Here is a 1019392-nt window from a genome sequence, read left to right as displayed (position 1 = left end):
GCAGGAATAGTAATGAACCTCTGGTATATTGGTCGGAGTTGCATAAAGCAAAGTGCAGAACAGGTCCCCTAATGAGTGTTTTCAAAACGGTGTGCCTCCAGCTGTTGCAAAACTACAACTTCCAGCATTCCCGGACAGCCGAAGGCTGTCCGGGCATGCTGGAAGTTGTAGTTTTGCAACAGCTGGAGACACTAATTGGAAAACACAACACTAAAGTAGGTTTAAACCTTTACTTGACACCAGTAAATATTTGCTGCTTTACTCAATGCTGTAATACACAGAGATGTCGCGCGCCTTCTCTAGGCGTCCTGCCCTGTGATAGTACGAGGATGTCGCGGTGCCGCCCTCTCCTTCTACAGTTGGAAATGATCAGATGTCCTAATAGAAGTGTTTGGAATTTCTCAAGTCCACTAGGGTGTGTCTGTAACAGAAGGAACTTCTCCTTCCACATGCCTGCAGTCTCCGATGTGGTTGTGTCCCCCTCCTCATAGATAACCCAGTGAGAAGATCAGGAGTGTTTGTTCCTTTTTTGGAGACTTTTTAGATGACTTTTTATGTTTTGTTTGTATTTGCAGTGTTTACTACACAGAGCGGGATAATGTTTGTGAATGAAGGCGTTGCTTTCTTTGGCACTGCCCGGATTATGCCAGACTTGTTTGTGTGACCTTTGCACAGCCAGCTGGAAATAAATAATTTAGCGCAGTTAATTCTCCTCTCAGCCGCAGGGCACGTGAGCATTTGATTTCAGCGGGTGCCGACCAAGAGGAGAGCGATATTCATGGCAGAGATGAGGCCCACCAGGATGTGGACACTTCCTTCCTTGCTGCCGCCAGCTAATATGTACTACCCAGTCACTCGCCCCATCAGTGGGGATGCCAACTGAGCCCTATTGTTGTCTCTTTATAACGAACACTTCCATTAAGGCTCAGCAGCTACAAAGGCTTGCATAGGTTTTCCTATGTTTTTCCCCAAAGCTTATATTTACAGCAGTTTAGATTACTGCGGCAGTCTTGGTTGGTGTCTGTGTGTGTGATACACTGCTCAAAACAATAAAGGGAACCCTTAAACAACACAATGTAACTCCAAGTCAATGACACTTCTGTCAAATCACACTGTCCACTCAGGAAGCAACACTGATTGACAATCAATTTCACATGCTGTTGTGCAAATGGAACAGACAACAGGTGAAAATTATAGGCAATTAGCAAGACACCCCCATAAATGAGTGGTTCTGCAGGTGGGGACCACAGACCACTTCTCAGGTCCTATGCTTCCTGGCTGATGTTTTGAATGCTGGCGGTGCTTTCACTCTAGTGGTAGCATGAGACAGTTTACAACCCACACAAGTGGCTCAGGTAGTGCAGCTCATCCAGGATGTTACATGAATGTGAGCTGTGGCAAGAAGGTTTACTGTGTCTGTCAGCGTAGTGTCCAGAGCATGGAGGAGCTACCAGGAGGCAGGCCAGTACATCAGGAGACATGGAGGAGTTCAACAACCCCCAGCAGCAGGACCGCTTCCTCCACCTTTGTGCGGGGAGGAGCAGGTGGAGCACTGCCAGAGCCCTGCAAAATGACCTCCAGCAGGCTACAAATGTGCGTGTGTCCACTCAAATGGTCAGAAACAGAGGGTGGTATGAGGGCCCGACATCCACAGATGGGGGTTGGGCTTACAGCCCAAAACCGTGCAGAACACCAAGATTGGCAAATTCGCCACTGGCGCCCTGTGCTCTTCACAGATGAAAGCAGGTTTACACTGAGCTAGTGCTGGGCGGTATGCCGGTTCATACCGAATTTTTTTTTCTGCACGATATGAATTTTTCCCACACCGCGATACCGGTTGGGCCTCTCCCCCTTCCTCGAATGAATGAATTATCTGCCCAGCGCTGCGCTATCCCCCACATCGGGGAACTAATTATATGTCACCTTGTCCTCCTGTGAGTTGCGGGCCGCTGGCGCTGGAAATCTGTACTGTACTATATATTCCTGTGCCCGGGCTGCAAAAATAAACAAAATGAACTTGAACTCCCCTTCCTACTTTCCCCCGTTGCTACGGTAATGGCCTCACGCTGGGGATGGGAACATCACAGAGCAGTCAGCCTATCACCGGCCGCAGAATGTCCCGCCTCGGTCGGTGATAGGCTGAGCGCACTTTCATGTAAGGAGCCGGCCGGCTCTAATTGACAGATCGCCCATGTCACTTCTCACACCCATTGTGATCCTCCTGTATAATGTATAGATGCGGCCGGCCACTCTTCTATGGTCCCCCTGCACTGACGTGTGTGTGTGTGTGTGTATGTATATCTATCCATCTTTTCATATTTTCCGCAGAGAGCTGTGATTGACCATATGGTTCTAGCCAATCACAACTCTCTGTGGGAAATATGAATGTGTATATATACGTCAGTGCAGGGGACCATAGAAGAGCGGCCGCATCTATACATTATACAGGAGGATCACAGCGGGTGTCAGGGGTGAAACTCGCTGCAGTCTATCAATGCAGGTACTACAGCTCCCAGCATGGAGCAGAGTGTGCTCCATGTTGGGAGCAATAGTACCTGCAGTTAAGGACAGATCACACAGTGGGTGTCACTCCTGACACCCGCTACGATCATCCTTCATCCCTGAGATGCAGAGCTGCTTTCTCCTGCGCTCTACATCTCTGCACTATACTCCGGCCGGCCAGTGATATGAATAAAACATCACTCATTTATATTTCTCTCTGAGAGCGGAGATTGGCTGCCACCATCCAGCCGATCTCCACTCTGGGCTGAAAATATGAATCCGGCCCCGAGTGTAGTGCAGAGATGTGAGCGCTGTTGAGAGGTGCTCCGCATCTCTGCTATATTATGGACAATAAGGAGTGACACCCGAGGCTATCTGTCTATTAGTACAGGGACTTCTACACCAATCATGGAACAGTGCATTCCATGCTGGGAGTAGTAGTACTACCTAAAAAATAAAAAGTGAAACACACAAATTTTGAGAAGTGGGAAACTTAGCGTTAGTGTTGTTTTTTTTTTTTTTGAGCAGTGTGTGTATGTATGTATGTATGTATATAAAATTATAATATCACATCACAGCAGCATAGCTGGCAATAAATTCACTATATTTTTCTCTGCATATTGGAATGTCGCACTATTGTCTTGGGTGTTTGGATGGACTTTGGTTGGGTCTGGAGTGCTGGCACCAGGCATTAATGCTGCAAATATTTTTTTTTAGGTATATTTTGTAGGAGACCTTGCTAATCAGTAGTTTGGCAAGCGATGTCTGACTTGGGCTACCTGGAAGACTTCAGCATCTTGGACTTTGAGTCTGTTATGCAGGAGTCTAGAGGCGGCCACATTCATGAGATTTTTGTCTGTGTGTCCATAGGGACAGCCTGGGGAGACAGGTCGGAATGTGATCTGCTCAGTCTGAAATAATTGACATCAGGTGTGTGGAAGCCCCTTATTTCCTGTGGCCTGGGAATGGACCTTGGCCATTGCACTGATACGTGAAGACAGCTTGCAGTGAAAAAGGCGGGGGTCATCATCTTATGGCCTCATCTAGGGGAACACACTATGTTCCTGCCCCTGTTAACTGTATCAGTCGGCACCCCTTCAAAAACGTGATGCCGACATATACTGTTAACGGGATCAGTGGACCCTGTTCACTTCTATGGCCGAACTAGTCACTCATAGTAAATTATTTTGTGAAGTTATGTGCTATTTCAAAAGTGCAACAGCCCCTGTCATAAGTCTGCTAAAGGGTCAGAACACGCTACATTTTGGCCCCTGTTAATTGTATTCGTGGGCATCCCGCCGAAAACTGCATACACTGTTAACGGTTGCAGCGGACCCCATTCAATTCTATGGCCAAAAGAAGTCACCTTGTCACTCCTTTCTGAACGTGTGCGCCATTTCAAAAGCACAACAGCCGCTGTCATGAGTCCGTTTAAAATAGCCCATATGTCCCAAACGGAGTCACTTGGGGTGACTACATTCGGCAGCAGAAGTGAATGGGGTGCGCTGCCGTTGTCATGGATATGACAGATACGATTAATGGGGACAGGAATTTATGTTCATACCCTTACTGAGAGCCTTTTAGCTGATCTGTTTTACTAAATGCTTATTTTACACACCAAATACAAATTCCCAGAACTTTTCCTAGGTCCCATTCAAGTTCCAGGATATATTAGGATACTGGCAAAAAGGTATAACGCAGCTGTCCCGTTGACAGGCAAAGAGACTTTCGTTGATAACTTTTGACATGTCTGTGCGACAGTAACACTTTAAGACTGGTCGAGGTCTTGCTGCCCAGATCCACTCCGATCGTTGGTTGTAGCAGGCAACTCGTTTCACTCCCCAACTCAGCACACGGTGTCTATGGAGCCCATTTCCTTTTAATAAGTCAGATTGCGTGCTGAACCAGAGAATGAAGCTGCTGTGCTTCACTCGGCTATAACTAACAATTGAAGGGGGTCTGAGCACCGAAATGTCAAACATTTTTGATCGGCTGGAGTCTATGCTGAGATCACAACCAATCACTAGAACGATTCGAGAGAAGCTTCTAGCTGAGTGCTTCTTCCCACTTACTTTAGCAATAGGTGGGGTGTTTTGGTTTTTAATGACACTTGAATGAAACAAAAGTATTCCACACTTTGTACTGTCAGCAGCAAACCGCTAAGGCTGTTCACATTGCTGTTGTGCTTCAACCTGTTTCTTCTGCTTTTTTTATTTAATTTTTTTGTGTGTGCAAAGTGGGTCGGAGAACAGCTGACTCTGCCAGGTCCCAACTAATCCCACTGACTTAAATCGATCTATCCACTATTCTACATGAGTTCAGCAGAAAAAAAATTAGGATGTGCAGTATTTTCTTCTCTGCTGAACTCCTGTCCTTTCGACGGAGCTCCATTTACTGGAGCACGATGGCCATGTGAACAAGCCCTTAGTCAGTGGTTCCAAAACTTCATATTTTATTAAAGTGCTATTAAGAACTGTTTGTTAAACTTAAAATAGAAAGAAAATATGCTTTCAGAGATTGGTGATCCTCTTATATTTTCTTACATTTTGTAGAGTATGTTTTAAAAAAAAATAAAAAAATTTGCTCAAAATCAATGTCACAATTTACATGTTTTCCAGCAGTAGTTATCCTATTAAACTCCCCCACCTATCACCTGCTTTAAGCTGTTCTTTCCTGGCCCTTTGCTTCTGGAATAGATTTACTCTATTAGCCCTGTATCGGTGTCTAATTCCTCGCTTCATATTGGTGCCTTCCTGTGTATTGCAACATAATTATTGCTTGGCTGACTCAAGTATTTTGTAAATGAAAACTCACTCAACAGCACAGGATACAGGTATTACTGGATCTCCTGGGTAATACCCCTCAAGTGTGTCCCTTTTTGACCTGTCGGGATGAACATTGTTTGTCGAAAAGCTGCATACGTGTCCCAACAGGCTTGAAAAATTTGCTTCTTATAATTAATTGGATGTTTATATCCCATAGTCACTATACAGTCATTGCCGTAAATATTGGCACGCCTGAAATTTTTCTAGAAAATTAAGTATTTCTCACAGAAAAGGATTGCAGTAACACATGTTTTGCTATACACATGTTTATTCCCTTTGTGTGTATTGGAATGAAACTAAAAAAGGGAGGAAATAAAGCAAATTGGACATAATGTCACACCAAACCCTTTGGAAAAAAATAACTGAAATCAGTCGCTTCCTATAACATCAATAAGCTTCTTACACCTCTCAGCCAGAATGTTGGACCACTCTTCCTTTGCAAACTGCTTCAAGTCTCTCTTATTGGAAGGGCACCTTTTCCCAACAGCAATTTTAAGATCTCTCCACAGGTGTTCAATGGGATTTAGATCTGGACTCATTGCTGGCCACTTCAGAACTCTCCAGCACTCTGTTGCCATCCATTTCTGGGTTCTTTTTTACATATGTTTGGGGTCATTGTCCTGCTGGAAGACCCAAGATCTCGGACTCAAACCCAGCTTTCTGGCTGCTATAGTCTCCAGCCGTATCGGGTCTCCTGCCATAGCGTTTCATTTAAATGTTGATGGATAGTTCGCGCTGACACTGATGCTCCCTGAGCCTGCAAGACAGAATGAATATCTTTGGAACTTGTTTGGGGCTGCTTATCCACCATCTGGACTATCCTGCGTTGACACCTTTCATCAATTTCTCTCTTCCGTCTATGCCCAGGGAGATTAGCTGCAGTGCCATCGGTTGCAAACTTCTTGATAATGTTGCGCACTGTAGACAAAGGCAAATCTAGATCTCTGGAGATGGACTTGTAACCTTGAGATTGTTGATATTTTTCCACAATTTTGGTTCTCATGTCCTCAGACAGTTCTCTTTTCCTTTCTGTTGTCCGTGCTTAGTGTGGTACACTCAGACACAATGTAAAGACTAAGTGAACTTCTCTCCTTTTTATCTGCTTTCCGGTGTGATTTTTTTTTTTTTTTTTTTTATATTGCCCACACCTGTTACTTGCCCCAGGTGAGTTTAAAGGAGCATCACATGCTTGAAACAACCTTATTTTCCCACAATTTTGAAAGGGTGCCATTAACTTTGTCCAGCCCATTTTTGGAGTTTGGTGTGACATTATGTCCAATTTTCTTTTTTTCTTCCCTTTTTTGGATTAGTTCCAATGCACACAAAGAGAATAAACATGTGTATTGCAAAACATGTGTTACAGCAATCTTTTTCTGTGAGAAATACTTAAATTTTCTAGAAAAAATTCAGGGGTGCCAACATTTACGGCAATTTACCGCCCCTAGAAATCTTGTCCTCTATCCAAAGGATAGGGGATAAGATGTCTGATCACAGGGGGTCCTGCCGCTGGTGACCCCCGCGATTTGGGCTGCAGCACCCCAGACATCTGGTGCATGAAGCAAACTTTTCTCCGTGCCGGATGACTGGCGATGTGGGCTGTCACGTCCCCTCCCATAGACTTGCATTGAGGGGGCGTGGCCGTGATGTCACGAGCAGAGCGCGGCAGTGACATCACGAGCCTCCGTTGCTGCACCCGACGCTCTAGACAAACGCCGGGTGCAGCAGATAGATCGCGTGTCTCCCCAGTGGCGAGACCTCCGAGATCAGTCATCTTATCCCCTATCCTTTTGGATAGGGGATAAGATGTCCATGGATGGAGTTCCCCTTTAAAGTCCCAAACCATATGATGATTTCTATGGATGTACAGTACATGGTCAGCCTTTTACAACAGGCGGTTTCATTTGCTTTCTCTCTCTCTCTCCTTACACCTATAGTGAGCCTTGCTGTTTTATTACTTTAATATAACCTTTATGTATTCTTGTTTTTCTAGTGGACCAACTACATACATGGATGGCAGGATCGCTGGGTGATCTTAAAAAATAATACGTTGAGCTACTACAAATCTGAGGATGAGACTGAATATGGATGCCGGGGCTCCATTTGCCTTAGCAAAGCAGTCATTACGGTAAGCTTTACTCATCCAACTCTGTAAACAGACCACGTTGTTTTCAATGGAGTCCATTACGGTATTTTACCATATGATGTGGTGGAACCTCCAAAAAAACGCAGATATGAACACAGACTTGAATATACCGTATTTATCGGGGTATACCACGCACCGGCCTATAACACGCACCCTCATTTTACCAAGGATATTTGGGTAAAAAAAGTTTTTTACCCAAATATCCATGATAAAATGAGGGTGCGTGTGTGTGCGCGTGTATACCCCGATATACCCCCAGGAAAGGCAGGGGGAGAGAGGCCGTCGCTGCCCGCTTCTCTCCCCCTGCCTTTCCTGGGGTCTAGAGCGCTGCTGTCGGCCCTTTTCACCCCCTGGTTATCGGCGCCGCTGCCCGTTCTGTCCCCCTGACTATCGGTTGCTATGCGCGGCGCTCTGACGTCATGCGCCGCGCCGTTCAGCGCATAGCAACGACGCCGGGGACGCACGACGGAGGCCTGGAGCAGCGCGGACCCGACTCAGGTAATTATGCCACCGGGGATGGGGGGAGGCAACGGGGCAGCGGCGCCGGCAATGGGTGCCGCTGCCCCTTCTCTCCCCCTGGCTGTCGGCGCCGCTTCTCTCTCCCTGGCTATCGGGGGGGTGAAAAGGGCCGACAGCAGCGCTCTAGACCCCAGGAAAGGCAGGGGTAGAGAAGCGGGCAGCGACTGCCTCTCTCCCCCTGCCTTTTCTGGGGGTGTATCGGCGTATAACACGCACACAGACTTTAGGCTAAAAATTTTAGCCTAAAAAGTGCGTGTTATACGCCGATAAATACGGTATTTATTGTTTTTCTGTTCTGTACTTTTTGTCTCCTATTATTTTTGTGCTGTCTTTTTAATTTTCTTACTTAACTAATGTTAGGGGTATTCCTTTCTCCTATTTTTTTTGCCATTCCACCTGACATGTGAATGGGCTACAGTTCCTAAGCTTGGACGCTGCTGGTAGACGAGTGTTTCCCAACCAGTTTACCTCCAGCTGTTGCAAGCATGCTGGCTGCTGTAGTCTCGCAACAGCTAGAGGCACCCTGGTGATGAGAATAACCGTGAAAGAGCTGAAACTGTGAATCTGTGCTGCAGCCCCTTCGTTCTCAGGATCAGTGATGTTCCCAGAGATCATATCCCTGTTGATCATACAGTGAATAGCATATCCTCGCAATATTCCTGAAAGTAACTCGGACATCAGCATCTTCATCTACATTTAGGGGAAGAACCTCTTTAATATCTCCATATGTGAGGGTTTAGAACAGAAAGGTAAATTTTTCTAGCTGACTGCAGTATTTCCCTGTCTGGTGGGGGCTGTGACCATTGAACTTGGTGGAAGGTCTGGAACGTGATTGTAATGGTAGGTTTACATACAAAGGCTCCATGCAGTCTGTTATCTTTTATTATTGATCTGTCTGAGCTCTGTGATCATATCATAGATCAGTCTTTTGGTTTTACTGGTATATATTTTTTCTTGAGAAAACCTTTTAAAGGGGTACTCTGACGCTGACATCTTATCCCCTATCAAAGGGATAGGGGATAAGATGCCTGATCACAGGGGTCCCGCCGCTGGGGACCCACGTGATCTTCCACACCGCACCCGTTAGGATCAGCCCCCAGCCCCGGAGCATAGTGACGTCACTCTCTGCCCCCTCAATACAAGCCTATGGAGGGGCGTGACAGCTGTCACGCCCCCTCCCATAGGCTTGCATTGAGGGGGCAGGGCATGACGTCACACAGGGTGGGAGCCGTGACTTCACTATGCTCCGTCCCCGTGATCGCCAGCAATCGGACCCCTGCGATCAGGCATCTTATCCCCTATCCTTTGGATAGGGGATAAGATGTCTAAGCGCCGGATTACCCCTTTAACATACTAGGCCCTCTCCTTTTTTACCTACGTTGTCAAACATTCTGTATTGTAGCAACATTGACATTTAAATCTACTCCTTTATATATCTATACCAGTGGTCTTCAAACTGTGGACCTCCAGATGTTGCAAAACTACAACTCCCTGCATGCCCGGACAGCCATCGGCTGTCCGGGCATGCTGGTAGTTGTAGTTTTGCAACATCTGGAGGTCTGCAGGTTGAAGACCACTGATCTATACCATACGCTGCTCATTGCCTAGTGTTGATGCTGGGTTTACTGAAGCTCATCTCCCATTGAGTTATATAGGAGATGACCTGCAGTAATCTGGTGCCACTAGCATGCAATGAATAGTTCATGGCTTCTGGCCCATTTCACGGTGTACGGTGCCATAGCTCCACCCATTGGCGATTGATCGGATGTTGGACAGAAATTCAAGTCTGAATGACTTCAGTAGGATTGTGCTGCTGAATTTCTCCCAAAGAATGAACATATTTATTCATTGTTTTAGCGCATGTCCATTTTGCCAGTGAAATTTTGCTGCTGAAATTCAGCAGTGTGCACAGAACAGCAGAATCCTATTGAAAACAATTGGACTCTGCTGCAAGCGGAGTTCTGCACATGAATACTGACAAGGATTTATTTTATTTTTTATTTTTTTTAATCTGCTTTCAGAGTTGGCACGTCCATTCTTAAAGCAAAATGGAATCTTCATCTCAACCTTCCATTGACATGAATGAGGATTCCAAGTTGAATTTGAGGTAGAATCCATGTAAAAAATATTGCTGGAATTTGCTTTAAAGGGGTACTCCGCTGCTCAGCGTTTGGGACAAACTGTTCTGAACGCTGGAGCCGGCGCCGGGGGCTTGTGACATTATAGCCACGCCTCCCCACCCCCTCAATGCAAGTCTATGGGTGGGGGCGTGACAGCGTCGCGCCCCCTCCATAGACTTGCATTGAGGGGGCGGGGCGTGTCGTCATGAGGGGGCGGAACAGTTCGCCTTAGCACTCCAGTATAGTATATGAAAGAAAGGTAGATTTTATTCCATCATAGCGTTAGAAGATGTTTCCTTTGCCACATGCATCCATTGTAATGACTAGAACACTCACAGACGATGGCACCCAGCTTTCCTGACAAAAATTCTGATCACGCTGCACCGAATGGGTGATCACTGGATTTAATTTATTTCCCAGTCCCAGCTTGACATGTCCTAACACAATATGTGGCTTTGTTGCTGGTTATAGATGATGAATCTGTTTACATAGCGATCATGGGAAGTTGGCTCTAAGGATTAGTAAGAGACTTGAATAGCCGCCCTCCCTGGCAAATTCATCAATTCATTGTATTAAATGTAAGGAAATGTAAATCTTTGCCGCCCCGGTAGATGTTCATAAAGTGGTTTGTTAGCTCAGCAGCTGTAACATACTTTTTGTCTTGGCTTCTTTTTGTCTTCGCTCTGTTCTTTTTCAAACCTTTTCAGTAAAGTAAATAATTTCGTCCCCCAGTTTAGTTATCTGTCTCAACCATTCCCAAGGCCTGCCTTCTGAATTCACCATTGTATTCTCGGTTTTAGTTAGAAATGGCCACTATCTCTTTATCTTCAAACAAAAGTGGGTGGACAGCTCCTTGTCTGACAGCTGGCATATACAGTGATGGCTATGCGGCACCGCGTCCTGACCACGGGCACAGTTCTCTTCTATGCATTTTATCTACCCACTTGTGGCACTACTCCAAGAAAAAGGCCTTTCACTGCATATGGAAATGTGACCTTTTAAAACAACTTTTAGGTACTTGGAGCTACTTGCACAACTCTTGTGCCTTCATGTCATCACTTACAGCATGTGCTTTGGTGGTAATCACAGGATATTATGTGCATTAAAATCCCCAAGCACATCAGTGTACACAGTTGTTCAGTATATCCAATGAGCCTGCTTGGACACATACTAGTCCTGCTGTGTCCATGCGTCATCACCAATGTCATGGACACACTTCCTTGATTGACAGCTGTGAGCGCAGGGCTCACACCTGGAGGAAAAATCCTCCCACTGTCACCTTGTGTCCCGCTACTGTCAGTGAGGACAAGCTGGGAGTTGTAGTTTTGCTAATGCTAGGGGAGATGTGAGCAGACAGCATACTAAGGGAGGGGGTGGATACCTTAAATTTTAGACCACGCCCCCTCCCCTTTGAGAGGAATTCAGACTAGTGAGCTAAATTAAGTGTAATAAAAAAATAAAGGTGCTAGACACATAAAAATTAGATGTACATGGTCAGGATTAGGTACGGAGTGATATATTAAAAAATATTTTTTTAAACTTTAAGCATACCCATCAGAGCCAACAAAAAACTAAGTGCAGCAGTAGCTTTTGTACTTGTATTTCTTATGAATATAGAGCGTGTATGAACCAGCAGCACTATACTAGGGTATATCCATCAGCACTATAGAGTGAGTAGAGCAGCATGATTATACTCAGCTATCTTCATCATTACTATAGAGAGTGAATAAAGCGGTACTGTACTCGGGTATATTCATCATTACTATATAGAGTGAATAAAGCGGTACTGTACTCGGCTATCTTCATCATTACTATAGAGAGTGAATAAAGCGGTGGCAGTCTACTCGGCTATCTTCATCATTGCTATAGAGAGTGAATAAAGCGGTGGTACTGTACTCGGGTATATTCATCATTACTATAGAGAGTGAATAAAGCAGTGGTACTGTACTCGGGTATATTCATCATTACTATAGAGAGTGAATAAAGCGGTGGCAGTGTACTCGGGTATATTCATCATTACTATATAGAGTGAATAAAGTGGTGGCAGTGTACTCGGGTATATTCATCATTACTATATAGAGTGAATAAAGCGGTGGCAGTGTACTCGGCTATCTCCATCATTACTATAGAGAGTGAATAAAGCGGTGGCACTGTATATAGTAATGATGAAGATAGCCGAGTACACTGCCACCGCTTTATTCACTCTCTATAGTAATGATGAATATACCCGAGTACAGTACCACTGCTTTATTCACTCTCTATAGTAATGATGAATATATCCGAGTACAGTACCACCGCTTTATTCACTCTCTATAGTAATGATGAATATACCCGAGTACACTGCCACCGCTTTATTCACTCTATATAGTAATGATGAAGATAGCCGAGTAGAGTGAATAAAGCGGTGGCAGTGTACTCGGGTATATTCATCATTACTATATAGAGTGAATAAAGCGGTGGCACTGTACTCGGGTATATTCATCATTACTATATAGAGTGAATAAAGCGGTGGTACTGTACTCGGGTATATTCATCATTACTATATAGAGTGAATAAAGCGGTGGCACTCTACTCGGGTATATTCATCATTACTATATAGAGTGAATAAAGCGGTGGCACTCTACTCGGGTATATTCATCATTACTATATAGAGTGAATAAAGCGGTGGCACTGTACTCGGGTATATTCATCATTACTATAGAGAGTGAATAAAGCGGTGGTACTGTACTCGGGTATAGTCATCATTACTATATATAGTGAATGGAGTGGCAGTGTTGTGCTCAGCCATCTCAATCAGTACTATAAAGATCTCTGGGGGGGGAAGCTGATAAATGTGTAATCTTGGTATAAGCCCTTCCATGTCCTTGGACCTTCTTATTTCCTGGCTGGTAAATGAAGGATATTTTGGATTGTAGTATATTAGTATCAGATTGTGGTAGGGTGGTGCTCGGTAAAGGTTTTCTGGCACTCATGCGGAGACTAAGAATGCTGTGGATCGTGTCACATGAGGACCAGCTGACTTTAATCACCACTAGATTTTCTCTTTCATAAAGAAGATAAGAACCATAAGGAGTTTTCATTCACTTCACAAATTCCTTGCTTCTCTAGAATAGTTGAGTGTTTGTTTTGCAGTGTGCTGGTTATGTGGAGCAATGTCACAATGGAGCACTTGTTTTCATATGATCGGTCCTATGCATCTCGTATGGCTGGATTCAGTCTCTGCGCCAGCTGCCAGTTTGTGTACTATACTACTAGAAGTAAGCGCAGGCTGGGATAGTAACTACAATACATATAGGGTTACTTTTTGATAATTTGTTCTCCTCCACAGTTTGTCTTTACTATTGAAATGATGCCGATTGTTGCACAAATCTCGGCAACTGTCCCATTCATCTGATGTTTATCCGCACAAGTTTCTGCAAGACTTCATTCAGATGAATGGAACTGACTTTACTTGCAGTATTCACCCTAATACTATGTATTCCAGCAGGTCTAGGATGCCTTTACCTCCCAGAGTTGTAGATAAAGCCACAGATTAGAGAGAGCATCTTAGTGTAGTGTACAGTGGTATGCTTGGCAACCATGAATGGCATATTCCCCTCATAAATGTGGTGTGATCACTGTAGAATATTCGTTGTTTTTAAGAAGCTTTTAGTGGAGCAAAATGTACTCCTCCTTTTCAGGCTTTTTTCCCATTTCTCTCCTCTCTCTTAAACTCATTGTACAATCTGAAGAACAGCTGAAGAACATGGACTATTATCTCAGAAGGGTCAGGTTAGGCTCAGTTCCCATCTGTGTTAAAGGCTCTGTCAGTTGCCTCCAAGGCAGGTTCCTTCAAAAGTAGTCAAAATCCTACAGGATGCTGCTTTATTGTCCCATAAAATACTTGGCACTATGCTGGAAATACAATTGGAGAATCCTATGAACAAGGCAGTGGGGAAGTGGCTGGATAAAATCAGAGGCAGAAAACCTACAGAAGCTGTGTGTATTTGACTTTACCCCAGGGCTGAATTTACAGCTTATGCTGCTTTGTATTGCTCTATAATGACCTCCATGCTGCTGCTCTGAGGTAGTGTAGTGTAGAGATTTAGAAGAGTATGATCCCCTTTTCTGTGTGTGTGCCTTGTATAGGAGACATCATAGCAGCTAGTCTACATACACTATTTTAGGGATATGAGAATAACTAATGAAGATTACAGAGGGGAGAACTAGTAAAAATATCTTATACATGTGTTACTGCTCATTTTCAGACATTACCTTATCCTGAAAAGATACCTTAAATGAAAGGTGCACCATAAGGCTGGTTTAGCCACAGGCCAGACTTTGGAAACCTGGAAGGAGCTGCAGAGAATCATACACTTCCACTGCAGTTGAATTTTTGTGTAACATTTAAATGAATATCTGGCCATAATACATATATAGGGCTGTGACTAATATAAGGTGAAAGGCACTCTGACATCTGTGGGCCCTAATAGTGTTTGGGACGTGCTTGTCGTCATGGTTTAGTTTCACGTTGGTATATGAGACCTGATGTGCACACAGCATTGCATTACTCAGAGCCATGTGTACATCTCCGCTTGTGAAAGACATGGCTGTTGCTTTGCTTTTTTTTTTTTTTTTTTGGAAATATTCAGTTGCATAATTGTTGTCATGTGTTGGAGACACAGTCAGCGCCTATACTAAATCTACGTGAAGCTGTGGATTCAATTTAAGGGTTCAAAGAAGGACAACTTCTCTGCTTTTAGTTATTTTTGTCACAGTTTTGCTAAATTGCATTTTTTTCCCATAATGTTAAAAATATTGCTGCAAAGAGAAGGCCACAAAACTGGTGTGTATATCTACACTGATAAACCTCAGATGCTAGCTCGTACATTTGTGAGCTGTTTTGTTTTAAACATAATGGTGGAGATTTATCAAAACCTGTCTAGAGTAAAAGTTAGAGTAGCCCATAGCAACCAATCAGATTGCTTTTTTCATTTTACAGGGGGGCAGCCTTAACCAATCATAGCTCCTCTCACACTGAACTGCTCTGGGCTGTGTGTAGCAGAGTGAGGGAGGAAGTCCTCCCCGTATGGCTTCAGATGATGTCACGTCTGGTTAACATCCCTTCCTAGTCTGTGAATCTGACTGAGATTGAGCAGAAAATACAGAGCAATATCAAGGTAGAAAACTAAAAAATTATAAAAATAATGGCAGGGGGGGGGGTTATAATGATGGGGTAGTGAACTGGGAGGATTATAAAATCTTAAGGGGGAACTTTTTTTATTTTTTTAAAATCAACTGGTGCCATAAGTTTAAGAAATTTGTAAATTACTTCTATTAAAAAATCTTAAGCATTCCAGTACTTATCAGCTGCTGTAGAATCCACAGGAAGTTCTTTTCTTTTTGAATTTCCTTTGTCTGACCACAGTGCTCTCTGCTGACACCTCTGTCCATGTCAGGAACTGTCAAGAGCAGGATAGGTTTGCTATGGGGTTTTGCTTGTACTCTGGACAGTTCCTAAAATGGACAAAGGTGTCGGCAGAGAGCACTGTGGTCAGACAGAAAGGAAATTCAAAAAGAAAAGAACCTCCTATATAGTATACAACAGCTGATAAGTACTGGAAGGATTTAAGAGTTTTAAATAAAAGTAAATTACAAATCTGCAGCTTTCTGGCACCAGTTGATTTAAAAAAAAAAGTTTTCCAGTGGAGAACCCCTTTTTAACTTAGAAAATTTCAAACGTAATATCCCAGCAGCTATTCAGTACTGGCCGTTGTTTTACACTGCTCAAAAAAATTAAGGGAACACTAATTAATTAATTCAGATCTAGGATGTTATGTTCTAGATGAGCGAAGTTACAGTGATTCGATTCGTCACGAACTTCTCGGCTCGGCAGTTGCTGACTTTAGCCTGCATAAATTAGTTCATCCTTCAGGTGCTCTGGTGGGCTGGAAAAGGTGGATACAGTCCTAGGAGAGAGTCTCCAGCCCACCGGAGCACCTGAAAGCTGAACTAACTTATGCAGGCTAAAGTAAGAAACCGCCGAGCCGAGAAGTTTGTGACGATTTGAATTACTGTAACTTCGCTCTTCTCTAGAACTAATCATATGAAATACTTTCGTCTTTACATAGTTGAATGTGCTGACAACAAAATCACACAAAAATGTATTGGAAATCAATAGAGATGAGCGAACTTACAGTAAATTCGATTCGTCACGAACTTCTCGGCTCGGCAGTTGATGACTTTTCCTGCATAAATTAGTTCAGCTTTCAGGTGCTCCCGTGTGGCTGGAAAAGGTGGGTACAGTCCTAGGAGAATCCACCTTTTCCAGCCCACCGGAGCACCTGAAGGCTGAACTCATTTATGCAGGATAAGTGATCAACTGCCGAGCCGAGAAGTTTGTGATGAATCGAATTTACTGTAAGTTCGCTCATCTCTAGAAATCAAATTTATCAACCCATGGAGGTCTGGATATGGAGTCACACTCAAAATCAAAGTGGAAAACCACACTACAGGCAAGTCAAAATGAGGCTCAGTAGTGTGTGTGGCCTCCACGTGCCCGTATGACCTCCCTACAATGCCTGGGCATGCTCCTGATGAGATGGTCTCCTGAGGGATGTCCTCCCAGACCTGGACTAAAGCATCTGCCAACTCCTGGACAGTCTGTGGTGCAATGTGGTGTTGGTGGATGGAGCGAGACATGATGTCCCAGATGTACTCAATTGGATTCAGGTCTGGGGAACGGGTGAGCCAGTCCATAGCATCAATGCCTTCCTATGGCAGGAACTGCTGACACACTCCAGACACATGAGGTCTAGCATTAGGAGAAACCCAGGGCCATCTGCACCAGCATATGGTCTGAGGATCTCATCTCTGTACCTAATGGCAGTCAGGCTTCCTCTGGCAAGCACATGGAGGGCTGTGTGGTCCCTAAAGTAATGCACATCATTATTGACCCACCGCCAAACCGGTCATGCTGGAGGATGTTGCAGGCAGCAGAATGTTCTCCACGGCATCTCCAGACTCTGTCACATCTGCTCAGTGTGAACCTGCTTTCATATGTAAAGAGCACAGGGTGCCGGTAGCGAATTTGCCAATCTTGGTGTTCTCTGGTAAATGCCAAACGTCCTGCACGGTGTTGGGCTTTCAGCACAACCCCCACCTGTGGACATAGACAGGAATCTGGCAGTGCTCCTTCTACTCCTCCTTGCACAAAGGCGGAGGTAGCGGTCCTGCTGCTGGGTTGTTGCTCTCCTACTGTCTCCTCCACATCTCCTGATGTACTGGCCTGTCTCCTGGTAGCGCCTCCATGCTCTGGACACTACAGTGACACACAGCAAACCTTCTTGCCCCAGCTCGCACTGATGTGCCATCCTGGATGAGCTGCACTACCTGAGCCACTTGTGTGGGTTGTAGACTCCGTCTCATTCTACCACTAGAGTGTAAGCACCGCCAGCATTCAAAAGTGACCAAAACATCAGCCAGGAAGCATAGGAACTGAGAAGTGGTCTATGGTCACCACCTGCAGAACCACTCCTTTTTTGAGGGGGTCTTGCTAATTGCCTATAATTTCCACCTGTTCTCCGTTCCATTTGCACAACAGCATGTGAAATGGATTGTCAATCAGTGTTGCTTCCTGAGTGGACAGTGTGATTTCACAGAAGTGTGATTGACTTGGAGTTACATTGTGTTGTTTAAGTGTTCCCTTTATGTTTTTGAGCAGTGTATATGCAAAAAATGTGTTTAGACTTCAAAAAGAGATGTCCCATCAGGACAACCTCAGTCTACAGCAGTTTTTCCTAACCAGGGTGCCTCAAGTTGTTGCAAAACTACAACTCCCAGCATGCCCGGACAGCCAGCGGCTGTCCGGGCATGCTGGGAGCTGTAGTTTTTGCAACAACTGGAGGCACCCTGGTTAGGAAACACTGGTCTACAGGCTCTATCCGCTATGCGATTATAGGGGTTGTCTACCAATAACAGCTCCTTTTTCGGCAGGCAGTCCCGCTGATGGATGAACAGATGACTTGCACGTACAGTTGCTGTGTTTCCCAATAATCTATTAGCTGGGTTACTCGTCCAGTTCAAACACTTTGTGCTAAAGAGGAAATTTAGTAGTAAAATCCTGACTGTAGTGTTTTTAATAGAAAGTACAGGAAAGTCTGCCTTATGTAGATCAATTCCTCCTGTATCTCCAGCCGAGAGCCTCCTCATTTAGAACTTGCACATTTCATAAGCTGCTTACAGGTCCTTTAAGGGATCAGTGATGGGTGACTGACTGGGCCCGAGGACCCTCCATACCACATTAACAGCGCCCCACATAACTGTGGTAACAGGATTTTGTTTCTTTGCTGAGAAGTGGTAAAAATATCCCAGCAGCTGTATTTGGCAAACTAGCTCGTATCTAGACCTACTGCTATGGGAAATGGCCAACCTCATGCAAAAAAAGAAAAACACAAACCAAGACTACACTATGAAAAAAACCGAAACATTAAAACGTGATAACTAGTCAGAAACTTGTTTAATATTTAGCCGTGCCACGTAGACGCAGTGCATGGAAATTTCCAGGCTGCCATGTCAGCAGCATGTTCTTTTCCCCTTTAGGATGACAGATGTAAACTTTACCCATTGTTCTCCAGGATCTTCAGCTCTTAGCAAAAGCGGAGAGCAGGTACAAAGACCTGTCCTGTTTGAAATGACACTAAAATCCTATTATTTTGAATATGCACTGTGTAATTCTTCATTTCCCCAATGGTGGCGCAACAGGAAAACTGAAGACTCACTGCCAGGATTTTTACATACTACAGCTGGAGCCAGAGGTCCCAGGTGGAGGACACTACATGATCTGCATACTGTCAAAGGGCTGTTTGGTAATATTTAAAGAGCTTGTACCACAATTGTCACCTAACAATACATATGGAGATTCACTTAGTAGCTACTCTGTTCCCAAGAGAGTCCACTAGGAACTACCAGAGGAATGGAGATCTTTAAATGGTCACTCTCATTAAAATTATTTTTTGCTATTGCACTCCTTAAGGTAACGAAAAAATATTTCTAATATACTTTGGTTAAAAAAAATGAAGTTTTCTATGTTTTATTTGTGCTTTAAAAAAGCTCAAGAGCACATTTCCCCCCATCTCATACACAGACTTAGGACCGAAGCCCAAACACAGGAAATGCAGCCTGGAGTGCTGAGGGGGTGTGTCCCACCAACAGCATATGGCAGTAAAGTGGGAGAAGAGCTATGATTGGATGAGGTTGGACCCCCCCCCCCCCCCCCTCAGCACTCCAGGCTGCACTTCCTGTGTTTGGAACTCTGTCCTAAGTCTGTGTATGAGATGGGGGGGGGGAAATATGCTCTTGAGCTTTTTTAAGCACAAATAAAACATAGTAAACTTCATTTTTTTTTTTAAATAAAGTATATTAGAAATATTTTTTATATACCATTTTAAGTTCATTTTAATGAGTTACCCTTTAATAAAAGTGCCCAAATAGGTCAAAGGGATCCTTACTTTGTGTCTATGAATAAAAATACCCCCTCCTAGAAGTCCACAGCATCAATACTTCAGGAGAAATCTCTACTGAAATAGGGAGCGATCTGTCAATCAAGATAACCATGACTCCGATCCTGGCACAGATGCTCAGAAAGTATCGCATATCGTTGTGACTGGGAAGTCAGTGAGCATTTCCAATGACAGGAAGCATGAAACTAGTTTCTTTAGGGTCTATTAACACTACGTATGTTCTGAGCAGAATTCCACTCTGAAATTCTGCAGCCTCCGATTGTTTTCAATGGGATTCTGCTGCACCATTCACACTACAGAGTTTCCAGGGGCACATAAATTCCAGATCCCAGACTATGCTGAAAGAATGAACACGTTCATTTCAGTGAAATCAGCTCAGAAATGCATTGCCATCCACTGCAAATCAATTGGTCCTAGTGCCGGCTTGTTCTGCCAGTGCCTGCTACAGATGGAATCCGTAGTGTGAATGAGCCCTTAAAGGGGTTCTCCACCCCTAGACATCTTATCCCCTATCCAAAGGATAGGGGATAATATTTCAGATTGTGGGGGTCCCGCCGTTGGGGACCCCCGTTATCTCGGCTGCAGCACTCACCTGTTGCGGATTCCGGAAACGCTGGAGGCTTCGGCTCCCGACCACGGGGACGGGATATCATGACGTAATGACTCCGCCCCCGTGTGACATCACGCCCCGCCCCTCAATGCAAGCCGCCACGCCCCCTCCCATAGACTTGGATTGAGGGGGCGGGGCGAGACGTCACACAGGGTGGAGTCATGACGTCACGATTTACAGTCGCCGTGGTCGTGAGGCGTTAGGATGAGAGCCTCCAGCGCTGCTGGAAGCTGCAATAGATGGGTGCTGCAGCCGAGATCCCGGGGGTCCCCAGTAGCGGGACCCCCGCGATCTGACATCTTATCCCCTATCCTTTCAATAGGGGATAAGATGTCTAGGGGCGGAGTACCCCTTTAAAGTGTCAAATATTTGGAGAACGTACATGGATTAATATGTAGCTGCACCAGTTAAATCTGTACACTAGGTCAGCCTGGGCAAAAAAAACAAAAACATAAAATACAATACCAAAATGCATACACACACACACACACACACGCATTGTATATAACTGATGTAATTCCACAGAGGAAGCAAGGTCCAGCGCTGAGAGCTGCCTAATACACTAGTGCCGTGGTCTTCAACCTGCAGACCTCCAGATGTTGGCTGTCCGGGCATGCTGGGAGCTGTAGTTTTGCAACATCTGGAGGTCTGCAGGTTGAAGACCACTGCACTAGTGGAACGATTAGATCACATGACAATGTTCTACATCCAATTTCTTCTAATCTCTTTCTCTCAGCTCCGGCGCACGGCATAAATTAGGTCATAGATGACAACAGGGCATTCTCCACGGCTGGCTCACAGTCTTAGAACATAGAGCGGATATTTTAATACCCACTTTCAGATCCTTCTCCTAAAATACACATCTGAAAGAATTATTACTATGATACATTTTGTGATCTGACGGCAGCGTAAACACTTTATTCCAGAACTCTAATCTGAGACATTACGTTTTGGTCACTGGGTCAAAAGTACAATGTGAAGGCTGAAAACAAGGTACACTCTCTAAAAGGGACTCAACTTAAAAGGGTTATTAGATTTTCCTCCCAGTGTAAAAACCAACAAGCCTATACAGTGGTCCCTCAAGTTACAATATGAATTGGTTCTGGGACGACCATTGTATGTTGAGACCAGAACTCTATGGAAACCTGGTAATTGGTTCTGAAGCCCCAAAATGTCATCCAAAAATAGGAAAAAGTGAGGATTAAAGAAAAATAAATGGATAACTAATAGAGATATAGCAAGTCCTTCCATATAAAAGTAAGAAAGATCTGCTGGGAGGTGTAATCACTGTCTATGTAGAGGACAGGAGCTTCTTCGGGGTCCTGTACAGTACACCCAGTGGGGGAGATTTATCAAAACCTGTGCAGAGGAAAACTTGCCCAGTTGCCCAGATCAACCAATCAGCTTGCTGCTTTCATTTTTATGAAGGCCTGTGTAAAATGAAAGTAGCGATCTGATTGGTTGCTATGGGCAACTGGGCAAGTTTTCCTCTGCACAGGTTTTGATCACTCTCCCCCAGTGTCCCAAAAAAAGTAAAAGGGAGCTGTCCCCACCTGGAGCAGCTATCCCTGGCACAGGTAAAGTGTAGTACAGAACATGTAATACCTCCCTGTACTGTAGGGGGCGCTATCAGACATCAGTCAGTGCATGCACTTATGTAATGCAGGAGTTTTACCAATAAATTGCCCATTCTGATTGGTCAGTTCTTCCAGCCATTGACACGTTTCACAGATCTGGACTGTCCATAGCATTGTATGTTGTCTGGTTTCAAGTTACAATGGTCCAGAAAAGACCATTGTATGTTGAAATTATTGTAAGTTGAGGGATCACTGTATATCCTGACGTCTACCCCTAATTTGCATGTGAATGGGGACTTTAAAGAAACACAAAACAGTGTTATCAGACCTTTATCGCATATCCAGAAGTGTACAGATAGAATACCCTTTTAAAAGGTATGTCCATAGGTATAGGATTTCTTTGCAGCAAACTTGCTGTGGAATTGGGAAAGTCTGCTGTAAAAATTCACAATATGCATGAACATGAGGTGGATTTAGGATCTGTTCAGACGTACAGTATCCTGCGCTGATTTGATGCTGTATTCAGTCACTTAGTTAACATTGAAATCTGCAGTATAAAATCCTGTCCATCAAATCTGCGCAGAATACTGTATAGACAACAGAAAGATATTAAGAAATGTTATCAAGAATTGTCAATCTTACCCACCTTGCTGCTACTGTAATATGTTGCAGATTTTCCACTGAATCTGGATGGAAAAGTCTACAGCGCATCCACACCTTCATTTTCTAGCAAAGCCTTCTGTATAGGGCAGAGCGCTTCATCACATTATGCAGTGTTCATTTACTTTCAGAAAAGATATTATAAGGCTGCATTCACACCACGTTTTTGCAATGCAGTTCCCGTATCAGGTTTTTGATGAAAAATGGATTCCTCAACCTGACTAAACTGTATCAAAACGTGTGTACAAATTTCAACCCATATAGTTAAAAACCGTATACGGTTTGAAAAATGATGTCCGGTTGCATCCGTTTTTTTAAAGAAAAAAAAGGGTGTTTTTAACTTTTCACTCCATTTTGAATAAAGTTTCACTTGTTTGATTGAAATTCCAAGAAAAAAAAAACTGTGCAAAGTCAAAAAACGTATGGTGAAAACCGGAGGGAACCGTACGCACATACGGTACTGTATGGTTCCCATTGACTCCCATGTTAATAAAAAAAAAGTTTGTATACAGTTTAATACAGTGGTAGGCTACGGTTTTGGGTATGGGGGAAAAAAAAACTGACAAAACTGTACAGGATGCAAAACAGCCACAACCTGATGCATCTTTTGACATACGGTTTTCAATGGGGAGTCAATGCATACGGTTTCCAATACGGTTTCATACGGTTTTCACTTTAAAAACGTATACAGGAACCGTATTGCAAAAACATATCGCACCCTAACAGTTATTTGAACCCCTGAAAACATTTCAAGGAGGCCATCTCTGGTCTTGATGCTGTGAGGAAATGTCAAACCTGGGTATAGGGGGCCAGGGATCTTTTGTTAAAGAGTACCTCTCATGATCTTGTTAAAGGGGTACAGGGGTGCGGAAATTGTAAAAAAAATAAAAAGAAATAAAAACTACTTGTCCACGGGACTAAAATGGAGCAAAATCTACTTGTCCCTCATGACGATCCACTTGTCCGGGCTATTTTTCCCTTTTTACATTCTCGTTTTTCCTCCTCGCCCTATAATAGCCATAAATAACTAATTATGATACCTTTTAATTGTTCTGTAACATATATTCTCCGAAACAAAAAAAATATTGGTAAATTAAAATAGTAAAAGAAAATTTTGCAGATGATGATTTTCTTTTCTACGCCATTTACATTGTGGTTGAGCTTACATGTTATTTTGATACTTTAGGCCGCCTGATTACAGCAATACCAGATTTGTATAGTTTGTCATATTTTACTAATTCGAAAAAAGTTCAGAATTTAAAAAAAAAAAAATTTCACATAACAGGCTGCATTATGGCTCGTTCTTTGCGCCATAATCAGTTTTTCGTATTGGGACCATATTGGTATTGATCTGACTTTTTAGGGTCTATTCATACGTACAGTATTCTGCGCAGATTTGATGCACAGGATTTTCTTCTGTAGATTTCAATGTAAACTGAACGATTTGAAATCCTGCACATCAAATCTGAGCAGAATACTGTACGTGTGAATAGACCCGTAATCGCTTTTTTTCTGGGATGTTATAAAAATTACAATTCAGATTTTTTTTTTTATTTTTTTTTTACATGTACTTAATTTACTTTACGGGATACATAATGTTATATTTTAATAGCTTGTACAGTTACGCACGGAGCGATAACAAATGTTTATTTTTATTATGTTTACATGTTCAAAAGGGGGTGATTTGAACTTTTAATATTGAAGGGATTAATGTGTGTCTTTAAAACTTTGATTACAACATTTCTCCCCCCCCCCCCCCCCCCCCCACCACTTTATTAGTCCCTTAGGGGACTTTTAGGAGGAATCATTAGATTCCTCATGCAGATTAATAGAGTTCTATTGAACTCCATTGATCTGTGTGCTCTGTGCTCCATTGATAGAGCCTAGTCAAGCCAGGATCTATCGATGACAGCCACGGACACCAGGGAACCCAGGTAAGCCCTCCGGCTACCTCTATAGTGGATTGCTCCTACTCTGGACAGTTCCTGACATGGACAGAGGTGTCAGCAGAGAGCATTGTGGTCAGACAGAAAAGACATTCTAAAAGAAAATAACTTTCTCTGTAGTGTACAGCAGCTGATAAGTACTGGAAGGATTAAGATTTTTTAATAGAAGTAATTTACAAACCTGTATTACTTTCTGGCACCAGTTGATTTAAAATAAATTGCTTTCCACCGGAGTACCCCTTTAAAGCTAGGTTCACACTACATTTTGTATCTTTTTCACTGGTCTGTTTCAGAACCTTAAATTTTGACTACTTTATTGTATACTGCAAAAATTTGTACGTTGCAAACAGTGAGAACCAACTCCTTGCCTTAGGAGTTGGTGCTTTTATTATTTATGGTACTGTACAATGGAATTTTAAGATTTCATATTTTTTCCCCCCGGAACGTGTTCTTGTTCTTACATAGAAAATCATAATAAAGCTGAGGTTAGCACAAGTTCTGTTCTGTGCACAGAGCAGTGCAGCATATTTCCTCGTATTGATCTGTGATCCTGTTGAGCGGAACCATAGATAATTGAAGAGAACGTCACAGATTGCTTGCAGCCTAGAGCCAGAAAATTCTTAGTGCTTGGGAGGCGAGGTGCTACATACAGTGAGATGAGTTGTTCGCTATAAAGCGTCAATTATTCCCCTGCAGTGTATTTCTTTTGTGTAACCTCAGCTTGCAGCCACAGTGTTGCAGCCCAATAATGATGGTGATATATATATATTCATATACCATTAACATAGTGGGACACTGGTATAAATGTAAAGCTTGCCGCGTAGATTGTGTACATTGGAACGGTTTTCCTCTTGATCAAACAGAACTCTTCCGGCATTTCTAATGGGAATGTTTGTGTGAGCAGTTTGCATATTGTAGTGTTCCTCCATATGCGATGCTGCCACTACCGATGCCAAGCATCCAAAATCTTGACACCGTGCCCTGGTTGGGACTTCAAAGAATGGCTCCTTGCCAGATTTGTCAGCAGCAAAGCACTAGATTAATTTCCACTGTCGGCTGGAGCCTTGTACATCGCACTGACCTGAGCCTGCATGGATGTTAATACAGCCGGGCCCTACTAAAGAATAAAATCTCTGCAGATATGATTTCCACCACATTCTCATAGCAGTGGTCCTGCCCTCCTCATCCATGTACTAATCCGTTTTCTTGGTCGGCTTCCAAATCTTCCGTACTAACAAGTTTATCAGATTTCTTACACACGTTCATTTCTTTCAAAGTATATCCTCAGAATAGGCCAAGAATGAGGTCTGACCTCTCAGGACCCCCACCCATGCCGTCCTTTATACCACAAGGGTTGTCGCTACAGTCTGTTAAACTTAGCTGTAATGTGTAATTTTATTGCTCTACAATACCACATGTAAAATTGAGAAGGCTTTACTTGTGGTGAGTAAGATCTTGTAATAACATGTCTAAGCCAACTCCAGGGCCTGTTGTGGTATTGGAACTCTGTGCAGCTGTCTTCAGAGGAAGCCCAGTCTAGAGAAATGATGCGATATCGGCTGGTTTTAAAGGGGTACGCCACTGGCCAGCGATCAGAAGTAAGTGTTCAGAACGCTGTTTTCACTCTGCAGGGGTCGGCCACACCCCTCGTGAGATCACAGCCACACACCCTCAATGCAAGTCTATGGGAGGGGGTGTGAATCCCGTCACGCCCCCTCCCATATACTTGCATTAAGGGGCGTGGCTTACCCCCACAACGCACATCCAGGTTTCGGAACGAAATGTTCCAAAGGATGGCCAATAGAGTACCCCAAGGATTGACAAACAAAGCCTTTTTAAAGGCAGGGTCACGCGTGCCGTATTTTGCTGTGTATTTGCAGCTGCATATTTTCCTTCCGATTGCCGGCCAATGGAGTACCCCTTTTAAAGGGGTCATCCACCATAAGGTGATTTTAGTACGTACCTGGCAGACAGTAATGGACATGCTTAGGAAGGATCTGCGCTTGTCTTGGAGCTAAATGGCTATGTTGTGAGATTACCATAACACTTTGGCTAGCTTTTTCTGAACTGGTATTTCCTGTTTGACTTTTCTTTTTTTGACTACAAATCCCATAATTCCATTTTCCTCCCTCCCACACATCAGCCACACCACCCATTGAAAGATAAATGAGCTGCATCCATTCAAAAGACCTGTGGTTTTCAATCAGGGTGCCTACAGCTGTTGTATTAGTTGTAGATTGATCTCTCCCACCAAGCGATCGCTCCACCCATTGAAGCAGATAGGCATCCTGTCATCAGCTGACTAGTGAGTCAGGTCTCTGCCGCATTGCAACCTGGGAAAAATCTGAGACAACAGTCATTTTGTATGCTGTTAAAAATAAATATTGGGGTGAAAATCACATATGAATTGTGAGAAAACCAAGTACAGACACTATATTATGAACTACACTAACTTTACAGCCCCTGTAGCATAGTCAAATAAAAATACCCCTTTAAGGCTAGGTTCACATCACGCTTTTGCAAACATCCAATTTTTTTTTACCCATCTGTTAAGTTACTATTACAGGAATGCAATGTTATTTGCTTTTGCATAATACCCCAGTTGGGGCCATACAGATACTTCTTTAGGAGGCTATGTTCATCGTATGTGCCAGATGTGATAGAACAGTTAGTCATTTTTGGCAACCAGGTTAGAAACTTTACACAAGTTGGCAGAAATCTGCTCTCCTCCTAACCTAAAAGAGGCTGAAAATCTGTTAAGTCACTGATATGTGAATTCTGCTATATTTACCATTGGTCTTTTGCATTCTGTTTTTCAGCCCCATGAATTTGATGAATGCCGCTTCGATATCAGCGTTAATGACAGCGTGTGGTACCTGCGTGCCCAGGACCCAGACCACCGCCAGCGATGGATAGATTCCATTGAGCAGCACAAGGTAAAGGGCTACATTTACAAGTGAAAAGCTTCTGATATGCATATGTTTGCTTTTGGAAAGCACTGTTCAGTTATTTATATGGTCCTGTTAATGTAGCGTGGTACAGTAAGTGTTAAAGTAGGTATGAATGGTATAGTTTTTCTTAATTTTCAATACAGCCTAAAAAAAAAAAAACTGTCACGAGGTGGCGGGCGTGACGTCACGAGGGGGCAGCCTCGAACACGGAAGCCCGCACACAGCATTGGGAGTAATAAACTTCCGGACACCGTGATCGGAGCTCCGGAAGGCAGGGCAGTGGAGAACCCCTTTTAAACATGCTCTGTGGTTGGTCTATATGGGTAACAAAGACAGCATTTGTTCATATTCTTTCTATACCATCCATTTTTTGTTTCATATTATGACTGACCACCATCTTGATCCAATGTGACAAATAAATAAAGGGGACGTCTGCAGTGTAAAATAAAAAATTAGGCTAAAAGGAGAAAATGTTGTAGAATGAAAGCACATATGGTACTCACTCACCTGTTACTGTGTTGACAGGGCCGGAAAGGGCCTCAATGATCAGCTGAATTTTGTTTGTTTTTGTCTATATAAATATTTATAGTCAAATCTTTTTATTTATAAAAACTATAAAGCAGTTTCTGCAGTGTTTAAGGCTATCCTTAGTATTGTCTGGAGGACCGGTACACTCCCTTATGTTTACTTCATAGGGGGAACATGGTGACGGCTTCTCTCTATGGGGCCCATTGTGTAGTCTGTATAGAATGCCTCTGAAGCATGCATGGGGCTAAGAAAGGCTTGGCTTGTTGTCTATAGAACAGGGGATAAAACATGTTTTGTCGAGTATTGTACTTGATGTCGTATTAACACTCCAGAAGATAAGTCGGATTTTATGTGTAATGATAGCTGCTGTCAGGCATGAAAGGAGGTGGTCGCGTGTTCCTGTCCATGCTGCGCTGGTGGTGAATGGTCACGTAGAGGATACAAGATGTTTGACATGACAGTCCCTGGTTAGAAAAAAAAAAAATTTCCCTCTCCCCTTCTGGAACAACAGAAGATGCTTGTGGACTTAGCTTTCAGTCTGATTTCTATTCATGAGCATTGTGTAAACCGGTGTCTAAAAAGAGCAGTTTTGGCTTCTTTCCCAAGGCTCTGCAAACTGGATGAGCAGGAAAGTCTGGGGGGGGGGGTGATTAGATAGATGAGAAGTAACTAGTTTTATTAGGAAAGAAGGGCCTTCTACAGCACACAGCTGCATTGTAAATGGCCTTGTGGATCAGTGTCCCAGAAAGAGTTCTTGTTCTCTGCAGAGACGAGGACAGAGTCGGATGGAAAAATGAAGCGGTGCGGGTGACAAGGCTATGCAGGTTTGATACATGAGGATATTCCAGCCTTGGAGTCCTTTAAGGACACAATGTACTAAGACCACAGGCCTTGTAATTGACTTACTCTGTCGCATTTGATGGGCCATGACTTGTATACCTCCTGTATGAGTGGGATCCCATAGAAATCCATGGGTGCTGTATTATGGCTCCTTAAGGCAGTGTTTTCCAACCAGGGTGCCTCCAGCTGTTCCAAAATTACAACTCCCAGCATGCCCGGACAGCCAAAGGCTGTCTGGGCATGCTGGGAGTTGTAGTTTTGCAACAGCTGGAGACACCCTGGTTGGAAAACACTGCCTTAAGGCAATGTTCATACGCAGTTTGTTTGCCAATTTTTTTGAGGGGAAGGGCTATAAAACTGGAGGAAAACATGGCTGCTTTTTTATTACTATTCAATATTTAGAGGCCTACTCCTCTCTTTGTCAGGTCCTGCATAAAGTGTTCTTCTAGAAATGTCCTGTACTTACTCTCCCCGTAAATATTAATTTCACTATAGCTGGGGCTTTAAGTGATCTACACTTAGGTGAGTGCTTAGAGCCAAAAAGTTTAAATCCAGAAGGGGTAGTCTCAAAGATAACTCCACCACTCCTTTACTCCAAAACCATCTTTTAAAATAATTTTTGGTGGTTTTTCCAATTTTCGCTTTTACAATCAATTTTTTAAAATCATGAAATCTTGAAGTTTTCATTATGGCCACTGGGCCTAAAACTAAGCTGAAACTTCCTGTCTGTACAGATTATTCCCTAATAATGCCTTTATTTTTTTTATTTTTTATCGCAGACAGCAAAGTGAAAGGTGACACTAGTAGTAGATAACACTGGATCCACCACCATTCACTACAGATCAGCAATTTACCTCTGAAAGTCAGAGAATGCCTAGTAACGTTTCAGTTTGTGTGAATGGGACAGGTCCTGTTTATTGTTGCTTGTCATAAAGCATTTCTCTAAATGCTGTTAAAAAGGCCCCATAATGCACAAAAAGTGTAAAAAAAAAAAAAACTAAATTATATGTGTATGTGTATGTGTGTGTGTGTGTGTGTGTGTATATATATATATATATATATATATATATATATATATATATATATATATATATATTAAATATATAGTGTTATGGCCATAAATGTTGCCACCCCTGAAGTATTTCTCACAGAAAAGGATTGTGTGTATTGGAACTAAACAAAAAAGGAGGGAAAAAAAGCAAATTGGACATAATGTCACACCAAACTCCAAAAATGGGCTGGACAAAATTATTGGCACCCTTAACTTAATATTTAGTTGCACACCCTTTGGAAAAAATTACGGAAATCAGTCGCTTCCTACAACCATCAATAAGCTTCTTAGACCTCTCAGCCGGAATATTGGACCACTCTTCCTTTGCAAACTGCTCCATGTCTCTTATTGGAAGGGCGCCTTTTCCAAACAGCAATTTTAAGATCTCTCCACAGGTGTTCAATGGGATTTATATCTGGACTCATTGCTGCCACTTCAGAACTCTCCAGTTCTTTGATGCCACCCATTTCAATTTTTTTTTATTTAATTTTTTTTTTTAAACGTATGGTTGGGGGGCATTGTCCTGCTGGAAGAACCAAGATCTCGGACGCAAACCCAGCTTTCTGACACTGGGCTGTACAGTGCGACCCAAAATCCATTGGTAATCCTCAGATTTCATGATGCCTTGCACACATTCAAAGCACCCAGTGCCAGAGGCAGCAAAAAAAAAAAAAAAATTATTATAATTGAACCTCCACCATATTTCACTGTAGGCACTGTGGTGTTTTCTTTATAGGTCTCATTCCATTTTCGGTAAACAGTAGAATGATGTGCTTTACCAAAAAGCTCTATCTTGGTCTCATCTGTCCACAAGACTTTTTCCCTGAAGGATTTTGGCTTACTCAAGTTCATGGCAAAATGTAGTCTTGCTTTTTTATGTCTGTGTCAGCAGTGGGGTCCTCCTGGGTCTCCTGCCATAGAGTTTTGTTTCATTTAAATATCGACAGATAGTTTGCACTAGGGATGTCCCGATACCATTTTTTTTAAGACAGAGTACGAGTACCGATACTTTTAATTCAAGTGCGAGTACTTATATTTTAAAGGGAATCTGACACCAGGGTGACCCAGTCTCTGGCGCTGTTTACCGTAGGATATGTGGGGTCCTTGTTGTGTACAATGGAGGCGGCTGCTGTAGTATGAGCCAAGATTTCTCTCTTCTCCGATGGACAGAACAGGAAATTTGCATTGGCGGTGAGACCGATGACCACATGGTGAGCAGCGGCAGAAACCGGGTCACCTGCACTATCTACCCATAAATTCAAGTTAGTGCAGGTGACTCTGCTGTAAGATTGCCTTCAATAGTAGGTAGTATCCCCTTGCAGACATTAGTAGCTGCCCCCCCCCCCCCCCCCGGTAGACAGCAGCAGCAGGCCCCCCCCCCCCCCCCTCCTCGGGTCGGGTCGGGTGCTGGTGCTGCCGCTCTGCTGCCCCGTTCTCCTCCGGTCCGCATCGTGTCGTCCTATGGAGGAGCATGTGACATATATGTCACTCTGCTTCCTGCGTAGCGTTACGCTGGGCGCAGGGGAGGAAGTGGAGTGACGTGTGTGTCACATGCTCCTCCATGGAACACTATGATGTGGACGGGAGGATGGAAGAACGGGGCAGCAGAGCGGCACCAGGTATCGGGGACATTAAATGAGTCCCCGATACCATGCAAATGGCTAGTATCGGGACATCCCTAGTTTGCACTAACACTGATGCTCCCTGAGCCTGCAGGACAGCTTGAACATCTTTGGAACTTGTTTGGGGCTGCTTATCCACCATCAGGACTATCCTGCGTTGACACATTTCATCAATTTTTCTCTTCTGTCCACGCCCAGGGAGATTAGCTACAGTGCCATGGGTTGCAAACTTCTTGATAATGTGCACTGTGGACAAAGACAAATCTAGATCTGTGGAGATGGACCTTGGATTGTTGATATTTTTCCACAATTTTGGTTCTCAAGTCCTCAGACGGTTCTGTTCTCCTCTTTCTGTTGTCCATGCTTGGTCTTTGCATTGTGTGTCTGTGTGTGCCACACTAAGTGAACTTCTCTCCTTTTTATCTGCTTTCAGGTGTGATTTTTATATTGCCTACACCTGTTACTTGTCCCAGGCGAGTTTAAAGGAGCATCAGATGCTTGAGACAATCTTATTTTTCCCAAATTTTTGAAAGGGTGCCAATAATTTTGTCCAGCCCATTTTTAGAGTTTGATGTGACATTATGTCCAGTTTGCTTTTTTCCCCTCCCTTTTTTGGTTTAGTTCCAATACACTCAAAGGGAATAAACATGTGTCTAGCAAAACGTAAGTTACTGCAATCCTTTTCTGTGAGAAATACTTAATTATCTAGAAAAATTTCAGGGTTGCCAACATTTAAGGCCATGACTGTGTGTGTGTGTATGTATATATATATATATGTGTGTGTGTATATGTGTATATATATACCGATACAGTGTGTGTATGTGTGTGTGTATGTATGTATATATAATTTTAGAAGCAGCACATTCAATTGAAACACTTAAAGGGGTATGCCGGAGGAAATTTTTTTTTTTTTTATTAACTGGTGCCACAAAGTTAAACAGATTTGTAAATTACACACAAGAAAAAAGAAAGATAGCCGGCACAACAGCCTAATACACGGGTGCACACTGCCATGGCATCAGAGTATACAAAAAAAGAGGATTGCAGCAGCACACATTGGTCAAAAAAAATTGAGGCTCTTAGCGCACTTTTTGATCAAAACGTGTCCCCCATCCACCACGGGGAGGTGGCCTCATTTAGGATGGGAACCTAGCACAAATTCTGAGCCTAACACTCAACTATCCACTCACCTCTGCTGGGCATATAGCCTCTGACTGGGTGACATGCTGGATCCATTTAAAACTCCACCTGTGGAGGTGGAGTTTTAAATGGATCCAGCATGTCACCCAGTCAGAGGCTATATGCCCAGCAGAGGTGAGTGGATAGTTGAGTGTTAGGCTCAGAATTTGTGCTAGGTTCCCATCCTAAATGAGGCCACCTCCCCGTGGTGGATGGGGGACACGTTTTGATCAAAAAGATTTGTAAATTACTTCTATTTAAAAATCTTAATCCTTTCAGTACTTATCAGCTGCTGTATAATACAGAGGAAATTCTTTTCTTTTTGAATTTTTTTGTCTTGTCCACAGTGCTCTCTGCTGACACCTGATGCCCGTATCAGGAACTGTCCAGAGCAGGAGAAAATCCTCATAGCAAACCTATGCTGGTCTGGACAGTTCCTGACACGGACAGAGGTGTCAGCAGAGAGTACTGTGGACAAGACAAAAAAATTCAAAATGAAAGAATTTCCTCTGTATTATACAGCAGCTAAGTACTGAAAGGATTAAGATTTTTAAATAGAAGTAATTTAGAAATTTGTTGAAAGGCGTATTCCAGGATTTTTTATTTTTTTTATTTGACTATGCTACAGGGGCTGTAAAGTTAGTGTAGTTCATAATATAGTCTTTACCTGTGTGTGACTGTTTTCTCACAATTCTTAGTGATTTTCACTCCAATATTTATTTTTAACAGCATACAAAATGACTGTTGTCTTAGATTTTTCCCAGGTTGCAATGCGGCCCAGACCTGACTCACTAGTCAGCTGATGACAGGGAGCCTGTCTGCTTCAATGGGTGGAGCGCTCGCTTGGTTGGAAAGAGATCAATCTGCAACTAATGCAACAGCTGTAGGAACGCTGTTTGAAAACCACAGGATGCAGCACATTTATGTTTCAATGGGTGGGGTGGCTGATGTGTGGGAGGGAGGAAAATGGAATTGTGGGATTTGTAGTCAAAAAAAGAAAAGTCAAGCGGGAAATACCAGTTCACAAAAAGCTAGCCACAGTATTATGGTAATCTCATGACATAGCCATTTAGCCCCAAGACAAGCACAGATCCTTCCTAAGCATGTCCATTACTGCCTGCCAGGTACAAATTAAAATCACCTTGTGGTGGAGAACCCCTTTTTAACTTTCTGGCATCAGTTGTTTAAAAAAAAAAAAAGTTTTCCACCTGAGTACCCCTTTAAGCTGGTGCACGCAGGTATAGGATCGTGGCAAAGCAATCCAGGCTGATTTTGTTCAGATAAATGCAGTGGTTTATTCAATATTGCATCAAAGAAGTTAATGTTTCAGTAGCCTCACACTACCTTTATCAAGTAGTGTGAGGCTACTGAAACGTTGTAACCATGCTGCATTTATATGGAAAAAATATATATAAAAATATATAATATATTATAATATAAAAATTCCCTTTTAAGATCCCTTGCCTCCTTGACCTGTAGCAGTAAGTGTCTTTATCTTTGGTCTGTTTCTAAACAAACACATGAGAAGTATTGACCTGTGCCGTGCATTGTCATCTTGCACTATACACAGCAGATTCCTGTAATGGAACAAATGGTTTCTAACCTGTCAGCAATCGATAAACTGCAGGTTGAGATAACAGCGACAAATAGGACGTATAGTGTTACTCTTCATTACAATGTATACACTGTTGGGCTTCCTGCTACAAGGATGTGCAATTATGTTCTTGGGTTTCCTGCTGTGTCAATATATACTCTGCTGTATGTATGGAGGGCGAAGTACACGAGGCAGGATGGAGCTTGTCTTCCAGGACCTGACATAAAAAATCTGCACTTTCATGGAAGACATGCTTCCAACTCACAATCTTCATGGACAAAGTTCATGTGCCTTGACCTTTGTTCACACAATGCTGCTTGTATTAAAGAGGTTATCCAGGATTAGAAAAACAGCTGATTTTCTTAAAACAATAAACACAAACTAAAAAACATAACCCCTCTATGTATGGCATTACAGCTCAGTTCCATTGAAGTGAATGGAGCCAAGTTGTAATACCACACATAACCTGAGGACACAGGAGGTGCTGATTTTGGTCAAAATTTGCTTTATTTTTCTATTCCTTGATAACCCCTTAGTATAAGTTGTCCTGGTGCCATATAAATGAAACCTCATAGTAATACTAGTAAAATTATAAACAATTAATGATGAAATAAGGCATATATATTTATAAATATATAATATTATTATTATTTTTTTTTTTTTTTTACACTTGTGTAAACTAGAAAAATGACAAAGGTGTCCTAATCCTTACTAATGTGCATGACTAGCTATCTGAGATGCTTGGATCTGCTTGTGCATTTTGGAATTGTTCTCAGACAAACTGATGAGGAACCCAATGCATTTCAGATGGTACCAATGTTTTTCTTTAGTTCTGTTTTCCTAATATTGGAGGCTGTCGGACAGGACACAATCCTCATGTGCTGCCCCCTGTGGGAAAAAATGATTGCCCTCTGGTAATATTGGAACACCAGCAGCAAGAAAGAATGGTAGAGCCAGTTGTAAAAAACATAGGAGGAATTTATCAAGGTTGTATGTTGGTTTTCTGACATATAGAAGTCAGATTCTTTCACATAAACTTGCACCTTTTTGCACCCCAAAAACAAACAGCCGTAAAATGCACCAAATTTACTAGAAGCCTTGTGTCTCTTAATAAACAATAGCCAAGAGAAAAGAAAGAAAGCTGGCACTTGAGGCATGCATACAATGTGTGGATCTGGATATGACAGGTGGTGCTCACGTGGAATATGCAGTCCATGGATATAACAAAAACAGATGTAACGGAGCACTTGCCCAATGAACGGAACATCCAGACCCATGCGATCGTCCACTTCGGACCGGAGCGGGGAGGTGGAAGATGGAACCCGGGGAGTTAAGACGCTGGCCATGGACCGTATCACGCCACTTGGCGCTTCGTCAGGAGGCACTCGCGTCATCACGCGTACTCCGTGATTTCAACCCCGTCTGAAAGGAATGCAAGTGCTGGTCCGTAAGGTGCATTAGCACCACTTTACTAATTCAGTACCAAACAAAAATAATTGTGTGGGTTATAAAAGGAATGCAAAGCTTTTGTGAACAAGGACTAGCAAGAAAAGGATTATAATTGAGCTCCCCACTCATTATCATCATTGAGCTCCATTGGGCCACTAGCCTCTAACCTGAGGATCCATCTTGATTCTTGCGAAAGTAAGGTTTGATGTTTGTCCTTTCCATAATGTGCTTCATTAATTTGTTTTATTGCTGCGAATTTTAATTCTTTTTGACCATTGCTGTGATATTTTAACATATATGTTGGATGAACTTAGTGGATCCTTTCCCAGTTATTAGCGACCTCATATGTTCGTGAATACGATGAAATAAAGGGCGAATAGTTTTTCCCAATGTAATCACTGCATGTTCATTTCATGCAGTAAACGACCTACTTGGACCTGCATGTCATTGTTTGTTTAATGTTCACAATGTAACCTCCTAATTTCAGGACATTTGATTTAATATTCATTCCACAAAACGCACACGAGCCGCATGCAAAGCTGCCCACCCGGCTACATTCCTCCAGCCAGGTTCTCCTCCTGGTACATGCTTTTTTATCATTGCTCTTCAAGTAGTAGTGAATGGTTTTATTCCGCCTATGATTTATAATTGGTTTTTCGATGGTGATTTTTATAAATATCTGGATCATTTTGTAACATGTACCACTTTGAGAATATGGCTTGTTTTATTTTCTCATTTATTGGAGTATTTTTATATGTAAATACCGCACTTGTGGCTTGCACCTTCCTACTACTGTTACCATCAATCGTTCATCCAACATATGTAAAAATATTACCGCAATTGTCAAAAAGAATTAAAATTCTCAGCAATAGAAAAAAATTTTGAAGCACATTATGGAAAGGACAAACATCAAACTTTCCTTTTACACAAATTAAAATGGATCCTCAGGTTAGAGGCTACTGGTCCAATGGGGCTCAATGATGATAATGAGTGGGGAGCTCGATTATAATTCTTTTCTTGTTCTGACAAGCTTTGCATTGCCTTGTTTTTAACCCACACAATTATTTTTGTTTGGCACTGAATTAGTTAAGTGGTTCTAATGCACCTTACGCACTTGCATTCCTTTCAGACGGGGTTAAAATCCATGGAGTATAGTGATGACGCGAGTGTGGGCTGACGAAGCGCCAAGTGGCGTGATACGGTCCGTGGCCTGAACTCCCCGGGTCCATCTGCCGCCTCCCCGCTCCGGTTCGAAGTGGGTCTGGATGTTCCGTTCATCAGGTGAGTGCTCTGTCACATCTGTTTATGTCTCTTCAAAAAAAAAATAAAAAATCTGGCACATCTTGAGACAGCCATTTCTTAGGCTGGGTTCACATCACGTTTTGTCCCATACGGGACTGCATACGGCAGGGGCAGCTGAAAAATTGCGCTCCCGTATGCCTTCGTATGCGGTCCCATATGTAATTTATTTCAATGAGCTGACCGGAGTGAAACGTTGACTCCGGTCGGCTCATTTTTGCCCCGTATGCGGTTTTCCCACCGCACCTAATATCGTGGTAGACTATGATTTTAGGTCCGGTGGAAAACCGCATACGGGGCAAAAATGAGCCGACCGGAGTCAGCGTTTCACTCCGGTCAGCTCATTGAAATGAATTAAATACAGGACCGCATACGGGAGCGCAAGTTTTCAGCTCCCCCTGCCGTATGCGGTCCCGTATGGGACAAAACGTGATGTGAACCCAGCCTTACTTAGAAAGAATGTTTTAGCAGATAAGAACCATTCGGCCTATCTAGTCTGCCCAATATCCTGAATCCTATCAATAGTCCCTGGCCCCATCTTATATGGAGGATAACCGTATACCTATCCCATGCATTCTCAAACTTCTTCACTGTATTTGCAGCTACCACTTCTATAGGAAGGCTATTCCATGTATCTACTGCTTCTTAAAGTGCCCCTGTCATTATATGTACTTTTGACTTGTCCTAAGTGTTTATTGGTCAGACCCGACTGATCAGTAGAATGCAATCTTTTCTCCCTGCTCTGCATCTGTGAGCAGGTTGGTTCCATACATTTACATGGAGCCTATCCTGGTCACATGACACAGAACCAGAAGAGAACGCACTAAATCGCACACTTTTCCCATCTTGTCATACTGATCTGTCAGTATGAACACACAGACTCCTGATATGTCTCTGACGTATCAAGTTTTTTTTTCTTTTTCTGACAGGTCCACTTTAAGACCAGTATATGAGACGCAGGTCTTAATAAATTCCGCTCAGTGTCTCTTTAGATAATGTTTCTAAGGCAGTTTGTGGTAATGGTGTTTTATTGTTTTATACCCTTGTTTTTCCTGGGTTGTGAGGATTCAGCCTACAGATGTAGTCTAATCGATTTAACACTGTGCTAATCTCTCTAATCTGTATAATCTGCTACAGACACTAAATTTAATCCTGGCTAGCCACTTCTGCTGAGGTTGTCTATTTACAGGTTTTGCGGAGAGATTCAACAGTATGAACCCAATGGCCTACAGCAAAAAACTCATTAATGGCGCAAATATCATCTGCGGAATGTTCACAATAGAAACCAATAAAATCTTTGTTGTAAGGAGAATTTTTGTATATAAAGGTAGGGTCACACGTAGCACATCCACAGCGGGTTTACCTGCTGTTTCCACACTTTTTAGTCTGTTAAAGTCCTCATCACAGTTTGCACCAAAGAATGCAAAGATTCAACCTGTTTACATAACATTAGATTTACTTTTAGTTTGCTATTCCATTGCTACTCCTCTGTGAGCTTTTTCACTCCGTCCCTGCTAAAATGGACAACATTATAGCCTGTAAGTGACTAATGCCACTGTTAGGCTAGGTTCACACTACAGTCTTCAGCCGGAGAAGTTTTGGCTGGACATTCCGAGTGCAACCAGCGCCTACTGAATCCATCCCCATAGACTGCATTGTCTGCAGAGTGGATTCCGCCTGAAGAAGGAACAAGTTCATTGTTTAGATGGCTGAACGTCCACCACCGAATTTCCACAGTGTGCAGCGGAATTCCATTGCCAGCAATGGGCTTTTGCTACACCGTAGTGTGAACTTTAGACATAGCCTTAAGTTTGTCTACAGATCCCACTGTAAGGGCTTGTTTACACTGAGGAAATTCAGTGATGTTCCTGCTCCATGATAAATGGAGCAGAATTGGCACCTAATGTCTGTGGCAAGTTGCGGCGTCCCACTGACAAACTGGACTTCCAAATCCAATTCTTCGTTGGAAGTCTCACTGCGGAACTTCCAACGTGTAGACTAAGCAGTGGATTTTCCATTCATATCAATGGGAGGCTGCTGCAAGGTGGATATTTCTTGCAGATTCTCCATAGTGTGAACAGGACCTTAGACTTCCGTCCCAGCCTCTGTTTTATATATCTGGAGTTTCTCCCAGTATATAGGCTAAAACGAGAGATGTGAACAGGTCTTACGTAAACACTGGCTACTAGATGACCCCTCATACAATTACTTAGTACGGTTGGAAAAAAAAAAACACATGTTCATCAAGTTAACAAAGTAGGGGCGTAGATTGATGAAGAGAATAGGGGTGTTGGCAAATTGTAGGAAGAAGTGGTTTGTCCTGATTCCTGCTATGGGGTACATTTAACTTAATGGGGCTCCATATTTTTAAAAATAAATATTTTCACTTAGTCCACCATGACAGCCCACATGAGAGATGGTCCCATAGGACCCAATAGGAACAGGAAATAGAGGTTAAAATCCCCTCCCCCTGGCACCTTCCCAGTGTTTTCCTGTTCCTATTCGGTTCAGGACGGAGTGGGAGTCTCTTTTTGGGCTCCTTTTATTTTATTTGGATTTGGATACAAGATAGTTTTGCTCCCTACCGCCTTAAGTTTCTAGTCTTGAGCCAACCCTCCCCCCTTCTACAGGATAAAATGTTGGAAGGGGTGAAGAATTTGCTTCAGTTGGGAGTTATTACTCAGGTTCCCTTTTCAGAAAAACATCGGGGTCACTACTCCTCCCTCTTCCTAGTCCTGAAACCCAACTGTTTTTTCAGGACTAAAATAAATCCAAAATTCCTCAACAAATTCATAGTATACAAGAGATTCAAAATGGAATCAATAAAAACTGTGATTCCCATGATATCTCCCAATGCTGTCATGGTTACCCTGGATTTAAAAGACCCCTATTGACATGTACCAGTCCACCCAGACCATCAACAGTATCTACAGTTTGCTGTCAAGGTGGCAGATGATGTTTTCCATTATCAATTTGTGGCTCTTCCATTCGGCATCTCATCTGCCCCGAGACTGTTCACAAAAATAATGGTGGAGGTGGTAGCTCATCTCAGACTACAGAATTTATAATTCTAGTTCCTTACCTAGACTACCTTCTGTTAACAGAATCTTCAAAACAACTTCTTCTGTCCCATTTGAATCAGGTGATCGAGTGCCTTCAGAATCTGGGATGGATTGTCAACCTCGAAAAATCACTCTCATCCAAGCCACAGGAAAATTTTTCTAGGGATTCTGCTGCACTCGGTGAATAAATATACTTTTCTTCCTCTGGAGAAGATAATACTAATTCAGTCAAAAATTTAAGAAATTTCAGAAATCAATGTCAGTATTGGGCACAATGACATCCACAATTCCTGCAGTCAGGTGGGCTCAGTTCCATTCAAGACAGCTTCAACTTCAGACTCTCTCAGTATGGGACAGATCTCAACTTACGCTGGACAAGAAGTTCACGCTAACCCCTGGTGTAGGGAAGTCCTTTAAATTGGAGGCTAAATGCGACAAACCTAAAAAAAGGAGTCCCTTGGGTCTCAGATCCTGTTCTAGTAACTATGGATGCTAGTGCCTTAGGTTGGGGTGCTCATGTTCTAGGATCCTACTTCCAGAGTCGCTGGCCTCATCTAAAACAGTTCTCCTCGAATTACAAGGAACTGAGAGAAGTGCGGGAGACCCTTCAGGCGGCCAAGATTCTACAATCAGGATCTAAAAATCTATTCAGACAATTCTACCACAGTCTCTTTCCTAAGACATCAAGGTGGCACAAGACACAAGGCTCTTCAAGCTAATGCAGCTAGAATCCTTGCCTGGTTGGAAAGAAAGGTTTACTCCATAACTGCGTTCCACCTGAAAGGCTCCAAAAAAATCAGGTGGCAGACTTCTTGTCAAAAAACTCTGGATCCGGGGAGTGGTCTCTAAATCCTTCCACTTATCAACTTCTTGTGCTGAAATGGGATCAGCCATGCATAGACCTGTTTGCTTTCCGCCAGAATGCAAAGGTTGCTTGGTTTTTCTCACTAAATCAAAGGGATAGACCTCAAGCAGTGGATGAACTAGCACAAGACTGAAATTTTCCTTTGGCATATGCCTTCCCTCCATTCCCATTGATGGCAAGAACTCTTGCAAAGATTCGAGACAGCAACCTAAAGGGGATTTTTGTAGCCCCATACTGGCTGAAGAGAGGGTAGGTCTACCTCCTGCAGAGCTTAGCCATAGAACCTCCTTTTCCTCTACCTCCAGGGTCCGGTAATGCACCAAGGTCTAGAGAATCTTAATCTCACTGCCTGGATTTTGAGGAGTCATTCCTAAAGAATCAAGGTCTTTCAAGTAATTTCTACCCTGTTGAAAAGTAGGAAACCTTCTATAACCAAGATTTACTTTAAAATTTGGAGAACCTTTTTATCCTGGATTAAGGAGGTGAAACCAGATCCTTCTAAACCTAATTATCCACAGATCTTGGACTTTTTTTGCAAGAAGGATTCGAGAATGGTCTATCTTTAAGCACTTTGAAAGTTCAGATTGCAGCTCTGCGGGCATTCTTTGATCATCAAATAGCAGACCATTGGTGTATTAAAAGGTTCTTTTTAAAAGCAGTATCTAGATTAAAGGGGTACTTCGCTACCCTGCTTCGGACCTCCGCCCCCCAGCATCCGGAAGTTTATTGTTCCGAACGCTGCGTGCGGGCTTCCATTTTCAGGGCCGCCCCTCGTGACGTCACGCCCACTCAACGAAAGTTTATGGGAAGGGGGCATGACTGGCTGCTCTCGGCTCTTACTACTCAACCCTTTTGAACCTTTTACAACATTTCTCATTAAAATTCATCACTATCAAGATGGCCTTTCTCATTGCAAGAACATCTGCATGGAGAATTGGAGAAATTCATGCCTGTCAATTAATGAACCATACTTGTCTATTTCTTATGATACGGTTACTCTTAGATTAGACCCCTCTTTAATTAGATCCCTCTTCTCTCCGGAAAGTAGTGACAGATTTTCATAGATCTCATGAAATCATCCATCCTTGTGACAACCTAAAAAATCTTCAGGAAGAAAATTTTTATTTATTAGATGTTAGAAGATGTCGTCTTCACTATTTAGAGGCCACTAATTCTTGGAGAAAAGATTCAAATTTACACATACAGTTCCAAGGTCTTAACCAGGGTAAAAAAAATAATCTGAAAGTTCTATAGGCTGTTGAAGCATATAAAGGTAGAGGCGAGTAGGTCCCGGTTGGTCTAAAAGATGATTCTACTAGATCAGTGTCAACCTCTTGGGCAGAAAGATCTATAGACCAAATTTGTGAAGCTGCTATTTGGTCCAATCCTCATTCTTTTTTCAGGCACTATAAACATGATTTGTCGGATTCTCATGATTTGGCCTTTGGTAGAAAAGTTCTGAAGGCCATTGTTCCCTTCCCCCCCCCCCTCAAAATGATGTTTGTTTGGTATTTCTCATGTGGGCTGTCATGGTGGGCGAAGTGTAAAGATAGAATTATTTACTTACCAATAATTTGGTTTTCTTTAGTCCACCATGACAGCCTCATTATAACCCTCCCTTGTGTTGTTGTTTTTTCTTTTGGGGTTACTTTTCCTGGTGTACCTTAATAATTTGTAAAGCACTGTGGAGGGTGCCAGGGGGAGGGGCTTTTAACCTCTGTTTCCTGTTCCTATTAGGTCCTATGGGACCATCTCTCATGTGGGCTGTCATGGTGGACTCAAGAAAACCGAATTATCTGTAAATTATTTTATTTTTTTTGGGAGGTGGTGTATGTCTATTTGACAGTAGGACAATTGTATTTTAGCTGTAACGTAGGGCTGAGGGTTTGATAGGTCTGCACAAGGCCTCCCATTCAGCACGGTTGGTATAATACTGCCAAGCTGTTGGGCGGGTACACACTACAGTAAGAATGAATCAGCCACCATACAATGCCAGGGGGAGTCCTTGCTTTTTTTTTTTTCTCCATGAGTTAGCTGTAGGATTTCCCATTACAATGAGTTAATTGCATTCCTGTGTTGCTAGTCAGACATTTCCACAGTCTCTGTACATTCTTGGGTAATATTCTGCTTGTGACTAATATAAAGTATATGTCACTCGAGACCACCTTGTGACTCACAGCAAACATGTGAGTCGGAGGTTTTCCGGTGCCCATGTGCTTATGTCTTTGTATTGTAGTGTGACATGTTGTTTTCACCTTATCATAGGGCAGTGGGCTCCAAACAGTGGACCTCCAGCTTTTCCTAAACTATAACTCCCAGGATGCCCAGACAGCCAACGGCTGTCCGTGCATGCTGGGGGTTGGAAGTTTAGCATCAGCTGGAGGTCCACACTATCATAGAGCCTGTAGGTCTGCCTCATACTATACTTGGCTCTAGTACGGAAGGCAGTCATAGGACAGGTACCACCTCAACCAGAAGTGTGCCCTAATTTTATAAGGTCTCTTTTTAACCCATTCTGCTTTTAAATATGGCTTAAAACGGTCTACAGCATTCTGCCCAATGGATACAAGGAGCCGGTTCACATCTTATCTGGGTCAGACACAAACATTAAGAACCTCTGATTTTCTGAGCCGCTTGTTCGTGTGAGAAACCTAAGGCGTTAGTTTCTGACCTCCATATATTACCATGTGCGTCATTCTTCCATCTGACACTAGTTCTTAATCAGCTTTCCTCCTGCCGGTCTGATCCTCGCTGACTTCCTTCTCCAGGATAGATACTATAATACTCAAGTGCTAGTGAACAGTGAACTCCTTATTTCCCTCATGAGTCATTACAACACTTAGCACACAGTACACATGTGACCGTCTTGTTTACTACACACAAATCAGGATATCTTATTTTAATCCAGTGTTCCATAGTACAAAAATGTTGGCTTTTTAAAAGTTATCCAGCCAAAAAATAAATGTTCCCTATCCACAGGATAGGGGATAGGTGTCTGATTGTGGGGATCTGACAGCTGGGACCCCCTGCGATCTCCAGAAAGGGGTCCCAACACTTCCTGTACATGAAGTGGCAGACTGGACGTGGTACATGCACTGTCTATGGGATAGCCAGAGATGCCAAAGTGTCTGGTATCTCTGGCACTCCCATAAAGAATGCATTGAGAGCCGGAGTCCCATTCTACAGATTGCGGAGGTCCAAGCAGTCAGACAAGCATTAAAGTCTGAGCTTGTGGTACACACAAGTGTGCACCTCCTTGTGCAGGTCTGTGGTCCCAGCTGACATCACTGAATATAAATAGCTTAAAATCGATTTATTGGATCCCAGTACACCATGATGTGCTGGTAGATTTAAGGAAGATCATGAACTGTAGTGCAGAAGATTTCCTAAAGAGCATTGTAAATGGATGGGTGCAAGCCATGGAGAGATCGTGTCTACCAGCTGGTCTCCTGTAGTCACCCGGGATCTGATAGCAGACGTCTCTGTGGCAGTGCCATGCAGCTGTCTTAAGCACTTTCAGGGAACAGGCGGTCATACGTCAGGATGTTAATTTACAGGGATCGAGGTGTAAGGAAAAAGCAGTAACAGCCCTGCAGTTTCATACTACATCTTGTTCGGCAGAGTATGATGGCGCACGTGTCACTTTTTTTTTTTTTTTTTTTTTAAGCAAAGACCTTTTAATAGAAATCCTATAAATTTCATTGATCAACCAATAAATGGGTCATCTCACAGCAATAACCCCCATCCATATGGGCTCTTAGGAGATACCCTCATCATAAATGGGTCTACCACTCAGGACATCCAGTTATGTGCCAAAACTGGCGTGTCTACAGCTCCATATTAGGATTCCACCAAGGCTCTGTTCTTTTTCAATTATTCATATAGGACGCTTGCTACTATGTGCCTGTAAAGTAGTATGCATGGGTATCCAACTACAAACCCACCACCCCCGTGTCATTTATTATTGTCCCCTCACGTCTTACGTGTCAGGTATTAATGTCTCCTCATTACAGTTGCCTCATTTCCCCCCTGTGTTAGATATAACTGTCCACTTGCTCTCTACTGAGGCCGCTCCTTGGCTGCAACACCGGAGTGCTGACCACAGGCAGAATGGGCGATCATTGCATTGGGTGTCACCATGATGTTGGATTTTGGTCAAACCCTGGTTTATACTAATGTCATACAAGGGATCTTCAGCCTTTGATCTGAATACTATAATAACTACAAACTTTTATCCTACCTTTTTGTACTTGAAGACTTATTCTACCAGTCAGAAAAAGTGTTAACCTATTAGGCTGGCATTATTCACTGGGTAACCATGGCATCCGGTGGGGTTGGCAGTGTTGTCTGGAGTGACTGTGTCACGGTCTCTGGACTTGTTTGTTTTCTCATGGCAACATTTCATTACTGACCAAACGCTGATATCCGGCCAAACGCTGATAAACGGCATCCTGTGTATTTACCTTGGAAATGTTAGTCGCTGATCGCCTGGCAGCGGCGACAACAAGCGATTCAATTTATTTGTATTAAAAGCTTTTAAGGTTCTGCTTTCATTTTTCCAAGTGTGAACGGTGGGGACAAGTGTGAATGCTTGTACTATAGGTTAAGTGTGTTTATTCTGCCATCTGCTCATTATTATATTAATCTGCGGTTAACATTTGCATTGTCTGAAGTGTTACCTTTGGGCTTTGACCGATAGTAACCTTCACTGTATTTTCAGTTAGCTTTACCTCTATCGCCATCTAGTGTTGGACTGTGTAAATTGCAGCTTGTTTTATGTTTCTCCTCGAAGTCATACATTATTAAACTGCCATTCCAAACAGTTCCGCCTGCATCACAGCTGTCAAAATATAGACCCGAACTGCGTTCTCCAGGTTCTTGTGAGGTCGTTGATCCTTTCAATATTCAATGCAGTCACTATTTATTTTTTCAGGATTTTGTTTAGGATTTTGTTTACCATTTTCTGTAGTTCCCTAATGTATTTACAGACATTGAGGGGAATTAATAATTTAAAGGGGTACTCCGCTGCTAGACATCTTATCCCCTATCCAATGGATGGGGATAAGTTGTCTAATGGAGAGGGTCCCACCTCTGGTGCCCCCTGCGATCTCCTGCAACAGCTTGGGTTCCTGGCGCAGTGGTCTTGACACCACGGCCATGCCCTCGTGATGTCACACCAGGTCTATGTGAGGGGGCATGTTGGCCAACACCCCCCCCCCCCCCCTCCCATAGACATTAATGGTGGAGCGTGGCAGTGATGTCGCAATTACAGCCTCTGGCTCCGAGCGGTCTGAACAAAATGTTCAGAACACTGAAACACCGGAGTACCCCTTTAAAGATTCTACAAACACAAGTTTGCCTTGTGTGCATCATATTTATTAAATGTTGCACGCCACTTAATAAGTTTGTGGTCGTGGCTCGAAAGGCCGAGAGTGGCTTACCTGTGGAATAAGCATATATGACAGTACTTACCGGCCTGAGACTTGAATCCTTGATAGACCTATAAAGTAAATGATGAACAGAAGCGGCTGAGGTGTGCCCAAATACTGCGAGCGTGGGTATGCCTATAGAGGGCAAAGAGTCAAAAGTAGGATGCAACTCTATTTTATTGAAATCACAAAGCTAACACTTTAAATACGTTTGCCATCTCAGCTGATGGGTCAGGTACATATCGTTCAAAGCAGCTTGAATTCCAGCAGCCTAATTTTTTTATGACGTGTGCTGGCATATTATATTTTGAGGCTGCTGAGGCCGCTCCGATTCTGAAGGAGTGCCCTGTGTTGCCAGTAGGGTCATGACCCAGCGTTACAATTAGTGAGCGGACATGTTTCGAGAACTGTGAGGAAGACAGTCCGACCATCGATCGGGAGGAGAGAACGGTCTGCCGCGTGCCCCGACAGCATGTGGACAAGGTCTGTGAGAGTGGAGACAGGGCACCATTGATGAGCAGTGGGCATGTAGCGTATGGAGGCCCCCCACCTGGAGGTTTTGGAAGTGAGTAGGGTGATTAGTTTGGAGAGAGTTGGCTCAGGGTTAGCCCAGGTGACCTGGGACCATGACGTGTGAACTCCCCTGGTCTAAGGAACCCGTAAAAAGCTAAGTGAATGGCGGCTTTGATGACTGTGCTGATGTGATAGCCAAAAGGGTGCGTGTCTAGTAGAGAAGACAGCTCGGAAAAGATCCCCCGTGACCGGAGCGCGAGAAGGGGTAGTAGGGTGAGAGAGAACGGAGATACCTGCTGCTTTGATAGGCCGAGCGGAAAGTAGTGAAGTGTCAGGGTGCGCAAGTGATCTATAGTGTTGTAGCCCTGCTAAGTGCAATTTGATGGTGTTGTGAGATAGATGCAGTGTAGAGTGGCAAAAACTGACAAACGCTAGAGAAGAGAGCATGGAAATTGTGGCTGGAAGTCCTAGGTTGTGCATTAAAGAAGTGAAGGACGCATAGGCGGCGGCATAAGCTCGAGTAGTGCTGGGTGCTAGTGACCTTCTGATCAGGTCGTTAGCAATGGTGATGTAGCTGTCTAATCCATCTGAAGGCTCTGGAGTGGAGGAACTGGAACTCCGGCCTGGTCTGCATTTGGCTGGACCTGAAAAAATACATTCATTTTAGCCCTGGATAAGGCATCTGCTGCCAGATTCTTGCTACCCTCAATATGTTCAAACTTAAAATGAAAATTGTGCTGAAGTGACAGCAACACAAACCTCCTGAAGAAACGCATGATTTGGGGGGGATCTGGAACGACCTTTGTTGAGGATCTCTACTGTGGCGGCATTATCGCACAGGAACCGAACAGTGGTGTTTTGCCCACAATTGCCCCCAAACAGCTGTGGCAGCAACTACGGGGTATGTTTCAAATAAGGCTGATGTTTCCCTGAAGTTGGGGATAAGTAAGATGTCTGCAGGCCAAGGGCCCGCCAGCCAGTGGGTTCCGTGCATGGCCGCGAACCCGATTGCTGAGGCGTCAGATTATTGTGGGGGATTCTTCAGTTGCCGCGGGCACGAACAATGAGACCCCGTTCCAGTTTACCAAGAAGTGGTCCCACATGAGGAGGTCTGTCATGGCCTCGTTATTTAACTGTATGGTGTGCCTTTGACCAGAGACTGAGGGAAGTAGATCCAACAATCTGGAAATGAACGATCTGCCCTGAGGAATGATCCTCATGGCGAAAGCCATCATACCCAAGAGACTCTGTAGCTCGACCCTGGATACTGTCCGGCATCTGGACAGCTTGTGGATCAGTTCGCGGGTTCTGGACAGTTTCTCCTGAGGGAGTCTGGCTTCCATGTTCGTGGTGTCCAGGATGATGCCTAAGAAAGTAAGCTGCTTGGCGGGGCCCTCAGTCTTGTGTGGAGAGACTGGGACTCCGAGCTCAGAAAATAGTCTGTAGAGCACCGAGGTTGCTGGGGGTGCAGTCTGGATGTTCTAGTAACAAGAAATCATCCAGATAATGAATTGTATGCTGGCAATTGGAGATGTTCTGTAGTGCCCAGTGTAGTGCAGTGGCTAGTTGATCAAAGAGCCATGGACTGCTTTTTGCCCCGAACGTGAGTTTGATTGCGAAATAGTATTTGTTCTGCCATTTGACTCTGTGCCATTGCCAGATGTCTAGCTTTATGGTGAGTAGCTTGAAGGCGTCCGTGATGTCTGCCTTTGACAGCCATGTGTTTCTGCCCAGGTGTAGGATTGACTGGATCGCTAGATCGATTGAAACGTATTTCATGGAAAATTCTTCGGAAGGGATTAGGGCATTGATGCTGGGTATTGGAGAGGAGTAAGGAGCTGAAAGGTCGTAAATCAATCTTTTATTTTTTTTATTTGAAAACTTCCCTGTGGCAAGCCCCAATGGGCTGACTCTCCAACAGGAAAGGGGGGTACATCAAATGGCCCAATCATAAAGCCTTTGGTCAGTTCAGCGGTGATCAGACTGGACACGACCTCAGGCTCAGAAAGGGCAGACAACAAGTTGCCGCATTCATGCGTGCATTGGGGCGACGCGACAAGGCCGGTATGAAAACCGTCGAAGAAACCTGCCACAAGTCAACTGACCCAGTTGGGATCAGGGTGACCAGCGAGAATCCGGCCCAGGATCTGAGTCTGCCCCACGCCTAGTCACGCCTGAGGACCCTTCTGGGAGCAGATGGAGCTGGGGTGGGCCCTGAAACAATTGAAGCATACGTGTTGTAGTCTGCAGTTGCTGTACAGACAGGATGAAAGGTTAAAATTGTTACAGATCTGGGTTTTACCCAGATACCTCACCGGCCTGCCTAGTCTGTCTAGGGCGGCCGTCTTGGGCTGGCAGGTTGTAGGAGTTGTGACTTCGGCTGGTGCTGGGCTCGCTCTGGCCGTTGACCTGGGGGCACAAGCTGGAGGTGTGAGTAGTTACTCCGCATGTGCTGCAAGCAGGAGCTTTTAGACCAGCAAAGTGGTCACAGTACAGTTGTGTGTCAACGGCCCCCTAGTTGGTGGCGTAGTTGAACTGCACGTAAGCGGTGGCTGCTTTGGCAGAAAGTGATTTGTGATATTCGTAAAACGTGGATCCTCCATATTTGTACGCCATTTGCGTGACTTTATGCAGGTATAAGTCTAACTCCTCCCTGCGGCCAGGGCAGACGGAACAGATGACATCCCTGAAGAGCCCAAAGGCAATCACGAGCTCTGCCACGTTTAGTTTCCTGCTGAGCCTAGCATCCTTACTTTTGAAAGTGACTGCCAACTCTCCGCCGGTGACAGTCTTGGTGTCGTTAAGGTCAGTGGTTGCGATTAGTAATGAGGAGAGGTTAACGTCCTTGCCCTCAAGGATGTCCTTTTTAATGGCTGCTGGGATGAAGTGTGCAGGTGTAATGTTAGGTGAGAGTTGCGGCCTACCTGAAGGCGTAGCCTGAGAGGTAGAGGCTGTAGATGCGATCGTGGCTACTTCCATGCTCCTGGAACGTTCCAGAAGATCCAGTTTTGCCTGGAACCCGGATACTGAGGTGAGCACCTCCGTCGTCATGGTGTGGAGCTGCAACAGGGAGGCACTTGAGGCTTGAGCTTCCGATGCTCCTGGGCTCCCCCTGGGGGCCTGACCAGGGTTTAGCAGCTGGAACAGCTCGCCCTTCCTAGCTGAGGCAGGGAAAGGGATGCCTCTCCTACTAAGTTCTTCCATCAGCCTGGGGATGCTCCCGGTGCGGTAGGAGGGTAAGCTGCCTCTGTCAGAGGCCCTGGCGGGGGTCTCGGGGACGGAGAGGGCTTCCTCGATGTCCGAAGGTTGACATGTCTCTGGCAAAACCTGTCCGGGCCAAAGAAAAGGTGCCAGTAGAAACAAAAATTGGCTGGTGAGAATAAGTTATGACTCCTACGAGGCCCTGGCCACAGAGTTTACAACTAAGCTGCTGCGTATCCTGAGCAAGAAGCCTGACACACGCGACCTGGTTTCCAACTGAGGAAATTTCATGGGACAGTTAGACTGACTGAGTGAGTGAGTGCGTTTTTATACCTTGAGCTGAAAACCGACAAAGACGTTGCTGATGGGGTTTGGACCAATAACCAGTTAGACAAATCTGTAGGAGAAAATTGCAACGCCGGCCGTGCGAGCGTGGAGCAGGGCCGCCAGGAGAACAGGGGAACCCCGGGGCCCAACGCACCATACCCGCCCCCCCCCCCCGGCCAACACGTGTCAAACAGCGGGCTGGCGGGTGGAGGGGAGCTCCGGGCCCGGGGAGCAGGGCCCGCCCCGGGCTGGAATTGTCTGCGGGGAGACAGGACCGGTGGCAGCAGGGCACAGTAAGGCCGAAGCCTTCATTCACCTAACAGGAACTACGGGGGGGACGGGAACCGGACCACCACGACTCACACACCGGGGAACGTATGACCTAACACTGTAGCCTAGCAAAAGAACTACCGCCAATGATGCATACTACCCTATCTGTGGGATAGGGGAGGTTTTATACCCCACACCACTCCCACAAATGTAGCCAATTAGGCTAATTACTTGTCCCACGGACAAATTATGCTCCCAGCTTAGATGCTTTTGTAGGGCTGATGGGAGTTGGTGTGTAAAATACTCACGTGCAACAAATGTGCGACTTTTTCCAGAAAGTCACTAACCACTGCTAAAACTATTCTAAAGCTGTCCGCAACCTGGTTATGGTTCTAAAATGCTCTGAATGAAAAGTTGCACGGAAACTGGCTGCGACAGTTTGTGACAAATTTAGACTGAAAAAAAAGGGTAAACAGTTTGAGTTTTCTCATTACGTTATGTAATTCTTCTAAAATATTTCCTCCTGCAGTGTGCAGGACTTTAGTGTTCATCCAAACTATAGAATTTGGAAATAAACACAAGGCTATACACATTTATATGTGATTACTAGAGTCTGATGTAGTTCAAATTCCATAGCCATGTAAATGAATAATGGGTGTAGACTGGAGAATGTGCGGTGTGGTGGGGCTGCTCCCCTGACTGACCAGAAGGCTCCTCCATATCGGTTATTCTTGGGTGTGTTGTATGTGCTGACTGCCAAGAACAGCACAGATGCTGAAGCAGATTGATTCCAGTAGCATGCAGTGTGTCGCTGGCTGTGCCGGGGCATCTCCAGCCACAAATAGATGATTCTGCCGCTCCTTAAGCTTCTAGTCAGACGTCTAGAGCAGGAGAATTCAAATGGCCAGTCATCCAGAACGCCTGCTGGATCTCCCCTCATTCATTTGTATAGGTGTCTCTAAGACACTCATACAAATGAATAGCCGCAGCCTGGGGCAAGGGAGCACTCTGCTCCCCACCCGGAGCTTCTCCCGTGATGCAGGCGGCGCGATTAGCACTGCCTGCATCATCTGCTCTGGCCAGGCCTGACTAGAAGAGGCCAAAGCTCAGGTAAAAATTTGTGTTCCCCCTACTGTGACTCTCCAGTTGTTGAACTAAATCTCCCATCATGGCCTTCTGTCTGTGCATGATGGGAATTGTAGTTTGCAAAAGCTGGAGAGTCACAGTGGCAAAGTTCATTTGGGGGCACAGCATCATTAATTCTTTGGGGCACAGTGGCATCAATAATTCTTTGGGGCACAGTGTTTGTTGAAAATGTATTTGGGGGCATAGCGTGTGGTAGAATTAGTTTTCAGGGGCACAGTGTATGGCAGTATTATTATATTCAAAGGGTACAGTGTGTGGCAGTATTCAGGTCATACATCCTCAACACTTCAGTTGCTCGTTTCCTCCATGGCACTGGGGCCGCTAGGTTTGAACCAGGACTTAGCATTCAGCTCTGACCTTCTTACCAGATGTCAGACCTGAATAAGCACCCTCTCTAAAAAAAAAAAAAATAATAATAATAATAAAATAGTTGAGTACCCCTGGGTCTAGAGAATGCCTGCCCAGTTGGTGCTGTTTGCTCATATAAAGGCTATGGACACTTGCTTAGTTTTTCATTGTATCGTAGGTACTTTCATGAGAAAAAAATATTTACTCAACTAGTCTTGAGTAAATGTTGTAATACATGTCCTCTATGGTTACATATATTATAGTATAATACCAGCTGCTCTATTCCGTTCCGTCTCCATCCCAACAGCCGGCTCTGACAGCTCAGTCTGCAGCAACTCTCATGAACGATAATCTAAATGTAGCCATACACTTTCCATAGCTATGTCTCCCCATCCCCCCCCCCATACATGTGAATGTCCACGATGGCCAAGGGGTAAGAACGGGTAAGCCAGTGCCAGACACCTCTGGGGGCATCTTATCTCTCATAGAACAATAAATTAGGGGGGGTTCAGCCTACTACAGGGGCTGTAAAGTTATGTAGTTCATAATATAGTGTCTGTACCTGTGTGTGATTGTTTTCCCACAATTCTTCTGTGATTTTCACCCCAATATTTATTTTTATCAGCATACAAAATGACTTATCTCAGATTTTTCCCAGGTTGCAATGCGGCCGAGACCTGACTCACTAGTCAGCTGATGACAGGGAACCTGTCTGCTTCAATGGGTGGAGCGCTCGCTTGGTGGGATAGAGATCAATCTGCAACTAATGCAACAGCTGTAGGCACCCTGATTGAAAACCACAGTTCTTTTCAATGGATGCAGCTCATTTATGTTTCAATGGGTGGGGTGGCTGATGTGTGGGAGGGAGGAAAATTTAATTGTGGGATTTGTAGTAAAAAAAAGAAAAGTCAAACAGGAAATACCAGTTCACAAAAAGCTAGCCACAATGTTATGGTAATCTCACAACATAGCCATTTAGCCCCAAGACAAGCGCAGATCCTTCCTAAGTATGTCCATTACGGTCTGGCAGGTATTTACTAAAATCACCTTCTGGTGGATAACCCCTTTTAAATGGGTACTGTCAGATCCAAAAACTTTTCATATGTTGTTAGTGAGGAAAAATGACCTTTTTGTAATATGGTTGTTTACATTTTTTAATTATTAATAAAGAATGCAGCTCCTAAAAATTCCACCACTAAGGATCCCCATACCTACTGGGACACTTAACAGTCCTGCTGCAGCATCAAGCTTGTCCATGAGTCATAGACAAGAGATTACTCATGGACAAGGCTGCATAAGCAGACGCACCAGTCACCTCCCACTATTACAAGGGAGGGACACTCCCCTTCCCCGGAGAGGATTTCCAACAATTTGAGCTAATGAAAAGAGGGGGTTTTAGAATTAATATAGGTAATAGAGGCCTAAAAACTAGATGTATGTTGCCAGGATTAGGTACTGAGTAACTATTATATATATATATATATTAATAATGTGTGTGTGTATATATAATTTTTTTTTTTTTTTTTTGTGAGACCCGACAGATATGTTGTAAAGTGTACCTGTCATTTGAAAATCCTTATAAAAGCATGCATGGATTTGTGACATTAACCCTTCTCAATGCTTACCAGGTGGTTTTAGTGCTCTCGTTTCTTTTATTGAGCCCCCCATCCATGGTGCTAAGCTATTTCCGATTCACTCCTTTCAGGAAGCAGGACTAAAGCTGAGCTTTTTGCCAGTACAGGACTCCCTTTCCCTTACTTCACTGGCCAATCAAAGCACATACTTCACTCTGCTATGCCACGAGAAAATGTGCTGGATTGAACAGGCTGTCACTGTACTGTGCTGATTATACATTACAGTGCAAGATGGCATATAGAGAGGGGATGTTTTACTGTTGTACTAGGTTCGCTATGAACAGAAACAAAAGAAACAGCAGCAAAAGAATCACAGCAAGGAAAGGGTTACATCAGTATTTTCCAACCAGCACACTGGTTGGGAAGCAATGGGTTACATGAAGCACTGAGCTACTATTGTTGTTGTTCCTGACAAGCTAAAGGGAAGGGAGAGATTACACTGTAGCACTGTGGGCATACATCAGTAGGTACACTCTCGCTGGTCATTAGAAAAAATGGCTTATAGATTCTAAACGAATCAGTCAAGCCCTGTTTTAGAGGTACAGTCACACATAGTTGGAATGCAGCAGATATTCTATACTATTTTGTGACACACATCTACACCAAGGGTACATAGTGAGTTTCTTGCTGTGTGTTCATTCAAAGTAGAATTTCCGCAGCGGGAAAATCCACAGCAGGTCAAATCCGCACTGTAGATTCCGCACATATGAATGTACCCCAAATCATGCAAATTTGTTGCAGGTTTTCTGCTGCAGTAAATTTTTCAACTGGCTTTACGGCTCAAAAAAGGTGTGAATGTTAATTAGGGTACTTTCACACAAGCAAGTTAAGAGTGTGTTTCCAGCAAAAGGGTTTAAAGGGGTACGCCGGTGCTTAGACATCTTATCCCCTATCCAAAGGATAGGGGATAAGATGCCTGATCGCGGGAGTCCTACTGCTGGGGACCTCCAGGATCTTGCACGCAGCACGCCGTTTGTAATCAGTCCCCGGAGCATGTTCGCTCCAGGTCTGATTACCGGCGACCACACGGCTGGCGGCGTGTGACGTCACGCCTCCGCCCCCGTGTGACGTCACGCTCGGCCCCCCCCTCAATGCAAGCCTACGGGAGGGGGCGTGACAGCTATTGTCAATTACTTCTATTAAAAATCTTAATCCTTCCAGTAGTTATCAGCTGCTGAAGTTGAGTTGTTCTTTTCCCTCTGACAACAGTACTCTCTGCTGACAACTCTGCTTGTTTCAGGAACTGTCCGAAGCATTAGAGGTTTGCTATGGGGATTTTCTCCTTCTCGGGTCAGTTCCTCAGATAAGCAGAGATGTCACCAGAGAACACTGTTGTCAGACAGAAAAGAACAACTTAACTTCGGCAGCTGATAACTACTGAAAGGATTAATAGAAGTCATTTACAAATCTGTTTAATTTTCCGTAGCCAGTTAATAAAATAAAAAATAAATGTTTTCCTGGAATACCCCTTAAATCAGCTGCTGGTGTTTCACAGCCAAGTTTCTGCAGTGAAAAGGTCAGTGTAATGTGCTGCAGTTTTCCCCTGCAAAAAATCCACAGCAGAACCATCTGAAGCTGCTCAAACCTGCTGTGGGAAACTCTTGTAACCCACCTATGTGAACATACCCTTTGGGAGAAACAAGGTCTCCAGCTGCATGCCCATGACTCCCAGCACAGAACAATTGTTTCCCAGAAATCATGTTCCAATTTTATAGAAGCAGCTCTGTCCACGAAGAGATGTCACAAGGCAAATAAATATATGGATGACTTTGTCCAGTTACAGTCCAGCATGGCTGTCCTTCAGTGACAGTTCTGTCAATAGTTTTCTCTTTCATTAAGAGAAAACTTGCACTAAGGAGCCATATTCTCTCAATGATTGTTGACATGGCTCCATAAATAAACTATCAATCCATTAGTGGATCCCAGAGTAGAGTGGGTGGTTAAACAATGTGTAGATGACAGTGATAGAGGGGCCAACAGCTACTCAAGCAGTGCTACTTACTGTATATATAGCCCTTGTGCAAAGTGGTAAGGCAGGGTGATAAAATGACTTCCCACTATCGCTGTAAACCTTAGCTTCTAATGGGTTAAATGGCCAGAATCTGCATTATCTTAGATCTTAGCCGCACGTGGTAGCTGTAATAGACAGCATGCATATTCCTGGCTGATTCCCATTGAAAACGATAGGGGATATATTACCTTTTGTACTCCGACAAAAAAAAAAAGAAAACATGGCCACAATTTTTTTACATTTGTAATTTTTGTTACAATTCTGATCTAATGTAGCTTTATTGTGATTCTTTGAAGCTGAACATAACCCCAATAGGGTTATTCCCATCTTGTAATGCGGTGGAACATTACTAGCATATGGCCTTTGCCACTTATTTCATTCTTAGGATCTGTAGGGGTCCCATAGGTTGGACCCTCACCCTTGACATATCCTAGCAATGTGCCATAAGTGTAGGGTCACAGAGTTTATGCAGCGTATTTCACACTGCACAGCCCTGCAGTTTAAAGGCACATCTGCGATGGGGAAGCCCTCTGTGTCTCATTATAGGAAAATTATTTACCGCTTCCCAACAGATTTCTCGCAGCGTATAATACGCTGACCCTACCATTATTGTATAAAATTGGAATAGCTCTTTAAATGGGTACTGTCACTTTAAAAAAAACTTTTGACATATAGAAACAGGTCAAAAGTTTTGATCGCTCTGAGGTCCGATTGTTTTGGCCGCGACCTATAGGTAGAATTAGCTGGGATGAGAGCGGACTAAGTGACACAAACTTACAATGCCAGTCTATAGGATTGTCTCAGTCAGCAGGAGTTTCTCCTTGCTCGTTCTAACTGGTTATGGTCTGAACACTCAAACCCCAACCAATCAAAAATTTTGATAGGTTTCTAGGACATGTCAAAAGTTTATTCATTTTTTTTTTTTTTTTTTTTTTTTTTTAAGCGACAGGTACATTTTTTTTAAACTGCCAAGTGAATGGGGAACCCATGCTGTCTACATGGCGCTTGGGGTGTACTGTCTGTGACCTGCATTGTCCATGAAAGGATAGAATAGCCTATAACCTTACATTAGAAAGTGGCCTGTTGGGGTAAATACACTCTAGACTGCTTTCCAGCAGACTTACTGCAGTTTTTCCCAACCAGGGTGCCACCAGCTGGTGCAAAACTACAATTCCCAGCATGCTCCCAGGGAGGCGATGGGGAAAGGAAACCTCCTCAGATAGTCCATTTGGCCTTGCTGGTGGTGCTACGCTACTTCTTTGCCAAATGGCTTTCCAATGGAACACCGGATTTGCCCATGCTTATATCACAAATGAAGGTTTTCCTGGGGATAGACAGACTTGATGCGGAGCGGCACAAACTAACCGGCACCAGGAAGTTCTTCCAGAAATTGTGGTCATCTATAGTGATGCACTTTAATGTGCAGGAAACAGCTGACCATGTGCCCCCTCTGATACACAGAATGGTGTAGCATGAAAGCTGTCAGGGGTTTATTTGGTCCACCGGTTCTAGCCCTAACACTTTTACCTATATCACACTCTTATGTCTGTCCTGAGGACTTCATTGGGGATTGGTATATTGTCATTTATTGCACTCAGGTTTTGAAGCAATGTTGTTCCGTTATCTTAGGACCCCAGGCCTTTGGGCACTACTATATCCGGAAGTCGATTGTACCCTACCTTTCTTTCCCTTATGTACCCTAAGGAATTTTATTTTATTCATTTTTTTTTTCTTTTGCTGATGTTTACAGCTACTACAAGTTTCTTTTTGTATTTTGCTACGAAGATTCTATTAAAACATTTAATAAAAAAAATAAAATAAAAAGTTTGATCTGTATATGTATTGGGGAACGTATGTGGGTCAAAAGAGATTACGGTCTGCCAAATTGCTTCATGTGTTTCCCACTGCTTACAAAGTGCTAATGTACACTGCAGCGGAGTACAGAGCTTGGCATCAGTCACGTCCATAAATAAAATATTGATCTGGAATGAAGTGCTGTGCTATGATGCCGGAGTGGGTTTTCCCATGAGCCTTTTCAGTCATTAGCGTTATTGACCCTTTCAGCTCACTGAGCAGTCCCCTGCATGTTTCCCCAATGTCCTCCGCCTGCATGTACAGTAAGCCCGGACCTCCTTCCTCGGCAAGCATCAGAAGGAGTTGGGTGGGGCTTAAGTGCATTGTCTCATCTTCCTCGTCGCTCTGGAAACACTATTGGGGGGGGGAAAGAAGCAATAACATGGAACCTGCTCGGATGTCTAAAGTGCTGGAGAAGGTGACGCAGTGCAGCATGGTTTAGACCGGTAACCAGAATTGCAGGACTGTTCTGACTTTCTGCACACTGCCTTTGTCATAGACATTAGGCAGTGGCCAGGTAACTGCCGGTAACATTCAAGCACTGGCACCAACCAGTAGTTGTGCCTTCTTGTTACCTCTCATACCTATTCGGAGGAGCCGCTTGGCAGTGATGGGGTTAATGCATTGGCATTGCTCTGCATGGTGGTAGTTTCTATCGATCCTCTCATTTCTGAGTGCTTTTCTGATGGATAATCGTGAACGCTCAGTTTACTAACCAGGATTTAGATGTTGTGCTGATGTGATGTTTTGCTGCTTTTTACTTACTTACATTTATTTAATACAATTCTTTATTTATCATTTTATGATATTTGGTGATTTTGATGTTGAGTTGTAATTTCTTTTACTTTTGCTTTACTGAATGTAAATTTTTTTCCAATTTTTTTTTTTTTTTTCTTTCATTCATGGTGTCTTGTTAGTGTCTACTATCCTCGAAATGTCATTGCTTTTATTATGGACTGAAACAAATACCATAAATCGTGACAAATTGTAATTAATGCATTACAAAGCTGATATTATTCTAGATCATGCATGACCCGGGGTTAAAGCATGACCATGGAGAAATGTGCCATTTAGGAGGAATTTGTTTTAAATCTCGCTTTACTCATTTCTGCCAAGGAAATTACTTTCTACTAAGGGATAATATAGATATATGAGCAGATTCTTATTATTTTTGTAATGTATTGTTCTGGTACGTTAAGCTCTTCAATCTCTCAATTGCAAAGAGGTTGAAGAGAAACTGATGACAAACTTATCCTATAGTTTCTGATGGGGTCTCCAGTTGTAACATCTCACGTCTTGTTTGGCAAAAAATAGGCCAGATATAATGTATGTGTGTGAACATAATAGATCTCCATTAGCACTTGACTCTTATTGGTCACTGCTAGATAGTAATGACGGCTAACTCGGGGGGGGGTTTCCATTTATCAGTGTTATATTGCAAGATTGTGAAGATTGCAGACCCGAAAAATGTTTGCTTTCTGGTCTCATCCAAAGCTTATTGGGTGTAGTATTGGTTGAAATGGAGCGGTTACCTCTGCAGTACGTACTTCAGCTTCTTATAATAGAATTGACATCAGCCACATGTCCCATGAATATTATGTGCTGAGTAAGGCACCCGCAGATGATGGCTCCTTCCTCTCATCATTTTATTACTATTGACGTCTCCAGTTGCCATTATGTCTCTTCACAACGGTTACTAAGTCTGCCAGTTGCCTCCTATTGACATTGAAAAGCTCATATTGCTAAATTTTATGCTACTATGTTCTCTTTTTAACAGTGTACTTGGCATTCTTCAATTTTCCCTGTGTGTCTGAAAGGAAGTTTTTATTTTTTGCTTGCAAGAATAGTGCAGTTCAACAGAAATGATATACCCCATTATAAGTCTTTGTTGGCATCAAAAAACTACCTATTGTGTAAATCAGGTTTACCAAAAATTATTTTAAAATGTCCCCCATCCTAATTTTTCATTTTACTAGATAAATATATATATTTTATAATAATCCTCGAATCTTGCAGTTTCTGTTCAGGCCAGTAAGCCTAAAACTAAGTTGAGACTTCAATGGGCACTGTAAGATCAAAAAACTTTTGATATGTTGTTGTTGATGAAAATTAAAACATTTTGTAATATTGTTGTTAAATTTTTTTTTTTTTTATTTAATAAAGAAAAGGCCCCTGAAAATCCCACCACTAAGTGTCCCTATACCTGCTGGGACACTAAACAGTCCTGCACCATTAGGCTTGTCCATGAGTCATGGACAAGAGATGACTAATGAGGCTGTATGAGCAGATGCGCCAATCACCTCCCACCACCACAAATGAGAGACACACGCCTCCTTCCCCTTAGAGGATTTCTAACACTATGAGCTAATGGAAAGTGGGATTTTTATAATCAAATAGGTGATAGAGGCATAAATATTAGATTTAAATGGTCCGGATTAGGTACTGAGTAATTCCTTTTTTATTTATTTATTTTTTGTGGGATCTGACAGGTCTGCTTAAATGTTCATTACAGATTGTTTCCAAGTAATGCCTTTCTTCTCAGGAATACAGTGAAAGGTGAAAACTGTAGAGAAATAACACTGTATCCACCACCATTTACAGCAAGGCTCATCACCTCCCTGTAGAATGACATCTGAAAAGGTCACTGAGAATTCCCAGTAGTGTCTCCAAGTCATGCAAATGGGACACATTGTGTCTATTGTTGTCTATAGTCCATGGGTCTTGCTGTATATCATCTCTAAATGCTGTTAAAAAATGCTCAGGCAAGATAGCAGTCCCCATAGCCATGCAAAGCAGGGATAAAAATTCTGATCAAAAAATAAAAACAGATTATAAAAAAGAATGTTTTAGTATCTGGTTCAAATCAGTAACATATAGACCAAAACATGTCCTATGTATTTCAAGGTGACCTATAGACAAAAATTGTCATTCAATATTGTTTTGTCAGCGGATTTTTTTTTTTTATGTGTTGCCTATGCTACAGTTTTTGCATTTCACAGTAAATTGCTTTTCTCAGATGGTACAATTATTATTTATTTATTTTTTTTCCGCCATCAATTCAATCATTGACACTTACCAAGTTCTTGGGCTCACTTCTGAAAATTGAAAGCTTGACTTGCACTCAGTCTGTTAAAGGGGTACTCCACTGGCCAGCATTCAGAACATATTGTTCCGAATGCTGTGTACACACTGCATGGGGTTGATCCCTCCCCCTCGTGATGTCAGGACATGCCCCCTCAATGCAAGTCTATGGGAGGGGGTGTGACGGCCGTCACACCCCCTCCCATAGACTTGCATTGAGGGGGCATGGCCAGCCAGTGTTCAGAACTAAATGTTCCGAAAGCTGGCCAGTGGAGTACTCCTTTAATGGGAATGTTTGGGTATACAAATGCACTTGGCCAATCTTATCTTGGTTGTGATCATTTTGCCATTAACCGTAAAGATGTTTAGGAAGGTCTGGTTGGTGGGCATTTTAATGTGCTGTCTCCACTGTTGAGGTTGGAAGAAGTTCTAGAAATCGACCATTGTTCAGTGACATTGACTTGTAAAGAACCCTGCAGTAGGCTCCATACTCCTTCACCTCATTGTTGTGGCACGTGAACATACTGTCATGGGGATCTGTTCAGCAATTGAACCAAGATTTTGTTTTTCCTTTTCAGTCTGAATCTGGCTATGGATCGGAATCTAGCTTACGGAGGCATGGCTCCATGGTGTCCCTGGTTTCTGGAGCCAGCGGTTATTCTGCTACTTCCACATCATCATTTAAGGTACGTTGTTCCGATTTCTAAATTGTGGCCCAGATTTATCAAACTGTGAGAGAAAAAAAGTGACTTTCCCACAGCAACCAATCACAGCTCAGCTTTCACTTTACCTCAGCTTGTTAGCAGAGCTGTGATTGGTTGCTATGGGAAAATCATTCTATTTTTTTTCTCTCACACAGTTTGATAAATCTCCCCCTGTATGTCTAAATTTAAACTAAACAAAAAAAATCTGTCACATGTTCGCTAAACAGGGTTACAAATACATGCTGCTAGCATTATTATTATTATAAGGCTGGGTTCAAACACTGTAATTAAAACACAAAATTATCGTAAAATAGTCACTCAAGTCACATTGCTAAGGAGCACACGCACATTGGAGGATGCAGAGTGGCGTTTAGGGTCACATGCTCCTAGAATACTATGTATGGACAGAAGAGCTGTCAGCAGGGACATAGGTGTGGTTAGGATGGGAACTGCATCATTTTAGAGCAGTGTTTCCCAACCAGGGTGCCTCCAGCTGTTGCAAAACTACAACTCGCAGCATGCCCGGACAGCCAACGGCTGTCCGGGCATGCTGGGAGTTGTAGTTTTGCAACAGCTGGAGGCACCCTGGTTGGGAAACACGGTTATAGAGAACGAGCCCATAGTAAGGGCTTGTTTTGTGATTATTACTGTATTCTCCCCATACATTGTTAGAACGTGGCTAACCTGTTTAATCTAATAATGTTATATTAAAGCAACATTCAGTGCGCATATTGATTAAAAGAGCATCCCTAATTTAAAGGGGTATTCCTGGTAAAAACATCTTATCCCCGATCTAAAGATGTCTGAACACCCCCTCCAGTAATTTCTATGGGAGGGGGCGTAACGGCCGTAACGCCCCCTCCCATAGACATGAATGGAGGGGGCGTGACGTCACATCCCCGTCTCGGAAGCCCTGCTTTTTCCGAAGCTGCAGCTACGCATAGAATGCGGGCTGCTGCAGGGAAATCGCGGGGAGTCCCAGCAGCAGGCCCCCCGCGATCAGACATTTTATCCCCTATCATTTTGATAGGAGATAAGATGTTTTTGCCCGGAATACCCCTTTAATATTTAAATAACACATTAGGTTAAAAAAAATGTTATTGCGCGAACCAACCTAGTTGTTGCTAAGAACAGAATATTATTTTTATTTATCTAATATCATTATGAAAAGTGACAGACATTGTCCCCCCCATCCCCCCCCCCCCCCCCCCCACCTTATGCATTAATAGTATATTTACTCTTCTATTCTATAGAAAGGACACAGTCTCCGGGAAAAACTTGCTGAAATGGAGACTTTCCGTGACATCTTGTGTAGACAGGTTGACACACTGCAAAAGTATTTTGACGCTTGTGCAGACGCGGTGTGTAAAGATGAGCTCGAACGGGATAAAGGTACAGTGTTCATCATTAGTTCTTTGAATTTATTCCCTTTTTATATTGTCTGTGAGAGTCCTGGCCATACATTGACATGTGAAGGCCATTGTTTTATGTTGTGGCCTGTTCGTTCACGCAAATCCCACAGCTGAACACCATGTTGTTGGTTGGCCCCAGGTAAGCTGCTGCAGTCCGCTATTGCATGTAGTATATCCACAGTCGTGAAAATATGCACATTGGGGGAGATTTATCATTGTTTTGCTTTGCAAAGTCCTTTTTTGTGTGCTTTTATTTTGCACTGTTTTTTTTCTGTTGTGAGCCGAATTTATCAAAAAGTCGCAAGGACTTTAAGAAATACGGCACAAATATTTCAAACGGCTGTGAGCTGCCAAATTGGAAGTTTACTTTTGTTTTCCCTCAGACTGAGTTGCATGTGCTCCGGAGACCGGTGTGCTCCGTACAGAAGGGGCGGTCATAGCAGGTCGCCCTACTTGTAAGGCTAGGTTCACACTACGGGATTTTTGCCTGCAATTCTGCTTTGAAATTGAAGACAGAAATTCCACTTACTAAAATGTATAGTATAGTGAATGGGTTTCCGTTCACAAATTCACACTTTGGAATTTGTGAACGGAAAATCCGCTTTTAAATTTCTGCCTGACGAATCGCGTTGCTCATTCTTCAGGCGGAAATACTCACGGAACACATTGCAGTCTATTGGAGGCTGCAGTGTCCGCACTGTCTTAGCGCCGAATGATTCAGTTAGCGGTGGCCGCACTCGAATCTCCAGGTGGAAATTTTCTGCCCGGAGATTCCGCAGTGTGAATCTAGCCTAAGTGTTTGCTTCTGTCTGTCCTTTTCTGAATATTTACCCTCAGACAGAGTTGGCCCTGCCTAATCGCCAATCCTTCAATAACATAACAACCTGGCGTGCCCTAAGTTTGAATAAGAGAGTTGTTGCATCTGTCTGTTAAAGGGGTATGCCAGGAAAAAACTTTTATTTTGTATATCAACTGGCTCCAGAGAGTTAAACAGATTTGTAAATTACTTCTATTAAAAAAAGCCTTCCAATAATTATCAGCTGCTGAAGTTGAGTTATTCTTTTCTGTCTGACAAAATTTTCTCGCTGACACCTCTGCTTGTCTCGGGAAATGCTAAGGGGATTTTCTTCTACTCTGGACAGTTCCCGAGACAGGTGTCATCAGAGAGCACTTAGACAGAAAAGAACTCAACTTCAGCAGCTCATAAGTACTGAAAGGATTAAGATTTCTTAATAGAAGTAATTTAAAATCTGTTTAACTTTCTGGAGCCAGTTGAGATAGATATATAAAAATATTTTTTCCTGGATAACCCCTTTAAGGCACATGCACTAACCTTAAGACTAAACGCAGCTTACCTGTTACCAAGCTGTCTACCCTGCAGCGTTTTCAACACCTAGGCCAGTGTTTTTTAACCAGTGTGCCTCCAGCTGTTGCAAAACAACTCCCAGCATGCCCGGACAGCCAAAGCATGCTGGAAGTTGTAGTTTTGCAACAGCTGAAGGCACACAGATGGTTTCTTTCATTTTTGACAAGGCCTCTGAGCAATAAAATAAGTGATCTGATTGGTTGCTATGGGCATCTCAGCAACAGGTTTAAAACATTTCTCCCAAATTTAGTTCTTTGATTTTGCTTACTCTATTAGAACAGATGCCTCCTTACTAAATAACTGGTGCCCCCTGCTTGAAAGGTATTTCACTGGGGTCTGACATTTTCCTAGGCCTAGTTTGTCATGGTCTACATTTGCAGTGTTTTTAACACTGTTACGCAAAATATTTGCACCTTTTTAACAAAGGCGCAGTTAATAAATACTGTCCATTGCACAGCCCTGTAACCCACAGCCAGTTTAAAAAAAAAAATTATTTCAAAAAGGCGCAAAAACATTGCGCTATTTGCGCCTTTTTACAGCCCAAAAAAATGAACAGTTTGAAAATCTCCCCCATTGAGCATATACAGTGAAATAAAGGTGTACTAAAAAAGTTGCTCTGCTTTTTACCCTGGGCTTGTTATTAGCCCGATAGATTCCTTGGGTGGTGACATAAACATTTTTCTACCAATCAGAAAATAACAGTCCTGTACAAAGCTGCCTCCATCATAATGTAATGTACAATGCCACAGTAGTAAATCCATTTTATGTAATGCCTTAAAACCAACATGGTTGGTACTCTGCATAGGCTGTACACCCTAAAAACAGGGCAATTTTCAAATTCATTGAGCTCCATTGAACTTAAGCACAGCAAACCAAGGTATATATACAGATCTAGTGGGTTCAATTGTATAAGACCCTGTTCACACACACTATATTCCAGGCAGATTCCACTTGTAGCAGCCTCCCATTGAGTTCCAGAGCAGACCTTCTGATGAGGAATAGTATTCTGCCGGAAGTGTCACAACAAACTGCAGACATTTTAGCTTGGAAATTCCTTGTAGAATTTCTTTAGTGTGTGCGTACCCTCAGGCTATGTTCACGTGGCGGAATTTCTGCCAGAATAATTCGCTTGGAAAATTCTGCTGCAGCAGAGTCTCATTGTTTTCAATGGGAGTCTGCTGCACTGAGCAATTGGCAGAATTTCCGCGGCAGATGTTTCTGCCACGGAAACCCTGATTCCGGTGTCCGCAGAAGCACTGAACCCGTCCAAGGTTTCTGCTTGAAAAATACTTTATCATCTATCGGCTGATTTCCGAGTGTTCCTAGTGCGGCCGAATCAAGCAAATGTGCAGAATGTCAGCCTTTATTTTCCGGGCTGACATTTCATACATTTTCAGCCGCGTGAATGTAGCCTTAGACTTATTTTTTTTTGATAGTAGAAATGTTTGTGCACCTTTTATACTGTGTTAACACTGAATTGTTTTCCACACAGATTCCTTGTTGGAATTTGCAATCTTCTTCCCATTGTTTTTATTGGGAATCCATGCTATAGATTATGTGGCCTGGATCTGAAATCTGCAATATACAAGCTGTGACTGCGCAACATAAAACCTAATGGCTTGCCGTAGATCAGGGTGCCTCCAGCTGTTGCAAAACTACAACTCTCAGCATGCCCGGACAGCCTTTGGCTGTCCGGGCATGCTGGGAGTTGTAGTTTTGCAACAGCTGGAGGCTCCCTGGTTGGGAAACACTGCCTTAGATTCTTCTGCAGTTATAAATTTTGTCTTTTTAACCTTTTCTTCTCCTAGTAAGATAGATCTGGTACATTTCCTTTTTATTGTGGTGTGGGAGGGATGGGACTGTGTAACCTCCTGGTAGTGCTAGTCTCATAGAGCACAAGGGCTGACTGTAACTGTTAATAAGTGGAGCAGAATGACATGCCTGTGTGCTGGGGTTTTCTCTGCTATTGTCTTGCATACTGTGCACGCTGCTATTCTACAGCAGTTTGTCACCTGCTTTCCAGTACGTACCTGACCTGATGGCTTCCGTGTCTTACAATAATTTGTTTCTTCTGGTTTAGTTGTTGAAGACGACGAAGAAGACTTTATGCAGAACCATGCCGATGGGGAATACATTCACAGCAGTAATGGCAACAGAGAAAAATGTAAGTTATTGGCACAGCTATTTGTGGCTTCTGTGCTAAATGCTTGACTATCTGAGACCGCATACTGGAAGCAGGAAACTTAACCTAAGTAGTGGTCACTGGTAATCTAGTACTTAGTCTGTTAATGTGTCTTCCAATAACTAAAAGAACCCCCTTTCTTACGCGCGCTGACGTTCCTCGTTCTTCATTGTATTATATTATAAGCTGTTTCATATAGTCAATCATCGGAGCAATTTATTTTACGTAGAGGTTTTTGTTAAGGTTTTTTTTTGTTTTTTTAACCTATATTGTAAGCGGAAAATGCAGAAATATGCGGAAAATGTTGACGTAATTTTGCTTGTCTTTCAGTATTTCCACATGTGACACCCAAGGGCATAAACGGGATTGACTTTAAAGGCGAAGCCATCACTTTCAAGGCTACGACAGCCGGTATTTTGTCCACTCTTTCACATTGCATCGACCTTATGGTTAAGCGGGAGGACAGCTGGCAGAAGAGACTTGATAAGGTAAGTTGTATCTTGAATATGTGTAGTTTAATTTATACATAGAGAGATCAGTTTTTTAGTTTTTTCCAACCATGGTTCTTCCAGCTGTTGCATAACAACGACAAGGCATGCTGGGAGTTATAGTTTTGCAACAGCTGGAGGCACCCTGGTTGGGAACCGCTGATATACACAGTTGTGGTTAGCAAAATATGCACCCTCCTTAGCAATATCTTCAGAAATAAGCGGATACATGCCAACTTTGTCTTTTTAGAATGTTTTAAAAGCATATCAGATACATTAAACAAAAAGCTTGACCTGACAATCATTTCTAAAAAGGATAAACATAGTATAAAAGACTCTAAATGTATTTGGAACCATCTGCATGCTCCTACAAACATCTTAAGGGCTCATGTGATCTGTAAATCGCTTCATTTACCAAAAAAAATATTCCTTACAACAGAGAGTTCTAAAATCTTGGACACTAGGTTTCTTACTTATGCTGGAACATATTTATTTACCGTATATACTCGAGTATAAGCCGACCCGAGTATAAGCCGAGACCCCTAATTTCAACCCAAAATCCCAGGAAAAGTTATTGACTCGAGTATAAGCCTAGGGTGGGAAATACCTCATCCCCCCCCTGTCATCATCCAGACCCGTCATTAACATCCTCATCATCCCCTTGTCATCATCCCACACATCCCCCCCTTCATCATCCCCTTGTCATCATCCCACACATCCCCTTGTCATCATCCCACACATCCCCCCTTCATCATCCCCTTGTCATCATCCCACACATCCCCCCTTCATCATCCCCTTGTCATCATCCCACACATCCCCCCTTCATCATCCCCTTGTCATCATCCCACACATCCCCTTATCCCACACATCCCCCCTTCATCATCCCCTTGTCATCATCCCACACATCCCCTTATCGTCCCACACATCCCCCCTTCATCATCCCCTTGTAATCATCCCACACACCCCCCCTTCATCATCCCCCCCCCCCCTTCATCATCCCCACACCCCCCCCCCCCCCCCCCCCCTTCATCATCCTCTTCTCATCATTCGCCCTCAGTGGTCTTCAACCTGCGGACCTCCAGAGGTTTCAAAACTACAACTCCCAGCAAGCCCGGGCAGCCATCGGCTGTCCGGGCTTGCTGGGAGTTGTAGTTTTGAAACCTCCGGAGGTCCGCAGGTTGAAGACCACTGCGGCCTTCAACATGCGGACCTCCAGAGGTTTCAAAACTACAACTCCCAGCAAGCCCGGGCAGCCATCGGCTGTCCGGGCTTGCTGGGAGTTGTAGTTTTGAAACCTCCGGAGGTCCGCAGGTTGAAGACCACTGCGGCCTTCAACATCATCCAGCCCCCTCTCACCCCCTTTAGTTCTGAGTACTCACCTCCGCTCGGCGCTGGTCCGGTCCTGCAGGGCTGTCCGGAGAGGAGGTGGTCCGGTGAGGAGGTGGTCCGGGCTGCTATCTTCACCGGGGGCGCCTCTTCTCCGCGCTTCCGGCCCGGAATAGAGCCGTTGCCTTGACAACGACGTATCTGCGTCGTTGTCAAGGCAACGTGACTATTCTGAGGCCGGGCCCGAAGCGCTTAGAAGAGGCCTCCCCGGTGAAGATAGCAGCCCGGACCACCTCCTCACCGGACCACCTCCTTACCGGACAGCCCTGCAGGACCGGACCAGCGCCGAGCGGAGGTGAGTACTCAGAACTAAAGGGGGTGAGAGGGGGCTGGATGATGTTGAAGGCCGCAGTGGTCTTCAACCTGCGGACCTCCGGAGGTTTCAAAACTACAACTCCCAGCAAGCCCGGACAGCCGATGGCTGCCCTGGCTTGCTGGGAGTTGTAGTTTTGAAACCTCTGGAAGTCCGCAGGTTGAAGACCACTGCGGGTGGGGGAGTTCACTCGAGTATAAGCCGAGGGGGGTGTTTTCAGCACGAAAAATCGTGCTGAAAAACTCTGCTTATACTCGAGTATATACGGTACTTGCATACATACGAGTTTTATATACAATAAAAAAAATCACACTGTTACTTTAAGTAGTCCTTTTAAGACAGTCCTCTCAATATACTGTCACTTAATCTGTACTGCCACCTACAATCTCATTAGGGTGGACAGACATTACTGTACACTTGGAGATACAGGGGTGTGGAAAATTAATAAAAAAATATCTATTTTGGTAAAATTCTATAAAAAACTATTGAAAGAAAAAAAAAAATATATGTATATATATATATATATATATATATATATATATATATATATATATATATATATATATATATATATATATATATATATATATATACACTTGTACATGGGACTAAAATGGAGCAAAATCTACTTGTCCCTCATGACGATCCACTTGTCCAGGCCAATTTTCACTTTTACACTCTTGTTTTTTCCTCCTCGCCCTATAAAAGCCATAACTACCTACTATAATGATACCTTTTAATTTTTCCATAACATATGCTCCAAAACAAAAATATTGGTGAAGTGAAACTGAAATAGAAGATGGTTTTGCAGATTTGATGGTTTTCTTTTCTATAAATGGCATAGAAAAGAAAACCATCAAATCTGCAAAATTATCTTCTATTTCAGTTTCACTTCACCAATATTTTTATTTTGGAGCATATGTTATGGAAAAATTAAAAGGTATCATTATAGTAGGTAGTTATAACCTTGTGGTTGAGCGAACATGTTATTTTGATACTTTAGACCACCCTGATTACAGCAATACCAGATTTTTATAGTTTTCGTCATGTTTTACGAATTTATAAAAAAAAAATCTGAACTGCGTGTCCCGGGCGTCGGGCGATACAAATTCCACATCCCTGAGATAGTTATCAAGGAAACCATACAACACCTACAACTTTGCATGGGCCGATTAGGACTGACCCATGATGCTCTTTCAGGTGGACCTTGTAAGTGGAGGTACACTAAACTTCCCTTAAAAGGCCTATTTTCTTCTTTTTTCTTTTTTTTTTATTTGTCCTACATATTGGGCAGTTTAGTGGATGAGGACAAGGGCAGGATTCATGGACTCTTGCTTTTGTCAGCTTGTTTTTTTTGTGTTGTTTTCTTTTTGAGCATTGAATATAACCACCATGACTTAATATAAAACTAGGCTGTATATCTATATTCTTTTTTTAATATAGAACTCTAAATGTATTTTCTAGGAGGTTGAGAAGAGAAGACGAGTAGAAGAAGCTTACAAGAATGCAATGACTGAATTAAAGAAAAAAGCCCACTTTGGAGGACCGGACTACGAAGTATGTTCAGTGAACCCCTAGTGTTACAGTTTCCCACATTGCTTTTGATCTCCCCTTAATCCTTAATTTCTTTTTTCTTTTTTACCTTTTTGACAGGAGGTGTCGGGGTAGGGTCACACATTGCGTATACGCAGTGTATTTCACGCTTCCCAAAATCTGCTGCACAGCGGGAAATACTCTGCGTATACTCCTATGAGCAGACAGACAGGGCTTTCCTGCCGCAGCCCGCTCGTCACAATCGCGTCGGTACACTCTGCCCGCCTCAAAACCTCACTGCACACACAGGGCTGCCCCCGGTAACCCTTTGTGTCTGCTCATAGAATATACACAGAAGAATTATTTGATGCCACTGCAGCTTCTTTAGACTGAAAAGACTATTTCCCCAGTCTATAATCTGTCATCTATTAGATAATCTTTATTGAATACATTGACACAGAATATGGTCATAGACATGTGAGGCCCCTCCTATAGAGCATATTGAATATTGTGCCAGTCCCCTGTTTGGGGGAGGGCAGCGCTTGGTGATAGGTTTCCTCTAACAGGTATACATTATAAAAGTCCCGGATAAAAAAGTAGGCTGCTGAGAAGAGCATTGTTACTATCAGTTGAATACTTACAATGATCCCTTAGCTGTCTAGCTATTGGAAAGGTACAATGCCTGTGATGTAGGATAAGATTCTTTTCATATCATATCAGTGGAATTTCTAGAAAAGAGGGGGTACGTGTTCTTCAAAAACAATCTTTCTGTGACAGGAGGGACCTAACAGTTTGATTAATGAAGACGAATTCTTTGATGCAGTTGAAGCAGCTTTGGACCGACAGGACAAAATTGAGCAGGTATTTATTTATTATTTTTTTTATTCATTTTTAATAATACATTGAGCAGGTATTTGATGTGCTATGATGTGTTGACCCAAAATGGCTGTATGGTAAGGGAGGTTGATCAGTAAATGAGTCAAAAGTAGAGCTGGTTATACATGTTTGATGTGTGTCCACTAGACCCACTGATTTCTATGGGATCATCTCCCCATTTAATGTGTAGCTTTCAGGAGATAGAAGATTTGACCTTATTTTAAATTAACTGCCCAGTCCTTTCATTTCTCTGAGAGGTAAGCCATTACCAGAGTTGTCTGATAGTGGCTTTCTACACACCAAAACACATGCATTCTCAGACAACTGTATGTGGAGGGATCCTGAAACCTATCTGAAAAGTGTTCAGCCGTCATGTGTATGGCCAAACTAAAATTATATTTTTTTAGATGTTAAACAAGTGTTACTAGGATCCCTACATATATAAAGAGGATTATTACCCATAAATAAAGCTACAACATATTCGGGCGTCATTAGATCCTTTCACTTTTTTCACATTTTATGTTGCTGCTTTTTGCTAAATAAACAAATTAACGTTTTCCACCATTATTCTCCACTCATTACCCTATAGGGAAAACTGTAAGAAATCTTATTTATTTCCTCATTATTGAAAGAAAGAAAAAATATTGCACTGATTTAAGTATTCACACCCTTCAATCTGTACTTAGTTGAAGCCCCTTTTGGCAGTGATTACAGCCTCCAGTCGTCCTGGGTATAGTGCCACAAGGTTTGAAGATCCTTTCAGCTCTTCCAGTTTGGCACTGTTGGCTGAAGCCATTTTCAGGTCTCTCCAGAGATGTTTGATTGGGTTTATCAAGAGAAATGGGAGGCCCCAGAGCTCAACTTTAAGTATCATAGCAAAAGGTCTGAATACTTATTTCTATGCAAAATTTTCTGTTTTAATAAATTTGCAAAAATGTCATTCTTTTTTTCACATTCTCATACTGGTTCTGTTGTAATTATTTGCTTTGATGTCAACCTCAAAGTAAAATTTACTACAAATAATGGGGTAATTTCCAAAATGTTTACAATTAACACATGTTAATAATTATTTTTTTTTCTAGTCTCAGTCAGAAAAGACCAGATCGCATTTATCTTCATCTTTACCAACCAGTGACACATTCATTGGTTTGGAGCATCACAGATTTGTTCAGACGGTAAGTCTTGCTACAATTGTCTTGTTTGTAAAAGTATACGTATTAGGGAAGATTTGCTAAACATGTGGAATTATAATTGTGGGCTCATGACCATTGATAAATCCTTGCTTTTTAGACACTTCTAACTTGACTGAATTTTTTTTACCACAATTTTTGTGCAGTATTGTTGCACATTGTCTTCTAAGTGATGCTTGCTTGTCGGACAAAGTGCAAAAAAGTGTCTTAAGCACATAAATGTGCACAGAAAGGGTTTCAGTTTGATGGGGAAAATTGCAAACAAAATTCTGATCTATTCTCTAAAATCAGTTGGGTCCTTGTTTTATATATTGACTTCATATACAGTGGATTGTATGATTTTACCTATCATTATGTATCAAAATTAAATAAAATATCTGGCCCTTAGAAGGTCTTAAAATAAGGTAAATAAAACTTCACATGAACCACAGGACAAATTACACCAGGTCATTTAACAAAACCTAGGCCAAAATGCAGATGCAGTGGTCATGAGTTACTAAAATTGTCTTATTTGCACATAGCAACCAGAGTTCAGTTTTTATTTCTCATATTTTTATGGTAAAATGAATGGTGAGCTCTGGTTGCTATGTGTAAATAAAACAATCTTTGTTTCTAATGTGAAAAGAGCATCCTGTTTCTATTTAGTCTTACTGCCCTTAGCATGTTCCGAAATTGTACTTTTTAATCAGTACTAGTTAAGGTGAGACAGTAATTCATTATTGGTTCTATTCTTGTGGGCCAACCTGCAGTTTTTTCTTTATCTGTGATAGTCCTCTTGTTCAAACCACCTAGTCACTACTGAATGGCACAGATTCACCAGCAAGGTACTGCATGTTTGCACAAGTGGGACATATGGTCCATGTGTGTCTTTTAAAGCAGTTTGAGGTATTTTGATACTTTACAGAAGCCACTAACATGGAACTAATATTTGGCTTTGTAGAGCTTTGACCTCTAAGAATGCAGTGGTGCTGTACGGAGTAAAAAAAAAAATGAAGATGCTGCTGGACTCTTCCTAGTTTGATGGCCCCTTCAGTCTACAGATCAGGTCATCAACGAAATACACTGCTCAAAAAAATAAAGGGAACACTAGAATAACACATCCTAGATCTGAATGAATGAACTAATCATATGAAATACTTTCATCTTTACATAGTTGAATGTGCTGACAACAAAATCACGCAAAAATGATCAATGGAAATCAAATTTATCAACCCATGGAGGTCTGGATATGGAATCACACACAAAAAGTGGAAAACCACACTACAGGCTGGTCCAACTTTGATGTAATGTCCTTAAAACAAGTCTAAATGAGGCTCAGTAGTGTGTGCGGCCTCCACTTGCCCGTATGACTTCCCTACAACACCTGGGCATGCTCCTGATGAGGTGGCTCCTGGACAGTCTGTGGTGCAATGTGGCATTGGTGGATGGAGCGAGACATGATGTCCCAGATGTGCTCAATCAGATTCAGGTCTGGGGAACGGGGGGGCCAGTCCATAGCATCAATGCCTTCCTCTTGCAGGAACTGCTGGAACACTCCAGCCACATGAGGTCTAGCATTGTCTTGAATTAGGAGGAACCCAGGGCCAACCGCACCAACATATGGTCTCACAAGGGGTCTGAGGATCTCATTTTGGTACCTAATGGCAGTCAGTCTACCTCTGGCAAGCACATGGAGGGCTGTGCATCCACCCCACCCACAAAGGAAATGCCACTCCACACCATTTCTGACCCACCGCCAAACCGGTCATGCTGGACGATATTGCAGGCAGCAGAACGTTCTCCACGGTGTCTCCAGACTCTGTCACATCTGCTACATGTGTTCAGTGTGAACCTGCTTTCATCTGTGAAGAGCACAGGGCGCCAGTGGCGAATTTGCCAATCTTGGTGTTCTCTGGCAAATGCCACACGTCCTGCACAGTGTTGGGCTGTAAGCACAACCCCAAGTTGTGGACTCCGGGCCCTCCTACCACCCTCATGGAGTCTGTTTCTGATCGTTTGAGTGGACACATGCACATTTGTGGCCTGCTGGAGGTCATTTTGCAGGGCTCTGGCAAAGCTCCTCCTTGCACAAAGGCGGAGGTAGCGGACCTGCTGCTGGGTTGTTGCCCTCCTACGGCCTCCTCCACATCTCCTGATGTACTGGCCTGTCTCCTGGTAGTGCCTCCATGCTTTGGACACTACGCTGACAGACACAGCAAACCTTCTTTCTTCAGCTCGCATTGATGTGCCATCCTGGATGAGCTGCACTACCTGAGCCACTTATGTGGGTTCTAGACTCAGTCTCATGCTTCCACTAGAAAGAAAGCACTGCCAGCATTCAAAAGTGACTAAAACATCAGCCGGGAAGCATAGGAACTGAGAAGTGGTCTGTGGTCACCACCTGCAGAACCGCTCCTTTATTGGGGGTGTCTTGCTAATGGCCTATAATTTCCACCTGTTGTCTGACAATCGATTTCACATGCTGTTGTGATTGACTTGGAGTTACATTGTGGTGTTTAAGTGTTCCCTTAATTTTTTTTATTTTTTTTTGAGCAATGCAGTTAAAATCCACCTTGGACAAAAAAAATCAGCTTTGTGTGAACTACTTTTCACCTTCCAATTGAAAGCAAGAATATTTCATCCAGATTGTGAAAACTTAATATCCACAGTGCATAATGGAGTTTGTTTGTATTTACTGTTGTTGTTGCCAAACCGTAAAAGCTAGATTCTAGTCTTCTAGTGCACAACCCTATCTGAAGAACACATTTTGTTTCTGTTGTAGGTGGATGAGATGGTACAAAACCATATGACTTATTCACTACAGGATGTGGGTGGTGATGCCAACTGGCAACTTGTAGTAGAAGAGGGAGAAATGAAGGTAAGGGGATGATTTACAGTGCATGTCACTTCGGTGAATCAAGGCAAATGACAAATGCGAATACTGCCTCCATACTACTACCCGCTTTTATATGACAACTTTGATGTTTGTAGGTTTATAGAAGGGAAGTGGAAGAAAATGGCATTGTTCTTGACCCCCTGAAGGCCACGCATTCTGTGAAAGGAGTCACAGGGCATGAAGTATGCCATCACTTCTGGAATGTTGACGTACGCAACGACTGGGAGAGTAAGAACCTTTTAAAGTATGAAGTTATGGGATTCTTGATTTATTTATTTTTTGTATTTTGCTCACTTGGTGTATGTTTAACTCTCCCAACAGCAACTATTGAAAATTTCCATGTTGTTGAGAAACTATCTCCAAATTCAATCATTGTATACCAGACGCACAAGGTATGTCATTCTGTTTCATTTCTTTTCTGTGTAAGTTAAATTATCCACTGCATATAAAAAGCATCTCAACTTTAAAAATGCAACAGGAAAATAACAACATGATGGCACCGTTTCAGTACACTTCTTGGCATCTACAAGAAAACCTAGAGGGGACCTTTGGGTAGGCTATAAAAGCCTATAATGCACTAGTGGTTCATAACACAGTAATCAGTAATCTCAACACACACGTGATGGTTGTAAATGTTGGCACCCCTGAAATTTTTCTAGAAAAGGAAGTATTTCTCACATAAAAGTATTGCAGTAACACATGTTTATTTCCTTTGTGTGTATTGGAACTAAACCAAAAAATGAGGAAAAAAGCAAATTGGACATAATGTCACATCAAACTCCAAAATTATTGGCACCCTTTCAAAATTGTGGAAAAATAAGAGTTTCAAGCACGTGATGCTAAAATGATAAGGGGAATAATTCCCAGGGGAAGTACTCTAAAATATAGCTTTTAATTATGTCCCGATACCATTTTTTTTTTTTAAGACAGAGTACGGGTACTGATACTTTAATTCTAGTACTTGCCAATACCAAGTACGAGTACTTTTATTTTAAAGCGAATCTGACACCAGGGTGACCCAGTCTCTGGTGCTGTTTACCGTATGATATGTAGGTTCCTTGTTGTGTACAATGGAGGCGGCTGCTGTAGTATGAGCGAAGATTTCTCTCTTCTCCATTGGACAGAACAGGGAATTTACATTGGCGGTGAGACCTATGACCACATGGTGAGCAGCGATAGAAACTGGGTCACCTGCACTATCTACCCATGAATTCAAGTTATTGCAGGTGACTCTGCTGTAAGATTGCCTTTAATAGTAGGTAGTATTGCCTTGCAGACATTAGCAGCAGCCCCCTGGCAGTCATTACGGTAGTAGAAGCGCCCCATGTAGACAGCGGGCCCCCCCGTTTAGACAGCACCAGCGAGTCGTCCGTCCGTCCCCGTCCCCCCCGTTTAGACAGCAGCAGCACCAGCAGGCCCCCCCCCCTGCAGGCAGCTCACCTCCTCTGTCGGGTGCTGGTGCTGCCGCTCTGCTGCCCCGTCCTCCAGTCCGCATTGTTTCGCCCTATGGAGGAGCATGTGACATACACGTCACTCTGCTTCCTGCGTAGCGTTATGCCGGGTGCAGGGGAGGAGGCAGAGTGACGTGTGTGTCACATACTCCTCCATGGAACACTATGATGCGGACGGGAGAACGGGGCAGCAGAGCGGCACCAGGTATCGGGCATGGTATCGGGAACATTAAACGAGTCCCCGATACCATGAAAATGGCTAGTTTCGGCCTAGATACCAGTATCTGTATCGGGACATCCCTACTTTTAATGATACATGATAAAACAACATCATTATCAAAATGTGTGACCCATTAAAAAGTTATTTAAACAATATAGGTACCAAAAAAGTGGGTTGCACTTTTTTGGTACCTATATTGTTTAATAACTTTTTAATGGGTCACACATTTTGATAATGGTGTTGTTTTATCATGTATCATTTAAAAGCTATATTTTAGAGCACTTCCCCTGGGAATTATCCCCCTTATCATTTTGGTCTCTATTGCTGGAAAGAGGATCATTTAGTATACACCTACTGTGGGGTGGATACAATACCACAGACCATTTTTTGAAAGCATGTGATGCTCCTTTAAACTCACCTGGGGCAAGTAACAGATGTGGGCAATATAAAAATCATACCTAAAAGCAGATAAAAAGGAGAGAAGTTCACTTATTCTATGCATTTTTTTTTGTCTGTGCGTGCCACACTAAGCATGGACAACAGAAAGAGAAGAAGAGAACGGTCTGGGAACTTGAGAGACAAAACTGTGGAAAAATATCAACAATCTCAAGGTTACAAGTTCATCTCCAGAGATCTAGATTTGCCTTTGTCCACAGTGCACAATATTATCAAAAAGTTTGCAACCCATGGCACTGTAGCTAATCTCCCTGGGCATGAACGGAAGAGAAAAATTGATGATCCGGATGGTGGATAAGCAGCCCCAAACAAGTTCCAAAGATATTCAAGCTGTCCTGCAGGCTCAGGGAGCATTAGTGTCAGCGCGAACTATCCGTCGACATTTAAATGAAATGAAACGCTATGGTAGGAGACCCAGGAGGACCCCACTGCTGACAGAGACATAAAAAAGCAAGACTACATTTTGCCAAAATGAACTTAAATAAGCCAAAATCCTTTTGAGAAAACGTCTTGTGGACAGATGAGACCAAGATAGAGCTTTTTGGTAAAGCTCATCATTCTACTATTTACTGAGAACAGAATGAGACCTGCAAAGAAAAGAACACAGTACCTACAGTGAAATATGGTGGAGGTTCAATGATGATTTGGATTGTTTTGCTGCCTCTGCCACTGTGTGCCTTGAATGTGTGCAAGGCATCATGAAATCTGAGGATTACCAATGGATTTTAGGTCACACTGTACAGGCCAGTGTCAGAAAGCTGGGTTTGCATCCAAGATCTTGGGTCTTCCAGCAGGACAATGACCTCAAAACATACATCAAAAAGCACCCAGAAATGGATGGCAACAAAGTGCTGGAGAGTTCTGAAGTGCCAGAATGAGTCCAGATCTAAATCCCATTGAACACCTGTGGAGAGATCTTAAAATTGCTGTTGGGAAAAGGGGTCCTTCCAATAAGGGAGATCTTGAGCAGTTTGCAAAGGAAGAGTGGTCCAACATTCCGTCTGAGAGGTGTAATAAGCTTATTGATGGTTATAGGAAGCCAAAAATTTCAGATATTTTTTCCAAAAGGCATGCAACCAAATATTAAGTTAACACACACACAAAGGGAATAAACATGTGTATTGCAAAACATGTGTTACTGCAATCCTTTTCTGTGAGAAATACTTCTAGAGAGAGAGAGAGAAAAATATAGCGTATAGTATTTCTATTGTCTTTCTACATGGTTGGACTTTGGTTGGGTCTGGAGTGCTGCAAATAGTTTTTGGATTTTATATAAATTATATAGGATTCTTTATATAAAGATATAGGATTCTTACCACTTCCATACATGGCGCCGCCATGACACATGTATGGAAGTGGTAAGAATTCTCCCTTCTTGTACTGGCAATATGTAAATGGAATTATAATGTACAGTTGTACATATATGCGTAGTAAATTAGCAATCAACAGAGAGTAGATTTCAAGCACTTTATTAATAACGCACAATATCACTTAATACAGTATATGCACTATCGATAATATGAATGGTTTCACTGATAATTGTAAATATATTAATTGTATTTTAATTGATTTATATTGATGTTTGTCACCTGTTCGGGTATATATACTCCTTCCTGCACTGTGTATCACTAGCTTGAAAAAGGCTTTGTGAGCTGAAACGTTGCTGTTTTTTGCCATGAGTGAATAAACCACTGTGATTCTTTTTGCATTTTGGAGTGCTATCTACATGGACCCTAATCAGGTCAATGCAGTTCATCTTTGATAAGTAGTGCTGCATGTTTCTCATATATATATATATATTCTCATACATATACACACATACAGTGGGGATCAAAAGTTTGGGCACCAGAGGTAAACATTTGTATTAATGTGCATAAAGAAGCCAAGGAAAGATGAAGAAATCTCCAAAAGGCATCAAATTAGAGATGACTCATTCTTATATGTCAGCAAAAATTAGATTTTATTTCCATCATTTACACTTTCAAAATAACAGAAAACAAAAAATGGCGTCTGCAAAAGTTTGGGCACTATGCAGAATTTATAGCATGCACTGCCCCCTTTGCAAAGCTGAGACCTGCCAGTGTCATGGATTGTTCTCAGTAATCATCTGGGAAGATCAGGTGAGGTCAATCTCAAAGGTTTTAAATGCCCAGACTCATCTGACCTTGCCCCAACAATCAGCACCATGGGTTTTTCAAAGCAGTTGTCTAGAAATCTGAAACTGAAAATAGTTGAAGCTCACAAAGCTGGAGAAGGCTATAAGAAGATAGCAAAATGTTTTCAGATGTCAGTATCCTCTGTTCGGAATGTAATTAAGAAATTACAGTCATCAGGAACAGTGGAAGTTAAAGCAAGATTTGGAAGACCAAGAAAAATATCAGACAGAACCGCTCGCAGGATTGTGAGAAAAGCAATTCAAAACCCATGTTTGACTGCACAATCCCTCCAGAAAGATCTGGCAGACACTGGAGTTGTGGTACACTATTCCACTAAAAAGAGATACTTGTACAAATATGGTGTTCATGGAAAAGTCATCAGAACGTCCTCACCACAGAAATTAGCGTTTGAACTTTGCAAATGAACATATAGACAAGCCTGATGCATTTTGGAAGCAAGTTCTGTGGACCGATGAGGTTAAAATTGAACTTTTTGGCCGGAATGAGCAAAGGTACGTTTGGAGAAGAAGGGGAACAGAATTTAATGAAAAGAACCTCTGTCCAACTGTTAAGCATGGGGGTGGATCAATCATGCTTTGAGGTTGTATTGCAGCCAGTGGCACAGGGAACATCTCACGAGTAGAAGGAAAAATGGATTTAATAAAATTTCAGCAAATTTTGGATGCTAACTTGATGCCATGTGTGAAAAAGCTGAAGTTAAAGAGAGGATGGCTTCTACAAATGGATAATGATCCTAAACACACCTCAAAATCCACGGGGGATTACATCAAGAGGCGCAAATTGAAGGTTTTGCCATGGCCTTCACAATCTCCTGACCTCAACATAATTGGAAATCAATGGATAGACCTTAAAAGAGCAGTGCGTGACAGACAGCCCAGAAATATCAAAGAACTGGAAGACTTTTGCAAAAAAGAATGGGCAAAGATACCTCAAATAAAAATTGAAAGACTCTTGGCTGGCTACAAAAAGCGTTTACAAGCCAAAGGGGGCAGTACAAGATATTAATTCTGCAGGGTGCCCAAACTTTTGCAGACACCATTTTTTTCAGTTTTCTGTTATTTTGAAAGTGTAAATGATGGAAATAAAATCTAACTTTTGTTGACATATTATAAGAATGTCTTATCTGTAATTTGATGCCTTTTGGAGATTTTTCCATCTTTCCTTGGCTTCTTTATGCACATTAATACAAATTTTTACCTGGGGTGCCCAAACTTTTGATCCCCACTGTATATATGTGTGTGTATACAAGTTGATTTAAGAAAAGTTTCCCAGTGCAGTCAGTAATGATTTGTGAGCTATAGTATCTGTGAATTACTTGGTTTCTGCATTGTTTCTGCATTGCTGACAATAGACTATTTTGTGATTGCTTGCAGAGAGTGTGGCCAGCTTCTCAGCGTGACGTCTTGTATTTATCTGCACTCCGTATGGTACCAGCTGCTAGTGAGAATGAAACGGACACTTGGATTGTGTGCAACTTCTCAGTGGACCATGACGGTGCTCCTGTAAGTATATTAGTAAACCAGTTACAGAAAGTTTAGGCTTTGTTCACATTAATGTTGGTTTATTTTCATAAGAGCCATAAAAATATACTGCTTACTCATTTTGACTTAAGAGATCCATCAGATTTTGACAGTAATAGCACTGCAGGCTGTCATGTGAACAAAGCCTTAGATAACATGCAACTATGGTGGCCTCACAACAGCGAATATAAGGGGAAAGAGAGATTGGGCATGTTGAATTTTAACTGATCCTGATACTTTTTGTTCTTGGGGACATAATCCACCGCTTCTGATTGAGGCTTTTTTCACATTGAAAACACATGCATTTTCAGATGAGCAGAGAGTGCATATCTATAGATAGAGCAGTGCTTCCCAACCAGGGTGCCCCCAGCTGTTGCAAAACTACAACTCCGGGCATGCTGGGAGTTGGTTTTGCAACAGCTGGAGGTGCCCTGGTTGGGAAACCCTGCTATAGAGTACAGTGATCCCTCAACATACGATGGTAATCCGTTCCAAATGAACAATCGTTTGTTGAAACAATTGTATGTTGAGGGATCCGTGCAATGTAAAGAATGTGAAGTTGTATTCGCCAGTCCCTGCCGCTCCGGACCGTCACCTCTGCCCTGGATGTTGCACTCCATTGTGGTCGCCGCGTCCCTGTGCTGTCCCCACCCCTCCGGAACGTCTCTGCTGCCCGGGATCGTCGCTCTCACGTCGCCGTCATCACGTCACTATGCACGCTGCTCCTATTGCATGACGGGACAGCGTGCGCGGGGACGTGATGACGACGATGGAGGGGAACCCGAAGAGGATGCTCCGGAGCCCCGAGGACAGGTAGGAGACAGTCACCTGAGCACACGGAGCACCGTAAACTGCTATCCGGCGGCAGCTGAAGCAGCCAGTGCTGCCGGATAGCCGTTTATGTGATGGCCCCAACATACAAAAGCATCGTATGTTGATGCTCCCTTCAACATGCAATGGCCTCTGAGAGGCCATCGCATGTTGAAATTATCGTATGTCGGGGCCATCGTAGGTCGGGGGGGTCACTGTATTGTCAGCAAAGAGGGCTGTTGGCAGAATGCACATTTGGCCAATATCTATTCTGTGTATTAAAGGATAACTCTGGGATGTGAAAACGTATCCCCTATGCTAAGGATAGGGGATAAGTGTTAGATCGCGGGGTCTAACCGCTGTGGCGCCCTGGTTCTCAGCATGAATGGGGCGTGTCAACCACCGCACAAAGTGGCAGTCGCCACACCCCTCCATGCAGCTCTATAGGAGAGCCGGAGCTCTGCTTTTGGCAATCTCCGACTCCGCCATAGAACTGCATGGAGGGGGCGTGCCTGTCTTGTTACATGCAGGGAGCTAGGGCACCGTTCAGGAGATCGCAGGGGGCCACAGCAGTCAGACCCCCGCAATCTAACACTTATCCCTTATCCTTAGTATAGGGGATACGTTTTTACATCCCGGAGTTATCCTTAAATCAGCTTAATTTTGACTAAGTAATAGTCTTTCAGCAGAACTATAATCCCTTAAAGGGATATATTGTATCTAATTTTATATCCTCAATCCATACCCCACTGATCCTGAGAACGGGTACAACATTGTCACTGGATTTAATGGAGCACACTGCACCGCACCACGCTTTATTCTCTATGGGGCGCTCATAAACGCCAGAAGGTGCCTTAAGTGCCTGAATCATGACTGTATGAACATCTAGATGGTTCTTTTATAAAAGGATCTTTATTGTAATGTGAACAGCGCTACTTTTATTTGTATTGTTGGGTACACCATATTTTATATTTTGTATCATGTAATTTTTTTTTTTTTTTAAAGCTTAACAATCGGTGTGTACGTGCCAAAATCAACATTGCCATGATCTGTCAGACACTGGTTAGTCCACCAGAAGGCAACAAAGAAATCAGCAGAGACAACATTCAATGCAAAATTACATATGTAGCTAATGGTAAGATCCTGTTTTCTATGCTTGTTTGAAGACCTATTAACCGCCCATGACCAGGCACAAGATCTTCATTAAATTTATTTGGTTCTCTTTGACTTTGGTTTCCGGATTTGTAAATTTGTACTTGGTGGGGGAGATTTATCAAAACCTGTCTAGAGGAAAAGTTGCCCAGTTGCCCATAGCAACCAATCAGATCGCTTCTTTCATTTTTCAAAGGCCTTGATAAGAATGAAAGAAGAGCTCTGATTGGTTGCTATGGGCAACTGGGCAACTTTTCCTCTAGACAGGTTTTGATAAATCTCCCCCGGTATCTTTTGTTCACAAGGCAATAGGTAAAATATATGGGCTTTTTGTTTTGACTGGTCTACTTTTTCATTTTAGTGAACCCTGGAGGGTGGGCTCCCGCCTCTGTACTCCGAGCAGTGGCCAAACGGGAATACCCAAAGTTTCTTAAAAGGTTTACCACGTATGTACAAGAGAAGACCTCAGGCAAACATATACTTTTCTAAAAAATCAGGTAAGGTGATATGTTACAATCTTAACTCTAAACCACAGTTAAGCATTAGGTAACCGGGGCAAATTCAGGAGCTGAGCCTGCTCCATAGCATACAGCGGTCACTAATCGTCATCTAGCTTCAATTCTGGTCATTGCTGCTGCCTATTGTGACGGCATTTAGGCAGTTACCCAGTACACACCAATGGCAGAATGTAACAGAATTACTAAGAGTTTAATGTATACGCAAGATATTTTTTTACTGTGATTTTTCTTCTGAATAGATTTTACAGATGTGTTTTACTCCTACCATCTTTGTGAGAAGCTGACTGTTTATGCTGGGAACACTATAATAATTATGCCTTTTAGGTTGACGCTACACACATACTTTGATAAAGAAGCAATGAATCTTATCCTCATGCAACTTCCAGGAGATTCTTGTGAATATGCCATGATAAATATATAATTTAAATGGCAATGTTTTTAGAATAGTGGCCATACTGGGCATAAAAAAAAGTGTACACACCTATTGCAATCCCCCATTGCTGCAGTTCAGACTGTGCCCCCCACTGATCACAAATTCCTGGTCTCCTCACAAGACTAGGAAATGCCTATCCAGCCAGTCACTGCCTGCTGCACAGTCTCTTCTCAGTTACTGATCAGCTAAGTGGGCACTTGAATATGTTGATAGGAGACCAGAAAGTGTGAGCAGCCCTGCAGAGGCAATACACATTTGGAACTCCAGCTGTGGGGAATTGTGGCACGTGAGTACACTGTCCAACCTGGTTACATTATTAAATAAATTGCTGGACAACCCCTTCAGGAAGCGCATGGATTAAAGGGGTACTCCACTGGCCAGTGTTCCTTCTGCGTTCCGAACGTTGTGTGAGCACTGCGGGGGGGTCTGCCATGTCCCCTTGTGATGTCAGGCCAGGCCCCCTCAATGCACGTCTATGGGAGGGGGCTACATGTTCCGAACGCAGCAGGAACACTGGCCAGTGGAGTACCCCTTTAAAGCGGTACTCCGGTGGAAAACTTTTATTTATTTATTATTTTTTTAAATCAACTGGTGCCAGAAAGTTAAACAGATTTGTAAATTATTTCTATTAAAAAATCTTTATCCTTCCAGTACTTTTTAGCTGCTGTATACTACAGAGAAAGTGCTTTTCTTTTTGGATCTTTTTTATTTATTTTTTCTGCCCACGGTGCTCTCTGCTTACACCTATGTCCATATCAGGAACTGTCTAGAACAGGAGCAAATCCCCATAGCAAACCTATGTTGCTCTGAACAGTTCCTGATACAGACAGAGGTGTCAGCAGAGAGCACTGTGGACTGAAAAAAAAATCCAAAAACAAAAGAACTCTCTGTAATATACAGTCGGTAATATGTCCTGGAAGGATAAAGATTTTTTTTTAATAGAAGTCATTTAAAAATCTGTTTAACTTTCTGGCACCAGTTGACTAAAAAAATGTTTTCCAACGGAGTACCCCTTTTTAAAGGCATTTCTTGGCTGATATTGATTGCTCACACTATCTATAGTTGCCTAATAGTTTTTATTTCTTTTCATACTATTAGTCTTAATAGATTGTATCTTGTTCAACAGTGAAGAGGTAGTATGAACATTCCACGCTGGATCAAGCCTTGAATTTACACCTTCAAGAATGGAGTATGTGATCTGAAGCCTTTCCTTTTTTTTTTTTTTTTTTTTTTTTTTTTACATCTGGAGGAATTATCCTGAGGAGACTGAACATCAAACACTATTGGACTTCTGCAACTATGGATTCTGTATAAATCATAGTCACATACTAAAAATCAAGGTTATGTTTTCCTTTTGCTCTTTTGGATTTGCTTGCTTGCTTTGAAGGGTCACAGGTATTGAGTACTATGAAGATGGAGGCTTTACTTTTCTACAACCATAAACTGCTTCCCTACCATAGGCCTGTAACAATAATGAAGCCATAACTAATTTGTGTCTCCGGGCATGGCAAGGGTTAATGCACAGAAAGTTTTCTAGGTTGGTAGAAGCCAGTTGTCAGAAGGGATGGGTATCAGGGAGGGGTGGTCTGTTTTTTTTTTTTTTGCTTTCAAAACTTTTTTTATTTTTTTCCTGATCTTTTTTGTGCTAGCTTGTGGCTAGCTATTGTGATGGTTATAACTGAGGGCTGTTTTAAGCTTCGGCTTTGCCTTTCCTTCTATAACTCCAATGAAGACTTATGTCTGATGGAGTTTCAAAAAATGATTCTAAGATAGCTTTATTTTTTCCAGAAATCTATATATTTCTATTTTGTATTTTTAGTTGTGTTAATATCTTGGAGCAAAAAAAAAGTGTGTTCTGTAACCTGATCCGTAAATTTCAGTTACTCCTTAACAAGATGATGGGAATCTACTTAACATAAATTGGATCCTCGACAGGCTTCTTCACTTCTTGTTCGGAGTGTGCAGGTCACCAATTTTTGTGTTTTTTTTGTTTTTGTACTTTTGATTTTTAACTAGATGCTGTGTTTTGCTGTAGCTGGTGTGACTTGAACTGTCTTCAAACCTCTCAGTCCTACAGCTCTGAAAGTATCGATCATCTAAACACCATGGAGGCTGCCATATTGGTGGAGGAATAAGTTGGGGCATCTTGATTTTAGGGTTTCCAATGAACGACTTTGCTCAGACCACAATGTGCTTGCCTCCATCAGTGAATAGGTAATAGGTACATTTTAAATGCTGCACCCTATAGGCCGGCGGTTGCTTATCTCAACAACTAAGTCATTGCTGGCAAGCAGTCGAATGCCCAGAAATTTGTTTCATATTACAACATTGTTCTATGTAAACTGTTCCTGAATATTTCATATTGTGTGGCATATTTTATCCTACTTTTGTGAACATTTTCTTTAATAGATCCCCATAGGCTGATTCAGCTGCATCCAACACAGCGCTACCCCCTCACCCCTTTACAAGTGCAGTATTCATGACCCTAGTCTAGGTACACTGCACCATTGAAGGGGACAGCTGTGAATTGTGAACAAGATCTCATGTTAGGTTTGTTGAATGTGACAACCTTTTGTGGGATTTGGTTAGGGCAGTCTTTGCCAACCAAGGGCGCCTCCAGCTGTTGCAAAACTACAACTCCCAGCATGCCCGAACAGCCGAAGGCTGTCCGGGCATGCTGGGAGTTGTAATTTTGCAACAGCTGGAGGCGCCCTGGTTGGGAAAGACTGGGTTATTGGCTCAATACAGATACGATGGGGGGTGTTTCCAAAAGGTTATCAAGAAAGTTTTGTTTGTGTCACAAAGTGAGCTGCTTCCTGAGCCTTGCTGTTGACAGTCTTAAAAATCACATTGCCGCCAAGACCGTGGGTGCATCACATTTGCACATTCGAGATACTCATTTCATAAAGATTCAAAAGATATTTTCAAATTACACATAGTTTGAAATCCTTACAATCATTCGCTATAGCCCACAATCTATTTGAATCACTGTCGTCGTCCATCATACGTTTACCCTCCCGGTTATTGTGAGTGTGGATAGGAATCCCAGCTGACTTCTCCGTTCCATTGATTCATATCAGTCTTGTGCATCTGTTATAATAGATTTACAGCCTATATATTGGTGTCACTTACCGAATGATTAACATTTTTATAAGCTAGGTTACAATGAGTATATGGAAACAGATGTATATAATTGGAGTATTGTGTAAAGACTTTATAAACAACTACCCGCAGGCTTTTTGTGCCGTGGGGCTCAGTCCCCGGAAGCTCCTTGTGGGATGGTTTGTTACTTGCTTTTAATTGTATACAATGCACATAACAAAAATATATATATATATATACATATATCTATATTGCCTTACCACTAAAAAGCTCTGTTCATGAAATGATCCAAAAGGAGAAGTGCCTACGTGGTAAGGAGCAGATGACCGCAAACCAGAAGTCTAGATAAATTAGACAAATATTTTAAATGAGTCTTGTGATTTTGTATTAAACACTTTTTTTGCCACGTAACCTGGTATGGAAAATCCGTTCTAAATCTAAATAATGAATGTTGAATATGCTGGTAATATTTGGTTAATAACGTGGACATTGGCACTTTCAGTGATGGAGAAACCTGCAGTGCATTCAGCCATAATACATTGCAAACATGTCCAGCGTTTAAAGTGCTGAAATTAAAAGCTTTATTTTACAAAGGCTTATGGGACGTTTACAAAATAATATATAAATCTTAATATCATTAGTTGCATTTGCACTAAATGTGATGTACTTTTGCTATTCTGTAAATAAATGTATTACACTAAGTTACAAGCGTCTTGTTCTTTTATACATTCTGCATTTATGGGTTGTATGTATTTGAGTTGTAAGGTGGCTCGATCCAAAGACTTAACCCCTTCCCACTACAGGACGTATGCACGCGACATGTTCGCATACTGGGACGTATGCATACGTCCTAGTGATCTCCTGCACTGCTGCGGGCAGCTGATCAGGTCATACCGTGCTGCAGTACAAATGTATTGCAGCATAGTATAACCTGTAAAAGGTGAAAAATAAAATAATAATAAAAGGTGGTTCAAGAAGTATGAAGTATGTGTAAAAAAAATTTTTTATAAATTAAAAAAAAAAGCCCCTTTCCCAATATAAACCTGTATTGTCATGAAAAACACAAATCACATGTACTTTAAAACTATAATATAAATTTTCCCAAGGCCATAACAAAAAACGCAAAATTAGCCAATTTTGGTACAAATAGCGGAATAAAAAAAATCAAAAGGTAGAACGTATTGCAAAAATAATACCAATAAAAAGTACCGCTCATCCCGCAAAAAATAAGCCCTCACTCAAAGGCGTAGTACAAAAATTTTAAAAAGTTAACAGCTGTCGGAAAATGAATGGCTGAAAAAGCATTTTGCTCAGAAAAGGAAAAAGAATATGGAAAGCTATATAAAATGGGCATCACCATAATCATACTGACCCACAGAATAAAAATCACATCACTTTTACCGCACAGTGAACACCATAAAAAAATTATTCAAAAAAACTTTCCAGTTTTTCACAATATTTTGGAGTTTTTAACAAAAAATGCTGCATGTGTCAACAAAAATGCACCACTTATATAAAGTACAATATGTCACAAAAAACTCTCAGAATCGCTCCGCTCAGAAAAAGCGTTTTAAAGTTATCATTTAAAGAGACCCAGTCAAATAAAAAAATGGGTCTGTCCTTAAGGGGTTAAAAGGAAGTTTTATTATTCTAAAGCTAGCTATAAACATTAGATGTGTCCTCTGAATCCGCTGGACCGTCTGACCATCTGTGTGGCAGCTCCCAGAGGAATCTGACAGTGGCTTTTTTCCCTCTCTCCCTGTCCATGTGGACATGCGCAGCAGTCTGTGTACAAATCCGTGCAGGATTCTGCCGAAAGAATAAAAATGTTCATTCTTTTTACGGAGTCTGGAAATTAACTTTGCATTCTGCAGCAGAAACCTACTGAAGACTATGAGCTGTAGCAACACTGTTCTCCTGACCTTTCAGGTTATTGGGCTAGTCTCTGCGGTGGTGAAGACCTGACAGGGTTCCTTTTAAGACACATACACTTCTTGGGCTAATATACCAATGGATATGACAGACTACTAATGAATCCTACTACTATCATATCCTACAATGGTGCAACAAGGAGGTAGCATTTGTGGGTACAGCTTAATTCTGCTTTACTTTACCCATTATTGCCCGTTGTGCCCCGTCCCAAAAACGTCTGTTAAAGGCTGGGGGAAAAAAGAGCCTAACTGCCATTTAAGTACTGGGCACAACGGCAGTGTGAAACTAGCCTAATGCTGATATACTATACATTCAGCTGTCACATCAAATGAGCACAGTCATGGAAAAAGAATTTTGCTATTGCACTCCTTATGGTAAATAAAAAATAAAAAAAAATTCTAATGTACTTTGTTAAATAACAAATGTAGTTTTGTGTTTTTAAAAAGCTGCCACTAGGTATATTCCTACTTGTCCAGAGCACATTTCCCCCTATCTCTTGAACAGACTTTTGACTTCTGCCGGCCTGGCAGAAGTCCAAAAGCAGGAAATGCAGTCTGGAGGGGTGGGGGGGTGGGGGTTGCAGCCTAAGCCAATCATAGCTCATCTCACACTTAACTGCTCTGGGCTGTGTGTAGCAGAGTGAGGAAGTTCTCCCCTGTATCGCTTCAGATGAGGTCATGCCTGCTGGGGAATGCCCCTTCCCAGTCTGTGACTCTGACTGAGACTGAGCAGAAAATACAGAGCTATATCAAGGTAGAATACTAAACAATAATAAAAATAAAGGCAGGGGGTGGTTTTACGGTACTCTTTAAAAGCACTCCTATGCAGACTTGCAAACTATGTAAATATAGTTGTGTAAGTATATTAGGGATCGACCGATTATCGGTTTGGCCCATAATCACGATTTTGGACATTATCGGTATCGGCAATTAACTTGCCGATAATGCCCCGGCCAGAGACGACTGTCGCCGCCCCATTGCCTCCCCATCCTCAGGCCACATACTGCCGCTGCCTCATCGCCCCCCCCCCCCATCCTCTGCCCACATACTGCTGCCCCTCCTCTGCCCATATACCGCCGCCCCATCGCCTCCCCCCATCCCTGGTGTTATCATTACCTGTTCCCGGGGTCCGCAATCCTTCTGGTTCCTGCGCTGTTGCACAGCAACAGCGCCGGAGCCAGAAGGATCGCGGACTCCGGGAACAGGTAATTATAACACCGGGGATGGGGCCGTGGCGGTATGTGGGCAGAGGATGGAAGGGCGGCGGCGGTATGTGGGCAGAGGATGAGGGGAGGTGGTGGCGGTATGTGGGCAGAGGATGGGGGGGGGGGGGGGGGAGGCGATGGGGAAACTGTGGTGATTAGACTCAGGACCCCAGGACAGGCAGGCAGGGGGAAAAGCGGGTGGTGGCAGCAGTCTCTGGCCAGGAAAAGCCTCTGCAGTTTATTGATTTAAAGCACCCGTTTTAAATCATTGATCTGCAACGGCTTTTGCCCCGCCGGGGGGTTGAAATAGATGAGAACTTATACCAGAATATCGGTAGAAGTTATCGGCTATCGGCCTGAAAGGTGACAGATTATCGGTATCGGCCCTAAAAAATCGATATCGGTCGATCCCTAAAGTATATATGATTCTAATTATGATGGCCCACAGTACATCAGAAGAAAATGTCCTTGTCCGCTTATTTACTTCTCACCACTAGAGGGAAATATAACAAGACAGTCACTGTAGGTATAGTTTCTACTTTTTTCTGTTTGAATTTGTCACTATGCTTTAAATAAGATTGTCTTAGACAGCGATTGCCAGTGGGCCCATAACAAGATGGCGTCTTTTCCTTTCTCCTCCTTTTTTCCACCTCTATTTCCCAGCTGTCTTTTGGCTAACTGTCGCTACCTTCAATAATGGATCCATCTACACATCACCACATAAGCTTGTTTTCAGTTCCATTCTCATCTGCTGTACTGTGCCCCACCATGAAAGAAAATACGTGTGTGTGTGTATGTGTGTGTGTATATATATATATATATATATATATATATATATATATATATATATATATATATATATATATATATATATATATATATATATTATTGTTGTGTGTGTATGACATATATGCAGTCATAAGCTTCATCAGGTTATACACCAGTCTTTTGCTATCATAGTCTGGTTCCATTTCACATTTCTAGAAATGCTGTCAAGAGACTGGTAGGGTCTACTTGGATACCCCATATCCTACACCCCCCACTTTTCCGCTAAATGTTTTTTGTTCATATACCACATTACATCACTAGAGGGCACCAAAATACTTGAATGCTAAGTGTAAATGACTGGTTTCCCTTTGAATTGCTATAGTATAGGTCTCCAGCAAGCCTCCTATTGTGGAATATATTAATCATTTGAAGTATGTATATATATATATATATATATATATATATATATATATATATATATAGAAAGAAAAGGGGTCTAGTGTAGCGATGTTCTTATTGAAGGATGCAGTGTTAGCTTTACACCAGATATAACAGGTCCCACATCTTCCACAAAGTTCCATATTCCAATTAAGTCATTCATTTGGTGCCTAGTTGTTGTTTGCCTATATTTATTTATTTATTCCGGCCTCCTGGATGAGTCATCAATGTGCTCTTGTGAGATTTTGGTGGGCCAGACACTCCTGGGAAGGTTCACCACTGTCCCAAGTTCTTTCCAGAGCCCAGGGTTACCCGGCCCACCGCTTTTCTACACCACCTGTGGGCTGGCTAACATGGTGTTGTATACTGTTACTGTTGTTTGCCCATACTGTACCTCCTTGGGGGAAACAGAATGGGGAAGACATAACACACGAAGTGCAGTCAGTCTACAAGGACTTAGGGTCCATTCACACTATGGAAATGTTTGATGAATGACATCAAAAAGAAAAATCTCGGGCAGAAATGAACATGTTTTGTTTTTTTGTTGGAATATCAATCCATGTCGGAAGTTCCACTACGGTTCTGCTGTAAGCAGCTTTTGCTTGGAATTAATTCCAAGCTGAATATCCATAGTGTACATGGGCCCTTAGAGAGGAAAGGGGAAGCAGTGACAAAACTTGACAACCTTCCTGACCATAGAACAGGTAACAGAGGTAGGTCAGTGGAGGGCGGAGGTGTTCCCCTCACAAGTGGCACACTGCAGAGATCACTGCCTTGTCACCTAATGTAAATATTAGGAGTGATAGTTCACAGGTAAGTGCACCTCTTAGTAACATATACCATTTTGACTCTGTAGAGGCAATGTAACAAAGTGTACTTAAAGAGTGATCTATGTGCTATGCCTTCTGTAGCCAGTCCTGGGCACCTTTCTGTAGTAGTAAGATATACAGTATTGTTTTGGAGATTATGTATATTATTTCTTTCTGCTGGCTGTTAAGATGAGTACTGCTGATGGCAAGAGAACACTATTTTCAGTATAAGCAGCTTACTACTAATCCCTTGCTACATCTTTCTTTTCTTACATAATGCGTTGCCACTTACCTTTGTACTGTGCTGATGTATGTGGATGTTATGTTTAGTCCTATGCGCTCCAGGAGCTGGAGGGAGATAACATTATTATTAAAAGACAATTAACACATAAATCCCAATCATTAATATAATTACTTCATGTAAAGTCGTTAGGCAACTGTGATTTTCATAATTTAATTGGAAAACAAAATTGAATAAGTTGTAGCCTTTGAAGTTGATGAAACAAAATCCCAAATTCAGGACTAAGCCTCTTATGTTGCATAAATTTTGCTTTGAAGTTGATGAAACAAAACCAAACTACGAGACTGAGAGTCTCCAATGTTATATGTATAAATGAGAATCTATTAGGATTTATGCACATGGCCATATTACAGCACCCTAAGAAGTCTATGGGCTCTTCTGTAACTCTGTAGATCTCAAACTTTATATGGAAAGATTCAGAGAAATTTTTTCCTCTAGACAAGAATACTTGTGTAATATGGTGTATACGGTAAGTGCATACAGTGGACCTACACAGAAATAATACAAAACTGTAGGGACTTTATATGTTGCTCTGCAGACGTTGTGCAAACAGCTCTGCCATGTGCAATGAGGCCTTAAAACAAAGTTCTTGGAATGCCATCCCTTTTTGAAGGGGTATTCCGGAGCAGTCACATAAGACTACCCCACCGCAACCCTGTATCTGCAGTGAGGTTTGGAGACTGGTTCCAGCCGCCAAAGTGTCTGTGACACTCGGGCCTGCCTCCAAAACGTACTCCACACACAAAGCTGTGGCAGGGTAGCCGAGTGTGTCTGCTCCTAGCACAATTGCAGCATATTACCTGCAGTTTAATATATGCAGAGGATGCGCTACAAGTACCCTTAATATATGTATTGTGGTCTCAATAGAGCTTTATTCAATAGGATCACAATCTCCCTCTTCCTAATGGTTATACCTCTAGCTATACAGGTAAGACCTTCGACTTGCTTTCCCTACTGCCTGGGAATCCCTACCTTTAAATCCTTCTTTTCTTAAAGGGGTACTCTGGTGGAAAACTTTTATTTTTTTAAATCAACTGGTGCCAGAAAGTTAAACAGATTTGTAAATTACTTCTATTTAAAAATCTTAATCCTTCCAGTACTTATAAGCTGCTATATTCTCCACAGGAAGTTCTTCTCTTTTTGAATGACTTTTTCAGTCTGACCACAGTGCTCTCTGCTGACACCTCTGTCTCTTGAAAAAAAATTGTTTTCCATCGGAGTACCCCTTTAAAGGGGTATTCCGTGCAAAAACATCTTATCCCCTATCGAAAGGATAGGGGATAAGATGTCTGATCGCGGGGGGCCCGCCCCTGGGACCCCCCGCGATCTTCCTGCAGCAGCCCGCATTCTATGCGTAGCTGCGTCTGAAGTTTCGTAAATCACCGGGCTTTCGAGACTGGGATGTGACGTCACGCCATGCCCCCTGCATAGATTTCTATGGGAGGGGGCGTAATGGCCGCAACGCCCACTCCCATAGACATGAATGGAGGGGGCGTGGCGTGACATCACATCCCCGTCTCGGAAGCCCGGCGGTTTCCGAAACTTCAGACGCAGCTACGCATAGAATGCGGGCTGCTGCAGGAAGATCGCAGGGGGTCCCAGCAGCGGGCCCCCCGCGATCAGACATCTTATCCCCTATACTTTCGATAGGGGATAAGATGTTTTTGCCTGGAGTACCTCTTTTAAGTCTTTGCTAAAACAGAACTGTCCATAGACTACTGAGACAGAGAACTCCTCTCCAAGTGCATCATATTAAACTTAGAAATATTGAACATTAATTACCATTGTTTTGACAACTTATTTATTTTTATTTTTTTATTACAGACACCTCCAGGAGTCTGTCACTTAGCTGCTGCCTCCAGTATGGGATCCTGTGCTGGAGTATGGGGGGGGCGTGGCCTGGCAGCCGGAGTGGATGGTCGGCTAGCAGAGTAGCTCCGCTCCACACACCCATTCTAGCGGCTAAAACTAGCGATCACCGCAGCGAACCAGGCTCCTTGAGTGTCGGAACCACTGCCTGACATGCCGGCAAGGAGAAAAAGAACCACCGGGCGCATTTCGCTGGCTAAATTCCGCTTTACCCGGGCGGCCCGTACCTTGCAAGATGGCGCCGGCGGCTCTTCCCTCACAACCTCTCCTGCGTCTTCAACAGCAGATGCTCTGGAAAAGCGGCAACCGGACAGCACACCGCCGCGCAGATCCCTGTCTGACCCGGAGCTACATCATCTCACTCCGGTGGAGGAAAGAAACAGTAGCAGACAAAGGCTCTGTGCTGGAGTATGGAATGCAATTCCACAGTGCTGGATTCGGCATAAGACCCTGGACCTGAGGAGACATAGGAGTAAGCTTTGTCTCCTAGTGAACAGCTATGAGCAACCGGTGGGTAGCACAGACTACTGACAGGTAGTGCAGTGATTTACGTACAAAATGTGATTTGATTTTGAAAATTATAATGGACATTTCTGCATTATATTTTTTCTTTATAATTGGAGGTACGCTTAAGGTTAGTACCAATGCATACTGTGCTGTATTTACTGCTGCTCACTACTACAGAAGCAGGGAGTCTTGAGGTAACAGGAGAGCCTGGACACAGTGAAAAATTCTCACCAATATTTTCAAAGACAGAAGTCATGCATCACCCTTCAACACTGCAAGTATATAGTAGTATTTCAGTTTTTCCTGGAGTATTTAATAGAAGCCTTCTAGGGGCCTGAATAAAAATAAATATATAATTAATCCTCTCCATTACAATCAAAACCCTAATAAAAATAAATAAATATATATATATATATATATATCCCAATTTAGTTATAAAATGATGTGTAGCACAGATGACTAGCGGGTTGTACATACAGTCAGGGAGTTGGCAGGATGCTAACAAGTTTAAGGGTTTTTGGATTTTAATTCCCCTATAAAGTCATGGCTGTAAATAGAGATGAGCGAACTTACAGTAAATTCAATTCGTCACGAACTTCTCGGCTCGGCAGTTGATGACTTTTCCTGCATAAATGAGTTCAGCTTTCAGGTGCTCCTGTGGGCTGGAAAAGGTGGATACAGTCCTAGAAGACTCTTTCCTAGGACTGTATCCACCTTTTCCAGCCCACTGGTGCTTTTTGATGTATGTTTGGGGTCATTGTCCTGCTGGAAGACCCAAGATCTCGGCCGAAACATTCAAGGCACTCAGTGCCAGAGGCAGCAAAATAACCCCAAAACATCATTGAACCTCCACCATATTTCACAGTAGGTACTGTGTTCTTTTCTTTGTAGGCCTCATCAGGGCCGGATCATCATTGGCGCTCATGGAGCGCCTGCTCCGGGCCCTGTCCCTTTCGGGACATCCCTGTGTCCCTCATGGGCGTAGGAACCGGGGGGGGGGGGACAGATCCCCCCGCAGAAATTAATGTGGGGGGACCAATGGTAACAGTATCCCCCCCTGACGGACTTCATCTGGTTGCCTGTCTGCAGACGTGATCATATGGCCCTGACGCTGCAAGAACATCAGCCCCTCTGCCACTTTAAGAGAAGAGACTGTTGGGACTGGGAGCGTGCCGTGCCCAGGCACATCTAGTATGTCCCTGCCAGGCCCCCGGAGCGCAGGGGAGAAAGGAGCACTTCAGCTTTACAATGTGATCCTTTCTGACTTTTTAGGATAAGTGCGTTCTCCACAGAGTGTTCAGCAGGTAAGCCTCCAGTGCCTTTTCACAAACTCCTCCCTCCATATTGTAGAGCAGATGGCCGGAGAACAGTAAGGGCCGGTTGTAAAAATAAAAACACAACTATTAACACAGACCTTGCCCTGGCTGGCCCGGCTCATACTACATGCCCTAGTAGTATCTACTACTGTCTCTTATGTGCCGGGACATCTCTAGGTCGGTCCATCCCCCTGCCTGCCCTGGATACTGAGCAGCTTCAGCCAGAGTGAGGGAGATAGGCTAATCTCCTCCCTTGTCTGAGCTCTGAGCGGACACTGCCCGCCGCTGAGGAAGCTGTAAGTTATCCTCATGGAGAAGAACTCTGGCTGTGAGGCCAAATCATCAGGACCCAGTACTTGAATCACTTCTTTGGCTGCTCCTGTCTTTTTATCAGTAAGGTCTGTTTATTATAGCAAGTTTAACCCTTACACAGCATGATAGGAGTAGCCAGAGAGTTGAAACTTATAGGGCTATTTATATGTCATGCACTACTATGTCCCTTCTAAACCATTTTGTTCACTTCCCCAAGCCCCCTTTTCCACTCCAGACCACTCTGTCCATCCCTGAACCCTCTCTACTCCACCAGACCCCTCTGTCTATCTCTGACCTCTCTGTACTTCTCCAGACCCCTCTTTCCATTCCTGACCTCTCTGTACTTCTCCAGACCCCTTTGTCTAAGGCTGGGTCCACACTACGTTTTGTCCCATACGGGAGCGCATACGGCAGGAGGGAGATAAAACCTCGCGCTCCCGTATGTGACCGTATGCGCTCCCGTATGTCATTCACTTCAATGAGCCGACCGGAGTGAAACGTTCGGTCCGGTCGGCTCATTTTTGCGCCGTATGCGCTTTTACAACCGGACCTAAAACCGTGGTCAACCACGGTTTTAGGTCCGGTTGTAAAAGCGCATACGGCGCAAAAATGAGCCGACCGGACCGAACGTTTCACTCCGGTCGGCTCATTGAAGTGAATGACATACGGGAGCGCATACGGTCACATACGGGAGCGCGAGGTTTTAGCTCCCCCCTGCCGTATGCGCTCCCGTATGGGACAAAACGTAGTGTGGACCCAGCCTGACCCGGACCCCCTCTGTACCCCACCAGGTCTCCTTGTCCATCACTGACCTCTCTGTTCTCCTCCAGATCCCCTTGGCAATCTCTGACCACTCTGTACACCTCCTAATGTGGGGGAACTGTACTGCACCCCTAATGTTGGTGAACTGTACTGCACCCCTAATGTGCGGGGAACTGTACTGCACCCCTAATGTGCGGGGAACTGTACTGCACCCCTAATGTGCGGGGAACTGTACTGCACCCCTAATGTGCGGGGAACTGTACTGCACCCCTAATGTGCGTGGAACTGTACTGCACCCCTAATGTGCGGGGAACTGTACTGCACCCCTAGTGGGTGCTCCGTCTTCCAGACAGCCTTAATCTGGCCCTGGGCCTCATTCCATTTTCGGTAAACAGTAGAATGATGTGCTTTACCCAAAAATTCTATCTTGGTCTCATCTGCCCACAAGATGTTTTCTCAGAAGGATTTTGGCTTACTCAAGTTCATTTTGGCAAAATGTAGTCTTGCTTTTTTATGTCTGTGTCAGCAGTGAGGTCCTCCTGGGTCTCCTGCCATAGCAATTCATTTCATTTAAATGTCGACTAGAGTTCGAGCTGACACTGATCCTCTCTGAGCCTGCAGGACAGCTTGAATAACTTTGGAACTTGTTTGGGGCTGCTTATCCACCATCTGGACTATCCTGCTTTGACACCTTTCACCAATTTTTCTCTTCCTTCCACACCCAGGGAGATTAGCTCCAGTGCCATGTGTTGCAAACTTCTTGATAATGTTGTGCACTGTGGACAAAGGCAAATCTAGATCCCTGTAGATGGACTTGTAACCTTGAGATTGTTGATATTTTTCCACAATTTTGGCTCTCAAGTCCTCAGACAGTTCTCTTCTACTGTTTATGTTGGCCATGCTTAGTGTGGCACACACAATGCAAAGACTAAGGGGGAGATTTATCAAAACCTGTCCAGAGGAAAAGTTGCTGAGTTGCCCATAACAACCAATCAGATCACTTCTTTCATTTTTGAAAAGGCCTCTGAATGATGAAAGAAGTGATCTCATTGGGTGCTATGGGCAACTCGGCAACTTTTCCTCAGGACAGGTTTGATAAATCTCCCCCTAAGTGAACATTTTTCCTTTTTATCTGCTTTCAGGTGTGATTTTTATATTGCCCACACCTTTTACTCCCCCAGGTGAGTTTAAAAGAGCATCATATGCTTGAAACATTTACGGCCATGACTATATACCCTACCAATATCCCTTATTCCTAGCCCTATTTTAGGTTGTTATTCCCTACACTGGGGATGGAGCTATAAACGTTTTGTGACAGACCTTCAGGTCTACCTGATCTAGCCCTACAATACAAATGGATACAAAAAAGAAACCTACAATAAACTTTTTGTGCAAAAAAAAAAAAATCAAGTATTACAATATTGCATCAAGATAATTAGTCACGGCATCAAAACAACTGGCTTTCCCTACGCGTTTCCCTAGGCATGGTTCAGGGGACCTTTTTCACAATCTATAAACTTTATACATAAAAATGCAACTGTTCCTATAAAGATCAAGACAAATTATCTGAGCAGGACAGAATAAATCTTGCCAAACATATGTGTCGCAGATTATCTAAATGCGAGCCCCTGAAATGTATCGGTGATTGGCTTTTCCGAAGGTGGGGGCCAGAGTTCTCAGGTTATCTGGTGTCGGTTTAAATGCAACACATGGGTAAGGGAACAATAGATGAAGGCAATAACAGGTTATGTCTGCTAGTAAATGGTAAAAAAAAAAAAAAAGTATAGTACCTAAAATATTCTAGCTAAATCTTGTAAATGAAGTGCTAGTGCATCATGAATATGCTCCCATATATTGCAGCAGCTGCATGCATATAGAGATCGGTTTAATACCCCAGTTATCTACCAGTCCTCCAACATGTTTCGCCATACAGGCTTAGACTTGAAGAATCGTAAGAGGCTGGGGAGTCTAGTTGTGTAACGACATTATGTTCTAACCCTAAAACTCAAGGTTTGTGTGTTTGAGGATGTAATTGCTCTTAATCTTTTTTAATTAAAAAGAATCCAATTATCCAAATATGTCTGAATTTTGCTGTCAATGCAAGGTGTGTGTTCTGTAATTGTTCTGAACTATGTTATGATACCTTGATCTGTATAACTACAATATATTTTCATTCCAGTTCATCTTCTATTTGATAAGGTTTGGGTAAAAACAATGGTGTCCATCTCAATGAATCATGTTCTTAATTTTGTCCCCTTACATTTATCAGTGCTCGTATATAGGACAGCAGCATCATATCCAGTCATCAGGTTCATAACTAGTACAATCTGGTGTGATGGGGTCCAATTGGCAACTTCCTCATGACAGCCATTAGGAAGATGGACGCAATGGGGGACATAACCAAAAACTGATTTTTTTACATCTCTAGTCCAAGTTTGCACCATCTATTTGTCTAGTTTTTCACCAAACAGTGGCACATTTAATCCACAACCCATTTTCAAGACTCTACACTTGTGGTGTACTTCAGCACAACTGGTGAAACAATATAACAACACATTCCACAGCAAAACACACCAGATTCCTTGCATTTAATAGTGACTCCATTCAGTCTATTTTTAAGTATATACTGTTATTTTGCAGGACTCAAAAGCATGGCCATCTGCCTTTTTTGAATCTCAATAAAAAGTGTCTCTCTTGTGACTGTTTCTGATATCTTCAAATATTAAATGATCACAGTCCTCAGTGTATCACCTACAAGAGGTGTATGATGGAATTGATACCAGCCTAAATGGTGGTGAAAGTTGTATTTATTAATCACCTAAAATAATAACACATACAGGCATAGCATAGCACATAAAAAACGGTCCGCAGGGCCCTTGCGGTGATAAAAAATGGCCAATCTAAAAATCGGATAATAAAAAGGAACCCCAGTAAGCATCAATAGTATTGCATGAACTAGGATGAATGGGAAAAAATGGTATCCACCTGTAACAAAAATTGAGTCCACCTGTAACAGGAAATGGAAATGTCCACCTAGCAGTAGATGATGAAAATATCCGCCTATGTGAAAGGGGTAAGTCCACCTATGGAGAAAATTCCACCTGAATGGATAACAAGGTGGACAGTCCTGTATATATCACAAGATGCAGTGCCAATCAAACAAACAAGCAATCTCCACAGTAGCTGTTACATGTGGCAATGTCCGCAATTTCACTTGCCAGTGGTTGACATAATACAAGTCTGAAAAAGAACTGACCGGCACTAAGTGCCACTCACCGCTCTATGCCGGGGCTGCGGTCCTCCTCCGGAGCTCTAGCCAGCGGCAGATGGTAGTCACGAGCAGACGCGCGCCTGCCGGCGTCTGTGTTGTTGCTCACGGCTGCACACTAGCGAGCTTCCGGTCTCGGCGGTCAGCTGATTGCAGGTCAGCTGACCGGGACTTGCCGTTTCAGCAGATGGTCACGTTTCTGGATGGCAGTAGTTGTCTGATGTATTTTGGTTGCGGGGAGTGCTTTTATTGACCCTGGCGGTACAGGGGGTTGAGGGTGATTAACCCTTTGTTGTCCTTCTTGCAAATGCAAAATCTGGTGCGTTAACGCACTGTGTGAATTCAGTTCACACCGCCGTAGCTGCAGCAGTCCTTCACCAAACTCGTTTCGGGGTATGAATGATTAGGTCTGAACCCCTTCCTCAGTGGTGTAACAACCACTGAGGAAGGGGTTCAGACCTAATCATACCCCAAAACGTGTTTGGCGAAGGACTGCTGCAGCTACGCCGGTGTGAACTAAATTCACAAAGTGCGTTAACGCACCGGATTTTGCATTTGCAAGAAGGACAACAAAGGGTTAATCCCCCTCAACCACCTGTACCACCAGTGCCACCTGGGTCAACACAAGCACTCCAAGCAACCAAAATACATCAGACAACTACTGCCATCCACGAACATGACCATCTGCTGAAACGGCAAGTCCCGGTCAGCTGACCTGCAATAAGACAGACGCCGGCAGGCGCGCGGCTGCTCGTGACTACCATCTGCCGCTGGCTAGAGCTCCGGAGGAGGACCGCAGCCTCGGCGTGGAGTGGTGAGTGGCACTTAGTGCCGGTCAGTTCTTTTTCAGACTTGTATTATGTCAACCACTGGCAAGTGAAATTGCGGACATTGCAACATGTAACAGCTACTGTGTAGATTGCTTGTTTGTTTGGTTGGCACTGCATCTTGTGATATATACAGGACTGTCCACCTTGTTATCCATTCAGGTGGAATTTACTCCATAGGTGGACTTACCCCTTTCACATAGGCGGATATTTTCATCATCTACTGCTAGGTGGACATTTCCATTTCCTGTTACAGGTGGACTTGGTTTTTGTTACAGGTGGACTTTATTTTTGTTACAGGTGGACACCATTTTTTCCCATTCATCCTAGTTCATGCAATACTATTGATGCTTACTGGGGTTCCTTTTTATTATCCTATTTTTAGATTGGCCATTTTTTATCACCGCAAGGGCCCTGAGGACCGTTTTTTATGTGCAATTGTATGTGTTATTATTTTAGGTGATTAATAAATACAACTTTCACCACCATTTAGGCTGGTATCAATTCCATCATACACCTCTTGTAGGTGATACACTGAGGACTGTGATTATTTAATATTTGATCATTTCTTTTTTTTTTTTCCTCCTTACTGGGTGAGAGGGCCACAGTTAACCTCGTGTTATTTTGTTTGTGAGCTTCACATTATTCTTTCTAGTTTTTCTGATATCTTTCTGCTATGTTTCACTCTGTGAGAACAGGTAATGTGCTTCCGATAATAGTGAATTTGAACGATCCAGCCGAGCCGCACAATGTTAGAGCCTTGTGAAGGCTATGTATACAAATGTCAATCACCAAGATTAGTTTGTTTCCTGCAGCCCGTTACCCCTCTAAAAGATCCATTAGAGTTAGAGATAGCTGAAGGGACAGGAAAAGAAATACATACCAGCTTTAATGAAAGTAGGGACAGAAGGGATGGAAAATTTAGAGGGAAACTCAAATAGGCTGTAGATAGGGAAGAAAGCACACAAAATGCAGTTAGCAGGTGGAGAATCACATGGTCTGTGTACAAGTGTAGAGCTATTTGAGGGCATGTTTTTTTGCTGGAAAAATTGTAATTTGTAATGACACCTAAATAAAATATGCCTGAAGATGAAAATGAAAAATACTTGTGAGAGATTGCAGCGCACTTCACATGGCTATATCTAGTGTTTGGTGGGGACCTTAGCACTGAGACCCTGTCTGATTGATTAAAACTTTTCACATGTCATCTTCACACTTAAGATGGTCGTAAATATGAGAGAGAGAGATCAACCAAAGTGGCCAAACTGACCATTGACAGCAAATTAAGCACGAACAATCATTCTTGATGTGATTGTCTATTTTTGGCTGAAAAAAAACAAGAAACAACTAGTTTAGTTTAGCATGTTGCTGTTACTGTTAGGCTAGGTTCACACTACGGAATTTCCGCCTGCAATTCCTCTTTGAAATTGCAGGCGGAAATTCCACTTACTAAAATGTATAGTGTAGTGAATGGTTTTCCGTTAACAAATTCACACTTCGGAATTTGTGAAGCGGAATTTGTGAACGGAAAATACGCTTGGAAATTTCCGCCTGAAGAAAGGCGCTGCTCTTTGAAACAAAAATTTGAAACAACATTTCTCTCGAGTAAGTAAATATAACATATGTGGATGTAACGTGATCTGTGGGTGCACTAGAGGGCTCAGAAGGGAAGGAGCGACTTTGGGCTTTTGGAAAGCAAATTTTGCTGAAATGGTTTTTGCGGGGCATGTCTCATTTAGGAAGCCCCCATGGTGCCAGAAGAGCGAAAAACACACCACATGGCATACTATTTGGGGAAACTACACCCCTCAAGGAACATAACAATGGGTAAAGTGAGCCTTAACACCCCACAGGTGTTTGACGACTTTGCGTTGAAGTTGGACGTGAAAATGAATTTTTTTTTTTACTAAAATGCTGATGTTACCCCAAATTTTTCATTTTCACAGGGAGTGATAGGTGAAAATGGCCCTCAAAATTTGAAACCCCATGTCTCTCGAGTAAAGAAATATATCATATGTGGATGTAAAGTGATCTGCTGGTGCACTAGTGGACTCAGAAGCGAAGGAGCGACATTGGGCTTTTGGAAAGCAAATTTTGGTGAAATGGTTTTTGGGGGGCATGTCACATTTAGGAAGCCCCATGGTGCCAGAAGAGCAAATAACACCCCACGTGGCATGCTATTTGGGAAACAATACCCCTCAAGGAACGTAACAAGGGGTGCAGTGAGCATTTACACCCCACTGGCGTTCGACAGATCTTTTTAACAGTGGGCTGTGCAAATAAAAAATTACATTCTTCATTTTCACGGACCACTGTTTAAAAAATCTGTCAGTCACCCGTGGGGTGTAAATGCTCACTGTACCCCTTGTTATGTTCTGTGAGGGGTGTAGTTTCCAAAATGGGGTCACGTGGGTATTTATTTATTTTGCATTTATGTCAGAACCGCTGTAACCAGCAACCACCCCTGTGCAAATCACCAGTTTAGGCCTTAGATGTACATGGTGTGCTCTCACTCCTGAACCTTGTTGTGCGCCCGCAGAGCATTTTACGTCCACATATGGGGTATTTCCGTACTTGGGAGCAATTGTGTTACAAATTTTGGGGGTCTTTATTTCCTTTTACCTTTTATGAAAATGAAAAGAATGGGGCAACACCAGCATGTTAGAGTAAAAAAAAATTTTTTACACTAACATGCTGGTGTAGACCCCAACTTAACCTTTTCATAAGGGGTAAAAGGAGAAAAAGCCCCCCAAATTTGTAACACAATTTCTCCCGAGTACGGAGATACCCCATGTGTGGCCCTAAACTGTTGCCTTGAAATACGACAGGGCTCTGAAGTGAGAGAGTGCCATACACATTTGAGTCCTAAATTAGGGATTTTCATAGGGGTGTACCGGGATACAAGCGTTTCACTTGCCTCCTCCACCAAAAATACTGTACGACAGTTTTCCCCAAACAGGGTGGCTCCAACTGTTGCAAAACTCCCAACATGCCTGGACAGTCAATGGCCGTCAGGCAATACCGGGAGTTATATTGCAACATCTGGAGGCTCTGTTTTGGAAAAACTGATGTGCAAAACGTTTTTTTTTTTTTTTTATTGAGGGGGACAGTGGATATGTAGTGTGATTTACTCTGTATTTAGGGTTAGTGTAGTGTAGTGTTTTTAGAGTACATTCACACGGGCAGAGATTTACAGTGAGTTTCCCGCTGCAGCGGAAAATCAGCTGCAGCTGAAGCGGGAAACTTGCTGTAAACCCTCGCCCGTGTGAATGTACCCTGTACATTCACGAAGGGGTGGGGGTGCCAAAACTACAACTCCCAGCATGCACTGACAGACCGTGCATGCTGGTAGTTGTAGTTATGCAACAGCTGGAGGCACATAGGGTGGGATATGGAAACACTGAGTTATAGGTAACAGACTACCGCAGTGTTTCCGCACCACTGTCTGTTTCCGAACTCAGTGTTTCCCAACCCATGTGCCTCCAGCTGTTGCAAAACTACAACTCCCAGCATGCAGGGTCTGTCAGTGCATGCTGGGAGTTATAGTTTTGCTACAGCAGGAGGCACACAGGTTGGGAAACACTGAGATAGGAAACAGACAATGTTTCCCAACTGGTGCGCCTCCAGTTGTTGCAGTACTACAACTCCCAGCATGCCCAGACAGCCGAAGGGCATGTTGGGAATTGTAGTTATGCAACAACTGGAGGAGAACAGTTTGGAGACCACTGTGCAGTGGTCTCTAGACTGTTGCCCTACAGATGTTCTAAGACTTCAACTCCAAGCATGCCCAGGCATGCTGAAAGTTGTAGTTCGGCAACATCTGAAGGGCCAGATGTTGCCGAACTACAACTCCTAGCATGCCTGGACGGTCTCGGCATGCTGAGAATTGTAGTTTTGCAACATCTGGAAGGACAGTGGTCTCCAAACTGTGCCCCTCCAGATGTTGCAAAACTACAACTCCCAGCATGCCCAGACAGCCTTTGGCTGTCTGGGCATGCTGGGAGTTGTAGTTTTGAAACTCCTGGATACAGCAGTGAAGATCACTTTACGGCAATCTTCACAGCTGTATCTGGGAAACCGCCGCTGCTGCCTCCACTTGCCTGCGCCTCCTGTCAGTAGCCGGTCCCTGGTCGCCGCGTCAGCCCAGGTAACCGGCGCCGGCGGTCCACGCTTCCCCCGCTCTGCCCCGACATCCAGGGGCGGGCAGAGAGGGGGAAATGAACGTGCCGCCCACCCCTGCCCTGTGATTCGCCGATTGGCCCCATCGGCCAATCGCAGGGGATAGGAGGAGGTGGCTCCGATCATCCCTACTTTCCGGGCTATCGGGTCATCAGCGAATTCTGAATTGATCGGCGATTTGCATCGATCGCCGAAGTTGGGGGGGGGGGGGGAGATGCCTGCTGAAGTGAGCATTTACACCCTACTGGCGTGGGTAAATCTTTGTTAATGCTCACTGTACCACTTATTACATTACGTGAGGGGTGTAGTTTCCAAAATGGGCACATGGGGCGGGGGGGGGGGGGGATCTACTGTTCTTTGTAAACGCACATGGCCTTCAATTCCAGCCTAATTCTCTCTCCAAAAGTCCAATGGGGCTCCTTCTCTTCTGAGCATTGTACAAGGTGGGCCATTTATATGGATACACCTTAATACAATGGGAATGGTTGGGGATATTAACTTCCTGTTTGTGGCACATTAGTATATGTGAGGGGGGAAACTTTTCAAGATGGGTGGTGACCATGGCGGCCATTTTGAATCCAACTTTTGTTTTTTCAATAGGAAGAGGGTCATGTGACACATCAAACTTATTGGGAATTTCACAAGAAAAACAATGATGTGCTTGGTTTTAACGTAACTTTATTCTTTCATGAGTTATTTACAAGTTTCTGACCACTTATAAAATGTATTCAATGTGCTGCCCATTGTGTTGGATTGTCAATGCAACCCTCTTCTCCCACTCTTCACAACACCGCAGGAGAAATGCTAGCACAGGCTTCCAGTATCCGTAGTTTCAGGTGCTGCACATCTCGTATCTTCACAGCATAGACAATTGCCTTCAGATGACCCCAAAGATAAGTCTACGGGGGTCAGATCGGGAGACCTTGGAGCCATTCAACTGGCCCACGACGACCAATCCACTTTCCAGGAAACTGTTCATCTAGGAATGCTTGGACCTGACACCCATAATGTGGCGGTGCACCATCTTGCTGGAAAAACTCAGGGAACGTGCCAGCTTCAGTGCATAAAGAGGGAAACACATCCCCATGTAGCAATTTCGCATATCCAGTGGCCTTGAGGTTTCCATTGATGAAGAATGGCCCCACTATCTTTGTACCCCATATACCACACCATACCATCAATTTTTGTGTTCCAACAGTCTTGGAGGGATCTATCCAATGTGGGTTAGTGTCAGACCAATAGCGGTGGTTTTGTTTGTTAACTTCACCATTCACATAAAAGTTTGCCTCATCACTGAACAAAATCTTCTGCGTAAACTGAGGGTCCTGTTCCAATTTTTGTTTTGCCCATTCTGCTAATTCAGTGCACCGATCTGGGTCATCCTCGTTGAGATGCTGCAGTAGCTGGAGTTTGTAAGGGTGCCATTTGTGAGTAGCTAATATCCGCCGAAGGGATGTTTGACTAATGCCCATCTCCAGTGACATGCGGTGAGTGCTACACTGTGGGCTCTTGCTGAATGAAGCTAGGACAGCCACTGATGTTTCTTCATTAGTGACACATTTCATGCGTCCGCATTTTGACAAATTAAACACTGAGCCAGTTTCACGAAACTTAGCAAGCAGTTTGCTAACTGTAGCATGGGAGATGGGTGGTCTCTTAGGGTGTCTTGCATTGAAATTTACTGCAATGACCCGGTTACTGCGTTCACCAGACATCAACACAATTTCTATCCGCTCTTCACGTGTTAACCTCGACGACATGTCAATGGCTGTAAACAAAGACAAAGAGAAACTTGAAAGAATAAAGTTACGTTATCTCTGCCCCATGAATTGTGTACGGTAGTGTTTCCCAACCAGGGTGCCTCCAGCTGTTGCAAAACTACATCTCCCAGCATGCCCAGACAGCCTTCAGCTGTCTGGGCATTCTGGTAGTTGTAGTTTTGCAACAGCTGGAACACCCTGGTTGGGAAATACTGATGTACGGTTTTACAAAGTCTGAACAGAGGCGAATTGGCACAGTGTTCCGCTGAAAGCTGCTCCCCATTCATTTTAGCAGTCGGTAAGGCTCTCAGCACCCAAACCTTCACTACTCAAAACTTCTGACGTGGCACTATGAAGCTTATAAAGCTTTAGGTACCCTTTAAAAATGTTGAAAAAAAGTTGTCCTTACACAGTCACAACTCAAGCATTGCTTCCAATGAAACTACCTGCAATAGTATTTGTGGCTTAAAATGTGGTGTTCCCTTCTCCTGAACAGAGAACTCCCTATATTTTAATTGTATTACACTTTATTGGCACTGTAGAGCCTATAGATATGTCACAAAATATAACAATGCATCCATTACATAACCGGTTCCTGTATCAGACAGTATTAGACTGAATAGTGAGGGATAGTTGATATTGACACTCAGTATTGCACGGCCCTGACATGAGACTACACTGCAGCCCATTCTTGTGTACAGAACTAACCAGGGCCTCTGACTACATGAACGGATCCCTCATCAGACCAGAGCAGCCAATGGCGGCAGCTGACATCATATCTCCTCAGCATATGGCCTGATGCTCCCATTAACTCTCCGCATTCCAGGGACAGCTTTTTTTTTTTATTTGTGCACGTGATAAACTTACATAACTGGAGCCTTTGTATTTCTCAGATGTAAAGGACGTGTGTGTATTTAGACTACATGTAGTGAACACCTTTTCCTAAAAGCATAGAGATGTAAAATACTGCATAGGGGTACGTTGACACATACAGAATCCTGCGCAGATTTGATGCGCCGGATTTATAACTGCAGCAGAAAATCCTGTGCATCAAATCTGCGTACGTGTGAACGTACCCTAGGGTAGAAATGTTTTGCAAATGATGAGTATTTTCAAGATATTATAGAAGAATTTCCTAATTACAAAGAAAGGTGGCACTGTATAACAATTATCAACAAAAAACACTTTTTTCATAAAGATGTTCTGCAGCAGTCAGTATTTGCATTACATAATAAATTGCAGCTGTCATTGCTGTACATGTCTTCAGCAACTGAAATGAAGCACTGGCAATGATAGTAGAAACCTGAATATAAGGGTGTGTGCTTATAGCTGTGAATGAGTCAGAAATATGAACTGTATGGATATGATGGTAAGTAAATACGATAGGTAGGAAAAGATTAAAGGGGTATTCCAGGAAAAAACTTTTTTTTATATATCAATTGGCTCCAGAAAGTTAAACAGATTTGTAAATTACTTCTATTAAAATTTTTTAATCCTTTCAGTACTTATGAGCTTCTGAAGTTAAGGTTGTTCTTTTCTGTCTAAGTGCTCTCTGATGACACGTGTCTCGGGAACCGCCCAGTTTAGAAGAGGTTTGTTATGGGGATTTGCTTCTAAACTGGGCGGTTCCCGAGACACGTGTCATCAGAGAGCACTTAGACAGAAAAGAATAACCTTAACTTCAGAAGCTCATAAGTACTGAAAGGATTAAGATTTTTTAATAGAAGTAATTTAAAAATCTGTTTAACTTGCTGGAGCCAGTTGATATATATATAAAAAATTTTTTTACTTGGATAAGAGTATAAAGGTATGAAAAGTGTAGCGGTGCGATCCCCAACTGAATAAAGTATTTCTCTTGAGATGTTAAACAGTTAAATCACAATTTATTATTAGGTTTTTCAACATATACAATAAACATATATATCTGTAAAAAAAAGCAAGAGCGCTGGGCCCTAGCGCTATATGTCTCCCAATATATTGAATACAGTGCATAGAAATACAGGGTGGGCCATTTATATGGATACACCTTAATAAAATGGGAATGGTTGGTGATATTAACTTCCTGTTTGTGGCACATTAGTATATGTGAGGGGGAAACTTTTCAAGAGGGGTGGTGACCATGGTGGCCATTTTGAAGTTGGCCATTTTGATTCCAACTTTTGTTTTTTCAATAGGAAGAGGGTCATGTGATACATCAAACCTATTGGGAATTACACAAGAAAAACAATGATGTGCTTTGGTTTTAACATAACTTTATTCTTTCATGAGTTATTTACAAGTTTCTGACCACTTATAAAATGTGTTCAATGTGCTGCCCATTGTGTTGGATTGTCAATGCAACCCTCTTCTCCCACTCTTCACACACTGATAGCAACACCGCAGGAGAAATGCTAGCACAGGCTTCCAGTATCCGTATACACTGCTATATACTACTATATACACCACAGGAGAAATGCTAGCACAGGCTTCCAACATCCGTAGTTTCAGCTGCTGCAGAATGGGCAAAACAAAAATTGGAACAGGACCCTCAGTTTACGCAGAAGATTTTGTTCAGTGATGAGGCAAACTTTTATGTGAATGGTGAAGTTAACAAACAAAACCACCGCTATTGGTCTGACACTAACCCACATTGGATAGATCCCTCCAAGACTGTTGGAACACAAACATTGATGGTATGGTGTGGTATATGGGGTACAAAGATAGTGGGGCCATTCTTCATCAATGGAAACCTCAAGGCCACTGGATATGCGAAATTGCTACATGATGATGTGTTTCCCTCTTTATGCACTGAAGCTGGCACGTTCCCTGAGTTTTTCCAGCAAGATGGTGACCACCACATTATGGGTGTCAGGTCCGAGCATTCCTAGATGAACAGTTTCCTGGAAAGTGGATTGGTCGTCGTGGGCCATTTGAATGGCCCCCAAGGTCTCCCGATCTGGACCCTCTTAGACTTTTATCTTTGGGGTCATCTGAAGGCAATTGTCTATGCTGTGAAGATACGAGATGTGCAGCACCTGAAACTACGGATACTGGAAGCCTGTGCTAGCATTTCTCCTGCGGTGTATATAGCAGTGTATACGGATACTGGAAGCCTGTGCTAGCATTTCTCCTGCGGTGTATATAGTAGTATATAGCAGTGTATACGGATACTGGAAGCCTGTGCTAGCATTTCTCCTGTGGTGTATACAGTAGTATATAGCAGTGTATACGGATACTGGAAGCCTGTGCTAGCATTTCTCCTGTGGTGTATATAGTAGTATATAGCAGTGTATACGGATACTGGAAGCCTGTGCTAGCATTTCTCCTGTGGTGTATATAGTAGTATATAGCAGTGTATACGGATACTGGAAGCCTGTGCTAGCATTTCTCCTGCGGTGTTGCTATCAGTGTGTGAAGAGTGGGAGAAGAGGGTTGCATTGACAATCCAACAAAATGGGCAGCACATTGAACACATTTTATAAGTGGTCAGAAACTTGTAAATAACTCATGAAAGAATAAAGTTATGTTAAAACCAAGCACATTTTTCTTGTGAAATTCCCAATAAGTTTGATGTGTCACATGACCCTCTTCCTATTGAAAAGACAAAAGTTGGATTCAAAATGGCCAACTTCAAAATGTCCGCCATGGTCACCACCCATGTTGAAAAGGTTCCCCCCTCACATATACTAATGTACCACAAACAGGAAGTTAATATCTCCAACCATTGCCATTTTATTAAGGTGTATCCATATAAATGGCCCACCCTGTACATGTTGGTTTTATTAATTGGGCCTCAGCACCCAGACCCCCATTAATAAAAACATCTGACTAGTTGCTAAGACACGTCAGAATTTTTTTAATTTTTTTTTTTATAGCTTTAGGTACTTTGAAATTTATTGTAAAAAGCACGGTGGATAAAAAAAAAAAAATTTCCATAACATTTTTTCTATAACATTTTTCACAAGCATGCTATAGAGAAGCCAAATGTCATTTTGGAACCAGGCCGAATGGCCATCTTAAATTAGTTTTGCTGAAATGTACAAAGAACAGATGAAGAAAATTTGATTGTGGTCTTTTGAAAATATCCAAAAAAAGCAAATGGTGCAAAAAACAATTTTGCAAAAATTCCAGCTCCCAAATCGCAAAATCCAAAATGTATTAAATCATAATAAAATAATACCCAGAATGTGAAGAATAAAAACAAGCAGAAACGCCGACACGTTTGCCATGGTGCCATGACTAAGAACCGCACGGTTCGAAACGCGTCGGCGTTTCTGCTTGTTTTTATTCTTCACATTCTGTGTATCATTTTAATATGATTTAATAAATTTTGGATTTTACGATTTGAGAGCTGGAATTTTAGCAAAATTGTTTTTTGCACCATTTGCTTTTTTGGATACTGTTCACTCCAGGAATTGCGGCTTGGACCTGTATTTCGTGCTTCCTTCACCGTCTGAAAGTCCTTGCTATCCAGTGATGTTCATAGGCCGTGAGCTGGTTCATTTCTCTTATTGACTTTTGGAAATATATTTGAAATGTATACCACTAAAATGTCCTTGTTGACGGACCGATCTGCTCCATCAATCAAGCTGAGGGAACTACTTACAGGGAGGCCTGGGGGGGGGGGGACGGGGACGGGACTTTATAACTTCATATCCTAACCAAAATGTCCCCCGGGGATGGTGACTTTTACCATATATAATGCATTGCCAAGCATTATATATGGTAAAATCTGCTGCTCGGTTCCCTTTAAAGCTGTGTTCAGTCATTTAGTTAACATTAAAGGGGTATTCCAGGAAAAAACTTTTTTTTTTTATATCAACTGGCTCCAGAAAGTTAAAAAGATTTGTAAATTACTTGTATTAAAAAAATCTTAACCCTTCCAATATTTATCAGCTTCTGAAGTTGAATTGTTCTTTTCTGTCTGGCCACAGTGCTCTCTGCTGACATCTCTGCTTGTTTCGGGAGCTGCACAGAGTAGAAGAGGTTTGCTATGGGGATTTGCTTCTACTCTGGACAGTTCCCGAGACAGGTATTATCAGAGAGCACTTAGACAGAAAAGAACAACTCAACTTCAGCAGCTCATAAGTACTGAAAGGATTAAGATTTTTTTTTTAATAGAAGTAATTTACAAATCTGTATAACTTTCTGGAGCCCTGGAGCCAGTTGATATATATATATATATATATATAGAAAGTTTTTTCCTGGATAACCCCTTTAACTCTGTAGCATAAAATCTGCAGCTTTAAATCCTTTGCATCAAATATATGCAGGATACTTTGGGAGATTTATCAAAACATGTGCAGAGGAAAAGTTGACCAGTTGTCCATAGCAACCAATCAGATTGCTTCTTTCGTAAAAAAAAAAAAAAAAAAAAAGAAAACACAATCTGATTGGTTGCACAGGTTTTGATAAATCTCCCCCCAACTGTACATGTGAATAGACCCTAAGAATTTAAAACATATAAAGTAAACACAAACGCAGTATAAACCCAGCCTTAAAAATGATGTATTTTTTTAGGGGCTAGATTAAGCAATAACATCTACAGATATTTCTTATATAAAACGTCTTGTATTCAGAATGGAACATGGAACATGTTTTCATTCTTTATTCATTCTTTCATTTCAGAATACAAGTCAATACTTGCAATGAAATACAACCTGTTACTTGGGGCTATTGCACTATAAGCGGACTATTTTAAAGCGGTGTGCCTCAGCTCCAGTCCTCAAGTTCCACCTCACAACTCATGTATTGAGAACTTTCTTGTCCGACTTGGCCAGTTTTCAAAAATCTTCTATTAACAACAATAATAATAATATAACTCCTGACTAAAACATATTCTAGAATTGCCTTGTGTATTTATTGTAGCAATACAAATGACAAGGTGATTCCATCATTTTTTTTGTCTACTTTTATATCCACAAAACCATGCAGGGGGAGATTTATTCAAACCTGTGCAGAGGAAAAGTTTTACAGTTGCCCATAGCAACCAATCGCTCCTTTTATTTTGCAGAGGCCTTTATAAAAATGTAAAAAGCTAATCGGTTGCTATGGGCAAATGGTCGACTTTTCCTTTGTATAGGTTTTGATAAATCTCCCCAGAAGTATTCTATTAATTACAATAATTCCTTTTTCTTTGATTCGGAGACATATCATCAGGGGCGTTGCTAGGTCTCCAAAAGATCCGGTGCACGGGCCATGGGCATGACTGGGGCGGAGACTCAAAAAGGAGGGGCCAAGGGGGCGGGGCCACTCAGTGTTGCATGATTTTGTTCCAAGCATAGAGGTCAGGGGGAGGAGTTAGTCTTATTGGCTGTCAGCTGATGCTACTTCAAGCCATTACAGCCGCAGCACGGATGTATTAGGTGAGGCCGCTCTACATTCTAAGCTGAGGTGGGGCTCAGGTGGCAGCAACAGAAGGGGGTTCTAATTTTTCATACGTGACGGACACTCGTGGTGTAGAGCGTTGCGGAAATTATTTCAACTATAATAATCAAATACATCAAGATGTTTCAACCATGTGAAACTACAATGCCCAGTATGATATAAGCAGTGGTGAGGGAATGCTGGGAGTAGTAGTTTCACTAAACATAACTGCAGAATGTACAAGTGACTTGGGACACAATCAGGCAGAATACAGCATGATATTATAGACTCATCAGGGGCGTCTTCTCTGAGTCAATCACAGGAGTTATCTTCTCAGATCACAGGAGTTCACTTTTCTTCTCTATCCGGCCAATACCATCATATGATGACTTCTTCCAGCCATGACACGTCTCCACAGAACCTGCCAGACAAACATTTTAGGCTCCTTTCTCCAGCACAATGCTCACCTCTATACAAACACCTTGGGGGAGATTTATTAAAGGAGTAGTCCAGTCCTGAAAAACGTATCCCCTATCCTAAGGATAGGGGATAAGTTTCAGATCGCAGGGGGTCCGACCGCGGTGGCTGACACGCCCCCTCAATACAACTCTATGGCAGAGCCGGAGCGCTGCCTTCAGCAATCTCCGGCTCTGCCATAGTGCTGTATTGAGGGGTCGTGTCAGCCGCCGCTTTGTGCGGTGGTTAACACTCCCCCCTTACCGCGGGCTGCCACATACAGGAGATTGCGGGGGGCCACAGCAGTTTCAGGGATCTGAAACTTATCCCCTATTCTTATGATAGGGGATACGTTTTTCAGGACTGGACTACTCCTTTAAAACCTGTCCAGAGGAAAAGTTGCTGAGTTTCCCATAACAACCAATCAGATCACTTCTTTCAATTTTGGTAAGGCCTCTGAAAAATGAAAGAAGTGATTTGATTGATTGCTGTGGACAACTCACCAACTTTTCCATTAGGCAGGTTTTGATAAATCTCCCCCCTTATGTGTATATTATAACTATATACAGACCCATTGGCAATAGCTACTTCTCCCCAGAACACTATACACATTCTTAGACAATATTACAAGATTACCTTTATATGATAACTCTGTCACTACACGTGTTTTACTTATGTTTCAGGGGAACCCTCTGGCCTGTAGAGTACCATGTATACGATGGACAGGAAAAATGGTTAGATATTTGAACATTTGACATCACTGACTATTATGGACTGGAATATATATATATTTTTTTAGCTACAGTCCTAACTAGACATTACATTTGACTAGTTTAAGCCCAATACACTATGTACATGACATTAGAGGTAGTGAGTACGCTTCTCCTGATCTGGTCAGGATACCTCCTATATAAATAGCCATGGACACAAAGACATAAAACATATCAGACATATTTGTATGTACACGTTATATACACTTTATTACATTGTACCTTATATTTACGTCTGTGGCCAGCTCACGATCTGTGAAGCGCGCTCAGAAGCTGAGCACGCTTCGTATCTGCGGGATCTTGGTTGCTATCAGCAACCGGGATCTGCGGCTAATAACGGACATCGCCGATCGGGCTGATGTCTGGTATCTACCCTTTAGACGCTGCGATCAAAGTTGATCGCGGCGTCTAAAATGGGAGAATATGCTGTTCGGGACCGCCACAGTAAAATCAGATCACGGCGCAAAATATAGACCTTCATACCGCCCCGTACACGGAAAAATGAAAAAATGATAGGGGTTAAAAGAGGACATTTTTAAACATTCATTTTCCTGCATGAAGTTATGATTTTTTTTCTAGAAGTACTAAAAAATCAAACCTATATAAGTAGGGTATCTTTTTAATCATATGGACCTACAGAATAAAGGTAAGGTCTCATTTTTACTGAAAAATTTACTGCGTAGAAACGGAAGCCCCCAAAAGTAACAATATGGTGTTTTTTCTTCAATTTTGTCGCACAATTATTTTTTTTCTGTTTTGCCATAGATTTTTGGGTTAAATGACTGATGTCATTACAAAGTAGAATTGGTGGCGCAAAAGAAAAATCCATCATATGGATTTTTAGGTGCAAAATTTAAAGTGTTGTTATTGTTAACAGGTAAGGAGGAAAAAACGAAAGTGCCAAAACGGAAAAACGCTTGGTCCTTAAAGGGTTAAAAAATACTGTACAACAACATTTGTATTCACCAGTGCAAAAATATAAACAGAAATATATTGCTCTGATATATATATATATGTATATGTATATGTATATATATATATATATATATATATATATATATATATATACTATTAGTTTTTTCTAGTACCGCTCCACAGTTCTGGTATGTTTAGAGTCCTCAGTAAAGGATCACGGCTAAAAGCTGGGCACGTACACTTATGCAAATGGTTACAGGAGTTCTTGGTGAGGCACCAGGCACTTTTTCTTAAACATTGCTGAAACCTCAACAAGAATATTTCACACACAAAGTTAGTCTCATGACTTATTATCAAAGTGGGTACAAAGTCCTTGGACTTGAGAATCCATGGCTGCTTGACTGATTTTAGGCCTCCTCTGGACTCCTGACACATACCTAGGACTTGACCTTGCTGCAACTCAGCTAAGCAGGAAGAGAGTAAGAGAGAGCTATCTCCCCCCCAGGACTTATATGGGGAAACTAGGAGGGATCCCATAGGTTACCTTTCACATGGTCACTGATACCTCACTTGGTTACAATCACATGACAACAGGTTAATCACATGTCAACTTTTCTTAAAGGCATAACACATTTTATATACAATACACAGCATAACAGGCATATAAGCACAGGAACAAGGGGAACAGGTGCAGGGGGGCCCAGGGGACACTCTATGGAGGCTGATTTACAGGGCAGCTAGGGTACAGGGGTAAAACTCCTGTACTGGGCAACCACATATGTGTGAGTACTAATACTATGGATAATAGTACTCACATATAAATAGTTGTAGGGCAGTCTGTGCCCACATAGTTATAGGCCCCTCTGTACCCCGTAGTTATAGGCCCCCTCTGTGCCCCCATATGCAGTTGCAGGCCCCTCTGTGCCCCCATAAGTAGTTGTAGGCTCCCAGTGCCCCCATGAGAAGTTATAGGCCCCCTGTGCCCCCCCACAGACATACTGCCTCAAGCCATATACAGTATATCGCTGAAGGCAATATTTCTGTGCTCCGACCACTGCTCCTCCGGTCCGGGGCCTATAGGCTATATTAGTAAGTCCCTTGACTAGAGGAGCAGTGGTCGAGCATCGAAGGCAGCCTGCCTTCCATTCTTGTGCTCCGCAGTGCTCCTCAGCTCCTGCTGCCCGGGCTCACGCAGGCACGTCAGTGATGTACCTGCGTGTGATGCGTCCCCACAGCCGTCCAAAATTTTAAGTGGCAGAGCGCTGCAGAAGACCAGGACATCCCTGTTATAATAGCAGGGATTTCCTAGTTTTAGAATACAATGTGGGTAGCTGGGTCTGTAACCCCCTGACGGCGGCCCTGCTGACATGCTATGGGCAAAACTAGACACTTTTTCGGTCATATCCGATTTAAGTATTTTTTATGAAGTTGAACAAACCACCTAAAATATAACCAAGTGTGTCTCCAGCTGTTACAAAAGTAAAGCTCCCAGAATGCCCAGACAGCCTGTCAGTTTTTGTGGCAGCTTTTCCATTCAGTTTAAAGGGGTATTCCACCCCTAGACATCTTATCCTTTGGATATGGGATAAGATGTCTAATCACGGGGGTCCCGCCACTGGGGACCCCCGCAATATAGCATGCGGCACCCACCTGTTTCTTGTCCGGAAGCGCTGGAGGGTCTGGGTCGCGACCATGGGAACGGAAGTCCATGACATAATTACACTGGTGGAAAACAAATTTTATTTTTTAAATCAACTGGTGCCAAAATGTTGAACAGATTTGTAAATAAATTCTAGCAAACAATCTCAATCCTTCCAGTACTTATCAGCTGCTGTATACTACAGAGGAAGTTATTTTCTTTTTTGCATTTCTTTTCTGTCTGACTACAGTGCTCTCTGCTGACACCTCTGTCCTTGTCAGGAACTGTCAAGAGTAGGAGCAAATCCCCATAGCAAGCCTAACCTGCTCTGGATAGTTCCTGACATGGACAAAGGTGTCAGCAGAGAGCACTGTGGTCAGACAGAAAAGAACAACTCAACTTCCTCTGGAGCATACAGCAGCTGATTAGCACTGGAAGGATTAAGATTTTTTTATAGAAGTAATTTACATATCTGTATAACTTTCTGGCACCAGTTGATTTAAAAAAAAATATATAAAAATGTTTTTCACTGGAGTACCCCTTAAATTTTTTGCCAAGATGTACAACTTATAAAAAATTTTTGTATCTGACAGTGCCCATTTAAGGTCACACATGCAGTATTTTGCTGCGTATTTTCCTACCGTATTACATAAGGTTGAAAAAAGACCAGAGTCCATTAAGTTCAACCTATAACCCTAATTAGTCCCTACTGAGTTGATCCAGAGGAAGGCAAAAAAAACTCATATTCTAGGTAAAAATTCATTCCCGGCTCCAAATATGGACCCATTAAAGTAATGGAGCAGACAAGTCAGCTGCAGAAAATATGCATCAAAATACAGCCTATATAACCTATTTTAACCTCAAACACACATGCAACATGCAAAAAGAGTCCGACATACTTCCAACTTCCTTGAGATGTCAAGTATTCCTGATTGTTAGAGGCACCATTGTTACCACACACACACACTTTCCTCCCGACTGCTGCATAGGTCCTTTTTGTGCCTACCTTAAAAGGAAAATGATCATCCTGTTCTCCCACACTAAACCCAATACACTAGGTCAGTGGTCTTCAACCTGCGGACCTCCAGATGTTGCAAAACTACAATTCCCAGCATGCCTGGACAGCCACCACTGCACTAGGTTGTAGTGTGGGTGAGCAGGAGTCCGATGAGGGGGTCACTTACTACAATACATACATTCGTTCCGGAGATATGTCCCACTGAAGATCCGTTTCTATCATCTCTGAATTGCACACTGGAGGTGGACACACTATTTAAATATTCATTGTCTTTGACTCCATGTCCTAGTGACGTGTAGTCACTGGTCACATGAGCGCATGTGCAGACTATGCGTTCACGTGACCATTTACAATGAATATGCCTCCAGCGCGCAATTCAGAAAAGCTAGAAGCAGACCTTTGGTGGGACATATCTCCGGAACGAAGCTAGTATTGTAGTCAGTGACCCCTCATTGGACTTCTGTTTACTCACACTATAACCCAGTGTATTGGGTTTAGTGTGGGTCAACAGGATGACAGTTTTCCTTTAAACAGGTCTATACACATTAGACAAATTGGGGGAGATTCATCAAAACCTGTGCTGAGGAAAAGTTACCTGTTTCATTTTTGAAAAGGTCTGTAAAAAAATGAAAGAAGGGATCTGATTGGTTGCTATGGACAACTTTTCATCTGGACAGATTTTGATAAATCTCCCCCATTAAGAATAGATGGACAATTGTTTCACATTAAGCCCATATTGTCCATTACATCCACCCACCCATTTCTCTCTTTGTTTGGGGAAACATCATGATAACCTCATACACATTAGTTGGTTGGGCCTGCTGAAATCCGCGTGATTGGCTGTCATTTATTCAATGTGTATAGCCATCTTCAAGCTGGGTTTAAACACAGGGGGGAATTTATTATTGTCTGTGTTGCTCAGCACTGTGGTCCTGGCTTCATGTCCCCCCAAGGACAACATCTGCAATGAGTTATGTTCTCCCCGTGTTTGCGTGGGTTACTTGTGGGTACTTTGGTTTACTCCCACACTACAAAGCATACTAATAGGTGAATGTAGATTGTGAGCCTCAATGGGGACAGGGACCGATTTAAGAGTACGGTGCTGCAGAATCTGTGTGCACTATATTAATAAATATAATACAGTTCTTTGTTTGCCTGGGCGGATGTCATGTGTGCATCTCCCACAATGTTTTAAGGAGTGCAAGTTCTTCATAAAAAGAAAACTAGCTTAGATGTAGACAAGTGTGGTCCGGGCTGGTGTGAGATTGCAGAAAAATTTATATTGCAGAAAAATTGATAAATCACTGCCCTCTGCAAAAAAAGCTAACCATGCCACACTACATTAAAGTTTTGCTATTTTTCACCCATTGCGCAAATATTGGCAAATGTTTTACACCAAAAAAGAGAGAGTAAAACAAAGGATAAATTCCCCTCAGACTTTTCTTGTGCAACACGTTCAATAGTACTGCTTTGTGAGATTTCTGTGCAGATTTCATGTTTTGTCAAAACTGGTAAGATCTCGTTTATTACAGTCATCTTATTTTTTATTACTCCCTCAATAATATGTTAGTGCTAAAGCTTAGCTTTACATTATTTTGTGCCACTGATGTGTTTAATACTTTTGCGATCACTTCTTCCATGTTATCCGCAGATTGACACCACTTGGTAAAATAAGACAGGCAGCAGAGCAAACAACAAAACTTAGAAAAATAATTACATTTATTCCAGTATCTTAAAGATAGCTTATGATTTTATATACAAGAAAAAATGTGACCTTTTAGTTTATGTTCCAAAAAATACCAGATTGGGAAAAATAAACGGAAACAGATGCTTTATTCATAAAGATGTCACCTCTTCACCAGCATAAGAAGAAGATGACACAGGCACCAGCTACAGTAGTTAACACATTGTTTCCAGGTAATTTATACACCACAAAAGCAATAAATGCCTCAGATGAAAATGCAATGTACTGTATCATACAGACAAGTCATGAGGTACAAAAAGGGAAAATAAAATTAAAAAAAAAAAGTACAAAATCTACAACTTGCGCATCCTTAAAACAGCTGTATAAAACTGTACTGAATTCTACACTGGCCAAATCTGTAATCTGTTTGGTTTCGACTGCATCTGGTATGGCAGTAGATGGTCATAACTATTCTGACTGAGGTAGCGACAGACCACCAAGAAAAATATGGCCGCCAATACTAGAGAAGTCACATTCCCAACTCACATGTGTTCAATTCTAGATTATAGGGGTGTTTTTTCAGTAGCACTTGCAGTAACAAATTAATCAAAAATAGAAGAAAATTTAAAAATTTAAGGAATGGGACAGTAAAAACACTGACAACATCAGAACTTAAGAAAAAACACCTCCGCCAAAAGGTGCATTATGGCTGGGAGTACATCTAGATTCTGTGCTTGTTTAGATTTGAAAGCAAAAGTAAATTAAGTCTTAGAGACCCTCTGTACATTTATTAGTGTTTATCATGTCTCCCACCTACGTATCTTTAGCTGATGTGAAACTACAACTCTCAGCATGGTATTCTAGAAGTTGTAGTTCCACAACAGCTGGAGATACATAGGTTTAAGACCAATATTGTGTTTTATCAGTGGCTCTCTAGCTGTTGCTTTCCCTACAGCAATGCATGCTAAGATGTGAAGAGCAGTCACTGGTTATGCATGTCATGAGGGATAAGTTTCATGTCACTTGCTGGATCTCTTCAAGACTGGAATTAAAGCTAGACCAATAAGAAATATATTATTCTTTCTTAACTAAAACAGAGGTATATTACAAACATCAGTATGATTAAATAAAAATAAACATTCTTTAAACAGAACTGCAAAGTAACTTTAAAAGGTATTGAAAAGTTCATGGCGAGCAGCGTAAAAAAAAAACAACAAAATGAGATCCAAGCTCTCCGGCATTTTGGCTCTTGCCTCAGCAGCAAACACGTAGCCATCAGTGATTACTGGACCCTTTAAGACGTAGTTAACCGGACATGAGGCACATAGACTTCATTTAATACAGGTTGAGGCTGGCATAAGTCTTCTTCTCATGTTGCCTGCACATCTTGCTTTTCCAATGGTGAAGAGCACCTTTACTCTATAGGATGTTTCCGTTAAATATTCTGCTCGTTCCCTTAGATTTCCTGCTGTGGTCCTTCTTAGATCCAAGTGAAATCGCTGCAGATGGTAAAGGCTCATGCAGCTTTCTTTATGCATGTGCCTGGCATGTCTTGAAGATTAATTTTCGACCTTTTATATTATAAAAGAAAAAGAAAAGTGTATTAAACAATACATAGAATTTTTGAAGCTGGCTCAAAGAATGTATAAATATTATATGTGTAGTGACATACAAATGTTATAAGTTATATATAATACATTTTTTATATATATATATTAAAAGAGAAGGCCTGACTCATCAAAGCCCAGTCTAGACCCTTGGACCTAGAAAGCTGAATTTTTTCACAGGTGTCGTTTTTAAGATGTAGGTTGAAAATGGGGTTGAAAGTTTGTATGGAAGTCCATCATTTTTGAAGCTAGAAGCATGAAACTTTGCTTTTAGGCTAACAATTAGAGATAAAGAAACACTTGTTTTAACATTTTCTAAAATTCAACCCCTGAAGGGGTGAAACGGAGGTTCAAGGTTTTAATGAATTAACCCCTTGCCACAGAACGCCAGGTATGCCCGGCGCTGCGGCACGGGAGGGTAATGAAGCGAGCTCAGGAGCTGAGCTCGCATCATACTTGCACGGTCCTGGCAGCCAGGACCCGCGGCTAATGCCGGACATTGCCGTTCCGGCAGATGTCCGGCTTTAACTCTTTAGACACGGCGATCAAAGTTGAAAGAATTCGAGTTGTTTGGATGCACGTAGACTTTACCCAGAGTGGCCTCATTACTATAGGATCGTAAAAAGTAGATCTATGTTACCCCAAATTTAACGCGAGCGAAGCCGCGGGCAAAAGCTAGTACTAAATATATTCATTAAAAGCATTACTATCATTTAAAAAAAAAAAAACATTTGTCACACAGACTAAGGTTTTATAACGAAATATTGCATTATGCGACTAAAAGGTTCAGTATTTGGTGGAAGTGCCTCCTCGGACTATATTGTTGCGCAAATCCTGGAATACAATTGAAATACTGACAATTTTAACCAAAGAGCTATATGCCTTTCTATCTCTAGGGGCGCTGCAGGAAAATAAGGTTGCAGTTTCGTTTCGTTGTGGCTGGGCTCCATCTTTTACAGTAGCTGATGTTTCTATCCTCTCAGATCGGCCTGAATTGACATCTGATTCCTATTAATGACTTGCAGACGCAGGACGAGACGGCTCGTTCTAATTAGCAGGTACTTCCCGCATTAGGACGAGCCGGCTGGTCCTGGAGATAAACTGTCAGCATGTAAACATGCTGTGACAGGTGACATCAGCTGTCATAGACAGCTGATGGTCACCCACGCCGAATGCGGGACCCCCCCCGCGGCTGGCCCAGCCCCTGATCGGCATACGCTCTGCAGGCGCATCAAAGTCCTGCAGAGTGGGTGCTATAGGTGACAGTAAGGTGACATCAGCTGTCATAGAGAGCTGATGGTCACCAGCAATGACTGCGGGACCCCCCTGAAGCTGGTCCCACGCCCCCCCCCCCCCCCCCGGATGGACACCCGCTCTGCAGGCGCCAAAAAATTATTATTTCAGCAAAATTCACTCTCCAAAAGCCTGTTGTCGCTCCTTTCCTTCTGAGCCCTGTAGAGCAGGATACAATTTTTCCTAAAATGTCGGAATTTTTTACCATGAAATGATGACATTTTACCATGAAGTATCGATGACAATTTACCTCGAAAAATAAAGTAGAATGTCACAAAAAATACATCTCGGAATCAAATTTATTAGTAAAAGCATCCGAGAGTTATTAATGCATAAATTGACAGTGGTCAGATGTGCAAAAAAATCCTCTGGTCCTTAAGGTCAAAATGGGCTTCATCCGTAAGAGGTTAATGTTCTCCCCATCACTGCCTATGTTTGAGTATCGGCTGACAAGTTCATTGGTCTTTTTTCAAAATGGTGAAACCAACATTTAAATGATTTTTTTTTTTTATTTGTAAAATGACTCCACAGTATTACCTGTTGTGGACCATGTGACTCTTGACAAGATGGCCAGCTGCCAAGGCAGACATAAGGGAAAGCTCTCCAGCCATTACTGTGCCACAGACAATCTGTGCAAGCTGACAGGCATTTTTGCCAGGGTATTCAGAGCTGGCACCTTGGACTCCTAGCATCTGTAGATAAAAATGGAGACTTCATGAATAGAGTTAAAGCTTCCATCATTTGAACGCTCTAAAAATATAGACATAGATAAAGCTCCTCATTTTTGGTTCCTTGCATCTATATTTACTAGAGGATAGATAAAACCTATTTTTTCACAGATGTAACAAGTGGTATCAAGCTGCCTGAAACTAAAACTGTCTGGTTTTGCCCATAGCAACCATTCACAGCTCAGCTAGGAACCAGCCTGTAGTTGAACAAAATCACAGTAATATTTTAAATATACATACTTGTAGGCAAGCCTGTTGCGGGGCCAGGTTGGTGCCTCCTCCCACAGTACCGACCTCTATAGAAGGCATTGTGCAGCTGATGTACAAGTCCTCATTCATGGGGCCTGTAGCCTCCATCAGGGTGATGCAGTTTGAGCTGCCAACATTTTGAGCAGCATCCTGCAAAATAAAATTACAATAGGGTTATAATAGAGATATCACACACTGTAACATTGTTGTAAATGGTGTACATTTTTTCATCATCTGACCTGTCCACAGGCAATGTAAATTGCAGTCACAATATTGGCCGCATGTGCATTGTAACCTCCGATACTGCCAGCCATTGCAGAGCCAATCAAATTCTTGCTAATGTTCACGTCAACCAATGCTGCTGTCGATGTCTTCAATATCTGCAAATATGAATACAATTTGTATTAGACATTACATATTAAATATCTTTATTCTTATTAATGTTTCTAAAGTAGTGGACATTAGAAATAGGTTTGAGTTCATTTTTTACCTCTCGCACCACCTTTGCTGGTATAGTAGCTTCACAGACAACAGATTTTCCTCTTCCCTCTACCCAGTTGATAGCAGCCGGCTTTTTGTCCGTACAGTAGTTACCGCTAACCGCAAGGACTTGGAGCTCAGGAAATTCTTCTTGTAATCTGGAGAGAGCCTTCTCTGTGCCCTGCACCAATGAGATCAATGTGTTCAATATACTGAACATATAAGAACATATCACATAATGCCACGTTACTAAGTATATTTACCTTTGATATCATGTTCATTCCCATGGCATCTCCTGTTTTGGACTGGAAGCGAATATAAAGGTTTCGTCCAGCTACACTGGTCTGAAGTCTCCCAAGACGAGCAAACCTAACAGCAAACAAGATGACCAAGGAAGGAAGGAATATTTTAGCATGTATAAGCAGCATATAGTGCAATCATAGAAGCCTCTTACCCAACAGTGGAACTACCATGTACAGCCAGCTTCAGATATTTATTAACATGTTTTATCAAGATCTGGAGAAGTTCCATCACTGCATGCGATCAGAAACCAGGTCGTTTACCACATTGTACTGCAGTCATTTAAAACAAACTTTTGAAATATCAAAAGTTTGAGTGGTGTACAGACCCTCACCGAAGAATGAGTGAGAAGAAGTGCACTGGGTAGTGAATAGCATAATTGTAAGCTTCACCACACTGATTCTACTGAACAGTGGGGATCTCAACCCAGAGACCCCAAAAGATCAGAACTTTTAAAATATCCCAACATACCTGTTCACTGCATGCTCACATAAAGTGGCAGAAGAGTACACACACAGCAGCTCCATTAAAATTCTATGTGACAAATCAAGACGCCTTGCATCTTGGTCAATAAAGTTCATTTTATCCTCCTTATTGTGTCTACCTGGGTTCGTCAGCGCCACGCTGAACCGGCTGTATCCATTGAAGCCTCCACTCGTGTGTAGCTGATCACACCAGCCGGAGTGCAGCAGACGGCCGCCTATTGCATCTTGCCTAAACCATCGTTGTGTATGAGCTTACACAACCCCCAGGGTTAGCAGTTACTTGATTACTCTCTCACACCAGGTATAATTGGTTTTTTATCCTATGGAGCGCGTATTCTCTCATTCTCATGTACAGTGCTTGGCTGTTCTGGTCAGCCAAACAGATTGAATAAAGCATCATGGAACATGCTTGACCAACACTCCAGTCAAGCTCCTCCTCTGCAATGAGGAGCAACATTGTGCTGAGAAATCCCATTCTAGGGATTGGTGTGGGTCCCAGCAGTAGGGCTCCCAAAGATAAGATATCTATCACTTTAAATGTCTTGTGGTCTAGCTTATACTGCAGTGGTTACACTTACTGCCTGAGCATTACTAGGTTGTGTGAACATATGATCTGTATGTGAAGTAGCCATTTTGGTTCTTACAATGAGGTGTACACTATTATAAAAGGGAATAATGCAATGGGTAAAATCTGTTTAGTGCTTAGAAGACTGCTGGTAAAACACAGAATACACTTACCTGCTTGTGCTATCAAATGTATCTTTAATAACTTTAAAGCCTTCAGGACTGTCAAGCCAGTTCTTAACTTCAGCTGCTTCACAGGCAGAAGGTAATCTAACAACTGGTCCCCGAGTCATGCCATCAGCAAGGATACGGCTGCGTGCGCCTCCACCCAGCTATGAAGAAGGACAAGGTAAACTTACTATTTGTCACTTATTTTCTCTATGCTTTTATACAGCTTATTTCATAGTAGTCAGTGTAGAAATCTTAAAGAAACCAGAAAAACCAAACAATTCTGGTGCATAAAACTCACCATTATGGCTCTACAGCCTCTGTTGGTGCTAGCCACAAGGCAACCTTCTGTTGTAGCCATAGGAACCTGATATTCTTTATTATCCAGGATGAGGGGACCTGCTACACCAACAGGAATTGGCATATACCCTATTACATTTTCACAGCATGCACCCATTACCTGAAAAAGATGTAAAACAGTATGTAAATATGAAGCCCATTGAGAAGGGCGGACATGGATTTACAAATAAGACTACTGAAAGACCTATATAATATCCCAAGCAGAAAACTACACATTTCTCAATGCTTCCATAATGACTTACCAAGGAGTAGTTGTAGTTCTTGTAAGGCAAACTCACAAGGGCAGATGACTGAGGCAGCTTGGGAACAAGCATTTGTCTGCGAATAGAAACTCCTCTTTCTGGAGACTCCATCATAGACTCCAACTTATAGGCAGGGATGTATTTCGCATTCACCAACTTTATTACTTCTGCATCACTCAAGTATTGGGAGCCTTGCTACAAATTAAATAAAGAAAAATTAAGCATTCTGGTAAGTAATTCCCTTTAGGAAATGGCAAAAAACAAAACAAAGCTTATTAATTATTTTCCCCCCCAAAAGTAACATTTTACTTTGCAAATGTATTATACCCCTAATCTCTTCCAACTGGGTGTGCGCAGCTTGTCCTCAGCTAAACCCATGTGCACAGAGATGTTTCAGCTTCCACTTTCTCAATAGTAAGCATATATTAAGAGGGATTTTAGGAAGGGATTACCTGGAAGCTAAGAGCCTGTTTAAGTCAGACACATCTACTTTACCATCAATACATTACTTTACTTCATGAATACATAAAATGTATTCTGTCTACTGTAAAAAAGTGTAGTCATTACCTATATTAAATTATGTTCTAGACATGAAGCTGTTGAGACCCACAATTCTAATACAATGCAAGTCTTTTATTTCTCGACCTCTCTAGAAATGATATTTAGCTTTTCTCAGTAGGACATCTCCCATTATATCTATATGTAGTAAACATATGGAGAGAGCACTATATAGTGCTACACTTTGGCAATGGCAAAATAGTAATTCCACTAAATTTAGATCAGCAATGTTTTAGCTCATGTCGTTCACTTACTTCTGGGTTTTTGAGGATGCGAACACATTCATCGATGGGTCGGGGCACCTCTGGTATAGTGAACTTTGTTTCCTTCTCCTCTTCACTTGAATCAGGGGATGAGGATGAGGAGTCGCCCAGCATAAAGCTAACCTGGGATGTACTTTCAAGTGGCAATGGCTTTATGACCGCTTCTGAAAATATATAGACATAATTTGGTTACAAGGATTGAAGAGAATTAACAATTTACAAGCATTGCAGATCAGTTGAGTACTCTATATCCTAAATGTTTAAGCAGTGGTAGTACTAATACCTTTCTCTTCCTTTGTGGAGATCTCTTCTACTTTACAGTCTTTGGGGGCTTTTTCTGGCTCCATTCTGCAGCAGCCCTCCACATGCTTCTTCTGCACAGTAACTGGAGAGGTGATGGGGTTCTTTAAGGAGAGGGTAGACTCTGTCTCAGCCTGCTCAAAGAAAATGTACTTGACTGCCAGAAGAAGAGCAAGACCCAGTGTTATGACTTGTTCAATGTCCATGGTGATCATCCTGTGGAATATAGATACAACACTGTCAGATGCTTAGCCTAGGAAGCAAATTAGAGTTAACTTTGGTGAACAACATCAGAATATATATAGTGAAAGTATGAAGAAATAAAAGCGCACTCACCCCAGGTATTGCTTCATCTGTGTCTTTATTCTTGGATATCATTCGAAAGAAAAGCAGGACATAACAGGCATGTGTCAGAGGGGTATTCACGGGCAACGGACCGTGCTGCGCTACATCAGGCTCCTGCTTGTCTTTCACATGATATCCAGGAATAAAGAAACAGATAAAGCAATACCTGGGGTAAATGCACTTTTATTTCTTCATACTTACATGATTGAGGACGCTACGTATTCCAGTGAAGCCTGCAGCTCCAGATTTGCTCTATGCTGACATATTGATTGCCGTACATCCTTTGCTGAAGGACTGTAATCCGTGGCTATAGGATTGGTTAGTGGTGCCGCGTGCTACATTTCTTACACACACACACACACACACACACACACACACACATATACATATATATATATATATATATATATATATATATATATATATATATATATATATATATAGTGTTTAAACATTCATGTGGAAAATTATTAAAAAAATATAATGCACTCACCTAGATAGATAGAACTGCCAGAGAGGCATGCTGGGCTCAATCCTTTTCGGTATCGTATCGTCCAAGCCGATGCTAACCTTGTTATCTGAAATGGAAGTGCTATTCTGAGGGGAGGGTTCGCTTATCCACCGACTGTGAGCATGAACAAGGACCAGACCTAGGGACTGAAGAACAGAAAAAAAAATATTTTATATGAACCAAAACATTTTCAAGTGTATAAAAAAGGGTCATTATTTCAAGTAAGGAAAAAAATTATGGTCCATCACACAAATACAGGTGTAAAGTAATTGAAATTAAAGATTATTGCTTAAAAAAAAAATATTACTACAAAACACACTATAGGCTTGGTCTGCAAAAATGCAAAACTGAAAACTGCTAAATACGTTGCACTAAAGAGATGCAGCTGAAGAAGAGGGACACTCACCATGATCATCTTCACTCTCTGTGTGACAGGGTTTGGTTTGTTATCTTCTTCCTCTTCCATTACATTTGCAAACTGAGTAAGCTGCCAGATTGGACGTCCCTCCCGGCTTTCCCTGGAAAGCTGTTTTAGGGGGGGGGGGGAAACAAGGCGTGTCTTATGTCATGTAAATGTAAATGATATAACTCATGAATACAAGCTGCTATTAGTTATAAACACTCACCTCTAATACCAATGACACACAGGCTGGGAAGAAAGTCATGAAGGCAAAATAGTTTGCTAGGACAGACATACAGCCAAAACAGCACATAATCTCTAACTGGCGAACACCTGTGTAGAGAGAACAATTACACATGTACAATATATCATATATCAATTGACAGAATAATGTTTAAAAGTAACAAAGCTATATTGAAGCAATAAATCACTTTATGTAATGAAGACTTGTAATGCTGGGCTTGAGGACAGGAAGCTCAGATCTGCACTTACAGACAGGTTGGGAAGACAATACCATAAGAAGTGAACAAAGGACGCAAGCCATACTATATTTGGCTGTCTTTTCTGAAAGGATTACTCCACTAAGAATATTATGTTTGTTTCTAATGTTTACGTAGCTACTAACCTGACATAGTTCCCACTCCAATCACCAGACATTCAACAAGCGCATCCAAGGTGAATGTGGGCCCCAGAATAGCCATGCCACGAGCAATGTTGTCTCGAACTTCATCCTGGAAAAGGAAAGTTTTTTTTTCAACCATCAGGTAAATATTCAAGTAAGCTTTATGTATAGTGAACCCAAGAAATTGCCTTCAGACATTACTCAGGTGCTCACCTGTGAGTTGGAGCTAAGGGCAAACTTTGCTAATGCACTGGCTTTTGAGAGGTCAATAAGCAGCAGGAAAAATGGAAGAGCCTCACTACCGGGGAGAAAAAAGAAAAGTTACAATTAGATCTGCAAAAATTATTAAATGTGCTGAGTAACAAAGTCCCAGGTACTAGACTTACTTCAAGCCTGTCAATTCTTTATCCAGGAAATGGATGACCACCGTGCTGAAGACAAAGCTTGAAAAGATGGTAAAGAGGCCAGCAATACCTAAGACATGAGAAAAAGGAGATTTTTGAACTCACCGTAAAATCTCTTGTAGACTTCATTGTGGAACACCTATACTGATGGGTATATGCTCTTGCCACTAGGAAAAAAAGTAGGCTCCTCCCTGGCAGGATATACCCGCACACGGTAATTGAGGTAATCAGTTTTGTCACAAAGCAGTAGGAGAAGCCAACAAAGACAAGTCCAAAGGACCCCAGAAAAGAATCACGGAAAAAGAACCAGAAGAGATCATCGGGACAAAAAAAGGAAGTTATGGGTGCGTGCGGTGTCCCCCAATGAAGGCTACAAGAAAGAGATGGACTAGGACGCCAAGGGAAGGGACCGTCTTTTGCAGAGACTAAACCTACGGTCCATACAGAAAGACAAGAAAAAGGTCAACTAGGAAGCCAGCTGGGCCACAACCATCCCAGGAGGAGATAAGAAATCCACCCCAAGGAACACAGAACCAGACAGAGGGCTAGCCCAACTGGGAAACAAAAATGGAAAAGGGCACAACAAGAGAACCCCAGAGTTGACAGATTCAAGAGAACATGGCGGAAAAACACCAGGGAGAGCAGCGTATGCTTGAACAGAAGGAGAGCACAGGAGGTGGAGACCAGAAAACCACTGGAAAAAAGAAAGACGGAAACCGGCTCTAGAGAGGTTTGGTGCATAAGAGTGATGACCCTGAACATCTGGAAACCCGAAATCCCTGTCCCAGGGGCTCGCCACGAGCACCCAGAAGGCGAAATTAGCTCTACTGGTGTAATCTGAATGACCCGAATGCCCCCCATCCCGGGAGTACATGGACCACGAAGGAGGTGACGGAAAGCAATAACAGCCAAAAAAGGAACGGAAAGCCCTAAAAAAGGGGCATCCTGGAACACCGGACATGGGAACTGGAGGTTCCTGAGTCACTTGGAAGACTTACATGGAAGGATAAACTGGCAAGAAGGAGCAGAAGACCATTAAAAGGAGCAACCCAGAACACCAGAGTGGCCGACATGGGAATTTGGAGGTTCCTGTGTCTCCTGGAAGACGTACACCTGAAAGGGAAGGAAACCCAACGGCCGCGAAACACTCCGTTAGACAAGAAGAAGTGCGGTACAGAAAGACCGCCCCACAATGGAATCGCGGAGAAGTCTGGGCAGGATCGCTACCCATGCCCGAGACCTCAACCATCACTAAGGCCCAAAGAACCAGGAGGGCCAACTCAAAAAAAAAAGGCACGCCACGGCAGTCTGGGATAGTGTTCAAGCCAAAGAGACTAACCAGAGTTGGAACCCAGCAGTCCGAGAAGACCAGAGCACTCCAATCAACATCCCGTCAGGACGGGAACGGAGGAAAAATAAACAAAAGGTCGGAAACTGTGCAGACAATGGTCTGGCGTTGATGTAATGAGTGCCCCTCCAGGCGCTGGGGATAAGGGGACACAGTCAAGTAGGCAATAACTGTTCCCCTTTGACGCATGGGGAAGGCCAGTGAAGCCTAGAAGCCATGAATAGAATCCCTGTCACCCTGGGAGATCGGAGGAGGCTTAGGAGCCGTGGATTGTATCCCCTTCGACCTGCATAGGGTCCACAGGACATGCCAAGTCACTCCACCAGACACCCCGCACTAGCAGTGAAGTACCGGAACTTCAGCCGCAGATACATCAGCCCTTGGAGAAGTGACAAACGACAGAGAAAACCATGCAGACCACTGTCTGGCTTACTGGTATGGGTCCATGTAGACAACGGGGCACTCCAGGGGTCACTTTACACTAGTAGTGGGGTACCGAAATCCAGATGCGGACATGGCATTTGCGAGATGAGTGACAGATGAGACTCCTGTCTGGCCTAATGAGAGCAGGTGCAATCCATGGCCACGCAGGGACACTTCCATGGAGACCTTGAACTGGACGTGGGGATCCGGGACAGCAGCCGCGGATGTGGCAGCCTGTGGAGGAGGCAATAATGTGTGTACACGCCAAGAACACCTGTAGACATGGCAAACATGTCATGACAACCGGTGGTAGAGGAGAAACCTTACTGTAACCCCGGTATCTTCCAAGGGATCATGAAATCCCTGGCATGACCCACCACAACGAGTCACATATGTCTCTGACAGAGTGAGAACCCAGGCAGAAAGCAGGTATGCCAGAGCCATACCTCAACTCACTCAATGCAATGTGTCATATCAGTTCCCGTACAGGGTGATGGAAACAATAAATGGGCCCCCCCCCCTGCCATATTGGGTCAATGCATGAGGTGACGGAAGCAAGCTTCGAAATTGGCCCCAGTTCTCAAAAATCCATTTAAACGAGGCCAAAACTTTTTTTTTATATATCAACTGGCTCTGGAAAGTTAAACAGATTTGTAAATTACTTCTATAAAAAAAAAAAAATCTTAATCCTTCCATTGTTATTAGCTTCTGAAGTTGAGTTGTTGTTTTCTGTCCAACTGCTCTCTGATGACTCATGTCCCGGGAGCTGTGCAGTTCCTATGGGGATATTCTCCCATCATGCACGGCTCCCGGGACGTGACATCATCATTGAGCAGTTAGACAGAAAACTTCAGAAGCTAATAACTATTGGAAGGATTAAGATTTTTTAATAGAAGTAATTTACAAATCTGTTTAACTTTCCGGAGCCCGTTGATATATATAAAAAAAGGTTTTGTCTGGAATACCCCTTTAATATATGGTCCCCAGATAGGGGACGCATCAGATATTAAACCAATAAGAACAGATACTACACTTGATCTTAGCCAAAAGGCTGAGAAGCGATAGATAGTACAGGCTAAGACTGTAATTTTGTGTCCCCAGAGGACACAAGGGTGCATGGAAAATAAGGCACAATTTAATTATAGGCCACAGGAGGGTGCCAAACACCACTAAATGGTCTGAGAGACCAGCAACAGAGATTCACTTTTTTATTTTTATTTTATTTTAATACACACACTAAGTAAGGAAGCGTGGGGAAAAAGGTGCCTTGCGCTGAATCGGACTAGGAAGCCCACACCATGTCCCTCATGAGGGACAACTCATGCTGTAGCCTCGAACCAGCGAAGGTACGGAGCAGCTCGCTTGGAAGCGCCCGCTAAGGTGTGGCACAGCCCCGAGGCCAAAGGACAAGAGCGGGCCGGACCCAGACAAACGAAGCCCCACCGGGAACGGAGCACTGCCAACCCCCGCAATTAAGGAGGGGCGGAGCAAGATGCAGCTGGAGGCGCCCATCATCAGATCTGCAGGTAAGCACCTGCCGGCTACAGGAATGATCCGTGGGGGGTGCAAACCTGGAGAGGAGACACTGCCTAGCCTCCTGGTCCGCACGCTCTCAGGGGGAGAAGAGAGGTGGAGCCACGTGCCGCCATAGCCCCCTGAAAAATGAGTAGAGTAGGCGGCGGCTGTCCTCCCCAGGACATAGTATGTAGACACACAGCCCTCCCATGAAACCCTGAGCGAGGCCTGCAATAAAGGACAGAGTCCCTTTTTAAAGTTTTAAAGAGGGGAGGAGGGGGTGGGGGACACATCTTCTATACTCACCTCAGGCATCTTTAACCAGCTTATGGCCACGCTGCATCATGCCAGGCTAAGATAGCGGGGTGAGCAGGGGCAGTGGGGAACCCAGACCCATGGTACAACATCCAGGCGCTGGCCGTTGGCGAGAAGGGGTTAAAAGTACATACTCTATGTCTGTGCCCCTTCATTGCATATGTGGGAACAGGTAGCAGCATGCTGATGAACCTGAAAAAGGGAAACAAAAAGGAGAAAAAAACCAACTAAACAGCCCTTACCTGTGTCTTGCCTCCTGCTGACATTAGCTAAAACTGATTACCTCGCTTTCAGTGGGCGGGTATATCCTGCCAGGGAGGAGCCGACTATTTTTTCCTAGTGTCAGCGCCTCTTAGTGGCAAGAGCATATGCCATCAGTATAGGTGTCCCCCAATGAAGAGCGACCGAGAAATGTAAATTGCTGACACAGATCAAGTATATGACTCAATGACTAAGACTTCACTGAACACATAGCTACCTAAAATGTATTTAGATCCAAGCTGTCTGAGATTCTGGAACTGAAAGTAGATATATAGGATTGCAATGCACCGTGTAATGGTCAAAATGATTATGTCGCTGCTTAGAACATCCTATAAAACAGAATAAGAACATTGTAAGTAAAGAGGCCGCATCTACATATATTATTCATATGAAACAGTTAAAACATAATTATCAGGTTTGAAAAATGCGTAATGCGTTTTGTTCGCAATGGGTAGCATTATTTACTCTAGATTCATCAACTAATATAAATTATATATCTTCATAAAGTCTCTTTTAAATGGATAATCAATAAAGCTAATGGGATATTAAAGAATTGCATGTGTGTTGGAAGCAATATTACTCTTGTGCACATTTTATATGTAAATCTCCAAAACCGGAAGAATTGTGATCAATGAACTGCTGCTGTATTACAAATATCTGTGGAGTCACACTATGACACCTCTGTTTCATACACACAGTATGTATGAGCAAGAATTTAGGAACGGCCAAATTACTATATACTTTAGGATTAGACCACTCAAAGAGCCAAGTAATAACTTCCAAAGATCATAAAAGTTTATCCAAAAAAAAATAAAAAAAAAATTTGACAAAAAACAGCAGTGTTTTTAGGTGTTTTGGAGACCTGGTCCCTGCCCTAAAGTAAAGTAAACTAACAAGTGTGAAGGATATTTATATAGCAAAGTGTCATAACTTACTTCTTCAAACTTAGGGCACTCATAGTTCCAGCCGCAGATCTTATCGTTGCCTGTGAACATGTTCATGGACATCATGCATATGGTGATGGTCACTGTGCCCACAATAACCTCCCATGGGTGGGAAGCCACAAACTGGCCATGCATGCGGAACAATCGGGACAGCATTTTCACGATTATTAGTGACCTGCGAAAAGGAGAGAGGATTATTTCCTTCATTTGCACAGATCTAAAGTTGACTTAGTAACTGAATATTTCCTACACTCACATGATCTAATCTCAACACTTGGATGCACCTCCAGTCACGCCTGCTTAGAAATGTATGACACCTTACAAGCTATTATAACTACACCTAAACAAGTGGGAGATACCGATAGGGACCCATGCCCCTAATATATGCCACCCACAACTCCTGATCCCACCTGCCACATGTATATGCATCTGTACAGAGAATATAGTAACACCTCTCTGCACTTTAAATTCCCAAATACATAGCCATTTCCTACATTGCTCTATTTACATGTAGAAAATGAAATGCCATAGCTGCCATGCCTGCCACTGCAAACACAATCCAAGTGTTGTATGCTCTACTAATGGTGCCAGACAGCAGATGAGAGGCAGTCAAGGGTTAATACTGGTGAAAGTAAATGATAACAGCTTATATTAACAATGATAGGGGCAGAGCATAAAGATAGGATATACCATAACATTATTGAAGACAGGGATCTGACCTCACCAATATGGAGAATGAAGGGAAGAGGAGCCTCAGCACAGATCTAGTGTTGCTTTTTGTTGCAGTCCTGAGGATTGAAGGGGATCTCAGCAGTAGGACTTTCCCCAAACTTGGGTCAGTAAGTGATGACATATCTTATATGCCTCCTCCTTTAATGGTGGGAAACCCCCCTCTATTAGAGACTGACTGGCTGGCTTCATTCTTTGAGCAGACATGGAATCGGAATTTCCGTGCTGGAAATATCTGATATTGAATTCAACAGGACTCTGATGCAGCGATATCTCCGTGACGGATTTCAATGCGGAATTAGTCACAGAAATTCCGACATGTGAACATGGGCTAATTCCTCCACGGCACCTGTGTTTTATTGCTGTGTGCTGCTATGGAGGAATCACAGTGACATACACAGTCCTGGCTCCTCCATAGACAGCCATGTTATAGACAGATGAACAGTCTGACTGCATACAGGGGCGGGGGATGGAAGGGGGCCAGATAAGTTATTATCATTGCAATGGTTTCTATTAAAAAAAAACCTAGTCAAAAGGTGACCAACCCTTTTAAGGTCTTGTGCGCACAGGGGAAAATATGAAAAATTTCCCCACACAAATTTCAATGGGAATTGAAATGGGATCTTCTGGTGGGATTACTATGTGTGAATATGGTTGTGGAAATCCCACTGAAATCACTAGAAGTCTGATACCAAGTGGAATCCATGCTGAGATTGCTGTAAAATACGCTGCAAATTCAATGTAGTTTCTGTCTGACATTATTCCGTGTGCACATACAGTGACCGTCCCGGGACCCAATCGGAATCCCGTTCAAGAACACAGGGATTCCCAGTGAACACTTTAAAATGTACATTATTGTGAAATACGTGTACAATATAACAGTGCTTATGTTAAGATGTCTCAATGGTACAGTTCTCTCTCAATAACCCCCAAAGACTCCACACACACTGGATTGTAGCATTCACCTTCTCACAGCAATGTAGATCTGAACAGATAACATTTCAACAAAACGTTGTCCTAGCACCAGTCAGGTACATGATCCATCCCTCTACTAACATATCAGCAATGTGTTCCAACCAGTTTAGAATTCATACAGGACAGAGTTTATTCAGGACTCTTTCTGTCTCGGTTTCCATTCGTGACACAGTCTCTGTAAGTAGAATTACAATGTCCTTCACCAGCAAACCCTTTGCCTGAAGCCCTGTATGAATGGGGTTAAATACACTATAAACTGGGAAATCCCGGGTCTGGATAGATTTGCAGTCACGAGAGCAGCTGAGCTGGATTATAGATATACAGAAAGCGGACTTTCCCCGTTTCCTAGATTACAGACTGCAGAGCGGGCCCGCTGTCACAGGCACAGTCAGGGGGCGGCCTATCATCACATACTCCAGAAAAAAGGGGCCACCACTATAAGGTTTAAAAGGAAAACTGTCAGCTTGCTCCCCCCCCCCCCCCCCCCACACTAACCAGCGGTAGTACCGGCTGGTAGTGCGGGGGACGCTGATCAGTTTGATGCCTACCATGTCTGGATCAATCGTTTTTTTTTTTGTATATGCTAATTAGGTGCTAACTGGCACAGGTGGGGTTACTGGCACTCTGACGTCAGCGCCGCCCAGCTCATCAATATTCCTCCACTCCCTCTTCATTACAGAGCGGAGAGAAGAGTGAGAGGTGGAGGGAGTGAAGGAATATTGATGAGCTGGGCGGCGCTGACGTCAGAGTGCCAGTAACCCCACCTGTGCCAGTTAGCACCTAGTTAGCATATACAGAAAAACACTTTCAACCGAAAGGCGGGACGCATCTGGGCATGGTAGGCATCAAACTGATCAGCGTCCCCCGCACTACCAGCCAGTACTGCTGGCTAGGGGGGGGGAATGCAAGCTGACAGTTCTCCTTTAAAGGGGTAGTCCTGTGGAGAACTTTTTTTTTTATCAACTGTTGTCAGAAAGTTAAACTGATATGTCAATTACTTGTATTTAAAAATCTTAATCCTTCCAATACTTATCAGCTGCTATTTGCTCCACAGGAAGTTCTTTTCTGTCTGACCACAGTGCTCCCTGCTGACACCTCTGTCGGCTTACACCAAATCCCCATTCCTCTGTAGTATACAGCAGCTGGTAAGTACTGGAAGGATTAAGATTTTTAAATAGAAGTAATTTACAAGTCTGTATAACTTTCTGGCCCCTGTTTAAAGAATTTTTTTTTCCAGCTGAGTATTCCTTTAAATACACCCCTTTAAATACACTGGGAAATCCCGGGTCTTGCATTTATATTTGCAGTCACGAGAGCAGCTCAGATGGATTATAGATATAAAGGAGAAGTGGACTTTCCCCGTTTCCTAGATTACAGACTGCAGAGCGGGCCCAGGGCCATCTGTCACAGGCACAGCCAGGGGGCGGCCTACCATCACATACTCCAGAAAAAAGGGGCCACCACTATAAGGTTTAAGACATATTTTCAATTTGTGCATTCAAATCAACTACTGGTAAAAAATGATTATAAAAAATAGAGAGTCACATGCTCTCCCTGTAAACTGATATGAGCATTTCCCCTAGCAGGATGCCCGCCACATGATCGGCCAGGGCTTTCGAGCAGGACAGTAAGTGCAGGCCACAGAGATGATGTACCACCATGCTACCTTACTTATGGGACTAGAGGGATTGGCCAGATCTGAACATTTTGGTTTTATAAACTTGAAATATATACATATAGTAATATTTATCATAACCTGGAGGAAGAACACCAGAAAAAGTCCCCAGGCTTCACTGTTACCCAACCAGGGTGCCTCCAGCTGTTGCAAAACTACAACTCCCAGCATGCCCGGACAGCCAAAGGCTGTCCGGGCATGCTGGGAGTTGTAGTCTTGCAACAGCTGGAGGCACACTGGTTAGGAAACAGTGATCTAGCTGATAATGTTGACCACACAACCTCCAATGTAATAAATCCCACGTTGCGCCACTACCACCCTGTACCTCCATATAAGCTGATGGCAGAATCTGTTTTACCATGTATATATATTTCTGTCAGTTATCTATAATTTCCAAAAAATTGCCATATCAGCACACAATTTTGCGAATATTTTTTTTAAATATCGTGATATATATTTGTAATGACGAGTATTTGGTATTTTTTATGCAAAATTTTTAATGCTAATTTTTATGTGAATATCGGCCCTTCCAGACTGAACACTGATCCCTCCCTTCTTTTAGGTGAAAGATATAATTGCGCATGCGCACTATGCAAATTCATTACGGAAAAAAAACAAATGAACATAGCGAATATGCTCATTTTGCGAACATAGGATGAATATTTGTCCATATATTCGCGAAATATCGCAAACTCGAACATGGCCCCTGCCACTCATCACTATTGATCAGAAGAGATTTGCAAATTCATGACTTCTTGTTTCTCCACAATTAATATATAGTCTAATGTGGCCCCACAACCAATACTCAAGGGTGAATGCGGCTCACAAGGTACAAAAGGTTGGGACCCCCTGCTATACGATGTGATGTTAAAGGGGTACTCCGGTGAAAAACTTTTTTTTTTTTAAATCAACAGGTGCCAGAAAGTTAAACAGATTTGTAAATTACTTCTATTAAAAAATCTTAATCCTTCCTGTACTTATTAGCTGCTGAATACTACAGTGGAAATTATTTTCCGTTTGAAACACAGAGCTGTCTGCTGACATCATGAGCACAGTGCTCTCTGCTGACATCTCTGTCCATTTTAGGAACTGCCAGCGTAAAAGGAAATCCCCATAACAAACATATACTGTTCTGGACAGTTCCTAAAATGGACAGAGGTGTCAGCAGAGAGCACTGTGCTCATGATGTCAGCAGAGAGCTCTGTGTTTCAAAAAGAAAATAATTTCCGCTGTAATATTCAGCAGCTAATAAGTACAAGAACCCCGTAACAGCTGTCTACAGATGGGACACACTGGTTGGACTAGTATGAGGTTTTAATAAAATTCTGTAGAAAAGCTAATATGCATACTTGCTTTGCCCAAGTCTCTATACAGCATTGGGTCTCCTCAATAAACAGTAAACCTTGCTGAGCTAAGATACACAACAAATAAGTTATTTAAGATGCCAAGTAGAGATGAGTGAACTTACAGTAAATTTGATTCGTCACGAACTTCTCGGCTCGGCAGTTGATAACTTTTCCTGCATAAATTAGTTCAGCTTTCAGGTGCTCCGGTGGGCTGGAAAAGGTGGATACAGTCCTATGAGACTCTTTCCTAGGAATGTATCCACCTTTTCCAGCCCACCGGAGCACCTGAAGGCTGAACTAATTTACGCAGGATTATTCATCAACTACCGAGCCCAGAAGTTCGTGACGAATTGAATTTACTGTAAGTTCGCTCATCCCTAATGCCAAGTATACACAATACTATATATACCCTTACTCAATAATACTCATACCCAAGTCCTTTATACCTGGGCCATTTGGATGTATCTAGTAGCAAGTCTGATCTTACTGGACAAACAAGAACTTTGATAGTAAGTAAGGGTGCATTCACACCACGTTTTTGCAATAGAGTTCCCATATACATTTTCAATTTGAAAACCGTATGCATTGACTCTCCATTGACAAATGTATGCCAAACAATGCATCTGGTTGCATCGGTTGTGCGTCTTATACGGTTTTGTCCGTTTTTTTCCCCCGTACCCGAAACTGTAGCCTACCATGGTTTTTGGTCCGGGTGAAAAACCGTATTTATTTATTTTTTTAAAGAACTGTATGTGCCTACGGTTCCATATGGTTTTCATCATATGGTTTTTGACTTTGCAGTTGTTTTTTTCTTGGAATTTCAATTAAACAAGTGAAACTTTATTCATAATGGAGTGAAAAGTTAAAACACATATACGGTTTTTCTTAAACGGATGCAACCGGACATCATTTTTTAAACCTTATATGATTTTTTTAACAGTATACTGGTTAAAATTTGTATACACATTTTGATACAGTTTAGTACGGTTTTGAGGAATCGGTTTTTCATCGAAAACCTGATACGGGAACTGTATTGCAAAAACGTGGTGTGAATGCAGCCTAAAAACATTGCTGGTAGTTGTGGATTACTGGGTCCACCTCTTACTCATCCTCCGGGATATGCACCTAACAAGGTTACTTATTTATACTATTTTGCTAGGTAACATGTTCCTCATATCTACATGATATTTATTTAACCAGACAAACAATAAGACTGTCCACAGACATTAAAAGGGATATTCCAGGAAAATATATATTTTTTTTATATTATCAACTGACTCCAGAAAGTTAAACAGATTTGTAAATTACTTCTATTAAAAAAATCTTAATCCTTCCAATATTTATCAGCTGCTCAAGTTGAGTTTTCTGTCTGACAACTTTGCTCTCTGCTGACACCTCTGTCTCGGGAACTGCACAGAGTAGGAGAGGTTTGCAGTGGGGAGTTGTTTCTTCTCTGGACAGTTCCCGAGACAGGTGTCAGAGAGCACTTAGACAGAAAAGAACAACTCAACTTCAGCAGCTCATAAGTACTGAAAGGATTAAAAAAAATAGAAGTAATTTACAAATCTGTTTAACTTTCTGAAGCCAGTTTTTAATATACATATATATATATATATTTTTATTTTTTATTTTTTTTTTTTTATATATAGTTTTTTCCTGGATAACCCCTATAACAGAACCCAAGAAAATTAGGTGAAACATGCTGTCTAGACTACTCCGTGACTAGGATTTGTAGCCCTGATCTAACATAATACCAGGCAGAAAATCATATGCCCTGAAGTAGAAAGAAAAACTATTAGTTCTGAAGGACACCACAGATTCTAGAGAGTTCACAATTGACCGGGCTCATACAATGACTGTGCCATGTAACGTTAGTAATCTAGGAGCTCATGTCTCCAGAGTCATAGAACAAGAAACACATAATACCAGGAATAAAACCATATGCCACACAGTAAAAACAAGTTTTATTAGTCCCAACATCAGTAAAAAACAAACGACATCAAGGCCGAATCTAAAGAGAGTTTACAATATGAATGATATTGGATTGTTCATACGGCGACTATGTCATGTACTGTAGTGGCCTGCAATCTAGGGGATCATGTATCTTCATTTATGACAAACCAATATGGCGCAGTATGAGAAAGCACGATCAGAGCCATTTACACTACAAATATACAGACGTGATGTCATCCTCTGCGGCAGCCATCTGCTCTTCATGTCAGGAGGTGGGGGCGCCGCATACTTCTAAGGCAGTGGCTACCAATCAGGGTGCCTCCAGCTGTTGCAAAACTACAACTCCCAGCATGCCCGGACAGCCGAAGGCTGTCCGGGCATGCTGGGAGTCGTAGTTTTGCAACAGCTGGAGGCACCCTGGTTGGGAAACACTGTTCTATGGTCACTTAGCTTTGCTGTAACCCACATTGGCAGGGGGCATGCACAGCCCTGAATGGACACAATGTGAAAAAAAAGCACAAAATTATGTCATGGTGGCCTCTAAATGTCAGGGATCGCTTGCCATGGGTGGGCGCTGTCACGTTTAGTGGCCTAGACACGCCCCTTTTATGACACAAAGACATAATCTGAGGTGATTAACACTTCAGGTTCCGGATTTACGTATATAAACGCCATTTTATAGTCACCACCAATAAGAAACAAGGACAAAGGAGACTACATATACATTATAGGACACTGTTCACACCGATTTCTATTGTATGACTAACCAGAATACACAGTGTAAAACTGTTCAGCTGATGGGAGTTGTAGATTCGTCACAGGTTAGAGAACAACGTTGTATAATATTAGATTTATTAGCCATGCTTAGACTTGTGGTCCTCCAGCAAATTTACAGACACCGGAGGCAGTAAAACGATTATATTTCCTGGTAACTTACAGGTCAATTGTCCCCACCCGGGCACCGTACCCCTATTGAGACGATCAGTGTCGATGTCAGCGGTCACCCCCTCCTCTCCATGGTTCCCTCAGACCTTGTACTGACCAATCCGTGACCTCATCGCTTCCTGACAGGAAGAAGCTACGGCCTCGCAGGTAGGACCCATCTATCAGATATACACGGGGCTGTCTAACACAATGCCTGCTTAAAAAAAACAACCGAAACCAAAGTCGTCACCGCCGCCAAGCACTCACCTCTAGGCAGGTGGATGGGTTCTGACTGGCCCCGGCGGCGGCGGTGAAGGAAGCGGCACTGATGTGGGAGCAGCTCTCCCGTCCGCCGCCGCAAAGCGAGTGAACGAGCACGTCACCTGATCGAGGCCAAGTGACAGCCTCAGCATCGGGGGGCGGGGCCTGAGGGCGCAAGTCTGCCAGTGGCCTGATCCTTCAGCCAATAGGAGCCCCGAACAGGTGAGCGCGTCACGCTTGTTGCCGTGGTAACGAGCATCTATGTAAGACGAGGAGGTGAACGCGCGATCTCTCCTCACAATCCGCCGACCAATGGTAGAGCAGAGCCGGGAGTGATGGGGACGATGCAGTCGGGCGCTGCAAACTGGCCATGAACTGTGTGGAGAGAGCAGAGACCTTGCATCAGGGTGTTACATCAGACGATATATGCACTGTATAGAAGGGTAATCATATATAGATACACATAGAGAAAAACCAAGGGTGCATGCACACCACGTTTTTGCAATACAGTTCCCATATCAGATTTTTGATTAAAAAAAACGGATTCCTCCAAACCTGACTTGGTGCATGCACACCACGTTTTTTGCAATACAGTTCCCGTATACGTTTTCTATGTGAGAACCGTATTGAAAACCGTATGCCAGAAGATGCATCAGGTTGTGTCCGTTTTGAATCCTGTACGGTTTTGTCAGTTTTTTCCCCCTACCCAAAACCGTAGCCTACGGTTTTTGGTCCAGGTGAAAAACTGTATTAAACCGTATACGTTTTAGTTTTTTTTAACATGGAGTCAATGGGAACCATACAGAACCGTATGTGCGAACAGTTCCATCCGGTTTTCACCATACGTTTTTTTTTACTTTGCACAGTTTTTTTTTTTCTTGGAATTTCAATCAAGTGAAACTTTATTCATAATGGAGTGAAAAGTTAAAAACGTATACGTTTTTTTCTTAAAAAACAGATGCAACCGGACATAATTTTTTTAAACCGCAAACGTATTTTAACTGTTAACGGGTTAAAAATTTTACACACGTTTTGATGCAGTTTAGTCCGGTTTTGAAGAATCAGTTTTTCATCAAAAACCTGATCAGGGAACTGTATTGCAAAAACGAGTGTACAAATTTTTATCTGTATACGGTTTGAAAAATGATGTCCGGTTGTATCTATTTTTTAAGAAAAAACCATATACATTTTTAACTTTTCACTCCATTATGAATAAAGTTTCACTAGTTTGATTGAAATTCCAAGAAAAAAAAACTGCAAAGTCAAAAACCGTATGGTGCAAACCGGATGGAACCATACGCACATACGGTTCTGTACTGTTCCCATTGACTCCCATGTTAAAAAAAACGTATACGGTTTTTCACCCGGACCAAAAACTGTGGTAGGCCACGGTTTTCTGTCCGGAAAAAAAAAAAAAGTAAAAAGCTGTATGCTCTGAAAGAAACGGAGACAACCGTATACATTATGGTGCATACAGTTTTGAATGGGAAGTCTATGGCCACGGTTTTCTGTACGGTTGCATGCATTTATTTTTAATTTTTTATGAAACCGTATGCCGAAATCGTATAGCAAAATCGTAGTGTGAACCCACCCTTAGCAGTGTTTTGTAAACCGTGTTCCTCCAGCTGTTGCAAAACTACAGCTCCTAGCATGCCGGGACAGCCTTTGGCTGTCCCGGCATGCTAGGAGTTGTAGTTTTGCAGCAGCTGGAGGCACACTGTTTGGAATACACTGCCCTACAGCATGGGACATCTGCATTGAACTGATCATAGACATTCATGTGTATGACGGGGCTGCTGGGTAAGTGGTTGTCTATAGAAATCAGCAATCCCCCAAGGAACTCCTACCATATATTTATCCCAAAATATTCTTATTCATGTCAGGATGTGAGGCCCCTGATCAGTTCTATATTCAGTCATGTTATCTCCGTCTCAATGCCTGCGAGCACAGATGAATACAGCAAGGCTGGGTTCACATATATTCGGCATCTGGCCCTTTAAATCCAGTCGAAAGCTCAGTGCAACTGGCGGTCATTTAACCCCTTAAGGACTCAGCCCATTTTGGCCTTAAGGACTCAGACAATTAAATTTTTACGTTTTCATTTTTTCCTCCTCGCCTTCTAAAAATCATAACTCTTTTATATTTTCATCCACAGACTAGTATGAAGGCTTGTTTTTTGCACGACCAGTTGTCCTTTGTAATGACATCACTCATTATATCATAAAATGTATAGCGCAACCAAAAAACACTATTTTCGTGGGGAAATTAAAAAGAAAAACGCAATTTTGCTAATTTTGGAAGGTTTCGTTTTCACGCCGTACAATTTATGGTAAAAATGACGTGTGTTCTTTATTCTGAGGGTCAATACGATTAAAATGATACCCATTATTACATACTTTTATATTATTGTTGCGCTTAAAAAAAATCACAAACTTTTTAACCAAATTAGTACGTTTATAATCCCTTTATTTTGATGACCTCTAACTTTTTTATTTTTCCGTATAAGCGGCGGTATGGGGGCTCATTTTTTGCGCCATGATCTTTACTTTTTTTTGATACCACATTTGCATATAAAAAACTTAATACATTTTTTATAATTTTTTTTTAATAAAATGTATTAAAAAAGTAGGAATTTTGGACTTTTTTTTTTCCGTTCACCGTACGGGATCATTAACATTTTATTTTGATAGTTCGGACATTTAAGCACGCGGTGATACCAAATATGTCTATAAAAAAAATTTTTTACGCTTTTTGGGGGTAAAATAGGAAAAAACGGACGTTTTACTTTTTTATTGGGGGAGGGGATTTTTCACATTTTTTTTACTTTTACTTTTACATTTTTTTACATTTTTTTTTACACTTGAATAGTCCCCATAGGGGACTATTCATAGCAATACCATGATTGCTAATACTGATCTGTTCTATGTATAGGACATAGAACAGATCAGTGTTTTCGGTCATCTTCTGCTCTGGTTTGCTCGATCACAGACCAGAGCAGGAGACGCCGGGAGCCGCACGGAGGAAGGAGAGGGGACCTCCGTGCGGCGTTATGAATGATCGGATCAACGCAGCAGCGCTGCGGGCGATCCGATCATTCATTCAAATCGCGCACTGCCACAGATGCCGGGATCTGTATTGATCCCGGCACCTGAGGGGTTAATGGCGGACGCCCGCGAGATCACGGGCGTCGGCCATTGCCGGCGGGTCTCTGGCTGCGATCAGCAGCCGGGATCAGCTGCGCATGACACGGGCATCGCTCCGATGCCCGCGGTTATGCACAGGACGTAAATGTACGTCCTGGTGTGTTAAGTACCACCTCACCAGGACGTACATTTATGTCCTGCGTCCTTAAGGGGTTAAGGAGTACTCCGGAGAGAAAATGAAATCAAATCAACTGGTGTCAGAAAGTTAAACAGATTTGTAAATTTTTTCTATTTCAAAATCTTAATCCTTCCAGTATTTATCAGCTACTGTCTGCTCCAGAGGAAGTTTTGTAGTTCTTTCCTGTCTGACCACGGTGCTCTCTGCTGACACCTCTGTCTGCGTCAGGAAATGTTCAGAGAAGAGGTTTGCTATGGGTATTTGCTCCTGCTTTTGACAATTCCTGACATGGACAGAGGTGTCAGCAGAGAGCACTGTGGTCAGACTGGAAAGAACTACACAACTTCCTTTGGAGCATTCTTCAGGATAGGAGATAAGTGTCAGATCGTGGGGGTCTGACTGGTGGGGCCCTGGCTCTCTGCATAAATGCAGTATGCGCTGTGGAATCTGTAGGCGCTATATAAATAAATATGTCAACCACAGCACAAAGCTGTGGCTGATATGCCCCCTCCATGCATCTCTATGGGAGAGTCAGAAATACCCGAACACTGTATCCCCAGCTCTCCTATAGAGATGCATGGAGGGGGCATGTAGGCCAGCGCTTCGTGCTGTGGTTGGCACACCTCCATTCATGAGGAGAGCAAGGGGGGGGTCCAGCAGTCGGACCCCCGTGGTTAGACACATCACATATCCGCAAGAGTTTCTTTAAACTATATAATGTCTTTAATATTTTTTAAATAGAAATAATTTACAACTCTGAATGACTTTCTGGTCCCAGTTAATTTGAAAACATTTCCCACTTATTATAGTGTGGGTGACCCTATTTCTAAAGATCTTTACCTGACCAAAATCTGTCCTGCCATTCTGAAGATATGACTATAAATGCATTAATGCTAATTTGCAGAAATTAGCAATGAAGGCGTTACCATTGCTGTTTTAGCATTGACAAGCCATCATCTCTCTCCCACCCCTTCATCAATATTAACCTTTTCTGTTGTTGCTCTCTGTATGACAAGCTAGAACGTACGTGGGCAGCTACACAAGCAATGACGTGGCTCCAGACTCGTATCGTCATACAGAGGCATCAGCAGGAGGGAAAGGGACGGCTGGACGGGGGGGGGGGGGGGGCTCATCAATGGTAACGCCCCCATTGCTAGTTTCTAGAAATTAGCATAAATTAATTTACAGATAGATTGTGGTCAGGTGAAGATCATTAGAGGATTATCTGCACTATTACCCTTTATATTCAGGTGACAGTGGGTGATCCTCCTGTCAGTTTCCCTTTAAAGAAGTACTCCGGAGCGCTGGTACTTAAAAAAAAAAGTTTACCTCATCTGATAGCTCTTTAAAAGACCTTTCCAATGATACCTAATTTGTCAAATTTGGCCCAGCCAGTCTCTTGTAATTGCCACCTGTAGCATTAAGCAGCCATGTCATAAAGACTACATTTCCCATGACTCCCTGCGCCAGCTTCCCGTTAGCTGCTGCTCTCTCCCCCTCCTCTCCCCCCCCAGGAAATTATAATAAATTATAATAAAGTTCCTTCCCTCCTTCCATGTGCCCACTAGCGCAGTGTTTGCCAACTAGGGTGCCTCCAGCTGTTGCAAAACTACAACTCCCACCATGCCCGGACAGCCGAAGGCTGTCCGGGCATGCTGGGAGTTGTAGTTTCGCAACAGCTGGAGGCACCCTGGTTGGGAAACACTGCACTAGCGGTGTCACAAGAATGCCTCCCATCCCTACCCTCACCGCTTGAAGGGTTGCGCGCGGCTAACGTAGTACTGCGCAGGCGCAGCACTTCGCAAATAGCGTAGGGCTAACGTAGGCAGCGATAGGAGCCTAGCGTTAGCCCTACACTATTTGCGTAGTACTGCGCATGCGCAGAATAAATTAACTTTGGGGGAGTAGCCGACTCCGGGCTGGGAGGCCGGCACAGCCCGCAGTGACTCATGGGAGCGATGAGTCACCGGGCTAAGATGGCGACGGTGCAGAAGAAACAGCGGTCGAGCGTCATAGATTGAAGGAAAAGGAGCCAGCTTCCGTTAGAAGGAGAAATGCGGGAGAAGACCAGGAAAAGAGCGATATGGATAAGGTAAGTAATTTACAATGTTATATGACTTTGCTTTAGGGTTAGTTTACCATAAAAAAAAAACTAGCATCGGAGTACTCCTTTAACTGTGCAGGCCGGACAGGGGAATGCAACAGGATGCGTTCCCCCATCTGGCGCTCCTGTGAGGTGTGTCGACCATCCAGTATCCAAATTGAGACACCGGATAAATGTGAACGGAGTACAGATCTGTGGCACATGGAATGTGAATGGCTGGAAGAGCTGACCAATCAGAGCAGATATTACTGAAGTGCATGTACAGATTGGTGGACTAGTAGCATCTTTCTAATTTACAGTTCAGTACTACATGTCCTATACTGCCCTTTACCTGTACCAAAATGAGCTGATCCCTTGGACCAAAGGTAAAGGCGGCTCGATTTTGTTTTTCTGGTACATTTATGTGAACTGTATAAGACTGTGGAGAAGCTGGAGAAGGACCTGCCCTCTATATAAAGCATCTGCCCTCTGTATAAAGTGTTTTATTGATTTTAACAGTGTGCCTCCAGCTGTTGCAAAACTTCAACTCTCAGCATGCCCGGACAGCCATAGGCTGTCCGGACATGCTGGGAGTTGTAGTTGTGCAACCGCTGGAGGCACACTGGTTGGGAAACACTATTCTAACAGCAATTTCTCAAATGTATAGAAAAAAGAGGGAACACATTCCTCAAATCTGGCCTCTTATAAGATCATATATGGGAGCATATATGGTGGTTATATAGTGTTGGATATACAAAATTGTAGGATACAGTGTAGGTAAAAAACAATATTTATGGATACACAATGTATATGGCATCTGCCTACAGGGCCCTTGCAGCAGTGCCAATAGATAAATGATAAAATATACTAAAATCCAATAAAGTACATATTATAATTTAAACATATAAAATATGATATAAAACTTGTATATAACTTATATGGAAGTCTGTATTATGCAATCTTAAAGTTTTATGCATCCATAGTGATAAAACTGTGTGCAAATGGTGTGCACATGATGTATGTAGTCCAATGTATGAAGTCCGTGATTATGCAATCTGTATTGCTCAGAGAGGTTACTATGTAACTGTGAGAATGTACATAAAGATGATGGTTACAGGACCGTGCAGTTCACCCGTCCTGCCGTGGTCCCCCGGAGCTCTCACGACTTACCCACTGCGGCTTCCGAACCGGACGCCTGGTCGCTTCCTGGGGTGGCGAGTCGTCATCGCCGGTGAGCCAGGGGAGGGAGAGGTCTGCTGGCCGGCGTGGTAGTAGAAGGCTTCGTGTGCTGTGCGCACCAGGAAAGGTTGGAGTGTCTTGTATTCTGATTCGTGCGCTGTGCGCACCAGGATGCCATAGATCACTGTGGCTTGTATGGCTGACTGTAGATTGCTATATATACAGAAGATGGGATGGCTAGACGCGTTTCGAGATTGGATGGATCTCTTTTTCAATAGCAGTATACCAACTGTGCAAAAATCTTATATATACCCTGCTTGTAACTGATTGGACCATTTAATTTTTAGTAAAGCCCGTTCTGAATTAGAAATGGGATCATACAGGGATAATGGTAAACTCTGTAACGGTTTAAAGATAGGATTGGATATATGAGCATGCATATTGTATATTTGGACATTACACCTGTACATATATTAAGTTTATGGAGGTGTATATACATGATAACAATGGGAACAGTATTATATAGTATTTAGGAATAATAAGACCTGCATATTTGCAAAGTTGGTATACTGCTATTGAAAAAGAGATCCATCCGATCTCAAAACGCGTCTAGCCATCCCATCTTCTGTATATATATAGCAATCTACAGTCAGCCATACAAGCCACAGTGATCTATGGCATCCTGGTGCGCACAGCGCACGAATCAGGGTACAAGACACGCCGACCTTTCCTGGTGCGCACAGCACACGAAGCCTTCTACTACCACGCCGGCCAGCAGACCTCTCCCTCCCCTGGCTCACCGGCGCTGACGACTCGCCACTCTAGGAAGCGACCAGGCGTCCGGTTCAGAAGCCCCAGTGGGTAAGTCGTAAGAGCTCCGGGGGACCACGGCAGGACGGGTGAGCTGCAAGGTCCTGTAACCATCATCTTTATGTACATTCTCACAGTTACATAGTAACCTCTCTGAGCAATACAGATTGCATAATCACAGACTTAATACATTGGACTACATACAGCATGTGCACACCATTTGCACACAATTTTATCACAAAGGCTTCATAAAACTTTAAGATTGCATAATACAAACTTCCATATAAGTTATATACAAGTTTTATATCATATTATATATGTTTATATTATAATATGTACTTTATTGGATTTTAGTATATTTTATCATTTATCTATTGGCACTGCTACAAGGGCCTTGTAGGCAGATGCCATATACATTGTGTATCAATAAATATATAGTTTTTTACCTACACTGTATCCTACAATTCTGTATATCCAACTGTTAACACACTATATAACCACTATATATGCTCCCATATATGAGTTTATAAGAGGCCAGATTTGAGGAAAGTGTTCCCACTTTTTTCTATACATTTGAGAAATAGCTGTTAGAATAGTGTTTCCCAACCAGAATGCCTCCGGCGGTTGCACAATTACAACTCCCCCAAAAAATTGATTCAGTCAAATATCGCAATATTTCATTAGACGATACTGTATCGATTCAAAATATGTTCGAATCGATCTTTTATAATTCCTATCGCCCGACGTCCGGGACATGCAGTTCCGGGCGCCGGGCAGCCCTTAGTCCTGCTCGGCCCAGACCTGACAAGCGCGGTGGCGCTCAGCAGTCTGTACGGAGCGCGCTCCCGACTCCTGCCCGCTCCATTCTCTGCAGCTGATTTCAGTAGCCGGCTGATTTCAGTAGCCGGGGGCCGCCGCTAATAGTCAGCATGCGGCCGCAGCTGGCTATTAACCTTTTAGATTGCCGCTGTCAAAGTGGACAGCGGCGTCTAAAGGGACATGTGAATGCTCCCTGGTAGGCTAGTGGGGTGGATCGCCCCCCACAGTGTAATCGCGGGGGGGGGGGGGGGGGGGGGTTGGGGGGGAAAGATCCCCTATAGGGCTAGCCAGAGGGCTTACCTCGTTTCCCTGGTGTCCGTGGCTCTGTCATTGACCAATTCTACTTTGTAATGACGTCAGTCATTTTGCCCAAAAATCTACGGTGAAACGGAAAAAAAAAATCATTGTGAGACAAAATAAGAAAAAAACCTCAGTTTTGTAAATTTTGGGGGCTTCAGTTTCTACGTAGTACATTTTTCGGTAAAAATGACACCTTATCTTTATTCTGTAGGTTCATAAGATTAAAATGATCCCCTACTTATATAGGTTTGATTTTGTCGTACTTCTGGAAAAAATAACTTCTTGCAGGAAAATGAATACGTTTAAAATTGTCATCTTCTGACCCCTATAACTTTTTTATTTTTCTGCGTATGGGGCGGTATGAGGGCTCATTTTTTGCGCTGTGATCTGAAGTTTTTAACAGTACCATTTTTGCATTGATACGACTTATTGATCGCTTTTTATTCATTTTTTCATGATATAAAAAGTGACCAAAAATGCACTATTTTGGACTTTGGAATTTTTTTGCGCGTACACCATTGACCGTGTGGTTTAATTAACGATATATTTTTATAATTCGGACATTTCCGCACACGGCGATACCATATATGTTTATTTTTATTTACACTGGGGGTTTTTTATGGGAAAAGGGGGGTGATTCAAACTTTTAATTGGGGAGAGGTTAAATGATCTTTATTCACTTTTTTTTGCAGTGTTATAGCTCCCATAGGGACCTATAACACTGCACACACTGATCTTTTACATTGATCACTGGTTTCTCATAGGAAACCAGTGATCGATGATTCTGCCGCTTGACTGCTCATGCCTGTATATCAGGCACTGAGCAGTCATTTGGCGATCAGACAGCAAGGAGGCAGGTAGGGACCCTTCCCGCTGTCCTGTAAGCTGTTCGGGATGTCGTGATTTCGCCGCGGCTATCCCGGACAGCTCCCTGAGCTGACTGGCATACTTTCACTTTAGATGCTGCGTTCAACTTTGAACGCCGCGTCTAAAGGGTTAATAGAGGCGCGCTATTAGCCACGGGTCCCGGCCGTTGTTAGAGGGCGGCGTGGCCCCGCGTTATAGATCGGGAGCGGACACATGACGTTCCAGTACGTCATGTGTCCTTAAGGGGTTAAGCATTAATAACTCTGGGATGCTTTTACTTATAAATTTGGTTCTGAGATAGTTTTTCCGTGACATATTCTACTTTATGTTAGTGGTAAATTTACGTCGATACTTGCATTATTTCTTGGTGAAAAATAAAAAAATTTCAGGAAAAATTGGAAAATTTAGCATTTTTCTAACTTTGAAGCTCTCTGCTTGTAAGGAAAAGGGACATGTCAAATAAATTACATGTTGATTCACATAAACAATATGTTAACTTTATGTTGGCATCATAAAGTTGACATATTTTTACTTTTTGAAGACATCAGAGGGCTTCAAAGTATAGCAGCAATTTTCCAATTTTTCCCAAAAATTTCAAAATCAGAATTTGAGGGTCTTTGTGTTGGAAATCCCCTACAATGGACCACGTTATGAAAACTGCACCCCTCAAAGTATTCAAAATGACATTCAAAAAGTTTGTTTACCCTTTAGGTGTTTCACAGCAAAATCTAAATTTTTTAAACTACAATGTTATTGTAGCCCCATTTTTTTTTTCATTTTTACAAGGGTTAAAAGGTAAAAAGGTCCCCTAGAGGGCTCAGAAGGGAAGGAGCGACAATGACGTTTTGGAGAGCGAATTTAGCTGACATGGTTTCTGGAAGTCCCCATGATGCCAGAACAGTAAAAAAAAACATAAGAAACGTAACTAAGGGTACAGTGAGCCTTAATACCCCACAGGTGATTGACAAACTTTCCTTAAGGTGGGATGTGAAAATGAAAAATTTTACCCCAAACTTTTCATTTTCACAAGGAGTAATAGGAGAAAATGCCCCCCCCCCCAAATTTGTAACCCCATTTCTCTCGAGTAAGGAAATACCGCATATGTGGATGTAAAGTGCTCTGTGGGTGCACTAGAGGGCTCAGAAGGGATGGAGCGACATTGGGCTTTTGGAGAGCGAATTTTGCTGAAATGGTTTTTGTTGGGCATTTAGGAAGCCCCCATGATGCCAGAACAGTAAAAAAAAAACACATGGCATACTATTTTGAAAACTACACCCCTCAAGGTACGTAACAAGGGGTACAGTGAGCCTTAACACCCCACAGGTGATTGACGAAATTTCGTTAAATTGGGACGTAAAAATAAAAAAAATTCAATAAAATGCTGGTGTTACCCCAAATTTAACATTTTCACAAAGGGTAATAGGAGAAAAAGCCCCCAAAAACTTGTAACCCCATTTCTTCTGAGTAAGAACATACCCCATATGTGGATGTAAACTGCTCTGCGGGCGAACTACAATGCTCAGAAGATAAGGAGCGCCATTGGGCTTTTGAAGAGAGAATTTGGTTGGAATGGAAGTCGGGGGCCATGAGCCCCCCCCCCCCCCAAAAAGAAAAAATTTAACCCCGTTTTGGAAACTACACCCCTCAGAGAATTTAATAAGGGTGCAGTGAGTATTTACACCCCACTGGCATTTGACATAGCTTTGGAACAATAGGCTGTGCAAATGAAAAATAAAATTTTTCATTTTTACGGACAACTGTTTAAAGAATCTGTTAGACACCTGTTGGGTGGTAATGCTCACTGCACCCCTTATTACATTCCGTGAGGGGTGTAGTTTCCAAAATGGGGTTACATGTGGGGGGGTCCACTTTTCTGGCACCACGGGGGCTTTGTAAACACACATGGTCTTCAATTTCAGCCTAATTCTCTTTTAAAAAGCCCAATGGCGCTCCTTCTCTTCTGAGGATTATAGTTCACCCGCAGAGCACTTTACATCCACATATGGGGTATTTCCATACTCATACAGGCTTTTCCTATTACCCCTTGTGAAAATGAAAAATTTGGGGTACCACCAGCATTTCAGGAAAAAAAAAAATTTAATTTTCATGTCCAACTTTAACAAAAATTTGTCAAAGACCTGTGGAGTGTTAAGGCTCACTGTACCCCTTGTTACATTCCGTGAGGGGTGTAGTTTCCAAACTGGGGTCACATGTGGGTATTTTTTTTTCTGCATTCATGTCACATCAGCCACCCCTGTTTCAAATCACCAATTTAGACCTCAAATGCACATAAGGGGTAAAAGGAGAAAACTCCCCCCAAAATTTGTAACGCAATTTCTCCTGAGTACGGAAATACCCCATATGTGGCCCTAAACTGTTGCCTTGAAATACGACAGGGCTCTGTAGTGAGAGAGCGCCATGCGCATTTGAGGCCTAAATATGGAATTTGCAATAGGGGCGGACCCAGATACAAAGATGGGGATTGTCTCCACCAAAACCGACAGCAGAGTTTCCCACACTGGGTGCCTCCAGGTGTTGCAAGACTCCCAGCCTACCAGGACAGTCAATGGCTGTCTGGCAATACTGGGAGCTGTTGTTTTTCAATAGCTGGAGGCTCGGTTTAAGAAACACTGCCATATGAGATATTTTCATTTTTATTGGGACTGAAGGGGGGGACAGTGTAAGGGGGTGTATATGTATATTTACTTTTTATTATGTGTTAGTGTAGTGTTTTTAGGGTACATTCACATGTGCGGGGGTTCACAGTGAGTTTTCCGCTGGAAGTTTGAGCTGCAGCGGAAAATTTGCTGCAGCTCAAACTTGTAGAAGGAAACCCACTGTAAAACCCTGCCCATGTGAATGTACCCTGTACATTCACATGGGGGGGCACCCCAAACCTTCAGCTGTGGCAAAACTAGAACTCCCAGAATGCACTGATAGACCGTACATGCTGGGAGTTGTAGTTCTGCAATAGCTGTAGGCACACTGTTGGGGAACCACTGAGTTAGAAAACAGACTCTAGCTCAGTGATTCCAACCCGTGTGCCTCCAGCTGTTGCAAAACTACAACTCCCAGCATGTACGGTCTGTCAGTGCATTCTGGGAGTTGTAGTTTTGCAACAGCTGGAGGCACATGGGTTGGAATCACTGAGTTAGGAAACAGACTCTAGCTCAGTGTTTCCCAACCAGTGTGCCTACAGCTGTTGCAAAACTATAATTGCCAGCATGGCCAGACAGTCAGGGATGCTGGGCGTGTAGTTCTGCAATATCTGTCCCTTCAGATGTTGCAGAACTACAACTCCCAGCATGCCTGTACAGTCTGGGCATGCTTCGAGTTGTATTTATGCAACAACTGGGGAAGAACTAGTTTTCTTCTGATGACTCTTCCATAAAGACCATATTTGTTCAAGTATCTCTTTATAGTGGAATAGTGTACCACAACTCCAGTGTCTGCCAGATCTTTCTGGCGGGATTGTGCAGTCAAACGTGGGTTTTGAATAGTTTTTCCCACAATCCTGTGAGCTGTTCTGTCTGATATTTTTCTTGGTCTTCCAGATCTTGCTTTAACTTCCACTGTTCCTGATGACTGCCATTTCTTAATTACATTCCGAACAGAGGATATACATCTGAAAACATTTGCTATCTTCCTATAGCCTTCTCCAGTTTTGTGAGCGTCAACTATTTTCAGTTTCAGATTTCTAGAAAACTGCTTAGAAGAACCCATGGTGCTGATTGTTGGGGCAAGGTCAGATGAGTCTGGGCATTTAAAACCTTTGAGATTGACATCACCTGGTCTTCCCAGATGATGATTGAGAAAAATCCATGACACTGGCAGGTCTCAGCTTTGCAAAGGGGGCAGTGCATGCTATAAATTCTGCTGGGTGCCCAAACTTTTGTTTTCTGTTATTTTGAAAGTGTAAATGATGGAAATAAAATCTAACTTTTGTTGACATATTAGAAGAATGTCTAATCTGTAATTTGATGCCTTTTGGAGATTTTTCCATCTTTCCTTGGCTTCTTTATGCACATTAATACAAATTTTTACCTGTGGTGCCCAAACTTTTGATCCCCACTGTACCCTCAGAGATATATCCCATATGACTATATGTATGCACTTGTATTTGCTTCACTCAAGTGTTTTTGCCTACACCTCCTGTATTTCTTTAGTCCTGTGCACTGTGCTTATGCATTTTTAATTTTAACATGTATTTGTAATTCCAATAAAGCTTTTTATATTTTTGTACATCTTTTGTTTATTGCCGAATTTTCTTATTAGGTGTGATATTATTTGAAATTTCAGCAATACATAATTATTATTTTATGTTTGGTGACGTATATTCCCTTCAGATGTTGCAGAACTACAACCCCCAGCATGCTGTACAGTCTGGGCATGCTTGGAGTTGTATTTATGCAACAACTGGGGAAGAACAGTTTGGAGACCGCTAAGTAGTGGTCTCCAAACTGTAGCCTTCCAGATGTTGCAAAACTACAACTCCAAGCATGCCCAGACTGTCCTGGCATGCTGGGAGTTGTAGTTCTACAACATATGAAGGACCAGATATTGCAGAACTACATGCCCAGCTGGGAGTTGTAGTTTTGCAACATCTGTAGGGCGACAGTTTGGAGACCACCGTATAGTGGTCTCCAAACTGTGCCACTTCAGATGTTGCAATACTACAACTCCCAGCATGCCCAGACAGTAAGTGCATTCTAAACGTTGTAGTTTTGCAACATCTGAAGGACCACAGTTTAGAGACCACTACCCAGTGGTCTCCAAACTGTGGCCGTCCAAATGTTGCAAAACTACAAGTCCCAGCATGCCCAGACAGCCTTTGGATATCTGGGCATGCTGGGAGTTGTAGATTTGCAACTTTTAGAAGGCCACAGTTAAGATCACTTACTGGCGATCTTCACTGCAGCCTCCTCCACCGCACTTTCTGGCCGCATTCCTCCTTCTCCATGTCGCCACCGCTCCGATGCCGCCCGATAAGCCGGCCAGAAATGAACAATGACTCCCCGCCCCCAACTGCCATTGGTGGTCATACTGAACGACCAATAGTAGGGGATAGGAGGAGGTGGCAGCACAGCCACCTCGCTCCTATCCTTTAGGATGGTCGAAGCTGTCTCTGACAGCTCCGATCATTCTTATTTACCGGGCGATCGATCACCAGTGACCCGATTGGTCTGAATTGACCAGCGATTTGCGGCGATCGCCGACATAGGGGGGTCTCAGGACCCCCCTAGGCATTGCTGCGGGATGCCTGTGTGGTGTCCCAGTACTGTACGTGTACTGTACCTTGTGTAATAAGTCCCCAAACTCAGAGTTCCTCCGTACTGATACAATGCTCTTAGTGGGATAACCCCCTAGTCGCCTCTTCCTTCTTAAATTTTATGTATATATTTTATATATTGTATAGTGTAAATTTTGCTTCCAGGACCTTAGGTCACATGATTAATAATTATGTTGTTCTGCTGAGGTAACGGACCTTCCAGGTCATGTACTCATGTCACATGTTGTACCACTATGCTTTGTATTAGGACTGACAGGTCTGGGGGACCAATAAGCTTGAAGCCTATAAGGGCGCTGTTATCCAATCCTCGCTCTCTTGGGTTTCGGACTAGCAGAGAGAGAGAGAGAGAGAAGCTCTGTGTATACCTTCAAGACAAATCTAGGCCTGAAGCCTGCTAACTTCAGCCGAATACAAAACCGTGAGTTCAATCTAAATCAATCCTAATCCTACGTGACTGCCGGACCTAAACAATACCCCTAAATCCAGTGGAACAGCATAAAGTAAATCCTTCAAGCTTATTCCCTACAAGGTCCCAACCAAACCTGTGAGGAGCCTAAAGTCCGGTCCTCTGTAAAGACTGTTACTACATTTAACCTGCATAAAATCTGCAGTAAAGTTATCTTCAGTTTACTAAAACTCCGGTTGTGGACAATCCTTTATTCCTCCCTATCGTTCCTGGGACGGGTGGCGGTAGGATATATATACAGAGAGGAACCTGTACCCTGGCATCATGACAGTTAAGGGTTAATCCAACACCCTTTCATCTCTACACAGCTACACCCTACTTACCCTACACCCCCAAGCTACCACACCTGCTGATAGATATCAGCAGTCATCCCGGTCCGGTCCCTGCCCGGCATGCGGCAAGGACTGAAATTCCCACGGGCGTACAGGTATGCCCTCTGTCCTTAAGTACCAGGACGCGAGGGCGTACCTGTTGTCGTGTGGTAATAACTCAATTATGAATTATGGTCATAAAAATTATTAATTATGAAAAATGTAAAATTTTGAAAATTATAAAAAATCTCTAAATTATGACCTGGTGAATTGTAGACAAAGCTAATCAATACAATTCACATCTCAGTCCGACTATTTCCTCAGAAATCAACAAGTTCTTTTTATGATGGGATGACATTAACGATGTAGTTTTGCAGTATACAATAATACACAGGTATAAAGTATGCAGATTTATTGATTGTAAGATTATAAACATAAATGAGTAATAAACACAATAAACAAATAAGCAAATTAATATCAGTTAGATATTAATACAGTACAAGATTGTTAATTGATTACATATAGTAGAATAATACATGTGAGTATTTAGTAACTTGTTAAAATAAAACAAAAATTACTAGGTTAGAATATCATATAATAAAAAGGTTACATATCACTCTATTCAGAGGAACCTCATGATATTAAGATAGGCAATATCTAATCATAGACATCAATATGGAATGCTAAATACACTCCGCCCTCTTCTAACCAACTACAAATCACATGACTCCAAGAATGGGGAAATCCATCTAAGAATATATACATGGAAGAACTATGATATACCTCTACCCTATTCTGGACTATTTCTATACATGATCTTGGTAAGACATTAAGACAAATAGCAGAGTTTTATGATTTCGCTAGACTATATTTTAGGAGGAAAAACTTGAAACAAGTTTCCTGTGTGGGAAATATACTTATAACACTTAGCTTGGCGAGTAGGAATTCTATCAATATGTATAAGCAGTTATTTAATGCTTTGATAGATTAGGAGTCTTGATTCTTCTGCAGGTAGAATGAAGTTTCACAATATCCTAAAACTATAATCTCACTATCGAGATAATTAATAATTTTATTTAATTTTTTCACCAATCTAAATTATATAATTCCATCCACATTTTCCCAATTAGTCTTAATTAACCATTTTTGTGTCTCTTACCAAAACTTTGTAAGAACCTTACTTCTGCTCTGAGGAACACTGAATGGTCCATCTCATCGTCAGGGACAGCCATTGGGTCAGTACTAGAGATGAGCGAACTTACAGTAAATTCAATTCGTCACAAACTTCTCGGCTCGGCAGTTGATGACTTATCCTGCGTAAATTAGTTCAGCCTTCAGGTGCTCCGGTGGGCTGGAAAAGGTGGATACATTCCTAGGAAAGAGTCTCCTAGGACTTTTCCAGCCCATCGGAGCACCTGAAAGCTGAACTAATTTATGCAGGAAAAGTCATCAACTGCCGAGCCGAGAAGTTCGTGACTAATCAAATTTACTGTAAGTTCGCTCATCTCTAGTTGGTAACGTTTGATCAGTCCGGCTGGCAGGGATCTCACATGGCTTTCATGGCTTCCATCTTGTGGATCTCTTTCCTTTGTCTTGGTGTGTTCTCCAGTTAGAGCAGATAGAAACAAAGGTCTGGGTGTATTATAGCAACTGGGTGTAACGAAGTGCACCTGAGTCTCCACGATACTCAGTGTATAATCAATCCAACATAGAAAGCACTCGCACAACACTTATGCTCCAAGACTTTAACACTTTACTTCCAATGTTTCTTCATATAAGAATACTTTTCATACAGGAATCGTGTACTTGAACATAATGCAAAATCACCCAGTGCATACTCGCCGATACGTGATCACAGCTTTTCAACGGACCTCTTCGGCTCCAGCCGGAGCTCAATGCGAACATGTCCATAGTGCTGTGAAACCTGCTTCCTCTGAGACCAGCGTAGAAAGCTCACCAGCTGGTGAGCTTGATTGGCAACGTTTCAGGATCACTCCCTTTCTCAAGCCTGACGTTAACAACCCACCACCACATTATATAGACCTCGATCTCGCGAGAATTCATGTCTAAAAGTTAAAACATTATAAAATCAATCTAGTGGTAGATGATATATCCACATAAATAATCATCGGAACAGTATCTACAAAAATACACTAAAGTTTTTTTATTTTTACACTGTAAAAATTGTTTTTTATTTCTACACTGCTTATTCCATTTATTTCTTCTAACACCATCCATTTTAGATCGCAAACCTGGTGCTGATTCTGTGCAAAATGTCTGGCCAAACTCGTTTCCCAATGTTTAGAATTTTCTAATGTTCTAATGTTTAGAACATCTAAATAGTGTACTTCCTGTAAGCTATTTTCACATGTGAACTCCAGTTAGAGCAGTTCAGTTCACAGCAGTTCAGACAGTATCTCTAACATCTGGTTTACCAGACTTTTTAATTAGTTAGACACACCCTCCTAAATTCGAATTCCCCAATGAATGTAGGTTGGGCGTGTACATATGGTAATGACTATGACATCACTTTACTACCCAGAATGCATTGAGTATATCACCCATAGTGCCTTTCCTGTGGGTGTAGTGTCAACTACCCTTCCGCTAGGGGGTGCTATTGCATAAGCAATTAGCATCATTACCATTAAGGGTTAACTGTCAATAATTGGTCTTAACCCCTTAAGGACATAGGGCGTATCCATACGCCCCCGTTTCCAAGTCCTTAAGGACCGAGGGCGTATGGATACGCCCTGAGCATTTCCGGCCCCCACCGCTAGCCGGAGGGGAGCCGGAGCCGGATGCCTGCTGAAATCGTTCAGCAGGCATCCCGGCATATCGCCCAGGGGGGTCATTATGTCCCCCCATGTCGGCGATTGCCGCAGATCGCTGGACAATTCAGTCCAGCGATCTGCGGCGGATTCCGGGTCAATCGGGTCTCCAGTGACCCGATGACCCGGAATTACTGGCTGATCGGGGCCGTCAGAGACGGCCCCGAACAGCCATTGCCAGCAGGGGTGAGGTGGCACTGGTGCCACCTCACGATCGCCCTGATTCGTCTGCCGGATTACCGGCCGACCAATCAGGGCGCCTGCTGCGGGTGTCACTCCCGCAACCCGCTCCGCCCCTCTTTCGGAGGACGTGAGCGGGTGCGGGAAGACGACCCCCGGTGCTGGGGACCCCGATCCCCGGCGTCCCTGTTGGGATCGGGGCCCCAGGAGCAGCGGCGGCGGCGGCGGAGACGACGAGGGACTGACCTGTGCGGCTGGATCGTTGGAGGTGAGTGACAGCCTCCTGCTGTTGCTTAGCAACAGCTCCCAGCATGCAACAAGGGCATGCTGGGAGCTGTAGTTATGCAACAGCAGGAGGCAGACCACCACAACTCCCAGCATGCCCTTATGGGCATGCTGGGACTTGTAGTTTTGCAACAGCTGGAGGCATATTCTTTCTATGGAAAAGTGTACCTTCAGCTGTTGTGTAACTACAACTCCCAGCTTGCACAAACAGCTCAAGTGCATGCTGGGAGTTGTAGTGGTGCATCTGGTGGTTGCATAACTACAACTCCCAGCATGCCCGTTGGCTGTCGGTGACTGCTGAGAGTTGTAGTTTTGCAACAGCTGAAGGCACACTGAGTTAAGTAGTAAACCAGTGTGTCTCCAGCTGTTGCATAACTACAATCCCCAGCCAATGTAGTATGCCTCCGGCTGTTGCATAACTACAAGACCCAGCATGCCCTTCCGCTGTCCGTACATGCTGGGGGTTGTAGCTTTTGCAACAGCTGAAGGCACACTGGTTGCAAAACACTGAGTTTGTTACCAAACTCGGTGTTTCACAACCTGTGTGTCTCCAGCTGTTGCAAAACTACAACTCCCAGCATGCACTGATAGACCGTCCATGCTGGGAGTTGTAGTTTTGCAACAGCTGGATGTCCCCACCCCCCCCCCCCCCCAATGTGAACGTACAGGGTACACTCACATGGGCGGAGGATTACAGTAAGTATCTGGCTGCAAGTTTGAGCTGCAGCAAATTTTCTGCCGCTGCTCAAACTGCCAGCGAGAAACTACTGTGAACCCCCCGCCCGTGCGACTGTACCCTAAAAACACTACACTACACTAACACAAAATAAAATAAAAAGTAAAAAACACTACGTATACACATACCCCTACACAGCCCCCCTCCCCTCCCCAATAAAAATGAAAAACTTCTGGTACGCCACGGTTTCCGGAACGGAGCCTCCAGCTGTTACAAAACAACTACTCCCAGTATTGCCAGATAGCCATTGACTGTCCAGGCATGCTGGGAGTTTTACAACAGCTGGAGGCACCCTGTTTGGGAATCACTGGCGTAGAATACCCCTATGTCCACCCCTATGCAAATCCCTAATTTAGGCCTCAAATGCGCATGGCGCTCTCACTTTGGAGCCCTGTCGTATTTCAAGGCAACAGTTTAGGGACACATATGGGGTATCGCCGTACTCGGGAGAAATTGGGCTTCAAATTTTGGCGGATATTTTCTGCTATTACCCTTTTAAAAAATGTAAAATTTTTGGGAAAACAGGCATTTTAGGTAAAAAAATTTTTTTTTTTTACATATACAAAAGTCATGAAACACCTGTGGGGTATAAAGGTTCACTTAACCCCTTGTTACGTTCCCCGAGGGGTCTAGTTTCCAAAATGGTATGCCATGTGTGTATTTTTGCTGTCCTGGCACCATAGGGGCTTCCTAAATGCGGCATGCCCCCATAGCAAAATTTGCTTTCAAAAAGCCAAATATGACTCCTTCTCTTCTGAGACCTGTAGTGCGCCAGCAGAGCACTTTTCACCCCCATATGGGGTGTTTTCTGAATCGGGAGAAATTGGGCTTCAAATTTTGGGGGGTATTTTCCGCTATTACCCTTTTTAAAAATGTAAAATTTTTGAGAAACCAAGCATTTTAGGTAAAAAAATAATAATTTTTTTTACATATGCAAAAGTCGTGAAACACCTGTGGGGTATTAAGGTTCACTTTACCCCTTGTTACGTTCCCTGAGGGGTCTAGTTTCCAAAATGGTATGCCATGTGTGTATTTTTGCTGTCCTGGCACCATAGGGGCTTCCTAAATGCGGCATGCCCCCAGAGCAAAATTTGCTTTCAAAAAGCCAAATGTGACTCCTTCTCTTCTGAGACCTGTAGTGCGCCAGCAGAGCAATTTTCACCCCCATATGGGGTGTTTTCTGAATCGGGAGAAATTGGGCTTCAAATTTTGGGGGGTATTTTCTGCTATTACACTTTTTAAAAATGTAAAATTTTTGGGAAATCAAGCATTTTAGGTAAAAAAAAAAATATTTTTTTTACATATGCAAAAGTCGTGAAACACCTGTGGGGTATTAAGGTTCACTTTACCCCTTGTTACGTTCCCTGAGGGGTCTAGTTTCCAAAATGGTATGCCATGTGTGTTTTTTTGCTGTCCTGGCACCATAGGGGCTTCCTAAAGGTGACATGCCCCCCAAAAACCATTTGTCGCTCCTTCCCTTCTGAGCCCTCTACTGCGCCCGCCGAACAATTAACATAGACATATGAGGTATGTGCTTACTCGAGAGAAATTGGGTTTCAAATACAAGTAAAAATTTTCTCCTTTTTACCCCTTGCAAAAATTCAAAAATTGGGTCTACAAGAACATGCGAGTGTAAAAAATGAAGATTTTGAATTTTCTCCTTCACTTTGCTGCTATTCCTGTGAAACACCTAAAGGGTTAATACACTTACTGAATGTCATTTTGAATACTTTGGGGGGTGTAGTTTTTATAATGGGGTCTTTTATGGGGTATTTCTAATATGAAGACCCTTCAAATCCACTTCAAACCTGAACTGGTCCATGAAAAATAGCGAGTTTGAAAATTTTGTGAAAAATTTCAAAATTGCTGCTGAACTTTGAAGCCCTCTGGTGTCTTCCAAAAGTAAAAACTCATAAATTTGATGATGCAAACATAAAGTAGACATATTGTTTATGTGAACCAAAAAAATTATTTTGAATATCCATTTTCCTTACAAGCAGAGAGCTAGAAAGCTAGAAAGTTAGAAAAATGCAAAATTTTCATTTTTTTCATCAAATTTGGGGATTTTTCACCAAGAAAGGATGCAAGTTACCAAAAAATGTTACCACTAAGTTAAAGTAGAATATGTCACGAAAAAAAAATCTCGGAATCAGAATGATAACTAAAAGCATTCCAGAGTTATTAATGTTTAAAGTGACAGTGGTCAGAATTGCAAAAAACGCTCCGGTCCTTAAGGTGAAAAAGGGCTCGGTCCTTAAGGGGTTAACCCAAATTCCACACTTGAAATATGGAACCATAATTAACAATTCAGGGATTACATTTGACATCTATAAGTAATCAAACCCTGGATTCTCATTGACATAGAGTCCCCAATTAGACATCCTAAATTTATTAGAGAGATAAAGAGTCCCATGTAGGTCTCTTTCCCCACAGATGTGTGAATGTCTAGAGAATGTAACTAGACCCCTTATCAGTCTCTTGTCTAAACACCATAAATAAACTAAGTAGACATCTCTACTCCCCGACTGGCATTTAGAGATGCAGTAAAGATGAAACTTCAGAAATTGGCCTACTTATGTTATACACAAAATGGCCGACATCATGCTCTTATACTATAAAACATATTAAACATAGTGGTTCATTTTTGGGGTGTACAAAATGCATGACACTGTACGCCCTCTGTCCCCAACAGGTTAAAAAGTCAGAACAATACCAAAATGGTACTGATACAATAAACAGATTATGGGTCAAAAAATTTGCCCTCATACTGCCTCATGCGAAAAAAATTGCTATATATCATCTTTGAGAAAGTATTGGGATATATCGGAATATATCGTATCGTCATACGTGTATCGTGATACATATCGTATCACCAGATTCTTGCCAATTCACACCCCTAGAATAAATATATCGTTTTTTACCTATACTGTATCCTACAGTTTTGTATATCCAACTGTGAACACACTATATATAACCACTATATATGCTCCCATATATGAGCTTATAAAAGTCTAGATTTGAGGAAAGTGTTCCCCCTTTTTCTATACAATTGCTCCCCAGGTCGCACAGGATACGTGACTTTATATACTAGTACTCATCTGGCATTTTTACGTTTTCAACTTGCTCTTGTGGTTTGAGCTATCCTCTCTTTCCTATTTCTCAAATGTATAGACTTGCTTTATATGTAATTTTTTTTTATCATTTTGGAAGCTTCTGAACCAATTTCTAGTTTTTTTTTTTAATAGAATTTTGGCCTCATGATACAATAGATTCAACTTAAAACGGTCGTCCTGGAACCAATTATTATTGTAACTTGAGGGACCACTGTATTGTGAAATTTTGAGAGTTTTTTTTTTCCAAGCAAAGTCTGGAAATACATTAAAGCATTTCCTACCAGATATCATATAATATACCAAGATACAGCCCCCACACATATATTAACCCTTAAAGGAGTAGTGTAGAGAAAAGTATTCCCAGTCCGTTGTGCCCGCACTGGAAAAAAAAAAAAACTTTAACTCACCCACCTCTGTTCCCCCATAGCGCCGCTCCAGCTGTTTGGTCTTCTTCCTTCTTTTGTGTGCATGGATCGTCACACTGCGCTCAGCCTATCACCGGCCAAGGCGGGACATCGCTGCGGCTGGTTATAGGCTGAGCGCAGTGTGACGATCCGTGCACACGAAAGAAGATGGGACTGGAGGACCAAACAGCTGGAGCGGCGCTATAGGGGAATGGAGGAAGGTGAGTTAAAGGAGAACTCCGGATTAGGAAAATTATCGTCCATACTGCCGGCAGTAAAAAAATAAACAGGTACATACTGTACCTTCCATCGCTCCCCCGGTGCCTCTGCCGCGATGCTCTTCCTGGTTGTCGGTGGTCGGCGAGTCATGCTGCACAGCGAAGTCCCAACTCGGCCGGCCATAGGCTGAGCGGCAGTGTGACGTTTTCGGCCCCGGCAGCAGGTGCCGGTGTAGTGAAGAATTTTGTGTCTTGAAGCATTCTCACACTGCCGCTCAGCCTATCGCTGGCTGAGTCGGGACTTCGCTGCAGCCGGTGATTGGCTGAATGCAGTATGACTCGCCGACCCCGGCAACCAGGAAGAGGATTGCGGCAGAGGCCGGAGCTGGTTACCGGAGGCTCCGGGGGAGCGAATTAAGGTAAGTTCCTGTTTATTTTTTAACTGCCGGCAGTATGGACAATAATTTTCCTATTCCGGAGTTCTCCTTTAAAGTTTCTTTTCTTGTTTTTTTTTTCAGCCCGGGAACAACGAACTGGGAATACTTTTCTCTACACTACTCCTTTAAGGGATATTGGATGAAAATGTACGTCCTGGTGCACCAGGATGTACATTTAAGCCCTGAGCAGCATTCCGTCTGTGAAGTAAACGCAGGAGCTGCACTCGCTTCTTAGATAGTGGCGGCTCACTGACGTCACTAACCTCTGATTTATAGTGAACATGGCACTTTAGAGTCACAATGACTGCCCCCCTGCCTAATCAGCACTCCAGATATATGTCTACTCATGATGGTCACACCTTGGCACTTGCCCCCTATCTTCTCAGACGATTGAAAGTAAAATGTTGTGGAACCAAACAGGTATATTGCATAAAATACACAGTTCTAAATAGACTTAATAAGACTTTTATAATGATGCTAAGTGTGTAGAGCTTGTAAGGCTGGATTCACATATGTCCTGCGTGAACCCATCCTAAAACTCAGCATAACTGATGCTGCAACTGACAACAACGTGCAGTGGTTGTCGTCAGTTGTTTAGTATCTGGTGTCCATTATTGCTGCATGTCGCACAGGGAACGTGGCGTTTCCAACCATCCGGTGTCCAAACTGAAATGCCGGATCATTGTGAACTGTCCCATTCAATGAATGGGATTAGTCCTACCATCGGTTTTCCTCCGGTGCACGCCGAAGGGAAACCCTGCTGGACAACTGACATATCTGAAGAGGGCCTAACTAAATAAAGATGGTCGTAGGTAGTAAATGGATAAAAAAAATTAAATAGAGGGACTTTTTAGCTTGTGTATTTAAGAGAATGATATACCTCCAAGAATGTCCTGCCCTAGCAAGACAGTAAGGTTTGAACATTATTACACCTTTATGAAAGGGAAAGAGGATCATAGTGTTCCTACTCTTTAGGCTAGGGCTACATGGTTTTGACTGTGACAGAGGTGGCATGATCAAAGATCAAGGTATCACCTTCAGTGGATTGTGCTGTGCACAACTAGGCTAAGTAAAAGGGACCGTGTTGCAACCCTAAAATGCATTTAAGATGGGATGGGATTTTTTTGCGACTGTCAGGTCATGGTTGCTGCCACTTGTGGGTTCGCACATGGCCCCATTTACTTTGCTTAGCCGCAACACAGCATGATCCATGCAGGGCGACATGGTGATCTTTGATAACGCAACCCCCTGCCGTGGCCAGAAGCGATGTGTAGCACCAGCCCTATTTAACCCCTTAACGACGCAGGACGTATATTTACGTCCTGCGTCGGCTCCCGCGATATGAAGCGGGATCGCGCCGCGATCCCGCATCATATCGCGTCGGTCCCGGCGCTTATCAACGGCCGGGACCCGTGGCTAATACCACACATCGCCGATCGCGGCGATGTGCGGTATTAACCCTTTAGAAGTGGCGGTCAAAGCTGACCGCTGCTTCTAAAGTGAAAGTGACCCGGCTGCTCAGTCGGGCTGTTCGGGACCGCCGCGGTGAAATCGGGGCGTCCCGAACAGCTGACCGGACACCGGAAGGGCCCTTACCTGCCTCCTCGGTGTCCGATCGGCGAATGACTGCTCCGTGCCTGAGATCCAGGCAGGAGCAGTCAAGCGCCGATAACACTGATCACAGGCGTGTTAATACACGCCTGTGATCTGTGTAAAAGATCAGTGTGTGCAGTGTTATAGGTCCCTATGGGACCTATAACACTGCAAAAAAAATGTTTAAAAAAAGTGTTAATAAAGGTCATCTAACCCCTTCCCTAATAAAAGTTTGAATCACCCCCCTTTTCCCATAAAAAAATTAAAACAGTGTAAAAAAATAAATAAATAAACATATGTGGTATCGCCGCGTGCGTAAATGTACGAACTATAAAAATATATCATTAATTAAACCCCACGGTCAATGGTGTACGCGCAAAAAAATTCCAAAGTCCAAAAAAGCGTATTTTGGTCACTTTTTATACCATTAAAAAATGAATAAAAAGTGATCAAAAAGTCAGATCAAAACAAAAATCATACCGATAAAAACTTCAGATCACGGCGCAAAAAAATGAGTCCTCATACAGCCCTGTACGTGGAAAAATAAAAAAAGTTATAGGGGTCAGAATATGACATTTTGAAACATATAAATTTTCCTGCATGTAGTTATGATTTTTTCCAGAAGTGCGACAAAATCAAACCTATATAAGTAGGGTATCATTTTAACCGTATGGACCTACAGAATAATGATAACGTGTAATTTTTACCGAAATATGCACTGCGTAGAAACGGAAGCCCCCAAAAGTTAAAAAATTGCGTTTTTTTTCAATTTTGTCACACAATGATTTTTTTTTCCGTTTCGCCGTGCATTTTTGGGTAAAATGACTAATGTCACTGCAAAGTAGAATTGGTGACGCAAAAAATAAGCCATAATATGGATTTTTTGGTGGAAAATTGAAAGGGTTATGATTTTAAAAGGTAAGGAGGAAAAAACGAAAGTGCAAAAACGGAAAAACCCTGAGTCCTTAAAGGGTTAAAAGCACACAGTGTTAGTCAATTTGATACCAAATTTTATGCATTAGAATGTGTACATAACAATTTAAGAGGAGAGAATAATGTGAAAAAGATAAACCAGTGCAAAAGTTACTGGATTTACAAATTGGATTGACATGACGCGAGTCCTCGGTTTACCCCTACAGCAGCCGACAGACTGCACTTAGGAGTCTGCAGCCGGGGCCTCTCCTTGGACCCCTCACCTAGTAATGGCAGACTGAACATGTGAAGTAGACTAGTTACATAAATTTTGCAATTCCTATCAATTAACTGTGTAGTGGCTGGGCAGCAGGTGTTCCCTTTCCCTGGCCGGACCCATGGACCAGTCAGTCTGCCCTTGACTTACTTCCTCTTCTGTGCAGAGAGAGTGTTGTCATTGCCTGCGCCAGGGAAGAGGTCAGATTCCACTCCTGGTGTATGCCGCATCCTTTCTGTCGCCTACAACAGCTACAGTATACTGCGGTTTTAGGTCCGGTCAGGAAACCGTATACGGGTCAAAAATGAGACGACAGAAGTCACCGTTTGACTCTGGTCGGCTCATTAAAGTAAATGGATTTCAGCGCTGGTCCAGCTGGGGTACAGCAGCACCCGGTTTTCCCCTCCCCCAGCCAGATCCGGGACCCGTACAGTGAAAACGAGGTGTGAATGCAGCCTAACCCAAACACACATTGTCATTCAAATGATGTAAAAGAAAATGGGGAGAGGTGGTTGTGGAGTGAAAAAAAAAAAATGTGTGACTTTTTGGCAGACTGATGTGAAACTCATAGCAGAAATATGTGGCAGATTTATTTTACAGGACGTTGCCTCTTAATACCTGCTAAAGCTGGGTTCACATCACATTTTAGGCAATATGGGACCGCATACGGCTGGGGGGAGCTAATACCGAGCGCTCCCGTATGCCCTGTCGTATGTGGCATGTATGTAATGTATTTCAATGAGCCGCCCGGAGTGAAACGCTGACTCTGGTCGGCTCATTTTTGCCCCCGTATGCTGTTTTCCCACCAGACATGAAACCGTGGTCCGGTGGGAAAACCGCATACGGTGCAAAAATGAGCTGTCCAGAGACAGCATTTCACTCCGGTCAGCTCAATGAAATACATTACATACAGGCCACATACAGCAGGGATACAGGAGCGCCTGGTTTTAGCTCCCCCTAGCCGTATGCTGCACCGTATTGCCTAAAATGTTATGTGAACCCAGTCTAATACAAGTTTATATTTTGACAGGCTGTTGACTTGACACTGAGAGCACAGTTGTGCTGTGTGAACCTGGGCTTCATTAGGGAGTGTTTTGCCACACTATATGGAGGCATTATTTGGGCGCCATTACCTGACTTCATTATTTGTACACTGTATGGTGATGGTATGTCATTTTTTTCTTTCCTTAAGCAATTTTTTAAAGCTAGTGTGGAAAACGAGATTTTGTTTTTCTTTTTACACTTTGTTTTCATTCCCAAGTTTATCCCCACTAATGTATGTAAAAAAAAAATACAGTATAAAGTTAACACAAAGGATGGAATAGGGAATGCTATGGTTTATAAAGAAAATATTTTCTACTGCTCCACAATATATTGTGGACGCTGCGCAGTACATTTCATTGAAGTGACTGCTGTATATTTTATCCCATATAGTATACAGTACACTCATTGTATGCGGAGCAGGATATGGAGCGCTCTTCCCGCCAACACTGCACAGCCCTGATGTGTCCGGCGGTTCTTCAGGAGACCAGGACGACGCCACACAAGTGTTCTAAGCTCTTTGATTGGTGGAGATCTCAGGCGTCAGCCAATCAGAATGCTCAAACTAGAACGCGGGAATTCTGAGTGCCGAACGCTGAGGAGCGATACCCGCGGCTTCTCCTCACAGGTGCCCGGCTGTAGACTGATTCGTTCAGTTCGGCTATTTCTCCCATAGGTAATATAGGAAACATCTTTCCTTTCGTCGGAATCCCCTCAGAACTGTACCAGCTAGTGGCCAACAACACTTCTATGTCTCATTCAGCGCCATAACGAATAGTCACCACAGTGTGCCCTCTAGAACAGTGCCAGTCACAATGCATCCACATACAGTACCACCTGCAGTGCCAAAAGGTTCCAAAAAAAGGCCCAGTAAGATTCCCAAAAAATGGCACAAATGCTTAATACAGTCTTTCCCAACCAGTGTGCCTCCAGCTGTTGCAAAACTACAACTCCCAGCATGCCCGGACTGTCCGGGCATGCTGGTGGTTGTAGTTTTGCAACAGCTGGAGGCACACTGGTTGGGAAAGACTGGCTTAATAAATGTGTTCAAATAGTCAGAGATAGAAAATGTAGCAGCATCCCATAGTGCCTCCATAGCACAACCAGCCCCAGTGCCCTTAACCCCTTGAGGTCGTTTTCTGTTTTCGCTCACTTTTTATTTTTTTTCTATCCATAGAACCATATAAGGGCTTTTTTTGTGGGATCAATTGTACTTTGTAATGACATCTTTCATTTTACCATAAACGAAAAAAAAATATATATATACACAGTGACCCCCCCGACCTACAATGGTCCCGACATACGATTATTTCAACATGATTGAAGGCAGCATCAACATATGATGCTTTTGTATGTCGAGGCCATCGCATAAACGGCTATCCGGCAGCACAGACTGCTTCAGCTGCCGCCGGATAGCCGTTTGAGGTGCCCTGTGTGGTCCGGTGAGTCTCCCTCACCTGTCCCCGGTGCTCCGGACTGTCATCTATTGATCCCCTGCATCGCCGTCGTCATCACGTCGCCGCACACGCTGTCCCGTCATCCAATAGGAGCGGCATATGTAGCGACATGATGATGGCGATGAAGAGCGACGATCCCAGGCAGCAGAGCCGGTCCAGAGCGGCGGGGACACCCCGGGGACGCGGCGACAGCGATGGTGGGCGACATCCAGAGCAGCGGTGACGGTCCGGAGCGGCGGGGACAGGTGAGTATAATTTCCTATACTTTACATTGCATGGATCCCTCAACATACGATGGTTAAACTAACGATGGTTCATTTGGAACGAATTACCATCGCATGTTAAGGGACCACTGTATATATTATGTAGGGGGAACAAGAAATCCATTTTGCAACTTTCAGGGTTTTATTTTTATGCATTTCACTTCACTTAAAAAATGACATGTTTTCTTTATCCTCTGGGTCAATACGATTACAACAAAACGATACCCATATTTACATAGTTTTTGTATTATTTTACTATGTTAATAAAAAATCAAAACTTTTTTTTTCTTTTTACAAAATGAGTATGCTTAATTCCTTAAGGACATAGGGCGTACCTGTACGCCCCATGCCCGGTTTTGGTGTTTAAAACGGGGTCACACCGTGACCCCCCATCACACCGGGACGGTCTCGGCAGCTAATCATAGCCGGGACCCTGGGCTAACAGCGCGCGGCATCGATCGTTGTGCCGCGCGCTGTTAACCGTTCAGACGCGGCTATCAAAGTTGACCCCCGCATCTGAAAGTGAAAGTAAACGCTTCCCGGTAGATAAAATCGCGATGTTCTGATCAGCTGGGACGCAGGCAGAGGTCTCCTTACCTGTCTCTGCGGTGTCCGATCGTCGATTGATTGCTCCAAGCCTGAGCTACAGGCTTGAGCAATCGAGCCCCTATCTGACTGATCAGTGCAAAGCTATGGCTTTGCAGGGATCAGCATAGGAGATCAGAGGGTGCAGTGTTATAGCCTCCATATGGGAGCTATAACACTGCAAAAAAAAGTGAAAAAAGAAAGTGGAAGGTCATTTAACCCCTTCCATAATAAAAGTTTGAATCACCCCCTTTTCCCTTTAAAAAACAAACTGTGTAAATAAAAATAAACATATGTGGTATCGCCACGTGCAAAAATGTCCAAACTATAAAAATATATTGTTAATGAAATCACACGGTCAATGGCGTGCGCGCAAAAAAATTCATGAAAAATATCATGAAAAAATGAATAAAAAGCGACCAAAAAATCCGATCAATACAAAAATGGTAACGATAAAAAAAACTTCAGAACACGGCGCAAAAAATAAGCTCTCATACCGGCCTGTACGCAGAAAAATAAAAAAGTTATAGGGGTTAGGTTAGAAGATGAGAATTTTTAACATATAAATTTTCCTGCATGTAATTATGATTTTTTCCGAAGTACGACAATATCCAACCTATATAAGTAAGGTATCATTTTAACCGTATGGACCTACAAAATAAAGATAAGGTGTTATTTTTACTGAAAAATGCACTGCGTAGAAACGGAAGCCCCCAAAAGTTACAAAATGAAATTTTTTCTTCAATTTTGTCGCACAATTAATTTTTTTTCTGTTTTGCCGTGGATTTTTGGGTAAAATTACTAATGTCACTACAAAGTAGAATCATCATATGGAATTTTATGTGCAAAATTGAAAGCGTTATGATTTTTAGAAGGTGATCAGGAAAAAATGAAAATGCAAAAACGGAAAAACCCTGCGTCCTTAAGGGGTTAAAATCGCCCTGTTCTAACCCCTATAGAATTTTAATTTTTCTGTATATGAGGCTGTATAAGGGTCCTTTCTTTGCACCATGATATGTCATTTTTATTGGCCCCATTTTTGTTTAGATGGGACTTTTTGATCTCTTTTTATGCTTTTTTTTCCCCCCCTATAATATCTCATGTCATTAAAAAAAATGTGCAATTCTTTTTTTTTTTTTTTTCTTCTTTTATACCATTCATTGTATAGGAAAAATACTTATATTTTAATAGTTCAGACAGTTTAGCAGACTGTGATTCCAAATATGTCTGTTTAAAAAAATTGGGATAAGGGGGTGATTTGAATTTTTATTAAGGTGGGGGCTTTAAAAAAGATATTTTTAACCCCTTAAGGACCAAGCCCATTCTAACCTTAAATGGGTACTCTCATTTAAATTATTATTTTTTTTTATTAAATAGATTATGTAAAAGAAAAAAAAAATAGATTTTATTTTAAAAAAATCATGTTTTATGTGTTTTTTTTACGTTTGTAAACCTGGCCACTAGGTGTCACCCTATATGGCTCAGGATTACTTTTCCCCCCATGACGTTCAGCACGTTCGGACCAACACTGGCCGGGCAGCGTGGCCAAGCGTGGCCCAAAACGCAGGTTCACATGAATGAGGAGAGGGAGATGCAAGGCGGGCGGGGATATTCAAATTTCGCACACCGCACGCGCACAAGCACTGTGCTCGCTCTCTGCCTGTTTCCTATTCAGACAGAGAGCGAGTACAGCGATTGTGTGCGCACGGCACACAAAATTTAAATATCCCCATCCCCCTGCATCTCCCTCTCCACATTCATTGCAGCATGCGAGCTGCAGGAAAGAGAGAGGAGACGGGCGGAAGAGAGCCCCGGCCAGGCTTCAGATGACGTCGCGCTTGCCGGGGCCGCCCACTTCCTGCCCTCACCAGAGAGCTCAACTCTGAGCTCCTGCAGCCGTTCTTCAAAAGGTATTTTTATGGGGATTTGGGCAGAAATACAGACAGTGATAGATGTAGTTACTGTCAGGGACAGATGGGGATAGCTACTCTTTAAGGAACAAGCCAATTTTATTTTTACGTTTTCGTTTTTTTCCTCCTTGCCTTCTAAAATCCATAACTCTTTTATATTTCCATCTACAGACCCACATAAGGGCTTGTTTTTTGCGCGACCAATTGTACTTTGTAATGAAACCTCTCATTTTACCATAAAATGTACAGTGAACCCCCCCCCCCCCCCCCAATTTATTTTTAGGGATGAAATTTAAATGAAAACCACAATTTTGCACATTTTGGAGAGTTTTGTTTTCACACTGTACACTTTACGGTAAAAATGACATGTGTTCTTTATTCTGTGGGTCAATACGATTAAAATGATACCCATGGCTAGATACTTTTATATTTTTGTACCGCTTAAAAAAAAATCTAAAACATTTTGTACAAATTCAGTAATCTAAAATCGCCCTATTTTGACCACCTATAACTTTTTCATTTTTCCGTATATAGGGCGGTATGAGGGCTAATTTTTTGTGCTATCATCTGTACATCATCTGAAATGGTTTTTGGGGGGCATGTCACATTTAAGAAGCCCCTATGGTGCCAGAACAGCAAAAAAAATAAATAAATACATGGCATACCATTTTGGAAACTACACCCCTCAACGCACGTAACAAGGGGTCCAGTGAGCCTTAACACCCCACAGGTGTTTGACGACTTTTCGTTAAAGTTGGATGTGTACATTTTTTTTTTTTCACTAAAATGCTAGTTTTCCCTCAAATTATTTTTTTTTTTACAAGGGATAATAGGAAAAAATGCCCCCCCAAATTTGTAACCCCATTTCTTTTGAGTATGGAAATACCCCATGTTAGGACATAAAATGCTTTGCGAGCGAACTACAATGCTCAGAAAAGAAGGAGTCACATTTGGCTTTTTAAAAGCAAATTTTGCTGAAATGGTTTTTGGGGGGCATGACCCATTTCGGAAGCCACTATGGTTCCAGGACAGCAAAAAAAAAACCACATGGCATACTATTTTGGAAACAACACCACTAAAGCACGTAACAAGGGGTCCAGTGAGCCTTAACACCCCACAGGTGTTTGACGACTTTTTGTTAAAGTAGGATGTGTAAATGATTATTTTTTTTTTCACTAAAATGCTAGTTTTCCCTCAAATGTAAAATTTTTGCAAGGTATAATAGAAGAAAATGCCCCCCAAAATGTGTAACCCCATCTCTTCTGAGTATGGAAAAACCCCATGTGTGGACGTCAAGTGCTCTGCTGGCGCACTACAATGCTCAGAAGAGAAGGAGCACCATTGAGCTTTTGGGAAAAAAATTGTTTGGAATGGAAGTCGGGGGGCCATGTGCGTTTACAAAGTCCTCCGTGCTGCCAGAACAGTGGACCCCCCCACATGTGACCCTATTTTGGAAACTACACCCCTCACTAAATTTAATAAGGGATGCAGTGAGTATTTACACCCCACTGGCGTTTGACAGATCTTTGGAACAGTGGGCTGTGCAAATGAAAATTTCTTTTTTAATTTTCACGGACCACTGTTCCAAATATCTGTCAGACACCTGTGGGGCGTAAATACTCACTATACCCCTTATTACATTAAGTGAGGGGTGCAGTTTCCAAAATGGGGTCACATGTGGGGGGGGTCCATTGTTCTGGCACTGTGGGGGCTTTGTAAACACACATGGCCTTCAATTCCAGACACATTTTCTCTTCAATAGCCCAATGGCGCTCCTTCTCTTCTGAGCATTGTAGTTCGCCTTCAGAGCACTTTACATCCACACATGGGTTATGTTCTTACTCAGAAGAAGTGGGGTTACAAATTTTGGGGGGATTTTTTTCTATTTTCCCTTGTGAAAATGAAAAATTTAGGGTAACACCAGCATTTTAGTGAAAATGTTTTTTTGTTTTTTTTCCATCCAAATTTGAAGAATTTTCATTAAACACCTGTGGGATGTTAAGGCTTACTTTACCCCTTGTTACGTTCCGTGAGGTGTGTAGTTTCCAAAGTGGGGTCACATGTGGGTATTTCTTTTTTTTTTTTGCGTTTATGTCAGAACCGCTGTAAAATCAGCCACCCCTGTGCAAATCACCAATTTAGGCCTCAAATGTACATAGTGCACTCTCACTCCTGAGCCTTGTTGTGCACCAGCAGAGCATTTTACGCCCACCTATGGGGTATTTCCGAACTCAGGAGAAATTACGTTACAGATTTTGGGGGTCTTTTTTTCCTTTTATTGCTTGTGAAAATAAAAAGTATGGGGCAACACCAGCAGGTTGGAGTAAAATGTTTTTTCTCTATCGGCTCCATTGGGGGACACAGACCGTGGGTGTATCTTGCTGTCTCTAGGAGGTGTGACACTATGGCAACAAAAAAAGTCGGCTCCTCCCAGCAGAATATACCCGCCTTCAGGCTCTGAGGTAATCAGTTTAAGCTAAGTGTCTAAGGAGGTGGACGGGTCTGGTTTGCTCCAGCCCAGGTCTACTGTTTTTTGTTTTCCTAGTATAGGGACGTGTTCGTTTTTTATTCCTTTCTCTTTTCTGTTTTCAGGTGGGGACTTAGGGACTGCGGTTTCCCCGTTTCCCCGTTGCGAGTAAGGTGGCACAGACATTGTGTATATGCGCTGTTAACCCCCCCTCGCCAATGGCCAGCGCCTGGGTGGTACCTCATGGGTCCGGATCCCCCTATGTCTCTGCTCGCCTCGCTCGCGCTATAGCAGCTAGGCGTGATGCAGGGACCATAAGCTGGCTGAAGACTTCACTTAAGACTCCATTAGGTAAGTTCTTCTGACTGAGGTAAGTACTTTCCCCCCCTTTTTCTCCATAGATACGGAGCTCGCAACCCCTGGAGACCCCCTGTTTTTGGCCCACCTTCAGTTTATGGGGCTGGTTTATACAGGGGGGCTGCATTTTTTATTGGGGGAGCAGTGGCACCTAAGGGGGCATATATGTACGGCATGTGTTTTGGGGCACTCTACTATGTTGTGTGTGTGTGGTGCTTGGTTCTACTACCCCAGTGCCTTATATGCGGCTGTCAGCCGCGGCACTGTTTCAGGCCAGGCGCTCTCAGCGCCGGCTTACTTTAGTTTCCCCTCAGCGCCTTATTCGCGCCTGACAGCCGCGGCGCTGCTACGAGCCGGGCACTTCAGCGCCGGCTTACTTTCACTTTTGCCAGCCGTCTCTGCCGGCGTTTAGGCCGCCCGCCCTATTCCCCCGAGCGCTATGTGGACTTGACATGGCGCTCGGGACATGGAGCGGGCGCCATGACGGTTCTTCTTCGGCTGTCTGTAGCTCCGCCCACTGGGCTGGAGCTCTCAGGGGCACGAAGCAGCGTCCAATCAGCGCATTGGGCGTGATTTTTCTATGTGAAGGGGCCGGTTACCGTGTGTCTTGCTTCTGGCACGCCCCTCCCTTCCTATTGGCTGGCCTGTTCAGTATCTCTGACTGCAGGAAGCAGGTTTTCTCTGCAGCTAACAGGGGGATGCAGTCTAGGGGAGAAAGTTCATGGGACAGGTCTGTTCTCTAGGGCTATTCTCGCTCTACGCAGAAACCTGAATTTCAGTACCTTATTATTTCTGTAGCACTGTGACGCTAAAATGTCTGGCTCTGCCTAGACCTCTTGCCCTGTCTGCTTCACTGCTCCCCCAGACCCCTGGGTGCTCCCTGATGCCCCCCCCCGGTCCCGGTGGGTCCAGCCGCTACTCCAGCCCGGATTTTCTTCCCTGACCCGGTATATGGCTGACTTGACCCAATTCTCCGTTCGGTGGCTGAGGCCTCACGGGAAGTGGTGTCCGCCTTTAAGGGGTCTTTTCTTGCAGGATCCCCTGGAGGGGCGCTTCTCGTCTCCTGGTACTTCACGCTCTTACAAGCGTGCTAGGGGTGCCTCGTCTGCATTGAGTCTTCAGATAGATGAGAGCGTTCCCCTCGCGGGCCCGCCCCCCCCCTCTGTCATCTGGGCACAAACGTCGCTCCTCCAGAGAACGTTCTCGGGTTACCGCTCTGCCATGCCAGAGCCGCTTACCCAGTCTGGGTCACCCACTTCCAGGGCTACCTCTGCTCATTCATTCCCCTGGTGAACTGGTGGATGAGGCTTCCGAGACGGCATCTGACTCAGATGCAACGGTGAACTCATTGGTGACAGCCATAAGAGACACCTTCCACTTGGAGGACCCAGGATCTTCGGATGTCATCCAGAAGTATCTTTTCATCGTGCTAAGCCAGCACCTCAATAGTTTAGCTCTCACGCTGACTTCGACGACATTCTGGTATCCGCAGGGAGGCATCCAGACAAGAGGTTCCCGGGAATCAAGACAATTCAAGAAGGCAACTACATTATCCTTTTGACAAGGATTTTTAGCTTAGGTGGTTTCTCCTCCCTCTGTGGATCCACCAATCTCCCGGATCTCCAAGGTGACTACACTGCCTCTGGCAGATGCCACCGCCTTCAAGGGTTCCACGGACAAGAAGGTAGAATCTTAGAGAAGTTCGCTTCGGAAGCAACCGGCTCTTCTCTTCTTCCCATCTTCGCCTCGACATGGGTGTCCAAGGCCCTGTCGGAGTGGTGCCAAAACCCCCATCAGGATATCTTAGCGGGATTCCCCCCCAGAGGATCTGCCTGATCTGGCTCTCCAAGCGCTAAAGTTGGGGATCTCCTGTGCGCATTTTCCATGCAGTCAGCCCGTTGTTCTGCCTTTGCTGTTGGTCACCTAGCGGCTCTTCGCTGATCTTTGTGGCTTAAGGCTTGGTATGCGGATGCCGCTTCCGGAAGGCCTCTCACTGGGCTTCCCTTTACGGGGGGCCGTCTTTTTTGACAAACGCCTTGATGAGATTATCTCCGAGGCATCGGGAGGTATGAGTTCCTTGTTACCTTAAAATAAGGCTCGCCCTCCTTCCCAAAGGAAGTGTTTTTCTTTGGTTCTTTCGGACCTCTGGCCCCAGTTAAGGGTCCGGACAGGCGCTCTCGCGGGACAAGAAGGCTCCCTCGTTCCGGGCACGCCCTTCTTGGAAGTCGGACTCCAACTGGTCCAGCTGTTTTGCACCCAAATCGGACAACCGCAAACCCACTTCTGCATTCAGTAAGGCCCTCACCCGCTGTTTCTTTCGGGTGAGAGGTCGTCTCTTGTTTTTCCGAGTCATCTGGATCCCATATATTCAGGACTCTGGGGTCAGGGACGTAGTGTCAAACGGTTACCGGATCGAATTCGCCTCCCTTCTGGGGGATCGCTTTTTTCGTTTCCGCCCGTTCTTCTCCTCTGGCCAGGCAATTTAGAGCGGCTCTCCAATCCCTGCTTCTCCAGGGGGTTTTCGGCCCCGTTCCTCCAGGGAAACGTTTTTCGGGGTTCCTTTCAAATCTTTTTGTGGTCCCCAAAGGGTCGGTTCTGTGCGCCGATTCTGGATCTCAAGCGTCTCAACCATCTCTTTCCCATCCGCCACTTCAGAATGGATTCTCTCCGTTCGGTACTGACGTCTCTGGAACAAGGAGAGTTCCTTCCATCGGTGGACATCAAGGATGTCTACCTCAATGTGTCATTATTTCCGGGCCATCATCGGTGCCTCCACTTTGTGGTTCTAGAAGGGTGCTTTCAATTTGTAGCCCTCCCCTTGGTCTAGCCTCGGTGCCTTGGGTCTTTACAAGATCCTGGCACCAGTGATGGGCCTGTTACGGTCAAGGGGAATCTCGGTGACACCTACCTGACGACCTTCTCATCAAGCTCCAACCGGAGCCCAGACTCTGGAGAATCTGGACGTCACTCTCCACACTCTGACTCGCTTTGGGTGGATGATCAATCGGGTTAAGTCAGTCCTCCGTCCTACCCAGTCTCTAACCCTTCCGGGACTTCGATTCTTCTCCGCCTCTGCCCGAATTGGTCTTCCGGGACAGACGTCTGGCGCTCCGGTCGGGGGTCCGCTCCCTTCGGCCCCAGGTATCAGTCTCCATCCATACTTGTATGGAGGTCCTGGGTCGGATGGTGGCGACTATGGAGGCCATACCCTTTGCCCAGTTTCATTACCCCCCCTTCATCTGGTGATTCTCTCTCAATGGGACAGGTCTCCTCTATCCATCGATCGTCGGATTGTTCTCCTCGCAGGGTCCGTCAGTCTTTGCTCTGGGGGCTTCGCCCCCCCTTCTCCTCCAAAGGCGGTCATTTCTTACCCTTCTCTGGCAGGTGGTTACAACGGATGCCAGCCTGTCGGGCTGGAGCGGTGTGTTCCGGGATTGGACGGAAGCCCTTCTTCCGATAAACATATTGGAATTGCGGGCGATTCTTCTTTTCTTATTCATTGGGAGTTCCGTCTTCAGTCCCGTCCTGTCCGTTTTCTGTCAGATAACGCCACATCCGTGGCGTACATAAATTGAAAGGATGGCTCTCGCAGCTCGGCAGCCATGGCCGAGGTGACCAAGATTCTCACTTGGATGGGGAACAAGGCTCCAGCCATCTCCGTGATTCACATTTCGGGAGTGCTCCACTGGGAAGTGGACTTCCTCAGTCGGTCCTCACCGACCCCGGCGAGTGGTCCCTTCATCCGCAGGTCTTTGTGCAGCTCTGCGACCTCTGGGGCATTCCGGAAGTGGACCTCTTCGCGTTCCGGCTCAATCGCTTGATTCCTCGGTTGATGTCCAAGTCCCGAGACCCTCAGGATCTGCCGTGGACGCCCTAGTGGTTTCTTGGGCGGGGTTCGCCTACCCTATTTGGTCCCTCCTCTTCCGCTCCTTCCCAGGGGGCTGAGGAAGATCAAAGCAGAGGACGTTCCCGCCATTCTGGTAGCTTCAGATTGGCCCCGAAGGTCGTGGCACGCCGACGTAGTCAGGCTCCTGGACGACACTCCCCTGCGCCTTATGCTCCGCCTGGACCTACTCGCTCAGGATCTTCTTTGCCACCCCATTTTACAGTCGCTACATTCGACGGCATGGCGGTTGAGACCGCGGTTCTGAGGGCCGCGGGTTCTCTTCCCAGTCATTCACACCTTGCTCAAGGCTCGTAAGCCCTCCTCCGCAAGAATTTACCACCGTTCTTGGCGGTCTTATCTTCGTTGGTGTGTGGCTCAGGGCTTCTCTCCGGTAACCTTCTCGGTTCCCGCCTTCTCTCCTTTTTGCAGTCGGGGTTGGAACTGGGGTTGTCTCTCAGTTCCCTTAAAGGTCAGGTTTCGGCCTTGCTATTCTTTTCCAGCGGCCTCTGGCTTCTAATTCTCATGTCCGAACCTTCCTTCAAGGAGTAGCGCACGCTGTTCCTCCTTATCGGTCCTCCTCTCCCCCTTGGGACTTGAAATTGGTTCTGAGTGCCCTCCAGGGTGCACCCTTGGAGCCCCTTAGAGAAGTGTCTCTCCGCCTCCTTTCTTGGAAAGTGGCATTTCTTGTGGCCATCACCTCCATCCGGAGGGTGTCTGAACTGGCAGCTCTTTCCTGCCGTTCTCCGTTTCTGGTGATCCATCAGGACAAGGTTGTTTTTCCGGCCAGATCCTTTCTTTTTTGCCCAAGGTGGTCTCGGCTTTTCATCTCAATGAGGACATTGTCCTCCCGTCCATCTCTCTTCATTTCGTCAGTGTGATTCCTTTTTTGTCCTTTTTTGTCCAAGGGACAACCTGCTTCCAAGGCCACCATTTCTAGGTGGATTCTGTCTGCCATTTTGGAAGCCTATCGCTGCAAGGGGAGGATTCCTCCTTTCAAGGTTGTGGCTCATTCCACTTGTTCTGTCGGGGCATCCTGGGCTCTCCAGAATAGAGCCTTGGCCTCGCAGATTTGCAGGCGGCTACCTGGTCGTCTTTGCACACTTTCTCGAGGTTTTACCGAGTTCATACTTTCGCATCGGCTGATGCTAGTCTGGGGCGTAAAGTGTTGCAGGCGGCAGTGGATCGGCCGTCTGCCTGATTACTTATCTGCCCACCCAAGGGACGGCTTTGGTACGTCCCACGGTCTGTGTCCCTCAATGGAGCCGATAGAGAAAAGGCGATTTTTTAACACTTACCGTAAAATCTCTTTCTCGAAGGATCCATTGGGGGCACAGCTCCCGCCCTTTTTGGGATTTTTCCTTTGGTTCTCTGTCCGAGGGTGTGTTCAGTTATGTTTTCTCTTCTGCTTCTCGGACAGTTTTGGGTCTTCTTGACCTGACGGTCTCCTCCAATTGCTCTAGAACTTAAACTGATTACCTCAGAGCCTGAAGGCGGGTATATCCTGCTGGGAGGTGCCGACTTTTTTTGTTGCCATAGTGTCACACCTCCTAGAGACAGCAAGATACACCCACGGTCTGTGTCCCCCAATGGATCCTTCGAGAAAGAGATTTTACGGTAAGTGTTAAAAAAATCTCCTTAAGTTTTTTACACTAACACGCTGGTGTAGCCCCCAACTTTTCCTTTTCATAAGGGGTAAAAGGAGAAAAAGCCCCCCAAAATTTGTAGTGCAATTTCTCCCGAATACAGAAATACCCCATATGTGGCCCTAAACTGTTTCCTTGAAATACGACAGGGCTCCGAAGTGAGAGAGCGCCATGCGCATTTGAGGACTAAATTAGGGATCGCATAGGGGTGGACATAGGGGTATTCTACGCCAGTGATTCCCAAACAGGGTGCCTCCAGCTGTTGCTAAATTCCCAGCATGCCTGGACAGTCAGTGGCTTTCCAGGAAATGCTGTGAGTTGTTGTTTTGCAACAGCTGGAGACTCCGTTTTGGAAACACTGCCATACAATACCTTTTCCATTTTTATTGGGGGGGGGACAGTGTAAGGGGGTGTATATGTTGTGTTTTACCCTATATTATGTGTTAGTGTAGTATAGTGTTTATAGGGTACATTCGCACTGGTGTGTTACGGTGAGTTTCCCGCTAGGAGTTTGCGCTGCGGCGAAAAATTTGCTGCAGCCCAAACTTGAAGCAGGAAACTTACTGTAAACCTGCCTGTGTGAATGTACCCTGTACGTTCACATGGGGGGCAAACCTGCAGCTGTTTCAAAACTACAACTCCCAGCATGCACTGACAGACCGTGCATGCTGGGAGTTGTACTTTTGCAACAGCTGGAGGCACACTGGTTGGAAAACCTTCAGTTAGGTTCTGTTACCTAACTCAGTATTTTCCAACCAGTGTGCCTCCAGCTGTTGCAAAACTACAACTCCCAGCATGTACTGATCGCCGAAGGGCATGCTGGGAGATGTAGTTATGCAACAGCTGGAGGTATGCAACTACAACTCCCAGCATGCCGAGACAGCTGTTTGCTGTTTGGGCATGCTGGGATTTGCAGTTTTGCAACATCTGGAGGGCTACAGTTTTAGAGAACACAGCAAACAGCTGTTTTGGCATGCTAGGAGTTGTAGTTTTGCTAGATCTGGAGGGCTACAGTTTAGAGACCACTGTATAGTGGTCTCAAACTGTAGCCCTCCAGCTGTTGCAAAACTACATATTCCAGCATGCCTGATGACCCCCCTGGGCGTTTAGACGGGATGCCTGCTGAATGATTTCAGCAGGCATCCCGGTCCGATCCCCGCTCGGCGTACACATCCTTACCCCTTAAGGACTCAGCGTTTTTCCGTTTTTGCATTTTCATTTTTTCCTCATCCCCTTCTAAAAATCATAACACTTTCAATTTTGCACATAAAATTCCATGTGATGGCTAATTTTTTGCGCCACCAATTCTACTTTGCAGTGACATTAGTCATTTTACCCAAAATTCCACGGCGAAACGGAAAAAAACTTAATTGTGCGACAAAATTGAAGGTAAAATGTAATTTCTCTAGCGGCTCCACTGGGGGACACAGACCGTGGGTCTATGCTGCTATCTCTAGGAGGTGTGACACTATGATAATGAAAAAAGGTCGGCTCCTCCCAGCAGGATATACCCGCCTCCAGGCCCTGAGCTAATCAGTTTTAGCTTAGTGTCTTGCAGGAGGTGGACATGGTCTGTAATTCCCCAGACCAGGTCTTCAGATTTATTGTTTTCCTAGTTTAGTGTTAGTTTTTTTATTCCTTTTTCTTTCATGTTTTCAGGTGGGGACTCAGGGACTCCGGTTCCGTTTCCCCATTGCGAGTAAGGGGGCATAGACATTGCGTATATGCGCTGTTCACCCCCCCCCCCGCCAACGGTCAGCGCCTGGGTTGGTACCTTATGGGTCCGGGTCCCCCTATTACCCTGCTCGCTCGCGCATAGCAGCTAGGCGTGATGCAGGCGACAAAAAGCTGACTGAAGACTTCACGGAAGACTCCATTAGGTAAGTTCTTCTGACTGAGGTAAATACATTTCCCTTTTCTCCCTTAGGTGCGGACTTGCAACCTCTGGAGACCCTCAGTTTTTGGCCCACCTTTTCAGGTTTATGGGGCTGGCTTATACTGGGGCTTGACTTTTATTCTGGGGCGAGCAGTGGCATCTTAGGGGGCATGCATTCTGTTTTTACACTGTGTGAATGTGTTTTTACTGCTTCACTGTGTGTGTGTGTGTTTACTGTGCGGCTATGACCGCGGCACCTTATATGAGGCTGACAGCCGCGGCGCTCGTTCTGGCCGGGCGCTCTGAGCGCCGGCTTACTTTCGTTTTCTCTGGCAGCCGTTGCCGGCATTTGGGCCGCCCGCTCACTTCCCCCCGTGCGCATATGCAGCTGACATGTGCGCTCGGGACAAGGAGTGGGCGCCATTACAGCTTCTTCTCTGCTCTTCTCATAGCTCTGCCCCCTGGGCTGTCGGAGCTCCCTAGAGGCGTGAAGCAGCCTCCAATCAGAGCCTGGGCGCGAATTTCAGTGGAAGGGGCCAATCAGTTAGTGCCTCTGTCTCAGGCACGTCCCTCTCTAGCTATTGGCTGGTCCGTTTTACACTCTAGCTGCACGGAGCCGAGTTCTCCTCACTGCAGCTGCCAGGGGACACAGACTAGTGTGAGAAAGTTCCTGTCTTTTTCTCATTATGTCCGTACCCAGAGCTGTTCCTCCTCTAAACAGAAAACTGGAATGTCGGTGTCTTATTTTGTCTGTAAGCACTGTAATGCTAAGATGCCTGGCTCTACTGAGCCCACTTGCTTTGCCTGCTCCACTGCTCCCCCAGACCCCCTGGTACCCCCGGATGCCCTTTCGGTTCCGGTGGATTCAGCCGCCCCTCCAGCCTGGGTTTCTTCACTGACCCAGTATATGGCTGACTTGACTGAAGTCTCCCGTTCGGTGGCTTAGTCCTCCCGGGAAGTGGCATCCGCCTTGAAGAGGTCTGCCCTGCGCTGGCCCTCTCTGGTGGCCCGCGCCTCTTCCCCACATACTTCACGCTCTCACAAGCGTACTAGGGGTGCCTCGTCCGACTCTTCCATTGAGTCTTCAGGTAGGCGTGGGCGCTCCCCCCGTGGGTCCCGCCCCCCCTGTCATCTGGTCACAAATGTCGCTCCTCCAGAGGACGTTCTCGGAGTCGCCACTCTGCCACAACAGAGCCACGTACCCGGTCAGGGTCTACCCTCCAGGACTGCCTCCACTCGTTCACATTCTCCTGGTGAACTGGCTGACGAGGCTTCCGAATCGGCATCTGACTCAGAGGACCGCTCGGGTACAGTTGAAATGGTGAACTCAGCCATAAGAGACACCTTTCACTTAGGGGACCCAGGATCTTCGGATGTAACTCCTGAGGTATCCTTTCATCGTGCTAAGCCAGCACCTCAAAGGTTTAGCTCTCACGCTGACTTTGACGCCATTCTGGAATCTGCATGGAAACATCCAGTCAAGAGGTTCTCGGGAATAAAGACGATTCAAGAACGTTATCCATTTGACAAGGATCTTGTCACTAAGGTGGTTTCCCCTCCTTCAGTGGATCCACCAATCTCCCGAATCTCTAAGGCTACTACACTGCCACTGGCAGATGCGGCTGCCTTCAAGGATTCCACGGACAAGAAGGTGGAGTCCTTAGCGAAGTTTGTCTCTGAAGCAGCTGGCTCTTCGCTTCTTCGCATCTTCGCCTCGACATGGGCGTCCAAGGCCCTATTGGAGTGGTGCCTAAAACTCCGTCAGGGTATCCTAGCGGGATCCCCCCCCAAAGGATCTGTCTCCAATGCTCTAAAGCTGGGGAATTTGTGTGCACAGCTTCCATGCAGTCAGCCCGTTATTCTGCTTTTGCTGTGGGTCACTTAGCTGCTCTCCGTCGTTCTATTTGGCTTAAAGCTTGGAATGTGGATGCCGCTTCCAAAAGGTCTTTCACTGAGCTTCCTTTTACGGGTGGCCGTCTTTTTGGCAAGCGCCTTGACGAGATTATCTCTGAGGCGACGGGGGGTAAGAGTTCCTTGTTGCCTCAAAATAAGGCACGCTCCACTTCCCAAAGGAAGTCCTCTTCCTTTCGGTCCTTTTGGACCCTTGGCCCCAGCAAGGGGTCTGAGCAGGCGCCTTCGCGGGACAAGAAGGCTCCCTCGTTCCGGGTGCGCCCGTCTTGGAAGTCGGACTCCAACCGTTCCGGCCGGTTTGCAGCCAAATCAGGCAACCGCAAACCCACTTCCGCATGAAGTGAAGCCCTTACCCGCAGTTTTTTCTCGGGTGGGAGATCGTCTCTTACTTTTTCGAGACATCTGGACCACACACATTCAGGACTCCGGGGTCAGGGACGTGGTGTCCAGCGGTTACCGAATCGAATTCGCCTCCCTCCCGAGGGATCGCTTTTTTCCATCCCGGGCCCCCCGGTCTCCTTCTCTGGCAAAGCAATTTCGAGAGACTCTCCAGTCTCTGCTGCTCCAGGGGGTTATCGTTCCTGTTCCTCCAGGGGAACGTTTTCGGGGTTTCTATTCCAATCTTTTTGTGGTCCCCAAGAAGGACGGTTCTTTACGACCAAGCCTAGACCTCAAGTGTCTCAACCGTCATCTTCTCATCCGCAATTTCCGAATGGAATCTCTCCGTTCGGTAGTGGCATCCCTAGAACAAGGGGAGTTTCTTTCTTCGGTGGACATCAAGGATGCCTACCTCCATGTGCCAATACTTCCAGGCCATCATCGGTATCTCCGCTTTGCGGTTCTGGAGGGGCATTTTCAATTCGTAGCCCTCCCCTTTGGCCTGGCCACGGCTCCTCGGGTCTTTACCAAGATCCTTGCCCCAGTGATGGCCCTGTTGCGGTCGAGGGGAGTCTCGGTGATACCCTACCTGGATGACCTTCTCATCAAGGCTCCCACCAGAGCCCAGACTCTAAAAAATGTGGATGTCACTCTTCACACTCTGGATCGCTTTGGGTGGATGGTCAATCGGGACAAGTCAGTCCTCTCTCCCACCCAGTCTCTGATCTTCTTGGGACTTCACTTCAACACGGCCTCTGCCCCAATTTGCCTTCCGCCTGACAAACGTCTGACTCATGTCAGGAGTCTGCTCCCTTCGGGCTCAGGTCCCAGTTTCCATCCGCACTTGTATGGAAGTCCTGGGTCAGATGGTGGTGGCCATGGAGGCCGTACCCTTTGCCCAGTTTCATTACCGCCCTCTTCAGCTGGCAATTCTCTCTCGATGGGACAGATCTCCTCTGTTCCTCGATCACAAGATTGTTCTCCCTCGCAGGATCCGTCAGTCTCTGCTCTGGTGGATCCGCTCCCTCTTCTTCTTCAGAGGTGGTCATTTCTTCCCCTTCATTGGCAGGTAGTTTCAACGGATGCCAGTCTGTCGGGCTGGGGCGGTGTATTCAGGGATTGGATGGTTCAGGGACTCCGGTCTCCCCGAGAAGCCCTTCTTCCTATAAACATATTGGAACTGCGGCGATTCGTCTTTGTCTTTTTCATTGGGAGTCCCGGCTTCAGTCCCGTCCTGTCCGCGTCCAGTCGGACAATGCCACGGCTGTGGCGTACATAAATCGCCAAGGCGGCACTCGCAGCTCGGCAGCCATGGCTGAGGTGACAAAGATTCTCATCTGGGCGGAAATCAAGGTTCCGGCCATTTCGGCGATTCACATTCCAGGGGTCTACGACCTCTGGGGTTTTTCAGACGCGGATCTCTTCGCGTCTCGGCACAATCGGAAGATCCTTCCTTTTGTGTCCAAGTCCAGGGACCCTCAGGCTCTAGCCGTGGATGCCCTAGTGATTCCTTGGGCGGGGTTGGCCCTACCCTACATGTTCCCTCCCCTTCCGCTCCTTCCAAGAGTTCTGAGGAAGCTCAAAGCGGAGGACGTTTCCGCCATTCTGGTAGCTCCAGATTGGCCCTGAAGGTCGTGGTACACCGACGTAGTCAGGCTCCTGGACGACGCTCCGCTGCGCCTTCCGCTTCGTCCGGACCTGCTCTCACAGGGTCCTCTTTGCCACCCCAATTTACAGTCGCTGCATTTGACGGCGTGGCGGTTGAGACCGCCGTTTTGAGGGCCCGCGGGTTCTCTTCCCAAGTCATTCACACCATGCTCAGGGCTCATAAGCCCTCCTTGGCAAAAATTTACCACCGTACTTGGCGGTCTTATTTTCACTGGTGTGAAGCTAAGGTCCTGTCTCCTGTGAATTTCTCGGTTCCCCGTCTTCTCTCCTTTTTGTAGTCGGGTTTGGAAATGGGGTTTGTCTCTCAGTTCCCTTAAGGGTCAGGTTTCACCCTTTTCTATTCTTTTCCAGCGTCCTCTGGCTTCTAATTCTCATGTCCCGACCTTTCTTCAAGGAGTGGCGCATGCTGTCCCTCCTTACCGATCACCCTCTCCCCCTTGGGACTTGAATCTGGTTCTGAGTGCCCTCCAGGGTGCACCCTTTGAGCCCTTTAGAGAGGTGTCTCTGCGCCTCCTTTCTTGGAAGGTGGCGTTTCTTGTTGCTATCACCTCCATCCGGAGGGTGTCTGAATTGGCGGCTCTCTCCTGCCGTTCTCCGTTTCTGGTGGTTCACCAGGACAAGGTTGTTTTCCGGCCAGATCCTTCCTTTTTGCCTAAGGTGGTTTTGGCTTTTCCTCTCAATGAGGACATTGTCCTCCCGTCTTTTTGTCCCGCTCCTTCTCATCCTAAGGAGCATTTACTCCACAAACTGGATGTGGTTTGGGCTGTTAGGTCTTATCTCTCTATTACTTCTTCGTTTCGTCAGTGTGATTCCTTTTTCGTCCTCACGGAAGGTTGTCGTAAGGGACAACCTGCTTCCAAGGCCACCATTTCTCGGTGGATTCGGTCTGCCATTTCGGAAGCCTATCGCTGTAAAGGGAAGATTCCTGCCTTCAGGGTTGTGGCTCATTCTACCGTTCTGTTGGGGCATCCTGGGCTCTCCAGAACAGAACCTCGGCCTCGCAGATTTGCAAGGCGGCTACCTGGTCGTCTTCGCACACTTTCTCGAGGTTCTACCGGGTTCATACCTTCGCATCGGCTGATGCTAGTCTGGGCCGTAAAGTGTTGCAGGCGGCAGTGGAACGGCCGTCTGCCTGACTGCTTATCTGCCCACCCAAGGGACGGCTTTGGTACGTCCCACGGTCTGTGTCCCCCAATGGAGCCGATAGAGAAAAGGAGATTTTTTATTTACTTACCGTAAAATCTCTTTCTCGGAGGATCCATTGGGGGACACAGTTCCCACCCTTTTTTGAGGTTTTCTTCGGTTCTCTGTCCGAGGGTGTGTTCAGTTGTATTTTTTCTTCTGGTTCTCGGACAGTTTGGGTCTTCTTTGACCTGTCGGTCCTTTCCTATTGCTCTGGAACTAAAACTGATTAGCTCAGGGCCTGGAGGCGGGTATATCCTGCTTGGAGGAGCCGACCTTTTTTTTATTACCATAGTGTCACACCTCCTAGAGACAGCAGCATACACCCACGGTCTGTGTCCCCCAATGGATCCTCCGAGAAAGATTTTACGGTAAGTAAACAAAAATCTCCTTTTTCCTATTCACAGCATGCTTATTGATTTGCAGATGTGGTATGCACTTGCACAGCAGATTTAACCACTTTTAGGGTACGTTCACACGAGTGGATTTTTTTTCGGGTTTTCCGCTGTGTATTTGAAAGTGGGTGGGCTCTTCTCGGCTGTCCGCAGCAGATTTTCCGGGGTGGAATTTATGTTGCGGAAAATCCGCCACAGTCCTTACTGACTTCAATGGGGCTTGCGGCGGATTTTCCACAGCATAAATTCCGCCGCAGAAAATCTGCTGTGGGCAGCCAAGAAGAGCCCGCCCCCTTTAAATACGCAGCGGAAAACCCACAAAAAAATCCACTCGTGTGAACGTACCCTTATTGTAGCAGCAGTAAAATCTGTGGTGAATCAGCAGCAAGTAAGTACCCTATTACAAGGAGTGTTTATTAGTCGATATGATCCTGTGTAATAGGGCCATTGATCAGCCTCTAAATGAGCAAATGCTTGATGGAAGTAATGGGCCACATGAATAATACTGCGATTGTTCATCTGGCCCTCCGTGTATACTGGTTGAGTCTCTACATAGGTTCTTTAACCCCTTAAGGACTCAGCCCATTTGGACCTTAAAGGAGTATTTCAGGCAAAAACTTTTTTTCTATATATCAACTGGCTCCGGAAAGTTAAACAGATTTGTAAATGACTTCTATAAAAAAAATCTTAATACTTCCAATAGTTATTAGCTTCTGAAGTTGAGTTGCTGTTTTTTGTCTAACTGCTTTCTGATGACTCACGTCCCGGGAGCTGTCCAGCTCCTATGGGGATATTCTCCCATCATGCAAGGGATATTCTCCCATCTTGCACAGCTCCCGTGACGTGACATCATCGTTGAGCAGTTAGACAGAAAACTTCAGAAGCTAATAACTATTGGAAGGATTAACCCCTTAAGGACACATGACGTACTGGAACGTCATGTGTCCACTCCCGATCTATAACGCGGGGCCACGGCGTGGCCCCGCGTCATAGCGGGTCGGGCCCGGCCTCTAACAACGGCCGGGACCCGTGGCTAATAGCGCGCGGCATTGATCGCTGTGCCGCGCGCTATTAACCCTTTAGACGCGGCGTTCAAAGTTGAACGCCGCGTCTAAAGTGAAACCGAAAGCATGCCGGCTAGCTCAGTGGGCTGTTCGGGATAGCCGCGGTGAAATCGCGGCATCCCGAACAGCTGACAGGACAGCGGGAGGGCCCCTACCTGCCTCCTCGCTGTCCGATCGCCGAATGACTGCTCAGTGCCTGAGATCCAGGCATGAGCAGTCATGCGGCAGAATCATCGATCACTGGTTTCTTATGAGAAACCAGTGATCAATGTAAAAGATCAGTGTGTGCAGTGTTATAGGTCCCTATGGGACCTATAACACTGCAAAAAAAAAGTGCAAAAAAAAAGTGAATAAACATCATTTAACCCCTTCCCTATTAAAAGTTTGAATCACCCCCCTTTTCCCATAAAAGAAAAAACACAGTGTAAATAAAAATAAACATAAATGGTATCGCCGCGTGCGGAAATGTCCGAATTATAAAAATATATCGTTAATTAAACCGCACGGTCAATGGCGTGCGCGCAAAAAAATTCCAAAGTCCAAAATAGTGCATTTTTGGTCACTTTTTATATCATGAAAAAATGAATAAAAAGCGATCAATAAGTCCTATCAATGCAATAATGGTACCGTTAAAAACTTCAGATCACGGCGCAAAAAATGAGCCCTCATACCGCCCCATACACGGAAAAATAAAAAAGTTATAGGGGTCAGAAGATGACAATTTTAAACGTATTAATTTTCCTGCATGTAGTTATGATTTTTTCCAGAAGTCCGACAAAATCAAACCTATATAAGTAGGGTATCATTTTAATCGTATGGACCTACAGAATACATATCAGGTGTCATTTTTACCGAAAAATGTACTACGTAGAAACGGAAGCCCCCAAAAGTTACAAAACAGCGTTTTTTTTAAAATTTTGTCGCACAATGATTTTTTTTCCCGCTTCACCATAGATTTTTGGGCAAAATGACTGACGTCATTACAAAGTAGAATTGGTGGCGCAAAAAATAAGCCATCATATGGATTTTTAGGTGTAAATTTGAAAGAGTTATGATTTTTTAAAGGCAAGGAGCAAAAAACGAAAATGCAAAAACGGAAAAACCTCCGGTCCTTAAGGGGTTAAGATTTTTTAATAGAAGTAATTTACAAATCTGTTTAACTTTCCGGAGCCAGTTGATATATTTAAAAAAAGTTTTTGCCTGGAATACCCCTTTAAGGACTAAGACAATTTTATTTTTACGTTTTCGTTTTTTCCTCCTCCCCTTCAAAAAATCATAACTCTTTTATGTTTTCATCCACAGACTAAAATGAGGGCTTGTTTTTTGCACGACCAGTTGTCCGTTGTAATGCCATTCCTCACTTTACCATAAAATGTATGGCGCAACCAAAAAAATATTATTTGTGTGGGGAAATTAAAAAGAAAACCGCAATTTTGCAAATTTTGGAAGGTTTTCTTTTCACGCCGTACAATTTATGGTAAAAATGACGTGTTTTTTATTCTCTGGGTCAATACGATTAAAATGATACCCATGATAATATACTTTTCTATTACTGTTGTGCTTAAAAAAAATCGCAAACTTTTTGACCAAATTAGTACGTTTAAAATCCCCCTATTTTGAAAACCTATAACTTTTTCATTTTTCTGTATAATCGGTGGTATGAGGGCTAGTTTTTTGCGCCATCATCTGTACTTTTTATAAATACCATATTTGCTTATACAAAACTTTTATAAAATTTTTTATGAATTTTTTTGGGAATAAAATGTTATAAAAAAAAACAGCTATTTTGGACTTTTTTTTTTCCGTTCACGCCGTTCACCGTACGGGATCATTTACATTTTATTTTAATCGGATATTTACGCACGCAGCGATACCAAATATGTATATAAAATAATTTTTTTACACTTTTTGGGGGTAAAATAGGGAAAATGGGCCAATTTACGTTTTTATTGGGGAGGGGTTTTTTTCACATTTTTTTAACTTCATTTTTTTTCTTTTATTTCTTTTTATTTTTACACTCTTATAGTCCCCATAGGGGACTATTTATAGCAACCATTCGATTGCTAATGCTGTTCAGTGCTATGTATAGGACACAGCACTGATCAGCATTATCGGTCATCTTCTGCTCTGGTCTGCGGGAAGGCACATCAGTGCAGAAGACTCCCGGAAGGCAGCGGAGGCAGGTGAGGGGACCTCCGTCTGCCGTGCAGGATGATCGGATCGCCAGGGCAGCGCTGCGGGCGATCCGATCATCCTGCTATGAGATCAGCCCTTGTTTAGAGCATGCATCAACCCATCTAATCCCAGATGCACCACAGATTTGCATAAAACTAGCCTAGTAAGCCTAAAAGTTAAAACCTTTATTATCCTTGACTACAGGACAGGATAATTCTATGGAAATTCCGTTTGAATTTGGGGAATGCAGGTTAAGAAGCATGAAAGAAGAAGATGGCTCTACATCCAAGAAAACCATGGCAATTGCAGATTATGACAGCGATGAAACAGTGGTGGGTGATTCCACTCCTGGCAGTGATGATGAAGAAGATGAGTTATGTCTCAAAAGGTTTTGTTTATTTATCCCTTACATTTTTGTAATTACATATTATACACATAAAGTAAATAATTAAAAGCTTTTAATAGACCTACTTAATGTTATAAGTGGCACAGTACTCCTCACTTGGTTTCTGCAGCTAAAGCAATAAGAATAATAAAATAATATCAGCAATTGTGGAGCCTATGAAAAGGATGGGTCAAGTAGTTTAGGGCAGATGAGGGTAGTAGTCTCTCAGGAAAGTCTATAGTGATTTTAAAGATGGCTTTGTGGCTTGCAAACCCAGTAGCCCCCTCCCATAGACTTGCATTAAAGGGATGTGGCCTGACATCACGAAGGGCGTTGGCGACCCCCGCAGTGTGCACACAGTGTTTGGAAACTAAATGTTTCGAACTCTGGCCAGTGGAGTACTCCTTTAAAAGCACCTCCTGCACAGAGTGTGCTTTTTTTTTTTTTTTAGCCAAAGCCAGAAGATAATCCAGCAGGAAATAGAGGTGTAAGGGGGGAGATTTATCAAAACCTGTCTAGAGCAAAAGTTTCTGTGTTGCCCATAGCAACCAATCAGATCGCTTCTTTCATTTTTCAGAGGGCTTTTCAAAAATGAAAGAAGTGATCTGATTGGTCGCTATGGGCAACTCAGTAACTTTTCCTCTGGACAGGTTTTGATAAATCTCCCCCTAAGTGCTTCCTTAATATTCCTTCTATATACACTCCTAGCTTTAACTAAAAAAGGCATCAAAAACTGCATGTTCTAGCCTAAGGAAATGTTCACACAACAGATTTTTCTATGAAAAATCATTGCACTCCATTGGATATTTGCCAGGGATTTGCAGTTTTATACTACATGCATTGTGACGCAGATTAGCCTCAATCTATAGGGCTAATCTGTGTGTGGCTAAACAAAATTGTTTGCGCGGAATCCATGTGCATTTGTGTTCTATGAGCTAGGGTGTGGATTCCCATTGAAATCTATGAGATGCAGATTTCATGTGGATTCCGTATTAGAAACACAGGCCCAGATTTATCAAACTGTGTGAGAGAAAAAGTGGAGTGATTTTTCCCTCAGCAACCAATCACAGCTCAGCTAACAAGCTTTGGTAAAGTGAAAGCTGAGATGTGATTGGTTGCTGTGGAAAAAATCACCCCACTTTTTCTCTCACATAGTTTGATAAATCTGGGCCATAGTGTTAACATACATCTACAGATCCATAAATAATAATTTGTGCACAGTTTCCAGGTATTAACATGGAGTCTTTTCAAGAAATGCTAAAATATAAATGTAGCTGTCATTTTAACAAATGCAAATAAAATGTGAAGCTTGACTTTAGATGTGATAAAATATCCAGTGTTATAAAATGTTGTTGATTGTTTTATGTTAATTTTAAAGGATGTTTCCAAAGGTTGATGTCCCTCCCACATCCGGTGTTAGTGTATGTCCTAAAAAGATAAGGGTTGGTGAGTAGCATACCATAACCTGTACCCTTATCAGGTTTTTTATTTTATATTTTTCAGCCTCTGGGTGATTTTACAAATTCTTTGGAGAACCATACTAGTAATAATAACTCAATACTCAAAACTAGCTGAAATTTGTATTGGGCCTGTGCTGTCACCTCTGTATTAACAACAGGACTGAGATCTGTTAGGCTAGGTTCATGCTGTGTTGGGGCAGTATGTCACACCCCGCCAAGAAAGAGATGTCCGCGTATGCTTTGTAGTACTGCAGCAGAATCCATTTATTTCAGTGGCCCAAACATAGTCAGCCAGTGACTATGTACAGGCCATTTCCCGCCGGTATACACTGATTTATCAGAATTCAATAGCGCAGCAGACTATAAAGTTAAATAATTTTAAATTAGCGTATACCAGTGAAAGCAATATGAAAGTACTTGCTAGCTGAATACATTGAAATAAAAGTGGCACACTGCAGTACTGCACAGTATGCATTGGCATCCCTTTCTTGACGGGATGCCTATGGATAGCTGTGACACACTGCTTAAACACAGTGTGGACCCAGACAGAGGACCTGTGGTCAGTCTAAAAAGCCTTAGATGCCCTGATTCCATCTGTGATTTTACTTTCTTGCTGCTTTGACAGCAGCAATCAAAAGGGTTAATAGTGGTCACAGGCAACGTCACTAGAGACCGTAAGCTCCTGGAGACTTCGCAGCTAGGGTGCACTAGAATTCCTGTGGTGGAGATACACCACATCCCTCTTCCTCACCAGACTGATGCAGCACACCTGGCTGGTTGGGAATAACAGTGGGCCCTCACTTCTCTTGTTTGAATATTTGGTTTGTAATATTGTAATGTCTGATATTTGTATTTATTTGTACCTTTAAAATTGTAAAGTGCTGCAGTATTTGTTGTTGCTATATGAATAAATATTATTATTATAATGGATTGTATTTTTGACTTTACACAAGCAGAGTATATGAGTTGTTCTGTAATGATTCTTTTCACTATGGCCAAATTCACATTGCCAATGTGCTATGTCCTGCTCTGGGTCTCTTTTTTTTTTTTTTTTTGCACCAAATGGCCCCAAAAATGGGTCGGAGCATAACAGATTGCACAGGGTCACTATAGGGTCCCAATAGATCCCATTGACTTGAATGGGGTCTGCCGGAGATCCAGCAGTTTTAATGGAGTTTTGGCGGAGAGAAAATATACAGCATGCACTATTTTTTTCTCCGGTAAAATCGACGGAACTGCTGACGGAGCTCCACATAGTGGAGCCCGACGGCAATGTGAACTTAACCTTAGTTGACAGATGTACAGAAAATTTCTTGTTAAATATCTCCTCGTGTGTTTGCTATATACTTGAATACATTTACAGTGTTTTATATCTGTTACGCCGAGCGCTCCGGGTCCCTGCTCCTCCCCGGAGCGCTCGCGGCGTTCTCCTCTCTGCAGCGCCCCGGTCAGACCCGCTGACCGGGAGCGCTGCACTGACATTCACGAGGGGGATGCGATTCGCATAGCGGGACGCAGTGGCGTTGCTAAGGTTGGTGTCACCCGGTGCGATAGAAAATGGTGTCACCCCATACCTACCCCCCCCCCCCCCCCCCAGTAAGTTTTTAGCCTGTTGTGACAGGCGTCACTGATGTAGCGCATTGTGAAAAATTCCAGTATAATAATCAAATATACCAATTACCAAAGAATGGGAAAGCACTAAAAAAGGTTTCACCATTTAAAACTACAGCTCCCAGTATGACCTAAGCAGTGGTGAGGTTATGCTGGGTGCAGGCCCGGTGCTGTCATAAGGCAAACCATGAGTCCGCTTGAGGGCGCATGGACTCGCAGCTGATGGGGGCGGAAAAATGAAGACTTTTTTTTATACTAAGACCCCCACCTGTGCGCCCCGCCGCCGCACAGCAGAGGTCACTGCCACCACTCCACCCTCTCTGGTTTTATTGCTGCGGCCCACCGAGATTCCCGAAATGGAGCTTCGCTTGTATAGGCAGAAATCCTTGCACCGGCCCTGGCTGGGAGTTGTAGTTTTACTCATCACAACTGCAGAACTTACAAGTGACTACAGCTCTGATGGGACATAATGAGGAAAATACACAATAATATCAGTGACTACAGGTGACTTCTCTATAGTCTTTCCTTATGCACCCTCATCATACATAAGGAGGATCATCCTCCTGTCAGTGGCACCCCTATCATCCAGGATGGTGGGGGTGCTACTGGCAGAAGGATGATCCTCCCAATGGATTATGAGGGTGCTACAGCCAGGATGATGGGGGTGCTACATCTGCAAGAGCATCCTCCTGCCAGTAGCACCCCCATCATCCCGGAGGATGATCTGCTGATGGATGATGGAGGTGCAGCACCCCCATAATTCATCAGTAGCACCCTCATCATACATAAGGAGGATCATCCTCCTGCCAGAGGCACCCCCCATCATCCAGGAGGATGATCCTGCTGATGGATGATGGGGGTGCTACTCACAGGAGGATGATCCTGCTGATGGATGATGGGGGTGCTACTCACAGAAGGATGATCCTGTTGATGGATGATGGGGGTGCAACACCCCCATCATTCATCAGTAGCACCCCCATCATACATAAGGAGGATCATCCTCCTGGCAATGGCACCCCCCAGAGCCTCTCAGCACCCCCTTTCTCCCTGTTACATTAAAACATTAAATCAATGTTTCCCAACCAGGGTGCTTCCAGCTGTTGCAAAACTACAACTCCCAGCATGCCCGGACAGCCAAAGGCTGTCTGGGCATGCTGGGAGTAATAGTTTTGCAACAGCTGGAGGCACCCTGGTTGGGAAACACTGCATTAAATACACAGTGAGGTCTCACCAGTCTCTTGTCTTCACTTTCTCCTCTCCCCGGGCGGCTCCAGGTCCAGGAATGTCCGGGGGTTGGGGAGGAATTTATCACCCATGCAGACGCGGAGCACATGAGGCAGGGACACGTCGGGGGAGGGAGCAGACGTGCGCACGGCACTTCTGTTCCCAGAAAGCATTGCACGTCTTAAAGAGGCAGCTTCCTGGGGCTGGGGGGATAGGATTTAGTGTCGGGGGCTGAAACTGGAGTGCGGCAGCCTGCAGGTAATGAATGAAGACTCTTCTGTCTGGGGATGCTGCAAATACCGGCTGAGATGAGTGACTGTGTGCAGATACGGGGGGGTGCTGCCGGCCGTGGTGTCACCCCTCCAGGCTGGTGTCACCCGGTGCGCTCCGCACCCCCCGCACCCGGGTCGCAACGCCACTGGCGGGACGTGCCCGCTCACGAATCGCATCCCAAGCCACTTACCCGTCCCGGTCCCCGGCTGTCACGTTCTGGCGCGCGCGGCTCCGCTCTCTAGGGCGTGTACGCGCCAGCTCTCTAACATTTAAAGGGCCAGTGCACCAATGATTGGTGCCTGGCCCAATCAGTCTAATTAGCTTCCACCTGCTCCCTGTCCATATAACCTCACTTCCCCTTCCCTTCCTGGCCGGATCTTGTTGCCTTGTGCCAGAGAAAGCGTTTAGTGTTGTCCAAAGCCTGTGTTCCAGATCTTCTGCTGTTGCCCCTGACTACGACCCTTGCTGCCTGCCCTGACCTTCTGCTACGTCCGACCTTGCTCTTGCCTTGTCCTTTTGTACCGCGCCTATCTCAGCAGTCAGAGAGGTTGAGCCGTTGCCGGTGGATAAGACCTGGTTGCTACCGCCGCTGCAAGACCATCCTGCTTTGCGGTGGGCTCTGGTGAATACCAGTAGCAACTTAGAACCGGTCCGCCGGCACGGTCCACGCCAATCCCTCTCTGACACAGAGGATCCACCTCCAGCTTGCCGAATCATAACAGTAGATCCGGCCATGGATCCCACTGAGGTGCCGCTGCCAAGTCTCGCTGACCTACCCACGGTGGTCGCCCAGCAATCTCAGCAAATTGCCCAACAAGGACAGCAGCTGTCGCAGTTGACCGCCATGTTACAGCAACTTCTGCCACTGCTACAGCAGCAACCATCTCCACCGCCAGCTCCTGCACCTCCTCCACAGCGAGTGGCCGCTCCTAGCCTCCGCTTGTCCCTGCCAGACAAATTTGATGGGGACTCTAGACTCTGCCCTGGTTTCCTGTCTCAATGTTCCCTACATATGGAGATGTTGTCGGACCAATTTCCTACAGAACGGTCTAAGGTGGCTTTCGTAGTTAGTCTTCTGTCTGGAAAGGCCTTGTCTTGGGCCACATCGCTCTGGGACCGCAATGATCCTGCCACAGCCTCAGTCCAGCCCTTCTTCGCTGAAGTCCGTAGTGTCTTCGAGGAACCAGCCCGAGCTTCTTCTGCCGAAACTGCCTTGCTGAACCTGGTCCAGGGAAATTCTTCTGTAGGCGAATACGCCATCCAATTTCGTACCCTCGCCTCTGAATTATCTTGGAACAACGAGGCCCTCTGCGCAACCTTTAAAAAAGGCCTGTCCAGCAACATCAAAGATGTACTGGCCGCACGAGAAATTCCAGCTAACCTGTCAGAACTTATCCTTTTGGCCACCCGCATTGACAAGCGTTTTTCTGAAAGACACCAGGAGCTCCGCCAGGAAAAGGACCTTGATCTCTGGGCACCTCTCTCCCAGTATCCCTTGCAATCTACCCCTGTGCCTCCCGCCGAGGAGGCTATGCAAGTGGATCGGTCTTGCCTGATCCATGAGGAGAGGACTCGCCGCAGAGATAAAAATTTATGTCTGTACTGCGCTAGTACCGAACATTTCTTGGTGGATTGCCCTATTCGTCCTCCTCGTCTGGGAAACGCACGCACGCACCCTGTTCAAATGGGAGTGGCGTCCCTTGGTGTGAATTCTGCTTCTCCACGCCTCACTGTGCCCTTGTGGATTGCCCCTTCTGCCAACTCCTCCTTCTCAGCTGTGGCCTTCTTGGACTCTGGTTCTGCTGGAAATTTTATTCTGGCCTCTTTGGTTAATAGGTTCTGCACCCCGGTGACCCGTCTCGTCAAGCTGCTCTACATTTCTCGGTCAACGGAGTGAAGTTGGACTGCACTGTGCGTTACCGCACAGAGCCCTTGCTTATGAGCATTGGACGGCATCACGAGAAAATTGAATTTTTTGTTCTGCCCAACTGCACCTCTGAAGTCCTCCTCGGTCTGCCATGGCTCCAGCGTCATTCTCCAACCCTTGACTGGACCACCGGGGAGATCAAGAATTGGGGTCCTGCTTGTCACAAACGATGCCTCACATCTGCTCCTCATAGCCCCCTTCCTGGTGACACTCTGCCCCGTGACAAGCTTAACCCTCTGCCCCCCCCTCCCCATTCCCACTTCTTCTGGTTTACCTGCCGCTGATGTAGCTACCCAGGACTTCTTTTTGTTCCGGAAGGAAACTCAAGAGGCGTCCCCTATGTTCTCGTCTCATTTGAAGGGACAAGGAGACAAAAAGAGGGGGAGACCTAAGGGGGGGGGTACTGTTACGCCGAGCGCTCCGGGTCCCTGCTCCTCCCCGGAGCACTCGCGGCGTTCTCCTCTCTGCAGCGCCCCGGTCAGACCCGCTGACCGGGAGCGCTGCACTGACATTCACGAGGGGGATGCGATTCGCATAGCGGGACGCGCCCGCTCGCGAATCGCATCCCAAGCCACTTACCCGTCCCAGTCCCCGGCTGTCACGTTCTGGCGCGCGCGGCTCTGCTCTCTAGGGCGCGCGCGCGCCAGCTCTCTAAGATTTAAGGGGCCAGTGCGCCAATGATTGGTGCCTGGCCCAATCAGTCTAATTAGCTTCCACCTGCTCCCTGTCCATATAACCTCACTTCCCCTTCCCTTCCTGGCCGGATCTTGTTGCCTTGTGCCAGAGAAAGCGTTTAGTGTTGTCCAAAGCCTGTGTTCCAGATCTTCTGCTGTTGCCCCTGACTACGACCCTTGCTGCCTGCCCTGACCTTCTGCTACGTCCGACCTTGCTCTTGCCTTGTCCTTTTGTACCGCGCCTATCTCAGCAGTCAGAGAGGGTGAGCCATTGCCGGTGGATACGACCTGGTTGCTACCGCCGCTGCAAGACCATCCTGCTTTGCGGCGGGCTCTGGTGAATACCAGTAGCAACTTAGAACCGGTCCGCCGGCACGGTCCACGCCAATCCCTCTCTAACACAGAGGATCCACCTCCAGCTTGCCGAATCATAACAATATCCATATATATTTTTATTAACAAACAGAATCAACCAACAATATGTACCGTATTTATCGGGGTATACCACGCACCGGCCTATAACACGCAACCTCATTTTACCAAGGATATTTGGGTAAAAAAAGTTTACAGACAGGGGAGAGAAGGGGCAGCGGCACCCATTGCCGGCACCGCTGCCCCGTTGCCTCCCCAATTGTATAATTACCTGTTGCCGGGGTCGGGTCCGCGCTGCTTCAGGCCTCCGGTGTGCGTCCCATGCGTCGTTGCTATGCACTGCACGGCGCGGCGCAATGACGAGTGACGTCATTGCGTCTCGCAGCGCATAGCAATGACGCAGGGGACACACACCGGAGGCCTGAAGCAGCGTGGAACCGACCTCGGCAACAGGTAATTATACAACCGGGGATGGGGGAGGCAACGGGGCAGCGATGTCGGCAATGGGTGCCGCTGCCCCTTCTCTCCCCCTGTCTGTTGCCGCCGCTGCCCCATTGCCGGCGCCGCTTCTCTCCCCCTGGCTATCAGCACCGGCAATGGGGCGCCGGCACCGATAGCCAGGGGGAGAGAACGGGCAGCGGCACCGATAGCCAGGGGGAGAGAAGGGCCGGCAGCAGGGCTCTAGACCCCAGGACAGGCAGGGGCAGAGAAGCCGGCAGCGACGGCAGGTCTCTGCACCTGCAAAGCCGCTGCAGTTCATTGATTTAAAGCGCCCGCTTTAAATCATTGAACTGCAGCGGCTTATCTGCGTATAACATGCACATAGACTTTAAGCTAAAAATTTTTGCCTAAAAAGTGCGTGTTATACGCTGATAAATACGGTATTTAACCCCTTAAGGACCTAGCCATTTTACACCGTAGGACCCGGCCATTTTTTTAAAATCTGACCACTGTCACTTTAAACATTAATAACTCTGGAATGCTTTTAGTTATCATTCTGATTCCAAGATTGTTTTTTCGTGACATATTCTACTTTAACATAGTTGTAAAATTTTGTGATAACTTGCATCCTTTCTTGGTGAAAAATCCCAAAATTTGATGAAAAATTTGAAAATTTTGCATTTTTCTAACTTTGAAGCTCTCTGCTTGTAAGGAAAATGGATATTCAAAATATTTTTTTTATTTTATTCACATATACAATATGTCTACTTTATGTTTGAATCATAAAATTGACATGTTTTTACTTTTGGAAGACACCAGAGGGCTTCAAAGTTCAGCAGCAATTTTCCAATGTTTCACAAAATTTTCAGACTCACTATTTTTCAGGGACCAGTTCAGGTTTGAAGTGGATTTGAAGGGTCTTCATATTAGAAATACCCCATAAAAGACCCCATTATGAAAACTGCACCCCCCAAAGTATTCAAAATGACATTCAGTCAGCATTTTAACCCTTTAGGTGTTTCACAGGAATAGCAGCAAAGTGAAGGAGAAAATTCACAATCTTCATTTTTTACACTCGCTTTTTCTTGTAGACCCAATTTTTGAATTTTTACAAGGGGTAAAAGGAGAAAATGTATACTTGTATTTGTAGCCCAATTTCTCTCGAGTAAGCACATACCTCATATGTCTATGTAAAGTGTTCGGCGGGCGCAGTAGAGGGCTCAGAAGCGAAGGAGTGACAAGGGGATTTTGGAGAGTACGTTTTTCAGAAATGGTTTTTGGGGGGCATGTTGCATTTAGGAAGCCCCTATGGTGCCAGAACAGCAAAAAAAAAAAAAAAACACATGCCATACCATTTTGGAAACTAGACCCCTTGAGGAACGTAACAAGGAATTAGGTGAGCCTTAATACCCCACAGGTGTTTCACGACTTTTGCATATGTAAAAAACAAAATTTTTTTGGCACCAAAATTTGTAACCCCATCTCTTCTGAGTATGGAGGTACCCCATAAGTTGACCTGAAGTGCGCTATGGGCGAACTACAATACTCAGAAGAGAAGGAGTCATATTTGGCTTTTTGAGAGCAAGTTGTGCTCGGGGGCATGTAGCATTTAGGAAGCCCCTATGATGCCAGGACAGCAAAAAAAAAAACACATGGCATACCATTTTGGGAACTAGACCCCTTGAGGAGCGTAACAAGGAATTAAGTGAGCCTTAATACCCCACAGGGGTTTCACGACTTTTGCATACGTAAAAAAAAAAAAAAAAAATCACTAAAATGTGTGTTCCCCCCCCAAATTTCACACTTATGCAAGGGTTAATAGCAGAAAATTTGTAACCCCATCTCTTCTAAATATGGAGGTACCCTATAAGTTGACCTGAAGTGCACTACGGGCGAACTACAATGCTCAGAAGAGAAGGAGTCATATTTGGCTTTTTGAGAGCAAATTTTGCTTGGGGGGCATGTCGCATTTAGGAAGCCCCTATGGTGCCAGGACAGCAAAATAACTTCCACATGGCATACCATTTTGGAAACTAGACCCCTTGAGGAACGTAAAAAGGGGTACAGTGAGCATTTACCCCCACTGGTGTCTTTCAGATCTTTGGAACAGTGGGCTGTACAAAATTTTTAATTTAATTAAATTTTTCCAAAGATCTATCAGACACCAGTGGCGTGTAAATTCTCACTGCACCCCTCATTACATTCCGTGAGGGGTGTAGTTTCCAAAACGGGGTCACATGTGTTTTTTTTTTTTTTTTTGCGTTTGTCAATACCGCTGTAACAATCAGCCACCCCTGTGCAAATCACCTCAAATGTACATGGTGCACTCTCCCTTCAGGGCCTTGTTGTGCGCCCCCAGAGCACTTTGCGCCCACATATGGGGTACCTCCGTAGTCAGGAAAAACTGGATTACAAATTTTGGGGGGCTTTTTCCCCTTTTACCTCTTTTGAAAATGAAAAGTATAGGGCAACACCAGCATGTTAGTGTAAACATTTTTTTTTTTTACACTAACATGCTGGTGTAAACCCCAACTTCACCTTTTCATAAGGGGTAAAAGGAGAAAAAGCCCCCCAAAATTTGTTAGGCAATTTCTCCCGAGTACGGCGATACCCCATATGTGGCCCTAAACTGTTGCCTTGAAATACGACAGGGCTCCGAAGTGAGAGCGCCATGTGCATTTGAGGCCTGAATTAGGGATTTGCATAGGGGTGGACATAGGGGTATTCTACGCCAGTGATTCCCAAACAGGGTGCCTCCAGCTGTTGCAAAACTCCCAGCATGCTTGGACAGTCAACGGCTGTCTGGCAATACTGGGAATTGTGGTTTTGCAACAGCTGGAGGCTCCATTTTGAAAACAGTGGCGTACCAGACGTTTTTCATTTTTATTGGGGAGGGGGGGCTGTGTAGGGGTATGTGTATATGTAGTGTTTTTTACTTATTTTATTTTGTGTTAGTGTAGTGTAGTGTAGTGTTTTTAGGGTACAGTCACACGGGCGGGGGATTACAGCGAGTTTCCCACTGCCAGTTTGAGCTGCCGCGCAAAATTTGCTGCATCGCAAACTTGCAGCCTGATACTCACTGTAAGCCCCCTGCCCATGTGAATGTACCCTGTACATTCACAGGGGGGGGGGGAGAACCTCCAGCTGTTGCAAAACTACAACTCCCAGCATGCACGGTCTATCAGTACATGCTGGTAGTTATAGTTTTGCAACAGCTGGAGGCACACGGGTTGGGAAACACTGAGTTAGGAAACAGACAATGTTTCCCAACCAGTGTGCCTCCAATTGTTGCAAAACCACAACTCCCAGCATGCCCAGGCAGCCGAAGGGCATATTGGGAGTAGTGGTTACGCAGCAGCTGGAGGAGAACAGTTTGGGGACCACTGTGTAGTGGTGTCCAAGCTGTAGCCCTCCAGATGTTGCAAATCTACAACTCCCAGTATGCCAAAACTGTCCAGGCATGCTGGGAGTTGTAGTTCTGCAACATCTGAAGGGCCAGATGTTACAGAACTACAACTCCCAGCATGCCTGGACAGTTAGGGCATGCTGAGGATGTGTAGTTTTGCAACATCTGGAAGGGCACAGTGGTCTCCAAACTGTGGACCTCCAGATGTTGCAAAACTGCAACTCCCAGCATGCCCAGACGCCAAGGGCTGTCTGGGCATGCTGGGAGTTGTAGTATACAGGGTCCCATTACAGCAATGCATGTCGCTTTACGGCGACGTGCATTGCTGTAAAGGGTCCGACCGCGGCTGAAGAGGAACTCGCCTGTAGCCGCCGCCGCCTTCATCGCCGGGATCCGGGTCTTCAGGGATGAGGTAAGTACCGGGGCCGGGCCCCAGCACTCCCCTGTCCCCCGCCGCGTCCTCCGGTCTTCCTCCCGTCCTCTCCGGACATCCAGGGGCCAGGCAGGGCGGGAGGAAGTAACCGCCCCCCCCCCCCTGCGATTGGTTGGTTAGCTAACCGACGGATCGCAGGGGATAGGAGGAGGTGGCAGGCTTGCCACCTCGCTCCTATACTCCAGCATGGTCCTGGCTGTCTGTGACAACCGGGATCATGCAAAATTACCGGGCGGTCGGGTCCCAGAGACCCGATCAGCCCGGTATCGCGGCAGATCGCAGGGGCGATTTCCCTTGCGATTTGCCGCGATCGCCGACATGGGGGGCCTACATGGCCCCCCTCGGCGTTTGACCTGGATGCCTGCTGAAGCATTTCAGCAGGCACCCGCTTCCGATCTCTGCCCGGCGCGCGGCAGAGACCAGAGAAACACCAGGACGTACTAGCAATAATCATGAACGTGTGTGTTGCTAATTTCAAAGTGCCCCCCTCCCTCCTTGCTAAAATAACTTGTAGTATTTTCTGGATTTTGTAGGTGTTGTTTCTTGCTAAATATCTGTATTTTTCTATCTGTACTTTTCACTAAGGCTAAGTTCACATTGTGTTGTCCTGTTCCGGGTCTGTTTGGCTTTTTTTGTACCAAATGGCCCCCAAAACGGGTCGGAGCACAACGAACTCCACCAGGTCACTACTGGGTCCTAACGAATACCATTGACTTGAATGGGGCCGGTGGGAAATTAAAATTTTAATGGAGTTTAGCGGAGAAAAAAAAATAGTGCAGGAGCCCAACGACAATGTGAACTTAGCCTTAGTTCTTGTTAAATATCTCCTTGTGTGTTTGCTGTATACTTATATGTATACTTATATATATATATATATATAAATAAATATATAATATATATATATATAATATATATATATATTGTGGAGCTGGGCGGAGGTGCGTGACACAGCTCCGGGAGCAGGGTGGTTGCTGGTGGAGGTCCCCTGGCACCGGGCGGTGCTGCAGTGGCCTGGTGGGGTGTCCTCCTGTCTCCCTTGGCTCGGGTGCCCTCGGCCTTCCTGAAGAGAACGTTCGCCATCTTCGGCCTTCGTGGGCGGGGCCTGCGCACTGCTGCTCGTGCTGTCAGGAGAAGAAGCTCTGGCTTCATCGGGGGAGCAGGGCCGGATCCCACCACATAAGTCCTCTCCCTCCTGAGTGAGTACATCCTCTGCCTGCATTGCCTTCCGGGCCTCTGTGGAACTTTCAGCACCCCTATCTGGGGGCCCTCCCTGTTTGCCACTTGCCTTCAGCTGTATTATATTAGTGACTTTTTGCCTGCTCCTGGCTGTGAGGCTTGCTGGGACTTGTGGTGCTACCTTGGCTGTCTGCGGCTGCCTGACCTCCTCTGCTGTCCCTTCCTAGTGACTCTCTACCTGCTCACTACTTGGCCTTGCCTGGCTGGGACTGGTGGTACCTCCGCTGTGTTTTTTGTGGGACGGCTTTGGGAGATCCCTCTACTCTCTGGACTGTGTTCTGGTGCCTGTCTACCTGCTCCGTGTGTGGCCTGCTTCAGCATGGGTGGCTCCCGCAGAAATAAGAAGCCCAAACAAGATGCTGAGGCCCTGCGGCCGACCTCTGATGAGGATGCCTCTTCTGATGAGGGGTCCTCACGCTCCTGTGGCCCCTCTCAGCAAGATCCCGGCGCTCCGACCCCCCTTGCCACCAAGGTTTCTGCACAGGCAGTGAAGGTCCTGGGCCGGTTCTCCAGATCTCAGGACCGACTCCGGGGTGATTCTCCTGATCCGCCTCTCTCCTTATTTGAGGGTTCTCTGACCCCCCTGCAGCCACAGTCCCCTGATCGGCCTGTATATGACGCTACAGCCATGGATCATCGGTTCTCTGCTGGCTGCTTTCACCTCCCGTCAATCCATCATGGTGACCAAAGTGGATGAACTGCGCCAGGAATTTGTCATCCTGCGCCATGAGACCCAAAAGCTTTGTAAGCGCACGGGGGAAGTGTCCTTTTATTCTGACTTTTCCGTGGAGCTTCATAAGTGGCGGGTGCAGTTCATTGAGGTCCGGTCTAAGCTGCGGGCAAAGGGCTACCGATATGCGATGCTATTTCCTGCACGTCTCCGAGTGGTGAATGGGAATACCACTAAGTTCTTCACTGAAGCCCTTCATTGGGTTGATGCTGCCCCTCCTGTCCGACCACCGGATTGAACGGTCCTGGACTGTCCTGCTCCTGGCTGCTCTCCCGTACTGTCCTCTAGTTAGTTGTAAGGAAGGTAGAGTTGATAGGGTGGCCCTAGGTTCCGGCTCCTTAAGACTTCTCGGGGTGTTACTCCTAGTTACTGGCCTTTTTCTAGGAGATGGTGGAGTGGCGGGAGTGCCCTTACTTACTGTTTTAGGTTCACTTGGTGTCTTGCCGACACCCGCAGCAGTTGTATTCAGGGTATAGGTCTGCACTGTGTTAGGGGGTAGTTGTTTTCTATGTCCCGTTTAGTGTTAGACAGGGGTTCAAGGGGTTTGTTATGGTTCTGTTTTGTTGCATTTGTTCCATGTTTGTGCCCTGTCTGTCTGTCTGTTTGGTGTGTGTGGTCCCAGGTCCTGGTCCTTCCTCCTTCTTTCCTGCTTCTTCATTTGGATATCTTCTGGAATGGGGACCCTAGAGGTAGTTAGCTGGAATGTCAGGGGGCTTAACTCCAAGTTCAAAAGGGCCTTATGCCTTGACTTTGTGAAACGTCAGTCCCCTCACATCATCTGTCTACAAGATACTCATATTACGGGCCAGAGGGTACTTGCCCTGAAACTGGTGTGGATAGCACAGGGCTATCATGCCTCTTTCTCCAATTATGCTAGGGGTATCTCTGTTTTAGTTGCCAAGTCCTTGCCGTTGCATGTCTCCCGGACGGCCTGCGATCATTTTGGCAGGTTTGTCATTTTACACTGTTCCATAGGCTACTTTTCCTTTGTGCTTGTCTCAGTTTATGTGCCTCCTCCGTTTCAGGTATCGATATTGGAGGTAATTACTAACAAATTGTTATCTTTTCCCTTTGACTCTGTCCCCTTTGTAGGTGATTTTAATGTGGTTCCTGATCCTGGGCTCGACAGCACCACTCCTGCAGACCCTGGCTCCTCCTCCTTTAACGCCTGGCGCCTGAAGTTGGGTCTGACTGACTTATGGAGGTGGAAGTATCTGGATGCAACTTCCTTTTCCTTTTACTCTTCAGTCCATCTGTCCATCTCCCGCATTGATCTGGCCCTGGCTTCTGTTGATCTGCTCTAGGCTTTAAGAGAAGTTTCCTACACCACTAGGGGGATCTCAGACCACTCTGCGGTAGTAGTGGTCCTCAATTTAGGTCCTAGTACCCCTTCCCGTGTTTGGCGCATGCACCTGGGTTGGTTACAGGCTGATGCTGTAGGGGAAGCTCTGAGGGATGCCCATACTGCTTATTGGGAACATAATGCCTCCCATCCGGACGCGTATAAGGCCAAAGTATTGGGTGCTTTTATAGCGGGGGTCTCGAGTCAGCGGAAGATTAGGTCAGCTATGGAACGCAAACTGCTGGATGAAGTGAGCGTTTTGGAGGCAGTATACATCAGGGACCCCTCACCTGATAATGAACAGGCGTGGGCCAAGGCTCAGAGGTCCTTATTGGTGGTCCAGAAGGATAGAGTCCAGCTGCGGCTGGCAGATAGGGAAGCAGCTCTTTTTCAGTTTGGGGATAAGAATGGGAAGTTGTTGGCCTATTTAGCGAGGTCTAGCCGTCCTGCGGCTTCTATCGCTTGTATTAGGAACAGGGAGGGATCGGAAGTGCCTGACCCCCAATTGATTAATTCGGTCTTTAGGGACTTTTATTCTTCCTTGTATTCGGCCCCTCCCAAGCCCTGCCAGGGGGAAATTGTGTGTTTCTTTACAGGATCTACCCCTCCCTTGGCTTAGTTGCTCTCAGGTAGAGGTGCTGGATGCCTGCTTTCGTGCTGTGGAAGTTGGGCATACTATTTGTGATATTCCGCATGGGAAAACCCCGGGTCTAGACGGGATGGTTGGAGACTGGTACAGGATGAATGAGGAGTGTCTGACCCCTATACTACTTAAATTGTTCCACTCAATTGCTGTGGAGGAGTCTCTCCCAGATTCCATGAGGGAGGCGCTTATAGTTGTCCTTCCCAATCCAGGTAAAGACCCTCTGTTGCCCGATTCTTAAAGGCCGATTTCTCTGTTAAATGTGGATATTAAACTCCTGACTCGGATATTGGCTAACCGCCTACATTGTGTTATTTCCTCCATCATTCATCAGAATGATGAGCTTCATGCCGGGTAGCGCAACTGATGTGAATGTGAAGTGTCTTCAACTCAATATTGCGGCAGTGGGGGAGGGTTTTCCTTCTGGCGTGGTAGTTAGTTTGGATATCTATAAGGCTTTTGACTCAGTGGGGTGACCCTTCTTATGGGAGGTCTTGGGTGCCTTTGGGTTTGGTCCCCGCTTCTGTGCCTGGGTTCGGTTGTTGTATGAAAGTCCCAATGCCCGGGTTTGCACTAACATGGATGTATCATCTCCCTTTACCCTGGGTCGTGGGACGAGGCAGGGGTTCCCGCTTTTTCAGTTTCTTTTCGCTTTGGCGGTGGAGCCTTTGGCTGTGGTCATCCGTAATGACCCTACTATCTGTGGCATCCCCCGGGGATCAATTGTGGAGAAGGTGTCGCTATACGCAGATGATACGTTAGTGTATCTGGCAGATGCGGAGGGTTCTCTACTGTCCTTAATAGATCTTCTTCGATTTGGGTCGCTCTTGGGTTTTCAGGTGAACTGGGCTAAGTCTTCATTAATGGCACTCTCCTACGATTTTTCTCCCTCCCTCTCTAACGGCTGGGGTGCAGTTGGTCTCCTGATTCAGATATCTGGGAGTGGAGGTTACGGCATCTCTGTCAGATTATATATCCCTGAATTTAGATCCACTATTATACTCCACCATTGAGCGTTTGAATGTCTGGTCCTCCCTCCCCCTCTCCCTGGCTGACAGAATTAACATCTTTAAAATGATTTACCTCCCTAAATTCTTATACCTCTTTCATTTAGCCCCGGCAATTCCCTCCTAAGAAATATTTTAGTGTGCTTTTTGGTGCTCTGGGATCCTTCTATTGGCAGGGAAAGCCTCCTCGACTCGGTCGGGCTCTTCTCCAGGCTGCAAAGCAAAATGGTGGCTTAGCCACCCCTGATGTGTATAACTATTTTCTTGCCACCAACTGGTCTATGCAGCATGATGGATAGACCTGGATTTGTCGAACTTGGCTACCGCCCTGGCTGGGGCACTTATGGGTTCGTATGAAGCCCTCACTAACTCACTGTACAGGTACCACTCTCACGCTACTTTTTCTCTCCCCCTTCTGACTATTGCTATAGTCTGGTCTGTGGTGTCGGGAAGATTTCCGCAGCCTCTGGTCTCTCCTAGAGCACCCTTGTGAGGGAATGTACATTTACCTCACCTGCATGGGTTACAGGGGGCCGGTTTCTGGGGTTCTCATGGAGTCAAATTTGTGATCCAGCTGCTCGCTGAGCATCAAGTTTTCTTATCCTTTGCAGATATGAAGGAACACTGGCATCCCTGGATGTGCCTTTTATAGGTATATTCAGTTACGGCATGGGGTTCAGGCGCAGTTTGGCTCTCTGACATTTACTCTGGCTTTCTCTGAAGTGGAGCTTCTCCTGGGCACTATGGACCTTTCTAAACCTCTTACTCAATCCTATGCTCTCCTTCAGTCACTGTGGCCTAGCCCCTTTCTACGGGCCTTCCCTAAATGGGTGGAGGGTGTCCCGGATTTATCGGAATGCCACTGGAGGGAGGTGGAGGGTACTTATTATTCTACTGTTGTTAGTAGCAGAGATATGTTGATCCAATCTAGATACGTCTTGCGGCTGTATTACACTCCTGCTAAGTTGAAACGTATTGGTGTTTCTCAGTCAGATGTGTTTCTGGTGCTCTTTGGTAGTTGGTACCTTTATTCATGCTGTCTGGGATTGTCCTGTCATCGCCTCGTTTTGGAGGGAGGTGGTGGGGTTCTTGGCAGATCATCTGGACTTCCCCTTTACACTTACCCCTATGGTGTGCCTGTTAGCAGTCATTAATGACATTGTTTCTAGTCCTCATAGACGCTTGTTAATTCGCTTTCTGTTATTCTGTGCCCGTAAGGTAGTGGTGATGTCCTGGTAGGATACCTCCCCTCCCCCCCTATCTAGGTGGCTGAATCTGGTGAATAGATATGTCCCGCTGTACCAGGCTTTGTATGTCAGTCGCAAATGCCCCGGGAAGTTTGACAAGGTGTGGACCCCCTGGCTTCTGCTGGACGTCTCCGCTGACTCTCTGGCTTGTTGATCTAGTGTATCTCGTACAGTGTGTTATGGTTCTTGGGTCGGGGGGGGGGTATGGAGTTCCCGGGATGTGTGCATGTATGAGTGGATGTGTGTTTGTTTGTACTGGGCTTTCCCTGGTTGGGTCCTAGACGCTTCCATTTCGTTGCTAATGGCTTGCCTGCATGAATATTCTCCTCCCCCATGGTAGTGGCGTTGAACTTTGGAACCCTACGGGGTGTGTTATTGTTGAATACCTTATTTAACATGCAAAACGATAGTAAATACTTAAAAAAAAAAAAAGAACACAAGTTTTAGATTTTAGAAAAACAGACTTTTCAAAAATTAGATTAGTCATAAATGAGTCCCTATCAGACTGGAACGGATTACATGGAGTCCAGGAGAAATGGGACTACTTAAAAGAAGCATTATTGAAGGCAACAGAAAACTGCACTAGAGTTTTCAGTAAAAGCAGGAAAAGGAAGAGACCACTGTGGTACTCAGCAGAAGTGGCCAAAATCATAAAAAAAAACTAAAAGCTAGCATTTAGTAATTATAAAACAACCCAGAGCAATGAAGATAGGGAAAGAGGCCAAGCAAGTTATAAGAACTTCTAAAGCACAGGCAGAAGAAAAACTAGCTCAGTCTGTAAAAAAAAGGGGATAAGACATTCTTAAGATATATAAATGAAAAAAGGGAAATTAAAACAAGGTATAACTAAATTACAAACAAATGAAGGAAGGTGTGTAGAAGAGAATAAAGGGCTAGCCAACTGCCTTAATGAATACTTCTGTTCAGTTTTTACAGAAGAAAAAGAAGGAAAAGGACCTCCATTAGGGAGGAAGACTAATTAATTGTTTGATGCATGTGTCTTTACAGAGGAAGAGATTCTACATTTGCTATCTAAAGTGAAGACAAATAAGTCACAGGGGCATGATGGGATACACCCAAAATTATTAAAAGAGCTTAGTGGTGAGCTAGAAAAACCGTTAACAGATTTATTTAACCAATCACTGGTAACAGGGGTCATCTCGGAAGATTGGAAATTAGCAAATGTCGTGCCTATTCACATGAAAGGTAGTAGGGAGGAATCAAGCAACTACAGGGCCAGTAAGTCTGACATCAATAGTGGGGAAATTAATGATTAATGGAAACCCTACTAAAGGGTAGGATTGTGGAACATCTAAAATCCCATGGATTGCAAGATGAAAAACAACATGGGTTTACTTCAGGGAGATCATGTCAAACAAATCTTATTGACTTTTTTGACTGGGTGACTAAAATAATAGATGGCGGAGGGGCAGTAGACATCGCATATCTAGATTTTAGTAAGGCTTTTGATGCTGTCCCACATAGAATACTTATCAATAAACTACAGTCATTGAGCTTGGACTTCCATATTGTTGAGTGGATTAGACAGTGGCTGAATGACAGACAAAAGAGGGTTGTAGTCAATGGAGTATATTCAGAGCAAGGTCTTGTTGCCAGTGGGGTACCTCAGGGATCTGTACTGGGACCAACATTGTTTAATATCTTCATTAGTGATATCGCAAAAGGTCTCGATGGTAAGGTGTGTCTTTTTGCTGACGACACAAAGATATGTAAAAGGGTTGATGTTCCTGAAGGGATATGCCAAATGGAAAAGAATTTAGGAAAACTAGAAGAATGGTCAGAACTCTGGCAACTGAAATTTAATGTGGACAAGTGCAAGATAATGCACCTGGGGCGTACATGGATTGCAGGATAAAACTTACCAGGAAAGGTTAACCCCTTAAGGACCCAGCCAATTTTCAGTGTAGGACCCGGCCATTTTTTGCACATCTGACCACTGTCACTTTAAGCATTAATAACTCTGGGATGCTTTTAACTTTCATTCTGATTCCGAGATTTTTTTTTCGTGACATATTCTACTTTATGTTAGTGGAAAATATTTAGCGATAGTTGCATCATTTCTTGGTGAAAAATTCCAAAATGTTATGAAAAAATTGAAAATTTTGCATTTTTTTAACTTTTAAGCTCTCTGTTTGTAAGGAAAATAGACACACCAAATCAATTATATATTGATTCACATATACAATATGTCTACTTTATGTTGGCATCATAAAGTTGACATGTTTTTCACTTTTTGGAAGACATCAGAGGGCTTCAAAGTTCAGCAGCAATTTTCAAATTTTTCACAAAATTTTCAAAAATCTGAATTTTTCAGGCACCAGTTCAGTTTTGAAGTGGATTTGAAGGGCCTTCATATTATAAACACCCCACAAATGACCCCATTATAAAACTGCCCCCCTCAAAGTATTCAAAATGACATTCAGTAAGTGTGTTAACCCTTTGTGTTTCACAGGAATAGCAGCAAAGTGAAGGAGAAAATTCTAAATCTTCAGTTTTTACACTTGCATGTTCTTGTAGACCCAGTTTTTGAATTTTTGCAAGGGGTAATAGGAGAAAAAGTCCCACAAAATGTGTAACCCAATTTCTCTCGAGTAAGGAAATACCTCATGTGTATGTCAAGTGTTCGAGCGCAGTAGAGGGCTCAGAAGGGAAGGAGCAACAATTGGATTTTGGAGAGTGAATTTTGATGAAATGGTTTTTGAGGGGCATGTCACATTTAGGAAGCCCCTATGGTGCCAGAACAGCAGAAAACCCCCCACATGGCATACCATTTTGGAAACTACACCCGTCAAGGCACTTTTTGTTAAAGTTGGATGTGTAAATGAAAAAAAAATGTTTTCACTAAAGTGCAGTTTTTTCCCAAATTTACCATTTTTACAAAAGGTAATGGGAGAAATTGCCCCCCAAAATGTGTAACTCCATCTCTTCTGTGTATGGAAATACCCCATGTTAGGATGTAAAATGCTCTGCGGGCGAACTACAATTCTCAGAAGAGAAGGAGTCACATTTGGCTTTTGGAAAGCAAATTTTGCTGAAATTTTTTTTTGTGGGTATGTTGCATTTAGGAAGCCCCTATGGCGCCAGCACAGCAAAAAAAACAACCCACATGGCATACTAGGAGCGCCATTGAGCTTTTGGAGAGTGAATTTGTTTGGAATGGAAGTCAGGGGCCATGTGCGTTTTCAAAGCCCCCTGTGGTGCCAGAACAGTGGACCCCCCCACATGTGACCCCATTTTGGAAACTACATCCCTCACAGAATTTAATAAGGGGTGCAGTGAGTATTTACACCCCACTGGCGTTTGACAGATCTTGGGAACAGTGGGCTGTGCAAATGAAAAATTAAATTTTTCATTTTCACGGACCACTCTTCCAAACATCTGTCAGCTCACTCTACCCCTTATTACATTGCGTGAGGGGAGTAGTTTTCAAAATGGGGTCACATGTGGGGGGTTGGTCCATTGTTCTGGCACTATGGGGGCTTTGTAAACACACGTGGCCTTCAATTCCGAACAAATTTTCTCTTCAAAAGCCCAATGTCGCTCCTTCTCTTCTGAGCATTGTAGTTTGTCCGCAGAGCACTTTACATCCACATATGGAGTATGTTCTTACTCAGAAGAAAATGTAGTTACAGATTTTGGGGGTCTTTTTTCCTATTTTGCCTTGTGAAAATGAAAAATGTAGGGTGACACCAGCATTTTTTGTTTTCATTTTCCCATCCAACTTTAATGAAAATTCGTCAAACACCTGTGGGGTGTTAAGTCTTACTATACCCCTTGTTACATTCCATGAGGGGTGTAGTTTTCAAAATGGGGTCACATGTGGGTATTTATTTTTTTGCGTTTATGTCAGAACCGCTGTAAAATCACCTGTGCAAATCAGCCTCAAATGTACATGGCGCTCTCACTCCTGAGCCTTGTTGTGCGCCTGCAGATCATTTTACACCCACATATGGGGTATTTTCCTTTTACCGCTTGTGAAAATAAAATTTATGGGGCAACACCAGCAATGCAATTTTTTTTTATTTTTTACACTAACAGGCTGGTGTAGCCCCCAACTTTTGCTTTTCATAAGGGGTAAAAGGAGAAAAAGCCCCCCAAAATTTGTCGTGCAATTTCTCCCGAGTACGGAAATACCTCATATGTGGCCCTAAACTGTTTCCTTGAAATACGACAGGGTTCCGAAGTGAGGGAGCGCCATGCGCATTTGATGACTAAATTAGGGATTGCATAGGGGTGGACATAGGGGTATTCTACGCCAGTGATTCCCAAACAGGGTGCCTCCAGCTGTTGCTAAACTCCCAGCATGCCTGGACAGTCAGTGGCTGTCCGGAAATGCTGGGAGTTGTTGTTTTGCAACAGCTGGAGGCTCCGTTTTGGAAACACTGCCGTACAATACGTTTTTCATTTTATTGGGGGGGGGGGGGGGGGGGGACAGTGTATATGTAGTGTTTTACCCTTTATTATGTGTTAGTGTAGTGTAGTGTTTTCAGGGTACATTCGCACTGGGGGAAGTTTACAGTGAGTTTCCCGCTAGGAGTTTGTGCTTCGGCGAAAGATTTGCCGCAGCTCAAACTTCATGCAGGAAACTTACTGTAAACTCTCGCCCGTGTGAATGTATGTATTCACATGGGGGGCAAACCTCCAGCTGTTTTAAAACTATAACTCCCAGCAAGCACTGACAGACTGTGCATGCTGGGAGTTGTAGTTTTGCAACAGCTGGAGGCACACTGGTTGGAAAACCTTCTGTTACCTAACTCAGTATTTTCCAACCAGTGTGCCTCCAGCTGTTGCAAAACTATAACTCCTAGCATGTACTGATCGTCGAAGGGAATGCTGGGAGATGTAGTTATGCAACAGCAGGAGGTACGCAACTACAACTCCCAGCATGCAGAGACATCTGTTTGGGCATGCTGGGATTTGCAGTTTTGCAACATCTGGAGAGCTAAAGTTTAGAGACCACTGCACAGTGATCTCCAAACTGTGGCCCTCCAGATGTTGCAAAACTACAAATCCCAGCATGCCCAGACAGCAAACAGCTATGTGGGCATTCTAGGAGTTGTAGTTTTGTAAGATCTGGAGGGCTGCAGTTTAGAGACCACTGTATAGTGGTCTCAAACTGTAGCCCTCCAGATGTTGCTAGGCAACTCGCCGGCTTCCGCAGGATCCAGCCGCACGTCATCGCCGCCCGCCGATCACCGCAGCCGATCGTCGCCTCCGCTGCCACCGATGAACTTCGGCACCGGTCCTCCTTGGTTTCCGAAAGTTAACCCCCCCGCCCCCGATCTGCTATTGGTCGTCGCTTCTATACGACCAATAGCATGGATAGGAGGGGTGGCACGGCGGGGACCGGAATTTACACGGACTTACTTGTAAGTCATGGGTCCTTAACTACCAGTGTCCCATGACGTATCGGTATGACATGGGTCCTGAACAGGTTAAAGGACCTTAACATGTATAGCTTGGAAGAAAGAAGAGACAGAGGGGATATGATAAAGACATCTAAATACATAAAGAGAATCAACACGGTAAAGGAGGAGAGCATATTTAAAAGAAGAAAAACTACCACAAGAGGACATAGTTTTAAATTAGAGGGGCAAAGGTTTAACCCGTACAGGACCCAGGGCGTATGGATACGCCTTCTGTACCTGGGTTTTAAGGACCCAGGGTGTACCTGTACGTCCGTGGGAATCGATATCGATCAGCAGACACCCCGCGCAAATGCCCAGGGGGTAATTAGACCCCCCCCCCCCCCCATGTCGGCGATCGTGAAGTGAATTCACACTTGCGATTTGCGCTGATTCCAGGTCATACGGGTCTATGGTGACCCGGAATATAAGGGGGATCGCGGTTGTCCATGAAACCTACGATCCCCCTGAAGGGATAGGAGTGAGATGGTAGGAGTGCCACCCCTCCTATCCCTGCTATTGGTCGGCAAAAGCGACGACCAATAGCAGATCGGGGGTGGCGGGGTTAACTTTCGTTTTCCCCATTCTGCCCACCCACAATAGGCGGGGCAGAACGGGGAACCGAAGGGGACCTGGCGCCGAAGATCCATTTACCCATCGGTGGAGGCTGCGGGACGCGATCAGCTGCAGTGATCGGCACGGGCGGCATGTCGTGCGGCAGAAGAGGACGGCTCCCTGGATTCGACGGAAGCCGGTAAGTTGCCTAGCAACATCTAGAGGGCTACAGTCTGAGACCACTATACAGTGGTCTCTACATTGTAGCCCTCTAGATGTTGCAAAACTACAACTCCCAGCATGCCCAGACAGCTGTTTGGGCATGCTGGGATTTGCAGTTTTGCAACAGCTGGAGGTCTACAGTTTAGATACCACTGCACAGTGATCTCTATACTGCCCTCTAGATCTTGGAATACTACAACTCCTAGCATGCCCACACAGCAGTTTGCTGTCTGTGCATGCTGGGATTTGTAGTTTTGCAACATCTGAAAGTCCACAGTTTTGAGATCATTGTGCAGTGGTCTCTAACTATAGCCCTCCAGATGTTGCAAAACTGCAAATCCCAGCATGCCCAAACAGCTGTCTCGACATGCTGGGAGTTGTAGTTGTGTACCTCCAGCTGTTGCATAACTACATCTCCCAGCATCAGTACATGCTGGGAGTTGTAGTTTTGCAACAGCTATAGGCACACTGGTTGGAAAATACTGAGTTAGGTAACAGAACCTAACTGAATGTTTTCCAACCAGTGTGCCTCCAGCTGTTGCAAAACTACAACTCCCAGCATGCACGGTCTGTCGGTACATGCTGGGAGTTTATAGTTTTGAAACAGCTGGAGGTTTGCCCCCCCCCCCCCCATGTGAACGTACAGGGTACATTCACACGGTCAGGTTTACAGTAAGTTTCCTGCTTCAAATATGAGCTGCGGCAAATTTCTAGCGGGAAGCTCACTGTAAACCTCCGTCAGTGCGAACGTACCCTAAAAACACTACACTACACTAACACATAATAAAGGGTAAAACACTACATATACACCCCCTTACACTGTCCCCCCCAATAAAAATGAAAAACTTATTGTACGGCAGTGTTTCCAAAATGGAGCCTCCAGCTGTTGCAAAACAACAACTCCCAGCATTTCCGGACAGCCACTGACTGTCCTGGCATGCTGGGAGTTTAGCAATAGCTGTAGGCACCCTGTTTGAGAATCACTGGGTAGAATACCCCTATATCCACCCCTATGCAATCCCTAATTTAGTCCTCAAATGCGCATGGCGCTCTCTCACTCCGGAGCCCTGTCGTATTTCAAGGAAACAGTTTAGGGCCACATATTGGGGTATTTCAGTACTCGGGAGACATTGCACTACAAATTTTGGGGGGCTTTTTCTCCTTTTACCCCTTATGAAAAGGAATAGTTGGGGGCTACACCAGCCTGTTAGTGTAAAAAATTTTAAAAATTTACACTGACATGCGTGTTGCCCCATCCTTTTTATTTTCACAAGTGTTAAATGGAAAAAAGACCCCCAAAATTTGTAACGCAATTTCTCCTGAGTACGGAAATACCCCAGATGTGGGCATAAAATGCTCTGCGGGCGCACAACAAGGCTCAGGAGTGAGAGCGCACTATGTACATTTGAAGCCTAAATTGGTGATTTGCACAGGGGGGGCTGATTTTACAGCAGTTCTGCCATAAACGCAAAAAAAAGAAATACCCACATGTGACCCAATTTTGGAAACTACACCCCTCACGGAACGTAACAAGGGGTATAGTGCGCCTAAACACCCCACAGGTGTTTAATGAAAATTCTTCAAAGTTGAATGGAAAAATGAAAAAAAAATATGGGACCCTCATTCACTACAATGCTGGTGTTACCCTACATTTTTCATTTCACAAGGAAAAATAGGAAAAAAGTCCCCCAAAATTTGTAACCCAATTTCTTCTGAGTAAGAACATACCCCATATGTGGATGTAAAGGGCTCTGCTGGCGCACTACAATGCTCAGAAGAGAAGGAGCACCATTGGGATTTTGAAGAGAAAATTTGTCCGGAATTGAAGGCCACATGTGTTTACAAAGCCCCCATAGATATCCTTAGTGGGATTTGAACCCAAGTCCCCAGCACTGCAAGGCAGCAGTGCTAACCACTGAGCCACCATGCTGCCCTTAAGGGCAGCATGGTGGCTCAGTGGTTAGCACTGCTGCCTTGCAGTGCTGGGGACTTGGGTTCAAATCCCACTAAGGACAACAATAAATAAAGTGTTAAAAAGCCCCTATAGAGCCAGAACAATGGACCCCCCCCCACATGTGACCCCATTTTGAAAACTACACCCCTCATGTAATGTAATAAGGGGTACAGTGAGCATTTACGCCCCACAGGTGTCTGATTTTTGCAACATTGGTCAGTGAAAATGAAAAATGTAATTTTTCATTTGCACAGCCCATTGTTCCAAAGATCTGTCAAACGCCAGTGGGGTGTAAATACTCACTGCACCCCTTATTAAATTCTGTGAGGGGTGTAGTTTCCAAAATGGGGTCACATGTGGGGGTTTCCACTGTTCAGGCACCACGGGGGGCTATGTAAAGACACATGGCCCCCGACTTCTATTCCAACCAAATTCTGTCTCCAAAAGCTCAATGGCGCTCCTCCTCTTCTGAGCATTGTAGTGTACCAGCAGAGCACTTGACATCCACACATTGGGTATTTCCATACTCAGAAGAAATGTGGTTACAAATTTTGGGAGTCTTTTTCTCCTATTACCCATTGTAAAAATGTAAAATTTGTGGGAAAACCAGCATTTTAGTGACATTTTTTTTTCATTTACACATCCAACTTTAACAAAAAGTCATCAAACACCTTGAGGTGTGTTTGTTTTTTTGCTGTTCTGGCAGCATAGGGGCTTCCTAAATGCGACATGCCCTCCAAAAACCATTTCAGCAAAATTTGCTTTTCAAAAGCCAAATGTGACTCCTTCTCTTCTGAGCATTGTAGTGTGCCAGCAGAGCACTTGACGTCCACACATGGGGTATTTCCATACTCAGAAGAGATGGGGTTTTGGGGGGCATTTTGTCCTATTATTCCTTGTAAAAATTTAAAATTTGGGGGAAAACATTTTAGTGAAAAAAAATAAAATAATTTACACATCCAACTTTAACGAAGAGTCGTGAAACACCTGTGGGGTGTTAAGGCTCACTGGACCCCTTGTCACGTGCCTTGAGGGGTGTAGTTTCCCAAATAGTATGCCGTGTGAGTTTTTTTTTTGCTGTTCTGGCACCATAGGGGCTTCCTAAATGTGACATGCCCCACAAAAACCATTTCAGAAAAACTAACTCTCCAAAATCCCACTGTCGCTCCTTCCCTTCTGAGCCCTCTAGTGCACCCGCCGAACACTTGACATACACATATGAGGTATTTTCTTACTTGAGAGAAATTGGGTTACACATTTTAGGAAAATTTCTCTCCTTTTACCCCTTGTAAAAATAAAAAAAAACTGGGTCTACAAGAACATGCCAGTGTAAAAAATGAAGATTTTGAATTTTCTGCTTCAATTTGCTGCTATTCCTTTTGAATGTCATTTTGAATACTTTGAGAGGTGCAGTTTTTATAATGGGGTAGTTTGTGGGGTATTTCTAATAAGAAGGCCCTTCAAATCCACTTCAAAACAGAACTGGTCCCTGAAAAATTTGGTGAAAAATTTGAAAATTGCTGCTATACTCTGAAGCCCTCTGATGTCTTCCAAAAGTAAACATGTCAACTTTATGATGCAAATATAAAGTAGACATATTGTATATGTGAATCAATATATAATTTATTTGGAATATTCAATTTCCTTATAAGCAGAGAGCTTCAAAGTAAAAAAAAATGCAACATTTTCAATTTTTTCATCAAACTTTGGAATTTTTCACCAAGAAACGATGCAAGTATCGACAAAATTTTACCACTAACATAAAGTAGAATATGTCACGAAAAAACTATCTCGGAATCAGAATGAAAGGTAAAAGCAACCCAGAGTTGTTAATGCTTAAAATGAAAGTGGTCAGATGTTCACAAAATGGCCGGGTCCTACAGTGAAAATTGGCTGGGCCCTTAAGGGGTTAAAAGTGATATCAGGAAGTATTACTTTACTGATAGAGTAGAGGATGCATGGAATAGCCTTCCTTCAAAAGTAGTCGCTGCAAATACAGTGAAGGAGTTTAAACATGCATGGCATAAGCATAAGGCTATCCTTCATATAAGATAGGGCCAGGGACTATTGATAGGATTCAGATTATTGGGCAGACTAGATGGGCCAAATGGTACTTATCTGCCAACACATTCTATAATATCAATCACACAGAGAGTCCTGAAAAATCAGCAATTTTATTAATGTTATATTTTAATACCAAATATGTTTGTTGTTTTTTTTATTTATTTTTTATATTTTTTTCTCGGTTGCTCTTCATTGGGGGACACCAATACTGTTGGGTATATGCTCTTGCCACTAAGAGGCGCTTACACTAGGAAAAAAAAGTCAGCTCCTCCCTGGCAGGATATACTGCCCACTGGAAGTGAGGTAATCAGTTTTAGCTAGTGTCAGTAGGAGGCAAGACACAGGTCTGGGAGCTCCCCAGACCTGTTCTATTATTTTATGATTTTCTAGTTAAAGGGGTAGTCCAGTGGTGAAAAATTTTTCCCCTATCCTAAGGATAGGGGATAAGTTTGAGATCGCGGGGGATCCGACCGCTGGGGCCCCCTGCGATCTCTCTGTACGGGGCCAGGCTCTCCGGACAGATAACGGTTGTTGACCACCGCACGAAGCGGCGGCCGACACGCCCCCTCAATACATCGCTATGGCAGAGCCGGAGATTGCCGAAGGCAGCGCTCCGGCTCTGCCATAGAGCTGTATTGAGGGGGCGTGTCGGCTGCCGCTTCGTGCGGAGGTCAACACGCCCCCTTCCCGCGTGCTGTTTGGGCCCCGTACAGGAGATCGCGGGGGGCCCCAGCGGTCGGACCCCCGCGATCTGCAGCTTATCCCCTATCCTTAGGATAGGGGATAAGTTGTTCACCACTGGACTACTCCTTTAAGTATGTCTAGTTAGGTTCTTTTTCCTTTTTTGTTGTTTTTCAAGGTTGGGCAACAGGAGCATGGTGCTACAAGATTTCCTACATGCGACAACGGGGCACGGAACACAAGAGTATGGGCCGTCCACCCCTTATCGCCAACGGCCAGCGCCTGCAGGTAGTACCTTGGGTCCGGGTCCCCTACTTGCCGCTACCTACATCGCTATGGTAGCTTGGCGTGATGCAGCGCAGCCTTTAGATGGCTAAATACTTCAGGGTGAGTATGAGAAGATGGAGCCATGGGTGAGTTTACTACAACCCCCCTTCCCCCTCTCCTGCTTGCTCATCCGGGGGTCCCCTTTCTCTGACATGCCCTGGTCCTCAGCCACCATTTCACGTGGCTGTGCTGGGCCGGTCCCCTCATGGCCTCCATTGCCATTCTGGAAGGGACAGTCCAGGGGGCCTGCCCTCCCCCCCTCTTCAGGTCCCACATGTCCACATGTATTGCGGCCAGGCACACTAGCCTGGCCGCATATCCTTCTCATTCGGCCAGCAACTCATTGCTGCTACCCCAGTTACATTCTTTGGGGCAGCAGGTCTCCGCGCCCACACGGCCGATCGCTTCCCCAGTGGGGGAGCAAAAAAACAGCTTAATACCCTTATTTGCGGCCAGGCGCAGTGTCTTGGCTGTGTTCTCTTATCTGCTGCTGAAGACCCTCTGCAGCTGCACCCCTCGTTAGTTTTCTTGGGACAGCGGGTCTCCGGTCCCATACGGCCGGGCGCTTTACTGGCGGGGGAGGAATTGGCCACGTCATTCTGCCTGTTCCCCAGCCATATACCTGTAACAGCAGCCAATCGTGCGGCCAGCACCCGTTCATGCGGCCGGAAGACTGAGGGGGCAGCCGTGTCCTGCTACAAGTTCCCTGGCCCTCTGTGCTCCTTACAGTATGTGGCTATCTCCTGGGGCAGTGTTCCTCCAGCGCACCCTCCTTTCTCGGATGGCTGTGCTTCCTCTCAGTTTAAAAAAATAAATAAAACAAAAGTAAATGGTCTCTCAGACCATTTGGTGGTGTTTGGCGTCCTCTTGTGGCCTTAAATTGTACTGCACCCTTGATTTTTCATTGCTTCTTGTGAGCTACCCCTTGTGGCGACCATTCGCTATTACAGCCCTGGTCTGTCACATCTGTTTTTATCAGTTTAACATCTGCAGGGTCCCTTTTCTAGGGATGATATTGGGGGTCGCCTTATTTCCTTCATTCACCCTGTACGGTGACCTGCTATGGCCTAATTACATTGTCTGTTGAAGTAAGCCTCCGGCGTATCTATTTTTTGCATGGGTTCTCACTCTGTCAGGGAGCGTATGCACACCGACATGGCGGGTTATTGCCAGGGATTTCTGATCCCTTAGAACTTATCGGGGATATATTCACTGACTGTTCTCCCCTACCACTGCGTGCCATACCATGCCGTCGTGCCTACGGCTGACTACTGAGACAAGACACTGGTCGGGTGCCTTTGTAGGGCTTTTGCATCCTGGCGGACGCTAAGGGCACTCTGTCAGGTTCGCTGGTCATCCATCAAGGGGATTCCTTCTTCCACAGACTGCCGCATCCTTCTTCCACAGACTGCCGCATCTGCGGCTAGTGCTCCAGATCCTCATGTCTAGTGTGAGATCTTCGTGGAAGTGTCCCTGCCTGGGCATGGATCACACCTAACATCATTAAGCCAGACTGTAGTCTCACCTGTCACTCATCTCTCAGCTGCCGCATCCATGGCTGGCACTCCGGTACTCCACTGCTAGTGCAAGGTGTCCACCGGAATGACCCGTTCTCCACTATGGACCCATACTAGTAAGCCAGACAGTGGTCTGCGTGGTTTCCTCCACCGCCTGTCACTCATCTCACAGCTGATGTATCCGCGGTAGGAGTTCCGGTACCCCACTTCTATGCGAGGTATCCGAAAGAGTGGACCGTTTTATACTATGGACCCATACCAGTAAGCCAGACAGTAATCTGCGTGGTTTCCTTCGCCGCCTTTCACTCATCACACGGCGGATGTATCTGCGGCTGGAGTTCTGGTACCCCACTCCTGTGTGAGGTGTACGAAGAAGTGACCCAGCGTTTCCTATGGACCTTATATGGGGTAAAGGGGGATACAATCCACGTCTCCTCGGCCTCCCCCAATCTCCAAGGGTGGTGGGTATACTATCCATGGCTCCTAGGCCCTCCCCTCCCTCCCACAGGCGAAAGTGGGGCACAGTGATCGCCTATCTGGCTGTCCCCTTTTAGCCAGCACCTGGAGGCGTACTTGTTCAGCCAGACTGTTGTGTGCATGGTCGCTGCCGCCATTGTTCTCCCAACTCTGGTCAGGTTTCCCGTACCTCACTGCTGTTTTAAGGAATCTGAATGAGGTTCCCGGAAGGTCCTCTGGACTGATGCCAGTCAACCAGACTTTCGTCTGCTGGGTCTCCTGCACGCCAGGTTGCCTGTTAGTTCAGCCACACTTCTGTACCTCACTCTCCGTGGGAGGGTTTGAAGGTGTGACCATGAGTGTTCAGGAATCCTACTCCAGTCAGCCGGACGGTTGTCTGCATGGTTTACAACTGTGTTGGGTCAACTACCGTACACTTCCTACACCGTGGAGGAAGTTACGGTAAACCACTGCCAAGGTGTAGTTTCGAGTGAGTCTCCCCATGTTGCTCTATGGGCCCTATTCAATGCACCACATAGGTTCACAGGGTTCCTTCCTTTACCAGGTCCCTCTCTACATGCCTGCCGCTCTCTAGGCTGAAGACTGATAACCCACTTTCTGTGTGTGTTTCTGAATGCGGGACCTGGTGTGGCCACGGTTCCTATTGTACCTGCAGCTTGGATCGGCAGCTGCAGAGTCCTGTATCTGTATCTTCACTGGATTGGGGAACAGTGTTTTAATGGAGCCATAGTGATATGGCATGTGGAGTGATTAGACTTATACCTCTGTGCTAGTGTGATTTAAATACCGGCCTTATTTGGATACTAATAGTAATAGGCACACTATATATATTGACATATCAGGCTTAAATAGGACACTTTTTGTCCCCTTGGGAATATTACAAACTGGAACCCATATGCCTTATGGAGGTAATCCATTTTCCTTATGGAGGAAAATAGTACCTATCTGATTTGTATGGTGGCCCATTTTTAGCTCATTTAGAATATGTCAATTGGCTGCCATTTGGAGGATTTACAGCAAACAAGACGCTTCAGGCTATTTATGCCGGCCTTTTACATGTGGCATGTTAAGTGTCTGACGCAATATATTGATCTTGCTGTATTTGTCCATATTATTTGTATCTTTGTTGGCTTATGTTATTTGTTCACACTCTGCTCCACACTCTGCTTCTTTTTCTCTTGGAATATCCCTGATCCTATAAGTACATTGTATACTGTATGTATGATCTCCCGATGAACCGTTGTATATTGTAAGATACACAAAGAAACGCGTTGGGATATACAGGTGTTCATCATTGGAAAACTATGTATTTGTAAATTGATATCTATAGTTTTTTGCTGTAATAGTTTTTTTTTCTTCTTGAATAAATTGATATATTAGCTTCATGGGGTTAGTAACTTTTGGTCCATGGTCCCTATGCCAGATAGCCAGACTGTGTCTGCATGGTTTTCTCATCCGCCAGGTCACCTTCCCCATTCTTGTCGTTCCCGCGGCTGCAGTCCGGTGACTCATTTTCCTCGTGAAGTTCCAACAGTGTGTCTCGGTGGGTTCATTGGATCTTTTATACCTGTCTGTCACACTGCGTCTGAATGTTTCCTGCCCCACATACATCCTTCATCTCTTGCGTCTGTGACCGCAGTCCTGGTGTGTGGCACCATTAAGAGATGGCGTGTGGGTGTTTCCGGCAGGTTTCATGCACTTTCACAGCAACAGCAGCAATCTCTGTTCCCCTTCTAAGGGTGCAACGTTGGTCTGCTAGGGGCATGGTTGCGCACACCGTTGGGTGCTGAACTGGTCTTCCATACTGCCGGACTTTTGGATGTCTGTGGTTTCTTTCGCGTCTGCAGCCTGGGTATCCCACTATAATCATCACTACCACAATAATCAACCCCCCCCCCTCCCCAGGCCTTGCATTCACAACCTATTTAGTAAAAAAAAAAAAAAAAGTACTACAAAGTATATCCACAAGGAAGAAACCCTAACATTTTTTTAATAAAGTTCCTACCCATCTGACAATTCTGTGAATAGTGCAGATAGTCATACCAATAGTAAAACTCCTATATCTCAGGTCCTAGAGGTGGCTCCCACATCTACCAGAAGTTATAACACAACTTGTGGTATGCCATAAATATTGGAGATTGGGATACTCCTTGGATTGCTGCTGAACCTTTATGACACCATGAAAATGTCAAAACATATGTCTATACACTGGCTAACACTTCAAAACACTTCAAACAATCTGCCCCAATATGTCTTATTGTTTTAACCATTAAACACAACTGCTTTTTATATATAATGGTCCTCATTTACTATTGCAAACCCGACATGTTTTGTCTGGTTGTGCGCCAGATTCTGTTGCATTGCGCCAGAAATTCATATTTACTAAGGTTTCCACATAAAATGTGGTGGATTTGAGCTGAGGAAAGCCAGACAGATCATAACATGTGTAAAAAAAAGCAAAGTGTAGGGAAAGTGGAAAATGTAGGGAAACCTTAGTAAATACCGTGGAAAAAAAATTGTAGGGAATTAAAACCCACAAAGAAACCTACACTCCACTCTTAGTAAATGAGGGCCAATGTGTCCATTCTCACTGCCTTCTTAAAGTCTTCAGCAAGAAGTTAAAGCATGTATATTTACTTTTTACATGCCTATTTCTAGGTGAGCAGTCTCCGGAAATACATGTTATTCCTAAATTAGACCCTGCTGCACTCATAGAAAGTGTGAAAACTGCAACAAGACAGGTATTATTTATAGAATAACAAGATGTAAAATGTATGTAATGTTACTATGTCTAAACTTTCACTGCTGATTAAAGGGGTTTTCCATTCTTGTAATATTATGCCCTGTTCACAGGATAATTAATATCTATCTGATCACGGGGGTATGATTATTCGTGCCCTGCGTGAGCTTGAGGTCTGTGGTTCCCAAGAGAATGAATGTAGCGGCAATGGGCATGCACGTCCCACCGCTTTATTCTAATGAGAGACTTAGGTCTCACTTCTCAAGATAGCATGGGGCACAACGGCCGGACTCGCTGCAATCGGATAGTTATTTCATATTATACTAGATGGAAAAACACCTTTAAATATGGTAGATAATGTTTTTTTCATCTTTCTATTTATTTAAATATATTCACTAGGAGTCTGAAACTTTATCAGAGGAGGAGGCTTCGCAATCCCTTTTAAGGTACTTAAAAAATGTGAGAGTAAAATACCAGCAGCAAATATGTTATTTTTTAAGATTACCTATCTTTTCAGTATAGTAAAGGTGGGAGTACACCTATATAATGGGATGTAATTGCACTGAAATATGTGTGCTACAATACATTCATGCTGGAACAGAAAAGGGCCAAACCCAAACTGTTGAGGCATAAATTGTTCAAAATGTCTTTGTAAGCTGAGGCGGTACATTAGACCGGGTTCACACTGCAGAATTTACTAAATTTCCGACAAAGATCGTGCAGGTGGCGCTAGGAGGGCGCAGACTGCATTGCTGACCCCATAGGCGGTAATGCATTTCTGAGTGGATCTTTCGGTGGATGCACTCAGAAATGCATTGCCATCTAAGTCCTAGTGCTGCCCGAGAATTCTGTAGAGTGAAGCTGGACTAATTCTTCAGAGGAGGTAGGAGACCTACCGTAGTCAGAACTGAAAAACAACCATTATCACTCATCCATTCATTTTACAGTAGGGGGTGATTTACTAAGACTGGCATTTCACATGCTAGGCTTATAAAAGTCTTGGCAGCCCTAGCAGTAGGCTGATTCATTAAATGGGCTCTTAATAAATCAGGCAGTGCCGGGTCTATCCTGTATTTTGTGTGCAGAAATCTACACCAGCTCCCACTCTTTTAACCCCTTAAAGGGGTACTCCGGCGCTTAGACATCTTATCCCCTATCCAAAGGATAGGGGATAAGATGCCTGATCGTGGGGGTCCCGCCGCTAGGGACCCCCGTGATCTTGCATGCAGCACCCCACGGGGCTGGCGGCGTGTGATGTCACGCCTCCGCCCCCGTTTGACGTCATGCTCTGCTCCTCAATGCAAGCCTATGGGAGGGGGCGTGACAGCTCCGGAGCGCACATGCTTCGGGGACTGATTTTAACTGGGGTGCTGCGTGCAAGATCACAGCGGTCCCCAGCGGGAGGACCCCCGGGATCAGGCATCTTATCCCCTATCCTTTGGATAGGGGATAAGATGTCTAAGCTCCAGAGTACCCCTTTAACCCCTTAAGGACTAAGGGCGTACAGGTACGCCTTTGCTCCCTGGTACTTAAGGACCAAGGGCATACCTTTACGCCCGTGGGAATTTCGGTCCCCGCCGCGTGCCAGGGACCGGGCCAGGGTGACTGCTGATATCTATCAGCAGGCACCCCGCGCAAATGCCCAGGGGGGTCATCAGACCCCCCATGTCGGCGATCACACTTGCGATTCACACTTGCGATTTGCGGCTATTCCGGGTCATAGAGGTCTATAGTGACCCGGTGACCCGGAAAATAAAGGGGATCGCGGATGTCCTAGACACCCACGATCCCCTTGAAGCAATAGGAGTGAGGTGGCAGAGGTGCCACCCCTCCTATCTCTGCTATTGGTGGTCTAGACGCGACCACCAATAGCAGATCGGGGGCGGAGGGGTTTACTTTCGGTTTCCCCGTTCTGCCTACCCACTTACCCATCGGCGACGGCAGCGGGCGACGATCAGCGGCGGCAGCGGACGACGATCGGCGGAAGAGGACGGCGACGCAGCTCCCTGGATCCGACGGAAGCCGGTGAGTTACTTAGCAACATCTGGAGGGCTACAGTCTGAGACTACTATAGTGGTCTCTAAACTGTAACCCTCCAGATGTTGCAAAACTACAACTCCCAGCATGCCCAGAGAGCTGTTTAGGCATGCTGGGAGTTGCAGTTTTCCACAGCTGGAGGTCTACAGTTTGAGACCACTGCACAGTGATCTCTATACTGTGCACCCCCAGATCTTGCAAAACTACAACTGATAGCATGCCCACACAGCAGTTTGCTGTCTGGGCATGCTGGGAGTTGTAGTTTTGCAACATCTGGAGGTCCACAGTTTGGAGACCACTGTGCAGTGGTCTCTAAACTATAGCTCTCCAGATGTTGCAAAACTGCAACTCCCAGCATGCCTAAACAGCAAACCGCTGTCTCTGCATGCTGGGAGTTGTAGTTGTGTACCTCCAGCTGTTGCATAACTACATCTCCCAGCATGCCTTTCAGCGTTCAGTACATGCTGGGAGTTGAAGTTTTGCAACAGCTGGAGGCACACTGGTTGGAAAATACTGAGTTGGGTAACAGAACCTAACTGAAGGTTTTCCAACCAGTGTGCCTCCAGCTGTTGCAAAAGTACTACTCCCAGCATGCACGGTCTGTCAGTACATGCTGGGAGTTGTAGTTTTGAAACAGCTGGAGGTTTGGCCCCCAATTGTACATTGTACATTCACACTGGCGGGTTTACAGTAAGTTTACTACTTCAAGTACGAGCTGCGGCAAATTTTTCGCTGCAGCGCAAACTCCTAGCGGTAAAATCACTGTAAACCTCCGCCAGTGCGAATGTACCCTAAAACCGCTACACTACACTAACACATAATAAAGGGTAAAACACTACATTTACACCCCCTTACACTGTCCCCCCAATAAAAATAAAAAATATATTGTACAGTAGTGTTTCCAAAACGGAGCCTCCAGCTGTTTCAAAACAACAACTCACAGCATTTCCGGACAGCCACTGACTGTCCAGGCATGCTGGGAGTTTAGCAACAGCTGGAGGCACCCTGTTTTGGAATCACTGGCATAGAATACCCCTATGTCCACCCCTGTGCAATCCCTAATTTAGTCCTCAAATGCGCATGGCGCTCTCTCACTTCAGAGTCCTGTCGTATTTCAAGGAAACAGTTTAGGGCCACATATGGGGTTTCTCCGTACTCGGGAGAAATTGCACTACTAATTTTGGGGGCTTTTTTTTCCTTTTACCCCTTATGAAAAAGAAAAGTTGGGGTCTACACCAGCCTGTTAGTGTAAAAAAAAAAATTTTTTACACCAACATGCTGGTGTTGTCCTTTACTTTTTATTTTCACGAGAGGTAAAAAGAAAAAAAGACCCCCAAAATTTGTAACGCAATTTCTCCTGAGTACGGAAATACCCCATATGTGGGCGTAAAATGTTCTCAAGGAGTGAGAGCGCACCATGTACATTTGAGGCCTAAATTGGTGATTTGCACAGGGGTGGCTGATTTTACAGCGGTTCTGACATAAACCCAAAAAAATAAATACCCACATGTGACCCCATTTTGGAAACGACACCCCTCACAGAACGTAACAAGGGGTATAGTGAGCCTGAACACCCCACAGGTGTTTGACAAATTTTCATTAATGTTGGATGGGAAAATAAAAAAAATGCTGATGTCAACCTAAATTTTTCATTTTCACAAGGGAAAATAAAAAAAAGCCCCCCAAAATTTGTAACCCCATTTCTTCTGAGTAAGAACATACTCCATATGTGGATGTAAAGTGCTCTATGGGTGCACTACAATGCTCAGAAGAGAAGTAGCGCCATTGGGATTTTGAAGAGAAAATTTGTCCGGAATTGAAGGCCACTTGTGTTTACAAAGCCCCCATGGTACCAGAACAATGGACCCCCCACATGTGACCCCATTTTGGAAACTACACCCCTCATGTAATGTAATAAGGGGTACAGTGAGCATTTACGCCCCACAGGTGTCTGACAGATTTTTGGAACAGTGATCTGTGAAAATGAAAAATGTAATTTTCCATTTGCACAGCCCACTGTTCCAAAGATTTGTCAAACGCCAGTGGGGTGTAAATGCTCACTGCACCACTTATTAAATTCTGTGAGGGGTGTAGTTTCCAAAATAGGGTCACATGTTCTGGCACCACGGGGGGCTTTGTAAATGCACCTGCTTTGTAAATGCACATGGCCCCTGACTACCATTCCAAACAAATTCTCTTTCCAAAAGCTCAATGGTGCTCCTCCTCTTCTGAGCATTGTAGTTCGCCCGTAGTGCACTTCAGGTCAACTTATGGGGTACCTCCATACTCAGAAGAGATGGGGTTACAAATTTTGGGGGGTATTTTCTGCTATTAACCCTTGCAAAAATGTGAAATTTAGGGGGAAACACACATTTTAGTGAAAAAAAAAGTTTTTTTTTTTTTACATATGCAAAAGTCGTGAAACCCCTGTGGGGTATTAAGGCTCACTTTATTCCTTGTTACGTTCCTCAAGGGGTCTAGTTTCCAAAATGGTATGCCATGTGTTTTTTTTTGCTGTTCTGGCACCATAGGGGCTTCCTAAATGCGACATGCCCCCCGAGCAAAATTTGCTCTCAAAAAGCCAAATATCACTCCTTCTCTTCTGAGCATTGTAGTTCGCCCGTAGTGCACTTCAGGCCAACTTATGGGGTACCTCCATACTCAGAAGAGATGGGGGTTACAAATTTTGGGGGCTATTTTCTGCTATTAACCCTTGAAAAAATTTGAAATGTTGGGGGAAACACACATTTTAGTGAAAATGTTTTTATTTTTTTTTACATATGCAAAAGTCGTGAAACACCTGTGGGGTATTAAGGCTCACTTTATTCCTTGTTACGTTCCTCAAGGGGTCTAGTTTCCAAAATGGTATGCCATGTGTTTTTTTTTGCTGTTCTGGCACCATAGGGGCTTCCTAAATGCAACATGCCCCCCAAAAACCATTTCTGAAAAACGTACTCTCCAAAATCCCCTTGTCGCTTCTGAGCCCTCTACTGCGCCCGCTGAACAATTTACATAGACATATGAGGTATGTCCTTACTCGAGAGAAATTGGGCTACAAATATAAGTATACATTTTCTCCTTTTACCCCTTATAAAAATTCAAAAATTGGGTTTACAAACACATGCGAGTGTAAAAAATGAAGATTATTTCTCCTTCACTTTGCTGCTATTCCTGTGAAACACCTAAAGGGTTAAAACACTTACTTAATGTCATTTTGAATAGTTTGGGGGGTGCAGTTTTTATAATGGGGTCATTTGTGGGGTATTTCTAATATGAAGACCCTTCAAATCCACTTCAAACCTGAACTGGTCCCTGAAAAATAGTGAGTTTGAAAATTTTGTGAAAAATTGGAAAATTGCTGCTGAACTTTGAAGCCCACTGATGTCTTCCAAAAGTAAAAACACGTCAATTTTATGATTCAAACATAAAGTAGACATATTGGAAATGTGAATGAAAAAAAAAAATATTTTGAATATCCATTTTCCTTACAAGCAGAGAGCTTCAAAGTTAGAAAAATGCAAAATTTTCAAAATTTTGCATCAAATTTGGGGATTTTTCACCAAGAAAGGATGCAAGTTACCACAAAATTTTACCACTATGTTAAAGTAGAATATGTCACGAAAAAACAATCTCGGAATCAGAATGATAACTAAAAGCAATCCAGAGTTATTAATGTTTAAAGTGACAGTGGTCAGATGTGCAAAAAACGCTCTGGTCCTAAGATGTAAAATGGCCTGGTCCTTAAGGGGTTAAGGACCAAGCTAATTAAGCCTGTACGCCCCTCAAAGACCAGGGCTGTTTTTTCAAATCTGAAATGTATGTGTTTATTAGAGTATAAGGCTGGGTTCACACTACGTTTTCTCCCATACGGGAGCGCATACGGCAGGGGGGAGCTAAAACCTCGCGCTCCCGTATGCCTTCGTATGCGCTCCCGTGTGTCATTCATTTCAATGAGCCGGCCGGAGTGAAACGTTCGGTCCGGTTGGCTCATTTTTGCGCCGTATGCGCTTTTCCCCCGGACCTAAAACTGTGGTCAACTACGGTTTGAGGTCCGGTCGTAAAAGCGCATACGGCGCAAAAATGAGCCGACCGGACCAAACGTTTCACTCTGGCCGGCTCATTGAAATGAATGACACACGGGAGCGCATACGAAGGCATACGGGAGCGCAAGGTTTTAGCTCCCCCCTGCCGTATGCGCTCCCGTATGGGAGAAAACGTAGTGTGAACCCACCCTAACTCTGGTAATGTTTTGCCTATGAAAACAATTCTGACATAGTTTTTTTGTCACAAGTTGTACTACATGTAAATAGTAAAAGTGAATCGATATCATTTGAATTTTTTTATTTACAATGCAAAAAATCATGACATTTTTGAAAAAAAGAATTTTTTTTGTTATTGTGAAACTAATAGGTTGCATATATTTATACATACTGTGCAAATTGTTTATAAAAATGATAATTTCATATGTCTACTTTATTTTGCCAATTTTTTTATTATTATTCACTTTTTAGATGTATCAGAAGCCTAACAATTTTAAAATTTTTGGAAATTTTAAACGAACATCCTGTTTTTATGTGCTAAGCGAGGTTTGCAGAATCTGAGAGGTGGTAGAAAATAGATAACCCTCCCCCCCCCCGAATGACCCCCTTTTAAAAACTAGACCCCGTAAGGTATTCATCAGGGGGTAGAGAGTGTATTTTAATGCCATATTTTTTTGGCAGGAATTTTTATAAAGTCAGTTGAAAAAAATAAAATTTCCTTTTTTTTCACAAATGCATAATTTGTGGAACATATTTTTTATACATCCCTTTTGAAATGGAGGAAATTCACCCCGTATGTTATTCCGCTGTTCGTCCCGTGTTCGGCAATACCCCGCTTAGGTCCTATTTGGTTGTTTGGCCGCATGGTGGGACCCAGAAGGAGAGTAGCGCCATTTGACTTTCAGGGCCTCATTTTAGGCCCAAAAAATTGTAGGGTGCACTACACGCCTGCAATGGGTTTTAGGTGCCAGAACCATACCGTACCCCCACAAGTCCCCCATTTTGGAAAATAAACCCCCTAAAGTATTCAACTAGACCTAAAGGGAGTCGTTGGAATCCTTTTTGTGTGGCTGGAATAGTTTTAACCCCTTCAGGACCAAGCCCATTTTGGCCTTAAGGACCAGAGCGTTTTTTGCACATCTGACCACTGTCACTTTAAACATTAATAACTCTGGAATGCTTTTACCTATCATTCTGATTCCGAGATTGTTTTTTCGTGACATATTCTACTTTAACATGGTAGTAAATTTTTGTGGTAACTTGCATCCTTTCCTTGTGAAAAATCCTAAAATTTGATGAAAAATTTGAAAATTTTGCATTTTTCTAACTTTGAAGCTCTCTGCTTGTAAGGAAAATGTATATTACAAATAAAAAAAATTTTTATTCACATATACAATATGTCTACTTTATGTTTGCATCATAAAAGTGATGAGTTTTTACTTTTGGAAGACACCAGAGGGCTTCAAAGTTCAGCAGCAATTTTCCAATTTTTCACAAAATTTTCAAACTCACTATTTTTCAGGGACCAGTTCAGGTTTGAAGTGGATTTGAAGGGTCTTCTCATTAGAAATACCCCACAAAAGACCCCATTATAAAAACTGCACCCCCCAAAGTATTCAAAATGACATTCAGTCATCATTTTAACCCTTTAGGTGTTTCACAGGAATAGAAGCAAAGTGAAGGAGAAAATTCACAATCTTCATTTTTTACACTCGCATGTTCTTGTAGACCCAATTTTTAAATTTTTACAAGGGGTAAAAGGAGAAAATGTATACTTATATTTGTAGCCCAATTTCTCTCGAGTAAGCACATACCTCATATGTCTATGTAAAGTGTTCGGCGGGCGCAGTAGAGGGCTCAGAAGGGAAAGAGCGACAAGGGGATTTTGGAGAGTACGTTTTTCTGAAATGGTTTTTGGGGGCATGTTGCATTTAGGAAGCCCTTATGGTGCCAGAACAGCAAAAAACCCTCACATGGCATACCATTTTGGAAACTAGACCCCTTGAGGTACGTAACAAGGAATAAAGTGAGCCTTAATACCCCACAGGTGTTTCACGACTTTTGCATATGTAAAAAAAAAATATTTTTTTTTCACTAAAATGTGTGTTTCCCCCCAAATTTCACATTTTTCCAAGGGTTAATAGCAGGAAATACCCCCCAATATTTGTAACCCCTTCTCTTCTGAGTATGGAGGTACCCCATAAGTTGACCTGAAGTGCACTATGGGTGAACTACAATGCTCAGAAGAGAAGGAGTCATATTTGGCTTTTTGAGAGCAAATTTTGCTCGGGGGGCATGTCGCATTTAGGAAGCCCCTATGGTGCCAGAACAGCAAAAAATACCCACATGGCATACCATTTTGAAAACTAGACCCCTTGAGGAATGTAATAAGGAATAAAGTGAGCCTTATTACCCCACAGGTGTTTCATGACTTTTGCATATGTAAAAAAAAATAAATAAATTTCCACTAAAATGTGTGTTTCCCCCCTAATTTCACCTTTTTGCAAGGGTTAATAGCAGAAAATACTCCCCAAAATTTGTAACCCCATCTCTTCTGAGTATGTAGGTACCCCATAAGTTGACCTGAAGTGCACTATGGGCGAACTACAATGCTCAGAAGAGAAGGAGTCATATTTGGCTTTTTGAGAGCAAATTTTGCTCGGGGAGCATGTCACATTTAGGAAGCCCCTAAGGTGCCAGAACAGCAAAAAAAACCACACATGGCATACCATTTTGGAAACTAGACCCCTTGAGGAACGTAACAAGGGGTACAGTGAGCATTTACCCCCCACTGGTGTCTGACAGATCTTTGGAACAGTGGGCTGTACAAGTTTTCATTTTCATGGACCACTGTTCCAAAGATCCGTCAGACACCTGTGGGGGGTAAATTCTCACTGCACCCCTCATTACATTCCGTGAGGGGTGTCGTTTCCGAAATGGGGTCACATGTGGGGTTTTGTTTTTTTTGCGTTTGTCAAAACCGCTGTAACAATCAGCCACCCCTGTGCAAATCACCTCAAATGTACATGGTGCACTCTCCCTTCTGGGCCTTGTTGTGCGCCCCCAGAGCACTTTGCGCTCACATATGGGGTATCTCTGTAGTCGGGAGAAATTGCGTTACAAATTTTGGGGGACTTTTTTCCCTTTTACCTCTTGTGAAAATTTAAAGTATAGGGCAACATCAGCATGTTAGTGTAAAAAATAAAAAATGTTTACACTAACATTCTGGTGTAGACCCCAACATTTCCTTTTCATGAAGGGTTAAAGAAGAAAAAGCCCCCCACACCTTGTAACGCAATTTCTCCCGATTACAGCGATACCCCATATGTCGCCCTAAACTGTTGCCCTGAAATACGACAGGGCTCCAAAGTGAGAGCACCATGTGCATTTGAGGCCTAAATTAGGGATTTGCATAGGGGTGGACATAGGGGTATTCTACGCCAGTGATTCCCAAACAGGGTGCCTCCAGCTGTTGCAAAACTCCCAGCATGCCTGGACAGTCAACGGCTGTCCGACAATACTGGGAGTTGTTGTTTTTCAACAGCTGGAGGCTCTGCTTTGGAAACAGTGGTGTACCGGACGTTCTTATTGGGGGAGGGGGGCTGTGTAAGGGTATGTGTATATGTAGTGTTTTTAACTTTTTATTTTATTTTGTGTTAGTGTAGTGTAGTGTTTTTAGGGTACAGTCACATGGGCGGGGGATTACAGCGAGTTTCCCAGCGCAAAATTTGCTGCATCTCAAGATGCGAGAAACCCACTGTAAAAGCCTCGCCCATGTGAATGTACCCTGTACATTCACGGGGGTGGCGGGGCGGGGGGGGGGGGCTTGCATCAGCTGTTGCAAAACCACAACTCCCAGCATGCATGGTCTGTTAGTGCATGCTGGGAGTCATAGTTTTGCAACAGCTGGAAGAGCACAGATTGGAGACCATTATACAATGGTCTCCAAACTGGGGCCCTCCAGATGTTGCAAAACTACAACTCCCAGCATGCATGGTCTTTAGTGCATGCTGGGAGTTATAGTTTTGCAACAGCTGGAGGCACACAGGTTAGGAAACACTGAGTTAGAAACAATGTTTCCCAACCTGTGTGTCTCCAGCTGTTGCAAAACTACAACTCCCAGCATGCCCAGACAGCTGAAGGGCATGCTGGGAGTTGTAGTTCGGCAACATCTGAAGGGCCAGATGTTGCTGAACTAAAACTCCCAGCATGCCTGGACAGTCAGTGCATGCTGGGAGTTGTAGTTTTGCAACAGCTGGAAGAGCACAGATTGGAGACCATTATACAATGGTCTCCAAACTGAGGCCCTCCAGATGTTGCAAAACTACAACTCCCAGCATGCATGGTCTTTAGTGCATGCTGGGAGTTATAGTTTTGCAACAGCTGGAGGCACACAGGTTAGGAAACACTGAGTTAGAAACAATGTTTCCCAACCTGTGTGTCTCCAGCTGTTGCAAAACTACAACTCCCAGCATGCCCAGACAGCTGAAGGGCATGCTGGGAGTTGTAGTTCGGCAACATCTGGAGGGCCAGATGTTGCTGAACTAAAACTCCCAGCATGCCTGGACAGTCAGTGCATGCTGGGAGTTGTAGTTTTGCAACAGCTGGAAGAGCACAGATTGGAGACCATTATACAATGGTCTCCAAACTGAGGCCCTCCAGATGTTGCAAAACTACAACTCCCAGCATGCCCAGACAGCCAAAGGCTGTCTAGGCATGCTGGGAGTTGTAGTTTTCAGACTCCTAGAAGCAGCAGTGAAGATCTTCACTGCTGCTTCTGAGGACCATATACTTACCCGTCGCTGCTCGTCCACGTGGCCGGTCCCGCGCTGCTCCTCGGTCCCGCCGCTGGATCAGGTAAGTCCGCCGGTCCCCACGTGTCCCCCCCCCCCTATTCTGCAGGTCCCCGCGAGCCCCTGCAGCCTTCGTCCCCCGTTCTGCCCGACTTCCAGGGGCGGGCAGTGCGGGGGATCTGAACTTTCACCCCAGATCACTGTGATTGGTCCACAGGGACCAATCACAGTGATCGCTGACCAGGACCATCAATTGATGGTCCTGGGGGTGAAGCAGAAGTTGTCCCCTGCTGGAAACAGCGGGACTTCTGCCAGTTAACCCGTGCGATGCTGCGCATCGCCGGGTTAACTGAATGTCATTTATAAACGCCGGGATGCGCGAACGCACTGCACAACCCGGCGTTTATATATGACATTCTGCGGGAAGGGGTTAAAGTTAGTGGAAAAAAAAATTTCTTTTTTTTTCACAAATGCATCATTTGTGGGACATATTTTTTATACATCCCTTTTGAAATGGAGGAAATGCACCCCATATGTTATTCTGCTGTTTGTCCCGTGTTCAGCAATACCCCCGCTTAGGTCCTATTTGGTTGTTTGGCCGCGTGGTGGGACCCAGAAGGAGAGTAGTGCCATTTGATTTTCAGGGCCTCATTTTAGGCCAAAAAAATTGTAGGGCGCACTACACGCCTGCAATGGGTTTTAGGTGCCAGAAGCATACCGTACCCCCACAAGTCACCCCATTTTGGAAAATAGACCTAAAGTGAGTCCTTTGAGTCCTTTTTGTATGGCTGGAATAGTTTTGAAGTTAGTGGAAAAAAATAAAAAAAAAATGTTTTTCACAAATGCATCATTTGTGGGACATATTTTTTTATACATCCCTTTTGAAATGGAGGAAAAGCACCCCATATGTTATTCTGCTGTTGGTTCCGTGTTCGGCAATACCCCAGCTTAGGCCATTGTTTGGCCGCGTGGTGGGACCTATAAGGAGAGAAGCGCTATTTACATTTCAGGACCTCATTATATGAATTATAGGCCGCACTCCTTGCCTGGAAAGGATTTTCGCTGTCAGAACCATGCCATACCCCCACAAGTCACCCCTTTTTGGAAACAAGACCCCTTAATTATTCAAGTAGACCAAAAGTGAGTCCTTTGAGTCCTTTTTGTGTGGCTGGAATAGTTTTGAAGTCAGTGAAAAAGAAAGAAATTCCTTTTTTTTCACAAATGCATAATTTATGGGACATATTTTTTATACATCCCTTTTGAAATGGAGGAAAAGCACCCCATATGTTATTCTGCTGTTCATCCTGTGTTCAGCAATACCCCCGCTTAGGCCCTATTTGGTTGTTTGGCCGCGTGGTGGGATCCAGAAGGAGAGGAGCGCTAATTAGATTTCAGGACCTCATTATATGAATTATAGGCCGCACTCCTTGCCTGGAAAGGATTTTCGCCGTCAGAACCATACCATACCCCCACAAGTCACCCCTTTTTAAAACATACTCCCTAAAATGTATTCATCTGCAGGCTTATTGTGCATGTGGGTCACAAAGTTTATGTCAGAGAGAGATTTGAATGGTATTTTTTCCACAAAAAAATGTGAAAGCACAGCTGCAGGGCTATTTGTCCAGAAAAAAAAATGACCTGGTTGGTGCTGTGTTAAAAAATATGCAGCATACTGGTGGTAGTAGACTAAAACGATGTAAAAATTCATATTTCTCAAGGAAATGTCCCCAAAAGAACATCTCCCAGTACATATGACTATATCCTGCTATTTGTACAGTATTGTAACAGATGTGGCAGTTGGTAGCTATTGGTAGATGTGGCAGTTGGTAGGTGGAGAAAAGAAGCAACAATGTTGCCAACATGAACAAGTTTGCAGGATGAAAGCACAGCTGCAGGGCAATTTGTCACTTTTTTTGTTTTTTTTGTTTTGTTACTAAGGGACTGGTCGTACGTCTCTTTAGCAGAATCCATTCCCTATATAAGGGACGGACATGCCAAGTGATGTTGGCACAACATAATAGCTCCTGCCCGGCAAGGTAGGAACCAGAATGAGCGCAAAACCACCATTCCCCTTTCAAACATACTATGATGCTTTGTCCAGCACATCTATGGTATATAATAGCAAAGGATCACTGATTCCCAGGATCCTGTCAGCCCTTGTGTTATTGATAAGGAATATCTCAAGTATTAAAGGGGTATTCCAGGCAAAACCTTTTTTTTATATATATCAACTAGCTTAGGAAAGTTAAACAGATTTGTAAATTTCTTCTATTAAAAAATCTTAATCCTTCCAATAGTTATTAGCTTCTGAAGTTTTCTGTCTAACTGCTCAATGATGATGTCACGTCTCGGGACGTGAGTCATCAGAGAGCAGTTAGACAGAAAACAACAACTCAACTTCAGAAGCTAATAACTATTGGAAGGATTAAGATTTTTTTAATAGAAGTAATTTACAAATCTGTTTAACCTCTTCAGGACATAGGGCGTATGGATACGCCCTGAATCCCGAGTCCTTAAGGACCGAGGGCGTATCCATACGCCCGTGGGAATTCCGGCCCCCACCGCTAGCCGGTTGGGGACCGGAGCCGGACGCCTGCTGAAATCGTTCAGCAGGCATCCCGGCATATCGCTCAGGGGGGTCATTATGCCCCCCATGTCGGCGATCGCCGCAGATCGCTGGACAATTCAGTCCAGCGATCTGCGGCGATTCCGGGTCAATCGGGTCTCCAGTGACCCGGTGACCCGGAATTACTGGCTGTTCGGGGCCGTCTCTGACGGCCCCGAACAGCCAGAGCCTGCAGGGGTGAGGTGGCACTGGTGCCACCTCACGATCGCCCTGATTCGTCGGCCGGATTACCGGCCGACCAATCAGGGCGCCTGCTGCGGGTGTCACTCCCGCACCCGCTCCGCCCCTCTTCTGGAGGACGTGAGCGGGTGCGGGACGTGCACCCCGGGTGCTGGGGACCCCGATCCCCGGCGCCCCTGTTGGGATCGGGGCCCCAGGAGTAGCTGCGGCGGCGGGATTGACCTGCAGCGTCTGGATCGTTGGAGGTGAGTGACAGCCTTCTGCTGTTGCTTAGCAACAGCTCCCAGCATGCAAAAAGGGCATGCTGGGAGCTGTAGTTATGCAACAGCAGGAGGCAGACCCCCACAACTCCCAGCATTCCCTTATGGGCATGCTGAGACTTGTAGTTTTGCAACAGCTGGAGGCACATTCTTTCTATGGAAAAGTGTACCTTCAACTGTTGTATAACTACAACTCCCAGCTTGCACAATCAGCTAAAGTGCATGCTGGGAGTTGTAGTGGTGCATCTGGTGGTTGCATAACTACAACTCCCAGCATGCCCGTTGGCTGTCGGTGACTGCTGAGAGTTGTAGTTTTGCAACAGCTGAAGGCACACTGGTTGTGAAACTCAGAGTTTTTTTTTACCTAACTCAGTGTTTCATGACCGGTGTGCCTCCAGCTGTTGCAAACTACAACTCTCAGCAGTCACCGTACACCATGCACCGTACATGCTGGGAGTTGTAGTTTTGCAACAGCTGGAGGCACACTGGTTGTGAAACACTGAGTTAGGTCACAAACTCAGTGATACATAACCAGTGTGCCTACAGTTGTTGCAAAACTGCAACTCTCAGCAGTCACCGACAGCCAACGGGCATGCTGGGAGTTGTAGTTATGCAACAGCTGCATATGTGAACGTACAGGGTACACTCACATGGGCGGAGGATTACAGTAAGTATCTGGCTGCAAATTTGAGCTGCCGCAAACTTTCTGCTGCAGCTCAAATTGCCAGCGAGAAACTACTGTACCCTAAAAACACTACACTACACTACCACAAAAAATAAAATAAAAAGTAAAAAACACTACGTATACACATACCCCTACACAGCCCCCCTCCCCTCCCCAATAAAAATGAAAAACGTCTGGTACGCCACTGTTTCCAGAACGGAGCCTCCAGCTGTTGCAAAACAACTCCCAGTATTGTCGGACAGCCGTTGACTGTCCAGGCATGCTGGGAGTTTTGCAACAGCTGGAGGCACCCTGTTTGGGAATCACTGGCGTAGAATACCCCTATGTCCACCCCTATGCAATCCCTAATTTAGGCCTCAAATGCGCATAGCGCTCTCACTTTGGAGCCCTGTCGTATTTCAAGGCAACAGTTTAGGGTCACATATGGGGTATCGCCGTACTCGGGAGAAATTGTGTTACAAATTTTGGGGGGTATTTTCTGCTTTTTCCCTTTTTAAAAATGTAAAATTTTTGGGAAAACAAGCATTTTAGGTAAAAAAAAAATTTTTTTTTTACATATGCAAAAGTCGTGAAACACCTGTGGGGTATAAAGGTTCACTTAACCCCTTGTTACGTTCCCCGAGGGGTCTAGTTTCCAAAATGGTATGCCATGTGGGGTTTTTTTTGCTATCCTGGCACCATAGGGGCTTCCTAAATGCGGCATGCTCCCAGAGAAAAATTTGTGTTCAAAAAGCCAAATGTGACTCCTTCTCTTCTGAGACCTGTAGTGCGCCAGCAGAGCACTTTTCACCCCCATATGGGGTGTTTTCTGAATCGGGAGAAATTGGGCTTCAAATTTTTAGGGGTATTTTCTGCTATTACCCTTTTTAAAAATAATTTTTTTTTGGGAAAACAAGCATTTTAGGTAAAATTATTATTTTTTTTTTTACATTTGCAAAAGTCGTGAAACACCTGTGGGGTATTAAGGCTCACTTTATCCCATGTTACATTCCCCGAGGGGTCTAGTTTCCAAAATGGTATGCCATGTGTTTTTTTTTTGCTGTTCTGGCACCATAAGGGCTTCCTAAAGGTAACATGCCCCCCAAAAACCATTTCAGAAAAACGTACTCTCCAAAATCCCCTTGTCGCTCCTTCCCTTCTGAGCCCTCTACTGCGCCCGCCGAACACTTTACATAGACATATGAGGTATGTGCTTACTCGAGAGAAATTGGACTACAAATACAAGTAAAAATTTTGTCCTTTTACCCCTTGTAAAAATTCAAAAATTGGGTCTACAAGAACATGTGAGTGTAAAAAATGAAGATTGTGAATTTTCTCCTTCACTTTGCTGCTATTCGTGTGAAACACCTAAAGGGTTAAAACGCTGACTGAATGTCATTTTGAATACTTTGGGGGGTGTAGTTTTTATAATGGGGTCATTTATGGGGTATTTCTAATATGAAGACCCTTCAAATCCACTTCAAACCTGAACTGGTCCCTGAAAAATACTGAGTTTGAAAATTTTGTGAAAAATCGGAAAATTGCTGCTGACCGTTGAAGCCCTCTGGTGTCTTCCAAAAGTAAAAACTCATCAATTTTATGATGCAAACATAAAGTAGACATATTGTATATGTGAACCAAAAAAAAAATGTATTCGTAATATCCATTTTCCTTACAAGCAGAGAGCTTCAAAGTTAGAAAAATGCTAAATTTTCAAATTTTTCATCAAATTTACGGATTTTTCACCAAGAAAGGATGCAAGTATCGACAAAAATTTACCACTATGTTAAAGTAGAATATGTCACGAAAAAACAATCTCGGAATCAGAATGATAACTAAAAGCATTCCAGAGTTATTAATGTTTAAAGTGACAGTGGTCAGATGTGCAAAAAACGCTCCGGTCCTTAAGGCCAAAATGGGCTCCGTCCTGAAGGGGTTAACTTTCCGGAGCCAGTTGATATATATAAAAAAGTTTTGGCCTGGAATACCCCTTTAACCCCTTAACCCCTTAAGGACGCAGGACGTAAATGTACGTCCTGGTGCGGTGGTACTTAACGCACCAGGACGTACATTTACGTCCTAAGCATAACCGCGGGCATCGGAGCGATGCCCGTGTCATGCGCGGCTGATCCCGGCTGCTGATCGCAGCCAGGGACCCGCCGGCAATGGCCGATGCCCGCGATCTCGCGGGCGTCCGCCATTAACTCCTCAGGTGCCGGGATCAATACAGATCCCGGCATCTGCGGCAGTACGCGATTTGAATGAATGATCGGATCGCCCGCAGCGCTGCTGCGGGGATCCGATCATTCATAACGCCGCACGGAGGTCCCCTCACCTTCCTCCGTGCGGCTCCCGGCGTCTTCTGCTCTGGTCTGTGATCAAGCAGACCAGAGCAGAAGATGACCGAAAACACTGATCTGTTCTATGTCCTATACATAGAACAGATCAGTATTAGCAATCATGGTATTGCTATGAATAGTCCCCTATGGGGACTATTTAAGTGTAAAAAAAAAAATTTAAAAATGTAAAAGAAAAATAAAAAAAAAGTGAAAAATCCCCTCCCCCAATAAAAAAGTAAAACGTCCGTTTTTTCCTATTTTACCCCCAAAAAGCGTAAATTTTTTTTTTATAGACATATTTGGTATCGCCGCGTGCGTAAATGTCCGAACTATTAAAATAAAATGTTAATGATCCCGTACGGTTAACGGCGTGAACGAAAAAAAAAAAAAAAAAAAGTCAAAAATTCCTACTTTTTTAATAAATTTTATTAAAAAAAAAATTATAAAAAATGTATTAAAAGTTTTTTATAAGGGGTTAAGGACCGGGGGGTTTTCCGTTTTTGCATTTTCGTTTTTTGCTCCTTGCCTTATCATAATCATAACTCTTTCAATTTTGCACCTAAAAATCCATATGATGGCTTATTTTTTGCGCCACCAATTCTACTTTGTAATGACGTCAGTCATTTTGCCCAAAAATCTACGGTGAAACGGAAAAAAAAATCATTGTGCGACAAAATTAAAAAAAAAAAACGCCATTTTGTACATTTTGGGGGCTTCCGTTTCTACGTAGTACATTTTTCGGTAAAAATGACACCTTATCTTTATTCTAAAGGTCCATACGATTAAAATGATACCCTACTTATATAGGTTTGATTTTGTCGTACTTCTGGAAAAAATCATAACTACATGCAGGAAAATTAATACGGACTTTGGACTTTGGAATTTTTTTGCGCGCACGCCATTGACCGAGCTTAATTAATGACATATTTTTATAATTCGGACATCTCCGCACGCGGTGATTCCATATATGTTTATTTTTATTTACACTGTGTATTTTATTTATTGGAAAAGGGGGGTGATTCAAACTTTTAATAGGGGAGGAGTTAAATGATCTTTATTCACTTTTTTTTTTACTTTTTTTTTGCAGTGTTATAGGTCCCATAGGGACCTATAACACTGCACACACTGATCTTCATCATTGATCACTGGTTTCTCATAAGAAACCAGTGATCAACGATTCTGCCGCATGATCTCAGGCACTGAGCAGTCATTCGGCGATCGGACAGCGAGGAGGCAGGTAGGGGCCCTCCCGCTGTCCTGTCAGCTGTTCGGGATGCCGTGATTAGCCGCGGCTATCCCGAACAGCCCGACTGAGCTAGCCGGCCACTTTCGGTTTCGCTTTTTTTGGGGGGTAGAGGGTATTTCAGAGGGGAAATGTTGGCCTGGGACTATACGGCTAGCCTGACTAGTAGAAGGCTGCTCATCCCTCCCCCCTGGGCCTGGCCTTGTAACAAAAGATCCTTAATTCCCGGATGAAAGAGTTACAGAGGGCCACCTGCATAAGGTATATTGATAGTTTTTTTTATACCACACGCAGGATTTCCTGACTGCATTAGGCTAGGACCACTGAGATTTTTGACCTGCGATTTTTGTGCCAGAAAAAACACCAGAAAAACTGCCACAGTTTTCCCCTGCGTTTTGGCGTTTTTTCTTTTGTTTTTTATTGCGTTTTTACCTTTGTGTGGAATTTGCCTTTTTTGGCCCCTTTTGCGTTTTTTTTACAAAATAGTTGGGTACATTAAAAAAAAAAAAAAAAAAAAAAGGATGCAGTAGGGATGTAAAAATGTATTTAACTAAATGTTTATTTTTTTATAACTAAATTTTTTTGTAAAGTGTGTGTGTGTTTAACTTTTTTTTTCTCTTTTCCCCCCACATTTTTTATGTAGTACTACTACTCCCAGCATGGAACACACTGTTCCATGCTGGGAGTAGTAGTACCTGTACTATAGACATATCGCCCCGGGTGTCAGTCTGACACGCGATGCGATCGTCCATAATATAGCAGAGATGGAGCGGCTCTATACAGCCCTCGCACCTCTGCTCTGTACTCTGAGTTATGTTCTATTCACATCACTCATTCATATTTTCCGCCCAGAGCTGTGATTGGCCGGATGGTTGCAGCCAATCACAGCTCTGAGGAAAAAATGAATGAGTGAGTGGCCGGAGCATAGTGCAGAGCAGGGATGCGAGCGATGTTTACAGCCGCTCCATCTCTGCTATAGACAGGACAATCACAGAGGGTGTCAGTAGTGATACCCGCTGTGATCTGTTCTTACCTGCAGGTACTACTACTCCCAACATGGAGCACACTCTGCTCCATGCTGGGAGCTGTAGTACCTGCATTAATAGACAGATCGCAGCGAGTGTAACTTCTGACACCCGCTGCGATCTGTCTATTAATGCAGGTACTACAGCTCCCAGCATGGAGCAGAGTGTACTCCATGTTGGGAGTAGTAGTACTTGTAGTTAAGGAAAGATCACTGCGGGTATCACTACTGACACCCGCTGCGATCCTCCGGTATAATGTATGGTTGCGGCCGCTCTCCTATGGTCCCCTGCACTGCCGTATATATACATGTTCCTATTTCTCAGAGCTGTGATTGGCTGGAGCCATCTGGCCAATCACAGCTCTCTGCGGGAAATATGAATAGGTGTATATATACGTCAGTGCAGGGGACCATAGAAGAGCGCAGCCACATCTATACATTATACAAGAGGATCGCAAGGGACCCCGGCGATCTGTCAATTATTACAGGTACTACTACTCCCATCATGGAACAGTGTGTTCCATGCTGGGAGTAGTAGTACTACCTAAAAAATTTTAGTGCTTTACCTGCTCACATAAATTGATCCCTGTTTAAAAATTAATAAACATCTCATAATAAAAAAGATAAATTTCGTTAGATACAATTTTTTCCATCACTACGGTATCTTTTTTATTATTTTTTTGGATCGCTAAAGTCCAAATAAGAATAAAAACCGCCTGCAAAAATTTAAAACCAACATGGCGTTTTTCTTGTCGTTTTTGCTCTCCCATAGACTTCTATGGGAGGGAAACGCCACGATTTCAGGGCAAAAAACGCCAAACTAGGTTTTTGTCGGGCGTTTTGAAAATCCAGCCTCTGAGCCTGAAATTGCTGAAAAACGCCAAAAGGATAAAAAAAAACACCAAACTGAAAAATGCCAAGTGAATCTGGCATTTGCAGTTTACTATTGACTTGCAGCTAACATCTGGACGCAGCGTTTTTTCACTGAAAAAATGCCGTGCGGGAAAATTGGCGTTTTTTGCTGCATTTTTGCAAAAAACCTCAGTGGAGCTCCAGCCTTATAAGGTTGCAGTAACTGGTCCGCCAGTTACTGCAACCTTATGTTGTATTCCTGTACACAGGATGGCTTGCAGACAGTAGAACTGGTGTGCTGTACAGGAATGTCCACACATGTATCCGGATGTATTGTTGATAACATACAGACATCCTTCTTGTCCTTAAATTTTAGAAACAGCATTCCCTCACTACAGAGGCCCCTGATTTCCCCACGCATTAGCTTTTGGTGAACGAGCAGTTTGGGGAGCTCTTTCTGATTTCGGCGACATCCGACAGTTTTTCTTATAGCAAGGTTTTGATAAAGGGGTACACTAGTATAATAATTGTCAGTGTATGCATTATACCCCTTGTCCAAAAGGGGATGAATAAGTTACCACACAACTTTTCCAGCCTCATAGAGGGAGGGAGGACATTCGGGGTGTACCCAAATTCGCTTTGGCATAATTTGTAAGCCTTCAAGCCAAAATGTGCCTTTTTACTTGGAATATATTGCCGAAAGCTTAGACGTCCCTTGAAAAGAACAAGGGACTCATCTATAGAGATGTTTTTTTCGGGGGTATATATCACAAATTTTTCGTTGAAATAATTGATCAGTGGCCGTATTTTATAAAGCTGGGATTATCTCTTGGGGGGCACTGTAAATTGTCGCAAAAATGGAGAAAGCGTAATATGGCTTCAAAAGGATGGCGTGACATCACAGAGCGATACAAGGGGGTATTATAAAGAACGTCTTCTGACCAGTATGACCTCAGAGTCAGTTTTTTAATAATGCCCATATTAAGAATGAGGCCCCCAAATTTTAAAATCTCTGCCTCATCCACTGGGCGCCACACATTCGGTCTAGCATATTGGGAGGTCAGATTGGAATCTATAAATTGCGTGGCATATAGATTTGTTTGCTCAATCATTAAGTTGGTGAGTTGCTGAAAAAAAAAAAAAAAAAGTCAGCCTCCGTATAACCCTCCACATCCATATGAATTCCCACATCGGAAGTGAATTCCGGAATCTGGGGTGAATAGGATTCTGTGGGAACCCAGTTACGGACCGCAACAACAGGTGATCTTTCCCTGCGCTGTTCCTCAAGCTCCAAGATCGCTGGAGGACGGAATTACAAACTCCTCCCCCTCACTTGCACTCTCCTCCGAGCAGAGTATAGCGGCTGCCTGCTCCGCAGTGTAGCGCCTGCCAGACATACTTCTGATATGGTATGTAACAACCCTAAACTAATAAAGATATTTTTTATTTTTTTTGTACTTTTTTTTTTTTTGTACTTTTTTTTTTTTTGAAACTCTAACACTAAAACTAACCCTAAATAACGCTAAAATCTAGAACCTAACTTCTGCTAAAAGATTGTTCCCTGAACTAAACCTAACTTTCCCTAACTAGACCTAACTTTCCACCCCTAACAGCCTACACCTAACCTAATGCCCTACACCTAACCTAATGCCCTACACCTAACCTAGCGCCCTACACCTAACGCTATATACCCCGCTAGCTAACTACACTACTATCTACATATATGTATATATATATTTTATTTTTTATATATATATATTTTTTACTTTTTTTTAACAAAAAAAATAGAATGAAAAAAAATAAGGGGGGGGGGCAGGGAATGAAAGAGAGGGGAAGTGGTACTTGGTGTACTACTGAGGGGGTTAAATGGAGTAAGGGAGGTCTGGAGTATATCTCTCAGACTTCTCTCTGGCACGGCTCCGATCTCCTTCACTCACGCTGAGACAGTGAAGTAGATCGGAGCTGCAGCAGGAGAGCTGCTTACACGCTCGCTCAATAGATCGCTGTGATTGGTCTGATGAGAGGACCAATCACAGCGATCGTGGGGCGAGGACTGCTCTGATTGGTCCTCGCCCCGCGAGCAGTGACCCTCAGCTGTCTGTGACAGTGAACGTCACCCGATTGTCACCGCTGTTTAGCAGCAGTGACATTTAGAATCATGGACGCGTATAGACGTTCAGGTGCCGGAACGGCCGCTGACCTGGACGTCTATACTCACCCATGGTCGTTATCGGGTTAAAACAGATGCATGTGGAGTAAAAGGGCAAAAAGATACAGGGCCTCATTTACCAAGGCTTTTCTGAGTAGATTTTGTAGTTTTATTTTCCGCATGTGTTGTGTCCCAGAATTTCCGACAAAAAGTCCAAAAAACCCAACTAACACTCACATTAGTCAAAAAACCTAGGGTCGTATCTCCAAATAAACCTACATTTTCGAAAGTACCTTCAAATTTACTAATGTTTCCACATAAAATGTGGTGGATTTGAGCTCAGAAAAACCTGTCAGCTTGGAGCATGTGTAAAAATCGTAGGGAAAATCGCCAAATACAAGATACATTGGTAAATACCATTGAAAAATGCTATGCTGGGCTGCTGCTTCAGTCTAGGAAACCTCTATGTTTCCGGGACTGGAGATGCGACACCATGCCCCCTCATGATGCCACGCCCCCTCCATTCATGTCTATGAGATGGGGGAAGACAGCCGTCACGGTCCCTTCCATAGATACGAATGGAGGGGGTCGTGGCATGACGTCACATCTCTTGGAAACACAGAGGCGGGCCCCTCTGCGATAAAACATCTTATCCCCTATCCTTTGGATAGGATATAAGATGTCTTTGCCTGGAATACCCATTTAATTACTCCAGAGAATACATTTCCATTTCTCCAAAATTCTGTGGTAGCCTGCTAAATGCTGGGTTTACACTTGTTTGTTGTTGTTTATAAAAAGAAACAAATACACAAATGCTGCACTACGTTTTTTTGGTTAAAACAAACAAACAAACTGTCAGATGTCAGCTACGCAGGTCATTAGGGATTTATGAAACACCATACCCACTTGGTATTTTTGCTTTGTTTTTTTTCACTCTTTGGCTGTTTTTAACTTCTCTTTTAGCATTTTTTTTTTTTTTTTTTTAGTATTTTTGGGCTTAGTGTGAAATTTTCAAAATCGCAGTATGTTGAAACTATGGCATTTTTTTTTCCACTGAAATCTTGGCATTTCTCTTCACAATGGGCCTCATTTACTAAGAGTGTTGGGTTTTTACTGGTGTGAAATGTTGTTTCAGACTTGCAAGATTCCCCTCTATTTACCATAGGAATTCACAGATTTACTGATCGTGAAAATTTTCTGACCGGTTATTTTTAGGGAAATTTTCATTCCATTCTATGGAAATTTCCAGCCATTTATTCAAAGGATTTTTTTGTGAATTCAATAGTAAATAGGTTGGGTTGTGAAACCACTCCCATTTTTGGATTGACCACACCCCTTATTTTTGCTTTACACAATGCAGTGTCGGGTTAGTCGGATTTTCCTGGTACACACTGGGCCTCATTTATTAAGAGTGTCGGGTTTTTACTAGTGGGAAAAGTTGTTTCAGACTTGCAGGATTCCTCTCTATTTACTATAGGTAAAAGTCGGGAACATTTTCTGACCAGCTTTTTACATTTCCAGCCATTTATCCACAGGATTTTCTTTGAATTCAATAGTAAATAGGTCGGGTTGTGAAGCCATGCCCCTTTTGCGCCAGACCATGCCCCCTTTTTGGCTCTTCACAGTGAAATGTCGGGTTTGTCTGATTTTTCAGGTGCACACTGTTGCACACTGGCGCAGACATGTCTCAGACTCTGTGCGCCAAAATAACCAGACAAAAACTGGTTGGTTTCAGCTTACTATATGAGGCCCACTGTCTGAGATGTCTCAGACATGTCTTAGACACACTGCACCAAAATAACTTGGAAAAACCCAACAAAAACGAGTGGGTTTTAGCTTAGTAAATGAGGGCCAATGTGTGAGAGTTTTACATGGCACTTTTTTATTTATTTATTTATTTATATATATTTTTTTTTTTAGTTAAAAAAAAGGGGTGAATATCGGAAAAGCTGCCAAAAGAGAAAAAAATTCCAGTTTCCATTGAAAAAAAATAAAAACTATAAAAATGCAGGAAAATGCAATTGCAGTTTTTCTGGAAATTTTTTTTTTCTGGACAAAAAAAAAAAAACGTGGCAAGAAAACCAAGTGGAAACCTAGCCTTACAACACTGTCTGACACTCGACATTGAACATGGTGATTTTAGGATTCTGTGCAGCTGCTCAGCTATGGAAACTTATTTCATAAAGCTCCAGATACATAGTTCATGTGCAGATGTCACTTTCAGAGACAGTTTGTAATTCTAGTGAGTGACATAACAGAGGATAGGCCTTTTTTAAGTGCCACATGCTTCAGCAAGCCGGTACATAAAATCAAGCTCGCAGTTGTGCCTGTGAGTTTGCTGTTTTTACTCCTAGACCAGGCCTAGGCAACCTTTGGCACTGCAGATGTTTTGGACTACATCTCCGATGATGCTTTGTCAGCATTTTGGCTGTAAGAGCATCATGGGAGATGTAGTCCAAAACATCTGCAGTGCCGAAGGTTGACTATGCCTGTCCTAGACACTACCGCTTTTCATTAATAGCACTCACACTGAAGGAGATCTTTAACATTGCTGTGTCACTAAACTCTTCTGTACAATCCATAAGACTACTAATGTATGCATATGGAGAATATATGGCTGTGTGCTGTTATTTTATGTACATGTTTGCAATGGATAAGACTGAAATTCCTAAACTCAATTAGTAGGAGCAATGTTTACATACTTTTGGCCATATAGCGTATATTACATTATGGAGAAGACATGTTCATAAATCCAAGGAAAAAGCTCAGACATCTCATAAACCTATAGTTAAATGTGCACTGTCAAATACAAAAAACTTTTTAGATGTTGTACATATTGACAAAACATTAAACTTTCCAATATACTTCATAAGAAATAGTTATTCCCTTTTTATAGAAATCATGGCTTATAAAATCATGGCTTTGTCCAAGCTGAAGCTCAGGCATGGACTAAATCCAGTAAGTAAGGGTGGGCTAGCACTCCTCTGTCTGATAGAAAAGGACAGAGCACAGATGAGTGCTATCAGACAGGTCGAGAGCACAGAAGAGTGCTATCAGACAAGAGAGAGCACAGAGGAATACTATCAGACAGGAGAGTGAAGAGGAGGAGAAGAAAGGATCCTTTATGGTGCTCTTCATAGAAGAAATGGTGAAATTAAGGCCGTATTAACAGCATTCAATTATAAAACTGGTTTATTTAAGCGCTCGTGGACAACGCATTTCTAAGGGTAGCCCCCTTCTTCATCAGGTCCAGTGATCAGACAGGAGAGAGCACAGAGGAGTACTATCAGACATGAGAGAGCACAGAGGAGTGCTATTAGACAGGAGAGTGCACAGAGGAGTACTATCCACAGGAGAGAGCACAGGAGTGCTAGCCCACCCTCGCATACTGGACTTTGTCCATGCCTGTGCTTTAGCTTGGACAAAGCCATGATTTTATAAGCCATGATTTCTATAAAAATAAAATAAAATTTTCTTATTAGGTATAAGAAAATAAGGAGATTTTTTGTACTCACTGTAAAATTTCTTTCTCGTAGCCTTCATTGAGGGACACCTATACTCATGGGTATATGCTCTTGCCACTAGGAGGTGCTGACACTAGGAAAAAAAATCATCTCCTCCCTGGCAGGATATACCCACCCACTGGAAGTGAGGTAATAAGTTTTGTCACAAAGCAGTAGGAGAAGCCAACAAAGAACATGTCCGAAGCACCCTAGAAAAGAGTCCTGGAGAAAAAAACCAACAACCGGAAAAGATCATCCGGTCCAAAAGTGAAGAAATGGGTGGGTGGGATGTCCCACAGTGAAGGCTACGAGAAAGAGATTTTATGGCGAGTACAAAAAAAATCTCCTTTTCTCGGACGCTCTTCATTGTGGGACACCTATACTGATGGGACGTACCAAAGCAGTCCCCCAGTGTGGGAAAACAACCACCAGAGAAAGGGAATCAGTCCAGAGACCAAACTCACGTGTCCACAAGGCTTGCGGACGAGACCCCAGGCCAGAGATAACCGAGGCCCAGAACTGAGCTCTCGGAAGATCCCCTGTCCATGAAGATGGACTTGGACACCAAAAGGAAGGAACCGTCCTCTGCAAAGACCCAAGACACCCGGGCCAAATAGAGAGACAAGAAAAAGGTTGACAGGGAAGCTAGATGGGTCGGAAGCAGATAGGAAACAAACTCCAAAGAACATAGCAGGGAGAGCAGTGTATGCCTCAGCAGAAGTTGAGCGCAGGAGGTGGAGACCAGAAAACCACAGGAATAAAAGAAAGATGGAAACTGGCTCTTGATAGGTCTGGTGCATGAGAACAAAGACCTGAACAGCTGCAGACCCAAAAACCCCTGTCCCAGGGGCCCGCCGTGAGCACCCAGAAGGAGACAGTAGTTTGACAGATGTAAACCGGGTGACCGGAACGCCCTCCAACTCGGGAGGACATGGACCCCAAGGAAGGAGCGAAATGCCCTGAAAAGGGGCATCCCGAAACCCGAAGAGAGCTACATGGAAACTGGAGGCACCTGAGTCACCTGAAAGACGAACGCAGAAAATAAACGGAAGAAAGGAGCGGAATACCTCAAAAAGGAGCATCCCGGAACACTGGAGCGGCCGACCTGGGAAGTGGAGATTCCCGGGTCCCCAGAAGACTTACACCTAAGGCGTATGGAAAACCGACGTTCACGAAATGCTCCGGGCAACAAACTTCCATGACGAGACATGAAGAAGAGCAGTACAGAAAGACTGCCCCACAAAATGGAATCGCTGGGAAGCCCGGGCCGGATCACTACACATGCTCGAGACTAGTGTTGCTCGCGAATATTCGCAATTCGAATATTATTCGCGAATATCGCATATTCGCGAATTCGCGAATTTCGCGAATATAGCGCTATATATTCGTAATTACGAATATTCGTTTTTTTTTTTTTTTTTTTTCTTCACAGTACACATCACAGTGATCATCCCTCTCTGCTTCCAGCTTGTGTGGTGTAAAGAAGGCTGTAATACTACTGTGTGAGACTGGCGCGCGAAAATTCGCATATACGAAAATTCGCATATGCTAATTTTCGCATATGCGAATTTCCACATATGCAAATTTTCGCATGTGCGTATTTTCGCATACGCGAAAATAAAACGGGAATATAACGAATATGCGAATATTCGCGAATATATGACGAATATTCGTCCATATATTCGCGAATATTCGCGAATTCGAATATGGCCTATGCCGCTCAACACTACTCGAGACCTCAACAATCACCAGGGCCCAAAGAATCGGGAGAGCTGCCTAGAAAGAAGGCACGCCACAGCATCCCAGAACAGTGTCCAAGACAAGGAGACTGAGCAGGAACTAAACCTCCTGTCAGAATGGGAACAGAGGGGGAAACAAAGGGGAACCCAGCTGGGACTCTCAGGTACGGGGCAAAGGAAGGATACGCCAGAAGACTGGTGTCAGTGCAACTCAACTGACACTGTTAAAAGGGAAGGAAGAACACACCCTTTCAGGGAGAGTGCACCGATGGAGGAGGAGAGCAATGGTAGGACCCAATCAACAGACGGTAGCTAGACAGGCTGTCGCTGAGCCATACATGAATAAATAAACTCAAAAAGAGGAGAGTGCCAAGGTTGTGTGAGGAGCAGTAGATAACCAAGAAATAGAAAATGAGCCAGGCTGCAATCTCGGACAGTAAGCACGCAAGCCTAGACAGCAAAAGGCTGTTGATTGCTCTCAGCAAAAATAAACAAGGGCCCAGCCATGTACCCGACCTATATAGTGGGAAAAGAGAGATGGCTTCATCTTGGCAGCAAAAAGTGCTGCAAAATAATCCCACTAGTGGAGGGGAAAACAAGGGGTGGTCGAGAGGGAACTCAGGTACTGACCATGCCAAACTCCCTGAGCCCTGTACCCCCTGTGGAAGGGGGATTATCAAAGTGTGCCAGGCCTGTAGGAGCAGAGAAATGCTACCCCACAGCCATGGTACAGTACTGGGTGGACGTAGCCCCCAGGGACCCAGCGACAACCCATCGAGGTATGGAGGGCCAGCCCCAGAGGGATCAGAATCCTGCACACTGGAGCTGGGCAAAAATATAACATGACTACTAATGCAAGTAAGAAGCCCACACACACAACCAACTGCGTCGAGAGCAATTTCTAGCAATTACTAAGGCAACAGAGCAGGCACCCTGCGCAGGAACCCAGGAGGCACAAGGGGCATGCTGAATTGACTGTCACCCCATGCCAGAACAGAGGTGCTCAACTGCCACAGACCTCTGGAACAAAAATCACACAAAGGCCCGAGGCACACCCCACCAAAAAGAAGGAAATGTGGGCTCTACATGTGCAGAGTGGCCTTAGCATATGTAGGGACACAGACATGGGTACCTCACGAAGGTAGTGGGGTGCCAAGACTGCGGACACAAAAGAAACCGCAGACATCCAAGGGACCGGCAGGATGGAAGGTATGCCCCGAGTACTCCAACGTTGCAACCTTAGAAAGGGGAGTGTGCTGCTGTTGTTGCGGTGAAGGTCCCTGGAACCTGCAGGAAAAACCCACACTCCATCTTCTAAAGGTGCCACACACCAGGAATGCAAGCGCAGACACAAGGGATGAAGGATCTATGCAGAGAAGGGCACATGCAGACAAAGTCTGACTTGCAGGCAGAAAAGATCCCATGAACCCATAAAGACACACTTTGTGGAAATTCCCATGGAAAGTGAGACATCGGACTGCAGCCGCGGTAGCACCAGGAATGGTGGAGGTGACCTGGTGGGGTAGAAAAACCATGCAGACACATTTTGATTATCTGGTAGAGGGACCAAAGCCACGCTGGGTCCTGCGTACAGAACCACACACTGAAGTGAGATACCAGCCATCAGACTGAGAGAAGCAGGCATGCAGAGAGAGACCTGATAGCGTAGGGAACCCTGCGAGACAGTATGTGGTGCGTGGTGTAGGGCATGTAACAACTCACTTGGAAATACACCTTGGCAGTGGGTTACCTGAACCACAGTCCACGGTGTGGAAAATGTATTGTAGTTGACCCGACGTAGTAGTAGGCCATGCGGACAACCGTCTGCCTGACTGGCATAGGATTCCTGAACACACAGGGTCAATCCTTCGAAACCTCCCACAGAAAGTGGGGTACTGAAGAGCGGCCCTTCCTACGGGCGAACTGGTTGTGTAGGAGACCCAGCAGACAAAGGACTGGCTGACTGGCAATGGTTCTGTGTACCTGCAGGGACCCTCCTCCAGATCCCTCATCGCAGTAGTGAGGAATGGGAAACCTGGCCATGTCTGCGGCAGCCCTGAGATCAGAGACCGGAACCCGTGCAGACAACAGTCTGGCCAAACAAGTACACCTCCAGGTGCTGGCAAAAAGGAGACAGTCAGATAAGGCTGGGTTTTGTTAAATACGGTTCCCATATACGGCTGGGAGGAGGGGGGCGGGGCTTAATCGTGTCGCCCGCACTCAGCCGTATTCGGGAACCGTATTTAATGCATGTCTATGAGCCGACCGGAGTGAACCGCAGCCTCCGGTCGGCTTCGTTTTCGGCCGTATGCGGTTTCCCGATCGCAGGCAAAAACGTGGTCTACCGCATTTTTGCCTACGGTTGGGAAACCGCATACGGCCGAAAACGAAGCCGACCGGAGGCTGCGGTTCACTCGGGTCGGGTCATAGACATGCATTAAATACGGTTGCCGAATACGGCTAAGTGCGGGCGCCGCGATTAAGCCCCGCCCCCTCCTCCCAGCCGGATACGGGAACCGTATTTAACAAAACGTGGTGTGAACCCAGCCTAAGCGATCACTGTGCCCCTTTGTCACAGGTGGGAGGGTTGGGAGGCCTAGGGGCCATGGATAGAAACCCCTTGCTCCCCTGGGAGATCGGGGAGGTTGAGGAGCTGTGGAGCATCCTTGTCATCCCGTATATGGTCCGTAGGACACGCTGGGTAAAGTCTTCCTATACCGCGCACCGCAGTGGGGTACCAGATCTCCAGCTGCAGATACCTCAGCCGTGTGACAGGCGGTAGAGGAATCCATGCAGACCACTGTCTGGCTTACTGGTATGGGTCCACAGTTGACAACGGGTCATTCCTTCGGGCACCTCGCACAGCAGTGAGGTACTAGACTCTGGACGCAGATACATCAGCTGTGTGATGAGTGACAGGTGGCAGAGGAAACCATGCAGACCACTGTCTAGCTGACTGGTATGGGTCCATAGTATACAACAGGTCACTCCTTCAGACACCTCGCACCAACAGTGTCGTACCGGAGTGTCAGCCGTGGACGTGGCGGCAGTGAGATGAGTGACAGGCGAGACAACAGTCTGGCCTGATATCCTATCAGGTCCAATCCATGCCCACGCAGGCATACTCCCATGGATGAGGGGATCCGGAGCACTAGCCACGGATGCGGTAGCCTGTGGAGGAAGGGATCATATAGCATGGCATGCCAAGAACACCTGTCTCTAGGAGATGTGACACTATGGTAATAAAAAAAAGTCGGCTCCTCCCATCAGGATATTCCCGCCTTCAGGCTCTGAGCTAGTCAGTTTAAGTTCCAGAGCAATAGGAGGAGACCAATAGGTCAAAGAAAAAAACAAAACTGTCCGAGAACCAGAAGAAAAAGCATAACTGAACACACCCTCGGACAGAGAACCAAAGGAAAAACCCAAAAAGGGCGGGAGCTGTGTCCTCCAATGGATCCTTCGAGAAAGAGATTTTACAGTAAATAAACAAAAATCTCCTTTTCTCTATCGGCTCCACTGGGGGACACAGACCGTGGGACGTACCAAAGCCGTCCCTTGGGTGGTCAGATAAGTAATCAGGCAGACAGCCGATCCACTGCCGCTTGCAACACTTTACGACCCAGACTAGCATCAGCCGATGCGAAAGTATGAACTCGGGAAAACTTCGAGAAAGTGTGCAAAGACTACCAGGCCGTGTGCAAATCTGTGAGGCCGAGGCTCTATTCTGGAGAGCCCAGGATGCCCCAACAGAACGTGTGGAATGAGCCACAACCCTGAAAGGAGGAATCTTTCCCTTACAGCGATAGGCTTCATAACTGGCGAACCGAATCCACCGAGAAATGATGGCCTTGGAAGCAGGTTGTCCCTTGCGACGACCTTCCGTAAGGACGAAAAAGGAATCACACTGACGAAACTAAGAAGTTATGGAGAGATAAGACCAAACAGCCCGAACTACATCTAGCTTGTGTAGTAAGCGCTCCTTAGGATAAGAAGGAGCCGGACAAAAGGACGGGAGGACAATGTCCTCATTGAAATGAAAGGCCGAGACCACCTTAGGCAAAAAGGAAGGATCTGGCCGGAAAACGACCTTGTCCTGGTGGATCACCAGAAACGGAGAATGGCAGGAAAGAGCTGCCAGTTCAGACACCCTCCAGATGGAGGTGATAGCAACAAGAAACGCCACTTTCCAAGAAAGGAGGCGGAGAGACACCTCTCTAAGGGGCTCAAAGGGTGCACCCTGGAGGGCACTCAGTACCAAATTCAAGTCCCAAGGGGGAGAAGGTGATCGATAGGAGGAACAGCGTGCACCACTCCTTGCAGGAAGGTCCGGACATGAGAATTAGAAACCAGGGGCCAAAACCTGACCTTTAAGGAACTGAGAGACAACCCCAGTTCCAAGACCGACTGCAAAAAAGGAAAGACGGGGAACCGAGAAGGTCACCGGGGAGAAGTCCTGGGCTTCACACCAACGAAAATAAAACTGCCAAGTACGGTGGTAAATTCTTGCGGAGGAGAGCTTACGAGCCCTGAGCATGGTGTAAATGACTTGGGAAGAGAACCCGCGGGCCCTCAAAACCGCGGTCTCAACCGCCACACCAACAAATGCAGCGACTGTAAATTGGGATGGCAAAGAGGACCCTGAGAGAGTAGGTCCGGGCGGAGCGGAAAGCGCAGAGGAGCGTCGTCCAGGAGGCTGACTACGTCGGCGTACCATGACCTACGAGGCCAATCTGGAGCTACCAGAAAGGCGAGGACGTCCTCTGCCTTGAGCTTCCTCAGCACCCTAGGAAGGAGCGGAAGAGGAGGAAACAGATAAGGTAGGGCGAACCCCGCCCAAGGAATCACTAGGGCGTCCACGGCCAGAGCCTGAGGGTCCCGTGACTTGGACACAAACGGAAGGATCTTCCGATTGTGCCGGAACGCGAAGAGGTCCACGTATGGAAAGCCCCAGAGGTCGCAGAGCTGTGCGAAGACCTCCGGATGAAGAGACCACTCACCGGGGTCGGGTGAGGACCGACTGAGGAAGTCCGCTTCCCAGTTGAGCACTCCCGGAATGTGAAACGCTGAAATGGCCGGAACCTTGCTCTCCGCCCAGGTGAGAATCTTGGTCACCTTGGCCATGGCTGCAGAGCTGCGAGCGCCGCCCTGTCGATTTATGTACGCCACGGCCGTGGCGTTGTCCGACTGAACGCGGACAGGACGGGACTGAAGACGGGACTCCCAATGAAGAACACAAAAAAAAATTGCCCGTAATTCCAATATGTTTATCGGAAGAAGGGTCTCCAGGGGAGACCAGAGTCCCTGAACCGTCCAATCCCTGAACACGCCGCCCCAGCCCGACAGGCTGGCATCCGTTGTAACAACCTGCCAGAGAACGGGAAGAAATGACCGCCCTTGGAGAAGAAGGGGGGAGCGGAGCCACCAGAGCAGAGACTGACGGAGCCTGCGAGGGAAAACAATCTGACAATCGAGGGACAGAGGAGACCTGTTCCATCGAGAGAGAATCGCCAGTTGAAGGGGGCGGTAATGAAACTTGGCAAAGGGTACGGCCTCCATAGTTGCCACCATCAGCCAGAGGAGGAGACCGGGGGGCCCGGGATCGAAAAAAGCGATCCCTCGGAAGGGAGGCGAATTTGATCCGGTAACCATTGAACACCACATCCCTGACCCCAGAGTCCTGAATGTGTGAAGTCCAGATGTCTCGGAAAAACAAGAGACGACCTCCCACCCGAAAAGAAACCGCGGGTGGGGGCCTCACTTCATGCAGAAGTGGGCTTGCGGTTGCCCGATTTGGGCGCAAAACTGCCGGACCGGTTGGAGTCCAACTTCCAAGCCGGGCGTGCCAGTAACGAGGGAGCCTTCTTGTCTCGCGAGGGCGCCTGCCCGGACCCTTTGCTGGAGCCAGAGGTCCGAAAGGACCAAAAGGAAAGAGGACCTCCTTTGGGAAGAAGGGCGAGCCTTATTTTGAGGTAACAAGGAACTCTTACCTCCTGTTGCCTCAGAGATAATCTCATCAAGGCGTTTGCCAAAAAGACGGCCACCCGTAAAGGGAAGCTCAGTGAGAGACCTTTTGCGGCATCCGCATTCCAAGCTTTAAGCCACATAGAGCGGCGGAGAACCGCTAGGTGACCCACAGCAAAGGCAGAACAACGGGCTGACTACATGGAAGCTGTGCACAGAAAGTCCCCAGCTTTAGAGCATTGGAGAGCCAGAGCAGATAGATCCTCTGGGGGGGATCCCGCTAAGACATCCTGATGGAGCTTTTGGCACCACTCCGACAGGGCCTTGGACACCCATGTCGAGGCGAAGATGGGAAGAAGAGAAGAGCCAGCTGCTTCAGAAGCGAACTTTGCTAAGGATTCTACCTTCTTGTCCGTGGGATCCTTGAAGGCAGCAGCATCTGCCAGAGGCAGTGTAGTCGCCCTAGAGATCTGGGAGATTGGTGGATCCACTGAGGGAGGGGAAACCACCTTAGCGACAAAGTCCTTGACAAATTGATAAAGTTCTTGGATTGTCTTGATTCCCGGGAACCTCTTGTCTGGATGTTTCCATGCAGATTCCAGGCAGTCCTGGAGGGGGGCGACCCTGTCCGGGTACGCGGCTCTGGCCTGGAAGAGCGGCGACTCTGAGAACGCCCTCTGGAGGAGTGACGTTCGTGCCCAGATGACGGGGGGCGGGACCCACGAGGGGAACGTCCACGTCTATCTGAAGACTCAATGGAAGAGTCAGACGAGGCACCCCTAGTACCCTTGTGAGAGCGTGAAGCATGTGGAGACGAGGAGCGGGCTCTCTCAGAGGTCCTGCGCAGGGAAGATCCCTTCAAGGCGGACACCACTACCCGGGAGGCCTCAGCCACCGAACGGGAGACTTGGGTCAAGTCAGCCATATACTGGGTCAGGGAAGAAACCCAGGCTGGTGGAGCGGCTGAACCCACCAGGACCGAAAGGGCATCAGGGGGTCTGGGGGAGCAGTGGAGCAGGCAGGGCAAGTGGGCTCGGCAGAGCCAGGCATTTTTGGTACCACAGTGTTTACAGACCAAATAAGTCTGTGAATCCTGGCAGCTGCAGAGAGGAGAACGGCGCCATGCAGCTAGAGTGAGAAAGGGACTGCCAATGGTAAAGGGGGGCGTGCCTGCAGCAGAGGCACTAACTAGTTGGCCCCCCTCTGACTGAAATTCGCACCCACGGCGCTGATTGGAGGCTGATGCTCGCCTCAGAAGAGCTCCGACAGCCCTGTGGGCGGAGCTAAAACCAGGCCGAGAAGGAGCTTTAATGGCGCCCGCTCCTTGTCCCGAGCGCACATGTCATTCGCATATGCGCTTGGGAGAACAGAGCGGGTGGTTAATACGCCGGCAGAGCCGGTGCTGAGAGCGCCCGGCTCGTACCAGCGCCGCGGCTGTCAGCCGCATATAAGGCGCTGCTGGCGAAAACGAAAGTAAGCCGGCCTGTACTAGCGCCGCGGCTGTAAGCCGCATATAAGGCTCTATTCACCGTAACACACTACACACACACAGTGCCAAACATAACATACATGCCCACTCAGAGTGCCACTGCTCCCCCAGAATAAAGTCCACAATAAAAGACCATTCCCAGTAAGCCAGCCCAACCTGAAAAGGTGGGCCAAAAACGGGGTCTCCAGCAGTTGCAAGTCCACTTACCTGAGGAGAAAGAGGGAAAGTACTTACCTCAGTCAGAAGAACTTACCTAATGAAGTCTTCAGTGAAGTCTTTAGTCAGCTTTATTTACCTGCATCACGCCTGTCTGCTATGCGCAAGCGAGGCGAGCAGGGAAATAGGGGCGACCCGGACCCATGAGGTACCAACCCAGGAGCTGACCGTTGGCGAAGGGGGGTGAACTGCGCATATACGCAATGTCTTTGCCCCCTTACTCGCAATGGGGAAACAGGGAACCGTAGTCCCTGAGTCCCCACCTGAAAACAGAAAATAAAAGGAATAAAAAACACGCCCCTATACTAGGAAAACAAAAAATCAGAAGACCTGGTCTGGATAATTCCAGACCATGTCCACCTCCTTCAGACACTAAGCTTAAACTGACTAGCTCAGAGCCTGAAGGCGGGTATGTCCTGCTGGGAGGAGCCGACTTTTTTTATTACCATAGTGTCACACCTCCTAGAGACAGCAGCATACACCCACGGTCTGTGTCCCCCAATGGAGCCGATAGAGAAATAGGGACACCAGAGACATACCTTAAGCAGTCCAATGTAATTTGTGTATAGCGGGTCATCTTACAGGTTGACTGAAGCCAATAAAGCAGCCCCCAATACAGACCCTAGGAGGGGGATCCTGCAGATATTAAAGGAGAACTCCGGAATAGGAAAATTATCGTCCATACTGCCGGCAGTAAAAAAAATAAACAGGTACATACCTTCCTTTGCTCCCCCGGTGCCTTTGGTAACCGGCTCCGGCCTCCGCCGCGATCCTCTTCCTGGTTGCCGGTGGTTGGCGAGTCATACTGCACTCAGCCAATCACCGGCTGCAGCGAAGTCCCGACTCGGCCGACGATGGGCTGAGCGGCAGTGTGACGTTTTAGGCCCCCGGCAGCAGGTGCCGGTGTAGTGAAGAATAGTGTGTAGTGTGGGTCTTGAAGCGTTCTCACACTGCCGCTCAGCCTATGGCCGGCCGAGCCGGGACTTCGCTACGGCCGGTGATTTGCTGAGTGCAGTATGACTCGCTGACCACCGGCAACCAGGAAGAGGATCGCGGCGGAGGCCGGAGCCAGTTACCGGAGGCACCGGGGGAGCGAAGGAAAGAATGTACCTGTTTATTTTTTTACTGCTGGCAGTATGGACGATAATTTTCCTATTCCGGAGTTCGACTTTAAACTGATAAAAACAGATATGGCCAACTAAGACTGCAATAGCGCGTGATTGCCACAAGGGGGAGCAGCAATAGAAAACAGAGTGCAATACAAGTATAGGCCACAAGAGGTATAGGCCACAAGAGGGCGCCAAACTCCACCTAATGGTCAGAGTGACCAGGGAAAATGTATCATTATCTTATTTTTTTATTTATATATTTTGCAGAAAGAAGCGTGGGGAGCAAGGCTCCCTGCGCTGAGATTCCCACACCATGGGGACAGTAAGGACACAATAGGGACACCCACATATCGGCAGGCCCAGGAGCGGTGACGGCACAAAGCAGTGCACTTTGAAGCACCTGCTAAGCCGCCGCACAGCTCCAAGGCTAGGTAACTGAACGGGCGGAATGGGAATTGCTCCCGCCAGGCCGCAACTTAGGGAGGCTGACGGAGCCGCTACAGAACGCCACCGACCCCTGCATGGTGGAGGGGCGGAGCTAGACTCTGCTGGAGGAGCACAGTGTTACAGCTGCGGCTAGCGCCCGCCGGTCATAGAGTGAGGCCGTGGCGCAATGGAACCTGGAAGGGAGGCGCTGCCTGGCCTCTCTGTTTGCGCAGCCACGTGCCGCCATAACCCCAGGATTGCGGGCTAGCAGGGGTGAGAAGAAGGGCGGAGCCATGTGCCACCATTACCCCCTCACCCAGCGTGCTGCCAAATGTAAGAACCCCACACATAACATTAAAGCTGTGCAGAGGTGAGCAGGGAAAAAAACCTGCAGAGGGAGCCGCTGCTAAGGGCCGGCGGCTGTCCTAGTACACAGAAACATAGCCCCCCCAGGGGACCTGAGCGGGAACCACACATAAAGCTCCCAATAAATGACATTTTAAACAGGGGAGGATGAAGGGGGGGGGGTACATACTCACCTGCGGACACCATCTTCTTATACTTACCCTAGCGACTTCAACCAGCTTTTGGCCTCGCTGCATCATGCCAGGCTAAGATAGCCGGGCCGAGTAGGGGCAAGTTGGGGACCCGGACGCAGGGTACAACCTCCAGGCGCTGGCCGTTGGCGATAAGGTTGACGGCCCATACTCTTATGTTCCCCTTTGTCGCATATGGGGGAACAGGTAGCGCCATGTTCCTGAACCCCCACCTGAAAAAGGGAAACAAGAGGGAGATAAATACCTAACTAGACATCCCTGACTAGAAAATAATAAAAAAAGACCAGGTCTGGTTAGCTCCCAGACCTGTGTCTTGCCTCCTACTGACACTAGCTAAAACTGATTACCTCACTTCCAGTGGGCGGGTATATTCTGCCAGGGAGGAAATGACTTTTTTACCTAGTGTCAGCGCCTCCTAGTGGCAAGAGCATATACCCATCAGTATAGGTGTCCCCAATGAAGAGCGACCGAGAAATGTTAGTTTCTTTAACCCCTTAAAGGGGTTGTGCGCTGCCCGGCCCCCTCGTGACGGCACGCCCGCCCCCTCAACGAAACTCTATGGGAAGGGGGCGCGACCGCTGTCACGCCCCCTTCCCATAGACTTTCGTTGAGGGGGCGGGCAGGACGTCACGCCCGGCGGCCACGAACACGGTAGCCCGCACACAGCGTTCGGAGTAATGAACTTCCGAACGCTGCGTGCGGAGCTCCGAAAGGCAGGGCAGCACACAACCCCTTTAAGGACGCAGCCCATTTTGGGCCTTAAGCACGCAGACAATTTAATTTTAACGTTTTTGTTTTTTCCTCCTCTCCTTCAAAAAATCATAACTCTTTTATATTTTCATCCACAGACTAGTATGAGGGCTTGTTTTTTGCGCGACCAGTTGTCCGTTGTAATACCATCACTCACTTCAGAAAACCTCAATTTTGCTAATTTTGGAAGGTTTTGTTTTCACGCCGTACAATTTACGGTAAAAATGACGTGTTCTTTATTCTTTGGGTCAATACGATTAAAATGATATCCATGATAACTTACTTTTCTATTACTGTTGCGCTTAAAAAAAAATTGCAAACTTTATAACCAAATTAGTATGTTTAAAATCCCCTTATTTTGAAGACCTATAACTTTTTCATTTTTCCGTATAAGCGGCAGTATGAGGGCTCATTTTTGGCGCCGTGATCTGTACTTTTTATTGATACCATATTTGCTTATATAGAACTTTAAAAAAAAAATTTATACATTTTTGGGGAATAAAATGTTCTAAAAAAGCATCTATTTTGGACTTTTTTTATTTTTACATTCACGCCGTTCACCGTACGGTATCATTAACATTTTATTTTAATTGTTCAGATATTTACACATGCGGCGATACCAAATATGTATATAAAATATTTTTTTAACACTTTTTGGGGGTGAAATAGGGAAAATGGGACAATTTACATTTTTATTGGGGAAGGGGGTTTTTCACATTTTTTTTTACTTTATTTATTAACTTTTTTTTTTTTTTAAACACTTTAATAGTCCCCATAGGGGACTATTTATAGCAATCACTCTATTGCTAATCCTGTTCAGTGCTATGTATAGGACACAGCACTGAACAGGGTTATCGGTCATCTTCTGTTCTGGTCTGTGGGAAGGCAGATAAGAGCAGAAGACTCCCGGAAGACAGCGGGGGCAGGTGAGGGGACCTCCGTCTGAATGATCGGATCGCCGTGGCAGCGCTGCGGGCAATCCGATCATCCATTTAAGTGACCGCGATGCTGCAGATGCTGTGATCTGTATTGATCACGGCATCTGAGGGGTTAATGGCGGACATCCGCGGGATCGCGGGTGTCCGCCATTACGGGCGGGTCCCTGGCTGCAATCAACAGCCGGGACCTGCCGCCCATGATCCGTGCATCGCTTCGATGCTCGCGGTTATGCTTAGGACGTAAATGTACGTCCTGGTGCATTAAGTACCACCTCACCAGGACATACATTTACGGCACTCGTCGTTAAGAGGTTAAACGGTTTTGTATAGCTTGGAGAGCAGTTGTTTTACTAAAATGTGTCCATAGAGATAAGCTGATCTTGCAGGTGTCCTACTCCTTTTCATGTAATTGATATAACTGGAAGAAGTTATCAAGCAGCCCTTATTTTAGGGAAATGCAAGCATTACATAAAAGCCATTTTAAAACCCATTAATTGGTCTCCAGGAAATATGGGACTCTCCATCTCCAGAGGACTACAAATGACCATAAGGGGGATACCACAAAAAATTCAGTAGATAATCCCAGAAAGAAGCTGGGCCTCAAATTACTATAGAAGCATTCTGATACTGGCCCCGATTTATCAGTTTGTCTGGTTTTACCTATAATAGCCAATTACATCCCAGCTTTCATATCTTAGTGAGCTCTAGTAAAATAAAAGCTGAGATGTGGTTGGTTGATATGGCAAAATCACAGCAAAAATGTGTTTCCAAAAAGGAATTTTATGAGATTGCAGATGACTGAATACCTCTATTCTGGGAGTTTTTATTACTTGAACAAACAGAAAAATGTAATAATGATTTTAATAGAGGACCAGCATGATGCTATGTGTCTTTTTTTTATTGTTACTGCACTGTAGATCATGTCAAATGGTTATACAATGATGCAGTTTTTAAGGCTAATAAAAGATCACATTGGAAATGTATTATCAGGGTATGTGATAATCCCTTACATATGTTGAAAGTAAATAATATGTTATAATAATTTTAGGAATTGGGAAAGAAAGTTGAAGTCAGGAGTTCCACCTCTTAAAGAAGATTGTTCCTGTCAGCCACCCATGGATGATACTGGTACGATTCTTGAATAAACTGGTTATTCATGTGGATAAAAAAAATTCTGGGCTGGAACAATTGATGACCTGTTGCTGATGAGCAGGATGCCTACACCTGTAATGATATATAAGAACCGGGGGGCTCAGCCTTGATACTCCAACCAGGGTGTAACAAACACTACACACTATATATTTAGGTTCACACCCAGATATCAAAACAATGTAATATGGGTAACATATATATATATATATATATATATATATATTATTTATAAAGCCACTAAATACAAAACAGACATTTTAAAAACAATTAAAAGTTCCCCATAAGGGGGATACCACAAAAAATCAAGGTGGCAAGATGCTCTCCCTCCAGGAGCACAGCAATGTGATGCATAATTCAAAATCCACAGTACAACTATTACAACCTACAAATACTGTGATATCAGGCAACACAATACTTATGCACAATGCCTAGTGCCTATGACAATATGAATAATTATAAAGCATGGTATAAAGTACATTGAAAGGGCGGGTAAGTGCAATATAAGTCACAAGTCCCGATGACCCCACGCGTTCCGTTGCTCTGGCCAACTTCCTCTGAGGAAGTTGCCCAGAGCAATGGAACGCATGGGGTCATCGGCAGCACGCATCTATTCGTTATATTTTGCAGTTCTCAGTCTTAACAGTTTCTATTTACCTTGCTGATGTGATGAGTATTGTTATTTGTGACTTATATTGCACTTACCTGCCCTTTTAGTGTACTTTATACCATGCTTTATAATTATTCATATTGTCATATGCACTAGGCATTGTGCATTAGTATTGTGTTGCCCGTTATCACAACATTTGTAGGTTGTAATAGTTGTACTGTGGATTTTGATTTATGCATCACATTGCTGTGCTCCTGGAGGGAGTCTTGCCCCCTTGATTTTTTTTTGTGGTGTCCCCCTTATGGGGAACTTTTAATTGTTTTTGAAATATCTGTTTGTATTAAGTGGCTTTATAAGTAACATATATCTCTGTTACCCATATTACATTTGTTACGCCGAGCGCTCCGGGTCCCTGCTCCTCCCCGGAGCGCTCGCGGCGTTCCTCTCTCTGCAGCGCCCCGGTCAGACCCGCTGACTTGGAGCGCTGCACTGACACTGCCGGCGGGGATGCGATTCGCATAGCGGGAAGCGCCCGCTCGCGAATCGCATCCCAAGTCTCTCACCTGTCCCGGTCCCCGGCTGTCTCGTCCTGGCGCGCGCGGCTCCGCTCCTTAGGGCGCGCGCGCGCCAGCTCTCTAAGATTTAAAGGGCCAGTGCACCAATGATTGGTGCCTGGCCCAATCTGTCTAATTAGCCTCCACCTGCTCCCTGTCTATTTAACCTCACTTCCCCTTCACTTCCTTGCCGGATCTTGTTGCCTTTTTGCCAGAGAAAGCGTTTACAGTGTTTGCCTTACCAGTGTACCTGACCTCTTGCTATTGCTATTGACTACGAACCTCGCCGCCTGCTCCGACCTTCTTCTAAGTCTGACCTTGCCTCTGCCTAGTCCTTCTGTCCCACGCCTTCTCAGCAGTCAGCGAGGTTGAGCCGTTGCCGGTGGATACGACCTGGTTGCTACCGCCGCAGCAAGACCATCCCGCTTTGCGGCGGGCTCTGGTGAATACCAGTAGCAACCTAGAACCGGTCCACCGACACGGTCCACGCCAATCCCTCGCTGACACAGAGGATCCACATCCAGCCTGCCGAATCCTAACAGTAGATCCGGCCGTGGATCCCGCTGAGGTCCCGCTGCCAGTTGTCGCTGACCTTACCACGGTGGTCGCTCAGCAGTCTCAACAGATAGAGCAACTTGGACAACAGTTCACCCAACAAGGACAGCAGCTGTCGCAGTTGACCGCCATGTTATAGCAACTTCTGCCACAGCTACAGCAGCAACCATCTCCTCCGCCAGCTCCTGCACCTCCTTCGCAGCGAGTGCCCGCTCCTGGCCTCCGCTTGTCCCTGCCGGACAAATTTGATGGGGACTCTAGACTTTGCCGTGGTTTCCTGTCACAATGTTCCCTACATTTGGAGATGTTGTCTGACCAATTTCCTACAGAACGGTGGCTTTCGTGGTCAGTCTCCTGTCTGGGAAGGCCCTGTCATGGGCCACACCGCTCTGGGACCGCAATGATCCTGTCACTGCCACTGTACAGTCCTTCTTCGCTGAGGTTCGTAGTGTCTTCGAGGAACCAGCCCGTGCTTCTTCTGCCGAAACTGCCTTGCTGAACCTGGTCCAGGGAAATTCTTCTGTAGGCGAATACGCCATCCAATTTCGTACCCTCGCCTCAGAACTATCTTGGAACAACGAGGCCCTCTGCGCAACCTTTAAAAAAGGCCTATCCAGTAACATCAAAGATGTGCTGGCCGCACGAGAAATTCCTGCCAACCTGCATGAACTTATCCATTTGGCCACCCGCATTGACATGCGTTTTTCTGAAAGACACCAGGAGCTCCGCCAGGAAAAAGACCTTGATCTCTGGGCACCTCTCTCACAGTATCCTTTGCAATCTACCCCTGTGCCTCCCGCCGAGGAGGCTATGCAAGTGGATCGGTCTCGCCTGACCCATGAAGAGAGGACTCGCCGCAGAGATAAAAATTTATGTCTGTACTGCGCTAGTACCGAACATTTCTTGGTGGATTGCCCTATTCGTCCTCCACGTCTGGGAAATGCACGCACCCACCCAGCTCACGTGGGAGTGGCATCTCTTGGTCTGAAGTCTGCTTCTCCACGTCTCACTGTGCCCGTTCGGATTTCTCCTTCTGCCAACTCCTCCTTCTCAGCTGTGGCCTTCTTGGACTCTGGTTCTGCGGGAAATTTCATTTTGGCCTCTTTTGTTAATAAGTTCAACATCCCTGTGACCCGTCTCGCCAAGCCGCTCTACATTTCCTCGGTCAACGGAGTGAAATTGGACTGCACTGTGCGTTACCGCACAGAACCCCTGCTCATGAGCATTGGACTGCATCACGAAAAAATTGAACTTTTTGTTTTGCCCAACTGCACCTTTGAAGTCCTCCTCGGTCTGCCATGGCTCCAACGCCACTCTCCTACCCTTGACTGGACCACCGGGGAGATCAAGAGCTGGGGTGCTTCTTGCCACAAAAGATGCCTCACATCTGCCCCCAGTCCCGTCTGTCAAACCTCAGTGTCTCCCCCTATACCTGGTCTCCCCAAGGCCTATCAGGACTATGCCGTGCCTCCTCATAGCCTCCGTCCTGGTAACACTCTGCCCCGTGCCAAGCTTCACCCTCTGCCCCCCCTCCCCATTCCCATTCCTTCTGAACTGCCTGCCATTGATGAGCATACCCAGGACTTCACTGTCCTCCAGAAGGAGACTCTACAATCGCTCCCAATGTCCTCGTCCCATGTGGAGCGACATCCGGACAAAGAGAGGGGGAGACCTAAGGGGGGGGGGGGGTACTGTTACGCCGAGCGCTCCGGGTCCCTGCTCCTCGCGGCGTTCCTCTCTCTGCAGCGGTGTCCCCCTTATGGGGAACTTTTAATTGTTTTTGAAATATCTGTTTGTATTAAGTGGCTTTATAAGTAACATATATCTCTGTTACCCATATTACATTTGTTACGCCGAGCGCTCCGGGTCCCTGCTCCTCCCCGGAGCGCTCGCGGCGTTCCTCTCTCTGCAGCGCCCCGGTCAGACCCGCTGACTGGGAGCGCTGCACTGACACTGCCGGCGGGGATGCGATTCGCATAGCGGGAAGCGCCCGCTCGCGAATCGCATCCCAAGTCTCTCACCTGTCCCGGTCCCCGGCTGTCTCGTCCTGGCGCGCGCGGCTCCGCTCCTTAGGGCGCGCGCGCGCCAGCTCTCTAAGATTTAAAGGGCCAGTGCACCAATGATTGGTGCCTGGCCCAATCTGTCTAATTAGCCTCCACCTGCTCCCTGTCTATTTAACCTCACTTCCCCTTCACTTCCTTGCCGGATCTTGTTGCCTTTGTGCCAGAGAAAGCATTTACAGTGTTTGCCTTACCAGTGTACCTGACCTCTTGCTATTGCTATTGACTACGAACCTCGCCGCCTGCCCCGACCTTCTGCTACGTCTGACCTTGCCTCTGCCTAGTCCTTCTGTCCCACGCCTTCTCAGCAGTCAGCGAGGTTGAGCCGTTGCCGGTGGATACGACCTGGTTGCTACCGCTGCAGCAAGACCATCCCGCTTGTGAATAGCAGTAGCAACCTAGAACTGGTCCACCGACACGGTCCACGCCAATCCCTCGCTGACACAGAGGATCCACATCCAGCCTGCCGAATCCTAACAACATTGTTTTGATATCTGGGTGTGCACCTAAATATATAGTGTGTAGTGTTTGTTCCTCTTGGATTGAACACCTGTAATGAGTCCTTGAAGTCCATTACTGTAAAGGGTCTATTCACACGTACAGTATCCTGCACATATTTGATGCGCAGGATTTAAAGCTGCAGATTTTATGCTGCACAATTCAATGTAAACTAAATGACTAAACACAGCTTCCAATATGCAGCTTCAAATCATGCGCATCAGATATGCACAGGATAATGTAAGAGTGAATACACCATTAATGAGGAAATATATGGTGGGGTAAAAGAGCTGTTTAAATAAGTATATTTTTCGACCGTTAGATTGACAGACATAGTTGTGTTTCTATATTATTGTGATATCTTTACCTCATTCCTCTGCTTAGACATTATCTGCACCTCCCTCTTGTGATGCTGACATGGGTATTTTCTCACTTCTCATTGATTTTCTGTTTTTGTAGGTTTATGTGAAGACTCACAGCAATTATTTGATTCTTTGGAAGAAGAGGTTAGTAACATGATGATTATTTACAAAGGGACAACTATTTTATCACAGGGGCTCCATTTGCTGGGACCCCCCAAGATACCCAGAATGGGGAACTGACACTCCCCTAAGAAGGGAGCAAAACTGCTGCTCCATTCATTCTCTATGGGAACTGCCAAGGATAGAGTGCAGCTATCTTTGGCGTCTCCCATAGAGAATCAATGGACCGGCAGTGCACACATATGAATACCGCTCTGATCTCGGGGGAGACTCTTTTTCTTGTTATGGAGATTGCAGAGGTCCCAGAAGTCGTATACCTCCCCTTCTCCCCTGCAATCAGATACTTCTCTCGTATCCTAAGTATAGAGTATAACTTTTACTCATGGGCAAACCCCTTAAGGTAATGGGCACCAAGTGGCCTACCAAACTTTATTCTGGGGACCTTAACCTTATTTGCCTCAACACTCTTCTAAAGAAAAGTGAAGTTTATAGTGATGTATTCCTTATTTGTAATCCACTTTTTTGTTCAACCACATTATCTTTACTCGATTATTGTAACCCTAAACATTTTCTGTTGTTCAATTTCCAAGTTATATTACACTTTACCTTCAATTACAGGACTATAAACAAAAAACAAACAAAGATGAGGAATCTTACACAAGGGAAACACAGCAATGAGCATAACATCAGATTTGTGGAGATTGTTCACTATACTATTATGTTAATCCCAGGGGCCCAGTTATTCATTTTGGGATGTCTAAATAGGCAGTCTAGCGGGTATGACTGAGGGGACTAAATGGGAGGTCAAAACACTTTTGTTTATTTTCCAAAAATGTAACGTATAGGGTAAATTAATTTGGGATCCCTCAGAAAGAGAAACAACAAAGAGGGCAGAAAGCAAGAGGGAAGAGCTAAAGAAAACGCTTAAAAGGGTACTCCAGTGGAAAACAAATAGTTTTTTCTCTATCGGCTCCATTGGGGGACACAGACCATGGGTGTATGCTGCTGTCCCTCGGAGGTATGACACTATGGCAACAAAAAAGTCGGCTCATCCCAGCAGGATATACCCGCCTCCAGGCCCTGAGCTAATCAGTTTAAGCTTAGTGTCTAAGGAGGTGGACATGGTAAGGAGTTCTCTCCAGACCAGGTCTTATGTTTTATTATTTTCCTAGATTTAGGGATGTGTTAGATTTTTTATTCCATTTTCTTTCCTGTTTTCAGGTAGGGACTAAGGAACTGCGGCTCACTGTTTCCCCATTGCGAGTAAGGGGGCACAGACAATGCGTATATGCGCTGTTCACCCCCTCTCGCCAACAGTCAACGCCTGGGTTTGTACCTCATGGGTCTGGGTCACCCTATCTCCCTGCTCGCCTCGCTTGCACATGGTAGCCCGGCATGATGCAGGTGATAAAAGCTGGCTGAAGACTTCGTAGGAAGACTTCATGAGGTAAGTTGTTCTGACTGAGGTGAGTATATTTCCCTTTCTCCTTAGGTGCAGATTTGCAACATCTGGAGACCCTCAGTTTTTGGCCCACCTTTCTCTTGGGTCTAATGGGGCTGGCCTGGACAGAGGGTCCTTTATTACTGGGGTGAGCAGTGGCAGTGTGGATGGGTCACAGCTTCCTACACTTTATTCATATATATGTGTGTGTGTGTGTGGAAACGACTGTGTGTCTGTTTTCTCATTCAGCTCCATTGGGGGACACAGGAACCGTGGGTATATCTTGCTGCCACTAGGAGGCTGACACTAGGCAAACAAAAAAGAAGTCGGCCCCTCCCAGCAGGGTATACCCCACCTACTGCCTTAGAGATATTCATTTTTAGCTTAGTGTCATAGGAGGCAACACAGGCCTGGATTGCTCCAGGCCTGGTCTTTTATTATTTTCTAGGGATAGTGTTTAGAAATTTTCTTCTTTTTTATTTTTCTAGGTAGGGGCGACAGGAGCATGACGCTGCCTGTTTCCCCGCATGCGACTGAATGGCACGGTTCCATAGAGTATGGACCGTTAACCCTTCCTCGCCACCGGCCAGCACAGGTCTGTACCTTGGGTCCGGGTCGCCTATTGCCTCTACTCGCCCCGCTTACAGAAGCCTGGCATGATGCAGCAGGCTTAGTCTGGTGAAGACTTCTGGGGACAGAACTTCCTGGAGGTAAGTATACCTCCATAATCAGGTGAGTAGCTACACCCCCCCCCCATTTACTAGGGCTCCATCAGGGCTTATAGGGGGGTGACTTTATTCAGATACTTGCGGGCACTGGCTGCGACCTTGGGGGCACTGGCTGCGATCTTTTACTGGGCTACAGCCCTCACACATGGTGGGGCAGCTGCCGGCCCTCCGGACGACGTCTGCTGCAGTCCGGTTTGGCTATTCCGGCAGCCGTCCCTGCAGTGGAGACGGCTGCCGGCTTCTAGTATCGGGGCGGCGGGTTCGGCCAGGGCCAGGCCGCTAATTTAGCCTCCGGCTTCGGCCTGGTCCCGGCCAAGTGTATTTCTGACGTGCTCTGACGTGGATTTCAGGCAGCCGTCCCCACGGGGGGGAGATTGCTGCGAACTTCTCTGTCTTGGAGGTGTTCGGCCGGGAGCCAGGCACTTCTTTCACCGCATCTTAGCCTGGTCCTGGCCGAGTGTAGCTCCGCCCTGCGGGCAGTCTCGCACATTCCTCCCCGGCAGCCGTCCCCGCTGAGGGAGATGGCTGCCGGCTTCACAGTATTAGGGCGTTTTCGTCCGGGAGCCAGGCAGCCACTTTAGGCCGCGGCTTTGGCCTGGTCCCGGCCGAGTGTAGCTCCGCCCACTTCGCGCTCTCTGAGCACCCAATCACTTCAGCGCCGGCACGGGGAAGGCTGGTGCAGCCTATCAGGCGGCAGCGCGGGCACCCCCAGGTTGCCTCAGCCTCTCCTGTGCTAGCGTGCGCACTGTACTCCTTCCCTCAGGTCACGTGATTCAGGGAGCCCAAGTAACTCCCTGTTCCAGCGCCGTTCTTCAGACGCTGCTGCACGCTGCTCCTGTGGGTCTTCCATCCCTGTTCCAGCCGGCTGTCCTGTATTCAGAAGGTGTGGGGACGTCAGCCAGGAACCTGGGTGAGATAATTCCAGTTCTTCTGTTACTAATTGGCTGTGCTTGGCAATGTCTAACCCCAGCATTGAACCTTCCTTCAGACAGGCGGCCCCTGCTTTAGTCACATACTATGCTTGTACAGGGTGTAAGGTTACATTTTCGGGGGGTTCGGCTGTACCCACTTGTTCTGCCTGCTCTTCCTCACGCCCTACTATTAGTGCCCAGGATACTCCTTCAGGGTCTGTGGCCCCTGAACTGGCCCCGGTTTGGGTGTCTTCCCTCTCCCAGACTATCTCAGACCTGACGCAGGTTTCCAAGGAGGTGGCTACAGCCTTAAGGCAGTCTTCCCTACGTCCCCCTTGGGAAGCTAGTCCGGCGTCTTCGGACCGTCGACGCTCCCACAGGCGCCCATGTTTTTTTTTATCCTGACTCCTCTCGCACTCCAGATCCCCCGCTCCTAGGCGGCGTTCCCGGTCACGCGACCGCTCTCCTAGGGGCCGTTCCCCGAACCACCATTCCAGATCCCGGTCACCCAGATCAGGAGCCTCCACTAACCGTTCCCGATCTCCGGGTGAATTGGCAGACTCAGAACCTCATTCGGATTCTGAAGAGCTGTCCTCCATGTCTGACTTGGTGGATGACCTGGTATCTGCAGTCAGTGACACTTTCCATCTACAGGACCCTGGACCCTCGGACCCTGCTCCTGAGGTTTCCTTTGCCCGTACTCCTCGTTCTCCTAAGTTTTTCCTTCCTCATAAGGAGTTTGATGTGCTTCTGGAGACCGCCTGGAAGCTTCCAGAGAAGTGCTTCCAAGGCGCTAAACGGTTAAAGACCTTGTGTCCGTTCCCTCAGGACCTTATTTCTAAATGGACTGTTCCTCCATCTGTGAACCCCCCAGTCTCCCGTTTATCCAAATCCACCACTTTACCGTTGGCGGATGCCGCTTCCCTCAAGGATCCCGCGGACAAGCGGGTCGAAAATTTGGCCAAATACGCATTTGAGGCGGTAGAATCCTCCCTGCTTCCGGCCTTCTCTTCCACCTGGGTCGCGAAGGCCTTAGCGGTGTGGGCTTCTCAGCTTCGTCAAGGTCTGTTGTCCGGGGCCTCCCCTGATGATCTGGCTGAGATTGCTCGTCAGGTATTTATGCCAGGTTTCGTTGGAATCTGCTCGCTGTGCGGCTGTCGCCGCTGGCAACCTAGTCGCCATTCGTCGCTCCATGTGGCTCAAAGCTTGGAACGCCGATTCGGCTTCCAAGAAATCTCTGACGTCAATGGCCTTTACTGGCGGTCGCCTCTTTGGGAAACGGCTAGACGACATCATCTCTACAGGAGGTAAAAGGCTACAGGAGGTAAAAGTTCTTTGCTTCCCCAGAACAAGGCCCGCCGCACTACCGCTCGTGGGGGTTTTCGTAAGTCAACCTCCTTCCGGTCCTTCTGCCCCCTGGGTCAAGGGCGCCAGGAAAAATCGAGCCCCTCGCAAGGTAGGCAGGGCCCGTCCTTCAAACCTTGCTCCTCCTGGAAGCTGGATAATCGCTCCAACTGATTTCCCGCTAAATCCGGAACCCGCAAACCTGTCTCATCCTGAAGGGGCTTACTTCTTTTTCGGAACGTCTGGTTGGCACAAGTCCAGGACTCTTGGGTTTGGGATGTCATCTCCGACGGTTACCGAATCGAGTTCGCTTCTTTTCCCCGGGATCGTTTTTTCCGATCCCGGTTTCCTCGTTCACCTACTCTGGCCGCAGGTTTTCATTCTGCCATTCGCACTCTGCTACAACAGGGTGTTATTGTGCCGTTCCACCTCAGGACTGTTTCAGGGGTTTCTATTCAAACCTCTTCGTGGTGCCCAGAAAAGAGGATTCAGTTCGTCCGATTTTGGACCTGTAACTCCTCAACCAGCATCTTCGCCTTCGCCACTTCCGTATGGAGTCACTACGGACGATCGTAGCATCCATGGATCAGGGCGAATTCCTGTCTTCAGTGGACATTCGGGATGCGTATCTACACATCTCGATTTTTCCTCCTCATCAACGTTACCTTCGCTTTGCCGTTCCGCAGGGTCACTTTCAATTTGTGGCTCTGCCCTTCGGCCTGTCCTTCCTTACCTGGACGACCTACTCATCAAGGCCCCGTCCCGGATCCAGAACGAGCAGAGTCTCCGCATCACCCTGCTGACCCTAACCAGCTTCGGGTGGCTATTCAACGAGGAGAAGTCCAACCTTTCTCCCTCCCAGTCTCTGGTCTTTCTGGGCCTACGGTTCGATATCGGGAGTGCCCGAATCTTCCTCCCTCCGGACAAGCGGAGTGCGCTGCTGTCAGGTGTTCGTCACTTGAGATGCCCGCATTCAGTGTCCATTCATACTTGCATGGCAGTGCATGACAGTTCAGTTGCCGTCCGCTTCAGTGGGCTATTCTGTCTCTGTTGGACGGATCCACCCTGTCCTTGGACCACCGGATCCGTCTGCCCGCCTCGACTCACCAGTCTCTTCTTTGGTGGCTACACTCCCCCCTCCTTCAGAGCGACCGCTCGTTCCTACCGTTGAACTAGCTGGTTCTTACCACGGAGGAGGGCCTCCTCGTTTGGGGGGGTGTTCTCCTGGACTGGACGGTCCAGGGCCGGTGGTCACCTCGGGAAGCCAGGCTTCCTATTCATGTCCTGGAGATCCGGGCGATATTCCTTTGTCTCCGACACTGGGAGTCTCTTCTTCGGGGTCGCCCGGTTCGCATTCAGTCCGACAACGCCACGGCCGTGGCGCATCTCAACCGCCAAGGGGGCACTCGCAGCAGTGCCGCCATGACCGAGGTGTCCAAGATTTTGACCTGGGCGGAACGCATGGTTCCCTCCATATCAGCGATCCACATTCCGGGGGTGGAAAATTGGGAGGCGGACTTTCTAAGTCGCTCATCTCCCGATCCCGGGGAGTGGTCCCTTCACCCGGAGGTGTTCGAGTCCATTTGCCATCGTTGGGGGATTCCGGACATGGACCTATTTGCGTCCCGCTTAAACCGGCAGGTTCCAAGCTTCGTGGCAAAGTCCAGAGATCCTCTGGCGCTGGCCGCGGATGCCCTCGTCATTCCCTGGTCTCGGTTCACTCTCCCGTATCTGTTTCCGCCAATTCCCCTCCTTCCCCGAGTGCTCAGGAAACTCAAGGCGGAAGGCGTTCCGGCCATTCTAGTGGCCCCGGATTGGCCCCGCCGATCTTGGTACGCCGACGTGGTTCGGCTCGTGGCGGATGTTCGTTCTTTCATCTGAATGAGGATATCGTTCTCCCTTCCTTCTGCCCTGCTCCGTCTCATCCTAAGGAGCGTTCTTTCCACAATCTGGATGTGGTACGAGCCTTACGAGTTTACCTCTAAGCCACCTCTTCTTTCTCATGGTCGGAGTCGCTGTTTGTCCTTCCGGAGGGCCGACGCAAGGGTTTTCCAGCTTCTAAGGCCACCATCTCCAGATGGATCCGGTCCGCCATTTCTGAAGCATACCGTTCCAAGGGGAAGGATCCTCCCTTCCGGGTTACCGCTCACTCCACTCGCTCTGTGGGGGACTCTTGGGCGGTCTTTAGCAGGGCTTCGGCCCTTCAGATGTGTAAGGCGACTACTTGGTCTTCGGTGCACATGTTCACCAAGTGTTACCAAGTGCACACTTCTGCATCCGCCGACGCCTCTTTGGGGGCGTAAGGTTTTGCAGGCAGCGATGGCTCTGCTGTCCGCTTGATTCTGGGTTACATGGTTTTCCCACCCCCGGGGACTGCTTTGGTATGTCCCATGGTTCCTGTGTCCCCCAATGGAGCTGAATGAGAAAAGGAGATTTTTTACACTTACCGTAAAATATTTTCTCTTAAGCTCCATTGGGGGACACAGCTCCCACCCTGTGTTGTTAGTTGTGATCAGAGTTTTGGTCGCCTGTCAGTCTGTTGGTTTGTAGTTTTGACTGGGTGCCCTCTGGACTCTGTATTTTTAGGTTCCTCCTATTGCTTTGGGACTAAAACTGAGCGTCTCTAAGGCAGTAGGTGGGGTATACCCTGCTGGGAGGGGCCGACTTCTTTTTTGTATGCCTAGTGTCAGCCTCCTAGTGGCAGCAAGATATACCCACGGTTCCTGTGTCCCCCAATGGAGCTGAATGAGAAAAAGATTTTACGGTAAGTGTAAAAAATCTCCTTTTTTACATTGAAGCGGCTGACAGCCACGGTGTTCTTCTATGCGGGCGCACTGAGCGCCGGCTTTCTTTCACTTTAAGCAGCGGCTGCTGCAGACGGCGTCTAGTCCGCTCTAGTCCGCAAGGAGCGGGCGCCACTACGGGACTTCTTGTTAATACTTTCTCTGGGCGCGAACTGTCCACCAATCAGCGCTGTGCGCGCGATTATGGTGGCAGGGGCCAATCAGCAGTGCCCCCTGCTCCTAACATGCCCCTCCCTTGCTATTGGCCGGCATTTCTCTCTGACAGCCTGGAGACCACCATGGGTTCAAGTGCCGGGGAGGGACAGAGTGTTACAGTGTTGTGGTTTAATTTTTAAAATAGGTCCATTGTGGTCTATGGGGATCTCAAGGCATGTGAAACAGTAAGATAAGCAGACTGTATCAGCAACACAGTGAAATGGAACACAGTCTTGGGTGAGAGGCCCAGAACGGCCTCCCTCTAAACAGTTAACTGGAGTGTTAGCCACTCCTTTAATCTGTTAATACTGTAACTCTAAACTGTCTGGTTCTGCTGAACCACTTGTTCTGCCTGCTCCACTGCTCCCCCAGACCCCCCTGCTACTCTACCCCGGTTGTTCTTCCAGACCCGGTGGGTTTGGCTGCCCCTCCAGCCTGGGTTCCCTCCCTCTCCCAGTCTATATCCGACTTGGCTCAGGTCTCCCGTTATGTGGTGACTGCCTTGGAGAGGCCCTCCCTACACCGGCCCTCCGGAGGGTCCCGCTCTCCCCCTATTCTGACGCTCTCGCAGCATCATAGGGGTGTGTCATCTGACTCATCCCCCGAGTCTTCTGGCAGGCACGGGCGCTCCCCTTGCAGGCATCGCCCCATTACTCCGACCTGTAGCAAGCGTCGCTCCTCTAGAGAATGCTCCCAGGGTCGCCTCTCTGGCTCTCCAGACCCGCGTACCAGGTCCGTCTCTCTTCCAGGGCCACCTGACATGTTTCCCATTCACCTGGAGAACTTGTGGAAGAAGTTTCTGTTTCGACCTCCGACTCAGAGGACCGCACGGATGTGCCTAATGTGGTGTACTCATTGGTTGCGGCCATAAGAGACACCTTCCAGCTAAAGGACCCAGAAACTTTGGACGTGGTCCAGAAGTTTCCTTTCTTTGTGCCCGATCGGCACTCAAGACTTTCAGCTCTCACGCTGAATCTTACGCCCTGCGGGTATCCGCCTGAAGTCACCCTGACAAGAAGTTTAAGGAAACGAAGAAGGTTCAAGCGCGGTATTCCTTCGCCAAGGACCTCATTGCTCGGTGGACCTCCTCTCCAACTGTGGATCCGCCGGTCTCCCGCCTGTCTAAGGCGCCTACCCGGCTGTTGGCTGATGCGGCTGTTGGCTGATGCAGCTGTTGGCTGATGTTGGCAGTGGACATGAAGGTGGATACTTTGGCAATCTCTTCCCTTGAGGCAGCAGGTTCTTCCTGCTTTTGCTTCTGCCTGGGTGTCAAAGGCCCTTTTAGTATGGTCTTCCACTTCTGCCAGGGTAGTCTTCAAGATCCCTCCGGAGGATTTATTTAATCTAGCTCTCCCATGCTCCGCAGCCGGAGATTTTTCTGTGTTCTGCTTCCATGTGCAGTCACTGTGCTGCCTTTACCACAAGCTACCTGGTAGCCACCGTCCCTTCATGTGGCTTTAAGCCTGGAATGCGGACGCCACCATCAGGAAGTGAGGCGATGGGGGAAAAAGAGTTCTTTATTACCTCTGGTAAGACTCACAGAACCACTTTCCGTCCTCCTTCTGGTTCTGCGGACCTTTGGTACCAACAAAGGGTACCAACAAAGGGTCCAGCCAGGCGCCTTCATGGGAAGAGAGTTCCTCTTTCCGATCCCATTCCTCCCGAAGGTCGGCTATCCGTTCTGGACGTTTGGTGGCCCCATCAGGCACCCGTAGGCCTTCCTCGGCCTGAAGGGTCGCCCCCACCCGCCGACCTCTCTCGGGTGGTTGGTCGCCTCTTACCCTCTGGGATGCCTGGACATGCAGCTTGAGGGAAACGTTTTTGAGGTTTATTGCAACCTCTTTGTGGTCTCCAAGAAAGGCGTTTCTGTTCGCCCAGTCTTGGTTCTCGAGTATCTCAGCCAGCATCTTGCGTTCCCATCCCGAATGGAGTCTCTCCGTTCAGTGCTGCCGTCTCATTGTTTCCCGGTCATCAGCGGTACCTCCGCTCTGCAGTTCCGGACGGTCGTTTTCTATTGTGGCTATCCATTTCGGTCTGGCCACTTCTCCGCGGACCTTTACCAAAGTCCTGGCGCCTGTGATAGCCTTTTTACGGACAACAGTTGTTTCCGTGATTCCTTATTTGGACTTCCTCCTGATCTGAGCTCCAGCCAGGACCCAGATCCTGGAGAGTCTTAGTCTCAACCTCCAGACCTTGTCTCACTTCAGGTGGATGGTCATTTGGAACAAGCCCAACCGTTCTCCTGGGGCTCCGGTTCGATGCGGCCTCTGCCCGCTTTCGACTCCGCCGACTCTTTTCAAGAGTCTGATGACTTCGACTCCCTGCTCCAGTTTACATTTGCTTTTGCATGGATGTCCTGGGTCGATTGGCGGCAGCCGTGGAGGCCGTGCCATTTGCCCAGTTTCATCACGACCTCTTCAACTGGTGATTTTCCTCCGGTGGGACAGGTCTCCATTGTCTCTCGACCGCAAGATCGTTCTCTCGTCAGTCTTGTCGGTCCTTTCTATGGTGGTTTCGTTTTCCCCCTCATTTTTTTCTGGGGTGCTCCTTCCTGTCCATCCCTGCCAGTCTGTCAGGCTGGGGAGGTGTTTTCAGGGACCGCCCGGTCTGGGGTCTTGGCCCCCCCGAGAAGCTTTTTCCCCTTCAACATTTTGGGGCCTAGGGCAATTCTTTCTTTGCTTGCTTCTTGGGAATTTCCCTTCTGGGCGGAACTCAGGTTTCCGGCCATCTCAGTTATCTTCAGTCTGGCCGTCCCTGGGATGTGATCTTCTCGGCCGGTCCTCAGTTGTCCAAGGCCACTGGTCCCTACATCCAGGGGTGTTTGCTGTGATCTGCAACCCCTGGGGCGCTCCAGGCGTGGACCTCTGCTTGTCCCACCACAACCGAAGCGTTCCTCTCTCTTGGTCGAGCCTTGCCCTACCTTGTCTATTTGGTGGTCGGGCTTTGCCCTACCTTATCTGTTTCCTCCCTTTCTTCTCTTTTCGGGTTCCTGAGGAAACTCTCAGTGGGACGTTTCCGCCGTTCTAGTGGCCCAGCCTGGGCCCGGCGGGCGTGGTACGTCGTCATGGTCAGGCTCCTGAACGACTTAACTGCTTCCCTATCGTCCAGACCTCCTATCTCAGGTCTCCTGTGCCACCCCTATTACCGTCTCTGCTTCAACGGCGTGGCGGTCGAGACCGCGGTTTTGAGAGCCGTGGTTTCTCTTCCCAAGTCATTTGCACCATGCTCAGGGCTCGTAAGTCCTCCTCGGCAGAAATTTACCACCGTACCTGGCGGTCTTATTTTAGTTGGTGTGAAGCTCAGGTCTTGTGTCCTGTTACCTTTTCGGTTTCCCGTCTTCTCTCTTTCTTGCAGTCGGGATTGGAACTGGGGTTGTCTCTCAGTTCCCTTAAGGGTCAGGTTTCGGCCCTTTCTATTCTTTTCCAGCATCCTCTGGCTTCTAATTCTCATGTCCAGACCTTCCTTCAAGGAGTAGCACATGCTGCCCCTCCTTATCGGTTCCCTTCTCCCCCGTGGGACTTAAATCTGGTTCTGGGTGTCCTCCAAGGTCCCCCTTTTGAACTTCTTAGGGAAGTGTCCTTGCACCTTCATTCTTGGAAAGTGGCGTTTCGTATAGCTATCACCTCTATTCGGAGAGTGTCCGAATTGGCAGCTCTTTCCTGCCGTTCTCCGTTTCTGGTGATCCGCCAGGACAAGGTCGTTTTCCGGCCAGATCCTTCTTTTTTGCCTAAAGTCGTTTTGGCTTTTCATCTCAATGAGGACTTCGTCCTACCGTCCTTTTGTTCTGCTCCTTCTCATCCCAAGTAGCGTTTACTCCACAATCTGGCTGTGGTGCGGGACGATCGGTCCTACCTCCCTGTCACCATTTCGTTTTGTCATTGCGATCCTTTTTCGTCCTTACGGAAGGTCGTTGCTAGGGACAACCTGCTTCCAAGGCCACCATTTTTCGGTGGATCCGGTCTGCTATTTCGGAGGTCTATAACTGTAGGGGGAAGATCCCTCCCTTCAGGGTTTTGGCTCATTCTACCCATTCTGTTGGGGCTTCTTGGGCTCTCCAGAACAAGGCCTCGGCCTTGCAGATCTGCAAGCGGCTACCTGGTCACCTTTGCATACTTCCTCGAGGTTTTTACCGGGTTCATACCTTAGCATCGGCTGATGCTAGTCTGGGCCGGAAGGTGCTGCAGGCAGCGGTGGTTCAGCCGTCCGCCTAACCGGGTTTTCTTCTTCCCAACCAAGGGACGGCTTTGGTACGTCCCATGGTCTGTGTCCCCCAATGGAGCCGATAGAGAAAAGGAGATTTATTATTACTTACCGTAAAATCTCTTTCTCGAAGGATCCATTGGGGGACGCAGCTCCCGCCCTTTTGGGTTTCTCTTTGTTCTCTGTCCGAGGGTGAGTTCAGTTATATATATTTCTCTGGTCCACGGATAGTTCGTGTTTTCTTCTTGACCTGTCGGTCCTCTCCTATTGCTCTGGAACTAAAACTGATAAGCTCAGGGCCTGGAGGCGGGTATATCCTGCTGGGAGGAGCCGACTTTTTTGTTGCCATAGTGTCATACCTCCTAGAGACAGCAGCATACACCCATGGTCTGTGTCCCCCAATGGATCCTTCGAGAAAGAGATTTTACGGTAAGTAATAAAAAATTTCCTTTTTAAATCATCTTGTCGCAGAAAGTTAAACAGATTTGTAAATGACTTCTATTTAAAAATCTTAATCCTTCCATTACTTATCAGCTGCTGTATACTACAGAGCAGGATAAGTTTGCTATGGGAATTTTTTCCTGCTCTGGACAGTTCCTGACATGGACAGAGGTGTCAGCAGAGAGCACTGTGGTCAGACAGAAAAGAAAATAACTTTCCCTGGAGCATACAACAGCTGACAATTACTGGAAGGATTCATATATTTATATAGAAGTCATTTACAAATCTTCAATACAGTGGAGAGTTAGAAAATAATCGGCACTCACCGGTCTTCTCTAAAATCAGCTTCTTTATTAGTACATACTCACAACATGAAATGCAGTCAGGGAGAGGGATCCGTGCAAGGGGGGGAGTAAGTAGTAGGCAACAGATTCTGTTTCGCTCGTTACACGAGCTTCATCCGTACCATAGATAAACTGGGATTCATCATAAGTGAGGAGAATTAAAGGGTTACATCGGTAGAAAACAATTTTTTTTAAATTAATTGATGCCAGAAAGGTATACAGATTTGTAAATTACTTCTTTTAAATAATCTTAATCCTTCCAGTACTTATCAGCTGCTGTGTGCTATAGTTGTATAGTTCTTTTCTGTCATCAACCGTCCGGAGTAGGAGAGGTTTGTTTTGAAGATTTGCTCCTACTCTGGACAGTGTCGGACACAGACAGAGGTGTCAGCAGAGAGCACTGTGGTCAGACAGAAAAGAGCTACTCAACTTCCTCTTTAGCATACAGCAGCTGATAAGTACTGGAAGGACTAAGATTTTTTAATAGAAGTAATTTACAAATCTGTTTAACTTTCTGGAGTCAGTTCATATGAAAAAAAAATGTTTTCCACCGGAGTACTCCTTTAAACTGTTAGGGGGACCAGTTGGTCCTCAGTTGGTCACAGTGTGGTATGAAGTAGTTGACTGTCAAGTCAACCAAGGACTGCTGTTCATTTTATATGATCCTTGGAGAAGGGAAAACAGTGGAGCCACCGAAGATATTTTATACCTATGTGTTGAACCTTATTAAGTTAATTACTTTATCAGTAATTTTTTTTTACATGAAATAAATTATTTGAATTAATTTAGTAACAACTTAATATGATTGCTCAAAATTGTCTAAAGTAAGAGACCTGTTAAGCAGCAGCCAGAAGCTTTTTCTTTAGCTGTAAAGTATACCCGCCATTAGCAAGGCAAAAACATAGGGGTTGCCAACTCAAGAAACATTTAATGGGTTGTCTGAGACCATAAACAACTAGCAGCAGAAAATGTTATAAAATAAAGTAAAGCAATAACAACAGTTAAATTTGGGATCCTGTGGGGGAGCATTTGAGCGGATGTACGAGATGCCCGCTGATCACCAGGCTTAGCCAGCCAGCTGAGACATGATGATCCCCTGTACCTGCATCGGGGCGCGGCTGCCGCGTTGGTGAGGAGGCTGCCGCGTTGGTGAGAAGGCTGCTGCTGTGGTGGAGACCTTGGAGTGAGGCAGTGCTGTGAGACCGGAGTGAAGGAGGCCTAGCGAGGGAGACGTAGTGGAGTAGCAGAGCAATGAGGTGGTGGCTAATGAAGTGGCGGTGAGAGTTGTGAGAGGAGCTGAGCTCCAAACATAGCTGAAAAGCTAGACTCAGAGCAATTGAAGTAACACAGATATTTGCCGAAGCTGAACATTTATAATTGTGGGGGACTGTTGCTGGAAATTTCTTTTTCTCTATCGGCTCCGTTGGGGGACACAGACCTTGGGTATATGCTGTTGTTGCTAGGTGACTTGACACTATGGAAACAAAAAAAAGTCGGCTCCTCCCAGCTGGATATACCCGCCTACAGACCCTGAGGTAATCAGTTTTTTTTTTTTAATCAGAAATTTGTATTGAACTTTTCACATTACATAAACGAACAACAAAACAAAATCACAGACCCCGTCCCCCCTCCCCCATCCGCACAAAATACCCACCCACCACCCCTAAGTCCCGTGTCCAGCCATCACACAAGAATAAGTAGAAAATTTTCAATAGAAAAGTTGCGCAATAATGTAATAAAATGCATAAACGTGGTACAGTCACAGCGGAAAAAGTTAAATGAAATAATCCACAATAAAAGAGGAGGGTCAGCACCCCGAAGAGCCTACAGAAAGCACACCCATAGGAGGTTACAAAAAGCACAGGGAGAGCCCCAGACAGAATCACAGAAAGATTCTCACACTCTCAAAACAAATCATCGTACTGGACAAACACAGGACCATAAGACACAGACAACAAAGAGATAATCAGTTTTAGCTTAGTGTCTGCAGGAGACAGACGCTGGTCTGGGGTTTCCTAGACCTGGTCAAACATTTTTTATTTTCCAGATTAGGGACGTTTAGTTTCTTATTCCCTTTTCTTTTCCTGTTTTTAGGTGGGGATTCAGGAACATAGCGTTCACTGTTTCCCCATTTGCGATTGAGGGGGCACAGGCATCATGGATATACTGTCAACCCCCTCTTGCCAACGGTCAGCGCCTGGGTCCAGGTCCCCCACTTTTCCCTGCTCGTCTCACTGTTACAGCCCGGCATGATACAGGTGACTAAAAGCTGACTAAAGATTTCATTAGGTAAGTTCTTCTTAATGGAGTGAGTATTTCCCCCCCCTTTTCTTACACGTTTTAGGGAATTTCAACCTCTGAAGACCCCCTGTTTTGGGCCCACTCCTCTTTATTATTGCCTAAGGATGTGGGGACCTTTTTCAATGAGGTGGGTCTGTTAACACACCTTTTTTCTTACTGTCCTGGGGTCTCCCTAGCACAGAAACTAGTCTGGGGCAAAGGGGTATTTGTCAGTGGTGTAGGACGGTCTCGGCGCCTGTCTGTTCAGGCGCCGGCACTGAAACACTTGCAGTTCTTTTTCCTCAGCAGCCGTGGCTGCCGAATTCTCCCTTACCCGCTCTCAAATATGTGCCGGCATCGTTTCCATCTGCATCGTGTGTCAATGCGTCCGGAGCACAGTTTCTTCTCACGTCGGCAGCGTGTTTACCCGCTCCCTGCCCCTTGCGCTCGCATATGCGACGGGGGGTTGAGATCGGGCGCCATTATCACCGGCCATGTTATTATCTTTGCACCGGGCTTTTGTGGACTTTAGCTCTGCCCACCCACGGCCGGCGGGTATCACGCCCTATGAGGTACAGGTGCACGAATTACTTCTGCCAATTAGCGCAGTGCGCGCAAAGAGGGGCTCTAAGACCAATCAGTGCGCCCTAGTCTAATCCGTCCCCTCTCTTTTCATTGGTCCTGCTTGCCCCTGCCTCTCTTTCTCTCTCAGCAGCTGACTAAAGTTCTTCTCACAGCAGCTGCCCTGTTAGGGACACAGACACTGGCGAGACTGTTTCATTTTTTACTATGTCCGAGCCCAGAACTGTTCCTCCCTCTAAGCAGTTAACTGGAACCCTGGTTGTCTATTATACCTGCAAGGGCTGCAACTCTAATATGTCTGGTTCTGCTGAACCCACTTGTTCCGCCTGCCCCACTGCACCCCCTGACCCCCCTGGTATTTCTACTCAGGATGCTCCCCCAGACCCAGAAGGCTCGGCTATCCCCCCAGGTTGGGTGTCCTTCCTGCTCCCAGTCTATTTCCGACTTGGCACAGGTCTCCCATTCCATGGTGACTGCCTTGGAGAGGTCCTCCTGGAGAACTTGTAGATGAGGCTTCTGATTCTGCCTTTGACTCAGAGGACCGAACAGATACAACATATAGGGTGGGCACATTGGTTTCGGCCATAAGGGACACCTTCCATCTAGAGGACCCAGGAACTTCTGACTTAGCTCCAGAATTTTCCTTTCACCGTTCCCGACCGGCACCCAAGGTTTTCAGCTCTCATGCTGAATTTGAAGCCTTACTGGAATCTGCTTGGAGTCACCCTGATAAGAAGTTTCAGGAAGCAAAGAAGGTTCAAGCGCAGTATCCCTTCACCAAGGACCTCATTGCTCGGTGGATCTCCCCTCCAATTGGGGATCCACCGGTCTCCCGCCTGTCAAAGGCGACTACTCTGCCGTTAGCTGATGCAGCCTCCTTCAAGGATCCGGCGGACAAGAAAATGGAGACCTTGGCAAAGTTTGCCTTTGAAGCAGCCGGTTCTTCACTTCTTCCTGCATTTGCTTCTGCCTGGGTATCTAAAGCCCTTTCAGTATGGGCCTCCCAACTCTGCCAGGGTATACTTTCTGGGTCTCCCGCGGAGGACTTGGCTGATTTAGCTCTCCAACTTTCCAAAGCTGGAGACTTTCTGTGTTCTGCTTCCATGCAGTCGGCCCGCTCTGACTGAACTTCCCTTCACTGGTTCTCGGCTCTTTTGTAACCGCCTAGATGAAATTATCTCAGAGGCTAACGGGAGTAAAAGTTCCTTACTACCTCAGAATAAGGCTCGCAGTACTGCTTTCCAACGCAAGTCAACCTCCTTTCGGACCTTTGGTGCCAATATGGGGGCCAGGCAAGCGCCTTCATGGGACAAGAAGGCTCCCTCCTTCCTCGTTCCTCCTGTAAATCGGACAACCGTTCCGGCCGTTTTGCGGCCAAAGCGGGCACCCGCAAACCTACTTCTGCCTGAAGGGACACCCCCACCTGCAGATTTTTCTCGGGTGGGAGGTCGTCTGTTTCTCTTCCGGGATGTCTGGGCCTCACATTCCATAGGTGTCTCAGTGATTCCTTACTTGGATGACCTCCTGATAAAGGCACCGACCAGAGCCCAGAATCTAGAGAGTCTCTCCCTCACCCTTCAGGCCTTGTCTCGCTTCGGCTGGATGGTCAATCAGGACAAGTCCAACCTCTCTCCCACCCAGTCCCTGATATTTTTGGGACTCCAGTTCGACACAACGTCTGCCCGGATTCGGCTTCCGCCGGACAAACGGCTTACTCTCTTGTCGGGGGTTCGGACACTTCGGTACCCCGCCCAGGTTTCCATTCGTTTTGCATGGAAGTCCTGGGTCGGATGGTGGTGGCCATGGAGGCGGTTCCGTTCGCTCAGTTTCATTTCAGACCCCTTCAACAGGCGATTCTTTCCCTTTGGGACAGGTCTCCTGTGTCTCGCTATTGCAGGATTGTCCTTCCTCAGAGGTCCTGCTGGTCCCTTCAGTGGTGGCTTCGCTCCCCCCTACTTCTTCAGGGGGGCTCCTTTCTGCCCCTCCACTGGCAGGTCATTACGACAGATGCCATCCTTTCGGGTTGGGGGGGTGTTTTCTGGGACCGGACAGTCCAGGGCCTTTGGTCCCCCAATCAACGTATTGGAGCTGAGGGCAATCTATCTCTGCCTTTTACATTGGGAGATCCTTCTTCAGGGCCTCCCGGTTCGGGTCCAGTCGGACAACTCCACTGCTGTGGCATACATCAATGGCCAGGGCGGCATTTGCAGCTCCGCGGTGATGGCCGAAGTATCCAAAATTCTCCTCTGGGTGGAACTCAGAGTTCCAGCCATCTTGGCGATTCACATCCCAGGAGTAAACAACTGGGAAGTGGACTTTTTCAGCCGGTCCTCAGCCGACCCCGGCGAGTGGTCCCTTCATCCGGAGGTATTTGCGGAAATCTGCACCCTCTGCGGCACTCCAGACGTGGACCTCTTTGCATCCCGCCACAATCTGAAGGTTCCCCTCTTTGTGACGAAGTCCCGGGACCCCCGGGCTCTAGCCGTGGATGCTCTGGTGATTCCTTGGTCTGGCTTCGCCCTTCCCTATCTTTTCCCTCCTCTTCCTCTCCTACCCAGAGGAAGCTCACAGCAGAAGGCGTTCCCACCATTCTCGTGGCTCCGGACTGGCCCCAGAGGGCGTGGTACGCTGACGTGATCCGGCTTCTGGGCGACGTGCCGCTGCGCCTTCCACTTTGTCCGGACCTTCTCTTTCAGGGTCCCCTGTGCCACCCCAATTTACTGTCGCTGCATTTGACGGTGTGGCGTTTGAGACCGCGGTTTTAAGAGCCCGAGGTTTTTCTCCCCAGGTGATTCGCACTATGCTCAGGGCTCGCAAGCCCTCCTCTGCAAAGATTTACCACCGTTCCTCGCGGTCTTATTTATGTTGATGTGAATCTCAGTCTTTTTCTCCAGATGTGTTCTCCCTCCCCGACTCCTTTCCTTTTTGCAGTCGGGGCTGAAACAACAATTGTCTCTCAGCTCCCTTAAGGGTCAGGTTTCTAACACCCTCTAGTGTCTGATTCTCATGTTCGGACTTTTCTTAATGGAGTGACCCACGCGGCCCCTCCTTACAGGTCCCCTACACCGCCTTGGGATCTGAACATGGTCCTTGGTGCCCTGCAGGGCACTCCCTTTGAACCCCTCCGGGAGGTTTCCCTTCGTCTCCTTTGCTGGAAGCTGGAGTTCTTTATTGCAATTACCTCTATTAGACGAGTTTCAGAGCTGGCGGGTCTATCCTGCCGCTCTCCCTTCCTGATCATCCACCAGGACAAGGTTGTTTTTCGTCCGGTTCCATCTTTTTTTTACCTAAAGTGGTTTCCGCTTTCCACCTCAATGAGGACATCGTCCTCCTGTTCTTTTGCCCCGCTCCATCTCATCCCAAGGAGCGTTTGCTCCATAAACTGGATGTGGTGCGGGCTGTACTAACCTACCTCTCTTTCTCACTTCTTCCTTTCGTCAGTGTGACTCCTTTTTCTCTTTCGGCTCCATTGGGGGACACAGACCGTGGGTGTATCTTGCTGTCTCGAGGAGGTGTGACACTATGGTAATAAAAAAAGGTCAGCTCCTCCCAGCAGGATATACCCGCCTTCAGGCTCTGAGCTAGTCAGTTTAAGCTTAGTGTCTGAAGGAGGTGGACATGGGCTAGATTCTCCAGTCCAGGTCTTCTGTTTTTTATTTTCCTAGTATAGGGACGTGTTAGTTTTTTATTCCCTTTCTTTTCCGTTTTCAGGTGGGGACTCAGGAACTGCGGTGCACTGTTTCCCCATTGCGAGTAAGGGGGCACAGACATTGCGTATATGCGCTGTTAACCCCCTCTCGACAACGGTCAGCATCTGGGTGGTACCTCATGGGTCCGGGTCCCCCTTTTTTCTCTGCTCACCTCGCTCGCGCATAGCAGCCAGGCGTGATGCAGGGACAACAAAGCTGACTGAAGACTTCACTGAAGACTCCATTAGGTAAGTTCTTCTGACTGAGGTAAGTACTTTCCCCCATAGGTATGGACTCGCAACCTCTGGAGAACCCCTGTTTTGGCCCACCTTCAGTGTATGGGGCTTGATTTTACAGGGGCTGCACTTATGCTGGGGGAGCAGCGACATGAGGGGGCATATTTTTACAAGGCACCTTACTTTTGGGGGGCATGTGGTATGAACGTTATTATTGTGTGTGTGTATTGGTGCAAGTTCTCAGCGCCTTATACGCGGCTGTCAGCCGCGGCGCTGCTTCGGGTCAGGTGCTTTCAGCGCCGGCTTCCTTCTATGCTTCCGCCTTATTCGCGGCTGCAAGCCGCGGCGCTGTTATGAGCCGGGCGCTTCTGCGCCGGCTTACTTTCACTTTCGCCGGCAGCAGCTGCCGGCGTTCTGGCCGCCCGCTCTGTTCCCCCGAGCGCATATACAGCTAGGCAGTTGCGCTCGGGACAAGGAGCGGGCGCCATGACAGTTCTTCTTCGGCCGTCTGGGGCTCCGCCCACTGGGCTGGGACCTCTCTGAGGTGCGAAGCAGAGCCCTATCAGCGCTGTGGGCGCGATTTTCTTGGGTATGAGTTAGTTACTGTGTGCCTTGTTAAAGGCACGCCCCTCCCTCCCTATTGGCTGGCTTGTTAGCTCTCTCTGGTTGCACAGAGCTAGTTCTCCTCACTGCAGCTGCCAGGGGACACAGATCTGGGTCAGATAGTGCCTGTCTTCTTTTTTACCCCATTATGTCCGTACCCAGGGCTGTTCCTCCTTCTAGTCAGAAACCTGGGAGTTCAGTGACTTACTATACCTGTAAGCACTGTCATACCAAGATGCCTGCTCTGCCTGCTTCGCTGCTCCCCCAGACGCTCTTGTGCCCCCCCTGATGCCCCTTCGGTCCCGGTGGGTTCAGCCGCCCCTCCGGCTTGGGTTTCTTCCCTGACCCAGTATATGGCTGACTTGACCCAAGTCTCCCGTTCGGTAGCTGAGGCCTCCCGGGAAATGGTGTCTGCCTTGAAGGGGTCTTCCCGGCGCAGGACCTCTGAGAGGGCCCGCTCTTCGTCTCCTCGTACTTCACGAGACGTGAGCGTTCCCCTCGCGGGACCCGCCCCTGCTCTATCATCTGGGCACAAACGTCACTCCTCCAGAGGACGTACTCAGAGTCGCCGCTCCGCCACAGCCATGTACCCGGTCTGGATCACCCCCCTCCAGGACTGCCTCTACTCACTCACATTCTCCTGGTGAACTGGTGGACGAGGCTTCCGAACCGGCATCTGACCCAGAGGACCGCTCGGACTCAATTGCTACGGTGAACTCATTGGTGACAGCCATAAGAGACACCTTTCACTTTGAGGACCCAGGATCTTTGGATGTCAATCCAGTCGTATCCTTTCATCGTACTAAGCCAGCATCTCAAAGGTTCAGCTCTCACGCTGACTTTGAAGACATTCTGGAATCCGCATGGAAACATCAGACAAGAGATTCCCAGGAGTCAAGACAATTCAAGAGCGTTATCCATTTGACAAGGACTTTGTCGCTAAGGTGGCTTCCCCTCCCTCAGTGGATCCACCAATCTCCCTGATCTCTAAGGTGACTACACTGCCTCTGGCAGATGCCGCTGCCTTCAAGGATCCCGCGGACAAGAAGGTGGAATCTTTAGCGAAGTTCGCTTCTGAAGCAGCTGGCTCTTCGATTCTTCCCATCTTCGCCTCGACATGGGTCTCCAAGGCCCTGTCGGAGTGGTGCCAACAGCTCCATCAGGATGTCTTAGCGGGATCCTCCCCTGAGGACCTATCTGCTTTGGCTCTCCGATGTGCTAAGGCTGGGGACTTTCTATGCATAGCTTCTATGCAGGCAGCCCGTTGTTGTGCCTTTGCTGTGGGTCACCTAGCAGCCCTCCACCGCTCTTTGTGGCTTAAAGCTTGGAATGCAGATGCTGCTTCCAAAAGGTCTCTCACTGAGCTTCCCTTTACGGGCGGCCGTCTTTTTGGCAAATGCCTTGATGAGATTATCTCTGAGGCAACTGGAGGTAAGAGTTCCTTGTTACCTCAAAATAAGGCTCGCCCTTCTTCCCAAAGGAAGTCCTTTTCCTTTCGGTCCTTTCGGACCTCTGGCCCCACTAAGGGGTCCGGACAGGCGCCCTCGCGGGACCAGAAGGCTCCCTCGTTCCGGGCACGCCCTTCTTGGATGTCGGACTCCAACCGCTCTGGCCGTTTTGTGCCCAAATCAGGCAACCGCAAACCCACTTCTGCATGAAGTGAGGCCTCCACCCGCGGTTTCTTTGTGGGTGGGAGGTCGTCTCTGGTTTTTCCGAGACATCTGGACCTCACACATTCAGGACTCTTTGGTCAGGGACGTGGTGTCCACCGGTTACTGAATCGAATTCGCTTCCCTTCCGAGGGATCGCTATTTTCGATCCCGGGCCCCCCGGTCTCCTCCCCTGGCGAAGCAATTCCGTGCGGCTCTCCAGTCCCTGCTTCTCCAGGGGGTGATCGTTCCCGTCCCTCCAGGGGAACGTTTTCAGGGTTTCTATTCAAATCTCTTTGTGGTCCCCAACAAGGACGGTTCTGTGCAACCAATCCTAGACCTCAAGCGTCTCAACCGTCATCTTCTCGTCGGCCACTTCCGGATGGAATCTCTCCGCTCAGTGGGGGCGTCCCTGGAACAGGGGGAGTTCCTTTCATCGGTGGACATCAAAGATGCCTACCTTCATGTGCCAATATTTACGGGCCATCATCGGTACCTCCGTTTTGCGATTCCGGAGGGTCCCTTTCAATTCATAGCCCTCCCCTTTGGTCTAGCCACGTCTCCTCGGGTCTTTACAAAGAACTTTGCACCAGTGATGGACCTGTTACGGTCGAAGGGGATCTCGGTGATACCCTATCTGGACGTCCTTCTCATCAAGGTTCCAACCAGAGACCAGACTCTGGAGAATCTGGACGTCACTCTCCACACTCTGACTCACTTCGGGTGGCTGGTCAACCGGGACAAGTCAGTCCTCCGGCCTACCCAGTCTCTAACCTTTCTGGGGCTTTGATTCGACACGTCCTCGGCCCGAGTTTGTCTTCCCCCGGACAAACGTCTGGCGCTCCGGGAGGGGGTCCGTCAGTCTCCATCCGCACTTGTATGGAAGTCCTGGGTCGGATGGTGGCAATTATGGAGGACGTACCCTTCGCCCAGTTTCATTACCGCCCCCTCCAACTGGTGATTCTCTCTATGGAACAGATCTCCTCTGTCCCTCGATCGTCAGCTTGTTCTCCCTTCAGGGTCCGTCAGTCCCTGCTCTGGTGGCTCCGCTTCCCCCTTCTTCTCCAAGGGCGGTCGTTTCTTCCCTTTCTTTGGCAGGTTGTTACGATGGATGCCAGCCTGTTGGGCCGTGTTCAGGGATTGGACGATTCAGGGACTCTGGTCTCCCCGAGAGACCCTTCTTCCGATAAAAATATTGGAATTACGGGCGATTCTTCTCTGTCTTCTTCATTGGGAGCCCCGTCTTCAGTCCCGTCCTGTCCGCATTCAGTCGGACAACGCCACGGCCGTGGCGTACATAAATCGACGGGGTGGCACTCGCAGCTTGGCAGCCATGGCCGAGGTAACCAAAATACTCTCCTGGGCGGAGAGCAAGGTTCCGGCCATTTCGGCGATCCACATTGCGGGAGTGCTCAACTGGGAAGCGGACTTCCTCCGTCGGTCCTCCCCCGACCCCGGCGATTGTTCTCTTCATCCGGAGGTCTTCACGCAGCTCTGCGACCTCTGGGGTGTTCCGGACGTGGACCTCTTCGAGTCCTGGCACAATCGGAAAATCCTTCCGTTTGTGTCCAAGTCCCGGGACCCTCAGGCTTTGGCTGTGGACGCCCTAGTGATTCCTTGGGTGGGGTTCGCCCTACCTTATCTGTTTCCTCCTCTTCCACTCCTTCCCAGGGTGCTCAGGAAGCTCAAGGCAGAGGACGTCCCCGCCATTCTGGTAGCTCCAGATTGGCCCTGAAGGTCGTGGTACGCCGACGTAGTCAGGCTCCTGGACGACGCTCCTCTGCGCCTTTCGCTCCGCCCGGATCTTCTCTCTCAGGGTCCTCTTTGCCACCCCAATTGACAGTCGCTGCATTTGACGGTGTTGCGTTTGAGACCGCGGTTTTAAGAGCCCGAGGTTTTTCTCCCCAGGTGATTCGCACTATGCTCAGGGCTCGCAAGCCCTCCTCTGCAAAGATTTACCACCGTTCCTGGCGGTCTTATTTTTGTTGATGTGAATCTCAGTCTTTTTCTCCAGATGTGTTCTCCCTCCCCGACTCCTTTCCTTTTTGCAGTCGGGGCTGAAACAACAATTGGCTCTCAGCTCCCTTAAGGGTCAGGTTTCTAACACCCTCTAGTGTCTGATTCTCATGTTCGGACTTTTCTTCATGGAGTGACCCACGCGGCCCCTCCTTACAGGTCCCCTACACCGCCTTGGGATCTGAACATGGTCCTTGGTGCCCTGCAGGGCACTCCCTTTGAACCCCTCCGGGAGGTTTCCCTTCGTCTCCTTTGCTGGAAGCTGGCGTTCTTTATTGCAATTACCTCTATTAGACGGGTTTCAGAGCTGGCGGGTCTATCCTGCCGCTCTCCCTTCCTGATCATCCAAGCCCTCCTCCGCAAGAATTTACCACCGTACTTGGCGGTCTTATTTTCGTTGGTGTGAAGCTCAGGACTTCTCCCCAGTGACCTTCTCTGTTCCCCGTCTTCTCTCCTTTTTGCAGTCGGGGTTGGAACTGGGATTGTCTCTCAGTTCCCTTAAAGGTCAGGTTTCGGCCCTTACTGTTCTTTTCCAACAGCCCCTGGCTTCTAATCCTCATGTCCAGACCTTACTGTAAGGAGTGGCGCACGCTGTTCCTCCTTATCGGTCACCCTCTCCTCCTTGGGACTTGAATTTGGTTCTGAGTGCCCTCCAGGGTGCACCCTTTGAGCCCCTTAGAGAGGTGTCTCTCCGCCTCCTTTCTTGGAAAGTGGTGTTTCTTGTGGCTATCACCTCCATCTTGAGGGTTTTCTGAATTGGCAGCTCTCTCCTGTCGTTCTCCGTTTCTGGTGATCCACCAGGACAAGGTCGTTTTCCGGCCAGACCCTTCCTTTTTACCTAAGGTGGTCTCGGCCTTTCATCTCAATGAGGACATTGTCCTCCTGTCCTTTTGCCCGGCTCCTTCTCATCCTAGGGAGCGCTTACTACACAAGCTGGACGTAGTTCGGGCTGTTCGGTCTTATCTCTCCATCACTTCTTCGTTTCGTCAGTGTGATTCTTTTTTCGTCCTTACGGAAGGTCGTTGCAATGGACAACCTGCTTCCAAGGCCACCATTTCTAGGTGGATTCGGTCCGCCATTTCGGAAGCCTATCACTTTAAGGGGAAGATTCCTCCTTTCAGGGTTGTGGCTCATTCCACACGTTCTGTTGGGGCATCCTGGGCTCTCCAGAATAGAGCCTCGGCCTCGCAGATTTGCAAGGCGGCTTCCTGGTCGTCTTTGCACACTTTCTCGAGGTTTTACCGGGTTCATACTTTCGCATCGGCTGATGCTAGTCTGGGGCGTAAAGTGTTGCAGGTGGCAATGGATCGGCCATCTGCCTGATTACTTATCTGCCCACCCAAGGGACGGCTTTGGTACGTCCCACGGTCTGTGTCCCCCAATGGAGCCGATAGAGAAAAGGAGATTTTTTTTTAACATTTACCGTAAAATCTCTTTCTCGAAGGATCCATTGGGGGACACAGCTCCCGCCCTTTTTGGGTTTTTTCCTTTGGTTCTCTATCCGGGGGTGTGTTCAGTTATGTTTTTTCTTCTGGTTCTCGGACAGTTTTTTTTTTTCCTTGACCTATTGGTCTCCTCCTATTGCTCTGGAACTTAAACTGACTAGCTCAGAGCCTGAAGGCGGGTATATCCTGCTGGGAGGAGCTGACCTTTTTTTTATTACCATAGTGTCACACCTCCTAGAGACAGCAAGATACACCCACGGTCTGTGTCCCCCAATGGATCCTTCGAGAAAGAGATTTTACGGTAAGTGTTAAAAAATCTCCTTTTTTCTTACGGACGGTCGCCGTAAGGGACAATCTGCTTCAAAGGACACCATTTTGCAGTGGATCAGGTCTGCCATTTTGAAAGCTTAGCGTTGTAAAGGGAAGACCCCTCCCTTTAAGATTTTAGCTCATTCCACACTCATTCTGTCGGAGCTTCCTGGTCTCTCTGTAACAGGGCCTCACAAGTCTGTCAGGTGGATACCTGGTCGTCTTTGCACACTTTTACAAAATTTTGCCAGGTTCTTACCTTTGCATCCGCTTGACTGCCCCTTGACTGGTTTCTGTGCCCACCCTAGGGACGGCTTTGGTGTGTCCAAAGGTGTGTGTCCCCCAATGGAGCCGATAGAGAAAAGGAGAATTTTTGTTCTTAATGTAAAATCTTTTTCTCGGAGGATCCATTGGGGGACACAGCTCCTGCCCTTTCTTTTTGTGTTCCTGGTTTGGTTACCTGTCCAAGGGTGTGTTCGTTTTTTTTTTTTGTTCTGTGGCTACCTCGGACTGGTCTTGGTTTTCTGCCTGCTGCTCTGGGACTAAACTGATTACCTCAGGCTATGTAGGTGGGTATATCCTACTGAGAGGAGCCGACTTTTTGGGTTTCCATAGTGTCAAGTCTCCTAGCAACAACAGCATATACCCAAGGTCTGTGTCCCCCAATGGATCCTCCGAGAAAAGGATTTTACGGTACGAACAAAAAATCTCCTTATTCAATCTAAAAATGTAATTAGGGGGTGTGAAAATCTCCTAATTAATAACCAACAAGCTACCCTGCTACTTTGGCTCCCACTGACAGAACAATTGTGCTTTAATTCATTGTTGAACTTTAAGATTGAATGCACAACTAGCTGCTTTGTTTGGAGATTTGTTTCACTAATAACTTTGGCATACTAATAAAAATTTTTGGCTATATATGTAATATCTATATAAAAGCTGCAAATAACTGCTGAACTCTAGAATTGATACATCTCAAAGATTAACTGGCTGCTTTGTTTGGGGACTTTCTTCACTTATAATTTTGACCCATTAACATCAACTTTTGGCTATACATCTAACATTTATATAAAAGCTGCAACTAATTGCTGAATTCTAGAATTGTTATGCTGTAAAGATTAACCCTTTTTTCTTTTTGTGTTCTAATACCCAATAATAGACTCAGGTGCTGTCTAATATTGCATTAACATCAATTCTGGGCTAGAAATTAACATTGTGCTGCTAAGCATTTGGATAGAGAGCTTTTCCCCGGGTTTTGAACCCAACATGTTGAATTGTAAAAATGGATGCACTTAATGATTAACTGCTTCTTTCCCGAGGTTCAATATTTTATAACTGGATGACGGACTTCTATTCTAGTACTCGAATACCTAATGTATGACTGTATGATTCCATAATGACGGGCGGTAACTGAGGCTAATTGTTGTGGTAAATAACGGTAAGGTCAGAAGACCAACTAGTCGGGGCGGTTTTTGTAGAAAGGTAAGGGAGAGGAAAGAGTAGAAGAAGTTGGTCTTGGAGGTCAGGACAATGGAGAGGAAGAAGAATGCAGGGAAAGACAACTCAGCGCCCAACCGCATGTCAGGGGGTTGGACATTGACCCGTCAGAAGGAGAAGGGAGATGGCTCGGTGGGCAGAGGCTCAATGGAAAAATTTAGATCTTTAGATCTCCAGGGATTAAGTGGGGTAAAGTGAATCAACAAGAGTTGAAAAGGAAAAAAAAATAATAGCAACGGAAAATTCTGAGGAGGAGATAGAAGAATATAATCAAGAGGAACTAAAGCAATGCTCAGCAAAATATTTGAGTGGGTAGAAAAAACAAATGAAGCAATAAGGGAGGTTCAAAATCAGATAGAGGAAGTAAGACAGGATACTTTAATATTAACCCCTTAAGGACCAGGAGTTTTTCAATTTTTGCACTTTCATTTTTTCCTCCTTACCTTTAAATAATCATAACTCTTTAAGCTTTGTACCTAAAAATCCATATGATTGCTTTTTTTTTTGCACCACCAATTCTACTTTGTAATGACATCAGTAGAGATGAGCGAATTTACAGTAAATTCCATTCATCACAAACTTCTCGGCTCGGCAGTTGATGCCGAGTCGAGAAGTTCGTGACGAATCAAATTTACTGTAAGTTCGCTCATCTCTAGACATCAGTCATTTTACCCTAAAATCTATGGCGAAACAAAAAAAAAAAATCATTGTGCGACAAAATGGAAGAAAAAACACCATTTTGTAACTTTATCTTTATTCTGTAGGTCCATACCATTAAAATGATACCCTACAGGGGCGCATGCGCGCGGCTCACGGAGTAGGACGTAGGTGATGTGAGCTCCACGCCACACGCGTCTTTAAGCCTCAATTAGCGCACAAATTCGGCTCCAAGACGCTGATCCACTTACCCATCGATTCCTGAATATGCCTCGGTCAGGCAGAAGGGGATCTCTCCGCAATTCTCAGGTCCTCTCTCAATCAATTCCGGACTTATTCCGCTCCGGGGCCCGCTCCAAGATGGCGACTGGGAGAGACACTTCTCCGGCAGGCCTTTCAGATGGGGAGGAGCCTGCAGAGCCCGCCGACTTAACACCAACGGCCATGTTTCGGAGCATTAAGAAGATGTTCCACTCAGCCCTGTCTAAGGCGGTGGATGACTTTACCTCCCAGCTGCAGGATTTGGGCAGGAGAGTTTCAGACAACGAGGCCAAACTGGACGTGCTGGCGGACGCAGCGGAGGAGGACAGGAGGGACATTGATGACCATACAACACAGCTGCGGGACTTTGAGCTCAAGTTAGAGGACCTCGAAAATCGCTCACGGAGGGCAAATTTGCGGATACGCGGTCTCCCTGAACCCGATGTGGACCTCTCTAAAACGGTAACATCTTTATTTTTTGAGCTTGCCCCACAGTTGGTGCCGGAAATGCTCCGTTTTGACCGCATTCACCGTGCCCTAGCTCAGCCATGAGGCCCTGACTCACCCAGGGATGTCGTCCTCAAGCTACACTACCCCGAGGTCCGCGATGTCCTGCTGTCCGCGACCCGTAATTTGCCGGTGCTCCCTGGGATGCCTCCCTCGGTGTATATATATTCGGACCTAGCTCCATCCACGTTGGCCCGCCGCAGGGACTTCCGTCCTGTCACCCTCGCTCTACAACGCGAGCAGATAAAATACAAGTGGGCTTTCCGTTTTCCATTTCGTTCCAGTTGAAAGGCAAGCTACATACTGTACGTTCCCTGCAAGAGGCACAGGATATTTTGCTGCAAGCCCGTGTACCATTAGTGGAAAATCCCCCCTTGCCTCCAAGAGTGCCACGGCCGTCGAGAACCTGGACTCCGGCACCGCAGGCTAAGCGGGACCGACCCCCCTCACGGGAGCCACGCCAACCTACTTGAAGTGACCTGTGCACCCCCATTGGCAGTTGTGGATTGCTTTTTGCCCCCTGCTTTGATTGAGTTTTTCTTTGTTTTTCAATATGGCCCCTAGTCCTGACAGTGGATATTCACTTACTTTCCATTTTTCTATAATGTTTACTAAGCATATGAGAATTCTCCTGCTTAGCGAGACTTTACCTGTTGGATCCGCACCTACTTTTTGCCAAGCTGCCCGGGACTTGTGTACTTGAGACTTAGTCTCTGTTGCCTTTTACCTACACTCTGATTCTCTACGTTTCTTTTCTTTTCTTTCCCCCACCTTTTTCCCTCTAAGTTTCCCTGTTCTCCTCTTTAGACTGCTCATGCTTCTCTCTTTTCCTCATCCTGCATTTCGTCTCTTCCCTTGTCCTTACCTTTCTAGCTCCTCTCTGGGCTGACCTGGTGCCTTTACTTGGGTCACCTATTTAGCTGGCTAGACGCAATGTGGACTGTTGCGCCTCACCTGTCCCGGTTGGGGCACAGGAAGTACGATGGTTCAGATGATATCCTGGACCGCCTTTCCTGAGTATTGTGTTGTTTTGATTTGTTCTATTTGGTTTGTTCTTGTTTTTTCTTTTGTTTCAGGAGGTTTACCAGCTACACCTTTCCTTTGTGATGGAGGCAGTGTAACAGGATCGGTCGTCGCCTATTGTAAAGTATATGTGGGTGATGGTTTGCCTTCTCCTTTGATATTTTGCTTTTTTAATTTTACCCAATATGTGTAGGATAATATCACATAACGTTAGGGGCTTTAACTCCCCTAACAAACGGAAAATGGCTTTCCATACATATGTCCGCCTCAAACCTGACATAGTCTGTATACAAGAATCGCATTTTACTGTGACTTGTTACCCTAGTTTTCTTCATAAATCTTTTGTGAGAATGTACAGGGCGTCCTTTACCACTAAGTGTAGAGGAGTTGCTATTTTCTTGCACAACTCCCTTCCACTTGAGGTGACGGAGGCGAAATGTGATCCTGAAGGTCGTTATCTAATTATTTTAGGTACTCTGTATGGGAAATCTATCTGTCTTGTGAATACTTACGCCCCCACCGACAACCCTATTTTATTCTTTAGAGATATGTGTTCCATTCTTGACTCCCTGACTTATGAGACATTGTTGTGGGCTGGTGATTTTAATTTTGTTTATAATGGCAAGTTGGACCGTTCTAATACGGTTCAGTTTCGTAGGTCGGGGACTCAACAACGCCTATTATCCAGTCTGTTTGCTATGCACTCTCTTGTGGACACATGGAGGGAACATAACGGTGCCAGTAGAGGTTATACCTATTATTCCCCGGTCCAACGCCACTACACGAGGATAGACTGGATCTTGGTCAACGCTGCGACGGTGTCTCAGCTGGTCTATGCTCGTCATGTACCCGTGTCATGGTCGGACCATGATCTGGTGTTGTCAGTCTTTAATTTTATGTCCACTCTCATATTGCCATTTAGGTGGAGACTTAATGAGTCTTTATTGACTATGCCTAGAATTAAAACCCAATTGGAGAGTGATATTACTTCCTACTTCTCTTTAAATAGCTCCCCACAATCGTCTCCGCATTGGACATGGTTGGCCCATAAGGCTTACATCCGCGGACGCCTGGTCTCTACGGCCTCGGGTATTAAGCGTGATAGGTCTAGAGTCCAGGCGGCCTTGGAGGCCAGATTGTCTAGATTGGTTTTTGCCCATCAGCAGGATCCTACCCCCTATCTTTATAAGTCTATTGCGGATACTAGGATGCAATTGGATGCCCTGCTTTCTACTAAGGTTGAGAAAGCTTTGAGGTGGACGGGTGCAACCTATTATAGGTTGGCTAATAAACCTGACAGATTGCTCGCGGCTATGCTTAAGAAAACTTCCTCATTTAACCGGGTACATAGTGTTCAGTTGAGACCGGGCCTCCGCACATCCCACCCTGATAAGTATTTATGAGGCTTTTTCTTCCTTCTATTCTCACCTCTACTCGGCTCCTCCTTCTCCCCCTAATTATTCTGCTTCTTTCAATGCCTTTTTCTCTCAATTGTCTCTCCCATCTTTATCTGCTTTGGACCGGGAGGCCTTGAATGGACCCATCACGGTGGAGGAGGTAGAATGGGCCATTGACCATCTTAAATTGGGCAAGTCTCCCGGCCCGGACGGATTTTCTGCCTCCTACTTTAAAACCTTTTCCTCTTTGCTAATACCTCATCTTGTTTCCTTTTTCAACTCCCTTTTTTCTGGCGCCAAACCTCCCTCTGAATTTCTTGATGCTTTGATCACTGTCTTGCCTAAACCCTCTAAGGACCACACTCTACCCTCTAACTATCGTCCTATCTCTCTTCTTAATGTCGATTCTAAACTACTTACCTCTATTCTGGCTTCTAGACTTAATTCCTATTTGCCCTCTCTTATCCACCAAGATCAGGTGGGATTTATCCCAGGCCGACAAGCCCCAGATAATATTAGGAAGATCTTAAACCTTATCAACTATTCAGATGTAACTAAAACTCCCATGGTCGCCCTAGCGCTAGATATAGAAAAGGCCTTTGATACGGTCTTGTGGCCCTACCTGTTTCAGGTACTGTCGAAATTTGGCATTTCGGGTCCCTTTGTTAGCATGTTGCGTGGCATTTACTCGGCCCCAACGGCCTACTTGAAGCTGCCCTCCACTTCACCCTCATCTATATCTATAGGGAGGGGAACACGCCAGGGATGCCCCCTCTCACCGGCGCTTTTTGCGCTCGTGATGGAGCCCTTGGCGGTTGCTATTAGAGACAATGTTGACATTAAGGGCCTTGTGGTGGGTTCGCTGGAATATAAAACTAGTCTATTTGCAGATGACCTTTTCCTGACGTTAACGAATCCTTTAGTTACTTTACCTAATTTACTCACTCTCTTGGACAGGTTTGCTGGGCTGTCGGGGTTGAAGGTGAATGTGGCCAAATCCGAGGTTATGTATTGCAATGTCCCACCTTTGACACGTCAATTGATTTCATTAAATTTTGGGTTTCATGATTCCTCCCAAGGCCTGTCCTATCTAGGTGTTACTCTTACTTCATCCCTTAAAACTTTATATGCGGCAAACTATCCTCCACTATTTCGCTCTATTAGAGCGGATCTCACTAAGTGGACGGTACCCCATATCTCGTGGATAGGTCGCATAAATGTATGCAAAATGGTTATTCTTCCACGAATCCTGTATTTGTTCCGTTCCCTTCCCATCCCGGTAGTGAAAAAAGACATATGCTCTCTTCAACACACTATTTCCCATTACATCTGGAACGGGAGACGACCCCGCATTAATAAGACTGTTATGCATTATCATAAAAGGGTGGGTGGCCTATCGGTCCCCAACTTGCTGAAATATTACTATGCTGCTCGCCTAGCCCAATTAGCCCTCACACACGCCACGCAAAATACCCCTAGATGGGTGGGGTTGGAGGCATCCCTTATCTCTCCCTACTCTTTTTCCGCCTTGATGTGGTCCTCTTGTCCTGTCTCAGCTCTTCTCTCCTCTTTGGCGCAAATCACTCTGTTTTCCTTGTCTCTTTGGCGTCTGGTTCGCTTCAAATTCCGTCTGCAGTCTCCTATACCTCCCCTCCTCCCCTTTCTTTCTAATCCCTCTTTTCAACCTGGCATTTCCACCGCTTTATATTCTTGGTGGCGCTCTGCTAAACTAACTAAATTATCTGACCTGCTGGTGGGTAAACAATTGATCACCATAACACAACTCTGCTCTATACATACACTCCCGCCTGGGGAATATTTCCGGGCCCTTCAAATCCTATCATATTACTCCTCGTTGGGACCTAAAGGCTTTCAGGTACATACTACATTCTATGAAGCAGCCTTGCTTTATGGTCCTACGTTGCCAGGCATGCTTTCTCGCATTTATGCTCATCTAAATGCTCCCCCTACTGATACTAAACTGCGCTTCATGGTAGCCTGGGAACGTGACCTCCGTGTGACCCTATCTTTGCCCCAATGGCATGCTTGTTGCACGGCTATTAGTAAGGGTAGTTGGCAGGTCTCCTTGATGGAGACATCTATTAAAATCCTACATAGAGTCTATATGGTCCCTTCTAGATTGCACACACTATACCCATCGGTGTCTCCTCTTTGCTTCAGGGGATGTCAGACTACTGGTTCTATGCATCATATTTGGTGGAGCTGCCCTACGGTAGCGCAATTGTGGAGAAGGGTTCATGCGGTCCTGGTAGATTTATTTGGTGACCGCATGCCCAGTTCCCCATCTTTTTGTCTTTTAAGCAACAGACCCAGTAGGATGCCATTCCGCACCTTTCGAATGGCTCAATTCATTCTTATGGCTACCAGGATTCATATAGCGGCCCAATGGAAATCCCCGTTATTGTCATTTCAGAAGGTTATCGATAGAGTTAACTTTATTATGCTTTGTGAAAAATTGTCTGCCATTCGTGAGAACAGGGTGGAATATTTTGATAAATTATGGGAAGAATGGCAGACCTCCTCTTATTGCCCACCTATGCGGAATTGCCTTTCTCTATATTGAACTGGGGGGCGGGGAATTTTCCTAGGTATTATATGTGCTTGAGGCGACTGTTTGGGACGACCGATCCTGCCATTACCCTGTATTTGTACTGTTTTCCATGCAAATGTTCTTTGTTTATGTGCGAACCAACGAGATGATGTAACCTCCATGTTCTCTGTTTTATCTGTTATTATGTGATTTTATGCCTGTAAAGGCATTTTACTATTTATCTTTTGCCTTTTGTACTGCTATCATTATTCTTTTCAATAAAAGATTCTTGGTTTGACTATTAAAATGATACCCTACTTATATAGGTTTGATTTTGCCGTACTTCTGAAAAAAATCATAACTACATGCAGAAAAATGTATACGTTTAAAATTGTCATCTTCTGACCCCTATAACATTTGAATTTTTCGGCGTATGGGGCGTTATGAGGGCTCATTTTTTGCCCCGAGATCTGAAGTTTTTAGCGGTACCATATTTGTATGGATCGGACTTATTGATCGCTTTTTATTCATTTTTTCCTGATATAAAAAGTGACCAAAAATACACTATGTTGGACTTTGGAATTTTTTTTGCACGTATGCCATTGACCGTGCGGTTTAATTAATGATATATTTTTATAATTCGGACATTTCTGCACGTGGCGATACCACATATGTTTATTTTTATTCACACAGGTTTTTTTTTTTAAATGGGAAAAGGAGGTGATTCAAACTTTTGTTAGGGGAGGGGTTAAATGATCTTTATTCACTTTTTTTTCCACTTTTATTTTTTTGCAATGTTATAGCTCCCATAGGTGGCTATAACACTGCACACACTGATCTTTTACATTGATCACTGGTTTCTCATAGGAAACCAGTGATCAATGATTCTGCTGCTTGACTGCTCATGCCTAGATCTCAGGCACTGAGCAGTCATTCGGCGATCGGACAGCATGGAGGCAGGTAGGGATCCTCCGGCTGTCTTGTAAGCTGTTCGGGATGCCGCGATTTCACCGCGGCGTGGTGGCCCCTCGGCGGCGTGGCCCCGCGTTATAGAAAGGGAAAGGACTCAGGACGTACCGGTACGTCCTTGGTCCTTAAAGGGGTAGTCCAGTGGTGAAAAACTTATCCCCTATCCTAAGGATAGGGGATAAGTGTGAGATCGCGGGGGTTCCGACCGCTGGGGCCCCCTGCGATCTCTCTGTACGGGGCCCCGGCTCTCCGCCGAGATAGCGGGTGTCGACCCCCGCACGAGGCGGCGGCCGACACGCCCCCTCAATACATCTCTATGGCAGAGCCGGAGATTGCCGAAGGTAGCGCTTCGGCTCTGCCATAGAGTTGTATTGAGGGGGCGTGTCGGCCGCCGCCTCGTGCGGGGGTCGACACCCGCTATCTCGGCGGAGAGCCGGGGCCCCGTACAGAGAGATCGCAGGGGGCCCCAGCGGTCGGACCCCCCGCGATCTGCAACTTATCCCCTATCCTTATTATAGGGGATAAGTTGCTCACCACTGAATCACCACTGGACTACTCCTTTAAGAGGTTAAGAAAGGGCTTCCAAACAATTAGAGAAAGGCTGAATGAGGTAGACAATAAAACCAAAGGGATAGAACACAAGACAGATGAGCTAGAGAGAGAGGTGGGCAGATTGTCAGGGATGTGTCAGGAATTGAATGCCAAAGTATCTAGAGGATAAAGGAAGATGATCAAATGTAAGAATAATTGGGATCCCAGAAAAATTAGGAGAAGATTGTCGAGGGTTTGTTAAAAGCAGGACAATCTATTTGAAGTAGAGGCACAGGGTGCCGTTAAAACCTCCTCCACCAGGGGGTTTCCGAGAACAATTCTAGTCAAATTGCTATCGGCGACAGACAGGGATGTAATTTTGAGGGCAGCAAAAGGAGCAGATAAATAAATTGATGGCAACAAAATAATGTTTTATGCAGACAATTCGAGGGCAACACAGCAGGCAAGGTTAAATTTTATACATGTCAAAATGAGGTTAAGAGAAGCAAATATCAGGTATTCATTATTATTTCCAGCCAAACTCAGGGTGGTATACAAAGATAGGTCATGTTTTTTTTGCCTCAGTAGAGGAAGTAAATCAGTGGCTGGAAAAGGAAGGGATCAGGTAAAATGTAATAAACTTATCTCCCCTGTAAATAATTAATTAAATATACTGATGTAATTTAACCCCTTAACCTCTTCAGGACATAGGGCGTATGGATACGCCCTGCATCCCGAGTCCTTAAGGACCGAGGGCGTATCCATACGTCCGTGGGAATTCCGGCCCCCACCGCTAGCCGGTTGGGGACCGGAGCCGGATGCCTGCTGAAATCGTTCAGCAGGCATCCCGGCATATCGCCCAGGGGGGTCATTATGCCCCCCCATGTCGGCGATCACCACAGATCGCTGGACAATTCAGTCCAGCGATCTGCGGCGATTCCGGGTCAATCGGGTCTCCAGTGACCCGATGACCCGGAATTACTGGCTGTTCGGGGCCGTTAATGTTGGGATCGGGGCCCCAGGAGCAGCTGCGGCGGCGGAGACGACGAGGGACTGACCTGCAGCGTCTGGATCGTTGGAGGTGAGTGACAGCCTCCTGCTGTTGCTTAGCAACAGCTCCCAGCATGCAAAAAGGGCATGCTGGGAGCTGTAGTTATGCAACAGCAGGAGGCAGACCACCACAACTCCCAGCATTCCCTTATGGGCATGCTGGGACTTATGGTTTTGCAACAGCTGGTTTTGCAACAGCACATTCTTTCTATGGAAAAGTGTACCTTCAGCTGTTGTATAACTACAACTCCCAGCTTGCACAAACAGCTAACGTGCATGCTGGGAGTTGTAGTGGTGCATCTGCTGGTTGCATAACTACAACTCCCAGCATACCCGTTGGCTGTCGGTGACTGCTGAGAGTTGTAGTTTTGCAACAGCTGAAGGCACACTGGTTGTGAAACTCATTTTTTTTTTTACCTAACTCAGTGTTTGACGACCGGTGTGCCTCCAGCTGTTGCAAACTACAACTCTCAGCAGTCACCGTACACCATGCACCGTACATGCTGGGAGTTGTAGTTTTGCAACAGCTGGAGGCACACTGGTTGTGAAACACTGAGTTAGGTCACAAACTCAGTGATACATAACCAGTGTGCCTACAGTTGTTGCAAAACTGCAACTCTCAGCAGTCACCGACAGCCAACGGGCATGCTGGGAGTTGTAGTTATGCAACAGCTGGATGTCCCCCCCAATGTGAACGTACAGGGTACACTCACATGGGCGGAGGATTACAGTAAGTATCTGGCTGCAAATTTGAGCTGCCGCAAACTTTCTGCTGCAGCTCAAATTGCCAGCGAGAAACTACTGTGAACCCCCGCCCATGTGACTGTACCCTAAAAACACTACACTACACTAACACAAAAAATAAAATAAAAAGTAAAAAACACTACATATACACATACCCCTACACAGCCCCCCTCCCCTCCCCAATAAAAATGAAAAACGTCTGGTACGCCACTGTTTCCAGAACGGAGCCTCCAGCTGTTGCAAAACAACTCCCAGTATTGTCGGACAGCCGTTGACTGTCCAGGCATGCTGGGAGTTTTGCAACAGCTGGAGGCACCCTGTTTGGGAATCACTGGCGTAGAATACCCCTATGTCCACCCCTATGCAATCCCTAATTTAGGCCTCAAATGCGCATGGCGCTCTCACTTTGAAGCCCTGTCGTATTTCAAGGCAGCAGTTTAGGGTCACATATGGGGTATCGCCGTACTCGGGAGAAATTGTGTTACAAATTTTGGGGGGTATTTTCTGCTTTTACCCTTTTTAAAAATGTAAAATTTTGGGGAAAACAAGCATTTTAGGTAAAAAAAAAATTATTTTTTTACATATGCAAAAGTCGTGAAACACCTGTGGGGTATAAAGGTTCACTTAACCCCTTGTTACGTTCCCCGAGGGGCCTAGTTTCCAAAATGGTATGCCATGTGTTTTTTTTTTCTGTCCTGGCACCATAGGGGCTTCCTAAATGCGGCATGCCCCCAGAGAAAAATTTGCGTTCAAAAAGCCAAATGTGACTCCTTCTCTTCCGAGACCTGTAGTGCGCCAGCAGAGCACTTCTCACCCCCATATGGGGTGTTTTCTGAATCGGGAGAAATTGGGCTTCAAATTTTTAGGGGTATTTTCTGCTATTACCCTTTTTAAAAATAAAAATTTTTTGGGAAAACAAGCATTTTAGGTAAAAAATTTTTTTTTTTTTTACATTTGCAAAAGTCGTGAAACACCTGTGGGGTATTAAGGTTCACTTTATCCCATGTTACATTCCCCGAGGGGTCTAGTTTCCAAAATGGTATGCCATGTGATTTTTTTTTTGCTGTTCTGGCACCATAAGGGCTTCCTAAAGGTAACATGCCCCCCAAAAACCATTTCAGAAAAACGTACTCTCCAAAATCCCCTTGTCGCTCCTTCCCTTCTGAGCCCTCTACTACGCCCGCCGAACACTTTACATAGACATATGAGGTATGTCCTTACTCGAGAGAAATTGGGCTACAAATACAAGTAAAAATTTTGTCCTTTTACCCCTTGTAAAAATTCAAAAATTGGGTCTACAAGAACATGTGAGTGTAAAAAATGAAGATTGTGAATTTTCTCCTTCACTTTGCTGCTATTCGTGTTAAACACCTAAAGGGTTAAAACGCTGACTGAATGTCATTTTGAATACTTTGGGGGGTGTAGTTTTTATAATGGGGTCATTTATGGGGTATTTCTAATATAAAGACCCTTCAAATCCACTTCAAACCTGAACTGGTCCCTGAAAAATACTGAGTTTGAAAATTTTGTGAAAAATTGGAAAATTGCTGCTGACCGTTGAAGCCCTCTGGGGTCTTCCAAAAGTAAAAACACGTCAATTTTATGATGCAAACATAAAGTAGACATATTGTATATGTGAACCAAAAAAAAATGTATTCGTAATATCCATTTTCCTTACAAGCAGAGAGCTTCAAAGTTAGAAAAATGCTACATTTTCAAATTTCTCATCAAATTTACGGATTTTTCACCAAGAAAGGATGCAAGTATCGAAAAAAATTTACCACTATGTTAAAGTAGAATATGTCACGAAAAAACAATCTCGGAATCAGAATGATAACTAAAAGCATTCCAGAGTTATTAATGTTTAAAGTGACAGTGGTCAGATGTGCAAAAAACGCTCCGGTCCTTAAGGCCAAAATGGGCTCCGTCCTGAAGGGGTTAAGGACCAAGGGCATACAGGTACGCTTTTGCTCCCTGGTCCTTAAGGACCAAGGGTGTACCTCTATGCTCGTGGGAATTTCGGGGACCGGACTGGGATGACTGCTGATACATGTATCAGCAGGCATCCCGTGCATATGCCCAGGGGGTCCTGAGACACCCCTCCCCCCATGTTGGTGATTTGCGGCGATTCCGAGTCATATGGGTCTCCGGTGACCCTGAAAATAAGGAGGATCTGGGTTGTCCAAGACACCCACTATCCCCCTGAAGGGATAGGAGTGAGATGGCAGGCGTGCCACCCCTCCTATCCCTGCTGTTGGTCGTTCAGAAGCGACGACCTATAGCAAATCGGGGGGGGTTAATGCTTGGTTCCCCCGCTTTGCCCACCCACTGTTGTCCGGGCAGAGCAGGAGAATCGTTGGTGACCGGTGCTGGAGGTCACTTACCCTCAGTGGTGATCCTCAACGGCGGCAATGACGTGCTGCAGGCTCCATGGATCCTACGGAAACCGGTGAGTAGTTGCCTAGCAACATCTGGAGGGCTACAGTTTGAGACCACTATACAGTGGTCTCTAAACTGTAGCCCTCCAGATGTTGCAAAACTGCAACTCCCAGCATGCCCAGACAGCTGTTTGCTGTTTGGGCATGCTGGGATTTGTAGTTTTTCCACATCTGGAGGGCCACAGTTTGGAGATCACTGTGCAGTGGTCTCTAAACTGTAGCCCTCCAGATGTTGCAAAACTGCAAATCCCAGCATGTCCAAACAGCTGTCTCGGGATGCTGTCAGTTGTAGTTGCGTACCTCCAGCTGTTACATATCCCAGCATGCCCTTCAGTGATCAGTACATGCTGGGAGCTGTAGTTTTGCAACAGCTACACTGGTTGGAAAATACTGAGTTAAGTAACAGAACCTAACTGAAGGTTTTCCAACCAGTGTGCCTCCAGCTCTTGCTAGAGTACAACTCCCAGTATGCACGGTCTGTCAGTGCATGCTGGGAGTTGTAGTTTTGCAACAGCTGGAGTTTTGCGCCCCCCCCCCCCCCCCCATTGCGCAAACTCCTAGCGGGAAACTCGCGTAAACCTCCGCCAGTGTGAATGTACCCTAAAACACTACACCACACTAACACATAATAAAGGGGAAAACACTACATATACACCCCCGCTAGGCGTTTGTGCTGCGGGCCAAAGGGTTTTTTCTCCTATACCCCTTGTAAAAATGCAAACACTGGGTCTACAAAACATGCGAGTGTAAAAAAATGAAGATTTAGAATTTTCTTTACTTTGCTGCTATTCCTGTGAAACACCTAAAGGGTTAACACACTTACTGAATGTAATTTTGAATACTTTAATGGGTGCAGTTTTTATAATGTGGTCATTTGTGGGGTATTTCTAATATGAAGGCCCTTATAATCACCTTAAAAACTGAACTGGTCCCTGAAAAATTCCGATTTTGAAAATTTTGTGAAAAATTTGAAAATTGCTGCTGAAATTTGAAGCCCTCTAATGTCTTCCAAAAGTAAAAACAAGTCAACAGACATATTGTATATGTGAATCAATATATAATTTATTTGGTATGTCTATTTTCCTTACAAGCAGAGAGCTTCAAAGTTAGAAAAATGCAAAATGTTAAATTTTTTCATAAAATTTTTTTTCATAAAATTTTTTTTAATAAATTTTTTTTTATTTACCACTGACATAAAGTAGAATATGTCGCAAAAAAACATCAGAATCAGAATGAAAAGTAAAAGTACCCAGAGTTAATAATGCTTAAAGTGACAGTGGTCAGATGTGCAAAAAACGCTCTGGTCCTTAAGGTGAAAATGGGCTTGGTCCTTAAGGGGTCAAGGGGAAAAATGGATAAGATGGCTGGCCGGGTGGGGGGCTCGAGATAGAGGAACTGTCAGAAAATGTTTTTGGAAATTTGAAAGGAAATCAACTGGTGCCAGAAAGTTAAACAGATTTGTAAATTAATATAAGAAAAATAGGAATACGCGCTGGGAGAGATAGCAAAAGTGGAATGAGCATATGCAGTGAAAGAAACAATGTCCTACCTTCCAATTAGTAGTACTTCATTATACAGGAACAATCCTCTGAAATATGAATAAAGGATTTTAAATGACTGAATGAGTGGTTACAGTGAATGATAGAATAAGTGATTACTAATGAGATACCTGGTGTAAGAAGTGCTGAATAGTGCTAGGGAAAAATAATTATGTTGCGGCACTTTCTAAAAGCAAAAGGTGATGATTCGTTCCGTAGTGGGCCCGTTTTAGGGGTACTCCAGCGCTGCAATTACGATAAAAAGAGGTTCCTAGTTGCCTTAGACACGGTGAAATATGACATCCTAGTGAGAATGAGTACCTGGTGTCTTTTGGTGATCGCTAACGTCACTTTTCAGGGTGGTAGTCCTTGAGCGGGGGTAGTAGGAGAACGTTCCGGCCGGCAGCGTCTCAACCGGCTTCCGTCCTCGTGGTAAGTCGGTGTTGTAAGCAGCTAATAGTGAAGTCACTATGGGGGCATAGAGAGTCCACAAAGCTATCGACACATTTCGGAAACTTTCAAATTTCCGTTGTCGGGATACGCTATGTGGATGAGTGGCCAATACTTATAGGAGGACATGGACCTGATGTTTAACCCTATGTTTACTCCCCTGGGTTATCTTGTTCGTTCCAACACACCATTACGGACTTGCGTCCCTTCAGGAGGTCTGTTAATGGCGCAGCCACCGTAGCAAAATGGGGGATGAATCTCCTATAGTAACCCACCATTCCCAGAAACGACTTCACCTATTGGGTAGTGACAGGTCATGGCCAATTCCGAATGGCCTCTATTTTGTTTACCTTGGGTTTGACAACTCCACGCCCAATGACATGCACCAGGTATTTGGTCTCTTCTAACCCTATGGCACATTTTTTGGGGTTAGCGGTAGGGATCGACCGATTTTTGACGTTATCGGTATCGGCAATTACCTTGCCCATAATGTCCCGCCCCCCACCGCACCGCACGCCGCCCCCCCACCGCATCGCACGCCGCCCCCCGACCGCACCGCACGCTGCCCCCATTGCCTCCCCTATCCCCGGTTTTATAATTACCTGTTCCCGGGGTCTGGGGCCATGCTACTTCTGGATCCTGCTGCGTCCTGCGTCACGCTGTGCGCTGCGCAGCGCGGTGACGTCCTCAACGTGACATCAACGTCAGTGCGCACAGTGACAGCGCAGGACGGGAGCCAAAAGTAACGCGGACCTCGGACCCCAGGAACAGGTAATTATAAAACCGGGGATAGGGGATGCAATGGAGCAGCGGCGGTGGGGGCGGGGGTAGGGGGGGGGATAGCGGCGGTGGGGGCAGTGTGCGGTGCAATGCGGGGGTGGGGGGGTAGCGGCGGGGTGCGGTGCGATGCGGGGGTAGGGGGGGATGGCTGGGAGGCAGCGGCGGTGGTTGGGAGGACCCCCAGACAGGCAGGGGAGAGAAGCGGGTGGTGGTGGTGGTCTCTGATTCAGCCAAAGCTGCTTTTTTTCATTGATTTAAAGCACCCTCTTTAAATCAATGATCTGCAGCGGCTTCTTGGGGGGGGGGGGTGTAGAAATAGCCGATAACTTATACCGGAATATCGGTATAAGTTATCGGCTATCGGCCTGAAATGCCACCGATTATCGGTATCGGCCCTAAAAAAAACGATATCGGTCGATCCCTAGTTAGCAGTTAACCCGGCCTTCCTAAGGGAGTCTACCACTGCCTGCACTTTTGGAAGGTGACTTTCCCAGTCTGCACTGTGAATGATGAAATTGTCCAGATAGGCTGAGGCATACTGATGATGTGGCCGGAGTGCAATATCCATTAGCCTTTGAAACGTAGTGGGAGCGCCATGTAGACCAAAGGGTAACACCTTGTACTGGAATAAACCTTCTGGTGTGACAAAGGCTGTTTCCTCTTTTTGAGGTCCAAAACAGAAAAATACTGAGCCTGTCCTAGCTTCTCAATAAGCTCATCAACTCGGGGCATGGGATATGCTTCAAACTTGGAAACCTCATTAAGTTTGCAGAAATCGTTACAGAACCGCAATATACAGTCTGGCTTGGGTATTAATACGATTGGACTGGCCCACTCACTCTTCGACTCCTCAATGACATCCAATTTTAACATCTGTTGTACTTTTTCCGAGATGGCTTGTTGCCACGACTTAGGTACCGGTATGGTTTCAACCGTATTTTTACCTGAGGTTCACTGACAATGTCATGGCGGATGACAAAAGTAAGTCCAGCAAGGTCTGAGAACACATCGGTGTTCCTACTGACGAACTCCCTGGCCTCCTGAGTCTGTGCAGAGGAAGGGCTGTCAGCAATTTTCACTGTGGCAACTGCTTCCCTCGCACCAGACGGAGGGATGGGAAACTCCACCCCTAACAAACCTGGCCGAGGGCTGTCATTCACACTAGTCTCCTTATCTTTCCAAGGTTTCAACAAGTTTACATGGTACAGTTGCTCTGGCTTCCCCCGCCCGTGCTGGTGTACGCCACCTCCCCTACCTTTTCGATCACTTCGTAGGGACCTTACAACCTAACTTACTGTCGACCGTTGGTATCAGAACCAAAACCCGATCCCCCGGGTTAAAATTCCGAACCCGAGCCTGGCGATTATAGACTCTACAATGGGCTCGCTGAGCTGCCTCCATATGTTCCCTAACTAAGGGCAACACTGTTTCCATCCTCTCTTGCAAATGAGTGACATACTCAACCACACTTTGGCGCAGCGTGGGCTGTTGTTCCCAAGCCTCTTTGGCTATGTCTAACAGACCACGCGGATGTATGCCGTACAGCAATTCAAAAGGCGAGAACCTAGTAGAGGTTCGCACTGCGAACATGATAGGGCAGCAAAAGATCCCAATTATTCCCATCTCTAGCCACCTTCCACTTAAACATATTTTTTTATGTTTGATTAAACCTTTCTACCAGGCCGTCTGTCTGCGAGTGGTACACGGAGGTCCGTAACTGTTTTCCCTACAGTAACTTACTGAGCTTTTTCATTACCTTTGACATAAACGGGGTGCCCTGGTCAGTCAACACTTCTTTAGGTAAGCCCACTCAGGAAAACATCTCCATTAGCTCCTTAGCTATGAGTTTGGCCGAGGTATGTCGCAGAGATAGCGCCTCGGTATACCGAGTCGCATAGTCCAGGACTACTGGGATGTGTTGGTACCCCCTAGCGGATTTCGGCAACAGGCCTACAAGGTCCATAGCGATCTGTTCAAACGGGACCTCGATAATCGGGAGAGGGACCAGGGGACTATGGTAATGTGGCTGGGGGCTAGTTATTTGGCATGTTGGGCAAGATTCACAATACCTTTCGACCTCCTTATACACGCTGGGCCAGTAAAAACGCTGCAAAATTCTCCTGCTGACCCAGGTGCCCTCCCAGAACATGTTTGTGGGCTAATTCTAACACAAGCCTCTGATATGCTTTAGGCACCACCAATTGTTCCACACACGAGGTAAGTGACGGTCCGGGACTCGCATGCCGACATGTGCGGCCAGAGCACAGGCTGTAACACCACCACAACACAATCTCCCACCCTCACCTGGCAGAGATGACCAGAGTTCATTGCCCTGGGAACACCGGTAGCACACAGTCTTTGGGCGTATATGGACGGGCAGAGAGCATAGTTCATGTCCATAGGCTCTTCCCGCTGGGGACAGTTGGCCATAACATGTCCCAGTTTTTCACACCCCCAACACAGCAACGGGGCGGGGCCTTTGGGAAACACCTCCCGGGCATTTTTAGGGCTTTCTAGTCCCCTGGGGAAGGGTGGGGACCTCCTGGGTTTCAGCGCCCCCTCCAGCAGTTTCATGGTGGCCTCAAACCTCTCCACCAGGTCCACCATACCAAGTGCGTTGCCAGGGGTTACTCTGCCAATCCAGCTTTGGAGGGAATAAAGCAAAGCCCTCTAGAATATATCGGCCAGGAGATGGTCCAGCATAGCGTGGGGACTTAGCACCCCTGGCTGCAGCCATTTTTGCAGGCGGTGCAACAGGTCATAATACTGCAGCCTGGCAGGCTCAGCCGGCTTGTATTCCCACTGATGAACCTGCTGGGCCCAGGCCAACACATTCACCCCCAGTCTGGCCAAAATCTCACCCTTGACGACCTATTAGTCGACAGCCTGGTCATCGGGCAAGTCGAAGTATGCTTGCTGCGGTCCAGATGTTGGGAATGGATCGATGACCTCGGCCCACTGTTCTCGGGATAACTTCTCCCTCATGGCCACTTTCTCGGAGACTACAAGGTAGGTCTCGACGTCATCCGAGGGGGTTATCCTGGGGATTGCCAATCGTACAGCTTTCCAGGCGTCAGGGGCGTTCCGGATTGTCACTGCAGCGCTATTACATGCTGTAGTAACATCTGGTTGGTTTCCTGCTGGTGCTTGTTGGACTCCTGCTGTTGCAACACTGCGGTCACTGGAACACTGCTGTGACTTGACTCACTGGAGAAAACACTCCCGCCGTACTGACAGCCACTTGTCGGCAGGATCGTTGCCCCTAGCAACAACTTATCCCAGACATGGTTCTTAGCAACAGCGTGCTGCAACTTAATCGCTGACCTCCCTGCGTTGCCCGCATCCTCCACCAAATGTAATGACTCGCTCTTGCAGACAGGTGCAGTTCCAGTATAGAGACAGGACTTTGCAAATCAAAATTCAGTGTTTTATTCACACTTGGCAAACAGTCTTAAATGCAGATCAAAGAAAAAATAACAAAAGTCCACCTGCGTACCTTAGGTGTTTGTTCACACCTGAGTCCTTAGCCATGCAGCATCAAGCAAGTGTTTTCCAAGCCTCCAGGCACTCTGCTCACCAGCTTCCACACTCCACAAGGAAGATCTCAAAACTCAGCTCTCTGGCAGTGTGAACTGCAACATGCAAATCCCCCTCAACTGATGGAGCAGCCTGTCTTTAAGGCCAACAAAAGGCGGCCTGGATTGTGGGGAATGGCCCCCACCCAACACTTGACCATTCCCAGCCATACTACAGCAACAGTGTCAGTCTGCATCGCAGCACAGACACTGTGCAATTTTTGGCTCTTACTTCACCAAGGCCAGGAGCCTTGGTGACACATACCGACCATCAACCACAATGCCCTTCATCTTCTCACCATATATATATGCAAACAATGGGGTAGCATTTAAGTTAATTGCTGCGCCTTTGTTTGCTTACTTCTGATGACACTGGCACCACCACAATACATAGATTTCTGAAAATATTCTGGGCTGTTTCCAATGATTTAGGATAATCACGTTTTTTCAGTCTGTCTCTGCTGCGGAGAGGAGGGGTGGAATAAATAATTCTGATAGTAAAGTGTATTTATGCTGGGGTGATAAATGTCACTTATGTCACTTATACCCTAATATAATACCATAACAGAGCGCACCATAAATTACCTAAATTATGAAGCACATAAAATATAACAACCATTAGTATTTATAAGCAGAATTCTGATGTGTGGTGTCAAAATAGAGGGAATCCATGACCTCAGTCAAGGCGGTCTGGCAGATGAGAGCAAGGGAGGAGGTGTACCAGGCAATTTTATAACCTTGCAACCACTATAAGCTTTAGGAAAGGTACAGTTAGGCTCCTTACACACTGCTGTTAGTGCCTGTTAGTATGACGACCGTTAAAATATAGCGTGGGGGAAATTTGTGCTTGCGACGTCTTTTCCCCCCGCTATCTTCCAGCGGAATTACGGCTGCAATAACGGATGTCAGAGAATTTTGTTCAAGTGAATGGGATCCTTTCTGCCTGTTATGTCTCCCATTGTTCTCTGTCACACTAACGGTCGTTAAAGGCAAAAAAAAAAAGGAGAGTCAGAGTCTAAACGGGCGTTTGTGGCGGAGCCCAGCGGCAGTGTGAAAGTAGCCTTATTCAATGGTGTCTGCAGCTCCTATTAGTAAGTACAACAGATATATTCACTTTAATTGCTGTCTTTTGGGTGTATTATGTGGTACACAGTGGGGGAGATTTATCAAAACCTGTGCCACTGAAAAATTGCCCATTTGCCCATAGCAACCACATTTTTTTTTGTTTAAACCAGAACCTGCTCTGTGAAATATTGCAGAGGGCTGCGTTATTCCATCCAGCAAAAAATGACACTTTTTTGTGTGCTAGGTGCCTGGAGTCATGCAGCAAACAGCAAATAAACTTATATGGGGAGATTTATCAAAACCTGTGTTGAGGAAGAGTGATGCAGTTGCCCATATCAACAATCAGATTTCTTCTTACTTTTTTTATTGTGAAAAAGGCATCTAAAAAATTAAAGATGGAAGGAATTCTGGTTCCAGCACTGCCATGGCTAGATGCAGCTGATTTGGCTCTCGTGTCCTCCGGCCCCGACCTGCTTTATTAAGCCCCAACAGGACTCATCTGCACCGGTCCCAGAAGGCTCCCGATGGCTCTGGGACACTGTATGGAGTGTTATCTGCTCCGCAGGCGAGTAATAGCGCCAGTGCCCTGCACTAAGGCGCAAAAGGATGCGCATAAAGATGCGCATGGTGTGGAGTAGTGGCGTGACATGAACATGTCTGATCCTCTCCCCGTACCCACCGCCGCAGTGCTTGATGTGGAGCTAGTGTCACTGACCTCCTCTTGCCCACAGCTAGGGCTGGCACTCCCGCCACCACTGTTCTACTCAGTTCTCCCTGCCTCTCTGCCACCATGAGGGAGCCGGTGGGGAAAGCTCCCATACTGTCTTCCCCTGGCCAGCCTGAAGATGGGGCTCTAGGGCTAGGGGCTCCCTTTCAATCTATGACATCCCACTGCAACCCCCTGCAGCTTACTGGCGGGACTCCCTCCTCCTCTCCCCTGCCTCAGCCCTCTCTGAACTTTGAGAGCCTGGTGTCTGAAGTTACGGCCAGGATCATGCCTAGCATTTAGCAGTCCCTGGAGGCATCTCTGCAGGCATCCTTCGCTCAGCTACGCTCAGAAATGGTGCAGACCAACACAGCGGTGGTGTCTATCCGGGATGAAGTGAGCTCCCTGGACCAGAGTTGTTCAGCCCACTCAGCTTCTATTGATTACCTGCAACAAGAAAATGCTAATCTGTGGGCTAAGTTGGATGACCTGGAGAATCGGTCCAGGCGAAACAACCTGCGACTTGTGGGACTCTCTGAACATGTAAGGGCGCTGGACCTACAACGTGTTTGTGAAGTGGAGTTATCTGAAGCACTGGGCCTCGACCACTATTGCAGGGTGGAGAGGGTCCACCACCTGGGACCTGACAAGGGCGTCCTTGACCCTAACGTGCCTTCCTCCCAGTCTTCTCAGCGCAACAGACCTCGCCAAGTTATTATCAACTTTTGGACTATAACAACCACCAGGCCTTCCAATGGGCGTTCCGGAGACTCATCTCTCCCCTTGTGCTTAGGGGTTTTCAACTCCTGCTTTTTGAGGACTTCTCGGCTCCAGTGGTGAGACGGCGTAGAGCGTTCAGCGCAATCTACTCGGAACTGTTCCAGCGTAAACAAAAATTCCAGCTCCAGTACCCAGCTGTGCTGCGTATTTACCATGATGACTGCTCCTCGTCTGTGTTCACCAACCCCGCAGCTGTGGAGGCAGCACTTTGCAGTCCAACCAGTCCCCAAACTCAACCCGGATGCCCCTCCTGCCCTTTCTCCTGGACACCCCCAGTCCCCAAGGGATCGTGATGCCTTTTGATGGACATGACCCTGACTCTCTGCTTTCCTCTGGATTGTTCCTAAGGTTCTGGGTGTTGTGCTTGGGTGCCCTCTACCCCCTATCCCCTCTAGCATGTCCTTGAATGGGAGCTAATGGCCCTCTCCCCTCAACCTTTAGAGACGCGCTCACAGTGCCTATGGGGGTTCCTGATTGATGACCGGATTGTCTTCATTGATGAGCCTGCCTTGCACCCGGACTCTGGTATCTCTCTTGTATCGGGGGTTTTTGTTCTGCTCGCCTTTATTATACATCTCTCATTGTTTACCAATTGGGGAATAGAGATATGTTTTATAGGGGTTCTGTTCTATAGATCTGTGTATGTTAGTTTTTTTTCCTGCTGCTATTGGCTGGGGGTGGGTTAGCTTTGTCTTGATAGAAAAAGGAAAGTCCGGGGGTGTGGCTTGCCGTTGCTGAAAATGGCTGCCTAGTGTGAGTGCTCCCGCACCCTGTGGCCTTACATAAGCTTAACTAGCCTCTGCCCGATGATGAGGGGCGCCCGCTGCCTTTGGAGGACCCCATCTACCCACCTGGATCCCCAGATCTCCTCCGCACCCATCACCCGATACTTCTTCCTGGCCTCTTCATGGGTCCCGGGCTCGCCATTTGCCCCGCCGGGCCTTGCGCGCGTCCTCCGGTCCCACTCCGTGGGGGCTCCAGCGGCGCCTCCTCCAGTCAGCCCTGGTAGATCCACTTCCCCTGCTAGTGGCCGAAGATCGTTCCCTCCGCTATCCCTGCTGCCTGTCCTGGCCTCCGGCACCCACGTGGGGGATGGCGCTGCTCCCTGCCCGCCATCTTCTGCTTCCCCCTCTGCTGCAACAACGGGCTGGACGCCGCTGCTGCTAACAGCCCCCACAGAGGTCTCCCTGGCTGCTGCCTCCACACTGCTGGCGAGTTCCTCTCCTGCCCTACAGTCCTCTGGACCTAACTCGCCTCCACGCCTCTCTCTCTTGGACTCCCAGGGCCCTGGGGATTGCCCTCTACCACCGGAGGGGAGGCTGTCCTGGGCTGCCATACTTAAAGGCACCTCACCCATTGCTGGATCACCCCCTCCTCCAGGGTGCACGTTCTCTCCTCAGCCCCTTTCTCCTGCTGGGTCCTCTTCTGTGGCCCTAACTGGCCAGCCTGCTACCTCACCTCTGCACTTTACTGCCAGGGGCTGTTGTCCCCTCGGGACCCCTGCCTTGCAGCACTGTGACCCTCCCAAACCACAGAGGACTATGTCTTTCCACAGGAACAACGCAGTTGTCCCAAGGAATGTGCTCCCGCTGGTTCCCCCTCCTGCCTCACAAGACTCAGTGGCCCCTCGTTCTGCTGCTGCCCACCCTATTCGGGAATCCGGAATGGACTCTGATTTGGATTGCTCGGGGGCCCCAGCCTCTATCTCGGCCCTTCCAGATTACTTTAAAGCCTTAAGATGACTTTAAAGCCTTAATCGCTGAAGCCAAAGATGCGTGCAGGGCGGAAATCTCTTTTCTCCGTCAAGACCTTCAACATGTTTCTAATAGAGTGGAGGACCTGGAGGGGGCCCACGACTCTACAAGGTCCTACATTGCTCAGCTTCAAGCTACCATTACAGCTCAGTCTGACTTCATTGGTGATCTGTACTCTCATGTGGAAGACCTGGACAATAGGGGCAGGCGTAATAACATTAGAGTCCGTGGGCTCCCTGAAGCTACTCAGGCGGAGGACTTATACATCACATTGGAAGCTATCTTCAACATGATTCTGGGCAAACCCCCGTCCCACAAGTTCAAACTTGACCGTGCTCATCGGGCTCTACGCCCCCTCTCCAATGGTCCTCCCCGGGATGTTGATTGTTGTGTTGCTGACTTCCAATTAAAGGAGCGGATAATTGCGAAATCACGCTCTCTCCGGAACTTCGACTTTGACGGGGCGCCTATCCAGCTCTTCCAGGATCCCTCTTGGATCTTACTGCATAAGCAGCTGATGCTGCAACTTCTCTCTATATTACACACTGCCCAGGTGCCTTACTGATGTTTTTTTCCATTTGCTTTGCAAGCCAGACGGAATGGACGCTCTGCTGTTCTATAGTCCTTTGTTGATCTGCCGGGATTTTGTGCTGCCCTCGACCTCCAGGTCCCTCAACTTACGGACTGGGGCCTGACTCCTCTTCCTCCTCCTCTGCCCTGGAAAACGCCACAGAGAAAGCCATGCTCTATCCATCCCGAGCCCCCAGGGCTCTGGTCCTGATCCACCATGAAGATCCCTCTTAGGACTGGTTCCATTGTTCGGCTGCAGGACTTCCTGTTTGCTATACCATTTCATTATTGATATTCGATTGCACTAGTTACCTCTTGTTTCACTTGTTTGCTTTCTTGTTACCCTCCGGGGTACTGTTGCAGGACTTTTCTTTGGCTTGGCCTTTGTGCAGGACTCACGTCTCCTCTAGTGGTCTCCCTTCTGGAGTGTACTTCCACTTCCCCCATCGAGGCCAAATCAAAGTCAGACGTATTGCTGATATACCTCATTGTCTTGTCTTATTCCACCTACATGGTCTCTTCTCTGGCTCACAAGCCATTGGTTCATTTACGGTTATGTTTCCCTTTTACTCCTTCCCTTGTGTCCCTCTATGTTTGTCTTCTGTTCCCTCTTCTTGTTTTTTGCCTTGCTGGTTTTCCTCCTTTCTGGCCTTCTTTGTCCGTTTTTTTTCCTCTTAGATGTGGATGCTTGTCGCTGGTGTTCTCCTGGCCCTTCTCTCCTCCCCAGCTATACCGAGAAAAACTAGTTGGTCTGAGTGAGTACCCCATTACACCTGCACTTCTTCACCCACCTACCTACTCATGGCTAAGTGTGTCTCCTTGAATGTAAAGGGCCTTAACTCCCCAATTAAGAGGCGTTTACTGCAGAGAGCGTCGGTAGCCCTGAAGACCGACATTGTTTACCTCCAGGAGACACACTTTGACAAGACGGGTTCCTTTCAATTTCTACACCACTTTTACCCTCAAGCTTATTTGGCCTTTACAAATGGGAAAGTAGTGGGGGTTGCTGTCTTAATCTCCAGGTCCTGTCGTCTCCAAGTCTTTTCTACCTACGCGGACCCGTCGGGTCAATTTATAATTGTTTCTGGGTCTCTGGGGGGTAAGCAATTGCTTTTGTGTAACGTCTACGCTCCTAACACCTCCCAGATCCCCTTTTTACGTCGGTCTTGTCATGTCTGCACAAGTACCTCTTCTCTGCATGGCTCTTACGGGGCCTAAGAGCCATGCAGAGAAGGGGTACTCTAGTTTTCCCCCCATCTGTGGATCGCCACTCGACGGTGGGTGCGTTGCAGTCTCCTCCCCAGTTGCTCTTGTAAATGCTTTTTCGGCGACTGGTATGTTCAGCGGCCCTCTAAGATCTTTGGCGGATTAAAGGGTTATTCCAGGCCGAAACTTTTTTTTTTATATATCAACTGGCTCCGGAAAGTTAAACAGATTTGTAAATTACTTCTATTAAAAAATCTTAAACTTTCCAATAGTTATTAGCTTCTGAAGTTGAGTTGCTGTTTTCTGTCTAACTGCTTTCTGATGACTCACGTCCCAGGAGCTGTGCAGCTCCTATGGGGATATTTTCCCATCATGCACAGCTCCCGGGACGTGACATCATCATTGCGCAGAAAACTTCAGAAGCTAATAACTATTGGAAGGATTAAGATTTTTTAATTGAAGTAATTTACAAATCTGTTTAACTTTCCGGAGCCAGTTGATATATAAAAAAAAAGTTTTTACCTGGAATACCCCTTTAATCTCCCCTCTGATCGGTCTTTTACTTTTTATTCTCATCCTCATAAACTTGTCGGGAATTAATAACTCATTTATGAATTATGGATGATCAATTATGATCAATTATGACCGTTATGAATTGCCAAAAATAAACAAGCAATGCAATTCACCACATCTAGGCCCGACTATTTCCCCCATATATGAGTTCTATAGTAGTGGTAGTGTAACTTTTGCAATATAATAAAATAATAACGCAGTTATTATAAAAATGATATATAAATGTATTTGTTACAGTGGATTAACATTAAGGGGAATAATGAAAACAGACCATGATATCAATAAAAGACATAAAGAAAATATCAATGACATAATGTCAGATATAATCTATGTTGTATTAGTAAGTTAACTAACAACATTAAACTTGGTCACAGAAGTGGGTTAGTTCAAATATCAGTATATTGCTATGTGTAGAGTTCATCAAATTATATGATATCCTATGGGCATATTATCTCTAGATATATGAAATTGGAATAAACCCCGCCCAGTCCTAACCACAGCTTTTCCTTGGTAAGATACAGTATAAAAATATACAAATTATTAGGAAAACTTAAATTAAGTTTTCATGTGGTAATTATTATTATGTCATGTATATAAGTAGAGTGGGATCCCAACACACTATGCTATATATGCAATATGATTATCGCATTAATCCCCATAAGACGCCCCGTTCATCTGCAGTAGAAGGGGGTAGCTTATACACTACTGTTACTATCTTACAATGAAGAATATATAAGCCAGCCTGCTCATAAACATGACATAACTGTCCACATAAAAAAATGAGGTAACTTAGTCAAATAAGAAACTAGTGTATATTACCAAGAGCACTTCTGGATAAAAGAAAGATGGCTGCCTGGATCCCATGGAAACGCTGTTAGTCACAACCAGTGAGTAGGGAAAAAATGGGCTTATGGACTAAAGTATTTTTCCCTGACTCTTCATGGCTCTGCCCCTTCAGGCAGCCTTTGTGAAGAGGATGGGTCCCTCTGTCTGTATGGCTGTCTCTCTGTCGGTGTTTGGATCTGGATCTCTGTCTGTGTGTCCTGGGTCTGTCCCACCCCCACTTCTTAATTTGTCCCCTATCTAAAAGATCCTCCCCCACAAATATCATATTATCCAATGATGTTTGGAGGGTGTGTATATGGAGATCAGGGCAAGTCACATGTCTAAGCTCATGACATCACAGCTAATTATTAATTGTGTATGATTAAATTCACCATAAGTGATATATATACATATATATATATATATATATATATATATACACACATCATGGCTACTATATTTTCATAGTACGATATATTATTCCTGAGATTAATAATGATGAATTAATCCATCAGGCCACCAATTACTTAAACACCTGTATACAGCATTTAATTATATAGCTGTATACACAACCCTTCTAAACGTTGTAAGGCCACTATCTCTCAGTTATATATATAGTTAAATATATCAGGATTGTATGATAGGGAAAGATTCATGCTATAAGGATTATACCATGAGAATGCTTTATAAGAACACATTATATTTTAGCCTTTTTAGTTCACCTGGCTGAAACTAGTCATGTTGACTGACTTCTCTTCATGGACAATGTCTGTTTACATTCCCTCAGTATCACTTTAGCTCAATACACATGAGAGCCATTGTCTTCACATCTCGACTAACACTGTTAAGCTGTGAAGGCTTTAAACATTTACTTTTTAAGACTTCTGCCATTGTTTGGTAAGGAACCTACCAATAATCCATTGTAGATTTGTTTATATGTCCCTTTGAAGAAATTGACCCAAACATTGACAGGAATACACCTTTTCAACAATGGCATGCATACACATTTTTTAAGATGGCCTTTGGTCTCTCAAAGGCTCCATTTTAGGCCTTCTGAAAATTCACACAAAATGGTGGATCATATTGTCATGTTATATTAGAAATAGTGATTCATATTTGGGGCTTATATCACGACAAACTCCATACCCGTATCGATTATTTTTTCGGTAACCTTCCCATGGTCCGCATGCTCTCTTCTGCCTCTCTGGAACCTATCTCCTGGTGCGACCATAGCCCTGTCCTTCTCTCCTTCTCCCCCATTGCTTCCTCCATCCGCCGCTGTCATTGGCGTCTTAATGACTCTCTGCTTAAAACCCCCTCTTCCTGGGACTCGATCCAGGCGTGCATAGCCACATACTTTGCTGATAATGAGGGCTCTGTGTCCTCTCCGGCGATCCTATGGGAAGCTCTCAAGGCGGTGGTCCGTGGCCACTTCATCTCTTTGGGCTCCAGATTGAAGCGTGACTCTTTGGCTCACTCCCGGGAACTTAGGGCTCAGATAGCTAGCTTAGAAGCTCTCCTGTTGTCTTCCCCCTCCCTCTCGTGCTGAGGCGCCTGGTGGCGGCGCGGTCCCAGTTAAGTGACTTGGCTCTCCACAAGGTGGAGTGTTAACTGCTTTATGCTAAGCAGCGTTTTTATGAAAAGGGTAACAAGGTTTACACCATGCTTTCTTGACGCCTTAGGGAACGCGCTGTTGCCTAGGCCCCCTCTGCCCTGAAAGATCCTTCTGGTATCCTCCAGCATCACCCTGACTCTGTTTCTTGTCTTTTCTTTGACTACTACTCTAAGCTCTACTCCCTCCCCTCGGACCCTGGAGACCGCGCGGCAATGCTTGATTCCTTTCTCTCTTGGTGTAGCCTTCCGACTCTTTCGGTGGCTGACAGAGAGGCCTTGAATGCTCCGGTCACTCTTGAAGAGCTTTCTGAAGTTCTCAAGAATCTACCTGCGGGGCGCTCTCCGGGCCCTGACGGCTTCACCTACTTGTACTATAAAACTTACTCTTCCATTCTCTTTCCTAGGCTGGTTCCTCTATTTAACTCTTTCTTGGGGGGGAGGGGATCCCGCAGCCCTTCCTTCATTTTCTGATTTCCCTAATCCCTAAACCTGGTAAAGATCCCCATGACTGCTCCGGCTACCGACACATTGCCCTTCTTAATTCTGATTTGAAACTGTTTTCTGAAACTCCTGGTGAACCACCTTTGCTGTTTTTTTTACCTGCCCTAATACACAAGGATCAGGTTGGCTTGATTCCCTGTCGGCAGAATGGCGATAATACGAGAAGGGTTCTCGATCTTATTGATATAGTTAATCGGAGATTGGAGCAGGCATTGGTTCTGAGCCTGGATGCTGAAAAGGCCTTTGATAGGCAGGGTTGGCATTTTCTGTTTGCTACCCTCTGAAAATTCGGTATTTCTGGTAACTTCCTCACTGCACTGCGGAGCCTATACTCCTCCCCTACTGCTTCTATCAAACTACCCCATGCCTCCTCTCAGACCTTTACTCTGTATAATGGCACTAGGCAGGGATGCCCGTTCTCCCCCCTGATCTCTGCCCTGTGTATAGAACCCCTTGCTGCCCTGATCCGGGGGGATCCGGACATATCCGGTGTTTCGCTTCACGGCAGGGATTTTAAGATCTGCCTTTTTGCTGATGATGTCTTGCTTTCTCTCACTAACCCTCTTCTCTCCCTGCCCTCGCTGTATAAACTATTACATGCCTATGGCCTTGTCTCTGGCAATAAAGTCAATCTTTCTAAATCTGAAGCCATGCCACTTAATCTTCCCCCTTCCTTTGTTTCCCTCTTGCAAACTAACTTCTCTTTTCGATGGTCTCCCTCTGCTATCACCTATTTGGGCGTGTCGCTCTCCCATCGCTTTTTTTGAGCTGCGTGCTTTGATGGAGAAGTGGAGATCGCAAAATATTTCTTTTTTTGGGCGCATTGCAGCGGGCAAAATGACTATCCTCCCTAAACTGCTCTACTTTTTTGAAACTCTACAGGTGCAGGTCCCCATAGCTGTGTTGCGTTCTTTTCAGTCGGCTATTTTTTGGTTTATCTGGGATGCTAAGCGACACCGCCTCCCAATGTCCGTTATGTTAGCTAGCCGATCTCTTGGGGGTCTGGGTGTTCCGAATGTGACTAAGTACTACTGGGCAGCTTATCTCTGTCACCTGGCAGCCTGGTCTACCTATCATGCTTACAGTAAATGGAGTTGGAAAAACTGTGGCTGGCCCCTGTTCACCCTAACTCTCTCTCTCTCGCTTCCGCTCCCCTCCCCTGAACATCCCCTTCTAGGACCGATTTAGTTTTCTCGATATGTATGGACTTACTGCTTTCGACGATTTAGACTGCTTTCTTCCTTTTCTTCCCTTACAGTCCTTTCTATATCACCTGCCTTTCCCCCTGGCTTATCTGCCTGTATGGTTGGGGAATGGGGCTCCAGAGGTCTCTTCTGCTGAGCTGATGTGGTTGATCCTCGTACTCGCTCACTCTCACCCTTTGACCAGCTGATGGCGCGTTGGAATCTCCCTGCCTCTGAGGAACACCACTATATGCAACTACGGCATTATTTTTCCTCTAGACAGAGCTCTTTGACTTTCTCCATACCTACTGGTTTTGAGAGGTTGTGTAGGGGTGGTCCTCAGACGAGGGGATTACTCTCTAGTATATATTCCTTTCTGCTGTCTCCCCTGGACGGTCCCCCTCCCTCCCATCACTATATGAGCCGTTGGAAGGAAGCCTTTAAAGGAGTAGTCCGGCGCGCAGTTTTTTCATTTTATCCCGTCCGGGCTGCAAAATAGAAGAAAACACACTTTCTCTTACCTACCAACGAGCCCCCGGAGCTCCGATACAGGTGTTCGGTCCCCGGGCTGTATTCTTCTTACTTCCTGTTAGCCCGGCATGTCTCACGGAGCTTCAGCCTATCACTGACCAAGGCGGGACATCGCTGCGGACGGTGATAGGCTGAAGCTCCTTGTGATGTGCCGGGCTAACAGGAAGTAAGAAGAATACAGCCCGGGGACCGAACACCTATACCGGAGTGTACTGGAGCTCCGGGGGCTCGTTGGCAGGTAAGAGAAAGTGTGTTTTCTTTTATTTTGCAGCCCAGACGGGATAAAATGAAAAAAGTGCGCGCCGGACTACTCCTTTAACACTACTATTACCATCCCTCAATGGCGGCTGATAGAGGAGCGAGCTTCTAAAGCTTCATGTACGGCTTGCAAGGAAACACAATTTAAGATGCTAATGGGTTGGTAACATACTCGGCCCTACTCAATAGACTTAACCCTGCTATTCCTCCCCAATGTTGGCATTGTGGGGTGGGTCTGGGTACTGTTTCCACATCCTTTGGGCCTGTCCCTTACTGGGTTCGGGTACAAAAGTTGATCTCTGAAGATATGGGACTTTCTCTTTAACCTTTGGTCTTCCATCTGCACCTTTCTGCTCGGGGTTTGTTCAAAAAACTGTTTAACCCCTTAAGGACCAAGCATTTTTCTGTTTTTGCACTTTCGTTTTTTCCTCCTTACCTTTTAAAAATCATAACCCTTTCAATTTTGCACCTAAAAATCCATATGAGCACTTATTTTTTTTGCACCACCAATTCTACTTTGTAATGACATCAGTCATTTTACCCAAAAATCGACGGCGAAACGGTAGAAAAAAATCATTGTGCGACAAAATTGAAGAAAAAACACCATTTTGTAAATTTTGGGGGCTTCTGTTTCTACGTTGTACATTTTTCGGTAAAAATGACACTATCTTTATTCTGTAGGTATATACGATTAAAATGATACCCTACCTATATAGGTTTGATTTTGTCGTACTTTTGGAAAAAATCATAACTACATGGACGAAAATTAATACATTTCAAATTGTGCTCTTCTGACCCGTATAACTTTTTTATTTTTCCATGTACGGGGGGTGGGGGGGTATGAGGGCTAATTTTTGCGCCGTGATCTGAAGTTTTAATCGGTACATTTTTGTTTTGATTGGACTTTTTGATCGCTTTTTATTCCTTTTTTTATGGTATAAAAAGGGACCAAAAATACGCTATTTTGGATTTTGGAATTTTGTTGCGCATACGCCATTGACCGTACGGTATAATTTATTATATATTTTTATAGTTTGGACATTTACACACATTTATTATGTTTATATATTTTTTTATATGGAATTTGGGAAAGGGAGGGTGATTTAAACTTTTAATAAGGATGGGTTAATGTGTGTGTTTTGAAAATTTTTTAAACTTTTTTTTTTTTTTTTTTTACACTTTTAGTCCCCTTAGCGGACTTTTAGGAGGAATCATTTGATTCCTCATACAGATCAATGGGATTACATACAATCCAACTGATCTGTGTTCTCTGCGCTCGATTGATAAGCACCGGAGCCGTCATGGCTCAGTAGTGGATCGCCCCCCCGCGATCGTGCTGGGGGGGGGGGGGTCGATCCCCCCCACTGGACCACCAGGGACTGGATACAGGCACCTTTAGACGCTGCTGTCAACTTTGACTTTGGCGATTTAAAGGGTTAATAGCCGACTGTGGCGATCGCCTCATGTCGGCTATTACGCCGGTCCCCAGCTACAGGAATCAGCTGGGGCCGGCCGGTATGACACGTGCTCGAGTCGGGAGCCCGCGTCATACCCCGGAAACGGCCATTGGACGAGCATAGACGTCCATGGTCGTTATCGGGTTAAGCTCTTTTTGCATATTCTCCTTGCGGCTAAAACCCTCATTGCCAAGCATTGGAAGCAGAACCTACCCCTGTCAGAGGATGAGCTTCTAGCTAGGATACGTGAGATCCGATCTCTTGAGTCCCTCACTGCCTCTTTGAACAACACCTTCCCACTATTTTTGTCCGTATGAGATTCCTGGGATAGATTCACGGATAGACAGCCCCCATGAGCGGGGAGAAGGGTCCCCCCCCCCTCTCTCCAAATCCGGACCTCTTTCTTTCTCTTTTCTATCTTCTCTCCCTACTTTTTGGTGTTGTCTTCTTGTTGACTTCCCCCTTTTATGTTGTTGGTCTGCTCTTTGGCCTCCCCTTCCCCTTGTGGTCTCCTCCCTGATTGTACTTAACTTGGACATGCTCTTCCTGATTGTTTTCGGCTGTTTTTATATGACTGAGACTTGTTTCACTGTTATGTTTCACCTTTGGAAGACCATTTGTTATTTACTAACATAGGGGATCTTTCCTCCCTTGTCAGCGGTTGGATTATGGTTTCCTTTTATTCACGTTCTTGTCACCTGCATCTCAAAAATATTTCAAGAATCCGCCCGTTTCTCACTACTGAAACTGCTAAAACTCTCATTATTGCTTTGATTCACTCCCGCCTCGACTACTGTAACTCTTTACTAATAGGCCTTCCTTTCTCCAAACTCTCTCCTCTCCAGTCCATCCTTAATGCCGCAGCCAGACTCATCTTCCTCTCTAGCCGCTACACACGATGCCTCCTCCCTGTGCCAGTCACTACACTGGTTACCAATTCAGTCCAGAATACAGTACAAAATCCTCAGTCTCACACACAAAGCTCTCCACAATGCTGCACATCCCTACATCTCCTCTCTCATCTCTGTCTACCATCCTACACGTTCTCTCCGATCTGCTAATGACCTCACACTAACATCTTCTATAATCCGAACTTCTCACTCCCGTCTCCAAGACTTCACTCGTGCTGCATCGGTTCTCTGGAATGCTATCCCTCAATCCCTCAGACTCAACAACAACATCCATAGTTTCAAACGTGGCCTAAAAACACATCTCTTCAGACAGACCTATAACAGTCTCTAATTGGCCTCAACATATCCCCAACATAGCCTCAACATATCCTCAACATATCCTCAACATATCCCCAACATATCCCCAACATATCCTCAATATATCCCCACACCTCTTGTTTGAATAGTTATTGTGTAATTTTATGTCTGATACTTGTCTTTGTTTGTACCCCATAATTGTAAGCGCTGCAGAATCTGTAGGCGCTATATAAATAAAATAAATAAATAAATAAAATAAATACATCTTTGTAAAACCTCAATAAAAATGTATAGTTTAAAAAAGAAAAAGGGAAATCCATAGCATTGTGCTTAACACTTGGTCTGGTGTCTCGTGTATGTGTTGGTGGGTCCAGTTCTCATGGACCCTTTTGCCGTCGAGGCTGCTGTCTTATACATAGGATTGGACGGCACTTTTACTGTACTTTGCATTCTTTGTACCGATCAGTTAGGTTGCTGGTTCTGAGTGCTGTGTGTGTGTGGAGTGAGTGTAACATCTTGTTGTGTTTTTTTTCTCTTCTCTCTCTCTCTCCCCCTCTTGTTTTCCATTTTCTTTTTTGTAGGTTGACTAGTCTCTTTTGATTCACTTGACCATGCAGTTAATTTCCTGGAATGTCAAGGGCCTGCGTTCGCCTAATAAGAGAATGCAGATTCTCTGCCACTTGAAACGTTTACATCCTGACATCGCATTGCTGCAGGAAACTCACCTCCCCGCTGCTGACATGGTTCGTATGTCCCGATTGTGGGTAGGCAAAGTGATTGGGGCCCCTTCAGTGGGTGGCACGGCGGGCACCCTTATGCTTATCAATAGGAACTTTGGGGCTGTAGTAGTGGACAAAGAGGTGGATGGAGAGGGTCACTGGGTCTGGGTTCATATTCTCCACGACTATAGTATATATAGCTGTTGTGCCCCCCCAGCTCTTGTGCGATCCCATCTCCAATAAAATTGTAGGTGGAGATATGAACGCAGTGACGTTGTCCCTGGAGGATTGGAGGGGAGGGGTGGTGGACCGCTCTATTGCCAGACGTAGTGACCAAATTTACTCTCACTTTATTGAGGCCTCAGGCCTCCAGGATCCCTGGCGGTTGATGCACCCAGACAGTAGAGACTTCACTCATTACTCGCATAGTCATTCCTCCTGGTCCTGGATAGATTATTTTCTAACTGCCCCAGAGTTGCTGGCTTGAGTAACGGGCTCTGAGATTAATGATATGGTTATCTTGAACCATTCTCCAATTTTCCTCTCCCTATCTGACGATTTCCTGAAAGGGGCAGATTTTCAATGGCGCTTCCCTGCTTACATGATAAAAGATGAAAATGTTATTGAGTCTCTGCGAAGCTGGTGGACGGAGTTCTCGTAGCATAACAGGGATCATGTTTCTACTGGGAATCGGCGAAATACATTTTGCGGGGTAGCTTGATCGCATTCATGTTGATTGTTAAAAAGAAATCCCTTCGGGGGGTGTGGCCTGACCAGCGAGCTGAACGGACGCATGGGGGAGTAGCTCCTGCTCTGAGCCCGTGATTTTAGCCTCCTGTCCAGTATCCTGAAGCAATGTTTACCCGCATCTCGTTCCTGACAATGGTTAGTACCAGCAGAACTGAGCAGGCCCGCAACCGGGACCTCTCTGCCATAGAACGGCTCCAGGACTTTGCACGAGATGCCATCCAGGATGGCGCCTGCGGCCCTGAGGAGGGAGGAGAGCCTGATATGGACACTGCAGCCACCGGCTTGCAGGCTGTGGCGCAGCCAGAGCCCACTCCTGACCTCACGCTAAGGTACCGTAAGTCACAACTTCTACACGCTGATCGGTAAGCTGGAGGAGGTGAAAGTTGGTGTGGGCCTGTTGCAGCAGGACATGCAGACTCTAAAGGGGGCGCTTAACTGAGGCGGAGGACCGGGTGTCGACTTTGGAGGATACTGTTGCCCCACTACCTAATGCTGTTTCGCCACTTGAGTCCCAACTAGAGCTATGCTGCCAGAAAAATGATGACCTAGAGAATAGAGCGTAATAACGTCCGGATTGTCGGACTGCCAGATAGGGCGGAGGGTCAGTCACCAGCTGCATTTGTGGAGAAGTGGTTTCGTGATTTATTTCCTAATGCGCAACTGTCGGTGGCCTTCACTGTAGAGCGGACCCACCGGGTTCCATCCCAGGCTCCCCCTTCTGGTGCGCCCCTGAGACCCCACCTAGCCCGGATTCCCAATTGTAATGATCGGGACGTGATCTTACTCTTGGCCCGGCAGCTCCCCCCATTCTCCCCATGGCTCCTTCCCCTTCAACCCCCTTTCTCCTTCCGGGCTCCTTCCCTCTCACCCCCCTTCCCTCCTCCCTCTCCCCTTCTTTATCTTTCTTCCTTGTTATGATGTCTCCTGGGTGGGTGCGATGGACATTATGGACGGGACTGCCTGTTACTCCTACACACTTGGTTCTCTTTTACTGTTATGTGTGGCCCCTTTATATCCATCATCCTTCCCCAATTGATTTATCCCTGAAATGAGAGGGTGTTGGGCAGTTGGGTATCTTACATGTATGACATCACGGGCTGTACCCCATATTAGAGCCACTTCCATTTGTTATCCTATCTGAGGTACTAGTGCTTCTTTAGGAAGCCCAATGTTCGCTAAGGTATTTTCTTGTCTATTTCTTATGTTTGTAAAGTTCTTTTTTGCACTAATTAGACGACAGTACCTGCTTAACTGTAATATTGAGTACTCAGGCCTTACTATTTGTGGAGATGCATGTTTTGATCTTAGGAGTGGAAATCTACTGTGGTTCACTTTACCCTCCCCTTGGAGGGATGTGTACATACATGTAACTTGTAAAAGATGGATGATTGTACTGAAATGTCATGGAATGTGAGGGAGATGGGTGCTCCTAAGAAACAGGTCCTAGTTTTCTCACCTATACATAAATGTAACACCACTCTCTGAGATGGGAACCAATTACTACATTTATAGACCCACATGGGTGGTATATTTTTGTCCATGCATATGTAAATAATGACCCGCTTGTTCTTATGGGCATCTATAACCCCCCCCCGCACCTCCTTGGACATCGTCCATCGGGCAGCAACTTTTGTAGCTGCTTACCCGGCAGATAAATGTATGTGTTTTGAATATTTTAACATGGTGCCCCAGGGTGATATAGATAGGCACGGAGCAGGGGTGGGAACTCCATCCTCAGGAGATAGGATTCCCGATCAGCTACAAGAATTTTTGGAAGCCCATATGAATCACAGGGACCAGGGTATCTTATGGGAAACGCTGAAGGCTTACTTAAGGGGCTGACTTAGATCTAGTATTTCCTACCTAAAACAAGAATCTTCCCGCACTGAGGAGGACTTGACATCTAGATGTTTAGAGCTATAGGCTATATATATTGCTGACTCCTCGGACGCTAACAGGGATGCGTGGTTGTCAATGGGTAGACTATATATGCAACACTTAAATGATAGGATGAATATGAAACTATTTTTTACCAAACCATTTTACTTTGAGAACGGAAACCAGTCAGTGAAACTATTGGCCCATATTGTTAGACAAAACAATGCCTCGCCCTCTATTCTGAGGATTAGCTCAGAAATGGGAGAGGTATTGATTGCTACTGATGCTATTGCCCACCATTTTACTACATTTTATAGTGATTTATACAAGTCTAGAGCCTGTTATAACACAGAGAAACTGGAATTGTATATGAATGATATTCAATTTCCATCCCTATCTGCTGACGACAGGGAGCTCTTGGATGGTGACAATACAGTGGAGGAGGTAGAAGAGGCCCTTACATACATGGCAAAAGGGAAGGCTTCTGGCTCGGATGGCCTCCCTCTAGAGGTTTACCTTAAATATCTTCCTTATCTCTTACCCCCTTTGCAGTCCATGTTCAGAGAGTCCTTTCTGTCTGGTTCCTTGCCCAGGTCCCTCTATGAGGCCACTATTGTGGTCTTGTTAAAACCTGACAGGGTGGGACCCACTAGATTGCGGCTCATACTGCCCGATTTAAAGGGGTACTCCACCCCTAGACATCTTATCCCCTATCGAAAGGATAGGGTATAAGATGTCAAATGTCATAGACTTACATTGAGGGGCGGGGCATGAGGTCACATGGGGGCGGAGTCGTGATGTCACGATCTCACGTCACCGTGGTCGTGAGACATTAGGATAAGAGCCTCCAGCGCTGCCGGAAGCCGCAACAGGTGGGTGCTGCAGCCGAGATCCCGGGGGTCCCCATCGGCGGGACCCCCGCGATCTGACATCTTATCCCCTATCCTTTCGATAGGGGATAAGATGTCTAGGGGCGGAGTACCCCTTTAACTTCTGAACATGGATTACAAAATTCTCACGAAAATCTTAGCCAACAAACTCAACAAGGTCATACTCTCTATTATCCATGATGACCAATATATGAACATGATGATAATATTAGGCGTGCTAAATCAATTGTGCAGCTGTGATCTGCCCTTGGCCGGGGACTGGGCCTTGGCCTCGCTGGATGCGGCCAAGGCATTCAATGCTGTCGAATGTCCATATCTTATGTCCGCTTTGAGGCACCTCAGGCTTTGGCGAGCGCTTCATGCTTTGGATCTCCATTCTTTATGCTGCACCTACAGCCCAGGTGTTCGTGAATGGGACTTGCTCCCCTTCCTTTTCCCTTGGACGGGGCACTAGGCAGGGGTGTCCCCTATCGCAGCTTTTATTTGCGGTGGCAGTGGAGCTGCTAGCTCTAGGTATACGACAGGATAACTTGATCCCGGGCATAGATGTGGCTGATATGGTGGATAAAATTGGCCTTTATGCTGACAACCTTAGTTTTGGCCATTTTTCAGGTCTCCGCATAAATTGGTCCAAATCAGTCTTCATGACGCTCTCCTCCTCCTCCTGGCCAGATTCTGTGTGTGGCCTGCAGGTGGTGGATAGCTTTAAATACTTGGGCATGACAATTCATAGAGATTCCAGTCTTGATTTTTCCTTAAATGTATCCCCTCTCCTGACCCTAGTCAAGGATAAATTCAAAGTCTGGAGCTCTCTCCCTTTATCTGTTCCTGGTTGGATAATCTTAAAGGGGTATTCCAGGAAAAACTTTTTTATATATATCAACTGGCTTCAGAAAGTTAAACAGATTTGTAATTTACTTCTATTAAAAAATCTTAATCCTTTCAGTACTTATGAGCTTCTGAAGTTAAGGTTGTTCTTTTCTGTCTAAATCCTCTCTGATGACACCTGTCTCTGGAAACGCCCAGTTTAGAAGAGGTTTGCTATGGGGATTTGCTTCTAAACTGGGCGTTTCCCTGGACAGGTGTCATCAGAGAAGATGTAGACAGAAAAGAACAACCTTAACTTCAGAAGCTCATAAGTACTGAAAGGATTAAGATTTTTTAATAGAAGTAATTTACAAATCTGTTTAACTTTCTGGAGCCAGTTGATATATATAAAAAAAAGTTTTTTCCTGAAATACCCCTTTAATTAAATTGATTATCTTGCCCAAATGTTTATATATTCTAGAACACTCCTCCATTCCAGTCCCCACTTCATTCTTTAAAGGGGTATTCCAGGCCAAAACTTTTTTTTTTTTTATAACAACTGGCTCCGGAAAGTTAAACAGATTTGTAAATTACTTCTATAAAAAAAAATCTTAATCCTTCCAATAGTTATTAGCTTCTGAAGTTGAGTTGTTGTTTTCTGTCTAACTGCTCTCTGATCACTCACATCCCGGGAGCTGTGCAGTTCCTATGGGAATATTCTCCCATCATGCACAGCTCCCGGGAGGTGACATCATCATTGAGCAGTTAGACAGAAAACTTCAGAAGCTAATAACTATTGGAAGGATTAAGATTTTTTAATAGAAGTAATTTACAAATCTGCAGCACCCACCGCAACAGGTGGGTGCTGCAGCCGAGATCCCGGGGGTCCCCAGTGGCGGGACCCCCGCGATCTGACTTCTTATCCCCTATCCTTTCGATAGGGGATAAGATGTCTAGGGGCGGAGTACCCCTTTAACTTCTGAACATGTATTACAAAATTCTCACGAAAATCTTAGCCAACAGACTCAACAAGGTCATACTCTCTATTATCCATGATGACCAATATATGAACATGATGATAATATTAGGCGCGCTAAATCAATTGTGCAGCTGTGATCTGCCCTTAGCCGGGGACTGGGCCTTGGCCTCGCTGGATGCGGCCAAGGCATTCGATGCTGTCGAATGTCCATATCTTTTGTCCGCTTTGAGGCACCTCAGGCTTTGGCGAGCGCTTCATGCTTTGGATCTCCATTCTTTATGCTGCACCTACAGCCCAGGTGTTCGTGAATGGGACTTGCTCCCCTTCCTTTTCCCTTGGACGGGGCACTAGGCAGGGGTGTCCCCTATCGCAGCTTTTATTTGCGGTGGCAGTGGAGCTGCTAGCTCTAGGTATACGACAGGATAACTTGATCCCGGGCATAGATGTGGCTGATATGGTGGATAAAATTGGCCTTTATGCTGACAACCTTAGTTTTGGCCATTTCTCAGGTCTCCGCATAAATTGGTCCAAATCAGTCTTCATGACGCTCTCCTCCTCCTCCTGGCCAGATTCTGTGTGTGGCCTGCAGGTGGTGGATAGCTTTAAATACTTGGGCATGACAATTCATAGAGATTCCAGTCTTGATTTTTCCTTAAATGTATCCCCTCTCCTGACCCTAGTCAAGGATAAATTCAAAGTCTGGAGCTCTCTCCCTTTATCTGTTCCTGGTTGGATAATCTTAAAGGGGTATTCCAGGAAAAACTTTTTTATATATATCAACTGGCTTCAGAAAGTTAAACAGATTTGTAATTTACTTCTATTAAAAAATCTTAATCCTTTCAGTACTTATGAGCTTCTGAAGTTAAGGTTGTTCTTTTCTGTCTAAATCCTCTCTGATGACACCTGTCTCTGGAAACGCCCAGTTTAGAAGAGGTTTGCTATGGGGATTTGCTTCTAAACTGGGCGTTTCCCTGGACAGGTGTCATCAGAGAAGATGTAGACAGAAAAGAACAACCTGAACTTCAGAAGCTCATAAGTACTGAAAGGATTAAGATTTTTTAATAGAAGTAATTTACAAATCTGTTTAACTTTCTGGAGCCAGTTGATATATATAAAAAAGTTTTTTCCTGAAATACCCCTTTAATTAAATTGATTATCTTGCCCAAATGTTTATATATTCTAGAACACTCCTCCATTCCAGTCCCCACTTCATTCTTTAAAGGGGTATTCCAGGCCAAAACTTTTTTTTTTTTATAACAACTGGCTCCGGAAAGTTAAACAGATTTGTAAATTACTTCTATAAAAAAAATCTTAATCCTTCCAATAGTTATTAGCTTCTGAAGTTGAGTTGTTGTTTTCTGTCTAACTGCTCTCTGATCACTCACGTCCCGGGAGCTGTGCAGTTCCTATGGGGATATTCTCCCATCATGCACAGCTCCCGGGAGGTGACATCATCATTGAGCAGTTAGACAGAAAACTTCAGAAGCTAATAACTATTGGAAGGATTAAGATTTTTTAATGGAAGTAATTTACAAATCTGTTTAACTTTCCGGAGCCAGTTGATATATATAAAAAAAGGTTTTGCCTGGAATACCCTTTTAAGTCCCCGCACTCGTTGTTGCCCTCTTTCATTTGGGGCAATTCTAGATCTAAATTAAAACTGTCTATTTTACAGATGCTAAAGGACATGGCGGGGTACGCTTTGCCCGATTTTCATGTGTACTATTTAGCGGGACAGTTACGCCTTCTGCATTCCTGGTTTCTGGCCACAGCACTGCCAAACTCTGAACACCATTTGGCCTATTATGTTAAAATGGCTGACCTGTGGGTGTGGCTGGAGAGCCCGTCCGCTGTAGGGTGCCAGCTCCTGCCGATCCATAGGCTGGCACTACAGGTTTTGCGGGCAGCCAAAACTAACGATTTACTCCTTCTCAGATGTCATGGCGGATTTACCGCTGTGGGATAATGTAGGTTTTCCTCATTTGCCTCAGATTTAGACCCTCAATTTCTGAAGGAGAACAATGTTCTAAGGTTGAACTCGCTTTATGAGAACAATACACTTAAATCCTTCTCCCAACTGCAGGATAAGTTTGGCCTCCCTAGGACGTCCGTTTTTAAATATCTAACTGCGGCATGCCCTTGCTATTCAGTTTCCTAATTTGGGTCCCTCCATTTCAGAATACCCTTTGATTGGTGTGTTACGGTCTCAGGGCCCTAGGGGGCTCATTTCTGTGTTGTGTACGCACTTGATAACCACTAAACATAACCCGCTTGCCCTCCCTGACTACTGAGTAGTGGCAGGAGGTGATCTCTTCTCCGGTGGCTAATAACCAAATGGTCCAGCTTTATATAATTCATGCTAGTTATTTAACACCCATTAGGTTACATCGTATGGGTGGGACGCCAGATAATAATTGCCATAAATGCCATTCCCCCTGTGCTGATTTCTGGCAACATATATGGGACTGTCCCTACGTTTCAGCATTTTGGCAAGATGTTGTAACATTATTGACTGCAGTACTCTCTATCCCTGTCCCTTTGCGACCACTCGTATGTCTATTTGGGATACTGTCTGAGGAAGATTGGATGCATTATGTTTGTATTTTCTTGAGGGAGTCCCTTTTCCTTGCTCGGAAATTTATTGCCATGAGATGAATGCACCCTAGACCCCCCACCCTGTCTGGATGGAAATGCTTGGTAAACGCTTCTATTCCTTATGAACAAATGATCTTTAAACATAGAGGTTGACCTGGGAAGTTTGGTAAAGTATGGGGTATGTGGTGCTCTTAAACCCTGACCCAATACACTGTCCCTGCCTTTAGAGCCACTCGAGATGCCCTGATAGCCCAGTTTATACGATAATGTGGGATCGCTTAGACTCTCCCGCATGGTATGATGTGCTTTACTGCTCCTATTCACAAACTACTTACCCATTACCAGATGTCTTATGCCCAGTCATATATATGCCACATTGTTTGTTTTATGACTTCCACTTGTAGTGCTTTCCCAGCCGCTATCTGAAGATCTGGCTTGGTGAGCCCTATTTAACGCCTGAGTTATTCTCTGTAACGTGCATTTTTTCTGTTGTTGCTGTTTTATTTTCTTCCCTGCAAGGGATGTTGTCGTACCGTGTATACTATTGTATGGCAACTGTTCTTGTTATTGTTTTTCACTTTTCAATAAAGCGAATAAAAAAAAGAAATCCCTACACCACTTCCAGGAGGCCAGTATATCACTACAATTGGCCTATACTCACTACATTTCTCAACCCTCTACTACCGCTTTTAGGCTTGGAAGCAGGCCAAAGCCACTTTTGTCCTATGGTCAGAACACAAATGCATGGCTTGATTTTCCTGATTTAAGGCAGAGTTGTTTCATTTTGGACACCTCCTTGCACGCTTGGCCAAAAGTTGTAGACCCCCCCAACACTTCCCTGCCCTTCGTGATGAGATGGGCACTCTCCATTCTGACCCTAGAGTCATTAATTCCCTCTTTGGTGACTTTTATAAATCCCTGTACTCCTCCTCACTGGTGGTTATGACTTTGGGTAGGACGTTCTTGGAGTCGATCAGGTTACCCTCTTTGTCAGTGGACCAATGTGCCGCTTTAAATGCCATAAAGCGCCTCCACAATGACGGATGGGTTCTCAAGGGAAATTTTTCAGAGTTTTGGTTGACCAGATCGCAACTCCTCTAACGTCCTACTTCAATCATCTCCTTCACACAGGCACCCTTCCTCTCCACTTGAACACAGCTACTATCAAACTTCTTATGAAGCCCAATAAGGACCCTTTACTCCCCCAATCCTATCAAACCACCTAGCAGACCACTTGAGTACAGTCCTTCCTTCCCTCATAGGTCCCTCCCAAGTAGGCTTTGTGCGCAACCGATCAGTGGTGACAAATATACGTAAGGTGTAAGCCATTCTTGATAGGGTACAGCACCATCCCCAGCCAGGGGAATCGCCCATGTTGCTAGCACTTTAGGCCAAAAAGACATATGACAACATCAGATGGGACTGGCTTGGGATGGTGCTGGACAAGGTAGGGATCGTTGGCCATATTCGTACTTTCCTTGGTGGTCCCTACTCCTCCCCCAGAGCGCGGGCCCATACCTCAGCTATGCTCTCTCCTCCTCTTTTTAAGAAAATACGCCAGGGGTGTCCATTATCTGCCCTTCTTTTTACTCTAGCCCTGGAACCTCTGGCCCGGTCTTTGGAGGATTCTGACCTGTTTAAAAGGGATCACCGTCGAGCAAACAAAGGTTAACTTGTCCCTCTTCGCGGACGATATTTTAATTTTTTTGGCAGATGCCAAAGTTCACTTTGCTCCGCAGATGTCCTCATTGTCCCATTTTGGTCCGTTCTCCAGATATAAGATTAATGTCACGATTCGGCTGGCTGGAGGTGGATCCTCTGTGCCAGAGAGGGATTGGCGTGGACCATGTTAGTGGACCGGTTCTAAATTGCTACTGGTATTCACCAGAGCCCGCCGCAAAGCGGGATGGTCTTGCAGCGGCGGTAGCAACCAGGTCGGCTCAACCTCTCTGACTGCTGAGATGAGCGCGGTACAAGGGAGTAGACAAGAGCAAGGTCAGACGTAGCAGAAGGTCGGGGCAGGCGGCAAGGTTCGTAGTCAATGGTAATAGCAGGAGGTCAGGAACACAGTAATGGTAAACACAGTAGTAGCTTTCTCTAGGCACTAAGGCAACAAGGAAGTGCAGGGGAAGTGAGGTAATAAAGCCAGGGAGCAGGTGGAAACTAATTAGGCTGATTGGACCAGGCACCAATCATTGGTGCACTGGCCCTTTAAATCTCAGAGAGCTGGCACGCGCGCGCCCTAGAGAGCGGAGCCGCGCGGGCCAGAGCATGACAGGTGGGGACCGGGACAGGTGAGTGACTTGGGGTGCGATTCGCGAGCGGGCGCGTCCCGCTATGCGAATCGCATCCCCGCCGGCAATGTCAGTGCAGCGCTCCCGGTCAGTGGGTCTGACCGGGGTGCAGCAGGGAGAGAAACACCGTGAGCGCTTCGGGGAGGAGCAGGGACCCGGAGCGCTCGGCGTAACAGTACCCCCCCCTTAGGTCTTCCCCTCTTCTTGTCGGGATGTTGCTCCACATGGGACGAGGACATTGGGAGCGATTGTAGAGTCTCCTTCTGAGGGACAGTGAAGTCCTGGGTATGCTCATGAACGGCAGACAGTTCAGAAGGAGTGGGAATGGGGAGGGGGGGCAGAGGGTGAGGCTTGGCACAGGACAGAGTGTCACCAGGACGGGGGCTATGAGGAGGCACGGCACAGTCCTGATAGGCCTTGGGGAGACCAGGCACAGGAGGGGACACTGAGGCTCGACAGACGGGGCTGGGAGCAGACGTGAGGCATTTCTTGCGGCAAGCAGGACCCCAATTCTTGATCTCCCCGGTGGTCCAGTCAAGGGTGGGAGAATGATGCTGGAGCCATGGCAGACCGAGGAGGACTTCAGAGGTGCAGTTGGGCAGAACCAAAAATTCAATTTTCTCGTGATGCAGTCCAATGTTCATAACCAGGGGCTCTGTGCGGTAACGCACAGTGCAGTGCAACTTGACTCCGTTGACCGAAGAAATGTAGAGCGGCTTGACGAGACGGGTCACCAGGATGCAGTACCTATCAAGCAAAGAGGCCAGAATAAAATTTCCAGAAGAACCAGAGTCCAAGACGGCCACGGCTGAGAAGGAGGAGTTGGCAGAAGGAGAAATCCGCACGGGCACAGTGAGACATGGAGAAGCAGACTCCGTACCAAGAGACGCCAGACCCACGTGAGCTGGGTGCGTGCGTGCGTTTTCCAGACGTGGAGGACGAATAGGGCAATCCACCAAGAAATGTTCGGTACTAGCGCAGTACAGACATAGATTTTTATCCCTACGGCGAGACCTCTCTTCAAGAGTCAGGCGAGACCGATCCACTTGCATAGCCTCCTCGGCGGGAGGCACAGGGGTAGATAGCAAAGGATACCGTGAGAGAGGTGCCCAGGAATTAAGGTCTTTTTCCTGGCGGAGTTCCTGGTGTCTTTCAGAAAAATGCATGTCAATGCGGGTGGCCAAATGGATAAGTTCATGCAGGTTGGCAGGAATTTCTCGTGCGGCCAGCACATCTTTGATGTTACTGGATAGGCCTTTTTTAAAGGTCGCGCAGAGAGCCTCGTTGTTCCAGGATAATTCAGAGGCGAGGGTACGAAATTGGATGGCGTATTCGCCTACAGAAGAACTACCCTGGACCAGGTTTAACAAGGCAGTTTCGGCAGAAGAAGCTTGGGCTGGTTCCTCGAAGACACTGCGAACCTCAGAGAAGAAGGACTGTACAGTGGCGGTGACAGGATCATCGCAGTCCCAGAGCGGTGTGGCCCAAGACAAAGCCTTCCCAGACAGGAGACTAACCACGAAAGCCACCTTCGACCGTTCTGTAGGAAATTGGTCCGACAACATTTCCAAATGTAGGGAACATTGTGACAGGAAACCACGGCAGAGTCTAGAGTCCCCATCAAATTTGTCCGGCAGGGACAAGCGGAGGTTAGGAGCGGCCACTCGCTGCGGAGGAGGTGCAGGAGATGGTGGCTGCTGTTGCAGCTGCTGTAGCTGCGACTGAAGTTGCTGTAACATGGTGGACACTTGCGACAGCTGGTGACCTAGATGGGCGATCTGTCGGGATTGCTGGGCGACCACCGTGGTGAGGTCAGCGACAACTGGCAGGGGGACCTCAGCTGGATCCATGGCCGGATCTACTGTCACGATTCGGCTTGCTGGTGGTGGATCCTCTGTGCCAGAGAGGGATTGGCGTGGACCGTGTCGGTGGACCGGTTCTAAGTTGCTACTGGTATTCACCAGAGCCCGCCGCAAAGCGGGATGGTCTTGCAGCGGCGGTAGCAACCAGGTCGTATCCACCGGCAACGGATGAGCGCGGTACAAGGGAGTAGACAAGAGCAAGGTCAGACGTAGCAGAAGGTCGGGGCAGGCGGCAAGGTTCGTAGTCAATGGTAATAGCAGGAGATCAGGAACACAGTAATGGTAAACACAGTAGTAGCTTTCTCTAGGCACTAAGGCAACAAGATCCGGCAAGGAAGTGCAGGGGAAGTGAGGTAATAAAGCCAGGGAGCAGGTGGAAACTAATTAGGCTGATTGGACCAGGCACCAATCATTGGTGCACTGGCCCTTTAAATCTCAGAGAGCTGGCGCGCGCGCACCCTAGAGAGCGGAGCCGCGTGCGCCAGAGCATGACAGGCGGGGACCGGGACAGGTGAGTGACTTGGGATGCGATTCGCGAGCGGGCGCGTCCCGCTATGCGAATCGCATCCCCGCCGGCAATGTCAGTGCAGCGCTCCCGGTCAGCGGGTCTGACCGGGACGCTGCAGGGAGAGAAACGCCGCGAGCGCTTCGGGGAGGAGCAGGGACCCGGAGCGCTCGGCGTAACAATTAACCCCTTAAGGACCAGGCCATTTTACACCTTAGGACCAGAGCGTTTTTTGCACATCTGACCACTGTCACTTTAAACATTAATAACTTTGGAATGCTTTTAGTTATCAATCTGATTCCGAGATTGTTTTTTCGTGACATATTCTACTTTAACATAGTGGCAAAATTTTGTGGTAACTTGCATCCTTTCTTGGTGAAAAATCACAAAATTTTATGAAAAATTTGAAAATTTAGCATTTTTCTAACTTTGAAGCTCTCTGCTTGTAAGGAAAATGGATATTCAAAAAAAATTTTTTTTTTAATTCACATATACAATATATCTACTTTATGTTTGCATCATAAAATTGACGTGTTTTTACTTTTGGAAGACACCAGAGGGCTTCAAAGTTCAGCAGCAATTTTCCAATTTTTCACAAAATTTTGAACCTCGCTTTTTTTCAGAGACCAGTTTAGGTTTGAAGTGGATTTGAAGGCTCTTCCCATTAGAAATACCCCACAAATGACCCCATTATAAAAACTACACCCCCCAAAGTATTCAAAATGACATTCAGTCAGCGTTTTAACCCTTTAGGTGTTTCACAGGAATAGCAGCAAAGTGAAGGAGAAAATTCACAATCTTTACTTTTTACACTCGCATGTTCTTGTAAACCCAATTTTTTTATTTTTACAAGGGGTAAAAGGAGAAAATGTATACTTATATTTGTAGCCCAATTTCTCTCGAGTAAGCACATACCTCATATGTCTATGTAAAGTGTTCGGCGGGCGCAGTAGAGGGCTCAGAAGCGAAGGAGCGACAAGGGGATTTTGGAGAGTACGTTTTTCAGAAATGGTTTTTGGGGGGCATGTTGCATTTAGGAAGCCCCTATGGTGCCAGAACAGCAAAAATAACCCACATGGCATACCATTTTGGAAACTAGACCCCTTGGGGAACGTAACAAGGAATAAAGTGAGCCTTAATACCCCACAGGTGTTTCACGACTTTTGCATATGTAAAAAAATATATATATTTTTTCCACTAAAATGTGTGTTTCCCCCCAAATTTCACATTTTTGCAAGGGTTAATAGCAGAAAATACCCCCCAAAATTTGTAACCCCATCTCTTCTGAGTATGGAGGTACCCCATGAGTTGGCATGAAGTGCATTACGGGCGAACTACAATGCTCCGAAGAGAAGGAGTGATATTTGACTTTTTGAGAGCAAATTTTGCTCGGGGGGCATGTCGCATTTAGGAAGCCCCTATGGTGCCAGAACAGCAAAAAAAAAAACACATGGCATACCATTTTGGAAACTAGACCCCTTGAGGAACGTAACAAGGAATAAAGTGAGCCTTAATACCCCACACGGGTTTCACGACTTTTGCATATGTAAAAAAATATATATATTTTTTTCACTAAAATGTGTGTTTCCCCCCAAATTTCACATTTTTGCAAGGGTTAATAGCAGAAAATACCCCCCAAAATTTGTAACCCCATCTCTTCTGAGTATGGAGGTACCCCATAAGTGGACCTGAAGTGCACTACATGCGAACTACAATGCTCAGAAGAGGAGGCGCACCATTGAGCTTTTGGAAAGAGAATTCGTTTGGAATGGTAGTCAGGGGCCATGTGCATTTACAAAGCCCCTCGTGGTGCCAGAACAGTGGACCCCCCCACATGTGACCCCATTTTGGAAACTACACCCCTCACAGAATTTAATAAGTGGTGCAGTGAGCATTTACACCCCACTGGCGTTTGACAGATCTTTGGGACAGTGGGCTGTGCAAATGGAAAATTAAATTTTTCATTTTCACGGATCACTGTTCCAAAAATCTGTCAGACACCTGTGGGGCGTAAATGCTCACTGCGCCCCTTATTACATTACATGAGGGGTGTAGTTTCCAAAATGGGGTCACATATGGGGGGGGTCCATTGTTCTGGTACCTTGGGGGCTTTGTAAACACAAGTGGCCTTCAATTCCGGAAAAATTTTCTCTTCAAAATCCCAATGGCGCTCCTTCTCTTCTGAGCATTGTAGTGCACCCATAGAGCACTTTACATCCACATATGGGGTATGCTCTTACTCAGAAGAAATTGGGTTACAAATTTTGGGGGGCTTTTTTTTATTTTCCCTTGTGAAAATGAAAAATTTAGGGTGACACCAGCATTTTAGTGAAATTTTTTTTTTTTTTTCACTTTCCCATCCAACTTTAATGAAAATTTGTCAAACACCTGTGGGGTGTTCAGGCTCACTATACCCCTTGTTACGTTCCGTGAGGGGTGTCGTTTCCAAAATGGGGTCACATGTCTGTATTTATTGTTTTGTGTTTATGTCAGAACCACTGTAAAATCAGCCACCCCTGTGCAAATCACCAATTTAGGCCTCAAATGTACATAGTGCGCTCTCACTCCTGAGCCTTGTTGTGCGTCCGCAGAGCATTTTACGCCCACATATGGGGTATCTCCGTACTCAGGAGAAATTGCGTTACAAATTTTGGGGGTCTTTTTTTCCTTTTACCTCCCGTGAAAATAAAAAGTAAAGGACAACACCAGCATGTTAGTGTAAAAAAAAAAAATTTTTTATACTAACAGGCTGGTGTAGACCCCAACTTTTCTTTTTCATAAGGGGTAAAAGGAAAAAAAGCCCCCAAAATTAGTAACGCAATTTCTCCTGAGTACGGAGATACCCCATATGTGGCACTAAACTGTTTCCTTGAAATACGACAGGGCTCCGAAGTGAGAGAGTGCCATGCGCATTTGAGGACTAAATTAGGGATTGCACAGGGGTGGACATAGGGGTATTCTACGCCAGTGATTCCCAAACAGGGTGCCTCCAGCTGTTGCTAACAGTCAGTGGCTGTCCGGAAATGCTGGGAGTTGTTGTTTTGCAACAGCTGGAGGCTCTGTTTTGGAAACACTGCCGTACAATACGTTTTTTATTTTTTATTAGGGGGACAGTGTAAGGGGGTGTATATGTAGTGTTTTACTCTTTATTATGTGTAAGTGTAGTGTTTTTAGGGTACAGTCACACTGGCGGGTTTACAGTGAATTTACCGCTAGGAGTTTGCGCTGCGGTGAAAAATTTGCCACAGCCCAAACTTGAAGCAGAAAACTTACTGTAAACCCGCCAGTGTGAATGTACCCTGTACGTTCACATGGGGGGGCAAACCTCCAGCTGTTTCAAAACTACAACTCCTAGCATGTACTGACAGACCGTGCATGCTGGGAGTTGTACTTTTGCAACAGCTGGAGGCACACTGGTTGGAAAACCTTCAGTTAGGTTCTGTTACCTAACTCAGTATTTTCCAACCAGTGTTCCTCCAGCTGTTGCAAAACTTCAACTCCCAGCATGTACTGATCGCCGAAAGGCATGCTGGGAGATGTAGTTATGCAACATCTGGAGGGATCGCAACTACAACTCCCAGCATGCAGAGACAGCTGTTTGCTGTTTAGGCTTGCTGGGAGTTGCAGTTTTGCAACATCTGTAGAGCTATAGTTTAGAGACCACTGCATAGTGGTCTCCAAACTGTGGACCTCCAGATGTTGCAAAACTACAACTCCCAGCATGCCCAGACAGCAAACTGCTGTCTGGGCATGCTGGGAGTTGTAGTTTTGCAAGATCTGTAGGTGCACAGTATAGAGATCACTTTGCAGTGGTCTCAAACTGTAGACCTCCAGCTGTTGCAAAACTGCAACTCCCAGCAAGCCTAAACAGCTCTCTGGGCATGCTGGGAGTTGTAGTTTTGCCACATCTGGAGGGTTACAGTTTAGAGACCACTATAGTGGTCTCAGACTGTAGCCCTCCAGATGTTGCTAAGTAACTCACCGGCTTCCGTTGGATCCAGGGAGCTGCGTCGCCGTCCTCTTCTTCCGTCGATCGTCGCCCGCTGCCGCCGCTGATCGTCGCCGCTGCCGTCGCCGATGGGTAAATGGATCTTCGGCACCGGTCCCTGTCGGTTTCCCCGTTCTGCCCCGCCTATTGTGGGGGGGCAGGACGGGGAAACCGAAAGTAAACCCCTCCGCCCCCGATCTGCTATTGGTGGTCGCGTCTAGACCACCAATAGCGGAGATAGGAGGGGTGGCACCCGTGCCACCTCACTCCTATCGCTACAGGGGGATCGTGAGTGTCTAGGACACCCGCGATCCCCCTTCTATTCCGGGTCACCGGGTCACCATAGACCCGTATGACCCGGAATCGGCGCAAATCGCAAGTGTGAATTCACTTGCGATTTGCGCCGATCGCCGACATGGGGGGGTCTAATGACCCCCCTGGGCATTTGCGCGGGGTGCCTGCTGATAGATATCAGCAGTCACCCCGGCGCGATCCCCGCCCGGCGCGCGGCGGGGACCGAAATTCCCACGGGCGTACAGGTACGCCCTTGGTCCTTAAGTACCAGGGAGCAAAGGCGTACCTGTACGCCCTTGGTCCTTAAGGGGTTAATCTGCTAAAAAGTGAGGTTCTCCCCTTGGCTGTAGCTAAACTACTGTCCCATTGGAGTACGATGAGTATCCCCACGTCATTCATCAAGCAGCACATTACATTCCTAGGCATTAAAACAGGAAAGGTGCCCTCTTCCCTGTACACCCTGAACTATCCTCCTCTCTTCAAACTGATTTCTGAAGAGCTACAGCGTTGGTTCCACCTCCCCCTCTCCTTTCTTGGGAAATGCCATCTGATAGAGATGATTAGTTTTCCGAGACTGCTTTATCACTTACAGAAATTGTCCCTTCTTCTCAAACACAAAGACGTGACAGCACTCAATTCAGCATTTACACGTTTTATATAGACTGGGAAACAACCTCAGATCGCACTACAAAAATTGATGCTCAGCAGAGCGGATCGGGTGTTGGGTTCCCTAACATCTGTGGTTATAACTTGTCTTGTATTTTCAGACATGTTATGGGCTGGCTCCATGAGTCTAGCTTCCACTCTAATTATGTCCTGGAGGCTGACTTGGTCTTCCACTGGAAGCTCTCGGCTTGCTTACACACTCACATTCCTTGTCTCCCGCCCCATATAAAACAGTCATTGGTAATACGTGATACCATCCTGACGTGGAAGGCTATTCGCAGGGCTTTCGGACTCCCTTTTCTACTGTCTGGGTGCCTTGACCTCTGGAAACATCATGAATTCCCTCAGGGCCGGGAAAATCGTTTGTTTGCAATCTGGCGCACAAGGGAAATTCAAATGTCCAAACGGTTGATGCATGTAAAGGAGAAATGCTGGTTAAGTCCAACTGAACTGATGTCCACATTTTCTTTACCACCCTCTCAATTTCTCCAGGTGTCACAATTACTCTCTTTCTGCAAGTCTCTTCTCCGAGACCCCTCCTTGGAAGTGTGTCCCTCTCCTTTTGAGGACATAGTGGGCCCCCAACCTAGGAAGACGACTCTGTCGAGCCTTTACAGATGTTTTAGTGACCGTTTACTCAAAGTCTCCAAAAGGAAGGTGTCCACTAAATTGGGGGTAACCTTACAAGACCCTTAAGCACGAGACAAGATTCTGGAGGGTTGGGCCAAAGTTAGAGCTAATGTTCTCTGTGAGAGATGGAGGGAAACCTTTTTCAAATTGATGCATTTTGGTTATTTGGGTTTTAATCTCCAGGCCTACTGCTTTTCCTGATAGGCTTACCTCCTGCCCTAAGTGTAACAGTCTGAGGACTGATTTTTACCATGGAATTTGGAAGTGCCCGAGATCCCAGGATTAGTCGGGTGCAGTGGTAGCTTACATAGCCAGATACTGGACAGTAAGGGTACCCATGACTACTCAGGCCCTTCTGTTACAGTCTGTTGATCCCGAAATAGCTATTGCAGCTGGACTGCATAGTGTGCCTTGCTTCCTCCATGTTATTCTGTTGGTGGCAAAATGTGTTCTTCTGAGAGAATGGATCAAGCCTGCCATGCCAGATGTGACCGACGGGGTTGAGGAATTGAAATCTTTCCTTCAGGTCGACAGACTCGACTCTGAACGGTATAGGGAGAGGAATGTACAGTATTTATGCTGAATGTTTGTGTGTGCATCTACGTGTGAGGGATGTATGCTAGTAGTGTGGGGAATTTGAACTTGTGCTTCCTATCTATTTCCATTAGTTAGTAATTAGTGGCGACATGGGTACTGCGTTATCCACTTATGCCCTTTTATTCGTAACGCTTTGCTTTGCTTTCTGTCTTAGCGTTTTGTGATAAAATTTGTGAAAATACAATAAACAAAGTTAAAAAAAAAAAAAGATGCATTCTGATTGGTTGCTACAGGCAACTGCTCCACTTTTCTTCTGCACAGGTATATGGGGAGATTTATCAAAACATGTCCAGAGGAAAAGTTAATGATTTGCCCATAGCAACCAATCAGATTGCTATTTCATTTTTGAAAAGGACTCGGAAAAATGAAAGCAGTGATCTGATTGGTTGCTATGGGCAACTCAGCAACTTTTCCTTTGGACAGGTTTTGATAAATCTCCCTCTGTATGATATAAGCGTTACAACACTGGGGTCCAATCTAACATAGGGTCAAATCTTACATAGCCTTTCCATAACCCCAATTCTCCTATTGAACAGGCCAGTGACATAACACCCACCAGTATCCCATGAAGCAATTGGAACAAAAAACATATGACTAATTAACAGCGCATATAAATACATAAAGTATTATATCAACTCATGAGAGATCCCAAACTGTGTATACAAAAGGAATTATAAGAACACTCTATAGTTACAAATCTCATTTTGTTCAACTCCCTAATCAAACAAATGAAATTCATCGTTCACATTGACTGGAACCTTCTCCACTACCTGCCACCTCAAATCCATTACTTTGTATCCACATTTAGCAAAACGGCAAGCAACAGAAGTTTTTTCGTATTTGATCTCCATACCCTCCGGAGCACTATTAACTTGTGTTCAGACAGACATGTTTTTACAGTTCTTGCAGTCCGTCCAATATATGCTTTGCTACAAAGGCATTTTAACTTATACACAACATTTTTTCTCAGACAGGTGTAGACATGACATGAGTTCTATGTTGTTTTGTGGGACAATAAATAATATCTCCTTTTATAATGTTGCAGTAAATACATGACAAACACACATTGCTGCCATTTCTTTTTTTTAGAAATATCATCAATATCACTTCTGATCAATCTCTCCTTAATCGATTTATCTTATTTATAAACAAACATTATGATTTTATTTTGTGTCATATGCAGAATTGCAGTGTAATTGAATCTCAGGAGGCTCAAAGTCTGCTGCCTGCCATAATAGATGTCTCCTATCCAGAAAAACAGACTGTATTAGTGGATAAAGTATGTATGCACAATGAAGATCTTAATGTGAGCAAAACAAATAAAGATGGAAGCTTTCCTGATGATATGGTCATTGGCGAGTTGCTCCAGGTATCAAGTGAATCTGACAGCTTTGCAGATATGATAGATGACCTGTCATTTCTTGAAATGTCTGAAGATGGCAGTGGTGAGCTGAATGCTATGGTGTTAGCTGCAATAAATTCCATGCAAAATCCACAAGCACAGGCAGCCAGAGATGGACCTAATACCGAGAGGTATCACGGACAAGTGAATTTTGACTTCAACAGTGACCACACACAGATACCTGACTCTCTATGTACAGATGAGAGTGGTGAATATAAAAAACTAGAAAATGGACTCTACATGCAGAAGACTGATAAGGTACAGTGAACAGAAAACAGTGCAAGGAAATGATACACACTCTCATATGTTAACTTTCTAAGAACTTTAATTTGTCACAAATTAGTGGTAGACCTATTATGTACACATTTCTCTGGGAGCAACATGGAAAGCTGATAGCTTTGCATCTTCACATGTAAAGGTAAAGAATGTATGGGAGTAAAGCACGTAAAGCTTGCTAGAATACCATGAAGAGTATTTTTACATGCAATAGAAAATGTCATGTAAATATTGTATGGCATGGCATGCAACCATTTTATCCAAAATCAAGCAGCTTGACTAATCAGACAAAACATAGCAGAAAAGAATAGAAAACTTCATGATTTTGCAGATTGATATATATTGTAGACAGAATTAAAACTTTAGTATACATAATATCGCTTACGTTGTCTGCACCAGACAGCATCATATGAAGCTTACAATAAAGTATATATTAAGCTTGTTTGCTATAACTTTGGTGGCCCCATTGATTCTGGGTCTTGCAATTTTACATAGAACCTTTCACCACTTTCTCTAGTTTAAAGGGGTATTCCAGGCAAAACCTTTTTTTTATATATATCATCTTGCTCCGGAAAGTTAAACAGATTTGTAAATTACTTCTATTAAAAAATCTTAATCCTTCCAATAGTTATTAGCTTCTGAAGTTTTCTGTCTAACTGCTCAATGATGATATCACGTCCCGGGAGCTGTGCATGATGGGAGAATATCCCCATAGGAACTGCACAGCTCCCGGGACGTGAGTCATCAGAGAGCAGTTAGACAGAAAACAACAACTCAATTTCAGAAGCTTATAACTGTTGGAAGGATTAAGATTTTTAATAGAAGTAGTTTACAAATCTGTTTAACTTTCCGGAGCCAGTTTTGGCCTGGAATACCCCTTTAACTATGAAATAAACACTTTTGCCCAGATTTATCTGTCTTAGACAAAAATGAGTCAACCAATCACAGCTCAGCTTCTATTTCTCAAAGTGCTCTGGTAAAATTGATGAGCTGTAATGATTGTGAGCTGTAATTTGTTGCTGGCTGAGACAACATTTTACACATTGATATCAGACAGATCGATAAGTGGTAAGGCCTGCGCAGCTGGCCTGTATTTGTGGGAGGAGCCTTTAAAAACTCACGGCCGCCTCACATTCGGACGCCGTGGGTTTTACGGTTGAGGGTCCGTCACGTGATGTCAGCAAGGCGTGGCGTTACGTCCACGTCGGTCAGCTGACTGCTCAGGTCAGCTGACCAGTAGGTCGTTCCAGCCGGCATGGTGGTGGTAAGTGGCTGCGGCTGACCGGGGGTAACGCTGATTGTTCCCGGACTCCGGAGGTAAGCCGGAGTTCGGGGGAACCCTAGGTCAGACCGGCCCCTGGTTATTGCGTTTCATACGGGTGTTGTCATGTCAGGCTTGCCGTCTCGGGCAAGTGGTTACACCCTGTCGGTAGGGGTCTGCTCCTCTCTCCAGCGCTGCCTTCTGTGGCCTCGCTGTTGTTCGGTGGGGCAGGTGCAGGAGGCTCACTTTGGGCGCTCCATTATTTGCCGTGGGGTCCTGTGCTTCTGGAAGGTCTGTGTGTGTCGCCAGGGTCTCTGCAGGGCTTGCGTGCCCTTCCGCCCTCCGCTCCGCTCCACCGTGTGAGCTCGTGCTTCTCCATCCCCCCCGCAGCTGCCGGTCTGGTCGGGCACGCGGCGCCGGCAGCTGCGCTCGCTTCCAACCTGTGTCTTACTTCCTCACAGTTTTCTTTTCACTTATTTATATTTGTACTTCAGTGTTTCCGGGCGGTGTGCCTCCGGCTGTTGCGGACCTGCAAGTTTCACTTATACTGCGGTCGACTACACTGCAGGGGCTGATGGGGGCATAGCAGTGTTAATACTGTCTCCTTCACTGCTTAGCAGTGTTAATACTGTCTCCTTCTTCCTTCTCCCCCCTGCAGTTACTTGTATTCCTCGGTGTGTTGCAAGTTGTCAGCACACTAGTAGGATTCATGCTGTACTTGTTGGGTGCATCCTGTACATACGCTTGCAGGGTAATACTATCTACACGCTTGTAGAGTTTATACTGTACACACGCTTGTAGGGTCATGTTGTACACACGCTTGTAGGGTTTATACTGCACACACGCTTGTAGGGTTCATACAGTACACACACTTCTAGAATTTATGCCGTACACCCTCTTATAGGATTCACACTGTACACTCGCTTGTAGGATTATATGGTATATCCGCCTTTAGGTTTCATACTGTACACTTGCTTGTAGGATTCATACTGCACTCACGTTTGTGCATGTTGTAGGGTGCATGCTTGCAGCACTCATACCATACACACGCTTGTACATGCTTGTAGGATTATGCTGCGTATATACTCGTAGAATTCGTGCTGTACTCACCTGTAGGGTTTTTTCTGCAGTACGCTCTCTGGTAGGATATGCTGTACACATGCTTGTTGGATTCTTACTTTACACACGTTAGGATCATACTATACATTCGCTTGTAGCATTTATACTGTACACTCGCTCGCATAATTTATACTGTATACTCGTACTTGTAGGATTTGGTTTGTACACGCGCTTGTTGGGTTTTACGGTTCACAGTGCATACGATTGTAGCATCCATAGCGTACTCTTGCTCGTAGGTTTATGCTGCATACACGCCTGTACACGCTTGCAGGGTTCATACTACACACGCTCTTGTAGGAGCCATGTTGTACACTCACCCATAGGGATCATTCTATGTACACGCTCATACGAGTTACACTGTACGCACGTTCATAGTATTATACGGTCCTCTCACTCGTAGGATTAATACTGAATACGCACTCATAAGGTTTGTGCTGCACATCCGCTCGCAGGACTTGTATCTTGCATATTTGAAGGGTTATATTACGTGTGTGTTCGGGAATCATGCTACGCGTGCGCTCGTGGCATGTGTTCCATACATGTGCTTGTGATATTTGTGAAGTTCGCACATGCTCATACAGCGCATGGGGTGTGACCCTGTACGCAGGTATGTGGTCATAATAGTTTCTACATGCATGCATATTCTGTCATCGGTTGTGATTAGCCACATATGCGTTCGCTGGTGGTGCATACGTGTTTATAGGTGGCCCGAGTATAGGTTCATCAAGTTGGTGGTACAGCCTCGCATAGAGGCTTTTCGACAGTTTTGCACATAGTCGTTCTGTACACATCTGTATATAATTAGGGGGCAGTTGTTGTTGCTGACACGTCTTCAGAATTACAGTTACGCAACGTACAGGCGGTTTACCCAATAAACCGTTTACGCCGCAGATGGGTTACGTTGCATTATCATTGTTACTGACATGCCTTCAGAACGACATTGACACTACACACAGGCGGTGTTTACCCATTAAGCCCGCCGTGTTGCAGAAAGGGTACATTGCATTATTGTTGTTACTGACACGCCTTCAGCACAACAATAACATGACACATAGGTGGTGTATACCCATTATGACTACCTCGTCTGTAGGGGGATACATTGCAGTTGTTGTTACTGACACGTCTCCAGAGCAACGACATTATGACACATAGGTGGCGTATACCTGTTATGCATGCCACACCTGCAGGAGGGGTACGTTGCATAATTGTTGTTACTGACACGCCTTCAGAACAGCAATAACATCACACATAGGTGATGTATACCCATTATACCTGCCACGTCAGCAGGGGGGATACATTGCATAGTTGTTGTTGTTGCTGACACTACTTCAGAGCAACAACATTATGACACATAGATGGAGTATATCTATCATGCCTGCCATGCCTGCAGGAGGGTACGTCGCATGGCTGCTACTGACACGCCTTCAGAGCAACAACATTACGACATATAGGCGGTGATATACTCGTTATTCCTGACACTAAAAAATATATGTATTATGTGTATATACGCATATATATATATATATATAGAGAGAGAGAGAGAGAGAGTAGAGAGAGCGCCTCGCATCAGTACTTTCTAGTTGTTGTTCAGTGGGATAGACACTGTATGACTAAATTCAGGTGTTACTTCATATGTCAGTGTTTCACATAGTAGTATAGTAGTACTAGGATTAGTGGTTCCGCGCATCTGGTCATGTAGTTTCTTCAGTATATGCTCACTCATGTAGTTCATTTTAGCCACACGTTCATAGATTCTTCGGTACACACACTCAAAGCTTATACATACACTCATATAGTTGGTCTAGACCAGTCACGTCTACAGGTCAGTCTGGACTCAACCCGAAAAGAATAAGGGTGGCGATAATGTCTTTGTATACGTTGTGTTCCTTCAGCAATCGGGTTATGCTACAGGGATAGCATGATGTTTTCATTTCTTAATTGCCACGTCTATAGGTTTCTCATGGTCAAATCCTGTTTTGGTTCAGGGTGACGGTCATACTGTTAGTTGCAGATTTAGTTGAGTCTTTCATGGTTCGGCCTATCACGTCTATAGGTCAGTTCAGTTGCGACCCGACACGACTTCAGGTCGTCGGTAACGTCATCTCGTGTCCATACGTTTGCTTAACATTGGGGATATAGTTTGGTTCGGTGTGGTTGGTTTGGTTTGTCATGGCTCTGATCGACGATGATAGTAGTCACATGTTGGGTGAGTCTCATTATCACCTTGCTGCATAAGGGGTTGCATTGCCGTTCATATTCACAGGTTGGTTGCAGTGGTAACCTCACACAGGTTTAAGTTGCTGATTACGTAGTCTTTGTGTTTACACATTGTTAGCACTCGGAATTGTGTATATACAGGCATAGGGTTGTTCTCAGTCGAGGCTTTTCACATCCATAGCTTACAGCGTACTTCCAACACGTAGCCTAGAATACTTACGTCATATTTTCATTGATATCTAGTAGATGTCCCACATGCCATTTTATTCTATTTGCATTCATCGGGTTTTGCCACTTTTTCCTTGCATCCAGCATAATACTATCAAAACATATCTGTCAGGTATCCAGCATGACATTGCGTGGTTTTCCTCTAACAGGGTGCCATTGTTTGCTTTCCATTCCATGCCATCAATCTACCTTGTAGAGTGTACAAAGAGGGAGGTTGGCAGCCATCCAGCAGCCGTCGGCTCTAGCAGCTGACCTAGTTAGTTGGTTAGCTGTCGCTTAGGTAGTTCCCCGTTGGGACACCAGGACAGCTCATCGTTAGAGGATGCGCTGGCTTTCAGTTGTCATGATTTCCTAAGGTTAGGGGAATCACATGCAGAGGCATGGCCGCAGTTACAATAGCATTGTAGGGGTTATACAATTACAGGTTGAAAAGGGATGGCCAATGCTTTCAAAACGTTGGTTTGTAAATGTACTTTGAGAATATTATAGGGTTTTTCCCTCTTTTCCTCCAGGCATATTCTATACGCAGCAGTTATGGCACACCTCAGACTGCTTGGTTAGTTAGGGGTTGATATTCAGCAGTAATAGGGTAGGTAGGTACGCTTCTCGGGCAGGAGCTACGACCACAAATGTGTAATAACATTATCAATACAGCAGAGATGATTTCTTATTGCTGAGGAATTCTGTCCATAGAGTCCCAGCTCTTTTTGATATCACCTTGTCACTCAAATGATTTGTATACAGGATCCATCCATAAGACCCCATGTCAATGGCAGATCCAGATGTACAGAGCCTGTATGGCAGTGTATAAAGGGAGCAAGATGCCCTCTCGATGCTTCTGTTTAGCCTCTGTTGTTTGGTCGTGTGCTATATTTACAGGACGAGGGGTGATGGGGGTTTATATTTACTTTTCTAAATCCGAAATAAAACCCCCCAAAAAGTTCTATACTAATATCATGTGATGTTTATTCAATCACATTTGTACAGAATTTGACAGAGAAAACACATTAAATATTTAAGGCATACAGAGGTACAGCAAAGGCCTCATGCAAAACAGAGGCCTTACACTTGGCAGTCAAATTTGTAATAATTATGTTATATGAAATAAATGTCAACATTTTGTCTGAAGGAAAGAAGGGAACTCTAAAGTAGCTTTAAAGTGTAACTATAAAATTTTTGAGCATGACAGTCATTTACGTTAATGAAATGCTTTAAAAATACCTAATCTGAGCAGTCCATTCCCCCTATCTCAGTAACTCCTAATACGGGATGTGTGCTGGGGCTAGAACAGTGCAAGATCCGGTGATGTAAAGTTTTCTCCAATCAGTGGAAAACGCCATGCGCGAGTTCACGCTATTAACATACGCTACGCTAATTACGTAATGTCTGCGTAATGTCACGCATGCGCAGTAGTTCTAGCGTAGACTCGCGCATGCGTATGGTGTTTTTCACAGATTGGAAAATACCTGCGCATATGATTCTCAGAAAACTTAGAGCGCATGCGCAGCTTTCCTCCGCTACGCAGTTAGCGTAGCAAGGCTTACGTAAGTTAGCTAGAGTAGGTAGCATAGTGTAGAAGACGGGGAGAGGGAAACAAGTGTAGGGTTAGCGTAGTGTAACATTAGTGTAGCATAGCTAGCTTAGATTGTAACGTAGTAAGCGTAGTTTAGGTTTTATAGTGAAAGGAGGTAGGTTATAGGGTTTAAAGTAAAGAGACTACAAGTTGTAGTTTTGAATGTTTTACAGTGAAGGGACCACAACTCCCAGCATGCCCAGCTAAAGGCTGTCCAGGCAGGATGGGAGTTGTAGTTTTACACAGGTATAGAGTAGTTAGCGTAGTGTTAGCGCAATTTTTGCGTAGTTAGTGTAGCGTCAGCGCAATTTTAATGTATTTAGTGTAGCTTAGTGTTAGCGCAATTTTAGCGTTTTTTTGTGTAGTGTAGTGTTAGCGCAGTTTTAGCGTATTTAGTGTAGTGTTGTGTTAGCGCAGTTTTAGCGTATTTAGTGTAGCTTAGTGTTAGCGCAGTTTTAGCGTATTTAGTGTAGCTTAGTGTTAGCGCAGTTTTAGCGTATTTAGTGTAGCTTACTGTTAGCGCAGTTTTAGCGTATTTAGTATGTAGTGTAGTGTTAGCGCAGTTTTAGCGTATTTAGTGTAGCTTAGTGTTAGCGCAGGTTTAGCGTATTTAGCGTAGCCTAGTGTTAGTGCAGTTTTAGCGTATTTAGTGTAGTGTAGTGTTAGCGCAATTTTAGTGTATTTAGCGTAGCTTAGTGTTAGCGCAGTTTTAGCGTATTTAGCGTAGCTTAGTGTTAGCGTAGGTTTAGCGTATTTAACGTAGTTTAGTGTTAGCGCAGGTTTAGCGTATTTAGCGTAGCTTAGTGTTAGTGCAGGTTTAGCGTATTTAGCGTAGTTTAGTGTTAGTGCAGGTTTAGCCTATTTAGTGAAGTTTAGTGTTAGTGCAGGTTTAGCCTATTTAGCGTAGCGTAGTGTTAGTGCAGTTTTAGCATAGCTTAGTGTTAGCGCAGTTTTAGCGTAGCTTAGTGTTAGCACAGTTTTTTTGTGTATTTAGCGTAGCGTACTGTTAGCGTAGTCTTAGAGTAGTAGGTGCAGAGTAGTATTAGCGTAGTGTTAGTGCAGTTTTAGCATAGTTAGCGTAGTTGTACGCAGGTGTAGTCAGCTAACTTAGTTTTACAGGCAGATAAAGCGTAGTTTAGAGAGTGTAGCTTAGCTTAGTTCTAAAGTGAAGGGGCTACAACTCCCAGCATGCCTAGAGAGCCAAAGGCCGTCCGGGCAGGATGGAAGTTGTAGTTTTGCAAAAGTAGCAGAGGCACTTGCGCTCTGCTACATTAACCCCTTAAGGACACATGACGTACTGGAACGTCATGTGTCCGCTCCCTATCTATAACGCGTCATAGCGGGTCGGGCCCGGCCTCTAACAACGGCCGGGACCCGTGGCTAATAGTGCGCGGCATTGATCGCTGTGCCGCGCGCTATTAACCCTTTAGACACGGAGTTCAAAGTTGAACGCCGCGTCTAAAGTGAAACTGAAACCATGCCGGTTAGCTCAGTGGGCTGTTCGGGATAGCCGCGGTGAAATCGCAGCATCCCGAACAGCTTACAGGACAGCAGGAGGGTCCCTACCTGCCTCCTCGCTGTCCGATCGCCGAATGACTGCTCAGTGCCTGAGATCCAGGCATGAGCAGTCAAGCGGCAGAATCATCGATCACTGGTTTCTTATGAGAAACCAGTGATCAGTGTGAAAGATCAGTGTGTGCAGTGTTATAGGTCCCTATGGGACCTATAACACTGCAAAAAAAGGGAATAAATATCATTTAACCCCTTCCCTATGAATAGTTTGAATCGCCCCCCTTTTCCCATAAAAAAGAAACACAGTGTAAATAAAAATAAACATATATGGTATCGCCGCATGCGGAAATGTCCGAATTATAAAAATATATCGTTAATTAAATCGCACGGTCAATGGCGTGCGCGCAAAAAAATTCCAAAGTCCAAAATAGTGCATTTTTGGTCCCTTTTTAGATCATGAAAAAATGAATAAAAAGCGATCAATAAGTCCTATCAATGCAAAAATGGTACCGTTAAAAACTTCAGATCACGGCACAAAAAATGAGCCCTCATACCGCCCCATACACGGAAAAATAAAAAAGTTATAGGGGTCAGAAATGACAATTTTAAACGTATTCATTTTCCTGCATGAAGTTATGATTTTTTCCAGAAGTACGACAAAATCAAACCTATATAAGTAGGGTATAATTTTAACCGTAAGGACCTACAGAATATATATCAGTTGTTATTTTTACTGAAAAATTTACTACGTAGAAACGGAAGCCCCCAAAAGTTACAAAACGTCGTTTTTTTCACTTTTGTCTCACAATGATTTTTTTTTCCGTTTCACCGTAGATTTTTGGGCACAATGACTGACGTCATTATAAAGTAGAATTGGTGGCGCAAAAAATAAGCCATCATATGGATTTTTAGGTGCAAAATTGAAAGAGTTATGATTTTTTAAAGGCAAGGAGCAAAAAATGAAAATGCAAAAATGGAAAAAACCCCGGTCCTTAAGGGGTTAAAGGGGTCAGGCTGTTGCTGTTTGGTTGGTATTTGGCTGAAAATGAAAAGATGGGGAACCACACGTTTTTCTTTTTTGTTAAAAATAAATAAAAAAAACGTGTGTGGTTCCCCGTCTTTACATTTTCAGCCAAATACCAACCAAACAGCAACAGGCTGACGTTACCAGGGTGGGTGAGGACCATTGCTACTGACCCTCCCCAGCCTAAATAACACCAGCCTGTTACCACCTAGGCCCAAGAGCGCCATATTTGGCACTCTGGGCCTGTTGGTATCGGTTCTTCCCGGTACCCCTGTGGCGGTGGGTACCGGGGTAATAATTGGGGGTTAGCGCTAGCTGTTTTTGGGGCTAACGCTAAGCCCAAACTTAGTATTGGACTCCGTCTACAAGACTGCTTCCACTACTAAGCCTGTAAAGTAATTTAAAAAAAGAAAGCACACACAAGTTAAAACATTTTTATTAGGAAAAACACTCCCCCACAGCCCTCGTTACCCATTTTATTAAAACAAAAGAAAAAATGCAGGTCATGGTCGTAGTCCACCGAATCCGACGTAGTCCTCCGCATTCACGTATCTGAAACGAGAAGAAAAACACAAAAAATGGGTTAGTACATTTTTGGGGGATCTTCCCCTGGAGAGCCTAACTTACCACCCCCGTTCCAGCTCGGTCATCTTCCTGCGATGCTGCACGTCCAGTTACGGAGCAGGAACAGAGGTGGGTAAGTGGCCTTCTGATCACTCTATCCAGCCATCTATACAGAGGGCTGAATACTGCATTAACATAGCAGAGCACAACTGCCCTGCTACTTTAACGTACAAGGACGTACTCGCCTCTGCTACTTTTGCAAAACTACAACTTCCATCCTGCCCGGACGGCCTTTGGCTCCCTAGGCATGCTGGGAGTTGTAGCCCCTTCACTTTAGAACTAAGCTAAGCTACACTCTCTAAACTACGCTTTATCTGCCTGTAAAACTAAGTTAGCTGACTACACCTGCGTACAACTACGCTAACTATGCTAAAACTGCACTAACACTACGCTAATACTACACTGAGCCTACTACTCTAAGACAGCGCTAACAGTACGCTACGCTAAATACGCTAAAAAACTGTGCTAACACTAAGCTACATTAAATACGCTAAAACTGCGCTAACACTAAGCTATGCTAAAACTGCACTAACCCTACGCTACGCTAAATACGCTAAACCTGCGCTAACACTAAACTACGCTAAATTCGCTAAACCTACGCTAACACTAAGCTACGCTAAATATGCTAAAACTGCGCTAACAGTAAGCTACGCTAAATACGCTAAAACTGCGCTTAACACTACACTACACTAAATATGCTAAAACTGCGCTAACACTATGCTACGCTAAATACGCTACGACTGCGCTAACACTACACTACACTAAATATGCTAAAACTGCGCTAACACTAAGCTACACTAAATACGCTAAAACTGCGCTAACACTACACTACACTAAATACGCTAAAACTGCACTAACACTAAGCTACACTAAATATGCTAAAACTGCTCTAACACTACACTACTTTAAATACGCTAAAACTGCTCTAACACTACACTAAATACGCTAAAACTGCGCTAACACTACACTACGCTAAATTCGATAAAACTGCGCTAACACTAAGCTACACTAAATACACTAAAACTGCACTAACACTACACTAAATACAATAAAACTGCGCTAACACTACACTACATTAAATACGCTAAAACTGCGCTAACACTAAGCTACACTAAATACGCTAAAACTGCGCTAACACTACGCTACGCTAAATACGCTAAAATTGTGCTAACAATAAGCTACACTAAATACGTTAAAATTGCGCTAAGGTTACACTAACTATGCTAAAATTGTGCTAACACTATGCTAACTACTCTATACCTGTGTAAAACTACAACTCCCAGCATGCCTGGAAAACCTTTAGCTGTCTGGGCATGCTGAGAGTTGTGGTCCCTTCAATGTAATATAATCTAAACTACAACTCCTAGCATGCCTTGGCATGCTGGGAGTTGTAGTCTCTTCAAAACCTATACCCTACCTCCTTTCCCTATTAATCCTAAACTACACTAAATTAAAACCTACGCTAGGTACACTACACTAATATAAATCTATGGTAAGCCAAAAGCTACACTACGCTACCCACTAACTACGCTACGCTAATTTCCACGGCTACGCTAAGAGATAAGCTATTAACGTAAGCCTATGATCTAAACTCTAAAGTATTTTCAAATAAGCTAAATTTACTACTGCGCATGCGCAGGTTTACGCTAGCGCTACAGGTCTACGCTAATAGTGTAGACTCGCGCATGTGCATAGCACTTTTCACAGATTGGAAAATACTTTACATCTGTGAAAAATGCCATACGCATGCGCGACATTACGCAGACATTACACAATTAGCGTAGCGTACGCTAATAGCGTGAACTCGCGCATGGCGTTTTCCACAGATTGGAAAAAACTTTACATCACCGGCACCATTACATTTCTACAGCGCTGGGTCTCACACCATTATGATTACCAAGGAGACGGGAGGCTCCAGCTCATATCATGTTTTAGCAGTTGCTGGGACTGAGGAAAACGGACGCTCAGATGAGTTATTTACAGGCCAAATTTTTTAATGAAACAAGAAGCTCTGCGTGAGATAGAGAGGGCAGCAGTAGCAGCATACAGATCTAAATGGGGAGGGAAGGGGTCTCCGAGCTATGAGGAGCAGTCAAATAGGTAATTATGTCATCCTGTAGAAAACAGTAGTAAGGCTGGGTCCACACTACGTTTTGTCCCATACGGGAGCGCATACGGCAGGAGGGAGCTAAAACCTCGCGCTCCCGTATGTGACCGTATGCGCTCCCGTATGCCATTCACTTCAATGAGCCGACCGGAGTGAAACGTTCGGTCCGGTCGGCTCATTTTTGCGCCGTATGCGCTTTTACAACCGGACCTAAAACCGTGGTTGACCACGGTTTTAGGTCCGGTTGTAAAAGCGCATACGGCGCAAAAATGAGCCGACCGGACCGAACGTTTCACTCCGGTCGGCTCATTGAAGTGAATGACATACGGGAGCGCATACGGTCACATACGGGAGCGCGAGGTTTTAGCTCCCTCCTGCCGTATGCGCTCCCGTATGGGACAAAACGTAGTGTGGACCCAGCCTAAGCTGGTCCGGGATTGACTGCCATTTGACACATTAAAGGGGTACTCCCCTGGAAAACTTTTTTTCTTTTCCTTTTAATCAACTGGTGCCAGAAAGTTTGTGTACAGATTTGTAAATTACTTCTATTTAAAAATCTTAATCTTATTTAAAAATCTTAATCCTTTTTAAAAATCTTAATCCTTTCAGTACTTATGAGGTGCTGTATACTACAGAGGAAGTTCTTTTCTTTTTTAATTAACTTTCTGTCTGACCACAGTGCTCTCTGCTGACACCTATGTCCATTTTAGGAACTGTCCGGAGCAGGAGAGGTTTGCTATTTGTTACGTTTTGTGCTCCAGCTGCACACGCTGGCTGTGAGTGCATGGTCCCATTACCTGATGCTGCCAGCTGGGCTGGGATTCACATCGCGGGACGCGCCCGCATGCAAGCCCCAGTCCGTCACTCACCTGGTGCTTCTTCTGCCCCAGCCTCTGCCGAGCGTGTCCCCGTCCTCTAGGGCGCGTGCACGCCGGAGCTTTAAGATTTAAAGGGCCAGTGCGCTCATTAGTGTAATTCACCTGTGGCTCATTGATAAATTCCTCCACCAGTGATAAATTCCTCACTTCCCTGCCGGATCTTTGTTGCCTTGTGCCTGAGAGAAAGCATTCTTGAGAGTTGCCTTACCGTGTATCTGATCCTTTGCTCTGTGACTTGACCTTGCTCCTCTGCCGCTTGCCTACTGACCTCCTGCTACGTCCTGACTATGCTACTTTGCCGCCTGCCTTGACCTTCTGCTATCCTGATGACAAGCTGCCTTATCCCTCCTGTGCCTCGCATCTCCTCAGCCGCCTGTGTGGTCGAGCCGTGCCAGGGGTAGCGACCTGGGTGCCGCCTGCCGCAGCAAGTCCATCCCGCTTTGCGGCGGACTCTGGTGAAAACCAGCAGCACCTTAGGCTCCGCTCCCTGGTACGGTCCAAGTCATCTGACACACAGGTCCAGCGGATCCACATCCATTGGAGTACCTGTCTTCTGAAATGTGAGTGTTACAGTAAGATCTAGAAAAAAGGAGAGAAAAAAGCTAGTGGCCATGAATTATTGCACACCATCAAACATGATCATATTTAATGAATGTTTATTATACACAAATTATCACAAAGACCCGAGAAAACACATATGATTAAAACCATTTAAAACAGAAATGACACCTGGGTTAGGGAAAGTAATCCCACTCCCCACCCCCCCTCGGCCCTGCTCCAATAGTAATGTGGTATGAAGATATACTATAATACACAAAAACACCCACAAACCTGCCTGTATGCACCAAGCTGCTATGACACAGGTCATAGCCTATAGCAACAAAAAAGGGGAAGAAAAACAATGTAAAGTGCAAGTGCAAGCTTATAAGGAAGATATAGTACCACTATACTAGATATACCCAAACAATCAATAAAGTGTACTAGTGTCATGTAAAAAACCTTCAAGCAATGTGCAGACGCCGATACAAACAAAGGCAGGGCAGGTAGCAACCATAGCAAAATAAAGGAAGTATATCACCACAGGCCGGGGGGGGGGAAACCAACTCGCTCCACGCGTTCTGCCGCTCACTACAGCAGCTTCATCAGGAGTGATAATGAGTTCTCCAAGGTCAGTTTTATAATGCTAGATCTATAACAATCATCACATTCACCTGTCCATAGACCGCGTAATACTTCCGTTGCGCCAATCCTCCATGTTTTCACCAACGTCACTGCCGCCGGAAATGGGGCAGGCAGCACGTTCACCTCCGCCGGAAGTGTGGCAGAGTATGAACCGCTGCGTCTGCATTACACCGCGCACCAGTAAAAACCTGGTGCGCTTGCACAGCGTATCAAACAAGGTCGAGCCAGCGCACTCGTCAGTGCCCAGCCCGTGACCATTGCGCCTGCGCAAAGAGTTCCCTCCTGCGCCTGCGCATACGGTTAGAATAATAATAATCATTAAGTCACATAATGCAAAAATAATAAATAATAATCCCCCAATAATCAGTAACATGGGGATTGGTGCAAAAAGTAAATTAGACTGCCTAATGTCCACCATTGGTGTACACTATGGACAACAGGAGGAGCAATGCAACGGAGTGTATATAACCCATAACAATATAAATAAAATACAACATATCTCTCGAAAAATGCATCACAACCAACTTTATATGATAACATAAAGGCACTATTATCCTGTATCTTAGGAGGATGCATCCTCGGGTGCGTCAAATAGACGCTCCCATATATGTGGAAAAACAAAAGAGAGGCAAGAAAAAGGTGCAATCCGGCAACAGAGTCCCTTTCAATATTCTTCTGTAGTTCTCAAGAATAGTGCTAATTAAGGCCAAAAGATCAGGCACAGTCCAATCTATATTCAGGATCGCTCCTTAAAGGAATGTAAGATGTTCCACCCCAAGTTCCACCACATTCGATTGTCCATATATCACTCACAAGAAATGAACAGAAACACTTCACCCCATTAGATTCTGGGGAGGCTTAATAAGGAGCAGAATCCTCCCACTAGGTAGAGGAGCCTCATGTAGCTGCTGGAGAGTAAATTAACCCTCCTCCAAGTATCCAAATTGAGGTCCCAAGATAAGTGCTGTAATGTAGAAATCCCCATAGTCATGGATGTATATGGCCCGTTGGAATCTGGGGAGGCTTGATACGGAGCAGAATACTCCCACTAGGTAGAGGAGCCCCTTGTAGCTGCTGGAGAGTAAACTAACCCTCCTCCAAGTATCCAAATTAAGGTCCCAGGATGAGTGCTGTAATGTAGGTATCCCCGTGGTCAAGGATGTGCATGGCTAAATACAACAAAAAATATATATATATATATAATCAATATAAATGAATATAGAGAAAAAAAAATAAAAAATGAATATATTGTACTAAAGGAAAGTATAAAACAAAGTGAAAAATACAAAATCACACACACGTGCTCACACAAAAAATATATAAAAATAAATAATTATTATATTTATATGGTGTATGTATGTATAATATATATGCAACCGTGAAAAACATGAAAGAGAGAAAAAGGAAAAATGTGTGTGAGAGAGAAGATAGAAAGAGGAAGTGAACCGTAATGTGACAAACTATTAGAAAAACTACACTAAGTGTAAGTGTGAATGAATATATGGACCTAGATCTGTCTACCCATATGTGAGAAATATAAATATGAATGTGTGTAAAAATGTGGGGAAAAAAAAAAAAAGGAAGGAGGGGGACATAACTAAATAATATTTCATCTAAAATAATAAAAACACATGCTCAACCCAAAAAAACGGTAAACAACAACTCCTCATTGAGGCCTTGTGGCATAACTGTATTTAGGTCAAAAATCCATTTGGATTCCCACCTCAAAAGGAGGGGTGCAACATCTCCCCCCCGAATCCCACAGGATACCTTTTCCAACCCTACAACCCTCATCCCCCGAGGCCTACCTGAGTGTCTGTTCCTGAAGCGTGCTGCCACTGATGTCAACGTGCGATCGCTTCTGAAATCCCTTTCTGCCAGGGTAATGGTAGACAGATGTTTCTGTATCCTCTTACGTAATTCTTGTGTTGTCTGACCTATATACACCTGTTGACAGGGGCACACAATAGCATAAACTACATTCCGTGACTTACAATTAATGTAGTGTCGTAGCCCATGTCTTGAGCCATCCCCAGGGTGTACGTACTCCCTAGTGGGTTCCACATATTGGCAAATCGAACACTCCCCACATGGGTATGATCCAACATAAGGCTGTCTCGTTCCCTGCTTCTCCGTAAAATGGCTCCTTGTGAGCATGTCCTTCAAATTGCGTGCCCTCCTAGCTGTCAACATCGGAGTAGAAGTAATCCGTTTTTCAACCCGTTGGTCAGATTTGAGTATGCCCCAGTGTCTATTCAGAAGGTCGCGAATCCGACCCCATTGATTATTATATGCCGTCACGAAATGAAGACTTTCATCATTCAGTCGCCTACGTGGTTGCAAGAGATCCTCCCTCCCAGTGTTCTTTGCCCTTTGGTATGCACTAGAAATCACCTTCTTTGGGTAACCTCTATCCTTCAATCGGTCAGTGAGCTCCCCTGCATGTCTCTTAAAATCATCAATCTTGGCACAATTGCAACGGATACGCAAAAACTGTCCTGTTGGGATACCCCGTCGTGTTTGTCCTTGATGAAAACTGTTGAAATGAAGCAAACTGTTAGTCGCTGTGTCCTTTCGGTATAAAGTCGTGACTATACGATTCCCATCAACCTGCAGCTTTAAATCCAAAAAGTCAACCACTTTGTCCGAAATTTTTGACGTAAGACGTATCTGGAGGCTATTATCATTAAGGTAATCGATGAACTGCTGACAGTGTTCCCGTGTACCTGTCCAGATGAAGAGTATATCATCGATATACCTGTGCCATTTGTAGACAAATCTACCGAAATCACCCGACGGGTACACGTGCGCCCCCTCCCACCACCCCATAAAGACGTTAGCGTAGGAGGGGGCACAACGCGCACCCATCGCGGTCCCGGAAGACTGTCTATAATACTTGCCCCCAAACAAAAAATAATTGTGCCGCAGTACAAAACTCAGTAAATCAATCAGGAAGGAATCATGCATATGATCGCGATTACCTTTTTGGTCCAAAGTCTCGGTAACCGCTTTCAAACCATCTTCATGGGAAATATTAGAATACAGCGATTCAACATCGCAGGTAACCAGGAAAAATTTGATTGGTATATTCACATTCTGCAGTTGTTCCAAAAGATGCATGGAATCCCTTACATAGGAGGGCAAGTCCTGAACCAAGGGTTGAAGAAAAAAATCAACATAAATACAGGCGTGTTCCGTAAGGCTACCTATTCCCGCCACAATTGGTCTACCCGGGGGCTCCCCCAGGTCCTTATGTACCTTTGGTAACATGTAGAACGTGGGGACCACTGGCTTTTGCACATTCATAAACCGATGTTCCTTCTCAGTGATGATGCCATATCTTCTTGCTGCATCCAATAAGGTAACAAGCTTCTTTTTAAAGACTTTTATTTATAATTTTTTTGTTGTATTTAGCCATGCACATCCTTGACCACGGGGATACCTACATTACAGCACTCATCCTGGGACCTTAATTTGGATACTTGGAGGAGGGTTAGTTTACTCTCCAGCAGCTACAAGGGGCTCCTCTACCTAGTGGGAGTATTCTGCTCCGTATCAAGCCTCCCCAGATTCCAACGGGCCATATACATCCTTGACTATGGGGATTTCTACATTACAGCACTTATCTTGGGACCTCAATTTGGATACTTGGAGGAGGGTTAATTTACTCTCCAGCAGCTACATGAGGCTCCTCTACCTAGTGGGAGGATTCTGCTCCGTATTAAGCCTCCCCAGAATCTAATGGGGTGAAGTGTTTCTGTTCATTTCTTGTGAGTGATATATGGACAATCGAATGTGGTGGAACTTGGGGTGGAACATCTTACATTCCTTTAAGGAGCGATCCTGAATTGGACTGTGTCTGATCTTTTGGCCTTAATTAGCACTATTCTTGAGAACTACAGAAGAATATTGAAAGGGACTCTGTTGCCGGATTGCACCTTTTTCTTGCCTCTCTTTTGTTTTTCCACATATATGGGAGCGTCTATTTGACGCACCCGAGGATGCATCCTCCTAAGATACAGGATAATAGTGCCTTTATGTTATCATATAAAGTTGGTTGTGATGCATTTTTCGGGAGATATGTTGTATTTTATTTATATTGTTATGGGTTATATACACTCCGTTGCATTGCTCCTCCTGCTGTCCATAGTGTACACCAATGGTGGACATTAGGCAGTCTAATTTACTTTTTGCACCAATCCCCATGTTACTGATTATTGGGGGATTATTATTTATTATTTTTGCATTATGTGACTTAATGATTATTATTATTCTAACCGTATGCGCAGGCGCAGGAGGGAACTCTTTGCGCAGGCGCAATGGTCACGGGCTGGGCACTGACGAGTGCGCTGGTCGACCTTGTTTGATACGCTGCGCAAGCGCACCAGGTTTTTACTGGTGCGCGGTGTAATGCAGGCGCAGCGGTTCAAACTCTTCCGGCAGAGGTGAACGTGCTGCCTGCCCCATTTCCGGCGGCAGTGACGTTGGTGAAAACATGGAGGATTGGTGCAACGGAGGTATTACGCGGTCTATGGACAGGTGAATGTGATGATTGTTATAGATCTAGCATTATAAAACTGACCTTGGAGAACTCCTTATCACTCCTGATGAAGCTGCTGTAGTGAGCGGCGGAACGCGTGGAGCGAGTTGGTTTCCCCCCCCCCCCCCGGCCTGTGGTGATATACTTCCTTTATTTTGCTATGGTTGCTACCTGCCCTGCCTTTGTTTGTATCGGCGTCTGCACATTGCTTGAAGGTTTTTTACATGACACTAGTACACTTTATTGATTGTTTGGGTATATCTAGTATAGTGGTACTATATCTTCCTTATAAGCTTGCACTTGCACTTTACATTGTTTTTCTTCCCCTTTTTTGTTGCTATAGGCTATGACCTGTGTCATGGCAGCTTGGTGCATACAGGCAGGTTTGTGGGTGTTTTTGTGCATTATAGTATATCTTCATACCACATTACTATTGGAGCAGGGCCGAGGGGGGTGGGGAGTGGGATTACTTTCCCTAACCCAGGTGTCATTTCTGTTTTAAATGGTTTTAATCATTTGTGTTTTCTCGGGTCTTTGTGATAATTTGTGTATAATAAACATTCATTATATATGATCATGTTTGATGGTGTGCAATAATTCATGGCCACTAGCTTTTTTCTCTCCTTTTTTCTAGATATTTGTATTAGTGGTCCTTTTTTGCACCCAGGTACATTTATTGGCGGTGCCCGTTGTTTTTCTTTTTTGCATTTACAGTAAGATCTGGCCATGGATCCCGCTGAGGTACCCCTGCCTGAAGTCGCAGATCTTCCCTTGGTTGTGGTACGTCAGTCACAGCAGTTGGCTTGACAGGCGCAGCAACTTTCAGCTATGATGAAACAGCTTTTTTGCATTGCAACAGCAGCAGGTACCGCAACCTGGCCCACTTACATCGCCAGCTCCCGCAGTGTCTTCTGGCTCCCAGCTACGTCTGCGTTTACCTTCCAAGTAGGATGGGGATTCCAATTTATGCAGAGGCTCATGCACTTGAAGCTCATGTCTGAACTGTTTCAGACGGAACTTGCGAAGGTGGACTTTGTCATTAGTCTACTGTCCGGAAAAGCCCTGGCCTGGGCTACACCCCCTTGGGACCGAGGGGATCCAGTAGCTTCAAACTTGATGGCTTTTCTGGCAGAATTTTGCTATTTCTTTGAGGAACCCGCATGTGCCTCTTCTGCTGAGACAGCTTTAATGAACCCATGTCAAGGGAATTCTTCCGTTGGTGACTACGCGGTTCAATTCTGCACTCTAGCCTCAGAACTAGCATGGAATGATGAGGCCTTCAAAAAAGGACTGTCTAGCAGGATTAAAGGTGCCCTTGCTCACGTGATCCTCCATCTTCTTTGACTGAACTTATCCACTTGGCCACACGTATTGATGTACGTTTTGCTGAAAGGCAGGAAGAACTGTGCTTAGAGAGGGAACCTGCCCGAACACGAAGATATTCTCGCCTGGCACCTGTGTTTCAACATCCACCTCTACAGTTTCCTGCACCTCTTGCCGAAGAGGCTATGCAAGTGGATCATTCCCGTCTTACGTAACAGGAGAGATCACGATGACGCAGTGAGAATTTGTGCTTGTATTGTGCTAGCCCACGAACACTTCCTCAAAGACTGTTCTGTTCGTCCACAGTATCTGGGAAAAAGCTTGCACCTAGGGCACGTAGGAGAGGTGTCCCTAGGTGTGAATACCACCTCTCCTCGCTTAACTGTTTCTGTACAAGTTTTCTCTTCTATCAAGTCTTCCTTCAGTGCTACAGCATTTTTGGATTCTGGATCAGCAGGTGACTTTATTGATGCTTCTTTGGTCCACAAGTATCATCTACCTGTCACTCGGCTTGCCAAGCCCTTGTTCATCTCCTAATGGACAAAATATGGACTGTATGGTTCACTTCCGTACTGAATCTCTTGTCATGCAAGTGGGTGTATTGCATAAAGAAAAGATTGAATTCTATGTACTAGGGATCGACCGATTATCGGTTTGGCCGATATTATCCGCCGATATTCACGATTTTGGGCGTTATCGGTATCGGCAATTACCTTGCCGATAATCCGATAATGCCCCAACCCCCGCACCGCCTGCGCCGCACCACCCACCGCACCGCGACCGACCCACCGCACCGCTCTGCACCCCCCCCCACCGCCCTGCCCCCATTGCCTCCCCCATCCCTGGTTTTCTAATTACCTGTTCCCGGGGGCCGGGCTCCACGCTACTTCTGGCTCCTGCGGTGTCCTGCGTTACGCTGTGCGCAATGATGTCACCGTCAGTGCACACAGTGACAGCTCAGGAGGACGCCACCGGAGCCATATGTAGAGTGGACTCCGGGCCCCAGGAACAGGTAATTATAAAACCAGGGATGGGGGAGGCAATGGGGCCGGGGCGGTGCGGTGGGGGGTGCGACGCGGTGCGGGGGGGTACGGTGACAGTGATAGGACTCAGGAGGACCCCCGGACAGGCAGGGGGAGAGAAGCGGGTGGCGGCGGCAGCCTATGGCACCGCAAAAGCCGCTGCAGTTCATTGATTTAAAGCGCACGCACGATCTGCAGCGGGGGGTGGGAATAAATAGCTGATAATTTATACCGGAATATAACCTCCACAGATTATCGGTATCGGCCCTAAAAAATCGATAGCGGTCGATCCCTACTATGTACTGCCACACTGTATTTCAGAGATTCTTCTTGGCCTTCCTTGGCTGCAACGCCATTCTCCGCAACTGGATTGGAGAACTGGAAAAATTATTTGGTGGGGACAATCCTGTCAAAATCTTTGCCTCCAGTCAGTTCAGTCTAAAATTATTTTTTGTCCTCTTCCTTTACCTGGTATACCATCACCTTACCATGGTTGAGTATATCCAGGAGAATCTCAAAAAGGGATTTATCTGCAAGTTCTCTTCTACTGCTGAAGCTGGTTTCTTCTTGTTTGGAAAGAAGGATGGCTCACTCCCTCCATGCATTGACTACAAGGGACTTAAAGGGGTTATCCAGGAAAAAACTTTTTTTTATTTATCAACTGGCTCCAGAAAGTTAAACAGATTTGTAAATTACTTCTATTAAAAAATCTTAATCCTTTCAGTACTTATGAGCTAAGGTTAAGGTTAAGGTTGTTAAGGTTGTTCTTTTCTGTGCTCTCCGATTAAACGTGTCTCGGGAACCACCCAGTTTAGAAGAGGTTTGCTATGGGGATTTGCTTCTAAACTGGGCGGTTCCCGAGACACGTGTCATCGGAGAGCACTTAGACAGAAAAGAACAACCTTAACTTCAGAAGCTCATAAGTACTGAAAGGATTAAGATTTTTTAATAGAAGTAATTTACAAATCTGTTTAGCTTTCTGGATCCAGTTGATATATAAAAATAGTTTTTTCCTGGATAACCCCTTTAACAAAATCACGTTCAAGAACCGTTACCCTCTACCTCTTATCTAAGAACTTTTTGACCATCTATGTGGAGCCAAGGTCTTCTCCAAATTGGACTTACGTGGAGCGTATAACCTCATTTGTATCCGCAAGGGAGATGAATGGAAAACGGCCTTCAATACTCTTGACGGACATTTTGAGTATTTCGTAATACCATTTGGTCTCTGCAATGCTCCAGACGTTTTTAAAGAGTCAATGTCAATGATATCTTCCATGATCTTCTCTACACCTGTGTTGTCGTATACCTAGATGACATCCTGATCTTCTCTTCCAACTTATAGGAGCATCGTACTCATGTTTGTCTGGTTCTTCAGCTATTACGGAAGAATCATCTCTATGCCAAACTGGAGTAATGCCTATTTGAGACATCTAGTCTTCCGTTTCTTGGTTACATTGTCTCTCATCAGGGCCTGCAGATGGATCCAGATAAATTGTCTCCAGTATTGTATTGGCCTAGTCCTTCGGGCCTACGTGCTATTAAACGCTTCCTGTGAGCCCTTTGTAACCGTCTGGACATCAATCTGGATTTCTACATAGAAATACATTGAACAAAAAATACTTATATTATTTCACGTCCTCGTCTTGTAAATTTTTCATTCAAATTAGTCTCGAGAAATAAAATAAAAAAATGATACATTGTATAATTATAAACAAAATGAGCAAACATAAAAAGAATTCAGAGCAATCTCGCTATTTCATATTCGCGGTTCATCCCTCTCGGCTCAAGGGTCCCTAATTTGTGGATCCAGTGGGCTTCCCGCTTCAGGAGGAGCTTCTCCAAACTCCCACCTCTGCGAGGAGGCACTATCTCCTCCAATACCTGATATTGTAACTGTGCTATGTTATGGCCCATTTTTCTGAAGTGTGCAGGTATCGGGAACAATAAATTATCACACCGTATAGTGGATTTATGTCTATTAATCCGGTCTCCTATACGTTGGGTGGTCTCTTCAACGTACAGGAGACCGCACGGACATTTAATCAAGTACACCACATTTTTTGTCTTACAGGTGAAAAAACCTTTTGTGTACAAAATCTTACCACTATGTGTGTGTATAATCCTTTCTCCCTTCAACACATTTGAACACTGGGCACAATTCGGGCATGGAAATGTCCCGTTTTTCTGGGAGCCTAAGAACATTTGTTTACTTCTCTTATTGGACCCCAAATCTGCCCTGACTAACCTATCCCGTAGATTCGGCAGCCTTTTATTGCAAATCAGAGGAGCAGTCTGAAATTCTGCAATATCGGGGTATGCATTACTTAAGATTGACCAATTCTCTCGGATTATATTGTCAATTAAGTTCATCTGGGGATGAAAGGTCCTGAGAAACGGTATTCTGTCACATTTTTTTCGGGGTCTATCCTGGGGGATAGCATTAATAATCCTCTCCGGATATCCCCTGGCTTTAAATTTCTCCACTAACTCAATAATACGTTTTTCTCTCAAAGAGGGATCGGTGACAATTCTCTGTACCCTCTTCTTTTGGGAGAAAGGGATATATTTTTTAATAGAGGCTGGGTGAGCACTATGGAAATAGAGCAAACTGTTCTAATCCGTTGGTTTTTGATAGAGGTCCGTGTCAAAACCACCCTTATCATTCTCTATCAGGAGAGTGTCAAGAAAACTAACCTGCCTGTCATCTACAGTCATCGTAAATTTTAATTCATCCCAGATGTTATTCAGATATTGGAAAAATTCCTCCAAGGACGAACGTGGCCCCTCCCATATGCAAATGATGTCATCAATGAATCGACGCCATATTTTGGCATGTCGTAAGAATAAATTATTGTTGTATATGAACTGTTCTTCGAACCAAGACATATAAGCATTTGCATAAAGGAGGGCTGAATTCTCATATAATTATAAGGATTACGAGTCCACGAGGTCGTCCCCCTTTTTTGTTGTCTACGGAATCCATCTCCGTCCTCCTCTTCCTCTCCCAGTCTCCTCCGGTGTGCCTGCTGTTGATGAGCTGGTCCGTGACTTCTCTACCATCTGGCAACAGACCCGACAGTCGTTATCTCAGGCTTCTTCACGCATGAAGGCGCAAGCGGATGAAAGTAGAAGACCTTCTCCGTCCTTCTCTCCTGGTGACATGGTGTGGCTTTCATCCAAGTACATCCGCTTCAAGATCCCCTGTTACAAGCTCGGTCCTCGCTCCCTTGGTCCCTTCCTGATTCTACAAATAAATCAACCCTGTCTCCTACAAACTTCGTCTATCTGCTAAGTTACATATTCCCAATTCCTTCCACGTCTCTATCCTGTAGCCTCTTGTCATAAACTGGTTTTCTCAGAAGAATCTTGTCCCCACACCTGTCTCCGGCTCTTCCGAAATCTTCAAGGTTAAAGAGATTCTTGCTACAAAAACCGTGAGAGGTAAACAATTTTTTTTTGGCTCGACTGGGAGGGTTACGGTCCTGAGGAAAGATCTTGGGAGCCTGAGGAGAAAATCCTGGACCGTGACCTTCTCAGGACTTTTCTGACTTGTAAAAGGAGGGGGGGACCAAAGGGGGGAGTACTGTTATGTTATGCGCTCCGGCCGCATCACGCTGGCCGTGAGCGCATGGTCTTGTTACCTGATGCTGCCGGTGGTGCTGGGACTCGCATAGCGGGACGCGCCCGCATGTGAGCCCCAGTCCGTCACTCACCTGGTGCTTCTCCTGCCCCAGCTTCTGCCTTTCTGCTCCGGCACGCGTTTCCCTGTCCCCTAGGGTGTGCACATGCCAGAGCTGTAAGATTTAAAGGGCCAGTGCGCTCATTAGTGTAATTCACCTGTGGCTCATTGATAAATTCCTCCACCCTCCTCACTTACCTGCCGGAACTTTGTTGCCTTGTGCCTGAGAGAAAGCATTCCTGAAAGTTGCCTTACCGTGTATCTGATCCTTTGCTCTGTGACTTGACCGTGCTACATCCTGACTACGCTACTTTGCCGCCTGCCTTGACCTTCTGCTATCCTGACTACGAGCTGCCTTATCCCTCCTATGCCTCGCATCTCCTCAGCTGCCTGTGTGGTCGAGCCGTGCCAGGGGTAGCGACCTGGGTGCCGCCTGCCGCAGCAAGTCCATCCCGCTTTGCAGCCAGCTCTGGAGAAAACCAGCAGCACCTTAGACTCTGATCCCTGGTACGGTCCTCTGCCACACAGGTCCAGCGGATCCACATCCATCAGAATACCTGTCTTCTGAAACGTGAGTGTTACACAATGGAGATTTGTTCCTACTCTAGACAGTTCCTCAAATGGACAGAGGTGTCACCAGAGAACACTGTGGTCAGACAGAAAGGAAATTTAAAAAGTAAAGAACTTCCTCTGAAACATACAACAGCTGATAAGTACTGGAAGGGTTAAGATTTTTAAATAAAAGTAATTTACAAGTCTGTTTTACTTTCTGGCACCAGTTCATGTTTTCCACTGGAGTACCCCTTTAAAGCCATGTAACTTTTTGTTCAGTCAAACTGGTGATCACATGACCAAGTTTTATTTTGTTTCAGATGCAGACTTGCCGTACAGCTAAATCTAAGGAGGCTCAGAGTTTGCTGCCTGCCATGTTAGCAATAGATATCTCCTATCCAGAAAAAGAGACCGTGTTAGTGGAAAATGTTGAAGTATGTGTGCAAAATGAAGACCTTAATGTGAGTAAAAGGAAAATAGATGGAAGCTTTCCTGATGATATGATCATTGGCGAGTTCCTCCAGGTATCAAGGGATTCAGACAGCTTCACACAAATAACAGATGTAATAGATGACCTGTCGTTTCATGAAATGCCTGCAGATAGTAGCGGTGAGCTGAACTCTATGGTGTTTGCTGCAATAAATTCCATGCAAAAAAGTACATAGAGACAGAGATCGAACCACTATCAAGAAAGATCACAAACAATTTATTAGTAAATTCAACAGTGATCATAAGCAGATACCTCACTCTCTATTTACAGATGAGAGTGGTAAATATAAAAAACTAGAAAATGGACTCTACATACAGAACACTGATAAGGTACAGTGAATACAGTGCAAACATACACACTCTCACATGTTACATTTCTAATACGTTCTAATTTGCCAGAAATTAAAGAGGTAGTCCAGTGGTGAAAAATGTATCCCCTATCCTAAGGATAGGGGATAAGGTTAAGATCGCGGGGGGTCCGACCGCTGGGGCCCCCCGCGATCTCCTGTATGGGGCCCCGGCAGCCCACGGGAAAGGGGCGTGTTGACCACCACACAAAGCGGCGGCTGACACGCCCCCTCAATACAACTCTATGGCAGAGCCAGAGCGCTGCCTTCGGCAATCTCCGGCTCTGCCATAGCGATGTATTGAGGGGGCGTGTCGGCCGTCGCTTCGTGCGGTGGTCAACACGCGATATCTGACCAGCGAGCCGGGGCCCCATATAGAGAGATCCACTCTCATCTGTAAATACTGAGTCAGGTATCTGCTTATGATCACTGTTGAATTTACTATTAAATTGTTTGTGATCTTTCTTGATAGGCCTAATATATGTTAATGTCAGTAAAATGAATAAAGATGAAAGCTTTCCTGATGAGAATATAATTGGCAAGTTGCTTTAGATATCAACTAAATCCACACTCGGTGATAATCAGGCTTAGCTATGTTGTTGGCAGCGATAATTTCTGTGTAGATTTTATGCATTTTCTTTCATAGATTTTACTGAAGAATACATAAAAAAATATTATTCTTACTTTCCTTGTTGCTCCCATGGCAAACATTCCTTGACATAGCCTCCAGTCATTGTGTGACTGCTGCAGGTGGTTATTGGCTGCAGTGGTCAGATTTTGACACGTTTCATCTCTGGAGACTGGATGGAGAGGGTTAGAAAAGGGACAACAGGGGAGGTGAGTATTTTTTTCATCATTTTGCTGTAGATGTGTTGATAATCTAAAACATAATCTGCAATAACATGATTTTCTGGTGAATTTGTTCTCCAGTTCAGCAGGGAATAACCACAACAAATTTGTTGAAATCTGCACATTTTCAAAGTGTATGCCTTATATTTCTAATACAGTGGTCACTCAACATACGATGGTAATCCGTTCCAAATGGACCATCGTTTGTTGAAACCATCTATGTTGAGGGATCCGTGCAATGTAAAGTATAGGACAGTGGTCTACAACCTGCGGACCTCCAGATGTTGCAAAACTACATTTGCAAAACTACCATTGTTTGTTGAAACCCCTATGTTGAGGGATCCGTGCAATGTAAAGTATAGGACAGTGGTCTACAACCTGCGGACCTCCAGATGTTGCAAAACTACAACACCCAGCATGCCCGGACAGCCATCGGCTGTCTGGGCATGCTGGGAGTTGTAGCTTTGCAACATCTGGAGGTCCGCAGGTTGAAGACCACTTGTATTGGAGTTTATACTCACGTGTCCTCGTCGCTCCGGACCATCACCGCTCATCACCGCAGCCCTGGATATCGCCTTCCATCGCTGTCGCCGCGTCCCCGGGGTGTCCCCGACGCTCCGGCAAGGCCTCTGCTTCCCCAGCATCCTCGTTCTCCGTCGCCACCATCACGTCCCTACACACGCTGCTCCTATTGGATGACGGGATGGCATGCGCAGCAACGTGATGACGACGATGGAGAGCGCCGACGATGCACGGGATCCCGAAGAGGACGCGCCGAAGCCCTGACAGCAGGTAAGTAATCGTCAGCGGACCACACGGGGCACCGTAAACGGCTATCCGGTGGCAGCTGAAGCAGTCTGAGCTGGCGGATAGCTGTTTATGCGATGGCCCCGACATACAAAAGCATCGTATGTTGATGCTGCCTTCAACATGCGATGGCCTCTGAGAGGCCATAGTATGTTGAAATGATCGTATGTCGGGGGGGGGGGGGGGGTCACTGTACTTGTTTAATTAAAAGCTGCAGTGAAATTTTTCAGTGACGTTTTTCCAAAAATGCTGTGTAAAACCACATTTAGGCAAGGTTCACACTGTTTTTTCAGGTGTATTTCTTTTTTAGCTTGTTCATCCTTTAGGCGGAATCTTCTCCGCAGACATTGCCATCTATGAGGACGGCAATGTCCGCACGGTCAGGAATTCTGGAATTTTTCTGTCCGGGGCTTCCTAAATGTGAACCTATTCTTTCTGTTCTCATAACAAAGGACAGAATCATGCAATACTAAGGAACAGGCATACTCTCGGGGGAATATATCATTATGTCTGAAGGTTGTTGTTTTTTTTGTCGCAATGGTTTGATGGAGCCATTTTTTGAGCCAGAAGTTGTGACTTTTTATATGGAAGATTTCTATGGTTGCCTTTGGTTAGGGATTTTGTTGTGATAATGTATTTAGTATGTGTGACTGTTCAAAAAGGCACATTTAGCTGACACAACCAGATGCCTTTCAACAAAAAGATAACTTTGGAGCAATGACAGACAAAATTCTAACCAGAAAACAGGTTAAACAAACTGGCTGACCACAACCTGTTTTAATAAATTTCCCCCATGTTGTCCCATAATATCCTCATGACATTCAAAATCATTTTATTAGACAACAGTTTTCTCAATTACATGTTCTATAATGTTAAACCTTATACAGAATAAAGATATTTTTTAGAAGTTTATTCTAGAACTGTTGCTTATTTGCAATGTTTGTTTTTCTACTTAATGATTTATCACATTGCTTATTTACTTTTTTACTTTTGTTTATTCACATATTTATATACATCATGCATCCATAGAATATACTGGAAGAAAACTTTGTGGCTGAGGAAAGAAACATAGATCCACCTTTCCTGTTTAAAAATGTCAGCTGTATTCCCAGTATTTGTAGCCATCTTGCTAATGGGGAAGAAAAATCAGTCATACAGAAATCACCTCAAGACTTCAAGTAAGGAAAATATTACAATATTACTATATTTGTCTTATGTCAAATTTCCTACATGTAAGGAATAAAAACATATATATATATATATATATATATATATATATATATATATATGTGTGTGTGTGTGTGTGTTTGTATCTGTACTTTATGTATTTTATATTTTAAATTATGACCAAAAGTATGTGTAAATAAATGCCCCAGTAAGGCTAGATTCACACAGCCGTTCCTCCCCGTCTAGATTTTGTCCGTTATTGCCTCCTAAACGGATCATTCTATTAACGGGTGAAAACTGATGCAAAGGGATGCTATTTAGTGGCATCTGTTTGCATCAGTTTTTCATCCGTTAGTATCAGCTGTCTCCAGACTACTGCAGCCGGGACTACTACGACTCCCATCATGGAACAGACTTCGTTTCATTATCAGAGTAGTAGTTCCCTGGCTGCGGGAATCTGCAGGCGGCTGGGAGGCTAGATTAGTGCTTGTACTACTACCCCCATCATGGAACAAAGTCTGTTCCATGATGGCGGTTGTGGTACAGGGGCTGAGGGATTGATCGCACCGGGTCTCACTTCTGAGACCCAATGTGATCAGAAATTATTAACCAGGGGAGTGGGTGGCATGGTCTGCAACCCTGCGATGTAGATCATGTGCGTGTTTTACTTTCATTTTAAAATACCCCACTGGGAGCCCTGAATGGCCGAGGGGCTATTCAGGGCTCTCAGCTGGGTTTCTAAAGTCATTAGCGAGGATTGTAATGTTGCACTACATTGCGCTGCGTTCCCTGGATGCCCTTATGTGCTGCAGGAGGGTAAGATCTATAGGTAGTGCAGCAGTGGGCAATATACATAGCTAGCGCAGTGGGGGGCCAAACATATAGCACTATATGTATAATGCCCCCGCTGCGCTAGCTATGTATAATGCCCCCCTGCTGCGCTAGCTATGTATATTGCCCCCCACTGCGCTTACATATGTCCCCCCAGCAAGAGTATACATAAATCCCTTGCAGTTCTATCTGTGAATAGAATACTATCAGCAGCACATCATGCGCTGCTGATAACATGCTATTCACAGATAGCGCTGCCAGGGACATATGTGTATAGAAGCGCTGCAGGAGGACAGTTATATGTCTCTATATATCTGTCCCCCTGCAGCGCTTCTATACACATACTGTATGTTCCTCGCAGCGCTATCTGTGAATAGCATGCTATCAGCAGCGCATCTGCTGGCCGGGCAGTGGGCAGCATTGCGCTGCCTTTCCCCGCCAGCACCATGATGTGCTGCTGATAGTATTCTATTCACAGATAGCGCTGCGAGGGATTTATGTATGCGCTCACTGAGGGGACCTATGTAAGCGCAGCGGGGGGCATTATACATAGCTAGCGCAGTGGGGGGGCCTTATACATATAGCACTGTATGTCTGGCCCCCCACTGTGCTAGCTATGTATATTGCCCACTGCTGCGCTACCTATAGATCTTGCCCTCCTGCAGTGTATCAGGGCAGCCGGGGAAGGCAGCGCAATGTAGTGCAACATTACAATCCTTGTAATAATGACCTTTAAAACCCCGCAGGGAGCCCTGAATGGCCCCTCGGTGCTGGCCATTCAGGGCTCCCGCCGGGTTATTTGAAGATGAATGTAAAACACACACACGATCTACATCGCAGGGTTGCAGACCATTCTGCCCACTCCCCTGGTTAATACAGTGGTCCCTCAACATACAATCGTAATTCGTTCCAAATGAACCATTGTTTGTTGAAACCATTGTATGTTGAGGGATCCGTGTAATGTTAAATATAGGAAGGTATACTCACCTGTCCCCGCCGCTCCGGACCATCATCGCTGCCCTGGATGTCGCCGCCCATCCCTGTCACCGCGTCCCCGTGGTGTCCCCACCGCTCCAGAGCGTATCCACTGCCCAGGATCGTCGTTCCTTATTGCCGTCATCACGTCGCTACGCACGCCGCTCCTATTGGATGACGGAACGGTCGTGCGCAGCGACGTGATGACGACGATGGAGAGCCACGGCGATGCAGGGAATCCCGAAGAGGACGGTCCGGAGCGCCGGGGACAGGTAAGAGACCATCACCGGAGCACACGGGGCACCGTAAACGGCTATCCGGCAGCAGCTGAAGCAGTCTGCGCTGCCGGATAGCCGTTTATGCTATGGCCCCGACAAACAAAAGCATCATATGTTGATGCTGCCTTCAACATGCGATGGGCCATTGTATGTTGAAATGATCGTATGTTGGGGCCATCGTAGGTCGGGGGGTCACTGTAACTTTTGATCGCATGTGGTCTCAGACGTGAGACCCAGTACGATCAATCCCTCAGCCCCTGTTCCATGATGGAGGTAGTACAAGCATTAATCTAGCCTCCCCAGACTCCCGCAACATGGAAACTACTACTACCATCAAGGAAACAAGTCTGTTTCATGATGGGAGTAGTAGTAATCCCACAGCACAGCAAGAGTTTGCTGATTTCACTCCTTCAGAAGTAATAATGGTTGAAAAATGGATATTAAAAACTGGGTGAAAACGGATGACATTATATGCTCATCCGTTTGCCATAGACTTCAATGTAAAATTTTTAATATCCATTTCTATGCCGTTATTTTTGACAGAAGAAAAAATACTGCATGCAACGTTTTTTCCCCGTCAAAAAAAATGGAACAGGAAGGAAACGGGTGATAAAGGATTGTAAAAAAAATCCCATTGACATCAATGGAATTATTTTACAGCCGTTTGCAACCCGTTTAAAAAATATCAAACGGATTACAGAACAGGCATAAATTTACGGGGGCAGACGGCTGTGTGAACGAGCCCTAAACTGTTAAATAAATGCAGACTTGGACAGCAGAACAGCTGGGTGATCCACATGGGCAAAATTGTAATAGTTGACAACTGAACTAGAACATTCCATCATGGCTTCTGGTACTCAGAAGTGTAATTTCTCTGCACTTCCAGCTGGTCATGTGTTCATTTCCTTCATTGATGGTCACTGGTTATGACGACTAATGGTTGATATGTCACAGGGCCACATGACCTTAATCTAATCCACTCCTACTAGAGCCCTGCGTGGATGCGCTTCTGTTGTTAGAAACAACTTTTTTCCATTTGATACTTCCTTAAAAACTAAGCATTTTCCTAATTATACTCCATTAAAAAATGTAATTGCTACAGATGTGAAAAAAGGGTTTAAAAAAAGGCCACTAGGGGTCTCTGTCTTTCTAATTTTGCAAACGAACCCTGCAAATCCAGCCTTTTTGGTTCATCAAAGAAAAGGACCAAAATATCTGAGGGGAGGAGGAGGAAGGTGTGGTTATCTTCATGCAGTGCCTCAGAGCACATACAAGATCCAGACAGCTTGCAGACTTTAAGAAGAGAAGCATTTACATGCACAGTGACAAGCAATACTAGGTGCTAAACTATTATTTATATGCAGATTGGTTTCTTTTTGGTCATCTTATGAACTTATTTCTTGTGTATTTGCACCATATAGGTTTCACATGGCTGCTTTAGGGTTTTAAAAAGCATGCACAAAGCAGTGAAAATTTAAAAACCTTTATTTTTTGGGCCAAAATTTAGGTTTTTCTTCTGTCCTTGCACCTTTTAGTTTCACATGGCTTCATTAGAGTTATGTAGAGCATGCATCTAAGCCATATGCTTTGCAAATATAAAAATGTTTGTGCAGACCTCATGACAGGAGGGGGGAGGAGAAGCGCTCATCATACTCCAGGGGAAATGCCCCCAGCCTTTCAGAGAAATTGAGAAATACAGTAATACATAAATCAAAAGATATTCTACATATTAACACAAGTATATTATTATGCATACAAGTCTTAGGGCACATTACTACGCTGATGTAAGAATTTTTTTTTTCTTACTAATGACAGTTATGCTTTAACCCCTTAAGGACCGGGGGTTTTTCCGTTTTTGCATTTTCGTTTTTTGCTCATTGCCTTTAAAAAAATCATAACTCTTTCAAATTTGCACCTAAAAATCCATATGATGGCTTATTTTTTGCGCCACCAATTCTACTTTGTAATGACGTCAGTCATTTTGCCCAAAAATCTACGGTGAAGCGGGAAGAAAAATCATTGTGCGACAAAATTGAAAAAAATACGCTGTTTTGTAACTTTTGGGGGCTTCCGTTTCTACGTAGTACATTTTTCGGTAAAAATGACACCTGATATTTATTCTGTAGGTCCATACGATTAAAATGATACCCTACTTATATAGGTTTCATTTTGTCGGACTTCTGGAAAAAATCATAACTACATGCAGGAAAATTAATACGTTTAAAATTGTCATCTTCTGATCCCTATAACTTTTTATTTTTCCGTGTATGGGGCGGTATGAGGGCTCATTTTTTGCGCCGTGATCTGAAGTTTTTAACGGTACCATTTTTGCATTGATAGGACTTATTGATCGCTTTTTATTCATTTTTAAATTATATAAAAAGTGACCAAAAATGCACTATTTTGGACTTTGAAATTTTTTTGCGCGCACGCCATTGACCGAGCGGTTTAATTAATGATATATTTTTATAATTCGGACATTTCCGCACGCGGTGATACCATATATGTTTATTTTTATTTACACTGTTTTTTTTTTATTGGAAAAGGGGGAGTGATTCAAACTTTTAATAGGGGAGGAGTTAAATGATCTTTATTCACTTTTTTTTCCACTTTTTTTTTGCAGTGTTATAGGTCCCATAGGGACCTATAACACTGCACACACTGATCTTCTATGTTGATCACTGGTTTCTCATAAGAAACCAGTGATCAACGATTCTGCCGCATGACTGCTCATGCCTGGATCTCAGGCACTGAGCAGTCATTCGGCGATCGGACAGCGAGGAGGCAGGAAGGGGCCCTCCCGCTGTCCTGTCAGCTGTTCGGGATGCCGCGATTAGCCGCGGCTATCCCGAACAGCCCGACTGAGCTAGCCGGGAACTTTCACTTTCACTTTTAGCCGCGCGGCTCAGCTCTGAGCGCGCGGCTAAAGGGTTAATAGCGTACGGCGCCGCGATCGGCGCTGCGCGCTATTAGAGGCGGGTCCCGGCTTCACTATGACACCGGACCCGCCGTGATATGACGCGGGGTTACTGTGCAACCCCGCGTTATATCAGAAGAGCAGGACCAAGGACGTACCGGTACGTCCTTGGTCCTTAGGGGGTTAAGGACCCAGCCAATTTTCAGTTTAGGACCCGGCCATTTTTAGCACTCTGACCACTGTCACTTTAAGCATTAATAACTCTGGGATGCTTTTTCCTTTCATTCTGATTCCGAGATCCTTTCTTGGTGAAAAATTCAATTTTTTTGGGAAAAAAACTGAAAATTTGACATTTTTTTTTACTTTGAAGCTCTCTGCTTATAAGGAAAATGAATATTCCAAATAAATTATATATTGATTCACATATAAATTATGTCTACTTTATGTTTGCATCATGAAGTTGACATGTTTTTACTTTTGTAAGACATCAGAGGGCTTCAAAGTTCAGCAGCAATTTTCACAAAATTTTCTAAATCGAAATTTTTCAGGGACCAGTTCAGTTTTGAAATGGATTTAAAGGGCCTTCATATTAGAAATACCCCATAAATGACCCCATTATAAAAACTGTACCCCTCAAAGTATTCAAAATGATATTCAAAGGTTTGTTAAACCTTTAGGTGTTTCACAGGAATAGCAGCAAATTGAAGGAGAAAATTCTAAATCTTAATTTTTTATACTGGCATGTTCTTGTAGACCCAGTTTTTGAATTTTTACAAGGGGTAAAAGGAGAGAAATCTTCCTAAAATGTGTAACCCAATTTCTCTCGAGTAAGGAAATACCTCATATGTGTATGTCAAGTGTTCGGCGGGTGCACTAGAGGGCTCAGAAGGGAAGGAGCGAAAGTGGGATTTTGGAGAGTGAGCTTTTCTGAAATGGTTTTCGGGGGGCATGTCACATTTAAGAAGCCCCTATCGTGCCAGAACAGCATAAAAAAAACACATGGCATACTATTTTGGAAACTACACCCCTCAAGGAACGTAACAAGGGGTACAGTGAGCCTTAACACCCCACAGGTGTTTGACGACTTTTCGTTAAAGTTGGATGTGTAAATGATTTTTTTTCACTAAAATGCGTGTTTTCCCTCAAATTAAATTTTTTTAAAAGGGGTAATAGGAGAAAATGCCTCCCAAAATTTGTAACCCCATCTCTTCTGAGTATGGAAATACCTCATATGTGGACTTCAAGTGCTCTGCTGGCGCACTACAATGCTCAGAAGAGAAGCAGTCACATTTGGCTTTTGGAAAGCAAATTTTGCTTAAATGGTTTGGGGGGCATGTCGCATTTAGGAAGCCCCTATGGTGCCAGAACAGCAAAAAAAAATAAAAATAAATAAACACATGGCATACTATTTTGGAAACTACACCCCTCAAGGAACTACACCCCTCAAGGAACTACACCCCTCAAGGTATAGTGAACACCTCACAGGTGTTTGACTACTTTTTGTTAAAGTTGGATGTGTAAATGAAAAAAAAATTTTTTTAACTAAAATGCTGGTTTTTCCCCAAATTTTACATTTTTACAAGGGGTAATAGAAGAAAACGACCCCAAAAATTTGTAACCCCATTTCTTCTGAGTGTGAAAATACCCCATCTGTGGACGACAAGTGATCTGCTGGCGCACTACAATGCGCAGAAGAGAGGGAGCGCCATTGGGCTTTTGGAGAGAAAATTTGTCCAGAATTGAAGGCCACGTGTGTTTACAAAGCCCCCATAGTGCCAGAACAATGGACCCCCCCACATGTGACCCCATTTTGGAAACTACACCCCTCATGTAATGTATTAAGTGGTACAGTGAGCATTTACGCCCCACAGGTGTAATTTTTCATTTGCACAGCCCACTGTTCCAAAGATCTGTCAAACGCCAGTGGGGTGTAAATACTCACTGCACCCCTTATTTAATTCTGTGAGGGGTGTAGTGTCCGAAATGGGGTCACATGTGGCGGGGGGTCCACTGTTCTGGAACCACGGGGGGCTTTGTAAACGCACATGGCCCCTGACAAATTTTCTTTCCAAAAGCTCAATGGCGCTCCTCCTCTTCTGAGCATTGTAGTGCGCCAGCAGAGCACTTTACGTCCACACATGGGTTATGTTCTTACTCAGAAGAAATGGGGTTGCAAATGTTCACTAAAATGCTGGTGTTACCCTAAATTTTTCATTTTCACCAGGGAAAATAGGAAAAAAGCCTATTTACCCTTGTAAAAATGAAAAATTTAGGGTAACACCAGCAATTTAGTAATTTTTTTTTTTCATTTTTCCATTTTTGAAGAATTTTCATTAAACACCTATGGGGTGTTAAGGCTCACTATACCCCTTGTTACGTTCCATGAGGGGTGTAGTTTTCAAAATGGGTATTTATTTTTTTGCGTTTATGTCAGAACCGCTGTAAAATCAGCCACCCCTGTGCAAATCACCAATTTAGGCCTCAAATGTACAAAGTGCACTCACTCCTGAGCCTTATTGTGCGCCCGCAGAGCATTTTCCGCCCACATATGGGGTATTTCCGTACTCAGGAGAAATTGCTTTACACATTTTGGGGGTCTTTTTTTCCTTTTACCGCTTGTGAAAATAAAAAGTATGGGACAACACCAGCATGTTAGTGTAAAATGTATTTTTTTTTTTTTTTTTTTTTACACTAACAGGCTGGTGTAGCCCCCAACTTTTCCTTTTCATAAGGGATAAAAGTAGAAAAAGACCCCCAAAATTTGTAGTGCAATTTTTCCCAAGTACGGAAATACCCCATATGTGGCCCTAAATTGTTTCCTTGAAATATGACTGAGAGCGCCATGCGCATTTGAGGACTAAATTAAGGATTGCATATGGGTGGACATAGGGGTATTCTATGCCAGTGATTCCCAAACAGGGTGCCTCCAGCTGTTGCTAAACTCCCAGCATGCCTGGACAGTCAGTGGCTTTCCGGAAATGCTGGGAGTTGTTTTGCAACAGCTGGAGGCTCCGTTTTGGAAACACTGCCGTACAATACGTTTTTCTTTTTTATTGGGGGGGACAGTGTAAGGGGGTGTTTATGTAGTGTTTTACCATTTATTTTGTGTTAGTGTAGTATAGTGTAGTGTTTTTAGGGTACATTCGCACTGGCGGAGGTTTACAGTGAGTTTCCCGCTAGGAGTTTGCGTTGCAGCGAAAATTTGCCGCAGCTAAAACTTCAAGCAGGAAACTTACCGTAAACCTGCCAGTGTGAATGTACCCTGTACATTCACATGGGGGCAAACCTCCAGCTGTTTCAAAACTACAATTCCCAGCATGCACTGACAGACCGTGCATGCTGGGAGTTGTACATTTGCAACAGCTGGAGGCACACTGGTGTGAAAACCTTCAGTTAGGTTCTGTTTCCTAACTCAGTGATTCCAACCCCTTTGCCTCCAGCTGTTGCAAAACTATAACTCCCAGCATGTACTGATCGCAGAAGGGCATGCTGGGAGATGTAGTTAGGCAACAGCTGGAGGTACGCAACTACAACTCCCAGCATGCCGAGACAGCTGTTTGGGCATGCTGGGATTTGTAGTTTTGCAACATCTGGAGGGATACAGTTTAGAGACCATTACACAGTGATCTCCAAACTGTGGCCCTCCAGATGTTGCAAAACTACAAATCCCAGCATGCACAAAGAGCTGTCTAGGCATGCTGGGAGTTGTAGTTTTGCAACATCTGGAGGGCCACAGTTTGGAGATCACTGTGCAATGGTCTCTAAACTGTATCCCTCCAGATGGTGCAAAACTACAAATCCCAGCATGCCCAAACAGCTGTCTGGGCATGCTGGGAGCTGTAGTTTTGCAACATCTGGAGGGCTACAGTTTAGAGACCACTGTATAGTGGTCTCAAACTGTAGCCCTCCAGATGTTGCTGGGCAACTCACCGGCTTCCATAGGATCCAGGGAGCCGGAATCGCCGTCCTCTTCTGCTGCGGATCTCCGCCACCGATCGTCGCTGCCGCCAATGGGTAAGTTGACCACCGGCGCCGGTCCTCCTCGGTTTCCCCGTTCTGTCCCGCCTATTGTGGTTGGGCAGAACGGGGAAACCGAAAGTTAACCCTCCCGCCCACGATCTGCTATTCGTCGTCGCTTCTAGACGACCAATAGGAGGGGTGGCACCCCTGCCACCTCACTCCTATCCCTTCAGGGGGATCGTGGGTGTCTTGGACAACCCCGATCCCCCTTATTTTCTGGGTCACCATAGACCCGAATGACCCGGAATAGCCGCAAATCGCCAGTGTGAATTCACCGGCGAATTTCAGCGAACACCGACATGGGGGGGTCTGATGACCCCCCCTGGGCAGTTGCGCGGGGTGCCTGCTGGTGGGGACCAGAATTCCCACGGACGTAGCGGTACGTCATGGGTCCTTAAGACCCAGGGTGTCATGACGTAGCGGTACGTCATGGGTCCTTAAGAGGTTAATCCAAATCTGCTTCTGCAACACATGTGTCTAATCCAGCCTGCTCCCAAGAAGATTTTGTTACTGAACGGAGCTACTGAAGGGGTTCTTTAGTTCTGTATATACGAAGGAAAAGGCCGGGCCAGTACTGGTAACACATCATGTAATGTACTGAATTGGATTAACCCCTTAAGGACCAAGCGTTTTTCTATTTGTGCACTTTCATTTTTTCCTCCTTACCTTTTAAAAATTATAACTCTTTAAATTTTGCACCTAAAAATCCATATGATTGCTTATTTTTGTGCCACCAATTCTCCTTTGTAATGACATCAGTCATTTTATCCAAAAATCTACAGGAAATGGAAAAAAATCATTGTGCGACAAAATTTAAGAAAAAGTACCATTCTGTAAATTTGGGGGGCTTCCCTTTCTACGCCGTTTGTTTTTCAGTAAAAATGACACTTTATCTTTATTCTGTACCTCTATATGATTAAAATTATACCCTACTTATATAGATTTGATTTTGCCGTACTTTTGGAAAAAATCATAAGTACATGCACGAAAATTAATACATTTAAAATTGTCCTCTTCTGACCCCTTTTAACTTTTTTTTTTTTTCACGTATGGGGTGGTATGAGGGCTCATTTTTTGCGCCGTGATCTGAAGTTTTAATCGGTACCATTTTTGTTTTGATCGTACTTTTTGATGGCTTTTTATTCCTTTTTTATGGTATGAAAAGTGACCAAAAATACGTTATTTTGGACTTTGGAATTTTTTTGCGTGTACGCCATTGACCGTGCGGTTTAATTATTGATATATTTTTATAATTCGGACATTTCTGTACATGGCAATACCACAAACGTTTATTTTTATTTACAGGTTTTTTTTTGTTTGAATTGGGAAAAGGGGGGTGGATTCAAACTTTTATTAGGGAAGGGGTTAAATTATCTTTATTCACTTTTTTTTCACTTTTTTTTTTTGCAATGTTATAGCTCCCATAGGCTACCATATATGTTTATTTTTTATTATGTTTATATATTTTTTATATGGAATTTGGGAAAAGAGGGTGATTTAAACTTTTAATAAGGAAGGGGTTAATGTGTGTGTTTTAACCCCTTAAGGACCCAGCCTAAATATACCTTAAGGACCCGGCCATTTTTTGAACATCTGACCACTGTCACTTTAAGCATTAATAACTCTGGGATGCTTTTACCTTTCATTCTGATTCCGAGAATGTTTTTTCGTGACATATTCTAGTTTATGTTAGTGGTAAAATTTTGTCGATACTTGCATCATTTCTTGGTGAAAAATTCCAAAATTTGATGAAAAAATTTAAAATGTTGCATTTTTTTAACTTTGAAGCTCTCTGCTTATAAGGAAAATGGATGTTCCAAATAAATTATATATTGATTCACATATACAATATGTCTACTTTATGTTTGCATCATAAAGTTGACATGTTTTTACTTTTGGAAGACACCAGAGGGCTTCAGAATATAGCAGCAATTTTCCAATTTTTCACAAAATTTTCAAAATCGGAATTTTTCAGGGACCACTTAAGTTTTGAAGTGGATTTCAAGGGCTTTTTTGTTAAAAATAACCCATAAATGACCCCATTATAAAAACTGCACCCCTCAAAGTATTCAAAATGACATTCAGAAAGTTTTTTTTAACCCTTTAGGTGTTTCACAGGAATAGCAGCAAAGTGAAGGAGAAAATTAAAAATCTTCATTTTTTACACTCACATGTTCTTGTAGACCCAGTTTTAGAATTTTTACAAGGGGTAATAGATGAAAAATCCCCCCAAAATTTGTAACCCAATTTCTCTCGGAAATACCTCATATGTGGATGTCAAGTGTTCGGCGGGCGCAGTAGAGGGCTCAGAAGGGAAGGAGCGACAATAGGATTTTCGAGAGTGAATTTTGCTGAAATGGTTTTTGGGGGGCATGTCACATTTAGGAATCCCCTATGGTGCCAGAACAGCAGAAAACCCCCACATGGCATACCATTTTGGAAACTACACCCTTCAAGGCACGTAACAAGGGGTCCAGTGAGCCTTAACACCCCACAGGTGTTTGACGACTTTTCGTTAAAGTCGGATGTGTAAATGAAAAAAAATTTTTTTCACTAAAGTGCTGTTTTTTCCCCAAATGTATCCTTTTTACAAAGGGTAATGGGAGGAAATGCCCCCCAAAATTTGTAACCCCATCTCTTCTGAGTATATAAATACCCCATGTTAGGATGTAAAATGCTCTGCGAGCGAACTACAATGCTCAGAAGAGAAGGAGTCACATTTAGCTTTTGGAAAGCAAATTTTGCTGAAAAGGTGTTTGGGGGGCATGTCGCATTTAGGAAGCACCTAGGGTGCCAGAACAGCAAAAAAAACCACATGGCATACCCTTTTGGAAACTACACCCCTCAAGGAGCGTAACAAGGGGTACAGTGAGCCTTAACACCTCACAGGTATTTCACGACTTTTTGTGAAAGTTGGATGTGTAAATGAAAAAATATTATTTTTTCACTAAAATGCTGTGTTTTCCCCAAATTTTACATTTTTACAAGGGGTAATAGGAGAAAATGACCACCAAAATTTGTAACCCCATTTCTTCTGAGTATGGAAATACCCCATGTTTGGACGTCAAGTGCTCTGCTGGCACAATACAATGCTCAGAAGAGAAGGAGCGCCATTGAGCTTTTTGAAAGAGAATTTGTTTGGAATGGAAGTCGGGGGGCATGTGCGTTTACAAAGCCCCCCGTGGTGCCAGAACAGTCGACCCCCGCACATGTGACCCCATTTTGGAAACTACACTCCTCACAGAATTTATTAATTGGTGCAGTGAGTATTTACACCCCACTGGCGTTTGACAGATGTAATGTAATTTTTCATTTTCACGGATCACTGTTCCAAAAATCTGTCAGACACCTGTGGGACGTAAATGCTCACTGTACCCCTTTTTACATTACTTGAGGGATGTAGTTTCCAAAATGGGGTCACATGTGGGGGGGGGTCCATTGTTCTGGCACTATGGGGGCTTTGTAAACACACATGGTCTTCAATTCCGGACAAATTTTCTCTTCAAAATCCCAATGGCGCTCCCTCTCTTCTGAGCATTGTAGTTTGCCCGTAGAGCACTTTACATCCACATATGGGGTATGTTCTTACTCAGAAGAAATGGGGTTACAAATTTTGGGGGGCTTTTTTCCTATTTTCCCTTGTGAAACTGAAAAATTTAGGGTAACACCAGCATTTTTGCGAAAAATGTTTTTTTCTCATTTCCCCATCCAACTATTTTGTCAAACACCTGTGGGGTGTTAAGGCGCACTATACCCATTGTTACGTTCAGTGAGGGGTGTAGTTTCCAAAATGGGGTCACATGTGGGTATTTCTTTTTTTGTGTTTTTGTCAGAACCGCTGTAAAATCAGCCACCCCTGTGCAAATCACCAATTTAGGCCTCAAATGGACACAGTGCGCTCTCACTCCTGAGCCTTGTTGTGCGTCCGCAGAACATTTTACACCCACATTTGGGGTATTTCCGTACTCAGGAGAAATTGCGTTACAAATTCTGGGGGTCTTTTTTTGCTTTTGCCGCTTGTGAAAATAAAAAGTATGGGGTAACACCAGCATGTTAGTTTAAAAAATAAAAAAAATGTTACACTAACAGGCTGGTGTAGACCCCAACTTTTCCTTTTCATAAGGGGTAAAAGGAAAAAAATAACCAAATTTGTAGTGCAATTTCTCCCGAGTACGGCGATACCCCATATGTGACCCTAAACTGTTTCCTTGAAATACGACAGGGCTCTGAAGTGAGAGAGCACATGCGCATTTGAGGACTAAATTAGGGATTGCATAGGGATGGACATAGGGGTATTCTACGCCAGTGATTCCCAAACAGGGTACCTCCAGCTGTTGCTAAACTCCCAGCATGCCTGGACAGTCATTGGCTGTCCGGAAATGCTGGGAGTTGGTGATTTGCAACAGCTGGAGACTCCGTTTTGGAAACACTGCCGTACAATACGTTTTTTATTTTTATTGGGGTTGACAGTGTAAGGGGGTGTATATGTAGTGTTTTACCCTTTATTATGTGTTAGTGTAGTGCAGTGTAGTGTTTTTAGGGTACATTCACACTGGCGGGCGTTTACAGTGAGTTTACCGCTAGGAGTTTGTGCTGCAGCGATAAATTTGCCGCAGCCCAAACTTGAAGCAGAAAACTAACTGTAAACCTGCCTGTGTGAATGTACCCTGTACATTCACATGAGAGGGACAAACCTCCAGCTGTTTCAAAACTACAACTCCCAGCATGTACTGACAGACCATGCATGCTGGGAGTTGTACTTTTGCAACAGCTGGAGGCACACTGGTTGGAAAACCTTCAGTTACCTAACTCAGTATTTTCCAACCAGTGTGCCTCCAGCTTTTGCAAAACTACAACTCCCAGCATGTACTGATCGCTGAAGGGCATGCTGGGAGATGTAGTTATGCAACAGATGGAGGTACACAACTACAACTCCCAGCATGCTCACATAGCAGTTTGCTGTCTGAGCATGCTGGGATTTGCAGTTTTGCAACATCTGGAGAGCTATAGTTTAGAGACCACTGCACAGTGATCTCCAAACTGTGGACCTCCAGATGTTGCAAAACTACAAATCCCAGCATGCTTAGACAGCAAACTGCGATGTGGGCATGCTGGGAGTTGTAGTTTTGCAAGATCTGGAGAGCAACAGTATAGAGATAATTGTGCAGTGGTCTCAAACTGTAGCCCTCCAGCTGTTGCAAAACTACAAATCCCAGAATGCCTATCCAGCTCTCTGGGCATGCTGGGAGTTGTAGTTTTTCAACATCTGGAGGGCTTCAGTTTAGAGACCACTCTATAGTGGTCTCAGACTGTAGTCCTCCAGATGTTGCTAAGCAACTCACCGGCTTCCGTAGGATCCACGGAGCTGCGTCGCCATCCTCTTCTTCCGTCGATCGTTGCCTGTCGCCGCCGTCGATCGCTGCCGTTGCCGATGGGTGAGTGGACCTTCGGCGCCGGTCCTGTGTCGTTTCCCGTTCTGCCCCACCTATTGTTGGTGGGCAGGACGGGGAATCCGAAAGTAAAGCCCCCCGCCCCCGATCTGCTATTGGTCATCGCGTCTTGATGACCAATAGCAGGGATAGGAGGGGTGGCACCCCTGCCACCTCACTCCTATTGCGTCAGGGGGATCGTGGGTGTCATGGACACCCGCGATCCCCTTCTATTCCGGGTCATCGGGTCACCATAGACCCGAATCGGCGCAAATAGCAAGTGTGAATTCACTTGCGATTTGCGCCGATCGCCGACATGGGGGGGTCTGATGACCCCCCTGGGCATTTGCGCAGGGTTGCTTGCTGATTGATATCAGCAGGCACCCCGCTCCGGTCCCTGCCCGGCGCACGGCGGGGACAGAAATTCCCACGGGCGTATGGATACGTCCTGGGTCCTTAAGTACCCGAAAGCCAGGGCGTATCCATACGCCCTAGGTCCTTAAGGGGTTAAAACTTTTTTTAAACTTTTTTTTGTGGGGACGGCATACAGGCACCTTTAGACACCGCTGTCTGTCGGCTATTAACGCCGACCCCCGGCTACAGGAATCAGCTGGGGGCCGGCCGGTATGACGCGGGCTCGAGTCACGAGCGCGCGTCATACCCCCTTAACGGCCGTTGGACGAGCATAGACGTCCATGGTTGTTATCGGGTTAATGTAGAGAGATGGTACAAGGTTAATTATGTAAAGTAAATGTAAGCAAATCTCCAGGACCAGATGGATTACACCCAAGAGTTCTTAGAGAACTAAGTTCAGTCATTTTTGTACCCTTGTTCATGATACTTAGAGATTCTTTGGTGTCTGGTATTGTGCCTAGGGACTGGCGCAAGGCAAATCTGGTGCCAATCTTCAAAAAGGGCTCTAAGTTTTCCACAGGTAATTATAGACTTTTAAGAAAACGTGCATTGTGGGTAAATTGTTTGAAGGACTCATAAGGGACTACAGACAGGAATACAGAGGGGGGAATAGTATTATAAGTGATAGCCAGCATGGGTTTACTAAGGGTTAGAAGTTGTCATACCAACCTAATTTGCTTTTATGAAAATGTGAGTAGAAGCCTTGACAGAGGAATGGCTGTGGATATAGTATTTTTGGATTTTGCAAAAGTGTTTGATACTGTACCTTATAGACGTCTAATAGGTAAGTTAAGGTCTTTGGGTTTGGAAACTTTAGTTTATAACTGGATTGAAATCTGGCTTAAGGAACATACCCAGAGAGTGGTGGTCAATGATTTCTACTCTGATTGGTCCCCGTTTATTAGTTGTGTACCCCAAGGTTCAGTACTGGGCCCGCTCTTGTTTAATTTATTTATTAATGATATAGAGGATGAGATTAACAGCTCTGTTTCTATCTTTGCAGATGACACAAAGCTTTATAGTACGGTACAGTCTATAGAGATTGTGCATAAGTTACAAGATGACTTGGATAGGCTAAGTGTCTGGGCATCCACTTGGCAAATGAGGTTCAATGAGGAGAAATGTAAAGTTATGCATCTGGGTACTAAAAACCTGCATGCATCATATGTCTTAGGGGGGTAAACTAGGAGAGTCACTGATAGAGAAGGATCTGGGTGTACTTGTAGATCATAGACTACAGCAGGGGCACTCAACTGGCGGACCGCGGTCCAAATCTGGACCGCGACCGCCAGTCATCTGGACCTCCCCTCATTCATTTGTATAGGTATCTTTAACCCCTTGATGACCCAGGACGTACCGGTACGTCCTGAGTCCTCTCCCTTTCTAATCCTATTGTACACAACAGGTATGGTCCTGTACACGACCGAAATATTCATAAATCCTCTTTGCAACAAAAAAATATAATCACCAGCTGACCATTACCAGTGAAAGAGGTGCCTAAAAATTACCTTTTATTTCCATTCTTAAAATTAATAAAAGCAACATATATGTGAATATTGTGCTTGTATTATGTCAGAAAGTACCAAAATAAGGAAAAGAAAGCTGTTAAGATATATCAAGGGAGTGCTATATTGCTGAGACATAAGCACCTCCCCTTCTTTCATTTGAGTATGATAGTTACAACTCAAATAATAGGAATTACTCCCTTAGTCATCCATTACTGGTGACTAGTTCACCCAACGCGTTTCTGTCGCCTATTTAAACGACGTCATCAGGGGAGTTTAACAGAACATCAAGAGTTACTTAAAAATAGTGTATATGCCAGAGTCCAATGACCCATCAGACAGTCAGAGATTATTTGTAATTCTTCTCCACTACTGCCACATATGCTCTCAATACAGGGGATATAATAAACCAAATGGGTATGCCCCTTTAAGAATTGAAGTCCTCAGCCAGCGGGGGTTTAACTTATAACCCTCCAGCTGGTATCCAGTTCTGAGTCTTCATATAAAATATGTCAGCAGCGCGCACTCTCGCAGTGGCGAAGAGACCGGCTGACTTCCAGCCCAGTGGGCTGTTTGGGACCGCCGCGGCAAAATCGCGGCATTCTGAACAGCTGGAGGACATGAGAAGGGTGCCCTACCTTCCGCCTGCGTGTCCGATTGCCGAATGACTGCTCAGTGCTTGAGATCCAGGCATGAGCAGTCAAGCTGCAGAATCATTGATCAATGTTATCCTATGGGATAACAATGATCATTGTAAAAGATCTGTGTGTGTGTGCAATGTTATAGCCCCCTATGGGGGCTATACCATTGCAAAAAAAAAGTGGGAAAAAAAAAAGTTAATTAACCCCTTACCTAACAAAAGTAAGAATCACCCCCCTTTTCCCATTTAAAAAAAAGAAAAGCAGTGTAAATAAAAATAAACATATTTGGTATTGCCATGTGCGGAAATGTCCGAATTGGAAAAATATATTGTTAATTAAACTGCACGGTCAATGGCGTACGTGCAAAAAAATTCCAAAGTCCAAAATAGCGTATTTTTGGTCACTTTTTATATCATGAAAAAAGGAATAAAAAGCGATCAAAAAGTCCAGTCAATACAAAAATGCCTCTATAAGCTTCAGATCCCGGTGCAAAAAAATGAGCCCTCATACCGCCCTGTACGCGGAAAAATGAAAAAGTTATAGGGGTCAGAAGGTTACAATTTTAAACGTATACATTTTCCTGCATGTTGTTGATTTTTTCTAGAAGTACGACAAAATCAAACCTATATAAGTAGGGTATCATTTTAATTGTATGGACCTACAGAATAAAGAGAAGGAGTCATTTTTACCAAAAAATTTAATGCGTAGAAACAGAAGCCCCCAAAAGTTACAAAATGGTGTAATTTCTTAAATGTTGTCGCACAATGATTTTTATTTTTCCCATTTCACCATAGATTTTTGGGTAAAATGACTGATGTCATTACAAAGTAGAATTGGTGGTGCAAAAAATAAGCCATCATATGAATTTCTAGGTGCAACATTGAAAGAGTTATAATTTTTAAAAAGTGAGGAGGAAAAAACGAAAGTGCAAAAATAGGAAAAAAACAGGTCATTAAGGGGTTAAGACACCGATACAAATGAATAGCTGCTTCCCGGAGCGAGGGAACACTGTGTTACCTGCCCGGCTGCCCGGTGCTTCTCCTATGATTCAGGCAGCGCGATCTGGCCAGGCCTGACTAGAAGAGACCAGAGCAGCGGGACCTGGGACAGAAGCCAAGCTCTCAGGTACAAATTTGTGTTACCCCACCTTTGACTCCCCAAACTTAGAACTACAACTCCCATCATGACCTTCTGTCTGTGCATGATGGGAGTTGTATTTTGCAACAGCTGGAGAGTCACAGTGGCAAAGTTCATGTGGGGGCACAGTGGCATCCTTCATTCTGGGGGCATAGTGGCATCCTTCATTCTGGGGGCATATTGGCATCCTTCATTCTGGGAGCACAGTTGTATCATTAATTCTGGGGACACAGTGGCATAAATAACTCTGGGGCACAGTGGCATCATTAATTCTGGGGGCACAGCGGCATCATTAATTCTGGGGGGCACAGCATCATTAATTCTTGGGGCACAGTGGCATCATTAATTCTGGAGGCACAGTGGCATCACTCATTCTGGAGGCATGGTGGCATCACTGGGGGGCACAGCATCATTAATTCTTGGGGCACAGTGGCATCATTAATTCTGGAGGCACAGTGGCATCACTGGGGGGCACAGCATCATTAATTCTTGGGGCACAGTGGCATCATTAATTCTGGAGGCACAGTGGCATCACTCATTCTGGAGGCATGGTGGCATCACTAATTCTGGAGGTATAGTGGCATCACTAATTCTGGGGGCACAGCGGCATCATTAATTTTGTGCAGCACAGTGGCATCATTAATTCTGGGGCACATTGGCATAATCAATTCTGTACAGCACAGCAGGATCATTAATCCTGGGGGCACAGTGGCATCACTAATTCTGGGGGCACATCAGCATAATTAATTCTGGGGGCACAGTGGCATCACTAATTCTGGGGGCACAGTGTTATCACTAATTCTGGGGGCACAGTGGCATCATTCATTTTGTGCAGCACAGTGGCATCATTAATTCTGGGGCACATTGGCATAATCAATTCTGTACAGCACAGCAGGATCATTAATCCTGGGGGCACAGTGGCATCACTAATTCTGGGGGCACATCAGCATAATTAATTCTGGGGGCACAGTGGCATCACTAATTCTGGGGGCACAGTGTTATCACTAATTCTGGGGGCACAGTGGCATCATTCATTTTGTGCAACACAGTGGCATCATTAATTCTGGGGGAACAGTGGCATTCTTAATTTGGGGCATAGTGGCATAATTAATTCTGGGGGCACAGTGGCATTATTAATTCTGGGGCACAGTGGAATAATTAAGTCTGGGGCACAGTGGCATAAATAACTCTGGGGCACAGTGGCATCAATTATTTGGGGCACAGAGGTACAGTTAGTCGGTACAGGGCACAGTGTTTGTCGAGAATGTATTTGGGGGCATAGCGTGTGGCAGTAATATTGCAGGGGAAAAGTGTTTTGCAGTAATATACCAGGGGCATAGTATGTGACAGTAATATACCAGGGATAATCAACTAGACGTAAATATGTTAGGTACCACGTCAGACCACGCTTAAGCGTAATTCCACCCAGCATTCGAATATGTCAAAAGAACAGAAAAAGTATAAGTGTTCAGGGTAGTGCATAAAAATTAACTTTTATTTGGGTCATTTAAAAGTTACCCAAAAAAAAACGTGTTTGATTCCAACACCATTAAAAAATAGAATAGATGTAGACCATCAGGAGCAGTAACCTTCCAGGATCGGAGGAGACGCTCAAACTGTGCCACAGCTACTTAGTAACTATAAGTTACCAAAGTTAGCAGCATATCATACCACTATTATATTATACCACCGACGCGTTTCTGCCATAAATTTATATGGCGTCCTCAGGGAGGCATATAATATGTACAGAGAAGATAAGTCAGATTGACAGGTATTATGTATATACAATCGGTATATCAAATCAAAGGAAGTATTAAAGAGGTCCTTGGCGTAGGAAACAGGTCATCCATCTGCAATAACAATATTCTCATATCACTATAAATCCTGTAGGGAAAAGCAGCAGGTATATATAAATAACAAGACTCTGTCCCTGTATTATAAGCCAGAACTCTATCCGTTGGTCCACCTGTAAGAAAAGCAAAAATACACTATTCAAGGTTGCGCCCTGCAGGAGAAAGTCTGGATCACGTATCATCATTGATCCAAAGTTTACTCACGGATCCCTGGTTTGCGGGGTGGGCGCGACAACCTGCTGTGGCGCAGGGAGCTGGCTCCGTCCAGCTCTGTTCACTCCGGTGTGTGAACTGTCGGCGTCTGTCGTCACTTCCGGCAAGGGCCGGAGGTTATATGCGCGCCACTGCGCCCGTTCTCTGTGACGCGCTGAACAGAGGGGGCGTGTCCAATAAGGATATACAGTGGCATTCATTCTGAAGCCTCCGTTCCGGATTATGACGATTTTAAAGTTAGGGCTTATAGGCCGTTTAGCCGTGCATCAATTTCTACATTCATGGGCACTGAGATTATTAATACATTACTAAATTGTCGCAACCAACCCCAGTTTTTTGAGAGGGAATAAGCTGCGACAATTCATCTGAGATAAAGTTACTTTTATGTAAATGTAGCTGTCAACATTGTGCATTTAGTGCAACATTAATACAGTAGAGAGAGGCGCCTATATCTGTCATGAGTAAGGGGTGTATTAAAACCAAGGGCAGGGTATGTATACAGATACAGTCCTGAGTAAAAGTGGAAGGTATTGTAGAGCTGGGGGGGGGGGGGGGGATAGTTATAATTCACCCCCATCTCCACAAAAGCCCAAACTGAGCAGGGTGAATGGTAGTAGGTGGGACAGTCCCTAACCAAGGGGGTCCCTATAGTGGGGGGGGGGGGGGGGCGGGAACAAGGCGTGGGCCTAAAGGATCTACACTGTCCCTAAATTGCCCTATTCTTTAACCCTAAAGCCTAGGCGGGGTGGCCGCCCTAAAAAGGGCGGTCCCGCTCAGGAACCTCCTGTTAGGTGACTATATGCCCTATAGTAGATAAGAGGTGACTACTAAATCCTGTCGACCCTCTAAGGTCGTCCCTATCTACCTAGGAGTCACCCATTGTCCCACCACATACCATTTATAAGAAACACCCGAAACTTAAATGTTCATTTAGACCTTTGGGGGCCATTGAGTCAAGTTGATAAATCCAGCGGCATTCCCTTTGGAGTAGAAGTGTATCTGTATCTCCACCCCTCTGAGAGGGGATAATCCGGTCAATCCCCATGAATTTGATTGATCTCACGTCACCCAAATGTTGTTGGTTGATATGGGTTGCCACAGATGTATCTCGATGGTTTCTTATGTCCCCAATATGCTCAAGAATTCTTCTTCTGAATTCCCTCATAGTCTTCCCCACATATATGTGGGGACAAGTGCATATTCCAATATATATGATGCATTTGGATGAACAGTTAATGAATTCTCTAATGGGTATCACTTCTCCCTGTATGTTGGGTACCTTGTCACTCTTCTCAACATATTGGCATGCTCTACAATGGCCACATCTAAAGCAGCCTGAGATATCTGATAGTCTATTGAGCCAGTTTTGTGATGTCTGTTCTGGTTCAAGATGGCTCCGGACCACCAGATCTCCTATACTCTTGCCCCGTCGATATGTGATTTGTGGGTTCGGGCCAACAATATCCCGGAGGTCCGGGTCCATCCCTAGGATATTCCAGTGATGATTAATAATTTCTCTCACTTGAGGTGCCCTTCTGTCGAAGGTGCCAATGATTCTAGCACTTGTAGATGTGTCAGTCCTAGTTCTTGGTATAAGAAGCTCATTTCTAGGTGTTCTAAGTGCTGACTGGTACGCCCTGGACAGTATGTGGTCCGGATACCCTCTATTGGTGAACCTCTGCCTCATGACAGCCGCCTCTCTCTTGAAATTTGTGTGTGACGAACAGTTCCTCCTGAGGCGGAGGTACTGCCCTTTGGGGATCCCCCTTGGTTAGGGACTGTCCCACCTACTACCATTCACCCTGCTCAGTTTGGGCTTTTGTGGAGATGGGGGTGAATTATAACTATCCCCCCCCCCCCCAGCTCTACAATACCTTCCACTTTTACTCAGGACTGTATCTGTATACATACCCTGCCCTTGGTTTTAATACACCCCTTACTCATGACAGATATAGGCGCCTCTCTCTACTGTATTAATGTTGCACTAAATGCACAATGTTGACAGCTACATTTACATAAAAGTAACTTTATCTCAGATGAATTGTCGCAGCTTATTCCCTCTCAAAAAACTGGGGTTGGTTGCGACAATTTAGTAATGTATTAATAATCTCAGTGCCCATGAATGTAGAAATTGATGCACGGCTAAACGGCCTATAAGCCCTAACTTTAAAATCGTCATAATCCGGAACGGAGGCTTCAGAATGAATGCCACTGTATATCCTTATTGGACACGCCCCCTCTGTTCAGCGCGTCACAGAGAACGGGCGCAGTGGCGCGCATATAACCTCCGGCCCTTGCCGGAAGTGACGACAGACGCCGACAGTTCACACACCGGAGTGAACAGAGCTGGACGGAGCCAGCTCCCTGCGCCACAGCAGGTTGTCGCGCCCGCCCCGCAAACCAGGGATCCGTGAGTAAACTTTGGATCAATGATGATACGTGATCCAGACTTTCTCCTGCAGGGCGCAACCTTGAATAGTGTATTTTTGCTTTTCTTAGAGGTGGACCAACGGATAGAGTCCTGGCTTATAATACAGGGACAGAGTCTTGTTATTTATATATACCTGCTGCTTTTCCCTACAGGATTTATAGTGATATGAGAATATTGTTATTGCAGATGGATGACCTGTTTCCTACGCCAAGGACCTCTTTAATACTTCCTTTGATTTGATATACCGATTGTATATACATAATACCTGTCAATCTGACTCATCTTCTCTGTACATATTATATGCCTCCCTGAGGACGCCATATAAATTTATGGCAGAAACGCGTCGGTGTATAATATAATAGTGGTATGATATGCTGCTAACTTTGGTAACTTATAGTTACTAAGTAGCTGTGGCACAGTTTGAGCGTCTCCTCCGATCCTGGAAGGTTACTGCTCCTGATGGTCTACATCTATTCTATTTTTTAATGGTGTTGGAATCAAACACGTTTTTTTTTGGGTAACTTTTAAATGACCCAAATAAAAGTTAATTTTTATGCACTACCCTGAACACTTATACTTTTTCTGTTCTTTTGACAAGTAATATACCAGGGGAAGTATTATATTCAGGGGGTACAGTGTGTGGCAGAATTGTTTTCAGTGGTACAGTGTGTAGCAGTAATATCCCAGGAGTACAGTGTGCGGCAGTATTATATTCAGGGGCACAGTGTGCGGCAGTATTATATTCAGGGGTATAGTAATTATACAGCAGCAGGGACAAGCAGTTTTGGGCGCCGGGCAGGTGAATTGTTTATAGATTTAGCCCTGTATCGGGCTAGCAGGGACAGACAGACTTCCCCCTTATTTTTCTTTAATGCCGGTGTGAGACGCAGGAGCCGATGGAAGTCTACACCTCACACCGGCGCTCAGAGTGTATGGAGGAGGGGCGGCCTCCAGCTGACTGCCGAGCCCCCTTATCTCCCCTCCCGGAGGATGGAGGACGGAGCTCAAAAGACACAGCAGGGTGAGAGAAAGGATGTAGACAGCTCCGTACACAGCTCCATCCCCCGCACACAGCTCTATACCTCCCCCTGATCTGTCTCCACAGGACCTAAACCACCACGGGGAGGTTGCTAGTTTGCACGGGGAAAACACAGAGCAGGGGGGGGGGGGGTGAGGGGGAGCACGGAAATCTCACCTCACACCGGCCGGGACTACAGCTCTGATGTCCACTCATGGCGGCTCAGGTGAGGAGGCAGAGAATGCAGGCGGCGGCAGGAAGGGTGGTTGTATATGTATGGTGTGAGTGTATGTGTGATGTGTATGTAATGTAATGTATGATGGGATGGGGGGGACAGCGGCAGGTGTATGTATGATGAGTGCATATGTATGGTGTATATCAGTGTCTCCCAACCAGGGTGCCTCCAGCTGTTGCAAAACTACAACTCCCAGCATGCCCTGGGCATGCTGGGAGTTGTAGTTTTGCAACAGCTGGAGGCACCCTGGTTGGGAAACACTGGTGTATATGTATGGTGTGAGTGTATGTGTGGTGTGTGTATGAGGTCTGTCTATGTGTGATGTGTTTGTAATGTATGATGTATGATGTCTGTGTGTGATGTGTATGTAATCTATGATGTCTAAGTGTGATGTGTGTGTGTATGTGATGTATGATGTGTGCATATGTATGGTGTATATGTATGGTGTGAGTGTATGTGTGATGTGTGTATGATGTCTGTCTATGTGTGATGTGTATGTAATGTGTGATGTGTGTATGATGTCTAAGTGTGATGTGTGTATGTATGTAATGTATGATATGTGGGGGGGCAGCAGCAGCAGGCCTATGTATGATGTGTGCATATGTATGGTGTATATGTATGGTGTGAGTGTATGTAATGTATAATGTGTGTATGATGTTTGTGTGTGATGTGTATGTAATGTATGATGTGTGTATGATGTCTGTGTGTGATGTGTATGTAATGTGTGATGTGTGTATGATGTCTGTGTGTGATGTGTATGTAATGTATAATGTGTGTATGATGTCTATGTGTGATGTGTATGTAATGTATAATGTGTGTATGATGTCTGTCTGTGTGTGATGTGTATGTAATGTATAATGTGTGTATGATGTCTGTCTGTGTGTGATGTGTATGTAATGTATAATGTGTGTATGATGTCTGTGTGTGATGTGTATGTAATGTATAATGTGTGTATGATGTCTGTCTGTGTGTGATGTGTATGTAATGTATAATGTGTGTATGATGTCTGTCTGTGTGTGATGTGTATGTAATGTATAATGTGTGTATGATGTCTGTGTGTGATGTGTATGTAATGTATAATGTGTGTATGATGTCTGTCTGTGTGTGATGTGTATGTAATGTGTGATGTGTGTATGATTGTCTGTGTGTGATGTGTATGTAGTGTATAATGTGTGTATGATGTCTAAGTGTGATGTGTATGTAATGTATAATGTGTGTATGATGTCTGTGTGTGTGATGTGTATGTAATGTATAATGTGTGTATGATGTCTAAGTGTGATGTGTATGTAATGGACAATGTGTGTATGATGTCTGTGTGTGATGTGTATGTAATGTATAATGTGTGTATGATGTCTGTCTGTGTGTGATGTGTATGTAATGTATAATGTGTGTATGATGTCTGTCTGTGTGTGATGTGTATGTAATGTATAATTTGTGTATGATGTCTGTCTGTGTGTGATGTGTATGTAATGTATGATGTGTGTATGATGTCTAAGTGTGATGTGTATGTAATGTATAATGTGTGTATGATGTCTGTGTGTGTGATGTGTATGTAATGTATAATGTGTGTATGATGTCTAAGTGTGATGTGTATGTAATGGATAATGTGTGTATGATGTTTGTGTGTGATGTGTATGTAATGGATAATGTGGGTATGATGTCTGTCTGTGTGTGATGTGTATGTAATGTGTGATGTGTGTATGATGTCTGTCTATGTGTGATGTGTATGTAATGTATAATGTGTGTATGATGTCTGTCTGTGTGTGATGTGTATGTAATGTATGATGTGTGTATGATGTCTGTCTATGTGTGATGTGTATGTAATGTATAATGTGTGTATGATGTCTGTCTGTGTGTGATGTGTATGTAATGTATAATGTGTGTATGATGTCTGTGTGTGATGTGTATGTAATGTATAATGTGTGTATGATGTCTGTCTGTGTGTGATGTGTATGTAATGTGTGATGTGTGTATGATGTCTAAGTGTGATGTGTATGTAATGGATAATGTGTGTATGATGTCTGTGTGTGATGTGTATGTAATGTATAATGTGTGTATGATGTCTGTGTGTGATGTGTATGTAATGTATAATGTGTGTATGATGTCTGTCTGTGTGTGATGTGTATGTAATGTATAATGTGTGTATGATGTCTGTCTGTGATGTGTATGTAATGTATAATGTGTGTATGATGTCTGTCTGTGTGTGATGTGTATGTAATGTGTGATGTCTGTATGATGTCTGTGTGTGATGTGTATGTAATGTGTGATGTGTGTATGTATGTGATGTATGATGTGGGGGGGCAGCGGCAGGTGTATGTATGATGTGTGCATATGTATGGTGTGAGTGTATGTGTGTATGGTGTTAGTGTATGTGTGTATGGTGTGAGTGTATGTGTGTATGGTGTGAGTGTATGTGTGTATGTAATGTATGATGTGGGGGGGCAGTGGCGGGGGTGTGTGTATGTATGATATGGGGGCAGTGGCTGGTGCATGTATGATAGGTGTATGCATGAATGTTTTGTATAGGAGTGGACTGTCACGTCGGGCATTAGGGCAGTTGTGCCATCTAATTTTATTTATTTTTAGTGGCACCCGCACTAAATTGCACCCCCCAGAATCCCACCCTTCATACTCACCCGACGACCAAGAGCCCCACGGATGCACACAAACACGCCCGAACCAAAAACTACAACTCCCAGCATGTTACACCATAACCTAAACTGTAGAACTATAAGTGCAACATGCTGGGAGTTGTAATTTTGGTTCGGGTCAGCTGCAGAGCCATAGGCTGTATCAGGGCATGCTGGGTGTTGTAGTTACTAACTGCAATTCCCAGTATTCCTTGACACAGACAATGGCTCTGCAGCTGACAAACCAAAACTACAACTCCCAGCATGTTACACCATAACCTAAACTGTAGAACTATAAAGTGCAACATGCTGGGAGTTGTAGTTTTGGTTCGGGTCAGCTGCAGAGCTATAGGCTGCATCAGGGCATGCTGGGTGTTGTAGTTACTAACTGCAATTCCCAGTATTCCTTGACACATCCTATGGCTCTGCAGCTGACACAAACCAAAACTTCAACTCCCAGCATGTTACACAATAACCTTACTGTACTTACTATACAGTGTAACATGCTGCAACACCCACACAACCATAGACTGTATCAGGGCATGCTGGGAGTTATCTAGTAACTAAATGACACTTCCAGCATTTTCTGACACAAAATGCAGCACATAAACTGGAGAAGCAGAACCCCCCAGTAACACACAAGTCCCTATTGAGACTGAAAAATAGTGATTAAAATATTTTAAAAAGTGCCTATATATGTGAATAAGCCCCTTTCCTAATAAAAGTTTCCAATTTTCTTTAAATAAAAATAATGTACAAAAATAAACATAAGTGGTATCGCTGCATGTGGAAATGTCCAGGCTATTAAAATATAATGTTAATTAATCCGTACGGTGAACTGTGTAAATGTAAAAAAATAGTCCAGAATTGTTCATTTTTGGTCACTTCATATGAGAAATTTTTTATAAGGTGATCAAAATGTTACATCTAGACTTTTTTGGGCTTGTCTCGGGCGTAAAAGGAGCTACAGCTCTCCCTCCGCTAATAGCCTGGCATGCTGCGATCACCTATTAACCCATTAGATCACCGCTGTCAGCAGTGTCTAAAGGAATCTTATATCCATCCCTGGTGGTCTAGTGGGGGGGATCGTACTATTTTGGTTGAAATTATTTCATCTACCAGGACAAGTGGATTTTCTTGAGGGACAAGTAGATTGTGTTCCGCTTTAGTCCCTTGGACAAGTAGTTTTTTTTTTAAATTTCCACACCCCTGAGCAGTATTATATTCAGTGTGTGGCAGTATTCAGGTCATACATCCTCTAAACTTCAGTTGCTCATATGCTCTTTCCTTCATGGCACTAAGGCCGCTATTTGTGAACCAGGCCTTAGTGTTCAGCTCGGACCTTCACCGGATGGCAGACCTGGATAAGTGGATCCTCACTAAAAATTGTTGAGTACCCCTGGGCTACAGAATAGCATGCAATGTCAGGCAGCTGCTTCTAAGGCCAGCAGGATATTGTCATGTATCAAAAGAGACATGGACTCAAGGGACAGGGACATAATACTACCCCCTCTATAAAGCATTGGTATGGCCTCACCTGGAATATGCGGTTCAGTTTTGGTTACCAGTCCGTAAAAGGGACGCTGTGGAGCTGGAAAGGGTGCAGAGACGTGCGACTAAACTTATATGGGGCATGGAACATCTCCGCTATGAGGAAAGATTAAAAGAATTACATTTGTTTACTCTTGAGAAGAGACATTTAAGGGGGATATGATCAACGTATATAAGTATATGTATATGGCCCATACAAAAAATATGGAGAAAAACTGTTCCAGGTTAAACCCCCTCAAAGGACAAGGGGGCACTCCCTTCATCTGGAGAAGTAAAGCTTTGGTCTCAAGGGGCGACACGCCTTCTTTACCATAAGAACTGTGAACTTATGGAACAGTCTACCTTAGGAACTGGTCACAGCAGGAACAACTGAAAGCTTTACAGGGTTAGATAAATTCCTGGAACAAAATAACATTAACCTCTTCAGGACACAGGGCGTATGGATACGCCCTGCATTCCGAGTCCTTAAGGACCGAGGGCGTATCCATACGCCCGTGGGAAATCCGGTCCCCCTAAATCATTCAGCAGGCACCCTGGCACATCGCCCAGGGGGGTCCTGAGACCCCCCCATGTCGGCGATCGGAGAAAATCGCATGTCAATTCAGTCATGCGATTTTCTCCAATTCCGGGCTGATCGGGTCTCTGGTGACCCGATCACCCGGAAAATAGGGCTGATCGGAGTTGTCAGCAACACCCCCGATCAGCCTAAAGGATTGGAGTGAGATCGCAAAGCTGCGATCTATTCCTATCCCCTGCCATTACTCAGAACGGAGTTCTGACCAATGGCAGCGCAGGACAGGGGGTTGCCCGCCCCTGGATGTCGAGGGGCTCTGGGAAGAAGATGGAGGCCGTACCTGCAGGAGAAGATGCCTGGGGACCTTGGATCTTCGCTGGAGCCTGCAGGATCCTGATCAGGTAGGGAATCGACAGTGGGGGGGGGGGGGATTGAAAGTGAAAGTAAATCGATCTTTACTGTGGCAACCACTAGGGGGGCCAAACTGCAACTCCCAGCATGCCCAGAGAGCCAAAGGCTGTCTGGGCATGCTGGGAGTTGTAGTTTTGTAACATCTGGAGGGTCACAGTTGTGAGACCACTGTTACAGTGGTGCCCAAACAGTAGCCCTCCAGATGTTGCCAAACTACAACTCTCAGCATGCCTCGACTGCCCAGGCATGCTGGGAGTTGTAGTTCTGTAACATCTGTCCCTTCAGATTTAGCAATTTTCATGACATTTTTGAAAATTGCTGCTCTACTTTGAAGCCCTCTAATTTTTTCAAAAAGCAAAAGTATGTCCATTTTATGATGCCAACATAAAGTGGACATATTGTGTTTGTGAAGAAAATTTAAATTTATTTGGAATATCCATTTTCCTTACAAGCAGAGAGCTTCAAAGTTAGAAAAATGCAAAATTTTCAAAATTTTCATGAAATTTTGGGATTTTTCACCAAAAAAGGATGCAATTAACGCCGAAAATTTACCACCAAAATAAAGTAGAATATGTCACGAAAAAACATTCTCAGAATCAGAATATTCGGTAAAAGCGTTTTTGCGTTATTAATTTGTAAAATGACGGTGGTCAGAATTGCGAAAAAGGGCTCAGTCCTTAAGGTTGAAAAAGGGCTGCGTCCTTAAGGGGTTAATGCTTATGCAGAAATATAAAATCCCATCCTTTCCCCTTCATCCCATCACCCTTCAATGCATGTATTTTTTCAACCATACTTACTATGTAACATTCTGATATAGTAAAGGATTTACACTAATGTTAGGGCTATGCCAAATGTTCAAAATAATATAAAACATTAAGGCTAAGTTCACATTGCCATTGTGCTCCGTCCCATCAAGGGTCCGTTCGGCTCTTTTTTTTTTTTTTCAAAACGGGATAGGGCACGACGGACTCTATCGGGTCCTGACGGATCCCATTGACTTGTTTTCTCTGCTCAACTCCTGTCATTCCGATGGTCTTGCCAAGGTAGCTCCGTATAACAGAGCCCAATGGCAATGTGAACGAGCCCTTAGTTTGATTACATGGACCATAATATAAATGTGTCAAACTAAAGTAAAGCACCACACACATGACAAAAAAACTTGGACCCATTTCATCACACACCTGGCCTCAGAGCCTTTAAGAGCTGTGTATGTGATGCTTTTCTTTCTCCGACTTCCAGTCCCACCTGCAAGGTTGCAACGTTGCTGAGCACTGGGGGGAAGTGATGGGTGATAGAATGGGATGATCACTTGCCAGTTCTCTGGCACTGCTGGTCTGGAAGGGAGCATCATCACAGCCCAAGGCTTGCAGGCGTGCATTGGACTATGCGGGACCCAGTGTATATTCTGTAACTGCCTGCCCAAAACTTAAAGGGGTATTCCAGGAATTATTTTTGTTTGACTATGCTACAGGGGCTGTAAAGTTAGTGTTGTTCATAATATAGTGTCTGTACCTGTGTGTGACGGTTTTCTCACAATTCTTCTGTTATTTTCACTCTAATATTTATTTTTACCAGCATACAAAATGACTGTTGTCTCAGATTTTTCCCAGCTTCCAATGCGGCCGAGACCTGTCTCACTAGTCAGCTGATGACAGGGAGCCTGTCTGCTTCAATGGGTGGAGGGATAGAGATCAATCTGCAACAGCTGTAGGCACCCTGATTGAAAACCACACTGATTTGAATGGATGCAGCTCATTTATCTTTCAATGGGTGGGGTGGCTGATGTGTGGGAGGTAGGAAGATGGAATTGTGGGATTTGTAGTCAAAAAAAGAAAAGTCAAACAGGAAATACCAGCTAGCAATAAGTGTTAAGGTAAACTCACAACATAGCCATTTAGCCCCAATACAAGCGCAGATCCTTCCTAAGCATGTCCATTACTGTCTGCCAGGTTCGTACTAAAATCACCTTATGGTGGATAACCCCTTTAAAACAGTCCACAAGTTTTAGATTGGGTCCTGTGGGATTCCACTCATTTCAGCCCTCTACCCCCTCTTTTTTCTCTTTACTTGTCCACATGTGCTGTGTATTTAAAATATGTACAGGAGCAGGGACTTTGACAGGAGACCCTGCTGTTGTATGAACTTCTTCAAGGTGCCATATACTGTCTGGTGTCCCTGTACACTGACCTTTACTGGACAGAGCGCAGAATGCATAACCCAATAGGATTCTGCACGCATGTCCAGCCCAGCGGAGGCCTTTGATTTACTTTAACTGGACACCCTGGGCGCCTGGTACTTGGCATAACAGGACATATATGTAAGTCCTGGCTTCTACTGGTCACTGCCACTATCCATGAGATGATCAAGCTGAAATGGCTGCTGCTATCTATCGTCAGTCATTTTGGGACATCACCGATGGGGGTCCTGCGACACCCACCTGTAACAGCGATCGCTGTGATTGGCAGACCAATTTAAAAGTCAAATCACCTCGATTCTGGGCCAAACTGGCCTCCGGTGATCTGGTCGCCTGAAGGATGAGGGTGATTGGTGCTGTACGAGACAGCATCAATCATCACTCTTGCTTTAGGTGTGAAGTGGCAGTGATGGCACCTCCAAGATGGCCATTATTAGTTGGTCGGACCAACTGTCCAGTCGCAGGTGTCGGCAGGATGTTTAGACTCCTGTTATCAGTTAGGGGCAGCGTTAGATTAGGCAAGGAGAGTTAGGAGTTAAAAGAAACACTAAACTTTTTGCTAGTTCTGCAGTGTGCCCCCAGTAGCGTTCCAAGGGTCCACAGCATTTTCTACTCTGTGACCAAAACCGTACTTAGAGGTGCTCCTGTTTTTTTTTTGTTTGTTTTTTTACTTATAGGGTGTCCTTCTCTCCTCTTTAGGGAGACAAGGAGACCCCGATAAAACCTAAGGTCATAGCAAAATCAAAAAAAAAAAGGGCTTTATCCAGAAAAATTAGCAGAAGGACATACCAACAAAATCAAATGTCCAGCGCAATGGAAATGCAATTATAGGTGCTTTATTCTTTCTTTATTGGGTACTGACATACTAGATTTCAGAATCTGAGATGCACAACAGTTTTATGTATGTTATCTTGTGCAGGCACTTTTTGTGTTAGAGAATTTCTACCTCTCGGTTTCTGTATGTACCAACTTATATAGAGTTCATTAATGTATATGGTAGAAGCAATACAATTATATATATATGTATATATATATATATATATATATATATATACACACACACACACACACACACACACACACAATCATGGCCGTAAATGTTGGCACCCCTGAAATTTTTCAAGAAAATTAAGTATTTCTCACAGAAAAGTAACACGTTTGCTATACACATGTTTATTCCCTTTGTGTGTATCGGAATTAAACAAAAAAAGGGAGGAAAAAAGCAAATGGGACATAATGTCACATCAAACTCCAAAAATGGGCTGGACAAAATTATTGGCATCCTTAACTGAATATTTGGTTGCACATCCTTTGGAAAAAATAACTGCAATCAGCTGCTTCCTATAACCTTCAATAAGCTTCTTACACCTCTCAGACGGAATGTTGGACCACTCTTCCTTTGCAAACTGCTCCAGGTCTCTCTTATTGGAAGGGAGCCTTTTCCCAACAGCAATTTTAAGATCTCTCCACAGGTGTTCAATGGGATTTAGATCTGGACTTATTAGAGAGGTAAGTTCAGTAATATCTGTACCCTTGTTCATGATATTTAGAGATTCTCTGGTGTCTGGTATTGTGCCAAGGGACTGGCGCAAGGCGAATGTGGTACCAATCTTCAAGAAGGGCTCTAGGTCTTCGCCAGGCAATTATAGACCGGTAAGTCTAACGTGCATTGTGGGTAAATTGTTTGAAGGACTTATAAGGGATTACATACAGGAATACATAGGGGATAATAGTATTATAAGTGATAGCCAGCATGGGTTTACTAAGGATAGAAATTGTCAAACCAATCTAATTTGCTTTTATGAAGAGGTGAGTAGAAGCCTTGACAGAGGAATGGCTGTGGTTATAGTGTTTCTGGATTTTGCCAAAGCGTTTGATACTGTCCCTCACAGACGTCTGACAGGTAAGTTAAGGTCCTTGGGCTTGGAAACTTTAGTTTGTAACTGGATTGAACACTGGCTCATGGATCGTACCCAGAGAGTGGTGGTCAATGATTCGTACTCTGATTGGTCCCCGGTTATTAGTGGTGTACCCCAAGGTTCAGTACTGGGCCCGCTGCTGTTTAATTTATTTATCAATGATATAGAGGATGGTATTAACAGCTCTGTTTCTATCTTTGCAGATGACACCAAGCTTTGTAGCACGCTACAGTCTAAAGAGGATGTGCATAAGTTACAAGATGACTTGGATAGACTAAGTGTCTGGGCATCCACTTGGCAAATGAGGTTCAATGTGGATAAATGTAAAGTTATGCATCTGAGTACTAATAACCTGCATGCGTCGTATGTCTTAGGGGGGATTAAACTGGCAGAGTCATTGGTAGAGAAGGATCTGGGTGTACTTGTAGATCACAGACTACAGAATAGCATGCAATGTCAGGCTGCTGCTTACAAAGCCGGCAGGATATTGTCATGTATCAAAAGAGGCATGGACTCGAGGGACAGGGACATAATACTCCCCCTTTATAAAGCATTGGTACGGCCTCACTGGAATATGCTGTTCAGTTTTGGTCGCCTGTTCATAAAAGGGACACTGCGGAGCTGGAAAGGGTGCAGAGACGTGCGACTAAACTAATATGGGGCATGGAACATCTTAGCTATGAGGAGCGATTAAAGGAGTTACACTTGTTTAGTCTTGAGAAGAGACGTTTAAGGGGGGGATATGATAAACGTATATAAGTATATAAATGGCCCATACAAAAAATATGGAGAAAAACTGTTCCAGGTTAAACCCCCCCCCCCCCCAAAGGACGAGGGGGCACTCCCTCCGTCTGGAGAAGAAAAGGTTTAGTCTAAAGGGGCGACACGCCTTCTTTACCGTGAGGACTGTGAATTTATGGAACGGTCTACCTCAGGAACTGGTCACAGCAGGAACAATTAACAGCTTTAAAACAGGGTTAGATACATTCCTGGAACAAAATAACATTAATGCTTATGCAGAATTATAAAACTACATCCCTTTCCCTTATCCCCTTACACCCTTCCCTTCAATTCCCTGGTTGGACTTGATGGACGTATGTCTTTTTTCAACCATACTAACCATGTAACTATGTAACTATTGCTGGCCACTTCAGAACTCTCCAGTGCTTTGTTGCTATCCATTTCTGAGTGCTTTTTGATGTATGTTTGGGGTCATTGTCCTCCTGGAAGACCCAAGATCTTGGATGCAAACCCAGCTTTCTCTATCGGCTCCATTGGGGGACACAGACCATGGGTGTATGCTGCTGTCACTAGGAGGCTTGACACCATGGCAACAAGAAAAGTTGGCTCCTCCCAGCAGGATATACCCACCTCCAGGCCACTGAGCTGTTTCAGCTGTTTTGCGGCCCCATCAGGCACCCGTAGGCCTTCCTCGGCCTGAAGGGTCGCCCCCACCCGCCGACCTTTTTCGGGTGGTTGGTCGCCTCTTACTCTCCGGGATGCCTGGACCATGCAGCTCCTTTTTTATCCAGGGATTAATTGTCCCGGTTCCTTCAGGGGAACGTTTTCGAGGTTTATTCCAACCTCTTTGTGGTCCCCAAGAAAGGCGTTTTTGTTCGCCCAGTCTTGGTTCTCGAGTATCTCAGCCAGCATCTTGATTTCCCATCCCGAATGGAGTCTCTCCATTCGGTGCTGGCGTCCATGGTTCAAGGGGAGTTTTCGTTCCTCTGTGGACTTCAAGGATGCCTTCCTCCACGTCTCATTGTTTCCCGGTCATCAGCGGTACCTCCGGTTTGCAGTTCCGGACTGTCATTTTCTATTGTGGCTCTGGCCACTTCTTCGGGGACCTTTACCAAAGTCCTGGCGCCTGTGATCGCCCTTTTATGGACAACAGTTGTTTCCGTGATTCCTTACTTGGACAACCTCCTTATCAGAGCCCCAGCCAGGGCCCAGATCCTGGAGAGTCTTAATATCAACCTCCAGACCGTGTCTCACTTCGGTTGGATGGTCAATTGGGACAAGTCCAACCGCTCTCATGGGGCTCCAGTTCGACGCGGCCTCTGCCCGCTTTCGACTCTGCCGACCAATCGGCTGACTCTCTTTTCAAGAGTCCGATGACTTTGGCACCCTGCTCCAGTTTCCATTCGCTTTTGCATGGATGTCCTGGGTCGGTTGGCGGCGGCCGTGGAGGCCGGGCCATTTGCCCAGTTTCATCACCGACCTCTTCAACTGGTGATTCTCTTCCGGTGGGACACGTCTCCATTGTCTCTCGACCGTAAGATCGTTCTCTCTCGTCAGTCTTGTCGGTCCATCTATAGTGGCTTAGTTTCCCCCCTGCTTTTTTCGGGGGCGCTCCTTCCTGCCCCTCCCTTCCAGTCTGTCGGGCTGGGGAGGTGTTTTCAGGGACCGGCCGGTCTGGGGTCTTGGCCCCCCGAGAAGCCCTTTTCCCCTTCAACATTTTGGGGCTTAGGGCAATTCTTTCTTTACTTGCTTCTTGGGAAATTCCCTTCTGGGCGGAACTCAGGTTTCCGGCCATCTCAGCTATCTTCAGTCCGGCCGTCCCTGGGATGTGGTCTTCTCGGCCGGTCCTCAGTCGTCCTCAGCTATCCTACATCCAGGGGTGTTTGCAGTGATCTGCAACCCCTGGGGCCCTCCAGGCGTGGACCTCTGCTTGTCCCGACACAACCAAAACGTTCCTCTCTCTTGGTCGGGCTTTGCCCTACCTTTTCTGTTTCCTCCCCTTCCTCTCTTTTCGGGGTCCTGAGGAAATTCACAGTGGGGCGTGTCCGCCATTCTCGTAGCCCAGCCTGGCCCCGGCGGACGACTTAACGCTGCGCCTTCCCTATCGTCCAGACCTCCTATCTCAGGTCTCCTGTGCCTATTTACCGTCTCTGCTTTTGACGGCGTGGCGGTTGAGACAGCGATTCTGAGGACCCGCGGTTTCTCTTCCCAAGTGGTTCACACCATGCTGAGAGCTCACTAGCCTTCCTCTGCAAGATTTACCACCATACCTGGCGGTCTTATTTTTGTTGGTGTGAAACTCAGCCTTTTTCTCAGTTCGTGATTTTCCATTCCCGACCCCTTTCCAGTCGGGGCTGGCCCAAGGGTTGGCTTTCGGCTCCCTTAAGGGTCAAAGGTTTGGCCCTTTCCATTCTGTTTCAACGTCCTCTGGCGTTCAATTATCATGTCCGAACCTGGTTCAGGGAGTGGCACAAGCTGCCCCTCCTTATCAGTCCCCTTCTTTCCCTTGGGACTTACACTTGGTCTTAGGTGCCCTGCAAGGCACCCCCTTATGAACCTCTCAGGGACATTTCTCTTTGCCTCCTTCCCTGGAAGGTGGCGTTCCTTATTGCTCTTACCTCTGTTAGGAGGGTGTCAGAGCTGGTAGCTCTCTCCTGCCATTCTCCCTTCCTGGTTGTATACCAGGACAAGTTGTTTTCTGTCCAATGAGGACACTCATTTTCATCTCAATGAGGACATCGTCCTATCGTCCCTTTGTCCGGCCCCTTCTCATCCTGGAAGCGTTTGTTCCAAATCTGGTTGTGGTGAGGGCTGTTCGGACTTCTCTCTCAGTCTCTCTTACCTTTCGGCAGTGTGACTCCCCTTTTTTGTTTTTCCGGAAGGTCGTCATACAGGACAACCTGCTTCTATGGCCACTATTTTTCGGTGGATCCGGTCTGCTATTTCGGGAGCTTACCGCTGCAAGGGGAAGATCCCACCCTTCAGGGTTTTGGCTCATTCCACCCGTTTTTCGGGGCATCCTGGGCCCTCCGCTACATGCGCGTGGTTGCCTTTGCACACTTTCTCAAGGTGCTACCAGATTCATACCTTCGCATCAGCTGATGCTACTCTGGGCCGTAAGACGTTGCAGGTGGCGGTGGTCAAACCGTCCACCTGTCTGATTCCTTACCCACCCAAGGGATGGTTTTGGTATGTCCCATGGTCTGTGTCCCCCAATTGAGCCGATAGAGAAAAGGATATTTTTTATGTTTACCGTAAAATATCTTTCTCGAAGGATCCATTTGGGGACAAAGCTCCTACCCTTTTTCTGGTGTTCCTATTTCAGTTATCTGTCTGTTCAGTTGCCTTTTCTTCTGGGTGCTCGGACAGTTTGTGGTTTTCTCTTGACCTGTCGGTCTTCTCCTATTGCTCTGGGACTAAAACTGATTAGCTCAGTGGCCTGGAGGCGCGTATATCCTGCTGGGAGGAGCAGACTTTTCTTGTTGCCATAGTGTCAAGCCTCCTAGTGACAGCAGCATACACCCATGGTCTGTGTTCCATGGTCTGTGTCCCCCAATGGATCCTTCGAGAAAGAGATTTTATGATAAGCATGAAAAATCTCCTTTTCCGATACTGGGCTGTACAGTGTGACCCAAAATCCGTTGGTAATCCTCAGATTTCATGATGCCTTGCACACATTCAAGGCACCCAGTGCCAGAGGCAGCAAAACAACCCCAAAACATCATTGAACCTCCATCATATTTCACTGTAGGTACTGTGTTCTTTTCTTTGTAGGCCTCAATCCATTTTTGTTAAACAGTAGAATGATGTGCTTTACCAAAAAGCTCTATCTTGGTCTCATCTGTCCAAAAAGCATTTTTCCAGAAGGATTTTGGCTTACTCAAGTTCATTTTGACAAAATGAAGTCTTGCTTTTTATGTCTCTGTGACACTGATGCTCCCTGAGCCTGCAGGACAGCTTAAATATCTTTGGAACTTGTTTGGGGCTGCTTATCCACCATCCGAACTATCCTGCGTTGACACTAGGGATGTCACGATACCGATACTAGTTTCGGTATCGGGGCCGATACTAGCCATTTCCCTGGTATCGGGGACTCGTTCAATGTCCCCGATACCAAATCTGATACCTGCTGCCGCTCTGCTGCCCTGTTCTCCCATCCTCCCGTCCGCATCATGGCGTTCCATGGAGGAGCATGGGACATACACGTGACTCCACCTCCTCCACTGCGCCCAGCGTAATGCTACGGAGGAAGCAGAGTGACGTGTATGTAACATGCTCCTCCATAGAACACCATTATGCAGACGGGAGAACAGGGCAGCAGCACTCGTCAGAGGACAGCCGCAGGTGAGCTGTTTACAAGGGTGGGGGCTGCGGTCTACAGGGGACCTGCTACTTATTTCTAAAGGGGGGGGCTGCGGTCTACAGGGGGGCTGCGGTTTACAGGGGGCTGCTACTAATGTCTACAGGGGGTGCCTGCTGTCTACAAGGGGGGCTTCTGTCTACAAAGGGGGCTTCTGTCTACAAGGGGGGGCACTGTCTACAATGGTGGGCTGCGTTCTACAGGGGGGCTGCTACTAATGTCTACAGGGGGCTGCTGCTAGTGTATGCAAGGGGATACTACCTAATATTAAAGGCAATCTTACAGCAGAGTCACCTGCACTAACTTGAATTTATAGGTAGATAGTGCAGGTGACCCGGTTTCTACCGCTGCTCACCATGTGGTCATTGGTCTCGCCCATAATGCAATTTTTTTGTTCTGCCCAATGGAGAATAGAGAAATCTTGCACAACAAGGAACCCACATATCAGCACGGTAAGCAGCGCCAGTGACCGGGTCACCCTGGTGTCAGATTCCTTTTAAAATAAAAGTACTCGTACTTGGTATAGGTGAGTACTAGAATTAAAGTATCGTATTCGTACTCAATCTTAAAAAAAAAAATGGTATCGGGACATCCCTAGTTGACACCTTTCATAAATTTTTCTCTTCCGTCCACACCCAGGGAGATTAGCTACAGTGCCATGGGTTGCAAACGTCTTGATAATATTGCGCACTGTGGACACAGGCAAATCTAGATCTCTGGAGATGGACTTGTAACCTTGAGATTGTTGATATGTTTCCCCAATTTTGGTTCTCAAGTCCTAAGACAGTTCTCTTCTCTTTTTGTTGTCCATGCTTAGTGTGGCACACACAGGCATACAATACAAAAACTAAGTGAACTTCTCTCCTTTTTATTTGCTTTCAGGTGTGATTTATATATTTCCCACACCTGTTACTTGCGTGAGTTTAACCACATAAGGACCAAGGAAGTACGCGTACGTCCTAGCTCCCTGGTACTTAAGGACCAAGGACGTATGTGTACGTCCGTGGGAATTTCAGTCTGTGGGATATCGATCAGTAGGCACCCCGCGCAAATGCCCAGGGGGATCATCAGACCCCCCATGTCGGCAATCGGCGCAAATCTCATGTGAATTCCAGGTGAATTCCGATTCCAGGTCATACGGGTCTATGGTGACCCGGAATATAAGGGGGATCACGGTTGTCCAAGACACCCACGATCCCCCTGAAGGGATAGGAGTCAGGTGGCAGGTGTTCCACCCCTGCTATCCCTGCCATTGGTCATCAAGAAGTGATGACCAATAGCAGATCGGGGGCGGGAGGTTTAACTTTCGATTTCCCCATCCTGCCCAGAATAGGCAGGGCAGAACGGGGAAACCGAAGGGGACCGGAGTCGAAGTTCAATTACCCATCGGCGATGGCAGTGGGCAGTGATCGGCGGTGGCAGCAGACGGCAGAAGAGGACGGCTATGTGGCTCCCTGGAGCTTTCTCTATCGGCTCCATTGGGGGACACAGACCATGGGTTTATGCTGCTGTCACTAGGAGGCTTGACACTTGGCAACAGAAAAGTCGGCTCCTCCCAGCAGGATATACCCGCCTCCAGGTCACTGAGGGTAATCAGTTTTAGCTTAGTGTCTAAGGAGGTAGACACGGTCTGGGGTTCTCCCCAGACTTGGTCTTATGTTTTATTGTTTTCTTAGATATAGGGATATGTTAGATTTTTTATTCCGTTTTCTTTCAGTTTTCAGGTGGGGACTCAGGAACCGTGGCTCACTGTTTCCCCATTGTGATTGAGGGGGCACAGACATTGCGTCATGTACCGTCAACCCCCTCTCGCCAACGGTCAGCGCCTGGGGTTGTACCTCATGCGTCCGGGTCCCCCTATCTCCCTGCTCGCCTCACTCACACATGGTAGCCCGACATGATGCAGGTGACAAAAGCTGGCTGAAGACTTCATGAGGTAAGTTCTACTGACTGAGGTGAGTATTTTCCCTCTTTTCCCTCAGGTAAAGATTTGCAACATCTGGAGACCCTCAGTTTTGGGCCACTGTTATCAGGGAAGTGGGGCTGGCCTGGTCAGGGTTTTTTTTTTTCTTTACTGGGGTGAGCCGTGCTTTTATTCGGGCATTGGAATTACTTTTATTGGGGGCCGACTGAGCATTACAGGGCACAGTTCATTTCACTGGCCACTTGTGATTCATGAACTTAACGTGGCTAATAGCCGCGGCTTGTCTGTGCTGCGGGCCAACTGAGCGCCCGCTTTTACTTTCACTTTCGGCAGCGTCTGCTGCCGGCAGCGTTTTCGCCTGATCCGTTCCCGTGGGTGCATATACATTTGCATTTGGCGCTCGGGGCAGGGAGCGGGCGCCATTACTGTTTGTCGGCGGCCCAGTGCGCGTTAGCTCCGCCCACCTAGGGCCACCGGAGCTTCTGTGGAGCGCGAACTGGCCACCAATCAGCGCGCACATGGTGGCAGGAGCCAATCACAGACGTCACTGACTCTGGCACGCCCCTCTTCTTCCTGAGACCGGCATTTCTGTTTTTTTTTTACAAATATAATTTTTATTAATATGCATTAAAATATAACATCAGTATATAAAAGGAGGAATAGCACCAATATAACAGTGACATCACTGGAACCACCTCATCACAAATTGGTCATATTATATGGGTAGTGAATACAATATCCTTATGTAAAATAAACACGAGGCAGCACAGAGCACTAACAGTAATAGTTAAAGGGGTACTCCACTGGAAAACATTTTCTATTAAATCAACTGGTGTCAGAAAGTTAAACCGATTTGCAAATTACTCCTATTTAAAAATCTTTTTTTTTTTTTTTAAACTTTATTTATAAATTTTCATATAACACAAACCAGTACAGTTAAGCACCTATTAAAGGAGCAGAACCAACAGAACAACAGTAAGGTCCTCAATATATAAAGTATAAAACAAGGAATGAGAGACCACCAATACAATCATAATCATAATACACATATCATAATACACATATCAGAGTGAGATACATCGTGCATATACGATTAGCTAATCTACGACCCTAATTGAGGTCGAACAACTGTCCGTCCACTGGGACAGAGTAGCTATACGGCTATTAGAAGCCCCACACCTCTTCGCTATCAATCCCTCCAACACGAGGTTACTATGCACCTCCGCCAGAATGGCAGGAAGACCCGGCACCTCAGTCGACTTCCACCTCCGAGCAATGTGAGCCCTCACAACTGTCAGAATATGATATAAAATGGTCATATAATGCGGGGGAACTTGTTCTAGGGACAGGAATAGTAGTGCACTCTCTGGGCCCCATGAGAAGGGGCAATCCACTAGGTTGTCCAATAACTTCTTAATTTCGGTCCAAAGAGGTGCAATTAACGGGCAAGTCCACCACACGTGTAGCAAGGTACCACTTTCCCGGTTACATCGCCAACACACTGGGGAGGTGGTAGGGTATATTTTAGCCAGACGAACCGGCGTGTAGTACCATCGGTATAGGAGCTTCCTAGAAGCTTCGAAATGATTAACACATTTAGAATATTTTTTGTGCATGTCAAAGACAAAGCTCCACTGCTCAGCCGTGAATCTGCGTGCCAGGTCCTCCTCCCATCTGGACTTAAACGTACTGTCCATTTCCCCCTCCTCCCCAGTCAAAGCTACATAAGCAAGGGAGATACCCCTAGTAAAGGAGTCCCTGCACAGGAAATGATGTTCATACGCAGTGCGAGGCCGAGAGCTATCCCAAGGGAGGGATCTCAAAAAATGTCTAAGCCTCAAATATTTGTAAAAGTCTTTCTGTGATATAGAGAACATGCGTACAATATCAGTGAAAGGCATCAACCCATCAGCATCGCTAATCAATGCCACAGTGAGGATGCCCGCATCTATCCAGGGCTTAAAATCTATATCTAGAATATAGTCTCCTATAGCAGCTAAAGGGATATCCTTCACTCTAGGTGGACAAAGACTTTTAATTCGCGCCACCTTACTCCACAACCTGATAGCAGCCGCAATAGTAGAGAAAGGAGAAGAGGGAGCAAAGGTAGGGTTAAAGCGCAATGCCCAGAGAAAGTTATTAAAATTAGAAACATTGAGGACAGCAGCTTCAATATCTACCCACAGGGGGGGAGCGTCCTGCCACCACCATTTTTTAAGCTGATCGAGTAGAACAGCGTGATAGTACATTTTAAGGTTCGGCACCCCCATACCCCCCTCATGCACAGGGCGATACAATATATTCGCACCAACCCTAGGATGCTTACCATCCCAAATAAATCGTAAGAGCATTCTCTGTAGTTGTGAGAGGAAGGAGGCGGGCACTATCATCGGCAGGCATCTAAAAAAATATAAAATTTTAGGGAGCAGCATCATCTTAGCAGTGGCAACACGTCCCGCCCATGAGACAGGAAGCCTGGAGAAGTGATCAATTTCTTTGGTAAGCAGGGACCGCACAACAGCAAAATTAGAAGCAATTGTCTTATCAGGCAACGCAGTAAGGACTATGCCTAGGTAAGGAATCTGGTCAGTGACCCATTGAAAGGGATATTTAGCTTGTAGTACTCGCTGTTGCTCAGTGGGTATCTGCAATGGTAAGATACACGACTTTGTGGGGTTAATCTTATAAAAGCTAACTCGACTAAAGGCATCAATAATGTCCATAACTGGGCCTAAAGAGCTCAGGGGGTTGGAGAGACTAATGATAACATCGTCGGCAAACAAGCCAATCCTGTGGTCTACTTTACCTATTTGAATGCCCGCAATGTCTGGGGAGTCCCTGATGGATTGAGCAAGCGGCTCCATAACTAAGGTAAATATAAGGGGGGATAGTGGGCACCCCTGTCTAGTCCCATTGCTAAGTGAGAAACTATTAGAAAGGGTACCCATCGTGTAAATTCTAGCAGATGGGAGCGTATATAGTGCCATAATGGCGGATTCCAAAGAGTGGGGAAAACCAAACTTACGCAGCACACTTCGCAAATATCCCCAGTGCACTCGATCGAACGCCTTCTCCGCATCAAGGGATAGCAAGAGAGAAGGCGTCCGATCGGAATGCGCTTTTGTGATGATGTCGAGAAAGCGTCTCGTACCATCCACCGTTTGACGACCCTTGACGAAGCCAACCTGGTCCCTGTGAATTAGGTCCGGCAAAACCCTATTCAACCTGGCAGCAAGAGCCAGGGCATACAATTTAATATCACTATTCAGGAGAGAGATTGGTCTGTAATTTAGGGTAGAGTCCAGTGGCTTACCAGGTTTAGGTATGGTAATGACCAGAGCATCCAACATCTCCTTAGGGGGCACACCGTTCTCCTTAATACGGTTAAACGCTCTGGTCAAAAAGGGAGCTACGGAAGGGCCAAATCGCTTATAAAATTCATTTGTAATACCATCAGGGCCAGGTGACTTCGAGGGCTTGAGGGAACGCACACATTCAAGAATTTCTTCTGTGGAGAAGGGAGAGCAAAGATCAGATGCTTGGTCCGCGGACAGGGAGGGGAGGGACATAGAGGACAGAAAAGAAGAGATAACTGCTTCATCAGGCTGTGGAGTAGCAATGTCATGTTGAAGATTGTACAATTTGCTATAAAAATCTGCAAAACAATTGGCTATACTTTGAGGATCAGTAACTATAGAACCATCAGATTTAGTAAGGAAGGGGATTCTCCCCTTATCCTGATGTTTTTTAAGTTGGTTAGCCAGTATAGAGCCAGATCTATTACCCTGCCAATACCATGTCATTTTGAGCCTTCTCAATGCCATCTCATAGCTGTGTAAAGAGAGGGAGTGTAGGGTAGCACTAACCTGAGAAATTTCTCCTACTAGTGATGGAGAGTACGAGGTCTTATTGCGCCTATGTAATTCCGCAAGGCGCTGTTGGAGTTCTAATGTTTTGGTCTGGCGGAGCTTCCTGTCATAGGCTGTTTGGCTAATAAAGTGGCCCCTAATTGTAGCCTTAAACGCACACCAAAGCATGGGGTCTGTGACATCACCAGTATCATTAATGCGGAAGTAGGCATCAACCGCCAACTTGGTCGCTTCAGAGTATTCAGGATTATGGAGTATTAGTGGGTTAAGTCTCCAAATATAGGTCGGGCGGGTGCTATGCGATTCTTTAATGGTTACGCTTATGGGGGAATGGTCCGACCATTCTATGGGCATAATTTGGGCCTCTGAAACCAATGATAGGAGAGAGTGGGAGGTAAGGGCGTAATCTATTCTGGTGTATATCTTATGCACATGAGAAAAGAAGGTGAAGTCCCTTTCCGTGGGGTGGGATATACGCCAAACATCATATAGGTCATTTTGGGACACACTAGTGAAGAAACCTGTGGGTTCTTTTTTCAAACTGGGCGAAGTAGAATCTACACTAGGCCACATGGTCATATTAAAATCTCCTAGCAGTAGGCAGTGTCCCTTTCTCAAGGACTCCAATTTGCGCAAGAATGCCCTGAGGAAGGTACACTGTTTCGCATTAGGCGCATATAAGGAGCCTAAGGTATATTGAACATTGTTTAGTAAGCACACAATAATTATAAAACGACCTCTATCATCTATCACAGAGTGCTGGACAGTAACCGTCAGGGTGTTCTTAAATGCAATCGCCACTCCTCCCTTTTTGTGAACAGCATGCGCTTGATAGATATGTGGATATCTCTTATTTTGGAGTCTATGGGCATCTAGGGCTAATAAATGGGATTCTTGTATACAGAGGACATCGGCCGCCAGGCGTCTAGCCTCCCTCCACACCAGAGACCTTTTATACGGTGAGTTAAGACCCCGCACATTCATAGACACAACCTTAATAACCATAGTTAAAGTATACATCAACGCAAAGCAGAACCATTAGCACAGTAAACTGAAAAGGAGCAGGTACTCCCGTCGAAGAGGATACATCTACACTTAGCAGCTCGCAAGAGGAGCCTCTCATATCCATTATCAGAGAAAGTAAGTGATGGAGGACCAACAGGACAGAAAACAAGTAAACAGAACGAACAACAAAGAACAAATAAATTGAGCAAGCAGTAGTAAAGACCATGTGGTAGGTCTTAATGGGGGTAGGTAAGTACATTCGACTGCAGTTAGGCCAAATGTTTAAACATTCAGGAAAAGTATCCAGAGCACTAAGAGGATAAGTAACCCAAAAGATGGGGAAGGATACCCCAGTCGCAAGCCAGTGAGACAAGTCGGACAGGCCTGTCTAAAGGCAGAGGAACAGTTCATGTCTTGATTTTTTTCTTGCGGTGGGAGACAACCTTCCATTCCTCAGCTATCTTTACAGCATGTGGTATGTCCAGGGACCTCTGAGCAGTCAGATCAACAGGCAAGTTCCATTCCGCACACAGTTGCAAAAGGGTCTCCGGGGAAGAGACCACATGTTTGGACCCCTTATTGGTGATAATCAATTTCACAGGGAATCCCCATTTATAAGAGATCCCTTTTTCTCTGAGAGCTTTAGTCCCTGCACTGAACTCACGTCTCCTGGCTAGAGTGGCAGCAGAAAGATCCGTGAAAAGTTGGAGTCCCGAATACCCATCTGGTAGGGAGGGTGAGGAGCGCGCCACCAACATCAATTGCTCCTTAATATGGTAAAAGTGAAGGCGCAGAATCACATCCCTTGGTGTAGCAGCAGGTAGGATTTTGGGCTTAGGGAGCCTGTGGACTCTGTCCATTAGCAGATCTAGAGTGGAAGCCTGAGGCAACAACAATGCAAAATAATCCGTTAGGAAGGTGTTGAGGTCCTCCGTTTTCACAGACTCCGGCACCCCTCTCACCCTCAAATTGTTTCGGCGAGACCTGTCCTCCATATCAGCTATCTTAAGTTGAAGAGCGGCAACCTCATCCTCCAGGCCATTAGCTAAGTCCACTACTTCATTATGAGAAGAGGTGAGTTCCGCCATCTTGTTCTCAATGTGCGATGTGCGGTGTCCAAGAGAGGAGATCTCATGCTGTATATTGGACACGGCTGCCTTAATGTCACCCTGAATGGAGGTATGTAACTCAGCGAGAAGCCCCCTCATAATAGGTTCAGTTAGGGCCGCCGACGGAGAGCTCCCATCAGGGCCTCCTGGGCCTCTAGTATGCAGGGTCCCCGCTCCCAGTGGCTTGGAGGAGATCGGGGAAAACGGTACCTGCGGGTCCTGCTGCACCGAAGGCGACCAGCCTGTCAGGAGAATCGGAGGAGTTGAAGGAGAAGCCTCCAGGGCGCAGCCCGTCTGAGAGGATGAAGACGCTGGTGAGGCACTTCCAGTAGCCGGAGACGCTGACCCGCACTGAGCCGCGCCATCTTGTGAGGCCTCTGCAGCAGGAAAGAACGCCGTGAGCTTCAGTGGGCTCTTTTTCCCTCGCCTCCGGGTCATCATCAGGTGCCCCGATAGTTCAGGTACCGGTGGGCACAATTGCCGTAGCGATATGCTCAGGATCAATGCTGTTTAGCCGCTATTAGGCCTGGGCTGCAGCGGAGCACAAGGTTTATGCGACCGCCGCCATGCACTGCAGGACACGCCCCCCCCCTTTCTGTTTTAACACGGAGCTCTCCTCACAGAAGCTGCCAGGGATACAGACTGGGGTGAGATTTTTCTATTTTTTTCCTATGTCCGTGCCCAGGGCTGTTCCTCCCTCTAAACAGATAGCTAAGGGGTTGGTTACTTATTACTTTTGTATTAGCTGTAACTCAAAAATGCCTGGTTCGGCTGACCCCTCTTGCTCTGCCTGCTCCACTGCTCCCTCAGACCCCCCTGTTATTTCTCCCCCGGATGCTCCTTCAGACCCGGTGGGTTCGGCCACCCGTCCAGCCTGGGTTTCTTCCCTCTCCCAGTATATGTCTGAATTAACTCAGGTCTCCCACTCGGTGGCCGAGGCCTCCCGTGGTGTGGTGTCTGCCTTGGAGAAGTCCGCCCTAAGACACCGGCCCTCTAGAAGGAACCGCTCCTCTTCTCCTCATGCCTCATGCTCTCACAAGCGTGCTAGGAGTGCCTCCTCTGACTCTTCCCTTGAGTCTTCAGGCAGACATGGGCGCTCTCCTCGTGGGCCCCATCTAGTCACAGGGGTCACCACTCTGTCTCGCCAGAGCTGCGTGCACGATTGATGTCTCCTTCTTTCAGGGCTGCCTCCTCTCGTTCACACACTCCTGGTTTCCGAATCGGCATCTGACTCAGAGGACCGCTCGGATTCAGTGGACACGGTGAACTCATTGGTTGCGGCCATAGGAGACACCTTTCACCTAGAGGACCCAGGAACTTCGGACGTGACTCCTGAAGTATCCTTTCATCGTGCCAAACCGGCAGCCCGGATGTTCAGCTCTCATGCTGAATTTGACACCCTGCTGGAGACTGCCTGGAGACATCCTGAAAAAAAGGTTTCCGGCACTAAAGAAAGTTCAGGCGCGGTACGCCTTCGCCAAGGACCTGGTCTCTGAGGTGACTTCCCCTCCTTCGGTGGATCCACCTGTTTCCCGCCTCTCTAAAACTACTACGCTGCCGCTGGCAGAAGCGGCTGCCTTCAAGGACCCGGCAGACAAGAAAGTAGAGTCCTTGGCAAAGTATGCCTCTGAGGCAGCGGGTTCATCCCTGCTTCCCGCCTTCGCCTCCGCCTGGGTGTCTAAGGCCCTCCGGAGGATCTGTCTGCATTGGCTCTCCAATGCTCCAAAGCTGGAGACTTTTTGTGCACGGCTTCTATGCAATCAGCCTGTTGTGCTGCTTTTGCCATTGGTAACCTAGCGGCTCTTCGTCGCTCCATGGGATGCAGACGCTGCCTCCAAGAAGTCTCTCACCGAACTTCCATTTGCCGGTTCCCGACTTTTTGGTAAGCGCCTCGATGAGATTATCTCTGAGGCCACAGGGGGTAAGAGTTCCTTGTTACCTCAAAATAAGGCTTGCGCTACTTCCCATAGGAAGTCTTCCTCTTTCCCATCCTTTCGGACCTTTGGTCCGAATTAAGGGTCTGGGCAGGCGCCCTCGAGGGACAAGAAGGTTCCCTCTTTCCGGGCGCGCCCCTCTTGGAAGTCGCATAACAACAACCGTTACGGCCGTTTTGGGGCCAAATCGGGCAACCGCAAACCCACTTCCGCATGAAGGAGCGCCCCCACCCGCAAATTTTTCTCTGGTTGGAGGTCGTCTCTTGTTCTATCAGAACATCTGGACCATGTACATTCAGGACTCCTGGGTCAGGGATGTGGTGTCCAACGGATACCGGATCGAATTTGTCTCCCTTCCGGGGGATCGATTTTTTTCAGTCCCGGGCCCCCCGGTCTCGTTCACTAGCGAAGGGATTTCGGGAAGCTCTCTAGTCCCTTCTTGTCCAGGGAGTCATTATCCCCATTCCTTCCAAGGAACGCTTTCGGGGTTTCTATTCCAATCTTTTCATGGTTCCCAAGAAGGGCGGTTCTGTGCGGCCAATCTTGGATCTCAAATGTCTCAACCGACATCTTCTCATCCACCATTTCTGAATGGAATCTCTTCGTTCGGTAGTGGCGTCCATGGAACCAGGGGAGTTTCTTTCCTTGGTGAACATCAAGGATGCCTACCTCCACGTTCCAGTATTTCCCGCCCATCAGCGGTTTCTCCATTTTGCGGTTCCGGAGGGTAATTTCCAATTCGTAGCCCTCCCTTTCGGCCTGGCCACGGCTCCTCGGGTCTTTACCAAGATCCTTGCACCTGTAATAGCCCTGTTGCGGTCAAGAGGGGTCTCAGTGATCCCTTACTTGGATGACCTTCTCATCAAGGCTCCCACCAGGGCTCAGAATCTGGAGAATGTGACTTTCACTCTCCAGACCTTGGTTCGTTTTGGGTGGATGGTCAACCGGGGCAAGTCCGTCCTCTCCCCCACACAATCTCTGGTCTTCCTGGGGCTTCAATTCGACACGGCCTCTGCTCGGATTCGCCTACCGTTGGACAAACAACTGATTCTCCTGTCAGGAGTCCGCTCCCTTCGGGCGCAGGTCCCAGTCTCCATCCGCTTTTGCATGGAAGTCCTGGGTCGGATGGAGGCGGCCATGGAGGCCGTGCCCTTTGCCCAGTTTCATTATCGCCCTCTTCAACTGGCGATCCTCTCCCAGTGGGACAGGTCTCCCCTGTCTCTTGGCCGCAAGATTGTTCTCCCTCTTCGGTCCCGTCAGTCTCTTCTCTGGTGGCTCCGCTCCCCTCTACTACTTCAGGGGCGATCATTTCTTCCCCTACACTGGCAGGTGGTCACGACGGATGCCAGTCTGTAGGGCTGGGGAGGTGTTTTCAGGGACCGGACGGTTCAAGGCCTCTGGTCTCCCCGGGAAGCTCGTCTTCCCATAAACATCTTGGAACTGAGGGCGATTCATCTTTGTCTGCTTCATTGGGAATCCCTACTTCAGGCCCGCCCTGTCCGCGTCCAGTCGGACAACACCACGGGCACGGCATACATCAATCGGTAGGGCGGCACTCACAGCTCGGCGGCCATGGCCGAGGTGACAAAGATCCTACTGTGGGCGGAACGCATTGTGCCGGCCATCTCAGCGATTCACATTCCAGGTGTGCTCAACTGGGAGGCGGACTTCATCAGCCGGTCCTCAGCCGACCAGGGCAAGTGGTCTCTACATCCAGAGGTCTTTGCACAGATTTGTGACCTCTGGGGCGTTCCAGACATGGACATTTTCGTGTCTCGGCTCAATCGGAAGATTCCTCCGTTTGTGTCGAAGTCCCGGGACCCTCTGGCTTTAGTGGTCGATGCTCTGGTGATCCCGTGGTCGGGTTTTACCCTGCCCTATCTGTTCCCTCCCCTTCCTCTCCTTCCCAGGGTTCTGAGGAAGCTCAAAGCGGAGGGCGTCCCCACCATTCTAGTGGCTCCAAACTGGCCTAGAAGGGCATGGTACGCCGACGTGGTCAGGCTTCTGGACGACGTGCCGTTGCGCCTTCCACTTCCTCCACACCTCCTGTCTCAGGATCCCCATTGCCACCCCAATTTACAGTTGCTGCATTTGATGGCGTGGCGGTTGAGACCGCGGTTTTGAGAGCCTGCGGTTTTTCTTCTCAAGTGATTCGTACCATGCTCAGGGCCCGCAAGCCCTCCTCTGCAAAAATTTATCACCGTACCTGGCGGTCTTATTTTCGCTGGAGCGAATCTCAGGATTTTTCTCCTGTTATTTTTTCCATTCCCTGGCTTCTCTCTTTCTTACAGTCGGGGTTGGAACAGGGGCTGGCTCTCAGCTCCTTTAAGGATCAGGTTTCGGCCCGGTCGATTCTTTTTCAGCGTCCTCTAGCATCCAATTCCCATGTTCGGACTTTCCTTCAAGGTGTGGCACATGCTGCCCCTCCTTATCGGTCCCCTTCTCCCCCATGGGACCTGAACCTAGTTCTGGGTGCCCTCCAGGGCGCACCCTTTGAACCTCTTAGGTAGGTTTCCCTTCGCCTCCTTTCCTGGAAGGTGGCGTTTCTTATAGCTATCACCTCCATTAGGAGAGTTTCTGAACTGGCAGCTCTCTCCTGGAGTTCTCCCTTTCTGGTGATTCATCAGGACAAGGTGGTTTTCCTACCAGATCCTTCTTTCTTGCCTAAGGTCGTTTCGGCCTTTCATCTCAATGAGGACATTGTCCTTTTGTCCCGCTCCTTCTCATCCCAGGGAGCGTTTGCTCCACAAGCTGGATGTAGTGCGGGCCGTTCGGACCTACCTCTCTGTTACCTCTTCCTTTCGTCAGTGCGATTCTTTTTTCGTCCTTACGGAGGGTCGTCGTAAAGGTCAACCTGCTTCCAAGGCCACCATTTCTCGGTGGATCCGATCTGCCATTGCGAAAGCTTATCGCTGTGGGGGGGAAGATCCCTCCCTTCAGGGTTTTGGCTCATTCTACCCGTTCTGTTGGGGCATCCTGGGCTCTCCGAAATAAGGCCTCGGCCTCACAGATCTGTAAAGCGGCCACTCGGTCGTCTATGCACACTTTTTCGAGATTCTACCAGGTTCATACCTTCGCATCGGCTGATGCTGGTCTGGGCCGTAAAGTGCTGCAGGCAGCGGTGGTTCAGTCGTCTGCCTAACCGGTTTTTCTGCCCACCCAAGGGACGGCTTTGGTACGTCCCATGGTCTGTGTTCCCCAATGTAGCCGATAGAGAAAAGGAGATTTTTTTATGCTTACAGTAAAATCTCTTTCTCGAAGGATCCATTGGGGGACACAGCTCCCACCCTTTTCTGGGGTTTCTCTTGGTTATCTGTCCGAGGGTGTGATCAGTTATATTTTTCTTCTGGTTCTCGGACAGTTCGAGGTTTTTTTCTCCACCTGTCGGTCTCCTCCTATTTCTCTGGTACTAAAACTGATTACCTCAGTGACCTGGAGGCGGGTTAATCCTGCTGGGAGGAGTCGACTTTTCTGTTGCCATAGTGTCAAGCATCCTAGTGACAGCAGCATAAACCCATGGTCTGTGTCCCCCAATGGATCCTTCGAGAAAGAGATTTTACGGTAAGCATAAAAAAATCTCCTTTTTTACACTAACATGCTGGTGTTGCCCCATACTTTTTATTTTTACAAGCGGTAAAAGCAAAAAAAAGACCCCCAAAATTTGTAATGCAATTTCTCCTGAGTACGGAAATACCACATATGTGGGCATAAAATGCTCTGCGGACGCACAACAAGGCTCAGGAGTGAGAGTGCACTATGTACATTTGAGGCCTAAATAGGAGATTTGCACAGGGGTGGCTGATTTTACAGTGGTTCTGACATAAACACAAAAAAATACCCACATGTGACCCCATTTTGGAAACTACACCTCTCACGGAATGTAACAAGGGGTATAGTGAGCCTTAACACCCCACAGGTGTTTGAAGAATTTTCATTAAAGTTGGATAGGAAAATAAAAAAAATTAAAATTTTCACTAAAATGCTGGTGTTACCCTAAAATTTTCATTTTCACAAGGGAAAATAGAAAAAATCCCCCTAAAAATTGTAACCCGATTTCTTCTGAGTAAGAAAATACCCCATATGTGGATGTAAAGTGCTCTGCGGGCGCACTACAATGCTCAGAAGAGAAAGAGCGCCATTGGGATTTTGGAGAAAGAATGTGTCCGAAATTGAAGGCCATGTGTGTTTATAAAGCCCCAATAGTGCCAGAACAATAATGTAACGTAATGTAATAAGGGATGCAGTGAGCATTTATGCCCCACAGGTGTCTGACAGATTTTTTGAAACAGTGCTCCGTGAAAATGAAAAATTTAATTTTTCATTTGCACAGCCCACTATTCCAAAGATCTGTCAAATGCCAGTGGGGTGTAAATACTCACTGCACCCCTTATTAAATTCTTTGAGGGGTGTAGTTTCTAAAATGGGGTCACATGTGGGGGGGGTCCACTGTTCTAGCACTACAGGGGGCTTTGTACACGCACATGGCCCCTGACTTCCATTCCAAACAAATTCACTCTCCGAAAGCTCAATGGCGCTCCTTCTCTTCTGAGCATTGTAGTGCGCTAGCAGAGCACTTGATGTCCACACATGGGGTATTTCCATACTCAGAAGAAATGGGGTACAAATTTTGGGGGTAATTTTCTCCTATTACCCCTTGTAAAAATGTTTAATTTGGGGGAAAAATTTTTGTAAAAAAAAAAAAAATCATTTACACATCCAACTTTAACAAAAAGTCGTCAAACACCTGTGGGGTGTTAAGGCTCACTGTACCCCTTGTTACGTTCCTTGAGGGGTGTAGTTTCCAAAATAGTATGCCATGTGAGGTTTTTTTTTTTGCTGTCCTAGCACCATAGGGGCTTCCTAAATGGGACATGCCCCCCCAAAACCATTTCAGCAAAATTTGCTTTTCAAAAGTCAAATGTGACTCCTTCTCTTCTGAGCATTGTAGTGCGCCCGCAGTGCACTTGACGATCACACATGGGGTATTTCCATACTCAGAAGAGATGGGGTTACAAATTTTGGGGGGCATTTTCTACTATTACCCCTTGTAAAAATGTAAAATTTGGGGGAAAAGCAGCATTTTAGTGAAAAAAAAATTCATTTACACATCCATCTTTAACGAAAATTTGTCAAACACCTGTGGAGTGTTAAGGCTCACTGGACCCCTTGTTACGTTCCTTGAAGGGTGTAGTTTCCTAAAATAGTATGCCATGTGGGGTTTTTTTTTTTTTTTTGCAGACCTGGCACCATAGGAGCTTCCTAAATGTGACATTCCCACCAAAAACCATTTCAGAAAAACTCACTCACCAAAATCCCAGTGTCGCTCCTTCCCTTCTGAGCCCTCTACTGCGCCCGCCAAATACTTTACATACACATATGAGCTATTTCCTTACTCGAGAGAAATTGGGTTACAAATTTTAGGAAGATTTCTTTCCTTTTACCCCTTGTAAAAATTCAAAAACTGGGCTTACAAGAACATGCGAGTAAAAAATTAAGATTTTGAATTTTCTTCTTCACTTTGCTGCTACTCCTGTGAAACACCTAGAGGTTTAACACACTTACTGAATGTCATTTTGAATACTTTGAGGGTGCAGTTTTTATAATGGGGTCATTTATTGGGTATTTCTAATATGAAGGCCCTTCAAATCCACTTCCAAACTGAATTGGTCCCTGAAAAATTCAGATTTTGAAAATTTTGTGAAAAATGTGAAAATTGCTACTTTACTTTGAAGCCCTCTGATGTCTTCCAAAAGTAAAAACATGTCAACTTTATGATGGAAACATAAAGTAGACATATTGTATATGTGAATCAATATATAATTTATTTGGAATGTCTATTTTCCTGATAAGCAGAGAGCTTCAAAGTAAAAAAAAAATGCAAAAATGCATCCCAGAGTTATTAATACTTAAAGTGACAATGGTCAGATGTGCCCCCTCCCGCAGGCTTGCATTTAGGGGCGGAGCATGACGTCACACGTGGGCGGAGGCGTGACGTCACACGCCGCCGGCCATGTGGTTGCCGTTAATCAGACCCGGAGCGAACACGCTTCGGGGACTGATTACAAACCGGGTGCCGCGTGCAAGATCACGGGGGTCCCCAGCGGCGGGACTCCTGCGATCAGGCATTTTATCCCCTATCCTTTGGATAGGGAATAAGATGTCTAAGCACCGGAGTACCCTTTAAGGCCAAAATGGGCCTGGTCCTTAAGGGTTTGAAGGATCATCACATGCTTGAAACAATCTTACTTTTCCACAATTTTTAAAGGGAACAAACATGTGTATATCAAAACATGTGTTACTGCAATCCTTTTCTGTGAGAAATACTTAATTTTCTTGAAAAATTTCAGGGGTGCCAACATAACATATATATATATATATATATATATATATATATATATATATATATATATATGTTATTATGTTGGTTAATATCATGCAATACTACAAAGGTAATTTAGATCTGCATTTGTATATTGTTTCATTTATGCGTGTCCCAATTTGCACTATCCCCCCTTTTTTGTGTGATACTTCTCTCCAGATCTTACCAGTGATCTTATCTGTTCTAAAACCACTCTTGTGTAAACATTGTGATACACTATTTCAATGTGCTGCTTTGTGATCACAGCATGCATTGAGACTAAATGTAAATAAGCCAAAATGCATCAGATGCTGCAGACTTCCATTGTGCTGCTCTTCCATTGTGCTGGACATTTTGTTTGCCTGTCTTACGTCTGCCAGAGAATGCTGCTGGTGAGTCCTGCGCAGGCCATTTGTTGAAGGATATAACAAACCTTTGTGCAATTCCTGTACGGACAAAATTGAACAGCAGGAAATCCCTTCATTAATGGATGAATTCTCTAATTTAATTAATTAACAGGTTCAATCTTTGGTCGCATTGTTGGGGGCATGTAAGGAACATTAAAAGGACAAGTCTAATGCTCAAAAACATATCTCCTATCGGAAGGATAGGGGATAAGTTTTAGATTGCGGGGGGTCTGATCGCTGACCCTCGCCTGAAGGGGAGGCCGCCACGTTCCCTCCATATAGTTCTATGGGAGAGCCGGACGGCTCTCCCATAAAACTATATGAAGGGGGTGTGGAGGCCTCCTCTTTAGGCAGGGGTCGTGACGCACTCCTGTGCTAGCGCACCGGGGCTCCAAACAGTAAATTGCGGGGGGCCCCAGCGCTCGTGTCACGCCAAGCGCTCCGGGTCCTGCTGCCTCCCCGGAGCGCTCACGGCGTTCCTCTGTCTGCAATGCTCCGGTCAGCATTGCTGACCGCGAGCGCTGCTCTCTGGTCCCCGGAGGGGACGCGATCCGAGGCACGGCTCGTGTCTGCCCTCGGGTCGCGCCCCGTCTCACTCACCTCTCGCCCCCATCTGCTTCCTCCCGGCGCGCGCGGGCCCGCTCCCTAGGGCACGCGCCGACTTGCTTAAATATAAAGGGCCAGTGCACCACTAATTGGTGCCTGGCCCAATCACTGCCTATCACTCCCTAACCTATAAAAACCCACTTCCCCTTCCTCTCCTTGCCGGATATTGTTGCCTTGTGCCCTGAGAAAGCGTTTAGTGTGTCCCAAGCCTGTGTACCTTGACCTTCTGCTGTTGCCCCTGACTACGAACCTCGCTGCCTGCCCTGACCTTCTGCTACGTCTGACCTTGCCTCTGTCTAGTCCTTGTGTACCGCTCCAGTCTCAGCTGCCCGAGAGGTTGAGTCGCTACTGGGGAATATGACCTGGTAGTTACTGCCGCAGCAAGTCCATCCTGCTTTGCGGCGGGCTCTGGTGAACACCAGTAACTGCTTAGAACCGATTCCCCAGTACGGCCCGCGTCATCGCCTCTCTGGTACAGAGGATCCACCTCCAGTGTCTTCACCAGCCGCTAGTCCGGACCCTGACAGCTCGGACCGCCTGCGACGTTTTTGAGCTTGAGATTTGTCCTTTAAAGAAACTCCTATAACAACCTCCTTTTCCTACTTACAAAGCATGTAGAGGCCTGTAATTTTGATCATATGTACTCTTCAACTGTGAAGAGTAAAAAATAACAACACTTTGAATTTTGCACCTAAAAATCCATATGATGGCTTATTTTTTGCACCACCAATTCTACTTTGTAATGACATCAGTCATTTTACCCCAAAATCTATGGCGAAACAAAAAATAATCATTGTGCGACAAAATGGAAGAAAAAAATAAATTTTGTATCTTTTGGGGGCTTCCATTTCGACGCAGTACATTTTTCGGTAAAAATGACACATTATCTTTATTCTGTAGGTCCATACGGTTGAAATGATACTCTACATATATAGGTTTGATTTTGTATTACTTCTGAAAACAAATCGTAACTACTTGCAGGAAAATTTATACGTTTAAATTGTCCTATTCTGACCCCTATAACTTTTTTATTTTTCCATGTACAGGGCAGTATGGTGCTCATTTTTTGCGGCGTGATCTGAAGTTTTTATCGGTACCATTTTTGTTTTGATCGGACTTTTTTTTATCTCTTTTTATTCATTTTTTTATGGTATAAAAAGTGACCAAAAATACGCTATTTTGGAATTTTATTGCGCGTACACCATTGACCGTGCAGTTTAATTAAGGATATATTTTTATAGTTCGGACATTTACGCACCAGGCAATACCACATATTTTTATTTTTATTGACACAGTTTTTTTTATTGGGAAAAGGGGGGTGATTCAAACTTTTATTAGGAAAGTGGTTAAATGATCTCTATTACCTTTTTTTTTCCACTTTTGTTTTGCAATGTTATAGCCCCCATAGGGGACTATAGCATGCAGTACATTGATTCAATACACTGATCACTGCCATTGCATTGCAATGGCAGGGATCAGTGTTATCGGCGGTTGATTGCTCAAGCCGCGTCTAAAGAGTTAATGCCAGACATCTGCCCGATCGGCGATGTCAGGCATAAGCCACGGTTCCTGGTTGCTTGTAGTAACCAGGACCCACCGAGTATGATGCACGCTCACCTGCTGAGCACGCGTCATACCTCGGGAGCCGCTTATGGGTCTTTTCTTTCAGACTATCCTTCCCCCAGCAATAAATCATTTTGTGCTCTGAATGGCAGCAGTCAGTGATTAGATGACTTCAGCAGCAAAACAGCAGCTATGTTCTCAGTTGTGACTGAGACTCTTCACTGCTTTTCTATCACCGCCCACAAGCTTCTCACACAGGGAGGAGGAGGGGAGGTGTGGCTGTACAGCCAGAGCTCTAGACCAGACAGGAATCATCAGGTGGTGTTGTCTTGAAGGGAGGGGGCTAGGTCTAAGTGAGGAGAATGACTTTTTTCTCTCACTCCCCTGCATGTAAGCGAAAGCTGAAAGAGGGAAACTGCTCTTAGAAACTAATGAATGATATTTAGACAAATACATAAGTTGGTGAGAGGGAAAGGATGGGCTATGGGTTTAGTTCCCCGGAGTATCCCTTTAATTTATGCTTCTCTGTTGTGTGTATTGGAATAAAATGCAAATATACTTTTTTTAAATCATGTTTATTTTAGATTCCATCTCTCACAGTTAAAGAGTATTTATGATAAAAATTACAGACCTCTACATGCTTTGTAAGTAATAAAACCAGCAAAATTGGCAGTGTATCAAACACTTGTTCTCCCCACTGTATGACCAGCATAAAAGCCTTCAGAAGGCCATATTAACTGATCAGGACGACTACACTGTGATGCAGAGGATGCAGAGCTCCTGATAAGACCCCTAAAACAGCTAGCACCTGTCTTTTTGGCTTTTTAAATTTTGTGATCAACATTGATAACAACATCTAAAGGGTTAAACTTTGGACACGAGTGTGGTTGCCATCATTAGTTGTAAATGCTGACTGCGGTATCAGTCGCACTGAGGAGTCCCAGAGGGACCTGTTGTATATGTCATGTGCCACCAAGGAAGTAATGCTGGTTATGATAGAAGGTTGTCAGAACACACAAGGCATCTGTCAGGATCCGGATAGGTATGCAGTGAGGACACTTTTGGTGGATCCTCTGTGTCAGTGGGGTGATGACGTGGGCCGTACCAGAGGAACGGAGTCTAAGGGGTTACTGGTTTTCACCAGAGTCCGCCGCAAAGCGGGATGGACTTGCAGCGGCAGGTAACCCCCAGGTAGTTCCACCCGATAGTGACTCAACCCCAGCTGACGGCTGAGACAGGCGCGGTACAAGGGACAACGCAAGAGCAAGGTCGGACGTAGCAGAAGGTCAGGGCAGGCAGCAAGGATTGTAGTCAGGGGCAACAGCAGAGGGTCTGGAACACTGGCTTGGAACATACACAAAACACTTTCACTGGCACTAGGCAACAAGATCCGGTAATGACAGGAAGGGGAAGTGGGTTTTTATAAGGAGGGCACAGGTGCAGGTACTGATTGGGTCAGGCGCCAATCAATGGAGCCTTTAAATCACAGAGAGCCGGCGCGCGCGCCGGGACTGGGCGGACGGAGGATGGGGTAGGTGAGGAGATTGGGATGCGAGCCGCGGGCGGGCGCGTCCTGCTACGCGGGTCGCATCCCCGCCGGTGACACTAGTGCAGCTCTCCCGGTCTGACCGGGGCGCTGCACGGAGGTGAACGCCGCGAGCGCTCCGGGGAGGAGCAGGGACCCGGAGCCCTTGGCGTAACAGTACCCCCCCCCCCCCTTTGGTCTCCCCCCCCCCCTCTTTTTGGAGCCTAGGAACCTGTGAATGAGCTCCTTGTCGAGGATATTATCCTCGGGTTCCCAAGACCTCTCTTCGGGGCCACAATTCTCCCAGTCTACGAGATTTTTTATTTTTTACCTCTGACTACCTTGGAGGCGAGTATTTCCTTTACAGTGAAGACATCAGAGGAGCCAGAGACAGGAGCAGGAACGGTGACCTTGGGGGAAAAGCGGTAAACAACGAGAGGTTTGAGAAGAAAAACATGAAAGGAGTTAGGGATAGGAAGAGAAGGAGGAAGATGAAGTTTGTAGGAGACAGGATTGATTTGACTCTTGATTTTAAATGGTCCAAGGTAACGTGGGCCCAGCTTGTAGCTGGGAACGCGAAAGCGGATATACTTGGCAGAGAGCCACACTTTGTCCACAGGAGCTAAGACAGGAGGAGTTCTTCTCTTCTTATCAGCATGTCTCTTCATACGAGACGAGGCCAGTAGGAGCGACTTTTGAATCTCCTTCCAGATAACAGAGAAGTCCTGGGTAACTTCATCTACAGCAGGTAGTCACGAAGAAGTGGGAATGGGGAGGGGGGGGGCAGAGAGTGACGGCCGTACACCACAAAGAACGGGGATTTGGCAGAGGATTCTGAATTTTTGAAATTGTACGAGAATTCAGTCCAGGGTAGAAGGTCGACCCAATCGTCTTGGCGGGAGGAGGCAAAATGTCGCAAATAGTCACCAAGAATCTGGTTAACTCTCTCTACTTGTCTATTGGATTGGGGGTGATAGGAGGACGAGAAATGTAATTTGATTTTTAATTGGTTACAGAGAGCTCTCCAAAATTTCGACACAAATTGAATGCCTCTATCCGAGACGATATGCGTGGGAAGCCTGTGAAGGCGAAAAATATGCAGAAAAAATTGCTTCGCCAATTGTGGCGCAGAAGGAAGACCTGGAAGTGGAACGAAGTGTGCTATTTTGGAGAAACGATCAACGACCAACCAGATGACGGTGTTGCCATGGGATACAGGCAGATCCGTAATAAAATCCATGGCAATTTGGGACCATGGCTGCTCAGGAACGGATAAAGGAAGGAGGAGTCCAGCAGGCTTCTGGCGAGGGGTTTTATCCCGGGCGCAAACAGTACAGGCCCGAATGAAATCAGTGACGTCACCCTCTAGCGTAGGCCACCAATACAAACGAGAAATAAGCTGGATGGAGTTTTTAATGCCAGCATTGCCAGCAAGGTGAGATGAATGTCCCCATTTGAGGATCTTGAGGCGCTGGCATGGAGGAACAAAAGTCTTTCCAGGAGGAGTTTGTCCCAGAGAAGCTGGAGCAGAGGAGACCAGGCACTCAGGAGGTACGATATGCTGCAGAGGGGCTTCAGATTCGGTGGCATCAGAGGAACATGAAAGGAAGTCAGCCCTGACGTTTTTGTCTGCAGGACGAAAGTGAATCTCGAAGTTAAAGCGGGCAAAAAACAACGACCATCTAGCCTGGCGAGAATTCAGACGCTGGGCAGACTGGAGGTACGAGAGATTCTTGTGGTCAGTGTAAATGACAATGGGGTGTTTGGAACCCTCCAATAGATGCCTCCATTCTTCGAGTGCTAACTTGATGGCTAGAAGTTCACGATCTCCAATGGAGTAATTTTTTTCTGCCGGAGAGAAAGTTTTAGAAAATAAACCACAAGTAATGTTACGTCCGGTAGAGTGTTTTTGGAGAAGTACGGCTCCGGCTCCGACTGAGGAGGCGTCCACTTCCAGCAAGAAAGGTTTCGATGGATCAGGTCTGGACAGCACTGGAGCAGAAGCGAAGGCAGTTTTGAGACAATTGAAGGCCTCATCTGCTTGAGGAGGCCATGACTTAGGGTTGGCATTCTTCCTGGTCAGGGCCACAATAGGGGCCACAATGGTGGAAAAATGGGGAATAAACTGTCGGTAGTAGTTGGTAAATCCCAGAAAGCGTTGGATAGCACGGAGTCCAGAAGGGCGTGGCCAATCTAAAACCGCTGACAGTTTGTCTGGGTCCATTTGAAGCCCTTGGCCAGAGACTAGGTAACCTAGGAAATGAAGAGAATTGCATTCAAAAGAGACATTTTTCCATTTTGGCATACAGGTGATTTTCGCGAAGTCTCTGGAGCACTAGACCGACATGACGACGGTGTTCCTCCAGGCTAGAGGAGAAAATCAAGATGTCGTCCAGGTAAACCACAACACAGGTATATAATAAGTCCCGAAATATCTCATTAACGAAGTCCTGGAAGACTGCAGGGGCGTTGCAGAGCCCAAAGGGCATAACTAGATATTCAAAATGTCCGTCTCTGGTATTGAATGCGGTCTTCCACTCATCACCTTTCCTGATGCAAATAAGATTATATGCGCCTCTTAAGTCCAATTTAGTGAAAATATTGGCACCACTAAGATGGTCAAAGAGTTCAGAGATCAAAGGCAGGGGATAGCGTTTTTTGATGGTGATTTTATTTAAACCGCGGTAGTCAATGCATGGCCGTAAGGAACCGTCTTTTTTAGAGACAAAGAAGGACCCCAGCTCAAGCAGGGGATGAGGACTTCCGAATGAAACCTCTTTTTAGGTTCTCCTGGATATAGTCGGACATGGCTTGAGTATCTGGGGCAGACAGAGGGTAGATCCTGCCCCGGGGTGGAGTGGTACCAGGAAGGAGGTCAATGGGGCAGTCATAAGGCCTATGAGGTGGTAAGATCTCTGCTTGTTTTTTGCAGAAAACATCGGCAAAGTCCTGGTAGGCCTTGGGAAGACCCGATATAGGTGGAGCCACAGGGGTTTGACAAGTGGAAGCAGATGATAGGCATTGTTTGAGACAAGATGGACCCCAACTTTGGATCTCCCTGGTGGTCCACTCAAGGGTAGGAGAATGACGTTGGAGCCATGGCAGACCGAGGAGGATTTCAGAGGTGCAGTTGGGTAGGACAAGAAATTCCATTTTTTCGTGATGCAGTCCAATGCTCATAAGCAGGGATTCTGTGCGGTAACGCGCAGTGCAGTCCAATTTTTCTCAGTTGAGAAATGTAGAGCGGCTTGACAAGACTAGTCACTGGGATGCTGAACCTATTAACAAAAGAGGCCAAAATAAAATTTCCTGCAGAACCGGAGTCCAAGAAGGCCACAGCAGAGAAAGAGGAGTTGGCGGAAGGAGAAATCCGCACAGGCACAGTGAGACGTGGAGAAGCAGAATTCACACCTAGAGTCGTCTCACCTTTGTGAGGTAACGGAGTGCGTCTCTCCTGACGCGGAGGGCAGATAGGACAGTCTTTTAGGAAGTGTTCGATACTAGCACAGTACAGGCATAGATTCTCGTTACGGCGGTGAGTCCTCTCTTGTAGGGTCAGGCAGAAGGCCCAGGAACAGATTGCAGTGGACTTTGGAAAAGAGAAGCCGGGGAGAGAAATCGCCTGGTGCGAACAAGATCCTTTTCCTGTCTGAGCTCCTGGCGTCTTTCAGAGAAACGCATGTCGATGCAGGTGGCCAAATGGATAAGTTCAGACAGGTTAGCAGGAATTTCTCGTGCGGCCAGTACATCTTTGATGTTGCTGGATAAGCCTTTCTTGAAGGTCACGCAGAGAGCCTCATTGTTCCAGGATAGTTCTGAAGCGAGGGTACGAAACTGGATGGCATATTCGCCTACGGAAGAACTCCCTTGGTCTAGGTTCAACAAAGCAGTCTCGGCAGAGGAGGCCCGGGCTGGCTCCTCCAAGACACTACGAACTTCAGTGAAGAAGGACTGGATAGTAGCAGTGGCAGGATCATTGCGGTCCCAGAACGGTGTGGCCCATAACAAGGCCTTTCCAGACAGGAGGCTGACCACGAAAGCCACCTTAGACCGTTCAGTGGGGAATTGGTCAGACATCATCTCTAAGTGTAGAGAACACTGGGATAGGAAACCACGGCACTGTTTAGAGTCCCCATCAAACTTGTCCAGCAGAGACAGGCGGAGACTGGGAGCGGCCACTTGCTGCGGAGGAGATGCAGGAGCTGGCGGAGGAGATGATTGCTGGAGCTGTGGCAGAAGTTGTTGCAGCATGACGGTCAGTTGGGTCAGCTGCTGTCCTTGTTGCGCAATCTGTTGGGATTGCTGGGCGACCACCGTGGTAAGGTCAGCGACAACTGGCAGCGGGACCTCAGCGGGATCCATGGCCGGATCTACTGTCAGGATCCGGATAGGTATGCAGCGAGGACACTGGTGGTGGATCCTCTGTGTCAGTGGGGTGATGACGTGGGCCGTACCAGGGGAACAGAGTCTAAGGGGTTACTGGTTTTCACCAGAGCCCGCCGCAAAGCGGGATGGACTTGCAGTGGCAGGTAATTTTTATAAGGAGGGCACAGGTGCAGGTACTGATTGGGCCAGGCGCCAATCAATGGCGCACTGCCCTTTAAATCTCAGAGAGCCGGCGCGCACGCACCCTAGAGAGCGGTGCCATGCGCGCCGGGACTGAGCAGAAGGAGGACGGGGCAGGTGAGGAGATTGGGATGCGAGCCGTGGGCAGGTGCGTCCCGCTACGCGGGTTGCATCCCCGCCGGTGACACTAGTGCAGCGCTCCCGGTCAGCGGGTCTGACCGGGGCACTGCATGGAGGTGAACGCCGCGAGCGCTCCGGGGAGGAGCAGGGACCCGGAGCGCTCGGCATAACAGCATCTCAGCTTGCTGTATAGAGGAATGTGCAGCTGAAGTACCCATACATGAGTATCAGACCTGGATCACGAAGCAATGGAAAAATGCTGATAAATTGGAGATTTTCCTATCCTAGGTGACGGAAAATAGAGATTTTATGAAAGACATGAGGCGAGCATTATATGCATAACTTTCTTTTTTGAAACATATAGCAGTATTAATAAAGTTCTTTTTTCACTGAATTACAAGAAAAAACTTAGGTAGCAGGTGTATCATTACAGGTATGCACAGCCGAACATGCTGGTCAAGGTACTGGCCAATGAGCATCCAGCCCAGGTGATATAAGTTCCTGTATGCTAGAGATAGTCCTCTTTCTTTAATAATAGTCTAATAAACCAATAGTAGGTAACAGAGTCAAATCCACGAACAGAACTGGAACAACATGAAGAATGAATTCTTCGTCAGGAGAAGATCTAGGAGTGGGAGGATGAGATCAGCGTTGGAACTGAAGAAAAACTTGGCAAAGAAATGTGGCAATGATCCATAGCGTAGAGATGTAGAATAGATAGGTCCATGCATCCGGAATATTAGTAAGCTGTCATAGAATAAAAAATTATTAGAGGGATGGGTTAAGGGAGGGATAATGCTCGCCTCCTGTCTTTCATGAAATCTCTATTTTCCGTCACCTAGGATAGGAAAATCTCCAATTTTATATCAAGACAGGAGGCCTCGCATTATATGCAAGTTTAAAGCTATATTACCATATAAGAAATATCTAACAATATAACAAAATAATTATAACAGAGACATGGATACTTGAGAATCAGGTCTGAAATAAAATGATTTAAATGTAGACTCTGAAGACCAATTTGCAGCTTTGAGCAAGTCTGAAAGGGAACCGCCTGACTGAAAGAGTTTGGTAGAGACAGCGCCTCTAGTTGAGTGTGCGCCAAATAAGGAAATATCTATATCAGCCAAAGACATCGTTTGTTTGATCCATCTAGCTAAAGTGGCGGAAGAAACTGGACGATGCGGTTTGCAGTAGGAAACTAAAAGTTGGGAAAAGTTAGGATGACATAAAAGGTTCAGTTCTAGATTCATAGGTTTGGAGACAACGGACTACACACAGTTTTTCGTTATGAGGAAAAGCGGGATAGAAAACCTGATGTAAATTAGTTTTGATACGTCTGGTAACAAAAAATATAACTCCTTGAGGCGAATATTGCCTGCGAGAAATATCTAGGGCTTTGACGTCAGAGACCCGTTTGATAGAAATAAGGCAAAGGAGGGAAGTAAGTTTGAAGGATAAGAATTTGAGAGATAAAGATTCATTATCTTCCCAAGAAATTAAAAGATTAAGGAGTAGATTAACGTCCCATGTGGATGTATATTTGGGTAAAGGAGGGCGCCGGAAGCGAAGACATTTTAACAATTTACAAATAATAAGGTGTTTACCTACCGGCATGGAGTTTATGGGATAATGATAGAAAGAGATGGTAGAACGGTACAGATTTATGGTGCAGTACTCTTTCCCTGAGTCAAAAGAGGATGATAAGTAATTTAAGATGTGAGAAATAGATGCATGAACGGGATCCAGACTCCGTTGACTGCACCAATCAGCCCAAAGTTTCCAGGCTGATCGGTAAGCCTTTCTGGTACCTGGAGCCCAGGCGTCTGCCAGGATGTCTCTAACTGATTGAGAAATTTCTGATTCAAACGAGGTTGTCCTGAAATTAGCCAAGCAACCACAGGAGGTTGATGGGATAAGATCAGAGGATGAGGGTTCCCTAGAGGGTCTAATAATAGGGACGGATGGTGAGGAAGTATTCTGGGATAATCTATCAGTTTCCTGAGAATATGAGGGAACCACGACTGTCATGGCCACCAGGGGGTGACCAGGACTATGGTTGCTTTCCAAATGGATACTTGTACGAGGACTCTGGGGATCAGAGCAAATGGAGGGAAAGCGTAAAGGGTTTGAGATGGCCATCTCTCAAGAAAGGCATCTACCCCCAAAGCTTCCGGATCGGGTCTCCAACTGAAATATCGTGGAAGTTGGCGGTTGAGACGGGAAGCGAAGAGATCCAAGTGGAGAGGTCCCCAGAGAAGATTCAGTTCTTGAAATATGTTCTATGAAATCGCTGGAATCTATGAGATATCTGGAATTCCAGTCCGCTACGATATTGGAGAGACCTGGAAGGTATTCCGCCCTTAAAGTTATATTTCTGTCCAAACAAAAGTGCCAGAGATTCTTGGCAATGTTGGCAAGAGTCTCTGACTTCGTTCCTCCTAAACGATTTATGTATTGGACAGCAGAAATATTGTCCAATCGAAGAAGAATACAGCAATTTGAGTAATCCTTCGCAAAACTCCGGAGAGCAAAGAAGCCTGCTAGGAGTTCTAAACAATTGATATAGACTTGCGTCTGATTCCATGACTAAATCTGGGTTGGAATGAAAAATTTTCTTGCCATTCCATTCTTGAATATGCTGAAGCCACCAAAGAAGTTCTTCTTTGGCTTCTGGAGAAAGTAAGACTTCGTCTGAATAAAGTAATCCTACTCTCAGATGTTGAATCTTTAAACGCTGAAGGGCCCTGTAATGTAATGGGGCTGGGAAGATCGCTTGTATGGAAGAAGAAAGGAGGCCTACTATACGAGTTATGGCTCGTAGGGAGATAAAGTTCTTGTTGAGGAGAGAACGGATTTCTTTCCTTATGGTTCTTAGTTTTTTTGGGGGGAAGACTCAGAAGGGTAGAATGGGTATTGATGAGAAAACCTAGGTACTCCAGTTCTTTGGAAGGGGTAAGGACAGATTTGTCGTAATTAATTAAAAAGCCCAAATGGGTTAGAAGAGAGAGGGTCCATTCCATATGAATGTAGGCTAAGTGTTGGGAACTGGCCATAATGAGGATGTCGTCCAGATAAATTATTAGGTGAACTCCTCGGGAACAAAGAGCGGCCATGACTGGTTTCATCAGTTTGGTGAGACACCAGGGAGCTGAGGAAAGGCCGAAGGGGAGGCAATTGAATTGCCATTTTTTGTTGTTCCATATGAATTGAAGGAATTGTTGGTGAGAGGAGCGGATAGGGACTGTTAAATAAGCATCTTTTAAGTCTATTTTTACTAACCAATCTTCTGGTAGTAATAGATCTCTCAACAGATGGATGCCCTCCATCTTGAAGTGTTGATAACGAACAAAATTGTTTAATATTTTCAAATTTATTACTGGTCTGAAACCTCCATCCTTCTTTTTTACCAGGAATAGGTTGCTGGTGAAGCCTGGGAAGTTTAGAGGGACTTGAGATATAGCGTTTTTTGTGGAAAGTTCTATTATCTCTTGATTTACAAGAATCTGATCTGCATTGGAAAAATGAATTGGATGAGGGAGTTGTTCTTGGTAAGGAAGGTCCAAAAATTTATCTTGACACAGCTTAAAGCTGCGGTCAATGCCCTTTTTAGGGTTTTTACCCGATTTTTGGAGGTATTTTATAAGGATCGGGTCAAGCTCAGGTGTATGAGCTGCAGTCAAAGAAATAATAGGTCTTGGGCACTCAGCCTTTAGTTTATTACGGGTCTTATTATCTAGACCCTTTTTAATCCAATGTTCAATGCATTTTTCAACTGAAGAATTAGGTGTCCATTCACCCGATCTGGGGTGTGAAATTTTGGATGGATCAAAAAAATGGAACACCTTTACTCTCTAGAATACCATCCTCTTCAGTAGAGGAGTCTTCCATATGGAATTCATTATCATCATCATCACCCTCCACTTCGTCTGGTAAGTAGGAGGGGTCATTATAATCTGAATAGACTGAATTATCCGATTCATTATTGTCAGAGTCCTCATTGTAATTAGTGCGATCAGGTTGAAATTAGGCTTTTTTAACCCGCTTGCTTGTTTGCTCCTCACGAGTAGAGGGTCCTGGATGCGAGGTATACACGCCATCATCATAGCCGTCATTATGGGACTGGCTTTCAACCTCAAAAGAGGGTTTTTTATGTTTGGGATTAGGAAGGTCATTCGTATTAATATGCCTCTTTTTTGAGAGACTCTTTCTGACAAGAATATTAGACTGATGCGTTTTGTGGGACATCATTTGAGAGACGGTCATAGCGACCGATTTGGCCATGGATTCATGCATGGCAGTCATGGCATTACTAACAGCGGTCTGGACCGACCTGGAGACAGATTGGTCGACCAGTTGTTGAATATGGTTTTCTGACATAGTACTAGGTTGATTTTGTCCAGAAGACATAATGGATACTACTACTATTAATTATATATAAATATTATATATATATATATATATATATATATATATATATATATATATGTTAGTCAGAAATATGTATAGTAAATGTAGTAACTTTGACTAGAAATAGTTTCAATATTGGTGCAGGTTCAAAATTTTTTACCACAGGACTAACGGTATATAAAAATGAAATGGAGTTGGAGAAACCTGACTGGAATGTCCTTAAAAGGACACTTATAGTACAGTCTGGCAACAATAGGTAGAGTTAGTTAGGTTTCCAGCGTGTGACAGGATTTACAGCGCTGAATGACGGAGGTCCACTCTGACAGGGAGAGGAGCGCGTCTGTCAGGGCGGGAGGCAGGGACTGCCAGTGATCACCACTGGCAAGTCTCGCGAGAGCCGAGATTACGCGCGTGCTAGACAGAGCAGGAGAAAGCGCGCATATACAGGATAGAAGGAGCGTCGGAGTAGAAGATGAAGGTAAGTAACAGGGGGTTAAAACGGGGTTAATAGCCCACCGGAGGATGAAGAGTTGTGGTTTGAGGTAGAAAGAACTGTGTTGAAAAAAGGGTTGTTAAGTATTTTTCATATACAACCGGAATATATATGGAAAAAATGTGACTAGAATGATATGAGTATAATATTATAAGACAATAAACTGATATGAACTACTTATCTGCGGATCAGTAAAGAAAGAGGACTATCTCTAGCATACAGGACCTTATATCACCTGGGCTGGATGCTCATTGGCCAGTACCTTGACCAGCATGTTCGGCTGTGCATACCTGTAATGATACACCTGCTACCTAAGTTTTTTCTTGTAATTCAGTGAAAAAAGAACTTTATTAATACTGCTATATGTTTCAGTAAAGAAAGTTATGCATATAATGCGAGGCCTCCTGTCTTGATATAAAATCACATTTTTCTTTACATCACCTAGATGGCCAGATGTGTGTGTTTCACTTATTCAAAGAAGAGATGGCTTCAGGATGCACTATGGGCAATGTTCTGCTGAAAAGCCTTGAGTTTTTGCATTCATGTGGATGTTTCTTTGCAGTGTATTGCTATCCTAAATATTAGGGTAGCCAAAGAACACCTTTTCATCGCAGTAGTATTTCCTAATGGCTGAGATCTCTATTATTTCAGCAGTATAATGCACATTATGTGGTTTATGGAACATAACAAATTTTAAGAAGTTGAAATGTGGTGTGTTAGAAAAACAAGTCTGATCCATCATGGCCCTACCTCACATTTTACAGGGTTAGATAATCTGCTAATTTCTTAGTGCCACATACCACAAAAGCCCCTCAGAGTTCCTGTGAAGTCAATGTTTTAATGGATCAGAGCTTTTTTTGGCCACACAAGTGAGACCTAAACAATTTTGATCAGGGGCTTTTAATATTATGGCTAACCAATGTGGAATATTCACTTATATAATGAAATTAAGTGAGAGATTGAACAAAGGAGAACCAATAACTTGGTCTGAGAAGCCTGTCAGAGACTCCAGAGCAGTGATTCCCAACCGTGGTGCCGCGGCACACGTGTGCCGTTTTGCATTGCTCGTGGCGCCACAGGATTTTGCCGTGATTTTTTTTTTAAATTTCCCGTCCCGGCCTGCGTGCTTCGACTGACAGCACAAGGGGGGAAGGAAAGCCTGCGTGCGCACTGCCCCCGTCACCCATGTCCCCCTCCCCCCTGCATCCCGTGTCGGCTGCGAGCCAAAAATGGTGCCCTGGGGTGGAACGAGCTGCATCTGCGTCGGACTCCCGTGCCTGCCGTAGAACTGCAAGCTGCGCGGGCCGGCTTGCTTAAGGTACCGTACCCTTTCCACCCCCTGTTACCCCTTCTCAACCCTGTCCAACCCCCCCCCCCATCACCCATGTCCAGCCCCCCCCGGCACCCATGTCCACCCCCCCCATGTCTACCCCCCTCCCATCACCCATGTCCACCCCCCCTCCCGTCACCAATATCCACCCTCCCTGTCACCCATGTCCGCCTTGTCCACCCCCTGTCACCCCTGTCCATTCACCCCCCCTGTCCACCCCCCCTCTCCACCACCCATGTCCACCTCCCTCCATCACCCATGTCCACCCCCCCATTACCCATGTCCACCTCCCGTCACCCATGTCTACCCACCCCTGTCCACCCACTCCTGTCACCCCCCTTCACCCATGTCCATCCCCCCTGTCATCCATGTCCGCCTTGTCCACTCCCGTCACCCATGTCCACCTTCCTGTTCACCCATCTGTCCCTTTGTCACCCCAGTTCACCCCTCTGTCACTCCTGTCCCTCTTTTACCCCCTTGTCACCCTTGTCCACCCCTCTGACCCCGTCTCCCATGTCCACCCTCCTGTCATCCATGTCCACCCCCCATCCAACCCTCTGTCACCCATGTACACCCTCCATTGTCCACCCCTCTGACCACATCTTTATCACCCATGTCCACCCCCTATGCCCCCGTCACCCATGTTCACTCTTCTAAACCCATCTGTAAGCCTTGTATACCTCCCTACACCCCTCTGTACACTCCTCTACACCCCTCTGTCACCCATGTACACTCCTCTACCCCGTCACCCATGTACACTCCTCTATACCCCTCTATCAACCATGTACACCCATCTCTCACCCATGTCCACTCCTCTATACCCCTTTGTCATCCATGTACATTCCTCTATACCCCTCTGTCACCCATGTCCACTCCTCTATACCCCTCTGTCACCCATGTACACCCCTCTGTCATCCATGTCCACTCCTCTATACCCCTCTGTCACCCATGTCCACTCCTCTATACCCCTCTGTCACCCATGTCCACTCCTCTATACCCCTCTGTCACCCATGTACACCCCTCTGTCATCCATGTACACTCCTCTATACCCCTCTGTCACCCATGTCCACTCCTCTATACCCCTCTGTCACCCATGTCCACTCCTCTACACCACTCTGTCACCCATGTCCACTCCTCTACACCCCTCTGTCACCCGTGTACACTCCTCTATACCCCTCTGTCACCCATGTACACCCCTCTGTCATCCATGTACACTCCTCTATACCCCACTGTCACCCATGTCCACTCCTCTATACCCCTCTGTCACCCATGTACACTCCTCTATACCCCTCTGTCACCCATGTCCACTCCTCTATACCCCTCTGTCACCCATGTCCACTCCTCTACACCACTCTGTCACCCATGTCCACTCCTCTACACCCCTCTGTCACCCATGTCCACTCCTCTACACCCCTCTGTCACCCGTGTACACTCCTCTATACCCCTCTGTCACCCATGTACACTCCTCTATCCCCCTCTGTACAGTCCTCTACACCCCACTGTCACCCATGTACACTCCTCTATACCCCTCTGTCACCCATGTACACTCCTCTACACCCCTCTGTCACCCATGTATACTCCTCTATACCCCTCTCTCACCCATGTACACTCCTCTACCCCCCTCTGTACACTCCTCTACACCCCTCTGTCACCCATGTACACTCCTGTACACCCCTCTGTCACCCATGTACACTCCTCTGCACCCATCTGTCACCCATGTACACTCCTTTATACTCCTCTGTCCCCCATGTACACTCCTCTATACCCCTGTCACCCATGTACACCCATCTGTCACCCATGTACAGCCCTCTACACCCCTCTGTCACCCATGTACACTCCTCTACACCCCTCTGTCACCCATATACACTCCTCTACACCCCTGTGTCACCCATGTACACCCCTCTGTCACCCATGAAAAAAAAAATTCTGAGGTGTATCCCGACCCGAAAAAGGTTGGGAAACACTGCTCCAGAGGTTACAACCTTGAGTCAAATTAAGTGAATAATTCTTCTTGGAAATAACATTTCCCTACGGCATAAAGCCATGTGAAAAACAAAAGACAGAAGTTAATTAATTCTGTATTATAATACCCCTTTTTCTAATTCCTACTTCAACTGTACATACTATTATTGGAAAAGTCTAGAAGCAAGTAGTCTGCAACTATTACTTGGGAGTCTTGTAAAAGACAACTGTGCTCTTTGTTTGATGGATCATGTGGCTGGAAACAGAGATGCTTACTTTCTAGAAAACTGAGGCAAAATAGTACTTTGCTCACATTGCATTGTCTTTATTTTGAAATGCATTTGTAATTACTGTGATGTTTCTCTCTGCCATGTTGATAAATATAACTGTTCACAAATGTTAATGGTTTTTATTAAGCAAAAGACTAAACTTTTTTATCCTTATGTATGTAACAGAAAGGAGTTATTCCTTACAAAAAGGGACTGTAAAAATGTCAGCTGGAATGATGCTTCATGTTCACAAGCTAGCATGTCTCCACTTGAACAAATAAAGCCAGCTAGTGAGGTTTCCAAAACTGCTGTGTGTAATAAAGGGGTTAGGAAAAGCCCGATCATTTCCAACAAGGGTAAGTTCAAAGATACCAGTGGTGTCATGAAGTGTGCATTTAGGTCATGTTGGCGTCATAAGGCTGGGACTACATGGTGATGTTTTTCAGGCTACAGCAAATCGCATCTAAGTTGCTAGACCTAAATATTTGAAAAACTTGCTTTATTATAGTTACAATTTACGTGTATTGTAACTGTGTATTTACGTGTATTGTAATTGTAACTTTTTAAAAAAAAATCACAGAGAAGCTGCTAGTAGGATGCAATTCCATGTGACTTGCATTGAGGGCAGTCCTGGCAAAGTCACTTGTGACCTACAACCAAAAATCCACCAAAATTAGATTCTGTGTGACTGACCTGTCGTGGTTACATGCACATGCAAGTTGTGTCGCAACCAAATTGATGTTTATGTGATAGGATGTTGCAATGCAGCATTTTCATGTCACGATACCTAAGGCCATGTAGCCCTAGCCTAATGCCCCTCCTTCAAAAGCCAGAACAAAGGGTGAGTTTTATCAAAACCTGTCCAGAGGAAAAAATGCTGAGTTGTCCATAGCAACCAACTAGATCACTTCTTTCTTTTTCCAGAGGCCGTTTCAAAAATGAAAGAACCAATCTGCTATGAGCAACATAGCAACTTTTCCTCTGTACAGGTTTTGATAAATCTCCCCCAAAGTGCTTTGCTCTCTGGTGGACCCAGTCCATCCCAGCATTGCATAGACGGCCAACTGCAAGAGTTTGTACCCTATTTACCGTGGATATAGGAGGAGCCAGATGCTTCTCCCTTTGTCTGAGCATGTAGGTATACAAGTAACCTGATGAACATAGCATGCAACTAGATTATTTAAATTGTGCTACCATATATCTTGTAAATAATGACCTAATAGTTAGTAGTAAGTAGTTATACATGTTTTCAGTAAAAGCTAATTCTATATAGTTCGCCATATACCGTTAGGTAGCTGAATTCATGGGGGCAACTCTTCAGTGAGAACGAAGAATTGGCTGATATAATAATCTTTGTATAGTACCAACATATTTTGCAGCACTTTATAATATAGAGGATACATGCACAGATGAAATAAGACATCACTTAATAACAAATTAGTTCACACAAGAGGAGTGAGGGCAAGCGCTTACAAGGAAACTAGTAGTAAAAGAAGTAAAAATGTGTCCAGCTGTCAGTCAAACACAATAAAAAAAAATAATAATTGTTGAGGGCAATAAGGGGAACTTTGTGTTTTACATTTAATTTAAAAAAATTCTTTAACAAAGGAATTGAGCCGCAACAATCTCCTGACATGAGATCAGCATAAGATTGCAATAAACAAAGAACGTTACATACTTTCCATAGCTTTGACATAAAAGATAAATTGCGAAAAACACAGGTACAGTCATGGCCGTAAATGTTGGCACCCCTGAAATTTTTCAAGAAAATTAAGTATTTCTCACAGAAAAAGAGTGCAGTAACACATGTTTGGCTAGACACATGTTTATTCCCTTTGTGTGTATTGGAACTAAACCAGAAAAAAGGGAGAAAAAAAAAAAAAGCAAATTGGACATAATTGGCTGGACAAAATTATTGGCACGCTTAAAGGGGTACTCCGCCCCTGGCATCTTATCCCCTATCCAAAGGATAGGGGATAAGATGTTAGATCGCCGCGGTCCCGCTGCTGGGGACCCCGGGGATCACCGCTGCGGCACCCCGCCATCATTACTGCACAGAGCGAGTTCGCTCTGTGCGTAATGACGGGCAATACAGGGGCCGGAGCAGCGTGACATCATGGTTCCGCCCCTCATGACATCACGGCCCGTCCCCTTAATGCAAGTCTATGGCAGGGGGCGTGACGACCGCCACGCCCCCTCCCATAGACTTATATTGACGGGGGCGGGCCGTGACGTTACGAGGGGCAGAGCCGTGACGTAACGATGCTCCGGCCCCTGTATTGCCCGTCATTACATGAAGAGCGATCTCGCTCTGCGCAGTAATGATAGCGGGATGCTGCAGCGGCGATCCCCGGGGTCCCCAGCAGCGGGACCCCGGCGATCTGACATCTTATCCCCTATCCTTTGGATAGGGGATAAGATGTCTAGGGGCGGAGTACCCCTTTAACTTAATATTTGGTTTCACACCCTTTGGAAAAAATAACTGAAATCAGTTGCTTCCAATAACCAGCAATAAGCTTCTTACACCTCTCAGCCGGAATGTTGGACCACTTTTCCTTTGCAAACTGCTCCAGGTCTCTCTTATTGGAAGGGCGCCTTTTCCCAACAGCAATTTTAAGATCTCTCCACAGGTATTCAATGTGATTTAGATCTGGACTCATTGCTGGCCACTTCAGAACTCTCCAGAGCTTTGTGGCCATCCATTTCTGAGTGCTTTTTGATGTATGTTTGGGGTCATTGTCCTCCTGGAAGACCCAAGAATTCTGACTCAAACCCAGCTTTCTGACACTGGGCTCTACTGTGCGACCCAAAATCCGTTAATAATCCTCAGATTTCATGATGCCTTACACACATTGAAGGCACCAGTGCCAGAGGCAGCAAAACAACCCCAAAACATCATTGAACTTCCACCATATTTCACTGTAGGTACTGTCTTCTTTTCTTTGTAGGCCTCATTCCGTTTTCAGTAAACAGAATGATGTGCTTTTCCAAAAAGCTCTATCTTGGTCTCATCTGTCCAAAATACATTTTCCCAGAAGGATTTTATCTTACTCAAGTTCATTTTGGCAAAATGTAGTCTTGCTTTTTTATGTCTGTGTCAGCAGTGGGGTCCTCCTGGGTCTCCTGCCATAGCATTTCATTTAAATGTCGACAGACACTTATGCTCCGTGAGCCTGCAGGACAACTTAAATATCTTTGGAACTTGTTTTGGGCTGCTTATCCACCATCCGGACTATTCTGCGTTGACACCTTTCATCAATTTTTCTCTTCCGTCCATGCCCAGGGAGATTAGCTACAGTGCCATGAGTTGCAAACTTCTTGATAATGTTGCGCACTGTAGACAAAGGCAAATCTAGATCTCTGGAGATGGACTTGAGAACCAAAATTGTGGAAAAATATCAACAATCTCAAGGTTACAAGTCCTCAGACAGTTCTCTTTTCCTCTTTCTGTTGTCCATGCTTAGTGTGGCACACACAGATACACAATACAAAGACTAAGTGAACTTCTCTCCTTTTTATCTGCTTTCAGGTGTGATTTTTATATTGCCCACACCTTTTACTTGTCCCAGGGGAATTTAAAGGAGCATCACATGCTTGAAACAATCTTATTTTTCCACAATTTTGAAAGGCTGCCAATAATTTTGTCCAGCCCATTTTTGGAGTTTGGTGTGTCCAATTTGCTTTTTTTCCTCCCTTTTTGGTTTAGTTCCAATACACACAAAGGGAATAAACATGTGTATAGCAAAACATGTGTTACTGCAATCATTTTCTCTGAGAAATACTTAATTTTCTTGAAAAATTTCAGAGGTGCCAACATTTACGGCCATGACTGTTAGTTCTCAAAAACCTAACAAAATCTCAGAAATGAGAAGTTTTATTTTCAAAGATTTTATTAAAGTCGCATCTTTACAAAGTCATCAATAAACAATATATTTAAAGTACATGTGTTAAAACATTCTCTCATCATCCATTCCCATAGTCTAACAATACATTGTATACATTACACTACTTATAACTATAAAATTAATGACTTGTACCCATTTCCTGGCTATGGCCTTTCTTCATTAAATATGTGCTATAGAAAAATTTGTTTTTCCCTTCTCCGATCGCAATGATCTCTTCTAATTGAAACGTATGGTTAGTGGAAGTAAGTATTTCTGGCATACTTCTGGGGTTAGCGCTACTGTACAGCCTATGGTCTCCAATATTATCTGTGCTATATTCTTCCAGTAGGATGTGACGTTGGGGTAGGCTCACAAGATGTGTAATAATGTCCCTGTTTTCCCACACTTTCTCCAACATTCTCCAGAGCAAGTTGGATAGATACAGGATAATCGATGCAGTGTATAATACTAACGGAGTTGGGTTTTAACTGCTACTTCTATATGTAATATTGAGATCAAAGATCCCCAGATACATTTTAAGGCCACTTTCCATTCGTCATCTGAGATTTTAACTCCCGCTTCAGATTCCCATGCAAAATATGGACCTGTATGTTTAAAAGTCATGAAATCTTCCATGACTACGGAGAGTGGTTTTAACCCTTTTTGCTTCTTAGATGTTAAAAGTTAAACTCATCTGGAGAACAGTAGATCTCCCGCCCTCCAATACACTTAAGAAATTGTTGCATTCGCATGTAGGAAAAAAATTCCTGAGGGGTCAAGGAATATTCTTTACATAAATTTGAAAATTGCATAAAATCCCCCCTGGTCATCGTGTATTTGAAAGAGCATGGAGATTCCACAGTTATTCCAGGGACATATGTACGGCGTGAAAACGAAACCTTCCAAAATTAGCAAAATTGAGTTTTTCTTTTTAATTTCCCAACAAAAAGTGTTTTTTGGTTGCGCCATACATTTTATGATATAATGAGTTAGGTCATTACAAAGGACAACTGGTCACGCAAAAAACAAGCCCTCATACTAGTCTGTGGATGAAAATATAAAAGAGTTATGATTTTTAGAAGGCGAGGAGGAAAAAATGAAAACGTAAAAATTAAACCCCTTAAGGACTCAGCCCATTTTGGCCTTAAGGACCCAGGACGTCCCCGTACGTCCTGGCGTTTTCCGGTCCCTGCCGCGCGCCGGGCAGAGATCGGAATGGCATGTCTGCTGATATCCTTCAGCAGGCATGCCGTGCCAATGCCGAGGGGGGTCCCGGGACCCCCGCATGTCGACGATCGCCGGAGATCGCTTGTGACCCGATGACCTGGAAATAAATGGTGATCGGTGGTGTACAATTACACCGCCAATCACCTGCAGTTGCTGGGGAGCGGTGACAATACTGTCACCGCCCCAGCAACGCTGCTATTGACTGGCGATCGTCCAGCCAATAGCAGAGCGGCAGAGGAGGGGTTAGCGGTCCCTTCCCGCTGCTGCACCCGCTGTTTTCGTTCAGTCAGCGGGTGCAGCAGCAGGAAGAGGACCGTTGATCCCCCCCCCCTCAGAGCTCCGGAGCCCCTCAGGAGCTGTAGAATAGGGAGAGCTGATTGCAGGGACAGGTAGGAGCAAGTAAGTAACAGAGTGAAATAAAAGTTTAAAGAAAGTAAAAAAAAAAGTTTAAAAAAAAGTACCCCCCCCCCCTCACCCCCTAATAGGTCCCAAAGGGTCCTATTATTGTCACGATTCGGCTGGCTGGAGGTGGATCCTCTGTGCCAGAGAGGGATTGGCGTGGACCGTGTCGGTGGACCGGTTCTAAGTTGCTACTGGTATTCACCAGAGCCCGCCGCAAAGCGGGATGGTCTTGCAGCGGCGGTAGCAACCAGGTCGTATCCACCGGCAACGGCTCAACCTCTCTGACTGCTGAGATAAGCGCGGTACAAGGGAGTAGACAAGAGCAAGGTCGGACGTAGCAGAAGGATCGTAGTCAGGGGCAACGGCAGGAGGTCTGGAACACAGGCTAGGAACATACAAGGAAACGCTTTCACTGGCACAATGGCAACAAGATCCGGCGAGGGAGTGCAGGGGAAGTGAGGTATAAGTAGGGAAGTGCACAGGTGAAGGTACCGATTAAAACCTGCTGCGCCAATCAGTGGCGCACCGGCCCTTTAAATCGCAAAGACCCGGCGCGCGCGCGCCCTAAGGAGCGGGGCCGCGCGCCGGGACAGCACAGACGGGGAACGGGTCTCGTAAGGGAATCGAGATGCGCATCGTGAGCGGGCGCGTCCCGCATCGCGAATCGTATCCCGGCTGGGAGCATTATCGCAGCGCACCCGGTCGGCAGGTCTGACCGGGGCGCTGTGAATAAGAGAACGCTGTGAGCGCTCCGGGGAGGAGTGGGGACCTGGAGCGCTCGGCGTAACAATTAGGGTCTGATCCCTGACCCCGGGCCCTACTAGGGGTTCAGGGAGCTGCGTGCACCACCCCATTTTTTTTTAGCCGCAGCTTTTTTTTCTATTACTGTTATTACACTTTTTACACCAAGCACCACACATTACATACTTCCCCACCCCCGCACACACCCCCTCCCCCTCGCCACTGACCCCCCCCTCCCGCCAACGTAGAAAAAAGGCGATGGCCCGCCGGGCATTTTCGGTAGCGGAGACTTATTCTTTTTTAGCCTCCGACTCCGAATCTGCCAGTGAGGACGATGAAGATCCAACTTTTTTGTGTTCTTCATCGCCCTCCTCATCATCTAGTAGTGATGATGAGTCCCCTGTACGGCGGCGGAGACTCCGCCAGGCGAGGCCACGCACCCCCCATGAGAGTGACCCAGTGGCCGACACTAGTACGAGTGGCAATGCCGCTCGTAATAGGAGTCCGGCCCCCCAGACAAGTGCATCGGAGCCCCCTTCCAATGACCCTGTCTGGAGCCCCCCAGAGGGTTATCAGTCAAGGATTCCTGAGTATGTTGGCGACTCAGGAATCCGGATTGACACGGCTGGGTTCACTGATCTGGCCTTTTTAAAGTTTTTTTTCAGTGACAGCCTGGTCAATCTAATGGTGGAGCAAATGAACTTGTAAGCCCAGCAGTTCATTGCCCACCACCCCGATTCCTTTTTGGCCAGGTCCAATGAATGGCCCGCCATTGATGCAGCTGAAATGAGGACATTTTGGGGCCTCACGCTGCTTATGGGCCTGGACAAAAAAAACAAGTGTCCGTCATTACTGGAGCGGGGACGTCCTCTATCAGACCCTGCTTTACAGTATGGCAATGACACGGAAGCGGTACGAGGCGATTCGGAAATGCCTGCATTATGCAGATAATGCGGCATGTCCGCTCCGAGGTGATCCCGCCCATCAACGGCTTTACAAAGGGAGGCCGGTCATCGATCACTTTGGGGCCAAATTTTTGGAGGCCTACGTACCGCTCAGGGACCTCTCGGTAGATGAGTCTCTCATCAGTTTTAAGGGGAGACTCATCTTCCGCCAGTATATTCCCTCAAAGCGGGCGCGGTATGGCGGTATTGCTGGATAAGGGTTTCCACGTATACGTGGATAACTTTTATACCAGCATCCCTCTGTTCAAATCCCTTTCCGCCAGATTCACATCCGCTTGTGGGACCGTGTGGAAGAATCAGAGAGGCCTCCCTCTAAATTTTGTTAAAACGCCTATCCCCAAGGGTGAGTCCCGTGCCCTGACCCATGATAACCTGTTGTTGGTCAGGTATAAGGATAAGAGGGATGTCCTTTTACTCACCACTATTCATGGGAATGGCAGCACCCCTGTCCCTGTGCGAGGTACCGTGGGACCGGTCCTCAAGCCTGATTGTATTCTGGACTACAATCGGTATTTGGGGGGAGTTGATCTCTCTGATAAAGTCCTCAAGCCATATAATGCCATGCGGAAAACACGGGCATGGTACAAAAAAGTTGCAGTCTACTTGGTACAGGTTGCCATGTACAACGCTTTTGTACTATCCCAGTACGCTGGCAACACAGGGACATTCCTCCAGTACCAAGGAGAAGTCCTAAGGTTCCTGTTCTTTGCTGACTGGGAAAGAGTAGGCTGGACTTCCCAAGGGTCTGGAGTTATAGGCGCCAGGAAAAATGCAGAGTGTGTTACAGGAAGTGGATTCGGAGGGACACCAGGTACCAATGTGACACTTGCTCAGATAATCTGGGCCTCTGCATAGGCTGCTTCAGGGAGTATCACACGTTCATGGAGCCCTAAATTTTCCCTTTTCATTTGAATTTTCCATAATTTGACCAATGTACCAAGTTTTTTTTTTTGCTGTCCTGGCACCATAGGGGCTTCCCAAATGCGACATGTCCCCCCAATTTCAGCAAAGTTTGCAAATGTGACTCCTCTTCAGAGCATTGTGGCGCTCCTGCAGTGCACTTGACGTCAACTTATGGGGTACCTCCATACTCAGAAGAGATGGGGTTACAAATTTTGGGGGGTAATTTCTGCTATTAACCCTTGCAAAAATTAGAAATTTGGGGGGAAACACATTTTTGTGAAAAATAAAAAATAAAAAAAATGTTTACATATGGAAAAGTCGTGAAACCCCTGTGGGGTATTAAGGCTCACTTAATTCCTTGTTACGTTCCTCAAGGGGTCTAGTTTCCAAAATGGTATGCCATGGGGGATTATTTTGCTGTTCTGGCACCATAGGGGCTTCCTAAATGCGACATGCCCTCCTAGCAAAATTTGCTCTCAAAAAGCCAAATATTACTCCTTCTCTTCTGAGCATTGTAGTTCGCCCGAAGTGCACTTCAGGGGAACTTATGGGGTACCTCCATACTCAGAAGAGATGGGGTTACAGATTTTGGGGGGTATTTTCTGCTATTAACCCTTGCAAAAATGGGAAACACATTTTAGTGGAAAAAAAATAAAAAACATTTACATATGGAAAAGTAGTGAAACCCCTGTGGGGTATTAAGGCTCACTTTATTCCTTGTTACGTTCATCAAGGGGTCTAGTTTCCAAAATGGTATGCCATGTGTTTTTTTTTGCTGTTCTGGCACCATAGGGGCTTCCTAAATGCAATATGCCCCCCAAAAACCATTTCAGAAAAACGTACTCCAAAATCTCCTTGTCGCTCCTTCGCTCCTGAGCACGCCGAACACTTTACATAAACATATGAGGTATGTGCTTACTCGAGAGAAATTGGGCTATAAATACAAGTATAAATTTTCTCCTTTTACCCCTTGTAAAAACTCAAAAATTGGGTCTACAAGAACATGGGAGTTTAAAAAATGAAGATTGTGAATTTTCTCCTTCACTTTGCTGCTATTACTGTGAAACACCTAAACGATTAAAATGCTTACTGAATGTCATTTTGAATACTTTGGGGGGTGCAGTTTTTATAATGGGGTCATTTGTGGGGTATGTCTAAGATGAAGACGCTTCAAATCCTCTTCAAACCTGAACTGGTCCCTGAAAAATAGTGAGTTTGGAAATTTTGTGAAAAATTGGAAAATTGCTGCTGAACTTTGAAGCCCTCTGGTGTCTTCCAAAAGTAAAAACTCGTCAATTTTATGATGCAAACATAAAGTAGACATATTGTATATGTGAATAAAAAAAATGTATTTGGAATATCCATTTTCCTTACAAGCAGAGAGCTTCAAAAAGTTAGAAAAATGCTAAATTTTCAAATTTTTCATCAAATTTTGGTATTTTTCACCAAGAAAGGATGCAAGTTACCAAAAATTGTTACCACTATGTTAAAGTAGAATATGTCACGAAAAAACAATCTCAGAATCAGGATGATAACTAATAGCATTCCAGAGTTATTAATGTTTAAAGTGACAGTGGTCAGATGTGCAAAAAATGGCGGGGTCCTAAGGTGCAAAATGGCTGGGTCCAAAGCCTAATACCCCAAAACTGATACACTAGTAATCTTCTTAAGCCGATACCTAGAGTCCAGAAATTCTCTATTTTAACCCAACGTTTTCCCTTTGTATCCTGCCACCAATATTTTCGTTGTGATACTACCGTGGTTATGTAATAGCAATAGATGTCTGGGACATGAGACCTCCCGCTAGTCGATGTTTCGTCAATATATTGTAGGAAATTCTTGGTTTAGTCCCCTTCCAGATATAGTAGCTTACTATATTATGGGCCTTATTAAAAAAAAAAATAAAATAAAAGAAAAGAAAGGGGTATCTGGATGGGCAGGGAGTGAAAAAGATACAATAGTTTTGGTAGTAGGTTCATCTTGAACGCAGTTACCCTGACCAGCCATGATACCTCAATTTTACCATATCCCACCCACTCCTTTTGAATTTGGTTCAAAAGCAGGACATACATTTTCTCTATATAAAGCATTAAGAGTTGGAATAAGTGAAATCCCTAGACATGTTATATTTCGCCAATTTAGATCATAACTTTGGTGGATAGAGTGAAAAAGTTCTCTAGAGAGTTTCAGTACCATAGACTGTGATTTCTTTTTATTTGAACTGTAGTATGACAATAATCCAAACCTGTCCAAGAGACTTACTACTGTCTCTATAGACTGGGCTGGACTCTAAGGTCAAAATAATGTCAGCAGTATATAATGAAAAAGAAAAGCTCCTTTAGAGATAAATAGACACTCAGCACTGCTGCCTTTTAATACAGCATCAGCGTGTTAGCACCTCTGTTAGCTGCTCCTCACCAGGTGGTGCTCTCTGTTTCATGAGTAGTCCAATGCACAAAATTCCAACAGCGTAGCGTAGAAAATAGAACACGGCAACTCACCATCTGCGTTATCACCGCTTCTTTTTTCAAGAACACAACCCCGTATTTGTGTTGTTGAATAAAGAAGCGGTAAAAACGCAGATGGTGAGTTGCCCTGCTCTATTTTCTTTGCTGTTGGAAATATAAGGAAATAGTGTGCTCGTCATTGTCTATTTTATTCCCTTGTATCCAGTTAGCCTCTCTTACAGCCTGTGCCAAGGGTTCCAATGATAAAATAAATATCAAAGGTGACATTGGACACCCTTGCCGGGTTCCATTTTTAATCAGAAAGGTGATAGATAATGTTCCATTAACCATGACCTGCACGGATGGTTTTGAATACAGTGCAGCAATTGCAGACATAATTTGGCCTCCAAGACCCATCTTCCGCAATGCCGAGAAGGCGTACGACCAGTTCAATCGGTCAAATGTCTTCTCAGCATCTAATGCCAGAAACATTGATGGAATTTTTTCATGCTCCACGTAGTGCAAAATATTAAGAATCCTACACATATTATCAGAGCCCTGTTGACTCTTAATAAATCCTGTTTGGTCTCCGGAAATCAGCATTGGAAGTACTGACTCCATGCGACCAACCAGAACCCTAGCATATATCTTTAAATTGTTGTTCAGGAGGGAAATTTGTGGATAGTTTTCTTGCGTATCTAAACCCAATCAATATTGGGTAATTTTTTAAATAATATTCATTGGTCAAACCGCCTACTCCGGATGATATCCCAGTTGGCATCGCATTGGAGAATCTGAATTTAGATTATGTAAGGCGGCATCGTTTTCCTTAAACCAGCTGGAGATATCTTGGGGTGGGGGCTATAATTTTACCTTTACCATCTATGGTCTTTAAGTAGGGAATTTTAGCTTTAATATGTTGTGTTTTAAGCTTAGTCGCCAATATTTCCCCCGCTTTATCACTGCTATTATAATATCTAGCTCTGTTTTACTTCCGGTTCTGGCGCGGGGATGTGAGGACGCACTCAACAGCTCCTACATGTGAGAGTCACACACCCTGCCACCGCTTCCGTACCGCATGCCACAGCAACCAGCTCGGGGGAACTGTAGAGGGGAAGGTCCCGGTCGATGATCTATGGGCCGGTTCCTCACCAGGCCGTCCTGCAGCCAGCGCAACTCCGATGGCTCTCCTGCGGCTCCGGATCACAGTGAAGCTAAAATGTCCGCGGCGCCCGCAGAACAGGTGTCCGTTCCCGCCACAGACTCCCTGCCACACTCTGGTGCCGCAGATGAACTACAGGGGTCGGACATGTACACAGCGATTCCCCCTACCCCAGACCTTTACCTCCTATCACCGGCTGATGATCCAGCGACTTCCCGCTTGTACGTTGAAGATGAGAGGGGCGATAACTTCAGTGGCGTTGATTTAAAACAACATGCTGCAGCAGTAGCAGAGTGCCTCTTTCCTGAGTTACGTGCAGCTATGATAGAGACACTGTCAGCTACGCTACACAGCTTGCAGACGGAGCTCTCCCAGACCACACAGAGGGTTGCTAGAGTGGAGGGTAGAGTACAGCAATTAGAAGATTCTAACACTGCTTTGTGCCTGCTGTTAAACATATCCTTCATGAAACTGCATATTTGAAGGACTGCATAGAAAATTTGAAAAATAGGTCCAGAAGGAATAATCTGAGACTAGTGGGCTTGCCTGAGAGAGTGAAACCTCAGCAACTGCAAAAGCTTTGGGAGTCAGAACTACCTGCAGCATTAGGTCTTACACAGCAACGAAGAGTGGAACCAGCTCACAGAATAGGCCCCCCTATACCGCCACAGAGTGATGATACTATGCAGAAGGACTCCCGTCCTAGGCAAGTGATTATGCGCTACCTGGACTATAATGACAAAGAAGAAATATTGCGCACTTTCAGAGCTCGCAAAGACTGAAAGCTTTGAAAGACAGGCTGCTGTTAATCAGAGGCTTCAAGGTAATTTTATTTGCTGACTACTCTGCAGAAGTTACTAAGAAGAGAAAAGCATTCAGCACGGTGTGTTCATTTTTATATAAAAAGGGACTTAAATTCCGCCTACAGTACCCGGCGATACTTCATGTGCAAACAGCCGACGGCACTTCTCAAACCTTTCATCATCCAAATGATGCTGCTGCATTTTTTCACTTTACATCTGATCCTCAAAAACAGCTAGAAGTTGGTTCTCCACTCATTAATCCTATAGCTGCGGCATTTTTCATCAGCCCTGAGAAGAAACAGCGCAAGAGACAACTGCACTCCCTTCCGCCTAGAACCTACCCTTTCCAATGGTCGCAAATGATTGTTCCTGAATGCTCCTCTGTTGTCCCACCTGCCTTAGGCCCACATATTGATGCAAGTTGTGTTCCGGCCTCGCCAACTTGAATGCATAGACTGGCTGTGCTGAATGATGCACTCTTCTAATTTCTACAGTGTTCTGGAGACTCTCCTGTTATTTAGACACTAGGTCCTAGGTCCTCGACGACCCTTCTTCTAAGAGACATATGTCTACGTTGATGTGATAGATGCCTGCTTTCACCATACGTGCCTTTACTCTATCTTAATATGTTGGCTCTTGCATAATCTTGCTTGTTCATCCCCCCCACTGGCACTTCCATATAGGTGGCAGAGACAGACACTATTTCCATCGAGTGTCTGTGTTCACAGTATTACATGTTACATATTACTCTAGTTATGTACGGTTTCACAATTGAGAGCTTTGTACTCTCCCCGAAAAAGGTGAAGTCATGTGTCCTTTTCGGAGTGTTGGGCTAAGCCATGCATGCAGGTTCTTTTCTGTTCCCCTTAGGGGGATTGGAGTTTTTCCACTGGTTAATATTTTTTCTCTATTATATGTTTTATGTGTTATGTTCCCTTATGTGTCTGCAGCGGTTGTCCGGGATCTCCGCCTCTGCCCTTCTCTGATGCGACTATTCAGGCACAGATATCAATATTCTTTTAATTTATGAAAATAGTCTCATGGAATGTTAAGGGGTTGCGCTTCCCTCAGAAGCGCATGATGATTGTTAGACATCTCCGTAAACAGAAGGCAGATATTGCCTTACTATAGGAGACACATCTGCCGGAATCTGATTTCTCCAGACTGAAAAAACTATGGGTCGGTACGGTACTAGGTTCGGCCTCAGATAACCGAAGGGCTGGAGTGATTACACTAATTAGTAAACATCTCCACCACAAGGTTCTGCAATCATTACCGGACTCAGAAGGTAGACTACATCAATTGATTATGGATGCTCCTAACAGAACCTATAGTATATGCAATGCCTATGGGCCCAATGATGCAAATGAACCGTTCTTTTGCTTCCTTGGAATCCAGGATTCCGGTAGATTCTGCACCGGCGAAGATAGTGGGGGGGGGGGGGGGGGGTGATTTCAACTCGGTTATAAATTTTCTAGAGGACAGATCCCTTGCCACAGATAGGACGGAGTCAAGGTGTGATCGGGTCCTAAAACTTCTTATGGAACATGCATCTTTACTTAATCCCTGGAGGGTTCATAATCCAGCGAAGAGAAAGTTTTTTTTTCTCACGCACAGGATACTTGGTCATGCATTGACTCTGTGTTGATCCACTCTTCTCTGGGTTCTCGAGTCTTAGACACGCGCATAGAAGATATGGTTATCTCTGATCATGCTCCCATCATGCTTCATTTAGCCGACCGCCACCTACATGGCACCGATATCATATGGAGATTTCCAGCTTCTTTGTACAAGGATGACTCTTTTGCAGAGTTACTGAAAGGTTGGTGGTTGGAATACATGACGCATAATGGAGCACACTCTCATGACATGGTTTTATTCTGGGAAACCGTGAAGGCGGTTTTACGAGGTCATATTATATCATGTAGCTGGGAAGAAAAAAGAGCTAGCTATTAAATATGCTAATGCGAGTGAATCCCTGCAAAAAGCGTATACGGCTTTTCTACTGGACCCCACTCCTATACATAAACAAAATTTGATCGGGGCTAAGGGTGAATTTGATAGCTGGCTAGCAGAAAGAGAAAATTATTATCACATACAATTTCAAGCTCTTTTACATAGGTTTGGTAACAAATCAGGGCACTTTTTGGCCTCTTTGGCTGAAGGTCAAAACCCACCTGCTTCCATATTATCACTTAAAAACCTCTCAGGGTACCCTAAATCCTAAACACATCTCTGAATATATGGGCAAGTACTATGCTGATTTCTATTCTACCCCATCCTCCCACTTTCAACCTGTAGATACTATTCTTAGTAAGGTTACCCTACCGACTGTTGATGAAGAACAGTTGACATCCCTTAATGCTCCCATATGCCCGGCATTGGTTGTACAGACAATTAAACATCTCAAAAACTTTAAAGCTCCTGGCCCGGATGGCCTGACCAGGGAATTTTATAAGCTTCTCCAGGAACAAGTCCCTACAACACTGGCTGATTTATTTAACCAAATTTTACAGGGGCGGGCTTCCTGGGAATCGGCTTCTATTTCCCAAACTGAATAAGGATCCATGAGATCCTGGCTCATATAGGCCTATATCCCTTATCAATGTAGAGTCAAAGATTATTTCTAGCATCATGGCAGATAGATTAGCGGCCCTTATGCCTTTCCTTTTTTCCCTAGCTCAGACAGGCTTTGTGAAACAAAGGGCTGCTGTTACCAATCTACTTACAGTCTTAACTGTTTTGGATACTGTCAGGCACTGCTCTGACACTCTTGGCTGCCCTTCATTACTCACACTAGACGCCGAAAAGGCATTTGATAATGTCAGCTGGGAGGTGTTGGATGCGGTGTTGGACGCTATGCAAATCAGGGGATCCTTCTGAACCTTGTTACACTCCATATACCGCTCTCCTAAATCCAGAATACATCTACATGGCTTTCTATCACTTGTTTTCCCTATAAATAAGGGCACCTGTCAGGGATGCCCGCTGTCCCCCCTTCTATTTAATATAGCGTTGGAACCCTTGATGAGATACCTGACTACCTCCACACTGTTAAAGGGCATCAAGGTTGGGACTGTGAAGGTCAAAGCTTCTCTGTATGCAGACGATGTGATCCTTTACATGCAGGACCCTGTAAAAGATGTACCGTGTCCTAAATGCTCTGGAGCAGTTTGGATCCTATTCAGGTTACAAGATAAATGCACATAAGTCCTCACTTTTACTATTAAAACGACCACATCCCAATTACTCCCAACACATACTCTACTTGGGGGTTCCGGTTGCTCCCCGACACATCACATATTTGGGGATTAATATTGGCAAACAGCCCCAATCATTGTACACCCTAAACTACCCCCCATTGCTACATAAGATTCAAAGGGAATTATATAAATGGCATAGTCTACCTATATCGCTCCTAGGCAGGTGTCACCTAATTAAAATGTGTAGCTTCGCAAAATTGTTGTACCCTCTTCAAACTATACCACTGCTGCTAAAACATTCCGATATTAACACACTAACTTCCACGTTCACAAAATTCATCTGGGCTGGGAAGAAACCACAGATAGCTCTGATAAAATTAATGCTTTTTCCCACTGCGGGTGGAGTAAATTTCCCAGACATTAGATCTTATAATCTAGCATGCTTATTAAGACATATTATGGACTGGTACCATAACGCCTCCTTTTACTCCAACCTACATTTGGAAACAGCATTCACTACACCATGGCATCCTTTTGCATTACTTCACTGCTAGTATTCGTCTCTGCCGCCAGCTCTCAGACGCTCCCTAGTGTTTAACCCCTTAAGGACGCAGGACGTAAATGTACGTCCTGGTGAGGTGGTACTTAACGCACCAGGACGTACATTTACGTCCTATGCATAACCGCGGGCATCGGAGCGATGCCCGTGTCATGCGCGGCTGATCCCGGCTGCTGATCACAGCCAGGGACCCGCCGGCAATGGCCGACGCCCGCGATCTCGCGGGCGTCCGCCATTAACCCCTCAGGTGCTGGGATCAATACAGATCCCGGCATCTGCGGCAGTGCGCGATTTGAATGAATGATCGGATCGCCCGCAGCGCTGCTGCGGGGATCCGATCATTCATAAGGCCGCACGGAGGTCCCCTCTCCTTCCTCCGTCCGGCTCCCGTCGTCTTCTGCTCTGGTCTGTGATCGAGCAGACCAGAGCAGAAGATCACCGAAAACACTGATCTGTTCTATGTCCTATACATAGAACAGATCAGTATTAGCAATCAAGGTATTGCTATGAATAGGGGACTATTCAAGTGTAAAAAAAAAATGTAAAAAAAAGTAAAAAAAAGTGAAAAATCCCCTCCCCCAATAAAAAAGTAAAACGTCCGTTTTTTCCTATTTTACCCCCAAAAAGCGTAAAAATTTTTTTTATAGACATTTGGTATCGCCGCGTGCGTAAATGTCCGAACTATTAAAATAAAAATGTTAATGATCCCGTACGGTGAACGGCAAAAAAGAAAAAAAAAGTCCAAAATTCCTACTTTAATACATTTTATTAAAAAAATTATAAAAAATGTATTAAAAGTTTTTTATATGCAAATGTGGTACCAAAAAAAAGTACAGATCATGGCGCAAAAAATGAGCCCCCATACCGCCGCTTATACGGAAAAATAAAAAGTTAGAGGTCATCAAAATAAAGGGATTATAAACGTACTAATTTGGTTAAAAAGTTTGTGATTTTTTTTAAGTGCAACAATAATATAAAAGTATGTAATAATGGGTATCATTTTAATCGTATTGACCCTCAGAATAAAGAACACGTCATTTTTACCATAAATTGTACGGCGTGAAAACGAAACCTTCCAAAATTAGCAAAATTGCGTTTTTCGTTTTAATTTCCCCACAAAAATAGTGTTTTTTGGTTGCGCCATACATTTTATGATATAATGAGTTATGTCATTACAAAGGACAACTAGTCGCGCAAAAAAACAAGCCCTCATACTAGTCTGTGGATGAAAATATAAAAGAGTTATGATTTTTAGAAGGCGAGGAGGAAAAAATGAAAACGTAAAAATTAAATTGTCTGAGTCCTTAAGGCCAAAATGGGTTGAGTCCTTAAGGGGTTAAAAAGTGACCAAAAATACGCTATTTTGGACTTTGGAATATTTTTCTTACGTGTATGCCATTGACCGTGCAGTTTAATTAACAATATATTTTTATAGTTCGGACATTTACACACGTGGCGATACCACATATGTTTATTTTCACATTTTTTTTTATGGGAAAAGAGGGGGGGATTCAAAATTTTATTAGGGAAAGGGTTAAATGATCTTTATTAACTTTTTTTTCCACTTTTTTTTTTGCAGTGTTATAGCTCCCATAGGGGGCTATAACACTGCACACACTGATCTTTTACACTGATTACAGGCATGCATTAACATGCTATTGTTCAATGTTATCGGTGCTTGACATCTCCTGCATGGATCTCAAGCACGGAGCAGTCATTCGCCGATCGGACACCGAGAAGGCAGGTAGGGTCCCTCCCGGTGTCCTGTAAGCTGTTCGGGATGCCGCGATTTCAATGCGGCAGTCCTGAACAGCCCGAATGAGCTGGCGGGTTACTTTCAGTTTCAATTCAGACACGGCGGTCAACTTTGATCTCCGTTTCTGAAGGGTTAATACAGGGCATCACCGCGATCGGTGATGTCCTGTATTAGCCGCAGGTCCCGGCCGTTGATGGCCCCCGGGACCGACCCGATATGATGGGGGGTCACCGCTTGACCCCGCGTTATATCGCCGGAGCAGGCGCAGGATGTAAATATATGTCCTGCGTCATTATGGGGTTAAGTACCAAGCCCATTTTAACCTTAACCCCTTAAGGACGCAGGACGTAAATGTACGTCCTGGTGCGGTGGCACTTAACGCACCAGGACGTACATTTACGTCCTGTGCATAACCGCGGGCAACGGAGCGATGCCCGTGTCATGCGCGGCTGATCCCGGCTGCTGATCGCAGCCAGGGACCCGCCGACAATGGGCGACGCCCGCGATCTCGCGGGCGTCCGCCATTAACCCCTCAGGTGCCGGGATCAATACAGATCCCGGCATCTGCGGCAGTGCGGGATTTAAATGAACGATCGGATCGCCCGCAGCGCTGCTGCGGGGATCCGATCATTCGGAACGCCGCACGGAGGTCCCCTCACCTTCCTGCTCCCGGCATCTTGTGCTCTGGTCTGTGATCGAGCAGAACAGAACAGAAGATCGCCGATAACACTGATCTGTTCTATGTCCTATACATAGAACGGATCAGTATTAGCAATCATGGTATTGCTATGAATAGTCCCCTATGGGGACTATTCAAGTGTAAAAAAAAATGTAAAAAAATGTAAAAGTAAAAAAAAGTGAAAAATCCCCTCCCCCAATAAAAAAGTAAAACGTCCATTTTTTCCTATTTTACCCCCAAAAAGCGTAAAAAATACATTTTATAGACATATTTGGTATCGCCGCGTGCGTAAATGTCAGAACTATTAAAATAAAATGTTAATGATCCCGTACGGTGAACGGTGTGAACGTAAAAGAAAAAGTCCAAAATTGCTACTTTTTTAATACATTTTATTAAAAAAAATTATAAAAAATGTATTAAAAGTTTTTTATATGCAAATGTGGTATAAAAAAAAAGTACAGATCATGGCGCAAAAAATGAACCCTCATACCGCCGCTTATACGGAAAAATAAAAAAGTTATAGGTCATCAAAATAAAGGGATTATAAACGTATTAATTTGGTTAAAAAGTTTGTGATTTTTTTTAAGCACAACAATAATATAAAAGTATGTAATAATGGTTATCATTTTAATTGTATTGACCCTCAGAATAAAGAACACACATAATTTTTACCGTAAATTGTACGGCGTGAAAACGAAACCTTCCAAAATTAGCAAAATTGTGTTTTTCTTTTTAATTTCCCCACAAAAATTGTGTTTTTTGGTTGCGCCATATATTTTATGATATAATGAGTTATGTCATTACAAAGGACAACTGGTCACGCAAAAAACAAGCCCTCATACTAGTCTGTGGATGAAAATATAAAAGAGTTATGATTTTTAGAAGGCGAGGAGGAAAAAATGAAAACGTAAAAATTTAATTGTCTGAGTCCTTAAGGCCAAAATGGGCTGAGTCCTTAAGAGGTTAAAGACCAGGCCAATTTTATTTTGGGGTTTTCGTTTTTTTCCTACTCGCCTGCTAAAATCCCTAACTCTTTTATATTTCCATCTACAGACCCATATAATTGCTTGTTTTTATTGTACTTTGTAATAAAACGTACGGCAAACCCCCCCCCCAAAAAAAATTGTAGGGAGGAAATTTTACTTAAAAACACAATTTTGCACATTTTGGAGGGTTTTGTTTTCACACTGTACACTTTGCAGTAAAAATGACGTGTGTTCTTTATTCTGTGGGTCAATACGATTAAAATGATACCCATGGCTAGATACTTTTATATTTTTGTACCTCTTAAAAAAAAATCGAAAACTTTTTGTACAAAATCAGTAATCTAAAATCGCCCTATTTTGACCACCTATAACTTTTTCATTTTTCTGTATATAGGTCGGTATGAGGCCTCATTTTTTGCACCATCATCTGTACTTTTTATCGATACCACATTTGCATCTGTAAATATTTTAGATAATTTTTTATACATTTTTGGGGGAAAAATGTGACAAAAAAGCAGCTTTTTTGGATTTTTTTTTTTTTTTTTAGGTTTAAGGCGTTCACCGTACAGGATCATTAACATTATATTTTGGTAGTTCGAATGTTTACGCACACGACGATACCAAATATGTTCATTAAAAAAAATGTTTTACGCTTTTTGGGGGTAAAATGGGAAAAACTGACAATTTTCATTTTTATTGGGGAAGGGGATTTTTCACTTTCTTTTTTTTTACTTTTTATTTTTACATTTTTCAACTCCCCCCCCCACTTTTTATGACCCCATAGGGGACTATCTATAGCAACCATTTGATTGCTAATACTGTTCAGTGCTATGCATAGAGCATAGCACTGATCAGTATTGTCGGCTATCTTCTGCTCTGGTCTGCCCGATCTCAGACCAGAGCAGAAGATGCTTGGAGACGGATGGAGGCAGGTGAGGGGACCTTTGTCCGCCATTACAGATGATTGGATCCCCGCGGCACCGCTGCGGGCAATCCGATCATCTATTTTAACATGTGCATTGCCGCAGATGCCATGATCTATACTGATCATCTGAGGGGTTAATGGCAAACATCCCCGCGATCGCGGATGTCGGCCACTACCTTCCATGTATGAGGTGAGCACCACTCTGATGCTCGCGGTCATACACAGGACGTAAATGTACATCCTGGTGCGCGAAGTACCGCCAAACCAGGACGTACATTTACGTCTGTGGTCGTTAAGGGGTAAAAGGGCCAGTACGCCCATTAGTGTAGTACACCTGTGGCTCATTGATAAATTCCTCCTTATCCCACACTTTCCTGATGGATCTTTGTTGCCTTGTGCCTGAGAATAAGCATTCCTGAGAGTTGCCTTGCCGTGTATCTGATCCTTTGCTGTGACCTGACTTTGCTCCTCTGCCGCCTGCCTACTGACCTCCTGCTACTTCCTGACTACGCTACTGTGCCGCCTGTCCTGACCTTCTGCTATCCTGGAATAAAGAAAAGATTGAATTCTATGTACTGCCTCACTGTACTTCTGAGCTTCTTCTTGGCATTCCTTGGCTCCGATATCACTCTCCGCAACTAGATTAGAGAACTGATGAAATTATTCACTGGGTACAGTTCTGTCAAAATCTTTGTCTCAGTCCAGTCCAGCCTAAAGTTGTTCCTTGTCCTCCTCCTTTGCCTGGTCTGCCTCCACCTTACCAAGATTTATCTGATGTATTCTGCAAGAAACAGGTTGAGTTTCTACCTCCACATCGTCCTTACGACTGCCCTATAGATCTTCTGCCTGGTACCACTCCTCGTGGAAGGATATACCCTCTGTCTGTTCCTGAGACCAAATCCATGGCTGAGTATATCCAGGAGAATCTCCAAAAGGGATTTATCCTTAAGTCCTCTTTTCCTGCTGGATTCTTCTTTGTAGGGAAGAAGGATGGCTCACTCCGTCCTTGCATAGACTACAGGGGACTTAACAAAATCATGGTCAAGAACCGTTACCCACTACCTCTTATCTCAGACCGTCTACGTGGTGCCAAGGTCTTCTCCAAGTTGGACTTACATGGAGCGTATAACCTCATTCGTATCCGCAAGGGAGATGAATGGAAAACGGACTTCAATACTCGTGACAGACAATTTGAGTATCTCATAATGCCTTTTTGTCTCTGCAATGCTCCAGCCATTTTTCAAGAGTTTGTCAGTGATATCTTCCGTGATCTTCTCTACACCTGTGTTGTCGTATACCTAGATGACATCCTGATCTTCTCTTCCAACTTAGAGGAGCATCATACTCATGTGTCTGGTTCTTCAGCGACTACAGAAGAATCATCTCTACGCTAAACTGGAGAAATGTCTGTTTGAGAAGTCTAGTCTTCTGTTTTTGGCTACATTGTCTCTCATCAGGGCCTGCAAATGGATCCAGATAAATTGTCTGCAGTGTTGGATTGGCCTCGTCCACATTCGCTAACTATTATCGTCAATTTATCCCACATTTTTTGTCCTTGGTTGCTCCAATTATGTCTCTTACTAAGAAGACTTCTAATCCTAAATCTTGGCCTCAAGAGGCTGAAGAGGCCTTCTCCCATTTAAAGTCTGCTTTGCCTCCTCTCCTGTGCTTACAAGACCTGATCCGGAGAGGCCCTTTGCTTTGGAGGTTGATGCTTCATCTATTGGAGTGGGGGCCGTTCTTAATCAGAAAAACGCCAAGGGCAAGACTGTAACTTGTGGGTTCTTCTCCAAGACATTCTCCCCTGCTGAGAGGGATTACTCCATTGGAGATTGTGAACTCCTCGCTATCAAGCTAGCTTTGGAGGAATGGCAACATTTATTGGAAGGCTCTTCTCATCCGGTCAGCATCTACTCCGACCATAAGAAACTTCTATACCTTCAGTCTGCTCAGCCTTTGAACACCAGCCAGGCTATGGGGTCACTGTTCTTTTCTAGGTTCAACTTCTTCATCCACTTCCGTCCAGCAGACAAGGACATCAAAGCAGATGCTCTCTCCAGGTCCTTTGACGTCATTGGTTTGGACTCCACGCCTAGGCATATTATTCCTCCTGACTGATTGATTCTTGCCGCTCCTGACGAAATTCAGCAAGTTCCTCACGAAAAATCCTTTCTGCCCGCCAGATTGAGATTCAAGATACTGAAATGGGGTAATTCTTTCTTGACAGCAGGACATCATGGAATACGCAAGACTCTACTTCTAATCTCCCGGCACTACTGGTGGCCCCATCTTGAACGTGATGTTTCTGATTTTGTTCGTTCCTGTGAAACTTGTGTCCGTGACAAAACCCCTTGACAGAGACCTGCAGGACTCTTACAGCCGTTACCCATTCCGGAGACTCCTTGGTCCCATATTCATATTGGATTTCATCACCGATTTGCCACAATCTTATAATAACACTGTCATTTGGGTCGTTGAAGATCCGTTTTCCAAGATGGCTCATTTCATTCCTCTACCAGGTCTTCCTTCTGCTCCACAGCGGCCAAAGTACTTCTTGCTGTACGTCTTTCTTTACATGTTCTTCCTCAGCATATCGTTTCAGATCATGGTGTGCAGTTAGTCTCTAAGTTCTGGCGAGCCCTTTGTAACCGTCTGGACATCAAGCTGGACTTCTTGGCCTACCACCCTCAGTCCAACGGTCAGGTGGAGAGGGTTAATCAAATTCTTGAAACTTATCTTCGGCATTTTGTTTCCGCTCCCCAAGACGATTGGGTCGACCTCCTCCCCTGGGCTGAATTCTCATATAATCATAAGGATTGCGAGGCCACGAGGTTTTCTCAATTTTTTGTTGTCCACGGACTCCATCTCCGTTCTCCTCTTCCTCTCCCAGTTTCCTCCGGTGTGCCTGCTGTTGATGAGTTGGCCCGTGACTTCTCCACCATCTGGCAACAGACCCGACAGTCGTTATCCCAGGCTTTTTCACGCATGAAGGCTTAAGCGGATAAAAGTAAAAGGCCTCCTCCGTCCTTCTCTCATGGTGACATGGTGTGGCTTTCATCCAAGTACATCCTCTTCAGATACCCTGTTACAAGCTTGGTCCTCGCTACCTTGGTCCCTTCCAGATTCTGCAAAAAATGTATCCTGTCTCCTACAACCTCCGCCTACCTGCTACTTTACGAATTTCCAATTCCTTCCACGTCTCTCTCCTCAAGCCTCTTGTCACAAAGTTAAACAGATTCTTGTCACTAAAACCGTGAGAGGTAAACAATTTTTTCTAGTTGACTGGGAGCATTACGGTCCTGAGGAGAGATCTTGGGAGCCTGAGGAGAATATCCTGCACCGTGACCTTCTCAGTAGTCTTCTGAGACGTAAAAGGAGGGGGAGACCAAAGGAGGTGTGGACCTGTTACATTATGCGCTCTGGCCGCACATGCTGGCTGTGAGCGCATGGTCCCGATACCTGCTGCTGCCAGCGGGGCTGGGATTCGCATCGCGGGACACGCCCGCGTGCGAATCCCAGTCCGTCACTCACCAGGTTCTTCTCCTGCCCTGCCTCTGCCTCTCTGATTTAACCCCTTAAGGACCACGGGTTTTTCCATTTTTGCACTGTAGTTTGTTCCTCTTCATTTTTAAAAATCATAACCCTTTCAATTTTGCACCCAAAAACCCATGGCTTAATTTTAGCGCCACCAATTCTACTTTGCAGTGACATTAGTCACTTTACCCAAAAATCTACGGCGAAACAGAAAAAAAAATCATTGTGTGACAAAATTGAAGCATAAACGCCATTTTGTAAATTTTGGGGGCTTCCGTTTCCAGTACATTTTTTGGTAAAAATGACACCTTTATCTTTATTCTGTAGGTCCATAAGATTAAAATTATACCCTACTTGTATAGGTTTGATTTTTTCGTACTTCTGGAAAAAATCATAACTACATGCAGGAAAATTAATACGTTTTAAATTGTCATCTTCTAACCCCTATAACTTTTTTATTTTACCGCGTATGGGGCTGTATGAGGGACCATTTTTTGCACCGTGATCTGAAGTTTTTTGCAGTACCATTTTTGTATTGATCAGACTTTTTGATCGCTTTTTATTCATTTTTTCATGATATAAAAAGTGACCAAAAATACGTTATTTTGGACTTTGGTATTTTTTTGCACATACACCATTGACCGTGCAGTTTAACCCCTTAAGAACCAGGGGTTTTTCCGTTTTTGCACTTCATTTTTTTCCTCCCTACCTTAAAAAAATCAAAACTCATTCAGTTTGGCACCTAAAAATCCATATGATGGCTTTTTTTTTTCGCCACCAATTCTACTTTGTAATGACATCAGTCATTTTACCCAAAAATCTACGGTGAAACGAAAAAAAATCATTGTGAGACAAAATTTAAAAAAGCCCGCCATTTTGTAACTTTTGGGGGCTTATGTTTCTACACCGTACATTTATCGGTAAAAATGACACCTTCTCTTTATACTGTAGGTCCATATGATTTAAAATGATACCGTACTTTTATAGGTTTGATTTTGTCGTACTTCTGAAAAAAATCATTACTACATGCAGAAAAATGTATACGTTTAAAATTGTCATCTTCTGACACCTATAACTTTTTTTTTTTTTATATATATGGGGTGGTATGATTGATCATTTTTTGCGCCGCAATCTGAAGTTTTTAGCGGTGCCATTTTGTATTGATCTGACTTTTTGATCACTTTTTATTCATTTTTTCATTATATAAAAAGTGACCAAAAATACGCAATTTTGGACTTTGGAATTTTTTGGCGTGTACGCCATTGACCGTGCGGTTTAATTAACGATATATTGAAATAATTCGGACATTTCTGCACGTGGCGATACCACATATGTTTATTTTTATTTACACAGTTTTTTTTTTAGGGGAAAAGGGGGGTGATTCAAAGTTTTATTTGGGAAGGGGTTAAATGATCTTTATTCACTTTTTTTCACTTTTTTTTGCAATGTTATAGCGCTATGACACTACACACACAGATCTTTTACATTGATCAATGGTTTCTCATAGGAAACCAGTGATCAATGATTCTGCTGTTTGACTGCTCATGCTTGGATCTCAGGCACTGAGCAGTCATTCGGTGATCGGGCACCAGGAGGCAAGGTAATTAACCCTCCTGCTGTTCGGAATGCCACGGACATCCCGAACAGCCCCCTGAGCTAACCGGCAAGGATTTGCTTTCACTTTAGATGCGGTGTTCAACTTTGAATGCCGCGTCTAAAGGGTTAATAGCGCACGGCACAGCAATCAGTTCTGCGCGCTATTAGCCACGGGTCCACCGTGGCCCCACGTTATAGAACGGGAGCGGACTAATTAATGATATATTTTTTATTGTTCGGACATTTATGCATGCGGCGATACTACATATGTTTATATTTATAAAGGGAAAGGGTTAAATCACATTTATTAACTTTTTTTCTTTACACTTTTTTTTTTGCATTGTTATAGCTCCCATAGGGGGCTATAACACTGCACACACTGATCTTTTACACTGATCACTGCAAATCCATAGCTTTGCATTGATCAGTGTTATCGACGGTGGCTCATTGATAAATTCCTCCTCCTCTCACACTTCCCTGACGGAGCTTTGTTGCCTTGTGCCTGAGAGAAAGCATTCATGACCTGACTTTGCTCCTCTGCCGTCTGCCTACTGAGCTCCTGCTACGCCCTTTCTACACTACTGTGCATCCTGCCCTGACCTTCTGCTATCATGACTATGAGCTGCCTTATCCCTCCTGTGCCTCGCATCTCCTCAGCAACCTGCGTCGTCGAGCCATACCAGGGGTAGCGATCTGGGTGCCACCTGTCGCAGCAAGTCCATCCCGCTTTGCGGCGGGCTCTGCGCTCCGCTCCCTGGTACTGTCCGAGTCATCTGCCACACAGGTCCAGCGGATCCACATCCACCGGTGTTTCTGTTTTCTGAAACATGAGTGTCACAAAAACTAGCTAATGCTAACCTTTATTTAGGCTGGGGAGGGCCGGGAACAATGGTCCTTGCCCACCCTGGCAACATCAGGCTGTTGAAGCTTGGTTGTTATCTGGCTGATACTGAAAATAAATAAGTGGAATTCTATGCTTTTTTTTTTTATATAAATAAATTTAAAAAAGTGTGGTTCCCCCATTTTTTCATTATCAGCCAGATACCAACCAAACAGCAACAGCCTGACGTTACTAAGGTGAGTGAAGGCCATTGTTAATGGCCCTCCCCAACATAAACAACGCCAGCCTGTTTCCACCTAGGCCCAGGAGCCCCAGTTTTGACGCTCCGAGCCTGTTGGCACCGGCTCTTTCCAGCACCCCTGTGGCGGTGGGTACCTGGGAGCAATCATTGGAGGTTAGCGCTATCTGATTTTGGGGCTAACGCTAAGCTCCGGCTTAGTAATGGATTCTGTCTACAAGATGGCTTCCACTAATAAGCCTGAAAATGTAATTATAAAAAAACACAACACATTGAAAAAAAATGTTTTAGTTAAAAAAAGAAACACTCCCCTACAGCCCTCATTAACCCTTTTATTGACATTTAAAAAAACGCTGTTCATAATCGCAGTCTGCCGAATCTGACGTAGTCCTCAGCATTCACGTATCTGAAATGAGAAGAAAACAACAATAAAACTACAACCATTTCTGTGACTTCTACACTATCAAAAAGCTGGTGTGAAATTTTTGATGTAAACTGGAATCTCACCCCTTTGAAAATATCATGTAAAGCAGACTATACGTGGACACGCCCACATTTACAAAACTGATGTGAACAGTGTAAACCGTTTGCACAAAGCTCTTTAAAAATGTGATGGATACTTTTCGCGCCAAAATTGAATCTCATCCTCTGTGTACTTTATAAAGATTTAGGATTTTAGTATAGTGCAGAGTTTTGTTCTGAACACACTGCTGCTCCAGTACTTCTAGCTATGTGAGCAGTGTACCACAGGAAAATGCCACAGCTCTGTGAAATGCAGCTCTGTTAAAGGGGTACTCCGCCCCTAAACATCTTATCCCCTATCCAAAGGATAGGGGATAAGATGTCAGATCGCCGGGGTCCCGCTGCTGGGGACCCCGGGGATCGCTGCTGCAGCACCCCGCTATCATTACTGCGCAGAGCGAGATCGCTCTGCACGTAATGACGGGCAATACAGGGGCCGGAGCATCGTTACGTCATGGCTCTGCCCCTCGTGACGTCACGGCCCGCCCCGTCAATACAAGTCTATGGGAAGGGGGCGTGACGGTCATCACGCCCCCTGCCATAGACTTGCATTAAGGGGACGGGCCGTGATGTCATGAGGGGCGGAGCCATGACGTCACGCTGCTCCGGCCCCTGTATCGCCCTTCATTACACACAGAGCGAACTCGCTCTGTGCAGTAATGATGGCGGGGTGCCGCAGCGGCGATCCCCGGGGTCCCCAGCAGCGGGACTGTGGCGATCTAACATCTTATCCCCTATCCTTTGGATAGGGGATAAGATGCCAGGGGCGGAGTACCCCTTTAAGTGTGAGGTAGAGAAGGAGTGCACGGTAGAGCAAGGGGGGCGTTTCTATATTTGCACAAAATTTATCAAAGGAGTGCTCAACTTTAGTAAATCTTGAGCAAGAGTGTAAATTAGACAAGCAGTGTTAAGGGAAGATCTGTGTCTACAATAAACACCTAATGATAAATCTCCCCCTATGTGTAATATTGTTTTAGGGTGTATTCACACGGGAGCACATCAGCTTGGACAACTGATGCATTTGGGTATAAAATTGATAATAAAAACTATCAATTACAAATCATATTGTTTTAAAAGAATTAAGAGCATATTTGTTGTTCTGTGTATGCTGATATACAACTACAGAGCTGACTGAAATTAGCCTGTTGCCATATATAAAACCCCACAGAAGTAATACATAAATTCCTTCAATATGCAATATTATAAAATAGTGAAATTATAAAAACTATGATGAATGAGTTCTTAAATATAAATGTGAAAGTTAAGAACAGAGAAAACATCACTTCTACCACTCTTTTCTTGCAGTAAGCCATCTAAAAGAAAGTATCACTAGCCAACCCCAAGAGAATGTACAGGTTAGTGTGCAGATTTAGGTTTTTTCCTTAAATTTCATTTCTCAAAATAGAGCATGCCAAGTATGGATATTTTTGCAACCTGTGGGGAAAAAATTGCCAATCCCATTCCTATGAGAAACCATGGGCAAGACTTAAAGAGGTACTCCGGTGGCAAACATTTTTTTAACCCCTTAAGGACCCAGGGTTTTTTCCTCCTTACCTTTAAAAAATCATAATCAATTTTGCACCAAAAAATCCATATGATGGCTTAGTTTTTGCACCACCAACTCTACTTTGTAATAACTTCAGTCATTTTACCCAAAAATCTACGGCGAAACAAAAAAAAAATCATTGTGAGACAAATTTTTTTTTTAAAAGAACACCATTTTGTAACTTTTGGGGGCTCCCGTTTCTACACAGTACATTTTTTGGTAAACATGACATGTTCTCTTTATTCTGTAGGTCCATACAATTAAAATGATACCCTACTTATATAAGTTTTATTTTTTCGTACTTCTGGAAAAAAATCATAACTACATGCAGGATAGGACATATTGCATTGATAGGACATATTGATCATTTTTTCATGATATAAAAAGTGACCAAAATGCACTATTTTGGACTTTGTGTGTACGCCATTGACCGTGCAGTTTAATTAATTAATACATTTTTATAATTCGGACATTTCCACACGCGACGATACCACATATGTTTATTTTTATTTACACAGTTTTTTTTTTTAAATAGGAAAAGGGGGTGATTCAAACTTTTATTAAGGAACGTGTTAAATGATCTTTATTCAATTTTTTTTTCACTTTTTTTTGGCAGTGTTACAGCTCCCATAGGGGGCTATAACACTGCACACACTGATCTTTTACATTGTTCAATGGTTTCTCATAGGAAACCATTGGTCAAGGATTCTGCTGCTTGACTGCTCATGCCTGGATCTCAGGTACTGAGCAGTCATTCGGTGATCGGACAGCGAGGAGGTAGGAAGGGACCCTCCGGCTGTCCTGTAAGCTGTTCGGGATGCCGCAATTTCATCGCAGCGATCCCGAACAGCTTTCACTTTAGACGAGGCGTTCAACTTTGAACACCGCGTCTAAAGGGTTAATGGCGCACGGCACCGCGATCAGTGCCGCACGCTATTAGCCACGGGTCCAGCTATGATGCCGTGGCCCCGCGTTATAGAACGAGAGCTGACTCATGACGTACCGGTACATCATGGGTCCTTAAGGGGTTAAATCAACTGCTGCCAGAAAGTTAAACAGATTTGTAAATGACTTCTATTAAAAAATCTTTACCCTTCCAGTACTTTTTAGCAGCTTTATGCTACTGAGGAAATTCTTCTCTTTTTGAATTTTTTTATTTGTCTTGTCCACAGTGCTCTCTGCTGATACCTCTGTTCGTGTCAGGAACTGTCCAGAGCAGCATAGGTTTGCATTGGGGATTTTCTCCTGCTCTGGACAGTTCCTGATATGGACATCAGGTGTCAGCAGAGAGCACAGTAGAATACAGCTGCTAAAAAGTACTGGAAGGGTAAAAAAATTTTTTTTAATAGAAGTCATTTACAAATCTGTTTAACTTTCTGGCACCAGAAATAGTGTAATACAATATATATATATATATATATATATATATATATATATATATATATATATATATACACATATATATATATATACAGTAATGTGGTAGGCCTCTTTTACCTACACGTTTCGCCCCTGTAGTGTTGAGGGCTCATCAGGGATAAGAGGGAACCACAAAGCTCAAGATATGACAATGTTAAAGGGGTTCTCCACCATAAGGTGATTTTAGTACGTACCTGGCAGACAGTAATGGACATGCTTAGGAAGGATCTGCGCTTGTCTTGGGGATAAATGACTATGTTGTGAGATTACCATACACTGTGGCTAGCTTTTTGTGAACTCATGATTTTTCTTTTTTTGACTACAAATCCCACAATTCCATTTTCCTCCCTCCCACACATCAGCCACCCCACCCATTGAAACATAAATGAGCTGCAGACCTATGGTTTTCAATCAGGGTGCCTACAGCTGTTGCATTATTTGCAGATTGATCCCTCCACCGATTGAAGCAGACAGGCTCCCTGTCATCAGCTGACTAGTGAGTCAGGTCTCGGCCGCATTGAAAGCTGGGTAAAATTTGAGACAACAGTCATTTTGTATGCTGTTAAAAATAAATATTGGAGTGAAAATCACAGAAGAATTGTCAGAAAACCGTCACACACAGGTACAGACACTATATTATGAACTACACTAACTTTACATCCCCTGTAGCATAGTCAAATAAAAAAAAAATTCCTGGAATAACCCTTTAATAGTGTGTACCAGATAAAGCAGACATTGTGATACAGAATGATAGCGTGATAGAGAATAAATTAGGCAGGCGTCTCAGAAAAGTAAAAAGTAGTACACAGGAAGTCTGCGTCAGTCCTTGTCAGATGTCTGTCATATAAAGAGATAGTATATACTGATAGGTTGTTGACAATTGCATCTATAAGCAATACACATATAAATTACATCCACAGAGTATAAAATGATAACTTCAGAGGGTGCATTAGCACGTGTTATATTTGCATGAGATGACAACCGCACTGTCAAAAAACAAAATACATAAAAATCTAATCATGACCATAGGGTAACCAGTTATTATTTGTAGTACTGTGAGTTCTCAAGTCTTAACTTACCCAAAGCAAGTATTAGATATGACAAACAAGAGACAGATACATCCTCAGGAGTGTCATATAAGAGATCACATATTTCCTAGAAAAAATGGGCAATAATATATAAGCCCCTATAAAGGAGGCAACTTGGTCCTGATGAACCACCAAGACTATGTAAAAATGTGCCTTAACATCTTAGGAGACAACACCACTTATAACAGTCTAGACACTAATCCAACGCCAATCTTTTAAAAAAATCTACAGACCATCCTGCTGGAAGCAAAAAACAATCACCTGATTGACGAAAAAGAGCCTAAACAACCTCGTCTTGCCACTTTTTACGGACTCCCCAAAATCCATAAGGGCCTACATCCTCTTAAATGTAGGCCTATAGTGTCAGGAATTAATAACCTGACTCAGAACATGAGCATCTATTTAGACCAAATTTTACGTCCCTTTGTCACGAGTTTACCATCTTACTTACGGGACATTACTGATTTACTTCTAAAGTTGGAAGGGATAATAATTGAAGAAACATACTGGTTATGTTCAATCGATGTGGAGTCTCTCTATAGTTCCATTTTACATTCTGCTGGTAATGAAGCGGTCCGATTTTACTTGAGGAGTAGAAGTACATATCTTGTCCCTCATAATGAATTTGTTATCACTCTACTAGACTTCATCCTCAAACATAACATCTTCACCTTCAATTCCAAGATTTATCACCAGCTTCGGGGGACGGCCCTGTGGCTCCCTCATCTGCCAATCTCCTCCTGGGCTGGTGGGAGGAGACAGTAGTTTTTAATGATCAACTACACTCCCACTATTTTGATTATGTTGTCTATTGGGGCCACTATATAGATAATATAGCGATAATCTGGTCTGGCACTGTGGACCTTTTCAAAACTTTTCTGGCAGATCTAAACATTAACAATCTAGGTGTTAAGTTTACATTTGAGATTAATAAAAACTCTCTCCTTCCTGGCTGTCCACTTGGAATGAAATCCCCAGGGGATTTTAGACACAAGAATTTTCCATAAGCCTACAGCGGGAAATAATATACTTAGATGGGACAGCCACCATCCCATCCCCCTAAAGAAAGGTATCCCGAAAGGACAGTACCTTATGGCCCGCAGAAACTGTTCAACGGAGTCCTCCTTCAGAGCTGAGACCAAAGACATGAGAACTAGATTTAATTAACGAGGCTACCCGGATAAAGTCCTCAAAGAGGTATTCAGGAATGCCAAACAACAGGAGAGGTCTCATCTTTTGCAACCAAGAGAGCATCCATCACCAGTAGAAAACTACTCTCGCATTATCGCAACCTTTGATGCAGCCGCAGGAGAAATCAGCCAGGCCATTAATAAATACTGGCCGATACTAAAAACAGACCCACTTGTTGAAAATCGAGCCACCATTACCTATAGAAGATCTAAAAATATCTGTGACATATTAGTCCATAGCCACCTTACTACTCCAGCAAAACCTGGTTCCTGGCTTGACCAAAAAACTGTGGGCACATATAAATGTGGATCATGTAAGGCTTGTAATTTCATTAAAGGTATCTAAAACGTTTAACCACTATACGGATAACACTACTTTAAAAAAATTTCATTACGCTAATTGCAAGACCACCAACGTTGTCTATTTGGCTACCTGCGGCCGTCCCAAAGGCTATGTAGGCAAGACGCATAGGGAGTTTAGGAGACGTATCCTTGAGCAATTGGGGGATATAAAAAATAAACGTGACAAAACTTTCGCTAATCACATGCACAAATTCCATGCCAGCTCCCCCTTTAAAATCCAACTTCACATGATTGAAACTGTCAAATTAGACATCAGAGGAGGGTATATAGATAAACAACTGTTGCAAATGGAGGCAAGATGGATATATCGCCTCCACACTGTTACGCCTTGTGGACTTAATGACTGCCTGTCTTTTACCCCAAAGTTACACCGGAAGTTACATCATCGTAGTCCGCCTGTTCTCTTACATCACCCGTGCTGAACTGTGGAGCGCAGCTTGCATTCCACAGCTCCGGAAGTGACGCTATTGTCATTATCCGGCTCGGGTATTTAAACCCTCACGTATTACTAGTCAGTATGCGGTGTCCTCGTGGCACATCCCGGCTTCTCTATTGCGGCATCATCAGGTCTGTAAACCATTTTCTTTTCTTTTGGATAACTTTTGGTGTCTGTGCATGACCCCTATTCACTAAAAGATCACCGCAGTGATCCACTGATTCCGTAATTTCCCATATATTAAAAAGGTATAACTTTAATGATTTATATTGGTTCACACACAAAATAGATTAAAAAGTCAGGGTGTCTCTCTTTCCATATGTGAGATTGTCAATGAGTACTAATGTAACTCAGTTATTGAGATACTGTATGCACCTGCAGTGTGCCATACAGATAGGAAAGGACACCACTGTGTTTAAAATCAAATAGCAGCCCCCCTCGACATGTTTCACCGTTCACACGGCTTTGTCAAGAGGCAATGGGGCTATGTATATTGGTCTTCTGTGGATCATGTGCATGACCCCTGTTTCAGCTTAGTCTAAAATACATCTCCCATTTTTGCAGTAAGGGATATTGCTCTACCAAGGGGATTATCATACTAAATGTACCCTGATGTAGCACCATCATCCCTTTATCATACACTTCTATCAAGGTAGGACGAAGTGCTTTTGAATGACATACATCATCTTGTGCTTATGTATGATATACATCACTTTGTACATTATTAGCCAAACTATACCTTATGGTCCTCTTTGTGGTTATCCTTTGTTCATAACCTGATGAATTAGAGCCCCCTGTGGCCGATTTATATATTTTTCTATATATATCAAATGTGCCACTGACCATCACAAATCTTCTCCTGACGTACTTTTTGAGGTAAGCTGTAGAGATATTCACAGCTGTTTGCCTTTTTCTCACAGTCATTTTAACAAATGCCATGATAGTTTATGGGGGCTTATATATTATTGCCCATTTTTTCTAGGAAATATGTGATCTCTTATTTGACAATCCTAAGGATGTATCTGTCTCTTGTTTGTCATATCTAATACTTGCTTTGGGTAAGTTAAGACTTGAGAACTCACAGTACTACAAATAATAACTGGTCACCCTATGGTCATGATTAGATTTTTATGTATTTTGTTTCTTGACAGTGCGGTCTTCATCTCATGCAAATATAACATATGCGACCACATGCTAATGCACCCTCTGAAGTTACCATTTTATACTCTGTGGATGTAATTTATATGTGTATTGCTTATAGATGCAATTGTCACCAACCTATCAGTGTATACTATCTCTTTATACGACAGACATCTGACAAGGACTGACGCAGACTTCCTCTGTACTACTATTTACTTTTTTGAGACGCCTGCCTAATTTATTCTCTATCACGCTATCATTCTGTATCACAATGTCTGCTTTATCTGGTACACCCTATTAACATTGTAATATCTTGAGCTTTGTGGTTCCCTCTTATCCCTGATGAGCCCCCAACACTACAGGGGCGAAACACGTAGGCAAAAGAGGCCTACCACATTACTGTATATAATGTTTTACACTATTTCTAATATCCCCTCTCCTGATTTCCAAACTTAAATTAGGAGTTTTTTCTGTTAGGGACTATAGATTAGGGCCCCATCTGTTTCCATCACTCTCCTGCCCCCATTTTTGATGTGTACCTTTTCATGATTTTGTATTTTCTATCGAATTAAGTAAAAGTTATGTTTTAACCTAGCCTTATTAGTGGTTTTCTAATTTAAATTTCTATCACCAAGGGCTGAATATCAGTGTTGGGCTTTGGTACCCATACCTTACACCAAAAATTGGTTTTCTTAACTTTCTGGCACCAGTTGATTTAAAAAAAAAAAAATTCCACCAGAGTACCCCTTTAACACTAATGACACACAAGTGGTACGCAGTGTTAAAAAAGTGACACTATAAAAAATCCTCTTCTGGCTACATCCTCAAAGCCTCACTCCAATAACTGCACCTTAAAAATGGGGGTTAGGTTGTATATCCCAAACAGATTGCTTCTTTAATTTTACAGAGGCCTTGTTAAAAATGAAAGAAGCAAGCTGATTGGTTGCTATGTGCAATTTTTCCTCTCGACAGGTTTTGATAAATCTCCCTCGATGTGTTTTCAAAGTCTAACTTCTGTACACACGGATATTTTTTTTTTTTACCAGACAAAGGTCTGTGTGCACATCTTCTTGAATGTGTTTGTTATGCATCTGCTATATATATATTTATATATAAATATATTTTCTTGTATTATTAAAGCTATTAATCATGACTGACTCCTAATATTTTGCCATTGCACTTGCAATGACTGTTGATAGAAATGGCAGATTTATGCAGTGCGTTTATTGGTGGATAAAGTGTAGATGTGGAACCTGTTGGAGATAATAAATATCCTTTGCTTACATACATGTGGAATGTGGCCTGATTGTCTAGGTGTGTCTCAGCTACCTAGATAGTTAAATAATTTGTGAGAAGAGGCTAAACTGTGACTAGATTAAGTTAAAGCTTAATCCTGTAATTATTGAAATTAGTGGTGCAAGATCCGACCCATAATACATGCAGCATTGTAGAACATTTCATAATTTATACATAATAACATGTATAGTGAAATGCAGACGCATGGCTCTATGTTTATTTTTCTGACAGTGGTAATTCGCATTCTGAAAAGTATGGTCTGTACATCAAGTGATTTATGGTTACAGTCATCAGAAAAAGAAAGTACACCCTTGTTAAATTCTGTGGTTTCTGGAAATCAGGACATAATAATAATAAAAAAATGACCATTAGATGATCTTCAAATTAGGCAAATACAAGCAAAAACAACAGCACACAACAGATTTGTAGATTTGCTGGTGTGCTTGGTATCAGCAAAGCAAGGAAAAAGGGTTACACTTAGCACTACTGCTGCTGAGATGAGAGGGAAGACTGGATTTACCTTGCATGGACACTGCAGAGCTGCTGGACACTCACATGCAACACAGAGCACATATTAACCCCTTAAGGACCAGGCCATTTTGCACCTTAGGACCAGAGCGTTTTTTGAACATCTGACCACTGTCACTTTAAACATTAATAACTCTGGAATGCTTTTAGTTATCATTCTGATTCCGAGATAGTTTTTTTGTGACATATTCTACTTTAACATAGTGGTAAAATTTTGTGGCAACTTGCATCCTTTCATAGTGAAAATTCCCAAAATTTGATGAAAAAAATGAAAATTTTGCATTTTTCTAACTTTGAAGCTCTCTGCTTGTAAGGAAAATGGATATTCAAAATAATTCTTTTTTGGATCACATATACAATATGTCTACTTTATGTTTGCATCATAAAATTGATGAGTTTTTACTTTTGGAAGACACCAGATAGCTTCAACGTTCAGCAGCAATTTTCAAATTTTTCACAAAATTTTCAAACTCACTATTTTTCAGTGACCAGTTCAGTTTTGAAGTGGATTTGAAGGGTCTTCATATTAGAAATACCCCATAAATGACCCCATTATAAAAACTACACCCCCAAAGTATTCAAAATGACATTCAGTAAGTGTTTTAACCCTTTAGGTGTTTCACAGGAATAGCAGCAAAGTGAAGGAGAAAATTCAAAATCTTCATTTTTTTACACTCGCATGTTCTTGTAGACCCAATTTTTTTTATTTTTGCAAGGGGTAAAAGGAGAAAATGTTTACTGGTATTTGTAGCCCAAATTCTCTCGAGTGAGCACATATCTCATATGTCTATGTAAATTGTTCGGCGGGCGTAGTAGAGGGCTCAGAAGGGAAGGGGCGACAAGGGGATTTTGGAGAGAACATTTTTCTAAAATGGTTTTTGGGGGGCATGTCACCTTTAGGAAGCCCCTAGGGTGCCAAAACAGCAAAAAAAAAAAACACATGGCATACCATTTTGGAAACTAGACCCCTCGGGGAATGTTACAAGGAATTAAGTGAGCCTTAATACCCCACAGGTGTTTCATGACTTTTGCAAATGTAAAAAAAAATATTTTTTTTTACATAAAATGCTTTACATTTTTAAAAAGGATAATAGCAGAAAATACCCTCAAAAAATTTGAAGCCCAATTTCTTCCGATTCAGAAAACACCCCATATGATGGTGAAAAGTGCTCTACTGGTGCACTACAGGTCTCAGAAGAGGAGTAGTCACATTTGGCTTTTTGGAAGCAAATTTTGCTCTGGGGGCATGCCGCATTTAGGAAGCACCTATGGTGCCAGGACAGCAAAAAAAAAACCCCACATGGCATTATATTTTGGAAACTAGACCCCTTGGGGAACTTAACAAGGGGTAAAGTGAACCTTAATACCCCACAGGGGTTTCACGACTTTTGCATATGTAAAAAAAAATTTTTTACCTAAAATGCTTGTTTTCCCAAAAATTTTACATTTTTACAAAGGGTTAAAGCAGAAAATACCCCCCAAAATTTGAAGACCAATTTCTCCCGATTCAGAAAACACCCCATGTGGGGGTGAAAAGTGCTCTGCTGGCGCACTACAGGTCTCAGAAGAGGGGTAGTCACATTTGGCTTTTTGGAAGCAAACTTTGCTCTGGGGGCATGCCGCATTTAGGAAGCCCCTATGGTGCCAGGACAGCAAAAAAAAAAAAAAAACACATGGCATTATATTTTGGAAACTAGACCTCTTGGGGAATGTAACAAGGAGTAAAGTGAACCTTAATACCCCACAGGGATTTCACGACTTTTGCATATGTAAAAAAAACAAAAAAAAATTTCCCGCTAAAATGTGGGTTTCCCCACAAATTTCACATTTTTGCAAGGGTTAATAGTAGAAAAGACCCCCCAAAATTTGTAACCCCATCTCTTCTGAGTATGGAGGTAACCCATAAGTGGACATCAAATGCACTACGGGCGAACTACATTGCTCAGAAGAGGAGTCACATTTGCAAACTTTGCTGAAATGGGGGGGGGAGGACATGTCGCATTTAGGAAGCCCCTATGGTGCCAGGACAGCAAAATCCCCCCCACATGGCATACCATTTTGGAAACTAGACCCCTTGAGGAATGTAACAAGGGGTAAAGTAATCCTTAATACCCCACAGGGGTTTCACAACTTTTGCATATGTAAAAAAAAATAAAAAATTTCACTAAAATGTGTGTTTCCCCCCAAATTTTACATTTTTACAAGGGTTAATAGCAGAAAAGACACCCCACAATTTGTAAATACATTTCTTTGGAGTAAGGACATACCTTATTTTTGGATGATTTAGGCTTGGCGGGTGCACAGCAGGTCTTGCTTGAGTGGGAGCGCAGTCAGGGACCTTGAGCTTGATATGGAGCCAGGATGTGGGATCCCCCCTCAAGGAGCGTTAATGGGGGGAACACTGAGCCCTAAAATAGGGGAACACTATGGGGGACAACAAGCCGTAACTGGGGTAGACAGGTGGGGTACAGAGGCCCGTAATATGGGGTACAGTGGGCCAGAAAATTATAAAACATAATAAAACAGGATATGTTCCCAGAATGATGACCCAGAGCATAGCCAAAACTAAAAAAAATATGCCCGCCCCAATGCTCTGAATCATCATTCTGGGAATGTGATGTGTGTGGCCGTCCCTAACCTGTTGCCTCAAATGCGCACCCGCTCAGGTGGAGAGAGCGCTGCACATTTGAGGCAACATAAAAAAGTCCCCGATGATAGTGACTCAGTGACCTATGACCATTTTTGACAAAACACCCCCAGATGTCTTATCAGGTTTTTCTTTTTTTTTTTTTAGTTTTTTTTTGGCCAATTTGGGTATTTATGGGGGTTATATTTTGGAATGTACTCTGGAATTGGTACATTGGTCAAATTATGGAAAATACAAATAAAAAGGGAAAATTTAGGGCTCCATGGAAGTGTGATACTCCCTGAAGCAGCCTATGCAGAGGCCCAGATTATCTGGGCAAGTGTCACACTGAATGGTGGTGTCCCTCCGTCTCCCCTTCCTGTAACACACTCTGCATTTTTTCTGGGATCTTCCCTTCTTTCCACTGGGGGGGGGGGGAGGGGGACCTCACCTGGAAAGTGTTGGCCTGGGACGATCCTGGCGCCTATAACTCCAGACCCTTGGGAAGTCCGGCCTGATCTTTCCCGGTCAGCAAAGATCAGGAACCTTAGGACTTCTTCTTGGTACTGGAGGAATGTCCCTGTGTTGCCAGCCTACTGAAATAGCACAAAAGCGTTGTACATGGCAACCTGTACTAAGTAGACCGCAACTTTTTTGTACCATGCCCGTGTTTTCTGCATGGCGTTGTATGGCTTGAGGACTTGATCTGAGAGATCAACTCCCCCCATATACCGATTGTAGTCCAGAATTCAATCGGGCTTGAGGACCGGTTCCACGATATCTCGCACAGGGACAGGGGTGCGTCCGTTCAAATGAATAGTGGTGAGCATAAGGACATTCCTCTTATCCTTATACTTCACCAACAACAGGTTATCATGGGTGAGGGCACGGGACTCACCCTTGGGGATAGGCGTCTTAGCAAAATTTAGAGGGAGGCCTCTCTGGTTCTTCCGCACGGTCCCACAAGCGGACGTGGATCTGGCGGAAAGGGATTTGAACAGAGGGATGCTGGTATAAAAGTTATCCACTGTGGCAGTGTGGCAAGGAAAGGGTGTATTTCCCTTGCTAACTCTGCAGAATGCTCCACCTGTGGCCTGATTAATGAGGTATCAGGAAGGGAAAGTGTGTTTAAAAGGAAAAGAAACAGAATAGTTGGGGCTCTCCCTTGGAAACAGTATGCTGGCTGTTAGAGGGGGAGACACACGGGCCCTGTTTAGGTAACACGCAGAAGGCGCTGCGAGTGGTCCAAGAAGTGGTGTGAACTGTGAGTAACAGGTTGCAGGAGACACATGTTTAACTGACTGAGGGTAGCTCACCAGTTCGTAGTCAGGGCATGCTGATATGTGTAGTCAGTGACCAGACGGTCTCGGACTTTATTTTGTTCCTGTTTATGTTTTGTTTTACCTGCAACCTGTGGAAATAAAGCTGGCAAGGAGCCAGACTTGTATGCGGAACTGTGGTCTGTGGTGTTATTGTGAGGAACGTGTCCCGTGGCAAGTGACCAGGACGATCCCAGAGCTAATCCCCAAAGGAGGAATCCTTACAATTGGTGTCGGATGCCGGCAAACACGTTGCTAGGAGCAACCAGTGGTCAAGTTGCAGTGAAGTTGTTGCCAAGAGAAAACTACCGAGCATGGTGCAAGGGTGTACTCTTTCTCAGAGAGGAGACAGTGGGACGAGCCCAGCTGTGGAGTACAAGAGCAGGACTGCGCCTGTGGTGAAGTTGTTGCTAGGGGCAACAGATCGCATCAAGCGAGTGGGCGCTCTTTCTCAAGTAAGGAGACAGGTGGACGGGCCACCTGCAGAGTGCAAATGACGTTTTGAGACTGTGTATAAAGGCGTTGTTAGGGGCAACGGAAAATGTTGTTGGCAAGCGGCTGACATTTCGGCAGAGGACTGTGCTGTGTTTGCAAGATGGATGTCCTGATAATTGTTTTATTGCAGACGGCTGCAGCGCAAGAGACAGCAACCTTTGCAGAGTTTGAAAGGATTGCTATTAGAAATGAGCGAACTTACAGTAAATTCGATGCGTCACAAACTTCTCGGTTTGGCAGTTGATGACTTATCCTGCGTAAATTAGTTCAGCCTTCAGGTGCTCCGGTGGGCTGGAAAAGGTGGATACATTCCTAGGAAAGAGTCTCCTAGGACTGTATCCACCTTTTCCAGCCCACAGGAGCACCTGAAAGCTGAACTAATTTATGCAGGAAAAGCCATCAACTGCCTAGCCGAGAAGTTCGTGACGAATCGAATTTACTGTAAGTTCGCTCATCTCTAATTGCTATGCATGAGGCATGGCCCAAGACAAACTGGGGAAACTTGGTGTTTGGATTCATTGGAGGAGATGCCCAAAAAGTTGATTGTGAACTGGATCCAAAGATCTTACGGGACTATGAGAAAGTCAAGACAGAGATCCTGACTCAAGTGGGAATAAGCCAAGCTGCAAGACTACAGTGTGAACTGCAGCCTAACAGTGATGCTGGATTTAAAGTTGCAGAGCTACTTAAAGAGCAAGTGGAGCGATGTTCTGCAGCAGAGAAGCTGGTGAGAGGTGTCCAGCGCCAGCCCTTAACTGATTGGACGGCAAGAGATTCTGGTAAGACTGTTCCAGGGGTTATGGGGGCCATGTTTAGAGACTATGGGGGAGATTTATCAAAGGATTTAGACTGGTTTTTCCTGTCTAAACTTGTCGCACAGAAAGTCGCAGTCTAAATATGTGCGACTTTTCTGCGACTTTTGCTGTAGAGGATTTTTAGAACATGATGCATGCAAGTCTATTTTAGACGGAAATGCATTGGAAAATGCATTGGTGCTGAATTTATCAAGTGCGACTTTTGTGCGACAAGTCACATCTGCCCAAAATACACCAAGTGAGACTTTTGTGCGACAATCGCATCGGCCCAAAATACGCTGAAATATCAGACCATGTGGGAGCAGGTCTAAATGCAGTTTAAGCTGTAGACCCTGAAGTCTGAGCACAGAATTTATCAAGGGCTGTGAGACCTTTGATAAATTAGGAGCACAATAGAAAGGAGACTACCACATACGCTGGTCTATAAGCATACCCAGAATAGACTAGATTAGTAAGTGCCCCCTATGAGACTGTACATAAAAATGATGGGACTGTGCATAAAAATGCTGAGTCGGAGGGTGGTGTTTCCCTAGTTGACTGTGTGAACAGTGTTCAAGGTGGTACCAACCTATGTCCAGTTGTAAAATCATGTGAGGGTGGGGAACCCCTCATGAAGACTGATGAGGCTGTTCACACTGTGCAGATCGGATTGAAAAACTCTGGTGAACAGAAAATGTTGGATGCAGGACTGGGAGAAAATGTAACAAAACACACTTTGCCTGAGTTAGGTCCTAGTGCTATGAATTGTCCTGTAAATTTTGAACATGTGCAATCTGATAATGTTTTTGTTGAAAAACTTATGTTGATGTGTTCAGATGTAAAGTGTACTGTTGCCACCTCTGACAGGACAAAAGAAAACCTGTGTGAGCTGGCAATAGAAGGTAAAAAGATGATGGTTTTGTTAGATCCTAGATGTGTAATAAGTCTGGTAAAGTCCAGCAGCAGAAAGCGAGACCCAGCTATAATGTCTATGCTGGCCGGTATTTAAGGTTATAAAATGGTTAATGTCTGTATTTCTACTCCCTATGGTACCATAGGTCACAAGGTTGCAATAGAGCCCTCCTTGGAGTATGATGTAGTACTGGGGATGGATTTTCCATTTTTTCAGCAATTATGGGAAGACTGTCAGGTGACTAGAGCAGATACACCTGATAGGCTCACCACACTTGACTTGCACCACACACTAATGGAGAGTTACTCAGCAGAGGCTGAGGACGGGGAGTGTCAGCAGTCACTAGATATATGTCAGATAGGGGTCTGCCAGACTGCTGGGGGAGCTGAAGACCAGACCGTGAGTCAAGTCCAAGAGGATCCAGAGACTCAAGTGACAAGTGTGCCTCTGACTGAAACAGAATCTTCAGTGAAACCAGAAACGGATCAGGTACAGGAACATGGGTTCCATCCGCCAGCTGAAGATGAGCTCAAGGTGGGGCTAGAGTTGCGCTGTCACCTGGAAGAAGTGAATGAGACTGGAAAAGAGGAAGCTATGCTGAACCTTGTGAATAAAGATGAGCCAAAAGGGGGGTTGAAATTGCACGGTCATCTGGAAGAGGTGACTGGAAAAGAAGCTACAGAGATGTCTGTGGATAATGCAGAAGTATTGAAGAGAGTACATATGGAGCTGGGTGCTGCGCTTACTGTCACATACTCCAGAGTATGGAGATGTGACGTCTGGACCAGAGATGGATGGTGACCAGGAAGGTCGAACCACAGGACCACATGTTGTTGCAGACCCCGGAGCCCTAGACCTTTCTGCTGGGCAGCGCAGAGACAGTGTTGAAGTTAAAGAGAAGTCTGCTAGTGAGCAGAGAGGCTGTCCAGGAACTACCCTGAAGCCCAAGTGGCCAAGACCCTTGAAAAGGGGGAGACTACTCCTAAAGGTGGAGAAGAGTCTGAACGAGTTGGCTTGAAGAAAGAGACAGGCCAAGGACAGGTGACTGTCAGAGGACATGAGAATGTCTCAAGGTCCAGCAGCGAGAGTAAGGAGACCGCTGTAAGTAAGAGATCTCGGAAAAAATGCGCTGGTCTTGGTAAAAAAAAAGGGAGCAGATCCAGAACCTTGAAGAAACCTTACAGATGGTTTCTGCTATATTGTCTCAAAAGGAAGAAGTAGTTGATCACCTGACAAAGGAGAAAGAAAAAACGCTTGCAGACTTGAATAAAGAGCAAGAAGCGACGCTTCAGCTGCAGAAAGATATGGAGTGCCACAAAATTGAGTTTGCGGCTCTGCAGGAGGAACTTTCCCGCTCCCAGGGTCTTATGACCAGCAAGGAGAGAGAATTGGAGATTTTGGCCAAGCAGATCTCATTCAAGGATGAAGAAGTGAATGTCCTGTGTGGGGCATATCTGGCTCTACAAAGTGACCACAAGGCTAGCTTGGTAGTCATGGAAGAACTGGAGAAAGAGAAAGTGGTAATGGCTGATAAGGTGCAGATCCTGGAGGCGCAGAACGAAATGCACATTAAGTCTCGCGCAGCTGCCTTGGATTCACTGGGTACTCGGCTCTCTGAACAAGAGGCTCAGCTAAAAGTCTATGAGCAGAAAGTGTCCAAGTTGGCGCAACTGAATAAAGACAATGAGCAGATGAGAGAACTGCTGTCCCTGGAGGATACTGTCAAAAACTTGACAGAATTGCTGGAAAGTGAGAAGAAGAACTCTGCTAAGCTCAAGAGTGAGCGAGCAGCAGAAATGTTTAAATCTGGAAGGGGACATGAAGGTCCTAAAAGAAAGCAGGGACCAAGCTATAGTAGAACTGGTTAATGAGAGGTTAAAAGTGTCCCAGATGGAAACTGAGGCCAAAGCCACAGCCGTCCTGCAAAAGCTACTGGAGACAGGGATGCTTTCTCTAAAAAAGGCGGAGTCTGAACAATGGACGCAAGAAACAGTAGAGTCTGAAGACCATGAGAAGAAGCCATATGAAAGGTCCTCTGAAGCTGAGACTGAATTGGAACCATATGGGAAGTCCTCTGAAGCTGCAGAGATATTGACATTGGATGGTGAAAATTCTGAGGCAGAGAAGTTCTCTCAGGTAGAAGTTAAACCAGAGATAACTGCAGAAGCTGCAAGTAAAGTCAGTGACACATCTGAAGGTGCAGGTGAAAAACTGCCTAAAAGAGCCAAGAGTTCTCAGCCTAAAAATGAGCCTGTGAAGGTTGGTGTCCCTAAAGAAAGGGCTAATAAGAAAGCAGAGTCCTTAAAAAGAGGTCACAGTGATAGAAGACTGGGTCGTGATAGAAACCCTGAGAGGCGCTGGATTAGTTCCAGAAAACATCGGAAGAAAGTCCGCAGAAGTAGAATTTGGAGAAGAGTCCGTCTCAAGAAGAAGATGGACAGGTGCATTAAAGGGAAGCCTCCTGAAATTGTGGAGGATGTCTTAGAAGTCCTGCAAATGGGTGATACAGGCTCGGTTGGCCACCAGCAAAGTTCGGGCGATGGTCATACCAGTGACAGAAGAAGACAAAGGCCTGGAGCATCTGCCTTATCCGCACCTAGTGTCCAGAGCACTGCACAGACAGGGATGAAGAACCTGGTGTTGGAAAGTTGTGACATGAATGGAGCTTTTTACAAGGAATTTGTCAAAGGTGACCAAAAGTCTTGTGCTCGGTGGCTGATGAAAGTGCGAACGAAAGAAGGGTGCCCCATTGAAGTGGTGCAGATAAACTCTACTGATGAAGGAAGCCAAGTGCCTCCAAAACCTGTTGGACGTAGTTGTTCAAGGAAAAGGAAAGGCAGTTGGACTCTGCCTTTTGAATACAAGTGCTTCTTCCCGGTGGTCTGAGCAGAGGGGGGGGGGGATATGTGGCAGTGTGGCAAGGAAAGGGTGTATTTCCCTTGCTAACTCTGCAGAATGCTCCACCTGTGGCCTGATTAATGAGGTATCAGGAAGGGGGCCGGAAGAAGCGTTGATTGTAACACGAAACCGCCGGCTGTTGCCCATTTCTGAGCGCTGTCAGCCGCGGCTGCTACTCCCACGCCATTCGAGGAGGTTCGGAATCCGAGGCCGCGATACCCGTACTGCGGTGAGTGCAGGCTATGTTTTTTCTTTGATTGTACTATATACTGATAGAGGACGTCCCCGCTCCAGTAATGACGAGCACTTGGTTTTTTGTCCAGGTCCATATTCAGCGTGAGGCCCCAAAATGTCCTTATTTTTGCTGCATCAATGGCGCGCCATTCTATGGGCCTGGCCAAAAGCGAATCGGGGTGGTGGGCAATGAACTGCTGGGCATACAAATTTGTTTGCTCCACCATGTGATTGACCAGGCTGTCACTGAAAAAAAACTTTAAAAAGTCCAGATCAGTGAAGCCAGCATGGTCAATCCGGATTCCTGAGTCTCCAACAAACTCAGGAATCCGTGGCTGATAACCCTCTGGGGGGCTCCAGACAGGGTCACCGGAAGGGGGCTCCGGTGCACTTGTCTGGGGGGCCGGACTCCTAGTATGAGCGGCATTGCCACTCGTACTAGTGTCGGCCACTGGGTCACTCTCATGGGGGGTGCGTGGCCTCGCCTGGCGGCATCTCCGCCGCCGTACAGGGGACTCATCATCACTACTAGATGATGAGGAGGGCGAAGAAGAACACAAAAATGTAGGATCTTCCTCGTCCTCACTGGCAGATTCGGAGGCTAAAAAAGCGTAAGCCTCCGCTGCCGAAAATGCCCGGCGAGCCATCGCCTTTTTTCTACAGTGGTGGGGGGGGCAGTGGCGGGGGGGAGGTGGTGTGTGTGGGGGGGGGGAGGGGCACGGGGAAGTATGTAGTGTGTGGTGCTTGGTGTAAAAAGTGTAATAACAGTAATAGAAAAAAAAAAAGCTGCGGCCAAAAAAAAAGGGGTGGCAAACGCAGCTCCCTGAACCCCTAATAGGACCTGGGGTAAGGGATCAGACCCTAATAGGACCCTTGGGGACCTATTAGAGGTCAGGGGGGATTTTTTTTTATTAAAAGAAAAAAAAAAAGCTGCGGCCCAAAAAAAAACTGATGGCACACGCAGCTCCCTGAACCCCTAATAGGACCCGGGGTCAGGGATCAGACCCTAATTGGACCCTTGGGGACCTATCAGGGGGTCGGGGGGGGGGACTTTTTTTTTTTTAACTTTTTTTACTTTATTAAACCCTACCTGTCCCTGCAATCCGCTGTCCCTATTCTAAGGCTCCTGAGGGGGCTCCGGAGCTCTGAGGGGGGATCCACGGTCTTCTCCTCACTGCTGCACCTGCTGACTGAACACAGAGTGCGGGTGCAGCAGCAGGAAGGGACCGTTAACCCCTCCTCTGCCGCACTGCTATTGGCTGGACGATCGCCAGCCAATAGCAGCGTTGCTGGGGCGGTGACAGTATTGTCACCACTCCCCAGCAACGGCAGGTGATTGGCGGTGAATTGTACACCGCCAATCACCATCTATTACTGGGTCATCGGGTCACAAGTGACCCGAATGACCCGAATCGCCAAAGATCGCGTGCGTGATTTTGCAAGCAATCTCCGGCGATCGCCAACATGCTGGGGTCCCGGGACCCCCTAGGCATTTGCGCGGCATGCCTGCTGAATGACTACAGCAGACATGCCGTTCCGATCTCTGCCCGGCGCGCGGCAGAGATCGGAGAAATACCAGGACGTTCTGGTTCTTGGTCCTTAAAGCCTAGGGTGCTGGGACGTTCCAGAACGTCCTTGGTCCTTAAGGGGTTAACACCTGTTCCACTTCCTGTAATCTGAAGAGAGACTCATAGGGGCCAAGATTTTATAGTTATTTTTCTTTGGTAAAGAGCAATTTTTGATAAATGATTTCCAAAAATGTTAAGAATCACATGCTCTCAAATGAATGGAAGTTGTTTGAAACAACAGTGACCATTTAAGCACTTCTATTATTATCTTCCCACATGTTTCTGTGACATACCAGGAGATCATGTTGACTATATTTTCTCTTATAAACACGCCAGTCACATAATTTTTCATTACTTTTTGTACATCATGGATATACAAGTTTATTACTGTACTGTATTTCTATTAAAATGTATATGTAAACATTATATATAAGTAAAATAAACAAGTATTTCTCTTTTTTTCAAGGAAAAAAAGAGCACAGAAAATACTAAAGATACTGAAATTACTGTGAGGAAATCAGCTAGACTTCAGAATAAAAGAGGGAGATTTGGTAAACGGTACTATTCAGAAGTTTATCGAGGTCCCCTGTTGAAATAAGATTACGCAGTTTACTGTGTGTTCACACAGCATTTTTTGTCACTGTTTCTATTACAGTAATGTTTTTACTTCGATATATGCAAAAACATAGTCAACGACACTATTTTGTGTGTCGAAAGAAAACATGTTACAATCCAATTTTTTTAAACATCAATGGTAAATGGATTTTGCTGTACGGCATACACTAACGTATACATTAACCACTTAAGGACTCAGGGTTTTTCCGTTTTTGTTTTTTTCGTTTTCTCCTCATCAATTTCTAAAAATCATAACACATTCCATTTTGCACCTACAGACCCCTATGAGGGCTTATTTTTTTGTGCCATCAATTGTACATCAATAATTTCTGGCAAAAACAGAAAAAAAATACTTGTGGGGCAAAATAAAAATAAAAAAAGCATTTTGTAACATTTGGGGGCTGCTGATTCTATGCAGTGCACTTTTTCAGTAAAAATTACGCCATATCTTTATTCTGTAGGTCCATACGGTTACAAGGTACCTAATTTATATAGGTTTTATTTTATTATACTACTTAAAAAAATTACAACTACATGCACCAAAATTAGTATGTGTAAAATTGTGATCTTCTGACCCCTATAACTTTATTTTTCCATATACAGGGATGTATGAGGGCTAAATTTTTTCCGCTGTGATCTGAAGTTTTATCGGTACCATTTATGTTTTGATGGGACTTTTTGATTGCTTTTTATACATTTTTTTAGGGTATACAAAGTGAGCAAAAATTTTGGACTTTGGAATTTTTTTATGTGTACTCCATTGACCGTGCGGTTTAATTAACATTATATTGTTATAATTCAGACATTTACGCATGCGGCAATACCACATGTTAATTTTTATTTTTGTTTACATATTTTTTTTATGGGAAAATGTTTTAACATTTTTATTCTGGAAGGGGTTAAATCACATTTATACACTTTTTTTATTTACTTTTTTAAAACTTTTTTTTTAGCCCCCATAGGGACTATTACATGCAATCATTTGACTGCATACACTGAACAATGCTATGCCATAGCATAGCATTGATCAGTGTAATCTGTGCTTGATTTCTCCAGCCTGCATCTCAAGCTTGGAGCAATCAAATGCCGTTTGGACAGCGGGTAGCAAGGTAAGGGGCCTCCTGCTGTCCGCTCAGCTGTTTGGGACGCCGCAATTTCACCGTGGTGGTCCCGAACTATTACATGCAATCATTTGATTGCATACACTGAACAATGCTATGCCATAGCATAGCATTGATCAGTGTAATCTGTGCTTGACTTCTCCAGCCTGCATCTCAAGCTTGGAGCAATCAAATGCCGTTTGGACAGCGGGTAGCAAGGTAAGGGGCCTCCCGCTGTCCGCTCAGCTGTTTGGGATGCCGCAATTTCACCGTGGTGGTCCCAAACAGCTCTGCTGAGCTAACTGGCAGTATATTTGACAGGTTTAAACATCACGATCAACTTTGATCGCAGCGTCTAAAGGGTTAATACCGGACATCAGCCCGATCGGCGATATCCGGTATAAGCCACGGGTCCTGGTTGCTGATAGCAACTGGGACCTGCCCGGTATGAAGCGCGCTCAGCTCCTGTGTGCGCTTCACATAACAGGAGCTGCCACAGGACGTAAATATACATCCTGCATCGTTAAAGGGTTAAATGAAAACAGAAAGGCCTTTCTAAATTTATTTAAGTAACATGTTAGTAAATTATGTTAATATTTCTGTTCTAAAATCTATTTGATTTAAATGTTAGATAAAATCCACCCATAAAATTCAATAAAGCATCACTCACCTTTTACATACATCACTCCTCCAGCACTGATGTTCTGGTGGACCCAAGTATTCTTTGTTTACTTGCAGTACATGGAGCAATGAAGTAATGTACATCTACAGTCAATCACTGACCTCAGCAATCACATGGATGTACAGCATGTCATGATTGTTTGCAGCAATCACGTGGATGTATGGCAAATCTTGATTGGTTGCAACAGTCACATGGATGTACTGCATGTCATTGTTCCAAGAAAGTAAACAAAGATCAGAGGGGGCCACCTTGATGCTGGAGTGCATGGACTTTATTAGGTGATTAATGCTTTCTATTATTTTTTAACATGTCCTCGCTAAGACAAGCCCTTTAACTTTTAGTTTACCATACATTTGCAGAAATTGCTCAATAGATACAGCACATAGGATTGAAGGCAGCAAAAAATACAACAGCACACCTCCTGTCCTGTTTGAAAGTACTCCGTTAAATGGTACAGGTAAGAGTTTGTACAAAATAATGTTCCATAAAATGAAAGAAGCTTTTTATGAACCACATTTTAGTGTGGCTAGATTTTGGCTGTAGGCTGATCAATAAGACTTCATCATCTTTGGTGTTCAGATGGTGGCCCCAGATTTACGGTGAAAAACATTTTTTATTTTTTATCAACTGGTGCCAGAAAGTAAAACAGATTTGTAAATTAGCAAAAAAATGGGCACCATTCACCTCTAGACTAAAATCAGAGATAACTGATAAATGATGGTTTAAAATTAAAATAAAATTAAAATAAAGAATATGAACTGTGCTTCAAATTTATAACGCATACAAAGAAGTATTTATTCATATAAAATAACAACCGCTAATAAAATATACAATATAATATGACAAAAAGCCTCCTTACACGGGGCCCTTGTGGCAAAATGCAATAAAAAATTGCTAAAAAGATACCGCTGAGGATCTCTGATACGATAATCCGGCAAGTGGATATTCTGTTAACAGAGGGTAAGTTAGAATCACAGTCCGCTATCAAATATGTATGGTCAGTATATAGTTATAGTTACCAGCTCAAAAAGATGAATATGCAGCGTTTTGAAGCTGTTTTGGCTGTCTGTCCCGAAGAGGCTAATGTGCGCTGGCGTGCGCACCAGCGGCTGGTCTGCCTGCCACAGACCCAGAAACGCCGCCGATCAGGGAGATGGATGGTATCGCTCCTCTTAGAAACAATGTGAATTGTTTATGGAATACAGCAACAAAAAGACAAGAAAGGACATCCATTAATATGAATATATCATACACAATGTATATTCACTCCTTCTGCGTGCATTATTTATATTTTTATGTATTTATATATATTTTTATCTTTATTTTATTTCTATTATCTTTTTTTATTATTCTTTCTTTTTATATTTATTTACAATTATTTTTATTTTTTATTTTATTCTACTATTTTTATTGTATTATTGAATTTTATGTATCCAACTTTTTATATATACATTTTATATACATTTGTTACATATTTATATCAATATATTCATATTAATGGATGTCCTTTCTTGTCTTTTTGTTGCTGTATTCCATAAACAATTCACATTGTTTCTAAGATCTATTATGTCTTTTTATATATAGATACACACTGATCCATCCCATTTTTTACTATGTGCTAAATTGGAATCCACCTGTTTCAATTGTTATGGCTATAAAAAGAACTGTGTTTCACTGACATAATATCTCTACTGAGGAAAGGGTCAACATATAAAGCACCCTGAAACATGTCTAGAGGATTTAACTGCACTGATACCGCAATAGAGAAATTTACTGCACCAATACCGCAGTTAATGGGGTTGTGCACTGCCCTGCCTTTCGGAGCTCTGCACGCAGTGTCCGGAGGTTCATTACTCTGAACGCTGTGTGCGGGCTTCCGTGTTCGCGGCTGCCGGGCGTGACGTCACGCCCGACCCCTCATGGCGTCACGCCCGCCCCCTCTACTAAAGTCTATGGGAAGGGGGCGTGACAGCGGTCGCGCCCCCTTCCCATAGACTTTCATTGAGGGGGCGGGCGTGACGTCACGAGGGGGCCGGGCGTGACGTCACGCCCGGCGGCCGCGAACACTGAAGCCCGCACACAGCGTTCAGAGTAATGAACTTCCGGATGCTGCATGCGGAGCTCCGAAAGGAAGGGCAGCGCACTACCCCTTTAACAGCAGGACTCTAATCCAACTTAATACTAATCCAGCCGCCTGAACTTGGTCATCACTGCTTTCACTAACATCACTTATCCGGCTGATCTCCATTTCTATTGGGCTGACGTCACACGCCGAGATTTCCTCCACAAGGCTTCATTCCATCACGGAGCGATACCATCCATCTCCGTGATCGGCGGCATTTCTGGGTCTGTGGCAGGCAGACCAGCCGCTGGTGCGCACGCCAGCACGCATTAGCCTCTTTGGGACAGACAGCCAAAACAGCTTAAAAATGCTGCATATTCATCTTTTTGAGCTGGTAACTATAACTTTATGCTGACCATACATATTTGATAGCGGACTGTGATTCTAACCCTCTGTTAACGGACTATCCACTTGCCGGATTATCGGATCAGAGATCCTCAGCGGTATTGCAATTTTTTATTACATTTTTATTGCATTTTGCCTCCCCACAAGGGCCCTGTGTAAGGAGGCTTTTTGTCATATTATATTGTATATTTTATTAGCTGTTGTTATTTTATATGAATAAATACTTCTTTGTATGCATTATCAATTTTGAAGCACAGTTCCAATTCTTTATTTTAATTTAATTTTAATTTTAAACCATCATGTATCAGTTATCTCTGATATTAGTCTAGAGGTGCCCATTTTTTTCTACTTTAAGTTTTTTCATTGTACTTTCGGTGTAAGTACTACCCATTCATACCTCGACTAATTTTTTGTGAGCTGCACTACCAAAAAATGTTTTTCTCTAATTTAGATTTGTAAATTACTTCTATTAAAAAATCTTTATCCTTCCAGTACTTATTAGCTGCTATAGTCATGGCCGGAAATGTTGGCACCCCTGAAATGAAGTATTTCTCAAAGAAAAGGATTGAAGTAACACATTTTTTGCTATACTCCTGTTTATTCCCTTTGTGTGTATTGGAACAAAAAAAGGGAGGAAAAAAGCAAATTGGACTTAATGTCACACCAAACTCCAAAAATGGGCTGGACAAAATTGGCTGCACACACTTTGGAAAAAATTACTGAAATCAGTCGATTCCTATAACCATCAATAAGCTTCTTACACCTCTCAGTTGGAATGTTGGACCACTCTTCCTTTGTAAACGGCTCCAGGTCTCTCTTATTGGAAGGGCGCCTTTTCCCAACAGCAATTTTAAGATTTCTCCACAGGTGTTCAATGGGATTTAGATCTGGACTAATTGCTGGCCACTTCAGAACTCTTCAGCGCTTTGTTGCCATCCATTTCTGGGTGATTTTTGACATATGTTTGGGGTCATTGTCCTACTGGAAGACCCAAGGTCTCGGATGCAAACCCATCTTTCTGACACTGGGCTTTACAGTGCGACCCAAAATCCGTTGGTAATCCTCAGATTTCATGATGCCTTGCACACATTCAAGGCGCCAAGTGCCAGAGGCAGCAAAACAACAACAAAACATCATTGAACCTCCCCCATATTTCACTGTAGGTACTGTGTTATTTTCTTTGTAGGCCTCTTTCCGTTTTTGGTAAACAGTAGAATGATGTGCTTTACCAAAAAGCTCTATCATAGTCTCATCTGTCCACAAGATGTTTTCCCAGAAGGATTTTGGCTTACTCAAGTTAATTTTGGCAAAATGTAGTCTTGCTTTTTTGATGTGTCTGAGTCAGCAGTGGGGTCCTCCTGGGTCTCCTGTCATAGCATTTAATTTAAAAGTTGACTGATAGTTCGCATTGACACTGATGCCTTTGAGCCTGCAGGACAGCTTGAATATCGTTGGAACTTGTTTGGGGCTGCTTATCCACCATCCGGACTATCCTGCATTGACACCTTTCATCAATTTTTCTCTTTCGTCAACGTCCATGGAGATCAGCTACAGTGCCATGGGTTGCAAACCTCTTGATAATGTTGCGCACTGTGGACAAAGGCAAATCTAGATCTCTGGAGATGGACTTGTAACCTTGAGATTGTTGATATTCTCCCACAATTTTGGTTATCAGACAGTTCTTTTCTCCTCTTTCTCTTGTTCATGCATAGTGTGGCACACAGACACACAATGCAAAGACTAAGTGAACTTCTTTCTTTTTTATCTGCTTTCAGGTGTGATTTTTATATTGCCCACACCTGTTACTTGCCCCAGGTGAGTTTAACCCGATAACGACCATGGACGAGTATAGACGTCCAGGTTGGCGGCCGTTCCAGCACCTGGACATCTATACTCATCCATGTTTCTAACTGTCACCCCTCCTAAACAGCGGTGACAATCGGGTGACGTTCGCTGTCACAGACAGCTGAGGTTCACTGCTAGAGGGGCAAGGACCAATCAGAGCGGTCCCTTACAGTTTAACCCTTACAGCCGCGGTCGGAAGTGACCGCTGGCTGTAAGTGTTATGACAGAGGGAGGGAGCTCCCTCTGTCACCCCTGCAGCACCCCGCAGCACGATCGCCGGGTGCTGTGTGTAATACCCGGCGGTCAGGGACCTGCTGCACTGCCGGGACCGAAGAAAACTTCGATCCCGGCAGTTTAACCCTACAGCCAAGGTCGGAAGCGACCGCGAGCTCTAAGGAGTTTTGGCAGATGGAGGGGGCTCCCTCTGTCTCTCTCCTGTAGCACCCCGCAATGATCGCGGGGTGCTGCACATTACCTGGGCAGCCCGGGGTCTTTACAAGGACACCCAGGTCTGCCCCAGTTATTGCCTGTCAGGACGTGCCAGAGGCACATCCTGATATGCTGCCTGCTAGTGAAAAACTAGCAGGCAGCATATATCTGCAATGCTTTGGAATACTAATTAACCCCTTAAGGACCCAGCAGGAGTGAGGTGGCACGGGTGCCGCCTCACAATCACTGTAATGCTGGCCATGTATCGGGGGGGGGAGATCAGCGCCGGCGGGGGTCTCCTACCTTTCCTTGGTCCGGCGGGGGTCCAGGTGGCAGGAGCGGCGATGGTTCCGGCGGTGCAGGTGGCAGGATACAGCAGGAGGTTAGGCCTGTTGACCTACTGCTGCTGCTTAGCAACAACTCTCAGCATGCACAGCCAAAGGGCATACTGGGAGTTGTAGTTTTGCAACAGCTGGTGTTCCAACTACAACTCCCAGCATGCCCTTTGGTAGTCTGTGCATGCTGGGAGTTGTAGTCATGCAACAGCTGGAGGCACATTTTTTCTATGAAAAAGTGTGCATCCAGCTGTTGCATAACTACAACTCCCAGCATGCACAGACTACCAAAGGGCATGCTGGGAGTTGTAGCTGTGTGCCTCCAGCTGTTGCAAAACTACAACTCTCAGCATGCCCTTCGACTGTCAATGCATGCTGAGTGTTGCAGTTTTGCAACAGCTGGAGACACATTGGTTGTGAAACAGAGTTTGTGTCCTAACTCAGTGTTTCGCAACCAGTGTGCCTCCAGATGTGTCAAAAATACAACTCCCAGCATGCACTGAGAGACTGAACATGCTGGGAGTTCTAGTTTTGCAACAGCTGGAGGCAAAATAGTTGTAAAACACTGAGTTAAGTAACAAACTCTCAGTGTTGCGCCACCAATGTGCCTCCAGCTGTTGCATAACTACAACACCCAGCATGTATGGTCTGTCAGTGCTTGTTGGGAGTTGTAGTTATGCAACAGCTGGAGGTTTGCTCCCCCCATGTGAATGTACGGGGTACATTCACAAGGGCGGGTTTACAGTGAGTTTTGTGCTGCAAGTTTGAGATGCGGCAAATTTTCCGCCTTAGCTCAAACTCCCAGCGAGAAGCTCTCTGTAAACCCAACCGTGTGTATGTACCCTAAAAACACTGCACTGCACCTACACAATATAAAAAGTAAAACACTACATGGCCCTATATACCCCTGCACAGTCCCCCCCCAATAAAAAAAATAAAAAAAATGTCTTGTACGGCACTGTCTCCAAAAAGGAGCCTCCAGCTGTTGAAAAACAACAACTCCCAGTATTTCTGGACAGCCACTGACTGTCAAGGCATGCTGGGAGTTTTGCAACAGCTGGAGACACCCTGTTTGGGAAACACTGCCGTAGGATATTTTTGGTGGCGGATGCAAATCCCCAAGATAGGCCTCAAATGCGCATGGTGCTCTCTCGCTTTGGAGCCCTGCCGTATTTCAAGGAAATAGTTTAGGGCCACATATGGGGTATTTCCTTACTCAGGAGAAATTGTGTTACAAATTTTGGGGGTCTTTTTTTTCCTTTTACCCCTTATGAAAAGGTAAAGTTGGGGTCTATACCAGCATGTTAGTGTAAAAAAATTAATATTTTTTACACTAACATGCTGATGTTGCCCCATACTTTTAATTTTCACAAGCGGTAAAAAGAAAAAAAGACGCCCAAAATTTTCATTTTCACAAGGGAGTATAGGAAATAAGCCCCCCGAAATTTGTAACCACATTTCTTCTGAGTAAGAATATACCCCATATGTGGATGTAAAGTGCTCTGCGGGCAAACTACAATGCTCAGAAGAGAAGGAGCGACATTGGGATTTTGGAGAGAGAATGTGTCTGAAATTGAAGGCCATGTGTGTTTACAAAGCCCCCATAGTGCCAGAACAGTGCCCCCCCCCCACATGTGACACCATTTTGGAAACTACACCCCTCACAGAATTTAATAAGGGGTACAGTGAGCCTTTACACCCCACAGGTGTCTGACAGATTTTTGGAACAGTGGTGCGTGATAATGAAAAATGTAATTTTTCATTTGCACAGCACACTGTTCCAAAGATCTGTCAAGCGCCAGTGGGGTGTAAATGCTCACTGCACCCCTTATTAAATTCTGGGGTGTAGTTTCCAAAATGGGGTCACATGTGGGGGGGTCCACTGTTCTGGCACCATGGGGGGGGGGGGGGATTGGGGGGGCTTTGTAAACGCACGGGGCCCCCAACTTCTACTCCAATAGAATTCTCTCTCCAAAAGTTCAATGGCACTCCTTCTCTTCTGAGCATTGTAGTTAGCCCGCAGAGCACTTTACATCAACATATGGGGTAGTTCCATACTGAGAATAAAAGGGGTTGCAAATTTTGAGGGTAATTTTCTCCTATTACCCCTTGTAAAAATGAAAAACCAGCATTTTAGTGAAAAACATTTTTTTTTTCATTTACACATCCAACTTTAACAAAAAGTCGTCAAACACCTGTGAGGTGTTAAGGCTCACTGTACCCCTTGTTACGTTCCTTGAGGAGTGTAGTTTCCAAAATGGGGTCACTTGTGGGGGTTCTGTACGGTTTTGGCAGCTAAAACCCTTTGCAGACATGAAGTGCGGCGTATAATCCATTCGACCTAAAATGATGCCCAGAAAGCCAAATGGCGCTCCTCTCCTACTGGTTCCTACCACACGGCCAAGGAACCAAATATGGCCTAAGCGAGGATATTTACAAACACGGGCCGAGCAGCTTAATAAAATATAGGGTGCATTTATCGCAATATCAGAAGTGATGTACAAGAAATATGCCCCAAAAATGATGCATTTGTGAAAAAATACAAATTTTGAATTTATTAATACTGACTTTGTAATAATTACTGCCAAAAAACTATGATGTTAAAATACTCACTGTACCCCTTAGCGAATACCTTGAGGGGTCTAGTTTTTAAAATGGGGTCATTTTGAAAAAAAAAATTCAAATTTTTTTAATTTCAAGTAAAATTATTAAGCTTCTAATTAATTTAAAATGTTAATTAAAAACAAAAAAATGCTGTCAAAACAAAGTAGACATCTTAAAGTATAAGTTTCATAAACTATTTGGTCAGTAAGTATAAATATATGCAACCTAATAGTGTTAAAATAGCAAAAAATAGTAATTAAAAAAAAATTCATGATTTTTTGCATTGGAAAAAAAAAAAAAACTACAAATGATATCGGCTTACTTTTACTATGTACATGAGGACAACTTGTGACAAAAAAACAATGTCAGAATTATCGTGATTGGCAAACCGTTACCAGAGTTATTCTATAATAAAGACAGACATCCCCGATTTGAAAAAACTGGCCTGGTCTTTCAGGGGCGTACAGGTTTACTTGTATTGGTCATTAAGGGGTTAAAGGAGCATCACATGCTTGAAACAATCTTATTTTTCCACAATTTTGAAAGGCTGCTAATAATTTTGTCCAGCCTATTTTTGGAGTTTGGTGTGACATTATGTCCAATTTGCTTTTTTTCCTCCCTTTTTAGGTTTAGTTCCAATACACACAAAGGGAATAAACATGTGTATAGCAAAATATGTGTTACTACAATCCTTTTCTGTGAGAGATACTTCATTTTCTGTAAAAATTTCAGGGGTGCCAACATTTATGGCCATGACCGTATATACTACAGAGAAAGTTCTTTTCTTTTTGGATTTCTTTTTTTTTCTGTCACGGTGCTCTCTGCTGCCACCCCTGTCTGTATCAGGAACTGTAGAATAAAATCAAGGGCAGTGCAGCTCAATCAATAAATAGCCTGAGGTTAACTGGTAAGGTCTGATTACCCCAAGACCAAGAAATATATAGATAAATATAATGAAAAAATTATATGACCAGTCCTCAAGGATATTGAAATAAGAAAAAATAAGTGAAAAGGAGAAAGAATAAAAAGGAAGAAGCAAAAAGATGAAGATAAAAGATATGGACAAATTAACAGATGGTAGATCACAAATAAAAGTGAGAGATAAATGGAAATGAAACTGATACTGACTACAGTAATCCTATCTTGATTATAGTAATAATAAAAATACCTGCAAAATATAACTTAAACAATCATGTGCATTTATTGAGTAAAAATCATATTAAAACACCTGGGCAGGGCCCTTGCCCAGGTATTAGAAAAATGTGCTTATTAAAGATAAAAAATTAAGAAATTATAGATTGCCAACCTTCTTATAAAAATAATTGTTCATAAAATATTTTGTATCAGATAGCAGCCAATGACCAAAGTCAATATACCGTATATACTCGAGTATAAGCCGACCCGAGTATAAGCCGAGGCCCCTAATTTCAACCCAAAATCCCAGGAAAAGTTATTGACTCGAGTATAAGCCTAGGGTGGGAAATACATCATCCCCCCTGTCATCATCCACACCCCCGTCATTAACATCCTCATCATCATCACCGCCTGTCATCATCCAGACCCTCATCCCACACCCCCCCTTCATCATCCCCTTGTCATCATCCCACACCCCCCCTTCATCATCCCCTTGTAATCATCCCACACACCCCCCTTCATCATCCTCTTATCATCCGCCCTCAGTGGTCTTCAACCTGCGGACCTCCAGAGGTTTCAAAACTACAACTCCCAGCAAGCCCGGGCAGCCATCAGCTGTCCGGGCTTGCTGGGAGTTGTAGTTTTGAAACCTCCGGAGGTCCGCAGGTTGAAGACCACTGCGGCCTTCGACATCATCCAGCCCCCTCTCACCCCCTTTTAGTTCTGTACAGTACTCGCCTCCGCTCGGCGCTGGTCCGGTGCTGCAGGACTGTCCGGTGAGGAGGTCGTCCGGTGGGATAGTGGTTCCGGGCTGCTATCTTCACCGGGGGCGCCTCTTCTCCGCGCTTCGGGCCCAGAATAGAGGTGTTGTCTTGACGATGATGCAGAAGTACGTTGGTAATGAACTTACCTCTGCGTCGTTGTCAAGGCAACGTGACTATTCTGGGGCCGGGCCCGAAGCGCTTAGAAGAGGCCTCCCCGGTGAAGATAGCAGCCCGGAACCCCTATCCCACCGGACGACCTCCTCACCGGACAGTCCTGCAGCACCGGACCAGCGCCGAGCGGAGGCGAGTACTGTACAGAACTAAAGGGGGTGAGAGGGGGCTGGATGATGTCGAAGGCCGCAGTGGTCTTCAACCTGCGGACCTCCAGAGGTTTCAAAACTACAACTCCCAGCAAGCCCGGACAGCCGATGGCTGCCCGGGCTTGCTGGGAGTTGTAGTTTTGAAACCTCTGGAGGTCCGCAGGTTGAAGACCACTGAGGGTGGAGAGTTCACTCGAGTATAAGACGAGGGGGGTGTTTTCAGCACGAAAAATCGTGCTGAAAAACTCGGCTTATACTCGAGTATATACGGTAATAGTTCTAATCTATTTTAGCGGCCACAGTAGTTAGAATTGTTCATCTCATGGAGCCAATGTACTGTATTGGCAACAAAGTATATACAAAGTGTCTGTTAAATGCAGATGAGATTAGCGATACAGTTATACCTTCCACTTTACTTCAAAGAGAGCCGTTTAGTGTAAATAAGAACGATAACAGTATTAGGACATTCAGAGCGGTACCTTATTCGTAGTCTTCACTGTATTGCACGGCAGCTGACCGTCTCCGGAGCGGCAGACTCCTGGAGACTGTGAATCCATGGGGGATTACATCAAGAGGGGTAAACTGAAGGTTTTGCCATGCCCTTCACAATCTCCTGCCCTCAACATAATTGAAAATCTATGGATAGACCTTAAAAGAGCAGTGCGTGACAGACAGCCCAGATATCTCAAAGAACTGGAAGACTTTTGTAAGGAAGAATGGGCAAAGATACCTCAAACAAGAATTGAAAGACTCTTGGCTGGCTACAAAAAGCGTTTACAAGCTGTGATACTTGCCAAAGGGGGCAGTACAAGATATTAACTCTGCAGGGTGCCCAAATTTTTGCAGACGCCATTTTTTTGTTTTCTGTTGTTATGAAAGTGTAAATGATGGAAATAACATCACATTTTTATTGACATATTATAAGAATGTCTAATCTGTAATTTGATGCCTTTTCCATCTTTCTTTGGCTTCTTTATGCACATTAATACACATTTTTACCTGGGGTGCCCAAACTTTTGATCCCCACTGTATCGGGGGACAGGGAAACTGAGCCACAGATTCCTGGTTTTATTAGCCACCCAGGAATCCAAATTGACCCCCTCACTGAAATGGACTTAATGTCTTTTTTTTTTCCAGTGAGGACCTTGTCTATTTGATGGCGGCTTAAACAAACTTGTGCAGCCAACAGTTTGTGGCCCAGCACCCCAATGCTTTTTTGGCTAGGCTCAGTAGCTGGACCCCCATCAATGCAGCCCAGATGAGGATATATTGGGGGCTTGTTATGTATGTGGGCCTAATCAAAACCAAAGATTAGGCAAAAAGTGAGTGGGGATGTTCTGTACAACACCGCACCTTACTGTATGGCCATGAAAAGGGCTCACTATTATCCAGCAGCTTTGTGGCCACCCTTGCAACAGTCACCTCTTATAGGTGTATATTTTTGTGATTTTACATGTTGCAAGACAGCCCTAAAGTCACATGTGAGGTGAACGTGCTACCTGCATCCATGTGAGACCCTCACAATCCCTGCAACAGTCTGCCATCCCTGTGGAAATCCCTAATTTAGGCCTCAAATGCACATGGCGCTCTCTCCCTTTTCGTATTTCAAGGCAACAGTTTAGGGCCAAAGATGGGGTATTTTCGTACTTGGGAGAGATTGTATTACAAAGTAAGCGAATCTGGAAAAAGCACAGCAGAGCTTCTCATGGCATAGTATTTCCGGTTAAGTCAATTTACCTTTTAATATTGAGATAGGGGCAATCTTGCTTACCTTTTGTGGTTGTGTGCCAGACACAACCACCTGTGATGGCGTATAGAGTCGGTGCAGCCACCCTGGTTTCGGCGGTCAGGGGTCCTCAGCTGAGAGTAGAGATATCAAGAAGAAACAGGAAAAAATCCACGGATCTTTGGCGCAATCCGTATGAAGTACTCACAGTCCATGATGTATATAAAGAAAGTCCGTTGTTTGGGTGCCAAAGCAAACAAATGCGTTTAGAGGCCTTTGCTAGCCTCTTTCTCAATGTTAAAATGGCATATGCAGATGATAAAAACAGTGTGTGCTTTTATAGCTAAAGAGTCCAATGATTGACAGGTGACTGACGTCAGCTCTCCTGCCAGAAACGCAGGAGAGTGACTTACAGTGGAAAAAGTGTTATAAGTATTCAAAGAACTTTAATCAGGGTGTTGGCTGTAAAAAAAACGATGTGCTGTGGTGTATTGAAACTTGTTTTCTGTGTCCGCACTCTGTACTGTCCCGGGAGATGGTCATTTCAGCTGTGAATGTTATGCGGTGTATACTGTTATTCTTCGCTGTCAGCGGAGGTCTGTTATTCTCCGCTGTAAGTGGAGGTCTGGAATAGTAGTGCGCATGCTAAGTTCGACGGTGAGCGCATAGAAAAAGAGTGTTGCTAAGGAAGCTGAAGTTCGCACATGCGCGCGGTGCGATTGAATAGCTGTCCGTGGACATGCAGTGATAACTGGACGCAGATACTGTGAGTGTCTGCCCATGGATAGTTTAGATATATGGCGATGTTTAGAAGGGAGTGGTGTGGACCAATTAGATATATATATATTTCATGTAGTGCATGTACCAATGTATTAGACTGTAGTTATTTATAGTAGATGGGCAACAATATTTTGTTATAATTGGGAGAACTGTGTGTGGAGAGTGTATTATATAGATGTAGTTGTTTGAATAGGTAGACAATAGTATTTGAATTAAGCGAGTCATAGTTTTTAGTTATATTTGTAATAACTGGATAGGGAGAGAAAATATTATGGGAAGGGGTAGATATATTCTGTGCGGTATATATACATATGTGTGGCTTTAATTTCATAGTAGAAGTAAATGGGCAGAAATATTTATATATATATATATATATATATATATATATATATATATATATATATATATGGACTTTATGTGAAGAGGTGATTTTTTTATAATTGACTTATTGTATGTATATTAGACAATAATGCATTTATGGTGCATGCTGGTGTGGACCTATATATATAAACGGTAACATCGAGAATACTAGATGGTGGAAGTCTCATCCTATGTTATTGGTGCGTCTTCAAATATCAAATGGTACATTATAGTTGGTGAGATACACTAGATGTTATCAAATTCTTCATTCAAACCGAAAGGATGGAGCGCATTCATTTTGAAGATCCAATATGATTCGCGTTTTTTTTAAACTTTCAAAGCGGTCCTGTGTGTTTGCGGATATTTGCTCAAGGGCTGTCACTTTGAAATCATTATTATGGAATTAAAAATTTCTCCTGTGTTGTTACTAGTATACTTGGTTGCTCCATGGTTAATGTTCTTGCAGAGCTTGCATGTTTGCATTCCGCTTCTGTAACAGCCTGCTGTTTCTTTTCCACAATAACTAGGAATGGTTGAAATGTTTTTTATTGTTGTATATGGAGCAACAATGTTTTTTACCGTTCTAGCCTGTCTCTATGTAAATCCCGGTCTTCCAGGTATTAATTTGTTGAGAATGGGATCTAGTTGAAGAATATCCCAATGTTTTTCTATTGTATTCCTGATTTTTGAATGACCACCTAAATAGTTAGTAATGAAATTATATCTAAATTCGGGGGCGTGGCTTGGCCGCAGAGTGAGATGGTCGCCTGAGACTTCAGCTCCGGCACACAGCGAACATCACAGCTAACGGACCCGATACCAGCAGTCCTATTTCTCCTGAACCCCTTTCAAAACCCGGCTTAACTACCCCTGCCAAACATGACCTCGCGCAGGAGGAACAGTACCTACGGGAAGCCGAAGAAATTGACGGACTTTTACTCTGCCCCCGGAGGCCATGCTTCTCAAGATGACGCCCGTTCATCCTCACAAGGAGCGCCTATTAGTAATGGCTCCGATCCGCTCTTACCTCAGCCTCCATCTGCCGGCTCCCACCAGCGCAGCACCGCTCTGCCTCATTCTCCTATGGTCCCTGGAGATGCCCTGAACCTAACAGCTGCCCTGGAACGTCTCACAGGCAGCCCTCCAGGTACCGTTCCATCCCGGTACGCAACGCTGCAGACCCCATCCTTGCCGCCTTCTCCTTCATCAGCAAGCCCGCTGAAACAGAGGCCACGCATGTCTCCAGCCACTGACAACGAGCTACAGGACGGAGTGGACCCCATGAACCCTGTGAGTACCCAGCTGTTTAATGAATTTCCTGCCTCAGATATACCAGTCACTGAAGTTACTTTAAAGAATATGCTGCTGGTGCTAAACTCCACCATCTCGGCTACAATGACGCAGTCTTTAACGCCTATTCGCACGGCCATTACTGAGGCTGAAAATAGAATTGGCCATGCTGAACAAAAAATGGATGAATTTGCCACATCGCATAATGATTTAATTGATGCACACTATGACCTGGAATAAGAGGTGCAAGAGATGAGAAGTAAGATTGCGGACCTTGAAGATAGGTCGAGACGAAATAACATCAAATTAAGGGGAATCCCTGAGGAGGTTCTGGCTAAGGACTTGTCCTCATACCTTCATGGCCTTATATCAGCTTTACTACCTAATGCTCCACAAGCTGAACTCCTTTTGGATAGAGCCCATAGGGTTCTCCGCCCGCAACACCTGGCAGATGATGTGTTGGCCAGGGTTCATTTCTATCACATCAAAGAGGCATTGATGGCTAAGTCACGACACAAAGACTCGCTTCCTGATCAATACCGCTTGGTATCCCTATATACAGACTTAACGGCTGTCACTCTACAGATGCGCAGGAAACTGGCCCCACTGAACTGGCCCTCCAAGAACACAAAATCTTGTACAAATGGGGCTTCCCCACCCGCCTCTTTATTCACAAGAACGAGCGACTGCATGTGATCCGATGCTTCCAAGACAGGCTTCATTTGTTATCCTCATGGGGAGTGGAATTGAATGTACCCCCTAATGAACGGTCTTCCTCGCCTTCCCGCATTCACCCGGAGTGGAAGGTGGCTTCCTACCGAACGAAAGGTCACACTTGAACTGGAGGAACTTTGATGTGCCCTTTCTCCTCTGCACCCTTCAAGTGACTCTTTTCCCCCCCAAAACTGCTGTGATGAGTTACCTTCACCGTATTCTGGACTTTCCTAGTTCCCCTTTCTGGTGGGAACCTGTTGTTGCTGTTCCTTTGTTGTCTTCTCCTATTCCCTTCCCCATCCCTTCCTCCCTTCCCCTCTTGTCTTTTAGGCACTGTGAACCATGGGACTTGCTATCTACGATCAACATCTGGATACAGACCCACACCTCCATGTTCCAGCAACTCATGAATAGCATTAAAGACTAACTATGGTGCTTAAATTTGCGATTGTACTTGTGGGGTGAAGTCAAATCCTTGTCTTGTGATATTATTGCTGTGCAGGAAACACACCTTCTACACTCTGATGCACATAGAGTGAACCATCCTCTGTTTCCACACATCTTTCATGTCCACTTTACCACTAAATCTAGGGGAGTTCTCCTTGCTATTCGCAATTCTGTAACCTTTCAGCTTTCCCACGTAGTATCTGATAGGTTGGGAATAGTATGATAGTATGATCCCTTAATAACGAAATGTATACTATTATGTCTGTATACGCCCCTAACAAAAAACAGCTATCCTTTGCCAATAAGATCTTTCGCATTCTGCATAAATATAAGCAGGGACACGTTGTAGTACTAGGTGACTTTAATGCAGTAGCTGACCAATCAATTGACCTGTCGAGACCTGACAGGCAACGCCCTATTTCGTTGCACCCCGTCCTTCACAGAGAGAATATGTTGGACATATGGGGTATCTACCACACGAATGAAAGGGACTACTCTTTCCACTCACAGGTGTCCAATAGCTACTCCAGGATAGACATGATCCTTGTGGATCCCTCCCTTTTAGATTCTCACAAATCCTTCACTATAGGCCAACTTATATGGTCGGACCATAGACCGATCACATTAGAAATACACGAGCGAATGGCTCCTTCCAACACTTATTTATGGAGAACTAACGAATTTCTTTTCAGACACCCTACCTATAGAACAGAATTATTAGCAGATCTATCTTCCTACTTTTCCCTTAATGCCGCCCCAGACATATCAGCTACGACCTTGTGGAATTAGAGGGTCATTAGAGGGTCATTTATCAAATGGGGACACATAGTTAAAAAGCAACGTACTGCTAAACTTACCTCCTTGCTTGCTGAGCAAGACATGCTAGTGACTGCGAATACCAGTTGCCCCTCTCCACAGTTATTGGAACAACTCAGGGTGGTCAGATCTAATATACAACAGCTATTTTATGACGATTACGCTAGACAATCCCAGAAGCTTAAAGCCCACTACTACGCTTATAATAATAAAACAGGGAAATTATTAGCATCCCGACTGAAAGGCAAACACGTTAAGTCAAGGATCCCATACGTATGGAATAAAGACTCCTCCCAAAAGTTTTCCACCCACGCTCTATAGCCAACTGCTTTATGTCTTTCTATTCCCAACTTTATAACCTGGCCGAAGACCCGCTCATCCATCAGCCCTCTCAAACTGATATAGACGCCTTTTTATCACGGGTGAACCTCCCCTCCCTTTCCCCTTCCCAATTGGCGCATTTAACCCCCCCCCCCACTGCTGAAGAACTCAGCAAAATCATCAAATCTTTACCTACAGGGAAATCACCTGGCCCGGATGGGCTCACGACTGGCTATTACAAAGAATTTTCTGACATCCTTTCCCCTCATTTGTTAGGGTTTATCTGTGACACCATATCCAATAGTTCTACCCCTAAAGAAAATCAAGAAGCTATCATAGTGGCTCTACCTAAAGCGGGGAAGTCACCTGACCAACCTTGTAATTTCAGACCCATTTCACTGCTTAACGTGGATCTGAAAATCTATGCAAAACTATTGTCTAACAGGTTGGCCCCATTGTTGCCATGTTTGGTTTCCACTGATCAAGTGGGATTTGTACAGGGCAGACAGACATATGAAAACACTAGAAGAGTGCTTAATCTACTTCACCATGTTGGGTCAGGATGTGTGCCATCTGTGTTTTTAGCCCTGGATGCCGAGAAGGCGTTTGATCGCATTCATTGTGGAAATGCCTTCTCGTTGCTCCAGGGGATGGGTCTACAGGGACCAATTTTACAAGCGATCAAAGCGCTATATTCCGCTCCACATGCAAAGGTGTTTGTTAATGGTACGCTATCCTCAGACTTCCCTATTTCGAACGGGACTCGCCAGGGGTGCCCCCTCTCCCCCCTAATATTTATCCTATGCATGAAACCACTGGCTCTCATGCTGAAAAATTCCTCTGCTGTAACTGGCATAGAGGTCGGCTAACGGTCACATCTCATATCGCTCTATGCGGATGATATCATTTTAACTCTCACCAACCCCGAGAGGTCCCTGGCGGGTTCCGTCTCTACTATAGGAGATTTTAGCAAAGTCTCATATTATAAACTCAATATGTCAAAATCCCAGGTATTGCCCATTCATCTATCCCCTGACAGTATGCAAAAATTACAATAATTTCCCTTTGATAGGAGGTCGGACCACATATCTATCTTGGGCTTGAAACTTACCCCCAGGTTTTCTGATCTTTACACTTGTAATTATACCCCATTTCTCCATTTGTGTAAATCTGGGTTGGACAGATTGAGTAAAGTTGAGGTATCGTGGTTAGGTAGAATAGCCTCATTCAAGATATTGTTGCTACCCAGGCTGCTGTATTTATTTAGGAATCTTCCTGTAACCATCCCCAAACATTTTTTCACTAAGGCACATACATTTGGAATAATAAATGGCCCAAAGTAGCATTTCGATTTATGGCACAACATAGAGACTTTGGTGGTCTAGGACTGCCCAACATTCATCATTATTACATAGCCACTTTAGCTATTCAATTAAGGGCTTACTGGTCCACAGACACGTCCCTTCCCTGGCTACACATAGAAAACCACTGGAGCAAGCCTGCAGATACCCGAGCTATGATGTTCTTACACACCTGGCGCATTGCCTATCCCTTGACCTCCTCCCAAGTAATGTTGGCAGGATTACGCTGCTGGGCATCTATACATTCAATTACGACATCACCCCAAGAACACTGGCCTAAATCCACCCTCTTTCTATTCTCCAACTTGCTATATCGGAACTAGATCTTTCGTATTGGGTCTCACAGGGTCTTAATAATATTTCACAGTTGTACCATAGATGCACTTTACGCTCCTTTAGTGACCTACAAAAGTCATATAACTTACCCACGAGGGATTTTTTAAAATTTCTTCAAATCAGGCATTTTTTGCACGATATAGCGACCAATACCTGGAGCTACGATCCTATAACTTATCAACGATTGGGCTTCAGACAGAAAGGCTTGAAGGTATTTTATGATGCATTAAATCCCCCCATCTCATGTTCCGTCTGTACTCCCCTTACAAAGTGGACTACAGACTTGGGTATAACTGTTTCCGACGACGATTGGAAGAGATCCTTCCGTTGTATTAGAAAGGCCCTTCCTTGCATCTCCCATTTAGAGGCAGCCATTAAAACAAGACTCCATTGGTATCTGACACCTGACAGACTGCACCATATTTATAGTGACAGCTCACCTTAATGTTGGAGGTCCTGTGGACTTCGAGGTACCTTGTTACATATCCTATGGGACTGCCCCTTACTTACACCATTTTGGAGGGAAGTAGAATCACTGGTACACACTATATCGGGTTCCTTCACCCCCTTAACACCCGCTCTGGCTCTCGTATTATTAGGTATCCACAATTTTCACCCATCTACCAGATTGTTGGTCTGCAAGATCCTTGTCTCCGCTAAGCTTATAATAACACGCCATTGGAAATCCTCTACGACTCCCTCTTTGGGGGAATTACTCACGCTTCTCCACCAATCATATCTTAGTGAACGCGCAATAGCATATAACACTGGCAGCCTGAGTGCCAACATCCAGATGTGGCACTCCTGGCCTATCCAGGGGTATGTACCCTCGAATGCATAATGTGGTAGTCCCCATTTTATTTAGATGTTCATTGTACAACAGCATTAACCCCAGTGCCCCCCCCTCCCCTCCCGTGTCTCTATCCCAGTTTAAGTTTTTCAGTCTTCTACGGTCTCCTACACCTGTTAAGTCATCTTCTTGGTTTAGCATACACATTGGAACAGCTGATGCTAGATGTTTAGATAGGTATAACTTACTGTGTTCATCGAGATTCCAAGCTTACCTCTCCACTACTTTAATGTGCCTCTATTTGTATATGCTTTGTATACTCACCTTGGAACTGTTATCCATGTTATGTTTACCGTTTTGTTCTATTTTCTTTGTAAAAACTTCTTCAATAAAAACATTGAAACAGAAATTATATCTAAATTCTTTGTTTTCCTGTGGTTCCTGTTCCTTCTGTTTGTCCATCCCATTCTTCTTGATCCCGGGGGGATTCTTGAGAGCTCTCTTATAGCCTGCTTTTTCATGTCGTAGGTGGCTATTCTAAGTCCGGGTATTCAATCGTTTTTTCTATACGTTTCCAAGAAAATGATAGGTTCCAGTTGTTGGTGTTGAGATATTCTGTAAACTGTACAAAATCATCTTCTGTGCCGCTCCAGATGAATATGAAGTCATCTATGAACCTTTTGTAGAATTTGATGTACTTCTTCCAGGGGTGTTCTGTATAAACATATTCATCCTCATATACACCCATATATAGGTTTGCAAATGATGGGGCAAATTTCATCCCCATTGCTATACCTGTAGTCTGCAAGAACATCTTGGTTTGAAAACAAAAATAATTGTGGCTTAGGATGAATGCAATACTGTCTACCACAAACTTTTTTTGTTCGGCTGACATTGATTGGTCCTCATCCAAAATTCTGGATACATACCTGATCTTCCAATAGTTCTATTAGGGTGGGAGTATCTTTTAGGTATGAGTGAAGTTCAATGACGTGTTTCTGAAAGAGGGGATCGACATAGTAACTTCTGAAATTATTGGTCTTCCTGGTGGATTGTCCTGGTCCTTGTGGACCTTTTGGGAGGTTGTAAAATATTGGTAGTCTTGGATTTTTTATCTTGAGGTAATCTCTCTTTTTTGGAGAGGACCCCTTTTTCAAAGGCTTCATCCACCATGAGGTGGCACTCTTTAATGAACCCTTGAGTGGGATCATTGGGTAGGGGCACGTAGTAGGCAGGGTCAGTAATGATTCGTAGAGCTTCAGCAACGTAGACCTCTTTATCTTAGATGACCACTCCCCCACCTTTATCAGCACTCCGTATTACGATATTTGAATTCTTCGCCAAAGATTTCATTGCTTCGTTTTGCTAGGTTATGTTTGTACTGATTATTCATATTGATGGTTCTAAAGTCACGAGTTACCAGTGAGGAACATATCTAGGTGATGGCCCCTGTGATGTAATGGGTAGAAAGTTGGTTTTGGTTTTAAACCGGTGTTGATGGGTGGGGGGGGGGGGTCTAATGTAATGGTTTTGCTATTGCTTGCTGTGAAATTCGGAGGGTTTTTCTTCATTATCTCAAAGTGTCTTGCGAGGGTTAATTTTCTCACGTATGTGTTCAAGTCCACAAAGAGATCAAACTCATCGATCTTGTCTGATGGACAGAAAGAGAGTCCCTCATTGAGAACCTCTCTCTCTGTTTCAGACAGTATGTGAGTTGATAAAATGAAGATTCTTAGTGGAGTTTTTTGTTTTTCTTTGGTTTCTGTATTTCCGGGCCTTTCTTCTCCTCCCTTTTCCCCTGCATCCTCTCTTGGTGGGTCTCCTTCTGGGGCCTTCCTTTTCAGACAGGAGGGACTGTAATATTCTGTTATTAGCGTGGTCAGTGACTCTGTTCTGGAGTGATATGTGGGGATGGGTGTTAAAACTTTAAAAACGATGGTGAATAATGTTTTTGGTGTTGTCCTACCATCTTTTATAGGTTCTTCTTGGTGGTTTTCCAAATCTTCATGGACCGTGATGTTACTTAAATCGAAAATGAATCGATCCGTCTCTTTTGGGCACACGATGGCGCCAAGGATGTAGTCTCCTTAGCATAGAATAGGAGGGCCTCAAGGGGATTCAGTGTTGTTTACCATTTGTGGGTCCTCCGAGATGGTATCTATCCTGGGGTATAGGGGCTGCTCCGTCTATTAATTTCATAGGCAGTAATGGGTAGATCTCCAGAACAGGTCCCTCTGGATGTATGTCTGGTTGGTGACTGAGATCCTTGTTTTGGGCTGTCTCATCTGATTTTCCAATGCCAGGCGTGTTGGATTTTGTTGTAGGATTTTTTGCATGGTTATTTGAATTCCATTTATTTTTAGACGTGGGATGTTTTTTTTCTTTATGATATTTACTACTCATAAATGCACTACCTTTTTCCCTAAAAGATTTGGTGTGGTCCCTACTTTTCATTCGGTTCCTCTGTTGCTGTTTTGGAGTAGGCTGGTGTGTGTTTCTGTTATCTTCAGGGTTCCGATATGATCCGTATGTCCTGACGGGTGGCTTCTAGAGACTTTTTTTTCCAGGGTATCTTTCTCCGCATTCAGTATCCTTATAGTTAGTAGCCTGTCCATCCTGGTGAAGTTGTGATCATTCTTGTGGTTTTCCAATGTGGCTGTGATGGTTCGTATTTTATTGTCGAGATCTTCACAAAGTTCCTCTCTCTTCTCACAGAGGCATTGCATCATATTTATGGAAAAACCATGTATCATATTTTCCCACTCCGTAACCAATGTTGCATCAATTTTGAAAGCTGGTTCAAGTCTTAACTGTAGTCCTCTTGGGACTATATTTTCCTTAATGTATATGCGCATGAACTTGAGATCAAGATGGTGTTGAATCCATTCTTCAGGAGTCTTTCCAAGTGTAAAAAAATGTTTCAGTTAGTCAACCTCAGTATTCAGGGTCAGTCATGATGGATTTGACCGAATGTTCTATTAGACGTTCCCTTTCATTGAGGCGATTATGGCAGTAATCCATATTGTGAGTTGGAGTTTTTGTACCAAGATGGAAGGAGGAAGATATGTATGTTAGCTCACCAGCGTTTTTTTTAAATGGTAAGGAAATAGTGTCATTGGTGGTTTGGTAACGACTGGTGGATGGTGAAGTTATCAGCTATCTGTAATATTCAAAGGGTATGTGGGTACATTTATAGAAGTCAGTGGGGCTCAAGGGGGGATCTAGTGCACTGGAAAATGGAAAATGCAGCTGAAAAAATAATAAGTAATAAATAATTAATGATAAATAGTAATAAATGCAAAATTCAACAAAATGACAAAGTTTTTGACAAAAGGCAGTTCTGGATCTCATCGGCTGGTCCTTATGGATAAATGTCTGAATTCCAATTGTCATGTGGATCTGTCTTTCAAAGAACAGTGATAGTTACCGTATATACTCGAGTATAAGCTGACCCGAATATAAGCCGAGGCCCCTAATTTTACCCGAAAAACCCAGTAAAAGTTATTGACTCTACTATAAGCCTAGAGTGGGAAATACATCATCCCCCGCCCCCATGTAATCATCCAGACCCCCGTCATCATCCAGACCCCTGTCATCCCCCCCTTCATCATCACCGCCTGTCAATCCCTTCATCAGTGGTCTTCAACCTGCGGACATCCATCGGCTGTCCGGATATGCTGGATGTTGTAGTTTTGAAACTTCTGGAGGTTCGCAGGTTGAAGACCACTACGGCCTTCGTTATCATCCAGCCCCCTCCCTTTTGTTTTGTACTCACCTCCCCTCGGCGGGAAGTTAGGGTGAGCTGGTCCGGGCCATGTATGCTGCAGGGACCTTCCGGTGGGGAGGATTAGTTGTTGCGGGCTGTCCATTTTCTCCCGGCAGGCCTCTTCTCCGCGCTTTGGGCCTGCCCCGGACTAGTGACGTTGCCTTGACGACGACACACAGGGACGTTGCGCATGAGCGTCCCTGTGCGTCGTCGTCAAGGCAACGTCAATAGTCCGGGGCCGTGCCCGAAGCGCGGAGAAGAGGCCCCCCGGTGAAAATGGACAGCCCGCAATGACTAAACCTCCCACCGGACTGTCCCTGCAGCATAGATGGCCCGGACCAGCTCACCCTAACTTACTGCTGAGGGGAGGTGAGTACAAAACAAAAAGGGGGGGCTGGATGATGACGAAGGCCGCAGTGGTCTTCAACCTGTGGACCTCCAGAGGTTTCAAAACTACAACACCCAGCATACTCGGACAGCAGATGGCTGTCCAGGCATGCTGGGAGTTGTAGTTTTGCAACATCTGGAGGTCCGCAGGTTGAAGACCACTGATGAAGGGATTGACAGGTGGAGAGTTCACTTGAGTATAAGCCGAGGGGGGCGTTTTCTGCACGAAAAATCGTGCTGAAAAACTCTGCTTATACTCGAGTATATACTGTATTTGGCTTGATATGCCAGCTTTATAGTGATTCAATAAGATATCGAGGTTCAAAGATGGGCCCATGTAGAGATGCTCGAATGTTGTTGGGACAAGTCCCACTCGGACCCGTTATCACAAGCGTTTAGCTAGGGATATATGTACGGTCCGAATATATAGTGAGTAAGCGTGTCTGGAAAAAAGCACAGCAGAGCCTCTCATGGGATAGTATTTCCGGTTAAAGGGGTACTCCTGTGGAAAACTTTTTTTTTTTTTATATCAACTGGTGCCAGAAAGTTAAACAGATTTGTAACTTACTTCTATTAAAAAATGCTTATCTTTTTTAGATTTCTCATTTCTCATCTTTTTTAGATGTCATGACCACAGTGCTCTCTGCTGACCTCTGCTGTCCATTTTAAAAAATGCTTATCTTTTTTAGATTTCTCATTTCTCATCTTTTTTAGATGTCATGACCACAGTGCTCTCTGCTGACCTCTGCTGTCCATTTTAGGAACTGTCCAGAGCAGCATATGTTTGCTATGGGGATTTTCTCCAGCTCTGGACACACAGTCCACACCAGCCCGCACCATAAATGCATTATTGTCAAATAAACATACAATAAGTCAGTTATAAAACATCACCTCTTGACATAAAGTCCATATATATATACACATATATATATATATATATATATATATATATAGACAAAGAATAAGTCAGCCAGCACTTTAGTTGATACCAAACTATTATATGGACCTGGCCTACAGGTGCACGCTACTAGGCTAGATATACAGCAACAGAAGAATGCAGCAGCACACTGCCAGCACAAGGATATAGGTGCAACATGAATATGTAGTTAAAACATGGAGAGCTATACAGCTATGGTGTAATAGATGCAAATGTGAAACTATGAAATAGTGAGGCACTTAGCTCGCAAATTTGTCTCCGCCGGCGGTCAAATAGCTTGGACCGTCCCACCGCGATAAGGTAGCCTCCTGGGACGGACCCTACTCTGTGAATATGCCTCTGTGTGAACAGTTCAGTAAGCATGGCAGGATCTGGAACATCCAAGCCACCTTATATACACACCTGATAGAGGTGGGTGGGGTGCAAGGCCAACATGGAGGTAGCCACTCCCCCGTATGTGCAATACAGACAAAGAATAAGTCAGCCAGCACTTTAGTTGATACCAAACTATTATATGGACCTGGCCTACAGGTGCACGCTACTAGGCTAGATATACAGCAACAGAAGAATGCAGCAGCACACTGCCAGCACAAGGATATAGGTGCAACATGAATATGTAGTTAAAACATGGAGAGCTATACAGCTATGGTGTAATAGATGCAAATGTGAAACTATGAAATAGTGAGGCACTTAGCTCGCAAATTTGTCTCCGCCGGCGGTCAAATAGCTTGGACCGTCCCACCGCGATAAGGTAGCCTCCTGGGACGGACCCTACTCTGTGAATATGCCTCTGTGTGAACAGTTCAGTAAGCATGGCAGGATCTGGAACATCCAAGCCACCTTATATACACACCTGATAGAGGTGGGTGGGGTGCAAGGCCAACATGGAGGTAGCCACTCCCCCGTATGTGCAATACAGACAAAGAATAAGTCAGCCAGCACTTTAGTTGATACCAAACTATTATATGGACCTGGCCTATGCACATACGGGGGAGTGGCTACCTCCATGTTGGCCTTGCACCCCACCCACCTCTATCAGGTGTGTATATAAGGTGGCTTGGATGTTCCAGATCCTGCCATGCTTACTGAACTGTTCACACAGAGGCATATTCACAGAGTAGGGTCCGTCCCAGGAGGCTACCTTATCGCGGTGGGACGGTCCAAGCTATTTGACCGCCGGCGGAGACAAATTTGCGAGCTAAGTGCCTCACTATTTCATAGTTTCACATTTGCATCTATTACACCATAGCTGTATAGCTCTCCATGTTTTAACTACATATTCATGTTGCACCTATATCCTTGTGCTGGCAGTGTGCTGCTGCATTCTTCTGTTGCTGTATATATATATATATATATACTTATACATCCTTTTATTCGTCCAATAAAATCAATATTCCTGCCCATTTACTTCTACTATGAAATTGCAGCCACACATATACCGCACAGAATATATCTACCCCTTCCCATAATATTTTCTCTCCCTATCCAGTTATTACAAATATAACTAGATACTATGTCCCGCTTAATTCAAATACTATTGTCTACCTATTCAAACAACTACATCTATATAATACTCTCCATACACAGTTCTCCCAATTATAACAAAATATTGTTGCCCATCTACTATAAATAACTACAGTCTAATACATTTGTACATGCACTACATGAAATATATAATATCTAATTGGTCCACACCACATTTTCAATCTCCCTTCTAAACATTGCCATTAGATATGAGCAAACTTGCAGTAATTCGATTAGTCACAAACTTCTCGGCTCGGCAGTTGCTGACTTTAGCCTGCATAAATTAGTTCAGCTTTCAGGTGCTCCGGTGGGCTGGAAAAGGTGGATACAGTCTTAGGAAACTCTCTCCTGGGACTGTATCCACCTTTTCCAGCCCACCGGAACACCTGAAAGCTGAACTCATTTATGCAGGCTAAAGTAAGCAACTGCCAAGCCGAGAATTTCGTGATGAATCGAATTACTGTAAGTTCGCTCATCTCTAATTGCCATATATCTGAACTATCCCGGGGCAGACACTCATAGTATCTGCGTCCAGTATCACTGCATGTCCACGGACAGCTATTCAATCACACAACGCGCATGCGCAAACTTCAGAGTCCTTATCAACACTCTTCTATGCGCTCACCGTCGAACTTAGCCAGGCGCAAGCGCGCTACCATCCCAGACCTCCGCTGACAGCGAAGAATAACAGTATACACCGCATAAGATTCACAGCTGAAATTACCTCCTCCTGGCACAGTACAGAGTGCGGACACAGAGTACAAGTTTCAATGCACCACAGCACATTGTTTTTACAGGCAACACCATGATTTTTTTTACAGGCAACACCAAAGTTCTTTGAATACTTCAAACACTATTTACACTGTACCTCTCTCTCCTGCGTTTCTGGCAGGAGAGCTGACGTCAGTCACCTGTCAATCATTGGACTCTTGGAGCCCTTTTAGCTATATAAGCACACTGTTTTTATCATCTGCATATTCCATTTTAACATTGAGAAAGAGAGGCTAGCAAAGGCCTCAAAACGCGTTTGTTTGCTTTGGCACCCTTTATTTTTTTTCTTTTAAAACATATTTTTATTGATTTACAATCAACTGAACAACAAACAGACAGATCCGGTAGACCCTCCCCACCCGCACCCCAAGGCAATTATTCCCAAGGAACAGGTTTACCAGAACTGAAACGGGGACAAGTACTCGAGAGAAGTGTAGGCCCACCTAGAACAACAACTCAATAAGGCCACAGTACAGAATAGTCCATTCACACACACACACACACACACATCCAAACATACCCTAAGAGCTCCCCAAGTTCCCCTCTAGCCACCCTAAGTCTGAGAGTCTCCACGAACTGGAGGATCAGTAGAAACATCCAACAACAACCATGGTACGCAGACCTTGTCAAATTTTTTCGGGTATTTCCGACTTACATAAAGGGACATATTTATATACTAAGGCTATCCTCCAGGGGGGGGGGGGGGGAGTACTATCCTCCAGGGGGGGGGGGGGGGGAGTACACGTCCTCACAAAAGGTGAGAAGAAAAAAGAGAAGGAAGCACAACCAAGGACCCAGGGAAAGGGTAGAAACTAAGGGGGTTGCCTATCGGTGAACCTATCCCAGGGATCCCACACTGAAAGAAAGACCGGAATCTAATTTTCCATAACCTAGCCACTAGATCATCCTCCGACGGAGGTAGAGTTTGCTTCCAGTACTTAGCTATGAGGGTTTTGGCATTCATTTTTAATATATACATACATACACACATATATATAATATATATAATATAATAATATTTTATACATATATTTATATATACATAAAAAATATAATATAATATTATAATAATATAATACAATATATAATATAATACAATATATATTATATTATTATAATATTATATTATATTTTTTATTTAATCTTTACACCAAGCACAAAAAAACAAGAGTGAAATGTTTAATTTACGCAAACTATAAAATTAACATTTGCTGTATTAATTCAGTCAGTTTACATTAAAGTGAGTCTCCTTAAAGGGGTACTCCAGCGCTAAGACATCTTATCCCCTATTCAAAGGATAGGGGATAAGATGCCTGATCGCGTGGGTCCCGCCGCTGGGGACCCCCGTGATCTTCCACGCCGCACCCTGTTAGAATCAGCCCCCGGAGCATGCTCGCTCCGGGTCTGATTACTGGCGATCACGGGGACGGAGCATAGTGGCGTCACGGCTCCGCCCCCGTGTGACATCACGCTCAGCCCCCTCAATGCAAGCCTATGGGAGGGGGCGTGACAGCTGTCACAAAATTTTCTAAATCGGAATTTTTCAGGGACCAGTGCAGTTTTGAAGTGGATTTAAGGACCTTCATATTAGAAATACCCCTTAAATGACCCCATTACAAAAACTGCACCCCTCAAAGTATTCAAAATGACATTCAGAAAGTTTGTTAACCCTTATAGGGGTTTCACAGGAATATCAGCAATGTGAAAGAGAAATTTTTTTACACTCGCATGTTCTTGTAGACCCAGTTTTTAAAGGGGTAATAGGAGAAAAAGCCCCCCAAAATTTGTAACCCAATTTCTCTCGAATAAGGAAATACCTCATGTGTATGTGAAGTGCTCGGCGAGCACAGTAGAGGGCTCAGAAGGGAAGGAGCGACAATGGGATTTTGGAGAGTGAGTTTTTCTGAAATGGTTTTTGAGGGGCATGTCACATTTAGGAAGCCCTTATGCTGCCAGAACAGCAATAAATAAATAAATAAATAAATAAATAAATAAAATGGCATACTATTTTGGAAACTACACCCCTCAAGGCACATAACAAGGGGTCCAGTGAGCCTTAACACTCCACAGGTATTCGTTAAATTGGGGTGTGTAAATGGAAAAAAAAAATTTTCAGTAGTTTTCCCCCCCAAATTTACAATTTTTACAAAAGGTAATGGGAGAAAATGCCCCCCAAAATTTGTAACCCCATCTCTCCTGAGTATGGAAATACCCCATGTTAGGACGTAAAATGCTCTGCCGGCGAACTACAATGCTCAGAAGAGAAGGAGTCAGATTTGGCTTTTGGAAATCAAATTTCGCTGAAATGGTTTTTGGGCGGCATGTTACATTTAGGAAGCCCCTATGGTGCCAGAACAGCAAAAAAAATAAAAGAAAAACACATGGCCTACTATTTTGGAAACTACACCCCTCATGGAACGTAACAAGGGGTCCAGTGAGCCTTAACACTCCACAGGTATTTGACGATTTTTCGTTAAAGTCGGATGAGTAAATGAAGAAAAAAAAAATTTCAGTAGTTTTTCCCCCCAAAGTTACAATTTTTACCAAAGGTAATAGGAGAAAATGCCCCCCAAAATTTGTAACTCCATTTCTTCTCAGTATGGAAATACCCCATGCGTGGACGCCAAGTGCTCTTCTGGTGCACTACAATGCTCAATAGCGAAGGAGTGCCATTGGGCTTTTGGAGACAATTTGTTTGGAATGGAAGTCAGGGGCCATGTGCGTTTTCAAAGCTCCCTGTGGTGCCAGAACAATGGACCCCCTCCATGTGACTCCATTTTGGAAACTACACACCTCACAGAAATTTTTTTTTCATCATTTTCCCATCCAACTTTAACGAAAATTAGTCAAACACCTGTGGGGTGTTAAGGCTCACTATACCCCTTGTTACGTTTCGTGAGGAGGAGTGTAGTTTCTGAAATGGGGTCACACGTAGGTATTTATTTTTTTGCGTTTATGTCAGAACCCCTGTAAAATCAGCCACCCCTGTGCAAATCATCAATTTAGGCCTCAACTGTACATAGTGCGCTCTCACTCCTGAGCCTTGTTGTGCCCCTTCAGAGCATTTTACACCCACATATGGAGTATTTCCGTACTCAGGAGAAATTGCGTTACAAATTTTGGGGGTCTTTTTTTTCCTTTTACCTTTTGTGAAATAAAAAGTTTGGGGCAACACCAGCATGTCAATGTAAAATGTTATATTTTTTTACACTAACAGGCTGGTGTAGACCCCAATTTTTCCTTTTAATAAGGGGTAAAAGTAGAGAAAGCCCCCCCAAAATTTGTAGTGCAATTTCTCCCAAGTACGAAAATACCCCATATGTGGCCCTAAACTGTTTCCTTGAAATACGACAGGGCTCCGAAGTGAGAGAGTGCCATGCATATTTGAGGACTAAATTAGGGATTGCATAGGGGTGGACATAGGGGTATTCTACGCCAGTGATTCCCAAACAGGGTGCCTCCAGCTGTTGCTAACTCCCAGCATGCCTAGACAGTCAGTGGCTGTCCCGAAATGCTGGGAGTTGTTTTGCAACAGCTGGAGGCTCCATTTTGGAAACACTGCCGTACGATACGTTTTCATTTTTATTGGGGGGGGGGGACAGTGTAAGGGGGTGTATGTGTAGTGTTTTACCCTTTATTATGTGTTAGTGTAATGTTTTTAGGGAACATTCGCACTGGCGGAGGTTTACGTTGAGTTTCCTGCTAGGAGTTTGTGCTGCGGCGGAAAATTTGACGCTGCTCAAACTTGAAGCAGGAAACCCTCTGTAAACCCGCCCGTGTGAATGTACCCTGTACACTCAGATGAGGGGGGGGGGGGGACCTCCAGTTGTTTCAAAACTACCGCTGCCGCCGATGGGTAAGTGGATCTTTGGCGTCGGTCGCCTTCGGTTAACCCCCCTGCCCCCGATCTGCTATTGGTCGTCGCTTCTAGACGACCAATAGCAGGGATAGGAGGGGTGGCCCCCCTGCCACCTCACTCCTATACCTTCAGGGGGATCGTGGGTGTCTTGGACAACCCCGATCCCCCTTATTTTCCGGGTCACCGGTGACCCATATGACCCGGAATAGCCGCAAATCGCCAGTGAATTCATATGATTTGAATGGGTCTCATTGGCACGGGATGCCTACTGGATGATTTCAGCAGTCATCCCGGTCCGATCACCGCCCCGTGAGCGGCGGTGATCAGAAATACGGAGGGCGTACAGGTACGCCCTCTGTCCTTAAGTGACGGGATGCGAGGGCGTATCCATACGCCCTCCATCCCTAACGGGTTAAAATGTATTTTATTATATATAGTATTTAGGAGGAAAATTGGTTGCACACACCTTTTTTTTAGTCTTAGGATATGAGACATGGTTAAGTTTAGATAAATAAAGGTAGATTAAATGCTTTTGTGGTGAGGGTGTGATGAAGGGCAGATGTTATTACCCTAGGGGCAGATGGCATTAAACTCTTGTATTTGTGACGCCAGGGCGTGGTTATCCTCTACACCACCCGAGGTATGGCCGCTGGATCCTTAGCTAGGCGCAGGCAAATAATGACTCCGATGCCAAGTTACTGAACAACAGCAGCTTTACTGAGGTAGTCTTTACAGCTCAGTTAGGCCCCAGGAGGTGACCAGTGACTTCAGAGACATGCGGGCTCGCTGGGACTTGTAGTGGACTTGGATTTATTGCTGCAGACCCACACTGAATTAATACAGACTGATCTTGACTGACTTCACTAGGACTAACTAGACTACACCCCTTGTGTAGCGTAACAGGTTTTGATGTTCACCTGTGGGGCACTTGGTTAGTGGATGCGTGGCTGCGTGGTAGGCCTTGGGTCTACTCAGGACACCAGACACTCTCTCAGGTCTTGACTGTTCTGTAGCTCAGAATAGACTCATCTGACTAGCTAGTTCCTTCCAGGGTTTATATGGGGAGACTTTGGAGGGGTCCAATAAGTCACCCACAAGTCACCTAGTCACTGACACCCTCCCTGGTTACATGACTTGGTAACAACATTTAAAGGCACATAACAGTATGAAGACATTGGAATAGATAACACAAGGTACTTGTTAACCATTTATGGTACATTGGTTATGAGGGGACTCAGGGGACACTGCAATAGAGTCCACCACACAGGACAGCAAGGGTACAGGGGTGCAACACCTGTACTTGGCCACCACACTTTCATCTCTGTCTAAGTTGATATCGCTACATAGATTTATGTTTGCTTTGGTTGTGTGAACAGGTTGCGCGAGTAGTTTTTTTGTGATAGTTAAACGCTTTAAAACTGAGTTATCATGTCTCTAACATAGATCCTCTGATTCATTGTTTAGTGAAAACACTTCATAGAACTTGATTGCAGAATGTAGCATCCCATTGAGACATACTGGGGTTTATTTACTAAGAGTGGAGTGTAGGTTTCTTTGTGGGTTTTGATTTCCGACTGGTATTTTCCCAAGGTATTTACTAAGGTTTCCCTACATTTTGCTTTTTTTTTTACAACTGTTCTGATCTGTCGGTTTTTCCTCAGCTCAAATCCACCACATTTTCTGTGGAAACCATAGTAAATATGTTGGGATTTTTCAAAACTGTCGGTGCAACGCCCCTTTTGTCGGGACAACGCCCACTATATCATGTGGTCACGCCCCCTTTTCGGGTCTTTCTTGTAAAATGGAGGGTTTCGTTTTTTTGGGGTGCGTTCCCACATGGCGTATTCGCAGCGTATTTCATATTGCGCAAAATTTACGGCAGCAGCGGGAAATACGCTGCGTATTCCTTGCTCACTATACACACAGGGCTTTCTCGCGGCAGCCCTATGTGTGCAGTGAGTTTTGGAGGCGGGGCCGCGTGTCACAGTCACGCCGGCACACGGCCCCGCCTCTAAAACACACATAGGGCTGCCGCTGGAAAGCCCTGTGTGTATAGTGAGCAAGGAATACGCAGCGTATTTCCCGCTGCTGCCGTAAATTTTGCGCAGTGTGAAATACGCTGTGTATACGCAATATGGGAACGCACCCTTGTGTCGAAATGGACGTGCAACACAGTTTGGGCGCAAATCCCAACAAAAAAGAGTCGGGATCACTTTAGTAAATAAACCCCGCTGACTGACGTGTCTTTGCTATTTCTTTTCTGTTTAGAATCTGTTCAATATTTTACAGCCTCCAAAACCATTAGAAAAATACACAAAAGAGACTTCATGGGTGAAACCCTGCTACATAAGGCATGTAGAAAAAGTGATCTGGAACAAGTAAATTGTCTAATTGAAGCTGGAATAAATGTGAATCAGAAGGACAATGCAGGTCAGAATTCATTTTATTCTGCATTAAAATCAAGAGTCAGATAGGAAAAAACATCAAAATTAAATTGTGGGGGGGGGGGGGGGGGGGGGGAGAGACTGTCGCCACCCCTGGTGAACAACTGGTTGGTACTATTGACTAAGCATATGCCAATTATATTTTTGAATAATATATCAGAAATGCTTTTTTCTCTATCGGCTCCATTGGGGGACACAGACCATGGGTGTATGCTGCTGTCACTAGGAGGTTCGACACTATGGCAACAAGAGAAGTCGGCTCCTCCCAGCAGGGTATACCCACCCACAGGCACCTGTGGTAATCAGTTTTTTCTTTCATGTTTTCAGGTGGGGATTCAGGAACTGCGGCTCCCTGTCTCCCCATTGAAATTGAGGGGGCACAGTCATTGCATATATGCGCTGTTAACCCCCTCTCGCCAACGGTCAGCGCCTGGGGTTGTACCTCATGGCTTGCTCGCTTCCCCGCAAGTGCATATGACATGTGCGCTCGGGGAGAGGAACAGGCGTGGGCAACATTACTGAGCTTCTTGCCAGAAGCTGAGGGCGCTGTAGCTCCGCCCCCTCTGTTGTCGGGGCTTCTGAGAGGCGCGAATTAGCCTCCAATCAGCGCTGTGCACGCGTTGTGAAAGGCAGTGGCCAATCAGCAGTGCCCCTGCTCCTGGCCCGCCCCTCTTACACTATTGGGCAGCATTTCTCCCTTCTTTGTCTACACTAGAATGGAGTTCTCCTCACAGCAGCTGCCCTGGGGTCACAGACCTGGGCTGCACAGACAACTGGAGCGTTAGTTCATCATTTTCTCTGTAAAAGCTGTAATTCCAAAATGTCTGGTTCTCCTGAACCACTTGTTCTGCCTGCTCCCCCACACCCCCCTGCTATTCTACCCCGGTTGTCTACCAGACCCGGTGGGTTCGTCCGCCCCTCCAGCCTGGGTTCTCTCCCTCCCCCAGTCTATATCCGACTTGGCTCTGGTCTCCTGTTATTAGGTGACTGCATTGGCCCTCCGGAGGGTCCCACTCTCCTCCTATACTGATGCTCTCACAGCGTTATGGGGGTGTTTTTCATCTGACTCATCCTCCGAGTCTTCTGGCAAGCACGGGCGCTCCCCTCACAGGCATCGCTCCGTTACTCCGCCCTGTAGCAAGCATCTCTCCCCTGGAGGAGGCTCCCATGGTCGCTGCTCTGGCTCTCCAGACCTGCGTACCTGGTCAGTCTCCCTCTCTTCCAGGGCCACCTCACACGTTCCCATTCACCTGGAGAACTTGTGGATGCAGTTTCCAATTTGGCCTCTCATTCAAAGGACCATACGGATATGTCGGACATGGTGCACTCATTGGTCTCGGCCACAAGAGACACCTTCCATCTAGAGGACCCAGGAACTTCTGACGTGGCTCCAGAAGTTTCCTTTAATCGTGCCCAACCTCCTGGGCTGCCTCACCTCGTTCCCATTCTCCCAGAGAACTTGTGGATGAGGTCTCTGATTCGGCCTCCGACTCAGAGGACCACACGGACATGCCTGATGTGGTGTACTCATTGGTTTCGGCCATAAGAGACACCTTCCAGCTAAGGACCCAGGAACTTCGGACGTGGTCCAGAAGTTTCCTCTCATCGTGCCCGACCTCTTCCAGGGCTGCCTCACCTCGTTCCCATTCACCTGGAGAACTTGTGGATGAGGTTTCTGATTCGACCTCCGACTTAAAGGAACGCACGGATGCCTGATGTTGTGTACTCATTGGTTTCGGCCATAAGATACACCTTCCATCTAAAGGACCCAGGAACTTCAGACGTGGCTCCAGAAGTCTCCTTTTCTTCGTGCCCGACCGCCACCCAAGACCTTCAGTTCTCACGCTGAATTTTACGCCCTGCTGGTATCTGCCTGGAAGCACCCTGACAAGAAGTTTCAGGAAACTTAGAAGGTTCAATCGCAGTATAACTTCGCCAAGGACCTCTTTACTCGATGGACCTCCTCTCCAACTGTGGATCTGCCGGTCTCCCGCCTCTCTAAGGCGCCTTTGGCTGATGCGGCTGCATTCAAGATCCCGCCGACATGAAGGTGGAGACTTTGGCAAACTTTGCCTTAGACAGCAGGATCTTCCTGCTTTTGCTTCGGCCTGGGGGTCAAGGGCCCTTTCAGTGTGGTCTCCCAACTTCGCCAGGGTAGTCTTCAAGATCCCTCTGGAGGATTTATTTAATCTAGCCCGATGCTCCGCAGCTGGAGATTTTCTGTTCCATGCGCAGCCACTGTGCTGCCTTTGCCACAAGCTACCTGGTAGCCACCGTCCCTCCATGGGGCTTAAAGCCTGGAATGTGGACACCGCCTTCAGGAAGTCAGGCGTCGGGCGGAAAAGAGTTCTTTATTACCTCTGGATACGGCTCACAGAACCGCTTTCCGTCGTAAGTCCTCCTTCTGGTTCTGCGGACCTTTGGTGCCACACAGGGTACCAACAAACGGTCCAGCTGGGCACCTTCACGGGAAGAGGGCTTCCTCCTTCCGGACCTGTCCCTCCCGGAGGTCGGCTATCCGTTCAGGCCGTTTTGCGGCCCCATTGGGCACCCGTAGGCCTTCCTCTATCTGATGGGTCGCCCCCACCCAACGACCTTTCTCGGGTGGTTGGTCGCCTCTTACTCTTCGGGGATGCCTGGACTACGCACATTCATTGTCCCGGTTCCTTCAGGGGAATGTTTTCGAGGTTTATTCCAACCTCTTTGTGGTCCCCAAGAAAGGCGTTTCTGTTCGCCCAATCTTGGTTCTCGAGTATCTCAGCCAGCATCTTCTGCTTCTATCCCGAATGGAGTCTCCGTTCGGTGCTGGCGTCCCTGGTTCATGGGGAATTTTCTTTCCTCGGTGGACATCAAGGATGCCTGCCTACACATCTCATTGTTCCGGCCTCAGCGGTACCTCCGCTTTTCAGTTCCGGACAGTCATTTTCTATTGTGGCTCTCCATTTCGGTCTGGCCACTTCTCCACGGACCTTTAACAAAGTCCTGGTGCCTGTGATAGCCCCTTTTACGGACAACAGTTGTTTACATGATTCCTTACTTGGACGACCTTCTGATCAGAGTTCCAGCCAGGGCCCAGATCCTGGAGAGTCTTGGTCTCAACCTCCCGACCTTGTCTCTCTTCGGTTGGATGGTCATTCGGGACAAGTCCAACCGCTTTCCTGGGGCTCCAGTTCGACGTGGCCTCTGCCCGCTTTCAACTCTGCCGACCAATCGGCTGACTCTCTCTTATCAAGAGTCGGATGACTTCGGCACCCTGCTCCAGTTTCCATTCACTTTTGCATGGATGTCCTGGGTCGGTTAGCGGCGGCTGTGAAGGCCCTGCCATTTGCCTCACCGACCTCTTCAATTGGTGATTCTCTTCCGGTGGGACAGGTCTCCATTGTCACTCGACAGTCTTGTTGGTCCCTTCTATGGTGGCTTCGTTTCCCCCCTGCTTTTTCAGGGGCGCTCCTTCCTGCCCCTCCCTGCCAGTCTGTCGGGCTGGGGAGGTGTTTTCAAGGACCAGCCGGTCTGGGGCCTTGGTCCCTCGAGAAGCCCTTTTTCCCCTTTAACATGTTGGGGCCTAGGGCAATCCTTTCTTTGCTTGCTTCTTGGGAAATTCCCTTCTGGGCAGAACTCAGGTTTCCAGCCATCTCAGCGCTTTTCATTCCGGCGTTTTCTGGGATGTGGTCATTCTCAGCCGGTCCTCAGCCGTCCAAGGTGAGTGGTCCCTACATCTGGAGGTGTTTGCAGTGATCTGCAACCTCTGGGGTGCTCCAGGCGTGGACCTCTGCACGTCCCGCCACAACCAAGCGTTCCTCTTTCTTGGTCGGGCTTTGCCCTACCTTATCTGTTTCCTCCCCTTCCTCTCTTTTCAGGGTCCTGAGGAAACTCACAGCAGAGGGCGTTCCCGCCATTCTCGTGGCCCAGACTGGCCCCCGGCGGGTGTGGTACGTCGTCGTGGTCAGGCTCCTGTACTACTTACCTCTGCACCTTCCCTATGGTCCAGACCTCCTATATCAGGTCTCCTGTGCCACCCCTATTTACCGTCTCTGCTTTTGACGGCGTGGCGTTTGAGACAGCGGTTCTGAAGACCCGCAATTTCTCTTCCCAAGGGGTTCGCACCATGCTGAGGGCTCACAAACCTTCCTCTGCAAAGGTTTACCACCATACCTGGCGGTCTTATTTCTGTTGGTGTGAAACTTTTTCTCCAGTCGTGGTAGGCTTTCGGACGTTTCCATTCTTTTTCAACGTTCTCTGGCATTCAATTATCATGTCCGAACCTAGTTCAGGGAGTGGCACAAGCTGCCCCTCCTTATCAGTCCCCTTTTTTCCCTTGGGACTTACACTTGGTCTTAGGTGCTCTGCAGGACGCCCCTTTTGACCCTCTCAGGGACATTTCTTTACGCCTCCTTCCCAGGAAGGTGGCGTTCCTTATTGCTCTTACCTCTGTTAGGAGGGTGTCAGAGCTGGTAGCTCTCTCCTGCCGTTCTCCCTTCCTGGTGGTATTCCAGGACAAGTTGTTTTCCGTCCAGGTCCATCCTTCTTACCCGAGATGGTTTTTTGACTTTTTCATCTCAATGAGAACATCGTCCTACCGTCCTCTTGTCCAGCCCCTTCTCATTCCTGGAAGCGTTTGTTCCACAACCTGGTTGTGGTGAGGGCTGTTCGGATTTATCTCTGTCACTCTTTCCTTTCGGCAGTGTGACCCCTTTTTTGTTTTTCCGGAAGGTCGTTGTATAGGACAACCTGCTTCTACGACCACCATTTTTCGGTGGATCCGGTCTGCTCTTTTTGGGAGCTTACCGCTGCAAGAGGAAGATCCCACCCTTCAGGGGTTGGCTCATTCCACCTGTTTTTTGGGGCATCCTGGGCCCTCCGCTACGGGGCTTTGGCCTTGCAGTTCTGTAAGGCGACCGCATGGCCATCTTTGTACACTTTCTCAAGGTTCTACCAGATTCATGCCTTCGCATCGGTTGATGCTACTCTGGGCTGTAAGATGTTGCAGACAGCGGTGGTCCAACCGTCCACCTGTCTGATTCCTTACCCACCCAAGGGACGGCTTTGGTACGTCCCATGGTCTGTGTCCCCCAATGGAGCAGATAGAGAAAAGGAGATTTTTTAATGCTTACCGTAAAATCTCTATCTCGAAGGATCCATTGGGGGACACAGCTCCCCCCCTTTTTTCTGGTGTTCCTATTTCAGTTATCTGTCCGAAGGTGTGTTCAGTTGCCTTTTCTTCTGATTGCTCGGACAGTTTGTGTTTTTCTCTTGACCTGTCGGTCTTCTCCTATTGCTCTGGGACTAAAACTGATTACCTCAGGTGCCTGTGGGCGGGTATACCCTGCTGGGAGGAGCCGACTTCTCTTGTTGCCATAGTGTTGAACCTCCTAGTGACAGCAGCATACACCCATGGTCTATGTCCCCCAATGGATCCTTCGAGAAAGAGATTTTATGGTAAGCATAAAAAATCTCCTTTTTCTGTGCATTTAGTGACATAAAGCTTTTGATTACAAATAGCTTTAGCATTTAAAAATGTTTATTTCCCTTTTATTTTAAAGTCCCCCACAGCAGCACAAAAGAGAAAAAGAACCACTTAAACTTTTGTCACCATTGTAGACACAGACAGAGTAGGCATTTTCAGGTTAGGTTCACATTGAAACTTTGTTTGGGGACTCTGTCACAGTGGGAAACTAAGCCAGCTGGTCCCCTGAACTATAGACACCAACATAGCCTGACATACCCCATTTGAGTTTTCTTGGTGGTGTCCGTAATTTTGCCAGATCTAAATCGGATTGCAGGCAGTGTTTTTTGTCACATTATTTACAAGAAATCTACAACAGAGGGCCCAAATGGAGTTTCTAATGCAAATGTGAACCTAGGCTGTCAATATTTCTAAGCATGCAAACTCACATTTATACACTCAAGCGTAGCTGCTGTCCCTCACTTCCCACAAAACATCTAAAATAGAGGGCTCACTCAGGCCTCCCTAATATGAGCAATCTAGTGAAGTTCTCTAACTAACCAGACCTAATCTTATCAGTTCTCTTCTACATATTTAGATGGAATTAATGGAATTAACATTACAATAATCAAATCATGTAATCTGGAGCCTAGGCTAAGGATAAGTAAAAATCAAGCTGGCCTGAGAAGTAGTTCTAGTCCATCATCAAGATCATCAATATATCTCGCCAAACTATTTATTGTATTTCGGCTATCTAGGTATCTGAATGTGTTATTTACTGTTTTCTATTTGTAGGCTGGGCAGCAATACATGAAGCTTCCTGCAATGGGAACACTGAAGTAATCCTGGCCCTCATACAAGCTGGTGCTAACATCAACAGCAAAGGACTTGATGGCATAACACCTTTACATGATGCAGTTTACTGTAATCATTTTGAGGTGAAATATGTAATTATGTGTACTGTTTAATTTTAGCTAGTGGCATTAGTAGTGACTGAGACAGTAACAGTGAAAAGCGAATCTACATTTATAAATGAGAAAGTTACATGTACTTGTGAATATAATTTATATATTTATATATATTATTATTAAATATATATATATATATATATATATATATATATATATATATTTTTTTTTTTTAAAGAATGGTTGTAGAAATAAGTATATATAATACTAGATTAGAAAAGTTGTACCACATTTAGGAAAGTCTGTGTCATCTACACTAATAGTAAGAATTTAAGCTTCTGTTTTTGTGGTCTACATTCTGCTGGTGCACATACAGGGCTCAAACTAGCTGTCCAAGCATGCTGCGAGTTGTAGTTTTGTAGCAGCTGCGACTCCCTGTTTGAGAACTATTTAATCACTATTATTATTTATTTCATGTTAGTTATATAGTTAAACAAGAACATGCACCTTTTAGTTTTGTTCTTTATAGCGATTTAAAGCACATTATTTTTATTTTAAACAAGTACTGTTTTATTTTTTATGCCCGTGTATTCAAAATAATTCCTGAAATCTTGCTGTTTGAATGCCTGACCATTAAACCCTTATAATACTCTGACACTTCATGTTCTGTAAAAATCACTTCAAAATTTATCACATTATTATAACTGGCAGGGTTAAAGAAAGGTGAAGTCTCCATTATAGATACCCACCATTAAAAATAGATAATGGTCAGTGTTCACTCATTTCCCTGCACCTTGTGACATCACGGCCTGCCCCCTTAATGCAAGTCTATGGCAGGGGCGTGATGACTGCCACTCCCCCTCCCATAGACTCATATTGAGGGGGCGGGCCATGACGCCACGAGGGGCGGAGCCGTGACGTAACGATGCTCAGGCCCCTGTATTGCCCGTCATTACGTGCAGAGTGAACTCGCTCTGTGCAGTAATGATAGCGCAGTGCCGCAGCGGCGATCCCGGGGGTCCTCAGCAGCGGGACTGCGGCGATCTGACATCTTATCCCCTATCCTTTGGATAGGGGATAATATGTCTAGGGGCAGAGTACCCCTTTAAGGACTCAACCACTTTATGCATCAATAACTCTGGGATGCTTTTACTTATCATTCTGATTCTGAGTATGCTTTCTGTGACATATTGTTATTTAAGATAGTTGTACATTTTTGTTGATACTTGCATCATTTCTTTGTGAAAAATTCCAAAATTGGAAATTCTCTGTTTCAAAGGAAAATGATCATACCAAATAATTGACATATTGATTCACGTATACAATATGTCTACTTTATGTTAGCATCATAAAGTAGACTTGTTTTTACTTTTTAACCCCTTAACGACGCAGGACGTATATTTACTTCCTGCGCCGGCTCCCGCAATATGAAGCGGGATCGCGCCGCAATCCCGCATCACATTGCGTCGGTCCCGGCGCTCATCAACGGCCGGGACCCGCGGCTAATACCACACATCGCCGATCGCGGCGATGTGCGGTATTTACCCTTTAGAAGCAGCGGTCAAAGCTGACCGCCACTTCTAAAGTGAAAGTGAAAGTGACCCGGCTGCTCAGTCGGTCTGTTCGGGACTGCCGCGGTGAAATCGCGGCGTCCCGAACAGCTGACCGGACATCGGGAGGGCCCTTACCTGCCTCCTCGGTGTCCGATCGGCGAATGACTGCTCCGTGCCTGAGATCCAGACAGGAGCAGTCAAGCGCCGATAACACTGATCACAGGCGTGTTAATACACGCCAGTGATCAGCATGAAAGATCAGTGTGTGCAGTGTTATAGGTCCCTATGGAACCTATAACACTGCAAAAAAGATGTAAAAAAAAAAGTGTTAATAAAGGTCATTTAACCCCTTCCCTAATAAAAGTTTGAATCACCCCCCTTTTCCCATAAAAAAAATAAAACAGTGTAAAAAAATAAATAAATAAACCTATGTGGTATCGCCGCGTGCGTAAATGTCCGAACTATAAAAATATATAATTAATCAAACCGCACGGTCAATGGCGTACGCGCAAAAAAATTCCAAAGTCCAAAAAAGCGTATTTTGGTCACTTTTTATACCATTAAAAAATGAATAAAAAGTGATCAAAAAGTCTGATCAAAACAAAAATCATACCGATAAAAACTTCAGATCACGGCGCAAGAAATGAGTCCTCATACCGCCCTGTACATGGAAAAATAAAAAAGTTATAGGGGTCAGAAGATGACATTTTCAAACGTATAAATTTTCCTGCATGTAGTTATAATTTTTTCCAGAAGTGCGACAAAATCAAACCTATATAAGTAGGGTATCATTTTAACCGTATGGACCTACAGAATAATGATAAGGTGTAATTTTTACCGAAATATGCACTGCGCAGAAACGGAAGCCCCCAAAAGTTACAAAATGGCGTTTTTTTTCGATTTTGTCGCACAATGATTTTTTTCTCCGTTTCGCCGTGAATTTTGGGTAAAATGACTAATGTCACTGCAAAGTAGAATTGGCGATGCAAAAAATAAGCCATAATATGGATTTTTAGGTGGAAAATTGAAAGGGTTATGATTTTTAAAAGGTACGGAGGAAAAAAACGAAAGTGCAAAAACGGAAAAACCCTGAGTCCTTAAGGGGTTAAAGACATTAGAGTTAAACAGCAATTTTTCAATTTTTAACGAAAATTTCAAAATCTTTAATGTTTCAGGACCAGGTGAAGGGGTTCAGTTTGAAGTGGATTTGAGGGGCCTTCTTGTAAGAAATCCCCTATAAATGACCCCATTATAAAAACTGTATTCCTCAAAGAATTCAAAATGTCATCCAGAAAGTTTGTTAACCCTTTAGATGTTTCACAGGAATAGCAGAAACTTAAAGGTGAAAAGTCAAAATCTCCATTTCCTATACTAACAGGTTGTTGTAGACCCAAATTTTTCACTTTTAACCCCTTAAGGACACATGACGTTCTCATACGTCTCCATTTCCGAGTCCTTAAGGACACATGACGTATGAGAACGTCATGTGTTTTACCGGCCCCCCGCAACCATCTGGAGCGGAGCCGGTGCCCGATGCCTGCTGAAATCGTTCAGCAGGCATCGGGGCATATCGCCCAGGGGGGTCAATTCAGTCCAGCGATCTGCGGCAGATTCCGGGTCAATCGGGTCTCCAGTGACCCGGTGACCCGGAATTATTAGCTGATCGGGGCCGTCAGAGACGGCCCCGAACAGCCAGAGCCAGCAGGGGTGAGGTGGCACTGGTGCCACCTCACGATCGCCCTGATTCATCGGCCGGATTACCGGCCGACCAATCAGGGCGCCTGCTGCGGGTGTCACTCCCGCAACCCGCTCCGCCCCTCTTCCGGAGGACGTGAGCGGGTGCGGGACTTGCACCCCGGGTGCTGGGGACCCCGATCCCCGGCGCCCCTGTTGGGATCGGGGCCCCAGGAGCAGCGGCGGCGGCGGAGACCACGAGGGACTGACCTGTGCGGCGAGGATCGTTGGAGGTGAGTGACAGCCTCCTGCTGTTGCTTAGTAACAGCTCCCAGCATGCAAAAAGGGCATGCTGGGAGCTGTAGTTATGCAACAGCAGGAGGCAGACCACCACAACTCCCAGCATTCCCTTATGGGCATGCTGGGACTTGTAGTTTTGCAACAGCTGGAGGCACATTCTTTCTATGGAAAAGTGTACCTTCAGCTGTTGTGTAACTACAACTCCCAGCTTGCACAATCAGCTAAAGTGCATGCTGGGAGTTGTAGTGGTGCATCTGGTGGTTGCATAACTACAACTCCCAGCATGCCCGTTGGCTGTCGGTGACTGCTGAGAGTTGTAGTTTTGCAACAGCTGAAGGCACACTGAGTTAAGTAGCAAACCAGTGTGTCTCCAGCTTTTGCATAACTACAATCCCCAGCATCCCCAGCCAAAGTAGTATGCCTCCAGCTGTTGCATAACTACAAGACCCAGCATGCCCTTCCGCTGTCCGTACATGCTGGGGGTTGTAGCTTTTGCAACAGCTGAAGGCACACTGGTTGCAAAACACTGAGTTTGTTACCAAACTCGGTGTTTCACAACCAGTGTGCCTCCAGCTGTTGCAAAACTACAACTCCCAGCATGCACTGATAGACCGTACATGCTGGGAGTTGTAGTTTTGCAACAGCTGGATGTTCCCCCCCCCAATGTGAATGTACAGGGTACACTCACATGGGCGGAGGATTACAGTAAGTATCCAGCTGCAAGTTTGAGGTGCGGCAAAATTTCTGCCGCAGCTCAAACTGCCAGCGAGAAACTACTGTGAACCCCCCGCCCATGTGACTGTACCCTAAAAACACTACACTAACACAAAATAAAATAAAAAGTAAAAAACACTACATATACACATACCCCTATACAACCCCCCTCCCCTCCCCAATAAAAATGAAAAACGTCTGGTACGCCACTGTTTCCAAAACGGAGCCTCCAGCTGTTGCAAAACAACTACTCCCAGTATTGCCAGATAGCCGTTGACTGTCCAAGCATGCTGGGAGTTTTACAACAGCTGGAGGCACCCTGTTTGGGAATCACTGGCGTAGAATACCCCTATGTCCACCCCTATGCAAGTCCCTAATTTAGGCCTCAAATGCGCATGGCGCTCTCACTTTGGAGCCCTGTCGTATTTCAAGGCAACAGTTTAGGGTCACATATGGGGTATCGCCGTACTCGGGAGAAATTGCCTAAGAAATTTTGGGGGGTATTTTCTGCTATTACCCTTTTTAAAAATGTAAAATTTTTGAGAAAACAAGCATTTTAGGTAAAAAAAAAATATATTTTTTTACATATGCAAAAGTCGTGAAACACCTGTAGGGTATTAAGGTTCAAACTACCCCTTGTTACGTTCCCCGAGGGGTCTAGTTTCCAAAATGGTATACCATGTGTTTTTTTTTTGCTGTCCTGGCACCATAGGGGCATCCTAAATGCGGCATGCCCCCAGAGCAAAATTCGCTTTCAAAAAGCCAAATGTGACTCCTTCTCTTCTGAGACCTGTAGTGCGCCAGCAGAGCACTTTTCACCCCCATGCAAGGTGTTTTCTGTATCGGGAGAAATTGGGCTTCAAATTTTGGGGGGTATTTTCTGCTATTACCCTTTTTAAAAATGTAACATTTTTGGGAAACCAAGCATTTTAGGTAAAAAATATATATATTTTTTTTACATATGCAAAAGTCGTGAATCACCTGTAGGGTATTAAGGTTCACTTTTCCCCTTGTTGCGTTCCCTGAGGGGTCTAGTTTCCAAAATGGTATGCCATGTTTTTTTTTTTGCTGTCCTGGCACCATAGGGGCTTCCTAAATGCGGCATGCCCCCCAAAAACCATTTGTCGCTCCTTCCCTTCTGAGCCCTCTACTGCGCCCGCCGAACAATTAACATAGACATATGAGGTATGTGCTTATTCGAGAGAAATTGGGTTTCAAATACAAGTAAAAATTTTCTCCTTTTTACCCCTTGCAAAAATTAAAAAATTGGGTCTACAAGAACATGCGAGTGTAAAAAATGAAGATTTTGAATTTTCTCCTTCACTTTGCTGCTATTCCTGTGAAACACCTAAAGGGTTAATACACTTACTGAATGTCATTTTGAATACTTTGGGGGGTGTAGTTTTTATAATGGGGTCTTTTATGGGGTATTTCTAATATGAAGACCCTTCAAATCCACTTCAAACCTGAACTGGTCCCTGAAAAATAGCGAGTTTGAAAATTTTGTGAAAAATCGGAAAATTGCTGCTGAACTTTGAAGCCCTCTGGTGTCTTCCAAAAGTAAAAACTCATAAATTTTATGATGCAAACATAAAGTAGACATATTGTATATGCGAACCCAAAAAAATATATTTGAAATATCCATTTTCCTTACAAGCAGAGAGCTTCAAAGTTAGAAAAATGCAAAATTTTCATTTTTTTCATCAAATTTTGGGATTTTTCACCAAGAAAGGATGCAAGTTACCATAAAATTTTACCACTAAGTTAAAGTAGAATATGTCACGAAAAAACAATCTCGGAATCAGAATGATAACTAAAAGCATTCCAGAGTTATTAATGTTTAAAGTGACAGTGGTCAGAATTGCAAAAAACGCTCCGGTCCTTAAGGTGTAAAATGGCCTGGTCCTTAAGGGGTTAAAATGGGTAAAATGAGAATAAACCCGTCAAAATTTTTAACCAAATTTCTGCCAAACACTGAAATACCCATATGTGGACATAAAGTGCTGTGCGGGTGTACAGCAGAGCTCAAAAGGGAAGGAGCGACATTTGGCTTTTGGAGAAAGATTTCAGCCAAATTCTATTTGGAGGCCATGTCACATTTACAAAGCCCCCATGGTGCCAGAACAGCAGAAACCCCCATATTTTACTAAATTTTGAGTACTACACCCCTCAAGGAATGTAATAAGGGGTAAAGTGAGCATTGTAACCCCACAGGGGCGTAACAATTTTTCATTACAGTGGGCCATGAAAATGAAAAATTAGATTTTTTACACTAAAATGCTGGTGTAACCCCAAATTTTTCATTTTCAAAAGGTATAAACAGAGAAAAAGTCCCCCAAAGTTTGTAACTAAATTTCTCCCAAGTATGAAAATACCTCATATGTGGACATAAAATGCTCTGTGGGAGCATGGCAGGGCAGGATTTTTTGATAGTGGATTTGGCTAAAATGGATGTTGGGGGCCAAGCTGCATTTATAAAGCACACACAGTGCCAGAACAGAGGAAATCCCCCTCATGTGACCATATTTTGAAAACTACAACCCTAGAGATATCTAATAAGGAGTGCAGTGAGTATTTACAACCCACAGGTTTTGGGACATTGTACTGTGAATATGAAAAATTCCATCTTACATTGAGTAAAATCTTTCATTTTCACGGACCACTGTTCCAGAAATCTGTCAGACACCTGTGGGGTGTAAATACTCACTGCACCCCTTGTTACATTGCTTAACCCCTTAACCTCTTAGGGACCCAGGACGTATGGGTACGTCCTGGGTCCCCGTCCTGCGATATAACGCGGGGTCACACGGTGACCCCGCATCATATCGCAGCGGGCCCGGCGTCATAGTGAAGCCGGGACCCGCCTCTAATAGCGCGCGGCACTGATCGCTATTAACCCTTTAGCCGTGCGCTCAAAGCTGAGCCGCGCGGCTAAAAACGAAAGTAAAATGTGCAGGTTAGCTCAGGGAGCTGTTTAGGATCGCCGCGGTATAATCGTGGCATCCCGAACAGCTGTAGCACAGGAGGAGGTCTTCTTACCTTCTCCTGTGCTGTCCGATCGCCGAATGAATGCTTCAAGCCTGAGATCCAGGCTTGAGCATTCAATCGCCGAAAACAATGATTGATCCATTCCTATGGAGATGGATCAATCAGTGTAAAAGATCAGTTAATGCAATGTTATAGCCCCCTATAGGAACTATAATATTGCATAAGAAAAGTGTAAAAAAATCATTAACCCTTTCAATTATCCCTTCCCCTAATAAAAGTTTGAATCACCCGGCATTTCCAAAAATAAAAAAAACATTATGTAAATAATAATAAAAATAAACATATGTGGTATCGCCGCGTGTGGAAATGTCCGAATTATAAAAATATACAGCTTTTTAAACCGCTCGTTCAATGGCGTACGCGCAAAAAAATTCCAAAGTCCAAAATAGCGCATTTTTGATCACTTTTTATACCACAAAAAAGTGAATAAAAAGTGATCAAAAAGTCTGATCAGAACAAAAATGGTACCGCTAAAAACTTCAGATGACGGCGCAAAAAATTAGTCCTCAAAGCGCCCTGAACACAGAAAAATAAAAAAGTTATAGGGATCAAAAGATGACCATTTTAAACGTATAAATTTTCCTGCATGTATTCATGATTTTTTTTGGAAGTGATACAAATTCAAACCTATACAAGTAGGGTATCATTTTAATCGTATGGACCTACAGAATAAAGATAAGGTATCATTTTTGACAAAAAATGTACTGCGTAAAAACAGAAGCCCCCAAAACTTACAAAATAGTGTTTTTTCATCAATTTTGTCACACATTGATTTTTTTTCCCGTTTCACCGTAGATTTTTGGGTAAAATGACTAATGTAATTACAAAGTAGAATTAGTGACGCAAAAATTAAGCCATTATATATAATTTTAGTTGAAAATTTTTAAGAGTTATAATTTTTTAAAGTTAAGGAGGAAAAATTGAAAATGAAAAAACGGAAAAAGCCCGGGTCCTTAAGGGGTTAAGGACCCAGCCAATTTTCAGTGTATGGCCCGACCATTTTTTGCACATCTGACGACTGTCACTTTAAGCTTTAATATTTCTGGGATGCTTTTACCTGTCGTTCTGATTCAGAGAATGTTTTTTCGTGACATATTCAACTTTATGTTAGTGGTAAATTTTCGCCGACACTTGCATCATTTCTTGGTGAAAAATTCCAAAATTTCATGAAAATTTTTAGCATTTTGCTTGTAAAGAAAATAGACATTCCAAATAAATTATATATTGATTCACATATAAAATATGTCTACTTTATGTTGGCATCATAAAGTTGACATGTTTTTACTTTTGGAAGACCTCAGAGGGCTTCAAAGTTCAGCAGCAATTTTCCAATTTTTCACAAAATTTTCAAAATTTGAATTTTTCAGGGACTAGTTCAGTTTTGAAGTGGATTTGAAGGGTCTTCATATTAGAAATACCCCAAAAATGACCCCATTATAAAAACGGCACCCCTCAAAGTATTCAAAATGACATTCAGTAAGTGTGTTAACCCTTTGGGTGTTTCACAGGAACAGCAGCAAAGTGAAGGGGAAAATTCAAAATCTTCATTTTTTACACTCGCATGTTCTTGTAGGCCCAGTTTTTGACATTTTGCAAGGGGTAATAGGAGAAATATCCCCCAAAATTTGTAACCCAATTTCTCACGAATAAGGAAATATCTCATATGTGTATGTCAAGTGTTCGTCGGGCGCAGTAGAGGGCTCAGAAGGGAAGGAGCAACAATGGGATTTTGGAGAGTGAATTTTGATGAAATGATTTTTAGGGGGCATGTCACATTTAGGAAGCCCGTATGGTATCAGACCAGCAGAAAACCCCCCACATGGCATAATACTTTGGAAACTACACCCCTCAAGGCACATAACAAGGGGTCCAGTTAGCCTTAACACCCCACAGGTGTTTGACAACTTTTCGTTTAAGTCGGATGTGTAAATGAAAAAAAAATTTTTTTTCACTAAAGTGCAGTTTCTTTCCCAAATTTACCTTTTTACAAAAGGTAATGGGAGAAAATGCCCCCCAAAATTTGTAACCCCATCTGTTCTGAGTATGGAAATACCCCATGTTAGGACGTAAAATGCTCTACGGGCGAACTACAATGCTCAGAAGAGAAGGATTCACATTTGGCTTTTGGAAAGCAAATTTTGCTGAAATGGTTTTTGGTGGGCATGTCGCCTTTAGGAAGCCCATATGGTGCCAGCACAGCAAAAAACAACCCACATGGCATACTATTTTGGAAACTACACCCCTCAAGGAGCATAACAAGGGGTACAGTGAGCCTTAAGACCTCACAGGTGTTTTACGACTTTTTGTTAAAGTTGGATGTGTAAATGAAAAAAATTTTTTTTCACAAAAATGCATTTTTTTCCCCAAATTTTACATTTTTACAAGGTGTAATAGGAGAAAATGCCCCCCAAAATGTATAACCCCATTTCTTCTGAGTATGGAAATACCCCATGTATGGAATCAAGTGCTCTGCTGGTGAACTACAATGCTCAGAAGAGAAGGAGCGCCATTGAGCTTTTGGAGAGTGAATTTGTTTGGAATGGAAGTCAAGGGCCATGTGAGTTTACAAAGCCTCCCGTGGTGCCAGAATAGTGGACCCCTCCACATGTGACCCCATTTTGAAAACTACACCCCTCACAGAATTTAATAAGGGGTGCAGTGAGTATTTACACCCCACTGGCATTTGACAGATCTTTGGAACAGTGGGCTGTGCAAAAGAAAAATTAAATTTTTCATTTTTACGGACCACTGTTCAAAAATTCTGTCAGACACCTGTGAGGCATACATGCTCACTGTACCCCTTATTACATTACGTGAGGGGTATAGTTTCCAAAATGGGGTCACATGTGGGTGGGAGGGATCCATTGTTCTGGCACTATGGGGGCTTTGTAAACACACGTGGCCTTCAATTTCAGACAAATTTTCTCTTCAAAAGCCCAATGTCGCTCCTTCTCTTCTGAGCATTGTAGTTCACCCGCAGAGCACTTTACATCCATATATGGGGTATGTTCTTACTCAGAAGAAATGGGGTTACAAAATGAAAAATTTAAGGTAACAGCAATTTTCCCATCCAACTTTAACGAAAATTCGTCAAACACCTGTAGGGTGTTAAGGCTCACTATCCCCCTTGTTACATACCGTGAGGGTGTAGTTTCCAAAATGGGGTCACATGTAGGTATTTCTTTTTTTGCGTTTATGTCAGAACCGCTGTAAAATAAGCCACCCCTGTGCAAATCACCAATTTAGGCCTCAAATGTACATGGTGCACTCTCACTCCTGAGCCTTGTTGTGCGCCTGCAGAGCATTTTACGCCCACATATGGGATATTTCCGTACTCAGGAGAAACTGCGTTACAAATTTTGGGGGTCTTTTTTTCCTTTTACCACTTGTGAAAATAAAAAGTATGGGGCAACACCAGCATGTTAGTGCAAAATTTTTTATTTTTTTAGACTAACAGGCTGGTGTAGCCCCCAACTTTTCCTTTTCATAAGTGGTAAAAGGAGAAAAAGCCCCTCAAAATTTGTAGTGCAATTTCTCCCAAGTACGGAAATACCCCATATGTGGCCCTAAACTGTTTCCTTGAAACAGCGTGCCATTTGAGGACTAAATTAGGGATTGCATAGGGGTGACATAGGGGTATTCTACGCCAGTTGAGGTGAGATGAGGGGATATTGGATAAGTCTGCACCCCCCCCCCCCCCCTCAGCACTCCAGACTGCATTTCCTTATTTTGGACTTCTGCCAGGCCAGCAGGAGTCCAAAGCCTGTGCAAAAGATTGTCTGGACAAGTTGGGAGACACCTAGTGGCAGCTTTTTTAAACACAAATAAAACATAGAAAACTTCATTTTTTTAAACAAAGTACATTAGAAAGATTTTTTTTATTTACCATAAGGAGTGCAATAGGAAAAGTTTTTCTGAGAGTGCCCATTTAAAAATAAATGTTTCCTGTCGTCCAGTGTCCATATTTGAGATCACAGACTTTAGGGCAGACCCAAAGAGGCAGACAACCTTGGAAGGGGAGGTGAAGTGTCTTCTCCAGAATGGGCTTCTGACTCTGGTTCCAGAACAAGAACAGGGCCGTGGATTCTACTCGACCGAATGGATCGTTCCAAACTATAATAAATCTGAAGCTACTGAACTGTTCCCTGGTTTACGAAAAATTCAGAATGGAAACAATTCATTCAGCAGTCCTGAACCTGAGTTGGAACTGCTTCATGGCAACTCTGGACCTTCTGGATGCATATTATCATGTTCCGAATGTCCAAACGCACCAGAATATTCTCAGTGTATACTTCACCTTCAATTTCAAGCTCTTACATTTAGTCTTTCTCAGGCTCCCCGAGCTTTTACAAAAATTGTGGCAGAGGTAATGGCACATATAAGAGAGAAGGACATTGCAATAGTGCCTGATATGGACGATTTCCTGATAGTAGCAGATTCTCAGGAGCTTCTCATGGATCAAGTTTTCCAGATGGAGTCTATCCTTACCTAAAATTTCTGTATTCATTTCTAATCCAAATTTGGCGTCAACGTGATGTTAGCACGTTTCTTCATGCATTGTGGAGTTGCCCTTGTATTGTTCCTTTCTGGAGGGAAGTCATGGGGTTTCTAGCTGACCATTTGGAATTTCCATTGATGTTAACCCCAGAGATATGCTTGCTTGGCCTTTTTAATGAGGAGGAATCGGGCTCCCAAAGATGCCTTTTGAGATGTTTTTTTTATTGTTTTGTGCATGCAATGTGGTGGTAATGACCTGTAAGCATAACCATGCCCCTCCCCTGTCCCGTTGGATTACCCTGGTTAATGAGTATGTCCCGTTGTATCGGACCCTGTATTTTAGTAGGAAGTGCCCGAAGAAGTTTGACAAGATGTGGATGCCTTGGTTGGTTTTGGATGCCTTGACTGATTCCCCGGTTCGTGTGTCACAAGTGTAGTGGGTTCATTGTGAGAGTACTGTGTGGTGCTGGTTGGGGGGGAGGGGGCTCTGGAGAGTGTATGTTGTGTGTGTGTGTGTGAGAGGTCTGTCCTTTGTGGTTGGGCTGGTTTTCTCTTGGGGGAGCCATGGCGCTTGTCTTCCTCTGTGGAACTGTTTCCTGGACTGTTTTTCCTGCCTATCTATACCGATTGTGACTTTTTGGTGGCATGGTCCCCTGTTGGCTTGTCTTGGCCGACTCCTGCCACAATGACTGCTGCTGCTGTGCCCCCAGGAGCTTTGTTTCGTTTTTTTTTTTTGTTTGTATTTTGGGTAGTTTTCCAGTTATTGTAAATGCAAAAAAAATAAGAGAAAGGGGAATTTTTAATGTGGGGGGCTGCAGGGCAGAGCACTGGGGGCACTGTATGTGAAGAGCACATGACAGGGGGGCCCCCTGTGCTGTGCCCCCGACATATAATGCCCCCTGTGCTGTGCCCACACATATAAATGATATGTGTGGGGGCACAGCACAGGGGGTATTATATGTGAGGGGCACAGCACAGGGGGCATTATATGTATGGGGCACAGCACAGGGGGCATTATATGATATAATTCCCCCTGTGCTGTGCCCCACACATATAATGCCCCCTGTGCTGTGCCCCTCACATATAATGCCCCCTGTGCTGTGCCCACACATATAAATTATATGTGTGGGGGCACAGCACAGGGGGTATTATATGTGTGGGGGCACAGCACAGGGGGTATTATATGTGTGGGGCACAGCACAGGGGGTATTATATGTGTGGGGCACAGCACAGGGGGCATTATATGTGTGGGGCACAGCACAGGGGGCATTATATGTGAGGGGCACAGCACAGGGGGCATTATATGTGAGGGGCACAGCACAGGGGGCATTATATGATATAATTCCCCCTGTGCTGTGCCCCACACATATAATGCCCCCTGTGCTGTGCCCCACACATATAATGCCCCCATCATGCGCCCCTCATATATAATGCCCCCATCATGCGCCCCTCATATATAATGCGCCATCATGCGCCCCTCACATATAATTCCCCCTGTGCTGTGCCCCACACATATAATGCCCCCTGTGCTGTGCCCCTCACATATAATGCCCCCATCATGCGCCCCTCATATATAATGCCCCCATCCTGTGCCCCTCATATATAATGCACCATCATGCGCCCCTCACATATAATGCCCCCTGTCATGTGCCCCAAACATATAATGCCCCCTGTGCTGTGCCCCTCACATATAATGCCCCCTGAGGGGACAGGACAGGGGGCATTATATGTGAGGGGTGCATGATGGGGGCATTATATGTGAGGGGCAAAGAACGGGGGCATTATATGTGAAGGGCACAGCACGGGGCATTATATGTGAGGGGTGCATGATGGGGGCATTATATATGAGGGGCGCATGATCGGGGCATTATATGTGAGGTGCAAAGAAGGGGGGCATTATATGTGAAGGGCACAGCACAGGGGGCATTATATGTGTGGGGCATATAACAGGAGCATTATATGTGAGAGGCACCACACGGGGGGCATTATAAGTGAGGGGAACAGCACAGGGGACATTATATATGAGGGGCACAGTACGGGGGCCATTATATGTGCGGGGCACAGCACAGGGGGCATTATATGTGAGGGATGCATGATGGGGGCATTATATGTGAGGGACAAAGAACGGGGGAATTATATGTGACAGGCACAGCACAGGGGGCAACATATGTTAGGGGCACAGGGCATTATTATGTGGGGGGGAACAGGACGGGTCCTAATTATTATATGTAGAGGCACAATATGGGGCATTATTACTATATGTGAAGGCACAGAGTGTTCTGCATTTCAGAAGTATATTGTAGATTATGAGGAATTTCTGGGGTGGTACGTTTTTTTTATGGGCAACAATACATTTGGGTATTTTACTCAGAGGGTGCACTGCAGAGCAAGTTATATTCAGAGAGTGCAGTGTGTGGTAGTATTAAATTTAGAGGGCACAGTGTGTGGTAGTATTATATTCAGAGAGTGCAGTGTGTGGTAGTATTATATTCAGAGAGTGCAGTGTTTGGTACTATTGAATTTAGAGGGCACAGTGTGGTAGTATTATATTCAGAGGGCACAGTGTGTGGTAGTATTATATTCAGAGGGTGCAGTGAATGATAGTATTATATTCAGAGGGTACGGTGTGTCGCGGTATTATGTTCAGAGGGTACAGTGTGTTGTTTATTCAGGGGATACAGTGTGTCAGAATTATATTCAGAAGGTATGTGCCAGTATTATATTCGAAGAATACAGTGTTTGGCAGGTTTATAATAATTATTGTTTTCATATAGAGGATCAGAATCCGCTGACATAGTGAGGAGCTATCTGGGCATAAAGTTCTGCAGAGAGAAGATTTAGCTAGAACAAGTCCCGGCGGTATGTACATCTGAATTAGATAAGGAAAGACTATAGAGAAGACGTCACCTGTAGTCACTGATATCATTCTGTATCCTCCTGTGTGTGTCCCATCAGAGCTGGAGTCACTTGTAAGTTCTTCAGTAATGATGGGTGAAACAACAACTCCCAGCATCCCCTTACCACTACTTAGGTCATACTGGAAGCTGTAGTTTTAAATGGTAAAAACTTCTTTAGCGCTTTCCCATTCTGTGGCAGTTGGTATATTTGATTATTATTCTGACATGTGAGCATGGCCAAAAAGTCTTAACCCCTTAAGGACACATGACGTTCTCATACGTCTCCATTTCCGAGTCCTTAAGGACACATGACATATGAGAACGTCATGTGTTTTACCGGCCCCCCGCAACCATCTGGAGCGGAGCCGGTCCCCGATGCCTGCTGAAATCGTTCAGCAGGCATCGGGGCATATCGCCCAGGGGGGTCATTATGACCCCCCATGTCGGCGATGGCCGCAGATCGCTGGACAATTCAATCCAGCGATCTGCGGCGGATTCCGGGTCAATCGGGTCTCCAGTGACCCGGTGACCCGGAATTATTGGCTGATCGGGGCCGTCAGAGACGGCCCCGAACAGCCAGAGCCAGCAGGGGTGAGGTGGCACTGGTGCCACCTCACGATCACCCTGATTCGTCGGCCGGATTACCGGACGACCAATCAGGGCGCCTGCTGCGGGTGTCACTCCCGCAACCCGCTCCGCCCCTCTTCCGGAGGACGTGAGCGGGTGCGGGACGTGCACCCCGGGTGCTGGGGACCCTGATCCCCGGCGCCCCTGTTGGGATCGGGGCCCCAGGAGCAGCGGCGGCGGCGGAGACGACGAGGGACTGACCTGGTGCAGCGAGGATCGTTGGAGGTGAGTGACAGCCTCCTGCTGTTGCTTAGCAACAGCTCCCAGCATGCAAAAAGGGCATGCTGGGAGCTGTAGTTATGCAACAGCAGGAGGCAGACCACCACAACTCCCAGCATGCCCTTATGGGCATGTTGGGACTTGTAGTTTTGCAACAGCTGGAGGCACATTCTTTCTATGGAAAAGTGTACCTTCAGCTGTTGTGTAACTACAACTCCCAGCTTGCACAATCAGCTAAAGTGCATGCTGGGAGTTGTAGTGGTGCATCTGGTGGTTGCATAACTGCAACTCCCAGCATGCCCGTTGGCTGTCGGTGACTGCTGAGAGTTGTAGTTTTGCAACAGCTGAAGGCACACTGAGTTAAGTAGCAAACCAGTGTGCCTCCAGCTGTTGCATAACTACAACACCCAGCATGCCCTTCCGCTGTCCGTACATGCTGGGGGTTGTAGCTTTTGCAACAGCTGAAGGCACACTGGTTGCAAAACACTGAGTTTGTTACCAAACTCGGTGTTTCACAACCAGTGTGCCTCCAGCTGTTGCAAAACTACAACTCCCAGCATGCACTAATAGACCGTACATGCTGGGAGTTGTAGTTTTGCAACAGCTGGATGTCCCCCCCCCAATGTGAACGTACAGGGTACACTCACATGGGCAGAGGATTACAGTAAGTATCCGGCTGCAAGTTTGAAGTGCGGCAAAATTTCTGCCGCAGCTCAAACTGCCAGCGAGAAACTACTGTGAACCCCCCGCCCGTGCGACTGTACCCTAAAAACACTACACTACACTAACACACAATAAAATAAAAAGTAAAAAACACTACATATACACATACCCCTACACAGCCCCCCTCCCCTCCCCAATAAAAATGAAAAACGTCTGGTACGCCACTGTTTCCAAAACGGAGCCTCCAGCTGTTGCAAAACAGCTACTCCCAGTATTGCCAGATAGCCGTTGACTGTCCAGGCATGCTGGGAGTTTTACAACAGCTGGAGGCACCCTGTTTGGGAATCACTGGCGTAGAATTCCCCTATGTCCACCCCTATGCAAGTCCCTAATTTAGGCCTCAAATGTTCATGGCGCTCTCACTTTGGAGCCCTGTCGTATTTCAAGGCAACAGTTTAGGGCCACATATGGGGTATCGCCGTACTCGGGAGAAATTGGGCTTCAAATTTTGGGGGGTATTTTCTGCTATTACCCTTTTAAAAAATGTAAAATTTTTGGGAAAACAAGCATTTTAGGTAAAAAAAATATATATTTTTTTACATATGCAAAAGTCGTGAAACACCTGTAGGGCATTAAGGTTCACATTACCCCTTGTTACGTTCCCCGAGGGGTCTAGTTTCCAAAATGGTATGCCATGTGTTTTTTTTTTGCTGTTCTGGCACCATAGGGGCTTCCTAAATGCGGCATGCCCCCAGAGCAAAATTTGCTTTCAAAAAGCCAAATGTGACTCATTCTCTTCTGAGACCTGTAGTGCACCAGCAGAGCACTTTTCACCCCCATGCGAGGTGTTTTCTGTATCGGGAGAAATTGGGCTTCAAATTTTGGGGGGGTATTTTCTGCTATTACCCTTTTTAAAAATGTAAAATTTTTGGGAAACCAAGCATTTTAGGTAAAAAAAATATATATTTTTTTTACATATGCAAAAGTCGTGAATCACCTGTAGGGTATTAAGGTTCACTTTACCCCTTGTTACGTTCCCTGAGGGGTCTAGTTTCCAAAATGGTATGCCATGTGTTTTTTTTTGCTGTCCTGGCACCATAGGGGCTTCCTAAATGCGGCATGCCCCCCAAAAACCATTTGTCGCTCCTTCCCTTCTGAGCCCTCTACTGCGCCCGCCGAACAATTAACATAGACATATGAGGTATGTGCTTACTCGAGAGAAATTGGGTTTCAAATACAAGTAAAAATTTTCTCCTTTTTATCCCTTGCAAAAATTCAAAAATTGGGTCTACAAGAACATGCGAGTGTAAAAAATGAAGATTTTGAATTTTCTCCTTCACTTTGTTGCTATTCCTGTGAAACACCTAAAGGGTGTACACCTAAAGGGTGTAATACACTTACTGAATGTTTTTTTGAATACTTTAGGGGGTGTAGTTTTTATAATTGGGTCTTTTATGGGGTATTTCTAATATGAAGACCCTTCAAATCCACTTCAAAACTGAACTGGTCCCTGAAAAATAGTGAGTTTGAAAATTTTGTGAAAAATTTCAAAATTGCTACTGAACTTTGAAGCCCTATGGTGTCTTCCAAAAGTAAAAACTCATAAATTTTATGATGCAAACATAAAGTAGACATATTGTATATGTGAACCCAAAAAAAATATATTTTGAATATCCATTTTCCTTACAAGCAGAAAGCTTCAAAGTTAGAAAAATGCAAAATTTTCATTTTTTTCATCAAATTTTGGGATTTTTCACCAAGAAAGGATGCAAGTTACCATAAAATTTTACCACTAAGTTAAAGTAGAATATGTCACGAAAAAACAATCTCGGAATCAGAATGATAACTAAAAGCATTCCAGAGTTATTAATGTTTAAAGTGACAGTGGTCAGAATTGCATAAAACGCTCCGGTCCTTAAGGTATAAAATGGCCTGGTCCTTAAGGGGTTAAACAAGGTTAGGACTGTATGATACATTTAATAATATTGTAAGTTCCGTAAGCAACATCTTATTTTCTGTCCGCCAACACAAAATACTCTAATAGTGCCCCTCCCGAGACTCGACTCTGGATCTGCCCCTGGGGTAAGAGAGGAAGAATTCTTACTAACTACGGATGAAAGTCCCTCGGGGTGGGGGGCACATGGAGGTCCCTTGGTTCTTCAGTCCCTAGAATCCCAAAATGTAAGGAAGCTAGAAGCAGTCTTCTATGCCCTGTCGCAGTCCCAATGGTTTCCACTAGTGTCAGGAAAAGTGGTGAAAATTATGACAGACAATTCCTCAGTTGTGCCACACATAAATGATAAGGGGGAGGGGGGCACCAGGTCAAGCACCCTTATGAGAGTTTGTCTTTTCCTTTTCAGATTGGCTTAAGCTCATTTAAAATCCCTATTTGTTCTTTATCTGAAAGGCTCCCAGAATCCAAGTTCTCCCAGATCACAGTACTTTGGGTTACTCCATGATTAGACCTGTTTGCCTCCAGAGACAACAGGAAGGTAAAAAAGTTTTGCTCTCTACACCCAGACCTTCCTTGGAAGATAGATGCCTTTTCACACTGTTGGGGGAAGGGTCTTCTTTATGTTCTTTGTGTTAGCCATTGTGTTAGTTGTGTTCGTTTTTTTACAAAGAGGACGGTAATGGACAAATGATCCCAGTGATGTGCTTCTCCAGAGTAAAAGGATTTATTCCAAGATATATAGCATAAAACAAGCAAGGTAGCACATCTAATGCATTTTGGGTCTGAACCGGACCCTTTCTCAAGTGTGTGCATAACAACAAGTGATTACATGGTCTTTATACCTTCATATGCACTTGACAAAGGGTTGGGTTCGGACCCAAAACGCACTGTTTTATGCTATTTATCTTGGAATAAATCCTTTTACTCTGCAGAGGCACCATCACTGGGATCATTTGTCTATTACCATCCTCCTTATACAAAAAACGAGAAAGAGTTCCATTGTCTGGATGTTAGGAGATGTCTTCTGATCTTAGCATTTCTAAAGATTGGAGATTGCCACCACAGCTTTTACTTCAGATATAGGGGATTAACAAAGGAAAAGCAGCCTCAGCTAGGACGAAAGCTAGTAGATTTGGGGAATTGTCCATGCTGAATACTGGGAGCATAATGTTGCTTATCCTGGCCCTTTAGTTCAATGGGATGCGTACAAGGCCACGGTGAGGGGTGCTTTTGTAGTGGGTGTAGCGGGTCAGAGGAGAATTAGGTCGGCTATGGAGAGCAAGTGTATGCTTTAGAGGCGGCTTATATTAGGGATCCCTCTCCTTATAATGAAAAGGCGTGGGCCACGGCTCAGAGGTCTCTTTTAGCTGTCCAGAAGGATAGGGTTCACTTGCGGTTAGCGGACAGGGAAGCTCCCCTATTTTAGTTTGAGGACAAGAATGGCAGGTTGTTGGCCTACTTGGCGAGAGCTAGCTGCCCTGCTGCCTCTTTTCCATGTATTGGGGGCGTGGATGGTTTTGTAGTGTCTGACCCCCAGTTAATTAACTCAGTCTTCAGGGACTTTTACTCTTCGTATTCTGGCCCTTCTAAGCCCTGTCAGGGGGAAATTTAGTTTTTCCTACATGAGCTATCCCTTCCTATGCTCAGTCGCGCGCAGGAGGAGGCGTTGGATGCTCCCTTTACAGTTGAAGAAGTGGAGCAAGCCATTAGTGATCTTCATCCTGGGAAAACCCTGGGTCTAGACGGTATGATTGGTGATTGGTATAGGATGAATGGGGAGAGGCTGGCTCCTATCCTCCTTAAACTGTTTCACTCGATGGCTGTTGGAGATTCTCTTCCTGACTCAATGAAGGAGGCATTGATTGTGGTACTCCCCAAGCCTGGAAAGGAGCCATTGTTGCCTGATTCTTATATACCTATCTCCCTTTTAAATGTTGATATTAAGATTTTGGCTAGAGTATTGGTTACTCGCCTATGTGGTATAATCTCCTCCATCATTCATTACGACTAAACTGGGTTTATGCCGGGTAGAGCTACTGATGTGAATGTAAAGCGCCTGCAACTCAATATTGCAGTGGTAGGGTAGAGTTTTCCTACTGGAGCGGTAGTTAGTCTAGATGTATGTAAGGCCTTTGATTCCGTGGTGTGGCTGTATTTGTGGGAGGTCTTGGGTGCATTTGGGTTTGGGCCCCGTTTTTGTGCTTGAGTTAGTTTGTTATATGATGTTTCTGCTCCTTTTCTCCTGGGTCATGGAACTAGGCTGGGGTGCCCACTATCTCCCTCCCTTTTTGCGCTAGTGGTTGAGCCTCTCTCAGCAGCCATTCGTAGTTACCGCACTATCTGTGGTATCCCCAGGGGTTCCATTGTAGAGAAGGTTTCCCTTTATGTGGTTGACATGTTAGTGTATGTCACGATTCGGCTGGCTGGAGGTGGATCCTCTGTGCCAGAGAGGGATTGGCGTGGACCGTGTCGGTGGACCGGTTCTAAGTTGCTACTGGTTTTCACCAGAGCCCGCAGCAAAGCGGGATGGTCTTGCAGCGGCGGTAGCAACCAGGTCGTATCCACCGCCAACGGCTCAACCTCTCTGACTGCTGAGATAAGCATGGTACAGGGGAGTAGACAAGAGCATTTTGGAACCGCTCTTATGCTCCACTGTGGAGCAGTTGAAGGCCTGGTCCTCACTCCCTCTATCCTTAGCTGACAGGATCAATATATTCAACTTTCAATTTGTAGCCCTCCCCTTCGGTCTAGCTCCTCGGGTCTTTACAAAGGTCCTTGCGCCGGTGATGGGCCTGTTACGGTCGAGGGGCATCTCAGTGATACCCTATCTGGACGACCTTCTCATCAAGGCTCCAACCAGAGCCCAGACTCTGGAGAATCTGGACGTCACTTTCCACACTCTGACTCGCTTCGGGTGAATGGTCAACCAGGACAAGTCAGTCCTCCGTCCTACCCAGTCTCTAACCTTCCTGGGACTTCACTTCGACACGGCCTCTGCCCGAATTCGTCGCTCCGGTCAGGGGTCCGCTCCCTTTGGACCCAGGTTTCAGTCTCCATCTGCACTCGTATGGAAGTCCTGGGTTTGGATGGTGGCAAATTTGGAGGCCATACCTTTTGCCCAGTTTCATTACCGCCCCCTTCAACTGGCGATTCTCTCCCGATGGAACAGGTCTCCTCTATCCCTCGATCGTCAGATTGTTCTCCCCCGCAGGGTCCATCAGTCTCTGCTCTGGTGGCTCCGCTCCCCCCTTCTTCTACTAGGGCAGTCGTTTCTTCCCCTTCACTGGCAGGTTGTTACAACGGATGCCAGCCAGTCGGGCTGGGGCAGCGTGTTCAGGGATTGGACGGTTCAGGGATTCTGGTCTCCCCAGGAGACCCTTCTTCCGATAAACATATTGGAATTACGGGCAATTCTTCTTTGTCTTCTTCATTGGGTGTCCCATCTTCAGTCCCGTCCTGTCCGCGTTCAGTCGGACAATGCCACGGCCGTGGCGTACATAAATCGTCAGGGCGGCACTCGCAGCTCGGCAGCCATGGCCGAGGTGACCAAGATTCTCTCCTGGGCGAAGAGCAAGGTTCCGGCCATTTCGACGATTCACATCCCGGGGGTGCTCAACTGGGAAGCGGACTTCCTCAGTCGGTCCTCACTCGACCCCGGCAAGTGGTCTCTACATCCAAAAGGTCTTCGCGCAACTCTGCAACCTCTGGGGCATTCCGGACGTGGACCTCTTCACGTCCCGGCACAATCGGAAGATCCTTACGTTTGTGTCCAAGTCCCGGGACCCTCAGGCTCTGGCCGTGGACACCCTAGTGATTCCTTGGGCGGGGTTTGCCCTACCCTATCTGTTCCCTCCTCTTCCGCTCCTTCCCAGGTTGCTGAGGAAGCTTAAGGCAGAGGACATTCCCGCCATTCTGGTAGCTCCAGATTGGCCCCGAAGGTCGTGGTACGCCAACGTAGTCAGGCTCCTGGACGACACTCCACTGCCCCTTCCGCTCCGTCCGGACCTGCTCTCTCAGGGTCCTATTTGCCACCCCAATTTACAGTCGCTGCATTTGACGGCGTGGCGGTTGAGACCGCGGTTTTGAGGGCCCGTGGGTTCTCTTCCCAAGTCATTCGCACCATGCTCAAGGCTCGTAAGCCCTCCTATGCAAGGATTTACCAACGTACTTGGAGTTCTTATTTTTGTTGGTGTGAAGCACAGGACTTCTCCCCGGGGACCTTCTCTGTTCCCCTTCTTCTCTCCTTTTTATGATTGGGGTTGGAACTGGGGTTGTCTCTCAGTTCCCTTAAGGGTCAGGTTTCGGCCCTTACTGTTCTTTTCCAGCGGCCCCTGGCTTCTAATCCTCATGTCCGGGCCTTCCTGCAAGGAGTGGTGCACGCTGTTCCTCCTTATCGGTCACCCTCTCCTCCTTGGGACTTGAATTTGGTTCTGAGTGCCCTCCAGGGTGCACCCTTTGAGCCCCTTAGAGAGGTGTCTCTCCGCCTCCTTTCTTGGAAAGTGGCGTTTCTGGTGTCTATCACCTCCATCCGGAGGGTGTCTGAATTGGCAGCCCTTTCCTGCCGTTCTCCGTTTCTGGTGATCCACCAGGACAAGGTTGTTTTCCGGCCAGACCCTTCCTTTTTACCTAAGGGGGTCTCGGTCTTTCATCTCAATGAGGATATTGTCCTCCCGTCATTTTGCCCGGCTCCTTCTCATCCTAAGGAGCGCTTACTGCACAAGCTGGACGTGGTTTGGGCTGTTCAGTCTTATCTCTCCATCACTTCTTCGTTTCATCAGTGTGATTTCTTTTTCGTCCTTACGGAAGGTCGTCGCAAGGGACAACCTGCTTCCAAGGCCACCATTTCTAGGTGGATTCGGTCCGCCATTTCGGAAGCCTATCGCTGTAAGAGGAAGATTCCTCCTTTCAGGGTTGTGGCTCATTCCAAACGTTCTGTTGGGGCATACTGGGCTCTCCAGAATAGAGCCTCGGCCTCGCAGATTTGCAAGGTGGCTACCTGGTCGTCTTTGCACACTTTCTCGAGGTTTTACCGTGTTCATACTTTCGCATCGGCTGATGCTAACCTGGGGCATAAAGTGTTGCAGGTGGCAGTGGATCGTCCGTCTGCCTGATTACTTATCTGCCCACCCAAGGGACGGCTTTGGTACGTCCCACTGTCTGTGTCCCCCAATGGAGCCGATAGAGAAAAAGAGATTTTTTTAATACTTACCGTAAAATCTCTTTCTCGAAGGATCCATTGGGGGACACAGCTCCCGCCCTTTTTGGGTTTTTCCTTGGTTCTCTGTCCGAGGATGTGTTCAGTTATGTTTTTTCTTCTGGTTCTCGGACAGTTTGGGGTTTTTCCTTGACCTATTGGTCTCCTCCTATTGCTCTGGAACTTAAACTGACTAGCTCAGAGCCTGAAGGCGGGTGTATCCTGCCGGGAGGAGCTGACTTTTTTTTTATCGCCATAGTGTCACACCTCCTAGAGCCAGCAAGATACACCAACTGTCTGTGTCCCCCAATGGATCCTTCGAGAAAGAGATTTTACGGTAAGTGTTAAAAAATCTCCTTTTTGAAAAACGTCTCATACGGCAGTGTTTCCTAAATGGCGCCTCCAGCTGTTTCAAAACCACAACTCCCAGTGTTGCCGGACAGCCATAGCCATAGAGTCTTGCAGCAGCTGGAGGCACGCTGTTTGAGAAACACTGCTGTAGTGTTTTGGTGGAGACAAGCCGCACCCTTGTAACTGGGTCCTCCCTTTTGCAAATTCCTTATTTACGCCTCAAATGCGCATGGTGCTCTCTCAATTCAGGGCCCTGTCGTATTTCAAGGCAACAGTTTAGGGCCTCTTATGGGGTATTTCCGTACTCGGGAGAAATTGCGTTACAAATTTTTTATTTTTTTTCCTCCTTTTACCCCTTATGAAAAGGTAAAGTTGGGGGCTACACCAGCATGTTAGTGTAAAATTTTTAATTATTACACTAACATGCTGGGGTTGCCCCATACTTTTCATTTTCACAAGAGGTAAAAGGAGAAAAAGACCCCCAAAATTTCTAACCAAATTTCTTCTGAGAAAGGAAATACCCCATATGTGTACGTAAAATGCTCTGCGGACGAACTACATGGCTCAGGAGTGAGAGAGCGCACCATGTACATTTGAGGCCTAAATTGGTGATTTGCACAGGGGTGGCTGATCGCTACAGCGGTTCTGACATTAATGCAAAAAAATACACCCAGATGTGACCCCATTTTGGAAACTACACCCCTCACGGAATGTAACAAGGGGTATAGTGACCCTTAACAACCCACAGGTCTTTGACAAATTTCCGTTAAAGTTGGACATGAAAATTAAAAATTCGTTTTTTCCCTCTGAAATTCTGGTGTTACCTCAAATTTTTCATTTTCACAAGGGGTAATAGAATAAATAACCCATATGTGAATGTAAAGTGCTCTGCAGGTTAACTACAATGCTTAGAAGAGAAGGAGCGCCATTGGGCTTTTTGAGAGAGAATTAGGCTGGAATTGAAGGCTATGTGTGTTTACAAAGCCCCCATGGTGCCAGAACAGTGGACCCCCCTCCACGTGACCCCATTTGGAAAATACACCCCTCACGGAATGTTACAAGGGGTACAGTGAGCATTTACGCCCCACATGTGTCTGACATTTTTTTAGAAGTCGTCCGTAAAAATGAAAAATGTAATTTTTCATTTGCACAGCCCACTGTTCCAAAGATCTGTCAAATGCCAGTGGGGTTTAAATGCTCACTGAACCCCTTATTAAATTCTGTGAGGGGTGTAGTTTCCAAAATAGTATGCCATGTGTTTTTTTTTTTTTACTGTTCTGGCATCATGGGGGCTTCCTAAATGGGACATGCCCCCAAGAACCATTTCAGCAAAATTCGCTCTCCAAAAGCCCAATGTCACTCCTTCCCTTCTGAGCCCTCTAGTGCACCCAAAGAGCACTTTACATCCACATATGAGGTATTACCTTACTCGAGAGAAATGGGGTTACAAATTTTGTGGTGCATTTTCTCCTATTACTCCTTGTGAAAATGAAAAGTTTAGGGTAACACCAGCATTTTAGTGTTAAAAATAAAAAAAAATTATTTTCACCTCCCAATTTTAACGAAAGTTCGTCAATCACCTGTGGGGTGTTAAGGCTCACTGGACCCCTTGTTTAGTGCCTTGAGGGGTGTAGTTTCCAAAATAGTAGGCCATGTGTTTTTTTTTTTTTGCTGTTCTTTTACCATAGGGGCTTCCTAAATGTAACATGCCCCCCAACAATCATTTCAGCAAAATTTGCTTTCCAAAAGCCAAATGTGACTCCTTCTCTTCTGAGCATTGTAGTTTGCCCACAGGGCATTTTAGGTCCTAACATGGGGTATTTCCATACTCAGAACAGATGGGGTTACAAATTTTGGAGGGCATTTTCTCCCATTACCCTTTGTAGAAATGGTAAATATCGGGAAAAAACTGCACTTTAGTGAAAACATTTTTTTTTTTCATTTACACATCTGACTTTAACGAAAAGTCGTCAAACACCTGTGGGGTATTAAGGCTCACTGGACCCCTTGTTACGTGCCTTGAGGGGTGTAGTTTCCAAAATAGTATGCTATTTTTTTGTTTTTTTTTTTGCTCTTCTGGCACCATAGGGGCTTCCTAAATGTGACATGCCCCTCAAAAACCATTTCAGAAAAATTCACCCTCCAAAATCCCATTGTTGCTCCTTCGCTTCTGAGCCCTCTACTGCACCCGCAGAACACTTGACATACACATATGAGGTATTTCCTTACTCCAGAGAAATTGGGTTAAAAAATTTTGGGGGCTTTTTCTCCTATTACCCCTTGTAAAAATAAAAAAAAACTGGGTCTACAAGAACATGCGAGTGTAAAAAAATGAAGATTTTGAATTTTCTCCTTCACTTTGCTGTTATTCCTGTGAAACACCTAAAGGGTTAACAAACTCTGAATGTCATTTTGAATACTTTGAGGGGTGCAGTTTTTATAATGGGGTCATTTATGGGGTATTTCTAATATGAAGGCCCTTCAAATCCACTTCAAAACTGAACTGGTCCCTGAAAAATTCCGATTTAGAAAATGTTGTAAAAAATTGGAAAATTGCTGCTGAACTCTGAAGCCCTCTGATGTTTTCCAAAAGTAAAAACCTGTCAACTTTATGATGAAAATATAAAGTAGACATATTGCATTTGTGAACGAATATATAATTTATTTGGAATGTCTGCTTTCCTTACAAGGGGAGAGCTTCAAAGTTAGAAAAATGCCAAATTTTCAATTTTTTCATCAAATTTTGGAATTTTTCACCAAGAAATGATGCAAGTATCGACAAAAATTTACCACTAACATAAAGTAGAATATGTCCTGAAAAACATTCTCGGAATCAGAATGAAAAGTAAAAGCATCCCAGAGTTATTAATGCTTAAATTGACAGTGGTCAGATGTGCAAAAAATGCTCCCGTCCTTAGGATTATAATGGGCTCCGTCCCCAAGGGGTTATGGGGTTAAAGGGGTACTCCGGTGGAAAACCTTTTTTTTTTTTTTTTTTTTTTTTATCAACTGGTGCCAGAACGTTAAACTGATTTGTAAATTACTTCTATTAAAAAATCTTAATCCTTCCAGTGAATACTACAGAGGAAATTATTTTCTTTTTGGAACACAGAGCTCTCTGCTGACATCTCTGTCCATTTTAAAAACTGTCCAGAGTAGGAGAAAATCCCCATAGAAAACATAGGCTGCTCTGGACAGCTCCTAAAATGGACAGATATGTCAGCAGAGAGCACTGTGGTCATGATGTCAGCAGAGAGCACTGTGTTCCAAAAAGAAAATAATTTCCTCTGTTGTATTCAGCAGCTAATAAGTACTAGAAGGATAACCTTTTTTAATAAAAGCAATTTACAAATCTGTTTAACTTTTTGCACCAGTTGATTAAAAAGAAAAAAAAGTTTTCAACCGGAGTTTTAAAGTGCAAAACTAAATAAACACTTTAAAAAAAATTACATACCAGCACCTCTTCCACCCCCACGAAAACACACAACTCACAGGAGGAAGGAAGAATAATCAGATGGACAATGTCCACACCGAGTGGTGTACATGGTTCAGTACATTTGTCAGCAAAGAAAAAGTGCAAGTGCAATTACATCTTAATTACGCTCCTACTCGGGGCATGGCTTCCACCGGACACAGACCAACCTTATATATGATGTCAAGACCTATCACTGGACGGCTCACTTAGCACCTCATGCCTAAGCCACTATCACAATGCCTGTCTCAAATTGTTAGTACCTCCCCATTTTTTTGTACCTACCCCAGATGATAAATACATTACCTGCCGGTGTGTGCCACACAACTCCCTGTGTATGTGTTCTAGCAGCGCATCACTTCCGGACACAAGACTGTCAGTTACATGATCGTATAGTCCAGGCCGCCATGTGCATGGGCATTATGTGCCAGTAACACATAGTTACCGGACATGTGACTCTCAGTCACATGGTCTGGATCGCTATGAACTGAGGTATTGTGTCAACACTCTCGTGAAAATAAGTTCTGGTTACGTGAACATGCCACCTGATCCGGCTGTCGGTGATGTAAACTTTTCCTTGATTCATAGAAAACTTAGAGCACATGCACAGCACTCCGCTGACAGCGTAGGGCTAACATAGGCAGTGTTAGCAGCGTACTGTGCAGAGCGCATACACAGCTTTTCTCTGCTACGCAGATAGCGTAGGGAGGCAAGTGTATGGTAGTTAGAGTAGGTAGTGTAGTGTAGCAAGCAGGGAGAGAGGGAAACCAGCGTAGGCTTAGCGTAGTTTAACATTAGTGTAGCGTAGCTAGCTTAGATTGTAACAATGTAGCGTAGCTTAGGTTTTATAGTGAAATTAGGTAGGTTATAGGTTTTAAAGTAAAGAGGCTACAACTCCCAGCATGTCCAGGCATGCTGGAAGTTGTAGATCTGCATGTTTTACAATGAAGGGACCACAACTCCCAGCATTCCCAAACAGCTAAAGGCTGTACAGGCATGGTGGGAGTTGTAGTTTTACACAGGTATAGAGTAGTTAGTGTAGTGTAGTGTTAGCACAGTTTTAGAATAGTTGGCGCATCGTAGTGTTAGAGTAGCGTAGTGTTAGCACAGTAGTTTTATACAGGTTTAGCGTAGTGTAGTGTTATCGCAGTTTCAACGTAGTTAGCGTAGCATAGTGTTAGCGTGGTTTAACGTAGTGGATTGTAAGGCTGGATTCACATCATGATTTGAGTGTCCACTGCACAGATACGATTTCAGAAGCTCAAATCGCCTGAAATTGTATCTGTGCAGGTACAGCTACTGAAGAAGAAGGTCCCAGCACTCACCAAATGATGCAATAAATCAAATTTATTTGTTGTAGTTCATCTTAACAGGACACGTTTCGGCAATGTATACAGCAGAGGAAGGCATACATTGCCGAAATGCGTCCTGTTAAGATGAACTACAACAAATAAATTTGATTTATTGCATCATTTGGTGAGTGCTGGGACCTTCTTCTCCACCTGGTTACCTTATCCACGTGCACCACCCGCTGACGAAGTGCCGACAACCATCTACATTACAGGGACAGGTACTGACAGATATGGAGCCAGTAACTATTATGGGGCTGTCGACCCGATCGTAGTCTGCTAGTGACTACTATCTGGTCCTTTTCTCAGCAGGTCAGATTTTTGACAGACTGAAAATCGTGGTCTGCCACAATTTTCAGTCCGTCAAAAATCTGACCTGCTGAGAAAAGGACCAGATCGTAGTCACTAGCAGACTACGATCGGGTCCGCAGCCCCATAATAGTTAAATGCTCCGTATCTGTCAGTACCTGTCCCTGCACAGATACGATTTCAGGCAATTTGAGCTTCTGAAATCGTATTTGTGCAGCGGACACTCAAATTGTCATCTGAATCCAGCCTTAGTGTGTTAGTGTAGTTTTCCAGAGATGTAGTGTGGTTAGCATGGCGTAGTGTAGTATTACACAGGTGTAGTGTAGTTAGCATAGCATAGTGTTAGCGTAGTTTTACACAGGTGTAGTGTAGTTAGCGTAGTGTTGGCACAGTTTTACACAGGTGTAGGGTAGCTAACTTAGTTTTACAGGCAGGTAAAGCATAGTTTAGAGAGTGTAGCGTAGTGTGTAGCTTAGTCATACAGTGAAGGGGCTACAACTCCCAGCATTCCCAAACAGCCAAAGGCTGTCCAGGCAGGATGGGAGTTGTAGTTTTGCGAAAATAGCAGACGCAATTACACTCTGCTACATTACTGTAGCAGAGGCCATTGCGCTCTGCTACATTAAAGAAGCAAAGGCCATTGTGCTCTGCTATGTTAACGTAGCAGAAGGGAGTACATCCTTGTATGTTAAAGTAGCAGAGGCAGTTGAGCTATGTTGCGTTAATGTAGCAGAAGCCACTGCGCTCTGCTAAGTTAATGTAGCAGAGGCGAGTGCGCCCTGAGCTGCAATATTTAGTTCATTAGGGTATACAGCCATCTATATAGATGGCTGTATACGGTGATCAGAAGGCCACTTACCCACCTCCGTTCCTGCTCCGTCACTAGACATGGAGCAACACAGGAAGATGACAGAGCTGGAACAGGGATGGTAAGTTAGGCTCTCCAGGGGAAGAACCCCCAAAAAATGTACTAACCCATTTTCTTGTGTTTTTCCTCTCTTCTCATTTCATATACAGGAATGCGGAGGACTATGTGGGATTCAGTGGACTAAGACGATGACCTGCATTTTTTTTTGTTTTAATGAAATGGTTAACAAGGGCTGTGGGGGAGTGTTTTTCATAATAAAAATGTTTTAACTTGTGTGTGTGTGTTTTAATTACTTTACAGAATTAGTAGTGGAAGTCGTCTTATAGACGGAGTCCATTACTAAGCTGGGGCTTAGCTTTAGCCTCAAAAACAGCTAGGGCTAACCCCTAATTATTACCCCATACCCATCGCCAGTAACAATGGTCCTTGCCCACCCTGGTAACGTCAGGCTGTTTCTGTTTGGTTGGAATCTGGCTGAAAACGAAAAGACGGGGAAACACACGCTTTTTTTTTTTTTTTTTAAAGAAAAACTAAATAAATGTAAAAAAAAAAAATAAAAGTGTGTGGTTCCCCGTCTTTTCATATTCAGCCAGATACCAAACAGCAACAGCCTGATGTTACCAGGGTGGGCAAGGACCATTGTTAATGGCCCTCCCCAGCCTAAATAACGCCAGCCTGTTACCACCTATGCCCAAGAGCGCCATATTTGACGCTCTGGGCCTGTTGTCATCGGCTCTTCTCGGTACCCCTGTGGCGGTGGGTACCAGGGTAATAATTTGGGGTTAGCACTAGCTGTTTTTGGGGCTAACGCTAAGCCCCGGCTTAGTGATGGACTCCATCTATAAGACTGCTTTCACTACTAAGCCTGTAAAGTAATAAAGGAAAAAAAAACACACAAGTTAAAACATTTTTATTAGGAAAAACACTCCCCCACAGCCCTCGTTAACCATTTTATTAACACAAAAAAAAAAAAAAAAAAAAAAAAAAAAAAGAGCAGGTCATCGTTGTAGCCCACCAATTCCGACGTAGTTTTTCGTATTTACATGTCTGAAACAAGAAGAGAAGTAAAACACAAAAAAATGGGTTAGTACATTTTTTGGGGTTCTTCCCCTGGAGAGCCTGACTTACCATCTCCGTTCCAGCTCTGTCATCTTCCTGTGTTGCTCCATGTCTAGTGACGGAGCAGGAATGGAGGTATCTATATAGATGGCTGTATATCCCTAATGAACTAACTAGCACAGCTCAGGGCACACTCGCCTTTGCTACATTAAAGTAGCAGAGCGCAATGGCCTCTGCTACTTTAACTTACATGGACCTCTGCGACATTAACAAGGCAGAGTGCAATGGTCTCTGCTACTTTTGCAAAACTACAACTCCCATCCTGTCTGGACAGCCTTTGGCTGTCTGGGCATGCTGGGAGTTGTAGCCCCTTCACTATATGACTAAGCTACACCCTACGCTACACTCTCTAAACTATGCTTTACCTGCCTGTAAAACTAAGTTAGCTACCCTACACCTGTGTAAAACTGTGCCAACACTACGCTAACTACACTACACCTGTGTAAAACTACGCTAACACTATGCTACGCTAAGTACACTACACCTGTGTAATACTACACTACGCCATGCTAACCACACTACATCTCTGTAAAACTACACTAACACACTAAGGCTGGATTCACATGACAATTTGAGTGTCCACTGCACAAATACGATTTCAGAAGCTCAAATTGCCTGCTACACTCTCTAAACTATGCTTTATCTGCCTGTAAAACTAAGTTAGCTACACTACGCCTGTGTAAAACTATGCTAACACTGCGCTAACTACACTACACCTGTGTAAAACTGCGCTACTCTAACTATATTACACCTGTGTAATACTACACTAACACTATGCTACGCAAACTACTCTACACCTGTGTAAAAGTACGCTACGCTAACTACACTACACCTGTGTAAAACTATGCTAACTGTGCTAAAACTGTGCTAACACTACGCTATGCTAACTACGCTAAACCTGTCTAAAACTGCGCTAACATTATGCTAAACTAACTACGCTAAACCTGTCTAAAACTGCGCTAACATTATGCTAAACTAACTACGCTAACACTGTGCTATGCTAACTAAGCTAAAACTGCGCTAACACTATGCTAAAACTGCACTAATGCTATGCTATGCTAACGACGCTAAAAATAAGCTAACACTATGCTAACTTCGCTAAACCTGTGTAAAACTGCGCTAACGCTACACTAACTATGCTAAAATATGCTAAAACTGCACTAACACTACGCTATGCTAACTACGCTAAAACTGCGCTTAACACTGCTACACTAACTACACTATACCTGCACTAACACTACGCTATGCTATCTAGGCTAAAACTGTGCTAACACGACGCTATGCTAACTACGCTAAACCTGTGAAAAACTGCACTAACACTATGCTACGCTTACTATGCTAAAACTGTGCTTAACACTGCTACACTAACTACACTATACCTGCGTAAAACAATGCTCTAACACTAGGCTACGCTAACTAGGTTAAAACTGACTATGCATGCTGGGATTTGTGGTCCCTTCACTGTAAAACATGCAAAACTACAACTTCCAGCATGCCCGGGCATGCTGGGAGTTGTAGTCTATTTACTTTAAAACCTATGACCTACCTCCTTTCACTGTAAAATCTAAGCTACGTTACCTTACAATCTAAGCTAGCTACGCTACACTAATGTTAAACTACGCTAAGCCTACGCTGGTTTCCCTCTTTCCCTGCCTGCTACCTACTCTAACTACGTACACATGCGCGCAGTTTTCTACTGACTACTCTGAACAACTGCACATGCGCTAACATAGCCTCCCTATGCTAACTGCGTAGCGGAAGAAAGCTGCACATGGGTTCTGACAACTGCGCATGGGCAGGGCTGCGCTCCTAACGCTGCCTACGTTAGCCCTATGCTGTCAGCGCAGGGCTGCGCATGCGCTCAGAGTTTTCTACGAATTGAGGAAAACTTTACATCACCGGCAAAAACGGAATGACATAATGACTGATGATTGAACAAATGATTGAACGCATGCGCATGGGAACTGCATGGGACGCATGCGAACTGCATGGGACGCATGCGAACTGCAAACTTGCAACATAGTGGAGAGCACAACAGTGACCCCAAGTGGATATTGTAGGCATAACAAATAAAAGTGAACAAACCCAAAGTGCTAAGTGCAAGCAAACACGACACCACGTGCACAAGCAGTGAACACGTCCCCAGGGAAAAAACCAATTACTGTAGGTACTTTTCATTTATGCACACTTTCAATGCACATTTTTCATCACACAGGTACTCTCATGTAAGTACCGTATATACTCAAGTATAAGAAGAGTTTTTTAGCACGATTTAACGTGCTGAAAACATCCCCCTTGGCTTATACTCAAGTGAAAGGAAAAAAAAAATCCATCGTCGCCCATCTACGTTGTAGGGACCGTCTGACTTCCAGTTGGGAGGGTGAGCCGATCCAGGCTGTCCATCTTGTCCTGGAGGCCCTCTTCTCCGCTGCAGGTCGGTCCTGGGCTAGTGACGCTGCATTGAGACCGCGCAGGTACGTCCGTGCGCAGGGACGCTCCTGATGTCACGGACGTCTGCTGCGCACAGGGGTCTCTGTCTGGCAGTGTCAATGCAACATCACTGGTCCGGGGCCGATCCGCAGCAGAGAAGAGGACTTACTGGTCAAGATGGACGGCCTGGACGGGCTTACCTTCCCCACTGGAAGTCGGACAGACCCTGCAGCGTAGATGGGCGATGAAGGACCCCCCCCTCCCATCGGTATGCCTGCGACTTTTGTTTTCCTTCACTCGAGTATAAGCCGAGAGGGACGTTTTCAGCACGAAAAATCGTGCTGAGAATCTCTGCTTGTACTCGAGTATATACAGTACTTACATTAGAGTACCTGTGTGATGAAAAAATGTGCGTTGAAAGCGTGCATAAATGAAAAGTTTGAAACTAAATAAAAAAACAAAAACTGATGAAATATATTAAGTGTGAAAAAAGATGAAAATGTGTGAGAGAAATGTGTAGAAAAATATTGTAAAAATTAATAAAAAAGCTGTTAGCTGTTAACCTGTGTAATGCTTAAAACTGTAAAGTACATTAGTAGAAGATAAATAAGGTATATACAGGAATATGTGTACAGAATAAGTGTCAAACAATTATTTATATGAATATATAGTTTTTATATTTCAAAAATATTTACTGTATTTTCTGGCATATAAGATGACTGGGCGTATAAGATGACCCCCAACTTTTATAGTTAAAATATAGAGTTTGGGTTCTACTCGCCGTATAAGACTACCCCTCTTCCTGCAATGTACGGTACCTTACCAGTGATTGGCTGGTTGTTGTATACAAAGTCTGCTTGGATTGGTCAGCTCTCCCTGCCTGCCCAGCCCTCCCTGTCTCCAAGACTACCAGAGCAGTACATGCCTCTTTCACCCATCTGTCTTCGGTAAAAATGACACTTGATCTTTGTTCTGTAGGTCCATACAATTAAAATGATACCCTATTTATATAGGTTTGATTTTGTCGTACTTCTGGAAAAAAAATCATAACTACATGCACAAAAATGTATACGTTTAAAATTATCCTCTTCTGACCCCTATAACTTTTTAATTTTTTCACATATGGGACTGTATGAGGGCTCATATTTTGCGCCGTGATCTGAAGTTTTTATCAGTCCCATTTTTGTTATGATCAGACTTTTTGATCGCTTTTTATTCATTTTTTTATAGTATAAAAAGTGGGCCCTGATTTACTAAGAGTGGAATGTACAGGGGGGCCATTTATATGGATACACCTTAATAAAATGGGAATAGTTGGTGATATTAACTTCCTGTTTGTGGCACATTAGTATATGTGAGGGGGGAAACATTCAAGATGGGTGGTGACCATCGCGGCCATTTTGAAGTCTGCCATTTTGAATCCAACTTTTGTTTTTTCAATAGGAAGAGGGGCATGTGACACATCAAACTTATTGGGAATTCCACATGAAAAACAATGATGTGCTTGGTTTTAACGCAACTTTATTCTTTCATGAGTTATTTACAAGTTTCTGACCACTTATAAAATGTGTTCAATGTGCCCATTGTGTTGGATTGTCAATGCAACCCTCTTCTCCCACTCTTCACACACTGATAGCAACACCGCAGGAGAAATGCTAGCACAGGCTTCCAGTATCCATAGTTTCAGGTGCTGCACATCTCGTATCTTCACAGATTAGACAATTGCCTTCAGATGACCCCAAAGATAAAAGACTAAGGGGGTTAGATCAGGAGACCTTGGGGCCATTCAACTGGCCCATGACGACCAATCCCCTTTCCAGGAAACTGTTCATCTAGGAATGCTCGGACCTGACACCCATAATGTGGTGGTGCACCATCTTGCTGGAAAAACTCAGGGAACGTGCCAGCTTCAGTGCATAAAGAGGGAAACGCATCATCATTAAGGCCACTGGATATGCGAAATTGTTACATGATGATGTGTATTGTGTATAAATCTCAATACTACAAGTCCCAGCAAACATGTGAGGTATCCTGCATCCCGGTTACCTCTAGAGAAACTGCATAACTGTAAAGGCTGTTTCATAAGAAGTTTTAGTAAAAGTTACAGTTCTCATAATTCCTGTTGTGGACATTCCTTTATTGCCTGCTGTTTTGGGGTTGGTTGTTGGCAGGGCCTTATACAGAAAACAACCACATCCTGGCGTCATGGCAAGTCAGGGGTTAATAACACCTTGCCCCACAGGGTTAATACCACCAGACCCTGCTACACCGTTGCAACATCCCAGCTCACCACAAATGAAAGAAGTGAGCTTTTCCTCTCAACAGGTTATTATAAATCTCCCCCTATGTCTTTTTAACTATTGAAAAGCATTATGGCCACCTCCACAATCATGTAAAATAAAAATAGATTAAGAAAATCTGCTGGAAGTTTGTTTTAAGCATCTACTAGTCTCTACATTAAAGGGGTACTCCGGTGGAAAACTTTTTTTTTATCAACTGGTGCCAGAAAGTTAAACAGATTTGTAAGTTACTTCTATTAAAACATCTTTACCCTTCCAGCACTTTTTAGCAGCAGTGTGCTACAGAGGAAATTCTTCTCTTTTTGAATATTTTTTGTCTTGTCCCAGTGCTCTCTGTTAACACCTGATGCCCATATCAGCTACTGTAATAAAATTGGGCATCTTGGGACTGCGTGGTCTAGATTTCAATGTCTAAATATTAGACAGGATTAGTAAATTTGTCCCATTTTGCACTCAGAGAAAAGTATTTTCTTCAAAGGAGACCTGTCATAAGGATAAATTCTCTATAAACTAGCCTATCTGTAAAATAATTTGTGAAATATTAACTGTTGGGTGACCATTAAGACTGACTGTGATCCTGAAAGCCAAGGTTGTATAATCCTGTATGCCGTTTATGATTTTCACCATCTTTAAATTCATATACTGAATTGTAAAGAGGAACTTTAGTCACGTGAAGGTCTCGCCCTTCCTTTCCCAACATGAGTTTATCATCAATAACCACATGTTACACCTCTATAAAATCGTTTTTTCTTTTAGGTAGTTGAGATTCTGCTGCAACTTGGTGCAAATCCATGTGAAACAGATGACAATATGAAAAATGCCTTTGACAAATGTTGCAGTGATAAGATGGCAGAAATCTTAGCATCACACAAAAACGCAACAGAAAATCGAACTGCTAGTAAGTGATCAATATAAATCTATCTATCTTTATTTACCTGGCCTAATGGGATAAAGTAATTGCCCCAAGATAATTTTACTAAACAAACTAAGGCATGATTCCTGTCAGATCTGTTGAATCTCAACATTGATAGGGTGGGTTCACACCACGATTTTGCTACATGGTTTCGGCATACGGTTTCTTAAAAAAACAACCGTACAGAAAACCGTGCCCATAGACTTCCCATTCAAAACCGTATACACCATAATGTATAGGGTTGTCTCTGTTCTTCAAACCATACGGTTTTTAACTTTTTTTTTCCGGACAGAAAACCGTGGCCTACCACGGTTTTTGGTCCGGGTGATAAACCATATATATATTTTTTTTTACCATGGGAGTCAATGGGAACCGTATAGGGTTACGGTTCCATCCAGTTTTCACCATCTGGTTTTTGACTTTGAAATTCCAAGAAAAAAAAACTGTGCAATCAAACAAGTGAAACTTTATTCATAATGGAGTGAAAAGTTAAAAACATATATGTTTTTTCTTAACGGATGTAACCGGACATCATTTTTCAAACCGTATACAGTCTTCAACCGTATACAGTTAAAAATTTGTACACACATTTTGATACAGTTTAGTCAGGTTTTGAGGAATCCATTTTTTTTTTTTTATCAAAAACCTGACACGGGAACTGTATAGCAAAAACGTGGTGTGAACCCAGCCTTGCAAAGAACCTGTCTGGCAGTGTGAAGCAGCTAGAAGGCCTTAAAGGGGTACTCCGGCACAAAGACATCTTATCCCCTATCCAAAGGATAGGGGATAAGATGCCCGATCACGGGGGTCCTGCTGCTGGGGACCCCCATGATCTTCCACACCGCACCCCGTTAGAATCAGTCCCTGGAGAGTGTTCGCTCTGGGTCTGATTACTGGCAATCACGGGGACAGAGCATAGTGACGTAGCGGCTCCGCCCCCTCAATGCAAGCCTATGGGAGGGGGCGTGAAAGCTGTCACACCCCTAAAGTAGACTTGCATTGAGGGGGCAGAGCGTGACGTCACATGGGGGCGGAGCCGTGACGTCACTATGCTCCGTCCTCGTGGTCGAGATGGACTCAGCCTGAGGACCTCCAGCGGTTCCGGAAGCCGCTTAAGGTGGGTGCTGCATGGTAGATCCCGGGGGTCCCCAGCGACGGGACCCTTGCGATCCGATATCTTATCCCCTTTCCTTTGGATAGGTGATAAGATGTCTAGGGGCGGAGTACCCCTTTAAAAAAGCAGCACAAGATACCATATACAGAAGCAAAACAAAGTCATTAATATCTACAGGAATGCAAAAAATGTAGTAAAGTAAGAATGCCTTCAAAAATAGAAATTTTATTAGTTTATTTTTATTAATTAATAAAATGCAAAGTAAATGAACAGAAGTGAACTCTAAATCAAATCAATATTTGGTGTAACTGCCCTTTGCGTACAAAACAGCCTCAGTTCTTCTAGGTACACTTCCACACAGTTTTAAAAGAACCTCAGCGGGAAGGTGGGTCCAAACATGTTAGAGAACTAACCACAGATCTTCTATGGATGTAGGCTTGCTCAGATCTCTTTATGTAATCCCAGACAGATTGTATGTTGTTGAGCTCAGCACTCTGTAGAAGCCATATTATCACTTACATGACTCCTTGTTCTTCTTTATGCTGGTAATAGTTCTTAATGACAGCGCCTGTATGTTCAGAGCCAATCAGATGAGAGACTTCCTACTTTTCAACATTTTTTGTCACACTTTCCTAAAATGTTTGCACAGTACTGTACTAGTCTGGCAATGGTTACAAATCCATTGCTTAGACTTTGGCACTTGAGAAAACAACAGTGAGCCATTATTGATCTCACTCTGTGTATGCTCCTAGGAACAGAAAAAAACTGAGGAATTGATAGGGAGGGGCCTATTTAACCTCTCTGTGTTTACTGTTCCTATTAGAGCTACAGGGGATAATTTCATGGTGGTGCTGTCATGATGGCGATGTGGAAAAAGTATTTAGTCAGCCACCAATTGGGCAAGTTCTCCCACTTAAAAAGATGAGAGAGGCCTGTACTTTTCATCATAGGTATACCTCAACTATGAGAGACATAATGAGAAAAAAAATATCCATAAAATCACATTGTCTGATTTTTAAAGAATTTATTTGCAAATTATGGTGGAAAATAAGTATTTGGTCCATAAGAAAAGTTCATCTCAGCACTTTGTTATATACCCTTTGTTGGCAATGACAGAGGTCAAACGTTTTCTTTAAGTCTTCACAAGTTTTTCCACACACTGTTGCTGGTATTTTGTTCCATTCCTCCATGCAGATCTCCTCTAGAGCAGTGATGTTTTGGGGCTGTCTCTGGGCAACATGGACTTTCAGATCCCTCCAAAGGTTTTCTATGGGCTTGTGATCTGGAGACTGGCTAGGCCACTCCAGGACCTTGAAATGCTTCTTATGAAGCCACTCCTTCATTGCCCGGGCAGTGTGTTTGGTATCATTGTCATCCTGAAAGACCCAGCCATGTTTCATCTTCAATGCCCTTTCTGATGGAAAATCGTGGAAGAGCAAAAGAACCTCCAAAATGGCGCTGCTAGTTCCGTTGAAAGGTATAATAAACCAAGTCCAAAGTGGAGTGAAGTAAAAACTTGTGGATTTTATTGCATGAGGATAAAACCAATAAAAGCAATAAAAAGCGATACACGACAGGATTACACGTTTCGGGGGAGCCAACCCCTTCTTCAGATGAGTGTGCTGGCTGTACAAACAATGATTCATTAAATAGGGAAAAAAGGGTGCCAGGTACATTAGGGGGAGGAGTTATGCAAATTGCAAACAGGTAAAATACTGAGAGATATCATAGAAACGAAACAAATTCAAAATTTAATAACATTGTATGAACCAACTGATGGTAGCAGTGTGAGTCATGTGCATTAATGCAGGTTACTATGTAAGTGGCATGATAAGAGCTGCGATCAGGACTAGCGGTGTCTGGCCGAACATCCGGACCGCAGAGGAAAACATCCGGAGTCCAGCTGTGAGCCAGCGTGACTCTGACAGCGGACGGCTGTTGCGCAATGTGAGGGCGCATGTCAGCAGAGGGTTGCCACGGACGCGTTGCTACAAAGCAAACGTTTCATGGCCACTGCTGCCAATCAGGAACCAGAAAGCAGGGGTTTGCAGGGGATGTGACAGTGTGCGGCTCCGTATTAGCTAGCGGAGGCTGCAGGGGAAGGGAGCGATATGATGATGTAGAGAAAGAAGGATAATGGAATGTACACATGGGTGGTGCATAAATAAACATGACCGGGTACTGTAGGTCCGGCGGGGAATGTGGTGAGAGACTGGCATAGTGTGTGTCTGGCTCACAAATAGAAGTGTTGTCCGAGGCAGAAAGTGTGGAAGTAGTAGAACAGAGTTTGAATGTAATGCATGGCAGAGGGGAAAAAAGATGGTATGGATTGTTATGTCAGATGGGATAGGAGGGTAAATACATACATGCATTATATCAGTAGAGAAGCGCACAAAAAAGTGTATGCATGTATGTAGATCATGAAAATTCAGATACACAACCATACATGTATACAGACCATAAATAAATACAGTATTTATCGGGGTATACCACGCACCCTCATTTTACCAAGGATATTTGGGTAAAAAAAGTTTTTTACCCAAATATCCATGGTAAAATGAGGGTGCGTGTGTGCGCGTGTATACCCCGATACACCCCCAGGAAAGGCAGGGGGAGAGAGGCCGTTGCTGCCCGCTTCTCTCCCCCTGCCTTTCCTGGGGTCTAGAGCCCTGCTGCCGGCCCTTCTCTCCCCCTGGCTATCGGCGCCGCTGCCCGTTCTGTCCCCCTGACTATCTGTGCCGGCGCCCCATTGCTGGCGCCGATAGCCAGGGGGAGAGAAGCGGCGCCGACAGCCAGGGGGAGAGAAGGGGCAGCGGCACCCATTGCCGGCGCCGCTGCCCCGTTTCCTCCCCCCATCCCCGGTGGCATAATTACCTGTTGCCGGGGTCGGGTCCGCGCTGCTTCAGGCCTCCGGCGTGCGTCCCCTGCGTCGTTGCTATGCGCTGCACGGCGCGGCATGCCCCCCTCCCAATAAAAATTTAAAACGTCTGGTACGCCACTGTTTACAAAATGGAGCCTCCAGCTGTTGCAAAACAACAACTCCCAGTATTGCCGGACAGCCGTTGACTGTCCAAGCATGCTGGGAGTTTTGCAACAGCTGGAGGCACCCTGTTTGGGAATCACTGGCGTAGAATACCCCTATGTCCACCCCTATGCAAATCCCTAATTCAGGCCTCAAATGCACATGGCGCTCTCACTTTGGAGCCCTGTCGTATTTCAAGGCAACAGTTTAGGGTCACATATGGGGCATCGCCGTACACGGGAGAAATTGCCTAACAAATGTTGGGGGGGGCTTTTTCTCCTTTAACCCCTTATGAAAAGGTGAAGTTGGGGTCTACAACAGCATGTTAGTGTAAAAAAATTAAAACTAACACGCTGGTGTTGCCCTATACTGTTCATTTTGACAAGAGGTAAAAGGGAAAAAAGCCCCCCAAAATTTGTAATGCAACTTCTCCCGACTACGGAGATACCCCATATGTGGGCGCAAAGTGCTCTGGGGGCGCACAACAAGGCCCAGAAGGGAGAGTGCACCATGTACATTTGAGGTGATTTGCACAGGGGTGGCTGATTGTTACAGTGGTTTTGACAAATGCAAAAAAAAAAAAAAAAAAATCATGTGACCCCATTTTGGAAACTACACCCCTCACGGAATGTAATAAGGCGTGCAGTGATAATTTATACCCCACTGGTGTCTGACAGATCTTTGGAACAGTGGGCTGTGCAAATTAAAAATTTTGTACAGCCCACTGTTCCAAAGATCTGACAGACACCAGTGGGGGGTAAATGCTCACTGTACCCCTTGTTACGTTCAAGGGGTCTAGTTTCCAAAATGGTATGCCATGTGGGGGTTATTTTGCTGTCCTGGCACCATAGAGGCTTCCTAAATGCAACATGCCCCCCGAGCAAAATTTGCTCTCCAAAAGCCAAATATGACTCCTCTTCTGAGCATTGTAGTTCGCCCGTAGTGCACTTCAGGTCCACTTATGGGGTACCTTCATACTCAGAAGAGATGGGGTTACAAATTTTGGGGGGTATTTTCTGCTATTAACCCTTGCAAAAATGTGAAATTTGAGGGGAAACACACATTTTAGTGAACATTTTTTTATTTTTTTTTACATATGCAAAAGTCGTGAAACCACAGTGGGGTATTAAGGCTAACTTTATTCCTTGTTCATTCCTCAAGGGGTCTAGTTTCCAAAATGGTATGCCATGTTTTTTTTGCTGTTCTGGCACCATAGGGGCTTCCTAAATGCGACATGCCCCCCGACCAAAATTTGCTCTCAAAAAGCCAAATATGGCAACTTCTCTTCTGAGCATTGTAGTTCACCCGTAATGCACTTCAGGTCAACTCATGGGGTACCCCCATACTCAGAAGAGATGGGGTTACAAATTTTGGGGGGTATTTTCTGCTATTAACCCTTGCAAAAATGTGAAATTTGGGGGGAAACACACATTTTTGTGAAAAAAAAAATTTTTTTTTTTACATATGCAAAAGTTGTGAAACACCTGTGGGGTATTTAGTTTCACTTTACCCCTTGTTATGTTCCCCAAGGGGTCTAGTTTCCAAAATGGTATGCCATGTGGGGATTTTTTGCTGTTCTGGTACCATAGGGGCTTCCTAAATGCAACATGCCCCCCAAAAACCATTTCAGAAAAACGTACTCTCCAAAATCCCCTTGTTGCTCCTTCCCTTCTGAGCCCTCTACTGCGCCTGCCAAACACTTTACATAGACATATGAGGTATGTGCTTAGTCGAGAGAAATTGGGCTACAAATATAAGTATACATTTTCTCCTTCTACCCCTTGTAAAAATAAAAAAATTGGGTCTACAAGAACATGAGTGTAAAAAATGAAGATTGTGAATTTTCTCCTTCACTTTGCTGCTATTCCTGTGAAACACCTAAAGGGTTAAAACGCTGACTGAATGTCATTTTGAATACTTTTGGGGGTGCAGTTTTTATAATGGGGTCATTTGTGGGGTATTTCTAATATGAAGACCCTTCAAATCCACTTCAAAACTGAACTGGTCCCTGAAAAATAGTGAGTTTGAAAATTTTGTGAAATTGGAAAATTGCTGCTGAACTTTGAAGCCCTCTGGTGTCTTCCAAAAGTAAAATCACGTCAATTTTATGATGCAAACATAAAGTAGACATATTGTATTTGTGAATGAAATTTTTTTTATTTGGAATATCCATTTTCCTTATAAGCAGAGAGCTTCAAAGTTAGAAAAATGCTAAATTTTCAATTTTTTCATCAAATTTTGGAATTTTTCACAAAGAAACGATGCAAGTATCGACAAAATTTTAACAATAACATAAAGTAGAATATGTCACGAAAAAACAATCTCAGAATCAGAATGATAGGTAAAAGCATTCCAGAGTTATTAATGTTTAAAGTGACAGTGGTCAGATGTTCAAAAAACGCTCCGGTCCTAAAGTGTAAAATGGCTGGGTCCTTAAGGGGTTAAGCAGGGGGGACATGTCTGGCACTGCATGATTTGAGTCCCTGGCGGCGTAGTGTGTTACTGATGGTAGCCTTTGTTACTTTGGTCCCAGCTCTTTCACTGCAGGTCATTCACTAGGTCCCCTCGTGTGGTTCTGGGATTTTTGCTCACTGTTCTTGTGATCATTTTGACACCATGGGGGAGATCTTGCGTGGAGCCCCAGATCGAGGGAGATTATCAGTGGTCTTGTAGGTCTTCCATTTTCTAATAATTGCTCCCACAGTTGATTTCTTCACACAAAGCTGCTTACCCATTGCAGATTCAGTCTTCCCAGACTGGTGCGGATCTACAATTTTGTTTCTGGTGTCCTTCGACAGCTCTTTGGTCTTGGCCAAAGTGGAATTTGGAGTGTGACTGTTTGAGGTTATGGACAGGTGTCTTTTATACTGATAACAAGTTCAAACAGGTGCCATTAATACAGGTAACGAGTGTAGTACAGGGGAGACTCTTAACCCCTTCATGACCCAGCCCATTTTCACCTTCAGGACCTGGGCATTTTTTGAAAATCTGAAAACTGTCACTTTAAACATTAATAACTCTGGAATGATTTTACTTATCATTCTGATTCCGAGACTGTTTTTTCGTGACATATTCTACTTTATGTTATTGGTAAAATTTCACTGATATTTGCATCCTTTCTTGGTAAAAAAAAATCTAAAAATTTCATGAAAATTTTGAAAATTTTGCATTTTTCTAACTTTGAAAGTCTGCTTGAAAGGAAAATGGATATTCCAAATAAATTACATATTGATTCACATATACAATATGTCTACTTTGTGTTTGCATAAAAAAAAAATTGACAAGTTTTTACTTTTGGAAGACATCAGAGGGCTTCAAAGTTCCGCAGCAATTTTCCAATTTTTCTCAAGATTTTCAAAATCGTAATTTTTCAGGGCCCAGTTCAGGTTGGAAGTGGATTTTAAGGGTCTTCATATTAGAAATACCCCATAAATGACCCCATTATAAAAACTGCACCCCCCAAAGTATTCAAAATGACATTCAGTAAGTGTTTTAACCCTTTAGGTGTTTCACAGGAATAGCAGCAAAGTGAAGGAGAAAATTCTAAATCTTCATTTTTTACACTCGCATTTTCTTGTAGACCCAATTTTTGAATTTTTACAAGGGTAAAAGGAGAGAAATCACCCTAAAATTTGTAACCCAATTTCTCTCGAGTAAGGAAATACCTCATATGCGTATGTAAAGTGTTCGGCGGGCGCAGTAGAGGGCTCAGAAGGGAAGGAGCGACAATGGGATTTTGGAGAGTGAGTTTTTCTGAAAGGGTTTTTGGGGGGCATGTCCCATTTAGGAAGCCCCTATGGTGCCAGAACAGTGGACCCCCCACATGTGACCCCATTTTGGAAACTATACCCCTCATGGAATTTAATAAGGGGTGCAGTGAGCATTTACACCCCACTGGCGTTTGACAGATATTTGAAACAGTGGACTGTGCAAATCAAAAATTTTATTTTTCATTTTCACAGACCACAGTTCCAAAAATCTGTCATACACCAGTGGGGTGTAAATGCTCACTGCACACCTTATTACATTCCGTGAGGGGTGTAGTTTCCAAAATGGGGTCACATATGGATATTTATTGTTTTGCATTTGTCAGAACTGCTGTAACAATCAGCCACCCCTGTGCAAATCGCCTCAAATGTACATGGTGCACTCTCCCTTCTGGGCCTTGTTGTGCGCCCCCAGAGCATTTTGCGCCCACATATGGGGTATCTCCATACTCGGGAGAAATTGCATTACAAATTTAGAGGGTCTTTTTTCCCCTTTTACCTCTTGTGAAAATGAAAAGTATAGGGCAACACCAGCATGTCAGTGTAAAAAATTTATTTTTTTACACTAACATGCTGGTGTAGACCCCAACTTCACCTTTTCATAAGGGGTTAAAGAAGAAAAAGCCCCCCCAAAATTTGTAAGGCAATTTCTCCCGAGTACGGCGATACCCCATATGTGTCCCAAAACTGTTGCCCTGAAATACGACAGGGCTCCAAAGTGAGAGAGCGCCATGCGCATTTGAGGCCTGAATTAGGGATTTGCATAGGGGTGGACATTGGGAATCATTGGCATAGAATACCCCTAACAGGTTGCCTCCAGCTGTTGCAAAACTCCCAGCATGCCTGGACAGTCAATGGCTGTCCGGCAATACTGGGAGTTATTATTTTGCAACAGCAGCGTACCAGACGTTTTTCATTTTTTGGGGGAGGGGGGGGGCTGTGTAGGGATATGTGTATATGTAGTGTTTTTTACTTTTTATTTTAGGTTAGTGTTAGTGTAGTGTTTTTAGGGTACAGTCACATGGGCAGAGGTTCACAGCAAGTTTGCCGCTGGAAGTTTGAGCTGCAGCGCAAAATTTGCGCCATCTCAAACTTGCAGCACTCACTGTAAACCTCCGCCCATGTGAGTGTACCCTGTACATTCACATTGGGGGGAGGGGGCAAACATCCAGCTGTTGCAAACTCAGAGCATGCCCTTTCGCTGTCCGTGCATGCTGGGAGTTGTAGTTTTGCAACAGCTGGAGGAACACTGGTTTGGAAACACTAAGTTAAGTAATAAACTTTCAAGTGTTTTGCAACCAAACTTAGCGTTTCCAAACCAGTGTGCCTCCAGCTGTTGCAAAACTACAACTCCCAGCATGCATGGTCTGTCAGTGCATGCTTGGAGTTATAGTTTTGCAACAATTGCAACAGCTGGAGGCACTGAGGTAGGAAACGGACAATGTTTCCCAACTAGTGTGCCTCCAGTTGTTGCAAAACTACAACTCCCAGCATGCCCAGGCATGCTGGAAGTTGTAGTTCGGCAATATCTGAAGGATCAGATGTTGCCGAACTACAACTTCCAGCATGCTTGGGCAGTCTGGGAGTTGTAGTTTTGCAACATCTGGAGGTCCACAGTTTGGAGACCACTGTATAATGGTCTCCAATCTGTGCTCTTCCAGATGTTAGAGAACTACAACTCCCAGCATGCCTGGACAGACAGAGCATGCTGAGATTTGTAGTTTTGCAACATCTGGAAGAGCACAGATTGGAGACCATTATACAGTGGTCTCCAAACTGAGGACCTCCACATGTTGCAAAACTACAACTCCCAGCATGCCCAGAAAGCCAAAGGCTGTCTGGGCATGCTGGGAGTTGGTTTTGAAACTCCCAGAGGCAGCAGTGAGATCGCTTTACGTCAATCTCACTGCTGCCAATGACCGCTCGGGTCACCGCTCGGACGGGTAAGTGACGCCGGGAGACGGGTCAGGGACACTTAGCAGAGTGGTGTGTGTCCCGATCCCCGTGATGGGGACTCACACACCGCGCTGCTAAGTATTTTCATAGTGAAACGCTGCTATCAGCTAGTCAGATTTGACTACCTGATAGCAGCGATCGCTGGGGGGGGGGGATGAAACCCCCCCGTGGTCGCATGGTAAGATGGCTGGCTATCAGTGATAGCCACCATCTTTCCGGGCGCTGCGGGATGCCGCAAGTAGCGGCATAAATGGTCATGACGTACCTATATGTCATGGGTCGGGAACACCTTGCCACCCATGACGTACAGGTATGTCATAGGTCGGGAAGGGGTTAAAGTGGTTTTCCAGGAAAAAACTTTTTTTTTATATCAACTGGCTCCAGAAAGTTAAACAGATTTGTAAATTACTTCTATTAAAAAATCTTAATCCTTTCAATAATTATCAGCTGCTGAAGTAGAGTTGTTGTTTTCTGTCTGGAAACAGTGCTCTCTGCTGACATCTCTGCTTGTCTTGGGAACTGCACTGCTGAGTAGAAGAGGTTTGCCATGGGGATTTGCTTCTAAACTGGGCGGTTCCCGAGACACGTGTCATCAGAGAGCACTCAAATTCAACAGCTCATAAGTACTGAAAGGATTAAGATTTTTTAATAGAAGTCATTTACAAATCTGTTTAACTTTCTGGAGCCAGTTGATATAGATATAAAAAAAAGTTTTTTCCTAGATAACCCCATAAGGGTCTATTCATAAGTACAGTATTCTGCGCAGATTTGATGCGCAGGATTTCAAGCTGTGTTCAGTCATTCAGTTTACAATGAAATCTGCGCAGAATACTGTACGTGTGAATAGACCCTTAAAGAAGAAGTTACAGGTCTGTGAGAGCCAGAAATCTTGCTTGTTTGTAGGTGACCAAATACTTATTTTCCACCATAATTTGCAAATAAATTCTTTAAAGGAAAACTGTCAGCTTTCTCCCCCCGCACTAACCAGCGGTACTGGCTGGTATTGCGGGGGACGCTGATCAGTTTGATCCTCACCATGCACGGATCCGCCGCACCGTTCGGCCATCTTCTATTTTCTGTATATGCAAATGAGGTACTAACTGGCACTCTGACGTCAGTACCGCCTGCCACAGCGCCGCCCAGCTCATCAATGTTCCTCCCCTCTCTCTTCATTACAGAGCAGGGAGAGGCGGAGGGAGGGGAGGAATATTGATTAGCTTGACGGCGCTGCGGCAGGCGGCACTGACGTCAGGGTGCCAGTTAGCCCAGCCGGTGCCAGTTAGCGCCTCATTTGCATATACAGAAAATAGAAGACTATGGCCGAACGGCACGGCGGATCCGGGCACTACCAGCCAGTACCGCTGGTTACTGCGGAGGGGGGGGGGGGGGGGAGAAAGCTTTCAGTTTTCCTTTATAAATCACGAAATGGTGTCACGAAATGATAAGAATCCTTTGCATCCGTGTGTAACCACATATCCCATCTTATAAAGTGCTGGCATATTGTTAGGATATACCATCACTATATGATCACTGGGGGATTTATCCTCTATGGCCTTCACTAATGAGAATGAAAGGGGACTCAGTGCTAATTATCCCTACTTCCCCTTTCAGCCATGTGTTACAGCGTGTTATTGGATGTGCCACTTTGCAAAGAAACTGCAACCAGTCATGCTCAAGTCCCCTAACTGTCTGCTCCCACGCACAACAATTAAATATAAAGGCCCAGATATATCAAACTGTGCGAGAGAAAAAGTGGGGTAATTTTTCCACAGCAACCAATCACAGCTCAGCTAACATGCTCTGGTAAAGTGAAAGCTGAGCTGTGATTGGTTGCTGTGGAAAAATTATTCCACTTTTGATAAATCCGGTTTTGCATTGGGTGGGCGGTAATGCAGACAAAAAAAAACATGTACCAATGGCAAAAGACAGAAAAAAAAAATCAGTGAAAATATAACATAGAAGTAGAGGTATGAACAACCAGCAACCATCTATCTCATTCATACCAGGGTAACCAATGTATAGATCCATTCATACCAACCCAAAGTGAAATCTATGTTGCTCTCCAAAAGCCAAGCCAGATTTATCCACCAACTTTCTCTATAATTTCTCAAGTTTATGCACAGCATTACCGTATATACTTGAGTATAAGCCAAGTTTTTCAGCACGATTTTTCGTGCTGAAAACGCCCCCCCCTCGGCTTATACTCGAGTGAACTCCCCGCCTGTTAATCCCTTCATCAGTGGTCTTCAACCTGCGGACCTCCAGATGTTGCAAAACTACAATGCAGCAGACGTCCCTGTGCATGAACATTCCTGTGAGTCGTCGTCAAGGCAACATCACTAGTCCGGGGCCGGCCCGGAGCGAGCGGAAAAGAGGGCCTCACGATGAAAATGTACAGCCCGGAACGACTAACCCTCCCCACCGGACAGTCCCTGCAGCATAGATGGCCCGGACCAGCTCACCCTTCCTTCCCACCGAGGGGAGGTGAGCAGAAAACTAAAGGGGACGTCTGGATGATGACGAAGGCCCGCGCAGTAGTCTTCAACCTGCGAACCTCCAGATGTTTCAAAACTACAACTCCCAGCATGCCCGGACAGCCAATGGCTGTCCGGGCATGCTGGGAGTTGTAGTTTTGCAACATCTGAAGGTCCGCAGGTTGAAGAATACTGAGGAAGGGATTGACAAGCGGTGATGATGATGAAGGGGGGGGGGGGGATGATGACGGGGTGATGATGACGGGGGTGTTAATGATGGGGTCTGGATGATGACAGGCGGGATGATGTATTTCCCACCTTAGGCTTATAGTCGAGTCAATAACTTTTCCTGGGTTTTTGGGGTGAAATTAGGGGCCTCGGCTTATATTCGGGTCGGCTTATACTTGAGTATATACGGCATGTTTGTGACGCACTCCCTTTTCCAAGTTCACCATCCAGTTAACCTTGTTCTGTAGTAGGTTGTGCAGTCAGTTGTAGTATGAATATGTATTTGTTTTTCTTCAGATAAGAACGAACCACACCTTAATATGACGCCTAACCTGGCAACATGTACTTATTCATGCAGAACTGGAAATACCTATAGTGTGGTATGTCAATCTTTTTACGTATAGTATCCTACAGTAAATATATACTATATTTTTCCAACATTTACAATGTTTGTCTTATAGGTTCTATAAAGATTTACAGATCGGGATCTCTTTGATTTAGGCCATGTTCACACACTATAAAATAAAACGGCTGTAAAAATGGACAATTTTAACCCCTTAAGGACTCAGCCCATTTTGGCCTTAAGGACTCAGACAATTAAATTTTTACGTTTTCATTTTTTCCTCCTCGCCTTCTAAAAATCATAACTTTTATATTTTCATCCACAGACTAGTATGAGGGCTTGTTTTTTGCGCGACCAGTTGTCCTTTGTAATGACATCACTCATTATATCATAAAATGTATGGCGCAACCAAAAAACACTATTTTTGTGGGGAAATTAAAACGAAAAACGCAATTTTGCTAATTTTGGAAGGTTTTGTTTTCACGCCGTACAATTTCTGGTAAAAATGACGTGTGTTCTTTATTCTGAGGGTCAATACGATTAAAATGATACCCATTATTATATACTTTTATATTATTGTTGCGCTTAAAAAAAATCACAAACTTTTTAACCAAATTAGTACGTTTATAATCCCTTTATTTTGATGACCTATAACTTTTTTATTTTTCCGTATAAGCGGCGGTATGGGGGCTCATTTTTTGCGCCATGATCTTTCCTTTTTTTTGATACCACATTTGTATATAAAAAACTTAATACATTTTTTATAATTTTTTTTTTAATAAAATGTATTAAAAAAGTAGGAATTTTGGACTTTTTTAATTTTTTTTCGTTCACGCCGTTCACCGTACAGGATCATTAACATTTTATTTTAATAGTTCGGACATTTACGCACGCGGCGATACCAAATATGTCTATAAAAAATGTTTTTTACGCTTTTTGGGGGTAAAATAGGAAAAAACGGACGTTTTACTTTTTTATTGGGGGAGGGGATTTTTCACTTTTTTTTTACTTTTACTTTTACATTTTTTTACATTTTTTTTTACACTTGAATAGTCCCCATATGGGACTATTCATAGCAATACCATGATTGCTAATACTGATCTGTTCTATGTATAGGACATAGAACAGATCAGTATTATCGGTCATCTCCTGCTCTGGTCTGCTCGATCTCAGACCAGAGCAGGAGACGCCGGGAGCCGCACGGAGGAAGGTGAGGGGACCTCCGTGCGGCGTTATGAATGATCGGATCCCCGCAGCAGCGCTGCGGGCGATCCGATCGTTCATTTTAATCGCGAACTCCCGCAGATGCCGGGATCTGTATTGATCCCGGCACCTGAGGGGTTAATGGCGGACGCCCGCGAGATCGCGGGCGTCGGCCATTGCCGGCGGGTCCCTGGCTGCGATCAGCAGCCGGGATCAGCCGCGCATGACACGGGCATCGCTCCGATGCCCGCGGTTATGCTCAGGACGTAAATGTACGTCCTGGTGCGTTAAGTACCACCTCACCAGGACGTACATTTACGTCCTGCGTCCTTAAGGGGTTAATGTGTGTGAACATGGTCTTGATAATGTACTTTAACCACAAGTTTGTTTATTGTCAGAGGTAATGTGGTAATATACTTTACATTTAGATTACCAAAAAGCACATAAAATAAAATAAAAATAAACATACAAAAATTGTAAGTGTGTACCTGTGTAAGCTGAGCAAACACATAATGGTTATTTCAACTTGAGAAAAAACAGACATTGTCGCATATCCACAACATGCATCTTGATCTAATGCTTCTCAACAACATTAATTAAACTAGTAGGTCGTTAGTGTACGTTATGATCATGAAGTGCAAGTCCACTAGCCATGTCTTGGCCACCTGTAAGTAGTGGGTCCCTAGCATCCCTAGCATAAAATGGCGCAGCACTGAGTGGCGACACCACCGCCCCAACACCAGGGCCCACAAGTGGAACGACCCAACTGGCAGAGCAGCCCCAATGCCATTCAAACCAGTCTCTGGGCCACGCCACCGCTGAGGCAGCAACTGATGCCAAACAGCACAGCACCAGGGGGAACAGATGTAAAAACCTCACTCACCATGTTCTCCCAGTATCAGAGGAGGAATAGGGGAATAGTAATTATGCCAACCAAAGGCACAAAAATAATAAAATAATAGTCTGAAAAGACCAGTATATTCATTGATTGATGATATATATTGGTGTATTTATCAAAGACATATGGCAAGTTTATCAGTAGAACTACTATTCACAAGAAAAATAGTATAAAAGCCATTTATGCAACCAAAAAAAAGAAAGAAAAAAAACACAGCAGAAGGATAGACATTTAGTTCAAGAAATGGTCAGGGGTTATGGTGGTTTGATCCTTGTCAATCTGAAATTGTTGGCATATCCAAGTGATAAAGATTGACTGTGGTTTATTGTTTGAATTATAATATTGAGACAAATCTCATAGAAAGAAAGCTACACTGAGATATAATAGCACACCAGATATATAATATCCAATACAAAAAATCTTTATTGCGCTATTAGTTTATATACACCTAAAGGGGTACTCTGGCCCAGGACATCTTATCCTCTATCCAAAGGATAGGGGATAAGATGTCAGATCGCGGGGGTCCCGCTGCTGGAGACCCCTGGGATCTCGGCTGCAGCAACCCGCTTTCATTACTGCACAGAGCAAACTCGTGCGGAATGACGGGCAATACAGGGGCCAGAGCATCGTGACGTCTCGGCTCTGCCCCCTCGTTACATCATGGCCTGCCCCTCAATACAAGTCTCTATAGACTTGCATTAAGGGGGTGGGCCGTGACGTCACGAGGGTAGGTGCGTGACATCACGATGCTCTGGCCCCTGTATCGCCTGTCATTACGCACAGAGCGCTTTTGCTCTGTGCCTAATGACGGGCGATACAGGGGCTGGAGCATCGTGACGTCACGGCACCTACCCTCGTGACATCACGGCCCACCCCCTTAATGCAAGTCTATGGAGACTTGTATTGAGGGGCAGACCGTGACGTAACGAGTGGGCAGAGCAGAGACGTAACGATGCTCTGGCCCCTGTATTGCCCGTCATTCTGCACGAGTTTGCTCTGTGCAGTAATGAAAGCAGGGTGCTGCAGCCGAGATCCCGGGGGTCCCTATCGGCGGGACCCCGCGATCTGACATCTTATCCCCTATCCTTTGGATAGGGGATAAGATGTCCTGGGGTGGAGTACCCCTTTAAGAGTCACATACTGGAGGATTCCACAATGATGGTAGTGGAAGATAGGGATGGGGCCACAGAGGACCCCACACGTTCCGTCGCCACTTGGCAACTTCCTCAGGGGTGTTGTTATCAACACCCCTGAGGAAGTGGCCAGGTGGCGATGGAACGCGTGAGGTCCTCTGTAGCCCCATCCCTAAAGGTTTTGCAATGTGGTTGATTTGAGCTGAGGAGAACCCCACAGATCAGAGCATGTGTAAAAAAAAAAAAGAATAAATGTAGGGAAGAGTGCAAAATGTAAGGAAACCTTACAGTGGGAAAAAAATTATAGGGAATTAAAACCCACAAAGAAAACTCCACTCCACTCTTCGTAAGTCAGGACCAAAGTCTTCATCAATAGAATGAGACATTTAAAAATGTAAATGCTCCAAGAAATCTTTACTGAAGAGCTTGGATCTGACACATCCATCTACACAGAGACATTTGAGGTTTGCTGAGCTGAACAATCAACTATTGTGAATCATGTTTCAAAGGGAACCAATCATCAGATTTTACCCTATACTTGGCAAAGCATTATATATGGTAAAATCTTTATCCTCACAATCCCCGGGGGACTCTCCTGCCCCCAGGGATGAAGATGATATGAAATTATAAACTAATCACGACTGCGGCCGTAAGTAGTCCCCTGCGCGGGGAGCTCCACTCACCTACTCCCGTTCTTTGGTGGGCAGTGACACCCCCTCCACTTGATTGATGGGCCGCGTCATCGTTCTGCTCACTGAACAGATGGAGCAGAGCGATGACGCGGCCCATCAATCAAGCGGAAGGGGTGTTGCTGCCAGCCGAAGAACAGGAGTGGTTGAGTGGAGCTCTCCGCTCAGGGGACTACTTACGGGTCCTGGAGCAGTTTATAACTTCATATCTTCACCATCCCTGGGGGCTGGAGAGTCCCCCGGGGATGGTGAGGATAAAGATTTTACCCTATATAACGCTTTGCCAAGCGTTATGTAGGGTAAAATCTGATGATTGGTTCCAGAAAATGGGGATGGTGAGGCTAAAGATTTTACCCTATACATCCCTTTGCTCTTTGGTTCCCTTTAAAGGAAAACTGTCATCTGTTCACCCACACTAAACCTAATACACTGGGTTATAGTGTGGGTGGACAGGAGACTGATGAGGAGGGGTTAATGGGTTAAATATGTACCTGAACTACGAAGATATGTCTTGCCGAAGATCTTCAGTCTTCAGTGAATTGCGCACTCGGGGCAGGCCCACTGACTTAATTTGAATATTCATTGCCACAGGTCATGTGAGTGCTGCGCTGACTAGAGCTCACGTGACCCACTGTCCTTTCACAGTATCTAGGCCCTTGACAGATTAATGTCACTTAAGAGGGCAGAAAAATGCACTATAGTACCCTTAAAAAACGTATTGGAGTTCAACACCAGATGGTGATTACTTTTGCCTGGCCTTTCACAGTATCTAGGCCCTTGACAGATTAACAGGTACAAAATAGTACACTTCTTAGACGTAGGTATGTGGTATGCACTTATGAGGGCCGAAAAATGTGCTACAGTATGCTTAAAAAACTTATTGGAGTGAAACACCAGCCAGTGATTACTTTTGCTTGGCCTTTCACAGTATCTACGCCCTTGACAGATTAAAAGGTACAAAAAAGTACACTACTTAGATGTACGCAAGTGGTATTTACTTATGAGTGCAAGAAAATGTGCTACAGTACGCTTAAAAAATAAATTTTTTCACAACACCAGCAGTACATAGGAGTGCTGCAGCACACAGTTGCTGTGTACTAAACCCAAAATTTCACTTTCTCAAAGACTATTAGGAATGGACTGCTGGGTATTATACCGTCTACAGACTAGTATAACCAGCAAACCATTTGTTGTGGAACAAAGACACAGTTGTGCTGAAAAAATGATTCCTCCATCCTCTGCTGTTTCTTAAGCTGAGCCAGCTTGTTCAAATGTATGAGGCAACACACAGCTCTTTGCCCCTCTCTGTAATACACTGCTGTTGACAGCGACTGGGACGTTAATGGCTGCAGTAAAAATTATTTTCTGTGAAAAATGCACTGCTCTCTGTCGTGACTATGAGGTTAAACACTGCTGGAAAAACCTTGTCTGTGTAACACACAGCACTTTAGTATCTCTCTTCAGTGAAAGGAAGAAGTGACTAGCCGGAATATGGCTGTCGATTATATAGGGCTGTGACATCACAGGGGTGTCTGGCTGCTGATAGGCTGCATCCTGCATGTGATTCAGGGTAATCCCCTACCCTCATTCCTGCCTTCCCAGTGTTCCTTGCCCCATGTCCTCACATGTGTATCTGCCATTTTAGATGCCCTGGAGCCTGGACCGAACTAAATAAAGTTTAATGAAGCGATTCGCGGGATAGAATCGCGGCGATATTCACATTCGTTGCGAAACAAATTTTTTATGAAATTCGTAACAAATTCGGATTCGTCAGATTAGAATCGCTCATCTCTAGTTTCTACATATCCCAAATACAAGTTTAAGGTAAATTGTGTTCGGGGCTCCATACGTGTACTAGTGACAGGAAAGATTGCCTACATACCTATACAAGATCTTACCCTAGCATAGCGGTCTGAGTTGTGCCATAACCGCGTAATGAGGGCACGCCTATAGAGGGCAAAAAGCAACCATGCTAGGATGAATACAATTCCTGAAATAACACATCCTACACCCAACATCAGTCTTCACCTACCCGACGTAGACTATACCTAATGTGCTGAAAGAGTAGCCCTGACCAACTAGTGACTACTAGAGGTGGTAACCATACCTTTGAAACCGTGGTAGTAATGTCCATCTGTAAAGAATCAACCTGAGAATAACATTCCCTGCTAAATATACTAACTGAACTATACCTATTACCATCCCTACTTGTGACATTACTTCAAATGGACACGGAAAGGCTAACTTCATGGCAGGTCTGAAAAGCACCAATCCCTTGCTATTTAAGAGGCAAAAACTAAACTGACAGGTAAATGACAAGAAATACCTATCTACCTGATAGACCGTGTGGGTCATGTCGCCTGACAAGGTTCATGAAGGCACCTTACCTGATTGAGACAGTAACAACAGACAAACCTAACTAGCCACTGTACTGACCCAACTGGACTTGGAAGTGATGACCCGTTGCAGATGCCAGCTCCCTGCGTGAGCAACGTGCCTGTAGACGTGACCAGTGTTTAGGTGAACCATCATGCCTGTAGACCTGACAGGTCTTTGTGACACCGTCGTGCCTGAACCCGTCACAGGTCCCCGCGAAACCATCGAGCCTGTAGACATGAAAGGTCTTTGTGAAATCATTGTGCCTGTAAACGTCACAGGTCTTTGTAAACCACTTTTTCTTTTCAAATACGTAAGTGTGTAATGCCATATTGAGATTGTATGCTATCTGAAACGTGTCAGATTACCTACATAACCATGTCAAATCAATTGCTCTGAAATGAGACAGCAGCAACCACGATTCAATCCCCGATCCTAAAGAAATGAGTCATGTAACTGTGTATTAAATGCACAATATATCTGCAACTAAATGCCGGCCCTCCTTAAAAGAGAACATGCAACTATGTCGGATAGTTGAATCTGTGTACTATAACGAAATGATAACGTAATCGAGAAATACAACAGACGAGGTTGTATCTGACCTGAAAACGTGTCAGGTCATAACAAATGTAACAGACAAAATTGCTCTGAAAACGAGTCAGTAGCAACTGGCATAACCCCTTAAACCTGAAGAGGAGTCAGGCAACAGGTTAACATCATGAGTATTCCTGACAAAAACCTGTATGAAGCTGGCATGTTCTGAAGGCAGTAACAAAAATGACCAATTGTGTCCAATACCCTAACCAAATGATCTACACCCACTGTGTGCACCGCATGAAACATGTTAACCGTATGTGCAGCATAACCTGCTAACAGTATACCCAACTACAAGTCGCTACTCAATATGTTATTGCTCTGAGACATGTCTGTAACAATAACCTATTAACCTATATGTTGCATCCCCCCCTGCAAACGTTGGAGGTTTAAGAATATGTGCTCGATATATCTGCAATGAATGCAAGCACAATATGAATACTGTAATCGTGTATTGTAAATATATGTACAGCCAGGAGTGCAACTGCTATTCAACACTAGGAACGAATGCACAAAATAACCTACCCGCATACAACTATGGTAGTATGCAACAAATGCTGTGTACTGGTGCATGTATCATACACCAGCTGGGAGCGTAAGTACCGGGAAAATGTAAGGAATGTTATGAATTTATGCTCTAACACCATTATGAGTACAGCATACATGCCTAGAAATAAAGTGTAAACAACATATCTCTAAAAAGATAAAAGACAACGTGCAACTATACCGGATAGTTAAATATGTCTACTATAAGTAACTGATAACGTGGTCATGAAATACCACGGAGGAGGCTGTATCTGTCCAGAGAACGTCTCAGGTCATGACAATAAACCACAATGTAATTGCTCTGAAAATTTGTCGGTAGCAACCGACATTAACCCCTTAAGCTGAAGGAGTCAGGCAAATAGGGCAACGTCTAACAAAGCTGTATAAGCTTTCCGTATAAACACTATGCACGAATATGCAGTATGGAAGCTATAAGCATGAGTACAGTAAAGCTACGGGAGCATATGTGTAGTGTGGACTCTAAGGATGGAAATGCAGAAAAACTATTACCCATGTGCAGTACAACAAAATAAAGCTATGAACGTAACCAGACTATGAGCGTAACGTGAAACTATGCCAGATAGTTGAATCTGTGTACTATAACGAAATGATAACGTAATCGAGAAATACAACAGACGAGGTTGTATCGGACCTAAAAACGTGTCAGGTCATAACAAATACACAAACGACAAAATTGCTCTGAATACGAGTCAGTAGCAACCGACATTACCCCTTAACCTGAAGAGGAGTCAGGCAACAGGTTAACATTGTGACTATTCCTGAAATTCAATTTGATTCAACCCCTAATCCTGATGGAACGAGTCAGGTGACCAGGTATTGAACAGCCGATTAGTGCCACTAAAATGATGACCACCCTTTGAACGAGTACCTGTGCCAGATAGTTGAATATGTGTACTATAACTAACTGATAACGTAGTTGTGAAATACAACAGAGGAGAACTTGTCAGGTCATGACAATAAACAATGCCATTGCTCTGAACGAGTCAGTAGCAACCGACATTGACCCCTTAACCTGAAGAGGCGTCAGGCAATAGGGCAACATCCTGACAAACCTGAGTGAACTTTCCGTATAAAAGACTATGAACGAATACACAGAATGAATGCTATGAACATACGTACAGTAAAAGCTACGGGAGCATGTGTGTAGTGTAGACGCTATGGATGAACATGCAGAATACATACCCTTACCCATGTACAGTAAACGCTATGGATGTTAATGCAGAGAACATAACAGAATGAATGCTACATGTACGCAGAATAAGTACTACGACGTGTCAGCATAATAATTACTACCATCGTATGTATAGAATGAAAGCTACGAATATCCGTGTAGTGTATTGCTACAATTATATGTGCAATATACATGACGTGAACATGTCTGTGGTATGAATACAACGAATGTATATGTGGTATAAATGCTATGAGTGTATAGTGGTATGATACTATCAGCAGTATAATGCTATGAGTATACTTGTGGTATCAATGCTAAGAGCGTATGAGCCTGATGTAGGCCATGAGTATGTGCAGTATAAATGCTACAAGTACATGTGCAGTATAAGTGTCGAGCATATGTGCTACGAATTAATATGTGGTATGATGCTATGAGGTATGAGTACTATGAGCAGAATAATGCTGTGAACATGCTATGAGCGTGTGGCCACAACCGCATGAAACAGCATGACACTATGTGTGAGAACCGTATGAACCTGCGTGTATGAATGCGGTGAACGTGTGAACAACAAAACCATAACAGTAACCAATATAACTGCCATGAGCGTATGAAACCCTGCGTGTATGAATGCGATGAATGTGTGAACAACAAAACCATGACCGTGTAACCAATATAACTGCCATGAGCGTATGAACCCTGCGTGTATGAATGCGGTGAACGTGTGAACAACAAAACCATGACCGTGTAACCAATATAACTGCCATGAGCGTATGAACCCTGCGTGTATGAATGCGATGAACGTGTGAACAACAAAAACCATGACCGTGTGACCAATATAACTGCCATGAGCCTATGAAACCTGCGTGTATGAATGCGGTGAACGTGTGAACAACAAAACCATAACCGTGTAACCAATATAACTGCCAGGAGCGTATGAACCCTGCGTGTATGAATGCGATGAACAACAAAAACCATGACCGTGTGACCAATATAACTTCCATGAGCATATGAAACCTGCGTGTATGAATGCGGTGAACACGTGAATAACTTAAGAACCGTGAGAGTGTGACCACTATAACTGCCATGAGTGTATGAACCGTATAATTGCTGTAGGCAGTATACTGCCGTAACCAGTATGAAATACCATTAACATGAACCGAATGATACTTTGAGCGTATGAACCAATGATAATTACGAGGTGTTTGATTGCCATGAACGTAACATGGTAGAAAGAACGCAAGACCATGAACATGCCAAGAATATGTGAACAGCATAAAAGCCAAGTTTGTGGACCGTGTAAAACACCAGCAAGTGAGAGAATAACCATGAGGTGAACAGCATAAACGAGTTTGCACAGTATAAATGCTGTGAATGTATCGTCAGTGAGTATATGTACCGTATATAATGATATTAGCACATGAAAATGTATACATACTATGCGCGTACGAGCGGTGTGCCATAAGCGTATGAATTAACCATGAGAGTACAGACGATAAGAAACTTATTGAGTTATCAAACCGTGAAGATGCTCTACTTGTGTGCACCTTGTACCAGTAATACGTGTATGCCCATTATAACCCAAGCGTATGAACCGTATGGATACCATGATCGTGCAAATAACGAGTATTACACTGTGTATACTATGATTTAATTAGATGTAGCCTATGTTATATCTCTACAGAGCATTGCACCCTACTGTATACTATATTGAAACAAGACACTCTGCAGAACACTGCATCACCCCACACAGCATATGCTACCCTGCAACGATATCTCTGCAGAGTATTGCACCACACCAAACAGTAAATGCCACCCTGTCTTGCAACGAGACCCTTCGCAGAGCATTGCACCACACTTCACATGCTAACTGTAATGACCCTCTGCAGAGCATTGCACTATGCCCTATATATTATTATGTTATATTTAAACCATCACATCTGCAGAGCATTGCACTAACTGTATAAAGATTGTTTATAATGAGACCATCTGCAGAGTATAGCACTATACTGTATATAGTACATATTATATTGTAACAAGACCATCTGCAGAGCATAGCACCAAAGCTGTATATCATGTATACTATATTGTAATGAGACCATCTGCAGAGTATTACACCACAACTGTATATCATGTATACTATATTGTAACTAGACCATCTGCAGAGCATATCACCATAGCTGTATATCATGTATACTATATTGTAACGAGACCATCTGCAGATTATTGCACCATAACTGTATATCATGTATACTATATATTGTAACAAAACCATCTGCAGAGCCCTGCACTATACCGTTATACAGTACATGTTATATTGTAACGAGACCCTTTGCAGAGCATTACACTGTACCGTATACTGCAAGGGCACCGTATACCCCGCAGAGCACCGCAGCACACAACAAAAGTTATATTGAAGCGACTCTTTGCAGAGTATTGCACCACACTGTATACAGCAAACATATTGAAAAAACCCTCCGCAGAGCATTGCACTAAACTTTAGATTAACGATTGCAGACCAGCTGACAGGACTGCTTAACGAGGACTGGGCAGCTGCCGCAACCTGTCCCAAGGGCATAGACAATTGTAGCTGTGCTGGTGGCGGGCAGTCCACATGTCGCCATGAGGCAGCTAGCAGGCTGCGCGAAATGCTGAGGCCGCACCACCCCCAGCACCGATTTAACTCACCTGCTTGCCGCTCCTGGCCCCCACTACCTCTGCAGACAGAGCCAGACAGAACCATACCTGCCCAATATTACCTTATAATCAGAGTGAGACACAGCATCTCCAGATAAGACAGCCAGCGGAGCTGCCAGAATGCCGCGCCTGCACCCCCAGACTCATGATCAGCGTGGCCTCCGCACCGTGAGCAGCAGCTCTGAAGATTTTTGTGGGAGATTCAAACACCAGACTGCAACAGGAAGCAGAGATTTCCACAAACATCACGTGCTCCGCCCCTGTAGGCGAGGGGAAGTTATATACACACGCCCCCACCTGTTCCCAATAAGCCCCACCTGGAAGTGCAGGGAGCGATAACTACTTCTGCCCCTCACACAAATACAGCCCATCAGGCTTTATACTTAGCAGAAAAGTGTCATCAACTTTGTTTTTAGTCTGCTATGATGTATAAAATTTAATGTATATTAAATATATTGTCCATAGAAAATCCTGGACACTTTGCAAGATATAGAGAGCAAACAGAAAAAATTGCTGTCCACAGAGTTAGACGCTTTGGAAGATGCAGGTAAAAGCAACATTTTAATCATATTTACAGACTGTGATAAAAAACCCTGAGCATAGCCCTCGTATAAATGAAAAATTCTATACAGTGAAGGAAAATTATTTGATCCCCTGCTGATTTTGTGTGTTAGCTCACTGACAAAAAAATTATTAGTCTATAGTTTTCTAGAATCCAAAAAAACTAATTTCAAATAAGTTATAAATTGATTTCCATTTTACCTAGTGAAATAAGTATTATTTATCTATCAATCAACAAGATTTCTGGCTCCCAAGGGTCTTTTATACAGCTAACAAGCTGTCTTAAAGGAAGTGCGTCTTATCTCAACTTGCTACCTGTATAAAAAAAACACCTGTCAACAGAAGCAATGGAGTTTCAATGATCATGAGAACAGTAAGAAAACAGTCCAGAACTAAATGGGACTATAGTCACCATAAAAACAATTGGAAATTCTGCAGTACCTGCAAGGTCCCCCTGCTCAAGAAAGCACATGCACAGGCCTGTCTGAAGTTTGCCAGTGAACATCTGAATGATTCAGAAAAGAACTGGGTAAAAGTGTTGTGGTCAGGTGAGCTCTTTTTTGCATCAACTCAGCTTGCCGTGTTTGGTGGAGAAGGAATGCTGCCTATGACCACAAGAACACTATCCCCACCGCCAAACATGGAGCTGGAAACATTCTTTAGGGGTGTTTTTCTGCAGGAAAACTTCAATGCATCAAAGAAAGAATGGATAGGGCCATGTACCGTCAAATCTTGATGAAAACCTTCTTCCCTCAGCCAGGGCATTGAAAATGTGTCGCATATAGGTATTCCAGCATGACAATGACCCAAAACACACGGCCAAGGCAGCAAAGGAGTGGCATTAAGAAGAAGCACATCAAGGTCATGGAGTGACCTAGCTAGTCTTTAGACCAGCGGTACTCAACTGGCGCACCGCGGTCCAGATCCGGACCGCGGCCACCAGTCATCAGGACCTCCGGCCGGTCCAGGGAACCGGCCAGAGGTGGCCGCCGCTGTTCTGGTATTCATATGTTTCGGTGTCCTTAAGATACCGATACAAATGAATAGCTGAGCGCCGCCGGAGCGAGGGAACACTGTGCTCCCTGCCCAGCCAGCCATTCTACTATGACGCAGGCGGCACGATTAGCGCTGCCTGCATCATCTGCTCTGTCCAGGCCTGACAAGAAGAGGCCAGAGCAGCGGAGCAGTGCGGGACCTGAGAAGCATCAGGAACGGGCTGTCCGCCAGGCCAGCCATCTGCACCCGGCTCCATAAAAGTGAAAGTAAGGATGCAGGGGTCTTGGGGTGGGGGGATGGTGGTGTTAGGGCAGAAGGGAATAAATGGGTCTGTGGGTTAAAAGTGAAAATATGACTGATGCAGGGGTCTTGGGGGGGGGGGTTGGCGTTAGGGTTAGAAGGTGATAAAGGGGTCTGGGGAAGGGGGTGCAGAAAAGTGAAAATAAGAATGATGCAGGGGTCGGGGGGGGGGGGGTTGTTAGGGCAAAAGGGGATAAAGGGGTCTGGGGGGGGCCGAAAAGGGAAAATAAGAATTATTCAGGGGTCTTGGGGGGTGGGGGGGGGAGTGTTAGGGCAGAAGGGGTTAAAGGGGTCTGGGGGTAAAAAAGTGAAGGTAAGAATGATTCAGGGGTCTTGGGGAGTGGGGGGAGTGTTAGGGCAGAAGGTGATAAAGCGGTCTGGGGCATAAATGTGAAAATAGGAATGATGCAGGGGTCTTGGGTGGGGTGTTAGGGCAGAAGGGGATGAAGGGGGTTTGAGGGGGACATAAAAGTGAAAATAATTATGCATAGGGTCTTGGGTGTGGGGTGTTAGGGCAGAAGGGGATAAACGGGTCTGGGGGACAGAAAAGTGTAAAGAAAAATGATGCAGGGGTCTTGGGGTGAGGGGTATTAGGGCAGAGGGGTCTAGGGGGGCAGAAAAGTTTAAAGATGAATGATGCAGAGGTATTGGTGGGTGGGGAGTGTTAGGACAGAAGGGGACAGAGGGGTTGGGGGGGATGTAAAGGATGTTGCAGGGATCTTGGGGGCAGAGGAGTCTAGAGGAGGACTTAGGGGTCAGGGGGAAGAGGTGTCTGGATGAGGACTTAGGGGTCAGGGGAGCAGAGGTGTCTGGATGAGGACTTAAGGGTCAGGGGGGCAGAGGTGTCTGGGGGTATCTATGGGGAGGGGGGGAAGAGGGGTCTGGAAGAGGACCTAGGGGTCTAGGGGGACTTAAGGCCCATCCACATTGTCCAGCAGAGTCCTAATGTTTTCAGTGGTTTTCTGCTGCTCTGTGTATACTGTGAAATCGCAACAGTGGAATTCCCCCAGCAGAATGGACATAAACATCAAGAACAAACATGTTCGTTCTTTGGGTGGACGTCCATTCTGCTGGGGCAATTTCCCCAGACTGCATTGTCATCTATAGAGATGGCGCCCATCCGTGCAGTCCTACCGCCAATGGCTTCAGCAGTGCCTGCAGCAAGCAGACATTCCGCCAACTAAATGTCCACAGTGTGGAGAAGCCCTTAGGGGTCTGCAGGAGGAGGGGAAAATGGGTCTGGGGGGAGTACAGGGTTGGGATTCTGACAAACAGAGGAAACAGTGTCTGGCAGTATTATTTTAGGGGTCATGGGGGGAGATTTATCAAAACCTGTCCAAAGGAAAAGTTGCCCATAGCAACCAATCAGCTCGCTTCTTTCATTTTTAACAAGGCCTCTGCAAAATGAAAGAAGCGATCTGATTGGTTGCTATGGGCAACTGGGCAACTTTTCCTCTGGACAGGTTTTGATAAATCTCCCCCATGGTGTCTGGCATAATTATAATGATTATTGTTGTTATACAGAGGATGAGGATCTACTAACAAAGTAACAAATGATGTGCAGGCGTCAGACTCTGCAGAGAAGATGGAGCTGAAAGAAGACAAGGACCAGATAAAGAAAAAAAGGAAAGACAACAGAGAAGACATCTCCTGTGAGTCATTATACAATTGTGTATTCTCCTGACTGTCCCATCAGAGCTGGAGTCACTGGTAATTTCTGCAGTGATGATGGGTGACACTGTACCCCAATCTGTGTTATAAAACTACAACTCCCATAATGCCTGAAGCTTTGCAGGCATGATGGGAGTTGTAGCTTTGCAACAGCTGGAGAGCCACTTAAACTGAGGTGATAGTATGCAGACTATATTAATTTTAAGGACTTCTGCGACACCCACCATAAAAAAATGGGCTGCATAGTCTAATATGTACGGGCCTCTGTTTGCACCCAGTCCGACCCTGGAAGTAAGTGTATTACAGGAATTTCCCAACCTTTATCTCTACAGTTGTTTCAAAACTACAGCTCCCATCATGCTCTTCTGTCGGCATGGTGGCAGTTGTAGTTTTGCAACAACTGGAGAGTTGATGTGAGGGTGGGGGCACCTTTATTCATTGTTTTAAGGGACACAGAGGTAAAATTAGCTTCAGGGCAAGTGGCAATTTAATATTTGGGGGCCCAGCATGTGGTAGTTTTATAGTAAGGGGTACAGTGTGAGGCAGAATTATAATCAGGGGCACAATTTGTGGCAGTATTATACTCAGGGGCACAGTGTGTGGCAGTATTATATCAGGGGCACAGTGTGTGGTAGTATTATACTCGGGCATGGTGTGTGGCAGTATTATACTCAGGGGCATGGTGTGTGGAAGTATTATACTTAGGGACAGGTGTGTGGCAGCATTCTATTTATGACAGGAACATGGGCATAGTGTTTGACAGCATTTTATTTATGTATACTGCATGTGGCAGTATTATATTCAGGGGCATAGTGTGCGACAGTATTATACCAGGGGCACAGTATGTGGCAGTTATATATTCAGGGGCACAGTGTATGGCAGTATTATACCAGGGGCACAGTGTGTGGCAGTTGGAGAACAGTTATGACTTATTAAAGGAGAACTCCGGAATATAAAAATTGTCACCCATAGTGCCGCCAGTAAAAAAATAAAGATGTACATACCTTCCTCCGCTCCCCCGGGGCATCCAGTAACCGGCTCCGGTCTACGCCGCGATCCACTTCCTGGTTGCCGGTGGTCGGATGAATCATACTGCGCTCAGCCAATCACCAGCCGCAGCGAAGTCAGACTCGGCCGGAGATAGACTGAGCGGCAGTGTGAAAACGCTTCAGGACACAAAATTCTTCCCTACACTGGCACCTGCCGCTCAGCCTATCGCCGGCCGAGTCGGGACTTCACTGCGGCCGGTGATTGGCTGAGCACTGTAAGACTCTCCGACCACCGGCAACAAGAAAGAGGATCACGGTGGAGGCCGGAGCCGGTTACCGGGGGGAGCGGAGGAAGGTAGGTACATCTTTATTTTTTTACTGCCGGCACTATGGGCGACAATTTTTATATTCCGGAGTTCTCCTTTAAGTACTAATTATGTTGTACAACAGGCAGCGCCTATTTCTGTCATGGCACTATGGCCGCTAGGTGTGAACCAGGTCTTAGGGTTTAGCTCGGACCTTCACCGGATGGCAGACCTGGAAAAGCGGCCCCTCACTAAAAATAGTTGAGTACCCCTGCTTTTAGACCTTAATTCATTTAAAAATCTGTGGAGGGAGCTGAAGGTTAGACTTTTCAAACATCGGCCTTAATACCTCAATGACATAGAGAGGATCTGCAAAGTAGAGTAGGGCAAAATCCCTCTTGACATATGTGCAAACTTAGTGGCGAACCACAAGAAAAGTCTTACCTCCCTTATTGCCAAAAAAGGTTTTTACATTAAGTACTAAATCATGATTTGCAAAGGGTTCAAATAAACTAACAAAATCTTCAGGGGATCAAATAATTTTTTTCTTTACTAAAATCCTTTATGATTTCTTTCATTAAAAATCATAAAAATTTTACAAGACCAGAAACAGAGGATAGATTTCCTATGCACAGGAAGAGGAAAACAAGCTGATCGGCCCTAGCAAGAATGAGGTCCAAATTAAGCCGAAGCGGCCATGTCGCGCCGTGGCCAGTCATGCTGACCGCGGGCGTACTCACAGCCCGTCTCCCTGTACTGTTTTCTCACCGGGTAGCGCCGCGGCCAGCATGTCCGGCTGCGGTCGCACTTAGTCAGCCGGCACTTACTTACCTCTCCTCTCCTGGCTCCTCTGACTGCCGGTGTGCACGTACCCATTTCCTAGGGTGCTCGTGCTTTCTCTCTGAAATTTAAAGAGCCAGCGCACCGGTAATTGGTCCTTGCGAGTGCTGACCCTATAAAGTGTCTGCACTTTCTCTTGACCCCTGCCAAATCTTTGTGCTTAGAGAAACCATATCTTGCTTTGTCCTGTCTATACCATGTACCAGTTCCTTTTTTCTACGTTTCCTGACTATGGACCTTGACGCCAGCCCTGACCTTCTTGCCAGTCCCTGTCCTTGAATTTCCTTATTAAATTGTATCACGCCTTACCTCGGCCGCCACTGCAGGTTAGTTGTACCAGGGGTAGTGACCTGGGAGTATGCCTGCCGCAGCAAGTCCATCCCGCTTTGCAGCGGGCTCTGGTGAAAGCCAGCGGCTCCTTAGACTCCGCTCCCTGGTGCGGCTTTCCAAGTGGTACAGCGGATCCACTACTCCGCCAAGGTGCCTCTGCCGAGCATTGCTGATCTCACCACCATCGTGGCCCAACAGTCTAAGCAGATTGCGCAACAGGCACAACAATTGAACCAGTTATCCGCTATGATGCAGCAGCTCCTCTCCATCCAGCAGCAGCCACAACCTGCCCCAGTGCCTCCTCCGGTGTCTGCAGCTTCTGTGGCATCCTTCGGTCCCAAACTTCCATTGTCCCTGCCATTGAAGTACGAAGGGGACCCAAAATTGTGCAGAGGGTTCAAGACCCAGTGCCCCATGCATGTGGAATTAATGGTCGACCAATTTCTGAATGAGCGTGCCAAGGTGCCATTTGTGTTCAGTCTTCTCTCTGGGCAACCCTTCTCTGGGACAGAAGTGATTCAGTGATAACCAACCTGCAAGCCTTCCTCTCGGAGTTCAGCAGCATCTTCGAAGAGCCAGCACGGGTCTCCTCAGCCGAAAACGCGCTTCTGAACCTTTGCCAAGGGGACTATTCTGTTGGTGATTACACGGTCCAGTTCCGCACTTTAGCCACTGAGCTGAACTGGAATGGTTTGGCCTTATGTGCCACTTTTAAAAAGGGCCTCTCCAGCAGGGTCAAGGATGCACTGGCCGCACGGGACCGTCCTCCCTGAGTAAACTTATTCTGTTGGCTACCCGGACAAGAACACGAACCAACCCGGACGTGTCGTCTTCCCCGATTGACCTCGATGTTCCAGCGGCCGCCTCATCCACTTGACCCAAGAGAGAGGTGTCGACGACACAAAGAAAATTTGTGTCTTTATTGTGCCAGTCAGGAGCATTTCCGCAGTAATTGCCCTCTACGGACTCGATGTTCAGGAAACGCATGCACCTAGGGCACGTGGGAGACTGCTGAGCAGTTAAAGAGTTAACTATCCCCCTCCTGTGTTGGGCTGGCCCCCTCCCCGCCTGTAGATAATCTGCCTGGAAACAGGGTTGTTATATCCCGGAGTATGGCCCTATCAGAGCCTTGGGTTCTTCCCGGGCTTTTAAGTCCCTCCCTGATATACATCTATATATATATATATATATAGAATAGGCCCTCCTCCTTACCTCAGTTGACGCAGAGTTTTGTGGCTGCCGGCAAGATGGATCTCGCTGCCCAGATTCGTGTGTGTTGAGATTGTGACCAATGGCAGAGCAGGACAGTGGGTTGCCATGGCAACCCCCCGTTCTGCCCACCCCTGGATGTCGAGGGGAACATGGACAGAAGATGGAAGCCGGTACCTGCAGGAGAAGATGCCTGGGGACCCCTCGATCTTCGCTGGAGACTTCTGGATCCTGGCTCAGGTAGGGAAACTACGGTGGGGGGGGGGGGTGAATTGAAAGTGAAAGTAAAGTTATCTCTACTGTGGCCACCAGTAAGAAGGCCAAACTGCAACTCCCAGCATGCCCAGACAGCCTTTGGGCATGCTGGGAGTTGTTGTTTTGCAACATCTGGAGGGTCACAGTTTGGGGACCACTGTTACAGTGGTGCCCAAACGGTAGCCCTCCAGATGTTGCCAAACTACAACTCTCAGCATGCCTGGACTGCTCAGGCATGCTGGGAGTTGTAGTTCTGTAACATCTGTCCCTTCAGATTTAGCAATTTTCATGACATTTTTGAAAATTGCTACTCTACTTTGAAGCCCTCTAACTTTTTCAAAAAGCAAAAATATGTCCATTTTACATAGTTACATAGTTAGTACGGTCGAAAAAAGACATATGTCCATCAAGTTCAATCAGGGAATTAAGGGGTAGGGGTGTGGCGCGATATTGGGGAAGGGATGGGATTTTATATTTCTTCATAAGCATTAATGTTATTTTGTTCCAGGAATGTATCTAATCCTGTGTTAAAGCTGTTAATTGTTCCTGTTGTGACCAGTTCCTGAGGTAGACCGTTCCATAAATTCACAGTCCTCACGGTAAAGAAGGCGTGTCGTCCCTTGAGACTAAACTTTTTCTTCTCCAGACGGAGGGAGTGCCCCCTCGTCCTTTGGGGGGGTTTAACCTGGAACAGTTTTTCTCCATATTTTTTGTATGGGCCATTAATATACTTTTATACGTTTATCATATCCCCCCTTAAACGTCTCTTCTCAAGACTAAACAATTGTAACTCCTTTAATCGCTCCTCATAGCTAAGATGATCCATGCCCCATATTAGTTTAGTCGCGCGTCTCTGCACCCTTTCCAACTCCGCAGTGTCCCTTTTATGGACAGGTGCCCAAAACTGAACAGCATATTCCAGGTGAGGCCATACCAATGCTTTATAAAGGGGGAGTATTATGTCCCTGTCCCTTGAGTCCATGCCTCTTTTGATACATGACAATATCCTGCCGGCTTTGGAAGCAGCAGCCTGACATTGCATGCTATTCTGTAGTCTGTGATCTACAAGTACACCCAGATCCTTCTCTACCAGTGACTCTGCCAGTTTAATCCCCCCTAAGACATTTTATCATGCCAACATAAAGTGGACATATTGTATTTGTGAATAAAAATAAAATGTATTGGGAATATCCATTTTCCTTACAAGTAGAGAGCTTCAAAGTTAGAAAAATGCTAAATTTTCAAAATTTTTATGAAATTTGGGGATTTGTCACCAAAAAAGGATGCAAGTAACGCCGAAAATTTACCACCAAAATAAAGTAAAATATGTCACGAAAAAACAGTCTCAGAATCAGAATATTCGGTAAAAGCGTTTTCGCGTTATTAATTCATAAAGCGACGGTGGTCAGAATTGCGAAAAAGGGCTCAGTCCTTTTGGTGAAAAAGGGCTGCGTCCTTAAGGGGTTAAGTCCCTCCCTGCCATCAGTGCCTTGTTGATTGTTTACATGTTGATAGTTATTTATTTTGTTATTTATAAATAAAAGCTGTGGCCGACTTTCACCCACACAAAAAATGTAATCATTTGTATGAATATTTTATTTTAGTAGATAAGGGGAGGGGAAGGGGTTTTTCGCTTAGCAAAAATGTTATTATGTCTCGGCTGGTGCTGGTGACACAGGGACATACCTTCAGTTCCAAGAAGAAGTCCTAAAGGTCCTGATCTTTGGCGACCGCGAAAGAGCAGGCCGGAGTTCCCAAGGAACTGAAGTTGTAGGTGGCGGGATTGTCCCAGGCCAGCACTTTCCAGGTGAGGTCCTAATCACTGGAAAGAAGGGACGATCCCAGAAAAAATTCAGAGTGTGTCACAGGAGGGGGACACAGAAGGACACCACCACTCAACATGACACTTGCCCCAATCATACAGGCCTCTGCATTAAGAACTTCTTCAGGGAGTATCACACTTCCAGGGAGTACTAAATGTTCCCTTTATATTTTAATTTCCCATAATTTGACCCCAATGTACCAAGTCCAGAGTACATTCCAAATTTTAACCCCATAAACCACTAAATTGCCCCCAAAAAATGTTTCATAAAAAAAAAAAAAAAACCTGATATGACCTCTGGGGGTATTTTTTCCAAAAATTGGTCATGGGTCCCTGAGTCACTATTGTGGTAAGCTTGTGGGGGTGTAGGGTATATGGGGTGTAGCTGTGCAGTGACTAAAGGGTATTTGGTTAACCTTTGACACTCGCGACACCAGGGTGAGGGCTCCTCTGTATATACTTGTCCTATCGCCACCCATCCCAAGAGCGATAGGGAGGGATAATAAATGATTTTCCACAACCGGATGTTTCAGAATACTGTCGGAACTTTTACTGCAGGTTTTATGGATTTTATGCAGAATTAAACAGGAACAGTCTTTGTACAAGAAGAGTCTATAAGGATCCTGACAGTTGGTTGGGACCTTGTGAGTTTTAAGCTCAGGAGATTTATATGTGCTGTTCCGCTGGATTTAGGGGATTGAGTTTAGGTCCAGCAGTCACACAGACTTTAGCGGGAGTTGTATTGTAACTCACGATTTGGTAAGTTGCGGTATTATCAGGCTTTGGCCTGGTCTTGCATTTGAAAGTTGCACAGATCTCTCCTCTCTGCTAGTCCGGAACCCAAGAGAGCGAGGATTGGCTGGCAGCTCCCTTATATGGGCAGGGGCTGGCCTTGAGCTCATTGGTCCATACCATCTGTCAGTCACTTTACACAAGGGATTATGGTCTAAACATGTGACCACACACGTGACCTAGGAAGGTCCTTTACCATACCCTAAGAGAATGAACATTAGTCACATGACCGAAGGTCCTGCAACACTATATACACAATTAAATATACACACACAAACATCACAAAATTAAAGAAGAAGGAGGTGACTAGGGGCTATCCCACAGGAGGACCCTACCGGAACGGAGTAACTCTGGCTTTGGGGACCACCATACAAGGTACGGTATACTATATGGTACCGGGACACCACACTATGATCGGGGACTTTTTTATGTTGCATCAAATGCGCAGCGCTCTTTCTCCACCTGAGCGGTGTGTGCATTTGAGGCAACAGGTTAGGGATGGCCACACACATCATATAGAAACATAGAATGTGTCGGCAGATAAGAACCATTTGGCCCATCTAGTCTGCCCAATAATCTGAATCCTATCAATAGTCCCTGGCCCTATCTTATATGAAGGATAGCCTTATGCTTATCCCATGCATGTTTAAACTCCTTCACTGTATTTGCAGCGACCACTTCTGAAGGAAGGCTATTCCATCCATCCACTACTCTCTCAGTAAAGTAATTCTTCCTGATATTACTTTTAAACCTTTGCCCCTCTAATTTAAAACTATGTCCTCTTGTGGTAGTTTTTCTTCTTTTAAATATGCTCTTCTCCTTTACCGTGTTGATTCCCTTTATGTATTTAAAAGTCTCTATCTTATCACTTCTGTCCTTTAACCTTTCCTGGTAAGTTTTATCCTGCAATCCATGTACTAGTTTAGTATCTTCTCTTAACTCTCTCTAGAGTATCTATATCCTTTTGGAGATACGGCCTCCAGTACTGCGCACAATACTCCATGTGACGTCTCACCAGTGTTCTGTACAGCAGCATGAGCACTTCTCTCTTTCTACTGCTTATACCTCTCCCTATACATCCAAGCATTCTGCTAGCATTTCCTGCTGCTCTGTTACATTGTCTTCCTACCTTTAAGTCTTCTAAAATAATGACTCCTAAATCCCTCTCCTCAGATACTTAGGTCAGGACTGTGTCAAATATTCTCTATTCTGCCCGAGGGTTTTTACGCCTCAGGTGCATTATCTTGCACTTGTCCACATTAAATTTCATTTGCCAGAGTTCTGACCATTCTTCTAGTTTTCGAAAATTATTTTCCATTTGGCATATCTCTCCAGAAACATCAACCCTGTTACATATCTTTGTGTCATCAGCAAAAAGACACACATTACCATTGAGACCTTTTGCGATATCACTAATGTAGATATTAAACAATATTGGTCCCAGTACAGATCCCTGAGGTACCCCACTGGTAACAAGACCTTGCTCTGAATATACTCCATTGACTGCAACCCTCTGTTGTCTGTTACTCAGCCCCTGTCTAATCCACTCAACAATATGGGAGTCCAAGCTCAATGACTGTAGTTTATTGATAAGTCTTCTATGTGGGACAGTGTCAAGAGCCTTACTAAAATGCGATGTCTACTGCCCCTCCGCCATCTATTATTTTAGTCACCCAGTCAAAAAAAATCAATAAGATTTGTTTGACATGATTTCCCTGAAGTAAACCCATGTTGTTTTTCATCTTGCAGACCATGGGATTTTAGATGTTCCACAATCCTATCCTTTAGTAGGGTTTCCATTAATTTCCCCACTATTGATGTCAGACTTAATGGCCTGCAGTTGCTTGATTCCTCCCTACTACCTTTCTTGTGAATGGGCACGACGTTTGCTAATTTTCAATCTTCCAGGACAACTCCTGTTACCAGTGATTGGTTAAATAAATCTGTTAATGGTTTTGCTAGCTCACCACTAAGCTCATTTAATAATTTTGGGTGTATCCCATCAGGCCCCTGTGACTTATTTGTCTTCACTTTAGATAGCAAACCTAGAACCTCTTCCGCTGTAAAGACACATGCATCAAATAATTCATTAGTCTTCTTCCCTAATGGAGGTCCTTTTCCTTCTTTTTCTCCTGTAAAAACTGAACGGAAGTATTGATTAAGGCAGTCGGCTAGCCCTTTATTCTTTTATACATACCTTCCTTCCTTTGTTTTTAATTTAGTTATACATTGTTTTAACCCCTTAAGGACCAAGCCCATTTTCACCTTAAGGACCAGAGCGTTTTTTGCACATCTGACCACTGTCACTTTAAGCATTAATAACTCTGGGATGCTTTTGCTCATGAATTTGATTCCGAGATTGTTTTTTCTTGACATATTCTAATTTAACATAGCGGTAAAATTTTGTCGATACTTGCATCCTTTCTTGGTGAAAAATTCCAAAATTTCATGAAAAATGTGAAAATTTAGCAATTTTCGAAATTTGAAGCTCTCTGCTTGTAAGGAAAATAGGCATTCCAAATAAATAATATTTTGATTCACATATACAATATGTCTACTTTATGCTTGCATCATAAAGTTGACATGTTTTTACTTTTGGAAGACATCAGAGGGCTTCAAAGTATAGCAGCAATTTTCTAATTTTTCACAACATTTTCTAAATCTGAATTTTTCAGGGACCAGTTCAGTTTTAACGTGGATTTGAACTGCCTTCCTATTAGAAATACCCCATAAATTACCCCATTATAAAAACTGCACCCCTCAACATATTCAAAATGACAATCAGTAAGTGTGTTAACCCTTTAGGTATTTCACAGGAATAGCAGCAAAGTGAAGGAGAAAATTCAAAATCTGCATTTTTTACACTCGTATTTTCTTGTAGACCCAGTTTTTGAATCTTTATAAGGGGTAAAAGTAGAGAAATCCCCCCAAAATGTGTAACCCAATTTCTCTCGAGTAAGGAAATACCTCATATGTGTATGTCAAGTGTTCGGCGGGCGCAGTAGAGGGCTCAGAAGGGAAGGAGCGACTATGGGATTTTGGAGAGTGAATTTTTCTGAAATGATTTTTGGGGGGGCATGTCACATTTAGGAAGCCCCTATGGTGCCAGAACAGCAAAAAAAAACCTCACATGGCATACTATTTTGGAAACTACACCCCTCAAGGAACGTAACAAGGGGTCCAGTGAGCCTTAACACCCCACAGGTGTTTGATGACTTTTCGTTAAATTCGGATGTGTAAATGAAATATTTTTTTTTCACTGAAAATGCAGTTTTTTTTCCCAAACTTACCATTTTTACAAGAGGTAATAGGAGACAATGCCCCCCCCCCAAATTTGTAACCCCGTTTCTTCTGTGTATGGAAATACCCCATATGTGGATGTAAAAAGCTCTGCTGGCGCACTACAATGCTCAGAAGAGAAGGAGCGCCATTGGGATTTTGGAGAGAGAATTTGTTTGGAACGAAGGTCGGGGGTCATGTGCTTTACAAAGCCCCCCGTGGTGCCAGAACAGTGGACCACCCCACATGTGACCCTATTTCGGAAACTACACCCTTCAAGGAATGTAATAAGGGGTGCAGTGAGCATTTACACCCCACTGGCGTTTGACAGATCTTTGGAACAGTGGGCTGTGCAAATGAAAAATTCAATTTTTCATTTTTGCGGACAACTGTTCAAAAAAATCTGTCAGACACCTGTGGGGCGTAAATGCTCACTGTACCCCTTATTACATTACGTGAGGTGTGTAGCTTTCAAAATGGGGTCACATGTGGGTGGTTTTTTTTTGTGTGTTTATGTCAGAACCGCTGTAACGATCAGCCACCCCTGTGCAAATCACCTCAAATGTACATGGTGCTCTCATTCCTGAGCCTTGTTATGTGCCCGCAGTGCATTTTATGTCCACATATGGGGTATTTCCATACTCAGGAGAAATTGTGTTACAAATTTTGGGGGTCTTTTTTTTCCTTTTACCTCTTGTGAAAATGAAAGGTATGGGGCAACCCCAGCATGTTAGTGTAAAAAATGTAAAAACATTTTTACAATGACAGCTGGTATAGACCCCAACTTCACCTTTTCATAAGGGGTAAAAGGAGAAAAAGCCCCCCCCCCAAAATTTTTTAGGCAATTTTTACCCCATATGTGGCCCTAAACTGTTTCCTTGAAATACGACAGGGCTCCGAAGTGAGAGAGCGCCATGCGCATTTGAGGACTAAATAAGGGATTTGCATGAGGACGGAACCGGATGCAAGAATTACACTTGCCTCCGATACCAAAAATACCCTATGGCAGGGTTTCCCAAACAGGGTGCCTCCAGCTGTTGCAAAACTTCCAGCATGTCTGGAAAGTCAACTGCTGTCCGGCAATACTGCGAGTTGTCTTGCAACAGCTGGATTCTCCGTTTTGGAAACAGTGTCATACGAGAAATGTTTTATTCTTATTTGGGGGGGGGGGGGGTAAAGGGGGGCTGTGTAGGGGAATGTGTATATGTAGTGTTTTACTTTTTATTTTGTGTAATGCAGTATAGTGTAGTGTTTTTAGGGTACACTCACACGACCGGGGTCTTTCCGCTGAGAGTTTGAGCTGCGGCGGAAAACTTGCTGCATCTCAAACTTGTATCATGAAGTTCACTGTAGACCCACACCCGTGTGAATGCCCCTGTACATTCACACGGGGGGGCGGGGGGTCAAACCTCCAGCTGTTGCAAAACTACCACAACCAGCATGCCCTTTGGCTGTCCGTGCATGCTGGGGGTTGATGTTATGAAACAGCTGAAGGCACACTGGTTGCAAAACACAGTTTGTTCCTTAACCCAATGTTTCGCAACCAGTGTGCCTCCAGCTGTTGCAGAACTACAACTCCCTGCTTGTACAATCAGTGCATGCTGGGAGTTGTAGTTTGAAACAGCTGGAGACACACTGGTTGCGAAACACTGAGTTAGGTAACAAACTTCGCAACCAGTGATCCTTCAGCCGTTGCAAAAACTACAACTCTCAGCATGCAGTGACAACTGAGGGCATGCTGGGACTTGTAGTTATGCAACAGTTGGAGGCATACTACTAACACTCCCAGCATGCCCTCTGGCTGTCCGTGCATGCTGGGGGTTGTAGTTATGCAACAGCTGGAGGCACACTGGTTGCAAAACACTGAGTTTGTTACTTAATTCAGTGTTTCCCAAAAAGGGTGCCTCCAGCTGTTGCAAAACTACAACTCCCAGCATGCCCTGACTGCCGAAAGACATGTTGGGAGTTAGTTTAGCAACATCTGGAGGGTCACAGTTTGGTGACCACTGTGCAGTGGTGTCCAAGCTGTAGCCCTCCAAATGTTGCAAAACTTCAACTCCAAGCATGCCCAGACTGTCCAGGCATGCTGGGAGTTGTAGTGCTGCAAAATCTGAAGGGCCACATGTTACAGAACTACAACTCCCAGCATGCCTGGACTGTCTGGGCATGCTGGGAGTTGCAGTTTTGCAACATCTGTAAGAGCACAGTTTGGACACCACTGCACAGTGGTCTCCAAACTGTGGGCCTCCAGATGTTGCAAAACTACAACTCCCTGCATGCCCAGACAGCCTTTGGCTGTCTGGGCTTGCTGGGAGTTGTAGTTTGGCAACTCCTGGAACGCAGCAGTGAAGATCACTTACCGCTGATCTTCACAGCTCCGTCCGCCGCTGCCTCCGCCGGTCCCGCGCTGTCTGTCTGGTACCGCCGTGGGTCCCGCTGCGATCGCTGGTCCCGGGACATGATCGCTGGTCCCGCGACCCTCCGCCCTCTTCCCCCCGCTCTGCCCCGACATCCAGGGGTGGGGCAGAGCGGGGATTTCACCTTTAACCTCCTGCCCCCCCTCCTGCCTTTGGTCGCTAGTCCTAACGACCAATGGCAGGGGTTTAGGAGCGAGGTGGCAGCTGCCACCTCGGTCCTATCCCTTCAGGATGATCGGAGCGGTCTCTGACTGCTCCGATCATCGTTATTTTCCGGGCGATCGGGTCACCAGAGACCCGATCAGCCCAGAACCCCGCAAGTCCTTGTCATTAGTTAGTCACTAACTGACTGACTAATGACAATGATCTGCAGCAGGGGACCAGTCTGATTGGTCCCCAGCTGCATAGTGTCATCGGTCAGCTGTCCAGGACAGCTGAGATGACGTTTCTATCACCATGCCAACGGACATGGTGATAGAAAATGTATTGGACGTGCATACGCGTCCATTTGCGTTAAGTCACAGAAAAAATGGACGTGTATACACGTCCATTTGCGGGAAGGGGTTAATTTCCTTTTTTCATTTATATATCTGAAGAATGTCTTATCCCCTTTTTTCACAGACTGAGCTAGTTTTTCTTCTGCCTGCGCTTTAGAAGTTCTTATAACTTGCATGGCCTCTTTATGCCTGGTCTTGTAGATTTCCCTATCTTCATTGCTCTGGGTTGTTTTATAATTGCTAAATGCTAGCTTTTAGTTTTTTATGATTTTGGCCACTTCTGCTGAGTACCACAGTGGTCTCTTCCTTTTCCTGATTTTACTGAAAAGTCTAATGCAGTTTGCTGTTGCCTTCAATAATGTGTCTTTTAAGTAGTCCCATTTCTCCTGGACTCCATGTAATCCGTTCCAGTCTGATAGGGACTCATTTATGACTAATCTCATTTTTGAAAAGTCTGTTTTTCTAAAATCTAAAACTTTCGTTTTTGTGTGGTGTGACTCCTTCACTGTTCTTATATTAAACCACACTGACTGGTGATCACTAGATCCCAAGCTTTCGCCTACAATAATATCATATACCAAATCCCCATTTGTGAATACTAAATCCAAAATGGCCTCCCTCCGGGTTGGCTCCTCAACCACTTGTTGTAGAGATAATCCCAGTAGGGAATTTAGAATATCTGTACTTCTGGCAGAACTAGCTATTTTGGTTTTCCAGTTTATATCTGGAAGATTGAAGTCTCCCATAATGATAACTTAATTTTTCATTGTTTTTTTTTTTTTTTTTTAGCTATTTTTTCAACTAGTAGATCATCTAATTCTTTAACTTTCCCAGAATAAGGATTCAGAGCATAGGGTTTGGGGTGGGCATATTTTTTTTTGTTCTGGCTATACTCTGGGTCATCATTCTGGGAACATAACCTATTTTGTCTATTACTAACTCAGTGTACCCCATGTAACGTTCCTTGAGAGGGGGTCCAGCTGTTCTGGCTCCATAGGTAGCTCTGTAAATGCTCAAGGCCCCTGACTGTGCTCCTGCTCTTCCGAGACCTGGTGTGCACCCGCAGAGCAATTTACGTTCTAATATGAGGTATGTCCTTACTCCAAAGAAATGTATTTACAAATTTATGGTGACATTTTCTCCTATTACCCCTTGTGAAAATGAAAAATTTGGGGTAACTCCAGCATTTTAGTGTAAAATATAAAATTTTTCCTTTTCACATCTCACTTTAATGAACATTTATCAAACACCTGTGGGTGTTAAGGCTCGCTGTACTACTTGTTACAATCCTTGAGGGGTGTAGTTTCAAAAATAGTATGCCATGTGATTTATTTTTATTTTTTATTTGCTGTTCTGGCACCATAGGGGCTTCCTTAATGCGACATGCCCCCCAAAAACCATTTCAGCAAAATTTGTTTTCTAAAAGCCAAATGTGACTTCTTCTCTTCTGAGCATTGTAGTGCACCCGCAGTGCACTTGACTTCCACACATGGGGTATTTCCATACTCAGAAGAGATGGGGTTCCAAATTTTGGTGGGCATTTTCTCCTATTACCCCTTTGTGAAAATGTTAAATTTGTGGAAAAACCAGCATTTCAGTTAAAAAATAAATAATTTACACATCCAACTTTAACGAGAAGTCATCAAACACCTGTGGGGGTGTTAAGGCTCACTGTACCCCTTGTAACATTTCTTGAGGGGTGTAGTTTCCAAAATAGTATGCCATGTGTTTTATTTTTTTTGTGCTTTTTTTTTTTTTTTTTTTGCTGTTCTGGCACCATAGGGGCTTCCTAAATGCCACATGTCCAAAAACTGGGTCTACAAGAACATGCGAGTGTAAAAAAGGAAGATTTAGAATTTTCTCCTTCACGTCTAAACATCTAAAGGGTTAACACACTTACTGAATGTCATTTTGAATACTTTGAAGGGTGAAGTTTTTATAATGGGGTCATTTATGGGGTATTTCTAATATGAAGGCCCTTCAAATCTGAACTGCTCCCTGAAAAATTCAGATTTAGAAAATTTTGTGAAAAATTGCAAAATTGCTGCTCTCTGATGTATTCCAAAAGTAAAAACATGTCAACTTTATGATGCAATCATAAAGTAGACATATTGTATATGTGAATCAATATATAATTTATTTGGGATGTCCATTTTCCTTATAATGCAAAATGTTAAAATTTTTCATCCAATTTTTGAATTGATGCAAGTATGGACAAAAATTTCCCACTAACATAAAGTAGAATATGTCACGAAAAAACTATCTCAGAATCAGAATGAAAAGTAAAAGCATCCCAGAGTTATTAATACTTAACGTGACAGTGGTTAGTTGTGCAAAAAATGCCCGGGTCCTTAACCCCTGAAGGACCAAGCATTTTTCAGTTTTTGCACTTTAGTTTTTTCCTCCTTACATTTTAAAAATCATAACCCTTTCAATTTGCACCTAAAAATCCATATGATGGCCACGAATTCTACTTTGTAATGACATCAGTAATTATACCCAAAAATCTACGGCGAAACGGAAAAAAAATTATTGTGCGACAAAATTGAAGAAAAAACGCCATTTTGAAAATTTTGAGGGCTTCCGTTTCAACACAGTAAATTTTTTGGTAAAAATAACACCTTATCTTTATTCTGTAGGTCCATATGATTAAAATGATACCCTACTTATATAGGTTTGATTTTGTCTTACTTCTGGAAAAAATCATAACTACATGCTTGAGAATTTATACGTTTAAAATTGTCATCTTCTGACCCCTATAACTTTTTTATTTTTCCACGAACAGGGCAGTATGAATTTTTTGTACTGTGATCTGAAGTTTTTATCGGTATCATTTTTGTTTTGATCAGACTTTTCGATCCCTTTTTATTCATTTTTTGATGGTGGCCAAAAATACGCTATTTTGGACTTTGGAATTTTTTTGCACGTACACCATTGACCTTTAGCTAATGATATATTTTTATGGTTCCACCGTGGCGATAGCACATATGTTTGTTTTAATTTTTATTTACACACTTTTGTTTTAAATTGGAAAAGGGGGTGATTCAGATTTTTATTAGGGAAGAGGTTAAATCACATTTATTACCTTTTTTTTTTATTACTTTTTCTATGCAGTGTTATAGCGCCCTCTAGGGGCTGTAACATTGCATATACTGATTGCAGGCACTGTTCAATGCATTGCCATAGGAATGCATTGATCAGTGTTTTCTGCACTTGATTGCTCAAGCCTGGAATTCAGTCTTGGAGTAATCAAATGCCGATCGGACAGCCTGGAAGAAGGTAGGACACCTCCCGCTGTCCTCTCAGCTGTTGGTGATGCCGCAATTTCACCGCGGCGGTCCCAAACAGCTCCGCTGAGCAAACTGGCAGTGTATTCTCCCGTTTTAGATGCCGCAATCAACTTTGATCGCAGCGTCTAAAGGGTTAATACCAGACATCTGCCCAATCGGAGATGTCCGGTATTAGCCTCGAGTTCTGGTTGCTGACAACAACTGGGATCCCGCAGAAACAAAGCGCGCTCAGAAGCTTCAATGATCGGGTGCCGGCCACGGACGTAAATATACGTCTGTGGTCGTTAATGGGTTAAGGTGAAAATAGGCTGTGTCCTTAAGGGGTTAAAAAGGGTTCTCTGGTAAAATACAATTTTTTTTCAGATCAACTCGTGCCAGAAAGTTAAACAGATTTGTAAATTACTTCTATTTAAAAATCTTAATACTTGTGCTCCATAGGAAGTTCTTTTCTTTTTACATTTCTTTTCTGTCTGACCACAGTGCTCTCTGCTGACAACTCTGTCCATGTCAGGAACAGACTTGTGCACTAGAATGGACTGAATCCATTACTAAGCCAGGGCTTAGTGCTAGCCCAAAAAAGAGCTAGCGCTAACCCCCAATTATTACCTCGGTACCCACCGCCACAGGGGTGTAGGGAAGAGCCAGTACCAACAGGCCCGGAGCGTCAAAAATGGCACTCCTGGGCCTAGGCGGTAACAGGCTGGCATTATTTAGGCTGGGGAGGGCCAGTAACAATGGTCCTCGCCCACCCTGGTAACGTCAGGCTGTTGCTGTTTGGTTGGTATTATGCTGAGAATGAAAATATGGGGAACCCTATGCATTTTTTTTATTTTATTTATTTATTTAAATAAAAAAAATAAAAGAAAACGTATAGGGTTCCCCGTATTTTCAGCACAATATCAACCAAACAGCAACAGCCTGATGTTACCAGGGTGGGCAAGGACCATTGTTACCGGCCCTCCCCAGCCTAAATAACGCCAGCCTGTTACCGCCGAGGCCCAGGAGTGCCATTTTTTACGCTCTGGGCCTGTTGGTACCGGCTCTTCCCGGCACCCCTGTGGCGGTGGATACCGGGGTAATAATTGGGGGTTAGCGCTAGCTGTTTTTGAGGCTAGCACTAAGCCTTGGATTAGTAATGGATTCCGTCAATTACACCGGCTTCCACTACTAAGCCTGAAAATTCAATAAAAAAAAAAAAAAACACAACACATTGGAAAAATTATTTTATTTAACCCCTTAAGGACCAGGCCATTTTACACCTTAGGACCAGAGCGTTTTTTCAACATCTGACCACTGTCACTTTAAACATTAATAACTCTGGGATGCTTTTACCTATCATTCTGATTCCGAGATTGTTTTTTCTTGACACATTCTCCTTTATGTTATTGGTAAAATTTTGTCGATACTTGCATCGTTTCTTAGTGAAAAATTCCAAAATTTGCTGAAAAAATTGAAAATTTTGCATTTTTCTAACTTTGAAGCTCTCTGCTTGTAAGGAAAATGGATATTCCAAATAAAAAAAAAAATTATTCACAAATACAATATGTCTACTTTATGTTTGCATCATAAAATTGACGTGTTTTTACTTTTGGAAGACACCAGAAGTTAAAGTTAAGCTTCAAAGTTAAGCAGCAATTTTCCAATTTTTCACAAAATTTGGAAACTCACTATTTTTCAGGGACCAGTTCAGGTTTGAAGTGGATTTGAAGGGTCTTCATATTAGAAATACCCCACAAATGACCCCATTATAAAAACTGCACCCCCCAAAGTATTCAAAATGACATTCAGTCAGCGTTTTAACCCTTTAGGTGTTTCACAGGAATAGCAGCAAAGTGAAGGAGAAAATTCACCATCTTCATTTTTTACACTCGCATGTTCTTGTAGACCCAATTTTTGAATTTTTACAAGGGGTAAAAGGAGAAAATTTATACTTATATTTGTAGCCCAATTTCTCTTGAGTAAGGACATACCTCATATGTCCATGAAAAGTGTTCGGCGGGCGCAGTAGAGGGCTCAGAAGCGAAGGAGCGACAAGGGGATTTTGGAGAGTATGTTTTTCTGAAATGGTTTTTGGGGGGCATGTTGCATTTAGGAAGCCCCTATGGTACCAGAACAGCAAAAAATCCCCACATGGCATACCATTTTGGAAACTAGACCCCTTGGGGAACGTAACAAGGGGTAAAGTGAACCTTAATACCGCACAGGTGTTTCACGACTTTTGCATATGTAAAAAAATATATATATTTTTTCTCTAAAATGTGTGTTTCCCCCCAAATTTCACATTTTTGCAAGGTTTAATAGCAGAAAATACCCCCCAAAATTTGTAACCCCATCTCTTCTGAGTATGAAGGTACCCCATAAGTGGACCTGAAGTGCACTACGGGCGAACTACAATGCTCAGAAGAGGAGTCATATTTGGCTTTTGGAGAGCAAATTTTGGTCGGGGGGCATGTCGCATTTAGGAAGCCCCTATGGTGCCAGGACAGCAAAATAACCCCAACATGGCATTGCATTTCATTTTGGAAACTAGACCCCTTGAGGAACGTAACAAGGGGTACAGTGAGCATTTACCCCCCACTGGTGTCTGTCAGAACTTTGGAACAGTGGGCTGTACAAATTTTTTTTATTTGCACAGCCCACTGTTCCAAAGATCTGTCAGACACCAGAGGGGTGTAAATTCTCACTGCACCCCTTATTACATTTCGTGAGGGGTGTAGTTTCCGAAATGGGGTCACATGTGTTTTTTTTTTTTTTTTTGCGTTTGTCAAAACCGCTGTAACAATCAGCCACCCCTGTGCAAATCACCTCAAATGTACATGGTGCACTCTCCCTTCTGGGCCTTGTTGTGCGCCCCCAGAGCACTTTGCGCCCACTTATGGGGTATCTCCGTAGTCGGGAGAAATTGCATTACAAATTTTGGGGGGCGTTTTTCCCTTTTACCTCTTGTCAAAATGAAAAGTATAGGGCAACACCAGCGTGTTAGTGTAAAAAATTTATTTTTTTACACTAACATGCTGTTGTAGACCCCAACTTCACCTTTTCATAAGGGGTTAAAGGAGAAAAAGCCCCCCAAAATTTGTAACACAATTTCTCCCGAGTACGGCGATACCCCATATGTGACCCTATTATGTTGCCTTGAAATACGACAGGGCTCCAAAGTGAGAGCGCCATGCGCATTTGAGGCCTGAATTAGGGATTTGCATAGGGGTGGACATAGGGGTGTTCTACGCCAGTGATTCCCAAACAGGGTGCCTCCAGCTGTTGCAAAACTCCGAGCATGCTTGGACAGTCAACGGCTGTCCGGCAATACTGGGAGTTGTTGTTTTGCAACAGCTGGAGGCTCCATTTTGGAAACAGTGGCATACCGGACGTTTTTCATTTTTATTGGGGAGGGGGGCTGTGTAGGGGTATGTGTATATGTAGTGTTTTTTTTACTTTTTATTTTGTGTTAGTGTAGTGTAGTGTTTTTAGGGTACAGTCACACGGCAGGGGATTACAGCGAGTTCCCGCTGCGAGTTTGAGCTACCGCGCAAAATTTGCTGCATCGCAAACTTGCTGCCTGATACTCACTGAAAGCCCCCTGCCCATGTGAATGTACCCTGTACATTCACAAGGGGGGGACCTCCAGCTGTTGCAAAACTACAACTCCCAGCATGCACAGTTTATCAGTGCATGCTGGTAGTTATAGTTTTGCAACAGCTGGAGGCACACGGTTGGGAAACACTGAGTTAGGAAACAGACAATGTTTCCCAACCAGTGTGCCCCCTGTTGTTGCAAAACCACAACTCCCAGCATTCTCAGGCATGCTGGGAGTAGTAGTTCGGCAACATCTTTGGAGCCAGATGTTGCCGAACTACAACTCCCAGCATGCTGGGAGTTGTAGTTTTGCAACATCTGGAGGACTACAGTTTGCAGACCACTAATACAGTGGTTCCCAATCTGTGCCCTTCCAGATGTTGCAAAACTACAACTCCCAGTATGCCAAAACTGTCCAGGCATGCTGGGAGTTGTAGTTCTGCAACATCTGAAGGGCCAGATGTTACAGAACTAAAACTCCCAGCATGCCTGGACAGTAAGGACATGCTGAGGATGTGTAGTTTTGCAACATCTGGAAGGGCACAGTGGTCTCCAAACTGTGGACCTCCAGATGTTGCAAAACTGCAACTCCCAGCATGCCCAGACACCAAGGGCTGTCTGGGCATGCTGGGAGTTGTAGTTTACAGGGTCCTATTACAGCAATGCATGTCGCTTTACGGCGACGTGCATTGCTGTAAAGGGCCCGACCGCGGCTGAATATCTACTCACCTGTCGCCGCCGCCGCCATCTTCCTCGCTGGGATCCGGGTCTTCAGGGACGAGGTAAGTACCAGGGCCGGTCCCCAGCACTCCCCCATCCCCCGTCGCATCCTCCGGTCTTCCTCCCGTCCTCTCCGGACTTCCAGGGGCCGGGCAGGGCGGGAGGAAGTAACCGCCCCCCCCCCCCCTTGCGATTGGTCGGTTAGTAAACCGACTGATCGCAGGGGATCGGAGGAGGTGGCATGCTTGCCACCTTGCTCCGATACTTCAGCATGGTCCTGGCTGTCTGTGACAGCCGGGATCATGCGAAATTACCGGGCGGTCGGGTCCCAGAGACCCGATCAGCCCGGTATCGCCGCAGATCGGCGTTTGCCCTGGATGCCTGCTGAAGGATTTCAGCAGGCATCCAGTTCCGATCTCTGCCCGGCGAGCGGCAGAGATCGGAAATACAACAGGACGTTCTCTAACGTCCTTTGGCATTAAAGCCCAGGTAGTGGGGACGTTAGAGAACGTCCTATGTCCTTAACAGGTTAAAAAAACACTTCTCCACAGCCCTCGTTAACCATTTTATAAAAAAAATATATATATTCCGCCGTAATCCATCAAATCCGCAGTAATCCTCTGCATACACGGATCTGAAATGAGAAGAAAAAAAACACAAAAAATTGGTTATGACATTTTTGGCGCTGTCCGCTGGGGAGAGCACCCATGATGCAATGTCTACCGAAACAGGGAGCCACCAATTGGTGCAAAACTACAACTCCCAGCATGCCCAGACAGCCTTTGGCTGTCAGGGCATGCTGGGAGTTGTAGTTTAGCAACAGCTGGAGTCTCCCTGTCTAGGTAGACACTGCCAGAAGGGTCTGTTCACATTATACAAAACAGACAATGTGAACAGAGCTTCAGATTAACTAGCCTAGTTCCCTTCTGTAGCTCTGCCCCTGATGACGTCATCATTAGGGGGCGGAGCTACACGGACCTGCCCAGTACTCGAGGGAAGTAAGCGGAATTCGTCTTCTGTGTACATTATATACAGCTATCTATAGACAGCTGTATATAGTGTATACCACCCAAAGGGTTAACCTACACTGTCCAGCAGTGTAAGTTAATTCTTTCCTTGCTGGGCTTGCGCATAGCGCACAGCTCAGCAAGGGGTTAAGTGAGCCAGCAATGTGTACACTGTATACACATTGCAGGCTCACTGTAAGTTCTTGCTGGGCAGTAGATATACGATGTATACCTACGGCTCAGCATCAGCTGTTCTGTGGGATCTGTAGCCCTGAGAACAGCTGATCCAGACATTCACATAAGGAGGATCGCAGCAGGTGTCAGGAGGAGTGACATCTGCTGGGATCTGTCCCTTACTGCAGGTACTAATACTCTCAACATGGAGCACCCTCTGCTCCATGCTGGGAGCTGTAGTACCTGCATTAATAGACATATTGCAGCGAGTATAACTTCTGACACCCGCTGAAATCTGTCTATTAATGCAGGTACTACAGCTCCCAGCATGGAGCAGAGTGTACTCCATTTTGGGAGTAGTAGTACTTGTAGTAAAGGAAAGATCACTGCGGGTATCACTCCTGACACCCGCTGTGATGCTCCTGTATAATGTATGGATGCGGCGGCCGCTCTCCTATGGTCCCTTGCACAGCCATATATATACACATATTCCTATTTCTCACAGAGAGCTGTGATTGGCTGGAACCATCTGGCCAATCACAGCTCTGCGGGAAATATGAATATGTGTATATATACGTGAGTGCAGGGGACCATAGAAGAGCTGCCGCCGCATCTATACATTATACAAGAGGATCGCAAGGGACCCCGGCGATCTGTCAATTAGAGCAGGTGACTACTACTCCCATCATGGAACAGTGTGTTCCATGCTGGGAGTAGTAGTACTACCTAAAAAATTTTTTTTTAAAAGTGTAAAACACGCACACACTACATTTTTATTATTGTCGGCTACATTTTTAGTGCTTTACCCGCTCACATAAATTGATCCCTGTTTAAAAATTTATAAACATTTCATAATAAAAAGATAGATTTCGTTAGATACAATTTTTTCCATCACTACTGTATCTTTTTTATTATTTTTTGTTATTACAATGATTTCTTTATGTTCGTTTATGGATAACGAATGCATTCGTTATTTACCGCATGCATTCGGTAAATAACGAATGCATTCGTTATTTTGCTATTTGTATTATCGTGGCTATTCGGGAATGTTCAAAATATGTTTTCGTGCATTCGGATCGGTCCGAATGCCCAAAAACGGTAAAATTCGGTAAATTAGACATTCGTGCCGAACCGAATTGCACATGTCTAATGGAGATTTGCTTCTGATCTTTACAGTTCCTGAGACAGACAGAGGTGTCAGCAGAGAGCACTGTGGTCAGACAGAAAATACATTTAAAAAGAAAAGAACTTCCTCTGTAGTATACAGCAGTTGATAAGTAGTGGAAGGATTAAGATTTTAAATAAGTCATAAGTCATTTACAAACCTGTTTAACATTCTGGCACCAGTTGATTTAAAAAGAAAAAATGTTTTTCACCCTTTCAAGAATGCTCCAGAGTGGACAAGAAATCAGGATAGGCACACTGCCACATGTCGCGCAGCAGGGTAATGGCCTGAGTGTATGTGTTTTCACCTGATCAAAAGTAGTTGCTACAGAGAGAGATTTTGTATAAAAAATGTCTTTTCTAGTGGTCTGCTGCTCATGTGTTCTTAGGGAAGAGGTCATGAGTGTGTACGTTTTTTGGGGATCCTGTGTGCGCAATCTAGAAGGTGTTGCTTCTTGGGGTCCACATAAGGGCACAAAGGGGATAACTGTCTCTTTGTTGGGGCACAAAGGGGGAGGGGCAGTAAGGTGTAGGGGGCAGTATCACTGTGGGGCACTAAGCAAACATTATTATTTTGTGGTGGGCACAATGGTACATTGGAGGCACTACAGATATAACTGTATTCACCTTTTACAATGTAGAAATGGGTATTTGACCATAACTAAATTATTAAGGGGTATAATATTATACATAAAGCTAAGCTACTGTATCTACTCCTGCTGTGCTATAGAAGTTGATTTATAGATTTGTGTTGTAATATACAGTATCTCACATAAGTGAGCACACCCCTCACATTTTTGTAAATATTTTATTAAATCTTTTCATGTGACAACACTAAAGAAATGACACTCTGCTACAATGTAAAGTAGTGAGTGCACAACCTGTATAGTGTTTAATGTTGTGTCCCCTCAAAATAACTCAACACACAGCCATTACTGTCTAAACCATTATTACCATTATTTTTCACTGCCTTAACCCCTTAAGGACCAGGCCCATTTTGACCTTAAAGGGGTACTCCGCCCCTAGACATCTTATCCCCTATCCAAAGGATAGGGGATCAGATGTCAGATCGCCACGGTCCCGCTGCTGGGGACCCCGGGGATTGCCGCTGCGGCACCCCGCTGTCATTACTGGACAGAGCGAGTTCGCTCTGCACGTAATGACGGGCAGTACAGGGGCTGGAGCATCGTTACGTCATGGCTCCGCCCCTCGTGACATCACTACCTGCCCCCCTGAATACGAGTCTATGGGAGGGGGCGTGATTACTTGTAGTAAGGGGGCGGGCCATGATGTCACGAGGGGCGGAGCCATGATGTCACACTGCTCCGTCCCATGTATCGCCCGTCATTATTCACAGAGCGAACTAGCTCTGTGCAGTAATGACAGCGGGGTGCCGCAGCGGCGATCCCCGGGGTCCCCAGCAGCGGGACCACGGCGATCTCACATCTTATCCCCTATCCTTTGGATAGGGGATAAGATGTCTAGGGACAGAGTACCCCTTTAAGGACCAGACCAATTTTATTTTTGCATTTTCGTTTTTTCCTCCTCGCCTTCTAAAAATCATAACTCTCTTATATTTCCATCCACAGACCCATATGAGGGCTTATTTTTTGTGTCACCAGTTGTACTTTGTAATAACATCACTTATTTTACCATAAAATGTACGGTGCAACCAAACAAATATTATTTATGTGGGAAAATTGAAAAGAAAACCACAATTTAGCAAATTTTGGAAGGTTTTGTTTTCATGCTGTACACTTTCCGGTAAAAATTACAGGTTTTCTTTATTCTGTGGGTCAATACGATTAAAATAATACCCAAGTTATATGCTTTTCTATAATTGTACCACTTAAAAAAAATCTCAAACCATTTTAACAAAATTAGTATGTTTGAAATTACCCGATTTGACCACCTATAACTTTCTAATTTTTCCGTATATGGGGCGGTATGAGGGCTCATTTTTTGTGCCATGATCTGTAGCTTTTATCAGTACCATGTTTGCTTAGGTTTTACTTTTTATAAATTTTTTATTAATTGTTTTTGGAATAAAATGTGACAAAAAGCAGCAATTTTGGACTTTTTTTAAAATTTGTTTTGCCCTTCACCGTATGGGATGATTAACAAAATATTATGTATAGTTCAGACTTTTCCACACGCGGGGATACCAAATATGTGTATTAATTATTTTTTTACGCTTTTTTGGGGGTAAAATGGGAAAATGGACGTTTTACCTTTTTATTGGGGGAGGGGATTTTTCAAATTTTTTAACTTGTTTATTTTACATTTTTTTCCTATTTTTCTTTTTTTTTTAACACTTTTTATGTTCCCATAGGGGACTATTCATTGCAATCAGTTGATTGCTAATACTGTTCAGTGCTATGTATAGGACATAGCACTGCTCAGTATTATCGGTGATCTTCTGCTCTGGTCTGCTCGATCTCAGACCAGAGCAGAAGACCCCGGGAGACGGCCGGAGCCAGGTGAGGGGACCTCCGGCTGCCATGCTGGATGATCGGATCTCTGCAGCAGCGCTGCGGGCAATCCAATCATCCATTGAAAGTACCACACTGCGGCAGATGCCGTTATCTGTATTGATCACGGCATCTGAGGGGTTAATGGCGGACATCTGTGCGATCGCGGATGTCCGCCATTACTGGCGGGTCCCTGGCTGCTGATCGCATGACGGGCATGACGCGAGCACCGCTCCGGTGCTCGTGATCATGGTGGGGTGTAAATGTACGTCATGGTGAGCTAAGTACCACGCCCCTAGACATGTTATCCCCTATCCATAGGACACTCATTTAGATCGTAATGATCTTTCTAAATCCTTGTAGATAAAGGTAATCTTTTAAGGCTAATTTTCATGCGTAAATATTTGTTTAATAATTATCCATTTATTATGTAATTTTACCTGTACAGAAACATGTATTGAAGAACTTAATGCAATACAAAATGCAATTAATAACACAGTAAATCTGCAGAAAATTAAGAGAGATGCCCTTGCAAAAAAATACAGGTAACTGATATGATTTTCATTTCTTTCCTACATATCTTTCTCTTGTTCTTCTTTCTTATCTGCTATAGTGCAGCAAATGTATAGCTGTATTGTTCTTTTTTTTTCTTTTTTTGTAAATTAGTTTCCTTTTTAGGGTAAAGAAAAAATCACATTGAAATATTTACAGAGGGAAAAATAATGAAGTCGGTGTTGGCACGTAGGCCAGGCTTACAGTAACTCTACCACTTAGATGGAGTATGTTGACTGTAAATCAGTAACAGAATAACTACAAGTGAGGAAAATAGTAAGAAACAATAAGAGTAGCAAAAGAAATTACCAAGGGATCTCCAGAATAGTTTTAAGGAAGTATACCTAATAATTCAGTGTCAGTGTAAAGAATATGAATAAAAAGAAGAAATAGCATGAGAAAGCAGAAAAAAAAGAGGAAGAAGAAAGAGTGTAAAAAAGGCAAGGGGAGCTGCAATGGGTTTGGGTAGCCTTGTTGGCCTAGGCTAAAGTGGAGAGATAGCTGTAAGTTTAAGGGGAGAGATAGCTGTATATGAGGCATTATTTTTTATAAATTAAGAATTTAAGGAAAGTAATATTTTTAGCCCACCATACTAAAATTATAAATGGACCAAGATATGTTCACTAAATATGCTATTTTGTATCTACAACTTCTATGCAGACCTGTGTGTCCTTATGTTTACAGAATACAAAGAAACTCTGTATTCTGTGCTTTTAAAGAATGCCATATTGGGGTCGTCACTGGGCACTTCTCTAACAGGGAGTAGCTTGGGAACCTGACGATGGGATTTTGTTCATGGAGTCTCAACATTGTTCTTTGTTCCTATGGGCCCTTTCCTCCTTAATATCCAGCATGTATCAAGAGGCAGGTTTAAAAATGTTGACATATTGGTACCGGGTGCCAACTCGTCTTTACAAGATGTTCCCTGCTACCTCTCTGTTAGTGGGGCTGTGGTTAACACAAGCCTATCCTACACGTTTTGAGATTTTGGATCAATCCCCCCCTTCCCGCAGTGCAATCTCGGGTGGGGGCAATCCGTACTTCTCCTTCCATGGCTGCCTTGGATCTGTGGCGTAGGTGCAACCAAATAAGCACATATCACACAGATCAATGGTTTTAATAGAACTGCATTGATCTGTATGAGGAATCTAATGATTCTTCCTAAAAGTCCCCTAATGGGACTTATAAAGTGCATTAAAAAAAAAAAAGTTTAATAAAAGTTTAAAGAAACACAATTTAATCCTTTCCATAGTAAAAGTTCACATCACCCCTTTTGCCCATTTTCCATATAGAAAATATGTAAACATAATAAAAATAAACATATTTGGTATTGGCCAGTGCGTAATTGTCCAAACTATTAAAATATAACATTATATATCCTGTACGGTAAATGGGGGTAACGTAAAGAAAATAACAAAAAACTGAATATTTTTTTTATGTATATAACATCATATCCCCCAAAAAATTAAGTACAAAGCGTTCAAAAAGTCTGATCAATACCAAAATGGTACCGATACAAGCAGCAGATTAAGGCGCAAAATATGAGCCCTCATTCAGCCCAGTATACGTTAAAATGTTATAAGAGTCAGAAATATATTTTTTTTTATAAAAAAACCGTTTGGAATTTTTTTAACCTCTCGGGGACTTGGGGCTTTTACTTTTTTGCACTTTCGTTTTTTCCTCCTCACTTTTTAAAAATCAAATGATGTCATTACAAAGTAGAATTGGTGGCACAAAAAAATAAGCCATCAGTCATTTTAACCAAAAATCTATGGCAAAACAAAAAAAAAATCATTGTGCAACGAAATTTAAAAAAAAAATTTAAAAAAACATGCCATTTTGTAATTTTTGGGGGCTTCCGTTTCTACGCAGTAAATTTTTAGGTAAAAATAACACCTTATCTTTATTCTGTAGGTCCATACAATTAAAATGATACCCTACTTATATAGGTTTGATTTTGTATTCTGAAAAAAAGCATAACTACATGCAGGAAAATGTATACGTTTAAAATAGTCATTTTTTGACCCCTATAACTTTTTTATTTTTTTGCGTACAGGGTGGTATGAGGGCTAATTTTTTGCGCCCTCCAAATTTGCATTTTGTTTTTCAATTTAAAAAATGTAAGGTGTCATTACAAAGTACAATTGGTCCTGCAAAAAACAAGCCCTTATATGGGTCTGTAGATGGGAAAATAAGAGGTATGACTATTATAGGACGAGGAGGAAAAAACTAATGTTAAAAAAACTAAATAAGTAAATTAATAAAGACTGTATTTACATACTATTTTGATTGAAATTATTTTGTGTACCAGGAAAAGTGGATTTTCATGAGGGACAAGTAGATTGTGCTCCGTTTTAGTCCATTTGACAAATATTTTTTTAATTTTTACACTCCTGGTACTAGTCCTCCTTTCAGGATTGTGATGCTGTTTTCTGGCTGTTGGTGGATTCTTTCCCCTCTTCCTCTCCCTTGTTTGTGGTGTAGGTAGTGTCTTTTGTGGTGGTGGTTTTTGTGTTGTCTTTTGCCACTCCCCTCTTTCTGTTTCCTGCCTTCTCTGTTTATATTCTCTCCATTCTTTTTTTCTTCCCCTTTTTCTCTTTGGTTTGTTGTGTTTCCCTAGTTATTGTGTCATTGGCTAATGGTAAATTGCACTCTAATGGACCATACAACATTGGCGGCCTTAAGCTCACTATTGGCTTACACTATGTGGAATGTTACTTCAGTTTTTAGATGAGCAAGCAAAGATACAGCGATCAGCACTGTTAGATATAGTCTCAGGTGTGTTACTTCTCCCCTGGAGTGCTATTGGCTTCCTTTAACCCCTTAAGGACCCAGCCTAAATATACCTTAAGGACCCAGCCATTTTTTGAACATCTGACCACTGTCACTTTAACCATTAATAACTCTGGGATGCTTTTACCTTTCATTCTGATTCCGAGACTGTTTTTTCGTGACATATTCTAGTTTATGTTAGTGGTAAAATTTTGTCGATACTTGCATCATTTCTTGGTGAAAAATTCAAAAATTTGATGAAAAAATAGAAAATTTTGAATTTTTTTTTACTTTGAAGCTCTCTGCTTATAAGGAAAATGGATATTCCAAATAAATTATATATTGATTCACATATACAATATGTCTACTTTATGTTTCCATCATAAAGTTGACATGTTTTTACTTTTGGAAGACACCAGAGGGCTTCAAAATATAGCAGCAATTTTCCAATTTTTCACAAAATTTTCTAAATCGGAATTTTTCAGAGACCACTTAAGTTTTGAAGTGGATTTCAAGGGCTTTCTTATTAAAAATAACCCATAAATGACCCCATTATTAAAACTGCACACCTCAAAGTATTCAAAATGACATTCAGAAAGTTTTTTTTAACCCTTTAGGTGTTTCACAGGAATAGCAACAAAGTGAAGGAGAAAATTCAAAATCTTCATTTTTTTACACTCACATGTTCTTGTAGACCCAGTTTTTGAATTTTTACAAGGGGTAATAGATGAAAAATCCCCCCAAAATTTGTAACCCAATTTCTCTCGAGCAAGGAAATACCTCATATGTGGATGTCAAGTGTTCGGCGGGCGCAGTAGAGGGCTCAGAAGGGAAGGAGCGACAATAGGATTTTGGAGAGGGAATTTTTCTGAAATGGTTTTCGGGGGGCATGTCACATTTAGGAAGCCCCTATGGTGCCAGAACAGCAGAAAACCCCCACATGGCATACCATTTTGGAAACTACACCCCTCAAGGCACATAACAAGGGGTCCAGTGAGCCTTAACACCCCACAGGTGTTTGACGACTTTTCGTTAAAGTCGGATGTGTAAATGAGAAAAAAAAAATGTTTTTCACTAAAGTGCAGTTTTTTCCCCAAATTTATAATTTTTACAAAGGGTAATGGGAGGAAATGCCCCCCAAAATTTTTAACCCCATCTCTTCCGAGTATATAAATACCCCATGTTAGGATATAAAATGCTCTGCAAGCAAACTACAATGCTAAGAAGAGAAGGAGTCACATTTAGCTTTTGGAAAGCAAATTTTGCTGAAATGGTGTTTGGGGGGCATGTCACATTTAGGAAGCACCTAGGGTGCCAGAACAGCAAAAAAAAAAAACACATGGCATACCATTTTGGAAACTACACCCCTCAAGGAACGTAACAAGGGGTGCAGTGAGCCTTAAAGGGGTATTCCATGAAAAACTTTTTTATATATATCAACTGGTTCCAGAAAGTTAAACAGATTTGTAAATTACTTCTATCAAAAAATCTTAATCCTTTCAGTACTTATGAGCTTCTGAAGTTAAGGTTGTTCTTTTCTGGCTAAGTAATCTCTGATGACACGTGTCTCGGGAAACGCCCAGTTTAGAAGCAAACTCCCATAGCAAACCTCTTCTAAACTGGGTAGTTCCCGAGACACGTGTCATCAGAGATTACTTAGACAGAAAAGAACAACCTAAACTTCAGAAGCTCATAAGTACTGAAAGGATTAAGATTTTTTAATAGAAGTAATTTACAAATCTGTTTAACTTTCTGGAGCCAGTTTATATATAGAAAAAAGTTTTTTCCTGGATAACCCCTTTAACACCTTACATGTATTTCACGACTTTTTGGGAAAGTTGGATGCGTAAATGAAAAAATATTATTTTTTCACTAAAATGCTGTGTTTTCCCCAATTTTTACATTTTTACAAGGGGTAATAGGAGAAAATGACCACCAAAATTTGTAACCCCATTTCTTCTGAGTATGGAAATACCCCATGTTTGGACGTCAAGTGCTCTGCTGGCACAATACAATGCTCAGAAGTGGAGGAGCGCCATTGAGCTTTTTGAAAGAGAATTTGTTTGGAATGGAAGTCGGGGGGCATGTGCGTTTACAAAGCCCCCCGTGGTGCCAGAACAGTCGACCCCCGCACATGTGACCCCATTTTGGAAACTACACCCCTCACAGAATTTAATAAGTGGTGCAGTGAGTATTTACACCCCACTGGCATTTGACAGATCTTTGGAACAGTGGGCTGTGCAAATGAAAAATTTAATATTTCATTTTCAAGGATCACTGTTCCAAAAATCTGTCAGACACCTGTGGGGCGTAAATGCTCACTGTACCCCTTATTACATTACACGAGGGGTGTAGTTTCCAAAATGGGGTCACATGTGGGGGGGTCCATTGTTCTGGCACTATGAGGGCTTTGTAAACACACGTGGTCTTCAATTCCGGACAAATTTTCTCTTCAAAATCCCAATGGCGCTCCCTCTCTTCTGAGCATTGTGGTTTGCCCGTAGAGCACTTTACATGCACACATGGGGTATGTTCTTACTCAGAAGAAATGGGGTTACAAATTTTGGGGGGCTTTTTTTCCTATTTTCCCTTGTGAAAATGAAAAATTTAGGGTAACACTAGCATTTTAGCGAAAAAAAATGTTTTTCTCATTTTCCCATCCAACTATTTTGTCAAACACCTGTGAGGTGTTAAGGCGCACTATACCCCTTGTTACGGTCAGTGAGGGGTGTAGTTTCCAAAATGGGGTCACATGTGGGTATTTCTTTTTTTGTGTTTATGTCAGAACCGCTGTAAAATCAGCCACCCCTGTGCAAATCACTAATTTAGGCCTCAAATGTACACAGTGCGCTCTCACTCCTGAGCCTTGTTGTGCGTCCGCAGAACATTTTACGCCCACATCTGGGGTATTTCCGTACTCAGGAGAAATTGCATTACAAATTTTGGGGGTCTTTTTTTGCTTTTACCGCTTGTGAAAATAAAAAGTATGGGGTAACACCAGCATGCTAGTTTAAAAAATGAAAAAAAATGTTACACTAACAAGCTGGTGTAGACCCCAACTTTTCCTTTTCATAAGGGGTAAAAGGAAAAAAAGCCCCCCAAATTTGTAGTGCAATTTCTCCCGAGTACAGCGATACCCCATATGTGACCCAAAACTGTTTCCTTGAAATACGATAGGGCTCTGAAGCGAGAGAGCACCATGCGCATTTGAGGACTAAATTAGGGATTGCATAGGGGTGGACATAGGGGTATTCTACGCCAGTGATTCCCAAACAGGGTGCCTCCAGCTGTTGCTACACTCCCAGCATGCCTGGACAGTCAGTGGCTGTCCGGAAATGCTGGGAGTTGGTGATTTGCAACAGCTGGAGGCTCCGTTTTGGAAACACTGCCGTACAATATGTTTTTCATTTTTATTGGGGGGACAGTGTAAGGGGGTGTATATGTAGTGTTTTACTGTTTATTATGTGTTAGTGTAGTGTTTTTAGGGTACGTTCACACTGGTGGGCGTTTACAGTGAGTTTACCGCTAGGAGTTTGTGCTGCGGCGAAAAATTTGCCGCAGCCCAAACTTGAAGCATAAAACTAACTGTAAACCTGCCCGTGTGAATGTACCCTGTACATTCACATGGGGGGGGGGGACAAACCTCCAGCTGTTTCAAAACTACAACTTCCAGCATGTACTGACAGACCGTGCATGCTGGGAGTTGTACTTTTGCAACAGCTGGAGGCACACTGGTTGGAAAACCTTCAGTTACCTAACTAAGTATTTTCCAACCAGTGTGCCTCCAGCTTTTGCAAAACTACAACTCCCAGCATGTACTGATCGCCGAAGGGCATGCTGGGAGATGTAGTTATGCAACAGATGGAGGTACACAACTACAACTCCCAGCATGCCCACATAGCAGTTTGCTGTCTGAGCATGCTGGGATTTGCAGTTTTGCAACATCTGGAGAGCTATAGTTTAGAGACCACTTCACAGTGATCTCCAATCTGTGGACCTCCAGATGTTGCAAAACTACAAATCCCAGCATGCTCAGACAGCAAACTGCAATGTGGGCATGCTGGGAGTTGTAGTTTTGCAAGATCTGGAGAGCAACAGTATAGAGATCATTGTGCAGTGGTCTCAAACTGTAGCTCTCCAGCTGTTGCAAAACTACAAATCCCAGAATGCCTAACCAGCTCTCTGGGCATGCTGGGAGTTGTAGTTTTTCAACATCTGGAGGGCTACAGTTTAGAGACCACTCTGTAGTGGTCTCAGACTGTAGCCCTCCAGATGTTGCTAAGCAACTCACCGGCTTCCGTAGGATCCACGGAGCTGCGTCGCCGTCCTCTTCTTCCGTCGATCGTCGCCTGCTGCCGCCTTTGAACGTCGTCCGCTGCCGTCGCCGATGGGTGAGTGGATCTTCGGCGCCGGTCCTGTGTCGTTTCCCCGTTCTGCCCCGCCTATTGTGGGTGGGCAGGATGGGGAAACCAAAAGTAAAGCCCCCCGCCCCCGATCTGCTATTGGTCATCGCGTCTTGATGACCAATAGCAGGGATAGGAGGGGTGGCACCCCTGCCACCTCACTCCTATCGCTTCAGGGGGATCGTGGGTGTCATGGACACCTGCGATCCCCCTTCTATTCCGGGTCATCAGGTCACCATAGACCCGAATCGGCGCAAATCGCAAGTGTGAATTCACTTGCGATTTGCGCCAATCGCCGACATGGGGGGTCTGATGACCCCCCTGGGCATTTGCACGGGGTGCCTGCTGATCGTTATCAGCAGGCACCCCGGTCCGGTCCCCGCCTGCCGCGCGGCAGGGACAGAAATTCCCACGGGCGTTTGGATGCGTCCTGGGTCCTTAAGTACCCGAAAGCCAGGGCGTATCCATTCGCCCTAGGTCCTTAAGGTGTTAATAACGCACACCTACAATCCTCCGCACTGTGCTCAACCCCATATAGTCTTCATCACAATGTAAATGTAAAGATACAAGAGAAAAATGGGGGGGGCACTTACGAGTCAGAGTCTCTAGGAAGGTGCAGACTTTAGTCTCTTTATTAGGTGCATGTAAAATGCATAACGCAGGAGGCCAAGGTTCACAGCGTGGTGCAGTTGACTGCACCACGCTATGAACCCTGGCATATGCATAACGCAGGACGCCAAGGTTCACAGCGTGGTGCCGTTGACTGCACCACGCTATGAACCCTGGAGTTATGGATTTTACATGCACCTAATAAAGAGACTAAAGTCTGCACCTTCCAAGAGTCTCTGACTCGCAAGTGCACCCCCATTTTTCTCTTGTATCTTTTCAGTTTTTTAGATAATGCCACTGGATTTTCCTCGACGAAGGGATTGTTATGTTATTTAATTAAAACTTCTATTATAAAGAATTAATAATAAAAACAGACTCTGTGTAGTCAAATCCTGCAGCCAGTCTCTTCTCTTCTCCTGTCTATTGCTTTAATTTTAGAACTACATTTACATTTATTTTAGAAACAATTTGTTAAGATTCATCAAAACCAGTGTAGAGGAAGAGTGGTGCCTTTTTAAAAAGGCCTCTGAAAAATGAAAGAAGCAATCTGAATGGTTGCTCTGGGCAACTGGGCAACTTTTCCTCTACACAGGTTTTGATAAATCTCCAAAGCATTTTAATGCTGTGCTGTATATACTGGCCATGTAAGAATGCCCTTATATCCTGTCTTTACATTTTAACATAATGCATTTGATGTCTAGCAAGAAATAGGTGAGCGTATATGACGGTTGGACCAGACTACAGAGTTTATCTGTTACACTGGAGATGCATAGCTTTAAAGGGGTACTCCGGTGAAAAAAAAAAAAATTTAAATCAACTGGTGCCAGAAAGTTAAACATATTTGTAAATTACTTCTATTTAAAAATCGTACTTATCAGCTGCTGTATGCTCCAGAGGAAGTTCTTTTCTTTTTTAATTTCTTTTTAGTCTGACCACAGTGCTCTCTGCTGACACCTCTGTCCGTATCAGGAATTGTCCAGAGCAGGAGAGGTTTGCTATGGGGATTTGCTTGTACTTTGGAAAGTTCCTGACATGGACAGAGGTATCAGCAGAGAGCACCGTGGTCAGACAGAAAAGAAGAAGAAAAAAGAACTTCCTCTGTAGTATACAGCAGCTGTTTAGTACTGGAAAGATTAAGATATTTAAATAGAAGTAATTAACAAATCTGTTTAACTTTCTGGCACTTGATTTGAAATAATTTGTGTTCCACTGCAGTACCCCTTTGAGTTGCTTTAGTTTTCATTGTAGGAACTTTAACCACTTAAGGACCTAGGGCGTATGGATACGCCTTGACGTCCTGGTACTTAAGGACCCAGGGCGTATCCATACGCCCGTGGGAATTTCGGTCCCCGCCGCGCTCCGGGCGGGGACCGGACCGGGATGCCTGCTGATATCGTTCAGCAGGCATCCCGCGCAAATGCCCAGGGGGGTCATTAGACCCCCCCATGTCGGCGATCGCGGCAGATCGTTGGTGAATTCACACTAACGATCTGCTGCGATTCGGGTCATACGGGTCACGTGTGACCCGCTGACCCGAAGATACAAGGTGATCGGGGGTGTACAATACACCCCCTATCACCCACTGTATCTATGGGGAGGTGGCGATTTTGTCACCCCCCCAGGAGCGCTGCTATTGGCTGGACGATCGTCCAGCCAATAGCAGCCGGCGGGGGAGGGGTTAACTGCATCTTCTTGCAGCTCTGCCCGTTAGCTGAGTTCAGTCAGCGGGCAAAGCTGCTCGAAGGTGCCAGGGACCCCCCCCTGTGAGGATTGGAGCCCCATTAGGACCGACGATCCCCCATAGAGCAGGGACAGAAAAAACCCCAGGGAAAGGTAGGAAAAAATAGTGTAACACAGTAAAATAAAAGTAAACCCCCCCCCCCCCCCCCTGACCCCCTAATAGGTCCCCAAGGGTCTTCCTGAGATTTTTTAGCTTGACCCGGGCCCTATTAGGGGTTCAGAGCGCTGCATTTGACCCCCCATTTTTTTTTGGCCGCAGCTGTTTATTTTTGTTCATATAACGGTGTGTGATTTCTAATCACACACCGTTATATATAGTATACACCAAGCAGACACACTACATACATCCCCGCCACCCCCCCCCACACACCCCCTCCCCCCCCCCCGCCACCGCCCCCCGCCACCGTAGAAAAAGGCGATGGCTCGCCGGGCATTTTCGGTAGCGGAGGCATACGCTTTTCTTGCCTCCGACTCTGAATCTGTCAGTGAGGACGATGAAGATCCAACATTCCTGTGTTCTTCATCGTCCTCCTCATCATCTAGTACTGATGATGAGCCCCCTGCACGGCGGCGGAGACGCTGCCAGGCGAGGCCACGCACCCCCCATGAAAGTGCCCCAGTGGCTGGCACTAGTGCGAGTGGTGATGCCACTCGTACTAGGAGTCCGACCCCCCAGGCAATTTTACCGGAGCTCCCTTCCGGTGAACCTGTCGGGAGACCCCCAGAGGGTTATCAGCCACGGATTCCGGAGTTTGTTGGCGACTCCGGAATCCGGATTGACACGGCTGGGTTCACTGAATTTGACTTTTCAGTGACAGTGACAATTTTTTCAGTGACAGTCTGATCAATCACATGGTGGAGCAAACGAATCTGTACGCCAGGCAGTTCATCGCCCACCACCCTGATTCTTTTTTGGCCAGGTCCAATGAATGGTACGCTGTCAGTGCAGCCGAAATGAGGAAATTTTGGGGCCTCGTGCTGCACATGGGCCTGGTCAAAAAGCCAAGTGTCAGGCAGTACTGGAGCGGGGACGTCCTATACCAGACCCCGCTGTACAGTATGGCCATGGCACGGAAGCGGTTCGAGGCCGTTTGGAAATGCCTGCATTATGCAGATAATGCGGCATGTCCACCCCGAAGTGATCCCACCTATGACCGGCTTTACAAAGTGAGGCCCGTCATCGATCACTTTGGGGCCAAATTTTTGGAGGCCTATGTACCGCTTAGGGAGCTCTCTGTAGATGAGTCTCTCATCAGTTTTAAGGGGAGACTCATCTTCCGCCAGTATATTCCCTCGAAGCGGGCGCGATATGGTGTGAAGCTATATAAACTTTGTGAGAGTACCTCCGGGTACACTCTCAAGTTTAGGGTGTATGAGGGACGAGATTCCCGTATTGAACCCCCAGATTGTTCCCCCACTCTGGGTGTTAGCGGGAAAATCGTTTGGGACCTTATGTACCCATTGCTGGATAAGGGTTACCACGTGTACGCGGACAACTTTTATACCAGCATCCCTCTCTTCATATCCCTTGCCGCCAGATCGACGTCCGCTTGTGGGACCGTGCAGAAGAATCAGAGAGGCCTCCCTCTAAATTTTGTTTAGACACCTATGCCCAAGGGTGAGTCCCGTGCCCTTACCCATGAAAACCTGTTGCTGGTCAAGTATAAGGATAAGAGGGATGTCCTTATGCTGACCATTATTCATGGTAACGGCAGCTCACCTGTCCCTGTACGAGGTACCATAACAACGGTCCTCAAGCCCGATTGTATTCTGGACTACAATCGGTATATGGGGGGAGTTGATCTTTCTGATCAAATCCTGAAGCCATATAACGCCATGCAGAAAACACGTGTATGGTACAAGAAAGTTGCGGTCTACTTGATACAGGTTGCCATGTACAACTCTTTTGTACTGTACCAGAACGCTGGCAACACAGGGACATACCTTCAGTTCCAAGAAGAAGTCCTCAAGGTCCTGATCTTTGCTGACCGGGAAAGAGCAGGCCGGAGTTCAGAAGGAACAGGAGTAATAGGTGCCAGGATCGTCCCAGGCCAACACTTTCCAGGTGAGGTCCCCCACACTGGAAAGAAGGGACGATCTCAGAAAAAATGCAGAGTGTGTAACAGGAGGGGGATACGGAAGGACACCACCTATCAATGTGACACTTGCCCTGATCATCCGGGCCTCTGCATTAAAAACTGCTTCAGGGAGTATCACACTTCCATGCAGTACTAAATTTTCCCTTTTCATTTTAATTTTCCATAATTTGACCCCAATGTACCAAGTCCAGAGTACATTCCAAGTTTTAACCCCATAAAACCACTAAATTGCCCAAAAAACTCTCATAAAAAAACACAAAACTGATAAGACCTCTGGGGGTATTTTTTTCTCTGGGTCATGGGTCACTGAGTCACTATCATCGGGGACTTTTTATGTTGCCTCAAATGCGCAGTGCTCTCTATCTCCACCTGAGCGGGGTGCACATTTGAGGCAACAGGTTAGGGACGGCCACACACATCACATTCCCAGAATGATGATTCAGAGCATAGGGTTTGGGGTGGGCATATTTTTTAGTTTTGGCTATGCTCTGGGTCATCATTCTGGGAACATAACCTGTTTTATCCTTTTATGTCCCACTGTACCCCTTGTTAGTTATTAGTGTACCCCATATAATGCCCCTTGAGGGGGGGGTCCCACTGTTCTGGCTCCATAGGCAGAAGCTCAAGGCCCCTGACTGCCCTCCTGTTCCTCAGTGACCAGTGTGCACCCGGAGATCTGTTTTACGCCCAGATATGAGGTATGTCCTTTTTCCAAAGAAATGTATTTACAAATTTAATTTTTTTTTTTTGCTTTTCTGGCAGTAAATGCAACATGCTCCCCCCCACCCCACCCCCATTTCAGCAAAATTAGCAAATGTGACTCTTTCTCTTCTGAGCATTGTAGCGCTCCTCCAGTGCATTTGACATCCACTTATGGGGTACCTCCATACTCAGAAGAGATGGGGTTACAAATTTTGGGGGGTATTTTCTGCTATTAACCCTTGCAAGAATGTGAAATTTGGGGGGAAACACACATTTTAGTGAAAAAAAATATATATTTTTTTTACATATGCAAAAGTAGTGAAACCCCTGTGAGGTATTAAGGCTCACTTTATTCCTTGTTACGTTCCTCAAGGGGTCTAGTTTCCAAAATGGTATGCCATGTGTTTTTTTTTTGCTGTTCTCGCACCATAGGGGCTTCCTAAATGCAACATGCCCCCCGAGCAAAATTTGCTCTCAAAAAGCCAAATATGACTCCTTCTCTTCTGAGCATTGTAGTTCGCCCGAAGTGCACTTCAGGTCAACTTATGGGGTACCTCCATACTCATAAGAGATGGGGTTACAAATTTTGGGGGGTATTTTCTGCTATTAACCCTTGCAAAAATGGGAAATTGGAGGGGAAACACACATTTTTGTGAAAAAAAATATATATTTTTTTTACATATGCAAAAGTCGTGAAACCCCTGTGGGGTATTAAGGCTCACTTTATTCCTTGTTACGTTCCTCAAGGGGTCTAGTTTCCAAAATGGTATGCCATGTGTTTTTTTTTTTTGCTGTTCTGGCACCATAGGGGCTTCCTAAATGTGACATGCCCCCCAAAAACCATTTCAGAAAAACTCACTCTCCAAAATGCCACTGTCGCTCCTTCCCTTATGAGCCCTCTACTGCGCCCGCCGAACACTTGACATACACATATGAGGTATTTCCTTACTCGAGAGAAATTGGATTACACATTTTAAGAAAATTTCTCTCTTTTTACCCCTTGTAAAAATGCAAAAACTGGGTTTACAAGAACATGCGAGTGTAAAAAATGAAGATTTTGAATTTTCTCCTTCAACTTGCGGCTATTCCTGTGAAACACCAAAAGGGTTAACAAACCTTTTGAATGTCATTTTGAATACTTTGAGGGGTGCAGTTTTTATAATGGTGTCATTTATGGGGTATTTCTAATAAGAAGGGCCCTCAAATCCACTTCTAAACAGAACTGGTCCCTGAAAAAATCAAATTTTGAAAATTTTGTGAAAAATTGGAAAATTGCTGCTGTACTTTGAATCCCTCTGATGACTTTCAAAAGTAAAAACTTGTCAACTTTACAATGCAAACATAAAGTAGACATATTGTATATGTGAATCAATATATAATTTATTTGGAATATAGATTTTCCTTATAAGCAGAGAGCTTCAAAGTTAAAAAAATGCAAAATTTTAAATTTTTTCATCAAATTTTGGAATTTTTCACCAAGAAATGATACAAGCATCGACAAAATTTTACTGCTAACATAAAGTAGAATATGTCATGAAAAAACAATCTCGGAATCAGAATGAAAGGTAAAAGCATTCCAGAGTTATTAATGCTTGAAGTGACAGTGGTCAGATGTTAAAAAAATGGCCGGGTCCTTAAGGTATATTTGGGCTGGGTCCTTAAGGGGTTAAAGCGATGAAAAAGTTGGTTACACAGTTGTATATAGCCATCAGCCTTTGATGCTTCATTCATTATTAGATGCAGAGACCTGTTTTTTTAATGCCATGCTCTTGTACACTAAACTACATTAACCTAGGCTAACCCAAAAGCCTTTGTGAATTTTAAGTCTCTTCATTTTTGCTTATAGTTTCTACTAGTTCTATAGTGTGTAGAAGCAGAACGAAGGGTGGTCAGTTTTGTATACGGAAGCATTTAGGTGGTAATAGTGTTTGAAGGCTTCTATGATCTTAATCCTTTGCTATTTATTTCAAATAGAGCGTCTGCAGATTGCTTCAAGCAAGGAATATTACGAGACAAGATATCTAAGATGGCATCCAATCAGAAGACATTGCTGCAAGTAGTCCGTACTCAAAAAGAAGTGACTCAGAAAATAGTAGCACATCAACAGGCCAGAAGATCAGATGGTAATAATGGAGAGACAAGCTCAATTATGCATTATTGTGATACATCTCCTGGAAGGAATCAGATATCTGCTTTATGTGCAGTTAAGGAATGGCTTGAATCCAAAACTGCTAATGCAAGTACCATGACAATGAAAATACCAGCAGTGCCAGACACCGAAAGCAACCAATCTCAACCAATAAGCAGAACTGCAGAGCATCCAACCTTCTTGCCGATATCTGAAGCTCAACACAATGCAAATCTTCCATCAAAACAAATACCAATGAGACTAGAAAATGGTCCATTAAACTGTGATTCATGTTCCAGCATTGCCCCAGTAGAATCACATGACAGAATGAATGATCATTTACAATTTACATTACCAAAAAGCAAATCTCTTAATTCATTTCCTGTAGGCATCGCTTTAGATACTGTGGAAAAGAGGAACATTTCTGTTAAAAAGATTAGCCATCAAACACTAGGTGAAACAGATCACACTGCTGATACTGATCAACAGTGGCAAAAATCTTACTATGAAAAAGCAGTTCAACAGGCAGATGATGATTTTCCTGTCTTGCACGATATATCTGAATATTCGATGCCTCAACAGAAGGCAATAGGGAAAACAAATAATGTATTGAACAAGAATGCTCATCAAAACAATATTCGCAAGCCGGCATCTAAAAAAGAACAAAAACATTTAGAAACAGAAAAAAAGAAGAAAACATTTACACTGCAAAAGCTAATGAAACTGGGAAAAATAAAACCAGGAGTGGATGTACTAAACTTTCAACTACAGGTATTATATAAAATATTTGCTCATTAGTACGTTCATAATGCAGAATTTCAACCAGGAAATTCAGTGTGGATTTTGCTTGCAACAGCCTCCCATTGTTCTCAATAAGAGGCTGGTGCTCCATGTACACTGTAGAAGTTCTGCTTTTGGAACTTCCATGAAGGAATTAATTCCACCAAAAGAATAAAGAGGTTGATTCTTTCTACAGAGTCCATCCGCACTATAAGCTATAGTGTGGTGCTTAATGTCCATGCTGATACTGCTGTACATTTCAATGAAATTCCTTGTGGAAATTTATTGTGGAACTTCTTAAGTGTAAACATACCCTTATAGGTTTCCTCAAATATTGTCAAAAAAATTACAAAATGATGACAATTGTGCTATAACATGCCCACGGTTCTTTTTCCATAATTACTATATGAACCGTGGCTGCATATATATATATATATATATATATATATATATATATATATATATGTATATATACGCCACCTGATATTCCACAAGTCTGGTGCTCAAAGCAACTTAACATCCTAACCATGACTATGTATTATAGTGAGTAGAGATGAGTAAACTTTTCAAAAATTCAATTCGGCCAATTTGCAGAATTTTCCGAAAAAGTTAGTTTCGATCCGATTTTTTTTGCAGCGAATCTATGTTAAAAAAAGGCTATTTCTAGCCTACATACAGCCTCTATAGGGGTATAGAACACATTGCTGTGTTCAAATACGCATATGGAGTGTGCTGGGGTAGTGAAATAATACTGTTATTCAGAATAACATGCAGATTACCGGCATCGCTTTTAGAATCAATGCCGCACAGCAGCACAATGACAGAGCCTCGTGGTGGCATCAGTGTCAGGAGACCATATAGTGACTGAATAACATAGCGTGGAGGTATTGGCAGCATGAGGAGACCATTTAGTGGCTGAATGGCACAGCGTGGAGGTGTTGGCAGCATGAGGACACCATATAGTGGCTGAATGACACAGCTTGAATGAGGCTGAAGCATGAGGACACCATATAGTGGCGGAATGACACAGAATGGAGGTGTTGGCAGCATGAGAACACCATATAGTGGCTGAATGGCACAGTGTGGAGGTTTTGGTAGCATGAGGACACCATATAGTGGCTGAATGACACAGCTTGGATGAAGCTGAAGCATGATGACACCATATAGTGGCTAAATGACACAGCGTGGAGGTGTTGGCAGCATGAGGAGATCATATAGTGGCTGAATGACACAGAATGGAGGAGTTGGCAGCATGAGGACATCATATAGTGGCTGAATGACACAGCTTGGATGAGGCTGAAGCATGAGGACACCATATAGTGGCTGAATGACACAGAATGGAGGTGTTGGCAGCATGAGGACACCATATAGTGGCTGAATGGCACAGTGTGGAGGTGTTGGCAGCATGAGGACACCATATAGTGGCTTAATGGCACAGTGTGGAGGTGTTGGCAGCATGAGGACACCATATAGTGGCTGAATGACACAGCTTGGATGAAGCTGAAGCATGAGGACACCATATAGTGGCTGAATGACACAGCTTGGAGGTGTTGGTAGCATGAGGAGACCATATAGTGGCTGAATGGCACAGTGTGGAGGTGTTGGCAGCATGAGGACACCATATAGTGGCTGAATGACACAGCTTGGATGAGGCTGAAGCATGAGGACACCATATAGTGGCTGAATGACACAGAATGGAGGTGTTGGCAGCATGAAGACACCATATAGTGGCTGAATGGCACAGTGTGGAGGTGTTGGCAGCACGAGGACACCATATAGTGGCTGAATGACACAGCTTGGATGAAGCTGAAGCATGAGGACACCATATAGTGGCTGAATGACACAGCGTGGAGGTGTTGGCAGCATGAGGACACCATATAGTGGCTGAATGACACCGCTTGGATGAGGCTGAAGCATGAGGACCCCATATAGTGGCTGAATGACACAGAATGGAGGTGTTGGCAGCATGAGGACACCATATAGTGGCTGAATGGCACAGTGTGGAGGTGTTGGCAGCATGAGGACACCATATAGTGGCTTAATGGCACAGTGTGGAGGTGTTGGCAGCATGAGGACACCATATAGTGGCTGAATGACACAGCTTGGATGAAGCTGAAGCATGAGGACACCATATAGTGGCTGAATGACACAGCTTGGAGGTGTTGGTAGCATGAGGAGACCATATAGTGGCTGAATGGCACAGCGTGGAGGTGTTGGCAGCATGAGGAGATCATATAGTGGCTGAATGACACAGAATGGAGGAGTTGGCAGCATGAGGACATCATATAGTGGCTGAATGACACAGCTTGGATGAGGCTGAAGCATGAGGACACCATATAGTGGCTGAATGAAACAGAATGGAGGTGTTGGCAGCATGAGGACACCATATAGTGGCTGAATGGCACAGTGTGGAGGTGTTGGCAGCATGAGGACACCATATAGTGGCTTAATGGCACAGTGTGGAGGTGTTGGCAGCATGAGGACACCATATAGTGGCTGAATGACACAGCTTGGATGAAGCTGAAGCATGAGGACACCATATAGTGGCTGAATGACACAGCTTGGAGGTGTTGGCAGCATGAGGACACCATATAGTGGCTGAATGACACAGCTTGGATGAGGCTGAAGCATGAGGACACCATATAGTGGCTGAATGACACCGAATGGAGGTGTTGGCAGCATGAGGACACCATATAGTGGCTGAATGGCACAGTGTGGAGGTGTTGGCAGCATGAGGACACCATATAGTGGCTGAATGACACAGCTTGGATGAAGCTGAAGCATGAGGACACCATATAGTGGCTGAATGACACAGCGTGGAGGTGTTGGCAGCATGAGGACACCATATAGTGGCTGAATGACACCGCTTGGATGAGGCTGAAGCATGAGGACACCATATAGTGGCTGAATGACACAGAATGGAGGTGTTGGCAGCATGAGGACACCATATAGTGGCTGAATGGCACAGTGTGGAGATGTTGGCAGCACGAGGACACCATATAGTGGCTTAATTGCACAGTGTGGAGGTGTTGGCAGCATGAGGACACCATATAGTGGCTGAATGACACAGCTTGGATGAAGCTGAAGCATGAGGACACCATATAGTGGCTGAATGACACAGCTTGGAGGTGTTGGTAGCATGAGGAGACCATATAGTGGCTGAATGGCACAGCGTGGAGGTGTTGGCAGCATGAGGAGATCATATAGTGGCTGAATGACACAGAATGAAGGAGTTGGCAGCATGAGGACATCATATAGTGGCTGAATGACACAGCTTGGATGAGGCTGAAGCATGAGGACACCATATAGTGGCTGAATGACACAGCTTGGAGGTGTTGGCAGCATGAGGAGACCATATAGTGGCTGAATGGCACAGTGTGGAGGTGTTGGCAGCATGAGGAGATCATATAGTGGCTGAATGACACAGAATGGAGGAGTTGGCAGCATGAGGACATCATATAGTGGCTGAATGACACAGCTTGGATGAGGCTGAAGCATGAGGACACCATATAGTGGCTGATTGAAACAGAATGGAGGTGTTGGCAGCATGAGGACACCATATAGTGGCTGAATGGCACAGTGTGGAGGTGTTGGCAGCATGAGGACACCATATAGTGGCTGAATGACACAGCTTGGATGAAGCTGAAGCATGAGGACACCATATAGTGGCTGAATGACACAGCGTGGAGGTGTTGGAAGCATGAGGACACCATATAGTGGCTGAATGACACCGCTTGGATGAGGCTGAAGCATGAGGACACCATATAGTGGCGGAATGACACAGAATGGAGGTGTTGGCAGCATGAGAACACCATATAGTGGCTGAATGGCACAGTGTGGAGGTTTTGGTAGCATGAGGACACCATATAGTGGCTGAATGACACAGCTTGGATGAAGCTGAAGCATGATGACACCATATAGTGGCTAAATGACACAGCGTGGAGGTGTTGGCAGCATGAGGAGATCATATAGTGGCTGAATGACACAGAATGGAGGAGTTGGCAGCATGAGGACATCATATAGTGGCTGAATGACACAGCTTGGATGAGGCTGAAGCATGAGGACACCATATAGTGGCTGAATGACACAGAATGGAGGTGTTGGCAGCATGAGGACACCATATAGTGGCTGAATGGCACAGTGTGGAGGTGTTGGCAGCATGAGGACACCATATAGTGGCTGAATGACACAGCTTGGATGAAGCTGAAGCATGAGGACACCATATAGTGGCTGAATGACACAGCTTGGAGGTGTTGCTAGCATGAGGAGACCATATAGTGGCTGAATGGCACAGTGTGGAGGTGTTGGCAGCATGAGGACACCATATAGTGGCTGAATGACACAGCTTGGATGAGGCTGAAGCATGAGGACACCATATAGTGGCTGAATGACACAGAATGGAGGTGTTGGCAGCATGAAGACACCATATAGTGGCTGAATGGCACAGTGTGGAGGTGTTGGCAGCACGAGGACACCATATAGTGGCTGAATGACACAGCTTGGATGAAGCTGAAGCATGAGGACACCATATAGTGGCTGAATGACACAGCGTGGAGGTGTTGGCAGCATGAGGACACCATATAGTGGCTGAATGACACCGCTTGGATGAGGCTGAAGCATGAGGACCCCATATAGTTGCTGAATGACACAGAATGGAGGTGTTGGCAGCATGAGGACACCATATAGTGGCTGAATGGCACAGTGTGGAGGTGTTGGCAGCATGAGGACACCATATAGTGGCTTAATGGCACAGTGTGGAGGTGTTGGCAGCATGAGGACACCATATAGTGGCTGAATGACACAGCTTGGATGAAGCTGAAGCATGAGGACACCATATAGTGGCTGAATGACACAGCTTGGAGGTGTTGGTAGCATGAGGAGACCATATAGTGGCTGAATGGCACAGCGTGGAGGTGTTGGCAGCATGAGGAGATCATATAGTGGCTGAATGACACAGAATGGAGGAGTTGGCAGCATGAGGACATCATATAGTGGCTGAATGACACAGCTTGGATGAGGCTGAAGCATGAGGACACCATATAGTGGCTGAATGAAACAGAATGGAGGTGTTGGCAGCATGAGGACACCATATAGTGGCTGAATGGCACAGTGTGGAGGTGTTGGCAGCATGAGGACACCATATAGTGGCTTAATGGCACAGTGTGGAGGTGTTGGCAGCATGAGGACACCATATAGTGGCTGAATGACACAGCTTGGATGAAGCTGAAGCATGAGGACACCATATAGTGGCTGAATGACACAGCTTGGAGGTGTTGGCAGCATGAGGACACCATATAGTGGCTGAATGACACAGCTTGGATGAGGCTGAAGCATGAGGACACCATATAGTGGCTGAATGACACAGAATGGAGGTGTTGGCAGCATGAGGACACCATATAGTGGCTGAATGGCACAGTGTGGAGGTGTTGGCAGCATGAGGACACCATATAGTGGCTGAATGACACAGCTTGGATGAAGCTGAAGCATGAGGACACCATATAGTGGCTGAATGACACAGCGTGGAGGTGTTGGCAGCATGAGGACACCATATAGTGGCTGAATGACACCGCTTGGATGAGGCTGAAGCATGAGGACACCATATAGTGGCTGAATGACACAGAATGGAGGTGTTGGCAGCATGAGGACACCATATAGTGGCTGAATGGCACAGTGTGGAGATGTTGGCAGCACGAGGACACCATATAGTGGCTTAATTGCACAGTGTGGAGGTGTTGGCAGCATGAGGACACCATATAGTGGCTGAATGACACAGCTTGGATGAAGCTGAAGCATGAGGACACCATATAGTGGCTGAATGACACAGCTTGGAGGTGTTGGTAGCATGAGGAGACCATATAGTGGCTGAATGGCACAGCGTGGAGGTGTTGGCAGCATGAGGAGATGATATAGTGGCTGAATGACACAGAATGAAGGAGTTGGCAGCATGAGGACATCATATAGTGGCTGAATGACACAGCTTGGATGAGGCTGAAGCATGAGGACACCATATAGTGGCTGAATGACACAGCTTGGAGGTGTTGGCAGCATGAGGAGACCATATAGTGGCTGAATGGCACAGTGTGGAGGTGTTGGCAGCATGAGGAGATCATATAGTGGCTGAATGACACAGAATGGAGGAGTTGGCAGCATGAGGACATCATATAGTGGCTGAATGACACAGCTTGGATGAGGCTGAAGCATGAGGACACCATATAGTGGCTGATTGAAACAGAATGGAGGTGTTGGCAGCATGAGGACACCATATAGTGGCTGAATGGCACAGTGTGGAGGTGTTGGCAGCATGAGGACACCATATAGTGGCTGAATGACACAGCTTGGATGAAGCTGAAGCATGAGGACACCATATAGTGGCTGAATGACACAGCGTGGAGGTGTTGGAAGCATGAGGACACCATATAGTGGCTGAATGACACCGCTTGGATGAGGCTGAAGCATGAGGACACCATATAGTGGCTGAATGACACAGAATGGAGGTGTTGGCAGCATGAGGACACCATATAGTGGCTGAATGGCACAGTGTGGAGGTGTTGGCAGCATGAGGACACCATATAGTGGCTGAATGACACAGCTTGGATGAAGCTGAAGCATGAGGACACCATATAGTGGCTAAATGACACAGCGTGGAGGTGTTGGCAGCATGAGGAGACCATATAGTGGCTAAATGGCACAGGGTGGAGGTGTTGGCAGCATGAGGACACCATATAGTGGCTGAATGACACAGCTTGGATGAGGCTGAAGCATGAGGACACCATATAGTGGCTGAATGACACAGAATGGAGGTGTTGGCAGCATGAGGACACCATATAGTGGCTGAATGGCACAATGTGGAGGTGTTGGCAGCATGAGGACACCATATAGTGGCTGAATGACACAGCTTGGATGAAGCTAAAGCATGAGTGTCACGATTCGGCTGGCTGGAGGTGGATCCTCTGTGCCAGAGAGGGATTGGCGTGGACCGTGTCGGTGGACCGGTTCTAAGTTGCTACTGGTTTTCACCAGAGCCCGCCGCAAAGCGGGATGGTCTTGCAGCGGCGGTAGCAACCAGGTCGTATCCACCGGCAACGGCTCAACCTCTCTGACTGCTGAGATAAGCGCGGTACAAAGGGAGTAGACAAGAGCAAGGTCGGACGTAGCAGAAGGTCAGGGCAGGCAGCAAGGATCGTAGTCAGGGGCAACGGCAGGAGGTCTGGAACACAGGCTAGGAACACACAAGGAAATGCTTTCACTGGCACAATGGCAACAAGATCTGGCAAGGGAGTGCAGGGGAAGTGAGGTATAAATAGGGAAGTGCACAGGTGAAGGTACTGATTAAAACCCATGCGCCAATCAGTGGTGCACCGGCCCTTTAAATCGCAAAGACCCGGCGCACGCGCGCCCTAGGGAGCGGGGCCGCGCGCGCCGAGACAGCACAGACGGGGAACCAGTCTGGAAAGCGGGTCGGGATGCGCATCGCGAGCGGGCGCGTCCCGCATCGCGAATCGCATCCCGGCTGGGAACATTATTGCAGCGCACCCGGTCAGCAGGTCTGACCGGGGCGCTGCGAATGGGAGAACGCTGTGAGCGCTCCGGGGAGGAACGGGGACCCGGAGCGCTGGGCGTAACAGTACCCCCCCCCTTGGGTCTCCCCCTCTTTTTGGAACCTGAGAATTTGAGGATAAGGTTCTTGTCAAGGATGTTGTCCTCGGGTTCCCATGACCTCTCCTCTGGGCCGCAATTCTCCCAATCAACAAGAATTTTTTTTTTTACCTCTGACCGTCTTGGATGCCAGAATTTCTTTCACCGAAAAGATGTCAGAGGACCCGGAAACAGGAGTGGGAGCAACAACCTTGGGAGAGAAGCGGTTAAGGATGAGTGGTTTAAGGAGAGAGACATGGAAAGCATTGGGAATACGGAAAGAAGGAGGAAGAAGGAGTTTGTAAGAGACAGGGTTGATTTGGCACTTGATTTTGAAAGGACCAAGATAACGTGGTCCCAGTTTATAACTGGGGACACGAAAGCGGACATACTTGGTGGAGAGCCATACTTTGTCTCCGGGAGAAAAAATGGGGGGAATTCTTCTTTTTCTATCGACATGTTTCTTCATCCGGGATGAGGCCTGTAGGAGAGAATTTTGAGTCTCTTTCCAGATGGTGGAGAAGTCCCGAGTCACCTCATAAACAGCGGGCAAACCAGAAGGCATGGGAGTGGGAAGGGGGGAAGAGGATGACGGCCGTACACCACAAAAAATGGGGATTTAGCGGAAGACTCAGAGACTCTGAAATTGTACAAGAATTCGGCCCATGGTAGAAGACCGGCCCAGTCATCCTGGCGGGAGGAAACAAAATGTCGCAAATAGTCACCCAGAACCTGATTAATTCTTTCCACATGCCCATTGGATTGGGGATGATAAGAAGACAAGAAGTTTAATTTGATTTTAAGTTGATTACAGAGGGCCCTCCAGAATTTTGACACAAATTGAACGCCTCTATCCGAGACGATATGCGTAGGAAGCCCGTGAAGGCGAAAAATGTGTATAAAAAATTGTTTCGCCAACTGAGGCGCAGAAGGAAGACCTGGAAGAGGGATAAAATGTGCCATCTTGGAGAATCGATCAACGACCACCCAAATAACTGTGTTGCCATGGGATAAAGATAAGTCAGTAATAAAGTCCATACCAATCTGAGACCATGGTCGCTCAGGAACAGGCAGAGGATGGAGGAGACCAGCAGGCTTCTGGTGAGGGGTCTTGTCTCGGGCACAGACTGTACAAGCCCGCACGAAATCAACAACATCAGCTTCCAGGGTAGGCCACCAATAAAATCGAGAGATGAGCTGGATGGATTTTTTGATGCCAGCATGGCCTGCGAGGTGTGAGGAGTGTCCCCACTTGAGAATCCTGAGGCGCTGGCGTGGAGAGACGAAGGTCTTCCCTGGAGGAGTTTGTCTGACGGAGGCTGGAGAAGGGGAGATCAGACAGTCCGGAGGAATAATGTGTTGCGGGGAAGCTTCCACTTCAGAGGCATCCGATGAACGAGAGAGGGCGTCAGCCCTGATGTTCTTGTCAGCAGGGCGAAAATGAATTTCAAAGTTAAAACGGGCAAAGAACAACGACCACCTAGCCTGGCGAGGGTTCAGCCATTGGGCAGACTGAAGATAAGAGAGATTCTTGTGATCAGTGTATATAATAACTGGATATTTGGATCCCTCCAGCAGGTGCCTCCATTCCTCAAGCGCCAATTTTATGGCCAGTAGTTCTCGATCACCAATGGAGTCGTTTTTCTCCGCCGGAGAGAAGGTCCTAGAAAAGAAACCACAAGTAACAGCATGTCCGGAAGAATTTTTCTGTAGGAATACTGCTCCAGCTCCCACCGAGGAGGCGTCTACCTCCTGCGAGAAGGGCCTGGATGGATCAGGTCTGGAGAGTACGGGAGCAGAAGAAAAGGCAGTTTTGAGATGATTGAATGCATCTTCCGCTTGAGGAGGCGGAAGATGCAGCCTCTATAGGGGTATAGAACACATTGCTGTGTTCAAATATGCATATGGAGTGTGCTGGGGTAGTGAAATAATTCTGTTATTCAGAATAACATGCAGATTACCGGCATCGCTTTTAGAATCCATGCCGCACAGCAGCACAACGGCAGAGCCTCGTGGTGGCATCAGTGTCAGGAGACCATATAGTGACTGAATAACATAGCGTGGAGGTGTTGGCAGCATGAGGAGACCATTTAGTGGCTGAATGGCACAGCGTGGAGGTGTTGGCAGCATGAGGACACCATATAGTGGCTGAATGACACAGCTTGGATGAGACTGAAGCATGAGGACACCATATAGTGGCGGAATGACACAGAATGGAGGTGTTGGCAGCATGAGGACACCATATAGTGGCTAAATGGCACAGTGTGGAGGTGTTGGCAGCATTAGGACACCATATAGTGGCTGAATGACACAGCTTGGATGAAGCTGAAGCATGATGACACCATATAGTGGCTAAATGACACAGCATGGAGGTGTTGGCAGCATGAGGAGACCATATAGTGGCTGAATGGCACAGCATGGAGGTGTTGGCAGCATGAGGACATCATATAGTGGCTGAATGACACAGCTTGGATAAGGCTGAAGCATAAGGACACCATATAGTGGCTGAATGACACAGAATGGAGGTGTTGGCAGCATGAGGACACCATATAGTGGCTGAATGACACAGCTTGGATGAGGCTGAAGCATGAGGACACCATATAGTGGCTGAATGACACAGAATGGAGGTGTTGGCAGCATGAGGACACCATATAGTGGCTGAATTGCACAGTGTGGAGGTGTTGGCAGCATGAGGACACCATATAGTGGCTTAATGGCACAGTGTGGAGGTGTTGGCAGCATGAGGACACCATATAGCTGCTGAATGACACAGCTTGGATGAAGCTGAAGCATGAGGACACCATATAGTGGCTGAATGACACAGAATGGAGGTGTTGGCAGCATTAGGACACCATATAGTGGCTGAATGGCACAGTGTGGAGGTGTTGGCAGCATGAGGACACCATATAGTGGCTGAATGACACAGCTTGGATGAAGCTGAAGCATGAGGACACCATATAGTGGCTGAATGACACAGCGTGGAGGTGTTGGCAGCATGAGGACACCATATAGTGGCTGAATGACACAGCTTGGATGAGGCTGAAGCATGAGGACACCATATAGTGGCTGAATGACGCAGAATGGAGGTGTTGGCAGCATGAGGACACCATATAGTGGCTGAATGACACAGCTCGGATGAAGCTGAAGCATGAGCACACCATATAGTGGCTGAATGACACAGTGTGGAGGTGTTGGGAGCATGAGGACACCATATAGTGGCTGAATGGCACAGCGTGGAGGTATTGGCAGCATAAGGACACCATATAGTGGCTGAATGACACAGCTTGGATGAGGCTGAAGCATGAGGACACCATATAATGGCTGAATGACACAGAATGGAGGTGTTGGCAGCATGAGGACACCATATAGTGGCTGAATGACACAGTGTGGAGGTGTTGGCAGCATGAGGACACCATATAGTGGCTGAATGACACAGCTTGGATGAACCTGAAGCATGAGGACACCATATAGTGGCTGAATGACACAGCGTGGAGGTGTTGGCAGCATGAGGAGACCATATAGTGGCTGAATGGCACAGCGTGGAGTTGTTGGCAGCATGAGGCCCCCATATAGTGGCTGAATGACACAGCTTGGATGAGGCTGAAGCATGAGGACACCATATAGTGGCTGAATGACACAGTGTGGAGGTGTTGGCAGCATGAGGACACCATATAGTGGCTGAATGACACAGCTTGGATGAAGCTGAAGCATGAGGACACCATGTAGTGGCTGAATGACACAGCGTGGAGGTGTTGGCAGCATGAGGAGACCATATAGTGGCTGAATGGCAAAGCGTGGAGGTGTTGGCAGCATGAGGACACCATATAGTGGCAGAATGACACAGCTTGGAAGAGGCTGAAGCATGAGGACACCATATAGTGGCTTAATGGCACAGAATGGAGGTGTTGGCAGCATGAGGACACCATATAGTGGCTGAATGACACAGTGTGGAGGTGTTGGCAGCCTGAGGACACCATATAGTGGCTGAATGACACAGCTTGGATGAAGCTGAAGCATGAGGACACCATATAGTGGCTTAATGACACAGAATGGAGGTGTTGGCAGCATGAGAACACCATATAGTGGCTGAATGGCACAGTGTGGAGGTGATGGCAGCATGAAGACACCATATAGTGGCTGAATGACATAGCTTGGATGAAGCTGAAGCATTAGGACACCATATAGTGGCTGAATGGCACAGCATGGAGGTGTTGGCAGCATGAGGACACCATATAGTGGCTGAATGACACAGCTTGGATGAGGCTGAAGCATGAGGACACCATGTAGTAGCTGAATGACACAGAATGGAGGTGTTGGCAGCATGAGGACACCATACAGTGGCTGAATGGCACAGTGTGGAGGTGTTGGCAGCAGGAGGACACCATATAGTGGCTGAATGACACAGTGTGGAGGTGTTAGCAGCATGAGGACACCATATAGTGGCTTAATGACACAGCGTGGAGGTGTTGGCAGCATGAGGAGACCATATAATGGCTGAATGGCACAGCGTGGAGGTGTTGGCAGCATGAGGACACCATATAGTGGCTGAATGACACAGCTTGGATGAGGCTGAAATATGAGGACACCATATAGTGGCTGAATGACACAGAATGGAGGTGTTGGCAGCATGAGGACACCATATAGTGGCTGAATGACACAGCTTGGATGAAGCTGAAGCATGAGGACATTATATAGTGGCTGAATGACACAGCGTGGAGGTGTTGGTAGCATGAGGACACCATATAATGGCTGAATGGCACAGTGTGGAGGTGTTGGCAGCATGAGGACACCATATAGTGGCTGAATGACACAGCATGGACATGTTGTCAGCATGAGGAGACCATATAGTGGCTGAATGACACAGCATGGAGGTGTTGGCAGCATGAGGAGACCATATAGTGGATGAATGGCACAGCCCGGAGTTGCCAGCAGCATGAGTAGGCACTAGGCCTTCACAATCCCTAAGATTAAAAGATGAATTAAGAAATTTAAACTGAAGATTTTGGATAGCGGGTGCTACCTATGAGAAAATTTGAAATTACCAGACCCAGGCCCAACAGTGGCATCAGTAACCCATATATTGCCTGAATGACACAACCTGTAGTTGGCTGATGCACGAGTACACACCAGGGCTTCACAATCCCCCCCCCAAAAAACACCACAATTTTAGAAATTTTTGAAAAAGATTTTGGATAGCGGGTGCTACCCATGAGAAAATTTTAAATTAACAGACCCAGGCCCCACAGCGGCATCAGTAACCCATATATTGCCTGAATGACACAGCCTGGAGTTGACTGATGCACGAGTTCACACCAGGGCTTCACAATCCCCCCCAAAAAACACCACAATTTTAGAAATGTTTGAAAAAGATTTTGGATAGTGGGTGCTACCCATGAGAAAATTTGAAATTAACAGACCCAGGCCCACAGTGGCATCAGTAACCCATATATTGCCTGAATGACACAGCCTGGAGTTGGCTGATGCACGAGTTCACACCAGGGCTTCACAATCCCCCCCAAAAAAACACCACAATTTTCTAAATTTTTGAAAAAGATTTTGGATAGCGGGTGCTACCCATGAGAAAATTTGAAATTAACAGACCCAGGCCCCACAGCGGCATCAGTAACCCATATATTGCCTGAATGACACAGCCTGGAGTTGGCTGATGCACGAGTTCACACCAGTGCTTCACAATCCTCCCCCCCCCCCCAAAAAAAAACACCACAATTTTTTAAAAAGATTTTGGATAGCGGGTGCTACGTATATGTTGCATGAATGACACACCCTGGAGGTGGCTGATGCATGAGTACACACTAGGGCTTCACAATCCCTCCAAAAAAAACACAACAATTTTGGATAGCGGGTGCTACCCATGAGAAAATTTGAAATTAACAGACCCAGGCCCCACAGCGGCATCAGTAACCCATATATTGCCTGAATGACACAGCCTGGAGTTGGCTGATGCACGAGTTCACACCAGTGCTTCACAACCCCCCCCCCCCCCCCCCCAAAATAAAAACACCCCAATTTTTGAAATTTTTGAAAAAGATTTTGGATAGCGGGTGCTATCCATGAGAAAATTTGAAATTCCCAGACTCAGGCCCAGCAGCGCCATCATTTTTTTATTTGAAATTTAAAACAACCTTTGCGTGTCCCGGACCCCAGCGTGTGGGTATGAAGGACCAAATCCAACAAGCCCCCACAGGGCTCATGTGGCCGTGAGATTTAGGCGAAACATCTCCATTGCCCTGACCGGCCATTGTTTCCAAGACTTCTTGCCAAGGCAAACCATGTGAAGAACAGCGTGACACCGCCGTGACCTGCACACATGGTATGCTGAGGGGCCACTGAGACTTGTCCGGGCAGTGGAGGCTTAAGACACAGTGGAGGATGTGGAAGCGGAGTAGCACACTTTCGCAGGACCAACGAGCTGACAGAGTGTAGCAGGAAGCAGCATTGAGTACACAGCAGGGCTTCAGAATCCCAAAGAAAAAGCAACCATTTTTAAAATAATTTTAAGAATATTTTGGACAGCGGGTGCTACCTATATGTTGCATGAATGACACACCCTGGACTTGGCTGATGCATGAGTACACACTAGGGCTTCACAATCCCTCCAAAAAAACACAACAATTGTAGAAATTTATGAAGAAGACTTATGGATAGCGGGTGCAACCTGTGAGAAAATTTGAAATTCCCAGACCCAGGCCCAGCAGTGCCATCAGTAAACCATATATTGCCTGAATGACACAGGCTGGAGTTGGCTGATGCATGAGTACGCACCAAAGCTTCACAATCCCTAATAAAAAAGACAAACATTTTTGACGAAAAATTTTAACAAAAATTTAGGACAGCGAGTCTATATATTACCAGAATGACGCAGCCTGGAGTTGGCTGCAGCATGAGGAGACCATTGAAATGTGTGATTTTTTTATTTGAAATTTAAATCAAAATTTGTGTCCCGGACCCCGCCGTGTGGGTACAAAGGATCTAATCTCACAAACACCCACAGGGCTCATGTGGCCGTAAGATGTAGGCGCAATGTCTCCATAGCCCTGACCGGCCATTTTTTGTTTTTGTACCTTTGTTTAAGAACAAGTGCATATCTAAGAGTCCAGAAGACTCTATAATGCAGGACGGTGGACCACATAAGGCATTCTTCTATAAAATAATTTTTTATGAAATAAAGAAGCAGAGTTCATCCCTCTGCGTATTTTTTGGGGGAAATTCTACTTAAAAAATCACACGCAACAACCGTTCAATGGTGTAATGGTTATTATTGTGGAAAATTCAAGTTTATTACTGTGATAATTATCAGAAAATTAAAAAAAAAAAAACACTACACAAGAGTGTTTAATAACCCCATACATTGCACCATAAATGTTGAAATTTAAATTAAGCATGTATGTATGTATTTCAAAAATCCTAAAATTAAAGGCCCAAGCCCAGAAGCATCACGAAGTCAAGTAGTTCCTGAAAGACACAGGAGCAGTCAGGAGTAGGCATCAGCAGTACCCAAGAGGCTTTAATAAACACTTACATTGCACGATCACTCGCGAGATTGAGCAATAACAGGTGTGTTATGCCCTCAGATGTCCGGGGCTGCACGCGCGCTAAACTGAACGGACCAGCATGTGTCTATGTTTCACCGACAGGTGCGGGTAACCCGCGAAAGGGATCAGGGATTGCAATTATTTGCCAGGAAAGAAGAATCACAACTAAGCGCCGGTCATAAGCTCGGGTTCATTAAGTCCCTGCCCTTTGTACACACCGCATGTCTCTACTACCGATTGGATGGTTTAGTGAGGTCCTCGGATCGGCCCCGGCTTGATAGGAGAAGGCCCTAGCAGAGCGCTGAGAATTTAAAGATCATTGTTGAAATTAGCAATTATTTCCTGAAAGAAGCAGAATGAGTCAGGAGCAGTCATTCGCAGTACCCAAGAGGGTTTCATAACCAACCCCTTACATTTAAAGATCAATGTTGACATTTGCATTAAGCATATATTTAGTTACTGCTAAACATCCAAAAATTAAAGGCCCAAGGCCAGAAGCATCAGTGAGGCAAGTCATACCTGAAAGACACAGGATGAGCCAGAAGCAGGCAATCGCAGTACCCAAGAGGGTTTCATAACCAACCCCTTACATTTAAAGATGAATGTTGAAATTAGCATTAAGCATGTATTTAGCTACTGCTAAACATCCAAAAATTGAAGGCCTGAGGGCAGGGAGGCAAGTAGTTCCTGAAAGACACAGAATGAGTATGGAGCAGGCATTCGCAGTACCCAAGAGGGTTTCATAACCCCTTACATTTAAAGATCAATGTTGACATTTGCATTAAGCATATATTTAGCTACTGCTAAACATCCAAAAATTAAAGGCCCAAGGCCAGAAGCATCAGTGAGGCAAGTAGTTCCGGAAAGACACAGGATGAGCCAGGAGCAGGCAATCGCAGTACCAAAGAGGGTTCCATAACCCTAATTGATAACCCAAGAGGGTTTCATAACCAACCATAATTGGGAAATGTTGATGTAGCAGCATGGTCAATCTACTCTGAGGCATCTGGCATTGGTGGTTGCAAATCCTGGCTGATCCATCCCTGATTCATCTTGACAAACGTCAGTCTCTCCACATTTTTGGTGGACAGACGAGTTCGCCTTGGGGTGACCATGGCCCCGGCCGCACTAAACACCCGCTCTGATGGCACACTACTGGCCGGGCAGGACAGCTTTTCCAGGGCAAACTCTGCTAGTTGTGGCCATAAATCAAGTTTGGCTGCCCAGAAGTCTAGCGGATCTTCAATGGTTGTTAGCATGGCCATGTCAAGGTATGCCACCACCTGCTGGTTCAGGTCCTGCTCCATGTCTACCTGCTGCTGATGAGTTGCTTCACTATGCGGGTGAAGAAAGCTACTCATCAGCGACTGAAGACTCAGGCTGCTGCTGATTGAGCTAGTACTGCTCCTCCCACCCCTCCCCAGCAGCCATGACAGTGGAAGGTGAGCGCAGAGGGCCCCCCGAGTCAGACCTGCGAGTGGATGGACCATGTGGCCGATATGCATCAGCCAACTAGAATCTCTCTGTAGTAGGTCAGTTTGTCCTCCCTCTCAGTGGGTGTAAAAAAGGCCCCCATTTTGGTACGGTAGCGAGGGTCTAAAAAGGTGGAGATCTAGAAGTCATCCCGCTGATGAATTTTGACAATTCGGGGGTCACTACGCAAGCAACTGAGCATGCATCGTGCCATTTGCGCCGGTGACTCAGAGGGACTACCTGCCTCCATCTCCACTGCATACTGCCATGGTGTGTCTGGGTCCTCTGTCTCAACTTCCTCATAACCCCCCAGCTCCTCTGGCTGCTCCTGCTCCTCCTCTCCTGTCCGAAGACTAGAAACACCGGCCATCTCATCCAACCTAAACTGTGCTCCGCTCTGCCCCTCATCATCCTCCTCCTCCAGTTCAGCCCCCACAGGGCTCATGTAGCCTTGAGATTTAGGAGCAACATCTCCATTGCCGTGACCAGCCATGGTTTCAATCATTTGTTGTAGGAAATGTAGGAGTGGAATTACGTTGTTCATGGCGTAATCCAGGCGACTCACAAATAATGTGGCTTCCTCAAAGGGCCTCAGCAAACGGCAGGTGTCACGTATGAGCTGCCACTGGTTCACATTGAAGTTACACAGGGGAGTACTCCTATCTGCTTGGATCATCAAGAAATCGGTGATGGCTTTTCTTTGTTCGTATAGTCTGCCCAACATATGGAGGGTGGAATTCCAACATGTGGCAATGTCACAAATAAGACTATGTTGTGGGATACCGTTCTGACGCTGCAGCTCAAGGAAGGTGTGCTTGGCGGTGTACGAGTGGCTGAAGTGCATGCACAGTTTCCTTGCCATTTTTAGGATGTTTTGCAAATGGGGTGAAGACTTGAGGAAGTGCTTGACAACCAGATTCAACACGTGTGCCATGCAGGGCGTATGTTTCACACTTCCTTGTCGCAGCGCGGACACAATATTCTTCCCGTTGTCGGTCACCATGGTTCCCATTTCCAGATTTCGTGGAGTAAGCCATACTCGGATTTCTTTACGAATGAACTTTAGCAGTTCCTCCCCTGTGTGACTCCGTTCGCCAAGGCAAACCATGTGAAGAACAGCTTGACACCGCCGTGCCCTACACGCATGGTACGATGAAGGGCCACCGAGATGTGGACTTGCAGTGGAGGCCGAGGACACGGTGGAGGATGAGGAGGCGGCGTTGCACACTGTAACAGGACCGACTGCCTGGGAGCGAGAGCGTGGAGGAGGAAGCGGTGTGACCTGTCCAAGTTGTTGTTGTGGCTGTGCAGGAACCACATTTACCCAGTGAGCCGTAAAAGACAAGTATTGTCCCTGCCCGCAGTTACAGCTCCACACGTCGGCACTGCCGTGCACTTTTGAACACACCGACAGGCTCAAGGACTGGCCCACCTTCTCTTGTACAAACTTATGCAGGGCTGGTACTGCCTTCTTCGCAAAGAAATGACGGCTTGGGACTCTCCACCTCGGCTAGGCACAAGCCATCAATTCTCTGAAAGGCGCAGAGTCCACCACTTGAAAAGGGAGGGACTGCAACACCAGCAACTTGGACAGGAGCACATTCAACTTCTGCGCCGTTGGATGAGTGGGCGCATACTGTTGCTTCTTGGACATGGCTTCGCCAATGTATTGTTGGCGGAATGGCTGACTAAAAGCGGGAGAAGCAGGAGCAACAAAAGGAGGGTTTGACACACAGCTCATTTCAGCTGAAGTAGTGGAGCCTTGGCTGGATGAAGGCGGGAGCGGATGGCCACTGGGTGATGCAGCAGGCTGGACCACTACATCGGAGCCACGGTTCTCCCATGCCGCTTTATGGTGGCGAAGCATGTGTTGACGTAGGGCCGTGGTGCCGACATTGGGACCCTGGCCACGCTTCACCTTCTGCCGACAGATCTTGCATGTGGCTAGGTGAACCTCCTCCGGAAGCCTTATGAAAAACTTCCACACCGCCGAGTAGCTGATTTTCCCACCCGCAGTCCGCACTAATTGACTGCTACTGGCGCCGTCTCCAGGAACCCCTGTTCCACTACCTCCCGGAAAGGTAGGCTGCCGCGAAGCAGGTGGTCTCCCCCGGGCATGTTTGGCTCCTGAATTTCCACTACTACCACCACGCTGACTGTCAACCGTGCTACCACCTTGCTGCCTCAAGGGCAACCTGCAACTCTCTTCTCCTGATGATGATGAAGCCTCTTCTGCACCCGGCTCCCAATTGCGATCGGCTTCATCATCATCAACAGTTGTGTGCACGTCACTGATGTCCTCCTCAGGTTCCCCAACAGTGTCTGCTTCAGGACCCTGAACACTTGCAACACCGCCTACCACGTCACTCTCCGCATCACTACTTGGCCGCCTAGCGGAGCAAGTGGCGCATGTCTCGTCCCCTTCTTGGCTGTCCAGTAGCTGCTGACTGTCGTCTATTAGATCGTCCTCAGTAAATAGTGGAGCTGAACCCACAGCATAAGATACTTTTTTAGGAGAGGGAACAGCATAGGACAAAGGCAATGGGAGGACACGGACTGCTCCCGTGCCATGCCAACTGAGGGTTGTGTCTGAGGAACTCACCGACTGTTGACTGGGGGTGACAGATGTCACCTGTGATGATGTGGATGAGCATGTTAACCAATCCAAGAAGGCAGATGGGTTGCTGGTGGAGACACGACCGCTGGCTGATAACGGGAGCTCAGGCCTCTCGCTGCGACTCCTGCTGCTACTCGCCCCAAGTCTGTTGCCAACTCTGCCTGAAGTATTTAGGCCTCTGCCACTCCTCTGTGCATGTCCTGGCACTTCTCTTCCTGACATACTTAGTGTGTTTATGAGGGTATTACAATACCGGTGGATACTATTGGACTTTGGCAGTATGGAGCACCTTGACAGCTTAACAGGTACTAAATGGTATAATACTTGGATGTACCTATGCGGTATGCACTGATTAGGGCAGTAATATGCCTAACTATTAGTAGAAAAAAATCTGTATTTTTGAAAAACACCAGCCGGTGGATACTATTGTTTGGACTTTGACGGTTTTGAGCACCTTGACAGATTAACAGGTACTAAATGGTACAATACTTGGATGTACGTATGCGGTATGCACTGATGAGGGCAGTAATATTTGATGAGGGCAGTTATAACTATTAGCAGAAAAAACTCTATATTTTTGTAAAACCCCAGCCGGTGGATACTATTGTTTGGACTGATGAGGGCAGTTATATATACGTAACTATACGCAGAAAAAACTATTAAAAAAAAAAAAACAGCCGGTGAATAGTATTGTTTGGACTTGCACAGTATGTAGCCAGCCCCTTGACAGATTAACAGGTACAAAATGGTACAAATGCACTACAGTCCACTGAACAATCACATATTTCTGAACAGCAGCAGGACCCAACAGTGCAGCACCACAAAAAAAAAAAATCCAGGGATTAAACCCTAAATTGCACTCTGTCACACAATTCTGAGCAGCAGAAGATTTGTGGAGCAAATAAAAATAAAATCAATTGGGCTGAAAAATTAGGAGATAAGATGCTTCAGAAAGTTCAGGCAGCTTGGAGATCTGTATGAGGCAGCTGACAGCTATCTGCCCCTCTCTGCTGCATTGCTCAATAACGTGAATAGGAGGTTTAGCTATCAATGATTCTTCTGAGTGTAACAGCAAAGCACTCTGCACTCCTGTCTTTCCCTAATGCTGATGTGACTAGCAGTTGCAGTGTAACGCTGTGGTATGAGCTATTCACACACATTCAGTCCCGTCCTCTCCATCTCAGTGCATAGATGAAATGAAGAGAGGCAAGATGGCCGCCGATTATATAGGGCCTGTGACATCACAGGGGTCAGTGAACACTGATAGGCTGCATATCACATGTGATTCAGGGTCAGCTTACCTACCTTCATTCCCGCCGCTGTTTCCTGCCATCCCATAATCCCCTGCCCCATGTACTCACATGTGGATCCGCCATCTTAGGTCTCCAATAGCCTGGAACGCTGTAAAATGGAGTTTAATTAAGCGATTTGCGCGATATTCGTATTCGTTTGCAAATCAAATTTTTCATGAAATTCGTAACGAATTCGGGTTCGTCAAGTTCGATTCGCTCATCTCTAATAGTGAGTAATAAACAATGGGACGGTCTAAGGTAAACCCCCTTAACCCCTTAAGGACCAATCCCTTTCCCACCTTACGTCCTGAGTCCTCTCCCTTACTATAACGCAGGGGCCATGGCGTGGCCCCGCATCATAGCGGGTCAGGCCAGGCACCTAGCAAAGGCCGGGACCCGTGGCTAATAGCGCATGGCACCTTTAGATGCAGCGTTCAAAGTTGATCGCCGCGTCTAATGTAAAACTAAACTGCTGCTGGTTAGCTCAGGGGGCTGTTAGGGATCGCTGTGGCGAAATCGCGGAATCCAGAACAGCTGTAGGACACGAAGAGGGTCCCCTTACCTGCCTCCTGGTGTCCGATCGCTGAATGACTGCTCAGTGCCTGAGATCCAGGCATGAGCGGCAGAATCATTGATCTATGTTATCCTATGGGATAATAAAGATCAATGTAAAAGATCAGTGTGTGCAGTGTTATAGACCCCTATGGGAGCTATAACACTGCAAAAAAAAAAATAAAAAAATTAAAAGTTCATAAACATCCTTTAACCCCTTCCCTAATAAAAGTTTGAATCACCCCTCTTTTCCCATTTAAAAATAAAAACAGTGTAAAAAAAAACTTTAAAAAAAACTTTAAAAAAAACAAAAATAAAAACATATGTGATATCGCGGCGTGCGGAAATATCCGAATTATAAAAAATATATAGTTAATTAAACTGCACGATCAATGGCATACGCGCCAAAAAATTCCAAAGTCCAAAATTTTGGTCACTTTTTATATAATGAAAAAATTACCGTATTTTTCGCCATATAATTTTAAAGGGGGAAAATCTAGAAAAAAAAAGATTCTGAACCAAATACTGTAGTAAAATATTTTATATCAGTATAGTTCCCTCACAATAGTTGGCAGTATAGTTCCCCCACAATAGTTGGCAGTATAGTTCCCCCACAATGGTAGGCAACTCCTCCCCCCTCCCCCCCACAATGGTTGGCAGTATAGTTCCCCCACAATAGTTGGCAGTATAGTTCCCCCACAATCATAGGCAGCTCCCCCCCCAATGGTTGGCAGTATAGTTCCCCCACAATAGTTGGCAGTATAGTTCCCCCACAATGGTAGGCAGCTCCCCCCCCCAATGGTTGGCAGTATAGTTGCCCCACAATAGTTGGCAGTATAGTTCCTCCACAATAGTTGGCAGTATAGTTCCCCCACAGTGGTTGACAGTATAGTTCCCCCACAATGGTTGGCAGTATAGTTCCCCCACAATGGTTGGCAGTATAGTTCCCCCACATTGGTAGGCACTGGCAGCTCCCCCCCACAATAGTTGGCAGTATAGTTCCCCCACAATGGTAGGCAGCTCCCCCCCCTCCACAATGGTTGGCAGTATAGTTCCCCCACAATAGTTGGCAATATAGTTCCCCCACAATGGTTGGCAGTATAGTTCCCCCACAATGGTTGGCAGTATAGTTCCCCCACAATGGTTGGCAGTATAGTTCCCCCACAATAGTTGGCAGTATAGTTCCCCCACAATGGTTGGCAGTATAGTTCCCCCACAATAGTTGGCAGTATAGTTCCCCCATAATGCTAGGCAGCTCCCCCCCCCTCCCCCCACAATAGTTGGCAGTATAGTTCCCCCACAATGGTAAGCAGCTCCCCCCCACAGACATACAGCTTCCAGCCATATACAGTGTACGGCTGGAGGCTGTATGTCTGTGTGCTGCCCCCACAGTGTTCCGGTCACCGCTCCTCTGGCCCGGGGTCACATCTACTGCTATGGTCTATGGACCATAGCAGTAGGTGCCGGGACCGGAGGAGCGGTGACTGGAACACTGAAGATTACGCGCCGCCGGTCACTCAACAGGCCCCGGTCGGCGCGCGTCTTCCTCCGGTCCTCCTGTCCTCCGGCGCCTCTATGGTTGTACGCACGTCGGGACGTCACTGACGTCCCGTGCGTACAACCATAGAGAGGCGGATAATCGCAGGAAGACTGCAGGAGGACCGGAGGAGGTCGCGCATCGGCCGGGGAATGGTAAGTGACCCGAGGACATCCTTATGTCCCGAAAAGATTTTTCGGGACATAGGGATGTCCGGCATAGGAATACCTATGATTTTATCTGCCCGGGCCGGCTCCTTTGTGCGGCTGCAGGCGGGGGCCGGCCAGAGCAGGTAAAAACTAATACTGTACAGTATATTAAAAACCAGGGGGCCTCCAGCTGTTGTGAAACTACAACTACCAGCATGCCTAGACAGCCTTTGCCGGTCCGGGCATGCTGGGAGTTGTAGTTTCAGAACAGCTGTAGGCACCCTGGTTTTTAGTATACAGTTATTAGTAATTCACCCGCCCGGCGCCCGGAACTGTATGTTCCAGGCGTAGGGCAATAAACATAGCCGGTGTGAGGGGAAAAATTCACCGGCGGTCATGAGGCTGCTGCGGGTGGGGAGCGGGTAGTCAGCGCTGTACCGCACCGCCGCAGCCTCTGTACTTACCGCTGACTTCCCGCTCTCGCCCGCAGCAGCCTCGGGCGTATATTCGCCGTATAAGACGCACCAACTTTCCCCCCCACGTTTTGGGGAAGACAAAGTGCGTCTTATACGGCGAAAAAAGTAGCATATACAAAAATTTGCATATGCGAGCATTCGCATATGCGAAAATTAGCATATGGAAATTTTTGTATATGCAAAAAGTAGCATATGCAAATTTTCGTATATTCGAAAATTTGCATATGTTAATTTTCGCTTATGCGAAAATTCGCACGCCAGTCTCACACAGTAGTATTAGAGCCTTCTTTAAACCACCCAAGCAAGAAGCAGAGAGGGGTGATCACTGTGATGTGTACTGTGAAAAAAAACAACAAAAAAAAGAATATTCGTAATTACGAATATATAGTGCTATATTCGCGAATATTCACGAATTCGCGAATATGCGATATTCGCGAATAAAATTCGCATTGCGAATATTCGCGAGCAACACTAGTTATGTACAGACATAGATTTAACAGTTATCAGAGAATATATCATAGATACATCTATACGGGATCATCATATGAAAGCGTCTCTTTCCTCAATTATTTCCTGATATGCACTCAAAGGTTTTAAAGAAATGGGTGACAATTACAGAATCTGAACTAGGCACAACTTTATAAAAGGTTCTGAATTGTATTCTTTACTGTATCTATGGTTAGGGATCAGTACAATCAGACAAGGACATACTGATATTGGCCCACCCCAGGCAGTTAGATGAAGTCTACTTTTAGTCTCTGAAACAGGTAAGATGATTATGGAGAGTGTTGGTCAGGTACCTTTATTGTTTTACCTAGGTCATAACAGATGTAAATGATGACGTCTGTACAAACCTTCTTTCTGCATTGTTGAATCCTGAGGCCACCCAATGTACAGACATTACTACACACAAAGCTCCCCTCTGCTTAGCGTATGGGGTCATATATGTTACCATGGGGTACAAGACTGCTGGCACACACAGTTTCTTACCAACTCTCCAGATGCCGTCTTTGCCCTGTACCACCTCTTAATTCTTCCATTGGTCTCTCTCAGCATGCATTGCTGGTAACTGCAAGCCCCCATGGTGCCAGAACAGCAGAACCCCCCCCCCCCACATGGCATACCATTTTGGAAACTACACCCCTCAAGGCACGTAACAAGGGGTCCAGTGAGCCTTAACACCCCACAGGTGTTTGACGACTTTACGTTGATGTGTATATGAAAAAAAAAAAATCACTAAAATTTACCATTTTTACAAAAGGTAATGGGAGAAAATGCCCCTCAAAATTTGTAATCCCATCTCTTCTGCGTATGGAAATACCCCATGTTAGGACGTAAAATGCTCTGCGGGTGCAGTACAATGCTCAGAAGAGTAGGAGTTACATTTGGCTTTTGGAAAGCAAATTTTGCTGAAATGGTTTTTGGTGGGCATGTCACATTTAGGAAGCCCCTATGGTGCCAGCACAGCAAAAAACAACCCACATGTCATACTATTTTGGAAACTACACCCCTCAAGGAACGTAACAAGGGGTACAGTGAGCCTTAACACCTCACAGATGGTTTACGACTTTTTGTTAACCCCTTAACGACGCAAGACTTATATTCACGTCCTGCGCTGGCTCCCGCGATATGAAGCGGGTCGCGCTGAGATCCAGGCAGGAGCAGTCAAACGCCGATAACACTGATCACAGGCGTGTTAATACACACCAGTGATCAGCATGAGAGATCAGTGTGTGCAGTGTTATAGGTCCCTATGGGACCTATAATACTGCAAAAAAAAAGTTTAAAAAAAGTGTTAAGTGTTAATAAAGGTCATTTAACCCCTTCCCTAATAAAAGTTTGAATCACCCCCCTTTTCCCATAAAAAAAATAAAACAGTGTAAATAAAAAAAAAATAAACATGTGGTATCACCGCGTGCATAAATGTCCGGACTATAAAAATATATCATTAATTAAACCGCACGGTCAATGGCGTGTGCGCAAAAAAATTACAAATTCCAAAAAAGCTTATTTTGGTCACTTTTTATACCATTAAAAAATGAATAAAAAGTGATCAAAAAGTCCGATCAAAACAAAAATCGTACCGATAAAAACTTCAGATCATGGTGCAAAAAATGAGTCCTCATACCGCCATGTACGTGGAAAAATAAAAAAGTTTTATAGGGGTAAGAAGATGACATTTTTAAACGTATATATTTTCCTGCATGTAGTTATGATTTTTTCCAGAAGTACAACAAAATTAAACCTATATAAGTAGGTATCATTTTAACCGTATGGACCTACAGAATAATGATAAGGTGTCATTGTTACCGAAATATGCACTGCATAGAAACGGAAGCCCCCAAAAGTTACAAAATGGCGTTTTTTCGTCGATTTTGTCGCACAATGATTTTTTTTCGTTTCGCCGTGAATTTTTGGGTAAAATGACTAATGTCACTGCAAAGTAAAATTGGTGACACAAAAAATAAGCCATAATATGGATTTTTAGGTGGAAAATTGAAAGGGTTATGATTTTTAAAAGGTAAGGAGGAAAAACGAAAGCGCAAAAACTGAAAAACCCTGAGTCCTTAAGGGGTTAAAGTTGGATGTGTCAATGAAAAATATATATTTTTTTTTTTTACAAAAATGCTGGTTTTTCCCAAAATTTTACATTTTTACAAGGGGTAAAAGGAGAAAAGGTCCCCCAAAATGTGTAACCCCATTTCTTCTGAGTATGGAAATACCCCATGTGTGGACGTCAAGTGCTCTGCAGGCGAACTACAATGTTCAGAAGAGAAGGAGCGTCATTGCGCTTTTGGAGAGTGAATTTGTTTGGAATGGAATAGGGATCGGTTTGGCCGATATTATCGGCCGATAATCACGATTTTGGGCATTATCGGTATCGGCAATTACCTTGCCGATATGCCGATAATGCCCCGCCCCCCGGACCGCCTCCCACCGCACCGCGACCGCCCCCCCCCCACCGACCCGCTACACCGCTACCGCCCCCCCACTGCGTCGCACCCCCCACCGCACCGCCCCGGTCCCATTGCCTCCCCCATCCCGGGTTTTATAATTATGTATATCGGTATAAGTTATGGGCTATCGGCCCTAACCTCCACAGATTATCGGTATCGGCCCTAAAAAAACGATATCGGTCGATCTCTAGAATGGAAGTCAGGGGCCATGTGCGTTTACAAAGCCCCCCCGTGGTGCCAGAACAGTGAACCCCCCCATATGTGACCCCATTTTGGAAACTACACGCCTCACAGAATTTAATAAGGGGTGCAGTGAGTATTTCTACCCCACTGGCATTTGACAGATCTTTGGAACAGTGGGCTGTGTAAAGGAAAAATTACATTTTCTGGCAAACATGTGGCCTTTAATTCTGGACACATTTTCTCTTGAAAAGCCCAATGTCGCTCCTTCTCTTCTGAGCATTGTAGTGCACCTGCAGAGCACTTTACATCCACATATGGGGTATGTTCTTACTCAGAAGAAATGGGGTTACAAATTTTGGGGGGCTTTTTTCCAATTTTCCCTTGTGAAAAGGAAAAATTTAGGGTAACACCAGCATTTTAGTGAAACATTTTTTTTTTCATTTTCACATCCAACTTTAACGAAAATTCGTCAAACACCTGTGGAGTGTTAAGGCTCACTATACCCCTTGTTACATTCCGTGAGGGGTGTAGTTTCCAAAATGGGGTTACATGTGGGTATTTATTTTTTGCGTTTATGTCAGAACTGCTGTAAAATCAGCCACCCCTGTGCAAATCACCAATTTAGGCCTCAAATGTACATAGTGCACTCTCACTCCTGAGCCTTGTTGTGCGTCCGCAGAGCATTTTACGCCCACATATGGGGTATTTCTGTACTCAGGAGAAATTGCGTTACAAATTTTGGGGGTCTTTTTTTCCTTTTACCGCTTGTGAAAATAAAAAGTAAGGGGAAACACCAGCATGTTAGTGCAAAGCTTTTTATTTTTTTTACACTAACAAGTTGGTGTAGCCCCCAACTTTTCCTTTTCATAAGGAGTAAAAGGAGAAAAAGCCCCCGAAAATTTGTAGTGCATTTTCTCCCGAGTACGGAAATACCCCATATGTGGCCCTAAACTGTTTTCTTGAAATACGTCAGGGCTCTGAAGTGAGAGAGCGCCATGCGCATTTCAGGACTACATTAGGGATTGCATGGGGGTGGACATAGGGGTATTCTACGCCAGTGATTCCCAAACAGGGTGCCTCCAGCTGTTGCTAAACTCACAGCATGCCTGGACAGTCAGTGGCTGTCCAGAAATGCTGGGAGTTGTTGTTTTGCAACAGCTGGAGGCTCCATTTTGGAAACACTGCCATACAATAGATTTTTCATTTTTATTGGGGGGAAAGGTGGTGTATATTTAGTGTTTTATCCTTTATTATGAGTTAGTGTAGTGTTTTTAGGGTACATTCACACTGGCGCAGGTTTACGGTGAGTTTCCCGCTAGGAGTTTGTGCTGCGCGAAAAATTTGCTGCAGATCAAACTTCAAGCAGGAAACTTACTGTAAACTCATCCGTGTGAATGTACCCTGTACATTCACATCGGGGGGGGGGGGCAAACCTCCAGCTGTTTCAAAACTACAACTCCCAGCATGCACTGACAGACCGTGCATGCTTGGTGTTGTACTTTTGCAACAGCAGGAGGCACACTGGTTGGAAAAACTTCAGTTAGATTCTGTTACCTAACTCAGTATTTTCCAACCAGTGTGCCTCCAGCTGTTGCAAAACTGCAACTCCCAGCATGTGCTGATCGCCGAAGGGCATGCTGGGAGATGTAGTAATGCAACAGCTCGAGGTAAGCAACTACAACTCCCAGCATGCCGAGACAGGTGTTTGCTGTACCACTGCACAGTGATCTCCAAACTGTGGCCCTCCAGATGTAGATGTTACAAAACTACAAATCCCAGCATGCCCAGACAGCAAACAGCTGTGTGGGCATGCTAGGAGTTGTAGTTTTGCAAGATCTGGAGGGCTACAGTTTTGAGACCACTGTATAGTGGTCTCAAACTGTAGCCCTCCAGCTGTTGCAAAACTACAAATCCCAGCATGCCTAAACAGCTGTCTGGGCATGCTGGGAGTTGTAGTTTTGCAACATCTGGAGGGCTACAGTTTAGAGACCACTGTATAGTGGTCTCAAACTGTAGTCCTCCAGATGTTGCTAGGCAACTCACCGGTTTCCGTAGGATCCAGGGAGTCAGCCGCACGTCATCGCCACACGCCGATCTCCACCGACGATGGTCGCCTCCGCTGTCACCAGATGGGTAAGTGGGCTTCGGCGCCAGTCCCCGTCGGTTTCCCCATTCTGCCCCGCCTATTGTGGGTGGGCAGAACGGGGAAACCGAAAGTTAATCCCCCCGCCCCCGATCTGCTATTGGTCGTCGCGTTTATACGACCAATAGCAGGCATAGGAGCGATGGCACCCCTGCCACCTCACTCCTATCCCTTCAGGGGGATCGTGGGTGACTTGAACAACCCCGATCCCCCCGACCCGGAATTGCGCAAATCGCCGGTGTGAATTTACCGGCAATTTGCCGTGATCTCCGACATGGGAGGGTCTGATGACCCTCCTTGGCATTTGCGCAGGGTGCCTGCTGCGCAATGGGGACCGAAATTCCCACAGCCGTTCATGTACATCATGGCTCCTTAACTACCAGGGTCCCATGACGTACCGATATGACATGGGTCCTGACCATGTTAAATAGTGATCACTTTTTAATTTATTTTAGATTTTATTTTCTTTGGCCAAACTTCTTCTTTGGTTACTCCTATAAAATAATGAGACCATTAATTGCATTTCCTTATACATTTCATTTTTTGCATCCATCCTGCGCTTCTGTGAAAACAAAACTTATTAAGAAATTAATAAAATATCATCAAATAGGTTCAATTAATACTACTTGGATTTGTCTTTTGTTCTTTACCAATTTAAAAGGATCCATTACAACATAAACACTTACATAAACAACTTCACCTGAAAACATTCACTGGTCATACTCCATTTATTCCTAATTCATTTAATCTACATCATACTTACTTCACTATACTAGGTGTGCTAAAATGGCTGTTGGGGGCAGAAGTGGGAATAATTGGGTGAGCCAATATGGCTGCTGGGGGAAGAGCTTCACTTCTGGGGGGGGGGGGGGTGTTATGGCTACCCCCCCATACGGAGTAAGCATGGGATATATGTGGAGGAAGAAATCATGGGAGTAGGGATTTTAGGGTGCGGTCGGTGCGTGCCACAGCTATAACAAGTATAATTCCATAAAGGATTTTTAAGCACCACAATGGAAACATGACCAATAAGAATATGGCGGTGTCTGGTTACATTCCTCCCTCCAACATTGGATACAGATGGCACAGAAGGTATTTCATCTGTATTTTCCCATTCCCTCCCCCCCCCCTCACTTTCCTTTGTTTCCCTCACTCCATCTCCATTTTGCACTGATGGTATCCAACACCCTAAAACAAAGGCTCTCTTCATCGAATATATGATATTTCTCACTATCCTATCAATAGTTTATAAAAATGTATCTCTGTACATTGGTGTTAATTTCATTACCTAAATATTTTCATCATACTTTCAGCCAACAACTTTTGCCTATCTATACCCATTCAGATGACTACAATATAACTAAGTTAAATCACAATTGTTCTCAAGAATCACACTGCTGTATATGACTGTATAACACTGCTATATATGAATACTCTTGTCCATCAACCATCAGTATATATCTTTAACTTTTGGACTAACTCATCCTCAACTTTTGGACTGACTCACCTTCAACAACAATGCATACTGTTATTTGTCTACTCAAGCTACTATATCCAATACCACTAAGGAACATTCTCTGGGACATGATTGGGCAATCCTAATCAGCAACTTAGTTTACCACACAGACACAGTTTTGAAATTTCTGAGGGTTCTACAACTCCTATCATACCTTCTATTCATCCCTTTACACATACACACTCTTTTTCAGATTCTCCAGCTTTTATAAGTTTCCCATCTGTGCACACTCTCTACAGTTCCGTTGGCATTTCAGCTCACTTCTCTAAGGCTGATGGTGGCCCTCTACAGTTCCCTTCCCCCTTTCCTGTCAGCAACTCTATCAGGGAGATCAGGTTACAACTGCAGACTGACGGCCCCCAACTTCTCATCTAAATCCCACAGCCCCCCTTCCTGGTGGGACCTATTCATGTGCCTCCAGCTGTTGCACAACTTAAACCCCTCTCAACCCCTGTACTTTAAGAGATAACTAGGTCCAGTATTAGAAAGGGGAAATTGACTCCCTCTCTTCGTCTGAATTAGCTAATTTAACAATAATCCATGGACACATTAAGACAAAACATGACACATATAGCACATATTCGGACAAGTTCCAGGAATCTGTTATTGCTGGGAAAATCCCTTGTACCTCCAGTCCTAGACACGATCTACCTATGAACAGGCGTCCTGTGCCCCCCGTCCTAGACCACTATCTATTTATGACTCTGTCCTAAACATCCCGATGATGCTTACGTATGACATTCTCTGTCCTAAACATCCCGATGCTTACTTACGACAATGTACTCCGCAACTCAACTTCCTAAGGAACAGTCCCAATTCCACTTATTCACTCACTCACATTTCATACACACTCGGGCAGTAGATACTTTATGACAGGTACAAGGTTCATGACACTGGCCGTGAATTTACCTGTCTGCCTCTGGTAGATCATGAGCAAGTCAACTTGAGCAGCAAGATAAAACAAAGGGGGAGACAGGGGTACTTTGGCTAGGTACAAGAATGTCCTACCGTACACCTGGAATTGATCAAATTCCGTCTGCGTCCAACCTTTGTCCAATCTGTCTGCTCTGTGTATTGCGACTTAGCAAATGAATTCTAAAACCCAGTGCCCCACGTTGAGCGCCAAATCTGATATGGATTTAATCAGATAGCCTAGTAAGTATCCTACTCCCGTCCAAATTCGATAAGGTCTTTGATTAAATCACGTGCATGCACCATAAGTAATTCACCCAGACACACACATGGCCAGTGGTAAAATACTTCTAAACTTTATAATGCTGTCCACTTGGTTATATTACCTCTATAATTAGCATAAGTTCCCACCCCCTACTAGGGGGGAAGGTATTCCTTTCCTGAAAAGTTTGTCGGGCTTCTTTGTTCAGAAACTCTGCACGATGTGAGGGGGGGGGAGCAAAGTAATATGAGGAAAATATGAGGCCCCTGAAATGAACATTTTATGCATAAACATACGTAAGCATATACAAGTGTATATATACAATGGTACCACTAAAAACTTCAGATCACGGCACAAAAAATTAGCCTTCATACCGCTCCGTAAGCAGAAAAATTAAAAAGTTATAGGGGTCAGAAGATGACAATTTTAAATGTATACATTTTCTTGCATGTAGTTATGATTTTTTCCAGAAGTACAACAAAACAAACCTATATAAGTAGGGTATCATTTTAATCGTATGGACCTACAGAATAAATATAAGGTGCCATTTTTACAGAAAATGTACTGCATAGAAATGGAAGCCCCCAAAAGTTACTAAATGGCGTTTTTTCTTCAATTTTGTCACACAATGATTTTTTTTCCCTTTTGCCATAGAGTTTTGGGTAAAATGACTGATGTAATTACCAAGTACAATTGGTGGCGCAAAAAATAAGCCATCATAAGGATTTTTAGGTGCAAAATTGAAAGGGTTAGGATTTTTAAAAGGTAGGGAGAAAAAAACGAAAGTGCAAAAACTGAAAAAAGCTCGGTCCTTAACCCCTTAAGGACGCAGGACGTAAATGTACGTCCTGGTGAGGTGGTACTTAACGCACCAGGACGTACATTTACGTCCTAAGCATAACCGCGGGCATCGGAGCGATGCCCGTGTCATGCGCGGCTGATCCCGGCTGATGATCGCAGCCAGGGACCCGCCGGCAATGGCCGACGCCCGCGATCTCGCGGGCGTCCGCCATTAACCCCTCAGGTGCCGGGATCAATACAGATCCCGGCATCTGCGGCAGTTCGCCATTTAAATGAACGATCGGATCGCCCGCAGCGCTGCTGCGGGGATCCTATCATTCATAACGCCGCACGGAGGTCCCCTCTCCTTCCTCCGTGCGGCTCCTGGCGTCTCCTGCTCTGGTCTGTGATCGAGCAGACCAGAGCAGGAGATGACCGATAATACTGATCTGTTCTATGTCCTATACATAGAACAGATCAGTATTAGCAATCATGGTATTGCTATGAATAGTCCCCTATGGGGACTATTCAAGTGTAAAAAAAAAAGTAAAAAAATGTAAAAGTAAAAGTAAAAAAAAAAGGGAAAAATCCCCTCCCCCAATAAAAAAGTAAAACGTCCGTTTTTTCCTATTTTACCCCCAAAAAGCGTAAAAAAACATTTTTTATAGACATATTTGGTATCGCCGTGTGCGTAAATGTCCGAACTATTAAAATAAAATGTTAATGATCCTGTACGGTGAACGGCGTGAACGAAAAAAAATTTTAAAAGTCCAAAATTCCTACTTTTTTAATACATTTTATTTAAAAAAAAATTATAAAAAATGTATTAAAAGTTTTTTATATGCAAATGTGGTATCAAAAAAAAGTACAGATCATGGCACAAAAAATGAGCCCCCATACCGCCCCTTATACAGAAAAATAAAAAAGTTAGAGGTCATCAAAATAAAGGGATTATAAACGTACTAATTTGGTTAAAAAGTTTGTGATTTTTTTTAAGCGCAACAATAATATAAAAGTATATAATAATGGGTATCATTTTAATCGTATTGACCCTCAGAATAAAGAACACATGTCATTTTTACCATAAATTGTACGGCGTGAAAACAAAACCTTCCAAAATTAGCAAAATTGCGTTTTTTGTTTTAATTTCCCCACAAAAATAGTGTTTTTTGGTTGCGCCATACATTTTATGATATAATGAGTGATGTCATTACAAAGGACAACTGGTCGCGCAAAAAACAAGCCCTCATACTAGTCTGTGGATGAAAATATAAAAGAGTTATGATTTTTAGAAGGCGAGGAGGAAAAAATGAAAACGTAAAAATTAAATTGTCTGAGTCCTTAAGGCCAAAATGGGCTGAGTCCTTAAGGGGTTAAAGGGTTAAGGACCAGGCCAATTTTCATTTTTGCACTTTAATTTTTTCCTCCTCTCTTTCTAAAAATCATACCGCTTTCAATTTTGCACGTACAAACCCATATAGGGGCTTGCAATGACATCAATCATTTAATAACAAAATCTACCGCAAAATCAAAAAAAAAAATATTTGTGGGGTGAATTTGAAACACTTCATTAGGGGACACAGGACCATGGGTATATGCTGCTTGCCACTAGGAGGCCTGAGAGAGTTGGCTCCATATGGCAGGATATACCCGCCTCCTGACTCTGAGCAACTCAGTTTTTAGTGTCAGATTAGTGTCAGCAGGAGGCAGACACAGGTCTGGAGCTCTCCAGACCTGGTCTTATTTCTTTTGTTTTTTTCCTAGTTTCAGTGTCTATTTAGAATTTCTCTCCTTTGTTATTTTTTCTAGTGTAGGGTGACAGGAGCATGGCGCTGCCTGATCCCCCACTTGCGAGCTAGGGGCATGGTGCCATGTTGAATGGGCTGTTAACCCCTGCTCGCCACCAACCAGCACCTGGTGGTGTACCCTGGGTCCGGGTCCCCCAATTGCCCCTGTTTGCCAGGTCAGGCTTAAGGCAGAGGACCTAGCTGGTCGAAGACTTCAGAGATCCACCATCTATCTTTGTATATGCTAATTTTCGCATATGCTAATTTTCGCATACGTGAATTTTTGCATATGCATATTCGCGAATATATGACGAATATTCGTCCATATATTTGCAAATATTCGCGAATTCGAATATGGCATATGCCGCTCAACACTATTCCCTGATGGGCAGCGCAAGGGGCTCCCGGCCTCCAAGGCCACTATCTTCCAGTGGATAGCTCCGCCATTTCGGAGGCTTATCGCTGCGGGGGTCAGGTGCCCGCCTTTTGAGTGATGGCTCTCTCCACCCGCACGGTGGGGGCCTCCTGGATGGTCAGCCACAGAGCTTCGGCTCTACAGGTTTGCAAGGCTGCAACTCGGTCGTCTCTGCATACTTTTTCCAAGTTTTACTGTGTTCATACCTTTGCGTCCTCCGACGCAGGTCTGGGACGCAGGGTCTTACAGGAGGCAATTCATACATCTGCCTAAGTTCCTTTCTGGCTGCGAGGTGGTCTTCCCTCCCCAGGGACTGCTTTAGGATGTCCCATGGTCCTGTGTCCCCCAATGAAGCGCTCGAGAAAAGTAGATTTTTGGACTTATCGTAAAATCTCTTTCTATGAGCTTCTATTGGGGGGACCCATTGGTTGTTTTTGACCAGACAGTTTCCGCCCCTGTGGTGTGGGAGTGTTTTTTTTTGTGGTCGGTTCCCTCCTTGTCTGGGTTTGTGTTTGGACTGTTCTTTCTTGATTGGTTCTCCTTCTGCTTTGGGACAAAACTGATTTGCTCAGAGTCAGGAGGCAGGTATATCCTGCCGGGAGTAGCCAACTCTCTTTTGGCAGCTTCCTAGTGGCAAGCAGCATATACCCATGGTCCTGTGTCCCCCAATAGTAGCTCTGTGAAAGAGATTTCCTAAAATCAACTTTTTGTTATTTTTTCGGGCTTCTGTTTCTACACAGTAAAATTTTTGGTAAAAATGACACCTTATCTTTATTGTGTAGGTCCATACGGTTACAAGGATACCTAATTTATGTAGATTTTATTTTATTTTACTACTTTAACCCCTTGGGGACGGAGCCCATTATAACCCTAAGGACGGGAGCATTTTTTGCAAATCTGACAGCTGTCACTTTAAGCATTAATAACTCTGGGATGCTTTTACTTATAAAGTTGATTCCGAGAATGTTTTTTGGTGACATATTCTACTTTATGTTAGTGGTAAATTTTTGTCGATACTTGCATCATTTCTTGGTTAAAAATGCCAATATTTGATGAAAAATTTGAAAATTTTGCCTTTTTCTAACTTTGAAGCTCTCTGCTTGTAAGGAAAATAGACATTCCAAATAAATTATATATTGATTCACAAATACAATATGTCTACTTTATATTTGCATCATAAAGTTGACATGTTTTTACTTTTGGAAGACATCAGAGGGCTTCAAATTCAGCAGCAATTTTCCAATTTTTCACTAAATTTTCTAAATCAGAATTTTTCAGGGACCAGTTCAGGCTTGAAGTGGATTTGAAGGGCCTTCCTATTAGAAATACCCCACAAATGGCCCAATTATAAAAACTGCACCCCTCAAAGTATCCAAAATGCCATTCAGTAAGTTTGTTAACCCTTTAGGTGTTTCACAGGAATAGCAGCAAAGTGAAGGAGAAAATTCAAAATCTTCCTTTTTTACACTCGCATGTTCTTGTAGACCCAGTTTTTGAATTTTTACAAGTGGTAATAGGAGAAAAAGCCTCCAAAAATTTGTAACCCAATTTCTCTTGAGTAAGGAAATACTTCATATGTGTATGTCAAGTGTTCGGCGGGCGCAGTAGAGGGCTCAGAAGGGAAGGAGCAACAATGGGATTTTGGAGTTTTGCTGAAATGGTTTTTGGGGGGCAAGTCACATTTAGGAAGCCCCTATGGTGCCAGAACAGCAGAAAACCCCACATGGCATACCATTTTGGAAACTGCACCCCTCAAGGCACGTAACAAGTGGTCCAGTGAGCCTTAACACCACGCAGGTGTTTGACGACTTTTCGTTAAAATCGGATGTGTAAATGAAAAAAAAAATATTTAACTAAAGTGCAGTTTCTTTCCCAAATTTACCATTTTTACAAAGAGTTATGGGAGAGAATGCCCCCCCAAATTTGTAACCCCATCTCTTCTGAGTATGGAAATACCCCATGTTAGGACGTAAAATGCTCTGTGGGCAAAATACAATGCTCAGAAGAGGAGCGCCATTGAGCTTTTGGAAAGAGAATTCGTTTGGAATGGTAGTCAGGGGCCATGTACGTTTACAAAGCCCCCTGTTGTGCCAGAACAGTGGACCCGCCCACATGTGACCCCATTTTGGAAACTACACCCCTCACAGAATTTAAAAAGGGGTTCAGTGAGTATTTACACCCCACTGGCGTTTGACAGATCTTTGGAACAGTGGACTGTGCAAATGAAAAATACAATTTTTCATTTTCACGGACCACTGTTCCAAAAATCTGTCAGACACATGTGGGGCATAAATGCTCACTGTACCCCTTATTACATTACACGAGGGGTGTAGTTTCCAAAATGAGGTCACATGTGTGGGGGTCCATTGTTCTGGCACTATGGGGGCTTTGTAAACTCATGTGGCCTTCAATTTCGTACACTTTTTCTCTTCAAAATCCCAATGGCGCTCCTTCTCTTCTGAGCATTGTAGTGCGCCCGCCGAGCACTTTACATCCATATATGGGGTATGTTCTTACTCAGAGGAAATGGGGTTACAAATTTTGGGGGACTTTTTTCCTATTTTCCCTTGTGAAAATGAAAAATTTAGGGTAACACCGGCATTTTAGTGAAAAAATTTTTTTTTCTTCATTTTCCCATCCAAATTTAATGAAAATTCGTCAAACACCTGTGGGGTGTTCAGGCTCACTATACCCCTTGTTACGTTCCGTGGGGGGTGTAGTTTCCAAAATGGGGTCACATGTGGGTATTTATGTTTTTGCGTTTATGTCAGAACCACTGTAAAATCAGCCACCACTGTGCAAATCACCAATTTAGGCCTCAAATGTACATGGTGCGCTCTCACTCCTGAGCCTTGTTGTGCATCCGCAGAGCGTTTTACGCCCACATATGGGGTATTTCCGTACTCAGGAGAAATTACGTTACTAATTTTGGGGGTCTTTTTTTCCTTTTACTGCTTGTGAAAATAAAAAGTATGGGGCAACGCAGCATGTTAGTGTAAAAATTTTTTTTTTTTACACTAACAGGCTGGTGTAACCCCCAACTTTTCCTTTTCATAAGGGGTAAAAGGAGAAAAAGCCTCCCAAAATTTGTAGTGCAATTTCTCCCGATTACGGAAATACCCCATATGTGGCCCTAAACTGTTTCCTTGAAATACGACAGGGCTCTGAAATGAGAGAGCGCCAGGCGCATTTGAGGACTAAATTAGGAATAGCATAGGGGTGGACATAGGGGTATTCTACACCAGTGATTCCCAAACAGGGTGCCTCCAGCTGTTGCTTAACACCTAGCATGCCTGGACAGTCAGTGGCTGTCCAGAAATGCTGGGTGTTGTTGTTTTGCAACAGCTGGAGGCTCCGTTTTGGAAACACTGCCGTACAATACGTTTTTCATTTTTATTTGGGGGGGCAGTGTAAGAGGGTGTATATGTAGTGTTTTACTCTTTATTATGTGTTAGTGTAGTGTAGTGTTTTTAGGGTACATTCGCACTGGCGTGTTACGGTGAGTTTCCTGCTAGGAGTTTGAGCTGCGGCGAAAAATTTGCTGCAGACCAAACTTGAAGCAGGAAACTGACTGTAAACCTGCCCGTGTGAATGTACCCTGTACATTCACATGGGGGGACAAACCTCCAGCTGTTTCAAAACCACAATTCCCAGCATGCACTGACAAGGCATGCTGGGAGTTGTAGTTTTGCAACAGCTGGAGGCACACTGGTTGGAAAACCTTCAATTAGGTTCTGTTACCTAACAGTATTTTCCAACCACTGTGCCTCCAGCTGTTGCAAAACTACAACTCCCAGCATGCACGGACATACCGTGAATGCTGGGAGTTGTACTTTTGCAACAGCTGGAGGCACACTGGTTGGAAAACTTCAGTTTGGAAAATACTGTTAGGTAACAGAACCTAACTGAAGGTTTTCCAACCAGTGTTCCTCCAGCTGTTGCAAAAGTACAACACCCAGCATGCACGGTATGTCAGTACATGCTGGGAGTTGTAGTTTTACTACAGCTGGAGGCACACTGGTTGGAAAATACTGTTAGGTAACAGAACCTAACTGAAGGTTTTCCAACCAGTGTGCCTCCAGCTGTTGCAAAACTACAACTCCCAGCATGTACTGACATACCGTGCATTCTGGGAGTTGTACTTCTGCAACAGCTGGAGGCACACTGGTTGGAAAACCTTCAGTTAGGTTCTGTTACCTAACTCAGAATTTTCTAACCAGTGTGCCTCCAGCTGTTGCAAAACTACAACTCCCAGCATGTACTAATCGCCAAAGGGCATGCCGGGAGATGTAGTTATGCAACAGCTGGAGGTTACGCAACTACAACTCCCAGCATGGTGAGACAGCTGTTTGCTGTTTGAACATGCTGGGATTTGCAACATCTGGAGGGCTACAGTTTATAGACCACTGCACAGTGATTTCCAAACTGTGACCCTCCAGATGTTGCAAAACTACAAATCCCAGCATGCCCTGACAGCAAAGAGCTGTTTGAGCATGCTAGGAGTTGTAGTTTTGCAAGATCTGGAGGGATACAGTTTAGAGACCACTATATAGTGGTCTCAAACTGCAGCCCTCCAGCTGTTGCAAAACTACATATTCCAGCATGCCCAAACAGCTGTCTGGGCATGCTGGGAGTTGTAGTTTTGCAACATCTGGAGGGCTACAGTCTCAGACTGTAGCCCTCCAGATGTTGCTAGGCAACTTACCGGCTTCCGTAGGATCCAGGGAGCTGTCTTCTTCTGACGCACGCCGCCCGTGCCGATCTCCGTCACCGCCCGCCAATCACTGTCGCCCGCAGCCTCCGGAGAGGTAAGTGGACCTTCGGCGTTCGGTCCCCGTCGTTTCCCCATCCTGCCCCGCCTATTGTGGGTGGGCAGGACGTGGAAAACGAAAGTAAACCCCTCCGCCCCCGATCTGCTATTGGTGGTCGCGTCTAGACAACCAATAGCAGGGATAGGAGGGGTGGCACCCCTGCCAACTCACTCCTATCGCTTCAGGGGGATCATAGTTGTCTTAGACAACCGCGATCCCCCTTCTATTCCGGGTCACCATAGACCCGTAATGACCCGGAATCGGCGCAAATTGCAAGTGTGAATTCACTTGCGATTTGCACCGATCGCCGACATGGGCATTTGCACCGATCGCCGACCCCCCTGGGCATTTGCACAGGGTGCCTGCTGATAGATATCAGCAGTCACCCCGGTCCGGTCTCCGCCCGGCGCACGGCGGGGACCGAAATTCCCATGGGTGTATGGGTACGCCCTTCGTCCTTAAGTATCAGGACGCAAGGGCGTATGCATACACCCTTCGTCCCCAACAGGTTAAAAAAATCCTAACTACATGGACCAAAAGTAGTATGTTTAAAATTCTCATCTTCTGACCCCTATAACTTTTTTTTTCTGCATATGGGGCTATATGAGGGCTCATTTCTTGTGCCGTGGTCTGTAGTATTTATTGGTACCATTCTTGTTTTGATGGGACTTTTTGATTGCTTTTTATTAATAATTTTTTTTGGTATATAAAGTGATCAAAAATGCACAATTTTGGACTTTTGGTATTTTTTTACGTGTACACCATCAACCGTGCGGTTTAGCTAACCTTATATTTTAATAGTTCGGACATTTACGTACGCAACGGTACCTCATATGTTTTTATTAATTTTTTTTTTTATTTTTTTTTTTTAAACATATTTTTATTCAAAATTTTCAAAATTTTATAAACATGCACACAGGGCATTCCTGTGAAATAATGTGTAGTATGGATATATTAACTATATCACCAAGACATATCACGATGCAGCATTATCGAATCAATCTAGCAACCCGCACCCCTCCCCCACCCCATCCTAATCAGTAATCAGAACGCCTACCGGCGTAAGTCATTCAGGAGAATATCATGGTACTATAGGTGAGATCCCCTCGCATCGGATACCCAGAAGCCTACAAAGAAATACGGATCAACATCAAACAGGAACTCGAAGCCGGCCCAACGAGCCGGAAATGGATCTGGTAAGATACCAGGTCGTGTCTGTAAATGGTTGCATCAAAGAGATCAATTCCTCATTCGAATAAAAGGCCAGCATGAACGTTTTCCATTTCTTAAAAAACCATTTAGCCGATTTCTCTCTTGTCCTTAAAATTTCAAGGCGATCTAGCATCAGATATTTTTTCACTTGCGCTATAACATCCATAGGCGAGGGCATGTGAGCCGACAACCAATGAGTTAAGAGACACCGCTTGGCCCCCAGTAGAATCGTGTGGTGCAATAATGTCAGAGAGACATCATCTGGCGGTATGTGTAGGATTATAAGTAAAGGAGTCAAGGGTAAAGCGACTTTTAGTTTCCTATCTAACAGCGTTGTTACGCCTAGCGCTCCGGGTCCCCGCTCCTCCCCGGAGCGCGTACGGCGTCTCTCTTTCCGCAGCGCCCCGGTCGGTCCCGCTGACCGGGAGCGCTGCCCTGTCATGGCCGTTGGGGATGCGATTCGCACAGCGGGACGCGCCCGCTCGCGAATCGCATCCCAGGTCACTTACCCGTTCCCGTCTCCTGCTGTCATGTGCTGGCGCGCGCGGCTCCGCTCTCTAGGGCGCGCGCGCGCCAGCTCCCTGAGATTTAAAGGGCCAGTGCACCAATGATTGGTGCCTGGCCCAATTAGCTTAATTGGCTCCCACCTGTTCCCTGGCTATATCTAGTCTCCTCCCTTGCACTCCCTTGCCGGATCTTGTTGCCCTTGTGCCTAGTGAAAGCGTTTTGTGTGTTTATTGCCAGTGTACCAGAACTCCTGCTATCTCCCCTGACTACGAATCTTGCCGCCTGCCCCCGACCTTCTGCTACGTCCGACTTTGCTTCTGCCTACTCCCTTGTACCTCGCCTATCTTCAGCAGCCAGAGAGGTGAGCCGTTGCTAGTGGATACGACCTGGTCACTACCGCCGCAGCAAGACCATCCCGCTTTGCGGCGGGCTCTGGTGAAAACCTGTAGTGGCTTAGAACCGGTCCACTAGCGCGGTCCTCGCCATCCCTCTCTGGCACAGAGGATCCACTACCTGCCAGCCGGCAGCGTGACAAGCGTGAAGAGAGCGGTCCAGAAATCCTGAGTCTTAGGGCAGGTAACTAATCCGTGCAATAAATCAGTAAAGGGGGCATTACAGTTAGGGCAGTCAGTCAGTCTGTCAGGTCTGTCAGGTGTCCGGGGTATGGTGAATCCGTAGGTAGCGTGGTGTAATATTTTAAATTGCGTTTCCCTCCAATTTTCGTTAATTACAGCCTTGCGTACCTTAGCCCATCCCTCCAGTATTGACACAGAGGAGTCAGAGATCCCAAGTGTGGTTTCCCAATATCTGAATAGAGAGGCAGAGGCAATCCCACTCCCTTTTCTGGTCAGATGTCGGTACAGAGTAGAGAGAGAGTGAGAAGGAATGGCTGAGGTCACCAGACTGTCAAAAGAGGTAGTTGAGCTTATTCGAGAAAGGTCAGCCAATCTTGGTGTTAGAAAGGATAGAACCTGCCGGTATGACAGATGCTGACCTGGACCAAGACCATATTGGGCACTCATTTCGGCAAACGAGAGATATCTACGTTCGGTAGGATGCAATAGTTGGCCAACAGATTGAAGGCCAGCTGATCTCCACAGGGCAAATAAACTGTTCTCCGAACCCTGTGGGAATTCAGGGTGGGACCATAGGGGCATGTACTTAGACAGGGAAAAGGGCAGGCGCATAAGGTCCCTGCCTATTTTCCACGTGGCAATTGTGTCCCTTATAATAATGCTATTTTTTATATGGGCTGGCAAGTTCTGGAGCTTGGAGTGAAGAATTCCAGCCAAGGACCATGGTGCGACCATGGCTGACTCTAGTGCAATGTTAGAGTATGTCGATTCACTCCTAAGCCAATCTATGCAATGCCTATATATACATGCCACATTATAGTGCCTCACATCCGGGAACCCCACCCCCCCTTTCTCTTTAGGAAGCATCAACTTTGATAAGGCAATACGGGGTCTCTTATTGGCCCAAATAAATTTAGTAAATGCTGACTGAAGTGACTGGATATCGACCCTCTTAAGGAGGAGTGGAATCATTTGAATGGGGTAAAGCATCTTCGAAAAGCTAAGCATCTTTAGCAGGTGGCATCTGGCTAGCAAAGAAAGTGGTAGAGACATCCACCTCTGCAACTCTCCCATTATTTTGCGGAACAACGGGGTAAAGTTAAGAGAGTAAATTGAAGAGGGGGACCTCCCCACCAATATTCCCAAGTACTTAAAGGAGGATCTGGTAACTAGGATCGGGAATGGCATTGATGCAGAACTGTGAGACAGGGGAATAGGAGAAATGTCTAGTAGGACGCTTTTTTCTACATTAACTCGGAACCCCGATACCTCCCCAAAATCAGAGAGGATGGTAAACACCCTCGGTACAGTCCTTACCGGATCAGATAAGAAAAAAAGAATGTCATCCGCAAATAAAGTATGAGAAATTGTTTGAGAACCCATCTGTATACCTAGTGATCCCCTCTCCCTTTCAATGAGGAGAGATAACGGTTCAATGGCCAGATCGAAAAGAAGAGGGGATAGGGGACATCCCTGCCTAGTCCCCCTCTCAGGCGTGAAGAGATCAGATAAGAAGCCCATAGTGTGGAGACGTGCTCTAGGTGAGGCATAAAGGGAACGTAAGTAACCGAGGAAGGGCCCTCCGAACCCCATTGCCGACAGTACTTCCCACAGCCATTCCCAGCGAACACAGTCAAAGGCCTTTTCGGCGTCTATCGATAACAATGCCGCTGTGGGATGTCTGTGGGGCCGAAGATTTACCTCATCCAGTACCGAGAGCACCGCTCTAATATGAGAAACCGAGGAGCGTCCCTTGACAAAGCCCACCTGGGCCGGAGATATTAATCTTGGTAATACAGTTGCCAGTCTGTCAGACAAAATTTTGGAGACTAACTTTAAGTCTACATTGATTAAAGAGATAGGTCTATAACTCCCTGGTAATAAAGGATCTTTCCCCGGCTTAGGCAAGACCCTGATGTGCGCCACATTAGAGGACGGCGGGATCGGGTCACCAGAAAGGTAAGAGTTATACAGGACCAGCAGGGAGGGAGCTACCTCATTTGCCAAGATCTTGAAGAAATCCCCGGAGAAGCCATCAGGACCAGGGGCTTTATTAAGTTTGAGATGTTTAAGGGCCCGATCTAGCTCCTCCGAGGAGATCTCTGCCCCTAACATTTCCCTTTCCTCCGATGTCAATGAGGGAAGAGATGAGTGTGAGAGCCATTGTGTGTAGTCTGCCATGGGGACAGTTGGCGCTGAGTAGATGTCTGCGAAATAGCTAGCTAAGATACCATTAATTATTTTGGGATCCCTGTGGGTAACACCACTAGTATCCTTCAGGGCAGATATGTTACTCACCGGGAGGGCACCCTTAGCAAAGCGTGCCAATAGACGACCCGGTTTGTTGCCGAACCGAAAGAGAGAAGCTTCAAAATGGGATCTTTTGAGGTCGTCTCGTCGCTCTAACCAGCCATCATAAGATGCCTTGGCCGATATCCAGAGTTTTTTGGTGTTCTCAGTCGGTACGGTAACAAAGTCGGTATAGGCCCTCTGAAGAGCAGAACCGAGAGATTTAAGCTGTGAAGCTATTTTACGTTTTAGGGAGGTCGTGTATGCCAGGATTCTTCCTCGTAAAACTGCCTTAGCAGCATCCCAAAACAATTGGGGATTAGTAACATGTGCCGCGTTATCCGCAGCGTATTCCCCCCACCAACCTTTCAGGAGTGAATGAAAATGCTCATCTCTTGCCAAGCTGGAAGGGAAACGCCACAGGAAGTCAGATCCACGAGGGACCGAATCCTGTAGCTGCAATAATAAGGGAGAGTGGTCAGAGATCACCATGTCAGTCAGTGAAACGTCCTCGGTCTTTAGTACAAGAGAGTCCGATAAAAAACAGTAATCAATTCTCGACCAAGAGTCATGAGAATGAGAGTAATGGGAATAGTCTCGTCCGTCGGGATTTCTCGCTCTCCAAATGTCCGTCAGTCCTAAACTCAAGATCCACGGGCCCAGGAGGCCGTCTGCTCGCCTAGGAACCGTTCCTAAGGTCCTATTGGAATGTCTGTCTTCCGTCCCATGCATTACCATGTTAAAGTCGCCCATTATCACTCGTTGAGAAGGAGAAAGAGGAGCTAGTCGCCCTGTTATGTCAGTCAAGAACTGGTCCTGTCCGTCATTGGGACCATAAATATTAACCAAGGAGAATTCGTCAGAGGCCGTCTTTACGTGAACAGCGCAAAAACGTCCTCTGTCATCAGAAACTACATTAAGAATGTCACAGGTAAAGTTCCTATTGAATAGTATTAAGACTCCGGCTTTTCTCGCTACAGCCGCCGAACCCTCAACCCTCCCTACCCACCATTTTTTCATGCGAGAGAAATCGGCTAAATCAAGGTGGGTTTCTTGGAGCAATGCTATATCAGGTGAAAGTTTTTTAAGATGTCTCAAAACTAGGCTTCTCTTGCGAGGGGATCTCAACCCTTTCACATTCCATGACACCAACCTCATAGAAAGGACTTACTAAGAAATAAACCAAGGAAATGAGTCGCGTATACCTCTAGTTGGGACTAAAGAGGAATTTCCAAATACTCTTTAGGAATGAAACACAATCCCACCCCCACTCCGAGCTGGATATCCCTACCTCGGGGACCACTTATCCAAAGCTCTAGGGACTTCCCTTTACCACTACCTAAGGATATGCCAAACCACCATGGGAGCCCCCCCCCTCCTCCCCCTAAGTGACTAGGTAAAAATGTGAGTATATCCGCCAAGGTTATAATAAAGAGCCCGGTGGCTCTCGAGCGAAAATAACAAATAAAACCAATATCTCAATGCCCAATGCCCAAAGGTGAACCAATAATCAGCTAGCTGAATAGCGAGGTATCTGAGGAGACTCGAGGCCGTGTCCTAGTAGGAGGGCTAAAGAACCAATAGCAGGGAAAGATGGGAATACTATGACTAATCCACCCCCCCTTCCTTAGTGTTCCCCCTTTAACCTAAAGAAGAACTGCAACATTACTGAACTACCATATTATTTCCCCCCCTCCCTCCCCCACCCCTACCCTTCCCCCTTCGTTCCCTCCCCATTTTTACCCCCCCTCTTCAAAACAATCTTCCCCACTGCTTCCCTAACTGCCGGAATTCTCCAGGCCCCCACCCTCTCATAGCCCAGAAACGGAGAGCTTGAAGAGGTGCGAGAGGATCCCTACTTTCCCACCCCCCCACCAAAACAAAGATCCTGTTCCCAGCCTCCCGCCCTCCTCCCCTCCCGAGTCTCCAACTTCCCCACCCTGTAGAGCCGGTAGTCTCTTTTACCTACCCCGTATACTGAAAACAGAACCTTCAACATATTCAAGTGAACCCCCACCCCCACATATCATGATGTCATGATGTCAAGTCGTGGTGGATACTGAAAAAATCATAATAAAATAGGAACAACAAAAGTCCTGTCTAGGGCCATGTCTAGACCATATATCTGGTGCACAGTCAGTGATGCACAGAGTCTCTGATGGAATCAAAATAAGAGGAAGTCCATAGGGATTTTCTGGGTTCACGGTCTAGAATGGCACCAAGTCCACATGAGTCCGATTCAGCCGGAGGGGAAAGACTCCAAGATTACTGGGGCACCTTCGAGCATTATGTCAATTTGCCAGGTGGTCACATGTAGTAAACAGGGATAACATATAGACAGGAAAAGAGGTACCTGTAGATGCAGCTCAAGTCTATACAATGCTCACGATGGGTTCCCGGAGTTCCATCTGTCCCTCCTGTCTAGAGGGGGGCGCTCTTGTGAAGGTGAACCCTGCTGGGGAGAAGAAACCACTGTGGGATCCGGGCGACGATCCAGAGGGGGAGCGATTCCATCCCCCTCCCGCTGCCTCCGCTGATGAGAAGGAGAGCCGCCGGTGTCGTTGCGGAGAAGAACCTCCAACTGCGCAGAAGCTTCCTCCGGGGAGCTGTAGATCGCAGAATGGCCGTCGGGAAAGAAAACTCGTAGGATAGCCGGGTATTGAAGAGTGAATCTGATGCCCCGCCGATGCAGGGACGAGCAAAGGGGGGAGTATAATTTCCGCTTGCGGCTAACTTCTGCAGAGAAGTCGCCAAATATTAGAAGCTTTGCTCCGTCCAGGGTCAAGTCAGTGTTTCTTCTCTTAAACGCCCGAAGAACTGCGGTCTTGTCCTGGAAATCCAGATACCTAGTGATGACTTGGCGCGGTCTAATACGCTGTTGTGTCCCCAGGTGCCGTCCAGAGTCCCGGCCCTCTCGGAGATCCGGGCCCAAACGGTGCGCCCGCTCAACCTTGCATGGTCGGGGCAGGCCCAGTAGTTTTGGCAACATAAATTCGCACACATGGATGAGGTCGACAGCCGGTACTGATTCAGGTATCCCCACTATTCGCAAGTTATTTCTGCGGGATCTGTTTTCTAAGTCTTCCACCTTATCCCCAGACGCTTGCATTCAGCTTCCAACGTAGAGAGTCGTGTGTGAGAGGCAGCCTCAGTGGTCTCGAATGCCTGCACACGGTCTTCTACCGCCGCCATACGTGCGCCATGTTGTGACACAGTATTTTGCAGGTCTAGGAGGGTAGTGTGTATTGCGGCCACTATCGATTCCTTAACCTTGGGCACAATCTTCTCGGCCACCGCAGCAGCCAGGGTCTCATATTCAATCCCTGCAAGCTCTACCCGATCATCCCCATTAAGCCCACTAGACGTGGAGAGCGAGGGAGAGGGCGCTCTGCTGGATGCAGGGGAGGAGGCCATGCTTGATCTTCCGCACCGACTCCCCGAGCGCGGCTCACCTTTATTTTTGGACTGTTTCTTGTCTTTATGGTTGCCCATCGGGATCAAGTATCTGTCCATATACCCCGGGCGGGCACTGGTGTTCAGCGTTAGAATGAGGCAGGTGAAATTTGCGGGTATAGTAGGAGAAGGTAGAGGAGCGGGCTCCCTGCACGTCCTCACAGCATGGCGCCGGAACCGGAAGTCCTTTATTCATTTTTATGTACATGTTTATTTACAATACCACGTATGATTATTTTTTATTACATTATTTTATTTAAAAAATGGGAAAAGGGGGATGATTTAAACTTTTAATAGGGAAGGGGTTAATTCACTTTTATTACCTTTTTTTTTACACTTTAACTATGCAAACATGCTATAACCTGCAAACTGTTGATTGCATATACTGATCAATGCTATGCCATAGCATAGCATTGATCAGTGTTCTTGGCGCTCTGCTTCTCTAGCCTGCTGAGCAGGCTTGGAGCAGCAGATTGCCGAACAGACGATGAAGAGGTAGGTGAGCTGATCAGGACATCACGATTTTATCCCGATAGTCCCGATCAGCTCCACTGAGCTGCCAGGATAGTTTCACTTTCATTTTAGACGCTGGACTGGACTTGGACTCGTCCCACGATAATGTAGAGAACAAGGCAGATGTCCAGCGCCAACTCGTGAATAGAACTCTTTATTCAGTTGCCATAGGAAACATCACACAAACTCAAGTAACGTTACTTGAGTCCATGTGATGTTTCCTATGGCAACTGAATAAAGAGTTCTATTCACAAGTTGGCGCTGGACATCTGCCTTTTTCCCTAATTTACAAATCTGTATAACTTTCTGGAACCAGATGATTTGAAATTATTTTTTTTCCACTGGAGTATCCCTTTCATATGGACCTGCCACCAGGGCACCTGCTTGATCTTAAAAATTAGACATGTATCTAGAGTAACCAGTTTAACCATTGCTGAACAATCCCCGAGCAACGCTAAAGTGCCTTTCCACTTTAAGAAATAGTCTGCCTCACACAGAACGGAACGCAACGCAATGCATGCCCTCTGGGTCTTCCCAGAAGAATAGTGGGAGCAGTTCTGAAGTATAATACTGGAAATAAAATATGATCCATACAGGATAAGTAATACAAAGCATGTACACTGTAACCCCACCGAAAGAATATAAAGTATATAGAGTATATAGAGTAATATACAGGACATGATGCAGGATTGGTACTGCATAAATAAAGTTATGAACCCCATTACTCCACCAGAAAAATAGTGAATACAGCCTAAGAGTATGACACCAGATGTAACAAGTAATCAGTACAGGATAAGTAATGTAATGTATGTACACAGTGACCTCCAGTGCTGAATAGTGAGTGAAGCTCTGGAAAATGAAACAGGATGTAACTCAGGATCAGTTCAGGCCGAGTTATGTAATTTATATACACAGTGGGGGATATTTATCAAAGGATTTAGACTGGTTTTTCCTGTCTACATTTGTCGCACAGAAAGTCCCAGTCTAAATATGTGCGACTTTTCTGCGACTTTTAGAACATGATGCATTCTTGTCTATTTTAGACGGAAATGCATTGGAAAATGCATTGGTGCTGAATTAATCAAAAGCGACTCTTCAGCGACAAGTCGCATCGGCTGAAAGTACACCGAAATGTCAGACCATGTTGGAGCAGGTTTAAATATAGACTAAAGCATAGATCACGAAGTCTGTGCACAGAATTTATCAAGATCCGTGCGCCTTTTGATAAATTAGGTACACAATAGACCGGCCTAACCCTCTGTAGTTTGGTCTATATTGATGCGGGACATAAACAGCTTTGATAAATCTCCCCCAGTGACTTCTAAAGCTGCACTCACTATTCTGCTGATGAACAGGACAAAAAATGTACCACCATCTGCATAGCCAGTGCCACTCAAATGTATAATACAGAACAACTCTAGATCAGTACAAGAAAGGAAATTAAATGTACTGCCACAGTAGCTACCCCTGCAGAATAAACAGTATGGGGGAACAGTGACCCTGCAGGGAGAATCCCCCCAGCAGTGCTGTAAGTCACTTGGTGACAGAGGCATCCTGCACTGAAGGCTTGTCGGGCACTTCTCCAATCTGACCCCCAACTCCACACCCTGTACCGTGTGTGCATGCCGACTGCAACCTTAGGACCAGAGGTAGGGGTGACATGGTGCCTTCGTGAACGAGGAGGCAGTCAAACAGTGCTGTGGGCACATGTGCAGGCAAATGCGACCTGACCCATGTGGCCCCCCCCCCCCCCAACCACAGCAGTTAAACACATGATGTTGGGCAGAGCCACAGCGACTGAAACACAGCCCCAGACAGATGAAATCCTCTTCCCCTATCACCTTACTTTAGACATGACATTCTGCACCTGCAGCAGAACCATGCCTCCCCTTTTTAACAGGGAGGACACCATCATGACCCAAGACAACTGACCCCCACTGGAACCGCATCATCTATAAGGAGTGTGCATGCAACAGTAATTTTCAGTTCAATTATATAAGGAGTTTTTCTCTCCTTGGAGGACCCAGCATGTTAGCAAACAACACAGACAGCTTATTGATCTTAACAATAACAATGTAATGCTTCCTTTCTCCGGTTCTGGAGTTTTGAGGGAACATGCCACCAAGTTCCTTCACAGACCAGCTAATTACCATGTGTCTAAAAAGAAGGACCACCTATTAACAGCTTATGAGTTTTGGGAAACCTTTCATTAAAAAGGAATTTCCAAAAGAAAACATTTTTTTTTAATTTAATTCACAAATATTTTAATTTAGTTACACATGGCTTAGTAACACAATTTAGTGACACAAGGCTTCAGATATGAATTGCATATATGTGTGAGCCACATGGTTTAATCCACTTCTACTGGTGAAACATAACAGGGGCAGAGACACTTTGGGTAAAATTTATCATAGTTTTAACCTTTTTTGTTGCATATTTTTGCGTGATGGATCAAAAAATTCTAAATTTAGGCACAACTCATTTAGAGCATGCACTGAAGAAATAGTGAGATAATGTTACATTTTAAAACTTCACTTTTATTATTCCAGTTTAGAAAGATAATAAAGTGGATACATTTCCACACATAAAAAATTGTGAGTGTGTACCTCTGCTACTCCAATACGTAAATCTGTCAGCACCTTATACACGCACCTCCTTGACGCAACCTCCACATCACCCCCGTCCTTTTGCAATGCATGGGAAAGGGAATTAGATTGCCAGATCACGAGCTCGGAGTGGAGACAAGCCTTCTCATGGTGCCACCGATCCTCCATCTCCTGCAAAACACAGGAACTCAATTATAAGATACTTGCAAGATGGTATCGCGTACCCTCATTGCTTGATCGCATGTATCAGAATGTCCCCGATACCTGCTGGCGTTGTGGAGAACCAGGTGGCACCATGACCCATATCTGGCTTACATGTCCAGCCCTGACATCCTTTTGGGCGCAGACATTGGATATTATATCCAGATTGACTGGGGCTCGGGTGACTAGGGAACCCAAGATGATCTTACTGTCCATTTTGCCGGAACAATTGCACAAACCCACCTCCAGACTACTCTATTTCCTCCTCCTGGCTGCCAGGACTGTAATCCCCCGCCTATGGCGCTCACATGTGCCTCCTTCAGTCTCAGACTGGCTTAAAGAAGTATCCCACCTACATAGAATGGAGGAACTGATTGCTGACTCCCGTAAACAAATTGACCGTTTCTACTCTATCTGGAGACCCTGGTCAGAGTTTATGTCCTCACACAGTTTTGAAGCCCTGCATGTGGCCTCGTGATACACCGCCTACTGCCATTGCTTGCTGAACCTCGGTGTCTACACCGATCCTCTCCACCAGGTGCCCGGGTGATGCCGGAGTTCGTGCCCGAATTGACTTTTACTTCGGATTGTTGAATGTATATGTTGCTCTCACCGGACCTCTCTCTTTCCCTTCCACCCTCCTCGTCCCTTCTCTCCCTCTATCTTGCTCTTTTTCTCTTCCTCCCTGGCTTTGTTCTTTTTCTTATTTCTCTCTCATTTCCTGCTGTTACGCCGAGCGCTCCGGGTCCCCGCTCCTCCCCGGAGCGCTCGCTACACTTCCCTCACTGCAGCGCCCCGGTCGGTTCCACGGACCCGGGGCGCTGCGTTACCACCTCCGGCCGGGATGCGATTCGCGATGCGGGTAGCGCCCGCTCGCGATGCGCACCCCGGCTCCCGTACCTTACTCGCTCCCCGTCAGTTCTGTCCCGGCGCGCGCGGCCCCGCTCCCTAGGGCGCGCGCGCGCCGGGTCTTTGCGATTTAAAGGGCCACTGCACCGCTGATTGGTGCAGTGGTTCCAATTAGTGTTTACACCTGTGCACTTCCCTATATCACCTCACTTCCCCTTCACTCCCTCGCCGGATCTTGTTGCCCTAGTGCCAGAGAAAGCGTTCCTTGTGTGTTCCTTGCCTGTGATTCCAGACCTTCTGCCGTTGCCCCTGACTACGATCCTTGCTGCCTGCCCCGACCTTCTGCTACGTCCGACCTTGCTTCTGTCTACTCCCTTGTACCGCGCCTATCTTCAGCAGCCAGAGAGGTTGAGCCGTTGCTAGGGGATACGACCTGGTCACTACCGCCGCAGCAAGACCATCCCGCTTTGCGGCGGGCTCTGGTGAAAACCAGTAGTGACTTAGAACCGATCCTCTAGCACGGTCCACGCCAATCCCTCTCTGGCACAGAGGATCCACTACCTGCCAGCCGGCATCGTGACAGTAGATCCGGCCATGGATCCCGCTGAAGTTCCTCTGCCAGTTGTCGCTGACCTCACCACGGTGGTCGCCCAGCAGTCACAACAGATTGCGCAACAAGGCCAACAGCTGTCTCAACTGACTGTTATGCTACAACAGTTACTACCACAGCTCCAGCAATCATCTCCTCCGCCAGCTCCTGTACCTCCTCCGCAGCGAGTGGCCGCTTCTGGAATACGACTATCCTTGCCGGATAAATTTGATGGGGACTCTAAGTTTTGCCGTGGCTTTCTTTCCCAATGTTCATTACACTTGGAGATGATGTCGGACCAGTTCCCCACTGAAAGGTCTAAGGTGGCTTTCGTAGTCAGCCTGCTGTCTGGAAAAGCCCTGGCTTGGGCCACACCGCTCTGGGACCGCAATGACCCCGTCACTGCCTCTGTACACTCCTTCTTCTCGGAAATTCGAAGTGTCTTTGAGGAACCTGCCCGAGCCTCTTCTGCTGAGACTGCCCTGTTGAACCTGGTCCAGGGTAATTCTTCCGTTGGCGAGTATGCCGTACAGTTCCGTACCCTTGCTTCAGAATTATCCTGGAATAATGAGGCACTCTGCGCGACCTTTAAAAAAGGCCTATCCAGCAACATTAAAGATGTTCTGGCCGCACGAGAAATCCCTGCTAACCTACATGAACTCATCCATCTTGCCACTCGCATTGACATGCGTTTTTCCGAACGGCGTCAGGAGCTCCGCCAGGATATGGACTCTGTTCGCACGAGGCGTTTCTTCTCCCCGGCTCCTCTCTCCTCTGGTCCCCTGCAATCTGTTCCTGTGCCTCCCGCCGTGGAGGCTATGCAGGTCGACCGGTCTCGCCTGACACCCCAAGAGAGGACACGACGCCGCATGGAGAATCTCTGCCTGTACTGTGCTAGTACCGAACACTTCCTGAAGGATTGTCCTATCCGTCCTCCCCGCCTGGAAAGACGTCCGCTGACTCCGCACAAAGGTGAGACAGTCCTTGATGTCTACTCTGCTTCTCCACGTCTTACTGTGCCTGTGCGGATGTCTGCCTCTGCCTTCTCCTTCTCTGCTGTGGCCTTCTTGGACTCTGGATCTGCAGGAAATTTCATCTTAGCCTCTCTCGTCAACAAGTTCAACATCCCGGTGACCAGTCTCGCCAGACCCCTCTACATCAATTGTGTAAACAATGAAAGATTGGACTGTACTATACGTTTTCGCACGGAGCCCCTTCTAATGTGCATCGGATCTCATCACGAGAGGATTGAACTGTTGGTCCTCCCCAATTGCACTTCTGAAATCCTTCTTGGACTTCCCTGGCTTCAACTCCATTCCCCAATCCTGGATTGGTCCACTGGGGAGATCAAGAGTTGGGGGCCCTCTTGTTCCAAGGACTGCTTAAAACCGGTTCCCAGTAAACCTTGCCGTGTCCCTGTGCTTCCTCATGTAACCGGTCTCCCTAAGGCCTATATGGACTTTGCGGACGTTTTTTGCAAAAAACAAGCTGAGACTCTACCTCCTCACAGGCCTTATGATTGTCCCATTGACCTCCTCCCGGGCACTACTCCACCCCGGGGCAGAATCTATCCTCTGTCCGTCCCAGAGACTCTTGCCATGTCTGAATACGTCCAAGAAAATTTAAAAAAGGGCTTTATCCGTAAATCCTCCTCTCCTGCCGGAGCCGGATTTTTCTTTGTGTCCAAAAAAGATGGCTCTCTACGTCCTTGCATTGACTACCGCGGTCTTAATAAAATCACGGTTAAGAACCGCTACCCCCTACCCCTCATCTCTGAACTCTTTGATCGTCTCCAAGGTGCCCATATTTTTACCAAACTGGACTTAAGAGGTGCTTATAATCTCATCCGCATCAGAGAGGGGGATGAATGGAAAACGGCATTTAACACCAGAGATGGACACTTTGAGTATCTGGTCATGCCCTTTGGTCTATGCAACGCCCCTGCCGTCTTCCAAGACTTTGTTAATGAAATTTTTCGTGATCTACTATACTCCTGTGTTGTTGTATATCTGGACGATATCCTGATTTTTTCTGCCAATCTAGAAGAACACCGCCAGCATGTCCGTATGGTTCTTCAGAGACTTCGTGATAATCAACTCTATGCCAAAATAGAGAAATGTCTGTTTGAATGCCAATCTCTTCCTTTTCTAGGATACTTGGTCTCTGGCCAGGGACTACAAATGGACCCAGATAAACTCTCTGCCGTCTTAGATTGGCCACGCCCCTCCGGACTCCGTGCCATCCAACGTTTTTTGGGGTTCGCCAATTATTACAGGCAATTTATTCCACATTTTTCTACCATTGTGGCTCCTATTGTGGCTTTAACAAAAAAAAATGCCGATCCCAAGTCCTGGCCTCCTCAAGCGGAAGACGCCTTTAAACGACTCAAGTCTGCCTTTTCTTCGGCTCCCGTGCTCTCCAGACCTGACCCATCTAAACCCTTCCTATTGGAGGTTGATGCCTCCTCAGTGGGAGCTGGAGCTGTCCTTCTACAAAAAAACTCTTCCGGGCATGCTGTTACTTGTGGTTTTTTTTCCAGGACCTTCTCTCCGGCGGAGAGGAACTACTCCATCGGGGATCGAGAGCTTCTAGCCATTAAATTAGCACTTGAGGAATGGAGGCATCTGCTGGAGGGATCAAGATTTCCAGTTATTATTTACACCGATCACAAGAACCTCTCCTACCTCCAGTCTGCCCAACGGCTGAACCCTCGTCAGGCCAGGTGGTCTCTGTTCTTTGCCCGATTTAATTTTGAAATTCACTTTCGGCCTGCTGATAAAAACATTAGGGCCGATGCTCTCTCTCGTTCCTCAGATGCCTCTGAAATTGAACTCTCTCCTCAACACATCATTCCTCCTGACTGCCTGATTTCCACTTCTCCAGCCTCCATCAGGCAAACTCCTCCAGGAAAGACCTTTGTTTCTCCACGCCAACGCCTTGGGATCCTCAAATGGGGTCACTCCTCCCATCTCGCAGGTCATGCGGGCATCAAGAAATCTGTGCAACTCATCTCTCGCTTCTATTGGTGGCCGACTCTAGAGACTGATGTGGTGGACTTTGTGCGAGCCTGCACTATCTGTGCCCGGGATAAGACTCCTCGCCAGAAGCCCGCTGGTTTTCTTCATCCTCTACCTGTCCCCGAACAACCTTGGTCTCTGATTGGTATGGATTTTATTACTGACTTACCCCCATCCCATGGCAACACTGTTATTTGGGTGGTCGTTGATCGATTCTCCAAAATGGCACATTTCATCCCTCTTCCTGGCCTTCCTTCAGCGCCTCAGTTGGCTAAACAATTTTTTGTACACATTTTTCGTCTTCACGGGTTGCCTACACAGATCGTCTCGGATAGAGGCGTCCAATTTGTGTCTAAATTCTGGAGGGCTCTCTGTAAACAACTCAAGATTAAATTAAATTTTTCTTCTGCATACCATCCTCAATCCAATGGACAGGTAGAGAGAATTAACCAGATCTTGGGTGACTATTTACGACATTTTGTTTCCTCCCGCCAGGATGACTGGGCAGATCTTCTACCTTGGGCCGAATTCTCGTATAATTTCAGAATCTCTGAATCTTCCTCCAAATCTCCGTTTTTCGTGGTGTACGGCCGTCACCCTCTTCCCCCCCTCCCTACCCCCTTGCCCTCTGGTCTGCCCGCTGTGGATGAAATTTCTCGTGATCTTTCCACCATATGGAAAGAGACCCAAAATTCTCTCTTACAGGCTTCTTCTCGCATGAAGAGATTCGCAGATAAGAAAAGAAGAGCTCCTCCCATTTTTTCCCCTGGAGACAAGGTATGGCTCTCCGCTAAATATGTCCGTTTCCGTGTCCCGAGCTATAAGTTGGGACCACGCTATCTTGGTCCTTTTAAAGTTTTGTGTCAAATTAATCCTGTCTCTTACAAACTTCTTCTTCCTCCTTCTCTTCGTATCCCTAATGCCTTTCACGTCTCTCTTCTTAAACCTCTCATCCTCAACCGTTTTTCTCCTAAATCTGTTCCTCCCACTCCTGTTTCCGGCTCCTCGGACATCTTCTCTGTCAAAGAGATTTTGGCCTCTAAAAAGGTCAGGGGAAGAACTTTTTTTTTAGTGGATTGGGAGGGTTGTGGTCCAGAAGAGAGGTCCTGGGAACCTGAGGACAATATCCTGGACAAAAGTCTGATCCTCAGGTTCTCAGGCCCAAAGAAGAGGGGGAGACCCAAGGGGGGGGGTACTGTTACGCCGAGCGCTCCGGGTCCCCGCTCCTCCCCGGAGCGCTCGCTACACTTCCCTCACTGCAGCGCCCCGGTCGGTTCCACGGACCCGGGGCGCTGCGTTACCACCTCCGGCCGGGATGCGATTCGCGATGCGGGTAGCGCCCGCTCGCGATGCGCACCCCGGCTCCCGTACCTTACTCGCTCCCCGTCAGTTCTGTCCCGGCGCGCGCGGCCCCGCTCCCTAGGGCGCGCGCGCGCCGGGTCTTTGCGATTTAAAGGGCCACTGCACCGCTGATTGGTGCAGTGGTTCCAATTAGTGTTTACACCTGTGCACTTCCCTATATCACCTCACTTCCCCTTCACTCCCTCGCCGGATCTTGTTGCCCTAGTGCCAGAGAAAGCGTTCCTTGTGTGTTCCTTGCCTGTGATTCCAGACCTTCTGCCGTTGCCCCTGACTACGATCCTTGCTGCCTGCCCCGACCTTCTGCTACGTCCGACCTTGCTTCTGTCTACTCCCTTGTACCGCGCCTATCTTCAGCAGCCAGAGAGGTTGAGCCGTTGCTAGGGGATACGACCTGGTCACTACCGCCGCAGCAAGACCATCCCGCTTTGCGGCGGGCTCTGGTGAAAACCAGTAGTGACTTAGAACCGATCCTCTAGCACGGTCCACGCCAATCCCTCTCTGGCACAGAGGATCCACTACCTGCCAGCCGGCATCGTGACACCTGCCTTAACCCTTCCCACATGTCTTTATCATCACCCTATTGTGGTTAGGTATCCCCCCTTACTGAGGCCCAAGGTGAATGTTTTCTTGGACACGCTCTCCCATGATCTACCTGAATATGCTCCCTGGGGTATATGGATCACTCGTGGACCCGTGCGGTCTCCCGCTGGACCTTACCCAGTCCATACAGGTCCATGCAATAGACTAGGTTGCTCACATACTTACAAATTTCCTCCAACTGGATAGACTTAGTACGACCCCTGGGGCCCACTAGTCAAGACACCATAGAACCCCTGGGAGTAGTAGTCACTCCCCTGAGGAACATCGTGTCCATGGAAACATTTATCTCATGTTCTCAATGTTCTGTTTTTTGACATTGGCACTGTTATATTTGACTCATTGATTGTCATCGCCTAACGGCCTCGCATGATATTGTTAAAGTTGTTATTGCTTTTTCTTGACATAAAATCAATAAAAACTTACTTTGGAAAAAAAAAAAATTGTGAGTGTCCAAGAAAGGGTGTACAAAAATATATATACAGTATTCCACAGTCGCCATATAGTGTAGTACTTATATATGCATGGCAATCATATCATTTGTATCTGGCGCTGAGCTGCACCTTTAGCACATACAGGATAAGTCACTGAAAGCATCGGTATGTATCCAAATTCCAGCACTTGTATGGTCAGTGATCTGATCTTTGTACGTGTTCACACCACAAAAAATAGAACAGGTATTCTCTGTAAAGTATATGCACTTGCTTAAGATATCACTGTAGGTACAAAATTAACACAGTCCGGTACCGCGGCAAATGCATAACCCCCAAAGTCTAGCGTATTCAGCAGCATACCATCTCATAGTCTGTATCAAGCAAAAAAATAGTCTGTAATGAATGCATACAGAGAAAGTAAACCTGTTAATCCTGAACTTGCTTCAGCAGATCGGATACTTCAGATGGAAGGCAGCGATGTATCCTCCGATTGGATGGCAGTCCTTTCGGTGAGTTCAGGGTTTCAAGGTAAGTCCTGCTGGTGTGCTCAGCGTCTTTGAATGCCCCTCGTTGATGCATATAGTATACATATGTTTTTGCAGTCATGCAATGGATGTTGCAGATATTTGCAAATTCAACGCGTTTCTTGCTGCTGGTGTCATCAGGAATCGTGTTTAAGCAGTATTCTGGTTACTAGGAATAATTGTTTCGGCCCTCTGTAGTAGGTTGCCGTATACAGCTCTGATGGCGGCCGTATGATTCCCGATGACACCAGCAGCAAGAAACGCATTGAATCCGCAAATATCTGCAACATCCATTGCATGACTGCAAAAAACATCTATATATTATATGCATCAACGAGGGGCATTCAAAGATGCTGAGCACACCAGCAGGATTTACCTTGGAACCCTGAACTCACCGAAAGGACTGCCATCCAATCGGAAGATACATCGCTGCCTTCCATCTGAAGTATCCGATCTGCTGAAGCAAGTTCAGGATTAAGGCCTCTTTCACACTATGAAATAGTTCAGTTTAGGAACTTCCGTCACCAGTTCCGACACTATATCGGCGAAATCCGTCCATTACAAAACCCCTGACGGCCGTGACTAAATCACATTGCAGCCTATGGGGTTTTGTAACTGCCCGTTTGCACCCGTATATGCCCGTAATTAATTACGGGCATTATACAGTGACGGGACATCGTGGCGGAAACATTACTGCATGCAGTAATTTTTCCGCCACGATGTCCCGTCACTGTATCACGTCCGTAATGAATTACGGGCATATACGGGTGCAAGCGGGCAGTTACAAAACCCCATAGGCTGCAATGTGATTTAGTCACGGCTGTCAGGGGTTTTGTAACGGACGGGTTTCGCCGATATAGTGACGGAACTGGTGACGGAAGTTCCTAAACTGAACTATTTCATAGTGTGAAAGAGGCCTAACAGGTTTACTTTCTCTGTATGCTTTCATTACTGACTATTTTTTTGCTTGATACAGACTATGATATGGTATACTGCTGAATACGCTAGACTTTGGGGGTTATGCATATGCCGCGGTACAGGACTGTGTTAATTTTGTACTGTACGGTCCCCCTTACCTACAGCTATATCTCAAGCAAGTGCATATACTTTACAGAGAATACCTGTTCTATTTATTTGTGGTGTGAACACGTACATAGATCAGATCACTGACCATACAAGTGCTGGACTTTGGATACACACCAATGCTTTCAGTGACTTATCCTGCATGTGCTAAAGGTGTAGCTCAGCGCCAGATACAAATGATATGATTGACATGCATATAAAAGTACTACACTATATGGCAGCTGTGGAATACTGTGTATACATTTTTTGTACACCCTTTCTTGGACACTCACAATTTTTTATGTGTGGATATGTATCCACTTTATCTTTCTAAACTGGAATAATAAAAGGGAAGTTTTAAAATTTAACATTATCTCACTATTTCATCAGTGCATGCTATAAAGACTCCCTATAAAGGGAGTGAGAATACTCCCTTTGAATTGCTGTGTTAGTCTGGGTTCACACTTCGATTTGTAACTACGGTTCCCGTATACGGCTGGGAGGAGGGGGCGGGGCTTAATCGCGGCGCCCGCACTCAGCCGTATTCGGGAACCGTATATTTACGTCCTGCGCCAGCTCCCGCGATATGCAGTGCGACCCCGCATCACATCGCGTTGGTCCCGCGTCGCGTCGCTCATCAATGGCCGGGAACCGCGGCTAATACCACACATCGCCAATCGCGGCGATGTGCGGTATTAACCCTTTAGAAGCGGCGGTCAAAGCTAACCTCCGCTTCTAAAGCGAAAGTGAAAGTATCCCGGCTAGTCAGTCGGGCTGTTCGGGACCGCCGCGGTGAAAACGCGGCGTCCCGAACAGCTTGCAGGCAGGAGCAGTCAAGTGCCAATAACACTGATCACAGGCGTGTTAATACACGCCTGTGATCAGGATGAGAGATCAGTGTGTGCAGTGTTATAGGTCCCTATGGGAGCTATAACACTGCAAAAAAAAAAAGTAAAAAAAGTGTTAATAAAGGTCATTTAACCCCTTCCCTAATAAAAGTTTGAATCACCCCCCTTTTCCCATAAACAAAATAAAACAGTGTAAATAAAAATAAACATATGTGGTATCGCCGGTTGCGTAAATGTCCGAACGATAAAAATATATAATTAATTAAACCGCACGGTCAATGGCGTATGCGCAAAAAAATTCCAAAGTCCAAAAAAGCTTATTTTGGTCACTTTTTATACCATTAAAAAATGAATAAAAAGTGATCAAAAAGTCCTATCAAAACAAAAATCATACTGATAAAAACTTTAGATCACGGCGCAAAAAATGAGCCCTCATACCACCCTGTATGTGGAAAAATAAAAAAGTTATAGGGGTCAGAAGGACATTTTTAAACGTATTAATTTTCCTGCATGTAGTTATGATTTTTTCCAGAAGTACGACAAAATCAAACCTATATAAGTAGGGTATCATTTTAACCGTATGGACCTACAGAATAAAGATAAGGTGTCATTTTTACCGAAATATGCACTGCGCAGAAACGGAAGCCCCCAAAAGTTACAAAATGGCGTTTTTTCTTCAATTTTGTCGCACAATGATTTTTTTTTCCGTTTTGTTGTGAATTTTTGGGCAAAATGACTGATGTCACTGCACAGTAGAATTGGTGACGCAAAAAATAAGCCATAATATGGATTTTTAGGTGGAAAATTGAAAGGGTTATGATTTTTAAAAGGTAAGGAGGAAAAAACGAAAGTGGAAAAACCCTGAGTCCTTAAGGGGTTAATGCATGTTTATGAGCCGACCGGAGTGAACCGCAGCCTCCGCGTCGACCGCGTTTTTGCCTACGGTCGAAAAAGCAGCCGACCAGAGGCTGCGGTTCACTCCGGTCGGCTCATGGACATGCATTAAATACGGTTCCCGAATACGGCTGAGTGCGGGCGCTGCGATTAAGCCCCGCCCCCCTCCTCCCATACGGGAACTATACGGGAACCGTAGTTACAAATCGTAGTGTGAACCCAGCCTTATACACGGATTAGTGCAATACAACTCATTTAGACTCATTCAAAAAAACAGCTTGAATGTAGTGGTTGGTGATTTATCAACTTTTTTTTTAATTTGTCACCAAATATTTGTACAATCTTTCAACAGCCAAGATCACACTTGCCTACAGAATGATACATGTGGTGGAAGTACCCCTGAGGTTTTTATATATATCAACTGATTCCAGAAAGTTAAACAGATTTGTAAATTACTTATATTAAAAAATCTTAATCCTTTCACTACTTATGAGCTTCTGAAGTTTAGGTTGTTCTTTTCTGTCTAAGTGCTCTCTGATGACACATGTCTCGGGAACCGCCCAGTTTAGAAGAGGTTTGCTATGGGAATTTGCTTCTAAACTGGGCGTTTCCCGAGACACGTGTCATCAGAGATTATTAAGACAGAAAAGAACAACCTTAACTTCAGAAGCTCATAAGTACTGAAAGGATTAAGATTTTTTAATAGAAGTAATTTACAAATCTGTTTAACTTTCTGGAACCAGTTGATATATATAGATATATAAAAAAGTTTTCCTGGAATACCCCTTTAATTCACACAGACAATAATAAATTCCCCATTTGTCTTTCAAAAAGCCCTATATCGAATCGTTATGATCTTTACTCTGTTTAAAGTTGTGAATGCAATGTGTATTAACACTGATAATGCTGGCAACCATGACTACACATGAAAGAGAATTGCCTAAAGATGATGGCAAGCCAAACTGGAGTGACTTTTTTTTCACTCAAGTGGAATGCATGATTATCATCTGTATAGGAAGCCACTTCTGAAACCAAAGCATATGAAAGCCCAGTTAGTTGGGTCAAGGGGCATATTGTTTTGAAGTTAAACTCTGCCCCTAGACCTCTTATCCCCTATCAAAAGGATAGGGGATGAGATGTCAGATCGCAGGGGTCCTGCCGCTTGGGACCCCCAAGATCTCGGCTGCAGCACCCACCTGTTGCGGCTTCCGGCAGTGCTGGAGGCTCCCATCCTAACAGCTCCCGACCACGGTGACGTGCATTGAGGGGGCGGGGCGTGACATCACGCGGGGGTGGAGTCGTGAAGTCACAATCTCACATCACCGTGGTCGGGAGCCGTTACAGAGAGGATTTTTCAGACATGGGCTGTAGGGCTTACCTAGATACCTTTTCCATTTAAATGGGCACTATCGTTTTTTAAAACCTTTTCATAAGCCAGAGACATGTCAAAAGTTTTGATCAATTGGGGGCCGATCGTTAAACAGGTGTTAATGGGAGTGCTAATGTAACACATTCCTTCCCAGCTGTGTCATTTGACCAAGGCGAAAGCATAATGTAAGTGTATGGGACCATTTTGGTCACATAGGCACAAAGCGGCGAGAGAAGCACACAGTAGGAACCAAAGGCCTGACAGGGAAGACGATCTATCTGGTGTAAAAATAAAAGAGCCAAGGCGTAGGGGTGAGAGTTAAGGACAAATAGGGCCCCACACTGTCGCTGTATGGACGTAGTGAAGGCCATAGGAGTCCCGAAATGGGAAAGGTTATGAGCCCAAATAGCTGCACTAAGATGGATTGGTGCAATCCATAGTTTTTTATCTTCATCCATATTTTTTATCTGTTACCATGGCTTCTGTTTTTACAGAATCCATATTGAATATGATTGATCCACAGTGATCTAGCATAATTTCCTCTTGACTTATTTTAACCATCAAGAGTAGAAGAAATGAAAAATTTATATTGCAAATGCAATCAGATGATAAATAGACTTTATGCTGATACTGTGTTAATAAATATATAATAATAGGTTTTTTGTGCTTGTTCCAGGACTACAGCTGTAAAGCCACACTGCTTAGTGATGGGCAAGTAACAGATTGTTCTGGGAAAGTCTTCCGGGATCCAGTTCAGTGGGTCAGGGTTCTTCTAGGAAACAACATTTCAGTGACATGGAAATATGTAGCTGATAAGGTAAGTAAAATTTTAGCTTTCAAATTATTATAGCCTTAACATATTGAGAGAGAAGCCATACGGGCACCACTGCACTTAGTTTTAAACACATAAACCACTATATTAATATTGCCAAATAATTTAAGAGGAAGCAGGAAAGAAAAAAACAAGGGGGGATGCACAGCTTCAATAATCAGAAAATATTGTAGCAAAAACTATCCAAAAATGAAGAAAGCAAGCGGCTTTCACCTGAAAACAAAAAAATCCAAACTTTAAAGGGGTACTCCCGTGGAAAACTTTTTTTTTTTTTTTTTTTTAAATCAACTGGTGCCAGAAAGATAAAAAGATTTGTAAATTACTTCTATTAAAAAATCTTAATCCTTCCAATACTTATTAGGGGCTGTATACTACAGAGGAAATGCTTCTCTTTTTGGATTTCTCTTCTGTCATGACCACAGTGCTCTCTGCTAACCTCTGCTGTCCATTTTAGGAACTGTCCAGAGCAGGAGAAAATTCCCATAGCAAACATGCTGCTCTAAACAGTTCCTAAAATGGACAGCAGAGGTCAGCAGAGAGCACTGTGGTCATGACAGTAGAGAAATCCAAAAGAAAAGCATCTCCTCTGTAGTATACAGCCCCTAAAAAGTACTGAAAGGATTAAGATTTTTTTTTTATAGAAGTAATTTACAAATCTGTTTAACTTTCTGGCACCAGATGATTTAAAATAAAAAGTTTTCCACCTGAGTACCCCATGAGCATCAGAAAAACTTTTTGTAGTGGTAATGTCAAATTTCATGGGAAGCCAAATGATGTTTCAGTATGATTTTAGATTGTTGGAAAAATATCCAAACAAAAGCCAGACACACGTAGGGAGAATATACTTACCCCATGCCAATGAGATATACCATCCATTACATATTACATTGTGTGTGTGTGTGTGTGTGTGTGTAGGGCTATGTTTTCATCGGCATTGGAGGCTCTGTCGAAATTACTTGGCAAAAAAAGGAGTAAGCAGTATTTTTTTGTCAGGTAAAATGGCGGAAACCTGCAGAAAACCTGACAGTTTACGTTAAAGGGTAGCTGCCACCATCCGTTTTTTTTTCTGTCCCTGCCTATTGCCCATCTATCCATAACCCCCTCCCTTCCTTTACATTTTTTTAAACTATATTAAAAGGTCTTTTTGTCTGCCTGGTAGTGTGCTCACTACCAGGCAGACTTCCCCAGCAGGCACTACGTCACTGATGCCTGCTGGGGCCGACACTTCCGCCCTTAGTTCACTATACAGGGCGCCTCCAGCTGTTTCACCACTACAACTCCCAGCTTGCCCTGACATCTACTGGCTGTCAGGGCATGCTGGGAGTTGTAGTGGTGAAACAGTTGGAGGCACCCTGTGGTGAAAACAATAACTTTGTGCAGAGCAGCAGCAGCGCGGTGCTCCCCCCCCAATACCTCTAGTGCAGAGCGGCGGTGTGTAGATGCTGGGAGGCGGGGCCGGCATGTCAAGCAGCGGTGGCGTGAGGTGAAACACCTCACAGCGGCGCTCCCCCGAAACCCCCCCCCCCCATACCTCTAGTGCAGAGCTGCAGCGGGAGCGTGTAGATGCTGGGAGGTGGGGCCGGCATGTCAAGCCAGGGAGCCAGTGCGCTCTCAGCTCTCGCTCCCCCCTGTCTGATTGACAGGCAGGGAGCGAGCACAGGCAGAATGAATTAGGACTGATGCCCGGCCAGCATCAGTCCGAATTCAGGCGTGACTTCACGCCAGCCTGCCACTAGGAGGGAGACCCCTAGTGGCCGGTTTTCTACAGTAAAATAAACTATTTTAATGAAAAAATTTTTATAGGTTTATATTAGAGATATGTTGTAGTACATAAGTACTACAACATATCAAAAAAAAAGTTTGGTGACAGTGCCCATTTAAGCGCCCTTCTCCTTCACCGATTTTGCCATGTTTGTAGCCCCTCTTACTCTCAGAGCCATAACTTTTATTTTTCCAAATACAGGCCCACTATATAGCAAAATTATGTATTACTTACTTAAATTGGTACCACCGTTTTAAAGGAGATATCTCATGCCTGAAAACTTATCCTCTATCCGCAGGATAAGGGATAAGTTTTAGACAGCGGGGTCTGAGCACTGGGGCCCCCCACAATCTCCTGTATGGGGCCCCGGCTCTTCCCTGGAGTGGCACTTTACGACCCCTGCCCCAAGTCCCCAAGCCATGATCTTCTTCCTGCTTTTGGGGCCAGACACATCACACTGTGCTCAGCTAATCGCCAGTGCAGCAATGTCCTGCCTTGGTGGCAGTGTGATGTAGCAGGCATGAGGAAGAAGGCCAGGCCCCATCCCAATATATCATACTACAACTCAACCTGTCACTGTCCAAGGTGGGACAAAGCTGCAGACAGTGATTAGCTGAGCTCGGTGTGACATGTTACATAGTTACATAGTTACATAGTTAGTACGGTCGAAAAAAGACATATGTCCATCAAGTTCAACCAGGGAATTAAGGGGTAGGGGTGTGGCGCGATATTGGGGAAGGGATGAGATTTTATATTTCTTCATAAGCATTAATCTTATTTTGTTCCAGGAATGTATCTAATCCTGTTTTAAAGCTGTTAATTGTTCCTGCTGTGACCAGTTCCTGAGGTAGACCGTTCCATAAATTCACAGTCCTCACGGTAAAGAAGGCGTGTCGCCCCTTGAGACTAAACTTTTTTTTCTCCAGACGGAGGGAGTGCCCCCTCGTCCTTTGGGGGGGTTTAACCTGGAACAGTTTTTCTCCATATTTTTTGTATGGGCCATTAATATACTTATATACGTTTATCATATCCCCCCTTAAACGTCTCTTCTCAAGACTAAACAATTGTAACTCCTTTAATCTCTCCTCATAGCTAAGATGTTCCATGCCCCATATTAGTTTAGTCGCGCGTCTCTGTACCCTTTCCAACTCCGCAGTGTCCCTTTTATAGACAGGTGACCAAAACTGAACAGCATATTCCAGGTGAGGCCGTACCAATGCTTTATAAAGGGGGAGTATTATGTCCCTGTCCCTTGAGTCCATGCCTCTTTTGATACATGACAATATCCTGCCGGCTTTGGAAGCAGCAGCCTGACATTGCATGCTATTCTGTAGTCTGTGATCTACAAGTACACCCAGATGTCAGGCCTCAAAAGCAGGAAGAAGACCACGATGGAGGACAGAGGAGCATCTGATAAAAATTATGCAATGAGGTATTTTTCAATATACAATATCACGTATATGTATATCAAGGTTATCAAAGGACAAACCATGTGTTACAGGCTGTCTTTGAGAAACTATGGGATGATATATACTACATTCTATTTCAAGTACACATGTAGCTTGAGGATGAACAAGACCATATATGAATACAAGTAGTATCCAATCAGAAGAAGCATACAGTCATGAGTTAATAAATATTCAGCAAACCCATAAGACATATACTCATAATAAACCTTATATGTATATTTAAGGACACTTAGTGATAGTAGACACATCCTCAGTTAGGATAAACACGCCCTCATTTATAAAGGACATACCTTCAATCATCATAGACATGCCCATAATTTGAGCATACGAGGCACTGGGAAAATAGAGCAGGGGGTCTCCAATACAGGAGTCCAATACAAGGGCCTCCAGGGTACGGACGCACAAGAAAGAGGAGAATGACGGCTGTAAGAAGCTAACAGAGGCGGCCATCTTAAAGGACATTTCAAGATGGATCCACCATGCTGGATGAAGTACCTAGTCTATATATTTGGAAGAAATCCCAGATGGTGAGATAAGACTTAAAGGGGTACTCTGCCCCTAGACATCTTATCCCCTATCCAAAGTGCGGGATTTCCCTGCTGTGCCTGGCGTTCGTTTAGAGAATAGGTTGCAGCGCAGGAGGCTTGTGATGTAATGGCCATGCCCCCTCAAGGCAAGTCTATGACAGCTGTCCCATTGGGCTCTGTTGGTGTCTGTTATCCAGTACGGAAATACCCCATATGTGGGCGTTAAATGCTCTGCGGACTCACAACATGGCTCAGGAGTGAGAGAGCGCCATGTACATTTGAGGTCTAAATTGGTGATTTGCACAGAAGTGGCTGATTTTTCAGCGGTTCTGACATAAACAAAAAAGAAAAAATACCCACATTTGACCCCATTTTGGAAACTACACCCCTCACGAAATGTAGTTACGAGAAGATTAAAAATGTGTTTTTTTCCCCCTGAAATGCTAATGTTACCCCAGAGGGATGCTGGTATAGAAGTTGTCCACGTACATGTGGTAACCCTCATCCAGCAATGGGTGCAAAAGGTCCCAAATGAGTTTTCCACTAACACCCAGAGTGGGGGGACATTCTGGGGGTTCAATACGGGAATCTCGTCCCTCATATACTCTAAACTTGCAAGTGTGCAATGTACGCTCACAAAGTTTGTTGAGTTTCACGCCATACTGCGCCCTTCTTCGAGGGAATATACTGGCAGAAGGTGAATCTCCCCTTAAAACTGATAAGAGACTCATCTATCGAGAGCTCCCTGATGGGTGCATAGGCCTCCCAAAATTTGGCCCCAAAGTGATCTATGACCGGCCTCACTTTGTAAAGCCGGTCATAGGCAGGATCACCTCGGGGGGGGGGGGGGGGGGGAAAGACATGCCGCATTATCAGCGTAACGCAGGCATTTCCGAATGGCCTCGAACCGCCTCCGTGTCATGACCATAGTGTAAAGCGGGGTCTGGTGGAGGACGACACTTGGTTTTTTGACCAGGCCCATATGCAGCACGAGGCCCCAAAATGTCCTCATTTCGGCTGCATTGATGGCGTACCATTCATTGGGCCAAGCCAAAAGCGAATCAGGGCGGTGGAAAATGAACTGTTGGGCGTACAAGTTCGTTTGCTCCACCAATAGATTGACAAAGCTGTCACTGAAATAATAACTAAAATAGTCAATTTCAGTGTATCCAACCATGTCAATCCGGATTCTTGAGTTGCCAACAAACTCAGGAATCCGTGGCTGATATCCCTCTGGGGGTCTCCAGACAGGTTATCCGGAAGGGGGCTCCGGTAAAATTGCCCTGGGGGCTCGGGCTCCTACTATGAGCGGCATGGCTGTAAAAATGCCCGTCAGGCTCCTACCTGTCCCTTCACTGTAAACTCACCCTGACTATTGGACACTTCTTCAGCTCTGAGGGGCTCAGCCAATAGCAGCACTCCTGGGGGGGGGGGGGGGGGTTGACGAAATCACCACCTCCCCATAGATACAGGATGTGATTGGTGGTGTATTCTACACCCCCGATCACCATGTATCTCCGAGTCATCGGGTCCCGTATGACCGGAATCGCCACAAATCGTCGGTGTGAATTCACCGGTGATTTGCGGCGATTGCCGACATGCGGGGTCTCAGGACCCCCCTGGGCAATTGCATGGGATGCCTGCTGAATGATTTCAGCAGCCATCCCGGTCCGGTCCCTGCTGCAGGCGTACAGGTATGCCCTTGGTCCTTAACCCCTTAAGGACTCAGCCCATTTTGGCCTTAAGGACTCAGACAATTTAATTTTTACGTTTTCATTTTTTCCTCCTCGCCTTCTAAAAATCATAACTCTTTTATATTTTCATCCACAGACTAGTATGAGGGCTTGTTTTTTGCGCGACCAGTTGTCCTTTGTAATGACATCACTCATTATATCATAAAATGTATGGCGCAACCAAAAAACACTATTTTTGTGGGGAAATTAAAACAAAAAGCGCAATTTTGCTAATTTTGGAAGGTTTCGTTTTCACGCCGTACAATTTATGGTAAAAATGATGTGTGTTCTTTATTTTGAGGGTCAATACGATTAAAATGATACCCATTATTATATACTTTTATATTATTGTTGCGCTTAAAAAAAATCACAAACTTTTTAACCAAATTAGTACGTTTATAATCCCTTTATTTTGATGACCTCTAACTTTTTTATTTTTCTGTATAAGTGGCGGTATGGGGGCTCATTTTTTGCGCCATGATCTTTACTTTTTTTTGATACCACATTTGCATATAGAAAACTTTTAATACATTTTTTATATATTTTTTTTTAATAAAATGTATTAAAAAAGTAGGAATTTTGGACTTTTTTTTTTTTTTCCGTTCACGCCGTTCACCGTACGGGATCATTAACATTTTATTTTAATAGTTCGGACATTTACACACGCGGCGATACCAAATATGTCTATAAAAAATGTTTTTTACGCTTTTTGGGGGTAAAATAGGAAAAAACGGACGTTTTACTTTTTTATTGGGGGAGGGGATTTTTCACTTTTTTTTAACTTTTACTTTTACATTTTTTTAATTTTTTTTTTACACTTGAATGGTCCCCATAGGGGACTATTCATAGCAATACCATGATTGCTAATACTGATCTGTTCTATGTATAGGACATAGAACAGATCAGTATTATTAGTCATCTCCTGCTCTGGTCTGCTCAATCACAGACCAGAGCAGGAGACGCCGGGAGCCGCACGGAGGAAGGAGAGGGGACCTCCATGCGGCGTTATGAATGATCGGATCCCCGCAGCAGCGCTGCGTGCGATCCGATCGTTCATTTAAATCGGGAACTGCCGCAGATGCCGGGATCTGTATTGATCCCGGCACCTGAGGGGTTAATGGCGGACGCCCGCGAGATCGCGGGCGTCGGCCATTGCCGGCGGGTCCCTGGCTGCGATCAGCAGCCGGGATCAGCCGCGCATGACACGGGCATCGCTCCGATGCCCGCGGTTATGCTTAGGGCGTAAATGTACGTCCTGGTGCGTTAAGTACCACCTCACCAGGGCGTACATTTACGTCCTGCGTCCTTAAGGGGTTAAGTAACAGCGACAAAAGGCGTACCCATACGCCCGTGGTCCTTAAGGGGTTAATAAGTTTCACAAAATTAATTTAAGAAATACATTATTTTTACAATTACATGGCCCCTTTATCCATTTTTATTATTGCCGGCTACATTTTTATGTTGTTATAAAAAAAATATATATATAAATTTAGTTCCCTACAATTTTTTTTCATCCCTACAGTTTTTTTTATTTCTTTTATTTTTTTTATGGTAACCTAGGAAATTTAATTAAAAAAGCTAACTCCATGCCTTTTCTTCCTGCAAAAACGCCAATGTTAAAACCCACATTTGGCATTTTTTCACTTCCATAGACTTCTATGGGAGAAAAATGCCAAGTAGTTTTCTGTAAAAAAACAAAACACCAGAGTCTCAACATGCTGCGATTTTGAAAAACTGCCAAAGAGCAGGAAAATGCCAAAGAGGAGTGAAAGAATGACAAAAGGATTTAAAAAAAAAATGCCAAACTGAGAAATGCAAAGTGGAAATTGCATTTTGCGATTTCATTTTCATTTACTGCTAACATAGACCGGGGCCTTTTTTTATACTGATGTGGAAACTTGGCCTCATAGTGGATTTCAACTTCCCTATTAGTCAATGGGGAAAATCAACAATAAACCACAGTGGATCTGACCCAACAGTTGACATGCTGTGGATTTTAAATCCACAATGTCGGTCAATTTACACTGCATTTTCTGCATCTTTTTCTCCAGCATATGAATGAGATTATACAATCCTGTCCACTCTGATGCTACCATATGTGCTCTGGATCCATGCTAAAAATCTGCAGAAAATATGCCATGTATCACACTACTCTATAAGGCTAAGTCTCCACTTGTTTTTTTTTCTGGCAGTTTTTGGAAACTGCCAGTGCAGTTTTTGAGCCAAAGCCAGAAGTGTATTCAAAAGGAATAGGACATATAAAGGAATGACTTACACTTCTCCTCCCTTATGGATCCACTTCTGACTTTGGCTCAAAAACTGCAGTGGCAGTTTTCCAAAAGCTACCAGAAAAAAAAAAAAAAGTGGAATCCTAGCCTTATTTCTCTGGGAGGAATTAAGAATGAAGCATCTTAAAATATTACATTACATATATATATATATATCTTTTTTTTTTTTTTACAGGTCACATATATTGGAAAAAAACTGTCTAGTTTTAAACAGGAGGACATTGTATCAAAGACAATAGGAGAGCATGAATCAGAGAAAAAAAGAGCTGGTAAGGGTTCTTTGGGATGGAAGTCACTTCTGAAGTGTTTGGAATTACCTACAAATAAAACCTGCTGTATGACTGTAGTAAGGCTAGCGCTCAACCCTTGGTTCTCCATAAAGCTTCGACACGCACAACAAAATTTTGCAGGAAACCTAGCAACCATTGCACATATTAAAACCATATTGGTTAAGGGTTGTGATTTTATAAGGTCTCCTGCATAGAAAGACATTGAACTTACCCACAATTTGCCAGGTATTATGGCTAATCTGTGTTTTTATAGAGCCCTAGCTTTAGATATACAATATATGTAGTAAAAAATGTTTTGCTTTTGATAAAATCAGATTCAATAAATTTAGTCGCTAATAGTTTATCTTTAGAGTTAAAAAAAAAATAATCTTCATAGAGAATTTGAATTGTCTGTGTATTGTGTATTCCCAACAGAAATTATTAGCTTTTGAACAATCTCGTTAAACAGTTACAGTTATGCTTCCTTATTACATAATCATAATCATTAACCCCTTAAGGACGCAGCTCATTTTCAACTTAAGGACGGAGCCATTTTTTGCAATTCTGACCACTGTCATTTTATGCATTAATAACTCTAAGATGCTTTTACCAATTATTCTTATTCCGAGATTGCTTTTTCGTGACATATTCTACTTTAACATAGCGCTAAATTTTTGTCGTTAATTGCATCCTTTCTTGGTGAAAAATCACAAAATTTCATGAAAATTTAGAAGATTTTGCATTTTTCTAACTTTGAAGCTCTCTGCTTGTAAGGAAAATTGATATTCCAGATAAATTTTATATTGATTCACAAATACAATATGTCTAATTTATGTTGGCATCATAAAATTGACCTATTTTTACTTTTTGAAGACAGTAGAGGGCTTCAAAGTATAGCAGCAATTTTCAAAATTTTCTTGAAAATTTCAAAATCTGAAGGGACAGATGTTACAAAACTACAACTCCCAGCATGCCTGGGCAGTCTAGGCACGCTGAGAGTTGTAGTTTTGCAACATCTGGAGGGCTACCGTTTGAGCACTACTGTATAGTGGTCTCCAAACTTTGACCATCCAGATGTTGCAAAACTGCAACTCCCGGCATGCTGGGAGTTGCAGTTTGGCAACCTCTAGAAGGCAGCAGTAAAGATCGCTTTATTGCCACCTTCCTTGATGCTCCGCGCCGTCGCCTCCCTACCTCCGCCGCTGATCTCTGCTGATGCCACCGATGATCGGCGGTCCCCATCGCATGAAAGTCCCCAGGTACCGGCCTCCATCTTCTCCCCCCGTTCTGCCCGACATCCAGGGGCGGGCAGAGCGGGGGGTTTCCATGGTAACCCCCCGTCTTCAACTGCCATTGGTCAGTAGTCATTGCTGACTAATGGCAGGGGATAGGAGGAGGTGGCACCACTGCAACCTCGCTCCTATCCCTTTGGATGATCGGGCTGTCACTGACAGCTCCGATCCTCCCTATTTTCAGGGCGATCGGGTCACCAGAGACCAGATCAGCCCGGAATAGCGACAAATCGCAGATCTGACTTGATCTGAGATTTGCCGCGATCGCCGACATGGGGGGATCTCATGACCCCCCTGGGCGATATGCCGGGATGCCTGCTGAACGATATCAGCAGGCATCCCGGTCCGGTCCCCGCCCAGCGAGCGGCAGGGACCGGAATTCCCACGGGCGTATTGATACGCCCTACGTTCTTAAGGACTCAGGATGCAGGGCATTTGCATACGCCCTGCGTCCTGAAGAGGTTATAAGATAAGAGGTTGTCCCAGTCACAAAACTCATGCTCATAAGTCCTATTATGACTTTATGAATGGCCTAGGGGGAGGCATGTTTGGAAGTTCTTGTTTTAGTAGACTTTACATTACATCAGAGATCAGGAAGCTTTCAGAACTACAGCTCTCAGCATGCCCTGACATCTGCGGGCACCCAGGAGCTAGTTGCACAACAAATGTAGAACCACACATTATATGACTCAACATTCATTCAACTGCTGCTTTTCCAGTTGGTTTAGCTGACAGGCATGCAACTATCATCTTAAAAGAGGTTGTCAAGATTGGAAAAAAGGGAATGTATTGCATATTTTTTATTACTGTATATACTCGAGTATAAACCGACCCGAATATAAGCCGAGGCCCCTAATGCACAGCCACCCCTGTGCAAATCACCAATTTAGGCCTCAAATGTACATGGCTCTCTCTCACTCCTGAGCCATGTAGCTCATCCGCAGAGCATTTTACGTACACATATGGGGTATTTCCGTACGTATGGGGCAACACCAGCATGTTAGTGTAAAAATTTGTATTTTTATTTTAAACTTTTCCTTTACATAAGGGGTAAAAGGAGAAAAATCCCCCCAAAATTTGTAACGCAATTCCTCCCGAGTACGGAAATACCCCATATGTGGTCCTAAACTGTTGACTTGAAATACGACAGGGCTCTGAAGTGAGAGAGCGCCATGCGCATTTGAGGCCTAAGTAAGGAATTTGCAATAAGGGCAGACCCAGTTACAAGGATGGGGCTTGTCTCCACCAAAACCCTACACCAGTGTTTCACAAACAGGGTGCCTCCAGCTGTTGCAAGACTCCCAGCCTGCCAGGACAGTCTATGGCTGCCCAGCAATACTGGGAGTTGTGGTTTTGCATCAGCTAGAGGCTCCGTTTAGGAAACACTCCCATATGAGATGTTTTTCATTTTTATTTGGGGAGGATGTGTAAGGGGGTGTATATGTAGTGTTTTACTTTTTATTATTTGTTAGTGTAGTGTTTTTAGGGTACATTCACACAGGCGGGGGTTCACAGTAAGTTTTCCGCTGGGAGTTTGAGCTGCGGCGGAAAATTTGCCGCAGCTCAAACTTGTAGAAGGAAACCCACTGTAAACCCGCCCGTGTGAATGTACCCTGCACATTCACATGGGGGGGGGGCACCCCAAACCTTCAGCTGTGGCAAAATGACAACTCCCAGAAGGCACTGACAGACCATACATGCTGGGAGTTGTAGTTTTACAACAGCTGTAGGCACACTGGTGAGGAACCACTGAGTTAGAAAACAGACTCTAGCTCAGTGATTCCAACCAGTGTGCCTCCAGCTGTTGCAAAACTACAACTCCCAGCATGTACGGTCTATCAGTGCATTCTGGGAGTTGTAGTTTTGCAACAGCTGGAGGCACACGGGTTGGAAGCACTGAGTTAGGAAACAGACTCTAGCTCAGTGCTTCCCAACCAGTGTGCCTACAGCTGTTGCAAAACTACAATTCCCAGCATGGCCAGACAGTCAGGGATGCTGTGCATGTAGTTCTGCAATATCTGGCCCTTCAGATGTTGCATAACTACAACTCCCAGCATGCCTGGACAGTCTGGGCATGCTAGGAGTTGTAGTTATGCAACAACTGGGGAAGAACAGTTTGGAGACCACTAAGTAGTGGTCTCCAAACTGTAGCCCTCCAGATGTTGCAAAACTACAACTCCAAGCATGCCCAGACTGCCCAGGCATGCTGGGAGTTGTGGTTCTGCAACATCTCAAGGGCCAGATATTGCAGAACTACATGCCCAGCATCCCTGACTGGGAATTTAACTTTTGCAACATCCACCGTATAGTGGTCTCCAAACTGTGCCACTTCAGATGTACCACTACAACTCCCAGGATGCCCAGACAGTCAGTGCATGCTGAAGGTTGTAGTTTTGCAACATCTGGAGGACCACAACACAGTGGTTTACAAACTGTGACCCTCCAGATGTTGCAAAACTACAACTCCCAGCATGCCCACACAGCCTTTGGCTGTGTGGGCATGCTGGGAGTTGTTGTTTTGCAGCTTTTAGAAGGCCACAGTGAAGATCTTCGCTGCAGCCTTCTCCACCGCACTTTCCCGCCTGCCTCCTCCTGCGGCCACCGCTCCTCCAGGATGCCGCCTCCATCGGTCCAGTAAGCCGGGCCATGCTCCCCCCTCGCTGCCCGTGTCCCCCCCCCCCCCAACTTCGATCGGTGGGCAGAGTGGGGGAAATTAACTCTAACCCCCCCCCCCGCCCCCCTCCTGCCATTGGTCGTCAGCCTGATCGATCAATGGCAGGGAATAGGAGGAGGTGGCAACACTGCGGAAGTGGCAACACTGCGGAAGTGGCAACACTGCGGAGGTGGCAACACTCCGTTCATTCTTATTTTCCGGATCGTGGCAAATCGCAGGTCTGAATTGACCTGCGATTTGCCGTGATCGCTGACATGGGGGGTCTCAGGACCCCCCTAGGCGGATGCCTGCTGATAGATATCAGCAGTCATCCCGGTCCGATCACCGCCCGGCGGTGATCGGAAATGCGGAGGGCGTACAGGTACTGGGACGCGAGGGCGTATCCATACGCCCTCCGTCCCCAACAGGTTAACGTTGGATGGGAAAATGAAAAAAAAATATATTTTTCACTAAAATGCTGGTGTTACCCTAAATTTTTCATTTTCACAAGGGAAAATAGGAAATAAAGCCCCCCAAAATTTGTAACCCCATTTCTTCTGAGTAAGAACATACCCCATATGTAGATGTAAAGTGTTCTGCTGGCGCACTACAATGCTCAGAAGAGAAGGAGCGCCATTGGGCATTTGAAGAGAAAATTTGTCTGGAATTGAAGGCCACATGTGTTTACAAAGCCCCCATAGTGCCAGAACAGTGGACCCCCCTCACATGTGACTCCATTTTGGAAACTACACCCCTCATGTAATGTAATAAGGGGTACAGTGAGCATTTACACCCCACAGGTGTCTGACAGATGTTTGGAACAGTGGTCCGTTAAAAAGAAAAATGTAATTTTTAATTTGCACAGCTCACTGTTCCAAAGATCTGTCAAACGCCAGTGGGGTGTAAATACTCACTGCACCCCTTATTAAATTCTGTGAGGGATGTAGTTTCCAAAATGGGGTCACATGTAGGGGGGTCCACTGTTCTGGCACCACGGGGGGCTTAGTAAACGCACATGGCCCCTGACTTTCATTCCAAACAAATTCTCTTTCCAAAAGCTCAATGGCGCTCCTCCTCTTCTGTGCGCCAGCAGAGCACTTGATGTCAACACATGGGGTATTTCCATACTCAGAAGAAATGGGGTTACAAATTTTGGGGTCATTTTCTCCTATTACCCCTTGTAAAAATGTAAAATTTGGGGGGAAAACTGCATTTTAGTGTAAAAAAAATGTTTTTTCATTTACACATCCAACTTTAACAAAAAGTCGTCAAACACATGTGAGGTCTCCAGGCTCACTGTACCCCTTGTTCATTCCTTGAAGGGTGTAGTTTCCAAAATAGTATGTCATGTGGTTTATTTTTTTGCTGTTCTGGCACCATAGGGGCTTCCTAAATGCCCCCCAAAAACCATTTCAGCAAAATTGGCTTTCCAAAATCCAAATGTGACTCCTTCTGTTCTGAGGATTGTTGTGCGCCAGCAGAGCACTTGACGTCTACACATGGGGTATTTCCATACTCAGAAGAGATGAGGTTACAAATTTTGGGAGGCATTTTCTCCAATTACCCCTTGTAAAAATAAAAAATTTAGGGGAAAACTAGCATTTTAGTGAAAAAAAATATTAATAATAATTTACACATCCAACTTTAACGAAAAGTTGTCAAACACCTGTGGGGTGTTACGGCTCACTGTACCCTTTGTTACGTTCCTTGCGGGGTCTAGTTTCCAAAATATTTTGCCATGCAGTTTTTTTTTACTGTTCTGGCACAATAGGAGCTTCTTAAATGTGACATGCCCCCCAAAAAACATTTCAGAATAACTCACTCTCCAAAATCCCACTGTCGCTCCTTCTCTTCTGAGCCCTCTAATGCACCCACAGAGCACTTAACATACACATATGAGGTATTTCCTTACTTGAAAGAAATTGGGTTACACATTTTAGGAAGATTTCTCTCCCTTTACCCCTTGTAAAAATTCAAAAACTGGGTCTACAAGAACATGCGAGTGTAAAAAATGAAGATTTTGAATTTTCTCCTTCAATTTGCTGCTATTCCTGTGAAACACCTAAAGGGTTAACACACCTTTTGAATGTTCTCTTGAATACTTTGAGGGGTGCAGTTTTTATAATGGAGTATTGCTAATAAGAAGGCCCTTCAAATCCACTTCAAAACTGAACTGGTCCCTGAAAAATTTTGATTTTGAAAATTTTGTGAAAAATTGGAAAATTGCTGCTATACTTTGAAGCCCTCTGATGTCTTCCAAAAGTAAAAAAAAATGTCAACTTTATGATGCCATCATAAAGTAGACATATTGTATATGTGAATCAATATATAATTTATTTGGGATGTACTTTTTCATTATAAGCAGAGAGTTTCAAAGTAAAAAAAATGCAAAATTTAAAATTTTTTCATCACATTTTGGAATTTTTCACCAAGAAATTATGCAAGTATTGACAACATTTTATCACTAACATAAAGTAGAATATGTCACGAAAAAACAGTCTCGGAATCAGAATGAAAGGTAAAAGCATCCCAGAGTTACTAATGCTTAAAGTGACAGTGGTCAGATGTGCAAAAAATGGCCGGGTCCTACACTGAAAATTGGCTGCGTCCTTAAGGGGTTAAAGACAACTCGTTTGATGTAAGGTTAGTATTTTTATAAGATACATATAATGCCATCAGATTAGTCCAGATGAGTAGTAGATTATAGAAATAAAAATTGGATAGATACCACTCCTATCCAGCTCATTCAAAGGTTTTAGTCCCTCTTGTGCCTTGTTCATGGTGCTATATTTGTAGTTGCTGTAGCCACAACATAAGCATGCATGACACATAAGCTGCTTGATGGCCACCCGGCTTTTTGTTTGTACTGTGAAGGACCCTGAAAGTACAGGCACTAGCCCCTTTAAACCCAATGGCCTAAACATAGTCAGCTACTGACTGTGTTTTGATTTGGACCCTAAAGCATGGTTTGCTGCTCCTTTGGAACAAGGCCAAACACATATACATTTCGAAAATAACCTGAATGTGGTCACTTGCTGAATACGCTTGGGCCATTGAACTTAATGGTGCCTATGCATTCACATTTTGACACAAATCTTGATGTTAGCTCGGCCTTAAAAGGGGTACTTTGGCCCTAAGACATCTTATCCCCTATCCAAAGGAAAGGGGATAAGAAGTCTGATCGCGTGGGTCCTGCCGCTGGAGACCCCCGCAATCTCTCATGTGGCACCCACCTGTGTGAGCTCCACGCAGCACTGGAGGCTCCGATTCTGAAGGCTAACGACCACGGGGCCGGAGTATAGTGACGTCACGACTCCGCCCCTGTGTGATGTCCCGCCCAGCTCCCTCATTGCAAGTCTATGGGAGGGGGCATGACGGCTTCAGACTCGGAGCCTCCAGCGCTGTGTGGAGCTTACACAGGTGGGTGACCCATGAGAGATTGTGAGGGTCCCCAGCAGCAGGACTCACACAATCAGACATCTTATCCCCTATCCTTTGGATAGGGGATAAGATGTCTTAGGGCCGGAGAACCCCTTTAAAGGAGTGCTACCGTGCTGGACAACTTATCCCATATCCAAAGGATAAGTGATAATGTATGATTGCGAGGGGGAGTCCTACTGCTGGGGCTCCCACTGTCTAGTGCTTTTGAATGTGGGAACATGTTGTTGCATGATCGATCATCCAATCAGAGGCTGAGGCAAAACAACAATGCGGGTGCCGATAGAATGAGTGGCCGTGTGACTTAACTAAACCTGGAAGCACTGGACATTGAGGGAGAGAGTGAAGAAGGTGGAAAAGGTTTTGTTTTTTTTAACTTTCCCCCTTCTCGCGATCTCCTGCACAGCCCCCCAGCTTTCCCAAGGAATGGAGCATGTCGAGCCCTGCACGAAATGGTGACCGACACATCTTATCCATGTATCTCGATGGGAGACACACCACGCCGCCAGATTTACAGAACTTGGTTCCTACTGTCCATTTTAGGAACTGTCCAGAGTAGGAGCAAATCCCCATAGCAAACCTATCCTGCTCCAGACAGTTCCTAAAATGGACAGAGGTGTCAGCAGAGAGCATTGGGGTCAGACATAAAGGAAATTCAAAAAGAAAAGAACCTGTATAGCATATAGCAGCTGATAAGTACTGGAAGGATTAAGATTTTTAAATTGAAGTAATTTGCAAACCTGTTTAACTTTCTGGCACCAGTTAATAAAAAAAAAAAATATATATATATATATATATATATATATATATATATATATATATATATATATATGTTTTCCAGGGGAGTACCACTTTAAAAGTAAGCCAATTTAAAAGTCATGTAAAACCTTGATTTTACAGTTTTTAAAGATACCCCAGAGACTGAGACACTTACAAATCAGGCACCTTCTTCAGACTCTCTAGTCTAAGTTAAAGCTGACTGTAAAAGTTTTTGTGAAGTTATATATTTATTAGATGCTAATTTTATAGTGAGAATATATCAAATCCTATATTAACAACTAAGAAATATTCTTTCATTTGTAGTTTTACCAAGTCACCACCCTCTAGGGCCTACAGTGCTGCAAGTGAATGAAATATTGCTGGTTGATAAAAGTGAATTCTTTCCAAGCCATACAATGGATAAGCTATGGGAAGAATTTATGAACAGTAATGAGGACAGTGAGGATCTTTGAAGACATATTTCAACAACATTTTATTCTCATTTATGTGTTATCTCTCTGTTCCATCTTTTATGTTATTTCATAACCTAGATATACCATGATAGTTTAAAGTGTTATTGACTGAGAATATGTTGCGATAACAATAGAGTGTCATGTCATTTAAGTAATTCTCTTATCAGTTATCAGAGCCATAGCGCTGTGTTTTTGTATTATTCACATAATGTTTCAGGCTTCTGGTTTTGGGGTCCTCCCAACTCTTCTTATGGCAAACGTTGGTGAGATAAGAGTCAGGGATGTTGGATTCATTATACCTGATTCTTCTGTTCTGAAGAGAAATAAGCTGCCACCAGAGGAGTCTGGCAACAGCTTACAACACAAAGGTTGCCCAAGGCGGGGAAAGGGTACACAACAATTCAATAACCAAACCCCAGTCACCAAGTCACCTAGGTGACGGGGTATAAAACCCCTAAACAGAAAAATCCCCCCTCTAATTTTATGTAATATTAAAACTTCTATTATTAAATAATACTGAAAGGTCCTATATAAAGTGCACTAAAAGATATAGCACAGTCCCTCAATGATATTATGCTCTCCTATACGGAGTTGAGAATATTATGTCACCAGCGTCTGCAGTACGCTGCGCATGAGGGAAACTGGGCTGTTTACTTAAAATTTCACAAACACAATTTCTCCCCTACATGTTTCGTGGTAACACCCATGCCCTCAGGGGTTAAGAGACCTATGGCAACAGCTTACTCACCACATGCATGCTTGACCGAGCTGAGTGTGCCCTACTATGAGTTGGAGAGAGAGTTAAGCCAGCAGTTTTGTATGGTCAACCTTAGTATGGTCAACCTTGTGCCATAAATTAGCAGCTATGTGTAAATCTATAATAGTGTAAACTGTTTTTAGTTGTCACTTTTTTGCGGACTTTGCTCACAAATGTGGTGTTCAGTGTGGGGCGCGTTATTGTTGCATCTTTTTCGTGTAAATATATGTTTCTGTCAGCACGTCAAGTGTTAAAATGGCATATTGCATCAAATGTTTGCATATTTCCCACATAATCTTGTGTGATTATTTACTTTTCCAACCTAATCTCTTCGGGGAGAATTTATCAATGTTTACACCAGAAAACTGCCATTAAAAATGTCAAATGACAAATTTTTGGTCAATGCTCTTATTTCCGCGCAAAACACAGGTAAATTAGAAAATTTTTTAAGTTAATGAGGCTTGTGCAAAAATTGTCGACTTTTTACTTCATAAAACTGCCATGCAAGCCTTGAAAAATTTCTCCCTTTTATATGTAAAATATTTCACTTCGGTGATCATCCTGTTTATATATTAACATGCAAACCTAATAACATTAAAAACAGTCGGTCATGTGAAATAACATTTGACTGTGGCGTGATACACTATCAATTTAACCTTATACAAGTGCTACAATGGTGATAGAGGAGTTGTAAATAATCATAGTGGGTTTACCTCATCACAGCTGTGGCATAAGACATGTTCACACAGATACATATAAACTATGTCCAAATGTACATATACATGACATATTGTACAAAATGATACCTTAATACCTGTTTTATCTGTTTTATATAATTTCACGCATTCACAGGTTAATGGTCCTTTTAGACTTGAAGATAAACTGGTAAAAGTGAGAGTTAAGTTTCAAAAGACATGCATTTGTAGGAACATTTTCTTATATTCTAAAATGATTGTTACATATAAATACATGTCTTAGAAATCTTTGTGTAAGGCCATGTTGACCCACTGGATTTTTGTCTGTTTTTTAAACCATAAAATGCCAAGAAAACAGAGCTTTTATTGATCAAAAAATTGCCACCAAACAGATGATTTTTTAGACATTTTTCATGGAAACTGGCTGCTTTATTTACAGCTCAGAATACCAGCAAAAAAAAACAGGGTGTGAACATGGCCTAAAAAGGTCCCTTTTCTCTTTTGGGCATTGACACGTGTTTAGTCTGCTAAAAACTTACAGATTGTTTATACAAAGGAATATCACATATGTGTTTCTATTATTTGTACATTATTATGGGGAAGGGGGAAGCTATGTCACCTGAACTGTTTTAAACAGCATTTAGAGATATGCTTTATGGCAAAACCCAGGAGCATGGGAACAATAGTCTGGCCCAGACCATAATAACATGTATGGGTTCATGCTGTGTAACCTGTGCAGAGATCATTCCTCAGTGAGGGTTAGTCTAATCTCTGAGCGAGTGAATGGTGGTAGATCTTCTGTTATATATCTACTGGTGTCACTTTTCACGCACGTGAAAGGGAGGAGACTGCTGGAAAGTGACCTATACAGAATAAGAAGTCTCAGCTTAGTTTATAGGCCTAGTGACCTGACATCTGGTTCTCTGCTCTCTCTACTAAATTTTTGGTGGATCACGTTCTGCGTTCCACTGACGTCACATCATCCACGTGAACATGCCAGGTGTTAACACCTAGACAGGTACTTATGGAGGGATAAAAAGGGGATATTCTATTCCCTGAGGAAGGGGGCAATTGCATTAAGACCTCTAAAACTTGTCAACTTATATGTAAGTCTTTTGAAAGGGGTCAGTGTGATATGAATGCATACACTCCCTGAGAGGAGTGAGTACTAACTTACTTATGAATGAGCAATTTATTGTTTCAAGCTGTTCTCTCCCATAACAAATGTTTGTTATTTTTCCTGTATATGACATTTTTCTTACGCCTGGACCTAAACCTGGAGAAGTGACTTGTGATTTTGGTGGAAGTTATGCACTTTGAAACAGATTACTATTTCTTTATATACTTAAAGGGGTAGTTCAGTTAAGTAAAATATCATTTATTTAATTCCCATATGTAATGATAAATATAACTTCCTAAGCAAGTAATTAAAAGTAATGCTGCATTGCAGAGCTATATGAAGCACAAAATGTGCGAAATGCAGGAAAATGATCCATCCTGCGTCCACTCTGTCTCGGCTTTCTTCCCCTAACTGCCTCTGGCCTCTACCCTTGGAGACAGAGTCATGTGATTTTTATGCTGTCTCTGAGTCCATGTAAGCCACACCCCAATGGCACAGAAGAAAGATCTGATAACTCTGAGGAAGTGAAGGCGTTTACAGATGGACTTTGACTTTTTGGGAATGCTGGGAGTTGTAGTTTTGCAACAGATGGAAGCACCCATTTTGTAAATCATTGCTATATAGTATAGAAGATGGAAGCCGGATGGGAATGGTTGCTTAGTAACGCTTAAAGGGTTGGGGCCAAGGGACTGAGGAAGAAAACGGCAGTTAGGAGGAAGTGAGCACAGAGCAGCAGCAAAGGATACTGGGACCTGTAGTATAAAGACAGCATGTGGGGAAGGGAACAAGTAAGAGGGCAGAAAGGTGTATTACATCCTTGTACAGGAGATTTAAAAGGTCACTGTAGAAAAATAGATGCAATGTTAATGTCCTAAGCTGATCTGAGTTTTTTTTTTTTATTCCGTTCATCGGAGAACCCCTTTAATATAACGGTGTGAGGTTAAGACAGGTCAAAAATTTACCTAACAAAATTTGTGTCCGAGGAAGCCTAATGCTGGCAATACTGGTCGGTATTTATTGGTATTTTTTTTTTAAAGAAAATACTGTTTTACTTTTGCCTATATTTCAGAGAAATGTGACCTTTCAGAGAAACTATTTTCACTAGTTCATCGTTTACTGCAAAGTCACAAAGACAAATCTTACAAATGTTTCTGTGAGTTATCTGTCATAGTAACATATATATATTAAGTTTAAAGAGGAAAATGCATGGATACAATTTTTTATTTATTTCTGAAATTATGTCATCTGTCATTACTTTCACTGTTCTTGATACTGTTTCAACCAACATGAAAAAGGAATTTATTGCAGATGTTATTTCAGACTTATTTTTTACATCAAATAGTGAATTTGCAGTTTCTAAAAAAAAAAAAAGGCCAAGGCACAAAAAAAGACGTAAAGAATCTGCATGACCAAGTTACATATATAAGCATCATTTTTTTTCTTTGATATGACAGGTACACTCTAAAGTGGTTAAATGATACTTAGTGAAGGCTTCCTAAAAGGTCATGAAATAATAAAATACCTGATGCTAAGAAATAGAAAACTAATTTTCATTTTGAATAGGAACATGATTACTTTGTTACTGAAGTAAAGTGCACAACATTGCTTATTGTGCAAGACTACCATTGCATTTACAAGAAAAGGAAGAGTTGAAAAATAATTTAAAACACATTCATAAGGACTTTCTACATAGTTCAAACTTAAAATCACCATAAGGTGATTTTAGTATGTACCTGGCAGACAGTAATGGGCATGCTTAGGAAGGATCTGCACTTATCTTGGGGCTAAATGACTATGTTGTGAGATTACCATAACACTGTGGCTAGCTTTTTGTGAACTGGAATTTCCTTTTTGAGTTTTCTTCTTTGCCTACAAATCCCATAATCCCATTTTCCTCCCTCCCCCACATCAGCCACCCCACCCAATGAAACATTAATGAACTACATCCTTTCAAAAGACCTGTGGTTTTTAATTAGGGTGCCTACAGCTGTTGCATTAGTTACAGATTGATCTCTCCCCCCCCCCCCCAAGCAATCGCTCCACCCTTGAAGCATACAGGCTCCTTGTCATCAGCTAACTAGTGAGTCAGGTCTCGGGCGAATTGCAACCTGGGAAAAATCTGAGACAACAGTAATTTTGTATGCTGTTAAAAATAAATATTGGGGTGAAAATCGCATAAGAATTGTGAGAAAACCATCACACACAGGTGCAGACACTATATTATGAACTACACTAACTTTACAGCCCCTGTAGCATACTCAAATAAAAGAAATTCCTGGAATACCCCTTTAAGAAGGCAAAAGTTAGAAACTCATTTGTCCAGGAAGCAGAAATGTTTGTGTTGAGAAAAAGACAGCAGCAACTGGAAGGAACTTTTTAAAGCTACGGTCCCAAATGTCCTACTGCGCAGCACATTTTGCGCAGCTTGAACTATGCTGCCTTAGCACTACGTAGGACCGTAGCCTTAAAAAGTTCCTTCCAGTTGCTCCTGTCTTTTTCTCAACATAAACATTTCTGTTTCCTGGATAAATGAGTTTCTAAATGCTGCCCTTCCGCATTTTTAAGTTTGAACTATGTACAAAATTAAGAATTTTTGAATGATTTGTTTTTAAGGATCTTTCAATTCTTCCTTTTCTTGGTGAAAGCAAATGTAGTCTTGTACAATAAGCAATGCTGTGCACTTTACTTCAGTAACAAAGTAATCATGTTCCCATTCAAAATGAAAAAGAGTTTTCTATTTCTTAGCAGCAGGTATTGTGGCGGGGATCGGCTCTGCGACCGAATACCTTTTGCAGTACATAGAGTGGCTCCTAAAACCATTGCTGCCATCCACCCCTACATACATCAGAGACACAGGAGCTCTTCTGACCGCACTCAGCAAATTTCCACTGGCAGGAGTCTTACAAACTCGCATCAGTGGATTTCGAGAGCCTGTACACCCGCATCCCCCATGGGCCGGGTGTACAGGCTGTCTGTGAATTTTTATCTGAGGCAGAGAAAACGGAGGACTTTGTGTCCTTTGTTTGTGACACTCTGCGTTTCATCCTCAATCACAATGAGTTCAGAGATGGCGAGGATTGGTATAGGCAGGAGACCGGCACGGCCATGGGCACGCCGGTCTCCTGCACTTATGCCTATCTTTTCCTCGCCATCTTTGAATGCAGATATGTCTTTTCTCACATGAATCCCTTCTCCAGAAACATTAAATTGTTTGTAAGGTATGTTGACGACATACTGGTCGTCTGGGACACATCAGAAACAGAGTTTTTTTTTTAAATTTGTCACCTATCTCAACCATGACTAATGAAGAGAATATGCTTTTCACTGCCTTGTTTTGGGGGTGATGAGCTTTATTTTTAGATGTCAAGCTAAAGGTGGTCGAGAATACCCTCTTTACTGAGGGTTTCAGAAAAACCACAGCTCGGAATGCATTACTCCATTTTCATAGCTCTCCCCCACCACGTTAAGCAGAGTACACCGTATTCTCAGTTCCTTCGTTGACGGAGAATCAACAGCACAAATCAGACCTTCGCCTCCCAAGCCCAAGGGGTTACTAGCAAGGCAATACCCTACCAACATCATCGAGTCTAGTCTTTTATGAGCAAAATCCTTAGATAGGTCACAATTACTTAATCCCAAGAGAAGGTGTGTGACCACCCCCAAAAGGTTCACTTTCTCCCTGGCCAATTCCAACATGAACCAGAGTGTGGTTAATGCAATACGCCGCCACTGGTACATGTTGGAAGCAGACCCTGACCTCCATGAAATGGCCTGACACCCTCCCCTTATCACATTTAGGAACATGACCATAGGCGAGAAACTGAAGAAGCTACAAAACAAGACAGATCATCAGTCAGCAGGCACTAACTGGCTAACTAAACATTCCTTAAAGGGCAACTACCCTTGTAGATCCTGCCCACACTGCATACATATGCAGGCAGGCATATGCTTTGACTTGCCGTTGTGACAGATTCTATGTGGGCAAGACCATCAGGCAACTCCAGGTCCGGTTCCAGGAACACGTTCGTTCCATAGGGACCGGTACTGGAGCCCCGAGGTTTATTGCCCACATGAATCAGGCACACGGGGGCAATCACAGTGAACTGAAGTTCTTTGGCTTGGAAAGAGTCCCACCCCTCCATAATGGAGGAGATCGTGGCAGGGTCTTGCTTCAAAAAGAAGCTCATTGGATTGCACGGTTTAATGCAACTGGTAACATTGGTCTAAATGACCGGAATGAATATAATTCCTTTCTGCAATACCTATGCACTTTTTATATTCTGACACCAGTTTGTTGTTTGTTATTATTTATGTTTTTGATTCCTTCCTGTATGTCACATTACCGCTGACTAACCCACGTGATATCCACGTCAGCCAGGTTGCTTAGCGACTGCGATGCGTACCCTCTACAAAAGTGGAGGTTATGCACACAGACGCCGTTCCGGCTAGAGGAAGTGCATGAGCCGCACGAAACAACTCCCCCGCCTGTGACCTGTACCCTGTCTGAGAGACTGCAATAAACATACCTGCTTGGTGAGTGCCGCCTGTCTGTCTTCCTTTGCTTCATAGTTACATAGTTAGTATGGTTGAAAAAAGACATACGTCCATCAAGTCCAACCAGGGTGTTGAAGGGAAGGGTGTAAGGGGATAAGGGGCAGTGATGTAGTTTTATAATTCTGCATAAGCATTAATGTTATTTTGTTCCAGGAATGTATCTAACCCTGTTTTAAAGCTGTTAATTGTTCCTGCTGTGACTAGTTCCTGAGGTAAACTGTTCCATAACTTCACAGTCCTTATGGTAAAGAAGGCATGTCGCCCCTTTAGACTAAACCTTTTCTTCTCCAGACTGAGGGAGTGCCCCCTCGTCCTTTGGGGGAGTTTAACCTGGAACAGTTTTTCTCCATATTTTTTGTATGGGCCATTTATATACTTATATACGTTTATCATATCCCCCCAACTAAACAATTGTAACCCCTTTAATCGCTCCTCATAGCTAAGATGTTCCATGCCCCATATTAGTTTAGTAGCACGTCTTTGCACCCTTTCCAGCTCCGCAGTGTCCCTTTTATGTACAGGCGACCAAAACTGAACAGCATATTTCAGATGAGGCCGTACCAATGCTTTATAAAGGAGAGTATTATGTCCCTGTCCCTTGAGTCCATGCCTCTTTTTATATTTTATATTTTATTATTTCATGACCTTTTAGGAAGCCTTTACTTAGTATTATTGAACCACTTTAACCTCTTAAGGACCCAGGGCGTATGGATACGCCCTCACACCCTGGGCCTTAAGGACCCAGGGCGTATCCATACGCCCATGCGTTTTCCGGTCTCCGCCGCTCGCCGGGCGGAGATCGGAACGGCATGCCTACTGATATCGTTCAGTAGGCATGCCGTGCAAATGCCTAGGGGGGTCCCGGGACCCCAGCAACGTTGGCGATCGGCGCAGATCGCGAACGAATTCACGTCCGCGATCTGCGACGATTCCGGTTTTTCGGGTCACTTGTGACCCGACGACCCGGAAAAGGAAGGTGATCAGCGGTGTAGGATACACCGCCAATCACCTCCTGTTGCTGGGGAGCGGTGACAATACTGTCACCGCCCCAGCAACACTGCTATTGGCCGGCAATCGTCGGCCAATAGCAGTGCAGCAGAGGAGGGGTTAACGGTCCCCTCACGCAGCTTTGCCCGCTTGCTGAGTTCAGTCAGCGGGCAGAGCTGTGTGAAGAGGACCGGGATCCCCCCCTCGGAGTGCCAGAGCCCCCCCAGAAAGAAGAGGAGCCCCTAGATCAGGGTCAGCTTGTTGCAGGGAAAGGTAGGGTAAAACAGTACAACAAAAGAGAAAGTAAAAGTAAAAAAAATAAAATAAAAAAAAGTAACCCCCCCTCCTGACCCCCTAATAGGTCCCCAAGGGTCCGCCATCACCTGATCTGTGTGACCCCGGGCCCTATTAGGGGTTCAGGGCGCTGCTTGTGCCACCACTTTTTTTTTTTTTGGCAGCAGCTTTTTTTTTTCTGTTACAGTTACACCAAGCACTACATACTTCCCTGCCTCAACCCCCTCCCACCCCGCCACCGTAGAAAAAAGGCGATGGCCCGCCGGGCATTTTCGGTAGCGGAGGCTTACGCTTTTTTAGCCTCCGACTCCGAATCTGCCAGTGAGGACGATGAAGATCCAACATTTTTGTGTTCTTCATCGCCCTCCTCATCATCTAGTAGTGATGATGAGTCTCCTGTACGGCGGCGGAGACGTCGCCAGGCGAGGCCACGCACCCCCCATGAGAGTGACCCAGTGGCCGACACTAGTACGGGTGGCAATGCTGCTCGTAATAGGAGTCCGGCCCCCCAGACAAGTGCACCGGAACCCCCTTCCGGTGATCCTGTCTGGAGCCCCCCAGAGGGTTATCAGCCACGGATTCCTGAGTATGTTGGCGACTCAGGAATCCAGATTGACACGGCTGGGTTCAGTGATCTGGACTTTTTAAAGTTTTTTTTCAGTGACAGCCTGGTCAATCTAATGGTGGAGCAAACGAACTTGTACGCCCAGCAGTTCATTGCCCACCACCCCGATTCCTTTTTGGCCAGGTCCAATGAATGGCGCGCAATTTATGCAGCGGAAATGAGGACATTTTGGGGCCTCACGCTGCATATGGGCCTGGACAAAAAACCAAGTGTCCGTCATTACTGGAGCAGGGATGTCCTCTACCAGACCCCGCTGTACAGTATGGCGATGACACGGAAGCGGTACGAGGCGATTCGGAAATGCCTGCATTATGCAGATAATGAGGCATGTCCGCCCCGAGGTGATCCCGCCCATGACCGGCTTTACAAAGTGAGGCCGGTCATCGATCACTTTGGGGCCAAATTTTTGGAGGCCTACGTACCGCTCAGGGACCTCTCGGTTGATGAGTCTCTCATCAGTTTTAAGGGGAGACTCAGCTTCCGCCAGTATATTCCCTCGAAGCGGGCGCGGTATGGCGTGAAGCTCTATAAACTTTGTGAGAGTACCTCCGGGTACACTCTCAAGTTTAGGGTGTATGAGGGACGAGATTCCCGTATTGAACCCCCAGAATGTTCCCCCACTCTGGGTGTTAGCGGGAAAATCGTTTGGGATCTTATGCACCCATTGCTGGATAAGGGTTACCACGTGTACGTGGACAACTTTTATACCAGCATACCTCTCTTCACATCCCTTGCCGCCAGATCCACGTCCGCTTGTGGGACCGTGCGGAAGAACCAGAGAGGCCTCCCTCTAAATTTTGTAAAGACGCCTATCCCCAAGGGTGAGTCCCGTGCCCTCACCCATGATAACCTGTTGTTGGTCCGGTATAAGGATAAGAGGGATGTCCTTATACTCACCACTATTCATAGGAATGGCAGCACCCCTGTCCCTGTGCGAGGTACCGTGGGACCGGTCCTCAAGCCCGATTGTATTCTGGACTATAATCGGTATATGGGGGGAGTTGATCTCTCAGATCAAGTCCTCAAGCCATATAATGCCATGCGGAAAACACGGGCATGGTACAAAAAAGTTGCGGTCTACATGGTACAGGTTGCCATGTACAACGCTTTTGTACTATCCCAGTACGCTGGCAACACAGGGACATTCCTCCAGTACCAAGAAGAAGTCCTAAGGTTCCTGATCTTTGCTGACCGGGAAAGAGCAGGCCGGACTTCCCAAGGGTCTGGAGTTGTAGGTGCTAGGATCGTCCCAGGCCAGCACTTTCCAGGTGTGATCCCCCCCACTGGAAAGATGGGACGATCCCAGAAAAAATGCAGAGTGTGTCGCAGGAAGGGGAGACGGAAGGACACCACGTATCAGTGCGACACTTGCCCCGATCATCCGGGCCTCTGCATAGGCTGCTTCAGGGAGTATCACACTTCCATGGAGCACTAAATTTTCCCTTTTCATTTTAATTTTCCATAATTTGACCAATGTACCAAGTCCAGAGTACATTCAAAATTGTTAACCCCATAAATCACTAAATTGCCCAAAAAATCTGAAAAAAATCCTGATAAGACCTCTGGGGGTGTTTTTTCAGAAATGGGTCATAGGTCACTGAGTCACTATCATCGGGGACTTTTTATGTTGCCTCAAATGCGCAGCGCTCTCTCTCCACCTGAGCGGGTGCGTATTTGAGGCAACAGGTTAGGGACGGCCACACACATCACATTCCCAGAATGATGATTCAGAGCGTAGGGTTTGGGGCGGGCATTTTTTTTTTTGTTTTGGCTATGCTCTGGGTCATCATTCTGGAAATATATCCTGTTTTATTATTTTATGATTTATAGTTTTCTGGCCCACTGTACCCCATATTACGGGCCTCTGTACCCCACCTGTCTACCCTAGTTATGGCCCGTTGCTCCCCATAGTGTTCACCTATTTTAGGGCTCAGTGCTCCCCCCCATTAACGCTCCTTGAGGGGGGGGGTCCCACATCCTGGCTGCTATAATAAGCTCAAGGCCCCTGACTGACCTCCCACTCCAAGACCTGCTGTGCACCCACGGAGCGAAAATCATCAGAAATTAAGGTATGTCCTTACTCCAAAAAAATGTATTTACAAATTTTGGGGGGTCTTTTCTGCTGTTAACCCTTGTAAAAATGTAAAATTTGGGAAAAAAAACACATTTTAGTGAAAAAAAAATGCTTTTTTAACATATGCAAAAGTCGTGAAACCCCTATGGGGTATTAAGGCTTACTTTAACCCTTGTTACGTTCCTCAAGGGGTCTAGTTTCCAAAATAGTATGCCATGTGTTTTTTTTTTGCTGTCCTGGCACCATAGGGGCTTCCTAAATGCGACATGTCCCCCCCATTTCAGCAAAATTTGCAAATGTGACGCCTTCTCTTCTGAGCATTGTAGCACCCCTGCAGTACACTTCAGGTCCACTTATGGGGTACCTCCATACTCAGAAGAGATGGGGTTACAAATTTTGGGGGGTCTTTTCTGCTATTAACCCTTGCAAAAATTTGAAATTTGGGGGGAAACACACATTTTGGTAAATAAAAAAATAAAAAAATGTTACATATGCAAAAGTCGTGAAACCCCTGTCGGGTATTAAGGCTCACTTAATTCCTTGTTACGTTCCTCAAGGGGTCTAGTTTCCAAAATGGTATGCCATGTGGGTTTTTCTTGCTGTCTTGGCACCATAGGGGCTTCCTAAATGCGACATGCCCCCCGAGCAAAATTTGCTCTCAAAAAGCCAAATATTACTCCTTCTCTTCTGAGCATTGTAGTTCGCCCATAGTGCACTTCAGGTCCACTTATGGGGTACCTCCATACTCGGAAGAGATGGGGTTACAAATTTTGGGGGGTCTTTTCTGCTATTAACTCTTGCAAAAATGTGAAATTTGGGGGGGAAACACACATTTTAGTGAAAAAATTAATAATTTTTTTACATATGCAAAAGTCATGAAACCCCTGTGGGGTATTAAGGCTCACTTAACTCCTTGTTACGTTCCTCAAGGGGTCTAGTTTCCAAAATGGTATGCCATGTGGGTTTTCCTTGCTGTCCTGGCACCATAGGGGCTTCCTAAATGCAACATGCCCCCGAGCAAAATTTGCTCTCAAAAAGCCAAATATTCCTCCTTCTCTTCTGAGCATTGTAGTTCTCCCATAGTGCACTTCAGGTCCACTTATGGGGTACCTCCATACTCGGAAGAGATGGGGTTACAAATTTTGGGGGGTCTTTTCTGCTATTAACCCTTGCAAAAATGTGAAATTTGGGGGGAAACACACATTTTAGTGAAAAAAAAAATAAAAAATGTTTACATATGCAAAAGTCGTGAAACCCCTGTGGGGTATTAAGGCTCACTTAATTCCCTGTTACGTTCCTCAAGGGGTCTAGTTTCCAAAATGGTATGCCATGTGGGTTTTTCTTGCTGTCCTGGCACCATAGGGGCTTCCTAAATGCGACATACCCCCCGAGCAAAATTTGCTCTCAAAAAGCCAAATATTACTCCTTCTCTTCTGAGCATTGTAGTTCGCCCATAGTGCACTTCAGGTCCACTTATGGAGTACCTCCATACTCGGAAGAGATGGGGTTACAAATTTTGGGGGGTCTTTTCTGCTATTAACCCTTGCAAAAATGAGAAATTTGGGGGGAAACACACATTTTAGTGAAATAAAATAATATTTTTTTTACATATGCAAAAGTCGTGAAACCCCTGTGGGGTATTAAGGCTCACTTAATTTCTTGTTACGTTCCTCAAGGGGTCTAGTTTCCAAAATGGTATGGCATGTGTTTTTTTTTAGCTGTTCTGGCACCATAGGGGCTTCCTAAATGCAACATGCCCCCCAAAAACCATTTCAGAAAAGTGTGCTCTCCAAAATCCCTTCTGAGCCCTCTACTCCGCCCGCCGAACAATTTACATAGACATATGAGGTATGTGCTTACTCGAGAGAAATTGGGCTACAAATATAAGTATACATTTTCTCCTTTTACCCCTTGTAAAAATTCAAAAATTGGATCTACAAGAACATGCGAGTGTAAAAAATGAAGATTGTGAATTTTCTCCTTCACTTTGCTGCTATTCCTGTGAAACACCTAAAGGGTTAAAATGCCGACTGAATGTCATTTTGAATACTTTGGGGGGTGTAGTTTTTATAATGGGGTCATTTGTGGGGTATTTCTAAGATGAAGACCCTTCAAATCCACTTCAAACCTGAACTGGTCCCTGAAAAATAGGGAGTTTGAAAATTTTGTGAAAAATTGGAAAATTGCTGCTGAACTTTGAAGCCCTCTGGTGTCTTCCAAAAGTAAAAACTCATCAATTTTATGATGCAAATATAAAGTAGACATATTGTATATGTGAATAAAAATTTTTTTTATTTGGAATATCCATTTTCCTTACAAGCAGAGAGCTTCAAAGTTAGAAAAATGCAAAATTTTCTAATTTTTCATCAAATTTGGGGATTTTTCACCATGAAAGGATGCAAGTTACCACAAAATTTTACCACTATGTTAAAGTAGAATATGTCACGAAAAAACAATCTCGGAATCAGAATGATAACTAAAAGCAGTCCAGAGTTATTAATGTTTAAAGTGACAGTGGTCAGATGTGCAAAAAATGTCCGGGTCCTCGGGTGTAAAATGGCTGGGTCCTTAAGAGGTTAAAGTGTATCTGTCATATCAAAGAAAAAAAGTATGCTTTATATATGTAAATTGGTCATGCAGATTCTTTACATGTCTTTTTTTTTGTGCCTAGCTTCTATATTTGGCTCACAAATCCATCTGTTCTGCTGCTCATTCATTTTGACATCCACTGCACAGGAAGGGGCATGTCTAAGGCAAGCACTGAGCCCGCCCTCACTCACCATGCATTTACTTCCTTCCTAAGTCTGCTGTGCTGTGCTGGGTCTCTTCATCCAATCACTGCAGACTGATCTGTAACTCCCCTCTTCTCTGTATTCAGGAGTCTGATAGACAGGACAGTGAGCACCGAGGAGTGCTAGTCCGGCCCTCACTTCTTTTACTTTGTCTCCGCATGTGCTTCAGCTGGCACAAAGATGATGCTGCAGCCAGACAGGATTATGTTCTGGATGGTATGGGGACCCCTAGTGGTATTTTATTAAGCCATTATTTCTATAAAATGGAGAAAACATTTTTTATGAAGTATATTCGAAAGATCAATGTTTTATATGAAAGGTTTTTGATTCTGCCAGTGCCTATTTAAGTAAAAAAAAAAAAAAATACCAATCCAAAATCCTATTGTAATAAAATATGTCAGTACTCTGTATTAACAGTGGGAAGTGTGTGGAAAATTGTTCTCAAGAAATTTGATGGGGAATCCCTCTCCCTTGCGGAATTTCAGCTGCAGGCATCCCGCAGTGGATTAGTTACATGTGAAAGTACCCTTATCTGGTTGAATGCTCATCTTCCACATTTCTTGGATCGTCCTAGTCTCAGTTTTTGGGCCTCTCTAGGTGTTAAATATCTGGAAGACATCTTCCCTGATTTGACTAATTTTATTTCTTTTCAGTCATCTAGGGAAAATCGAAATATCTATGCCTCTAGCAATTTTATATATCTGCAGTTAAGACATGTGGTGTGGGCTGAATTTGGATCCGTACAGGTCTCCCTTACTGTATCTGGTTAGGGGCCCATTCACACTGCTGAATTTCTGCCCCCACAAAGATCTCCAGCAGAAATTCAAGATTCAGGCCCTTCCAAAATAATTAACATGTTTATTTTTTTCTTGGAACTGTATTGTCATTTATGGAGACGCAGTATATCTCCGGGATGGAGATTGAGCAGTGTGGACAGGCCCTTAACCCCTTAACAATGTAGGCCGTAAATGTACGTCCTGGTGAGGTGGTACTTAACGCACCAGGACATACATTTACGTCCTGTACATCACCGCGAGGATTGCAGCGATGCTCGGGTCATGCACGGCAGTTCCCGGCTGCTGATAGCAGCCAGGGACCTGCCGGTAATGGCAGACATCCGCCATCTTGCGCATGTCTGCCATTAACCCCTGAGATGCCATGATCAATACAGATCACAGCATCTGCGGGAGTGCAGTCAGAAAAATGCATGATGGGATCACCCGCAGCACTGCTGCGGTGATCCCATCATCTGCCTCTGTCCGTCTCCCGGCATCTCCTGCTCTGGTCGAAAATGACCGATAACACTGGTTGGTGCTATGCCTTATGCATAGCACTGAACAGCATTAGCAATCAAATGATTGCTATAAATAGACCCCTATGGGGACTATTAAAGTGTAAAAATAAAAGTGTAAAAAATAAAAGCAAAAAAAAAAATTTGAAAAATCCCCTCCCCCAATAAAAATGTAAATTGTCAGTTTTTCCCATTTTACCCCCAAAAAGTGCAAAAATTTTCTTTTAATAAACCCATTTGGTATCGCCGCGTGCGTAAATATCCAAACTATTAAAATATAAAGTTAATTATCCCGGACGATGAACGGCGTGAACGTTAAAAAAAAGTCCAAAATTGCTCCTTTTATTCTAACATTTTATTCCAAAAAAAAGTGCTAAAAAATGTATTAAAAGTTTTATAAATGCAAATATGGTATGAAAAATAATTACAGATCACGGTGCAAAAAATGAGTCCTCATACCGCTGCTTATTTGGAAAAATGAAAAAGCTAAAGTTTGCGATTTTTTTAAAGCTGTGTAATAATAGAAAAGTATGTAATCATGGGTATCATTTTAATCGCATTGACCCACAGAATAAAGAAAATATGTCTATTTTACCGTAAAGTGTACAGCATTGTCAGGGTATAAAGCAAATGTGCTTTATACGGAAAAAGAAGGATCAAATAAAAATATCAACAGGGTTGATCCTATGAGGTGGACATAAAAAAACACCTCAAAAAGAGTACATTTGTAGGTAGTTTATGTTGTGCAATAGTAAAACCCACTACTAACGGTTAGATAAAATATAACAATAATTTATTGTATTCACAATATTAAAACAGTTGAAATTATTGACACAAAACAATATACCATATTTATCGGGGTATACCACGCACTGGCCTATAACACGTACCCTAATTTTATCAAGGATATCTGGGTAAAAAAAGTTTTTTACCCAAATATCCTTGGTAAAATGAGGGTGCATGAGTGTGCATGTGTATAACCCGATACACTGTTTCTGACCCCGCAGAAGCCCCCCAGGAAAGGCAGGGGGAGAGAGGCCCACTTCTCTCCCCCTGCCTTTCCTGGGGTCTAGAGTCTTCAATGCAACGTCATTCGTCATTGCTCCTCGTAGCGCATAGCAATGACGCAGGAGACGCCACACCGGAGCCAGAAGCAGCGTGGACCCGACCCCGGCAACAGGTAATTATAAAACCGGGGATGGGGGAGGCAATGGGGCAATGGCGCCGGCAATGGGGCAGTGACACCGATAGAGAAGCGACAGCAGCAGGGCTCTAGACCCCAGGAAAGGCAGGGGGAGAGAAGCGGGCAGCGACGGCCTCTCTCCCCCTGCCTTTCCTGGGGGCCAGAAAACCGAGGATGGGGGAGGAAATGGGGTAGTGGCGCCGGCAGTCTCTGGATCCCAGAATCGGCAGGGGCAGAGAATCGGGCAGCGACGGCAGGTCTCTGGACCTGAAAAAGCCGCTGCAGTTCATTGATTTAAATCGCCCGCTTTAAATCATTGAACTGATCAGTGGCTTATCGGCGTATAACACGCAGTTAGACTTTAGGCTAAAAATTTTGTTATATGCCGATAAATACGGTAATTATATATGCAAGTATGCAATATTCAGATTTGGCCACAAGATGGCTCTATACTAAACACCAAGTACCTTATCAACTAAACAACACTAGAGGGCAGCAGAGTCACCCTGAATACGGCAGGAAATATATTTAATTTCAATGGCAATATTATGCACACAACTATTTGCTCTGCACAGATTATAACCAATTTTAGATATCGGGTAATATAGTATCCCCAAATTACCTGGCCTGATATTAATTCCCTAGAATATGGATTCTAGGGCAGAGATTTTCCTCTGAGTCAATTTAGTTACAATAGTCGGTAAGATGCATTTTTACCGAATAGTACTATATATATGACTTAACAACTCTAGCAGTACTCCTCCTCAGTAAAGCAGGGCACGACTAAATTTCAAGCCAGTTAATTTATTAATATTTCAGATAATGGAATCTATACATTACCAGATATCTATGTTTTTAGCCTCCAAGGTAAAGGGTTTCTGGGAAGTTTTTCTTTATGATGAGCCCTATGTCTTGTGATGACATTTTCAGAGATCGATCTCCCCCTCACTTGGACACAGCTTTTTAACTTATTCCTTATCTGAGTTATCCACCCATAACAAATATGATGTCATTCGGGGGGGGGGGGGGGGGGGGTGCCTATGTAGAGTGGGACCTAGTTATTCCTAGGTTAACCACAGATGGCAGTCTAGGATAAGAAATAGATTCTACAACTAGCTATAATAACTACAATTGGGATATATATATATATCATTTGACTATATTATTTATACAATGGTTTATTACATGGATGACTGGAAATTTTCTAAAATGATGTATCAAAATATAAAAGTTGTATCCACATGTGTTTTTAACCCCTTAAGGACTGAGCCCTTTTTCACCTTAAGGACTCGGCCATTTTTTGCAAATCTGACCACTGTCACTTTAAACATTAATAACTCTGGAATGCTTTTAGTTATCATTCTGATTCCGAGATTGTTTTTTCGTGACATATTCTACTTTAACGTAGTGGGAAAAATTTTTGGTAACTTGCATCCTTTCTTGGTGGAAAATCACAAAATTTGATGAAAAATTTTTAAATTTTGCATTTTTCTAACTTTGAAGCTCTCTGCTTGTAAGGAAAATGGATATTCCAAATATTTTTTTTTTATTCACATATACAATATGTCTACTTTATTTTTGCATTATAAAATTGATGAGTTTTTACTTTTGGAAGACACCAGAGGGCTTCAAAGTTCCGCAGCAATTTTCCAATTTTTCACAAAATTTTGAAACTCGCTTTTTTTCAGGGACCAGTTCAGGTTTGAAGTGGATTTGAAGGGTCTTCATATTAGAAATACCCCATAAATGACCCCATTATAAAAACTGCACCCCCGAAAGTATTCAAAATGACATTCAGTAAGCGTTTTAACCCTTTACGGGTTTCACAGGAATAGCAGTAAAGTGAAGGAGAAAATTCACAATCTTCATTTTTTACACTCGCATGTTCTTGTAGACCCAATTTTTGAATTTTTGCAAGGGGTAAAAAGGAGAAAATGTTTACTTGTATATAAAACCCAATTTCTCTCGAGTAAGCACATACCTCATATGTCTATGTAAAGTGTTCGGCGGGCGCAGTAGAGGGCTCAGAAGGGAAGGAGCGTCAAATGGTTTTTGGGGGGCATGTCACCTTTAGGAAGCCCCTATGGTGCCAGAACAGCAAAAAAACCCACATGGCATACCATTTTGGAAACTAGACCCCTCGGGGTAATAGCAGAAAATCCCCCCCAAAATGTGAAGCCCAATTTCTCCCCTCGGGGAACGTAACAAGGGATAAAGTGAACCTTAATACCCTACAGGTGTTTCACGACTTTTGCATATGTAAAAAAAAATAAAAAAATTTACCTAAAATGCTTGGTTTCCCAAAAAAATTACATTTATACAAAGGGTTAAAGGAGAAAATACCCCCCAAAATTTGAAGCCCAATTTCTCCCGATTCAGAAAACACCCCATATGGGGGTGAAAAGTGCTCTGTTGGCGCACTACAGGTCTCAGAAGAGAAGGAGTCACATTTGGCTTTTTGAAAGCAAATTTTGCTCTGGGGGCATGCTGCATTTAGGAAGCCCCTATGGTGCCAGGACCGCAAAAAAAAACCCACATGGCATACCATTTTGGAAACTAGAGCCCTCGAGGAATGTAACAAGGGGTTAAGTGAACCTTAATACCCCACAGGCGTTTCACGACTATTGCATATGTAAAAAAGATTAAAAAAATTTTACCTAAAATGCTTCTTTTCCCAAAAACTTTACATTTTTAAAAGGGGTAAAAGCAGAAAATACCCCCCAAAATTTGAAGCCCAATTTCTCCCGAGTACGGCGATACCCTTAACTGTTGCCTTGAAATACGACAGGGCTCCAAAGTGAGAGCGCCATGCGCATTTGAGGCCTAAATTAGGGATTGCATAGGGGTGGACATAGGGGTATTCTACGCCAGTGATTCCCAAACAGGGTGCCTCCAGCTGTTGCAAAACTCCCAGCATGCCTGGACAGTCAACGGCTGTCCGACAATACTGGGAGTTGTTGTTTTGCAACAGCTGGAGGTTCCGTTTTGGAAACTGTGGTGTACCAGACGTTTTTCATTTTTATTGGGGAGGGGAGGGGGGCTGTGTAGGGGTATGTGTATATGTAGTGATTTTTACTTTTTATTTTATTTTTTGTTGGTGTAGTGTAGTGTTTTTAGGGTACAGTCGCACGGGCGGGGGTTCACAGTAGTTTCTCGCTGGCAGTTTGAGCTGTTGCAGAAAATTAGCTGCAGCTCAAACTTGCAGCCCGATACTTACTGTAAGCCTCCGCCCATGTGAGTGTACCCTGTACATTCACATTGGGGGGGGGACATCCAGCTGTTGCAACACTACAACTCCCAGCATGCGCTGACAGACTGTGCATGCTGAGAGTTTTAGTTTTGCAACAGCTGTAGGCACACTGGTTATGTATCACGGAGTTTGTGACCTTACTCAGTGTTTCAAAACCAGTGTGCCTCCAGCTGTTGCAAAACTACAACTCCCAGCATGTACGGTGCATGGTGTAAGGTGACTGCTGGGAGTTGCAGTTTGCAACAGCTGGAGGCACACCGGTCGTGAAACACTGAGTTAGGTAAAAAAAAAACTCTAAGTTTCACAACCAGTGTGCCTTCAGCTGTTGCAAAACTACAACTCTCAGCAGTCACCGACAGCCAACAGGCATGCTGGGAGTTGTAGTTATGCAACCAGCAGATGCACCACTACAACTCCCAGCATGCACTTTAGCTGTTTGTGCAAGCTGGGAGTTGTAGTTATACAACAGCTGAAGGTACACTTTTCCATAGAAAAAATGTGCCTTCAGCTGTTGCAAAACCATAAGTCCCAGCATGCCCAAAAGGGAATGCTGGGAGTTGTGGTGGTCTGCCTCCTGCTGTTGCATAACTACAGCTCCCAGCATGCCCTTTTTGCATGCTGGGAGCTGTTGCTAAGCAACAGCAGGAGGCTGTAACTCACCTCCTGCTGCTGCTCCATCGCAGGCTGTCCCTCGCCGCCGCCGTCGCTCCTGGGGCCCCGATCCCAACATGGACGCCGGGGATCGGGGTCCCCAGCACCCGGGGTCGTCTTCCCGCACCCGCTCACGTCCTCCGGAAGAGGGGCGGAGCGGGTGCGGGAGTGACGCCCGCAGCAGGCGCCCTGATTGGTCGGCCGGTAATCCAGCCGACGAATCAGGGCGATCGTGGCCACCTCACCCCTGCAGGCTCTGGCTGTTCGGGGCCGTCAGAGACGGCCCCGAACAGCCAGTAATTCCGGGTCACCGGGTCACTGGAGACCTGATTGACCCGGAATCGCCGCAGATCGCTGGACTGAATTGTCCAGCGATCTGCGGCGATCGCCGACATGGGGGGGCATAATGACCCCCCTGGGCAATATGCCGGGATGCCTGCTGAACGATTTCAGCAAGCATCCGGCTCCGGTCCCCAACCGGCTAGCGGTGGGGACCGGAATTCCCACGGGCGTATGGATACGCCCTGCGTCCTTAAGGACTCGGAATGCAGGGCGTATCCATACGCCCTGCGTCCTTAAGAGGTTAATCTACATGGACAATATCTTATTGGATGCTATTATAACAAATTATATTAAATATATGGTACTATCTATCATTTGTATATAGACAACACTCTGCTAATCATCTTAATATTACATTGATTACAGCCTAAGACCTTTAATTCAATGCCTTGCTAACTTCAGACATTTTACTGGTATTTTGGAAAGACACTATGTAAATGCTGACAAACTTGTTTTGCCATCCAAAGTTCAGAGACCATAGGATAAGTATTGTTTCAGCTCAGCTCAAACATGCACTTTAAATAACATGTTAACCCCTTAAGGACCCAGCCAATTTTCACTGTAGGACCCGGCCATTTTCTGAACATCTGACCACTTTCACTTTAAGCATTAATAACTCTGGGATGTTTTTACCTTTCATTCTGATTCCGAGATAGTTTTTCGTGATATATTCTACTTTATGTTAGTAGTAAAATTTTGTCGATACTTGCATCGTTTCTTGGTGAAAAATTCCAAAATTTGATGAAAAAATTGAAAATGTTGATTTTTTTTTAACTTTGAAGCTCTCTGCTTACAAGGAAAATGAATATTCCAAAAAATTATATATTGATTCACATATACAACATGTCTACTTTATGATTGCATCATAAAGTTGACATGTTTTTACTTTTGGAAGACATCAAAGTGCTTAAAATTATAGCAGCAATTTTCCAATTTTTCACAAAATTTTCTAAATCAAAATTTTTCAGGGACCAGTTCTGTTTTGACGTGTATTTGAAGGGTCTTCTTATTAGAAATACCCCACAAATGACCCCATTATAAAAACTGCACCCCTCAAAGTATTCAAAATGACATTCAAAAGGTTTGTTAACCCTTTAGGTGTTTCATAGGAATAGCAGCAAATTGAAGGAGAAAATTCAAAATCTTCATTTTTTACACTCGCATGTTCTTGTAGACCCAGTTTTGGGATTTTTACAAGGAGTAAAAGGAGAGAAATCTTCCTAAAATGTGTAACCCAATTTCTCTAGAGTAAGGAAATACCTCATGTGTATGTCAAGTGTTCGGCAGGCGCCGTAGAGGGCTCAGAAGGGAAGGAGCAACAGTGGGATTTTGGAAAGTGAGTTTTTCTGAAATGGTTTTTGTGGGGCATGTCGCATTTAGGAAGCCCCTATGGTGCCAGAACAGCAAAAAAAAAAAAAAACACATGGCATACTATTTTGGAAACTACACCCCTCAAGGCACGTAACAAGGGGTCCAGTGAGCCTTAACACCCCACAGGTGTTTCACAACTTTTTGTTAAAGTTGGGTGTGTAAATGATTTTTTTTTCACAAAAATGCTAGTTTTCCCCCAAATTTTACATTTTTACAAGGGATAATAGGACAAAATGACCCCCAAAATGTGTAACCCCATCTCTTCTGAGTATGGAAATACCCCATGTGTGGACGTCAAGTGCTCTGCTGGCGCACTACAATGCTCAGAAGAGAAGGAGTCACATTTGGCTTTTGAAAAGCAAATTTTGCTGAAATGGTTTTTGGAGGGCATGATGCATTTAGGAAGCCACTATGGTGCCAGAAGAGCAAAAAAAAAAAACCACATGGCATACTATTTTGGAAACAACACCCCTCAAGGAACGCAACAAGCGGTACAGTGAGCCTTAACACCTCACAGGTTTTTGACGACTTTTTGTTAAAGTCGGATGTGTAAATGAAAAAAAAAAATTTTTTCACTAAAATGCTGGTTTTCCCCCAAATTTTACATTTTTACAAGGGGTAATAGGAGAAAATGACCCCCAAAATTTGTAACCCCATTTCTTTTGAGTATGGAAATACCCAATGTGTGGATGTCAAGTGCTCTGCTGGCGCACTACAATGCTCAGAAGAGGAGGAGCGCCATTGAACTTTTGGAGACAGAATTTGGTTGGAATAGAAGTCGGGGGCCATGTGAGTTTACAAAGCCCCCCGTGGTGCCAGAACAGTGGAACCCCCCCCCCCACATGTGACCACATTTTGGAAACTACACCCCTCACAGAATTTAATAAGGGGTGCAGTGAGTATTTACACCCCACTGGCGTTTGACAGATCTTTGGAACAGTGGGCTGTGCAAATGAAAAATTACATTTTTCATTTTCACGGACCACTGTTCCAAAAATCTGTCAGACACCTGTGGGGCGTAAATGCTCATTGTACCCCGTATTACATTACGTGAGGGGTGTAGTTTCCAAAATGGGTCACATGTGGGGGGGGGTGGTACATTGTTCTGGCACTATGGGGGCTTTGTAAACACACGTGGCCTTCAATTCCAGACACATTTTCTTTTCAAAATCCCAATGGCGTTCCTTCTCTTCTGAGCATTGTAGTGCGCCAGCAGAGCACTTTACATCCGCATATGGGGTATGTTCTTACTCAGAAGAAATGGGGTTACAAATTTTGGGGGGCTTTTTTCCTATGTTTCCGTGTGAAAATGAAAAATTTAGGGTAACACCAGCATTTTAGTGAATTTTTTTTTTCATTTTTCCATCCAACTTTGATGAAACACCTGTGGGGTGTTTAGGCTCACTATAACCCATGTTCCGTTCTGTGAGGGGTGTAGTTTCCAAAATGGGGTCACATGTGGGTATTTCAGTTTTTGCGTTTATGGCAGAACCACTGAAAAATCAGCCACCCCTGTGCAAATCACTAATTTAGGCTTCAAATGTACATGGTGCGCTCTCAATCCTGAGCCATGTTGTGCGCCCGCAGAGCATTTTACGCCCATATCTGGGGTATTTCCGTACTCAGGAGAAATTGAGTTACAAATTTTGGGGGCCTTTTTTTCCTTTTAACACTTGCGAAAATAAAAAGTATGGGGCAACACCAGCATGTCAGTGTAAAATGTTTTATTTTTTTACACTAACAGGCTGGTGTAGCCCCCAACTTTTCCTTTTCATAAGGGGTAAAAGGAGAAAAAGCCCCCAAAGTTTGTAGTGCAATTTCTCCCAAACGGAAATACCCCATATGTGGCCCTAAACTGTTTCCTTGAAATGCGACAGGGTTCCGAAGTGAGAGAGCGCATGCACATTTGAGGACTAAATTAGGGGTTGCATAGGGTTATTCTACGCCAGTGATTCCCAAACAGGGTGCCTCCAGCTGTTGCTAAACTCCCAGCATGCCTGGACAGTCAGTGGCTGTTTGTGAGTTGTTGTTTTTGCAACAGCTGGAGGCTCCATTTTGGAAACACTGCTGTACAATAGGTTTTTCATTTTTATAGGGGGGACAGTGTAAGGGGGTGTATATGTAGTGTTTTACCATTTATTTTGTGTTAGTGTAGTGTAGTGTTTTTAGGGTACATTCGCACTGGCGGAGGTTTACAGTGAGCTTCCTGCTAGAAATTTGCGCTGCGGCGAAAAATTTGCCTCAGCTCTTACTTGAAGCAGGAAACTTACTGTAAATCTGCCTGTGTGAATGTACCCTGTATGTTCACATGGGGGGACAAACCTCAAGCTGTTTCAAAACTACAACTCCAAGCATGCACTGACAGACGATGCATGCTGGGAGTTGTAGTTTTGCCACAGCTGGAGGCACACTGGTTGGAAAACCTTCAGTTAGGTTCTGTTACCTAACAGTATTTTCCAACCAGTGTGCCTCCAGCTGTTGCAAAACTACAACTCCCAGCATGTACCGACATACCGTGCATGCTGGGAGTTGTACCTTTGCAACAGCTGGAGGCACACTGGTTGGAAAACCTTCAGTTTGGAAAATACTGTTAGGTAACAGAACCTAACTGAAGGTTTTCCAACCAGTGTGCCTCCAGCTGTGGCAAAACTACAACTCCCAGCATGCATGGTCTGTCAGTGCGTGCATGAAGCCTCCACCGACGGGTAAGTGGATCTTCGGCGCCGGTCCTCCGTAGTTTCCCTGTCCTGCCCCGCCTATTGTTGGTGGGCAGAACGGGGAAAACTAAAGTTAACCCCCCCCCCGATCTGCTATTGGTGGTCGCGTCTAGACCACCAATAGCAGGGATAGTAGGGGTGGCACCCCTGCCACCTCACTCCTATCTCTTCAGGGGGATCGTGGGTGTCTTAGACAATCGCAATCCCCCTTATATTCCGGGTCACCATAGACCCGTATGACGCGGAATCGGCGCAAATATCAAGTGTGAATTCACTTGCGACATGGGGGGGTCTGATGACCCCCCTGGGATTTGCGCGGGGTGCCTGCTGATCAATATCAGCGGTCACCCCGGTCCGGTCCCCGCCCGGCAGACCCAGGTACACAGGGCGTATCCATATGCCCTGGGTCCTGTACGGGTTAAAATACACACAGATGAGCTTGTTAAACAATAGTGGCTTATTTGTAAACTCTTATATTGGATTAGCAGACATCTGGACTAGGATTTTCCCATTGCTCTCACTCCCCTGGTAAAACAATTTATTATATGTCTACCTTGAAACAGAGAGCAACAAGATGAAGTCAGCACTAGACAGAAAACAGGAAAATTCTGGCCTCAGAGCCATGATTTAGGTATTCCATAATCAAGATAAAATTATATCTTGATTTATATTTATACTACTTGTGTATATGCCTGACAAATCCCCCTTCGTTACGATATAAACATTGAAATATAAAAATGTATTATAGTGGAACGCTTTACAAAGGGCTCTTATACCAGTTCATCAAGAATCATGGCATCTGTACTTGGTTTATGATGTTCAAGCCAGAACCTTGCTAATGTCTTTCTAAAAAAATTGCATCCATCGTATCATCTTGACAGTTATGAAATTCAACCATCCAAGAATAATAACCATCAATATGCCCCAAACATAATCGACTCGCCATACCCAAATAGAAGGGGTTAGTATGGCCTTGTCCAACGTAGAATACTGCAGGGTTTCCATGGTGACATTGTCTTTTCGAATGACCATTCGGACCATATGACTAGGTTTGTGATCTAAAAGAAATTTCAAATTCTGGTTTTGGAAGGCATCAATGCTCTCTACTTCTCCCTTTATGTCTTCTAACTCGACAGGATATAAAGTCTGATTTCCAATTGTAATCGTAGAGTTACGAGGTACTTTTATAATAGAGACAGGAGAAGGCAGTCCAATGACCTTCATCATCACATGATCCTTTGAAAAAGCCACTTGTCCTGTATCAAAATGAGGTTTACTGTATTGTCCTCCTGGACTTTGGACATGGTCACCTGGCACTTTTCTGACCCGTGTTTTTCGTATTCTAGTCCGCATAGAGCATTGGTGGCATCATAATTGAAAGGATCGCCGTCACAATGGTAATTATTGTCCCGGAATGTTACACAATTGTCCAGAATCGGGACTGAAAGCCAGTCTGGTTTCCAAGGTTGATAGGCCACAATGTCAGGGGTTTGGATCCCCACATTCCTGGTTCCCACATTATGAACCCTTTTCATTTGGAATACATTGTTCGCAGTAACAAAGAGGATGGAAAGAAGAAAACAAATTTCCATTTTTCCAGGGTCAATATACAATGGCAATCCCCATATTGAAGGCTAAGTTCAATTGAATGCCTTCTACTTTGTCATCACTGACTTTCTGTAACATTTTGCATATGACATCATATGACACAAAGTAGAGGGGAATGCGTCCTTCCCTTAAATCTTGCATTCCACTTTGGACCTCATCATGATAAACTTGGGTATGAGAATCAATGCGTTCTTTAATAAAAATTAGTTCTTGTTAAAATTTTTCGGTACTTCCATGAAGATTTATTGAGTGGGTCAACAACTGTGAATGTAAGTTTGTGGTAACAATTGTATCCTCCAAATTGGAATATAAATCTGATAGGTGTTGTTTTTGGTTCTCCATCTCTGCGTGAAGAGACATCAGATTCATCTTTAGTGATCCGATTTCAGATTCTAGAGTTTTAATGGAGATAGAATTGGCGGCTGATACGCCAGTAGATACATCAGCGCCTACCACTCCAAAGAATATGGCAGCAACAATTGCTGGAATGAACCTTCCTCTATCGGCTCCATTGGGGGACACCGTGGGTGTATCTTTCTGTCTCTAGGAGGTGTGACACTATGTTAATAAAAAAAAGTCAGCTCCTCCCATCAGAATATACCCGCCTTCAGGCTCTGAGCTAGTCAGTTTAAGCTTAGTGTCTGAAGGAGGTGGACAGGTCTGGGCTATCCAGACCAGGTCTTTTGTTTTCCTAGTATAGGGACGTGTTAGTCTTTTATTCCTTTTTCTTTCTGTTTTCAGGTGGGGACTCAGGGACTGCGGTTCCCTGTTTCCCCATTGCGAGTAAGGGGGCATAGACATTGCGTATATGCGCTGGTAACCCCCCCTTGCCAACAGTCAGCGCCTGGGTGGTACCTCATGGGTCCGGGTCCCCCTATGTCTCTGCTCGCCTCGCTCGCGCATAGCAGCCAGGCGTGATACAGGGACCATAAGCTGGCTGAAGACTTCACTGAAGACTCCATTAGGTAAGTTCTTCTGACTGAGGGAAGTACCTTTTTCCACAGGTACAGCCTCGCAACCTCTGGAGACCCCCTGTTTTGGCCCACCTCAGTTTTTGGGGCTTTTTTAACAGGGGCTGCATTTGCTGGGGGAGCAGTTTCACTAAGGGGACATATATTACAAAAATTCCTTTATTGTGTGTGTGTGGTGTGTGTTTTTTTGGACACTACTTAACGCCTCATATGCGGCTGTCAGCCGCGGCGCTTTTCAGCTCAAGCGCTCTCAGTGCCGGCTTATATCTCCCTTCACAGCGCCTTATATGCGGCTGCAGCCGCGGCGCTGTTATGAGCTGGGCGCTTCATCGCTGGCTCAGTTTTACATTCATTTCACCGGCAGAGGCTGCCGGTACTCTGGCCGCCCGCTCTGTTCCCCCGAGCGCATAATACAGTCAGATGGGCGCTCGGGACAAGGAGCGGGCGCCATGACAATTCTTCCTCGACGCTTGTAGCTCCGCCCACTGACCGTGGGAGAGCTCTCAGAGGCGCGAAGCAGCGCCCAATCAGCGCCGTGGGCGCGATTTTCTGTGTTTAGGGGTCAGTTACTCCGCGCCTTGCTCCAAGCATGCCCCTCCCTCCCTATTGGCTGGCCTTATGAGTCTAGCTAGCTGCACAGTGCAATGTCTCCTCACTGCAGCTGACAGGGGACACAGATCTGGGTGAGAAAGTGCCTGCCTTCTCCTTTTTAACCCATTATGTCCGTATCCAGGGCTGTTCATCCCTCTAAACAGAAACTTGGGAATTTTGTGACTTACTATACCTGTCAGCACTGTAATACCAAGATGCCTGGCTCCGCTGAGCCCGCTTGCTCTGCCTGCTCCTCTTCTCCCCCAGACCCCCTGGTGCCCCCTGATGCCCCTTCGGTCCCGGTGGGTTCAGCCGCTCCACCATCCTGGGTTTCTTCCCTGACCCAGTGTATGGCTGACTTTTTCCAAGTCTCCCGTTCGGTGGCTGAGGCCTCCCGCTAAATGGTGTCCGCTTTGAAGGGGTCATCCCGGCGCAGGACCTCTGAGAGGGCCTGCTCTTCGTCCCCTCGTACCTCACGCTCTCACAAGCGTGCTAGGGGTGCCTCGTCTGACTCTTCCATTGAGTCTTCGGATAGACGTGGGCGTTCCCCTTGCGGCTCCCGCCCCTCCCTATCATCTGAGCACAAATGTCGCTCCTCTAGAGGACGTTCTCGGAGTCGCCGCTCTGCCACGCCAGAGCCGTGTACCCGGTCTGAATCGCCCTCTACAAGACTGCCTCTACTCATTCACATTCCCCTGGTGAACTAGTGGACGAGGCTTCCGAACCGGCATCTGACCCAGAGGACCGCTCGGACTCAATTGCTATGGTGAACTCATTGGTGACAGCCATAAGAGACACCTTACCCTTGGAGGACCCAGGATCTTCGAATGTCAATCCAGAAGTATCCTTTCATCATACTAAGCCTGCACCTAAAAGGTTCAGCTCTCTCGCTGACTTTGATGACATTCTTGAATCCGCATGGAAACATCCAGACAAGAGATTCCCGGGAATCAAGACAATTTAAGAGCGTTATCCATATAACAAGGACCTTGTCGCTAAGGTGGCTTCCCCTCCCTCTGTGGATCCACCAATCTCCCGGATCTCTAAGGTGACTACACTCTCTCTGGCAGATGCCGCTGCCTTCATGGATCCCGCGGACAAGAGGGTAGAATCTTTAGCGAAGTTCACTTCTGAAGCAGCTGGCTCTTCTGTTCTACCCATCTTCGCCTCGACATGGGTGTTCAAGGCCCTGTCGTAGTGGTGCCAAAAGCTTTCTGCCGCTCTATGTGGCTTAAAGCTTGGAATACGGATGCCGCTTCCAAAAGGTCTCTCACTGAGCTTCCCCTTACGGGCGGCCGTCTTTTTGGCAAACGCCTTGATGAGATTCTCTCTGAGGCAATGGGAGGTAAGAGTTCCTTGTTACCTCAAACTAAGGCTCGCCCTACTTCCCAAAGGAAGTCCTTTTCCTTTCGGTCCCTTAGGACCTCTGACCCCAGTAATGGGTCCGGGCAGGCGCCCTCGCGGGACAAGAAGGCTCCCTCGTTCTGGGCACGCCAGTCTTGGAAGTCGGACTCCAACCGCCCAAACCGGGCAACTGCAAACCCACTTCTGCATGAAGTGAGCCCCCACCCATGGTTTCTTTTCTGGTGTGAGGTCGTCTCTTGTTTTTTCCGAGACATCTGGACCTCACACATTCAGGACCCTTGGGTCAGGGACGTGGTGTCCAACAGTTACCGGATCGAATTTGCCTCCCTTCCGAGGGATCGCTTCTTTCGATCCCGGGCCCCCCGTCTCCTCCTCTGGCGAAGCAATTTCGGGCAGCTCCCCAGTCTCTGCTTCTCCAGGGGGCTATCGTTCCCGCCCCTCCGGGGGAACGTATTCGGGGTTTCTATTCAAATCTTTTTGTGGTCCCCAAGAAGGACGGTTCTGTGCGACCAATCCTAGACCTCTTGCGTCTCAACTGTCTTCTTCTCATCCACCACTTTCGAATGGAATCTCTCCACTTGGTGGTGGCGTCCCTGGAACAAGGGGAGTTCCTTCATCGGTGGACATCAGGGATGCCTACCTCCATGTGCCAATATTTCCGGGCCATAATCGGTACCTCTACTTGCAGTTCCAGAGGGGCATTTTCAATTCGTAGCCCTCCCCTTGGTCTAGCCACGGCTCCTCGGGTCTTTACAAATCCTTGCGCCAGTGATGGGCTTGTTACGGTCGAGGGGTATCTCGGTGATACCCTATCTGGACGACCTTCTCATCAAGGCTCCAACCAGAGCCCAGACTCTGGAGAATCTGGACATCACTCTCCACACTCTGATTCACTTCGGGGGGATGGTCAACCGGGACAAGTCAGTCCTCCGTCCTACCCAGTCTCTAACCGTTCTGGGATTTTGATTCGTCCAGCCTCTGCCCGAATTTGTCTTCCGCCGGACAAACACCAGGCGCTTCGGGCAGGGATCCGATCCCTTCGGGCCCAGGTATCAGTCTCCATCCGCACTTGTATGGAAGTCCTGGGTCGGATGGTGGCAACTATGGAGGCCGTACCCTTTGCCCGTTTTCATTACCGTCCCCTTCAATAGGCGATTCTCTCTCGATGGAACAGGACTCCTCTGTCCCTCGATCGTCAGATTGTTCTCCCTCTCAGGGTCCATCAGTCTCTGCTCTGGTGGCTTTGCTGCTTTCTTCCCTTCACTGGCAGGTTGTTACAGCGGATACCAGCCTGTCGGGCTGGGGCGGCGTGTTCAGGGATTGGACGGTTCAGGGACTCTGGTCTTCTCCGGAGACCCTTCTTCCGATAAACATATTGGAATTACGGGCGATTCTTCTTTGTCTTCTTCATTGGGAGTCACGTCTTCAGTCCTGTCCTGTCCGCGTTCAGGGCGGCACTCGCAGCTCGGCAGCCATAGCCGAGATGACCAAGATTCTCACCTGGGCGGAGAACAAGGTTCCGGCCTTTTCGGCAATTCTCATTTCGGGAGTGCTCAACTGAGTAGCGGACTTCCTCAGTCGGTCCTCGCCCGCCCCGGCGAGTGGTCTCTTCATCCGGAGGTCTTCACGAAGCTCTGCGGCCTCTGGGGCATTCCGGACATGGATCTCTTTGAATTTTGGCACAATTGGAAAATTCTTCCGTTTGTGTCCAAGTCCGGGACCCTCGGGCTTTGGCCATGGACGCCCTAGTGATTCCTTGGGCGGGGTTTGCCCTACCTTATCTGTTCCCTCCTCTTCCGCTCCTTCACAGGGTGCTGAGGAAGCTCGAGGCAGAGGACGTCTCCGCCATTCTGGTAGCTCCAGATGGGCCCCGAAGGTCGTGGTACGCCAACGTAGTCAAGCTCCTGGACGACGCTCCTCTGCGCCTTTTGCCCCACCCGGACCATCTATCTCAGGGTCCTCTTTGCCACCCCAATTTACAGTCGCTGTATTTGACGGCGTGGCTGTTGAGACCGCGGTTTTGAGGGCCCGCGGGTTCTCTTCCCCAGTCTTTCACACCATGCTCAAGGCTCGTAAGCCCTCCTCCGCAAGAATTTACCACCGTACGTCTTATTTTCATTGGTGTGAAGCTCAGGACTTCTCCCCGGTGACCTTCTCGGTCCCCCGTCTTCTCTCCTTTTTGCAGTCAGGGTTGGAACTGGGGTTGTCTCTCAGTTCTCTTAAAGGTCAGGTTTCAGCCCTTACTGTTCTTTTCCAGCGGCCCCTGGCTTCTAACCCTCAGTCCGGTCCGGTGGCGCACGCTGTTTCTCCTTATCGGTCACCTTCTCCCTCTTGGGACTTGAATTTGGTTCTGAGTGCCCTCCAGGGTACACATTTTGAGCCCCTTAGAGAAGTGTCTCTCCGCCTCCTTTCTTGAAAAGTGGCGTTTCTTGTGGCTATCACCTCCATCCGGAGGGTGTCTGAATTGGCAGCTTTTTCCTGCCGTTCTACGTTTCTGGTGATCCACCTGGACAAGGTCGTTTTCCGGCCAGATCCTTCCTTTTTGTCTAAGGTGGTCTCAGCCTTTCATCTCAATGAGGACATTGTCCTCCCGTCCTTTTGTCTGGTTCCTTCTCATTCTAAGGAGCGCTTACTACACAAGCTGGACGTAGTTCGAGCTGTTCGGTCTTATCTCTCCATCACTTCTTCGTTTCGTCAGTGTGATTCCTTTTTCGTCCTTACGGAAGGTCGTCGCAAGGGACAACCTGCTTCCAAGGCCACCATTTCTCAGTGGATCCGGTCTGCCATTTCGGAAGCCTTCGCTGTAAGGGGAAAATTCCTCCTTTCAGGGTTGTGGCTCATTCCACACTCTCTGTTGGGGCATCCTGGGCTCTCCAGAATAGAGCCTCGGCCTCGCAGATTGCAAGGTGGCTACCTGGTTGTCTTTGCATATTTCTCGAGGTTTTTACAGAGTTCATACTTTCGCATCGGCTGATGCTAGTCTGGGCCATAAAGTGTTGCAGGCGGCAGTGGACTGGCCGTCTGCCTGATTACTTATCTGCCCACCCAAGGGACGGCTTTGGTACATCCCACGGTCTGTGTCCCCCAATGGAGCCGATAGAGAAAAGTAGATTTTTTAACACTTACCGTAAAATCTCTTTCTCGAAGGTTCCATTGGGGGACACAGCTCCCGCCCTTTTGGGGTTTTTTCCTTTGGTTCTCTGTCCGAGGGTGTATTCAATTATGTTTTTTCTTCTGGTTCTCGGACAGTTTTTGGGTCTTTCTTTGACCTATTGGTCTCCTCCTATTGCTCTGGAACTTAAACTGACTAGCTCAGAGCCTGAAGGCGGGTATATCCTGCTGGGAGGAGCTGACTTTTTTTTATTACCATAGTGTCACACCTCCTAGAGACAGCAAGATACACCCACGGTCTGTGTCCCCCAATGGATCCTTCCAGAAAGAGATTTTACGGTAAGTGTTAAAAAATCTCCTTTTTGGTCGCTGATTTGTAGAAAATTGTTCTCTGGTCAAGGTCTTTCTCGTCTGTTCCAGGATCTGGGTAACTAGTTCTTGGGAGTAATTGACATGCATTTGATACCACGTCTGTATCTCGGGAGACTTGATTGCAGAAACGTTGAGCCGTCTTTCAATGCTGATACGTGGATCCAAACTGATGTAGACCTTCTGGGAAATAATTATTTTGTTGGTCAGGAGGAATCCGGTGGTATTTTGCAACATGATCGCAGACGATGGTCCAGGTACAGCGATCGGCTCGGTGTGGCACTCTTTCCCCAGAATCAGGATGATGTAACTGATGGCGACAACTTTTGACGTCATCTTGGCTCCGCCTATTATTAAAACATTGAATGACAAACAAGAGTACGTACATCTTTCCATTTTTCCTTCTTCAATCATGCTACAAATATGATGCTATATTCCCACAAATCTTCAATTGGCATAGCTTGTAACAGTGCAAGTTCTCAGTATAAAATTTAATTAAAAGATTTTTAGTTACAGAGGAAATGCATGAGGATAGGTTAGTATAGTTATTCATGTATACGATACCAATCCCGAAGTTCTGTCTTTAGCTGGAATCTTGATATCTCTTTACTCTCCATCATCCAGTATTTCTTCCATTCTCTGAAGTTGTGACCTAGGATGACAAGCACGCACTTGGTTAATATGCACCCATTTATCTACAAACTCATCCCCCTTTGGAATTTTGATCTTATAGACCACAGGAGATAATTTGTTAGTGATGACATATGGTCCCTTCCATGAAGGCAAAAATTTCCTTTCCTTCACCTTATCCCGGGCAAAGTTGTACAAATAAACTTGATCAGAAACTTGATACTCCTTCTGAGTAGTTTTCAGATCACAGTACGTTTTGGTGCTTATGGCGGCTTTCTCCAAATTCCTCTGGGCAAACGCAAAAGCATGCTGAAGGTACTTGCGAAGATTCTCCACATATTGATGTGCTGTAGAAGCATTTATCTGATTATGATCTGTTGTTCGGTAGAGTAAATGTTGAGGTAAAACCATCTTCCTACCTGTGATCCTTTCGAATGGACAAAGTTTGGTTGCTGCGCTTGGGGTGGCCCTGATAGCCATTAGAACCAAATGTATATGCATGACAGCATGAAAACGAAATCTTCCAAAATGAGCAAAATTGCAGTTTTCTTATCAATTTCCCCACACAAATAGTATTTTTTTGGTTGCACCATACATTTTACGGTAAAATGTGATGTTATTACAAAGGACAATTGGTCGCGCAAAAAACAAGCCCTCATACTAGTCTGTGGATGAAAGTATAAAAGAGTTATGAATTTTAGAAGGCAAGGAGGAAAAAACGAAAACATAAAAATTAAATTGTCCTTAAGGGGTTAAAGTCTTTGTGGAAAACAACTGACTTGAATAAGTCTCTAACCAATATTTACGCTCTCCTTTTATGATACCTTTTTTCGATGCCTTCCTAAACCTGAAACTTGTCTATATGCTGTATGTTCCAGTATTAAAATACTTCTCTTTCGATCTACCATTCTCTCCGTTCTTAACCACCATGTCAATTTCCCCATAGTACTTCCCCTGCAAGTTTGTCTCTTGGGAACTATTGATACATTGGTGTTTCTCAGTCACTGAAGATTATTTTTCTATATTTTATTATTCTGTGCCACTAAGATAATTATAATGTGGTGGAAATTATTCGACTTGTACTTTATCGCAATGGCCGAAGCGTGTCAATCACTATATACCATTCTGTAAAATGTTCTTAATGACTCAGAAATACCCACAAAAATGTGATCGGACTACTTTGACAATCATGCAACTGTCTTTGGGGCTGACAACTAAACGAGTGCTTTGTGGTAGGGAGGGCAAGGGATGGCTGGTGTGAGTTTTCAATAACTTTATTAAACAAACAAAGCATGGCGAGAAAAAAAATGGTCTAAATGCATTTGCGTTTTGTGAAAGATACCTTTTTTTGTGTTCCTTTTTATGATGCTGACAAGTATTGAAAAGTCTTCAATGGCAGATAAAAAAGAGGAAATATTGTAATTATAAGTACTCCGCCCCTCCAAAGGATAGATGTCACGAGGGGCGGAGCCATGACGTCACGCGGCTCCGTCCCCTGTATTGCCCGGCATTACGCACAGAGCGAACTCGTTCTGTGCTGTAATGATAGAGCAGTGCCGCAGCGGGGATCCCGGGGCTCCCCAGCAGCGGCACCGCGGCGATCTGACATCTTATCCCCTATCCTTTGGATAGGGGATAAGATGTCTAGGGGCGGAGTACCCCTTTAAGGATGCAGGGTGTACCCTGTGCCCAATCCCCTTTTATGACACATGCTTAGGAGCTGTGTCTAATGCCAGACATCACCGGTCGTGATGATGTCTGGCATTAACCCCTTAGATGCCATGTTCAGAGTTGATTGCAGCATCTAAAATTAAAAACAAAAAAACAAGAAAAACATTCCCACCTGCCCAGTGGTGCTATTTGGTACCCCCCCCCCCTTACTGGCCTCCTCCCCGTCCATTCGGTTTTCCAAGGCTCCAGTCAGCCATGGCACGCTGGAGCAATGGAGCACCAATTACATTGATCAATGCCATACTATGGCATAGCATTATTCAGTGTATGCAATCTAATGATTGCATGTAATAGTCCCCTATGGGACTTAAAAATAGTGTAAACATTTTGAAAAAAAAGTTAATAAATGTGATTTATAAAAGTTTGAATCACCCCCCTTTTCCCATAAAAAAAATAAATTTGTAAACAAAAATAAACATATGTGGTATCGCCCCTTGCGTAAATGTCCGAACTATAAAAATATAATGTTAATTAAACCGCACGGTCAATGGCGTATATGTTAAAAGAAAGAACAAAGTCCAGAATTGCGTATTTTTGGTCACTTTGTATACCCTTTATAAAAAATGTATAAAAAGTGATCAAAAAGTTTCATCAAAACAAAAATGGTATCGATAGAAATTACAGGTTACGGCGCATACGAAAAAATAAAAAAGGTATAGGGGTCAGAAAAGGACAATTTTAACCTCTTAAGTACCAGGGGTTTTTCCGTTTTTGCACTTTCATTTTTTCCTCCTTACCTTTAAAAAATCATAACTCTTTAAAGGGGTATTCCAGGAAAAAACTTCTTTATATATATCAACTGGCTCCAGAAAGTTAAACAGATTTGTAAATTACTTCTATTAAAAAATCTTAATCCTTTCAGTGCTTATGAGCTTCTGAAGTTAAGGTTGTTCTTTTCTGAATCCTCTCTGAGGACACCTGTCTCGGGAAACGCCCAGTTTAGAAGAGGTTTGCTATGGGGATTTGCTTCTAAACTGGGCATTTCTCGAGACAGTTGTCATCAGAGAGGATTTAGACAGAAAAGAACAACCTTAACTTCAGAAGCTCATAAGTACTGAAAGGCTTAAGATTTTTTTAATAGAAGTAATTTACAAATCTGTTTAACTTTCTGGAGCCAGTTGATATATAAAAAAAAACGTTTTTTCCTGGAATACCCCTTTAAATTTTGCACCTAAAAATCCATATGATGGCTTATTTTTTGCGTCACCAATTCTACTTTGTAATGACATCAGTCATTTTAACCAAAAATCTACGGCGAAACAGAAAATAAATCATTGTGAGACAAAATTGAAAAAAAAAAAAAAAAACACGCCATTTTGTAATTTTGGGGGCTTCTGTTTCTACGCCGTACATTTTTCGGTAAAATTGACACATTCTCTTTATTCTGTAGGTCCATACGATTCAAATGATACCCTACTTATATAGGTTGGATTTTGTCATACTTCTGAAAAAAATCATAACTACATGCAGGAAAATTTCTATGTTTAAAATTGTCATCTTCTGACCCTTATAACTTTTTTTTATTTCTCTGCGTATGGGGCAGTATGATAGCTCAATTTTTGCGCCGTGATCTGAAGTTTTTAGCGGTACCATTTTTGTATTGATCGGACTTATTGATCGCTTTTTATTCATTTTTTCATGATATAAAAAGTGACCAAAAATACACTATTTTGGACTTTGGAATTTTTTTTGCGTGTACGCCATTGACCGTGCGGTTTAATTAATGATATATTTTTTGAATTCGGACATTTCCGCACGCGGCAATACCACATATGTTTATTTTTACTTTTATTTACACTGTTTTGTTTTTTTAAGGGATTCAAACTTTTATAAGGGGAGGGGTTAAATGATCTTTATTCTCTTGTTTTTCCCATAGGGTGCTATAACACTGCACACACTGATCTTTTACATTGATCACTGGTTTCTCATAGGAAACCAGTGATCAATGATTCTGCCACTTGACTGCTCATGCCTGGATCTCAGACAGCATGGAGGCAGGTAGGTATCCTCCGGCTGTCTTGTAAGCTGTTCGGGATGCCGCAGCGATCCCGAACAGCTCCCTGAGCAAACCGGCATTGTTTTACTTTCACTTTAGACATGGCTTTCAACTTTGAATGCCGCGTCTAAAGGGTTAATAGCGCGGCACCGCAATCAGTGCTGCGCGCTATTAGCCACGGGTCCCGGACGGTTTTGACGGGGGGCCCGACCAACGCTATGACGTTGCCCCGCGTTATAGAAAGGGAAAGGACTCAGGACGTACCGGTACGTCCTTGGTCCTTAAGAAGTTAAACATGCTAATTTCCACACAAAAAGTTTATAATTTTTTAAAAGAAGTACTGTACAACAAAATAAAACATACTGTATTTTCCACCATTTGGAATGCCATTTGCCATTTGGGATGTCCGCCATTACCGGCGGGTCCCTCGCTGCTGATAGCATGATGGTGGTGCGTAAATGTACGTCATGGTGCGCTAAGTACCACGTCACCACGACGTACATTTACGTACATTGTCGTTAAGGGGTTAATTTCCCCGTCACATTCGGGACATTCCTGTGTCCCGAAAGATCTTTTTGGGACACAAGGATGTCCCGATTGCCTTTCTGCAGCCCCGCGTTAACTTTAACCCCTTAAGGGTTTTTCGTTTTTTGCACTTTAGTTTTTTCCTCCTCACCTTTTCAAAATCAAAACCCTTTCAATTTCTCACCTAAAAATCCATATGATGGCTTATTTTTTGGGCCACCAATTCTACTTTGCAGTGACATCAGTCATTTTACCCAAAAATCGACAGCGAAAGGGAAAAAATAATAAATGTGCGACGAAATTGAAGAAAAAACGCCATTTTGTAACTTTTTTAGGGCTTTCGTTTCTACGCAGTACATTTTTCAGTAAAAATGACACCTTATCTTTATTCTGTACATATATAGGTTTGATTTTGTCATACTTCTGGAAAAAATCATAACTACATGCAGGAAAATGTATACATTTAAAATTGTCATCTTCTGACCCCCATAACTTTTTTTATTTTTCTGCAAATGGGGCAGTATGAGGGTTCATTTTTTGCGCCGTGATCTGAAGTTTTTAGCAGTACCATTTTTGTATTGATCGGACTTTTTGATCGCATTTTATTCATTTTTTCATGATGTAAAAAGTGACCAAAAATAAGTTATTGACCGTGCGGTATAATTAATGATATATTTTTTATAGTTCGGACATTTACACACGCGGCGATACCACATATGTTTATATTTATTTTTATTTACATGTTTTTTTTATGGGAAAAGGTGGATATTTGAAATTTTATTAAGGAAAGGGTTAAATCACATTTATTAACTTTTTTTTTACACTTTTTTTTGCAGTGTTATAGCTCCCATAGGGGGCTATAACACTGCACACACTGATCTCATACACTGTTCACTGCAAAGCCATAGCTTTGCATTGATCAGTGTTATCAGCAGTCGATTGCTCAAGCCTGCATCTCAGGCTTGGAGCAATCAATCACCGAAGGGACATGCCGGAGGAAGGCAAGAGGACCTCCGCCCGCGTCCCAGCTGATCGGGACACTGCCTTTTCACTGCGGTGGTCCCGATCAGCCCCACTGAGCTGCCGGGAAGGTTTTACTTTCGTTTTAGACGCAGCGTTCAACTTCAACAAAAGGGTTAATAGCGTGTGGCACCGCGATCACTGCCGTGCGCTATTAGCCCCTGGTCCCAGCTTTAGATACATGCCAGGACCGACCCGATATAACGCGGGGTCACCGCGTGATCCAGCGTTATATCGTGGGAGCCGGCCAAGGATGTAAATATACATCCTTGGTCGTTAAGGGGTTAAAAACGCAGGGGCCACTGGGAGGTAGCACACACAGGGACGTCACTGACGTCCCGTTCGTGCGCCCATAGAAACGGCAGAGCGGAGCAGTGAGGACGGGCGTGCATGGTAAGTTACCAGCAGCACGCCATCTTCACATTTTGAAAAAAAAGTTAATAAATGTGATTTATAAAAGTTTGAATCACCCCCCTTTTCCCATAAAAAAAATAAATTTGTAAACAAAAATAAACATATGTGGTATCGCCCCTTGCGTAAATGTCCGAACTATAAAAATATAATGTTAATTAAACCGCACGGTCAATGGCGTATATGTTAAAAGAAAGAACAAAGTCCAGAATTGCGTATTTTTGGTCACTTTGTATACCCTTTATAAAAAATGTATAAAAAGTGATCAAAAAGTTTCATCAAAACAAAAATGGTATCGATAGAAATTACAGGTTACGGCGCATACGAAAAAATAAAAAAGGTATAGGGGTCAGAAAAGGACAATTTTAACCTCTTAAGTACCAGGGGTTTTTCCGTTTTTGCACTTTCATTTTTTCCTCCTTACCTTTAAAAAATCATAACTCTTTAAAGGGGTATTCCAGGAAAAAACTTCTTTATATATATCAACTGGCTCCAGAAAGTTAAACAGATTTGTAAATTACTTCTATTAAAAAATCTTAATCCTTTCAGTGCTTATGAGCTTCTGAAGTTAAGGTTGTTCTTTTCTGAATCCTCTCTGAGGACACCTGTCTCGGGAAACGCCCAGTTTAGAAGAGGTTTGCTATGGGGATTTGCTTCTAAACTGGGCATTTCTCGAGACAGTTGTCATCAGAGAGGATTTAGACAGAAAAGAACAACCTTAACTTCAGAAGCTCATAAGTACTGAAAGGCTTAAGATTTTTTTAATAGAAGTAATTTACAAATCTGTTTAACTTTCTGGAGCCAGTTGATATATAAAAAAAAACGTTTTTTCCTGGAATACCCCTTTAAATTTTGCACCTAAAAATCCATATGATGGCTTATTTTTTGCGTCACCAATTCTACTTTGTAATGACATCAGTCATTTTAACCAAAAATCTACGGCGAAACAGAAAATAAATCATTGTGAGACAAAATTGAAAAAAAAAAAAAAAAACACGCCATTTTGTAATTTTGGGGGCTTCTGTTTCTACGCCGTACATTTTTCGGTAAAATTGACACATTCTCTTTATTCTGTAGGTCCATACGATTCAAATGATACCCTACTTATATAGGTTGGATTTTGTCATACTTCTGAAAAAAATCATAACTACATGCAGGAAAATTTCTATGTTTAAAATTGTCATCTTCTGACCCTTATAACTTTTTTTTATTTCTCTGCGTATGGGGCAGTATGATAGCTCAATTTTTGCGCCGTGATCTGAAGTTTTTAGCGGTACCATTTTTGTATTGATCGGACTTATTGATCGCTTTTTATTCATTTTTTCATGATATAAAAAGTGACCAAAAATACACTATTTTGGACTTTGGAATTTTTTTTGCGTGTACGCCATTGACCGTGCGGTTTAATTAATGATATATTTTTTGAATTCGGACATTTCCGCACGCGGCAATACCACATATGTTTATTTTTACTTTTATTTACACTGTTTTGTTTTTTTAAGGGATTCAAACTTTTATAAGGGGAGGGGTTAAATGATCTTTATTCTCTTGTTTTTCCCATAGGGTGCTATAACACTGCACACACTGATCTTTTACATTGATCACTGGTTTCTCATAGGAAACCAGTGATCAATGATTCTGCCACTTGACTGCTCATGCCTGGATCTCAGACAGCATGGAGGCAGGTAGGTATCCTCCGGCTGTCTTGTAAGCTGTTCGGGATGCCGCAGCGATCCCGAACAGCTCCCTGAGCAAACCGGCATTGTTTTACTTTCACTTTAGACATGGCTTTCAACTTTGAATGCCGCGTCTAAAGGGTTAATAGCGCGGCACCGCAATCAGTGCTGCGCGCTATTAGCCACGGGTCCCGGACGGTTTTGACGGGGGGCCCGACCAACGCTATGACGTTGCCCCGCGTTATAGAAAGGGAAAGGACTCAGGACGTACCGGTACGTCCTTGGTCCTTAAGAAGTTAAACATGCTAATTTCCACACAAAAAGTTTATAATTTTTTAAAAGAAGTACTGTACAACAAAATAAAACATACTGTATTTTCCACCATTTGGAATGCCATTTGCCATTTGGGATGTCCGCCATTACCGGCGGGTCCCTCGCTGCTGATAGCATGATGGTGGTGCGTAAATGTACGTCATGGTGCGCTAAGTACCACGTCACCACGACGTACATTTACGTACATTGTCGTTAAGGGGTTAATTTCCCCGTCACATTCGGGACATTCCTGTGTCCCGAAAGATCTTTTTGGGACACAAGGATGTCCCGATTGCCTTTCTGCAGCCCCGCGTTAACTTTAACCCCTTAAGGGTTTTTCGTTTTTTGCACTTTAGTTTTTTCCTCCTCACCTTTTCAAAATCAAAACCCTTTCAATTTCTCACCTAAAAATCCATATGATGGCTTATTTTTTGGGCCACCAATTCTACTTTGCAGTGACATCAGTCATTTTACCCAAAAATCGACAGCGAAAGGGAAAAAATAATAAATGTGCGACGAAATTGAAGAAAAAACGCCATTTTGTAACTTTTTTAGGGCTTTCGTTTCTACGCAGTACATTTTTCAGTAAAAATGACACCTTATCTTTATTCTGTACATATATAGGTTTGATTTTGTCATACTTCTGGAAAAAATCATAACTACATGCAGGAAAATGTATACATTTAAAATTGTCATCTTCTGACCCCCATAACTTTTTTTATTTTTCTGCAAATGGGGCAGTATGAGGGTTCATTTTTTGCGCCGTGATCTGAAGTTTTTAGCAGTACCATTTTTGTATTGATCGGACTTTTTGATCGCATTTTATTCATTTTTTCATGATGTAAAAAGTGACCAAAAATAAGTTATTGACCGTGCGGTATAATTAATGATATATTTTTTATAGTTCGGACATTTACACACGCGGCGATACCACATATGTTTATATTTATTTTTATTTACATGTTTTTTTTATGGGAAAAGGTGGATATTTGAAATTTTATTAAGGAAAGGGTTAAATCACATTTATTAACTTTTTTTTTACACTTTTTTTTGCAGTGTTATAGCTCCCATAGGGGGCTATAACACTGCACACACTGATCTCATACACTGTTCACTGCAAAGCCATAGCTTTGCATTGATCAGTGTTATCAGCAGTCGATTGCTCAAGCCTGCATCTCAGGCTTGGAGCAATCAATCACCGAAGGGACACGCCGGAGGAAGGCAAGAGGACCTCCGCCCGCGTCCCAGCTGATCGGGACACTGCCTTTTCACTGCGGTGGTCCCGATCAGCCCCACTGAGCTGCCGGGAAGGTTTTACTTTCGTTTTAGACGCAGCGTTCAACTTCAACAAAAGGGTTAATAGCGTGTGGCACCGCGATCACTGCCGTGCGCTATTAGCCCCTGGTCCCAGCTTTAGATACATGCCAGGACCGACCCGATATAACGCGGGGTCACCGCGTGATCCAGCGTTATATCGTGGGAGCCGGCCAAGGATGTAAATATACATCCTTGGTCGTTAAGGGGTTAAAAACGCAGGGGCCACTGGGAGGTAGCACACACAGGGACGTCACTGACGTCCCGTTCGTGCGCCCATAGAAACGGCAGAGCGGAGCAGTGAGGACGGGCGTGCATGGTAAGTTACCAGCAGCACGCCATCTTCGGTGCTCTGACCCCCGCTCCTCCGGTCCTTGGACCTACTGCTATGGCCTATAGGCCATAGCAGTAGATTGTGACCCCGGACCGGAGGAGCGGTGGTCGGAGCACTGAGGTGAGGCAGTATACAGGCATACAGCCTCCATCCATACACTGTGTTTGGCTGAAGGCTGTATGTCTGTGGGGGGCCACTGCCTACCTAATGTGGGGGAACTACAACCTAAAGTGGGGGGAACTATAATGCCAACCTAATGTGGGGGAACTATACTGCAAACCTAATGTGGGGAAACAATACTGCCAGCCTAATGTGTGGGAACTATACTGCTGTTGTAAATAATTAAAAAAGGTGATAAAATAAATAAGGTTCATATGGGCTTAACACCACAATAATAAAGGCATACATATGCAATCAGCTGAGTGAATAACATAATTATATGAATAGTCATGTCTGTATACAGAAAATGTTCAATGATGGTACAATTACTTGAAAGACCTGAGGAAGGAAAATACCTATTTGATAGTGTAGTATCCCGGTACAGGACATGGTCCTGTACCATCCCTAAGTCCCCTCAGGAAGAGTCCCTGCATTCCATGGGGCTCTCCTGCAGGGCTCACCCCTTGCTCGCCTTCTATAAATGCATTGTTCATTATACATAAAGTTTGTACAAATGTATAAAATGTATAGGACCTTCCCGGGTCATGTGATCTACTGTCATGTGATGTACCCAAAGTTCCCTGGGTACAGGACCTACAGGCTTTGCAACCAATGGGCTTTAGTCTAGCCTCCCTAGTATATAAGGGGCTATATTCTCTAAATTCTCTCTCTTGTTCCTGAACTCACTTGGTTCCTGCTTCTCATCCTGTACACTACAGCAGTACCAATCTATGCACAATTGCAACTAGGCCAAAGCCTAAGGAACCTGCAGCCACTTCAAAACGTGAGTTATCAACCTGTATCTACAATTTCTAGTGACTACTGCTCAACTCAAGCATACAATGGCACAGTGGCCTGCATAAATCTCAATACTACAAGTCCCAGCAAGCCTGCGAGGTATCCTGCATCCCGGTTGCCTCTAGAGAAACTGCATAATTGTCAAGACTGTTTCATAAGAAGTTTAAGTAAAAGTTCCAGTTATCTCACAATTCCTGCTGTGAACATTCCTTTATTGCCTGCCGTTTCTGGGTTGGTTGTTGGCAGGGCGTTATACAAAAAACAACCACATCCTGGCGTCACGAATAATCAGGGGTTAATAACACCTTACCCCACAGGGTTAATACCACCAGACCCTGCTACACCGTTGCAACACCCCAGACACCACATAGCTTTTGGCGTCCCATGAACAGGATACGGGTGTGTGCCTTTAATATCTCAGCTACCCTGACCACCCGCAATGAAAAACAGGTTTACACCGTTTTTACAAGTGCCATAGTCCTCCCCCTATGCAGGAATGTGTGTGGAATACTATCCAGGATTTTCACAAGTAGCGAAATTGTGCTTTGCAGGGGTGCTAGAAAAAGTAAGGGGGAGGTGAAGAATTCTCTGTGTTTGCTGCCATACCTGAAAGAGTTAAAGTCAGTGCTGGGCCTTCCTACGCGCGCGAACAGACGCAGCTCCTCCCCGATGATCCTCCGCAGTCATGCCTCAAGTGCCGGACGGAAGGAACGAAAAGTCCCCCCCTGTGTTGCCGAGGCAAAGGATTTCTTGCTCGAACCAAACCGGAAGTCCTCCGGGCGCAGAAACAATCAAAACCTCCGGCAGCTGCGCCCATATTGCGATAGTACACCTCCGCTGCATAGACGTTGCAGACATTGGGACAAAAGTCCGGGCAGTACAGCAGTCAGCGGGAACCTTAGAAGCAAGCCGCACAGACCGCCACAGCACATTGCAACTCGCCTTAAAGGGCCAGCGTACCCTAATTGCCCAGCAGCGACAGCGCACCCTATCAAGTCTACAGGACAGCGCACTCAACCTGCTTGCAGTGACAGCACACCCCATCAAGACTACAGGTCAACGCACTCAAGCTTCTTTTAAAGGGCCAGCGCACCCAATCAAGTCTGCAAGATGTCAGCACCTACTCCACCACCACCACCTGACTCACAGGATGGAGGTGCTCCTGCAACCCCATCAGAGGGGTCACCACAGTCTGCAAGGAGAATGTTGCCCTCTTCACCTCCAGTTCCACGTTACAGCCTGGGAGCTCCTGTAGCCGCACCTGTTGTCTTGGCGAATCCCGTGCTCCCTAACTATAATGGGGAGCCTTTTACCCTGCGAGACTTCAAGGAGAAGATATAGAGTCTCTTTTTTTTTTATTTATCCTTTTCCCCTAACCAGCAGGTACAGTTACTTATGGGACAGCTACAGGGATCAGCATTGGAAGAGGTCCGCACCTGGCCACAAGGCCACAGTGGAGCAGATTTTTGAGGGACTATACAAAGTGTTTGTCTTACTCCCCATCTGAGGTACGTCTCCGCCTGTACGAAAGACAGCAGAAACCAGGTGAGACCCTTCAGGCCTATGCTGTAGCTTTTCAAAATGCATTAGAGACTGTCCAGAGGTTAGACGGCATCACGCCCGAAAAGTGTAATAAAGTGCTCATGGACAGATTCATAGACGGGGCACAAAACAAGTGGGACAAGGCCCAACTTAGAATGCTGGTGTGCAGAGTCCTAGCTTGTCTTTCCCTGCCTTTAAAAGATTGCCATGCAAGTCATTGAGTCAGGGCCCAAGGCGGAAGAAGTTAGTGCCCCTTCCACTGAAACGTTAGGAACATCTGCTAGGCCAGTACAACCAGCACCACCTGCTTCTGCACCACTACCTGCCCCTACAATCCCTGCGGCCTCAGAATTACAGTGTGTACAACAGGACATTGATCAGTTAACAAAGGGTGTTAAAGAACTGGCAAGCAGTTCTAGTCCACCTAGTCAAGAGACACCTCCACCCAGAAAACCTGCTCCCCATCCTGCCAATCCACCTAATTACCCCCCAATTAGGCCTCCAGGGACTCAGAGGCCCTTCTGCAACCATTGCAATAAAGACGGGTATTGGAAAAGTCAGTGTTGGGCTTTAAACGGGAATCCTATGAGGTCGAGGACCGCCCCTCATGAGCATCATCATCAGGTCCAGATGCAACATGCACCAAGTCAGGACTTTCCCTTTATGTCGCCCCATGCCCCTATGTGGTGGCGCAGTTACAGGCCCTCATTGATACAGGTTCCCAGGTGTCTACTATCCCTAAAGAAGTTTTTTTTTATAGATATTGGGGCCCGAATTATTGTGTGAACAGGATGATGTGGACTTTAAAGTGATGGCAGGGAATGGGAAACCAGTACCCAGGCATGGGTACTGGGAGCCCACCATTCAAGTGGGAGAATTATGTCCTCCAAGGACAAGGTGTCATTGTAACAAATTTAATTGATAAAGAGGCAGCAGAGTTCATCCTAGGAATGAACATTATGAGGCATTGTTTTGAGGAGATAGTAGGGCCCTTGTATGCATCTCTCCCTCACATGTCACCCTCAAGCCGGCGAGCTGCGCAACACCATCTGAAGACTCTGCAAGCAGAACAGAAATTCGTCAACCGCCAAGGGGAGATCTGCCGGGTGAGGATTCAGGATATATGGTCTGTGACCCTCCAGCCACAGACAGAGACGATCATCTGGTGCCGCGCCCGACCAGGGGTGAAGAACCAGGATTATCAGGCCTTGCTGGAGCCGATACAGCTAGAAGACTACCCCTTGGTCCATGCAGCGAGGAGCCTAGTTACAGTGTCTAACGAAAGGGTCCCGGTCCGAGTAGTCAACTTGTCGGATGTCACCATCAGGCTACCAAAGTATACTCCTGTCTCTCAGCTATACCATCTTGGGCCCAAGGACGTACTGACTAACTTGCAAATAGCCCGACAGTGGACCGCCCAGACAACCCACGGAGCCGATCACAGCCATCCAGAGCCATGGGGGACCCAGCTGCAGATAGGGGATGAGAATACCCCCAGAGATCAGATTGGCGGAGTCATCCAAGTGGCCAAACAATATCAGGAGGCCTTCTGCAAGCACCACCCGTGGCCAGACCACGATGATTCAGCATCGGATCCTAACAGGGGATAGTCCTCCAATCAAGGAAAGGCCTCGCCCAGTGGCTTCTGGTATGTACCTGACAGTAAAAAAAAATGCTGACCAAGATGAAGGAGGCTGACGTCATCCAGTCCTTGGGCTGCTCCTTTGGTCCTCGTCAAAAAAAAATCCGCTTTGCTTAGATTACCGGAAGCTGAATAATGTTACTCACAAAGATGCCTACCCTCTACCATGGATTGAAGAATCCCTGACTGTCCTGGGATCAGCCGCCTACTTCTCTACTCTAGATTTGACCAGTTGATATTGGCAAGTGCCGATGGCAGAAGAAGATCGTGAGAAGATGGCGTTTGTGACACCAATGGGGCTTTACGAATTCAAAAGTATGCCCTTTGGGCTATGCAACGCCCCGGCCACCTTTCAACGCCTAATGGAGCGATGCCTAGGACATCTCAACTTTCAGAGTGATTTATTGTATTTGGACGATGTCATTGTCTACTCCAAGACTTATCAAGAGCATCTGGACTACTTGAAGGAGGTGTTTCAAATCCTGATCCAGCATGGACTAAAGATCAAACCCTCTAAGTGTCATCTAGTGAAGCCACGGGTCCATTATCTCAGCCATGTTGTCAGTGCAGAGGGCGTCCAGCCTGACCCAGGAAAAAGTGAGTATTGTCAAGGACTGGCCTACCCCTGGGATTCACTGGCTACTACCACCGGCCGCTTCATTCCTCACTTCTCACAGATTGCTGGACCCCTTACAGCTCTTCTCCGGGGTACCACGAAGGAAAACTATAACAGAAGACTCCCTATCCAGTGGGCCGAGGAACAAGAAACAGCATTTAGGGCTTTGAAGTACTTGCTCACCGAGCCGCCTATCCTGGCGTATTCTGATTATGGTCAGCCCTACAGGTTGTACACAGATGCCAGCTTCGAAGGCCTGGGTGCCGTTCTCTCCCAGGTGCAAGAACATAAAGAAAGGGTGATAGCGCCAGCATACTTCTGCGAGGAGCGGAGAAGAACGACTCCAATTATAGTTCCTTCAAGCTGGAGCTCCTCGCCTTGGTCTGGGCAGTGATCGAAAAATTTAAGGATTATCTAGCAGCTACCCCTTTCACCGTGTACACCGACCATAACCCATTGGCACATCTGAACACAGCTAAATTGGGAGCCATTGAGCAGCGTTGGGCCTCCAGACTGGCCAACTACGACTTCAACATCAAATACTGAAAGTGGCAAGTCTAATGTGAATGCAGATGTGCTATCCCGTATGGCCCCTGGCGAAGAACCACCTGTCAAGGACGAGTGGGAAGACGTGGAGATGCCCCCATTCTATCAGAGGTTCATGAGTCAGAATGCCCTGACTACACAGGAAGACAATGAACCTAGATCTACAAAGGTTCCCGAGGACCTCTATACATGGAAGACTCTACAGGACGAAAGTTGAGTCATGGGGGATCTGTTGGACTACCTACTAATGAAGAAGGTACCAACCCGTCTACGCGGGTCTCAATGTGATTATGAATTGAAGAGGTTGTGGCGACAGAGAAACCAACTCTTCATCTACAAAGAACTACAGGAACTCGTTGGATCCAGTCTCTGGTGAACGACTCCATCAGATCCTGATGATTCCCAGAAGGGATGCTGCAATGGTCCTCAATGCCTACCACGATCAGTCGGGACACTTTGGAATCCACAAAACCGAAGCCACCATCAGACAGAGGTTCTATTGGATCAGGATGCGAGGAGACATTGAGAAGTGGTGCGGTGAATGTCTTTAATGTCACCAAGAATCTCTGCAAGGAGGCAAGGGCACCCCTCCATTTCATCCAAACTTAAAGGCCCAACCACCTTGGATCATGTCAAGTTATCCTTTACTCAGGCTGGATACACCTACGCCCTCACCATGGTAGACCACTACTCCAAGTGGGTAGTGGTAGTGCGTGTCAAGGACCTCCCGGTAAAGACTGCTGCACAGATGTTCTATTCCAACTGGATCCAGACCCTGGGATGCCCGGAGTCGGTCCTCACGGACCAGGGAACAGCCTTTGAAGCCCAATTGTTCCAGGAACTGTGCCAGTTTCACGACTGCAAGAAGCTCCGGACTACAGCTTACCACCCCCAGGGGAATGGATTGTGTGAACGCATCAACCAGGTCTTCCTACACATGCTGCAAGCAGCATCAGTATCCAAGCACGAAGAGTGTCCCAAACTATTGCCTGAATTGTTGGAGATATACAACAACACCATCCACTGCTCCACAGGGTACACTCCCTTCTTCTTAATGATGGGACGGCATGGGCAACTTCCCAAGGACCGAGTGTTTGGGTTACAAGCGCCCTTCAACAACTCTCCACAAGTCTCGCAAGACTGGGTCTCTGATCATCAAAAGAGAATTAAGGAGATTGTGTGGAAGAAGATGGGCGAAGCCCAAGAACTACAATCGCCATGCATCTGCTAAGCTGTTACAACTGGGAGACAGGGTTTGCCTAAGGAAGTTCCCCAGAACACACAGGTTGGATTCCATCTGGGAGACGGAACCTTATACTATAACTGCCATGCCAAACCCAGATTCAGATGTCTACGAGGTCCATATGAATATATCTCACAAAAAAAAAAAATGTAAGTCTTAGGGACTGTAACATGTTCTATATCAGTCCATACCACTGTTATGCACAAAATGTCACGTACTAATATGTTCTTTTATCTTTACGTGTCCAGGGTACTTTACTGGCCAGAAGGTATTCCTGTAGCTAACTTTAAAAAAAATACATGTATCCAGCAAGTTAACAGTATGCTTAATTGTTATCTAGATCTAGAGTTCTAAGGGTAAGTGTGTAGTACCGATAGACCCTAGTAGCTAAGGCATTGGGCAGAAAGCCTCAGGCAACCCAATCCGCAACCAGTGTATAACAGTGGAAATAATATGTGGTATTATATCAAGTATGTGTCAATAAAAAGGTAACAGTGAGATAAATTTTAGTATGTAGAAGCATCACAGTCATTATACATACTTCATGTCAAGTATCAGAGATTTCATAGTCAAATATCTACATGTCAGTCAAATGTCAGACATAAATCAAATATCAAATATCAAATGTCATGTGTTTATAACATTTTCAGCTATAGACGGATGTTATAGCTAGGATATAACTAATTATATTTCATGCATAGTCATTAGAGATGCATAATCTAATAAACTAAAGTAGAGTGGAGATACCAAAAGGTATGAAAATGCAATATAGTATTATTGTTATACTGTTTAATAACATCACCAGTAACTTACCGAAAAGAAAATAAATATTTATCCCATCCTGTTCGTAAATAAGTTCCAGAGCATGTATGGACATTATTCAAATGCACAGAGACTCTATATATTTTTCACCATTTTTGTTATCATTAGCCTGAACTGGGACATTTGGATTAATGCTTCAGGACTGCATCCGGCCCTCTGGCCATTTTGTTCCTCTCCCTAAAGGGACCTACGTCGAGGATGACTTTTATTAAGTAAGGGGGTTTGCAGTGTCCTGGTACAGGACATGGTCCTGTACCATCCCTAAGTCCCCTCAGGAAGAGTCCCTGCAGTCCATAGGGCTCTACTGCAGGGCTGTAAATGCATTGTAAATGTATTGTGCATATTGTTCATTATACATAAAGTTTGTACAAATGTATAATATGTATAGGACCTTCCTGGGTCATGTGATCTACTGTCATGTGATGTACCCAGAGTTCCCTGGGTACAGGACCTACAGGCTGTGCAACCAATGGGCTTTAGTCCAGCCCCCCTAGTATATAAAGGGCTGTAGTCTCTAAATTCTCTCTCTTGTTCCTGAACTCTCTTGGTTCCTGCTTCTCATCCTGCACACTACAGCAGTACCAATCTCTGCACAATTGCAACTAGGCCAAAGCCTAAGGAACCTGGAGCCACTTCAAAATGTGAGTTATCAAGCTCTATCTACAATTTCTAGTGACTACTACTAAACTCAAGCATACAATTAAAGAGGTAGTCCAGTGGTGAAAAACGTATCCCCTATCCTAAGGATAGGGGATAAGTTTGAGATTGCGGGTGGTCCGTCCGCTGGGGCCCCCTGCGATCTCTCTGTACGGGGGCCAGGCTCGCCGGCCAGATAGCGGGTGTCGAACCTCCACACGAAGCGGCGGCCGACACGCCCCCTCAATACATCTCTATGGCAGAGCCGGAGATTGCCGAAGGCAGCGCTTCGGCTCTGCCATAGAGTTGTATTGAGGGGGCGTGTCGGCCGCAGCTTTGTGCGGAGGTCAACACGCCCCCTTTCCGCGGGCTGTCGGGGCTCTATACAGGAGATCGCAGGGGGCCCCAACGGTCGGACCCCCCGCAATCTCAAACTTATCCCCTATCCTTAGGATAGGGGATAAGTTGTTCACCACTGGGTTCACCACTGGACTACTCCTTTAATAGCACAGTGGCCTGCATAAATCTCAATACTACAAGTCCCAGCAAGCCTGCGAGGTATCCTGCATCCCGGTTGCCTCTAGACTGCATAATTGTCAAGACTGTTTCATAAGAAGTTTAAGTAAAAGATCCAGTTATCTCACAATTTCTGCTGTGGACATTCCTTATACAGAAAATAACCACATCCTGGCGTCACGAATAATCAGCAGTTAATAACACCTTACCCCACAGGGTTAATACCACCAGACCCTGCTACACTGTTGCAACACCCCAGACACCACAATAGGAGGCCTCTAGCATGGCTGATCTGGTCCTGGTAACTTGCTGCAGGATAGAGATTACAGGTGGTGTATAGAAGCCAGCGCATGCGCAGAGAGGCTTCAGGTCCATGGCTATGATAGTTTGTACTGGCTATGCGCATGCGTATTGAAATGCGCCGGCTATAATCCAGTCCCCAGAGGCTAGTAAGGGAATACCTTTATATGCAATATGGAACATAAAGAGTAGTATATATAGCTATAATAGGAAGAAGGGAAAAAGTTGGAATCAAGTAACCAGGTAAGTGTGTGATATCGCTATATACAAAGCAAAATGAAACAGAATTTAAGACAATTATGTAAAGGGAAGCATTTAGGATCACATGAACGGGTAGGTATGTGTGTAGCCACATAGTAAGGGTTTAATATATAGATCAGTGTATAATCAGTATGAACTGATATAAATATGAACAATATAGCATAATGATATGTTGAAACTAGGGTTGTAAGGCATAAAAGAGGAAATAATGAGCAGGATGTTCAAATGAGTGGGTCGATGGATATTGGATATGACATGGATTAAAGGGGTATTCCAGGCCAAAACTTTTTTTTATATATCAACTGGCTCCGGAAAGTTAAACAGATTTGTAAATTACTTCTATTAAAAAATCTTAATCCTTCCAATAGTTATTAGCTACTGAAGTTGAGTTGCTTTTTCCTGTCTAACTGCTTTCTGATGACTTACGTCCCGGGAGCTGTCCAGCTCCTATGGGGATATTCTCCCATCATGCACAGCTCCCGGGACGTGACATCATCATTGAGCAGTTAGACAGAAAACGTCAGAAGCTAATAACTATTGGAAGGATTAAAATTTTTAATAGAAGTAATTTACAAATCTGTTTAACTTTGCGGAGCCAGTTGATATATATAAAAAAAGTTTTTGCCTGGAATACCCCTTTAATGCTATGAGTCGTTTATACATTATCCAGGCACTCATTCAGTCCTGACAGATATAATTTATTTTATATATCCAATACGATTCTTGTTTACAGAGTTTGCCAAACCGATCATTCATGTCCTCTGAGATATGTTCTGATGCATATCTCTGAGGACATAGATGATCAGTTTGGCTAAATAAAGTAGTACTTTTCCCATTGTTGGATTTGTGTTGCTGTACCTATGTGCAGAGTGCGCCTATACATCCCGGTCTTTTGAAATTCTATTATTGCCTGCATGGACCTTGATCGGCTTGGACTCTCCAGGACCTGATTCCAGGGTGGTTGCACTGCATAACTATATCTAAGGCTTATACAGTCATTGTGTCTCTTACACAACCCGCAGAGGTGAGCATAAACTCTCACCATCTTTTTTTCTCCTATATTCCTGTTGTATCAGATGTACTGTCCTATGGGAAGCTCTGCCTTTTGTTTTTACTATTAGTGAGATATTAGAACAATGTTTTATAGTAAATATGACTACGTCTAAAGGACTAACAAATGAACATCCCCTTCCGACCAAAGTAGGATGAGTGGGATGTGTCGGACATGTGTGCACCTGTCCCACACACAAAAAAAAAACACTGTTATATGTTACTCAGTACCTAATCCTGATCATGTACATGTAATTTTTATGTCTCTATCACCGATATTTCACTAGAGAATAGGATTTTACATCTGCTCAATGTCTTTTCCATCTTCCCATGGGGAGGGGGCATTTCCCTCTCTTGCCTGCACTGTGATCACTTGACTGCTGGTTAAAACATATAACAGTTAGCCACTGGCATCCCAACGTTTCATCAGCTCCTGCTGACTTTCTCAAGGAAGTGAGGCTAATCACTCCCTTGAGAAAGTAAGCAGTAGCTGACGAAACACTGGGATGCGAGTGGCTAACTGTTATATGTTTTAACCAGCAACCGTTTACTGTCATAGCAAAAAGATATACAATACAATACATCTGTGGCGGCCACTGCGTGTTAGTAGACGTACTTTGATCACTTCGTGACGCCAGGGCACCGTTTTTACGATCCACGTTCTGAAGGTGCTAAGCAGTCTTCCTGGGCCAGACATGACAAGCCAATAAACACACCAATGTCAGGTTGTGGTTAACTGCCTTTACTGAGCTTGTGAAGTTGGTATAACACAAACAGCTGGCCTTAGTGTGAGAGTGCAGCTTACCCCTTGCAAGCCTTGTTGCCGTTCTGAGACTTATGGTGCTTTTCACTTGACGGATTGTAGAATTTGTGATTTTGGTAGCTAGGGTCCTTCCAAGGCACTGTAGACTATTCTACAGGGGGCATGAATCTTCCCTGTGAGTGACACTTTTAGGATGACCATTCGTAAACTTGAAGCTGAAGTAGGCCTCTACTTAGGATACACGACACACAGCACATCTGAGCTTAGCTGTTTCTCAGGAATCTTGCTGGAACTAAACTGACTAACTCCTCCCCTGTACCTCACTATACAAAGGGAGACTTTTGGGGTCTCATTGGCTCACATGGTGACATGGGGTTCACTGCTCACATTTTAAAGGCACAGTAACATGTCAAAACATACACACATTAAACCATGAAATGAATTTAAGAAAAATATATAATTTTTATATTACACTATGCACATAATTAATATGACAGTAGGGCCCAATACCTAGTGCTGCCAGTGACAGTCCAAAACCAAGGGACAGCCACTTGTGCTTGGACACCACACATCCCTTGTAGCCATAGGATAGGAAATAAGATGCCTGATCGCGGGGGTCCCGCCGCTGGGGACCCCCGTGATCTTCCATGCCGCACCCCATTAGAATCAACCCCGGAGCGTGCTCGCTCCGGGTCTGATTACTAGCGATCACGGGGACGGTAATCCAGCGCTATGACATCTTCTCCCCTATCCAAAGGATAGGGGATAAGATGTCTTAGCGCCAGAGTACCCCTTTAAAGACTCATGTCTATAGAGGGATGGAATGACCGATCTGAATACAGGCTGTGTTTTTAAAGTCTGACCTACACCCAGTATATCTTTAAACTATGGGGGAGATTTACCAAAACCTGTCCAGAGGAAATGTTGCTGAGTTGCCCATAGCAACCAATCAGATTACTTCTTTCATTTTAGGACTTGTTAAAAATGAAAGAAGCAATCTGATTGGTTGCTAAGGGTAACTGGACAACTTTTCCTCTGGACAGGTTTTGATAAATCTCCTCCTATTGGTTTTAAAGTGATCACAATAAAGATTAAATGTTTTTAAGGGGGGATTTCCAGTTTAGGGCTAGCCCCTTGGGGGGTGACCCCTAAAGGTTGTTGTTGCTCTTATTGCCCTGGAATCCTTTGGGATTTTGTTGATTTTATTCATACAGTATTAGGCTGCTCGGGGACTCCATATAGTACTAGGCCCCCCCTCTGGCCTACATAGCGGTTTAGCTGCCATCACTGACTGCACTGCTGTATAGCTGTAATCACTGACTGCCTTACTGTATTGCTTTACTCACTTACTGCACTGCTGTATGGCTGCAATCACTGACTGCACTGCTTTATGACTGCCCTCATTGACTGCATCGCTGTATGGTTATACTCCCGCCTAATCCAGAACACAAGAAATGTCACCTCCCGCTCCACCATTATCTCTTACTCACATGCTGCAGGCACTCCTTGCTTACAGTGTGTGAGCCATGGGGACGCGATCCTGCCCGGAGATCCCATCACCGTGGCTCACATGCTGCAATAATGAAAAGAGGGAGAAAGCTGCTCATGGGAACGTGGGTTAGGTAAGTAGAATTGTTTTTTTTTTTTTACAATGTTTGGGGCAAATTTGTACAAGTGGCATTATTAAAACTTGGGGGGCACGGGATTACAGTGGGGGATCAAAAGTTTGGGCACCCCAGGTAAAAATTTGTATTAATGTGCATAAAGAAGCCAAGGAAATATGGAAAAATCTCCAAAAGGCATCAAATTACAGATTAGACATTCTTATAATATGTCAACAAAAGTTAGTTTTTATTTCCATCATTTACACTTTCAAAATAAAAGAAAACAAAAAAATGGCGTCTGCAAAAGTTTGGGCACCCTGCAGAGTTAATATCTTGTACTGCCCCCTTTGGCAAGTATCACAGCTTGTAAAGGCTTTTTGTAGCCAGCCAAGAGTCTTTCAATTCTTGTTTGATGTATCTTTGCCCATTCTTCCTTACAAAAGTCTTCCAGTTCTTTGAGATTTCTGGGCTGTCTGTCAAGCACTGCTCTTTTAAGGTCTATCCATAGATTTTCAATTATGTTGAGGTCAGGAGATTATGAAGGTCATGGCAAAAACTTCAGTTTACGCCTCTTGATGTAATCCCCTGTTGATTTCGAGGTATATTTAGGATCATTATCCATTTGTAGAAGCCATCCTCTCTTTAACTTCAGCTTTTTCACAGATGGCATCAAGTTAGCATCCAAAATTTGCTGAAATTTTATTGAATTCATTTTCCTTCTACTCGTGAGATGTTCCCTGTGGCACTGGCTGCCACACAACCCCAAAGCATGATTGATCCATCCCAATGTTTAACAGTTGGACAGAAGTTCTTTTCATTAAATTCTGTTCCCCTTCTTCTCCAAACGTACCTTTGCTCATTCCGCCCAAAAAGTTCAATTTTAGCCTCATCCGTCCACAGAACTTGTTTCCAAAATGCATCAGGCTTGTCTATATGTTAATTTGCAAAGTTCAAATGCTGATTTTTATGGTGAGGACGTAGAAGAGGTTTTCTTCTGATGACTCTTCCATGAAGACCATATTTGTACAAGTATCTCTTTATAGTGGAATGGTGTACCACAACTCCAGTGTCTGCCAGATCTTTCTGGAGGGATTGTGCAGTCAAACGTGGGTTTTGAATTGTTTTTCTCACAATCCTGTGAGCTGTTCTGTCTGATACTTTTCTTGGTCTTCAAGATCTTGCTTTAACTTCCACTGTTCCTGATGACTGCCATTTCTTAATTACATTCCGAACAGAGGATATTGACATCTGAAAACGTTTTGCTATCTTCTTATAGCCTTCTCCAGCTCTCGTCAACTATTTTCAGTTTCAGATTTCTAGACAACTGTTTGGAAGAACCCATGGTGCTGCTGATTGTTGGGGCAAGGTCAGATGAGTCTGGGCATTTAAAACCTTTGAGATTGACATCACCTGGTCTTCCCAGATGATGGCTGATCCATGACACTGGCAGGTCTCAGCTCTGCAAAGGGGGCAATGCATGCTATAAATTCTGCAGGGTGCCCAAACTTTTGCAGGCGCCATTTTTTTTTGTTTTCTTTTATTTTGAAAGTGTAAAAGATGGAAATAAAATCTAACTTTTGTTGACATATTATAAGAATGTCTAATCTGTAATTGGATGCCTTTTGAGATTTTTCCATCTTTCCTTGGCTTCTTTACGCACATTAATACAAATTTTTACCTGGGGTGCTCAAACTTCTTGTGAGGGGCTCAGAACAGGTGGCATTATAGGTGAGGGACACAGAAAAGGGGGCATATTATGTGAGAGGCAAATTACATGGGGCATATTATGAGAGGGGCATAGGACAGGGGGCATATTATATGAGGGGCACAGAACAGGGGGCATTTTATATGAGAGGCACAGAACAGGGGACATTATATGTGAGGTGCACAGCACAGGGGGCATTAAATGTGAGGGGCACAGGACAGGGGGCATTGTATGTGAGGGGAACATGGCAAGTGGCATTATATGTGAAGGGCACAAAACAGGGGGCATTATATGTGAGGGGCACAGAGCTTTGTGGGAAGCTTTGGCTGAAATTCAGGAGATAAGAGAGCTAACTGAGAGACTACAGACACTTATATACTAGGGGGGCTGGACTAAAGCCCATTGGTTGCAAAGCCTGTGGTTCTTGTGCCCATGGCACTCTGGGTAGTGTCACATGACAGTGGTTCACATGACTAACCTCTAGACATTTGGACAGCTTTATGTATAATGAACAATATGTGCACAACACATTTACAATGCATTAACAGAAGGTGAGCAAGGGGTGAGCCCTGCAGGAGAGCCCTATGGACTGCAGGGACTCTTCCGGAGGGACACCACAAACCCCCTTACTTAACAAAAGTCATGCCCAACGTATGTCCCATTAGGAAGAGGAACGGAATGGCCATAGGGCCGGATACAGTCCTGAAGCATTAATCCAAATGTCCCAGTTCAGGCTGGAGATAACAAAAATTATGAAAAAAATATATCTCTGTGCATTTAAATAATGTTCCTACATGCTCTGGAACTTATATATATATTTTTTCTTTTCTTTTTGGTGAGTTACTGATTAATAACATCATCAGCATAACAATAATACTATATTACGTTTCAATACCTTTTTCTGTATGGGTATACTGGTTTTCTTTTACTATGATGCATCTCTAACAACTAGGCATACAATATGACTAGCTTGATCCTAGCTATAACATCCGTCTATAGCTGAAACTTTATTGACATATGACATTTGACTGACATGTAGATATTTGACTATGACTAGGAAATAGTTTTACTTAATTTTTTATTGACACTTGACATGAAGTATGTATAATGACTGTAATGCTTCTACATACTGAAATTAATCTCACTATTACCTTTTTATTGACATATATTTGATATAATACCACATATTATTTCCCTTGTTATACACTGGCTGCGGATTGGGTTGCCCGAGGCTTTCTGCCCAATGCCTTAGCTACTAGGGTCTATTGGTACTTCACACTTACCCCTAGAACTATGGATCTAGATAAAAATTTCACTTACTGTTACCTTTTTGTATACGTGCATTTTTTAGTTAGCTACAGGAATAACTTCTGGGCACAAAAGCATCCTGAACATGTAGAGATAAGAAAGAACATATTAGTACATGAAATTTGTGCATAACAGTGGTATGGACTGGTAATAAACTGGTTACAGTCCATAAGACTAATTTTCTTGTTTGCTTGTGAGATATTTTCATATACCTATCTTTTCTTATGAGTATATTTTATAAGTTATGTGTACAGGATTTTATGAATGTACACTAATTGGATTGGTATGTACTGAATTATGTGTACACTGAATTTTATGAATATATGTGAAGTCAGTCTTGATATCTAATGGGTTTTTGGCCCTGTGTCGACCTTTGAGACCGACGCAATACCACCTCTTGGGTCTCAGGAGTGCCTTCTACTTCTGAAACTCTTGTTGCTTCAGTCCCAGAGGGACCAGCTTGAGGGCTGGAGTCAGGAATTGAGCTTGGCCCTGGACTGGTGGGACCCATGTGCAGTGGTGACGTTGGTTCTTGACTTGAAGCAGTTGCCACAGGAGACAGGCTTACAGCAGGTGAGGAAACCAGAGAGGGTTGTGCTGGAACTGGATATGGCATTGCACAGAAAACTGGCTGGTTGGATGAGAACATCGGTATGTCCATCGATGGATGGATTCCCTCTCCTGGCACATATTCCCTCACGGGTCTAGCTTTTATGGGAGCAGGAGGAGGAGGTTCCGGTAGATCCTCTCTGAGGCACAATTTGATTCTGTTCCGATGAACCAACTGCCACTCAAATCCAATCTTCTGGACCTCGTAGACATCTGAATCTGGGTATGGCATGGCAGTTATAGTATAGGTTCGGTCTCCCAGATGGAATCCAGCTTGTGTGTCGTGGGAAATATCCGCAGCCAAACTCTGTCCCCCAGTTGTAGTGGCTTAGCAGAGGCATGGCGGTTGTAATCCCTCTGCTGTTTTTCTTGGGCTTCCCCATCTTCGTCCCCACAATCTCCTTAGCTTCCTGAATCGTCCTCTGATGATCGGAAATCCAGTCTTGCGAGACCTGCAGAGAGTTGTTGAAGGGTGCTTGTAACCCAAACGTTCGGTCCTTTGGAAGTTGCCCATGCCGTCCCATCATTAAGAAGAAAGGAGTGTACCCTGTGGAGCAGTGGATAGTATTGTTGTATATCTCCAATAGTTCAGGCAACAGCCGGGCCACTCTTAGTGCTTAGATACCAACTATGCTCGCAGCATGTGTATGAAGACTTGGTTGATGCGTTCACACAATCCATTCCCCTGGGGATCGTAAGCGGTGGTCCGGAGCTTCTTACAGTCTTGAAACTGACACAATTCCTGGAACAGTTGGGCTTCAAAGGCTGTTCCCCGATCCATGAGGACCGACTCCTGGCATCCCAGGGTCTGGATCCAGTTGGAATAGAACATCTCCGCCGTGAGGTCCTTGACAGGCACTACCACCACCCACTTGGAGTAGTGGTCTACCATGGTGAGGGCGTAGGTGTATCCAGACCGAGTAGAGGATAACTTTCAGTTTGGATAGAATTAAGGGTCTCGCATCCTTGCAGAGATTCTTGGTGACGTTACAGACAGTACATTCACCGCACCATCTTTCAATGTCTCCTCGCATCCTGATCCAATAAAACCCCTGTCTGATGGTGGCCTCTGTCTTGTGAATTCCAAAGTGTCCCGACTGATCATGATAGGCATTTAGGACCATTGCAGCATCTCTTCTGGGAATCTGGATCTGATTGAGTCGCCCACCAGAGACTGGATCCAACGAGTTCCTGTACAGCAGTCCTTTGTGTATAAACAGTCGGATTCATTGTTGCCACAAGTTCTTTAGTTCATAATCATACTGAGACCCACGTAGACGGGTTGGTACCTTCTTCATGAGTAGGTAGTCCAACAGATCCCCCATGACTCGACTTTTGTCCGGTAGAGTTTCCATGTATAGAGGTCCTCGGGAACCCATGTGGACCTGGGCTCACCGTCTTCCTGTGTAGTCAAGACATGCTGACTCACGAACCTCTGACAAAATGGGGGTATCTCCACGTCTTCCCACTCCTCCTCGACAGGTGGTTCTTCGCCTGGGGCCATGCGAGATAACACATCCGCATTCACATTGGACTTGCCACTTCGGTATTTGATGTTAAAATCGTAGTTGGCAAGCCTGGAGGCCCAACGCTGCTCAATGGCTCCCAACTTGGCCATGTTCAGATGCGCCAATGGGTTGTTGTCTGTGTATACGGTGAAAGGGGTAGCTGCTAGATAGTCCTTTAACTTTTCAGTCACTGCCCAGACCAAGGCGAGGAGCTCCAGCTTGAAGGAACTGTAATTGGAGTTGTGCTTCTCCGCTCATCGCAGATGTGTGCTGGCATAGGCTATCACTATCCTTTCTTTACCTTCTTGCACCTGAGATAGAACAGCACCCATGCCTTCGAAGCTGGCATCTGTGTACAACCTGTAGGGCTGACCATAATCAGGATACGCCAGGATAGGCAGCCCGGTGAGCAGGTACTTCAAAGCCCGGAACGCTGTTTCTTGCTCCTCGGCCCACTGGATAGAAAGTCTCCTGTTATAGTTTTCCTTCCCGGTACCCCGGAGGAAAACTGTAAGGGGTCCAGCAATCTGTGCGAAGTGAGGAATGAAACGGCGGTAGTAGCCAGCGAATCCCAGCAAGCTCCTGATGTCCTTCACCATGCGTGGGGTAGGCCAGTCCTTGACAACACTCCCTTTTCCTGGGTCAGGCTGGACGCCCTCTGCGCTGACAACATGGCCGAGATAATGGACCCATGGCTTCAGTAGATGACACTTAGAGGCTTTGATCTTCAGTCCATGCTGGATCAGGACTTGAAACACCTCATTCAAGTGATCCAGATGATAGGTCTTGGAGTAGACTATGATATCATCCAAACTTTGGTAGTTGAGATGTCCTATGCATCGCTCCATTAGGCGTTAAAAGATGGCAGGGGCATTGCATAGCCCAAAGGGCATACTCTTGAACTCGCATAATCCCATCGGAGTCACAAAAGCCGTCTTCTCCCGATCTTCTTCCACCATCGGCATTTGCCAATATCCACTGGTCAAGTCCAGGGTAGAGAAGTATGTGACTGATCCCAGGGATCCCGAGGTAGAGGGTAGGCATCTTTGTGAGTGACGTTATTAAGCTTCCGGTAGTCCATGCAGAAGCAGATGGTCCCATTTTTTTTCTCAACGAGGACCAAAGGAGTGGCCCAGGGACTTTGGCTCTCCCGGATGATGTCAGCCTTTTCTTGATTGTCTGGTACACTGGGCGATGCCTTTCCTTGATTGGAGGACTATCACCTGTTAGGATCCGATGCTGGATCATTGTGGTCCGGCCAAAATCGGTGGGGTGCTTGCTGAAGGCCTCCTGGTATTGTTTGGCCACTTGCATGACTCCGCCAACCTGATCTCTGGGGGTATTTTCATCCCCTATTTGCAGCTGGGTCCACCATGGTTCTGAATGGCTGCTGTCAACTCCATGGGCTGTCTGATCGGTCCACTGTCGGGCTACTTGCGATTTGGTCAGTACATCCTTGGGCCCCAGATGGTATAGCTGAGCGACAGGAGTATACATTGGTAGCCGGGTGGCAATATCAGACAAGTTGACTACTCAGACCTGGACCCTTCTGTTAGACACTGTAATGAGGCTCCTCGCTGCACAGACTAAGGGATAGTCTTCTAGCTGGACCGGATCCAGCAATGCTTAATAATCCTGGCCCTTCACCCCTGGTCGGGCTCGGCACCAGATGATTGTTCTCAGTCTGAAGCTGCAGGATCACAGACCGTACATCTTGAATCCTCGGCAGATCTCCCCTTGGCGGTTGACGAATTTCTGTTCTGCTTGTAGCGTCTTCAGGTGGTGTTGTGCAGCTCGCCGGCCTCAAAACAATGTCTCAGTATGTTCATTCCTAAGATGAACTCCGCTGCCCCTTTATCAATTACATTTGTTACAATGACACCTTGTCCTCAGAGGACATACTCACCCACTTGAATGGTGGGCTCCCAGTACCCATGCCTGGGTACTGGTTTCACGTACCCTGCCATCACTTTAAAGTCCACATCATCAGCTTCCCATAACAATTCGGGCCCCCAGTATTGTTGACACCTGGGAACCTGTATCAATGAGGGCCTCTAACTTCAGCCCCTCCACAATAACCTTTACATAGGGGCAGGGGGAGACGTAAAGGGAAAGTCCTGACTTGGTGTATGTTGCATCTGGACCTAGTGACGATGCTCATGAGGGGCGGTCCTCGACCTCAGGGGATTCCCATTTAAAGCCCAACAATGACTTTTCCAATGCCCGGCTTTATTGCAATGGTTGCAGAAGGGCCTCTGAGTCCCTGGAGGCCTAATAAGGGGGTAATTAGGTGGATTGGCAGGACGGGGAGCAGGTTTTCTGGGTGGAGGTGTCTCTTGACTAGGTGGGCTGGACCTGCTCGCAAGTTCTTTAACCCCTTTTTCGGTTTTTGCTCTTTCGTTTTTTCCTCCTTACCTTAAAAAAATCATAACTCTTAAAATTTTGCACCTAAAAATCTGTTTTATGGCTTATTTTTTGCGCCACTAATTCTACTTTGTAATGATATCATTCATGTTACCCAAAAATCTACGGCGAAACGGGAAAAAAATCATTGTGCGACAAAATTGAAAAAATACAGCCATTTTGTAAATTTTGGGGGCTTCCGTTTCTACGTAGTACATTTTTCGGTAAAAATGACACCTTATTTAAATTTTCTATGTCCATACGGTTAAAATGATACCCTACTTGTATAGGTTTGATTTTGTATTGCTTCAGAAAAAAATCATAATTACATGCAGGAAAATGTATACGTTTAAAATTGTCATCTTCTGACCCCTATAACTTTTTTATTTTTCCGTGTTCAGGGCGCTATGAAAGTTCATTTTTTGCGTCGTGATCTGAAGTTACCACTTTTGCATTGATCTGACTTTTTGATCGCTTTTTATTAATCTTTTCATGATATAAAAAGTGACCAAAAATACGCTATTTTGGACTTTGGAATTGACCGTGCGGTTTAATTAGCATTATATTTTTTTAAATCGGACATTTCCGCACGCGGCGATACCACATATGTTTATTTTTCTTTTTATTTACACTGTTTTTTTTTATTATTGGAAATGCCGGGTGATTATTCAAACTTATTAGGGGAAGGGATAATTCAAAGGGTTAATGATTTTTTTTACACTTTTCTTTTGCAATATTATAGCCCCCATAAAGGGCTATAACATTGCATTTACTGATCTTTAACAGTGTTCAATGCATCTCCATAGGGATGCATTGATCAGGGTTTTTGGCGATTGATTGCTCAAGCCTGGATCTCAGGCTTGAAGCATTCAATCGGCGATCGGACTGCAGGAAGGAAGGTAAGAGACCTTCATCCTGTAGTACAGCTGTTCGGGATGCCACGATTATACCGCGGCGATCCCGAACAGCTCCCTGAGCTAGCCGGCACTTTTACTTTCACTTTTAGCCGCGTGGCTCAGCTTTGAGCGCGCGGCTAAAGGGTTAATAGCGCGCGGCACCGCGATCAGTGCTGCGCGCTATTAGAGGCAGGTCCCGGCTTCACTATGACGCCAGGCCCGCCATCATATGATGCGGGGTCAACGTGGGACCCCGCGTTATATCACGGGAGCAGGACCAAGGACGTACTCATACGTCCTTGGTCCTTAAGGGGTTAAAGGCCTTAGTTAACTGGTCAATGTCCTGTTGTACATTTGTACAAGTCTGAGGCCGCAGGGATTGTAGGGGTAGGTAATGGTGCAGAAGCAGGTGGGGATGGTGGTACTGGCCTAGCTGACACTCCTGACATTTATGTGGAAGGGGCACTAGCTTCTCCTGCCTCGGGCCCTGAATCAATGACTTGTATGGCCAAGTTTTTAACCCCTTAACGACCAAGGACGTATACTTACGTCCTTGGCCGGCTCCCACGATATAACGCGGGGTCACGCGGTGACCCCGCATCACATCGGGTCGGTCCCGGCATGTATCTGAAGCCAGAACCTGGGGCTAATAGCGTGCAGCAGCGATCATGGTGCCGCGCGCTATTAACCCTTTAGACGCGACGTTCAAAGTTGAACCCCGCATCTAAAACGAAAGTGAATGCTGCCCAGCTGCTCAGTGGGGCTGATTGGGACCACCACAGTGAAAATGTGGTGTCCCAATCAGCTGGGACACAAGCGAAGGTTCTCTTGCCTTCCTCCGGCGTGTCCCTTTGGCGATTGATTGCTCCAAGCCTGAGATGCAGGCTTGAGCAATCGACCGCCGATAACACTGATCAATGCAAAGCTATGGCTTTGCAGTGAACAGTGTATAAGATCAGTGTGTGCAGTGTTATAGCCCCCTATGGGAGCTTATAACACTGCAAAAAAAAAGTAAATAAATGTGATTTAACCCTTTCCCTAATAAATATCCAAATCACCTCCCTTTTCCCATTAAAAAAAACCATGTAAATAAAAATAAATATAAACATATGTGGTATCGCCGCGTGCATAAATGTCCGAACTATAAAAAATATATCATAAATTAAACTGCACGGTCAATGGTGTACGCACAAAAAAGTCCAAAATAACATATTTTTGGTCACTTTTCATATCATGAAAAAATGAATAAAAAGCGATCAAAAGTCTGATCAATACAAATATGGTACCACTAAAAACTTCAGATCATGGCGCGAAAAATGAGCCCTTATACAGCCCCATACGTGGTAAAATAAAAAAGTTATAGGGGTCAGAAGATGACAATTTTAAACGTATACATTTTTCTGCATGTAGTTAGGATTTTTTACAGAAGTACGAAAAAATCAAACCTATATAAGTAGGGTATCATTTTAATTAACCTACAGAATAAAGATAAGGTGTGATTTTTACCGAAAAATGTACTGTGTAGAAACGTACCTCAGATGGGGAGTGGGACTTGAACACTTGATATAGTCCCTCAAAAATCTGCTCCACTGTGGCCTTGTCGGAGGCTGGCCAGGTGCGGACCTCTTCCAATGCTGATCCCTGTAGCTGTCCCGTAAGTAACTGCACCTGCTGGTTAGGGGGAAAAGAATAAAAAACAAAGAGACTCTGTAACTTCTCCTTGAAGTCTCGTAGGGTGAAAGGGTCCCCATTATTGGTAGGGAGCACGGGATTCCCCAAGAAGACAGGTGCGGCTACATGACCTCCCTGGCTGTAACGTGGAACTGGAAGTGAAGAGGGCAACATTCTCCTTGCAGACTGCGGTGAGAATTGGGTCGCAGGAGCACTTTCATCCTGTGAGTCAGGTGGTGGACTGGGTGCTGATGGACTGGGTACTGATGTACTGGGTGCTGACATCTTGCATTGGGTGCGCTGGTCCTTTAAGAGACTTGATTGATTGCGCTTACCTGTAGACTTGATGGCGTGCGCTCTCCTGTAGGCTTGATGTGGTGCGCTGGCCCTTTAAGACAAGTTGTGGAGTGCTGCGGCGGCTTGTGCTGCCTGCTTCCAAGGCTCCCAATGACTGCTGTACTGCCCGGACCTTTGTCCCGATGTCTGCAGAATCTATGCAGCGGAGGTTTGCTATAACAATGCGGGCGCAGCTGCTGATACTTTTGATTCTTGCTGCTTCCGAAGGACTTCCGGTTTAGTCCAGGCAAGAAATCCTTCCCCTCAGCAACACAAGGGGGAACTTTTCGTTCCTTCCGGCCGGCACTGAGGGCGTGACTGCGGAGGACCAGCGGCATGGAGCTGCGGATGTTCGCGCGCGTGGGAAGGCCTGGCACTGACTTTAACCCTTTCAGGTACTGCAGCAACCGCACAATATTCTTCACCCCGCCCCTTATTTTTTCCAGCACAATTTCAGCAACAATGTCCTGTACACTTGTGGGCGCAATTTCAGTCGCGGCCCGCAACAATCCTGCACAGTTTTGAAAACACAGTTCTAAATAGGGGGAAGAGTATGGCACTTGTAATAACGGTGTACACCCATTTTTCGTTGCGGGTGATCAGGTTAGCTGAGATATTAAAGGCACACACCCGTATCCTGTTCACAGGACGCCAATAGACATGTGGTGCCGGGTATTGCAATGGTGTAGCAGGGTCTGGTATTATTAACCCTGTGGGGTAAGGTGTTATTAACTCCTGATTAGTTGTGACGCCAGGATGTGGTTGTTTCGGTATAAGGCCCTGCCGACAACCAACCCAGAAACGGCAGGCATTAGAGGAATGTCCACAGCAGGAATTGTGAAAATAACTGGAACTTTTATTTGGAATTCTTATTAAACAGTCTTTACAAATATGCAGTTTCTCTAGAGGCAACTGGGATGCAGGATACCTCACAGGCTTGCTGGGACTTGTAGTATTGAGATGATTTATGCAGCCCAATGTGCTACTAATATTATTTTTGAGTTGAGTAGTAGTCACTAGAATTGTAGAAAGAGCTTGATAACTCACATTTTGAAGTGGCTGCAGGTTCTTTAGTCTTTGGCCTAGCTGAGATGAATTTAGATAGTACAGGTATTGTGCTTGGCTGAAATCCAGGAGATAAGAGAGCAAGAGAGCTAACTGAGAGACTACAGACCCTTATATACTAGGGGGGGCTGGACTAAAGCCCATTGGTTGCAAAGCCTGTGGTTCCTGTGCCCATGGGACTCTGGGTAGTGTCACATGACAGTGGTTCACATGACTAACCTCTATACAGTTGTACAACTTTATGTATACACAGAGAGAGCAGTGTGTGCCAGTATTATATTCAAAGGGTACAGTGTGTGGTTGTATTATATTCCTGTGCACAGTGTGACAGTGTGTCGTACTATTATATTCAGAGAGTAGAGTGTGTGGCAGGGTTATAATAATTATTGTTTCCATATAGAGGGTCGGAATTGACATAGTGAGGAGCCATCTGGGAGACAAGTTCAGCAGAGAAAAGATTTAGCTAGAACAACTCCTGGTGGTATGTACAGTCTGAATTAGATAAGGAAAGACTATAGAGAAAATGTCACCTATAGTCAATGATATTATTGTGTATTCCCCTCACTATGTCACATCAGAGCTGTAGTCACTTGTATGTTCTACAGTTATGATGGGTGAAACTACAACTTCCAGCATACCCTTACACCACTACTTAGGTCATACTGAGCTGTAGTTCTACATGGTAAAAACGTCTTTAGCACTGTCCCATTCTGTGGCAATTGGTATATTTGATTATTATACTGGAAATTATTTTCCACAACACGCTGTCACAACAGGCAAAAAAATTACTTTGGGGGAAGGGTATGAGGTGACACCATTTTCTACCACACCAAGTGACACCGACCCTAGCATCGCCACTGCTCATACTCAGTATCCTCTGGGTTCTGTAAGCAACGCCTTATTTTTTTGCACAATACTCTGATAGTGCCACTCCCGAGACTAGACTTTGGATCCGCCACTGCTCACTGACAGCACTACTGTATGGCTGCCATTACTGACGGCACTTCTGTATGGCTGTACTCACTGACTGTACTGCTGTATGGCTGTACTCATTGCATTGCCTAGTGTAAAACCTTTCACAGTATAAATAATGTTACATAGTAAGGTACAGTTACCTCCTCACCATGTGTGGCACTGCTTTGTGAAGCAATGTACTTTAATTTCACAGGCAGAGATCTCAATCACATTCTTTGACTGTTGCTAAAACAGTTTGTTTAATGGAACAACAAACGCTAACAACAAAAACTCCAGCACCCGATAAATATCTACTATGGAATGCATTGTGTTCACTCCCTGGATATTTTCTTCTTGTCCATACTGTGAAAACTGTAATTGTTCCTATTGAACAATGAACAATTGCAGTGACTTCATTTCTGCACACACCGGAGCTCACTCATTATCCCACTATTATAGTCTAGAATATAATTTTAGTTGCCCTTTATGTTTTATAGTAAGCAGTCTGATATTTACTGAATACTTTCATTTTCCTTTACCTCCCAGTGATCTGACAGCAGCAATATCTAGATCAAAGTATTACATAAATGTAGCCTTAGTACTTCTCATACCAAAGCTAGATTCCATTAGGAGCCTCAGTCACAGATTCTGTCAAATTTGCAGTACATTTTTTTTCTAGTAAAATACTGAAACCTGAAAGACCTTATTATAGCCATAGGGTCTGACGATGCTGTTGATGTCAAGTGAGGGGTCCTGGACTCCTTTCATTTTCTTATTTCTCTTCCTCTTGGATGCCAGCACTGTAGTAGTAGTAGGCTTAGTTACATGGCTATATGGCTGGTTCTGTTGTAGGGCACTGTTAGTAGCTCAGGGGGCACAGTGATTGGCACTGTTAAAGGATTAGTTTGATCCCAAATGTTGGAGCTTTTCATAAATAAGTCTTCTTTACTTACATTTGCTGCTAAATTTGTTTTCAACAGCATCACTTCCACCTATCATTCTCTGTCATTCTTTGTCTCTGTCATTCTCTTATTTGCATTCTTACTTACATTCCTTTAACGTGGTACCCATGATCATATTATTGCTATTCCATTTGTGTGTGCACAAGCTCCACATGTGAGCACAAACTTCTCTGTATTTATCTATTTACAACCTACTATGCAATAGAGTCTTGTGGTTTTTCCGTATTTTCTAAACCTATGAAAAAGTTGATCTATTTTATGAAAAATCAGAAGGTACCATCTTTAATAAGTGGATATACAAACTGGTCAATGGATTTACTATGACACTGAGGCCAAAGTAAGTGTGTAAATGATATAAGAATATATTTTTACCCCTATAACTTTTTTTTACTTCTCCTTATACGGGCCTGTCTGAGGGCTCATTTTTGTGTCCTGATCTGTAGTTTTTAACCCTTTAAGGACTGAGCCCTTTTTCACCTTAAGGACTCAGCCCTTTTTTGCAATTCTGACCACTGTCACTTTATGCATTAATAACACTGGGATGCTTATGCAGATTATTCTGATTCTGAGATAGTTTTTTCGTGACATTCTTCTTTATGACAGTGGTAAATTTTCATCGTTACTTGCATCCTTTCTAGGTGAAAAATCCCAAAATTTCATGAAAATTTTGAAAATGTTGCATTTTTCTAACTTTGAAACTCTCTGCTTGTAAGGAAAATGGATATTGCAAATAAATTATATACTGATTCACATATACAATATGTCTACTTTATATTTGCATCATAAAGTTGACATGTTTTTACTTTTGGAAGACATTAGAGGGCTTCAAAGTTCAGCAGCAATTTTCCACTTTTCCACAAAATTTTCAAAATCTGACTTTTTCAGGGACAAATTCAGTTTTGAAGTGAATTTGAGGGGTCGTCTTATTAGAAATACCCCATAAATGACCCCATTATAAAAACTGCACGCCCCAAAGTATTCAAAATGACATTCAGAAAGTGTGTTAACCCTTTAGGTGTTTCACAGGAATAGCAGCAAGGTAAAAGAGAAAATTCAAAATATTCATTTTTTACACTTGCATGTTCTTGTAGACCCAGTTTTTGAAATTTTACAAGGGGTAAAAGGAGAAAAAGCCACTCAAAATTTGCAACCCAATTCCTCTCAAGTAAGGAAATACCTCATATGTGTACGTCAAGTGTTCGTCGGGCGCAGTAGAGGGCTCAGAAGGGAAGGAGAGACAATGGGATTTTGGAGAGTGAGTTTTTCTGAAATGGTTTTGGGGGGCATGTCACATTTAGGAAGCCACTATGGTGCCAGAACAGCAGAAAACCCCCCACATGGCATACTATTTTGGAAACTACACCCCCCAAGGAACGTAACAAAGGGTCCGCTGAGCCTTAACACCCCACAGGTGTTTGACAACTTTTCGTTAAATTCGGATGTGTAAATGAATTAATTTTTTAAATTTTCACATCCAACTTTAACGAAAATTTGTCAAACACCTGTGGGGTGTTAAGGCTCACTATACCCCTTGTTACATTCCATGAGGGGTGTAGTTTCCAAAATGGGGTCACATGTGGGTATTTATTGTTTTGCGTTTATGTCAGAAACGCTGTAAAATCAGCCACCCCTGTGCAAATCACCACTTTAGACCTCAAATGTACATAGTGCACTCTCACTTCTGAGCCTTGTTGTGCACCCACAGAGCTCTTTACGCCCACATATGGGGTATTTCCGTACTCAGGAGAAATTGTGTTACAAATTTTGTTTAGTTTTTTTCCCTTTTACCGCTTGTGAAAATTAAAAGTATGGGTCAACACCAGCATGTTAGTGTAAATTTTTTTTTACACTAACATGCTGGTGTAGACCCCAACTTTACCTACTTTTCATAAGGGGTAAAAGGAGAAAAAGCCCCCCAAAATTTGAAATGCAATTTCTCCCGGGTACGGAGATACCCCATATGTGGCCCTAAACTCTTTCCTTGAAATACGACAGGGCTACGAAGTGAGAGAGCGCATGCGCATTTGAGGACTAAATTGGGGATTTGAATCCGCCACAAAAATAGTGTTTCCCAAACAGGGTGTCTCCAGCTGTTGCAAAACTCCCAGCATGCCTTTACAGTCAGTGGCTGTCCGGCAATACTGTGAGTTGTTGTTTTTCAACAGCTGGAGGCTCCGTTTTGGAAACAGTGACGTACAAGATTTTTTATTTTTTTTATTGAGGGGGGGGGGGGGACTGTGTAGGGGTATGTAGTGTTTTACTTTTTATTTTGTGTAGTGTAGTGTGGTGTTTTTAGGATACATTCACACCGGCGGAGGTTTACAGTAAGTTCCTCTGCTGGGAGTTTGAGCTGCGGTGAAAAATTTGCCGCATCTCAAACTTGCAGCAGAACTCGCTGATAACCCGCCCGTGTGAATGTACCCTGTACAGTCACATTGGGGAGGGGGGGGGGGGGCAATCCTCCAGCTGTTGCACAACTACAACTCCAGTCATGCACTGACAGACCATACATGCTGGGAGTTGTATTTATGCAACAGCTGGGGGCTCATTGGTTGGGTAACACTGAGAGTTTGTTTCTTAACTCAGTGTTTCGCAACCAGTGTGCCTCCAGCTGATGCAAAACTAGAACTCCCAGCATGTACAGTCTCTCACTGCATGCTGGGAGTTGAATTTTTGCAACAGCTGGAGGCACACTGGTTGCAAAACACTGAGTTAGGTAACAAACTCTGTTTCACAACCAATGTGTCTCCAACTGTTGCAAAACTGCAACAATCAGAATGCATTGACAGCCGAAGGGCATGCTGAGAGTTGTAGTTTTGCAACAGCTGGAGGCACACTGCTACAACTCCTAGCATACCCTTTGGTAGTCTGTGCATGCTGGGAGTTGTAGTTTTGCAACAGCTGGAGGCACACTACTACAACTCACAGCATACCCTTTGGTAGTCTGTGCATGCTGGGAGTTGTAGTTATGCACCAGATGGCTGCACACTTTTTCATAGAAAAAATTGCCTCCAGCTGTTGCATAACTACAACCCCCAGCATGCACAGACTAGAAAAGGACATGCTGGGAGTTGTAGTTGGAACTGCAGCAGTTGCAAAACTACAACTCCCAGCATGCCCTTTGGCTTTTGCATGCAGAAAGTTGTTGCTAAGCAACAGCAGGAAGTGAAGAGGCCTTACCTCCTGCTGTGTATCCTGCCCCGGGCCGCCGCCGCTGCTGCAGCAGATCCTGCTGCTCCTGTCGCCGCCACCGCACCAGAGGGGACCCCCGCCGGACCAGGGCAAGGTAGGAGACCCCCCTCTGGCGCCGATCTCTGCTCCGATCGCCGTCCCCAGCAGGTCCGTGACTGATCGGTCGTTCCGACCGATCAATCACGTGATCGTGAGGCGGCACCTGTGCCACCTCACTCCTGCTGGGTAAGGGTGAATGGGGCTGTATTGGACAGCCCCATTCACCCTTTTTTTCCGGGTCACCAGACAGAAACCCGATTGACCTGGAATAACTGCAAATTGCACGTCTGAATTGACGCGCGATTTGCGGCGATCGCCGATATGGGGGGGACCTCAGGACCTCTCTGAATGATATCAGCAGGCATCCTGGTCTGGTCCCTGCCCGGTGAGCGGCAGGGGCCGGACGAACGCAGGGCGTATCCATACGCCCTGAGTCCTTAAGAACTCGGAAACGGGGGCGTATGCATATGCCCTGCGTCCTTAAGGGGTTAATGGTTCCATATTTGTTTCAATGTGACTTTTTGATCACTTTTTTAAATCAAATTCAGGAGTTGCAGTTAGGCTGCTTTCACACTATAGAATTCTCTGTTTTAAAGATCCATTATAATGAAAGAAAGAAAAAAAACACTAACCTTTCCACACAGGGAGCCTCCGCCTCCCTTCCCCACCAATTCTGCCATCCCAGCAGATCTCTTCCTAACATCAATTTCCACACCCACTTACCTCCCCCCCACCTATCCTCATCTTACCCCCCCCATCCCCCCACACCCAGAGAGGGGTGTAAAGTGTATTATTACAATTGGTTTTCCCATTGTAAGATATTCTTAATTTAGCTGGAAATATTACTTTGGCCTCGAATAACCTTCTCTTAACCTCTCTAAAGGAAGCCCTTTGCAACTGCGTGGCTCTAGAATAATCAGGAAAGATCGCTATTTTTTAACCATTATATTTACATCAATATTGTCCTGGGCGAGCTACCTGGAGGGGGCACCACAAATGGGACTCTGTGCACCCTTTCCAATGCGAACCATGCAGACAAACACTGAGCCCCAAACACTTCCTCAAACCATTTTACACAGAAAGAGCTAATATCCCCTCCCCCCACCCCTTCTGGCATTCCCACAAGTCTGACATTATTTTGTCTATTCCGATCTTCAATATCTGTAATCTTATCTCTCAGCTTTCCCACCTCCTTTTTTTTTTTTGTAGATTTTTCTCTCTCCTAAGTTAAATGACACTTAAAATCATTCTATGGAATGTCCGTGGAATGGGAGAAAGACGCAAAAGACAGGCAGTTTTTGATAGGGTGAAAAAATTCCTTCCTGCAGTGATAGCTCTGGTTAAAACTCATGTAACTGCTGAAACAGAGAAATCAGTGAATAGGAGGGCAAAAATCACAATACTCTCATAATTCTCTAAGTTCTCCTCAGGGGTGTTGTTACACCGAGCACTCTGGGTCCCCGTCCTCCTCCGGAGCGCTCGCGGTGTCTTCTGCCCTGCAGCCCTCCGGTCAGCAGCGCTGACCGGAGACGCTGTTCTGTTGTGCCCGGCGGGGATGTGATCCGCCTAGCGGGACATGCCCGTCAGCGGATCGCATCCCGTCCCACTCACCTGTCCCGATCTCCCGCTGGGTCCCGGTGCGTGCGGCCCCGCTCTCTAGGGCGCGCGCGCGGCGGGGCTCTCAGATTTAAAGGGCCAGCGCACCGCTAATTGGTGCCTGGCCCAATCAGTCTAATCAGCTTCCATCTGTTCCATGTGCATAAAAGTCTGCTTCCACTTCCATTCCCTGCCGGATCTTGTTGCCTTGTGCCCTGAGAAAGCGTTATTGTGTGTTCCCAAGCCTGTGTACCCAGACCTTCTGCTGTTGCCCCTGACTATGAACCTCGCTGCCTGCCCTGACCTTCTGCTACGTCTGACCTCGCCTCTGTCTAGTCCTTGTGTACCGCGCCTGTCTCAGCTGTCAGTGAGGTTGAGTCGCTATCGGGTGGAACGACCTGGGGGTTACCTGCCGCTGCAAGTCCATCCCGCTTTGCGGCGGGCTCTGGTGAAAACCAGTAACCCCTTAGATTCCGTTCCCCTGGTACGGCCCACGCCATCACCTCACTGACACAGAGGATCCACCACCAGTGTCCTCTCCGCATACCAGTCCGGATCCTGACAGTAGATCCGGCCATGGATCCCGCTGCCCAGTGTCGCTGACCTAACCTCCGTGGTCGTCCAGCAATCACAGCAGATCACGCTACAAGGACAGCAGTTGACTCAGTTGACCGCTATGCTGCAACAGCTTCTGCCGCAACAACAGCAACCATCTCCTCCGCCAGCTCCTGCATCTCCTCCACAGCGAGTGGCGGCTCCCAGCTTCCACCTGTCTCTACCAGACAAGTTTGATGGGGACTCTAAACAGTGCAGTGGATTCCTGTCCCAGTGTTCCCTGCACCTGGAGATGATGTCAGATCAATTCCCTACAGAACGGTCTAAGGTGGCGTTCGTGGTCAGCCTCCTGTCTGGAAAGGCCTTGTCATGGGCCACACCGCTTTGGGACCGCAACGATCCTGCCACTGCTACAATCCAGTCCTTCTTCTCTGAAGTACGTAGTGTATTTGAGGCGCCAACCCGACTGCTTTGCTGAATCTTGTCCAAGGGAGTTCTTCTGTGGGCGAAAACGCCATCCAGTTCCGCACCCTTGCCTCAGAGCTATCCTGGAATAATGAGACCCTCTGCGCGACCTTTAAGAAAGGCTTATCCAGTAACATCAAAGATGTCCTGGCCGCACGAGAAATTCCTGCTAATCTGTCTGAACTCATCCATTTGGCCACCCACATTGACATGCGTTTCTCGGAAAGACGCCAGGAACTTCGTCAGGAAAAGGATCTTGTTCGCACCAGGCGGTTTCCCTCCCAGGCTCCTCTCTTCCAACGCCCTTTGCAATCTGTTCCTATGCCTTCCGCCGAGGAGGCTATGCAAGTGGATCGGTCTCGCCTGACCCAACAAGAGAGGACTCGCCGCCAAAACGAGAATTTGTGCCTGTACTGTGCTAGTACCAAACATTCCCTAAAAGACTGTCCTATCCACCCTCTGCATCAGGAGAAACGCACGCACCTAGTTCACGTGGGTGAAACAACACTTGGTGTGAATTCTGCCTCTCCACGTCTGACTGTACCTGTGCGGATTTCTCCTTCCGCCAATTCCTCCTTCTCAGCAGTGGCCTTCTTGGACTCTGGTTCTGCAGGAAACTTTATCTTGGCCTCTTTCATTAATAGGTTCAGTATTCCAGTAACCTGTCTCGTCAAGCCGCTCTTCATATCTTCAGTGAACGGAGAGAAATTGGTCTGCACAGTGCGCTACCGCACTGAACCCCTGCCCATGAGCATTGGACTGCACCATGAAAAAATAGAATTTTTCGTTCTGCCTAACTGCACCTCTGAAGTTCTTCTCGGCTTGCCGTGGCTCCAGCGTCATGCTCCTACCCTCGACTGGACCACCGGGGAGATCAAAAGTTGGGGTCCTTCTTGTCACAAGCGATGTCTCAAGTCTGCTTCCACTAGTCAAACCCCTGCTGCTTCTTCTTTACCGGGCCTTCCCAAGGCTTACCAGGACTATTCAGATGTATTCTGCAAAAAGCAAGCAGAGGTCTTACCTCCACATAGACCTTTTGATTGCCCTATTGACCTGGTACCACTCCGCCCTGTAGCAGGATTTACCCTCTTTCAGCCCCAGAGACTCAAGCCATGACGGAGTACATCCAGGAAAACTTAAAGAGGGGTTTTATTCGGAAATCTTCATCCCCTGCTGGAGCGGGGTTCTTCTTTGTTTCTAAAAAGGATGGATCCTTACGCCCATGTATTGACTACCACGGTTTAAACAAGATTACCATAAAAAAACGCTATCCCCTGCCTTTGATCTCTGAACTCTTTGACCGTCTACGCGGAGCAAATATCTTCACCAAACTGGATCTAAGGGGCGCGTATAATCTTTTTCGCATCCGTAAAGGTGATGAGTGGAAAACCGCTTTCAATACCAGAGATGGACATTTTGAATATCTAGTCATTCCCTTTGGGCACTGCACGCCCCTGTAGTCTTCCAGGATTTTGTTAATGAGATCCTTCGGGACTTATTGCATACCTGTGTTGTGGTCTACTTGGATGGCATCTTGATTTTTTCCTCTAACTTAGAAGAACACTGTCGTCATGTCCGTCAAGTGCTCCAAAGACTCCGTGTAAACCACCTATACGCTAAATTTGAAAAATGCCTCTCTGAATGCAACAGTCTTCCTTTCCTAGGTTATCTAGTCTCTGGACAAGAGCTTCAAAAGGATCCAGATAAAATGTCGGCGGTTTTGGATTGGCCATGCCCTTCTGGACTCCGTGCTATCCAACGCTTCCTGGGATTCGCCAACTATTATAATTAACAGTTTATTCCCCACTTCTCTACCATTGTGGCTCCTATTGTGGCTCTGACTAAGAAGAATGCTAATCCAAAGTCTTGGCCTCCACAAGCGGATGAGGCCTTCAAACGTCTCAAAGCTGCCTTCGCCTCTGCACCAGTTTTTTCCAGACCTGATCCGTTGAAACCATTCTTCTTGGAAGTAGATGCTTCCTCAGTCGGAGCCGGAGCGATTCTTATACAAAAAAAGCTACTGGACGGAACATTACTTCTGTTTTTTTCTCAAAGACTTTCTCTCCGGCAGAAAAGAACTACTCTATTGGAGATCGTGAACTCCTGGCCATCAAGTTGGCACTCGAGGAGTGGAGACATCTATTGGAGGGTTCCAAACACCCCATTGTCATTTACACTGACCACAAGAATTTGTCTTACCTCCAGTCCGCTCAGCATTTGAATCCTCGCCAGGCTAGATGGTCGTTGTTTTTTGCCCGCTTCAACTTCGAGATACACTTCCGTCCCGTTGACAAGAATGTCAGAGCTGATGCCCTATCTCATTCTTCTGATGCCTCCGAGTCTGAAGCCCCTCTGCAGCATATTATACCACCTGAGTGCCTGGTCTCCTCTGCTCCAGCCTGGGGCAAACACCCCCTGGAAAGACTTTTATTCCTCCACGCCTTCGCCTCAGGATCCTAAAATGGGGGCATTCTTCTCACTTGGCTGGTCATGCTGGCATTAAAAAGTCCATTCAGCTAATATCCCATCTGTATTGGTGGCCTACACTGGAGAGTGACGTTACTGATTTTGTTAGGGCTTGTACTGTTTGTGTCCGGGATAAAACTCCTCGCCAGAAGCCTGCTGGTCTCCTCCATCCTTTGCCCGTCCCTGAGCAACCATGGTCCCAAATTGCCATGGATTTCATTACAGATCTTCCTGATTAACATGGTAACACAGTCATTTGGGTGGTCGTTGATCGTTTCTCCAAGATGGCCCACTTTGTTCCTCTGCCAGGTCTTCCTTCCGCACCTCAGTTGGCTAAACATTTTTTCCTCCAAATTTTTCGCCTCCACGGACTACCCACGCATATTGTTTCTGACAGAGGCGTGCAATTTGTTTCTAAATTCTGGAGGGCTCTCTGCACCCAGTTGAAGATTATACAACATTTTTCATCTGCCTATCATCCACAATCTAATGGACAAGTGGAAAGAGTGAACCAGGTTTTAGGCGATTATCTTCGGCACTTTGTTTCTTCTCGCCAAGACGATTGGGTCGACCTCCTGCCCTGGGCCGAATTTTCTTATAATTTAAAAAATCCTCCGTAAAATCTCAATTTTTTGTGGTGTACGGCCGTCACCCTCTTCCCCCCTCCCGTTGCCCACTTCTTCTAGTGTTCCTGCTGTGGATGAGCTGACTCAGGATTTCCCCTCCATCTGGCGTGACACCCATGATTGTCTCCAATTGGCTTCCTCCCGGATGAAGAAACATGCTGACAAGAGCAGAAGGGCTCCTCTCGTTTTTTCTCCGGGTGACAGAGTATGGCTCTCCGCCAAATATATTCGTTTCCGGGTCCCGAGCTACAAGTTGGGCCCGCGGTTCTTAGGCCTGTTCAAAGTTCTAAGACAGATCAACCCTGTGTCCTATCAGCTCCACCTTCCTTCCTCTCTCCGCATTCCTAACTCTTTTCATGTCTCGTTACATAAATCTGTTATCCTTAATTGTTTCTCTCCTAAGGTTCCTGTTCCTGTCCCTGTCTCCGGTTCCTCTGATGTCTTTTCTGTCAAACAGATCCTCGCCTCCAAGGTGGTCAGAGGTAAAAAAAAATTTGGGTGGATTGGGAGAATTGCTGTCCTGAGGAGAGATCCTGGGAGCCTGAAGCCAACATCTTAGACAAGGACCTCATTGCCAGGTTTCTTGGCTCCAAAAAGAGGGGGAGACCAAAAGGGGGGGGTACTGTTACGCTGAGCGCTCCGGGTCCCCCTCCTCCTCCGGAGCGCTCGTGGCGACTTCTGCCCTGCAGCGCTCCGGTCAGCAGCGCTGACCGGAGACGCTGTTCTGTTGTGCCCGGCGGGGATGCGATCCGCCTAGCGGGACGTGCCCGTTTGCGGATCGCATCCCGTCCCACTCACCTGTCCCGGTCTCCTGCTGGGTCCCGGTGCGCGCGGCCCCGCTCTCTAGGGCGCGCACACGCCGGGGTTCTCAGATTTAAAGGGCCAGCGCACGGCTAATTGGTGCCTGGCCCAATCAGTCTAATCAGCTTCCATCTGTTCCATGTGCATAAAAGTCTGCTTCCGTTCCCTGACGGATCTTGTTGCCTTGTGCCCTGAGAAAGCGTTATTGTGTGTTCCCAAGCCTGTGTACCCAGACCTTCTGCTGTTGCCCCTGACTACGAACCTCGCTGCCTGCCCTGACCTTCTGCTACGTCTGACCTCGCCTCTGTCTAGTCCTTGTGTACCGCGCCTGTCTCAGCTGTCAGTGAGGTTGAGTCACTATCGGGTGGAACGACCTGGGGGTTACCTGCCGCTGCAAGTCCATCCCGCTTTGCGGTGGGCTCTGGTGAAAACCAGTAACCCCTTAGATTCCATTCCCCTGGTACAGCCCACGCCATCACCTCACTGACACAGAGGATCCACCACCAGTGTCCTCTCCGCATACCAGTCTGGATCCTGACAGGTGTCATTATACTTCCATAGGAATCTTCCAATTGAAATAATTGAAAAATTTATTGACCACCGGGGTAGATATGTCTTTGTACATGTTAAAATCAGAGAGCAAATGTTGATATTGGCATTTTTTTTATATCCCCCCTCCATTTCAGGTGGGTCCACTGAATTATTTTTTGAAATTTTTAAAGGGGAAAGAGGATATTCCAATGTTTATTTGGGGTGACTTTAATAGCGTAATGGATAAGGAGAAGGACAGGAGGAGTGTTCGAAGTAGTAAAGACCAGTCTAAATCATCTCAAACACACTTGGTTAGACTGATGGGAGAATTACCGTATTTATCGGTATATACCACGCACCGGCCTATAACATGCACCCTCATTTTACCAAGGATATTTGGGTAAAAAAAGTTTTTTACCCAAATATCCATGGTAAAATGAGGGTGCGTGTGTGTGCATGTGTATACCCCGATACACCCCCAGGAAAGGGAGGGGGAGAGAGGCCGTCGCTTCCCGCTTCTCTCCCCCTGCCTTTCCTGGGGTCTAGAGATCTGCTGCTGCCGCTTCTCTCCCGCTGGCTATTGGTGCCGCTGTACGTTCTCTCCCCCTGACTATCGGGGCTGGCGCCCCATTGCCGATAGCCAGGGGGAGAGAAGGGGCAGCGGCACCCATTGCCGGCGCCCCTGCCCCGTTGCCTCCCCCCATCCCCGGTTGCATAATTACCTGTTGCCGGGGTCGGGTCCACACTGCTTCAGGCCTCCGGTGTGCGCCCCCTGCGTCGTTGCTATGCACTGCATGGCGCGGCACAATGACAAGTGACGTAGGTAGGTTGGAAAGATATTTGGAGACAATTTTATCTGACAATAGACGTGTTCTCATGTTAATTAGCCTCCTGCCAGTTTGCCTCCCATATAGATTTGTAATGATAGTGGTCTTCCAATGTTTAAAGATATGTCATATCACCCCCTAAATCAATATCAGACCATGGATTAATAACAGAAATTATGATTAAGGGGGAACTGCTGGGACGTTCACGTAACTTCAGAGTAAATCCCTATTGGTTGAGTATTATTGATAAGAAAAGCTAATTGAAACTCAGCTTAAGGAATTTTTAGATATAAATTATGCATCAACATCTATTCAAATAGTGTGGGATTCCTTCAAAGCTCATGTTCAAGGGTTACTATTTAGGGAAATATCACATAAGCGGAAGGAATTTGGAGAAGTGGAGAAAAAACTGAAGGAGGAAGTAACGGAGAGTGAGAGGGAGTTTGCCAGGAATCCGGGACAGAAACAATATCACTAAATAGTTTTAAGGAATTTTTGCAGGAAAAGGCTGTACATAAACTCTTCCTGCCCCCGAAAAAAGACTTTATCGAATGGGCTAAACAGGGTAGTTTGTTGGCCAAATTACTTCAAAAGGGTTAGTATGGATATTGGAAGTATATTGTTGCCAGGAGGAGAAATAGTAACCAAACCTAAAGAAATATGGCAGAAGGTAGTTGAGTTTTTTCTAGCTTAAATAAAATCTGATATTAAATTTTCTGAGAGTAAATGGGACTTATTTATGGGGCAGACAAGGCTACCAAAACTCACGGAATTATTAAGAGATCATCTGGAAAGACCTATAAATCTGGAGGAAGTGAAAGCTGCCCTTGATTCCCTATCTGAGAAGTCAGCTCCCGGTCCGGATGGTATTCCGGTGGGGATATATAAGGAATGGGGGGAAATATTGTTGCCCAAATTATTGAATATTTCTAATGACTCCTTGCAGGGTGGCATGCTCCCCCCATCCATGATGGAGAGGAATATTACTCTAATTCCTAAGAAAGAACAGTCCATAATAGAGCTGACCTCCCAATCACCTTGTTGAATGTGGATGTGAAAATTTTAGCAAATATTTTTGCTAAAATTTTCACATCCACATTCAACAAGGTGATTGGCACGTAGGTTGGTTGAGGTAATACCGACATTGATTCACGGGGACCAGTCTGGATTAAATCCAGTTAGGCAAATCCATGACAATATAGCATAGTTTTTGGCTAGCATGCAGATGGAGGGGGACCCCTCCCACTCCACCTTGTCATTGGATGCTATTAAAGCCTTTAACAGGGTGGAGTGGGAGTTTCTGTGGTGAGTAATGGATCAGTTTGAGTTCGGTGAAAGGTTTATTAGATGGTTGAAACTGTTATATAATGACCCCATCGCTAGTATCATAATTAATGGAAGATTGACAGATTCCTTTCCATTGTCTAGGGGTCCTAGACAAGGATGTCCCCTCTTCCCGCTCCTTTTTGTATTATTTATACAACCACTGGCTAAGGCAGTTAGGAGGTCGGTAGATATAAGGGGGTTTGGAATTAAAGAAGAGAATAATAAGATTCTTCTATATGCCGATGATATGATTTTATTCTTAGACCAACTAAATGATACAATACCAACTGTAATGAAAATTGTTGAGGAATTTGGAGAAATATCTGGAATGAAGGTAAATTGGGAGAAATCCTTCTTATTGCCAGTAGTAGAAGGGACAGAAGTTAAGAGATCATGGGATAACGTGTTTAAAAACAGGTGAATCACTAAAATATTTAGGCATAGAAATTACATCAAGTAGTAAATCCTTCATGGAAGCAAACCAGTGAAAGAAAAAAAATCAAGAAAAAAGTAAGTAAATGGTGTAAACTACCGTTATAACAGGCAGATAGAGTGGCGGCACTAATGATGATCTTTTTACCGCAGATTTTGTATGTTATCAGGGCTGCCCCAGTATGGGTACCGGATTCCTGGTTTAAAGGTTTAGAAGCAATCCTTAATAGATTAATATGGGGACGGGTTGAGTAAGAAAAAAAAATATTCATCTCTTACTCTTCTGGAAGGGAAAGGAGGATGGGCACTGCCGAACTTAAAATTTTATCTACTGGCGGCAAAAGTACAGGATATAAAGCAAGGTAGTAAGAATTATATTGTTACGCACCTGAATGCGGGCTGTCACGAAACTGGATGTGGATCCTCTACCTGTGTGGCTGATGACTCGGACCGTATGGGGGAGCGGAGTCTAAGGTGCCGCTGGCCTTCACCAGAGCCTGCCGCAAAGCAGGATGGATTTGCTGCGGCAGGCGACACCCAGGTCGCTACCCCCTACACGGCTCGACCACATAGGTAACTGGGCAAAGCGGGGTACCGGAGGATGAGGCGTAGTCAACTTAGCAGAAGGTCTCGGCAGGTGGCAAAGGTTCGGAGTCAAAAAACGTAGCAGGAAGGTCATGAAACACGGGTAGGCAAAACAGGCAATGGGAACGCTTTCTCTTATAAGCACTGAAGATCTGGCAGGGGGGCGTGGGAGGTGCAAATAACTTATAACATGGTGACAGGTGAATTCACAAATTATGGGCGCACTGGCCTTTCAAATTTCAAAACTACGGCACGTGCGCCCTAAGGGACGCGGACCCGCACGCCGGGGCTGAGAGGTAGCAGCTGCAGGAGTGGAGTGAGGTAAGAGACGGGTTGGGATTCACATGCAGGCGCGTCCCGCGATGCGAATCCCGGCCCCGCTGGCGGTAGGGGACGCTGCGCCGCCGGCCAGTGTCTTTGGCCAGAGCGCAGTATGTTACAGTACCCCCCCCCCCTTGGTCTCCCCCTCTTTTTATGGCTCAAGAATCTTTTCAGAAGATCCTTATCCAGGATGTTATCCTGTGGCTCCCAAGACCTCTCTCCAGGACCGAATCCCTCCCAATCTACAAGAAAGAAACGTTTACCTCTGATGAGCTTGGAGTCCAAGCTTGAATTTCCTTGACAGAATATGCATCAGAGGTACCAGAGATGGGAGTGGGAGAAATGTCCTTTTTAGTGAAGCGGTTATGGATGACTGGTTTCAGGAGGGAGACATGGAAAGAATTTGGGATCCGGAGAGAGGAGGGCAGATGTAGCGAATATGCCACTGGATTAAGACGTCTCTTGACATTGAAAGGCCCCAAATAGCATGGTCCCATTTTGTAGCAAGGTACTCTGAAGTGGATATATTTAAATGACAGCCATACTCTGTCCCCGGGTGAAAATTCAGGAGGAGGATGCCTTTTCTTGTCCGCTTGAGATTTCATACGGGTCGTGGCACGAAGAATGGAGAGATGAGTCTTCTTCCAAATGGCGGTGAAGTTCCGTACTAATTCATCAGCCATAGGGACTCCGGAGGAAGAAGGTAAGGGTAGAGGAGGACGAGGATGAAGTCCATAGACTACATAGAAGGGTGAAGTTCCTATAGATTCGGTATCCCGTACGAAAACTCAGCCCTGGGTAGAAGATCAGACCAGTCGTCATGGCGGGCGGAGGCAAAGTGGCGAAGATAATACCCCAAAATCTGATTCACCCTCTCAATTGGACCATTAGACTGGGGTTGATAGGCAGAGAAGAAATCCTGATTAATTTGAAGTTGTGAGCAGAGTGCCCTCCAGAATTTGGAGACGAACTGGACTCCGCGGTCAGAGACAATATGTGTCGGCAATCCATGGAGACGGAAGATAAGGAACAGTTTGGCTAGTTGAGGTGCGGATGGTAACCCAGGCAAAGGCACAAAATGAGCCATCTTAGAAATTGGTCCACAACAACCCAGATAACTGTATTGCCGCTAGAAAAAGGAAGATCCGTAGTAAAGTCCATTGCAATGTTAGACCAGGGCAGATCAGGGCAAAGGATGTAGTAGACCGGCAGGCTTTGCACGTGTTGTTTTGTCCCGGGCACAAACATAGCAAGTACGAACAAAGTCCATGACATCCCGTTTCAGAGTGGGCCACCAATACTGTCGAGAACTTAGTTGCAAGGATTTACGGATACCAGCATGACCTGCCAAGAGAGAAGAATGACCCCATTTCAAGATCTGAAGTCTCAAACAAGGAGAAACATAAGTATTCCCAGGGGTCAGACGCTGAAGACTTGCCGGTGCTGTGGAAGATCTACCTCAGAAGATCTAGATAGATTCTTCTCTGCTGGACGAAAATGAATAAAAAAGTTAAATCTGGAGAAGAACAGGGACAAGCGAGCCTGATGCGGATTGAGACGATGGGCTGACTGAAGATAAAGCAGGTTCTTGTGTTCCGTATAGATGGTTATTGGATGCACAGAGCCCTCTAAGAGATTGCAACTAAGATAGGGAAAAAACATCACACCATGTGTCCCCATATTTGAGATAAAAAGCAAGCTTTGGCAATATGCAGTATAAGCAGCAGACATATCTGCTGCATAATGAATATGACACATACCTGATTGCTGGCAAGGACGTGCACCAGGCTAGGCCGGAACATGTTGCGCCATTGCCATGACTAAATACCTGCTCCGGCGCCACAAATGACCCGCCAGCGATACGTCATCCACTATGCGTCCCGCACCGATGACTGGAAGTTCGCATCCTGGACCGGAAGTGCACATCGCACAGCACAACCGCTGCCGGAGTCAGGTGGCGGGGAGCCGGTAAGGCAGCATCTAGCATTACATAATAGAGATAGGTCCCGATACTAGACTTGTCTCTAATACTTACCTGGAGCTGCCCTCATGCGCTTCCCACAACCTCTGGGAAGAGACAATGCACCAGGGAGGCACTGGAAGCCTGATAATACCACAGGCAGAGCCAGTCCTCATAGACATATAGTTAAGTATGGCTAATCTGCAAAATACAGTATGCCCAGGAGTCACAAACCGTCCGTAGGACAGAAGAAAAAAACTGTGTGTCCATAGTTTTTTTGGGGGGGTTTATACCCTAGGGGAGGGTCAGTATCCAGGTGTATCTCAGGTCTGATTGATTAATTAATTAATGAGTCACATTCTTCTGTCCAGTAGGAAAAGGAAAGATGTTAACCCTTTGTGTGCTGCTGAGGGAAGAAATGGAAAAGAGAGTTTGAGAAGGAATGGGGCAAGTGGTAGTCAGGTTAGGTATTTGAGATAATCAAAGAGGCCATTTACAAATGATAAATATGCTTTCTGGGTGTAGCTTTTTAGTTTTTTTTTTCTCTCCACACAGGGAGGGGGGAGAGGGTGGGGGTGGAATGTATCCTGTGTTTAAACGCTGTAAACATTTTGTATGAATATAAACTTTAAAAGTAAAAGAATAAAAATAAAAAATTAATTGTTTTAATGACCCGTAGAGATGAGCGAACTTACAGTAAATTCGATTCGTCACGAACTTCTCGGCTCGGCAGTTGATGACTTTTCCTGCATAAATTAGTTCAGCTTTCCGGTGCTCCGGTGGGCTGGAAAAGGTGGATACAGTCCTAGGAGACTCTTTCCTAGGAATGTATCCACCTTTTGCAGCCCACCGGAGCACCTGAAGGCTGAACTAATTTAAGCAGGAAAAGTCATCAACTGCCGAGCCGAGAAGTTCGTGACGAATCGAATTTACTGTAAGTTCGCTCATCTCTAATGACCCATTAACAAAATCATTAAAATCAGCCATTAAACGTCCGTTACAAAACCCCATTATAGTCTATAGGATTTTTTAATTTCCCGTTTTAACCCGTAATAGCCCGTTATTAATAGCGGACATTATTTTCAGAGGGTAGAAAGTAACGGGAGGAATAGTGCATGCACTATTTCTCTCGTTACCCCTCCCGTCACAAAATAACGTCCTTTATTAATAATGGGCTATGACGGGTTAAAACGGGTAATGTAAAAATCCCATAGACTATAATAGGATTTTGTAATGGCCGTTTTTAATGGTTTTGTTAAAGGGTCATTATAACAGATCTTTAAAATGGAGCATTCTATAGTGTGAAAGCAGCCTTACTTACTAACTACAACTCCCAGCATGCCCTGATACAGCCTGTGGCTCAGCAGCTGCCCCAAACGAAAGCTACAACTCCCAGCATACCCTGATACAGCCTGTGGCTCAGCAGCTGCTCCAAATGAAAACTACAACTCCCAACATGTTGGACTATATAGTAGTATATAGTATAGGTCAGTATTTCCCAACCAAGGGCGCCTCCAGCTGTTGCAAAACTACAACTCCCAGCATGATGGACTATATAGTAGTATATAGTATAGGTCAGTATTTCCCAACGAAGGGTGTCTCCAGCTGTTACAAAACTACAACTCCCAGCATGATGGACTATATAGTAGTATATAGCATAGGTCAGTGTTTCCCAACCAGGGGTGCCTCCAGCTGTTGCAAAACTACAACTCCCAGCATGATGGACTATATAGTAGTATATAGTATAGGTCAGTATTTCCCAACGAAGGGTGTCTCCAGTTGTTACAAAACTACAACTCCCAGCATGATGGGCTATATAGTAGTATATAGTATAGGTCAGTGTTTCCCAACCAGGGGTGCCTCCAGCTGTTGCAAAACTACAACTCCCAGCATGATGGACTATATAGTAGTATATAGTATAGGTCAGTATTTCCCAACGAAGGGTGTCTCCAGTTGTTACAAAACTACAACTCCCAGCATGATGGACTATATAGTAGTATATAGTATAGGTCAGTGTTTCCCAACCAGGGGTGCCTCCAGCTGTTGCAAAACTACAACTCACAGCATGCCCGGACAGCCGTTGGCTGTCCGGGCATGCTGGGAGTTGTAGTTTTGCAACAGCTGGAGGCACCCCTGGTTGGAAAGCACTGGTATAAGTTATAGTACAACATTCCAGGAGTTGGAGGATTGGTTGGATAAATACCGGCCATTGCATTGCCGGTATTTTTAATATAAAAATACCAGCAGGGTGGTAACATACCTACCAGGTGGACCCCTTCGGTGATGTCGTTCCTATATAAGTAATAAATTCTAAGTAATAGATAATTAGATGCAGAATTCTTGACTCTTAATTAAAATCAAGTGCACAGTGTAATCCTCCAGCATTAGGCCTTGAGGAAGTGCGAACATCAGCTCAGAGCACAGCCGTCCCCTCACACATGTCATTTTTCTGTTTGCAGTGAAATTTCGGAAGACAGCAAACAGTTCACTTCCTTGTGCAGCCAGAGGAGGAGCCTTCTCATTTCTTTTCACATCAACCAGCCCCTTCTCATACACCTCTAACAGACTCCTTCCTGTCCTGTCACATACAAGGCTCAGTGCAGACTGCTAGCAAGTGAAGCCTGAAATCCTTTCCATGGCTACAGATAGTAATAGTGCCTAAGGAGCTCTCAGCAGTCAGTGTCAGACTGTCTGTGCTGCTCTTTGGTAAGTTCATATATTCCTGATACTTTTGCTGCAGTCTCAGAATGGGACACTGATCTGTTACTAGGGGGTGGGTGGTCCTGTGCATGATACCCCTGGGATGCTCTATCTTATTTCCTAAACTTGCTGTCTAGAATGCTGTATTCTGATGGCTTCTGGGGAATACATTCTAGAATGCTGCATGCTGACAAGTTAGGATTATTACAATGTATTTTTGTTTACATGATGCTTTTGTGTTATTAAAATGCTGTACACTTAGAAAATAGAGCTAGGGGTGCAGTGAATGTTGTATGCCTGGGTTTATATAATAGTACTCTCATGGGTTAAGGTTCAGTGTATACAGTTAGTAGAATGCTATAGACTCATGTTAGGGTAATAGAGGACAGTATACTCATGAATAAAAGGATAATAGAATAATACACAACTTCTGTGTTTGGATGAGTAGAGTACAGGATGTTATTGACAAAGCAGGAATATAAAGAGGTTTCCATTTGGGGGTAAACTTATTAGTGTGTTGTATACTCAACACATAGAAGAAAGAGAATATTAAAATGTTTTCCCCCTAGGTTTTAATTGCATAGATTTTTTTTTTTTTTTTTTTGGGGGGGGGGGGGGGGGGGGGGTTCATATTCGGTATGAAAACAAATTGGAGCTGATACAATGTTGGCTGTGATAGAATACTGTGGAATGATAAATTACAGATTAATAAAGGTAATATTATTCATTATTTGAGGTAATAATGCGTATTATGGTTAGGGAAGTATAATGTCATGAGGATAATGCTCAGTTGTACACATATGTTCAGGTTAATGTATATACTTAGAAGTTAGGGTTAACATCCTTTCATACACTTAAAGCAGTGCTTCTCAACCAGGGTGCCTCCAGCTGTTGCAAAACTACAACTCCCAGCATGATGGACTATATAGTAGTATATTATAGGTCAGTAGTTCCCAACGAGGGGTGTCTCCAGCTGTTACAAAACTACAACTCCCAGCATGATTGACTATATAGTAGTATATTATAGGTCAGTAGTTCCCAACGAGGGGTGTCTCCAGCTGTTACAAAACTACAACTCCCAGCATGATGGACTATATAGTAGTATATAGTATAGGTCAGTGTTTCCCAACCAGGGGTGCCTCCAGCTGTTGCAAAACTACAACTCCCAGCATGCCCGGACAGCCTTCGGCTGTCCGGGCATGCTGGGGGTTGTAGTTTTGCAACAGCTGGAGGCACCCTGGTTGGGAAACACTGACTTCCAGGATGCGGTTACTAGAATGCTGTATACTTTGTATGGTGTATTTGTGTTGAGTAAGTCTCTATAAACTGCTGTTATGGGCTTGTTATTAATAATGCAGTGTAGTTTGGCAGCAATAGCCGGAGATATTCCTAATTTAGAATCTTTTCTGAGCAGTGACCCCTGTAAGGAGCTGACTTGATACAAAACAGAACATCACAGTGGTGCTGCTTGTGCGAACTGTCACATGTCATGATAGTACCATGTGCCACTGGGAACATATTATACACTACACCAACATTGTTTTTGCTTAGTTTCTGTATTATTCACAGTGGGGCTGCTTGTGTGAACTGTCACATGTCATGATAGTACCATGTGCCACTGGGAACATATTATACACTACACCAACATTGTTTTTGCTTAGTTTCTGTATTATTCACAGTGGGGCTGCTTGTGTGAACTGTCACATGTCATGATAGTACCATGTGCCACTGGGAACATATTATACACTACACCAACATTGTTTTTGCTTAGTTTCTGTATTATTCACAGTGGGGCTGCTTGTGTGAACTGTCACATGTCATGATAGTACCATGTGCCACTGGGAACATATTATACACTACACCAACATTGTTTTTGCTTAGTTTCTGTATTATTCACAGTGGTGCTGCTTGTGTGAACTGTCACATGTCATGATAGTACCATGTGCCACTGGGAACATATTATACACTACACCAACATTGTTTTTGCTTAGTTTCTGTATTATTCACAGTGGGGCTGCTTGTGTGAACTGTCACATGTCATGATAGTACCATGTGCCACTGGGAACATATTATACACTACACCAACATTGTTTTTGCTTAGTTTCTGTATTATTCACAGTGGGGCTGCTTGTGTGAACTGTCACATGTCATGATAGTACCATGTGCCACTGGGAACATATTATACACTACACCAACATTGTTTTTGCTTAGTTTCTGTATTATTCACAGTGGGGCTGCTTGTGTGAACTGTCACATGTCATGATAGTACCATGTGCCACTGGGAACATATTATACACTACACCAACATTGTTTTTGCTTAGTTTCTGTATTATTCACAGTGGTGCTGCTTGTGTGAACTGTCACATGTCATGATAGTACCATGTGCCACTGGGAACATATTATTCATTACACCAACATTGTTTTTGCTTAGTTTCTGTATTATTCACAGTGGGGCTGCTTGTGCGAACTGTCACATGTCATGATAGTACCATGTGCCACTGGGAACATATTATTCATTACACCACCATTGTTTTGCTTAGTTTTTTTTGTTATTCTGTAATCAACTCTTACTCATGGTGATATTGGGTGAGATTCTTAACATGGTAACTGAAGACCACAGTGTTGAGGCCCAGCATCCTCTGTATATTACTGTTAATAAACTTATTTAACCCCTTAAGTACCCGGGCTTTTTCCGTTTTTTCATTTTCAATTTTTCCTCTTTAACTTTAAAAAAAATCCTAACTCTTTAAAATTTTCACCTCAAATTCTATATGATGGCTTATTTTTTGCATCACTAATTCTACTTTGTAATGACATTAGTCATTTTACCCAAAAATCTACGGTGAAACAGGAAAAAAAATCAATGTGCGACAAAATTGATGAAAAAACACTATTTTGTAAGTTTTGGGGGCTTCCGTTTTTACGCAGTAAATTTTTCGGCAAAAATGACACCTTATCTTTATTCTGTCGGTCCATGTGGTTAAAATGATACCCTACTTGTATAGGTTTGATTTTGTATCACTTCAGAAAAAGACTTTGTAGGACCATGTTTTGCCCATTACTGTACATGCTAGTATCATGCATTTTACTGTACATTGTACTGTGTCCCTGATTCATATTCTCTGACGGTTGCTTGTAAGTTTATCTTCAAAAGTCTACCAAAAGCAGCTCCTTTGCCCAGTAGACATTTATCACCACAGACATTTACTAAAAGAGTAAAAAAAAAAAAAAACATAGTCTGAGAATATTTCCTAATTTATTAAAGGTGCCCTTATTGTCTATCCAAAGGCTGGGGATGATGTATAATACAGTTGCATGGGCAATGAGTGTCTAAACACTAGGTTGTCAGCATAGAGCACTGTTGTCAGACTGGAGCCAGAAAGTTAAAAAGATTTGTAAATTACTTCTATTTATCTATTTATCTTAACCCTTTCAGTACTTATCAGCTGCTGTATACTACAGATATACTACAGAGAAACTTGTGGGCCGACATTTATCATTGTCTTTAGACCGTTTTTTGTGTCTACAAAAGGCGCAAGCAGGGTTTATTTGCGCCTTTTTTGTGCCTTTTGGTTTACACATTTCTGCTGATTTTGGCAATACACATGATATGGAAGGGTTTTATCAACTGCTCCTTTTTGTTAAAAGGTGCAAAAAAAGGCACAAAGCCACTGAAAAGTCCGTAAAACTACACGAGCCGAGACTTAGCTTAGCTTTTTGCTGTATGTCAAGAGAGAAATTTCAAAAAATGTGGCCTGCACAAAATGTATCAAATGCTCTGCGACCATTTAATAAATTTGGTGTTCCTACACATTACCAGTACACAAAAAAAAAAGGTGTAGGAAAATGCTTCACTTACACCTACAATGATAAATGCCGGCCGTGAAGTTTTTTCCAGTCTGACAACAGTGTTCTCTGCTGACACCTCTGTCCATGTCAAGAACTGTCCAGAGCAGGAGAGGTTTTCAATGGGGATCTGCTTCTAATCTGGACAGTTCCAGACATGGACAGAGGTGTCTGCAGAGAGCACTGTTGTCAGACTGAAAAGAACTACACATTTTTCTCTGGATTATACAGCAGCTGATAAAAACTGGAAGGATTCAGATTTTGAAATAGAAGTAATTTACAAATCTGTTTATCTTTCTGGCGCCAGTTGATTTGAAAACATTTGTTTTCCACTTGTTTCCCCTGGAGTTCCCCTTTAAGAATGGGGCCCGGAGTCTTCCCACAGAATGAAGTGGTGAGCCTGTGTACACACTGCAGTTCCCTTAAATGTCTATGGGACTGGGATATGCATTGTGGGGCCTATTGGCAGGAATCTTGGAAGAAATTAACTGTTTGCTACCTGGGATATAATTTATTGCAATCTTATCAGCAATGAAGGTGATAAACTGTGTTCTTAAATGATAACAGGAATATTGCGTTTTTATCAGAACAATAAACTTAGTGTGTTTCTGTATGGCATCATATCACAAAAAAGCAATTTTGATAGAAAATAGCCTACGTATAAAAGACATACTGGAGTACAGTAGGGAACTGTAGAAGGCTAAGGGTGCTGTATTACTGTGCAGTGTCCTAAATAGGTAGTGTGCATGAGGCCATAACTAGGAATAAACAAAATCCTGCAGACTTATGATTCTGCTATCCAACTTCAGGAGCCAACTTTAACTTGTTTTTATTGGTCAGGCAATAGGAATTTTCCTAGACATAAGTAGAAATAGCAGCCTTGTTACAAGTAAAGATTGCAGGAGCACAGAAAAGGGTTAAGTGTTGAAAGCACTTAAGCATTTCACTTATAAAAAAAAAAAAAAAACCCTGCGGAGTTCTGAAATAGAGATTTCTCCCCTGCTAGGAGGCTTAGCAGAATGTAATAAAGGCCTTTCACTGGACTAATATACATCATGGTATATAAGATGTTTATGTATATTCTCTCTTTCACAAAATCCAATGCATTTTTCTTGATTATGTATTCCTGCTAATGTTCCCTAGTTATCTATACCTGCAGTTTCCTACGCTTTTACCGTAGGTTTACCCAGGTTGTGTCTGTAGTGGGTATGGCATATTGGCTAATGGATTTAAAAGGTGTTTGTTGGCATGTGCAATGTATCCAAGCTAAATACGGCATTGAATAAAAAACACACATGCTTGCCATGGTCCAGTTCTCTTTGCATTATTATAGTTATTATTTTATAGGTTTCATATATGTTTCACTTATCTTACTTCAGCAATAAAATTACAAGTGATAATTGCTTACATTATTCATTATAGAAATATACATTTACATTGAAGCTTGTGTAACTGAGAACAATCGTCTTTGACTACACTATTATTTCCTCTGTTCATGCAAACACATCGGGGGGCAAGGGGGTGAATTTATCAAAACCTGTGTATAGGAAAAGTTGCCCAGTTGCCCATAGCAACCAATCAGCTCGCTTCTTTCATTTTTGAAAAGGCCTCTGAAAAATGAAAGAAGTCAACTTTGCCTCAGTACTGGTGCTGATAAGTCTCCCCCATCATCTTCTGTGGATGATCACTCTATGGTCGGGTTCACACTGAGAATCTCTGTCCGGAAAAATCCCGAGTGCAGCCAGCGCCGCAAAGACATTGCCGTCCCGACAGATGACAATGTCTCTGGAACTGATTGTGCCAGAACATTGAGCAAAATCATGAAACTGCATGTTCTGAAGTAGTAACAGGCAGTTCTGCCTGCTGTTAATTGCTTCTCAGTGGTGCACAAGTCTATTTGGGTCCCTTTCAGTTGTTTAGATAACCCAGGGCCCCCAAACAGTGGCTCAGGAGCCACAGGTGTAGCTTTCAACCCTCTTTTCTCCATATGAATTTTGCGCTATGACCATATACACTGACACTTGACATTGTTGCAAATATATTCCAAGCACAGAAGAGTGCAAATATTGGCATTGTTAACCCCTTAAGGACTGAGCCCTTTTTCACCTTAAGGGTGCGTTCCCACAGGGCGTATACGCAGCGTATTTGACGCTGCTCAATTTATGGCAGCAGCGGGAAATACGCTGCGTATTCCTTGCTCACTATACACACAGGGCTTTCTGGAGGCAGCCCTATGTGTATAGGGAGTTTTGGAGGCGGGGCCGTGTGCCGCCTCCAAAACTCACTATACACATTGGGCTGCCGCCGGAAAGCCCTGTGTGTATAGTGAGCGAGGAATATGCAGCGTATTTCCCGCTGCTGCCGTAAATTTTGCGCAGCGTCAAATACGCTGCGTATATGCTCTGTGGGAACGCACCCTAAGGGAGCGTTCACACCGAGTAATTCAAGAGGAATTTACTCGAGTAATTCCTCTTGAATTCTCCGCTCCAAATGAATGCACATCTCCTCTGCCCATTGACTTTAATGTTATTTCTGCTGGCCTGTTCACACTGCGGAAATTCTGCCCGCGAATTTCACGCGAAAATAAAATTATTTTTTCCGCCTGTAAATTTTTTGGTGTGAATTACTCTTCATTTACTCCGTGTGAACTAAGGCTGGAATTCCACTAGTTTTTTTTTTGGGGCGGGGGAAACTGCCAAGAAAAACACCAATTCTGCCGCATGAGAATGAGAAATTGCAAAATTCATATTCCACTTGGCGTTTTTCACTTTGGCATTTTTTTTATCCTTTTGGCGTTTTTTCACTCTTTTTTTTTGCGTTTTTCAGATCGTTGGTAATCGCAGCATGTTGAGCCACTGGCGATTTTATTTGATTTTATTTTTTTGTCAAAATCATGGCGTTTTTCTCCCATAGAAGTCTATGGGAGTGAAAAAACACCAAGATGTGTGGGTTTTAACTTTGGCGTTTTTGCAAGCGGTTTCCATTCTTTTTTGGACTTTAGCGATCCAAAAAAGTAATGGAGATACCTTTTTTAAATAAAATTTCGTAGGGTACCATAAAAAAAAAAAAGATACAGTAGTGAAGGGAAAATTTGTATCTAACGAAATGTATCTTTTTAATAACAACATTTTTATTACTTTTTAAACTTTTTATGTGGGAGGGCGGGGACCTAAAAATGTAGCTGACAATAATAAAAATGTAGTGTGTGTGTGTGTTTTTTCACTTTTTTCCTTTATTTTTTTAAATTTTTTTTTTAGGTAGTACTACTACTCCCAGCATGAAACACACTGTTCCATGATGGGAGTAGTAGTACCTGTACTAAAAACAGATCGCCCGTTGCGATCCTCCTGTATAATGTATAGACACAGCCGGCTGCTCTTCTATGGTCCCCTGCATTGCCGTATATAAACACCTATTCATATTTCCCGCAGAGCTGTGATTGACCAAATGGTTCCAGCCAATCACAGCTCTCTGTGGGATATATGAATATGTGTATATATACGGCCGTGCAGGGGACCATAGAAGAGCGGCCAGATCTATACATTATACAGGAGGATCACAGCGGGTGTCAGTTGTGACATCCGTTGTGATCTTTCCTTAACTGCCGGTAATACAGCTTCCAACATGTAGCGCACTCTGCTTCCTGCTGGGAGCTGTAGTACCTGCATTAATAGACAGTTCGCAGTGGGTGTCAGAAGTTACACTCGCTGCGATCTGTCTATTAATGCAGGTACTACAGCTCCCAGCATGGAGCAGAGTGTGCTTCATGTTGGGAATAGTAGTACTTGCAGTTAAGGAAAGATCACAGTGGGTATCACTACTGACACCCGCTGTGATCGTCCTGTCTATAGCAGAGATGGAGCGGCTGTATACAGCGCTCGCATCTCTGCTCTGCACTATACTCCGGGCCGGCCACTCACTCATTAATATTTTCCTCAGAGCTGTGATTGGCTGCAACCATCCGGCCAATCACAGCTCTGGTGATTTTCTATTCACATCACTGGCCGGAGTACAGAGCAGAGATGCGAGAGCTGTATAGAGCCTCTCGCATCTCTGCTATATTATGGACGATCGCATCGGGTGTCAGGACTGATACCCAGGGCGATATGTCTATAGTACAGCTTCTACTACTCCCATCATGGAACAGTCTGTTCCATGCTGGGAGTAGTAGTACTACATAAAAAAGAAAATAGAGAAAAAAAAGTGAAACACACACACTTTATTAAAAAAAATAATAAAAATGTTGTTATAAAATATAAACATTTCTTTTAATAAAAAATTTTCCATCACTGCTGCATCCTTCTTTTTTTTTTTTTTTAGTACCCAACAAATTTGGTGCAAAAAGGGTGCAATTTCCACACAAATGAAAAAACGGCAGACACAGGAGATTGCATAGGCGTTTTTTCAGGCGTTTTTTTAATCCCAAAAAACGCAGCACAAAAAAACAAGTGGAATCCTAGCCTAAGGACTGAGCCTTTTTTTTGCAATTCTGACCTCTGTCACTCCATGCATTAATAACTCTGGGATGCTTTTAACGATTATTCTGATTCCGAGATTGTTTTTCGTGACATATTCTACTTTATGTTAGTGTTAAATTTTCGTCGTTACTTGCATCCTTTCTTGGTGAAAAATCCCCAAAAATTTAGCATTTTCTAACTTTGAAACTCTCTGCTTGTAAGGAAAATGGATATTCCAAATAAATTTTATATCGATTCACAAACACAATATGTCTACTTTATGTTGGCATCAGAAAGTTGACATGTTTTTACTTTTTGAAGGGCTTCAAAATATAGCAGCAATTTTCAAAATGTTCACAAAAATTTCAAAATCTGAATTTTTCAGGGACCAGTTAACTTTGAAGTGGATTTGAGGGGCATTTCTGTGAGAACTACCCCATAAATGACCCCATTATAGAAACTACACCCCTCAATGTATTCAAAATGACATTCAGAAAATGTGTTAACCCTTTAAGTGTTTCCCAAGATTAGCAGCAATGTGGAGGAGAAAAATCAAAATCTGCATTTTTTACACTAACATGTTGGGCTGTAAGCACAATCTCCACCTGTGAATGTCGGGCCCTCATACCACCCTCATGGAGTCTGTTTCTGACCATTTGAGTGGACACATGCACATTTGTGGCCAGCTGGAGGTCATTTTGCAGGACTCTGGCAGTGCTCCTCCTGCTCCTCTTTGCACTAAGGCAGAGGTAGCGGTCCTGCTGCGGGGTTGTTGCCCTCCTACGGCTTCCTCCACATCTCCTGATGTACTGGCCTGTCTCCTGGTAGTGCCTCCATGCTCTGGACACTACGCTGACAAACAGAGCAAACCTTCTTGCCATAGCTCGCATTGATGTACCATCCTGGATGAGCTGCACTACCTGAGCCACTTGTGTGGGTTGTAGACTCCGTCTCATGCTACCACTAGAGTGAAAGCACCTCCAGCATTCAAAAGTGACCAAAACATCAGCCAGAAAGCATAGGAACTGAGAAATGGTCTGTGGTCACCACCTGCAGAATCACTCATTTATGGGGGTGTCTTGCTAATTGCCTATAATTTCCACCTGCTGTCTGTTCCATTTGCACAACAGCATGTGAAATTGATTGTCAATCAGTGTTGCTTCCTGAGTGAACAGTGTGATTTCACAGAAGTGTCATTGACTTGGAGTTACATTGTGTTGTTTAAGTGTTCCCTTTATTTTTTTGAGCAGTGTGTATAAAACTCAAAAGCCCTGATTTACTAAGAGTGGAGTGTAGGTTTCTTTGTGGGGTTTAATTCCCTATCATTTATTTTCCAAGGTATTTACTAAGGTTTCCCTACATTTTCCACTTTCCTTACATTTTGCTTTTTTTTTTTTTACACCTGCTCTGATCTCTCTGTTTTTCCTCAGCTCAAATCCACAACATTTTATGTGGAAACTTTAGTAAATATGTTTGTTGTGTTTTTGTGAAAATGTCGGGAACACGCCCCATTTCGGAGACCATGCCCCCTTTTCTGGCGACCACGCCCCTTTTTCGGGTTTTCTTAGCAAAATGGAGAGTTAGTCGGGGTTTTTCCAATTCTGGTGCAAAGTCTGGCGCAATGCGACAGAATCTGGCGCACAACCCGACAAAACATTTCGGGTTTGCAATAGAAAATAAGGGGTCAATGTGTGTGTATGTATGTATGTTCCAGCATCACTTCCAAACAGCTAAAAATATTAACATGAAACTTGGCACACATGTTACTTATATGTCAACAACAAACATAGGATAGATAAATTAACCCTTACCCACCACCATTTACCAGGGTTCCGGGTTTTTATTTAAAGTCCTATACTAGTCTATGGGAAATATATGTTACTTCATAACTTCCAAAGAGCTGGAGATTTTTCGATAATACTGGGTCACATGTTACTTATATGTCCACAAAAAATATAGGATAGTTAATTCAACCTTAAGCTACCCTGATTTGCGTCGGATGGGGTTTTTTGTTTAAAGTCCAATGCAAATCTATGGGAAATGTATGTTTCAGCATAACTGCGATACGGTTGGAGATATTTCGATAATACTTGGTCACATGTTACTTATATGTTAAATAAAAATATATAATAGCTAATTTAACCCCTAACCTACCCCCATATGTGAAGGATCCCGTTTTTGTTTCAAGTCCCATGCAAGTATATAGAACTTTTGGTGCCTTACTCCACAAGTTCTGCTCTGCATCTTCTGGTGAATGTGTCAGTCCGGCTGGGAAGCCACACCCTCCCCGCATTTCATGCCCCATTTTTCAAATACACGCCCACCCTTTAAGCCACACCCTTTTATTTTCATCTTACAATATCTGTACCACAATGCAATCCCACCTGAGGACAGAATATGAAGATTAGAAATAAGGATTAGTTATGGGGATGGGATATGAGGACGGGACATGAGGTTGGGATATAGGGATGGGATATGAGGGCGGGGTATGAGGACAGGATATGAGGACAGGATATGAGGATGGGATATAGGGACAGGATATAAGGGTGGGATATGAGGTCGGGATATGAGGACGAGATATGAGGATGGGATATTGGGTCGGGATATGAGGACGAGATATGAGGATGGGATATGAGGACGGGATATAGGAATAGGATATAAGTGTGGAATATGAGCTCGGGATATGAGGACGGGATATGAGGTCAAAACGTACTCCCTTTGTTGCTTTTCCTCCCCAGCAAGGATTAGGAAGGAAAAACCAGGCAACGCCGGGTACTCAGCTAGTTAGTGATATTTATTGTATGCATGCAACATTTTATACATTTATAAGGATACATGACGTATGCGTACGTCTCCGCACTCTGGGCTTTAAAGACCCATGACGTATGAGTACTTCATGGCGTTTTTCGGTCCCTGCCGGGCAGAGATCGGAAGCGGATACCTGCTGAAATGCTTCAGCAGGCATCCAGGGCAAACGTCAAGGGGGGCCATGTCGGCCCCCCATGTCGGCGATCGTCGCAAATCGCGAGGGAAATCCTGCGATCTGCGGCGTTACCGGGCTCTCTGGGACCAGATTGCCCGGTAATTTTGCATGATCACGGTTGTCACAGACAGCCAGGACCATGCTGAAGTACAAGAGCGAGGTGGCAAGCCTGCCACCTCCTCCTATCCGCTGCGATTCCTCGGTTAGCCAACCGAACAATCGCAGGGGGGGGAGCGGTTACTTCCTCCCGCCCTGCCCGGCTCCTGGAAGTCCGGAGAGAACGGGAGGAAGACCAGAGGACGCGGCGGGGGACGGGGGAGAGCTGGGGCCCGGCCCCAGTACTTACCTCGTCTCTGAAGACCCGGATCACGGCGGCGGTGGCGACAGGTGAGTGGATCTTCGGCGGCGGCGAGACCTTTGCAGCAGTGCAGACGGCCGTAAAGCGATCTGGACTGCTCGATCTGGTCCCCTTACACTTGGCGTCCGGGCATGCTGGGAGTTGCAGTTTTGCAACATCTGTAGGTCCGCAGTTTTGGGACCACTGTGCCCTTCCAGATGTTGCAAAACTACACATCCTCAGCATGCCCTTACTGTCCAGGCATGCTAGAAGTTGTAGTTCTGTAACATCTGGTCCTTCAGATGTTGCAGAACTACAACTCCCAGCATGCCTGGACAGTTTTGGCATACTGGGAGTTGTAGTTTTGCAACATCTGGAAGGGCACAGATTGGGAACCACTGTATTAGTGGTCTGCAAACTGTAGTCCTCCAGATGTTGCAAAACTACAACTCCAAGCATGCTGGGAGTTGTAGTTCAGCAACATCTGGCTCTAAAGATGTTGCCGAAATACTACTTCCAGCATGCCTGAGAATGTTTGGGAGTAGTGGTTTTGCAACAACTGGAGGCACAATGGTTGGGAAACATTGTCTGTTTCCTAACTCAGTGTTTCCCAACCCGTGTGCCTCCAGCTGTTGCAAAACTATAACTACCAGCATGCACTGATAAACTGTGCATGCTGGGAGTTGTAGTTTTGCAACAGCTGGAGGTCCCCCCCCCCCCTGTGAATGTACAGGGTACATTCACATGGGCAGGGGGCTTACAGTGAGTATCAGGCTGAAAGTTTGCGATGCAGCAAATTTTGCGCGGCAGCTCAAACTCGCAGCGGGAAACTCGCTGTAATCCCCCGCCCATGTGACTGTACCCTAAAGACACTACACTACACTAACACAAAATAAAATAAAAAGTAAAAAACACTACATATACACATACCCCTACACAGCCCCCCTCCCCTCCCCAATAAAAATGAAAAACGTCTGGTACGCCACTGTTTCCAAAATGGAGCCTCCAGCTGTTGCAAAACAACAACTCCCAGTATTGCCGGACAGCTGTTGACTGTCCAAGCATGCTGGGAGTTTTGCAACAGCTGGAGGCACCCTGTCTGGGAATCACTGGCGTAGAATACCCTATGTCCACCCCTATGCAAATCCCTAATGCAGGCCTCGAATGCACATGGCGCTCTCTCACTTTGGAGCCCTGTCGTATTTCAAGGCAACAGTTTAGGGCCACATATGGGGTATCGCCGTACTCGGGAGAAATTGCCTAACAAATTTTGGGGGGACTTTTTCTCCTTTCACCCCGTATGAAAAGGTGAAGTTGGGGTCTACACCAGCATGTTAGTGTAAAAAAAAGCCCCCAAAAAATTGTAATGCAATTCATCCCGACTACGGAACTACCCCATATGTCGGCGCAAAGTGCTCTGGGGGCGCACAACAAGGCCCAGAAGGGAGAGTTGTCCAGCCCACTGTTCCAAAGATCTGACAGACACCAGTGGGGGGCACCATAGGGGCTTCCTAAATGCGACATGCCCCCGAGCAAAATTTGCTCTCAAAAAGCCAAATATGACTCCTTCTCTTCTGAGCTTTGTAGTTCGCCCGTAGTGCACTTCAGGTCAACTTATGTGGTACCTCCATACTCAGAAGAGATGGGTTTACAAATTTTGGGGGGTATTTTCTTTTATTAACCCTTGCAAAAATGTCAAATTTGGGGGGGGGAAACACACATTTTAGTGAAATTTCTTTTTTTTTTTTTTACGTATGCAAAAAGTTGTGAAACCCCTTTGGGGTATTAAGGCTCACTTTATTCCTTGTTACGTTCCTCAAGGGGTCTAGTTTCCAAAATGGTATGCCATGTGTTTTTTTTTTTGCTGTCCTGGCACCATAGGGGCTTCCTAAATACAACATGCCCCCGAGCAAAATTTGCTCTCAAAAAGCCAAATATGACTCCTTCTCTTCTGAGCATTGTAGTTCGCCCGTAGTGCACTTCAGGTCAATTTATGGGGTACCTCCAAACTCAGAAGAGATAAGGGTTACAAATTGTGGGGGGGTATTTTCTGCTATTAACCCTTGCAAAAATGTGAAATTTGGGGGGAAACACACATTTTAGTGAATGTATTTTTAATTTTTTTACATATGCAAAAGTCGTGAAACACCTGTGGGGTATTAAGGCTCACTTTATTCCTTGTTACGTTCCTCAAGGGGTCTAGTTTCCAAAATGGTATGCCATGTGTTTTTTTTTTGCTGTTCTGGCACCATAGGGGCTTCCTAAATGTACTCTCCAAAATCCCCTTGTCGCTCCTTCGCTTCTGAGCCCTCTACTGCGCCCGCCAAACACTTTACATAGACATATGAGGTATGTGCTTACTCGAAAGAAATTGGGCTACAAATATAAATATACATTTTCTCCTTTTACCCCTTGTAAAAATAAAAAAATTGAGTCTACAAGAACATATGAGTGTAAAAAATGAAGATTGTGAATTTTCTCCTTCACTTTGCTTCTATTCCTGTGAAATACCTAAAGGGTTAAAACGCTGACTGAATGTCATTTTGAATACTTTGGGGGTGCAGTTTTTATAATGGGGTCATTTGTGGGGTATTTCTAATATGAAGACCCTTCAAATCCACTTCAAACCTGAACTGGTCCCTGAAAAATAGTGAGTTTGGAAATTTTGTGAAAAATTGGAAAATTGCTGCTGAACTTTGAAGCCCTCTGATGTCTTCCAAAAGTAAAAACACGTCAATTTTATGATTCAAACATAAAGTGGACATATTGTATATGTGAATTAAAAAAATGATTTGGAATATCCATTTTCCTTACAAGCAGAGAGCTTCAAAGTTAGAAAAATGCCAAATTTTCAAATTTGTCAACAAATTTTGGGATTTTTCACCAAGAAAGGATGCAAGTTAACACAAAATTTTACCACTGTGTTAAAGTAGAATATGTCACGAAATAACAGTCTCGGAATCAGAATGATAACTAAAAGCATTCCAGAGTTATTAATGTTTAAAGTGACAGTGGTCAGATGTTCAAAAAATGGCCGGGTCCTCAGGTGTAAAATGGCTGGGTCCTTAAGGGGTTAAACAAATTTTTGTTCATTCCAATGTACCGAGAATGCATGTGTATGGAGGGAGGGTGCGGTGGTGGTGGACACCTCAGATCTATAAGAGAACATACAAATAATTAAAAACTGACCCTTATAACAACCATGTGTCTCATATTACAGTATGGTTACAGATAAAGAGGTAGTAGTCACAAGGGGGAGAAGGTGCTGGGAAGTAAAAGTTATAGTATCTGATTTGGCAGTAATCTTCTAATGCAGTGGTCTCCAAATTATAGCCCTGCAGCTGTTGCAAAACTACAACTCCCAGCATGCTGGCATGCTGGGAGTTGTGGTTTTGTTACTGGGTATTGTATGCTGGAAACTGTTGCTGTGCTTAGTTAAGTGAATTATTTTTGCATTTCTGTGCTCTATCACACTATGTTCACACGGGTGAAAAATATGCGCAATTTCTGAATGAAAAACAGGTGCAGACATTTCGCACACTTAACTAACCGGCAGGCGCTAGGACTGCTTGGAAATGCATTGTCTCGTAGATGGCATTTCCTTGCGATCTCCGCAAAAAGAATAGACTTGACTATTTTTTCTGTGGATGCCGTAATCTGAATTTCCGCACCAGAAACATCTGGTATGGAAATTCTGCTGTGTGAACAGTGAAACAGAATCCCATTGAAATAAGTGGGACTTTTCGTCAGCAGAATGTACTTGTGGAATATTCTGTGCGAACAGTCCACACATTTTTCACCCATGTGAACCCAGCCTTATTCTTATACAAATTGCATTATTGAATCTTTGTTTGCAATTCGTGTTTTAGATCCTGACATGTATTCACTGAGAATATTTCTCTGCCTTCCATATGATGGTCCGTAGCATCTAAGCATTTACGTAAGTACGTAGCACTGCACACATTGCATGTATTACACAAAACATGTAAATATTTGAGCCTAAATGTTCAAGGTTTTTTTTATTTTATTGCAGGACAGCTCCCTTAGCTTTCTTTATGGAAATGAGGATAATTTTAGTTATAGGAGTATATCACAGAATTGTTGAATCAGCAGTTCCCCGATAACTCACGAGATGTGTGTTTCTCAAGTTAAAGGGGTACGCCACTGGGAATTTTTTTTTTTAAATCAACTGGTGCTAGAAAGTAAATTACTTCTATTTAACAATCTTAATCCTTCCAGTACTTATCAGCTGTTGTATGCTCCGCAGGAAGTTATTTTCGTTTTGCATTTCCTTTCTGCCTAACCACAGTGCTCTTTACTGACACCTATTTTCATGTCAGGAACTGTCCAGAGTTGGGGCAAATCCCCATAAAAAATCTCTCCTGCTCCGGACAGTACCTGACATGGACAGAGGTGTCAGCAGAGAGCACTGTGGTCAGACCGAAAGGAAATTCAAAAAGAAAATAACTTCCTGTGGATCATACAGCAGCTGTTAAGTACTGGAAGGATTAACTTTTTTTTATAGAAGTAATTTACAAATCTGTTTAACTTTCTGGCACCAGTTGAATAAAAAAATGTTTTACAGGGGAGTACCCCTTTAAGCTTCACTTTATATCTATAAAAGAGATACAATACTCAAGCATGTGATTTTAAAATAGTGATTTTAAAATAAGGAGTGATGTCAGAATAGATCTCACTTCTGGTGGGTTGTATTTACTGTGTCATCATCTCCTTCCAGAAAACTAATTACGTTTTAAGGCTAAGTTTCCACTTGGGTTTTTTTCTGGCAGTTTTTGGATATCTGCCAGTGCAGTATTTGAATTAAAGCCAGAAGTCTATTCAAAAGGAATAGGACATATAAAGGAAGGACTTGCATTTCTCCTCCCTAATGGATCCACTTCTGATTTTGGCTCAAAAATTGCAGTGGCAGATATCCAAAAACTGCCAGAAGAAAAAAAACAAGTGGAAACTTAGCCTTACACCACAGAAACTGCAGAATTTGTGACAATATACAGTATCTGTATATAGTGTCACATCTGTCTGAGTTCATGTTTAGTGCTCGTATCGTTATTCCTTCTTATGACCTAGGGTTGATGACTGTTCTTTTAGCCTCTGTCAGCACAATGATAAGCACAAGCACCGAAAAGAAAGATAAATCATCTTCAACATTTACTTTTTAGAATCCCAAGTTTATTAGATTTTTTTTTTTAATATTATTTTTAGTTCTGTTAGGGGGCTTTTACTTTTAAACATTTGTTATTTTAACTTCATGTAATGTTGTATGTTTTTATAACATGTCCAATAGTCAACATGCAACCATGAACTCTAGTGATGTGCAATAGCTGATAGAGAAGTGACAAAGAGAGGCTGCTGTACCCCTGGGTCATAGCTACACAAAGTACGGCGCCAACTGCTTCTGGCCCTGTGCCCTGTGCAGTGGGGGCTCCAAAGAGCTGATTGCTAGGGATCCCGGTTGTGGCACCCTGCCGATCAACTGTGGTTAGGCTATCAATATTTTGGACTACAATATATAGGACTACCAAGGACTACCTATACTTATCCAGTTACAAAAGGGACATACAGGTCTAGCCAGCCAAAAAGCCACATTTGACTACACTAGAGACTTTGCCTGAGGGACTACTACCCTTATCTGTTCTAGACTTCTACATTCAGGCTCCTTGTTGTCACCTTACATGCATGTACATCTGGGTACAGGAAGGCGTTAGGTAGGAAGATATTTTTTGAACCAAAACTGCATAGTTACATATTTAGGACAATAAAAAAAAGACTCATGTCCATCAATTTCAAGTTCATTAAATAAAGGGAAGGGGTAAGGGTGGATAAAGGGGAGGGAATGTGATTCTATACTTCTAAAGAATTCTATATGATTCTATATACTGCACCTTTTGAAGGAGGTCTAAAGGGGGGGGGGGGGGCATACATTTTCAATAACTGTTGACAGTTATCTCTCCTGACTTCCCCATACACATGAATGTTTGGCATGGCAGAATGTTAATGCTTCCTCTATGGAGGGGTAAATCGCAGCCAGCCCGCTCTGGTGTTGGATTTTCTATCCCAGAACAAAATGGTTGGGCTGTGAAAATCCAACATGCCTGACCCTTCTCTTCCACCAACATCATTGGAGAGTCAGAAAGCCCCCATATACCTTGGACAGCTGGCCAAACCTAGTGACAGAGTGTTTGGCCAACTTTAGTCTAAGGTATGTGGGCACCTTTAGGCTGTGGTCACACAGGGTATTTCCATTCATATTTATTGACACGGCTGGAAAAAATTCATCCATTTTTCTACATACTCTGTCCACCGACAAACACTTTCCCATACATAGAGCACATTAATGTTAAAAAATATGGACATCATTTTTTCGCAATTTTACGGATGCATTAAAAAAAAAAAGAAAAAAGGCCTAAAAATACATTGGCCCTCATTTACTATTCTAAACCCGACCTCTTTTGTCGGGTTTTTTTGTCGCATCTTTGTCTACGCCATGTCGCAGACATCGTGCGCCAGTCTGCGACACTATGCGACATTTTTTCCCGACGGACCCGATGTGGATTCTCCCAAACCCGAAAAAGGGGCGTTACCCGACATTTCTGAGCTTTCCCACGTATTTATAAAGGTTTCCAACCCGAATTTGTTGAATTGTTGTGGATTTTTTCCCGACAGCTCAGAGGAGTTGGAAACCAAAACCTACAAAACCCACGTGCGACAAACAGGATGCGACATAATAATAAATACCAGGGGAAAAAAGCAGTCGGGTAAGAAAGCAACATAGACTTACAACCCGATTTTCTTAGTAAATGAGGGCCATTGTGTGACTATACCCTTAAGCTGATTATTTACAACATTGACCAACATAATGGCATCAAGCGCGTGATATTTCTTAAGTTCAACATTGGCAATCCATTTGTAAATGGTATATTTAATAATTTGTTATACTGAAATAGTAATTATGACTACATTTTAGTAATTGTTTCGTGCAGTGAATGTGCTTTGCATACAAGAAGCTTACTACTAGCTAAATTCTGCATCTGATTGTTGGATGTGATGTGGACCTGCAATATTCCCTGCACATACACATAGGCTGCATCTCCTTAATGTAATTACTTTCAATGGCTTGCTTAAGGAATGATGTTAATAGTCTTAAGTGATTACACTCCTCTATTTTTCATGTAAAGGTTAATAATTCGGTGGTAAATCTGATCTCAGCAGTGCAGTAATGAAATGTTTCATGTTCCCATTTGCTTTGGAGAAATAGCAGACCTCTGATGTTTATGCAGAGACAGAAAAGGGAATGTAGCCAAGATCTATTGCTATAGAGGATTGAGGGAGGCAGCTGGCAGTAACTCAGCAATTATTCACCTACACAGTGAAGAGATGTGTGGTGGCATAACATATATATATATATATATATATATATATATATATATATATATATATATATATATATATGTGTGAAATGAAAAATAGACCTCAGAAATAAAGATATACTGGCAGTCATTGAATGAGTTTACAAGAACATAATCACAAAATAATCCTAGGCATAGATAAGCAACCTCTAAACCACCTTAAACTGGCCTAGATGAATATTGGATAAATATGACAATTCTGACTGATTGACCTTACAATATAGATTGGGGTCCCTCGAGACTATCCCTAGCAACAGATAAGCATTAGGCAATTGGATTTCTTTACCTGTTACCTTTTTCCCCAAGGGAGAGGAGTCTGGCAGCAGTTTATTTTCCTTACCCTTTTGAGAATACCTGCATGCCCAAAGAGTCAAATACACCTTCAATATACTGTCAGACTGCAGTGAACACACTCAGCGTATGCAGGTCATGTTCAGGGTATGCATTTTTTAACATGTACCTGCCTGTAGTAAAAAACAAAGAATCTTACTTGCCTGAGGTGTAGTTGAAGGTAAAAATATTTAACTATGTTCCTTCCTTACTTCCAGTAATGTTTTAGACTGGACTGTACAATAGCTTTGTTGTAGAAACTTGATCAAAGGAACTATGCACACCAAAAATGTGAAGTGTTCACATAAGATATGAAGTGCCCTCCTCATGAAGTAGACAGTTTCTTCCATGGCCATTTTCCATCTCTAAGATCTGAATGCCTTACTCCTATGTTTTACAGGTCTAAATTATCGCCCTGTTTTACTAAAAACTATAGCCAAGATGTACAGAGTAAAGATAGTGCATCTTCATGGCTTCACGAAATAAGAAATGGGACCCCAGGACTGAGTGCTTTGATGATCATTATACAGTACTAAATTGCCAGACAAACTTTATGAAATAATCCTATGTTTCAGATCTTAACTCACTAATTCTTAATTATTTTCTGTTGACATTGTTGTCCTCTTTTCATCAGGAGGGACCTGAATAGGTTCATCTCCAGTAAAGGACAAGGTTTTTTTTTTTTTTTTGCAGTAACCAAGATGGCCCAAGTGGTCCTGGGTATAACATTACCTCTGCAGGCTGCACTGAACCTAACTGATCTACTTTGTTTGAGAGGCTCCTGTCAGAGATAGTGGCTGGGCTCAGAGCAGGTTTTTTAATTGTACGTGTGAACTAGGCATGTAGAACTAGGCTGACCCCCTCTGCTCCGAGCCAAACCTTAAATAGTGAAAAAATAGCACATCAGCAATACAAAACAGTATAAAAATTATACAAAATGATAAAACATATGCAAGGCACAACTGTCACTCAACCATATACAGCTTAAACATTTGGGAAATGGACTAAAAGTAGTGACAATAAGACTACGTTTGCCCATTGAACCCTATGGGCCTATCAGTAACACATTGGGCTGCATGTCGACATCCCTTTTTAGTTATGTACAACTCAAGGGGGCACTAAAAACGCAATGTGAATGCAGCCTAAAATTAGGTCATACTTAAATGGCTACTCTTCTTCTAGACATCTTATCCCCTATCCAAAGGATAGGAAGTAAGATTTCTGGGGGGAGGGGGGGGTCTGGCTTTTGGCGTGATGTGTTATGCCCCCTCCCATAGACATGAATGGAGGGAGCGTGTGGCATGACGTCACGACCATGGTCACCTGCACCAAGCATTCTGGACAGAATGTTTATTTAGAACACCGGGTGCTGCACAGAGATCGCGGGAGGTCCCAGAGGCTGGAGCCCCGCAATTAGACATCTTATTCCCTATCCTTTGGATAGGGGATAAGATGTCTAGGGGTGGAGTACCCTTTTAAGCAATGTCAGTAAACTGATGTGTAATGTAAATTTTACAGAAACATAAGGTAATCTTCCTTTGTGGATCTACATGTTTATATAGTCAAAACTTACAACTTGTATAAAATTAGATTTTGAAAGTTTTTAAATAGGCCAATAAGTAATCTATGAGTGTGGTTTGGGTTTATGAAATCTAATTGTTTACAGAGCCTTTCACACATGTCAATCATTGTTTGGACACTGCACAACATAAAAATGCAAAGCGATCAAACAACAAACTAAATACCTATATTTGCTATTATTCACATGTTTGTCAGCAACACACTTCAATGTGTAAACAGGGCATATAGGGGCAGATTTATCAAAACCTGTTTAAAGGAAAAGTTGTCCAGTTGCTCATAGCAACCAATCAGATTGCTTCTTTCATTTTTGACAAGGCCTCTGCAAAATTAAGGAAGCGATCTGATTGGTTGCTATGGGCAACTCAGTAACTTTTCCTCTGCACAGCTTTTGATAAATCTCCCCACAATAATGCAAAATGGTTTCTACAAACAGTCACACATGACATCATTCATACAGACACTTCATGGATATAAGCATACACAGTTATTAGGTAGAAACAGTGCAGCACTGGGCAGTTAGATCCATTCATGTAGTGAGGAGTGCACTATATAGGAAGCTTAGACAATATTGGAGCCAAAACTCTATTTTCTAGAAAGAGATCAAATTGTCCAGATTACATACATGTCCTCAATGTTGTTTTTCTTTTTAAGCTGCCCTTTAAATTCTTTTTTAAACATGTTTTAATACACATCTTCTAAATTCCTCACATGTCTTTCAGAATGAAGAAGCCGAAGAGTTGTTTGTCATGTCTTCAACGACAGAAAGTCACCTTGCTCCTAATTGCTGTGTCCTTGCTTTGTATAGTAAAGCTTTTGAATTTTGACTTTATATTTTCTAGAACTCAAAGCTATTTTGTGGAGCCAGATATTTTCTCCTATTTTGTTACCAAAAACTTTGTACCAAATGACCCATCTAGCATCATCAACTGTACGGCCATATATGACTTGGAACCCATGGAGATTGGAAAAAGTTTACAAATTAGGAGAAGACGCATATATGATCTTGAAGATTCAAATGTTGTGACAATGACAAATAATTGTGCAGCCTATAAAAATGTACGTCACTACCAGGAAAAGCCTATTTCGCAGGAAGAGAGAGACTTTCCCATAGCCTATTCGTTAGTTGTACATAAAGATGCTATTAACGTGGAACGCCTTCTGCACACCATATACAGTCCTGCTAATGTTTACTGTATCCATTATGACCAAAAATCTTCTTCCAAATTCAAGAAAGCCATGATGAACCTAGCCGACTGCTTCCCAAATGTCTTTATCGCATCAAAGCTTGAGACAATAATTTATGCCCACATTTCAAGACTACAAGCTGATCTGAACTGTTTGTCTGATTTGCTGAAGTCGCCTGTACAGTGGAAATATGCCATCAATCTGTGTGGACAGGACATGCCACTGAAATCAAATTATGAACTTGTTTCAGAGTTGAAAAAGCTTAATGGAAAGAATATGCTGGAGACCTCACGACCGACAGATATAAAAAAAAGTCGCTATACACACCATCATGAGGTCAGGTATGTGGTAAGTCTTGATTATGTAAAGATGCCAGTCAAAACTTCCATTGAAAAATCACCACCCCCCCAAGGTATTGAAATGTACTCGGGAAGTGCCTATTTTGTATTAAGCCGTCCATTTATTCAGTTTGTTTTTGATTCACCTCTAGTTCCAGAATTTTTAGAATGGAGTAAAGACACTTTTTCTCCAGATGAACATTTTTGGGCAACACTACATCGGGTGCCAGGAGCACCAGGGGGACTTTCAAGGACAGATGGAGAAGTTACAGATCTTGATAGCAAAACACGGCTAGTGAAATGGAGCTACCTTGAGGAAACTCACTACCCACCTTGCACTGGAACTCATGTACGAAGTGTGTGTATTTATGGGGCGCCTGAACTACGATGGCTCCTTAAATCGGGACATTGGTTTGGAAATAAGTTTGACCCAAAAATAGACCCTATTTTAATCAAATGCTTGATTGAGAGGATTGAAGAACAGCAAAAGGAATGGGTTTACTTGTCATTAAGATGACTTTTTGTGATGTTACTATTTATGAATTTATGTTTCTAGCTTAAGGAAATGTGGCTTCTCACAAACTATTTATTAAAGAATGATGACTCTTCTCAAAAGTATTAAAGGGAACATGCCATCAGTGTCATGCCTCCCGAACCATAACCATGGTTCAGGCAGCATCAAACTGATAACAGGTTTCTTTTAAAGAATTAGGGCTTTATTCACTTATGTATTTTTTTATATGGACATCCACTAAATTTTATCTTTCCAATTTTACAACAGGTCTCACATATCAAAATTGCCTAACAGAAAAACTAGCCTTGTTGCCCTTGTTGCAACCAATCATGCAGTAGTTTTCATTTTTGTATTGTAGTCTTAAGAACATCATATGTTGTTGTTGTGTGCCTTTTAAACAATTATTATAGAATTATATTATTATTATTATTATTATGGTAGGCACTAGGTGGCCTGGATTTTCTAGGTATCTTAGCAAAATAGCAGTTGATAAATATTCCTGAGGGGTTTTTCTCATTGGTCGATCTACTGATTCTGATTGGTCAGACCCCTTGCTGCAACTTAACCCTTTAGACTAAAAGGGGTTATTCAGGTTTTATTACCTTTTCACTATTGTGCCTGTGATGCCTGGGGGGAACCCTTTTTTTGGACTTCTTGGTTCCCCCCCAGTTTAACATTTCTCAGAGCTCAAGACAACAGCTGATTACAAGGGGCTTGCCTTCTTCTTGTCTTCCCTGACATGCCAGCCCCCTGATGATGCTGTGTCGACGTTTAATGCGTCACCCATGGTCTACAGACTGCTGAGATCAGATGACAGCAGGGGATGCATTGAATGTCAGCGTGCCAGCACGTACTGCTGGACTGCACATGTCATCAGGTGGCTGGCTTGTCAGGGAGGATAAGAACAAGCCAAGCCCCCTGTGATCAGCTGTTGTCTTCAGCCAAACAGGATCCAGGGAAGGCTTGAAACAACAGTCATCCAGATACCGGAGAAATTCTGATCCTTGGATAGGGGACCATGAAATAACAAAAAAAGGGGTCAATTCACCCCACACATGAATGGCAAGTAAAGCACTTAGGCATAACTTGGCATCACAGACACAATAGTGAAAAGTAAAAAAAAACGCAGTTTTGATAAAGAGTCCCAATATATACACTTTCCCCTTGGAATCCATATTGAAAGTAATGACTTCCAATGGTAATTATAAAGATATATATGTGTGTGTATAAATCATGCTACAGATCACTCTCCCTCTATCCCACACAAAACTGACCACTTGGTGCAGGGTAACGTAATTACAGCTGATAATTGGGAATCCCAGCAGCAAGACAGCCTGTGATCAGCTATAGTAACAAAGATTCATATAGCAAAAGAATTATTGTCCAAAATAGAAGAACCCTTATATGTATATTTGTAATATACATTGGTTAAAAAAATTGTATATTTTTGTCCCTGCAACTATTGTCTGTGTGTCTCTGTGAGGAGACCAAATACAGGAAGTGTAGGTGGACAAGCAGGGCTCTGTGCACTGAGGACAAGCAGGGCTCTGTACACTGAGGACAATCAGGGCTCTGTACACTGAGGACAATCAGGGCTCTGTACACTGAGGACAATCAGGGCTCTGTACACTGAGGACAAGCAGGGATCTGTACACTGAGGACAAGCAGGGATCTGTACACTGAGGACAAGCAGGGCTGTATACACTGAGGACAAGCAGGGCTGTATACACTGAGGACAAGCAGGGCTGTATACACTGAGGACAAGCAGGGCTGTATACACTGAGGACAAGCAGGGCTCTGTATACACTGAGGACAAGCAGGGCTCTGTACACTGAGGACAGGCAGGGCTCTGTACACTGAGGACAGGCAGGGCTCTGTACACTGAGGACAGGCAGGGCTCTGTACACTGAGGACAGGCAGGGCTCTGTACACTGAGGACAAGCAGGGCTCTGTACACTGAGGACAAGCAGGGATCTGTGCACTGAGGAAAAGCAGGGTTCTGTACACTGAGGACAAGCAGGGCTCTGTACACTGAGGACAAGCAGGGATCTGTGCACTGAGGAAAAGCAGGGTTCTGTACACTGAGGACAAGCAGGGATCTGTACACTGAGGACAAGCAGGGTCTGTTCACTGAGGCTTTGTAACTCGCTCCAGGCTCACACAACAGGATGATTGACAAGCCAGGAGCCTGTAGAGAGCCCTGCTCTTCCCGCCATCACTTCCTGTATTTGGACTCCTCACAGAGATACACAGGGAATAGCTGCAGAGACAGCATTTTTTCACCCAAAAATATACACATTTTTTAATTGATGTATGTTACAAACATACACATAATAGTATTATCTACATTATATGAAACGTTTTTGTTAACGACAGGTACACCTTAACTAAGATTAAAAAGGGTTACAGACACATCTTTGTAGGACAACTCCAACTGGACATAGGGCTTTATTATGCTATAGCTTTTTGATATCTGACCTGCACTCTGCAATGTGATGGACTATGTTTGCCAATTATTTTCTTCCTCTAGTTGCTTTTACTATTTTTCTAATGTTATTGTCATTTAAAACAGACATGTCAGGCATATCAAAAGTTGAGATTGCACTGGATCTCACTCTTGAGACCCGCTGCGATTATGAGTCAAGTTCCTAGCACCAAGCGCTATTCCCCGGCTGGAAGATTCAACCTTTTCATTGCATAAACTTATGCAGAGAAAACATCGGATTTGAGTGACAGCCAGGGTGTGAGGCATGCACTACTGCGTACTTACCAATAGTTACCGTCTGTAACTTGTGAACGCAACATGACTTAGGAGTAAGATCCGATCCGATCTCAACTTTTAACATGTCTGAGCAACGTGTCAATAGTTGTTTTAAATGACAGCAACACTTCAATTACTTTTTGCTGAGATCTAGTCTTTCAAAAGGTAATTTCAGATGGAAGCACTATTCTGAGCACGGGAAGTTGTTCCATTTGTACTGCACTAAGGAATGACTTTGGGCTTCATTACCCCTGACTGCAGTTATATGTATTGGAATGTAATGGTATACAATCATCAGGGTGAAGTCCTGGGGGAAAAAAAGTGTGAGAACTCACCCAAGACTTCCACTCAAGGGCTGGTCCTGCAGGATTTCTGTTAATGGGAACAGTGTTCCTGCTGTGCAAAAAGTGCAGGAACTTAGTTCCCAAGCATTCCTGTAGGACTTGAGCCCTGACAATCATCCACTTTCCTTTCTCCAACACAAGTATATTCACCAAATGTGTTAACTCCATCACTGCAAAGGCCAGTAATTTCACTTCAATATTCAATGCACTGATGTACAGATTTTGCTATTATGTTTCAATTTTTTTTTGTGCCAAAGCAAAACTCAGGATGATTGTAAATGGCTATAGACATTTGATCTTTTTGGACACTTGCTTGTGTGGACTGATGTGCGCTTGAGCTATAACTACACTCCTTTGGTTTGAGTGACATATCTATGGTTGCTTTCACATTATATAATTTCTCCATTTTAAAGACCCGTTATAATGTTCCGTTAAGGAAACCCTTAAAACCGTCCATTAAACGGCCGTTGCAAAATCCCATACGGCCATTACAAAATCCCAGTCAAGTCTATGGGATTTTGTGATTAGCAGTTAGGACTCATTAATTCCGTTATGAATAACGGACGTTATTTTGTAACGGGAGAAAAAACTGTACATGCCCTAATTTTCTCCCGTCACAAAATAACATACGTTATTCATAACGGCATTAACGGGTCCTAACGGCTAATCACAAAATCCTATAGACTTGACCATTTAACAGCCGTTTTTAAGGGTTTCCTTAAAGGAACATTATAATGGGTCTTTAAAATGGAGAAATTATATAGTTTGATCTAATCTAGTAACTTGGTGACCAGTCATAAACTATAGGGACAGTATTAGGTAACTCTCATTGTGTCTGTCTCTGTGATTGTTCTTTTTTCAGACTTACCAAAACCAGGTTGTATACTCAATCCTATTTTTGTTTTGTTTTGTTTTGTTTTGTTTTTTTATTAGTAGGCAACACTGAAAGTCACCTTTTGTATAGGATAAGTGTCTTAGTACTCTGGGAAATTTCCAGAAACTGCTTAACTAGATAAAGACCTTTAATTATTAATTGAGATGCAAATTATGCCAGCCTTTTATACAATTAGATTTTGTCCAAGTGCTTAAAGATAAAGTTATTATTATTATTATTATTATTAATAATAATAATAATAATTGTTAGGGGTCACAGCACATTTCCTTTGGGTGCTATGTGAAGGATTTCATATCTTCTGTTATTATATATTTTTCAAATATTCAGCTATTAGTGTATAACAATGAGCATATATAAGGCAGAAGTTAATAAAACAATGGTGCCATTTATGCCTTTGGTGACACTGTAATGATGTTATTCAGCATTATTAGTTGAGATACAAATGATGCCAGCCTTTTATACAATTAGATTTTGTCCAAGTGCTTGAATATACCTATTTGTCCAGTGACAAGAAAAGGTGAAATCCAGAAGTGATCTTCTGACATATTTTAGATGATCACATGTACTTTGACCCCCATCAATTTTCCAAAAGGCCCGGTGCTTGAAAATGTTCAAGAGAGGGAATTGAGTGGGAGTGGACAGGGTTCTAATTTAGGGACCTCCTCCAATGTGCTACCTAATGTCATCAGAACTCCCTAACTTCTGTATCTAAAGGACAATTGATAAGCCTTTCCATTACCATGTTATTGCAGCATTATATGAAAAACTATGAAAAGTCCCCCAAAAAGATGAGAGAGGCTGGGTATTTTGGTCATTATTTATAGGAGTGGAACCAATACAGAAAAAACTATAATGGAAATATTTGCACCTTATTCTGTGTTTTGGACCCACTTCTGGTTTGGGATGAAAATACTAACCAAAATACTGACCAAAACTATTTGTGTAAACCCTGCCTAAAGCTGGACCTAAGCATGAGATAGCTGTTGGCCAAATGCTCAATGACAGCTGTGTCTCCCACTGCCCCATATGCATGTATGTTTGGCTTGGCTAAGTGTGCATATTTTTAGTAGAAAGATGGGGCAAGCTTTTGCCAGACACCTCTGGTGGCAGCTTATGTCTCTAAGAACCAAACGGATCAGGCAGTTCAAATCCAATTGTTCAACATAATATTTTCTGACATCTGCTATCAGGGAGTCGGGAGGCCACCATACACATTAGATGATTTGCTGGCCCTGCCCAAAGGCTGCTTAGCAAAGCAAACACTGTATGGTAGACGACAATATGGCACAAATTGCTCATTAATAGTCACTTGTTGACAATTGTCTGCAGTGCAAGGTAACTGGTCCAACATTGAGAACAAGAAAAGCATTGTAAACAAGGAGACCAAGACTGTTCCTAAGGTCTAGTGACTCTTTTCTCCTGAACGTATACCGAGGGCCCGGGACAGGCTGCCAACATAATTACTTGCTTTTTTTTTTAAATACATATTTATCATGTTCTCACATGAAGCAGGAAAATGGTATAAAACTAATTATATAGCAACCATTGTTTGAAGCACATGGCTGCCTCATGGGTGCTAGAACTATTTTTATAGAGCCTATTTGAATAAGTTATAAAAGTCTAGTAAATGGTCACAAGACACTTGCACACATTGCACTGTGATAGTGAAAACTTTGCACTTTAGTTGTATTTTGAGCACATTAGGGCAGATTTATTAAAACTGTCTAAAAGAAAAACTGTCTTAATTACCTATAGCAACCAATTACAGTGCAACTTACCAGAGCAGTTTATGAATTAAGCTCTGACTGGTTACTATGGGCATTTTTTTTGTTTTAGGCAGCTTTGATAAAGGAGGCCTAGCTAACATAGGAAAGTAAAAGTACTGTGGAAAGAATCCAAGGGGAAGTTTTTACTCATAACAGGAATTTACACATATCCTCTTTTTGCCTGAAAACGTCATTGTTAACCTATCATCTTAGATATGGCCAGAACGCACACCAAAGACATACATTTAGAGTGTTTTCTTTAGCAACAATGGGGCTACTATAGTGTTTTACATGTAACGGCGATTGAGGCCTTTAAGTTTAAGACCCCAAAGCTATATATATATATATATATATATATATATATATATATATATATATATATATATATATATTTATATGTGTGTGTGTGTGTGTGTGTGTGTGTGTTGAGGAGTATATGGACTGGAAGAGAAGGAATATTTAGTTGTCCTACCATTATTTTCTCTCTTGCTGGGGAACTCCTAAAGTGATATAATGAAAGTAGAAAATACATTCCGGAATTTATGGATAATAGAACATTTCTCCATCATCAGAAAGAAGAGAGTGTTAGCCTAGGTTCAAACCACATTTATAATTCTATTCAGTGGGACCATATGTCCTAGATATTAGCAATATGCCTATACTATCGCATACCTTCTGTTGGCTCTAGTTCTACAAAACAAAAAGCAAAACATATACAGCATGGTATTTGTTACTTATTGCATGCAGTCCTATTGAGAGTCATTCAGTTTATGCAATAGTACAACATCATATACCAACCACAAGGACTATATTTGAGAAAACGTTACCAAGTCAAAAACCTAGATGTACAAGTCGGGGGAATTTTTCACAAAAAAACAGTGTGAACCTAGCCTTTATTTTTATAGTGAATATTGATTTTGGCAGTGGGCACTTTTAAGGGTAAAATGTTGCTCATGGTGTTAATCTTACTCACAGGACTGTATGCTGGCAGTATAAACTGCTGACCTTAAGAATTGCTGCCTTCTCTACGTGTCCCATATTACACGATGTCTGAAACTGCTGGTATTACAGCCACATATTAAGTTTATGAACTATGCAGTATTTTGAAAATGACTCAGGAATTCCTGTAATTCACAATATTATGTATGGCTGTTTTAAAGGGGTACTCCGGTGAAAACCTTTTTTCTTTTAAATCAACTGGTGGCAGAAAGTTAAACATATTTGTAAATTACTTCTATTAAAAAATCTTAATCCTTCCTGTACTTATTAGCTTCTGAATACTAAAGAGGAAATTCTTTTCTTTTTGGAATGCTCTCTGATGACATCACGAGCACAGTTCTCTCTGCTGACATTATAATAATAATAATAACGCTTTATTGTTGTCCTTAGTGGGATTTGAACCCAAGTCCCCAGCACTGCAAGGCAGCAGTGCTAACCACTGAGCCACCATGCTGCCCTTAGCATGCATCTGCTATGCACGTCTGTTAAAATGGATAGAGATGTCAGCAGAGAGCACTGTGCTCGTGATGTCATCAGTGTTCCAAAAAGAAAGGAATTTCCTCTGTAGCATTCAGCAGCTAATAAGTACTGGAAGGATTAAGATTTTTTAACAGAAATAATTTACAAATATGTTTAACTTTCTGCCACCAGTTGATTTAAAAGAAAAAAGGTTTTCACCGGAGTACCCCTTTAACTCTTGTGTATTTTCTGTATTCTGTTATGTAATGTCTTTTTAGAGATAATTTAACATGTTAGAGGACATGCCCCAGCCATGTAGTAGAACTGCCTCAGGGTATACTTACCCTCGCTGTCCTTAACAACCAATCAGATTTCAGATTTTATCTCATAAGTTTTGCTGGAATAGTGGAGGCTCAACTCTGGTTACTTTGAGCAGCGAGGACATTTTATTTCTCCGAGATAGTTGTAATATATGATGTCCATGAAGCACACACTGAGCTGCTGTTTTCTCAGTTTTTAGAACTGATAGGAATACATGTACAGAATGTCGCCAAAGTAATTTTGTTATTCTGTAAAAGCTTTCTGTGCTGGAACGCAAAAGCTTGTTAACAAAGTCAAGTGGAAATACAAGATTGTAAACAGGAAATTCAGTTATTTTATAATAAAGATAATGGTGGTTAACAAGCCCATTGTTGTGCTGAATGTGATTTTCTTTTTCTCTGTTCTTTGTCACTTTGTCAATTATAAAATGGCAGAGGTATACCTGGAAGCCTCAGGGCAGAATTAAGACCTAGTTCACATATATATATATATATATATATATATATATATATATATATATATACACACTGCTCCAAAAAATAAAGGGAACACTAAGATAACACATCCTAGATCTGAATGAATGAACTAATCGTATGAAATACTTTCGTCTTTACATAGTTTAATGTGCTGAAAGCAAAATCACACAAAAATTATCAATGGAAATCAAATTTATCAACCCATGGAGGTCTGGATATGGAGTCACACTCAAAATCAAAGTGGAAAACCCCACTACAGGCTGATCCAACTTTGATGTAATGTCCCTAAAGGAAAACTGTCAACTTGCTCCCCCCGCACTAAACAGTGGTACTGGCTGGTAGTGCGGGAGATGCTGATCAGTTTGATGCTTACTGTGCCCAGATTTGCCCCACTGTGCGACCGTAATCTTCTATTTTCGTTTTATGCTATTAGGTGCTAACTTGCACCGGCGGGGCTAACTGCCACTCTGACGTCAGCGTTTCTGCCCAGCTCATCAATATTCCTCCCTCCACCTCTCCCTCCCTCGGAGAGGCGAAGGGAGGGGAGAAATATTGATGAGCTGGGCGGTGCTGCGGCCAAAAACGCTGACGTCCCTCTTCTGAGGGATGTCCTCCCAGACCTGGACTAAAGCTTCCGCCAACTCCTGGACAGTCTGGGGTTCACTGGGGCATTGGTGGATGGAGCGAGACATGATGTCCCAGATGTGCTCAATCGGATTCAGGTCTGGGGAACGGGCGGGCCAGTCCATAGCATCAATGCCTTCCTCTGGCAGGAACTGCTGACACACTCCAGCTACATGAGGTCTAGCATTGTCTTGCATTTGGAGGAACCCAGGGCCAACTGCACCAGCATATGGTCTCTCAAGGGGTGTGAGGATCTCATCTCGGTACCTAATGGCAGTCAGGCTACCTCTGGCAAGCACATGGAGGGCTGTGCTGCCCTCCAAAGAAATGCCACCCCACACCATTACAGACCCATGCTGGAGGATGTTGCAGGCAGCAGAACATTCTCCATGGCGTCTCCAGACTCTGTCACATCTGTCACATGTGCTCAGTGTAAACCTGCTTTCATCTGTGAAGAGCACAGGGCACCAGTGGCGAATTGGCCAATCTTGGTGTTCTCTGGCAAATGCCAAATGTCCAGCACGATGTTGGGCTGTAAGCGCAACCCCCACCTGTGGATGTTGGGCCCTCATACCACCCTCATGGAGTCTGTTTCTGACCATTTGAGTGGACACAGCACATTTGTGGCCTGCTGGAGGTAATTTTGCAGGGCTCTGGCAGTGTTCCTCCTTGCACAAAGGCGGAGGTAGCTGTCCTGCTGCTGGGTTGTTGCCCTCCTATGGCCTCCTCCACATCTCCTGATGTACTGGCCTGCCTCCATGCTCTGGACACTACACTGACAGACACAGCAAAACTTTTCGTATTGATGTGCCAATCCTGGATGAGCTGCACTACCTGAGCCACCTGTGTGGGTTGTAGACTCCGTCTCATGCTACCACTAGAGTGAAAGCACTGCCAACATTCAAAAGTGAACAAAACATCAGCCAGGAAGCATAGGAACTGAGAAGTGGTATATGGTCACCACCTGCAGAACCACCCCATTATTGGGTGTGTCTTGCTAATTGCCTATAATTTCCACCTGTTGTCTGTTCCATTTGCACAACATCATGTGAAATTGATTGTCAATTAGTGTTGCTTCCTGAGTGGACAGTGTGATTTCACAGAAGTGTGATTGACTTGGAGTTACAGTGTGTTAAATGTTCCCTTTATTTTTTTGAGCAGTGTATATACACTATGGTGGGACATTTATCAAGGTATTTAGCCTTTTTTTTCATTTGGGCACACAAAAAGTTACAGCCTTACCTAAACCAATTTCAGTTTTCCCTTTGCAGTTGTCACGAATTTATGACGTGCAAAGCTGCAAACCCCTTACAAAAAGTCGCAAGACTGCTCCAGGTCGGACCTGGAGTACAAAACTCCTATATGGAAGCAAATTTAAAAAGTCTCAAGTCTCAGCTGCGACTTTTTTGTTTTGCTTATGTGCTCCAAATTTATCAACCCCCTGTGATAGTATGATAAATATGTAGCACATAAGCAAAACTAAAGCAAAAACTTGCTTACCAAAGCAAAAAATTATAAATGTAAAGTGTCATGTTGTAGAAGTTCTGTTTATGATTGTTCTAGGAATCACAACATGACCTAAACAAAAGGTAAAAGAACTAGTTTAGTTGCTTAGATGCACAAATGTCTACAAACCGGTTTTTCAGTTCCTAATTAAAGGGATTCTCCACCATAAGGGGATTTTAGTACGTACCTGGCAGACAGTAATGGACATGCTTAGGAAGGATCTGCCCTTGTCTTGGGGCTAAATGGCTATGCTGTGAGATTACCATATTACTGTGGCTAGTCTTTTGAGATCTGGTATTTCCTGTTTGAATTTCCCTACTTTGCCTACAAATCCCCAAATTCCATTTTCCTCCCCCTCACACATCAGCCACCCCACCCATTGAAACATAAATGAGCTGCATCCATTCAAAAGACCTGTGGTTTTCAATCAGGGTGCCTACAGCTCTTTCATTAGTTGCAGATTGATCTTTCTCACCAAGTGATCGCTCCACCCATTGAAGCAGACAGGCTCCCTGCCATCAGCTGACTAGTGAGTCAGGTCTCGGCCGCATTGCAATCTGGGAAAAATCTGAGACAACACTCATTTTGTATGCTGTTAAAAATAAATATTGGGGTGAAAATCACGTAAGAATTGTGAGAAAACCGTCACACACAGGTACAAATACTATATTATGAACTACACTAACTTTACAGCCCCTGTAGCATAGTCAAATAAAAAAAATTCCTGGAATACATCTTTAGAGTACGTTCACACGGGAGGATTTTTAAGCGGGTTTTCCGCTGCGTATTTGAAAGGGGGCGGGCTATTCTCGGCTGTCCGCAGCAGATTTTCAGCGGCGGAATTTACGCTGCGGAAAATCTGCCGTAAGCCCCATTGAAGTCAGTAGGGACTGCGGCGGATTTTCCGCAGTGTAAATTCCACCGCGGAAAATCTGCTGCGGACAGCCGAGAAGAGCCCGTCCACTTTCAAATACGCAGCAGAAAACCCGCAAAAAAATCCGCTCGTGTGAAAGTACCCTTAGGGTATGTTCACACGTACACAGATTTTATGCTCAGGATTTTCTGCTGCAGATTTCAATGTCTGATCGGCAGTTACAAATCCTGTGCATCAAATCTGCTCAGGATCCTGTACATGTGAACGCACCTTTAAAGTGTATAGAGACTGCATTACATCTCCTCATATCTGCCCTACTGGCAGTGCTGGAGTGTATGGGGGCAGCAGGAAAGTCTCATTGTAGCTCATGGGGCTCTTGGTTTCCAAGATGGCAAAGAAAGTATATGGCATACAGACCCCTGGCCTGTTCATGACAACAGTTCTTAATACTCATCCCCTAAAGGCAGCTCAACTGGAATCAGAGATATTTTAAAAATAAGACCCCAGGTAGGTGGGAATAAAGGAACCTGGAAAAGAAACTAAAATGTAGTATACGTCATGTATAAAATTGTATGGAGAGGGCTAAAAGGAGAAGTCTCTGCTAGGAAGAATATCAAGGGGTGTTTAACGCAAGGACACAGACCTGCATATAAGCAGGCTTTAGATCATGTGGTATAGTCTCCAAGAATATTTCCTTCTAAATCAAAATTGAAAACACGGTTCCAGTGGGGGAGAGGAAAGTAAAATGGTGATTATAGTAGGATTCGGAGGAGTAATGGTCACTATTATGAACAGGCTATATTCACCCTCAGGACAGTGCTCTTGGGACATTACAGTGCATTTGGAAAGTCTTCAGACACATTTACTTTTTCACATTTAACCCCTTAAGGACCAGGCCATTTTACACCTTAAGGACCAGAGCGTTTTTTGCAATTCTGACCACTGTCATTTTAAACATTAATAACTCTGGGATGCTTTTAGTTATCATTCTGATTCTGAGATTGTTTTTTCGTGACATATTCTACTTTAACTTAGTGGTAAAATTTTATGGTAACTTGCATCCTTTCTTGGTGAAAAATCCCAAAATTTAATGAAAAAAATGAAAATTTTGCATTTTTCTAACTTTGAAGCTCTCTGCTTGTAAGGAAAATGGATATTCAAAATAAAACATTTTTGGGTTCACATATACAATATGTCTAATTTATGTTTGCATCATAAAATTTATGAGTTTTTACTTTTGGAAGACACCAGAGGGCTTCAAAGTTCAGCAGCAATTTGGAAATTTTTCACAAAATTTTCAAACTCGCTATTTTTCATGGACCAGTTCAGGTTTGAAGTGGATTTGAAGGGTCTTCATATTAGAAATACCCCATAAATTACCCCATTATAAAAACTACACCCCCCAAAGTATTCAAAATGACATTCAATAAGTGTATTAACCCTTTAGGTGTTTCACAGGAATAGCAGAAAAGTGAAGGAGAGAATTCACAATCTTCATTTTTTACACTCGCATGTTCTTGTAGACCCAATTTTAGAATTTTTGCAAGGGGTAAAAAGGAGAAAATTTTTACTTGTATTTGAAACCCAATTTCTCTCGAGTAAGCACATACCTCATATGTCTATGTTAATTGTTCGGCGGGCGCAGTAGAGGGCTCAGAAGGGAAGGAGCGACAAATGGTTTTTGGGGGGCATGTCACCTTTAGGAAGCCCCTATGGTGCCAGGACAGCAAAAAAAAAAAAACACATGGCATACCATTTTGGAAACTAGACCCCTCGGGGAACGTAACAAGGGGTAAAGTGAACCTTAATACCCCACAGGTGATTCACGACTTTTGCATATGTAAAAAAAAAAAAAAATGTTTTACCTAAAATGCTTGGTTTCCCAAAAATGTTACATTTTTAAAAAAGGATAATAGCAGAAAATACCCCCCAAAATTTGAAGCTCAATTTCTCCCGATTCAGAAAACACCCCATATGGGGGTGAGAAGTGCTCTGCTGGCGCACTACAGGTCTCAGAAGAGAAGGAGTCACATTTGGCTTTTTGAAAGCAAATTTTGCTCTCGGGGCATGCCGCATTTAGGAAGCCCCTATGGTGCCAGAACAGCAAAAAAAAAACACATGGCATACCATTTTGGAAACTAGACCCCTCGGGGAACGTAACAAGGGGTAATGTGAACCTTAATACCCCACAGGTGATTCACAACTTTTGCATATGTAAAAAAAAAATTTTTACCTAAAATGTTGGTTTCCCAAAAATTTTAGATTTTTAAAAAGGGTAATAGCAGAAAATACCTCCCATAATTTGTAACACAATTTTCTCCCGAGTACGGCGATACTCCATATGTGGCCCTAAACTGTTGCCTTGAAATACGACAGGGCTCCAAAGTGAGAGCGCCATGCGCATTTGAGGCCTAAATTAGGGACTTGCATAGGGGTGGAAATAGGGGTATTCTACGCCAGTGATTCCCAAACAGGGTGCCTCCACCTGTTGTAAAAGTCCCAACATGCCTGGACAGTCAGTGGCTGTCTGGTAATACTGGGAGTAGTTGTTTTGCCGCAGCTCAAACTTGCAGCCGGATACTTACTGTAATCCTCCGCCCATGTGAGTGTACCCTGTATGTTCACATTGGGGGGGGGGGGGGACATCCAGCTGTTGCAAAACTACAACTCCCAGCATGTAGGGTCTATAAGTGCATGCTGGGAGTTGTAGTTTTGCAACAGCTGGAGGCTCCGTTTTGGAAACGGTGGCGTACCAGACGTTTTTCATTTTTATTGGGGAGGGGGGCTGTGTAGGGGTATGTGTATATGTAGTGTTTTTTACTTTTTATTTTATTTTGTGTTAGTGTAGTGTTTTTAGGGTACAGTCGCATGGGCGGGGGGTTCACAGTAGTTTCTCGTTGGCAGTTTGAGCTGCAGCAGAAAATTTGCCGCAGCTCAAACTTGCAGCCGGATACTTACTGTAATCCTCCGCCCATGTGAGTGTACCCTGTACATTCACATGGGGGGGGGGGGGACATCCAGCTGTTGCAAAACTACAACTCCCAGCATGTACGGTCTATCAGTGCATGCTGGGAGTTGTAGTTTTGCAACAGCTGGAGGCACACTGGTTGTGAAACACCGAGTTTGGCAACAAACTCAGTGTTTTGCAACCAGTGTGCCTTCAGCTGTTGCAAAAGCTACAACCCCCAGCATGTACGGACAGCGGAAGGGCATGCTGGGTGTTGTAGTTATGCAACAGCGGGAGGCATACTACTTTGGCTGGGGATGCTGGGGATTGTAGTTATGCGACAGCTGGAGACACACTGGTTTGCTACTTAACTCAGTGTGCCTTCAGCTGTTGCAAAACTACAACTCTCAGCAGTCACCGACAGCCAACGGGCATGCTGGGAGTTGTAGTTATGTAACCAGCAGATGCACCACTACAACTCCCAGAATGCACTTTAGCTGTTTGTGCAAGCTGGGAGTTGTAGTTACACAACAGCTGAAGGTACACTTTTCCATAGAAAGAATGTGCCTCCAGCTGTTGCAAAACCATAAGTCCCAGCATGCCCATAAGGGAATGCTGGGAGTTGTGGTGGTCTGCCTCCTCCTGTTGCATAACTACAGCAGTCACTCACCTCCTGCTGCTGCTTGATCGACGCTGCAGGTCAGTCCCGCCACCGCCGCCATCGTCGCTCCTGGAGCCCCGATCCCAACATTAACGCCGGGGATCGGGGTCCCCAGCACCCGGGGTGCATGTCCCGCACCCGCTCACGTCCTCCGGAAGAGGGGCGGAGCGGGTGCAGGAGTGACACCCGCAGCAGGCGCCCTGATTGGTCGGCCGGGAATCCGGCCGACGAATCAGGGCGATCGTGAGGTGGCACCAGTGCCACCTCACCTCACCCCTGCAGGCTATGGCCATCTCTGACGGCCCCGATCAGCCAGTAATTCCGGGTCACCGGGTCACTGGAGACCCGATTGACCCGGAATCGCCGCAGATCGCTGGACTGAATTGTCCAGCGATCTGCGGCCATCGCCGACATGGGGGGGCATAATGACCCCCCCTGGACGATATGCCGCGATGCCTGCTGAACGATTTCAGCAGGCATCGGGCACCAGCTCCCCTCCGGCTAGCGGCGGGGGGTCGGGAATGGACAGGACGTACTCCTACGTCTTCGGTCCTTAAGGACTCGGAAACGGGGGCGTAGGAGTACGTCCATTGTCCTTAAGGGGTTAATTATGTTGCCAATTTGTAATAAAATAAAAGTCAAAATCCCCCCCCCCCCTTCATTCTGCACTTAATACCCCGTAATAACAAAGTGCAAACTGAATTTTAGAATTCTTTGATAATTTATTGTAAAGGAAAAACAAAAATATTGCATTGATGTAAATATTCACACAATTTACTCTTGAAACCCAGATGTGAGGAATGCTGCAGTGATGTTGACCTTCTGGAGGTTTCTTCCATCTGCATTATTGAACCATTGGGTTCTTGGCCATCTCTGTTACCAAGACCCTTCTCCCTGATTACTCTGGTGGGGCAACTCTAGGACATCCTGGTTGTAGAAAACTTTTCTATTTAAGAATTATGGTGGCCACTGCGCTCTTGTGAACTTTCAGTGCAGCAGATATTTCTTGAACCCTTCTCCAGATCTCTGATTCCAGACAATTTTTCTCTCAGCTCTACACTCAGTCCTTTCCCACCTCTTGGCTTGTTTTCTCTGATATACATTGTCAGGGCTATGTCTTGCCAAATCCTGTCCAATGAACTCAATTTATCACAAGTGATTCCAGTCAATGTGTAGAAACATGTCAGCGGTGATCAAGAGTAATAGGAGGCCTCCAGAGCTAAGTTTCATAACAAAGGTTCTAAATACTTATGTCCATACGGAAGTTTAGTTTACATTTTTAATACATTTGCAAAACTTTATAAAATAATATTTCTCACTTTCTCATTATGTGGTATTTAGCGCAAACTGCTGGGGTAATGAGAATAATAGGTTTCTATTTTTACAAAAAGGCTGCAACATAACATAATGTGAAAACAATGAAAGGGTCTGAAAACTTTCTGAATGCGTTGTATATGACTTCATCACACATCTAGGAAATGGACACTGTAGTAGCGCAGATAACAAAGGGCAGATCTTTGTCAAGGTTTGTAATGGTCAGGACTTGATAAACATAGTGACATTTCTGTTTCTTTAGTGTGTAAAAGACCTAGTAAAAGGCTGGAAAAGAGTAGAAAGTTCCACTCCAGGACAGTCCATGGTTGGGGCTGTGTAATGTTCCTCACTTGGGGTCACCTTGGAAGCTTAAATAGGGCTGTGAAAGATTAGACAAATTAGAATGTTGTCTTCCCAAAACTCTTCACTAACTGATCACCACCACATTAAACAAGCAAGAAACAGAAGAATGCAGACAATAAAGTCCCTTGTTCCTGGGACCTTTTACAGGTTTTACACTTTTGGTATAATTTTTGCTAAAATTCTTAAGTATCATAAAGACCACAAACATGAGTAACTAGTGAAAATACTTCCATTTATGACATGACAGTAGGGTTTGGTATGGCAACTATGAGTAAAAAATGTTTGTTATGCATAGTGACTAAAAAAAAATCTATTATAGGCTATGATGTTTCAGAATTCTCATGCATATTAGTTCTGTGGAAACATTCTCATTAGTGATACAGTTTTTTTCAATTATTACCTTCAGGGCACAAATAAGTATGCTGAGGGAGAGTTTCGAGCCTACTGGTGGACACAATATACAGCAGGTGAAATAAGTACTAAACACATCACCATTGTTCTCACTAAATACCGTTTCTTCGAGAAAAATGTACCCGCTAAATCCAGATCATTTTGAAGCTCTCCACAAGTGGACCTTGGCTCTTGGACAACTTTTTTGATTATTCTTTTCACTCCTCTGTCAGAAATCTTGTGAGGAACACTTGGTCTCTTTCCACTTCCATATTATGGTCCCAACATTGCTCACTGGATCATTCAGAAGCTTATAAATGCGCCTGGCACAAACACCATTGTTATGTTTTACAACAATAAGGTGGTGAAGATCTTAAGACAGCTCTTTGCTTTTACCTATAATGAGATGTGTCTTTTGTGACACCTTGGCTATGAGACCTTTTTGTAGCTATCAGTTGGGACTGAACCAGCTGAGATTAATTCGCACTGACAAGGGGCTGGATTACTTTTTAATTACTGATAGATTTCAGTTGTTGTCTTATCTCTCCATGCCTTTTTGCACCTTCCTTTCTTCCTTTGTTTAATACTTTTTTCCCTGTGTCATCTCACATTATTACACTTAATTTATGGATTAATGTATGGATTACTTGAGCTCTTACCAAAATCTGGTGAACATTTCATGTCAATAGCCTTTGGAAATATATTTAGTGAGGAAAATGGTGACTTCCTCAAGTGAAAGGTGGGGGAACGCAAGATCTCTAACATCCACCAGCTTTGTGATGTCATCATGGAAAAGTGGAAGAGAACTCCAGTGGCAGCTCTGTGTGGGTTGTAGACTCCGTCTCATGCTACCACTTGAGTGAAAGCACCGCCAGGATTCAGAAGTGACCAAAACATCAGCCAGGAAGCATAGAAACTGAGAAATGGTCTGTGATCACCGTCGGCAGAACCACTCCTTTATTGGGGGTGTCTTGCTAATTGCCTATAATTTCCACCTGTTGTCTGTTCCATTTGCACAACAGCATGTGAACTTGATTGTCAATAAGTGTTGCTTCCTGAGTGGACAGTGTGATTTCACAGAAGTGTGATTGACTTGGAGTTACATTGTGCTGTTTAAGTGTTCCCTTAATTTTTTTGAGCAGAGTATATTTTTTATATTTAACTTTTTATATTGGTAAAGCCCCCAAGCGAAACGCGTTGGAGATACGCAGTGGCGTGGTGGAGTCCTCTTTATATCTCTTAGTGCCACTGCTGCTATTCCCCCTGCACTAGCACTTTGTTTATTTTATATCTTTCACACTTAAACTGGTTTTTGCACTTAGCACCTTCTTTTTTTATGTGATTTGTTGCACATTCATTTGGTAGTCAAGCTGCTACTTTAGGCTGACTTTAGGCTATCATTATTTTTTTACCACGGTTGTGTGCTCACATGGTTTCTTTTTATCCTCCTCCCCCACTGGTTTACATGCAGCAGCACTTTTTGTAAAGCATCGAGGTCTATTAACTGGCCATATTTTATCAAGCATATTATATGGGCTACCCCTCCCACTCCTGGCAGGTTTTATAGATATACATTTGTCATAAACTATACTATTTTTATTGTGTTTTTATGCCCTTTTATTCTGTCCCCATGTGGAGTACATTGTTGTAATCATGTAATAAATAATATATATACATTTATTAAACAAAGTTATTTACTCATTTTATTTTAATATTTTCTTGGGGTTATTGCTCGTGCACATCGTGCACATATAGGTGTTCATATTTGGTTTCCTATATTTGGTTTTTATATCCCTGTGAGCCGAGCACGGGTTGGGCTATTTTGTTGTCTTTACAGTTAAGGGGAACCCAAACAGCGGGCAGCATAAAACTGGTGCAGGCATCACGATCCCAAAACACTGTGAATTACGCTGAGACTCTCGGTCATTCCAAGTAATCTTAGTTTGTAATTGCCACCAGAACTGGTAATTAGTCCTCGGGGCGGGTCTCAGCGGGGCAGGTGACCCATCTCTCTCAGTATCAGTGGTCTCCAAACTGTGGATCTCCAGCTGTTGCTAAACTAAAACTCCCAGCAAAACTACAACTCCCAGAGCATTGTTGAAACACCTTGTAGTCCACAGTTTGAAGAGCTAGGGGAGATTTATCAAAACTTGTGCATAATTGTGAGACTGTTATGCTTACTACTATAAACTATTGGGATTTAGCACCCCGTATGTATGCAGGAACCTGTAAAGTTGGGAAAAGATGTAGTGTTGGACTTAGTAGTGCTGATCACTGTGTCTTTCAGTGTCTCCCTATTCACTGCTAGAGACAAGAGAGACCTGTCAATCAAGCCGGCTGGGCAGGGAGCAGCCGCCAGGATCCGCCCTTGTGACTATTTACCTGTATTCTGGTAGCATTTTTAAACTATGTCTCAGTGTAATTCATAGTGTGCATTGCCTGCACCAGTGTTATGCTGCCCACGGTATTTTAACCCTATGTAATATCTACTACAGGAGGGGGGACAGTAAAAAAACAAAAACCCTCTCTAAAATTCCTCGCATCCACACTGCCACTGAAATGACGAAATTCTGTTCCACGTATCTGGCACTGTCGGTTAGGTGACGTGATGTCACACAACCAGACATCCAATCAGCGGCTGAGGCTGGACATTGCTTCAGCCCGTAATTGAATGAGCAGCTGTGTAAGATCCTTTCTGTCTGACCACAGTGCTCTCTGCTGACACCTCTGTCCATGTCAGCAACTGTCCAGAGCAGGAGCAAATCCCCATAGCAAACCTCTCCGGCTCCGTACAGTTCCTGACATGGACTATAGGTCACATTGCACTATCCTACTAAGCACGGCTTTGCTGGCCGATCATCCGCTTCTCTCCATCCGGTATGATGAAGGTCTGTTTATGACCGAAAGGTAACACTAAATACATGTGGATTGCTAGATAAAATTACTTTGATTGTATCGTTAACTGTGGTGTGCCTAGTCTATATTTAACATGGACAGAGATGTCAGCAGAGAGCACTGTGGTAAGACAGAAAAGAAATTAAAAAAGAAAATAACTTTCTCTCTAGTATACAGCAGCTGATAAGTACTGGAAGGATTAAGATTTTTTAATAGAAGTGATTTACTAATCAGTTTAACTTTCTGGCTCCAGTTGATTTAAAATAAATTGTTTTCCACCGGAGTACACCTTTATCTCCTTAAGGACGGCTGACCCCACATCATAGCCGGGTGGTCCCGCGGCTATCAGCCACCAGGACCTGTGTCTAATGCCGCACAACACCAATCGTGGTGATGCTCAGCATTAACCCATTAGATGCGGTGATCAATGTTAATTGCCGCTTCTAAAGTGAAAATAAAACCGTTCCCGGCAGCTCAGTCGGGCTGTTCGGAACCGCCGAAGTGAAATTGCAGCATCCTGAACAGATGAGAGGACGGGGGGAGGGTCCCTACCTGCCTCCTCACCATCCGATTGTTGCTAGGTTACTCCAGCCAGCCTCAGTAGGCTGGAGCAATCGAGCACAGATTACACTGATCAATGCTATGCTATGACATAACATTGAACAGTGTATGCAATCAGAAGATTGCATGTAATAGTCCCCTATGGGGACAAAAAATTGGCGTAAAAAAAAGTTAATAAATGTTAATTAACCCCTTCCATACTAAAAGTTGAAATCACCCCCCTTTTCCCAAATTCAATACAAAAAATATGTAAACATAATTAAAAAAAAACATGTGCGGTATTATGTATTATAATGCATGTAGTTATAATTTTATTTAAGTTGTATAATAAAATAAAACCTATATAAATTGAGTATCTTTGTAATCATAAGGACCTACACAATAAATAAAAGCTGTGAATTTTACTGAAAAGTGCACTGCGTGGAAATGGAAGCCGCTAAAAATTACAAAATGGCGTATTTTTTTTTCAATTTTGTAGCACAAATAATATTTTCTCGGTTTAGCCATAGATTTTGTGGTGAAATTACTGATGTCATTAGAAAGTAAAATTGGTAGTGCATAAAACAAGCCATCATATGGGTCTGTAGGTGAAAAACTGAAAGCGTTATGATTTCTAGAAGGTGAGAAGGAAAAAACAAAAGTGCAAAAACTGAGTCCTGAAAGGGTAACTTTCATCCAAGAAACATTTTATATATTATAGATTAATGTATGCAGAATAACTTTCCAATAGCATGTTATTAAAAAATATGCTCTTTTCTATTTGTAGCATCCGCGCTCCGGCCAGACATGCTGGCCGTGAGTGCTCTGTCAAGTCCCCTGCTGGCGGGGCAGGGATTCACATCGCGGGACGCGCCCGCATGCGAATTCCAGCCCGTCACTCACCTCCCTGTCCTCTCAGCCCCGGTGCGCGTGCCCCCGCCTCCTTGGGCGCTCGCGTGCTGGAGCTCTCACTCTTAAAGGGCCAGTGCTCATTTATTCACATGTCTACACCTGCACCCTGGTCCTTAAATATCAGCTCCTCCCTTGGTTCCCTGCTGGATCTTTTATTGTCTGCTGCCATAGTGAAAGTTCTGTGACTAACCTGAGCGAACTTATGCATTTAGCCACTCGAATAGATGTGCGTTTTGCCGAGAGGCAGGAAGAACTTCCTTTGGAAAAAGAACCTGCCCGAACACGGAGATTACCTCGTCTGGCACCTGTGTTCCAACATCCACCTCTACTGACTACTTTGCCTCCTGCAGAAGAGGCTATGGAAGTGGACCCTTTTCACTTAACGCAGCAGGAAAAATCCCGTCAAAGCAATGAGAATTTGTGCCTATATTGTGCCAGAACGGAGCACTTTCTCAAAGACTGTTGTATACGTCCTCCGCGTCCGGGAGAACGCTCTCAACTTGGACAAGTAGGAGTGGCTTCCTTAGATGTTAATATTACCTCTCCTCGCTTGACCACCCCGGTTCAAGTATTTTCCTCTGCCAAGACGTCTTTCATCGCTTCTGCTCTTTTGTACTCCGGTTCTGCTGGTAACTTCATTGGTACCTCCCTGATCCATTAACACCGTCTTCCAGTGTCTTGTCTTGCCATGCCCTTCTACATCTCTTCTGTTAATTTACAAAATCTGAACTGTAAGGTGCAATTTCGCACGGAACCCCTCGTCATGCAAGTAGGAAATTTACATACGGAAAAATTGAGTTCTATGTGCTACCACATTGTATTTTGGAGTTTGTTCTTGGTCTTCCTTGGTTTCAACATCATTCTCCACAACTTCACTGGAAATCTGGTGAAATCACTTGTTGGGGACAATATTGCCAAGATCATTGTCTTGTTCCCCCTGTGATATCTTCTGTGCCTGTTAAACTCAGACGTAAAGTCTTGAATTGGGGACATTCTTCCTTGCCAGTTGGTCACCTTAGAAGATGAAAGACTCCACGACAGAAGCCTGCTAGTGCCTTAGAGCATTTGCCAATTCCAGAAACCCCTTGGTCTCATGTAGCAGGGAACTTTTTAAGTTCCAAAGAAGAGAGGGGGACCAAAGGGTGGGGTGGGGGTACTGTAACATCCACCCTCCGGCCCAACATGCTGGCCATGAGCGCTCTGTCATGTCCCCGCTGCCGGCGGGGCTGGGATTTGCATGGCAGGACACGCCCGCATGTGGATCCCAGCTCGTCACTCACCTCCCTGTCCTCGTCCGCGTGCCCCCACCTCCTAGGATGCGCCGGAGCTCTCACTCTTAAAGGGCCAGTGCTCATTTAGTCAAGTGTCTACACCTGCACCCTGGTCCTTAAATATCAGCTCCTCCCTTGGTTCCCTGCCGGATCTTTGGTTGTCCATTGCCATAGTGAAAGTTCTGTGTCTCTGTTACTGTGTACCTGTTCCTTGCTACCTTCCTACCCTGCACCTGTGTTCCTGGCCTGACCTACTGCCATCTTGTCACGTCCTGCCAGTCTACTTCTGTGCCTCGCCACCTCCCAGCTACCTGTGTGGACGAGTCGTGCCAGGGGTAGCGACCTGGGTGCTGCCTGCCGCAGTAAGACCATCCCACTTTGTGGTGGGCTCTGTTGAAAACCAGCTGCACCTTAGACTCCGCTCCCTGGCACGGCTCATGTCTTCATCCACAAAGTCCCAGAGGATCCACCACCTGCCTTGACCATAACACTATTTAACCCCTTAAGGACACAGCTCATTTTCACTTTTTGCAAATCTGACCACTGTCACTTTAAGTATTCATAACTCTGGGATGCTTTTACCTTTCATTCGGATTCCAAGACTGTTTTTTGTGACATATTCTACTTTATGTTAGTGGTAAAATTTTGTCGATACTTGCATAATTTCTTGATGACAAATTCAAAACTTTCATGAAAAATTTGAAAATGTTAAATTTTTTTTTACTTTGAAACTCTCTGTTTATAAGGAAAATGGACATCCCAAATAAATAAATTATATATTTATTCACATATACAATATGTCTACTTTATGATTACATCATTAAGTTGACATGTTTTTACTTTTGGAAGACATCAGAGGGCTTCAAAGTATAGCAGCAATTATCCAATTTTTCACAAAATTTTCAAAATCAGAATTTTTCAGTGACCAGTTCAGCTTTGAAGTGGATTTGAGGGGCCTTCATATTAGAAATAACCCACAAATAACCCACAAATGACCCCATTATAATGACCCCATTTTTCTACTCGCATGTTCTTGTAGACCCAGTTTTTGAATTTTTACAAGGGGTAAAAGGAGAAAAATCTTCCTAAAATTTGTAACCCAATTTATCTCGATTAAGGAAATACCTCACATGTGTATGTCAAGTGTTCGGCAGGCGCAGTAGAGGGCTCAGAAGGGAAGGAGCGACAATAGGATTTTGGAGAGTGAATTTTTCAGAAATGGTTTTGGGGGGCATGTCACATTTAGGAAACCCCTATGGTGCTAGAACAGCAAGAAAACCCTCACATGGCATACTATTTTGGAAACTACACCCCTCAAGGAACGTAACTTAACGAGCCTTAACACCCCACAGGTGTTTTACGACTTTTAGTTAAAGTTGGATGTGTAAATTAATTAAAAAAAATTTCTCACTAAAATGCTTGTTTTTTTCCCCCCAATTTTACATTTCTACAAGGGTAATAGGAGAAAATGCCCCCCCAAATTTGTAACCCCATTTCTTCTGAGTATGGAAATACCCCATGTGTGCACTAAAAGTGCTCTGCTGGCGCATTACAATGCTCAGAAGAGAAGGAGCACCATTGAGCTTATGGAGAGGGAATTTGGATGGAATAGAAGTCGGGGGCCTTGTGCATTTACACAGCCCCCCGTGGTGCCAGAACAGTGGACCCCCCCCCACATGTGACCCCGTTTTGGAAACTACACCCCACACAGAATTTAATAAGGGGTGCAGTGAGTATTTACACCCGACTGGCATTTGACAGATCTTTGGAACAGTTGGCTGTGCAAGTGAAAAATTTAATTTTTCATTTTCACGGACCACTGTTCCAAAAATCTGTCAGTCACCTGTGGGGCGTAAATGCTCACTGCACCCTTTATAACATTCCGTGAGGGGTGTAGTTTCGAAAATGGAGTCACATGTTGGGGGGGGGGTCCATTGTTCTGGCACTACGGGGGCTTTGTAAACACACGTGGCCTTGAATTCCGGACAAATTTTCTCTCCAAAATCCCAATGGCGTTCCTTCTCTTCTGAGCATTGTAGTTCGCCCGCAGAGCACTTTACATCCACACATGGGGTATGTTCTTACTCAGAAGAAATGGGGTTACAGATTTTGGGCGGCTTTTCTCTTATTTTCCCTTTTTAAAATGAAAAATTTAGGGTAACACCAGCATTTTTATGAAAAAAATTATGTTTCTTCATTTTCCCATCAAACTTTAACGTAAATTAGTCAAACACCTGTGGGGTGTTAAGGCTCACTATACCACTTGTCACGTTCTGTGAGGAGTGTAGTTTCCAAAATGGGGTCACATATGGGTATTTATTTTTTTGCGTTTATGTCAGAACTGCTGTAAAATCAGCCACCCCGGTGCAAATCACCAATTTAGGCCTCAAATGTACATAGTGCGCTCTCACTCCTGAGCCTTGTTGTGCGTCCGCAGAGCATTTTACGCCCGCATATGGGGTATTTCCGTACTCAGGAGAAATTTGCGTTACAAATTTTGGCGGTCTTTTTTTCTTTTTACCTCTTGTGAAAATAAAAAGTATGCAACACCACCATGTTAGTGTAAATTTTTTTTTTATTTTACACTAACCGGCTGATGTAGACCCCAACTTTTCCTTTTCATAAGGGGTAAAAGGAGAAAAAGACCCCCAAAATTTGTAACTCAATTGCTCCAGAGTACGGAAATACCCCATATGTGGCCGTAAACTGTTTCCTTGAAATACGACAGGGCTCTGAAGTGAGAGAGCACCATGCGCATTTGAAGACTAAGGTGGGTGGACATAGGGGTATTCTACGCCAGTGATTCCGAAACAGGGTGCCTCCAACTGTTGCTAAACTCCCAGCATGCCTGAACAGTCAATGGCTTTCCAGAAATGCTGGGAGTTGTTGTTTTGCAACAGCTGGAGGCTCTGTTTTGGAAACACTGCCGTACGATATGTTTTTTATTTTTACTGAATGTACAGTGTATATGCAGTGTATATGTATATGTAGTGTTTTACCCTTTATTATGTGTTAGTGTAGTGTAGTGTAGTGTAGTGTTTTTAGGGTACATTCACACTGACGGGTTTACAGTGAGTTTCCCGCTAGGAGTTTGTGCCACAGCAGAAAATTTGCCGCTGCCCAACCTTCAAGCAGGAAACTTCCTGTAAACCTGCCTGTGTGAATGTACCCTGTACTTTCACATGGGGGGGTGCAAACCTCCAGCTGTTTCAAAACTACTTTTGCAACAGCTGGAGGCACACTGGTTGGAAAACCTTCAGTTAGGTTCTGTTACCTAATTCAGTATTTTCCAACCAGGGTGCCTCCAGTTGTTGCAAAACTACAACTCCCAGCATGTACTGATTGCCGAAGGGCATGCTGGGAAATGTAGTTATGCACACTGATCTCCAAACTGTGACCCTCCAGATGTTGCAAAACTACAAATCCCGGCATGCCCAGACAGCAATTGGCTGTCTGGGCATGCTGGGATTTGTAGTTTTGCAAGAGCTGGAGGCACACAACTACAAATCCCAGCATTCCCAGACAGCCGTTTGCAACCGGGCATGCTGGGAGTTGTAGTTTTGCAACTTCTGGAGGACTACAGTTTGGAGACCACTGTGTAGTGGTCTCCAAACTGTGATCCTCCAGATCTTGCAAAACTACAACTCCCGGCATGCCCAGACAGGCATTGGCTATCTGAGCATGCTGGGAGTTGTAGTTTTGCAACATCTGAAGGATCACAGTTTGGCAACCACTACACAGTGGTCTCCAAACAGTGGTCCTCCAGATGTTGCTAAACTACAACTCCCAGCATGCCCAGACAGCGAATGCCTGTCTGGGCATGCCGGGAGTTGTAGTTTTGCAACATCTGGAGCATCAATCACCAGCCAGTCAGATCCCTCCGAAAGCTGCAGGATCCGCCACTGGGTAAGCAAGGACTTCTTATTCCCCCTCATCCCGCTGCACTTAATGAACGCCGCCTTTATACGGTGAAATGCGCAAAGGCATCGCGTTATCCACTGTATAAATGCGGCGGTTAGCACGACGGGGGTTAAGTAGAACTTCTAACCTGCCGGAGACAACCAGAGGTGAAAAGTTCAGCCGCCGGGATGCAGCAGCAGCTGCAAATATGTGAATGACGGGTATACCCGTCGCTCTGCGCGAACGCACTTCAGCAGCCGACGGGTATACCCGTCATTCTGCATTAAGGGGTTAATTTTCCACTTTGCAAAAAAATTACCACTAGGGGTCTCACCACCAGTCCTGGCCACAAACCTTTTTTATAGATTTCAAACTCATGCTGGAGTCCTAAATCTCAGACTGCAGCCAGGACACAGACAAGCTCAGCACTGCTCCCTGCCAGGATGCAAGGGCGTACCTGTAGGCCCTATGTCCTTAACAGGTAAAATAATGGTGGTCACACAAAATATTGACACTTTTGCCCAATTTAACCATATCCACTTAGGAGTAAACTCACTTTTGTTGCCAAGGTTTAGACATTAATGACTGTGTTGAGCATTACATGCTGTGCACTACTTTTCATTGTAGCAAAGTGTCATTTCTCCAGTGTTGTTGCATGAAAAGAGAACAAAATATTTACAAAACTGTGAGGAGTGGACTCAGTATGTAACATACTGTGTGTGTGTGTATATATATATATATATATATATATATATATATATATAAAATCATAAGTACTGTAAATAACTAAATGACTAATGAGTTCATAGTAATATTTAATAATAGGTCACCTAGTTATTTTATGACTCACAATTCCCATGGTATCGATGTAATTCAATTGAGGACATGCAGATTGGTCTCCTCAATACACTAGATGCTGGAGACAGGAGAATTCAGTCCCTTTACAGTTATACTCCAGAGTAATGCAATCTGAAATGCTGGAAATGTAATAGTTTATTTATAGTTATACTGTAGCCCAGAAACTTGTAAACATGAGAATCCAATTGCTTGGTCGATATAGTTCACAAAGGTAAGTGTCTCTAGTCGCACTGATAGGCTTTCCCTACCTAATAGTAGTGGTTCACAATATTGCTCATGAAAGGATTAAGCGGACGTGGCTGCCTTAAAGGGGTACTCCGGCGGAAAACTATTTTTTTTTTCAAATCATCTGGTGTCAGAAAAAACAGATTTGTAATTTACTTCTATAAAAAAAAAATCTTAATCCTTCCAGTACTTATCAGCTTTATGATCCACAGGAAGTTCTTTTCTTTTCGAATTTCTTTTCTGTCTGATCTCAGTGCTCTCTGCTGACACCTCTGTCCATGTCAGGAAGTAGGAGCAAATTTCTATAGCAAAACTCTCCTGCTCTGTACAGTTCCTCACATGGACAGAGGTGTCAGCAGAGAGCACTGTGTTCGGACAGAAAAAAAATTAAAAAAGAAAAGAACTTCCTGTGGAGCATGAAGCAGCTGATAAGTATTGGAAGAATTAAGATTTTTTTTATAGAAGTAATTTACAAAATCTGTTAAACTTTCTGACACCAGTTAATTTAGAAAAAAATGTTTTCCACCGGAGTACCCCTTTAAATAGGGAATGACCTGTGTTATTTGGCTAGGGACAGGTTGAGGTGTGCGTGTTGGTTCTGTAAGAAACAACAAGGGGACACGTTCCAGTAAGATAAGTGGCAGGAATAGATGCATGGCAGTGGAGAGATGCACGGACCTGCATGGATTGGAGGTTATCTGGTGGCTGTGCACACGTGGCATTACACAATAAGTAAATAACTTGCTCTTTTTAAAGGTTCCTTTAGCAAATAATATTTGATCTCCTTTACAGGTAAGTAGGCTCGTTATCTTCCTATCAGGGTGTAGAAATCTAGACCTGAAACAACTAGGGCGCTTTTCTTCCACCTAAAGGACATCATTAATTCCTTAGTCATGCCACGTGTTAATGGTAAACAGCTAAGTTGCCCTGAAAATGAATCTTTAAATTCCCTGTGTCAGCTGCGCTTGGTCAATGTTACACCCAGCTCAACTAAGATTAGTACATTCTCCCAGAACGAGATCTGCAGTGCTTACAGAGGGACTCATTCACTTAACTGGTATTTCCCAATCTCTATACATTCACTTATTGCTTTAACCTTGTTTGTGATCTTTATTGTAACACATCCTGATTGTTATCAACGCCCTGCAGACGACTCACTTTGGACGGTTACAAGCAGGTGTTTTCCTGTTGCAACGATCTGCTAAATAACATTAGGGAAACCACAAGGAACGTACTGTACATGACGCTGTCTGCTTCTCGAAACTGCATGCAGGGTTCAGGCTACCTAGTGAGTGTCAACATCTAGTATGGGGTAGTTTGCTAGATACACTAAGGCTATGTTCACATGGGCAAAAGTCCGCAAAGCAAAAAGCGGACATTGCTCTGACAGTGGAGCTCCAGCATAACATGCCAGCACTAGGACCGCTTGGGAGTGCGCCCTCTCATAGACGGCAATGCATTCCGTACAGAGTCTGCAGAAAGAATAGATTTAGAAACATCTGGGAAGAAATGTTGCTATATGAGCAGCGCAGCAGAATCCCATTAAAATCAATGGGACTCTGCTGCTGCAGTATCTCTGTGCGGAATTCCAATGCGGAATTGCGCAGGGAAATTCCATCTTGTGAACATAGCCATAGATGGCCCTTTATCTAGACCAGTGTTTCCCATACAGTGCTCCTCCAGCTGTTGCAAAACTACAACCATTGGCTGTCCGGGCATGCTGGGAGTTGTAGTTTTGCAACAGCTGGAGGCACGCTGGTTGTGAAACACTGATGTAAAGAAATGTCTGAATTGGATAGACTTATTTTTTTTATAAAATGCTTTTATAAGCCTTTCGTAAAAAGGAAGAAGAAATTATTTTTAAACATTATACAAACATAGCTGACTTTAAAGGGGTACTCCCTTGGCCAGCGTTCAGAGCATTTAGTTCTGAACGCTGTGTGCGCGCTGCAGGGGTCGACCACGCCCCCTTGTGCAATCAGGCCATGCCCCTCAATGTAAGTCTATGGGAGGCGGCGTGGTGGCTGTCACACCCTTCCCATAGACTTGCATTTAGGGGCGTGGTCGATCCCTGCAGCGTGCACACAGTGTTTGGAACTAAATGTTCCAAGTGCTGGCCAGTGGTGTACCCCTTTAATGGGTTCACGGAAAATCCGCAGACCCATTGAAGTGAATTTTAGTTACAAAGATCAGTTACATGTGAACCTACCCTTAAAGGGAAACTCCGGTACTTAGCAACTTATCCCCTATCCACAGGATAGGAGATAAGTGTCTGATCGCGCAGGTGTTCTGAGACCACCCATGATCTCCTGCCTGGCACTACAGCTCTCTCTATGCATGGAGAGACCTCCACGTAATGCACGGATTACTGTCGACCACTGTGCGAAGCTGTTGCTGAAAAGCCCCTCCATGTATCTCTATGGGAGAGCCGGAGATACCACTTCTCTGTGCAGTGGTCAGGGATAAGTAGTTAAGTACCAGAGTTTCCCCATTAAAGGAAAATGGTCATCCCATTCACCCACACTAAACCCAATACACTGGGTTATAGTGCGGGTGAACAGGGGACCGGTGTGGGGTCTCTGACTAATATACATTCCTTCAGTCCGGTGCCCGGTCCCTCTGAAGATCCTTTTCTATCTGCACTGAACTGGAGGCGAGCTCGCGGGATGGATTCGAATATTCATGGTGGCTGGTAACGTGAGCGCTCAGTAGGCACAAGCCCTCACGTGACCAGCGACCATGAATATTTAAATCTACCTGGCAGCCCGCCTCCAGCTGATAGTAACATAAGTTCATAAGATTGAAAAAAGACCAGAGTCCACCAAGTTCAACCTATATCCCTAATGAGTCCCTACTGAGTTGATCCAGAGGAAGGCAAAAAACCCTCATACTAGAGGTAACAATTCCTTCCCGATTCCAAATATGGCATCATAATAAATCCCTGGATCAACCTTCTGTCCCTATAAATCTAGTATACATAACCAGCGATGTTATTATTCTCCAAAAAAGCATTCAGACCCCTTTTAAACTCTTTTATAGAGTTCACCATGACCACCTCCTCCGGGAGAGAATTCCACAGTCTCACTGCTCTTACAGTAAAGAACCCCCGTCTGTGCTGGTGTAGAAACCTTCTTTCCTCAAGACGTAGAGGATGCCCCCTTGTTATAGATACAGTCCTGGGTATAAATAGATCACGGGAGAGATCTCTGTACTGTCCCCTGATATATTTATACATAGTTATTAGGTCTTCCCTAAGCCTTCTTTTTTCTAAACTAAATAACCCTAATTCTGATAATCTTTCTGGGTACTGTAGTCCTCCCATTCCCGGTATTACCCTGGTTGCCCGTCTTTGAACTGGATTTTTCTTCCCCTTGTGCATAACCTTAAATTTATCAGTGTTGAACCTCATCTGCCACTTCCCAGCCCAAACCTCCAACCTATCCAGATCCATGTGTAACAGTGCACTGTCCTCTACAGAATGGAGGGAGGAACATGGCGGCAGGAAGCTAAGTAGGCTCTGCCCCCCATCCTCCTGCTTGTGCATCATGCCACGCTGTGGAGCCTGGTGAACTGCCAGACCGCAAAAAAGTTTGGATTAATCTACTTTTTTTCACAGTACACATCACAGTGATCATCCCTCTCTGCTTCCAGCTTGTGTGGTCTAAAGGTTCTAATACTACTGTGTGAGACCGCCGGGCGAATATTCGCATATACGAATATTCGCGAATATTGATCCCTCCCTTCTGCTGCTTCTATCAAGTTACACTGGAATACTTGCTATAAAGTCCATAAATGTTCACATATGCGAATTTTCGAATATGCGAATTTAGCGAATATATGATGAATATTCATCCATATATTAGTGAAATATCGCGAATTTGCATATGGCCTATGCCACTCAACACTAACAATTCACTAATGCTTCATTAGCAGATATGCGGATTTGACCACGTATATTTGTTTGAATCCCGCTGTGGTGGGAGCACGGTGGGAAGAAACACCAGCTAATACAGTTTAACCCTTGTACTGTCTGGATAATAACGGCACTAACTATAAATATTAAGTAAAGTGGAAATGAAGTACTTTATGTGAACTAATTAATTAATGTACTAACATATGTAATTAACACCTGTATGTGATGTTAAACCAAGCTAACAATATCAGGAGAATGTGGCGATTGGAGTGAACCCTGAAAGATTGTTAGTAACATCGGGGACTGTTGCAAAAACATAGTTATAGTGGTTTGTGATAACGGTGTCAAGTGTGTGTAAAGCTATCTAAAAATGCCCCCAAAAAGGAAGTCCACAAGCCCTATAAAAGAAAATAAAAGCACTGGTAGATTGGACAAATATATGGCATCACCAACAGTGACATGGAAAAATAGGCAAAATACACGAGAAAACTTGACAGAGGAGGAAGAGGGGGATTCAGAAGTAACAATGAAATTGGAGGCAATAGGGAAATGTAATATGTCTATTGGGGGATTAGGGTCAGATGTGACATTAATAAGGGATGATATGAGGAAATTAAGGGAAAAATGTAAAGAATTGGAAGAAAGAGTGTCAGATTTAAAGGATGAAACGCAAATATTAAAGAAAAAGGTAGAAGCAATTAAGAAATAAAAGGAATATTTAACACAAAAAATTATGGAAATGGAAAATAGATCTAGAAGAGGAAATTTGAGATTGCTGGGTGTTCCGGAGGTAGCGGAGGGGAAGGACCCAGTGGGTTTTTTGCAAAAATGGATAGTTGAGGAATGGGGAGAGGGGAAAATGTCCCCCACATTCGGTATTGAGAGAGCACACAGGGTCCCGATGAGACCGCTCCCACTGGGCAGTAAACCCAGAAGGATGTTGATAAAACTGGTAAATGAAGGTGATAGGGAAAGGATTCTGCGGGCATTAAGAGAGAAGAAAGATGTTATATACAACAATAACAGGATAATGGCCTTCCCAGATTATTCATTTGAGACACAAAAAAATGTATGGCTTTTAAAGAAGCGAAAAAAAGAATGCACTTTAACAGAATTACATTTTCCCTTATATTTCCAGGCAAAGTTACGAGTAGTATATAGGGACACCACTATGTTTTTTCAGAATCCAGAAGATGTAATGAATTGGATGGATAGTTAAGGTTTAAAAAACGGATAGTCACAGGTAGAGGGCGGGTAGAAAGGTTAAAATTGGTGTGAGAGCGGGAGGGGAGGACGGGGAGCATTTTAGGATAGGGACTTGTCAGCTGTTGGGACAGGTCATGCGGGGGAACGGGGAGTGGGGGGTGGGAAAGTCCTACAAAAGTGTTCTCTTTCCTTTTCTTTTGTTCTCTTCTCTTCCTTAACCCGTTCAGGACCCATGACGTAACGTTACGTCCCGACACCCTGGGTCTTAAGGACCCATGACGTACAGTTACGTCATGGGCAGTTCCGGTCCCCGCCGTGCGCCGGGCGGAGATCGGACCGGGATGCCTGCTGAAATCATTCAGCAGGCATACCGTGCAAATGCCCACCTGCGATTTGCGCGATTCCAGGTCATTACGGGTCTATAGTGACCCGGTGACCCGGAATGTAAGGGGGATCGTGGGTGTCTAAGACACTCAGGATCCCCCTGAAGCAATAGGAGTGAGGTGGCACGGGTGCCACCCCTCCTATCCCTGCTATTGGTGGTCTAGACGCGACCACCAATAGCAGATCGGGGGCGGGGGGTTTACTTTAGTTTTCCCCTTCCTGCCCTTACACAATAGGCGGGGCAGGACGGGGAAACGACGGGGACCGGCGCCGAAAATCCCGCCGGAGATCGGCGGGCGGCGATGACGTGCGGCTGGATCCGACGGAAGTCGGTGAGTTGCCTAGCAACATCTGGAGGGTACAGTTTGAGACCATTATACAGTGGTCTCTAACTGTAGCCCTCCAGATGTTGCAAAACTACAACTCCCAGCATGCCCAGACAGCTGTTTGGGCATGCTGGAATATGTAGTTTTGCAACAGCTGGAGGGCTACAGTTTGAGACCACTATATAGTGGTCCCTAAATTGTAGCCCTCCAGATCTTGCAAAACTACAACTCCTAGCATGCCCAAACAACTGTTTGCTGTCAGGGCATGCTGGGAATTGTAGTTTTGCAACAGCTGGAGGACCACAGTTTGGAGATCACTTTGCAGTGTTCTCTAAAACTGTAGCCCTCCAGATGTTGCAAAACTGCAAATCCCAGCATGTCCAAACAGCAATCAGCTGTCTCGGCATGCTGGGAGTTGTAGTTGCGTACCTCCAGCTATTGCATAACTACTTCTCCTACTACTACTTGTAGTTTTGCAACAGCTGGAGGCAGACTGGTTGGAAAATACTGAGTTAGGTAACAGAACCTAACTGAAGGTTTTCCAACCAGTGTGTCTCCAGCTGTTGCAAAATGACAACTCCCAGCATGCACGGTCTGTCAGTACATGCTGGGAGTTGTAGTTTTGAAACAGCTGGAGGTTTGCCCCCCCATGTGAACGTACAGGGTACATTAACACGGGCAGGCTTACAGTAAGTTTCCTGCTTCAAGTTTGGGCTGCGGCAAATTTTTCGCCGCAGCTCAAACTCCTAGCGGGAAACTCACTGTAACACGTCAGTAAAACAAAACATATACACCCCTTACACTGTCCCCCCCCCCAATAAAAATTAAAACAGTATTGTATGGCAGTGTTTCCAAAACGGAGCCTCCAGCTGTTGCAAAACAACAACTCCCAGCATTTCCGGACAGCCACTGACTGTCCAGGCATGCTGGGAATTTAGCAACAGCTGGAGGCACCCTGTTTGGGAATCACAGGCGTAGAATACCCCTATGTCCACCCCTATGCGATCCCTAATTTAGTCCTCAAATGCGCATGGCGCTCTCTCACTTCAGAGCCCTGTCGTATTTCAAGGAAACAGTTTGGGACCACATATGGGGTATCTCCGTACTAACATGCTGGTGTTGCCCTATACTTTTTATTTTCACAAGCGTTAAAAAGAAAAAAAGACCCCCAAAATTTGTAACGCAATTTCTCCTGAGTACAGAAATACCCCATATCTAGGCGTAAAATGCTCTGCGGGCGCACAACAAGGCTCAGAAGTGAGAGCGCACTATGTACATTTGAGGCCTAAATTGGTGATTTGCACAGGGGTGGCTGATTTTACAGCGGTTCTGACCTAAACGCAAAAATATAAATACCCACATGTGACCTCATTTTGGAAACTACACCCCTCACGTAATGTAATAAGGGGTACAGTGAGTATTTATGCCCCACAGGTGTCTGACAGATTTTTGGAACAGTGGTCCGTGAAAATGAAAAATTAAATTTTTCATTTGCACTGCCCACTGTTCCAAAGAGCTGTCAAACACCAGTGGGGTGTAAATACTCACTGCACCCCTTATTAAATTCTGTGAGGGGTGTAGTGTCCAAAATAGGGTCACATGTGGGGGGGTACACTGTTCTGGCACCACAGGGGGCTTTGTAAACGCACATGGCCCCTGACTTCCATTCCAAACAATTTTTTTCCCAAAAGCTCAATGGCGCTCCTTCTCTTCTGAGCATTGTAGTGCGCCAGCAGAGCACTTGACGTCCACACATGGGGTATTTCCATACTCAGAAGAGATGGGGTTACAAATTTTGGGGGGTCTTTTCTGCTATTAACCCTTGCAAAAATGTGAAATTTGTGGGGAAGCACACATTTTAGTGAAAACATTTTTTACATTTTTTACATATGCAAAAGTCGTGAAACCCCTGTGGGGTATTAAGGCTCACTTTATTCCATGTTACTTTCCTCAAGGGGTCTAGTTTCCAAAATGGTATGCCATGTGTTTGTTTTTTTTGCTGTTCTGGCACCATAGGGGCTTCCTAAATGCGACATTCCCCCTGAGCAAAATTTGCTCTCAAAAAGCCAAATATGACTCCTTCTCTTCTGAGCATTGTAGTTTGCCCGTAGTGCACTTCAGGTCAACTTATGGGGTACCTCCATACTCAGAAGAGATGGGGTTACACATTTTGGGGGGTCTTTTCTGCTATTAACCTTTGCAAAAATGTGAAATTGGGGGGGAAACACACATTTTAGTGAATTTTTTTTTTTTTTTTACATATGCAAAAGTCGTAAAACACCTGTGGGGTATTAAGGCTCACTTTATTCCTTGTTACTTTCCTCAAGGGGTCTAGTTTCCAAAATGGTATGGCATGTGTTTTTTTTTTTTTTGCTGTTCTGGCACCATAGGGGCTTCCTAAAGGCAACATGCCCCCCAAAAACCATTGCAGAAAAACATACTCTCCAAAATCCCCTTGTCGCTCCTTCGCTTCAGAGCCCTCTACTGCGCCCGCCGAACAATTTACATAGACATATGAGGTATGTGCTTAGAAATTGGGCTACAAACATAAGTATACATTTTCATCTTTTACCACTTGTAAAAATTCAAAAATTGGGTCTACAAGAACATGCGAGTGTAAAAAATGAAGATTGGGAATTTTCTCCTTCACTTTGCTGCTATTCCTGTGAAATACCTAAAGGGTTAAAATGCTGACTGAATGTCATTATGAATACTTTAGGGGGTGCAGTTTTTATAATGGGGTCATTTGTGGGGTATTTCTAATATGAAGACCCTTCAAATCCACTTCAAACCTGAACTGGTCCCTGAAAAATTGTGAGTTTGAAAATTTTGCAAAAAATTGGAAAATTGCTGCTGAACTTTGAAGCCCTCTAATATCTTACAAAAGTAAAAACACGTCAATTTTCTGATGCAAACATAAAGTAGACATATTGTGTATGTGAATCAAATTTTTTTTTTAATTTGGAATATCAAGCAGAGAGCTTCAAAGTTAGAAAAATGCTAAATTTTCTAATTTTTCATCACATTTTGGGATTTTTCACCAAGAAATGATGCAAGTTACCACAAAATTTTACCACTATGTTAAAGTAGAATATGTCACGAAAAAACAATCTCGGAATCAGAATGATAAGTAAAAGCATTCCAGAGTTATTAATGTTTAAAGTGACAGTGGTCAGATGTTCAAAAAAATGGCCGGGTCCTACAGTGAAAATTGGCTGGGTCCTTAAAGGGTTAATAGACATATGGAGAGCCTGCAACCCAGGGAAAAATATATATTCATGTTGGAATAAAACCAGTAAAACGATGTCCCACGTAGATTTGTGTCTGAGTGATAAGTTGGGGAGTATAAAGATTAGAAAGATTAAAGGGGTTCTCCACCACAAAGTGATTTTAGTACATACCTAGCAGACAGTAATGGGCATGCTTAGGAACGATCTGCGCTTGTCTTGGGGCTAAATGGCTATGTTGGTATATTACCATAACACTGTGGCTAGCTTTTTGTGAACTGGTATTTCCTGTTTGACTTTTCTTTTTTTGACTACAAATCCCACAATTCCATCTTCCTCCCTCCGACACATCAGCCACCCCACCCATTGAAACATAAATGAGCTGCATCCATTCAAAAAGACCTGTGGTTTTTAATCGGGGTGCCTACAACTGTTGCAGATTGATCCCTCTCCCACCAAGCGATCCCTCCACCCATTGAAGCAGACAGGCTCCCTGTAATCAGCTGACTAGTGAGCCAGGTCTCGGCCGCATTGCAAGCTAAGAAAAATCTGAGACAACAGTCATTTTGTATGCTGGTAAAAAATAAATACTGGAGTGAAAATCACATAAGAATTGTGAGAAAACAGTCACACACAGGTACAGACACTATATTATCAACTACACTAACTTTACAGCTCCTGTAGCATAGTCAAATAAAAAAAAATCCTGGACTACCCCTTTAATTATTGTACTTATATTTCGGATCACTCTCCGTTAAGTATTAAAATTGATACGGGAGTGGGAAGTTTAGTGAGGACATGTAGAATTAATGCATATTGGTTAGAATTTTTGGATAATTACGTAATAAAACAGCAGTTAATTGAACTTTTTGATAGGAACTGGGGTACAGCCTCAGACTAAATTGTGTGGGAAACAGGAAAAGCATTTTTACAGGGGGAATTAATAAATGCAATTGAAAAAAAAGAAAAAAGAGTTTATTAAGAGGGAAAATTTTTTATTGGATATAATAAAAGAAGCAGTGATCAAGCGTAACTCGATACGCGCGTTAGGGGAACGTTCTGCATGTGCACAGGTAGAGGGTGGTACTTTTAGGACTAGCACTGTATGCACTTTACTGTGGGTTTGGGTTTTCTTTGCTGCTAACTGGTTCAGCTTTGGAGGGTAGATGGTGGCTTTAAGGGGGTGTGCAATATTGTACTGTGTGGCCTATGTGGCATGCATTTTTTTGCTGCTACTGTTGCACTTATGCACTTTATTATTGAACACTACGTTTTGGGCCTGATTATAGTACTTTCTCCCCCTGCCCCACCCCTTTCTACATTTTATCCATACTCAGCATCTGTACCTTCACTTTTAGAAGTCCTGGGAGAAATATATACAAGTTTTCTTTCTCCAGCCAGTGTATTTCACCAAATACCTGTGGGCATTATATTCCTGTTGCTGCTCTGTGTATTTATATGTTTTTTAAATGTAATGTGTCTATTGTTACAATAAAGAATATGGGATTATCATGACCATGTTTGTTGAGTCTACCAATTTTTTGTAGGATATATGACTAATTGGGTAGCATTTACCGTATTTTGCGGATTGTTCTTTGTAGGAGTATATAGATGGATTAGAGGACAATAACAAGGACTGGGAAGATCAACAGGAAAATCGAGAAAGTTATTTAATTGAGAAAAGTAGGAGAAAAGCTAGTTTTAATGGTCAACAGAGATTTATGGAAATGGGGAAACCTAATAAAAAATGAATGGCCCTAATTAACAATCAACAAGGGAATAGAAGAATTTATGCCATTAAAGATAGGGTAGGAGTGATAAAGAATAAACCTGACAAGATAATTCAAGAATTTGATACATATTTTGAGGCATTATATAAAACAGAGTCAAAACATAGTCAGAAGGAATTAAAAGATTATTTGGATAGAACGGAGTTCCCGAGAATTTCGGAAGAAGAATTGGAGGAACTCAATGGCCCATTAATGGTGAATGAATTATACAAAGCATTGGAAACAATTGGGGGGAACACGTCTCCAGGTGGAGATGGGTTCCCATTTGAAATTTACAGAAGACATGGAGAGATTCTTATTCCAGCTTTGGTTAGAGTTATAAATAGTTCTATTGAAAATGGGGCGCTGCCAAAATCAATGAGTGGGGCCAATATAATATTACTGTTAAAACCAGAGAAAAAAAAAGGAAGAAATAGAGTCATATAGAGCAATATCACTGTTGAATACAGATATTAAAACTGTAGCAAAATCTCTAGCCAATAGAATACAGATAATTATACCAGAACTAATAAATAAAGACCAGTGCGGGTTTATACCTGGAAGAATGACAAAGCACAATATTCATAGAGTACTCATGAATATACAGCTAGATGAGGGTAGGGGCTCCCGCTCCATCCTGTAATTGGATGCGGTTGTCACGATTCGGCTTACAGGTTGTGGATTCACTGTGTCAGCGAGGGATTGGTGTGGACCGTGCAGGTGGACCGGTTCTAAGAGGCTACTGGTGTTCACCAGAGCCCGCCGCAAAGCGGGATGGTCTTGCTGCGGCAGTAGCAACCAGGTCGTATCCACTAGCAACGGCTCAACCTCGCTGACTGCTGAGAAGGCGTGGGACAGAAGGACTAGGCAGAGGCAAGGTCAGACGTAGCAGAAGGTCGGGGCAGGCGGCAAGGTTCGTAGTCAATATGGAAAACAGGAGATCTGGTAACACAGGCTTTGGACAACACTAAACGCTTTCACTGGCACAAGACAACAAGATCCGGCAAGGGAGTGCAGGGGAAGTGAGGTGATATAGCCAGGGAGCAGGTGGAAGCTAATCAGGCTAATTGGGCCAGGCACCAATCATTGGTGCACTGGCCCTTTAAGTCTCAGAGAACTGGCGCGCGCGCGCCCTAGAGAGCGGAGCCGCGCGCGCCAGCACATGACAGTCGGGGACCGGGACGGGTAAGTGACTTGGGATGCGATTCGCGAGCGGGCGCGTCCCGCTATGCGAATCGCATCCCCGCCGGCAATGTCAGTGCAGCGCTCCCGGTCAGCGGGTCTGACCGGGGCGCTGCAGGGAGAGAGACGCCGTGAGCGCTCCGGGGAGGAGCAGGGACCCGGAGCGCTCGGCGTAACAGTACCCCCCCCTTAGGTCTCCCCCTTTCTTTGTCCGGCAACTGCTTCCTATGGGATGAGGACACCGGGAGTGATTGAAGGGTTTCCTCAAAGGCAGGCCGTACAGCAGGAGTGGGAATGGGGAGGGAGGGCAGAGGGTGAAGCTTGGCACGAAGCAGGGTGTCACCAGGACGGGGGCCATGAGGAGGCAAGGCACAGTACTGATAAGCCTTGGGGGAACTAGGTGTAGGAGGAGGCACTGAGGCTTGCCTGATGGGACTGGGAGGGGGGGAGAGGCATTTCTTGTGGCAAGCAGAGTCCCAGTTCTTGATCTCCCCAGTGGTCCAGTCAAGGGTGGGAGAATGAAGCTGGAGCCATGGCAGACCGAGGAGGACCTCAGAGGTGCAGTTGGGAAGAACGAAAAATTCAATCATTTCGTGATGGGGTCCAATGCACATTAAGAGGGGTTTTGTGCGGTAACGCACGGTGCAATCCAATCTAACTCCGTTGACCGCGGAAATGTAGAGCGGCTTGACGAGACGGGTCACCGGGATGCAGAATTTATTCACCAAAGAATACAGAATAAAATTCCCAGTGGCACCAGAGTCCAAGCAGGCCACGGCTGAGAGGGAGGAGTTGGCAGAAGGAGAAATCCGCACGGGCACCGTGAGCCGTGGAGAAGTAGACTTCGAACCAAGAGATGCCACACCCACGTGAGCTGGGTGCGTGCGTGCGTGCGTTTCCTAGACGTGGAGGACGAATAGGGCAATCCACCAAGAAATGTTCGGTACTGGCACAGTACAGACAAAGACTTTCTTCCCTACGGCGATTCCTCTCTTCCTGGGTCAGGCGAGACCGATCCACTTGCATGGCCTCCTCGGCGGGAGGCCCAGGTGTAGATTGCAGAGGATACTGTGGGAGAGGTGCCCAGAGATCTAGGTCTTTTTCCTGGCGGAGCTCCTGGTGTCTCTCAGAAAAACGCATGTCAATGCGGGTGGCCAAATGGATAAGTTCTTGCTGGTTGGCAGGGATCTCTCGTGCGGCCAGCACATCCTTGATGTTACTGGATAGGCCTTTTTTAAAGGTCGCGCAGAGAGCCTCGTTATTCCAAGAGAATTCGGAAGCGAGAGTACGAAATCGGATGGCGTACTCGCCTATAGAAGAATTACCCTGGACCAGGTTCAGCATGGCAGTCTCGGCAGAAGAAGCTCGGGCTGGTTCCTCGAAGACACTACGGACTTCAGCGAAGAAGGACTGGACTGTGGCTGTGGCAGGATCATTGCGGTCCCAGAGCGGTGTGTGGCCCAAGACAAGGCCTTTCCAGAAAGAAGGCTCACTACGAATGCCACCTTAGACCGTTCTGTAGGAAATAGGTCCGACAACATCTCCATATGCAGGGAACATTGAGACAAAAATCCACGGCAGAGTCTAGAGTCCCCATCAAATTTGTCCGGCAGGGACAAGCGGAGGCTAGGAGCGGCCACTCTCTGCGGAGGAGGTGCAGGAGCTGGCGGAGGAGATGGTTGCTGCTGTAGCAGTGGCAGAAGTTGCTGTAACGTGGCGGTCAACTGCGACAGCTGCTGTCCTTGTTGGGCAATTTGCTGCGATTGCTGAGCGACCACCGTGGTAAGGTCAGCGAGACTTGGCAGCGGCACCTCAGCGGGATCCATGGCCGGATCTACTGTCACGATTCGGCTTACAGGTTGTGGATCCACTGTGTCAGCGAGGGATTGGCGTGGACCGTGCAGGTGGACCGGTTCTAAGAGGCTACTGGTGTTCACCAGAGCCCGCCGCAAAGCGGGATGGTCTTGCTGCGGCAGTAGCAACCAGGTCGTATCCACTAGCAACGGCTCAACCTCGCTGACTGCTGAGAAGGCGTGGGACAGAAGGACTAGGCAGAGGCAAGGTCAGACGTAGCAGAAGGTCGGGGCAGGCGGCAAGGTTCGTAGTCAATATGGAAAGCAGGAGATCTGGTAACACAGGCTTTGGACAACACTAAACGCTTTCACTGGCACAAGGCAACAAGATCCGGCAAGGGAGTGCAGGGGAAGTGAGGTGATATAGCCAGGGAGCAGGTGGAAGCTAATCAGGCTAATTGGGCCAGGCACCAATCATTGGTGCACTGGCCCTTTAAGTCTCAGAGAACTGGCGCGCGCGTGCCCTAGAGACCGGAGCCGCGCGCGCCAGCGCATGACAGCCGGGGACCGGGACGGGTAAGTGACTTGGGATGCAATTCGCGAGCGGGCGCGTCCCGCTATGCGAATCGCATCCCCGCCGGCAATGTCAGTGCAGCGCTCCCGGTCAGCGGGTCTGACCGGGGCGCTGCAGGGAGAGAGACGCCGTGAGCGCTCCGGGGAGGAGCAGGGACCCGGAGCGCTCGGCGTAACAGCGGTTAAAGCGTTTGACAGGGTGGAGTGGGACTTCCTTTGGGGGGTACTGGGAAAATATGGTATGGGAGAAGATCTGATTAAAATAATCAAGTTGATGTATTCAAATGCTACGGGGAAGATAAACATAAATGGCATGAGCTTGAAGGGATTTTGGTTGACGAGGGGCACTAGGCAGGGTTGTCCCCTCTCCCCCCTGCTATTTGCGATGGTTATAGAACCAATGAAGAGTAGTATAAGAAAAGATGAATTAATAGTAGGATTTGGCGCGGGGGGAGAGGGGACAAAATGACAAGATGATGTATGCGGATGACATTCTGCTGTTTCTTGAGGACCCAACAAAATCTCTGTCAAAAGTGATAGAGATAATAAATAACTATGAAAGATTAGCAATAAATTGGTCAAAATCGGTTCTTATGCCAATTGGAGATGGAAATATAGGGCAGATGTTTGGATTAAGGGTGATAGACAATGGAGAGAAATTTTAATATTTAGGGATATATTTATCCTGGGAGATAGAAAGTTATCATCAGTTAAACACTGTAAAATTAATAAAAGATATAGAAAGAAAGGCGAATATATGAAATTATTTAAATCTATCAAAAGGCAAAAAATAACATTAATTAAAAAAGGTTTTGATGCCAAAGATTCTGTACGTATTTTTGGTCTGCACCAATTTGGGGCGAGATAAAGTTGTTTAAAAAAATTATTTCAATTTTCAATTCATTAATATGGGGTAGAAAGAGAACGAGAATCAAACTCTTCATAATGACCCAGGACAGATGGAGAAGAAAGAGAAAAGTGAACGACTCTGATCAGAAAAGACACCCCTGTGAGTATGTAACGATAATGACTTTTATGGTTTGCAGCACCTGTGTATAGCTCAAATCTACCTCTACATAGGGGTTATTGATCTTTTGTATAGTGGTTTTTATTCAATAACAATATAGCAGTGTTAGTCAGTGGCAATGGTAGAATTATATGTCCCTTTTATTGTGGTGTTGTTAGTGATACTGGTCTGCGTATAGTGGCTTTTATTTCCTTACAGTATGGTGGCATTATTTAGTCACTCTAGAACTAATATGGAGTGGTGATATTATTTTATGTTTCTAAGCCCGATACTAAGATAAAATCCAGCGTGTGCCGCACGGAGGGGGGAGGGGATGTTGGGGACCAGAGTACAAGCTGTGTAAGGGGCCCCAAAATTTCTGATGGCAGCCCTGATTATATTATGATTACTATTTCCTAGGTGTCCTTCTACCTGCACATTAGTTACTCTGTCAGGTACGTTGGTTAATATTTAGTCTAGTAGGGCGCCCCCTCTGGTCGGGCCCTGCACCATTTGGGACAGATAATTGTCTTTAGCTATTGTCAGAAACCTGTTTCCTTTATGAGATTCACAGGTCTCAGTCTCCCAGTTTATATCAGGATAGTTAACGTCCCCCATTATTATCACCTCGTTCTGATTTGCTGCCTTGTTTATTTGCCTCAATAATTGATATTTTATCAAGTATAATATATACTTCCATTATGTTTGGTGGCTTATAGTAAACCACTATCAGAATTTTTTTTTTTATCTCCATATATTTCTACCCATAATGACTCCACATTATCGTTTTCCTCCCATATATCGTCCCGCAGTGCGGCCTTTAGATTGGACTTTACATAAAGACAAACTCTTTCCGTTTTGTCCGATCTTTCCTGAATAGACTATAACCCTGTATGTTGACCGCCCAGTCACAGGTATCATCCAACCAAGTCTCTGTTATACCCACTATGTCATAATCCTCCTCAGACATCAACCACTCCAGTTCATCAGTTTTATTGGACGGACTTCTGGCATTAGTCAACAAGCAGTTCAATGGTGTATGCTTTTTCTTCCTATGAAGCCTATCCCTATTAAATATTCCAACCGCTCCCTCCGCTCCACCCCCAGGTATATTAATAAGTACCCACTCTCTATCTACACTATCTTTCCCCTCTGTGTTGTAGGCTACCTTGCCCCCAGTCCCTAGTTTAAACACTCCTCCACCCTTCTAGCCATCTTCTCCCCAAGCACAGCTGCACCCTCCCCATTGAGATGCAGCCTGTCCCTACGGTAGAGCCGGTAACCGACAGCTAAGTCAGCCCAGTTCTCCATGAACCCAAACCCCTCCTTCCTACACCAGCTTCTGAGCCACTTGTTTATCTTTTCAGAAAATATTACCTTGGAGGTCCTTGCCTTAAGATTGTAGCCTAAGTCCCTGAAATCATTTTTAACCCCTTAAGGACGCAGCCCATTTGGGCCTTAAGGACGCAGACAATTTTATTTTTACGTTTTCATTTTTTTCCTCCTCGCCTTCAAAAAATCATAACTCTTTTATATTTTCATCCACAGACTAGTATGGGGGCTTGTTTTTTGCGCGACCAGTTGTCCATTGTAAAGCCATCACTCACTTTACCATAAAATGTATGGTGCAACCAAAAAAATATTATTTGTGTGGGGAAATTAAAAAGAAAACCGCAATTTTGCTAATTTTGGAAGGTTTCGTTTTCATGCCGTACAATTTACGATAAAAATGACATGTGTTCTTTATTCTTTGGGTCAATATGATTAAAATGATACCCATGATTACATACTTTTCTATTACTGTTGCGCTTAGAAAAAATCACAAACTTTTTAACCAAATTAGTACGTTTAAGATCCCCCTATTTTGAAGACCTATAACTTTTTCATTTTTCTGTATAAGCGGCGGTATGAGGGCTAATTTTTTGTGCTGTGATCTGTACTTTTTATTGATATCATATTTACTTATATAAAACTTTTAATACATTTGTTATACATTTTTTTGGGAATAAAATGTTCTTTAAAAAAAGCTGCTATTTTGGCCTTTTCTTTTTCTTACCTTCACGCCGTTCACCGTACGGTATCATTAACCTTTTATTTTAATAGTTCAGATATTTACGCACGCGGTGATACCAATTATGTATATAAAATATTTTTTAACACTTTTTGGGGGTGAAATAGGGAAAATGGGACAATTTACGTTTTTATTGGGGGAGGGGGTTTTTCACATTTTTTTTTACTTAATTTTTTCACTTTTTTTAGTTTTATTTTTACACTTTAATAGTCCCCATAGGGGACTATTTAAAGCAATCATTCGATTGCTAATCCTGTTCAGTGCTATGTATAGGACATTGCACTGATCAGGGTTATCGGTGATCTTCTGCTCTGGTCTGCGGGAAGGTAGATCAGAGCAGAAGACTCCCGGAAGACAGCTGAGGCAGGTGAGGGGACCTCCGTCTGCCGTGCTGGATGATCAGATCGCCGCGGCAGCGCTGCGGGCGATGCGATCATCCAATTAAGTGACCGCGATGCTGCAGATGCCGTGATCTGTATTGATCACGGCATCTGAGGGGTTAATGGCGGACATCCGCGCGATCGCGGGTGTCCGCCATTACCGGCGGGTCCCTGGCTGCGATCAACAGCCGGGACCTGCCGCGCATGATCTGGGCATCGCTCCGATGCCCGCGGTTATGCTCAGGACATAAATGTACATCCTGGTGTGTTAAGTACCGCATCACCAGGACGTACATTTACGTCCTTAGTCGTTAAGGCGTTAAGGACACTCCACCTACCTCTTACTTTGTGATTGGTGCCAGATAGAAGCCAATCCTCAGAGGGACCGGGCGCCGGACTGCAGGTATGTTTATTAGTCAAAGACCCCGCATCCATCTCCTGTTCACCCGCACTATAACCCAGTGTATTGGGTTTAGTGTGGGTGTCAAGGGCCGTGGAGGCTAACAAAAGGGCCATATGGGATGGGCCCCACTCAGAGCAATCGCAGGGTTATTTGGTAGTCCTGTACATGAAGTTTGGCAGCTTATGAGTTAACATTTACTTACAGTGGTGCTGAGTTCTTTTGCAGGGCCGGCTGTTGCTGGGCAGACTTGGATCTGGGATCTCCTCCTTATTGGTGGCCTCTCCTACGGTGGGAATCCTGAGAGCAATATATACCCGGCCAGGTCGGTGTGAGGTTAGTCTGTGGGAAGAAGAGGAAGAAGAATCAGCTCGCGTTCCTGCTCGTTTAGAAGATAAGAAGATGCTCCAGCCAGCGGAAGAGTCCCCTGCCGACCCCAGCACCGCTGTAAAAGAGCTATATTTGCGGCTGCTGGAAAAGGCCTTGGAGGCGGGCGGCAAGGACTGGCTTCTCCGCTGTCGGAACGATCCTTTGGGGCCCGGATACGAAGAGGGCGATGTACCTGCATCTCCTCCGTTGGTTCCAGCTCCAAGAAGACCGACAGGAAGTCTGCACGGCGACGCGGAGGAGGCGGGGCTTCAGCCGGAAGTCGCCCAGCTGATGACGTCGGAGAAAGTCGCCACCGGCAGACCGTCGCTGGCATGTACAGCGCAGGAGCAGCTTCGCCGCTCACTCAGGAGTGTGAGCAGAGGGAAGAGGAGGGCATCGCCACCGAGGACTGCCAGTGCAAGCCGGACACCAGCGGGAAAAAGATGCCCACCAAGCCCGCCCATCCATCCAAGTCCGCTTCCCCCAGGAGAAAAGGTGAAGAGGTCGCATCCACATCACAGAGGGCATCCACTGGTGAGTATGATGCCGCTAACACACCTGACACACAGGGGTTCACTGCCGGGGGGCATTCTACTGCTACTGGGCATAGTGTTTTCACTGGCCTGGCGGCATTGTTTAATATAATGGCCGCCATGCCAACTACCAGTCAAAGGGCCCCTGGCCATGCTGCTTTGGCATGGCTTGGGGGACAACCCTCGCTACCACCAACTGATAAAAGTGTTAATGTTGTTACGTCAGAGAAAAGGGCTGGTAATGATAAGGTGTGTGTGCCAGCTGTGGCTGGTGGGTCCTCCTTGGGGGCTGACAGTCAGGTTTCAGCAGAGCAGTCTGCTACTCTCCCCTCCAGTTCTAACTTGGTCCCCAGTATATGCATGAATGAGGCCTTAACATGTGAATTGTCTCCGTTAGGCTTTCACCTCACTTCTGTTATGAAAGAAAAGATCTGGAGGGGAGATTTTGTAGACATATTCTCATTACTGCCGTCTTTTAAAGATCATAAATCTTCTGAGAGTAAGAAGGATGAGAAAGAGGAGGATAGACGTAGACAGCCGTTTGCCAAAACATTTCATAATTGGGTCCAGGCTTTTTGTATTTTATGGGTGAGAAAAAACTCCAGTTATGTTCTGACTTATTCCAACATCTGGATAATATTTTAGAGGCGTATAAAAATTTTGGTGGATCTGCCTGGATTACTTATGATGAGATGTTCAGGCAGAAACTTTCGGTACACCCGCATATGAAATGGGGGCAGAAGGATGTGAGATTGTGGTTGAACTTGATGTTACCCCAGAGAAATCGCAGTTTCCCTGCCACCGGCCAAAATACTTTTCGTAAGGGAACATGTTTTGCCTTTAATGAGGGTCAATGTCGGTGGCAGGCACGCTGCAAATATAAACATGAATGCTCACACTGTGGTAACAACCACCCGGTTAGTAAATGCTTTAAAAAGATTAACTCCACCCAGAACATGCCATCCAGTAGAGAGACATTATCCAAGAGCATTGACGCCAGTGAATCTCAAAAGCATGTTACCATTGCTAAACAAATTCCCCGACACACAGAAGGCTAATCTGCTAATAGAGGGCTTCTCTTTGGGATTTTTTGTCCCTGAATTCACTGGCTCTGGCTGTACTTGGGTGGAAAATTTGAAATCTGTGACACAACACAAAGATGTGGTACGTGAAAAAATTAATAAAGAAATTTCTGAGGGGAGAGTGGAAGGTCCCTTTGATACACCTCCTTTTAGAAATTTTAGACTTTCCCCTCTAGGCATTGATCCTAAAAAGGAACCCGGCTACATTTAGGCTGATTCATCACCTTTCCTTTCCTGATAAGGCATCGCTTAATGATGAGGTTGACTCTAACGAGTTTGTAGTACAATATTCCTCTTTTGACTCAGCCTTGGAGGAGCTCCGCAAGGTGGGTGTTGGTGCAAGGCTAGCTAAGGCTGACATCAAATCAGCGTTTAGACTTCTTCCGGTTAGGCAGTCAGGCTTTAATTCTCTAGGGTTTCAATTTGAGAATAAATATTATTTTGATAAGTCTCTCCCAATGGGTTTCTCCTTATCCTGTTTTTACTTTGAGGCCTTTGCATCTTTTATAGAGTGGGCAGTGAGAAGTGAGTGTCCAGAGGGGGGAATGGTTCATTACTTAGATGATTTTTTATTTTTGGGTGCCGAGGGAAAGGACGATATATTTTTGTTGTTTCACACTTTTACTAAACTATGCTATGAGTTTGGTGTTCCCCTGGCTGATGAAAAGACTGTGCTACCATGTAAAATTCTGACTTTTCTGGGTGTTCAAATAGATTCCACTAGGATGATATTTTCTTTACCTCAAGAAAAAATCAGGGACATGCTGCGCAACATTGAAAGATTTTTGGTTAGGAAGAAGGTCACTTTAAGGGAGCTCCAGAAATTACTTGGTTTATTAGTTTTTGCTTCAAAAGTCATACCAATGGGCAGAGTCTTTTCCAAGAGATTGTACTTAGCCACTAGGGGTGTTAAATCCCCAAGTCATCATATACGTTTAGACAGATCCCTTAAGGATTACCTTTCTTTATGGGCGGAGTTTTTAACCGATTTCAATGGTTCGTCGGTTTGGCAAGCTGATTTTGCTAGTTGATCCGAATTGTTTTTTTTTACAGATGCAGCCGGTTCATTTGGTTTTGGGGTGTATTTTAAAGGCCAGTGGTCTGCTGAAGCCTGGCCAGAGTCTTGGATAGAGGCAGGTTTTACCACTAACATTGTGCTGTTAGAACTGTTTCCAGTGGTGGTAGCAATTGTGATTTGGGGCCAGTTATTCTGCAACAGACGCATAATTATACACACAGATAACATTGGAGTAGCTTTTGCTATCAATTGTTTGTCCTCTAAGTCCGACCCAGTTATAAACTTTTGAGCCATTTAGTGTTACTATGTTTACAGTTGAATATCTGGCTCAAAGCTGTATATGTCAAAGGATCTAGTAATTGTGTTGCTGATGCACGTGGTCAGTTTTTCAGGTTTTACAAGATGTGCCCGGATGCGCAGCCGGAAGGCCTGCCTTGTCTGCCTCACCTCTGGAACATAGTATGGGACTGATACAGCAATATGTTAGAAGTTCTATCTCTGCAAAAACTTATAAGGATTATTGTAAGTCATGGTCATAATGGTGTTCATCTTGTGTGTCTAATAATTTTTCTGTTCCTAGTTGTGAGGTTTCTAGTGCTTTGGTTTTTCTTGAGAGTTTACTTGTTAGGAAGTTCTCTCCCAGTTATATTTCTAACATTTTTGCAGGCATTTCGTTTTTTCAGAGATGGTTAGGTCTTCACCCTATTAGCTCTCTGTATCAGATCAAACAAGTGTTGAAGGGTTATCGTTTGTCATCTGCAGTCAAGGACCAGAGACGCCCCATTGATTTTAACATGTTAGTGAAATTGTTCTCTGCTTGTCCCAAGGTGTGTATCAGTGGGTTTGAGTCTTTGCTATTTCAGACGGCGTTTGTGATATAATTTTTTTGTGCGCTTAGGATCAGTGAATTCACTGCAGCTAATAGGTTTTCTAGTTCTCCTCTATGTAATGCAGATGTTTTCGTAGGTAGTTAGTTTATCAACTTATTAATTCGAAAATCTAAACATTATCGTATGTGTCGTGGTAAGTCTTTACAGATTTTTGAATTACCAGGTAACGAGTTATGTCCAGTGGGTTTAGTTAGGAGATTTATGGCCGATAGTGGGCCTACTTTTTCTGGTTCTGCCCCCTTTTTCGCTCACTCTGATGGTTCTCCTTTAACATCATTTCAATTTAAATATGTTCTTAAGAAATGCTGTACATGGTTAGGTTTTGGTAGCCTTAGGATCAGCCCCCATTCGTTTAGGATTGGGGCTGCGACTGAGGCGGCCTTGTCGGGTTTTTCTGGTGACCAAATTATGAATATTGGTAGATGGAAGTCCGATAGATACAAAATATACATTCGCCCAGAACTGTTGATTAACTAGTCCTCTCTTTTTCAGATGAGTCCATCAGAATTGTCTGGGTGATTGGACATTCATTTGTCCATTGGGCAAAGAGGCGGGCTGCAATTAGACCTGGCGGTTTAAACTTAAATATGCCGAGCAATAAGGTCTGTGTTTTCTGGGGGGTAAAAGGGGTTTGAAATGGGTAGAGGTGTTTGATACATGTATATCCAAAGCTTCTTTTTGGCCAACTCCTGATATACTTATAGTACATGCTGGAGGCAATGATGTTGGCAAGTTTAACACCTCTTTTCGTTTTCAATCGTTTAAACAAACAATGTTTGCTTTACACGAATGTTTTCCTTCTGCTGTTCTTGTATTTTCTGAAATTATACCAAGGCTGGTATGGTCAGCTAAACATGTTAGATTTCTGGAAAAAATTTGAAGACGTCTGAACAGAGGTATGGAGAATTTTATGAAAAATGTGGGTGGTTTTTCTTATAGGCATATTGACTTGGAGGGTTTTGTGCCTGGGCTGTATTGGGAGGATGGGGTTCATTTGTCGCGGATTGACTCGGATATTTTTAATTTAGGTCTGCAGAGTATGGTTGAAAAGGCCACGGTTTTGGGGTAAGCATGCTGTCGGCATACTTTTGTGAGGGTGTCACCCAGATTCCTCTGGGTGGACAGCTGATGTTTATGGTGTTTATAATTCTGGTTATAAAAGTCATTTCTTGATGGTAGTTATTAAATTATTTATTTATTTATGAAAGGATTATTAAATTATTTATTTATTATTTTAATTAACCTCAATAAACGGCCGTGGCCTTTCTTCCAAAGACTGTTTGTCTTATTTATATAATTATAGTATATGGTTTCTTTGTGGGGGATGTGGGTGTCCCTATCCCATGTCAAGGGCCCTGGAGGCTAACAAAAGGGCCACATGGGATGGGCCCCCACTCCCCCCTTTCATTCAAGGAAATGGCAGGGTTATTTGGTAGTCCTGTACATGAAGTTTGGCAGCTTATGAGTTAACATTTACTTACGGTGGTGCTGAGTTCTTTTGCAGGGCCGGCTGTTGCTGGGCAGACTTGGATCTGGGATCTCCTCCTGATTGGTGGCCTCTCCTACGGCGGGAATCCTGAGAGCAATATACCGTATTTATCGGCGTATAACACGCACTTTTTAGGCTAAAATTTTTAGCCTAAAGTCTATGTGCGTGTTATACGCCGATACACCCCCAGGAAAGGCAGGGGGAGAGAGGCCGTTGCTGCCCGCTTCTCTCCCCTGCCTTTCCTGGGGTCTAGAGCCCTGCTGCCGGCCCTTCTCTCCCCCTGGCTATCGGCGCCGCTGCCCGTTCTGTCCCCCTGACTATCGGTGCCGGCGCCCCATTGCCGGCGCCGATTGCCAGGGGGAGAGAAGCGCCGCCGACAGCCAGGGGGAGAGAAGGGGCAGCGGCACCCATTGCCGGCGCCGCTGCCCCGTTGCCTCCCCCCATCCCCGGTGGCATAATTACCTGTTGCCGGGGTCGGGTCCGCGCTGCTGCAGGCCTCCGGCGTGTGTCCCCTGCGTCGTTGCTATGCGCTGCACGGCGTGGCGCATGACGTCATGCGCCGCGCCGTGCATAGCAACGACGCAGGGAACGCACGCCGGAGGCCTACAGCAGCGCGGACCCGACCCCGGCAACAGGTAATTATGCCACCGGGGATGGGGGGAGGCAACGGGGCAGCGGCGCTGGCAATGGGTGCCGCTGCCCCTTCTCTCCCCCTGGCTGTCGGCGCCGCTTCTCTCCCCCTGGCTATCGGCCCCGGCAATGGGGCGCCGGCACTGATAGTCAGGGGGACAGAACGGGCAGCGGCGCCGATAGCCAGGGGGAGAGAAGGGCCGGCAGCAGGGCTCTAGACCCCAGGAAAGGCAGGGGGAGAGAAGCGGGCAGCGACGGCCTCTCTCCCCCTGCCTTTCCTGGGGGTGTATCGGGGTATACACGCGCACACACCCACCCTCATTTTACCATGGATATTTGGGTAAAAATTTACCCAAATATCCTTGGTAAAATGAGGGTGCGTGTTATAGGCCGGTGCGTGGTATACCCCGGTGGTATACCCGGCCAGGTCGGTGGGAGGTTAGTCTGCGGGAAGAAGAGGAAGAAGAATCAGCTTGCCCACCCTGCCTCCCTTGACATGACAGTTTTTTGAGGTTGTCACCTTCGTGGTGGACAGTTTTTTTATGTTAGCAGTGGGGGTGTCACCCAGATTCCTCTGGGTGGACAGCTGATGTTTATGGTGTTTATAATTCTGGTTATAAAAGTAATTTCTTGATGGTAGTTATTAAATTATTTATTTATTAAAGGATTATTAAACTATTTATTTATTATTTTAATTAACCTCAATAAACGGCCGTGGCCTTTCTTCCAATGACTGTTTGTCTTATTTATATAATTATAGTATATGGTTGTGGGGGTCCCTATCCCATGAACAGGATGACCATTTTCCTTTAAGGTTTTGGAAGAGCTACGGTTTTGGAGCCAAAATGATTGTTACGCCGAGCGCTCCGGGTCCCTGCTCCTCCCCGGAGCGCTCGCGGCGTTCTCCTCTCTGCAGCGCCCCGGTCAGACCCGCTGACCGGGAGCGCTGCACTAACACTGCCGACGGGGATGAGATTTGCATAGCTGGACGCGCCCGCTCACGGATCGCATCCCAATCCACTAACCTGTCCTGGTCCCCGGCTGTCACGTCCTGGCGCGCGCGGCTCCGCTCTCTAGGGTGCGCGCGCGCCAGCTCTCTAAGATTTAAAGGGCCAGTGCACCACTAATTGGTGCCTGGCCCAATCAGTGTAATTAGCTCCCACCTGCTCCACGCCTTTATAACCTCACTTACCCTTCCGAGTATTGCCGGATCTTGTTGACCTTGTGCCTAGTGAAAGCGTTTCCTGTGATTGCCATACCAGTGTTTCCAGACCTTCTGCAGTTACCATTGACTACGAACCTTGCCGCCTGCCCTGACCTTCTGCTACGTCTGACCTCGCCTCTGTCTAGTCCTTCTGTCCCACACCTTCTCAGCAGTCAGCGAGGTTGAGCCGTTACCGGTGGATACGACCTGGTTGCTACCACTGCAGCAAGACCATCCCGCTTTGCGGTAGGCTCTGATGAATACCAGTAGCAGCTTAGAACCGGTCCACCGGTACGGTCCACGCCAATCCCTCGCTGACACAGAGGATCCACATCCAGCCTGCCGAATCCTAACAGTAGATCCGGCCATGGATCCTGCTGAGGTGCCACTGCCAAGTCTCGCTGACCTCGCCACCGTGGTCACCCAACAAGGACAGCAGCTGTCACAGTTGTCCGACATGCTACAGCAGCTTCTGCCTCTTCAGCAGCAACCATCTCCTCCGCCAGCTCCTGCACATCCTCCGCAGCGAGTGGCCGCTCCTAGCCTCCGCTTGTCTCTGCCGGACAAATTTGATGGGGACTCTAAACTCTGCCGTGGTTTCCTGTCCCAATGCTCCCTACATTTGGAGATGTTGTCAAAGGTGGCTTTCGTGGTTAGTCTCCTGTCTGGGAAGGCCTTGTCATGGGCCACACCGCTCTGGGACCGCAATGATCCTGTCACTGCCACTGTCCAGTCCTTCTTCGCTGAAGTCCGTAGTGTCTTCGAGGAGCCAGCCCGAGCCTCTTCTGCCGAAACTGCCTTGTTGAACCTTGTCCAAGGAAATTCTTCTGTGGGCGAATGCGCCATCCAATTTCGTACCCTCGCCTCTGAATTATCTTGGAACAATGAGGCCCTCTGCGCAACCTTCAAAAAAGGCCTATCCAGTAACATCAAGGATGTGCTGGCCGCACGAGAAATTCCTGCCAACCTGCATGAACTTATCCATTTGGCAACCCGCATTGACATGCGTTTTTCTGAAAGACACCAGGAGCTCCGCCAGGAAAAGGACCTTGATCTCTGGGCACCTCTCTCCCGGAATCCTTTGCAGTCTACCCCTTTGCCTCCCGCCGAGGAGGCTATGCAAGTGGATCGGTCTCGCCTGACCCATGAAGAGAGGTCTCGTCGCAGAGATAAAAATTTATGCCTCTACTGCGCTAGTACCGAACATTTCCTAGTAGATTGCGCTATTCGTCCTCCGCGTCTGGGAAACGTACGCACGCACCCAGCTCACGTGGGAGTGGCGTCTCTTGGTGTGAAGTCTGCTTCTCCACGTCTCACTGTGCCCGTGCGGATTTCTCCTTCTGCCAACTCCTCCTTCTCAGCTGTGGCCTTCTTGGACTCTGGTTCTGCGGGAAATTTTATTTTGGCCTCTTTTGTTAATAGGTTCAGCATCCCTGTGACCCTTCTCGTCAAGCCGCTCTACATTTCTTCTGTCAACGGAGTAAAATTGGACTGCACTGTGCGTTACCGCACAGAACCCCTGCTTATGAGCATTGGACTGCATCACGAAAAAATTTAATTTTTTGTTCTGCCCAACTGCACCTCTGAAGTCCTCCTCGGTCTGCCATGGCTCCAACGTCATTCTCCTACCCTTGACTGGACCACCGGGTAGATCAAGAATTGGGGTCCTTCTTGTCACAAACGATGCCTCACATCTGCTCCCACTTGTCTAACTCCTGAGGTTCCACCCATACCGGCTCCTCCCAAGGCTTACCAGGATATTTTCGGCAAAAAGCAAGCTGGAATTTTGCCTCCTCATAGCCCCCTTCCTGGTAACACTCTGCCCCGTGGCAAGCTTCACCCTCTGCCCCCCCTCCCCATTCCCACTTCTTCTGGATTGCCTGCCATTGATGAAGTTACCCAGGACTTCTCTGTCATCCGGAAGGAAACTCAAGAATCGCTCCCAATGGCCTCGTCTTGTATGAAGGGACAAGCAGACAAAAAGAGGGGGAGACCTAAGGGGGGGTACTGTTACACCGAGCGCTCCGGGTCCCTGCTCCTCCCCGGAGCGCTCGCGGCGTTCTCCTCTCTGCAGCGCCCCGGTCAGACCCGCTGACTGGGAGAGCTGCACTGACACTGCCGACGGGGATGCGATTTGCATAGCAGGACGCGCCCGCTCGCGGATCGCATCCCAATTCATTTACCTGTCCCGATCCCCGGCTGTCACATCCTGGCGCACACGGCTCCGCTCTCTAGGGCGCGTGCGCCCCAGCTCTCTAAGATTTAAAGGGCCAGTGCACCACTAATTGGTGCCTGGCCCAATCAGTGTAATTAGCTCCCACCTGCTCCACGCCTTTATAACCTCACTTCCCCTTCCCAGCATTGCCGGATCTTGTTGCCCTTGTGCCTAGTGAAAGCGTTTCCTGTGATTACCATACCAGTGTTTCCAGACCTTCTGCCGTTACCATTGACTACGAACCTTGCCGCCTGCCCTGACCTTCTGCTACGTCTGACCTCGCCTCTGTCTAGTCCTTCTGTCCCACGCCTTCTCAGCAGTCAGCGAGGTTGAGCCGGTGGATACGACTTGGTTGCTACTGCCGCAGCAAGACCATCCCGCTTTGCGGCGGGCTCTGGTGAATACCAGTAGCAGCTTAGAACCGGTCCACCGGTACGGTCCACGCCAATCCCTCGCTGACACAGAGGATCCACATCCAGCCTGCCGAATCCTAACAATGATAATGCCACCAGGTCTAATGATAGTAGAAAAAAAAATGTCTGTGCTGCTTCCAACCAATAGTTGGATAGATTAAATGGGTTATCCACCATAAGGTGATTTTAGTTCCTACCTGGCAGGCAGTAATGTACATGTTTAGGAAAGATCTGTGCTTGTCTTGGGGCTAAATAGCTAAGTCATGAGATTACCATAACATTGTGGCTAGCTTTTTGTGAACTTGTATTTCCTGTTTGACTTTTCTTTTTTTGACCACAAATCCCACAATTTAATTGTCCTCCCTCCCACACATCAGCCACCCCACCCATTGAAACATAAATGAGCTGCATCCTTTCAAAGACCTGTGGGTTTCAAACAGGGTGCCTACAGCTGTTGCATTAGTTGCAGATTGATCTCTCTCCCACCAAGTGATCCCTCCACCCATTGAAGCAGACAGGCTCCCTGTCATCAGCTGACTAGTGAGTCAGGTCTCGGCCGCATTGCAAGCTGGAGTGAAAATCACATAAGAATTGTGAGAAAACCGTCACACACAGGTACAGACACTATATTATGAACTACACTAACTTTACAGCCCCTGTAGCATAGTCAAATAAAAAAAATCCTGGAATAGCCCTTTAACCATTTTAACCTTAAGGACCAGGCCAGTTTTATTTTTGCGTTTTCGTTTTTTCCTCCTCGCCTTCTAAAATCCATAACTCCTTTATATTTCCATCTACAGACCCATATAAGGGCTTGTTTTTTGTGTAACCAATTGTACTTTGTAATGAAACCTCTCATTTTACCAGAAAATGTATGGCGAATCCCAAAAAATGTTTTTTTAGGGAAGAAATTTTAATGAAAATCACAATTTTGCACATTTTGGAGGGTTTTGTTTTCGCACTGTACACTTTACAGTAAAAATTACATGTTTTATTTATTCTGTGGGTCAATATGATTAAAATGATACCCATGGCTAGATACTTTTATATTTTTGTACCGCTTAAAAAAAATCTAAAACTTTTTGTACAAAACCAGTATGCTAAAAGCGCCCTATTTTGACCACCTATAACTTTAAAATTTTTCCGTATATAGGGCAGTATGAGGGCTCATTTTATGCGCCATCATCTGTGCTTTTTATCAATACCACATGTGCATACCGTATATAAAACTTTTAGATAATTTTTTATTAATATTTTTTTGAATAAAATGTGACAAAAAAGCTGCATTTTTTGACTTTTTTTTCCCCACGTTTACGCCATTCACCGTACAGGATCATTAACATTATATTTTGATAGTTTGGACATTTACACACACAGCGATACCAAATATGTTTATCAAAAAAATTACGCTTTTTGGGGGTAAAATGGGAAAAAACTGACATTTTTTTTTTTATTGGGGGAGGGGATTTTTTACTCTTTTTTTTACTTTTTATTTTTACATTTTTCAACTTTTTTTTCACACTTTTTATGTCCTCATAGGGGACTATCTGTATTGATCACAGCATCTGAGGGGTTAATGGCGGACATCCACATGATCGCGGATGTCGGCCATTAACGGCGGATCCCCGGCTGCTAGCAGCCGGAACCTACTGTGTATGACGCGAGCACCGTTCCAATGCTCGCGGTCATACACAGGACGTAAATGTACGTCCTGGTGCGCGAAGTACCGCGAAACCAGGACATACATTTACGTCCGTGGTCGTGAAGGGGTTAAGGAAAGAGGATCTTGTGTGTGTCAGTCCAATGGCTTATATACCTGTGAATTATACTGAGTTCTGGGTATCTTTACTGGTACAGGAACTTTTGAATGCTCTGATCCTCGAGGTACCCAGGGGCCCTAGAAACTTAAAGGGGTACTCCACCCCTAGACATCTTATCCCTACCACTGGGAACCCCCCACCCCCCCCCCCCCCCCGCGATCTCCCCTGCAGCACCCCTGTTTCTCAGCTGCAAAGAGCGAGGATCGCTCTGTGGCTGATGACGGGCGATGCAGGTGACAGAGTATCGTGATGTCACTGCTCCGCTCCCTCGTGATGTCACGCCCCTCCCCCCTCAATGTAACTCAATGGGAGGGGGCATGGCGGCTGTCATGAGGCTTGAATATGTAGTCTCCTCTATTGGACATCTAGCAGGTGGAGCAGCACTCAAATGTTGAGTAGGTGGGTGCAAGCTGCGGTTAGGCTCTGGTCCCAAGCCCCTCTTGATACAGCTAACGGAAACGCAGCAGCACTCTGAGGTAGTGATCAATAGTGGCTTTATTAAATCACCAGAAATAAAACAGCGAAGTTTTGCCCACCTCACATGGCCATCATCAAGCCTTGATGGCTTGATGATGGCCATGTGAGGTGGCCGAAACGTCGCTGTTGCATTTCTGGTGATTTAATAAATCCACTATTGATCACTACCTCGGAGTCCTGCTGCGTTTCCATTTGCTCCTCTATTGGAGTTAGTGGCTAATGATAATGAACAGTTTGAGTTTGTCTTGAAACATAGGGTATATGTGATGCCAATATGTGTGACGGTTTTCTCACAATTCTTATGTGATTTTAACCCCAATATTTATTTTTAACAGCATACAAAATGACTGTGGTCTCAGATTTTTCCCAGATTGCAATGTGGCCGAGACCTGAGTCACTAGTCAGCTGATGACAGGGAGCCTGTCTGCTTCAATGGGTGGAACGATCGCTAGGTGGGAGAGATCAATCTGCAACTAATGCAACAGCTGTAGGCACCCTGATTGAAAACCACAGGTCTTTTGAATGGATGCAGCTTATTTATGTTTCAATGGGTGGGGTGGCTGATGTGTGAGAGGGAGGAAAATGGAATTATGGGATTTGTAGGCAAAAAAGAAAACCTCAAACATTAAATACCAATTCACAAAAAGCTAGCCACAGTGTTATGGTAATCTCACAATTTAGCCACCATGTGAGGTGGCCGAAATGTCGCTGTTGCATTTCTGGTGATTTAATAAAGCCACTATTGATCACTACCTCGGAGTGCCGCTGTGTTTCCATTTGCTCCTCTATTGGAGTTAGTGAGAAATATGCTCAATTGAATTATGGCTAATGATAGATTGAACAGTTTGAGTTTGTCTTGAAACAGACATAGGGTATAGGTGGTGCCAACAAAATGCGTAGTTTGGCTTTAAAGACTGATGCTGAAAGTGAAAGAGGTATAAGAGCTCTTGAGGATATGCGCCAAAAAATAACTAAGGTTCCATGTTGCAGTAGGCATGGGTTAATATAAAACTGTAACTTCCTTTATCTGGGGACATGCCTATATGCCAGTATTTTCCAACCAGTGTGCCTCCATCTGTTGCAAAACTTCAACTCCCAGAGTGTCTGTGCATGCAAGGAGTTGTAGTTTTGCAACAGCTGAAGGCACAATGATTGAAAAACAATGCTATAGGCAGCAGCAGGGATCTGCTTCAGCCTCCACACATCCGGAGAAGGTTTGTCTTGCTATTGTTCAGTGAGGGAGTTGGTAAATGTAACATAGGGAGATGCCCTATTTTTAGGGCAATTTCCCAGAATAAATGAATGGAATGTATCTAAACATTAAACACTAAAGGATTAGTGTAAATGTGAGATTTGGATAGTGAGTGATCCATTTCTATATTTCTGTCTAAATTATTCAATTAATAATTTAAGAAAGATAAGCCCTTAGCTAATATCAATTTGTTGACAACGTGCATCATCTCAGCCAGATTGGGTCAGCACATGGAGGACACTAGCCACATCTGCACTTGAATATAACGGAAAGAGTGGGAACAGATAAAAAATAAATAAATAGTGTGCATGCTTTAGTAAAATACCTTTTTTTTGGGGGGGGGGGGGGGGAAATACATCTATAATGGTCTCCTATGGAATAGCTGGATAGGACAAAGGGGTATTCCAGGAATTTCTTTTATTTGACTATGCTACAGGGACAGTAAAGTTAGTTCATAATATAGTGTCTGTACCTGTGTGTGATGGTTTTCTCACAATTCTTATGTGATTTTTACCCCAATATTTATTTTTAACAGCATACAAAATGACTGTTGTCTCAGATTTTTCCCAGGTTGCAATCCAGCCGAGACCTGACTCACTAGTCAGCTGATGACAGGGAGCCTGTCTGCTTCAATGGGTGGAGTGATCACTTGGTGGGAGAGATCAATCTGCAACTAATGCAACAGCTGTAGGCAGCCTGATTGAAAACCACAGGTCTTTTGAATGTATGCAGCTTATTTATGTTGCAATGGGTGGGGTGGCTGTGAGAGGGAGAGGGAGGAAAATTGAATTATGGGATTTGCAGGTAAAAAAGAAAACCTCAAACAATAAATACCAATTCACAAAAAGCTAGTCACAGTATTATGGTAATCTCACAACATAGCCATTTAGCCCCAAGACAAGGGCAGATCCTTCCTAAGCATGTCCATTATGTCTGCCAGGTACGTACTAAAATCACCTTATGGTGGATAACCCCTTTAAACTCCAGGAAAGCTATATCGGGATAAACTGCTTATAAATCTATTGATGGCTGTGTGGTGAACCAGCCGGCGGCCATACTCTATGTAGCTCTCTGTCATTATCCATCTGAATACCAGCACTTTTCCTCTGTAAGACCCTGTTGGCACAACAAAAGGACCGGATGGCAGAAAAACATTCTACTAACATGATACAGCAAGCTCTCATTTCTTCTCTGCCTCCTGAGGCAAAAGTTCATTGTGTGTAGGTGCCTAATATATCTGTGTGCAGAGGCGTAATCTCTTTACAACATGCATTCTTGGCCAATTCTATTCCTGTTATATACTTTAGCTTACACATTAATTTTTTATAGAGGTGTTCTTGGATGCATGTGTCAGGGCGCGATAGGTTTGATACATTAAGGCTATGATGCCATATGATACAACAGAAAAGGGCCTCTTCTAGATGGCCTGAAAACTAGACAGTACACAAATATACTGTACAAAAACAGGGACAGACAGAGACAGCGGGAGACACCTGTGCACGAAAATAATCCGAGTCCACCCAACGAAGTTGCCAAGAGCAAGCTATTCTTCCTCTAGCATTACAATATCTCTGGTGGATTAAAGGGGTTATCTAGGAAAAAACTTTTTTTATATATATATATCAACTGGCTCCAAAAAGTTAAACAGATTTGTAAATTACCATAAGCCGCTAGAGGAGGAGAGAGCACACCGTATAGCTTAAGCATGCAAATATACGATACCACTGGTAAACACTGGCAGCGTCCGGACCCGATGTATAACATATGCAGCACCTGCGGGGTGCACACACTAGATAAAGTATCAAACAATACAGTTTCGGACGTAGGAACGTCCTTCTTGCGGCCTCGTTCCTACGTCCGAAACTGCCGGCGTAGACTCTGAGCGCCCCTTACCGTCCTCGTCTATGCCGTGGTGATCCCGGACCTCGGGCTTGCAGCAGTTTACCCGCGGTGAGTGCACGCTAGATTTGTAAATTACTTCTATTTAAAAATCTTAATCCTTTCAGTACTAATGAGCTGCTGAAGTTGAGTTGTTCTTTTCTGTCTAAGTGCTCTCTGATGACACCTGTCTCGGGAACCGCCCAGTTTAGAAGCAAATCCCTATAGCAAAACCTCTTCTACTCTGTGCAGTTCCCGAGACAAGCAGAGATGTCAGCAGAGATGTCAGCAGAGAGCACTGTTGCCAGACAAAAAAAACAACTCAACTTTAGCAGCTGATAATTATTGAAAGGATTAAGATTTTTTAATAGAAGTAATTTACAAATCTAAAAGACAAAATGTAGCCCGGACCTTCTAGGTGAGTGTATAGAAATGAATGATCGTGGATCGTGCTTCAATAATAATAATCAGCAATTTATTTTAAAAAATATGAATAAAATTAGGTACTTCTCACAGGGCCCTTGTGAGAAGAACATATAGTCGTTTATGCATAATAACTGGCATATTACCACTATTGGAGAACTGTGCCCATATACCAAGGCCGGTTACCTCTTATGAACTGTACCATCATCAGCGCTCTTACTTCGTTGTTTGCCCGGTTCAGCAACACAAATCCATTCCGGTGCAGTGACCACAGCTGACGTCAGACGCCGGTAACACGAGGCAAGCTCTCTGTATCCAGCATACGGTCCTGATCGCCAACCAGCTAGCGGTGAGGAATATACCAACTCCAGCGCACGCCAGCGCTAGCAGTCCTCTGGCACCATTGTGATCTTCGGCGCCTGCCAGTGCCTCAGCCGCCAGTGACCAGTGACTGCCACCGCCTTCCCCCGGACCTCACTGGACCAAGCCGCCTGTAATTATCACAAACTATCTGATATTGCATGCAAAAAGGACATATCTACCCTGAATATCCACAAGATCAAAATAATTCACTAACAAATCTTGCTCAACTTGCTTGTCTTGTACAGTTCCCATTTTTGTTATAAAATAGAAGCCAATTTATGGCAGTATTATTTTTATAATTATCTTATGCATAAATTATACTGTTAGGTTGCTTTTATTATGCATGTTCTTCTCACAAGGGCCCTGTGAGAAGTACCTAATTTTATTCATATTTTTTTTAATAAATTGCTGATTATTATTATTGAAGCACTATCCACGATCATTCATTTCTATACACTCACCTAGAAGGTCCGGGCTACATTTTGTCTTTTGGTTCTCCTTTTTCAGCAATTAAGGTATAGTTGCTTGCCCAGTTTGACCTCGGTGTGTATTAATTGTGAGCTGCACATACCTATATACTTTCTCTAATTTACAAATCTGTTTAACTTTCTGGAGCCAGTTGACATAAAAAAAAAGTTTTTTCCTGGAATACCCCTTTAAATTCATTCACTAGTAATGAACCATGAAAATCAACACAGTCCTTTCCATGCAGTCTAGTTGAAATCAATTATTAGGGTGGTGTTTGGACTCTTTGCAGCAGAACAGGTTGTGCGGGGGTTGACAGTAATCCTTCATGGAGCAGAGGTCTCTCTATGCATGGAGAGAGCATGGGTGCTGGGCAGGAGATCGCGGGTGTTCCTAGTGGACACACCACGATCATACACCTATGCCCTATCCTGTGGATAAGGGATAGGATGTTCAGCACCTGAATACCCCTTTAAGGAGTTCACTGTTTAGTATATATGACACATTGTTGTCTTTATTCTGACATCACTAAACCAGGAAGTTATAGTATATAGCAGCTAAAGAACTGCATGTGCTATACAAAGGCAGAAGATGTAGAAGATGATTCATATAATCTTATTGTTACGCCGAGCGCTTCGGCTCCCCCTCCTCCTCCGGAGCGCTTGCGGTGTCTTCTGCCCTGCAGCGCTCCGGTCGGCAGCGCTGACCGGAGACGCTGCTCTGTTGTGACCGGCGGGGATGCGATCCGCCTAGCGGGACGTGCCCGCTCGCGGATCGCACCCCGTCCCACTCACCTGTACCGATCTCCTGCTGGGTTCCGGTGTGCGCGGCCCCGCTCCCTAGAGCACGCGCGTGCCAGGGCTCTCAGATTTAAAGGGCCAGCGCACTGCTAATTGGTGCCCGGCCCAATCTTCCTAATTAGCTTCCACCTGCTCCATGTGAATATAAACCCGCTTCCCCTTCCTGTCCTTGCCGGATCTTGTTGCCTTAGTGCCCTGAGAAAGCGTTTAGTGTGTTCCCAAGCCTGTGTACCCAGACCTTCTGCTGTTGCCCCTGACTACGAATCTTGCTGCCTGCCCTGACCTTCTGCTACGTCCGACCTTGCTCTTGCCTTGTCCCTGTGTACCGTGCCTGTCTCAGCTGTCAGTCAGGTTGAGTCGCTATCAGGTGGAACGACCTGGGGGTTACCTGCCGCTGCAAGTTCATCCCGCTTTGCGGCGGGCTCTGGTGAAAACCAGTAACCCCTTAGACTCCATTCCCCTGGTACGGCCCACGCCATCACCCCACTGACACAGAGGATCCACCTCCAGTGTCCTCGTTGCATACCAGTCCGGATCCTGACAGTAGATCCGGCCATGGATCCCGCTGAGGTCCCGCTGCCTAGTGTCGCTGACCTAACCACGGTGGTCGCCCAGCAATCACAACAGATCGCGCAACAAGGACAGCAGCTGACTCAACTGACCGTTATGCTGCAACAGCTTCTGCCGCAACTAAAGCAATCATCTCCTCCGCCAGCTCCTGCATATCCTCCGCAGCGAGTGGCTGCTCCCAGCTTCCGCCTGTCTCTACCGGACAAGTTTGATTGGGACTCTAAACAGTGCCGTGGTTTCCTGTCCCAGTGTTCCCTACACCTGGAGATTATGTCGGACCAATTCCCTACTGAACGGTCTAAGGTGGCTTTCGTGGTCAGTCTCCAGTCTGGAAAGGCCTTGTCATGGGCCACACCGCTCTGGGACCGCAACGATCCCGCCATCGCTACTATCCAGTCCTTCTTCTCAGAAGTATGTAATGTTTTTGAGGAGCAAGCCCGGGCCTCCTCAGCCGAGACTGCTTTGCTGAACCATTTCCAAGGAAGTTCTTCTGTGGGCAAATACGCCATCCAGTTCTGTACCCTCGCCTCTGAGCTATCCTGGAACAATGAGGTCCTCTGCGCGACCTTCAAGAAATGCTTATCCAGTAACATCAAAGATGTCCTGACCGCACGAGAAATTCCTGCAAATCTGTCTGAACTAATCCATTTGGCCACCCGTATCGACATGCGGTTCTCGGAAAGATGCCAGGTACCTCGACAGGAAAAGGATCTTGTTCGCACCAGGCGATTTCTCTCCCCGGTTCCTCTCTTCCAATGTCCTCTGCAATCTGTTCCTGTGCCTTCCGCCGAGGAGGCTATGCAAGTGGATCGGTCCCGCCTGACCCTACAAGAGAGGACTCGCCGCCGTAATGAGAATTTGTGCCTGTACTGTGCTAGTACCTAACACTTCCTAAAAGACTGTCCTATCCGCCCTCCGCGTCTGAAGAAACGCACTCACCTACTTCACAAGGGTGAAACGACTCTTGGTGTGAATTCTGCCTCTCCACGTCTGACTGTACCTGTGCGGATTTCTCCTTCCGCCAACTCCTCCTTCTCAGCTGTGGCCTTCTTGGACTCTGGTTCTGCAGGAAACTTTATTTTGGCCCCTTTCGTTAATAAGTTCAGCATCCCAGTAACCCGTCTCGTCAAACCGCTCTTTATCTCTTCTGTTAACGGAGAAAAATTGGACCGCACTGTGCGCTACCGCACAGAACCCCTGCCCATGAGCATTGGACTGCACCATGAAAAAATTTAATTTTTCGTTCTGCCTAACTGCACCTCTGAAGTTCTTCTCGGCCTGCCGTGGCTCCAACGTCATGCTCCTACCCTCGACTGGACCACCGGGGAGATCAAAAGTTGGGGTCCTTCTTGTCAGAAACGATGCCTCACATCTGCTCCCACTTGTCAAACCCCTGAGACTCCACCTTTACCGGGCCTTCCCAAGGCTTACCAGGACTTTTCAGATGTTTTCTGCAAAAAGCAAGCAGAGATCTTACCACCTCATAGGCCTTATGATTGTCCCATTGACCTCCTTCTGGGTACCACTCCGCTCCGTGGCAGGATTTACCCTCTGTCTGCCCCAGAGACTCAAGCCATGTCTGAGTATATCCAGGAGAACTTAAAGAGAGGTTTTATTTGGAAGTCCTCATCCCCTACTGGAGCGGGGTTCTTCTTTGTTTCTAAAAAGGACGGATCCTTACGACCATGTATTGACTACCACGGTTTAAATAAAATTACCACCAAAAACCGCTATCCCCTGCCTTTGATCTCTGAACTCTTTGACCGTCTTCGCGGAGCAAATATCTTCACTAAATTGGACTTAAGGGGCGCGTATAATCTTATTCGCATCCGGAAAGGTGATGAGTGGAAGACCGCTTTCAATACCAGAGATGGACATTTTGAATATTTAGTTATGCCCTTTGGGCTCTACACGCCCCTGCAGTCTTCCAGGACTTCGTTAATGAGATCTTTCGGGATTTATTGTATACCTGTGTTGTGGTTTACTTGGATGACATCTTGATTTTTTCCTCTAACTTAGAGGAACACCGTCGTCATGTCCGTCTAGTGCTCCAAAGACTTCGTGAAAACCACCTGTAAGCTAAACTTGAAAAATGTCTCTTTGAATGCAACAGTCTTCCTTTCCTAGGTTACCTAGTCTCTGGCCAAGGGCTTCAAATGGACCCAGATAAACTGTCAGCAGTTTTGGATTGACCACGCCCTTCTGGACTCCGCGCTATCCAACGCTTCCTGGGATTTGCCAACTATTACCGACAGTTTATTCCCCACTTCTCCACCATAGTGGCCCCTATTGTGGCTCTGACCAGGAAGAATGCTAATCCTAAATCGTGGCCTCCACAAGCGGATGAGGCCTTCATTCGTCTCAAAACTGCCTTCGCCTCTGCACCAGTTCTGTCCAGACCTGATCCGTTGAAGCCATTCTTCCTGGAAGTTGACGCTTCCTCAGTCGGAGCTGGAGCCGGAGCCATACTTCTTCAAAAAAACGCTACCGGACGTAACATTACTTGTGGTTTTTTTCTCAAAAACTTTCTCTCCAGCAGAAAAGAATTACTCTATTGGAGATCGTGAACTTCTTGCCATCAAGTTAGCACTCGAGGAGTGGAGACATCTATTGGAGGGTTCCAAACATCCCATTGTCATTTACACCGACCACAAGAATCTAGTTCGCTCAGCGTCTGAATCCTCGCCAGGCTAGATGGTCGTTGTTTTTTGCCCGCTTTAACTTCGAGATACACTTCCGTCCCGCTGACAAGAATGTAAGAGCGGACGCCCTTTCTCGTTCCTCGGATGCCTCCGAATCTGAAGCCCCTCTGCAGCATATCGTACCGCCTGAGTGCCTGGTCTCCTCTGCTCCAGCCTCACTGGGGCAAACCCCCCATGAAAGACTTTTGTTCCTCCACGCCTTCGCCTCAAGATCCTCAAATGGGGGCATTCCTCTCACCTGGCTGGTCATGCTGGCAATAAAAAGTCCATTCAGCTCGTTTCCCGTCTGTATTGGTGGCCTACACTAGAGGGTGACGTTACTGATTTCGTTCGGGCCTATACTATTTGTGCCCAGGATAAAACCCCTCACCAGAAGCCTGCTGGACTCCTTCTTCCTTTGCCTGTCCCTGAGCAACCATGGTCCCAAATTGCCATGGATTTCATTACTGATCTTCCCCTATCCTATGGCAATACCGTCATCTGGGTGGTCGTTGATCGTTTTTCCAAAATGGCTCACTTCATTCCGCTTCCAGGCCTTCCTTCTGCGCAACAGTTGGCGAAGCAGTTTTTTCTGCACATTTTTCGCCTACACGGGCCTCCCACGCATATCGTCGTGGATAGAGGCGTTCAATTTGTGTCAAAATTTTGGAGAGCTCTCTGTAACCAATTAAAGATCAAATTACATTTCTCGTCCTCTTATCACCCCCAATCCAATGGACAAGTAGAGAGAGTAAACCAGATTCTTTGTGACTACTTGCGACATTTTGTCTCCTCCCGCCACGATGATTGGGTCGACCTTATGCCCTGGGCTGAATTCTCGTACAATTTCAAAAATTCTGAATCCTCCGCCAAATCCCCATTCTTTGTGGTGTACGGCCTGTGTACAGCCTGTCTTCGCTCCTGGGTACAAAGTGTGGCTCTCTGCCAAATGTATCCGATTTCGTGTTCCTAGCTACAAGTTGGGTCCACGTTACCTTGGACTATTTAAAGTCAAAAGTCAAATCAACTCTGTCTCCTACAAGCTTTATCTTCCTTCTTCTCTTCGTATTCCTAACTCCTTTCATGTTTCCCTTCTCAAACCTCTCGTTCTTAACTGCTTTTCCCCCAAGGTGACCGTTCCTGCTCCTGTCTCTGGCTCCTCTGATGTCTTCACAGTAAAAGACTGGGAGAATTGTAGCCCCGAAGAGAGGTCTTAGGAGGCCGAGGACAATATCCTCGACAAGGAGCTCATCCATAGGTTCCTGGGTTCCAAAGAGAGGGGGAGACCTAAGGGGGGGGGTACTGTTATGCCGAGCGCTCCGGTCGGCAGTGCTGACCGGAGACGCTGCTCTGTTGTGCCCGGCGGGGATGCGATCCGCCTAGCAGGACGTGCCCGCTCGCGAATCGCACCCCGTCCCACTCACCTGTCCCGGTCTCCTGCTGGGTCCCGGTGCGCGCACACTGGGCCTCTCAGATTTAAAGGGCCAGCGCACCGCTAATTGGTGCCCGGCCCAATCTTCCTAATTCGCTTCCACCTGCTCCATGTGAATATAAACCTGCTTCCCCTTCCTGTCTTTGCCGGATCTTGTTGCCTTAGTGCCCTGAGAAAGCGTTTAGTGTTTTACCAAGCCTGTATACCCAGACCTACTGCTGTTGCCCCTGACTACGACTCTTGCTGCCTGCCCTGACCTTCTGCTACGTCCGACCTTGCTCTTGCCTTGTCCCTGTGTACCGCGCCTGTCTCAGCTGTCAGTGAGGTTGAGTCGCTATCGGGTGGAACGACCTGGGGGTTACCTGCCGCTGCAAGTCCATCCCGCTTTGCGGCGGGCTCTGGTGAAAACCAGTAACCTCTTAGATTCCGTTCCCCTGGTACGGCCCACGCCATCACCCCACTGACACAGAGGATCCACCTCCAGTGTCCTGGTTGTATACCAGTCCGGATCCTGACACTTATCAGTTTTTCTAGCATTTTACAGTTTACCACAAGCAGTTTCCTTACAAAAAAAAAAAACTATTGAAGGTAATCCAGAGAATCCAAATGTACTACATTTCCAATAAAGTGGTTGTTATATGGCCTAATGGGCAAAAATCAATAGTACAGTAGTAAAAAACCACAAGCTTTCATGATATTTTTTAATCATTTCAATATAAAAACTGTAGAAAATAGGATATTAAGGGTATAAGTGCTTGGGATGACATCAGCAATGCTAGTCGGAAATTCTAAAGGGATTATGTAAAAGCTGCTGGGTTGAAAGTCAGAGCCTTCCTCAGTGCTAGTACTAGAATATTTATGGGCTGCTGGATTTCAGTATATGTGCACAAAACCATTTCCAGTTCCTATTGGGAATTGATTGTAATGTACTTGAGAAAAAATACATTAACAGGAACCCTCACTCCATTAAATGATAATGAATCAGACATGTGACTCTGGTGAGGAATGGTCAGGTTGTCTTTGCACATTGACACTTCATTTTAAAACAGAGAGAAAATGGAACAAGGGAATTACAATTCAGAACGTTTATCACAAATGAGGAAGAGGATAAAACCTAGGCCGACAGCCCAGTGTCTTTAGTGCTGGTGCCCTACTAATGAGAACTGTTGTCAGGACCTGATGGGAGTTGTAGTTTTAGAACAGCTGGAGGACCACAAGTTGGGAAACAATTATTTAGGGGGACATAGTGACTCAGTTCATTAAGGGACAGAAGCTTGATTCACAGGTTTTAGGAGGCCCAGTATGTGGCAGTATTGTATTCAGGGCACAGCATGTGGTATTATTATATTTAGGGGGCACAGTGTGTGGCAGTATTGTCTTCAGGGAAACATTGGGTTGCAGTATTACATTTATGGGTGCAGTATGTGGGAGTATTATAGTGTGGGGTGCAGTGTGTGGAAGTATTATAGTGTGAGGTGGAGGGTGTGGAAGTATTATAGTGTGAGATGCATTGTGTGGAAGTATTATAGTGTGGGGTGCAGTGTGTGGCAGTATTATAGTGAGGGGTGCAGTGTGTGGAAGTATTATAGTGTGGATGCAGTGTGTGGAAGTATTATAGTGTGGGGTGCAGTGTGTGGAAGCATTATAGTGTGGGGTGCAGTGTGTGGAAGTATTATAGTGTGGGGTGCAGTGTGTGGAAGTATTATAGTGTGAGATGCAGTGTGTGAAAGTATTATAGTGAGGGGTGCAGTGTGTGGAAGTATTATAGTGTGGGGTGCAGTGTGTGGCAGTATTATAGTGTGAGGTGCAGTGTGTGGAAGTATTATAGTACGGGGTGCAGTGTGTGGAAGTATTATAATGTGGGGTGCAGTGTGTGGAAGTATTATACTGTGAGGTGCAGTGTGTGGGAGTATTATAGTGTGGAGTGCAGTGTGTGGAAGTATTATACTGTGAGGTGCAGTGTGTGGGAGTATTATAGTGTGGGGTGCAGTGTGTGGAAGTATTATAGTGTGGGATGCAGTGTGTTTTACCCTGCACCTTATTGTTAGGGTATTAACACATTTCTGCAATAGGCACTGCCCTATACTATCAGGGAGTCTGAAACTAACCCCTTCACTCCCCTTAACAAGAAGGGAATCTTACATAAACCCATCCACTGCCCTAGATCATTATGGGGTCTGACATTAACCTCTTTACTCCCCTTAACAAGAAGGGAACTTTACTTTAACTGAGCTACTGCCCTAGAGTACCAAGGATATTTACATTAACCCCTAATTGTCTAGATCACCCCAGATTCTGATTTTAGCCCCTTCTATGCCCTTAGCCACCAGGGTACAGTGTGTTTGAACATTATATTCATGAGCATAGGGGCACAATGTGTGTCAGTTGAATATTCAGAGGGCACAGTGTTTGGAAGCTTTACATTAAGGGGGGGGCAGTATGTTACCTATTTTTTCACTGGTACAGTGTGTGGCAGTATAATACAGTATGTATCACTAAGGTGATGTCAGAGCAACATAGTGGCTAATATAAAAAAAATTATTCCAGGAACATTTTGGCTATGACGGGTCATGGCTTAGCAGGATATGGCTTGTTTGGGGCAGCGGGTTTGTGGGGTTGGGGTCTTTATTTTTTTCAGTATAGTGACCTTACAATGAGGAAGTGGGAGGGGATTCTGGAAACTTGGATTCCATTTTGTTATAGTTACAATTTCTCCTTTAATCCAGTCCAGACAAAAAAAAAAAAATCCAAACCGATAAAATCCCCTTTAGATAAACTCACCTAATGCAATAGGCTGCGCATGCCTATGGATGGGGGCCCCACCAGTTATAATACGCCTCTGCATATAATTCGCCTCTGCATAAAGCACAAACTCACACTGTGTGTGTGCGTCTCTCTCTCTCTATATACATATATATATATATATATATATATATATATATACACACATATACAGTGGGGATGAAAAATTTGGGCACCACAGCTAAACATTTGTTTTAAGGTGCATAAAGAAGCCAAGGAAAGATGGAAAAATCTCCAAAATGCATCAAATTACAGATTAGACATTCTTATAATATGTCAACAAAAGTTATATTTTATTTCCATCATTTACACTTTCAAAATAACAGAAAACAAAAAAATAGCATCTGCAAAAGTTTGGGCACCCTGCAGAGTTTATTTCTTATACTGCCCCCTTTGGCAAGCTTGTAAAGGCTTTTTGTAGCCAGCCAAGAGTCTTTCAATTCTTATGTGAGGTATCTTTGCCCATTCTTCCTTACAAAAGTCTTCCAGTTCTTTGAGATTTCTGGGCTGTCTGTCACGCATTGCTCTTTTACGGTCTATCCATAGATTTTCAATTTTGTTGAGGTCAGGAGATTGTGAAGGCCATGGCAAAACCTTCAGATTACGCCTCTTGATGTAATCCCCTGTGGATTTCGAGGTGTGTTTAGGATCATTATCCATTTGTAGAAGCCATCCTCTCTTTAACTTCAGCTTTTTCACAGATGGCATCAAGTTAGCATCCCAAATTTGCTGAAATTTTATTTAATCCATTTTTCCTTCTACTTGTGAGATGTTCCCTGTGCCACTGGCTGCAATTCAACCCCAAAGCATGATTGATCCACCCCCATGCTTAACAGTTGGACAGAGGTTCTTTTCATTAAATTCTGTTCCCCTTCTTCTACAAACGTACCTTTGCTCATTCCGGCCAAAAAGTTAAATTTTAACCTCATTGGTCCACAGAACTTGTTTCCAAAATGCATCAGGCTTGTCTATTTGTTAATTTACAAAGTTCAAACACTGATTTTTGTGGTGAGGATGTAGAAGAGGTTTTCTTCTGATGACTCTTCCATGAAGACCATATTTGTACAAGTATCTCTTTATAGTGGAATAGTGGCCCACAACTCCAGTGTCTGACAGATATTTCTGGAGGGATTGTGCAGTCAAACGTGGGTTTTGAATTGTTTTTCTCACAATCCTGCAAGCTGTTCTGTCTGATATTTTTCTTGGTCTTCCAGATCTTGCTTTAACTTCCACTGTTTCTGATGACTGCCATTTCTTAATTACATTCTGAACAGAGGATATTGACATCTGAAAACATTTTGCTATCATATAGCCTTCTTGCTTGCATGCACACATACATAAACAGACCTGCACTCATATAGGTGCAGTATAAGTCCCCGCACATTAGGTTGGCAGTATAGTTCCCCCACATTAGGTTGTGTGGTGTCCGGTACAGGACTTGGTCCTGTCCCTTTGTCTTGGGTACCCTCAGCCAGAGTCCCTCCATGCTAATGGGCTCTCCTGGCGGGCTAACCCCTAGTCGCCTCTTAACCCCTTAAGGACGCAGGACGTAAATGTACGTCCTGGTGAGGTGGTACTTAACGCACCAGGACGTACATTTACGTCCTAAGCATAACCGCGGGCATCGGAGCGATGCCCGTGTCATGCGCGGCTGATCCCGGCTGCTGATCGCAGCCAGGGACCCGCCGGCAATGGCCGACGCCCGAGATCTCGCGGGCGTCCGCCATTAACCCCTCAGGTGCCGGGATCAATACAGATCCCGGCATCTGCGGCAGTTCGCGATTTAAATGAACGATCGGATCGCCCGCAGCGCTGCTGCGGGGATCCGATCATTCAGAACGCCGGACGGAGGTCCCCTCTCCTTCCTCCGTCCGGCTCCCGGCGTCTCCTGCTCTGGTCTGTGATCGAGCAGACCAGAGCAGGAGATGACCGATAATACTGATCTGTTCTATATCCTATACATAGAACAGATCAGTATTAGCAATCATGGTATTGCTATGAATAGTTCCCTATGGGGACTATTCAAGTGTAAAAAAAAATGTAAAAAAATGTAAAAGTAAAAGTAAAAAAAAAGTGAAAAATCCCCTCCCCCAATAAAAAAGTAAAACGTCCGTTTTTTCCTATTTTACCCCCAAAAAGCGTAAAAAACATTTTTTATAGACATATTTGGTATCGCCGCGTGCGTAAATGTCCGAACTATTAAAATAAAATGTTAATGATCCCGTACGGTGAACAGCGTGAACGAAAAAAAAAAAAGTCCAAAATTCCAACTTTTTTAATACATTTTATTAAAAAAAAATTAGAAAAAATGTATTAAAAGTTTTTTATATGCAAATGTGGTATCAAAAAAAAGTACAGATCATGGCGCAAAAAATGAGCCCCCATACCACCACTTATACGGAAAAATAAAAAAGTTAGAGGTCATCAAAATAAAGGGATTATAAACGTACTAATTTGGTTAAAAAGTTTGTGATTTTGTTTAAGCGCAACAATAATATAAAAGTATATAATAATGGGTATCATTTTAATCGTATTGACCCTCAGAATAAAGAACACATGTCATTTTTACCATAAATTGTACGGCGTGAAAACAAAACCTTCCAAAATTAGCAAAATTGCGTTTTTCGTTTTAATTTCCCCACAAAATAGTGTTTTTTGGTTGCGCCATACATTTTATGATATAATGAGTGATGTCATTACAAAGGACAACTGGTCACGCAAAAAACAAGCCCTCACACTAGTCTGTGGATGAAAATATAAAAGAGTTATGATTTTTAGAAGGCGAGGAGGAAAAAATGAAAACGTAAAAATTAAATTGTCTGAGTCCTTAAGGCCAAAATGGGCTGAGTCCTTAAGGGGTTAATATGGTAATATTTAATGTATTTATTTATATATTTAATTAATCTAGGATACCTCTGTATCGGACCTTAGAGGTCACATGCCTTTAATTTATGTTATGCTATCGTTTAAGGACCTTTGGGTTATGTGATATACCCAGAGTTCTAGAGGTCTGGACTGACAGGTTTGACTATCCAATGAGCTTTGTCCCATTCCCTTAATATATAAGGGGCTGCTGCCACTAAATTCTCTCTCTTCCTGCTGGACTAGCAAGCAGCATTAATCTCATAGCTCATCATCAATTCAAGCTAGGCCTGAAGCCTTATCTTTCGCAGCCACGTAACTGTGAGTTATCCAGCTCAAAACTACTAAAATCCTGCGTGACTACTGCAACTCAATTATCCTAAATTCAGTAGCACAGTGGCTAGCAATCAAAGCTCATTGATATCTAAGAAGTCCCAGCAAACCTGTGAGGAACCTGTACCACACTCCTCTCATAAAGACTGTTCTGTTTCTTGCAGTTGCATAAAATATTCAGTAAAGTTTATTACAGTTTTCGTCAATATCTGCTGTGGACATCAATTATTTCTCCCTACCGTTTCAGGGACAGTTGGCGGTAGGACCATTACCCTAAAGAAACCGCATTCTGGCGTCACAACAATATAAGGTTAATACCAATACCCTACACTACCACTCCGCAAAACCCCCATTACATCCTTCTGCCCCATGACCACAGTTGGCAGTACAGTTCCCCCACATTATAGTTCCCCCAAATTAGGTGCAGTATAGTTCCCCCACATTAGTTGCAGTATAGTTCCCCAACATGCACCTAATGTGAGGGAACTGTACTGTACCTAATCTGAGGTAACTATACAGCACCTAATTTGGGGGAACTATACTGCACCTAATGTGGGGGAACTATACTGCACCTAATGTGGGGGAACTGTACTGCACCTAATGTGGGGGAACTGTACTGCACCTAATGTGAGGAAACAGTACTGCACCTAATGTGAGGGACCTATACTGCACCTAATGTGGGGGAACTATACTGTACCTAATGTGGGGGAACTATACTGCACTTAATGTGGGGGAACTATACTGCACCTAATGTGGGGGAACTGTACTGCACCTAATGTGGGGGAACTGTACTGCACCTAATGTGGGGGAACTGTACTGCACCTAATGTGGGGGAACTGTACTGCACCTAATGTGGGGGAACTATACTGCCAACCTAATGTGGGGGAACTATACTATACCTAATGTGGGGGAACTGTACTGCACCTAATGTGGGGGAACTGTACTGCACCTAATATGGGAGAACTGTTCTGATGCAGTATAGTTCCCCCACATTAGGTGCAGTATAGTTCCCCACATTAGATGCAGTATAGTTCCCCCACAGGCATACAGCCTTCATCCATATAAAGTGTATGGCTGGAGGCTGTATGTCTTTGTACTTCCCCACTTCGGTGTTCTGACCACCGCTCCTCCGTTCCGGGGTCACGATCTACTGCTATGGCCTATAGACCATAGCAGTAGGTCCCAGGACCGGAGGAGTGGTGGTCAGAACACTGAAGATGACGTGCTGCCAACTGGCGCTGGTGACTTACCATGCCGACCGGCGCGCGTCCTCGTCATCGATGCTCCGCTCCTCCGTTTTATGGGCGCACGCACGGGACGTCAGTGACGACCCGTCATGCGCTACCTCCCGGCGACCCCTGCGTTTTTAAAGTTAACACGGGGGTCACCGCAGAAAGGTAACCGAGACATCCTTGTGTCCCGAAAAGATCTTTCGTGACACAGGGATGTCCAGAATGTGACAGGGGCCTCGTGCGGACTGCTCAGTGGCGGACGCGGATTCCCCCCCCCCCCCCCCGGGCTTGATTAGGGTGTGCCCAGGCGCACACTAGGCACACCCCGTGCGCACGCCTATGCCCCATCATTTGTTTTTCTATCTATATGGGGCATTCTTAAGCTGAATTTCTGCTGTAGACAGGGTTTACAGTCTGCAGTCTAATGCTGATGGTTTCCTTTGGGTAGTGTACTGTATATTTCTTCTATTCCCAGGGACCTGGGTTAAAAAGGAGCCTAATATACAGGGCTACATAATATCCAGGTAAATAGTATCAAACAGTATCTAGGTCTAGTGCAAGGAGAATTTTGTAGTCTAACTTTGTAGTCTGACATATACTGTAACCATTGAATAGTGCCTCACATAGCATCCCTTAAAAATAATAGTGCTACACACTGTGTCCACTAAATCTAGCACATTTTGCTCCCCAGGAAAATAATACCACTAACTGTGCCCTCTGTAGTGACATATACCAATCGTAGCTGTTTAGGATTTTTTTTTTTTTTTTAAACATGAGTTGTATTTTACATTTTATACATTTTTTAGTTGGGTTTTGCTTTCATGAAGTTTAACCTGTTGTATAAATGACAGGTTAAATTTATTCTACAGGTCAGTGCGATGCCAACTTTATGTATTTTACATGCTTTACTACATTTCCACAGTTTCACTTTTATATTACCAGCAACAAAGCTGTGTGAGAGTTTATGTTTTTGTGGGATGAGATGATATTTGCATTTGAACCATTTTGAGAGCATGAGATTTTTTATTACTTTTTGTTCAGGTTTAGTTCTTGTTTTGTTTTTTAATTGGGGAGGCAGAATGAACAATAACAGCATATTTGGCATATTTTCATTTTTTTTTATGTTGTTCACTGTACGGAATTAGTGATTTAGCTTTTATAGTTTGTTATGAAGGCAGCAATATCAATTGTGTACTTTTTCTTTACATTCTTTATACAGTCAGGTCCATAAATATTGGGACATCGACACAATTCCAACACTTTTGGCTCTATACACCCCAATGGATTTAAAATAAAACAAATAAGGTGTACTTTAACTGCAGATTGCCAGCTTTAATTTGAGGGTATTTACATCCAAATCAGGTAAACAGTGTAGGAATTACAACAGTTTGCATATGTGCCTCCCACTTGTTAAGGGACCAACAGTAATGAGACAGAATAATAGTCATAAATAAAAATTTCCCTTTTTAATACTTAGTTGCAGTCAATTACAGCCTGAAGTCTGGAACACATAGACATCACCAGACATTGCTGGGTTTCATCCCTGGTGATGCTCTGCCAGGCCTCTACTGCAACTGCCTTCAGTTCCTGCTTGTTCTTGGGGCATTTTCCCTTCAGTTTTGTCTTCAGAAAGTGAAATGCATGCTCAGTCGGATTCAGGTCAGGTGATTGACTTGGCCAATGCATAACACTTCTTTCCCTTAAAAAAAACTCTTTGGTTTCTTTTGCAGTATTCTTTAGGTCATTGTCCATCTGCACCAGGGGCGGATCCAGATTCTAGTCTCAGGAGGGGCACCATCAGAGTATCGTGCAGTGGTCGACACGCCCCCTCCCATAGACTTGCATTGAGGGGGCATGGTGTGATGTCAGAAGGGCGTGGCTGTGACGTCACAACCCCCGCAGCCCACACCCAGAGTTCGGAACAAAATGTCCGAATGCTGGGGCAATGGAGTACACCTTTAATTACGCAGCATAGTTCCCCCACATTAGGTAGGCTGCATAGTTCCCCCACACTAGGTAGGCTGCATAGTTCCCCCACACTAGGTAGGCAGCATAGTTCCCCCACACTAGGTAGGCAGCATAGTTCTCCCACATTAGGTTGTCAGCATAGTTTCCCCCACATTAGGTTGTCAGCATAGTTCCCCCCCACATTAGGTTGTCAGCATAGTTCCCCCCCACATTAGGTTGTCAGCATAGTTCCCCCCACATTAGGTCATCAGCATATTTCTCCCCACATTAGGTTGTCAGCATAGTTCCCCCACATTAGGTTGTCAGCATAGTTCCCCACATTAGGTTGTAAGCATAGTTCCCCCACATTAGGTTGTCAGCATAGTTCCCCCACATTAGGTTGGCAGTATAGTTGCCCTCACATTAGGTTGGCAGTATAGTTCCCCCACATTAGGTTGGCAGTATAGTTCCCCCCACATTAAGTTGGCAGTATAGTTCCCCCACATTAGGTTGGCAGTATAGTTCCCCCACATTAGGTGGGCAGTATAGTTCCCCCACATTAGGTGGGCAGTATAGTTCCCCCACATTAGGTTGGCAGTATAGTTCCCCCCCACATTAGGTTGGCAGTATTGTTTCCCCCACATAAAGTTGGCAGTATAGTTCCCCCACATTAGGTTGGCAGTATAGTTTTCCCACATTAGGTCGGCAGTATAGTTCCCCCACATTAGGTGGGCAATATAGTTCCCCCACATTAGGTTGGCAGTATAGTTCCCCCCCACATTAGGTTGGCAGTATTGTTTCCCCCCACATTAGGTTGGCAGTACAGTTCCCCCACATTAAGTTGGCAGTATAGTTCCCCCACATTAGGTTGGCAGTATAGTTCCCCCCACAGTAGGTTGACAGTGTAGTTCCCCCATATTAGGTTGGCAGTATAGTTCCCCCATATTAGGTTGGCAGTAGAGTTCCCCCCACATTAGGTTGGCAGTATAGCTCCCCCATATTAGGTAGGCAGTGGCCCCCACAGACATGCAGCCTTCAGCCAACTTACCATGCGCACATCCTTGCTGCTCCGCTCTGTTCCTAATGGGCGCACGCACGGGACGTCAGTGACGTCCCTGCGTGTGCTATCTCCCGGCGGACCCAGCATTTTTTAAGTTAACGCAGAGCCGCAGAAAGGTAACCTGGACATTCTTGTGTCCTGAAAGGATCTTTCGGGACACATGGATGTCCCGAATGTGACGGGCGAAATGAATCGGGGGGGGGGGGGGGGATCTGTTTTTTGAGGCTCACCAATGGTTTACATCTTGTGGTGAACCCTCTGTATTCACTCTGGTGAAGTCTTCTCATGATTGTTGACTCTGACACACATACACCTACCTCCTGGAGAGTGTTCTTCATCTTGCCAACTGTTGTGAAGGGGGTTTTCTTCACCAGGGAAATAATTCTTCAGTCATCCTCCACAGTTGTTTTCCTTGCTCTTCTGGGTCTTTTGGTGTTGTTGAGCTCACATGTACATTCCTTCTTTTTAAGAATGTTCCAAACAGTTGTTTTGGCCACGCCTAATGTTTTGGCTATCTCTCTGATGGGTTTGTTTTGTTTTTTAAGTCTAATGATGGCTTGCTTCACTGATAGTGACAGCTCTTTGGATCTCATCTTGAGAGTTGACAGCAACAGATTCCAAATGCAAATAGCACACTTGAAATACATTGAATAACACACACCTGGCGATGGAACAGCTGAGAAGCTAATTGTCCCATTACTTTTGGTCCCTTAACAAGTGGGAGGCACATTTGCAAATTGCTGTAATTCCTACACCGTTTACCTGAAAAAGTATACACAAAAGACCCCAAAAAGTTATTAAAATGATTTTAGTTACCAATATTTTTTTATTTATAAGACAGTTGAAAATAGTTTTTTTTATCATTGGAAACCCCCTTTAAAGAACTGGTATTGGAGTTATCTCTAATCCTGGCAGTAATAGTCCTAGAGAATGACCCATTTATGATAACATAATATTACATCATGGAGTAGGAAGGGGAGAATAATACATAAAATACCCACTGAAAAGAGGGCAACATGCTGTGTCCCTAGAAAATAAGAATTTAATCTACCCAAGTACCAAAGTAAAAGATATGATGCACCTTTTTTCAACGTAGACTCCAGAATGCTATGCTTACATGAGAAATTTAAAAAAAAATTCAAATGCATCTACTTTTCTTAGAACATTTATGAATTATTGAAAGCTGGAAGAAAAAGGTGTGAAAATGTAAGTAGAACATAATGTAACAAATAAAAGAGTTGCGCTTGCTCTGTAACGTTTTCATACGCATCTTTGTGCGCCTACTTTGATTGAGCTTTTGTTTGAAAATGTCTAATAAAAAGTGTATGCGATTTATAAAAAAAAGTAAATTAATGAATTAATTAAAATAAAGGAGATTAATATCTAATAACTCCTCAGGACGACTAATGTTTCTGAACGCTTTCATTTTGCTTGGTAACAGTTGCTTGGGATTAAAAAGCAGCAGCTGTTGTAAACTCTGTTTGTTCCTTTCTGAGTCCCACCAGGTCAAACATAGGTGGAAAGCGAAGCATAAATCAAGTATTCACTCTTTATTTATAGTATCTTCCTGGAACAAGACTTTACTTCACCAGAGACAAAGATTTATTATGCAGCCTTTGCCCTGTGCCAAAATACCAGGCCCATGGCAGAGTAGCTTGTTGGCGCCCCTCTCTAGATCACATGCCCTGGCAGACTGGCTTTGTGACATGTTAGACATGAACTCCAATGGAAAAAAAACAGAAAGTAAACATCGATTGTTCAGTATTAACAACCAAGTTTGAGCTTTAAAGGGGTATTCCAGCCAAATACATCTTATAAGATGTCTGATCGCGGTGGGCCCGCCACTGGGCCCCCCCTTGATCTCCGAGCAGCACCCGTATTCTAGTCTCGGACACCTCTTTGTTTCCGGGACTGGAGACGTGATATCATGCCACACTCGCTCATGATGTCATGCCACGCCCCCTCCATTCATGTCTATGGGAGGGGCGTGACGGCCATCACGCCCCCTCCCATAGACATGAATGGAGGGGGCATGACATGATGTCACATCTCTAGTCCCAGAAACAAAGAGGTTTCCGAGACTGAAGACGCAGCTCCGCATAGAATGCGGGTGCTGCACGGAGACCACGGGGGTGCCAGCGGCAGGCCCCCCCACGATCAGACATCTTATCTCCTATCCTTTGGATAGGGGATAAGATGTTTTTGGCCAGAATACCCCTTTAAAACAAGCTTGTGTACATCAATAGTAAGTATTCTAGAAATCCGCTTCATTTATTTTTTGAATGGCTGCAGGGCCCTGTATTATCCAAAAGAGAATGGCATCATAAATATTCAGTGCCACAGGGGTAGATTTCAGCTGTTGTAGCTTCTCAGACTTTGATCTCATTTGAGGTGTTTGAGATGGAGAGGGAAACATGCATGTATACACTTGGAAAATGACCCGAACACACAATTAGGTGGCATCTGTGACTGTACCGTGCCTGTCCGTGCACAGATACAATGGCAGATGATTTGAGCTTCAGAAATTGTATCTGTGCAACAGAAACTCTAATCATAATGTGAACCTACTCTTAGTTTTAGTGAACTTTGTACTTTTGATCGTGGGGGGATTTAAAGGGTTACTCTACTGGCCAGCATTCGGAAGTGTATGTTCCTGAACGCTGTTTTCACCCTGCAAGGGTCGGCCACACCCCTTGTGACATCACGGCCATGCCCCCTCAATGTAAGTCTATGGGATAGGGGTGACGGCCATCACGCCCCTTCCCATTGACTTGCATTGAGGGGGCATGACCATGATGTCACGAGGGGTGTGGCTGACCCCGCAGTGTGAAAACAGCATTCAGAACATACACTTCAAAACAATGGCCAGTGGAGTACTCCTTTAAAACTCCTAGGCATTAATGCAAAATCTATAACACAGCACCCCAATCTGCCATGTTGGATTTATAAATTTATAATATGACTGTACTGTTTTGTGGCAAAAGAGTTTTCCAGGCCCGCACAAGCGCCAGCATCAGGTTTGACTGTTACTGACCATTAGAATGGGTGAGAAGCCCATAGCTAAGACTCTTACCAGTCAAAACCTTTCACGTGTCTCTGCGACTTGTCAAAAGTTTTTTAATTTTACAGGGACATTTTAAATCTGCTACCCTGGACATTGGCCCAAGTAGATTTCCCAAAACACCTATAAAATAGACTATTAAACTTTCTTTAGATTGTTAATTGTTTAATTTGTGTAATATGTTTCATATTTGTTACTGAATATCATATTAGTTATTCTTGGATGTAGTTATTTGTTGACATTGGCACCTCAGAACTTTTCCTCTGTTTACACTATGCTTAGGTCTTCAATCTTAGGCTATGTTTACACTCTGTTTTTGAGCCTTATTTTTGACTGTTCACACATAATTAATTCCTTTACCTTTAAAGGGGTACTCCGGTGCTTAGACATATTATCCCTTATCCAAAGGATAGGGGATAAGATGCCTGACCGAGGGGACCCCCGTCATCTTGCACGCGGCACCCTGTTTGTAATCAGCCCCGGAGCATGTTCGCTCCGGGTCTGATTACGGGCGATCACAGGGCGGGCGGCGTGTGACGTCACGCCTGCGCCCACGTATGACGTCACGCTCCGCCCCTCAATGTAAGCCTATGGGAGGGGGCATGATAGCTTCCCTGCTCTGTGATTGCCCGTAATCAGACCCACGCTCCGGGGACTGATTACAAATGGGGTGCAACGTGCAAGATGACGGGGGTCCCCAGCGGCGGGACTCCCGTGGTCAGGCATCTTATCCCCTATCCTTTGGATAGGGGATAAGATGTCTTAGCACCGGAGTACCCCTTTAAGTCTTTTTTTCAGCCATTTATGGTTCAAAATGAAACTTTTACTTTTCTTTTCTATTTGGCTCTGACCACCATGACGACTTCATCCAGTCATGACTGATTTTCCAGCAACCTCAGCTCCTCTATACAAACACCGCAACTATAGTACTCCAAATGGCAAAAATGCCCCTATAGGGTAGAACCCCTCCCACAAATTTTGCCCCCCTTTTTCCAAAATATCACCAACATTAGGTAGAAAGCAATATACATTAAGTATACATTATGTAGATTGAATACTCCCCTTCCCTCTCCATTATCTAGATAGGCATACTCCGCCCTCCCCATTATGTAGTTGCCCTCGGCAACTGTACTGCCCAGTGTGGCCTGTATCTCCTTATGCTGGAGCTGAAGATCGTGCAGACCTGAAACTTGGGACTTACACTTTGATAACCAGTGTATCCTTTTAGCAGCAATCACTTCCACTTTACAATCCCTCTGGCTGCATATAAAATTTGCACAATGTTAAATATATATTATTATATATATATATATGAAAATATATATATATATATATATGAGTGTGTGTGTGTGCAGCGGTGTACCTAATGTTTTGTCAACCCCTACAGCTGCCAGGGGCACACAGACCACCAAACAGATCCAAAACCTTAGGGTCCAGGCATCCAGGCATCCGTTACTTGTACTGTGCCTGTGCCCTTTGACCTCAGGGTGCACATTGGGCACAGATGGACAGCTGACATTTGATTTTCCAGGCTTCCATCTGGCTGGCTGCAGAATTTCTACTATAGAAAATATGGTGCAGACCCCGTTGATTTCAATAGGGTCTGTGGTGGATTTTCCACAGTGGAAATTCTGCTGTCATAAATTTTCTGACGTGCACAGCCTACCCTTATTCAAACTCACAGCAAAAGACATGCTGCAATTTCGCTAGCAAACCCTCCCGTGTGAACGAGCCCTAAGGATCAGTTCACATATGCATATTGTCTGCTGCAGATTTGCCCACGTAAATAACACTACCCCCCCCCCCCCCCCCCTCCAACATACAGGGACATGTGAATAACACTAACCCTCTTTAACATACAGCCCCATGTAAATTATATCACTCCCCCCCAACATACACCTACCATTTGCTTCCTGTAGTACTGTATACTGCAAGCAAAGAGGCCCGCTCCTTCATGAAATAGGCCCCACCCCTAACATGATGCCATACTTACAAGGAGCTACAGACCTGATGGTGGTGAGTGATCCTCCTCCTCAGCTCCATGTAACCACGGGCCTCTTTCCCTGCACAGTGCACAGGCTGTACTATGAGGCTGTGCAGGGGAAGAGCAGCCACAGTCCAGAAGATTCGGGCACATGGTGGGTAGTGCAGGTCGACTGCTAAAGGGGACGTTGTGAAAAAAGTGCAGGAATGCCATTCCTATGAGTTCCTGCAGGACTCGAGCCCTGCATATATGTGTGTGCATATATATATGTATATACACACACACACACTATATATACAGTGGTCCCTCAACATACGATGGTAATTCGTTCCAAACGACCCATCGTTTGTCGAATCCATCGCATGTTGAGGGATTCGTGCAATGTTAAAAGTGCATTTAATACTCACCTGTCCCCGCCGCTCCGGACCGCGTCCTCACCGCTCCCGATGCTGTCCCAGGGGCTCCCGATGCTGTCCTGCTGCTCTGTCATCTTCTTCGGGATCCTCCAGCTTCTTCCGCATCTTCTACGGTGTCCGGACCTCGCTTTCTGGTGGCGTTGTTACGTTGCTGCGCCGGGACGGCGTGTAATAACGTCGCCGAAAAGCGAGGCCCGGACCCCGGAGAAGATGCAGAAGACGCTGGAGGATCGCAAAGTGGACCCGGAGCAGCGGGGATGGGTAAGTGAACCTGTCCGGGATGCTAAAATGGGCACTGTCAGATATAAAAACTTTTGATATGTTGTAAAGCATGTATAACCAATAGGTTTTGCAATTGCTTACATTAGAAAATTTTCAGTATTTCATAGTGAAAAAGCCAGTCAAACAACTACCCCCCCTGCCTCCTGGAATGCATTCAGTCATTCTGTGAACACTGCTTCGTCCTGGACTCCGGGACGTTTTGGAGGGGGGAGGGGCTGTACACACTGCAGAGACTCATGTGAAGAGAAGGGGATGGGCAGGAAGACTGCTGCCGTCTCTCATACAGCAGACATCAATGAGAGAGGCAGAAACATGCATTGCAGATGAAAAAGTAAGTGTTCAAGCATGTATGTATGTGTGTGTGTGTGTGTGTGTGTGTGTGTGTGTGAGATAAAGGGGGACTACCTCCAGCTGTTGCAAAACTACAGCTCCCAGCATGCCCACACATCATTTGGCTGTGCAGGCATTCTGAGAGTTTTAGTTTTGCAACAGCTGGAGGCACCCTGGTTGGTAAGCACTGGACTGAGAGGGAGGGGGAGTGGCTATCACAGTGAGTACCGCCCCCTGCTTCTGGGGGATAAAATTAAGGTATTTCAGAAATAAAGCTAATTCTGAGAGAAATGTAGGTGACAGACACATACAAAGTACATGTACATGATCAGGATTAGATACTGCGCAACATATAACAGTTTGTTCTTTTGAGTGATCTGACGGGTACGCTTTAAACATAAGCTTAAGCATTTTGCGCTGCCAGATAGCAGTTAATGCGATGGCCCCGACATATAAAAGCAGCGTATGTCAATGCTGACATCGACATGGGATGGCCTCTGAGAGGCCATCGTATGTCGATTTGATCATATGTCGGGGCCATCGCATGTCGGGGGGTTACTGTATACATAAACACACACACACACGCCCTCAACTCTGTTGTGCTGGGAAAATTTCTGATAAAATCAACATACTCTAAGGTCTGTGTAATCTGAATTTCGGTATATCCACATTGCTAATTCTGTTAACCTAAGGTAGAGGTAGACAGTAAATAGCATGACGCACTCATCTATTGTGTGAAGTGGATTAGAAAGTTAAACAGCAATTCTGCTAACAGTATATAAAATATTTATACAGTATGTAGGAGGGCAGGAAAATTCCATTGTAAACATAGTAGCTGAACAAATTGCTCAGGAAAGTTTGTTTAAATAAAGGTGCAACTGCACAAATGAAAAAGTGGTAAGAACTTTAAAGGGGTATTCCAGGATTTTTTTTTATTTGACTATGCTGTAGGGGCTATAACGTTAGTGTAGTTATAATATAGTGTCTGTACCTGTGTGTGATGGTTTTCTCACAATTCTTCTGTGATTTTCACTCCAATATTTATTTTTAACAGCATATAAAATTACTGTTGTCTCAGATTTTTCCCAGGTTGCAATGCCTGACTCACTAGTCAGCTGATGACAGGGAACCTGTCTGCTTCAATGGGTGGAGGGATCACTTGGTGGGAGAGAGATCAATCTGCAACTAATGCAACAACTGTAGGCACCCTGACTGAAAACCACAGGTCTTGTGAATGGATGCAGCACATTTATGTTTCAATGGGTGGGGTGGCTGATGTGTGGGAGGGAGGAAAATGGAATTGTGGGATTTGTAGTAAAAAAAAAAAGAAAAGTCAAACAGGAAATACCAGTTCACAAAAAGCTAGCCAGAGTGTTATGGTAATCTCACAACATAGCCATTTAAGCCCAAGACAAGGGCAGATCCTTCCTAAGCATGTCCATTACTGTCTGCCAGGTACGTACTAAAATCACCTTATGGTGGAGAACCCCTTTAAATACAGTCCGTGACCTTACTCCAATATTTCTGAATGTAGTAAATCAAAGGTCAGTATATAAGGCGGTTGACTTATATGGACTATTTCTTTTAACATTGTGAGTCCTTTAAATGAGTTACTTTGTAAACTCTTGCATTTGTAAAGTGCTTGCTATAAACACCATTTTACAGGTCATGTATTTATTTCACATATAAAGTTGAGTAACTTTGTAAATAGGATACCCAAAGAAAAAAATTCCCACACAGTAGGTCCTACGCCACAAGACATAGAATAATTCATAAAGAAAAAGGCGTCAAACAGGACATAATTGACACAAAGTATACTTTATTAACATAAAAAATGACAAGACATTTAAAATAATTTAAAAGAATACATATATAGTAGTAAACATGAATCCAAGAGATGCTGAGAGAGAAGAACGGGGGCTATGCTTGTCTGCCAGGGAAAGAGTTAAATAAATAGTGCACATAAGTATTGTTTCCCATGAATTAATGAGGGAGGCTACGGCTCAAGGGTTGTGGAATAGATATTAGGAACTGATCCGGCAATGCTCGGATCGCAATTAAATACAGAAAATCAGAGAGCAAAAGAGAGCCCCAGGGGATCAAAAGCGCATTATAAGTAGAACAAACCCTAAGCTAGACAATATAAGGAAATACTTTACCAAGTGGAGCAGAGAGTACAATGCTACAGCCACCCGCCACCCAACGTTTCACCAATGAAGGCTTCTTCCGGGGTGTCACCTCGGAAGAAGCCTTCATTGGTGAAACGTTGGGTGGCGGGTGGCTGTAGCATTGTACTCTCTGCTCCACTTGGTAAAGTATTTCCTTATATTGTCTAGCTTAGGGTTTGTTCTACTTATAATGCGCTTTTGATCCCCTGGGGCTCTCTTTTGCTCTCTGATTTTCTGTATTTAATTGCGATCCGAGCATTGCCGGATCAGTTCCTAATATCTATTCCACAACCCTTGAGCCGTAGCCTCCCTCATTAATTCATGGGAAACAATACTTATGTGCACTATTTATTTAACTCTTTCCCTGGCAGACAAGCATAGCCCCCGTTCTTCTCTCTCAGCATCTCTTGGATTCATGTTTACTACTATATATGTATTCTTTTAAATTATTTTAAATGTCTTGTCATTTTTTATGTTAATAAAGTATACTTTGTGTCAATTATGTCCTGTTTGACGCCTTTTTCTTTATGAATTAACTTTGTAAATAGATTAACCCCTTAAAGGGGTACTCCATCCATTAGACATCTTATCCTTTGGATAGGGGATAAGATGTCTTATCGCGGGGGTCATTCACGCCTCCTCCCATAGAAATGAATAGAGGTGGCGTGACAGCTGTGGTCTCCCCTCATCCGGCACGGAGCGGAGTTCATTCAGTGCACTGGATAACTGGGGTGACATACCCGAGATCACAGGGGTCCCAGCGACTGATCCCCTGGAATCAGACAACTTATCCCCTATGCTTTGGATAGGGGATACAATGTTTAAGGGCAGAGTACACCTTTAAAGGGGTATTCCAGGAAAAAACTTTGTTTATATATATCAACTGGCTCCAGAAAGTTAAACAGATTTGTAAATTACTTCTATTAAAAAATCTTAATCCTTTCAGTACTCATGAGCTTCTGAAGTTAACGTTGTTATTTTCTGTCTAAATCCTCTCTGATGACACCTGTCTCGGGAAACGCCGAGTTTAGAAGAGGTTTGCTATGGGGATTTGCTTCTAAACTGGGTGTTTCCCGAGACAGGTGTCATCAGAGAGGATTTAGAAAAGAACAACCTTAACTTCAGAAGCTCATAAGTACATAAGTACTGAAAGGATTAAGATTTTTTAATAGAAGTAATTTATAAATCTGTTTAACTTTCTGGAGCCAGTTAATATATAAAAAAAAAGTTTTTTCCTTGAATACCCCTTTACCCCTTGAGGACTCAGCCCATTTTGGCCTTAAGGACTCAGACAATTTAATTTTTACGTTTTCATTTTTTCCTCCTCGCCTTCTAAAAATCATAATTCTTTTATATTTTCATCCACAGACTAGTATGAGGGCTTGTTTTTTGCGCGACCAGTTATCCTTTGTAATGACATCACTCATTATATCATAAAATGTATGGCGCAACCAAAAAACACTATTTTGTGGGGAAATTAAAACGAAAAACGCAATTTTGCTAATTTTGGAAGGTTTTGTTTTCACGCCGTACAATTTATGGTAAAAATGACATGTGTTCTTTATTCTGAGGGTCAATACAATTAAAATGATACCCATTATTATATATTTTTATATTATTGTTGCGCTTAAAAAAAATCACAAACTTTTTAACCAAATTAGTACGTTTATAATCCCTTTATTTTGATGACCTCTAACTTTTTTATTTTTCCGTATAAGTGGCGGTATGGGGGCTCATTTTTTGCGCCATGATCTTTACTTTTTTTTGATACCACATTTGCATATAAAAAACTTTTAATACATTTTTTATAATTTTTTTTTAATAAAATGTATTAAAAAAGTAGGAATTTTGGACTTTTTTTTTTTTCGTTCACGCCGTTCACCGTACGGGATCATTAACATTTTATTTTAATAGTTCGGACATTTACACACGCGGCGATACCAAATATGTCTATAAAAAAATTTTTTTCGCTTTTTGGGGGGTAAAATAGGAAAAAACGGACGTTTTACTTTTTTACTGGGGGAGGGGATTTTTCACTTTTTTTTTACTTAAACTTTTAAATTTTTTTACATTTTTTTTAACACTTGAATAGTCCCCATAGGGGACTATTCATAGCAATACCATGATTGCTAATACTGATCTGTTCTATGTATAGGACATAGAACAGATCAGTATTATCGGTCATCTCCTGCTCTGGTCTGCTCGATCACAGACCAGAGCAGGAGACGCCGGGAGCCGGACGGAGGAAGGAGAGGGGACCTCCGTCCGGCGTTCTAAATGATCGTATCCCCACAGCAGCGCTGCGGGCGATCCGATCGTTCATTTAAATCGCGAACTGCCGCAGATGCCGGGATCTGTATTGATCCCGGCACCTGAGGGGTTAATGGCGGACGCCCGCGAGATCGCGGGCGTCGGCCATTGCCGGCGGGTCCCTGGCTGCGATCAGCAGCCGGGATCAGCCGCGCATGACACGGGCATCGCTCCGATGCCCGCGGTTATGCACAGGACGTAAATGTACGTCCTGGTGCGTTAAGTACCACCTCACCAGGACGTACATTTACGTCCTGCGTCCTTAAGGGGTTAAGGACTGCTCCAATTTTCATTTTTGCTTTTTCTTCCTCACCTTCTATTAGCTCCTTTATTTTTCCATTGACAGAGTAATATGAGGGCTTGTTTTTTGCAAGACCGATTGTACTTTTTAAGGATACCCGTTATTATACCATAAGTAATGTGAAATAAAACTAAAAATATATTTGGGGTGTAGGTGAAAAAATGCAATTTTGCAAGTTCTAGGGATTTGGCTTTCACGCTGTTCAATGCCATTTTGAAACTTTGGGGGGATTAAGTTTCTTTGCAGTGCACTTTTCAGTAAAAATGACACATTTGCCCAGATTTATCAATCAGCCTGAAATCCTAATTGTCTGGTTTTCCCCCACAGCAACCAGTCACAGCTCAACCTTCATGTCTTAAAGGGGTACTCTACTGTCCCACCAGTTGGAACATTTTGTTCTGAACGTTGGGTGCACGTCCCTTCCCATAGACTTGCATTGAGGGGGCGTGGTGTAATATCACAATGGGCGTGGCCATGACATCACAACCCTCGCAGCATGCACCCAGCATTCAGAACAAAATGTTCCAAATGCTGGGGCAGTGGAGTACCCCTTTAATAGGCTCTTGTAAAGTGAAAAGGGAGCTGTGATTGGTTGCTATGGAAAAACCAGACAATTAGGGTTTCAGGATATTTGAATAGTCTGGGTCATTATCTTTATTCTGTAGGTCAATACAATTAAAATGAAACCCAATTTATATAAATTTTATTTTACTACTTTTAAAATATTATAACTTTAGTTTCATAGTATATGAAGTGACCAGAAATACGCATTTCTGGTATTTTTAAGTTAAAACCAATGAATGTGCGGTCTACTTAACATTATATTTTAATAGTTCGGACATTTACGCGCACGGTGACACCACATATGTTTATGTTTTTTTTTGTTTACATATTTTATTTGATAAATTTAAAAAGAAAGTGATTTTAACTTTTATTAGGGAAGGGATAATGCACATTTTTGTAACCTTTTTATCTTTTTTTAACCATTTTTTGAGTCCCTATGGGGGACTATTACATGCAATCTTTAGATTGCATACACTGTTTTATGCTGTTCTATAGAACAGCATTGATCAGTTTTATCGGCACTCCGTTGCTTCAGACTTCCTGCAGCACTCAAGATGATAGATACCCTGCGATTTTGTTGCAGTGGTCCGGATCAGCTCCCTGAGCTAGTGGAGAACTAAATTAACCGCATTTAGACACTGCAATCAGATTTGATCGCATCGTCTAAAGGATTAATGGCAGATTTATTTATTTTTATACATTTTTACTGCAATTGATTTGTGATGTGAAGTGACAAAAAAGAAAATAGCAATTTTAGCATTGTTTGTTTTATGGTGGAAACATTTTTTTTTTTATGGAGGATTAATAACGCATTTTATGTATAGTTCATATATTTCTGCACATCCATACTAAAAAAGTAACTTTTTTCCAGAGTCCACATTTTTTTATTTGGACAATGGGAAAAGAAGGCAGTGATCTGAATTTGAGGGATTTCTTTTCTATATTCTTGTCTTGGGAACTTCACTATGTGATTGCTTGAACAGTTCACTGCAATACAGATGTATTACAATGAACTTTCAAATGCCAGAACTTCTACTGGAAGGCCATAATAGAAATCTTACCATGGCAGTTATAAAGGTCATCAGAAGACTAACTCTGCCATATGCAATCCTGGAAGTACCCAGGGTGTGGTGGTCAATGGTCTAGATGCCACTGCCACCATAGACTGTGGCATCTAGATGGTAAAAGATTGTTATTAAAGCTCTGATGTTGGTCATTAACTATATCTATCCAGGCATGGTGGGGGCATGATTCAGGAGCTCTCTCAACATATCCTTAATGCTACCATGCCTTAAAGTGCTTATCCAGCAATAGTAAAATAGAGCTAATTTATTCCAAAAACAGCACCACACCTTTGTGTGTGATATTACAACCTGGCTCCATTTACTTGAGTGGGACTGAGTTGCAAAACCACACACAACCTATAGACAAATGTGGTGAAATCTTTTGAAGAAGTTAGCTTTGTTTTTCTAATACTGGTTAACCCCTAGAGGATGCAGGATGTAAATGCATGCCCTTGCTGCTTGGTACTTAGCGCACCATGGCGTACATTTACACCCTGTGGCATGTACGATCTATGCAGCGAGCGCAAGAGCTGCGCTTGCATCGTAGACCGGGGGTCCAGGCTGCTGTCAGCAGCTGGGGACCTGTCGGTAATGGGGGACATCAGAATATACAGTAATGCCCACCATCAGATGCTGTGATCAATACTGATCAAAATTGTGTTTTTCTTTTCCATTTAACCTCTTGGGGACGCAGAGTGTATGCATACATGTAAATCGTTCAGCAGGCATCCCGTGACAACACCCGGATCAGCAATTTGCGCCAATTCCGGGTCAATCGGATCCCTGGTGACCCGGAAAAAAAGGATGATAGGTACCTCATGATCGTCCTGATTCGTCACCCGTTACCGTCCGACGAACTACTGATGTGAGGGTGTCCTCTAACAGCACCTGCCCCGCCCCTATTACGGAGGGTGAGAGTGGGTGCTGGGAGTCATTACCTGTGGTGGGTCCACCAATCCCTGGCATTGGCGGCGGGATCGGGGCCCCAGGAGCGGAGACAGCGGCGGCAAGAGGATCCTCAGAGCGCAGCAGCAGGAGGTAAGGCTGGCCTCCTGCTGTTGCTTAGTAACAACTCCCAGCATGCCCTTTGGTAGTTTGCGCGTGCTGGGGGTTGTAGTTATGCAACAGCTGGAGGCACATTTTTGTGCCTTCATCTGTTGCAGAACTACAACCCCCAGCATGCACGGACAGCCAAAGGGCATGCTGGGAGTTGCAGTAGTGTGCCTCCAGCTGTTGCATAACTACAAGTCCCAGCATGCCCTTTGGCTGTAAGTGCATGCTGAGAGTTGTAGTTTTGCAACAGCTGAAGGCATACTGGTTGTGAAACACAGTTTGCCTCCAGCTGTTGCAAACTACAACTCCCAGCATTCACTGATAGACCGTACATGCTGGGAGTTGTAGTTTTGCAACAGCTGGAGGCACACTGGTTGCGAAGCACTGAGTTAAGTAACAAATAGAGATGAGCGAAGTTACAGTAATTCGATTCGTCATGAACCTCACCACAGTGGCAGTTGTTGACTTTATCCTGCATAAATGAGTTCAGTTTTCAGGTGCTCCGGGGGGCTCCAAAAGGTGGATACAGTCCTAGGAGACTCTCCTAGGACTGTGCACTCTGTCCCCTATACTCCGCTAAAATGAACACATTGAGGTGCAAACAGGGTGCATAACAAACCATGTAAAAAAGGAAAGACTCACCACAAACTGTATTGCACATGCACACCCAAGAATTATGACTAAAATAATGTCAAGCAATTGGACGTTTTATTGAATAGCCATCACATTCAAAACACACATCTAAAATCAATGTAAATCAAGGTTGATTTTAGATGTGTGTTTTGCAAGTGATGGCTATTCAATAAAACGTCCAATTGCTTAACATTATTTTAGTCATAATTCTTGGGTGTGCATGTGCAATACAGTTTGTGGTGAGTTTTCTCCTAGGACTGTATCCACCTTTTCCAGCCCAGCGGAGCACCTGAAAGCTGAACTCATTTATGCAGGCTAAAGTCAGCAACTGCCAAGCCGAGAGGTTTGTGACGAATCGAATTACTGTAACTTTGCTAATCTCTAGTAACAAACTCCCAGTGTTTTGCAATCAGTGTGCCTCCAGCTGTTGCATAACTACAACCCCCAGCATGCACAGGCAGCCAAAGGGCATGCTGGGAGTTTTAGTAGTATGCCTCCAACTGTTGCATAACTACAACTCCCAGCATGCCCTTTGGCTGTCATTTTTCCGCTGCAGCTCAAACTCTTAGCGGGAAACTCGTTGTAAATCCCAGCCTGTGTGAATATATCCTAAAAACACTACACTACACAAAATAAAAAGTAAAACACTACATATACATATACCCCTACACAGTAACTCCCCCCCCCCCACCCCAATAAAAATGAAAAACTTCTGGTACGACATTGTTTCCAAAACGGAGCCTCCAGCTGTTGCAAAACAACAACACCCATTATTGCTGGACAGCCATTAACTGTCCAGCCATGCTGGGAATTTTGCAACAGCTGGAGGCACCCTGTTTGGGAAACACTGCTGTAGGGTAATTTTAGTGGAGGAAGCAAGTGTAATTCTTGCATCCGGGTCCGTCCCTATGCAAATCCCTAATTTAGGCCTAAAATGCGCATGGAGCTCTCTCACTTCGTAGCCCTGTCGTATTTCAAGGAAATAGTTTAGTGCCCCATATGAGGTATTTCCGTAATCGGGAGAAATTGCCTAACAAATTTTGGAGGGCTTTTTCTCCTTATACCCCTTATGAAAAGGTAAAATTGGGGTCACACCAGCATGTTATTGTAAAAAATTAAAAATTTTGACACTAACATGCTGATGTTGCCCCATACTTTTCATTTTCACAAGAGGTAAAAAGAAAAAAGACCACAAAATTTGTAACACAATTTCTCTGAGCACGGAAATACCCATTATGTGGGCGTAAAATGCTCTGCGGGCGCACAACAAGGCTCAGGAGTGAGAGCGTACTATGTACATTTTAGGCCTAAATTGGTGATTTGCACAGGGGTGGCTGATTTTACAGCGGTTAAAAATAAATACCCACATGTGACCCCATATTGGAAACTACACCCCTCATGGAATGTAACAAGGAGCATAGTGAGCCTGAACACCCCACAGGTGTTTGACAAATTTTCATTAAAGTTGGATGGGAAAATGAAAAAAAAAATGTTTTCACTAAAATGCTGATGCTACCCTAAATTTTTCATTTTCACAAGGGAAAATAGGAAAAAAAAGCCTCCCAAAATGTGTAACCCCATTTCTTCTGAGTAAGAACACACCCCATATGTGGATTTAAAGTGCTTGGCGGGCAAACTACAATGCTCAGAAGAGAAGGAGCGACATTGGGCTTTTGGAGAGAAAATTTGATCTGAATTGAAGGCCACGTGTGTTTACCCCAATGATGCCAGAACAGTGGACCCACCCACATTTTGGAAAATACACCCCTCGCGTAATGTAATAAGGGGTACAATGAGCATTTATGCCCCACAGGTGTCTGACAGATATTTTTGAGCAGTCGTTCGTAAAAATGAAAAATGTAATTTTTCATTTGCATAGCCCACTGTTCCAAAGATCTGTCAAATGCCAGTGGGGTGTAAATGCTCACTGCACCCCTTATTAAATTCTGTGAGGGGTGTAGTTTCCAAAATGGGGCCACATGGCGGGGGTCCACTGTTCTGGCATCATGGGGGTTTTGTAAACCCATGTGGCCCCCCCGACTTCCATTCCAAACAAATTCTCTCTCCAAAAGCTCAATGGTGCTCCTTCTCTTCTGAGCATTGTAGTTTGCCCGCAGAGCACTTGACATCCACACATGGGGCATTTCCAAACTCAGTAGAAATGGGTTTACAAATTTTGGGGGGCATTTTCTCCTATTACCCCTTGTAAAAATGTAGTTTGGGGAAAAACCAGCATTTTAGTGAAAATTTTCTTTTTTTCATTTACACATCCAACTTTAACGAAAAGTTGTCAAACACCTGTGGGGTGTTGAAGCTCACGGTACCCCTTGTTCCTTTCCTTGAGGGGTGTAGTTTCCAAAAAAGTGTGTTTGCCATGTGTTTGTTTTTTTTGCTGTTCTAGCATCATACGGGCTTCCATATGCGACATACCCCCCAAAACCATTTCAGCAAAATTTGCTTTCCAAAATCCAAATGTGACTCCTTCTCTTCTGAGCATTGTAGTGTGCCAGTGAAGCACTTGACATTCCCACAAGGGGTATTTCCATACTGGTTATAAATTTTGGGGGAAATTTTCTCCTATTACCGCTTGTAAAAGTGTACATTTTGGGGAAAAAACTGCATTTTAGTGAAAAAAAAAATGCATTTACACATCCGACTTTAACAAAAATTTGTCAAACACCTGTGGGGTGTTGAGGCTCACTGCACCCCTTGTTACGTGCCTTGAGGGGTGTAGTTTCAAAAATAGTATACCATTCACTCTCCAAAATCCCATTGTCGCTCCTTCCCTTCTGAGCCCTCTACTGCGCCCTCAGAACACTTAACATCCACATATGAGGTATTTCCTTACTTGAGAGAAATTGGGATACAATTTTTGGTGGGATTTCTCTCCTTTTACCCTTTGTAAAAATTTAAAAAATGGCTCTACAAGAATATGCGAGTGTAAAAAATGAAGATTTGGAATTTTCTCCTAAACATGTCAATAGAGATGAGCGAACTTACAGTAAATTTGATTCGTCACGGACTTCTCAGCTCGGCAGTTGATGTCTTTTCCTGCATAAATTAGTTCAGCTTTCAGGTGCTCCGTTGGGCTGGAAAAGGTGGATACAGTCCTAGCAGACTCTTTCCTAGGACTGTATCCACCTTTTCCAGCCCACCGGAGCACCGGAAAGCTGAACTAATTTATGCAGGAAAAGTCAGCAACCGCCGAGCTGAGAAGTGGGTGACGAATCGAATTTACTGTAAGTTCGCTCATCTCTACATGTCAACTTTATGATGCCAACACAAAGAAGACATTATGGGGGAGATTTATCAAAATCTGTCCAGAGGAAAAGTTTCTGAGTTGCCCATAGCAACCAATCAGATCACTTCTTTCATTTTTCAGAGGCCTTTTCAAAAGTGAAAGAAGCGATCTGATTGGTTGCTATGGGCAACTCAGCTACTTTTCCTAGAATTTTCATATAATTTATTTGGAATGTCCATTTTCCTTACAAGCAGAAAGTTTCAAAGTTAGAAAAATGCTACATTTTCAAAATTTTCATGACATTTTGCCATTTTTCACCAAGAAAGGATGCAAGTAACAACACAAATGTACCACTATGTTAAAATAGGATATGTCACGAAAAAACTATCTCAGAATCAGAATAAAAGGTAAAAGCATCTCAGAGTTATTAATGCATAAAGTGACAGTGGTCAGAATTGCAAAAAGGGGATATCCCCAAAAAACTTTTTTTTTATATATATATCAGCTGGCTCCAGAAAGTTAAACAGATTTGTAAATCACTTCTATTAAAAAACCTTAATCCTTTCAGTACTTATCAGCTGCTGAAGTTGAGTTGGTCTTTTCTGTCTAAGTGCTCTCTGATGACACCTGTCTCGGGAACTGTCCAGAGTAGAAGCAAATGCCCATAGCAAACCTCTTCTACTCTGTGCAGTTCCCGAGACAAACAGAGATGTCCGCAGAGAGCACTGTTGCCAGACAGAAAAGAACAACTCAAATTCAGCTGCTGATAATTATTGGAAGTATTAATATTTTTTAATAAAACTAATTTAAAAATCTGTTTAACTTTCTGGAGTCAGTTGATATATATATAAAAAAAAGTTTTTTCCTGGAATACCCCTTCAAGGTGAAAATGGGCTGAGTCCCTAAGGGGTTAACACCATAAAATGCTATGGTGAAATGAAAGGTAACATAGTAACAATGTTAATAAGGATGAAAAAAGACCAGAGTCCATCAAGTTCAACCTATATCCCTAATGAGTCCCTGCTGAGTTGATCCAGAGGAAGGCAAAAAACCTTCATATTAGAGGTAACAATTCCTTCCCGATTCCAAATATGGCAGTCAGAATAAATCCCTGGATCAACGTTCTGTCCCTATAAATCTAATATACATAACCAGCATTGTTATTATTCTCCAAAAATGCATCCAGACCCTTTTGAATTCTTTTACAGAGTTCCCCATGACCACCTCCTCTGGCAGAGAGTTCCATAGTCTCACTGCTCTTACAGTAAAGAACCCCCATCTGTGCTGGTTTAGAAACCTTCTTTCCTCAAGACGTAGAGGATGCCCCCTTGTTATAGATACAGTCCTGGGTATAAATAGATCATGGGAGAGATCTTTGTACGGTCCCCTGATATATCTATACATAGTTTTTTTCTAAACTAGATAACCCTAATTCTGATAATCTTTCTTGGTACTGTAGTCCTCCCATTCCCCGTATTACTCTGGTTGCCCGTCTTTGAATCCTCTCCAGCTCCACTATATCTTTCTTGTACACTGGTGCCCAGTACTGTACACAGTATTCTATGTGTTGTCTGACTAGTGATTTGTACAGCGGTATAATTATTTCCTTGTCGTGGGCATCTATGCCCCTATTGATGCACCCCATGATTTTATTTTCCTTGGCAGCAGCTGCCAGACACTGGTCATTACAGCTAAATTTACTGTTAACTAAGATTCCTAAGTCCTTTTCCAGCTCAGTCCTCCCAAGTGTTCTCCCAATTAATACATAATCCCAGCCTGGATTTTTCTTCCCCATGTGCATAACTTTACATTTATCAGTGTTGAACCTCATCTGCTATTTCTCAGCCTAAACCTACAAAATATCCAGATTAATTTGTAACAGTGCACTGTCCTCTATAGTGTTTACCGCTTTACAGAGTTTAGTATCATCTGCAAAGATTGCTACTTTACTACTCAACCCCTCTACAAGGTCATTAATGAATATATTAAATAGAACAGGACCCAAGACGGACCCCTGTGGTACCCCACTAGTAACAGTCACCCAATCAGAATAAGTACCTTCAACAACCACCGTCTGTTTCCTATCACTGAGCCAGTGACTTACCCACTTGCACACATTTTCCCCAGCCAAATCCTTCTCATTTTATGCACCAATCTTTTATGTGCGTACCAAATGCTTTGGAAAAATCCAGATATACGACATCCAGCGATTGCCCCTTGTCCAGTCTGGAGCTCACCTCCTCATAAAAGCTGATCTGGTTAGTTTGACAGGACCGATCTTTCATAAAGCCATGCAGATATGGGGTCATACATTTATTTTTATCAAGAAACTCAAAGAATAGCATCCCTTAGGAAGCCCTCATACAATGTACATACAGCCGAGGTTAAACTAACAGGCCTATAATTCCCGGGGTCACCTTTTGACCCCTTTTTAAATATTGGCACTACATTAATCATGCACCTGTCCTAGGGAACAGTCCCTGTCACTATAGAGTCCCTGAATATTAAAAATAGGGGTCTGTCTATAACATTACTTAATTCCTTTAGAACACGGGGGTGAATGCCATCTGGACCTGGTGATGTATCTATTTTGATTTTTTGTAGGGGGCACTGTACTTCTTCCTGGGTAGACAGATGACCTGTACAGGGGCGTTTACCTTATCTTACTGTATTTCACCTGGCATTTCATTTTCCTCGGTGAATACAGTGGAGAAGAATTTGTTTGCTTTTTCCTGATCCCCGTTTATAATTTCTTCATTTTTTAAAGGGCTAACACTTTCATTTTTTATCTTTTTGCTATTTATATAGTTAAAGAACATTTTGGGGTTAGTTTTACTCTCTTTTGGCAATGAGTCTTTCTGTCTCTATTTTTACAGCTTCTATCAGTTTTTTACATATTCAAACTTTTTCTCTATAGCTTTTTAATGCTTCTTCACTGTCGTCCTCTTTTAGTAGTTGAAATGCTTTATTTTTGTCATTTATTGCCCCCTTAACATTTTTATTCATTCATATTGGTTTTCTTTTATTTCTGACACTTTTATTCCCATAAGGTTAAGTACATCTTACAGTGAGAATTTAAGATCAGTCTCCCATTTAGTGTCAGTATTCTTGTTTTTGAGGACATTATCCCATTTTATATTGTTAAGGGCTTCTCTGAGTTGATCAAACTTTGCCATCCTAAAGTTCATTGTTTTTGTGGCCCCTCACAAGATTCCCTTATTGAAGAACAAGTTATAATGTATTATATTATGATCACTATTTCCTGTATGTTGACCATCCAGTCACAGCTATCGTCCAACCAAGTCTCTGTTATACCCACCATGCCATAATCCTCCTCAGACATGAACCACTCCAGTTGGTCCGTTTTATTGGTCAGACTTCTGGCATTAGTCAAGATGCATTTCAATGGTGTATGTTTTTTTTTCCTATGAAGCCTATGCCTATTAACTCCGCTCCACCCCCAGGTACATTATTAAGTCCCTCTTCTCTATATACACTATCTTCCCCATCTACCTTGTAGGTTCCCTCCCCTAGTTTAAAGACTCCTCAGCCCTTCTAGCCATCATCTCCCCAAGCACAGCTGCACCCTCCCCATTGAGGTGCAGCCCCTTCCCTGCGGTAGAGCCGGTAACAGACAGCGAAGTCAGCTCAGTTGTCCATGAACCCAAACCCCTCCTTCTTACACCAGCTTCTGAGCGACTTGTTTATCTCCCTGATCTCCCACTGCCTCTCTAGTGTGGCTCATGGTACAGGTAATATTTCAGAAAATATTACCTTGGAGGTCCTTGCCTTAAGCTTGTGGCCAAAGTCCCTGAAATCATTTTTAAGGACACTCCACCTACCTCTTTCTTTGTCATTGGTGCCAATATGTACCATGACTGCTGGGTCCTCTCCAGCCCCGCCCAACAACCTGTCAACCCGATCCGCGATGTGCTGAACTCCATAGCCAGGAAGACATCACACTGTTCAGTCTTTGTGACAGATCGCCCTGTTTGTCCCCCTAATAGAGTCCCCCCACTACCAGTACCTGTCTGGCCTGCCCTGCACTCCTCTCTCCCTCCTTACTGGAGCAGACACCCCCTGGTCCTGCTGCAGTACTGCTAGGTCTGAAATGGCATCCCCCTCATGTGCCAACCGGGCAAACTTGTTGGGGTGTGCCAGATCAGGACTAGCCTCCCTGAAATTTTTCACTCTACCCCGTTTTCTAACTGTAACCCAGCTAGCTGGCTGACTGTTCTGCACCTCGGATGAAAAAATAAGAGTTATGCTTTTAGAATCTGAGGAGGAAACAACGAAGATGCAAAAATGAAAATACCCTATGTCCTCAAAGCCAAAATGGGCTGTGTCCTTAAGTGGTTAATAGTATGTCATCACGTGTTAAATGGTTAAGGGGTACTTCATTGGAAACATCTTATCCCCTATCCAATGCAGAGTGGATAAGATGTTGGATCGCGGGGGTGTTGCCTCGATCTCCGCGCCGGCATCGGCGATGTCCGGAACATGGAAGTTGCCATAGACATGAATGCAGGGGGTGTGGTGGCTTGCATCACCAGTCATCGAGTATGGAGCGGAGTTCGCTCCATGCACCGAATGACAGTGGTGCAATATGGAGATCGCAGGGGTCCCTAACGGCGGTACCCCCACGATCTAACATTTGTATAGGGGATAAGATGTTTCCAGTGGAGTACCCCTTTAAAGGAGATGTTGTTGCGGAGCTCCGGGGCAACATTTGGAGGTAAGTGAAAGTTTGTTTTGTCTTTTTTTGGACAGAATAGAAAAAGTCTGCGCCGGACATCTCCTTTAAACCGACCCTGAGTTACAGCCTTATCTTCAATGAAACCATTAAAGGGGTATTCCAGGAAAAAACTTTTTTTTATATATCAACTGGCTACAGAAAGTTATACAGATTTGTAAATTACTTCTATTAAAAAATCTTAATCCTTCCAATAATTATCAGCTGCTGAAGTTGAGTTGTTCTTCTCTGTCTGGCAACAGTGCTCTCTGCTGACATCTCTGCTTTTCTCAGGAACTGCACAGAGTAGAACAGTTTTGCTATGGGGATTTGCTTCTACTCTGTACAGTTCCCGAGACAGGTGTCATCAGAGAGCACTTAGACAGAAAAGAACAACTCAACTTCAGCAGCTCATAAGTACTGAAAGGATTAAAGGGGTACTCCGGTGGAAATCAACTGGTGCCAGAAAGTTTAACAAATTTGTAAATTACTCTTGTTTAAAAATCTTAATCCTTTCAGTACTTATCACCTGCTGTATGCTCCACAGGAAGTTGAATAGTTATTTTCAGTCTGACCACAGTGCTCTCTGCTGACATCTCTGTCCATGTCAGGAACTGTCCAGAGCAGGAGAGGTTTCCTATGGGGATTTGCTCCTACTCTGGACAGTTCCTGACATGGACAAAGGTGTCAGCAGAGAGCAGTCAGACAGAAAAAACTACACAACTTCCTCTGTAGTATACTGCAGCTGATAAGTACTGGAAGGATTAAGATTTTTTAATAGAAGTAATTTAAAAATTAATAGAAGTAATTTAAAAAAAAATTTTCCTGGATAACCCCTTTAATAATGGGGAATATACTGGTTTGCAGTCATTGCTCTAGAATAAAGCAAGAAGAAGTGTGCAGGAATCTCTAGACCTCTTATATTAACTCAGAATCAGCAGAAAACAAATGAAGAAAATTTAGTCAAAAAGTTACTGAACGTTTTGTATAGATTAATAGATATAAACAAAAATAGGTAAATATAAGCTTTGATGAATGCATGTGATCCACCAGAGCCACTATTGATGTGGCATTCATCTTTGGTAGCAGCACTTCTCTTTAGGATAACACTTTAGAAGCTCATATAATGTATGAATGTGTGGTGTCCCGGTACAGAACGGTGTTCTGTACAGTCCTAAAGTCCCCTCAGGTAGAGTCCCTCAAGTCCACAGGGCTCTCCTGCAGGATCCCCCTAGGTCATTATTATGGTTTCTATTGTACACTGCACTATGTGCAAAGGTTATTAGGATGTTTAAACTGTATAGGACCTTCCTAAGGTCATGTGATATGGTCATCTTATATGTGATCACCTGATACCAGAATTCCGGAGGCACAGGTAACCACAGGCAACCAGATATCAATGGGCTTTAGTCCAGCCCTGATATATAAAGGGATGTAGTCTCCACACTAGCTCTCTTCTCTTTCCCTTGATTCCTGGACAAGAAACCAAGCACCAGTCCTGTACCAGTTTAGTCCAGCTAGGCCAACGCCTACAAGTCTGCAGCCACATCTAATCTGTAAGTCTTCTATGTCTACAAGTCAAGTCTCTGCTGTCCCTACCAAAGTCATAACAGTAGCACAGTGGCCTGCATCCTCATTATTATCACTACAAGTCCAAGAAATGGCAGGTCCTATTGATGAGCTAATATATACCTTAGTTGACATTTTAATGAGAATCATAATTCAATCAAACACAAAAAACTAAAAAAAACTATTGACCATGAATAGTAACAAATGTTTGATTTTAGGTAACAATGGCAGCAATTATTAATTTGAAATATTGAAATAATTAATTGGAGTGTGTAAACATTGGAATTCATTGATATTATATGTAATGTTTTCATTGGATAAATAGTTTTGTAAAGGAAAGAAGACATGGACTTCCTAAAGACTTAACGTACATCATCGTAGGATCTTGTGTTCACATCAGTTCAGTTCAATAGAACTGTGGGTGGTCCAGGAATTGAGTTATAAGAAGGATGCTAAAATGCATCTACTCTAGAAACAAAAGGAGATGGCATATTGGTCATAAAGGTCACACAAAAAACTTTTCAGGTGATAGTTCAAAATGGTATAAAGCTCAGCCCCAATGTAGGTAAGGGAAAAATTCCCCATTTGGGTGACCAATCTACTTAAGGGTGCAGCGAACATTTAAATTTTTTTGTGTTCATCATACACTGACATCAATAGAATATATATATATATATATATATATATATATATATATATATATATATATATATATATATAATAGATATAGATATATTTTTTTTTTTCATAGTACTTTAAAGAAAACAACTTTTTAAATGTTACAGGACATAATTAAAGTTTTGAACAGGGGTCTCAATGCTAAGAAGGCCACTGATCAGCAGAACTAGTAGGAAAAAGAGCACAGTTCATTGTCAAGCACTTTACTGTATGGCTCATAGCGATCTCCATCCTTTGGCCTCTTTATAAGTGTATAGGGAAACCCAGAGAAGCTGGTCGAAGATCGGCATGAGCCATGTAGTGGGGAACTTCAAGGGGTACTCCAAGATACAAAACTTAAGGATAGGGGATGAGTGTCAGATCACATGGGTCCGACTACTGGGCCTCCCTTACGATCTCCCATGAGGGGGCTCCGGCTCTCCTCCTGAATGGGGAGAGTTTGACCACTGCACTAAGCGGCTGTCGACACACAGCTCTATGGATGAGCAGGAAGGCTGCACTGGGAAATCTCCAGCTCTCTCATAGAGCTGCATTGAGGGGGCATGTTGGCCGCTTCGGCAGTGCTTGAACACGCCCCAATCAGGAGGAGAGCCAGGGCACGGGAGATCGCAGGGAGGTCCCAAGGATCTGACACTTATCCTCTATCCTTAGGATAGGGGATACATTTTGTTATCCCAGAGTACTCCTTTAACCCCTTGGGGACAGAGCCCATCATGACCACTGTCACTTTAAGCATTAATAACTCTGGGATGCTTTTACTTATAAATTTGATTCCGAGATTGTTTTTTCGTGACATATTCTACTTTATGGTAGTGGTAAATATTCATCGATACTAACTTTGAAGCTCTCTGCTTGTAAAGAAAATAGACATTCCAAATAAATTATATATTGATTCACAAATAAAATATGTCTACTTTATGTTTGCATCATAAAGTTCACATGTTTTTACTTTTGGAAGACATCAGAGGGATTCAAAGTTCAGCAGCAATTTTCCAATTTTTCACCAAATTTTCAAAATCTGAATTTTTCAGGGACCAGTTCAGTTTTGAAGTGGATTTGAGGGGTCTTCATATTAGAAATACCCCACAAATGACCCCATTATAAAAACTGCACCCCTCAAAGTATCCAAAATGACATTCAGTAAGTTTGTTAACCCTTTAGGTATTTCACAGGAATAGCAGCAAAGTGAAGGAGAAAATTCAAAATCGTCATTTTTTACACTTGCATGTTCTTGTAGACCCAGTTTTTAAATTTTTACAAGTGGTAATAGGAGAAATATCCCCCCAAAATTTTTAACCCAATTTCTCTCGATTAAGGAAATACCTCATATGTGTACGTCAAGTGTTCGGCAGTGAATTTTGCAGAAATGGTTTTTGGGGGGCATGTCACCTTTAGGAAGCCCCTATGGTGCCAGAACAGCAGGAAAAAAACCACATAACAAGGGGTCTGCTGAGCCTTAACACCTCACAGGTGTTTGACGACTTTTCGTTAAAATCGGATGTGTAAATGAAAAAAAATTGGTGCAGTTTTTTCCCCAAATTTACAATTTTTACAAAAGGTAATGGGAGAAAATGCCCCCCAAAATTTGTTACCCCATCTCTTCTGAGTATGGAAATACCCCATGTTAGGATGTAAAAGAAGGAGCGCCATTGGGCTTTTGGAAAGCAAATTTGTTTGGAATGGTAGTCAGGGGCCATGTGCGTTTACAAAGCCCCCCGTGGTGCCAGAACAGTGGACCCCCCACATGTGACCCCATTTTTGAAACTACACCCCTCACAGAATGTAATAAGGGGTGCAGTGAGTATTTACACCCCACTGGCGTTTGACAGATCTTTGGAACAGTGGGCTGTGCAAATGAAACATTTTATTTTTCATTTTCACGGACCATTGATCCAAAAATCTGTCAGACACCTGTGGGGCGTAAATGCTCACTGCACCTCTTAATACATTACATGAGGGGTGTAGTTTCCAAAATGGGGTCACATGTGGGGGTCCATTGTTCTGGCACTATGGGGGCTTTGTAAACACACGTGGCCTTCAATTTCGGATAAATTTTCTCTTCAAAATCCCAATGGCGCTCCTTCTATTCTGAGCATTGTAGTTAGCCAGCAGAGCACTTTAGATCCACATATGGGGCATTTTCTTACTCAGAAGAAATGGGGTTACAAATTGTGGGGGGCCTTTTTCCTATTTTCCCTTGTGAAAATGAAATATTTAGGGTAACACCAGAATATTAGTGAAAACTTTTTTTTTTTCATTTTCCCATCCAAATTTAATGAAAATTCGTCAAACACCTGTGGGGTGTTAAGGCTCACTATACCCCTTGTTATGTTCCGTGAGGGGTGTAGTTTCCAAAATGGAGTCACATGTGGGTATTTATGTTTTTGCGTTTATGTCAGAACCGCTGTAAAATCAGCCACCCCTGTGCAAATCACCAATTTAGGCTTCAAATGTACATGGTGCGCTCTCACTCCTGAGCCTTGTTGTGCGCCCACAAAGCATTTTACGCCCACATATGGGGTATTTCCGTACTCAGGAGAAATTTCTTTACAAATTTTGGGGTCTTTTTTTTCTTTTACTGCTTGTGAAAATAAAAACTATGGTGTAAATTTTTTTTTTTTTTTTTTTACACTAACAGGCTGGTGTAGCCCCCAACTTTTCCTTTTCATAAGGGGTAAAAGGAGAAAAATCCCCCCAAAATTTGTAGAGCAATTTCTCCCGTGTACGGAAATACCCCATATGTGGCCCTAAGCTGTTTCCTTGAAATACGACAGGGCTCCGAAGTGAGAGAGCGCCATGTGCATTTGAGGACTAAATTAGGGATTGCATAGGGGTGGACATAGGGGTATTCTACGCCAGTGATTCCCAAACAGGGTGCCTCCAGCTGTTGCTAAATTCCCAGCATTCCTGGACAGTTAGTGGCTGTCCAGAAATGCTGGGAGTTGTTGTTTTGCAACAGCTGGAGGCTCCGTTTTGGAAACACTGCCACAAGTTTTTCATTTTTATTGGGGGGGGGGGCAGTGTAAGGAGGTGTATATGTAGTGTTTTACCCTTTATTATGTGTTAGTGTAGTGTAGTGTTGTGTTTTTAGGGTACATTCGCACTGGCAGGTTATGGTGAGTTTCCCGCTAGGAGTTTGCGCTGCGGCGAAAAATTTACCGCAGCCCAAACTTGAAGCAGGAAACCTACTGTAAACCTGCCCGTGTGAATGTAGCCTGTATGTTCACATGGGGGGGGGGGGGGGGGGCAAACCTCCAGCTGTTTCAAAACTACAGTTCCCAGCATGTACTGACTGAGGAGTTGTACTTTTGCAACAACTGGAGGCACACTGGTTGGAAAACCTTCAGTTAGGTTCTGTTACCTAACTCAGTATTTTCCAACCAGTGTGCCTCCAGCTGCTGCAAAACTACAACTCCCAGCATATACTGATCGCCGAAGGGCATGCTGGGAGATGTAGTTATGCAATAGCTGGAGGTAAGCAACTACAACTCCCAGCATGCCGAGACAGCTGTTTGCTGTTTGGGCATGCTGGGATTTGCAGTTTTGCAACATCTGGAGGGCTACAGTTTATAGACCACTGCCCAGTGATCTCCAAACTGTGACCCTCCAGATGTTGCAAAACTACAAATCTCAGCATGCCCAGACAGCAAAGAGCTGTTTGGGCATGCTAGCTAGGAGTTGTAGTTTTGCAAGATCTGGAGGGATACAGTTTAGAGACCACTGAATAGTGGTCTCAAACTGCAGTCCTCCAGCTGTTGCAAAACTACATATTCCAGCATGCCCAAACAGCAAACAGCTGTCTGGGCATGCTGGAAGTTGTAGTTTTGCAACATCTGGAGGGCTGCAGGTTAGAGACCACTGTATAATGGTCTCAGACTGTAGCCCCCCAGATTTTGCTAGGCAACTTACCGGCTTCCGTTGGATCAAGGGAGCTGTCCTCTTCTGCCGCACACCGACCGCCGATCACCGTCGCTCCGCTGCCTCCGGAAGGGTAAGTGGACGTCGGCGCCCAGTCCTCTTCGATTTCCCCGTTCTGCCCCGCCTATTGTGGGTGGGCAGGACGGGGAAACGAAAGTAAACCCCCCCGCCCACCGATCTGCTATTGGTGGTTGCGTCTAGACCACCAATAGCAGGGATAGGAGGGGTGGCACCCCTGCCACCTCACTCCTATCCCTTCAGGGGGATCGTGGGTGTCTTAGACAACCGCGAACCCCTTATATTCGGGGTCACCGGGTCACCATAGACCCGTAATGACCCGGAATCGGAGCAAATCGCAAGTGTGAATTCACTTGCGATTTGCGCCGATCGCCGACATGGGGAGGTCTTATGACCCTCCTAGGCATTTGCGCGGGGTGCCTGCTGATTGATATCAGCAGTCACCCCGGTCCGATCCCCGCACGGCGGGGACCGAAATTCCCACGGGCGTAAGGATACGCCCTTCGTTCTTAAGTAGCATACGCCATTCGTCCCCCAACAGGTTAAAGGTGTACTCCACTGGAAAACATTTTTTTTAAATCAACTGGTGCCAGAAAGTTAAACAGATTTGTAAATTACTTCTATTAATAAATCTTAATCCTTCCAGTACTTATCAGCTGCTGTTATGATCTGCAGGAAGTTCTTTTCTTTTTGAATTTCCTTTCTGCCTGACCACAGTGCTCTCAACTGACATCTCTGTCCATTTTAGGAACTGTCCAGAGCAGGATAGGTTTTGTATGGGGAATTGCTCCTACCCTGGACAGTTCCTAAAATGGACAGAGGTGTCAGCAGAGAGCACTGTGGTCAGGCAGAAAGGAAATTCAAAAAGAAAAGAACTTCCTGTGGATCATAATAGCAGCTGATAAGTACTGGAAGGATTAAGATCTTTTAATAGAAGTCATTTACAATCTGTTTAACTTTCTGGCACCAGTTGATTTAAAAAACAAAATGTTTTCCAGTGGAGTACCCCTTTAAGTTTATGGTTCTTCCTACTTGTTCTGCTGATTGGGGGGCAGGGTGTCTTTTAACATGTCCTTGTGACAAAAGGTTTTTCTTTCTGGCAGGCACACTTTTATAGGAAAGGTGTGAATAAAGTGATTTTGTCATTGTTTATTTTTAAGTAATGTTTAGTGCACAATATAAATGTTTAGTGCACAATATAAATAACTTTTTACTGTATGAGTTGTTTATGTTATGGGGCTTCCAAATATGCTTGTTGTTTATACAAGAATTAACACTGTATTTATTTATTTTTTTCACATCAGAATCCACTCATGATATTTTAAGGCTTCTGATGTGAATATTCTCACCGTATACCAATTATTTCTTTCTTTACCAAAACAGAGTGCTCTGTTTTGGTAAAAAAAAAAAAAAAGCCCAGCACCTTATTTATTTATTTTTTTTTTAATGCAGGCGCTGTAATTATTCCTGGCGTATATTGTAGTTTACAGAAGGTACCCATCTTTGGTGGAGCCACCAAAAGATGTCTAAACTGGTAAGAGATAGCTTCACACATGCTGATCCTTCTTGATTCTTCGAGAAGGCTTACGGGCTGACATTTATCAAACGATGTCACCCTTTTTTTTAATGCAGGCACTGTAATTATTCCTGGCATAAGATGTCTAAACTGGTCAGAGCTAGCTTCACACATTCTGATCCTTCTTGACTCTTCGAGAAGGCTTACGGGCTGACATTTATCAAACGATGTCACCCTTTTTTTGATGGTGGTCTTGACGTGCTCGCAACAAATTTAACAAAAAGTCACTATTTGAATAGTTGCATAAAAGGCATCAAAAACCCTGCACTGCGCCTAAACTGCACCAAATATGGACCATGAAGTGTATAAAGTGTATAACAATGTCACCAAGGAAGAAACATCTTAATTCTTGGGGCTTTTTGAAACATGATGGACCTATGCAGAAAAGACAACATGTCACGGGAGACTTGGAAATAGATCCTAACTGTATAGTGTAAAGTGTATTTTTCTGTTTCATATTCTGTGTTCTATCTTGTAACTTCTTTTTTTATCTTGTTTATCACTAAACTAAAGGTATTCGCTCAGCTATTGTGTGTGAACTTATTTATTTGTTTTCTGCATTATAGAATTCACCATAAAACAGATATTTTTTGTATTTTATTTAGCAAGTTGCTTTGCAAGAAAATCGTTATTCTTGTTTTTATCTTGTTTTATCTACCTATGTAGTCCAATGCATTATTGCATGGAAAGTAAAAAAAATAAATAAAATAAACTGAAAGGCATCTCTAAGGCTATTTTCATTTTGTTTATATGACCCATTTGCTTTATGCTTTGAGTAAGTTCCTGGAGAATATGCCAAACATATGTGTTGGATGTAGGATTCACAGGCTATTGTGTGTATATGGATGTAAGACTGCTTTTATACTGCGGTTGTCATCCTGTAAATGGTCCACATCATGCTCTTCCATTCTGAACTCCTGATAATTGCCCCAAAGGATCCCATTAATGTTAATTGATCATTTGCAGTCAGTTATGATTCTAGTCCGTTTTTTTGACGGGACAAATAATGGTACATTCACTAACTTTTCTCCCGTCAAAAATAAAGGACAAATGACAGCCGTTAAAAATGTAACATTGGAGTCTATGGATGATGGATGTCCACTAATGGCATCCGTTAGTGTCCGTTATTTTTATATTCCGTTATGATCTGTTATTGATACTGAGCATGCTCAGTAAAACCTCTCAACCAGAAAGTAAAACATTGGTTAATTTTAGTAGACAATAACGGATTATTACGGATAAAAAAAATGGATCATAACGGATGGCCAATGTCCGTTATTTTAACAGAATGTCCGTTATAATAACGGACATTGGCCATCCATTATGATCCGTTGTGATCAGTTATTTGATGTGTTAATTCATGAACTGTTACTGCTGAATAACAGGTGTAAAAAGGCAGGAACATGACGGCATTGTGGAAGTAGCCTTATGTGATGTGCCACTATAGTGAGTAGTGGCAGGGCCCCCGGTGTTGCAGTGAGTGGTGGGATCAGATGTTATTAACCCCGGGGGTCGGATGGTATTAACACCTATGTGTTCGTGACACAAGTGTGGTTTTCGGGTTCCAGAACACAACACGCCCGGATTCTCTGTTATGCCACGGGCTAGTAGTGAATAAAGAGTCCACAAACAGTTGCAGGTAAACGGAGGGTTTACTGAATAGAAGACAGGTGTAATTATCTTCACAGCTAAGGCCAGATTGTCCCAGAGATGTGACCAGTACCCAGAGGACCTTGCAGCTTGCTGGACCAATACTTGTAATACACTTGACTTGGACTTGTAATTTAGACTTAACTGTTAATAGACTGGACTTGACTATGTGCAGGACTTCACTAACTTCAGTGACAGCAGAAATAGACTTGAGACTTACTGGAGAGTTGTAGTTTTTTGGAACTCCAGATGCTGAACACTGGTCTCTAAGGCCTCTGGTAGCTGCTTCAGCAAAGACTTAGATGTTGTAGCTATGAGCACATAACTCAAAGAGAGTGAATTAAAGATGGCTGCCCCTTATATAGTGAGGCGGCTGGACTATAGCCCATTGGTCAAGCTGTGGGTTATAGGTTAAACCTGGTGATCTCTGGGATTACAGGTTGCAACAAATCATATAACAGTATAACATAACATGTGATCAGCTTACTCACACAGGTCCTTAGAGTCCTCCAAAGGTCCTATATACTATCTATACATTAGAATCCTATCTATGGTCTTAAGGTAACATACACCACATTTAATAAACCAGCAAGATAACATAAGGAGTCCTTGCAGGGGAGCCCCCAGATCACTGAGGGACTCAGCCTGACAGGGCCTACAGGTAATACAGGACTATGTACCTGTAGTGGGACACCACACCTATATGTGTGTGTAATGTACAGTACATGTATGTGTGTAATGTGTATGTTTGAATGTTTTGTGTTTATATCTGTTTGTTACTTCGTTACGTAGTGTGGTATCCCGGTACAGGACCTGGTCCTGTCCCTGTCTAAAGTCCCCTCAGCCAGAGTCCCTTCATTCCCATAGGGCTCTCCTGCAGGGCTTACCCCTGGTCGCCTCATATAAACTATATATTGTTTAATATATAAAGATAATATAAATGTATTGGAAATATATATGTATAGGACCTTTCCCGTGTCACAAGATGTACAGTTGTAATGTTTATTTGCTTAAGGACCTTCCAGGGCCATGTCATGCACCTAGAATTCACTGGGTTCAGGACTTACAGGTTGTCCAGCCCCTTAATATATAAATTCGCTCTCTCAGTTCCTGCTCTCTCTTAGTTCCAGATCATCAGAGAAGCACAAACATCTCAGCAGAGATCTCAATTCATCTAACCCCAAAGCCTAAGAACCTGCAGCCACTAAACTGTGATTTACCAAGCTCAATCTACCAAATCCTGTGTGACTACTACCAGCTAGAATATTATAATTAGTAGCACTGTGGCCTGCATCAAAGCTCATTGCTTCAAAGTCCCAGCAAAGCCTGTGAGGAACCTGCATTCCAGTTACCTCTTAAGAGACTATTATGTATAAAAACTGTTGCATAAAATCTTCAAGTAAAGTTCTTCTGTTTATTCATAAAGTCTGCTGTGGACATTCTGTTATTTTCCTTACCTTTTCTGGAACGGTTGGCGGTAGGACCATTAACACTAAGGAAACCTCACCCTGGCGTCATGATATATAAGGATTAATACCACCAGACCCGGCACTCATTTCGCCGCAACACCCCAGACACCACAACTCTCCTGGTTAACCACAACTCTTTTGGCATCTTACGAACAGGATACGGGTGTGTGCCTGTCTAATTCATTTATTTTTCTGCTTGCCATTAACTGTTGGTACTCCAGTACCCTTATTTTCTGAAGATTTCTTCGTTTGGTAACCTGTTCAAGAAGAAGTGCCTGGCAGGACTATGCCAAGAAGTTCACCTGTTCAGCAATGTAACCACTTTCCTAAGCTTGTGCCCGGCCCCAGGCCGAGAGACTCCTTGCCTGAGGAGATCCTTGTAAGTTTATGCCCGGCTCCGGTAACAGCCGTGATATTCTGTTTTTGTTGGACTCATAACGTAGGTGGACTGCTGATCCTTGGTGTCTGTTTATTATAAATATCCTCTTAGTAATATATTTTTGTACATAAAATATTGCACCCTACAGCTGGTAAATGTTACCTTAATGCATCAAATTTTGTGCTGCTATCAAGTAGCCCTTGTGTTCTAATAAATAAAATGTCTGTTGACATAAAATGTCAGACAAATGTAAGTGGTTATTGTACAGAAATATCCAATTCCTGTACACAAAGTACATATCTTTTCCAGGTGTTATAGTGTTTACCTATAGGTGCCCTCCCAGCTCCTCTGGGAGTAACAATAATGCCATCCTTCACTAGCGCATACCGAAACATACCAATTAGGTATCAAGACTGACAACATTCAGAAATATAGTGTACACATAGTACATAAACTTCATGAGTGTACATTCAAAATTCAGTACACATAACTCAGAAAAAAAAATATATCTCACAAAAACATAAAACTAAGTCTTAGGGACTGTAACATGCTATATCTCAGTCCATACCACTGTTATGCACTAATGTCATGCACTAATATGTTCTTTTGTCTTTTACGTGTTCAGGATGCTCTTCCTGGCCAGAAGGTATTCCTGTAGCTAACTAAAAATACACGTATCCAAATCCAGAGTTCCAGGGATAAGTGTGTAGTACCGATAGACCCTAGCAGCTAAGGCATTGGACAGGAAGCCTCAGTGTATATATATCCACCACAAGTGTATAACTCTAGAAAATAATAGGTGGTATAATAATGTGTGGTATAATATCTCAGGTATGTCAAAAGAAAAAACATTTTTAGTGAGATTTATTGCAGTATGTAGAAACATCAAAGTCATTATACATACTTCTAGTCGTGTATTAGCCCATTTGTCAGTCAAGGAAAATAAATAAATACAATGTCAGTCAAATGTTATTTGTTATTAAATTTCATGCATAGTCAATAGGTGCATAATAAAGTAAAGTAAAATGGAGATACCAAAAGGATATAGATAAGTTCATACTATCCTGTTCGTGATCCAATCCCCAACAATCCTGTTTGTATATTAATTTTAGAGCCTGTATGGACGTTTCATACATGCACAGAGACTCTATATATTTTTTTCTGCACTTATTCATTAACAGCCTGAATATGGACATTTGTATTAATGCTTAGGACTTCATCTGTCCCTATGGCCATTCCGTCCCTCTACCTTAGGGGACCTATGTCGAGGACAACTTTTCTCAAGTAAGGGGGTTTGTGGTATCCCGGTACAGGACCTGGTCCTGTCTAAAGTCCCCTCAGCCAGAGTCCCTTCATTCCCATAGGGCTCTCCTGCAGGGCTTACCCCTGGTCGCCTCATATAAACTATATATTGTTTAATATATAAAGATAATATAAATGTATTGGAAATATATATGTATAGGACCTTTCCCGTGTCACAAGATGTACAGTTGTAATGTTTATTTGCTTAAGGACCTTCCAGGGCCATGTCATGCACCTAGAATTCACTGGGTTCAGGACTTACAGGTTGTCCAGCCCCTTAATATATAAATTCGCTCTCTCAGTTCCTGCTCTCTCTTAGTTCCAGATCATCAGAGAAGCACAAACATCTCAGCAGAGATCTCAATTCATCTAACCCCAAAGCCTAAGAACCTGCAGCCACTAAACTGTGATTTACCAAGCTCAATCTACCAAATCCTGTGTGACTACTACCAGCTAGAATATTATAATTAGTAGCACTGTGGCCTGCATCAAAGCTCATTGCTTCAAAGTCCCAGCAAAGCCTGTGAGGAACCTGCATTCCAGTTACCTCTTAAGAGACTATTATGTATAAAAACTGTTGCATAAAATCTTCAAGTAAAGTTCTTCTGTTTATTCATAAAGTCTGCTGTGGACATTCTGTTATTTTCCTTACCTTTTCTGGAACGGTTGGCGGTAGGACCATTAACACTAAGGAAACCTCACCCTGGCGTCATGATATATAAGGATTAATACCACCAGACCCGGCACTCATTTCGCCGCAACACCCCAGACACCACAACTCTCCTGGTTAACCACAACTCTTTTGGCATCTTACGAACAGGATACGGGTGTGTGCCTGTCTAATTCATTTATTTTTCTGCTTGCCATTAACTGTTGGTACTCCAGTACCCTTATTTTCTGAAGATTTCTTCGTTTGGTAACCTGTTCAAGAAGAAGTGCCTGGCAGGACTATGCCAAGAAGTTCACCTGTTCAGCAATGTAACCACTTTCCTAAGCTTGTGCCCGGCCCCAGGCCGAGAGACTCCTTGCCTGAGGAGATCCTTGTAAGTTTATGCCCGGCTCCGGTAACAGCCGTGATATTCTGTTTTTGTTGGACTCATAACGTAGGTGGACTGCTGATCCTTGGTGTCTGTTTATTATAAATATCCTCTTAGTAATATATTTTTGTACATAAAATATTGCACCCTACAGCTGGTAAATGTTACCTTAATGCATCAAATTTTGTGCTGCTATCAAGTAGCCCTTGTGTTCTAATAAATAAAATGTCTGTTGACATAAAATGTCAGACAAATGTAAGTGGTTATTGTACAGAAATATCCAATTCCTGTACACAAAGTACATATCTTTTCCAGGTGTTATAGTGTTTACCTATAGGTGCCCTCCCAGCTCCTCTGGGAGTAACAATAATGCCATCCTTCACTAGCGCATACCGAAACATACCAATTAGGTATCAAGACTGACAACATTCAGAAATATAGTGTACACATAGTACATAAACTTCATGAGTGTACATTCAAAATTCAGTACACATAACTCAGAAAAAAAAATATATCTCACAAAAACATAAAACTAAGTCTTAGGGACTGTAACATGCTATATCTCAGTCCATACCACTGTTATGCACTAATGTCATGCACTAATATGTTCTTTTGTCTTTTACGTGTTCAGGATGCTCTTCCTGGCCAGAAGGTATTCCTGTAGCTAACTAAAAATACACGTATCCAAATCCAGAGTTCCAGGGATAAGTGTGTAGTACCGATAGACCCTAGCAGCTAAGGCATTGGACAGGAAGCCTCAGTGTATATATATCCACCACAAGTGTATAACTCTAGAAAATAATAGGTGGTATAATAATGTGTGGTATAATATCTCAGGTATGTCAAAAGAAAAAACATTTTTAGTGAGATTTATTGCAGTATGTAGAAACATCAAAGTCATTATACATACTTCTAGTCGTGTATTAGCCCATTTGTCAGTCAAGGAAAATAAATAAATACAATGTCAGTCAAATGTTATTTGTTATTAAATTTCATGCATAGTCAATAGGTGCATAATAAAGTAAAGTAAAATGGAGATACCAAAAGGATATAGATAAGTTCATACTATCCTGTTCGTGATCCAATCCCCAACAATCCTGTTTGTATATTAATTTTAGAGCCTGTATGGACGTTTCATACATGCACAGAGACTCTATATATTTTTTTCTGCACTTATTCATTAACAGCCTGAATATGGACATTTGTATTAATGCTTAGGACTTCATCTGTCCCTATGGCCATTCCATCCCTCTACCTTAGGGGACCTATGTCGAGGACAACTTTTCTCAAGTAAGGGGGTTTGTGGTATCCCGGTACAGGACCTGGTCCTGTCTAAAGTCCCCTCAGCCAGAGTCCCTTCATTCCCATAGGGCTCTCCTGCAGGGCTTACCCCTGGTCACCTCATATAAGCTGTATATTGTTTAATATATAAAAGATAATATAAATGTATAGGAAATATGTATGTGTAGGACCTTTCCTGGGTCATGTGATGTACAGTTGTAATGTATATTTGCTTAAGAACCTTCCAGGGTCATGTGATGTACCAAGAGTTCACTGGGTTCAGGACTTACAGGTTTGCTGATGAATGAGCTTAGTCCAGCCCCTTAATATAGGGCTGTAGCCACTAAATTCACTCTCTTAGTTCCTGCTCTCTCTTAGTTCCGGAACATCAGAGAAGCACAAACATCTCTGCAGCCACTAAAACGTGAGTTACCAAGCTCAATCTAGCAAATCCTGTGTGACTACTACCAGCTAGAATATTATGATTAGTAGCACAGTGGCCTGCATCAAAGTCCCAGCAAAGCCTGTGAGGAACCTGCATTGCGGTTACCTCTTAAGAGACTGTTATTTATGAAGACTGTTGCATAAAATCTTCAAGTAAAGTTCTTCAGTTTATTCATAAAGTCTGCTGTGGACATTCTGTTATTTTCCCTACCGTTTCTGGGATGGTTGGCGGTAGGACCATTAACACTAAGGAAACCGCACCCTGGTGTCACGATATCTAAGGGTTAATACCAACAGACCCAGCACTCATATCCCCGCAACACCCCAGACACCACAACTCTCCTGGTTTACCACAGTAGATTCTGATGTAGCTAATAATCCATAGTCATGTCTTAAGGTCTTTTATGGGTTCGATAAGGATAATTATCTCCGATAGGTGGCACTAGAGAGTCATCTTTCCTCATTTTTGAGGTGAGCTTATTTGGATAACATGTATACCTGTGTAATATGTGTGTACCATATAGAAGTACTATATATGTGTGTGGCCTAGTGGTACTCGGTTTGTGTTTGGTTTAGTGGTACTATGTATCTGTGCAATATAGTGGTATGTGTTTTACAATACATCTATGTGTATTGAGGGAGAGGGTGCCTCACTGAATCTTTCACCTAAGTACGAAATGCCTAGTTAAAGCTCTGAAAGAATTGGCCTACAAGCAGACACCTGTTCATCCCCCAAATGTCAGGTACCACGTAGGTGAGTAGAGATGGGCATCGTATGGGCATCTTCACTATGATTAAAAAAAAGTTTACTTACATTTTTCACCTGAAAGATAGTCGTATCTTCAAGTGCAATTGAGTAATAGTTACTATGGTCTAATCATATTTAATAAATCGAATGTTGCTCTATAATGACATCTGCAGGGATTTATCATAACATCACTGCTGAATAACTGGATTGTAAAAGTTAAATTCTTATCTTAGATTTGTCATATGAATCTAATTTCTTCGTCTTGAAGAAAAGCCATCTATAAATCTTTCTTGTGTACACAGTGAAGCAGCTCATTTTTAATATTTTATAAATATAATTATAATTAAATTTTAGTTTGTCCTTTCATAAATCTAATTTAAATAGGTTTAATGGCTTTTGCAATGTTGCTAAATATAAAAGTCAATATCAGATTGTTCCTTCTGTGATTTTAATAGTGATATTTATGCTGATGAAAGGGGCATCAGACAAGACTTGCAAGAAATTTAACATAATTAAAATAATATAGATTATATGATTGTAGGAAAAAACTAGGCATATTGCATTTGAGTGTAAAATATTTCTAGTCACACAAGTAAATTCTTTCATTAACAAGAAAATCTAAATTGAATGCAGTGTTCAGAATATCCAAAAAATGTCCACATGGCTTTGGCTAGACAGAGACTATTTAAAGGGGTACTCTGCCGTAGACATGTTATCCCCTATCCGGCCACTGAGACCCCCGTGATCTCCGGGCCGGGGAGGAACGTGACGTACCAGCCCAGAGATCACGGTGGGTCCCAGAGGCCGGACCCCCACAATCTGACATATTATTCCCTATCCTTTGGATAGGGGATAACATGGCTAGGGGTGGAGTACCCCTTTAAGTAAGAGAAGCAGTTACTTACCCATGTTCATGGTGGTGTGGCATAAAGCATTATTGTAGCGTGAAGAGCTTTTTTTTAAGTTGTTTTCGGGAACCCAACATCTGCAACTTATATCTTGTCTGTCCCCTATGACAGCAATATTTTGATGAGTTGGCCACATTTAGGCTTTAACAAGAAGAGCTAAAAAATGTATCATTCTTGACAGGATAAGATCTTCGAATTATCCTTACAGAAGAGGTGGTGGTGGAAGCTCAAGATTATATGTCCCATGTGCCATTCACAATAGAATGGTCCTGACCTTAAAGGGGTATTCCAGGCATAACCTTTTTATATATATATCAACTGGCTCCGGAAAGTTAAACAGATTTGTAAATTACTTCTATTAAAAAATCTTAATCCTTCCAATAGTTATTAGCTTCTGAAGTTTTCTGTCTAACTGCTCAATGATTATGTCACGTCCCGGGAGCTGTGCATGATGGGAGAATATCCCAATAGCTCCCGGGACGTGAGTCATCAGAGAGCAGTTAGACAGAAAACAACAACTCAACTTCAGAAGCTAATAACTATTGGAAGGATTAAGATTTTTTTTATAGAAGTAATTTACAAATCTGTTTAACTTTCCGGAGCCAGTTGATATATAAAAAAAAGTTTTGGCCTGAAATACCCCTTTAATATTAGTCCTTGACATGTCAGTAAATAACAGTGAGCACTACCATTCATAATACTAGGTTCATGGTTAGGTAACAAAAAGTCACTAGTCTAAATGGCCAATATACGCATGCACAGGCCTTGTTAAATGCCTCCAAATGTTTTTGGGTCTGAGTCTGAATTTACATAGTGGATATATGAATTTATTGGCACTTTTATCCCCCATTCAAGTTTGTTTTGTTTTTTTGTAGGATTATATAGATAGTTCACTAGAGTTAGTTTGTCTCAGGTAGCATGTGCTGTATACCTAAATTGGTTCATACGCAGCACACCCTACCCTACTCTCCACCTCTCTGTAGCACCCTCTCCAACGTAGTAGTTGCATGGAGGACATTATAAAGCAGTCCTAAGCAGTGTAAGTAGTGAACCCAGCACTGTGTGAGACAGTAAGCCAGCAGTGTCTCTATCTGTATTTCTATCTCCTTTACTGCCCTTGCTTCCTTAAAGGGGTAATTCAGGAAAAAACTTTTCTTTACATATCAACTGGCTCCAGAAAGTTAAACAGATTTGTAAATTACTTCTATTAAAAAAATCCTTTCAGTACTTATGAGCTGCTGAAGTTAAGTTTTTCTTTTCTGTCTAAGTGCTCTCTGATGACACCTGTCTCGAGAACTGTCCAGAGTAGAAGCAAATCCCCATAGCAAACCTCTTCTACTCTGTGCAGTTCTCGAGACAAGCAGACATGTCAGCAGAGAGCACTGTTGTCAGACTTAAAAGAACAACTCAACTTCAGCAGCTAATAATTATTGGAAGGATAAAGATTGTTTAATAGGAGTAATTAACAAATCTGTTTAACTTTCTGGAGCCAGTTGATACATATATATATATATATATATATATATATATATATATATAAAAGTTTTTCCAATTAAACTGCTCTCTCATCCACCCTTCCCTCTCCGTATACCTCTATAGGCAGCTGACGAGGTTTAAAGGAACCCCAATAAACACTGCTATAGACACAGAGATCAGTAATATATGCAGGTTCTAAGATGTTAAAGAGGGCCTGTGGTCACTCCAAAAAATATAGTGGCCTAGTTTCAGTGGTGTTTTTTTTTTTCTTGCTACGCCCCATAATTTCTGAGATATAAGGGTTTTACAATTTGTTTGACTATTTCAGGGGGAATGTTTAAAGGCCATCTGTAGTGAATTAACACTTATCCCCTGTCCACTGCGGCTCTCCCGTGCAGGAGACGTGCCTGCTGCAGCGTCATGCTGATGTAGTTTTATGCAGCATTCGTGCATCCCCGCCTCGCCCATAGTGCCATATGGGAGGGGTGGCGTGGAGGGGGCGTTACGTCGACCTCACTGAGGTCGACGATACACACATTAGCCGCTCTCACAGAGTGCCGATGCCGGGCCCCATTCAGGAGATCGTGAGGGGTCCCAGCGGTCGGACCCCGCAATCAAACACTTATCATAGGGGCAGGTCCTGCATCTCTCCCTAACTGTGTATATGCTTTACTGCCTATACCAGTTTTATACTGCCAATGGTTTGGACAGCAGAAACCTGGTGATAAGTTCCCTTTAAAGCCACACAGCCTTCTCATTTCACCCCTGAGCGTAGCAGTAACATCCCATTTTTTTTTATTAAAGTTCCTGCCTTTCTTACTATTCCATGAAAAGTACAGATTGTCAACAAAATAGTAAAATCTCATTTGGAATTAAGACAGCTGTGGACTAACCACACGTCCTCTTTAACATGCCCGATCCTTAGTGATGAAGCATGCCAGTCATCCCCAGTGAGTTAATATGTTACATTTCCAAATGGGCCAAAGCATTCAACGCCTCTACTGGAGCTATTTTACATATTTCTCTATAACAAAATGAGTATAGCCATCAGAAGAATGAAAAGGACATTTAGAAGTTTCCAGTGCTGCATCATTGCGCCCCACTGTCCCATCAAACCCTTGCCAACTTTTGTTTTTTTTCAATATATTTTTACTTTAGTACAACTAGGACATTATAACATAGAAGATGGGCAACTTTGAAATTCCTAAACACCTAGTAACCGACAAGATTAGGATTTTAATACAAACCTGTGACCTTTCATTCAAGAAAATGTCAGATCTGGTTATGATAGTAAAGTTTAGATAGAGTAAGATTTCTTTATCAGTAAGATAAGTATATCACACTTTTATTTAAGCTTTATTATCATTGTATGGTCACTGCATCATAAATAAGACTGGTAGAACAACCTTTATCGTTATTGTTACACCCATAACAGGGAACCTGTAGGACCAGGCTGAAGCATAATGATTGCCCAATACCAATATCCTCATTGGACTGTATAGGAATCTAAAGAGGATGAGAACTGATGGGAAATATGTCATGCTGTAAATAGAGATGAGTCAAATGTCTCCAGGAATTGTTCTATTTTTTTTTTTATAGTAGACAGAGTGTCCTAAAATTAAGGAAACACCCATATATAATGGTAAAAAATAATTTGGTGGATAGTGATTTCGTTTTAAACACAAGTTGTGAGGATAGGGAGGAACTTGTTCACATGTCACCAACATAATATAGATAGAGCAACAAAAATAATGACTCCCCTGCCCTGCAAAAGTATAGAATGGAAGATTTATTGAAACATATCCGCCTAACAATAACACGTTTTGTGATTCCCCTTCACTGGCCACACCTACCTGGACATGTTAAAGGAATGGCTTATGCCATAAATAGAAAAAGAGCTGCAAAACTTGGTCATTCAGCAGGATGGTGCACCACCACATTTCCATATGGATGTTCACCGATACATGGCTTAAATTATACCAGAAATCTACTCCAGCTGTTAGAGTTAGTGTAAATAAGGCTTAGAAAGCACACTTAAAGGGGTACTCCCCCAATCCTTCATGCAGCAACCCCGCTATCATCAGCCTCCAGAGCGAACATCGCTCCGGGTCTGATGACTCATGATCACTGTGCCAGAGTATCGTGACATCACGGCTCCACCCCCGTGTGATGTCACGCTCTGCCTCCTCAATGCAAGCCTATGGGAGAAGTCGTGACGTCACGATACTCCGGCCCCGTGATCGTGAGTCATCAGACCGAGACCGAACATTGGGGGGTGCTGCATGAAAGATTGCGGGGGTCCCCAGGGGTGGGACCCCCGTGATCAGGCATCTTATCCCCTATCCTTTGGATAGGGAACAAGTTGTCTTAGCACCGGAGTACCCCTTTAAGGGTGATAGGAAATGATCACATAAAGGCAAAACGTCAGCTTCATAGCAAGATTAGTACATTTCTCCATCCCTGAGCCATAATCTTTGTTTTGTACAATCAAGCAATGGTCAAACTGAGTCAAAGCACATTTTAAGTTTTATTAATGTAGAGCAATCCAAGGCTCACACATACATTCAGACAGCATTTTAAATGTAGCAAACATTACAATGCAAGGAAAACCTTGAGCACTGTACAGTCATACCTCCTTGGCAAATGATTACCTATGTTACGTGCAGGCTATCCATGTAAACAAGAGAGCAAAACAGCCAGCAAATGTTGCCTGTCATTTAATATAATGGCATCCTTTAAAGTTATGAACAGCACACACCTATATGACATGACCTCAAGGATAGAACTGATAAAATAGAAGTAAAAATACATAAACCGGGTGCACGTTTATAAAGGGCCTTTTATAAAAACACTTAAGAGATGGAAAAAATGAAATCATGAGGGGAAGTCTATGAGAAGGGGGGAGGGGGACATAAAGAGCAGTCTGTTGGGAAGAGGAGGAAACCATTGTGAGCAGGGTGTGCAAAAAAAAGGGACAGCTGAAGCAGTCTGTGAGAAAGAGGGGAAAATTTTGGTCTGATATTGGGTCTGAATTTCTTGTCGATCTGAATTAATTTTGGGGCTTGCTCTAGGTCTTATTTCACCTTTTTTGGCATGCATGTATACCAGATGTGAGTAGGACACATATGTTTTGGGTTCAGAAGCTGAGCCTGTTCTATAAATGGTGGGTGCGAGCTGCTATCAGCAGATGACACTCTTGGTCAGCACCCAAAATAAAAAAATAATTTGATTCAGGACTGTTTAGCAACCTAGATAACGTCTAGGCAGTTAGATAAATGCCATGTACCAGTCACTTTCTTCCAGAATTTCGACTTTTGTAGTGACCTTACATCTTGAAAAACCATAAAAAGTAAACCCTATCTACCCCAAAAAGACAGTAAAAACTATAGCTTATTATGTTTTTAAAGTTGCAGGGGGCAGAATACGTAGATTGAAAGCTATTTTTAACAAACTTCTTTATAAATAGTAAAAGATAACAAGAACTATTTCAATTATGTATCGCTGCAAATGTAGTGTCCCACAGAATAAAGTTAGTAATGTTAGTAATCATTTATATTGCACAGTACGCAGAGTAACCCCCCCCCCCTCCCCAAGTGGCTCAATTTACACTACAATCAGTCATACCAAAAATTCTTTGTTTCTCAGTACATTTTATGGTGAAGGGGGCCATTAAAAAGTACAACTGCCCATGTAAAAATAAGCCTAAATATGGCTCTGCGGATGACAAAAAAGGCTTGTGCCTCTTAGAATGAGAATAAAACAAAAATTGGATTTGGCTGCATTTTAAGAGGTTAAATGTTTGGTATAGAGCTCACTATGTTGTAGGGATGTCCAATCTTAAAGAAAATTTATGGGGACGGCACTAGTGATACAATTTTTCAATCTATTGTGAGTGTTCTCAATGCACTCCACTTGCAGGTGGATATATAACCTCCACTCTGGAGGTGTAAATAAGAGGGAGACCTTTGTGTCTGGAGGTGCTCAACGTATATCAGAAGATAACAATTGAATATAATAACTGTAATAGAAGAACAGATACGGGGCACTCACACTGTGGCACTTGAACGAAGGCTGTTGGCTGAAGGTGGTCTCAGTCCCGGATTTCCATGGCGGGGAGGCGGCAGGTGTAACGAGGGGAGCCTCAGACGCCGTAGGGATGTCCCAATACCAATTTTTTAAGACAGAGTACGAGTATTGATACTTTAATTCTAGTACTCACCTATACCAATTACGAGTAATTTTATTTTAAAGTGAATCTGACACCAGGGTGACCCAGTCTCTGGCGCTGCTTACCCTATGATATGTGGGTTCCTTGTTGTGTACAATGGAGGCAGCTGCTGTAGTATGAGACAGTGTTTCTCTCTTCTCCATTGGACAGAAAAGGGAATTTGCATTGGCGGCGAGGCCAATGTCTCCGGAGCGATTGCGCTGATGTTCACATGGTGAGCAGTGGTAGAATCCGGCTCACCTGCACTTTCTACCTATAAATGCAAGTTAGTGCAGGTGACTCTGCTGTAAGATTGCATTTAATAGTAAGTTGTATGCCCTTGTAGGTAGTATAGATAGTTGTAGACATTAGTGTGGTGTCACGGTACAGGACCTTGTCCTGTCCCTGTCTATAGTCCCCTCAGCTAGAGTCCCTCCATTTCCACAGGGCTCTCCTGCAGGGCTTACCCTTTGTTCGCCACACATAAATATGTTACTGTATATTATTTAATGTATATAGATGTAATCTAAATGTAAATGACCTTCCTAGGTCATGTGATATGTTATAATGGTTGTACAGATATTTAGGACCTTCCTGGGTCATGTGGTAATGTCATCTGATGTACCCAGAGTTCTCTGGGTTCAGGACTTACAAGCTTTGCAGCCAATGGGATTAGTCCAGCCTCCTTGGTATATAAGGGGCTGTAGCCACTAAATTCTCTCTCTTATCTCCCGGATACAAAGCAAGCACAATCAGCATATATCTTTATTCATCTCAACTAGGCCAAAGCCTAAAGGACCAGCAGCCACTAAAACTGTGAGTTATAAAGCTCAACCTACAAATCCTGTGTGACTACTAATCCACTCAAATCTTATAATTAGTAGCACAGTGGCCTGCTTAAAGCTAAAAACTACAAGTCCCAGCAAAGCCTGTGAGGAGCCTGCATCCCGGTTACCTCAAGAGAAACTGTATAATTGTAATTGACTGTTTTGCATAAAACTTCATGTAAAAGTTTCCAATTATCTCATTAAATCTGCTGTGGACATTCCGTTTATTATCATTACCGTTTGTGGGCCAGTTGGCAGCAGGACCTCCAATACTAAGCGAACCACACCTTGGCATCACGACAAGTAAGGGTTAATACCACCAGACCCTGTAATATCATTGCAACACCCCAGACACCACATTAGCATCTGCCCCCTGTAGACAGCAGCTCCCTGTAGACCATAGCCCCATCCCTGTAGCCCCCCTTGTAGACAGCACGCCCCCCCTTGTAGACAGCGCCCCCCTCTTGTAGACAGCATCTCCTCTTGTCCCCCTTGTAGTCAGCAGCCCTCCCCTTGTAGACAGCAGCCCCCCCCCCCCTTGTAGACAGCGCTCACCTGCGGATGTCCTCGAGTGTTGCTGCTTTGCTGCCCCGTTCTCCCTTTCTCCCGTCCGCATCATGACGTCCTATGGAGGAGCATGTGACATGCACGTTACTCTGCTTCCTCCGTAGCATTACGCTGGGTGCAGGGGAGGAGTTAGAGTTACGTTTGTCACATGCTCCTTTATGGGACACTATTATGCGGATGGGAAAATGGGGCAGCGGAGTCGGGCCGCACTGCAGCAGGTATCGGACATGGTATTGCGTCCCCAATACTAGTATCGGTATCGGGACATCCCTAAAAGTGGTTATGCCTGTGATGCTTATCCCTGTCCTCGGACACGGTTATCTGCAGAGTATAGGGTTTGGGGGTATTGGGCACTGTAATGGGTACAATAATGGGGACACATGCAGCAGGATAATAAGGTCATGTTTCTAGAGGGTGAGGATGGCTGCAGAAGTAAGGGATGACAGATTTCTGGGAAGCAAACCCTGCAGGTGTCAGGAGAAGCTGTAATATTGGTGTGAGCCGGATGGAGAAGAAAATAAAATGTCTACAATCAGAAAAGAAAAATATTCATTCTGAACAACTAAATGGAACAGGAATGGGCTCCCAGAGTTAGTTGTACAGATGGTCGCCAGGCACCCCAGTGACACAGATTCCATGAGGTTCTCACCATACACTGAGTCCATTTGAATTCAACAATGTTTTATTTATCTTTGCTGCAGCAGTGCCATCTAGTGACCACAGTAAGACATTGCAAAACAATGCAGCATAACATACTGTATATCAGTGTTTCCCTACCAGGGTGCCTCCAGCTGTTGTAAAACTACAACTCCCAGCATGCCCGGACAGCCTTTGGCTGTCCGGGCATGCTGGGAGTTGTAGTTTTACAACAGCTGGTGGCACCCTAGTTGGGAAACACTGCTGTACATAATGAACTATGGAATAAACACAAGGCTGCCGTTAGCATGGTAGCTCTGTGTGTTAATCACCAGGCAGAGCATGTGTGACGTCATACCCTCCCAGACATTTTTGGTCACTATAAAGAAGGTATTTTTTACTGGAATAAAGCAGCTAAATCTACAAAGGCATCCCTTGCATATGCTTGTTTTTCCGACTAAACAACTATAGATAAAGTGACAGATGCCTTTTAAAGGGGTTCTCCCTTGTTTATACTGTTTTTTTTTAATTATGTTTGTGTGTTATGTGTATAAGTATGTGTTTTTTTTTATGTGTGTTGTGATTATGTATATATGTATTTTCTTACCTTTTGCGAAGACCCGGAAGCTGGCCCCTTTTTCTTCCAGCGGCTTGCTGTGTAACCTCGGCCTCCGCCATGTTGTGTTTGGTAAGTGGGATGTCGGGGGGGGGGGGGGGGGGGTGTTTCTGACGTCCGAGGCAAATCTTTTCTTCGTGTTTCTTCCGTGGCTCAGCGATGAATCTGCGGCCTCTTCCGGCGCATGCCATTTGTATGTTTGTTTTTTTTAACAATAAAGTTTTTTTGTCTAATTGACAAACTGTCTGCGCTTGCGCGAAGCTATGCTATTAGCGTAAACCTAACGTACGCTATGCTGTTAGAGTAGCACTTGCGTACTCGCGCATGCGCAGTCAGTTTGTCAATTAGACAAAAAACTTTATTGGTAAAAAAAAAAAAAAAACACTACCTGCGCATGCGCCGGAAGAGACCGCAGATTCGTCGCTGAGCCACGGAAGAAACAGGAAGAAAAGATTTGCCTCGGACGTCAGAAGATAGGAAGGAAAGAAGCAAGAACACACCCCCCGACATCCCACTTACCGAACACAACATGGCGAAGGCCGAGGTTACACAGCAAGCCGCTGGAAGAAAAAGGGGCCAGCTTCCTGATCTTCACAAAAAGTAAGAAAATACATATATACATAATCACAACACACACAAAAAAACACATACTTATACACACATAACACACAAACATATTAACAAAAAACAGTATAAACAAGGGAGAACCCCTTTAAGCTTATGTTGTTCTATATTGAGAACTGCAACCACTAAGATTTTGTACCATTATAAGCGACAGAAAAGAAAGTTCAATAAAATTGCATGTACACATGCTCTGTCTTCCACCTACCCTTGTAGCTATAGCAGTCAACCACAGCTGCTTTTATAGAGAGTCAGAACTTTCTTAGCTTGTCTGAATATTGGATTTGAATCCAGCTGAGGAGACATATTGTAATGGCTATTATATTATAATGGTTCACGAGAGAAGAGGTGGAATAAGAATCGTCTGAGACCTGGGTTGGACTGGCCACCAGAGCACTATGCTCCAATGAGCACAGACCTAAAAGACAACCCTATTTGCAGCTGACAGGGGAACCAAAGTTGCTACTGTCTATTTTTTTTATACATGATCCACAAATAACTTGTTATGTTTTATAAATGTCAAATGTGTACAATATGACAGCAATGTTTGTAACGTAATGTAAAGGGACTAGTTTTGTAAAGCCATTCTAGATCCGGGTCAACTCTGACTTCACTAATAAATACTATACAGTGGTCCCTCAAGTTACAATATTAATCGGTTCCAGGACGACCATTGTATGTTGTGTGACACTGAGGCAGGTTTTAGGGCAATGAAAGGGTGTTTTTCCAAGACCTTTATCCTAGGTGAGCTAGCAGAGATGCTCATCAAGTGCCAAATTAATGAGGCCAGCAGAAGTCTGCATTTAAGGAAACATAATAGTCTGGTCTCTTCCCAGATGACAGCAACGTGGCTGTAAAGAGGGAGGCAGGGTCCTTGTGAGAAGCACCCAGCCAGGCGCTGTGAGTGACCCCAACAGTGAAGTGGACAGACAAGGATCTAAGTACACACAGCAAGAGGCTGCAAATGCTATGTGTGAACAGTGAGTAAAGGTTGCAGGAAACTTGTGTTTTGAGCTGGTGGAGACTAGCTTACCAGTGGATAGAGAGGGAAGTGTTTAATGTGTAGTTAGTGACTGAACAGTCTAGGATTTTGTTTGTTCCTGTGTTATGTTTTTATTTATCCATCCTGCAACCTATCTAATAAAGCTGGCGAGGAGCCAGACTTGCATAAAGAACTGTTGTTTGCCTGCTGAATTAAGAAAAAACATGTCCTGTGGCTGCGTCAAGGACAATCCCAGAGCTATCCCCAGAGTGAAATCCCTACAATTGGTGGAGAATGCGGGAAGTACGTTGCTAGGAGCAACCAGCAGTTGAGTTGCAGTGAAGTTGTTGCCGGGAGCAACCAACTGTGTATGTTGGAAGTGAGACAAGCCCAGCTGTGGAGTACAAGAGCAGGACTGAGACTGTGGTGAAGGCATTGCTAGGGTCAACGGATCGCATCAAGCGAGTGAGCGCTTTCTCAGGTGAGGAGACAGGTGGATGGGCCACCTGGGCAGCACAGCAGCAGAAAACCATGTGGGATTTTTTTTTGCAAAGATGGATCGACGTCAAAATGCCATTGCTAGGAGCAACCGACAAGGACAGCAGCCGGTTGTCATCAAGATGGATGCTATGGTGAGCACCTTGATGAAATTGGCTGCAGCTCAGGTGCATGGATGTGAGGATCCATGAGTTGATGGTGGGTGGTATCCCGTTGTTCGTGGAACTGGACTGTCACCAGGCTGTATCCAGAGTCATGCCAGACATAATACCTTTTGTGTAGATAGATAGATAGACCAGAGCCTGGTAAGACTGTTCTGATTGACTTTGAAACATGTTATGGGACAGTAAGCCATGTGATGGAGGTGTGTGCACAGCTTAAAGGGGTATTCCAGAAAAAAAACTTTTATATATATATCAACTGGCTCCAGAAAGCTAAACAGATTTGTAAATTACTTCTATTAAAAAATCTTAATCCTTTCAGTACTTATGAGCTTCTGAAGTTAAGGTTGTTCTTTTCTGACTAAATCCTCTCTGATGACACCTGTCTCAGGAAACACTCAGTTTAGAAGAGGTTTGCTATGGGGATTTGCTTCTAAACTGGGCGTTTCCCGAGACAGAGAGAAGAGGTTCATCAGCTGACAGAGAAGAAAGCAAAAATGCTTGCAGACTTGAAGAAAGAGCAAGAAGTGGAGCTTCAGCTTGATAGCCGTGGAAGAGCTCGAGAAGGAGAAAGTAGTAATAGCTTGTAAGGTGCAGAGCCTGGAGGTGCAGAACGAAAGGCACATTAAGTCTTATACAGCTACCTTGGATTTGCTTGGAACGCAGCTCTCCAAACAAGAGGTTCAGCTAAAAGTCTATGAGCAGAATGTGTCCAAGATGGAGCAGCTGAGTAAAGACAATTGGAGGAGAGTTATCAAAACCTGTGCAAAGAAAACGTTGCCCATAGCAACCAATCAGATGACTTCTTTCATTTTTAACACGGTCTCTGCAAAATGAAAGAAGCTATCTGATTGGTTGCTATGGGCAACTGGGCTACTTTTCCTTTACACAGGTTTGATAAATCTCCCCCAATGAGCAGATGAGAGAACAACTGCTGTCCCTGGAAGATACTGTCAAAAACTAGACAGAATTGCTGCAAAGAGAAAAGGTGAACTCTGCTAAGCTCAAGAGTGAGCAGCAGAAACATTTAAAGCTGGAAGGGGACATGAAAGTCCCAAAAGAAAGCAGAGACCAAGCTGTAGCAAAACTGGCTAGAGAGAGCTTAAAAGTGTCTCAGATGAAAACTGAGGCCAAAACCACAGCCAATCGGGTTGAAGAAGAAAAACTGCTTGAGGGGCAAAGGCCGCTGGAGACCGGGATGCTTACTCTAAAAGTGGCAGAATCTGAGTGTGGTAGCCCTTGGGGGGTGTATAGTAGTGGGGATGTTGTATCGGTATATGAGGGGTTAATGTTCACCCTATAGTTCGTGACGCCAGGCTGAGGGCTAGTATGCTGAGGTAATTCTCCGGCCTATCGCCGCCCTTCCCAGTAACGATAGGTGCATGAAATGACTGAAGTTCCACAAGGAGATTTAACTTGAACTTGAACAACTTTACTTAAGTGCTTGCGGTACCTCCAAGGCACAGTAACAGTCTAATATAACAGTCATTATATTTCTTAGTGACTGACAGTTGTTGCGGACCTTGAGGTATTTAGAAAGTCCCTGAATTTAGGGTAGATATTGCAGATCCGTCCGGATTTAGGGGTTAGATTAGGTCCAGTGATGCTGCAGAGTGTCTGGGGATTGATACACTCTCGATTTAGCATTGATCAGCCGTCGCCGCAAGGCTCAGGCCTAACTCACTGCGAGAATAGCTGCGCAGGTCCTTCTCGGTTGACAGCCCAGTAACAAGAGAGAGAATAATGGCCGCCGCTCCCTTATATGGGCAGGGGCGGGGTGAATCTGATTGGTCCGAATACCTGTCATTCACTCGTACACAGAATGATGGGATTGCATACGTCATAGGGACCTCCACAGGTCCTCAAGCAGAAATACCATAGAGTTCACCTAGTCACGTGACCCGCAGGTCCTGGTACGCTACGCGCAGGTAACTAACTATTCATTTACATCTATATAACTATATTTACATAAATCTTGCATAATTTACTGGTTTACTAGATGGAATAGAGGTGACAAGGGGTAGACTATACAACATGGACCCCTATGTCCTAGGGACTCGGGCTATAGGGACCCATACACATAAAGGGACCGCATAGGATGCGGTACCGGGACACAACAAACCCCCTTACTTTAGATAAGTCGACCTCGACGTCTGTCCCCTGAGACAGAGGGACTAGGACTAGAACAGGATGCTATGAAACAGGACAACAGGATAAAACATCTGGTGTACATCCTAATTAAACTAAACACATTTACATTCTTTTGATACCTCTCCTAGTATCTGGATTAGACAATAGAAATCTATCTAAACATTTCAATGCTATCTGGACATTAATAAAGCGATTTATCCTTTAGTTTCTAGCTTCCTATACAACCTTATTAGATCTATTATACATTTTGAAGTTTACTAGACAATTAGGCAGCTATCTGACATGTAGTTGCTAGCTCCTAAGACATTTTATTAGCTCTCCATACAATTTTTATGAGGCTGAACTGAACATTAGCATAACTTTCTTTACATGAGAGTATCTAGACATTAGTACAGCTCTATTTACCTTTAGTTTCAAGCTGACTTAGACACTTTTATTATCTCACACATTTTATTTCTTTGCCAACAATAAGTTACCTGTACGTACACATAAAGTTATACTGGTTAGCCTGAAGCTAGGTCACAGTAAGGATGGCTGCTAGGGTCTATCAGCTACACGCTACTTACCCCTAGAGCACTTTCAAAACAACCTATCTAAGTTATACTTACAATTACGTGTTTAATTCTATATTAGTAAGAGCACCTACTGGCCAGGCAGAGCATCTCACACACGCAATGAAGGAGAAGAAGAAGTGTACCTAACAGTGGCAGGAATTGGGTATCAATATGCTACAATTTCTTAAGTGTTTTCTTAAGTGAGATATATTTATTTTGGTGTATGTACTAGAAAATGTTGAGGTAGTACATGTAAGTTAGTAATCTAGGGTACTGAAAAGTGATTGGCAGAGCATTGAAGGGGGTTATCAAAGGTACTATGTGTGCAGGTAGTAAATGTGAGTCCTGGTACCTTATGGGTAGTTTGCCCTGTGTAGTCCTTTTGAGACCTCCGCAACACCACCCTGAACTGAGGGGTTCTCTTAAGACAGGTGGAGTAGTGGCATCAATATCTGGAGCAGTCATTGGAGCAGAAAAGATGTTGGGTGTAGCAACCAATGGTGGTTGACAGGGGGCAACAGCTACTGGCAACTGACTGGGTGGTGATGTATGTAGTCCGAAATGGCTGAATGGAGCCATTTCGGACTACATCACCCGCCCACGCCGAAGGGGAACAGGAAGACTTCCCCTGCCCACCGCTGCAGCCCCCCATACAACAGCCAAGGACCTTCGGCTTACCTACGAGGCCGGTGCCATCCGTGCCAGCCGCGGACCTTGCGGAGAGGACAACTCCAGCACTACCTATAACGCTGCCGGACACAGGAGATACAGACCTTCACTGCCGGAGGCCTGACACCTCCGTGCCACATCACCGAAACAGCTCCTCTGCTGATACCAGCAATACCAGCGGTCACAAGGGTGGTGAGCGGTGCTGTGCACCGGACTTTCGTTATCCTTCACATCTGTGAGACAGTTTGTTACACTGCACTACCATCGGCTAATTCATTGAGATTGGACACTGCAACTGTTACAACAAGCCGTTATTTGACAGTGTATTTGGCTATCGGCATCACATCGTGCTTATAAGAGACTGAGCAGTTAAGCACACTGTTAACTGATTATTATCGATGCCAACATTGGATGAACTATAGATGCAAGTTTCATTCTATTTTATTTTATTCTCTCTATTGAATTATTAATTAATTGATTTTATACATTTTTATTATTCTACGCTGCACCTTTTGTCCCATGCAAGGGCCCTGCAGGGACACTAGATACCAGCGAATAACATCACCTTTAATAAATATATTATATTTTTTCAATTAATATCTGGATCTCCATCTATTCTTATTCTTTACATTCCACTAACTTTCTTTTACATATACCTTGAGGACTGGTACCTAGTTGATTTATCAACAATTTGATTAGGCCTTTCTGTACAGATGGGATGCAAAGGGGCTCTTGCGTCCCTCCGGGGGTTCTTTATCACGTTGCACACGGAGCACTCGGCACACCATTTCTCGATGTCTCCCCGCATCCCAATCCAGTAAAATCTCATTCTGACGGTGATCTCTGTCTTATGGACCCCAAAGTGTCCGGATTGATCATGATAGGCATTCAGAACCATGGCTGCATCCCTCCTGGGAAGCACAATCTGGTGTATGCGGTCTCCTGAGACTGGGTCCAGGGAATTTCGGTAGACCAACCCCTTGTGCAGGAACAGGCGATTCCTCTGCCGCCACAGCCGCTTCAATTCAAAGTCTCCATGGGTCTTGCGCACCCGAGTAGGCACTTTCTTGTGGAGGCAATAATCGAGGAGGTCCCCGATAACCCTGCTTTCCTCCTGAAGTGTCTTCCAGGTGGACAGATCTTCAGAGACTTTGGGAGATTCAGGTCCGTCACCCGCCTGGGCAGTTAGAGCATTCTGGCTCACGAACCTTTGGTAGAAGGGAGGCATTTCTACATCTTCCCACACATCTTCAGTAGGAGGTGCTTCTCCTGGGGCCATGCGAGAAAGTACATCCGCATTAACATTGGTTTTTCCGCTGCGGTACTTAATGTTGAAATCATATATGGCCAACCGCTGTTCAAGAGCTCCCAACTTAGCAGTGTTCAAATGGGCAAAGGGGTTTTTATCTGTGTAGACCGTGAAGGGAGTAGCAGCCAGATAGTCCTTAAACTTCTCAGTAATAGCCCAAACCAGGGCCAGGAGCTCCAGCTTGAAGGAGCTATAGTTAGCACCATTCTTCTCAGCACCTCGAAGATGCCGGCTGGCATAGGCAATCATCCTCTCCTTGCCATCTTGCACTTGAGATAAGACCTCCCCCAGACCTTCAAAGCTAGCGTCTGTGTATATACGGAACGGCAGGCTGTAGTCAGGATACGCCAATATGGGGGGTTCCGTGAGGAGATACTTCAGGGCTCGAAAGGCATCTTCTTGTTCTTCGGCCCACTGGATGGGAAGCCTTCCATTATAATTATCCCAGGCAGTCCCTCTCAGTAATGCGGTCAAGGGGCCAGCAATTTGAGCAAAATGGGGGATGAAGCGCCTTTAATTATCCAGCAAACCCCAGTAAACTTCGGACGTCTCGCACCGTCCTGGGTGTAGGCCACTCTTTCACAGCACTCACTTTGTCTGGATCAGGCTGGACTCCTTGAGTACTGACGACATGTCCCAGGTAGTGCACTTGTGGCTTTAGCAAGTGACATTTGGAAGGTTTAACTTTGAGTCCATGTCGGATAAGGACTTGGAAAACTTCTTTCAGGTGATCCAGGTGTTCCTGATATGTTCGAGAATAGACGATGACATCATCTAAATATAACAGAACATTCTGGAAGTTAAGATGCCCCAAGCATCGCTCCATTAGGCGTTGGAAAGTAGCTGGTTCATTGCACAGTCCAAAGGGCATACTTTTGAACTCGAAGAGACCCATACGGGTCACAAATGCGGTCTTCTCTCTATCCTCTTCTGCCATTGGCACCTGCCAGTAGCCGCTCGTCAGATCCAGTGTGGAAAAGTAGGCGGCAGACCCCAACGCAGTCAAATGATTCTTCAATGCATGGGAGAGGATAGGCATCCTTATGAGTTATGTTGTTCAATTTTCGGTAATCCCCGCAAAAGCAAATAGTTCCTTCTTTTTTCTTCACCAGGACCAAAGGTGCAGCCCACGGACTATGGCTTTCTTGGATGACATCGGCCTCTTTCATCTCCACGAGCATTTTCTTTATGGTCTGATACATCCCAGGAGCCACAGGACAATGTCTTTCTTTAATGGGTAGATTGTCTCCGGTGAGAATCCTATGTTTGACCATGGTGGTCCTGCCAAAATCGGTGGGGAACTTGCTGAAAGCTTCTTGATGTTTCTTAGCAACTTGGATGACTCCTTCCACCTGTTCCTTGGGGGTATCTTCGCCTCCTATCTGTAGTTGACTCCCCCAAGGTTCCGTAGGAGTCTGGTCAGGTCCTTGTTGGACCACCTGTGACTTCGAGACCACATCTCGGACGTCTAGAGGGTGTAGAGTAGCCACTGGGGTATACTTGGGTAGTTGGACTGCAACTTGAGAGAGATTAATAAGTCTCACTGGGACCTTCCCATTCCGTACGGTTACCAGGCTTCTAGCAGCTCGCACCAAGGGACAATCTTCCAGTAGAAGGGGTTCCAAGAGCGCTTGGTAATCTTGATTTTTCACCCTGGGTCGGGCACGGCACCAAATAACTGTCTCCGTCTGTGGCTGTAGACTAACGGCTCGGATATCTTGAATCCTTACTCGACAGATCTCTCCTTGATGATTCATGAACTTCTGTTCTGCTTGGAGGATTTTGAGGTGGTGTTGGGCAGCTCGCCGGCCTGGTGGTGACAGGTGAGGGAGAGATGCATGCAGTGCACAGACAATATAATCGAAACAGTGCCTCATAATATTCATGCCTAAAATTAAATCAGCTGCCCCCTCATCCCTAACATTTGTGACAATCACACCTTGTCTTCCTAACACATGTTTTCCCACCTGCACCGTGGGCTCCCAGTAACCATGCCTGGGTACTGGTTTCCCGTTCCCTGCAATTGCTCTGAACTCCGCTTCCTGAGGATCACACAACCTTTCTGGGCCCCAATACTTATAGAAAACCCCCTGTGGAATAGTGGATACCTGAGACCCCGTATCTATCAGGGCTTGTAACCGGATACCTTCAATCATCACCTGTACATAAGGACAAGAAGCTAAATACATAGACAGTCCCTTCTTGTCGCTGGTTGATTCTGGACCTTCAACCTCTACTCCTGGGGTGCGGTCCTCGACCCCAGGGGACGCCCGTTTAAAGCCCAGCATTGGCTCTTCCAGTGTCCGTTCTTGTTACAATAGCTACAGACGGGTCTCTGACTTCCAGGTGGTCTCACAGGAGGGATGCCAGATGGAGCAGCAGGGCGAGGGTCGGCCTTCTTAGGTGGTGGTGTTGCAGATCTAGAAGGATTTGGCCGTACAGCCATTTATTTAAAGGCCTTGGCTAACTGTTCAATGTCCTGTTTAATGTCTTGTAAGTCAGCTGTCCAAGGACTAGAAGAAGGTGTTGGCGGGGCAGATTGAGAAGGGACAGGCGGCTGGGGCGCTGGTCCGGGAGATTCAGCAGCGGGAACACTAATCTCTTCTGTCTAAGGTCCCGACTCTATTACTTTAACCGCGATTCTCTTAAAAGCTGGGAAAGCCATTTCAGGATTTTGCACGGCCAGCATCAAAAGTGGGGCCTTGTCCCATTTGTTTAGCGCTCCTTCTATAAAACGGTCCATCAGTACTCGATTGCCCTGATCGGGCGTGATGCCGTCCAACTTCTGTACTGCCTCTAATGCGCTCTGCAAAGCCACTGCATATGCTCGGAGGGTCTCCCCTGGCTTCTGGCGCCGTTCATAGAGTCGGAGGCGTACCTCCGAGGGAGAATGAGATTCAAACACTTGAGAAAGTCCTTCAAAAATCTGTCCCACTGTGGCTTTATCAGCCGCTGGCCAGGTGCAAAGTTCTTCCAATGCGGGTCCCTGGAGTTGTCCCAGGAGCAGCTGTACCTGTTGATGAGGGGGAAGTGCGTAAAATCCAAAGAGGCTGTAGAATTTTTCTTTAAAGTCTCTTAATGTAAAAGGGTCCCCATTGTAAGTGGGAAGCACAGGATTCCCCAAGAAGACAGGTGCGGCAACTGGTGCTCCAAACACATAGGGAGAGACTGAAGGTGGACTTATTGGGTCCTGTTCCGCCTGTGCTGGAGGTCTCGCTGGAATCACAGGCAGAGCACGTCCTTGTGAGGTCAAAAGTGTTGGTGAAGGCGGCAACACTCTTCTGGCCTGGGGTGGAGACCCCATTGTTGGGGCCACTGGAGCATCGCCCCCTTGCTGTTCAGGTGGGGACTGTGGGACTGCAGGTTCTGACATCTCTGTATTTGGTATGCTTGCCCTTTAAACAGGTCTTGAATTCCTAGGTCCCAAAGAAATACGTAGTTGTTCTCTAATCATGAACTTGAGAGCATAGATTTCAAATTTGAGAGCGGCGACCTGAAACTCAACAGCCTTCAATTGGAATTTGAGTGCGTTGATCGGCTGCTGAAGCGACTCTATGCGGGACTTCAATTCGGCAATCTGATGTCTCAGAGTCCAGTACTGTTCTGGTTCCCCACAGCTTCCAGCCCGTTGTCGCACTCTGTGCCTTTTCCCGCGCTGAGCTGTCTCTCTTTGTTGGTTTCTGGCACTAGACTCCAACAAAATGGCTGCCGCGGCACCGAGAGCTTCGGTGGGCGGAGTCTCTGGATCACGTGCGTCGGGAGGTCCCGCGCTAACTTGTAGCTCCACTGTACTGTTCGCCTCCCCCCTTACTTTACATGCGCACTTCCTCCACACAGCAGTGTGTACACAACCCCTTACTTCGGAGTATAAGTCACAGTACATAAATAAAGTTATTTTTCTGGGGGAGAGTAAACTTTCACTAATGGCGACTGTAGTAGGTACACACCCGTATCCTGTTCGTGCAACGCCAAAAAGGCTTTGTGGTAGCCCTTGGGGGGTGTATAGTAGTGGGGATGTTGTATCGGTATATCCTTTACCGTGAGGACTGTGAATTCATGGAACGGTCTACCTCAGGAACTGGTCACAGCAGGAACAATTAACAGCTTTAAAACAGGGTTAGATACATTCCTGGAACAAATTAACATCAATGCTTATGCAGAATTATAAAATTACATCCCTTTCCCTTATCCCCTTACACCCTTCACTTTAATTCCCTGGTTGGACTTGATGGACGTATGTCTTTTTTCAACCATACTAACTATATAACTAACTATGTAACTATATGAGGTGTTAATGTTAACCCTAAAAAGAAAGCAGAGACCAAGCTGTAGCAAAACTGGCTAGAGAGAGCTTAAAAGTGTCTCCGATGAAAACTGAGGCCAAAACCACAGCCAATCGGGTTGAAGAAGAAAAACTGCTTGAGGGGCAAAGGCCGCTGGAGACCGGGATGCTTACTCTAAAAGTGGCAGAATCTGAGTGTGGTAGCCCTTGGGGGGGTGTATAGTAGTGGGGATGTTGTATCGGTATATGAGGGGTTAATGTTCACCCTATAGTTCGTGACGCCAGGCTGAGGGCTAGTAGGCTGAGGTAATTCTCCGGCCTATCGCCGCCCTTCCCAGTAACGATAGGTGCATGAAATGACTGAAGGTCCACAAGGAGATTTAACTTGAACTTGAACAACTTTACTTAAGTGCTTATGGTACCTCCAAGGCACAGTAACAGTCTAATATAACAGTCATTATATTGCTTAGTGACTGACAGTTGTTGCAGACCTTGAGGTATTTAGAAAGTCCCTGAATTTAGGGTAGATATTGCAGATCCGTCCGGATTTAGGGGTTAGATTAGGTCCGGTAATGCTGCAGAGTGTCTGGGGATTGATACACTCTCGATTTAGCATTGATCAGCCATCGCCGCAAGGCTCAGGCCTAACTCACTGCGAGAATAGCTGCGCAGGTCCTTCTCGGTTGGCAGCCCAGGTACAAGAGAGAATAATATCCGCCGCTCCGTTATATGGGCAGGGGCGGGGTGAATCTGATTGGTCCGAATACCTGTCATTCACTCGTACACAGAATGATGGGATTGCATACGTCATAGGGACCTCCACAGGTCCTCAAGCAGAAGCAGAAATACCATAGAGTTCACCTAGTCACGTGACCCGCAGGTCCTGGTACGCTACGCGCAGGTAACTAACTATTCATTTACATCTATATAACTATATTTACATAAACCTTGCATAAGTTACTGGTTTACTAGATGGAATAGAGGTGACAAGGGGTAGACTATACAACATGGACCCCTACGTCCTAGGGACTCTGGCTATGGGGACCCATACACATAAAGGGACCGTATAGGATGCGGTAGCGGGACACCACATGAGCAATGGACTAACAAAACAGAAGAGTCTGAAGACCATGAGGTGAAACCTTGTGAGAGGTCCTCTGAAGCTTCAGAGATATTGACATTTGATGGTGAAAATGCTGAGGCAGAGAAGTTCTCTGAGGCAGAGGTTAAATCAGAGATAACTGCAGAAGCTGCAAGTAAAGTCAGTGACACATCTGAAGGTGCGGGTGAAGAGACGCCTAAAGGAGCCAAGAGTTCTCAGCCTGCAGATGAGCCTGTGAAGGTTGGTGTCCCTAAAGAAAAGGCTAATGAGAAAGCAGAGTCCTTAAAAAGAGGACACTGTGATAGAAGACGGGGGCGTGGTAGAAACCCTGAGAGGTGCTGGATTCATTTTAGAAAACACCAGAATAAAATCTGCAGAAGTAGAATTTGGAGAAGAGTCCATCTCAAGGAGCAAATGGACAGGTGCATTAACCCCTTAAGGACCAAGGGCGTACAGGTACACCTTTGCTCCCTGGTACTTAAGGACCAAGGGCATACCTGTACGCCCGTGGGAATTTCGGTCCCCGCTGCGCCGGGCGGAGACCGGACCGGGGTGACTGCTGATATTGATCAGCAGGCAACCCGCGCAAATGGCCAGGGGGGTCATCAGACCCCTCATATCGGCGATCGGCGCAAATCGCAATTCACACTTGCGATTTGCGCGATTCTGGGTCATTACGGGTCTATGGTGACCCGGTGACCCAGAATATAAGGGGGATCGCGGTTGTCCAAGACGATCCCCCTTAAGGGATAGGAGTTAGGTGGCAGGGGTGCCACCCCTCCTATCCCTGCTATTGGTGGTCTAGACGCGACCACCAATAGTAGATCGGGGCCGGTGGGGGTTAACTTTAGTTTTCCGCGTCCTGCCCACCCACAATAGGCGGGGCAGAATGGGGAACCGAAGGGGACTGGGCACTGAAGGTCCACTTACCCCTCCGGAGGCTGCGGGCGACGATCAGTGTCGGAGATCGGCGGGCGGCGATGTCGTGCAGCAGGCTCCCTGGATCCGACGCAAGCCGGTAAGTTGCCTAGCAACATCTGGAGGGCAACAGTCCGAGCCCACTATACAGTGGTCTCTATACTGTAGCATTCCAGATGTTGCAAAACTATTGTAGTTTTGCAACAGCTGGAGGGCTACAGTTTGAGACCACTATATGGTAGTCTCTGAACTGTAGCCCTCCAGATCTTGCAAAACTACAACTCCTAGCATGCCCACACAACTGTTTGCTGTCTGGGCATGCTGGGATTTGTAGTTTTGCAACATCTGGAGGGCCACAGTTTGCAGTGGTCTCTATACTGTAGCTCTCCAGATGTTGCAAATCTGCAAATCTCAGCATGCTGGGAGTTGTAGTTGCGATCCCTCCAGCTGTTGCATAACTACACCTCCCAAAATGCTCTTCGACAATCAGTACATGCTGGGAGTTGTCATTTTGCAACAGCTGGAGGCACACTGGTTGGAAAATATTGAGTTAGATAACAGAACCTAACTGAAGGTTTTCCAACCAGTGTGCCTCCAGCTGTTGCAAAAGTACAACTGCAAGAATGCATGGTCTGTCAGTACATGCTGGGAGTTGTAGTTTTGAAACAGCTGGAGGTTTCCCCCCATGTGAATGTACAGGGTACATTCACACGTGCAGGTTTACAGTAAGTTTTCTGCTTCAAGTATGAGCTGCGGCAAATATTTCGCCGCAGCGCAAACTCCTAGCAGGGAACTCACTGTAAACCTCTGCCAGTGCGAATGTACCCTAAAAACACTACAATACACTACACCAACACATAATAAAGGGTAAAACACTACATATACACCCCTTACACTGTTCCTCCCCAATAAAAGTTAAAAACGTACGGCAGTGTTTCCAAAACGGAGCCTCCAGCTGTTGCAAAACAACAACTCCCAGCATTTCTGGACAGCCACTGACTGTCCAGGCATGCTGGAAGTTTAGCAACAGCTGGTGGCACCCTCTTGGGGAATCACTGGCGTAGAATACCCCTATGTCCACCCCTATGCAATCCCTAATTTAGTCCTCAAATGCGCATGGCGCTCTCTCACTTCATAGCCCTGTCGTATTTCAAGGAAACAGTTTAGGGCCACATATGGGGTATTTCCGTACTCGGGAGAATTTGCACTACAAATTTTGGGGGTCTTTTTCTCCTTTTATCCCTTATGAAAAGGAAAAGTTGGGGTCTACACCAGCCTGTTAGTGTAAAAAAATAAAAATCTTTGCACTAACATGCTGGTGTTGCCCCATACTTTTTATTTTCACAAGTGGTAAAAGGAAAAAAAGACCCCCAAAATTTGTAACGCAATTTCTCCTGAGTACGGAAATACCCCAGATGTGGGCGTAAAATGCTCTGCGGACGCACAACAAGGCTCAGGAGTGAGAGCGCACTATGTACATTTGAAGCCTAAATTGGTGATTTGCACAGGGGTGGCTAATTTTACAGCGGTTCTGACATAAATGCAAAAAAATTAATACCGACATGTGACCCCATTTTGGAAACTACACTCCTTACGGAATCTAACAAGGGGTATAGTGAGCCTTAACACCCCTAGGTGTTTGACAAATTTTCGTTAAAGTTGGATGAGAAAATGAAAAAAATAATTTTTTTTCACAAAAATGCTGGTGTTACCCTAAATTTTTAATTTTCACAAGGGAAAATAAGAAAAAAGCCCCCCAAAATTTGTAGCCCTATTTCTTCTGAGTAAGAACATACCCCATATGTGGATGTAAAGTGCTCTGCTGGCGCACTACAATGCTCAGAAGAGAAGGAACGCCATTGGGCTTTTGAAGAGAAAATGTGTCCGGAATTGAAGGCCACGTGTGTTTACAAAGCCCCCATAGTGCCAGAACAGTGGACCCCCCAACATGTGACCCCATTTTGGAAACTACACCCCTCACGTAATGTAATAAGGGGTACAGTGAGCATTTACGCCCCACAGGTGTCTGACAGATTTTTGGAACAGTGGTCTGTGAAAATGAAAAATTGTATTTTTCATTTGCTCAGCCCACTGTTCCAAAGATCTGTCAAATGCCAGTTGGGTTGAAATGCTCACTGCACCGCTTATTAAATTCTGTGAGGGGTGTCGTTTCCAAAATGGGGTCACATGTGGGGAGGTCCACAGTTCTGGCACCACGGGGGGCTTTGTAAACGCACATGGCCCACGATTTCCATTCCAAACAAATTCACTCATCAAAAGCTCAATGGCTCTTCCTCTTCTGAGCATTGTAGTTCGACCGCAGAGCACTTGACGTCCACACATGGGGTTCATACTCAGAAGAAATGGGGTTACAAATTTTGGGGGTAATTTTCTCCTATTACCCCTTGTAAAAATTTAAAATTTGGGGAAAAACCAGCATTTTTGTGAAACATTTTTTTTTCATTTACACATCCAACTTTAACAAAAAGTCATGAAATACCTGTGAGGTGTTAAGGCTCACTGTACCCCTTGTTTCGTTCCTTGAGGGGTGTAGTTTCCAAAATAGTATGCCATGTGGGTATTTTTGCTGTTCTGGCACCATAGGGGCTTCCTAAATGCGACATCCCCCCCCCCCAAACAAATTTCAGCAAAATTTACTTTCGAAAAGCCAAATGTGACTCCTTCTCTTCTGAGCATTGTAGTTCGCCCGCAGAGTATTTTATGTCCTAGCATGGGGTATTTCCATACTCAGAAGAGATGGGGTTACAAATTTTGGGGGGCATTTTCTCCCATTACCCTTTATAAAAATGGTAAATTTGGGAAACAAACTGCACTTAAGTGAAAAAAAAAATGTCATTTACACATCCGACTTTAACGAAAAGTCGTCAAACACCTGTGGGGTATTAAGGCTCACTGGACCCCTTGTTACGTGCCTTGAGGGGTGTAGTTTCCAAAATGGTATGCCATGTGGGGGGTTTTCTGCTGTTCTGGCACCATAGGAGCTTCCTAAATGTGACATGCCCCCCCAAAAACCATTTCAGAAAAACTCACTCTCCAAAATCCCACTGTCGCTCCTTCCCTTCTGAGCCCTCTACTGCGCCCGCTGAACACTTGACATACACACATGATGTATTTCCTTACAAATTTTGAGAGGATTTTTCTCCTTTTACCCCTTGTAAAAATTCAAAAACTGAGTCTACAAGAACATGCGAGTGTAAAAAATCAAGATTTTTAATTTTCTTCTTCACTTTGCTGCTATTCCTGTGAAACACCTAAAATGTTAACACACTTACTGAATGTCATTTTGAATACTTTTAGGGGTGCAGTTTTTATAATGGGGTCATTTGTGGGGTATTTCTAATAAAAAATCCCTTCAAATCCACTTCAAACCTGAGCTGGTCCATGAACAATTCTGATTTAGAAAATTTTGTGAAAAATTTGAAAATTGCTGCTGAACTTTGAAGCCCTCTGATTTCTTCCAAAAGTTAAAACATGTCAACTTTATGATACAAACATAAAGTAGACATATTGTATTTGTGAATCAACATATAATTTATTTAGAATCTCTATTTTCCTTACAAGCAGAGAGCTTCAAAGTTAGAAAAATGCAACACTTTCAATTTTGTTATCAAATTTTGGAATTTATAACCAAGAAATGATGCAAGTGTCGACAAAATTTTACCACTAACATAAAGTAGAATATGTCACGAAAAAACTATCTCTGAATCAGAATGAAAGGTAAAAGCATCCCAGAGTTATTAATGCTTAAAGTGAAAGTGGTCAGATGTACAAAAAAACGCTCTAGTCCTACAGTGAAAAATGGCCTGGTCCTTAAGGGGTTAAAGGGAAGCCTCCTGAAATTGTGGAGAATGTCTTAGAAGTCCTGCAAATGGGTGTTACAGGCTTGATTGGCCACCAGCAAAGTTCAGGCAGTGGTCATACCATTGACAGAAGAAGACAAAGGCCTGGAGAATCTGCCTTGTCCGCACCTGCACACACCAAGATGAAGAACCTGGCATTGGAAAGGCGTGATAGGAATGGAGCCCTCTACAAGGGATTTTTCAAAGGTGACCAAAAGTCTTGTCCTCGGTGGCTGGTTAAAGTGCGAATGAAAGAAGGGTGTGCCATTGAAGTGGCACATATAGAATCTGCTGAAGAAGCAAGCCAAGTGCTTCAAAACCTGTTGGAGGAAGTTGGTCAAGTAAAAAGAAAGGCAGTTGTACACTGTCCTTTGAAGTCAAGTGCTCCTTCCCGGTGGTCTGAGCAGAGGGGGGGGGGGGGATATGTGTCATTGAGGCAGGTTTGAGGGCAATGAAAGGGTATTTCCAAGACCTTTATCCTGGGTAAGCTAGCAGACATGTTCATCAGGTGCCTAATTAATGAGGCCAGCAGAAGTGTGGGAAGTCTGCATATAAGAGAAGGAAACAGCAAACCCAGCTTTCTTACATTGGGCTGTACAGTGCGACCCAAAATCTGTTGGTAATCCTCAGATTTCATGATGCCTTGTAGACATTCAAGGCACCCAGTGCCAGAGGCAGCAAAAGATCATTGAACCTCCACCACATATCACTGTAAGTACTGTGTTCTTTTCTTTGTAGGCCTCATTCTGTTTTCAGTAAACAGTAGAATGATGTGCTTTACCAAAAAGCTCTATCTTGGTCTTATCTGTCCACAAGATGTTTTCACAGAAGGATTTTGGCTTACTCAAGTTCATTTGGATGGATAGTTCGTGCTAACACTAACACTGACACTCCCTGAGCCTGCAGGACAGCTTGAATATCTTTGGAACTTGTTTGGGGCTGCTTATCCTCCATCCGGACTATCCTGCGTTGACACCTTTGATCAATTTTTTCTCTTCTGTCAACGCCCAGGGAGATTAGCTACGTTGTCATGGGTTGCAAACTTCTTGATAATGTTGTGCACTGTGGACAAAGATAAATCTAGATCTCTGGAGATGGACTTGTAACCTTGAGATTGTTGATATTTTTCCACAATTTTGGTTCTCAAGTCCTCAGACAGTTCTCTTCTCTTTCTGTTTTCCATGCTTAGAGTGGAACACACATACAAAGACTAAGTGAACTTCTCTCCTTTTTATGTGCTTTCAGGTGTGATTTTTATATTGCCCACACCTGTTAGTTGCCCTAGGTGAGTTTAAAGGAGCATCACATGCTTGAAACAATCTTATTTTTCCACAATATTGAAAGGGTGCCAATCATTTTGTCCAGCCCATTTTTGGAGTATAGTGTGACATTATATTCAATTTTCTTTTTTCCCTCCCTTTTTTTTGTTTAGTTCCAATACACACAAAGGGAATAAACACGTGTATAGCAAAACAAGTGTTACTGTAATAATTTTCTGTGAGAAATACTTTATATTCTTTAAAAATTTCAGGGGTGCCAACATTTATGGACATGACTGTAACTAATACAGATTAGCAAGTCCTTACAGATAAATGTAAGAAAGAGCTGCTGGGAGGTGTAAATCACTGCCTATGTAGAGGACAGGAGCTTCTTCAGAGTCCTGTACAGTACACACAGGGTCCCAAAAAATGTAAAATGGAGCTGCCCCCATCTGGAGCAGCTATACCTGGCACAAGTTAAGAGTAGTAAAAAACATGTAGTACCTCCCTGTACTGGGGCGCTACCAGACAGACAGTCAGTGCATGCCCTTTAGCAATACAGGAGTTTTACCAGTAAATTGCCCATTCTAATTAGTCAGTTCTTCCAGCCATTGACATGTTTCACAGATCTGGACTATTCGTAGCATTGTATGTTGGGTCTGGTTTCTAGTGTCCAAAAATGTAAAAGTAAAAAGAAAAATGAAGTGTATAACTTTTTTTTGTGTATGGTGCCATCTAGTGGAAATTTATTCTAAGTTCAACCTCTTATACATCCACATGTACTGTATTAGAAAGTATCACACAATACGTAGAACAGGGTCCCCCAGTTTACAATATTAAATGGTTCCAGGACGACCACTGCAAGTTGAAACCATTGTATGTTGACATCAAAACTCTATGGAGAACTAATGATTGGTTCTGAAGCCCCTACAGTGTCCTCTAAAATTAAACAAAGCAGATAAAGCAAGTCCTTGCTATGATACTGCATACTGTCCACAGAATGTTATTACTGAAATATTGCTGGAAAGCCCAGATTACCCGATAATACCCTGTGGAATCTCCTTGTTTAAAACATTCAAAACATTATGCTGCCAATATATGGGAATAGCAAATTCATAAGTATACATTATGCTGCATACACATACGGATGGAGCACAAAAATGTGTTATAGGCGGTTATTCTTATTGTATTTGTGGTGTGCCACTATAGTGAGTAGTGGCAGGGCCAGGGGTGTTACAGTGAGTGGTGGGATCAGATGTTATTAACCCCAGGGGTCGGATGGTATTAACCGCTATGTGTTCGTGACGCCAGTGTGGTTTTCGGGTTCCAGAACACCACAAGCCCGGATTATCTGCTATCCCATGGGCTAGTAGTGAATAAAGAGTCCACAACCAGTTGAGGATAAGCGGAGGCTTTACTGAGTAGAAGACAGGTGTAATTATCTTCACAGCTATGGACAGATTTCCCAGAGAGGTGGCAAAGGACCAAGAGGACCTCGCAGCTTGCTGGACCAATTCTTGTAATAAACTTTACTTGGACTTGTAATTAGACTTGACTGTTATCATACTGTACTTGACAATGTGCAGGACTTAAATGGGCACTGTCATGAAAACAAAAAATTGATATGTTGTAGTACTTAAGTACTTAAGAGGGGTTGCGGGCTGCGCGGCGGGGAGCGGTATGTACTCCGGTGTTCACCTATACAGGGTGCCTCCAGTTGTTTTCCCCACTACAACTCCCAGCATGCCCTGACAGCCAATAGATGTCAGGGCAAGCTGGGAGTTGCAGTGGGGAAACAGCTGGAGGCACCCTGTATAGGTGAACTACGGGCGGAAGTGCCGGCCCCAGCAGGCATCAGTGACGTGGTGCCTGCTGGGGAAGTCTGCCTGGTAGTGAGCACGCTACCAGGCAGACAAAAAAGCATTTTTAATATGTAAAAAAAAAAATTTAAAGGCAGGGACGGGGTTAGGGATAGATGGGTAATAGGCAGGGACGGGAAAAAAAAGTGATGGTGGGAGCTACCCTTTAACTAACTTCAGTGACAACAGACATAGACTTGACTTACTGGAGAGTTGTAGCTTTGTGGTACTCCAGATGCTGAACACTGGTCTCTAAGGCCTCTGGTAGCTGCTTCAGAAAAGACTTGTTCTCAGCAGCAGGTGGTAAAGCTAAGAACTCGTAGCTAAGAGCTAAGATAGTGAATTAACCCCTTAAGGACCAATACAAGTAAACCTGTTCGCCCCTGAAAGACCAGGCCTGTTTTTTCAAATCGGGGATGTATGTCTTTATTAGAGAATAACTCTGGTAACATTTTGCCAATCACGATAATTCTGACAATGTTTTTTTTTGTCACAAGTTGTGGTTCATGTACATAGTAAAAGTAAGCCGATATCATTTGTAGTTTTTTTTTTTTACAATGCAAAAATTCATGACTTTTTAAAAAAATTTGATTTTTGCTATTTTAACACTAATAGGTTTCATATATTTATACTTACTGACCAAATAGTTTATGAAACTTATACTTTCAGATGTCTACTTTATTTTGACAGCATTTTTTTGTTTTTAATTAACATTTTAAATTAATTAGAAGCCTAACAATTTAACTTGAAATTTAGAAAATGTAGAAAATTTGTAAAGTTCATCTTTTTTTTATGTGCTATGCAAGGTATGCAGAAATTTGAAGGTGGTAGAACATAGGACCCCCCCCCCCCCCCAAAATGACCCCATTTTAAAAACTAGACCCCTCAAGGTATTCGCTAGGGGGTACAGTGAGTATTTTAACACCATAGTTTTTTGGCAGGAATTAAAATGTCAGTGTTAAAAATTTGAAATTAGCATTTTTTCACAAATGCATTATTTGTGGGACATTTTTTTTTGTACGTCGCTTCTGATATTGCAAGAAATGTACCCTATATTTTATTTAGCTGCTCGGCCCATGTTTGGATATACCCCCACTTAGGCCATATTTGGTTCCTTGGCCGCGTGGTAGGACCCAGAACGAGAGGAGCGCCATTTGGCTTTCAGGGCATCATTTTAGGCCAAATGGATTATAGGCCGCACTTCATGCCTGCAAAGGGTTTTAGTTGTCAGAACCATACAGAACCCCCACAAGTGACCCCATTTTGGAAACTAAACCCCCTAAAGTATTCACCTAGACCAAGTGAGTACGTTGAGTCCTTTTTGTGTGGCTGGAATGGATACAAGGTCAGTGGAAAAATAAAAATTTTCTTTTTTTTTCACAAATGCATAATTTGTGGGACATATTTTTTTGTACATTGCATCTGAAAAGTAGAAAATGCGCCCCATATTTTATTACGCTGTTCGTCCCGTGTTCGGAAATACCCCCGCTTAGGCAATATTTGGTTGCATGGCCACATGGGGGGACCCATAAGGAGAGGAGCACCATTTGGCTTTCAGGATATCATTATACAAATTATAGGCCACACTTCACCTTGCAAAGCATTCTAGCAGTCAGAACAATACTGCACCCCCAGATGTGACCCCATTTTTTAAACTAGACCCCTAAAGTATTCACCTAGGGCAAAAGTGAGTACGTTGAGCCCTTATTGTGTGGCTAGAAATGTTTCAAAGTCAGTGGAAAAAATAGCAATTAGCTTTTTTTTCCACAAATTCTTTATTTGTGGGACATCATTTTGGTATGTCGCTTTTGAAATGGAGTAAATACGCCCCATATTTTATCACCCTGTTCGTCCCGGATTGGGCAGTACCCCTACTTGGGCCATGTCTGGTTGCCTGACTGCCTGGTAGGACCAAGAAGGAGAGGAGCTCCCTTTGGCTCTCAGGGCATCATTATATGAATAGTCCCCATTCATACTGTGTTTCTGCAGTATCGGTGTTCATTGTTAGGTCAAAAAAGGGATGCCAATGTATACTGTACCCGTCTCATTCAGAAATGAATGGAGCTGCTATAGTATATGTCAGCATCACTCTTTTTGACGTGATGCTGACGGATACATCTAACTCTGCGGAAACACAGTATGAATGGAACACAATGTAGGGTCGCATAGAGCGCATCCGCAGCATATTTCACACTGCGGATGCCTCCCAGCAGTCACAAGGGGGAGATCACTGCTGTGGCTGGGTAGCTCAGTGTGTCCGCTCATGACTGCCGGCAGGAAATCCTCCGCTATGAGTGGGCACACAAAGCTACCAAGCCGCAGCAGGGAGCTCATTATTGTAACTGTTGGCGGGCATCCGCAGCATGTAATATGCTGCGGATGTGCGTCATGTGATCCTACACATTATATATTTTTATTTTTCATTATATTTATTTAATGTATTTTTATTATTGTTTTACATTTTTTTTTACACTTTACACACTTTTTTTTAACACTTTTTTTTTATACTTATTCCTTTTATACACTTTTATTTATTTTATATTTTTTTCACTCTGGCACATCCTGACAGGCAATAACCGGGGCAGACCTGGGGGTCCTTGTAAAGACCCCGGCTGCCCAGGTAACCAGCAGCACCCCACGATCGTTGCGGGATGCTACAGGAGAGAGACAGAGGGAGCGCAGGGTTAAACTGCCGGGACCGAAGTTGTCTTCGATCCTGGCAGTGCAGCAGATCCCTGCCTGCCGGAGATTACACACAGAGCTGCGGGGTGCTGCAGGGGTGACAGAGGGAACTCCCTCCCTCTATCATAACACTTACAGCCAGCAGTCACTTCCAACCACGGCTGCATGGGTTATACTGCCGGGACCGAAGTGAGGGGGCTGGACTAAAGCCCATTGGTCAAGCTGTGGGTCAAAGGTTAAAGCTGGTGCTCTTTGGGAGTACATGTTGCAACAAATCATATAACAGTATAACATAACATGTGACAGGATTACTCACACAGGTCCTGGAGTCCTCCAAAGGTTCTGCATACTGTCTAGACATAAAGATCCTGTCTATGCTCTTAAGGTTACATACACCACACTTAATAAATTAGCAAGATAACACAGGGAGTCCCTGCAGGGGAGCCCCCAGGTCACTGAGGGACTCAACCTGACAGGGCCTACAGGTAGTACAGGACTATGTACCCGTGCTGGGACACCACATATTATTTTAATACCCCAGGAAACCTGTCATAACTTTCATGCAACCTGAAGTTATGAAGATATCAATCGAGGCTGCATGAATGTGGTAACAGGTTCACCTTTAAATTACAGCTTCAGCTCTGCTACATCTGTATGTGAACCAAGTAAAATGTGTGATTCCTAACTACATCGTACCCTTATGATAAATGTTACAGGTGAATCAGAGTGTCTGCTTGACAGTGCAGAGAATTCTACATCATGTGAGTCAGATAGGTGGGACAAGACAAATACATTGGTGGAGATACATTAAAGGGGTACTCCGGTGAAAAACTTTTTTTTTTTTTTTTTAAATCAACTGGTGCCAGAAAGTTAAACAGATTTGTAAATTACTTCTATTAACATTTTTTTAATCCTTCCTGTACTTATTAGCTGCTGAATACTACAGTGTAAATTATTTTCAGTTTGAAACACAGAGCTGTCTGCTGACACCATGAGCACAGTGCTCTCTGCTGACATCTCTGTCCATTTTAGGAATTGTCCAGGGTAAAAGAAAATCCCCATAGCAAACATATGCTGTTCTGGAAAGTTCATAAAATGTATAGCAAAATATAATGAGGAAATTATATGGACATACCTCATATGTCTATGTTAATTGTTCGGCGGGCGCAGTAGAGGGCTCAGAAGGGAAGGAGCGACAAATGGTTTTTGGGGGGCATGTCACCTTTAGGAAGCCCCTATGGTGCCAGAACAGCAAAAAAAAAACACATGGCATACCATTTTGGAAACTAGACCCCTCGGGGAACGTAACAAGGGGTAATGTGAACCTTAATACCCCACAGGTGTTTCACGACTTTTGCATATGTAAAAAAAAAAAAAAAAAATTTTTTTACTTAAAATGCTTGGTTTCCCCAAAAGTTTACATTTTTAAAAAGGGTAATAGCAGAAAATAACTCCCAAAATTGGAAGCCCAATTTCTCCCGATTCAGAAAACACCCCATATGAGGGGGGGGGGAAATTGCTCTGCTGGCGCACTACAGGTCTCAGAAGAGAAGGAGTCCCATTTGGCGTTTTGGAAGCAAATTTTGCTCTGGGGGCATGCCGCATTTAGGAAGCCCCTATGGTGCCAGAACAGCAAAAAAAAACACATGGCATACCATTTTGGAAACTAGACCCCTCGGGGAACGTAACAAGGGGTAATGTGAACCTTAATACCCTACAGGTGTTTCACGACTTTTGCATATGTAAAAAAAAAAAAAAAAAATTTTACCAAAAATGCTTGGTTTCCCAAAAAGTTTACATTTTTAAAAAAGGGCAATAGCAGAAAATACCCCAAAATTTTTAACACAATTTCTCCCGAGTATGGCGATACCCCATATGTGGACATAGGGGTATTCTATGCCAGTGATTCCCAAACATAGTGCCTCCAGCTGTTGTAAAACTCCCAGCATGCCTGGACAGTCAGTGTCTGTCTGGCAATACTGGGAGTAGTTGTTTTGCAACAGCTGGAGGCTCCGTTTTGGAAACAGTGGCGTACCAGACGTTTTTTTTTTTTTTTTATTGGGGAGGGGAGGGGGGCTGTGTGGGGGTATGTGTATATGTAGTGTTTTTTACTTTTTATTTTATTGTGTGTTAGTGTAGTGTAGTGTAGTGTTTTTAGGGTACAGTCGCACGGGCGGGGGTTCACAGTAGTTTCTCGCTGGCAGTTTGAGCTGCGGCAGAAAATTTGCCGCAGCTCAAACTTGCAGCCGGATACTTACTGTAAACCTCCGCCCATGTGAGTGTACCCTGTACATTCACATTGGGGGGGGGAACATCCAGCTGTTGCAAAACTACAACTCCCAGCATGTACGGTCTATCAGTGCATGCTGGGAGTTGTAGTTTTGCAACAGCTGGAGGCACACAGGTTGTGAAACACCGAGTTTGGTAACAAACTCAGTGTTTTGCAACCAGTGTGCCTTCAGCTGTTGCAAAACTACAACTCCCAGCATGCACTGATAGACCGTACATGCTGGGAGTTGTAGTTATGCAACAGCTGGAGGCATACTACTTTGGCTGGGGATGCTGGGGATTGTAGTTATGCAACAGCTGGAGACACACTGGTTTGCTACTTAACTCAGTGTTTCACAACCAGTGTGCCTTCAGCTGTTGCAAAACTACAACTTTCACCAGTCACCGACAGCCAATGGGCATGCTGGGAGTTGTAGTTATGCAACCAGCAGATGCACACTACAACTCCCAGCATGCACTTTAGCTGTTTGTGCAAGCTGGGAGTTGTAGTTATACAACAGCTGAAGGTATACTTTTCCATTGAAAAAATGTGCCTCCAGCTGTTGCAAAACTATAAGTCCCAGCATGCCCATAAGGGAATGCTGGGAGTTGTGGTGGTCTGCCTCCTGCTGTTGCATAACTACAGCTCCCAGCATGCCCTTTTTGCATGCTGGGAGCTGTTGCTAAGCAACAGCAGGAGGCTGTCACTCACCATCTACTGCTGCTCCCGCACACATGTCGCCGCCGCCGCTGCCGCTCCTGGGGCCCCGGTCCCAACATTGACACCGGGGATCAGGGTCCCCAGCTCCCAGGGTCTTCTTCCCGCACTCGCTCACGTGCTCCGGAAGAGGGGCGGAGCGGGTTGCGGGAGTGCAGCAGGTGCCCTGATTGGTCGGCCGGTAAACCGGACGACGAATCAGGGCGATCGTGAGGTAGCACCAGTGCCACCTCACCCCTGCTGGCTATGGACGGCCCCAAACAGCCTGTAATTCCGGGTCACCGGGTCACTGGAGACCCAATTGACCCAGAATCTGCTGCAGATCGCTGGGCTGAATTGTCCAGCGATCTGCGGCCATCACCGACATGGGGGGTCATCATGACCCCCCTGGGCGATATGCAGCGATGCCTGCTTAACGATTTCAGCAGGCATCGGGCACCGGCTCCCCTCAAGCAAGCGGCGGGGGGCCAGGATTTGACAGGACGTACTCAAACGTCCTGAGTCCTTAAGGATCCAACCATTTTTTGAACATCTGACCACTTTCACTTCAAGCATTAATAACTCTGGGATGCTTTTACCTTTCATTCTGATTCCGAGATAGTTTTTTCGTGACATCGATGATGTCGATACTTGTATCATTTCTTGGTGAAAAACTCCAAAATTTGATGAAAAAATTGAAATTTTGCATTTTTTTTTAACTTTGAAGCTCTCTGCTTATAAATGGATGTTCCAAATAAATTATACATTGATTCACATATACAATATGTCTACTTTATGTTTGCATCATAAAGTTTACATGTTTTTACTTTTGGAAGATATCAGAGGGCTTCAAAGTTCAGCAGCAATTTTCAAATTTTTCACAAAATTTTCAAAATCGGAATTTTTCAGGGACCAGTTCAGTTTTGAAGTGGATTTGCAGGGCCCTCATATTAGAAATACCCCACAAATGACCCCATTATAAAAACTTCAGCCCTCAAAGTATTCAAAATGACATTGAGTAAGTGTGTTAACCCTTTAGGTGTTTCACAGGAATAGCAGCAAAGTGAAGGAGAAAATTCAAAATCTTCATTTTTTACACTCGCATGTTCTTGTAGACCCAGTTTTTTAATTTTTACAATTGGTAATAGGAGAAAAAGCCCTCAAAATTTGTAACCCAATTTCTCTCAAGTAAGGAAATACCTCATATGTGTATGTCAAGTGTTCGGCGGGCGCAGTAGAGGGCTCAGAAGGGAAGGAGCGACAATGGGATTTTGGAGAGTGAATTTTTCTGAAATGGTTTTTGGGGGCATGTCACATTTAGAAAGCCCCTATGGTGCCAGAACAACAGAAAACCCCACATGGCATACCATTTTGGAAACTACACCTCTCAAGGCACATAACAAGGGGTCCAGTTAGCCTTAACACCCCACAGGTGTTTGACAACTTTCGTTAAAATTGGATGTGTAAATGGAAAAAAAAATTCACACTAAAGTGCAGTTTTCCCCCCAAATTTATCATTTTTACAAAGGGTAATGGGAGAAAATGCCCCCCAAATTTGTAACCCCATCTCTTCTGAGTATGGAAATACCCCATGTTAGGACGTAAAATGCTTTGCGGGCGAACTACAATGCTCAGAAGAGAAGGAGTCACATTTGGCTTTTTGAAAGCAACTTTTGCTGAAATGTTTTTTTGGGGGCATGTCGCATTTAGGAAGCCCCTGTGGTGCCAGAACAGCAAAAAATACCCGCATGGCATACTATTTTGGAAACTACACCCCTCAAGGAACGTAACAAGGGGTCCGCTGAGCCTTAACAACCCAAAGGTGTTTGACGACTTTTCGTTAAAGTTGGATGTGTAAATGAAAAAAATATTTTTTTTTACTAAAATGCAGTTTTTCCCTTAAATGTAAAATTTTTACAAGGGGTAATAGGAGAAAATGACCCCCAAAATTTGTAACCCCATCCCATCTGAGTATGGAAATACCCCATGTTAGGACGTAAAATGCTCTGCTGGTAAACTACAATGCTCAGAAGAGGAGGAGTGCCATTGAGCTTTTGGAAAGAGAATTTGTTTGGAATGGCAGTCAGGGGCCATGTGCGTTTACAAAGCCCCCCGTGGTGCCAGAACAGTGGACCCCCCACATGTGACCCCATTTTGGAAACTACCCCCCTCACAGAATTTAATAAGGGGTGCAGTGAGTATTTACACCCCATTGGCGTTTGACAGATCTTTGGAACAGTGGGCTGTGCAAATGAAAATTTTTTTTTTTCATTTTTACGGACCAGTGTTCCAAAAATCTGTCAGACACCTGTGGGGTGTAAATTCTCACTGTACCCCTTATTACATTACATGAGGGGTGTAGTTTCCAAAATGGGGTCACATGTGTCGGGGTCCATTGTTCTGGCACTATGGGGGCTTTGTAAACACATGTGGCCTTCAATTCCGGACACATTTTCTCTTCAAAATCCCAATGGCGTTCCTTCTCTTCTGAGCATTGTAGTTCGCCCGCAGAGCACTTTAAATTCACATATGGGGTATGTTCTTACTCAGAAGAGATGGGGTTACAAATTTGGGGGGCTTTTTTCCTATTTTCCCTTGTGAAAATGAAAAATTTGGGGTAACACCAGCATTTTAGGGAAAAAATATAATTGTTTTTCATTTTTCCATCCAACTTTAATAAAAATTCGTCAAACACCTGTGGGGTGTTCAGGCTCACTATACCCCTTGTCACGTGCCGTGAGGGGTGTAGTTTCCAAAATGGGGTCACATGTGGGTATTTATTATTTTTGCGTTTGTCAGAACCGCTGTAAAATCAGCCACCCCTGTGCAGATCACCAATTTAGGCCTCAAATGTACATGGTGCGCTCTCATTCCTGAGCCTTGTTGTGCGTCCGCAGAGCATTTTACGCCCACATCTGGGGTATTTCCGTACTCTTTCCGTCTTTTTTTCCTTTTAACACTTGTGAAAATAAAAAGTATGGGTCAACACCAGCATGTTAGTATAAAGATTTTTATTTTTTTACACTAACAGGCTGGTGTAGCCCCCAACTTTTCCTTTTCACAAGCGGTAAAAGGAAAAAAAGACCCCCAAAATTGGTAGTGCAATTTCTTCCGAGTACAGCGATACCCCCATATGTGGCCCTAAACTGTTTCCTTGAAATACGAAAGGGCTCCGAATTGAGAGAGCTCCATGCGCATTTGAGGACTAAATTAGGGATTGCATAGGGGTGGACATAGGGGTATTCTACACCAGTGATTCCCAAACAGGGTGCCTCCAGCTGTTGCTAAACTCCCAGCATGCCTGGACAGTCAGTGGCTGTCCAGAAATGCTGGGAGTTGTTGTTTTGCAACAGCTGGAGGCTCCATTTTGGAAACACTGCCGTACAAGATGTTTTTAAGGGGGTGTATATGTAGTGTTTTACTCTTTATTATGTGTTAGTGTAGTGTTTTTAGGGTACTTTTGCACTGCCGGATTACCGTGAATTTCCCGCTAGGAGTTTGCGCTGCGGCGAAAAATTTGCCACAGCCACAACTTGAAGCAGGAAATTTACTGTAAACCTGTCCGTGTGAATGTACCCTGTACATTCACATGGGGGGGGGGGGGGGGGCAAACCTCCAGCTGTTTCAAAACTACAACTCCCAGCATGTACTGACAGACCGTGCATGCTGGGAGTTGTACTTTTGCAACAGCTGGAGGCACACTGGTTGGAAAACCTTCAGTTAGGTACTGTTACCTAACTCAGTATTTTCCAACCAGCGTGCCTCCAGCTGTTGCAAAACTACAACTCCCAGCATGTACTAATCACCGAAGGGCATGCTGGGAGATGTAGTTATGCAACAGCTGGAGGTACCCAACTACAACTCCCAGCATGCCAAGACAGCTGTTTACTTTCTGGGCATGCTGGGATTTGCAGTTTTGCAACATCTGGAGAGCTACAGTTTTTAGACCAGTGCACAGTGATCTCCAAATTGTGGACCTCCAGATGTCGCAAAACTACAACTCCCAGCATGCCCAGACAACAAACAGCTATGTGGGCATGCTAGGAGTTGTAGTTTTGCAAGATCTGGAGGGATATAGTTTAGAGACCACTGTATAGGGGTCTCAAACTGCAGCCCTCCAGCTGTTGCAAAACTACATATTTCAGCATGCCCAAACAGCTGTCTGGGCATGCTGGGAGTTGTAGTTTTGCAACATCTGGAGGGCTACAGTTTAGAGACCACAGTCTCAGACTGTAGCCCTCCAGAACAACTTACCGGCTTCTGTAGAATCCCGGGAGCCGTCCTCTTCTGACGCACGTCACGCCGCCCGTCGATCACCGCCGCCGCAGCCTCCGGATCGTTAAGTGGACGTCGGCACCCGGTCCCCTTTGGTTCCCCGTTCTGCCCCGCCTATTGTGGGTGGGCAGGATGGGGAAAACGAAAGTTAACCCCCCCCGCCCCCGGTCTGCTATTGGTTGTCGCCTCTGACGATCAATAGCAGACCAATAGCAGGGATAGCAGGGGTGGCACCTCACTCCTATGCCTACAGGGGGATCGTGGCTGTCTTAGACAACCGCGATCCCCCTTATATTCCGGGTCACCGGGTCACCATAGACCCGTATGACCCGGAATCGACGCAAATCGCAAGTGTGAATTCACTTGCGATTTGCGCCGATCACCGACGGGGGGGTCTGATGACCCCCCTGGGCATTTGCGTGGGGTGCCTGCTGATTGATATCAGCAGTCACCCCGGTCCGGTCCCTGCCCGGCGCGCGGCGGGGACCGAAATTCCCACGGGCGTGTGGATACTCCCTGGGTCCTTAAGTACCAGGACGTCAAGGCGTATCCATACGCCCTCGGTCCTTAAGTGGTTAAAACTTGTGTAGAGGAAAAGTTGACCAGTTTCCCAAAGCAACCAATCAGATCGCTTCTTTCATTTTTGAAAAGGCCTCTGAAAAATAAAAGAAGCAATCTGATTGGTTGCTATGGACAACTGGTCAACTTTTCCTCAGCACAGGTCTTAATGAATTTTCACCATTATTCCAATATTATGTATGCTTGAGGTTGATACATGATACGATGTCTGAGAGACTCTCCTTGCCAAAAATATAGGGAAGTTTGTGCCCAGGGCGGTCTTTAATTTTGATTTTACCCTGGGCAAGCAATAATATTTTTGGCGACATACACTTACAGACACACACTACAGACATAGAATTACAGACACACACTACAGAGAGATACACTTACAGACACACACTACAGACATACACTTACAGACACAGGCCTCAGACGCCACACCAATCCGAAAGGAATGCGTTCCAAACTCGGATGCGGATGCACCGCTGCATACCAGACAACACTTAAACAGTGCCTGAAATTGATACCGTGTCGGGGGGTACCATCAGCATGCGCGAAAAAATGAGCGCCCGCCACCCGAACCGTCAAATACCCCATGACCGCGAGCATCGGGCACACCTCCCCATCCACCGACTGGAGGCGAACCTTCGCACCTTGACCAACCTGGTCAGTTTTTGACTGTCGGATCCGCAGCTGCAACACGCCATTAGAACATAAAACATCCTCAAATAACAACCCACCGGTACCCAACTTGGATGCCGGCACCAGCTCCCCAACGCGCAAAGCCCCCTAAAATGCCAAACAAAACACAGCCGAGTATAGGGCTGACTCAAAAGCCTAGGCGCTACAACTAACCGTGGCCTGCAACAGCGAAACTAACAATGGGTACAACACCGGCCTGCACCGTTCCCTCCGGATATGCATGCGCTGCTAGCCCTTTAAGGACTGCTGAATCATGAAATGCTTGGTAACATCCTCCCAACCCAGCAACTTAAAATGGAAGCCAACACCCGACAGCCTACGCTGCGCCACCAAAGCAGAGACATTCGCAGCGCGCAGGGATAATAAGTAATCCATTGTAACAGCCAACTGCTCCTCCACACTCACTGCCACATTGCGTCCAGCAAGCATCGCACACCACTCATTCCACTCCTTACCATGTCCTGACCAAGTGGATGCCGCCACCCAAGATTCAATCAAGGGCTTCAATCTTCTCTCACTGGGCCCCACACCAATGGCAGGCAGGATAGGCCCTCTAACTCCACAGCTGGGCACAGTCTCCGAAATTACTGAAACTGAAAACGCGAAAGAGAGTCAGCAATAATGTTTTCCACCCCCGGAACATGCTGAGCCCTGAACCAAATATTAAATTCTAAGCATCAGGACCAGGTGCCGCAGGAGGGACAACATGGTAAAGGAAGAGGAAGACAACCCATTATTGCAATGCACCACACTCGCATTGTCAGTCCAAAAACAAACATGTTAATTCACAAAGCGGCGGCCCCAATACTAGAGGGCCACAACGATGGGGAAGAATTCCAACAAGGTCAATTTCCGACACCAACCACGCTCCCGCCACTCCAGAGGCCACGCCTCCGCGCACCACTCGCCAAAACCAAAAGCCCAAGCCGCACCCGTAAACAGCTGAAGTTCCCCACTACAGACCACCGCAGTCTGCCAACAGGTACGGCCATTGTACTCCCGGAGGAACTACCTCCACACCAACAAATCAGACCGCATGCACCTTGTAATTCGAATGCAGTGGCCAGGGCGGGAAGCGCCCCTTCGTTGCCAAGGACAGCTACCTGGAGAACACCCATCCCATCGGCATCCCCCGACAGGCAAAAACCAAATGCCCCAACAAAACCTGCATCTGGCGAAGCATAACATTCCACACCTCACAAAAACACTCGACCCACTATAACAAACACTCCAACTTTTCAGATGGCAACCGAAAAACCATGGCAACCGAATCAATCTCCACACCCTATTGGTGTACTGCTCTAACCAGGGGGCCATCGCGGCCACACTCACCGGCGTCCTTTCCTTCACCGGCTGCTTGGGAGCTCGTGGACAATGCGCTGCCGTGTGTCCACCTCCACAGGACGAGCACTCGTGCTTGTACTAGCACAAGCTGAGGAACCTACAGTGCCCCTCATTGTAAAGCCAACAGGCGTCGGGTCAACGCACGGCCACTGATCCCGTAGCCCCGGATGGATCAGCGGCCCCTGACTGAAAGGATGGCCCTCTCTGGGCCATCATCAAGTGCAACCATTCATCAGTTGCCTTGACCCCCTGGCCCACCTCCGGTGTCAATGCCAGACGGTGACGAAATTCCTCGTCATAACGCCACCAGGCACTACCCCCTTGAGTCTTATAGGCATTGTATGCCGACTCCATATACAAGAAAAGCTCAGAACACCGTTCCGGATGCTTCTCGCCCATAATGCAACCCAAGACAGAGAACACCTGCAACCAATTCCCCATCATCTTAGCCACCAGCGGCCTAGCAGGGAAAGATTTCTCAGGCTGAGGCCTACATTCCTTGTCAATGGTTTGCTGATCCACCGAAACCAGGGACCACAAGTCCACATACTGGTTTCCTCATATCTTTTCTTTCACCGCTTCCTCCACATGCGCCCCAAAGGACTAATGCCACAAAAGAATGCTTCCTTGTGAACACCAGCCCTTACTGGGAACACATTCCTAACCTTGCCCGAAGCGCCAGGCTGCTGACCTTCCAATCGAGCCAGCACGGCCTTAAGGGTGAGCAACAACTCAGCCGCCCCACTACCCGCTCCCCACCCCCGCATTTACCCAAACCCCTGCAAAATTAAACTCACCAGTCTGTGCAGAAACTCCCACAGAAGATGATGAGGGTCCACCCGAAGACGTAGTAGGAACCTGCTCCATGTTCGTGGATTCTCTTAATGAGAATGAGATCGGTATGACCTTCACGTCAGAAATTGGAGGCCGATCGATTAACATTTTGAATTTGACAATCTATATCGACAGCGACAATCATATCCAAACGGACATATACCGGAAGCCAACTTCCACAAATTCCCTTCTGCACTGGGGTAGCTTAAAAGGAGTATCCCGGTTGGCCAGTACCTCAGGGCGAAGAGGAACTGTTCTGAGGATGTGAACTTTCAACGCGAGAGTGTGAATCTGTACCAGAGATTCAGACAGAGGGGATACCCTAGGAAATACCTTAAACAAGCATACCACAGAGCTAGTCATTCAGATAGAAGCACGCTTCTTAATGACACCAAAACCAATCACTCCTAAGCAAGTCAGATGCATTGGCACCTATGATGGTCAATGTGACCAAGTTATGTCAATACTAAGAAAACACTGGCACTTACTTGCCAGAGATCAAGACCTATTGCCGGTGATTGAGAAGAAGCCGAGTGTAACATATCGGAAGGGACCTAGTCTAAGGGATCAATTGGTCCATTCACATTTTCAAACACCACCAAATGAAGCCACATGGCTTAGTAATCATAATATTGGCTCATATCCCTGTGGTCATTGCAGTTTCTGCAAATTTATTTGGAAAACTATAGAGATAGACAACCCAGTAGATAATCATAAATATGAAATACGACAGTTTATTAATTGTGGCATGCGTAACATAATATATATATAATTATATGCTCTTGTCCCAAAATATATGTTGGGAAAACTACACAAGAGTTCCGAGGGAGAATGTCACAACATCTGAGCAATAATAGAAGGGGTGTCCACACACCAGTAGCTAGACACGTTCAAGCCATACACAGTGGCAGACAACAAGATATACGATTTGTAGATCTTAGCCAATTGAAGTTGGGACCAAGAAAGGGTAATTTGGATGCCTCCCTGCTTAGAGAAGAGGCTAAATTGATTTTTCACCTCCAAAGTCCGGCCCCACGGGGCCTGATGAAGGCTTCTCGTATTCTGCTTTTTTATGATTATCAAGTTTTGTTTTCACAGTAGTATTTTCATTAAATTTTTTAGTTTTTTCCCCTATGATTAGCATGTCTAGTCATTATGGCGGTTGATGGATGTGTACCAATTAACAAAATTATTTTTTCAATTGTTGGGATAAGGGAGTATCTCCCTATTATCTCCAACAATAGGGGCAGCAGATTTGTATTTTCCATTGTTTCCTTATTTACCAATTTATGTTATAAAGTATCAATTCCCCCCCCCCCCCCACTCTATAATTTGCTATTGTATATAATTTATATGTTACAATAAATGGCCATTGGTTAATATAGAATGTATGGCATTAATTGGTTATATATGCTATTCTAAATTGTGAAATGGCTAACAAATGAAATTATAAGCTATATTGAATATCAGTACTAGAAGTGGTCATTCCTAGTGGTCTAGACAAAGGTGGATGTCACGGTCACATATTGACAGCATGATTGCTGCACTATATTACTAGTATTTGTTGTCAGTGACTTATCATATCGGTAGCAGGTCATGCATTGTAATACAATAGCTTAACATTATAATTATAGATATCCCTCTCATGTTTTTGGGTCCTCAACTAAATTCTACTCCAAGTACCTTGATATGCACACACCCATTCACATACCAGAATTTTTAGAAGTATGAAAATATGCGTAGCAAAGCACATCAAGTATAGCCTATTTGATTCTACTCTAAGTGCCCTGACATGCGCACATTCATCTACACACTAGATTTTTTCTAAGTGTGAAAACTTTCGCAGTGAGGGCATCAAGCACAGACTTTTTCGAAGTGCCGGGCTGCACACTCCGAGCATGCGCGTTGCACAGCACTGATGCGCTAGGCTGCGGCTGCGCATCTGGGACATGTCAGAGAGAGGGCAAGGTATGACAGACCACACGTCAGGACCGGCGGACCCGATCATTGGTTGATAGTGCCTTTCTCACCTGGAAGTGATAGCCAGGTGAGTTATGTGAATGGCTGGTACACTTTCTTATATGAAAGGAGCAATATGAGTGGCTGTGGGATGATGTCATTGGACAACATTATAAACGCCCCCCCGCCATTTTGACTCTGACATTGCAATAATATTCCTCTTGATAACGCAATCGTAATGGCGAAACATGTAGAGGTTGGCATGTTATGTTAGTTTTTAATCACTATATAGAAAGGAGTTGAGCGTGGTAGTCTGCAGGGCCGCCATACCAAATACAGTCGGAGTGGAATTGCTCCAATTTCACTGTCTATACATAACCCTGTCATGTATTGGTTTTAAACCTTCACTTTGGGGATATATATTTTTAATGTATAACCAATAAAAGTAAATTTTTAGGGGTTTGCATAGTTGGGAAATTGCTGTTGGGAAAAGGCGCCCTTCCAATAAGAGAGACCTGGAGCGGTTTGCAAAGGAAGAGTGCTCCAACATTCCGGCTGAGAGGTGTAAGAAGCTTAGTGATGGTTATAGGAAGCGACTGATTTCAGTAATTTTTTCCAAAGGGTGTGCAACCAAATATTAAGTTAAGGGTGCCAATAATTTTTCCAGCCCATTTTTGGAGTTTGGTGTGACATTATGTCCAATTTGCTTTTTTTCCTCCCTTTTTTGGTTTAGTTCGAATACACACAAAGGGAATAAAGATGTTTATAGCAAAACATGTGTTACTGCAATCCTTTTCTGTGAGAAATACTTCACTTTCTTGAAACATTTCAGGGGTTGGTTTCATATTAGTCATCTGACCAGTTTGTTTGGATAACTAGAAATATGTGGCTTAACCAGCCCTCCTGGTCCACCTTGACCTCTTATATAAATTGCCTGCAATGCTTGCTCTAAGACTAAGTCTAGCTTTATGTCTGGTGGTTGTAGAGCCAAATACTTCTGTACTCTTGGTCATACAGGGACCTTAGGATCTATAGGACAGACCTTCTGATTGAACAGGCTTCTTAGCTGAAACCTCTTCAGGTTAGCTAATGATTTACAGGTCCAGTAGTTCTTAGTAGGCTAAATACTGACCTTCTTTATGAACTCTAAGCAGGTTAGATTTCTCCAAACTTGGATATTGTTGATGTCTAGATGCTAAGGGGCTCATGTATCCATACGCACCATGTGGTTTTAAAAGAGTCATTTTTTTAAAACAAAATAATGAAATTTGCCTGGACACAAAACGTTTTGTTATATGACATTTTGAGTCAGTCATTGCAATCCAGCAATTTCTGTAACTCTCAATGAGACTTCTGCACTTCTGCAGATATCTTGGTCCACTCCTCATAAGATATTGCCCCAGCTGTCTCAGGTGTGAAGGTGTCTTCTCCAGGCTGCGCGTTTCAGCTCCTTCCACAGATGCTCCGTAAGATTCAGATCAGGGCTCATAGAAGCCACTTCACAATACTCCAGTGTTTTGCTCTCAGCCATTCCTGGGTGTTTTTATCTGTTTTGAGTCATTCTCCTTTTGGAGGACCCATGAACTGTGACTAAGACCAAGCCTCCTGACACTGGGCAGCACATTTGTACTCTGTACAGATTTAAGACACTCTGTGCCGCCATATGCAGCAAAGCAGCCCAAAATACAACCGAGCCTCCTCCATGCTTTACAGTAGGTATTGTGTTCTTTTCTTTGCATACTTCATTTTTGTGTCTCAGGACATAGATCAGATGTATTGACTCATCTGTCCAAAGAACATTCTCCCAGAAGCTTTGTGCTTTGTATTTTGGACGTCTTTATCAATATATAATGTGGGCAGACGTCCACTCATCCACCTCGTCCCTGTCTGGCCTTTTCATCTGTAGCCCTGCCTTTAATGATGACATCACTAGAGGCAGGACTACAGATGAAAATGAAAAAAACAGGAACTAAGGTGGCAAGACAGGCTCTGCTCACATGGTGCGTTTTTAAAATGACTTTTTTTTTTTGTTACATTTTGAAAAATGTATTGATCAGACCCTTCATGCACTTTATAAATGCCCTTTTCTTTTTTTTAGTTATTGTTTAGATATGTGTATGCAGAAGATTATGGCAGATTCAGTGGACCAGCACTTTTTTTTTAGTTAAAAATAAATAAATGACTAATTATGGTTGTGGGGTCTGTAAGATCCATAGTAAAAACATCAGGTCCTGTTCATAGCAGATACTAAACCATAGCAACTCAGAGCAGAACAGACTGCATGTTGACATCATCACTGAGTGGCTCATTGTGACATCATCACTGAGTGGCTCATTGTGACATCATCACAGTGCTGTAATGTCATAAGAGCTAGAGGCTTTATATTCTGCTGACAGCTGCCCAAGCTTTTATTCTGTAGATTTCACAACAGGTAGACAGAAAATATTGGAGCACTCACCACTTTGGAATCTTCAATATTCATTTATTCATGGTCCATGAGATACACAAGAAGGGAAGTACATGCAGGGGAGCTGGTTAAAAATCAGGCAGGGAAAACAAGACATACACAGGGGCAACAACTGTTTCACACCGTAACGGCACTTCCTCAGGCCCGTGCTGACGTCAGACATTCAGGTGAGTTTATATAGTATTCACTACCAGTGTTGCTCTATCAACAAACACATAATAGAAACCTTAAAAAGCACATATAGAAATACAAACCTAAACATCAAATACAAACATTTATTCTGTATATTGTTACAGAGTGATTTGCTGATTTATTAGTGACTTTTTCTTCTTATCATTCTGTGAATGAGATGAAAGGATTGAGCCGGCCCGCCATCAGGGCAGTACAAGCAGTACTACCATCAGGGGCAAGATTGCTTGGCAGAGGGAGGTGGGGACCGTTGAAAAGTTCTCTTAGGGGCACCAGTGGACAGTTGAGGCCATTCTGGCATGGTGACAGAGGGTAAGTCCAAGTCCTGCAGGAAACCAGGCAAGTCGTCCGGGGAGCGGACTGTGAAGGTCGTCCCATCCTTACGTACAGAAAGGGCAAAGGGGAAGCCCCATCTGTAGGGGAGGTCGCGCTCCCTTAGAATTTCCAGGATGGGTTTGAGGGCAGCTCGCTGGGTCAAGGTATGGCGGGACAAATCCAGAAACAGTTGAACTTGGGCATCCCTGTAGAGGATTCGTCTGCGGGAGCATGCAAAGCGGAGAATGTCCTCTTTGATGGCATAAAAGTGAACCCGGCAGATCACATCACGTGGGTTCCGATCATCTGAGCTAGCAGGGCGGAGAGCCCTATGGGTCCTGTCCAGGTCTATGTGAGTGTCCGGGGCATGGTCCAGCAGGTTATTGAAGATGGATAGCAAGGCTGAGTACAGTTCGTCCGGGCCCAACGCTTCAGGTAAGCCACGAATATGGATGTTGTTCCGTCTGTTGCGTTTTTCAACATCGTCCAAGTGCTGTTGTAGGGTAAACAGTTGAGCACTATGCTGCGCCACCACCTCCTGTAGAGCTTGAACAGAAGAAGAAGAAGAAGCTTGTGCTACCTCCACCGTCTCTACCCGAGTAGTTAAGAAAGAAACATCTTGACGAAGTTGAGCAAATTCAGCCTTGCATTCAGCTACCAGTTGTTTAGCCAAGGAAGAGAAGTCATCTTTCGTGGGAATCGAGGCAACCAAGGATCGCAGGTCAGCTAGTGTAACAGGACGGTCATCATGGAAAGGTTTTAAGTATCCCAGAGATAATCTGACTGGTGGCAGAAGCATAGTAATCTCCTTGGAATCAATGATTTAGAGCATCTTGCTACGTGCAGTCCAAGATGACTTATATTTGTGTTTAAAATATGGTCATCGCGCAAGATTTCTGCGGGTAAATGAAATGTACGCAGTTAATAAATTTGTGCCTACTAAATATGTCACTCCAAGGTACACCGAAACCTACACATCTGGAGGAAATGCTCCAACAGAATGTGCGCAAAAAAAGACGCAAAAAAACAGCTTACGCAAAATTTTGCACAAAAATGTAAACACAAAACAGGGGTCAAATCTTTGATACATGTCCCCCATTGAGTTTAAAATATATATATATATATATATATAATATATATATATATATATATATATATATATAAATAAATATATATATATATATATATATATATATATATTAACATTTATATCAAACTCTTCACCAGGTAGAATCCTATGAAATACATAATACCCTAACGTTACTTTCCTAAAAATTTGTCCACCTGTGTGACAGAGTAAAAATGTAACATTCCTATTATTTGCCATTATTATATTAGGTGCTGGACAGGTTATAAATAATTCAGCATTTTTTGATACATTTTATTGTCCCCTAAAAACAGTTCTTGATGTGATGGGTGTGATGTCACGATTGTGATGTCACACATTTTAACATGGCCATCAGTCACATGACTCCATGGGAGAATCATCAATGTAGTAAAACCTTGTCGACCCTGGTCCTTATCCTGATGATGTATTTCACCTACTATCCCACTGTGCAGGTCAGTAGACAACACCTTATTAATAGTTCTCGGACTATGCACTATCATAACATTATTATTGCTCTATATTTTTATAGACATTATAATGTGGATATGTTTTTTTCTTTCTTTATAGCTTATCTTTGACGCTGTCCTGAAACAGCTGCACCATCTCCTTGAGGGTAAAGATTGAGGACTTTAGAGTGTAGAGAGGACCATGTGGGCCATCATGTGGACTTGTTCTCTATAGCACAGTGGTCTCAAACTGTGGCCCTCCAGATGTTGCTAAACTACAATTCCCAGCATGCAGGGAATTTTAGTTTTTTACGCTCGCATGTTCTTTTAGAGCCATTTTTTTTATTTTTACAAGGGGTAAAAGGAGAGAAATGTCGCATTTAGGGAGCCCCTATGGTGCCAGAACAGCAAAAAAAAAAACACGTAAAAAAGTGATACAGTGAGCCTTAACGCCCCACAGGTGTTTGACGACTTTTCATTAAAGTAGAATGTGTAAGTGAAAAAAACATATTTTTTTCACAAAAATTCAGTTTTTTCCCCCCAAATTTCAAATTTTTACAAGGGGTAATAGGAGAAAATGCTCCCGAAAATGTGTAACCCATTTCCTCTTGTGTGTGTGTAAATACCCCATATGTGGATGTAAAGTGCTCTGCTGGTGCACTACAATGCTCAGAAGAGAACTAGTGCCATTGGGCTTTTGGAGAGAGAATTTGATTGGAATGGAAGTCGGGGGCATTGAGCATTTACAAAGCCCCCCGTGGTGCCAGAACAGTGTACCCCTCCCCCACATGTGACCCCATTTTGGAAACTACACCCCTCACGGAATTTAATATGGGGTGCTGTGAGCATTTATACCCCACTGGTGATTGACAGATCTTTGGAACAGTGGGCTGTGCAAATTAAAAATTACATTTTTCATTTTCACGGACCACTGTTCCAAAAATCTGTCAGACACCTGTGGGGTGTAAATGCTCACGTCACCCCTTATTACATTCCGTGAGGGGTGTAGTTTCCAAAATGGGGTCATATGTGGGGGGGTCTATTGTTCTGGCACTATGGGGGCTTTGTAAACACGCATGGCCTTCAATTCTGGACAAATTTTCTCTCCAAAAGCCCAATGTCGCTCCTTCTCTTCTGAGCATTGTTGTTCACCCGCAGAGCACTTTACATCCACATATGGGGTATGTTCTTACTCAGATGGAATGGGGATACAAATTTTGTGGGGTTTTTTTCCCCTATTTTCCCTTGTGAAAATGAAAAATTTAGGGTAACACCAGCATTTTATTTAAAAAAACTTTTTTTTTTTTTTCATTTTCCCATCCAACTTTATGAAAATACGTCAAACACCTGTGGGGTGTAAATGCTCACTATACCCCTTGTTATGTTCCGTGAGGGGTGTAGTTTCCAAAATGGGGTCACACGTGGGTATTTTTTTTTTTGCGTTTACGTCAGAACCGCTGTAAAATCAGCCATCCTTTGCAAATCACCAATTTAGGCCTCAAATATACATAGTGCGCTCTCACTCCTGAGCAATGTTGTGTGTCCGCAGAGCATTTTACGCCCACATTACGTCCATTGTTCTGGCACTATGGGGGGCTTTGTAAATGCTCATGGCCCCCTACTTCCGTTCCAAACAAATTCTCTCTCCAAAAGCCCAATGGCGCTCCCTCTCTTCTGAGCATTGTAGTTTGCCAGCAGAGCACTTTATATCCACATATGGGGTATGTTCTTAACCAGATGAAATGGGGTTACAAATTTTGGGGGTGATTTTTTCCTTAATTATTTAGGGTAACACCAGCATTTCAGTAAAAAATTTAGTTTTTTCTTTTTCCCATCCAACTTTAACGAAAATTTGTCAAACAACTGTGGGGTGTTAAGGTCACATGTGGGTATTTATTTTTTTGCGTTTATGTCAGAACCGCTGTAAAATCAGCCACCCCTGTGCAAATCACCAATTTAGGCCTCAAATGTACATAGTTTGCTCTCACTCCTGAGCCTTGTTGTGCGTCCGCAGACCATTTTATGCTCACATATGGGGTATTTCCGTAGGAGAAATTGCCTTACAGATTTTGGGGGTCTTTTTTTCCTTTTACCTCTTGCGAAAATAAAAAGTGTGGGGCAACACCAGCATGTTAGTGTAAACATTTTAATTTTTTTACACTAACATGCTGGTGTAGACCCCAACTTTTCCTTTTCATAGGGGGTAAAAGGAGGAAAAGCCCCCCAAAATGTGTAACTCAATTGCTCCTGAGTATGGAAATACCCCATATGTGGCCCTAAACTGTTTCCTTGAAATACAACAGGGCTCCAAAGTGATAGAGTGCCATACGCAATTGTGGAGTAAATTAGGGATTGCAAAGGGGTGGACATAGGGGTATTCTAAGCCAGTGATTCCCAAACAGGGTGCCTCCAGCTGTTGCTAAATCATGGTATTTTTGTAAGTTATGGTGGTTCCACGGTATTTAACTGTATTCCCCCCCCCCCCCCCACGCTGGGGAGCTAATATTATGTGACGCACGGGTGCTGCTCCAGCCCCCCATCCTCCTGTGAGCCGGTGGACGGCCCCTTACAAAGACAGTGCGCTCGACCTATCACTTGCCGAGGCGGGACATCGCTGCGGCTGGTGATACGCTGACGGCTCTGTGACGTTCCCGTGAGTCAAAGTTCATTTTGTTTATTTCTGCAGCCGGGGCACAGGAATATGTAAAATTCATTAGTACAGATGTCCTTTATTAATAATTTTTAGTACCGCGGCAGACAACTCATTCATTTAAAGTGCCGATGGCTCACAGGAGGACGGGGGGATCATTGGACTGGGGACAGTCGCTGCAGCTGATAATTAATTCATTCGAAGGGGGGGAGGGGCCCGACAGGTTTTGCAGTATAGGAAAAATTCATATCATACAGAAAAAACATACTGGTATTCGGTATGAGCCAGTATACCGCCCAGCACTAAGCTGGAGGCTCCGTTTTGGAAACACTGCCGTACGATACGTTTTTCATTTTTATTGGGGGGGGGGATAGTGTAAGGGGGTGTATATGTAGTGTTTTACTCTTTATTATGTGTTAGTGTAGTGTAGTATAGTGATTTTAGGGTACATTCATATGGGCGGGGGTTTACGGTGAGTTTCCCACTAGGAATTTGAGCTGTGGCGGAAAATTTGCCGCAGCTGAAACTTGAAGCAGGAAACTCACTGTAAACCCACCCATGTGAATGTACCCTGTACATTCACATGGGTGGGTGGGTGGGGGGGGGGGGATCAAGCCTACAGCTGTTGCAAAACTACAACTCCCAGCATGCACTGACAGACAATGCATGCTGGGAGTTGTACTTTTGCAACAGCTGGAGGCTCACTGGTTGGAAAACCTTCAGTTAGGTTCTGTTACCTAACTCAGTATTTTCCAACCAGTGTGCCTCCAGCTGTTGCAAAACTACAACTCCCAGCATGTACTGATCGCCAAAGGGCATGCTGGGAGATGTAGTTATACAACAGCAGGAGGTACGCAACTCCCAGCATGGCGAGACAGCCGTTTGCTGTTTGTGCATGCTGGGAGTTGTAGTTTTTCAAGATTTAGAGGGCCACGGTTTAGAAACCACTGCACAGTGATCTTCAAACTGTGGCCCTCCAGATGTTGCAAAACTACAAAACCCAGCATGCCCAGACAGCAAACTGCTGTGTGGGCATGCTGGGAGTTGTAGTTTTGAAAGATCTAGAGGTCCACAGTTTAGAGACCACTGCACAGTGATCTCCAAACTGTAGCCCTCCAGCTGTTGCAAAACTACAAATCCCAGCATGCCCAAACAGAAAACAGCTGTCTGGGCATGCTGGGACTTGAAGTTTTGCAACATCTGGAATGGCTACAGTTTAGAGATCACTGTATAGGCAACAACTCACCGGCTTCTGTAGGGAGCTGCACGTCATCGCCCCCCGCCGCTGATCGCCGCTTTTAAGTGACCTCCGGCGTCGGTCACCGCCAGTTCCCCCGTTCTGCCCAGACTACAGTGGGCAGAGCGGGGGAACCGAACTTTAACCCCTTCCCGCTATTGGACGTATGCATACGTCCAGGCGAACTACACGTTCGCACAAATGGACGTATGCATACGTCCAAGCGATCTCCTGCTCTGCCGCGGGCAGCGCAGGAGATCGCGGGTGGGACTCAGCTGTCAATCACAGTCGGAGTCCCACCGCAGCTGCCGGGGCCGCGATCGCGCCGATCCCGGCAGCATTAACCCCATAGATGCCGTGATCAGTTCTGATCACGGCATCTATGGTGTTTGCAGGGGGAGCGCTCTCCCCCTGCCCATCAACGGCGGCGCCGCGATAAAATAAGGGGGATCGGGGTTGTCCAAGACACCCTCGATCCCCCTTGAAGAGATAGGAGTGAGGTGGCAGGGTTTCCACCCCTCCTATCCCTGCTATTGATCGGCGGAGCGACCGACCAATAGCAGACTGGGGGGTTAAAGTTCGGTTCCCCCCCCCCCCGCTATGCCCATCGGTGTCCGGGCACAGCGGGGGTGTCACGGTGCCGGCTGGCAGGAGGTGGATCCTCTGTGCCAGAGAGGGATAGCGAGGACCGTGCTAGTGGACCGGTTCTAAGACACTACTGGTTTTCACCAGAGCCCGCCGTAAAGCGGGATGGTCTTGCTGCGGCGGTAGTGACCAGGTCGTATCCACTAGCAACGGCTCACCTCTCTGACTGCTGAAGATGCTGGAGATAGGCGAGGTACAAGGGAGTAGGCAGAAGCAAAGTCGGACGTAGCAGAAGGTCGGGGGCAGGCGGCAAGGTTCGTAGTCAGGGGAGATAGCAGAAGTTCTGGTACACAGGCTTTTAAACACACAAAACGCTTTCACTAGGCACAAGGCAACAAGATCCGGCAAGGGAGTGCAAGGGAGGAGACTAGATATAGCCAGGGAACAGATGGGAACCAATTAAGCTAATTGGGCCAGGCACCAATCATTGGTGCACTGGCCCTTTAAGTCTCAGGGAGCTGGCGCGCGCGCGCCCTAGAGAGCGGAGCCGCGCGCGCCAGCACATGACCGCAGGAGACGGGAACGGGTGAGTGACCTGGGATGCGATTCGCGAGCGGGCGCGTCCCGCTGTGCGAATCGCATCCCCAACGGCCATGGCAGAGCAGCGCTCCCGGTCAGCGGGACTGACCGGGAAGCTGCAGGGAGAAAGACGCCGTGAGCGCTCCGGGGAGGAGCGGGGACCCGGAGCGCTAGGCGTAACAGGGGGGAACCGTGTAGTAGCGGCGGCAGCGGCGGTCACTTACTCGGCGGCGGCTGTGATCATGGCGGCGGTGGAGGTGAGTATGGCGCCGCGTGTCCGGGAGTCTGTTGCCTAGCAATATCTGCAGGGGGAAAGTTTGGAGAGTGGTCTCTAAACTGTCGCCCTCCAGATGTTGCAAAACTACAACTCCCACCATGCCTTGACAGCTGTTTGCTGTGTTGGCATGCTGGGAGTTGTAGTTTTGCAAGATTTAGAGGGGTTCAGGCTAGAGATCACTGACAGTGGTCTCTAAATTGTAGCCCTCCAGATATTACAAAACTACAACTCCCAGCATGCCCAGACAGCAGTTTGCTGTCTTAGCATGCTGAGATTTGAAGTTTTGCAACATCTGGAGGGCCACAGTTTAGAGACTACTGTCAGTGATCTCCATACTGAGCCCCTCTAAATCTTGCAAAACTACAACTCCCAGCATTCAGGAACAGCAAATGGCTGTCTCGGCATGCTGGGAGTTGTACTTGCGTGCCTCCAGCTGTTGCATAACTACATCTCCCAGCATTCCCTTTGGCAATCAGTACATGCTGAGAGTTGTAGTTCTGCAACAGCTGGAGGCACACTGGTTGGGAAATACCGAGTTAGGTAATAGGTTCTATTACCTAACTCAGTATTTTCCAACCAGTGTGCCTCCAGCTGTTGCAAAACTACAACTCCCAGCATGCACGTTCTGTCAGTGCATGCTGGGAGTTGTAGTTTTGCCCCCCCCCCCTCCCATGTGAATGTACAGGTTACATTCACACTGGCGGCGGATTACAGTGCGTTCCCTGCTTCAAGTTTGAGCTGCAGCAGCCGCCTCTCAAACTCCTAGCGGGAGACTCAGTGTAATCCGCCGTCAGTGTGAATGTAACCTAAAAACACTACACTACACTAACATAAAATAAAGAGTAAAACACTACATATACACACGTACACTGCCCCCCCCCCCACCACCACCACCCCTTCCCCCCCAATAAAAATGAAAAACGTATCATACAGCAGTGTTTCCAAAACGGAGCCTCCAGCTGTTGCAAAACAAAAACTTCCAGCATTTCCGGACAGCCATTAACTGTCCAAGCATGCTGGGAGTTTAGCAACAGCTGGAGGCACCCTGTTTGGGAATCACTGGTGTAGAATACCCCTATGTCCACCCCTATGCAAATCCCTAATTTAGGCCTCAAATGCGCATGGCGTTCTCACTGTCGTATTTCAAGGCAACAGTTTAGGGCCACATATGGGGTATCGCCGTACTCGGGAGAAATTGCCTAACAAATTTTGGGGGGCTTTTTCTCCTTTTACCCCTTATGAAAAGGTAAAGTTGGGGTCTACACCAGCATGTTAGTGTAAAAAAAAACATTTTTGTACATTAACATACTGGTGTTGCCCCATACTTTAAAATTTCACAAGCGGTAAAAGAAAAAAAAAACCTCCAAAATTTGTAACGCAATTTCTCCTGAGTACGGAGATACCCCATATGTGGTCGCAAAGTGTTCTGGGGACGCACAACAAGGCTCAGAAGGGAGAGTGCACCATGTAAATTTGAGGTCTAAATTGGTGATTTGCACAGGGGTGGCTGATTTTACAGCGGTTCTGACATAAGTGCAAAACAATAAATACCCACATGTGACCCCATTTTGGAAACTACACCCCTCACGGAATGTAACAAGGGGTACAGTGAGCATTTACACCCTACAGGTGTCTGACAGATCTTTGAAACAGGGGTCTGTGAAAATGAAAAATAAAATTTTTAATTTGCACAGCCCACTGTTCCAAAGATTCGTCAAATGCCAGTGGGGTGTACATTCTCCCTGCACCCCTTATTACCTTCCATGAGGGGTGTAGTTTTAAAAATGGGGTCACATGTGGGGGGGTCCACTGTTCTGGCACCACGTGGGGGTTTGGAAATGCACATGGCCAAATTCTCTCTCCAAAAGCTCAATGATGCTCCTTCTCTTCTGAGCATTGTAGTTCGCCCCCAGTGCACTTCACGTCCACTTATGGGGTATTTCCATACTGAGAAGAGATGGGGTTACAAATTTTGGGGGGTATTTTCTGCTATTATCCATTGTAAAAATGTAAAATTTGGGGGGAAACAAGCATTTTAGTGTAAAAAAAATATTTTTTTTTTTACATATGCAAAAGTTGTGAAACACCTGTGGGGTATTAAGGTTCACTTTACCCCTTGTTACGTTCCCCAAGGGGTCTAGTTTCCAAAATGGTATGCCATGTGCGTTTTTTTTTCTGTCCTGGCACCATAGGGGCTTCCTAAATGCGGCATGCCCCAAGAGCAAAATTTGCTTCCATAAAGCCAAATGTGACTCCTTCTCTTCTGAGACCTGTAGTGCGCCAGAAGAGCACTTTTCATCCCCATATTGGGTGTTTTCTGAATCGGGAGAAATTGGGCTTCAAATTTTGGGGGGTATTTTCTGCTATGACCTTTTTTGAAAATGTAAAATTTTTGCTAAACCAAGCATTTTTGGTAAAAAAAAATATTTTTTTTTTTACATATGCAAAAGTTGTGAAACACCTGTGGGGTATTAAGGTTCACTTTATCCCTTGATACGTTCCTCAAGGGGTCTAGTTTCCAAAATGGTATGCCATGTGTTTTTTTTTTTGCTGTCCTGGCACCATAGGGGCTTCCTAAATGCGACATGCCCCCGAGCAAAATTTGCTCTCAAAAAGCCAAATATGACTCCTTCTCCTCTGAGCATTGTAGTTCGCCCGTAATGCACTTCAGGTCAACTTATGGGGTACCTCCATACTCAAAAGAGACGGGGTTACAAATTTTGGGGGGTATTTTCTGCTATTAACCCTTGCAAAAATGTGAAATTTGGGGGGGAAACACACATTTTTGTGAAAAATCTTTTTTTTTTTTTTACATATGCAAAAGTCATGAAACACCTGTGGGGTATTAAGGCTCACTTAATTCCTTGTTACGTTCCTCAAGGGGTCTAGTTTCCAAAATGGTATGCCATGTGTTTTTTTTTTTTTTGCTGTTTTGGCACCATAGGGGCTTCCTAAATGCAACATGCCCCCAAAAAAACATTTCAGAAAAACGTACTCTCCAAAATCCCCTTGTCGCTCCTTCGCTTCTGAGCCCTCTACTGCGCCCGCCGAACAATTTACATAGACATATGAGGTATGTGCTTACTCGAGAGAAATTGGGCTACAAATTCAAGTATAAATTTTATCCTTTTACTCCTTGTAAAAATACAACAATTGGGTCTACAAGAACATGCAAGTGTAAAAAATGAAGATTTTGAATTTTCTCCTTCACTTTGCTGCTTTTCCTGTGAAATACCTAAAGGGTTAAAACACTTACTGAATGTTATTTTGAATACTTTGGGGGGTGCAGTTTTTGTAATGGGGTCATTTATGGGGTATTTCTAATATGAAGACCCTTCAAATCCACTTCAAACCTGAACTGGTCCATGAAAAATAGCGAGTTTGAAAATTTTGTGCTGAACTTTGAAGCCCTCTGATGTCTTCCAATAGTAAAAACATGTCAATTTTATGAGGAAAATATAAAGTAGACATATTGTATATGTGAATCCAAAAAAAATATTTGGAATATCCATTTTCCTTACAAGCAGAGAGCTTCAAAGTTAGAAAAATGCAAAATTTTCAATTTTTTCATCAAATTTGGGGATTTTTCACCATGAAAGGATGCAAGTTACCACAAAAATTTACCACTATGTTAAAGTAGAATATGTCACGAAAAAACTATCTCGGAATCAGATTGATAAGTAAAATGTTTAAAGTGACAGTGGTCAGATGTGCAAAAAAGGGCTGCATCCTAGAGGTGAAAATGGGCTGTGTCCTTAAGGGGTTAACCCCCACGCCCCCGATCTGCTATTTGTCTGGGATAGAAGGGGTGGCACCCCTGCCACCTCACTCTTATCCCTTTAGGGGGATTGTGGTTGTCTTGGACAAACCCAATCCCCCTTATATTCCGGGTCACCGGAGACCCGTATGATCCGGAATCGCCGCAGATCGCCGGTCTGAATTGACTCAGGACCTCCCTCGGTGATGTGCTGGGATGCCTGCTGAATGATTTCAGCAGGCATCCCGGTCCGGTCCCCGCCCGGCGAGCGGCGGGGATCGGAGAAACACCGGGCGTACCTGTATGCTCTGCATCCTTAAAGACTCGGGAACGGGGGTGTTATGCCCTGCGTCCTCAAGTGGTTACACAAAAAATGTTTTCCAGGGGAGTACCCCTTTAACAACACAGGGCGTACCTGTATGCCATGGTCGTGATCCAAGTGTATGAAGCACGCTTACAAGCTGAGTCGACTTCATACCCAGTAAATAACATCTGCTGTCAAACATTAACTCTTCAGATGCCATGATCAAAAATGGTTGCAGCATTGAAAAGGGTTAAAATTGCATGGCAAGACCTTTAGGGCTTAATGATCATAGGTTCTTGATTGGCCTGCATGATGGCAGGCTAAAAAAGCAGAGCACCGATAACACTGATCAATGTTGTGCTATGGCACAGAACTGAATAGTGTTTGCAATTGAAAGATTACATTTAAAGGAAAACTGTCATATGTTTTCTCCCGCACTATCCACAGTACCTATGGATAGTGCGGGAGACGCTGAACATTTGGATTCCTACCTTGTCTGGATCCGCTGCGCCGTTCGCCCGTTAGGCTAGAACTCCACTGAGATTTTTGCCCTGCGATTTTTGTGGCATAAAAATGCCAGAAAAAACTGCCACAGTTTTTCCCTGCGTTTTGGCGTTTTTTTCTGGTGTTTTTTCTTGCGTTTTTACCTTTGTGTGGAATTTGCCATTTTTTACAAAATAGTTGGGTACCAAAAAAAGGACGCAGTAGGGATGTAAAAATGTATTTAACTAAATGTTTATTTTTTATAACAAAACTTTAATACATTTTTTTATAAAGTGTGTGTGTGTGTGTTTAACTTTTTTCTCTCTTTTTACCCCCACATTTTTTATGTAGTACTACTACTCCCAGCATGGAACACACTGTTGCATGATGGGAGTAGTAGTACCTGTACTATAGACATATCTCCCCGGGTGTCAGTTTGACAACCGATGCGATCGTCCATAATATAGCAGAGATGGAGCGGCTCTATACAGCGCTCGCACCTCTGCTCTGTACTCTGAGTGATGTTCTATTCACATCACTGGCCGCTCATATTTTCCACCGAGAGCTGTGATTGGCCGGATGGTTGCAGCCAATCACAGCTCTGAGGAAAATATGAATGAATGAGTGACCAGACTGGAGTATAGTGCAGAGCAGGGATGTGAGCACTGTATACATTTGCTCCATCTCTGCTATAGACAGGACGATCACAGCGGATGTCAGTAGTGATACCCGCTGTGATCTGTTCTTACCTGCAGGTACTCCTACTCCCAACATGGAGCACACTCTGCTCCATGCTGGGAGCTGTAGTACCTGCATTAATAGACAGATCGCAGCGAGTGTAACTTCTGACACCCAGTGCAATCTGTCTATTAATGCAGGTACTACAGCTCCCTGCATGGAGCAGAGTGTACTCCATGTTGGGAGTAGTAGTACTTGTAGTTAAGGAAAGATCACAGCGGGTATCACTCCTGACACCCGCTGTGATCCTCCTGTATAATGTATGGATGCAGCGGCCGCTCTTCTATGGTCCCCTGCACTGCCGTATATATACACATGTTCCTAGAGCTGTGATAGGCTGGAACCATCTGGCCAATCACAGCTCTCTGCAGGAAATATTAATATGTGTATATAAACGGCAGTACAGGGGACCATAGAAGAGCGTCCGCCGCATCTATACATTATACAGGAGGATCGCAACAGGCGATCTGTCAATTAGTACAGGTAACTACTACTCCCATCATGGAAAAGTGTGTTCCATGCTGGGAGTAGTAGTACTACCCAAAAAAAAAAAAAAAGGGAAAAACACACACACACACTACATTTTTATTATTGTCGGCTACATTTTTAGTGCTTTACCCGGCCACATAAATTGATCCCTGTTTAAAAATGTATAAACATTTTCGTAATAAAAAAGATAAATCTCGTGACATACAATTTTTTCCATCACTACTGTATCTTTTTTATTATTTTTTTTTTTATGGTACCCTACGAAATTTTAATAAAAAAGGTATCTCCATCATTTTTTGGGATCGCTAAAGTCCAAAAAAGAATAAAAAACGCCTGCAAAAACGCTAAATTTAAAACCAACATGGCATTTTTCTTGCCGTTTTTGCTCTCCCATAGACTTCTATGGGATGAAAACACCACGATTTCAGGGCAAAAAACGCCAAACTAGGTTTTGTCGGGCGATTTGAAAATCCAGCCTCTGAGCCCGAAATTGCTGAAAAACGCCAAAAGGATTAAAAAAACGCCAAACTGAAAAACGCCAAGTGAATCTGGCATTTTGCAGTTTACTATTGACTTGCAGCTAACATCTGGACGTGGCGTTTTTTCAGTGAAAAAACGCTGTGCGGGAAAATTGGCGTTTTTACGGCATTTTTGCAAAAAAAACCTCAGTGGAGTTCCAGCCTTATAGCAGTTTTTCGGTATATTCAAATTAGCTGCTAACTGGCACGGGCGGGGTTACTGCCTTCATCTGGCACTGTGGCGTAACCGCCACCCGGCCTGCAGCACCGCACTGCTAATGAATATTCATATAATGTCTTACAATCTCCGTCTCATCCCAGCCGAGTCCCGGACGATTCTGCGCATGTGCAGGATTTCTAACTATACCCGGAAGCGGTCTTCAGCGCTGCTTCATTCGTCCTTAGCAGCGCTGGAGTAGGGGTGTAGGCAAGTTCATGCCTACCATTTATTTACAATCTAATGTAAAATTTGCACACACTAACCAAACAAACTGTATGTTAATTGATAATGTTACTTAACCTCCCCAAGTTAATAAATAAAATGTTTGCCACCCACTTTTTTTCATATTTTTTGTGAAAATATAAATCCCAGCATGTCCACACAAATCGATTTGCTGTGTGGGCATGGTGGGAGTTGTAGTTTTGCAAAACATAGCTATACATTGTTTGGTAGTGATATATATATATATATATATATATATACATGCAAAGAGGTTCTGCAGCACCCTTTATTGCATGGGTTAAATAAACCACTTGTTTTGAATTCAACCTGGAGTGCTGCAGAACCTCTTTACATGTATAGAAAATACGGACCGTGACCGGGTCTGTCCTGATGGCACCCACTGCTTTTACCTTTTACCTTGGGTTGTGCTGCCTGCCTCTGCCTTGTATATATATATATATATATATATATATATATATATATATATATATATATATACAGGGTGGGCCATTTATATGGATACACCTTAATAAAATGGGAATAGTTGGTGATATTAACTTCCTGTTTGTGGCACATTAGTATATGTGAGGGGGGAAACTTTTCAAGATGGGTGGTGACCATGACGGCCATTTTGAAGTCAGCCATTTTTAATCCAACTTTTGTTTTTTCAATAGGAAGAGGGTCATGTGATACATCAAACTTTTTGGGAATTTCACAAGAAAAACAATGATGTGCTTGGTTTTAACGTAACTTTATTCTTTCATGTGTTATTTACAAGTTTCTGATCACTTATAAAATGTGTTCAATGTGCTGCCCATTGTGTTGGATTGTCAATGCAACCCTCTTCTCCTACTCTTCACACACTGATAGCAACGCTGCAGGAGAAATGCTAGCACAGGCTTCCAGTATCCGTATACACTGCTATATACTACTATATACACCACAGGAGAAATGCTAGCACAGGCTTCCAGTATCCGTATACACTGCTATATACTACTATATACACCGCAGGAGAAATGCTAGCACAGGCTTCCAGTATCCGTATACACTGCTATATACTACTATATACACCGCAGGAGAAATGCTTGCACAGGCTTCCAGTATCCGTATACACTGCTATATACTACTATATACACCGCAGGAGAAATGCTAGCACAGGCTTCCAGTATCCGTAGTTTCAGGTGCTGCACATGTCGTATCTTCACAGCATAGACGATTGCCTTCAGATGACCCCAAAGATAAAAGTCTAAGGGGGTCAGATCGGGAGACCTTGGGGGCCATTCAACTGGCCCATGATGACCAATCCACTTTCCAGGAAACTGTTCATCTAGGAATGCTCGGACCTGACACCCATAATGTGGTGGTGCACCATCTTGCTGGAAAAACTCAGGGAATGTGCCATCTTCAGTGCATAAAGAGGGAAACACATCATCATGTAGCAATTTCGCATATCCAGTGACCTTGAGGTTTCCACTGATGAAGAATGGCCCCACTATCTTTGTACCCCATATACCACACCATACCATCAATTTTTGTGTTCAAACAGTCTTGGAGGGATCTATCCAATGTGGGTTAATGTCAGACCAATAGTGGTGGTTTTGTTTGTTAACTTCACCATTCACATAAAAGTTTGCCTCATCACTGAACAAAATCTTCTGCGTAAACTGAGGATCCTGGTCCAATTTTTGTTTTGCCCATTCTGCAAATTCTGTGCACCGATCTGGGGCATCTGAAGGCAATTGTCTATGCTGTGAAGATACAAGATGTGCAGCACCTGAAACTACGGATACTGGAAGCCTGTGCTAGCATTTCTCCTGCGGTGTATATAGTAGTATATAGCAGTGTATACGGATAATGGAAGCCTGTGCTAGCATTTCTCCTGCAGTGTATATAGTAGTATATAGCAGTGTATACGGATACTGGAAGCCTGTGCTAGCATTTCTCCTGCGGTGTATATAGTAGTATATAGCAGTGTATACGGATACTGGAAGCCTGTGCTAGCATTTCTCCTGCGGTGTATATAGTAGTATATAGCAGTGTATACGGATACTGGAAGCCTGTGCTAGCATTTCTCCTGCGGTGTATATAGTAGTATATAGCAGTGTATACGGATACTGGAAGCCTGTGCTAGCATTTCTCCTGCGGTGTTGCTATCAGTGTGTGAAGAGTGGGAGAAGAGGGTTGCATTGACAATCCAACACAATGGGCAGCACATTGAACACATTTTATAAGTGGTCAGAAACTTGTAAATAACTCATGAAAGAATAAAGTTACCTTAAAACCAAGCACATCATATAAATGGCCCACCCTGTATATATAACTACCAAACATAGTATAGCTAGCTTTTTGCAAAACTACAACTCCCAGCATGCCCAGATAACAAAAACCTGACTATGAGTTGTAGTTTTGCAAAAGCTAGCTATACTATGTTTGGTAGAAATAGATACATATATAACTACCGAACATAGTATAGCTGTGTTTTGCAAAACTACAACTCCCAGCATGCCCACACAGCAAATCGATTTGTGTGGACATGCTGGGATTTATATTTTCACAAAACAATAAGAATAAAGTGGGTGGCAAACTTTTTACTTATTAACTTGGGGAGGTTAAGTAACATTATTAAGTAACATACAGTTTGTTTGGTTAGTGTGTGCAAATTTTACATGAGATTGTAAATATATGGTAGGCATGAACCTGCCTACACCCCTACTCCAGCGCTGCTCCGGACGAATGAAGCAGCGCTGAAGACCGCTTCCGGGTATAAATGTATCACTGGGGAATTACTCTTCAATAAGAACACCCCTTTCCCCATGAGACTTCTCACTATCAGGGTGTATTGATAAAGGTGCCCTTGGAGAGAGAAATTATGCTATATATATGAAGTTAAGGAACATCCAATAAGGCAGTGATGAAAAAATAATATATAACTTTTATTCTGATTCTTTTTTTAAAATAAGAGTATTAAAAAGTCCATAGCTAGCAGTATAGTTGGTCAACACAGGACAGTGCTCATGAGATGGGTATAGGGTAACAGGTGAATACCTATATCTAAATAGTCCTACCTCATCCTAGGACTATCCCTCACTACATTTAGTGTGGGTGGGGGTGGGGTTTAGTGATTTCCACTCGCAGGTGGTTAGCTAATTAATCTCTCATACTCCTGTCCAACACGTTTCTCCCACTTGTTTTAAGGGTTCATCAGGGAACCGAGGAGGGAATAATAGGCTACCAGTATATAATCATATCACACAAGGGTACATAGAAATAGGTATATATGGACTAAATTAAGATCAGTAGTTAGTCAAGATCAGTAGGTAGTCAGATACAGACCAGATAAACACTAGATAAAAGGGATGGATATGTCAGTCAGACACTGGCAAGTTGGAACCACAGTTAATGTCCAGATTGGTAAGTTTACAGTCCGGAACAGTCATACAGAGTGATGTGTACACCGTCAAAAAGTCCAGAGTCAATCTGATAACCGCAAACCACCATGTCATAACTTTAAATTGAGTAATACATATAGATTATCTATATATAACACCACAGCCATATAGGGTATGTGGTGTCACATCCATGTAGATTCCAATATTGGCGATAGCACAGAGTGATTATTACTTCCACACAGGTATATAGTAACACTCAGGTTCTATGTATAGAGATGAACTGTGAAGACATAATTAACCCCTTAAGGACCGAGCCCTTTTTCACCTTAAGGACCAGAGCATTTTTTGCAATTCTGACCACTGTCACTTTAAACATTAATAACTCTGGAATGCTTTTAGTTATCATTCTGATTCCGAGATTGTTTTTTCGTGACATATTCTACTTTAACTTAGTGGTAAAATTTTGTGGTATCTTGCATCCTTTCTTGGTGAAAAATCCCCAAATTTGATGAAAAAAATGAAAATTTTGCATTTTTCTAACTTTGAAGCTCTCTGCTTGTAAGGAAAATGGATATTCAAAATAATTTTTTTTTGGGTTCACATATACAATATGTCTACTTTATGTTTGCATCATAAAATATATGAGTTTTTACTTTTGGAAGACACCAGAGGGCTTCAAAGTTCAGCAGCAATTTTACAATTTTTCACAAAATTTTCAAACTCGCTATTTTTCATGGACCAGTTCAGGTTTGAAGTGGATTTGAAGGGTCTTCATATTAGAAATACCCCATAAAAGACCCCATTATAAAAACTACACCCCCAAAGTATTCAAAATGATATTCAGTAAGTGTATTAACCCTTTAGGTGTTTCACAGGAATAGCAGCAAAGTGAAGGAGAAAATTCAAAATCTTCAATTTTTACATTCGCATGTTCTTGTAGACCCAATTTTAAATTTTTGCAAGGAATAAAAAGGAGAAAATTTTTACTTATATTTGAAACTCAATTTCTCTCGAGTAAGCACATACCTCATATGTCTATGTTAATTGTTCAGTGGGCGCAGTAGAGGGCTCAGAAGGGAAGGAGCGACAAATGGTTTTTGGGGTGCATGTCACCTTTAGGAAGCCCCTATGGTGCCAGGACAGCAAAAAAAAACACATGGCATACCATTTTGGAAACTAGACCCCTCAGGGAACGTAACAAGGGGTAAAGTGAACCTTAATACCCTACAGGTGTTTCACGACTTTTGCATATGTAAAAAAAATATTATTTTTTTTTTACCTAAAATGCTTGGTTTCCCAAAAATTTTACATTTTTAAAAAGGGTAATAGCAGAAAATACCCCCCAAAATTTGAAACCCAATTTCTCCCTATTCAGAAAACACCCCATATGGGGGTGAAAATTGCTCTGCTGGCGCACTACAGGTCTCAGAAGAGAAGGAGTCACATTTGGCTTTTTGAAAGCAAATTTTGCTCTGGGGGAATGCCGCATTTAGGAAGCCCCTATGGTGCCAGAACAGCAAAAAAAATCACATGGCATACCATTTTGGAAACTAGACCCCTCGGGGAACGTAACAAGGGGTAATGTGAACCTTAATACCCTACAGGTGTTTCACGACTTTTGCATATGTAAAAAAAATTTTTTTTTTTTACCTAATATGCTTGGTTTCCCAAAATTTTTACATTTTTAAAAAGGGTAATAGCAGAAAATACCCCCCAAAATTTGAAGCCGAATTTCTCCCGATTCAGAAAACACCCCATATGGGGATGAAAAGTGCTCTGCTGGCGCACTACAGGTCTCAGAAGAGAAGGAGTCACATTTGGCTTTTTGAAAGCAAATTTTGCTCTGGGGGCATGCTGCATTTAGGAAGCCCCTATGGTGCCAGAACAGCAAAAAAAAAACACATGGCATACCATTTTGGAAACTAGACCCCTCGGGGAACGTAACAAGGGGTAATATGAACCTTAATACCCTACAGGTGTTTCACGACTTTTGCATATGTGAAAAAAAAATTTTTTTTACCTAAAATGTTTGGTTTCCCAAAATGTTTACATTTTTAAAAAGGGTAATAGCAGAAAACACCCCCCAAAATTTGAAGCACAATTTCTCCCGATTCAGAAAACACCCCATATAGGGGTGAAAAGTGCTCTGCTGGCGCACTACAGGTCTCAGAAGAGAAGGAGTCACATTTGGCTTTTTTAAAGCAAATTTTGCTCTGGGGGCATGCCGCATTTCGGAAGCCCCTATGGTGCCAGGACAGCAAAAAAAAAAAAACACATGGCATACCATTTTGGAAACTAGACCCCTCGGGGAACGTAACAAGGGGTTAAGTGAACCTTTATACCCCACAGGTGTTTCATGACTTTTGTATATGTAAAAAAAAAATTTTTTTTTTTACCTAAAATGCTTGTTTGCCCAAAAATTTTACATTTTTAAAAAGGGTAATAGCAGAAAATCCCCCCCAAAATTTGAAGCCCAATCTCTCCCGAGTACGGCGATACCCCATATGTGTCCCTAAACTGTTGCCTTGAAATACGACAGGGCTCCAA

The 1019392-nt window shown here is 44.6% G+C and overlaps 4 protein-coding genes and 1 non-coding gene across 22 annotated transcripts in view; 3 read left to right on the top strand and 2 right to left on the bottom strand.

The window, feature by feature from the left end:
- CERT1 (ceramide transporter 1) overlaps positions 1 to 87051 on the top strand; it is a 93924-nt gene extending 6873 nt beyond the window's left edge. For 2 of the 4 annotated variants that reach the window (XM_056540207.1, XM_056540203.1), the window contains exons 3-18: positions 7318 to 7452; positions 27222 to 27338; positions 61235 to 61342; positions 62614 to 62752; positions 66219 to 66302; positions 66651 to 66808; positions 69972 to 70064; positions 70818 to 70901; positions 71999 to 72091; positions 74868 to 74963; positions 75077 to 75209; positions 75303 to 75373; positions 80659 to 80787; positions 82621 to 82750; positions 83129 to 83264; positions 84845 to 87051. In XM_056540207.1, coding sequence (XP_056396182.1) covers positions 7318 to 7452; positions 27222 to 27338; positions 61235 to 61342; positions 62614 to 62752; positions 66219 to 66302; positions 66651 to 66808; positions 69972 to 70064; positions 70818 to 70901; positions 71999 to 72091; positions 74868 to 74963; positions 75077 to 75209; positions 75303 to 75373; positions 80659 to 80787; positions 82621 to 82750; positions 83129 to 83256 — 1698 coding nt within the window. In that variant the 3' untranslated portion in view covers positions 83257 to 83264; positions 84845 to 87051. Of the gene's footprint in view, positions 1 to 7317; positions 7453 to 27221; positions 27339 to 28684; positions 28706 to 57935; positions 57994 to 61234; positions 61343 to 62613; positions 62753 to 66218; positions 66303 to 66650; positions 66809 to 69971; positions 70065 to 70817; positions 70902 to 71998; positions 72092 to 74867; positions 74964 to 75076; positions 75210 to 75302; positions 75374 to 80658; positions 80788 to 82620; positions 82751 to 83128; positions 83265 to 84844 lie in introns of those variants that run through there. The other 2 variants (XM_056540222.1, XM_056540215.1) reach the window with 2 other exon arrangements.
- A 32978-nt stretch (positions 87052 to 120029) lies between these two features.
- HMGCR (3-hydroxy-3-methylglutaryl-CoA reductase) lies at positions 120030 to 142590 on the bottom strand. 3 transcript variants are annotated; one of them, XM_056540174.1, is made up of 20 exons: positions 142454 to 142590; positions 134576 to 134759; positions 133858 to 133969; positions 129761 to 129848; positions 129588 to 129672; positions 129378 to 129483; positions 128979 to 129085; positions 128759 to 128878; positions 128335 to 128498; positions 127480 to 127712; positions 127188 to 127360; positions 126376 to 126570; positions 126075 to 126233; positions 125780 to 125937; positions 124520 to 124625; positions 124267 to 124437; positions 124016 to 124156; positions 123768 to 123926; positions 123337 to 123491; positions 120030 to 121470 (listed from the first exon to the last, which is right to left on the bottom strand). In XM_056540174.1, exons 2-20 carry the CDS (start codon positions 134738 to 134740, stop codon positions 121416 to 121418), a joined length of 2652 nt encoding a protein of 883 aa, XP_056396149.1. In that variant the 5' UTR covers positions 134741 to 134759; positions 142454 to 142590; the 3' UTR covers positions 120030 to 121415. The 3 variants fall into 3 exon arrangements, with proteins under 3 accessions (XP_056396149.1, XP_056396169.1, XP_056396158.1); XM_056540194.1 differs by lacking the exon at positions 142454 to 142590 and adding an exon at positions 142230 to 142358; XM_056540183.1 differs by lacking the exon at positions 142454 to 142590 and adding an exon at positions 142200 to 142329.
- LOC130337547 (U2 spliceosomal RNA) lies at positions 132420 to 132612 on the bottom strand. The gene has a single exon (XR_008878412.1). It is a non-coding gene; the product is annotated as a U2 spliceosomal RNA (small nuclear RNA).
- Positions 142591 to 170471: 27881 nt separating the features above from the next.
- On the top strand, positions 170472 to 727245 carry ANKRD31 (ankyrin repeat domain 31). Of its 10 annotated transcripts, none has more exons than XM_056540108.1 (25): positions 170658 to 170787; positions 193339 to 193522; positions 194898 to 194965; positions 226231 to 226311; positions 227427 to 227509; positions 227908 to 227954; positions 267452 to 267531; positions 272289 to 272335; positions 352366 to 352842; positions 378025 to 378165; positions 381226 to 381374; positions 453217 to 453386; positions 481709 to 481758; positions 500723 to 500814; positions 503013 to 503110; positions 535026 to 535166; positions 541419 to 541561; positions 577826 to 577967; positions 590841 to 590923; positions 602677 to 602758; positions 631325 to 631421; positions 645728 to 646652; positions 709289 to 709429; positions 717399 to 717492; positions 725959 to 727245. In XM_056540108.1, exons 1-25 carry the CDS (start codon positions 170733 to 170735, stop codon positions 726105 to 726107), a joined length of 3819 nt encoding a protein of 1272 aa, XP_056396083.1. In that variant the 5' UTR covers positions 170658 to 170732; the 3' UTR covers positions 726108 to 727245. The 10 variants fall into 10 exon arrangements, with proteins under 10 accessions (XP_056396111.1, XP_056396127.1, XP_056396083.1 ...); XM_056540100.1 differs by having other exon boundaries at positions 535005 to 535166; XM_056540136.1 differs by lacking the exons at positions 170658 to 170787; positions 226231 to 226311 and adding an exon at positions 170472 to 170593 and having other exon boundaries at positions 193339 to 193466; positions 535005 to 535166.
- Positions 727246 to 728517: 1272 nt separating this feature from the next.
- On the top strand, positions 728518 to 842192 carry GCNT4 (glucosaminyl (N-acetyl) transferase 4). 4 transcript variants are annotated; one of them, XM_056540048.1, is made up of 5 exons: positions 729417 to 729467; positions 733054 to 733212; positions 812871 to 813117; positions 828604 to 828674; positions 834792 to 842192. In XM_056540048.1, the coding sequence occupies exon 5, from the start codon at positions 834793 to 834795 to the stop codon at positions 836110 to 836112; it is 1320 nt and encodes a 439-aa protein (XP_056396023.1). In that variant the 5' UTR covers positions 729417 to 729467; positions 733054 to 733212; positions 812871 to 813117; positions 828604 to 828674; position 834792; the 3' UTR covers positions 836113 to 842192. The 4 variants fall into 4 exon arrangements, with proteins under 4 accessions (XP_056396043.1, XP_056396023.1, XP_056396034.1 ...); XM_056540059.1 differs by lacking the exon at positions 812871 to 813117; XM_056540074.1 differs by lacking the exon at positions 828604 to 828674.
- Positions 842193 to 1019392: the final 177200 nt, after the last annotated feature.

This window comes from Hyla sarda, chromosome 1 (genome assembly GCF_029499605.1).
Source record: "Hyla sarda isolate aHylSar1 chromosome 1, aHylSar1.hap1, whole genome shotgun sequence".
NCBI lineage: Eukaryota > Metazoa > Chordata > Amphibia > Anura > Hylidae > Hyla > Hyla sarda.
Note: the sequence above shows the minus strand (reverse complement) of the source record. Positions and strands in the feature narration are given on the sequence as shown.

Excerpts from the sequence above, each read along its gene's own strand:
- HMGCR (XM_056540174.1), bottom strand. The coding sequence starts at position 134,740 with ATGCTGTCCCGATTGTTCCGCATGCATGGCCAGTTTGTGGCTTCCCAC. Across the intron at positions 129,849-133,857 it reads TGGATCTAAATACATTTTAG|GTATTGCTGGCCTCTTTACC; the intron begins GTAGCTATGTGT and ends CTCATGTCTTAG. Across the intron at positions 125,938-126,074 it reads GAGGCTGTAGAGCCATAATG|CTGGGTGGAGGCGCACGCAG; the intron begins GTGAGTTTTATG and ends CCTTCTTCATAG.
- ANKRD31 (XM_056540100.1), top strand. The coding sequence starts at position 170,733 with ATGCATCCACATACAGTACCACCTGCAGTGCCAAAAGGTTCCAAAAAA. Across the intron at positions 227,510-227,907 it reads TGAAAACTGCAACAAGACAG|GAGTCTGAAACTTTATCAGA; the intron begins GTATTATTTATA and ends TATATTCACTAG. Across the intron at positions 590,924-602,676 it reads CTGGAAATACCTATAGTGTG|AAAATCCTGGACACTTTGCA; the intron begins GTATGTCAATCT and ends TATTGTCCATAG.
- GCNT4 (XM_056540068.1), top strand. The coding sequence starts at position 834,793 with ATGAAGAAGCCGAAGAGTTGTTTGTCATGTCTTCAACGACAGAAAGTC.